Here is a 969,623-nt window from a genome sequence, read left to right on the forward strand (position 1 = left end):
CTCAAGCAATCTTCTTGCCTCAGCCTCCCAAGAAGCAGGGACTGCAGGTGCTTTGCAACCATGCCTGGGTAATTTTTTTTTTTTTTTTTTTTTTTTTTTTTGTAGAGATTGTGTCTCATTTTGTTGCCCAGGCTGGTATAAAACTCCTGGCTTCAAGCAATCCTCCCACCTCAGCCTCCCAAAGTGCTGGGATTACAGGCATGAGCCAACATGCCCAGCACTAACCATTTTGATTGGGTACATTTAGAGGATTTTAGGGGTATGTCAAGAGAGATTTGTGTTTGGAGTTCAGTCTCCCAGAATTGTGCTAAATGGAAAAGCCCTTTTCACAATTCTATTACTCTTCTTACCTCTTCTATTAACTTCTGGTCTTTTCTTGTTTCAACTTCTATGGGTCTCAGTTTCTTCATCTGGGGAATCAAGGATATTTGACTATCTAGTTCATAAAGTCACTCCAAAATTCTGGTTACCTTATTAGCAAATCGGTGTTTTCTCCTTGTTACAAACATCTTTAGAAATCCCCCACAGAGAAGTAACCAAGAATAGGTGCAAATATTTTGATTCATTATTAATTAATTTCTCTAAGCACCAGTTTTCACATGGATAGAATGAGATTTTTTTAGACCCAGTTAGGATCTATGATGCCACCATACATGATAGATTCTTGCTACCATTTCAATTTAGGAATTATTTTTTGCTACAAATAAATTTGTATGTTTTCTGTTGTCAGGAACCAAAAACTCCAGAACCCCACTGTCACTCCCAGCTATAAGAAAGCTTAGAGCCGGCCGGGCGCAGTAGCTCACGCCTGTAACTCCAGCACTTTGGGAGGCCGAGGCGGATGGATCACGAAGTAAAGGGGTCAAGACCATCCTGGCCAACATGGTGAAACCCAGTCTCTACTAAAAATACAAAAAATTAGCCAGGCGTGGTGGCGGGCGCATGTAGTCCCAGCCACTTGGGAGGCTGAGGCATGAACCTGGGAGGTGGAGGTTGCAGTGAGCCGAGATTGCCCCACTGCACTCCAGCCTGGCGAGAGAGTGAGACTCCGTCTCAAACAAACAAACAAAAAGCAAAACAACAAAAAACCAAACAAACAAAAACAACAACAACAAAAATCTTAGAGCCAAATCCGTTGTCCAAATATTGTAATATGTCTAATGCTATGGCTGAGGAAAACATCTCTTTCCTTTCAGTTGGATTTTGTTCTCTATTATCCTCAAATGCCTTAATTGAAGAGTTTTAATTTGTAGGTATGAGCAAAATGCAAGACTTCAATTAACAGTACAATCTTGAATTCCATGCTGATACATTTCCAGGTTCTTGGTTACATATTAATTGAAGAACTTGCAATTGTTCATCTCCCAGTATGTTGACAGAAGCCATGAGTAAAGATTTATTCTCTCCATAGACATCTCTTTCCAAAGACTAAGGAGCTGTTCTGAGGTATTGGAGTATGAGAAGATGGTCCCATAGAACCCATCCATAGGGAGCCAAAGTGGAAAAGCCATCCAGAGACTGTAGCAGTTTATGCAAAAACCACCTGCTCATGTGTGCTCAAATGGAACTGCTTTGCATAAGCAGATCTTTTCAGTTCCCCAGGCTTGCATAGTCTCCATTATTCTTATATCCCAGGGAACATCCTCAATGCTGAGAAATATGTTCTTATACTGAGAGCTGTAGCTATTTGGTTCCTTTCTTTCTCAATGTCCTTCTTTTTTTCTTTCTTGGCCCAATGATTGTAGTATTTTCTCATCAAGTCAAAGCGGCTATGTACAAGGTTAATAGTGCCCAACAGATGTACAGTGTACAGTCTGACAACTCTCAGCTTCCCAATAGAACGCTTCCCATAATCTAGTTCAGAAGAGCCTTTTTGGTTTCCATTTGTAGCTTTGATCAGTTCCAGCACTACTCAGTCTCGAATGTTTAGGAAATTTAATTTAACTAAAGAAACTCCCGATGCCTTTCAAAATCACACAACACATAATATTCACTAAGAATAGTAACCATTTCTCTTTTGCACTATCGCTCTCCTATATCCAGTATGAACTCAGCAGCTAAGGAGGACAAAACAAAACGCGATGGCAATTTTTGAGAGGCAACTAAAAAAATAGAGATTAGTCAGTTTAATAAATTCAAGAATGTATTCAATTACTGAAATTATTTCTCTGTGGTTGTATAAGATAAGTCTTCATTAAGTACTAAAGAAGTAGAAATGTGATTTAATTTCATCTAAAGGAATTTAGTTTAGCTTAGACTTCCAGTTAAGCTATAGAAGTATCCAACAAAGATATCGAGATATTAATCTGAATATTTCTTAAAAAGGAAATGAAATCTAAAAAATTTTTAAACATGTATGTGCATTACCTCTAGGCCCCACACGTTAGCCTCAACTTTGGAACTACAAATAATCTTTACTCAATCAGATTTTGAAAATACTTATATTCATTTTCTTGTCTAGTTTTATTTGCTGTATTCCAGTTTTAGGAGAAAGAGGCACATTTAAAAAAGATCATCTTGACACATTTCAGAGGAAATTCTGAACCTGGTACATATTCAGCTTACTGCACTATCACATCAAAAGATAAAGATTATTGAATGCTATTTAAAACAATGGTGTGGTTCCAGCTCAAGATGGCTGACTAGAAGCAGACAGTATGCGCTTCTCTCACGTGGAGGAAATAAAGTAGCAAGTAAGAACTAACATTAATTGGATTGTTTAAGAGATCATGCTGGGATTCATCAGGGAAGCAATGGGACCCATGGAGAGCAGAAAGGAGAGAAACTGGGTACCTTCTTGAGTCATTGATGTACAGTGCACAATCTGTACAACTCTCAGCTTCCCAATAGAACGCTTCCCATAATCTAGTTCAGAAGAGCCTTTTTGGTTTCCATTTGTAGCTTTGATCAGTCCCAGTCCCACTCAGTTTCAAATGTTTAGAAAATTTTGTTTAACTAAAGAAACTCCTGATGTCTTTCAAAGTCACACAACAGATAATATTCACTACGAATTATAACTACTTTCTTTTGCATTATCACTCTCCTGTATCCAGATGAACTCAGTAGGACAAAACAAAATGTGATGGCAATTTTTGAGAGGCAACTAAGGAACTAGGTCAATTCTACTTTCATTCTATGGATCTAGTATCACCTTCATACCAAAATCAGGCAAGAACACAACAAAAAAAAGAAAACTACAGGACAATATCCCTGGTTAATATAGATGAAAAAATTTTCCAAAAAAAAAAAATACTAGCAAACTGACTCCAATAGTGCATCAAAAAGGTAATTCACCATAAGCCATAAGCAAGTGGGCTTTATTCCAGGGATGCAAGGATTGTTCAACATATGCAAATCAGTAAATCTGATTCACCACATAAATAGAATTAAGAACAAAAACTATATGATCATATCAATTGATGTAGAAAAATGACTGTATGAAATTCAACATCCCTTTATTAAAAAATCCTCAACAATCTAGGTATCAAAGGAACATACCTGAAAATTAGAAAAGTCATCTATGACAAACACACATCCAACATTATACTGAATGGGAAAAAGTTGAAAGCATTTCTGCTAAGAACTGGAACAAGAAAAGGATGTCCGCTCTCACCATTCCAATTCAGCATAGTACTGGAAGTCCTATCCAGAGCAGCCAGACAAGAGAAAGAAATAAAAAGCATCCAAATTGGAAAAGAAGAAGTCAAACTATCTCTGTTCACTGACAACATGACCATATACCTAGAAAATCCTAAAGACTCTTCTAGAAGACTGCCAGAATTGATAAGCAACTTTAGTAAAGTCTCAGGATACAAAAACAATGTACAAAAATCAGTAGCATTTTTATACGTGAATAATGTTCAAGCTGAGAACAAAGTTAATAACTCAATAACACTTACAATAGCTACAGTAAGATACCTAGGAATACATTTAACCAAGGAGGAGAAAGATCTCTACAAGGAGAACTATACACTGTTGGTGGGGATGTAAACTATTTCAGCAATTGTAGAAAGCAGTTTGGAAATTTCTCAAACAACTTAAAACACAGCTACCATTTGACCCAGCAATCGCATTACTGGATATCTCCCCAAAGGAAAATAAATAGTTTTATCAAAAAGACACATGAACTCACATGCTTATTGGAGCACTATTCACAATAGCGAAGTCATGGAACCAACCTAAGTGTCCACCAGCAGTTGACTGAATAAAGAAAATGTGATACACACACACACACACACACACACACACACACACACACACACACACACGCTATGGAATATTATGCAACCATAAAAAAGAATGAGATTATGTTCTTTGCAGCAACATGGAAGGAGCTGGAAGACATTAGCCTAGGTGAGCTAACTCAGAAGCAGAAAATCAAATATTATATGTTCTTACTTACAAGTGGGAGCTAAACAACATGTACACTTGGACATAAAAATGGAGAGAATATTTGATCAACATGGGGATTAGGGGGAAAATGGAGATAATAGACTATGGGGGCTCCAAAAGGGAAGAGCTCTGCTGAGATAAGGATGAGAGTTGAAAAATTATCTATCGGGTACAATGTTCAATATTCAGGTGATGGGTACTCTAGAACCCCAACCCCCTCTCTTTCACATGTAATATCCATGTAACAAACAAGCACATGTATTCCCAAATTCTAAAATTAAAAAAATAAAATGAAAAATCATGTTACATCACATGACGATCTCAAACCCCTATAAAACATTTAATTATCTCAGTTTATTGTTCTTTTTCAGTCAGGAATAAGAAAAATACATTATTTGGAAATAATCTCAACAGTAAGAGTTAGGACAAAAAAGTTTTTAGTTCACTTCTGAGTTATATACTACTTCTAAGCTACTTTCCTTAGCAAATAAAAAGCTCATGACTTTATGTGAATATATAAATGAGACCCACAACCTCTGATTTGAAATTAGTTTATGGAAAGTCTAAATTGAAAACGGGAACGTGAATTACTTCATTATATCTTCAGGTTTATTTGAGACTCTAATAGAAATGTTCTGCATAAGCAGATTTTGTACTGCCCCAAACCTGAATAGCGCCCAATCTTCCATACTCCAAAGGACTTCCTCAGCATTGGGAAATTCATTTGCTTTCTCAGGAATTTCCTCCACCCACCCAGCAAACCAACAAACTGACTGCACGAAGACCAGCATTCAGCAGTCCATCTTACCTGAATTTGCATCCTCACTCTGAGTTTGCCCCTCCATACTGCTTTGTCCTCGTAGTACTTATCATTGCCTGACATGATTTTAGTTATTTGTTGATTACCTCTTTTCCAAACAAGAATGGAAACTCCAGGAGTGACTGGGTTTTTGACTGTTTTATCCATAGCTCTAACCACAGCACTTAGAACAGTACAGAATACATAGAATTCACTCAATAAATAATTTTCGAATACATAAATTGATAAACAAACATTAACAAATTCCACTAGTGAGTTGTTCTTTATTCTGCTTTATTACATATCTAGGAAGAATAAGAATGCTAGCTGAGTGATAGAATAGCTAGAAGCATGGTGGCTCACTCATGCCTGTGGTCCCAGCTCTTTGGGAGGCAGAAGCAGGTGGATCACGAGGTCAGGAGTTCAAGGCCAGCCTGGCCAAGATGGTGAAACCCTGTCTCTACGAAAAATACAAAAATTAGCCGGGCGTGATGGTGGGTGCCTGTAATCCCAGCTACTCAGGAGGCTGAGGCAGAGAATTGCTTGAACCTGGGAGGTGGAGGATGCAGTGAGCCAAGATTGCGCCACTGCACTCCAGCCTGGGGACAGAGTGAGACTCTGTCTCAAAAAAAAAAAAAAAAAAAAGAATTCTAGCTGAAGTGATTCACTTTTTATGGCACTATGAGTTATTAAGTGAATGCCAATGAACCTGTTTTCTTAAGTATTTGATAGTGCATCTCTTTTTGTTGTTGTTGTTTTTCCTAATCATTTGTCTAGGCACTAACTGAAAAAGCTAAGTTCTTAACATCAAAATTTAAGTTCAGCTGAATAAAATATTTTATTTCACTTATCTGACCAAACCACAGACATTCAGCAAAGCTATACTGTGAGTGCTAAATGAATTTTTTTCCCCATAGGACACTAAATAGCATTTTTATAAATTGCAAAGTTCTATTAAAAATTGGCAAAGTAAGGCCAGGTGTGGTGGCTCACCCCTGTAATCCCAGCACTTTGGAAGGCCGAGGCGGGCAGATCACAAGGTCAGGAGTTCGAGACCAGCCAAGCCAACATGGGGAAGCTCCATCTTTACTAAAAATACAAAAATTAGCTGGGCGTGATGGCGGGCACCTGTAAGCCTGGCTACTTGGGAGGCTGAGGCAGGAGAATCACTTGAACCCAGGATGCGGAGTTTTCAGTGAGCCAAGATCACGCCATTGCACTCCAGGCTGGGCGACAGAGCGAGATTCCATCTCAAAATAAAAAAATATATAGAATCACTGGTTCTTATTTTAGCTTCAAACTTTTAAAGTTTATTTTTAATTTACACCTAATAATTGTACATACAGAGTACAGTATGATGTTTCAATACATGTATACATAGTAAATAACCAGATCAGGATAATTTACTTGTCCATCACTTCAAGCATTTATCATTTCTTTGTTTTGGGAACAATGAAAATTCTCTCTTCTAGTTATTTTGAAATATGCAATACAATATTGTTGACTATAATCACCTTACTGTGCAATTGAAAACCAGAACTTATTCCTTCTATCTGTAATTTTGTCTCTGTTGGCCATTTTTCTCCCCAGCCTTTGGTAAACAATATTCTAGTCCATGCTTCTATAAGATCAGCTTTTCTAAATTTTGCAAATGAGTGAGATCATGCTGTGTTTGTCTTCCTGTGCCTGGCTTATTTCACTTAACATAATGTCCTCTGGGTTCATTCATGCTGCCACAAATGACAAGATTTAATTCTTTTTTATGGCTAATTATTATGTTATCTATTCATCTGTTGATTGACACTTAGGTTGATTCCATATCTTGGCTATTAATGAAGAGTGCTGCAATAAACATGGGAGTCAAGTTATCTCTTTGACATACTGATTTCATTTCCTTTGGATATATGCTCAGTGGTAGGATTGCTGGATCATACAGTAATTCTATTTTTAATATTTTGAGGAACCCCCATAGTGTTTTTAATAATGGCTGTACTAATTTACATTCCCAACAATGTATGTGTTCCCATTTTTCCACATCAATGCCAGCATTTAATTTTGTTTTTGTAGTAATAGCCATTCTGTTAGGTGTGAGATGATAGCTCAATGTGGTTTTAAATTGCATTTCCCTGACTAGTGATGTTGAACATTTTTTCATATATCTATTCTCTATTTAAGTAATTTGCCCATTTTCAATGGGCTTATTTGTTTTATTGCTAGTAAGTTATTTGAGTTCCTTTTACATTCTGGATGTTAACCCTTTGTCAGATGCATAGTTTGCAAATATTTTCTCCCATGCTATATATTATTTCTTCATTCTGTTGATCATTTCCTTCGCTGTGCAAAAGTTTTTAGTTTGTGATTCTCATTTTAAAAGGTATAACGAACATTCTTTCCTTAATTTATATTTATTTCAGATAAAGTTTAATTTTATTCCATTTCATTCATCATGAATAAAACAATTTTATAGTGTAATGAATAAATATGCCTAAATAATATCTAAAACACAAATAAATTATCAGCTTATTTAATGACAAAGCCAAAAAAAAAACTCTGTAAACTCCTCTCAGATCAAAAAATATGTCACCAGTATCTCAGAAATTCCCGTTTCTTCCCTGTCCTTCCCACCCCAGTGGGATCCACCATTCTGAATTTTATTATAATCACTTTATTGATTTTTCTCTGAAGTATTACTATCACATTATAATCCTAACCAATGTTGTTTGATGTTGTCTATTTTTAAATTTTTGTAAATGGAATCATGCATTCTGTTATCTCCTTTCCTCAATATTATACCACTAAAATTCATTAATGTTGTTGTGTGAATATGCAATTCATTCTCTTATTTATACAATGAAAAATATACTGTTTTTCTACTGTTCTACTGTTGATGGTTATTGAGATTATTTCCAGGGTTGGTTTATTACCAACAGTGCTGCTATGAATATTCTTGAATAGGTATGTCACACATAAGCATGCATTTCTCTAGAATTTATGTCTGAGACCAAAATTGCTGATCATGAATTTCTAGCAATATAATTAGCTCTTAAACATTTGTTCAAAATTGTTTTACCAATTCACACTTCCACCAACAATGGACATATACTCCCATTACATTGCACCAACCCCTAGGATTATGAGACTTCTTAAAGTTTGCCAATATACTAGGTGCATAGTGGTACCTCATTATGGAATTTTTTTACACTTATCTGATGGCTAATAAGATTGGGACATTTATTGGTCATCTGGATTTCCTCTTTTGTGACTTCTGTCCAGTTTTTTTCTTTGTTTTTAATTGATTTTGAGTCAATGTATTCTAGGTATACTGATAGTCAATTATATGTGTTGTATATATATTTTATCTCTCTAGGTTGCCTTTCAATTGTGTCTTGATGATCAGATATTCTTAAATTTAATGATGTTAAATTTATTAATCTTTTATTTAAGGTTAGTGGGGTTTGTGTCCTATTTAAAAAATTATTCCCTACTCTTAGGTCATGAAGATCTCATCCTATATTATTTTGTAAAATCTTTATAGTTTCAATTTTTACACATAGATTTATGACAGATTTACAATTTATTTTTAGGAATGATACAACGTAGTAAGTCCAATGTTTTTACCACAAAATACGCTAAATGTGTGAGATAATGCATATTTTAATTAGCTTGATTTGGTCATTCCATAATATTTACATATTTCAAAACATCATGTTATACATGATAAGAATATATAACAACAAAATGTTTTAATACCCTCTAGATGATTTAGCAGCATAAGTTATGAAATGTATTATTTTCATTATCATTCAGTTTGAAATATTGTGTAATCCATTATGATTTTCTCTTTGAGCCATACGCTATAATAGATTATTATTTCTTAATTTTCAAATATATTGCTATTTCCTGGTTTTATGGTTGTTTTTCATTCCTAATATAATTGCTTTGTGGTCAGAAAACAGAGCTTGTAATACTTTAATTCTTTAAATATATTAAGCCATGCTTTATGGCCAATGTATGGGCAATTTTTATGAATATCAGTGTGTACATGAAAAGACTGAATTCTGCAGTTAGTTATATAAGTAAAAAAGACTTAAATAACAAATATATCCTGATGCCATATAATACTATCAAAGCAAAAAAACTAAGTTACCTTAATAATTGGAACTCTCCCTCATTCTTCCTATGCTATGTGTACTTCTAGAGTCTTTAAAGCAGTTGTTGGCGACGTGGAAAAGAAGGAGTCAATTGTGTCTGCACATAATTTTTTCAACTTGGTCAACTGAGCCTCTCACTTGAGAGGGTCACAGCTATATGGTTATGTCCATTTTTTTTCCCCATGAACCAAGAGACAGCATATTTTTAGAATTTCAAATGTCAATAAAAAGCATCAAAGGGTAATATATAAGATCATCTTTTTTTTAACTTTGGAATTCATTTATAGTTTAACACTATTGCAAATAGAGCCAGTTTCACTTTTCACCTTACAGCCTAAGAATCTTTCACAGGAAAGATTATTTCATTTTGTATTAATAACGTACCTATTATACAGTGGCATCAAAACAATGGGAGTGCTGCGTTAACGAAAAGAAAATGGGACTCCCGCCCTCAAGACTGAATTTTCAGTGAATTTACTATATAACTAAAAATGCCTAAGACCAATTCACACAACACTCATCGATACCCAGGCAGCACAAAAGGTAGTGATATAACAAGTCTTTTGAATCTTGTTTTATGTTGCCCAAGTTTAGGTTGGACTCCCTGAAATCTGTGGTTCGGTTTTATATTAAATTTTGTATTAGTTTAAATGAAAGGGCTTGAACAATATCCAGTGAAGCTGGTGATAATAATTGAGATAATAATATTCTTATTCCTTCACTTTACAGCTGTGTGACTTTGAACGAGGGACTTAACCCCTGTAGCTCTGTTTCTTCTTCTGTGAGTTTGGAAAAATCATACCAACATTGCAAGGTTGCTGTTGAGAGTTACATGTCAGTATTCTTGTATGTGATGGTACAATATGCTTGGCACACTGTGTGCATACAATGCTTGAAGACTTTATATTTCCATGATTATCAGATTAGTATTAGCTTCTGGAGGAAGCCAAACCTGTAACACAAGGGAGGGACCCACTGATAATAGGAGACAAATGGATTGAAGCTTTTAAACATAGCCAAGTCTCTCCTTATGGCTGCTTCCCAAAAGCAACAGCTTCCATTTAAATCTTTGAAAATACAACAAGATGAAGTGCTTTTCAGATGACAGGGTCCACTCCAAGACACAAGTGGCTTTTACATGGAAAATAACTGGATAATCAAAACAATATCTAAAGCCTCCTGTCAGACATTATCCTTTTCTGCTATGATTCATTTTACTTCAGGTACAAACATCTCGGTGTCATTGTATGGTCTGGTTCCTTTTAGATGTCCTTTCAGATGGAAAGCAAAATGTATTTTTCAGGCTTTCTCAGACAGGAAAAGCAAAATGTAACTAATATATTTATGATTCTGTTTTGTTCAACTCAGTAAGTGTATTTTTTAAGCATTGTTCCAGAAAAGTAAAAATATGGCTCTCTTTACCAGAAGAGTTTGAGAAGGGAGAACTTTCTGAATGCCATCAAATAATTCACTGTGTTACTTAGTATCAGCCATTTATGTTTTCTACCATAGAAAAATTGACAGTAATAGTTTCTTCCTTAGGAAAAAGACATAGAAAATACAAAGTTAATATAATAATAATAGCCGATATTTGTTTATCACCACCTAGGAGTTATATGCTAATCTAAGCACTTCATATGTAATTAATAACATTTAATCCTCCTAATAACCCTATATGGAAGCTTCTAGAATTACCTCATTTTCAGATAAGGAAATGGAGGAACAGAGAGGTTAAATAGCTTGCCTAAAGTCATGGGACTAGTAAGTGGTAGATTCAAACCCAAGCAGTCTATCTCAAATCCTTACAAATATACATTGCTGCATTTCCAGTGAAATGACATATATAGATTCTTATCCCCCATAACAGACATTTAATGAATCAACCAAGATGCAAAAAATTTAATGTAGGAATTATCCTACCAAAGGTTTTTCTTGTTTATTTTTTTAAGTAAGGTGTGTTCCTCATGTCTAAGGTAAATATAGGTATATGGTTGCCTTTCTTTTCTGACAAGAAAGCCTGGTTCTTGGTACTCATCATGATGTAAAGAGGGTATACTCCTTGTAACTGTGCTGCAGTAGCTCCAGTGTAGTTCATCCTTTGAGTTCTAAGGCTATATTTCATATGCCTTCTCATGAGATTTTTCTAGAAGTCTTAGTTCAAAATGAATTGCCTACACGTCAGCATTCCCCAGCCACATTGAGTAACCACAAAGCCAGTTCCAGCTGTGCATCCTAACATTCTTGCAGCAGCCTCACTCTCCCCTCCACAACACACATCTTGCTTTGAGGTTGTTTTCCTCAGCTAAGCACAAAGTGCAAACATTTGCAACAAGCCTGCCAAGGCAGAAAAGAACTGAAATTGATGCTACCTCACTTAGTTTCTCTTTCTGATCCATATCATATTCTGCTGTCAGAGTAATCTCTCTTGAGTACCAGGCAGTTTTATTGATTTCCATTTTTCTACCATAGAAAATGAACGCATCACCTTCCTTCCAGGCCTCCTTTATCTGGTTTTTCCTTGACATTAAACCTTGCCTTCACTTCTCTAGCCAGGCTGGACTACTCCCTAACACAGTTTTAAGTCCCCTTTTCACATGTTTTGCCTTACTTGCTTAATTTTTCAATAAATATTTCTAAAGCACCTACTACGTACCAGGTATAAAGCATGGCACTTGTCAAGAATGACTTCCTCTCTCAGTCTGTCATTTCTCACCCAAATTTCAAATTTCCTATCCAGTGCATTCTGTCCATTAACATGGTGTAGACTTTTCCAGCACTCATTATTCTTTGTTAATTTAATTCTGTCTCCTTAATGATGTAGAAGTTGCTTATAGGCTTTAGACCTCTGTATACTTTGCCGCACTGAGTAGATGCTAAGCTAGCCAAAAATAGTTACTAGTAGAGGAACATCAATGAAATCCTAAATCTTATTAGAACTGCAGTCCAACTAAGGTCTCCAACCTTTACTTAGAAAGTGAAGAGAAATTGTTAGGAAACTGATGAATAATTGTCGCCATCTGTGCAGATGTAAGTGAGGAACATGGAGTCACTTTTGCTCTTTAAAAACGTATGGTGTTGATATGTGTCTGAGGACAGCGGGGGTAGGATGCATGCAGAGGAAAGGAATGTACTTTTATCTTACACAACCTGGTCCAAATCCCTTGGTTTTCTACCTTAGTATCCTCCTATTAGTACAAAACTTTTTTGACATATTGTGTTCCCATTTTTTCTGCATTTTCTAGGCATAATTTTGAGTGTTCTTTCTGTTAAAGCATAGAATTAACCCAGCTCTCTGACCCTTGCCTTATGCTTTGAGATGGTGCTTTCCTAGCACTATACTCATAGTGTTTTCTTCATTTATTCTGCAGTATCTCTAGCTGTTTCCAACATATTATCATACTGTAAATACTTTGGTGCACTCATTTAATCAAAAGCCCACTTTATTCATTTTACTTTGTAATTCAATTCCCAGTGCGTCTTTTTCAGCACAATTGTTATGAATTTTCAATTTATTTTCATGTCTATTTTTATAGCTGCCACTTCTACAGTGTGGCAAGCTTTTTTTCCTTAACTTTAAAAACATCATTTCTGAAAGAAAGCTGTTCTGAAATCTGGCTTTTTCAGCAAACTGAACACCCACATGATGAAGATAGAATGGTGGAAGTTAGAGGTGGAAAAGATGCGTAAGGTCATCTTGCCTATTTTTTTAAGCAAATAGAAATATGTATGTACAATAATGTTGAGTTTACATAATTTCCCATTTCAAGCTTAGAAAATCTTGTTGACCCCCCGCCCCCACTCCATTATATGTTCTCTTATCTATGGGTTTTGCTAGAGCCTTATGAGCTTTGATAATAGTTCACATTTTCTTTGAAATCAATTTGCTTTGTACTGTAGAATGTGAGTCTGATTGATTCCAAATTAATTTTTGTCTTTTAAAGAATAATAATAACTTGCTTTTACCTACCTTTCTTCTTTCCTGTTTATAGGAGTAGTATTCTCCTTATCTATTGCTTTCTAACAAACCAACTCAAAACCTTAATAATTAAAATAACCTCAGTCATGTGTTATTATTTCTCATTGTTTGGCAGGGAAATGGGGCTTGTCTAGGCAATTCTTGTCCAGGGTCACAGGAGCAGCTGCACTCAGATGATAGTGGCTGCTAGAGTTATTTTACATGATTTTTCACACACACAGCTGTTTGATGGCACCTCAGCTGGAGTTTCCAGCTAGAACACCTGTCAGTGGCATCTCTAGGTGTCCTGGGCTTCCCTTGCAGCATAGTGACTGGATCCCAAAGGCAAGCATCCCAAAATAGAGGTGAAATCAGTATCGCCCTGTGTGACCCTAGCCTCCAAAGTTATACATCATTTTTACCCAGGAGTCACAAAGGACCACCCAAGTGTAGGCAGGGCAGGGACAGCGGTCGAGGGTGAGGAGTAGAGGAGGTAGGAAAATAGACTCTACCTCTGGATGAGGGGAGTGGTAAGGTCACATCGTAAACCATGGGATGAGAGATATTGCTACTCCCAACTTTGGAAAATACAATCTTCCACAGTGGTTACATAATCAACTACTTATTATTTGCAGTGGATAGAGAAAGATTTCAATTTAGATACCAGTTTCAACCTCTTTTCACACCAAACCGTACATAAGTGCCACAAATAGACTAAGCAACATGCACAGCTTTTCACTTTACTCATTTTGTCTTAATGCTTCCTGATCATTCCCTTTACATCAGATACAATCAATGAAAATGAAGAGGAGAAAAAGACTTGCTAATTCATAATCTGTGTACAATGGGCTCTAAACATATCCTTCAACAAGTCTGGGCTGTTTCTCTGCTAGCTATGTGAACCTAAGTGTCAGTTGACTTCCCTGGACTTCAGTGTGGTTAAATTATCCCAAAGTTCTCTTTAAGCTCTTATGTTCTAGAATTCTGACTTATATTTGCAGGTCTAAAATTCTATTTCCATGTGCTAAATAAAGATCATTAACAGTACCACCAGATAATTATTCTAATGAATGTGCATATGTTTATTTTTCTATTTTGAACCCCATGGAAAACCATGAAATCAATTCCCATCACATGCTCCTCATCACAAATAAGATAAAATAATTATGCTTCTGCTTGGAGTTGAGTGTATCCAAATTACACTTATTATTTTTCCTCTCCCTTTTATCCTAGAATAGTCCATCAAGCCTCAGAAGTTTTACCATGAAAACAATAATACTGTTCGGACAATGTGTTCTCAATAGGCTTATTGGTAACTTCTTTATTGATCAAACCTGAATCTCTGGTAACATGAAGAATTGAAAACATCTGGATTCTGTTAGAAGCATGGAACTCACTTGGGAAACTGGCTGCTAGTGTATTGGACATTCACAGCACAGCACTACCCCTGTGGTTTTATAAATAAACATGAAACTCAAATCTCCAAAACAACCACTAAGGCCTCTAAACCAAAACACCTCTGCCTGGGCAGAGGTGGCAAAGCAGTGGTTAACATACGTCCCTAATGTCATTCATTAGTAATATTTAATTATTTGTTTCAGTCACTCTGAATAAAATAGTTTGTTAATTATAGATAAAATCTCCTCTTTCTCTATCAATTTTTATTTTGAGAGTTTAATTCATACTTTCCAGCATCTCCTAAGAGCTTTTCTCTATCGTCCCAATCAAGTGATCTCTCCTATCTTGCTGTAATCAACAAGATGATTTTTCTCCACTTCCACAATTTTCTGTCTCTCATTTATGACTTTGAAATCAGTATGTCTTTCCCCGATCTTTGCTACAATAAACAAGCCTCTCTAACAAGTTTGGTCTTACTCCTATTTCTAAATCCAAATTACAATCTTAGGTCAAATCCTCTGGGAATGCCTCTGCTTTATAGGAATGGCTCTACTTAAAAGCACATGGTACTGACACATACTAGACATTGAGGGAAAACTGCTTATTTTCTCCATCTTAATTCATTCTCTTATAGTAGCACTAGCATTAGTCTTCATTATGCCTTCAAACTGACTTATGGGAGCCAAGCTAGGAAGCACTGAGATGTTATTTAGCCCCAGGTCTCCAGAAGCTTCTGGTCAAGGCCAAGGGCACTGCTGGAGTGCTACAGGAGCACCACGAGAATGCAGGCTCTCCTCCCTTGAACCACCATGACTCATGCACCTGAGGGAGCAAGCCAAAGGATTTGCTGGCATATTTCTCCATCCCCCATGTGTCAGCACTCCTCATAAGCACAACATTTCTAACAGCAGCTTGAGTCCTAGGGAACAAAAGTGACCCACACTGAAAATGCCACTGTGTTCTTCACAACTTGTCATCCAAATTAGCATTTGGAAAGTGGTTGGACCTAAAACTCTATCAGTGAATCTGCTTACTTAATGACCTCATCAAGAAATATCTGGCCAAGGAGAGGAGGATAAGGAATGTGGCTGCTCTAACTCCAGCAATAAGCCACCTACTATAGACGAAGGCCACCCACCAGAGCAGCTAAACGCTGCACAGCCTCCTTGCTGCAGAAGGCAATTTAGACATCCTTACACACCAGTAAAGCCCTAAAGCTGCTTTTTCCTTTGCTAGAAAACAAAATTCTTATTAACCAACCCATCTGGGAAAACACAGACTTTCTTCTCTTCTTACCTATCCCTTAAAGCAAAACTGGTATTTTCAACAAACAGAAAACAAGAGATCAAAAAATCATAAAAATCAGCATTGTTCTTATGCTTCTCTTCTCCCATCCCCCAGAACCACCCTTTTAAAAAATAACCAATGAGACTACAACAGAGGTAACTGGATAAAAAATTTGTTCTCAAAATGATCCTGCCCCTGCACTCCAGCCTAGGTAACAGAGCAAGAGACTGTCTATTTAAAAAAAAAAATGTGAAGAGAATATTCATAGTGTAAATATCCTGTCAAAAAGAAACATATATGGTTTCCCTAAGATGAATGGTTGAAATAAAAACAAGGAAAGAAGATTAGAGGGAAGACACACACACAGCCTAAACTGATTCTAATTAAAATTAAAATTAAAGGCATAGTGGGATAGATGAATAGGTCTGGCTGACATATTTCTTTATCTTATTATTAGGTGCCTAGAGGCAGAAAAAAATGGAAATAAAAATGCATCTAGGAGCCTTGAAAATTAGTGATATTTTAGGTAATTGTCTCTTCTAAAACAAAACACTGCATGACCAGTAAGTTTGTCTTGGTTTGTGTGCATGTGTGTATACGTGTAGGGAGAGTGAGTAGAGGGTTAGAATTTTTAAATAATTAAAATTGAATTGAAATTCGAATGCATCTGGTGGGACCAAAATTTCAAAAAACAAATATGGTGTTGCAGGTGGGGAACTAGGCTCGTGGCGTCATCTCCTTGGCAGCTTCTGTGGTGGAAGGATATACTGTGCAGCCCACACTATCTCACCTATGTTGGGAATTAAACAGATGCTTGTTCCTCAAAAGTACAGGTCTAAACTTGAGGTAGAAGATGAGGGCTGGCTGTACTGATGACCAAACACACACTAGCTCACTCACAGACTCACTCACAGACTCACTTACAAATCTTTATGTTTGCAGGTGGTATGAAGGTAGAGTACAAATACACATATCAATAAATACACATATCACAAGTAGTCATTATGACACTTCCCTTCCTAGTACTAAGAACACTTTGTGCAAACTTTAAGATTAAGTAGAGTGTAATGTTTACTTCCTAAATGTCAAAATTGCCAAAGTTTGTATTCTTGGATGGTTGGTGTATTTGTTTTTAAGCTTAAAACTAATAGATGGGTCAATAGTCTGTTTGACTGTGGTAGATGGAAAGTTTCTTATATAAGGCAATTACACTGAAATAAGAATTCTGGTCCTTCAAAATTCAAATTAGATTTGGCAAAATTTTATTAACTAAAACTTATTAAATAACTGTATGTTGTGGCATACATCTACAAAATAATTTCACATCAGTTCTTAAGACCCAAATGTCATTTTTCCTGATAGCACAATGTCAGCCTCTTCAGAGCATCTAATAGCTAAGGGTTAGAGCCTCCAAAAGGAAGCTGGGCATAAAACCAAAACTAGTCTGGCAGCTTGCCATCCATATTCAGTGCCTTCCATCTTGCTTTTCAGCTCCAGCTCCTATTGTCCATTCTCTTTGGCTATAAATCTGCTTGCAGATCCACAGACATTGTTGATTGACCATTGTGAGAACACCACTGTAAACACCAAAATAGTGTGTCTCAGGGTTTCCAAAGCTGCCAGTCTTTGTATTGTCAGAGTAATCTGGGTTATCTGAAGAGGTGTGAAGAATGGTGTGCTCTCCCACACTGTTTATCTTTCCCATCAGCTCAGATTTAACTCCCTTGAAAATAGTTTCTCCCTAATGTGATTCATTTCTCTCCAATGAAAATGTTTTTCTCCTCAGAGCCAGAAAGTCACTGCAATCTCCATTTCAGCAGAGGGCTTGCCCTCACCTATGCCTAACCAAAATAAAGTGACTCAACCGCCCCAACCCCCTGCACGCATAAAGGATTGCAATATTTTACCAAAAATAAAAAAAATCTGAAGCAAAGAGATGTTCAGTCTTTAGCTCTTGTACATAGAAAATAGCTGGAAGTTTTATAATTACAGGAGTTTTCTGCCAAGTTTCTACCCCACTGCCTCATAAAGTTTCTTGATTTAATTAAAACCACTTCAAGGTACCATGTACTTCTCTTCAGCAGTCTCTGATAACAAATGATCTTGAATGAGGGCCTGACTTCTTCAAGGATGACAGTGGATTCTGAAATGATGGTTCCTTCCACACTCTAGAAATCATGACCCCTTGTTCTCATATAATTTTCCATTGTCTTAGAGCCTAGAAGAAAATGGAGACATATATAAATGATGCCTTCAATTCCAAGGCAATCTGTAAATAACCATGGTTATCTGAGGGAAGAAAAGCATAAAGAAAACTTTGAGTTTTTAGGAAGAATTATTGGAAGAGTTGAGCTTTGACTTGGGCCTTGAAAGATGAATAGCATGTGGACAGACAGCTATGAAAGGCAAGGGTATTGCAAGTAGCCCTAATGTAACCAAGTGGATAAAAGACATGGAGGCAATGGGATGGAGGGTTAGTTTGTGGAAGAGTGACTTAATAATTGTGAAAGAATGGTAAGTAAAAACTACTGCAAAAATTAAAGGTGGTTAATTGGAAAAGTCAAATTATTGAGACACTTGAACAAGTGGCTAAGATGTTTGAACTTTATTTAAGTGATTGGTTGTTGAATTTTTTGAGCAAACGAATAATACGATCAGACTTGAGTTTTAAGGAAAATATAAAAGCTATGAGCTTAAGAAATAATTAATAGCCTTAAAGTAGAGAAACGAGAGTGAAGAAATTGATAATCATTTATTCCAAAGTTGAAAGCAAGTGCAGATAGACACACAGTTTGTCTGCAATTGCCTCATGACACCCAATGATAATGATCACTAATGGGCCATGAATATTCAGGAAATGTATATGCCCGCTTAGCTCCAATTTCTTTGCTTATTGGGAATAGAGCAAAGATGAATGTTGTGTTGTATAAATTACATAAGGTTAAATAAACCCTGTCTAGAAACAAACTGTCTTGGTTTAAGGAGTCTGTTTTCTCCAGATGGTTTTATTGTTTATATAACCATCATGAATTGTTCTTCTTTGATTCAGTATGGCCTTATTTTTTAGGTATTATTATCTTGAACTATATTGTGGCAGTTTTCAAAATTGTTATCCCTTGTAATCTAGAAATATGCCTGTTGGCCATAAACTGTGATCCCAGCTGAAAAATTGCAAATCAAATGCATACTATTAGTCACAGGAACAATTAGGCTAATCACGCTGTAATCAAGCTATCAATCTTATATTGAGCTGCTGTGTCTCCCTTATGGATTCATGATATAGCTAAGTCAGAGGAGAGATGCCATCATTAAAATAAAGAATCTCTTCCCTTAAAACCAAAGTTTTGGAAGTGGGGATGCAGGAAGGTAGAAGTAGTTGATTTATTGACAAAGTTTTCCCTTCTTAATGAATTATCAGGGTTTTACATATATTCAGAAGTTTAATTCCAAAACCTCTGCACCACAATAAAGTTACTGGTTATAATCCATAAAAGTTCACTGATGACTAATTCAAGCAATTGCATAGAACATTTGTATAGTGCAAGAGGTTGAAAGTATTAAAAGTAGTTTCTTGATATTCTGCTGTTAATCCTCAGATATTTATTGGTGATCTTCCAGCTTTTTCATAGCAAATGAATATTTTTTCCATGTAGCTACAGTGTTGCACCACTAGTGTCATTGTGTATCATAGCTTTTGTCTAGTTAAAAAAACTTAAAGGGAGGAGCCAAGATGGCCGAATAGGAACAGCTCCGGTCTACAGCTCCCAGCATGAGCAACCCAGAAGACGGGTGATTTCTGCATTTCCATCTGAGGTACTGGGTTCATCTCACTAGGGAGTGCCAGACAGTGGGCGCAGGACAGTGGGTGCAGCGCACCATGAGCCAGCCGAAGCAGGGCGAGGCATTGCCTCACTCGGGAAGCGCAAGAGGTCAGGGAGTTCCCTTTCCTGGTCAAGGAAAGGGGTGACAGACGGCACCTGGAAAATCGGGCCACTCCCACCCAAATACTGCGCTTTTCAGACGGGCTTAGGAAATGGCGCACCAGGAGATTATATCCTGCACCTGGCTCAGAGGGTCTGACGCCCACGGAGTCTCGCTGACTGCTAGCATAGCAGTCTAAGATCAAACTGCAAGGCGGCAGCGAGGCTGGGAGAGGGGCGACCACCATTGCGTAGGCTTGCTTAGGTAAACAAAGCAGCTGGGAAGCTCCAACTGGGTGGAGCCCACCACAGCTCAAGGAGGCCTGCCTGCCTCTGTAGGCTCCACCTCTGGGGGCAGGGCACAGACAAACAAAAAGACAGCAGTAACCTCTGCAGACTTAAATGTCCCTGTCTGACAGCTTTGAGGAGAGCAGTGGTTCTCCCAGCATGCAGCTGGAGATCTGAGAACGGGCAGACTGCCTCCTCAAGTGGGTCCCTGACCCCTGACCCCCGAGCAGCCTAACTGGGAGGCAACCCCCAGTAGGGGCAGACTGACACCTCACACGGCCGGGTACTCCTCTGAGACAAAACTTCCAGAGGAACGATCAGACAGCAGCATTCGCGGATCATGAAAATCCGCGGTTCTACAGACACCGCTGCTGATACCCAGGCAAACAGGGTCTGGAATGGACCTCTAGCAAACTCCAACAGACCTGCAGCTGAGGGTCCTATCTGTTAGAAGGAAAACTAACAAACAGAAAGGACATCCACACCAAAAACCCATCTGTACATCACCATCATCAAATACCAAAAGTAGATAAAACCACAAAGATGAGGAAAAAACAGAGCAGAAAAACTGGAAACTCTAAAAAGCAGAGCGCCTCTCCTCCTCCAAAGGAACGCAGTTCCTCACCAGCAATGGAACAAAGCTGGACGGAGAATGACTTTGACGAGTTGAGAGAAGAAGGCTTCAGATGATCAAACTACTCCGAGCTACAGGAGGAAATTCAAACCAAAGGCAAAGAAGTTGAAAACTTTGAAAAAAATTTAGACGAATGTATAACTAGAATAACCAATACAGAGAAGTGCTTAAAGGAGCTGATGGAGCTGAAAGCCAAGGCTCAAGAACTATGTGAAGAATGCAGAAGCCTCAGGAGCCAATGCGATCAACTGGAAGAAAGGGTATCAGTGATGGAAGATGAAATGAATGAAATGAAGTGAGAAGGGAAGTTTAGAGAAAAAAGAATAAAAAGAAATGAACAAAGCCTCCAAGAAATATGGGACTATGTGAAAAGACCAAATCTGCGTCTGATTGGTGTACCTGAAAGTGACGGGGAGAATGGAACCAAGTTGGAAAACACTCTGTAGGATATTATCCAGGAGAACTTCACCAATCTAGCAAGACAGGCCAACATTCAGATTCAGGAAATACAGAGAACATCACAAAGATACTCCTTGAGAAGAGCAACTCCAAGACACATAATTGTCAGATTCACCAAAGTTGAAATGAAGGAAAAAATGTTAAGGGCAGCCAGACAGAAAGGTCGGGTTACCCACAAAGGGAAGCCCATCAGACTAACAGTGGATCTCTCGGCAGAAACTCAACAAGCAGAAGAGACTGGGGGCCAATATTCAACATTCTTAAAGAAAAGAATTTTCAACCCAGAATTTCATATCCAGCCAAACTAAGCTTCATAAGTGAAGGAGAAATAAAATACTTTACAGACAAGCAAATGCTGAGAGATTTTGTCACCACCAGGCCTGCCCTACAAGAGCTCCGGAAGGAAGCACTAAACATGGAAAGGATCAACCGGTACTAGCCACTGCAAAATCATGCAAAAATGTAAAGACCATCGAGATTAGGAGGAAACTGCATCAACTAACGAGAAAATAACCAGCTGACATCATAATGACAGGATCAAATTCACACATAACAATACTAACTTTAAATGTAAATGGACTAAATGCTCCAATTAAAACACAGACTGGCAAATTGGATAAAGAGTCAAGACCCATCAGTGTGCTGTATTCAGGAAACCCATCTCATGTGCAGAGACACACATAGGCTCAAAATAAAAGGATGGAGGAAGATCTACCAAGCAAATGGAAAACAAAAAAAGGCAGGGGTTGCAATCCTAGTCTCTGATAAAACAGACTTTAAACCAACAAAGATTAAAAGAGACAAAGAAGGCCATTACATAATGGTAAAGGGATCAATTCAACAAGAAGAGCTAACTATCCTAAATATATATGCACCCAATACAGGAGCACCCAGATTCATAAAGCAAGTCCTGAGTGACCTACAAAGAGACTTAGACTCCCATACAATAATAATGGGAGGCTTGAACACCTCACTGTCAACATTAGACAGATCAACGAGACAGAAAGTTAACAAGGATACCCAGGAATTGAACTCAGCTCTGCACCAAGCAGACCTAATAGACATCTACAGAACTCTCCACCCCAAATCAACAGAATATACATTTTTTTCAGCACAACACCAAACCTATTCCAAAATTGACCACACAGTTGGAAGTAAAGCTCTCCTCAGCAAATGTAAAAGAATAGAAATTATAACAAACTGTCTCTCAGACCACAGTGCAATCAAACTAGAACTCAGGCTTAAGAAACTCACTCAAAACCGCTCAACTACATGGAAACTGAACAACCTGCTCCTGAATGACTACTGGGTACATAACAAAAGGAAGGCAGAAATAAAGATGTTCTTTGAAACCAACGAGAACAAAGACACAACATACCAGAATCTCTGGGACACATTCAAAGCAGTGTTTAGAGGGAAATTTATAGCACTAAATGCCCACAAGAGAAAGCAGGAAAGATCCAAAAGTGACACCCTAACATCACAATTAAAAGAACTAGAAAAGCAAGAGCAAACACATTCAAAAGCTAGCAGAAGGCAAGAAATAACTAAAATCAGAGCAGAACTGAAGGAAATAGAGACCAAAAAAACCCTTCAAAAAATTAATGAATCCAGGAGCTGGTTTTCTGAAAGGATCAACAAAATTGATAGACCGCTAGCAAGACTAATAAAGAAAAAAAGAGAGAAGAATCAAATAGGTGCAATAAAAAATGATAAAGGGGATATCACCACCAATCCCACAGAAATACAAAGTACCATCAGAGACTACTACAAACACCTCTATGCAAATAAACTAGAAAATCTAGAAGAAATGGATAAATTCCTCGACACATACACTCTCCCAAGACTAAACCAGGAAGAAGTTGAATCTCTGAATAGACCCAATAACAGGATCTGAAATTGTGGCAATAATCAATAGCTTACCAACCAAAAAGAGTCCAGGACCAGATGGATTCACAGCCGAATTCTACCAGAGGTACAAGGAGGAACTGGTACCATTCCTTCTGAAACTATTCCAAACAATAGAAAAAGAGGGAATCCTCCCTAACTCATTTTATGAGGCCAGCATCATCCTGATACCAAAGCCTGGCAGAGACACAACCAAAAAAGAGAATTTTAGACCAATATCCTTGATGAACATTGAGGCAAAAATCCTCAATAAAATACTGGCAAACTGAATCCAGCAGCACATCAAAAAGCTTATCCACCATGATCAAGTGGGCTTCATCCCTGGGATGCAAGGCTGGTTCAATATACGCAAATCAAGAAATGTAATCCAGCATATAAACAGAACCAAAGACAAAAACCACATGATTATCTCAATAGATGCAGAAAAGGCCTTCGACAAAATTCAACAACCTTCATGCTAAAAACTCTCAATAAATTAGGTATTGATGGGACGTATCTCAAAGTAATAAGAGCTATCTATGACAAACCCACAGCCAATATCATACTGAATGGGCAAAAACTGGAAGCATTCCCTTTGAAAACTGGCACAAGACAGGGATGCCCTCTCTCACCACTCCTATTCAACATAGTGTTGGAAGTCCTGGCCAAGGCAATTAGGCAGGAGAAGGAGATAAAGGGTATTCAATTAGGAAAAGAGGAAGTCAAATTGTCCCTGTTTGCAGATGACATGATTGTACATCTAGAAAACCCCATTGTCTCATCCCAAAATCTCCTTAAGCTGATAAGCAACTTCAGCAAAGTCTCAGGATAAAAAATCAATGTACAAAAATCACAAGCATTCTTATACACCAATAACAGACAAACAGAGAGCCAAATCATGAGTGAACTCCCATTCACAATTGCTTCAAAGAGAATAAAATACTTAGGAATCCAACTTACAAGGGACGTGAAGGACCTCTTCAAGGAGAACTACAAACCACTGCTCAATGAAGTAAAAGAGGATACAAACAAATGGAAGAACATTCCATGCTCATGGGTAGGAAGAATCAATATCATGAAAATGGCCATACTGCCCAAGGTAATTTATAGATTCAATGCCATCCCCATCAAGCTACCAATGACTTTCTTCACAGAATTGGAAAAAACTACTTTAAAGTTCATATGGAACCAAAAAAGAGCCCACATCGCCAAGTCAATCCTAAGCCAAAAGAACAAAGCTGGAGGCATCACACTACCTGACTTCAAACTACACTACAAGGCTACAGTAACCAAAACAGCATGGTACTGGTACCAAAACAGAGATATAGAACAATGGAACAGAACAGAGCCCTCAGAAATAATACAACACATCTACAACCATCTGATCTTTGACACACCTGAGAAAAACAAGCAATGGGGAAAAGATTCCCTGTTTAATAAATGGTGCTGGGAAAACTGGCTAGCTGTATGTAGAAAGCTGAAACTGGATCCCTTCCTTACACCTCATACAAAAATTAATTCAAGATGGATTAAAGACTTAAATGTTAGACCTAAAACCATAAAAACCCTAGAAGAAAACCTAGGCAATATCATTCAGGACATAAGCATGGGCAAGGACTTCATGTCTAAAACACTAAAAGCAATGGCAACAAAAGCCAAAATTGACAAATGGGATCTAATTAAACTAAAGAGCTTCTGCACAGCAAAAGAAACTACCATCAGAGTGAACAGGCAGCCTACAAAATGGGAGAAAATTTTCGCAACCTACTCATCTGACAAAGGGCTAATATCCAGAATCTACAATGAACTCCAACAAATTTACAAGAAAAAACAAACAACTCCATCAAAAAGTGGGCGAAGCATATGAACAGACACTTCTCAAAAGAAGACATTTATGCAGCCAAAAGACACATGAAAAAATGCTCATCATCACTGGTCATCAGAGAAATGCAAATCAAAACCACAATGAGATACCATCTCACACCAGTTAGAATGGCAATCATTAAAAAGTTAGGAAACAACAGGTGCTGGAGAGGATGTGGAGAAATAGGAACACTTTTACACCGTTGGTGGGACTGTAAACTAGTTCAACCATTGTGGAAGTCAGTGTGGCGATTCCTCAGGGATCTAGAACTAGAAATACCATTTGACCCAGCCATCCCATTACTGGATATATACCCAAAAGACTATAAATCATGCTGCTATAAAGACACATGAACACGTATGTTTACTGCGGCACTATTCACAATAGCAAAGACTTGGAACCAACCCAAATGCCCAACAATGATAGACTGGATTAAGAAAATGTGGCACATATACACCATGGAATACTATGCAGCCATAAAAAGTGATGAGTTCATGTCCTTTGTAGGGACATGGATGAAATTGGAAATCATCATTCTCAGTAAACTATCACAAGGACAAAAAACCAAACACTGCATGTTCTCTCTCATAGATGGGAATTGAACAGTGAGAACACATGGACACAGGAAGGGGAACATCACATTCTGGGGACTGTTGTGGGGTGGGGGGAGGGGGGAGGGATAGCATTAGGAGATACACCTAATGCTAAATGACGAGTTAATGGGTGCAGCACACCAGCATGGCACATGTATACATATGTAACTAACCTGCACATTGTGCACATGTACCCTAAAACTTAAAGTATAATAATAAAAAAAAAGACTTAAATGTATAACAAGGGTCAACAACGATAGCCCATGGACCAAATTTGTTCTGTTGCCTATTTGTGTGAGGCCTACTAGCTATGAATAATTTTTACATCTTTAAATGGTTGGGAAAATAGCAAAAGAAGAATAATATGTTGTCATAAGTGAAAACAATATGAAATTCAAATTTCAGTTTCCATAACTAAAGTATTATTGGAACAGAGTCATGCTCATTCATTTATGTAGCTGCCTTTGAGTACAACACCAGAGTTGAGTAACTGGAACAGAGACCATATGATCCACAAAGGTGAAAATATTCACTATCTGGCCCTTTACAGAAAAATTTTGGTGAACCCTGATTTACAGCATTCCTGGAACATGAAATCAAGAGTCACTTTTTAAAAGCCAAACAGTTTTTTAAAATTATATTTATCTAACAGAGAGCAAAAGTTTCCATTAAGAAGGTTTTGGTTTGTGACAGTAATGCCAGAATTCTCACACGGGTACCTGAAAGTATGTGATTTTGAATTATGCAGAAAAATATGGGTGAGTAAGTGAAATAATACATGAAAGAACACAGTGTGGTCCTGAAATCCCTGCAAGGCTTGAGAAAATATACCGAGTTACAGAATGTGTGCCTGTTTGCGTTTCATTCTGGCAGGCGTGTAAAACCGAACTATTTATAGTGATTCAGGCAATGGATAAATGCATGTTAGCTAAAGAACTACCTTAGAAAATAATGGGAACTGTTCTTTGCAGGAGAAGGAGGCAGAGAAAAGGCTACCTTAAATGAACCAGAATAGGAAAAATTTCAGAGAAAAAGAATACAATGCATATTTGAAACATGGGAGAGTATGGCTAATACCTCAACCTGAAAATGCCTTGCTTTAACCATGACTGATGACCTTAATGTCCCTCCCAGAGAATAAGGGTCACAGCCACAGTATGTTTACTGTGTTAGTCCTCCAATCTGGTACCTCACATCCATTCCAACACGAATGACTAGTGTTTCCAGTGCCCCTTTCAAGGCATTCCTCTGACAAATCCATGATATTTCCATTCAGACAGCAACTAATTAACAATCATAGCTCAATATACAGCCCCCCGTGGTAATAAACAGAAGAGGAGGAAGAAGTATCTGATTTTATTTGCGATTCCCTACAGACCAAGAAAACAGAACCAATCTAAATGGTTTTAGGCTTCCATGGCAGCTTGAGATATTTACTGGCATCACAGTACAAATCAAATGAGCAAATAAAACTGCCACTGCTGTGGAAGGAGACGCAGAGCTCTGAGGGAGTCATCTGCTGTCCTCCGACATGTCACAGAGCCTCACTTCGGCTCCCAGAGCCCGGCAGACCTACCAATTTGAGTATATTTTAATATACATCACTAGGATTCATATTTTCCCTTTTAAGTCAAAGGACTGGTTCTTTACATCAGGACTCAGCCCCCCAGATGTCTGTACAATGTCTCTGTGCAATACAGCTGGCATTACAGAATCAGAACACACAGCTTTCAGGGACAACTGTGACTTTGGGGCCAGCGTCATATTTTTGCTTGGCTTCCTTGGCATAGCCCTTGGCTGTTTCACTACCTCAGCCTTGTGGCTCTATCAGTTTTGATTTGATCGCTTAATTTATTCCTTCAGTTCATTGAATTGGAGCAGCTGCACCAAGACTCACTCAGACTTTTCTAGCTATCTTGCATCTTTGCATACAGCTTATTTCCTGAGTATTGAAAAAAAGGTATTTTCCTTTTGATAAAACAAGTATATTGTTTTTAATGAACTGGATAGGTTTAATCTGATCAACATGATTTTCACATTTACACTTCCCCAGTGTTGATTCTAACATTATTGTGAGGGCTTACTCTAATTTTCACAGTAGCTTCCAGTAATTGAACAACCAACATACTATAATTTAGTAATTCACTTTTAGTTGTTGGTTAACTTTTCTTCAAGTGTAACACCTCAACGTCTTAATTTTCCACTCACATGCTAAGTTAGATCTTTCACTTAAAGCTGTTGCTTCATTGTGTGAACGACTAACCGTTTTAGCAATGTTAGAAAATTGACAATCACCACCTAAAATGTAATGAAGATGAGAAAGAAAGCAATAATAGGAGATGAAGTAAGTGCTAGAAGTTGGCAATCGATGAAAAGTACTGAGCTCATCATTTGTGTCTAACACAAAAGTAAAGTATTAACAGTAAGTTCAGTGACTAGTGAAGAAGATTCTGTACCTAATGGGAGCATTATAAGAAATGTAAGAGTACAGAGAATTAGAAGGTATATCAATTTAATTTTAGAAACTTAAAGTAGAGATTTTTAAAAGTTAACCCTCATTCCATTGCATTATAAACTCTAAATACAACTTAGCTAGAATCTACCATGTTAGCAAAATGTTCAATACTGTGTTGACGGCCAAGAATTAAAGTATCTCTCTGGAAACAGGATATAAAAATATTGAAAGAGAGTCATAACAAAATCTCTTCAACTAATCAATTGAAAAGTAGCAGATGGTGCAAATGGGTAACTGTTTTGACAACTGTTATGCAATGTATAATGCATGCTAAGCAGGTATTTAAAAACTATCAGCTAACTTGGAAGCAACATCACACAGGATTTGGAATAAAGGGGCCCATGCGGTTTTGGACAAGTTACTTAAATGCTTCAAATCTTGGTTTTCTTAGTTTTAAAAGCAGGGATTGAAATACTGGTCCCCACAGAGTTTAAGGAAATGAGATAATTATATGTAAGATATCTACATGCGATCAGTTTGTAAATTGAGAGGCAACTTATGAAATCTTACAAATTACACATGCAAGTGATTTTGGCTAGACAGGCTCTTTGTGCCTGATGCCAATGCTACTGATGTTAGTGATAATTCTTTTTTCTTGAGCACCTGCTATATTCCAGGCCCTCTGCTAAGGGCTTGTAGTACATTTTCTCTAATCTTTATGACAACCCTTAAAAGTTAGATATTGTTATTACTACTCTGTCTACAGAACACTCAGCTTCTATTTGTTAAACATGCACAGCTTCTTTACCCACTGGGTTGTAGATGAAGGCCTAAGTCCTAGAGTATCTTCCATTCATTCTTCAAAAACTGGCTTGAATGTCACTTGTAATCCCTAGACTGGGCTTTCCCACAACCCCAGGCTAGGCCTAGGACTCATTCTCTTGGCTTCTTTAGTGACATTTCTTATATTCTGTGAGAGTTCAGATAATAGCACAAATAAACAAGGTAAGATACATAGGGCTTGGAGAGGGAAGAAGAAAGAAAAATCTGATTTTACAGATATGACAGAAAACAACTGCTTTAAGAGAAGGGAATTAAATATGAAATTAAAACCGCGGCCCTTGAGCTGAAAGGTGTTAATGATGCTTGCTTATTAAGAGGAAAGCATTGTCCTTTTAGAAATTTATCTCTTCCCTTTTGTATTTGGTACCTGATTTAGAATAAAGTGCTTCGCTTGATGCTTAGCAGACTTAATTTTATCATTTTCTCGGGGAAAGAGACATGTTGATCAATGACAGCGGAGGGATATAGTGCCTCAAACAAACTAGTAGTAAGATTTCCCTCCTGCTGTGGTGCAGAAGCAGGAATGAAGCGCGAAAGCAGGAATGAGGCACGGAAGCAGGAATGAGGCGCGGAAGCAGGAATGAGGCGCGGAAGCAGGAATGAGGCGCGGAAGCAGGAATGAGGCGCGGAAGCAGGAATGAGGCGCGGAAGCAGGAATGAGGCCACAGCTCCAGGCCTTGCTTTGCTCGCATGTGCTGATTTTGTACCAGAATGAAGCAGAAGCATGTTGTGCTTGAGATTAGAACCCTCATTTTTTATGAAGAATAATAAATTGTCAGTCTTCAAAGAGACACAGTGAGATGTATGGAAAAAATACTAAATTTGTGAATGGGAAAATGCTTTTATTCTCACGAAGATAAACTACAGGGAAATTTCTCAGGCACAGTTCTGTGAAGGCTAAATATTGCCACAACTATTGTCAAGCCACCATTTCAGTAAGCAAGGCCCACGATAACATTCATAGACCTTAGCTTCTTTTGCCTTTGTGTGCCCTTTTTTCCCACTTAAAAAAATAAAAATTATATTTTATAACTGTGTTGGACAGATGTCTATGTTGATATTATATATTGCCTTGAGTCCAGGAGTTTGAGGTTACAGTGAACTGTGATGGCTCCACTGCACTCCAACTTGGGCAACTGAGTGAGACTCAGTCTCTTAAAATATATATATGTATATAAATATATATACACATATATACGTATAAAATATATACATATAAATATATACATATAACTATATACATATAAAATATATAAAATATATATGTATATGTGTGTATATATATTCTCTTCTTAAAAATATATATTTAAACTCAGTCTCATATATATATTAAATCTCTTCTTAAATACATACATTAAAAAATCTCTTAGTCTCTTAAAAAAATATATATACACACACAAACATATATATGTGTGCGTGTGTGTATACATACACACACTACAACGTTGTAGCAACCAAAAAAGCATATACAAGCATAAAAACAGATACACAGACCAGTTGTACAGAATAGAGAACCCAGAAATAAATCCATGCATTTACAGCAAACTCATTTTCTCCTAAGGTGCTAAGAATAAAATTGGAGAAGGGACAGTCTCTTCAATAAACAGTTGGGAAAATTGGATATGCAGAAGAATAAAACTAGACCCCTACCTTCCACCATATACAAAAATCAACTAAAAATAGGCTGGGTGGGGTGGCTCGCACCTGTAAGGCCAGCACTTTGGGAGGCTGAGGCAGACAGATCACTTGAGGTCAGGAGTTCAAGATCAGCCACGCCAACATGGCAAACCCCCATCTCTACTTAAAAATACAAAAATTAGCTGGGCATGGTGGCACACGCCTATAATCCTAGCTCCTTTGCAGGCCGAAGCACGAGAATCACTTGAAACTGGGAGGAGGCCGAGATCATGCCACTGCACTCCAGCCTGGGTGACAGAGTGAGACTCTGTCTAAAGTAAAAAAGAAAAAGAAAAAAATTGACTAAAAATAGACTAAAGACTTGAGTGAATACCCTAAACTATAAACTACTAGAAGAAAACGTGGGAAATGCTTCACGACAATGGTCTGGGCAAAGATTTATTGAAGAAGACCTCAAAGCATAGGCAACACTAACAAAAATTGAAATGGGATTACATCAAGCTAAAAAGTTTGTGCACAGCAAAGGAAACAATCAACAAAGTCAAGAGACAACCTGCACAATGGGAAAAAATATTTGCAAAGTATTTATCCAACAAGGAATTAATAACCAGAATACCTAAGGAACTCAAAAAACTCACTAGCAAAAAAAACAAATAATTCAATTTTTAAAATGAGCAAAATATTTAAATAGACATACCTCAAAAGAAGACATACAAATGGCCAACAAGTATATTAAAAAATGCATATCACTAATAATCAGGGAAATGAAAATCAAAACCACAGTGAGATATTATGTTACCCTAGCTAAAATAGTTATTTTAAAAAAGACAAACTGGCAGAGATGCAGGGATGTGAGAAAAGAGAATGCTTGTACACTGTTGGTAGGAATGCAAATTAGTACAACCACTATGGAGAACAGTATGGAGATTTCTTTTAAAAGTGAAAATGGAACTACCACATAATCCAGCAATCCCATTGCTAGCTATATATTCAAAAGAAATTAAATCCTTATATAGAAGGAATGTCTGCACTCTCATCTTTATTGCAGTACTATTCACAATAGCCAAGATATGAAATCAACCTAAGTGTCCATCAATGGATGAACGGGTAAAGAAAATGCAGTATATATACCAAATAGAATATTATTCAGCCATCAAAAAGAATAAAATCCTGTTATTTGCAGCAACAGTAATTAAACTGGGAGACATTTGTTAAGTGAAATAAATCAGGCACAGAAAGATAAATATTACATGTTCTTACTCTCATGTGGGAGCTAAAAATGTTGATTTCAAGGAGATAGTGAGTAGATTGATGGCTAGTTACCAGAGGCTGGGGAGAGTAGTTGGGAGGGAGGTATGAAGAGAAACTGGTTACTGGCTACAAAAATATAGTTAGATAGAAGAAATAATTTCTAGTGTTTGATAGCACTATAGGGCAACTAGAGTCAACAATAATTTATTTTACACTTTAAAATATCTAGAAGATGTTTGAAAGTGTTCTCAACATAAAGAAAGGATCAATGTTTAAGGTGATGGATATACCAATTATCAAAATTTCATCATTACACGTTGTGCTATTGGATCAAAATATCACATGCACCACATAAATATATATAACTATTTTGTATTCATAAAAACTAAAAAAACAAAACTAGTGAACAATAAAGTATTAACTGTGCTTTTAGTATAATCACAAAATTATGCAACCATCACTACCATATAAATAATTTATTAAATAAATAAAAATAAACCATTTATCCATTAGCAGTCACTCCCTATTCCCCCTTCACTCCAAGGCCCTGGCAACCACTAAGTCCACTTTCTGTCTCTAAGGATTGCCCATTAAATAGTCATCCCTAAGGCAATATAAATTTATCATTGTCTCCTGCCTTCACCTGGAATATGTTACCTCTTCTCTTGTACCTTCTTTTTGGGACAAAATCATACTTATCCTTAAAGATTCATATCAGATTGTATCAATATTTTCCCTCTCCTGGGAAAAATTAGTGGCTGCTCTATCCTTGCATGCCTGACACATTTTAGGCATATCCCCTGTGACATCTGTAACATTATGTTGTCACCATCTGTTGGCCTGTATTCAATGGTGAGTTCTTTGATACAGATTTAAAATGTGGGGATAATTTGTTAAATTTTGTGTTTTTATATTCTCAGTATCCACTCCCACATTTAAGAATGTGATCTTTCAACTCCTTCGGAAAACTGTCTCTACCACTCAAATTATTTGCCTCTCACAGACCTGGTCATCTAGGTATTTTCTGCTCACTCATGTTAGAGATGCAAAAATCATAATATCCTATTATTCTGACTTCTGCTATTAATATCCTACTCTCCTGACTTCTGTTATTTGTGTAAACTTTGGCCATGTGATCCAATCAGAGCCAATCATAACAAATTGCTGGGACTTTTATATATGATTCTGGTAAAAAAAAAAAAAAAGAATTCATTTCTTACCTTTTAGGTCAGATATTATAAGGATGTGACTTAATGGTCTCTGTTTACAGAAAAGTCTGAGATAATGAGGCAAGGTTGCAAAGAGAAGCTAAAATTATAGACGGAGAGAAAAAAGAAAGAATTCTGAAAGTATTACATGAGTCCCAGAGAGAGAAATGTCTAAAGCCAGCTGCCCCTCTTTTTTTACATCATAGGAGCCTTTAAGTTCCTTGAGTTGAATGCACTACCATGCTAGTTAAATACGCTATTTTCTTATTCATCTTTCCATTACAAGTACTTATAATGCCTGGCTTACACATAACAGATACTCAATAGGTGTATGGGTAAAATAATAGGTGTAATTACTTTAATTTTAATTTTTATGGGTACGTCAACATATGAATGGGTAAAGAAAATGTGGTATTTATACACAGTGGAGTGCTATTCAGCCACAAAAGATTGAGATCCTCTCATTTGCAACAACATGGATGAAACTGGAGGTCATTATGTGAAGTGAAATTAGCCAGGCACAGAAAGACAAACATCGCATGTTCTCACTTATTTGTGGGATCTAAAAATCAAAACGATTGAACAAATGGAGATAGAGAATAAAGGATGGTTATCACCTGCTGGGAAGGGTAGAGGGGATTGGGGAGAATGTTAGGGTGGTTAATAGGTTCAATAGGTGTATGTTAATACAGCCGTTGTTGTTAATCTTATATCTTCTACTTTGTAGTTACATATGTCTTTCCAGTCTCAAACCTCCAGCACCCAACAATTGATCCATTTCATTCATTTTCTTCATATCCCCAAACCACAAGTATTTGGAGTCACCCCTGAAAGTGTAACTAAAGATGGTGGTTCTCCTAATAAGTTCACTATTATAAAAATTTTATAGGGATAAAAGTAGGGGAAAATTATGTGACCAGAGCCACTTTAATAGTTGCAACCTATCTCATGTCTGATATCAATTCTTATTCTTCTTTTTTATCCATTCCTTGCACAATCCCCAACTTGAAAAGAAATGTTCAGATATAAAGAGCAATCTTTGGAAAGACTTTCCATGGCATAATTCCCACCATGGGCCTTGGATGCTGTTGGAAGCCACATAGACAGAATATTAGGTCCCAAGTATAATCCTGACTCTTCTACCAACTTACTGTGTGACTCGCATAGTTCATTTTGCTTTTGGGAGTTTTCAGCTTACTCACTTGAAAAATTAAGGTTTTGGTCAGACGATTTCTAAGATTTCTTCCATCTCTGGCATGTTATGATTTTGTGGGTCTTTGCAATCGAAGGTGTTTCATCAAATTGAATTTCATTGTATGACAATTATAGGACCACAGTATTCCTTATAGTTTCAAATATGACTCAATATTGATGTTTAATTTTAAAATATTTAGTACATGCTCTGTTAACATAAACCTCTAAAGGAGGATTACAGTTAGTATATCTTAACTAAAATACATTTACTGATATAAATATGTGTATCTATGTGTAGGTCAAACACTTACGTTGTGATCTACCTTTCATTTTTGTGATTGAATTTAAAACATTGCTCAAATGGCTAAGGGTATTTATTTTGTACATTGTAGTAAATGAATGTTGACTAGAAATCTCCTTTTTCCTCAGAGGAAAATATCACTCAATAAATTGACAAGAACTTTTTTCTTGCAAATAAGGGGTTAAAATGATACAGGCACACATGAGACTAGAAATCATAATATTAATATTTTTATTGTGCTCTGTAGATTTCAAGTTCCTCTCTCCACTAATAGGACAATTGTGCCCTGAGAATTTTTCTCATTTCTGGAACCAGGACAATTTTCCCCTTCTTTTGATTGTAACTGAAGAGTGATTTATAAAGATAGATATAAAAATAAGAAAATACTTGTGCTTGTGTAAAGTCTCAAGCATTCTCTTATCAATCATTTATTTAATTTTCACACAATTCCTCTATACCGAAGCTCAGGAAAGTTAACAGGCTAATAAATGTAGAGCAAGATAAGAACTCCAGGTTTGTCTGATTTAACTGTAGGTAACATAAAATAACATTCTAGAAGGAAACGTTAAAAGTTTATTTCCTTATAATTGGGAAAGGTGAACAGTTTTTTTTACACACTTTACAGAACATTTAAGAACAAATACCAGTTTCAGAATTGATTACAAATTGATTTTTGTTTTCATAATTTTTTTGCTCATAGTAATAGCAGATACCATTTATCCAGTACTTACTGAGAGCCAAGCATTGTATAAATTATCATATTATATATGATCTAATTGAATTCTTATATAATCCTTATGTAATAAGAATTATTATTATCTTCATTTTAAGACTTGGAGGTTAAGTAACTTAATTTGCCCAAGGTGCATAATTAGTAAGCGGAAAAGCTAGAATCTGAACTCAGGTCTCTCTGACTCAACCACTCAAGCTTAACCACTCAAGCTTAACCACTCCACTACAATGCCAGGCACTAGATTAAAAGGAGAGCTGAGTTTGATGCTGGACTTCCACTACTCGCTGAAGTTACTTTTATAGCTGATTTAATTTCTCTTAGCCTCAATTTTCTCCTCTGTAAAATTAGGAGGTGGAACTAGAGCACTTTACAAATTTCTTTCTTTTTAAAATATACTATGAGTTTTCATGGCCTGAGGTAATTCTCAAACGTGCAAGAATCAAACTCTCAGACTTCTTCCACCCTGACTTTATTTTTCATTAAAAAAAGAAAGACATGGCTAGAAATCTCTGAACTTGAGCCTCATGTTGAGTTTTGATTTGGGAAGTATCATTGGTTTCACACAGCTTGTGAGATAAACGTTGATGGGTTCCAGCCTCACTCCGTACAAGTTGACCCCCTGTGCACATTTAGGAATTAGTATGAGACAGTATAATGGTTTCTGGGAAAGGGAACTTTTAAAATGTCTAAAAAGCAGACTCAAAACAGCAGAACCTATGTTAAACCCACAAAATCCTTCCCCATGTATAAAAATTTGGATAGGAAGTAGAAGAGTCCCTATCTATTTTCAAAGTTATTGGTTGGTGGAGGTATCACAAACTGTACTATTGTGTGGCCTCTTACAATTTCTTTTTGAAAATTATGAATTATATGCACAGGAGTATTGTACGTATATGAACAATGTGTACACATCATTCATCTTAAGGTGTAGAATATTAGCAGCATCTTTGAATTCCCTGGTGTGCCTTTCTCAGATCACATCCCCCTACCATCCTCCTGGGTTGACCTCTAATATGACTTTTGTATTAATTATTCTGTCACTTTTCTGTATAGTTTTGCCATTCATATATATACCAACAATGTAGTGTTTAGTTTTGCCTGTCTTCAAGCTGTATATAAATGGAATAATCATACTATATGAATTCTTCTATGATTTCCTGTTTTTTTGTTTTGTTTTGTTTTGTTTTGTTTTGTTTAGACGGCGTCTTGCTCTGTCGCCCAGGCTGGAGTGCAGGGTTGCGATCTCGGCTCACTCACTGCAAGCTCCGACTCCCGGGTTCACGCCATTCTCCTGCCTCAGCCTCCTGAGTAGCTGGAGTGCATGGTTGCGATCTCGGCTCACTCACTGCAAGCTCCGACTCCCGGGTTCACGCCATTCTCCTGCCTCAGCCTCCTGAGTAGCTGGGACTACAGGCGCCCGCCATCACGCCTGGCTAATTTTTTGTATTTTTAGTAGAGACGGAGTTTCACCGTGTTAGCCAGGATGGTCTCGAACTCCTGACCTCGTGATCCGCCCGCCTCGGCCTCCCAAAGTGCTGGGATTACAGGCGTGAGCCAGATTTCCTGTTTTTATTCTCTGCTATTCCTTTAAGATTTATCCATGTAGAGTGTGTAACTGTTTGTATTGTGTCACTGATGAATAGTATGCCATGGTATCAATATACCATAATTTATTTATCCATTCTAATGTTAATGCACTTGCAGATTATTTCTGGTTTTTTTGGTGTGTGTGTTACAAATTATGAACGTTCATTTGCCTCTTCCTGGTTACATACATGCAATAATTTCTCTAGCATTTATACGTAGGAGAGGGATTGCTGGATCTTAGTTAACATAGGCACTTGTCAATTCTAGTAAGCCAGATTGGTTTATCAATAGATTTTCAAAATTGTAACTTATCTATTAAAAATAGAGCATGAAAGAAGGCATAATCCTATTGCATTGTGAAACCTGGATTCCTGACTATAAATTAAGCATAATAAAGAATGCTGTGCTCACTTTGTACCAAATGACTTGGTATCAAGATATCAGTAAAGCCCACTGGAAGAACAGAGCATTAGGCTGTGTTGTACGACTGAATTAAGGAGAAATGGTTAGTTCATAAGAACTATAGGAAAATCAGCATAGGGATAGATACATAAAGAAAGCAGAAGGTAGAAACAGGAGGTCACTCTGTTCCTAGAAAAATAATTAGATGAGAAGTTCTTATTTTTTCTGTTAATAACTAGATATTTATGTTATTTCAGCCCCTAGAAGATGACCAGCACCTTGTGAACTCTGTATCAATGAATACAAGCTTACAAATCAGGAACACCAAAGAATCTGTATTGACTTTGCCTCACCTATCCTTCTCCCCATGCCTCAACCTTACTTCTCCCCATTTCACCCCAGCATTTCTATCTGTTCCAATTCAGCCATTATGAACTCCAAGAATAACTCCCTACTCATGCTTTTGATGAAATGGCATGGGAGTCACGGTGCAGAAGGAAAAACATCTCAATTTTTTACAGTAATTGACATTCTGAGGAATATATTCTTAGCAATATAAAAGACAATACAGAGTTCTCATTTGTTTTAAGAGTTTATACTTTTTTATGTTATAAAATCTCTTGGGAGTCATTACAAATGGCCCTCAAAAAAATTGCTCGACTATCCCTGCTCAATAGTTGTTTCCAAGCTGTAGGCCATGGACCTCAGTGGGCATTGACAACTATCTCAATTAGACAGTGACTCCATGTGTACAAATAACATTTTCAGTGAGCTAAGTAAATGGCACAGTGCATTTCACACACCTAACAGACAATAGCTATTTATATGTATTTAGATTATGTTGTGAAAAGTAAAGGATAAAGGTATTTGACACACAGGTCAATACTATGTGGCTTTTCTCACTTCTTAATGAATATATAGATTTCAGCTATCAAGGAGGTAGGGGAGAGGAAATATTTATATTAACAGGGTTGGAATTTAAAAGTTTGGGAGCAACTACTGAATAACATACATCTGTACCTCAAACTATATATATATATATATATATATATATATAAAAAATGTTATATATGTATAGATATATATTTATATATAGATATGTGTATATGCATGTTTGTATACACACACACACACACACACTTTATAAATATCCATACCACCAGAAGGATGTGAAGCATTAGGAAAAATAATTTTCTGCAGAGATGCACCTTCCAGCTATATCTGAAAGAGCATTTTAAATTATTAAACAGAATACTTAACATTTGTACTTGAACATCTTATTTGTAAACAAATAAATTAGAACACACCATTATTCAACAGGATTTCTCAGATTACAAAAAGAACATAGCGTCCCTTTCAGTTACATCTTTGTAAACATTGTAAATCACTAAATTCTTAATAGGGAGAAGATCAGAAAGCTTAGTTGAGTATATATGAATCAGAAAATAAAATAAAGCAAAAATTTAATACTAACAAGTATCTCTTCTTATTTATCATCCAGGTTTTGAAAAATTATATTTAAAAAACTTTCCAATTTAGTTTTGTTATTCATACACACAATTTCTTCCAGACTAGAAAGTAATTATTAACAGCCCTGAATATACATGTGAGTGCATTTATTTTCTCTTCACTTGAGTAAAATTTCCTTGAGTGGAAGAGACTGATCTTTTATAAATAGCATCAAGATGACACCTTCTTCACAATTCAATTTTATAATTAAATACTTCAAATGAAAATAAAAATAACCAGAATGATTCCTCATATGGCTAAAACTCAGCGTAAGAATTTCTTTTGCTAACCCACCTCAAATAACTGTTATGGAAAATAACTGGCTTCTGACAAAGTTGTCATATATAAAACAAAATATAAATGACAGTGTTTTCATTATTGTTACTAATGAAAATATTGGTGTCTAAATATTTACGCTCTGGAAAAACATGAAATGAGAGCTTGAGTGAATTTTTTAAAGTAGGGGACAAAAAATAAAACATGCTAATCACTGAAATCTATTTCTTTAGTTACGAAACAACTAACACCTAATGTTCTACGTAGGGTTTCATCTCCTCCCCTAGTGATGCTTAAGGGAGAAAGTTAAATTAGGGGAAAAAATGAAGTAAATACACCAAGGAGAATAATATATTTAATAAAATTTCTTAATTACGTGATCCGTGATTTCCCTACTTGCCCCCTCCACCCCTGTTTTGTGTCAGTAGTGTCTTGGCACCAGGAAAAGGTAAGATTAGAAATAACTCCCAGAATAGGTCCTGGCTGCTTCACTGAACTGAACAGTTCTTTGGTGTGAGTTGATGCTCAAGAAATTCTGTGCAGGACAGTTTATCCTTTGTATCTGTTTATTGGTGTGAAAATACAAGTTCTGTAGTATACAGACAGATGAGCAACTGTTTGAGAACATTTACCTTTGTTACTCTTGTAACACAAACTTCTTGTTTTTGCCCTTGAGTGGAAACTTTTCTCTTCCCTTATGGAAATTAAATGCTGCAATGCAAGATAGGCTAATGAGAGTTAGCATTTGCCTCTTGCTGTTTGGAGAATGAGGGTGTCCTCAATGGAAGGGTTTTAAGTCCCTGCAAACCCTATCTACTAATAAACAGGGAACATTTACAAGGTCAGACTCCTTGTAGAAAGCTGGACCTTAATCTTAGTAGTAATTACCCTAGAGGAGTTCATCTGTTCAGGAAGATAATTTCCTTCAGAGCAGACAGTTCCCAGTTAGTAATCATTTCTCATTTTAAAAAGGCAATTGAAATCCATCTTTCCCTCCTAACACTTCCACATTGCTTCCACATTGCAACCAGATCCCCTTAGCTCCAGATATCTAGCTAGATTAAATCGAATTGTAGTCTTTCATCTTCTAGATTAAATTCATTTTCCCCCACCCAAAGCAAGGGGGTGTATCTTCTTACATGTTTAAATTTTGCTTATATTTTAAAAATATATCTTCAACTTACTCACTGTAAATTTGATTAGGCATAATGTATACCAAGACTGGCAATGCTTTACGTCTATATTCTGAACGTGCATAAACAAGCATACATCAAACTATTTCTAATTCTCCTTGGTATTTGAGGTATTTAGGTTGCAGTTCTGATGCCTTAAAGCAACCATGTAGATTCACAGTAATTCATAATTTGTTTAAATACAGTGATGAACTGTGGACTCTTCAAGGCTAATAATATGTGAGAATAAATTATTTGGTCCAGTTGAATGCATTGAAGTGGACAATTCTCTAAGTAAAATTGACTCATATTGTACACACCTATAACTCTAGTGAGGTGAAAAAAAACCCATTGTTTCTTGGGAAAATGATTTCCAAAGAAGTCATTCTTAAAATTAAAGAAATCTTCCAAACTGAGAATGAAGAAGGTGTAAGGAGCACCTTACAAATATTAAAGGTCTACTGAATTGATGAATATTTTCACTTCTGCATGGTATAAATTTAGTTCCATCTAGAAACTCTCAAATGAACCTACATTAGCACTGTGAATTGTATGTAATCAAGAATCAATTCAAATAGAATCACTCAAAAAACAAAATAATTAAAAGAAATATGGTTCATATGACTGAGAAAGTTGAGGGTGTGGATATAACTGCAGATGTGGATTGGTGCAGAGGGCAGTAGACATTGTTAAGATTTTTCCTCTGAGTTGGTGCCTTATGTGAGTTTTCTTTCATGAAGAAATATGTCTGTAGCACCTGCAGCCTCATATCCCTCCAATCTCAAGTCTAATACAAAGAGGTCCTACCTCTGCCTCAATGTTGCCATCTGAAACTTTCATTATGTCTGATTGGCTCTGATTGTGTCATTGTCAGCCCTCAATCAATTACTGTGGCCAGGTGACTACAAGACTACAATGCACTCTTAGACTTGGACCTTAGTTGCATATTTCATCCTTAATGCTTGGGATGCAGGCCCACCCAGACTAAAGGGAAAAAGAATGGGGAGGAATGGAACCATAAACTAAAACTGAACCCTTTGGCCAATTTTTGAGGACAGAAACCACAACGTTCACTACTTTACCCTCCTGGAACCCATTACAACCAGCTCATCAGACACAGCTTCATGCAGTATTATGCTTTACATGTCAAAGATGTTAAAAAAGTTATAGCTATAGGTACACCTTCATAGATCTAATAAGCAATACTAATATAATAAATTATTAATAAAATGATTGACTGTATTGAATTCAGCATTAACCACTCCTTAAGTGGGTTCTTCATATTGCAATGCACAATCACTTGCAAATTTAATTCAGAATTCAAAATTTATTTTATTCAGCTTGAGTCAAAAATATTAGTATAATTTATAAGTGCATTTATGCAAGCATAGTCATTAAACTCTTTCCTCCCTACCATGAAGGCATTATATGGTACTGCATTTAATTTCTTCTATTAAATGCACAAAAACATAGTTTTTTTCCAATTCTGTGAAGGAAGTCATTGGTAGCTTGTTGGCGATGGCATTGAATCTATAAATTACCTTGGGCAGTATGGCCATTTTCACGATATTGATTCTTCCTACCCATGAGCATGGAATGTTCTTCCATTTGTTTGTATCCTCTTTTATTTCATTGAGCAGTGGTTTGTAGTTCTCCTTGAAGAGGTCCTTCACGTCCCTTGTAAGTTGGATTCCTAAGTATTTTATTCGCTTTGAAGCAATTGTGAATGGGAGTTCACTCATGATTTGGCTCTCTGTTTGTCTGTTATTGGTGTATAAGAATGGTTGTGATTTTTGCACATTGATTTTGTATCCTGAGACTTTGCTGAAGTTGCCTATTAGCTTAAGGAGATTTGGGGCTGAGATGATGGGGTTTTCTAGATATACAATCATGTCATCTGCAAACAGAGACAATTTGACTTCCTCTTTTCCTAATTGAATACCCTCTATTTCCTTCTCCTGCCTGATTGCCCTGGCCAGAACTTCCAACACTATGTTGAATAGCAGTGGTGAGAGAGGGCATCCCTGTCTTGTGCCAGTTTTCAAAGGGAATTCTTCCAGTTTTTGCCCATTATGATATTGGCTGTGGGTTTGTGATAAATAGCTGTTATTATTTTGAGATACGTCCCATCAATACCTAATTTATTGAGAGTTTTTAGCATGAAGGTTGTTGAATTTTGTCAAAGGCCTTTTCTGCATCTATTGAGATAATCATATGGTTTTTGTCTTTGGTTCTGTTTATGTGCTGGATTACGTTTATTGATTTGCGTATGTTGAACCAGCCCCTTGCATCCCAGGGATGAAGCCCACTTGATCATGGTGGATAAGCTTTTCGCTGTGCTGCTGGATTCGGTTTGCCAGTATTTTATTGAGGATTTTTGCATCAATGTTCATCAGGGATATTGGTCTAAAATTCTCTTTTTTTGTTGTGTCTCTGCCAGGCTTTGGTATCAGGATGATGCTGGCCTCATAAAATGAGTTAGGGAGGATTCCCTCTTTTTCTATTGATTGGAAGAGTTTCAGAAGGAATGGTACCAGCTCCTCCTTGTACCTCTGGTAGAATTTGGCTGTGAATCCATCTGGTCCTGGATGTTTTTTGGTTGGTAAGCTATTAATTATTGCTTCAATTTCAGAGCCTGTTATTGGTCTATTCAGAGATTCAACTTCTTCCTTGTTTAGTCTTGGGAGGTTGTATGTGTTGAGGAATTTATCCATTTCTTCTAGATTTTCTAGTTTATTTGCGTAGAGGTGTTTATAGTATTCTCTGATGGTAGTTTGTATTTCTGTGGGATCAGTGAAGTTCATATGGAACCAAAAAAGAGCCCGCATTGCCAAGTCAATCCTAAGCCAAAAGAACAAAGCTGGAGGCATCACGCTACCTGATTTCAAACTATACTACAAGGTTACAGTAACCAAAACAGCATGGTACTGGTACCAAAACAGAGATATAGACCAATGGAACAGAACACAGCCCTCAGAAATAATGCCGTGTTTCTACAACCATCTGATCTTTGACAAACCTGATAAAAACAAGAAATGGGGAAAGGATTCCCTGTTTAATAAATGGTGCTGGGAAAACTGGCTAGCCATATGTAGAAAGCTGAAACTGGATCCCTTCCTTACACCTTATACAAAAATTAATTCGAGATAGATTAAAGACTTACATGTTAGACCTGAAACCATAAAAACCCTAGAAGAAAACCTAGGCAATACCATTCAGGACATAGGCATGGGCGAGGACTTCATGTCTAAAACACTAAAAGCAATGGCAATAAAAGCCAAAATTGACAAATGGGATCTAATTAAACTAAAGAGCTTCTGCACAGCAAAAGAAACTACCATCAGAGTGAACAGGCAACCTACAGAATGGGAGAAAATTTTTGCAACCTACTCATCCGACAAAGGGCTAATATCCAGAATCTACAATGAACTCCAACAAATTTACAAGAAAAAACAAACAACACCATCAAAAAGTGGGCAAAGGATATGAACAGACACTTCTCAAAAGAAGACATTTATGCAGCCAACAGACACATGAAGAAATGTTCATCATCACTGGCCATCAGAGAAATGCAAATCAAAACCACAATGAGATACCATCTCACACCAGTTAGGATGGCAATCGTTAAAAAGTCAGGAAACAACAGGTGCTGGAGAGGATGTGGAGAAACAGGAACACTTTTACACCGTTGGTGGGACTGTAATCTAGTTCAACCATTGTGGAAGTCAGTGTGGCAATTCCTCCGGGATCTAGAACTAGAAATACCATTTGACCCAGCCATTCCATTACTGGGTATATACCCAAAGGATTATAAATCATGGTGCTATAAAGACGCATGAACACGTATGTTTATTGCGACACTATTCACAATAGCAAAGACTTGGAACCAACCCAAATGTCCAACAATGATAGACTGGATTAAGAAAATGTGGTACATATACACCATGGAATACTATGCAGCCATAAAAAATAATGAGTTCATGTCCTTTTTAGGGACATGGATGAAACTGGAAACCATCATTCTCAGCAAACTATCGCAAGGACAAAAAACCAAACACCGCATGTTCTCACTCATAGGTGGGAATTGAACAATGAGAACACATGGACACAGGAAGGGGAACATCACACACCGGGGACTGTTGTGGGGTTGGGGGAAGGGGGAAGGATAGCATTAGGAGATATACCTAATGCTAAATGAGGAGTTAATGGGTGCAGCACACCAACATGGCACATGTATACATACGTAGCAAACCTGCACGTTGTGCTCATGTACCCTAAAACCTAAAGTATAATAATAACCATAAAAAGAAATTAACTATTATAAATTGCTTCTATAACAAGGCACTGTGATAAATTATCCTATTTTTAAATTATATATGTTTTCTATATAATTAAACCTATTATTTATAACATAAAAAAATAGCCCCATTAAAAAATGGGCAAAGGACATGAACAGACACTTCCCAAAAGAAGGTATATAAGGTGTGGAGAAAAGGGAACTCTTATACACTTTTGGTTGGAATGTAAAGTAGTTCAGCCACTGTGGAAAGCAGTTTGGAGATTTCTCAAAGAACATAAAACAGAGCTACCATTCAACCCAGCAATCCTACTACTAGGTATATACCCAAAGGAAAATAAATCATTATACCAAAAAGACATATGCATTTGTATGTTCATTATCACTCTATTCACAATAGCAAAGACATGGAATCAACCCAGATGCCCATCATGGTGGACTGGATATAGAAAATATGATACGTATACACCATGCAATAATATACAGCCATCAAGAAGACATAAAATTATGTTATTTGCAGCAACATGGTTGCAGCTTGATGCCATAATCCTAAGTGAATTAACACAGGAATAGAAAACCAAATACCATATGTTCTGAATTATAAGTGGAAGCTAAACCCTGAGCACACATGGACGTATACATGGAAATAATAGAGATTTGGGACTACTAGAATGGGGGAAGGAGAAAGAGGGAAATGGATTGAAAAATTACATGTTGAGTACTATGCTCAATACTTGGGTGATAGGATCCATACCCAAAAACCTCAGAATTATACCCATGTAACAAACCTGCATATGTATCTCCTGTATCTAAAATAAAAGTTGAAAAAAAAATGCCCTACAAAGAATAGAGGATACAGGGGGGAAAGCATATTACTAGATAGAAACACTTCAAGTAGTGTATAATAATACGTTCATATTTAATATTATATTAAGTACTAATTTTATGGCTGAAAAGGACTATAGAGATTATGTAATCCTAAAACTGTCTAATAAAGATATTTTCTGGGTATGCTGTTCATCACCATTTCCTCCATAAAACAGGACAGCCAGAAAGACATATTCACATTACTGTATCTCTGTGAAATAGATTAATTTAGGCCTCATTCTGTAAAGAATTCTCTGCTTTTTCAAGCAGACACAACTGCATCTCAACTTCACTGATTCCTTCACAAGCCCTTCATTCATTCCAAGTGTCATTGACCACTCACCCGCTTATTCCTAGCATTGTGCTAGCTGTTGGGATACAGGGATGACCACATGCTTTTTCCAGTCCAGTGAAGCCAACATACATTAATCGTGTTGTTACACAAATACATTCATCAGTACCAAATACTCTTTGTTTTATAAAGGAAGCTTTCAGTGTCCCTGTTCCATTGTCTCAGAGCCTGTCTGGCTCAACTGGAGGCTTAGGGAAATTGCCTTTGAGCTGAGCATAACAGAAGGATGAAAGTCTGGGCTACACCCATACACTGAAGGCTTTGATAGTCTCCCACACGGAACCATGGAACAGAGAGCAAAATGAGGGAATTATGAGGGGGCCAGGTCATGCAGGCTTGTAGACTGTAGGAATTTCAGTCTTCATCCTAAAGTCTATCTTAAAATCTAAATTAAAATATCCTTTAGCAAAAGGTGACATAATCAGGTTTGCATTTTAAAAAATCACTCTGGCCAATCTAGTGGAGATCTAGTGTAAAAATGATGAGAACAGTTAGGAAGCTAATAGTTGGTCGAGGTGAGAGAGGATGATATGATGATGGCTTGCTCTAGAGTGGCACTATCGGAGAGGAAATATTTAACAGATTGGACAGATTAAAATTTAAAAGACATTAGTTCTCATCAAGTTTTGAGAGTCATAAATGCCAGCAAGTTGGTTCTTTTTCCAGTGTACTTTCTGCGAGGTCCCATAATCTGCTTCAGTCTTCCTAATGAGACTCAATAAATATCGCCATTCTTTGACAACCACATAACTTTATTTATAATGATAAATAAATACTTAAGGAACAATAGTGCTCATACCCTATAGCTTTCTGGTTACTGGAAATGTCTTTTGGCTGTTAACCTAAATTTTCAGTCCTGTAAATTCAAGTCTCTTTGTTCTTGACTGAACTCATAGATACTTTCAAAATGTAAAAAGATGCAACAATTTAGGGTCCCTCTGTGTTTGGAATTTTTCTGAATCATATCATAGTTTACAGATATCCACTTACAAAATCCTCACATTGACATGATTTGGAGTAGTTTACGAGTCAGTAAAGTTAGCTGATCTGACATAACATGCTATGTGGATATTTTTTCTTAAGAAAATGCTATGTCCTGAATTAAAAATTTAAATGTAGACTAAAATAATGTTGGACTGATTACGTGCTTTGAAAATTTTTATTTCTGCCTCTACTTTTATTCCCTACTTCCTTCAATACTGGTGTTCCCTACTCCCATTGTAGGTGATTTTCTCTTATTCCAAATCAGTGAAGCCCAAATCACTGATGCCACTTCTGAGCCTTTGACAGTCCCATCCAACTGTTCATATATTCATTAACAAATATTTTTGACAGTCTAATTCTATCTGAGCCCCTGTGAAATATCTCCATGGAGGGTCCTCCAATGACACAAATCTACATATCTGAAAGTAAGTTAGCAATCTGACTTCCCCAAATCTATTTCTTACTTCTATTCACTATTTTGGTCAAGGTTAACCTTGAAAATGTACTTATTTAGCTGAACAATTCATTGTTTTACTCTATGCCTACATTGATGTCTTCCTGCCCTTACAACCCCATCACAAATCCTACTCTTCTTCCTTTTATGACTCTTGCAAATTTATCCTTCTTCTGCCTCCAATTTTAGGGTTTTTTTTTTTCCCTCATCTTCACTGTTAGGGTTTTAATTCACACCCTTGTTATCTCTAAGTTCACACTGGGTTTTCCTTCCTCTAATTGGGAGCCACTTGCCAATCCATCCTTCCAATCCAAGCAATCTTATTAGGAAGACTGATCAAATCATGATGCTGCTGTACCTGAAAATCTCAAGGAGGATGATTCCTCATTGCTTTCAGGATAAAAGCATAGCACATCAGTATAGCAAACAGGACTCGTAGGAATACTTTTTAACCATTCAGCTATACCATACCACCCCCAACCCTCCACCCTCCGACTCCAGTTGCCAGTCACCTTTTGTCTGCAGTTACATAAAGTGTTCACTCCTATGCATTTGCTCTTCTTTCTGCCTCCCTCTACTGTGACTCTCCTCCTTCAAGATTCAGCTCTAATGTTATTTCTCTGCATAGGATTTTAAGCATCAAGCCCACGTGTACTCCTGCCATTACTCTTTGTTGATCTATGCCTAGGGACACTCAGATCAGCTTCCTGCAATCATTTGTTAATTTCTCATTATCCCACTCAAGTAAACTTTCTGGAGCACAGATTATCTTTTTATCCCTGGAATCTACCACGGAACATGATATATAATAAGTATTCCACAAACATAATTATGATACTTAAAAATGATTAATATTTAGCATGTGCTGTTTTATCAAGTGTAGGAGAAATACGCAACCACATACACACTCACACACTAAGAAGACCAAATTAAAGCTTGAGTTTAGAATATTAATAGGTCAGTGAAAAAAAAACTCTTCATAGGACTCCTCAAACAGAATAATTTTCAAGTATTTTTTTACACAACCAAAATAGTAAAAATACATTTTGTGTCATAATTCTCCAACATCCAATCATGTATAATAATGGAAATACATAAAGATTTTACAAAGACAATCCTCACCCTTCCTGCATATGATGCCTTCTGATATTTTTCTACAACTATTTTATTTTTTAGATGTTGGTTGAAACCACAAAAAATATTTTATGGCTCATTTTGGGAAATACTGCTTTAGTATCTCTACCATATTTGGTTTTCATTCACACAATTTCTGTAAATAATTAAGCCTGTACGTGAAAATTAAATAAGCAATTTTGCTAATTTTTAGAGCTACTCAAAACTCATCAATTTCCTAAATATGCTATTATCACTGCTAACTCCACCGTTATTTTCTTAATAATAATAAATTTCTTGTGACAATTTTTGACATATTTCACACACATTGAAATCACTGGAAGCAGGCTGAATGACTCTGAAGCAAGATTTGCAATCGCTGAATTGACCAATTCCCATTTGCAGTCTTTTACGTCGAGTCTAGACATTGAATCCATATTTCCTATTGTAAAAGAGTTAAAACTCTCCAATAGCACCCTATTTCTATTCGGTGTGTTTCTTTATTTCTTTTTAAATAAAATAGCATAAAATATGATTACAGGATTTTTTTTTGGAAATAAAGCTAGTGATAGGAATAAATTCAATACATATACAAAGAATCATGCCAGAATATTATTTCTTTTTTTTTCTATTTCTGGACAACTCTATCACTGAATAAATCACACATAATTCTCCTATAACCACGGTGTTTGGCAAGGAAACTTGCCATGATTCTTCCTTAATTTCAAGGAACACATATCTGCCAACTTTTATGTTGCCTCATGGAAAGTAACAAATATTACATGTCATATGTCAGCATTTCAGTGCCCAATAACGAAGAAACTCTTCATGGTTTCTCTAAACGAAAGAGCAAAAAATTCAGAAAGACAAAAAGATTTTGCCAATGTTTTGCTATAAAAACATTTATCTCAAAAAAATTGGTTACAGGAACTATACCAAAAATAAGGATATTTATCATGATATATGCCTTCACAACTAAAGTTGTGAATACTTTAAATTGAGATTTTGAAAAGCACACTTATATAAATAAGTGTTTTGTTTTTAAATAATTCATTTTTCAAAACAAGACTTAAGCTGTGATGAGAAATTTGTCAAAATTAAATTTCTATCCCTGCCCTCCTTCTAAGTATAGTAGCACAGCTGTCATGAATCCTAAATTTGAATACACAACTTGTATAAGTGGGACATAGAATGCCATTGCTCAAGTAGAATATGGGGTCCTTTTGACGTGTTTCAAGGCCATGAGTTTCCTTCCTACATTTAGTGGTGACACTAAAACTGAAAGCTTGGGAATAGTACATAGAAGAGGGAGGCTGTTAAATATACTTATTTATATAGGTACTTTTCTAAATGTATTTGATGAATTAGAGAATTGTTTAAACGAGGAAACGTCCAAAGTATTTGCTGTAAATTTTCCATACTGTTTGATGGAGTAAAAAACAAACAAACAAACAAACAAAGAGATGAGGAGGTTTTGCATAGAAGGACAGCCCCACACAGAATGGGGAGAACAAGCCAGGTAAGCAGTGTCCACACGGTCAGGGCTGCGGGGTCTATGGAGAATTGCAGTGGCAGCTGTCCAGTGCAGGATGCTGGTGCCTAAAGTAAGGGTGATGCAGAAGGTGGTAGCTACAGTGGGGGACATAGGGGACTGCTCAGGGGACAGTGGTGATGATGGCCTGGCAAGTGGCGTCAGACCCCGGCGGAGCAAGAAGGATGTCGGTGCAGTGAGACAAAGGGTGGCAGCAGAGATCAATGCTCAGTTACATACAGGGGGTCTGATCAAGTAAGAAAATAGATAACAAGAAAATAGGGGAGGGGCGCAGTGTCTCATGCCTGTAATCTCAGCACTCTGGGAGGCCAAGGCGGGCAGATTACCTGAGGTCAGGAGTTCGAGACCAGCCTGGCCAACATGGTGAAACCCCGTCTCTACTAAAAAATACAAAAATTAGCTGGGTGTGGTGGCAGGTGCCTGTATTCTCAGCTGCACAGGAGGCTGAGGCTGGAGAATTGCTTGAACCTGGGAGGCGAAGTTTGCTGTGAGCCGAGATTGCGTCACTGCAATCCAGTCTAAGCGACAGAGCGAGACTCTGTCTAAAAGAAAGAAAGAAAGGAAGAAAGGAAGGAAGGAAGGAAGGAAGGAAGGAAGGAAGGAAGGAAGGAAGAAAGAAAGAAAGAAAGAAAGAAAGAAAGAAAGAAAGAAAGAAAGAAAGAAAGAAAGAAAGAAAGAGAAAGAAAGAAAGAGAAAAAGAAAGAAAGAAAAAAGAAAGAAAAAGAAAGAAAGAAAGAAAAAGAAAGAAAAAGAAAGAAAGAAAGAAAGAAAGAAAGAAAGAAAGAAAGAAAGAAAGAAAGAAAGAAAGAAAGAAAGAAAGAAAGAAAATAGGAGTCAGGTTTTTCATGGTCAGAGAAGGGAAGTACAAACAGGGAATAGAAAAAAAAAACTAGGATGAATCTGTGGTACTGCATTGAAATTGGAAATGTAAGTGTGAACTCATGTTTTTCAACATATTTAGATAGATATAGAAATAACTCTAGAGTATAATATGTGTGTGTGTATAGTAGTCAGGGTTCTCCAGAGAAACATAAGCAATAAGATTTATCAGTAAGAATCCATTCATGTGATTATGGAGGATAACAAGTCCCACGATCTGCAATCAGAAAGATGGAGATTCAGGAAAACCAATGGTGCCACCCCAGTCCAAAGGCCAGCGGGCTTGAAATCCAAGAAGAGTTGATGTTTCACTTAGAGATTGAAGGCAGGAAAAAACCCCAGCTTTTTAGCCATCAGGCAGGAAAATGTTCCCTTTACTTATGGGAGGGTCAGCCTTTTGATTCTATTCAGGCCTTCAACTGATTAGATGAGGCCCACTCACAGTGGGGGCAGGGGACAATCTGCGTTACTCAGTCTGTAGATACAAATGTTACTGTCATCCAGAAACAGCCTCATGGACATGCCCAGAATAATGTCTGACCAAATATCTGGGTACCTCCTGTCCTAGTCAAGTTGACACCAAAAACGAACTATCACAGTGTGTGCTTGTGTGTCTATGTTTAAAATACCTAGCACCCAGATCTTGGTTACTAAATGCTATTCTCTCTTGAAAAAAATTAGGGCTTCTTGTTGAAATAGCTGAATCCAAGGCTGGGCAGGGAAAGTACAAGATGAGTCTGGAACATTTTGTTATGCCATAAAGAGTGCTGAAAGAATAATGAGGACATGTCTAACAGCATAGGAAGCAGCTTAAAGAAGCTCCCACTGGCCAAATCCAGGACAACTTGAACATCAAAATAAATTATAACAACAACATCAATAAATTACAACATCAAATAAAATAAGAATCCATCAGCCCATACTCATGGGCTAAGTATAAGTTTGTTAATTAATATGTTAATTAATTATAAGTTAATATGTTAGCTGCTAATTAATATAAGTTAGTATATTATATGTTAATATAAGCTAATTAATTGAAAGTTCGATGAGAGATGGGACATTTACATAATCTCAGAATACATCCCCATTATTCTTTCATTCCAAAGGGAAAAGTAATAGCTTTCCAGTGGAGAATCCTGGCAGGCACTACTTTAAACAAGTAATCAACATTAATATTACCAGTAATAGGACAATTCAAATCAGGTACTGGGTGATAAATGCAATGAGGAAAATGCAATATAACTTTTACGGTACTCCTGTAAGAAATAAAATGCATATATGGAATTTAATTATGAGGAAACACACAAAAAAACTAAAATTGAGGGACATTCTACAAAATAGCTGACCTTTTTATCTTCAAAAGTGTCGAGATCATGAAGTCAAGGAAAGATTTAGGATCTGTTCCAAATTGAAGGAGAATAAAGAGACATGACAACTAAATGCAACATTTGATTCTGAACTGGATCCTTTTGTTATTTGAATAATTGATAAAATGTAAATGGAGTCTGAAGTTACATGAGAGTCATATATTTATATGAATTTACTGATATTGATGGTTTACAGTAATGTAAGATAAAGTCTTCAGTTATAAGAAATACTCATTAGGCCAGGCGTGGTGGCTCACGCCTGTAATCCCAGCACTTTGGGAGGTTGAGGGTGGCAGATCACTTGAGGTCAGGAATTTGAGACCAGCCTGGCTAACATGGTGAAACCCTATCTCAACTAAACATACAAATTAGCCAGGCATGCTGCATGCCTGTAGTCTCAATTAATCCGGAGGCCTGAGACATGAGAACCGCTTGAACCCAGGAGGCACAGGGTGCAGTGAGCCAAGATAGTGTGTGCTGCTGCACTCCAGCCTGGGCGACAGAGTAAGACTGCACCTCAAAGAAAAAAAAAAAAAAAAAAAGAAAGAAAAGAAAAGAATACTCATTAAAGTATTCTGGGTTGATGCAGTATCACATAATCCTCTTACTCAAACTCAGAGGAAAAAGTTCTTCATTCCCTTTTTGCAACTTTTCTCCACGCTTTAAATTGTTTCATAAATGTATTTATATAAATATTTTATTACATTAGCAATCAGGAATATCCCTGTTTCATTTAGAATACAGCTCTTTCACAATATTTCCTTAACTTTTATGTCTGTTTACTTTAGGGTGAAGTCACAGTAATAATTATAAACTTCATATTATAAATTTCTATTATATTTTTTAATTAAGAAAAAAATCTCAGGTTTGAATTTTTATTATGTAAAAACCTTATCAAGTAGCAGTACTTGAATATACCTAGTCATAGGGAGAACATTCCTGTATTTCCTTCTTGGACAACTCTCTTTTCAGAAACTTTCCCTATATGATAAACACTCCCTTACACTTAGATAAAACTGCTTTAACCATTACTATCACTCATCTCTTTTTTTGGTATTTCACTGTGAGGACACTTATTAGTTCTTTCTTGCTGTTTCCTTAGATATTCTTAGCCTTTGTCTCCTGGAAACTCTTATTTCACTTGACTCTGTGACAAGTTTTTGTTATCTTCCTTTTACCTCTTTAGGAATCGCTTCTTAGTAGTATTCATAAATGCTTTTCCCTCTGATCGTCCCTAAAATATTGATGTTCCTCTGGGTTCTGCTCTCATGTCCCATCTCATCCTCCATTACACAATCTTCCTGAATCACCTTTTCAAAGTCTTGATCATCACCCATGTCCTGATGGTCTCAAATCTCTGTTGGATCCAGATATCACTCCCAAGCACAGACCTGAATGGCCCACTGCCTAAAAACCACATAAATACTTGTATCCCTTGGGTATATCAAAATGAGCAAGTACAAAACCAAACTCATCACCAAATCCCATCCTCTCTCAAGTTCCTTCCACCAGGCTTGGTGCTCTCGCTTATTCCTCCCTCAGTGAAGTGCATCACCATCAATCTAGAGGCAAAGCAGCAAACAAGATCTTTTTAAACTTCCTTATTATTTATCAAATCCATATATATATTAAATATAAATATATATTTCTCTCCCTTTCCCACTGCCTTAGTGGGACCACAGTTCAGACCACAGTTATTTCTTCCCTGAATTATAGCTTCATAGATGGGGCCCTGGACAGAAGTTTTGCTCCTCTGCAATTTTTCTTCATGGTGATTGTATTAGTCAGAGTTCTCTAGAGGGACAGAACTAATAGGACAGAAATACATATCTATGGGAGTTTATTAAGGAGTGTTAACTCACACGATCACAACATCCCACAATAGACTCTCTGCAAGCTGAGGAGCAAGGAAGCCAATCCAAGTCCCTAAGTTGAAGAAACTGGAGTCCAATGTTCGAGGGCAGGAAGCATCCAGCATGGGAGAAAGATGTAGGCTGGGAGGCTAAGCCAGTCCAGTCTTTTCACGTTCTTCTGCTTGCTTTTTATTCTTGCTCCAAATCCCCGACTCATGCTCCATTTTTGATATCTCTATGTAGCCTTACTTACTGTGGCTATTCTACCAAACACAAACCTGTTGTATGCAAATGACTTACAATGAAAATTTAGAGACTTGAGGGAAATTATATTTCAGAACAGAAAACAATCTACTATTAAATAGCAGTTCTGAAAACTCACAAACTTTCCCCAGCAAGAAAGGGGAATCTCATAGCCTTTCCTCTCCTTACTCTCAAACCTACCACTGTGGTGCTAGACCCCTACCTCCACCTACAGAGACATTTCTTCCAGAAAATTCCTACTTTTTCTCATTCTGAAATTTCCCTTGCATAACATTCTCCCTCCTAAATAAGTCCACATATCTCATTTGCAAGGAAACCACTAATACATTTTTCTAAACAAAAGAAATATTCACTCCCCTTGATAGAGGGGTAACTCTATTTGAATAGAGCAGAGTTATCATCTTCCTCATTTTAGATGAGTGACTTCCGTCAATAATGCCTAAAATTACATTTAGTTTTAGGTTAAACACACTGCATGATTGACTTATTGAAACAGTTCAAGCTGAAACCTTCAAGTCTTTCATAAGAGTTACCTTTCAACTGCATCTCTCTCATTCTGTGTTTATTTAGTTGGAACTTTGACCAAAGTACAGACATTTATCCCTGTTAAGTTTCATCTTACTATATTTGGCCCATCATTGCAGCCTGTCGAGATCTTTTAAAATCTTGATTCTGGCATGAAATCTATTCACTATCCCTGCCAACTTCATGTCAAATGCAACTTGCTTAAGTATGTTCTCTATCCTCACATAAGCCACCAAAAATGGCTAATAGGCATGTGCAGTTTCGTTACAGGATTCCAAGAGCTTAAAAGAAGATAAAATCACCAAACTAGATACCTAAGGACAAATCTTTTTAGATTGAGAGTGAAGGTCTCATGTTCAGGCAGGTGTCCCTCATTTCTCTTGGTAACTCTTTTACTACTTATTTTGAGGGATGGGTTGAGGTGGTGAGGGAATGAGGCTTGAAATGGGTAGATTGTCTAAAAAAGATTTTAATGTGGTAGGGCCAGAGCTAGGTTAAGGCTAGTGAGAGGCCAAATACAGAAAATTTAAGGAGTCACTCACTCTCAGGGTCTTGCAAGAGAGTAGGATGGCATTTGCAGACTCTGAGAGTGAGTGCCACCTTAAATTCTGTACTAAATGCTTCTCGCTGTTCTCATGCTAGCCCATAACCCATAATGTGGAGGAATGTTTAACTTGTAGAAGCTGTCCTTGTCAGAGTTTATTCCTTCAACCTTAGCTTGAGCTATCATATTACCACCTTTCTCATTGCTAGTGAAAATCTGTAGTTAATATTTCTAGCAATCTTTGAGCCAAGCTTGAATTTATCCTCACTTCTTTTCTCTAGCTATCCAAGATCAAAATTACTAAGAAAAGTTCCAGGCATCAGAAATAATAAGAAATAGGTGAAACCCCCTTTTAAATTAAGAACATAGTCCAAAGATGCCATTTCTGTTATTCAACACAATTTGCAACCCTCTATGCTAGCCATTGTATTATTTTCTTTGCTCTGCCTTCTCCAGTTCCTTGCAGCTTGGTCCACCAATACCATCACCTCCAGGAAAGACAAGTTTAAAATAAATTCTGGCTTAGTTAAGAAGAGTTATTTGGATCCTTGTGGCAACCCTATGTTGGTCCATGCAATTAACTTGCTCTTGTCCAGACATGCTGAGCCACATCTTCTGGTAGTCTATATGTCTACCCTGCTTCTGAACCTCTGTTCCCCAGGACTGATGCCTCAGTTAGCACGTAGCCCAAACCACAATACTTCTCAATTTCTCTTTCCTCATGCCCATTGCTGTTATACCAGCTGCTAGGTGCCTCAGGAGGTTGCGTTCTTTGTTACAAAATTATGTGTTGCTTTGCCTTCACTGTTTTTATATAGCTGTTTACCTGGTTGAATACACTCAAATCCTACCTCATTTGGTTTTTAAATGGTAGGCATTTCATAGTTATTTGATGAATGGATGAGTGAACTAATGAGAATGAGCAGTAGGAACTAGGTATCCAACACTCCAGAAGCCGTGATTTAATTAACTGAACTGCTAATCTATCTTACCTTGTGTAAACACTTGGGATCCAGGCAGATGGTAACTGTGATATCTGTGTGATATACAGTTACTCCTCATCAACCATAAGCATTGCCTTACTTAAGCACTTCAGTTGGCAAAAATTGTAATTAACAAGTCCAAAGACTAATGAATACAGGAGACTCAGAAAAAATTAATAAAAGTGATATCATGCGTGCATGCATGTGTATATGTGTGTGTGCACCCACATACACACAGTAAATATACATTTTAAAGGGCAGACCATCATAGAACAAGCCATATTATTTACCACTTTTTCTTGCTCCAGTATCACTGTTTTCATTGTTCCAAAACAGATAGCTAAGGTAGATTATCAATAAATAAAAATAAATTATGTTAATTTTATGTAAGATTGTATCTCTTCTTAATATTTTAAAATTTAATCCAGCTAGATTAAAATTTAAAGGCTTTATTTTTGTTTTTGTTTTATTCCCCTGTGATGTTCTCACAAGTCCTAATTGCTCTTTCAGCAACTACACTGCTAGACTTTACTAGACACTACGATAGGCATTAGGGATACAGCAGTGAAAACGTTCACTTCCCTACCTTTATGGAGTTCATAAACTAGAGGGACAGAGTTAACCTGCACTTAAGGAAACATTTGATTAAAAATACATTATACTACATCGTCAATCAAAGATCCCCATTAACATTTTATGAACCCAACTCTATTAGTCCATTCTCACACTGCTATAAAGAAATACCCGAGACTAGGTAATTTATAAAGGAAAGAGGTTAACGTATTTATTTATTTATTTATTTATTTACAGATGGCATCTCGCTCTGTCACCCAGGCTGGAGTACAGTGGGACAATCTTGGCTCACTGCAACCTCCGCCTCCTGGGTTTAAGCAATTCTCCTGCTTCAGCCTCCTGAGTAGCTGGGACTACAGGTGTATGCCCCCACACCCAGATAATTTTTTTCTTTTGGTATTTTTAGTAGAGACAGGGTTTCATCATATTTCCAGGCTGGTCTTGAACTCCTGGCCTCAGATGATCTGCCTGCCTCAGCCTCCCAAAGTGCTGGGATTACAGGTGTGAGCCACCGTGCCCAGCCAGAAAGAGGTTTGTTGACTCAAAGTTCCACATTGTTGGGGAAGCCTCAGGAAACTTACAATCATGGCAGAAGGCGAAGGCGAAGCAAACACATCCTTCTTCACATGGTGGCAGGAGAGAGAAGTGCAAGCTGGGAAAACGCCAGATGCTTATAAAACCATCAGATCTTGTGAGAACTCACTCACTGTCATGAGAACAGCATGGAGGAAATTGCCCCCGTGATCCTATCACCCTCCACCAGGTCCCGCCCTTAATACATGGGGATTATGGGGATTACAATTCGAGATTACACTTGGGTGGGGACATAGAGTCAAACCCACTGTTTAGAAAAATAAAAGGAGATGGGTCATCAACAGATTAGAGATTTTAGCAAATTTATGAAACATATAAAAGAGGTTGAAAGTGATAAATTGTGAATAAGGTCAGAGGAAACCTCCAGCCTAGTGTACAGAAAGGCTTATAGTTTAAATTCACCTGTAATGACAATTGTAGGCAATACTTGAGACTGAAATATGCTAGATTCGATTGAGGGCAAAGTTAGACATGGGAATAAAAACAGGAGGGATAATAGAATGTCTGTATTTGGAACAGTTCACTACCCCCCACACATAGATCTTTCCAACCTCCAAGAAAAGCACACTGGAAAGCAGGCTTCTGTCCACCAAGCAGGAGGGGACTTTTCTAAAGAAGTTTAAGAGAAACTTGAATGTAGAGTTCCCTTGGTCTCTTCCCACTCATTAATCTAAAGAAACACTTGCCTATCAATTAGCACAGTCTACATATTTAGAAATACCAAGATTTTTTTTTTGCCAACTTTTTTTGTAAAAAAATAATCAAGATGTACTAAAAACCTTCAGAAATCCTTCAACATAACAAAGTGATCAAAGTAAACTAACATAAAAACTATTTTAAAGAAAGAAAATGGCTGGGCGTGGTGGCTCATGCCTCTAATCCTAGCACTTTGGGAGGCCCAGGCGAGTGTATCATTTGACGTCAGGAGTTCGAGACCAGCCTGGCCAACAAGGTGAAACCCAGTCTCTACTAAAAATACAAAATAAAAAAAAAAATCGCTGGGTTTGGTGGTGCATGCCTGTAATCCCAGCTACTCAGGAAGCTGAGGCATGAGAATTGCCTGGACCTGGGAGGAAGAGGTTGCCGTGAGCTGAGATCGTGCCACTGCACTCTAGCCTAGGCGAGAGAGGGAGACTCTATCTCAAAAAAAGAAAACAACAAAATATCTAATTGTCATCTTCAGGGACCATGAAGAAAATGTATCCACAAAACAAAAATAGGAAGCTACAAAAGGAAAAACCAGAGAATTCAAAGGAGCTCTTGCATATGAAATGTATTGCTACCAAAAAATACGGAAAAAGAAACCCACAAAGGAACTGAAGATGTAATAGAAAATATTAGAATAGAGAAACAATTCAAGAGGTTCAAACGTCTAACTAACAGAATAGAATTTCTAAAGATCAAGTATGTAAAAATAGATGAGAGAAATTATCAAATAACTAATTGAAGGTAAATCTCCAGGGTTAAAAGATTTGACTCTTTAAATTGAAAGAGGCTACTGAATCTCAAGAACAATTAATTAAAATAGGTCACATCTGGATTCCTCAATTCTGAAATTTTGGAGCACAAATACATAGATAAGGGTTTTAAATCTTTTGAAAAGTAAAAGTCATGATATGTACAAAAGAGAGAATTCTAGGCATGAGATTCTCCTATTTGTTTGTTTGTTTGTTTTTCTGCAACAGTGGATACTGGAAGATAATGAATGTCATAGGAGTTGTGAGAGAGCATTATTTTTGGCTTACAACTCTGTATGCAAAAGTTCTACCAGATGAGTCAATAGGATTAAAAGAAAATCAGACAAATAAAGAATCAGGAAAACAATCTTCCCAAACTGGTAGGTGAAGGAAAATCTCCAGATAGCAGCTGTGCCTCAGGTTTTAAGAAGAACAAGGCAGATAAGAGCAGAAGGACAGAGGATGAGCATGTAGTTCTGTATGAGGTAATTAATATGTCCAATCATATGTAATGGTTAAATAAATCAAGGCCCATCCACAGAGCCTGATAAATGTCTTCTAAGACTATTTGTTGACACGCCCATAATATCTTAAGTAATAAAAGCAGTTTACAAGATAATGATTTGCCAGTAAGTATACTGAGTGTGTGTGTATGTCTATGTGTGTGCATGTATACTATATATCTCTCTATATATATATATGTTTTAATGCATAGAAAAATTCTAGAGGATTGTATACTACAACTTAAATATTACTCGTATTTTTTCTCTGGAATTACAAGTGCTTTTTTAACACCTGAATTCCCCCTCCCCATGACCGTATATTATTTTTATGATAAAGATACAAAGACACATCTGGTGATGGTGTTTCGGTTTGCTTTTAAGTAGCCTGCACATGCTGCCTCCACTTGCTCACTTTTTAAAATTTACTCCTAAACCCTCTGCAATCTATTTCTATCCCCAAGTCTTCATAAAAATTACTCTCCACTGAGGTCACAAATGGTTTCCTAGTAGCAAAAGCCACTGGATACCCTTCTGTCTTTATTATTCAACCTTCCCATGCTATTTGATCTTCTTAATTATTCTCCTCTCCTTAAATTCTCTCTTCTTTTGGCTTCCTTCACAGCAAACACTCTAGCTTCCTTCCCATCACTCTGCATCCCTCCTCTTTTCTGGGATTCCCTCCTTTGTCCCACCTTTCAGTTGTTGGTGTTGCCAGCACTGTTTCCTTGGCCTTTGGCTATTCACTCCACTCTTCTCCTGAGTAACCCCATGCATTCCTATGAGCTGAACTACCATGTGTATTCTGTTGACTCTGTCATCTGTATTTCCAGTTCAGATGTGTGGTCTCAAAGCCCAATGTCAAATCCCAAACATATATGTTCACTTGATTGTGTGAAACTGGATTTATTACATTCCTCCTTGCCTCCACCCTGACCTGACTCTTCTATATTTTCTGTCTCAGTTTTTCATACCATTACTCAAACAAAAACTCTCTATCTGAATTTCTCCCACTGATTCATTCTACATGAGGCCAGTATAATAATGTCACTCTTATTTCCCTTGCATTGGCTGCTTCTAACCATTTCTAATGCTATTGCTTTTCTGTACTCTTGCCTACAGTGATGCACTAACTTCTGAGTGCAGAAGTTATTCTGCACTCCCCTGGCTCCAGTCCTAACTCCTGTATACCTCCCCCAACACCCCAACACACATAAGGCTGCTAGAGTGACCTTCTTAAAATGCAAATATTCCCTAATGTTTCTCAATTGCCATAAAAAAAAATCTCATCACATAAAAGGCTTTGTGGTTTGATCCTTCTCTTCAGTCAAGACTCATAATTTTTGTCATCTAGAGTCTGAATTTCTCTGTGAACACTTTGCTTCTAATAGAAAAGATCTTCTTTCCTATATGCCTTCTCCACTTGGTTCCTCTTACATCTCCCCAGAATCAGCATGAGCACTTTCTCAGGACATCTTTCAGAATCTCTCCAAGTTATCATTTTGTTTATTTGTAAGTTTCTTCTATCAGATTGTGAAGTTTTCATGGAACAACCTACATTTTTATTTCTGTTAGATTGAATAGTATAACATTATTCTTTTTAGGCTTAAAAATGGTCAGGTCATATAACAACAATTTCATGTAATACAACTTGATGTGTTCCAGCACTTAACATAATACCTGGCACTTAATAAATTTTGGATAACGTGTTGTTGAAAGAACAAATAGAATTTACCAAAAAAGGCAGGATCAGGAGAGGAATTACTCTTGACACCTGGGTTTGAGATTTATCCACCCAATTTTGGAATAAAAAAATAAAGGCTTCATTATTATAAGATTTAAAAATTAGCATTTTAAGATCAGAAATGAAATTGTTAGTATTTAAGTTAGTGAAGTATATTAAATTAATGATTCCAGCTATATAATTGCTTTTGAAGCTCAATCGCAAAATCACTCTAATCCAAGAAAGGAATCATTAGTTGGAAAATTGGACTCATTATAAATCAAACAAAAAATGTGCTTAAGCTCTTAATATCTAAATTACAGAGAGCTTTCTTTTTTTACGTGATCCATATGAAGAGACCTATTTTATATGGAAAAGAGAAATAATTTGCTATTGAATATTCTGTCTTCTGCCTCTCTGTGGTTAATTTTCAGCTAACAGTATGTGGTAAAATCAAATGCTTTTTTAGTCATTCTTGGTTTATATGGATGTTTAAAAGAAGGCTGCCCACTGAATTGGGCATTAAAAAACATTGATTGAACATGGTGAAATCGATTGGAACTTTTAGTGCTTTACCTGTGTTTGTTTCCTGCTAACTTTCAAATGTCTGGACTGATTTTGATCAAATTTCCTACACTATAATTTTACATATCGAGATTAAGGCCAATGTTGAGAGAAATTTTAAGTATGCAAGATTTGTTTTCAGAAAAGTCCTACCCTTCAGTTGAGACTAGAACATTTATTGTCTAGGTCACAAAGTGGATCTAATATGTCCTGGATAGCCTTATACCCTTATCTTCTCCATTTTCCTTCTGTAGGGTGTCCCTTTTCCTTCCATCATGGAATCAGATGCATTTCTAATAAGAAATTGAAAGATCTTACTTCTGATATAGGAAACATCAGCATCAATGATAAGAGAAAGATATATTTATAGAAGCAGGCAGGCGTTCCCACTATCCCAGAAAGCACTTCAATTTCCATCTTACCCTGTAAAATACAGCACGGTATTACTTGTGAAAATATAGGAAGCTAATTTAACCTCTTTTGGGCTTCTATTTTATCATCTGAGAATGTATTAAAATCCTATCTACCTTGAAAATGTTGGTATTATGTAAGAAACTACATGTATATCTCATAACACAGTGCCTGACATATAGTTAGTGCTTGATAACTGTTTGCTATTGATATTATATATCCCCCAAACAGATGATGTCTAGCAAGCAGAGCTTCCACATTCTATCTACCAAAGTCTTTTTTATAAAATTATTTTCAAATAATGGATACACAGGATGTCACAAAAAATTATGTAGGTTTATCCTGTGTACTCTTCATGCAAATTGCCCCAGTGGTTACATCTTGCAAAACTCTAGTATAATATCAAATCTAGAAAACTGACATTGGTGCAATCTATAAAGTATATTTAGTTTTTGCCAGGTTTGCATCCCTGTGTGTATGTGTATGTGCATGTGTGTATAGTTCTATAGAATTTTATCACATGTGTAGATTTGTGTAATCATCATGACAATCAAGACACAGACTGTTCCACTACGAAGCTCCCTCATGCGGCCTCTCTCTAGCCATATCCACCTTCTTCACCCCTCCGTGACTACCCCCTCAACACACACAAGCATGAATTTATACTCCATCTCTATTCAATGATGTTACATAAATAAAATCACTCAGGCCGGGCGCGGTGGCTCATGCCTGTAATCCCAGCACTTTGGGAGGCCGAGGTGGGCGGATTACGAGATCAGGAGATGGAGATCATCCTGGCTAACATGGTGAAACCCCGTCTCCACTAAAAATAGAGAAACTGGCTGGGCGTGGTGGCACGCGCCTGTAGTCCCAGCTACTCAGGAGGCTGAGGCAGGAGAATTGCTCGAACCCGGGAGGCGGAAGTTGCACTGAGCTGAGATTGCGCCACTGCCCTCCAGCCTGGCGACAGAGCAAGACGCCGTCTCAACAAACAAACAAAAAACAAAAAACAAAAAAAAATCAAAAAGAAAAAAGAAAAGAAAGAAAGAAAATCAGTCAGATTGGGTTTTTATACACAGCACTATTCCCTTGAGATATATCCCACTTGTGTATAACAACACATGCGTTTGTAACAGGGAGGTGACACCATTATTTTAACCATTTGTTAAGACAGTTGAGTTGTTTCAAGTTTTCAGCTATTACAAACAAATGAAACTGCTATGAACATTAGTTTACAGGTTTTGTGTCAACATAATTTTGTTGTTGTTGTTGTTGTTGTTGAGACGGAGTCTTGCTCTGTCGCCCAGGCTGGAGTGCAGTGGCGTGATCTCGGCCCACTGAAAGCTCCGCCTCCCAGGTTCACTCCATTCTCCTGCCTCAGCCTCCAGAGTAGCTGGGACTACAGGCACCCGCCACCACGCCCGGCTAATTTTCTTGTATTTTTAGTAGAGAAGGAGTTTCACGGTGTTAGCCAAGATGGTCTCTATCTCCTGACCTCATGATGCACACGCCTCGGCCTCCCAAAGTGCTGAGATTACAGGCGTGAGCCACCGCGCCTGGCCATACTTTTTGTTTCTCTGATATAAATGTTCAAGAGTGCAATGATTACATTATAACACATATGCCTGTTTAGTTTTGTAAGGAACTGCCAAACTATTTTCCAAAGTAGCTGTGCCATTTTCCTTTCCTACCAGCGATATACGAGCAATCAGTTTCTCTGCATCCTTGGCAAGATTTGGTATTATCTCTATATTTCATTTTAGCCTTTCTGTTAGGTGTGCAGTGAGATCTCATTGTGGTTTTGTACACTTCAGTGTCTTCAGGGTCTGAAGTGATATTCCCTGTTTTACTCATGATATTGGTAACTTGTGTCTTGATTCTATATTTGTTTGTCTGTGTCGCTAGAGGCTTGTTAATTGTATTATTCTTTTCAAAGAATTGACTTTCTGTTTTGTTGGTTTATTCAATTGTTTTCTGCTTTTAATTTCTTGGAATTTTGCTCTAGTTTTATTATTTCCTCCTTATGCTTGCTCTTAGTTTATTTTGTCCTTTTTCTAGTTTCTAAATATGAGATGATTGATTTGAGACTTTTCTTTTTTTCTAATATAAGCATTTAGTAGTAGAAATTTTCTTCTCAGTGTTGCTTTAGTTACATCCCACAAATTTTGATATATTGTTTTTTCATTTTCATTCAATTTAATGTATTTTGTTTTCTTTGGGACTTCCATTTTTTTGAGATGGAGTTTCACTTTGTCACCCAGGCTGGAGTGCAGTGGTCCCATCTTGGCTCACTGCAACCTCCACCTCCCAGGTTCAAGGGACTCTCCTGCCCCAGCCTCCTGAGTAGCTGGGATTACAGGTGCACGCCAACTCGCCCGGCTAATTTTTGCATTTTTAGTAGAGACAGGGTTTTGCCATGTTGGCCAGGCTGGTCTCGAACTCCTGACCTCAGGTGATCCACCTACCTCGGCCTCCCAAAGTGCTGGATAACAGGCGTGAGCCACCTCACCCGGCTGAGACTTCCTTTTTGACCCACTAATTATTTAGAAATGCATTGCTTAGTTTCCAAGAGTCTAGAATTTTTTCTGTTATATTTATGTTACGCATTGCTGTTTTGATTCTATTATGACCAGAGAACACATTCTGTATGATTTCAATTCTTTTAAATTAGGCAAAATTTGTTTTACAGATGCCAGATACATGATGTTTTGTGATGAATGTTCTATGAATTCTGGAAGGGATGTGAACTCTGCTGTTGTTGAAAGGAGTGTCCTATAAATGCCAATTATATTCTGTTGTTTGGTGGTGGTGTTGACTTTATATGATTACTAATTTTCTCTGTATTTGGTCTATCAACTGTTGAAAAAAGGGCTGAAGTCTCTAATCATAATTGTGAATTTGCCTATTTTTCCTTTCAGTTCTATCATTTTTTGCTTCACATATTTTACAGCTCTGTTTTATGGTGCATCCACATTTAAAATTGCTATATCTTTTTGGTAGACTGATTCCTTTATCACTAATGATTGTCTCTGTCCCTGGTAAACATTTTGTTATGAAGTATACTTTATATGATTTTAATATAGCCATTTCTGCTTTATTTTAATTGATGTTTGCATGATATATTTTTCTGTCCTTTTACTTTCAGTTTATCTATATTGTTATATTTGAAGTTATTTTCTTGTAGACAACACATAGTTATGGTTTTTAATCCATTCTGCCAATCTCCATCTTTTAATTGCTCTACTTATATCATTTACATTTAATGTGATGATTAAATTTTCAGTGCTTCAGCCTGACATTTTGGTTTCTGTGTTCTTGTTGTTATTTTTCTGTTTCTCTTTTTTCTTGACTTCTTGAGGGTTACTTTGAATATTTTTTAGAATTCCATTTTGATTTATCTTGAGGTTGAGTTTTTTTTAGTGTATTTATTTGTATAGTTTTTTTAGTGGTTCTTGTAGGTAGTAGATTATGCGTATATAATGTGTCAGTCTATTGGTATTATCATTTTACCAGTTCAAGTAAAGAACAGAAACTTCATCTTCCTTTATTGTACTCCATTTATAATATATTTGTCTTAAATATTTTCTCTATGTACTTTATAAACGTACAACAGTATAGTTTTTCTTCAACTATCAAATACAATTTCCAAAAATTAAGAGGGAAAGGAAAGTACATTTGATTTTGCACTTTCTATTTTTCTTTGCTCTAAAACCTTTTTTTTTCAATCATCTCTTCCTGTTTAGGAAAATAAATAATTTATCTTCCTGTTTAGGAAAATAAATCATTAAATCATCCTTTAAAATTAGGTCTGCTGGCAATAAATTCTCTTAGTTTTTTTTATCATAAAATATCCTGATTTCTCCTTCACTCTCAAAGGTTTTTTTCACTGACTATAGAAATCTGGGCTAATAATTTTTTCTTTTGGCAATGGAAAAATATTGTTCCACTTTTTTCCAGCCTCGTGGTTTCTGATGAGAATTTCACTGTCATCTCAATTGTTTTCCCCTTGTTGATAAGATTTTTTTCTCTCTCCTGGTGTTTTCTAAGATTTTTCTCTTTGTCTTCAGTTTCCAGAAATATCATTATGATGTGTCTTGCCATACAGTCCTTTGATTTTTTCCTGTTTGACATTTTCTCAGCTTCTCAAGCCTATAGGTTTATGTCCTTTGCCAAATTTGGGGAAATTTTACCCATTTTTTGAATACTTTTTCAACCACACCTCTCTTTCTTCTCTCCTTCTGGGACTCTGTTAGCATAAATCTTGAATTAGAGTTTCCACAGATCCCTAAGACTTTGTTTATTGTTTTCAGTCTATTTTCTCTGTTTTTCAAGTTGAGTAATCTCCATTGTTTTATTACCATTGTCCTATGTTTAAGTTCAAGTTCTTTCCTCTGTCATCTTCTTTATACTGATAAGCCTATCCATTGACTTTCTAAATTTCAGTTCTTATATTTTTCAGGTCTAAAATTTCTAGTTCATTCCTTTATATATATTTTTTTCTTTTCATTAATTCTTTCTTTTTGCAGAGTCTTTCTATTGATTTGCTGGTACTTTCCATTTTCTTCAAATGCTTCAAACTTATTGAAAGATTTTTATAATGGCTGCTTTAAAATCTTTGTCATGTAATTCCCACATCTATTTAATCTTGGCATTATTATCTGTGATTGTCTTTTCTCATTCAACGCAAAATTTTTCTGTCTTTGTATGATAAGTAATTTAATATTATATCTGGACATTTTGGCTATTATGTTATGAGACTCTGGATCTTATTTAAATTATTTGCCTTAGCAGGCCTCCTCTGACATTGCGCCAGTAGGAAAAGAGGACACTACCTTATTACTGCCATGTGGCAGTGAAAGTACAGGTTGTGCACTTAGCTGCAGTTGATGCCCCAGGAGAGGCTCTTTTCCTAAGCGAATGTGGGAGTTCGGGCTCCACTCTCTTCCTCTACTGACACCATTCTGACTTGGAGTGGGGATAATGTCTCAATTTTGCTTTGGACATAACCTCCACTGACACTGTCAGGATGAGGTTGGGTCTTAGGGAGGGAATAAAAGTTCTCACGTCCCACTCCATTTTCATAGATTCAACCACAGTGATGAAGGGGGCAATATGTTGCAACTTCACAGGCATGGAAGTTTTGTCTCCCCAGTCTTTCTTTGCTATTAGGAGTGTGGAGACAGTCACAGTTTTGTCCAGTGTTTTGCTAGTATAGGGAGAAATGTTATTGTCTAAAAGATTTTTTTCTCTTACTAAGCTGACCCTTTTCTTGTTATTTGACTTGAGATATAAGGCCTTTCTTAGGGCTTTTTACTTATTTATTTGGTCCAGACCCATTGGAGTTTCCAGGTTCCTGATTTTCTACCACACATTAAGGGATATGAAGCAAAAAGAAAATCCAGGGAAGTCACCACCGTGTCATTCTTCAGGTCCCAAGGTGCCTACTAGTTTGCCTTCTTTCCTCCACTTTTCAAATTCTTCCAATGTTTGTTCAATATATGATGTCTGAGGTATTAAGTTTCCTTAGCAGAGGCAATAGAGAGAAGTGCATCTACTCCATCTAATTCCCAGGATAGAGTGAATTTCTCTTGTTATGGTTTTAAATTGCATTTTCCTAATTGCTAGTGATGTAACACATCTTTTTATGTACTTATTTGCCATCTGTATATCCTCTTTGATGAAACACTTCATCAGGTTGTTTGCCAGTTTTCCCTTTTTTTTTTTTTTTTTTTTTTTGAGTTAGGATCTCGTTCTGTCATACAGGCTGGAGTGCAGTAGCGTGATCATAGCTGACTGCAGCTTTGAACTCCTCGGCTCAAGCAATTCTCTCGCCTCATCCTCCCAAGTAACTGGGACTAGAGGCACATGCCACCATGCCTAGCTAATTTTTTTATTTTTTGTACACAGGGTATTGCAATATTGTGCAGGCTGATCTTGAACTCATAGCCTCAGGTGATCTTCCTACCTCGGCCTCCCAAAGTGATGGGATTACAAGCATGAGCCATTCCATCCACCCTGATTTTCTAATCAGTTTATTTAGTTGTTTTCTTTTTCTTTTACTGTTGAGTTCAGATGGTCCTTTGTATTTTCTGGACACAAGTCTTTTGTCAGGTATATGGTTTGCAAATATTTTCTTTTAGTCTGTGGCTTGATTTTCATTCTCTTAATAGAGCCTCAAGAGAAAAAGTTTTAAATTTTGATGAAGGTAATTTCTTAACAGCTTTGAATACTCAGACTATTAAAAAGTTCTCCTACAAAAGTGCCTTAATTGAACACATGGCAGAAAGAATTGTTAGAGATGTTTATAATGCCCTGAGAAGGCTCTGGATCATAAAATAGTCATTAAGTGACCATTCCCCTAAAAGAGAGCATGGGCTGTGAGATAGGTTTTCTGAGATATCTATTACTTACTAGCTGTGTGACCTTAACAAATTACTTAACTTATTTGGATCTCAATTTTTTCATCTTTGAAAAAGGAATGATAATTGTAACAACTATATCATTATTATAAGTTAGAATTTTAAAACATGTATTAATTTTTCCAGAGAACATTAAAATTGTTTTTCAGAGTTGAAAACACAGCTGATTGAAATTTGAATATAAATGTTTTTAAAATTTAAATTAATTCTGTAATTTTTCACTTTAAAGATATTCTAATCTCCCCTCAGAATTGGTTATGCCACTCCATTGATTCAAGTTTTCTTTTATATTTTTTAGTAAATCATTATACTTTTTGTAATACATGTTCCATGTATTTTCATTAAATTTGATTTTAGGGAATTTATATTCTTTAGATTTTCTCATAAATGAGACCTGTCTCAAAAAGCTGATCATTCGTTCCAGTGAAAATGTAACACTGCCCTATGAAATAAGCCTCCATAAGACAGAATTCCCTAAGAGGAAGATGATTACTGGTTGTTTCCATTCGGTGTACTAGGATCTTGACTATAATAATGAGAAAAGATGTACCATTTCAGGTAGCTCCATGCAATATACCCAGAAGTACTGTTTAACTCAAAAATACATGAAGCCAATTAATGCCTTCAGACTATTTGAACTCTCTACTGTAAGGATTACTATATGCAATGTGTTCTATATATGTACATGTAATAATCTTTTTTTGAATATATATTGGTTTGAGCTATCTGTCTCTAAATCTTCCTCACTGAGAAACTAGTGATGACACTTAGTGTGGCTAAGAGGATAATCTCTTTGCTTGTCCTGACTATATTCTCTATTTTGTGTGTGGTAGGCTGTTCATTTCTAGGTGCACATTACAGTTTTAATCTCTGCATGTGCATTTGGCTCTATGCAAAGGATTGACTACATTATACAGCAATTATGACTACCTTGACAATCTGCCTTCTGCTTTTCTGCTTCTAATCTGCCTGGATTCTTTTGGTGTGGCTTCCCTGTTTTTATTCTTGCAGTTGCTGCTCCAGGATGCTATAACATTTTGGAGGACTGTTAGCACCAGCTTGAGGTTCAACCAGGTACCTCCATTTTTGTGATGCCATAAATCTTTCTCTGTGTTCATTTGAACATCCTCCCTTGAAATAGCTGTTCATATAAACATTTAATTATTTTACGTTCAAGATAGTGAGAGTGGGACTACACTGGCCTTATTTACTGAAAAATCTATTAGAGAGTAATTACTAATTATTAAACTATTTAATAATCAATCATTGAATGAGCTTTCTTTTCTCTACGAAATAATAAGTAAATAATAAATACTATCTACTAACATATAATAGGATTTCATTTGGGGGTTGATACGTATCATTGTGAATTTTCTAGTAATCCATTTAAAAAGTAAAAAGAAACAGGAAAAAATAATTTTTGACATATGTTTTACTTACCCATTTTAGGTTCCCAAGAAAGATAATAAAATTGGTCTCATTTGACCCCATTTGAGTAGAATGTTTCATGCCAGTCCATTTAGCAAACAACTGCTTGTATACAAAAAATTTATCTCTGGGTCAGCTACTACCATTCCAGTCCGGTATATACTATTTCTTCAGGTTCTACCAGTCACTGGGGAGGAAATTTTATTTCATATTGCAGGATGCATGAATCGGTACTTGTTCTTTTTTATATCTAATGATATTTTGCATTAAAATGTAGTTAAGCTCAGATGAAAGGGAAATAAATCCATGTGAATAACTGTGATTGGTCCATTACCTGGATTTCAGGGTTCCATTTTCCATCCTGAGATAAATAAAGGAATTGTTGGGGATAACTGTGATATCCACCCTGGCAATTGCTTTACATTATTGCATCATAATGCTCCCAATGCATGGAGAAAGAAGGTACTGATAGATTTGAGAATATAATTGATTTGTATCTTTAGTTTCTACCAGAAACATATTTTTCACTATTTATTTCTTTTCATGATAACTCAAAGAAGGGATTTCTCAGCACCAACACTCATGCTGTCATTATCCTAGAACTCTTTTGTTTTGCTGACTTGCTGGGGAATCCAACATCTCTCTATATTTCAAAGGTGAACAACAACAAAAACTGTATGCAGAATTCTTGAGAAGTAAATTTGCCTTACCAATCCAAGAGCAAAGTAGCACATGGGAGTCACTATAAAACAATTTTTTTTTTTTGAGACAGAGTCTTGCTCTGTTACCCAGGCTGGAGTGCAGTGGCGCGATCTCGGCTAACTGCAACCTCTGCCTCCTGGGTTCAAGCGATTCTTATGTCTCAGCCTCCTCAGTAGCTGGGATTACAGACGTGCGCCACCATGCCAGGCTAATTTTTTTGTATTTTTATTAAAGATGGGGGTTTTACCATGTTGGTCAGGCTGGTCTCGAACTCCTGATCTCAAGTGATCCACCCGCCTCAGCCTCCCAAAGTCTTGAGATAAGGCGTGAGCCATGGCACCAGGCAGAAAACATCCTTAATTGTACTTCAAAAATTAAATTACGACAAAAACCTAATGTGTGCTATCAGATTAAACAGATTTATTTTTATGGAAGTGTTGTATATGTTATATATTTTAGTTTAGTTTAATTTATCCACAATAAAGAATTTGATCAAGAAATATCAAGCACAGCAACGCGTCTGAGAATTTGTACTGCCATTGCTTGCCGGGCTTCCTATTCATTTTGGGTTGTTTTCCATTACAAGGTCCACAGAAAAGGAGGGTCCAGGCAAGTAACTATCATGCTTAAATATCAGTCATTTAAAAATGATAATCAGATTAAGGTAATTGTAAAGGGATATGACTGCCAAATTATGAATTTTAAATTTCTTAAAAATACTTGGCTATTTAAAATTAATTTGCTTATTTTAAAATAACATTATATTTTAGAGAACAATAAAATAAATTAAAAGCATCCAACAATATGATCTTATAATTGGCAAGATAAGTAGAATCATCCGTCAGTGTCTGTTGGGGATTCAGTTCAGGACGCCCATAGATACCAAAATCTGAGGATGCTCAAGTTCGTTAAATGAAATGTCATGCCCAGTCCCCTTCCCCTGCGTGCTTCTCAGATCCCCAGAGGATGTGTGCCAATATTATATCCCTCAGTCAGGAGAGAGAGCAATCCTCAGGAGAAGCTAAACTACCCTAGAGAAAAGACCAACAAATCCAAACATTTCAGAATCCCCATTATAACGTTTACTGGTCTATGATCCCATCCTTAAACAAAAACCTTGTAATTAGCTCTCTTATATACAATCAAACATCTCAGTATCACCAGACACTTCTTAAGTTGATAAACACACACACATGTGAACACACACACACACACACACACACAAACACATGTATATAGATATATGTCCAAACTGTTGGAGAGTAACTCAGCTAACGCTGCCCCGCAGATATGATTCCCATTCTCTGATTACCCTTCCTGACATCCTCAAGTTACCCATGATTTCACTACTTAGGTTTTGGATTTTTGGCTTTCTCTGGAATTTGTCAGTGTTTCTGAATATAAAACCACTACTCACCCCAGTGCTTGTGAAGACGCATGCCTTTAGACCACCCATAAAACTCAACCCAGAATCACCTGTCTTTATCAGTGGAGGTAACAGCAACAGAGGTAAGGGGTGCATTTAGTCATCCAGGGGCTCCTGAAGATAGGTTATTATTGCACAATAATACAGACAATGGTGTTGGGGCCAGAATTAAGTCATCAGGAACATTCTCTATTCTCTCTATAATCTATTATAAGTTATAATACATTCTCTCTATAATCTATTTCAGATCATAATAGATTCTCTCTATAATCTATTCCCAAGGATATTTGGGCATAAAATACTGATAAAAAGAGAGCCTGGAACCTGGAAGAACTGAGACAGAACACCATCTACAACTCACCAAAAGGAATATGCATCAAAAGAAATATGGAATTAGGCTCCATTTTTAATTAGAAACATCTTTAATCTGAATATGAACATTCTTCCAGTCAGTAGCTGAGGTTGCAAATGGCAAAAGTGATTTGGGCCTGCAGTCTGCACACTGCTGCTGTTGTCCTCTCCCTACAGAAGAGTGGGCCTGTTTGGGACATTACCTTTTTCTAACCCAGACGTTAAGGTTGTCTTTTTCATTGTAGTTTCTGGAAAAAGTTATCTCAAACCTTCCTGGGTTGAGACTATTTCTGTGGATGTTTGGGAAGAAATCTGAGAAAATTTTGATTTGAGGGTACTGATTAAAGCTTATCCATCTCACCGGTGGTCAGAGAAACTTGATTTATTTTCTTGTATTGAATGCACTTCATGTATAAGACAACTTTCTGGAAAGTGAAATTTGTTATATTTTGGCTTTTGACGGGTGAAATATAAATAAATCTCATAATGAATTTAAAAAAACAAAACAAACATTACTACCAACAGCTAACAGGCCCAAGTGGAACTGACTGAGAAGATGAGAAAACAATGTCGTGGGGGTGCACTCACCCTGAGCCACCAAGTCCCCTAGGTGATCACCACCATTTCTGCCAAAAGCCTGGCTGCCTGCCAGAAGTATGAGGATCTGCACTTAAGTGCTTCTTGGGACCATAGCTGCCAAGCCAGTCCTGCACATCTGGAAGCCCATCCTGGGTGAGGGAGGGCTGTCCTGAGGCCATGCTGCTGCGTAGGGAATGCAAATGCTACAATGTGGTTCTGACAAGCAAGGTGGCGACCTCCAGCTCCAGCGTCACCAACCAGCACAAATGAGGCAAGGGCTGCAGTGATCAGCCACCAGAGGGCCGGGTGCATGTTCTGCTTGCCCCAGAAGTTGAAACTGTATCAGAGGCAGGTGTCCCACCTGAATGCCCAGAAGGAGTGTTTCTCACACTTCTGGGCCTGATGCCAGCACTGCCAGGGGAGGCTGCACACACTAGAAGGTAATTGACGCCAGCCATGACTGCTGTATCTTTTCCATGAGCAAGAAGATGAGGACCTTCTGGAGCACGAGGGCAGCTTCTGAGATGCTCAGAGGCCTAGTGACTCCTGCCAGCATCCCAGCAAGGGCATGGGGAGGGGTGGGAGAAGAATTAATAAACTTTGGGCCTTTAAAAAAAAAAATAGTTACTCCTTCTCTCCATATCCCATCTGGTGGAGGAGAGTAAAGAGGGCCGTTGTCATCAGTTAGCATTTTTAAATCGATCCTCCTTCTTCTCGCACAAGAAATGTATGCAGTATTAAGAAGCCAGTATCTTCACACCTCTTTGATAGCTCCAAAGCAAATGTACACCAACTCAATTGCCTCCTTGCTGAATTCGGCAGGAAGCCCAGTATCTTTCCAATCTAAGCTAATGGCCTCTACTCCCTGAAATGTCCCAAAATCTAAGATCTTATGCAGACACAAAAAGAAATCCGTCCAATGACCATTTCTAATTCTCACCTGCATTTGGGTTCTCCAGAGGGACAGAACCAATAAAATATATGTATATGTATATGTATATGTATATGTATATGTATATGTATATGTATATGTATAAGATAGTTTACTGGGGAGAACTGGTTTACACAGTCACGAGGCAAAGTCCCACAATAGACCATCTGCAAGCTGGGAAAGAGAGAAGCCTATAGCGCAGGTCAGTCCAAGTCCAAAAGCCTCAAAACTAGGAAAGCTGACAGTGCAGCCCTCAGTCTGAGACCAAGGCCCGAGAGCCTACAGGAGGCCTCTGGTGAAGTCCCAGAGTCCAAAGACCAAAGAACCTGGAGTCTGATGTCCAAGGGCAGGAAGAGAGGAAGCAAGAGTCCCGCTCGTAAAGAGGGAAACAGAGCAAGAAGTCTCAGCAAGTTGCTTATCCTCTCTTTTTTGCCTGCTCTGTTCTAGTGGCCCTGGCAGCTATTGGATGGCACCCACCCACACTGAGGGTGAATCTTCCTCTACCAGTCTGCTGACTCAAATGTCAGTCTCCCCTGGCAACACCCTCACAGACACACCCAGAAACAGTACTTCACCAACCGTCTAGGCATCCCTCAATTCAGTCAAGCTGACACCTGATATTAATCATCACATCGCCTAAGAGGATAAAGAGCCCAGGGAGCTTTTAGGTGGCTGCCACCCACCTGCTCCTGCTGGCACAGCAGATGTCAAACCCCTAAAGCCCAGAAGATGCATTCTCTTCATCATTGAGCTTTAGTGTCTCCGAGGAGACATAGTCACCTACCCGAGTTAACAAAGGAAGACCTTTGATACCTAAGTGATCGTTCTAAGAAAGCCACTAGTCTCAAGGGACTTACCAGTTCAAAGTCGAGCACAGTGATTCATGTTAAAGCAGTGAAACAAAACAAAACAAAACAAAACACCCATGTTCAATCTTCCCAGGTAATAAGTTAGTTTTATCTTTGGCTGCACTGCCTACTAAACACATTTTTCCCAATGAACTCAATCAAAGACTTTATTTTGAGGCAAAACTGAATGTGAACAAGTTGTCCTGGCTTTTATCTTCCTAAGAGTTGGTCACCAAAGACATGTTGAGAGTGTCCATGTATGCTGAGAACTGAACTAGGTGCTGTGTGATTGGAAGGATGTGACTATATTAATAGCCACTAGAAACCATTTATAAAAGAGAATCTAGAGTTCCCATATACAGTATTTTTCTTTGCACTCTCTTTAGCCTCTTGAGAAAGTCATACTGACAATTATGAAGAGGAAGCTGTTAGCAACCAGGAAACCAGGATATTTGACAGAAGAACATTGTGAAATATGACTTCTTAGAGGAATTGATTACTAATAGCCTTTAAGTTAGAGTGACATTTAGTACATTTCAGATAAGACTCCTAAAACCAAAGCTTTTCTTCCACTTTACATAGAGATCTTATGATCACTTTGCTCAACTAAGCAATCATATTTCATAAGAACCAGACAATCTTTGGACTCAAAATATATCCCTCTTGGAAGAGAATGTTGAAAACTACGATGAGAAAGTACTATCTCCTGGCTTAAATGTTTTTCAGGCTCTGGAATTATTTCCTCTTATTTCACTTTGTGCCTCACTGAGTGTTTCTCACTTATTCGGTTCTCTTAATTTCCAAGAAGCATTTTTTGTCTTCATCTTTTGGTTCTTATTCCCTTGTCAGAAAGAAATATCACTCCCACAGTTTTTTCCTTGTTTTCTCCAAGGATAGAGAGTTCTAAAATTGTTTCGTCGTGCCAGATGGTGAGGCCTTTCAACCTCTAATGAAATTCTGTTCATAGAAATTAAGCCATTGTCACAAAATGTATACTATGCAGATTCTTTTTCTCATTTGTAAAGTAACTTTATTCTTATGATGCACCTTTCAAAACTTTGTTCCAGGTTGAGGATAGCTACAAAGAGTCAAATAACTTTTAGATGGTATGGGAAGAGCCCAGTACTCTGGTACAGAAAACTGCAGGAGTTTTTCCAAATGCTAAAATGGCTCTTTATATTTAGGGAAGTATAATTGTGCATTGCAAACATCAAAGAAAATCATGTTTACACAAGGGATTATTGTTACTAAGTAGATCAAAATTGGGAGAAGAATGATCATACGAACACATTACATGAAAGGAATATTTATTCTTTCCATTTAAAAAGAATCTAGCAATTACCTGTTTTTCAGACTTTCCCCTTGATGAACTTCACAGAAATTCAGGGTGGGAGGGCTTTAAACAACTCCTAGATATAACCACACTCCTGAAAACTGATCTTCCAGCCAATTCCTCAGCACCTCTAGCAATGGAAAACACTATTTCCAGACTGCCTTTTGCCTTGGATGTCTGGCTTTCCTGTAATAACTCACTGCCTTTAAATACAACCACAAGGAACTGTTGCCCTGACCAGGATGCTGCCCCCACATTATCTGCAATCATTCCTCAGAATAAGCCGATGTCTTCCTCCTTAACATTGGACCCATTGGTTCTAGCTTTGCTTTCCTAAGTCACACAGAAGAAATTGAATCCATCTTCTGTGTAAAACCCACATACTAAAAGACCACCCATCATGTATCCCCCTTCAGATCTACATTCTATAAGTTAAACATCCCATTTCTCCAACCATGTGATATGGTTTCTAGACAGCTAGCTATTCCAAACATCTCCCTCTGGACATCCTTTAGGAATCTCAGCTATCATTGAACAGATGCTTCCTGGTAATGTCTAATCAACACAAAATCCAGCAAGACCACTTAGACACTTTCTATAAACCCAGGCTAAACCACAGGAGCTTTCTTGGCAGACACATCTGCTTTTTATTCATTGAACTCACAATCAGCTAAGCCAAATATTCTGTACCCTGGAATTGTACAATTTAACTTCTGAACCAGAACATATAACTTTACATTTAGATCTCTTAAAAGTCTTTATGTAACAGTTATCCCAGCATCGAATGCTCTTTACTGTCATTCTCAATTTCTGTTTCTTTATCCATAATATTAATTATTGTTCCTTAATTTTTAATCTCTGAACTTGACTGACATGTCTTTGACATATTTTTCTAAGCCCACTTATTTATACTATTGAATAGAACAGAATGAAAGACAGGTCTTTTGATATGTCTCTACAAAAATCCACTCAGATTGCCATAAATCCAGTGATATTTCCCATTCTCTTCTGGGCAGGGCCACTCTGGCCCATCTATTCCAGCCTGACTTTCATAAATAACTATCCCTCCCTGCTATTTTCTGTAACTTGGGAAGATATAGAAAAATCTATCAGCAGTTTACCAACTTTTTACAGAAACACCATTTCCCCCATGTATTCAAGGACATACTGACCTACACAATGGTGGATACAATTAAGATAGTTACTATTTATGAGTTGTAGGATGGATACATTTAAGGATTCTTGTTTGTCCCAAGGCCCTTTGCATAGTATATCCTGCACATATATCATCTCAGCTACCCCGTACTCTGTAAAAGAAAAGAAATGCTAGGTGTGTTCAACCCCAAACCAAATTTTGTGTGGCCTGAAAGGGTAAAGTTAGAATTGATAGTCCAAGATTTAGAGAGAATGATGTTGATTCATTATGAGGACTGACTATAAATAACATGGAAGCAGCACCCTGAGTGGAGAAAGCGTTCATACAATGTGTTTATACTTAAAGGCACTGACTTATTCCAGGCAAAGGAGATAAAGTGTAGTCTCAAGACATTTCAACTCTGTATTGTATCTCTGCTAACATCTACCCCATGTGCAAGAACGTGAATGGGTATCCTCATCTCAACCATCATCTTTCTACCATGGTGTTCAACCCAAGTCCTTCAACACCAGGCACTATCTCATGCTCTAGACCTTTCTTTATCCCACACACATCCAAACCAAGAACATACAGCTCATGTTTAACATCCTTTTAAAAGGTAACTATTTTACTAAGCCAACATTGTAATTAATATATCAACACACCAAATAACATTCACATTTTAGCAAAGGCTGTCAATGTCCTAAACCAATGAAGTAGATATTGAATATTTTACATCATGTTAAGCAAATCGCCATATTTCTCCACTGACATGCAAAGCCAGCTGTGAAACCATAACCTCTGTGAAGCTGGAAAAGCTGACCTGTGTGTAGGTGACTTGCCCAAAGTAGAATTGATTACTATCTTTATTTTTATTTTATGTATGAGTGATCAGCCCTGTTTACCTTGCCTAGTTAGAATTAAATACATAATTTTATCTACTTAATAGATTATATATGTATGACCAGCTCTGTTCTCTGCCTGGTTAATGAAGAGCTTTTATCCCAAAGTTTAGTTTTCATATACGCTTAAACATCCTATTGAGAACAAAATGTCATAAAACATTCAAAAGCAATACTCAAAAAGTAATTATCCACAAAAACTATAGTGATAGCATCAATATAACGAAGACATTGTAACAACCAGCCCTGAATGTCAACATTCACTATAGAAGATCTCAGGCACTGCAGCTGAAGCTGCATCCCAGCCTCACATTGAAATGTAATCAACTTTTTAAAACTGTCATAACAACATCTGTTTCCAAATAACAATTTGCTAAATTTTGAATGTTTTCACCCAATTTAATTGAAGTTAAAGTAGTTCATATATATGTAAACATATATGCACATTTTCTGATTGCTCACAAGAAATTTCAGGAAAAACTTTATTAGTCTCCAAAACTTTTATGGCAGTCCTAGCAAGTTTAACAATGAAAGGTCTTGTTTTTGAGGGTTAGCATCAAGTAGTTTGTTAAAGAAAAATTATTATTAAAAATGTATACTATCACAGTGTAATCAGGATTTAGAAGGGACTTTGAGGCCAGGCATGGTGGCTCATGCCTGTAATCCCAACACTTTGGGAGGCCAAGGCGGGCAAATCACTTGAGGTCAGGAGTTCCAAACCAACCTGGCCAACATGGTGAAACCCTATCCCTACTAAAAATACAAAAATTAGCTGGGCATCATGGCCCATGCCTATAATCCCTGATACTTGAGAGGCTGAGGTGGGGAGGATCACTTGAATCCGGGAGGTGGAGGTTGCAGTTAGCCAAGACTGCACGACTGCATTCCAGCCTGGGTCACAGAGTGAGATTCTGCCTCAAAAAAAAAAAAAAAAAAAAAAGAAGGGACTTTGAAAAGTCATCTTAAACTTTTAACTTTATAGGCTTAAGCCAAAGCTAAACTCTGACAGATGTGTAGCCATTCTTTTGTATGAGGATTTGCAGAAAAGATTTCATGACCAAGAGCTTCCATGGTATGCCATTATCCCTGTTTTTGTTTTTGTTTTAAGAAAAAACCTGGTCACTGATCAGGAGTGTGACAACCCTTGTCTTCTAAAACTCTTCTTTATGGTTGTTCTAGTATTGGTAATGAGAGAGCACAGCTTCGCCTCTATCCTAGTGTGTAATATAGTTGGAAGTTCTTCTTAGGTTATCATGAACTATCTTTTCTTCAAATTCAAATTTAGTAGGGATTCCAAAGAGAAGTAGGGAGAAGATTTTCACAACTTTTATTACCCTAAAATGTTGTTTGTGGAGGCTAAGTTAGGTTTGTTTCTGGAGGCTCAGTGAGTCTGAAATTAACCATTAGATGTGTTTGACAGTAACACTGCACATTTTCACATTCGCAGCCACTCCAAGTTGATTATTCTCCTCATTTTGCTGGAAGGCAACAGTTAATAGCAAAGATTCTAGAATAAGATGATACAGCTTCAAATTACTAAGTATTTATAATTCTAGTTAATTTGGTAAGTCATGTAAATATTTTAAATTTCAGTTTTCTCATTCATAAAATGGGGTTGTTACTATTTTGATGTGAAGAATTAACAAGATGTATGAGACTTAGATAGTCCTGAATGTGTGTAAGCACTTCAGAAAGGTTAGTTTATTCTTCATCATCCTCATTCTCGTTATCTTCGTCACTTAGTTAAAGCTAGACCCTCTGACTCTAAACCTCAGGGCTTTCCTCATACCTCCTCATACTGTACTGCCTCCATTACATATAATCTTGAACTACATAAGGAAAGAACAGAAGAGAAAATAAGTCAAGCATCACCGAGGAAACCTTAAGCCAGTAAGTAAAAGCACCACTGGACAAGAACCAGCATGGTCTAGTTAAGTGATTCTAGGGCAATGCTGCCAATTCATCATTCAATCAACCACATGGGAAGACAAACTAACATCTCCAATAATGTGATTTTCTGTCTGACCATCACAAAAACTTGTGCATCAGACAGGGCTGGTAACAATAGCCCCCAACATAAGTTCAGGGAAGTTAAATGTTTGCCCACATCACTGAACTGATAAATATGAGACTTGACCTAGGGTCTCTAGTTGAAGTCTCCAAACTTAGATCTCCAGCTTCAAAGCTTAGAACTTTTACAACCAACAACTATTGTCATTTCTCACCATAAATCATTTTCCTCAAGACGGATGTTACATTTATTGCATCCACAATGTTCTGCATATAGTGGTTTGATACTGTTCAGTGAAATGAGTTCATTAAGTTTCTCAGAGGAAGTCAGCATCTATCTGGAAGATTATTGGTTGAAAATCATTTCCCTATTTCAAATGAAGGAAAAGCTTTCGGTTTTTATGTTACTCATCAGTTTTTAGCAGGTCTAAATGGACTCTAATAAAATTGGCCTTACTCTTGATCACAATGGATTTGGCTGATAATTTGCCAGATATGCAGGCCCGGCATTATCTTAGTCAGCATTCCACAGAACTGCAGTCTTGGCCTGGATTATAAATTTCCTAAATAGCCATTATTTGGCTATATGCCTTTCAGTATAATTGGTTGAATCTAAACCATGCCAATCAATCATTTTGCTTTGCCACCTTTAGCAATCTGTGTTTCTAGTTCTATGCCACCCTCAGGAATTCTTGATTACAAAAGATTTGCCTATGTAAAGATTCTGTAAACCTAGTAAAGATAAATTTTTGTAAAAGGTCAGATTATCTTAGAGACATATCTAAGAACCTTCACAAGTGCATTTATTAATATTTGGTGCACTTAAAAACCAGAAGGAGAGGGAAAGCATCTGTGATGAGATGAACATATGTAGCAAGTTTGTTCATTGCTTGTTTGAGACTGTTGATCTGTCAATACACGTACTGGGTAATTACTCAACTTGTAAGTGTCAAATCTGAGGGATCTGCTAAGAGAAGAAGCACAGCAAGTCAGAGTTAAGTTAGTATGCAATAATAGAGACTATTAAAATATATGAAAAAAGATGTTCTCAAGGCAGTTTATAGTTATCCTTGTTCAATCATAGAAGAAATCGTAGATACACTTTGTTTTAGTCAACACTTAAGAATTTTCAACAGGACCTGAAGGCTAGATGATGTTATCACTTGTTCTGACAAGTCTTCCTTATAAATTTTGATGCTAGTCTTCAAATATTCCATACATTGTGATCAGTTTTGCAAAGAAACAGAAAAATTCACCGGAGTGCATTCTGAGCAGAATGAACAAGATATGGAAGCAAATGTTGAATTACCATTGGTGCTTTTGTTACGACAGGGAAAGTAAATGTGTGTTTATTTAATATCACTTTTATTTAACAAAATGCTGATATTGTAACTGGCATAAGGAATTTTCCTTCCTTGAAAGTCTACATTCTGACTATAAGCTGCCCAAAAGTTTGGTTTTAAAAATCTAAACACGAACATACACCAATAACTCTACCTCCCAAAAGCATTATTATATAAAATTTGACCTTATGTCTAGGTATTTTTAAAGAAAGTTTATTCTTTGGTAGTACTGTATGCGATGATTGTTTCATTGATTTTAAGCTTTATATATTCACCCAAAATGTTACTTTTGTGCAAATGTATCATAATAATTTTTCTAATAGAACATGTGGCTACTTTTCAAGATGCTCTATTAAATCAATTACTCATTAAAACTTTTATTGGCTCTTTCCTCTTCACAAGTGGGAGGCATTTGGAGTCTATCACTACCAGATGGAATGGGGAATATATGCCCAGGCTGGGTAATGCTTCTCTGACATCAAGGGTAGAAGAGTTGCCAGAAGACTCTCTAAAAGCGGAGGACAGTGCTCACTCTCCAATTATTACTGCATTTTTCTTTTTGATATGAATTTTATAGAGGGCAGAATATGTAACCAATGTTTCCCAGATTGCCATCCCTAAGCAAGGGGTGGCAGTAATGCCACATCAATGGCATAAATCAGTGTCATGTCATCCCTCCCTCACTTGTAGAGTGACTCACACATGGTGGCTCACAATGGTACCCCATCTTGCTGTTGACCCTGCTAACCTCTTTTGCCAAAACCATAATTTAGGAAAGGTCCCCACCTTTGCTTCTAGCCTTGTGGCTTCTTTCCTCTCTATCAGTGCTGTTTCTGCCTCTCACAGTGGCCAAGGTGGGCAATACAGAGAGACCCATTCTGAGTCCCTAAAACAGGACCCTGCCACTCCCTGTGGCTCCCTCATCTCTATATGCTACACTGCTAACACATGGCCACATGAATGTGAGACTATCTTCCATGAGTTATGGTCAGCTTGTTCTTGTCTCACTGTCTGGGTCACTGATCTTGGGTAGGACTTGGACTTTGCCCTGAGGCTGCCTCATCAAAGGGCTACTTCTTCTTGGCATTGCTCTGGGGTGAATTTGGACCCCTCAGAGATTCATCCATCATTCCTCCCCTCACATTTTAGGGGTTTTGCCTCCTCTCTATTGAAGGGAGCTAAGAATAATTCTTCTTCAGAATTGACCTAAAAATTTGAAATGGCTGGTTCTCCTCATGCTTCTATCTAGAGATTATTTTTTATTACTTTATGCAGCTCATCAACATCATAATCATAATTGTTTTTCATGTCTTTTAAATTCATTTCTTTCATTAGAAACCTAAATTAGGGGAATGAAAAATTGAAGTTGATTCAGCCACCCAGGGATATAATATTACCAGATAACTGGAAAGAGGTGAGAAATGGGGCTGGGCACAGTGGCTCTCACCTGTAATCGCAGCACTTTGGAAGGCTGAGGCGGGTGGATCATCTGAGGTCAGGAGTTCAAGACCAGTCTGGCCAACATGGTGACTCCTCATCTCTACTAAAATTACAAAAATTAGCCAGGAGTGGTGGCGGACGCCTGCAGTCCCAGCTACTCAGGGGGCTGAGGTAGGAGAATCACTTGAACCCTGGAGGCGGAGGTTGCAGTGAACCGAGATCACGCCATTGCACTCCAGTGTGGGTGACAGAGCAAGACTCCATCTCAAAAGAAAGAGAGAAAGAGAGAGAAAGAGAAAGAGAAAGAAAGAGAAAGAAGGAAGGAAGGAAGGGAGGGAGGGAGGGAGGGAAGCAAGGAGAAGAAAGAAAGAGAAAGAAAAAAAGAAAGAAAGAAAGAAAAAGAAAGAAAGAAAGAAAGAAAGAAAGAAAGAAAGAAAGAAAGAAAGAAAGAAAGAAAGAAAAAAAGTGGAAAGAGGCAGCAGCACAGTGACACCTTCTTTACACTTAACAATGAAGTTCCACAGCCAGCATAGAAGTGCTGGCTTATGTTATGTCTCTATGGACCTCAGAAACCACATCTCCCGTCTACCCCAGTGTTCTACTGTGTGACTCAAATTTCCTCTAGAAGCTGTGTGGCAGAACCTTTCCTTCTGTATTTTAAGTGTGAAGTAACAACATCTCTTAATCTTTCAGAAGTCTCCAGTTGGCATCCTTTGAGTTATTCCTGGTCTGCAAATATGTTTACTTTGCCCCCACAGTGTTGCTTAATAATATGAGCTTTAATGCCTTTAGAGAGAGGAGGTATTGTCAGGTTTAATAAGTCTTCACCATTCCCTATTGTAGTACACTTTGCTGGCTTCACTTATTTGCATGATCTGGTTTTAGGTCCTTCTAGACTACGTGTGTCCCAAAAAAATCACAATTGCCCTTTTCACTGCCGAACCACTAATATGCTAGGATAGTGCCTGCACATAAGAGATATTTAATAAATATTGAATGGATAAAAATTTTTATTTAAATAAATATGGGAGGGGGTGAAGAGAGAGATCCAGAAATGTAATATAAAATTCACTGCAATGATAAACTATGCTAAGATCTGACTAGTCAGTAATATACACAGCAGACATCTCAGATTATCATACTATCCCCAGCACCAATACATTCCTAAGCTGCACTTCATTCCTGAAAGTTAGTACTTTCCTGAATATTGTCACACTCCCCCATCCTGACTCAGTTAGATGTCTCTTATTGTGATCCCTCAGTACCCTGTTCTTAAGGTTTACAGTATGTGGTACACACTATAATAGCTTATTTACTTGAATCTTCACTAGCTATATATTTCTTGAGAACAGAGGCTATATCCTTTTCATAGCTGTATCTGTAGTACCCAGCAAAACACTCAATGACCTAACACCTAGTAGACTCTCAGTTAATGTTTGCTGAGTGATAAAACAAATAATAGATGAACTCAAAGCCTTTCAGTGTTTTTCCTCATTTTATTTTCTTGCCTTTTTTATTTTATATTGAGAGTGATCCATCATAATCAAATCCAAATAAAATATTTGAGAAAGAAGCTCTTTTTCTAATAGTTTAGAAATCTCTGTATTACCTCTAAAACCTTGAAAAGTGAGGCTAAGAAGCTGTTTTTGTGTATGGAAACAAAGGAGGAGTCAGGAAAGAGAACTTTTCTGAGCAGAGGAATTGAACTTGTGCTTCCTAGACTGTAGCATTTTCTCAGGCTTAACATCTCAGCTTCTGCTCCATGAGATGTGAGGTTCTGTCAAGTGAAAGATAAAAGAAAGAACCTCCTTCTTTAATGACAGCCTGCACTATTTCTCAAAAAGCATCACCAGGGACAAGACCTAGATAAGATGACTCCTATACTCTGGGTATTTCTTTGCAGCTTTTAGCTATGTATGTTCTGGCAGAAGCAACTTCTTACTGCTTAGTGAAATTATCAAAGCAATAGTTCAATAAGAATGGATTTTTTAACTCCAACTTTTTTTCTACAACCTAAAGACCATCCTTGGAAAAAGGCTGTCTTCCATGTTAAAAGCCCTAAATACTCTGCTGCTCAAAGTTCAGCCAAATCAGTCTAAAGTTTCTTCCAAGAGAGCTATCAGGGCAGACACAAAGGCATCTCAGGGGATCTGCTGAAATAGTGTTGTCATCTTATCTTTAGTTCTACTGAGATGTTAAGTAAGAAAATCTGAACATTAAATTGCAAAACCTCCAAAGACCAAAGATGAATTTCACAAAAAGATAGAGGAAGAATTTTTGTAATAATCTAACTGAAATAAAGATAGGGACATAAAGAAACCTAGAGGTTATGAAAATGGAGAGCCATTACTGAAAAGACATTTGGATATAAGACTAAATTGCTTTCACTGACTACTAACAAAATTCACATCTCCTATCTGATGCCTGTCTGCCAGCTTATAAACACCAGGATCCATATGGCTCAATCTCAAACAATGTTTTGATCAAAGAAAACTCAAAACAGTAAGCAAGATTTCTTTAATTTTTATTTTTATGCAAGGTTTTTACTCAAATTTCTCTAAAACAGTGAAGAGAAGGCCAATATGTAGAGTTTGAGTAGTTTATTTAGATCCCACATATCTCCTGCTCCTTCCCTCACACCTTGCTGCACTACTCCAATCTGTCTCTCCAAATTCCTTGAATTCTTTTCTTGCACCTCTCTTTTCCCAGTCCTGGCCTGCCTCTTGATCTTAGCGACCATCTACTTTTCTTCTTATCTCTCCAGCTCTATCTTCCTCTCTATTCTCTTTGTTTTGTTTTTAAAGCACGCGATTCCAGAAAGAGAGCTGGGCACCTTCAGATTCTTTCTCAGAGAGTGGAGGTAAAAAAAAATAAGTGCTGGGCAAAACCAAAGCCCCCTTGTGTAAGTAAATTGAAAAAACAAAATTGAATTCAGAATTTTTTTCCAAAAAAAAGCACCAATATCTCTGCCTTCAGCGTCCTCAAGATTAGGTGGTGTAGAGTGGGAAAAAATGGTAGAAGAGAGGCATAAAATGAGGCACTCTAGTGTAACTGAGCAGATAATGCTACTAAGCGATCAAAATATGGCCCACAATTCTCCAGTTTCCACCTGGGATTGTAAGCAAGAAGGTCTCTGAATACTTGGTCTCAGCCCTTGACAAAGAACTACTGGGACCCACCGCAGTTCTCTATGAGTATGAGCTTGCATACTGTCTTTAGTAACAATTATGTTTGTCTCACTGTGGCTATATAGACTTTTTTCACATGGTTTTTAACATTGTTGTATAAGATAACTATAGATACTCTGAATCCAGCATTGGATTTGCACTGCTTGGGTTGATGGTAAGAGTGCAGATGGGTGCCTGATCTTAGGCATCTTTCTGTTCTATTTCTGCCCTGACTTGAATCTGCATAGTGGTAGAATTATCTATACCTTTGATTGTACGTTTTGTATATTGCTGTGTGCCTAATCTTTTTTACAAATCTTTTATGCCTGGAGGGTTTGTGATGATCACAGAGTACTTCTCAGTTTATCATTTCTCCTTTGAGATCAACACATTTGAACATCAGTCAGTAGGACCAAGCATTGTTCTTCAGTATGGCAGATGTGAAGTCTTTTGATACCTCTTCATTTCATCTAATGCCAAATATGCAGATGTCTATAGAGTACATTCTCTCTACTCCTGAAAATGTTATTAAGTTTTCCAAAAGCTGCAGAAAGTTTCTGTATAACCACCATAGCTTATCATGAAACTCTTGGTATGTTTGTTAATGGGACACTAATTGTTCCTATGATTTTTATATTTTTAAAACTGTATCTCCTCTTCTACAAGGAAAACATTTTCTCTTTATGATGGTGTCTAAAATTTATGCTGTCTTCAACTTGCCAATTTCAGGCCTAGATGTCAGAGTTCATTTTGGGATAATTATCACTTCTGACTTTGCATCCTATCTTTTTCACACAAGTCTCTCAGTTAATCACAAATCTGTCTAGGCTTCCACTTGTGTCTTATTTGTAATAAACTTACCTTAAATCAAATTTTGGACATTCATTGATTTCACAAAAGCAAATGCTACTAAATTATATGTGTCTATAATTTTGGAGTAACATATTTAATTGCAGAAAACACAAAGCCAAAAAAACACATTAGAAAAAAATTATCCTTAATAACACCAATTGTTTAAATGATTACTTATTATGTACTAGAGATGCTTCTGGCGCTGTACATTTAGTAACTTAACCTTTACAAAACCCCTAAGAAATAGATAGAGGAATGTTGCTATAATACAATATGTGTTCCGAAAAAAAACTCATGCTTTGCAGAATTGCACATTGAAAATCATAATGTTTGTTGGAAAAATAGGACAGTAAAAACCTATGTATTACAGAATTATGTATCATAACACTAAGAGAAACAGTAATTGGTACCTTAACAGACAATTTTGACAGCCCAGAAAGGCAGTTCAGAGTGGTTGGAGGCCCTCTCAGGGTTGGGGAATGCTGGCTTGTAGGCACTGGCAATGCAAATGGGCATGAAGAGCTTAGATGGTAGGGTAGCATTTAAGGTAGGCAGAGGTAGAAATGTAACCTGCTAAGGGACAAAATCATCCAAGACTGGAGGTATGCCAATAAAGTCAGCTGGACCTGGGGTTTTCTTTGTGAGAAGCTTGTTTATTACTAATTCAATATTTTTCACTTGTTAGAGTTTATTCAGATTTCCTCTTTCTTTTGATAGTTTGTGGAAATTTGCTCATTTCATTGAGTGTATCTAATTTGCTGGCATATAATTGTTCATAGTATAATATTCACTTATCCCTTTTATATCTGGAAGATTGTTAGTAATGTCCCTGATTTTATTTTTGGTTTTATAATTTATTCTTCTCCCTTTTTTGTTATCCTAGCTAAAGGTGTGTTACTTTTGTTGATCTTTTCAAATAAACAAGTTTTGGTTTCATTGATTTTTAAAAACATAAGGAACAGAAATTTATTTCTCATAGTTCTGGAGGCTAGGAAGTCCAAGATCAATGTATCAGCAAGTTTGATATCCGGCGAGAAACCCAGACTCTCCTTCCAAGATTGTGCCTTCTTGCCGCATCCTCTGAAGAGGCCAAATGCTGTGTGCTCATATGGTGGAAGAAACAGAAGGACAAAAAAGGGCCTACGCTAGTCTCCTCCAGCCCCTTTATAAGGCACTAATTCATTCATGAGGGTAGATCCCTTATGACTTAATCTCTTCTCAAAAGACCCCACCTCTTTGTACAACCACAATGGAGATTATAGTTTAAACATGAATTTTGGAAGGGACACACTTTCAAACCATAGCATGTATGCTTAACTTTGTAAGATACTGCCATACTGTTTTACAAAGTAGCTATACCATTTTGCATGCCCAACAGCACTGAATGAGAATTTGAGCTCCTCCATATCATCACCACCAATTAGAAATGTCAGTCTTTTTAACTTTAGTTATTCTAGTGGTTGTAGAGTGATATCTCAATTTAGCTTTAATTTACATTTCCCTAGTAATTAGTGATTCTGAGCATCTTTTCATGTGCTTATTGGCCACATACATATCTTCTTTGGTGAAGTGTCTTTATATCTTTTTTCTGTTTTTTTGCTTTCATTATTATTTTTAATTGACACATAAGAATTGCAAATATCTATAAAGTACAGTATGATATTTCAGTACATGTATTCAATGTATAATGATCAAATCAGAGTAATTAGCTTATTCATCACCTAAAACATTTATCATTCCTTTGTGTTCACAATACTCCAAATCTGCTTTTCTATTTGAAAATAAAATATTGTTGAGTATAATCACCTTATAGTGCTATAGAGCCCTAGAAATTTTTCCTCTGATCTAGCTATAATTTTGTGTCCATTAGTTAATTTTTGGTTACTCCCCCTATACCCCATAGCTGTCCATGCCTCTAGCAATCACTATTCTATTAGGTTGGTATAAAAGTAATTGTGGTTTTTGCCATTGCTTTCAATGGCAAAAACGCAATTACTTTTGCCCCAACCTAATAATTTCTACGTCTAGGAGAACAACCATTTTAGCTTCCACATATGAGTGACAAGTTGAAGTATTTATCTTTCTGTGCCCGGTTTATTTCAGCTAAATAATGTCCTCCAAGCTCATGATGCTTTGATGACAAAATTCCAGGTTTTTATGGCTAAAGAGTATTCTATTGGTTATATATAATACATTTTCTTTATCCATTATCTATTGATGGACACTTAGGTCAATTCCATATCTTGGCTATTTTGTTTTTGTTTTTGTTTTCTTTGAGACAGTCTCACTCTGTTGCTCAGGCTGGAGTGCAGTGGTGTGATCTTGGCTCACTGCAACCTCTGCCTCCCAGGTTCAAGCGATTCTTGTGCCTCAGCCTCCCGAGTAGCTGGGATTACAGGTGTGTGCCATCACACCCAGCTAATTTTTGTATTTTTAGTACAGATAGTGTTTCTCCATGTTGGCCAGGCTGGTCTCAAACTCCTGACCTCAGGTGATCCACCCACCTTGACCTCTTAAAGTGCTGGGATTACAGGCATGAGCCACCACGCCCAGCCCATATCTTGGCTGTTTTGAATAGTACTGCAATAAATATGGATTAGAGATATTTCTTCACATACAGATTTCCTTTCCTCTGAATATATATCCAGTAGTGGAACTGATGGGTCATATGTTACTTCTGTTTTTAGTTTTGTACAAACATTCCATATTGTTTTCCATAATGGCTGCACTAATTTACATTCCCACCAAAAATGTATGCATTCCTCTTTCTCTGCATCCTTGCCTGCATTTGTTATTTTTTGTCTTTTCATAGTAGCCATCCTGAGATGAGATGATATCTCATTTTGGTTTTGATTTGTATCCCTCATGCTTACTGATGTTGAACATTTTTTCATATACCTGTTGGCCATCTGTATCTCTTTTTTAAAAAGATATCTATTAAACTCATTTGCCCATTTTTAAATTGGATTATTTGTATTTTTGCTGTTGAGCTGTTTGAGTACTTAGTATGTTCTGGATATTAATTCCTTGTCAGATAAATAGTTGAAAATATTTTCTTCCATTTTTCATGTTGTCTCTTCACTCTGCTGATTATTTCCCATATTGTACAACAGCTTTTCAGTTTGCTCTAATCTCATTTGTCAATCTTAGCTTTTGTTTTCAGTGTTTTTGAGGTTTTCTTCATGAAATCATTGTCCAGACCAATGTCCTGATGCATAGAAAGACAATCTCACTTATGTGTGGTTTTCTTATTATAAGGTTTGATCTTTTTATTTTTATCCTTTGTGTATCAGCTCTGACAATGAGTATTATACATTTGTGAGTTTTCATGATAGTGATTATTATCTCTTTGCTTCCAGATGTAGGGCTTCCTTGAGCATTTCTTCTAGGAGCCGTGCAGTGTTGCTAAACTTCCTCAGTTTTTGCTTGACTGTGAAAGACTCTAATTCTCCCTCATTTCTGGATGATAGATTTGCTTGGTATGGTATTCTTTGTTGGCAATTATTTTTCTTTCAGTGCTTTGAATGTTTCTTTCTATTCTCTGTTAATCTAAAAGATTACTGTGGAGAAATCTGCTTTTAGTCTAATTGGGATTACCTTGTAGTGACTTGATACTTTTGCTGTATTTAGAATTCTGTTTTCTGTCTTTGTCTTTGACTTTTGACAATTTACTATAATGTACTTTGGAGGAGGATTTTTTAGGTTGAATTTATTTGGGGACCTTTGATCTTCCTGGATCTGGATGTCCACATTCCACCTCCCTGCCCCGCCCCCACCCCCCCACCCCCACAAGACTTGAAAAGTTTTCAACTATCATTTTATTAAATAGGTATTCTATACTTCCTCTCTTGTTTTTCCCTTCTGGAACTCCCATAATATGAATATTTGTTACCTTAATAATGTCTCATAAGTCTTGTAGGCTTTCTTTACTCTTTTCCATTTTTATTTATTTTTTCTTTTGTATCAGTAATTACAAACAATCTATCAGCAATTCCAATGATTCTTTGTTCTGTTTGATAAAGTCTGCTGTTGCTGCTTTCTATTGTATTTTCTCTTTCATTCATTGAATTCTTTTTTTAAATAATTTCAACTTTTATTTTACACTCAGAGGATACATACGCAGGCTTGTTACATGGGCATATTGCATGATGCTGAGGTTTGGTATATGATTTTGTAACCCAGGAAGTGAGTATAGTATCCAATAGTTATTTTTCAACCCTTGCCCCCTTTCACCCTGCCTCTGTTAGTTCCAAGTGTCTATTGTTGCTGCCTTTATGTACATGAGTACCCAATGTTTAGCTCCCACTTATAAGTGAGAACAAGTGGTATTTGCTTTTCTGTTCCTACACTAATTCACTTAGGATAATGGCCTCCAGTTGCATCCATGTTACTGCAAAAGACATGATTCCATGTTTTATTGCTCTGTAGTATTCCATGGTGTATAGGTATCACATTTTCTTTACCTTTAACAACTGATGGGCACTTATGTTGATTCATGTCTTTGCTATTGTGAATAGTGCTGCTAAATGTATAAGTGCATATGTTTCTCTGGTAGAACAATTTATTTTCTTTTGGATACATACCCTGTAATGCGATTGCTGGGTCAAATGGTAGCTCTGTTTGAAGTTCTTTGAAAAAGCTTCAAACTGCTTTTTACAGTTAGTGCAATTACATTTCCACTAAGAGTGTATGTGTTTCATTTCCTCTGCAGCCTTGACCACATATGTTGTTTTTGACTTTTTAATAGTTATCCTGACTACTATGGAGTGGTATCTCACTGTGGCTCTGATTTGTACTTCAATGATGATTAGTGATGATGATTAGTGATGATTTTCATGTCTGCTAGCTGCCTATATATGTTATTTTGAGAAGTGTCCGTTCATGTCTTTTGCCCACTTTTTACTTGGGTTATTTGTTTTTTGTTTGTTGATTTGTTTAAATTCCTTATAGATTCTAGATATTAGACCTTTATTGGATTGATAGTTTGTAAATATTTTCTCCCATTTTGTAGGTTGTCTGTTTACTCTGTTGATAGTTTATTTTGCTGTGCATAAGTTCTTTTGCTATGCAGAGGTTCTTTAGTTTAAACTGCAGGATTTCAGTTTGATTCTTTTTTCATGGTTTCTATCTCTTTGTTTTACTTATCATTCATATTGTGAATTATTTCCTGGTTTTGCTAAATTATCTGTCTGTTCCATTGTATCTCATTGAGTTTCCTTAAAATCAATTATTTTGAAGTCCTTTTCTGGTAATTTATTGATTTCAATTTCATTGGGATCTCTTACTAGAGAATTATGTTTCTTTGGTGGTGTCACATTTTATTTGGTTTTTGCAGTTTTTTGTGTGCCTGCATTGACGTCTGTGTATCTGGTGGGGCAATGACCTCTTCCATAGTTTCTAGAGTGGCTTTCATAGAGAAAGAATTTCACCTCCAGTTGGGTTTTAGTGTGCCAGTTGAGAAGGATGTAGAGACGGTGTTTCCAGATAAGTGCAGTGTTACAGTCTCCATGTAGCTTCTTCAGCTGTGTTCAACATCAGCAATAAACTGTGAATGTCTCAGTAGTCTAGGCTGTAGAGTTCAGGTGTTTGAAGCAACTGTGGGGTCAAGGTCCTAGGCTCAGAATCTCACAAACTTATTACGACAGCTTGGTCTTAGGGTATAGGTTTATGTTCTGTGGCACGGTTGAATGCAGGCTGCCTACAAAGCCAGGATCTGTGACTCTGAGATATTTCCTAGCTGCTTGGGCCAAGGGACCAGGCTGTAGCTATGATTCTACCCATGAAAGTCAGGGCACAGCATCGGCCCAACTCTAGGGGAAAAGAAGTGCTCTGGAGGATTGGTCCTAGAAGGTAGGGTAAAGTTGCAATTCAGAAACTTGAGCCAATACATCTTAATGGCAATTCAGGTCCCGAGAATTGAGACATTGTGCAGTAGTGACCCTTGACCCTGTGATGGTGGGGCTTGGCAGTATCCCAGACTCTGTGAATCCAGACACAGTGGTAGCAAGTACTCCAGACTGGCAGAGCACAGATGTTGTTTGGGCCCTGGTGGAGAAGAACAGAAAACAGTATAGCAATAACCCCACTCCCCAAGAACAGCGATATTTCAGCAGCAAAGACTCTAGAGGGCTAGTCCAGCTCAAGGGAAGCAGAATATTAGAGTTTAGTAGTTTGGCCTGTAGGGTGGGGTCTCTCAAATCAACCAGTGCTCTGTTCTCCTGGAATGCAGTGTACTATGTCAGCTCATCCCTGGAATGAGCAGCAGCCCAGCTGGGCCAGGGCACCAATTCCCCAGCAGGGCAATGTGCTACTTTAGCTCATAGCTGGAAGCATGATTTTTTCTGAGCAACCCAGGTACCATTTATCTGAGTTGCAGGGCACTGCTTCAATGTAGATACTGGAATGTGTGACTGCTCTAGGTAGACAAGGCATCATTTTTTAAAATGCAGGGTGCTACTTCAACTTGGGCATTAGGGAGGCATGACTGTTCTTAGTGGCCAAAGTACTGTTTTTCAAGGTGCAGGGTATTGCTTCAGCTCTGGTTTGAGGTGGGAGGGGAAGGGGTAGGTGGAGCAGCTCTACCTCCATTTGGTCCTATGGGTAAGGTTGTAACAGCTGCTCACAGCTCTCGTTGGGGATGTTGGGTCACAGTTGATGGTGGTTCAGTGATGGCTTAGCCTCAGGGATGAAGGGTAACTGTGGCTACTTGCTCCTGGAACAAGACACATGCCAAGCATAGTTCCAGTTCAAGATGGTGTAATACAGTAGCAATATGTGGCACAGAGGATAGGGCAGAATGTTAATTCCTTCTCTGAGCAGAGCACAACTATGTGGACTCCAGGCAGCTCTGTCAAATAGGCTTAGTCCCCATGAGAATTGCAGGGGACCCCAGTGGTGAGGTCTGTAGGTGTCCAGGGTGTTGATGGGAGATGCTGAGATCTTCTTGCTTACCTCCTTACCTGAGGGACAAGTTTCTCCTGTATCCCAGTTGTGGGATGAAGTAGTGTAGCTTTGGCCTTTCCTTCCATTCTTTATATGGCCATCCTGAATAGCTTTGCACACCAGGGTTTCTATCACTTGTCTGATTAACTCTGACACTCCGCCTTCATTATTTTTGTTAAAATGTAGTTGTTTATTTGTTTTTCTGGCTATCTTTGTGAGGGGAAAAAGTGCTAGGAACTTCCAGTCAACCATCTTGTGATGTCCCTCCTCTCTTGATTTTACTGACTTTTCTATTGTTTTTCTATTCCCAATTTTATTTATTTTCATTATAATTTTTATTATGTTTTTCCTTTGACTTGATTTAATTAATTTGCTCCTTTTCCTAGTTTTACAGAGAAAGTTAAATTGCTGATTTCTTTTTTTCTTTTAATATTGACAATTTACAACTATAAATTTACTATTCATATTGCTTTTGCCACATCTCTTAAGTTTTGGTATGATGTGTTTTCATTTTCATTCATCTCAAACTATTTTCCAATTTCCCTTCTGATTTCTTATGTGACCCATTGGTTATTTAGGAATGTGAGGTTTGATTTCTACATCTTTGTTCACTTCTAAAATTTTCTTCTGTTAATGATTTCTAATTTTATTCTATGGTAGTCAGAGAATATACTTTGCATGACTTTCATTCTTTTAAATTTAACAAAAGTCATAGCCAAACTTATAATGAATCTTACAGAATGTTCCATGTGCACTTCAGAAAAATGTGTATTCTGCTGTTTTTGAGTGTAGTGTTCTGTATCTGTCTGGTTGGTATTTAATGTTGTCCAAGCCTTCTATTTTCTTGATGGTGTAACAAGGCCCTAACTCTCTTCTATTCTATGAAGGCCAAGAGAGATGAGAAAAACTAGAGAAGAAAAGTTGGAAGCTGGCAGAGACTGGTTCATGAAGTTGAAGAAGCCATCTCCACAACCTAAAATTGCAAAGTGAAACAGTAAGTGCTCATGTAGAAGCTGCAGCAAGTTATCCAGAAGATCCAGCTAAGATAATTAATGAAAGTGGCTACACTAAACAATAGATTTTCAAGGTAGAAAAAATAGTCTTTTGTTGGAAGAAAGTGCCACATAGGATTTCCATAACTGGAGAGGAAAGTCAATGCCTTGTTTCAAAGCTTCAAGGGAAAGGCTGATTCTCTTGTTAGGGGCTCATGCAGTTAGTGACTCTAAATCGCAGCCAATGTTCATTTACCATTCTGAAAATTTTAAGACTTTTTAAAATTATGTTAAATCTATTCTTCTGGCGCTCTATAAATTGAACATAGCCTGGATGATGCCACTTCTGTCTACAGCATGGTTTCCTGTATATTTTAAACCCATTGTTGAGATCTACTTCTCAGAAGAAAAGATTTCTTTCAACATATTACTGGTCATTGACAATGCGCCTGGTTACTCAAGAGCTCTGATAAAGATATACAAGGAGATAAATGTTATTTTAATGGCTTATAACACAATATTCATTCTGCAGCCCATGGATCGAGTAGCAATTTCTACATTTAAGTCTTATTACTTCAGAAATATATTTTGTAAGGCTATAGTTACCATAGGTAGTTATTCCTCTCATGGATCTGGGCAAAATAAATTTCAAAGCTTCTGGAAAGAATTCATCATGATAAATGCTTTAGAATATTAGTAATTCATGAGAGGAGGTCAAAAAACCATCAATAATAGGAGTTTGGAAGAAGTTAACCTAACCCTCATGGATAACTTTGAGGAGTTGAAGACTTCACTAGAGAAAGTAACTACGGATCTGGTGGAAATAGCAAAAGAATTAGAATTAGAAATGGAGCCTAAAGATGTGACTGAATTGCTGCAATCCCCTGATAAAACTTGAACAGATGAGGAGTTGCTTCTCATGGATGAGCAAAGAAAGTAGTTTCTTGAGATGGAATCTACTACTGGTAAAGATACTGTCAGCATTGTTAAATGGCAACACAAGATTTAGAAAAGTATGTAAACTTAGTTGATAAAGCAGTGGCAGGGTTTGAGAGGACTGACTTCAATTTTGAAAGAAGTTCTACTATGGGCAAAATGCTATCAAATAGCATCACACACTACAGATAATATTTTCGTAAAAGAAAGAGTCAATTGACGAGGCAAGCTTCATTGTCTTATTTTAAGAAATTGCCATAGCCACCCCAACCTTCAGCAGCCACCCTTGATCAGTCAGTAGCCATCATCATTGAGGCAAAACCCTCCACCAGCAAAAAGATTATGACTCGTTGAAGGCTCAAGCAATCATTAACATTTTTTAGCAATAAAGTATTTTTAAATTATAATATGTACATTTTTAACATAATGCTATTGCATACCAAATACACTACAGTATAGTGTAAACATAATTGTATATGTGCTAGGAAACCCAAACATTTGTATGACTTACTTTATAGAGATATTTGCTTTGTTAAGGTGGTCTGGAATCAAATCCACAACATCTCCAAAGTATGCCTGTAGTTCTAACAAAGCTGAAAATATTTACATTTGGCCCTTTATGTTTTTAGCCTTTGGAACTAAGGTGTTGATACTGAATTTTAAGAGAAAATAAAGAACAGAGCCCCTAATCCATGCAAGAATGTGTACAAATTATGTTTACATTGCATTTTAAATACATAGAAAGGGAAGAATAAATTATTAAAGAACACTTATTTGATCAATAAAATTTCTTAATATAAAAGAGAAAGCCTTAAGGGAAATATTGGCAAATCTACTGTCCAATTGGCTTTTTCCACAACTCAACCTTTGTGTATGGGTGTGAGATTTTTAATATAATTTGCATATCACTGTATTATTAAACTTTCCATCAATTTTGTACGGAAAATTATAACTTGATATTAGGCAATGGCATGGCTCTAAACTTACGCAGTATCAGAGAAGATGTATTCCAAATTTATAGGATAGTCTTAATCTAAAGTGAAGAGAATGTATATGTATTAAATAATAGTATTTTGCAGTTTCACAGATATTATTTTAAAAGCATAGCCACTTGAAAGCAGAATAGACATTGACCAGTGGACTCAATCTTAAGCCCACCTAGAGAGACAAGAAAACTGGTTAGGATCTTACCGACCTCAGGTAAACAGAGAATTTCATGCTTATTTGTCACTAACACAATGTACTGCAGGCAGTACGCATAGTTTTGCTTATCAAAAAGAAAATATCAATATTAGAGTGGTACTGATGCAAAAGTACTTCTTTGCACCTAAGAAACTGAGAAAATTAGCACTATAAAAATCATTTTAGCTGCAACTCTCCTCAACACACCTTAATCACAGTATTTTTCACCATCTGGGCACAGAGATTAGAGACAAACATCATTTCTTAGCACCCTAGAGAACTAAGACCAGCACTAGTTCTCTAGAAAGTACTTGAACTTGCTTGCCTAAAATCTGAAAGAAATTACCATAAAAATATCTGAGCTGTGTAGTGCCACAAACCTCTAGGAGCATTACTAGCTCTTAAAAAGTCATAAACTAATATGCTTTGCATTGTCTGTTTTAACCCTAAAGGGATTGCTGATTTAATTAAAACAACACTAGTTTAGAGTAAGACTCATATAGCAATATATTTCGCAACCTCAGCCTCGAAGGACGCCATGCTAACTTGGTCTTTTGACAAACCAAAAGATCATCAATTAGTATCAAATTAAATCCAAGATGGACACATTAAATTCTCTGTAGCTTAAAACATTTCATAGATGTTTTTGAGTGTGTTCCCTCTGGAGATTTTTCTGGTAATAATTAAAGAATGTTTGTGCCTCTGAAGTTGAAACTTTTCCTCACATATCTATACCACTTTCCAATCATCTAAGTGTGATGAAATTTTAACTGGAAATCACTGGTGATAAGATTGGCAGAGAAGCTGGCTGAAGCAAATGAGATACGCATACCTGTAAAACTAGGAATAAGATATCTTATCCAACCAGCAACTGACAGAGAATGTAGCAACTACATATGAATGTTATTTTTATTACAGAATATTATTCAGACCTACTTTGGAAACCTCAGATTAATTGGCAATTCCATGGCTCAAGATTGCTAATAATGACTAATTATAAAGGGGTTACAATGCTCCAAAGATAACTTACACTGGACTCTGAAATCATAAACGTATATGTCTTCAGGAAGGTTATTGTTGTTCACTTTTGCATTGGTCCTACGCGTTTGAAGACAATAGCAAACTCTTGCGCATTGTTTTCCTGTGTTCAGCTCTCTGCATGAATCCTTCGCTTCAGTCTGCCTAACCTCTCTTCTTCATCAGCCTTCATTTGATATGAAAAGTAACAGCAAATCTGGCTAAGGAGGGACACTTGAAGGATTTAAGAAAATAACAACTAAATACTAATGCTATAGATGTAGGGCCGGGATACAGAGTTTATAAATGTACACTGGTGCCCAGATAATAAGACAATTGTCTATTCGATAGAGAAGGAAAACTAACTGATTAAAATTCATCTTCACATAAATGTAGAAAACACAAACTTAGAACCCTAGTTATTGATGATTTAGTAAGGGTGGCAGTGAATTTGAGAAAAAAAAAAGAGAGTGAGATATCAGGGAAAGGTGTATAGAAGCTAATCTTAATTTGTGGCTCTGAAATAAGAGGTCGTGGAATGTCATATACAAGTTACCAGCATTGTTCACCAAATTTGGTGTGATTAGGGGATTATAATCATACCCAGAACAAATGTAGGAGTATGAATCTATTTAGATTACCTCCAAGTGAATTGGACAAAACTCTTAAGGAATAATCTGGAGATGCTATGAAAGACTAATATTACTGGATCTTCCCTCCTGCTGTGTGGGAACCAGGACTAAGTTGAATCTACTTTGAGCAAAGGGGTATGTATCCAGCTTTTGCAAACAATATTGGGTCGCATAAACAAAAGCTATAACTAAAAACAGCAGGATCATGTGGTGGTGGTGGCAGAAATCCTTCAATATATTCATCTTTTCAATTTCATTAGCAATGAAAATAACAGAGATTATTTCTTTTAATTGCTAATAACAATTTTATTAGCAATAAAAATAATAGAAATTAAGAACTGGACAAAAGCTTTGTAATGGATATGGTTTGGCTGTATGTCCCCACCCAAATTTCATGTCGAAATGTAATTCCCAGTGTTGGAGGAAGGGCCTGGTGGGAGGTGATTGAATAATGGGGGCAGACTTCCCCCTTCCCCCCTTGTTCTCCTGATTGAGTTCTCAAGAGATCTGGTTGTTTGAAAGTGTGTAGCACCTCCCCCTTCACTCTCTCTCCTCCTGGCCATGAGAAGACCATACATGCTTCCCCTTCCACCATAATTGTAAGTTTCCTAAGGTCTCCCCAGCCATGTTTCCTGTACAGCGTATGGAACTGTGGGTCAATTAAACCTCTTTTCTTCATAAATTACCCAGTCTCAGGTATGTCTTCATAGCAGTGCAAGAATGAAACATTGCAGGTAACGTTTCAAATTATCACACTCCTGGTTGCAGATGAGGAAACTGAGGTGCAAAGTGGCTTGTGAACATTTTTAACTAAATATATATATATAATATATATGTATATATGTATTATATATATGTATATATGTGTATATATGTATTATATATGTATATATGTGTATATATGTATTATATATAATATATGTATATATATGTGTATATATGTATTATATATAATATATGTATATATATGTGTATATATGTATTATATATAATATATGTATATATGTGTATATGTATTATATATAATATATGTATATATATACACACAACAAATATATGCACACACATGTGTACACACACACATACACATACACCTTGCCCCCTGAAATGACTCATCAAATGCTACCTGTGTAGCTTTCTTCACTTTGATGATTAAGCCAAATGCAAAAGATCATTCATAAGCAGCATTGTTTTCACAAACACAGCAGGCTGAACTTGTTATCAAATATGAAATACAGCAAAAAATCAAATCTCTGTGCAAAAATACATTAAAAATTATCTGAACACATGCAAAGCCAGTGACAGTACTAACCTCCAAGGAGGAGGTGAAGAAAGAAGAATTAGAGTGGTGGGCAAAGGCAATGTTAGTCTCATTTATAATATTTTGATTTTGTACAAGGAGAATACCTTCATATACTAGCTGTGTAAATAAAAATTAGTTTTAAAATAGTATTTGAATAGGTGTAAGTTACTGTTACCATATTTGTACACCCTTTTTTTCTTTCTGAGGTTTGTATTTTTAAAATGCTTAAACAACACAATATTATCATTTCTTCAATTCTAGTTGTATTATCTCAAGACCTAATATGATAAATTTTTTTTGAGAAGTTACTCTGTTGCCCAGGCTGGAGTGCAGTGGTGCGATCTCAGCTCACTGCAATCTCTACCTCCCAGGGTCAAGTGATTCTCCTACCTCAGTCTCTTGAGTAGCTGGGATTACCAGTGCCCGCCACCATGCCAAGCTAACTTTTATAGTTTTAGTAGAGACAGGGTTTCACCATGTTGGCCGGGCTGGTCTCAAACTCCTGACCACAAGTGATCCACCCGCCTCAGCCTCCCAAAGTGCTGGGATTACAGGCATGAGCCACTGTACTCAGCATTATTATTTTTTTGATTACACATAGTAAGAATCAATTCTTTTCCCCTCAATTTTTACCATAATCTTACAAGTATTTTTTCCATCTAATTTATATATTACTATATCACAAACCTTACCAAAGACAGATTTTCTTTCTATTGCAGCTATTACCAAACCAGGCACATGTAATGGAACATTTACTATCAATTAAAATGATTTCTGGATTTTTACAAACTACCAGGAAACTAAAATCTTTACAGGAAAGACAGCAGCAGAATTCCAGACATACAAATATTTCATTAACATATGCTAGAAATAGACAAATCTAGGATATTAAATCAGTGCTTCATCTAATTTAAACAAATCTGTAATAATTTGATGGCAATCAATCTCATCTATTGCAACCAGCTTCTGATGCTGTCGTGTTTAGCAAATTTGGGGCTAGTATCCACTTTTACAGTTGGACTATTTTGATATTTTGGACATATTGTAAATAACTTTTCAATGTGAAAAAGAACAGAAAATGCGACTAACATAATTCACTAGTTTTATATCTTCATATAGTATATTCTATTGCCATTATTCCTTGATATCACAGTCTAATTTAATGTGCATAGGCATGAAATAGAAGTAGAGTGTTAGATCTAGAAAAAATCTTGGAAATCTTCTAATTCAGCTTCTGCAGATGAGAAGTTGACAAGCAAAAGATACAGATACTGACTTTAAGTCATTCAGCAAAGTAGTAATGAGTTTAACTGGGACAAATGTACTGACCAACATAAGCAGTGTAAAAGTATTTTCTTTTCTTTTCTTTCTTTTATTTTTATTTTTATTTTTTTTTGAGACAGAGTCTGACTCTATGGCCCAGGCTGGAGTGCAGTGGCACCATCTCGGCTCACTGCAAGCTCCGCCTCCCAGGTTCATGCCATTCTCCTGCCTCAGCCTCCAGAGTAGCTAAGACTACAGGTGCCCGCCACCACGCCTGGCTAATTTTTTGTATTTTTAATAGAGACGGGGTTTCACCATGTTCCGCCCGCCTCGGCCTCCCAAAGTGCTGGGATTACAGGCATGAGCCATCGCGCCAGGCCAAAAGTGTTTTCTTACACAGTAAAATTAGAAAAGTAAATGGGTGTGAGAAGGATAGCCATCACAACAGTTTGTTAAATATTTCAGAATATCCCCTAAGAAAAAATTTGCCTCTAATATAGAATTGTTTTGTATTTTATTTTTTGGTTTAAAAAACCTTGCTTTCTCTTAGTTAATATCTGGCATCACTCAATGCTTCCTAATTACAATTAAATTCCTAACTCTATCCTTACAGATAGAGCAGTATCAGAACAAGTGGACTCTTGCCAATTCCCCCATCACTCATTTTTGTAAACTTTCTATATTTGCCCTCATCCTGTGACTAACTCAAACCTATAAAATTCTACTGTGTAATTCCCCTTTATCTTGTACTGAAAAGTCCTCTTCCCCCTGCAACCTGAGATACGATTGGAAAATTCAAGCCGTTAGTAAATAGCATGCATTCCTACGTTGGAAAGCAGACCACCTGTGTACACAAAACACCTGGGTATAAAGACTGAAGTCTCCTATTATTGATTCAAAACATGAATATCAATGGCAGAATTCTGGAATATTATCAGATAATATTCTCAAAGGTGCTAATAAACTAAAAACTTCACACAGTGCCCTGTAGATGTTGCTTCAATTTCTCTTCAGGTTTTCTTCTTTTCATTCCTTTATATGCAAAGTTGCTGGATTTAGCAAATAAAAGAGCAAGATGCCCATAACATTTGAATTTCAGATAAATAAAGAATTTTTTAGTATAAGTATGTCCCATGTAATATGTGGGACACAGTTATACTAGAAAATTCTTTGTCATTTATCTGAATTTTAGTCATAACTGGGCATTCTGTGTTTTGTGCTTTTTGTTTGTTTGTTTGTTTTTTGTTTTACTGAGATGGAGTTTTGCTCTTGTTGCCTAGGCTGGAGTGCAATGGCATGATCTTGGCTCACAGCAACCTCCGCCTCCTGGGTTCATGCAATTCTCCTGCCTTAGCCTCCTGAGTAGCTGGGATTATAGGCATGTGCCACCACACCTGGCTAATTATTATTATTATTATTATTATTATTATTTTTAGTAAAGGCAGGGCTTCTCCATATTGGTCAGGCTGGTCTCGAACTCCCGACCTCAGGTGATCTGATCTGCCAGCCTTGGCCTCCCAAAGTGCTGGGATTACAGGTGTGAGCCACCGAGCCCGGCGTTTTTTTTTCCTTTTTGAGGCAGAGTCTTGCTCTGTTGCCCAAACTGGAGTGAAGAGGCATGATCTCGGCTCACTGCAGCCTCCGCCTCTCAGGTTCATGCTTCAGCCTCCCTAGTAGCTAGGACTACAGGTGTGCACCACCATGCCCACCTAAATTTTTGTATTTTTAGTAGAAACAGGTTTTCACCATGTTGCCCAGGCTGGTCTCGAACTTCTGAGCTCAGGCAGTCTGCCCTCCTTGGCCTCTCAGTGTGCTAGGATTACAGGCGTAAGCCACCACACCCGGCCGGGCACTCTGTATTTTACCTGGCAACTCTAGTTATATGCAAATACCTTGGACTATCTCTAAAGATAATCTGGTCTTTGTATGAGTTAACAGATGATTTTTATATATTTGGAGGGGAGAGATATTCAGTTAGTAACCATTCTATAAACTTTACCTCAAGACCTGACATGGAAATTTACCAGACTTGGTTTACCGGGTGGTCCACTGCTAGGAAAACATTTTCTAAAATGGCCAGAAAGCAAATATTTTAGGTGTTTTAGGTCGTGTAGTCTCTGTCACAACTATTCAACTCTTCCTTTGTCATGTGAAAGCAGCCACAGATAGTGTATACATAGGTGGGTGTGGCTATGTTGCAATGAAAGCTTATTTACAGAAACAGCTGTCAGGTTGGATTTGGCACACAGTTTTCCAACCCGTGGCACAATTGAACTGGCACATAGATGACATTCCAGTGTCATTACATGTAACTTATTGGAAAATCAGTCCGACATATTGGATATAACTGGACTCTTCAAAATTATAAAAATAGCAAGGTCATGAAGAGAAATGGAATAAAGCTTTTGCACAAATACTCTGCTGTATCCCTCTGCCACAGTAAGTAGATGAGAATGAACATAGGCTCATTTGGGTTTAAAACATTAATTGGAACTAATTAAATTTTGCACATTGTACTATTTCATAGTTGGTAATACAAAGAGACACTGTTATTCAGCCAAATTATAACTTTTTTGAAAAATTAATGAAAATATTTAAAATTTAAAATGGTGTTGGGGGCTGGCAACTCAGAGATGGAAAATTTAAACGAGATGAATAACACTGAAGAAGGCAAGTAAAAAGGCATCTCGTTACACAAGGGCAGCTGAAAGGCAGACAAATAACAGGATACGGCTGGTAGGATAAATAGAAGGAGACAAGTCTTGAGTAGTTTCCATGACTCATTGCTGAGCCACAGTAACCAGAGAGGCACAGAGACTGATTCAAAATGCATACAGGAAAAGTGAATATGGCATGCAGAAAGAGGAATAAAAAGAGCCAAGAACCAAGAAAGGATGAAATGGAATGATGTCTTAGAGAGATAACTTCCCTGGAGAGACTTCTGGAAAATAGAGACACAGAAATTGGTTTTGTTTATGATCTCTTGCCAGCAGCTTCTTGTTTACAATACAAGGGTTAAGTCAAAGATGACAGGTGTACCTGACAATGACAGGAAAGCATTTTTACAGCAAGAGTGTTTTGCTGTCCTAAGGGTTTAGTCTAATAGAAAGAACTCAGGCATATATTTAAAATCAATCATGTGTCTGACAGCCAACGATGCATTTCAGATAATCCATTGGGACAAATGTTTCACTTGCTAAATTTGAGACACACATAAGAGATGCAAAAGCAAATTGAGCGGAAAAAAAAGTCACTTTATTTAATAAGTTTCTTTTTCCCTTTCCATTCATCATCAAAGCCAGAATAAACCTGACACAACGGAAATGACTAAAATGAAGTAAAAAGGTAGTTGTCATTGAATAGTTATCCCCATGGCAATAGGAATAGACTGTGAACACCAAAGAATGAAAGGAATGAATGAATAATGAATGAATAAACACAATATGTATTTTGAGAACTCGGAATCAATCTGATGGTTTTGGGATGTGCCAGAAAAGATACACAAGAGTCATGATATCAGAAATGACCAACATTCTGGCTTTGCTAGAATTTGCTAATTTGTGAGATAAAATTCTTCCCATGTTAGAAGGCAAATTTAGAGGAAATAGCCCAAGATAGCTTTAGCTTTAGCTGCTGCTTTGTTATTATCATGAAAATAGTAGCTGAACTACTCTTAAGATGAGAATTTATACACTGTGATCAAAATAACTTTAAAAAATATCTCCAGCTCCTGTGTGATTCTTTTTGCATATGTCACACTAAAATGTATAAGAAAGTCTTTATTCTGATGAAGTCACTAGATATCATCAAAGGAAAAATTTATCTTGCTGGAGGCATAATAAAAACCTTTATTGAGCACTTCCTAAGTGTCAGGCATGGTGGTGAGTGCTTTGATAGTAGTTTCACAACAACCCTGGGAAGAAGATATTATTAATATCTCTATTTTTATATGGAAAAAACTGAAGCCCAGAAAGGTTAAGTAACTTGCTAAGGAACGCAGCTGAGAATTGGCAGTGCAGGGATTCTACTGCAGGCTGCCTCACCCCAAAGTCTAGGTCTGGATCACAACTCTACATTGTAAGGTTTTCTGCATGCCTGGACTGAAATATTTGGTAATTCACTACCCATGACAACAGTGCCCCCCCTAGACCTCTTTAATTGGCTTTGGTCGTGCAAGAGTCCTTTAAGAGAACTTTCCCGTTCTGGGTTATAAACACTGCCTACCTCTTAACTCATGATGCTGGTTCGTGGCCAGAAAGGTGATTTTAGTGGGTCATCTACCACTACACTGATTTCTAGAGTTGATTCTGTTGTTTTACTGGCTAGGCAGGTGTGTCCTTTCTCCCTCTCTTCAGTCGGCAAGCAGCCCTCCAGAGGCCCATTCTTTGGTCATGGATATTCATAGAAGGCATTCAAGTTTCCTGATTGAATTAATCATAGTGTGATTGACCACTCAGGGCGGTTCTCTCCAATGTATGGTCCTGAAAACTGCAAAGTAGCAACACCTGAGAGCTTGCTAGAAAGGCAGCTTCTCAGGCCCCACCCCAGACATACAATATCAGTGTCTTTGGAGTGGGGGGCCTAGAAATCTGCATTTTATCAAAATCCCAAAGCAAGTTGCAAATATATTAAAGTTTGAGAGGCATCAACTTAGGGGACTCCCTATGACTATCACTTTTCCTCATATTTAGAAGATTCATAGCTCTGTATATGGGGAGTCTTTCGGACCCATAATCAGTTCCCTGCGGAGCCCAGGGCAGCTACTCCCAATCTCAGCTGACTAGAGATTCCCTGGCTAGAGATAGTAGATGTTGAATGTAGCCACATGTGAAAATTCTTCCTAAGTTGTTTTCATAGAATTGCAAATTGTATGTTTTTATGGAGCCCTAGTTCTCCTCAAATTCCCAAAGAAATCAATGACACCAAAAGCTTCCCCCTGGGATGCTCCTCGTTACTCCTTGTCTTTGGTATACTTCACTGCATAAAAGAGCTCAAAGCTGAGACAAAAAAAAAAAAGTCTACATAGAATTCTGTTCAATTTAAGATGATGGAAATCATGGCAGCTGAAAGTGAAAGTTAAGTAATAAATTTGTGATAGAGAAACACCACTCCTGCACTTTATTCCTGACTGACTCGGCAATCACCTTTTCCTGAATGTTTATTTAATATTTAAGAGTTTAATTTTGATGAACTGCTTAGTGCCAGAGTCCTATCCTGCCAAGCAAGAGTTTTATAGTCTACTTGAAGGGCTGCCATGAGTGCATAAATTATACAAAATTAATAAAAACAAAATAAGAAGTTGCAAACAAAATCACCAATTATTTACATTTACAAGCGGGACAAAACTCTATATAAATAGAACCTGGCAATCTTATTCATGAGCAAGCCACAACAAACAATCTATGATTTTTTTTCAAAAAAGCAAACTAAACTTGAGTTTCAATCATCCAGAAACAGAGGGCCTCAGTGCAGATTGCAAGCAAATCAAATGGCTGAAATTTCTTTTGTGAAAGTGGTTAGTATAGATTTCCTTTAAATTTAAAATTAATTTTCTTCCCATTTCTTAATCTTGTAATAAAGATTTACCCCCACCTGTTTCCACATCTCACTTCCTCCTTGTCTATCTCTGTATCTGTCACCCTATCCTTGAAGTTTTTGCAACTCTCTCCTTGTGATCACACAACTTATTTTAGATCTGGCCAGAGTTTCTTCATAAGCCTTCAATCTGGACTCCTAACACCCAGAATTTAAATTCATTTTGCATCCTGGACAAAGTAGGAATGAGAGACTTGTAAAGACAGACATAACATGAAGGCAGATGCCAAACAATAGTGGCTTAAGGAAAGACAGATGTCAAGAAAGTAGGAGAGAAACGAATCAATAAATACATGAGCAGAAAGCTAGACAATCAGGGAGAATAAAGATCTTATAGAAAGGGAGACAGGACTTTGCAAGATCTAAACAAAAGGACCTCAACTAATCATGGTCTGGGTATCTGAAATTTAGCACTTACACTTTAGTTAACTTAATCACTTATAAATAAATAGTGTAATTATTCTTCAACTCTGAGTGTACATGTCTATACCATCAGGTAGAATGGTCAAAATCATGGTTATATCAAAATTTAAGTTAAATATGCTTTAATTTTTTAATATGCTATTAATATCAGCTTAATTATTACATAGACTGCATGTAACTTTTCATAAAGGAAAAGTAAAGAAGTACTTTGGCAAGTGGGTAGTATAGGAAAAATGGTCCTTAATATAGTTTTCAAAAGCATCTCTGAATCCAATGGTTGATCCAAACAGAAGCAGATTGTCAAATGTGCCGCCAGTTGGTCTTCTAAGAGGAACCAAGCACATAAATCTCCATTTTGGCTCTCATGGGGTTCTACTATCATTTGAGCACTAGGTAAGCATTTCTGATGCCTACCTTGTATTTGAAAAATGAATTATACCAACAAACACGCTAAATATATTGCTTAGGGATACTCACATATGTTACAATAGTCTTTATTAAAGGAAGGAAAAGCTGAACACAAAATTTAGTATAGAAGTTACCTCCCAGAAGGAAGGCAGTGGATTGCAATAAGGAAAAGCACAATGGTATTGATGATATTCTAGTTTTTAAATTCAGTCATGGATGTGCATTTTATTACTAGCCATCATAACTTATATCTTGCATAGTTTTATATGCAGAAAATATTACATAATAAAAATTTCAAACAAATCATACATAAATTTTATTATTCTACCAAATCCATAGAATGACAATTCAGAAAAAAATTTAAGTTGTGAAAAATTCACATTTGAACACAATTATATAGGAAATTAGATAAGATTTATGCCTTAAATATTTTTCTAATTGATTTGAAAGCAGAGAAGGCAACAACACTGCCAAAGAAGTCAAGCAAAGGACACCTGGCCCTTCTGTTTCTTGGCTGTTCATGAATGTAAGAATGAAAATTTTGTCTTTTCTCAAAAATAATTAATAACCAATTTTCCCAGAGGAATTATAAGTTTAAGAAGTAGGCTTGGATACATTTCAAAATGGAATGTTTTTCGTACATACTAGGATACTATGTATTTTAGTTAGGTTTATAAAAACAATCAGAAATAATAAAGATTTCTTGAATTGATGCTTTATCCACACATTTGAAATTATCTTAGGATATGGATATATAAAATAAATGAAGATTTAGCCACAATGAGGTAAATTTATAACTTCTTAAATGACCATGTCCTGAAGATGCTGATTTATTGGTGCGTGGGTGGGATTCAGGGCTCTTGTCAGATTCAGGTGATGAAGTTAAAGTAATCTTTATCAATGTAGCAGATTAGAGAAAAATGGAAAAATTAGTTAATACAATGTAGAATATAAGCATTATCCCAAATGGTGTTGACAAGCTGCAATGGTAGACCAAGCCAAAGAAAATATATTTAATAGGAGTAAACTGTAGTAAAAATGTATATGTGAAAACAAATAAATACCAGTTACCAAAAGGGAATTTGGTCTCTGCATTAATAGAAATAGAGTGTTTAGAAGGAGTGAAGTGATTATTCTCGACTTTGAACTGGTCTGCTTGTACTAGGGAAATTTTGTATTCACTTTTGAGTGCCATATCTTATAGAAGATGTTGAAGAAAACAACCCGGGATAAGAAGTTTCCTCGAATCAACATACTATATGAAATAGTGGGAATCTAAGCCAAGGAAGAGAAGACATGGCAGGGAGGGGAAGATGACATCTCAATAGTGTGTACAAACACTTTATGATCCCTCATGTGAGTGAGGAAATGATTCAATTTGCACATTGTTGTTTGTGATGGTGAGGATATGGCCAAAGAAAGGAAGAATTACCTAATAGTTATTCTTCCTTGGAGATAATTAAACTAAGGCAAAATGCTATAAAGGAGACTCAAATATTTAACATAGACTTACATTAGATTAATTTTAGGATTAATTCCAAATCTAAAGATGTGTGTGTATGTGTGTGTGTGTGTGTTTCAATTTATTTACTGTTTCCAATTAATACGTTTTTTAAGATTTAAAAAAATTATTATTTCAATAAACTTTTGACTTAAACCAGAACACAGGCAGAGCAAAAACAAGAATCAAGACAGTCTAGAGATACTGAAGTTGAGAAAAATATTAAAACAAAGAAAAATCAAATATGGTGACCAAGACAGCCTTAATGTTCTCCCCAGCTTAACTAACCTTTAGACAGGCTTCTTCCTGATTCTAGGCCCTGACTTCCCTTTTCTTAGAGCATTTACTTTAGAAAACTTTCAATTGTACATTCTTTCTCTGCTTCTTTGAGATGTATATTTTCTCCCAGCCTCTTGCCAGTTTAACAACCCACTAATGTCTTTCTCAAGGACCTGGGAGCTATTCCTCTGAAAGGTAATTACCAAGAAAAATAGTGCTGCTGTCTCCCAGTCTTAGAGGTGGGGAAGGAGACTAACTTTTTTGGGCACCAATTAGCAAACACAGATGGCATAATCACAGAGAAGAACATTTGCAAATTCAGAAATAAATAACTCAATGTGCTCAACACATCCCATTGATCGTCCTCCTCTAAACGTCCTCCGGCATTTTTCCACTAGCTCACTCCAGTATTTAAAAACTCTCCAGCTTTTAGTTTTAGTAGAATTTACTTCAAATTGGGGTCTCTCTTCCAATATTGCAATTGTCCTGAATAAAATCTTCCTTGCCTGTTTAACTTTCTGCAGTGCAATTTTTGCTTTGACGATGGTAGCCAGGGTAATGTCCAAGGGTAGAATGCCAGGCAAGAAACCAAAGTCTATGCACGTACTACCATCCAGCAGACATTTTTTAGTGTCTATTGGCAGTCTGCCATAGCAAGAAATATAGCATGTATAGTCTAGTAGCATAATAAGGCATTGCCACAAATGACTTTAATTCAGTTGAAAATGAGCAGTAGCTTGAGAGATCTTATTAAGTTCTATGAAAGAATAATAAAATTCTATGGTTGATTTTAGAAACCAAAGGCCCAAGAAGCGTATGTAAAACTGCAGCAAACAAGAATGAAGCAGGAAACTTTTGATATAGCTAATACAGGGGCAAGAGTCAATTACCAGGCATAAGTAGTAGCAGAGTTGTTGAGCAGATGACATAAAGTACAAGAGGTGGAAAGAATGGCAGAACTTAACTCTCCGCACCTCTTTATTACTATGTGGTCACCATAGAGATCTGTGTGTGTATATATATATATATACACACACACATATATATATACACACACACACATATATACACATATATATATGGTCTATGTGGTCACCATAGAGATAATATATATCATACACACACACAAACACACACACACACACACACACACACACACACACACACAGAGATATGTTCCAAAGAGCTGGAGAACTAGGGTGATCAGTTGTCTGATTTAATAGTATAAACAGTAACAACAACAACCAATAATAGACAGGGCCATGCCAAGTGTTTCACATACTTTACATCATTTAATTCTTCCTGAAATCAAGTGGAGAAGATACTGTTATTATCCTTACTTGGTAAAGAAATTGAGCCTCAGAGAAGTCACACAGTCAGCAGAAGCTGAGTTGACATTTAATCTAAAGCTGATTACAAAACCCATAGTCTTATATAATTAATCCAGTGGTCCTCAAATCTAGCTAAATATTAAAATCACCTGGAGTTCTACTGAAAACATCAATATCTGAGTCCTTTTCCTGGAGATTAAGATTTAATTGGTTTGGTGGGTTTGGGGAGAGAGGGGAAGCAGGCATTTGTATAAAAATGTAAAAAATAAAATTAACCTTTCTCAGGGTGACTGTAATATGCAGCTAATGTTGTAAACTATTGCGCTAGGCTATTCTGTTTCTCCTCCTACCATTTGTGTGGCAGAAATAATAGCATAAATCAATACCAGCAGAGACCAAACTGGCTTTTCACTGCTTCCTCACCTCTAATTCACCTTAGAAAATAACAGTCTGGCTTCCACACTCACCATCTGAGGCAGGAATTATACAGGGTGGTCGCAGAATAGAAAATTCCAGGCAGCAATTGCACATGACTAAGTGAAAGCAAACTGTTGAAACAGCTACAGAAGCTAAGGACTGATAAGACCCTGAAAAACAGGGTGTGGACTGAGCTGGCTAAGACTGACTGGACCCAACACGGCTTTGGATTTGAGCTAGGTTCCTCCTAAGACCTCATTATCTACTCATTGACAAAACTAAATCACACACCCGCCAGTGCCACGACAGTTCCAAGAATAGCCACATGGGGTAAAATTGAGTGTCACCACAGTTCTGAGAAATCTCCATTTTTTTCCAGGAATTTCATGAAGAGTCCACCCCCTGGTTATAGAAATCCATAAATCTAGAAACCCCAAACTCTATTGCATGACTCTTTCTTGAGTACACCCATATTACCGTCTCCCGAGTATGTACTTTAGCTTTGCAATAAATCTCCATACTTCCACTATTTTCTGACTCATCCTTGAATTCTTTCTTGCAATGATGTCAAGAGACTGGACATTGGCTGTAATCGAGGTCCCACTGGCATTTGAGGACATCCCACAGCGTACCAGTATCACATCCACTTAGACTACAACATGCTGCTAAGACTGCCAATTAGCTCCATCCTGACAAATCCACAGTCCTTTTAATATTATATCTTCCTGCATTATTTGACACTAATTAGAGAATCATTCTTGAAACTATAACTCATTTTGTAAAATAACTTACCTATGGAACCATCCTGTGCTTCTCACTGGATTTTCTTCCTTGGCCCATCTCAGTAATTTAAGTATTTCTCAGGTTTTCCCCAGGATTCCATATTCACCTGCTACCTTTCTCATTCAACACAATCGCATTCCTGCAGAGTTATCTCACCCACTGCACATTATCAACTACCTGCTAAGAAGAACAAACTCCACATTCCTATCCCCAGCCAAGTCTCTGTCTTGGGCCTCAGTTCTACATATCCAGATGCCTATCCCAAATATTTCCACTTGATTCATTGTGGACCAAGGGTGCCTGGACCTTGGGAGTTAAAACCCAGGAGCCATGGGTCTTCTATTTTATGCAGGACCTGTTCTTTTATGCATTGTGTAGGGGGCATGGTGATCACTTACTCTTCAGTTCCTGAGAGTGAAATAAACCCACCATGTCTTCCAGGCACACCTCTAAAGCCTCAAGGCGTTTGTCCTGTTGATGTCAAAGCAAAAGTTTACTAAGAGTATTATTTTAATAGAATGTTAAAGAAACAGAAATTAGGAGAAGTGTATCCTGCCAGGTCCTTTGCCTGTTTCCAGGTTCTTCTATACACAATTATTCTATTGGGACCAAAAGCAAAGGAAAAATTGCTTGCAATCATGGTTGGTTTGCTGTTTCCTTATTCTGTCTCTTTGTGCTGCTAACTATAGCTAGAATACAATATTCAGGATTTTTTTCCACTTCAAATATTTAAGAAATATAATTTTTTCCCAATTACTTAGTTATATATAGCTGATATATTTTTCCACTTTTTTTCTCATTTCTGAGATCACATTTTTAAAAATATGCTGACTTCAATAGAGACAAATTGTCAGTTATATGTTCCAATTTTAAGATAAATTAATGTTCATTAATTTTACTACATAAGGTGAAAATACACTGAAAGAAATCACTATATTATTAGTTATTTAAAATTTTATAGCATTCTTAATAGTTACAATATTTGTGATGATAGTGATAATAACAGGTAAGCTATTTTCTTTAGTGACACTTTTTTGATAATTTATATTGTCTATTACTAAAATGTTCATCTTAAAATTTTTTCTCTAATATATCAGAACACAAAAATATTATAGCACCCCTTTGGTTACTTTTACTAGAGTTATGAATGAGTAATAATTTAAAGTTATATAAATTAAGTATCTGGCTCAATAATTAAAGTCCAAATTTATCAGTTACAAACCCAGGAGGTGCATGCTCAATATTAAGTAATAATTATATGGATTACATGGATAATTATATAGATGAGTGCACCATTTCATTTATAATAAAGTACAAGTGCTTTGCAATTTATATTAAGACAAAAATCCAATTAGGAGATTTGCAAATATAGTCATTCTATTACTGAATATGTTAACTTTATTATATGAAAATCATTTCCTCAGTGCTAAATTATTAAATCAATTTCGGTTACAATTTCCTTTTGCTTACAAATTTATATGTATACTGTGCATACTTGACCTAATAATAGTCAACAGATTATTCCTTTTTGCTTTATGAGTTTAACATAAAATATCATTTTTACTGTGCTCTGTGTAAGACTTGCTGAAACTTTCTATGAACACAGAGATTCTCTAAGATACTTTAATTTTTCATTTCCCATTTCAAACAAAGCTCTAAACTGGGAACTTTAAATAAGATGGTTTATAGTCTAATTTGTGATAGAAAAATTTGAGTCAGATGAAATCTATTTATTGCCTTTTTCAATATTAATCATTTTATAGATAATTAATAGGGAAAACACTTTAGTTTCATGGGTAATTTACTGCTAAGAATATTCAATAAGTTATTCAATTAAGTATGTAATAGGTACGTTTATACAAAATCAAGAAATGAATTTTACCTGTTCTTTCAAAATGGAAGCAAACTCTAAAATTAAAAAGTCTTGTGATCAATGTGACTGACTGATGCGCTCCAGTTTATTCCTGAGTAATAGTTTTAGGAAGAAACCAGAACTACCTGTACACTATCCCTGGTCAGTCCTAGCAGTCAGGTATTTGGCCAGTGCCCACGTGGCCTTCTATGACCCACAGACAATTTCATTGACTACCAAGGAGTCTGCCAGACAGTTTTTTCCCTATAGCTTGTGGGCCACAGAAATGCCAGTGCAGACAGAAATACCCTGAACTGCCATCACAACTTCTCTTTTTGGTTATCTAGCAGGAATAATCACATGAAATTAAGTCTCCAGTCTCCACCCTTTGTCTCATATTTTCCCATCAATGCTATCCGCATTTACCAACAGTGGAGAATTTCTAGTTTGTTATAGAGTTCAAACATTAAAAACAATAAAATAATTAAATCAGTGGAATTTTAAGGGTAAAACCAATAGTATTGGTTTCCATGTGTATAGGTTAGGATTTTGCAGTCACACGCCAAGGAAATGGATTATCAGAAGATTATCCTATGGCTCTAATTAGAAGATATGAGGAGTGATATGCCTCCAGTTTGTGAGACCGAACACTGAGATTGATAAATTCATAGTGTTCTCTGAGGAAATAGAGGTTATTTGGAGACCTCCATCAATTTAAAAAATGGCAACAATGTGAGTGCTCTGAACTCAGTCTCTGCAGATATTCATCCTTCAGGCTAAATCCCCATTCTAGGGACATCCTCCTGGAAGTTAGGGACCAGATCCGTCTAGGTTTCTTAATGTTTCTTACAGCACATTTCTTGTACAATGGATATAGTGTGATGTAGTGACTAAGAACACAAATAAACTTTGGAGTCAGAAAACACTGATTTGATTCTCTGTTATACCACCTATTAGTTATGTGATACCAGGAAGTTTACTTAACTTTTATTAACATTAGGTTTTTCCTGGTTATAAAATGGAAACTATAATGCCTAATTGTAAGAGTTGTTGACAGAATCAGTTGAGAAATCCTGTGCAAATAAATTTGCATTATGCCTTGTATATAGTAAATATTGAAATAGTAGCTAGATTACAAGCATCTTTATATTCTTTGATTATTTCTAAACTCTTTAGAAGGTAATGGAGTAGAAAGAGAAGAGAATGAGCCCTTCTACCTTAGTGTCTTAAGTTATAGCTTCCTTTCCTCCAATGATGTGTATCTTTCTTGATTTCCTAACAACCATACTAGAGGGTCCCTCTCACTCAAAGTACATGATTTTGTAAGTTCAAAGTTTTTTTGTGTGAGATTGTCCCTTTAATTTCCCCACACCTTTCTCTGATATCTTTTCTGTGGAATATATGGAATGGTTGAGGACAAACTTTAATCACATCTCATCTGTAAAGTTTTCTAACCCTTTCAGAAGAATTACTAGCTTCCTCTCTGGCGTTTCCACAAATAGCATAGTATTTACTTTATTATCTTTGGTTAGTTCCATATGCATCTCTTTCCCTTGATAGCATGTAAGCTTCTTGGGGGTAGAAACCATAGCTTGCTCATCCTTATCAAACTGAAAAATGTAAAAACCAGCTTTAAAATACAATGCTTTTGGAAAACAAATACTGAGAAACTTACTGGTCAGCAAGGTCAGTTGCCGTTTGGAGAGCCACTAGGGATGGAAAAGTATGGTCAGATATTCTGTTCGATTTTTAATAGAAATGCCACAGTGAAAGTGACAGGCATTTAAGAGCCCTCCTGGAGCATCACATTTTGAATGCTGTTTTAGAACCCATATTTGCTCTTGATATCTTGTTGTTCAAGGACCATGCACAGCAGATTATAAAATATCAGTAAATTGTCTTTTAATTCATTGAATTCTTGAATTCAACAATCATTGCATTTTTCTTTTTTTTCTCTAGAAAATCAGTAGAAGATTTTTTTTTTTTTTTTTTTTTTTTGAGACGGAGTCTCGCTCTGTCGCCCAGCGGTGCCATCTCGGCTCACTGCAAGCTCCGCCTCCTGAGTTCACGCCATTCTCCTGCCTCAGCCTCCTGAGTAGCTGGGACTACAGGCGCCCACCACCACGCCCGGCTAATTTTTTTTTTTTTTGTATGTTTAGTAGAGACAGGATTTCACCATGTTAGCCTGGATGGTCTCGATCTCCTGACCTCGTGATCTGCCCACCTTGGCCTCCCAAAGTGCTGGGATTACAGGCGTGAGCCACCGCGCCCGGCCTTTTTTTTTTTTTTTTTTGATAGAGTTTTTTGCTTTTGTCTCCCAGGCTGGATGCAATGGCGCTATCTCGGCTCACTGCAACCTCCGCCTCCCAGGTTCAAGCGATTCTCCTGCCTCAGCCCCCCAAGTAGCTAGAATTACAGGCGTGTTCCACCACACCCAGCTAATTTTGGTATTTTTAGTAAATATGGGATTTCACCATGTTGGTCATGCTGGTGTTCAACTCCTGACCTCCAGTGGTCTGCCAGCCTCGGCCTCCCAAACTGCTGGGATACAGGTGTGAGCCACCATGCCCAGACAAAAGATATCTTTAGTCTTTAAAAAATCATTAACTACTCAACACTACGACAATAATGGTATTATGGTTTTTGTTCCACTTCTAATATTCTCAAGACACAAAAATAAGTTAATTCAAAATTCAGCTTATGGTTCTAAAATAAATGAAAGGTGAAAGCTGAGTAATTCATGATAATTAAAGTCATGTGAGGCCAATGCCATTAGTGGCAGCAATTTGACTATTCTCACTTGGCAGGTATGGAAAAATATTACAATCCTTAATTATCTTTTGTAAAACTTATTTTGTAAAAATTGTTGGGGATTTTGCCACTTACTCTAATAAAACTGTTTACATACATAAGGATTTTTGGAGGAATGCTAAGAAAAGAAAGTCAAAGCAAATAAAATAACCATTTCAAAAAAGATATATCTTAGCTCTTCTGATTTAGAGAGAAAAGGTCACTCAATTACCAAACAGAGTTTCATGTAAATTCAGAAACAATGCAATCAGACTACTAGAACAGGTTAATACTTAAACAAGTAGAAGAAGTTAGGGAAGCAACTTGCTTCTCCACCTTTTCTAAATACTAAAATTTAAATGAACCTACAAAACACATTCCAAATTAAAATAAAAACTGGTTTTGAATTTCTAAAAGTAAATTCTAACAACCAGTACATGAAAGGTGGAACAAAATGTATCATCCATCATTCTGAAGACTAATGACTTTTAAGTAGATGGTGATTTCTGATAAATTCTAATGGAAACAAAATTCCTGAAGTTAAATTACCATAAATTTTACTCTACTTTAAAAGACCTAATTAAGTCTCATGTTAAAAACAGATAAAAAATTAGTTTATTTTCATTTTAATTCTGTTCCTTAGGGGGAGCTGCTCAAATAGGGAGCTTGAAAGGTAACATCATTTGCTTTTCAAAGAATTCCAAAATATTCTATTTGTTGAGATATCTGGAGGAGAAACTGATACTATTTCAGATAAAATATCCTTACCTGAAATTCCAGGAATTATTTTTTTTCAAAATTATTATTATACATTCTTATTAGGGGAAATTTAAATAGACTGCATATTAAATCAAAATTTCCTATGGCATCTAAAATTTCACCATGCAGAAATATTCTAAAAAGCTTATAACATAATGCATTCCAACAACATTTTAAAAGTATAACATTATAGAAAGTGTTCTACTTGGCAACTTAAAAAATCTATAAAAGAACAAAGACCAAGGGTAAAAAATAGAAAATAGTACCACATACGATCAAAATTAATCAAACTACATTAATATTTACTTTAAATATCAATTATCTAAATATAAATATACTAATTAAAAGACAGAGATTGCCAGAGCAGGTCAAAACGTAAGGCCCAATTATATGTTGTTTACAAGAAATCCACTTAAATAAAAGTAAAGGGGTGGAGAAAGATATACCATGATAACACTAATCAAAGTAGAAGCAGCTGTATTAATTTCATACGGAGCAGACTTCAGAGCAAGGAAAATTATCAGGGACAAAGATAAGCGTTACATAATGAAAAAGGGGTTAATATTCCAAAAAGACATCTTTAATGTGTATGCACCTAACAGCAGAGAATCTAAATATATGATGTAAAAACTGCAAGGAGAAATATGAATTCGTTATTACAGTTGGAGACTTTAGTAATTCTTTATCAGAAATGAACAGATCCAGCATGCAGAAAATCAGTAATGAAATAGTTGAGCTCAACAGCACCAAAATAGACCATGTTCCAGACTATAAAGTAAATCTCAACAAATTTAAAAATATAGAAATTTATAAGTGGAAGCTAAACAATGGGTACACACAGACATACAGAGGGGAATAATAGACACTGGGGCCTCCAAAATGGGGGATGGTAAGTAGGGAGGGAGAGATGAAACATTACGTATTGGGTACAATGTTCACCATTCAGGCGATGGATACACTAAAAGCCCAGACTTCACCACTATGTAATATATCCATGTAACAAAAGTGCATTTGTATTCCCTGCACCTATAAAAATAAAAAAAATATAAATCATACAACATTTGCTCTCAGACCACAATGGAATTAAACTAAAAATCAATAAAAGAAAGGTACCTGGAAAATCCCAAATACTTGGAGATTGAACAACTTACTTCTAAATAGCAAGTAGGTCAAAGATGAAATCTTAAGAGAAACTTTAAAATAATTGAACCAAACAAAAATAAAAATACAACTTGCAAAACCTTGTGGGATACAGTGAAAATAATGCTTACAGGGAAGTTGATAGCAATGAATGCATGAATTAGGAAAGAAAAAAGATAAAATCAATAATCTAAGCTTTCTTATTAGGAAAATAGGAAAGGAAGAGCAAGTTAAATCCAAAATAAGCAGAAGGAAAAAATAATAATAATAATTAGAACAGAAATTAATGAAATTCAAAACAAGAAGTCAATAGAAAAAGTTAACAAAACAAAAAGCTGTTTTTTTAAAATGATCAATAAGTTTTTTTCCTGTTTTATTTTTTTTTGTTTTGCCAGCATTTTTACCTTGAAAGGACCAATAAAGTTGATAAGCCTCTAGCAAGACTAGGAACAAAAGAAGACACAAATTACTGTCAGAAATGAAAAAAATGGACATCATTATAGATCCCATAGAGGTTAAAAGGATAAAAAGGAATATTATAATTCCTCCATGCCCACAAATTAAATAATCTAGATGAAATGAACCAATTCCTTGAAACATAGATTCTAACAAAACTCACATAAGAAAAAACAGACAACCTGAATAGGGCTCTATCTAGTAAAGAAACTGAATCAATAATTAACAACTCTCCAAAACAGAAAGCACCAGGCCCAAATGGGTTCACTGGTTAATTCTACCAAACATCTAAAAAAGAGATTATACCAATTTTCTACAACCTCTTCTAGAAGAGAAAAGTAGAGGTAATATTTCCTAATTCACTCCATCAGGCCAGCATTACCCTAATACCAAAAAGCAGACAAGGGCATTACAAGGAAAGAAAGCTATAGCTCAATATCTTTCATGAACATAGATGCAAAAATCCTCAAGAAAATATCAAATTGAATCTAACAATGTGTACAATGAATTATACACCCCAACCAAGTGAAATTTATCCCAAGTATTCAAGGTGGATTCAACATTTGACAATAAAATCCATCATATCAATAAACTAAAGAAGAAAAATCACATGATCATAACAATAGATGCCGAAAAAGTATTTGACAAAATCCAACACCCATTTATGATTAAAAAAAAAAGAAAAAACTCTCAGTAAACTAGGACTAGAAGGAACTTCCTTAGCTTGGTAAAGAACGTCTACAAAAACCCTATAGCAAAAATCATACTTAATGGTGAGAAACTCAGAGCTTTCCCACTAAATTCAGAAACAAGGCAAGGATGTCCCCTCTTACCACTGCTCTCAACATTGGACTGGAAGTCCTAGTTAATGCAATAAGAAAAGGAAATTAAAAATATACAGATTAGGAAGGAAGAAATAAAACCGTCTTTGTTCACAGATCATCTGAGTATTGATGTAGAAAATCAGAAAATGTCAATAACATCAAAAAACACCTGGAACTAATAAGCAATTATAGCAATGTTGCAAGACACAAGCTTAATATACAAAAGTCAATTATTTTCCAAAATAAGAGCAATGAACAAATGGTATCTGAAATTAAAAACAGATTACCATTTACATTATCACCCCCAAAAATGAAATCATTATAAATCTAGTCAAAGAACTAATACTACCTGACTTCAAGAGTTACTATAAACCTACAGTAATCAAGATTGTGTGTTATTGGTAAAAGACCTGCAGATTAACAGAACAAAATAGCCCCAAAATACATCCGCACATATATAGTCAACTGATCTTTGACCAGAAGCCAAAGCAATACAAAACAGAAAAGACAAATTATGCTGGAACAACTGGAGATCCACATGCAAAACAACAACAACAAAAAGAACCTAGAAACAGATCTTATACTCTTTACAAAAATTGACGCAAAATGTATCATAGGCCTAAATGTAAAACACAAAACTGCTAGAAAATAACATAAGAGACAGGGAGGAGCCAAGATGGCCGAATAGGAACAGCTCCGGTCTACAGCTCCCAGCATGAGCGACGCAGAAGACGGGTGATTTCTGCATTTCCATCTGAGGTACCGGGTTCATCTCACTAGGGAGTGCCAGACAGTGGGCGCAGGCCAGTGGGTGCGCGCACCGTGTGCGAGCCGAAGCAGGGCGAGGCATTGCCTCACCTGGGAAGCGCAAGGGGTCAGGGAGTTCCCTTTCTGAGTCAAAGAAAGGGGTGACGGACGCACCTGGAAAATCGGGTCACTCCGACCCGAATATTGTGCTTTTCAGACCGGCTTAAAAAACGGCGCACCACGAGACTATATCCCACACCTGGCTTGGAGGGTCCTACGCCCACGGAGTCTCCCTGATTGCTAGCACAGCAGTCTGAGATCAAACTGCAAGGCGGCAGCCAGGCTGGGGGAGGGGCGCCCGCCATTGCCCAGGCTTGATTAGGTAAACAAAGCAGCCAGGAAGCTCAAACTGGGTGGAGCCCACCACAGCTCAAGGAGGCCTGCCTGCCTCTGTAGGCTCCACCTCTGGGGGCAGGGCACAGACAAACAAAAAGACAGCAGTAACCTCTGCAGACTTAAATGTCCCTGTCTGACAGCTTTGAAGAGAGCAGTGGTTCTCCCAGCACACAGCTGTAGATCTGACAACCGGCAGACTGCCTCCTCAAGTGGGTCCCTGACCCCTGACCCCTGAGCAGCCTAACTGGGAGGCACCCCCCAGCAGGGGCACACTGACACCTCACACTGCAGGGTATTCCAACAGACCTGCAGCTGAGGGTCCTGTCTGTTAGAAGGAAAACTAACAAACAGAAAGGACATCCACACCGAAAACCCATCTGTACATCACCATCATCAAATACCAAAAGTAGATAAAACCACAAAGATGGGGAAAAAACAGAACAGAAAAACTGAAAACTCTAAAACGCAGAGCGCCTCTCCTCCTCCAAAGGAACGCAGTTCCTCACCAGCAACGGAACAAAGCTGGATGGAGAATGACTTTGACGAGCTGAGAGAAGAAGGCTTCAGATGATCAAATTACTCTGAGCTACGGGAGGACATCCAAACCAAAGGCAAAGAAGTTGAAAACTGAAAAAAATTTAGAAGAATGTATAACTAGAATAACCAATACAGAGAAGTGCTTAAAGGAGCTGATGGAGCTGAAAACCAAGGCTCGAGAAGTACGTGAAGAATGCAGAAGCCTCAGGAGCCGATGCGATCAACTGGAAGAAAGGGTATCAGCAATGGAAGATGAAATGAATGAAATGAAGCGAGAAGGGAAGTTTAGAGAAAAAAGAATAAAAAGAAATGAGCAAAGCCTCCAAGAAATATGGGACTATGTGAAAAGACCAAATCTACGTCTGATTGGTGTACCTGAAAGTGATGCGGAGAATGGAACCAAGTTGGAAAACACTCTGTAGGATATTATCCAGGAGAACTTCCCCAGTCTAGCAAGGCAGGCCAACGTTCAGATTCAGGAAATACAGAGAACGCCACAAAGATACTCCTTGAGAAGAGCAACTCCAAGACACATAATTGTCAGATTCACCAAAGTTGAAATGAAGGAAAAAATGTTAAGGACAGCCAGAGAGAAAGGTCGGGTTACCCTCAAAGGGAAGCCCATCAGACTAACAGCGGATCTCTCGGCAGAAACCCTACAAGCCAGAAGAGAGTGGGGGCCAATATTCAACATTCTTAAAGAAAAGAATTTCCAACCCAGAATTTCATATCCAGCCAAACTAAGCTTCATAAGTGAAGGAGAAATAAAATACTTTACAGACAAGCAAATGCTGAGAGATTTTGTCACCACCAGGCCTGCCCTAAAAGAGCTCCTGAAGGAAGCGCTAAACATGGAAAGGAACAACCAGCACCAGCCGCTGCAAAATCATGCCAAAATGTAAAGACCATCGAGGCTAGGAAGAAACTGCATCAACTAATGAGCAAAATCACCAGCTAACATCATAATGACAGGATCAAATTCACACATAACAATATTAACTTTAAATGTAAATGGACTAAATTCTCCAATTAAAAGACACAGACTGCCAAGTTGGATAAAGAGTCAAGACCCATCAGTGAGCTTTATTCAGGAAACCCATCTCACGTGCAGAGACACACATAGGCTCAAAATAAAAGGATGGAGGAAGATCTACCAAGCAAATGGAAAACAAAAAAAGGCAGGGGTTGCAATCCTAGTCTCTGATAAAACAGACTTTAAACCAACAAAGATCAAAAGAGACAAAGAAGGCCATTACATAATGGTAAAGGGATCAATTCAACAAGAGGAACTAACTATCCTAAATATATATGCACCCAATACAGGAGCACCCAGATTCATAAAGCAAGTCCTGAGTGACCTACAAAGAGACTTAGACTCCCACACATTAATAATGGGAGACTTTAACACCCCACTGTCAACATTAGACAGATCAACGAGACAGAAAGTCAACAAGGATACCCAGGAATTGAACTCAACTCTGCACCAAGCGGACCTAATAGACATCTACAGAACTCTCCACCCCAAATCAACAGAATATACATTTTTTTCAGCACCACACCACACCTATTCCAAAATTGACCACATAGTTGGAAGTAAAGTTCTCCTCAGCAAATGTAAAAGAACAGAAATTATAACAAACTATCTCTCAGACCACAGTGCAATCAAACTAGAACTCAAGATTAAGAATCTCACTCAAAGCCGCTCAACTACATGGAAACTGAACAACCTGCTCCTGAATGACTACTGGGTACATAACGAAATGAAGGCAGAAATAAAGATGTTCTTTGAAACCAACGAGAACAAAGACACAACATACCAGAATCTCTGGGACGCATTCCACGCAGTGTGTAGAGGGAAATTTATAGCACTAAATGCCCACAAGAGAAAGCAGGAAAGATCCAAAGTTGACACCCTAACATCACAATTGAAAGAACTAGAAAAGCAAGAGCAAACACATTCAAAAGCTAGCAGAAGGCAAGGAATAACTAAAATCAGAGCAGAACTGAAGGAAATAGAGACACAAAAAACCCTTCAAAAACTCAATGAATCCAGGAGCTGGTTTTTTGAAAGTATCAACAAAATTGATAGACCGCTAGCAAGACTAATAAAGAAAAAAAGAGAGAAGAATCAAATAGACACAATAAAAAATGATAAAGGGGATATCACCACCGATCCCACAGAAATACAAAGTACCATCAGAGAATACTACAAACACCTCTACGCAAATAAACTAGAAAATCTAGAAGAAATGGATACATTCCTCGACACATACACTCTCCCAAGACTAAACCAGGAAGAAGTTGAATCTCTGAATAGACCAATAACAGGAGCTGAAATTGTGGCAATAATCAATAGCTTACCAACCAAAAAGAGTCCAGGACCAGATGGATTCACAGCCGAATTCTACCAGAGGTACAAGGAGGAACTGGTACCATTCCTTCTGAAACTATTCCAATCAATAGAAAAAGAGGGAATCCTCCCTAACTCATTTTATGAGGCCAGCATCATTCTGATACCAAAGCCGGGCAGAGACACAACCAAAAAAGAGAATTTTAGACCAATATCCTTGATGAACATTGATGCAAAAATCCTCAATAAAATACTGGCAAACCAAATCCAGCAGCACATCAAAAAGCTTATCCACCATGATCAAGTGGGCTTCATCCCTGGGATGCAAGGCTGGTTCAATATACGCAAATCAATAAATGTAATCCAGCATATAAACAGAGCCAAAGACAAAAACCACATGATTATCTCAATAGATGCAGAAAAAGCCTTTGACAAAATTCAACAACCCTTCATGCTAAAAACTCTCAATAAATTAGGTATTGATGGGACGTATCTCAAAATAATAAGAGCTATCTATGACAAACCCACAGCCAATATCATACTGAATGGGCAAAAACTGGAAGCATTCCCTTTGAAAACTGGCACAAGACAGGGATGTCCTCTCTCACCGCTCCTATTCAACATAGTGTTGGAAGTTCTGGCCAGGGCAATCAGGCAGGAGAAGGAAATAAAGGGTATTCAATTAGGAAAAGAGGAAGTCAAATTGTCCCTGTTTGCAGATGACATGATTGTTTATCTAGAAAACCCCATCGTCTCAGCCCAAAATCTCCTTAAGCTGATAAGCAACTTCAGCAAAGTCTCAGGATACAAAATCAATGTACAAAAATCACAAGCATTCTTATACACCAACAACAGACAAACAGAGAGCCAAATCATGAGTGAACTCCCATTCACAATTGCTTCAAAGAGAATAAAATACCTAGGAATCCAACTTACAAGGGATGTGAAGGACCTCTTCAAGGAGAACTACAAACCCCTGCTCAAGGAAATAAAAGAGGATACAAAGAAATGGAAGAACATTCCATGCTCATGGGTAGGAAGAATCAATATCGTGAAAATGGCCATACTGCCCAAGGTAATTTACAGATTCAATGCCATCCCCATCAAGCTACCAATGACTTTCTTCACAGAATTGGAAAAAACTACTTTAAAGTTCATATGGAACCAAAAAAGAGCCCGCATCGCCAAGTCAATCCTAAGCCAAAAGAACAAAGCTGGAGGCATCACACTACCTGACTTCAAACTATACTACAAGGCTACAGTAACCAAAACAGCATGGTACTGGTACCAAAACAGAGATATAGATCAATGGAACAGAACAGAGCCCTCAGAAATAACGCCGCATACCTACAACTATCTGATCTTTGACAAACCTGAGAAAAACAAGCAATGGGGAAAGGATTCCCTATTTAATAAATGGTGCTGGGAAAACTGGCTAGCCATATGTAGAAAGCTGAAACTGGATCCCTTCCTTACACCTTATACAAAAATCAATTCAAGATGGATTAAAGATTTAAACGTTAGACCTAAAACCATAAAAACCCTAGAAGAAAACCTAGGCCTTACCATTCAGGACATAGGCGTGGGCAAGGACTTCATGTCCAAAACACCAAAAGCAATGGCAACAAAAGACAAAATTGACAAATGGGATCTAATTAAACTAAAGAGCTTCTGCACAGCAAAAGAAACTACCATCAGAGTGAACAGGCAACCTACAACATGGGAGAAAATTTTCTCAACCTACTCATCTGACAAAGGGCTAATATCCAGAATCTACAATGAACTCAAACAAATTTACAAGAAAAAAACAAACAACCCCATCAAAAAGTGGGCGAAGGACATGAACAGACACTTCTCAAAAGAAGACATTTATGCAGCCAAAAAATACATGAAAAAATGCTCATCATCACTGGCCATCAGAGAAATGCAAATCAAAACCACTATGAGATATCATCTCACACCAGTTAGAATGGCAATCATTAAAAAGTCAGGAAACAACAGGTGCTGGAGAGGATGTGGAGAAATAGGAACACTCTTACACTGTTGGTGGGACTGTAAACTAGTTCAACCATTGTGGAAGTCAGTGTGGCGATTCCTCAGGGATCTAGAACTAGAAATACCATTTGACCCAGCCATCCCATTACTGGGTATATACCCAAATGACTATAAATCATGCTGCTATAAAGACACATGCACACGTATGTTTATTGCGGCATTATTCACAATAGCAAAGACTTGGAATCAACCCAAATGTCCAACAATGATAGACTGGATTAAGAAAATGTGGCACATATACACCATGGAATACTATGCAGCCATAAAAAATGATGAGTTCATGTCCTTTGTAGGGACATGGATGAAATTGGAAACCATCATTCTCAGTAAACTATCGCAAGAACAAAAAACCAAACACCGCATATTCTCACTCATAGGTGGGAATTGAACAGTGAGATCACATGGACACAGGAAGGGGAACATCACACTCTGGGGACTGTTGTGGGGTGGGGGGAGGGGGGAGGGATAGCATTGGGAGATATACCTAATGCTAGATGACGAGTTAGTGGGTGCAGCGCACCAGCATGGCACATGTATACATATGTAACTAACCTGCACAATGTGCACATGTACCCTAAAACTTAAAGTCTAATAAAAAAAAAAGAAAGAAAATAACATAAGAGAAACTCTAGTGATCTTGAGAATAGCAATGAGTCTTTTGAGATGCAACACCAAAGGCACAATTCATGAAAGAAATAATTCAGAAATTGGACTGAATTAAAATTATAAACTTCTGCTCCATGGATAACAATTCCAAGAGCATGAGAAGACAAACCACAGACTAGCAGAAAATGTTTGCAAAGAATATATCTGATAAAGGACTGTTATCCAAAGTATAAAAAGAACTCTTAAAAGTCAACAATAAGAGAATGAACAACCTGATTTTTAAAATGAGCAAAATATGAACAGATATTTTGCCAGCTATACAGAAGACAAATAAGCATATGCATAAATGTTCAACATAATATGTAATTAGGGAATTGCAAATCAAAACAGCCGTGTGGTAGCTAACACTTATTAGAATGGCCAAAATCCTAAACATTAATAATACCAAATACTGGTGAGTATGTGGAGCAACAGGAATTCTCACTCATTGCTGGTAGAAATGCAAAATGGTACTTTGGAAGATAGTTTGGCAGCATCTTATAAAACTAAACATACTCTTACCATAATATCCTTCACCTTTGCAGAAATGAACTAAAAACGTATGTCCACACAAAAACATGCACGTGGATATTTATAGAAGCTATAGTCATAATTGCCAAAACTTGAAAGCAATCAAGATTTACTTCAGCCAGTGAATGATAAACTGCTACATCCAAACAATGGAATATTATTCAGTGCTAAAAATAAATGAGTTATCAAACCATGAAATACATGATGAAACCTAAATGCATATTACTAAGTGAAAGAAGCTAAAAGGGCTACATAATGAAGATCCCAACTATATGATAGCCTGAAAAAGGCAAAATTATGGGGACAATGAAAAGATTAGTGGTTTCCAGGGGTTAGGCAGGAGGGAGGAATGAATAGGCAGAGCACAAGAGGATTTTTAGGGCAGTAAAGCTGAGGTAAGAGGTGACACTCAAATCTGGAGGTGGGGCTCAGACACCAGACAAAATTGAGGACTAGCTAAAGCAGGGATGGGGTGGAAGCAGTTTTCCATAAGGCACACTTACCAGTGTGCTATGGCAACACCCAGGAGTAACCGCTCCTTTCCATGGCAATGACCCAATGACCCAAAAGTTACCTCTTTCTTAGAAGTTTCTGCATAGACCATCCCTTAATCTACATGTAATTAAAAGTAAGTGTAAATATGACTGCAAAACTGCCCTGAGCCACCATACTCAGCCTATGAGGTAGTCCTGCTCCATAGGAGCCCTCAAAGAGCTGTAACATTGCCGAAGCTGTAACATTGCTGCTTCAGTAAAGCTGTTTTCTTCTACCCTACCATTGACTGCCCTTGAATTATTTCCTTGGTGAAGCCAAGAATCCTCACAGGCTAAGTCCACTTTGGGGCTTGCCTGCCCTGCATCAAAACTACTCTATATAATACTAAAACAGTGGATACATTATATATTTGTCCAAACCCATGGAATGTACAACACCAAGGGCAAATGCTAATATATACTATGGACTCTGGGTGATAATGGTGTGTCAATGTAGGTTGATCAACTGTACCAAATGTACCACTGTAATGTGGAATGTTGACAGTGGGAGAGGCTGTGCATGTTGTGGTGACAAGAAGTATAAAGGAATTTTCTGTACTTTCCACTTATTTTTCTGTTAACCTAAAACTGCTCTACAAAAAAAAAAAATATTAACTTTAGAACATCTTTTAAGTAATGCCTGATTTTCTCTGTAGACTAGTACTTAAGAATTGGACATGTTAGCAAATCAACTGCAGCAAAATTGAAAATAATGGCTTTAATGGATTGGGCCCAGTGGCTCATGCCTGTAATCCCAGCATTTTAGAAAGCCAAGGTGGGCAGATCACTTGAGGTCAGGAGTTTGAGACCAGCCTGGCCAACATGGTGAAACCCCATCTCTACTAAAAATACAAAAATTAGTCGGGCCATGGTGGCACACGCCTTTAATTCCAGCTATTCAGGAGGCTGAGGCAGGGGAGTTGCTTGAACCAGGGAGGTGGAGGTTGCAGTGAGCCAAGATCAAAACACTGCATTTCAGCCTGGGCAACAGAGCAAGACTCCATCTCAAAAAAAAGAAAGAAAAAGGAAAAGAAAAGAATGGCATTAGTATACATACACATACATACCTACTACTTATAAGATACGAAAAAATTTTAATTCATGTTTCTCTTTTTCTAGTTTGCAGACTTTGTTATTTAAAATTGCTTTCCAGATTTACACATGTGAAATGTATTTGATGTCAAAACAATTTTAAAATTATTATGTATTGACAGAGCCCTAACAGAAATTCACTAATCTGTGAATGAATGTTTGATATATCTTAAACATTAAAAATATCACTATTGTGTGCTCAAGGTATAAAACCAGACGATGCAACATGAGCGGATGGTCTGTGTCTCTCATCCAGCACCCAGGTATTAATAAATGCTGCTTATGCCTTAGCACACTGATTAAATGGCACACGTTAGTGCTTTCTCTTTTTACTTCCTTAGGAATTTTCCTTTCTAAGAAAACTCTTGGGGATTTTTCTTAAAGTCAGATTTTAGCACAATAACAAAAACAAATATGAAAATATTTTAAACTCTTCATTTTTACATTGTTGGTGCATTTTTGGAAAATGCATTTAAAAAGAAAGGTGTTGATAAGTTATTGCTAATAGGACACCTATTAACATCGTGAGACACAACAATGTTCTATAGAACAGGACTTGGAAAACTCTTCACTATATGATTAAGCCCTTTCATAATAAAAAAAGATATTCTATTGACAAATCCTAAGTTAACCGACAGCATCTTTCTTTCATCCTGGTAAATATTGACAGTAATGTAACAGTGAAGTTTGCTACGCCATAGTGTTATTTCTTCTCTTCTAAGAAACACTGCTGGAAATAGTACATAGTGTATTTTTGAAAAGCTGGTGGTCTCCTGATGTACTCATGCATGTGGAGCATGTTAGAATTAGCAGAAATTATTAAAATCTGTCCTTGAAGATGCGAATTCTTCAAGAAATAATGTGTATTAAATTCACAGCTCAGTATTTCATTTTTGTTTTAATTTGATAGATGGATCTCTCACGATCTCTAATGATTCCTTCCTGTCTCTATACAATCATCCTGGAGGGAATATTTCTCATCTTAAAAAGTTGGACAAGAACTCTTTAATATCTCTACTTTAAAGCAGGAGTTATATTTATTTTCTTTTGTGTTGTATATAGAATGTATTTGTAAAATGTTCAAATAATGACAGCAAAAACACAAGATTCTATAACTGTTAGTTTTAGAATGTATGTATGACAGTACAGGGAGGCCATGTGAAACAACAAAGAGCACTGTGACCACGGATCATTCATAGAGACAGAAGATTGTTGCATGATGCAGGCTTACCAAAATTTCTCAGGTTTTGTTGATTCCTATCCTCTAATGAATTGATTTTCTTTAAGTAAAGTTTCAGTTACTGAAAGAGAAGAACTATAAAAGTTGTTTTCCCATTGTATAAGAAATACACTTCAATACTCATTGCACCTTATGGTTTTGATACAAATATGTGCTGTTGATGCAAACAAAAGTTTATATAAAAGTTACCTATAGACAAAAAAAATGATGTAAATTTGCAGTGTGGATGCAAATGAAATTACAGAAATTATTTTTGAAGGCAGAACACTGACTTATAAATTTGCTTGGTTTTTCTTTTCCGTTGCATACATTAGGTTAGTTCAGTCTTTTTCTGTGGTTTAGTCATATATTATTAGGTATTTAGAGATATAATAATTAAACAATCCAATCCTGCAACAAATACCAGTTTGCTAAAGAAAACCACAAGATAGAAAGTGAGAACATAACTGTGACAAACTTGCTATTGCACCACTTTGGTAGAAATACAAAGAAGGACATAACAGGTTGAAAGCATATGTGTCACACCGTGAAAACAATCAGTTATTTGCTTTGCTATCTTTTGTATGAACCATTCCTTTTCTTAAAATACAAATTTAAGCACATTGTACCTTGTACTTCCAAAGTTAAAATAATGGAGTGCTCTAAATTAAAAATAAAAAACAATAGCTGTGATAGCTCCCATTTTGGGAAGTATTACAGTCCTAATTCCTGAAAGAAGCTCAACATGACATTATCTATATGTTTATTTTGAATATTGTAAATTCTTCTCCCGAGTGGAAAGTAGAGGGTGTGGAACTTACAAATTCCATTGTGTAACTTATCTTGGGAGGGCCGGATTCCGTTAGTGTATCTCATTTTTCAGACAATTTTCTGACCTTGTGGAGCAATTAAGGAAGACCTCTTCTTGGCTGCTTTGCTAAATGTTCTTAGTGCCATCTGCTGCATGCTTCCGGCTACTGTAGGGGGAACTACTCTAGTTAATAGGAGCTTACGAAATAGAAAGAGCTGACATCATATTTATCAAATGGCAGTCCATGTGTGGAAAGAAAACACACTATTAAAGCATTCTGACATAAAAAACACTTTGGAAACTATCTTAGAAATAGTTAATAACAATTAGTTTTGTAATTCTTACACTAAAATTATATCTTTAATGTATTCCATTTCCTGTATAAAATGTCTATGTGTAATAATTTCATCTGATACGTAATTTAGCATTAGCTATAGCTCTTCTACAGTCAAGCTATTATTATCTTTCAGCTTGCTCCTTAAACAAACTATAAATCTATTGCATTTGGAAGCAGCAAAAATAATATAATGCCACTAATAAAGTCTATCGGGAGACATTCATATTGCTTTTTTAATTAAAGGGCTTCTTTTTGATTTAAAAAAGCTAGTAAATAAATAGGACAGATATAAAACAACTAAAAACCAGATGAACCATTATCCTGAAGAGTATTTCCAAAGATACATTTTGATAGCTAACTACTATTTCCTTTCTTCCCTCCTTCCTTCCTTCCTTCCTTCCTTCCCTCCTTCCATCCTTCCTTCCTTCCTTTCTTCCTTCCTTCCTCTCTCTCTCTCTCTTTCTTTCTTTTGTATTATACTTTAAGTTCTGGGGTACAAGTGCAGAATGTGCAGGTTTGTTACATAGGTATACACGTGCCATGGTGGTTTGCTGCACCCATCAACCCGTCATCTACATTAGGTATTTCTCCTAATGTTACCCCTCCCCTAGCCCCCCACCAACCGATAGGCCCCGGTGTGTGATGTTCCCCTCCCTGTGTCCATGTGTTCTCATTGTTCAACTCCTACTTATGAGTAAGAACATGCAGTGTTTGGCTTTCTGTTCTTGTGTTAGTTTGCTGAGAATGATGGTTTCCAGCTTCATCCACGTTCCTGCAAAGGACGTGAACTCATTCCTTTTTATGGCTGCATAGTATTCCATGTTGTATATGTGCCACATTTTCTTTACCCAGTCTATCATTGATGGGCATTTGGGTTGGATCCAAGTCTCTGCTATTGTGAACAGTGACGCAGTAAACATACGTGTGCATGTGTCTTTATAATAGAATGATTTATAATCCTTTGGGTATATACCCAGTAATGGGATTGCTGGGTCAAATGGTATTTCTGGTTTTAGATCCTTGAGGAATCACCACACTGTCTTCCACAATGGTTGAACTAATTTACATCCCCACCAACAGTGTATAAGTATTCCTATTTCTCCACATTCTCTCCAGCATCTGTTGTTTCCTGACTTTTTAATGATAGCCATTCTAACTGGCATGAGATGTTATCTCATTTGGTTTGGATTCACATTTTTCTAATGACCAGTGATGATGAGCTTGTCTTCATATGTTTGTTGGCTGCATAAATGTCTTCTTTTGAGAAGTGTCTGTTTATATCCTCCGTCCACTTTTTTATGGGTTTGTTTTTTCCTTGTAAATTTGTTTAAGTTATTTATAGACTCTGGATATAGCCCTTTGTCAGATGGATAGATTGCAAACATTTTCTCCCATTCTGTAGCTTGCCTGTTCACTCTGATGATAGTTTCTTTTGCTGTGCAGGAGCTCTCTAGTTTAATTGGATCCCATTTGTCAATTTTGCCTTTTGTTGCCATTGCTTTTGGTGTTTTAGTCATGAAGTCTTTGCCCATGCCTATGTCTTGAATGGTATTGCCTAGGTTTTCTTCTAGGATTTTTATGGTTTTAGGTTTCACATTTAAGTCTTTAATCCATCTTGAGTTAATTTTTGTGTAAGATATAAGGAGGGGATCCAGTTTCAGTTTTCTGCATATGGCTAGCCAGTTTTCCCAACACCATTTATTAAATAGGGAATCCTTTCCCCATTTCTTGTTTTTGTCAGGTTTGTCAAAGTTCAGATGGTTGTATACATGTGGTGTTATTTCTGAGGCCTCTGTTCTGGTCTATGTATCTGTTTTAGTACCAGTACCATGCTGTTTTGGTTACTGTAGCCTTGTAATATAATTTGAAGTCAGGTAGCATGAGGCCTCCAGATTTGCTCTTTTCACTTAGGACTGTCTTAGCTATATGGGCTCTTTTTTGGTTCCACATGAAATTTAAAGTAGTTTTTTCTAATTCTGTGAAGAACATCAATGGTAGCTTGATGGGGATAGCATTGAATCTATAAATTACTTTGGGCAGTATGGCCATTTTCACGATATTGATTCTTCCTATCCATGAGCATGGAATGTTTTTCCATTTGTTTGTGTCTTCTCTTATTTCCTTGGGCAGTGGTTTGTAGTTCTGCTTGAAGAGGTCCTTCACATCCCTTGTAAGTTGTATTCCTAGGTATTTTATTCTCTTTGTAGCAATTGTGAATGGGATTTCACTCATGATTTGGCTCTCCATTTGTCTGTTATTGGTGTATAGGAATGCCTGTGCTTTTTGCACATTGATTTTGTATCCTGAGATTTTGCTGAAGTTGCTTATCTGCTTAAGGAGTTTTGTGCTGAGATGATGGGGTTTTCTAAATATACAACCATGTCATCTGCAAACAGAGACAATTTGACTTCCTCTTTTCCTATTTGAATACCCTTTATTTCTTTTCTCTTGCCTGATTTCCCTGGTCAGAACATCCAATACTGTATTAAATAGGAGTGGTGAGAGAGGGCATCCCTGTCCTGTGCCGGTTTTCAAAGGGAATGCTTCCAGCTTTTGCCCATTCAGTATGATATTGGCTGTGGGTTTGTCATAAATAGCTCTTATTATTTTGAGATACGTTCCATCAATACCTAGTTTATTGAGAGTTTTTAGCATGAAGCGGTGTTGAATTTTATCAAAGGCCTTTTCTGCATCTATTGAGATAATCATGTGGTTTTTGTCACTGATTCTGTTTATGTGTTGGATTACGTTTATTCATTTGAATATGTTGAACCAGCTTTGCATCCCAGGGATGAAGCCAACTTGATCATTGAGGATAAGATTTTTTATGTGATAGCTAAGTACTATTTAAATGGAGAGAAAAGACTGCTTGTGATTACCTTATTTTGAAGAATAAGGAAACTAGTATCCAAGTATGCAACTCTATGACTCCTTAACCAGCAAACACCATTTGGACACATGGACTGTAACTCTTCCATAGACTGATACTGATGATAGAACTATATCCCTTTTATTACTTCCTTAGTTAGTTTTTCTTTTCCTGATAAAGCATTTATCATTCTAAGACCTGGTGTGTGTTAGGATGGCTGTCAGTTATGACCAAGCTCATGTGTCTATTCTGGTTCTAATCTGTCCCCTTACTCTAATACTTAAGATTCAAGGAAGAATGTGGCTACTCCATTTTTCAGCAGATGCTGTTCCAATTCTCACCTGACCTGGTGTACGGTTCTTTGGATCACTTGCAAGGGGCTTCACTTGCAAGAAGCTTGGTAATTTCAACGAGATTTTCTCATTTGCTATAATAAGCTTGTTGACATGCTTTGTGGCAATAATTATATAGTTTAATCCTTAATAGTCTGATTTATTACCTAAAATATGTAAGTATAATGCCCAAAGAGGACTGCCCCAGTCTTTATCTCTTAAACTGTCTGCTGGTAACTCTTATTCTGTAACAATCTCTTGAGCTAGTTTTTCTTTGCATTCCAGAGAATTATGCCTTTCTTTTACCCTGTCTACAGACCATTCTCATCTGGCAGATAATTAATATATTAAAGAATCTTATTCCTTGTAGTGTTTTAAAATCATCACTTCCTAACAACTACACAAGCCATTTCTTCAATTTTGGAAATGAAGCAGACTATGTGGTAATGCAAAAGGTGTTTAATTATGTATAAAACAGATCATAGTTGCAAAATGATAAAGAAACTAGAGGCATTATAGTAAAATACTGCAAGGAAAAAACATGATTAAAAGTGCTGCAAGCTAATAACAAATATATTACAAAAATACTTAGATTGACAGAACTCTTTAAAGAAAATATCAGTCATTGTTTCTAAAAGCCAACTGATTACAGTTGATCAAAAGCTTTGACACCAACCAGTGCTAGGTATGAAGAAACAATTTTTTCTCAGAGAGCCTTTTTTAGTGCTTTATCAAGTATAATCTGTCTAATATCTATCTGCAGAAAAGTGGCGAGGCATTCCCAAGACTTTCTTGGATTCGTGCTTTGATGCCTAAAATTTAAACTTCCCTGGGTGCGACCATAACATATTTTTTCATCTGTTGATTATAGTGATTATAACTTTAGGACAGCATAACTGTTTTTATTTCCTTTTCAATTCAATTTTCTGATTGTAATATTCACTCTATTTTGTTGACTAAACTAGATCAGATTAATTTTCATGGCAAAAGAAGTGGTACAGTGTATGAAAATATTTTCTGTTTTGTTATGTTATAAAGCACTACCCAACCCAATATAATCTCATAAAGTTTAGTATTAAAAAGGCACCTCTAATCAACTTTTCAAAATAATGAATTAATGTGCCTAAAAATATAAAGAATGCTTCCAGCATGAACATGGCCATGAAAGTCACCATTTTCCCCTTTTCCTATGGGAAAATACAGAAAAGCGACAAGAACAAAACAAAACCTGAAATCTACATTTTTAGTGAAACTAGGAAACAAATATATTCCAGACTCAAATCACATTTAAGGGAGTCTAAAGAAAAAAAAATTACATTACTACTGGCAGCGTATAAGAGGTCTAGTTCTTCCATAACCTTACCAACATTTGGTATGGTCAATGATTTCAATTTGATTCATTCAAATAGATGTGTAGTTCTATTTTGTTATAATCTTAATCTATATTGTGCTAATGCAGTGATGCCGAACACGTTTTCATATATTTATTTGCCATTTAGCTATATTTGTTGAAGTATCTATAAAAATATTCTATTTCAAAATTGAGTTGTTTTTCTCAGTATCGTGTATTGTTAATTTAAATTTTGCTAATCTGGTGGTAGGCAGTGGGGGGTAGTACTGTTATCTCATTAAGACTATAAGTAATATTTCCTTAACTGTAAAAAAGTTAAAAACATTTTTAAAGGTTTATTGGCCTTTCTGACACCTTTTTGGGCAAATGCCTATTCATGTTATTTTGCCCATTTTTTTCTGTTAAATTTTCTCTTTTTATTGATTTGTAGGCATTCATTGCATGTTATGAATATGAGTCTTTGTTAGCAAATGTCTTCTACTCTGGCTTGTCTTTTAGTAATTTTATAGCACCATTGGATGAACAAAATTCTTACTTACTTTTTTAAAAAGATTTTTTTGTAGAGTCAGGATCTCGCTATGTTGTCCAGCCTGTTCTCAAACTCCTGGTTTCAAGTGATTCTCCTGCCTCAGCCTCCCAAAGCACTGAGATTACAGTGAGCCACCACACCTGGCCCAAAATTCTTACTTCTAACATAAGCATGTTTATTGATCTTTTCCTTTGTGGTTAGTGCTTTTTATGTTTTATTTCAGAAATATTTTTTTTCCCAAATATCATGAATATATTTCCCAATGAGGTTTGCGGCAGTGCACAGTGGTTCACGCCTGTCATCCCAGCACTTTGGGAGGCCAAGGCGGGTGGATCACGAGGTCAAGAGATTGAGACCATCCCGGCCAACATGGTGAAACCCCATCTCTACTAAAAATACAAAAATTAGCTGGGTGTGGTGGCGCATGCCTGTAGTCCCAGCTACTCGGGAGGCTAAGGCAGGAGAAGCTCTTGAACCCAGGAGGCAGAGGTTGCAGTGAGCCGAGATCACACTACTGCACTCCAGCCTGGGTGACAGATTGAGAATCTGTCTCAAAAAAGAAAAAAAAAAAAAGTCCTTTTCCACTGCTCTACACTGCTTAATTCAATGCTCACAAATGCATGACTGTTTCTAGGTGCCCTCTGCTGTCCCACTGGGCAGCCTTAGTTATTCTATATTGTGTTAATGTTACTAAGTCTTGATATCTGGTAAGGATATATGCTAACTTGTCATATTTTACAAACTAATATGTAATATGTGTATCATTTTGCTTTTTATTCCTTCATGCATCTCACATCTTCCATGTAGGGTCATTTTATTCTTATTACGTAAATCCTTTAGGGTTACATTTTAGTGCGGTTTTGAAGGTGGTGAACACTCTTATTTTTCTGTGTATCTGAAGATGCCTTTATTTTACCTTCACTTTGGATAATAACTTCACTGGCTACCTATCTTAAAACTTCGAAGCTAGTATTCTACTGACTCCTAGCATCCTTAGTTGGCATTATGAAGTTATCAAACTGCTGTTCTTTTGGAGGCAGTCCATCTTTATTTTTCTGTTGTATTTAACATGTTTTCTTTGCTTAGGCATTTTGCATTTTTGCTATTGTGCATCTACATGTTTGTATATTTTTTAATTCAAATTTTATTGAGAGAATTATTGATTCAAATGTAGTTATAAGAAATAATACAGGCCAGGCGCAGTGGCTCATGCCTGTAATCCCAGCACTTTGGGAGGCCAAGGCAGACATTATCACAAGGTCAAGAAATCAAGACCATCTTGGCCAACATGGTGAAACCCCGTCTCTACTAAAAATACAAAAATTAGCTGGGCATGGTGGCACACGTCTGTAGTCCGGCTACTTAGGAGGCTGAGGCAGCAGAATCACTTGAACCTGGGAGATGGAGGTTGCAGTGAGCTGAGATCGCGCCACTGCACTCTAGCCTGGCAACAGAGCGAGACTCTGTCTCAAAAAATAAACAAATAAATAAATAAATAAATAAAAGAAAGAAAGAAATAATGCAGAGACTGGGTGCAGTGGTGCCAACACTTTGGGAGGCTGAGGTGGGAGGCTGTCTTGAGCCCAGGAGTTCAAGACTGATCTGGGCAATATAGTGTGACCCCTTCTCTACAAATAATAATAATAATAAAAACTATTAGCCAGGCGTGGTGGCACATGCCTGTAGTCCTAGCTACTCAGGAATCTGAGGCAGGGGGACAGCTTGAGGCTGCAGTGAGCCATAATCGTGCCACTGCCCTGCAGCCTGGGCCACAGAGTGAGAGTCTGTCTTTTAAAATAATAAGAAAGAAAGAAAGAATGCGGAGATATTTTGTGTACACTTTCCTATTTTTCTCAATGTTAAAATTTTGTAAAACTATCGTATAATGCCACAGCCAGCATTTATACAATCTACCAATATTATTCAGATTTCTCTAGTTTTACTTGTACTTATTTGTGTGCATGCGTGTGTTTAGTTATACACAATTTTATTACACGTATAAGTTTGTGTGTCTACTACCTAAATCAAGATAAAGAATACTTCCAATACCACAAATATCCTCCATTTTGCCCTTTTATAACTACATCCATCTCCCTACTACAGTCTCCTGGCTCTAAGGGGACAAACTATAAAGATCAATTTCTACTCATATTATTTTAGATCTTCCCATATTAGTTTAGATACTAAGAACATGTCTATAAGACATGTTCTGTGTCTTTTAGCATGTCTTTTGCACTTCCTATCTTTTTGTCCCCTTCATGCTGCAATCTGAAAAGTTTATTCTAACCTATCTTCCAGCTCACTAATTTTCTTTTTAATCTAGTCCGTTGTTTAATCTTTCCACTGAGTTCTTAATTTTAGTAACAGTTTCAGGATGAGAAGATTGGTTTGATTGTCTTAAAATCAGTAACACTTTTAAAATAACTTTCTGTTTCTTTTCTTTTCTTTCTTTTTTTTTTTTTTTTTTTTTTTCTGACAGGATCTCCCTCTGTCCCCCAAGGCTGTAGTGCAGTGGTGCGATCTCAGCTCACTTCAACCTCCGCTTCCAGGGTACAAGCGATTGTTGTGCCTCAGCCTACCGTGTAGCTGGGACTACAGGCACGCACCATGACCACTGGCTAATTTTTGTACTTTTAGTAGAGATGGGGTTTTACCAGGTTACCCAGCCTAGTCTTGAACTCCTGACCTCAAGCAATCTGCCTGCCTCGGCCTTCCAAAGTGCTGGAATTACAGGCGTCAGCCACCGTGCCCGGCTTAACTTTCTGTTTCTTAAGCTCGTTTTGTTGATATATATTTTTAGCTTGTAAGCATAAGTTGTTTTATAATATGTCTGTTAATTTCAGTATCTGAATTTTTATGGATCTCTATTGTCTGTTTTCAAGCAAGGGCTTCTTTACTTCTGGTTCATGCTTATTCTGAGGATATAGCTCTTTTCAGACTCTGCAGTTAGGTAGAAACTGATTTTGGAAGTGTGTTCCCTTGTATCAGGATGCTGCCAAAACCACAGTTCAGTTTCACAGTTGTTTCTTTCAATAGATAAATACCCTCTGGGCAAAAGCAAGTTTTAGTTTGGGACATAAGTCTCTGAATTTTTAGTTTATCCTAGATTTAGCCAGGTAATTTTTTACTATCTTGTTAGCTCACTTACGCTTTTCAGAAATCTTTGAAACATTTTATCTAGCTTTTTAAGTTGTTATTTCAGGATGTTGTGGGCCCACCATACATTATTCTGTATTATTTTAAAGTTTGAATCATGTAAAATAGTATGAATTTAGAAATTACACATGCACACACCCCCACACCACACACAGGTTGAGGAAGGACTCTGAAGATGTACTTGTGAGAATAGGAAAATTTGGGAGAATTTTATCAAAGCTATCCACACCATAATACTCTGTAAAATCAGCCACACAACCATGGAGTCTGTGTTTTGTTATTTACTTTTGAGGCTTAAAAAAAAAGATGTACAGATTGCCAAAACTTCTTGGCACAAATACAACTAAAACACAGAATGCAGCTTGGGGTGAAGGAGAACAGATTTATTTTCCATATTAATCACATAAGTTCATTTACTACTGAATGTTTCTAAGGCAGTTGAATTTAAAATAATCTATCGGGTTTTTTTTCTTTAGTTTTAAAACTGTGCTTTCAAATTAGCTAAAAGGAAAGATGATAATGGGTAGTGTTACATTCAATGTGTCTTCACTAGCGTGCTGAGCTCTGGAAAAGTCACTAAATGGAGTCTAGGAAGGTAAGAGAGTGCGAGCAGAGTCCTACACAAGAAAGCTCATGCACTGATCTATAATCAACTGAAGACAGGCCTCTATAAGGCAGTAACAACTTCAAAAAGCAATAGATAAGTGGATCTGAAATGAGGCCCTTGGTCAGCAATTATGCCTTAAGCAAAGAGTTATAAATTATAAGCTGCTTGAAGAAGGAACAATTAAGATAGCACTAATAAGAAAAGATAAAGACACCCCCAAAAAGCTGAGGGGAAAATAACAAGAGTATATATTTGACAAACATGTTCTTATTTACTACCCTGTAAATAAAACATCAATTTAGGTGGTTAGTAGTACTGACGGAAAAACAGTAAGATATTTTCATATCAAAAGAACTGTAATTTCAATGAAGACAAAAGATGATTCAGGATATCTATAAGTCCCATCGAACACTGTCTGCAAGAAAAAGATCATCTGTGAACAGACTGCAAATTCTCTCACATCAAGCTGTACTTTAAGATATCTTAACCCTGTACATACAGCAATCTTAGAAGGTCAAGAATAGTAAAGATTGGTGAGCTGTCATTATGATGCTGTTTTTCTCTTCTCCCCTCACCAAAAAATGGCTTCTCCTGTACCAAAAAGACATTTTAGAAATTACAGATGGGTTAACTTATTCAGAATCAGATCTACTCTGAGAGCCTATGGAATATCTTATAGGAAATGAACTAATAAAAGTTTCTCTTAGTTATCACATTTTGAATATGAGTTTTCCCTCCAGCACTTACTGAAGATAGTTTTTTTCAATTATTTTCATTAAATATTGAGTAGATACAAAAATACTTATAAAATATATGTAAAGTACAAAAATAGCAATGCAACCCTTAAAAAAACACATGTTTACCTACAACCCAGTTTAAGAAACACAATATTACTATCACTTTGCAAATCTCATAAATGCTGTTCACCAATCCTATCCTATTTCCTGGCCCTCCCTACCATTCCAAGTAACTGGAATTTCTGTATCATTCCTTTGTTACTAAATATGTTTTCTTTAAATAGCTACCAAATATGTTTGTATATGCAAACACTATATTGTTTATTTCTGCATGGTTTAGTACTGTATTTAAACGAAATTATCAAGTATAGCAAAATCTTCTTGAATTTGGCTTCATTGCTCCTATTATAAGATTCATTCATGTTGTATGTGGTTATAATTCATTCATTTTACTGCTATTTACTGTTTCATTGTAGGAATATCCCACATTTTATTTATTCAGTCTACTATTGGGTTGTTTCCAGGTTTTGCTGTTAACAGACAGTGCTTCTAAAGACATTCTTACACATATTTTTTGGTATCCATATGCATGTGATTTGAGGAATATATAGACAAAAGTAGAATTGCTAAATCATAAGATTGATGCATCCTCTGCTCAAATGGAAAACATCAAATGTTTTTGAAATGATGGTTCAAATTTACATTTCCACCAAGAACACATAGTGGGCAGCTGGTTCTGTATACCAGGCAAAATATGATGTTCTCAGATTTTAGTACTTTTGCCAGTCTGGCAAATATGAGTTAGCTTCTCTTTGTAGTCTTAATTTCCATTCCCCTTAATCTTAACGATATTGAATATTTTATATATTTTCTGTTTCAAGTGAAATGACTCTTCAGATTTTGTTTTCCTTTTATTCTTTTTGGCCCATTCTATTGGATTGTTTGTCTTTTACTTGTAATTTTGTGGTTTCTTTATATATTCTAGACTCTAATGCTTTGTCGGTTATATGTATTCCAGATATCTTCTAAATTTAGTTTCACTTTTTATTTACTTTATGAATATTTTGAGCAGAAGTTCTTTATTTTAATATGCTCATTGATATATTTTGGGGGGATCTTCCTTTAAAAGCCTTCTCTGTGCTGTAGGCATAACGATATTCTCCATCATTACAGCAGTTGAAAATTATTTTTATGTTTGGGTTTAGGTCCAATTTTATTTTTCTCCATAATTGTTCCAATACCTTTTCTGTTTTAGTCCCTTAATCGTCATTAATATAAAATGTCAACACATCATCAAGTGAGTTTATATATGTTTTATTCTGTTTCAGGGCACTCTTCTATTTTGTTGACTGGCTTAGTTACTGTAGTGTTATAATTATCCCTTACAATTTATCTGAATAAGACACCTTTATTCTTTTCAGGGGTTTCTGGGCTACTTAGGGCTCTTTGCTCTTCAGTATAAATTTTAGAATCAGTTTGTTAAGTTCATCATAAAATAAAAGACAAGCAAACAAAAAAGAAAATGTGTCAGAACTTTTACTAGAATTGCACTGAATTCATAGATAAATGGAAAAGACAACTGATACCTTTATAATATCGTATTTTTCAATCATAAACATGGTGTGTCTCTCCACTTATTTAGGTCTTGGTCTTACCTAATACTTTTCTGTTAAGTTTGATAATTTTTCTCATTAATGTCTTGCCTATTTTTGGTAATTGATTCTTAATTTTTTAATGTTATGTGAAAGGTTATATTTGTTTGATTCCATTTTCTCTTTGTTGCTAATATATAGAAGTGTGGCTAAAGTTTTTTATTAATTCATGTGTCTGGCAGTCTTGATAAATGTACTCAATTATTCTTTAGAGGTTTCTAGATTTTAAAAAATCATACCATCTATGATAAATAAGAGTTTTATTTTTCCCCCCTAAATTTCATAGATCTTTTAGCTTCCCTTGCTGCCCTGACAAATGCCCGACTAGAAGTGGTGGCAGCAGGAACCGCTGTTTTTGTCTTATCTTAAAAAGAATGTTTTCCAAGTTTTATCATTAGGTAGTCTCTGGGGTTTTGAACATCTTTAAATAGGGACTTTTTTACTTTCAAATCTTGGTTTGATAAGAGATTTAACACATACAAAGGTTTAATTTTATTAAATTATTTATCTGTACCCATTTAGATAATTATATATTTCTCCTAAATTTGTTAATGTGGTATATTACTGAAACTTGTTTTCTGTTAAACGACCTTATATTCCCAAATGAACACACATTTGCCAGAATGTTTATTACTTTTAAACAATGCTGATCTTTTCTTTAAGATGTTAACATGTATGTTCACAAGTTAGTCTGGACAGTAATTTTTGTTATATATTGTCCTCATAAGTTTCAGAACCAAGGTAATGAAAGCCTCGTAAGATGAGCTAGGAATAGGTCATTACTATTTCCTCTATTTTTTTTAACCTTCACAATATTAAAGGGTCTTCGAAAACGAGTTTCTCGAGATTTCTTTCTTCTCTTTATTTCTTCTTAAAAAAATATGGGATATATGTGCAGAACATGGAGATTTGTTACATAGGTGTACATGTGCCATGGTGGTTAGCTGCACCTATTGACCCATCCTCTAAGTTCCCTCCCCTCACCCCACACCCTACAACAATGTGGGTCGTTCTCCTCTCTGTGTCCATTTGTTCTCATTTTTCAACTCCCACTTATGAGTGAGAACATGAGGTGTATGGTTTTCTGTTCCTGTATTAGTTTGCTGATATTTCCTCTATTTTTATAGTTGAGGATAGTTTGGGTAGGACTGGAATTAATTCATCTATTGAATGTTTGCTGGACTTCATGAATAAAATAGTAGAAGCTTTTTTGGAACAGTATATGAGAAGGAAGACTTTCAACTACTGATTTTTTTTTTTTAATAGTGACAACTCAATTTGGGCTTACCCCCCATACCTATTTCTACTTAAGTTAGTTTGATTTATAGTATTATAGAAATTTGTCTTTTGTACCTAACACTTTAAACGTATTGGTATAATATCTGAACAATAACTTAAATTACACAGACTGCCTAGTTATGTTCCCCACCCCTCCACTGGTAATAGTATTTTTCACTCTTTCCTCCTTTGCACAGTCTGTTTGTGAATTTTGACAGTCATTTCCAATAATTTTTGGCGTTGTTTATTCTCTCTGTTTTCTTTTCATTTGATTTTCCATCTTCCATTTTTCTATTTTCTTTCGTTTGATTTTTCTATTTTATATGTCTATTTTCCTTTCATATTCTATTTTGGGGGATGAATTCAGGATTTTTTTCTGTTAGTAATTTCTTAAACTCATTCATTATGAGGCTTTTAAAATTTTCTAATGTAATAATTTGAAGCTTTCTGTTTCTTTCTAATAACTGCTTTAGCATTATCACGTAAGTTTGATATGCAGCATTTGTATTATCATTCAGTTTCCAGTGCTTCCTAAGTTTTGTTATAATTTCTTCTTTGATGTATGTGTTTTTTTTAGAAATATTTAACTTCTAAAAGTGTGAATTTTCCCTAATCTTTTTGTTTATTACTTCTGACTTAATTATACTGTGGTCATGGAATTTCTTCTGCCTGACTCCAGTCATTTGAAGTTTGGCGAACCCTGTTTTATGGCACAATATGTGGTTAATTTTGTAAAAGTTCTAAGTGTCCTTGAATGGAAGGGATATTTTGCAGTTGATTCATTAGGTTAAATTTTTAATTGTGTTATTCGAATATTCTGTGCTCTCACTGACTTTACATGTCTAATCTTGCAATTACTAGACAAACGTGTTAAAATCTCCCAGTCTTATCGTGTATTCGTCTTTTCATCCTTTTCATTTCATACATGCACACATACATAAAAAACTGTGTTCAATAGATGTATACAAATCAGAAATCTTTAGTCTCACCAGTAAATTGGAACTTTTCTCCACTTTGCAATTACTCTTTCATCTCTATAAATGTTTTTGGCCCTAAAATATATTTTATCTGTATTTACATAATTATATGGTTATACCATTCTTTTTCTTATTTCGATTTTTTTTAACTTTTTTGAGACAGGGTCTCGTTTCACTCTGTCGCCCAGGCTGTGGTGCAGTGGTGCGATCTTGGCTCACTGCAACCTCCACCTCCCTGGTTCAAGTAATTCTCGTGCCTCAGCCTCCCGTGTAGCTGAATTACAGGCGTGCACCATCATGCCTGGCTAATTTTTGTATTTTTAGTAGAGCCAGGGTTTTGCCATGTTGGCCAGGCTGGCCTTGAACTTTTAGCCTCAAGTAATCTGCCTGCCTTGGGATTACAGGTGTGAGCCACCACTCCTGGCCTCAACTTATATTTTAGATATACAAGGTACATGTGCAGGTTTGTTACATGGGTATATTGCATGATGCTGAGGTTTGGGGTACAGATCCCATCACCCAGGTAGTGAGCATGACACCCAATAGGTAGTTTTTAAACCCATGCCCCTTTCATGCTCTTCCCTCTAGTAGACCCACGTGTCTATTGTTCCCAAGTTTATGTCCATGTGTGCTCAGTGTTCAGCTCCCACTTATAAGTGAGAATGTGTAGCATTTGATTTTCTGCTCCTGAGTTAATTCACTTAGGATTAAGGCCTCCAGCTATTCCATGTTGCTACAAAGGACATTATTTTATTCCTTTTTATGGCTGCATAGTACTCCATAGTGTATAAGTACCACATTTAAAAAATCCAGTTCATTATTGATGGGCATATAAGTTGATATTGACCTTGGCAAAGAATTTTTGGCTAAGTCTCCAAAAGCAATTACAGCAAAGGCAAAAATTGACAAGTAGAACTTAATTAAACTAAAGAGCTTCTGCACAGCAAAAGAAACTATCAACAGAGTATACTAAATATATTTGCAAACTATGCATTCAATAAAGGTCTAATATCCAGAATCTATAATGAATTTAAACAAATCAACAACCAAAAAAAAATTTAAAAATAGGCAAAGGACATGAAACAGACACTTCTCAAAAGAAGCCGTTTATTTTTTGATGAACATTTTCCCAGCTTTGCTCCAGTCATCCATGTTCAAATTGTTTCCTGAAGGTTTAGGTAGGTCTTTCATTTTTTAATCAAGACTGAAAATTCTTGTCTTTTACTGGATCATTTTAACTGGATCATTAATTATATTTTTATATTCCTGCAGGTAAAATTAGGATATGTAATAGTAACAATACAAAAATGCAGATTAATTTCCCCAAATATCAATGAAACATTCTTACATTCATATAACAAGCTACCAAAGACTTCTGCATTATGTAAAGCAATTAAATCACAACTTTTGAAATGATTTAATGGCTTTGTTTAATGGGCCGTATGTTGACTCTGTTGTGTCTAGTGTATTTTGTAATGGATGCAAATTTCCTTGACTTTCTATGCTCAATAATAAATGTGTATTGTTATGTAACCAAACAAAGAAATCATATGTTTAAAATGGTAGGGATACTATTTAAATTGGATCTAGGTGTTAAGTGCCTTCAGATAACTGACAGACACAAACAAAGAAGCTAAACCCAAGGAAAATCACATTAGTTAGAAATAAGACGTTATCCGTATAAGAGCTAAGATATTCAGCAAGAACTATAAAACCTCCTTCCTGAACATACACACAACTTGACATTTTGCTGGTGCATTCATGTATATATCATAGTTTTCGTTTCAGATATTAGATCACTGCAAAATTAATTGTGGTTTTTGCTACTGAAAGTAATGGCAGAAACTGAAATTACTTTTGCATCAACCAGTAGTAAATTTTTAATAAAACATTTGCAAGTCATTACTGCAAATATCTAAATGTTGAGAGTTGAGAAGAGAGGGGTATTTATTTGGATTTATTTCTACTATCCTATTTTTGTGCTATTTGTCCCTCTTTATCTGTTTCTTTTTCTAATTTGTTGTTTTGGGTTGTCTTCTTAAATATTGAATAGATATTTTCCTCACTCATGTTTTCCTCCACAGATTTGAAAGTTACATATACTATTTCTATGTTTTATTGGTTACCTTAACATTTTCAGCCTGTATACTTAACTTATAAAAATCTGAATGTACTCCTTTAAATAATGATTTTATTAAATTTTAAGTCTGATCATTCCTTTCTAACTTATATGTAATTATTGAATACCACAGCTTACCTTATTTTAAACCCCCCAAAAAGTATTGTTTTAGGCACTCAGTGTTGTTTATATTTATCCATATATTTACCACTTTCTTTGTCCTTTAATCCTTTTTGTATTTTCCATGTGGAATTGGTTTTATTTTCCTTGAGTATATCTTTTGAATTTTTTAAGAGAGTGTCTTTTGGTTGTGAAATTTCTCACCTTTTCCTCACCTGACAATAACATTATTTTTTATTCTTCAAAATTATTTTTGCTAAGTATATAATCCTACACTGACAGGCATTTTCTCTCATCACATTGAAAATACTCCACTGTTTCCTGGCTTCCATTATTGTTGCTGAGAAATCAATTGTCAATCAAAATATAGTTCCTTTTTCTCTGGTAATTTTTTTCCCAATACATAATAGAAGTATATAATTTTAGGGTACATGTGATATTTTGATACATGTATAAAATGTGTAATCACCAAGGCAACTGGGACATCCATAACCCCCAAAATTGACCCTTTCTTTGTGTTGGGAACATTCCAATTCCTCTCTATCAGTAGTTTTCAACTATATGACAAATTATTGTTAACTGTAATCATCCTACTGTACTTTTGAACACTAGATCTTACTTCTTCTATCTTTAACTGTATTTTTATATCCATTTAGCAGTTTTCCTTCTTCCCCCAACCTCCCTCCTATCTTTCTCAGCCTCTGGTAACCACGAATCAACTTTACCTCCACAAGATCCACTTTTTTTAGCTTCCACATAAGTGAGAACATGCAGTATATGTCTTTCTGTGCCTGCTTATTTCATGTAATATAATGACCTCTACTATTTATGTTGCTGCAATGACAGGATTTCATTGTAATTATTTTTGAGGCTGAATAATATTCCCTTATTTGTATGTACCACATTTTCTTTGTCATTAAATTTTTAAATGATATTGATACAAGAGATAGAAAAATTATTTAGGCAGATAGTGAGGGTAAAATAGTCCTCAGCAGAGCTCCTCTTCTAACAAAAAGTGGTTCAATTTTTTTTTTTCTTTTTTTGAGATGGAGTTTCGCTCTTGTTGCCCAGGCTGGAGTGCAATGGGGAGCAATCTCGGCTCACTGCAAGCTCTGCCTCCCAGGTTCAAGCGATTCTTCTGCCTCAGCCTCCTGAGTAGCTGGGAATACAGGCATGTGCCACCACACCCAGCTAATTTTGTATTTTTAGTAGAGACGGGGTTTCTCCATGTTGGTCAGGCTGGTCTCAAACTCTTGACCTCAGGTGGTCTGCCTGCCTTGGCCTCCCAAAGTGCTGGGATTACAGGCATGAGCCACGGCCTTTTTTTTTTTTTTCTCTAACAAAAAGCAGCCTGAAAGATCAAGCTGCAAACATAGATAAGGAAGCTGGAAGCTTGCATGGAGGGATGCTAGCAGCTGCACAAAAAGAAATGGGCTACCTGGGGGCCAGCCATGTCCACCATGGGGGTTCCACCTCCCCACTTTTTTAGCACATACACAGTAAGAAAGAAATGGGCAACATGGACAAGCTCAGGCAGAGAACCCATCTGCACAATAAAAGATTGGGGTGGGGCTGCCAGAGATTCACGCCCTATGTAGATGGCACCCCAGGTCCTATGTTTTTCATGCCCTATGCAAATCAGACACCGCCTCCCGACTAGTTCATCTATAAAAACACCTGCATTTCATCACAGATCTGCAACCCATTTTTCTGGGACCCCTCTCTGTAGCAGAGAGATATTCTCTTTTTTTCATCTATTAAATTCACACTCTTTTTTTTTTTCAAACATGTGTACTTTTGCTTTTATTCAAAAGTTCTGCTGGATTCATTTCAAGATTAAGGAACACAGTATGACAGTCAGCCAAGAACTTAATTTTAGTGTACAAACTGCTTTAAACTACATATACGTTTTCAGAGTTAGGGAAATATAATATAGTGTCCTTCAGTTTAAATGTTGAGAAAAACTTTGCAAACATACAGAAGAAAAATAATTTTTATATATGTTCCTTTGGTTCACTAAACTTTCTCCTTTTTGGTACTGACTCTTGACTAGAAGAATGCGAGTGATGGAGCACTATTCTCCCAGATTCATGTTGACTTCTCTTCCGAATTTCTTTGGAAGATGTTACTGGTTGATTTCCATTTGCCATTATTCTGAAAGACTTTCCACTTCTTGTTTTGCTTTCAGACATATCAAGTTCCGATGTTTTATTGACTAACTGCTCAACCTGAGAATGAGAAATGGAAAGATCTGAACTTTTTTTATACCTCACAATTTCATCATCCTCCCAAACTAAACTTGGTTCTCCGAGTTCAGAAAATCGAGGGGTTTTTTTTTTCCTGCTCTTCCATTTTAGTTTCAATGTCCAAATCATCACTTGTATAATGCGCCTGGTCATCTTCTGCATCTTTGTCCCTCAGGATTTTGTGAAGTTGTGTTTTTATTTGTTTTAGTGATAGTATAGTTGAATAAATATTTTCCATTCGTTCTCTCTCAGTGGTCACTTTTACTTTGAAGGTGGGAAAAGGTGTTGAGACTTCGCCCACATTTAAATACATAAGTTCCCCTTCAAATATAACTCCTTCACAATCACCATCCTTAAAACCAGGAGGCTGGTAATCTGGGGGTGTAACTTCATCATAGTAAAAACGTTTCATGCTCAAACAAACATTAGGTAAAGGCCCCAGATTTTGCATTAGGGTATAAATCTTGCGAATTAGGAGAGTGCTTGCTTTCTCGGTGTCAGTACATAACATGCTAGACTCATTGCTTTGGCTTTCACTTATGAAGTCCATAAGTGGTCCATTATTGGTGTATTTGAATTTGAATTGGTAACATTCTGAAATTGTCTGAGGATCTTCTGGGTTTGTGTATATAGCTAGAACAGCCATGCTTAGATATTTTTTTCTGTAAAGCATCGTAACATCCTAGTATCCATTTCACTAACTGTGTAGATCCTGGGCAATTTTTATCTTCTCTCAGTATTTTGACACAAAGATCATCTAGATATCTGGTTCCATAAGCACATGCTGGAAATATTCCTCTCAAATACATGATACAGGATACTGAAACTGTGAGGAAACTCTTCACTAACACCAAAGACTGGTGTTCAGGTGGTATCTTATTGAGAAATACCAGTGCAGTCATGGAAGTCCTCTGCAACTGGGCAGTGGCCATCTTCTGATAAAATATTTTCTTTAATTCAAAATTATGTCTGAGGGGCAGGCGCCGGAAAATTCTCACTCTTAACCTCACTCTTTTTGTGTCCACATCTTTGATCTCCATGGTCGTGAGACAACAAACCTCGGATGTTACTCCAGACAATGAAGCCTCTTCAATATATTTTGAGGGTACGTGTAATATTTTGATACCTGTATACAATGTGTAAAGATCAAATCAGGGTAATTGGGATATCCATCACCTCAAACATTTATCTTTTCTTTGTACCACATTTTCTGTATCCATTCATCCACTGATGGACACTTAGGTTAATTCCAATATTTCAATTATTTATTTTTAATTTTTGTGGGCACTATATATATACACACTAGGTGTATATATTTATTGGGTACCTAAGATGTTTTGATGCAGGAATGCAATGCATAATAATCACATCATGGAAAATGGGATATCTGTCCTCTCAAGGATTTATCCTTTGTGTTACAAAAAAATCCAATTATATTCTTTAAATTATCTGAAAATGTACAGTTAAATTATTATTAACTATAGTCACCCTGTTGTGCTAGCAAATAGTAGGTCTTATTCACTCTTTCCAACTATTTTTTGTATCCATTCACCATCTTCACTTCCCCAACACCCTCCATTACCCTTCCCGGTCTCCTGTAAGTATTCTTTTACTCTCTATCCCCATGAGTTCAATTGTTTTGATTTGTAGATTCCCACAAATAAGAGAGAATGTATAAAGTTTGTCTTTCAGTGCCTGGCTTGTTTGACTTAACATGATGACCTCCATTCCATTCATGTGGCTGCAAATGACAAGATCTCATTCTTTATGGTTGAATAGTACTCCATTGCTTATATGTACCACGTTTTCTTTCTCCATTCATCTGTTGGACACAGGTTGCTTTCATATCTTGGCTAATATGAAAAGGGCTGCAACAAAAATGGGAATGGAGATATCTCTTTGATATACTAATTTCCTTTATTTTGGATATGTAGCCAGCAGTGGGATTCCTGGATCAAATGGCAGCTCTAGTTTTAGATTTCTGAGGAACATCCAAACTGTTCTCCATAGTGGTTGTACTAATTTAGATTCCCACTAACAGTGTACAAGGGTTCCCCTTTCTCCACTTCCTCACCGGCACTTGTTATTGTCTGTCTTTTGGTGTTTGTTTTGAGACAAAGTCTGGCTCTAGCATTCAGGCCGGAGTGCAGCAGTATAATCTTTGCTCACTGCAACCTCCACCTCTTGGGCTCAAGCCATCCTCCTACCTCAGTCTCCCAAGTAGCTGGGACTATATGCAGACACCACCATGCCTGACTAATTGTTGAATTTTTTTTTTTTTTTTTTTTTTTTGTAGAGGCAGGGCTGCCTAGGCTGGTCTTGAACCTGTAAGCTCAAGTGATCCACCTGCCTTGGCCTCCCAAAGTGCTGGGATCACAGGCATGAGCCACTGTGCCCAGCCTTGTCTGTCTTTTGAATATAAGCCATTTTAACTGGCATGAGATAATGTCTCATTGTAGTTTTGGTTTGTGTATATCTGAGGATCAATGATGTTGAACACTTCTTCATATGCCTGTCTACCATTTGTATGTCTTCTTTTGAGAAATGTCTATTCAAATGTTTTGCCTGTGTTTTGATTGGATTATTAGATTTTTTCCTCTTATATGTGGGTCTTGTACACACATAAAATTAAATACCTAGGAATTAGCCAAAGAAGTGAAAGAGCTCTATAATGGGATTTTTTTTTTATTTCTTCTTCAGATTGTTCACTCTTCACATATAGAAATGCTACTGATTTCTGTATGCTGATTTTGTACCTGGAAACTTTACTGAATTTGTTTATCAGTTCTAACAGTTTTTTGGTGGATTCTTTAGGTTTTTCCAAACATAAGATTGTATCACCTGCAAACAAGTAACAATGATAATTTGACTTCTTTCATTCTAATTTGAATGCCCTTTCTTTCTTTCTTTTCTCTGATTTCTCTAGCTAGGCAAACAAACAGGATCTCTGTCTCTGTTTTGAGCCACATAAAGCTGGGGGTGAAGTGACACACACACCACTGTGGCCACCACCACTAGGACTATGCTGGGTCAGACCTGAAGCCAGAATGGCACTGGGTCTCACCCAAGGCCTACTGTAACCACTCCCTGGCTACTGGCTATGTTTGTTCAAGACCCTGGGTTTCTACAATCAGCAGATGGCAAAGCCAGCCAGTCCTGTGTCTTTTTCTTCAGGGCAGTGAGTTCCCCCAGGCCCTGAGCAGGTCCAGAGGTGCTGTCTGGGAACCAGGAACTAGAGTCAAAAACCTTAGAACTCTACCTGATACTCTATTTGTACTGCTGTTAATCTAGCACACAAATCACAAGACAAAGTCCTTCCCACTCTTCCCTCTCCTTTCTGAAGGCAGAGGAGCCTTGCCCATGGCCGTTGCCACCACAGGCCCATGGGGTGTACTGCCAGACTATGGTTGATGTTCTCTTAAGTCCCATGACTCTTCAGTCAGCTTGTGGTAAATGCTGTCCGGGCTAGGACTTATGCTTCAGAGCAGTGGGCTTCCTTCTGTCCCAAGACAGACCCAGAAATGACATCCAAGAGCCATGTCCTGGAATTGGGGACCTCAAAAGCTCACTTGGTGCTCTACCCCCATGTGGCTGTGCAAGACAAAGTCCCTTTTACTTTACCCTCCACTTTTCTCACATAGAAGAGTGTAACCCCATAGCAACCATAGTTGGAAATGTGCTGAGTCTCACCTAAAGCCAGCAAGTCTCAGAGTTTCACCCAATGCCCTCAACGTAGTACCTGGGTATCATTGCTGGCTATTCAGGGCCCAAAGCCTCTTCAGTTAGCAGGTAATGAATCCTGCCATGACTTGTTTCTTCCCTTTAAGGCAACATGTTCCATTCTGGCCCAGGGTGTGTGTAGAAATGTCATCCATGAGCTTGGGCCTGGAAAGGGGGCTTCACTACTCTTACAGGCACCCTATCCTACTGTAGCAGAGCTGGTATCCAAGATGCAAGACAAAGTCCTTCCCATTTTTACCTTTCCTCTCCTCAAGCAGAAGGAAGGGGCCTCTTTTGGAGCTGTGAGCTGTGCAGCCTGGGGTTAGGGGAGGAGTGATGCCAGCACTCCATTAGCCATCCCTGCTGGTAACTCAGTAAGTACCCCCAGTCCACTGGCTCTGGGCTCAGTTCAGCACTAGGACTTGCATAGAAGTTGCAGTTCTTGTGGCCTAGATTGCCTTTCAAGTTTATTTAGGGCCCCAGAATACCTTCAGCCACGGTAGCGAGGTTTGTGGGAACTCAGGTTTGGACCACTGGGATTGGCAGTTCCCCTCTGGCTAGGGCTGGTTTAATGCTCTCTCTGTGGGCTGGTGTCAGCTGAGTTTGGTCCAGTTTTGCTTTCTGCTGTAACAGGTAGTGTTGAGTTCAGTGCCTCACAATTACTGCACTCTCCCTCTTGCCAGTGCACAGAAATGCTCTCTGCACCATGCCTCTGCTGCCAGGGGATGGGAAGAGGTGGGGTCCACAAGTCAAGACTGTTTTTCCTACCTCTTCAGTGCCTCTTTGAGTGACATGAAGTTAAAAGCAGGTACGGTGAGTGCTCACCTGATCTTTGGTTCTTACTAAGTGCTTTTTTTTCTGTAGATAGTTGTTAAATTGGTGTCCTTGTGGAAGGTACAATTGGCAGAGCTTTCTATTCTGCCATCTTGCTCTACCTCCTGATTCCATATCTTGACTATTGTGAATAGTGTTGCAATAAACACAGGGGTGCAGATATCTCTTCTCTATACTGATTCCCTTTCTTTCTTTGAGGTATAACCAGTAGAGGGATTGCTGGATCATAGGTAGTTTCATTTTGAGGTTTTTGAGGAACCTCCATACTGTTTTGGCATAGTGGCTGTACTAATTTACATTCCCACTAATAATGGGATATGAGTGTTCTTCTTTCTCTTTATCTTTGCCAGCGTTTGTTATATTTTATCTTTTTGATAAAAGCCATTCTAACTGGAGTGAAATATTATCTCATCATGGTTTTGATTTTCATTTCCCTGATGATTAGTGATGTTGAGCATTTTTTATATACCTGTTGGCCATTTGTAGGTCTTCTTTTAAGAAATGGCTATTCAGATATTTTGCCCATTATTTAATTGGGTCATTTGATTTTGCTGTAGAGTTATGTTCCTTACATATTCTGTTTATTAATCCATTGTCAATTGGATAGTTGGCAAATATTTTCTCTCATATCTCTTCACTTTGTTGATTGTTTCCTTTGCTGTGCAGAGGATGTGATGCCATTTCTGCTTTTGTTGTCTGTGCTTTTCAAATCTTACCAATAAAATATTTGCTCAAACCAATATCCTGAAGCATTCCCCAATGTTTTCTTCTAGTATTTTCATAGTTTTGGGTCTTTGATTTAAGTCTTTAATCTATTTTGATTGCTGTAGTTGTTAAAGATTTTTCAGCTAATCTATAGCATTCCATAGTTTAAATTACATAAGTGAGATGTTCATTTATTTTTATTTATTCTGTTTTAGGTTCACCACTTTATAGATTGCTTTTTTCATCACATCATCAAATTTCTCAATTTTTTTTCAAATATTGCCTCTACCTCATTCATATTCCTCTATTTCTAGAACTCCAACTTTTAAAATTAGATTAGAATTTTTTACTCTGTTCTACCTAACTCTTTTCTGTCATATTTCCTCTTTTTCTGATTGTGTTACTTTCTGAATAAATTCTTCAGATCCATCATCTAGTTCACTAATCTTCTCATGACATATTTAATCATCCATCATACCTAACCATTATTTATATTTCAATATTTTTTCCTTTCTGAAATTTTTACTTTGTTCTTTTTAAAGTCTGCTTGTTGCTTGTTAATTTTATAGCACCTTGGTGTATTTTAATCCTCTCTTTTGAAGCCTATATATGTTAAAAATGCTAAGTGTTGCCATTTTATAGTGTGACTGATAAATCTAATATCTAAATGTTTTGCTAGTTTGAATTATTTATTTGTTTACTCTGCTGGTGCTCATTCATATTGCTGTGTTTCCTTGGGTGCTTGTGATTTTGGCAATTAACTTCCATTTACTAGAACTTTCTCTGCAAGTATTCCTTGAGGCCTGGCTTGCTATTGGGTGGCTTGTTTTCATTTCCTTCTTTTAAGTTCCTGAGGATGCTACCAACCTGGTACACTTCTAAACTAAAACAGTATTAATAGCCTCTTTGAACTACCCAGATGATATGAATTCAATCTGCAATGCTTATGTACTGACCTATTAAATTATTAAGAAAACTTTAGTTCCCATAAATCTAATGCTAAGTTTTAATACAACTAGTTATTTTGTAATCTGTTTTCTATTAGCCCTCTTTATTCAGCTCCTTGGAGTTCTATGCCAGGAGAAACACCTATGAGACCCGAGAGAATCACCTATGAGACCCTACCTTGAGTAATTTTGTCTCTCGTTACTATCTGCCACTGCCCTACGAAAATTAAGGTTTAAGTTCATCTGAATGTTGGCAATTATGTTCAGGGGGATAGTTCCACTTGCCTGTCAGAATTATTTCATATTCGTTTTTGACCTCTGAGGGAGGCTGAATCAGAGTGCATCTTCTTCCACAATCCCAGAAACAGTCCTTATTATGTCAATTAGCGTGTGTATATGCACTTGCAAAAACACATATATATACACATGTATGTGTTTGGGTTGTTTCAGTTTTTGTTGCATCGGAATCCATGAGAGTCCTTCAAAAAAATCATCTACATAGCCTGTGAACCCTATCAGCAATACCATATAATGATTTCTGCTTGTCCTGGAAAGGAGATTAAATAAAATTCAGATTCTTGTAACCCTTCCCCAAAGATAGAGACTACGTAATGTCATCAAATTCCCTGTTAAATCTTTTTATTTGTTTGAGGCTTGTGTAGTTGATTGCTTGCTTATTTGTTGCTTGCAACAAATCATACTCTGACATTGCCCAAAAGTAATTGCCCCAGAAATAAAAGGTGTAATTTTTAAATCTGTGTATTAATTTTTATATAAATGCTAACTTTGTGGTCACAATTCCAACAGACTGATGACATTGAATATGATTCTGTCCTTACACCTCGAAATCACAATCTGTGGAACTTGAACTCTTTCAAGGGGACAAGCATAAGGAATATTTCTATGTGTAGGGGACATTGGTCATGTTTTCCGACTTGTCAGTTGCTTTTGAGTGTTCTTGCTTTGTTTGAGTAATTCCAGGCTCTAACAGTGCCAGAGCACCAAGATAAAGGCAGGAAAAATAGAATGGTCCCACTTAAGACTTTGAATTGGAAATGAGTAACTTAGGAGGTAGCAAAAACTCAGCTTCCATTTGGTTGGCTTTATGGAGCAGTATTGGTTTTAAGACCAACTACTAGCTAAAGGAGATATCATGCTGTTGGAAATTGCAGTACAATAAAGAAAAGTTCCAGCAAATAGGATGTTCACTGTGGCATCAATATTATCAGACCACTTTTGCATGGTTTGGTACATTGTTCCTAAATGCTTAGCTTTGGGCCTGGTTCTCTAACCCTTGCCTCAATAATGTGTGCAACTCAATACTCTCCAAATAAACTCCTTTTAATTTAATTAATCAGAGCCAGCTACTGTTGTTCTCATCTGAGAACCAAAACCAAAACGAAAGTCAATGCCAGGAGCACTACAAGGAAAAAAGGGCCCAGTCATTTACAGCCTGGGAAGCCAGTGACTCTTGATAGACACTATAGGCAGGTAGTTGCATGCTAGATCTGGGGTATAGACAATGTGCCAGCTGAGGTTGGAATGTTAGAGCAAATGCTACCAAATTTTCAGAATATTTGTGTGTAGTAGACTTAACTTTCTGTTTTCAGGAAATTGCTACAAGAAAGAGATGAAAACCTTAATGATTAGCAACTGTTCTATTTCTAAGAAAGATATGTTAAGTCTTCCACTGTAATTGTTAATTTGTCAAATCCTTCTTGTAGTCCAGTGTATGCTTTATATATTTTGAACCCATATTATTTCATCCATACAAATTTAGAATTGCTGTATTATCCTGGTGAGTTGAAACTTCTATCATTATGAAATGCCTCTTTAATCTCTAGTAATGCTTTCAGCCTTAAAATCTATGTTGTCTGATACTGGCATGACCATGTCTTTTTCTATCCTTTTACATTCAACCTTCTGTATCTGTGAATTTAAGGTATGTCACTTGGGTAATCAAGGAGGTGGCCTATGGTAGACGTTGCTGGTTGTCTGTCTGTTCCCCATTTGTTTACATGGTTCTCAATTATTTCCAATATATTCAACTAAAATAGTTCACTTTCCTTACCTTACTTGCAGTTGTGGTTGGTCATGAGATGGTTCTGGCCAATAAGCTGCAGGTAGAGATTCATCAGGAGGACACCCTTTCTGAATAACAAGCAAAGTCCATTTTTCCCTTGAGCTTTTCCCTTATTCTCACCTGGAATTTCATACATAATGTTTGGAAACATAGCTGCCACTGTTGTGACCGTAAGGATGAATGACACATGCTAAGCAGGTGAAAGTGGCAAATGGAAAAAGTTAGGCCTTACGTCCTTGTGGAGGCTTGCCTGCCTGACTCTTGACTCAAGTCTTCTCTGCTTGAAACAAATAGGCCTTACTTAAACCAGTGTTTTGGGGAGGGGGTCTCTATTAGCAGCTGAACACATTCTTTTTTTTTTTTTTTTTTTTTTTTTGAGACGGAGTCTCGCTGTCTCCCAGGCTGGAGTGCAGTGGCGCAATCTCGGCTCACTGCAAGCTCCGCCTCCCGGGTTCACGCCATTCTCCTGCCTCAGCCTTCCGAGTAGCCAGGACTACAGGCGCCCACCACTACGCCCGGTTAATTCTTTTCTCTATTTAGTAGAGACGGGCTTTCACAGTGTTAGCCAGGATGGTCTCGATCTCCTGACCTCGTGATCCGCCCGCCTTGGCCTCCCAAAGTGCTGGGATTACAGGCGTGAGCCACCGCACCCGGCCCACATTCTTAAGATACAATTGTAATGTTAGGATTCAGAATCTCCAGGAAAGGGGTATCTGTACACCTAGAAATACCAGGTTCAGTTAGGGAAGTGACTCTGTTCTTCTCTCCTGTGTTTGAAGCCAGAATGATCAGTGTTTATGGGCCTTTGCAGATATATCTTCTTCTCTTATATGTGGCTGTTAATAAAATTTCTAAATAGACAACCCTCTATTCCTAAAAGCATTTTCTAATTTGGAGAGATATATGGTTTTGTGGTTAAGATCACAGTTTCTGGAGTCAGCGATTTTTCATATCCTGTTCATATCCCCACTTTTTGGTTACTGCTTGTGTGATACTGAGCAATCTCTTAATGTTTCTGAGCTTATCTCCACATCTTAAAAATGGGGAGAGTAGTAATGCCCATGTCATATAGTTGTGGCAGGATTAAATGCAGTTCTTCAGAAAAGCATGTAGGAGAGTGTATATTGACTTTTTTTTTCCATCAAGAGTTAAAATTTAAAACTTGGAACTATTTTAGAATTTCTGCATTGGTTGAAAGAAATTTAAACTCCATTCAAACTCTAAAATTCAACAGCTCTGTTAAATATATGAGGGTTGTGTGATGGAGAAAATCAGAACAAAAAGTTTAAAAAAAAATAGAATGGGAGAGGGAGGCTGAGTTTATTCAGATTCATGTACATGTATGTTTCTGTATATTTACTTTAATATAACTTAGCTTCGGAACTACTAAAAACATGATAACTCATAGTCTGAGTGATGTTGGATTTGCCAGTTATGTTCCTTTACAAGAAGATATCTTAAAATAAATAAACATTCCAATATGTTGTGACTCTTAATTTTTTCTCCTAATACTTTTCTTGTTTTCTCCATAACAAAGCTGGAAGCCATCCATAAGTGTTATTTAACATTTACAGAGCAACTAATAAGTGCAAGGCACTGGCATCTATTATACCATAACACATTATTGTCTCTCATTTTGAAAATGAGAAAACTGGGGAACTGAGAGACTAAACACTGCATCCAGATTTACTTGTATGTTAAATAGGGTTATTGGGATTTAGGTTAATCCGTGTAAAATCTCTGATTTTGTCAGTATAATTCAAAACAGAAAACAATTTTGCACAAGTTTAATCATTTTTTAAGACAAAAAATTAGAACATCGTTCCAGGAGTATTAAGGAAATAGGAGTACTTTCATAATTCAAACTTGAAGAGTAGCGTTATTTTTCTTAAAGGAATGACTTTCTTTTCCAGAACAAAGAAACTTAAGGACCCCAGTAGATCAGTGAAGATGGAAATAAATGCAATGTTTTGAGGATTTATGTACCCATGAGCTTACAACCAAATTGAATATGAATATGTATATACATAAAAAATAAATACTACCTATGGAAAACCTATTTTTGATTTAGCAGATTAAAAACAAGCTTTTCCAAAAGAGAGGTAAATTTATTCAATAAGAAAATTCATTAAGCCACTTCTGGCCTTTTATTATCTTCAAATTCTAACAGATTTCCTTCTAACCAGAGACCATTGTTATACAAGAAAATTGTTAGCTGCTATAGTACATTCATATATTACTATATGATATAGTACATTCGTATATTACTATACGATATAGTACATTCGTATATTACTATACGATATAGTACATTCGTATATTACTAACTGAAGTAAAAAAATGTCAGTTTGATACAGCTCTTCTAAGGTTATGAATGTGTATTTTTATTACATTTCTCAAATATGATGCAGCAAACCACAATGGAAACACTTGCATTAAAATGACACTCAGACCAAATGTTCATGCTTGAATCTCTCATAAAATGCCTCTAATGAAGTGGTGAATAGGCATCTATGAACTCTAGTTATTTTAATTTGCTAATTGATATTTTATTACCACCTTAATCTAAAGAGCCCTTGTATAAATTTATATGGAATTAGATAAAATTATAATAAACCTATAGTGTCATTTGAGGCATCTATATTCCAATGCAATCAAGAAAAAAAGTCTCAGAAGAGCCCTCAAAACCCTGAACCAATTAGCCATTTATTTGTTCTCTGGATTTTTTGCTGCCTCTTTCATTTCTATCCTATAGTAGAAGCAGGAAGTTATGTTCATTTTTAGGTATACAAAAATACTGTTATTATTTTAACCTTCTAGAATATTGCAAAGTCTGACATGCTTACTTACCTGTTGACTTTCCCTGGTTTTGTATACATTGAAAGATTTTACTTTAAGTGGAAAAATGTTTTCCATATGAACATCTAGCATCATTTCCCCAGGTGTATTATAAAAACTAAAATTCTAAATATAGAAATAAATGGTACGTAGACCAACAAATATCACCAAATGGCAGCAAGCAACACTTCCCACCTCAATACCTTCAAAGGCTGACCTAAAAAGTTTGTTTAAAGCAGGGTTTCTCAACTTTGGCAATATTGACGTTTTGGGCAGGATAATTCCTTTTTTGTGGGGAGCTATCCTGTAAGTTGTAGAATGTTTAGCAGCATCCCCGGCCTCTACAACCTGGATGCCAGTAGCAACAGTTTCCCACACCCTCCCCCATACTATGTACTAAGCCAACCAGAAACACCACCGGACATTGCAAATATCATCTGCGGGGCAAAATTACCGCTGTTGTAAAGAAGTAGCTCCAGATGAATAAATGTTTATAAAACATATTAGTTGGTTTGGGGTTGTCAAGTTTTAGGTAATCTTTCTATCATTCCATGTTATGTATTTAAGTCTGCTCTAAAAATATTTTAAATCTTTCGAAAAAATACAGTAAACTATGGCATGAATTAGGTAGGGATAATGTTTGTTCTACAGTTTTAACATAGGTGGTAGGAACTCAGCAGTTGTAGGTTGGATTGAGGAATGGATAAATTAAAACAATTCTCATTAAGGGAATGAGATAGGGGTTTGGTCTAAACTCAAGCATGATTAGTCATGACCCAGCTAGCCACTGCAGAACTGAACACTGACAGCCCAGGCAAGGGGTCCAGGCAAGGGCTGGGGAGAATGGCCTCAGCATCAGGTGTGGGCAGGAAATAGTCTGCTAGGCAGAAGAGTGTATTCTTTTTTGTAGAATTATGCACTAGCAGGTTATTCAATGTGTATAACACAGAAATGCTGGAGCCAAGATGACATCCAGAGGTTCAGTAGGTAGGCAGGCAGGCAATTGACATTGTGGAAGTAGGTAAACCTGTAACAGGACCCTAGTCACCATTTTAAGATATGGGTCAAGACTTCAATTCCTGAGAGATGACTGAAACAAAAATGAGTATATCCCATGATAGTGTACTGTTAGGCGGCAGAGATAAAGCCTTAAGCATAGAGATGACTTTAGTATATTTTCCAGAATTGAGGTTCTGGCTGTACTCATAGTCTTCCCTTGTACTGCATGAGTAGATTCATGGCAGTTTGTATGCTTTAGTGGGCAATATTTTAAAGCTTAGATTGCAATTATATTAATACATATATATGTGTTTATATATGCACTCACTAAACTACACATACATGCATGCTCTTGGCTTTAAAATATTCAAACTCTGCCAGGTGCCATGGCTCACACCTGTAATCCCAGAATTTTGGGAGGCCAAGGGAGGAGGAGTTCAAGACAAGCCTGGGCAACATAGTGAGATGCCGATTCTACAAAAAATGAAGGAAAAAAAAAAAGCTAGATGTGGTGGCTTGACACTGTAGTCCCAGCTACTCAGGAGGCTGAGGTGGGAAGATTGCTTGAGACCAGGAGTTCAAGGCTGCAGTGAGCTATGATCACAGCACTGCACTCCAAATTGTGCAACAGAGTGAGACCCTGAGACCCTGTCTCTAAAATAAAAAATAAAAAATAAAAAGTATCCAAACTCTGGAAGATTAATTTGGAATAGAAACACCATTATTCTGAGTAAATGTGATCCCATAATATAACCATATGAAAAATGTAATGAGAGTTCAAGGCTGTTTTCTAACAGAAAGACCTATAACAAAGATCCAAAATCTCAGTTCAAGGGCTTTATAGTGACCACAAACCTTGCTGTCCTAGTACCTCCCTGATAGAAGTGTCATCAAGGTACTCCCAACCAAATCATGAGAAATAATGCAGATTACCAGGGAGGTCGAGGAAGTTCTAGCTATTCCAAATTTTCCCATATATCCCATATAAGTCATCCTGAAGATATCCTCAAGAGAATCTTTGTAAAATTCATTCCTTTGGCTGGGCGTGGTGGTTCATGCCTGTAATCCCAGCACTTTGGGAGGCTGAGGTAGGCAGATCACGAGGTCAGGAGTTTGAGACCAGCCCGGCTGATATAGTGAAACGCTGTCTCTAAAATACAAAAATTAGCCGGGTTTGGTGGTGCGTGCCTGTAGTCCCAGCTACTCAGGAGGCTGAGGCAGGAGAATCGCTTGAAACGTGGAGGTTGCAGTGAGCCAAGATTGCACCACTGCACTCCAGCCTGGGCAACAGAATGAGACTCCATCTCAAAAAGTTTAAAAAAACAACTCATTCCTTTAAGAATTACAGCCCAAGGGCCCATAATCTGGGATTGATTAGCTAGGTTTTTAAAAATTATTTCCAAGAGTCTGTGAGCCTCAAAAGTTGTAATTGTATGCAAAATTATACGTTTTTTAAAACTTTTTTGAAGGCTTTCATCAAATTCTCAGACCTCTGCCGTTCAGAAAAACTTTAGAATCATAAATTCACAGATATTCTAGAATAATGAATTCAACAGCTCTCACCAGACATCTGAAATATCACAGATATTTTAGAATGAAAGGATTAAATATCCATTACCATTTGAATATTGCTGTTAAAAGTAGAATGATATGCAAAACTCTATACATTAAGGTTTACTTTGTTTAGTTGTATCTAGTAGCCCTTAATAAAATATACATCTATGACTGCATAGCCTGGTACACTATGAGACATAGTTGCTTTCATCTGCTTTTAAACTTCACAAATAGTCACCTGAACGAGATCATCTGCAAAACTTAAAGTTTCTCTTCTGGGTTATCTCAAGCTTTATTCATATAATCCATTTTTTTTTACAAGTTTACATTACTTTTTTTTTTGTATCTGCTAAATTTCAGCTAAATATTAACAATTATGGAAGCTAATGTTTCAGAGAATTAATCAGCTATTATTTCAAATTGCAGGCTAAATCACAAATGGAACCCAAGCTAAATCTTGTTATACATAAATATTAGTAGTAGTTAACATTTACTGAGTACTTATTATGTGTCAGCACTAAGATAAGACCTTTACATAAACTATTTTAGCTACCCCAAAAGTCCTGTGATAAGGATATTATTATCCTCACTTTAAACATGAAAGAAACAAAGACTTAGTGAGATTTGGTAATCAGCCAGGAATCAGGATCCCACAATTCATAAGTTTCTTTATGACTCCAAATCCTTAGCATATTTTAAAATATATTTAAATATGTATTAGTATTTATTGCTCCACTTTCGATTTTTCGATTTTTGTCATCAAAACTAATATTGGGTTTGTGGCCCCCTGCTTCTTTCTTTTTTTTTTTTTTTTTTTTTTTTTGAGACGGAGTCTTGCTCTGTTGCCCAGGCTGGAGTGCAGTGGCCTGATCTCGACTCACTGCAAGCTCTGCCTCCTGGGTTCACGCCATTCTCTGGCCTCAGGCTCCCAAGTAGCTGGGACTACAGGTGCCTGCCACCTCACCCAGCTAATTTTTTTGTATTTTTAGTAGAGACAGGGTTTCACCATGTTAGCCAGGATGGTCTCGATCTCCTGACCTCGTGATCTGCCCGCCTCAGCCTCCCAAAGTGCTGGGATTACAGGTGTGAGCCACCGCACCCTGCCTTCTTTCTCATTTTTAATCTTCCTATTCACAACAGAATATATCTTCTTCCTTAAAACAATTTCAACTTTGTGTCTCTCTCTTTTAAAAAAAAAAAAAAACAAAAAAACTTCAGTCTTAGATACAAAATAACATGCAAAAAGGAAACCAGAAACTTGAAAACATGCCAGGTAATACTCCCTTTATGTCACAGTCCCTGTATTATGTATCAACAAAATTTTACACCAGAGTGGTAAAATTCAACTTGATTGCAATCTCACATTCCCTTTCTTTTTTAGGACATTTGCCTCTTGCTCCAATTAACTCTTTTTACTTTCATGATTCCTATACAAGGCCCACACTTTGTACTGTTTAAATCCTAATGCTTTTTATAATCCAGAGAATCCAGTCACTGCTGCAGACCCAGGATAGCCAAAAACTCAGGCCCACCACCTCTGGCTACCACTGGCCTCCTCCTTTTGTCTTAGTGGACCATGAGCCTTGTCATTTTGTAACTGAGCCATGACTCAAAAAGAGGCAGGAAGTATTCTTTTTTTTTTTTTTTTTTTTTTTTTTCTGAGACGGAGTCTCGCTCTGTCTCCTGGGCTGGACTGCAGTGGCAGGATCTTGGCTCACTGCAAGCTCCGCCTCCCAGGTTCATGCCATTCTCCTTCCTCAGCTAGGACTACAGGCGCCCGCCACTGAGCCCGGCTAATTTTTTGTGTTTTTAGTAGAGATGGGGTTTCACCGTGTTAGCCAGGATGGTCTCGATCTCCTGACCTGGTCATCTGCCCGCCTTGGCCTCCCAAAGTGCTGGGATTACAGGCATGAGCCACCGCGCCTGGCCTGAAAGTATTCTAAATACTCCAACAAACAGGACCATTCTGTAGTTCAGTTGTTTTTCAAAAACAACTTTAATAGCGTTTCTGTTAATATAATTTTATGCAGAAAGCTAATATGTATATATAAGAAAAAAGCAAATATCTTATTGAAACTCCAGAAACTTGATGACCCCACTCTTGCCAATCCCTGACCTGTCTGAGGGACTCTTGGTATCTCCTGTAGCTTTCAGTAGCACTGTTGAAAACTGTGTTGAATACTTAGCAGGTATTGACTTTCTTTTTCTGATCTGGTCAGTTCCTCAGCCTTGATTACAAATAAAATCAAACAAAAATGTAGTTTATCTAGCATGCATTTTCCTTCTTGGTAAAACTAAACACGAAAAATGCATACTTATTAAATAGAATTTTTTGAAATGTTAGAAATAAAATATAATGGCTTTTATTAAAATGTTATTAAAGTACTCAATAAAATCAATAAAAGATGTCCAAGTTGTTGCAGGCCGCACAATTGACAGTGAAATAGTGTCTGTCAAAATTGCAGCTTAGTTGTCGAAACACCTGTGCAGGCTCAGCCTCGGGACCTGTGAGAGTGGCTGTAACAGCCACTCAAGTCTCAAGTGAATCAACATTATTTTGTATAGTGCCTTCTTCAAACCTAAATCTTCTGCTTGCTTCTCCCACTTTAAAATAATTATCTCCATTCCCTTATCTTCAAATTGTTTCTCTGCTCACTCTGATTTGATTTCTATTTCTACAATTCTGCAAGGAAATAAAAATAAAAACAACTTCTTCAAATGACCTCTTTGTTGCTAAATCCAAAATCCTTACCTTATTCGCTTTCAGGCATTTCCCTAATGAAGTTCCTTTTTCTCTATTGTAGCAGTGGTCCTCAGTGGTTACTCAGGTTTCTTTATTTCAGTCTCTTTCCCTACTTGCTCCTTCTCTCTTATCCTGAATGGTCATGCTTACCAGGGTTGGGTTCTCAGGCCTCTTCCTTTTTAAACAAATCTGCATGCTTCCCCAGGTAATTTGATTCCGACTTATTGATTTCACCCATTATAAATATAGGTTGATGATTCTCAAATTTCAATTTCTAGCTCCCCCTGAGCTGTAAGTCCATATATCCAAGCATCAACTGGATATCTCCACTGAGCTGTCTCAACAGGTATGTCAAACTCAATGCAAAATTGAACACCTTTCCCTTCTTCAGACTGCCTTCTCTTTGACCTTTACTGATTGAGTAAATGATACCATCATTTACTCAGATATTTGTACCTGAAATTGGAAGTTAGGTTTAACATCTGTCCATGGATTGGTAGCTTCACAAACCTATAGCATAAACACTGTATCGTTATCATCTTTGAGTCTCCACTTGGAACAGTGTGTGCCACTTGTAGGTGTATAATCCATATTAAGCCTTTTCTGAAAGTAGAAGTAGTAACATGTAGTGTTTCTGGCTTCACGTTCTTCAGTGGCTCTCCCCACTCACATCAGGATAAAATTCAAAGTTCTTGCCAAGACTTTGTCATACAGCCCTTGTCTTACTTCTGCTGCCTCCTGCTTATTGCTACACCTCCAAAAGCCACTGGGCTTCAGTAGAATCCAACTACTTATTATTCTCAAAGTATGGTCAGCTCTCAAAATTTCACATCTTCTCCAGCTGGGCGCGGTGGCTCACGTCTGTAACTCCAACGCTTTGGGAGGCCAAGGTGGGCAGATCATTTGAGGTGAGGAGTTCAACACCAGACTGGCCAACATAGTGAAACCCTGTTTTCAATAAAAGTACAAAAATTAGCTGGGCGTGGTGGCGTATGCCTGTAGTCCCAGCTACTCGGGGGGCTGAAGCAGGAGAATCACTTGAACCTGGGAGGTGGAGGTTGCAGTGAGCTGAGATTGTGCCTGCACTCCAGCCTGGGCGACAGAGCAAGACTCCGTCACATCTTCTCAAATGTTTTCTCTTTGAGTTATCCCTCATGTCTTCACCAAAGTCTAGTTATTCCTCAAGACTTAGCTCAGCTATTACATTCTTTAGGAACCTCTGTAGCTTCTATAACATTCTGTGCAAACCTGTGTGAACTCATCACCATGTTATAATTACTTGCTCATTTATCCATCTACCCTACTAGTCTATGAACATAATAAGAATCAGGACTGTCTTTCATCATTGCACCACTCCAGGTAGCTGACACCTGATAGTTGAAGATTACTTGTTGAAGAGAGTAATAAGTTTTGAGAACTTCGTAAAAGAAGCTTTCTTAATTTCCTTTTAAAAAACAATGGTAAAATGTCAGTACCACTAGGGGGCACAGACTAGTAACAGAATTTTCCGGTACACTAGCTTAAAAGAGATGTTTGCCTTCTGTGGCAACCTCTTCACATAGTTTCTAAATATATGGATCTTAAAAAGTTCAACTAACTCTATTATTCCCAGAGAGATATGTTTAAATAGTTGGCTAACAGATAGAGAGCAGTGCTGACATATTAACATGTCAGAAAAAATGAAATCAGGTATGGCCAAATACGATTAACAGGGTTTTATAAATAAAGCTGAGAATAGCATTAAGAAAAAGATCAAAATGTAAATACAATTTCAAGAAATTGATACTATGAGACTTGGGACTATTTTTAAAATTTCAGCACAGAAGAGTGTCTATGCAGGGAAACTCCTACTTCCACAGGAAAAGTGAAGAGAAATATTGAAGCTATTTCTGTGTTTAGAATAAAACCTCAAATCCTCCTCCAAGATAACCAATAGAAACTTTCCAGTACTTTTCATTTGTAACAAAACCCATTAAGATTATTAATACAAAATAATAGGCTAAGTATTTTTTATTCAAAAGCTGATATAGATTAGTAGTTAAAAATCTAGTTTTGGTTCTGTTTTTGCCCTGCCTCAGCTAATTTTTAGTTTAAAAAAAAATTAACTTGTCTACACCTCAGTTTCTGCCCCTATAAATTGGATATGATTGTAGTGCCTACTTATGAAACTATTGTCACAATTAAGTGAAATTTATTTTGTTTTATTTTATTTTATTTTGAGACACAGTCTCACCCTCTGTTGCCCAGGCTAGAGTGCAGTGGCACCATCTTGGCTCACTACAACCTCCACTTCCCAGGTTCAAGCGATTCTCATGCCTCAGCCTCCTGAGTAGCTGGGATTACAGGCACCTGCCACCATGCCCAGCTAATTTTTCTATTTTTTAGTAGAGACGGGGTTTCACTGTGTTGGCCAGGATGGTCTTGAACTCCTGATCTCAAGTGATCCACCCACTTTGGCCTCCCAAAGTGCTGGGATTACAGGCATGAGCTACCACATCCGGCCTGAAATAATTACTGTAAACCACAGTGCCTAACACATACAAAACACATGATAAGTATTTGCTATTATTTTGCTTCAACAATTGTGATCAGCACAATATTTCAGTAATTCCTAGAAACAGTAATTTTGTTAGCTGCTGGAATAAAAATGGTGAGAACTTGTTGAGCCCTTTCCGCACTATTTCTCTACCAGCCTCTCCTTACAGCCACACTCATTCACACCCACCTCCTTTCTGCATCCCTGGGGCAGAGGTTGTTCTGAAGAACACTGTCCCATTTGCCATGTGAGGTAGGCCTGGGACTCCTACTGTGTTATGACTCTCATGCAGTCTGGTGAGGCTCATATGATCTCTGACGTTGTCCTGGGTTCTCTGATTAATTTCTGCTTGTTGAAGAAAGAGCGTGAGAAGTTTGTATCATAACTCTTAGAGATAAGAATTGTTGATGACTGATCAAAACAAATGGTATATTATGCTGATACATTTAAAATAATAGCAGGAGATAAATATGTTTACTGAACCAATGGTTATGATATCTATGAAATGCAATATAGCTGTTATGCTTATTGGTTTGGTTATGGCCTGATTGGAAGGAAATAAAAGCTAAGGAGAAGGGTGGTAGCTTAAAGGGACTCCTATTCAGGAGTCTGGAGACTTCAGTTCTACCCCTAAGCTTACAAGGCAAATTGCTGAGCCCTGTGCACATCATTAAACAGCAGCCAATCATGAATTTCCATTTCTCCATTAGTGCATTTTCTTTTTGTTGATTATTTTCTACTTTTTAAGTTTTATATTTGCCCCTTCATTATTTTCCCAAGCAGACTCATGTCACATGCATTTCCTTTTTATTATAGGGTTTAAGAATTCTATTTATCATTCCCTGTCTGATTAGCCCAGGAATTTCACAATGGATCAATATGCACCCATATCACTAAAGAGTGGCTACTAAAGAGCGTATCTTGTAGTAGGAGATAGGCGCAAATGAGAAAATGGGTAGGCATGAAGAAGAAGGAAAGTGGGAGAGTGAGTCATTGATGCTTTGTGAAACTCGTCCAGATCCAGTTATTCTGCCCCTCTTATGAGCATTGAAAGTCTTTTTTTTGTGCATCTCTAGCTCATGTATAGAATTTCAAATATTATTATTTCAGAGTACCTTTCAGAAGAATAATACAATGGGATAGAAAACACACTGAGGCCAGGAGCAGTGGCTCACGCCTGTAATCCCAGCACTTTGAGAGGCTGAGGTGGAAGAATTGCTTGAGTTCAGGAGTTGGAGACCAGCCTGGGCAAAACAGCAAGACCCCATCTCCAAAAAAGAAAAAGAAACACACTAAAATAAAATATCTCTAGAAACTATGTTCAGTTGAAACCATATCCATGTAGACTTCAGAAAATGTTTCCAAGGTCATAAATTTCAGGCAAGCATCTTAAGAGAATGAATGAGTAAAAGCAAACACATCTCAAAAGATGGGGAGGGCCAATCAACTCACATACTTTACACTAGCAGTTAACATTTGCCTTTACCTCTTCATAATGCTCTAATGTAATTATAATGCATAGAATATACACTGTTTTACTCACTGCTCAGTATGCCTATCCTCTTTTCTAAATTTGAATTTTAATATTTCAGCAAAACGAACTAATAAAAGGCAGTTTCCTAGCAACGTCTGTATTCAAAGGAACAACAACAAAGCTTAATCGCAAACACCTTATTTTCTCCAAAGTTAATTCCCGTCTTTTGAGGGAAGTTAGCAGGTAGCAAATAAAGCAAGGTGCAAACAGAGGCTCTTGTAGGAGAGGTTGGCACAGACTCACTTGGCTTTTTCTTTCTGGGCATTGAAAGGTAGGAAGGTTAGAACTTCAGCTAAGCCAGTCTTTCCCAATGGTTGCAGTCAGAGATTGATACAAAACCCCAGAACTGTTTGCTATTTTATCCATTCTCTGCTGGAGATGCAGATTGATTGGTGGAAGGAACAGTGAACTAGGAAGCCAGGTTGTTGGATTCCTAGTAACTCTCACACTACCCGCGAAAACTTGAGCAGGCCCTCTTTTTCTGGGCTGTGTATCCAAATGGCGGTTACTCTAGAAGACATAAGTGAAAGGTCCTTCTCAGCAGCTCAAAACGGCTACCAGTAACCGGGTCTTTTTTATTTTTTAATTAAGCTTAAATGGCATTTGCTTAATCAATAATACAGTTTCACTAGAACTAATGCTGCATCCCCAGAAAAGCATCACTTAGAAATTAAACAGCTGGCTGTCTTCCAGGGAAACGTGTCCCTGTGTCCTGCCTTCCTGAGACTTCTTGCCTGCACGCGGGGCCCAGCCGCGCCAGAGAGATGGAAGTGACTTTACCTACCCAGCGAAAGTAGCAGTCTGCAACAAGGAAAACAGCTAAGTTAAGAGGAAGTGGTTTTCATTTTACTGCTTGCAGAAAGGCCAAGATTTTGACGTTTAAAGCGGGCACACGAGTCATTTTAAGTCTCTAGATCTTTCACCCTGAAAGTCCCTGCACAGAAACTCCATAGGGAGTCTAAATATAGCAACAGCACCCCCTCCCGCCCCCTCCGCCTTCAGTCAGGGTCCCGCGCAGCTCTAGGATTGGAGAGCTTACTCCAGGGCGCTCTCTGCATCTGCCTCGAATAGCACCGCACGGAGCAACCTCTCTCGCACCTCCACAGTGCGTGGGTGTGAAGTGTATTAGGGGAAAGCTAGAGAGTGACTCTGGGTGATGGTGCTCGGCTCACAGTCACATGGCGTCGCCGCCAGCTGCACAGAGCTCCCAGCTAGCTTCTGCTGCCCAGAGGCTTGGGGGGAAGGAGGGAGGGAAGCAGGCTCCTGCTGGTGACCAGGAGCAGGCGAGAGGGCTTCACACAAATAATAGTGATAATAAAGAGTAAAAGCAAAGCATTTAAATCGAGCTATTGCAGAAGACAGAAATCAGCTGCCGCGGGCGTGGGTGTGTGTACAGGGTGGGGGAGAATTGGGAAAGTATTTATCTCGGAGGGGCGGAGACAGCTGCAAGAAGACTTTTGTCTTAGCATTGTTTTAGCCTTAGGAAAGGAAAAGGCCCGAAGGAATCCACCTTGCAACTATCTGCTATGTCTTTGTGGTGGAAGCTTAGTTTTGCCTTCAATTTAATTTGATGATTTTCTTTCATATTTGGGGAAGAGCCACTCTGTTGGAAGAAGTCCCCGAGCCTGGCACCCTTCAGTTTTCCCTATGCTGAATGTGAGATTTAAACTGCCTTTTCTTTGTAATACACTGTTTCTGAAGGCCAGAGGCTGCGGCCAGTGGCACCGTGGCCTCTCTCTCCGCCAAGGGCGCATAGGCTTTGGGCCACCCGGGTGCCAGGGGTGGTGGAAGACCCAGTCAGTTGTTCCTTGCAACAGGTCTCTAAGCTTGTATGTTACAACATAAGGTGGGTGGGGTCGGAACCCCGAAAAGCCGGCGTCCTGGACACCCCATCCTCCAGGTGTTCTTTCCCAGACACTGGGTCCTCGCCGCCGCTGCTGAACTTCTCAATCATATGACTTTCTCGGACTTAAATGGAAATTTCTTGACGGAGGGAACTGGGTTTGTTCTCCCAGGCTTCGCGCTGCAGTCAGGCAGAGCCCCGGGGCAGCTCGCTCACCGCGGAGGAGCCACTTTGGAGTTTTACGCCCTTTCCACACCCCACCCATGGACTGGAAAGGATGTTCAGTTACTCGCGAGCTTGTCTGATACTGGGATGGAAAGTCACAGTCCGCAGGCTGGAGTGAGGCGCGGGAAGATGCCTGGTCCTTGCCTCGCGGACTTGGCAGCCGCGTCCTGCGGGTCTGTCCACTGAACTGCTGAGGACTCGCCCGTGTGCGGGGACCCGAGTGCCACTTCCCGGAGCGTTACCTTGCGCTCCAGCCTCCAGGCTAGATAATACCTGGAAGGCAGGGCAGGGCTGTTCCCGCTCTCACCCCTTGCGGAAGGATGGCAGGATCCGGCGCAGCGACGTAGCAGCGGGAGGGCACAGCGACCTGCATCTCCAGTTTCTCCTCAGGACACAAGGCTGACTTCACCTTCCGGACAGCTGCAAAGCCCCTGCCAGAACCAAACCGAACTCGCGCCTCGGAGAGGGGCTTCTGGGGCCGTTTCGCTGCAGGGCGTGGGGAGTGGAGAGAGGGAAGGGGAAGCCTGGGGCTGGGTGTGCGCGCGTGGGAGCGCGCCTCGGAGCGCCCCGCACTCCCCCACTCTATCCCCGGGGGCAGTTTGGGAAGGAGGGAGTGGTAGTCGCGGGAATGAGGGAGCAAGAGAAACCCTCTCAAAGTGACGCCCCAAACAGGTCCGGATTTAGAATTCGAAGCTAAAGGCTGTTAGAAATTGGGACTCCTCGGCCTCCTCTGCAGCCCCTCCTTTCCCGCCCCGAAGCCCGGGCGGTTTGCTGGCTGCCTGCTTCCCCGCCCCCGGCTCAGAGGTCTCTGGCTGGCGGGCGCCCCGTCGGCCGCCGGCTTCCTCCTTGAAACCCGCCGGCGCACATGAGGCCGCTGCCCCCGCCGCAGGCGCTGGCGGCCCCCTCGCGGTGCCCGTGGTGATGCCATGCCCCGCCACCACGCGGGAGGAGAGGAGGGCGGCGCCGCCGGGCTCTGGGTGAAGAGCGGCGCAGCGGCGGCGGCGGCGGGCGGGGGGCGCTTGGGCAGCGGCATGAAGGATGTGGAGTCCGGCCGGGGCAGGGTGCTGCTGAACTCGGCAGCCGCCAGGGGCGACGGCCTGCTACTGCTGGGCACCCGCGCGGCCACGCTCGGTGGCGGCGGCGGTGGCCTGAGGGAGAGCCGCCGGGGCAAGCAGGGGGCCCGGATGAGCCTGCTGGGGAAGCCGCTCTCTTACACGAGTAGCCAGAGCTGCCGGCGCAACGTCAAGTACCGGCGGGTGCAGAACTACCTGTACAACGTGCTGGAGAGACCCCGCGGCTGGGCGTTCATCTACCACGCTTTCGTGTGAGTACCCGCGCCCCCTGCTATGCCCGCTGCAGGGGACCACTGTCCCTGGCCCCCTGGGGCGTGCTCCGCGCTCGCGCCCTTGGGCCCCCGCGCGCGTGCACACGTGGTGGCTTTTATTTCTTCGCACGTGTTCGTGGTCTTCCTTCTGGAGCCTCTCCCCTCCCCCAGCCCCACTTCTCTCATCTCTACAGCTTGAACCTTTTCCCCGAGGACACCCAATGAACTGCCCGGTAGCTTCAGGCTCCCGGGGCGAGAGCCAGGCAGACGCGGGACTTAGGCTGCGCGGATAATTGGGAGCAATTAGGTCCCAAGATACGTAAACTTCAACCGAACGGGGCGCCCGGGAGCTAGGGAATGCAAAGGGAGGACAGGCGCCCGTGTGAGGCTTGAGAGTATACTGGAGAGGTTAGGAGGTGATGGCGGGGTAGGACGGGGAGAAGTGAGGGGGCATCGAGGGCTAGGTCCTCAGTCCTAGGGGCGGAGTAGGGGAAGCTGCTACTTGGAGAGAGCTGCTAGGTTTTAAGCGCGCCCGGAAACACGCCTCGCCACCACCCAGCCACCACCAACGGAAAATCTGTCAGTGCATGTAGCCCTTCCTGCCACGGAGAAGGTGGCCAAGGTCTAGAGGAGGCCAGCAGGCCAGGCGAAGCAACGCTCCCGCGCTGCAGGGGGCGGGGAGGCAGCGGGGAACCTGGGGCGCAGGAACGCGGGCGGAGGTGCGATAGCAGAAGCGCAAATGGGTCGCCTCTGACAGAGATCGGGCAGTGGGTTAAGTCCCCGTTTGTGGCGCGGAGTCAAAGAGTGTGTGTGTGTGTGTGTGTGTGTGTGTGTGTGTGTAGTAAGCCTTCTCCATCTAGCAGAGAATGCTTAATGAGAAAATGATTGGAAGCAAATGTTTATTTTTCCCTTAGGCATTTAAAACCTTTCAGTGGCTTTAAAGTTTACTACTGTTTTTCCCACAAAGTCCATTCATTCAGTCTCCTATTAGAGTTACGTTTATCTGGGCATTTTAAGGTTGTTTTTATAATGTTACCTCGTGTCTAATTCTTTTTTTCTTCCTCTTCTCCTTTTGCTTCCTCTTTTTTTAGTATTATTATTTCTGCTTCTTTTTTGTTAAGATGAAATATAAAGACATCAACCTTAGAAGACCAGTAGAGAAAGTTGCAGATACTCGCTGATACATTCCTTGTTTCCTAGTAAAATAAGTTTTGAGCACACGGACTAGGTTTCTTTTAGAAATAAGTTATGTCATCCATACATAGCTCTCTCCTGGGATGCAGAATTAGCATCAACACCAGAAACGTGTTTTGAAATAACATGGAAGAAGGGCTGGTTTTGTAACTAGGTGAACCTGGAATTCAACCACATAGGAGTCAGGAAATTGGTGGAGTCTACAATCTGTGGGGCTCTGGTGTCTGGAAAATTTTACAGTCCCAGATTGACGTGAACATGTAGCATTAGGCAGAATATTCCAGCCAACTTTCCGTTTTACAATGCACACAAGGAGAACGGTTGTGTTGCATCATCATTACATCAAAAAGTATAACTTTTATGTAAAATTCACATTTATTTAAATGTGGTTAGGATAATGATAGAGAAATGCAACTGACACTTTTCTCGTTAATCTCCTCTGACCTGATATGTAATTAAACATATTACTTAATAAGCCTGGTAAATTATTTTGACCTGTCAGAATATACTAAAATAATTTAGCAATTATAATGCTCAATTTGGTAGCAAATATATATACTGTATAGGTTATGATTTTTTCTTTACAACAGTATGCTCAAAACATTTCTAGCCTTTCTTTTTTTTATATTATGCATTGTATATTCAGAGAGAGTTAAAGAAAGCCTTGGTTGGTGCACATACTTTGCATCTCCTAACTTGTTCTTGAACATGAATGAGAACTTGCAACACAACATTTTCTTTTCCATGTGTTGGTGTTAACAGGTTTGTATGGGCTTACAGAATTTTAAAACATTAATAAATGATTTTTCCAAAGGTTCAAGGTTGGATACTTCTCTGTCTACCAGGCTTTATCAGTCTAGCAGTATCTTTAGTAGTAGACAGGAAATAAATTGTGTACTTAATAGATGTAGCAAATGTGAAGTTTTGATTATACATTTTAGAGTCTGAAACTGCAATGCCTCAGCAATTAGATAGGGGTGCTATATCCACATTAGCACAAAGAGGGAATGGATAGTATCATCTTTTGGGAGGATTGTGCACAACTAAGCAGACCCTGAGGAAAGAGGCCATCTTTGGCAGTTGCTGCTTGTGATTTTAAATGAGCTTTAGAATAGCCAGACTTTACACATTACATTCATTTATCGAAGTTGCTTTATGCTGTAAGTTTAACTAGACCCCAATAAAATAATTTCGAGAGAGGTGTAACTAACTAATTCCCTGCCAGCTTGGGAATCCCCAAATCTTATTTTAATAACAGTATTTGTAGCATATTAAGGTTCTTGCCAAGAACAAGTGCACCGTGATTAATGAGGTACTTCAGGGGTGAATTTACTTGGTCAACCAGTGTTTTCACTGCCAAGAAACAAGAAAAGCATGTTTAAAGTTATGCTTGAGGTAAATATAAATTTCTATTATTTATGCAAAAATAATTATTATAATGGTATTTTAGGGTTATAAAATGTCTTTTCAAGAGTACATATCCTAGCCTATTGATAGGATGGCTGGACAGAGCAAGGGATGACCTACTTCAAATATTTTCCCTTAAACTTTATAAATTAGTGGAGATTAGGAGATCCTTGCCCTTACTATTCTTTAGGATTTACCTGACAGCCATATTTCCTATCTTCAACTTTTCTTCATTTTATTAGTGTGCTATTCAAACATGAGGTGGCTCATTTCCCTGAATGTTGTTTGTCCCTTTTTAATTCCTCCTTGTTTAAGGAAAATTTTGAAGAATAATGAGGGTAGTAGGGGGACACAGGATGAGGCTTCATATATAAATTTGCGTTGATGCAGCAAATGTGGTTCTGAGAAGTTACATGGGAAACGGTGTTGCAGATACATGTAATTGATCACTTTGCCTAATGTATCTTTGCCTGACTTAATGCTATGGATGTGAATTATAGATATTAAACAAGGAGACAAGAAGAAGTCACCCAAGCTAGGAGCTCTGAAGTCATCCTTTTTCTCATACTTACTCCTTCTGGTCAGGCAAAAGGTCATTAACTATTGTTTGTTTACTTTATAGGTATTTTTCAAATACATTCCCTTTTCTTCTTTACCACTTCTATTCCATTCTGTTTCTTACCTCTCCATTAGATGATTTGTAATATTCTCCTGCCTGATCATCTGGTTTCTGTTCTCAGCCTTCTCTCTGCTCTAACATCATAGTATTGTTCGTAAAATGCAAATCTTATCATATCATCCCCTTGCCTAAAATATTTCCATGACTCTTATCATCTACTCCTTCATCTATGTATCCATCTACAATTATTAGAGTGTGTAATATGTGCTAATTCCCAAATTAACAAGGCAAAGGCCTCCACTCTGGAGGAAGGAAAAGACGCCAGCAAGGGACTACTACAAGCCTGTGAACAAGTGTGAAACAATGTTATTGGTGTGCTTAGAGAGAGAGGTTACAAAGTGACATGAGAAAAGAAAAAGAAGTGAAGCCCGGGCAGAAAAGTCAGCACAGGCTTCAAAGGGGAAGTGAGGTGTAAGCTGAGTTTCCACAAATGAGTAGTTAATTTTCAGGTGGGCATAGCAGGAGGGAATGAACAATCTTGACAGAGAAAACAGCTTGAGTAAAGATATGGAGTTGTGAATCAGCACAGTAATTCTAGGTACTGTTAAGTATTTTCAGGGTGAGGAAAGCCACAAGAAAGGGTGGTAGAGCAAAAGGCAAATCACCAATCTGTTGGATAGATTCTGATGCTGACCATAGAATCTTGTATTTATCCTGTAGGCAGTAGTGGTCATTGAATGGTGATAATCAGGGGAATGATATAATCAGATATAAATTTTGGAAAGATCTGCCTTTCATTAGTTCAGCAAATAAATTGGAGTGCAAAATGGAGTCAATATGGCCTATAAGGAGATGATACCAATTGTGAGAATTTTCCATTCATTGTTGCATTCATTTATTCATAAACTTATTCTGTGAAATGTCTGTTGACTATCGACTATATGCTGTGGATCATACTAGAAAGGTGAGAGATGATTGCCTAAGGAACTAAGGCAGTAACTGTGGAGATGAGAAGGAGGAGTTTAACCAAAGAAATGTTAAGGAGATAAAATTTGCAGATTGTTTTCACCAGTCTGACATGTGGTATGAGGAAGATGATTCTGACTTGGTTGATTTGAGGAATGGAAGTGCCATTCACTAATATATGGGACAAAGAGTGAAGGGCACATATTCTGGTGAATATAATGGGTTCGGATTTGAACATGTTGGGCTTTTTGAGTCATTCAGGTGGAGATTTTAAGTGGTGGGAACATAGCAGTGAACAAGGCACAGTCTATTTCCAACCACGTTAGATCAGCAACCAGAACTGTTTCTGGCACATAGATAACACTCAATAAAATATTTTTGAATGAATGGAATCATTTACAAATCTGGAGTTTAATCTAAATATGTAACCAGATATTTAGCTTTGAAAGCCTCTGTCAGTTTTGTGGTAATTAAAGCAATAAGTAGAAAAAATGAGATAGTCCAAAGAATATATAGAGTGAGTGAGGGCATAGTGGAGGCTAGAGACTGGGGAACACCAACACCAAGCAGTGGATGAAAAAGTAAGAGCCAATGGAAGAACCTGGGAAAAGCTTTACAGCAACCCAAAGGCCGAGGGAAAGCCTGGGAGATCTTATTTTCATGAAAGCAAAGGAAGATGCATACGGAAAAAAGGTTATGGCCAGCAGTTTCCAATGCTGCAGAAAGGACTAGAAAAGTTAGGTAAGATTTCATTGGATTTCTTATGAAGGAGGCCACTGGTGGCCTTTGCTGCTGCAGCTTCAGTGGAGTGCTAAGAGTCATAAATATGATTCAAGTGGACTGAGGAGTGGTTAAGACTTGGGAAAATGGACCCAGTAGTGTAGGTTAGACTCCAGATTCCTTGGAAGAGTTCACACAAGACCCTCAGGGCATAGACTACTATATAGCTACTCCCCTCTAATATGCACTCTAAGCCCCACCCTTACTGCACTGCTCCACCCTGTGTCTCACCACCATGTGTTTGCTCATGCTGTTCTCTTGGCTTCTCCCCACATCTTGCACCCTTGCTATTAAACTCCTAATGTTTCTTCAAAGTACAGTTCAAAGATCACTTCCTCTTGGGCATATTTCCAAACAGTTCCCTTCCCTCTGCCAGGATGAGTTAGGTGCCCCTTCTTTCAGGTTCCATGGCACTCTACCAATGTCATTATAATGGTGCTTCCCCCATTGTACTGTCATCGTGGGCTACTTGGTCTGTCTCTCCCACATGACAGCAAGCTTCCATACAGTGAAATTTCTACTTATTTCTAAATATTAAGTGCCTAACAAGGTGCCTTGTGTCTAGTAGACCCTCCATAAATGCATGCTTAACTGAGTAAGTAAATAATTTTTCTTATAAGCCTTCCACAGAGGAGCTTCAGGGTGAGCCGAAGCTGAAAGAACTACCAAGTCTTTTCAGTTTTCTTAGACGTAAGATACTGACGATTCATTTAAAAGAAAAAAGATATGGGACTAGAAGTAGGAGATTAGTGCTTTGCTTGTAGCTTTGCCACTAATTAATTCTGTAAGTCATTTCACACATCTGGGTCTCCAAATCTTCATCTGTGATATGGGCACAATCGTGTCTGTGATCCGAGATGGTGGAGGATACTGTAGAGAGTCTAAAATGCTATCATTAAAGAGAAAGAGTATTTGGAATAAGAAGCAATCTGATCCTTTTATCATTTCCTTTCCTCTTCTCTGAGCTTGAGGGTTGCCTCTTAACTAGTTGCTTTAACTTAATTCCTAAATCCCCAAGGTCTCTGTGCTACATAGTAGCCAAAGTTATCTTTCTTTCTTTCTTTTTGTTAGTTTGAGATGGAGCCTCACTCCGTTGCCCAGGCTGGAGTGCAGTGGTGTGATCTCAGCTCACTCCAACCTCAGCTTCCCAAGTTCAAGCGATTTTGCTGCCTCAGCCTCCTGAGTAGCTGGGATTACAGACGTGCGCCACCATACCTGGCTAATTGTTTTTGTATTTTTAGTAGAGATGGGGTTTCGCTATGTTGGCCAGGCTGGTCTCATTCTCCTGACCTCAAGTGGTCTGCCCACCTCAGCCTCCCAAAGTGCTGGGATTACAGGCATGAGCCACCACACCTGGCCCAAAGTGATCTTCCTAAAGACTTAACAGAACACATCACTCCTCCTCTGCTTGGAGGAGGATCTGTTTATTGCTTGTCTCTCCCCTCAACCCCAATTCTTTAAAGGCAGGGGTTTCTGTCTTATTATTATATCACCAGCACCCAGAACACTGCCTGTCACATAAAAGATGCTCCATGCATACATACTGATTCATTTACTGACACCCCAGATCTCCAAAATACACTATTAGTTCCCTTGTGGCAGATGGAATTTTACTCTGTTGGCCATTCTATGTGTCAGACTCAATTAGACCTAATGAATTACTTTACTACCTACATATATATTCTATTCTGAATTAAGTTTATGTCTGTAGAGACTGATGTTTACATATTCTTTTTGCTCCTGCATTCCTTTAAAAAATCACTGATTTCTCTTAAGTCTACAGAGGCCTTGTAGAAGTTATACTGCTTTATACTGTGCTGATATATAAAATGTTTCATACTCTTCTAATCAGTCTTTAGAAATCTAAACAATGCTATTGTACTTGAAGACCATATTACAATTAGAAATGTTGAAAAGTGTTACAATATTAGTACTGGGAATATGATAGCCTAAAAGGAAAGAAATGAAAAGGGTATTTCAAAATGAAACGAAGGACTGATACAAAAAAACACTATAAACAAGAAAGATAGCCAGCAGCCTTCTGAAAATTGCTTGCAAAGAAGTAGCGCCAGTTTTAATTTTTAATTGCAAATGGCTATTTTGGCAGATGAAAATGCCAGCAGAGCATGTTTTATCCTAGCCCAATGGTGTGAAACTACTTGAAGCCCAATTGTTGAACAGTCACAGCTCATAGTTATCTTTAATATGTATGTGTTTTCATTTTAATTTCCTTTTTCTTCAGCCATTTATGAGTGCGTTATTTGAAGTTTTATTTGGTTGCAACCTGGGAGAAAGATTGGCCACACATCTGCACTTTTTTTCATAATTAAAGAAATTCTTTGATGGTCTCAGAGTTTCAGGTGATCTTTTAATCCTTTGCAATCAGTGTGTCTGAAGAGTGAGCTTCCCAAATGTTATTAAAGTCATCAATTTCTAAACTTAAAAATAGCTTGAAGTTTTTCATCATATACATTTGTGTATTGTGCATATATATTTCATACTCATACAAATACACATGCAACATAAGCACATACATACTGTTATCTTTTAGCAGAGAATTTGTGTTAGTGTAAATATTTCTATTTCCCTTTGTTTTGATCCTCTAAAAGTAAAAAACACTTGAATAAAATGCAATTTAGAAATAAAAAGAACATTAAATTTACTCTTGATAATATAGAGCTTATCTCTTAATTTGAAAGATAATTAAATTTTTACATGATGAAGAGATATACACCTTTTACAAACTCAGTCATAGTGGTCATTGTTCTCATTTATTGTACCTGTGAGGTAATTCTAGAATCCCTATTCCTTCTTCAGTCAGTGGCTGGATAATCTAATTATAATGTTATAATCCATCATTTCTCTTTTTGAACAGTCAATTTAGTTTAACATTTGCTTAACAGCCATTATGTATGCCAGGTAATGTGCTAGATGCTGGTGGTTCAAAGAAAGGAACGATGTGGACCTGACCTCAAAGAAATCCATTGGAGAATATGACAGATTTAGATTTAATGATCAACTTTACTTTTCCTATACAGGTACCAGTTTCTTAATCTATAAAATATCAGTACCAGTTTCTTAATCTATAAAATAGAAATAAAATATTACTTCAAGGTGTTATATGTATAGTATATGTGTACATAATGTTTAATATATACATATTAACAGTTAGCATGGTGGCTCTCGCTGAAACTAGAGGGAAAAATAGAGACAATGTGCTGGAAGGCTGTATTTATATGATAAAGGTCTAGGATTTTATCCTATATGTGATGGGCAATCTTTGAGGAAGATAGGATTTAGGCAAATAATAATGTCATTGGATTTCCATTTTAGATTGGTGATTCTACTAGCTCTATCAGTGATGGCTTGAGGGAGACAAAACTGGAGGTAGAGGATAAATTTTAAAACTGTTGTTCCAACTTAAGCAAGAGATAATTAGGACTTAGACTGGGGCAGTGGTAGGAAGGATGGGGGAAAGGTGTGACAATAGAGTTGAAATGTATTAGTGAATGATTGAATGTGGAAGATTAAGAGATACAGATTTGTTATTTCCAGATTATTGGATTGGGTGCTTGGGTAAATAGTGGTGCTATTAACTGAAATCAATAGAGGTGGAACAACAGGTTGGCGAATTGCAGGGGTGATAAAATGAGTTTAGCTTTGGAAATGCTGAGCTTTTGGTGCCTGTGGGAATTCCAACTATAAATGTACAGCAGCTCTTGGATGATGATTTAAAAGACATAAAATACAGACAGGAGTTATAATCACGAGGAAGGCAAATAAAGATAAAGGGTAGGAGGTCAAGGATGGAAATCTGGAGAATACCAACATTTAATTGATAAGCAAAGGAAACAAGGAATGAAATGGAGTAGACAGGAGGCTATAAGGAAACACTAGACAAAAAGATGGTCAGGGTTGTGGAAACAAAGGGTATTGAGAGAGTTTCAAAAAAAAATAAAAGTAACCAATTCTGAAATGTAGAGAGTGGTTTAGTAAGATAAAGATCCATCAGAAATTACCATTGGATCTGGCAATGTGGAATTCTTCAGTGATGTTATAAACTCATCAGTGTTAACCTTCAGTGAAGCAGTGAGGGCAGAGGCAGATTGCTGTTAGCTGAGAAATGAATCAGAAGTGAGGAGAGGAAACAGCATATTTAGGCCATATGTTCACTTAGTTTGGCAAGAATAAAAGGGAGATTGGACACTAGCTACAAGGAAATACAAGGCTAAAAGGAAAATCAAGAGAGAATAAAGTTATAGAGAAGAAGTTTTTTTATCACAAATAATAGTCATTTTAATGATTATGTGCTGGACATTGTTCTAAATTCTTTATGCACATTAATTCTTTTATTCCTCCGAATAACCCTAATAAGTAATATTAGTGTTATCATCTTCCTTTCAGCAAACCAGAATACCAAAGTAGGGGGAGGTTTAGTAACCTGTCCAAAGTCAGCTTCTGAGTTAATGGCAGAACAGGGCTTTGAACCAAGGCAGGTTGGCTGAGAGCCACACATGCTTAGCCACTATATTTTATTTCCTTTACTTTGCCTGTTAGAGTTTTAGATTTTTTCTTTCTTTCTTTCTTTTTTTTTTTTTTTTTGAGACGGAGTCTCACTCTATTGCCCAGGCTGGAGTTCGGTGGCGCGATCCCCGCTCACTGCAAGCTCCGCCTCCTGGGTTCACACCATTCTCCCGCCTCAGCCTCCCAAGTAGCAGGGACTACAGGCGCCCGCGACCACCCCTGGCTAATTTTGTTTTTGTATTTTTAGTAGAGACGGGGTTTCACCGTGTTAGCCAGGATGGTCTCCATCTCCTGACCTCGTGATCCGCCCGCCTCAGCCTCCCAAAGTGCTGGGATTACAGGCGTGAGCCACCGCGCCTGGCCAGTTTTTTTTTCTTTTTTTAAAAAATCAACTTTTATTTTAGAGACGGGGGTACTTGTGCAGGTTTGTTACATGGGTATATTGCATCCAGGTAGTGAGCATAGTACCCAATTGTTAGTTTTTCAACCCATGGCTCTTCTCTTCCTCCCGCTTCTAGTAGTCCCAAGTGTATATTGTTCCCATGTTTACATCTTTATGTGCTTAGTATTTATCTTCACACTTCTAAGTGAGAATATGTGGTACTTGGTTTTCTTTTCTTACATTAATTCACTTAGGATTATCGCTTCCAGCTACATCCATGTTGCGGCAAAGGACATGATTTCATTCTTTTTTATGGCTGCATAGAATTCTATGGTGTATATGTACCATTTTTTTTTTTTATCCAAACCACCATTGATGGGCACCTAGGTTGATTCCATGTCCTTGCTATTGTGAGTAGCATGGCAATGAACATATGAGTGTGTGTGTCTTTTTGGTATGATGATCTATTTCCTTTGGGTATATACCCAGTAATGGGATTGCTGGGTGAAATGGTAGTTCTGTTTTAATTTATTTGAGAAATCTCCAAATTGCTTTCCACAGTGACTCAACTAATTTACATTCCCACTAACAGTGTATAGGTGGTCCCTTTTCTCTGCAGTCTCACCAGCATCTGTTGTTTTTTGGCTTTTTAATAATAATCATTCTGATGGTATGAGGTGGTATCTCATTGTGGTTTTGATTTGAACTTCTCTGAGGATTAGTGATGATGAGCATTTTTTCATATGCTTGGGGGCCACTCGTATGTCTTCTTTTGAGAAGTGTCTGTTCATGTTCTTTGCCCACTTTTTAATGGGGTTGTTTTTTGCTTGTTGATTTGTTTAAGTTCATAGACTTCGGATATTAGAGCTTTGTCAGATGCATAGATTGTGAATATTTTCTCCCATTTTGTAAGTTGTCTGTTTATAAATCGGAGACGACACAAATAAATGGAAAAACATTCCATGCTCATGGATTGGAAGAATCAATATTGTTAACATGGCCACACTGCCCAAAGCAATTTACAGATTCAATGTTATTCCTGTCAAACTACAATGCCATTCTTCACAGAATTAGATAAAACTATTCTAACATTCATATGGAACCAAAAAAGAACCCGAATAGCCAAAGCAATCCTAAGCAAAAAGAACAAAGCTGGAGGCATCACTATCTGACTTCAAACTATAAGGCTATACCAAACAAAACAGTGTGGTACTCATACAAAAACAGACACATAGATCAATGGAACAGAATAGAAAATTCAGAAATAAAGTGGCACACTTACGATCTGATCTTCAATAAGGCCAACAAAAACAAGTAATGGGGAGAGGGCTCCCCAGTTCAATAAATGGTGCTGGGATAACTGGCTAGCCATATGCAGAAGAATTAAACTGGACCCCTACCTTTCACCATATACAAAAATTATCTCAAGATGGATTAAAGATTTAAATATAAGACCTCAAACTAGAAAAATCCTAGAAGAGAACCTAAGAAATAGTTTTCTCAACATCAGCCTTGGCAAAGAATTTTTGACTAAGTCCCCAAAAGCAACTGAAGCAAAACCAAGAATTGACAAGTGGGACCTAATTAAACTAAAGAGCTTAGGCTGCTATAATCTTGATTGTGGATGGTACGTGTGGGCCCAGGGCTCCTCATATCAGATGGGTAGAGTAATTATAAAAACTACTTTGGGGTCTAGTATAGCTCTCAGCAAAATAGTGTATGCACAATAAATGTTTGTTGAATAAATGAATTATAGTTAAAATGCCTTATTACCTAGAATCAAGGAATTACTTTTAACTTTGTACTAAGCATGTTTGTTTCTCTGCCTTCACATTCTAACCAGCTTAAGTTCTAATTTTTCTTTAAATATTTTTCTGACGTGCTAGCTTATTTTCTTATCATTATGCACCTCCCATAGCCTTTATTATTTGGATTATGTATTTTATTCCTTAATTACATTATTACATTGTATTCTAATTTGGTTTTTATCTAATTCTTTGCAAATAGTTTGTGTATGTAAAGAAACCAAAGTACCCTCTTTTTTTGTATCCTATATAGGGCATTATGCCCAGGTTTTCATTCTTTTGGTTTTGTTTGTTTGCTTTTGTTTGTTTGTTTGTTTTAGAGACAGAGAGTCACTCTGTTGCCCAGGCTGGAGTGCAGTGGTGTGATTTCGGCTCACTGCAACCTCCACCTCCCAGGTTCAAGCAATTCTCCTGCCTCAGCCTCCCGAGTAGCTGGGATTATAGGCTCCCGCCACCACGCCTGGCTAATATTTTTGTATTTTTAGTAGAGATGGGGTTTTGTTATGTTGACCAGGCTGGTCTCGAACTCCTGACCTCAGGTGATCCACCTGCCTCAGCCTCCCAAAGTGCTGGGATTACAGGCGTGAGCCACTGCGCCCGGCCTTCATTCTTTATTTTTAATCAAAATTCACCTAGCTTATTACCACTAGTGGAACTATTTGAATGTTTTAACTTTATATTTCCAAACAGGAATTTCCTTAAATTCTACTAGTTCGTATTGCGTAGCAACTTATATTGATTATCTGAATAATAATTTGTTCCCCTCACCCTTTTTTTTTTTTTTGAGACAGAGTCTCTGTCACCCAGGCTAGAGTGCAGTTGTACAATCACAGCTCACTGCAGCCTCCATCACCCACACTCAAGCAATTCTCCCACCTCAGCCTCTTGAGTAGCTGAGACCACAGGCACAGACCACCATGCCCAGCTAATTTTTTTTTTATTATTTGTAGAGACAGGGTCTCACTATGTTGCTCAGGCTGGTTTTGAACTCCTGGGCTCAAGCAATCCTCCCGCCTTGGCCTCACAAAGTGCTGGGATTATAGGAATGAGCTGCTGTGCTTGGCCCTGAATAATAATTTCTTAATGTAATTTCCTATAAACATTAAATTCCCAATTTATACAGTCATCATGGAATACCTAAGATTCACTACAAAATAGCATCATTGCTTTGTTTAAGTCTCATAATGGCTGAATATAGAACATGTTTACTCCAAACTGATTTTTTGATTTTTTTCTTCTCTTTAAAATAATAAATACTCATTTTCTTTACACTAGTGTGAATACATTTCATTCAGCTTCCATGCTTTTCTCTCTCCCCTTCCACATTTACATTTTCCCTGGATGTTTCTTACTTTCCCTTTCCCCTTGGTCTTATTGTATTTTTCTTCCAGTTAAATTGCTCCTAGTTTTTTTTTTTTTTTTTTTTTTTTCCTTTCTCTCTGTGCTTCTACCTTTCTGGAATGGTGTTTCTCCCCATTTCTTTGTACAAAATGTTGCTTTCTTTTCCTCTGAAAGCTGTCTGTTCTTAAGAGATGCATTGAATTTCTAATTACATGCTCTAAGAGTGTACTGCCTACGTAGACTGGGTACCTAATTTACATATTGCTCTATGGTAATTAATAGAGACTTCTAGAAAATGTGGATTTTAGAAATATAAGGGGAGAACCCTATTTTTCTTAGGGTTTTAGTTATGCTCAAATTTCTTAGAAAATAAGGAGTGAAGCCTTAAAATCGCTGAAGTTTTCTAATATCTATATATTATTTCTGAAATTTGGGAATAGTCAGATATTCAGTGAATAATTTTAAAAGTTTTTACCTTCTGTTTTGGAAGTTGACTACTTTGAAAGTTGACTATATACTTTGGAAGTATATAGTTAAGAAATAAATTAGAAATTAGTTTTTATGCCATGTGGAATTATTATATAAAAATGCACAATAAAGAAGTCCAAATATATTTGTAACATAGTTAAATATCAGTTAAAAATATTTACCCCAGTGGCTGTTATAATCATTAGGAGTTTCTTTACTCAGTGAGCCAAGAATAGATCTATAATCTGGCATCACAGAGCTGTACTTTTTCTGTTTTATTGAGAGGTTAAAGCATGGTCTCAAAATGCAAATGTATCATAGGAGTACATAGGAGATAGAAAACCACCTGCATTTTTTTCTGGTTGAAAATGTTTCCAAAGCATAGACCTTGTGAAAGCGATTCTCATAACCTTTTCTAGAATGAAAAACAAGTTTAAGGCTTCTATTTCTCTAAACCTGTTTTCTCTCACACCTGAATGAATCTAGGAGGATTGAATGGAGTTGAGAATTTAGATTCTTCTCCCCGTGTTTTGAGTCATTGGCTACATTTCTCAGCTTTCTGGTTTGTAAAATTAGGATATAATTCTTCAATGTTTGTTTAATAACCTGACCTCTTGCTAAGTGTAAGACCCTAGAGTAGGAACTATAGGGCTTAACATAAATAAGACATAGCATATTCCCTCAAGAAATTTTCATCTAGAAAGATATTCATTTACTGTTTACTGAGCCTCAAAAACCATCTCTCTGAATTGACTTAGGATAAAAGCAAAGTTTGGCCTTTCTCCAGTGGCATTTAGCTATTGCTCCTTTTGAAGGGATTTACAAGGTAAACTCCAGGATCACCATGTACAGAACTGCTGATTGCCAGTTCTCTTGACCCCTTGGGAAACTTTGGAGCTCGGCGTTCAGCTGCCTGTGCAAGTGGGCGTTCTGCTCAGGGCATTCCCACACTGAGACCAACACAGGAGTTCCCACTCATCATAGTAATTTCTAAACAGTAGTAATTAAACTAGTTAAACTAAATGTTCTAGTTAATAAAACATTCTGAGTATGTTTAATTTGCTCCAAAGTATTTTAAAAAATAAGAAAGAAACCAATGCTGTTTCATAATACTTTGTTTGGAGATGTTATTTTTTTCTCCCTAAATGGGTTAAGAACAACAGTATAAACCAAAAGTTGTGTTTTTTTTTAACAAAATGAAGTGTCTGTTTATTTTCAGTATACACTTTAAGCTTCTAATATTGTTCACTTAATTCTATTACATGAAAGGAAAATATTATACCTAGCCTTCCAAGAACACAATATGCAGTGGACACTCAAATATTGAATGAGTGAGTGCCCACTGCATATTGTGTTATTGGAACACTTTGGAAACACTTCTTCCATTTGTTCAACTTTCTCCAGTCATGTGGAAAATGGCTTTTTTCTTCAACTAAGAGTGGTACTTCCCAGTGCAGCTAAGGTCAAAAAGTGTTAGAAATGTGTGTTCATTGCAATCTCTAAAGTGCTTTTTATCCATCTTTTAAAGACTACATACTTCAAATGGATTTCAGACCTAGATCAGCAGTCAGATTAAAGAATTGCAAAGTGAGATTAAACTAGTTTTAAATTTATCATGCCTGATGATAAAATTCTATAGTTCTGTTTTGGTATGTCAAATGGAAAAGGCAGAGAAATTGATTGGCAATCCAAATGACATTTGGGAACTCACTTAGAACCTTCAAGATAGGATCCTGAACCCAAGGAGCACCTACTCTTATTCATCTAGTCCTTGACATAGAAGAAATTACAGTTTGTTTTGGGGAAACAGTTTTAACAAGCTCGAACATTCAAATTTGCCTTCAAGTATTTTTCTCTAGAAGAAACCCGGGTAAGTTCCCTTAGCTTCAGATCCATCAAGGAATAAACAAAATGAGATGGGTTAGGATCTTCCCAAACGAAGCAGCTACCCTAGTTATGTAGGTCCTACTTTAGTTGTGCACTGAGATCGTCCTGCAATCCTTCCAAAGGTAGGACAGGAAGCATAATAGGAAAGAAAACTATGTAGTCATCATATTTGTGCCAATCGTGTGGACTCCTATACAGTAGTTCAGGCTACCAGTTTGGTTGGGCCATGCTTCAGTAGCCCATTATTCCTTTCACTCAGTAGAATGGCTCCAGTTATTCCTCTGAAATTGGAAGTTAGAGTTTCACAGTATCTCTAGCAGGAAAGATTGCCTTACATGGTTCCAGATCTTTTACATCTAGTATTGGACTTGATGAGCTACTTTACAATTACATTTCCTAAACTAGTTGGGTCATGCTGCTGAGAGCTGTTTTCCAGAGCTAGTGGGTATGGAGTTTTCTTCCAGGCTTCAGGGCAGGAAGTGGATAATAAAAATACATTTATAGATGGCGCTAAGTGAGGTAGCCTAGACAACCATAAATAAGAATAATCAAACCATCACGTTGTACTGGAGAAGACAGAATATTCCTCTAATTGAAGGGTAGCTATCATAATTTAAAATTGTCATCATGAAGGATTGTACTTTTTTTCTCCAAAACAGGTTAAAGGCAAATACCTATTTTTTTTTTGGTTTCTTGTTGATTCAAATTCCCTTTCCACACTGCAATCTTAGTATAGATTTCTGGAGCACATGATAATATATTTAAAAGAGCTATTCACAATAAATCTGTTATGTTTTTGTACTTGTTTCAAGGGTGACATGTAAAGTTAGTGGTTGCTCTACAGTAAGCATCTGGTAGTGGAGCGGCAGTGCAGCATGACAAGGACCTGGACTGCAGTGTCAGCCCTGGGAATGTGCAGAAACGGAGAATAGGAGAAAATTCAAAGGGAGGACTGGAGTTCTTAGCTCTCCATTGGCTTCTGGTTGGCAAAAGAGATGAAAGAATCAAAATGTTCTTGGTTCCAAGCAAGTGTGACTGTGACCACGCAGAAGTTACTCAATTCTGTTTTAGGTAAAGAACAAGCACAAGTAGACATGTGGCCTGTTTGGGCTTTGGGAAAGACAGGGGATCATCAGTTACCAATGTAGAGTGATGGAGAAGAAATAAGGTCCTTGGAGAAGAGTGTATGGAAAAAGATTTAGGGAATACTGGCATCTTGGGAAATGAGAAGAGAAAGATTTGCAAAAGGGACAAAGAAGAGAAAAACTAGGAAAATACAACATCCACAGGAAGACTGTCTCTCAAAGGATTGCAATGGGATAAAAGTATTACAAAGAAAAGAAGTGAAAATGTGTGATGATGTAGAAAGCCAGGATAGAAGGCGAGGGGCCAGAACCTAGAAGAAAACTTTGCCATCTAGGAGTGGACAGCATGTGCAGTGCCATGTGTTAGGAGGACATCCAATTTCACAGGAAACATGATGTCCTGGAAAAAAAGGCCAGAACAACCCAGCAACTAGGTGGTGTGCAGACATAGCAATCAGTTTTTCAAAAGGGACCATGCAGGGTGAGGGGTGTCCCTGAAAGTATCACTGTATAACTAGGATGGGGACTCCAGAAGAGAGGGTGATATTTAGAGAGCCTCGAATGAAACCAGGGATATCTGGTTGGAAAGCAATCTTGCAGTCTCTAAGAGAGATGCTGATAAGTGCAAAGCAGTTCTAAAGAGCTTGAGATAATGCACCAAACGGTGCTTGCAGGGGAGAAGGGAGACAGATTAGGGTGCATAATTGATAAATAAATGGGTAAAGAGAGAGGGAGAATGGTAGATTAGGAATCAACAAAGTAAAGCTAAACTTTTATTTCTCCAAGCAGCTGGAGGTCTGTACAAATAAAAAAGCCTCAGGAACCCCCTTCCCTGAGAAGTGGAAAGATTAAAGTAATTGAGAATAACAAGATCCTGGAGTTATGGTAAATAAAAGTTTAGGTTGGTTAAAAAAAAAGTTTGGAATGGCAACATTGGGAGCTATGATAAGGCAACATTAAGAGATAAATAACGCGATGTCTTGACAACTGCAAAGGCCCTGATAGAGTTCAGGCATGATCACGTAGAAGGCTACCTGGTGTGTGAGATTGTGAGAATTTCTCTAACAGTAGTGTGCAGGGTAAATTTTAAAAAGCAGATGGAGCCCTAACCCAAGGCTGGCAACTTTGTAGCCAAAGTAAAGGGAATGAGAAATTTTCTAGAAGTCACACACACTGAACATGTGTGACCTTGACCTTGGGCAAATCGTAAACCCCTCCAAGCACCAACCATCTGATAAATGTGGAAATAAGGAGACAAAGTGTTAAAGCTCCTTATATAATTGCTGGGCAAAAAAAAAAAAAGTAATTTTTATACTTTGTAACCATATATAGTCTATAGCCTCTTCAGAGGAGGAAATGCTGCAATAATAGACACATGTGAAAAAACATGTGTTCAACGAATAAATAAGTGAATAAGTGAATTAGCATAACACTTATTTAACAACAACATTGTATTTGGTGCCAAGATTATAGAGCCAGATATTTCCTGTTGTGTGTACAAGTTCTGTGAGCTTGAACAAAAAGATTTTTCTTCAGAAATCAAGCCATATTTTATAATCTCTTTATTTTTGAGTGTATAGATAAAAACACACTCTTAAAGCAGGAACTACTGCTTTGACACATTTAAGTAATAGGATTAGAGAGCTGGAAGGACCTTTGGTGACCAACTCTAGTGCTATCTTTTTTAGATGGGAAAACAGCCTGCAAAAATGTTAAGTAGCTTCCTCAGGATCAAGTACTATTGGAGCCAGCATTGGTGGTCAATCCTGTATAGAAATGACTTCAGTTGTAGATCTGTGACCTTCCTTACTTACCTTCCTCTACCAAAGGTACTCTATAATTCTTAATAAATGAATATTGACATTCATTTTAAATACTATTGTTTGTTCAACTGTTCCATGAAGAATATTCTTTAAATAAGCATTGTAGTGCTAACAGGGAAAATATTTTTCCCTTTTATAAACTTCTAATAGCTGGCAAAAGATAGTAATTTCCATGACTTTTCTTTCTTCTAAGGAAGTTAAATTCTGAAGACGGTGTTTTTCTTGGAGTTAAACCATATATTGACTTGTTCTTTAAAGGATCTAATAAGTGAATAGATCAAGTAAGAAACAAATTAGTATTTAGCCCATTCAGTTGCAGCACTGTGGTTTCTTTCCAGATATGAAAATGTGAGAAATATTTCCTGAAATCAAGCAAGTGGGAGTGGGAAAGAGTATGTATAAATGTTACATGAGGAATCCAAAATCATCATCAGCATCACACACACACACAAAAATACATTTATTATTTCACACACAATTTCATTACACTTGGTAAATTCATTAGGGCAAGGCAAATGTATTCATCCAGACATTCAAATAAGCAGAAACATCTGTGCAGTCTTTAAATCTGCCATGTTAAACAGGCCTACCACTCTGTTTATATGCCCCAAAGAGCCTGAACCAAGACAGACGTAAGTAGGAGCAGCTGGATTTGACCCTAACTCTTGAAAATCCTGCCCTGCTTGAGAGGTAAGGCATATCTTCAGCTTTGCAAGCACACTATTTTGTGTGTGTGTGTGTGAGAGAGAGAAAATGGTTAAAATTAATGTGAATTTGGTTCTCCCTCCTCATATTTGTCTATATTAATATACTTTTTAATTGTTAATATTATCATTAGAAAGGTGATGGTTTCATGAATGAATTATGAAGGAGAAAAGAATTTTGGTATCTAAAATTGTTGGCCAATAATTGACCATTTTCTGCCTGGGTCATGTACGTGCACTGAGAGGTTGAAGTGTACTGTGTGTGCTTCTTCAGGCATTTCCTATTTATCTGAGACACTTTTGAGACAGAGAGGTGACTGGAGAAAATGAAGGGTTCTCCTTTATTTTTATGAACAATTCTCTACGCCTCATTACTCTCACAATTTTTGAATATCTACAATCTTTTCTCTCAGTTTTCTTAACCTCCACGCTGATGGTCCTGATTCAGAGCTACTTCGTTTATTACCCAAACACAGCTTGGGGAAGGGAAGGGGGATGTAAGGCAGTAGAGGCTTAATTCCCCTTGTTATTATACATGGCTATTGCTATTTGTCCTAGGGAAGAGGGTTAGCTTGGCCCTACTAGATAAAGAGCGTGTTAAAAAGGCCTCCCAAATTTACAAGTGAAAAACAAACATTTTGCGAGTAAAAAACAAACACACATATCCTTTGCCCATTAAACATTTTGTTTTGTTTTTTAAAATGAGCAAGGGATATGAACAGACACTTTTCTTTTTAAATTCTTATTTATTTATTTATCAACTTTTATTTTAAGTTCTGGGGTACATGTGCAGGATGTGCAGGTTTGTTACATAGGTAAACGTGTGCCACAGTGGTTTGCTGCACAGATCAACCCTATCACCCAGGCATTAAGTCCAGCAAACAGATACTTTTCAAAAGAAAATATATATGTGGCCAACAAACATATGAAAAAAATGCTAAATGTCACTGATCATTAGAGAAATGCAAATCAAAACCACAATGAGATACCATCTCACACCAGTCAGAATGGCTATTGTTAAAATGTCTAAAAATAACAGATGCTGGCAATGTTGTGGAGAAAAGGGAACTCTCATAACCTGTTGGTGGGAGTGTAAATTAGTGCAATCATTGTGGAAAGCAGTATGATGATTTCTCAAAGAACTAAACATAGAGCTGCCATTCAACCCAGAAATCCCATTACTGGATATGTACCCAAAGGAATATAAATGGTTCTGCCATAAAGACACATGTACACGTATGTTCATTGTAACACTATTGACAATAGCAAAGACATGGAGTCAAACTAAATGCCCATCAGTGGTAGACTGGATAAAGAAAATGTGGTACATGTATTCTATGGACTACTACACAGACATAAAAAAGAATGAGCTTATATCCTTTGCAGGAACATGGATGGACCTGGAGGCCATCAACCTTAGCAAACTAACACAATAATAGAAAACCAAATATTGCATGTTCTCACTTATAAGTGGGAGCTAAATGATGAAAACACGTGGATGCAAAGAAGGGAACAACAGACACTGGAGTCTACTTGAGGGTGGAAGTTGGGAGGAGGGAGAGGAACAGAAAAAATAACTATTGGGTCCTAGGCTTAGTACCTGGGTAACAAAATAAATCTGTACAACAAACCCCTGTGACAAGAGTTTACCTAAATAACAAACCTGCACATGTACCCCTGAACTTAAAAGTTATTTTAAAAAAGGCCTCCTTTGGTCATGGAGATTTGTACACAAACACAGAGCATTTTCCATTGATCCTCAGTTAAAGGCACCCTGCAGTTATTTAACCCTGACTTCACATACCAAAGGAAGTCTAATTATTTGATGTGTGCTAAACATCCTCAGTGTGGTGCTGCTGTTCAGCCACATTAAATTCACAGGACAAGTCTGCACCCTATGTAGTACAGATTGAGTATCCTTAATCCAAAAGTCTGAAATCCAAAATACTCCAAAATATGTAACTTTTTGAGTGCTGGCATGATTCTCAAAGGAAATGCTCATCGGAGCATTTCAGATTTTGGATTTTGGATTAGGGATGCTCAAACAGTAAGTGTCTGCAAATATTTCAAATTTTCAAAAAAAACCTGGAGAGGCCAAAACACTTCTGGTCACAAGCATTTCAGATAAGGGATACTCAAACCTATCAATCTGTTAAACTTTTTGATGTCTCCTAAAGACAGCCACAGCTGTTATGTATTTGTCACAGAAACCAGAATTTTCTTTAATTTAGAGATTTCTTTAATTTAGATAGTTTGCAAAGATGTAAGCATAAGAATGTTCCCTGAAACATTGTTTTCTAATTTTAAAAGTCTAGAAAAAACATAAAACTATGTTATTAGCATCTAGTTAAATCAATGATGGCAAAACTGTCCAAGGGAATACTGCATCCTTTGAAAAGAATGAGGTGGATATGTATGACATGGTATAGCATGATTTCTAAAATGAAAAAAAAACACACAAGGTATAAACCAGTATGTACAGCACATAACAGGTATACACTTTGTAAATTAAAAAATACACACATAGTAGGTTGTTCTCATTCTGTTCCATAAGGTCACTGCAAATACTGAATTAGCAAATACCGACTCATTGCTCCTAGTGGAAATACAGGGTTAGGTCCTATGAGCCTTTGGTCATAACATTTTCATCAATGGATCAATACATAACCTTATTTTATGTGTGTTTCTGTTTAAAGATACATTATTTAATATATATTGTTGATTCATTAACACTGAACTCACAGTTTGTAAGTCATACCTGAATGTTGTTTATCTTACACATATTTTCTCCGTAAGGCACATCACAGCCTTCCTGTGCTTAGGAATGCTAGATCACCCTTCAGTCTGGTTCAGTGTTAGCTGGGAACATATGTGAGAGGAGAGGTTCAAATTTTTGGCTGGTCTGCACATGTCTGCAAATGACCTCAAAAGTGCTGTATTAACTTAGAGGTTACAAATCAATTTTGAGTAGATAAATTCTCAAATATGAAATCCACAAATAATGAGGATCAGCAATACATAGACAGCATGTATGCATGTATATAAATGGAAAGTTTCTGGAAGGATTAAACTACTAGATGAAAGTTATCTTTAGCGAATAGGGCTGTGGGGAAGGAATGAGACAAGGTGCACCTTTTATCATAACCCTCTTTGCCCTACATGACTTTTTTACTGTGTGCATCCCGTAGTCCTTCTTATTCTCTGTCTCCTCCTTTTCTCCCACCATCACTATCATCGTCATTCTCTCAGCAAGCCAGTGCATTTTCTGAAGAACTCTAGGGACAAGGTTTTATTTGAGCCAAATTGCTCATAGTGAATATTCTCTGAATCAGGCTCCTGGAAAAGTTGGTCTACATAATTTTGCAAATTAGGAGTATTTTACAAATGCTAAGTATGACACTTAGAACATGAGTTCTCAGGGTAATTTGTGTCACATAATATTACCCCATATCCCAGCATGCTGGGATGGCCTGGACTTTGGGTACCTTTTGTCTGTCAAATACTCTTACTTAGGGGTCATGCACAGTGGCTCATGCCTGTAATCTTAGCACTGTGAGAGGCTGAGGTGAGTGGATTGTGTTGGAGCCTGGATTTTAAGATCAATCTGGGCTATATAGTGAGACCTTGTCACCAAAAAAAAACAAAAAAAAACAAAAAAAACATAGTAGCTGCGTATGGTGGGTGCATGCCCTAGTCCTAGCTACTTGGGAGGCTGTGGAGGGAGGATCACCTGAGCTCAGGAGTTTGCAGCTGCAGTGAACAATGATGATGCCACTGCACTCCAGCCTGGGTGATACAGCAAGACCTTGTCTCAAGGAAAAAAAAAAAACACACATACACACAAAACAAATCAATAAAAAACCCCACCAAATACTCTTACTTACATTCTTATTGCAGGTTGCCAGAATGGAAGTTTAATAAGTAGGAAATGAATAATATTAATAATATAACAATAAGTATTAAGTCAGCATATGACATATGGTATGGAAATTCTCTTCAGGTTGAATTCCCGTTTTTAGTCTACCTGCATCTCCCTCATAGAAAGGAGAGGAAGGGAAGAGGTAGTGAGTCTCTGGGTTTGGTCCTCACTGGCTTTGCGCTGGGCCCACTCAGAGTTCTTGGATCTCACCTTCCTCAGGATGTCCAGACTCAAGAGCATTCAGTTGTGGTTTGTCCTTATCATGCTTGGCTTCTTGAATGAGTTTGAAATCTTGCTATTTTTAACTTGTAATTTAGAAGATTGGAAAAGGTTTTAATTTTTGTTTGTTTCTTTCTTTGCATATGTCATGGTGAGTCCTTTAATGAAAGAAAAGCCTGAAGAGAATGTAACTACTTACCTCCCTGAAAGGCATTTTTTCTTAATGAATGTAGAGATTTCCACTTCCCCCCAGGTACTTCATGTGATGTACTGTGCCCCTAGTTAATTGCAAGCTGAAGCCAAGCTGACTGACAGTAAATCAAGAAAATGATGTATAAGGCATGCCCAATTATAGATGGAATACATTCATATTAATGGTATCCCATGGACTATCACCCTATGTCCATTGTTAATCTGTAATCTGAAATAATTCAAATCTCTGTATAATTGGGTTTCTGACAGCAGGATCCCATCCATCATACTACATCTTCTCAAATATTGAGAATATTGTCTTTTAAATATGTTTGTATACATATACACATATATATATACATATATAATGAAACTGTGAAAAATACATCTTCATTTGATAAAAAAAAGTCAACAGGCTTATAAAGAATAACTTTAGCAGCAAATGATGAGTTTATTTTAAAAATAAATTTTGTAAATGTATGGACCTCTAAAAATAAAAATACTAAAATTTCTTATATGTTTATTTTCCTTACCAAATATGACAGTTATCCACAAGTGGAACAGATTGTAGTTATTGCTGATCTTATGTCTGAAAAACCACATGGATTTGGGGGAAAAAAAAGCATATGGTTATCTATTGGTCTACATAGTTTACTGTTGCATGGGTAGACAGAAGCTTTCAGTAAAACTAAAGGGACCTTTTCTGATCAAACCCTGTGTATGGCTGATATATGTTCTGCCAATCCAGCCTTGTTTGAGTTTAAGGGTGCCTTCTGGCCTGGGGTCAATTTCTCTGTGATTGGTTTAATGTCATTTGCCCATAAGCATACATTGCAGGGTGCTGCCCAAGGGCAAGTGCACAGCTTAGGTACATCATCTCATTTACAAATCACCATCCGGCCATGTCTATGAGCACTGAGATATGAATCATCATTATTTATACACTTTAGTCATATTTGAAGTTCTTCTTACTAACCCTATAAAACTCTCAAATGAATTAGAATCCTCAAATTCACATAACTATCCTATCCATTTCCTGTAGGCAGAGCCATATGCAAAACTAACCCATTATTGAGAGGTGCTTGGTAAACATAGGCACAGAACAGACTCTAATCACGTCTTGTAAATCTGGGGTCCATTATAAATAATAAATAAAGTTTTATTGAAACACCATTATGCATATTCATTCATTTACTGTCTGTGACTATTCTTACATTACAACAATAGAGTTGAGTGGTAACAACAGTGATCTACAGCTGAAAAAGCTGAAAATGTTTACTATCTGGCCTAGGCCAGAAAACTATACTTTCTATCATGTGTCCTTGCCGTGTAGGCAGGTGACTTATGGAGAAATGGGATGAAAAAAATGGACATGGTGAGTCAATCATCAGTAGAGTTGAATTGAAAGAATGCCATTAGTTGGAGTCAGAGTCATGGCAAGAGAGAGAGAGTGTAAGGTAAAGTTGTGAGGAAGAAGAAACCATGCATTAAGAAGAGAAACCTGGTCAGGAGACAGAAGGCTGTACAACAACCCAGAAAAAACAAAACAAAACAAAACGAAAAAAAAAGAAAAAAAAAAAGAGATGCCATAAGATGAGAGAAAGAAAGAGAGAGGCAGAGACAGAGACTGAGAGACTGATCATCTGGCATATGGCCCTGAGGCAGAGATTAGCTTGTTCCTCAACTTCCCTAGGTTTCTGATAGCTGTTCAGTTCACAGACACATGCATGTAATGCCCCTGACCTCCAGGACCCCCATCTATGGACAGCAAGGAGCTCTTTTTGCAATCAAAAGAGAGGGACCAAAACAGATCATTATGTATTGCGCCATAATGAGGCAAATTTATTTCTCTTATTTGTAAGTTCCTATGGGAATGACTCCCCCATTAGATCACAGTATTGACGATAAGCATGAATAAGCTAATTTGGGTAGAAAAGTCACTTCATGTAGTAGAATGTAATGTTGACTGTTAAGATATCTCATACATCATGAAATTAAATAAGATTTCCCTTTTATTTCATTTGTTCAGCCACTCAGTAAATATTGAAGACCTATTAAGTATAAAGAAGTGCAAGACAGCTTGATGGATTAGAACATGTATGTAACAAACCCACTCCCAGGGAACATGTACAATCTTGTATGAAAGTTGAGACAGATACACTGATGACTACCACACAGAGAAACCTATGGTAATTAAGTTTGATAATTATTTATAGCAGTCACATTATGTACTAAAACATAAAGAACATAAGGCCATTCACCATGGCTATTGAGATGGATGAGGCTGAGCCTTTGACGTTGGAAGAACAGTAGCACTGTACACAAGAACTGAGGATCACTTCTTGCCATCAAGACCAGGGAAGCCATCATGGAACATCGTGCAGTGGGCACAAGAGATAGAATGCCCATTGCAACATCATTGGTAATAGAAAAAAATGAAAATGTCCATAAGGATAATAATGAGTAAATAACTGGCAGTGTCATTGTATAGGAAAATACCATACAGTAATTGAAAGGAATGAATTAGAGCTACATGAATCTATATTGATATATCTAAAGCCTAATGTTGAGCCAAAAATAAAGGTGCAAAAACATTTTTATAGTGTGAGACGAACTATGCAATATTTTAAAACATGGCAACCAATACTTTTATATTACTTAGACCAGCATACATATGTTGTATAGATTTTTTTTTAATGTTTAGACTTGGTAGATACTAGGATAGCTTTTAAATATGGAGGGGGAAAAAGAGAGGAAAATGATATTAAGGAGGCATATGCAGGAGTTTCTACTGTATGTGAATATTTAAATTTTTTTAAAACCTAAGCCTGCAGAAATATAGCAAAATGGGAGATGAATACATGGGCCTTCATTTTTTTTTTTTTTTTAATTCTCAGAGGTCTTCTGTTTGAAATATCTCAGAAGAAAAAAAAAGAAAAGCCTACGTGTGTTTATGTGGAGACACATTCCAAAGAAGGGACATGTGGCTGGTTATACTCAAGGTGGTTATGTTCAGTTAATCTACCAAACTGGATGATACGGGTCAGGACCCAGTTTTAGTTCAGAGATCCTCAGTTTTATTGTGTGCTTAGTCGTATTACTCAAATGAGTGAAATTAGCTTTTGATAGAGTCAGGGTACCACTTCATGTGACCAAACAAATGCACGAAGCCTGGAGATGGCTGTGTTTGAGCACAGGCTTTGTCCTGCTCGCAGATGTGCAACTGTGCATCTATGGACAGCAGTAGAGGGCTTCTAAGAACACTGGTGGCAAATATGTCAGGAGTCCCTGGCCAATACTGTTGATGCGAAGCTAAGGTTCTAAACAGTTTTGGATCACAGCCTCTTTCAGAATCTCTACGTATTTTAAAAACCTGTGAAGCATGTCCTTAAACAGACATGCACGTGTATGTGCACATATGCATGATTACATAAATTTCCACAAGTTCATAAACCAAGGGGTTTAAGAACCTTAGTTAGGAAACTCGTGTATAGGCACATTACCTTAGATAAATTTGGTCAAATCCTCCAGTGAAGATAACTAATGGTGCAGTTTCTGTGAAAACACACAGGACTCTGAAAATGGAGCTACGGACCCAGTAAAGAGTTTGTACAACTCAGTGAGACTTCCTAAATTCATTGATTTACATACTCTACTAACCACCATCAATCTTGGCACACAAATGACCAGAATATACAGAATCTATCTTTGCTTTATTTGTTTTGTAATGGTTCTTGAATGCTTCTTTAAAGAATAAAACTACTGGACATAGAAAATTCTTCAGCTTGTACAATCATTTAGGATGGTGTAATTCAGATGAAGCATTACACGTGAAAAGGAAACTCAGTCAGATGACAAGCAAATTCTTGGCATCCAACCCTGACCACCAATGCAGAATATGACTAAGGAATAACATTTTTAGTAAAAGGTCACAGACAACATGAACTTAACACATTTTATTCACCTGGTGGCAAATAGAAATGAAATCCCAGAAGCTTGGTTCCTTGAATAAATATTGCAGCAACTGACACATCCAAATATATTTAATACAAACAGTCTCTCATTGCAAGTGCTATGTTTTTTCTGACCATTACATATTTTTACTCATTATTTACACAGCTAATGACTGTTTTATAATGTTAAACTCAACCTTCCATTTTTCTGAAATTATGTTTATATAGTTATTGGTTTGATGGAATAATTAAAATGCACTTATGTGAGATATAAACTAAGTTTCCTTTTCCTGTCTTGTTTCTTATAATTTAATCTGTATTAGGTCATTCAACTAGTAATTGTTATTCTAATAATTTCCCCTATTTTCTTTTCTTTGAACTGGCTGACTAGCTAAAGTGTATAAAAACAGTGACTCATAGACATGCATTTTGAAGTAACCAATATAAATAGGTACATTCTGGTTATATCACATTTTAGACAACTGCTTAGTCAAATGAAATGCAAAAAGAAAAACGGAAAGAAAACTATTTCAAATACCTTGAAATGTGTGCTTCAAGCTGACTTTCAGAATAGGTGCACATTTATATAGCTATGTAAAAAAGAAGGGGAAAAACACAGAAATTCCAAAATATTTTCAAACTGGCTTAGACATCTTGACACTTTACTGTTTTCCTCTGCCAGGAGAGTAAATGAGTGGTTTGCCCTCTGGGGAAAAATCCATTTAAAAGCGAAACTATTTTAAATGCATACCTTTTTACAAGAAAGAAAAGAATAGTTCTTAGTAGTGGGGGAGTGGGTAGGATATATGTATATGGAAGGGCACAGTGAAATGTATTAGTATAGGGTCTTGTTTACTTGTAAGTATTTTCTTCCTTTTTGTCATTCCTCACACATTTACATGGTTAGCACTGGTGATACAAAGAAGAAAGAAATATTCCTAGCCTTCACGTGGTTTTAGTCTAAAGGGAGAACACTCAGGAAAAACAGTGTGCATCAACCTAGAGATGCCATGAGAATGAAATGTGCAGTAACTAATCCATGGAGGAGAGGATGGTCAGAGGGGGTCGTGTTTAAATTGGGTCGATTAAGGTTGCAAAGGGTCAGCCTATTTTAAGAGGGCAGGTGGGAAGGAATAGGAACAGAGGCCAAATGCAGGAGATAATATTTTGTAAACTGTTTTGTAAATGATAAATTGTACCTTCTGTGTGGAGGTAAAGTATGAGGGGAGATTTCTGCCTTCTTCCTATCTTGTTCTTATATATTTGTTCATATATTTAACATAGCTACCCCCTTATGGTATTATAATTACCTGATTACCTTTTAATCTCATCTGTGAAGTCCCTAAGTGTAGGAGCAGTACTTTATCCATCTCTTTTCCCTAGTGCCTAACAGGTCCAGACAGCTGGTAGATACAAAATGAAGACTCTTTTAGTTGAACTGAGTGAATGAAAGGATGGACAGATGGATGCATAGATAGATACTCTGTAATTACAAAGAAATGTACTTGGGCTATGACTCCTTCAGTGGAAAAAACAACATAGCAGAAAAAATGCAATACATGGGGTGTGGTAGAATTGTAAAAATATTTTTACTAGAAATACTCTTGGACTTTATGACAAATTAGAAATTATTTCCTTCTATGCCTGGCCCTTCCAAAATTTCACATTCATGCATACACTAGTATACTTGTTAAATTGTTGGACAAAAATCTCCTTCGATTTAGAAGTCTATTATTTCGTTGAGATGACAGTTTTTAACTAGTAATGAAAGTTTTCCAATGAAAACACTCTAATTTTGCAATGTGTACCTCAATTTTGTGAAAATAAACGGCTGAGTATACTGGAACAATCTTAATTCTGTTGAACTCCTTAAAATGATATTACATATCAAAGAGTACACCTTTAAACTACTAATGGAGGAAAATAGAATAACTCAAGGAGAGCAAGCAGACAGCTGGAATTTTTGGGAAATGTCTGTGGTATTTGGGTTTATTTTTAAGGGAAAGAAAAATTTCCCATTAAATTTTATAACACAATAACACTTTTAAAACTTATACTCAAAAAGAATCTTTATAATGCTGTTGTAAAACTCAGATTATATTTTATTCATGAATTACAGATTTCTTTTTTGATGACGGTGGTTAGGGTAAGAAGCGGCTTTTATAAGCTTTATTTATCTCTTTTAATTACCTCCTTCTCCTGTCTCAATGCTCACACTTACACTCACTTTAAAAAATTTTTATCTTTCATGGGATCTATATCTAAATAACACCACATCATATGTAAATTAAGAAACATTCCAAATATTCTCCGGGACATTGAAAGGAAATCAAGCAAAACATTCTGTAATGTGTAGGCAACTTTAAAAGTGCTTGAGGCAGAAGCAAAAAAAAAAAAAAAAAGTGAGAGAAAGAGGCTTTCTAGCCTGTGTCTTTTTTAGTTAGATGTTTCAGAAGATGAAGAAATTTTAATTATGTGCTTCCTTAGAGTGAGATATTAATTCCTCTGAATCATTCTCTCCAATTTTGAGTCCCACTCTCATTTTTCTCTCCCTCTTCTTTTCTCCTGGTTTTTCCCCCTCCCTCTTTACCTTTTCTCCTCCCTCTTTTTCCTCCCTCCCCTTTCCTTCTCCCACAAAAAGCCAGAATTGCTTGGTGGTAATTCCCTAGAATTGAGCAGGATTGAACTGGGGGTCACTCTGGCTTTGTACTGTTCCCTTTCTTATCTAACCTGAATATCCTTGGATCTGTAAGACTTTTTCTGATCCATATCACAGCCTTTTTCTCTCCTCACCGTTGCCAGTGGGATTTCTCGTGGGCTTTTGGAGAGGTAGAAGGCATACTTGTGAATGTCAAAAGAGCTGTATTCCTGTATCCTGTTTCAACCCTGAGGAGAGGCACTGTGCTAGTGAGGAAAGAACACCCAATCCTAGTCAAAGGACTGAGTTCAATTCAGCCTCACAAGAGGCTCTAAGTATGATCTTAGACAAGGAAACTTCAGGCCCCAGTTTTCCCATCTAGAAAATGAGAGTGGTTAGAACTATATCACACTGAGGATTATGTGAATTTATATATACGTATATAAAGCCGTGCACCCAAATGCTGTTTACAGCATTCTGTGATGAATTCCCTATTTCAGTTGGTACCATTTATTCACAGACAATCACAGGTATTCAGAGATTGTAAGAATTATGGTAGCAATTGCTTACTATAGTTTGTTTATTCCATAAGAGTGGCTTTCATTTTTTTTTAAAAAAGAGACCTCTCCCTTGGATTTTCGTTATAATATGTTTCACTTGCCACATTTTCTGAATTTTTCCATGTCTTGAAGCCTTTGTGATGGTGTTTCATAATCAACCTGCAGGTTGTCAGAATCAGTGGAGCATGCCATTTACTGCTTGTCTTAGATACACTCAATGATTCTTTCTTTCCTGAGTGCTTCAAGTTTTGGCTTTAAAGATCCTCCTTTGTTTTAATAGATTTTCCATTAGTGTCTGCTTATGTAATTTTATCTCCATTTCTAATTGTGAAATTTGTTGCATAGATGTAAATTTTCTTTCAGTATTATTCAGAGAGAAGATAATGGTTGATACCCAAAAGAGGAAGCTAAAAATGCCTTTTAAAATTCTTACTATATTTTGGTGATTTTTACCAATGACATTATTGTATAGTTGTGGTCATTATACCGTTCATTAAAAATATTTATTTGAAATTACTGCATGAATGCCAATCTCTGAATAACATCTTTGCAAATATAGCATGTTATTTTGTCAGTCCAAATGTGTGCTAAATACTAATTCATGTTGTTAAATGTGGATATAAAAATAGTTAATTCTCTTGCTAAGGATACTCATTTATCAAAGTAAAGTAACATTTTAATATTTTTCAAGACAACTATTTTTAAATATTTATTAGAGAAACTGTTCTAGGAGAAAAATTAAGATAAGGTATTATGTATTTTACTCTGTTATGGACACATACATATTTGGATATCAGATAGTTTCATATCAAATTACATATCTTTGTACTCAATAAATATTAGAAAAACTGTTTACTCATCTGTAAAATATAAATAATAGCATCTTCTCATTGAGTTACTTTGAAAATAAATAAAAATAATACCTATGTACAGGACTTAACCTAGTGTCTACCATAATGTAAGCACATAATGAATACTTGATACTGTGATTGAGTACATGCTATGACTATAACCCAGAATAAGACAATAGGAACATAAAAATAGAAATGATCATCATTTTAGATAGGGGAAAACAGAAGGGAAATACAGAGAAATGACATCATTGTGTTTGAGACCATATGGTATCAGAATTGGAATAGAAGGAAACTGGAGTTGGGGGAGGGAACTGGAAGAGTGTTGGGGGTTTGGGAATGAAGAGGTGATACTAAGTTGTGTTTGGGAATATATTGGATTTAAAGTGATAGAAAGTAATTGTAGTGAAGATGGACTGTAGTCATCTCATGAATTGGACCAGAACTTTAACATTGTTCATTTAGTTTTCCAAGAGATATTTACTGTGGGCCGATACTATGTGCTAGATACTGTGCATTGGTACAGTAACCAAGGTACAGTAAACCAAGGATGGAAATACATAAATTTGTGAGTCGGTTTTCTGAGTGAAAGTTAGAAATAAGGAACAATGTACTAGGCATGAAGTGTTGGTTAGTGATTACAAATAGGAGAGGAGAAAAGAAAAGTCCCCAATGACACAAGACTAGAGGCTGAAGACATATCAAGAGAGTGCTGCACGAGGGGAGAAGACAACTTTAAGACATTGTGATTTCCAGAAGAATCACTTTTATATAAATTGAATGCTTTCTAGAGCTTAAGATCATTCTTATATGTTTCAGTAACAGAAAATGAAGATAAAGATAGATTATTCTTGGCTTTTTACCTATTTACACATGAAAATGATTACATACATCTACTTATTCTAGTGTGATATTATTTTCATTAAAATAAAGGTATTGAAGGAATTGTTCAATGAACAAAGAAAACTGTACTTTTGACTAAATTGTAATTAAGTATGCTTGAACATTTTTAAATGCTTAGTTCTGTAATTTTCTGCACAACATGTAGTAAACCAGACATATTTCCAATAAACACTGCTTACCTTCTTTTTGTTTCCATGTTTAATAGCCAAGGTCTGTCTGTCTTTCTTTCTTTCTTTCTTTCTTTCTTTCTTTCTTTCTTTCTTTCTTTCTTTCTTTCTTTCTTTCTTTCTGTTTTTCTTTCTTTCTCTCAGAAAAGAAAAAACAAGCCTTGGATTCTTGTTTCAGTAGCTATGTGCAAACAAAATGGAAAAAAAAAAAACAGAGAAAAATCCTCCACAATAAATCGTAATGGACATATAATCTGTATAACACAAAACTTAGTCACCAAAGGATACTTGAAATGCTGCTAGATCAGTTCAAATCAGCAAATATGTATTGACTTCCCATTTTTTAGCACTATGTTAGGTGCTACAGACCACAAGCTCACAGTCTTCAAATTAAGGAGACAGTTATATAAATGATATAAAGGAGAATCTGTCCATCACAGTGAGACATCCAAATGGCTATGAAGATTCCAAGGAGAGACAGAGCATCTGGTTGAGAGAGAGCAAGAAGAAATTCCTAGAGAAAGTGGAATTAGAGAGGAACGGGGAGTAAGAAATGAGAGTAATGCCAGGCTCCGGATGAGGAACAACATGGGCAAAGACATGGAGACAAGCTTGGTGTGTGGTGTTCCTAGGAAATTATTGTCCTGTTGACTGAAGAAAAAGGGACATAAAAGTGGAAGACTGATAGGAGATTTGGATAGAGAGGAATATGTCGGGACATACTGTGAGTGCTATCATGAGGAAATTCGGATTGATTCAATAGGCAATGAAGAGCCATTAATGGATTTTGAGTAGGGGAATAACATTACTGGAGCAGCAATTTAGAAGACTGATTTGACACCAATGCATAGTATATTCTGGAATGAAGACAAATGGCAATTGGAGAAACTGGCTGGGAACTTATTGTTATAGTTTAGCAGTTAATGAAAGTCTGAACCAGCATGGAATGAAAATGAAAGAATCTATATATGGGTCTTCCAAGATGCAGATATTCAGGAACATTCCATACATCCAAAGTTTACATCTGTATAGTATTTTAAATTTCCATTTGCCCTCAGATATTTGGCACAGATCTGAGAGTAACCTTATTGGCACAGGTGATTCTCAGCTGCAGAGTACCACTTTTGTCTGTATTAATGGTGTCTTCTCTTCTTTACAAGGCCACCAAAGTGGATGCATAATTAAAATTTGTTGCTGTTTCTACTCTACTTGTCCTGGACGCTCATGCAGCCAAATTTCACTGGGGACCCAGGACCACACAAAACAGTATGGTGTTATGAACTGGTTGCCCCAGGAGTTTTAGAAAGTCTTCTTAATTACTTTAAAAAGGCAGCAGCTCTCCTCACCCACTGTAACTTGAACGTTGCATGTTTGGCCTCTAGGATCAGTCCTCAAATGCATCTCTACCTAGTATTCCATCAGGAGCAATTGGTATATTTGAAAATGTATTGCTTTATTTAATTTTCATGAAGCTCAGTTTCCCACATAGTAAAGACAATAATCTCTGAGCAAAAATAATTTCAGTTATTCTTATCACATTGTCTATTCATCTATTATATCTTTGCAATATTAAAATGCATTTAATTATAATAAAACATTTAACACAAGTAACTGGAAAACAAAAATCTTTCTCAACTGATTATTCTTAGTCTTGCTTTTATCTCCCTTTTACCTAATAAAAGCAAATTTAGTTTTCTTCATTTATGAATCCAATAAACATCATAGACTCAACTTCCTGATATTTATGCTCTATGAGGGTTTCTCCACCACACAAATTTATGTCCACTGAGAGCATCTTATCTCTGGCTCTGACACTTTTGGCCTGGAACTAATCACTGCCATTGACCATTGCATCTGGGATGCATTAGACTCTGTCCCTAGGTGCTTCAAGATTTTATTGTACAACACCATTTAACAAATTATTTTATTAATAACCCAAACCCTGTGAATCAAGGTACATTTTAAAGCCTAATAAAATTATGGTTTGGGAGGCCAAGGTGGGAGGATCACTTGAAGCCAGGAGTTTGAGACCAATCTGAGCAGCACAGTGAGACTCCATCTCTGCAAAAATAAAAAATAGAAAACATTAGTTGGGCGTGGTGGTGAATGTCTATAGTCGTAGCTACTCAAGAGATTGAGGCAAGAGGATAGTTTGAGCCCAGGAGCTTGAGGTTATGGTGAATTATGATTGCACCACTGCACTCCAGCCTGAATGGCAGAGCAAGACCCTGCCTCTAAAACTAAAATAAATGGAAATAAAATAAGATAGAAAATAAAATTAAAATGATGGCATGGGAGACCACTCACATTTCACAAATTTGTTTTAGCCTCTACACAAATACTAGTAATTAAATCATATTTTTTAAATTGTAAGATTTAGAAATGTGGATATGATTTTCCATATGTAAGAGAATCACAATTTTTTCTCATCCTCTATAAAAATTCATCCCCTGATTAATTCACCCAGTTGACAAATAGATACTTTTTCAATGAAATATATTTAAGTATTATAGTGCACTTTCTCAGACCGCAAGAGGTTATTTATTTTACTTCTGAAGGTTTTGAAGTTTGCCTCATAGACTGTAAGTGCCTAAGGAAAGAAACAGGGTCTTGTTCACCTGCAGTGGTTCCTGGGAGATGCTCAGAAGTTTACTCAGAGTTGCATAATGTGCCAAGACTATAAAATTTTTTTCCTCAAACTAAAGCCTTTGTAGATAGAAATCTATAGCTTATTTGCAAATGATGCTATGCTATGTTATAGTTACAGCTTTTATATTTGTCGAACTTGTATAATTGTTACAATTTTATAAGAGAATTTAATGCAGCCTATAAAGCAACATTAGTTTATCTTTGATATTCCCAAATCTACCTATTCTCACTTGTTATTCGTACTTTGTGACTTCTCCAACCTCACTTTTCTTGGGAAGGTCCACAGAATCTGATGCATTGAGGCCACATTAAGATGTAAATGATTACCAGACTTCTGAAATATTTGCATTTTTATCCACAACTTAGATTCAAGTGAGTCATAGCTATGTTTTGTATTCTGGGCATCTGCAGGCCAGGAAGTATGATGGGCAGCCCAAGAAGTTCTCCTGAAACTCTTGAAATCCTTCCCTTTTGGGCTTAGAACATTGATAAAGATTCAGTCTGAATTCCAAAATGTCTGTTTTGAGAGAATAAATGCCCAGGAAGACCCTTTGAAAATAAAATGGGTTTGTTCTACAAATTAGATATTTATGTATGTCAAGTTAAATAGTTAATTACTTCATTTTTGGTGATGTGTAAAGAATTTAATTTTATTTATTTTTTATTTATTTTTTTGAGACGGGGTCTTGCTCTGTCACCCAGGCTGGAGTGCAGTGGCATGGTCTTGGCTCACTGCAACCTCTGCCTCCCAGATTCAAGCGATTCTCTTGCCTCAGCCTCCCAAGTAGCTGGGATTACAGGCGCCCACCACCATGCCCAGCTAATTTTTATATTTTTTGTAGAGATGGGGTTTCATCATGTTGGCCAGGCTGGTCCCAAACTCCTGACCTCAAGTGATCCACCTGCCTCAGCCTCCCAAAGTGCTGGGATTAAAGGATATATATATATATATATATTTTTTTTTTTTTTTTTTTTGAGACAGGGTCTTGCTCTGTCAGCCAGGCTGGAGTGCAGTGGCACGATCTCACCTTACTGCAACCTCCGTCTCTCGGGCTCAAGCAATTCTCCTGACTCAGCCTCCCAAGTAGCTGGGATTATAGGCATGTGCCACCATGCCCGGTAACTTTTGTATTTTTCGTAGAGACGGGGTTTCACCATGTTAACCAGGCTGATCTCGAACTCCTGAACTCAGGTAATCCACCTGCCTCAGCCTTCCAAAGTGCTGGGATTACAGGCATGAGCCACCTCGCCCAGCCTACCCAAATATATTTCATGATACACATTTCTTAGAATCATGAATTTTTTTACAGTTGTTCATGGCTTTAAAAATTAATGTGAGATTTCTAAGCATATTTAGAATCCAGACATTTCCAAAGTGTGCTATACATACAGCTTAGCAGTTAGGCGGATATTGTAAGGATTTTTTAAACGTCTCCATTAATGGGAAAGATTAGTTTACCTACATTTAAGATTGCCTTCTTGCAACTTTCCATCTCTCATTTGAGCCTTATTCTGCACAATATAATTTAATCAATAGTAATCCACTTTTAAATTTCCACCCATATCTCTCCTCTTGTTTATCCAACTGTCTTATTAATATTTCCAAGGATGGCTATAGACATTTCTGCCTGAATATGCACAAAGCCAACTTCCTGTTTGTCCTCATCCCCTCATTCCAAACTTGCTCCTGTATAATCATCCTCATCTATGTATCTTGCCACACCCAACTCCATTTTTCTAGCCACTCAGACAAAAACAACCCAACAAAAAGGCAAACAAACAACCATCTATCTTAGTTCATTCGTGCTGTCATAACAAAATACCATAGACTGGATAATTTATAAATAATACAAATTTATTTCTCAGATTTCTGGAAGCTGGGAAGTCCAAGATCAGAACACCAGCAAATTTGGTGTCTGGTGAGGGCTACTCTTTGCTTCCAAGATGGTGCCTTGTTACAGCGTCCTCTGAAGGGAACTAATGCTGTGTCCTCACGTGGAAGAAGGAATGGAAGGGCAAAAAAGGGATTAGGGTGCTCCTTTCAACCTCTTTCATAAGGTCACTGAATCTTTTCTTGAGGGCTTTGCCCTCATGACTTAATTACCTCCAAAAGGCCTTGCCACTTGGTATTATCACTTAGGAGACGGATTGTCAATATATAAATTTGGAGGGATACATTTAGAACATAACATCCCCTCGGTCCCCCATAAAAAGCAAAATTTTGAATTATCTTGTCCATTTTTTTCTTTTCGAAAATGCCATGTCCAATTGATAAAATAATCCTTCATGATATCTCTATAGCTGTTCCACTTCTAACCACCTTCTCCACTTTCATCTTAGTAGTTTCTGCAGTGGCTGCTTACGGAGTTTCCTACTTCCGTTCTTGTCCCTTGTGGGCTGTTTTCAACACTGAAGCCAGGGCAAACCTTTTAAAACCTAAGCCAGGTCATATATTTCCTCTGTTGAGGATGTTTATGCAGTATTACTGAAGTGTTATGAATATTATTAATAATAGTATAAGCTAATGTGTGTTGATCACTTACTGTGTAGCGGAGCCTGTGCTAAAATAGTACAAGCCAATTCTCATTTTATCCCCACCACAACCTCTTATTATTCCTATTTTACGCATGAGAAACTGAGCTATAGAAAGATTGAACAATTTCTCAAGATCACTTAAATTATGAGGTGGCAGAGCTATCTTTGAGCTTAAGCTGTCAGATTCTAGAGCGCGGACATGAAAAAACTAAGCTCAACGTTCTCTCCTTTCTTTGTAACTGTTTAACCTCTTAACATGGTATACTCAAAGTCTGTCTGATAATCCCTTTTTATCAATGAAAAGGCCAACAATAACATGTGCCATATTTTGAAGGACAGCTTTGTAATGAAGTTTCTTAGCATCCTGTTTCTTAAGAAGTAGTTAGCAGTACACTGAGTAAATACCAAATATTTCTCTTGACATTGATGGTCCCAGCAGCATTTCAGTGTCCCGGAGCAACTCCTACTAAGTTTTAAAGTTTATCTTGCACTTCACTCCTCATTAAAATTCTACTATTGATGTCCTATTTTGACTTTTAATCATAATTTGTCCTTTTAAAATCGTTGCTCATTCAGGCAATAAGTGAGTATAAGTAATAAATGCTGTTTTCAGAAAATTGCATTAATAAATTCTGTTCTTCATGAGAACTAACAGGTACTAAAATGAATGTAATTGTAGATAAAGAAGAATTTGTTCAGTTGTGAAGTGGTACTGTGTTTTATCAGACTAGTAATGATGGCCGGAACCAAAGTTATTATAACCTAAATATTGGCATATAATAAAAAGTACTCTTTTAAAATTTATAGAGGTCTCGTGTGTAGGTGACAAAATTTTTAAAATCATACTTTTTTTCATAAAGTTTAAACAAATATAAATTTCATCCACTACCCAGTTTTAAAATATTTATTATTTTCCAATATTTCAGATATTCATGTCTAAATCATTTTCCAAAGGAAACTCATTTTATATATATATAGATATTTAACCCTCTTGTCGAGAACTGAGCCACTAATGTGTTATTTAATACTTATTTTCTTAGAAATGTAATATTCTATGTAATTATTATTTATATGTAAGTTATAATAACACATTGAGAATTTACCAAATGGAGTACAACATAATATTGACATGAGTTTCTATCTTAAAGTATTTCTAAAACTATCTCCATAGTTTTTCTTTAGTCCTATCATGCAGGCTTATCAGCTTACTTAGCATGATGACTGTTTCACAATTATACAATTAATAAAAAGTGAATGCCTTCCTTGAGGTACAGGAGGTACTCTAGAAAAATATGTTAACCCACCATCCATAATATTCTCCAATTACTGTAACATAATTGAGAATACATAGAAGATTTTTTTTCCCCATAGGAGTAAGTTTCTTACCATATGTTTTCCATTTATTCAGCCTGACTTTTTTAGTATTGATGTAGGCTTGGAAATGTTTTTACTATTGCCCTGCATTTTCCATGACACACACCCAATATGTATCACTAGAGTGTAGTGATTAGATGAGATTTAGAGACATGAAGATTGGTATTTAAAGGCTGCCTGTGACTTAACTAGTTTCGTTGGCTTGTTATTTGGTCAGTTTATTTAATCTCCCTATGCTTGTTCTTCATGGGTTCATATATGTAAAGCATTTAGCATACAATGGTGCATAATGGACCATTTTTCTGCATTTACAGCATCTCATCAATGGGCTAGAATAAGCTTCTTTAAATGAAAAACTGGACTGTTTCCAAATTATTTATTTATGTTTAGCCATCACAGCACCCAATAGAGTGTCACATTCAAAATGAACTTATGTGATAGAGGTGGCGCAGTGCTCATGCTTTCCCATACAACCCATCTTTTTTCATGCAGTGCTTGGTTCATATTTTCTTCCTTCTCCTAAACCTCTTTTTGGCATAATCTTTCTTCTTATTTCTTTCCTCATCTGATGCATAACTGTTTCCCTATTTAGAAAGCAATCTTTATTATTACTTCTTTTCCTCTCAGCACATTTATATCTTAAACCTTATTTTTTGGTGCAGCTGAGGAGAATAAATTCTATTGCCATGTAAGCACATTTACTTCAGTCACAATTTATCCTTAATATTTTTAATGATCAAAAGTACTAGCCATGAAAAATAGGTATTTTATGTCCTAGGAATAAGAGGAAAAATAAATAAAATTTTGTACTTTCCTTGTATAGTAAAATATCTGTGGCTTGTTTCTTTTTAATTCTCTCTAGCCAATCAGAAATGTGGTGATGATATGATAACATAAATAACTTTTGTCTGGAATGTTTTTATTGAAAAGCAGATGTGAATCAGCTACTAGACAGATATCATTACACCATGCCCATGAGAGACAAAAAAGAAATTAAAAATTAAATAATATTCACAAATAGCTAAACTAAAGCAAGTAAAACATCAAAAACTCAGGTTAACTTGGAAATAACTTTTTTTTTTTTACAATACCTAAGTAATATTTTTCTTTTCCCTTTAGAAAGGCTCCTGACATTGTTTAGCAAATACAATATTGTGGCCAACTTAAGAACTAAATCACTGTTCATCTTTTTAGGAGATTGCTTTGTTGTGTTACTGTTTTGTTTTGTTTAAGCTGCCCTAATTATTAGTAAGAGAAAAACAAGGCTATTTTGAGAGCTACAAATATGCATCATACAAATATAATGATCTAGAATAATTGCTGATTAATAAATAAACCGCATTTATTGCTTATACTCACTGATACTACTTTCTATGCATATCAGTGAGTGTATGTTGCTCTTTTAAAAACCTTCCAAGATAAAATATTTTAAAGGTCTTCCAGAAAACTCATTCCTGATACAATAGTATTTGCTTGAGAATTAAAATAATCCTGTTTCTCAAGAACAGAAAACCGAACACTGCATGTTCTCTCTTGTAAGTGGGAGTAGAACAATGAGAACACGTGGACATAGGGAGGGGAACATTACACACCGGGGACTGTCAGGGGGTTGGGGGCTAGGGAAGGGATAGCATTAGTAGAAATACCTAATGTAGGTGATGGGTGCAGCAAACCACCATGGCACGTGTATACCTATGTAACAAACCTGCACGTTCTGCACATGTATCCCAGAACTTAAATATAATTTTAAAAAATCGTGTTTCTAAGGAGGCCTAAAGTTTCATTTTATTAAGGTCTGTCAAGGATGTAAAGCATTAAATACTGCAATTATAATTATATTTGGTAATCATATTTGGTATTTTGCCCCCTACAAGGTTGACTGAGACTAAACTAGTCTTCCTAAGAGTGAGTACACCAAAAATTTAGGTATCAACCTGGTTACCTTAATTGCTGCTTAAAATTAGTTCTTAGGAAGTCACACTTCTCTAAAATTAAATGAAGTTTTTTAAAAAGTAATATTCAGATTTTGGTTATAAGTATAAAGCTGTAAGTCGAGAATAAATCTGAAATTGGCATAATTTATGCTATGTCCAAAAGATCCCAAATACAAGTTCCCAAAAAAGGAAATTAAAGTTTAGGAACATGACCTAAGTATAGTGCTTTCCCATTAAAGTTTGGAGCTTTTAAAATGCATTCTTCAATTCCAAAATAAGACTCTTTCAAAGGCACTTCTTTTTCAAATTTTATGGTGTGAAACACAAAATATATTCTTTAAAAAAAAAAGTACTTCTAGTGTTCTCAACCATTCTTTATATGTGTGTTGACAGTGTGTCCTCCGCTTTAAATCTTCAAGTATATTATCTGTACTCACTTTGGCTACCTATTTTCAGACCATCCAGTTTCAGATTTTGTTTGGAAATACTTCTCTGGACCATCACCCTACTCCCCAGAGTTTCTAATTCTAACTCATGACCTTGTTTCCTTCCTCCCTCTTCAACCTGTTACAATTTCCTAAATACTTTGCACATTTACCTGTAAAAGCTACTGACTTCAAAAGGACTTTAAACATTATTCCAAAGTGCTAGTGGACATGGAATACAGGAGTGAACAGAAAGTGTTAGGAGGGGATGTAGATAATGAATCCTATGTGATAGGGAAGTGCAAGAAAGGAGTGAGAGTTGGAGTCTAAAGTTAATACAAAAAAGGAAAAGTTCACACAGTTAAATTTATTCCTGAAATCTCTCAAAACGTCGGGTTCCTTGACAAATAACAAAATGTATTCTAACAACACAGTTTGTATTAATGAAATATAATTTTAGTAAATATTATTTGGAAATCAGGCCGGGTGCGGTGGCTCATCCCTGTAATCCCAGCACGTTGGGAGGCTGAGGCAGGCAGGTCACTTGAGGTCAGGAGTTTGAAACCAGCCTGGCCAACATGGTAAAGCCCTGTCTCTACTAGAAAAAACAAAAATTAACTGGGTATGGTGGCACATGTCTGAAATCCCAGCTACTCAGGAGGCTGAGGCAGGAGAGTCCCTTGAACCTGGGAGGCAGAGCTTGCAATGAGCTGAGATCGTACCCACTGCACTCCAGCCTGGGCAACAGAGCAAGACTCTGTCTCAAGAAAAACAAACAAACAAACAAACAAACAAACAAACAAAAAACACAAAAGCTATATAAGAGAAGCAGGGAAAATAAACTGAGCTCATGAAATGACAGTTTGAGAAAGTAATATCATCAAATGACTCGAGGTAAGGCCATCACTCAAAGGAATTTCATTGGGATAATGTGAGTTAAATAAATACAAAAGAAATAGGACATTATTCAAAACTGTTACTGTCATTTTTACCATTAAATGTAATTGTCATTAATCTCATAAATCTCCCCTATTGAATTCCCGATAACAAAGTAATTAGCTACATAGACATTTTATCAACTACGTAGGCAGACTGTAGTTTACAAGTACAAATATATTTTTGCGTAAAAGCATTGTTTTTGAGAATAAAATAAAGCCTTCAAAATTATGTAACTGCCTGGGTGTGGTGTCTCACGCCTGTAATCCCAGCACTTTGGGAGGCCACGGTAGGTGTATCACTTGAGGTTCAGAGTTGGAGACCAGCCTGGCCAACGTGGTGAAACCCTGTCTCTGCTAAAAATACAAAAATTAGCCAGGCATGGTGGTGCACGCCTGTAGTCCCAGCTACTCAGTAGTCTGAGGCAAGAAAATCACTTGAACCTGGGAGACAGAGGCTGCAGTGAGCCAAGATCATGCCACCTCCAGCCTGGACGACAGAGTAATACCCTGTCAAAAAAAAAAAAAAAAAAATCTCAGTTTTAAGACTGTGAGTTGAGGATAAAACCCATTTGTGTAATATGGCGTTTTAAAAGTAAGTACCAGAGTCTAAATCTATTGTCATCATTTAAATCCACCCAAGATTTGCCAAGAATTTCTGAAAAGAAAATCAAAAGCATCCTGGTAAACTTCTAACTAGTTCTGTATGGATTATTCACGTTATAGATTGGCCATTACATAAGAAACAACTTCCCAAATCAGGACTCACATGGGGGCATTAGAAGCACAGTCTCTGCCCAAAGCAACCAGACTACTTCCTTTCTTTCCATATAACTATATTTTTCATGGATAGTCTCTGTTTTCAAATTTCCACTTGTTTACCCTCGTTGGCACAGATCATAAAGAGTTGCCGCATGAGGGTGATTATAGGGTGCCAGAAGTTATATAACGCACACTCTGTTGTCTTTGAGGTAATAGCCTTAGGAGGCCACACCACTGCTATATTATATTACAGGGTGGCTATTTCTTAACCTCTTTGGAATTGACTCAGAATCTCTTAATGAACTACATAGGAATTTTAGTCATTATTTGGCTTCTGGTCATGAATAAAATTACCCCAAACCTGTTACCCACCTTACTCACTACTCTTGGCTTCTCATGACCTCATATTTGTTTCCGTAATCAGAATAATAGGAAACAATTCTAAACCAGGAGTTCTATAAACGGGTTCAGCTGTGGGAGTAAAATAGGAGTAATTTCATAGCTTCTCCGTATAATTGCACTGTATCTGTAAGAGTAGAAGACGTCAATCTTAAAAGATTTGAGGAGGTTATTTCCACACATTAAAAGGTAAAGTTAAATATCATTCATTTTTCAGAGGTAAATAATGATAAATAAAGAGAGATATACATCACGATATTAAAAAGGACTTTAATGTTATAATTTAAAAAGTCTCTAAACTTGTATTCATTTTAGTGGTGTATAAAAGGAAAATAACAACTGGAATAAATTTACATATTGATTTGTGGAGAAGTCACATCTTATCCCAAAATCATGACATTATCGATTAATCAATATCACTATCGTAAAACTGAATGACTTAAAAATGAAAGAGCATTTAATATTTTTCGCCAAATTTAATAGGCTAAGTGGTTTACTTTAAACTCTGTTTTGAATCAATTTAGATTCGTAAGTTTGAATCTCATCTGTGCCTTTAAAAAATTATTTAATTTCTTTTTAAATGACTTAATGTATTGAAATTATACCTAATGGCTAATTTGTAATGAAATTATTCAAAATACTTACAAAATTTACTCTAAAGTGATCTGAAATACAGATTTATTTATTGAATGTTAACATGAAGTTTTGAGAAATATGTTAATAATGTACTAAAGTAAAATGCTAGTATTTTATTATGAACGTTTACACTTAAAAACCTTGAGAGTGCATTATCATAAAATTCACAATAAAGTGTAAAGTCCAGTAAGAAACTTATTAAGTATATTCATGATATAATGGTGAACTAACTCCTAGGGTTCCAACTAAATGTGCAATTAGTAGGTTATGGTTTCCATCTTTTACAATTACATGTTCCATTGTTTATAGATATACTACAATAAACATTCCTAAAATACTGGTCATGATAAATTAGCAAAGAAATCAATTGAACAACTTTTAAAAGATGTGTGCTACTATAACTTTAGCAAATATTCATTAGGAAATAAATGAAATATTTTTTTTTTTCAAAGAAGATGTGAGAAACAGCTTCTGATAAGAAATGTCTGGTGTCTGCTGCTACTCTCCTACCACTCTGTCCTCACATCTGTTTTCAGTTGCCTTTACAACAAATCTTTAGGCTAGCTCAGCTCAAAAATTGGATCTCATCAAGCAAGGGGAGTGGAATGGGCTTGATCTATTAAATTAAGGCAGCCACCAAAGATGACTTAAGCCTCACCTCTGTCTCTGCTCTAGAGTTAGGCACCATTAAGCCTCCTATTGTACTTGTGTTGATCACTCAGATTCGTATCCCGACTTCACCCTGCATTGCCCTATCCAGGGGAATTCAGGCCTTTGCCTTTTTTTGTTTTGAAAGCTGACAGTTCAGGAATAAGAAAATTGAAAATCACCATTAGATAAATATTATAGAAATAGTTATTGATAGCAAGATCTACCCGTGGGTATTAAAATAAGTGGATAAGAGATGAAGGAGACATAGGATATTTATATTGTCTCAAAGTATTTCACCCAAGATATTTATTAATTACGAAGAAAAAGATAGTCACTTTACAGTGAAAAAATCAAGCAGGTACCAGTTGATGATTCGGTTAATGTCAACAGTAACAGGATACATGTATATCAAATGGTTGAGGTTAATATCAACAGTAATAAAATATATCCATATTATGTTTCCTAATGTAATAGTAATAGGGCATATTGAAATGATGTATCCCTATATGATGGTATTCATGTTAACAATGCATAATCTTAATCTAATGAGAAAATATCAGATGAGTGCAAGCTGAGAAACATTTTACAAAATAACTGACCAATAATCTTCAAAAATTTCAAGGTCATGAAAGGCAAGGAAAGACCAAGAGACTATCACACACTGGAGGAGATTAAGGAGATATGACGAACAATTACAATGTGGGATCTTGGTTTGGATCTTGGAACAGAATAAGGACTTTATTGAAAAAACCTTGAAATTCAAATAAAATTTGTAGTTAGTTAATACTATAATAATATTAATTCCTTGGTTTTGATAAATGTACTATGATTATATAAGAAGTTGATATTGGGAAGGCTGGGGAAAGTGTATAGAAACTCTCCTATACACGATAGTACAGGGTGTACAATTTTTGCCTCTTTTTCTATAATTCTTAATAAGTTCAAAATTTTAAAAGTTATTTCTTAAAAAAGGAAAGTTGACAGCCCAAATCAATATAATTCAACTGCATTGACTAAACATAATTACTGAGCATCAACTCTGTGTTAAGCATTGCAGAGGATACAATGATGAGAAAACGGAATTTCTGCCTTCAAACAATTTACAGTTTGGTGAGAGCAATGAAATAAATTAAGGTAGCTATATGAGAGTTGGCACAAAGAGGACAGAAATGACCTCCTGTTGGGACTCTGTGTGTGTGTGTGTGTTTTGGGTGAGGTGGTAGATTTAGAAAAGTTTTTTTGTGAGCATAACATGAACTAGAACTTGATTACTCCAGGTGTAACCAGAACTTGGTTACTCCAGGTGATTCATTAGTAGATGTCTTGGTCAGGTCAGGCTGCCATAACAAAATTCCATAGACTGGATGGCTTAAACAATGGAAACCTCACAGTTCTGGAGGCTGGAAGTTTCAGATCTTGGTGCTGGCTGATGTGGTTACTGGGGAGGCCCTCTTTCTGGGAGCTCATGTGCTCTCTCCCCACCATGTGAGAACATGGCAAGAAGGCAGCCACCTACAAACCAGAAAGAGGGCCTCCTCAGTAACCACATCAGCCAGCACCAAGATCTGAAACTTCCAGCCTTCTTAGAAGGACATTAGTCCTATTGGATTATGGCCAGGCCCTAAAGACCTTCTTTAACCTTAATTACCTTCATACAGGCCCTGTTTTCAAATATACTTATTGGGGATATGGACTTCAATGTATGAATTATGGAGGGACACACACATTTAGTCTGTGACATTCCACCCCTGGCCCCCCAAAATGTATGTCCTTTTTTAGTGCAAAATGCATTCATTCCATCCTATCGCCCCAAAAGTCTTAATGCATCAAGCATCAACTCTAAAGTCTAAATTCTAAAATCTCATCTAAATATTATTTAAGTCAGATGGATGAGACTCAAGGTATGATTCATCATGAGGCAAAATTCCTCTCCAGCTGTGAACCTGTGAAACCCGACAAGCTAATGGGCTTCCAAAATACAATGATGAGACAGTTATAGGATAGACGTTCCCATCACAAAAGGGAAAAATCGGAAGGAATGAAGGGGTGATGGATCCCGAACAAGTCAAACTTAGCAAGGCAAATTTCCATTCAATCTTAAGGTTGGAGAATAATTGTCTTTGGCTTGAATAATCCTCTTTGCCTTGAATAATCCTCATTGACTTTCCAGGCCTGGGGTTGGCAGCATCACTGCCACAGCTCTGCAGGGTGGCCCCACCTTGTGGGTCTCTGAGGCAGCTCCACTCTCTGAAACCAAGCAGGAAAGAGCCTTACCCACCTGTCTTCCCCTCCCCTTGGGCCTGTGGTGGGAGTGGCAGTTCTGATCATCTCTGAATTGCTTTCAGAGTCATTCTTCCCTTTCTTTGAAGACTAGTTCGTGTTCATAGACAAAGAGCTCTATGGTCTGGTCCTGTAGAACCCAAGAAGTTCGACAGCCTTCTGTTATTCCATCCCATTTTCTGTCTCCCCTATTTTTCAAACTGGCAGAGTCTCTGCTGGTGTAATCCTACTCCTGGCTGTGCTGAGATGGCTGATTACATTCATGAATTGCACCTATGCTCTCTATCAAGCAGTTGTTCAGCCATACCCTTAATGCTTAGTTGCTTAGTGTTCTCTTCAAAACAAACTTTCTTTCCTTTTTTTTTTTTTTTTGGAATGTGGATGGGCTGAGAAATTTCCAAATCTCTCAGTTCTGGTTCCTTTATACTTAACAGTTCCTTCTTCCATTCATCTCTTTCCTCTTGAATTTGACTATAAGCAGTGAGAACCAAAGCTACACGTTTAATACTCTGCTGAGTGTCCAGTTTTATTGCTCACAATTCCTGCTTTCTACAAAACACTAAAGGACAATTCAGGCAAGGTCTTTGCCACTTTATAACAAGGATCAACTTTCCTCTAAGTTTTAATCAGCTGTTCCTCATTTCCATCTGGGCCCTCATCAGAATGACCTTTAACGTCCATATTTTTGCTAACATTCAGTTTATAATTATGTATGTATTCACTAAGAAGATGAAAGCCTTCTCTCCAGCTCTCCTCTTTTCTTTGTGAGCTTTCACCAGTGTTGCCTTTAATGTTCATATTTCTACCTATGCTCTCTTAATGGCAATCTTAGCTTTTTCTAGCATGTACCTCCAGCTCTTGCAGCCTCTACCCATCACTGAGTTCCAAAACCACTTTAGAACTTTTAGGGTTTTTGTTTTTTTTGTTTTTAGGTACTTTTTTACAGCTTTACCCCACTTCTTAATCCCAAAATCTGTCATAATCAGTTCAGGCTGCCATAATAAAATGCCATAGTGGTATTAAACAACAGAATAAGTAACTTAAACGACATGAATTTATTTTCTCACAGTTCTGGATGCTAGAAGTCCCAGAGTGAGGTGCCAGCCAGTTCGGTTCTTGGCTTTCTTCCTGGCTGTAGACAGACACCTTCTTGCTGTGTGCTCCTGTGGTGGAGAGAGACAGTATGAGATCTCTCGTGTCTCTTCTTATAAGGACATGAATCTTATAGGATCAGAGCCCAACTCTTACATTCTTGTTTAACCTTACTTACCTCAATAGGTAAGGACATAAGACATAAACAAGGACATAAGAGTGGGGTTCTGATCCTATAGGTCAGATCCTGTAGACCCGGTAGGGTCTTCAAAGGCCCTATCTCTAAATAGTTATATTGGGGGTTGGATATTCAATATTCAAAACACTAGAGCACAATTCAGGCAAGTTCTTTGCCACCTTATAACAAGGATCACCTTTTCTCCAAGTTTTTATAACCTGCTGCTCATTTCCATCTGGGTCCTCATCCAAATGACCTTTAACGCCCGTATTTCTACCAACATTCAGTTCACGATTGTTTAGTATTCACTAAGAAGATGAAAGCGTTCTCTCAGGCCTTCTCCCTTTTCTTTTGGAGCTCTCAGATTTGAGGGATTTTGAGGGGATACAACATTAAGTTAATAAGAGTAGACAGCCTTTACTTTGGGAAAACTGAATGAGTCACTTGCTCAGGAGAAAGGAATAGGGATACTGATGAGTTTCATGGGGAGTCTACAGTGAGGGCTTATAGGGCTGTGTGGAAGGCGTAGATGTGTTTATTGTCAGAATAGCCAGAAGGATTTCTCATAGTTATGCTACTAGCATTTTGATAAAGTCTCAGTAATTGCAACTACTGAGGTTTTCATAAACTTTATTCCAAACCACATACCTTTGTGGTTTTTACTTGAGTCTTGTTTTCTAGAGAGACAAGATAATGACAATGAACACATTTTTATTCATCACTTTAAACTTGTGCTGCCTCTTGGGCTTAAATTTTCTAATATTATTTATTTAAGAAAAAGCACCAATTTTATACAGAATGTAATACTTTCATCTTTATACATGACAAAGTATTAGGATTATCAAAAATGTAACCATGACAACAGGCTTCCTTGCAACCTAGTTCATGATAGCAGAGTACATGGGCATGCAGATTCTTGGCAGGAAATATTTTTTGGTGGTATATGTATACACATAGATATACATAAATATACACATATATATCACCAGAAATTTTTTTTTTTCTTTTTTGAGATGGAGTCTCGCTCTGTCACCCAGGCTGGAGTGCAGTGGCACGATCTCGGCTCACTGCGAGCTCCACCTCCCAGGTTCACACCATTCTCCTGCCTCAGCCTCCCAAGTAGCCAGGACTACAGGCACCCGCCACCACGCCTGGCTAATTTTTTGTATTTTTAGTAGAGACAGGGTTTCACCGTGTTAGCCAGGATGGTCTCAATCTTCTGACCTCATGATCCGCCCGCCTCGGCCTCCCAAAGTGCTGGGATTACAGGCATGAGCCACGACGCCTGGCCTAATTTTTTTTTTTTTTTTGAGACAGAGTCTACTCTATCACCCTGGCTGGAGTGCAGTGACATGATCTCAGCTCATTGCAACCTCTGCCTCCCAAGTTCAAGGTATCCTCATGCCTCAGCCTCCCAAGTCCAGGACCACGCCTGGCTAATTTTTGTAATTTTTGTAGAGACGGAGTTTCGCCATGTTGGGCAGACTTGTCTCAAACTCCTGACCTCGAGTGATCCACGCATCTCTGCCTCCCAAAGTGATGGGATTACAGGGGTGAGCCACTGCGCCCAGCCTTCACCAGAAAATTTTATATGTATATAAACATAGAGTAAGCATTTTTTAATAGAAGAAAGTTAAAAAGACACACTAAGATCCACTAAGATTATTTCATAGACATAAGTAGACAGCCTAGTGTTTTTAAAAATAAAAGTATATAAGTTTTGGTGTCAGAAGTCCTAGTTTCCGATACAGTCTTTGGCACTTTCTGGCTATATATGCTTTGGAAAGTGACAACCTCCTGGGGCTTCAATTTCCTCATCTGAGGAAAATGGAAGCTTTATCCCCTGCCGTACCTACCTTACAAAATTGTCAGAATCAGAAGACGTCATGCCCAAGAAAGGACTTTGTAAAGTATTGATTTCACTCATTATTTCATTACTATAATAGTGGTAATTTTCTAATATTTATCACTTTCATTTCATAACTAAAGATGATAGGAAAAATCTAGAAGTATCAGAGTTAGCATAAAAAATGATAGGAATGATAAAAAGCACTTGTGAAAAGATTTGAGTGATTTGTAGTGATTATGCATGAGAAAGAGAAGGCTAGTAGGTAATCCAATAATTGTCTTAAAGCACTTGAAAACTACTCCAGTGAGCTAATACTGATGACCAGACTAGGAGAGTTCAGCATGAGTTATTTAGGCTAACTAAACCAAATAACTTTCCAGTAGTGAGGTTACTACAAAGTAGAATTGGCCTCTGGGGAGGCTGTGGAATCCCATTTGTGACAGCTGTCCCATTGCCTGGGGATAGCTAACCTCCAGTCTTGCCTGGAGTCAAGGACTGTTAACTCCATAGACTCAGGGCTCCCACCCCTTCAGCTTTGTGCTCTGTGCCTCCGTATGGATCTAGGGTGTTGGGTTAGTGGGCAAGGGAACTTCTTATTTTCCTGGTCATAATTGTTTACTTACAGAAGAAGAAGCAAGCAGTTGAAAGACACACCCTAAATATATAATGCATCAAGTGTATTTTCTTCCTTGAAATACACTTTACTTTTCCTTGGAAAGTAAAATGTCCAATTTTTATTTTAAAATATTGGAAACAATATTGTTTACTGAGTATAGTAAACAACAGAACATACTTCTTTCCAAGGTTATTTTCATTTAAAGTGATTGAGATGTGAAAGAAGACAAGAAAAAAGAGGTAGACTAGGAAGAGAGGGGCAAAGGGAAGGAGTCTGGAGTGTAGGGATTCAGACAGGCAAAGGCAGTGACCCATGGGGAGGAGTGGAGGAGGCGAAGAGGTAAGGCAAGGAAGGAGGACGTGGAGTGGGAATATTTTAGGTTTAGTAAAGGGTACACCCCACTCTTCCTTTGGACTGTGGAAATTGGCATTGTTATCCTTTATCCTCTGCTTTCAAAGAGTTAGTTAGCTGGTTAATCACTATGTTCACATCTTCAACTATCTGATACCTTTACTTTGGTCCATTACTTGAGAGGGTCACCAGATTGGACAATAGAAGTTATTTTCTATGCTTTGGTAGCAGTGACAAAGCCGTTTTATTCAGATTAAATTGAACCAAATGTTCTCAAACTAGAAGTTCTCCACTTCAACTGTATGGAGAGGATAACGTGAATCAACTTTTTTATTTCTAGAATTTCAACCAGTATTAGTATAATACGTTACTCTAAAAGCATTGCTTCATTATTTGTTATATTATAATAAAAAATTGTCTTATAAGCTACATTTCTAGCCTTAAAGACTTAAAAATTGAGACTGTACCGTGAATAGTAAGTGTCACTGTGGATCCTTTTTGGAAACAGGAGAAGAAAATATCTATCTGTATGTCTGCCTATCTGTCTATCTATCTGTCCATCATCCAATGTTTTGATTTTTTTTTTTGGAGAAATTATTTCCCATTTTTCCAAAGCCTTGGTAATACTTAGAGTTAAATTTCTTAACTAGATTAATTGCAGAATGGATTCAAGAGATGCTAAATGGAGATCCTTAAGAAAGTGGGCTATATATTGTGTACAGTGCACATTGCTCAGGTGACAGGTACAACAAAACCTCAGAAATCACCACTAAAGAACTTACTGTACCCCTAAAACTGTTGAAATAAAAATTTAAAATTAAAAAAATATTTTTAAGTTAAAAAAAAGAGACCGGGTATGGCGGCTCACACGTGTAATCCCAGCACTTTGGGAGGCCGAGGCAGGCAGATCACTTGAGCTCAGGGCTCGTGACCAGCCTGGCCAACGTGGTGAAACCCCGTCTCTACTAAAAATACAAAAATTAGCCAGTTGCTGTAGCATGTGCCTGTAGCCCCAGCCACTCGGGAGGCTGAGGCACGAGAATTGCTTGAACCTGGGAGGCAGAGGTTGCAGTGAGCTGAGATCGCGTCACTGCATTCCAGCCTGAGTGACAGGGTGAGATCCTGTCTCTAAATAAATAAATAAATAAATAAAGTTTAAAAACAAAGAAAGTGGGAGTAAGTGTGGCAAATTATCTTTGATCATCTAACTAAGGCTTTGCTATCAACTAATTTTGATCTTCCACTTCAGAGAATAGTTCTATTTTATTATTCAGTGAATAAGTATGTGTGTGGGCCTAACTGCATGGATGCTATAGATCTCTTACTTTAAGTAATGTAGTTATTACATAAAGACTGCTTTGTAGAAAGTTATTTGCTAAGTTGCACTTTAGATTTTTCATTACGTAAGGCACTGTAGTTCAGTCTTTAAAAAATTCAGTAGTTATTTTTTGCTTTGCTCAGGTCTTTTTGAGGCAAACAAAACCAACCAACCATAAAACAAACAAAAAAATTTTCTCTGGTTGTATTTCCCAAAAGACTTATATATTGGTACCTGGGGACCACTCAGTTTTCAAAACTGAGTATCCAAAGCTGTCTTGAGGACACATAAGGCTTAGTAGTCATGAACATATTTGTTATCAAGTTAATTATACTTTCTATCCAAGGGACTTCTAAGGAACTGCAAAATTGTCATCTATTGTAAAGGAAATTTTAATTCCCAGGGAAAATTAGAGAAAGAGGTTTAAATTGTTCTAATTTATCTTGGAATTGAAGTAATATTTAAATTAAAACATTGTGCTTCTGAATTCTATTGTGGAAAACCAGTCTTTGCCTAGGGCCCACTGATTTCAATTTTCAGTTCTGCCCCTGGTGTCTGCCCCTACTTTGTCTTGCAGTCTTGCATCTTACCAGACAAACAATCTGAGATTAACCATCAGTAGTTAAGATTGAGTGACTGGACAATAGCGATAACTGCCAGTGAGATAATAACTGAACTTTCTTGGCATGCTTCTCATACCAGCTTTCTGAAGGTATGTGTGACAGTTTTCCAGAATGACTCCCAGTGAAACTTTGTTTTTGTGGAATTCATGGCCCTTATTTCACTCTAGATTCTTTTAAACTAAGCCTTAGGGTTTTATATTCCTGTAGCCTTATACCATTAATATTTAGAAGGATTTTCCAGTGATTTATGAGATGGGAGCATTGGCTTAGAAAAATTGATCCATTTTAGAATTGAGGGAGTAAATCACTGAACATTTTAACCTAGTTTACTAGACAGTCTCTTTCTTTTGTTTTTAAATATATCCATTCTGAATCTTATATTGATTTTGAAACTGGTTATTGCTCCTATGTAACTGTTTAAGTAAATTCAGAGCACTGTATCTTTGGAGATACAATTATTATAGGATTTAATTTCATTAACTCTTGCAAAGACCTTTGGACTTTTGAGGTTACAAAAGCAGTGTTTTTGGATAATGGGAGGTAACTAACCTGACTTGATCTACTGCACATCCTATTTCGTACTTCATGAAAAAGACTGGGTATTCTCTACTCTTATCTTGAACACAAAGACACATCAGCATGCACATCAGCATGTGAGCTAGGAATGGGAGAAGTGTGTGGGAATGTAATGTATCTGAAAGAATGGAAAATTTTGTCTTTCTCTCCCTTTTTCTTGGATTATTTAAATTTTTTATGTCACAAAGCAGCAGAATAAAATTTCCATCATAAAGTATTTTACTCTATTATAACCTCAATTTTACTGAGTCAGAATATGCTCAGGGCTGACACAGGAGGGAGAAGATGTTTCCGTTGTATGGTAAGTCTGAGAAGAAGCAGATTGGTGTCTCTGTTCCCAGTTTTTGAAGTGAATTTCTGGAGTAAGCATCCTAAATTGAGAAAGAACATAAATATTTCTGTATGGAAATGTTAGAAAACAAGATTCTGGTAATTAGTATGAAATTTTACTATTCATCCCTTTAGATTGTCGTGGTTGCATTAATTGACCAACATTGCTTTTTAAAAATGCTGTCACTTCTCCTTGTTTATATCTATTTTTGCTTTTTTCCATACATTTGACATTTTCTTTAAAATCTGGGCATATAAAATGCTGATTAAAAATATTTTTATGTGGAGTTGAAATCAATGTGTCAAGATTCTTCATTGTATTTTCCTTCAAAAAAGGCTGCTGTAACATAGGACCAAATGTTAAGGGTGCTTGCTGGCATAACTCCAAAGCAGTGTTTTTGGATAACAGGAGTCTTTAATTCTTAGGTATAATTGATATTTTTAGTTAGTACTTTTTTCAGCTTTGTTTTTGGTTTGATTTGGGGTATATGTATGTATGTATGTTTCTATAACAAGTTTTGAATTTTTTTGAAGACTTATCTTCTTAGGCCACCAAAGCAAATTAGTTCAGTAATTATAGTCTCAGTTTACCTTGTTTCCCTCTCAGTGGGTCAACCAAAACCGCATGGCGTACTACTCTCTGAAGCCTCTACTACCCTGCTCCTCCGTGTTGACATGTGGTCAGGCAAGCCAGGACTTACTCACATCAGCTACATCAGTTACTGGGGTAAGAAACTCTGGGCTTTTCAGATACTGTCCTCCAGAAACACCAGCACCAGCCTTTGGGTTTAAGATCACCTGGTGAGATTGATTATCTTTAGGGAATGGTGCAGATGGGATAGTTTCTAGACAATTTGGGAACCTCAGAAATGGGAGTACTTATATTAGAATGACATAAAATAACTTTTTGCCCCAGGGATCTTGCAGTAAAGATTATCATCACAGTTGGCCATACCATGAACTTTTCTAAGTTATTTAAATTTACCTTGAAATGTTATCAGTGTCTGCTGTCACAGAGAATAAATGTATCTGGTATTAACATTTTACTCATGCTTGCCTTGCCTTTACTAAATCTTATCTTGTAATTGAAGAACTTGACTATTTTTAATTCTGAATACAATATGCCTCAGAATAAGGTTTTAAGCTTTAGGTAAGGTAAAGTTTAACTTTAGTTTGTATCTGTGACACCTAACACAATACTAAGGAATTCAACTGAATGAGAAATTTATTCTAGGCATCCACCATGTTCAAAACATACTAAGTACCTAGGAATTACTTATAGAATAGATGTAACTCTATTGAACTATAAATCAAATATCAACATACAAAGTTGAGTGAGCAGACTTGTTTGCCTCTTTTCATTTTTTGTTACACTGATGGATACCACATGTCTTAGGTGATTGGGGGTGCGGTGGCTAGTAATTACTGCCATTATTGTCTGTGATACAGCAGTGTTCAGATAGCAGCTATTCTGCTTATAATCAGATGAACAAGATATTATGTTTGGCTTTGTTTATGGAAAAAAAGAAATTTTATTAAATTGTGGTTAGAGGCCTGTTAGCATAAAGGATGAATGGTTTCTTGGAATTACAACTTGAATATTTTGAGAGAAACAAATGAAAAGTATCTCACTGTAGGGCTGAATTGGTTTGTGACCTTGCTTCTCTAGCTGAAATCTATTGACTCTCTCAGAAGTATTGCTAGGAGAAGAAATAATCCTATAAAAGGACATTAAGCAATGCTAAGAAAAAGATGATGATAATAATAATGCTTTCAGCTCACCATGTGCCAAACATCATATTAAACACTTTAAGTGCATTATTACATTGAATTCTCACAACCCTACACCATATCCTCATTTTACAGATGGAGAAAATTGAAGCCTAGAAAGATCAAGAAACTTTCTCCAGGCCATAAATAGAGGAATCAGGATTCAAATCAGATAGACCCCAGGGCTTGTTCTCTTCAACACCACATTACCCTACATTATTATTCAATTATTAAATAAAACCTTGCATTAGTGGCATTTCCAAATGCATAACAAAAAAATAAAAAAAAGTAACACTGGTCATATGTATCGTATTTTTTATAAAAATTACATTATTCCATTTGTTTTTCTGGAAATTTTTATTGCATTGAGTTGCTAGAATACCATAATATAAAACTTGGCATTTTCTCAATAAATGTGTATGATGCTGTAGTAGGTGTTTAAGATGTCTTTGGAACAACATTTAATTTGTAAGATCTTTTTTATTAATGTGCTGAATTAAGTAATTATTTCTTTCCCACTTTGGGTATGTTCCATATTTGATTTTCTGCTGCTTTCAAGAAGCCATACAATAGAATTCTTAATCCCGTTTTGACTCAACTTCTTTCCAAAAACTAAAATAAAAATAAAAGACATGAAGCACTTCTTTTATCTTATTAGAAAAGCCAATAAAATGAAAGAATCTTCAAAGCAATTTTTTCAAAATATAAAATTGGCAGAGTATTTTGTTTATGAAACTATGGAAACCAAGTTGAGATTTATAAACAAGGACTTCAAAACTTGTTTTGCTAATGCAGTGTCACTCAAGAATTCACTGAACCTCACAAGGTAAACTTGCAGAGAATGTTTGTTTTGGGAAATGATGATGATGACAGGCAAGAATTTTCTAGGTAGAAAATTGAATTTTAATTCAGCTACCATACAATTCACTCTTTTAAAGTATGAAAGTCAGCCATCCCATTACAGGGTATATACCCAAAGGACTATAAATCATGCTGCTATAAAGACACATGCACACGTATGTTTATTGCGACACTATTCACAATAGCAAAGACTTGGAACCAACCCAAATGTCCAACAAAGATAGACTGGATTAAGAAAATGTGGCACATATACACCATGGAATACTATACAGCCATAAAAAATGATGAGTTCATGTCCTTTGCATGGACATGGATGAAATTGGAAATCATCATTCTCAGTAAAGTATCGCAAGAACAAAAAACCAAACACCGCATATTCTCACTCATAGGTGGGAATTGAACAATGAGAACACATGGACACAGGAAGGGGAACATCACACTCTGGGGACTGTTGTGGGGTGGGGGGAGGGGAGAGGGATAGTTTTAGGAGATATACCTAATGCTAAATGATGAGTTAATGGGTGCAGCACACCAGCATGGCACATGTATACACATGTAACTAACCTGCACATTGTACACATGCACCCTAAAACTTAAAGTATAATAATAATAAAATAAAAATAATAAAGTATGAAAGTCAGCCAGGCATGGTGGCTCACGTCTGTAATCCCCACTTTGGGAGGCTGAGGTGGGCAGATCGCCCTAGGTCAGGAGTTCGAGACCAGCCTGGGCAACATGATGAAACCCTGTCTCTACTAAAATTACAAAAATTAGCTGGATGTAGTAGTGCATGCCTGCAATCCCAGCTACTCGGGAGGCTGAGGCAGGAGAATAGCTTGAACACAGGAGACAGAGGTTGCAGTGAGCCAAGATCGTGCCACTGCACTCCAGCCTGGGCTGGGTGACAGAGCAAGGCTCCATCTCAAAAATAAAAAAAATTTTAAAAAGTATAAAATTCAGTGGGTTTTAGGATATCCACAGAGCTAAACAACCATTATCACTATGGGATTCCGAAATATTTTTATTATTCTAAAAAAGAAGCCTCCTTGTCCATAAGCAGTACTCTCCATCCCCTACCACCACCCCTTTCCTAGGTAACCTTCTATCCATTTTTTATCTCTATGTATTTGCCTATTCTGGACATTTGGTATAAATGGAATCATGTAATATGTGGCCCTTTGTGCCTTTTCTTTCACTTAATGTTTTCAAGGTACATTCATGGTGTAGCATGTATGAATATTTCATTTCTTTTTACTGCTAAATAATATTCAGTTGTGTGGATATACCACAGTTTGTTTATCCACCAATCAGTTAATGTGTGTTTGGATCAGCTTATTTTGTTTATACTAAAATTCTGAAGAGTAGGAGCAGGAATACCATCCATGCTAGTTTCCAACTGGAGAATGATAACACTCTTGCCTTCTCTCTCAAATTAAACAAAATCACAGCCAATGAAATGAAGATACCTTCAGAAAGAAAAACCTTGACTTATTTAGGCAATAGATAACCATTTTTTTACTCGTTAAAATGCTTCAGTAAGTTAATTTTGCTTCTCATTACTTTGCCTAGCATTTGCTAGTGTAAATTCATTGTCTAGAACTCCCCCCAAAATCCACATTTACAAAAATATAAGAGGAAATATCCCCTTTCAATTAAGTATAAAAATAACCAAGGTAGTGCTATGAAACTAAAAGTATAAATTAGCATTATGTTTCCTCATTGGCTTTGTTGGATTAGTCCTAAATAACCCAAAAGGAAACATAAATTTCAATTTGTAGGGAGTTTTGTGATCTGATACTTTTAAGTGGGTGTTTAGCAAGTGGCAACAGAAGAAAGAGCACTAGACTGCAATTACTTACTGCAAATCAGAAGCTGCTGGAAACACTGCTTACTAATTGTATACCAAAGCACTTGAGTAAAAAAGTGTGGAAGGGCTATGAAAGCCCTGCTTCTCCTGTTACTTACTTCTGTAAACCAGGACACAAGTTGAGTGAGCTGTGCATTTATTGGAGCTCTCTTATAGAGCACGCAGATCCTGCATGTTTGGAAGTTACAACATTGAGGACGTGAGAAGAAAGCAATGGGGGCTTTCTGTGTATGTGAGAATAAAGCAACGGGGGCTTGCTGTGTGATGATGCTAGTTTGTAACTACTATTATGATAACAATAACAATGATGATAAGAGATAATAATAGCTTTTATTCATTGAGTAATTATTCTCTGTTGGGCTCTTTGCATCTACACGTTACCTCTTAGCATCACAACCCTCCTGGATAAGTTTTATTATCTCTATTTTACAGGCAAGAGAAGTATGCCACTGAAGAATGAAGTGACTTTTCCTTGTGTCAGCTAGCTAATAAGTAACAGAACTGAAATTCAAACCCAGATCCAAAGTCTCTCTCTTTGAACTAGTCAAGGATGGATAATTAATGTTTGACATTAAAACCATAGATGCTTCAAATCCATAATATTGATGATAATATGACTTATGTGGCCCAAAAGATGCAGCCTCTGCATGCATGCCCTAAGTAAACCTGTTTTGCCAGCTTTTGTTCCGGATCTTGCGCCTTCACAGTTGCCCCTTTAAGCTTATCCCCACAGCTTATCATCATCATGCTGTGATCCCAGGACATTCAGAAGATGTGATAGAGTTTTCATGGGATAAACCTGTGAACCATTCCCTTTCAATATCTTCAGTGCCCCTTTCTGACTTATAGAATATGGAGTCAGTCTAAATTATTTAAATTTTCCCTTGAGGATTCTCTAGCCCTATCCTAGATTTGCTCCTGGGTTGCCTTGGAGAATCAAATGAGTTCTTCCCTGAGGGGGAACTGGAAAAATCCTGGAGTTCCCCAGGACTTGAGGATTTCCTGGAGTGACCTCCTTCTTGTGAGATCCTTCAGATCCATGGTCCCAGCTTTCAAGTATGTGGAGAAAAGAGCCTCAGTAGAGTTATCTCTGTCCAAAGCCACTTCATAAAATACTTCCTTAGATATTTTAATGCTTGGCAGTCCCATCTGTAACATTACAGGGATTGGACAATTCCTCACATGGTTATGTTCTTTGGCCAGCACAGTATTAAAAAAACAAAACAAAACAAAAAACGCTCTATATTGTTTTTAGGAACAAAATGCTTGCTCTAGTTCTCCACGGTCTTCTCCAATATCTATTGTATCACAACCAGCCAACTTCCCTGATTAACACTCCCTGCCTGACCCTTAAAGGTGTTTGTTTCTGAAGGTACTGGAAGTGATAATATTCTAAATTTCTTCCAGCTCTACTATCCTCTGATTCTCTCCTTATTTTCAGTTTACAAAAAGGATTTGTACCTTTTTTTTCCTTTGGCCCCACACTTATGTCTTCCTTGCTTCCTTTCATTCTGCTTTTCTGACCTTCCCTTCAGTGCTCAGACATCAAGTGCTTCAACCCACTCTTAGCTGTCCAAGTTCTCTGCCATGGCCTCTTTCCCTGTCTCAGGAATCCAGCCCTCAAAGTACTCCTCTTATACCCCTACTTTACTCTTAATAAATTTTCTATCTCTATGAAGAATCATGAAAGTAAGCTCTTTAAATTGATTCATAATGAAAATAGATTATTCCTGGTATCTTCTATTTTACCATTAGGAACAAGGGTGGGACTGGGATGGAGAGGTGCTTAGGAGCTCCAATGAGTCTTTAATTGGTCAAGGCCAGGGTGGCGAGGATGAAAGGGTTGTGGAAGGGAAAGACCTAATCTGCTGATTTTTTCACACTTACCAAAGAAAGAGGAGAAAGGCTCCTCCAGGAGCCTCTTTACGTTTTTATGTTGAAAAGAGGAGCTGATCGCTGCCCCACTTAGAAATGTCTCACTACCTTCTCTGGAGAGGACAGCTTCTTTAAGGATGGCTCTGCCCTCAGCCATACGTGATTTTTTAACTCAGTGTGTCTTCCTTGGCCTGGATGCAGAGGATGGAAGATGGCGTCCTTACTGCTTCACCTGTTTTACCACAATTTTGTTAAGTGGAGAAATTATGGGTAATTAACTCAAGTTCACACAAATGCTAAGTGTTAAAACTAGTTCTCAAGCTAAAGTGTGTCTGAACCCCAAAGCCAAGCCTTTGCTGTCAGACTTTCTGAGGCTCTCAGAATCCCCCATTTTCAGGTACCTGTGGTCAGAGGAGGGAGAAATCAGCACACACATTCTCACTTACTCTTGGATTCTGGTCTTTGGTGGGAGCTTGAAGCAAGTGCTTGTTAGCCACATATACTTTTTTTTTTTTTTTTTTTTTTGAGACAGAGTCTCGCTCTGTCGCCCAGGCTGGAGTGCAGTGGCGCAATCTCGGCTCACTGTAAGCTCTGCCTCCCGGGTTCACGCCATTCTCCTGCCTCAGCCTTCCGAGTAGCTGGGACTACAGGTATGTGCCACCACACCCGGCTAATTTTTTGTATTTTTAGAAGAGACGGGGTTTCACCATGTTAGCCAGGATGGTCTTGATTTCCTGAACTCATGATCCACCTGCCTCGGCCTCCCAAAGGGCTGGGATTACAGGCGTGAGCTACTGCGCCTGGCCCACATATACTTTTTCTCTTGCCCAGCTGGTCTTAATTGTATATGGTTTAGATGTCTCTTAGGAATGCCTGGGTTTGTATGTTTGGTGTGGTAAAAAAAAAAAAATGCCATTTGTGTAACTGCTTACCAACTTACCAAGTTATGATGAATAAAGTAATTATGTCAAAATGTTTAGGTTTACATTGTCTGGAGCTTATAATTTTATAATTGCTGCTAACAGCTAGTTTTTCTTTTATGTTTTCACATCATTTTCTGTCCTCATGGAAAGTCTTAACCTGTGAGAAAGCCATCGGTATCTTCATTTTAGTAATAATGAAACTGAGACTTAGCTTACCAACCCACATGGTCAATATCAACACACAGGTCTTTTGATTTCAAAACCTACAAGAAAACTCTGTTCATGTATGTATAATCATTACCTATTATGCACATGGCATGATCACCTGGTCTCTATAAAGCAAAAACAAAAAGCCCGACATGATTCTCTTAGCCTTCCAATTCCGAATGAGTATGGGTTCCACCATCCATAGTCACCAAGGTCCTTATTCATTCAAGATCCTTCCTTAGTCAGATCCTGAGGCTTTTGTGTGCACTGGCAGCAATGGCATCCCACGCTTCCCTGACACTGGAGGATACCTACAGAAAAGATCCTAGCTGCTTGCCAATTTTAAGGCACATCCATGTAGTAGAGTGAGAGCCTACACCGACAAAGTATTGTGGTTTCTTCCCAAGAAACTATTTCTTAACTATTTTGCCTGGAAATCTCCATCCACAGAGGCAGACAGTAAAAGTTTCCAAAAATCTTTCATCAGTGTCTTTGAGATAGACTTGCCTCTGCCACCTGGGCATTAGTATCAGGCCTTGATATTGATTATTACACATTGTATACATGTATCAAAATATCACACTGTATCTCCAAAATAGGTACAATGGTCTGTCAATCAAAAATTATAATGCAAGAAAAAGTGTTGTTTTCATGCACTTGGAATGGGCCTTTGCATATGTTATCTGTGTAATGCTATGCATTGTCATTTGGAAAGTTTTAGTTCACTAGTTATGAAAACCTTCCAAATATTGACATATTAATTTATGAAATAACAAAATGTTACATTTGTTAATATGAATTAATAATGCTGGCATATGATAAAGAATGTGTGTGTATGCATTTGTGTCTGTGTGTGTGTATGTGTGTATTTCTGTGTGTGTGTATGCGTGTGTGTCTGTCTGTGTATTTCTGAGGCCCCTAGGCATTGCTCCATCTCTCCTCTATATAATTCTTAAGAAACATTCCACTGGGCTGCATTTCTTGGCCTACACCATTGTCCCTCCCTCTATATTGTTTGTTTGTACTTCAGGCCAAAAACAAAACAAGCACAAATAAGCACACTGAACAAGAAAGAGAAAAGGGCCCTTAAAATGAGATGAAGAGAGAGGGTGTAGGGCTATGTGTTGTGCAGAATGATTGAATGAATCCAGGCAAACTCTGATTTGGTTTGTAAGTTCTATTTTATCTATTTTAGTAACCTGTATTGAAAGCCTGGACCCAAAGAGCTGAGGTCCTAATTCAATGGTTTCTGTCTGTGATACAAAAAGTTTCTGGCTACTCACTAAGAGGTTTGCTTAGAGTAAATCCCTCAGTCAAGAGAAACATATTGTTTTGAATTGAAGCTCAGTTTTTAGTTAACAAAACTATATGCATTCCAACATACACTGGTTTTGTTCCTTTTCTTTTGAGCTGGATATACATGCATATAATACAAAATCAAAAGATATATGGTGGTTAACAGTGAGAATTCTTCCATCCCGTTCCTGGCCCCCTGACAACCAATTTCTTACTCCAGAGTCAACTACTATCCTTGCATTTTTTATATCCTTCAGAGATGTTGTATGCATTATCACTATGGATGTAAGTTTTTGTTTTTTTCATAAATGTTATCATATCATACACACTGTATATTATGCCTTAGCAGTTTATACAATACTGCCTTACTCATTTTCATAGTATACAGAATTCCATCAAATGGATGTGAACTAATTTATTTAACTGCCTTCAATTATTTCTAATATTGTCTATCATATTTCAAGGAAAATGCTTATATGAATGTCATTTTACTTGTATGTTAGTATATCAAGAGGATAACTTCCTAGAAATGTATCTTGGGCTCCTCTAAGAAAATACCATTGCTGAGTGGCTTAAACAATAGACATTTATTTCTCACAGTTCTAGAGCAGGAAAGTCCTAGATCAAGATGCCAACAGATTCAATTCTTAGTGAGGGTCCTCTTCTTAGCTTGCAGATAGTTGCCACCTAGCCGCGTGATCATGTGACCTCTTCTTTGTGCATGTTTAGAGAGAGAGCTGTGGTATCTCTTCTTTTTCAAGGATGTTGACCCCCTTATGGGGCTTCATCTTCATGACCTCATCGAAACCTGATTTACCTCCCAAATGTCTCACCTCCTAATAATATCACATTGGGGATTAGAGCTTCAACATATGAACTTTAATATGTTGAAAATTCAGCTCATAACATGACTGGGTCAAACTGTGTAAAATTTTGGCAGATTTGCTATTGCTTCACATAGGGTCCTACCCGTTTCCAATATAAGAAAGAGTAAGACTTTGAACCTTGCCAACAAACTGTATTATCAAATTTTGTGATGTTCCCTCGAGCTGATAGGTCAAAATGATAGCTCAGTATAGTTTCAATTTACATTTCTTTTGTTAATATATGAGGCTGATGAACATTTCATATGTTCATCATTTAGCACTTTAGCACTATTAGCACTTTATTTTTCTAAGAAGTAGGTATTCACAGTCTACCCACTTTTCTGTTGGATTGATGATCCTTTTCTTATGTGTATGTGAAAATTGTCATTTTTCTTTGATATAAGCTGTAAATACTTTTGCCAGTTTGTCTTGTGTCTTGACTTTTGTTAAGGGTGTTTTTATTTTTCATAATAACTTTTTAAAAATTTGTCTTCTATTGCATCTGTAAGATGAAATTATAAATTACTTCACTGCCCATCTTTAGTTTGAGAATCTTTATGGGTTGTTTTTTTTTTTTTTTTTTTTACTTTTAAGTCTTTGATACATCTGGGACTACTGTGGTACAGGTTATGAGATAAGAATCCAATATCTTTGTTTGATTTTATTGTTTTGTTCCTTCTTTTAATGTTACTCAGGTGTTCTGTATCTGTTTATTTCTTCAGAAAAAAATAGGTTAATCTATCAAATAAGGGAACATATCTCAAAAAGTCATAAAAGGGCTAAATTATATGATTCTATATGATTATCTACTGATTTTTGTCACTGTAAACATAATCTGGATAATTCAGATTTAGAATGTGTGTGTGTAAGTAAATATATTTTAGGACAGTTCTTAACTTATCAGTTAATTGTGTAACTCTTGTATTTAATTTACAGAATCTATAAATTACATTTATATAGTGAAGATGAGTTACCTTGAGCAGCCAGAAGTAGCATCAATACCAAGATCCTCCAAGGCTGTATATGAAGCGTTACTGAATACTTAAGCCAATATTGATTGCTCTCTGCTCTGTTTCCACTGACATTGATTGTCTGGACCATATATTTGAGTGGAAAATCATCTTTCTTAGGATGTTATGTCTATTGTATATGTCTTATCTACCTTCCCCAGAAAAGCTGTGAACTCCTTAGCAGAGAGATCATGACCTATACTTCTATTTAATCTGTTCAGCAAATATTGAGTGTCTACCATGCTCCAAACACTATCCTGAGGACAAGAGAGACAAAGAGAACCGTAGGCCCTGCCTTCAAGGAGCACATGGCTAGTGGAAACAGACAGTAAGTCGACAATGACAATACATGTGACCATATTTACAGTGCTCCAAGAAGTTCAGAAAAAAGCCATCTGATTTGGACTGGGAAGAACATTATGGGGATTTAAGGAGATAAAAAGTGAAAGCATACTTGAAGTGCTAGGCAAATGATGGATGTAAAGTAAGTTTAGGAAAGTCCTGAGTCACATTTTACTTCTGTTTATATTATAAGCATTGTGTCTCAAACTGTAGAATGATGTTTCATTTATTTGGCTTTTTCTAGGAAAAAGAAATGAAATATTTTTCCTAAGAAGTGAAAAGAACCCATAAGAGCTCCAGTTTGCAAAATGCTAGTCTTTTTATTGATCCCTTTTTTTTTTTTTTTTTGACATGGAGTGAGTCTCTCTCTGTCGCCCAGGCTGGAGTGCAGTGGCGTGATGTCGGCTCATTGCAACCTCCGCCTCCCAGGTTCAAGCGATTCTTCTGCCTCAGCCTCCCAAGTAGCTGGGACTACAGGTGCGCATCACCATGCCCAGCTAATTTTTGTATTTTTAGTAGAGACGGGGTTTCACCATATTGGCCAGGGTGGTCTCAATTTCTTGACCTTGTGATCCACCTGCCTCGGCCTCCCAATACTGATCACTTTTTAAAGTGTTCTAAATGCATGTTACATTGCTTTCTTAATCTAACTATACTGAGCAGAGTTTACACTTTATACTGAGCAGAGTTTACACTTTATTTGAAGTTTCAGAAATAGCATTCAGAACATCTTCTTTTGTACAACACAGCAACTTCAGGGGCTCTTCAAGATTTCCCAGGTTACTAGGTTCTTAAGGTTCACTCTTTTAAGAGAGTTTCTTTCTTTCCCATTGTCTAAGTCTAGACTAAGATCCAAGTTTACTTCCAGCATTTCTTTATCTTTATCCTTCTTCATTTGCAGCTTCTTCTTGTTTATGCTTTGGGAAACCAGATGAAGAAACTGGTCCAAATTACAGTATACCTAAAAGGAGAATTTACAGGGTCTCTGTGGCAGAATGGAGTTCCCGCTTGTAAATAAATATAAAAGTTTTAGTGCAAAAAGATATGCAATCAATTTTTACTGTCATCATATCTGTTAAAATTATTGTTGATTTCTCTCAGCAATGTTCAATACAGTTGAGGTTTCTGGATAAGTTATCTAAGTATATACGGAGTATGGTCATACATTAAAAAAATACAAAAGGTTTCAGACAGCATTTAATGTCATTCTTCAAATTCTTATTAAAATTGCATCGTATTTATCTATAGACAATAATTATCCACCTAACTTGTTTGAATGTTCTATAATAATGCAAAATGTCTATGATTGCAAGAAAAGTGAGTTTTTAAAATTTTTGGTCTTTTGGTGTGTTTTTTTCTCATTGTAACTGAATTGCCCAAAAATATAAGCTTGGTAAAAGCTTATTACCTCAAGAAATATTTCATGTCAAAACAGAGCACATGTTAAAGTAAAAACAATTCTTTAGAGTGAGAAAAACATTATAGCTATAAAAATAATTAAAGAGTTTTGACTATTAAAAATGTAACCTTAAGTCATTAAATGTTCATTACTCATTCAAAGTTCTTGCAGTTGGGAATTTACTGATGGCCTATTTGCAGTTAATTTTGAGGTTTAAAGTAAATGAACTTACCAGATATAACCCTTTGGAGTCCTGGTTAGAAAACAAAAACCATGCAGCTACTCCCATAGCTCTACAAACCTGTGGTGCTTTCAAGCGTCAATGGCGGAACAGAATGAGTAAGAGCAGAGACAAGGGGGCAGTGACTAAGGGACTTTAAGTCATGAGTCTAATTCCCCTGGGACATAGCTAGCCTTCACACAGAAAAAACAAAACAGAAAATCTCCACCAAAAAGAAGCATTCTTCGATCTCAAGCAACATCCCTAACTCATCCAAAGTGGTCATTTGTCCAAGGGGGACTAGATGAGACAGCATCAACCCAGAAAAATTAAGGAGCATCTGGCAGATGGGGAATCCCAAACGGCAGCCTCGCTAACAGAGTAAAACACATTTGTGAGAGACCCACAATGGAACATTTCAGTCCCTTTAGAAAGTTTCAGAGGTGGCAGACTTTGTAGTAGCTGAGAATTTGTGTTTAACTAAAAATTGGAAGATTATATATACTTATACCCACAAAGTATTAGGCAAATGGTAAAAGTTTTAAAATTATTGATACTGTGGTAAAATTTACATACCTGAAATGCATTACAATTCAGTGACATTGCATGCAGTTTTAAAATAACTTAGCTATATTTAGTTTTTCTAGTTGAAAACAAGCGTTTTTTTTTTTTTCAACCTCAGTGCAACAGGAAAGTGAAAAACAAAACAAAAACCCATAGTAAGTTGACAGTAATCTGATTGGGTAACTGATTTTTCTTCTGTTTCGAGAGTTATTTAGTTATTTAAGAGTTACTTAAAGAGTACAAGATTGAATTTGTAACTTGAATTTCCAGATTTAGCTAGAGTGGCTTACAAAAGCATGAAAATGGCCAGGCGCGGTTGCTTACGTCTATAATTCCAGCACTTTGGGAGCTGAGGTGGGTGGATCACTTGAGACCAGGAGTTGGAGACCAGCCTGGCTAACATGGTGAAACCCCGTCTCTACTAAAAATATAAAAATTAGCTGGGTATGATGGCGGATGCTCTAGTCCTAGCTACTCAGGAGGCTGAGGCAAGAGAATCGCCTGAACCCAGAAGCCAGAGGTTGCAGTGAGCCGTGATCCCGTCTCCAAAAAAACAAAAAAGAAAAGAAAAAGAAAACATGCTGTTTCCACAGAATTAATTTGTTACAATCAAACATAGTTGCTGTCCTATGTTTATTAATATAATTTCATCATCATCATATTTTCAAGTTACTCTTCCTAAATTTTTTTTACCTGCTTCTGAATCTCTGTTCTTTGGTTCCCACTCTTCTCTTTGCCTCATCTCCCTCACTGAATTGTGTGTTTCATGAAAGGAAAGTTTGTTTCCTATTTAGGGTTGTGGACAGAAGATTGGTAAAATTTCTTGACACCTACTATTGAATCAAGTTTACTTAATGTAAAACATTGGTGTTCCCAGTTATTTGTAAATCTACAAAAGATTTACAGTAGAAGAGGCAAAGCCTGTGAAGTGTCAACATAAAGGCTGCTGCTGCTGTCAACATCTGTTCCCCCAACTGCATACAGAACTCTAATGGGGCAGCCCATGCCTCCTGAAATCTGTTACCAAGAAAAAAAAAAAAAAGCCTAATAGTACAATACTTTTTATTTCTTAAGCCACAACAATAGTGAAACTGTATGTGTTCTTTTGCAGTTTTTTTTCCATTCTTCATAGGAAAGATGCTAAAGTATAATTTCATTTAGAATACCATATATAAATTATATATAGATGTCCTTTAAGAATTATAAAAATAATGAAAATTATATTTATCCTTTATGTCTTATGTTTTCCTTAATATTTCCTAAAGAATTGTTATATATCAGAAAACAATTCAAAATATTCAGAATTATTAGCCTCTTAACCACTGTGTTTATTAGCTTAAACTAGTAATAGAGAGCAAACTGGCTTTTCTTCTTAGCATAGGTTTTTGGAAACTTGAACTCAAAAATCAGTAAATTCAAAAGGAGTTATAGTTTCAGAGTATTTGGCATAATATATTTGAAAAGAATATTCCCTTCACTTATCTTTGTTTGCATTAGACTTGTGTTAATTATGTGATTCCTCTCCATAGCCTCAATAATAAAGAGATCTCAAGTTGGAATGTATAGTTCTATTTTTCATAAGTATCATTTAAAAACCGATTTATAAACCCTATGACTTATGAAATATTTGTGAACAAAACACCCAATGCCACTGGAATAATTCAAATGAAAGAGGGTCTTACATTGAGCAATTTGTCAGTTTAATACCTGCCCTTTACAATTGCTCTGCGGTTGACCCTTTAGTCGTATTTTGAGTTAGCAGATGAAAATAAGGTTTCCCTTGAAGTAGTGGTTGCTAAGGGCAACTGGTACTGACGCCGAAGACGAATACTCTATCTCCTTAGTATAATGCCTACTTTGTGAGCTAAATAAAGAGCTAAATTGTAGAGAAGAAAGTTGTACAAATGTGAAATATCAAGAAAGGAATAGAAACAGGAATATTAGAGATGGGAAAATAAGAAAAAGAATTACTATAATCACTTTTTTGGTAACTGCCTGGCATTTTGGACAGATGTCCTTATCTCCTGGGCACTCTGCATTTCCACCTTTCATAGCTGGAAAATTAACATTGTTCACTGGGGCAAGACTTTCTTTTGTAATATGAATTCATGTCATTAGTTCTTAGTGGATTTTGACAAAATGGAGGTGAGACTGTGATAGAAATATTTGTCAACTTTTTAGGCTTGGATTTTCAAGCATAAATATTTTGTGTCAGTAGAATTGCTTTATGCTATTTGGACAACTTGTAGTGTGCAGGGTCAGTTATCTCTAACTCCATGTCAGTACAGATTGTTTTATGAACATGTTGGTTTAATGAGAGAGTCTTCATATAGAATGTGTTATAACAGTGTTCATAATTTCTTCGACCAAATTGCACTTAATGTATTCATTGCTGTGATTTCAGAAAGGTTTTTAAAAACTTCATTGTATCCTAGGCAATGCTGTTTCTAAAGGGTGAGTTCATTACTCCTTTATGAGCATCTGCTCGATGCCAGGTGTTTTGCCTGTCTACAAGAAGCCCACAGACTGGGAAGATGGACATAAAATCAAGTAATTACAGATGAGTACACTGTAAGCTATAATCAAGGCATAAATTTGATGCTATAGGAGCACAGAGTGAGAAACATTCACTGAGTAAGTCACATTTAGCTTGCAGGATGGTTTGGAGTTTGCAGGTTGTGCGAGAAACATCTGCCTGCAGCAGCATTCCTTCCATGATTATCAAGGTTCATGCAACTGATCTGTTTCATTGCATGTATTTGAATGTCTCTTTCCTTCCTCTACACTTCTAGAATTAATTTGTTGGTTAAGGAAGATAACTCAGCTAGAGGAATCAGTGGGTTTTTTAATATGAGACTCTGCAAATACATTTCTTGTAAGTGTGAACATTTTGAAATTTTCTAAGGTGATGAAGAACAAAATGAAACTCTGTAGGCACAGCTAGGAATGGGCTCTGCAGGAAAAGTGTCAACTTTATGTTCCAGATTTCTCAGGACAGTCTAGACTCCAAGTGAGTCCTTTTACCCTGGTAGAAGTTTGCTTATCAGACCTTATGTACTGATGCTCTTGATCATAGAAATATGGTCAATGTAGCAAAGAGACAAAGTAATGAAGGAGGGCTAGTGAGGCCCTGCTGTAATATGGTGTAGGATTTATGAGACTGGAAAAGTATGTAAAGACATACTGTAGAAGGTTTTGTATGCAACACCAAGAAATTTGGACTTTGTCCTCCAGGCAAAGGAGCCATCACATTTTTCAAAAAGGAATGAGGAGGTGGAATTATTTTTATAATTTATTTTCTGTAAATTGTTGGGAAATGGATTATTTTTTAAAAAGAATATTTCTAATAGCAATATAGAGAATGGATTGGGCTTAAGTTTTCAGGAAAAAGACTAACTTTGAAGTATAGATTTATGTGTTACTAACTTATAGATAATAATTAAAGCCATAGGAAATGGGTGGGAGAACCCAAAGGAAGCATGTGGAATAAGAAGACAAGCAGGAAGAAGGAAGGAATCATTAAAAGCATATATGAATATGAAAAAGAGGAGAAACGTGCACACGAGACTTGGAAGGAGTGTTTAGAGAGTTAGAAGATAATCAGGAGAGTGTGTTTGGGAGCAAGATGTGGAGAGATTTTAAGAGAGAAGAGTTGATAAGGAGTGCCAAATCCTGTTAGGGCTGTAGGATGAGACTTGAAAAAGTGGATTTGGCAATTAGGCCATTTGAACCTTAGCGCTGGTAGGTTCACTTCATAAGGTCTTCTTTGTTAGAAAACAAAACATAACAAAGCTGTTAGTGATGGGATTCAGGATTCTTTAGCAGGGCAAGGGAGTAAAAGTTTTTCTCTGGAGGAAAAAAAGGGTAAGATTGCAGGAAAATGAAATAAATGTTAGGGCCCAGTAAAGGAAGCCCTAATCATAGAATTGTAGGACTAGCTATTACTGGTTGTTTAAATTGTACCACCATAGGTCAAAACTCCACCTAAAACTATTCCGGAGAGGTGAATATTGTAATTGCTTATACAGAATCCTAATTATGAGCTAATAAGAAGAGGCATTAAAACTAGCACCCCACTGATTTAATTTGGAGAGAGACACTTATATTAGCTGTTTCTAAGACTTATCTTTTAATTCTTCCCAAAACCAGTTATTTCACAGTTGGCTCACAGTTTTGAAAGTAGAACTGCTAGAGTAAAGAAAGAAATTTACAGCTTCAGATGTTTAGTTTCTGAAGGTGTCAGAATCCCATATTTCTCTTTTATTTATTTTTCACTGAATTTTGGAGAACACTGATTAACTTAAAGTTTTAGATTTAATTTTTTCCTATGGGCCATTACACATGAATGCCAGCTGTCTTCTGTCAAGTAAAAACTAGGACAGTCCCATTCCAGCCCACCCTGTTTTAAGCTACAGGGTCACTGAGAATGTAGTAAGAAATTATACATTTTTTGATCATGTAAAATATGGATCCTTTTTTTTCTAGTAATTACTCTCTTCCATATTTCACAATTTATCATTTCTGTGAGGAATAGCAGCACAAGAAATATACAACATCTGTGACCCTTAGAAGGGGCCCTCAGAGAGGCCTTGCATAAAGTTGTGCCCCCCTGTGGCTGGGCAGGAAGACTTGGTCTGCAGATAAACTAGCTAGATAATGGATGGTTTCTGTTATTTTGGTCTGAAGGCTTGATATGTAAGAGATGCATCCTTACTTTGTGCCTGTCCTTTCTTCTCATGGATTGAGAGATGCAGAGGGGTTATGTGACAGAGTTAGGAGAAAAAACATTGGCCTGGGTAGGAGTTCTGGCCTCTAGTGTTGACCTGGGCCCATATAAACTCTATAGCTGATGGTGGGCAAGTCAATGAAGCTCACTGAGCCAGAATTTCCTCATCTATAAGATAAAGGTGGTTGTGCCACCCTGACTACTTCATAGAATGGCAGTGAGGACCCAAGGTAAGAATACCTGGACAGACTACCTCAAGAAATGTGTTATTGTCACGATACTGGAACTACACCTTTTTTTAAAATAATTTCAACTTTTCTTTTAGATGCAGGACATACATATGTGACTTTGTTACATGAGTATATTGCATGATGCTGAAGTTTGGGATGCAAATAATTCCACCACCCAGGTACTGAGCATAGTACCCAACAGTTTTAAAACCTTTCCCCGCTCTATTAGTTCCCTATGACTGTTGATGCCATCTTTATGGCCATCAGTACCCAATGTTTAGCTCCCACTTATAAGTCTCACGGAGAGCTTTTGTGGTATTGGTTTTTTATTTCTGAGTTAATTCACTTAGGATAATGGCCTCCAGCTGCATCTATATTGCTGCAAAGGATATGGTTTCATTCATTTTTATGGCTGTGTAGCATTCCATGATATATATACATATACCACATTTTCTTTATCCAGTCCACCAATGATGGGCACCTAGGTCAATTCTATGTCTTTGCTATTACGGTTAGTGCTGCATTGTACATATACCTCTCTATATATATTCTAGGACAACTGCCGTCAAGATATTTGTACACATAAATGACCGTTGTTGTAAAACATAGCATTGTGTGTCTATATTTCATGACTTCAATGCTGTTTCAAAAGGACCTTAGTTTTTACCTAAACTCAATAACATTTTTATTTCTATTTTTTCTTTATGATTTTTTAAGCTTACTGAAAAGTACAGAAAACAATAAATATTCCCGTACTTTCCTCTTATATAAAATGGTTCCACCATCTTGTCACATTTCCTTCAAATTTTCTTACAACAAAACAAAGCTTACAGAGGTTGCTGAAACCCCACCTCTCCATCCCATTCACCTCTTTTCCTCTCTGAATGTTATTATCTTTAAATGTTCACACAATGACAAAAATCATGTAACAACACTTCTCAGAACATATACATGCCATTTAGCTATGCATGACTGTGTTTATAATATATAATATTACGTATATTGGATTATAAATATTATGTATGATTTTATATAAATATATATGTGCAAACATACACATATACACACATACACTTGTTTTGGGAAGATTTAAACTTGTACTTAAATTGTTTCATTCAAAAATAAGGTTTTCAAGAGCTGGGCGAGGTGGCTCATGTATCTAATCCCAGCTATTCAGGAAGCTAAGATGGGAGGATAGCTTGTGCCCAGAAGCTCAAGGCCAGCCTGGGCAACATAGCAAGTCTCTGTCTCTAAAAAATAAAAAATAAAGAAAAGGTAACAATTTTTTTAAAAGTGAGCCAAAAGTAATGTTTTGAGAGATTCAGCCATATTGATGCATGCAGTTTTAGTTTATTTTAACATGAGAAGAGAATGTGGCTATTAAATTGCTGGTAAGAAGGTACAAATATCTAGTAGACCAATTTGGAAAAAACAAGTAAATTTGGGAGAATGTATATCCTGTGACCCAGCAATTTCACTTCTCCGCATGAGAAACTCTTACACATGTGCACAAAGATATCTAAAAGGTTGTTCGCAGCAATGGTTTTAATCATGAAAACCTGGAAGTAATTTAAGAGGCCCTCATTAGTAACATGGGCAAACAGTGGAATATTATACAGCAGTGAAAATAGCATTTTAATAAAATGAATTATGGTAATCAGAAAAATTGTCAAACTATTAACCACATATAAATCTACAAACAATACTTGATAAAATACGGGTGTGAAAAAATTTTTAATATTAGGCACTTTATGAAGCAAGATGTTTTCTCCTATTCATCATAATTTTTACACAATCTGTTTCCTTTTTAAATGAGTGTATTAGGCTTGCATGAGATAATTACAGAAGAATAATAAGACATTTTCAAAAAAGATGCAGGTTAATAAATGGGCAAGATCTATTTTGCAATTTTTCTCCAACATTTTTGTGTGATGCTGAGTGGCAACTCTTTATCTCTTAGTGGGCCACAATCAAAGAACTCCATAAATTAGTGTTATTTATAGGTTATCTGCTTTAAGAAAATCTTGCATATTAAAACATAGACTTAAAAATATATAGTAAGCTGGGGATTTTTTTAAATAGAGGCATACTTGGATTTATAATTGGAAACACCTTTGCATAGGAACACTCCCAGTATCTTAAATATGGCTTACTATATGAAATTTATTTTTTCAAAGCTTCAAGAATACATATCTTGCATAAAGAAGAAATATATATAGTGATAGTAGTAATTTTAGCACTAAATAATGGTTGACACTTCAGTGCCACATATTAGTAGCTCTAGTGATAAAACTCTATCAAAGATGAAGATAATCAGTTTACTGCTACCCCTTACAAAGTCTGATATTTATTTGAGGTCAATCGCGGTATCATTCTTTAATTTCATATCTTGTCATGTTCATCACCGTGAAGTTGAGGTAAAATTCTTTTAACTCATTCTGTAAAACTGTTAAGCTATAAATCAGATGTTCATTAAAGTCAAATAGAGTTTAGTTTTGTGATTTCATTCTCCTCAAGAATCATTGAGCGATCTTTTCCCTGTGAAACGGTACTTCAGTGAGGATTGATTTTGTAGCTCAGATAGGATGGTTGTTTTTACTGGTCATTCCCCATGTTCATTTATCCTAATCTTACCAATTATGCACTTCTGGGTACCAATTGAACTGTGGAAGGAGCAAGTGGGATGCAAGGGAAGAGGAAAGGGCCATATAGAAGTTATAGGACACAATAACTCATGGTGGGTCACAACTTTATTTCAAGCAGCTTCTTCTCTGAAATCTGGTATGCAAATTCTAGATTTATTCCTAGATTTAAACCTTAAATTCTAGATTTAAACCTTAAACTATATACAGTGAAAGCAGCTGATGGTGGTAAAACAAACTGTAATCCAAGATGAATTTCAGAATGAGAAAATTTAGAAGAAATTAGGATATAATTCCTTAGGTTTCTGTGAAAAATAAGCAAGGCAGGAGTGATGAAGAAATATTTGGTAATGAAAGTCAAGAGAATTACAATAAAATAAATTACTTAGGACATGAGTTTAGTTACTGCAGTTTTATGTGGATGTTTACATTTTTAACTATTTCACCTGTTATATTGTTTTATTAAAAGGGTTCCTTTTTTCAGCTTTATTGAGGTGTAATTGGTAAATGGATATGTTAATTAGCTTGATTATGGCGATTATTTCACAATGTATACATAGATCTAAATATCAATTTATATACCTTAAACATATACAATTTTTACTAAGGAAGTTCTTGGTTAAACAAAATACCTTTTCAAAGTGTATCAACTGGGGACGGTGGCTCATGCCTGTAATCCCAGTACTTTGGGAGGCTGAGGTGGGAGGATTACTTGAGTCCACTAGTTCAATACCAGCCTGGGCAGCATAGTGAGACCCTTTCTCTACAAAAATAAACAAATAAATAATAAAAGTGTGTCCGTTGATGTTTGTAATTGATTTCTACTCAAGTAATCAAGTCAGTAGCTTCAGAATAAAGTTATTCTTTATTTTAAAACCCAAATAGGTAAAGCACCAGTAAAAATGAATGTATTTAGACTTTTTTTTTTCTTTTTGAGACAGAGTTTCACTCTTGTTGCCCAGGTTGGAGTGCAATGGCGTGATCTTGGCTCACCGGTAACCTCCGCCTCCCAGGCTCAAGCGACTCTCCTGCCTCAGCCTCCTGAGTAGGTGGGATTACAGGCGTGTGCCACCACGCCTGGCTAATTTTGTGTTTTGAGTAGAGATGGGGTTTCTCCATATTGGTCAGGCTGGTCTCGAACTCCCAACCTCAGATGATCCACCTGCTTCGGCCTCCCAAAATGCTGGGATTACAGGTGTGAGCCACCGCACCTGGCTTGTTTTGTTTGTTTGTTTGAATGTTGCAATTATGGGGGGATTTTCTGGTCATTATATGAACATGTTGAAAGGTTTTTAAATAGGGAAAAGAGAATAAATGTTCCATGATAATTTGGAAGTAAATCTGTGTTTTTTTCTTCTTCTTCTTTTTTTTTTTTTTTTTTTTTTGGAGAGATAAGATATCACTCTGTTGCCCAGGCAGTAGTGCTGGAGTGCAGTGGCATGATCATAACTCACTGCAACCTGGGCTCAGGCAATCCTCCTGTCTCAGCATCCTGAGTAGCTAGGACTGCAGGCATGCACTTCCATGCCTGGCTATTTTTTTATTTTTATTGTTGTAGAGATGGGGTCTTGCTGTGTTGCCCAGGCTGGTCTCAAACTTATTGCCTCAAGCTGTCATCCTGCCTTGGCGTCCGACAGTGCTGGGATTACAGGTGTAAGTCACCATGCCCAGCCGACTTAAGTTTTCTTAAGGATTTATTATACTTTAAAAGGCAGAATAGAGTTAACCGTAACACAGTCTCGTAATTAGAGATTATATTGATTTCTTGTTGGAAGTGCCAGAAGGTACCCATTCTAACACTGTTTTGGCTGAATCTTATAGATAAGGATGGCACTTTGGAAAAACTAAGGGTAAGATGGTACATGAATGGTTAAAAATCTGAATCAGCTATTAGAGCTGAAATCAGGTGGGACCTTCTAAATTTTAGATCCAGATTCTCTTTTAGGGAATAGCTTTTATGGAAAGGGAAGTGAAAATATTTTTCTGTAGTCTGCTTTGTGGTATGAAATACTGTTGATCAGACGACTGCTCAGGTTCAAATTAACAGTGACTAAAGATGAGATCAGTGGTTAAATGCTGACAAACTGTCATTTAGAGATTCACAAATTGCTCCAATGACCAAAAAGGAATTTAAATATTTTTTATTTGTATCAGCTGAGTAAGACCTCTCTTGGCTCCTCTCTTGACCTCCAGAATGAATTATTTAAGTCTAATGTTTTTTCTTACCAGGAGAGTTACATTATCCTACTTGGCTGCTTATATCAAGTTAATTAGAAGATTGCCAATTTCCCCACTCTATTAGAAGCTATATAAATATCACAATTAAAGGACAAATGATGGCTCTGCTAATCTCAAGAATTTATAATTTGATGATCTAAAGATTTATTTAATATAAGAATACTTTAACAACATAAATTTTTGTTCTTAGCCACTTAGTTTAGTTCATGTTGGGATGAAACGGCTAATTTGAACTTTGGTTAATTTGAAAATGTAGCATAATACAGTTCAGACTTAAGTACTCTTATTTTGGAGTACTGTTCATTACTTAGACTGTTAAATTAAACTTCTGTGAGCAAAACAGTTAACATTTATTGAATCTATGTTTCGGGCGTCAAGCTTTCCATGCAACACACCTTACTTTTCACACATAATTAATTGTTCCTTATTGTTCCTTCTTCATCTGTAAAATAAGGATAAGAACTAGACCCATTTCAAAGGCTTGTTTGAGGATTAAATGAAATGTATAGAAAGCACTTAAAACATTATAGAGTAAGCACTCAATAAATGTAAAATATTAAAATCAGCTGCTTTGACCATCAAAAAAGTTATATGTTTTGTCATGTTATTATTATGTTTAGGCATTATTGTTATCCCAACTCTTAAATGGGCAGGAAGCTCACATAACTCATAACTAACAAAGCTGGGATACAAATTCGGTTCTGTTTGGTTTTAGGGTCCAGTCTTTTATCTTCATTCAAAGAGATAAATGGCCAATCTATATATCTATATCTATCTATCTATCTATCTATCTATCTATCTATCTATCTATCTAATCTATCTTAGTTTAAGGTATTCTGAATTCTTCAAACAATTTCTGCCATGAATAATTCCATCCCTACCATCACTATTCTGGCTCAGGCCCATTCAACTTTCTCCCATTCCTTTTTTATTTTGTTAAGATTGATTAGGTTTTGGTGGAGTGTCTACTCTTAAAACACAATATCCAGTTCTGTGGTTCTAAACCACAGTGAAAATTGCTTGAGGTGCCACAAGTAACTTTTTTCAAACTAGTAAAATAGTACAATAAAAATCTAAAGTTTAGAAATGACTTTTTAAACCTAAATTCTAGCAGATACAAGATTATTCCTAAAATAGCAACCCATTCACTCCGCCATGATCTTATATGCTTTCTTGAGAGGGAAAGCAATGGTGGAGCTGCAACCAGTTCTCCAGCAACCTTACACAAAGCAGAGACCTAGCACCGGCACATTCCCAGCACAGCCTCTTCCATTCCATCCATCATGGAGGCCAGGTGACAGGCCCAGAATGGCTGAGCAAACCCATCCCTCAGCTAAGCCTCTGTGGAGGTTTTCTTTCTGCCTTAATTGACCAGATAAAAAAGAAGTATTAATATTACCTAGAATCATCAGATACCCTGTAATTTTAAGAGCAATTCACATAGTTTTCACTCTTCTGACATGCGACTACATTGCTGTTTACTAAGTTCATTGTAGACATGCAACAGCAACAACTGCAACAAAATTTCCAGATGGGACTTTAATACCAGAGATATGAGGGGAAATTTCTAGTAGCTTGAATTACTAAAATGATCCTCTGAAAGATTAATAAATTGTATTTTGGTGTACTTTGTGTAGAAGGCTATTTGTTAAATACCAGTTCAAGGTAAAAGGATGTTTAATTAAAGCTTCATATTCATGAGAATTTAACAAAACAATCAGCCAAATTGTTTTACTGTAGTTGTGCAGCAGTTAACTGAAACTTACATAACGTTTAAGGCTTTTTACCCCAACTTCAGACCCTCTGAAACAAACTCCACTTGGTTTAACCTCAAAAATACTGCTTTAGACAATTTTTTTAACTTCTGAAGAGCAAGAAGCAAATTTTATGATATCGGTTTTGCAAATAAAATGTTGTCAAAGAATGAATAACAAATTTGTTAATTTTATAAATAGATAGTATTACAAATTCTATAGCTAAGAGTTATTTTGTAATCCATGCATATGGAGAAAAGAAATAGAGACTTGTGGGGGCGGTTCTTTTTTTGATTTTTGTTTTGTTTTGTTTTGTTTAGAGTTGGGGGTCTCATTCTGTTGCCCAGGCTGAAGTGCAGTGGCACCATCATAACTCACTGCCTCAAACTCCTGAGCTCAAGCAATTCTCCCACCTCCACCAAGCCTGGCTAATTTATTTTTATTTTTAATTTTTTGAGACAGAGTCTCACTCTGTCACCGAGGCTGGAGTGCAATGGTGCGATCTCAGCTCACTGCAACCCCCATCTCTGGGGCTCAAGTGATCCTGCCAAGAAGCTTGATGTGCACCATGAAGCCTGCCTAATTTTTGTATTTTCTGTAGAGACAGGGTTTTGCCATGTTGCCCAGGCTGGTCTCCAGCTCCTGGGATCAAGCAATCTGCCAGCCTCGGCCTCCCAAAGTGCTGGCATTACAGGTGTGAGCCACCATGCCCAGCTAATATTTTTTTTAATTTTGTGGGCTGTTTTTTGAGGTATTTAAATAAACTCCATGTTACATCTTCATACATCATTATTAGAGAGAATGCTCAACTAAATTGTTACATTCTTTCCACAGCACAATAGAATTACAGAATAATTCAAAGCAAATACAAATTATTTTCTTAGCCCATCTTCTTAATTTGTAATATTGTCCCAGAATACCCTTCCAGAATAAATTAACATTTACAAACAAATGAGTTTTCAATAAGGATACATTATGAGTGTGAGGTTGAGCAAAGATAAAATACTAACATTTGTGTAGCAATGTGAAGGGCTGCTGAGATAACAGTAGGAACCAAATACACAATCACCAATTCATGTGGCTCAAGGGAAATAAATATGAACATTCCTGAGTTATTGGCCAAGATTAAGGAAATACAAGGTTTTTTTTTCTTAAGGAGTATGAAAAGGTTTAGGAAACAGGTAATTTTTTGCAAGTGATAAAAAAGTATTAAGTGCCTGGAATGTTGGAATAAATAGCTATGATCGAAGTAGAGAAAGATGTGTTTTTAAGGAACAAAAGCTCCCTTTGTTTTGTTCCACTCTCTGTGGAAATGCTTTAAGACTTAGCCCTGAGGACTGTGAAGCATCAGATAAGTTGTGATGTTCTCCCATGTCTTCAGCATGTGACCCATTCACACAGAATATTCAGATACAGATATGGGTTCTAATTGCCAAGTAGTTTACATTTCCCTAGACTTCATTGCAATTGATTTAAAAAAATGGCCACTTTACGGTATGATTTCACTTCGTACAGGTACACTTTTGGCAGATTCAGATAAAAAGAAATCATTCATATTTATTATCATTCTGCATGTTCAGCCTTTTTCCTTCCTTAGAATCAGTCTTGATTACTTTTAAAGGGACTTTACTAATCTTTATCTTCCTCTCCATCCTGCCATCACTGACCTGCCTCAATCCCTGTTCAACTCTCTCTTATTCAGTCTCCTATGTGGATTGTCCCACTGCCTTCTGTCCTCTGCGCAGCCACAAGGCAGTCTATTTAGGATGCAGATCTGTTTCTGTCACCCCACTGCTAGACCCCCGCAGTGGCTCCTCACAACCAGCCTATAGCAGACAAGCTTTTATTAGAGCAGACTATACTCCTTGTGTGCAGAAGTGGTGGTTATTTGTCATCTACTCTGCCCTTGAGATTCTCAACTCCACTCCAGCAACTCTGAACTTCTTGCAGCGTCCTGCCCTTCCCAGCATCTTATCTTTGCCCATGCTGCTCTTTATGTTCATTCTCTTTCCTCTTACTCTAACTTCTCCTTTTAGACTCAGCTCCCATATCACCTCCTCCAGACATTTGTTGAATGACCTTTGTCAATGAGCCCACGTCCTGGCATATCTGAATTACTGCACTTCTATGGCTGGTTTGTTTGTTTTGTTTTTGTTTTTGTTTTGTAGTTAAGTGTCTGTCTCCTCCAGTAGTGTTAATTTCTGAGGGATTGGAACAATGTCATAGTAATCCAACAAAATTTGAAAGGCTGAAAATAGTTAGTTAAACCATTTCTTAAAAAATGTTTTATTTGGCCAGAACCAAGGTACACAGACATAAATTCCTGTAAACAAGCATTTGCAAAGAACCCCAGTTCAGTCTATAAAGTAGCAAGTTTAGGTGGTGTAGACGTATGTCAGTATTTTTAAGTATTCCTTCATATGGTCTGATTTTTTAAAAAAACATTTTCCATTTATCGAATTCTATTTGTGATATGTGCTTCAATTTTGAGCTAGATTGCAAGAATGTATATGGCCCTGCAAAGAAAGTAATTACCTAGGATGAAGACATTTGATATATTTGCTGTTCCTGTGAAATTTGTAAAACTACTCATTCCAAGAGATTTTCTCTTAAAATGAGATTTTTAGAAAGGGAAAATTCATTAAATAGTTTACTTGTGGCTGCTTTTAAATACTAATATTTTGTGCTATACTTTGTGTGCCTTAAAACATTTGGCAAAACCATACTTTTCTACGAAAATAAAAATGAGTCCTAGCTTAGTTCTTTCTTAATACTGACAACTGCATTTAACGTAGGTGTTAATTTTGTTTTGGAATTTTTAACAACAGTTTCTGTTCTAGGGTTGAACTTCAGACTTTCAGATATGATTTTATTATCAAAAATCAGGCTTTGGGCAAGGTCATTTCCTATTTTCCTCTCTTTTATGTGTGTAATTATAAATCTTTAGAGAAATATTCCTCCCTCTGTTTATGGAGTAACAGTAAAATCATGTTAAATTCATTTTTGAAAATTATTTTCTAAAACCTCCAAAAGCAAGCTGAAATATTTGCAGGTTTATTATTTAAACCTTTAAATAATACATTCACAATGTGCATGCTCTCTTTGTCTTTATTAATTACTCTGGGTTTTTTTTTCCCAATTTCTTGGAAATTACCTGGTGAGAACCCTGCAGGACTGCATGCAGAGGTACTCAGTAAGTTAATTTAGGCAACTGCAGTAATGGCTGTCTTTGCTTAGCATGATATATGAAATATTTTGCAAAAAATAAAATCACATGTAGAATGACATATGCCTATAGAAATTCTATAATTTGATGGGTTCTTTCCTAAGAAAAAGGGGATATTAATTGTTATAAATGATAAAAAAAAAAGTTACTTCCATTCATGTAAATATAAAGTTTCCTCTTTGCTTAGAATTACCTTTTAAAACATGGAATGTTACTATCTGATCTTTATGTATCTTAATCCTATTGCAAATCTTTTGATTTGGTGATACAGCAAACAACATGCTATGTCTTTCCCTACCCCACTAAGTTTATTACATTTAAAAGATAATTATAATGCTATTGCATTAAATGTATAAGTTGTTTACAGAGAAAATGTTAACTTTGTAAATTTTGTTATGCCCCCCTCAGTTCAGAAATGTGGAGGCACACCACTGACTACACAATAGCTTAGCCCACCTTTCAAATTATTTCTAATATGATTCTTTCATGGTGTCTTTGCTCCGAATAAACTGAACTAGTCAGTGTTTCTCCAATAATTTTTATTCTTTTCTGCCTCTCTGCCTTTGCTCAATCTATTTTTCCATCTGATATGCTTTCCTTGGTGTTCAGTGCAAATCCCAAACACATCATTCCCCTTAACCACATAGGGAGGTGGTGACATTCTGGATACTTCCACCATGGGGCGTACTAAATAACTGCTTATTCACTTCAGTCTATATAGTCTAGTTGTGAGAACTGATATCCTGGATCATTAGAATTCACTGCGTGTCTGTCAGTTATCAATAGGTTAAACCGCAGAAAATAAAGCTAGAATATGTCTTTGTATTGAATTCATTTATTCTTTTTTCAATGTTTGACATGTATGAATAATACAGATATACTTTGCCAAGATATAGATGTTAGAATTGTCTCTATAGAGTGAAAGAAATACAAGTTGCTTCTTTGTGAAAGCTTCATGCTTTCTTAAAACAGGAAACTTTAAGTAGGTGCAGATTGACATGTTGAAGCATTTTGATGCAACTATTCTTAAAAATGCCTAGAGGTTTTACTGTCCAAATTTTTTTTTTGTTTTTTGTTGTTGTTTTTGTTTTTTTTTTTGTTGTTGTTGTTTTGCTAAAGCACAGCTAATACAATAAATCAAAATTTGTAAAATGTAATCTCTTCCCCTGTAGGATTTTGTGGTCCCTTTAAAAAATAAGGTAGGAAAGAAAATTTCAAAGCAATTATCAGACCTAATTTTTAACACAAAAGAGCTGTCAGATTTTATACCCTTATTACTTTAATCTGGGAGGTAATTTGTTGTATTGTTATAATGTTGACAGGCTCAAATTCCCTGAAATAAATTATCAGAATAAGAAGTGTAGTATAAGATAGAAAAATTTATTTTTTTGGGTATTGCTTCTTACCAAAAAGAAATGAGATTTGTGTGTGTGTGTGAACATTTAAACGAAAGAAAAAATAACAAACTATTAAAATGTAGTATTATGTTTGCATAAATTGATTTTGCAATAAATATTGGACAAATCTTTGCTGCAGAGCTGATTATTTTGGAATTTTGATTAAATGAGGCAGCAAAAGTCAGAAATATTAAGCACTATAAAAATGAAATTTGGTTAAAATGTCACTCAAGGTATAGTTATGTCTTTTCTTTTTATCATGAATTATTGAATGGATCAAAACAGAAGCATCTTATCTACCACTGTAAATCTAGCCATCATTATTTCTTATTTTATTAAAGCAGAAACATTAACATGCTTTGAGTACAAATTCTGAAGTGGAAAGGATGTTTTCTGTGTAAGATGAAGGATTCTGATAAATTTAATATTTTATATTTAATATTTTATAAAATATCTTGTTACAATTAAAATTTAAAAGATGCCTTGCTTTGCTTATGGCCCTGTGGTGGGTACTAAAGTATTTCTTATGTGAATAATATGTTCATATATATGCATAATTTTATAACTGAATAATCTGAGTCCATATGTGAATGTATATATTTACATATTTTTAATCAGCTTAAGAATATCAATCTGGAACTATTTGTTTCTTATTATTCCCATGCCCAAATCACTTCTCGATATTGGCTTAAGTGAATGACAAAATATTAACTACTTTAAGTGATAGGTTCTTTACCTTAGTCAGTTCCTAATACAGCAACCTAAACTGATGTCATAGAGGCCTTCCTTGAAAGCATCAAGGTGCCTTCTACATATCTGAATGAAAACAAAAGCATAATTTAACCGAAAAGGAGACTGTGACTACTGCAAATGTTCATAAAAAGAACAAAATAGTTTTCTATAGTAATCCACACCATCTGTGATTAAAAAGTATCATCTTTACTATTCCCTCTTGTCAAAAGAACAATACTTAGAACCACATGTAATAATTTTCCATGCTCATTCATATATATAAACATGAAGACACATATAGCAACATAATCATTCTACCAGTATTATACTTTTAAGGAAAATTCATTATCTTAACTGTTTCTTGGTTTTTATATCAGGGACAAAGATGTTTAGCTAACATGATCATACAAACTATGAGTGTGTGTATATGTGTATACCCATTTAGGCATGTGCACCAGCCAAGGTTTTCAACTGGAAATGACAATTAGCTACTTCATAAATGCTTTTGGCTATGCGTGCATATTCACAAAGCCACCTGCTTTTTAAAAGTATTGAAAATTTTTATTACTAAATTTCAAATCTGGATTTTACGAATGTTGCCTATCCTACTAGAGACCAGTGTTGATTAATACTCTTTTAAATATCAAGGCAGAAAGCCCAAATTAATATTAGCATAATTAATATAAATCAGTACTAATTTGTATTGATAATAGGGATGTTCTGTATGTGATCATTGTGTCCTGTGTCCTCACCTGCAGGCATTATCCTTATATGTGTGTACATATATGTTTATTTCAGAATTTTAAAAATGACGTTGTTATACTTTATATCTGGATTCAGTAGGGAATGAAACAAAGTTTATATTTGTTAATTGAAATGCATAATATTGAAAACTATCCAAAAATTGCCTTGAGAAAAATTATAGCCAAGATAAAATGCTTAAATATTCAATTTATTTCATGATCCTTGAATCTCCTGGAACTTAAATTATATATTAACCTGATAATAGTTAACTTAGGACAGAATGTAAACTAGATCCCACTTATAAATTTTATGTGCACATGTTTAACCATTCATCAGACACAGAACTTCTTTTATTTTGAGACAGTCTTACTCTGCCACCCAGGCTGGAGTGCAGTGGTGCAATCATAGCTCCCTGCAACCTCTAAATCTTGGGTTTAAGAGACCCTCCTACATCAGCCTTCTGAGTAGCTGGGACCACATATGGTGCCACCACAACTGGCTAATTTTTTTATTTTGCAGGCTGATCTCGAACTCCTGGCTTCAAACAATCCTCCCACCTTGGCTTCCAAAGTGTTGGGTTTACAGGCATGAGCCACTGCCTCAAGCCAGAATGTCTTGATGAAATCTGAATTAAAAAGATTTTGTTTCCACCAGCTATCCAGGGCAAAACAGAGTAGGACCACATTAATCCTTGATAGTAGCTCTCTTTACTCTTCCTAGATTTACTCTTAGATCTGTACTTCTGAATAGTCTTTACTTTCTTAATCATATGACCTCCTACAATAAGGTTTTTGTTTTATTTGGGTTTTCGCCAATGTATTTGTTGATATTTAAATTTTAATTGCAACAAAATGACAAAATTTCATGACTTTTATTTTTTTCAAATAATTTTTCACATTAAGACATATTTTACATGTATTAAGATATGAAATGAAAACAGGGTGGAGAAATATTTGGAAAAATTTGATTATATGTATTAAGATGTGAAATGGAAAAGAGGGTGGGGAAAATTTATGGAAAAAATTTTGAAGTATAAAAGGGAAACTTCTTTTAGACGTTCTTAAAGACATGAAATCACTTCGAATTTTACTCTATTGCAAAGAGAAGAAAAAGCTACATTTGAGCTTATTAAGCAAATACATTTTTGGGTTGGGTGGCAGCGGGGACAGGGTCTCACTCTGTTGCCCAGGCTGGAGTGCAGTGCTGCAATCCACAGCTCACTACAACCTCTGCCTCATGGGCTCAAGCAACCCTCCCACCTCAGCCTCCTGAGTAGCTGGGACTATAAGCCCACACCACCCTGCCCAGCTAATTTTTGTATTTTTTGTAGAGACGGTGTCTGGCCATGTTGCCCCGCCTGGTCTCCTGAGCTCAAGTGATCCACCTCCCTTCGCCTTCTAAAGTGCTGGAATTATAAAAGTGAGCCACTGCACCCAGCCCACAAATACTTTTTTTTTTCAGACTTTTCCCTAGGTTGAAAAACAAATCAAAATGGCAATAGGTGTAACTACTCTTTTGGCTCAAGTACTTTTCAGGAAGTAATCAGGTTCCTACCATGATATGGTGGAAGAGAAAGATCACAATTCTCTAAAACTTTGCAAATATGATATATATAGTTTTTATTAAGTTACTTCTACTTTTTGACAAATTCCAAAATAATCTAAATATAATGTTGATCAGTTTTGTTGAACTCCTGTCCTCAACTGATCCACCCACCTTGGCCCCACAAAGGTGCTGGGATTACAGGCATGAGGCACCATGCCCAGTGATCAGTTTTCCTTCCTTTTAAGATTCTCTAAAAATGAAACATGCATAGGAAATATATCTACTTTCTTAATAATACTTGGTTTGAACTAGAAGTTATTCTCAAAGTGTGCTTTTATTGCCTTGTTTTTAGGACATTTATTTCAATCCATACAAAACATCCAAATAATTTGGTCTTGGAATCCCATTCATTAGTGAACTAAAGGACCATCCAAAAAAATAACAGTCTGGGGTTACACTTGATCCTTGGAGAGGAAATATTTCTAGAAATATAAATTCTGTCATTCTCTTTTCTCCTGTAATTTACATAACACTCTGATGGCGGTTTTATGGCCCCTAACAGAGATTTGGCCCAGAAAAGAGATGCTTAAACTGAGGGTATACCCCTGCTAAGTCAAAATGAATTGTGAAATCACTAGAAATGGCTACAACTTCTCTTCATGTTCTGCAAATTGTTTCAAGATGTTTTCTATAAACTTTCACTACTTTTGCTTTATTTTTATTTCATTTAACAAATATTTACTAAGAACACACCATGTGCTAGCCACTAGATCTTAAGTGCCAAGTCACTGGTGAGCATAACAGACATTCTTCCTGTACTACAGAGATTACCCTCTGGTGGAGAAAACAGTAAGAATCAAATAACCATGCAAATAAATACACCCATTAATTTATTAAAAAAATGTATATTGAGCGCTCCCTGTGTTATGAATCTGTACTAGATTTGTGGAATATAGTACCTGAACCCATGAATCTTACATTCTGGTGCACAAATTAAACAGTAAGCAAATAAACAAATAAGTAAATATTATCATGGTGGGTGGTGATATGAAGAAAAATAAAGCTATATAAGGGCACAGAAAATTTGAGGGGTTGAAATAACATGTTTAGAGAGGAATGGAGTGAGTGAGGGAAAGAATGGTAACAGATAAGGTCAGTGAGATAGGAAAAGGCCTGGTCTTCTACATGGCAAACAGTGCTTGTTATTACAAATGGTGAAAGTGCACTGTAACAAATACAAGATGTTAAAAGAATGGACAACTGGAAGCCTACCCAAGGGAATCAGGGGAAGCTTCTGTTAAGAACTGAATTGTGTCCCCCCAAAATACAAAATTTATTTAACTCTCAATGTAGCAATCAGAAATCAATTAATAAGCTGGCATTGGTAAGTTCTTACCATTCAGTAATTACTTTGAATGTAAATGGATTAAATTATCCAATCAAAAGGCATAGAGTGGATGACTGGATTAAAAAAATTTAAAAAGCAAAACAAAACAAGACCCAACTGTATGCTGCCTACAAGAGACTAATTTCACCTTAAAATACACTCAGACTGAAAGTGCAGGAATGGGATAAATTATTACATGCCAATGGAAATAAAAAGAGAAGAGGGGTAGCTATACTTATTTCAGACAAAATAGACTTTGGGTCAAAAACTGTAAAAAGAGACAAAGAAGGCTATTATGTGGTGATAAAAGCGTCAGTTCATTAAGAAAATGTAGCAATTGTAAATACATATGCACCCAACATTGGAGCATCTAAATATGTAAAGCAGACATGAAGAGATTTGAAGGGAGACATAGACTGCAACAAAATAATAGTGGGGGACATCAATACCCCCACTTTTAACATTGGACATATCATTCAGACATAAAGTCAATAAGGAAACATTGGACTTGAATTATACTTTGGGCCAAATGGACCTAACAGACATATACAGAACATTCTACCCAACAGCAACAGGATATACATTCTTCTGAAGTATACACAGAGCATTCTGCAGAACAGATACTAGGTTAGGCCACAAAACAAGATCAAAATTAAGATCCAAATCATATTGAATATCTTTTCTGACCATAGTAGTAGGAAGCTAGAAATCAATAAGAGAAAGGATCATGGAAAATTAGCAAATATGTGGAAATTAATTCCCCATGTGACTGTGTTTGGAAATAGGGACTTTAAAGAAGTAACTAAGGTAAAATGAGGTTGTAAGAGTGGGGCCTTAATCCAATAGGACTGGTGTCCTCCTTATCAGAAGAAGAGACATTAAGAATAAATGTACACAGAGAAAAGACCATGTGAGTACACAGCAAGAAGTAGCCATTTACAAACCAAGCAGAGAGGCCTCAGGAGAAACCAACCCTGCCAACACCATGATCTTGGACTCCCAGCCTTCAGAAATGTGAGAAATTAAATTTCTGTTGTTTAAGCTACCCAGTCTGTGCCATTTTGTTATGGCAGCAGTAGCAGACTGATAAAAAAGAGTTAACCCCTTGAAAAGAAGCATAAAGGAACAACATGTGAAAAGCACTTGGTGCATTTGAGAATCTGAAAGAAAGCCGAAGCTAGAGATGACACATGAGAGTGGTGCCTGGGGAGATGAGAGAGGTAGAGGGAAGCCAAATCATACAAGGTCTGGTGGACTCTGCGAAGGATTTTGGCCTTTATCCTAAAGGGCTGACATGATTTGATCTGCATTTTTAAAATCATCTGACTGTGGAGAATTGGAGTAGGGAAAGTGTAGGTGCAGGGAGACCTATCCAAAGGTCCCAGGTGATAAATTACGCTAGATTTGGGAAGGTGACAGTGGAGTTGGAGAGAAGCGGATTGATCTTTAAGAATGAATTTGTTGGGACAAGGATTTCTTCTACATTTCTGGGTTTTTCAGATGGAAGGAAGTTGGTGCCATTTTAGAAGTGGAAAACACTGGACTCACAATTTTATCCCCAACTTGACAGTTCCATTTTGGCCATGCTGAATTTGAGATGCTTCTGAAACATCCAAGTGGAGAATCAGTCAGTGAATGAATCTGGAGCTCAGAGAACAGATGGACTGGAAATATAAACTTGGAGGTCAAAGCATATGTGTAGTAATCAAAATATGCTACAGTTTCAGTTCTCTGTGGACAGGGATTTTATCTGTTTTGTTCACTGATGTATTCAAATGCATGGAACAGTGCTGGTATACAGGAGGTACTGAATACATGTTTGTTTTAGGAATGAATGAATGAATGAAGAATGGATAGATTACCTAGGAAAGAGTTTGACATAAAATGAGAAACAGATCTAGAATAAAACCCTGGGGAACACCTACATTTATAGGCTTGGAAGAAGAGAATGAACTTACAAAGAAATAGCAAAGGAATTGTCACAGACAGAAATTCATAGAGTCCAAGGTTTAAGAAGCCAGGGGAAGAAGGCGCTTCAAGAAGGAAAGAGAATATACACTCTGAAGTGAGTAGCATGCAGCAGCAAGCCTAGCATATGAATGAACACTTCCGAATCCTAAAAGCAAGACCAGCTTTAAAATACTTAAATCTGTTTGTCACTGTTGTCAATCTTTGAATCTAATAAGATTTAATTTATTTTGTGTAAGATTTACCTCAGTTAATAGCCGCTTGGAACTACCTTTGAAAGCACATCTCTGACACATTCTCAGCCTGGGTGGATATACGATAACATCATCATTCTTTGTATTAAATTATGACCATAATGACAGTTGGGGAAAAATGTCAGCAACTAATAGAACACCAATAGGTTTTCTTGACAAGCTCACTTGGAGTATCCTCTCTGGATGAAAGCTCAATAATTTTTTGCTTTACTACCTCCTCCTGTTACTTCACTCTGTACTCCCTTATACTTCTGCATAAGAAAAACTTTATTAACTTCATGCATAACCACATAATTTGAGTCATAATTAAGATTCAGATGAGCAGTAAAACAATTTTATATCACCACCTGTATATACCTTCTAAAAATAGATGTTTATTAGTTACTTAGTTTTGGTCAGTCTTCCCTTGGAAGATAATCTACGTGGCAACAAAAACTTTCTCTCTCCTGTTTGCTGCATTCCCAGACCCAAAACTGTGCCTGATGTATTTTAGGTGCTCAGTAATATGTACATAATAAATAAATGAATACATGCTTAAAGTCGCACGGCAGGAGGTAGATATAAAAATGCTGGTTGGGTTTGCAGCTTAGTCAGAGATGCAATTCCTAATATCAGGTTACACATTTGAAATCCAAGCAAACATCTTGGCTTGCTAACATCTCTGGCTGACTTTTAAGCCCCAGCCCCATTTCGGATGTTTCCACATGAAAGCCAAACAGGCATTTTGAACTCCAGGCGTCCCAAACGTGACTCTTTCCTTTTCTTCCTGCACCACCCTTCCCCAGCCGTCATAAGTTCGCCTCTGAAAGGCTTTTCCTATCTTTGAGAGAAGCATCACCATCCCATCAACCTGTTCATCTGAGTTACAAAAATTTTCTACCTTCATCAGAAGTCCAACCAATCACCAAATTCTATTAATTTGGCTTCTACAATTTTTTTTCATATCCACCTTCCAAATCATCTTGGTTCATAGAATGATTTGCGTTTTCCCAGCAGTTGCAGTGATCTCCTAATAGTTCTGGTGCCTCTGGCCTCTCTCTTCTCCAGTCAATATTCCATATTGTCAGCCAAGATTTGCTAAAATAAGAAACTGATACAAATCTTCATTAACCAACAAGAGAACATCAGTTAAGTTCCTTTTATGCATCTATTCTAGGCTAAAGGAATAAGTGCTTGAAGCCCACAGAGGGTTCTTTGTCTTAGAGAGGGGCATGGAGACTAGACAGGCTTATGTCACTGCCCTTCTCAGGCTTCTCCTTTACAGTAGAGTAAAACTTAACCACTTAAGATGATATTCCCAGACCTTTAAGTGCAGACTCTCTTGCCTTTCTAGCTTCATCCCGTATCATTTCCAAAATCCTAAATACAGTCTACCTGGATCCTGTGTTGTGTTGAGAGAGTTATGCACTTCCATCCGGAGTTATGCCTTTTTCATCTCATTTCCCTAACTGGAATGAGTTTCCCTTTCCCCTACGTGCAAGATAAAATGCCATTCATTCTTTGAATCTCAACTCAAATGTTAGCTCACCTATGTGTCCTTACCCATTACACAGACTTCATTTATTTCTCTGTAAGAACAATTACAACTGCTGTGGAGCAGATTCTGAGCAACATAGAGACATATGTTCCTAGTGAGTCCATTTGTTGTTGAAGGCCTCTTCTTACTAAGTCTTAATCTCTACCTAATTAACTATCTTAGGTATTAAGTTCATATCAACTGCTATGTTTGTAAGAATTTCCTAGATTCCATACTTTATGCTCTCTAAAGCATTGCCCATCATTGTGCAATGCTGCAATACCTGCTTTGTTCTTTATTTGTAAAGTTCTTGTCTCTGATCTGTAGCAATGGAGGAGCTTGTCATAACCCTTTTGGTAGAAAGGCTCATACCATCTTTGGAGTTCAAGATGGAAATGGATCCTCCACTAAACTGAAAAAAAAAAGCCTTTATAACACATCCCATGCAATATTGTTAAATACTCTGCTTTTCCTTTTCTCTCTGATATGGCTTAGGAACAGTTGCTTATATAATTCATGCTTAATATTGTGTGGGTTACAAAAGGACATGAAAATATCTTTTTATCATGAGTATGGATAGTTACCTTGGGTATTGTTTGATAGCTAAAGTGCTTTCACTGATGACCATCTGACCAGTTTAATTGTCAGCTGATACATGTCAGAACTCCTTCATATACTGGCTAATTTCTGTCAGTTTCTAAATGATAACTGCTAATGTCAAGGCAGTTCAAAAATAGCAAAAACTTGATTTCCTCTTAATATCTTGAAGATCATATTCATGGGCACCAGCGAGTCTGGAAAATAAATCTGATGGATTTTTCTCATCATATTTAGAATAAACAAATTAATGCTAGAAATTGTTTCTAACAGGAGATAATAAAGGAAATGGGCAAACAAAAATAAATATATAGCTTCTGTGAGCCAATTGTTTTTTGTAAACTGGATGAGATTTTTTTAATGTAGGCAAGAATTCTAAAATTATACAGTTAAGCTAAATAACATAGTATTTGTTCCTGTCATAAATTGTCTTTCAATTGGGACCAAAATTGGTGTTTAAATGTTGTATTATAAAGAAGTGCATGCAAACTATTTATTAGTGAATATTTATTTAATTTGACAGAGGTAAGTGAGAGTGTTATTTATCCGTAGCCTGGCCAATTTCAGGCAAGTAATTGCAGGATGAGGAGTAATTCCAGTCCCTGTACCTGCTGGTGAGATCACTGAAGAACTCACTCAGCGTTTGTAGCACACAGAATGGCCACGGTTACATACCTGAGTGCATTCACAGTATAACCAAGCCCAAATCCTCGGCCAAATCCCTAAGGGAATCTGGGTTTTACCTTGCAAACTTTGGCTGCTAGGCACAGTTACAGAGCCTTGTTATGCTTTAGGCTCTCAATAAAAATGTTTGCCCTGGGTTATTACAAAGACTTTCTTGGTACAGAAATTCAGACAAGATCACGAAGCACAGGGTGAAAATACAGGAATGAGCAGAAGGAGCCAATTCTAAAGTTTTCTGAAGTCAGCTCATGCCTTCATAAATAGTGAGCCTCCTTGGTCGCTCACTGAAACAAAAAAGATGGACATGTAATTTACCTAGAAATATGGATGCCTCTAAATTTTAAAAAGGAAAATCATTTAAAACATGACACTTATAAAGTATCTTAAGATAATATTTGGTTTTATACTATGGTATTTTAATGATAATTAGAGAAATTCAATGCTATGAAATTCTAATGATATTCCGATACTAACTAGGATAATTATTTTACAAAATCTGAATAATATAATCTCCATTTTTCATCTTTTAAGAAATATCTACATATAATAATTTTCCTTTGTTATGTATATCAAAATTCAAATGTTTGTGATTGATACTTATGTTATACTTTTTACTGTTGATCTTAACAATAATCACTCTAATAAGCTTTCTACTTATGCCAGTGATAATATTATAGAGTTCCTCTTCCACAATTTGCCTTTGTAATCAAGTTATGAAGCCACATAAAAATTCCTAATATGTTATAGTTGCATCTTGTTCTTAACTCAAATGTCATTGCTCATCTTGATTATTTATGTTGTTTATCATAAGGAATTCCAACTGATTTTTCACAGCCCCCCAAAATAAAATTTGTCCCTTAAGTTTACTTAAAAGAATAGGACATACTTCTGAAAAAAGTAAAAATTGATTCTGAAATATTTAAATGGCTGTTCATGAGAATAAATGCATAACTTCACAAAGTGACTATTTCATACAGGAAAGCAATTATTTGGATGTGTAAGGCATGGTATGTGTGGTCATACTTTTTATCTGCTTCCTTATAAATGAATTACCATATTAGCATGAAAAAATTCTTAGCATCAAGGAGGCTTTTGTTTTAATTGCTGGTTTTAAGTTCATTTGCTTAGCTGAATATTCATTTGGCTTTTGTAATACCTAAAGCAGTGGGTGAAACCCGGCTCTAGGGGCTTCTTCATGGCCTTTAATTGTTTCAGGAGAAGCTTTACTTTTTATCAATTAATCCTGGGTACCATATTTTGTACAGAAGATTGAATTTTTTCTTTTTACACAGGTAAGACTGGTTTAGTGACATATGGCCATATATAGTAGGTGTTTAATTACTATCTATTAAGTGGATGTTGGATGTCAGACATGAACTGTCATATTTAGGTTTTCTGACATTTGAGAGAAGCATTCAACTTTGGTGAGATAAGAGAGAAGATTGTGTTTTCACAAAAGCACCCTTTAGAGAACAGATTGCAGGGATGTGTATTCATAAAGTGACGTATAAACTTTTTTCTCATCTTTAACCACTTTCCTCAATGCCATCTCAAAGCAGCAACTTAAATTCAGTTATGCATTTGATCCACACAATGTTTATTAAACACCTACTCCATGCCAAAGAGTCTTCCAGGGATGGGGAAAACAGAGCTTCTATGGAGTTTGCATTCTAATGGAGGGAGTGATAATAATTCTCAAAGATGCTGAAATTCATTTGTGAGCATGTTTCTGATTATTGACAAAATGTGAGTCATAATCCCCATGTAGTGGAATCTCACTGGCATAATCTGATGAGCTTCATAAACTGTGTCACAGCAGGAAGTGCCAGTTATTTAGTTTGAGCAAATCTAGACAATTTGAATGTCTAACACCTAGTCTTCTTTCACCCATGTTGTAAATGACCTGCTTAAAAGGAATGGTTGAGCCAATCAACAGTAAGTTATTGTATATCTCAAAATTGCTAGAAGAAGGGAATTTTTATGTTCCCACCATAAAGAAATGATAAATTTTAAGGTGATGGATATGCTAATTACTCTGATTTGATTATTATACAACATATACTTGTATTGAAACATACTGTATTTCATAAATATGTACAATTATTATGTGTCAAAAATTTTTTAAATATTTTGAAAAGAGAAATGGGTGACCACTCTAGATTTCACAGGAATTAATTACCAAATAACATATCATGAGAGAACATTCTTGGATGTTATTTTAGAAAATAACACATGTATTGTCAGTATGGGAACACTTATTTTTGGTACAGTCTTTAATAAAGCCTTTATTCATTTATGTAGGGCCTTGGGGCTCTCAATCTTAGCATTAACCACGTATTTAAGGGGTGATAGGCACAACATAAATTGAATCATTAGTTTAGAATCGCTCTCCATGAGGCTGCCTGTAGATTTTTGTTATCATCCATCTAAGCCACAGAAATAAAAATCGAGTGAATACTTTTGTTTATGTACCATGAATGCATTTCCCAAAAGCAGGAAAAATATTCCTAGCACTAAGGAGGTGTTTGAAAAATTTATTTATTAAGGACCATTTGTTTAGTAGAATATTCACTCAGCTTTTACGGTACAGTACTACCAAGAGTAGTTGGATTTCTGCCTTGGAGTCTTCCACGGTATGACCTCACACAACTCTTTCTCCCAAACATCATATGCCAGTCATTACCTGCATATGTCTAAGAGGGCAAGGATCCCACCCTCTATGGCCACCCCAAAGCATACATGCCTCATGCATGAGGTTTATTATTTACATTCTTACAAATTGACTTTGGGTGAAGAGTTTACCCTGTATTGCTAAAAATTTGCCTTGAGTGACTTTCCTGAGAAACTGAGGTTCCCTTGGCAGTCAGTATTTACTGATTCTAAATTCCATTAGAAATCCATGATCTTCTAAGAAAGTTCCTCTAAGTTGATCCTAAGAAGGTATGAATAGCTAATTATGTTATGATGTATGCCTCTCCCTTTGCTGGTCTGCATGTTCTGCTTGCCAGTTTTCCACCTGCAGTTGGTGGCATTAAGCAGCAGCTGCATTCCTTTTATCTTGGTTTTCAATTGGAGATTGAGGAGCTAAGCCAGGTCTTGAGATTCTTCCTTTCTGCTCTTTTTTTTTTTTTTTTTTTTTTTTTTGACAGAGTCTCGCTCTGTCGCCAGACTGGAGTGCAGTAGTGTGATCTCCACTTACTGCAACCTCCGCCTCCCAGGTTCAAGTGATTCTCCTGCCTCAGCCTCCCGAGTAGCTGGGACTACAGGTACGTGCCACCATGCCTGGCTAATTTTTATATTTTTAGTAGAGACGGGGTTTCACCATGTTGGCCAGGATGGTCTCAATCTCTTGACCTCGTGATCCGCCCACCTCAGCCTCCCAAAGTGCTGGGATTAGAGGCGTGAGCCACCGCACCCAGCCTCTGCTCCATCTTATGGTCTTATTTGAAATACTTTCATGCATTTGGGGTACCTAGACAAGGAGAGACTAAACAAATGATAGTTTCTCCTCAGCTTCCATTATAGGTTCCATTTTAAGCCTGCTATTGTATATCAATTGCTCTTTTTTTATTGAAATGTAAAGATAGTTTAATTTTGTTTTATAAAAATAACTCCTAAGAAATAGTTCAAACATGGATATAAAATGCTGTCAATGGAAAAATGGAGAGAGGTAGAGGTATTTATATTTAGCATTTATTTATTTCTTCATTCAATAACTGTTTACTGAGAATCTCCTATTTGTTGGGATCTGTGGGGCATAAATAGATAAGATATAATTCTACTTCCTTAGAACCTGCAGTCTAAATGGAAAAATTCTAATCTTGCCCTGAACCAGCAGGAATCTGAATTCCCGTTCAGATATTTAGACCAACTTTTCTGATGGAAAAGTATTCTGTCTTCACTGTGAGGCATATTTTGAAAGACTGACAATGCTCATTGAGGTGGAAGACAGAGGCAGAGATCTCTCTGCATTAGGCATCCCTTGCTGTTTCCATTCTACCTGCTGTTTCCAAAGATAACTAGGCTCAGAAGCCCCTCTCTCATGGGTTTCTCTGAGTACATCCCAATGTTCTTAAGTAATGATGAAGTAACAGGAAAAAAAATTAAAAACCAAAGTTCAGCTATATACCAGCAATATTCCATTTAATTCTCTTAACAATGAGATGATATAGATATTTGGCTAATGAAAAACCTGGATACTAAATGGCCAAGCCAAGCCAGGATTCAAAGCCATGTCTATGTGACTCCATAGCCTTGCACTTTTAAAGTCCTAATTTTGGGGCCTCTTGCTTAGAGATACTTCTCTGTGAAGGTGGCACCTATTCTTGGCAGTGGTGGCCCAGTGAGCCCTTTGTGGGTAGCTCCCATAGGTTCCTCTCTTGCCTCTCTGGTAACTCCTTTGCTTTCTCAAACAACTCCTCAGGGATTGGACAGTGCAGTGTCACTCTCTCAGCACCAGCTCTAGAACCCTCTAATGCAGGCAGTTCTCTAGACCACTCCTGAGGCACTTACTCAGGGACTGACACCCCAGACTTGGGGCCTCCTGTCTTGAGACCACAGAGCTGGAGTTTATCACCAGTGTCTCAGGTCATCGAATAATTTGGCAAAATCTCATATTTCCCTTCATCCTCATCCTTTCTATGCCTGATATGTACACTAAACTCTGGTGGGGACTCAGCAAACATTTGAGTCAATGTTAGACAGGTGACCCGCCGCCATATCTGTTAGGCATGCATGCAAGGCAGTGCTCATCATCATGCCACCATGTGGCCTCTGGCAGTGTCCTTTGTCCCATTCTGAGGAACTGCAGGCACTGTGCTTTTGAGTCACAGTGTATCAACTTTTTGTAGTTTTAGTATCATCTCCGTTGCTTTTTACTGCTATAAGTGCACAGTCCACTTAACCTTCTGGCAAGTTAGCTGCTTTTAACCTGCCATGGAATGGATACTCAGGTATTACAATGCTTTTTTACATTATACTTAAAAAGACAGATGACAAAACTCCCAGGAAATGACTTCTCTATGAATTAGTGCATTTTTTTAAGTTTTGAATCTACCAAATTAATTGTTGCCTGTTCTAGGGGCATTTTTGCTTCCTCCGTGGTTCTCACTTATATCATGTTATTTGTGTTGCTGAGTCTTTGGAAAAAGTGATTGCAAAGGCTGTTTTCTTTTCCCTTGTTCCCACAGATTCTAGATGGGGGTTTGACCTTGTGATTTTCTGCAGTTTCTTTCCTACTTAGCCATTTTTCAGCCAAAGAGGTTTCTGCTAACATGTAGAATTCCTTTTATGAGGAATCCATGCTATCATCAGTGCGGAGTGATATGTGAGTCATAATTACTATATTCATAAAACTCCTAGAAATGTAGAATGATAAGATATTTTACAGATTAGTTTGTCTCGTCTTCTTATTTTCAGTCTGAGAAAATGCAGACCATGGAGATTAAGGGATTTGTTCAAGGTCCCAGAGATAGTGGGCTCCAAATCAGAAGAAAATCTCAACTTCTAGCTCTAAGTCCATTGCTTTTCCCTCTCTCAATACCTATTGCTTCTTCTTAAAAAGAATCAGGAATATCTATTAAATGATTGTAGATTTTATATTTAAGTTTTTGAGTAGTTAGTCTCCTGTAGGTGAGCATTCCTTGGAAGACAAAGCAGCAAAGTCAAAAATGTATGAATTTAGAAGCCAGACAGACAATAACCAAATAGAGGTTCTATCATTTCCTACCTATGTGATAATGGAAAAGCTATTTTCCATTATTTCCATATTTTATCTACACCTCAGCTTTCTGATCTGTAAAAACTGAGATTATAACATCAACATGTAGGGTTACTGTGAGGATTTTAAAAATTAATATTATATAGTGTTTAGAACAGTACTCAGCACATAGTAAGTATTCAGTCAGTGAGATGTGCAGTTCTTGGATGTCTTCTTCCCCTTTATCTGAAACAGGTAACTTTTTTTTTCCTTTATGCTTAAAAGAGTGAATTTTGTTGCAGTGTTATTATTTTAGGTTTGTGATAAATCTTACAAACAAACTAGTGTGTAAACAAGCTTAAAATACACTTTTGATTTGCACTTTTTTTTTTAAAGTCCTGATCTCATTCCCCTCATAGACTGGGGAAAGAGTGAATGTAGATTTATGAAGACATTTACATGTCATAGCCCAGCATTTCCCAAACTGTGGTCTTGGACTTAGACCACTTGCATCAGAATCATCTGTGGGGATTGTTTAAAGAAGAAGATTCCTGGACTCCACCACAGACTCATAAATACTGTATCTTCATCACAGATCCAGTGATGAAGAGGCCCAGGAACCTCTGTGTTATAACAAACACAAAATGTGTTTTTATACACTAATTTTTGAGAACCACTGTTATAGATGAATTGCCAGTGAAACTCCAGATTACTTGACCAAAAATATTACTTTAATCATGCTACTTCCCTGTTTTCTCACTTGTCTTCAATTGGCCAAGGAGGGCTATCAGGCTGTGTGAACCTTATGGCTGTCCTACCTTATGGTACACTGAAAATATGCCCCCAAAGATGTCCATGTGCTTGTCCTCAGGGTCTGGGAATAGGGTACCTTATTTGGCAAAGGAACTTTGCAGATGTGCCTAAATTAAAGATCTTGAGATGGGAAGATTATTCTGGATTATACAGGTGGGCCAAGTGTCATCAAAAGGGACTTCAAAAGAGAAGGAAGGAGAATCAGAGTTAATACATGATGACAGAAGCAAGAGACTGGAGTGATACAAGGAAGGGATCCTGAGCTAAGGAAGTTGAAAAAGGAAGGGAAACTGATTCTCCTTTCAGAGTCTTCAGAAGGAACCAGCCCTGCTGGTACCTTGACTTTAGCCCAGGGAGGCTGATTTTGGACTTCTGACCTCCAGAACTATAAGATAATACAAGGCATACTGTCCCTTTGCTCCACTCTGTCCACTACTTCTATGACTTTTTCAAAGTTCTGAATAAAACCTTTCTCTTGCCTAAAAGCCGTCCTTGGCCCTTCCAGCCAAGAGTTATTTCCCCTTCTCTGAAGTTCTAAGTCAATCAGAATCTGTGCAATTTATTGTGCATCCAGTTATGAAAAGCTCTGTCTAGGAGTGTTTATATGCAAGATCTTTCAAATCAGAACACCCAGGTTTAAATCCTGATTCTGCCACAACTACCTTGGAGAAGTTTCTTAGACTCTCCAAATCTCATTGTCTTCATTTGTATAAATCGCATCAGATGGTGAAGTTTAGAGATGCTCCACCTAGAAGTGAACTGACATGGTGGCTGAATCAGAGTCAGGACTTCACACATGTGGCAATCATGGGAGGCATTGTTCCTTCGGCATAGCTCGGATTATTGTCATAAACATGACTATTCAGACCATGTTGTTGACATTTTATTAATATGTTCATGTTTCTGTTTCCCTGTTAATCCCATGAAATTAAGCATGATAATAATTATAATGACAATAATAATAATAATAGCAAAGTAGTATAGTGAAAGGAGTATTAGGGTTTGGTTGACTTTTTTTTTTTTTTTTTTTGAGACACGTCTCTTTCTGTCACCCAGGCTGGAGTGTAGTGGCACGATCACAGCTCACTGCATCCTTGACTTCCTGGGTTCAGGTGATCCTCCCGCCTCAGCTTCCCAAGCAGCTAGGACTACAGGTGTGTGCTACTACACCCAGCTAATTTCTGTATCTTTTGTAGAGATGGGGTTTCACCTTGCTGCCCAGGCTGAGCTCAAGCAATCCTCCCTGGGCTCAAGCAATCCTCCCACCTCAACCTCCCCAAGTGCTGGGATTACAGGCATGAGCCACCACGCCCAGCCTGATTTTGGTAGTCTTTTATTTCACTTCTAGCTTTGCAATTTACTGGAATGTGGAAAGAAAAGAACATGATTTATTTATATTTAAAATGGAAATAATAATGGTACTTACTCTTAATTATTTCAGGATGAAGTAAGATTTCAGGATTAAAGTCTTAGAGTACCTAACACATAGTAAAAATTTAGTATGTGTTAACTTATTAACGGTAATTGGTATCTAATTTTCTTTTTTATTTGTTTCTATTCTATACTATGAATCTTGATATACCTGTTACTTTATATATGGCAATAATATGAGAAACAGGAGGAATAATACTGGATAAACATCTAATATTTAATGTTATGCTTTGCTATCATATGCGTTATAGGATATAAATCTCACAGACAGGGTTTGCTGTTGGAGCAATGCTCATGCTATGAATGTATGCAAGAAACACATAAAGCCTGCCTAGGAACCTCTATTCTCCCCTCACTTTTTTTGCTTCTTTCTTTTCCTTTTTCCTTCCTTTCTTTCTTTCATCACAGGTGATCATATAAATAGTTTGGTACCTTAAGTACTTTAAAATCCATTGGATTTTGGAGCAATTTTTCAAAATTTTTCAAATTTTTCAAAATTTTGGAGCAAGATTTCAAAAAAAAAATCTATGATTCAATACATTGCCATTCATCATTACCTTCCCTTTACAACCCTTCATGCTATTTTAGTGCAGATGAGAACTCTCCTATTGTAGCTAGTTTGAATTCATTTTTCAAATGAGAATTCATGAGCTACTATGCTAAAAGTAAGGTCTGTTACATCTTCTGCACTTCCATTGTCTGCTAATGTTGTAATATGATTTTTAAGTAATTGACTTTCTTTTGACACGCTTTCTTATTTAGAAACTCAGGCTTATTTGTAAATCTGTTATCTCTATAGATGTTTATATATTTTATATAGATGTTTTCTCTGTGGTTTGTTCCCTAATTATTTTAGAGAGTCTTGGAATTACTTATTTTTATGTAAGACATATAAAATAGCTCCATATGACCAAGGAAATGTGATACAAAAATGCTAGGAAAACTTGGTAGTAATACTACTTTTGTGGTTAAAGGCAAGGAAGGGAAAATCAAGCCAATTCCTATAAGAAGAAAAAAGTATACTTGAATATACTAAATAGATGCTCCTTGTCATTTAATATTTTTAAAGGAAAGAAAAATTACCTCTTCTTTTTTCTTTTGCTTCTTTTATCCAAAGAAAGACGTAATTTTATAAATAACTTGCAGGATTAAATTTACCTGAAAGGCAATTGGGAGTTTCCCCTCTGACCTGTGGAATAGTCCGTTCTTTCTGTATTCTTCCTAGAACATAAAAGGGGTAATTGCAGTGGTTGTAAGCTCCCCCTAGAAACTTTTTCTAGTAGCCCAGTGCCTTGGAAATTGTCCATGAACTTACACACACACACCACATGTGAATTTAATATGAGAAATGGAGGATTCGTTTGAAAAAACTATAAAACATGTGCTCTCTTGAGAGATTTATGCCCCTTGTGTCCCTCCTTGGCCACTGTGCATGAGTGCCATGGCTGAGAAGTAAAAGTCAGAGCTGAATGAAGCCCACATTACTTTATAGACTTGACGACCTGTGGTTTTACTCATGAATAAGCAACAACTCATGCTTGTACAAAATGCCTGTTTGTCTGGGTCTCTCTCAGTTAAAAAGAGGTATTTTAAGTCAAATAGAAAATATATTGTTTAACTTACCATAGGCTTCAGTGCAGAAATACAAGTCATATATTACTTCATAACATGGTTGCATAGAGAAGGGAAACCATATAAACAATTCAACATAATTCTAATAATGTCTTGGTTCACCCAAGATAAAATTAACCACCTATCTTAAAGAATACACTACGTTAAAAATTTATTTCTTATGTACTAAAGCGAGGATGTATTTATTACTTAGAATTTTTTCTCTGTTTTTCCCCAAAATGTGGTTTCTATAAAAAAAATCTTAATAGAGAATTTGGTATCCTTTCAAATAGACTTTTTAATGCAGTATGAAATTATATTATAATCTAGTTGATGACAAAATTACATTGGGTTATATTAACTATTAATATATATATTCCCCAAATCTGTAAACTCTTAATTTCTTTAATGAAGATCAAGTAGTCATCATTTTTTCTATGCTTGTACAAGTTTTCCCAAAAATGATTAATCATATTAATTGTTGTTTTGGAATTCCACAGATTAATTTAAAAGTAGTATATGTGGGAGGACATTTCTTGAAGAAGTGTAGTAGAAAAAGAGAATTTCTATAAGAATTATTTTTAAAGGTTGAACTCACAGAAGTAGAGAGTAGAATAGTGGTTGCCAGAGGCTGAGGGAGGGAGATGGAAAGGGAAGGAGGAGATGTTGATCAAAGAGTACACAATTTTAATTAGGCAAGAGGAATAAGCTTTAGTGGTCTGTTGTGCAGAATGGTGACTATAATAAAAATGCATTGTATGTTTCAAACTTGCTAAAGGATGAGATTTTAAATGTTTTCACCACAAAAAAAATGGTCAGTATGTGAGGTGGCAGCTTTGTTAATTAGCTTGATGTAATCATTCCACAGCGTAAAAATATATCAAAACTTCACATTTTCTCCCATAAATATATATAATTATTACTTGTCAATTAAACATTTTTAAAATGATTGTGTTTAATCACCAAAGATAGTGTCTTTTATTCTTAGTAACAACCTCCATTTTGGATTAGAATATTTGAATTTTATAGTGAAAATAATCTACAAAATCAGTTATGCATTTATCAGATAGTTTATAACAAAAATGGATGCATCACAGTCATAGCTTTCTTAGCACAGTTTTCTGAAATGACTTAATCCCAAAGTAATTTACAGGCAGACTAAATGGATTTATTATGTATAAACATCCTCATCTCACATTATCTAAGAAAAAAATTGATGTTTGGTAAAAAAAAAAATTAATTCACAATAATAACATGAGCCCTTACACTTATCAGAAAAACCCAGGTATTTACAAAGTATAGATAAAAATCTGTTTTTTAAATTTAAATTTTTTTTTTTTTTTTTTTCGAGATGGAGTCTGGCTCTGTCGCCCAGGCTGGAGTGCAGTGGCGCGATCTCGGCTCACTGCAACCTCCACCTCCCGGGTTCAAGAAGTTCTCCTGCCTCAGCCTCCTGAGTAGCTGGGACTACAGGTGCCCACCACCATGCCCGGCTAATTCCCTGTATTTTTTTTAGTAGAGATGGGGTTTCACTGTGTTAGCCAGGATGGCCTCGATCTCCTGACCTCGTGATCCGCCCGCCTCGGCCTCCCAAAGTGCTAGGATTACAGGCGTAAGCCACCACGCCCAGCCAAAAATCTGTTTTTTAATATTGCCATATTCTCACAACAAACAGCTTCTTTTCATAAATTTTAAAGTTCAAGGTAAACAGGGCACCTTTAAAAAATCTTGTGAAAGGTGACTGCCAGTGCAGGCATGGCAAATAGGGGGAGATGATCAGATGATTAAAAAAGAATGGAGAACAGATTATGAATGTTGTTGAATACAGAAAAAATTTAATATTCTCTTTAATTCTGTTCTGTAGTTAAAGGAAAGAAAGAACAGTGAGGAATAAAATAGAGAGGATACAAAAAGCAGGAGCAAAAACAGATGAAAGCCTTAAGTTCTAATGATTTTTTAATTTTTTTCAAATTGTTTTAGAGATGGGGTCTCACTGTGTCACCCAGGTTGCAGCGCAGTGGCGTGATCAAAGCTCACTGCAGCCTTAACCTCCTAGGCTCAAGCAATCTTGAGGCTTACTTATTAAAGATAAACCACTCAGATCACTCTTAGTCGTGACATGCAGAGAAGTGATTTTTTTGTTGTTGAAATATAAGTCAGTTGGTTAACTACTATAATACTTCAGTAAGGATTTCAGTCCTTAAATGTGAAAACACTTTCTTGAAATTGAGTAAATGTAACCATTAATTTTAAACTGTGATGAGCCATATACCCCACATAGCACAGCAGGGTCTCAATATGACCTGCCATGGGGGCAAGAGGGACAAAAAGTGAGAAATGTTCTGAGCAGTAACTTCTCGCATAGTCACTTCTAGCTCCTGGGCTAGAGATTCCTACCTTACACCTTGATCAAGATTTATGAGGAAGTTAAAAATGCAGAAAATGTCAAGCCCATCTCTGAAGTATGATTCCCAGTTTGTATAAGATTGTCATCTTATAATATCTAAACATTATTCTTCATATTAAAAATGTTTTCACATGAAAATTCAATGATGGCATTTATGTACTCAGTGCCCATCCCTCTCAAAGAATATCCCTGTTGTTTTCTGAGGGGCAGCTACTTTGATTTCACAATTTTTCTGGATTTTTTTTTTCACTTTTGTAGACATATAGCAGTGATTTACAATGATTGCCTCTAAAATAATTTAGAATCAATAGCTAGCAACTGGTACTCCTTCAGTAATGCCTCAGGTTTCTGGATTGGTGTGTTAGTTAGCTGTTGCCACAATAATACTGCATAATATATTACCTAAACCTGAGGGGTATTCAGGAAGTATTTATTTCTTCCTCTCAGTTTGGGTGGGGTCAGCTGGGGTTTGGCTGATCTAGGCTGCCTTCAGCTGGGCTTGGCCTCAGTTGCAGGTTGGGTCTAGGTCTACTGCACCTTGATTTCATTATTCTTGAACCAAGAGCTCTGTAAGGCAGAGTCTTCCCATGGCCTTAAGTTGCAGGTTGGGTCTATGTCCACTGCACCTTTATTTCATTCTTCTTGGGCCAGGAGCTATATGAGGCAGGGTCTTCTCATGGCAAAAGGCAGAGTAAATGCACCAAAGCCCAACCTGGCAATAACATTTTAATCCTCTGCTAGTGTACTTCTGCTAACATACTACTTGTCAGCAAAAGTCACATGGCCAAGCCTAATAACAGTGAGGAAGGAAAATATCCTTTGATTCCAGTGGTAGGTTATGCAAAGTCATATAACATATGGTATAGCTATGGGAAAGAGTATTAGAAACAATAATGCAATATACCATGTTCCACCTTCTAGATCACAATTATTCGCATGCCACCCACACACAAAATAGCTTACTTCTGTCTCATTTTGTATATAAATATAATTTTAGGAAATTCCCATACTTTTAATCATAAGTATGAAATCAAGTTCAAATTCCAGGATCTTATTATTTATACCTGTTCCAGATGCAGTTCTTCTTGATCTGGAGGCCTGTTAATTTAAAAAAAAAGTTATCTAATGCCCCCCAACACACACTCCCAACATGTAATAGTGGAGTACTTTGGTCTGTGTGCCTCTCATTGTCCACTTTTTGAACAGAATATTCATTGTGATTATCCTGTGAACAATCCATTCAAAAAGGGGGACAATGAGAGGCACACAGCAGTCATTGATTGGTCCATAGCAATTCTGAAAATTGCCAGGTCTTCCTATTCTGGAAGAAGGTAATGTTCTTTGATTAGGTGTTACTTCTGTTCCCTGGAAATTAGCTAGAGAGAAAAAGAGATTGTATCAACACTTGCCTTGGTGAATGTATTCAGAAGCCATCAGGGTCTTCAAGACAAGCAAAGAAAAAAATTTCCTTTTATTTTTGACATTTTCTGTACTTCATTAATATGACATCTCCTGGTACATAACTACCCAGGTCTTGAGATTTCTAAAGTTCTCAGTGATATGATCTTTTCTTTCTTTATCTTACTAATAAATACTTATTTAGGTTTTTGCCTAGGTAGCATATTTTAATGACCCAAGCATCAAAAAGTATGCAAATGTATAAAGTGAACATGTATTTCCCAATATATTTTTATTTTTCTTATCTTTTTTTACACACAGAATAGTAGTATACTATAAGTACTGCGCAATGTTCTTTTTTTCACTTAATATATATCATAGATTTTTCCATATCAGTGCATTAAGAGTGCCCTCATTTTTTAGAGCTATGTATTATTCCATTTAATGGACATACCATTATTTATTACAGGACAAATGAGGTGTTTCCAGTGTTTTTCCATTACAGATAATTGTTGCAATGACTAATCTTGTACGTGTGTCTTTTCACACATGGGTTAATATATTTGTAAGAAAAAAATTATAAAAGTGGAAATGTAAAGTCAAAGGGTTTAGGAGGTTTTGTTTTGTTTTGTTTTTCTGTCACCCGGGCTGGAGTGCAGTGGCACAATCTCAGCTCATGGCAACCTCTGCCTCCTGGGTTCAAGCGATTCTCCTGCCTCAGCCTCCCAAGTATCTGGGACTACAGGCGTGTGCCACCACACCTGGCTAATTTTTGCATTTTTAGTAGAAACAGGGTTTCGCCATGTTGGCCAGGCTGGTCAAACTCCTGACCTCAGGTGATCCTCCTTGCTGGGATTACAGGCGTGAGCCACCATGGCTGGCCTGGTTTATGAGTTTTTAATTTTAAAAGAAACTACTGAATTGCCTTCAGTAGAATTTCTAACAGTACTTACTCCCACCAATAATATAAAGAGGGCTTCTTTATCTACAATCTTGTCAACACTGTGTGTTAACAAACTTTTGGAATTTGCTCAATGAAGTGAAAATGAAGTTGCTTTTCCTTTTTAAGCATGAGAGAGAACTTATTTCAGGTATTAGAGAAGTTTTTGCATTTTTCTAAACAAATTTACTTTCTTATACTGGGCCTATATTTTACTGGGTTGTTGGCTTCTACTGCCTTCAGTAGATATTAGGGCTAGGCACAATGGCTCACACTTATAATCCCAGCATTTTGGGAGGCCGAGGTGGGAGGAACCTTTGAGGCCAGGAGTTTGAGACCATCTTGGGCCACATAGTAAAATCCCATCTCTAGAATTAAAGAGTTAGCCATGCATGGTGATGTGAACCTGTACTCCTAGCTACTCAGAAGGCTGAGGTGGAACGATCACTTGAGCTCAGTACTTCAAGGCTACAGTGAGCTATGATCACACCACTGCACTGTAGCCTGGGTGACAGAGCAAGACCCTGTCACTATATAAAGAAAGAAATAATAAATAAATAAAAGATAAGTGAATATTCTGTAGGACCTGCATATATGCCAAGGAAATTAGTCCTTTTTAGGTTAATTGAATTGTAAATATTTTTTGTATTATTGACTTTACTTATATTTTAAACAACTATTTAGATTTTTTTTTGTTTTCTTTAATATGGATTAATTTATTAGTTTTTCTATTATGGCTTTTAAATTTTAGGAAATAGAAAGGCCTTCCACCACTTTGAGGTTATAAAAAGAATTCTCCTGTACATTTATTCTAGTACTTTTGTTATTTTATTTTGTTACATTACTCTCTGATCCTTTCAGAATTTGTTCTGGTGTAATGTAAGATAGGGATTCAACTTTTTTCTGTATGGCCACCCAGTTGTCTTAGCACCATTTATTGTATAGCTCATCTTTTCTATACACATATGAAATGCCACTTTTATCATATACCAAAATTTCATTTATTTTTTGTGTCTGTAACTTTATATTTTGCTTCTTAAATTTACATCTCTATTCATGCAGTAGCTTCATATCATTTTAATTACTGAGGCTTTATGGTGTTTTATGTGGTAGAGTTACTCATTCTTCATTACACTTTTTTCAGAATTTTCCTGGCTGCTCTTGTTTGTTTCTTTTTCCATATAAACTTTAGAATGAGTTTATTTTGTTCTGAGAAAAAAAAAAAGTATTGACATTCAGGGTGCCATTACATTTACAAATTAGCTGTGAAAGGATGAATGTTTTTATGGTACATTTTCTTATCCAAGAACATAGTACGCATTTCTATTTATGTATTTTATGTCCCTTAGAAGCATCTTAAAAGCTTTCTTCATATGGTTCTTGCATATTTCTCATTAAGTGTTTTTCTATTTCTGATTCTATTTATGGCTTAGCATATGTGATACTAAAAAGGAAGGACTCCAGCTGTTTTAACCCTGGCTCTACCTCCAAATTCCCACAGATTAGAAGAAACAGATAGATGTTATAAGTAAGCAGATAAAAGTTTTAAGTGAAAATGAGAGGACAGGTGGGTAGAGATAGCATATTAGGTGCTAACTAGTTTTTGTCATCCCATCCAAGGAAAGCCACCAGATTTGTCTGGCACACACAACATGGGCAAAGCACAATGGAGATAGAAAGGACTCAGAAGGCAGAGCAGTTGTCATTTAGAAGCAGAAAAGCAGTGGATCCAAGAATTTTTATTAGGCTTGGCTCCATATAAAAGCTATCCCAAATAACAGTGTCTTTCAACACAATAAAGGTTTATTTTTCTCTCATGTAAATGAGTTATGGGTATAGGCATTCCAACACTGTTATGGGACTAACTAACGCATCTGTGATTCAGGCTTCTTTTTTTCCCTCATTACTATGTTTAGTGTGTGATCTCCATCCCCAAGTTTGCCTCATGGTTCATGATGGCTGCTTAAGCTCTCACCAACATGCACATTTCAGGCATGAGGACAAAGAAAAGAGGAGTTAGGAAAAATGTGTGTACCTTCAAGTGAAGCCGGTTCTCTTCTAATACTTTCCAAGAAGTCCCACTCTGTCACTCATCTCCTCCTTAAGTGTACAAGAGGTTGCTCCCAACAATATAGAGATTCTGTTACTAAGGAACAAGGAGAGAATGGATTTTGGGGAGACAACTTCCAGTCCTGCCACGAGGAACAAACCTTCAAAAAATTATATCCTCCAAACATGTTGAGAAGTGAGAAGGAAAATACCAAGAAGAAAATAGGAAAGTGAATAAAATGAGTACAGTTCAATTAGTTATCATGTTTTAGAATAATTTAAGACAAACTAGTGCTCAGAAAAACCTGAGCTAGATATTGCTGCTTTGATTTTGTAGTTTTTGAGCTTGAAAATGTGTTCAAGAGTAATTGAATCACATGTTCCCTTTTTTCCTTTGGAATTGGAACCTCAGTAAGGGGTTAAAATACAATCCCCAACAAGTACAGTTGGTACAGGGGTCACAAAGATGATTAAGACATAGTCCCTGCCTTGAGTAATATGCAATCTAGTGTGGAAGGCAAATAGATACAGAGATACTTCTAGTGTGGAGTGAGGAGTGATCTGACAGAGGTGAGCTCAGGGTAAGAGGGACTACATATTACAGGAACCTGAGGAAGCCTGAGTAGGGGAGTAGCATTAGGAAGGGGAGGGGAGGTGGAAATTGCACTGAGTCCCAAAGGATCAGTTGCAGGGGAGGGTGTGGATGTATATGAGGGAAGGGGAGGAGGTGGTGGGAGGATAGAATTAGTTAGCTAAAGAGAAGAGCCAACGGGCAGAGAACTTGCCCAGCAAGAACAGAGTGTGTGAAGTCTAGCAAGTGAAAGAGAGTGCGGTTTATTCAAGGGCTTTGCCCACTCTTATGTCTATCTTCAGTTGGGAATGACTGAAGAGATGAAAGTGGAGAGGAAGCCACTGGGACTAGATCATAAAGGGTCTTTGGGACAAACTACTTGATTTTTCCATTATGCTTGAGTGCAGGAATCACTGGAGGACTTGAAGCAGGGATGTGGTGTGCTCAGACTTGCATTTCAGAAAAATGAATATAGAGGTACAGTGAGAATGGGTTGGAGGTCAGCAAGATTCAAAGAAAAGAGTACTAAAGAGGCACATTAGACAAGAAATGATGAGAGCTTAAACAAAGTAAAGAGTGGCAAGTGACTTGCAAGTCCTTAAGGCGGGAGAAGGGGAAAGAAACTACAGTATTTGGCATGGACTGAATCAGGAAGTGGGGAAAATGGGGGAAAGAAAGGAGGAGGATGCTCCAGTGTCTGTCCTGGACAACTATGTGAAAAGTATTACTCTTCATAAAGAAGTGAAAACAGGAAGGAAAGTAGATTTTGTAGCAAAAATAAGGTGTGTTCAGTTTTCTGTGAAATGGGGTTAAGATGCTAGTTGGACATTCACATGGGACTAGAGAAGGTTTGAACTTAGGAAAAGAACTGGGCTGAAGAAATAAGTTTAAGGGTAGCCTTAAGCCATGCTGTGACTAAGCCACGGTGAGTAGGGTAGGGTGAAAGGAGGACAGAACTATGAATAATACAACATTTAGGAACAGGAGGATGAGTGAATAAAGGAGACAGAGAAGGAACCAAAAACAAGGAGAAGTGAAACTAGGCAATAGTAGCACTGTAGAAGTAAAGAAAAACACTTCAAATACTATAGATGTCAAGTAAAGTAAGAGCCACCATACTTATTGGATTTAGCCATAAAAAGATCATTGAGGAACAACGCAAGGTAGCTTTAGCAGAAAGATAAGGATGAGGAGTGCATGAGCACCAAGGAAGATAAATGTAAAATACTTTCAAGCAGTGATGCTCACTGAGTTAGGGAGAAGTTAGACTTTATGTCCATCTTTTTAAAAATGGAAGAGTCATGAGCAAGTTTAAAGCCATACAAAGGTGAGAGACAGACAGTATAAGAAAGAGAGGAGATGCTGAAGCAAGTTTCTGAGAAGTTAGCAGCAAGAGGAATTTGGAGAATACGTGAAAGGATTAACCTTGAACCTCCAGTGTAAGAGGAAGAAAGAAAACCTGGATAAGTGTGGCTAAGAGGCTCCTAAGTGCTGGGGAGGACAGCAAGGACAGCAACTGTACATCTTAATGGTTTCTAATGGGTAATTGAGGAATGAGTTGCCTAGGAGCAGATCCTGCATCAGTCCTGCAGCCCCATGAGGCTGAAGATTTGGAATTTGTACTTCCTCCAGTCCACGTGGCTATGTCATTTTCTCCATTAGTGCTCTACTCAGTAATTCAGGTATAAGGTAGCTGAGAACAGTTTGATTTACACAGGGTTGAAGTTCTCCCAAATAGGTGTGAAGGGAGGATAAGGGACAAGGAAGGACAAGAGACTTGTTGGTTTGGGCAATAAAGTGGCTACATTGGAAAGAGAATGAAGACAAAAGACCAACATGGTTAATTGTGTGGGATGGGCTTGAGATTAGATCTTGTTGATATTTAAAAATTAATTAAAGTCAAAGTGAGAAGCGAGCTGTAACTTTGATTGCAGAGGAGCTTTGTAATACTGTGATTTCCTTCTCAAGTTCAAGACTGAAAAATGTTATTTAATTGAATGTTAAATTGTTATTGCTTGATCCAAAATGACTTAACACAAATTTTTTAAACATGTTCAATAACTAGTTTTTGTTTGTTTGTTTGTTTGTTTGTTTGAGACGGAGTCTTGCTCTGTCTCCCAGGCTGGAGTGCAGTGGTATGATCTCGGCTCACTGCAAGCTCCACCTCCCGGGTTCACGCCATTCTCCTGCCTCAGCCTCCCGAGTAGCTGGGACTACAGGCACCCACCACCACACCTGGCTAATTTTTGTATTTTTAGTAGAGACGGGGTTTCGACTAGTATTTTTTTTAAATGTAGCATTGAAGTTATAGCTGATTTCATTTGATGTTTGAGACTTTTATTTGTGCTGTGGTTTCAAATCCCCCTTTTGATACCCAGTTAAGATTAATCCTTTTTACTTACAAGCTATTATTCTACTTCATAGGCATATAAACTTTTATTGCAGTAGAGCCCAGAAAAACTGGTGGATGATGTTGCAATTTATATATCACAAACTACAATAATTTTAGGTTCTGTCATATAATTTTAGTAATTTTATTTAAAATTTAAGATTACCCAGTTTAGGCCCTGTAGTAACAGAATAACTTCTTCAGAGATCAATTTTCTCAGCTATAAAATCAAGAGACTAGATTGCTTGTTAACTCTACTTCTATGATTCTTTATTTTAATCTAATTTTCAATTTCACTTCAACTTCATGATAATTCTAATATCAGTCAATTAACTGTGCACAGTTACAAATTCTGTAACTCAGTCTCTAAGCCTTCTACATTGGCACAAGAGGAAGGCCATTGGTTAGAAGAGAAGTCAAGTGACTACTTGTGGATAGTTTAGCAAATATCTAACATACTGGAAAAAAATTCAAGATGCAAGGCTTGCTGTTGGATAACTTGGTGATCAAAAAAACTCTTTTCTTAGACTAAATATCTAATGACAATTGATTATTATAACCTATATTTAAGCTTAAAACTAGCAGTATCTGTAGGATGGTTCTCCTGAAAGAATTATACAGTTCAGGACATGTATGGACAAGGCTGCACCTTCAGAATTAAGTATTTTATTTCAGCAGAATCCAATATGAAAATTACCATTTCTTTCAAGAAAAGCATTGAAGACATTATTTGCATTTTAGATGTTTTCAAATGACATATTTTGAAGACTAGGTTGAAGCCATTGTTATAATAAACAGCTTCCAATGTTTCTCTTAAAAGAGTTATACTTTTTGTATACAATAGAGTACTACTAATATTTTTAATGTCTTAATAATGCACTAAATATAGTGTCTTTAAACTATCTTCATAAAAAATGACTATGTATCTTTAAATAAAGAAAAATCTTAATTTTTAGAACTATTTTTCATTTTTTTCAAAACTTAAAGTTTTGAATTAGTGAGTTTCAAGCACAACACAACTTGTCATTCCTCTAGATTTAGAATTCAGATTACTATTGGTGACTAGTAGTTAGAAGGGTCTTCTATTAAACAAATTGGATTGTTTTTATTTTTAAGAATTTTATAAATGTAGTCATTTTAGATGCTTTGAAAAATGAAGAAGCTTTCATCTCTCTTCTAATTTGTATAAAGGCTTTGTTTATATAACAAGTAGAAATTTAACATTTTTCTAGCATTTTAAAATAAATTTGAAAAACTACTTAGACAATATTATTTTTATCTTTTTAAGCTAAAAACTTAAAAACAAATTTTTATGGCAGAATGTGTATAGCTAGTGTAGCAATTTCAAAACTGGATATTTATTTTATTTTTGTTTCTTTTTTGTTAATAGTCTTTTTTAAGAAACATGAAACTCACAATTTAAGATTCATGCACATATGTGTGTACACATACACACACACACACACACACACACACGGATTCCCCAATTCAAATTTTTAACATAAGATTTGTGACACTGACAATTTTTGTCAGAACATATCAAAAGCTCTAAAATATCTCATCCCTTTGACCCTTGAATTCTATTCCCAGGAGTATAACCCAAGAAAACAAGAAAAATGGTTCTGTACAAATAATTTTAGCAGTGTTATGTATGATATTAAAAAGTGGCAGCAATCTCAATGTCCGATAATAAGGGGCATAATTGAGTAAATTATGGTTCAATAGTAGTAGTGTGGATTACATTGACAAAAAAAGATGAATATAAATTGCTAAGAAAAAATATGATAATCTGCTTATGAAGTAATATAAAATGAGAAAGTGTAGAATTAACATAATATAAATTATGCTTACATGTAAAAAAAGATTTCTTTTTTTTTTTTTTTGAGACGGAGTCTCGCTCTGTCGCCCAGGCTGGAGTGCAGTGGCGGGATCTCGGCTCACTGCAAGCTCCGCCTCCCGGGTTCACGCCATTCTCCTGCCTCAGCCTCCCAAGTAGCTGGGACTACAGGCGCCCGCCACCACGCCCGGCTAATTTTTTGTATTTTTAGTAGAGACGGGGTTTCACCGTTTTAGCCGGGATGGTCTCGATCTCCTGACCTCGTGATCCGCCCGCCTCGGCCTCCCAAAGTGCTGGGATTACAGGCGTGAGCCACCGCGCCCGGCCGTAAAAAAAGATTTCAAAGGAAAAAATTTACGTAGGCAATATGTAAAGGTGAAAGTATTATCATTTTCTTTTTAAAAATACTTTAAATTTGATGTGACAGTAAACATATTTGTAATATAGAGCTTTTAAAGAATGTCAACTGTATGATGAATATAAACAAGATTTCTCTTTTTTTTGAGATGGAGTCTCACTCACTGCGTCGCCCAGGCTGGGGAACAGTGGCGCGATCTCAGCTCACTGCAACCTCCTCCTCCCGGGTTCAAGTGATTCTCCTGCCTCAGCCTCCCAAGTAGCTGGGATTACAGGCATCTGCCATCACGCCCGGCTAATTTCTATATTTTTAGTAGAGGCGGGATTTCACCATGTTGGCCAAGCTGGTTTGAACTCCCGGCCTCAAGTGATCTGCCCACCTTGGCCTTCCAAAGTTCTGGGATTACAGGTGTTAGCCACCAAGCCCGGTCAGGCTTCATTTTAGTAGTAACAGTTTGATCATAACTTTCATCATATATATTATTTAATGTTAGTAAAATATTTATAATGAAAGAAGAAAAAATACGTAATTGTTATGATATGTCTAATCAGCAATCAAACAAAGCTTGCACTGCCTCTGGTGGGACAACAATATACAAAGGATAAAGGTGTGTGACTTCTATCCAGAAAACACAGGTGATTTTTTTTTTTCTCTTGGAAAGCCACCAGCCTGGTGCAGTTAGAAGCATTTCCTGAGAGTGTCTGAGAGAAGGCTTGGGTGGACATTGGAGGGTGGTGTTCTACCTGCGAATTTTGGCTCATTAGTAGGGCTTGATATCAATTTAGTGGATAGAGAACTACATATTGGTTTTTGTTTGTTTACTTTTGTATCATATATTTTGGAAACTTTTCCTTTTACATTTAAATGCTAATGAAATCACATTCCCTATTGACTTTCTTATATTTGTACTTTATCATAATACTTATAGGTAAGTATTGTTTCATGAAACTTGTCTCAGTTTTATCTGCAGGGAAGGTGCAAGGTGGAGAGGTAGAAGGACAGAGGAGAGGAAAGGAGAGCAAGAATATAAAATTTGTTACTTGGGGCTGGGCGCAGTGGCTCACACCTCTAATCCCAGCACTTTGGGAGGCCGAGGTGGGTGGATCACAAGGTCAGGAGATCAAGACCATCCTGGCTAACACGGTGAAACCCCATCTCTACTAAAAATACAAAAAATTAGCCGGGCGTGGTGGCGGGCGCCTGTAGTTCCAACTACTCAGGAGGCTGAGGCAGGAGAATGGCGTGAACCCACGAGGTGGAGCCTGCAGTGAGCCGAGAGCATGCCACTGCACTCCAGCCTGGGCGACAAAGCAAGACTCCATTTCAAAAAAAAAAATTTGTTACTTATGGTTTGGGTGAAAAAACTTTGAAAAGTAATACCTTACAGGGCAAAAATAATCTGTTGACAAGACAGGACTCAAAATGTTGACTTTCCACGTTTCTCAGATTCAAAACAGCCTCAGGCCCTTGTGACCTCATTCACCAGAAGTTCTTGGGCTGCTTTCAATTCCCAGAGACTTCATTATAGAATCCAGATATTCTGGTGTGTAAAAAAAAATTATTCTCTAAATTACTATAAATATATTAAAATATTATATTACACTTTAGGTTCTCAACTTTGTCCATTTACTATTTTTTAGTATATCTAAAACAGTATGCGAATAAACTGGTAAGACTTTCAGTTCACAGATTCGTTATAATATCTTATGTTTCTTTATTTCTTTCTGCTGTTGTATTGATTTATGACGTTATTTTCCATGGTCAATTACAAGAATTTGCATGGTAGTATAGAAAAAAAAATTTAAGAAATTAGGGCAACCAAGATGTCCTTCAGTAGGTGAATGGGTTAATGAACTGTGGCACATTCAGACAATGGAATATTATTCAGGGCAAAAAAAATAAGGTATCACATCGTGAAAAGACATGGAGGAACGTTCAATGCATATTACTAAGTGAAAGAAGCCAATCTGAAAAGGCTATATGCTGTATGATTCCAACTATATGACATTCTGGAAACAGCAAAACTATAGGGATAGTTAAAACATCAGTGGTTGCCAGGGGTTAGGGAGAAGGAGGGATGATGAGGCAGAACCCGGAGGATTTTTAGGGCAATGAAACTACTCCATGTGATACTATTATTATGTGAATATGTTATACATTTGTCAAAACCCATATAATGTACAACACCAAGATTGAACCCTAATGTAAACCATGGACTTTGGGTGATAATGATGGGTCAGTGTAGGTTCGTTGATTGTAACCAATGTTCCAGTTTGGTGGGGGATCTCAATAGTGGAGAAAGCTGTACCTTGTGTGGAGCCACCGGGTATATGGGAGCGCTATACTTTTGCTCAATTTTGCTGTGGACCTAAAAGTGCTCTTGAAAATGAAGTTTATTTTAAATAAAAGAAAGGAATTATGAATTAATATGAGAATTGCAAAAAGGATATAATTGTGGGGGAATTATAGAAATCAGCTACGTAATTCCATGGAGTAGCTCTGCTGAAAGTCTAACGATATGCTATGTCCAAAGGACTGAAGCAACTATCTGGGGTATGCTATGGGGGCCAACACAGAAGACATGGAAAAAAATCTTAAATTTTACCACATCCTGTTCTATCAATGACCTTTCCACCAACTGCTTATTTTGGTTTTACTCTGCTTCATCTCTATTGCTTCTGAACTTCCTTTTCATTTCATAACAGAAACTCTGAGCCTTTGCCGCCTCACTAAATTTCATTTTAAAACCTATTCTTTCTTAGAAATGATAATACAGAAACCACTTTTTACAAATACAACATTTAAAGAAAATCACAGTCACCTAAATAATCTGTTTCTGTATCAGAGAAGGCAGTGGACCTACAGACGGTCTGTTCAGTCAGCTGAGGATTTAGGACTGAGGAACTGTTAATTCCCACAGCAGCTCTACTGACTATTCGATAGTCCCAGGACCTGAAGTCTTTCAGAGTCTGCTTCATGCACTATAAATATATAAAATGAGAAAATAAAATTAATTATTGTGTTTTAAGAATATTTATAGCACTGTAAGTTTAGGCTATTATATTAATTATCTATCTCTGGGTAACAAGATACCATAAACTTGCTGCCTCAGAGGCACATAAATTTATTATCTCACAGATTCTCGAGGTCAGGACTGTAGGCAAGACTTACTTGGATTATCTGCTCAGGGTCTCACTTGGTTGAAATCAAGGTGTTGGCCACTAACAAACTGAGGTACCAGAGAAATTGTTTTTCCAAGTGTTTATTACAGTAATCCCCTAGGCTTCTCAATAAGTTTCAGTGTCTTCCCTGGATAGTGACATTGCAGAGAGCTACTGTCATTTTTTCAACTATCTTCAGTTCAAAAATATTTACTAAGTACTTCTTATTTGCCAGTTTAAAGCATTGGAAGTAAGAGACAAATCAGAGGACCTGTTCTCAGGGAACATATGATCTACTAGCAAAGCAAACTGGGGGAATGATGTGAAGGGAGACCAAGTCTGAGTCATTTTGAGAAGAGAACGGAAACTCAGAGTGGCTGTCCGGTTCAGTTTGTCTTGAGAGAAACATCCCTGCTAGTGAGTAACTAAAATTCTCTGCAGATGTTACATTTGCCATGAGTACCTGTTACATTTGGAGACTGAAGCAGTCTGCAGAGGTTATCCAAATTGAAAGCTAAAATGAGATTCTCAAAGAAAGATTAAGTCCAAATAGCAATTTTATGGCAGGGTTTGTGGAGGATCTGGGGAGAGATCACAGGCAATGGATATAGTTGAGCAATATAGTTGTATTCACCCAGCCCATAAGGGAGATGAAATTCTGACAAGGGTATCATAGGGTGAATGAAGACTTCTCCAAGCAGAGTTATGCAGATGGATGAAAAGATTCTAGGAAGTTGGATTGTGTGCTGAAAGTGTCAGCAAGCTGCTGGTGCCATTTTGTGCCCTGAACCCTATAGGTAGATCCCTAAGGATTTCAGCTGCTAAGCCCTTAAGTCCTGTTAGCCCTTGTCTCCTTCTCCAGTCTCCTTTACCTGCCCTCTAATTACGACTTTATTGATGCTGATTGAGCATCTTTTGGGAGGGAGACCTAGGAATTGTTCTGAGTTGTTCACTGTGTTTGCAGTGTAATGACCCTTGGTGCCAAAGTAACACCATTAGAGGGCTCTTTCCTGGTGAAAAACTTAAAAGTGTCAGGATGACATTGGTCACCTATAAATTAGGGAAGAGAGTGCAGATGAGAATTCAGGTGAAGTCAATGATGTCTTGCCCTTTTCCTGAGGGCGAAATACAGGAGTTGGGATGTTTAGAAAAGCTGAATAGGCAACGAGTTGAACTTTGATTGGCATGAGCTTGAATGTCAGATTGCCCAGTGAAAATGTTCTGAAAAGAAGCTCCATGGTTAAGGTGTCAAAGTGTCACATCAGTGAATACAATGTTTCCTTTTCTGTGGCTTTTCTAATAATAATGAATAGCCAGGAAGATTTTGTGGTTTACTTGCAGAGATGGCACCCCATGACTTTCTGTCACCTTTGGGAGCCAGCCTGTAAGAGAGTCCCAAAGGTGAAGAGACTTTCTCTCACCTGGGAGAGTAGGGGTCCCAATGTCTCGTAGGGCAGTGTTTCTCAAACTTACATGAGCATATGAATCACCTGGGACTCTTACTAAGATGCAGGGTCTGATGTAGTAGGTTAGAGAGTTGGAGGAGGTGAAAAGAAAAATTTGCATTTCAAACAAGTTTCCAAGTTATTCAGGTGCTTCTGGTCCATAATCTTCATTTTAAGTAACAAAACTTTGGAGCATTAGAATAGGAAAGACATACCTTAGATGATGTTATTGTGGCCTTGATATACTATAAAGCCACAAAATGAGAGGAAACATAGCTTACCCCATTAGCTGATGTATGAATTAAGAAAAGAACGATTCAGGATCACTTACAGATCTATGAGAAAAAAACAAAACCCAGGCAAACAAATATGCTTCCTGGTGGTAGTTTCTGTCTTTTCTTAAGAATATGTTATAAAAGAACAGGAAACCTGGCAGTTGCTAGAAAAGCAGACAAACCTAACTCCATTGTCCCCTAAGTCTGAAGGACATAATCTTCTGTTTTAAGTTTTAGGGGTCACTTAATACCAGATGGTTAAGTAACTTGGTCATGCTACTACCAACAACCTATCCGCTTCATGCTCTGCCATTGAGCCTATATCTCCCACTGGCTGTCAACTGCCTTCATACAGTAATACTGGAAGCAACTGAAGGTTTATTCGCTTGGGGATGAATTCTATACTTAGTTATCAAGTATTCTAGAGTGACTTGTGGTCGGGGGAAGGGTTAAGAATCTCTCTAGGAGTGGACTCACAGTGGAGCCCTGGTTAGAAGATAGCTTCAGTATTCTTTATTGTAAATAGGTCATTTGAATTTTTAATGCCATGCAATTCAAGGATCGCCACATAATTTGTATTTCTCTTAAACTTAATGCAGTGAAACTTTCCTTGTGTAATAGATGCTTTTGTAATGCAATCTTGGAAATAGTTTTCAAAGTTCATAAGGGTTGCAAAAGTTCTACTTGATCTGCTCACATATACAATTGTTCCTTTCCCTGCTCCTCTTTCTACTGCTATTTATATCAGCTGTCCTCCAGGAGATCAGTTTTCTTCTCAGCATCTGATATAAATAACCACAGTTCTCTAAGCATGGTCTGTTCAAAATTTCCAGGTAGTTCATGGACTGATATCTGGTTAACTGTTTTCATGATGTGGCAGTGACATGCATTTGTTACTAATATCTATTAATACTCTTTATATAAAATGCAATAACGGTTGCACCTGACCTCAATGATATATTTATTAAAAACCCTGCTATTTTTAATGGACAGGTAAGATGAGTTTGGATACTGCAGGGTCGTTCAGAAACAAGCAGCAGTGATATTCCTTTAGGCCATGCCCTTGAGTTGAAATTTTCCCTGAGAGTCAACTCCAAATGCAGAAATGAACATAATGTACCCAATAGAATGCAGCTGTCTGATTTGCCCCAAGCCTATTCAATATCTTTCAGACTGAAGGAGTGTGGGCTTCCGCTTATTTTCATGTTCCTTATACTGTAACTAAAAGAAACCGGAAATATTCTTGCTTCTTTGAAAATATTACAGATAATAAAAACTGGAATACAAAACTCTCTTTTTAGGGGTGAATATTGTTTTTAGTTTAAAATTGTCCATGTGAAAGGCTAGTCAGTCTAGCTTCTGCAAAAAATTCTTCAAAAACCTTTGATCATTTTAACCATTTTAGGTGTATTTTGAGCTAAAATGCACTCTTGACTTCAGGTAATGTAGCAGCAGCCATTAAATACTTAGAAGATTTAAAGGTCAAACTATGGAACAGAAGTAGAAGTTTTAACTATATAAATAACAGCATTAATAAATAGGCTTTAGTTTTTCTTCACTGGTGCTGAATCAAAATATTATTAAATATAATTAATGAAATATTTTATAATATACATTATGTATTTTAAATATTTTTCATTTTAGTCATCAAAACAATTTAATGATTTTAATAGAATTTTAATAGATTTAAGCTAACATTACCAAGCAACTTCGTAATTTAAATTTCAAAATGAATTTGTAGTAAACACAAACCCATTTTATTTTTATTTTATATTATACAATATAATGGATGACAACAGAATGTAATGACAATTTTTCAAATCCAATTTATTAATGTCCCTAGTAGTGACCATACCAAGATTATGCTGCAGTAAACCCTTTTAAAATCTAAATCCTCTCCTTACTATTAGGTCCATGCTTATATTCACTTTGTATCTATTACAAACAACTTATAAGGAAAGAATGCTGGAACTGGATTCAACCTCTGGTTTGTATTCTTACCAGGTCTGCTGACACTGAGTCTCAGCTTTCTCTTTGACGAACTGCGGACTCTAATCTGTACCTTGCCTGTTTTTTGGAGTAGTATTAACTGAGGTGAAAATAAAGTATTAGATGTGACATGAATTTTTTTATTGTATCTTTCATGGTAGACTGAGTAGGTTTTGCTGCAGTAACATAAGAAAAACAAAGCCCCAACTCTCAGTGAATATAATCTTAGCCCATAGGCAGAAGTTCATTTCTCCCTCATGCTTCATGTCTACAGGAGCTCAGCTTATGATCCCTTTGAGACCCAGCCTAACGGAAACCCCATGTTAGCATGTGTTTTCATAATCACCAGGTCAGGGAAAAGATACTGGTAAATCATGCACTGGCACTTAAAACATTCTTCCAGAAATGATACCTCTGCTCACACTCTGTTGGCCAAAGTAAGTCACATGGCCACACAGGTAAGCTCAGAGTAGGTGGGGAAGTGCATTTCTATCGTGAGCCTAGAGGGAGAGGGGAACAGGCATATCTACGATGAGATCTAATGACTATCACAGGTATTTAAATTTAAAACTGCAATCTATTTATCCTGTGGTGAATTTAGTGGAGAAATTATTTTTGCCTTGCAATGGTAAGGAGGACTGTTATGTAACTTTCTACTATGAATTATAGATGTGTACTGCCATCTACTTCTCATCTATTGAGAAGGGGAGATGTTCTGATCTGAAATAAATAAACATCAGAATACTTTTTTCACAATATATGTACTATGATGTTTCTATCAGTAGGAATAGACAGCTATACAAAAGTGAAATAGAAAAAGTGGTAAGAGGGCCAGGCACGGTGGCTCATGCCTGTAATCCCAGTACTTTGGGAGGCCAAGGTGGGCGGATCACCTGAGGTCAGGAGTTCGAGACCAGCCTGGCCGACATGGTGAAACCTTGTCTCTACTAAAAATACAAAAATTAACTGGGTGTGGTGGTGGGAGCCTGTAGTCCCAGCTGCTTGGGAGGCTGAGGCAGGAGAATCACTTGAACCCGGGAGGCAGAGGTTGCAGTGAGCCAAGATCGTTCCACTGCACTCCAGACTGGTGACAGAGCGAGACTCCGTCTAAAAAAAAAAAGAAAAAGAAAAAGAAAAAATGGTAAGAAAGGCAACAGAGGTACAACAGATTTGCTGAGAAATCCTATAGTTAGAATGGGGAAGGTTTTTTGGGAAACATGAGTTAAGGACTGGATATTGAAGCCTGGAATGGATATGGATTTATGGACAGGGAAGGATGATCTATAATACAGAGAAGTATAATTCAACACAGAAATTCTGATTTCTAGGCTATTACTGGAATACACTATTTCAAGGCTATTAATGACTACATTTATGTTATTTTTCCTAAAATATCAGGACCTTTTAATCTAATGACTCAGCTCTTCTGTGTCTCTGTTTTTCTTGCACTTTGTCTTATTGCTTTGCCATTTAAAAATCCAGCCATGAAAGGAATTTTGGAAATTGTGTTCTTTTCCATGTATGTAATTGCTCCTTAAAACTGAAAAGATCAATTAGGAAATTATTGGCTCCTTCGTACTTCTTTTACCACCTCTATTTATTAATTGATTGAATTGGGTTCGCCAGGTTTAGCTCTTTAATATCAGATCAATAAAAGATTAAATGTTTAAATTAAGTGAGCACACATGTAACTTTCACACTCCTTGCAATTTCTAGGAGCCACATCCAATCATTCAGGATTGTCAGTAACGGCAGCAATCAAGGCTAGAATCAGAGTACTTGCAACTTTTCATTCTTTTTCCTAAACTTCAGCCTACATTTATGGGAATAATAATGCAGCCATACTTTCCTCAAACTCAGTTTATATTTTTGTTTGAAATTAAAGCAGCTTTTTGAGACAAGAATTAAGATTGTTGCCCTGATGCTAGTCATAGTGAATTTCTAACCCTTCTAACCCTTCTTAAAAGGAGATGGTCGTATTTGTTTCCTTTGGATGCCGTATCAAATTACCACAAGCTGAGTGGTTCAAAAGAACAGAAATGTACTCTCTCACAGTACTTGATGCCAGAAGTTTGAAGTCAAGGTGTGTCTGAAGGTCATATTCTTTCTGAAGGCTCCAGGGAAGAAGCCTTCCTTGCCTCTTCCTAACATCTAGTGGTTCCTAGCAATCCTTGACCTGTGTTGGCGTGTAGCCGCCTCACTCCGGTCTCTGCCTCTGTCATCACATGGCTTTTTGCCCTCTGTCTCCCCTGTATCTCTAACTCCAAATTTCTCTCTCCTTATAAGGACATCAGTGGTTGAAATTAGGGTCCACTGTAATCCAGTGTGATCACATCTTAATTATATCCGCAAAGACTCTATTTGCAAAAAAAAAAAAAAAAAAAAAAAAAAAAAAAAAAAAAAAAGGGTCACATTCACAAATACCAGAGTTTAGGACTTCAACATTTCTTTATAGGAGACACAAATCAACTCACAACAATGGCATTATTGAAACTTTTTTGTAATTTTTTAGCATTCTATTCTGTGGGATACTTCCCCTCCCAGCCCAGAAATTTATGCCAGTTACTAATTTCATCAAGATTATTCCCCTTGCTACCGATTGCCACCTTATTTAAAAGTCTGCATTATTGTTGACCTGCCCCAAGACCTGGTTTCTTGATACCCAGTCTTCTCTTTCTCATGATTTTCTCCGTGCAACTTGTTAAACTTTTACTTTCTTTCAGAAAGCACTGGGAGGCAGTTCAGATGTACCAGGGTAGACAGGCTAGTGATCAAGGGTGAGTCAGGGATTTGCTGACAGGTACTAATGGGAGTAGTCATTGAACTAAACCTGAAGCAACAGTGAAACAAAACAAGGTTTGCATCACTTCTAAAGAAGATACTTAGAATTGTTTTCTTCCTCTTGCTTCAACAACTACATTGGATATATTTAGCTGAATGCTTTATTTTGACTCTAAGCAAAATCTCATAGCAACATCTTTTCTTTCAAAGTACCATTAATGTAATTTTGAGTACAGGAATAAGGAAAAAAGTTAGAAAATTTCATTGAGGATAATAAATTGAGACCAAACACTACCAGATAATACATCAAGAACATTAACATTAACAACATCCTTTTATGTTATGCTACATTCTTGTGTTAAACTAATGTATACCATACATTATAGATACTAATGTAGTAGTTGCGGAAAATAATGACGCTCTTTGATTCTATCTAGCAGAACTGCAAACTCTTAATTATAATAACAAAAGATTATGTGTTACACTCTAAGTCTTGCCTAGAATGATACAAGATATGGATTTTGAGTTATTTTAAGGATTATAATCCTTATATTTATGTTCTAGTTCAGGGGTTGATGATAACCTAAGGTCCAGAATTTGGATAGGAAAAAAAATGTATTTGTTTTTCCTAACTCTAACTGATATTTGATATCTCCTTCAATTATTAATGTAAGCCACAAACCTCAGGGGTTATGGCATCAATAGAAATCCTAGATTAATTTTAAATTATATCACAGGTATTGAATATATCTCAAATATAATTTATACTTAGCACTTCTTCAGAATTATGTTAGCTACTTAGACCTGCTGTGATACCTTATTTAATGCATTAATAAAGAATTCTTTTAATATTTTGATAACTATTTCTATATACTCATTTTTCCTTGGAATATTTTTATTTTATGCATTTTAAAACAATTCTGTTGAAAATAGTTCCTCGGGCTTCATGGGACTGCCAAAGTGGCCCATGACACAAAATCGGATAAAAATTTCTCTGCTAGTTTTAGTACCTTCTGTTTCATGATGGCAAATTAAAAGGCAGGTTCAAATGTCAGCATTATATACTACAATTTTCTTTCTTTCTCAGTCAGACAATTCATTAATCATCTGATATTTTTTATAATACTATACCTAACATGGGGATAAATGACTGAAAAAACAGGGTTGTAAAAATAGAAGCATAGCATACATTCCTGTCCTCAATGATATTCAGTCTAGTTAGTTACATAGCATATGAATTGCCATTGTCCATATCATATCTTAAAATAATTCTTATACTGTATTTTTATAATGCTTAAAAAATGTACTCAAAATGCTGTCCTCTGTAAGAACTCATTGAACACCTTCAACAGGGTTGTTAAATTGGTAAAGCAAGATCCTACTAGGTTTATAAATAAAGAAAAGGCTTTCCCTTAAGTAGTGAGAGATGAAGCAAGAAAACACTCAGCTCTCCCAAACTGTAGTTCAGTGGGACTTTCATTTCACATCATTTCCTTAGAAAAATCCTACGTCAGAAAATCTTCAGTCTTTTTCGTTGTATAATCTATACATCTCCGAAAAGTGTAAGATGGCTTGTTAAGAATAAAGTGTGGTTTGGTTGTGTAAGACCAACCAGAAAGGGGAAAGGGAAGAGGAATGATGTTGAGATTGGGAGAGTAGTTGCTGTCTGTGATCTTTTATACAGTTGATGTGTGATAGTTGTTTGTTTGTTTGTTTGTTTTTTTAATTCCAACCTGTTCTTAAATGCAAATACAAAAACTAGAGAAAGAGATGGAATCAAGCTAAGGTTAAACTCAAAAGTGACTTCAGTATCAACTTGTTGGTTGTATGTAGCCTTTCTGTCACAGAACTGTGCCCTGGGTTCTTTTTACTCAAAAAGTATTCCATAAAACAACCGCCTATTGGTGCATTACTTCACAGCCTGTTATGAATGAGAATCTTGAGTCCCACCCCAGACTTAATGAATCAGAATCTGCATGTTAACAAAATTCTCAAGTGATTTGAATATACAGCAAAATTTGAGAACCACAGATGACTTTCAATTCACCCATAATAACTGAGAAAAGACTGTAAATTCCTACACCTTGTTCTTCCATAATTTAAGGAGTTTCTTGCTTTGTTTCTACCTTCATTAAGGGATATGAGGCCCATGCTAAGAAAAATGCGTTTAATAACTACTTTGAGTGAAAAATCTCACTAAATCAGGCAGTTGTTCCTAAAGAGAATTTAAACAGATTTTCATCATAGACAGCATGGTATCTGAGACAAACCTGCCCCTGTTGGTGCTGTACCAGGCAAACTCAGTGAATGTAAGTGGGAAATGTTTTGGGAGAACAAGAAAGCCCAAGTATTGCATTTAGGCAAATCATAAGTGCATAGTGTGCCAGAGAAAACAAATGTTTTTCCTGCACTGGCTCTGACACGTTCACACATGAATGTGTTTCATTCAGAAAAAGTAAAGGCTCTAGAATGGCACAGTCTGGTTTTATGAGAAACAGATGTGCCATGGTTCACCCACTCCCTGACCACCTGTGGTTTGCCCATGACTCAACTTTCTTGAATGAGGGGAGTTAACTCTTGGATTCTGAACAAACTCTAAATTACATATTTATTTTCTTCCTCCTCATACTTCTTTTCACCACTCATTGCCATGATAGAACCTTACAATTCTGAGAAGTTTGAATTCTCAACACCCCAAAACATTTTCATTTAAAGTTGAATCCTTGCTAAAGGTGAATCCTTGCTCTGATATTTAGATTGAGATTCTGTTAAAAGTTCAAATAGAATACCAATTTATCCAGCTAGTTAGAGTGATTTTTGGTTTATATTTTAAAGCCACCTGGTTATGAGGTATCTTTACTTACTGCCTATTTTGTTGGTTGAGGATAGGAATTATTACCAGTCAGAAATATGCTTTTGATGTCATTGGTTAGTCACTTAATTTTCAGCTACCTCTGTTTATTGGAATAATGTGGAAAAATTAAAAAAAAATTTCTCAGACTTTAATTCAGGTAATACCTGCTGTTAAATGTTACTGTGAACTACTTCCTCCAACTGCTCACAAGTAGCCAAAGGGAAGGATTTGAACTTCATTACATTTTATCTCTCCTGCCATGCTCTGCCTTCCACTCTACAGAAAAGGGACAGGGAAATAGTCCAATCATAGGTAGGTGGATGGAAAAATACAAGGCACAAATAGCCCACATAGGGAATAATCATACCTTAAATAGTCACTGACAACATTTAAAAAAATATATTTTTATTTCCATTTATGTAATCAACTTAGGGTTGTTATTGACCTGCCACTGAGGCATTTGGTTTTTCTTTTCATAGGACCTTTTTCATTTATTTCTTCAGAAGCATTATCTAATTAAAAACAAACATTTAAATTAACATGGCCTGTCAAGGAAGTACAAACCAGTCTTGAGTTAAGCTATAATTACAATGACAACAATGTCAAAAAGAAAAAGCAAAAACCTTTTTTAAAACCTGTAATTACTTCATTGTTTATAATTTTTAATTGGAATGCAAGTAACAGGGAATTCAAATTTCATAAAACCGTGGTCTGTATATCTTGTTATCAAAATGCTATCCAAATAACACATGGCAAAATGTAATTTTTTTATGTAAATGGGGAGACTTATGAGACAAAGAAGCAAATAATCTGGCCACAATGTGAGTCTTTGGCAAACCTTGGAAAGGAACTCCCAAGTGCATTTCCTAAAAGAGTACTTTGTGTGTTCAAATGTACTAACTCTATCCAGAGTGAAAGAATGCCTAGGAATGAATAATCTGCACAATCTGATAGAATTAAGTGTTAATTATTTAGAAGTAAAATTTACTAGAAATCAATTTCAGTATCATTTTCAGATTTGGTTTTCAGAAAAGGAAATACCCTGTTTTAATAGGTTTGGAAATGCAGGACTACTTAAAGTTTACTTGGGTAAGATAACCCTTAATAAATTATCAAGGTACTTTTGGATTTATTAATTTTATAAACAATAAAACTAGCTGTTGCTAGATGTCGGTTATAGACTGAGCTGTAGAAAATTAATGATCTTTTAAAAAGACAGTTGATTTTTCACATGGCCACTGTATGATGCTTTTTAAGTTCACTTGATTAAAAAGGTGACAATACTAACATTTCAAAATTTAAGTCATTCTATATGATCAAATATGGTTCTATTTGATACATTAAAATATCTTAATTTGAAGTTAAAAATGCTTTGAATAATTAAATAGATATATAATAAAAATGTTGAATTCATGTGTCATGCATACTGATTTTGTACCTCATAAGCAAAGCTACAATGGTACTAACAGGGTGTAATTTGTTCAAAATAAATTTTTATACCAGATGATAGTGACCTTAAAAAGGATTTTTATTGCTCAAGCCTTCCACTTCCATTCCTTTGACATACTTAATGAGTTTCATCAATTTATGTCATTAAAAAAGATACATCTTCTGAATATGCCAGTTGACCAAATCTATTATTTTGGATGTTTGCTCAGATAGAGCTGGTACTGGGATGAAAAAAAAATGGCTAAGATATGGTTCCTACCATTAAGAAGCCTATGATTTGGCTAAAGAGAAAAATCTATCCAAAACTAGGTTTAATACAAGAAGGGTTATCCAGAGTGCTGGTAGGGAGGGAGACACATAGGAGAGTAAGAAGTAGCATTTGAATTGGATTTTAGGGGATAGGCAATTTTTTTATTGAAATACTGAAAGGCAATTTCAGGAAAAGGGTACAGTGTGAGCCAAGGCATGGACTCAAGAAAGTACAGGATGAATTTAGGTAATGAATCATCTGTGTGATTTGGACTCAAAATGAAAAAAAAAAAATATAAGAAAATAAGAGATGAAAACATAAGTCGAAGCCAGATTTGAGAAAGCTTAAATGATGTACTACAGCACTGAGATGAGTCTTTAGATCACGAGGGACCAAGAAAAAAACATAATTTTTTGTCATTAGGTAAAACTCATGTTCATTATTAAAAAGGAGAAATGTAAAGTAAATATACACATTTACAATACAAAAATCATCAAATACTTTGAACCACTTGAAACTGCCATTTTCAAAAGTCAACAGCAGTCAAATATCATCACTTTAATATAGCTCATCTTAATAATTGATTCTGGAATCAGAAATGTGCATTTTACCATTGACTTTTTTTATGAAAATAAATTATTAAAAAGCAGCATAATTAGGATTAATATAGGCATCACTCTTATTTAGTACAAAAAGCAATGTATCAATTCTATAATTTTGACCACCTACTGTGTTCTGAGCATACTGTAAGGCGCATTACCTACCTTTATTCATTCATTATTACTCGAATCACTTTAATGATAAATGATGGTCAGAAAATATTTATATAGATTTTCCCAAATCATCTGTAAGTAAGTGATTTTTAAAGATAGGAAAGTGATGCTCAAGATATTTATATAAATTTCACCAAGTAGTTAGCAAGTAAATGGTGGTGATAGGATTCAAATGTACATCTTTTGCCTTTTGTTTGTTTGGGGTTTGGATTTGGTTTTTGCTATACTACCATACATTGCTTCACGTTGGGGGTAAGCTATCTCCATAGCATGACCCAGCAATCCCCCAGTGAAAAGTCAAACATTTGTTGAGCATCTGTCTTGAAGGAGACCCCAAATCAGGTGCTGGGTGTAAGGGCGGACAGCATGAAAGACGTTGTCCTTTTTCATATGGAGCTTATATTTGAGTTGGGAGACAGGTGCAAAACGTTAGTTACAAACTAATTTCTTCACTAAAGTCATGCTATGTGCAAGGAGATAAAGTACAGATGAGTTGATGTTGTATAAGAGGAGGAAGTTAATCTCCAAAGCAGGAAAAACAACCTCAGACATTTAAGCTAATACCTGAAGGTAAGTAGAAATTAATGAGTTAATGGAAATGAGAGAAGTTTAGGCAAAGAAAACAGCCTAGGTACAGATTTCTGCTTTCTTTAGGTAACAACTATATCTCAAGGTAAACAAGCTTGGAATGAAAAGCAGGGTCCTAAAGAACATAGTTTCACTCTGGCTCTGCCCCACCCATTGATATGAGCAATCAATCATCTTCAATTATTTCTGTGAGTCTCCAAGTTGTATTCATACATGTTCACAACCACAGTCCATTAAACAATTTGGATCTTCACAGTCTCCTGAATTGCCTAAATTCCAAAGTGTGTACAGTTTAGGCTAACAAACGAGAACAGCCAATCCATGTAAAATAGGGGACTAGACTAAGTTATTTTGAAGCTGTATTTCTGTCCTAATAACCTATCATATTGTGTTTCTGATTTTCTACAAGTATTAATACTATAAAATTAAATGTTTGGTTTTATTAGAAACAGGGCATAGTGGATATGTACAGTAACAAAGGACAGGAAGTGAAGAATGAATTGATCGAGGTTCTTCTAGATAGACTCTAAAAGAATACTTCCAAGAGACAGGAAATATTGTATACCCATTGTCAATGTTTGAATATTATTAATGAATTAATAATTAAAATGTAAGGCAAGTTTTTACTTGCTAAGAAGACCTGTGCATTCATGTAACAAACACCATGATGAAGCTATAGAATGCTTCCATAACCCCCAAAATTTCTCCATTTCTCTTCCCTTGGTACTAGTTTCTGACAGTCACTGATCTGATTTCTGGCTCTATAGTTTGGCCTTTTCCAGAATGTCACATAACAGGAATCATACAGTATGTAGCTTTTTATGATTGGCTTTTTTTCACTTGGCATAATGCTTTTAAGATGAATCCATTTTGTTATGTGTATCATTCCCTTATTTCTTATATTTTTGAGTTGGATCCCATTTTACAGGTATACCATAAAAGGATAATTTGTTTATTCTTTCATTAATTGTTGGATATTTGGTTTGGTGATTATGAATGAAATTTCTATAAACAGTCTCAGATAGGTCTTTGTGTAGGGACTTTACTTGGATAAATATATAGGAGAAGGAGTCCTTGATTGTATAGTAAGTGTATATTCAACTTTATAAGAAAATGCCAAATGTTTTCCAAAGTTGCTGTACCATTTTACATTCTCTTCAGTAATGCGTGAGTTTCAGTTCAACATCTAAACCAACACTTGCTGGTGATTGTTTATAAATTTTAGCCATTCTACTTGGCATCTAATAGTATCTTATAGTTTTAATCTAATTTGCATTTTTGTAATAATGATGGTGAACATCTTTTCACATGATGTTTGCCACTCATAGCTCAAGTGATGCACCTTTTAAAATATTTTGACCAATTCTAAAAGAAAAATGGGTTGTTTGCTTTTCATTATTGAATTGTAAGAGCTCTTTATGAATTCAGGATGGAAGTTATATTTAATGAGATGGGTGTTTTACATATATTTTCTCTAAGTCTATGACTTGCCTTTTAATTTTGTTAGTATGTAGTACTTTTTAAACTTGTGTAGATTCTTTGAGATTTTCTACATAGACAATCATGTGGTCTCCAAATAAAAGACAGTCTTATTTATTCCTTTCTAATATGTATAATTTTGATTTCTTTTTTGTACTTTATTATGTTGGTTAGAACCTTCATTATGATGTTAAATAGGAATAATGAGAGCATTCTTGCCATATTCCTGGTCTTAGGTAAAAACACTCATTCTTTCACCATTAAGTGTGATGTTACTTATAGGTTAACTTAAGGTGCCTTTTTTCAGGTTGAGGAAGTTCCTTTCTATTCCAAGTTTGCTGAGGGTTTTTATCATTAATGGATGCTAAATTTTGTCAAATGCTATTTTTATATCTATTGACATGTTGATTTTTATTTGTGTAATAGTTGTTGTTAATATGCTGAATATTGACCCAAACTTGCATTTCTGGGATAAGCTCACTTGGTCATGATGTATCATCTTTTTTGTGTTTCATTAGATTTGATTTACTAAAGTTTTGTTGTGGTTTGAGAGCATATTTTATATCAGCGCTTCTCAACTAGGGACAGTTTTGCTCCCCAAACGACATTGGGAAGTGTCTGGAGAAATATTTAGTTGCCACATTTGAGGGAAGAGAGAGGATTTTCTACGGGCATCTAGCAGACAGGGACCAAGGATGCTGCCAAATATCCTAAATTGCATAGGAAAGCACCACACAACAAAGAATTATCAGGCCCCAATGTTGATAGTGCAAGTTCAAGAAATGTTGCTGTATGGGATCTCAAAAATTTTAAATTTGTTCAGATTTATTATTTTATGACCCAGAATATGACTATCTCGGTGAATGTTCAATGTACACATGAAAACAATGTTTATCCTTTTAATATAGGGAAGAATGTTGTATAAATGTCAATTAGGTCAAGTTGGTTGACAGTGTTGTTCAAATTTTGTATATCTTTACTGAATTTTATACCTACTTATTCTATAGATTACTGGAAGAAAAGTGTTGAAATGTCCAACTATAATTGTGAGTTTGTCACTTTTTTTTTAGTTCTCTCAGTTTTTTACTTTTTATTACATTTTATTTTATTCATGTCTGTTAGTTTTTTGCTTCTTGTATTATGAAGTTCTGTTGTTAAATATATTCAGGTTTTTACATATTATTAAAGAATTGACCTCTTTATTATTATGTAATGTCTCTCTATTCCTGGTAATATTTCTTGTTCTGAAGTCTACTTTTTCTGATAGTAATACAGTCACTCCAGCTTTCTTTTGATTAGCATTTGTGTGGTATATTTTTTCATCCTTTAATTTTTAACCTATGCCTTTATATTTAAAGTGTGTTTATTTATAACACATATAAAGTGCATTTATTTATAGAGTTGGGACTTCCTTTAATTTAATTTGACAATTTCTGTCTATTGATATTTTAGAGCATTTACATTTAATGTGATTATCAATATGGTAAACTTAAGTTTACCATATTGCTAGTTGTTTACTATTGATGTAATATGTTCTTTGTTCCTTTTCCTTCTTTTCCTACCTGTGGATTAACTAAATATTTTTATGATTCCATTTTTATCTACATTACTGATCTATAAGTTGTTCCTCTTTTCAAATATTTTTAGTAGTTGTGCTGGTATTTACAGTAAATATCTTTAAGCTATCACAGTCTATCTTCAAGTAATTTATATCATTTCACCTGTAGTATCAGGACCTCACAGCACATATTCCATTTACTCCTTTCCATTCTTTGTGTTATTGTCATACATTTTACTTCTACTTATAAGCCTCACAATACATTGTAACTATGCTTGATTTAGACGGTCAATTATCTTTAAAGGTGATTAAAAATAATTTTTAAAAATATCCTTTATATGTACCTTTATTTCTATCATTTTCAGTGCTATTTATTTCTTTACATAGCCCACAATTTCCATCTGGTACCATATGCATTCTGTCTTAAGGACTTCCTTTAACTTTTCTTATAGCATAGGTCTGCTGGCTTCATGCCTGTCCTCCAGCAGCAGGCAGTCACCTCCTGCATGCCTCTGCCACAGCAGGGACCTCTCTCTCGTTTCCTGCTCCCAGTCTTTCTCATAAGCACCTCACGCAGGCCTGTGGAAAAGTTTATAAATAAGTGTGGGCTTCCCTGTGGGTGGAGTTCCTAGATATTTCAAACTAATAATAGTTCATACTTGTCTTTTAGAAATTTGTGAAACTTTTAGCTAATTTTTTCCTACTCACATTTGTAGGGAGGCCACCTATTTTTCCCATGCTTTGCCAAAGATTAAATACTTTGTATGTCCCTCTTGAGGGGCATATCACTCTTTGAACTTAATTTACTTGGCTGCCTTGAACCTCAGCTCTCTAATGGGCTCAAGGAAAGTAGTAATTTTGTACATCTTCTGGCTTTTGGTCATTGTTAGCAGGAACAACGTTCTCTTGTATCTCTCTACAACATTTACCAAAGTGGAACTCCTCTTTTCAGCATCTTAAACAAATTTTGGATTTGAAATGGCTCAAAGCATTTGGGAACTCTATTTTACATACATTTTAAAATGAAGCTTCTATAGTTCTGTGGTATCTTATATGATCTTAATTGTTAATTAGTTGGAAGGATATGTGTCATCTATTAGTAAGTTGTAGAGTTTTTGTTTTTAGACATTATTTGTCATAACCCCAAAGGGTCTATTTCTACATAAGTATTGAAATCATTTTTCAAAAAGCAGCAACAGAAAAAGCTGCTATAAATTTCATGGCTAAAGATTGGGAGATATTTGGGGGTGATGGTATCTGCTGATATTAACCTTGTGATCAGCCTAAATTTCTATTTATTACATTTTTACTTGTTTTTATTCCTATAAATATTATATATAAGATTAATAGTCAACTTATGGAACATTTGTCACTGGAACATATTTGTCATTCCCTATTTATATATATACAAATGAAATACACATACTTGATCGAAGTAAATGCATTAAAAACAATCATCTTTAATTCCTTTGAATCTGTACTACATACAAACGACATAGTTTTAGGATTCTCTACAAATTCTTAAGTATAATTAAATCAGAATTAAGGTGATCATCTACATATTGAAAGCTGCCTTCCAAATGAATGAAATGTAATATAACATTTCAAATATAAAAGGAAATGTTGATGCCCACGAAATAATTTCATCTTCATTTATCTAGGATCAAATATTGTGAAGAAATTTAACATTATCTATGGATTAATATAAAGACAAATGCGATGGGCTGTAATTGAGCATTCAAATTAAGTTTTTCATATAGTGTGCTCATATGTTAGACCTTTAAGAAATGTGAATCAGATCTAATCATAGCAGCAGTGAGTGATAATGCAGTTTGCCAGCTAAGGCAAGGCACCCCAGGAAAATGCTATTCATATAACATTGCCTAATCAGTGTATATCTAAGGCATCTTTAAAGGAAAATGTATACAGATGCTCCTCCATTTATGATGGGGTTATGTCCAGATAAAGTCATTGTAAGTTGAAAATATCATTAATCAAAAATGAATTTAAAACGCTTAACTTCCCAAACATCATAGCTTAGCCTAGCCTACCTTAAAAGTGCTCAGACACTTAACATTAACCTACAGTTGGGCAAAATTATCTAACACAAAGCCTATTTTACAATAAAATGTTAAATATCTCATGGAATTTATTGAATGCCGTACTGAAAGTGAAAAGCAGAATGGCCGTATGGGTACTTGAAGTATGGTTTCTACTGTGTGCTTATTATTTTCATGGTGTCATAAAGTCAAAAAATCATAGCGTAACCCTGGTTAAGTCAGGGACCATCTCTATGTCCTTCATATACAAGATTTTATTATTTTACTTTTCAGAATTTCTCGCTGTGATGAAATTAATGTAGTTGGGAAAATAGTACTGGATTTAAATTCATTTCTAAGAACAGAAGAAAATTAAAGATATTAATTATGAAGTTACAAAACATATCAATGAGCTCTTTTTGGAATTTGAGTTTAGTATTTGAGTCAGAGTGATGTGAGAGATATTTATTTGCCAAGCATGAAGCAGAGACTTCAGTGGCTGCAGTAGCATAGTATCTGCTCCCAAGTGGTTTCCAGTCTGGTAAAGGGATATACAGAGCCTCAGTCTAAGTGCTGCAGGAGGCATGGACAGGATTCAGAATGCCCAGAGGTCCCCCAGGCAGCCAGGGAAGGGGAACACTGAAGATGGAGATCATTGGAGGAGGACGGCATTGCAAGCAGAAGATAAGAAAGAATCCCTTCTTCTCATCCACATGACACATATCATAAGATCATATGGCCTCAAAATCATAGCTCTTCTTATTTTCCTTAAGAACATGGAGTTTCACATGCAATTAACTTAAATCTTCCCAGCCCTCCATTCTCCCTTCAATAATTACCTTTCTATTTTGCTGTTCATCTAATGCGCTTTAACACTATGCTATGTTAGAACTATTTTTTCTATTCTGTTTATTTTCAGGCTTTTAAGAAATTTTTATTAGACGATTTTAGTAATTCATGTGAAAAAGCATAAATTTACCAATCTGTAGCAGCAGATAATCCAAGGGAGAGTTCATGCTAGAAGTGGGGGATCAGGAGTAAATATTCTCCTAACTAAGAGCTTAGGTCAAACTAGAGTCCAAGAGAGTAGAGAGGTAAAGCCTGTGCTAAGAGCCAGAATATAGCAAGAAGCTTTTGATACTCTCAGCTGCCAACTAGGAAACGGGTGAGAACAGGCACACAAATGAGCAAAGGGGTAGAAATGAGATTTACAGCAATTGTAATATATTTATTCAGTGCCTATAATCATCTTTGAATACACTCATTTATTTAGACTGTGCATTCTGTGTTGCATATTTGTTGATTAACATTTTCATTAGTTTACCATTGTAGAAACAAAAATAGTAAGTTATGTGTCTGTAAGAAAGAGACATGACCTGCTAGGTCCTGTCCAGAGGTCTTACTAACTTGGCTGACTTAAAGATATGATTAAAGGAATAAAGCCATATTAGGAAGAAGTGGTTATTAACATCACCCAGAATGGCCAGAAATTTCAGCATAAATATTTATGAGAGAGTCCACTGAAACTACACATTTAGTAAAGGGAAACAAGATCTTTGGTTTTTGAGAACTTTCTACTGGACAAAAAACCTTGAAGTCAAAAGCTAGTCAAAGGTACCACGTGATACTTCTTGTTTCAGGTGAAGCTGCCTGTCTATCACAGAGCAACCACTGCACAACATCCAGAGTTGGCATTAAATCCAAAAGCTTTGGAGATGAATGACTTCGTTAAGATTCCTCTCTGGGAATGTGAAGAGATGGGATCTAAACTCAAAGACTCTGATCCATAAATTTTTGGAGCTGTAAGTCTGAGGTCAAAAGACATGAATCTTAGGAAACAAATTTCCTTTTCTCCAGGGCTTCCTGTCTCTTTCCTCATCCAGTTATAAGGGAAAAAAAATATTACAGTAGAAGAAAAAATGGTCAGTGCAAGCTGATCTTGGCTAAGGTTAAAGGAGGGCCATACAATAATGGTCTGCCTCTTCCCATTTTTATTTAGCTTCCCAATAGAATAATGATCATGCTGTGGCATGTTTTGGAATAATTATATCTGGCAGAGGCATCACTCAGGTTTTGCCTGTATGTAAATGGAGGACTGTTTCCTTGTGAGTAGATGACCATGCCTCCCAATTTACCTGGCACTGTCTCAGGTTGTGCCCCTTTCTTCTCAAAATACCATGATTTGGATGAAAATATAAATTGCCACCCTGTTAATGAGCCACTGTTTTAGAGATGGCTCCCTCCCAGAAGGAAAGCTACCTAAAATACCCTCAGATGGTATTAGACATTAACGAAAAATAAACTTTAAATATTTTCTAGTCACATTAAAATAGCTAAAGTAAAAAAAGTGCAAATATCAGTAAAGGGATAATGCTTCACATACACATGCATGCACACACACACATTCACACACACGCTCTGGCCTATTTTTCAAATGGAAGTGCCTGTGAGGCTTAAAAGTATGATAAGAAGAAAAGGAAGAAAATAGATAAGATGTGCAAATGAGACAACCCTTACTAAAAGGGTGAAGGGACAAGGAGAAGTGCAGCCAATCCTGAGCAGAATGTACTGAAACATTCAGCATTTCTTCCCCAGGATGGCACGCTCCTCTGAAGAAATGATTCCATACGAAGGAGAAGGGTCCCCTTTCCAGATGACAGGCTTTGTCTTCAAAGCAAGGGTATGCAACTACTGGACTTTGTCTATACTTGGTAACTTTTATAAATAAATCAAGTCTGGTAATTCATGCTGTACCAAGAAAGGCTCTAGTTAGAAGAGCAGCATTAGCATTTTAGATTTTGGTCTAACAGACAGTGTAGCAAGGTCTCCTGGGTAAAGTTTTAAGAGCAATTAGAGCTAATAAAAAGACAGGCTTGTCAGCACCTGAACAATGTGGAAAAGGAGAGCCAGTGGCTTGGCTTTTGATTTTGAACTGGACCCAAGTTAAAGCTAATAGAATTGTTTTTTTCAGGAGTACGTGTGTGTGTGTGTGTGTGTGTGTGTGTGTGTGCACGTGTGCACTTGTTTGTGCGTAGCCTGTGCATGGGGTGAGGGGGTTCATGAACATAGATACAGTTCAGCTTTGGAATAAAAGTGAAAGGCATTTTTAGTTGCTTTCAAAACCTCTAAAAATAGCCATAAGTCTCTGCCAAAGCTAATATAGACAGGATTCCCATGGAAACCCTCTGGGCTAGAAGGGGCGGGTATTATTTTTTCACTGGTTATTGGTTAAAAGACTTCTACCCATTTTCTATAATGTAGGAGTGTGTTTACTGTCAAAACTGATGAATCAAATCTTAAAGGCACCTGCTTATCTGTTCTACTTATCTGAAGGAGAGAAAGTACAGTAGTGTCTGTACTTAATAAAAAATTTTCGCAAGGAATGCGTTAGTTAAGAAAAAAAAGTACCACCTTCTTTCACATTCTGTGCTTATATGTTCTGTAGCTAGTTTTTAAATTCCTACTTTGAGTCCATGGTCACAGCCAGATTTCATGATATTTTTACCCATATATTTATCTGTGATAACAGTCATCTGTTTTTACATTTTCTCATTTTGGGTGGTGTCTTATTTGGATGTATGTGTCAATTCCGAGGCACCAAGAATTAAAGGATGTATGATCAGCCTAGAATTTGACATTGTGAAGTTAACCCTTAGGAATTTTCATTTTCTTCACTTTCAGCTGGAAGATTAAAATTTCAAAAAATATTAAGAGCTAAGAATGATGAACTTATTTCTTTTCTTTTGAATTATAACACCTTTGGGGAAAGTATTTTAACAAAATAATTAGCTGTTTATCAGTTTACAAATACAGAGATAAGAAGAACTTAAATCTTTTTAAAGATTACAAAAAGCAAGAATACAATAGAATTCTAAAGGTATTTTCCATATATTTCAGTAGATTCAGATTATGACTAGTTAAATGATTAATTGATAGTTATTTTAAAAACTTTGATTGCTTTATTCTTTGATTTTATTCTTTTTCTTCTTTCTAATAATGCGTTTTCTAAACCATATTATAAGTAATAATTAACATATGTACATGGTTCTTAATAACCTACTAAACACTTCCATGTAAATCATATTTAATCATCATAAATATAAACATAAAGGTTTATAAAGTCACCATTTTTATAATTATTCTATAATTATGAAATAATATAAATATTCTTTATATGTCATTTTGTTTTATTTCTTCATGTGGTTAATGTCATTTAACTTATAGTTCTAGAAGATGTTTTTGCAGTAACTACAATATGCATATTTTTTTGCTTAGTATTTTACATCTTTAAGTAAAGATTGAGGAGGAAACGTAATGCCCTAAAATATTACAGCTCACCAAACACATCATGGAGTCATATTTTAGGATATTCTTAGTCCCAGATAGCAGGAGTAGTGGCTAGAAACAAACCTTTGATACGTAGAAGTCCCCCAGATTCCTAGATAGTATCTGGAAGCATCCAGGGCCTGGTGCTGAAAGGATCTGGTTTTCTTCTCCTGTTGTAGTGGCTAAGAGGCCTGTGTAGAAAAAGCTGTGGGTCTCACAGACAGCGATCTTATCGCTAGAGCTGGGTTAGGGGTATATCCAGGAGACATTTTCCTTCTCTGAGCCCCACTTGCAAGAGACATTCGCTATACCCAGAGGGAACTCCAGTAGAAGTGCCAGGTAAATCTGAAATATGTGCTACCATTCCATATAGGAAAAATTCAAAAAATCACGTCAAATATCTGGGGGGAAGGAAAGGAAAGGGTATCACAGTCAGGAAATAACATTTTTGTGGTTAACTTTACAGATTTTAAATTGTTGGTTTTAGTTTTGTGAGACTAAAGGGAGGTGAAAAGGGAGGAGGGAGGTCCCAGTGTAAAAAGCGTAGGTTTGGGAATTACTCAGGCCTGGGTTTTAAACACAGCTTTGCCATCCAACTAGCCAATGACTTTAGAATACTTAAAAAAAAAAATAGAATACGTTTTAAGTTTAGATCTTACACACTTTTTGATCGAAGACAGCAGAGTTAATTATATGAGGTGGATCGTGTATCATTTTAACCAGGCATCAGCTTTCACAATGGTTAAACAATGCTTGACACTGAAGGATTTTGAAAACATCAGGACGAAAAGGTGGTGTAGTATGGCCAAAAATGTGATACTGTTGTAATCTGCCAGAAAGCTGATTTAGCTTGGGCAGTGTTTCCTAGGTACTAGAATAAACACAGCCTATTGTCCAGATGAGAAGAGGATGATAGTGTGTTGTGATTAAATGAGTAAGTAATACTTATATATTGTTTGCTGCTGTTTGAATAACTAACATTTACTGCTGTATCTCATGAATTATTTAAGTATATTACAATCATCAATTTTAGTTAGATTTTCTCTTTATTTACTAAATTGGCCTATCATTGTCACTTATATCTTATTTAAATATTTAGTCTTATCTTCCCAAGATATAATAGTAATTGGGCAGCACTGAGCCATTTTAGTAATGCTTGTAGTAAGCACACACATGCACACTGAAACCTATACAATTATATTGATAAGCTATTATCCAGAATCGGATGTTTTCATAAATAAAAATTTGTTCCATAAATGGTAGATTTTAGTTTACCTAGGGGTAAACTGTGAATCATATAATGCATCACTTATTTATTACAAACATAAAAATTCACTTTCATATAAAGATATATCTTTATATTTATTTTTCTGAAAAAATGCTAGCACTCTGGGTCCTGGGTGTGTCACTTCCATAGCATATTGAATGGTATTAACAAGCCTTACATTAATTATTTTTTAAACAGGCTTAATAGCCCCACAGGCAGGATGTGTTGGCCTTAAAGGGCTGAGTTATTATAAACACTATCTGTGTAGACATTTAAAAGAAACAGTGTGGGAGTTAAAATTACAGGTTCAAGAACCTATTTTTCGTCTTTCTCCCACACATAGACTCATCTCCTGTCATATTATTTCCCAAAAGTTTGCAAATTTCCAGTGTTTCTCCATAAATCCTTCTTTTACATAAGTGTATAAAATGTCAATTACAAGTCATGCTTGGTGCCCTTTATTGTCTTAAGATTCTTAATATCTGAATGCTTAGAATGTAAATTCTTACAATTCTAATACCTTAGTATTTGAAAATGTTATGTTATGAGTACAAAGGTGTTCATTTCAAGACTGAGGCTTCTATTGTAATTTCTGTCCTAAAGGAGGCCTCCAGCCAGGGCTTTCTCTGAATTCCATAATATTCTAGTTAAGGGTTTGGCAAGTAAGGAAAGGGAAAGCCTAAAGAGGAAGACACATGAAAGAACAAAGTAATGTTTTCCAAGTAGTCCCTTGAGGGGTAAACATGAGCTGTTGTGGAAAGAAACAGGACTTCTCGGGGAGAAAAAACCTGGGTTGAATTCTGATTCCACCATTTTGTTGTCCTGTATCCTTGAGAAAGTATGTAATCCCTTTTCACTTTTGTCTCCATTTCAATATAGAACACTAATGAAAACAACTTTTTTTGATCAGATCCAGTACTCTCTTTTGTAAAATGATTCAGTACCTCTAAGTTACTGTGCAAGTATAAGGTCTTATAATCATTATTTTGATAATAGCTACCAAGAATAAGGAAAGAAAATCTACATAGCCAAGTCACTAGAAAGGCTGCATTTGCCAAGGTCATACTTAGAACACTGGGAAATGTTCATATGTGACATCTAATAATGAAAAAAAACACTCTGTTAGTTTAATTGTAAAATTAGGCTCGATTCTAAATTGTACTCATTTGGAACAACAAAAACAAAAATAAAAACCAACCAACCAACAAACAAACTGTATGAGACTTTATCAAAATATATTCCCCTAACCCACTAGGTAGAAATTGGTGACAAAAGAATATAAACTATTTGGTGTGACAAATAAATATTAAGTATCTGCTATGTGCTGGCTACTATGGGAAGTGCTAGGAATACTGTTTTGAACAAGGAAAGCACAATCCCTGATCCCTTTTTTATTTTTCTTCTATTTTTAATTTTTGTGGGTAAGTAGTATGTGTATATATTTACGGGGTACATGAGATGTTTGATACAGGCATGCAATGTGAAATAAGCACGTCACGAAGAATGGGACATCCATCCCCTCAAGCATTTATCCATTGGGTTGCAAACAATCCAGTTATACTCTTTAAAAAGTTATTTTAAAATGTACAGTTGTTATTATTTACTATAGTCATCCTTTTGTGCTATCAAATAGTAGGTCTTATTCATTCTCTCTATTTTTTGTACCCATTAACCATTCCTACTTCCCCCTGCCCCCAGCACCCCACTACCCTTGCAAGCCTCTTAGTAACCATCCTTCTAGTCTCCATGTCCATGAGTTCAATTATTTTGATTTTTAGATCCCAAACAAGTGAGTGAGAACATGCAATGTTTGTCTTTCTGTGCCTGGCTTATTTCACTTCACATAATGATCTCCAGTTCCATCCATGTTATTGCAAATGACTGGATCTCATTCATTTTTATGGCTGAATAATACTGTATTGTGTATATGTACCGCATTTTCTTTATTCATTCATCTGTTGATGAACACTTAGGTTGCTTCCAAATCTTAGCTGTTGTAAACAGTGCTGCAACAACATAGGAATGCAGATATCTCTTCAATATATTGATTTCATTTCATTTGGGTATACACCTAGCAGTGGGATTTCTGGATCATATGGTAGCTCAATTTTTAGTTTTTTGAGAATCCTTCGAATTGTTTTCCATAGTGGTTGTACTAATTTACATTCCCACCAACAGTGTACAAGTGTTCCCTTTTCTGTACATTCTTGCCAGCATGATCCCTTGAGTTTATATTCTGGTTGTGGGGGAACAGTGGGCAGGGTGGAGGGAGAAGAAATACAAGCAATAATCAATAAATAAGAATCTCAGATCAAGATAAGGACCATGCAGAAAGCTAAAACAGAGCAATGAGTCAAAATGACCAACGTCTACTTTACACTGGGTGGTCAGGAAAGTCCATGGTGATATTTAAGCAGAAGTCTTAATGATCAAAAATAAGCCAACACTTTGAAGACTGAAATAAGAGTGTTCTGTGAAGAGGGACCAGATATTATCAAAAAAGGTCCTAAGACAGAAATGATGTAGAGGGTCTTGAGGATCAGTATGGCTGAAACATACCAATAAGGCAGACGTGTGGATTCATGTACTGAGAAATAGGCAGGAGGCAGCTGATATCAACCTTCCTATATCACAGGTAAGCTGTTTAGATTATATTATAAGCCTGATGAGTTACCACTGTGGCTTTTTAGGCAGAAGAATGACTTGATCTGATTTGTATGTATATAAAACATAATGCTCTATGGTGATTAGACTGTAGGTAGGAAACAAGAGTGGAAACTGGGAGACCTGCTAGGAGATTATTACAGAAGAGACCTAGTGGCTTCAACTAGGATGACAGTAACAAAGACATTAATTCATTCATCTGTTTATGCCTTCAACAAATATTAACTAATGATCTACTGTGTGCCAAGTCCTCTCTAGATATCAGGCATGCACCAAGGGTCAAAAGCAAAGAAACTGCCTTTATGTGGCTTATATTCAGTAGAGGATATAGACAATCAAGGGGAATTAAGAGTGATGGGTCTAATTTTAGATAGGATGGTCAGGGAAGACTTCTGCTCATACCTAAATGAAGAGAGGGAGCAAGCATTGCAGTTGTCTGGGACAAAAGGGACTCAGACAGAGAGATAGCAAGAAGACCCTAGGATGGGAGTGTGCTTGAGGAGTTGGGATAACAGCACTATGGCTGGAGCACAGTTCGGTAGGAGACAAATGGCAAGAGTTTAGATCTGGAGGCCAGCTAAAAGCTAAATCATGCAAGGCTGGGTAGACCATAACACGGCCTTTGAATTTTGTTCTAAATTCACTGGAAGTCATCGGAAGGCTTTGAAAAAGGAAGTGACTTGATCTGATCTGTATTTTAAAATAATCACTCCAGCTACTGTGGGAAAAAAAGATAATGGATATGGCGGTACTAGAAAGGAAGCAGAAGAACCTATTTGGAGACTATTGGACTAAACCAGGCAAAAGATGATGGTGGATTGGCCTAGGTTGGTAGCAGTGGAAGTAGTAAGAATTGTTCATTTTCCAGATACAATCTGAAGGTAGAGCCTGCAGGATTTGCTAACACTTTCTATGTTGGATATGAGAGTAAAGAGCCAAGAAAATTCCAAGGCTTTTGTCCTGAACAATTGAGCAAATGGTGGCACCATTTGCTGGAGATGAGAGGGAAAAATATGGTATGTTGGGGGCAATAAGGGAAGGTTGGGGATCAAATGTTTGCATTTGGGCATGTTAAGTTAGAGATGCCTATTGTGGAGTTTGCTAGTAGAAAGTTGTATATATAAAGCTAGAGTTTAGAGTAGAAGATGAACTTAGAGATATATATGTGTGTCATCACAGCATAAAGATGGTATTTAAGCTATGTAACTAAATGAAATCACCTAGAAAATGAAGGTAGGTAGAAAAGAGGAGATGAGGAGAATGAATTTAAAATGTGCTTTGAAGATAGAGATAAGAGAACTTGCTGATGGGTCAGGGTAAGGAACAATCATAGCTAAATTTGTTTTCAACAACCGAGTGGATAGGTATAATTCACTGAGTTGGGAGAGACTGGAGAAGGAGCAACAATAAGTTTGTAGGAAAGGAATGAAGAGTTGTCTTTTGGTATGTTAAATTTAATGTACCTGTTAGAAATGCAAATGAACTTGTTAATGCATAATAGACATTTAAAATCAAGAGTGAAATCAGTTAATGGTGTTAGGGTAACTGGATAGCCACATGAAAAAGAATGAAATTGGACCCTTACCTCACATTATACACAAAAATTAAGTCAAAATGGATCAAGACCTAAATGTAAGAGCTGAAACTGTAAAGCTCTTAGAAGAAAACACAGGAGTAAATCATTATAATCTTGGTTTTGAGAAAGAATTATTAAATATGACACCAAAAACCCAGCAATAGAAGAAAAAATTAGATAAATTTGATTTCATCAAAGTTAAAAAATTTTTGTGCTTCAAAAGACACCATAAAGAAAGTGAAAAGAGAACCCACAGAATGGGAGAAAATATTTGCAAATTGCATATCCGATAAGATTATAATAACCAGAATATATTAGAAAGTCTTACAACTCAATAGTATAAAGACATTTCATTTTAACAAATGAGTGAAGGATCTAAGTAGATGTTTCTCCAAAAAAGATACGCAGATGGCAAGTAATACATGAAAAGATGTTTGATACTGTTAGCCATCAGTGAAATGCAAAACAAAAGCACAATGAGATACCACTTCACCCCAATTAGGATGGCTATAGTAAAAAAGGCAGATAATGATATGTGGAGGAAGATATGGAAATACTGGAACCCTCATACATGCTGGTAGGAATGTAAAATGGTGCAGTAATTTTGGAAAACAGTCAAACAGACTGGCAGCTTCTCAAAGGCTTAAATTTAATGTTACCATATGACCCAGCAATTCCACTAATAGACATATATCCAAGAGAAATGAAAACATATGTCCACACAAAAACTTGAACATTAATGTTCATAGAAGCATTGTTCATAATAGCCTAAAAGTAGAAATGCCCCTAAATGTCCATGAACTAATGAATGGGTAAATAAAATGTGGTGTGAGAGGCAGGGATGTGTCAGAGATAGTTAAGAGGAATTGGGCAGTGACTACTAAAAGGTACAGGATTTCTTTTAGAGGGAACCGTCAGCTGAAACCTAAAAAGAGGCTGAATACAAGGAGACCAGATGACTGACTATTGAGTTTGGTGGCCTGGAAACAATTGGTGGAGAGCCTTCTTGGTGGAGTTGAGGAGGGAAGTCGAACTGGAATGGATGGAGGAGAGAAAAGGTGAGGAAGGGAAGATAACTTCTGATAGCTTCTTCAAGAAATTTTGCTTTGAAGACAAACAGAATATGGGATAGGAAATGGGTTAAAGTTGACTTTTGTTATTTATTTTCTTTGTTTTAGAGCAGTTTTGCTTTTTGATGTGACTGTTTTAGTATAGAAAGAGAAATTGATGGTACAAATGGGAGATAGAGGATAATTATTGAAGTCTCTGAGAGAGAATGAGTCCACATGGAAAACGGATGAAACTTAGATAGAGATGGGGCCCTTCATTCAACGTAATTGGAGGAAAGTGGAAGACTGAGTAGGTAAAAATAAGTGGCCCCAGTTATCATATCACAATCTACTTCATGAGAATTAATGGGCTTCTTTATAGTTACCTTATTTTTAAAACCACTGTGTGTGTGTGTGCGTGTGCATTAATGTATTAAATTTATTTTCATTGTAAAAAAATTTATTTTCATTGTAAAACCCAATTTTTGTTTCCCTTTCATCGTGTCCCAATCTGGGATCATCCAACATGGTTTACATTTAAAAATATTTCACTGCCCACTTCACAATTGGAGCTATCTGTAAGGCTTTAGCCAACAATTCTTGCAGTGGAGGAGAGGGAAGCATTTCATCATATGGAAAAATAGCCACTCTGCAAATAGTGAGTCTCCCAATCTTTGGCCCTAGCCCGGAAGTCCTCAAGTAGTACTCTCCTTTCCTCAGATACTTTGCTTTTCCTATTTCCACGTATGCAATGATCAGAAAAGGATAAGCCTCCAGAAGAGAACAGAGTTAAATAATTTTGACTCTAAAACAGAAATATCATGCCATACCAATACATGAATAGAGAACAAATGCATATATATTGTTTTGTTCACCTTTTCAAAAGGAATTTTGAATTTTTGAAAGTAATGTGATATAATGTTTAATGCTGTATGCTTAATAAAAATACATACTTTTAAGGTAACAGCTATGTTTGGATTGTTTGATAGAATAAAGTATCAAAATAAATCTAAGCATGATCAAATACAAAATCATAGATACATCATAAAATATGAGGGCTATCTGTATTTTTCAATCCTTAGAATCATCTGGTGGAGTTTCTAAAATAAAATATCGATGTCTAAGCTCCACCCCAGATCAATTAAATCAGAATATCTGGAGGGGTACCTGAGCAGAGATTTTTTTTTTTTAAAGCTCTGTAGCTGATTCCATGTGCAGCCAGGGTTGAGAAACTTTGGGCTGATTATTGACAATTTCCTGTAGAAATGCACAGAACTGCCTCATAAGCTTGAGTTCTGGACATTGCAGACTGCCTGCTACTGACATACAGAAGGAAAAACAAACCCACTAAAATGCAATTCTACACCTTCTGAAACTTCTTATTTCATAGCTTTGTCTGAAAACAAAGCTTTGTATAAAGGACAAGAAGTTAAAATGTTGGGCTTTTCTCTTGGTTTGTTTCAAGATGGGGAAGTAGAATAAAAAGTTCATCAGGCTTTGGAGATGCAAAGAACTCAACAGCTGTTAATTTGATAGAAGTGGGAAGTCAGCCAGACTAAGAACTATTTTTAGGCAGTGTATTGACAGGTGTTTTACCTTCTCTCACACCCTCCTGGACAGGGCTTGCCTAGAGTAGATCTGAGTTTTAAAACTTTCAATAAAAGAAACAGAAGCCTGTAAAAACAGAGTCCACAGCAAGTAAGCCATCTCTACACCATCTCAAGCAACAGGTTGAGAAAGCTTAAATGGGAGATATGGTTTTAAAATGGATTTTAATGGCTCATTTGACTGAAATTTATTTTAGGGAGAAATGGATTCTAGAAAATGTTGGCAGTTATATCAGGTGAAATTATTTTGTTGTCAATAATCCAAAAATGAGAGCAATGGGAAGAGAGGAAAGAGACAAAGGCCAAGTAGGTCTAGCTCTTGAGATGATGGACATGGTACCTCAGTAAGCATTGGGAAACATCTCACATATTCTGCTTTTGTGTTAAAGATGATAAAGCATTGGTAGATGATGGTGAAATGTTTCAGTGATGGCTTGACAAGTAAATTTATTTCAGGGGTTTGACAAGAATAAAATATAATGAAACAAAATATTATAATCTTTGAAAGATATAAAATACAATGACGGTAAATATTATAATCTGCAGAACAATCAGTTTTGTTTTTAAAAACAGAATCTGTAAGATGACCTGAATCACACATTTATAAATCAAAAATATTTAGTATGAAATCAATAATTATTTCGAGAAAGAAAACATTATTCATATATGTGTACCGATTTTATTTTCCATACTTTTAGAGTGCTGTATTGCCTGTGGACTTTAAATATTTAAATTCCTAGTCTGTTATTAATACTAATTTAGTATTTGCATGCGAATATCATTTTAGTTTTATCATTTTCAGTTGTAGCTGAAAAGCTAAAACTACTTAAGGATTCCATTGTGTATACAATCATAAATTAGTAATATTAGCCCCTAAAAGTTTTATCAAAGTAAATATACCACTGCAGAAAAGATTCCTTCATTTATTTATTCATCCACAAATTTTACTGCTCACTAATGTGTCAAGCTCTCTATTGGCTTTCACATTTAGAGAGAAATATGAAATTCTCTCAGCCCTCAAGGGACCCTCGATCTAGAAGGGGGAAGGGGGCGGGGAATTATAACCAAAGAATGCCAGTAAATTTGGTGCACTGAAAGAAGTTGTTGCACATATAGTGAAGGAGCAGATAAAGGAGTGGGCAGCCTTCTGGAGCGTGAGTGGGGATGAAAGTGAGAGAAACAGGTTTGCTGTGTGCATGCAGATTTAACTGTGGCCAGGCAGAGGGGAATGGGTGGGTGTGGGGCAGACAGTGACAACAGCAGGTCTCAAAAAGTAAGTAGGCATTTAGGGCTCAGACAAGATGGAAGGGTATCCATTTATTCCAACTTATGAAAATAACAATAAATATATCTTGACTTAAATTAAACTTAATTTTTTGAATAAAGGACTTGAAGAATGGGAGGATGTTCAACCTATTAGGCAACCAAAGTATTTTTCAGCAATTTAAAAGCCAATAGTGTACAAGGATTCCCTTTTCTCCACACCAACACTTGTTATTTCTTGTCTTTTTGATAATAGCCATCCCAGCAGATATGAAGTTATAGTTCATTGTGGTTTTGCTTTGCATTTCCCTGCTGATTAGTGATGTAGAGCACCTTTTCATATTTAGGTGCTCTTCCCACACACACAATAAAGGGTAACTATGTGAGATGATGGATATGTTAAGACATTTGAATATAGTAACCATTTCACTGTGTGTGTGTGTGTGTGTGTGTGTGTGTGTGTATAACATCATGTTCTATACCTTAAATATATGCAATAAAAATGGCTTCTGATGGTAATGTTATTTCTAAGTAGGAACTTTTTTTCAGGCCTCATTAAAACAAGACTTCTGTGATTTTGATAAGAGATTTATGTAGTAGCTCTTGTGAGTTGAAAAGCTAGGGAGATAGATACAAGGAACTAGAGGATGCAATCTATGGTTGGGTTATTTACGTATAGGGAACAAGGACCTCGTGAAGCCCTAGACTATTATATGCAAAAAGCATGCTTTTGTTTATTTCTCTGGGGAGATAGTCTATGGTTTTCAGCAAATTCTAACATGATTCATAACCCTAAAAAGTTGATTTTTTGCCTTAAGAACTTACTTTATATATTTTATGATACCGACTTTTCACTGAGTGTCTTTATTATTTTGAGTTTATGAAAAATATTGCACTATGAAATTTAGCCCTAAATTAGCAAATTCTCTATCTTGACTTACATTTTCTCTAGTGCAGTTACAATTTTAAGGCTATTACATATCTTTTAAAATACTTACACAGAGAATACATCGATGCAAAAGATCACATACAAAATTTCAATGTAGACCTGAACTTATAATCAACCATTGCAATAGCCTCTAATAGCCTATTTTATGACAAAGTGCCATGAGGAAACTCTCAAAGCTAATTGTTGAAAAGAATGATAATGAACAAGTTTTAGAGAGTGGACAGCAGGTTATAATATTTATATATAACTCATTATAAATTGTCAAGTGGCTTTATACACTAAGAAGAGAAATTTATTTTCTATTCTGGTAAAATAAATAGCTTCAGAGAAGTGAAAATAAAAACAGGTATTTTGACAACATTAACACGTGTTAACCTTGTGAAATGGCCATCCTTTACCAGCCTCCATCTGGGGTTGTTCTAATGAGAGAATGTAGGGAAAGTGCTATGCATCTAACATGTCAGCCGAAGCTAGCTCAAAATTCACTAAATCCCACAAGATGTATTGAAGGGCTGTGCAGCATTCCTACTTGCTCAACCTGTCAATTGTTGCTTGTTGGATAAGAAAACAACATTACTTTTAAAAAATGTCACTGAACTGCAATGTTCAGAAAAAATAACAGCACCACCCTTTCTCACTTGCAAACATTGAGAAATGTTCAACTACAGCTTTCTCCTAAGAACTCTGAAGCTACCAAAGAGCTTTTATTGAAAGGATAATGTCTGCACACCTACCACACCTGAATTGCAATAGTTCTTTATAGATCTCTAACAGGAAATTTTAAAATTAAACTATATTGTTAAGGACAGCTTTTGTTTGCATGTCACGGATAATCTAGATTTTAGCTTATCAGTGTTGCCCCTTGTAAAACGCTATATTGAATATATCAATAAACAAAAGGATCTAGAACTAGAAATACCATTTGACCCAGCAATCCCATTACTGGGTCAAATTACTGGGTGTATACCCAAAGGATTATAAATCATTCTACTACAAAGACACATGCACACATATGTTTATTGCAGCACTATTTACAATAGCAAAGACATGGAACCAACCCAAATGCCCATCAGTGATAGACTGGATAAAGAAAATGTGGCACATATACACCATGGAATACTACGCAGCCATAAAAAAGGATGAGTTCATGTCCTGTGCAGGGACATGGATGAAGCTGGAAACCATCATTCTCAGCAAACTTGTTCTCACTCATATGTGGGAGTTGAGCGATGAGAACACATGGACACAGGGAGGGGAATATCACACACCAGGGCCTGTCAGGGGGTGGGAAGCTAGGGGAGGGATAGCATTAGGAGAAATACCTAATGTAGATGATGGGTTGATGGATGCAGCAAACCACCATGGCATGTGTATACCTGTGTAAGAAACCTACACGTTCTGCACATGTATCCCAGAACTTAAAGCACAATTAAAAAATAAATAAACAAAGGTAATATTATATAGATGCTATTCACTTGTCTAAATGTTTTTAAAAGTTAAATTTATATTTAGTTTGAAGCATTCTTTTCATACCTGAAAACATATATTTTTTTAAATGGAAATCTTTTTTTCACTTCCCTAACAATTAAAATATTTGGCAAAATCAATATCAAACTTTCTAAAGTGTGTATGGAAATGTAAAGGACAGCTAATGTCTTCAGATGGATTTATATTACAAAATATAAGACCTATTATAGAACTGTAGCATTTAAGATAGTGTAGTATTGGTGAGAGGTTAGATAGCAGTAAATCAATGGAACAGAATAGAGATTCCAGAAGCAGACCCATGCTTACTGGTCATCTTATTTATGACAAAGATGACACTGTGGTGCAGTGGGAAAATAATTTTTTCCCCCAGCAAGAACTGCAAGGTCAATTGGATAGCCTTATGGAAAAAAAAATGAATCTTGACTCTTTCATCACAACATACATGAAAATCAATTCTAGATGAATTGCAAATCTAGGTGTAAAGGTTAAAAACAAAATCTTCTAAAATAGGGGTTGGCAAACTTTTCTTGAAGTGCCCAATATTAAATATTTCAGGCTTTGCATATCCTACAATCTCTGTTGCAATTATTCAACTCTCTTCCATGGTAGCACAAAATAAGTCATAAACAATATATAAGCAGATTAGCCTGTCTGAACTCCAATAAAACTTTATTTATAAAAACAGGTGACAGGCTGGGTTTGGATTGCAGGCTATAGTTTTCCAATCCCTTTTCTAGAACATCTTTTTGAAGCTCAAGTAAGCAAAGATTTCTTAAACTAAAACAAAGGGTAGAAACCAAAAAATAAGATGTGCTATATTAGATTACATTAACATTTAAAAATGTGTTTATCAAAAGACACTGTTAAGATTATGAAAAGGCAATCCACACGGTGAAAGAAGATATTCAAAATACATATATTCAACAAAGAATTTATATCCAGTATATAAACACACACACACACACACACACCCTACAGATTAATAAGAACAAAGACAATCCAACAGCAAAAAACAATAGGAAATTATGAAAGTTTCACAAAAGATAATATCAAATGGCCAATAAACATGAAAAGGTTCTCGGCTTAATTAGTTATCAGTAAAATAAAAAATAAAATGTCAATGACATACTTCTGTGTATCCACAGATGAAAAAGATTGGCAATTCCAAATGTTGTCAAGGATGCAGAACAAATGGGACTTGTACCCTGCTGGTGACTGTGTCAGTGGGTACAACTCCTTTGGAAAACTGCATTATCTACTTGAGGTGATCATAGGTGTCCTTTGATCTAACAATTTCATTCTTTGGTAGCAACACAAATGTGTCCATATGTTCATGAAAAGACATATACCTGAATGTCCATAGTGGCACTATCCATATTGTCACAACCTGGGAACTATCCAATGCACAGCAACAGAAGGAAACATAAATACATGTGTTATATTCACACTAGGAATAGCATACAGCAGTGGGAATGACCTACAACTATACATATGGAAAGACACTGTGATATATTTACATAATATGCATTCATACTACACAGCAATAAGAATAATCTAAAGCTATATGCAACAACATGGATGAATGTCACCTTACCTCCACCTCCCCCAAAAAATATTGAGTGAAAGAAGCCAGAAGCAAATGAACACACTTTGTCCCTTTCCCTGCTTTATGTTTATTTTGTTCTCCTTTTATTTCTATTTAATGTAAATTTGGTGTTTCAAAAATAACCCACAATTCATAAGCCTATACTGATACAAATAAGTGATTGAATAAATTAATCAGTGAAGGAGAAGAGACACATTTGCCATGCAGAAAGCTCCAAATAATTTATGTAGATAACCCCCATGGAGCTGGAACATACCTCTGCCTTTTAAGGGCAGGCTGCACATAATGACTTCCACAATATGGACAGGAGGGGAGAAAAATAACTTTACAGTGGAGAAGGCTGGCAAACGTTACCTCAGCCAGGTGATTGCGGTCGACATCATCACTCATAAGTCATTTGACAATATGCAGCCTTGGCATGATGTGATGAGAATGGCACTTTACATCTGTGGTCTTCCTCCCCAAAACCCATAACCCCAGTCCCATCATGGTAACATCAGACATGCCCACATTGAGGGACATTCCACAAAATAGCTCATCTGTACTCCTCAAAACTGTCAAGGTCATCCAAAACAAGGAAAGCCTGAGAACTTGTCAGAGCCAAGAATATCCTAGGAGACACGAAATCTAAATGTAGTGCAGTATCCTGGATGGGATCCTAGAACAGAAAAAATGATATGAGGTAAAAACTAAGGAAATCTGAATAAAGTATGGACTTTAATAATGTATCAATATTGGTTCATTAATTATGACACAGGTACCCTACTAATGTAATATGTTAGCAATAGGGGAACTTAGTACAGGATGTACTAGAACTTTCTGTACTATCTTTGCAAGTTTTCTGTAAATCTAAAATTATTCCAAAATTAAAAGTGTATTTAAAATAATAAACAATTCATAGAGTAGGCACTGTGTTACACCGCAACTGGGAAGCGTGCTCTCCAACATCAAGTTATTAACAATAACAGAATATATAGGTAGAAAACAAGGAATAGTTGCATAACCCAATAGCCATTTATAATGTAGGAATTATTCTTTGTTTTTTCTACAAATTTAAATAGATTTCTAGTCATTAAACTTTATGAATGTGAATTACTTCTGTTTACTCCAACACATTAAGGTAGGAGCTTTATGAACAATTACTTAGAGATATTTTAAGTTCAACTCTTTATATATCAAACTTCATGCAGAAGAGATGAGTGATGAAATAGGGAATTTTTTTGTTAGTAATTATGGACTATTAAAAATTAACTTTCACTCCATTACACTCTTTCAACAAATATAATACAAGCATCATAGAATGTTGGAACTGAAAGGGACATTTAAGAGATTAGTTCAGCTCCTTAACTTCACATGAAATAACTGAGTGCCAGAGAATTTGAGACTTGCCCAAGGTCATAATAAATTTGTGGGAGAGCTGGAATTCACTTATTCAGTTGAGTGAGCATTTACAGAGTATTTATTATGTTTCAAGCACTGTGATAGGTGCAAGAGATATAAAAATTAGTGAGAATTTATCCTTCAGGTGGAGGAGGCAGGGACAGGGAGAGGCAGAAAAATAAATAGATGAATACAGTACAGCGTAGAAACAAGCCAGCAGACATGAGGCCAGGGTGCCATGAAATGAAGGAACAGGTTCATTTGATACAACTCAGGCATCACCTGAGCCTTTGGAAGATGGGTGGGATTTACACTGATGAGGAGGCCGGAACAGACATTCCAAGCAAAACAGATCACATAAGCCAGAGGTAAAAGAGGGAAAGGGAAATAATGTGTTGTGAAGAGCTCCATCCAGCTTCCAGGAACTGCAGAATAGTGTAAGCAGGGAGCTGAGATGGATGAAACCAACAATGCTAGATCCTGGAGAGGATTTTGTGCCATTTAATGAGCTAAGTCTTTATCATGTAAGAAATAGAAAGTTATTGCAAGGTTTTGAATTTTAGTTTGGCCACTCAGATGGCTTAGTGGAAGTTAGATTCGAGAAGGACAAGACATTACTGGGAACCCTATCAAAGAGGTTACTATAGCACTCAAAGGACGGATGGTAAACAGTTGGTTTAGAAAAGTGGTGATAAATATGCAGCAGGGGAGGTGGAGTCAATAAATATTTAAGAAAAATGATTTGCGATTAGTTGGATGGGGGTGGGGTAAGTGGAGTGGGTGGTTGAAGGTGTTGGCCGAGGAGTCTTGAGCTAGACTCCTAGTCTATACCACAGATCTTTGGAACTTCAAATCACAAGAAGCACACATTAGCCCCGAGCTACGTTTACACATTTTTCCACCTCCACCCTAGGAAGCAGCTCTGAATATCAGCAAGTGAAACAGTTTTCGATAAGCATTTAAACAACAACAACAAAACTCATATCCTTTTGGTCTTATCCTAGGTCAAAAGGTACCTTCTTGCCCTACACACATATAATCAAGAGGAACCACAGAGGTGATTCTTTGAAGAGCCAAGATAATTTGCTTCCAAGGCTTTTGTCTTTACTCCTAGGCTACAGAGCCTGCCCTAAATTTCAGGTATACCCCATAGAGGCCATCATCTTGAATCTCTGCCCCGACACACCCTCCATTAGGCCTTGACTGTGGGTGATTGTGCTGCCTATAAAAGAGAATGTATGAAGAGGATCAAGAGAAAATATAATCAGTTCACCGTTAAAAAAGCTAAACTTCAAATGCCTGTAGAATATTCAGTTAGAGAAAATCAGTTGGCAGTAGGATAATCAACTCTGAAACTCAAGGAAGGCATGCAATTTGAAAGTCAAAGGTCACGGTAAGAGAAAAACATGAACGTGGATGCCATTTTTCAAGGAGAGTCTCTAGCATAAGTGGAAAAGTGGGAAGAATGTCAGGCCAAAGATGAAGGTCACAGGGTCACCAGCACTTGAAGTACAGCTCTCTAGTAGAAAATTCAATGAAGAATTTATAGGTTTTAGAAATCTATTGCATAATATGATGACTACAGTAACATAAGCATGTACTGTATACAGGCCAGGCGCAGTGGCTCACGCCTCTAATCCCAGTACTTTGGGAAGTGGAGACAGGCAGATCACTTGAGCTCAGGAGTTTGAGACCTGCCTGGGTAACCTGACAAAACCCCATCTCTACCAAAAAATATAAAAATTAGCCGGGCATGGTGGCACTTACCTGTGGTTCCAGCTACTCGGGAAGCTGAGGTGGTGGGGGTCGCTTGACCCCCAGAGGAGGGGACTGCAATGAGCAGAGATCACGCCACTGCACTCCAGCCTGGGAGACACAGCAAGACCCTGTCACAGAAAAAAAAAAAAGAATATACTGTATACTTGAAAACTGCTAAAAGAATAGATTTTAAATATTCCCACCACAAAAAAAAAGGTAACTATGTGAGATGATAGATATGTTAATTAGCTTGATTGTGGTAATAATTTCACAATGTGTATGTATACGAAAACATCATGTTGTGCAGTGTAAATAAATACAATTTATATTTGTCAATTCAACCTCAATAAAACTGGAGAAAAAAATTTTAAAAAAATCAACAGCACAGTCAGAAATGTATCAGAGAAACTAGAAGAGAGTTGTATCCCAGAGCACAGAAGTTCAAATAGTTTTCAAAACAAAGTGATCAATTGTATTGAATATAGAAGAGGTGCCACTATAAATAGCTTTTGTAAAGATATTCATTAAATTTGGTAATGAAGAGGACAAAGGTAACTTTAGTGAAGTGATTTCACTGTAGTGCTTGTCTTTAGTTGCAGTAAGGTGGATTGAGGAGTATGTGAGTGAAGAAGTTGAGACTGCTTTTCCACACTGTTCTTTGAAAGTGTGGATGAAATTGGAAGGAGAAAGGCAAGAAAAAGTTTAGGAGCAGAGCCGTGGGAGACTCTTGATCTTGTCTGTTTGATTTGGGATGAGATGCTTAGTATATTTGTAGGCTACAGGGAAGGATGCCCCCCTAGAAAGCTGGTGTTGACAAGAGAGGGCATTATGAGGCAGAGTCCTGGAGGAAGAAGGAGAGGCCCAGGCCAGGGTCATAGGCACACAGAATGGGGGCTGGCATTCAACAGTCAAAGGATGATAGGGATATTTCTTTTTCAGGCCCAGAAAGGAAGGAAGCAAGCCATCATAAATGAATATGTAGACAAGTTTGTGAGAATGTGTGTATGTCTCTCAGAGAGAGTGGTGGGACAGAAGGGAGTTGAAAGAGTTCATACTTGACTGTTATTTATTTACTTATTCATTTTTTTTTCCTAGTAAGAGGTAAGGTAATCTGCTGAGAATAAGGTTAGGTGGAGTTCTAGGAGAGCAGTGAGTATTTGGATGAAGACTGAGGAGAGTAGGCAAAGGAATTACCGAGGAAAAAAATAAGAAGATTAAACTAAGCGGGAGGGTTCTTTTGGCATTTTGTTTTTTGTTTTCAGACGAGGTGTGATTCTGTTACCCAGGCTGGAGTGCAGTGGCACAAGAATGGCTCACTACAGCTTGGACCTCCCAGGCTCAAGGGATACTACCACCTCAGCTTCCCTAGTAGCTGGGACCACAGGCACGAGTCACCATGCCCAGCTAATTTAATTTTCTGTGTGTGTGTGTGTGTGTGTGTGTGTGTGTGTGTGTGTGTGTGTGTGTGTGTGTGTGTGTAAAGATGGGGTCTCCCTCTATTGCCCAGGCTGGTCTCAAACTCCTAGTTTCAAGCTGTCCTCCCAGCTGGGCATCCCAAAGTGCTGGGATTACAGGCATGAGCCACCATGCTGAGCCATGAGTGGGAGATTCTTAATTGGGATCAGCAACAATCTATAGTCTTGCATAATTTTTCAGTTGTACTCAACTACCACTATTTAGTTAAAGGCATTTATTAAGTATTCTTTACTATGTTCTTGGCATTATGCATTGCAAACATTACCACAAACCACAGTAGGTAGGTACATTTATTACCCCAATTTACAGGTTAAGTAACTTCTCCAAGTTTGCACAGCTGGTAAAAAGGCAGAACAGAGGCCTGTCCGACTCCAAGCCATATGTTATTTTCCATATGTTATACTTCCTCCCAAGGAGTTGGAGCTTTAAGAATTGATAAGACATTTTGCTTAGCCTGAGAAAACTCCTAATGCACAAGAGAAGATATGCCAATAAATAATCACAAGCAAATGTGAGGTATTGATATGCTCCAAGAGCAGAGAACAGGAGCCCATCATTCTGATGAAAGCTTCAGGGAAGCCTCAGGGGGCTGGCATCTGAGCACTGACTAGGTCTGAGTTTATATTCACCAGGTGGACAAGGAGTCTGGAGCATCCCAGACTTGGGGACTGTATGAGCAAGGACAAGGAGGTGTGAGAAGGCAACCCAGTTTTGCTCAATGCATCTGGGACATAGAGTGACTGTTGGGTGAGGAGTGGAAGACTTGGGGGGAGATATGAGATCAGATAATAAGGGGTATTTTATCTACTGAGAACTTTATCTGGTAATCAACTGGATAACATGTAAGGTTTTAAATAATGATATTAGATTTGAGTTTTGCAAACATGATCATGTTGGTAACAGGCAGGGTGGAATATAGAATAGGGAGATCAATAATTATAATAATTATAAGCTGTCACTTACTCTGGATCAGGCACTATGTAAGTGATTTTCTTAGATTCAGCAATTTAATCATAGAAAAGAAAGAATGAGCCCCAGGTTTCTAGCTCTGAGGCCAGTGTTCTTTCCACTGTTTTCTTATTTTTCATAGTTTTCTTGTTTATATCTAAACATAAATCTTCTGACACTAATAATCATTCAAATAGTGTCCCTACCCAAATTCATGTCTATGCAGAATCTCGGAATGTGATCTTATTTGGAAATAGAGTCTTTGTGGATGTAATTAGTTGTTAAAGTGAGGTTGCTAAGAGAGTGGGCCCTAAATCCCATGACTGGTATCCTTGTGAGAAGAGGGGACACACAGAAAGGAACATGAAGGCCAAGACAGAGATTGGGATGATGCAGCCACAAGCCAGAGAATGCCAAGGATTGCCAGGACCCACCAGAAGCTAGGAAGGGGCTAGGAAGAATTTGTCCCTAGAGTCTTCATAGGGAGCATGGCTTTGGTGACACCTTAATTTGGGGCTTTTAGCTTCCATAATTGTGAGAGAATAGATTTGTTGTCTTAAGCCACCAACTTTGTGGTAGTTATGGCAGCCCTAGGAAACTAATACACCTTTCTTGTTATATTTCCAGCTAGGGATATATTCTTATATGTTTATAACTGTGTGGATTTTGAGGGAGAAATCACTCATAGTTGATGATCTCATGGGCCTGCCATCTTTGTCTTTATTGCATTTCACTGTCATTTGCCTGATAGATTAATCTCATTTGGATTCCCTGGGGCAAATCTTGTTTTATCTTCATGTTGATGTTGCTGCCCATACTCAAGTATTTTGGGTTACAAAAGCAGAATTATCTTTTAACCCTAGCCTGGCAGTAACATGAAGACCTACTTTATAACCAAAACAATTTCTATGCTTGAAAAAAAGTATTATATAAAAGTACTCAAGCCTGCTTTCAACTTGACTTTTGTACTGACCTAGGGGTTGACAGAGTCTGCTTTTATTCAAGACTGGAAATATCAGGAGATGTTTGCAAAGTACATGATAAGCCAGTTAAGCAGTTGAACACAAAGAGAGTCTTTTTATATCTTATTTGAAACCCCTGAGTTTTGACAACATAGAACTGTGAAATTTTAGAGCTAGCCAAATAGAATTGACATGCAATGAATAGGAGTTAAAATCATTTTAATTTTGACCAAAACAATAGTATTGACTTTAACCCTACATCATTTTTCACTTTTGCTGCCAACCATTTTCTTTTGACATGTCACTTACATTTGTTACCTACTTCACAAATGCTCCTGGGATTGGTTCTCCTTACAATTCATTTTTCATAAAGGAAAGCTGGACATAAATGCATTTGAGGTTTTCTAGGGTTACCTATTCAGACTCTTCAGTCACAGAGACAATCTTATGCACCCTCTCTCTCTCTCTCTCTCTCTCCCACAAGAGCTTTCAGGTACATCCTGATGATAAAGAGAAAGACATGATGACTTGAGCAGTTCTATGCAGAGCATCTTCTCCACACCCTATACCGTGGTCCCACACAGCGCAGTTCATTTCATGCTTCCCCATGAATGAGAGTATTGTAAGTTCTATGTGCATGAAGAAATAAATGATTATCCCATTCTCCAGAAACACAAATGCCGTATCACAAAGCATGCACCATTTTCCTTTTAAAATTCCTTCCTGAAAAGTGTTTGTGGTTGTTGTTTTGATGAATTAATCATATTAGGACACAGAACGCAGATCATAAGCTCAGTGATGAAGAAACTCGTAACATTCAAGTTTCAATGGAAATGTTTCCTGCTCAGAAAGTCCCCTTGTCCCTTTGTGTCTCCTAACCTCCATTTTATTTTATCATAACACCAGGTTATGATAAAACCATAATACCTGGTTTTTTATCATAACACCAGGTTATGATAAAACCATAATACCTGGTTTTCTTATTTATTAATGTATTCATTGTCCTCTTGTCTGTCTAGACTCGTAGGCTCTTACGTGCCTTATCACTGCATTATCTACAGAGCCTAGAATGGTTCCTGTTGCTAATCAAATGTTTTTCAATGAATGAATCAATGACTACAGCTAGATATCCCAGGAATTATAAGGAGTAAGAATTCAGAGAAAGAAGGAGTAGTGGAAGCTGTAGGTAACTGAAGACAGGTTTTTTAGTAGAGCAGTAGAAGCAGGGACTCTGGTAGGGGACCTAGAGAGAAAATCTTTGGTAATGTCGGGAAGGAGTTAGCTTCAAGTCTTCAGAGACAAAGGAAAGAGGCATTCAGAGGTTGGGCACAAAACAGTTATGAGTGGGAGAGGATGAATGGGCATTTCCTAGAGTTGTGTCCTTCAGGCAGCTGTAGAGAGAGATGGTGGAGGGGGTTATGTAAGCTGAACACTCTCAAAGCTGACCTATAAAATATACTAAGTAAATTGGACTCTCAGTAAAGGAAATTGCCCAATTCCTAAGCACCATTTTCAGAGGCTTCACAATAAGAGTATTCATTCTGAAATCCTACATTTGCGTGTATATACATAACTCCATGGAAAATGACCTTATAATATAGTAATGATGTGCAATACAGTAACATGCTGGAAAAAAAATAGTGTAGACTTTGAAATGAAGTAACTAAATCACAATATGCAAGACATATTCAAGCAAATATTCAGATAAAGTTACCTGTCAGTGGGATGTGTCTTTGCCTGTTCTCTCTACCTGTGATTCCACATGGCTTTATATAGGAAACAAGAGAGGCTTATTTCACCCAAAATATCCTAGGTATTTTTTTATCCTCGATATTGCCAGATAAAGAAATTATAGAAAGAAGGCAGAGCATATCATTGTGTTGAAAGAAAAGTAAGGAACTCTAGTTATATCAACATTACCCAATGTCACCTGGTTACATTAAAAAGTTCTGAATAAACAGCTTGAGGGGAAAAAGACATTTTCTTTTTCTGAGTTAATATGTCTCTGTGCTGTAGTCTGGGCATCTTTTCAACTTTCCTTTGTTGACTTGGCTGTTTTTGGATTGGAGGCTTCTTTTTCTTATCTGTGTGGAGGAATGCTTTTCTAACTAGAGCCTGATGATTTTGCTGAGATGACAAGGCTTGTGTGGGTTTACCACAGAACACAAAAGGCCGTGTAGCCCAAAAAGAACTGAAATATGTTCTCTAATACCCAAGGGCTTACCAAATGTGGAGGTAACATTCACATTCCAACATGAGGAGCTGCCACACCACCTCTCCTGGCTCTATTACCTCTGGTGGCAATCTCATCCCTCCTCGAATCGTCAACCCTTCTGGCCAAGGGTCGGGTACACATTCAGCCAAGTGCTGTGATGGACACTCTTTCCTTTGGAGAGAGCATGATCAAGATGTGAAGGAGCTGCATGTGTTACTGACTGTGCTTCCAAACCACCACTGCTGTTCAGGGCATTGCATTTCTCCTATATGTAAAACCTTCCCTAGATTCCAAACTTGATGAGTCAAGACCTGATAGAGAGAAGAGAAGAGAAGAGAGAGAGCAGAGAGAACCAGATAAGTGGATGAAAGATGTAAGAGAAGCACAGTCATTGGGAGATTTCTGCTGTGGAGGGGAGAAGACTTTTATTATAATAATATTATAAACAATAGTTACTCTATGAGGTAATGTATTCACTGCAGGTAATAGAAAATTAGACTAACATTGGCTTAATGAGGTCAGGATTTATTTTCCCCACACAATATAAAATCTAAAGGAAGTCAGGCCTCCACAGGGTCTTGCAGGACTGGGGCTCTGTCTGGCCTACTTTTCTCAATGTGTCATCCTCATGTTCGTCCTCTCATGGTCACAAGATGATTGCTGCACCTCCAACCTGCATTCCAGTCAAGTGGCAAAGTGACCAAGAGGCTACTAGCAAGGCTTTTCCTTTTTATGGGAAAAGATCTTCTTCGAGGAATTCCTACCCATATCCCTTTGGCCAGAACTGAGTCATGTGGTAATCCTTATGTGCAGGAGAGACTCAGAGCTTGGGAATTCACTATTCTAGCCTCCGTGGTAGAGATTACCCCAGAAGAGAGAAAGTGATGGTAATGGATTCTGGATTAACCATTATGAGTCAAGCCCAAATTATCACATAATCAAAGGAAAATAATACATCTAAGCACCAAACTACAAAAAGCTAAACAGCAGTTTAAAAATGATCAAAGATTATGCAGCCAGAGGCAGCAACATCAGCCAATAAAGGTAACACCAACCAAAAGCGATTGACCAACACTAAAGTGCTTTAGACTTGCTTGGCTTTCATTTAGCATCTCATGAAGTATTTCTTCTCTTATATCGTTGAAGACAAACAGAAAAAAAATATTTTAGAATTAACACAGAGTATTTTTTCTCCTGGGATGTTAGAGGAACACATGCCTGCCTGAGTCTCCCTGGCACTGTGACTATGCTCCTTTGGTCTGGGGCAAAGCTTCTAGTAGCAAAGGTTGAAGACACCATGGAGCTGGGATTGTAACTGGAAAACATGACAAGGATAGGGAGTTAGTCAAGAACAGGAGCAGGGGTCAGGCACAGTGGCTCATACCTGTAATCCCAGCACTTTGGGAGGCCGAGGCGGGTGGATCGCCTGAGGTCAGGAGTTTGAGACCAGCCTGTCCAACATAGTGATACCCCATCTCTACTAAAAATGCAAAAAATTAGCTGGACATGATGGTGGGCGCCTGTAATCCCAGATACTCGGGAGGCTGAGTCAGGAGAATCCCTTAAACCTGGGAGGTGGAGGTTGCAGTGAGCCAAGATCGCACCATTGCACTCCAGCCTGGGCAACAAGAGCAAAACTCCATCTCAAAAAAAAAAAACAAAAACAAACAAACACAAAACAAAACAAACAAACAGAAAAGAACAGTAGCAGGCAGAATTTGTGTATTTTTCTCATTTTTCCTTCCTCTCTGGCACCTGATTAACATTTAGCCTTCAAGTTGAAGCTAAATCATCACCGCTTGCTTGGAGTCTATTGTACCTCCTGGGTGCACACATCACAGAGTTACATCCATTCCCGCAATAAACAATTACTTAGAAGCCACCATGTTCCAAATTCTGCCATAAACCCTGGGTTTAGGACAGTTCAACCTCTGCTGTCTAGAGTAGCACTACCCAAGAGACATATAATAGGAGCCCCATAGGTAATTTAAAGTTTTCTGTTATTTACATTTAAAAATAAACAGGTAAAATTAATTTTAATAATAGATTTGATTTAAACCAGTATATGCAAAATATTACTATTTTGACACAATTGTTATGACATATAAAAATTATTAGTGAGATATGTTATACTCTTTTTTTCATACTGCCTCCAAAATCCAGTGTGTATTTTAACATAGCACACCTCAATTTGAACCAACCACATTTCAAGTAGTCAGTAGCCACATGGGTGAGTGGCTGCTATGTCAGACGATGTTGCTCTAGAGCTTACAGACTATAAATAATGATTTATTATAAAACGTGCTTAAATTCTTTGTAGATTCTGGATGTTAGCCCTTTGTCAGAAGGATAGATTGCAAAAATTTGTAACAAAACTTCATGTTCTACACATGCACCCCAGAACTTAAAGTAAAATAAATAAGTAAATAAATAAATAAATAAACATGCTAACTATGCCTAATAAATGTCTAATTTATGCAGCTCACATCATTTGGGAATGGGGAAGCAGTCTCATTGAGGAAAGGTAGTGGCTTCTCTAGTCAGTTCTCCATATGAAGTCATTTGTCTCAGTGATTTCTCCATTACCCAGAGTCTAGATCTCAGCCACACGGGTTTAGAAAAACTTGATTTATTCAAAGTCCTAAAGTTTATTTACTTCGCAATACTGGCCTCTCACAACAGAAATCTGAGAGACCGGTGTATTAGAAATGAGAATCCTGGGCCGGGCGCGGTGGCTCACGCCTGTAATCCCTGCACTTTGGGAGGCAGAGGCGGGCGGATCACGAGGTCAGGAGATTGAGACCATCCTGGCTAACACAGTGAAACCCCATCTCTACTAAAAATACAAAAAATTAGCCGGGCGTGGTGGCGGGCACCTGTAGTCCCAGCTACTCGGGAGGCTGAGGCAGGAGAATGGCCTGAACCCAGGAGGCGAGCTTGCAGTGAGCCGAGATTGTGCCACTGTACTCCAGCCTGGGCGACACAGCAAGACTCTGTCTCAAAAAAAAAAAAAAAAAAAAAAAAAGAAATGAGAATCCTGGTTCATTTGTGATGAAACATGTCTGTGCATTTGTATTATCTCCACAGACCAGGGTTTGGCTACCCTGACCTGTGAGACAAATGCAGCCCCCCACCTGTTTTTGTACAGCCACAAATTCACAGTGGTTTTTGCATTTTTACATTTAAAATGAAAGAAGTCAAAAGAAGAATAAAATTTTTTGATGAAAATTGTACAAAATTCAAATGTCATTGTCTATAAATAAAGTTTTACTGGAACACAGCCATACTCATTCATTTAAGTATTATCTATAACTGCTTTTGTGCTGCAATAGCAAAGTTGAATAGTTACAACAGAGACCATATGGCCCACAAAGCCTAAAATATTTACTATCTTGCCCATTACAGAAAATGTTTGCCAAACCCATGTTATGTATGTGAATCACTTGAGGAGCTTTAGAGATGTACAACTATTCAGCACTACTCTCAAGTAATTCAGATTTAATTAGTCTCTGGTGAGGCCTAAGTATCAGTATTTAAAAAAAAAAAAAATTGAATGCTGTAGCCAATCTATGTAGGAAGCCAAAGTAACCAGAAGGTTGTGTGGAAATCATGGATGCAGAACAAAGAGAATCAAGAAAGTAACTTGAGTACCCGTCCTCCCAGTCCATGCCTGTCAGCATACAGGCCACTTGAGTCAGCATGCCAAGGCACATTCTTCTGAGTCAGCACTCATCCCTGTTCCTATTCACCTCTGTGACCTTGATGTTCCTACATTTCCAAACTTAATCAGCTCCTCTATTGATTGGCACATTCTTCCTGTGCATTCACCAGTTAATCCTGCCTTATCAGCCTGAGGGCCAATCTGTCTCTCTAACATGATTTTGTTTATGTCTGTTCTGAGTCACTATGTGCTGCTTTAATAGGTTTCTTAAGACCAATCTGATTTTTCTGTTTTGTTGTTTTCCAAAATGTTTCCTGGTTGCCTCAGTGCCCGTGCCTTAGACAACTTACATTCCAATTGCTGCTTTTCTTGGGTATCTGCATTTCCAGCCTGACATCAACTAGTCACTTAAGTGTTTGGTGGATGGGCTCATTGGTAGCTGAATAAGTGAACGGATGAATGAGTGGGGAAGAAAAGTGGGGAAAAAAATACAGGAGGAATTTTGTAGACTATGTATTGTGAGTATAGTGAATTTTAATGCTCTAGAGCTTACAGACTATAAATAATGATTTATTATAAAATGTGCTAACAAACCAGAATGTCCAGATTCAAATCCTGACTCTGCTACTTTCCCTGGAAAGCCCCATGGGAAGATCCCTTTGCCTGTATTAACAAGACTTTGGATATCTGTAAGATGGGAAGAGTTACACATACTTCACAGAATAGTATGCGGATGACTTATCAAATACAGTAGCACCTACTCCAATGCCTGACTCATAACAGCTTCTAAATAGAAAGTTTCATTCTTCTTCCTTCTGTTTAGCTAAGGCATCCTTTCACACTTAAAAGGGCCTGAATTGTTTATAGTTAAAAATAGTTTGCTGTCTTATTTATTATACTATACAGCAGATAGCAGTATTATTAAAGAGAACTTGGTAAAAATATTTTATTGTTTGAACAAATAGTTTATAACAATTTTTCAAATAATTCTGGATTCTATAATTCTATATTAACCTTATAGTTTGATGCCATGGTACTAATAATGGAATTTTTACAATAACAGTATCATATACCTATTCATTTGTAGTCCATGTCTTTTTTTGTATAAGATGAAATTTTATTTTTTCTTCAAAGGCTTTTTAAGTTTTAAGGTAGGATATTACTTAATTTGAACCCATGTCTTATATTTTATATCCTTAGGAAAAACATAGGCCATCCTAAAAACCTTGTCCTTTCTTATTTGTTGGTTTCTCAATAGCTGTAGGTATTGAAGGATTAAAAGTTTTCGACCCTAGCTTCACATTAGAAATCCCAGAGGAGATACTTTTAACCTTTAAATACCAATGCCAAGCCCCAGTCCAAACCATACTTTCTGATGGTGGAGCCAAAGGCATTATCTGTTTTCAGTCTTCCAGATGATACCAATGTGTAGCCAAAGTTGGGAGCTACTAATCTAAACCCACCCTCCATGGTTTTTGTTCATGTGTATGTGTGTGTGTGTGTGTGTGTGTTGAGACAGTCTTGCTCTGTCGCCTAGGATGGAGGGCAGTGGCATAAACTTGGCTCACTGCAACCTCCGCCTCTAGGTTCAAGGGATTCTTGTGCCTCAGCCTCCTGAGTAGCTGAGATCACAGGAGCCCGCCACCACACCTGGCTAATCCACCCTCTATGTTTAACATATGAGATGAAATGAAGTACAGAGGTGAAACGATTGGCTCAAAGCCCTTCAGCTTAACTGAAACTGAAACTCAGGTGTTTTACCTCAGACCAGTGTTTCAGGCTAATCCTAAACCAAGAATTTTAGGACATACAGTTTTCTTGATACATACAAAAACTTCACTGTAAGGAATATTTTTCAGTTAATTTAAATATAACTTATATAGAGAAAGGAAATATAACTTGTTATAGAAAGAGTATCAGTGATAGAAGAATTAAGTATACTTCATGTGTTAGATGTGGTGACTTATTCATCATTAGGTATGTTTTGTGAGGTAGACATTATCATTTATAAATTTCATATATTTTAAATGAGGAAACTGATACACAAAGAGATCAATAGACTTGTATTAGGTCACACAGCTGGTGAGTGGCAAAGTCAGGAAAGGAACTCAAAACATAGGACACTTAGTCCCACCTTTCTTTTCCCTTCCTAAAAATAGAACCCTATATTTGTAAAATATAATTTTTGTTTTGTTTTCCTTTTGGAGGCCGAGTGGAAAGGACCTCTTGGATAGGAGTGGTGAACAAAATGCACTTACGTTTCACAAAGGACCATTTTATAATTAACTTGGATGGGGCCCAGTGCGAGAGAACAGAAGAATAGTATTGAGATGAGGGGATCCTGCAGCGTCCAAATAGAATTAGAACTAGACGCCACTTGTCAAGATAAATGTTTGACAAAACGGGCATGTCTCTCCAGAATTCATTAAAATGTTGTTTTAAATATTAACAATTTCTTAAAGCAATGCTGTTGATGCTTAAGAAGTTATACTAACAAGTTTTTCTTTATTCTTCCTTGGTCCAGCTCTTTTGTGCTCTATAGAATGACTGTAATCACAAAATAAGCTCCCAAAGTAGTGAAAGTTCCTCAATATAAATGATAAGGCCACTAAAGCCCAGAGAAGCCATATCCAACATCACTTGAGCTAGAATGCAATGAAGATGAATTTAGTAGCTAATTCAATTTGACATCAAGTTGAGCTACAGATTAAATATAGAAAAATAGCCAGGCACAGAAAGACAAACTTCGCATGTTCTCACTTATTTGTAGGGACTAAAAAGTAAAACAATTGTACTCATGGAGATAGAGAATAAAAGGATAGTTACCAGAGGCTGGAAAGGGTAGTGATGGGTGCGGTTCTTCACAGAGAAGTGGGGATGGTTAATGGGTACAAAAAAATCACTAGAAATAATGAATAAGACCTAGTGTTTGTTAGTGCAACAGGGTGACTATGGTAAAAAATAATTTTATTGTACATTTAAAAATAACTAAAATAACATGATCAGATTGTTTGTAACACAAAGAATAAATGCTTAAGGGGATGGATATCCCCTAAATAAATAAATGTAGGAAAAACTTGGATAAATGTTTCTATTAGGGAAAAATAAAGTCATTTAGAACATTAAGGACATTAAAAGAATAAAGTACACGGTATTAAACTTGAAGATAAAAAAACAGAGTTTTTAGGTCCAAAGAATTATATTCAGTGTTTGTTTATTCAACAAAGGGTTTTTGTTTGTTTGTTGTTTTGTTTTGTTTTGTTTGTTTTTAGTATGTGCCAGAAATGGTCCTGGGTCTGGAGGTAACAATGGCACACATGGGGGGAAATCATCAATAAACAGTCAATAAGTCAATAAACAAGATCATCGCATCTTTGTAAGTGCTCTGAAGAAAATAAACAGGATGTGGTCTTGGAAAGTGGATGAGAATGGCTTCTTCCGTAGAGAAGCTGCGAGGCCTCTCGGGAGAAGCAGCATTTGAGGTAAGATCTGAAAGCTGAGAAAGAGCCAGCCACAGGAGGAGCTAAATGCCTGAGACAGCAGCTATGCATATGAGAGCAATAGAAAAGAGGCCAAAGTGTGCTGTAATGTATGTCCATGTACTCACACATGCATATCCACACGTGTGTGCATGTGCGCACTGAATGATGACAAAATGTGAACATCAGCTAGACTAGTATCCAGAAATCAGGATAGGTAAATTCCCTTGACATCATATTTTGAAGTGTTCTAACTCCCTTTTCTCCTACCCAATGCCCTCCCCCTCACCCCAAGCACACACATGGAACTTGGGAAAACATTAAAAATATTGACTTCCAGAAAGGTACATTACATCTTTATCTCTAGTTCAGGATGTCATATCAAATGACTCCTGCCTATGCCTGGTTGGTGGATTACTTTTGTAAATTCAACTATTTGGAAACCACTAGTTTTCAAAAGACTAATGTGCAGCAAAAGAAAATGTCTAAGCCTGTTTTGTGCTGCTGTCACAGAATACTTGAGACTGGGTGACGTATAGAGAACAGAAATTTATTGTTTCACAGTTGTGAAAGCTGTGAAGCCCAAGATTGAAGGACCATGTCTAGTGAGGGCTTTCTTTCTCTGTCATAATATGTTGGAAGGCATCACGTACCAAGAGAGCCCGCAGGAGAGATGGAAGGGGCCAAACTCATCCTTCATAAGGATGCCACTTCTCTGATAACAGCATTAATCCATGTGAGGGCAGAGCCCCTATGACTTAATCAACTCCTAAGGTGCTGCTGTCAACACTATTGCATTGGAGATTAAGTTTTCAACACATGAACTTTGGGGGACACAATCAAGCCATAGCAGCCAGCCACTATATTTTCATGGAAAGAAAACATATTGAGACTCCCACAAAGTAAACTTCTTTGGATGCCATGAGTGTAAAATCTTGATTTGAGCTTCATTTCATAGCCATGGTGGCAAATCAAATTGTTAAATATATTTGTGAGTCTATAATTATGGAGAAAGTCATTGTCTCATAATATATTCCAAAAATGTTTAAATATTTGTTTGTCCTCTTCTTTTTTCAGTGTCTCATAGTCTTTCTCTTTTACCATGCCCATTTATTTCTTGACATCACCATTCATGAACCTTCCCAACATGGTTTTAAGTTCAAGCTTCTTGTTTTTTCTGCTTTGGTAGGATCTTGCTATACCATTCTCTTGCCCTTCGAAGCACAATAAAGCCAATAATAGAGACATCTTCTTGTATCAGCATTTTGGAATCAATATTTTCATAGGTCTTTTACAGTTAAATCAGCTCTTGGATAAAGTGGAACTTTAAGAAAGTCTGGACTTTAAAATGACTATATTCTGGTAATCACAAAGTCATAAAACAGAGCATTTCAGTGACGATGGGTCATGTTTTTTCAGTCTTAATTTAGAATTTTTTTCAACTGACTTTGAGTTGCTGTTACAATTCAACCTGCCTCTGGTGTTTTATATGCCTTAAAATTTGTGGCTACTGTATAATAACCAGGAAAGCGTAGCTACAGGGTTCCAATTACTTTGGCAAAGGAGCCTTATTACATTGTCTCCAACTAAGCACATAATTAATGTCTCTATTTCAAGGCTATTTCAGCAAATTCAAAACCCAGAATCTATCCATACATATTTAGGGATGCATGGGAACACTTGTGATGTCTTCATTGCAGCAGACAGTAATACCAGAGGAATTTTTGGAAGAATATGGAATACTTTATCATGGGTTGCAAATATTTTAAAGATGTGGTTTGAAATTAAACATGTTGTTCTAAAAAGTCTCCATGGGAATAGAATGTAATAGAATTACCCACCTCCTGGGAGAGTTTTTTTATGGGTGAGACATTTTCAGATTGTTACAACGTCTGAGCAGGCATTATATGGCAAGAGAGCACATAGGAGATACATATCTGTCTACAGTGCGTAGGGCATTTGCACCTTGAGTATCCTGCTGGACAGTTATGTAGGTAAAAAGCCTGTTTGTAATCATCTGAACTTAAGCTTATCTCCATTTTGCAAATAAACACAAAGTATTTTTGCACAATCTTAATACTCACTGAATTTTGCAGAAATGCAGCTACCATATACATGAAGAGAATATTGTGGTTAGTTTTGTTCGGAACTTTACCAAGAATTGGTCACCATTTCAAAAAAAAATCACACCATTGATGGCAGCACAGCTTGTGGCATTTGAGTTGCCAATAAAACATGCCCATATTATTATACATTTGCAGCAGTTGCAGTTGCGAGGATTCTGCATTTAGGTGCCACCATCCAACAATTTAATTATATTTTGTAATCAAGCAGATCATGCCCAAACATTTACCTATAGAAATACATTTTTGTCATGAATTCCTCTTCTTATTTTTCCCCTTATATTATGGGGGAGTTGGCATTTTGTATTTAGGCAAATTATTTTATTCATTAATTTCTTTTCAGAATACTAGAGGGACATTTAATTATATTATCAAAGGAGAGTTAGGTGAGATAAGATCAAGAACAATTCTGAAATATATCACTCCTCCAAGAAAAAGGGGGATGTGGTGCCTGCGCACACATGTGCCCTTCAATGCGAAGAAAGAAGCAGGAAACGGAGATGGGAGAATTGGCCTTGATTTCAGCTCTTATTGAGTGTCAGGCCCTGTGCCCAGCCTTTCAAATGCATGATCTCATTTTTTGTGCATAGTGCTGAGAAATGCCATGTGTGCTTTGAATCCTGTAGCCCCAGAGTGCCACACTGGGAGCTGACTGCTTGACATTCGGAGATCAGAGAATGAGAGGAAATGAGTATATGAATATTCTTGACATTGCTGGAGTGTTAGAATTATTTAAAAGTTCTGTTAAATAAGTGACAGTCTCAGAGCCTGATGTATGGTAGTTAATGAAATTTTCACAAAGAAGTATTATCATAAAATTCGAAGAAAATCATAGTAGCTGCGCACACAAATTCACATGCATATGAATGTCAGTGCACGTTGGTGCATTCATGCTTCCTATTTATAGCTTTCGGGACACATCCGAAAGTGATAAATGAACATTGAAATGCTACACATATGTTTATATCCACTTTTAGCTATGGGGTTGTCTCAAAATGTGGTATCTCCACTGAGCCAAATCCCAGGCATTTAGAAAGTACGAAAAATTTAAAACTTTAAAGTGAACCAAAGAGGAGAGAGAAAAAAAAAAAAATCCTAAAACTGAGAGATATGGCAATCATAAACCTGGCACCAAATTACTTTTTAAAGTACAGTATGAAAAATGAAATGTGTCAGAATTGGTTACTAATACTTCTTTGTTGGCTAATTGTCATTTTTCAAGTGTTGGCTAATTGTCATTTTTAAAGACTGATAAAAGAGGACCTTTCCGATACACAGATATCATGGCATTTTTAAGCCTTGAGGTTAATTTTACTATATATAACATTTCAGGGGTGCAAATGTAAACATTATAATTTCAGATAAGGGACAGATTGCTTTCTTTTAAAAATGCCCAGGTAAAGCTAAAGGTTAGCACTTAATGAGGGGTGTATGTCTGTTCATCTCTTTTTTTATTGACCCGAATATTGCTGTAAGAAGAAATAAAACAAAGCAAGAGACCAAGTTCAGAGGAGAGAGTACCTGTGCTGAAAAGATGGCGTTTTGCAACCACTGCAATAAAATGAAAATGACTAGAATTTTGAAAACCTTTTTCTTAAGTTTCATTTGGTTGCAAGTTACAGAAACCCAAATAAAACTGATTTAAGCAAAAAACAAAATGTTAGGTCACCTGACTAAGAAGTCCAAGGGTATTGCTTGCTTCAGGCATAGCTAGATACAAGGAATTGAATTTTGTTAAGTTGTCTATCTCTCTTGCCATCTCTTGACTCTGCTCTGTCTCATCTGAATTGACTTCTGTCTAGGTAGATGCTTCCGACATGTTGGTGGACAGAAGCATAATATCTAAATTATTCTAATCCGAGCAAAACAAAACTTTCTTTTTCCAAAAATTAAAAAAAGGGGGGAGTGCGTGTCTTATTGAACCAACTTGGGTCACATGCCAATGAAGCAAATACTGTGGGCTGGGGCATGAATTATGCTGATTGCCAGGCCAAGGTTATGTGTCTCTAAGATAGGAGCAGAGAGGTGTCAGCCCCATCAGAACCTGAACCAAATGCACTGATACCACAGGAGATGAGATTCTATACCCTCCAATTGCTAGTGGCCCAACCCAAGAGGGAGCAGTCAGATATTGCAAAAATTTGTATTGCATATATTATAGTAACATAAATTTTAATTTTGTACATATCCCTCTTGAGATGCAAGAATGCATAGTTAGAGAATAACTGAATTTCAAAACTGAAAAAGATCTTGTAAGTTATGTAGTTGAACATTATCAATTTAAATATCTTTTGAGAATTCACTCATCTTTAAATTGAGTCTTGCTAATTGCAAAAACTGGTTATTGTATAGCAGTGCAAAATACTAGGTGGGAGTAATATAACATATGAATCAGAATTGTATTAAAAGCATTTGTTGTATATCCCAAAGATATTTTAGGAGTCACTCACTGATGTGAACTACAGGGATTATTACCAAAAGTTTACACAAAAATTGTTTTAATCTGATTTTCCCCATCCCAGCTATGTTATCACTTCTAAAGTCTCTATTATTATCATGACTTTTTACTCAGTTTAAAACGTTCATTGAAAAGTAATTCTAACTTCTTTTTGTATATATATATATATGTTCCTCTGCTCACTATTTCTCCTAATTATTACAGACAAGGACAACTGGTGTGCCCTGTTTACTAGGAAAAAACAATCACTTCATAAATATACACCTTTCAGAAAATGTACACCTTTAAAAGAAATCCAAAGTGAACCCCAAATGTACAGTCACACACTCAAATCCAAATTCCAATAGCTCACACTAAATAGAGAAGTATTTATAATAGAAATGTATTTGTGTTTCTAATAACCAATGAGTATATGAATATTCATATTTGCCTATTATAGGCAAGTCATTATTAAATATAATTTATGGAAGCAGTTACAAAATATTAAATATATTTTGAAGTAATTGCCAAGTCCTTTGTACAAAGGAAGAGAAATTTGACCCAAACTAATAATCTCCCATTATTTGAGATTTTGTCATTGTCAGTTTGAGTTTACATTTGAAAATTATGTGACTGCCTGGAATCCCACTCCCAAGCCTGGACAATGATGTAGGTGTTGTATTTCAAAACTAGCCAGGACCACAGAGAGCTAAAGGAGCTCTTTTTTGCCTGCAACTGGTTACCTCAATTCATTAGAGCTGATAATGAGGCCAAGGCCAAGGCCAGGGCTATGACCTCTGTGAATGTCCTAAGCTCCCTGGATATGAGGCCACAGACCATAGCACTGTCCCTGTCCTTAAGGAGAATAAGATTCGAAGGATATGGACAGAGTAATGCAAAACACTCTCCAACATTATAAGGCCCTCTACATAGCATGCTATCCAGTGCTAGTGGCCAGACTCTTCATTCCAGAGTTATTCACATCATAAATGGGAATTATAAAATGATAGGAATCTTTGCTGACCCATGAAAGCTGATTTAAGGTTTCAACATAATTAGCTGTATTTGTGATATTAAGACAGTAATATTAAATTTTGCAAGAAATACTGATACAAAAAATTCCAAAGGTCAAAATTGAAATACAAATAGATACTATAATGGGATTAAAGGGCAAGAACATCTAATGGTGAATCTGTTCAATGAATATAATGAGATTATTCTCAGGCAGATGAGTCCCTAGCTTAAACAAGAAAATGAACTATGCAGAGCAGAGATATAATATTGCAACTTCTATGAACTCACTGCCTTTACGTTTTGTCAACACACATTAATTCTGATTTCTTTTAGGACAATCGAATTACTATGACAAGTATCAGCAAAGCTTCATGAACATAAATAAATTTTTATTTAATCCTAAATTTATCTGAACTAGCTAATTTATTCACTATTCCCGTTAGAACAGCATATCAAATAAAAACTCACAATGCCCATGAACTATAAAATTCTTTAATTTATCAAAATATTAAGTATAGGCCAGGTGTGATGGCTCATGCCTGTAGTCCCAGCACTTTGGGAGGCTGAGGTAGGCAGACTGCTTGAGCCCAGCCTGGGAACATGGCAAAAACCCATCTCTACAAAACATATGAAAAAATTAGCTGGGAATGTTGGCACGCACCTGTCATCCCAGCTATTCAGGAGGCTGAGGTGGGAGAACCACCTGAGCCCAGGAGGTCAAGGTTGCAGTGAGCAGTGATCACTCCACTGCACCCCAGCCTGGGCAACAGAATAAGACCCTGCCAAAAAAAAAAAAAAAAGTGTTTAGTATAAATACTGCTTGTTATAGTTACATTGACAAATACCCCTAACATGCTATCAGAGCTCAGCCATTAAGTTAATGTTATATTTAATAGGTTATTATAGTGATACTGTTTAGCCAATTGAGGTTTTAATTGTGTAAGTAGGATACATTACAAATTAAGAAACTTTATTGGATTTTTATAGAATAGTGGCTTAGTGCATGAGTTATAACATAGACTTATGATGTGAATAAACAACAAAATAAGATCAAATTTTGGCCAGTATTTTGAGCAGGAAAAAATCAACATATTAAATCATTGGGATATTATTTATAATTATTAAAAACTCATGAATTCTTAACTAGAATTATACCTTCTATATTCATTATTAGTTATGAATTAATTCTTAAATGGCTCAAATATGAATATCACCATGTGTAAGATGCTAAACCAGTCACTGAGGAAAAACAAATAAATGTGAAAATTGTTGACCTTTTTAAGGAATTTATGGCCTAGAATGTATGCAAGATATAAAATACTAAACAAGAAGCAATTTAAAGCACTCTGTGATACCCATGAGTGAACTGGGGTGTAAATCCTCTAATACTTAAAAAACAGAACACAGTCACTATGAGATTGTAGCTAGGTCTTCAGAGATTAATATACTTCATATTAGTAACATGTGCTTGAAAGTTCATGAGTATGTCCAGATACTTCTTATCTCAATATTTCCTTGGATGTAATTACTCTACTTCTTTGAAATATCTTTTAAGCTGGTATTATGGTTTGAAGGTATCCTGCAAAGTTTATGTGTTGGAAAGTTAATCCCCAACGCAACAATGTTGGGAGGGAGGGCCTAATATGAGGTGATTCAGTCATGAAGGCTCTGCTCTTAAATGGTTTAAAGTTGTTATGACAGAAGTGAGTTAGTCATCAGAAGAGTGGGTTTGTTATTCAAACGAGTTTGGTTCTCTCACTTGCATGTGCTCTCCTCCTCTTCTGCCTTCTGCCATGGGACAATGCAGCAAGAAAGCACTCACAAAACACAGGCCCCTTGGACTTCCCAGCCTCCAGAACTGTAAAAACTACATCTCCATTTTTTATAAATCACCCAGTCTCAGGTATTCTGTTACAGAAGCACAAAACAGACTAAGCTGTTATTTCCATTTCAAGCATTAGGTTTCACTTAGTGTAATACATAATTCATAAATGTGAATATTCTCAGTTAGGTGCACAGAATGGGATTGATCAAGCCCCCAGTTCATGGTACACAGACATTAATAGTCCTGAGATTGGCTTCCTTTTTATATAATACTTCATTTTAAAAATTGTATTTGTCTACCCTATCTCCTATTTTCAATCCCATTTTCCCTATTTGTGTATATTTAATGTAGGACTGTTCACTTAATTTTTAAATTTTTATGAATGCATATATATGTATATTTATATACATATATAAGACATATAATTATGTGTGGGATATGTTTTTAAATTTACAAACATTTAGTTATATAAATGGCAAAGAGTGGTGTATCAGCCAGGGTTCTCCAGAGAAACAACCAGTAAGATATTTTATTTATATAGAGAGACAGAGAGAGAAGAGAGACAGAGAGACAGATTGCTTTCAAGGAATTTGCTTGCTTACACAACTGTGGGGACTGGGAAGTCTGAAATCTGTAGGCAGGCCAGCAGACCGGAAACTCAGGCAGGAGCTGATGCTGTAGTCCTGCTGCCGAATTTCTAAAGGAACTCTTGGTTTTGCTCTTTAGTCCTTTTGGCCAATTGAATGAGGCCCATCCACCCTGTCAAGGTAATCTCCTTTGCTTAAAGTCAACTGATTGTAGATGTTAACCACATCTACAAAATGCCTTCACTGCAACAGCTCTATTATTATTTGATTACTGGGTACTACCATTTAGCCAAACTGACACATAAAACTTGTCCTCATACATGGCTTCTGGTTTCCTGTTCTGCTTAAGATTTCCCCCACTTCTTCAAGTAACTTTATTTTAATTTATAACTATACACCTAGCTTCAACAACAGAATACACTTGTGGACTTAGGTTGTATACCATTTCAACTCAAGAAAAAGAATCTGTATTTTCTACAGTCCAGTCTAGTAACATTTCTTTGAGATCAAACACGGAGGTTCCAGAGTTTGAATGTGAAATGAATACGATGGAGGCACTGAAACTGGTTCTTGGCATCATAGTCCTTAACTGTGGGACTGCCTGCAGTCCTGTTCTTGAATGAGAATTATAACCAGCCTTCCTTGAGCACATTCTGCATGCCATACCTTGGGCCAAGAGCTTTTTATGCACTTTAATTATTTCTCACAGCAACCTCATAAAACTCTTCCAAATAGTGTAACAGAGAATTAAATGTGTAGCCCTCCAGATGATACTGAAGAAGCATCAAGCTACTTTGAAAAAAATATATTTTAAATTTTATTTATTATATCATATGTTCTATTTACTATATTTTAAGGCCATTTAGAATAATTCAGACAGAGGAAAAAAATTTACTTTGATTACTAGTACCTTATTGTGTACTTTAAATCTGACTCTTGATAACCAGACTAATAATTATAAGAGAAAGCCTACCTTTATTCCCACTCCTATATCAGACTGTCTGAGTTACAATTTGAATTTCAAAGGTAATGCCACACACTTTTTATTGATAGGAATAGTTTCAGAAGGAATGGTACCAGTTCCTCCTTGTACCTCTGGTAGAATTCGGCTGTGAATCCATCTGGTCCTAGACTCTTTTTGGTTGGTAAGCTATTATTGCCACAATTTCAGAGCCTGTTATTGGTCTATTCAGAGATTCAATTTCTTCCTGGTTTAGTCTTGGGAGGGTGTATGTGTCGAGGAATTTATCCATTTCTTCTAGATTTTCTAGTTTATTTGCGTAGAGGTGTTTGTAGTATTCTCTGATGGTAGTTTGTATTTCTGTGGGATCGGTGGTGATATCCCCTTTATCAGTTTTTATTGCATCTATTTGATTCTTCTCTCTTTTCTTCTTTATTAGTCTTGCTAGCGGTCTATCAATTTTGTTGATCCTTTCAAAAAACCAGCTCCTGGATTCATTAATTTTTTGAAGGGTTTTCTGTGTCTCTATTTCCTTCAGTTCTGCTCTGATTTTAGTTATTCCTTGCCTCCTGCTAGCTTTTGAATGTGTTTGCTCTTGCTTTTCTAGTTCTTTTAATTGTGATGTTAGGGTGTCAATTTTGGATCTTTCCTGATTTCTCTTGTGGGCATTTAGTGCTATAAATTTCCCTCTAAACACTGCTTTGAATGTGTCCCAGAGATTCTGGTATGTTGTATCTTTGTTCTCATTGGTTTCAAAGAACATCTTTATTTCTGCCTTCATTTCGTTATGTACCCAGTAGTCATTCAGGAGCAGGTTGTTCAGTTTCCATGTAGTTGAGTGGTTTTGAGTGAGTTTCTTAATCCTGAGTTCTAGTTTGATTGCACTGTGGTCTGAGAGACAGTTTGTTATAATTTCTGTTCTTTTACATTTGCTGAGGAGAGCTTTACTTCCAACTATGTGGTCAATTTTGGGATAGGTGTGGTGTGGTGCTGAAAAAAATGTATATTCTGTTGATTTGGGGTGGAGAGTTCTGGAGATGTCTATTAGGTCCGCTTGGTGCAGAGCTGAGTTCAATTCCTGGGTATCCTTGTTAACTTTCTGTCTCGTTGATCTGTCTAATGTTGACAGTGGGGTGTTAAAGTCTCCCATTATTATTGTGTGGGAGTCTAAGTCTCTTTGTAGGTCACTCAGCACTTGCTTTATGAATCTGGGTGCTCCTGTATTGGGTGCATATATATTTAGGATAGTTAGCTCTTCTTGTTGAATTGATCCCTTTACCATTATGTAATGGCCTTCTTTGTCTCTTTTGATCTTTGTTGGTTTAAAGTCTGTTTTATCAGAGACTAGGATTGCAACCCCTGCCTTTTTTTGTTTTCCATTGGCTTGGTAGATCTTCCTCCATCCTTTTATTTTGAGCCTATGTGTGTCTCTGCACGTGAGATGGGTTTCCTGAATACAGCACACTGATGGGTCTTGACTCTTTATCCAATTTGCCAGTCTGTGTCTTTTAATTGGAGCATTTAGTCCATTTACATTTAAAGTTAATATTGTTATGTGTGAATTTGATCCTGTCATTATGACGTTAGCTGGTTATTTTGCTCGTTAGTTGATGCAGTTTCTTCCTAGCCTCGATGGTCTTTACAATTTGGCATGGTTTTGCAGTGGCTGGTACCGGTTGTTCCTTTCTATGTTTAGTGCTTCCTTCAGGAGCTCTTTTAGGGCAGGCCTGGTGGTGACAAAATCTCTCAGCATTTGCTTGTCTGTAAAGTATTTTATTTCTCCTTCACTTATGAAGCTTAGTTTGGCTGGATATGAAATTCTGGGTTGGAAATTCTTTTCTTTAAGAATGTTGAATATTGGTCCCCACTCTCTTCTGGCTTGTAGGGTTTCTGCCGAGAGATCCGCTGTTAGTCTGATGGGCTTCCCTTTGAGGGTAACCCGACCTTTCTCTCTGGCTGTCCTTAACATTTTTTCCTTCATTTCAACTTTGGTGAATCTGACAATTATGTGTCTTGGAGTTGCTCTTCTCAAGGAGTATCTTTGTGGCGTTCTCTGTATTTCCTGAATCTGAATGTTGGCCTGCCTTGCTAGATTGGGGAAGTTCTCCTGGATAATATCCTGCAGAGTGTTTTCCAACTTGGTTCCATTCTCCGCATCACTTTCAGGTACACCAATCAGACGTAGATTTGGTCTTTTCACATAGTCCCATATTTCTTGGAGGCTTTGTTCGTTTCTTTTTATTCTTTTTTCTCTAAACTTCCCTTCTCACTTCATTTCATTCATTTCATCTTCCATCACTGACCTCTCATTCTTTATGCAGCAAAACAATGGGAGCAATTTTAGGTCCCTCAAACATTTTTACAACAAAATAAACAATCCTCTTTTTACTTAATCTGCAGATAAAGTTAACCATTGACTCAGCTTTGTCCCTCATGTGGGCAAAGCAAAACCCAACCTCATATCGTTACTTTAACTTAGAAAGAATTCTGTTTGTGTTAGTTATAGTCTCATTTTGGTAACATAGATCGTAAGACATAATTCTGAAGATGAGCTTTTTGCACATTTCTGAATCAAAGTAGTTGGTTTAGAAAGAGCCCTGTAGTCTGCATAGAGGAATCCTCTTAAGGTCCAAGAACTCATGTCTCACCACCAGTTGAAAATAGAGCAGAGGCCTGAATTCAGAGCCCCCGGCCCTGACCCCAACTGCAGCCGAGACAATTACACTGCATTCTGGTCTTACTAGAGCTCAGCCTCATAGAACTTGTTCTTGTAAACTCTGTGCTCATATAAACATGCACCTCTGCATTGAACTTAAGGAATTATAACGTCATCATTGTATTGCCGTGACTGCCCCTATTTCCTTATGATTCTTCCACAGCCCTATCAACTCCTAGGCTGCATCACTGTTAAAGTTTCCTGAGATAATCAGGAAGATTTTCTAAGAGATTGCACCAGGACATTTGTTCAGGCCTCTAATATCAGAACCTTACTTGTTTCTTGAGGCAACCATGGAGTTCAGTCTCAGACCAACCACAATCAATAATTGTCTTAGACACAATCTTTGTTCCTATATTCCCACTGATTCTCCTTGTTTTAAAAGAAACAATTTCAGAAGTGAAGAGGGGCATGCAATGCCACGTACACGTTCATTCTCACCATTTTAATTTTTGCATATAAAAACCTGCATAATAGACTCAACAAAAATCTGGGCTGCGAACAGATAGTTAATGGGAGAAAAGTCACCTCACTGCCTCATTGCTAACTACTAAGAGCCATGCCTCCCAAAGTCTTGTATGAGAATTGCCAAACATATAAATTTCTCCAAGGACCTTAGTTCTCACAGGCTTTTCTGAAAGTTTATGCTTAATGGTTTTCATTTCCAAAAGTAGAGCTTATACCAGCTAGTTCTGCACAATGTGTCCACACCAGAATATTCCCTACAGGCACTGGATCTGTCCTATAAATTAGTCTTTATCAGATTTCTTCTCAGAACTCTGGAGGTTTGGCGACATTGTATAAGTACTTTAATTGTTATGTAGTTTTGAGAAAAAGAAAAAATACTCCTAATATGTTCACAAATCATCACCCTAGAAAGTATTAGACCTACTTGTTGCTGTCAGATACTTTTTAGTTCGTTGGTTCTTTGACTAAATACTTAATATCATGATCTTCCTCATCTTTTTAATTTTCCTGAAGTGGCTTTTCAGATATTCCCCTAAGATAGGTTCTTCTAAACTGTTATAAATAATACTTTTGTTTGTGAGTAATATAAGCCCAATAATCTTCCTTTGAATAACTTAATAGCTATAAATAGATGCATTTCAGGAGATAAAATAAAGCATAGCAAATTATAAAACATAGACTCTTGAATATAAGCTTGAATATATAAATATAGATTGATATAAACTTGTGCATTTATATAAACTTACATGTCACCATTCTGACTTTTTTGAGAAATGCTTTACAGTATACTTTTTAATGTTAAATTTTTGTGAGTACATAGTTGGTTGCTACATTTATAGGGCATACAAGGCATGATAATCACATCACCTCAAGCATTTATTCATTGTGTTAAAATAATCCAATTATACTCCTTTCATTATTTTTAAATATCCAATAAATTACTGTTGACTGTAGTCACCCTGTTGTGCTATCAAATAATAGGTTTTATTTATTCTATCTAACTATATGTTTGTACCCATTAACCATCCCCACTACCCCCACCCCTCCACTGCCCTTCCCTAGTCTCTAATAACCATTGTTCCATTCTCTATCTCCTTAAGTTCAATTGTTTTGATTTTTAGATCCCACAAATAAGTGAGAACCTGTGATGCTTGTCTTTATGTGCCTGGCTCATTTCATTTAACATAATGACTCTAGTTCCATCTATGTTGTTGCAAATGACAGAATCTCACTCTTCTTTATAGCCCGGTAGTACTCTATAGTGTGCCATGTTCTATTTATCCACTCATCTGACAATGGACACAGATTGCTTCCAAATCTTGGCTGTTATGAATAGTGTGCAATAAACATGGGAGTGCAGATATCTCTTCAGTATACTGATTTCCTTTCTTTTGGGTCCATACCAGCAATGGGTTGCTGAATCATATGGTAGCTCTATTTGTAGTTTTTTGAGGAACCTCCAACTGTTCTCCATAGTGATTGTACTGATTTGTATTCCCACTAACAGTATACAAGGGTTTTTCCCTTTATTCCACATTCTCACCAGCATTTGCTATTGCCTGTCTTTTGGATAAAAGTGATTTTAACTGGAGTGAGTTAATATCTCATTATAGTTTTGATTTGCATTTCTCTAATAACCAGTGATTTGAACACCTTTTTCATATACCTGTTTGCAATTTGTATGTCTTCTTTTGAGAAATGTCCATTCAGATTTTTGCCCGTTTTAAAATCAGATTATTGGATTTTTTTCTGTAGAGTTGTCTGAGCTTCTTACATATTCTGATTATTAATCCCTTGTCAGATGGATAGTTTGAAAATATTTTCTCCCATTCTGTGGGTTGTCTCTTCACTTTGTTGATTGTTTCCCTTGCTGTGCAGAAGCTTTTTAACTTGATGTGATCCCATTTGTCCATTTTTGCTTTGATTGCCTGTACTTGTAAGATATTACTGAAGAAATCTTTGCCCACTCCAATGTCCTGGAGAGTCTCTCCAATGTTTTCTTGTAGTAGTTTCATAGTTTGGGGTCTTAGACTTAAGCGTTTAACGGATTCTGATTTGATTTTCACATATAGCAGGAGACAGGGGTCTATTTTCATTCTTCTGCATATGGAAGCTTCCCAGCACCATTTATTGAAGAGACTATCCTTTCCCTAACATATCTTCTTGGCACTTCTATTGAAAAATGAGTTCACTGTAGATATATAGATATATGGATTTGTTTCTGGGTTCTCTATTCTGTTCCATTGATCTATGTGTCTGTTTTTATGCCATTACCATGCTGTTTGGGTTACTATACCTCTGTGGTACAATTTGAAGCCAGCTAATGTGATTCCTCCAGTTTTGTTCTTTTTGCCCAGAATAACTTCAGCTATTCTGGGTCTTTTGTGATTCCATATAAATTTTAGAATTGTTCTTTCTATTTCTGTGAAGAATGTAATTAGTATTTTGATAGGGATTGCACTGAATCTGTAGACTGCTTTAAGTAGCATGAATATTTTAACAGTATTGATTCCCCACCTATGGACATGGAATATCTTTCTGTTTTATTGTTTCCTCTTCAATTTCCTTTATCAGTGTTTTATAATTTTCATCGTAGAACTCTTTCAATTCTTTGGTTAATTCCTAGGTGTTTTATTTTATTTGTAGCTGTTGTAAATGGGATCACTTCCATGATTTCTTTTTCAGATTGTTTGCTGTTGGCATATAAAAGTGCTTCATAGTGTACTTTACTTCATGGTGCCCGAAATCTGCTGAGAGGCAACTGGTGACAGAGACCTGAAGAAAGTGGAGCCCAGAAATGTCTTGGATTTTGACTTTATCTCTTTCTTTGATGGTCTTTCATGATGCTAAACAAGTCCTGTGTGCTTAGATAGAAACTGAAGCTTGTGAGAATGTTTTCTCTTTTACCTGGGGTGGATTGGGATCCTCACCATACAGCATTAATTTCTTAACGATATATATAATCATAGAAGACAATAGAGGCATCATTCCAGACAATATTTTTAAAGCCATTTGGCACAAGAAATAAGACAAGCAAAAATCCAAAAAGTGACAAAAGCTCTACCCAATGAGGGGGTCAGTCCCATCTAAGTAATGCAAAAATGGGATTGGCTTGAGGAAGTAGGAATGGGAACCCAGTACTGAAGTTATAGGCCAAATCAAAAGATGGGAAATCTAGAAGACATATTTCTTCAAAAAGATAACATAAAGTGCTTAGGGTCAGTTCAACAAAAGCCTTAAGGATCAAACCTGAAGAGACAAAAAATAGCAACAGACGAAGTAAGGCAATAAGCAGAGAATCATAATACTTACACAACCTCAAGAGGTTCTCTTGATATGACCTGCTGAGAAATAAAATATTATCTGAAAATTGCAAGACTCCAAGATGTTGGCCCAATATTCCTATTATTAAGGAATTAAATGTGTCTTCTGCATTTCCCATATTTTGATTTGGCTTGTAACTGCAGTACTGAGTTCCCATTCCTACTTCCTCAAGCCAAACCCGTTTTTGCTCCTTGCATGGTAAACCACTGGACTGAAGCTCATTAAGCCTTCCTTTCAAATTTTATTTATTAATTTTCAGTTTCGTTTTTCTCCCATATGAGAATAAGATCGACAAACAGCTTTACAGTTTGAAAAACTTCTTTCTATAAACAATAAACATTCAGTTTTATAAGCAGCCTTTGTCTCTGTTACTATTTATTATGTATATGTTGCATTTCTCATGGACATTTGTCAATGAGAATTTTTAATCTCTGTGGTAAGGTGTTTTCTTCCATTTATTTATTTATTTATGCATTTATGTGTTTATGCATTTGTTTATTTTGATGTCAGGAAGCCCTACAATTTAGTTGACTTATTTAATCATTCAAGAGAATAATATTGAAACAGTGAATTTTGATAGCATCATGTCTGGGTTCAATTATTAGCTACATCTTGCTAATCTGTATAATAGTCATACCATAGGGCTTAGTTAATTGTAAATACTCAATAAATTTTTATTTTTAACCTCACCATGTTTACTTAGTATTTATTATGAAAATAACAATATAATAGTTATTTCAAAAGTAATTGATTGATTTATGCAATAATTATCTTTACTTTCAAGAGGGTTAAATTCTATTAAATTATAAATGATACATTTAATTATCATCTAAAATCAACAGCATCTTTTACTGTTTAGAAATTATTTCTCTACTTAGTATCAGGATCTCTCCTGTCCTGATGATTATTATCATTATTATTTGTTTTAGTGACAGAGTTTTGCTCCATCACCCAGGCTGGAGTGTGGTGATCCAATCACAGCTCACTGCAGCCTCAAACCCCTGAACTCAAGGGATCCTTTGCCTCAGCCTCCTAAGTAACTAGGACTAAAGGCATGCACTACTATCCCTGGCTAATTTTTTTTAAAAATATTTTGTAGAGACAGGGTCTCAATATGTTGCCCAGGCTGATCTTAAACTCCTGACCTCAAGCAATCCTCCCACCTAGGCCTCCTAAAGTGTGCGCCTCCACACCTGGCCTAGACCCAAAGAATAAATAATAATCAATTGCTCTGTGCAAGAGGTTGACACAGGATGTGGAAAAGTGTTCCAGGCAGAGGAAGCTGCAAGCGCAAATCCCTACAGAGCAAAAGTACATGGTTTTGGGGTAACTGGAAGTCCAGTATGGCTATGTTATAGAAAGGGAAGTGAGAAGAAAGTAGGTAGTGTTAAATAACTTGGACTTCATCCTGACAGTATTCACTTGCCAAAGAAGAGTTAGGAGGAGACAGATGTGATCAAATGTGTTTCACTGGCAGCAGCATGGGGAGTTCACTAGGGGCAGGATGGGGACAGAAATTGAAGGAGAGAGTCAATGGCGGCCTTATCTGGGCTAGTGGCAAAGGAAATGGAGAGAAGCGGACTGATTTGAGTGATACTTAGGAATATCTAAGAAAGAAGAAGTTGTTACGATTTTGAATATTTTGCAAACAATCAAACGCACACTTAAGAGAGGATACATAAAAGGAGTATTCACTTTGGGAATGGCAAAAATGGAGAGATGCAATATGAAGAAACAGAGACTAAGTTGATTTATTTTTGTATGGTCTGGAATATTTAGTTAAAGTGTCTACATCAACCAAACCGGAATACAAGGAGTTGTTCTGTGCAAGAGGGTGCACAGAGCACTGTACAAGGGTACCCATTGTCAAAACCCATCATGTTTTTATTAGCTATTAATTTTCTCCTATGTCTTATGTTACTCATCCTGATAATCCACTGTATCTATTTAAAATAAATAGAAAGGCCCTTTTTACTTTTTATTTGTGTGTCTAGTGCCCCAGCACTTTCAAGGAGCCTTTCCCAAGCCAGGTGGTGAATGAAGAATAACTATAAAAGTGACACCACTGCCGGGCGCGGTGGCTCATGCCTATAATCCTAGCACTTGGGAGGCCAAGATGGGAGGATTGCCTGAGGTCAGGGGTTCGAGACCAGTCTGACCAACATAGTGAAACCCAGTCTCTACTAAAAATACAAAAAAAAAACTAGTTCAACCATTGTGGAAGTCAGTGTGGTGATTCCTCAGGGATCTAGAACTAGAAATACCACTTGACCCAGCCATCCCATTACTGGGTATATACCCAAAGGATTATAAATCATGCTGCTATAAAGACACATGCACACGTATGTTTATTGCAGCATTATTCACAATAGCAAAGACTTGGAACCAACCCAAATGTCCAACAACGATAGACTGGATTAAGAAAATGTGGCACATATACACCATGGAATACTATGCAGCCATAAAAAAATGATGAGTTCATGTCCTTTGTAGGGACATGGATGAAACTGGAAACCATCATTCTCAGTAAACTATCGCAAGAACAAAAAACCAAACACCGCATATTCTCACTCATAGGTGGGAATTGAACAATGAGATCACATGGACACAGGAAGGGGAACATCACACTCTGGGGACTGTTGTGGGGTGGGGGGAGGGGGGAGGGATAGCATTGGGAGATATACCTAATGCTAGATGACGAGTTAGTGGGTGCAGCACACCAGCATGGCACATGTATACATATGTAACTAACCTGCACAATGTGCACATGTACCCTAAAACTTAAAGTATAATAATAAAAAAAATAGCCAGGCGTGGTGGCATGTGCCTGTAATCCCAGCTACTCAGGAGGCTGAGGCAGGGGAATTGCTTGAACCAGGGAGGTGGAGGTTGCAGTGAGCTGAGATCGTGCCACTGCACTCCAGCCTGGGTGATGGAGTGAGACTCCGTCTCAAAAAAAAAAAAATGACACCACATTTTTTGAGTCATGTCTATGTTGACTAGGTAAAACCTTGCACACAGAACACATGTAAAAATTACAATCCATGTGGGCTGAATGCTGACTGTGTTGGATGGAAATTTGCACATAGGGCACTTCTCTACAATTCAGTCCTAAAAATGTCAAGACAAAGGAGCATTTAGTGACAGTCATTCTGGATAACAAAGATGCACTGCTTTCTAATGCTTCCCTTTACTTTCACATTTTTCTAAAGTTCACAGATGTGCCCTCGATGTGGTCTGTGTATTTTTGTGAACTGCTGGAAAATTTCACTCACACACCAATGGATCCAATGAACACAAAATACCTCTTCCAGGGAGCAGTTGCCAATAAGCAGTATTTTTAGAGGCACATGTCACAGTTTCTGTTTGCTTCTGTTGTGACTTTTAATGGGCCCTGAATGATTAAGAAATAGCCTCTGATAAAAGGCATCTCCCGACTGCTTCATTATGTACTATGGGTAGTAAATGTTTACTACACAGTGGGCTCAAGCTAACATGTTATTAAACCATGTTCCGGTTACATCAGCGCCCAGAGAATAGCTTTTCCCTTGAACATGTTTATCATTTCCTTAAATGCTCCTTAACAATGATGTCATATTATTTATGCATGCTTCCTCAGGAAAATATGTTGGTTGATTTTATGAATTATTTGGTAAACTTTGTTACTCACTCTAGGAGACTACACCTGTTTCCAATAATTTTCTCTTACATGTTGAGTAAAGGAATTCTATTGAGAGAAGAAGTGAGAAGTGAAGGACACAAATATAGATCTAAACACTAGAGCTAATAGGACATTTTATTGCATAGAATTCATGTGGTATGTTGCTGGGACTAGCTTTCCTGTGAGGATTGGAGAACCAGGATTTCTGCTATCTGACCAGAGTAGAAATCTATTCTCCTTTCTCATTGTCAGAGTAATGACAGTATAAAAATTTCTCACCCTCCAGCATTAGCAGGGAAACTTTCTATTTCTTCTGCTGTGATTGGAAATGAAAAAGGAAATGCTTGCTTTTGAAAACACTTCCAGCTACTATAATGTTAATACTAGAAATTATGACTGCGAGTAAGAGGAGGGGAAAAGTCATTCAGGTGCCATTTTGGCTTTCCATGAACATGGCTATAAAAATAAAGTGCCTCTTTGGGCATGCTTAGTCATTACTTTGGGGTTAAAGTTGAAGTCAGAAAAAAAACTCTGAAACATAGACATGTGTTTTTCATTCTGACATAAAGAATTAACAATTTTCCCCAGCTACAACTATGGAGGGTTAGTATCTTTTAATCTGTCTGTTTTCTAAAACAGCATGGTAACATTTTATTTTGCCTAACCTGGAGATGCTAAGAATACCCTGTGTCTGGTTCTCCTTGGTACAGAGTATTCGCTGTATAAACTGATGAGGTTGATTTCCATGTGTTTATAAAAAGGCAGGAAAATGTCTTCTTGCCTAAAACTCATGCATGGCATCATTGCACATGGCATTGCTCAAGCACAGATCTCGCCTGGTGGCTCCAAAATGAAAGGAGAGTGGGGAGTTGCCAGGGTCAGAGCCTTCGTGCAAAATAAGCTGCCACTAACTGGCATTGAGCTTCCATAACTCCCTGTGCTGGGTTTGCAGTGAAGGAAAATTGTGTTGATGGTCAGTTCTGAAAGCATATTTCTGGTAGAAAAGAAAAATAGTGGAGAGAGATTTTATTCTTTCTACCTGTTCCCAGACTACTCTGCTCAGGCTTCCTGAATCTAAGGAAGTCTAATAAATTCTGAATTCTAGAGAGTAAATTATGAAGGTTCATTTGAATGTCATCTGCTACCCAAGTTCTATACATCCCCTCTTAGGAAAGAATCATAATTTATTATAATTATTTTTCTGTTTGTGGATAAGTATACCATAAATGATATACGCAAGCATCTCTTTCCTACTAAAAAAGAATGCTATATTCTACCAGTAGTTTTCGTAAAAGAGTAAGAGACTCCTCTCAGAATGAATCTTCTATACTCCTATAGCTCTGTCACAGTAACAGCATGTGTCACAATTGGCATGTATTGAATTATTTAAGGATGATTCTTTCTGCCCCAGTAGATTAAGAGCCTGTGGAGGCCAAGTTCCAGGTGTCTCTCATTCTTGGACTTCTGTTACCGGAAAGGGTCCCAGTTCAGACCCCTAAAGAGGGTTCTTGAATCTCACACAAGAAAGAATTTGGGATGAGTCCATAGAGTAAAGGGAATGCAAGTTTCTTTGAGAAATAAACAAAAGAATGGCTACTCCATAGGCAGAGCAGTCCCAGGGGCTGCTGGTTGGCTATTTATAGGGTTATTTCTTGATTATCTGCTAAACAAGGGGTGGAGTAGTCATGAGATTTCTGGGGGAAAGAGGTGGGCAATTCCCAGGACTGAGGTTTCCTCCCCTTTTTAGACCATATAGGGTGACTTCCTGACGTTGCCATGGTATTTGTAAACGGTCATGGGGCTGGAGTGTCTTTTAGCATGCCAATGCATTACAATTAGCTTATAATGAGCAGTGAAGATGACCAAAGGTCACTTTCATTGCCGTCTTTGTTTTGGTGGGTTTTGGCTGGCTTCTTTATTACATCCTGTTTTATCCGCAGGGTCTTTATGACCTGTATCTTATGATACTAGTCCTGCCGACCTCCTGTCTCATCCTGTGACTAAGAATGCCTGACCTCCTTGGAATGCAGCCCAGCAAATCTTATCCTCATTTTATGCAGTCCTTATTCAAGAGGGAACCACTCTGGTTTGAATGCCTCTGACACTACAATGCGTGGGCCAGCACTCTACCTGTAGTAGGTGCTCCAATCATGTTTATTGAATGAAATCATATTGTACAGGGAGCCCATAGGGAATATCATTTATACTCTGCTAAAAAGCATTTAATTTTAGGATGGATTTAATGGCAAAACCTCTGTGTACTGACATGGGACTTACTGCTAAAATTGTGTACACAGGGGACCTCGGAATTGCCATGATAAAAATCAGTGAGAAAGAGCTAAGTGCCACTTTTGTATGAGGAAGGTCACTCCTGGCCAGAAATGGAGTCAGAGAGGCTTATTAACTTTGTGTAGAATGGAGCTAGGTTGATTAGACTGGCTCCAAAGGCTAGCTCCACTTAGAAGCCATAGTAAGTGGCACATTAAGTGCACCCAAGCTAAATTTCTCACTGTAAAGAAACATTGCAAAGGCTTTAAGAACAAGTGACAGCAAATTACAAAATAAGCAGCAAGTCAGGATTTACCCTACTACCTACTGTCATAACAATTACTGGGTCAAGTGAGGGGCATTTTAAAATGGAAACACTATTTTTCTAATTTACGTGGATTAAAAATGCATATTTCCCTGATTGATTTATAATCTATTGATAATTAATTTATAAGATACTATTACAATATAGTATACACTGCCTTGAAAACATTCCAAGTGAGATTGCTTTCCTGGTGAACATGCATTAGTTTTAATTTTTCTTTGTTATGCCCCACCTAGAAATGCTGTTTATTCACTCATAAGGAACTATGATGTTTAATCTATTGGATTTTGTGTTCATTGTATCTGTTTTTATCATTTACCTATGACTAAAGTGAACAGTGAGAAATATATATTTAAACCAAACAAAACTTTTAAAATATCTTTTTTTCAGGGGCTTATTTCCAGAATTCTCCCAGAGTGAAAGTCGTACCCTAAGAATATGTTAGGCCACTTGGGGAAACATTTATTTTTTATTTTTTTCCATAAAGTCTGTATTCTTTGTTAAATGGAAACATTTACTTTTGAAGCCTACTCAGGTATAGTTTATTGCTTCGTAAGAGGAATTTGAGTTTACAAAGCTTTCCATCAGTTTGTTAGCATGTTACACACATCTGGGAATAGAAACTTAACTGTTTTTAATCCAAATGGGCCTCTTCCTTTACGTCCCACAATTAATAGAAATTACTGTCTCTCACACCCACCTCATGTACCACCTTTTAAAGTGAAAGCTTTAAAATGGTTGTCCCTAGGTGTCCAAGAGGTATTGATTCCAGGACCCCAGGGACTGGTTTCAGGACCCCTGTGGATACCAAAATCTGCAGGTGCTTAAGTCCCCGATATAAAATAGTGTAGTATTGTATATGGCCAAAGCACATTCTCTCATATACTTTAAATCATCTGTAGATTACTTATAATATCTAATATAATGTAATTGCTATGTAAATAGTTGTTTTACTATATTTTTTATTTGTATTACTTTTTTGTTGCAATGTTATTATTTTTTCAAATATTCTTGTCCTCTTGTTGGTTGACTCTGTGGATATGGAGAGTCAACTGTACCCTGTTGTACTCCTTGGATCAGGCATTTAGGAGCAGTGGCTGGACTATGAGTTGGTTATTCTGGGCTTGCTGACTGTATAAAGATTTGGTTCATGTCACTGTCACCCAGAGCCTATGGGGCCAGGCAGGATCAGAGGAGGAAAGAGGGCAAGCAGGACTTCTATGAGAGCAAGAGCGTGGCCCAGTGCAGAGCCAGGCCCAAGGCCACTGATGCACAACATTTTGAATCTAGGAACAGAAGGAAAGGGAAGGGTGGGAAGCAGAAGACAAGGCGGTGGTCCTGTCCACCCTGGAAAATGAGTGCCTGCCTCTGAGAATAGGATGAATTAGCCATGCTCGGTGGTGCTCCTCCACCGCAGTGCAATGTAATGGCTCACTATCCAACCTGCAGCCAGGCTGCCTGGCTTCAAGTCGTCACTCTGGTACTTACTAATTGTGTAACCTTAGGGAGATTACTCAAGCTCAACAAGCACCTGTTTCTTCATCTGTAAAATGAGGGTTATAAAATCATTACCAACCTCATAGATTCCTGTGAAGATTACTTAGAAAATATAAAATACTCTAGCTCACTCCTGTAAAGAGCAACGCCCGACACAGGAAGTTAAGCATTTTTGCATCATATGTCTTTTGCAACTCTAACTGCACACCACTAAACTCTTTAAATTCTGTATGGCTTTCTTCTACCACTAGTATCTGCTATGCTCTTTGTTTCTGTGTCAAATCCTTGGCAGTAAATTAATTTTTTAATTCAAATCCAGTGGTTTACTCATGTCAAGCACCTAAGCCTAGAGACATAGTCTCAGTCTTTCCCTTTATCATCTTGTTAATTGTCAAAGCTGATGAGGACACTACCAATCCAGGCCACAGTGACATAAGAAGAATTAATTCTTTTCTTGGTTATTTTTGCATGCATTTCCTTTAAAGCAGAATACCCTCACTTAGAGTTTTAAGTAGGAGACAATTTGTCAGAAGATAATGCTTATTTGGAGTTTTAAGTAGGAAACGGTTTGGTGTAATATTCTTAATTTTATATGAATTTGTGCATAGAATCTTATCAGCTGAATTCAGAAAACAATGAGCAAATATCAGGCAAGGGGAGGCATGGTAAGGGAGTGGAGAAGTGGACCATGGTCAGGAAATATGGGATTCAGTTTGGGATAATTTTTTTTGAAGTCCTATATGAATGTATGGAGTTCTAGTGCTTGGGGTTTTAGAAGATGCAAAGCAGAATCAGCTTTTACTCTCAAGGAGCCTATAGAGTCAGGTGGGTGATACATAACATGTAGATGGGGACTTTATAACCTCAGAACCTAACACACGCCTGGCACATAGAAACTGCAAATCACTCACTTTTTATCCTTAGAACACAGCAAATGAGAAAATGTAATAAAAGGTTAAAATCAGATTTTTATAAGTATCGTAAGACAGGTGTAAAGTTCTATGTGGTATAAACAAGGAGAGATGAAGGAAAGATGTGGAAGACCAAGCACTTGACTGGGTCTTCCAAGATGTGCAGAATATGTGGCTTTGTGGGTGGAGAAGACATGAGCAAAGGCAGCAAGGTGAGAAGATTCAGGAAACATTGTGAGCAGTTTAGTTTGACGAAAGGGAAGTGGAGAGAAATGAAGTTGAAGAGTAGATTGGTTCCAAACCAATCAGGATTTTCAAAGCTAAGCTTAGATATTTGAACGTGATTCTGCAGGCAATGAGGATCCGAGGAAAACCTTGTATCAGAGTAGTAGCATGATCAGATTTAAGCGTCAGGAAGTCACATCATTAAAATGGATCAACAGCTTAACTATTGGGCAGTGAGTTTAGAAATGAGACTGGTGCAAGAGGGATTTATTTATGAGATAAAATTGATATGACTCATTTTGCACCTCTAAGTGACAGACGATGGTGCCACTAGCAGAGCCAGACAGCCCCAAAAGAAGATCTGGCTTGATGGAAAGATGACAAGTTTAACTTGGGGCACATTAAGTTGTTGGTGCTGGCAGGACATTCAACACCAAAACTCATGAGAGATTTTCAGTGGAGAGATCACTCATGTACAGAAAATAATTGAAGCCTTGGAATTACCAAAGGAGAAAATGCCTGAGAACAGAGGCTTAAGGCCATTTCCTTAAGGAACACCCCCACTTGCAGAGCAAGAGCACACAAACAGTGAATGGCAAGAAATGAGGTGAACACTTTGGAAAGCTGCAGAAGTCATAGGGGGAGAAGGTGTCAGAAAGGAAAGTCCAGACAAGAATTTTATTGTCGCAAATAAATATGGAACCTGAGAAGAGATGCTGAATTTGATGACTAAGAGAAAACTGGTGACCTTTCAGGAAAGTAGAAGAGTAGTAAGGGTCAAAGGCATGCTGTGAAAGATTAAGGCATGAACAGGTGGTGAGCAAGTAGAAGCAATGAGCATAGAAGATTTTCTCAAGATGGTTGATAGCAAAAGCAAAGACATCCTAGAATTATCTTAATTTTATTATTTGCTTAAAAGTCACAAACTTCACTTGACAACTTAACAGAATAGTAAAATTAAAGTAACTTTGTAAGAACGGGGAGACTACAACAGGCTATAAACTGAAAGAGAGTTTCCAGTGCCCCATAAAGGAGTAAAATTGAAAAATAACAGTGGGTGGTCAAGACCACAAAACAAGTGGGAAAATATGGGATCAAGGATGTAATTGACATGTTCCAATTTTATGAAATCCACATCATATATCTAGATTAACGTAACAATTAACATGGTCTGCCAAACAGCTCAGAGATGGCCACGAGAATTCCAACAGTGTATGAGCCATTTTGTAATCCAGTCATGTGGTCACCCATGGATGTGGCCTGTCTTCCCAAGGATGAATTAATTACCTTATCTCTTTATTCATTGTCTTTCCATTCCCATTGTCTTAGTAATATCAGAGAAGTAGACTGAGTAATCTTTTCACAAGAGCACTCCTCAAGGTGGAAAAGGAAACTAGACTCTCAGTAGTACATTCAGCAAAGAGTAGGGAGAAACAGTCCTCCTAAAACCTGCCTTGCATATGAAAGACAGGAGTCAGGTACAACTATTTCACTGACCTGAGAAATACAGAAAGATGTTTGGGGTGTTGTCCAGGGACTGCTAGGTTACATTTATTGTCAATGTGAGTAAGAATTGTCTAAGAGTAAAATATTGAGGAAGACAAAATGAACATTTGCCTACTTCTACAACCAAGAAGGGATATATGGAAGAGTTCATCTGGAAAGTAAAATCACATTAAAATGCTACAAATTAATGTAGTTATTGTTGTTAATATTATTATCAACACTAATAGAAATGGCATAAACATACCTTCACATTTGCTACTATATATTGAATTAAAAAATGGTAGAGATAAGGCTAAATTTATCCTAGTTCAACAATGATTCAATTCATATGAGAAAACTGAGCATGATTTGTTCGTTTTGAATGCCTTAAACCAAATATTTTAATGTGCATTACTCACAATTAGATTCTAAAAATGTAAAACAAACATGATGCTACAGCACTAGTACAAAGGCAGCAAAAATGCATTTTAAAAGCAGGAATACTACTTCAGAAAAATGTATTAAAATTGAACATGAGCTTGAGAAAGTACCGCTCAGTGCAATCATGGAACCACAATTAAAGCTGGGCAAGACATGGAAGGTTTCCTGATAGCCTTGTTTTATAATTGTAGAAACTGAGGGCCGAGCTCAGTTGCTCATGCCTGTAATCCCAGCACTTTGGGAGGCGGAGGTGGGTGGATCACTTGAGGCCAAGACTGTGAAACTAGCCTGACCATTATGGTGAAACCCTGTCTTTACTAAAAGTACCAAAATTAGGTGGGCGTGGTGGCGCGTGCCTGTAATCCCAGCTACTCAGGAGGCTGAGGTGGGAGGATCGCTTGAGCCCAGGAAGCAGAGGTTGCAGTGAGCCGTGATTGCACCATTGCACTCCAGCCTGGGGGAGAGAGCAAGACTCTGACTCAAAAAAAGAAAAAAAGAAACTGAGGCCCACACAAAAAAAAGAAAAAAAGAAACTGAGGACCAAGGTGTCCAAGAGCCCCATTAAATGAATGCTTAAAGAGAAATCAAGCAAAATCCCTTCCATAAATCAGTAGGATATGTAACACTATGAAAGATTTTATATTGATCAGTTAATTTTTTAAAAAATCGAAGCTCAGTTTGAATGAACCTTAACTTAAAAGTAATAAAATTAGCCCTTTTACATCATAAGAATTTGAAAAAGTTGTGAATAAGCATTCACACATACTTATTTAAACTTGTATTAAATGTGAAGAAAGGCTGATTAATAAAAAGGAAATTTCATTGAGAAATCATGTTAATGTCATCATGGTTTTAACAGGTTAACTTGTTTTCTCTCTTGATTATAACCATACGTCTCTGATTTAATAAATTTTCTGAGTCTGTATTAATACAGTTGTGTGTATTGTTAAGAAATTGTTAGAATTTTTAAAAACGATTTTTCACAGAAAATAAGCATACTGCAAGAAGAAAACAGCAAGGAAGGGTATTTTTCTGAGTACTATACATTTCAGTTGTATTTGTAGTACCTATGTGACAATCTTAATTATTGGTTTTATAAAAGCTAAGATCAGGTAATTTGAAATTTACATAAACATTGCCCTTAATATTTAACTAAAATATAATATAAATTAAATTGGAAATGTTTTATTTGATTTATCTTTTACAGAAGTATAAATATTACAGCATATGAGTTATTTTATTAACCCTTGTGTTAACAATTATTTTTGAGATATTTTGGAACTTTTAATAACAGAATTACTAAATGATTCTTTAATAATTATAAAGTATGTATTATTTTAAAATAATAAATATTTAATTTAAATTTTTAAGTTTTAAAAACATTTTCATATTTTAAATAATTTTTAGTATTTGTTTAAATAATCTTTGATTAATTCTTTAACAAAGAATTAGTGTTTTTAATAACAAGATAAAATTGGCATTGTTTTCTATTTCACAGTAATGCTTCAGTCAGATACATACATATGCTTTGTTAGACATGTTACATGCTCTGAAAAAAGAGTTAATGACTGCGTGCATTCATTATGAGGTAGAAAATTCTTACTACTATTGATCTTGTTATTTCATGATTTGAAAATCTTAAAAGTTAGTAAGATGTGCACTAGATGTAGGGAATTAATGTTTGTTTTTTGGTTTTCTTAACAGTTCGACAATTTTATTTTTATTTATTTTAATTTTTTAATTATTTTTTAAAATTTGTGTGGGTACATCGTAGGTGTATAAATTTATGGTGTATGTGAGATGTTTTGATACAGGAATGCAATGTGAGATAAGCACATCATGGAGAATGGGGTATCCATCCCCTCAAGCATTTATCCTTTGAGTTACAAGAAATCCAACTACATTCTTTAAGTTATTATAAAATAAAGAATTAAGTTATTATTAACTATAGTCGCCCAGCAATAAAGCTACTAAAAAATCAACATATCGATGAATGAAAATACCAGGAATTTAAAATGGAATCATATTACATAACTTGATTCATATTATTTCATAATTTAAAGCCCTTTTTGTACAAATCACTATTAAAATCAGTACTATTTAGTGTTTCTTCCAAGAGTATTCAAAAGTAAGAATTATCTGATATTCCATAAGCAATCCAAGTCAGGAATATCTAATGTGAATGGTTGGTAAAACTGTTGGGGTCCTATAGATACATGCCCTTGCTCCAGGAAAAACTCCTTTCTCCTATCTCCTGGCTTCCAGTCCAGTGTCCCAGGGGCTCTGGCCGACAGGCTAGCATGAGCCATCATGCCTCTTGGTATGTCTCACTGGAGTAATTTCTCACCTATCATGTTTTGCCATCTCAGCTTTGTCCCAGTGCCTCTTGAGCTTCTCCGAAGGTAACCTAAGCTTCCTGTTTGTCTGCCTATTGCAACAGCACCTATTGCCACTTCCTTGGCAGCCTGTTGACTTGGAAATAGAACCCTACATTTGGTTTCTGCTCCTGACACTTTCTGAGCTTCCTCTCTGGTCTTCTCTGCTCCCATTCCTTCCTCTGCCTTTTGCTTTACAGATCCCCTTTTAAAGTCCCTTCCATCTGGGTATTACACTACTCCTCCATTTTTCTCCCTCTTCACATCTGGGTCATTAGAATCCATTGTACCAGTGTAGGCCCATTAAGGACAGATGCTTCCACTCTGCAGTAAGAATTGTGTCTCAGTTTATATTTTTCTCTGTAGACATATGTCAGCTTCTCTTGTCATAGTGTGTGTACATGCAGGTTGAACAAGTAGAGGACCTCACGGTTCCAATTTGAAGTCCAAAATACTATCACCATCAGCTGTAAATTTGGGGAAACTGAGGGACAAAGAGGTTAAATCACTTGGATGAGTCATCCAACTGGTGAGACTATGAACTGGGATTCAAGCTCAGAGAGTCAGGATGACGAAGTGTGTGCTCCTAAACACTTACCTTAATATGAGGGTAAGCAGGCAGGGTGAAATATTGAGGACACTAACAAATCTAGTCACCCTTTACCTGGGTCCTTCTTTTTCTTTCTTTCTTTCTTTCTTTTTTTTTTTGTAAGTTGATTTAATAGGTTGTAAGTTTATCTACGAATTCCAAAAAGTAGGTGTGTTCTTTAATAAGCAGTGTATTTGAGTATCTTGTTTTCCTATAGTGAGGAGAATAAAATATGTAAAAGCAGGAAGACAGAGGAAGCCTGGGTGAAAGGCTCAGAGAATGTGGCAGCATTTTTTTTTCTCTCCTTGGCATCACATCAAAGACAGACTCACAGAAAAAGACAGGCAACCCTCAAGATATTAATGAAATGTATCATTTCCCTCTGTAGTGAGGACCTGCCTCTGATCACCAGTAAAGCCTCAAAGCCATAACAACACATACGGTGTTTATGAATTTAGGATTTTACAGAAGTATTATAAGAGTTGTCATTTTCCAAATAGTGTTTTGTATGTTCATCGTGTACTTGCTGGAACATTTTGTGAGTACATGTACAAACTGTGTCACTGGAGTTTGGCTGGGCTTCTGGAGAAAAGAAGCTGATATATGGATAATGGCAAAGCATGTTGTGACATGGATGCAAGGGCAGAGAAATAAAAGACATAGGTCTCACCAACGACTATGTAGCTTCAAGAGCTGGTGGAATGAGGAAGACAATGTGGGGATGTTGAGACAAAGAGACATAAAAGCAGTAAACCACAAGGGACAGATGGTAGAGGTGTGTCAGGGGTTGCAACTGTATTTTATAAATGGTGGTAGAATATTTGGCCTAGTCACCCAACATTAATGTTCTAAGCAACCTGAAATCTCTCCACAAAAGAAGCTTTCTATGAAATTCCTATTTCATACACTCCAACTGTCCCCTAAGGAGTCATTCTAAAGAAGGAATACAAGAGATCCATCCTGAGTTCTAATTCTCTTCTCTCTAACATGTGGACACTTATAGATATTACCTTTTTCCTTGAGCTCAGCTGCAGCATGCATATAAATAAGAAACAAATTTACTTGTCTACCTCCCAAATAGTCTTTCATTGAATTTCACATATTAGTTCTTGTTACTATGGAAGACATTTGGGGCTAAATATTCCATCACAAATGAAATGCTACAGCCGTTTCTCTCTCCTTCTGAATAGTATTTGTGACAGATTAGCCAGCTGCTCATGAAGTTTCAAGATTTTTTGTTTGGTTTTGTTTTTTTTTTTAATGTATTAGAGTTTTCTCTACTTCTGGTAATTTCTGACATTACAAGTCTCTCAAATCATACCTCTATCTCTTTTGCTTCTGCTTTTATTGAAAAACAATTATTTCTTGCCTGGACTATTTTACTCCTCTTCTGTTGCATTTCTTGGGGCCTGGGTCTGTAGTACCCTCTCACTGCAGTGTCTTAGTGTCATTGCCAAAGCTGCCCTCAGAGAACTCTATGTAGTGATTTCTAGTTTTTCTCTCCAGGTCCCTGGCCATGCTTCTTATTGCCTAATGAACCAGGATCAAGGAGTTCGATCTCTGCATTAGCCTCTGATCACAGCCCCTGAACGGCCCTATCTTATCCTTCGTGCATCCTCTCTGTGACTCTCAGAAAGGCTGTCAGTTTCCTGGTCAGTCTTTTCCCTAATAACCTAGGGCTCATAGCATGCTCCATAATGCCCTTTCTTTTCCCTCAAGGGATCTTTGAAAATATCTCTGGCATATAACAGGAGGGGCCTGGATCTCTAGTACCTTCTGTGACCAGCTGCAGAGACTATCAAATCCCTGAAATGACTGCCTAAGAATGCAACTCCCAGGCCACCCCACCCTGCAACATCAATTTAAATTTTCCTCAGAGGAAATGTTATCATTTCTTGGTCAGCATCTGCCACTGTATGTGGTCATTTGGGCGACTGCAGTTCTGCAAACTTACCTCTAGACATAAGAGATGTTTAAAATAGACACTTAGGGATTTACTAACTGATAAAATCATAGAATGATGTGCATGTTTTTTTGGAACTTTTTTGTACTCCCTATTCCTTATGTGTTATCTGCTGAGCTTTGTTCATAAGATTGGTCTGCACATGGTTAGCAGGGACTAAAAACCACAAAGTATAAAGATAGAGACATCCACAAGATGCTTCCATAAAGCATGCTTTCCTAGTGCTTTCGGGAACTTTTGGGTGCTTCTGTCTCTTTGTTTTTTTCTTAAATAATAAGTTTTATCTTCTGTCCATTATTATTGAGGGTCTAGCATTTATGGAGAATAGGACAGCAAATCAATCTATAAGCTCTTTTAGTTTTCCTACTACTGCTAAAACAAATTACTACAAACTTAGTGGCTTAAAACAACACAAATGTATTATCTTATAGTTCTGGAGGCCAGAAATCCAAAATAGGTCATAGGGAATAAAATCAAGGTGAATGCAGAGCTGTATTCCTCCTGGAAGCTATAGGAGAGAATGCATTTCCTCTTTTTCCACATTCCACAAACCACCTGTATTCCTTGACTCATGACCCCATGTCACTTAGATCCCTGCTTCCATTGTCTCCTCTGACTTGGACCCTCCTGCTTCCTTTTTACGAGGATCATTGTGATCACATTGGGCCCACCTTGATCATATAGGATAATCAACCCTCCCCAAGGGTCTTAATCACTTCTCCAAAGTCCCTTTGCCATATAAGGCAACATATTTATAGGTTCCAGGGATTAGAATGTGATTCTATTTGGGAGACCTCCCCAACCCCCACTTAATTGTAAATTTGAAACTACGTGTAATACTTTTCACATATTGCATTGAAAATAAACATGTTAATATTTTTATTAAGACAAGAAAGTTGTTTTTTAAGATCACAACAAGCAGTTACTTGGAATTTTCATGAAAGAATATTTACCACATAGTCTTAATACATCTTGGTGGCTAGATACCAAATTGTGGTTTGCTGACTTCTTTACACTGATTATATGTATCATTAAAAATGGATGAGACCTAAAACTGCCAGACTCCATCCAATACAAAAATACAAGTATTTGTAGGAAACTCTTAGAATTTTCACATGTAAGAATATGTCACATTTCTGAAAAAAATTCTACCCAGTGACACCATTTCTTACTATGCCTATGTGTTTTTTCAGCGTTAGTATTTGAACATAAACACTTTTCCCTATAAAAGCCTATAAGCCAATAGCAGCTGCAGAAGGGAGACCTGCAAGTTGTTGGCAGGCTCTGGGGCTCACTCGGGTTCCTGACCCAGGCCTTTCTGAGTCTTTCAGATGCTTCACACTTCCCTGCACATCCTACTTCTGTGACACCCCCGAAGTTGCACTTATGGTCCAAGCTAAATGCTACCTCAGGAGCTCAGAAATAAAGAACATTGGAGTGAAAAAAAATTCCGAATTATGCTTGTAAACCAAATATATATGGATAGTGTGAATTGTGCAGACAACACATTCAAATACATTTCATATGGTGAAGTCTAGCCAACCTCAAATCTATTAGTCTGATCTACTTCATCCACTACATTTGTGTAAGATTACCCTTCTTTCATAGTAAACACATATGTAAAATATTTTAATGTGTTTTTGTTAGATTCATTTTAATGTTTCCAAACTGTTTCTATTAATATTAATAAGTACCATTTTATATGTTTTCTCCTATATTTCTTGTTTTCATCCAGGACTACTAGATTCCAGTAAGAATAAAATTAAACATTAGAGGTTTGTCTTCCATATTGTTTAAGAAAATTAGTTTCCCTTTTTAAATAATTACTAATATTTGAAGATTATGAATCATAAATTAATCACAAGTGCCATACCTATTATTTTAGAAGCAATTGAGCAATATAAATGGTCTTCAGTTTTACCAGTTCTTGATCTGTAGTAAATTCCAGCGGTGGTGGGGTCTGTGAAATAATGAAGAAAAAAATTATTTTAAAAAAAGAGAGGAAAAATGATACCTAAATTAGAAAATCGTTGGTTTTATTTCTTGTATCAAAATATCTGATAATTTTAACATTCATTATGTGTTCTTTTAAGAACTGATGCTCATCAGTTTTCTCATCAGTTTTTCTGTTTTTCACTTGGCATTTATTGATATTTTCTATTGCCTGAGTAATTTAAGAGCCTGCAAAATTAACCTGCCTTTCAATTTGCACATGTACTTATTATGGTAAAATCAATATTTTCATCCTAGGATTGGTCATGTACTTTGCAGCCTAATGATAAGGAGAAAAATAACCTCAGAAGAGTGAAGCTGTGCTGGCCAGCAATGGAGATTTGATAGGGAAGAAAGGTGTCATATCACCTGGATATAGCCAACTAACAGCTTGATATATATGATTCCAAGCCAAAACCTACATTTAGTCTCTCTCTCTTTCTTTCTCTGTCTCTGTGTGTGTGTGTGTGTGTGTCTCTCTCTCTCATCTTTATACTATAGATTATAAAATTTGGATACGTAAATAGTCATCCCACTTATTTCTAACACAATTCTGTGATAATAATGCCTTTTCAGTGTGTAGCTTTCATTGTTTTCAAAGCACCTTTATAGCCCTTCTCTCCTTTGATCTTTACAACAACCCAGAGAAGTGGGCAGGAGAGACAGTAATCTTCCCATTTTGACACATGAAGAAATCTCTTCAAGCTTCACTGTCTTTGAGGACCTCTGGGTAATGATGTCATCTGTCCTGAAACTGCCAGATGACTTTTGCTCTAGAAGAAGGCTAGGGAGAAAAAAACAAAACAAAACAACAACAACAACAAAAAAACGAACATTTAGGCTGGGAGACTGGGCTGTCTTTTCCCCCTTCACCCCTAAAAATCTACTTTGCAAAGAGAGCAACATCCACTCACCATCCCCAACACTTTCTGTTCCCCTTCCCTGATTTCTATTTTTTCCACAGCACTTACTACTTTGGGTTGTGCTGCACTGTATTTCATTTATTTACTTACTGTACTTGTTGTCTGGCTTCCCCACCAGAATGTAAGATCCTTGAAAGTAAGTATTTTTGTTTGTTTTATACATATCTCCCCAGCAACAAGAACAGTGCCACTGGTAGAAGGCATAAGAAAATGCCAGAATGAGTCACTGAGTGCAGACTGGAACTGGGAACAGGAACAGTTAGCTGGTGGTCCACAGGGAAGGTTCTCTCCTTTTCCTTGGTGACAGTGAGAAGTCTTATTTGCAAGAGGAAGAGAGCATGACTTAGAATAACAGTTTGGCTTTAGGTGGGACCTATACTATGCAACATGTGGAACTTGGAGGGCCTTGGAGAAGCTGAGCTTGGGAGCAGGCTCACTTGCCTGGGGAAGGGAAGTCTCTCAGCCCATTCTTTAGCCACCTAGCAATAGTTGTTAGTCAGTCCTGTTTGTCTACCCACACTAGCACATGGGAGGCACTGTATTTGTCAAATGAATGAATGATGAATGAATGAAACCAGTCATTTATATATTGAAGTAAATCAGTGTCATGGAATGTTTTATGTTTAAATGAAGAGAGAAAACTTTAATCAGATTAAATATAGGAAGGATATTTGGGATCTAGAAGGCCAACCCAGTTGTTCAATCACAGTTGCCTCCATGGGGGTCAACCTTAAGCGTTGTGCCTGCAAGCAATCACACTTCTCTGGTGGAAAAGCCATTCTGATTCTGGGGCCCTTTTTCCACCATTTCCCTTCATCCACAGCAAGGAGCTTCAGCTCTGGAGACTGTAATTTGCACAAAGCAATTCAGGGTATAAAAGCAAAACTACACACTTGCAAGGTAAAGATACCAATTCATTCGACTCTAACCATCAAAAGATACATATACACATATATGACATGAGGAATACTTTAGTCACCAGTTACCCTTCCTGCAAGATTAGTCATTAGATCCCATGATAGGCCTTGTTAATGCCATGGAGAGAAAAGAGATAATTATAATGAGTTAAATTTAGAAACAACAGTCATTTTTTGTGGATTAGAAATAGTGAAAGTCAGTGTCTTTCTATCAGTCTTTCACATCAAAAGCTACAGGAAAATCATAAGAAATAATGAATAGAAGAAATATGTACTATTTCTAATTGAAAAATGTCTTTTATTTCAGCTCCCTTGTATGGCTACCTGCTTAAATATATTCATGCTTATGTTTAATGTCTCCTATAGGTTCCTGCTATAATCTTCTTTTTTTTAATTGTTCTTGGGTTTTAAAAAAATGTTTGTTTGACAAATAATAATTATACATTTTCATGTGATAGATAGTGATGTTTCAATCCATATAATGTATAATGATCAGAACAGGGTAATTTGCATATCTATCATCTCTAATATTTATCATTTCCTTGTGTTAGAAACATTCAGTATATTTCTTCTAGCTATTTGAAACAATATAATACATTATTGTTAACTGTAGTCCTTCCACAGTGGTATAAAACATTATAACTGATTCCTCCTATTTAGCCATAATTTTTATATCCTTTGACAAATCTCTCCCTATCCCTCCCTTCCCCCTACCCTCCCAAGCCTCCAGTTTCCTCTGTTCTACTTTATACTTCCAAGAGATCAACTTTTTTTAGCTTCTGCACATGGGTGAGAACATGTGGTGTTTAACTTTATGTTCCTGGCTTATTTCACATAACGTAATGTCCTCCAGTTCCATCTATGTTGCTATGAATGATAGGAATTCATTCTTTTTATGGCTGAATAGTATTCCATTGTGTATGTATGCCACATTTTCTTGATCCATTCATCTGTTGTGGTACACCTCAGTTGATGCTGTATCTTGGCTATTGTGAATAGTGTGGCAATAAACATGGGGGTGCAGAAGTCTTTTTGATACAATGACTTTCTTTCCTTTGGATAAGTTCCCAGTAGTGGCATTGCTGGATTATATAGTCATTCTATTTGTGGTTTTATGAGAAACCTCCATACTGTTCTCTAGAGTGGCTGTACTAGTTTATGTTCCCAACAAGAGGTATAATATACAGTTCCCTTTTCTCCACACCCTCACCACCATTTGTTATTTTTTGTCTTTTTTATAATAGCCATCCTAACTGGGGTAAGAAGATACCACATTGTGGTTTTGATTTGCATTTTCCTGATGATTAGTGATGTCAAGCATTTTTAAATACATTTGTTGGCCATTTGTATATCTTCCTTTTATAAATGTCTGTTCAGATAATTTGACCATTTTTTACTCATATTATTTGGGTTTTTGCTGTTGATATGTTTGAGTTCCTTGTATATTCTAGATATTAATCCCCTATTGAATGAGTAGCTTACAAATATTTTCTTCCATTCTATAAGTTGTCTTTTTGCTCTGTTGATGTTTCCTTTGCTGTGCAGAAGCTTTTTAGTTTTATATAATCCCAGTTGTTTATTTTTGCTTTTGTTTCCTGTGCTTTCGAGGTCTTGATCATAAAATATTTTCCCAGTCCAATGTCCTGAACTGTTTCTCATATGTTTTCTCCTAGTAATTTTATCATTTCAGGTCCTACATTTAGGTCTTTGATCCATTTTGAGTGGATTTTTATATAGGGTAAGAGGTGGAAGTCTAGTTTTATTCTTCTGCATACGGATATCCAGTTTTCCCAGCAGCATTTATTGACAAGACTGTCCTTTCTCAAATGAGTGTTCTAGGAACCTTTATTAAAAATCAGTTGGCTGTAGATATGTGAATTAATTGTTGGGTTCTTTATTCTGTTCCATTCTTCTGTGTGTCTGTTTTTATGTTAGTACTATGCTGTTGTAGTTCCTGCAGGTTTGTAGTATATATTGAGGACTGGTAGTGTGGTACCACCATCTTTGTTCTTTTTGCTCAGGATTGCTTTGGCTACTCAGAGTCCTTTGTGGCTCTATTCAAATTGTAAGTGTTTTTTTCTATTTCTGTGAATAATGTCATTGGTATTTTGATAGGAATTGCATTGAATCTGTAGATTGCATTGGGTAGAATTGTCATTTCAACAATATTAATTCTTCTAATCCATGACCATAGGATCTTTCCATTTGTTTGTATCCTCTTCAATTCCTTTCATTAGTGTTTTGTAGGGTTCCTTATAGAGGACTTTCACCTTCTTGGTTAAATTTATTGCTAGGTATTTTACTTTTTTGTAGCTATTGTAAATGAGATTGCCTTCTTGATTTCTTTTTGTTAGTTCATTCATGTACAGAAATGCTACTCATTTTTGTATATTAATTCTGTATCCTGCAACTTTACTGAATTCGTTTATCAGTACTAAGAGTTTTTTGGTAGAGCCTTTAATTTTTCTTTACATAAGGTCACGTCACCTACAGAGACAATCTGACTTCTTCTTTTCCTCTTTAAAAAAAATCTTTGTACTACCTACCTCTATTTGTCAAAATGACTTTTTCTCCTTTATAATGTGGATGCCTCTTTATTTTGTTTGGTCTAATTGCTCTGGCTAGTACTTCCAGTACTATGTTGAATAAAAGTGGTGAGAGTGGGCAGCCTTCCTATTCTAGTTCTTAGAGGAAAACCTTCAGCTTTTCCCCATTCAGTAAGATGTTAGTTGTGGTGGTCTTTGTTTTAATACAACCTACAAAATAAAATACATTTATGTACATATCTACATATATACACACACATTAAACATAATGTGTATGTATACATATATAGATATATTTATATTTATATAGACCTAAATACATCTGCATAGATATATGACACGTTCATGATAAACCAGTTTGACTGTGGTGTGGCCCACACACCTTTGCTTGCCTGTTTCTCCTCCCACAGTACTGTGGCTCTCCAGAGAGGCTCTCATATATACCCTGCTCCAAGAGCCCCAATATGTGTCCTGTTCTGCAGCAGGACCGCTTATGGAGATGCTCTTCATCAACTAGGTAGTGCTCATTTCTGTATGTTCTTGAAATCTGGAAAACCTCAAGACAGAAAATGAATTTATTTTTAAAGTGGAATTTAATGCAGCAATTAGACAGATGAGAAATATTTTTGGCCCAAGGCATTTTTGTTCACACCTTATAAAGGAGCATTTTTGGTTCTGCTTACAAATGACTTTACCACAGTGTTGAAAGTGTCTCTCTCTCTCCTCTTCTCTTCTCTCTCTCTCCTGCTTAAAAATGACTTTACCATGGTATTAAAGGTCTCTCTCTCTGTCTCTCTCAATTCTTTCATTCATTTATTCAATATATACTTAATATATTCTATGTGCAAGGCACAGTGCGAATAACTCTCGAAGATGTTTTACACTCATAAGACATGTGCCCAAAATGCTACAGCATTAATTTGCCACATGTATTATTTGGACAATTCAGTAGATGCCATAGAGGTTCTAGGAGAAGGAATGTTTCTGGACCAAGGATCAGAATAACATTCAGGGAGGAGGTGGCAAGCATACAAAAGGTGGAATGAATAGATGTTTGAGACAAAGTAAATTTTCAAGTTTACATAAAAAAGAACGTTTTTCTAAGAGAGTAGTGGGAAAGTGGAACTAAAGACTTGTAGCAAACAAGTTGTGGGTAATTCCAAATGTGGGCTGAGGGGCCTTAGATTTCTGTATTGATAGGTAAAGAGAGCCACACCAATAACAGACAAACAGAGAGCCAAATCATGAGTGAATTCCCATTCACAATTGCTTCAAAGAGAATAAAATACCTAGGAATCCAACATACAAGGGATGTGAAGGACCTCTTCAAGGAGAACTACAAACCACTGCTCAACAAAATGAAAGAGGACACAAACAAATGGAAGAACATTCCATGCTCATGGATAGGAAGAATCAATATCGTGAAAATGGCCATACTGCCCAAGGTAATTTACAGATTCAATGCCATCCCCATCAAGCTACCAATGACTTTCTTCACAGAATTGGAAAAAACTACTTTAAAGTTCATATGGAACCAAAAAAGAGCCTGCATTGCCAAGACAATCCTAAGCCAAAAGAACAAAGCTGGAGGCATCACACTACCTAACTTCAAACTATACTACAAGGCTACAGTAACCAAAACAGCATGGTACTGGTACCAAAACAGAGATATAGACCAATGGAACAGAACAGAGTCCTCAGAAATAATACCACACATGTACAACCATCTGATCTTTGACAAACCTGACAAAAACAAGGAATGGGGAAAGGATTCCCTATTTAATAAATGGTGCTGGGAAAACTGGCTAGCCATATGTAGAAAGCTGAAACTGGATCCCTTCCTTACACCTTATACAAAAATTAATTCAAGATGGATTAAAGACTTAAATGTTAGACCTAAAAACCATAAAAACCCTAGAAGAAAACCTCGGCAATACCGTTCAGGACATAGCCATGGGCAAGGATCTCATGTCTAAAACACCAAAAGCAATGGCAACAAAAGCCAAAATTGACAAATGTGATCTAATTAAACTAAAGAGCTTCTGCACAGCAAGGAAACTACCATCAGAGTGAACAGGCAACCTACAGAATAGGAGAAAATTTTTGCAATCTACTCATCTGACAAAGGGCTAATATCCAGAATCTACAAAGAACTCAAACAAATTTACAAGAAAAAAACAACCCCACCAAAAAGTGGGCAAAAGATATGAACAGACATTTCTCAAAAGAAGACATTTATGCAGCCAACAGACACATGAAAAAAATGCTTATCATCACTGGCCTTCAGAGAAATGCAAATCAAAACCATGAGATACCATCTCACACCAGTTAGAATGGCGATCATTAAAAAGTCAGGAAACAACAGGTGCTGGAGAGGACGTGGAGAAATAGGAACATTTTTACACGGTTGGTGAGACTGTAAACTAGTTCTACCATTGTGGAAGACAGTGTGGCGATTCCTCAAGGATCTACAACTAGAAATACCATTTCACCCAGCCATCCCATTACTGGGTATATACCCAAAGGATTATAAATCATGCTGCTATAAAGACACATGCACACATATGTTTATTGCGGAACTATTCACAATAGCAAAGACTTGGAACCAACCCAAATGTCCATCAATGATAGACTGGATTAAGAAAATGTAGCACATATACACCATGGAATACTATGCAGCCATAAAAAAGGATGAGTTCATGTCCTTTCTGGGGAGCTGGATGAAGCTGGAAACCATCATTCTCAGCAGACTATCGCAAGGACAAAAAAACAAACATCGCATGTTCTCACTCATAGGTGAGAAATGACCAATGAGAACACTTGGACACAGGAAGCGGAACATCACACACCGGGGCCTGTCGTGGGATGCAGGGAGGGGGGAGGGAAAGCAGTAGGAGATATACCTAATGTAAATGACCAGTTAGTGGGTGCAGCACACCAACATGGCACATGTATACATATGTAACAAACCTGCACATTGTGCACATGTACCCTAGAACTTAAAGTATAATTTAAAAAAAAAATAAAATAAAATTAACAGAAAAAAAAAGAATGTCTTTAAGAGACGGACATTGTTGCAGAGCCCTTTTACTAGGGTTAAACTGGAGTACAGAGAACATTAGAGTGGGGCTTTAGTGAGGTGTGTGGGCCTGATTTCAGGGAGTATGTAAAGGCTGGGAAACATGAATTGTAAGGCAGAGATGTTGGGGGCTAACAGAGAGGGAGGGGGTCAAAGGTAACCAAGGTGTCAATCCTAGATGTCTGGTAGAATAGTGTAGCATTTAATGGAATCAGAACATCAGGATGAAGGCAGTATTAATTGCCTACAGGTGATAAAAGTTGTCCACAGAAAATATCCAGCAGGTAGCAGGAAAGACAGACAGAATTGGGATTTGGGAAAGAGTCTGGACTAAAGATGCATATTTGAGAATTGCTCATGGAGAGATGAGAATTGATGAGATGTGGCAATGGATAAGATGTTTGGAAGAGTGAGAGGAAAGAGAAATGATGAGATGTGGCAATGGATAAGATGTTTGGAAGAATGAGAGGAAAGAAAATTAATGAGAGCAGAATCCTTTTTGTTTTTACCTAAATTTTAATGATGAGCCCTAGCTTTTACTGTCCTCCCTGTTTTAGCTGACTCTGTATACCCTCAGTAGTTCTCAACTGAGGGCAATATTTTTTTTAAGTATGAGAAGGAGAGGGTGTGATACCACTGGCATCCCTGGGTAGAGGCCAGGGAAGCCACTAAGCATCGTGTCATGCACGGGACAGCCCCACAACAAAGGATTCTCTGGCCCAAAATGTCAACAGTGCCAAGGTTAGAAACACTGCTCTGTGTTTGCCAAAAGAAAATCCCTTCAGTGTCTTGTTTAGTCAAGCAAACTGTCTCCTAAATTTGGTTATCTCCTACAAGAAATGGAAAGCAGAAATCCTTTCAGAACCAAATACGCTCTCCCACAAGGGTCTCTAATTCTTCCTGCACACTTCTCTGTAGAAGAAAGACTAAATATTCAAGAATGACAATTTGGGAGCAGATTATTTTTTATAAAACCAAGCAAACACTCATCTTATTTTTCAAGTAATTCCAACTGAACACATATATGGTAAAAGCCACTGGGAGGAAAACGAGGAAAGGGCTCCCACATGCTCATATCTCTTCTGGATGTTCACAGACATATATGTTAAGTAAACAGCATACCCATGTACTTGAGCAGCCCAGGTCTGCCTTTGAACCTTCTTTCCTGCTTGCCATGGACAGCATTGATCTACATGGGCTGTGTTGTGCTTGTACTTCATTGCACAGTTTCCAAATGTTTCTGCACGTGGAAATAATATTTTATTTTTGCAACATTCCTTAAGGGATGTCTAGTTGATTCATTGTGATAAAATTGGAACAATAAGTACATGTGAAAGAATCTAAATATTCATGAACTGTTCGACAGGCCACTTAACTTCTCTGTGTGGCATTTTAGGACAGTGCTTAAGGGAGGAAATTCTGTGCTATTCTGTCCAGAACATCTCTTTCTCTGTTTCCTCATCCATAAAGTGAGGATGATAATGTGCCCATCTCATAGGGTTATTCGGGAGGTAGAGTAAGCTAAATTATTAGCCACATCCCCAAAGTTCTGGAACCATCATAACAACATTATTCAGCATTGCTTGCTTAGCATTTCACCAAACCAAACTCTTCATATTTTATCATATTGTATACTTTGAAGTGACGTGTATTACCCCACACGGATATACTGATTTCTTCCCTTGTCAATGACACAAAAATAATCATGAAATATTTCTTACCTGAAAAATGTAGCATTTTTACTGGGATGACATTTTGTAAATATGTGTGGGTATCTTTAGAATGCCCCCAGACCAAAAATATTGATAGAGTTTTAACATTAATTAACTTTATAAATAGTGAGATCAAAGAAATTTTGCTTCTTCTTTGCTTGGTTGATTTCTAAAATGTTTTCACTGGAATTAAGTTAATGTTTAAATTAAATATGAGAAAACAACAAATATTTAAAGATAAAAGTTGCATGGGTTTTTTTCAGTATTTATTTTAGAAAAACCTGAAAGTTCATCCATAGGAAAGTAGAAAAATTATGACATATTTATATGATGGAATAACTATACAACAGTGAAAAGCAATGACATTTTTATATTTGTTGATATCTATAGATCTCAAAAATATAAGGTTGGATGAAAGAAGCAATATACAAAAGAATACATAAAGTTATACTACTTGTGTAAATTTAGTAAGAGACATTATGCAATACTATAAATGGACTATGGATAGCAATTGTATCTGGTAAAGAAGGTAGAGGAATAGGATGGGGAAGAAAAGGGAGACCTCATCTTTATGAAAAATGTATTTCTTTTACAAATCCAAATGAATACATAAGAAGCAAAATGACAAAATGTGAACATTTGTGAATTTTGGGGGTGGATACATGAGTGTTTGTTATATTATTCTCTGTACTTTTCTGCATTTTTAAGACTTAAAAAAGAAAAAAAAGACTTTCATTAAATTGGGCTTGGATATAGAAAAAAAGAACTGAATTGACTGCAAAGTAACAACTCTAAAATTAGGATAATTTGCCAAGACCTGTACTGCTCAAAAGCAATTCTCATTCCCATTCCAGTAAGAGGTTTAGTGTTGGATATTATGGATATTCATCTGACTCTGAAATATGTGCCTATATAGAATAAATGATTTTACTGTTTGAGTAGAGACTCTAAAGATAATACACTGAAAGATGCTTGCAAAATATAGGAATTGATTTTGATAATTTGCAAGACCTGATTACAGGTAGTCTGACACTTGTCAGGGTTTACCCAAAATAGTTCTATTGAACATAAGCTACCCTTGGATAAGAAGACTGAAGCACAATTAAATTCTATCCTTTTTGCTCAAGGAAACTTTAGGATTGGCCCTTTGCTGCAAGACTCTGTTGGCCTTCCTTCTTTTACGTGGAAATAGAATTCTTATACTCCTTAGAAAACCAAAGCAAGGCCTGTAATCTTTCTTAACATGCATGTGTAACTTCCATTAACACGTATCCCAGATAATATTCCAGCACTGCTATTTTTGTTGTATGGCTCTCAGATGGAATGTAGAAAAACAGCCAGGAATGATTTTCTTTTGGTTCCAGGTCCCATGCACTTTATTTCATTTTCCAGCTGCCCTTCCTCCACAAAACTGAAATTGAGCCAGGTTTGTTTTCTGGCTCTAAATTTGATCATAAATTGTATAAATTTATAAAGTAAATTTTATAAATGTTTTACTTAGTCGACCTCCATTTCAAGTATGTGAAACCCCCAAACTCAGGAATATGTTCAAGTGGTAACTTTTTTTTCTTTACAAGCAGGGTACAACATGAATTTTCTCCAGACACTGTAAGCATAGACCCAGCTCAAGGATGGTCAATGTGTATAATGGTTTCTTTCCTCCCCATCACTAACCATAGTGGCTATTGCTCGTATATTAAAGTGGTCTTTCCTGCCAATCTTAGAAGCAACCTCAGGATTTTCATCAACATTACACGCTCAATTAATCTGAATTAATACCCAAGAAGAAACCTATTTACTCTTGCTGCAGATGTACTCCAGAATGTATGGAATTACTTTCTGCTTCATAATCTGGCTAATTAAATATTGCATCAATTATATTGGTCGAGGCCATTTTTCCCTTTCAGTTTCTAATAGTAGAGTACCATCAGATGTCTAGGAAGCAAAATTGACTAAAATTTTGTGATTCTTAGATCACAAAATAAGGAATATATTTTTTCATCAATGAAATTTCACTCACTATTTTTATCATGAGTAGAGTAAATTTATCAACCATGTTATTTATTATAATACATGGAGTGAATTATTATTATGTTTCAGACATTGTGCCAAGTGTCATACATGTATTTCCTCATTTTATCTTTGCAACAACTTCATGGAGTAGGTTTTATAATTATACAGATAAGAACACTGAGGTGTAGAGAGATTAAGGAATTTGTCCAGTAAAACCTGAAAGTGGCACATTTCTGTTTCAAATCCATATACCTCCCAAGCTCTTTAACCATTACGCTACACTCAGTACTCACTTTCTAATTATTTACTCCATTTTACTATTGTAACTCTTTGGTTTATTTACATCTATTGTGTCTTCATAATGGAATGACTATATAATAGTATATCACTGTGCTGCTTCTCAGTTCCACATTCACACATCACACTGGTAGCTTGAAATGAGCCATAGACAGGGAATTTATGCCACAGAAGTTGGCAAATGCTACAAATTAGGGTTTTGTTTTGTTTTATTGAGACCCAGTTGTTAAACATTTACCAGAATGCCACTGACCACATTGGTGGTGTTCTTGTTATTTTTGTTTGTTATTTTTGCAGTTTGTTTTGCCCTCATTAGCTTCCTCACTAATAATATAATTTTGAGTAGAAGTTAAGATTTTGGTGGATGAATCTAATCAGAGAGTGAGAAGAATGATGAGCTTCATTAGATTATCTAGTCAAGCTGCAAATTACTTATTCAAAAAAGCCTGTATTTTAAGAACAGAAATATTTATTAGATGGCAGATAGAAAAGTAGAAAATGGGGTTTCTGAGAATAAACTGATGATTATGTGACCCTCAGATAAGTATCTAAAATTTTTTATTGTATTTATTAGAGCAAAACTGGAGAAGAATTTACAAATTTGGTGCTCTCTCTCTGTGTGTGTATATATATATATTTGAGACAGGGTCACTCAATCACCCAGGCTCATCATACAGTGGCATGATTGTAGCTCACTGCAGGCTCAAATTCCTGAGCTCAAGCAATTCTCCCACCTCAGCCTCCCAAGTAGCTGGGACTACACATGTGCGCCACCACACTCTGCTAATTTTTTTTTTTCTGTAGAGACAGGGTCTCACTGTTTTGCCCAAGCTGGTCTTGAATTCCTGTGCTTCAGCAATCCTCTTGCCTCAAACTTACATTCATTTTTTATGTAAACACTTTGATATATTTTATAATCTCCAGCTTTCTGCAATGTCTGGGATCACTGTCTATACAAGGTAATTTATTGTTTCAATTTCTAAAGGAAAGTGGTGAGATTTTGAGAGCAGAGCTGGGCCTGTTTTATCCTTTTATTTCCATTCTCTGTCCCACCCTCTGTCTTTTGATAATGCATAGCAATTTGTAAATACTGATAAATAACTGGAATTCATCTAGCCATAAGATTCATAGCTGGTGTTCTCTTTTTAACTTAATATATTGTATTTCCTGCAAGTCTGATAGAATATGGAACTGGGTGGAAAATTTGCATATTTCTGTTCTCATGTGGAATTGCTAAATAATATTCTAGTTCACCTTTTATATAAACCTTCAAATGAACCACTTAGCACCTCCTGGAGACCACTATTACATCAAATTTTCAAATTAATAAAATTACGTCATTATTCATTTGTTCATTCATTCAACAAATTTTTGATGAAGTAAAATAATAGTATAAGCATAACAACTGCTATTTATTGAACACTTAATATGCTCCAGGTTCTAATATACATACTTTACTGGCTGTATCCTACACAAAACACACAACAACATCATGAGGTAGCTGTTAATATTATTCCTACTTAAAATATGAAGAAACTATTATTTGGAAAGTTGAAGTTACTTGTCCAGATCTGAATCCAGATAATTGTTTCTTAATTCTGAGCTCTTCATTGTCTAGTACCTTGCCTTTGTATGTAACACCTGTACTAGGTGTTACGTGGAATGTCAGAGAAACTTGTAATATTGTTGTGAATATTGACCTTTCAGTCTCATTGGAGAAAATATACATGGTAATGATTACATTGAAATGGTGAGTATGTATTCATTTAGCCACAAAAATCCATCAAATGTAAAAGGCATAAATGAAGGACTTTCTTCTCAGTAATACTGGGTTTCCATTGCTATACTGCTTCCTTTTGCCAGCATAAGATATTCATATATCATGGAAAAATAGATCAGAGAAGTCATGTTATATGTTTTTTAAAGATGTAATATGTTAAACATATATATGTTTAAACATGTTATATATACATGTTATATATATGTTGAAGCATGTTATATATGTTTAAACATGTTATAGGTTTTTTACCTTAAATATTTGGAAAGTACACTATACATTGAATTAATCTGGCTAAATAGAAACCTGATAGTATATGTTATGGACACCAAGTTATTTTTTTTTTGGATTCTTCATCCTTTTTTTTATTATTATACTTTAAGTTTTAGGGTACATGTGCACAACGTGCAGGTTTGTTACATATGTATACATGTGTCATGTTGGTGTGCTGCACCCACTAACTCTTCATTTAACATTAGGTATAGCTCCTAATGCTATCCCTCCCCCCTCCCCCCACCCCACAACAGGCCCCGACACCAGGTTATTTGATAGCTCTTTCACGGTTTCTTCAAACACCACCCTCTGTCACCAACTCTCTAAATAGGATATCAATGTCCGAGACTTCAGTAGCTCTTTTCCTATGGACACCAGTATTGATTGAATACTTCCTTTGCTTCTTGTGCAGTGTGCTAGAAAGTTGTCCCCAAAGTAGAATAAAATAGATCTCCATACTCCCTGAAAAAAATAATATTTTGTAAAAGGAAATCAGTAAATGAGATTCAGTAATCACTCACAGATATTCCCTACCATCTTTGCTGTGTCTAATGTATATAAAACATAACTTAAAAACATAGCTTAACAACACTGCTCTCAAATTATATCACTTTAATTTTCATGAATTATGTTTATATATTTTGTATCATATAACCTAAAGAAACACCAACACTTAAAATAGTTACAGACCACAAATTTGTGAGAAATTTCACTTCACACCATTTTAAATAGTTGGTATTCTCCTTATAAATGTTATTATATATTTTATTCTCTAGACGTCTGTTAGAATATGGAGCTGAGGCCGGGCGCGGTGGCTCACGCCTGTAATCCCAGCACTTTGGGAGGCCGAGGCGGGCGGATCACGAGGTCAGGAGATCGAGACCATCCTGGCTAACACGGTGAAACCCCGTCTCTACTAAAAATACAAAAAATTAGCCGGGCGTGGTAGCGGGCGCCTGTAGTCCCAGCTACTCGGGAGGCTGAGGCAGGAGAATGGCGTGAACCCGGGAGGCGGAGCTTGCAGTGAGCCGAGATCCCGCCACTGCACTCCAGCCTGGGCGACAGAGCGAGACTCCGTCTCAAAAAAAAAAAAAAAAAAAAAAAGAATATGGAGCTGAGTGTGAAATTTGCATATTTTTGTTCTCACCTAGGATTGCCAAATAATGTTTTAGTTCACTTTTTACATAGGACTGAGTCCAAGTATATAAAATGATTTTTTTCATGGTTAATTTTAACTATTTTATGGCCTTTCGAGAGCAGTAGGTTTTAGGTATTTTTCTGGACTGTGTATTTGACTAACAACCATACAGTTCTTGTGTGAAAATTATTTAGAAATACACTTTCTTGCAGATACTACTTCCATTTGCTTGGAAATTGTCTTGGTATACTGGTGTTATTATTTTTATTTTCTCTGAAGAGATTTCATATCATTTTATACATTACAAGCATTTTTGTTTTATCATATTGAGCATATTCTAATAGCTGCTTTAAAATATTTGCCTTATAATTCCAAAATTTGTGTCATCTTTGGATTGGCATCTGTTGGTTATTTCTCCCTTAAAAGTAGATCGTGTTTTCCTGGCTGTTTGTCAAATAATTTTGAATTCTATCCTGGACACTGCAGGGATTATGTTGTGGGGACTCTGGATTCTATTACATTACTCTAAAGGTTGTTGATGTTTTTGCTTTAAAAGACAATTATCTTGGTTAGACTCAAACTGTGAACCATCTCCCCTGCAGTTATTGGTAGCTCAGTTCACCATTCAGAGTACTTTTGTTTTGTTTTTTATTTATTTTAAGTTTTTGATTGACAAATTATAAATGTATATTTTTATGGGGTACAACATGATGTTTTGATATATGTATATAATATGGAATGATTAAGTAAGCTAATTAACATATCTATTACCTCACGTAATTTTTTATGGTGAGAACACTTGAAATTTACTTTCAGTAATCTCAAAATATATAATACAACACATTATTAGCTCTAGTCACCATGTTGTGCCATAGATCTCAAAAACTTATTTCTCATATCAGTGCATGGGTGGTTCGGTGGTAGAATTCTCATCTGCCAAAAATTTATTTCTCCTGTCTAACTGAAACTTTGTTCCCTTCGACCGATATCTCTCTATTTCCCTTCCCTCCCAACCTCTGGTAACTACCAATCTACTCTGTGTTTTTATGAGTTTGACTGTTTAACTCATCCAAATAACAGAATTATCTTTTTTTAAGGCTGAGTAGCATTCCATTGTGTATATATACCACATTTTCTTTATCCATTCATTCACTGCTGGATACTTAGGTTGTTTCTATATCTTGACAATTGTGAGTAATGCTGCAGTGAACATAGGAGTGCAGGTCTCTCTTTGACATACTGATTTCAAATCCTTTGGATATGTACCCAGAAGTAGGATACCTGGCTCATGTGGTAATTTTATTTTTAGTATTTTAAAGATCCTCCATAATGGTTTTTCATAATGCTTCTATTGTGTCCTGTGCTTGCATACTTAAAAGAATAGCAAGAGACTTGAGCGGAATTTATACACAAAACTTGGAGTCCTCTTTCTCAGGCTCTCTCCTTTATGAAGTTCCCCAGCTCACTCTCCAGTGGCTCTTTCCTCATGTTGCTCCAGCTACCCTCAGTATAAAACTGTGAAGATCTGAAACTCAACCCATACCAGTCACTTACTCCAAGTATTGACTCCCCTTCAAAATCTTCCTACTTTTGTTCACTCTCCAAGCCCCCCGGCTAGTTGTTTTTCTGTATTTTGACCAGTTGTTATTTGCAAGAGGTTCAATTAGGAGCTTACTCTTCAAGATTACAAATGGAAACTCCTATACTGATTTTATAGAGAAAAACATTTTACTATTTGCCAGAAACACCTTGCAATAATATAGGAATGTATGAAGTTTATGATCCACGGACTAGGCAGTGGACAGTCTTCTGTGAGCAGCAGCTCTGATAATGTATGCATATTATGGCACCAGCACACACAGTTATTTTGATACTGTTAAGCTTATGGATGGTTGTTTTACATGAAGTCTACGGTTATGTTTTACATTTGCCCCTGGTCCTCACCTTCACTGAGATGCTCACTTAAAGCACTAAAGTATCCAGACTATTGAGAATTAATTCTGCTCTCAAGTAACTACGGAGCTTTACCACCATGTTCTGAGTAATTCATTACAATACGTAATATAGAATTGCCAAGAAAGTCCAACTTAAATCTCACCTACTGCCTCAGTCACTGCCATGACTGCAAGCTAAATCCTACACCTCTTCATAGTCTCCCTTTCTAACCACACTGCATATTGCTCACTGCTTGTAAAACTATCATAATTTCTATTAGTTTTGCATTACCACTATTTTGACTATGAACCCTTAATGGTGAAGACAAGCTATGTGCCTCCTATTAACATATTGAATCAAAAACTTCTACCTAGCTTGAAAACACCTTCTTGAACTGCATGCATCCCATTCTTCCAACTTGTTTTACTGCTGTAATTATGGACTTGTTCCTTTCCTTATTACGTCATAGGTATAGCATGTCACTCTCCATGCAGACCTTTGTTGCAAAATGCTTAGGATATTGATGACAACTGGAGTGGATAATTTAGAAAATAAATTTAAAAAAATGCTTAGGATATTGAAAGAAATACCTCTAAATTTCTACATTCTTTCTCATGCATATTCCTCCTAAAACGAACTGTTAAAGAGTATAGTGCCATATTTCTTACATGCTCTTTCTATTCCCCATAATCTCTTAGCCCTTTTTCTGCCAATGTTATACCGGATTATTCCTTTATATATTCCTATATATATTCCTTATATTTCATATAAGCATGAAAATGTTCTTTCTCTCATTTGGATATGTAATCCTAATTAAACAAAGTCCCAGCATTTTCTTAAAAGATATGGAGCTCATCTGTCGACTTGTACCAATATCAGATTAATTACTGTAATTATTAAGAAACATTTGAGGAATGTTGACATTCAAATCAACTATAGCATAAAACATGTACCAAAAAGATGATGACGTTAAATAACTTTTAGAAGACTATGAATCTTGGTTGTCAAGGGGTCCTTAATTGCTATCACATTGTCTGTTGCTTAATGCACATAAAGTATAAAAGTAACTTTAATCAAAACTAACTCAAGAATAGAACAAATAAGAAATATAATAGGATTAGTAAATTCTATTAACTGGACATTCACACACATCACGAAGCAAGGGTTCAGGAGAGATCAGGCTAAAGAGGTTTCTGGTGGAGGAGGGTCAACTCTAATGAAAACATTGGAAGTCGATGGGATGTGGAAGCATCATCTGTTGAAATGACTTCCACAATGAGAGAGAAACATCTTTCTCTCTTAATAAATCATTACGTCTCCACTGTCCATTGCACTTTGGCCCCTGTCTTTTTACGATAGCTGGCAAGTATTCACTGTGCCTGTAGGGCTAGACAGCAATAGGAATGATAAAAAGAAGAGTTGACAACTATGATTCATTGAATGCATACTGCATGCATACATGGTGCTCATTTGTATTGGCCAGACAATTTGTAAAACCGTTATAGTAATCCTCATTTTTCAGAAGAAGAACCTGATTCTCAGGTCACAATGTAGTTTATCTAAGATCATACTGGTGGAAGTGGCATAACTGGGATTATAATTCACACCCATCTGACTCTTAAATTTAAGCTAGTGGCTGAACTAATTTACACTCCTACCAACAGTGTAAAAGTGTTTCTATTTCTCCACATCCTCTCCAGCATCTGTTGTTTCCTGACTTTTTAATGATCGCCATTCTAACTGTCATGAGATGGTATCTCATTGCAGTTTTGATTTGCATTTCTCTAATGACTAGTGATGCTGACCTTTTTTTCATATGTTTGTTGGCAGTATAAATGTCTTCTTTTGAGAAGTGTCTGTTTATATCTTTTGCCCACTTTTTGATGGGGCTCTTTGTGTTTTTCTTGTAAATTTGTTTAAGTTATTTGTAGATTCTGGATATTAGCCCTTTGTTAGATGGATAGATTGCAAAAATTTTCTCCCATTCTGTAGGTTGCCTGTTTGCTCTGATGATAGTTTCTTTGCTGTGCAGAAGCTCTTTTTAATTAGATCCCATTTGTCAATATTGGCTTTCGTTGCCATTGCTTTCGGTATTTTAGTCATGAAGTCTTTGCCCATGCCTATGTCCTGAATGGTATTGCCTGGGTTTTCCTCTAGGGTTTTTATGGTTTTAGGTCTTACATTTAAGTCTTTAATCCATCTTGAGTTAATTTTTGTATAAGGTTTAAGGAAGGGGTTCAGTTTCAGTTTTCTGCATATGGCTAGCCAGTCTTCCCAAAACTGTTCATTAAATAGGGAATCCTTTCCCCATTTCTTGTTTTTGTCAGGTTTGTCAAAGATCAGATGATTGTAGATGTGTGGCATTATTTCTGAGGCCTCTGTTCTGTTCTGTTGGTCTATATATCTGTTTTGGTATCAGTACCATGCTGTTTTGGTTACCATAGGCTTGTAGTGTAGTTTGAAGTCAGGTAGCATGATGCCTCCAGCTTTGTTCTTTTTGCTTAGGATTGTCTTGGCTATATGGGCTCTGTTTTGGTTCCATATGAAATTTAGTGTAGTTTTTTCCAATTCTGTGAAGAAAGCCAATGGTAGCTTGATGGGGATAGCATTGAATCTATAAGTTACTTTGGGCAGTATGGCCATTTTCACGATATTGATTCTTCCTATCCATGAGCATGGTAGAAGACAGTGTGGAAATTCCTCAAGGATCTAGAACCAGAAATACCATTTGACCCAGCAATCCCATTACTGGGTATATACCCAAAGGATTATAAATCATTCTACTATAAAGACACATCCACACATATGCAGCACTGTTCACAATAGCAAAGACTTGGAACCAGCCCAAATGCCCATCAATGATAGACTGGATAAAGAAAATGTGGCACTTATACACCATGGAATACTATGCAGCATAAAAAAGAATGAGTTCATGTCCTTTCAGGGACATGGATGAAGCTGGAAACCATCATTCTCAGCAAACTTGCTCTCACTCGTATGTGGGAGTTGAACAATGAGAACACATGGACACAGGGAGGGGAACATCACACACCAGGGCCTGTCAGTGGGCTGGGGGCTATGGGAAGGATAGCATTAGGAGGAATACCTAATGTAGATGACGGTTTGATGGGTGCAGGAAACCACCACGGCACACGTATACCTATGTAACAAACCTGCATGTTCTGTGTTCTGCACATATATCCCAGAACTTAAAGTATAATAATAAAAAAAATTAAGCTAGTAACCACTGCAAGACACAGTGCTTTTTGGAGGGAATGAGCTCATCAAATAAGGACATACCTTGTAAGCTCTCTCTGGAAAGATTCAAGTTATAGATGTAAAAAAGCTTTGAAAGCCAGAGAGTGCTACAAAGATGCAAGGCATTGTTCCTGTTTATTTACTTTTCTTTGTTTTTCCCCTTTTCTGTAGTCACCTTTGGTAAATAGGAGAATCATCTTTAAAATGTGCAGTTCTCTTCAGGTTATTCTCTAGATCCATTCTATAATGAAACATATTCTTCAGTAACCTAAGACAGTATAAAATAGTAGAATTACTATAAGATAAACCCCTAACCTGTATAATTCAAACTGTACATATCACCCTTTATTTTCTATTAATCTAAACTTTTGTAATGCATACCCAAACTTAAGGATCAACTAGTAAGCCTGACTCAAGTCTTCACCTTCAAGTATTGCATAAAAGCAAAATTATACCAATGAAAATAAAAGGCCTCCATAAAAATCCTGCAAAGTACACAATTTTAAAAAGTAAAACAAATTGTAAAGTAATCAGTCCTATAGGAATGACATCCCTAACCTTTCCCTAAATTACATGAAGGTTGTGACATTTCGTGGCCACTGGTACAGCTAAATATAAACGGATTATTCTGTGCCTGCTCCCTGTGCTTTTGCTGACTGACACAACAATTAAGGAAACAAGTTTCCTTCGTAAATTATAGCTCCATGCAGCTTTGAGTAAGCAGAAAGTGTACATTAGAAATATTTTTAGCTTGACGTGAAACTTTCCAAAGGCTCCTAATTAAGCAGTTAAGTCCAAGAAACTATAATTGCAACTGCCAAAATAACTGGGAAATCATACCTTGGATGGGATCAATCTTAAACTAAAACTATTGTTTGGAAAATCTTATGAAAAGACTTTATTATTCTTTAACATCCTCTTTAATAGAAGGGTACTTCTAATATTGCCCACTTTCTGAGAAATTCAGGTGCACTGTTTATTTGCAGAGTATGTATACAGTGAGTGTGTAAACAAATACTAGCAAAAAGAATGACCGTAAGCATTGGTCATTTGTCACTAGAAAATAAACCTCCAGAGTCTTGTCCTAATGAACACTAAGATAGAGCATCACCAACCCATGGGTCAGATATGGATTCTCACCATGGATTCAGCTATCAGAAACAGTAGAAGAGATCTTTTTAGAACACCATCTCACTTATACCTTGATCCAAAAGCTATTTAACCTCCATAGATGTGTCACATTTTCAAAAGAATGGTAGCAGAGTTTTATGCAGACTATTTCTATACAACTCAGATATCAGATATTGTTATATGAAGGTAATGATTATTATATTTTAAACACTTTCAGATGAAAACATCAGTTGCATTCATGGGAATGTTCAGAGTCAGAGCATATATGAATTTAAAATAACAGTCATCTAGCTCCTGTTGTCATAACAAAGTCATGTTACGGTCACTGATGCAGTTACCTTGATAAATCTGTGAAGGTGTTTAGAGGATTTTATATTCATGTAATTTTAAATAAATAAGCATATTAAAGTGGTGTTTATCTCACTATTATTTTTATTTGAATTTCGTTATGTTATTATTTTGATTCAGTTTAATCCCAAATTAGAAATGTTGGTAGCAGATTAAGAGGCACAAAGTGGGCTGTCAGTAAAACTTTTTTGACAGCTGCATTTATGGAATGCTTATCATGGGCACCAGGTAATGCATGCATTTACTCACTGAATCCCCACTGCTAATGTTATAGCCATTTCTACTCAGATGAGGAGACTGAGGGTCAGAGAGGTTAGGAAGCCTGTTCAGGGTGACACAATACAAAGTGTCATAAATTGGGTTTGTACTCAACCACTCTGCTTATTAACATCAGCAGTATGTTAATGGGTGAACGATTGTTAAGTGTCCCAAGAATGAATGCAAACTACTCCAGCTTAGAGGAAATCATCAAACAACAGAATATAGTGTCAAAAAATGAGACTTAAAACTAAACAAACACATCACATTTGTTTCATATATATATAGTTTCAGAATAGGTCCCCTGGAACACTCTCATCCTATACTAATGGCATCACCATTTCTCAAAGAGTTGTGGAGCTATCCTTGGGAACTGATTTTAGAATCAATTAATAAGCCACTGTCTTACACAATGTAGCCTAATGGCTTCATAGTCTCACCACTCTTCTTCTAAAATTGAAGTGGGGCCTGGCACAGTGGCTCACACCTGTAATCCCAACATTGAGGTGGGAGGATTGCTTGACCTCAGGAGTTTGAGACCAGCCTAGGAAACATAGTGAGACCTCATCTCTACAGGGGAAAAAAAAAAAAAATAGCCAGGCAAGGTAGCACATGCCCTGTAGTCCCAGCTACTTGGGAGGCTGAGGCAGAAGGGTCACTTGAGCCCAGGAGGTCAAGGCTATAGTGAGCCACCATTGTGCCACTGCACTTCAGCTTGGGTAACAGAGCAAGGCTCTTTCTAAAAAAAGGACTGCCCTGACTGCTTATGTACCTTCCTTCCCAAACTTGGCTCTGAATGACATTTGGCTGTTAAAAGTGTCAAATTCATCCTCAAATGGTGAAAATGTGCCAATTGTCAAAGTAGTTAAAAGGTCCTATTGCAATTTACTTTAATCAATTCCAAAAATGTTTTGAGTAATGAAGGCATTATTATAAATGTGTAATCCATTAAGTTGGAAGATCTGATGAGGATCCTATTCATTTGGATAAATAAGTTATTTAAAAAGACCCCCAAAACAGGCCTCATTCCTTTAAAGTCCATATGTGAAACTTCTGCCTTGCTCCACATTCTGTGCTAGGGGATATATGGGTTGAAATAGAAAGTAAAGTGGATAGTTACTGATGCTTTTTTTATCCTAGAAAGTTGTAAGGTTGACATTGTCTCTTAAAAAAATAATAATAATAAAATAAATTAAAAAAAAATTCCCTTGCACTCCAATAAAGTTGTTGTTTTCTTTTTTTCTTTGAGATGGAGTTTCACTCTTATTGCCCAGGCTGGAGTGTAATGGCACGGTTTCAGCTCATGCAATCTCCGCCTTGTGGGTTCAAGCAATTCTCCTGCCTCAGCCTCCTGAGTAGCTGGATTACAGGCATGTGCCACCACGCCCAGCTAATTTTGTATTTTTAGTAAAGACGGTTTCTCCTTGTTGTTCAGGCTGGTCTCGAACTCCTGGCCTCAGGTGATCTGTCCACCTTGGTCTCCCAAAGTGCTGGGATTACAGGTGTGAGCCACTGCATCCAACAGAGTCTTTATATGGTTGTGGTGGTGATTGGGGGTGGACAACAGCGATTTACCAGAAGTGGAAGAGTAAAGGATTTAATTGAGAATTGGCCTTAGGCAAAGCTTAAAAGTCAAAACTTGGTCTTTCAAAACCCCGTTAGATCTCCCCAGAGCCTCTATTTCCTCTCCCAATGAGCTTTGCTCCTCCTCCAATCATCCTTCCATCCCCTGTATTTCAATGCTTGCTGTCAGAAAAGTACTAGCTAATGGCAGCTTGCCATTATGTATATGACCAACCACTTGTATTTGCATTAGACAATGAAACTTTCAGAGAAGGAAAAAGCAGACTAAGACATAGAGGAAAGCTTCTATCCTCTGCACCCACTCTTCTTCATGGAGACTTCCAAACCAAACCATCTCTGACACTTAGAGTGGTAGCACCTTCCTTAGATCGGGAAAGCCAAATAGCTTAGAAGATTACATTAAATTTACTGGTATAATCAAAATAATATATCACAAGCCATGAATATCTGAAGAGACCCTTGAATTTCTGGCATTGTATCTCCATCCAGAAAAGCTAAAAAAAAAAACTCCCAATGAAAAGCATCCAATTTTAAAGGAAATACCTGAAATTAGTCTAGTTCATGTCCCCAGGAGGCAAGGACACCAGAGCTGTGGTATTTCCTAAGCACTTGAAAGGCCAACAGTGACCTCCTCATGTAAATATCTTTATGATAAACTCTCAGGACAGCCATTTTTTTTTTTCTTACTTAAAGTTCCGGGATACATGGGCAGAACATGCAGGTTTGTTACATAGGTATACGTGTGCCATGGTGGTTTGCTGCATCTATCAACCCATCATTTGGGTTTTAAGACCTGCATGCATTAGCTGTTTGTCCTGATGCTCTCCCTCTCCTCATCCCCCTACCCCCGACAGGCCCAGGTATGTGTTGTTCCCCTTAATAGTGATAAAGTTTACGCATGACAAGAATGTAACATTGATCAACATTAACACTGACTAATGCTGGTTCATTAATAACAAATATATTTAGTTAACAAGATTAAAATTAAAGTTTTCTTGTGCAATTTGGAATGAAGAGAGGGGGACCCTGACCTAGTTTTGTAACTCAAATAACTTTACCCATCCCTAAAAGTCTATCTAACCCAAAGAAAAATGACAGACAACTTATAAAAACATCACTTCAGCCTTCAGACATCTGATTGACAAGATTAAACATATCCACATGACTCCACTCCACTATGAAGCCATGTTGTGGGAGGTTATTGAATCGTGGGGGCGATTACCCCCATGCTGTTCTGTGATAGTGAGTGAGTTCTCACGAGATCTAATGGTCTTATAAAAGGCTTCTCCCGCTTTGCTCAGCACTTCTCCTTGCTGCTGCCATGTGAAGAAGGACGTGTTTGCTTCCCCTTCTGCCATAATTGCAGGTTTCTTAAGGTCCCCTCAGCCATGCTAAACTGTGAGTCAAATAAGCCCGCTTCCTTTATAAATGACCCAGTCTCAGGTATGTCTTTATTAACAGTATGAGAACAGACTAATATAATGCCATATTTGACTTTCTGTTTCTGAGTTGCTTCACTTAATAGCCTCCAGTTCCATCTGTGTTGTGGCAAATGATTTCGTTCTTTTTAATGGCTGAGTAGCGTATGTACACATACACACACACACACACACACACACACACATATGCACACGCACATGCACACCAGATTTTCCTTATGCAGTCATCCTTTGATGGACATTTAAATTGATTACATATATTTTATTGTGAATAATGTTGCAATAAACATACAAGTGCAGGTATCTTTTTGCTATCACAATTTCTTTTCCTTTGGGTAGATACCAAGTAGTGGGATTGCTGGATTGAATGCTAGCTCTATTTTTAGTTCTTTGAGAAATCTCCATAGTGTTTTCCATAGAGGTTGTACTAATTTACATTCCCACCAACAGTATGTAAGCATTCCCTTTTCTCTGCATCCTTGCCAACATCTGTTATTTTTTGTATTTTTAATGATAGAAAGATATTTCTGATTCCTCAAAAGGCACTGTTTTTAAATAGGTTTGAGAAGTCCAGTTGAGTCATAAACTGGTGCCATGTGGTTTCATGTTGTCATGTGAAAATTTGATGATCTGCAAGAACTACATGCCCATCAGACAGATTCAGGGAAAAGGGGGCAAGCAGACAGAAATAAAAAATTCCAGCAATTTAAAACTTAAACAATGTATCAATGTTTCTTTCCACATAGCCCTCTATGTTTATGGAGAGAGAGGTCCTCTTCAAGAGGATTCATCAACAATGAAAGAGTCTTTGAAACATTGATCCTGTCAGGTCTTGATCCTATCGGGTCTTGACTCTCTACTCATGAATCTTTTCTCTCTCTACTCAGTGGTGGATTTATTTCTAGTAATTCATAAATGGCTCCCAGAGTCACCAACTTGTTGGAATTTATAATACACACCCCAAAATAAATCTTAAACATTCTACTATTTAACATTTTTCTGCATCAAATATATTCCTTATCTAAATATATTGGGTCTACAGAGAATGTTTTTTGAAGACGTCAACTTATGCTGGTTTCCTCCTTGCACACTTAGTCAATTTATGAATTTTTAAGACAAGAAATTTTATAATATTAGGGTCTTCTTTTACCCAAGATAAAAAATGCTTATTTAGAAGAATAAGTTTGTATGAGTTCTAGGAAGGCACATTGTCAGGTAATAGATATAAGGCTGGCTCTGTCTTACATCAGCCAATTTCATGGAGAACAGAATTGCTGTCCAGTACAAATGAAATATGAGTCAAAGTCTGGACTTGAGTTTGAATCTAAAGTAGTTTACTTATCTGAGATGGCTTGCACAGTTGGCACGATCTATAATGGCATTCATTTCAGAGTTGCTCAAAGTCGGCTTTCTATGTAAAAGAGAGGCAGAGCTATGGCTTTTTAGCTCTTGCTCTAAGATTCAGATCTATTAAATTATTTTTATTGAGCGCCTACTACACACACAGCAGCAGCACTCTGTCAATTTCATTGTAACTCCTGGAAAAGACATCTCTGGTATGACTCTTGTCCCCGGATCTCCTGTGGGAATAATAATCTTTCACACTTACTTAGTTCCTGGAGATGCTGTGATAATTGACAAGTGAATGTTTGTGAAGTACTTGAAATCCTCAGATGAACCTGTTATGTAAACATGGAAGAATGCTGCCTTTCCAGGTCACAGCCATAGCTGGAGCTTCTCTAAACAACCAGGTTTTCCTGGTTGGATGCTACTTGCCTAAGACTGTTATTTTGAGATAGCTGGTGTGTGCTTTATTAATATGTATCCCTGACTCTTGGCCCAGTGGAAGACAAAGATATGATGACCAAATTATATTTTACATGGGCTAAATATCTCCTAATCTCTCATTTCTTTTGAATGGAGTGCCTCAAATCTTGGTGATGATTCATTATACATTTATAAAAAGAGTGAGAGAAAAAGAAAACTTGCTTTTTGACTAACAGATACTCCTCGTGTTCAGGAAGATTCTTGCAAGGATATTAAAACCCTCAAAATAATAGTCTGCTTAGAAGTAGGTTCACATATAATAAAAGGGAGAAATTTCTCAAGTTCTATCAAATTTCAAAATAATTTAAGAAATCATCACATTAAAACAATGTATTATCAGATTAAGGATGGTATTGTTATAACCTTTTCAAGTAGTTCAAACATTAGAAAGCTATTCATATGAAGGTTTTTTAATGGACTCAGTGAACATCTTGCAAATTTATTTTGTAAGCTGCTGAAAATCCCTACTAGTTTAACTTGTCAACATACATCTGAAATTATTAGTTCAACGACACTTTCTACAAAATACAATTTTGTGTCTCTTGTAATGTGTGTCAACAGTTATCTGTATTAATTAGCACTCATCAGTCAGGAACTGAGCTCATTTCCAGCTATTAATCTGGGACCAGCTCAACAAAGACTCCCATTATCTAAGCAAGCCCAGCTATTGGTCCTTCAATCTAAATGTCATAGTTTTCTGGGTAAAGCTTTATTCCCACTTGTTTTTTTAATACCTAAACTATTATTGTCATGGCTTGCAATTTACCAAAAAGATCATTTTCTGAAGAAGGCATGTAGAAGGCAAAACACAAATTTTACCCAAAGTAGCTTTTAGACATTTTCAGTCTGTGATATATATTCAACTGATTTGAGTCCCATCAACTTCTCTCCACCCTCTACATTCATTTACATAAAATCTAAGTTATTCTGTAAACACTTTAGGGGCAAATTAATACTTTAAGAAATTACCTATACTTATTAATAAAGTTAAGAATAGTTATTATTTGTTTGGTAAAATTTTATTTTACAGAGTTGTTTTTCTTGAAAATAATTGAGATACTTTTTCCACAACAAGATTTTTATATGTAGATATCAATAAATTTGTTATATGTAGATTGATATCAATAAATTTCACCTTATTAATCTAGATACGTATAATGTAAAAATAGGTAGCTAGAGATGGAGATAGTTCACTGCATATATAACTACACATACACATACTATTAGTAGTTACTATCCTTTCTGTTTCTCATTTTTCTTCAGTAAAATTAATTAATAAACAGCAAGGTTCTCTGTGGCCTTCCTAACAGTGTTTAAAATGAACTCTTTAGCAATATTAAAGAGAACACAAACAATTTAAGTATGAGTAAATGGGACATATTTCATGATATTTATATAAACATGAATGTCTACCTACCCCAGTGATGTGCTGGAAGTTGCTCATACAAGCTTGTGAGAGCTGGATGTTAAATTTTCTGGATTTTAGAAAGGAAATCAATACATCAAAGATATATCTACTCTTCCATGTTTATTGCAGCATTATTCACAGTAGCCAAAATATAGAATCAACCTATGTGCCCATCAATGGATGAATGGATTTTTTTTTAATTTGGTATATATACACAATGGAATATTATTCAGCCATAAAAATAATGAAATCCTGTCATTTGCAACAACATGGATGGAACTGGAGGCCATTATGTTAAGTGAAATAAGCCAGCCACAGAAAGACAAATATCACATGCTCTCACTCATATATCGGAGCAAAAAAAAGTGGATCTCGTGAAGATAGAGAGTAGATTGGTAGTTACCAGAGACCAGAGAGGGCAGTGGAGAGAAGGAGATGAAGGGGAAATATATATATATATATATATAAATGGCACTTAATGGTAAAGATGTTAAATTTTATATGTATACTTTACCTCAATAAAAAAAAGATAAAATAATTTTTTAGGAATTTTATGAGCCCATTTTTAAACACACACGTCAAACAATTATATAAACATAATTAAATAAATTACATTAAAAACAATAAATACTCCAGACTCATCACTCTCTAATTATTGTATTGCCTATGTTCTTGGGATTATATATTATCTCTACATGATGAAATATTATATCATAGAGAGCTACCATTACAGACTTCTTCCCAACTTCACAGTCAGTGACATCTCTTTTTAAAGCTTACAATAGCAGAAGTATTTATACCATGGAAAATGGCAAATGCTGTGCATTAGCATTTATTTTTCCTGGAGAATTGATTATTAAATAATTAGTAGCACACCACCAATTTATCCTAGCAAAATTCTTAGGTAAATAATTATGTTGATCCTTTATATCAATTTATCCCTCCCTCCTGATAGACTTTAGTCAAAGCGAAGAAAGTACATCTTATGTCCCCTTCTTCCAATAGACAGTTATCCAATAGACAGTTGAATAAGACATATGTATTTCTCTTAAATTCTGTAAAAAGTGCTTTGAGATTTTGTGATTCTAAGCCCTCTTTCTAAATTTGAACTTCAGGTGGGATCCTAGACAATACTGAACATTTCTTTCCTTTTGGGAGGCTGCGGGGGAGACAGTATCTCCTTCTGTTGCCCAGGCTGGATTGCGGTGGTGCCATCGCAGCTCACTGAAACTGTCGCCTCCCAGCTTCAAGCAATTCTCCTGTCTCAACCACCCGAGAAGCTGGGACTACAGGCACGTGCCACTACGCCTGGCTAATTTTTGTGTTGTTATTAGAGACAGGATTTCGCCATGTTGGCCAAAGTGGTCTCGAACTCCTGGCCTCAAGTAATCTGCCCACCTCTTTTTGAATGTAGGCCAGCAAATAATTTTTGTTTTGCACCCTTCTGTGGGGCAGCCCTGGCTGATGTGCAGCCATGTTGAGTGATTGTCCTGCATCCAACAGCAGGAATGAAGCTTAACAGGCACTGAAGGGAAGTGAAGCAACCCTGGGGAAGGAGAGGATTCAGTATAAATGTAACACACCAAAGTAATTCATCAGTAGTACCCTTTCCAACAATAGCCCAAGTCTTTACAGTTCCATTTCCATTCATTTTTATTTTGTAGCAAATTATCATGTTTCTTATAAACATTTAGAGAAATGTATAGTTGGATTATTATTATGCACACTGAAACTTAAAGGTATATTTATGACTTTCTGCACACCTCCTAGGTGGAATAAATATGCCATTTTTTGTAAACCACTTCTAACAGGGACCATGACAGACCAAATCATGCCAGTGCCCTACTCTGTAGTGAAGTATCTGTGCAATGAGGTTACAATGACCTAATAAACGGATATACCATGAGAACGCTTAAGAACCTGCATGCAACATTACCTTTGAGATTTAAATGAGTTCTTCTCTGAAAATATAATGCAGATCTTTCCAACTTAGTAGAAAAGCATGCTTTTAGTTTGCTTAGTAGAAAAGTAGTAACATTAGAAAAGGGGGGAAATAGATGTATGAATATAAATAAATTTTTTTTTAAAATTTGGTTGTATTGAACTTTCAAATTAGCCAACTAATGGTACATATAAAATAATTATAATCACACTTTACTTAGACAGCATTAAATATGGGATGATCAGAGTATTATCTGTGATCGCAAAACTGTTAACAGATTATGTAGCTTTATTAGAAAAAAAATTTCTTTTTACTATTAATATGTGTTCATTTATGTAAAAAATTCAATATTACTATGAAATTCTGCTGAAATTTTTAAAAATAATCCAAAAAAGTTTACGATGTCTATCATTAAGTCTTAAAAGAGAGAATAAGTGTGAGGATATGTTAAAGGATTCTTTTATTATACTTCAGTCCTTTGAGGCATTGTGCTTTCTATTCATCTTTTTTATAATGTCAAAACATGAAAAAATCATATCTAAATGACTTGTTAAGGAGTTAGTAACAACCTCTCTCTTTCTTTGTACACACACACACACACACACACACACACACCATGGTTTGTGTGTGTGTGTGTGTGTGTGTGTGCGTGCGTAGATTAGAGCAAGCAGATTAACTTTATAACGCTGGTTGAGAAGTGTCATTTATGAGTTCACAATTTTCCAATTCTAATTACATAGCCTTGTGGAAGGAAAGACATAATTATCATTTCTAGTGTCCCTGGCCTCACTGAGCAAATGGCTCTTGATATTGACATTTTGTACCATGGATAATGATACTTTCCCTTCATTTAGTGGAACAAGAAGTGCTATACAAGCACTCACTCATCAATGACCATTGTTTTATCATCAATTATCACACATTAGAAAAGAAACAGCACCAAGCCTCACCCAATATAAATTATTATGTTCTCACCAAGCCTCACCAGTATTAAACATTCAAATTTAGTTCAGGCTTTGGATAGGAAGATAAGAAACTATGCCATGGTGGACCAAATTTTTTTAAACCAGTTCTAGCATTTTAAACACGATAAATTAAAACTATTTGAAATTTAAACGTTTATATCTAAGGAACATGAAAGCCCTGGCTAAAATTAACTAGATACTTAAAAAAAAAAAAGTTCATCATCTAGTTACACTAAATACATTATTTTACTAAAATGCTAGGTTAAAAGAAGGAATTATTAAAATAAATGGCAATACAAATAAAGAAAGGTACTTTGTGTTTTTGTCTATATCAGTATGCATACATACATGCACAAAAAATAACTTAAGCAAAAGTAAGTAGATCTTAATTTTATACACCACAGTCCATTATATTTGTAGACAAAGCTAGAATACAAAAATTTTATTGTTTGGTCAAGTATTTTTATTTATACTGACAAGACACCAAGGAAATGATGTTCATATGGTTTAATGTAGTTTGGAAAGGCACTCGTGAAATTTTGGCTAATATTAGACTTGGGGGAGAAAGCACTATTATGGAAACCAAGGGCTTGGAAGTAAATGGTCTATGAGTCAGAAGCATATTATGCTGTAGAAATAATGAGTGCTACCAGCTGAGATATAAAATTCACCATGCAGATTTCACCCTCCGGTATAGAGATTTTAAATTAGATTTTAGCTAAAGGCCTATTTTCTGAAAATCTTAACTAAAATTGTTGCCTGAAATTTGTCAGTATATCTGAATTTATCTTAAGACTTAATTAACCAAGAAGTTGAATATGGGATCCTGTATAAAACCATTGTAATTCACATCCATACCTCTCAAAAGAAGCAAAAATGAGAAGTTTTGTTTCCTATGAATTGAGGAAAGTATACACTCTTACTGTGTAAATTTTGAATGAACATTTTAAAATATCTTTATTAGGCACAGCTGCATACAAATGGTATTTCTATTTTGGCTCTGTTAGCAATTCTGTTGTTTCTATCATTGACTTTTTCCATCTTTCTTCAAGCATTCTGGAAAGAGTCCTTCTAAGAAATCAACACACATAAAACTGGTTTAGATTACAGCCTACCTGGCATGTATTTCTTTGCTCAATTTTTTCATTGCAGTAATCTTGAAGTTGACAATGACATAAGCCTCTTACCTTAAAAGGTTCAAAGATTCCCTACATGAATTTTAGTTTCTTAGATAAGAGTTTTTTTTTCATAATTGGAAAATGTATAATTTGATAAGAATTTAATAATAAAATAGGCCAATAATTTTACCAAATCCTTGATAGCAATATATATGTATGTATACATACACACACACACACACACACATATATACACACACACACACACACACACACGTGTGTGTATTTAAATAAAGATGCTTTCCAGCAGGGTAGACAAGTTGGGCAAAGGAAATATGGTATGAGCTCTTTCCTTTATGACTCCTCTGCCCCATTGAATCCTTATAAAAATATTAGACTAGTGATGGAAATTTGTCAACAGTTACAGAATAAGAAAATACGTTAAATCTGAATATATGGTACTGAATACGGCTAATAATTCTTTAAAAAATTATCTAATGACAAAGAAATATTTGTGCATTAATTAAAATTGATTGATGAAAGTGCCCAGGATCTAGACCGTTGCATTGTGGAGGTCCCCATGTCCAGCAGATCTACTCCATGGCCAACTCTGGTGATGTAGCTGCACACACCCCAGGTTGTGCTACGGTAGAAGAACCCCAGACCCTGCCCCTCCCCCGTGGGGCTGGAGATGCAGAATGCTGGGGATATGCCTGAGGGTTATGGACTCACATGCTTAAGCAGAACAAAGAAGTACATATCAGGCCCAGAATAGGGGAAGATACTCTGTCACAAAGTGGCAAGCCCAGCACAGGCTGTGAAGGCTCTTAACTCCCACTAGGGAAATATCACAGGCCCATAGCACTCATGCGGCCATGCAGGGGCCAACAATCTGTGCATGACTGCCTTTCCCAACAGAAAGATATATGACTAGAAGAAAAAAAGGACTATTCAAACTATTCTTAATAAACTTTTTTCAAAGAAATAAAGCACTTATTCTCTAGGTTTCTAATGTTTTAAGTTACAGTATACTAAACAAATCTTCATTTTATTCTTTTTTTTCATTTCCCTAGGCATTTATAACTGGCAATGAGAGAATTTTTAATGTTTATATTAAAAAATTTTAAAGGACACAGATCAATCATAATTTTTTCCATTGATTATTAAGATCACTTTGCACAGTTTCAATTTTCAGGCATTTTCATGGTCCCATTTTACTGTGCAAAGACTGACTATATGCTTCTAATGTCGGTATATTTTACAGGAAGGGCAGTTTACATACAAAACAAGTTTACAGGATGAAGCCTTTTCAATTGCCTCAGTAATGACCTTGATATTCTGTCTTTGTGATTAAGCATAAAACTAAAAGACCTTAGAATGTAAGTGAGCATCTATCCAGTGAAATAATTTGTGTTTTTTGCATATTTACAAGTCAGGGAAGACAAAACAATGGCAGCTTTGTTGACCCAGTATGTTGATTTGTGACCTGAAATACTGGAAATTTTCTCAGTAGATGTTACATCACATACTGATTATTAGCAGTTATTTACTGATAGCTCAATACGTATGCAAGAGAGGAGACACAAGTGCATGGCATGGACCCTACTCTCAAAGAGTTCACAGTTGAATTGAAGAATAAAAGTATGTTCACTAATTTACACAGTAAACATTTCTTGAATGCCTACTATGTGCTGGGCATTGGGCAAACTCTTGGTATTCATGAGAAAGCAAAATGCACAAATAACTCTGCCTCATAGAACTTGCATTCCTCAATAGTGAGTAAGAAAAATATATTTGAGTGAAAAATGGTGTAGAACAAAAAGGAGAACAAATAGGGCTTAAGAGGTTGCGAGAAGTCATTAGAGAAAGCAGAATTTGAGCTGAATCATAGCTAGTAGAACTATATATGGAGTACACCTTAGAATAAACTTATTCTAAATTTTTCCCATGGCATTTAACTTTAAAATACATTTTTGCTTTGAAAAAATTCATTTATAAATATAGAGAAAAATTTCACAGATGCTGAGCTATGCTTTAAAATTGTTTCTATATTTCTATGAAAATATATGTGTGGCATGTCTCTACATCCATAGAAATTTATTTCAAAAGTTCGTTTGCATTTGCACGCTGAGATCAGATGTTCCTGTGTTTCTGTCACTTCATACTCTTTTTTCCAAGAAAAGAGACTGTTTTGCTGACACATATAAATTTTTGGAGGATTAGACCATTTTCCTATTGTGGAACATGTATACATATTTATATATATTTATATTTTTCCAATATAAATATTGGAAAACATTTTTCTGAAAATAGTAACCTTCGAAATGTGATTTTTTTTAACATTGTTGCTCTCCAACCCTCATATTTATATTTTCAGTTTAGTACATTTTTTCTTTATATTTAATTTTTCCATTATTTTATTTTAAACATTCTGGTTTTATATCCCGTTTATTTGTCTTTCTAAGAATAACTTTCTTATATATAGCATTCTCTGTTGTCTAACGCTTCCATTCCAAGATGTTCTCCAGTTCTGTATCTTGATTGTGGTGGTGGTTATAAATCTATGCATGTAATAAAATTTCATAAAATTATGCACACACATTCAAAAGAGCATAAAAACTGGTGAAATTTAATTAATATCTATAGTTTAGTTAATTTCATTGTGTCAATGCTGGTTTCTTGGTTTTGATGAAGTGTTATAGTTATGTAAGATGTTGCCATGGCAGAAGCTGGATGAAATCTACACAGAAGCTTTCGATGCTAGTTTTGCAATTTTTACGAGTCTATACATATTTCAAAATAAAAAGTTTTTTAAGAATATTCTCTAGTTTTCATCCTTATTCAGATTAGACCTGTTTATGCCATATAAATGTAAAGGCTTTATATACTCAAAGAGCATATAACTTCCTCTTTCAAAAACTCCAAGGCTCTCTGATATGACACAGACAGTTTTATTATAATAGAGTTGTATTATAATATTTGAAGTTTTATTATAATAGAGTTCTATAATAATAAACTTTTCCTTTTAACTACATATGCCTATTCCATAATGCCTTGAGAAAAAATTCCAGTCAATGGCATTGAACACATCTATTGATAGAAATTATATTTTTTTAAGCATGGGTGGCAAAAGTTATTTAATGAATCATCTTCCAATGTGCAGAAATAGTTGACAAATAATGTACCCTTGTTTTCCCCATATTTTTCGTATTTTTTTCAATTTGCCTATATCATACATCACTTTTTCCAATATATGATTTTATCTTTGCTTCTCCTAAAATGCCATTTCTCTATTTTTCTCAAATTTAACTCTGTATTTTTTCTTGTGTCTTGTGCCTGCTTCCCTCACTTATTCCAGACTTTTTTTTTCTTTTGGAGCCAGGGTCTCACTCTGTCTGTCGCCCAGGCTGAAGTGCAGTGGAGCAATCACAGCTCATGGCAGCCTCGACCTCCCCAGGCTCAGGTGATCCTTCCATTTCAGCCTCCCAGATAGCTGGGACTACAGGCATGCACCACCACTCCGGGATAATTTTTTCATGTGTGTATTTTTAGTAGAGACAGGGTTTTGCCCTGTTTCTCAGGCTGGTCTCTAACTCCTGGGCTCAAGTGATCTGCCTGCCTTGGCCTTCCAAAATGCTAGGATTACAGGTGTGAGCCACTGTGCCTGACCTGTTCCTGATTTTTAAATACCTGGTTGTCCTCTTCTTTTGTCATTTCTTTATTATTATGTAATCCTATTCACCAAAAAAAAAAAAGCTTTTTCCCCTTTTGTTGTCTCCATCCTCAAAAAGTGATTATTGATCTCTTCTTTATGTAAGATACTAGGCAGGACCCCAAAGGGAAGACAATGCCCTCTCCTGAAAAGCCAAGGCCCAGTGAAGAGATGAGAGACAGGTCCAATGAAACAAATACAAATGGTATGAATAAAAATACAAATGATGTGAGGCTCCTGATGCTAAGTGTCACAAGCACGATGACACTTCTCCAGCCCTATTTCCATTTCTACTCTAAATTAATTTTGTCTTCTTTTGAAGTCTCACCTGCAAGGTAGCAGACCGTAAAAAATACCTAACCCTCTGAACTACTTAAACTCTATTCCAATTCGGTTATTTCAACAGGACCTTTTCAACATGCTCAGTCTTTCTTGGTGGCGGAAAGATTTTAAAGCCCTAGAATACAGGAATTGGAGTCGTGACTTCACCCTTTATTAAGTGTGTGGCTTTGGCTTACTTAATCTTTCCTAGGCTTCAGTTTCCTCATCTGTAAAATAATGGGAGTAATGATATAGAAATGTTCTGAGGATTCTGTGAGACAATTCGTGGAAAACACTTAGTAACATACCAAAAAATTAGTCAGCACAGTGTATATTATTTTTCTTCTTTTTTTAATTATCAAGGTCAGTGACTTTTAGAGAATCAATGTATTCATTTTCTACTACAAGAACTTTAATCAATAGTATCTATTTTCCTTGTAAAAATCTGTTCCAGAGATACTTTCCCCTTCCAAAGCATTACTGTATTTCATACACTTTGAGGTATGAATATAACTCCTATGATCTTTATTTCTGTTTATTCTTGGTCTTAATGTATTCCTGGCTCATCACTGTCCTTTTAAGGCATGTGTGTGTGTGTGTGTATGTGTGTGTGTGTGTGTGTATGTTTTAGGGGAATAGAGGAAGGGAAAGGAAAAGAAGTCAGACTCTACTCTGAGTAGTTTTCCCTTTGATTGTTATGTTTTGTCCATTTCATAGACATTAGTAATTATATATACAATATTAGAAGCTTTATCTGAAGTGTTCTGTGGATATTAGGGTTGAGAGCTCATATTTTTTAAGATAGCAATGTAAGTATTGCTATCCAGTCCTCTAAAATATTCCCAGACTGATAGGATTAGAAGAGTGGCCACCAGGCAATTTGAAACCCTTCAAGGACGTGATGAGAATGAAGAAGTCCAGCCAAACAGGGAAACAGCATGTGCCTCATGAATTTTCTTTTTTGTTAATAATGACTCAAGAAGAAAACAGGTGGTTGTAACTATGCAGACCAAGCAGCAAAATTCCAAATACAGAAAATAAACCTCAGAGATTCCTTTAAAGGATTATTTAAACACAAACAAATTCCTAGGGGACAGTAACAAAATTGAAATATGTAGAAGAAAGACCAGTGTGGTGTGTATGGAATTAGAGAATGAGTTGTGAGTGTGACCCTCAGAATCCCGGGAGCACATAGGCTTCCAGAGATGAAATGGCCAAAGAAAGAATTCACCAGAATGTCCCTAAGTAAAGGTCTCCAGAAAAAAGTTTCCTTGGAAATTCAGTTCAGATTCCTCCTGACCTTCTGCAAAAGATTCTCCTTAGTGTGTGTCTGGATATCTTCCTCAGAAATGACTTGATTGTAAACAGAGAGAAAAGGAAATTAATGGAGCTTAAGCTTTAGGGCCTCTCACTTGAGCTTCATGGGACCCTGTACCAAATTGTCTGTTGTAATTTTGAATTCTTCTTCTGGAGAAGGCTCCCAAAATGATATATGTTTCGGGCCCCATAAAACCTGGATACATATGTAACTAACCTGCACAATGTGCACATGTACCCTAAAACTTAAAGTATAATAAAAAAAAAAAACCTGGATCCACCCCCAGCTGTCAAGTATAAAAACTCCTTTAAACCAACTAGAGTAAGTCATCTCTCCTGAGGTCTCTAGCTTTTTCTTTCTACCCTTCTCACTGTGTCTGCTCCTTTTTCCTGCCCTCTGCCAGTTTTCTCAGCCTACTCATGACTTCCCGGCCCTACTAAATCTTTAGTACATGTGGTTCTGGCTGGCAGTGGTGCTAAGTCTGGCTCAGACTCTATGTGAACTTTCAAACCAAACTCCCACAGGCAAGTTAACTGACTCCTGTCCTTCTGCCCCAATTCCAAATTCCTTGGAGAGGGACCTGTCTGTCTAGCACAAGCTGGTTGTCACCTGGATCCAGTCAGCTGTAGCTGGGCTAACTGGGGAGGGTCCTGTCATGGGCCCATAGAACTGCTTCTTGGAAAGTGAGAGGGGAAATTCTCTAAGGAGGAGTAAGTGAGGAGGCCATAAATGTCATGTCTACTGTATTTAAAAAGGAAGTTGACTAAGTGTTTTCAATCTGCCAAAGATACACTAAGAGCTGAAGAGGGAGGGGCACTAGCAAATAACTTGCTTCCTCATTATGATTCCCGTAGTGTTCCAAAGCCACTGCTTTCCTGCTGTCTCTTTTTTTAGTACTTTTTAAATCCCTCAGTAAGTTGCTTTCAAAAGATTTTTTCTAATTAACAGAATATGTCATAAGCTCATTCTAGTATTCTACCACCCTTATAATCAAGTTTTGTCCAGTGAGTCCATTAGGCTAGGGGAAAAAACCTAGCCAATGTCTTCCTACTTTTTTATTTATTTATTTATTTTTGAGACAGGGTCTCGCTCTGTCACCTAGGCTGGAGTCCAGTGGTGCAATATTGGCTCATTGCAGCCTCAACCTCCTGAGCTCAAGCAATCCTCCCACCTCACCCTCCCGAATAACTGGGACTACAGGCACTCAGCACCATGCCTGGCTAAGTTTTTAATTTTTTGTACAGATGAAGTCTCACTGTGTTGCCCAGATTCATCTTGAACTCCTGGACTCAAGCAATCCTTCTGCCTCATCATCCCAAAGTGCAGGAATTATAGGTACAAACCACTGCACCGGGCCACCAATGTCTTTTAAATATCTAAAAATTTATAATTGTTTGTTTTTCTCCTTGCACTGTTATTCATAGGAATGTTGCCAAAAAAGAGAAATTGTATTATTTTCCAGAGAAAATAGGCTAAAAACTGGAAGCAGCTTATGGCAGACTAAATGACTCAGTTGCTACTGTGTGTATAAACGTACCCTGTAAAGTGTAGAGGATGCATTTCTCAGCAACAGGTGTGCCTTAAATGTGTTAGATGGGAACATAGGAAAAGTATGGCCCCAGGCTTCTAGGAAAAAAACAGCCTTTTCCTGCCCATACTAAATAGCCACTTAGAGACTAGAGTTTTTCCAGACCCTTACATGTTAATCCTTTTTAACAAGTTACCAGATAGCTGAACACAAACTGGGTCAAGCAAGTCTGTTTCTCAGAAGGCAAGATGTCCCATCCTAACACCATAAATCACACTCACTTTAGAAATACGTTTTTCTTTGATCCAAATGTCTTTTCTTAATAACTCATTCCTAAGATTTCCATTTTCAGATTCCTGTTTTTGCATAAGATTGCATGAAATATTTTTTGCCATTACACACAGTGCATTTTATTGAAAGGACTCTAAAGGGCTTAGGGAAAGGAAAATTTCCCTAAACTGCAAAGAAAGTCAGCTAATCATTCTGAAACATAATAAAAACTAGTTTTTAAAAATAGCTCATGATAGGTAATGGGGAGTAGGTAGACCCAAACAAGATTGGTCAGTTTCTACCTGGACAATAAAGTAAGGCATTAATTTCCTTCAGATATAGGTATTTCTGTAGCAGATATTTTTTAGAATTTTTTTAAAAGTTGTGTAAGGGTGTTTTATTTATCAGAAAAAATAAATGTATTTTGAACTGTTTGAAATGTAATCCAAAAATTACAGCTGAAAACATCAATTATTTAAATTTATGTTACACAAATAATTGTAAGTCTTGTGTACTGGAAGTAAACAATAAAAGTATGAATTTTCTTTTGACCACCCCTTTCCCCTACCAGGGGAATAATGGCTCCATGGCAGAGGCAGTTTGTACCTCAGTCCATATACATCCCCTTCTTATTGGCATTGCAGAGGGATTGCAGCCTCCCCGCGGCAAGTAGCTCAATAACCAAATATTGAAACTGTCTGAGTCTGTACCCTGCTGCCCATGTCATAAATTCTTGTATCTTAAGGTATCAATTTTTTATATGCTTTACTTTTACTTATGCTTTTTATTCCTATGCCCTTTCCCTTGTACTCTACACCTACCTGAAATGCAGCATGCATGCCAGCCATGCCTATATCCCATGAACACTACCTCCAATGCTACCTGACTCTCTACCCTTCCACTTTTCTTTTTATTATCATTAAAGTAATAATGGGCCATTAGTACTACTCAAGACACAAAGCCAAGGAGTTTACAAAAACTAAATTACTAAGTACTGTCCTAGCAGCCTTCCTAACTTAATGCCAGTTCCAAAACGGCAAACTCTTTGCCCAGAAGCAATGTTTGTTCACTGAGAAAATCTGGGTCAGTACATGGCCTTAGTTAAGCCACTTGTTTTTTCTTTATCTCATTTTCCCCCACTGTGGAATTAGCCTGGTTATTGGCAAAACACTCTGATATTTTTATTAAATATTAAAATGTTAGCAGTAGCCAAAGCTTGAGTGAATTTGATTTTATGAAGCCATGCAGAATTATTTGGAGATGCTAGTTTCTCTCAATAATAACATCACTACATAATTTAATTTCATACACACACACACAGGGTCCTAAAAGTCTTAGCACAATTTTAGGCTTGACTAATTTAGAAATATAAGTGCTACAAACTTAAAAAAAAAACTCCACATAATTTGAAAGTTTAACTAGACTTCTTTCTCATTTGTTTACTTTTGTGAATTTTGAATAATAAAATTTTAGTTTTGATTGTTTTTGTTTAAACATTTGCTACTTTCAGTCAGAAAAACTGACATGTATTTCAAGGATATGGGAAAACTAGCATTGTAAGAATTACAGAGCTCTTCACATCTGAGTCAATATTTGTACATTGCTTTAAATATAGTTCATGTCTTTCATCCAGGAAACACTTGTTGAGAACCTTCTACCTGTAAGGCCTACATTACATCAGTTACATTTCTTCATTTAATCCTTACTGCATCTTTGGAGTTAGATATCATAATCCTCACTTGGAAAATGAGGAACTTGAAGTCTAAAGGAGTGAAGTGACTTTACCATGATACTTAGAAATTGTATGTGGAAATCAGGACCTCAATCCAAAATCCTCCAGGTCTGCATCTCAAGTTCTTTCCACACTCTTGCATTATCACTCTCCTTGTTGATGTTCTGCGTATAGACTCTATTTCATTCAAGTGTGGATATATCTAAAAGTCCTCATGAAAATGTATATTGAAAGGCAGTCTGGGCCAAAATACAGAAAATTCATAAACCAAGTACCTCATAGATATAATCTCCTTTATCCAGCATAATTAAAGGAACTAAGCAGAATTAGTGGATTCACTACAGAATATCGAACCTATCTCAGGTCATATAATGGTCCTGTCACCATTCTTCTCTCTGTAAGATTCAGTGCATTATCTCTTTGACAGGCTAATCCCTAGGATGAGCTCTTTTGATCATAAGGGATCCTGAACAGGATGTTTTGCCATCCAGAAAACCAGCACCACTGAGACGCCAGCTGGAGACATGTCACGAAAACTTGGCCCTAATTCCAAAGCCAACAGTGTGTTGAAATTAGGGCATATCATTTGCTTAGTTCCTGACTGCATACTTTACAACTGACAACTGAAGATTACTAATAATGTCTTCTACTCATGTGTACCCCTCATCCAGGAGGAATCCAAGTCATTTTATCAGTGTGTAGCAGCCATTTAAGTCTCTGATTATAGAGTGCTTTTAAGTCCTCAGAATCTTTATTGTGGAGCAGCGCTTTTCTGCAGAGAAGGATTCTCCATTAAAGATCTAAACCTTATAAGCACTTCCTGGAACCATACTGCCTGTGTCAACTTGCCTGGTAGACAGACAAACATTTTATTGAACATATACTATATCTTGAGAGCTTTACATTATGTAATCTCAATTAACCCCACAGTACTTTCAAAATAGCTGTTATTAAACCCATTTTTTAAACAGGAATACTAAGACTTAAGTAAAAGTAAAATAGATAACTTGCCCAGAGGTCACATAATATAAAATAGCAGAGGCAAGGTTGAAATCATGTTTGTCTGATTCTGGAGTCTTCATGTTTGCAACTTTATTATGTCCCCTCAGAATTTCCCCATCATGCTTATTCTAGTTTCCTCCGCCATCTCCCTTTTTTTTTTTTTTTTTTTTTGAAACGGTCTCACTCTGGTTGCCCAGGCTGAAGTGCAGCGGTGTGATCTCGGCCCACTGCAGCCTCAACCTCCCAGGCTCAGGTGATCCTCTGACCTCAGCTTCCTAAGTAGTTGGGACTACAGATGCACACCACCATGCCTGGCTAATTTTTTGTATTTAGTAGAGATGGGGGTTTCACAATGTTGCCCAGGCTGGTCTCAAACTCCTAAACTCAAGCAATCCACTCACCTCCACCTCCCAAAGTACTGTGATTACAGACATGAGCGACTGCATCTGGCCCAGCCATCTCCATCTTTATCCTCCTTTATAAGAATCTTAGGCTTATCCAAACAAGCTAAAAGAGATGATACAGTTGTGCGTTTATAGTTAGACACATAGATCTGTCTCCAAACCACACTTAAGTCAAACCCTTTAGTTCATTTCAGTCCCTGCTATACATCCACATCAACAATTAGTTAATTTAAAAGCATGAAAACAGTTTCAGAATTTAGACTGTGACCTAATCTAACCATATTGCCTAAGGACCTTGAACCTCATAACCTCCGTCATTAACATTCTCAACACCATTAAAGATGTAATTAGAATATCTCCTTTAATTTGGAAAACTACATGAACTTCTTAATTTTAACCACCTCCCCTTTATCTGCATGAGCTCAAATTATTTGCTGGCAAAATGTATTTAATTTTTTTTTCTGTCAAGCCCTTATGAATTTAATTGATTAAGCTCTGTCACTGCCACAACTGATATAGGCATATATTGGATATTTGAGAGGCTCACCTATTAGTTTAATAGTTCAGTGATAAGTATATGTGTATACATAGAATTGAAGGAAGATAGTTTGAAATTATGTATGGGAATCAGCATTTGCTCTATGGAAGGAAATAAGTTACTGAATTGTAATCTAACTAAATATATCACAAAAAATTTGCTTAGCTTTTGCTTTCTCAGAGTTTCTCACAGTTTTCTTTATACTCCTCTTTAAAAAAGTAATTGTAAGAAAATACTTTGGTTTTGTTTAATTTGAGAATTATTTAAGTTAGAATACTTGATACCTGAAGCTCAGAGTCTCTCTTGCCAGCCTGTTAACAACTTTCTTTGGTCTTAAGGTGCCTTAAAAGAAACACAGAATGTTGTAGAACAAGGAGAATTATAAATCCACATTGGTGAAACCAACCTGCATTAGTGCTGTGTGTGTTTAGGGCATACTTGAAGAAAAATACAGATAAATGGAAGCATATTCCAAACAGAGCCAACAAGAAGGAGAAGGGATTTTTAAAACTTCACAAAGAGGTATAGTTGAAGGAACTCAAGATGTTTAACCCAAAGAAAAGAAATTGCAGAGGTAATAGAGCAGCTGTTTCCAAATAACTGGAGATTCTGGCTGAGTATGGTGGCTCATGCCTGTAATCCCAACACTTTGGGAGGCTGAGGTGGGAGGGTCACTTGAGGACAGGAGTTAAAGACCAGCCTGAGCAACATGGCAAAACCCCTTCTCTTAAAAAAAAAAAATTAACCAAGTACAGTGGGACATGCCTGTGGTCCTAGCTACTGGGAAGGTCGAGGCAGGAGGATTGCTTGAGCCTCAACACACAAGACTTCAGAGAGGTATGATCAGCCACTGCACTCCAGGCTGGGCAAGAGTGAGACTCTAAAAATAATACTAATAATACTAATACTACTACTACTACTACTACTAATAATAATAATAATAATTGGAGAGTCTTGTGGTGGAAAAGCAATTTAGACCTGTTATTTGAGATTCCAAGGAACAGACCAGGGCCAATCCGTCAGTCACATAGAGTTACATGGACTGCATGTAACTTCATGGGAGTCCTCCACCAGGACTTCCAGACAAGGAGGTAAATGTGGGCTGAAATTTTGCCATGCTCCTATGGCCAAGCACTGTGGCTTGGATTAGGCTGTGGTATGCAGAGTTTCTTTTAAAAAAATTGATCTGTTTAGAAGAGATGCCTTTTTGTAATGTGCCCAAAAGCACTGTGTGTGTTATGTAGACTCTGATTTCATGTTCACAGAATTAAAACATTTCTAATTAGTCATTTCTTTTCATGAGATAAAATCAGCTTCCTCAAAAACTAGTGGCCTTTTGGGTCTCTAAGCCCCAAGAAATTGGATGACGACTTAATAGAAATTTCATTCTAATCATGATACACACAGGCCTATTAACCAGAGGGAGTCTGGGAGTGGCCCAGACCTGAGCCTCAATTCTGGCACTGGCAGTGGTTGTTCAAAGAGTGGACCTAGCTGCAATGGAAGGAAATGAATTCAGGAGACTGCCATATTGCATTCAGTGAGTGTTATGATTGGCAACCGGTGACTCTGCAGTTGCAGCTGGCATCAAGAACCAGGCAAAGGTGACAGTCAGGTAGAGCACAATCATGGGAAAGAGAGCAACCAGTAAGCTCTATGAACAGAGCTAAATGGATGGCAGTCTACATGGTAGCTGAGCTCCCATAACGAGATGGTGTTCTGAGGAGATCTGCGGAAGGTGAGGCAGCCCCCACTTCCTAAGGAAGGTAATGAAAATAGGGATTCAAGTACAAGAAACAAGGTTGAGGGACTGGGGATAAAGTGGGGATGGTTAATGGGTACAAAAATATAGAGATAGAATGAATAAGGTCTAGTATTTCACAGCACAACAGAACAATAATTTACTGTAAACTTAAAGATAACTATTATAAAAGAGTGGGACTGTAATGTTCCTAACACAAAGAAATGATAAATGCTTGAGATAATGGATACCCAATTACCCTGATTTGATTATTACACATTGTATGCCTGTATCAAAACATCACCTGTACCCCACAAATATATACACATATTATATGTGCCCATAATAATTTTTAAAAATTAAAAAGAAAGAAACAATGTCAAGAGCCACTTTCTGGTCAAGACTTAGTCTCTGATAAGAGAAAAACACCCAATAAGAATTAGTGCTTACCTATAGTGCAGGATTTGTGATGAGGCTGTCTCCCCAGTTGTCAAACCGGAATTCCTTCTATCCCGGACATGTGGGGATCTGAGCTTGGGGCCGATGGACACTACAGGCGAGGGTCATTGACTTACTTGAGAGCAGGAAACCAGGCGATTTGGAAAATGAAAATATTAGGTTAGCATTTAGACAAAATGGTCCTTTAGGTATGTTCTAACCCTTACATATTCTGATTCTGTAGTAATAGATGGACTTTTTTGAACTTTAGTTTTTCCATTTTCTCATTTACTTTGGTTAAATACATGAGTGTCTTTTCCCCTGTAGGCTTCCTCGCTCATCTTTGACAAGCATCGCCTTTGTAAAGACAGAACATTTTGACACAGCCTTTTTGATATTCAGTCACGTCAAGATGTAAAAATGTTTTTACATTGAAAAGGATGAAACTTTTGCTTTGTTAAAGAAGTACTTTTTAATGACAAAAAAAAATGGGGGTGGTGTTTTCGAGTAATGTGCCTAAGGGATGTTTTCACTCCTATGCCTTCCTTCAGGATATTCCCCACAGGGGGAGCGAGGCCCAGTGTCGGGTCAAAGCTGGACATGGGGTGCACCACAACTTCAGGGCAGCCCACAAAGCCAGGGTGCGATGAGGGTCAAAGAGAATTTGGATAATTTTTGTGCAAAGAACTTGGTATTTAAAGAAGTTAAAAATATAATGGTTTGCTCTTTAAGGCATATCAAAATATTCCCTTGCCAAAATTGCTGCATTGAAAAGTCCACACCACTAAAATGGCCCTGTCAAAATTTCACCTGCACATGCTCATACTGTAAAGTACAGCTATTTCTGAAGTGCTGGTGTTTTGATTATTATTCTGTTTGACTATTATTTAAAAATGTTAAAATTTAGAATCATGGTATAATTATTACATTGTATAATCAGATACCTGGATTTTTGTCATGACTGCAATGACATCAGGATAAATAACCCTGCTCCTTGGCTCCTTGGCTCCTTGGGTGATGTATTTGTCTTTTGTCTTTTGGGTTTTTTGTTTTGTTTTGTTTTGTTTTGGAGACAAGCTCTCTCTCTGTCACCTAGGCTGGAGTGCAGTGGCATGATCTGCAGCTCACTGCAGCCTCAACCTCCCAGGCTCAGATGATCTTCCCACCTCAGCCTCTTGAGTAGCTGAGGCTAATTTTTGTATTTTTTTGTAGACATGGGGTTTCGCCATGTTGTCCAGGCTGCTCTCGGACTCCTGGGATCAAATGATCGGCCTGCCTCAGCCTCTGAAAGTGCTGGAATTACAAGTGTGAGCCACTGCACCCAGCCGGGTGGCATATTTTATGTCTCTTCCATACTGATGTGCCCTATAATCTTGGCTAAAAAAAATACAATAAATTCGGCATCTTTATTAAATAGCATCCAAATACTTAAAGCCACTCATTTTTTAAACTGTTTTATTATAATCTGATTGTTCTAAAAAATTACTTATTTGAATGCCTATATTATTTATTTGAATGCCCCTATACCTAACATGTAACCAGGTAGAAATTTTAATTATACAGTGTACTAATAATCCAGTAATGCAGATTTCTTATGTATGTCATCATGATAACTATAATTTATACTATATATGTGGTACATAGGCTTTTAAAAGTCAAATATTCACTAGAAGAGGATGATGGTTATTTCTCTGCTGCTTCAGTTTTCTTGTGTTAAATTTTTCCTTTCATGTTTTAACCATTTGGGACTAAAATCTTGAAAAGAATAGGTTTTTTAGCTTCCAGGTAGATACCCTGAGAATACACACACATAGGTCCAGGATTGGAGTGACTGATGCTTTTCATACAGTAATAGTCCCTGTTGAGCATCCTCTATGCCCCAGTCCTGCGTACTCTGCCCACTGCCTCAATATTATCACCACGAGCTTTTGAGAAAAGAACAAGCATCCTCATTTTATAGAAGACTGAACCAAAAGAGGTCTTCTTCATTAAATTATTTTTTTTAGTTTGGAAGAAGAGATCATTTAAATATATATCACTGTTATGGTTTGACTTTTAATTTTTTGGTTCACCATGTGACATATTCTGATTTTGATTCTGCAAAACCTAGTAGGAAATTCTGGGAAACAAATGAAGTAGATTGCTAGTTTTTCCCTTCTCTTGTTATTTTCTACTCTTTGTAATGCATTTACATATTAATGTAGTAAATGCTGTGATGATATGGCTGCCAACTCTTTCATCATTTAATCTGTTAAATAAACAAACGTGCTTTGGAATCAATCACTAAAGAAATAGCTACTCACTAAAGTTAGAGATTTATTTTACTTTGAGTATAATAACTCGCTTGTAGTTGTAACAAGCAAACTTAAACCAAAATATTCTAAATTATACTTGTCATATTAATCCAAAAAGAACAATATTTAACCTAAATGTAAACTAAAAGCCAACATGTTGATCCACTAATTACAGAATAATAAAAGCCAGACTAAAATCAAAGAAACTGCCCCAGGTTCCTTGTAATGTACTCTGACTCTGTACATAAAGTTACCTCTCCCACCTTCTCCCACCCCTCTGAGTATTAGTCCAAGGATACATCTCTCCATCTATCAAAATCTGAGATTGAGCAGGCATTCATCTGTAACCTCATATTTTTTCCTCAGACAGATCGTTGAAAAGATAAATGTTCTAACTGGGAGAAATGGAGAAAATTTTGCTCTTTCCTCCCTCTTCCAGGATAGGAGGCTTCCCTAAAGAACAAGAAACAAAAACAAAGAAAGAAAGAGCAGCAAAACAAATAAACAAACCTAGGTGTCCAGGAAATTATGCATGTTTCTTGACAGAGTTTCTTCAGTCTTTGAAATGGACAGATGGATGAATAGATGGAAGAGAAAATGATTTTATGTAATAGCTTTATCCAAACATGTTCACATGTACCTCTCTCCCTTCCCTTTACTTCCTAAAGAAGTGCTTTTAGCATGTGTCTGAGTCATGACCTAATGTAATATGTGTTGTTATTAACCTGCTGACATTTTTAAATTCTAATTTTAAGTTAAATCAATCATAGTGATCTCTGTTATAATGTCACTTTTGCTAATTTGCCTTCCAGTATATTTGTCATAAGAGCATAAGGAGGTCTACTCTGTAGAAAATGGACCAACAAGGGTGTGTTGCACATGAGGACGTGGTTTGTCTTGTGAGTCTCAGCAAAAAACAAAATGTTAGGACCTACTGCTCTGAAATAGCAATCATGGCTGGTACTTGCTGAATAATTTCTAAATGCCAGAAATTGTTTCAAGATCTTTACATGGATTATTTCATTTAAACCTCTCAAAAGCTCTGTTAGGCAGGTATCGTTATTCCTATTTTATACCCTAATGTGCTTAAGTAATTCAGCCAAGGTCACACAACTGGTAATTCTTAGAGCCAGGATTTGAACCCAGACCATCCAGCACAGGCCTACACTTTGCTGATTTACAACGAGGAAAAATTTTCATTTCGCGAATTGTACAAAAATAGGGGGATCTACATTCAAAGCAACTTCATTATTCAATGAAGAGTATTGTTCAATACTCTCCCATCTCTGGAGAGTATTCAAATTATGAATACTGTCAACCAAAAAACCTTGAAATTGATGTCCGTATTTTACATTAAATTATTTTTATAGAGAATTCATTCATACAGATATTGGAGAACCTAAACAATCCCTGTGAACTTTCCAGATAGCTCTTCTACTAAAAATCAGAAAGCTATGCATGATTTTTCTGCTCTAAAAGTGTCCAGAAATGAGAGTGCTCACATTTTTGTAGCGGCCCACTAAAGCATTTTATACACTTAGAGAATCTCCTTTCTTTTAAATCTAAGCCTTCCTAGGATTAATATATCTTGCATTTTCTTTTCAATCAATGAGATTTTGTTTTCATTCTCTATAAATACTTTATATTCAGATAATTTTTCTAATCACCTCTTCTCTCTGTTATTAATATTGCTGAAGCTAAAATAAAATGTACCAATTGAATATGATATTTGAGTTTAATGTTTTTATTTGTATTTACTTATTGGAATGAGACATGCTCTTCACCTTGGGTAATTTAAAAACCATTATTATAGTTTAAGGTTCTGTGTTACATCTGTCGCCAATATGGTGTGCCCTTCCTGAAGTATACTATCAATTTTGTAAAACAACCTCAAATCCCAGTAAGTAAAGCAGTTCTGCAGGTACTTGTACAATCTGGGTGAGATTTTATTTGACCCCATCAAAAATCTTTCTCTAATACAATCCTCCAACCTTTTATGGACAGGAAAAGAACAGAAATGCTTACATGATATTTCTGCTTCCAGATATCAGATGTGATTTATTACTGAGTAAGGCAACTGGCACAATGGCTTTAACTGGCTTAGAAGAGCCTAACTGTACTTTCTCCTTAATCATGTTAGTGGCAATCTTAGTATTTAATTACATTTCCAGAGCATCTCAATAGGAGTAGTGTTTTTCGTACATTAAAAATAATCTAGAAAAAACTGTTTTCTTGTTTCCCAGACAAATGAGATGAGCTAGTTTCTCAGACCAGAAACATTCTAAGATAATAATTTAATATATATGCTTATATTTTAAAATTCTTCTCTTATGTGCATATAAACGTATATCTTTTGCAAAACTTTAATGACAGTCAGCAAGTATGTTGATAATTACGAGTTGAGAAAAGGCTGTATAAACCATTACACTCAGTGATATATAAACTCTGGAATGTATTTTTGATTAAAGCTCCTCACTTTACTTAGATATAAGTAAAGATTTATATCTTTACTTGTATTTTATTTATATTTATATTTCTAAAATCCAGCTGATATTATATTTAATGTTTTAATTATGATATCCTTTAAGCATTAAAAACCATAGTTTTTAAGCTAAATGAGAATGCCCTTCTCAAACCTGAAAGGACAAATATTTTTGTCCTTTGCCATATTGAGAGTAGGAAAATAAAGGAATATCAGGGTTTTAGTTTTCTGGAAAATACATTATGAATAATTTTACCTAATTAGATAAGCTAGACATGGTTATGTATAATTTCTTAGAAAAATTTTACAAAGTGAATTCATTCATCTACCTAGAAGAGATAAATATGCACTAAATTTCTTAGATCAGATAAGGTAACAAAGTTGTAGAAATGGGGATAAATAGAGTTTGGGACCTGGATGGTCTATCTACATAAATATTTATTGCAAATGGTTTAACAATCATACAATGAGATTTTGCAGGAAAATTTATTTTCACTTTAATCACTGAAATAACTAAGACCAAAACAGAAAAACCTATTATTCCTCAAATCCAATGGGAAGAATTAATGAGAAGAAAAAGAGCCAAAAGGCCTTTTGTCAAATAAATAATGATACCATAAATAATAATAATAACAGCTACATTTTACTGAGTGCCTGCCATAAACCTGGCACTGTGCTTGGTACCTAACATTGTCCTCATTCCTCACAGCACACAAGAAACTGAGTGTCACACTCTACTTGAAGGGCAGAACAAGATTTCGGTCCCTAGCCCATGTGCTTCATTGAGTTACACACTTCTCTGAAATACTTGTATTTAAAAGTAAGCACAAAAGCGTAAAATGATTACATCTGTACAAAATGGAAAAACACATTTCTCAAAAACATATAGCAGGGTTTATATTGTAGCCAATTATTATTTTCTTTAAATAACATTGTACACATTTTTTCCAATAATGTTACCGTTAATGAAAATACTTTGGGGATGTGGTTCTGGAATTGCCTGAAAATCCTACAGCATATTCCCTTTGATTGTCTAAACTGGTGGACTATATTTGTCTGGGGAGATTGATTTCATTTTTAAAAGCAGCCTGAAGGCATTTAAAACCTTGTTTTATGCATAAAGTGATGATTAAAGTAGTTAATACAATATTGCTCAAAACTCTTTTACAGAAAGTCCATTATGACAACCTCATCACAGTGAACTCAGCCACAGCCACACAATCCCTTGGCTTTGTTTTATGCAGAATCTCTCAGATGCATCATTATTCCTCTATAGCGATCAATTTAATTGAGCATTTTATCCAATAATATGAATTCTCCAAGAATGTCATTTGTATCACAGGAATAAATCAACATTCATTTCACTTAGATTTTCACAAGTAAACTTTTCTCCATGTTGGAGTTTCCAGTGCAGACTCTAATTGTTTATTTCCAGGTTTTATTGGAAACAACATATTTCATCACCAGTTACCAGTTTTCTCAGATACACATTATTTTGTCGAAAGAACACAACAAATGTCAAGTTGTCACTGTTTGTTAATCAGTCATAATGTGTGAAACATCTTGGCAGAAACTTCTTTCATTCTTGCTTTGTTTTAAATGAAAATGTTTTGTTATGTAATTTTAATTACTCAATCATCATCTTCCCAGTAAATCTATTTTTTAGTAGCCCAAATCTATGTCCATTTCACTATTTCTATTGGTCCCTTGGGTTCTTCATGTATTTTTATTTGAATTTTTGCATCAGAAATATTAATTGAAATAAATTTAACATATAATGAATAATATTATCATCACTAATGTACCTGCTATCAATAAACAAATATTAATTTTTTGTTATGATTATTTTAGTGTTTTGAAAAATATTTCAGGTAAAATTTCATGTGCTATCTTCCCTTCCTCAGTTTACATTTCTATATTTTTATTACTGTTTACATGGTAACCCATATATATAATGTATAGAGTTGTTTGTGTTACTTTTCTTTTTTATAGAAATTATGTCACATGATATAATATTTTCTGTAATTGCTTTTTCACTTAACCTAGTCAATTGGCTTTTTGGTATCTTAGGGGAGATGTCTTTTTAATACAGAAAACAACATTTATAGTTAGTTATTTGTCTCTAAATTATTATCCTGTTTAAAAGAGTTTTAATTATAAAGCCTAGTTTTTCATAAGATTTTAGAGTAAATTTACAAATTTAAAACCAGTAATTTCGTGGATAAATTAATATATCAGCTTTAATTATTCTTGAATTAATATTCCATTGGTTTATGCATTTAATAGGGTTAAAATTCCCTATATATTTGAAAATATCTAAAGAAAAATTAAGCAAGCTCTCTTAAACATTTTTAATGAAAACCACAAATTGGATATATCTGTTTCTAGCACTTCAAACACCCAGGAAGCAGACTCTCAAATACTCATAAAAACAATAAAATCTTCCTAAGCACTCAAACACTGCTTGTAAACAATAAGCCTAAGTGGATAGTTCTAATAAATCAGATTGCCTTGAGCATCTAAATATTGATTTAAAATTAAGGTAAATCTTTTTAAGTATTTCAATTAAAATCTCATCTTTTATGTCAGATTCCTTTAAATGCCTCTCTTTAAAAAGCAGATAGCACAAGTTAAAATTAACAAAAAAGATATAAATCATTATTACACTTGGATTTCATACAAAAGTATTATACTAAGCATTTGTTTCATGTCTTTTTCCATCTCCATCATGTGTCATACTATCAAGAGTTAAAATTGTTTATCACAGAAGCAAAATAACCATCTCAAACTGGCTGTTTAGTTAGAGATCAAGTTTACAGAGTACAGAATTAGGACCTTGGTATGTTTGCAGATTTGGATTATGGCGAGAGATTTGAGACTAAAACACAGGAACCTGAGTGTACTTTCTTACATGGCAGAGCCAGTGATCACTGGGATGGGACCTTCCTCACACTACCATCTGCTGCGGTGTCAAGTAGTCTTTTGCAGAGAAATGGTTTTTCATGGTCTGTCCCGTATGCATCCCTTAATTATCACTCTCACCCATTTTTTTTTAATTTTGTTTTACTTTAATTTCTGGGATACATGTACAGAATGTGCAGGTTTGTTACATAGGTATACATGTGCCATGGTGTTTTGCTGCACCTATCAACCTGTCATCTAGGTTTTAAGCCCCGCATGCATTAGGCATTTGTCCTAATGCTATCCCTCTCCTTGCCCCGACCCCCCCGACAGGCCCTGGTGTGTGTTGTTCCCTTCCCTGTGTCCATGTGTTCTCATTGTTCAACTCCCACTTATGAAGGAGAACATGTAGTATTTGGTTTTCTGTTCCTGTGTTAGTTTGCTGAGGATAATAGCTTCCAGCTTCATCCATGTCCCTGCAAAGGACAAGATCTCACTCTATTTTATGGCTGCATAGTATCTCATGGTGTATATGTACCACATTTTTTTTTATCCAGTCTATCATTGATGGGCATTTGGGTTGGTTCCATGTCTTTGCTATTGTAAATAGTGCTGCAATAAACATACATGTGCATGTATCTTTATAGTAGAATGTTTTATAATCCTTTGGGTATATACCCAGTAATGGGATTGCTGGGTCAAATGTTATTTCTGGTTCTAGATCCTTGAAGAATTGCCACACTGTCTTCCACAATAGTTGAACTAATTTACACTCCCACCAACAGTGTAAAAGCGTTCCTATTTCTCCACATCCTCTCCAGCATCTGTTGTTTCCTGACTTTTTAATGATTGCCATTCTAACTGGAATGAGATGGTATCTTGTTGTTTTGATTTGCATTTCTCTAACGGCCAGTGATGATGAGCTTTTGTTCATATGTTCATTGGCCGCAGATCTCATACAGAACTTTTTACCACAGACTCCTTGAATTTTTACCTTCTGACTTTTTCTGATGGAACTGAGGCAAATAAAATACAATACAGTTAAGTTTCAGTTAAGTATCTTCTGTAGACGTTATTAAAAATCCATAGGCCGGGTACAGTGGCTCATGCCTGTGATCCCAGCACTTTGGGAGGCCGAGGCAGGTGGATGACTTGAGGTCGGGAGTTCCAGACCAGCCTGACCTACATGGTGAAACCCCGTCTCTACTAAATACAAAAAATTAGCGGGGCATGGTGGCATATGCCTGTAATCCCAGCTACTTGGGAGGCTGAGGCAGGAGAATCGCCTGAACCTGGGAGGCAGAGGTTGCAGTGAGCCGAGATTGCGCCACTGCACTCCAGCCTGGGCAACAAGAGTGAAACTCCATCTCAAAAAGAAAAAGAAAAAGAAAATCCATAGATGCCTTTGCTTTCATATATCTTCTATCATTGTCCCAGCTTGTGTAACATTATGAACTCACGACCTTTGACAGGATTATCATTTTCTTTTTTGGTACTCTGATTGTCACAACCCCAGGAGGCTTTTTTTCCCCCCTTACAGAACCATTCCCAGACATCTTTGAAAGCATTCTCACTTCCTGGTAACAATTACATAGTTCAAATACAACTTTGTTTTCTCTACCCCATGACAGGGAATCAATTACTCTTCAAGGAGTCCTGGCTGGGTACTTTTATGGAATATAGAGACCAAAATCTGGGCATTAGGGGTGCAGGTCAAATTGTTACTCATGAGAAAGAAATGGTGACATTTTCCCAGCCTACTTAATGACTGAGCTGGGAGAGATATTTTTTCAAGTTCATGTGAACTTCATGAAGTTCATTTTACCTTTAAATTAGATTTTATTAAGGCTTGTTAAAAACTTTTTTGTTCTAATATAAAATGTCTTTTCTCATTTGTTTCCCTTTCAGACTATCGTTCTTTCACCATTCTGAATATGCCATTTTATTAGTTGCTATATTAAATTATGTGATTAAATTATGAGAATGTCTAACCTTTGTATAATTAGATGTGATTTGCTAAGATCGTGTATCCCTCTCAGCTGCCGCTGAGTCTTTTTCTTTATATAAATCATAATGTTATAGTCATATTTTGGATAAGCATTATGTTTTCAAGAAACATTATATTTCTTTCTATGTTATATATAATTTTTGACTATAAGAGACAATGCTGTAAACAAATATCCTTATGTATGTCTCTATCACTATCTGCCAGTTTCTCTGGGGTCTAAATCCAGAAGTATAATTTTTAGGTTATAGGTTCTGCTCACTTTTAATTTTACTAGATATTGACAAATCACCTTTCAAACTGGGCTGACAATTTGCACTCCCTCCAAGAGTGGTGAGAGATATGAGATTTCCAATTTCTCCTTATTCTTACCAATACTTGATACTGTCAAATGTTTTAATTTTTTGCCACTTCTGATAAGAAATCACTCCTCTTCATTGTTTTACTTTTCACTCCCTTCATTACAAATGAGATTGAGCATCTTTTCATGTTTTTATTTCCTGTGTAGAATTTCTGTTTAATGAATTTCTTGTCCATATCCTTGCCCATTTCTGTTTTTGTGTCTTTTTCTTTTCCTAAATGATGTTTCATATTCTAAATATTTACCATGTATGTTAATATACATCTTCTCTTAGACACTTTACTTCTACCATTGTGGTACCTTTTATTGTAGAGACGTATGTGTCTACATAGACAATTTAACAGTTTGTTTAATCGTCTTGTGTTTTGTGTCTTATGATACAAAAAATACTTTCTTGCCCTAATGTAATGAGGTTATGCTCCTAAATTTTCGAGATGTCTCAAGTTCTTTTTTCACATTCAGGTCTTTAAATCATTTGGAGGGGTTTTTTTGTGTGTGATTTTTTTTAAAGTCTAATTTATTTTGTATTCCTTTCCAGTGGCCACTGTTCCAATATCATGTTTAGTCCATTTTCCTATTTTCTTTGCTGGTTTTTAATACCAAGATCAATATATGCTCGAGTAGCCTCCTAAGCTGAATATTCTTTTGCACAGATCTGCTTTTCTTCTATCCCTGTAGCCACCAATATTCTTGATTACTACTTATTTATAACATCTGGTAGAACAACTCTCTACTTCCTGATTTCTTTTTCTTAATTGTTATGTCTAATCTTGGATCTTTACTCTCCATATGATAATCAAATCACTTTTTCAGTCTGCCCTTTCCCCAGGGAAAACTGTTTATGGTTTGTTTGGAAAATGACAGAATTTATAGAAAAATTCGAAAGAACTTATCTCCAAAAAATATTGTGTCTTCATCTTTTCAAGGGACAAAATAATATAACTAGGTGGCTTATAAACAACAGAAATTTATTTCTCACAGTTTTAAACTCTGGGAAGTTCAAGATCAAGGTGACAGCAGATTCAGTGTCTGGCAAACGCCTGCTTTCTGGCTCATAGATGAAACCATCTAGCTATGTCCTCACATGGTGGAAGGGGCGAGGGGTCTCCTTATGCCTGTTTTATAAGAGCACTAGTCCCATTCATGAGGCTTGACCTCCATGACATAATTACCTCCTAAAGGCCCAACCTCCAAATATCATTACCTTGAGACTTCAGGTTTTGACATACGAATTTGAAGGGGACACAATTATTCAGACCATAGCACTTGCTATCCATGCACTTGTGTGGCCAAATTCCGGTCTTCTGTGAGTAACAATGAAGGTTACAGACATATGTGTGTATCTGTTATATTTATGCCTGAGAATCTTAACCCTTTTGTTGCCCCTGTGAATAGTGTCTTATTATTCTATTTCATTTTCTACTTTGCTATTGTGGCTGCAGAGTAACACTACTGATTTTTATGTTTTGGTCTTATATCCTGGCAACCTTGCTGAATTACCTAATTAGCTTTACTAGGTTTTATATTATCTTGGATATTATATATAAATAATGTCAACTTTTTTCTCTACCGTGCTAAAACTCAGTTTCTTGTCTTATTGCTTTTACTAGAATGTCCAGTACAGCGTTAAGTGGTAGGATTGATAGCCCTTAAGGCCAAATACCAAGAGCAAAAACATGAACAGTTGGATTGATCCAAGATTGATGGAGCAGAGAGGATTAAAGATGTCGACAAGATTCTGTATACAACTGGACAGTGCTGATATGATGATGGTAATTATGATGATAGCCAACTTTTAATGAGTGATTGTCACTACATTACAGAAACAGGGCTAAATATTTTATATTTGTATTGTACTTAAACCTTAGGAAAGCCATAGAGGAAGGAAACTCTTATTATCACTATCTTAGGGATAAGAAAATCAGTCCTAGCAAAGTTTAGTGGCTTGCTCATGGCCACACAGCTATCAGTTGATGAACACAGAGCACTAATCCAAGCTGCAGGTTCAATCCCTTAGAATCCTCAATGGTAGACCATCAACTAGTTCTTTAGCTCTATGAAGAACAGAATTAGAGGTAATGGATTTCAATTTGGCCATAAATGGTTTTAAGCCCATTTTCACTTCTTCTTCAAGTATGTCTCTGATTATTTTCTCTGGAGTTTTTTAAAACAGATAGAAACCCATGTTTTTTAGATTTCACTTAATAAACAATTATTGCACACCAATCATGTGACAAGCATGATAAGATAGTCAAAGATATTATCTATCAACATTTCTTCAAAGAGATTTCAGTGTACTAAAGCAGATGAATGAGGATGTGACCAACTATAATTTCAAGCAGAATTTTAAAAGTGTTACAAGTAAAAGTACAAGCAAAATGCTACCTTGGATAAAAGTCAGGGAATAGATTATATTACTTTTTTATTTTATTTTATTTTATTTTTGAGACTGTCTCACTCTGTTGCCCAGGCTGGAGTGCAGTGGCATGATCTCGGCTCACTGCAGTCTCCACCTCCTGGGTTCAAGTGATTTTCCTGCCTCAGCCTCCCAGGTAGCTGGGATTGCAGATGCATGCCACCACGCTTAACTAATTTTTGTATTTTCAGTAGAGATGGGGTTTCGCCATGTTGGCTAGCTTATCTCAAACTCCTGACATCAGGTGATCTGCCCGCCTCGACCTCCCAAAGTGCTGGGATTACAAGCGTGAGCCACCACACCCGGCTGTATGTAGATTACCTTTTGAGACTGTTTTCAGTGGTGATTCTGCAATTCAGTCATTATTTTTAGGATTTTTGATTGTTTATTCACTGATTAAAAAAATAAAAGGATGGAAATGAGTAAATTTATCTGGACACTTGCCCATGCACTTGATTTTTTAAATGAACAGAATAAAGAAAGCAAAAAGACAGTATACTTTCCCATTAAGTAATAATTTTGTAAAATATGTGATGCCACTTCAAAGGCCAAAATATCCCAATTTAAATTTTAAAAGACCTGTGCTATCACAGATATATTTAATCTCTGAATTTTAGTCCTGCTGTACAAAGAGAGCATCATGTTAAAAGTAGATGTGGGTGGTTCTAAGATTCATTTGCATAATTGTTAGTAATGCAGAGCAGGGTACGGGCATCAACTAGGAAATACTCTTTATAAAAGGCCTGAACTTGCACAAGCAAATCTTGGGGAAACTTCCTCTGAATACATAAGATACCATAAAAATAAAAATAAAAATGTCCCTAAATGCAGTGGAATGAGTGAGAGAATCCATCAGCAGGTGATGTGTTCAGGGAAAGTCCAAGACATGATATTGTATAAAGTTAAGAGAATCAGATTTAAATGCTCAAAATTTTGGTCCTTTTACTTTGCTTTTCTTTAACTTTTGGGTATTCATTTTTCTAAAAATCAACATTTTAAAATTCACTTTTGAGGGTTTGGGAGTCATTATGTACATGGATGGACATATTGCTTTTATTTTCTTCCCTTTGATCAGCACACATCATATACATTCTAGGAACGGTTTAACTCATGTCTCTGCATTCTGCTGGGTTGGTGCTGATTATGAGGTGATTTTCCAAAGAATACATGGAAGTTTGACAAGAGTGTACGCGTGCATCATCATAAGAGCTTTATGGTCTTTAATTTTGGAAGCAACTTTTTTTCATGTGGGAAAAATAGATCAATATCCCATTTTATCTTCAACTTGATTTAGATAATTTTAATGTGACTAACAAGTTATGACTCACGCATGTGTTGGTCTGTAATTAATCACAGGCCTAAGATCCATCAGAAGCCCACTCTTCTGTGAGATTTCCAATAGTTGTGAACCTTATGTTCACCAATCTTCTTGCTTTATTCTTAAGAGGTGTCAAGTAATCATTGTCTGATGAGAGCAACTGAAAATAAGAACAGTACCCATGCTCTGCACTCTCAAAATGTTTAACAACGTGATTTTCCCTCTTACACTGTTTCTATCTATTTATTTATAATAACATTACTTTGTAGAGTAGTAGTTGATGCCTCCTGTTCTCAAAAGAACAATGTTGTTGTTGTTGTTGTTGTTGTTGTTTTCTGGGTGTGCTGTCTTTGTAAAACAAAGTGAGAAATTATAACATGAAAAATCCTGATAAGACTACTTTTTCTGCTGAGCTCATGCTCTATTAAAAAAAATCCCTGAAACATCCATTGTTGGATTTTTATAGATTCCTCTTGGAAATTCAGAGCCAAAAACTTTTAAAAGGTTTAAGAAAAGAAATAAAAAGAAGAGGAAGTCCAACATGAAGCAAATACACTTGGGATGGAGCTGACTCAGGAAGACAGGAGTCAAAAAAATAGAGCATTTGCAAGGAACAGTGAGAGATAACATCAGAAAGACAGCATTGTATATACACAGGAGCCAGGGGTGCAGAAGAACTGAACAGAAAAGTTCCCATTGCTACCTGCCGGAAAATCTTATGCTGAAGCTCATTACACAGCAGCCAATGAGTAAGAATAAGAGGAGACCAGGCGGCCACCTGGGCTGCCACAAAATATAAGGAAATAGAGAGAACAAAGAATACAAAAAGTAGGAACCTAAAATAAGGCAGATTAAGAAGAGTGAGGTGGTACTTCAAATGCCAAAGAAGTACAAGTACCATTGAATAAGTACAAGTTGCTGCTGAAAGGATGTCATTAATACAATTAAATGCAACTCTATATGACATAGTGATCATTATGGTTATTGCTTGTAAGAATCAATATTCTTAAGGACATATATGATAGTCTTCTTTAGTTTCTCAGAATTTATATGATGAGATTAATCTCTGCCACATCAAGTAGATCTTCAAAGATATAACTCAATTTAAAAACCTGATACATATCAAACAACTGAGGTTTGAATTATTTGACCAAAAAATTTTACATCATGATTAGAATGATGTTCTTGCCTGAAGATACTCCCTTGTCAATCTAGGATATAACCCAGAGCCTACAAATCCTGGTAAAAACTACTTTTCACAGCTCATGCTATATTAAAAATCCCTGAAGCATTCATTGTTGGTTTTTATAGACTCTTGAAAATTCAGAGCCAAAACCTTTTAAAGGGTTTAGGAAAAGAAATATAAAGAAAAAAGAAGGAAAAGTCCAATATGAAGCAAATACACTTGGGAAAGAAAGAAGTCATCATAATAGAGCATTCACAAGCAACAGTGAGAGATGAGAGATAGCATCAGAAAGAGTATTGTGTATGCATAGAGGGTCCGTCCTCAGAGATACATCCTCACTTTCCTTTTGATGTGTTCAAGTGAATCTCTGAAACCATGTATAGTGTTGAGTCTATAGCAATAGAAATCATTATAAAAATTCAAAGAATAAAATACTTTTTTTTTTTTTGAGACAGAGTCTTGCTTTGTCAGTCAGGCTGGAGAGCGGTGAGACAATCTTGGCTCACTGCAACTTCAGCCTCCTGGGCTTAATCAATCCTCTTACCTCAGCCTCCTGAGTAGCTGGGACCACAGATGCACACCACCATTTTTGCCTAATTTTTTGTATTTTAGGTAGAGACAGGGTTTCACCATGTTTCCCAGGCTGGTCCTGAACTCCTGAGCTCAAGCGATTCATCCACCTTGGCCTCCCAAATTGCTGGGATTACAGGCGTGAGCCACCTTGCCTGGCAAGATAATTTAAATTTTTAAAATGTAGGTCATGGCTAACTAATCATAATAATTATTATACTCCACTCTTCCTACACACAAGTCACTTCTCTCAGCCTCAGTTACCCTATCTTTAAAATGAAATATTAATAATGGCAAATTCATAGGATAGTTATGAAGATTAATATGAGACAATAAGCATAAAGTATCAGAACAACTAGACAATTTGCTAAATAAGAAATGATTCAACAAAAATTAGCTTGTATTATTTTTAATTTGTCAGCTTCATAAGTGCAGGGACGATTTCAATTTTGACTACCTTTATATATACAGCCAGCTTCATACATCAGTGCATTAGTAAATAACAGAAACTTATTATTTCTTGACTAAATAAATTATGACATGGTAAGAAATTGTTCCTGCCCTCAGGATGAACACAATCAACTGAAAAAGATAAAAAATTCGACATTTACAAAAGAATGTACTTTGGTAGGCTGAAGCAGGAGGATCACTTGAGCCCAGGATTCCAAGTCCAGCTTAGGCAACATAGTGAGACACTCTCTCTAAAAAGAATTTTAAATTTTTAAAAAGAATGTACTAAATATTATAAAATGGGAAATTTGAAGCACTATGAGAAGGACTTACCTTTCTAACAATATGAAGGAATATGTACTCTGAAAATCCTTTTTATAACATCACTTACAAAAATACATAGTTGAGCTGACAAAAAAATAAGAGAGCCCCTTAAAGGCCTGAATTAAAGAGCGATTTTGAATTCAGAGAGAAAATAGTTGACATCTGCCATGTGCTTCTGCCATTGCCTAGTGGCTGAGAGCTTAGATCACACATGCACAAGGGAAAGGAAGCAGAGCCTTCTAGCTGGTAAGAGGGTCCCAAGTAAAGCAAAAACTGCTTAAGGGCAATTGCTGCAAAAAAATAATAAAATTGGGTGAGGGAACCACCTCAGAAAGGGAGAGACTAAAAAAATTAATCTATTTCAACCTTGGATCTCACTGGAGGGAGGAAAAACATCTCCTAGCTCTTATATGAGTGTCAACTTGAGTTCACATTATCTGTGTGTTCCCCCAAACCTAAGTTCACACCTCACATAAGCAAAAGAAAATCATATCTGGGAGAATAACCTTTACCCCAAGACTCCAAGAATTCTAACAAATGAATACCCAAAGAGCATGAGCTAGCATGAGTGAGGGTCAGCAAAAGAAACAAATGACAGACTCAGACCATCAAAGATTGCAGATAGTGTGTCAGGCAGTTTCAGAATGTAAAATAGACAAGTAAAATCTTCAATGAATAAAAGAGCATTCCATAAATATGAGTGGGGAGCAAGGGAACATTAGAGATACACAGGCATCATACCTGAAAGAAGAATGAATATAACTCATGGAAATTATTATGTGTATGTATGTGTGTGTGCCTGTTTAGTAAACATTAGCATCTTAGACACAACTGAAGAGAGAACTAGTAAAGTAAAATATAGACATGAAGAAATTACCCAGAATGCAATATAAAGGGGAAAAGGATGAAAAATATGAAAGAGAAGTTAAAAGGTACATTTAATCAGAATTCCAGAAAGAATACAGAATTATAAAGAAAAGGAAATATTTTAGAATATGATTATTAAGAAATTTCCAGAATTGAAGAGAAACAGCAGTTATCCAGTTCAAGCAGCCAAATTTATTCCAAAGTGGAGTAATAAAAAGAAATCCATACACACTATAGACAAACTGTAGAACACAGAATAGTCTCATTAGAAGCCAGAGAAAATAAGCAGACAACATAAGAAAGAATGACAATTAGACTGACAATTCTTAGCAATAACGGAATATAGAAGACTGAAATAATTATTTTAAAGTTCTGAGAGAAAAATTACTGACAGGTGTAATTGTATGTCTTTCAAGCACAAAAGCAAAACAACTTTGTTTTTGGTCATTCCAAAAAATAAATATTAAAAACTGGAACTAAATAATTTATTACCCAGAAACCCTCACATGTGTATTTTCCTAAAAGGTCTACTTCAATAAAAAGGCAAATTGCCCCAGAAAGGATGTCTTATCTAAAGACAAAAAAGAATGATGAGTATTATTATGTAATTATGAGCAAATAGATGGAAAAAGCTAATTGTTACAGTGTTAAAAACTACTGTAAAACAATTGCAAATAAATTTTAAGAGGATTATCAGAATAAAAATGTTCTAAGAAAGAAGGAAAATTTTCTTAAAGGAAGATGTATTAGTCCATTTTTATGCTGCAGATAAAGACATACCTGAGACTAGAAAGAAAAAGATGTTTAGTGGACTTACAGTTCCACATGGCTGGGAAGGCCTCACAATCATGGTGAATGGCAAGGAGAAGCAAGTCACATCTTACTTGGATGGCAGCAGGCAAAGAGAGAACTTGTGCAGGGAAACTCACCATTTTGAAAACCATCAGGTCTCATGAGACTTATTCACCATCACAAGAACAGCACAGGAAAGACCCACCCCCATAATTCAATCACCTCCCACCATGACACGTGGGAATTGTGGGAGTTACAATTCAAGATGAGATTTGGGTGAGGACACAGCCAAACCATATCAGAAGATCTGAGATACAAGAAAGTATGATGAATAGATAAATCTAAACAAATGTTGACTACAAATAATTGAAAATAATATTTAATTTGCACATTAAATAATACAATTAAAAAGCAAGACAACAGCATATCAGTTGTTGATAGTGGTGGTGATTAAAGTTGTGTTCAGAGGTCCTTGTATTATTCCAAAAGTGGGTAAATATACTGATTAAATTTAAACTTTATTGAGTTATGTATGCATATTAGGAATTAGAGTAAGCACTAAAATTATAGAGTCCAAGACTGCAATTCCAAAACTAGCAGACAGAAAAACTAAGAAGAGGAAAAAAAACCTAATTAGCTTGAAAAGACGAAAAGGAGAAAATTTTTAAAAGCACAAATATACTGTTAACCAAGTGAGTGAAAATTGGCTAAATACTTGAATTAAAAGACAAAGAATGACAGATAATACATTTTAACTAACAATATTATGTTTATAAGCAGCCCACTTAAAAATATAACACATTAATATTAAAAATAAAATTGTGAGAAAAATAACTACCAAGAAAACAAACCAAAGGGAGCTGATATAGCTTTAAAATCAGATGAAATAAAGTTTAAGACCATGAAAAACATTGTCAGAGATAAAGACGGTTAATACATAAAGTAAAACGTTAAAATTTGGCAGAACTACAAGAAGAAACTAGCAGATCCCGTCTGCTAAGAAGTAGAAGGTAAGTTAATGCATCCTAGGCAGTACAAGGAAGGTTTTTCGGAAATGATGAAACCTGTATTGGGACTCAAAGATGCGGAAGTTGGCAAAATAAATAGGGTAGAATTGATAAAGGAAACAAGTTTACAAAAGCAGAGAACATAGCATTTTTGAGAAACTGCAAGTACTTTAATATGACGCTGTGCACAGAGGGCCTGTAATAATGAGGAGTAAATGAAGAACTAGCATACTAGTTTTATGCACTGTTAGACTTTATCTTGAAAAATGCAGAAAATCACTGAAGAACCTTAAGCGGACAAGAGTCATAGTCAAATTTTACTTTGAGACCAGTAATTCTGGTGGTGCTGAGCATAATGGCTTAGAAGGGATCCAGACTGCATTTGCGATGAACCATACATGTTTCTGGTCTCAGAATTGGGGGACCATAAAGTAGTGACAACGACTGTAAAACCAAATGTCAGTCCACATGACCTGGGCCTTACTGCTCTTTGTAATGCCCAGATAATAAATTTCCAGTTCCACTAAGTGTTAGTGAATACCCATCACTTGGCCAAATATAGGGGTGTCTTACTTTTCTGCCATGTTGCATTCCTGAGTAGTCCTTCATTCACATTTTTTAATTCATTTAATATTTATTGTGCAAACTACTACTTCCAAGCATACTTTTATAGGCACTGGGGATACAGCAGTGCGCAGAAGAAAAAATTCCCTATCTTCATGGAGCCCACAGTCTGTATGTACATCTATGTGTCTGTGTCTCTGTGTGTTTGTATATGTATAGGAAGATACAGACAATAAACATTCCACATAAGTAAGTTATATAGGACATTAAAGATTAGTAAATACTATGGAAAAATAAAAGAGAGTAAGGGAGATGGACAGTGCCTGAGCAAAGAAAAGATTACAATTTTTAGGTGTCATGAGGGAACCTTGCTAAGGAAATATCTGAACTAGGACTTGAATGCAGTAAGGAAAAAACCATGCAAATATCGAATGAACAGTATTCCAGGCAGCAGCAACAATAAAGTTAAAGACCCTGGAGTGTGATTGTGCTTGGTGTGTTGAAGAACATCAAGGAAGTCACTGTGGCTGGAACAGAATGAGGCAGAGGGGAAGCAGATTAGATAGGACCTTGGAGCCTCGGAAGCCACTGGGAAGCTTTGATCAGAGAGCTACTCAACAGCATATAACTGATGCATTTATAGTGTGTATTAGGAATAGCCTGAAATGTATTCAAGTAAAGACTTACATTCTCCCTTCACCTTCCACCCTCCTTTCTTGCCATCTCTGATTATTGAAGGTATAAAATGAAGCAGTACCACCAAGGCCATGGTAAGAGAAACAAACTCACCTTGACTCAGCATCTACTATGTGCCAAGCGCCATGCTAGAAACTATAGTTTTATCTCAATTCAGCAGCAAAATCAGTCTATCAGGTTTCAGTGGCACAAAGAAGAGAACACAGAAATATTTTAGTCAATTACCAAATGGTAAGCTACAATTTTTTAAATAAGTCCCCCCTGCATAAAGAAAAGATAAATTTTTAAGTTGATGGATTTCTGAATTACTCTGATTTGATCATTAGACATTATATGAATATATCAAAATATTGCATGTACCTAGAAAACATGTACATCCACTATGTATCAATAATAAATTTTTAAAAGCCCCCAAGCCTTCTTGGACATTTGCTAAGGGCAGTGTGGCTGTTTGCAGCCCTATATGCAGAAACCTCCATGAATATGTAGGGTACAAGGCAGAGAGAACTGAATTCAGTCAGAGCTGAATGGTGCTTGGAAGGTGCCCAGCCTCCCAAGAAGATGTCTATTTACCCTCAGCGAGCAGTCACAGTGCCCTCTGCCCAGGAGGGCAGGATTAGCTTTGAAGCAGGGTTGTTTGTTTCTCTTTTTAGAAAAGCTCTGTTGAAACATAATTGATATATTTAAAATTGCATATATTTAATATATACATTTTGATGGGTTTGGACATATGTACATATTTGTGATACCATCACCATAATCAGCATACTAAGCATATTCATCACCTGTCAAAATTACCTTGTGTTCTTTTGTGGTTTTGTTTTGCTTTGTGATAAGAGCAAGTAACATGAGCTCTATCCTCTTAACATACTTTAAAGGGTACGATGCCATATTGTTAACTATAGGTACTATATTGTACAGCAGATCTCTAGAACTTACTCATCTGGTATGACTGAAACTGTATATAGGGTTTTTCATTTCTGTGGCAACTCTATACATGAAAGAGCTGTTTGTGGGGGAAGTTATTAGGTTGCATTAAAACAAGTCATTGAGAATAGCAGTGGGGTTGTGGTGTGTGGCAGTGGCTGCTGCTATGGGAGGTTGTGTGCCTAGTGGTCATGAATTGTGCCACCACTGGCACCATTTGAGAATGGATGGAATAGTAGGACACACCAGGATCAAAACCATCTTGCCGAGGTTCTTATTCTTGATCGAAATAGATTTGTATTTCATAAATTATCAGATAAAAACCTTTGTGTCTTAACTAAAAGTAAAGTGGAGGTCCCAGTGACAAGCTTTGCAAAAGCCCCACATCACATAAGCATATCATATCAGAAGACAGTAGAAAGAATTGTGAACATCAAGATTGACACCAAACATCTGGCCCTTGTAAAGAGAACATGTAGCCCTCCCAAGGGAGTTCCAGTAATTGGAATGGAATGAACTCTATCCAAGTATCTGCAAAACTCCTAAATCAGATTAACAAATTATTGTCCACTGTTGTGGAAGAATTTTGGGAAATGGGAAAGGTGCTGGAAGACTAGAGACAGACAAATTTTATTGTTGATTCTACTATGTTAGGCAATTTCAAGAGCCAACAAGCTTCATATTGATCAAAAGCAATATTCCAGAATGGATTTAATAGGTGGGTATATGAGTACTTTGAAAAGCAAGTGTCCTTGGGATCCTGTCTGTGCTCACCAATAACAAATCACATTACTCTTACTTTAATTCCTTGTTTGACAGATTTACTATGTCCATAATGCTAGTATTGCACAGTTAAATTCAGATTTCAGTAAAGTAGTTGACAAAATCTAACATGAAAGTCTTCAGAAAATGTTCATTTATTCAATTCTACACTTGAGTATGTGTAAATGGTTGGATGTGTAAATGGTTGGATGAACATACTCAAAAAGTGTCAATTCAGATATTCTAGAGAATTATCAATATATGAATGAAGATATGTGGATAAAGGATCCTTCATACCCAGATCACCTATGATTTTAATACTCTTACCTGATTACTATCACTATTAACCATGGCTAAAAAGCCTAGAAAAAGGTGACAAATTAAAGTGACTTAAAGAAAACACCATATAACTAAAATTGCCTGCTCCATATGCCCCCCAAAATGGTTACATAATCTACAGTCATGTAATGAATGCCTCAAAAATAATGGAGTTGCATAATTTATGCACCGATGTTAGAATTCAGTGCCACCTAAGGTGCAACTCTACCATCTTGTTTAATCCTTCCTAAAATAAAGAAATATATAAACATATACTGATTTTAGATGCTGAATTTTAAAACAAAAATATAATCGCTATTATCAGGCAAGACTATTCTAGAATCCCCTATCATCCATTCTCTATTTACCTCAAAAATCTGATAGTAATCTAGGCAGGAAGGCTTGAATGTCCACACATTTGGATATAGGCTTTCAGAGGCTCTCAGATCTTGGATTATAGTAATTATTGCTATGTTAACAACACTGTGAATACTACACTTTATGGTCAATTTAAAGGAAACTTAGGGTCATTTTTACTGTGTGTAATGGTATGTCTTTCTCATTAGATTTAGAGCCTAATCCCCATGTAAGAGGCTACTCTCATTTGCATTAGCTATATATACACCATCACAGAATGATGGACAAAGATTTCTCTCTCCCCTCAAAAAGGAAAACCATTAACATTTACTGGGTGCTTGCTAAAAGAGCATCATTTTAGGATCTCTAAGTACTTTAATTAAAACATAGAACCTTCCTTCAGGAAGGTAAGAACTCATCTCCATCAGCAGCATCACTTTATGCACAACTGAAAGTTCCTGTTCTTAGGCTCTTACTGCTCTAGGTTATCTTAGACTGCTCTAGTAGATCTAAAATAGGTCAAGTTTGATCAGATAATTTGTAGTGCCTCAATTGGTCAGAGCCCTTGACATACATAGGTCTTCTCTAGTTTTGAGGAGGAACATTGCTAACTCACATTTGTGATGAAAGTTCACCCAGATCCCTCTAGCAAACTATGCCGGTGGCTTCACTACAGATGTACCTCTCTGGCAGATTCGGAGATTTCAAGCAAATGTATCAAACCCTAATGTGCTATGACAGGAGGATTTCCTCCACCAATCATAAGTAGAAATGCCTGGGAGCTATTATTCAACAGGAAACAAAGCTCCTTCATCTGAAAAGCAATTTGCAGACCGACACTCCTGCTACAGCAATTTTTATCATGAGTTTGTACTTTGAATGGAACCTACCTTAAAAAAAAAAAAAGACAATGTATCTTATATCCTGGATGTTCCAGATTTTGAAACAGAACATTCATAGCAGAAAGTATCAGTTTTCGGAAGCTCTTCTGCTCTGAATTAAAATATCAGAGTTGGGTTTTTTTTCCTGTTTAAACAAGAAAAAAGTATACTGCCCATAACAAATTATATTGTTTATCAGTCATATAAGCTCTTAAAGCAGAACCATATGAATACAGTCCCTGTAAAGTTATAGTAGGAAAAAATAGACATATGGACATCCTGGGGGAAGAGGCGGCCATGTTCATTTTCCATTTGCCTACCCCAGAACATTCCATATTGTGTAAAATTTTTCCATGCATGTGCATCTCCAAAAATGAAAATAAAAATTATAAAACAGCTTTGTGAGCATGCTGCCAGCAGAAGAGTAGGGTAGAGCTGGATGCATAATCAACCTTTTTGATGTAAGGACTGCTGGCAAGCAGTGTGGGCCAGCAGAGCACATGGGAAGCTGAGGAGCAGCCATAGATACACTGGAGACTTCTCTGTCCCAGGCTGCATTGAGATGTATGCATCAGGCTATTGTGGTTTTTTTTTAATACTAATTCTAGATATTTTTTTCTTTGTAAAATAAGGCTATCAAAAAGAGGAGCGCAGAATGTTTCTGCCAGTTTGTAAGTGTGTGACAATGGGCAGGAAACCTGGCTGTCTTCAACAGAAAGGGAGTAGGAACCACCAGGAGAATGGAAGAGATGCTTTTGCAGGGAGCGTGAGAGAAAATTTTGACACACATCTTCCCCAGCCTAATCTGCAATGCAATGCTTTAGGGAGAGCCAGGCACCATGTTAAAATCTGGTTAAACTAAATATTGTACTGTTTTCTTTCCTTGGTAAACACTGACTTGGTAAGAAAAAATGATATCCTTTGTATATGAATTTGTTCTCCTGGTAATAATAATGAATTTAGACCTATTTTTCCACACCATTTTTGCTGCCCAGGCAGATATTATCAAGCCAGCTCACTAAGTTTAAGTGAGTAATCCACGAACATTCATTTATTTAATAAACTTTAATTAAGCATCTACTCTATGCCAGGCACAGTGCTTGGTACAATCACAATAGAAATATTGCCTCTACTCCAAGCTCCTGCTTATTGAAACTATACCAGGGAGGCTTAGCTTTCCCAGGTTATCCTGGGACCCTAAACCCACAGCTCCTAGCAGGGATTCTCATCCTTTCTGATGTTCTAATACTATATAATTAGGTATATAATTGGGTGTTGTGAACCACCCTCACTCCTAAAAGTATGATTAGAGTTTGTTTGTCCTATACATTAAAATGAAAATAATTTGGTGTAGAACTTTATAGTAGACTTCAGGATAACTAAAAACGTTCTCAAACACTGAAATCTAAACAACCATTCTGCAAGAGCAGCTTTTCTGGGCCCTTTTAACATTTATCATCTCTATTGACTCAAATGAGTCAAAGCAATTATTCTGACACTTGAAATTTTACCTTTAACGTTTCCTGGGAAACATAGCTTATACTCACCTCTACACTTCTTGTGGGTTCATTTAAAGAGGAAGTAATCTGGAAAAGAGCCATGAATAACAGAATTACCCAGTACCTTGATGTTTTCTCATTTCTCTGCCGGCATTCAGCCCAACAGCTGTCACTGTACCTCTACAGGAACTTAGTTCTTGTATGGCAACTTGAGTGGCATTGAGCTCTGATAGAAGGTCATAACATCTTTGTTAGAAATAATATGCAAATTTTTCCAAGAGGTTATGTCTCAAGTTTCTATTCTAAAAGCAAGAAAAGTCACAAAACAAATTTCTTTGTAGATCAAATACTAAGAGGTGAAGAAAATTAATTTCCCTCTGGCTTTTGTCTTGGTTGACAATTCTTCTGGGATAAGGTTGATTATTTTTATGATTCCTCATGGAGACTGTCAGCTCTGCCTGATTAACTGAAAACTAGCATAAAAAGATTGTATAATGAACATTATTCATATAAAATTATTCCTTTTAGAGGCTAAATAAGAAAATTTGCCTTACATAGAGGGAAATTTGGCACTCTATGTTGGTTGTCTTACTTTGATTACCAAAAATCACTTTTTGAGTCCTGTATGATAACTCCCATATTTTAGAGTAGCAATTGATCTCATAGGAAGTAAATAACATAGCCACACAACTATTATGTGGTCAGACAAGGATTTGAGTGCAGTAATTATTAGCTGGGAGTGTCCATGAGCACGTGTGCACACACACACACAAGCCTCAGCTCCACACGTTCTGATTCAGTAGGTTTAAGGTGGAGCCCCAGTAATCCCAGACTTTGGGAGGCCGAGATGGGCGGATCACGAGGTCAGGAGATCGAGACCATCCTGGCTAACACGGTGAAACCCCATCTCTACTAAAAAAAAAAAAAAAAAAAAAAAAATTAGCTGGGCGTGGTGGCGGGCGCCTGTAGTCCCAGCTACTTGGGAGGCTGAGGCAGGAGAATGGCGTGAACCCAGGAGGCGGAGCTTGCAGTGAGCAGAGATCGCACCACTGCACACCAGCCTGGGTGACAGAGCGAGACTCGGTCTCAAAAAAAAAAAAAAGAAAAAAAACTCCATAGGTGATTCGTGTGCTCCTCCCAGTTAGGAACCACTACCCAATATGCTACTTCAACTACAGAAGGGCTGTGAAATGACAAGAATGCTCCCCAAAACATCTGATTAACAATTCAAAAACATGCCATGGAGAACACGATTTTTTAAAATAGGACTTTTTGAAGGAAAAGAAGAAAGGGTGCAGTTATATGGATTCTTTAAGAAAAAACAAAACCAAGGAGAACCAGGGTTAGGAGGAACGTTAAGTAACACTTTGAATTAGTCATTACCGTGTACAGTGTAATGAACTCAATTTCTGAGTTGTTGAACCACTGAGGAATATGTATAATATATATTCAACATATATATTATTTAGAGTCAACATATATTATATATATATACTATATATATTCAACATATATATAAAACTTACCCATAATAGGCCTAATGCATTTATTTAATGTTTATGTATATTAAAAGTGTTAGTCTTTTTAAAGAATGGAAAAAGGACTTTAGAGGCTTTTCTCTTACATCCAAAGTAATATAAATTCAAGGGATTTATAAAGTATTACAGATCAGAAAGGCTTTGTGTCTATTCCAGAAAATGAAGTTACTTACTAGAAATTTCAGTGAGATCTTTACTAGATGGATTGGACAAATTATAAGATAGTTGGACACTGTAGAAGGATTTTTTTTATTTTAAAACAATGTGCCTAAGTCACAAAACTTAATAGTCTCAAAATAGACAATGGATTGAGTTCCAAAAGTTTATTTCTTAGCAAGTCTATTAAATTATAACAAAGTTATGTACAAATTATAATAAAGTACCCAATGAGCCTTTGTAAAGGAGGTCACAATGTAGTTGAAATGTCATATACTTTCCTTGAAAAATACTTGAAAATAATACTTCTATAGTTATTTAACAGTATTTAAACCAAGTCTTTAATTGAGTAGCCATAGTAGATATAAAAGCACGTTGGAAATGGCAGACAAAAAGCAAGTTTTAACTTTGCATGTTGACTGTACCTTAAAAGTACCCTATGTGGATTATTTACCTAGTAAATTGTATTAATGATCATCTCCATTAAATGTTTAGAGGAAGATTATTGAAGAAAAACAAAAAGTAATATCTACTTGTAAAAAAAAAAAATACCTACTTGTAGTGGGTCTCGAATTTCAATTACCAAGAAACTGAAGAGTTTATGTAAAATGCAGATTCCATGCTGTAATTGCGGAGATTCAGAGTCAGAAGGTCAGATATTGGAAATTTTATATTTCTAACAATACACAGTAAGAAGCACTAAAAACTCGTCCATAACTGTACTGCTTTTTGCTTGTCCCAGTATAAATTTTAATAACACCCACTCCCAGTCTCAGTATACTTATTTGGATGATAAATTATGGTCAACAGAGGTTTAGAGTATGCAGAATTCTCTGAAGTCTTCCAAGTTGGAAAAAGTGCCGCTCCTAGAATTGGTAGGACTCCCTGCCACCCTGTAGTCACTGGTACCTTTGCTGTGTGGTGGTCACAGAGCCATCTCTCAAAAACTCATAGAAAATGCAAGTATTGTTGAAACCACTCCAAAAGAGGTCTCCTTTGGTGTTCTCTTACTAGGGAATTCTGAGTCCTGGTTTTTTGTTTGTTTGTTGGTTGGTTGGTTGGTTGGTTGGTTTTTTGTTTTTTTCTTGTAGTAAATTCTTATCTACCATGTTCTCATATTATAGTCATCTTAGGAGGTCATTCCGAGCAACATGAAAAGCAAGAAGAAGAGCCCCAACATAGAAAACAGAACGTATTTGGGTAACGATGGGAAGAGCAGAGTACTCCAGGCATAGAAGGAGAAAGAAGGTAAAAGTGCAGATTGGACCACTTTGGGGCCCAGGATAATGGGGGAAAAAATTGGAATTACATGGCTTCTGTGATGGAAATTATTGGAAAAAAAATTTATTAAAAAATGAGGGTCTAGCAGGGCAAGGTGGCTTACGTCTGTAATCCCAGCACTTTGGGAGGCCGAGGCGGGTAGATCACTTGAGGTCAGGAGTTTGAGACCAGCCTGCCAATATGGTGAAACCCCACCTCTACTAAAAGTACAAAAAAATTAGCCGGGCATGGTGGCACACGCTTGTAATCCCAGCTTCTTGGGAGGCTGAAGCAGGAGGATCGCTTGAACCTGGGAGACAGCTGTTGCGGGGAGCCGAGATTGTACCACCGCATTCCAGCATGGGCAACAGAGTCAGACTCCCTCTCAAGAAGACAAGCAAAAAAATGAGGGTCACTCAGAGATGAAACTTTTCTTAACTTTTTCTTGGTTAACTAAGATAACACATATGAAAATACTTGGTAAACAAACAAACGAACAAACAAAAATAGAACCAAGAGAAGAAATAGCGAAAGAAAAGGCAAAAAGGAGGAGAGGGAGTACGCAAGCTGTGGCTCCATTAGGACAGGCCCTAGAAGTAAGGAAGGGAGGACCACAGCCTAAAATCATGGCTTTGTTGGGGATGGGGGCCAGTGGAAGGGAAATATTTCTGAAACTAATTTTAAGAGTAAGTGAACTCCCTAGAAAATATTTTTGTCTTATAATTGATACTGTGCTTCTTCTAAAAAATGAGGTAGTATCTATTCTCTCTACACTTCCCAAATCCTGTCAGTCCTGTTCATACTACCAAAACAGACCAAGGCAGGAATGGTTTTCTTGAATATTTTGTTCATCTTCCATGACAGATGTAGAACTTCAAGTACTAAAAGTTTGCTGTTTAATTAATATTCAGGCAAAATACATTTTCTATCTGTTAATGAACAATGGCACCTGAGGGGAAAATGTCTGTATACATGAGGGGGAAACGTTTGTGTAATGAGATTTTTTTTTTAATTTTACTTTAAGTTCCAGGATACATGTGCAGAACATTCAGGTTTGTTACATAGGTATATGTGTGCCATGGTGGTTTGCTGCATCTATCAACCCGTCAGTGAGGTTTTAAGCCCTGCATGCATTAGCTTTTTGTCCTGATGCTCTTCCTCCCCTCGCCACTCCCCACCCCCGGCTATAGGCCCCAGAGTGTGTTGTTCCCCTCTCTGTGTCCCTGTGTTCTCATTGTTCAACTCCCACTTAGGAGTGAGAACATGTGGTGTTTGGTTTTCTGTTCCTGTGTTAGTTTGCTGAGAATGATGGCTTCCAGCTTCATCTATGTCTCTGCAAAGGACATGATCTCATTCCTTTTTATGGCTGCATAGTATTCCATGGTATATGTGTACCACATTTTTTTGTCCAGTCTATAATTGATGAACATTTGGGCTGGTTCCATGTCTTAGCTATTGTGAATAGTGCTGCAATAAACGTAAGTGTGCATGTATCTTTATAATAGAATGATTTATATTTCTTTGGGTATATACCCAGTAATGGGATTGCTGGGTCAAATGTTATTTCTGGTTCTAGATCCTTGAGGAATTGCCACACTGTATTCCATAATGGTTGAACTAATTTATACTCCCACCAACAGTGTAAAAGGGTTCCTATTTCTCCACAGCTTCTCCAGCATCTGTTGTTTCTTGATTTTTTTAAATAATCACCATTCTGACTGGTATGAGATGGTATCTCATGTGGTTGTGATCTGCATTTCTCTAATGATCAGTGATGTTGAGCTTTTCTTCATATGTTTGTTGGCCGCATAAATGCCTTCTTTTGAGAACTGTCTGTTCATGTCCTTTGCCCAGTTTTTGATAGGGTTCTTTGTTTTTTTCTTGTGAATTTGTTTAAGTTCCTTATAAATTCTGTATATTAGACCTTTGTCAGATGGGTAGATTGCAAAAATTTTTTCCCATTATGTAGGTTGCCCGCACTCTGATGATAGTTTCTTTTGCTCTGTAGAAGACTGAGACATTATTAAACAGATAATTTCATGGCCTGATATTTCATTTACATTTTAACAAAAAGATTTTCTCCTGATATTCCATGTTTTTCTCAAAATTCATTTCTAATAACCATATACTATTCCAACTTGTACATGTACCAATATTTCCCAGCAACCATCATCCTTTCTTGTTACATTTGAGATTCTTTTTCTCTCAAATATTGCTGTGCATTGGCTTTTTCCTTCTCTCAGATCGTTTACTAATGATAGAATTATGAGAGTGCGATTATGGGGTCAAACAATATGAGTAGTTTTGAGGTGCATGATACATATTTCCAAACTACTTGAAAATAGATTTATACACACATTCTGCACTGTGTAAAATTTTTATCTCAAATTTAATTATTTTGATAATAAAATATATTTTTCTTAATTTACTTTGGTTTACTTATTAGGTCAAACATATTTACCCATATTTTCTCTTTCTTTGACGTTTTCGTCTTTTCTTTTTTTATTTTTCCATAGATTATAGGGGTACAGGTGGTGTTTGATTACATGAATGAGTTCTTTAGTGGTGATTTCTGAGATTTTGGTGTACCCATCACCAGAGCAGTATACACTTCACCCTCTGTGTAGTCTTTTATCCCTCACCCCCTTCCCACCCTTCACCCCAAGTCCCCAAAGTCCACTGTATCATTCTTTCTCTTTTTTTTTTTCTGAGACAGAGTCTCACTCTGTCACCCAGGCTGGAGTGCAGTGGCATGATCTCAGCTCACTGCAACCTCTGCCTCCCAGGTTCAAGTGATTCTCCTGCCTCAGTCTCCTGAGTATCTGGGTGTGCACCACCACGCCCTGCTACCTTTTGTATTTTTAGTAGAGATGGGGTTTCACCATGTTGGTCAAGCTGGTCTCGAACCCCTGACCTCGTGATCCACCCGCCTTGGCCTCCCAAACTGCTGGGATTACAGGCGTCAGCCACTGCGCCTGGCCTATTGCACCATTCTTATGCATTTGTGTCCTCATAGCTTTGCTCCCACATATCAGTGAGAACATATGATGATTGGTTTTCCATTCCTGAGTTACTTCACTTAGAATAATAGCCTCCAATCTCATCCAGATCACTGTGAATGCCGTGAATTCATTCCTTCTTATGTCTGAGTACATATATATATATCCCATCTCATATATATATATATCTCATCCTATATATATAAAGAAACTTTATATATATAAAAAGAAACTGTGGTATATATATGATGAAATATATATATATAAACTGTGGTATATATATGATATATATATCATATATATGATTTATTTTATATATATTCCATCATATATATATATATACTCCATCATATATATATATATTTATATATATACCACAGTTTCTTTATTCCCTGTTGATTGATGGGCATTTGGGTTGGTTCCACAATTTTGCAGTTGCGAATTGTGCTGCTATAAACATGCATGTGCAAGTATCTTTTTCGCATAATGACTCCTTTTTCACTGGGTAGATACCCAGTAGTGGGGTTGCTGGATCAAATAGTAGTTCTGCTTTTAGTTCTTTAAGGAATATCCACACTGCTTTCCATAGTGTTGTACTAGTTTATATTCTCACCAGCAGTGTAGAAGTGTTCCCTCATCACTGCATCCACGCCAACACCTACTGTTTTTTTTATTTTTTTATGGCCATTCTTGCAGGAATAAGGTGGTATCACATGGTGGTTTTGATTTGCATCCCCTGATTATTAGCGATTTTGAGCATTTGTTCATATGTTTGTTGGCCATTTGTATATCTTCTTTTGAGAATTGTCTATTCATGTCCTTAGCCCATTTTTTTAATTATGCTTTAAGTTCTAGGGTACATGTGCACAACATGCAGGTTTGTTACATATGTATACGTGTGCCATGTTGGTGTGCTGCACCCATTAACTCATCATTTACCTTAGGTATATCTCCTAACGCTGTCCCTCCCCCCTCCCCCCTCCCCCGACCCCACAACAGGGCCTGGTGTGTGATGTTCCCCTTCCCTTAGCCCATTTTTTGATGGGATTTATTTTTCTTGCTGATTTATTTGAGTTTGTTGTAGATTCTGGATATTAGTCCTTTGTCACATATATAGATTGTGAAGATTTTCTTCCGTTCTGTGGATTGTCAGTTTATTCTGCTTACTGTTCCTTTTGTCATGCAAAAGCTCTTTTAATTAAGTCCCCGCTATTTATCTCTGTTTTTATTGCATTTGCTTTTGGCTTCTTGGTCATGAAATCCTTGCCGAAGCCAATGTCTAGAAGGGGTTTTCCAATGTTATCTTCTAGATTTTATAGAGTTTCAGGTCCTAGATTTAAGTCCTTAATCCATCTTGAATTGATTTTTGTATAAGGTGAGAGATAAGGATCCAATTTCATTCTCCTAAATGTGGCTTGCCAATTATCCCAGCACCATTTGTTGAATAGGGTGTCCTTTCCCCACTTTATGTTTTTGTTTGCTTTGTCAAAGATCAGTTAGCTGTAAGTATCTGGGTTTATTTCTAGATTCTGTATTCTGTCCCATTGGTCTATGTGCCTATTTTATACCGGTACCATGCTGTCTTGGTGACTATGGCCTTATAGTATAGTTTGAAATCAGGTAATGTGATGCCTCCAGATTTGTTCTTTTTGCTTAGTCTTGCTTGGGCTATGTGGGCTCTTTTCTGGTTCCATATGAATTTTATCATTGTTTTTTCTAATTCTGTGAAGAATGATGGTGGTATTTTGATGGAAATTGCATTGAATTTATAGATTGCTTTTAGCAGTATGGTTGTTTTCACAATATTGATTCTACCCATCCATGAGCATGGAATATGTTTTCATTTGTGTGTATCATCTATGATTTCTTTCAGCAGTATTTTGTAGTTTTCCTTGTAGAGGTCTTTCACCTCCTCGGTTAGGTATATTCATAACTATGTTTTTGCAGCTATTGTAAAAGGGGTTGTGTTCTTGATTTGATTTTCAGCTTGGTCGCTGTTGGTATACAGAAGAGCTACTGATTTGTGGACATTAGTTTTGTATCTGGAAACTTTGCTGAATTCTTTTATCAGTTCTAGGAACTTTCTGGAGAAGTCTTTAGGGTTCTCAAGGTAAACAATCATACCATCAGCAAACAGTGACAGTTTGACTTCCTCTTTAATGATTTGGATGTTCTTTATTTCTTTCTCTTGTCTGATCGCTCTGGCTAGGACTTCCAGTACTATGTTGAAGAGGAGTGGTGAGAGTGGGCATCCTTGTCTTGTTCCAGTTCTAAGAGGGAATGCTTTCAACTTTTCCCCATTCAGTATTATGTTGGCTCTGGGTTTGTCATACATGACTTTTATTAAATTGAAGTATGTCCTGTATGTGCCAGTTTTGTTGAGAGTTTTAATCATAAAGAGGTGCTGGATTTGTCAAATGCTTTTACTGCATCTATTGAGATGATCATGTGATTTTGGTTTTTAATTCTGTTTATGTGGTGTATCACATTTATTGACTTGTATATGTTAAACTATCCCTGCATCCCTGGTATGAAACCCATTTGATCATGGTGGATTATCTTTTTGATATGTTGTTAGATTCGGTTAGCTAGTATTTTGTTGATGATCTTAGCATCTATGTGCATCAGGGATGTGGGTCTGTAGTTTTCTTTTTTGGTTATGTCCTTTCCTGATTTGGGTATTAGGGTGATACTGGCTTCATAGAATGATGTAGGGAGGATTCCCTCTTTATCTTATGAAATAGTGTCAACAGGATTGGTACCAATTATTTGAGTGTCGGGTAGAAATCTGCTGTGAATCCATCTGGTCCTGGACTTTTTTGTTGGTAATTTTTACATTATTATTTCAATATCACTGCTTGTTATTGGTCTGTTTAGGGTAGCTAATTCTTCCTGCTTTAAGCTAGGAGGGTTGTATCTTTGCAGGAATGTATCCATCTCTTCTAGGTTTTCTACTTTATGCACGTAAAGGTGTTTATAGTAACCTTGAAAGATCTTTCGTATTTCTGTGGTGTCAGTTTTAATATCTCCCATTTCATTTCTTATTGAGCTTATTTGGATTCTCTCTCTTCTCTTCTTGGTTAATCTTGCTAATGGTCTATCAATTTGATTTATCTTTTCAAATAACCAGCTTTTTGTTTCATTTATCTTTTGTAATTTTTTGTTTCAAATTCATTTAGTTCTGCTCTGATTTTTGTTATTTCCTTTCTTCTGCTAAGTTTGGGTTTGGTTTGTTCTTGTTTCTCTAGTTCCTTGAGGTGTGACGTTAGATTGTCAGTTTGTGCTCTTACCATCTTTTTGATGTAGGCCTTTAGGACTATGAACTTTCCTATTACCACTGCCTTTGCTGTATCCCAGAGGTTTTGATAGGTTGTGTCACTACTGTCGTTCAATTCAAAGATTTTTTTAACTTCTGTCTTGATTTCATTTTTGACCCAGTGGTCACTCAGGACCAGGTTATTCAATTTCCATGTATTTGCATGGTTTTGAAGGTTCCTTTTGGAGTTGACTTCCAGTTTTATTCCACTGTGGTCTGAAAGAGTGCTTGATATAATTTCAATTTTCTTAAATTTATTGAGGCTTGTTTGTGGCCTATGATATGGTCTATCTTGGAGAAAGTTCCATGCACTGTTGAATAGAATGTGTATTCTGCAGTTGTTGGATGGAATGTTCTGTATATATCTGTTAAGTCCATTTGTTCCAAGGTATAGTTTAAATCCATTATTTCTTTGTTGACTTTCTTTCTTGATGACCTGTCTAGTGCTGTCAGTGGAGTATTGAAGTCTCCCACTATTACTGTGTTACTATATATCTCATTTCTTAGGGCTATTAGTAATTGTTTTATAAATTTGCAAGCTCTAGTGTTAAGTCCATATATGTTTAGGACTGTGATATTTTTCTGTTGGACAAGGCCTTTTACCATTATATAATGTCCCTCTTTGTCTTTTTTAACTGCTGTTGCTTTAAAGTTTGTTTTGTCTGATACAAGAATAGCTTTAAATGTGTTTTGTCTGATACAAGAATAGCTTGCTTTTGGTGTCCATTTGCATGAAATGCCTTTTTCCACCCCTTTCCTTTAAGTTTAATGGTACTTATGTGTTAGATGAGTGTCTTAAAGGCAGCAGATAGTTGGTTGGTGAATTCTTATCCATGCTGCAGTTCTGTATCTTTTAAGTGGAGCATTTAGGCCACTTACATTCAATGTTAGTATTGAAATGTGAGGTACCATTCCATTCATCATGCTATTTGTTGCCTGTGTACCTTGGTTTTTTGTTTGGTTTTTTAAATTGTATTTTTGTTTTATAGGTCCTGTGAGATTTATGCTTTAAAGAGGTTCTGTTTTGATGTGTTTCCAGGATTTGTTTCAAGATTTAGAGCTCCTTTTAGCAGTTCTTGTAGTGGTGGCTAGTAGTGGTGGATTCTCTCAGCATTTGTTTTTCTGAAAAAGACGATCTTTCCTTCATATATGAAGCTTAGTTTCACTGGATACAAAATTCTTGGCTGATAATTGTTTTGTTTGAAGAAGCTGAAGATTGGGCCCCAATCCCTTCTAGCTTGTAGGATTTCTGCTTAGAAATCTGCTGTTAATCTAATAGGTTTTCCTTTATAGGTTACCTGGTGCTTTTGTCTCACAGTTTTTAAGATACTTTCCTTCATTTTAATAATCTTCATTTAGATAACCTGATGACAATGTGCCTAGGCAATGATCTTTTTGTGATGAATTTCCAGGGTGTTCTTTGTGCTTCTTGTATTTGTATGTCTAGTTTTCTAGCAAGGCTGGGGAAGTTTTCCTCAATTATTCCCCCAAATATGTTTCCCAAATGTTTAGATTTATCTTCTCCCTCAGGAATGCTAATTATTTTTAGGTTTGGTCATTTAACATAATCCCAGACTTCTTGGAGGCTTTGCTTATATTTTCTTATTCTATTATCTTTGTCTTTGTTGGATTGGGTTAATTCAAACGCCTTATCTTCAAGCTCTGAATTTCTTTATTCTACTTGTTCAATTCTATTGCTGAGACTTTCCAGGGCATTTTGCATTTCTATAAGTGCATCCGATGCTTCCGGAAGTTTTGATTTTTTTTATTTATGCTATTTATTTCATTGAATATTTCTCCCTTCACTTCTCATATCATTTGTTGGATTTCCTTTCACTGGGCTTCACCTGTCTCTAGTGCCTGCCTGATTAGCTTAATAAATAACCTCCTGAATTCTTTTACAGGTAAATCAGGGATTCTTCTTGGTTCGGGTCCGTTGCTGGTGAGCTAGTGTGATTTTGCGGGGGCATGTTAAAGAGCCTTGTTTTGTCATATTACCAGTGTTGGTTTTCTGGTTCCTTCTCATTTGGGTAGGCTCTGTCAGAGGGAAGGTCTAGGGCTGAAGGTTGTTGTTCTGATTATTTTGTCCCGTGGGGTGTTCCCTTGATGTAGTACTCTCCCCCTTTTCCAGTGGATGTGGCTTCCTGAGAGCCAAGCTGTAGTGATTGTTATCTCTCTTCTGGGTCTAGTCACCTCACTCCTGGCTGGTACTGGGGGTTGTCGGCACAGGTTCCAGGCTAGTACTGTGGGTTGTCTGCATGGAGTTCTATGATGTGAACCATCTATGGGACTCTCAACTATGGATACCAGCACCTGTTCCAGTAGAGGTGTCAGGGGGGTGAAATGGACTCTATGCTCGTTCTTAACTTTGGTGGTTTAATGCTCTATCTTTATGCTGCTTGGCCTCCTGCCAGGAGGTGGCACTTTCCAGAGAGCATCATCTGTGGCAGTATGGAGAGGAACCAGTGGTGGACAGGGCCGTAGAACTCCCAAAAGTATATACCCTTTGTGTTCAGTTACCTGGGTGGGTAGGGAAAGACCATCAGGTGGGGGCAGGGCTAAGCATGTCTGAGTTCAGACTCTCCTTGGGCAGGTCTTACTGTGGCTGCTGTGGGGGATGGGGGTGAGGTTTCCAGGTTAATAGAGTTATGTAGGTAGGAGGATTATGGCTGCCACTGCTGAGTCATGCAGATTGTCAGGGAAGTGGGGGAAAGCCTGCTGTCACAGTCCTCACCCAGCTTCCACACAATCTGAAGGGCCGGTCTCAATCCCACCATGCCCCTGCTAGCAGCACTGAGTCTGTTTCCAGGCAGCGGGCAAGCAGGGCTGAGAACTTGCCCCAGGCTACCTGCCTCCTAGCCGCAAAAGAAAGTAGGACATTAGTTCTTCCCCTGCCTGTGGAGTCTGCACGCTGGATTTGCACCCTCCCCTGAGTTCTGATCAGGAGGCTTCTTGACCAGTTCAAATTGTTACAAACTTCAGCTGGAGATTTCCTTTTCCCTGTGGTGCTTTCCCTCTGCCTCTGGCCTCCTTCCTGAAGGGTCCCCATGGTGCCAGGCAGTGATGGCCTGCTTGGGGACCCAGCAAGCTCCCAGGGCCTTTCCCGCTGCTTCCTCTAACCCTGTATTTCACTTGGCTGTCTAAATTGACTCAGCTTCAGGTAAGGTCAGAATCTTCACCTGCAAACTAGGCCTTTAGTTTCCCCAGTGGGGATGTGTGTTCAGGGGCGGAGGATCTCCCTTTCCCACTTCCACATTTGGGCACACACGGTATTTGGGGTGTCTTCCAGGTCCTGCAGGAGCAATCCACTTCCTTCAGAGGGTCTGTGGGTCCTTTCGAGTTTCCTGATTTATTCCTGCAGTTGTTCTGGGGCAAAAATTCAAGATATAAGCCTCCACACACTGCTTCATCCATCAGAGTTGGGGCTGCAGTCTAGTTCTGCCTCTCATTTGCCATGATGGATTATTTTCTTTCTGAAGTTTTCTGATTATGTTATTTATTTACTAGTTGGGGTCATGTTTTTCTTAAAGATTATAAGAATCTTGTAGTCAATGACTGTCACATTGGTGACCGTGCTTTTTTTCCATCTAGATTATATGGTGCCTTTTAGATTTTAGTGTATTCCTTTGAATCACGTAAGAATTTCAAATGTTTATTACTTTAACTGTGTTATCTTGTGCATGCTTATAAAAGTCTACCCCCGGAGAGGAGGGAGAGGATCAGAAAAAATACTGTTGGATACTAGGCTTAGTACTTGGGTGATGAAATAATCAGTAAAACAAACCCCCATGACACAAGTTTACCTATATAACAAATCTGCACATGTACCCCTGAACCTAAGGTAAAAATTCAAATAAATAAATAATAAAAGTCCATCTTCAAATTGATTTTCTATAACTAATCATTTATATTTTTATTTAGACTGTTTGGAGGTTTATTATTTACAACTAGCTCCAATATATATGGAATGTATTTTTGGTTAATGCTGTGATACAAAGACTTCACATTATTTTCTCTTTATAAATAGCCACTTGTCCTACAATTTATTAATCCTTCCTTTCTCTACTATGAAAATTGTGGCTATTTATCTTACTATAAGTAAAAGGAGCTTGGTGTTTATTTCCTCCTAGGCTATCTCCTTTTCTTCCTTGACATTCCTATCAATCATATGACATGACAGACCATCTTAACTATTATACCTTATATTTTTATTAAAAATAAGCTTTCAACACAGTTTATGACAAGTCAGTATAAATGATTTTACTTTACTTGGAGAAGAGATTCTGACCAATCTTCATCGGCAAAATAGGTTAGCTGAGGTTTCTAAGCAATCCCACTAAAGACTTTTTATAAAAGTGAGTTTGGGTACTTTTTTTTAATGAGAAGGAGGTCACTTAAAAGATGTAATGTTCCAAATCCACATCATTAAGAGAATAAAAACTTAGTGGTGCCTTTTTCTGTTAATTATTTCTAACCACTATCATGCTGTGACATCAGTGGAGATACAGGCTTTTCTTTTCTTAAGAAATTAGCACATACAATGAACCATGACAATAATTATCATAACCCTTGAAATTTTAATATATAGGAACATTGCCACAGTGTTATTTTTAGACAGATCTCCTAAATTGCTTTCTACTAGTCTTTCAATGACATATACCTTGAAAATTTGGAACATTTAAAAAGAGCTCAAATACACAGAAATAGAAAATGAAAGAGTGGTTACCATAGGTGGAGAGAGGGAGAACATGGGGAGATGTACACCAAAGGATACAAAAAGCAGATATGTAGGATGAACAAGTCTAGAGATCCAATGTACAACATGAGAACTAAAGGTAATAAAATTGCGTTGTGTTTGGAATTTTTGTTAAACAAATAGATTTAGCTGCTCTTGTCACAAAAAAAGTAATTATGCGAGATAATAGATATGTTAATCTTCTTCACTATAGTAACTCTTTTGCTATCTATATGTATCCTATAACATCATTTTGTAAAACTCAAATATAAACAATAAAATTTGTAATTTGTAATTTTGATCTTTATTTTCCCCAGACATTTAAAAATATGTCAAAGAATATACTTCATCCACAGGCAGATTTTTCATATCCATTTAACTATGTCTCCAGAGAGCACTTATTAACAGAAGCTAAACATATGGACCTTCTAAAATTAAGAAAACCTTTTTGGAACTTGAAAAGACTTTTGAATAGGGCTAGAAGCAACAAGCCATAGTGAATTATTCAACACCAGGATATCAAAGAAATGGAGGAAGTAATTTCGTGCTGTAGAAGCAAAGTTCTGTAAATTGATATGTGATGATATTCAGGATAGTTTAATTTGGTAGCCTGGAAGAGAATCAAATGAATTGAAGAAATTCTTATAAATATTTCTTTCTTCTTTTTTAAAATTAAAGATATCTGCTAATTTGAATATGCCACCTGTGCTTTACTCCAATGTTCAAATTTCTTTTTATAAATTGCAAAAAATGCATCTAATTTTACAAATATTCCTCACTCTCTACAATTAAAAATATATGCATATAATTTAATATTCTTATGAAATCAAATATCTAAAATAGAAAAATCCTAACACAGACCTTACTTTATGATCATCTTTGTGATATTCTAAATCCTCAGTTATTTTAAAATTGAAACAACGGGGAAGTTTTCAAATAAAAGATCTTATTTCACTTGAAAGAAAAATGTAGGTGTAAGGGGAAAAGTTATAGGTAATAAGATTTAATGGCTGTGAGAAATAGACAAAAACTGATAGTGTTCTCTAGAGAAAATAGCTTTGGGGCAGACAGAAGAGAGATGAGGTGTGATACTGAGTGAAGTTTTAAAAATAAAGAAAACAGAAGCAGTAATAGCAGAGAAAGAACAAGAATTAAAGAGAAAATTTAATCAGAGGATAACGTGTGAAGAGTCCCCAAACTATTTTCTTGATCAATATGACGGGAAATTAAGCGTTAAATTTTTCCAAAGTGAGAATAATGATCTTTGACCAACATTAGCTTGTTTCCATGGTTAGAGGCTAGGATAAGGTAATGTTTGTAGTGGTTTAGGTGGGGAGACAGCCTGCATTGAGGCTCTGGTCCAGAGCTGGGGCCTCAAGAACCATGAAGAGAGCTAAGCAGTTCAAGAGGATGTTTTCTAGAACTCTTGAAACCTAATGGAAACCCAAAGACTGGAAGCAACAATGTTCAAAGATAAGACCCTCACTCATCATGTGCCTATTTGGAGGTTTCTTAGCTTCCTAATATAGAAGACAGAATTCAAAGCAGATACCTAAAGGAATATCTGGGAGATTTCTAAATTAATAGACTGACTGTATCTAAGGCAGAAAATAAAATGTTTCAAACTGTTAATCACAGGCAATTTTACATTAAGTGAGATTAAAGATTTTGGACATCCTCCCAGCCAAAATTTAGACATCAACCCACTTTTACTGGATAAAACAAAATGTGATAATCAGTGAGAACAGTTCCAGGTTGTTCCTTGCTCTTGAATGTGACTGACTTTCTTTAATGTGGAGTTATATATCCATTGATAAAATGAAGTCATCCCTTTATCAAAATATATGCATCCCTTTATCAAATGCAACTCAGTTATTTTTTTTACTTGAATTGCACGGTTACAAACACATTACTACCACCAGTTTGTGAATACACCTAAATTGCAGGAATACTATTTAACCATAATGATAATCTGATTATTATTTATAATATTAAGTTCTGGGATTCATTATGATTTTATTTCTCACAAATTTCCAAGGAAATTCCAAATTGCTAAGTTTAGAGCTGGACAGGACCTTTAAGTTGAATTCTTTTAACCTTCTCATCTTATAGTTGAGGAAATAAAATGATACAGTTTACATTTGTTCAGTGTTAACACAGTGAGGGGTAGAAAAGGAAACATTTGCCAGTGCATATAATGCTTATATTGAATATTATAAGAATTGCATTTTTTCTACTGCTGCCTATGGACCATTCTCTTACCTATCATTCTTCACCCGATTAGCCATTAGTGTGTACACATTCATAAACCTAAACCTTTTCAATTATAGTAACTCTTATAGAATGGAAAGGTAGGGGGGTGTGTGTGTGTGTGTGTGTGTGTGTGTGTGTGTGTGTGTGTGGCTGATAAATTATTGACTTCTGTGTACTATTCTTTACCCATACTTTATCACTTCTTACCTGGACCTCCTTCTCTTCTAACTCAAATACCCTTGCACTCTAAATTTTGTTGCTGTGTCTCTGGATAACTACATAAAGAAGAAACCGAAAGAGGATAAAAGTGAACATAGGTATCAATTTATATATAAAGAGGGAAGCATGAATCTGACTTGGTACTCACTCTATGAGCAGCACGGAAACAGGTATAGGGATTTATCAGCTTCATATCAGCTGACCACCACAAGAACCCATAAATGGAAGATACATGTTGTTTTAGACACTTGCAAGGGAGGATAAGTGAAAGAGAGGCCTGAGCAAAGAAGCTCACACACAGGGCCTGTGCCTATGACTCCAGATGAAGCCCAGGTCAGGCTGTGAACAGCTCTGTTAGCTATACTAACCAAGAAGTTTTTAACTGTATCCCAAGGGCAATGGAAAGCCGATGAAGGCTTTACAGCAAGAAAATGACAAGACGAGATTTATGTTTTGGAAGAATCCTCCTGGCTTAAATGTACGGAATGGAGAAAGAGTGGTGCAAAGGACAGAATGTTTATGACACCCAACCCCAAATTTATGTTGAAATCCTAACTCCCAATGTGATGGTATTAAGAGATTGGGCCTTTGGAAGGTAATTAAGCCATTAGGGTGGAGCCCTGATGAATGTTATTAATGTCCTTATGAAAAGAGGCCAGAGAGCTAGCTAGCCTCTCTTTCCGCCATGTGAGGTTACAATAAGAAGTTGGTAGTCTGCAACCCGGAAGGGGGCCTCACCAGAACCCCACCATTCTGACACCCTGATCTTAGATTTTCATCCTCTAGAACTGTGAGAAGTAAATTTCCATCATTTGCAAGCCACCAGTTTATGGTGGTTTGTTAAGTAGCCCAAACTGACTTAAGACAAGTGGGAAGGGGCTGAGTAGTAAGACCAATGCCTAGAATAGTGCTTGGCAAATAGGAGATGACAAATGAATAACTGTTGAGTATGTATGACAGCAGAAAATCCAATTATGATGCTGTTGAGAAATCCAGGCAGGAGAAGGCATCACTGGGGCCAGCATGGTAGCTGTCAGTGAGTGTGCATTAGGATTAAGTGTTTAATGCAAGTGTGCAGAACTAAGAACATCCTATGTTTTTATGGTGTGTCCAAATCCGGAGTAAAGACAAAGTTTTTTATTTTGTTTGCCAAGATAGCATTTTCCTTTTAGCAGTTTTTCTTCTTTAAAGATATTGTACTCTTTCACCACTAAAGTTGCATTACCTCTGAACTGGCAGTTTTGCTGATGGCTTCTGTGGTCTGGAGGCTTGCCCATTTATTTTCTGATTTCCCCTTTGGCAGTGCACATTTCTGCTCTCATTCTTCACTGCAAGCTTCAAATATATAAGCGTTCTAGTTACTAACAACCAAGAGACAAAGAGATTGGGGGATAAAAGTACAAGAGCAAGCAGATTCATACCTGATGAGTTATTGGAGTGTTTCCCTTAATCAATGCCATTGTCATCCCAAATGTTGGCAGATCAAGCTTGGATAGGATCCAGTATACTCACTGTCACTGAAAATAGTTAATTACTTGGAGGGCATTATGTGTGGTGGTAGCACAGGGCTATGTACATATAGGTAAATCAAAAAAAAACTTAATGGGCATATTAATTCATAACTTTTTCGTAGTAAGCATCGATGGATTAGATCTGTTTACTGAATTTATAGATACTTCCACTAGAGAATAAAGCTTTTCACCTTCTTGTTAATCCAGGGTCCTCCTTGCTTAGTGTCAGAGCTGTTTGTGATTTACCAGCACTGACAACTACTGTTTTCCTTTTTGGTTCATTTATCAGAGAGGTTTCTAGCCTTGTGTAATGCAAAATGCTCAGGCTTTGTTACCATACTAATTTGGGTTTAAATTCAAGTCATGGGATATTTTAGCTTGGTGACCATGGGCAAATTGTCAAATTTTTCTGAATCTGGCATTCTCCTAGTATAATAATCACAATCCCAAAGAAGTGCTTGATGAGTTTCATTTGATTATTTATTTTCTTTTAAGTCTAGCACAATGTTAGACACATAAAAGGAATGAATCTTCATGACCGTTGTATCAAATAAAAAAGTTCTCCAATGCTATCTTTGTTGTATTTAAAAACATTAGATAGGCAGAAATATTTTTAAATAGATGCTCAGAGATAATCACAATGGTGTTATTTGAATTCTATATTATTACTTGGAAGACTTTATTAACTTCCTTTAAAAGGACATGGGGACCTTTCAGAGAGTGGAAGGTGGGAGATGGGAGAGGATCAGGAGAAATAATTAATGGGTACTAGTCTTAATACTTGGGTTATGAAATAATCTGTACAACAATCCCCCATGACACAAATTTACCTATGTAACAAACCTGCACATGTACCCCTGAACTTAAAATGAAAGTTTTTTTAATGGTGCATACTTCTGCATTCTCATTTATGATATATACATTAAGCCTAATTTAATTTAGATAAAAATAATAACTCAAAATATTTGGGATAATAGCTTGAAATTTTAGGTGTATCTTTCCAATTTCTATTTTTTCACCACAAGTAGATTTCAGTAAGATTTTAATCAATGGCAGTGTTGATGCTAAACAAGACTAGGGAACTCTCAAGTTAGCCCTTGTGATAAAATTACAGAAATTCAGACCTAAAATACATCTTCAAGGCCACTAGATCATCATGAGAGTTTACGGTAGTAAGTGGCACCATGTCAACGTAACTACTCCCTAGAGCAGTGGTTCCCATTTGTATTCTGAGGACCAATGGGAGACTTTGAGTTGTGGCATGGGGTGTGTGAGTCCTGGGTCCACTCTTAACTGTAGAAAATCAGTATTATGTATCCTACATATGTATGCAGCTGCTTTTCAAAAGTATACAGACACTATTGTGATTAGAAAAATACAAATTCATTCCAAGGCATTACCACATTTCAGTAGTGTTTTGTTATGGGTTTTCTTAACCAACAGTTGTGTAAAGTCTATCTGTTCTCATGTGAAATCTGTAGACATTTTAAACAGTGTAGGGGAAGGAAATATCTTCTCTTCCCATCTTAGAGTCACGGCTGAGGCCCCTGTAAGAAAAGACAGATTAACAAGGAAAGCTTACAGATTCGTTTAATGTAAGTTTTCATGACATGAGAGCCTTCATAAAGAAATGAAACAGGTAAAGTTGTGTATTTTTATGCTTAGGTTTGATAAAGAGTGGACAGTCCTGAGAAATATGATTGGAGGACAAAAGGGAATGACCTAATGGTAACAAACTGGGGGAACTTAACAAGGCGTGTTTGTTCAGATTCTTCTCTGGGTCTGTGTGTCATCAAAGATAAGGATGTTCCTTTCCTCCAGGTGTAGGGAGGGCACCTCTGGAATGAGGAACTTAGGATCTGCTTCAGGGGATATGAGGGAGGGAAAGGTAAGAGTAACCTTGCTGCTTAGGCTGTTTTGTCAAATACCAAGGTGACATGCTTTGGGGTAGAATGTCCTGAACCCCCACCAATGGAGTCCTTGTATTTGAAGGTCAGAGGCTTGGATTTATTCATATGGGCATAACAACTTTGAATAAAGAAACCATGGCATATGCAGATAGCATCTGGAGCGCTTACTCAGTTTAAGCTGGGGAAGAAAGTAATGAGGAACTTGATAAAAGAGAATAACAGTACTAGAGAAAAGCTATGAAGGATACATGGGCTTATTTTCTTGGTGAAGGAAGATGATTTTTAGCCTGCCAATGTTTTAATTTATTAAACTACCAGAAGGGAGTACTTTAGGGAAGAAATAACAAAGCTCAACAAAGGGCTATCTTTCACAAGCAGGCCACCCTGTGAACTCAACCTCTTCAGTGCCAATAAGGAGGACTGGTCTCATGCTTCAAGATTCCACCTTCCCCCTGACACATCTAGCATGCCGTAGAGTTCTCTCTTGCCCATTTTAGATGTGAAAATATAAATTTAAATTTAAATTTATAACAAGGAACAAATTAAACAGGAAAACTCCCATTGCTATGACAAAAGAAGCATCGAGCCCTCAAAGAGCTAAAGAGTAGATCTTGGTTTCTTTGCTAAGGAGCTTGTCTTATAAGGCTAAGTTGATGGGGGCTTTCTAGCCACTGGTGGCCATGGAATTGCCATTGGCTGGATCCTTACATTCGGGTCTCAAGCCAGGGGGCTCGGGCAGTAATGTATTATACCTGGGGTGGAGGTGGGAGCCTTTGGAAGAATGCAGGCCCAGCAAGTCTCCTACTCAAAGGAAACATGCAAAACCCAGACCAAATAAACACTTCTGGCTGTCTGGCTCTCTTCACCTCTCAGTAGAGAAGGTTGCCTTTTCTATGGCCCTGCACTTTCAAAAAAGATATAGAGAGAAAGTTACAATAATAATACAAGAACCAGAACATAGAACTGTTAATTTAAAAAAAGATAAACAGATTGAAGTTATTTAGTCAAGAGAAGAGATGCCAAAAGGAACATCTTAATAATGGCTTTTTAGCAAAAAGTAAAAAATAAAAATAAAAAATGCTGCAGTGAAAATGCAGATCTATTTTTTTCCACTGAGGCAAAATAAGAAATAGCCAGAGTTGGCAACAAGATATATTTAGATTAGGCATGAGGAAAGACTTCTCAGTTATAAGGGATGTCTATTCTAATTATAAAGGGTATATAGCTTGACTGCTTATACAGTCTGGCTTCAAGGATATTTTGCCTCTTATTTTTAAAAGCTTAAATAACTATTGATTCTTTTCTCCCAAATAAAAAGGTTCATGCTTTTTGTTCTTTTAAAAAAAAAATCACAACAAAGAATCCAACAAAATTGATCAAATGGCTTCCATAGTGAGTAATTTTCCTGAGTTTTTCCCAAATAAATATTCCTTAAATCTCCCAGAAAATAGCAGATTCCATCTTAAATATTTAAATTTTAGAAAATGTTATTTTTAATGAGAAATGTATTTGTCTATGCTAAGAACTTAAAGATTTAAAGCATAGCAGACTTTTTCCTGTGTCATGTGTGCCTCACCTGTACACATAATCACACACAATCACGCACACACACACAGGCACACTGACTAAACTTTAAGTACTGTCAAAAAAAAAATTTCCAACCAATAGAAAATGACAAGTGCATTTATTGTATGTCTGTTTTCACATCCAGTCTTGCTTGTATAGTTATTTATGTAAGATCTTGTACTTGAATATTAACACATAAAAATAAATCTGGCTTGAAATGTTAAGATTCATGAGGGACATAGATGCTACTAAAAATCATAATCAGTACCAAAATTCTCACCTAAACTAGAATTTCTAGTGCAAGCAGAGCCTCACACATGAATTTGCTAATTGAATTCTTCCCTAGACTGTGGATATTAGGCAGCTTTGGTTTTTATCTCTGATAGATAATCTTGGGGAATTGAGATATTACTATAGAAGTGGTCTTTTGGAGAAAATTCATTTTTAATGGTAAATTATTAAAAACGGAGCTCTTTTATACCACAGTGACAGTGTGGAAACATTGGTAGTTTCTATGGTAGCAATTTCTCATTTTATGTCTTTTTCCCAGCCACTTTATTATTTATACAGGTTTAGTAATAGGTATTAATTCCTAATACAAAGTAAAAACAATTCAGGTTTCACACCAAGCATTACATGGTCATAACCCAGTAACTACCAGATATTGTGCCTGCCTTTAAATATTTACGATTTAGTTGATATTAGCTCATGCTCTCTAAGACTTTTCAGGAGAATAAACCAAAAGAAAATCTAAGCAAGCCGGAGGGGAATAAAAAATAGGAACTGTGCCGATGATAGAGAGAGGCAGATTACTATGAGATGACAACTCACTTCACTCCCCCTTACAAACAGTTGTGCAAGTACCACTGCTTCCTAAGCACTATCGGAGAAGAAAAGCATGTTTGTATTCAGCCTGATTATTCCATCCGCAGATCTTAGCAGTAAAACCTTCTCAAGTCTGAAAGGGAGAACATTTTTCCTATTGTCAGTTCCACGGGGGTAGAATTGAATTCTTCCCTTTCATATCTCATTGTTAAGTAAATTCAAAAAGTTTTCCTATATAACTACAGTCTTCTGCAATATTTTATTTAATAATTGATTTTATATACCCCCCCAAAAAAAGTTTACTTGCTGGGCCATTTCTGCCTCTGGCAATGATGTTTCCAAATGAGGAATGATGCCTCTAAGATGGAGCCTCAAGTGTTGGAAGTTTCAACTTCTGCAGTCACTTACAGGGCAGATTTGAAGGGGGATGGGTAGACCCTGTACTGAAATACCCACCTAGAGAGATGTCTAATATTTCCACATGAATGCTCATTTTCTTGTCCTCTTCCTGTATCATGAACATATTCCCTGGCCATGGAGGAATAAGGCATCAGCGTTCTTACACATCCACAGGAATGAGTTCTATGTCCCAGAAGAGAGGCCAGGGAACTGGAGAGGAGCCCAGGGTGCTGAAGGGAGATCTGATGCAGGGAGGAGTTAGGGAGCAGACAGTCCTCAAAATTTCCTCTGCTGCTGCTTATCTTCTATGGTGTGTGGTAGAAATAAATTAGATTGAATAAATCTTGAGAAAGCATTAAGCCAGAAAAAAATACCAATACTTATTTCACCCTTACTTTCCCTTTTCTGTTGTAAATTTGAAATATTTTTAAAAGTGTGAATGTAATAACACTGTAAGACATGAAAAAGCTTTTTGTTAAACTGAGACCATCAAAAACCTACAGAGAACTTAATCTGGAACAGATTCTGGGGGATTTAGGAGCCCCCCCACCATTTTTTTATTTTTATTTTTATTTTATTTTATTTTATTTTATTTTATTTTTTGAGATGGAGTCTTGCTCTGTCACACAGGCTGGAGTGCAGTGGCATGATCTCGGCTCACTGCAACCTCCACCTCCCAGGTTCAAGCGATTCTCCTGCCTCAGCCTCCTGAGTAGTTGGGACTACAGGCACATGCCACCACACCCAGCTGATTTTTGTATTTTTAGTAGAGACTGGGTTTCACCATGTTGGCCAGGATGGTCTCGATTTCTTGGCCTCGTGATCCGCCTGCCTCAGCCTCCCAAAGTGCTGAGATTACAGGCATGAGTCACCATGCGCGGCCAGGAGCTCCCTTTTCATAATGTGTTTTGCCCTGGGAAGGAAGGACATGCCCAAGAAGCCTGCCGCCCACTCCCTCCCACTCCACCCTTCAAGTTACTATACCCTGGATCAGGATTTCTCAACATCAGCACTATTGACATTTGGGCCAGGTGTTTCTTTTCTAGGGGGGCTGTCCTGTGTCTTGTAGGATGTTTAGCAGCATCCTTACTGTCTGCCCACTAGACGCAATAGCACCCCGCACCCCTTAGTTGTAACAACCAAAAATGTCTCCAGATATTGCCAAATATTCCTGGGAAAGGTGTGAGGGCCAGGGGGAACAGACTGTATGCAGCTGAGAATGATTGATCTAGATGAAACTTTCCAAACTGAGTTTCCTGTGTCACTATGCCCCATAAAAACGTGGCCTCTTGGGAACTGGTGCATGCACTCCTCTCTCTTAAAGATTCCTGCTGCACAGTAGCATATTAGGATCTCTCAAAGTCCAGCTTGTCTTTGTTTAAACTCATGCCAAATTTATTTAAGTATGGGACCCCTGTTTTTCACTAATGTCAATCAGTACTTTGTGGAACTCTTTGTCTTTGAAACACTCTGGATTGCCTTGGACTGATAGAGCCTAGTATAATGGACAATTTGGTTTATATTAATTGTTCATGTGCTCAAAAGTCTCTGAACATGAGAGTTATCATTTTTGTGAACGTGTCTCAAGATCATGAGAGAGAGGTCTTTATATGAGGAAAGGCACATTTTATTCCTCCAGGACCTTGAAAATTTGGGGAAAAGTCAGAGTGATAGAGAAAAGGACAGAGGTGACAGAAAAGTTCCTAATTAGAACTTCAAAGGAAATTGAGGGCTGGCTGGCCCTACCTTCCTTTCCCCTCCAGAAAATCAAGCCAAACCAATCAATACAATGAGAGGGAGATAAATGGCAATACCTGGCCTAGAGAGCCACCAAATAAAATTTTCGGGTCCTATCTACTAATTGGGGGCCCCTATGCTGTATATACTTCTATGATACTATAATATGTTAGGGTGAAAGAACTAAAATCATGCAAACAAGCTGAAGTAAACAAGCAGCAATTATTGAAAAGGAAAGTTGCATGAAGTCCAGATTTACAAAGACTAGAGCTAGAAAGAGAAAATTTCAGGAGCTGAAGTGTTGCCTTCTCTTCTCCCCTCTTGCCTTGTCTTCTCTCGTCTTCTTTTCTCTCTTTTTGTTCTCCTTTCTCTCCCTCCCCTTCCCTGCCATCTTCCTGATGGTTTCAGTTCTCATAATTTCAGTTAGCACATGACTTTGTGACTTTGTTGTGATCTAGGGCTGACTTTGGCCCTGATTCTAGATGGCTTTTTCCCAAAATGACTTGATCGTTCATGGCCAACCAATGGACGAGGTGGCCTTGCATCAAGGTGTTTGCCTCTGGTCCAGTCATCTGAAGCCAAGGAAAGATGGGGCAGGCAAAAAATAAATCAGAGGGTCACCTAGACTACTCATTCAGCAGTCTGTAAGGACAAAGGCAGCTCTTAAAGAACTCATGGGAGAGACAGAAACCTCAAAACATAGCTATTGCCACCTATGCTGTGTATAGTTTAAGCAGTAGTAGTCACATAAACAAAAACAATAATAATAGCATTATTGAGTGGTTGAGTGCTAACAACAAATATGTCAGGTACTTTTCTAAATGTTTTTTGGTAATACACTCATCTTATTCTCAAAACAAGTCTATGGGTTAGATATAGTTATATGTTGTATTTTTCAGATGAGGAAACAGAGGACTGAAGTTCAGTTCCCAAAATCAAGCAGTTGATAGATGGTGTAGCCAGGATTCAAACCTACACATCTGGCTCACAGTCTATGCTCTTAGTTAATCTGCTGAGCTCCCTTTCTGAAAAAAAAATTAATCATAATAATTAGAATGTAAAAAATATAACTTCAGGAAAGTAGATGCCTAGATTTTGGCAAACTGTTCTGGGTGGGCTTGCATTTCAGAAGTATCAACCAATGTTGAAGGAAGCCTGCCTTTGGTTATAGACCAATCATGTCATTTGTCTCTGACGTTCCATGCCCAAGATGGATGTATTCTTCAAGAGCTCACTAGTAATTTACTCCACTTAGAGTTTGTCTGTTTGTCTGTTGCTTGGAGCCAAGAGCCTAAGCCCAGCAGTTGTCCACTACAATCCAGAGCTGGGGCCTGGCTGCTCACCAAAAGTGTCTTGCAGCGGCACTGCCTCTACCTCCATTATATAAGATAGTGGGGCCAGGCACAGTGGCTCAAGCCTGAAATTCCAGCACTTTAGGAGGCCGAGGTGGGTGGATCACCTGAGGTCGGGAGTTTGAGACCAGCCTGGCCAGCATGGTGAAACCCCATCTCTACTAAAAATACAAAAACTAGCCAAGCAGGTGCCTCTGATTCTAGCTACTCAGGAGGCTGAGGCAGGGGATTCACTTGAACCCGGGAGGCAGAGGTTGCAGTGAGCCAAGATCACCACTGCACTCCAGCCTGGACAACAGAGCAGGACACTATATCAAAAAAAGGGGGGAGGGGGATTCTGCCTGTCTCCTCACTTCCAGTCAGTCTGTCCATCTGTGTTATAAGATGTACCTCTCTTCTTTATTGGTAAACCAAAAGAATGGTTTGATCCCTTTAAAAATAGTAGAGTATTCTGAGCCAGAGTGTTGGAATACGCATCTAAGATAATCCGTGACCCTACGCAGATCATTTATACTCCCCATAGCTTGCTCTATTATTAATAGGTGGCCATTAAAGCCTCTTTCTGAAGACTTCTGCCACTCAGGTGTTATTTCAGAATCAGGAAACTCAAACCTTTAACATTTTTCTGACATTTATTTGAGTGAAGAAAAAGCCTGACAATCTCTTTTTCTATGTTCTACATTTTTGCTCAGAATAATATTAATAGTCTGTCTTTTAGAAATATTTTTCTTACTAAATACCAGCCAATACTTTTTATATGTGTATTTTGTCTGATTTTCTAAGTGCAGTGGTTTTGCCACACACTAAAATGTGGATGGATCAACCATCTTCTTTAACTAGGGAGTCAAGGGGTTCTGCTTGCTACCACAGCACCTATCTGGCTTCAATAGATGTAATCTTAGGCTGTACATTTGAGTTGCGTTCAATTGGGAACAAAAATTACCTTAAATGTTCTTCCTTATCTATTTAATTAAACTCAATTCAACAGACATTTATTGGACCACCTGAAACATGAAAAAACACTATGATATTAACCTTAGTAAACTCAAAGAATAGTGAAACAAAGCCCTGCCAGAAAGGGGCTTATTGTCTAGTTGGGCTGAAGGGATAGAGGAGGAGACAGACTAAAATAAGAGTTAGAGTAAGCAGCCCCAAGTTCCATATTAAGATTGATCTCATAACATGGGGAATAATATACATGTTATAAAATCAGCATAGCCATGCTGCTTGAGTTGAAAGGAAACAGCAGTAAGATTCAATTAGAAATAAATAGGAAATGCTTCATTAGAGGCCACTGTGCAGGAAATATAGTTAGGAGAACCAGATGTTCAAAATATATGAAGAAAGACACAGAAATAAGAATACACATGGCAAGTTTAGAAAATAATGTGAAGGTTGATTGGGCTCAACAGCATGTTTGGCGTGAGTAGAAGATGAGCAAGAAATAGTTGACCAGGGGCATTTCTGGAAAGCCCAAGGATGTAGTGAGTGGCAAAGAGCAAGATAGTGGTGTACTGGGGAGTTTTGGGGAGTAGACAGGAGTATCAGGGTTTGAATTCTGGAGCTGCTACTTACTAGTTGTATGACGTTGCTTGCATGAGAGATTCTCTTTGAGCTTCAGTTTCCTCCTCAGTAAAATTGGGAAGGGAAAATAAGAGAATCTACTTCACCAGGTTATTGCAATAATTGCCTCAGCTAAACCATTTTAAGTTCTTTGTAGACACTCAGTAAGTATTTATTAATAAGTACTCATAATAAGTACTCTAAATTTGTTGACTAATCTTTGTCCTAGAGTCTTGAAGTGGACATTTTTGACAGAAAATTTCCCAGTGGACCAAAACAAAGCTGGGTGTCAGTAATTCATAACTCACTGAATCACTGAACCTAAACCCAACTTGGCTTTATGATCTGAATATATTAACTTTGTCAGTTAAGGATGTAAAGAAAAATTTAAGACATGTGGCTCCCTCAACTTGAAATTCTTGATACAGTTAATGAATGTTCCTCCAAAAAAGGTTGTGGGTGGGAGAGAACAGAGCCAAGAAAATCCATTTACTTACAGCTTTTGGTGGTATGTAACTAGCAATTCACTCAAACGATATCAGAGGTACTATCCCCAGTTCTGTAAGACCAACTTCGTATTTGTGGACATATTTTATGTATAAACATCCTAAGGACTCTAAACATATACCAAACACTCAGTTAATCCTCATGGATTATTCAATAGATAAGAATATTATTTTACTGTCTGTGCTTTAGCTATCTGTTATATAATGCTCTACTTTTTATGCAGTCTTTGTTATTTAATTTTATTTTTCAATTGAGAAATAATATTGTATATACTTACAGTTTACAACATGATTTTTAATATATGTATACACTTTGAAATGACTAAATCAAGATAATTAACATATCCTTTACCTCATATTGTTTTTTTGTAGCAAGAACATTTAAAATCTGCTCTCAGTAATTTTCAAGTAGGCAGTACATTGTTTTTAATCATAGTTACCATTACCCACAATAGATCTCCTGAGTTTATTCCTCCTGTCTAACTGAAATGTTGTATGCTCTGACCAACATCTCCCCATATCCCTCTCACCAGTCCCTAGTAACCACAATTCTACTCTCTGCTTCTATGTTCTCAAATTTTTCAAATTCCATGTAAAAGTGAGATCATGCGGTATTTGCTTTCTATGCCTGGTTTATTTCACTTAACATAGTGTCCTCCAGTTTCATCCATGTTTTGGCAAATGACTAGATTTCCTTCTTTTTTAAGGCTTAATAATATTTCATTGGGTATATAGGACACCTTTCTTTCTTTCTTTTTCTTTTTCTTTTTTTTTTTTTTTTTTTGAGATGGAATCTCACTCTGTCACCCAGGCTGGAGTGCAGTGTCTCAATCTTGGCTCACTGCAACCTCAGCCTCCTGGGTTGAAGTGATTCTCCTGCCTCAACCCCCCAAGTAGCTGGGATTACAGGCACCCACCACCACTCCTGGCTAATTTTTGTATTTTTAGTAGAGACGGGGTTCCACCATGTTGGCCAAGCTGGTCTCAAACTCCTGACCTCAAGCAATCCACCTGCCTCTGCCTCCCAAAGTGCTGGGATTACAGATGTGAGCCACCGCGCCCAGCCAGGACACATTTCTTTATCCATTTACCTGTTGATGGACACTTAGGTTGATTCTGTATCTTGATGATTGTGAATAATGCTTCAGTAAACTTGAGAGTGCAGATATCTCTTCCACATACTGATTTCATTTCCTTTAGAAATAGAAGTAGAATTGCTAGATCATGCGATAATTCTAGGTTTATTTTTTTGAGGAGCCACAGAATATTCTGTTTTCCATAATGGCTGTAATAACATTCCCACCAATAGTGTACATGGGCTCCCTTTTCTCCACATCCTCACCAGTACTAATTATCTTTTGTCTTTTTGGTAATAGCCATCTTAACAGGTGTGAGGTGATGTCTCATTACAGTTTTAATTTTCATTTCCCTGATGATTAGTGATGCTAAGCCTTTCTTTATATACCTGCCAGTCATTTGTGTGTCTTCTTTTGAGAAATTTTTTTAATCCTTTGCCCATTTGTTGCAGTTTTTAAAATTTCAACTTAAATTTTAGATACAGAGGGTACATATGCAGGTTTGTTACATGGGTATATTGCACACAGGTAATGAGTATAGTACCCAATAGGTAGTTTTTCAACCCAAATTTGCCTTTCTCCCTGCCCTAGTAGTCTGCAGTGTCTACTGTTCCCAAGTTTATGTTCATGTGTGCTCAGTGTTTAGCTCCCACTTATAAGTGAGAACACACAGTATTTGGTTTTTTGTTCCTGCATTAGTTCACTTAGGATTATTCTTTTGCCCACTTTTATTTGTTTTATTGCTAGTGGGTCATTTGAGTTATACAATATTTAAATAAAAGAGAACCATAAACAGTTTTTGTCTTAGGGGATAATTTTTTAACACAATGGTTTCCTTTTCAGGTCAAGATGAGCTCAGAAAAAAAGGTATTGAAATAATTCAATCATAGTTTACTAAATGAGAACATTTTGCTAATACTTTATGGGTTACATGAATAACATTCAACTTGGGAGATTTTTATAGTATTGTTCATTTTGATTTCTTTTTCTAAAGAATATTAATGTCAAAACAAGTTTTCTTATAGTTCATCTTCTAATCATTACACACCATAACATGCTCACTTGAGATCTACCCATCATTTTTATAACAATTTCCAATGCAGCTGAGATGTGAACTCATGACAGATTTTTTTAGTTTTTTGAGATTGAAGAACAGATTTCAAAATAACACACTGAACTAATCACAGGAAACTAGGAAGCAGAAATAGCAATTTTTCTGAACAGAAATTAATATTGGAACTATCAAGTCAGTAATTTTATTTGAAAGTGAAAACTAGGGTCACCAAAATCCCACTTAGAGGTCGTCACCTCACACTGAAGACTAAGATAAAAGCGCCTCTTAAGTGGGTCGCCATCCGCATCCTAGTTGTGGGCACTCTGTCCTTCCAGACCCCACAGCCTATTGTCATCAACAGCACATCTCTGGCACTGTGATTAGCTCAATGTGCTATTTTTAAATCTACTATTCATGCTCAGAGCTCTCACGCAGGTGGAAGACCCTTGCCTTCCCTTCCCAGAGCTATGCAGTATTCTTCTCTCTCACCCTCCTTCCACTCGCATACCACACACACACCTTCAACACTTCGACCTCCCTTATGGGGTGAGCAACTGCTGTCTTGGTTTGCCTACAACTGAAGGATATCTTGGGATATGGAATTTTTGGTACTAAACCCAGGACATTGGGTCACATACGTGAGGAGTGATGAGGGTGAGATAGTGAGGGACCTCTGGCTGTTCCTCATCTTATTCCTTTTTTTTCCTTTTGTTCCCTAAAAAAATTATTCATATAAACAAGGAAGAGAGGATCCTTTTACTGTTCAATTAGTTCTTCTCAAAAATTTATCATTTTAGGGCATGGTTTTCTTAATCTATTAACCATTTTCTGAAAAACATCCTAAGATTTATAAATCATAAAAATGTTTATGTTTATTTGATAATATGTAGCAGAAATAGATGGACCTACTGTTGAAAATTCTCTCTCAGTAAAACATTAGCACCTCTTAATAAAGGGAATAATTGAGTGATTTTTTTCTCAGAAAGGTGTCTAAATAAGTATACCCAACATTCTGGATAAGAATGTTCTCATGTAGCATCCTGTAAATCAGTGAGAAGGAAACAGAGGCAAGATAATATATATGGAGCCTTGGAAATCTAGATGAGCTTACAGATGGATCTCTTCAATCCAAATCTGTCAACTCAGTAAAGATGTTTATAAAAATCAGTCAAAACAGCTGCCAGGCATCTGAATCACTTAATTAAATGCTTTATATCTCAACTAGTTTTTGCATCTTGTAATAATGTCCCTAAGAAGCCAACATCATCAGAATAGATCCACAAATATTCATTTATGCATTCAAATATTTCTTAATTGAGTATCCAGTATGTGCCACTTGCTCTTCTAGACATGTTCTAAGAAATATGGCCTCAGTTCCTGGGCTTAAGGAGTATATAATACACTGGGGATACAAAACAGAAAACAATAACCCATTAAATACATAACCAGAGCTCATAAAGGCTTTGGGAGAAAATAAATATGTTCAACAGCAGGGTTAAAAAACAAAGTGGGCTTGTTGAAATCTAAAGGTTGGCAGGCACCATCCAGGCAGGAGTGAAGGATTGTTCTGGGTAGAAAGAACAACTTGTGTGAGGGAGGAGCTTGCTTAGTAGTTCTAGGAATCTGAGGGAGATGCAATGGGAACCTTGTGGGCAAAGGGCAGCTGCTGCTGAAGGTGACAGTCATTAATTGTAGAGAATTTTGTAAGCCAAGACAAAGGCTTTGCATTTTATATGAAAGGTAATGAGAAGCTACAGAAGAGTTTTACACTTAGGAACTTAGATATGCAGTCCATTTAATGTTGCATAAAGATTACTCTATCTACCTTTGTGAAAACGACATAAGAATGAGAGAAAAATAGCAGAGAGCCAGAAGAGGCTGCATCTGAGCATCAGGTGGATCCAGAATTGTTCTCCTCAACTGTCAAGAGGTGGGGGATTGAGAGCTGAGGCTGAGTGTCTGCTTGCTTACCCCTTTGCCTTCAGGGGTCCACCCTCATTCATCCCAGGAACTACCAGAGATGGTGATAAACTGCTCTGCCCCCACTGAATTTTATTGGTTTGGGACACAAAACTGACTTTAAAAGGTTAATTAGTATTACTGCTGCAAGGAATCAGCTCATGAAAAGTTATACTGCATTAAAAACTAGCAGGCTTACATTATTTATGGAAAACAGCTGTTGAAAATTGTCTGCTAAAGCTTCATTTCTTCCCATTTCCCTTCTCTCTATCTGGCACTTTATTATAATTTCTAGAAGTTGGTGTACTTTTTAACTATGATCATTATTTCTGATCATACAGTTGGTGATGTAAACAGTGGTACCTAATGACTCCCTAAGCCTCAAATTATATTAAAAGACAATGAGCAATATCTAAGGGCTACCAACAACACTAATATTCCTTAGAATTTTTCATTTAATTATTTGAAGAGAAAAACTTGTAATTGTGAAGGTTTGAAATCCTCTTTATATAATATTTCTAAGGGAAAGATAAGAGTTGTAGTTTGCTGAAAATCTGTTCAATTAGTTCTTCTCAAAAATTTATCATTTTAGGGCATGGTTTTCTTAATCTATTAACCATTTTCTGAAAAACGTCCTAAGATTTATAAATCATAAAAATGTTTATGTTTATTTGATAATATGTAGCAGAAATAGATGGACCTACTGTTGAAAATTCTCTCTCAGTAAAACATTAGCACCTCTTAATAAAGGGAATAATTGAGTGATTTTTTTCTCAGAAAGGTGTCTCAGATAAGAGTTGTAGTTGCTAAGAACAATGATGTGCTCCAACAAGTTTCTCATTACCATGGTGACTTCTCTTCTTTTAAGTTCAACAAATCATCCTTTATACTTGATAGATGTTTAGACAGAGTCAACACTTAGAGGCTGCATCTAAAAAATAAAAATGCCTCACAAAACATTGACACAAGGAATTAAATTTTATAAAACTGGCTAACTTTGGGCCCACTGGGGCATGAGGGGGAGGATTTATAGGTGTTTCAGTAGTACTTAGTGATTCTTTATTAGCCATGTGGAAATGCTAAAAGTTTTACAACCCGAATTCTGTAGTTTTAATTTGTGGCAAATATCCTTGGACTAAGTCCCACTGAGATTCTCAAATATTTCAACTATGACAAGCTTCAAATTTTTTTCAGAAAATATGACTTGTTCATATCTCACTTTGGAAAACTGTTTGATTTGTTTATACTACAAATCGGAGAAGCAAGTCATCTCTTATTTTGTGATGAATTGTTTTTGTCATGTGTTCTCCTATGACTTAGAGATCCTAGAGATTTCTACAAACAACAGCTTTTAGCCTAATCTAGGTGACAATGAGACAAACACAATAAGAATTTTAAATAAATTCAGTGTCTCACAACAGAATCACATCAATCTAGAGAAATGAGAAAATGGGTCAAGTAGATAAGAAAATCTAACTTCCTACTGTTGGAAAATAAACTATTTAAAGATCATGATATAAGTAATATGAATACCAGCTCAACCATACTCTGTATTTTTCTTTAACATTACATACTTTATTGCTTCCATTAATTGAATTTTCTACGATTCTATTGAATTTACCAGTCTATATTGTTTTAATTAAGCATATTGGTATAAATTTGCAGTCATTTATAGGTGACCAATACAAATTTTTTTTTCACTTGTTTTCGCAAAAGATAGATAATTCTGGACTCACAGATCTCTAGACACTGTTCCTGGTCATAACAGGTATTCAAGAAACATTGGTTCCCATTCCTATACCTAACACCTTCTGCACATTACAGGAAGAAAAACATGTGATCCTTGAAAAACTTAGTCTGGAGAATAAATACATGAAAAGGAGGGAAAATAGAAAAATTACATGCTAAGAAATGTGTACTGCTTGAGAACTCTTTAAGCAACAAAAGTGTTGTCTCTATTAAAAGCAGACAGGTGAGGTTACCTGAGAAGAAACCCGTGTTTTCATGTTCATCTCTTTAACATGGGGCAGGTCCTTAGGTACAAAACAGATCTGAACTTCTTGCTTTCTGTTACTCTTAATTTAACTGGCTAAATCAGTAATATGACTTTGCTTTTAGACAGTTATACTAGACAGATATTTTATTGAGTACTCTTTGAATTTAGAAAAACAAGGGTACTAAAATATGCCCAGTGATGTAGGAACTATGTGCAGTTGGAAGGACTCTTTGCCAAAACTCTAAGGAATCTTGTGGATTCCTTACAATGTGTTTCATAATTGCTACCTGGGTTACATTTGTACTAAAATCCTTTCTTCATAGGAATGATCTTAGAGTTAAATAATTTTCTATTAGTCTTTTAACTACCTCCTCTCTATAAATTTTTAAAGAAAATTCACTTAAATTACTTTTAGTATGGGAGATTGTAAGCAGAAGGCCCCATAGATTTTGGATCTGTGGTAGCATGGGAAATTTTCTTTTCTTTCTTTAAATAAGCCTTATTTTAGAAAAACAAATCTCTAGCTAGCTAGCTACATAGATAGATAGAAGTAGACAGAGATATAGATATAGGTATGGAGTAGACTCTAATATGTCTCTATGTATATCTATGAGGAAAAGTAATTCTTAGTCTAATTCCTATGGAAATTAGACATTAGAATAAATGCTAATATACCTAGCACAGTTCTCTACTCTGCAGGTGCCCATAAGCTCTTTATTTTTTATTCATTAATTCTTCACTCAACCACCCAGGATTTATTAAACATTCTGTGCCAGGCACTCTGCTGGGTGTTAGAGATATAAAGATAAGTAAGACTTGGTCCCTGTATTTAAAGACTCACAAAGCATCCTAAGGCTAGCTCCAATTCCTTAAGTCATGCGTATAGAAGTATAGAGAGATCACTATGATTATATAATTAATCAGTCCTATAAACCATATTTTAAAATCCTAACCTCATAAATGCTGACCCATAACAGAGGTTCCTCATAACTAGCTGTAAAACCATAAACCAGTCCTTTAATTTCTCAATGCATTAAGAAGTTTGATTTGTAAAATGTGGTACTGAAACTAAGATCCCTTTTATATTTGTAGGATTGATCTGAAAGTGACTACTGATTGAATGCCATGTTGATGTGGATGAAGAGAGGAGTTGAAAGCTTGTCAGTTAACCAACAGAAAAAAATTAAAGTTCGGTGGAATAAGACCAAATGGACAATGAACTGCCCACTCCCTAAACCTCCCACAGGCACATAAAGTGACTGCCAAAAAGTGCACTCTCAGTTGTCTGGGCACATGGAAATATCTGGCACAGTCTCTTATCCATTAAAATCCTAAATATATTAATTAAGAACCTTGTCTTTGGAATTGCAGAACCAACTTCATGTGTTTCATGTGGCTTTAAACTGCAAAATTGTCAATTTATAAGCTTGCAGTTGTGCCAATGGAATACATAAAGTACATAAAGTACAATGGAGTATATAAAGTACAATGTACATAAAGTACATAAAGTACAATGGAGTACATAAAGTACTCTAGTTTGAACCAGAAGTTTTATTAAACTATTGGATAGAAGAAAATGGTCCAAGATAAGAACATGCAAAATCCAGAACATGAAAAATGCTCATTTTACCCAGGATAATTTAAAACGTATACAATTTGTTAGATATAATTGTTGATGAAATTAATAAAGAATATCAAAAAGCCCATTAGGTAGATATTTGTTAATATTAAACACAGTCTTATGACAGGAAATATCAAGAACAAGGACTGCATTTTATTCATTTTTTGTTTAGATGAAACTTACATAATTTAACTTTTCTTTATTCCATAACTGTCAGGAAGCTTAGTGTAAGATTTGATGCTCATTCCTAGTAACTGGTAACTATTTGTGCTCTCCTCCTTTTCTTACATTTGATGTTATTGTTTAGTGTTTGTCCCACTTTATGAATGACCATTTTTTAAGCTTTCTTAAGTCATCTTTGCAGAGGTCATATTTAATAAAAAAAAAAGTCTGCCTTTGTCTCATCATAGAGCTGAACAGTGTTCCTTATGTGGAGTAGGAGCTTAACACATATTTGCCACATTGTTAATTCATTGTGAAGGATTTCATAAATAAACCTAGAGAAAAAGATATCCACTAACGTATTAAATATTTTTTAAAAGCAAGTTCATCTGAAAGGAGCAACTATGTCTTATTATCTTAAAACTTCAAAGGAAGTTTTTCTTTAAATGTAAAACATACCTCTTAATTCCAGAAAGACTGATCCTTCATTTGGCTTTTGTGCATTTTAGCCAGTCTTGGCTTTCTAAATCATGTTGAAAACAAACAGACCATTTGTGCCATGTTTGCTGTTAACTAAGTAATAAACCAAGAGGATTTAGCTAATTTTTTGAGGTCATTAACATGATGAAGTTAATCACCTGAGTTAAGACATATGGACATTTTACCAAAAAAAAAAAAAAAAAAAACCGCTCAAATGGTCCTTGAAATAAGGTTAAATAGATCTAATTTATGTTAAACTTTAATTAACCATATGCACTACTGCGTGATAATGTGCATGCATATGTTGCTTACATTAATTGCTTTCATAAGTTAATTACTGCAACACACTTTGGCTTCTGTTCATTTAAAACTTAACAAATGTTCGCACCAGCTGTGGAAGTGATTGAAGGCAATAAATGAACGAGTAAACCATTGGTTTACTTGTTTAAATTAAATCTGCTATCTCAAGCTGTCCTGTGTCTTAATACATTAGAAAAGACACTTGGGAATCAATGATCATGTAATTCCTATTTTAATCACTGTTAGTCATACTTAAAGTAATAGGGACATTGAACTTTTACGTTTGTTGGCTGACCTCTGCTTTCTATAGTTTACTGGGCCATCATTGACTATGGTTTACTTTTATTACAGCAGAATTGAGCTACAGTTTCATATAATTAGATATTTGTCTGGTCCTTGTATAAAAGCATACAGACTCTGTCATGCCTGATGTCTTTTATTGCCCACTTTAACTGGATACTAAAGTTTGTGTTTAAAGAGATGATTTATATAGACAAAGAACTTCTTCTAAAAAATAATAGAATTCTATTTTATTGAAACTAAAGTTTACTTTTTTATTACATCATTTGTCTCTCTGAATCTGTAGCATGTTGGCCAATATAGTATGATAATAAATTACTACTAGAATACCTCATATGAAAACTTATATTTTTCTTGACTATTAATTTGAATCACTTTTTTAAGAATCAAATTTCAGGATATCTGGTTAATGATGGTGGGTTGAACACATACATTAGCCTCTGAGCCCCTTCTGAAACCACATCAAAATGAATATAAAGAGGTCTTTTAAAGATCCTAAATCACTAGGACACAAGAAATAAAAGAGAACACAAACAACCCTGGAAAGCATATGGACAAGTGGTAACTGACTTAGCAGAACCTAGAAAGTTAAATCCTAAGTCAGCAGGTGGGAAAGCCAAGAAACCTGATTTATATTGCAGACCAAAAGGCGAGGAACTAGTGGCTCCAGGCACCTCTGGAAGTGGAAGCGAAGTGAGGCTAAAACAAAAGCCTTCTTGTAAATTTCCTTAAGAGGCATTTAGACACCCAGGGCCCCTTCCCAACTCTGCATGCGAGGTAATTGCCTCACACTTTGCCTCACACTTTGGCAAAAATTGGAGGACGATTCTCTGGAAGGCCTGCCAGAGAGAGCTTCCAGATTGTAGTCCCCAAAGGCTAGAGTTGAGGGAGGAATACTGGACTGAAAACAGGCAGGTAAAATGAAAGTTAATACATTACAGGTAAGCTCTCCCTCACTTGACTCCCAAAAACCCACCAGGCACTGGAAGAGCCTTCTCTCAGGAATCTGCAGCCCAAGAATAAACACCTGACTGCATAGAAATAAGGGCAGAGGGGATGTGGGGAGTTCCTCATGAAAAGACCCAGCCAGATTGCCCTAAAGCCCATCTAGCTAACAGAGCTTCCAATTAGCATCTACTCTTCTCAGTAGCTGGCTTATCTGAGGATGGAGTTTACAAGGTCTTAATAATAGAAACATTGAATATGAATTATAAATCTGTCGGGTGAGTGAGAGCTGGGACATGGAAAATATGTGTGTTTGTGTGTGTGTGCGTGTGTGCGTGTGTGTGTGCATGTGTGTGATGAGCGTGGCAGGGAAATAAGGAGAAAGGGAGCTACATCCTCATCTTCCTAATAGGAAGACAATAGATGAGGCCTAAGCCTGAATAACTGAGAAGCAGCAAATAGGCATCTTATTTAGATTTTCTTTTTTAAATCAGTTAGACCTGAAAGCAGTTGACTTGGGAGCAGGAAACTATGTGCCTCTCTCAATGATATGCATGTATCACTTTGACAAAAATAAACACTTAATTTAAAATTATAATAGATGCTTACATAGTTTTCATTTTAAAAACAAACTTTAAAGAGAGTAAGAGAAAGCTGTTATTCTTTTTTTAATCAATTTCCCATACTTGTTATTTTATAACTTATTTTCATGTAGATCCTCCTGATTATCTGCTATTTTAAGACCTACATAGCCTAGGAATTAGCATTTTTGGACGCCTTGTCCTACATCATCTCATATACGGTAGCTTAAAATGCATCTATATCCTGCATAAATTATATGTGGTATAAAATTAAAGAGAGTTTTTGTAATGTTGCTTTTTGAACTATTATCACTTCAAGAAACTCATCTACTTTATGACTTACTTGTTAGCATTGTCAGCTTTTCTGTGCTGTATTTTATACTAAAACTGTTTCTGAAAATGCCTGAAAAATGTTTCTTGAAAATTCATTTAACATTGTCTTTCTCAACTAAGAATATATCTGCCAATTGACTATGATTTTTATAAAACATTAATTATGTTGCTTTAAAACAGGTTTGAACATAAAAAACAAATTCAATGTCATTCTAGAGTAATAACCCTCAAGAAAATACCAGGACAGGAGAAAAATCTGAATTTTTAATAAGCCAATATATTTTGGAGTATGATAAATTAAAATCACCTTCAGATGCTGAGATTAAAAAAATTCTGGACAGAACTTACCATGTTAAGGATTTAAAAGTTTTAATTACATTAGGATTTACCTTAAGAGATATTATGATAACTATAGATAAGAGCCAAAAGGAGACCCATGAGATTAGCCTTTCCTGGCCGGAATGTTTTATCTCTCTGCATCTGATTAGTTTCTATCATCTGTTGAAGGATTATGCCTTTGCTTCTGTCGGGATGCCATCCATAATTCTTACAGGATGAACTTCCCAGTCTGTTGGCGGTGGAGGGGATGAGGGAGGTTAGGAGGCAGCACCCTTTTTCTTCTGGAGATTTGCACCTTGCTTCTAACCATATCGTGTTTGCTCAGTCTCTGCTCTGAGTACTTATTAATGATCTGTCATCTGTCACAGGTAATTCATTCTACTTGATTGTTTCAAATTAGCTCTAGTGAGTTGACCATTACTTATCTTCCACTCCATAAACCTAAATCTTGAGATCCTTAAAAAATAAGTAAAAATCATGCTGCAAAAATACAATGTATAAATCAATTGCATTTCTTTGACTTATAAATTGTTACTTTCTTTAATTTGATTACACTGAGGTCATGTGTCTCCTCCTAATAATAATAGTAGCCATTTGGTAGAGGATTTTATAGTTTACCTTTGCATTCACAAATACTGATTTATCATTACTATGAGCCGATAATTATTCTAGTTTTAGGCAAGGTCCCTGATCTCATAGAATTTTTTTCTTGAAAGAGGCTATACAAACAATAAACAAGCAAATAAATGTAATTAAACAAGTAAACAAATAAATGTACACCATCTCTGAGCCCAGGAGTTAAAGGCTGCAATGAGCTATGATCATACTACTACACTCCAGCCTGGGCAACAAAGGGAGATGCTATCTGTAAATAACAATAAGAAGAAGAGATAAAAACTGGGTGTTTAAGGAATAAAGGCATGTCAGAGGCATGAAGATCCTACTTTAGCTTGAGTTACGGGGTTTCTCTGAGAAGGTAGCATTTGAAATGAAGGCAGATAATCTGCTGAACATACATCTAGGGACAGAGTGTTCCATGCAGAGCCAATAGAAAGGCCCTAAATTAATTATGGCAACCTATATATATCAATGATGATGGTGATGATGACTGATGATGACAACAATGATAATGATAAAAAGGAAGATAATGATGTTGATGACGGTGGTGGTGGTAATGATGATAATGGTGATGATGGTGGTGATGGTGGTGATGACAGTGGTGATAGTGTGATAACAGTGGTGGTGGTGGTGATATCCTACATTTATAAGTGTAGCTCAATAAAACTAAATAAAATGCCCACGGTCACACAATTAGTAAATTATATAGATCCCTAGACAAAATTATTTAGTGACAATGAGATTTCAAAGGTGATCTGAACTTTGGCCTTTTGGCTGTTATATCAGAAGTGCTTTAGATAATTGCCATATCTTTGCAGGAATCCCCTAATTTCAAAATTCATCTTTAAGTGTTTCCTAAATTATAGGGACTAATCCTATGCTGAAGGAATCCTAGTACTCCATCTTGGTAACAGGAGGCTCTTTCTCTTTTGTCTGGGCTCTCATAGCTCAGCTATGTTTTTTCACTCCACTGATCAACAATGTCAGTCAACTCTGAAAGCTTGGTTTTAAGCATCTCACTTCTTATTCTTGCAACAGTCACTTTAGTGTCCCCAATCCCACTAAATCTTTGGCCCACTGAAACCTCTAATACAGTGACACTGACAATACCCATCACCTCACTCAGGTACTTACTTTCTTCTTTTAACTAGTACAAATTCCATGTACCTTCACTATGACACTCCCTTGCAATGAATCCGCTTTCTCAACAAAACTTCCAACTTTAACTGAATCCATATATTGGCCTTGTTCTATCTTTTTTTTTTTTTTTTTTTTTTTTGAGATGGAGTTTCGCTCTTGTCACCAGGCTGGAGTGCAATGGCGTGATCTTGGCTCGCTGCAACCTCCACCTCCCAGGTTCAAGCGATTCTCCTGCCTCAGCCTCCCAAGTAGCTGAGATTACAGGTGCCCACCACCACGCCCAGCTAATTTTTGTATTTTTAGTAGAGATGGGGTTTCACCACGTTGGCCAGGCTGATCTCAAACTCCTGACCTCAGGTGATCCACCCACCTCAGCCTCCCAAAGTGCTGGGATTACAGGCGTGAGCCACCTCAACCAACCAGCGTTGTCCTATCTTTGTCTTGTGCCTGAGAAACTAAACATTGGGAAAATCACATAATCATGCTGACTGGTATCCCTTTAAATTTATGACCATATGTCTCAAATGGGTCCTCATTCCCCTGCTAAGCATACTGCCGGCACTCAGAAGCAGCTGCATCAAATCTTCTCTTCTTTGCATGATTAGTTGTTTCTTTTATCTTGTATCATTCTCACCAGCTTTTTGACATGATCTAATATATCCCTTTAAAAACAAAACAAACACCTTGGCTCTGTTATCCCCATCCAGCTTATGCCTATTTCTCTGTTCCTCTTTATAGCAAAACCTCTCAAAGGGACGGTCTCCACTTCCTTCATCTCCCATTCACTGTAATTCATTCCTACTGAGGTTCCACTCTCATCTTTTCAATGAAACGGTTTTTGCCAAATTCAAAATCCTCACTGTACCAAATTCAATGACATCTCATCTGCCCTCCTCTCACTCTACCTCAAAGCAGTATTCCATGCTTTGGATCCAGCATTCCAGATCAGCCTCCTTGAAACTTTCTTTTCTTGCATTCTAAGACTCAACACTCTCCAGGTTTTCTCTTCCCTCCTAGGAGAACCCTTCTCAGCCTTCTTAATAATTTCCCTTAAATGGTCTCAGTCAATGCTATGTCTTCAAATCCCATCTCTTCTGGTAATGCCCTTTTTTATTTGCTTCTCTGATCTCCAGACTCCCAACTAGAAGCCTCTCTGACATTTCCACTTACTTGTCTGAGAGTCTTCTCAAACTTGGCACAGCCAAAACAGAGTCAACCAGAGTCTTGATGTCACCCAAAAAATCAGAGAAATAATTTCCTTAATCATCTCATCTGAAATAACCTACCCACCTATTCTCTATCCCATTATTCATTTTTGTTTTCTTCATGTCACTATCAGAAATTTTTACTCACTTTTTTATTTTCTTGTGCCTGATCTACTTTCCCACCAGAATGAAAGCTCTGTGGGGGCAAGGACAAGGAGCTCATCTGACTTATTCTGGCTTTAGTCTCAGAGCACAATACGATGCCTGATTCATAGCAAACACTCAGTAAATATTTATTATAAAATTAATTAGAAAATGAATGAAAGAAAAATTAAACACTTCAACTTTAACATTAAATTTAATTCAAAGATCTAAGTGAGGGGTTTTCCTAAAATGAGGAAAGGTAGCATAGAATTAGATGTTGTATTAAAATGCATCACATGCAAAGTTTTAAATATATAAATGTATCATTTTTCCAATCTCTTACAACTGAAATTATAACCACAGAAAATATTATATTTTGTATTCTATAATTCAGTTATCTGATTTTTAAAATTAATTAATCTACTTAACTCATTAAAATATAAATGCTGTAACAAATTCTTGGCTTTTGTCAAAATCTGTTTCTTGCCTCCGTCTTCCACATGTAATTCAATTTCTCTGAGCCTTGGTTTTCTCATCTTTGGGCTTGATGACTTCCAGTTTTCAAATTCTCTGACTCTGTCTTAACATTATCATCATACAGATGTGTTCTTGTTCATGGATTTGCTTGTCTCTGTAATTTTCTCACATTTTCATTTGTGTATTTTGCATAATTGAGATAGAACTGCGGCTGTAACTGTAACTGGAGCTATATGCGTCTCCAGAGAGCTGAGAGTACAAACAAAATAGCTAACTTATAAAAACAACTATTCATATTGATAAATTACACATATGAGCTGAGGATTTAAAAGAGTAAAGTAAAATTTTATTGTAGTAATTTACAAATAATGCTCTATAAAAAGGAATTAGTGCTTTACGAACCCAGAGATGCTTTAAAATTCTTTAATAGTCACTCTCTCCTCAATTTTTTTGGATCTCCAGGGAAAGCAGGACTTGCTCCTGTGTGATATTCTGTAAGTCCTGGACAAATTCAGCTGCCAACTGAAGTCCATTTTACTTCAGGCAAAGAACTATGTCTTCCTTTGCTTGAACCAGCAAGAATCTGCCCTGAGGGACAGGATAACAAAGCTTCACAGGCATGCACCCACCAGAACCACATTTAAAGGAAAGTTATGCTTGCCTCTACCACAGAACCATATGTCTGTAAAATATAGCACACATTACCAAAATAAATATAATTTTGATCAAGTTAAAGTATGTTTCAATAAAAAGTAATTTTCTTTTCTTCTATAAGCCTTTTAATAATTCTTTCCTATATCAGTTTGGCTATGTAAAAGCAGGTGGATTGTGCATCCTCTCCCAAAATGAAGAACAAAATTGAACAATCAGCCACACAAAGAAGTCCTCAGAAAGCTGCATGCTCTCAAATTTGCCAATTAACAAGAGAAAAATGTGTGTTACTCTTTTAAGTTCTCTGTTATTATGCATGTGTAAACCTCATTTTAAAGTAAAATTTTTTTTATTTTAATACATAAAATCAATACAGGGTTAAAGATAATGGGAGTTTTTATTTAAGTTCTACATAAAGGTCCAAATATATTTATGTAGACCCCAAGTTTTCTCAATAGTCTATCACCCTAATTTGACCATGATGGAGTTAATACTGGCTATGTAGTCAAAAGGCTTTATAACTTACAATTGGGAAATGTGAGCATATCACTCACTCTTTCTAAGTCTGTTTTTATCATGTTCAAGAAGTATCACCCTGCCCTGACCACCTTACAAGGTTGTTCTGATGAAATGAGATGATGCCAGATTAAAATACTTGGCATACAAATGAAAAGTTGGATTTCTTGAGCAGAGAGCACTGTGTCCCTAGTAACTAATTAATTCATTAATTAAGACATTAATTTAATAAACTAAAGCATTTCCTGAGGCACTGGGGCTTCAAGAATAAGTAGGACAAAAAAATAGATTCATGGTTGCCTAAGCCTGGGAGGTAGGAATGGGAGTGGAGGCAAATGATCAGGGGACTTCTATTTGGAGTGATAGAAATGATTTCATAAGATGTGGTACTAGTTGCACAATTCTGTAAATGTACTAATATCATAAAATTGTACGTTTATTTATTTATTTTTCTTGAGATGGAGTCTCGCTCTGTCACCCAGACTGGAGTGCAGTGGCATGATCTCCGCCCACTGCAACCTCCAACTCCTGGGTTCAAGCAATTTTCCTGCCTCAGCCTCCCAAGTAGCTGAGACTACAGGCATGCACCACCACACCCGGCTAATTCTTGTATTTTTTTTTTAGTAGAGATGGGGTTTCACCATGTTGGTTAGGCTGGTCTCAAACTCCTGACCTCAAGCAATCTCCCTGCCTTGGCCTCCCGAAGTGCTGGGATTACAGGCACGAGTCACCACGCCCAGCAAATTGTACATTTAAAACCATTGAATTTTATGATATGTATATTATACCTCAAGAAAGCTTTTTTAAAAAAATAAAGCATGGTTCCTACCATCAAGAAGCTTATAGTCAAATGGGGAAAACTGACATATAAACAAAAGAAGGCTACAGTATGCTAGAGAAATGTGGATGTTGTTGTTGTTGGCCTAAAGTTATACATAATTGAAACTTCAAGTGATTTAAGTATTTTAAAAGAAACGTTAAATACTTCTAACATTAGTAATACTGTTTCAGACCTAGAACAGATTTCGTGCTCTATTGTAAGACATACAATATCTAAAACTTGCAAAAACTCATTAACCCTGTACCACACTTGTCATATATGAGACTGTATTTTAAGAAACAAGGCCTTGACATGCCTTGTCTGGAAATGTTGCCAATATTGTCAATTTGATGTTCGTTGAGCATTACAGAACGCTCAGTGCTTTTGGCGAGCGGGTGGAAGCTGGGTTGAGGAGGAGCGTCTGTGCCCTGGCACACTTGATTGCTTGAACCCAGTCCCTCAGGGACACTAGCTGGCAGGGCTCCCGGGTCATCACAAAGCAAGCAGGACAGAAGGGGTAGGCAGAGCAGAGACTGCCAACCCACCACAGCTGGGGGCTCTCCTTCCACTCGGAGTAAGTCTGCAATTCCAGCCCATGCGTTCTTTCTCCAGAGACACTTTTCTGCTTTAGGGAAATGCAAAGGACACCCTTACTCTGGGTTTGAAATTGGATTTCCAACTCTGTCAAGCATCCTTTATTTCCAGAAGTTGTCCTAGTTTAAATCCTAAGCCTCCAAACTTTTTCTTCAACGTACAAACAGGTCCTCCTTGGAGAGACACCTCTCCACTAAGCACCTGCCTCCCTGAACATGTATTGTATATTGTTTTCTTCCAGCCTATTCCATACACCTCAGAGGAGAGAAGCCTCATGTATGCTTCCGCACTGATTAATTTATGCAGTCTTTCACTCACTCAACACATACTTGTCAGGCCTTATTATCTACTTAAACTTGATGCAAGCCTGCAAATCAGAGAGTATCTCTGGTATAGACCACATAAACCTACCTACACATCTCCCAACTGAGCTGGTATTTGGCCCCTGGCTGCCCCATGAGAACATGTTCCCTTAGCAGAGAGTAGGCATTTCTTTCTTTTCACGTCTATGAAGATGAGTAAAATGTAAAAATGGGTAGAAAGATTAATAGCAACCATCATTTACCCATTGGTTTTCTCTGTTTTGTAACTAAATGTGAAGGCAGCACATAAAAAACGTTTATTCTCCATGGTGTCTTTCTCTCTGAGTCATTTTAAGGTTTGAAAGAAATATTCATTCTTCTTAAAATGCCTCTCTGGGCCCTAGTTTTCTCTCTTATAAAATGAGGTTGTTGTATTCACAACCTCCAAGCACTCTTTAAGCTTGAACATTCTTTGATGTTCTGAATCATACCCAAAATTCAGCCCTTTATTTCCCATTGAGAGGTAGAGATTTGAAGCAGAACCAGAAAGGGCCTGCCTATTCCCAAAAAGAAGATTTAATAATTTGACAATGTCTACCAAAGGAAACTGAATCATTATGCATTATTATCATTATGCATTATTATTGAGACGGTTATTATTTCAGCCAAATTATTAACATTTCAGCAGGAAACTTTTTTGCCTGGCTCTGATACTTGTTTTCATGCCCAGGACAGGTGTTGCCTAACCTGGCCTGAATCATATCTGACTTTAGAGTCTCCCCAGCCCTACTCATGCCCCAGCAAGGGCTGCAACAGTCATGTCCAGTCACTGGTGATGCGATCACTGGGACAATAGGAAGACAGGCCCAGTGTGACTAGGATTCTGGGATGCTACCAGCTGTCAGTCAACACTACCAGATGCGGACAGAGATGGCTTTAATGTGTATGTCCTAGTAAACCGTTTTCGTCAGAATAATAAAGACCGCTAAGACAAATCACTTCGATTGCTTAATAATCTGCTTGCTCTACAAAGAAGCAGTATCAGGTAGCAATTAAGCACAAGGATTCTGAATTTGAGTCTACCTGTGTTTGAGTCATGGCTTCTGCACGTACTAGCTCTGTAACTCTTAGCCTTAGTGTTCCCTGTTGGTAAAGGGGGAATAACAGTAAAGTTGTTTTAACGATTAAATAAGGTAATACATGCAAAGTATTTAGAGAAATAGCTGGCATATGATAACCTGCGTTAATTATCTGTATGCTGTAACTCCCTGTGGGAAAAAAATTTAAATTAAACTTAAGTCATAAAGAAAAAAATTAGATGACTGAAAAAAAATACGGCATAATATGAAGGACATTAGTGTCGAGTGGGGTCTTATTAAACAAAGATTCAGAAATCCCTGTTCCATAAGATGGTCATCAGACCGAAATGTTTATAAAGTACCTAGACTAAGATAGATCTCAGTGAGTATTAATTTCCTTTCCCTGTCTAATATCCTCAATTTTATTTCTTTTGCCTTCTTTTTAAATTTATTTTTCTGTTTATTTTTTAACCTTGCTTCCTTCTATCTGCATGCATAGGATGGGTGTTGCCTAACCTGGCCTGAATCTTATCTGTCTGGAGAGTCTCCCCAGCCCTGCTCATCTTCCTTCCTTCCTTCCTTCTTTCCTTCCTTCCTTCCTTCCTTTCTTCCTTCCTTCTTTTCTTCCTTCCTTCTTTCCTCCTTCCTTCCTTCCTCCTTTCCTCCTTCCCTCCCTCCCTTCTTTCCTTCCTCCTTCCCTCCCTCTCTTCATTCCTTCCTTCCTTCTTCCTTCCCTCCTTCCCTCCCTCCCTTCTTTCCTTCCTTTTTCTCTCCCTCCCTTCCTTCCTTCCTCCTTCCCTCCTTCCTTTCCTTCTTCCCTCCCTCCTTCCTTCCTCCTTCCCTCCCTCCCTTCCTTCCTCCCTTAATTCCTTCCTTCCTGACTTCCTCCCCTCCCTCCTCCCTTCCCCACCCGCACCTCCCTCCCCATCTCTTTCTTTCTTTCTTTCTTTCTTTCTTTCTTTCTTTCTTTCTTTCTTTCTTTCTTTCTTTCTTTCTTTCTTTCTTTCTTTCTTTTCTCCCTCAACTACTGATTGCTGGTTTCCTTCTCCATGCCAGGCACTCTGTGGCTCCTTGGGATAAAGTTGGGAAACAAACCAACATTGTTCTGACCCTCTTATAGTCTAATGCGGGGAAAAGTTATTCATCAGATTACCTCATTAATGAATGTGTAAATACAACTTTAGATAAGTGTTCTGAGCAAACACAATGTTGTTTTGTAAGGGCATATGTCTGAAACACCATGCCTGTGAGAGGCTGTGAGAGAGTTTACCCAACCCATAAGTGGGGAAGGGCATTTTCTGCTAAAGCAGTAACTCCTACAGAGAACCTGTGGCCTGAGCTGCCATTTTAAGAATGTGACTGAAGCTCAGGGAGGCAGGTAACAGAGGTGCTAAGGCTCTCTACTGGAGAGATTTCAGAGAAATAGAACAATATCTAGCAAAAAGTTGCTTTGCCTTATATATAACCAAACAGTATTTTATGATTTATTTCTAAATAAGAGTTTATTTTCCATTTACAGAATCACACATTTTAAATGTTATTCACTGACCTGTAGTATCCAAATTAAACCTATTTCTCTTATTCTGCATAAATTAATGTTAATATTATCAGTAATTGCCCCCATACATACCAAACATGCATCGAGAATTGTATGATTACTCTATGTAAAAATTGAGACGTGGAATCATTCTTGACACCTTAGCTCCGTACCTGCCAAGTAGACATAAGGAGGCTCAAAAATATATGCTACAGATAAAAAATTAAAGAGACTGACAGATAAAAGAATTAAAGAAAGCATAACCTCAGTGGCAGAGAAATTCTGCTTTCAGTATACTAATTTACTTTTAACTTTTCAGATTATTTTGGGAAAATTTGAATACAGAAGTGAAGCTTCAAAAATATCTGAGCCTTCTGAGCAGAAATACAGGTTTCTTTAGAATAGTTTTTCCTCCCGTGTTCACTGTGGTGCTATGGGGACTCTACGGTGATATGGAATGACTGCGGTAGGGGCAGTGTCTAAACCTAACAAGTCCAGTTTAATTTGCCAAAAAGTTTCTCACTTTGACCTTGGCCTGCATCTACCTGGATAAGCCTATTTGGCTGATTTCAGGAAGAAAAATGGCTGTAGTTTTTAATGAAAAATCACCTTTTTGAAGTTTGTCTTTCACTTTATGCCGTATTTGGCATACTTGGCTAGATTACACAAACTGTTTAAACTTACAAAGCTGAACTGCTCTGAGGGGAGATTTGGAAATTAAATAATCGATTTTTTTATCCTTTTCATGATCATACCATTGATGCAACTAAAGGCAATTCAACATTAAAACAAACACAATTTCTTTTTATTTACTACTTAAATGTAGCCTGCACTGTTAGTAATACATGTTATTTTCTCACCCTTTTTTAAATTAAATGTGTGGTTCAACCATTTTTCAAAAGCATCCGCCTCTTATACTGTCGCTGAAAGATGATCGTGCCCTTCCTTGTGCCATACAGAATCTGCATAAATATATCCTAAACTACAAGCTATTGTTGAGGATCTACCACTTCAGATAGGGAATTGAACATAAAGAATTTGCTAGTGTCAAATGAATGCAAAGCTGGTCTCTCTGTGATGAGGCTTATTTTTAGTTACTAACAATTTTTGAAGCCTAAATTACAGAAAATAGCAATCATTCTCTAGTGCATTGGCTCTTAAAATTAATCAGGCAACTGGGTTAATAATAGCATATTTTTATTAATAACCTACAGAAACACCTGTACTTATTCATCAGAAATCTTCAAAATGATATTCCAGTCAAGAAGTGTCAAATTATCATTTGAAAATTATTGAATAAATTCTAGGAGTAGTTTATTACTAAGAGTGAGTTAAATACCTTTTCAGCGCATTCATTTGAGGAGACACAGTGGCACAGAGGTTAAGAGCAAAAGGTACTCAGTTAGACTACCTAGATTGCAACCTTAGTTTCAATAGCTACTAACTGCGTGATCTTGAGGAAGTTACTTCTCTGGGCATCAGTTTTCTCATCTGTAAAATGGGAATGATATTAGTAACACAAAATGACTGCTAAGATTTAGCTCCTACTTTGCACAAGGCACTGTGCATGAGCAAGAGAGAGAATGACAGATAGATATTACATGCCTAGTACTCTTCTAGGATTTAACCTTCACAACAGCTGTATAAGGCAGAAAGTATTATTTCCCCCTTTTTACAGATAAAGACATTTAGAAACCAAGAAGGTAAACAACTTGCCTGAATTTATCAGAGAAAGTATCAGAGCCTGAATTTAGACCCAGAATGTTTAGCCCCAAAGTCTGTCTTCAACCACTAATCTACAATGCCTGATTCACACATCAACATATGGCTGTTATTTAATGAGATGATATAGATAAACCACTTAGATCATTGCATGGTTCCAGTAAATATTCAATGAGCATTCATTACTATTATTAGTTTATGTATTGTCTCCTTTATTGCATTAAATACTTAACTTTCCACTAAGATTTTTTTCTTATACCCTCTTTTGCCACATTTTGTGAGATTTGGTAAGATTATCTTGGGGTCAACACATAATAAAAGGCATCACACATTTTTTGTTTCTAATAATTTCATGCACCAGAGTGTCAAACAAATCAAGGTCAATTCTTTAAAAAGTATTCATTCATTTTTTTCTACAAATACTTATTGAGCACCTACTACATGCCCGATATTATTTCAGGACCTATTCTAAGGCATTCAGCAGAGAACAAGACAAAGGCCTGTCTCTCACACAAGTTACCTCCTAGTGAATCATTTTGTCATTAACTGAATTCAAACTTGAGCCTTTAATCCTGGGAAATAGTGCTATAACCAAAACTGAAATCTTCCACTGTTAAACACTTGAGACATTAGCAGGAAGATGTTTACACAGCCCACAGCCCTCTGTGTCACTGGCCTTTCCTCATGGGCTTAAGAAAACTGCTTCAGAGAAAACCTCTGAAAAACCTGCCACCAACCTGTGGCAGCCTACCTCAAACCAGCAGCTGAAGGACAGAGCAAAGACATTCCAGGATCTCTGAGAACTGTATCCATAAATAAAGCCCATTCAAAAAGGATGCACTGATCATGTTTTTCTCCACTGGAACATGAGTGGATGTTTCACAAGTCACCCATTCTCCTCATTGCTGCGTGGTGAAAGCCACAAGTTCCAAAATAGATGCTGAGGCTTTCAAATTCCTGAGGACAGAATTTGATTCTTATTCCCTTAAGTTATTTTTCTCTTGCCCTCATCCTTCCAAAAAAAAATTCATATTCTGCTACTATCGATATCTCATGTGAAATAATTATATTAGTGAAGGCTTTTCATATCAGATTATGTCCTTTGAACATACAAGGAAAAAACTCATTGTTATAACAATATGATCATTCAAGATGCTTTTTTTAGTCATTTTATTATTTGAAGAGAAATGAGTTTATAAAAAAATATAATTTCCTACAAATTTAAGGGAAAAGCATATGCTTCTTTTTTCTTTTTCTTTTCTTTTTTTTATTATACTTTAAGTTTTAGGGTACATGTGCACAACGTGCACGTTAGTTACATATGTATACATGTGCCATGTTGGTGTGCTGCACCCAGTAACTCATCATTTAACATTAGGTATATCTCCAAATGCTATCCCTCCCCCCACCCCCCACCCCACGACAGGCCCCGGTGTGTGATGTTCCCCTTCCTGTGTCCATGTTTTTTTTTTTTTTGAGACAGAGTCTTGCTCTGTCACCCATGCTGGAGTGCAGTGGTGCAATCTTGGCTCACTGCAACCTCTGTCTCCTGGGTTCAAGTGGTTCTCCTGCCTCAGCCTTCTGAGTAGCTGGGACTACAAGTGCAGGCCACCATGCCTGGCTAATTTTTAAATTTTTTAGTAGAGACAGGTTTTTGCCATGTTGACAGGCTGGTCTCGAACTTCTGGCCTCAAGTGATCTGCCTGCCTCGGCCTCCCAAAGTGCTGGGATTACAGGCATGAGCCACTGCTCCCCACCTGATATATGTATACATTGTGGAATGATTATATCAAACAAATTAACATATCCATTTTTCTTTATTCTGCAATACTGGTGTAGAATATTCTTAAGAGACTGAGGGGGAGAAAAGAAGTACATATATTGACCGCTCACAAATTTTAACATTTAATCTCATTTAATTCTCATAACAACACTGGAAGTAAGTACATGTAACCCTCATTTAACCAAGTGAAAACAGAGATTCGGGAGAGCCATGTAACTGTTCCACTTTCACTGACACAGCAGAGCCAGGACTAGACCAGCTGTATCCAAAGGTCACGTCTTCTCACGAACCACAGTATTTTACTTCAGCAGAGGTCATGCAGATATCCATAAGACCACTGCTGTTCAAGAGAAAACAGTTCCAAACGGCCTTTTATAGAACCAATTGCTACATACATCACATTCATATTAACATGAAAAACCATCTATATGTGTTCCTATAGTTCATCAAAAAACTATCACAACAATGTTAAAGCAATTATGCCTCTCGGATGAAGTGTTACATTTTAAACAAATTACTTGATGATTCTATTAAAAGGAATAAAAATAATGTAATTGACATAGATGAGATTAGCACCTTTCCCCATTCATTTTATGATATACCTTTTAAAGACATCATCATCATCAAATAATATTTATTACACGCTGTAATTCCTAGAAGAGCAGGATTTGGACTGAAAAACATAACTGAGTTACAAGCAAGACGTATTGCTTATTTAATACATCATAGACTGCTATAGAAGTGTTATGTTTTTATGTAATGGTTAGGAAAACCTCTGCATTAATTTGTAGAAAAAAATAGAGAAAAATCAAAAGCCTACAAAAATTTTTGTACAACTTTGAATTTAACTATTTCCTCTAAGAAGCCAAAGACACATTTATTTCTTCTCTGCCTTAACATTCAATCTAATTGAAAAAGCTAGGAGACAAGGAAATAAATATGGATTTGTTTAATGGTAAAGTGCTTGATATTTCTGTTAATTATAACTTGACTATTGAACAACTTGCACTCAGAAATCTTAAAGTATCTCAAATATTTATCTCATTTACAACATATGGGAGAGGAAGATTCCTTTCTCTTTTTCCTCCTATGATAATAAAGACCGGCAAGGGAATGTACAGAGAGTTTCACAATGAGTTGTGTAATCATGACCAGTCCCCAGACTTTTGAGTCTGATGGTCTTCCAGTCTGGCAGTCTCACAACTCTTCATATTCCTAGCCTTTGCACTTTTAATTTTCCACCAGTGATTATTTTAACCATATCCCTAGATGACTAACATCCATATAGCCTTTGAACCTCAGTATTAACCGCAGCTGTATCATTGAGCTCACAGGGCCTTCTATGTAGGCTTTCATGGATAATATTTAATAAGATGATGTACAGGGGGAAAAGGTAAACAATTTTTCTAACATTGAAACTAATATATATGCTTCACTTAACATGCTATTTCTCCTGAGCTTTGAATATGAAATAGGCATTGTTTCACACTACAAATTTGAGGTCAGGCAGTTTTTAATTTACTCTTTTCATGCTAAATTTGGAGTATCTAAAGTTATTATCATCATCAAAAAATATTTATTCAAGCTATACTTTATAGAAGAGGGGCAGAGTTTGGACTGATAAACATAACGGAGATACAAGCAAGACTTACTGCTTACTTAATAGGTCATTTTCCATTTTAACTACTTTAGAGGTGTTAAGTCCGTTCTTAGCCGCTGGTTTGAAATATCTAAAGCTCAGCAGAATATCTCTAATGAAATACCAATGGAAGTGTTGAAGGGTTTCTTACTCTTAGTTTGAAATTCAATTCTGATAGATATAATTGACTGCACCACATCCAGAAGTATTATCTGTTTATCTTTGTGCATTTCAAAAGGCAGAAAAAAAGTTGACTTACCTCATAAAGAGATCTCATGGCATGTATCTATATCTCTCAGTCCATCAGTCAACATGTCTATCAAGAATGGCCATGTTTATTCTGTCAAATATTAAATTATGAGACTTATGATTGCAGCCAAAGAGGACATATCTATTTGGAAAGTTATACAGATAAGTGACATGAAGATAGAGAGTTTATAGTTCATTTTTGTTTTACTAGAAACAATTACAGAATACTTTAACTAGAACGTTGGCTTCTGTACAGTTTAGATACAGTAAAAATATTTTTAAAAAACATTTTAAAAAACAGTTTCATGAAATTCTTAGGGATCCACTTATAAAATGTTGTGGAGAGCTACTAATATGCTGAAGTTTTCCAGAACAACAAGAAATCAATTAACGTAGCACCACATCAGTTTAAAAAGCAATTTATCAACTTTTCCTACCAACTCAGGGTCAAATTTCATTGTGTCAAAAACTTAATTTTAAAATAATTGCTGGAGTGAACTTTGATTAACAATAGCACAAATTTGAAGGAGATGTGTTAAGGTTCCTTGAGGTCATTCTTATGAGACTAAGAAAGAAAAGGAAAATATATTGGCTTCACAAATGGCCAAGATCTTTTTAAAACCAGCTAGCTTACAAATCCAACTGACCTGTCGTTACCATACTTCACAGTTAAGAATCATGAGAACAACTTGTTCTGAATCTTCTGGCTGACTCCCCAAGCAGAGTGAGCATTGAGTATCTTCTGTGATTAACATATAAACTGTTTTATTCAGTTTTGGCTTCCTTTCTCTCTGTTCCATGAGAGAAAGGAAAAGAAAAAAAAATCTTTTTCTTTTTAATGGATTCACAGTCAGTATAAATTTTTCCTCTCAAGGTATGTATTATAAGAAAAAAGAAAGTGGACATTGATTTTATAGTATTTTTCTATACTTAAACCTATACCCAAGTAATGTATGTTTTATATTTTCAAAAAAATTTTCCTTAAGTTATTTTCTATATATTTCAGTATTTAGGTTATTTGTTGTACTAATAGATTAACATATGCCAAGAGTTCATTATCATTTTCTTTAAATAGATTAATAAAGGAAAGCCTGAAAGAGCTTGAATTTTATAAAGAGAAGATGAAGATTTTACATATGATGACTTTAATTGATGTTGACAATATTATCTCCTTGAAATTTCTTAGGATAGGAGGGAAGCATATTTGTGGATCAAAGGAAGTTTTAAACAGCAAACAAATGCACATATACTGTCTTGTTGGAGCCCCATTCTCTCTGAAAAACACTTTTTTTATTTTTTCACTCTTTTTTGGTTAGTATTGTTATTGGATCAAAATCAAAGTAGTGTTCCTTGATTGGCAATGTTCGTATTTTTTTATATTCATTCAGGAAACAGCAGAAAAGAACACTTATTTTTAACTCATTAAAATTAAAACTCAGACACAACATCTTTGGCTTTCTCAAATGGATGCTGAAGGCTGGAAAGTTGAGTCTGGCTTGCAACTAATATTAATTTTCTACAGCATTATATAAATCATCTGCCTGTGCTGTCTCACAGAAAATATAAATAGTGGAAAAATAATTTCCTCTTTTGGAGATATTGTGGCTTTTGGCTCTCATGGTCTAGGCCAAAGGGTGCAAAATAGAATTACATGTGGCAAATAGCATTTCCCACCATGCTAAGTGGAGCAAGATCCTTAGATCCACCATGTTGAAACAGAGCCTCCCATGTAAAGTGGTAGACAAGGACAGCTGTAAATATCCTTGTAATACTTTTGTGTCTCTCCCATTTCTTTAAAGTAGATTATGAAACATCAACATCAATAAATGCAACATTTTTCTGAGCTTATACTCCATATGCATATTGTAGTGCCAATATTATAAACTGTAGAGAAAATTTTTAACTACGTGAGTATAGCTTTAAACATTTTCATATTACATGCATTTTTACATGTACTTCAAGCCAATATTTGATCACATTCAATTTTAACATTTTTGCTCGAAAGTGCCAAAATTTTGCACTGAATGAACACATGAATGAACATTTCTGCAATAGTTAATAAATCACTCTTTCCATTCTTTTTCATAAATCATTATGGGAATAAAACTAGCTGCTGCTCCCACAAAAATTACACTGGAAAGCAAGAATAACATTTCCCTTGCCCTTTCCCTCCCCCAATAAACTAAATTTTTTTTAAATGGTTATCAATTTAATGCTATATTTAACCATGTAAGAAGAACAAAAGTTCTTCCCTTTTTTTCAAAATGCTATACCCTCTCAAATAGTTTTTTATTTAAAACTCTCTTGTACAATCTTTTTATTCAAAACTCTCTACCCTTTTCAAATTTCCAAAAGAGATGAAAAAAAATTGCTTTTGTTCCTTCAGGAGCAGAATTAGTATATCACAGAAATTTCTCTTGAATTATTTTTCAACAAGGATCCTGGAAAGCCACATCACTAAAAATCAAGAATAGCTAAGAAAAACTAAGAATTTTGCCTGCTAGAAGTTTGATCTCTTGCTGCTTTTTAAAAAAATCTGTCTTGATAGCAGTTTTAACATAACTGGTAGCGTATTCAGTATCATTTCTTCATGACATGCCACTAGCAGCCAATCTTGGTAAACAAACTGATTAAAAGATTATCTGTCACCCAGGGTTTCATCATCCTCTACAGTGATTCACTTGTTTGGAATCAAGGCACAGTCTGAAGTCACTGAATGGAGTTGATGAAGCTAATGCTTCACAAATAGAAAATGAAAATCATCTGAAAACCAGGGAGAAAATCCTCACTGATTATCGCCAACTTGTTGGTAGAATTCTAACCGTATGGTTTCCATGCATGAATCACAGGAACCATTGGTTGCAGCAGAGCCCCTCAGCTGTCTCACTTCCTCCAGTGGCATGAGCCTGCTGCTGTACCTTGTATTCACCTGGTGACAGTGATGACCAAGATGTTTACACCTGCTGCAGTGATGAGCACACAGGCATGAGCAGTCCTTCCACAGTTGTGTGTGTGTCGGAGGGCATTGGAGGGGAAGTGAATTCCAAGGGCTGGAGCGGTAGAACAATTCCAATCTAGCATGATCTGTCTTGAATTCTAAGAATATGTTTTCATAACTTGGAGGATGGCCATATCATGGAAGGGGGAAACCCAAATATTGACGCTTTTTGCCTATCATGATGTCATAAGGATTAATCATCCAAATGTAACTTTCTGAGCTCTACAAAAGGTCATGTGAAATCAAATTTCTATTAATAATTAGATTAGATATCTGATCCCAAGCCCTCATAACAATCTTCTCTGGCCTTTTTTGTTACTGCTGCTTAGAGCTGAGAATCCCTGTTTTCTGAAAACTTTAAGCCTGATTTCTAGTTCCTCCTGCCTTTTCCCAGATCCCAAAAAAATCAATGTTAAATCAACTTGAGTATTTTCACATGCAAAGGAAGTATTTGAACATGGAACAAGTGTGGATATTGTCCCAATGATCAGGATTTTCAACTTTCTTGTTCTTCTCAGATCCTCTCTTCCCTCAAAAAATTATTCTGTTAAATTAATTTAACCTCTTAGCCTTCTTTTGTTGTTGTTGATTTTTTGTTGGTTTGTTTTTTGGTTTTTGCTTGTTTGTTTGAGACGGAGTCTTGCTCTGTCGACCAGGCTGGAGTGCAGTGGTGCGATCTCAGCTCACTGCAACCTCTGCCTCCCAGGTTCAACCAATTCTCCCTGCCTCAGCCTCCTGAGTAGCTGAGATTACAGGCACCAACCACCACACCCAGCAAATTTTTTTTTTTTTTTTTTAAGTAGAGAAGAGGTTTCACCCTGTTGGCCAGGTTGGTCTTGAACTCTTGACCTCAGGTGATCCACCCCCTTGGCCTCCCAAAGTGCTGGGATTACGGGTGTGAGCCACTGTTCCTGGCCTAACCCCTTAGCCTTCTATTAATAATACAAAAAGATATGTCCTCCCCTAAGATACGTAACCTTTCAGTAATTATAAAAGTATATACCTGTGCTCAGTTTTTATTTGATGATGCTGTTTTTATTTTATTTTAATCCACAGCTATTTTCCACGAAACATCCTATAGAAGAGATACTTTCTTAGGGATGAGAATTATGTATTACGTACTTAGAACAAGGGCAAAGTTTAACTCTTAGTACATGGCAAAGCTGATCTCATCCCTGAAGAGTGTAATGTACTTCTAGAACTTCATCTTCTATCCAAATCCATTAAATTAAAAGAGATTGAGGGAACTGAGTGGAATAGTCATCAACATTTCACTAAATAAAATGAAATCTCTCTGAAATTAGTTTGGCTTCTACAACTCTAGCTAGACAGAAACATTTGTCCCTGACACACTGAAGTCATTACTTAAGAGCAATTGTGCATTTGGGGAAAAAAATGGCCATTGTAAGTTTGCAAAGTTGAAGGTAAGAAGGATGGATGGTGAAATGGAAGCAAAGAAGGATTCAGTAAGATTAGTATTTTTGGATAAGGATAGTTGATGTGTCACACAACAGAGCCAACTTCAAAGTTTGACTTCAAAGAAAACTCTCCAAGAAAACACACTTGTGCATGTACACAGACACACACACAGAAAGCAAACACAAACACTTGGTAGTTTCTCCCTTTCATTTGTGCTAACAACTTTTCCATTCTACTTGGTCTAGGATTTTCTTTTCCTTTTTGATATGCTTCAAATTTTGCATCCTTGAAAATAAATTTTATTAGACATGATGCTAGGTTCACTTTAGACCCTTGTGTTGTACACTTCTTAATAAACATAGCTCATAACTTCTCCTTCTAGACCACAGTAGTCTAGAATCTGTCTTGCCACTGTGTTAAGAAGCACCCCAAAATTTTAGAAAATATTTTTATAGTGGTGTAAAATTACCTTATTAAAATCAGAAACTCTATAAAATATTTTAGCCTTTTACACCAATGCTAAATTCTAAACCTAATTTCATGTTGTAAATTATTTTCTAGCTTAAGCTGAAGAGTTTAGACCTTGTGACAATCAAAGCCAACTGATCAAATTCTACCTTCTTTGAGGTGCCCTTTCTTGGATAGTAACTGCTTCTTTCCTCAGTAATTTTCTAACTAGCAAAGCTCTTGAAGACCTTTCTCGGGAATCTTCCCTACCATTCATCCCTTCTTTATCATCCTGCCAAAATAATTTCTTCACTGGGACTTTTTGCTATAATTACCTCAATTTTGTTGTTTTAACTTAAAAGTAATAAACTCATATGCTACATCTAGATTACAAATTCCGGAAATAGAGATTGAACTCTTTCCTGCATTTCCTGTTTTTCCTGAGGATCCAGTAATGTGCTCTTGAATGCAATAAATGCTTACTCACCCTCTCCAGTAGGCTATTTCCATCTGATTCTGTCATTCATCCCTTCAGTGATTATTTGTTAAGTACCTAGTGCATTTTGAGCACACTGTGTGGTTCTAGATACACACCACATAGTGAAACAGACTTGGTCCCTGCCCTCGTGGACCTTACAACCCCATGATGAAGGCCACATAACAAGAAACTTCTCTGGACACACATTTTATCCAGTGAAGATGTTTTTAAAATGTGATTAATTAACATTTTTTCAGGTGGACTTTAGCCTGACTTACAGCCAACTAGCTACAAACCAAGATTTCTTTCTTGTGAATAACAATTTAAATTGGCAACTTGTGAATCACAAGATCTTTCCAGTCCTCACTGAATGTGATAAAGCCATTTATGTTGAACCCAGTGTGTGTTTTAGTTGCTTTCTCATAATGTAGGAAATGACATCAACAAATTGTAAAATGTTTAATGACTGAAACAACAATTATACTTAAATTCCTTTTCAAATCCAATGAATCATACTAACCTGTAACCTCTGTCCCTCTCCCTCCCCACAGAATAAGAGCTCCTCTCTTAAGGCAGCCCCCACCAATCCCTGCTGCCCCCTTTAAAATCCCTTCATGCCCATCCCTTCTGTAACTAAGAAATCTTGGACTGTTTGCACCAACTTCAAGAAACATGAAGAGGTCTCACATTTTTAGTTGCCTTTGGAGATGGGAGCAGGATAGACAGAGTCAGGAGTAGAATGAGACTTCCTCAAGATATGTATGTTACAGAATTTTGACTTTTAAAGATTGAGATGTACAAAAACTTAAAAGAAAAAATATGAAGAAAATGAAGAGAGGCAGTATGGTGAGAAAATGAAGTGACTGGAGGAGACAGCACAGCCAATATTTCACTCACAATCATTAGTCTTTATCTCATCTTTCTGCACCCCAGATTTTCCCTGGGGTGACTTATGAAATTTCAATTAACGAACCACCAACAAAGAACAGAGGCGAAACTGAGTCAACAAAAGGCTCTTGATACTTAAGTTCAGATTCCTTGGCAATCTTTCAAAGTTTTTCTTTGGCAGACCTCAGCACAACCACGTAAGAATATGTCTATGTCTTTGAGTTCATCTTAATGTTCTTTATACAGCTTTCTTATCTGTGACACAGAACAAGTTTCACTAAAACCATATCAAGCTTCTGGTTCCAACTATAGGTCTGTGTTAGAGAGCCACACCTGAAAAATCAAGCATGTCAGATGCAGACCTGTATGCCTTTACTGCTGTTCAAGAGGAAAGTGTAAGTGCTGTGGGAGGAAGGCAGGAGGAGGAGCCAGAGGCTTGGTAGGGGTGAAGGTAGATGGAGAAGAATGACTAAAAGTAAGTGCAAAAAATACTGCAGGAAAGCAGTTTGAGATAACTAAGGCAGCATTCCAGTGTATCCACTTAAGGAAGGGTTGTTAATACAGCTATACTTCTGTGGATAAGAAATTAACTTACTGTATAATTGCATTCTCGGAAGATCTTTCAAGACTTTTCTGTGTGTGTGTGTGTGTGTGTGTGTGTGTGTGTTGATAAAAACTCTCACTTCTAGTAAACTTAGGATAATAGGCTATGTCTTGCTAATCTATCTCACTGGTTATTGAAAAACTGTCGCTCTGTAGTCAGGGGTGGCAGGAATTTAAGTTGAAAGCATGATATGACTACAAAATGTGCATTTCTAGATACGCAGCCCTTCCCCAAACAGACTTGGCAGAATAAGTTAGTTTAAATGGTTGGTTCCATCTGTGTGGTAAAATTGTGTCTGACATCTGTTTAAAATGAGCACAAGATGCTTGAAAAAGAAGGGCAAGCCTCACTGTTGAACGTGATGGAATCTGGGGGCCATGGCCCTCGTGTGTATGTACAAGCTCACAGCTCACACGGTTCACCAGTCTTGTCAGCTGTTACTACCTTTTTATCTGGATCCTGTTAACTTGAGATTTGTTCTTAGCTTATGGAAAAGGTCTCCCTGTGTTTTCTTCCTCCAGATAGGAGAAGTCTCTTGGCAGAGTTCTTCAAAGGCAGTTAAGTCAGTAGCATCATGGAAATTTGGCAGCAAGTTGAGTACCAGAGCAGATCTAAACGTTAGTTTAGGTTATTTTCACAAGCAATTGTTCCACAATTTTTCATCCCTTTATTTTAGCAGTTAGCATAATCACTCACAACAGTTCCTAAAGTGAACCTGCTTGTCCATTCTTATCATTGTGTAGTCTGAATAACCATGAAATTTAAATTTAAATTGGATACATAAACATGGCAAAACATGAATAAATCATCCAAGGCCTTCTGAATTGTTCAGTTTTCACCTGCTTAAAGTTAATGCAAAAAGTCAAATTGAGGCCTTTGATTAAATAAAAAATTGAACAACTAGATTACTTTGATATATTTCATCTCTGGTAATTTTGTTCTTTTGCCTTTTAAATCATTTTAAATTGCTTTGAGTGTTGCCAAAATGCATGCTCACCCTAATCTATTATAACTATAAGTAGGAACTTTGTGCCTCTAATTAAAAAAGAAGATGTATATTCTAGGTGATTTAATCCACTCTATATTTGTTGGGTTACTTGGGAAGTGTTGCAGATTAATATAGAAGGAATTAGGACTTGGTCCTTGAATAGTGTCTCAAATATTAAAGATCTTGAAACTGAATTATTTTGCATTTTGTACTTTGAAAACATTGTGATGCACCAAAGTAACATAAAACTGGGTCTTCTAAGGTTATGTTTTTTAAAGGTACTATGCAAAAACAATAATTCTTGCCTGTAGTCCCAGCTACTAGGGAGGCAGAGGTGGGAGGAATGCTCGAGCCCGGGAGGAGGAAGTTGCAGTGAGCTGAGATAGCACAACTGCACTCCAGGCTGGGTGACACAGAGTGAGACTCCATCTCAAAACAAAACAAAACAAAACAAAACAAACCCAGTAATTCTCAAAATAAGGCCAACCTTAAAATATCCCAGGTACTAAATCATTTAGCCTATAATCTGATATCACTGTTTAACAGAAACTTTTCCATTGCTGTCAACTAAAAGGTAAGAAAAGGGAATGAAACTAATAAATTCTGAGCACATGCTTCGTGTTGGATACATTTAGTGCTTTACATTTGCTTTTTGTGCTAAATCCTTTACTAAGTTTATCATTTCATGCAATACCTGCAACAACCCAGTGACAACATCTTTATTTTACATATGAAAGAAACAGACTCAGAGAGGTTGCTCAAAGCCACACAACAAGTCAGTTATCAGAAGAAGAAAAGATCCAAACCAGAGCCAAAATTATTTAGCAGCCTCAAAAAAATTGACTTCAGTGTCTAACCTTCCCTCGTGTTTAAATACTCTTTCCAGGATAGGAGATGTAATTAAAACAATAGCTAAACAAAAACTCAAGCCATTATATCCCTTGAGGGCTGGGGGGAAGATTTAAATTGGTTTTGTTGTTATTTGGTTTTTTCTTTTTTCTTTTTTTTTTTTTTTTTGAAGCTTCTTTTTAACCCTTTTTTTCTTTCTTTCTTTCTTTTATTTTTTTTATTTTTTTATTTTTTATTTTTTATTTTTGGTAGAAACAGGGTCTTGCTATGTTGCTCAGGCTGGTCTCAAACTCCTGGCCTGAAACTATCCTCCCACCTCCACCTCCCAAAATGTTGAGATTACAGACATGAGCTGCTGTACCCAGCCTTTGCTTTTTTCTTGACATGAAATCTTACATGCAAAACCTATGTATTCAACAGATTAAAACTGAGATACTCTTGTTGGAGGAGAAAAGGGGCAAGGTAAGCTGAACTCCTGAAACTCTGGCTTTCCCCCCTCCCACCAAGATGGGCTTCTGACATCTCAGAAGGACCACTGGTTTAAGTTATGTTAGGCAATCTGAATGTATAATAGAGTTACTGTTAATAGACTATTTAAAGGTTCCTGAAAAGTAAGCATGGATGAAAACAGATGTTTAGAGCACTAGGTGTTCAGGCCCGTTGCATTACAGTGCCCAGACACTAGCAGCCAGGCTGGGCTTTGCCTCTACTTTAGAGCACAGCCTTGAGTGCTTCACTTCGCCTTGTGGGTCTGGGTTTTCTAAGCTTCATAATGAGTAAGGGTGGACCTAGAGCAGTAGATCTCACCCCTGGCTGTACATATGTAGGAAGCTTTTTTTTTTTTTTTTTTGAGATAGGGTCTTGCTCCGTTGCCCAGGCTGGAGTGCAGTGGCACAATCTCAGCTCATTGCAACCTCCACCTCCCAGGTTTAAGCAATTATCCAGCCTCAGCCTCCCTAGTAGCTGGGATTACAGGCGCGCACCACCACACTTGGCTAATTTTTGTGTTTTTAGTAGAGACGGGGTTTCACCATGTTGGCCAGGCTGGTCTTGAACTCTTGAGCTCAAATGATCTGCCTGCCTTGGCCTCCCAAAGTGCTGGTATTACAGGCATGAGTCCCTGCACCCAGCCGTAGGAAGCTTTTTAAAATGCCAATACCAAGGCCTCGCTCCCAGGGATTCCAATTTACTTTCATCTTTGGAGCAAGCCTGAACATGATCATTTTTAAAATACGCCCCTGATGATTCTAATATGCAGCCAGAACGGAGAGCCACTGGTCAGGGTGATCTCCCTGTTTCCTTCCATGTCTACACTGATTGTTTTCATCGAAATGCTAATGAGGATATTTTTAAATGCCTCCGTTCCATAGCATCGGGAGCTTAAGGAAAGTTCATTCTTATGTCACTCTCCTAGTGTCCATATTATTCATGGACTGAATTTAATCACATCATGGTCCTTTTTCATAGAAAACCTGAGAAAAAGGTGGGTAGCTTAAGGAGTTCCCCAGGAAAAGATTTCATTCTTGTTCTCATCTTTTTTTTCCAGGTCTTTTCAATGTTTTCTATAAATCACTCTTAAATGTTAAGTCTTACAAATTATAAAAAAGAAAAATTCTGAGCCCTCCTTCAGAATGACTACATTATTTTCTAGATTCCTTAGAGCAAGTGCTGTGCCTTATGAACTGATGTGTCCCTGGAGCCTAATATAGTGGGTGCCTGGCACATAATAGGTGCTCCATCTTTTTTTTTTCTTTTTATGAATGAAAGGCATCCAAGCTTTCAAAATTCTGACTCATGTTACATGGAAAGGGTTCCCTTATGAAGCTCAAACTGCCCATTACAAGAGAACAGTTTGAACATGATATAAAACAAATGGGCAGTAGAGAGGTAGTCAATGTGATAGCCTCCCCATCCCCATCCCAAGGTTACCAGTTGGGAAGATGAGTGGTTGATTTGATAGGGATTGTTTCACATAACCTCTTTATAACATATAGTTAGTGGAAGCACAACTTACTGTTGTGTTCAATTTATAAACACTGTTTCACAATTGTTTTTCATGTGAGGTTTAATATCCTGCCTGTCTAGCCCCAGACACCCATTCTACACATCCCTCCATCATATCCATGGGCACAATCACAGCCACTCCCTTCATCAAACATGTGCTCACTTTCTAGGCTCTCACTTTAAGTGTCTATCTGTAAGCTATTAAAGTCAAACATTTCTGCTATATTGATATGGTTATGGGATTTAGATTATTTTGTGCAGGTATATTAAGGTAAAACAGAATATGAAAACCATATGAGGCCTAACATATGAGGTACATAATAAATATGTGTTCAATTAATGTTATCAGGCCTTACACTAAGGTCAAGAATCAGGTAACAATCCCAGTGGCATAAATGGAAGAATTGCCCTAGTAAGTACAATGGAAACATAATTTCTTACATTTTCAAAGTGCAATACATTATCTGAAAACAGGAAAAAATGTGGTAACCATCCATAGTAACACATTAGGGAGAGATGTTAATGTTCCTATACCACAGCCAGGATCTATTTCACTAACAGCACCAATGAATGCAAAACTTTATGGAAGCCTATATATATGCTACCTGTTTATGGCAGTAAACGTGAAGAGAAGAGGTGTTTATCTTTCTCTTTTCTCCTGAATACTTCTGAATTATATCTCAACACTTAGAATATTAGCAGCCAGCCAGTACTCTTTGTTTTCCCTCTCGAAAATATGAACTTTAAATCAGATATTTTTGCAGGAGAAAATAAGTTTAGTAATCTGGGGTCTTGTTATGAGGCAGAATATGCATCAATAAGCAGAATAAAATGCATTCAGCTTTCAGGCTAGGCCTGGACAATAACGACCCTGCAAATCAGAGCTAGAATTCTAAATGCTGTGCCTGGGAATCTGCCCAGGGCCTTTTGGGCTCTCATTTTTGCTGTTTTGTATTTGATATTTCATTTATATGCATCAAACTAATACCAACTTTCATATTTGGGCAAGGAAAGGAAGAGAGAATGGTTGCTAGAATTAAAGAACTCCAAGGAACTCTCTAAGGAACATAGCTCCTAATAAAGGTTTCAGAGTTCCATATTTTTAGAAAACATGTATGTATTGATTATCTACAAAGACATTCAACACACCTCCTTAATTCTAGAAATAATGCTACCAGTTGTGGATATCATGAAAATATTTTAGGAGGCATAATTTACTACAGCATATCTGAGTTGAAAGAGTAGCGAACAATATTCTTTTGGTTATGTAATATGCTGGGCAGCCCTGAGATTCAGAAATGTTGAGGAAAACAAGAATTCTTCCCCATAAATAAATCACACTGTCTCATTTTAGAGTTTACAGTATAAAATGATAGTTTTTATCACTTTTTAAGTTGCTTTGGGGAAAACTCAAACTGAAACTGTTGGTGAATGAAATTTTATAAACTTGAGAATCCGGGAGATTCACGACACAATTCAAACCTACTTACAGGAATTATATCCCAAAGCACAGAAGTGTGAAAAGTGTCTTGAGTGTGTTTAATTTCTTAACTAAGCTTTCAACAATAGCTCTTTTCATCTAAGACTTGAAAACAAATAAATGTAGAGAGATTTTATGCTGCTAAGGATTTTTGAAAACATGCCAAGCTGTAGGCCAGAAGGGAAAGGAATGCTTTGATACACGCTATTTTGCGTATGCTGAGTTTTTATCTCTAACAGAGTAGGATCATACTGAAAGAAGCCTGACAACACACCCTTACTGACATTATTATGACATCAGAGCCCCTCAAATAATGGGAATTACTAACATAAAACTAAGTAAGGAGGAGAAAGTGACCAAATGATCCCATGGCCATTCCATCACAGTATCACTAGCACAAATGATCCAGATCTATCAATAAGCAACTAATTAAGACAAACTTTACACTGCCCATGATGTCAATTTATAAAAATATTTATTTGTGAAATAAACATCTCCAGTCCCTTATTTTCTTAACTTTTTAATAAATATTTAAGTGTTTCCCTCAATATTCTATTTCTATTTCAGTGTCCCCAAATACATTTGTTGTTGTTGTTGTTGTTGTTTTGTTTTGTTTTTATTTTTTGAGATGGAGTCTCACGCTGTCACCCAGGCTGGAGTGCAATGGGGCGATCTCGGCTCACTGCAACCTCCGCCTCCTGAGTTCAAGTGATTCTCCTGCCTCGGCCTCCCGAGTAGCTGGGATTACAGGCACCCACCACCATACCTGGCTAATTTGTATTTTTAGTAGAGACGGTGTTTCACTATGTTGGCCAGGCTGGTCTCGAAGTCCTGACCTTGTGATCTGCCTGCCTCAGTCTCCCAAAGTGCTGGGATTACAGGTGTGAGCCACTGTGCCCAACCCAGATAAGTTACTTTTATACAGAACTGTTATCTAATGAAACAAAAAAAGACTCTTCTATCCAGGCATGGTGGCCTGTGCCCGTAGTTCCCACCACTCAGGACCCTCTTGTCTTCTGAGTAGCTGGAACTACAGGTGCAGGCCACCATACTTCAGAGGTGGGAGGATCATTTAAGCCCAGGAATTCGAGGCTGCAGTGAGCTGTGATCACATCAATACACTCCAGCCTGAGGAACAGCTCATCTCTTTAAAAAAAATGCAGTTAGAGCCAGGGATGGCGGGCTTGTGCCTGTAGTTTCCACTAGTGAGCCTGAGGTAGAAGGATAGCTTGAGCCCAGGAGTTTGAGACCAGCCTGGGCAACATAGTGAGACCCTGTCTCCAAAGTTACTATTCTAAATGGTTAATAATTTATTCACTTCTGAAGCTGATGAAATTTAAGAAACTGAAAAGTAAATATAATGTGGACCCTCATTATATACTGTGGATAAGAGTGATATAAAAGAAAAATTAGATAATGACACAAAATACACATTTATAATCACATGCCAAACTAGGCAAGACCACAAGCATTTTTTGGAAATGATTTCAGGTTAAAGTGGAGTGGACTGGAGGCCGGGTGCGGTGGCTCACGCCTGTAATCCCAGCACTTTGGGAGGCCGAAGGCGGGCGGATCACGAGGTCAGGAGATCAAGACCATCCTGGCTAACACGGTGAAACCCCGTCTCTACTAAAAAAATAGAAAAAAAAATTAGCCGGGCGTGGTGGCGGGCGCCTGTAGTCCCAGCTACTCTGGAGGCTGAGGCAGGAGAATGGCGTGAACCCGGGAGGCGGAGCTTGCAGTGAGCTGAGATCGCGCCACTGCACTCCAGCCTGGGTGACAGAGCGAGACTCCGTCTCAAAAAAAAAAAAAAAAAAAAAAAGTTGGGTGGACTGGGGAAGGCAGGGTTGGTGGGGATTTGGACGGGCTGAGACGAGAAGATAAAGCATTTCAGGTGTGGACTTCAGAAAGGATGAACAAATGAGCTTGAAAATGATGAAATCCATTCAGGTAATTGTGCATGTGGAGAAAAGAGGTTGACAGAGGAGAACAGAGAGATTATATCTGTAAGTGAAGTAACTCAGGAATGGAAAACCTAAAACCACATGTTCTCACTTGTAAGTGGGAGCCAAGGCCAGGTGGGTTGGCTCACACTTGTAATCCCAGAACTTTGGGAGGCCAAGGCGGGCAGATCCCTTGAGTCCAGGAGTTTGAGATCAGCCTGGGCAACATGGTGAAACCCCGTATCAACAAAAAGTACAAAAAATTAACTGGGTATGGTGGTGTGCACCTGTAGTCCCAGCTACTTGGGAGACTGAGGCAGGAGGATCGCTTGAGCCTGGGAGACAGAGTTTGCAGCGAGCCAAGATCATGCCACTGCACTCTAACCTGGGTGACAGAGTGAGACCTTGTTTCTCTAAATATATATATATATATATACATATATATATATATACACACATATATATATATATACACATATATATATACACACATATATATATACATATATATATATATGGGAGCTAAGCTATAGGTATGCAAAGGCATACAGAGTGATAAAATAGACATCAGAGACTCAGATGCAGGAGAGAGAGGACTGAGGGATGAAAAACTACCCACTGAGCACAACATACATTACTCAAGTGATGGGTGCACTAAAATCCCAGACTTCACTACCATACAATTCATCCATATAACTGAAAACCACCTGTACACCTAAAGCTACTGAAATTTTTTAAAATTAATAAGTAAAATAAATCACTAAGCTCAGAACAGAGAGAGAAGCCATGTCTGGGTCATGCATGGTGGCCTTGAAAGGCAGCTGAAACTCTGTTTAGTCCAGAGGGACATAGAGAATCACTGAAGGTTGTTAGAGATGGAAACCGAACTGAAATAAGGAGGAATTCAGGAGTAATTTATAGACTGTGTGGCAGCAGAGAAAAAGTGGAGCCAGAGAGACTAATAGGGAACCAATGGCAGCATCCAGTTGTGAGGCCACTGGAGCCAGGACTGGATGGAGACAATTTACTTGCTTCTCAAGGCCACACACTGTCCCTCTGCAAAGGACCTTATGCTTGCTATTATGCAATGCCCAGCTACAATCAACACCTATCTTTCATTTAGGAATTTTGTTACCTGAGGATTTAGATGCATTTAAAGACACTCTTGATTCTTTATTTCCTCTAAATTAATGAGATTTATATCTCATACTTCTCAGAGGAAAAAAATGGTTTAATCCTAGTTCTAATGTTTATAAGCTGAAAGAGCCTCATTTCTCAAAAAATAAATAAATAAATAAAGCACTAAGTTAATTTACATATTTACAAAAGAAAAAACATTCTGCAGTTGGTTGAGTTTATGTGACAAGTATTTTCAGACATTTTAGAGTGAGTTTCCTTTGAAGGCAGTGATAAGAGTTTAAACTTCAGGTCTAAAGTAAAATATTTTAAATGGCTCCTTAGCTTTGCTTGCTAAAAAGTAGAACATTATCCAATGGAGATGGAAAAAAACCCTCTTTGCTTGGCCAGTGCAATACATGGGCTGCATATACGGAATTCATACTTGCAAATGTTCTATTTTAAGCTTGAGTCAAAATATGATTTGGCTAATATATTTTAGCACCTGTTTTTCACTGAACAAACCTCAGTCTTACTGGAATTAAGTGTATTATTTATTTTAATTTATGACTATTTTATCTTACTAAATGCCATAGAAAATCAATTGATATCTGCATTTCTAATACATGAAAATGCCTAAAATCTGGAAAGGAGTATTGTTTAGCAAATAAATATACATTGCTTAAATGATAGTATAATAGAAAACATTCATGTTAAAAACTGAGTTGGAAACCTTCATTTAGATTGCTATAGCTATTAATCACAGCTTTTATTTTATTTATTTATTTATTTATTTATTGAGATAGAATCTCACTCTGTTGCCCACACTGGAGTGCAGTGGTGTGATCTTGGCTCACTGCAACCTCCACCTCCCAGATTCAAGCAATTCTCGTGCCTCAGCCTCCTGAGTAGCTGGGACCACAGGCGCACACCACCACATCTGGCTAATTGTTAGTATTTTTTAGTAGAGAAGGGTTTCACCATGTTGACCAGCCTGGTCTTGAACTCCTGGCCTACCTGCCTTGGCCTCCCAAAATGCTGCAATTACAGGTAAGAGCCAACTCACTCAGTCCACAGATTTTATTTTTAAGATGGTGAGCTTCGTATATTTTTTTGTGAAGTCAGTCATGATGAGTTTCAGTGCCTTGTTTGAGGTCTCACAATTTTCTTTTGCTTGAGAAAATTTTTTAAAAATGAATATTTACTTAAATGAATCATAGCAATGCTGTCTTGACCACTTTTACAACATTAGTTCTCAAGCCAGTGAGTTTCTTGGCAGCTTTGTATTTATTCAATCAGTGTACTCAGTAAACGTAATTGTGCCCTGATAGACTTTTAAATGTAAGTTATCAAACATTAAAAATGATGGCATCATTTAAGCTGCTCACTTTACTCCTCTGGATGACCCTTGCAATTTCATGTGGATTATTATAGAGATCTGGTCAAATGTTTTGTATTAATCAATAGTAGGAACAAGCCTCATTACTCTCAAGTTTCTAAGAATATTTGCAGCCTTCATAGGTTTTCATGTTGTAATTCTGTTTATTTGTTGATTCTAAAACAAACCACCTTTATTCATAGTGAAAATATGCCTTAGGGTACAGAAAGACATTATTTGTATATGAACTATAAATACCTTATTGATTTCCTATCCTTGGTGATTACAAGAAAATATTCATTTAAGATCATCTCTTATATAATTTAATAACAGCAATACCATTCTTTGCTTTTTAAATAAAAAAGTTATGATACTTAGAATTTTACATATTTTGAAATTTATATGTAATTTATACAGAGTTGATCCTCAATATTATTAGTGTATTCCATGTTTGCAAATTTGCTAACCCACTAAAAATGTATTTATGAGGTGAAATAACACCTATGGCACCTTTGTGGCCCTTTACAGAGCAACAAAAAAATTTTAGTCTCCCAACATTCGGGTTCTCAACTGAGTTTGAACAAACTGACACTCTTGTCTTCTTGTTTCAGCACTCACACTGTAAACATGTGTCCCTTGCAAGACCTATTTTCTGCTGTTTTTCACATTTTCGTGCTTTTTTTAAAAAAAAATTCTTTTTTGGTTTACGTTTTATTTATCTATTTGTTTATTTTGTAGAAATTGGGTCTCACTACGTTTCCTAGGCTGGTCTCAAACTCCTGGTCTCAAGTGATCCTCCCACCTCGGCCTCGAGTGCTGGGGTTACAGGCATGCTCAGCCTTTTGTGCTTTTTGTTGATAATTTCACCACTTAAAATTGGCCCCAAGAGTAGTGCTGAAGTGCTGTCTACTGTTCCAAAGCACAAGAAGGCTGTGATGAGCCTCTTGGAGAAAACACAGTTGGTTAGATAAGCTTCTTTCAGGCATGAGTTACAGTGCTCTTGGCTGTGAGTTCAACATTAGTGAATCAACAATATTAAATAACGTATCATTAAATGGAAGCACAGGTAAAACAATAATATGTATTGATAAGTTGATAAAACTGATGAGACCAGAGGCTCCTGGGGACTTAGTCCTGTATATCCCTACGAGCAATGGCTTGGTATTTACTAATTCAGTGTTTGTAGTGACTTTACAGAACATAACTGCCACTGCAAATAATGAGAAATGGCTGTATCTCCTTCTGTTTTTTTCTTTCCTAGAAGCCATTTTCTCAACATTTCATCGTGAACTATTATGGCCTCATCGGGAATGTGAAGTGTGTCATCTGAGCAGATGTTCTTATTGTTTTCCTATCCACTGACCCACAGCATCAAACAATTTAGAGGAGAAAAGTGGTCCTGTCATCTCCAGAGTTATTATCTATTTTATTTTTAAATCCAAACTTCCACAATCAAGTTGCTATTAAGGTTTATCTTATTAGCATTTAAATTTTTAGGAAATGCTCATTACTGGGTTAAGCACAAAAAAGTCACATTGCTTGAAAAGTGCTATTTGTAAAACAGAATGGCCCACTTTGTCTATGTGTAAGAGGATCTGCTGCACATTTTTACCTGGAATAATATTGTCATGGATTTGGACATATGTGGAAGTGCTATTTGTGTTTATGCAGATCAACCTCTTGGTTTTACAGAAGAGAGATGCCAGTCCCAGGGAGGTTAAAGTGCCTGCCCAAGGCCGTGTGCTGGAGCAGAAGGGGAGGTGCTGCCTCCAGTCGAGTTAGAGCACTTCCCACCATCCACCACCATCAGGTCCTGAAGCCAAATACAGAAGATAGCATATATTTTTATTACTTTGAGATATCATCCTGAGCCCAAGAAGAATTTCTTGTTGCTGTCTCATAAATATATTACTTTGTTATTTATTAGTTTAGGCAGTTTATGACTAGCAGTCAAATATTCCCAATAAGGTTCGAATCAAAAATGTTATTTTGTTTTTGTATTATAAAAAGAAAAGCAGGCTAGGTGTGGTGGCTCATGCCTGTAATCCCAGAACTTTGGGAGGCCAAGGCGGGCGGATCACCTGAAGTTAGGAGTTCGAAACTAGCCTGGCCAACATGGTGAAACCCTGTCTCTATTAAAAATAACAAAAAAAAAAAAAATAGTTGGGCATGGTGGCAGGCGCCTGTAATCCCAGCTACTCAGGAGGCTGAGGAAGGAGAATCTCTTGAACCCGGGAGGCAGAGGTTGCAGTGAGGCAAGATCACCACACTGCACTTCAGCCTCGGTGACAAGAGTGAAACTCCATCAAAGAAAGAAAGAAAGAAAAAGAGAGAGAGAAAAAAAAGAAAAGCATATTTTGAAAGGTATCCTCTTAAATTTGTGGTGACCCTCAAATATTTATGCTAAAACTTAACTTTCAGTATGGAAACAGAAACATGGGTTCAATTTAAAATCCATGACTGGATCATGAGCAGGGCAAAGTGAGAGGCATTGTGAGATAGGGCCAAATGCTTCGAGAATTTACTCCATACAGACTGTGTTCAGGAACCCAGCACTTCCTCTGTGACTCAATAACTGGCACATATGGTTGCCAGGGACTACCAACAGCTGATTTCAATAAAAGTTACCCAATTACACCTTGAAGACCTGTTGTTTCTGGAGGGAGTTGGAGGAATTAAGGAATGTGGACTGAGTTTTTAAAATATATCTTACAGAAGTCAGAGGAAGATATAGAAGGACAGGAATATACTCAAGATACAATATTTTCTTCTACTGTACTTTTTGTTACATGGAACAGAATTTTAGCATTGGATCCCTTCAGCTGTGACAAAGGAGAAGGTCCATGGTTATAAAGTTTTCCATTAGACTCTCCTCACACACAGGAAATGAACTTCCATAAATTTAATGATATGACTCTTAGGGTTTTATTTCTCCCATTTTATAACCCTCTTTAGGATAGAAACACATTTCTTGCACTATAAAAATTTTAGTCAGCAAATTTTTCATATTCTCACTGGGATTTCATAATCAGTCTGTACACCCTTCCTATGCAATAACTTTTGATCAGTATAGTGAAATATAATGGTATTATGTAATTTTAAGATGTACATCTTAAAGACAAAAAAATATCCCTTTATTTAATTCAAGATAAATAAATCAGTGAGGAAAATGTATGGTGAAAAGTTTGGGCATATATTAGTTATCTTTCAATATATTTTTCATTTTTTTCTTTTTATTTCCTTCAACCATATGATGCAATCAACGGATATTTGTTGGGTGCTTTGATGTTTTCAGATCTATGCTATGCACTACAAGGGTCTCAAAAAGGAATGAAGAACAAAGTCCCTGCTCTCAAGAATGTAGAGTTTTCCATACAAGGTTCTAAAAACCATTAAGGTCACTTAAGATATCAGTCAGAAGGTGAATAGGATGATGTTCCTGGATGCAAATTTTAGAAATGTGGCATACTAAAATCTTCCCCTGGAACTTCACCATTCACACCTAAGAAGTTAAAGATGTCTCAGTAGGTTCTCACTATGTTGTCTAGGCAGGTCTCAAACTTCTGGCCTCAAGAGATCCCTATACCTTGGCCTCCCAACGTGTGGAGGTTACAGGCATAAGCCACTGCACCTGACCCATTTTCTCCTTCTGAAAACTCTTTTGGATTTTAGGATACCATGTTCTTTGGATTCTTCCCTGCTTACTCTGACCTTCCTTCTTGACCCTCACTGTCTCTTCCTCATTCGCAGGGCCACTTCTCCTTAGCGACCCCAACACAACCAAGTCTCAAAATTGGACATCTGATATATGTGACAAAGATATGTTTTCATTTATATAAAATGTGAATAGAAACTTACATACACACACACAAACATACAAACACACACACACTCACAGTGTCTCAGAAGTTCTGCAACAAAGAAATACAGTTATTGTCATTGAACCCAGAACTCCCTAAGTGTTTTTGACAGAGCAACTTTTTCTTGAGACAGATCTATAAAAATCTCTTGGGATAGTGGTGTTCTATGGAAAACAGTCTGGGGAATACTGAATTAGAGAACCGTGTGAGACATTTTATTATTAACATGCAAACTCAAAGTACTGAAAGTGTAGAGAAGAGAAATATCATTATGATCTAGACGGGTGAAGAAAAGAATCTCAAAGGAGGATAGACTTTTAAAGAAATAAGTGAAAAAAAAAACAGAACATGTGATGAGGAGGGGGAAATTCAGATTATATCTCCCAAATTGATGATATTGATTATTTGAAAGAGGAAGGCAAAGGTGTAGACAATGATTATTAGGGACTTTGACTTTCTAAGTTATACATTTCTATATTGTTTATGTACTTGTTTTTACAAAGTTTTACAAATGTTTTATGAAGTGGCTTATTCTTATAATCCAGAGATATTCTCCTAAAACTAACTAAAGTTTATTTATCAGATTAACTAATGATGTGTATAGCTCTTACTTCCACAATTATCCATATATACATATATGCAATATTTACAAACATAGAGATGTACAAATATAATATCTCGGCCAAAAATAATTGAAGCATCAAAGTCAACCTACATTGTAATCTTGGGCAGCACCTGTTGTTTATTCATCTCTCAAGTGTGGCTGACTTCAGGGATGAGAATAAACAATGTGATCTCTTACTAAGCTTCCCTTTGGACTAGTCATCCAATTGGTATGTGATGACTTTATACCTGAAACTAAGGAGTTGAGGAATAAGCTGAAAATAGCCAACTTGGGTTTCCTAAGTACAGTTTGGCTTCTGTAAGAACTGTTTGGTTGCTCCTCAATTTCAGTGTATTCATTTTTTAAAGTATATTTATTTTAAAAGTGGCAAATTCAGGTATTACTTAATAATTAAGAAGCATTTATGCCCAAACACAATATATGTTTACAACCAAATTTGAAAGTAATTGAACTGATAACCCTTTAGACAAAGGAGATGTGTTATAATAAATATTATTGTCAGCTTTCCTTCATCTTAAGATTTTTTGAATCTTGGAAGAAGATATGCATGAACTTTGTGTTGGGTATTTATAAATGTATACACATATATACATAGCAAAATGTAAGCACAATACAGGTATAACATGTAAGGTTAGACCATGTAAACTTGCTGAAATTCAGTTGTTTCTGACCTACAATAATGGCAATTTCATATGGTTGAACCTAATGGTTTGTCTCAGTCATTAGTTAGTGGTGCCTCCTCCCCTAGGTAGAGTTTTCCAATTGTGTTGGGATGGTATTTTCACTCTTGTAACATTCCCAACTTGTATCAGAATTCCCTTCATCTTCCCTCCTCTACTTTTATATTATTCTATTCCGTCATTTTTCTCCTAGATACGACTGGACAGATTGTTTACTTATAGCAGTCCCTATATGTTAATCCATTTCTTTGGTCAACAAATTCTCAAACATCAGACCTTAAAGGTCAAAGAAAATCCCTGTGTTGAATTCAGTACCATGTATACAGAATTAGTCAACTATTGCGGCTCTTTCCCTATTATCTATCCCTATTTCTGTTACTGTTGATGTTGTCTGGGAGTATCTAAACACTCCCAGGAATTCAGGTACTTAAGAGGACTGTCTGGATAACAACGTCTGGTTATCTGATGTCAACTTCTGAACCTCTTGGCAGGAGTCCTAAGGCCTGCATAGAAGATTGGCTCTAGGACAAATGCTATCAAGAAAATATTCCCATTGGGTGCAGGTGGCTCATCCTTTTAATCCAAATCACTCAGGAGGCTGAGGTGGGAGGATTCCTTGAGGCCAGGAGTTTGAGACCTGCTTGGGCAACATAGCAAGACCCTATCTCTAAAAAAATAAAATAAATTAGCAGGGCATGGTGGTGTGCACTAGAAGTTCCAATTACTCCAGAGGCTGAGGTGAGGGGATCACTTGAGCCCAGGAGTTCAAGGCTGCAGTGAGCTGTAATCACACCACTGCACTCTAGCTTGGATGACAGAGCAAGACCCCATCTCTAAAAATATAATAAAAGACAAATAAGAAACTAGTCCCCCATAATTCAAACATGCTTATTACTCACTATGATTACAGATCAAAATAACTACCAGCTTCAGTGGATTAAGTATCTAAACCTTGATGTGATTGGCCAATAGTTTGATTACTACCATGTGTGTATTACATATGCACATGTATTCAATGCTGATACAATAATCTGTAAATAGAAAAGTGCAATAGTTTTCTATATGCAGTTTCAGTAGTACCAAAGCTAATTACCAGTTGAGAAGAATTTGGCTTTATAAGAGGTAAGCCAAAAGAACAAAGCTGGAGGCATCACGCTACCTAACTTCAAACTATACTACAAGGCCACAGTAACCAAAACAGCATGGTACTGGTACCAAAACAGAGATATAGACTAATGGAACAGAACAGAGCCCTCAGAAATAATACCACACATCTACAACTATCTGATCTTTGACAAACCTGACAAAAAACAAGAAATGGGGAAAGGATTCCCTATTTAACAGATGGTGCTGGGAAAACTGGCTAGCCATATGTAGAAAGCTGAAACTGGATCCCTTCCTTACACCTTATACAAAAATTAATTCAAGATGGATTAAAGACTTACATGTTAGACCTAAAACCATAAAAACCCTAGAAGAAAACCTAGGCAATACCATTCAGGGCATAGGCATGGGCAAGGACTTCATGTCTAAAACACCAAAAGCAATGGCAACAAAAACCAAAATTGACAAATGGGATCTACTTAAACTAAAGAGCTTCTGCACAGCAAAAGAAACTACCATCAGAGTGAACAGGCAACCTACAAAATGGGAGAAAATTTTTGCAATCTACTCATCTGACAAAGGGCTAATATCCAGAATCTACAAAGAACTCAAACAAATTTACAAGAAAAAAACAACCCCATCAACATGTGGGTGAAGGATATGAACAGACACTTCTCAAAAGAAGACATTTATGCAGCCAAAAGACACATGAAAAAATGCTCATTATCACTGGCCATCAGAGAAATGCAAATCAAAACCACAATGAGATACCATCTCACACCAGTTAGAATGGCAATCATTAAAAAGTCAGGAAACAACCGGTGCTGGAGAGGATGTGGAAAAACAGGAACACTTTTACACTGTTGGTGGGACTGTAAACTAGTTCAACCATTGTGGAAGACAGTGTGGCTATTCCTCAGGGATCTAGAACTAGAAATACCATTTGACCCAGCCATCCCATTACTGGGTATATACCCAAAGGATTATAAATCATGCTGCTATAAAGACACATGCACACGTATGTTTACTGCAGCACTATTCACAATAGCAAAGACCTGGAACCAACTCAAATGCCCAACAATGATAGACTGAAATGTGGCACATATACACCATGGAATACTTTGCAGCCATATAAAATGATGAGTTCATGTCCTTTGTAGGGACATGGATGAAGCTGGAAACCATCATTCTTAGCAAACTATCGCAAGGACAGAAAACCAAACATCACATGTTCTCACTCATAGGTGGGAATTGAACAATGAGAACACTTGGACACAGGAAGGGGGACATCACACACCAGGGCCTGTTGTGGGGTGGGAGGAGAGGGGAGGGATAGCATTAGGAGATATACCTAATGTAAATGACGAGTTAATGAGTGTAGCACACCAACATGGCACATGTATACATATGTAACAAACCTGCACATTGTGCACATATACCCTAGAACTTAAAGTATAATTTTAAAAAAGAGGTGCTAAATATGATCTAGTGAGTTCTGTGGCAGACATTTTTAAGTAGAAACAGGGACAATGTCTTGTTATGGCTTCTTGATGGGGTCAAAGGCTGTATTGCCTTCTAGCTACCGGTAAAGAAATTCTCTAACCCTAACCAACAAGTGCCTCAGCCCCTACCTCTGCAAACTGCAGTCAGTCTGAAGGCAATCTGCCATGCCAGAAAGCCAGTTTTCAGAATCTCCCTTTCAGAAATCTAATATGGAAATAGACAGTCTTGTAAAGACTTGCATTATCTATTTACTAGTGAATAGATGAATATCTACTTGCCATTAAATATAGCAATTAACCAATACCAGTCAACAATCATTGAGCTGCTTCTTTTTTTTTCTTTATTTCTTCTGAAAAAACAAATGGAATACATGTGCAGAACATGCAGTTTTGTTACATAGGTATATGTGTGCCATGGTGGTTTGCTGCATCTATTGACCCATCCCCTAAGTTTTCTCCCCTCACCCCCTACCCCCCAACAAGCCCTGGTGTGTGCTGTTCCCCTCTCTGTGTTCATGTGTTCTCAATGTTCAACTCCCACTTATGAGTGAGAACATATGGTGTTTGGTTTTCTGTTCCTGTGTTAGTTTGCTGAGGATGATGGCTTCCAGCTTCATTCATGTCCCTGCAAAGGACATGATCTCATTCCTTTTTAAGAGCTGCTTCTTTGTATAAGTGCCTGGTGGTTAACACAAGTGCCTAGTAGGTGTTCAATAAATTGTTCTTCCACTAAATTAAAAAGAGTAAAATAAAGGCCTAATCTCAGGGGCACTATAATCTTCTCATAAGAATACAATGTGTTTGTATAATGTTTTTATTTCATCACCTACATAATCAAATCCTATCTACACACAGCATGTATTAGACTTCATTTTACCAATGAATAAAATTGAAGCTAACAGTACATCAGAGATTTGTCCAACAGTTACAACCTAGGAAGTAGTGAAACTAAACTAAACTCTAGGCCTTCTAATGTGTAATTCAATGATAGTTCTACCAAATCTCCCTGGTTCACTAAATCAAACTGAAAAGGAAACGCTTTTGGTAACAGAGGAAAACCATAGCCACATTCACTGATGTCCCAAATGGGTTGAAAAATGAGTCCCACTTTCTGCAATAAATGGCCCTCAATTAATAATTTATTGGTCATAGGTTACAGGTTATCATAGTCATATCATATTGATAGGCCTATAAATGTTTTACCATTAGTAAAAAGAAAATTTCAAGATTTGGGAGTCATGGGAAATCTTTGCACCTTCCTCTCAATTTACTGTGAACATAAACTTCTCTAAAAAAACCTAAGTCACTCAAAAGAAAAATATGGGTCAACAATACTTTTTTAGAGATGCCATGGATTTTTTTGTCAAGCATTTTGCAATTTTTTTTTTACTGGAGGGAAAGGATTTTGTAGAAATCCTTTGAAAGGCTGAATTATTATGGAAAATAATTTTGAACTTTGAGAACATTAAATTCCTTTGTTTCCCAAAGCTTTGTGGCAAAAAAGAGATGCTCTGGAAAACTTTTCAAGCACTTAGAATTTTACAGTGATGTAAAAGTTGTCTGATACCTATTATGAGTAATAGTACCTGGTTAGTTTTCTATTGCTTTTCTTTGAATTACGGTTTTCCACCAAGCAACATTAAACAGGAAAGACAAAGATCAAATACTCTTCCGATCAACTGATGCTCATTTTATCTAATACAAATGACAAAAAGGGAATAGTAAAGAACAGAAACAGTTTTTCTGTCACTTGCAAAATAGTATTGGGAACTTAGTTCTGCCAAAGAAATTAAGAAATATGTGACATCTCTATCTGCCTTTATTTTTCCTTTGGTTATTTTTGTATTTAACGAGACAAAAACATTCAACAGTGTACATAAACTTTTCCCACATTTTAAATTTATTTTTGAATGATAACCTTTAAATTCACAATAAGTTCTGACATAAAGGTACATTTATGATGGGCCCTTTATCATGAGTACCTGAGTAGGAGGAGACATACACTGAAAACTTTGCTGGGGGAGAAGTAACATTGTCTTGCCAGATGAGAGTGGAAATCACATTTTAGCCCTTTGTAATACTCTAAACCGAGGGTTAGTAACCTATGGACCAAATCCAGCTTTCCACTTGTTTTTGTAAATAAAGTTTAATTAGAACATAATTACACCTATTCATTTACAGTTTGTAGCTGCTTTTGCACTACAACTGCAGTGCTGAGTAGCTCCTAGAGAGACCATATGGCTCACAAAATCTAAAATATTTACTATCTGGTCATTTACAGAAAAAGTTTGTCCACCCCTGCTATAAATCTTTCTCTCTTCCCTTCCTCTCCTACAGATGGCAATAACTAGTGGCAAAAAAAAAAAAAAGGCCTAGACTCTCTTATGGCAAGAAGTGGAAAATAACGCATTTTTTCTGGATTGTGCAGGTGATACTTCTGGGTCCCTGCCAGCCTCGTGCATTTTCAAGGGCCTAGGAATCAGAAACCATTTCTGACTCTTTGACAGCATAGCCCTCCTCCCACTACTCTCTAAATAGAAGCATTGACATCAGAGTATCCTAAAACAACCAAATATGGGACATGTTTATTTAGTGCATCCCTGTCAGCTTACTAATTAGAAAACTGAGTTATGTTTCTCTTTTAAAAAATAGGACAGGTGCCCATGAAAACTGAAAATTTAGGCCAAACTATCTATGCTAATAACACTTTCTACTTTTTTTTTTTTTTAGATGGAGTCTTGCTCTGTCATCCAGGCTGGAGTGCAGTGGCACCATCTCGGCTCACTGCAACCTCCGCCTCCCGGGTTCAAGCAATTCTCCTGCCTCAGCCTCCCAAGTAGCTGGGACTACAGGTGCACGGCACACCCGGCTAATTTTTTGTATTTTAGTAGAGACAGGGTTTCACTGTGTTGCCCAGGCTGGTCTCAAACTCCTGAGTTCAGGCAATCTACTCGCCTCGGCCTCCCAAAGTGCTAGGATTACAGGCGTGAACCACCACTCCCGACCCTAACACTTTCTACTTTTACATCTCCCAGCGCCATTTAATATGTTTTAGTTTCAACTATGCACCTAAAACAGTAATAACAAAATTTAAGTAAACATCTCTAGAACTTTCAGTGAAGGATAAAATATGTTAGGTAAAGCCACATTTTTGTCTTTCTTCTTATCCTCCTAATGTGTTTCTACCTACATAAAATCATCAACTTCAATTTTTTTTTTTGGTCACAAAAAAAAGCTTGATGCTTATATACATAGCAGCAGCAAGAAAAAAAACATACCTTTTTTCTTTACTTACCAGACCCCAGAGGAGTGACTACAGCTTTAAAGCTGACTGTGAATATATTTTTGGAGAGAGGAAGTTTGTGTTGTCTAGTGTCCATCGCTTGCCAACTTTTCTGATCTATAAAATACTTCAGTGACTTCACACACTGATGCTGGCTTTCAGCTTTCTTTTAGCTCTGGTCACCAAGAGCAACAAGTGCCATTGTAGGTCAATCCCTAGAGAAACATCTGTCTTCTCTATTCCTTGGGCAGGTACTTTCATGTGTAGTAGTTTCAGAGTTTATGGTTATTTCTCTCTGGAGACCATCTGTCTGCTGGGTTTATTTTTTCCTGATGTTGTACCACATCATAAAGTCTACTGCCAAGAGTACTTTACTCAAGAAGATTTTGTTTTCTGCTGTTTTAGTCACTTCACTGCTTTATTTCTGTAAGCCAAATCAAGTGGACAAAATCAGTAGCAATTCCCCACTCCACGGCCCTGTAGCATAACCTGGCTCAGTTTGGTTGCAAGTTCTTATGACTGCTTTAAAACATTCTCCTCACACAATAAGTGATGGGTCCTCTTGTATATACGTGTAACAAAGAGCTGCACTGAGATTTTCCATGAAATGTGAATGCGCTCAGAAAGCCTTTCCAAGTTTTTTAAAACAAGTGAATCATGTAGGTCTAATCAGTTGAAAGTAACCAAATTCATAATTGATTTTTATTAGCAAATATAGTACTTTGAAATAGCTTTTTATGCTGCATGACCCAAGGTTAACAAAAAAATAGCTTTTTGTTTCCAGGGAAAAATAAGTTTAAGCTTATTTTTATCCTTTCTTACTTTAGTTCCCAATAATCATACTTAAATAAATGTACTCCAGAGTTTCTATTTTTCATTTTCAGATAATGTAATGGTTATTATCATATAGTCATAGAAAATTGCAATGGTTAAGTCATTATTTGCCTAATAAATTTACAACCTTTTTACGGAAAAATGATTCCGGCCAGACAAATGTTGTCAAACACCTTTTAATGTGTTTTCAACCTTTGTCATAGCTCACTTTCTTGCATAAACAGAGCCTTCCAAACAAAGCATGGAAAATTTAAACCACATAGATTCGTATTATCAAAACTATTACACCGGATTATTTTCCATAGTGTCAGCATTGACATTAATTTCTTGAGAAGATAACTTTAAAAGGAACACTCACATGGATTTTACAATGTCTCTTCCTCACCCTTACAAATAACTTTTATTCATTCACGGCTATAATTAGCACTTCCTGTAAGGCAGCCCTTTTCTCGGTTGTGGATGGGCACACTGTGAATTCATTAGCATGGTAGCCAGGTCAGCAGAGTCATTAGTGGTCATTTTAATGATGACTTGGAAACCCTGCCTGGTCAATTTAAGTGAGGCTCATTCCCATGTACTGACTGCAGCCAAGCAGCTTCACAATATTACCCATTTATTTAGGCAGCTTCAAATAGTTTCCCAGGAACTGGAGTAACAAGAAGCTGAATGCAGAGGTCTGTGTGTCAAGAAGTTTCCATGACTAGTGAACCCTGAGCACTTCTCTGTACACATTCAAACCCAACTCTTACATTCATTCTTCAAATGGGTTTGCTTAGACCAAGCCAGATTACTTGAGCACCTTAAATTTTGCTGGGTATTGTTTCATGTTTTACATTTATAAGTGTTTTGCATTTTAAGCAGGGATTTTATATAATAAACCAATATAATTCATTGTCATCATTGTTATCCATGTTAGCGAAAACTTGTAAAATTATGTAGCAATTATGTGTCAACTGGCATTTTTAACTCTCTTTGGTATTTATTTATTTATTATGTTAAAACACAGATTCTCATTTTGAGGCTATCTCATTTTATTCTCAAAACAATACTAGAGGAGAAGTAGTGAGGATGTGGAAAGGAAGCCATGTACCTGGGACACAAAGAGTATGAGCTTGGGGATCAGCTGACATCTGACTTGCAGACTGTGGCTGCAGGCAGGGGAAGTAGCACACAAAAGCATCAAGTTTCATTATTATATCATGTTATTATGTTACAGCATGATATTGTGCAGGAAACAGAAACCAGCCGGACCTGCCTAGAAGGTCTATCTGGAGAAATGGAAGAATTAATGTTCTTGTGAGGATCTTAAAAGCCAGATGAATGAGTCTGGATGTGATAGCAAGGGAAAGGAACCATAAGTTTTAAAACAAGGAATTGGCATGATAAAAGCAGTTCCATAGAAAGCAGGGGCCGGAAGACCTATGCAGGCTGAATTCCAAATGCACCATTGCTTTGGCTTGATGACTTTAGGGGTTTGGGGGTTTCACTTACAAATTCAGTAAATGTCACCTTTTCAGTGAGAGAGACCTTCCCTGACCACTTTGTCCATACGTTCAACTCTCCCCGCTTCTGCATCCTATCTATCCTCTTTCTCTGCTATTTTTTTCTCCTTAGCAGTTATCACTTTCAAACACAGTATGCATTTTATGTAATAATACGTTGTTTATGGCCCATCTTTCCCGCTATAATGTAAGTTCTGTAAGGGCAGTGATTCTTGTCTATTTATTCACTATTATACCTTCAGCACCTAGAACACTGCCTGGCACATAGTAGCCCCTGAATACTACATGTTGAATGCGTCAATGAATTGATTAGTACCTGTACCAAGTCCTATTCTTGATACTAGAAATAAAGTAGTTAATAAGATACACAAGTTTTCTGTTCTCATGGAGGATACATTTTAGTAGTGGATACCAAAATAAACAGAGTTGTAATTCCAAGTGGTGCTGTTTGCTCAGAGGAAAATATAACAGAGTTAACAAGAATATCAAATATCAAATAAATGCTCTCCTGTTGCACACATTGAATATATAACAGTCGAAAAGGCTGTTTTTGTTTCCAGTTTTGAATTCATTATTCCTGAACAATCTACACTGGTTTTTTATCACAGTTATTTTTCCTGGAAAAGACACAGAAACAGCTTGCAAAAGCAAGAACCTGACTGTGATAGATTTCTAAATTGTAGATCTTATTCCATTCAGCAAGATCATTCCCAGTCATTCCATTCAGCCATGAACTGCATGTCCCATCTACTATGATGGAAAACATCCTTTTCAACTGCTATCAAGAAGCAGAGCCTTTTTATTTATTTTGACAGGCCAATATCTATTTGGTTCTTTCCACACTGAATGAGTATCTTCAAGAAACTCAGACTTCTGATAGGGACTCAGTGATGAGACAACAATTAAGAAGAATCTGGACTTTCCCATTCCAAAGCCTCTTCTCAAGGCAGTTGTGATCCTTTTAAAAAACACAGACTAAAGTAAGTGGACAGAATAAGTACATAGATAAAGAAACACAGAAGTTAGGAACACAATTTTTTTATTATACTTTGAGTTCTAGGGTACATGTGCACAACGTGCAGGTTTGTTACATATGTATACATGTGCCGTGTTGGTTTGCTGCACCCATTAACTCGTCATTTACATTACATATTTCTCCTAATGCTATCCCTCCCCCATCCCCTGACCCCACAACAGGCCCCAGTGTGTGATGTTCCCCTTCCTGTGTCCAAGTGTTCTCATTGTTCAGTTCCCGCCTGTGAGTGAGAACATGCAGTGTTTGGTTTTCTGTCCTTGTGATAGTTTGCTCAGAATGATGGTTTCCAGCTTCATCCATGTCCCTACAAAGGATATGAACTCAACCTTTTTTATGGCAGCATAGTATTCCATGGTGTATATGTGCCACATTTTCTTAATCCAGTCTATCATTGATGAATATTTGGGTTGGTTCCAAGTCTTTGCTATTGTGAATAGTGCCGCAGTAAACATACGTGTGTATGTATCTTTATAGTAGCATGATTATAATCCTTTGGGTATATACCCAGTAATGGGAATGCTGGGTGAAATGGTATTTCTAGTTCTAGATCCTTGTGGAATCGCCACACTGTCTTCCACAATGGTTGAACTAATTTACTCCCACCAACAGTGTAAAAGTATTCCTATTTCTCCACATCCTCTCCAGCATCTGTTCTTTCCTGACTTTTTAATGATCTCCATTCTAACTGGTGTGAGATGGTATCTCATTGTGGTTTTGATTTGCATTTCTTTGATGACCAGTGATGATGAGCATTTTTTCATGTGTCTGTTGGCTGCATAAATATCTTCTTTTGAGAAGTGTCTGTTCATATCCTTTGCCCACTTCTTGATGGGGTTGTTTGATTTTTTTCTTGTAAATTTGTTTAAGTTCTTTGTGGACTCTGGATATTAGCCCTTTGTTAGATGGGTAGATTGCAAAAATTTTCTCCCATTCTGTAGGTTGCCTGTTCACTCTGATGGTAGTTTCTTTTGCCATGCAGAAGCTCTTAGTTTAATTAGATTCCATTTGTCAATTTTGGCTTCTGTTGCCATTGCTTTTGATGTTTTAGTCATGAAGTCCTCGCCTGTGCCTATGTCCTGAATGGTAATGCCTAGGTTTTCTTCTAGGGTTTTTATGGTTTTAGGTCTAACATTTAAGTCTTTGATCCATCTTGAATTAATTTTTGTATAAGGTGTAAGGAAGGGATCCAGTTTCAGCTTTCTACATATGGCTAGCCAGTTTTCCCAGCACCATTTATTAAATAGGGAATTCTTTCCCCATTTCTTGTTTTTGTCAGGTTTGCCAAAGCTCAGATGGTTGTAGATGTGTGGTGTTATTTCTGAGGCCTCTGTTCTGTTCCATTGGTCTCTATCTCTGTTTTGGTACCAGTACCATGCTGTTTTGGTTACTGTAGCCTTGTAGTATAGTTTCAAGCCAGGTAGCATCATGCCTCCAGCTTTATTCTTTTTGCTTAGGATTGACTTGGCAATGTGGGCTCTTTTTTTGGTTCCATATGAACTTTAAAGTAGTTTTTTCCAATTCTCTAAAGAAAGTCACTGGTAGCTTAATGGGGATGGCATTGAATCTATAAATTACCTTGGGCGGTATGGCCATTTTCACAATATTGATTCTTCCTATCCATGAGCATGGAATGTTCTTCCATTTGTTTGTGTCCTCTTTTATTTCATTGAGCAGTGGTTTGTACTTCTCCTTGAAAAGGTCCTTCACATCCTTGTAAGTTGGATTCCTAGGTATTTCATTCTCTTTGTAGCAATTTTGAATGGGAGTTCACTCATGATTTGGCTCTGTTTGTCTGTTATTGGTGTATAGGAATGCTTGTGATTTTTGCACATGGATTTGTATCCTGAGACTTTGCTGAACTTGCTTATTAGCTTAAGGAGATTTTGGGCTGAGAGGGTAGGGTTTTCTAAATATACAATCATGTCATCTACAAACAGCGACAATTTGACTTCCTCTTTTCCTAATTGAATACCTTTTATTGCTTTCTCTTGCCTGATTGCCCTGGCCAGAACTTCCAACACTATGTTCAATAGGAGTGGTGAGAGAGGGCATCCCTGTCTTGTGCCAGTTTTCAAAGGAAATGCTTCCAGTTTTTGCCCATTCAGTATGATATTGGTTGTGGGTTTGTCATAAATAGCTCTTATTATTTTGAGATACGTTCCATCAATACCTAGTTTATTGAGAGGGCTGTTGAATTTTGTCAAAGGCCTTTTCTGCATCTGTTGAGATAATCAAGTGGTTTTTGTCTTTGATTCTGTTTATGTGATGGATTACATTTATTGATTTGCATATGTTGAACCAGCCTTGCATCCCAGGGATGAAGCCAACTTGGTCTTGGTGGATAAGCTTTTTGATGTGCTGCTGATTTGGTTTGCCAGTATTTTATTGAGGATTTTCTCATCGATATTCCTCGGGATATTGGTCTAAAATTCTCTTTTTTTGTTGTGTCTCTGCCAGGCTTTGGTATCAGAATGATGCTGGCCTCATAAAATGAGTTAGGGAGGATTCCCTCTTTTTCTATTGATTGGAATAGTTTCAGAAGAAATGGTACCAGCTCCTCTTTGTACCGCTGGTAGAATTCAGCTGTGAATCCTTCTGGTCCTGGACTTTTTTTGGTTGGTAGGCTATTAATTATTGCCTCAATTTCAGAGCCTGTTATTGGTCTATTCAGGGATTCAACTTCTTCCTGGTTTAGTCTTGGGAGGGTGTATATGTATAGGAATTTATCTATTTCTTCTAGATTTTTTAGTTTATTTGCAGAGAGGTGTTTATAGTATTCTCTGATGGTAGTTTGTATTTCTGTGGGATCGGTGGTGATATCCCCTTTTCATTTTTTATTGCATCTATTTGATTCTTCTCTCTTCTCTTCTTTATTAGTCTTGCTAGTGGTCTATCAATTTTGTTGATCTTTTCAAAAAGCCAGCTCCTGGATTCACTGATTTTTTTGAAGGGTTTTTTGTGTCTCTAACTCCTTCAGTTCTGCTCTGATCTTAGTTATTCCTTGCCTTCTGCTAGCTTTTGAATGTGTTTGCTCTTGCTTCTCTACTTCTTTTAATTGTGATGTTAAGGTGTTGATTTTAGATCTTTCCTGCTTTCTCTTGTGGGCATTTAGTGCTATAAATTTCCCTCTACACACTGCTTTAAATGTGTCCCAGAGATTCTGGTTGTGTCTTTGTTCTCATTGCTTTCAAAGAACATCTTTATTTCTGCCTTCATTTCGTTATTTACCCAGTAGTCGTTCAGGAGCAGGTTGTTCAGTTTCCACACAGTCATGCGATTTTGAGTGAGTTTCTTATTCCTGAGTTCTAATTTGATTGCACTGTGGTCTAAGAGACAGTTTGTTGTGATTTCTGTCCTTTTACATTTGCAGAGGAGTGCTTTACTTCCAACTCTGTGGTCAATTTTGGAATAAGTGTGATGTGGTGCTGAGAAGAATGTATATTCTGTTGATTTGGGTTGGAAAGTTCTGTAGATGTCTATTAGGTCTGCTTGGTGCAGAGCTGAGTTCAAGTCTTGTATATTCTTGTTAACCTTCTGTCTCGTTATCTGTCTAATATTGACAGTGGGATGTTAAAGTCTCCCATTATTATTGTGTGGGAGTCTAAGTCTCTTTGTAAGTCTCTAAGGACTTGCTTTATGAATCTGGGTGCTCCTGTATTGGGTACATATATATTTAGGACAGTTAGCTCTTCTTGTTGAATTGATCCCTTTACCATTATGTAATGGCCTTGTGTTCTTTGTCTCTTTTGATCTTTGTTGGTTTAAAGTCTGTTTTATCAGAGACTAGGATTGCAACCCCTGCTTTTTTTTTTTTTTTTTTTTTTGCTTTCCATTTGCTTTGTAGATCTTCCTCCATCTCTTTATCTTGAGCCTATGTGTGTCTCTGCATGTGAGATGGGTCTCCTGAATACAGCACACTGATGGGTCTTGACTCTTTATCCAATTTGCCAGTCTGTGTCTTTTAATTGGGGCATTTATCCCATTTACATTTAAGGTTAATATTGTTATGTGTGAATTTGATCTGTCATTATGATGTTAGCTGGTTATTTTGCCCATTAGTTGATGCAGTTTCTTCCTAGCATCAATGGTCTTCACAATTTGACGTTTTTGCAGTGTCTGGTACCGGTTGTTGCTTTCCATGTTTAGTGCTTCCTTTAGGAGCTCTTGTCAGGCAGGCCTGGTGGTAACAAAATCTCTCAGCATTTGCTTGTCTGTAAAGGATTTTATTTCTCCTTCACTTATGAAGCTTGGTTTGGCTGGATATGAAATTCTGGGTTGAAAATTCTTTTCTTTAAGAATATTGAATATTTGCCCCCACTCTCTTCTGGCTTGTTGAGTTTCTGCCGAGAGATCCGCTGTTAGTCTGATGGGCTTCCCTTTGTGGGTAACCCGACCTTTCTCTCTGGCTGCCCTTAATATTTTTTCCTTCATTTCAACCTTGGTGAATCTGACAATTATGTGTCTTGGGGTTGTTCTTCTCAAGGAATATCTTTGTGGTGTTCTCTGTATTTCCTGAGTTTGAATGTTGGCCTGCCTTGCTAGGTTGGGGAAGTTCTCCTGGATAATATCCTGAAGAGTGTTTTCCAACTTGGTTCCATTCGCCCTGTCACTTTCAGGTACACCAATCAAATGTAGATTTTGTCTTTTCACATAGTCTCACATTTCTTGGAGGCTTTGTTCATTTCTTTTTACTCTTTTTTCTCTAAACTTCTCTTCTCACTTCATTTCATTAATTTGATCTTCAATCACTGATACCCTTTCTTCCACTTGATCGATAAGGCTGTTGAAGCTTGTGCATGTATCACATAGTTCTCATGCCATGGTTTTCAGCTCCATCAGGTCATTTAAGGTCTTCTCTACACTGTTTATTCTAGTTAACCATTCATCTAATCTTTTTTCAAGGTTTTTAGCTTCCTTGTGATGGGCTCGAACATCCTCCTTTAGCTCGGAGAATTTTGTTATTACCAACCTTCTGAAGCCTACTTCTGCCAACTTGTCAAAGTCATTCTCTGTCCAGTTTTGTTCCATTGCTGGTGAGGCGCTGCGATCCTTTGGAGGAGAAGAGGCACTCTGCTTTTTAGAATTTTCAGCTTTTCTGTTCTTGTTTCTCCCCATCTTCGTGGTTTTATCTACCTTTGGTCTTTGATGATGGTGATCTACAGATGGGGTTTTGGTGTGGATGTCCTTTTTGTGGATGTTCATGCTATTCCTTTCTGTTTGTTAATTTTCCTTCTAACAGTCAGGTCCCTCAGCTGCAGATCTATTGGAGTTTGCTGGCGGTCCACTCCTGGCGGTCCACTCCAGACCCTGTTTTCCTGGGTGTCACCAGTGGAGGCTGCAGAACAGCAAATATTGCAGACTAGCAAATATTGCTGCCTGACCCTTCCTCTGGAAGCTTCGTCCCAGAGGGGCATCGGGCTGTATGAGGTGTCAGTCGGCCCCTACTGGGAGCTGTCTCCCAGTTAGGCTACATGGGGGTCAGGGACCCACTTGAGGAGGCAGTGTGTCCATTCTCAGATCTCGAACACCATGCTGGGAGAACCACTGCTCTCTTCAGAGCTGTCAGACAGGGACGTTTAAATCTGCAGTGGTTTCTGCTGCCCTTTGTTCAGCTATGCCCTGCCCCCAGAGGTGGAGTCTACAAAGGCAGGCAGGCCTTGTTGAGCTGCGTGGGCTCCACCCAGTTTGAGCTTCCAGGCTGCTTTGTTTACCTACTCAAGCCTCAGCAATGGTGGATGCCCCTCCCGCAGCCAGGCTGCCGCCTCACAGTTTGATCTTGGACTGCTGTGCTAGCAGTGAGCAAGGCTCCATAGGCGTGAGACCCATCGAGCCAGACATGGGATATACTCTCCTGGTTTGCTGTTTGCTAAGACCATTGGAAAAGCCTAGTATTGGGGTGGCAGTGTCCCGATTTTCCAGGTACAGTCTGTCACGGCTTCCCTTGGCTAGGAAACGGAAATCCCCCCACCCCTTGTGCTTCCTGGGTGAGGCAATACCCCGCCCTGCTTCAGCTCACCCTCCATGGGCTGCACCCACTGTCCAACTGGTCCCAGTGAGATGAACCAGGTACCTCAGTTGGAAATGCAGAAATCACCCGTCTTCTGTGTCGATCACACTGGGAGCTGCAGACCAGAGCTGTTGCTATTCGGCCATTTTGGAACCAATCCCAACAATTTTTTTTAATAACAGTAAAAACAAGAAATTCGAAGCCCTGGAGAGGGCCTATAAGAAAAGCAAGAAGTCAGGCACAGTGGCTCACACCTGTAACCCCAGCACTTTGTGAGGGCAATGCAGGAAGATCACATGAAATCAGTAGTTAGACCAGCCTGGGCAACAAAGTGAGACTGTCACTACAAAAATTTTTGTCTAAATTAACCTGGCATAGTGGCATGTGCTGGTAGTCCTAGATACTTGGGAGGCTGAAGCAGGAGGATTGCGTGAGCCCAGATGTTCAAGGCTGCAGTGAGCTATGATCTGGCCACTGTACACCAGTGTGGGCGACAGCGCAATATGTTGTGACACATGCACCAAAAAAAAGAGAAGCAAGAAAGAACGTAGGAAGAAATCAATCTTGTTCACCCAGAAATTCTCCAAAGAACTCAGATTTTTTACTCTGTGTTTTTAAATATTGAGAAAATGGAAGGCATGTAACTAACAGCATATTTTTAACAGTTTAAAAAACCACAGTCATCAAGAGTAATTTCAGATGAGCTGAAAACCAGATAAACCACAACATTCCCCTGTCCCCAAAAAGGACTTTTTTAAATTACAGGAATAGAAAAGAAATAATCCTACTTGTTGGTGGTCAGTATTGTTACAGTAACACCAAGAGATCAGAGCTATGAAAATCCTAACCTCTTCCTAATTTTCCATCAAAAAGCCTGATTTTCCACCACAGAATGCAAATGAAAACCACAATGATATTTCATCTCACACTAGTCAGAATGGCTAGTATTGAAAAGTCAAAAACAACAGATGCTGGTGAGGCTGTGGAGAAAACGGACAACTTATATCCTGTTAGTGGGAAGGTAAATTAGTTCAACTACTTTGGAAAGCAGTTTAGAGATTTCTTAAAGAACTTAAAGCAGAAAACTACCATTTGACCCAGCAATACCATTACTGGCTATATACCCAAAGGAAAATAGATCATTACACCAAAAAGACATATGTACTCCTGTGTTCATTGCTGCACTATTCACAACAGCAAAAATATGGAGTCAACTAGCTGCCCATCAATGGTGGATCGGATAAAGAAAATGTGGAGGCTAGGTATGGTGGCTCATGCCTGTAATCCCAGCACTTTGGGAGGCCAAGGCAGGTGAATCATGAGGTCAGGAGTTCGAGACCAGCCTGGCCAACATGGTGAAAGCCCGTCTCTACTAAAAATACAAAAAATTAGCCGGGCCTTGTGGTGGGCACCTGTAATCCTAGCTACTCGGGAGGCTGAGACAGGAGAATCGCTTGAACCCAGCAGGCAGAAGTTGCAGTGAGCCGAGATCGCACCATTGCACTCCAGCCTGGGTGACAGTGTGAGACTCCATCTCAAAAGAAAGAAAGAAAATGTGGAACATATACACCACGGAATACTACACAGTCATAAAAAAGAATGAAATTGGGGTCACAGTGGAGCAGGCTCTCATGTGGAGGTGGGGAAGTTTGGTCCATCAGAATGATCACCAAGAAACACAAAGCAGACCTGGGCCCTGGGCTCCCAGAGAAGAAAAAGAAGAAGAAAGTGGTCAAAGAACCAGAGACTCAATACTCAATTTTAAACAATGATGATTACTTTGCCAATGTTTCTCCTATAAGAGCCACATCCCCCTCTAAGAGTGTGGTCCATGGGAAGGCACCTGAGATGCCTCTAGTGAAGAAAACAAGTAAAAGAAGGGTGTCAGCACCCTTTGTGAGGAGCACGTAGAACCTGACACCACGCTGCGTGCCAGACGGTCAGAGAAGTCACCCAATCCCAGGAAGCAGGTGCTTGGCCATTTGGAGTTCCTCTGTGGGGAGAAGAAAAAGAAGAAGTCACCTCCAGCCATGTCCCATGCCTCTGGGGTGAAAACCTCCCCAGACCCCAGACAGGGTGAAGAGGAAACCAGAGTTGGCAAGAAGCTCAAATAACACAAGAAGGAAACAAAGGGGGCCCAGGACCCCACAGCCCTCTCAGTCCAGAACCCTTGGTTCTGCGAGGCTGGGGATGCTGCGGACACTTGCTCAGTGGGGAAGAAGGGTGAGGAACAGGCAGCCTTGGGGCAGATAACGGAAGCAGAAGAGCCCCAGGGAGCACAGTGGGAAGGTGAAGAAGAAGAAAACAAAAATCCACCAGGAGGGAGATGCCCTCCCAGGCCACTCCAAGCCCTTCAGGTCCATGGAGAGCAGCCCTAGGAAAGGAAGTAAAACGAAGCCAAAGTTGAGGCTCCGGAATACATCCATCCCCAAAGGAGATGGCCCTAAGGCCCCCGAGAAGAAAAAGATGAAGTCCAAGAAGGTAGAGCAGCCAATCATTGAGGAGCCGGCTCTGAAAAGGAAGAAAAAGAACAAGAGGAAAGAGAGTGGGGCAGCAAGAGACCCTTGGAAGGAGGAAACAGAGACGGACTTAGAGGTGGTGTTGGAAAAGAAAGGCAACATGGACGAGGCGCACATAGACCAGGTGAGGCGAAAGGCCTTGCAAGGAGAGATCGATCGAGAGTCAGGCAAAACGGAAGCTTGTGAAACCAGGAAGTGGACGGGAACCTAGTTTGGCCAGTGGGATACTGCTGGTTTTGACAACGAGGAACAGAAACTGAAGTTTCTCAAACTTACTGGTGGCTTCAAAAACCTGTCCCCTTCGTTCAGCCGCCACCCCCTCCAAGCCCCGCAGCACGATTGCAAGGTCCAACATAGCCCTCAGCAAGAAGGCGGCCGACAGCCTGCAGCAGAACCTGCAGCAGAACCTGCAGCAGGACTGTGACCGGGCCATGAGCTGGAAGTACAGCCGCGGAGCCCGTCTCTGCTTCTCCACCGCCCCCAACAAGATCTTTTATATTCATAGGAACGCTTCCAAGTTAGCCAAGCTGGAAGATTAAACTCTAGAGTTTTGTCCCCTCAAAACTGCCACAATTGCTTTGATTATCCCATTTATGCTGGAGATTACAAGTTTTTTTTGGTGAAAAATCAGATCTTGGTGATGACCTTGAGCAGTAGGATATAAATAACTCCCATAAACTTAGCGTTCCAATAATGGAACACTAGGCATAAGTGGGTTATTCAGTTGTGCTGATGAAAGCCATCTGACAGTTGGCTCACATTGAACACCTGTGGAGACTAAGGACAAGGACAAGGACAACTATCTTGATGGGCTTGGATGAACTGGGGAGAGGCAGCTCATGTTTGGGGAGCCAGGAGAACAAGTGAGTGGCTAAAACCTCCTGTTTTCTGTGTTAAACATTCCGTCCCTGTTTGAGACATCAATGTGTACAGATGACCTTTGTTGAGTGTTTAGCAGGTGCTAGGCACATACTAGTGTTTTCCTTAATGTATTTAATCTTCATAATTATGAAATGGGTGCTATTATTATCCGCATCTTATAGATGAGGCAAAGGAAGTTCAGGGATAAAGTAATAAAATGCCCTGGGATCACCCAACCACTAAAAACAAACAAACAAAAGAATGAAATCATGTCCTTTGTCCCAACATGGATGAAACTGGAGGCCAAAGTCCTAAGCAAATTAGTACAGGAACAAAAAAACAAATACCAGATGTTCTTACTTATAAGTGGATGCTAAATGTTGAGTACCCACGGTCGTAAACATGGGAACAATAGACACTGCAGACTACTAGAGGGGAGGGGAAGGAGAAGGGCGTAGGTCAAAAAACTACCTACTGGGTACTGTGATGACTACCAGAGTGTAATACCCATGTAACAAATCTGTACATGTACCCCCTCTATCTAAAATAAAACTTGGGGAAAAAAAGCATGATTTTCTTTTTTTTTTTTTTTTTTATTATACTCTAAGTTTTAGGGTACATGTGCACATTGTGCAGGTTAGTTACATATGTATACATGTGCCATGCTGGTGCGCTGCACCCACTAATGTGTCATCTAGCATTAGGTATATCTCCCAATGCTATCCCTCCCCCCTCCCCCGACCCCACCACAGTCCCCAGAGTGTGATATTCCCCTTCCTGTGTCCATGTGATCTCATTGTTCAATTCCCACCTATGAGTGAGAATATGCGTTGTTTGGTTTTTTGTTCTTGCGATAGTTTACTGAGAATGATGGTTTCCAATTTCATCCATGTCCCTACAAAGGATATGAACTCATCATTTTTTATGGCTGCATAGTATTCCATGGTGTATATGTGCCACATTTTCTTAATCCAGTCTATCATTGTTGGACATTTGGGTTGGTTCCAAGTCTTTGCTATTGTGAATAGTGCCGCAATAAACATACGTGTGCATGTGTCTTTATAGCAGCATGATTTATAGTCATTTGGGTATATACCCAGTAATGGGATGGCTGGGTCAAATGGTATTTCTAGTCCTAGATCCCTGAGGAATCGCCACACTGACTTCCACAATGGTTGAACTAGTTTACAGTCCCACCAACAGTGTAAAAGTGTTCCTATTTCTCCGCATCCTCTCCAGCACCTGTTGTTTCCTGACTTTTTAATGATTGCCATTCTAACTGGTGTGAGATGATATCTCATAGTGGTTTTGATTTGCATTTCTCTGATGGCCAGTGATGATGAGCATTTCTTCATGTGTTTTTTGGCTGCATAAATGTCTTCTTTTGAGAAGTGTCTGTTCATGTCCTTCGCCCACTTTTTGATGGGGTTGTTTGTTTTTTTCTTGTAAATTTGTTTGAGTTCATTGTAGATTCTGGATATTAGCCCTTTGTCAGATGAGTAGGTTGCGAAAATTTTCTCCCATGTTGTAGGTTGCCTGTTCACTCTGATGATAGTTTCTTTTGCTGTGCAGAAGCTCTTTAGTTTAATTAGATCCCATTTGTCAATTTTGTCTTTTGTTGCCATTGCTTTTGGTGTTTTGGACATGAAGTCCTTGCCCACGCCTATGTCCTGAATGGTAATGCCTAGGTTTTCTTCTAGGGTTTTTATGGTTTTAGGTTTAACGTTTAAATCTTTAATCCATCTTGAATTGATTTTTGTATAAGGTGTAAGGAAGGGATCCAGTTTCAGCTTTCTACATATGGCTAGCCAGTTTTCCCAGCACCATTTATTAAATAGGGAATCCTTTCCCCATTGCTTGTTTTTCTCAGGTTTGTCAAAGATCAGATAGTTGTAGGTATGTGGCGTTATTTCTGAGGGCTCTGTTCTGTTCCATTGATCTATATCTCTGTTTTGGTACCAGTACCATGCTGTTTTGGTTACTGTAGCCTTGTAGTATAGTTTGAAGTCAGGTAGTGTGATGCCTCCAGCTTTGTTCTTTTGGCTTAGGATTGACTTGGCAATGCGGGCTCTTTTTTGGTTCCATATGAACTTTAAAGTAGTTTTTTCCAATTCTGTGAAGAAAGTCATTGGTAGCTTGATGGGGATGGCATTGAATCTGTAAATTACCTTGGGCAGTGTGGCCATTTTCACGATATTGATTCTTCCTACCCATGAGCATGGAATGTTCTTCCATTTGTTTGTGTCCTCTTTTATTTCCTTGAGCAGTGGTTTGTAGTTCTCCTTGAAGAGGTCCTTCACATCCCTTGTAAGTTGGATTCCTAGGTATTTTATTCTCTTTGAAGCAATTGTGAATGGGAGTTCACCCATGATTTGGCTCTCTGTTTGTCTGTTGTTGGTGTATAAGAATGCTTGTGATTTTTGTACATTGATTTTGTATCCTGAGACTTTGCTGAAGTTGCTTATCAGCTTAAGGAGATTTTGGGCTGAGACGATGGGGTTTTCTAGATAAACAATCATGTCGTCTGCAAACAGGGACAATTTGACTTTCTCTTTTCCTAATTGAATACCCTTTATTTCCTTCTTCTGCCTGATTGCCCTGGCCAGAACTTCCAACACTATGTTGAATAGGAGCGGTGAGAGAGGGCATCCCTGTCTTGTGCCAGTTTTCAAAGGGAATGCTTCCAGTTTTTGCCCATTCAGTATGATATTGGCGGTGGGTTTGTCATAGATAGCTCTTATTATTTTGAGATACGTCCCATCAATACCTAATTTATTGAGAGTTTTTAGCATGAAGGGTTGTTGAATTTTGTCAAAGGCTTTTTCTGCATCTATTGAGATAATCATGTGGTTTTTGTCTTTGGCTCTGTTTATATGCTGGATTACATTTATTGATTTGTGTATATTGAACCAGCCTTGCATCCCAGGGATGAAGCCCACTTGATCATGGTGGATAAGCTTTTTGATGTGCTGCTGGATTCGGTTTGCCAGTATTTTATTGAGGATTTTTGCATCCATGTTCATCAAGGATATTGGTCTAAAATTCTCTTTTTTGGTTGTGTCTCTGCCCGGCTTTGGTATCAGAATGATGCTGGCCTCATAAAATGAGTTAGGGAGGATTCCCTCTTTTTCTATTGATTGGAATAGTTTCAGAAGGAATGGTACCAGTTCCTCCTTGTACCTCTGGTAGAATTCGGCTGTGAATCCATCTGGTCCTGGACTCTTTTTGGTTGGTAAACTATTGATTATTGCCACAATTTCAGAGCCTGTTATTGGTCTATTCAGAGATTCAACTTCTTCCTGGTTTAGTCTTGGGAGAGTGTATGTGTCAAGGAATGTATCCATTTCTTCTAGATTTTCTAGTTTATTTGCGTAGAGGTGTTTGTAGTATTCTCTGATGGTAGTTTGTATTTCTGTGGGATCGGTGGTGATATCCCCTTTATCATTTTTTATTGTGTCTATTTGATTCTTCTCTCTTTTTTTCTTTATTAGTCTTGCTAGCGGTCTATCAATTTTGTTGATCCTTTCAAAAAACCAGCTCCTGGATTCATTGAGTTTTTGAAGGGTTTTTTGTGTCTCTATTTCCTTCAGTTCTGCTCTGATTTTAGTTATTTCTTGCCTTCTGCTAGCTTTTGAATGTGTTTGCTCTTGCTTTTCTAGTTCTTTTAATTGTGATGTTAGGGTGTCAATTTTGGATCTTTCCTGCTTTCTCTTGTAGGCATTTAGTGCTATAAATTTCCCTCTACACACTGCTTTGAATGCGTCCCAGAGATTCTGGTATGTGGTGTCTTTGTTCTCGTTGGTTTCAAAGAACATCTTTATTTCTGCCTTCATTTCGTTATGTACCCAGTAGTCATTCAGGAGCAGGTTGTTCAGTTTCCATGTAGTTGAGCGGCTTTGAGTGAGATTCTTAATCCTGAGTTCTAGTTTGATTGCACTGTGGTCTGAGAGATAGTTTGTTATAATTTCTGTTCTTTTACATTTGCTGAGGAGAGCTTTACTTCCAACTATGTGGTCAATTTTGGAATAGGTGTGGTGTGGTGCTGAAAAAAATGTATATTCTGTTGATTTGGGGTGGAGAGTTCTGGAGATGTCTATTAGGTCTGCTTGGTGCAGAGCTGAGTTCAATTCCTGGGTATCTTTGTTGACTTTCTGTCTCGTTGATCTGTCTAATGTTGACAGTGGGGTGTTAAAGTCTCCCATTATTAATGTGTGGGAGTCTAAGTCTCTTTGTAGGTCACTGAGGACTTGCTTTATGAATCTGGGTGCTCCTGTATTGGGTGCATAAATATTTAGGATAGTTAGCTCCTCTTGTTGAATTGATCCCTTTACCATTATGTAATGGCCTTCTTTGTCTCTTTTGATCTTTGTTGGTTTAAAGTCTGTTTTATCAGAGACTAGGATTGCAACCCCTGCCTTTTTTTGTTTTCCATTGGCTTGGTAGATCTTCCTCCATCCTTTTATTTTGAGCCTATGTGTGTCTCTGCACATGAGATGGGTTTCCTGAATACAGCACACTGATGGGTCTTGACTCTTTATCCAACTTGCCAGTCTGTGTCTTTTAATTGCAGAATTTAGTCCATTTATATTTAAAGTTAATATTGTTATGTGTGAATTTGATCCTGTCATTATGATGTTAGCTGGTGATTTTGCTCATCAGTTGATGCAGTTTCTTCCTAGTCTCGATGGTCTTTACATTTTGGCATGATTTTGCAGCGGCTGGTACCGGTTGTTCCTTTCCATGTTTAGCGCTTCCTTCAAGAGCTCTTTTAGGGCAGGCCTGGTGGTGACAAAATCTCTCAGCATTTGCTTGTCTATAAAGTATTTTATTTCTCCTTCACTTATGAAGCTTAGTTTGGCTGGATATGAAATTCTGGGTTGAAAATTCTTTTCTTTAAGAATGTTGAATATTGGCCCCCACTCTCTTCTGGCTTGTAGGGTTTCTGCCGAGAGATCCGCTGTTAGTCTGATGGGCTTTCCTTTGAGGGTAACCCGACCTTTCTCTCTGGTTGCCCTTAACATTTTTTCCTTCATTTCAACTTTGGTGAATCTGACAATTATGTGTCTTGGAGTTGCTCTTCTCGAGGAGTATCTTTGTGGCGTTCTCTGTATTTCCTGAATCTGAACGTTGGCCTGCCTTGCTAGATTGGGGAAGTTCTCCTGGATAATATCCTGCAGAGTGTTTTCCAACTTGATTCCATTCTCCACATCACTTTCAGGTACACCAATCAGACGTAGATTTGGTCTTTTCACATAGTCCCATATTTCTTGGAGGCTTTGCTCATTTCTTTTTATTCTTTTTTCTCTAAACTTCCCTTCTCGCTTCATTTCATTCATTTCATCTTCCATTGCTGATACCCTTTCTTCCAGTTGATCGCATCGGCTCCTGAGGCTTCTGCATTCTTCACGTAGTTCTCGAGCCTTGGTTTTCAGCTCCATCAGCTCCTTTAAGCACTTCTCTGTATTGGTTATTCTAGTTATACATTCTTCTAAATTTTTTTCAAAGTTTTCAACTTCTTTGCCTTTGGTTTGAATGTCCTCCCGTAGCTCAGAGTAATTTGATCGTCTGAAGCCTTCTTCTCTCAGCTCGTCAAAATCATTCTCCATCCAGCTTTGTTCTGTTGCTGGTGAGGAACTGCGTTCCTTTGGAGGAGGAGAGGCGCTCTGCGTTTTAGAGTTTCCAGTTTTTCTGTTCTGTTTTTTCCCCATCTTTGTGGTTTTATCTACTTTTGGTCTTTGATGATGGTGATGTACAGATGGGTTTTCGGTGTAGATGTCCTTTCTGGTTGTTAGTTTTCCTTCTAACAGACAGGACCCTCAGCTGCAGGTCTGTTGGAATACCCTGCCGTGTGAGGTGTCAGTGTGCCCCTGCTGGGGGGTTCCTCCCAGTTAGGCTGCTCGGGGGTCAGGGGTCAGGGACCCACTTGAGGAGGCAGTCTGCCCGTTCTCAGATCTCCAGCTGCGTGCTGGGAGAACCACTGCTCTCTTCAAAGCTGTCAGACAGGGACACTTAAGTCTGCAGAGGTTACTGCTGTCTTTTTGTTTGTCTGTGCCCTGCCCCCAGAGGTGGAGCCTACAGAGGCAGGCAGGCCTCCTTGAGCTGTGGTGGGCTCCACCCAGTTCGAGCTGCCCGGCTGCTTTGTTTACCTAAGCAAGCCTGGGCAATGGCGGGCGCCCCTCCCCCAGCCTCGTTGCCGCCTTGCAGTTTGATCTCAGACTGCTGTGCTAGCAATCAGCGAGATTCCGTGGGCGTAGGACCCTCTGAGCCAGGTGTGGGATATAGTCTCGTGGTGCGCCGTTTCTTAAGCCGGTCTGAAAAGCGCAATATTCGGGTGGGAGTGACCCGATTTTCCAGGTGCGTCCGTCACCCCTTTCTTTGACTCGGAAAGGGAACTCCCTGACCCCTTGCGCTTCCCAGGTGAGGCAATGCCTCGCCCTGCTTTGGCTCGCGCACGGTGCGCACACACACTGGCCTGCGCCCACTGTCTGGCACTCCCTAGTGAGATGAACCCGGTACCTCAGATGGAAATGCAGAAATCACCCGTCTTCTGCGTCGCTCACGCTGGGAGCTGTAGACCGGAGCTGTTCCTATTCGGCCATCTTGGCTCCTCCTCCCATGATTTTCTTTTTTTAAACTAAAAGGGATTTTTAAAAATATGATTAAGAAACAGTGAAAATATGAGATGGGAAAATTGTTGGCTATTAATAAGTTCATATTTTTGCATCTAGCTTTGTATCATAAGGTATCAAAGTATTTGAAGATGAAACTGAAGAACTTTCATTAATAGTTTCTCATAATATTTTAGCTTTTATTTATGTACAGGAGTATGATAAATTTTAAAAAATCTTGAAAAAATGTGATGAATGCCAAATGACCAGAGAGAGAAAAAATATCCTGAGTGCCAAAAAGGAGTAAAATAGGAGGCCCTGGGCTTTGTATATTGATAAGCTCAATAACAATTCCTAGAAATATTCTAGATAGAATATTAAGCAAATGATTTATAATAAATTTGAGGGCCAGGCACAGTGGCTCATGCCTGTAATCCCAGCACTTTGGGAAGCCAAGGCGAGTGGATCACTTCAGGTCAGGAGTTCAAGACCAGCCTGACCAACATGGTGAAGCCCCATCTCTACTAAAAATGCAAAATTAGCCAGGCATGGTGGTGCACGCCTGGAGTCCCAGTTACTTGGGAGGCTGAGGCAGGAGAATCGCTTGAACCCAGGAGGTGGACTTTGCAGTGAGCTGAGATTGCGCCATTGCACTCCAGCCTAGGCAACAAGAGCGAAACTCTGTCTCAAAAAAAAAAAAAAAAAGGGAAAGAACAACTATCATTCCTAGAAAATAACATAAGTTCATCAAGAGTAAAAAAATTACATTAAATAATGCTTATTTCTTATTTTGATAGGTTAACCAGATTGCTACATCAGGGGAATAGAGTAGATAAAATGTCTTGATTTCAGCAAAGCACTGATAAGTGCTTTATAATATCTTTGAGGGAAACAAAGAGAAATTCAGGTAAGATGATAGTCGTGGGAGAAGAGGTACCTGATAGGGGTGCTCCAAAGTCAAGATATGGTGTTTGTAAAGAAATTCGGAAGATAAGGGTAAAACATTAGGAGGTTCTTGTTTAGGGAGTGGGTAGTTCATGCTAGGAATAAATGAATCAAGATTACCATAGTAATATGTAAATGTAACAAATATAAAGACTTTCCAGAAATCCAAGTGAGCAAAATCTATTCATTTTCATTTAAGTTCAATTTGAATCAATGGCGTCATTTAGTTCTTTTAAAAAAAATGCAACTTTAGATTGAATACTCCCATTTCAAAGAAAGAGTAGTAATAGACAAAAACACATCTTTACGGCTTTTGTTACTTGGTCAAATATATCCTGAATACCTTGTAACGTGCAGAAAACATCTGTGGCTGCTTACATAATATATGCGGTACAAGTGGATAAAAATAAGCAAAAGTTTGTCTTCCCATTTAACTGAAAGCCCTGATGAGGACACAGACTATGCCTGAGTTCCCAGTTCCTGGTACAATGTCTGTAAATATTTGTGATTGATATAATACAGTGAAAGTAAGATAATGATAGAACAGTGCAAAGAAATTGGGAATGAAGTTAATCCATAAAAATGTATACCAGAAGGATCTGGGACACTATTACTATTTGTAATGTGGGTCCCAAATTCACCTTTGAGCCTCTTGGCATCCAAGGCAAGGAAACAAATATGTTAAAAGATCACAGTCTCCGAAACCTAAAACTTCATCCCTTTTGCCAGAAGCAACGTGTTAATAGATTTTTCTTGCAATAAAATCCTGAGAGAAATTTCTCACAGGATGCCTCATTGAGCAAATACAATGTGAAATAGGGAGAAATTCTTAAAATACGGTAAGCTGGTTAAATGCTTTTTACTCCTAGTTAAAGTAATTCCTTTAGGGACCAAAGAAGTAGGGTCCAAGTACACAGATTGCCAGTGGTCAGCTTTGCTCCAGGCCCTGTGGTGTGGTAGGAAAAGTACAACAAATTAAGTGATTGCATATACTTGAGACAGTCTTTTTTGAAACCAAACTTTTGCTGTAGCTGGGCAGTATCCAGTTTGAATCTGTATTCCCCAGCAAGAATGGACAATGCAGATATTTACTGTTGGTGATTAAATGCCAATTCTTTTGCTTACACTGAAGAATGAGAATGAGTCTCAGTCCCACTTTGAGGGATGTAACAACAAACTGGGCAAACGTAAAGAACAGTGACAAGGAGAATGACACGTCAGGACATAATTTCATATACAAAGTAGGCAGCAAACTGGGCTCGGTATATTGAATCTGAAGACCAACAGGGAAGTCATGATAAAACCAACCTCAAACATCTGAAGAACTCTCTTAGGGAGGAAGGAGCACACGTCTTCTGTGGTCCAGATCCTGACCAAGGAGTAAAGGTCCCAGACAAGGAGAGCGAACTCAGGAGAAAATCAATTTCCAACGGTAGAGCTGTCTGTAACAGGGCTATGCCGCCGTAAAATGATGGGAGGGTCCTGGATGCTGGAGGGGTTTAGAGAGACACTGCACAACTGTCTATCAGTGATGTTTCAAAAATAATCCCTGTCCTCAAAGGGAGACTGAATCAGAAATCCTTCTGGCCACACGAATTTCCTGATCCTGAGGTGAGAAGGCATGCTCCATGTCTGTCTACGCGGAGTCCACTGACTGCTCTGAGGGAAACCTCTTGAACTGTTTATGGGTTCTGTTGCCATCTCCTAGCTTTTTTACATTAGCCATAGTCCTTTAAAGAAATACTCTAAGCAAGCAGAAACCACAGTTTCCCATACCCTCCAATTTCCTCTTAACATCCCACATGTAAAATGCAATATTTCATTCTTTAAAAACTGCTCGCTGATGACGATATTTTTAAAACTTCACAGGCCGGGCACAGTAGCTCATGCCTGTAATCCTAGCACTTTGGGAGGTAGAGGCGGGCGGATCACGAGGTCAGAAGATCGAGACCATCCTGGCTAAAGTGGTGAAACCCCATCTCTACTAAAAATACAAAAAAAAAAAAAATTAGCCAAGCATGGTGATGGGCACCTGTAGTCCCAGCTACTCAGGAGGCTGAGAAAGGAGAATGGCGTGAATCCGGAAGGGGGAGCTTGCAGTGAGCCGAGATTGCGTCACTGCACTCCAGCCTGGGTGACAGAGCAAGACTCTGTCTCAAAAAAAAAAAAAAAAAAAAAAAAAAAAATTCACAGAGATTTCAGTGATAGTATTTATTGATTAGGGTCTTTGTTAATATTTAAGGTTCATTGCACTTGAAAAGCAGAATCGTGCAGTGTTCTAATCAATTATTCCAAATCACCGTTAAAGACACTAAAAATGTCATATTTAATTTTTATTGCTTTGCAGTGGAAGCTGAGGCATGCTCTGAGTAGATCCCAGGTGCCAAATGCACTTCTCTTATGGAAACATTATGCATAAAGGATATTTTGCAAAGTACCAAGTTTAGAAAGAAAGGTAAATTTAGGATGCTGGAAGAAAGAAATGACTCCAGTGCTTCCCTCTGCTGATGAAGTTTTGATTTCATTAGGTGGCCTGTCCTCCAGGCAAAGTGCTGTGCCAGCCAGTGGGGTCAGCTATAGTCTCTAATGTCAGCAGGCATACTCCAGTCATCATAATTCATGAAATGCTCTCAAGGTCCCCTGTCAAATGCACTGAAGATCATACTTCATCAAAGCAATACTTAAAGTTTATGAAAAGTCAGAAGCAGGGTTGAATTTCCTTTGGAAGTTATTTCTGAAGAATTGTTTTCTTAAAATATTCTATATCTTCTTCCTGTTAGCATCTTTTATTTCAATCCTATGGTTCCATTCCATTTAAAACATTTAAGGGCCAGGCACGGTGGCTCATGCCTGTAATTCCAGCACTTTGGGAGGCCGATGCGGGCGGATTATGAGGTCAGGAGATCGAGACCATCCTGGCTAACACAGTGAAACCCCATCTCTACTAAAAATACAAAAAGCATTAGCCGGGCTTGGTGGTGGGTGCCTGTAGTCCCAGCTACTCAGGAGGCTGAGGCAGGAGAATGGCGTGAACCCGGGAGAAGGAGCTTGCAGTAGGTCAAGATCACGCCACTGCACTCCAGCCTGGGCGACAGAGTGAGACTCCATCTCAAAAAAAAAAAAAATTTAAGATCTCCCCTCCCTCAAAACTTTCTTAATGAGTATAACTAACTTACATGGGCCATTATGCCATGGAACACTTACAGTCTGCCAAAATGCTTGCAGAGAGCACCTGCTAGGTGGAAATGTGTGGTTGCTTCAATCAGCAAAGCCTACTCTGTTGATTTGACTGTTGTATCATGCTAAGTTCAGGGAGATGTCTACTTTAAACCTCAGCTCCATTTCTCCTTTCTTCATTGCATCATTCACAATTGTTTGTGAGTACCTGGGGATTGTGTGTTTGTGTGAATGCCAATAGGGTAACTTGCCATGGTTCGTTCAGTAGAGCTTTTCTGAATGTTTTATTTTCACATCATTTTCATTCTTGCTAAATGAATCTGTGCTTGATGCACTAGTTCTGGAAGCTAGACATTATCTGTTATACAAGCACCCATGAGATTCCCAAGTCAAGCTTTTTGTCAAATTAAATCTAACAAATTGATTCTTAATTAACCCACAAGAAAGGCTGATGATAGTTTTCTTGAGTAAACATAGAGTCCTTTGAGTTGGTAATATTTAAATTTTTTATAAATTTCCTTCTTTTTCTCTTACAATAATCAGTGCCTTCCAAATAAGTTTTGGATAAAAGATCTAGATCAAAATGAATTTCCTCAGAAACAAAATATAAATGACTGTTTCAGGCAAAATAAAGGCCAATAGCTGTTCCAGACTAATTTTGAAGGAATATCCATCTTATGATACCTCAGGATTAACGTATACATGGAAAAACATTCATATATTTTAAACTCATCATAAAGCTGACAGGTGCAAAACTGGGCCCTCTTCCAGCCCCGTCTTACCAATTCTCAATTACAGATGTCTTAATTTTTATGTGTGCCATGGGCCCTTCAGCAATCTTGTGGAAACTATGAACCATTCCTCAAATATATGTGACTACAAAAGGAAAAATTATGATGAAATCTATTATTAAAACATTACACAAATTTGCAATATGGCAATGCATATGCTTCTTTATTAAAAACAACCCCTAGCAGTAGGGCTAATAGCTACATAATCTTGAAATGATGAGCAAAATCAATATTCAAGATGAAACAATTATGGTTTCATCTACAACTGTAAAATGAGATTTTAAAATCTGTGATTTTTGTGAGCAACAAATTCACAAGTACGGCTAATACCATCATGATCTATTGCCATGGTTAGCGAAAGATAAACACATAAATATCCCCCCTCTATGTTCACTACCCCCTAAATTTTACACACAGATCCCCTGGAGGACCGTGGACTCTACATTAGGATAGCCTGAGCCCAGTGACTCTTGCCACCGCTTCTACTTGTATTCAACCACTAGAGAGGTGCGTTGGGGTCATGGTCAGTAATCAGCATGCATACATGCGCACAGGATCCTCAGAAGCAATAGAGTCAGCAAAACCACACACACAAACCTCACTATGTCACTGCCAATCAGCCCAACATCTGAACACTGTCACCTTACGGGGGTCACTCTGTGTCAGTTCAGTGTTTTCTCCAGCCAGAAAGTCTGCCTCTGGCAATGATACCAAGAGCTAATTCAGAGCAGAATGTGTTCATTGTTCTCCATGATGTCATTTGCCAAATGAAAGAAATGGTTCTAGAATATCCTCTATGCTTATTTACCAAAACTTTATATGCTTGGTCTGCACTGTCAGGATAACATGTTCCATACATTTACTTTTTCTAGGGGGAAAAAAATACTTCCATATCTCCAGCTAGAATTTATAGCCGAGATTTAAATCCACATTTCCACGTGGATGTCTAAAACTGGATTTATCCTCTTCTCCCCAAAACCAGTTTCTCCTTCTGACTTTGACTTTTCTTCTCCTGACTTGTACAGTCATCTCAGACTTTCCAGCCACCACACCCGCTTCCCAGACTCCACTCCCCAATTTACAGCATCCCTTCAGTCTCCCTGTTTATTCCATTCTCATTTCTACTATGTTCATTTACAGCCTAACCTAGATTCACTGTTACCCTTGTTCCTGCCTCTCACTACTCAGATCCATTCTATACACACTGCTGCCAACTTAATTTTCCCAGAAGGCAACTCTGATGACCCTTTTATCCTGTCCAGAAATCTTCAATGGCTCCCCATTTTCTACTGAACTAAATGCAGACTCTGCCCTACAAGCCTCTCCTCCACTTAGCTCCAGACTCCCAATTCAGCCACCTGTTTCATCCTGTTCTGCAAACTTTGATAATTCTCGTTCCATGAAACAAAAGGCAAATAGTTTGCCTCATTCATTTTCTGACTTGCTGCCTTCCACATTTTGTACCCTCCTTCTAGGATGTGTTTCTCCAGAAATTTCTCTTGTTGAAACCTTACTCTTCCTTCAAAGACCATCTCAAACACCATCTTTTTTTTGGAACACTTCTTGATGTGCTCCCACCTTTCCCAACTAAATAGAATCCCTCCCCACTTTCAGCCTCTGTAGCATTTTTCTTAGCACTTATCTGCCTCTGCCTTTCATTCTGATCCAATGTGTTCACTTTGCCCACCTCACTAGATTTTAATTCCTAGTGGTAAGAATTTGTAGACCATTCCTGAAAATCCATTTTTGGCATAGGAATTATTTCAACACAATTGAAAACATGTATTGAGTACCCATTGTAGAAGGCACTGTACCAAAGGCTACCAGCTGTACAAGGCTAAATTAAAACAGCATTCAAATATTGATGAAGAAGGAACTAGCAATAAGATGTGTTTCGAGCACAGACATAGATTATAAAACTGCCATTGGGATGCTCTTGAAGGAGGAAAGCATCTTAATGATTAAATAATCCCCTGCTCGCTTTTCCAAGTGTTTTCTGGGAAACCTGGACTTGGTGGGGAAAGGGAGGGAATATCCAGATAAGGGCTCCTCACCAGAGGAGGACATCTATCACTGTCATCTGATGCCACATCATCCTCCCAACTACCTTAGTAATCCCTGTATTTTACTTTCTCATTTATAGTTTGGGGGTCAGGTAGGTGCACTGGATTTTGACCACTAGTTTGCAAATTTTAGTCCATTAGGACCAACTTAAAATATAATCCACAGTATCCTGAATCATTAGATGCATGAATCAAAAGTAGGATGATGCCAGACACACTTTGGGAGGCTGAGGTGGGAGGATCCCTTGAGGCCAGGAGTTCGAGACCAGCCTGAGCAACATGGTGAGACCCTGTCTCTACAAAAAATTTTAAAAAAAATTAGCCAGGCCTGCTGGCCTGCGCCTATAGTCCCAGCTCTCAGGAGGCTGAGGTGGGAGGATAGCTTGAACCCTAGGAGTTCAAGGTTAAAGTTACAATGAGCTATGAATGCACCACTGCACTCTAGCCTGGTCAACAGAGGAAGACCCTATTTCTAAAAAAATAAAAATGAAAAATAAAAAAGCATGATGAATCATTAACATCGTGTACTAGGTTTTTTCACTAGCAGGCTCTTTCCTCTTGGAGCCTTCTGTTTAGAATGGCAACCCCTTTCCCCTCAGTTTGAGGAGATAGAGAAGTGTCTTCCTGAGCCGAGAATACCACCACCATTCTCATCTCTGATGCTTATTCAGCACACTGCATAGAGGCTTAGACTACACAGTGCTTAGGTTCTCTTTCTGCTACACAACCTTGGAAGAGCTACAAATGTTAATTCTCAGTTTTCATATCTGTAAAATGGGGATTATAATAATTTTATTCCATAAATTTCTGGGGATAACATAGAGATAATTGATAATGTAAGAATGAGGAGAATGCATTTAAAAGGGACTTAGCACAGTGTCCAGCTTGTAGGAACCCCTCTATGAATGTTAGTCATTATTATCAGCATAGAAAACATGTTGGGATAAATATAAAGAAACAAGGAATAAATGTGGTGGGGTCATCTATTGACCCCTGAATAGTCAGGGGTCAACAAACATTTCTGTGGGCCTTACTGACCCTGTTATAACTACTCAGTTCTGCAATCATAGCATGAAAGCAGCCATAGACAATACATAAATGAATGACTGTGACTGTGTGCTGATAAAACTTTATTTACACAAACAGGCATTAGGAGCCAGATTTGTCCTGTAGGCATAATTAGGCAAACTCTGGCTATACTGCCCAAACCCTGGCCTTTGGGAACTTCCAATCAAGTGTGGTGGTAAGACTTGTAAGACTTTTCAGGGGAAGCAAGGAGGAGTCAGGGACTAACTTCACCATCATCCAGAGGAGCATAGAAACTTGGTATTTTAAGACAGCTTACTATATGAATTTCCCAGAGAGGAACACAAGTAAAAAATATGACCTAGAGCAAATAGCTCAGGTTTTTTTTTTAACACTGCCTTTCAAAATAAGTAACTTCAACTTTGAAACAGAGCCTTCCCTTTTAGTAGACATTTTCCTTGGAAACTCAGCTCCCGCCTTGATCCTAGAAGTTACACATTTGTAGGAATAAAAATATCTGTAGATTAATTGGTAGACAATGCCTGATCCTGAATTCTGTTTCTTATCCTTATATATGAATAGACAGAGCTGAGAAGTCATTTATCCAGCAGTTTGACTAGAAGGAAATGGAAAGTGTATGGGTAGCAGAGGAAATCATTCACTTCCTTTTCTATTCTTATTATTAATATATGATCTTATTATTAATAATATAAAGGAATAGCAAATGAGAATCCATGAGCAATATCAGACCATGAAAATGAGCCAGTGGCTGAGTAACAACCAATTAGGACACTTGATAGTTTAGCAAAGTTGCCAAACAGGAGACAGACTCGGCTCCTTTGAACGAAGAGTGACTGCAGTGTGGATTCCCCAGATAGGAGAGCAAGAACATACTTTCTGGGCCTCTCTCAGGATCGTTGTTTGGGAAGGAAGTTGTATGGGAAATTCACAAACTCTTAGATGCTAACATTTAAATGCAGCATGCCACACACACAAACCCACAAACACAACCTTTTTTTCATCAATAAAATTGCAGAGGAGCCCCATTTGCACAGTATATCACATTGTATTTTAATATCCAAAATGGCTAGTCCCTTCCAGAGTTTTTATGAGTTAATGTGTGCTAATTTAATGGGCCTGGTGCTTTATTCATTTGAAGCAAGAAATTAAGTCTGTGATAATAAGGTAAGGTTCTTATCAGATTTCTCTTTTTGTTGTTTTACAGTTTTCTCCTTGTCTTTGGTTGCTTGATTTTGTCAGTGTTTTCTACCATCCCTGAGCACACAAAATTGGCCTCAAGTTGCCTCTTGATCCTGGTAAGTGAAACATGAACAAGAACGTACATGAATGTTGTATAAGAACTGCCTATAACATTTATACTATGCATCTTATCCTACAAAAAAATCCTATCTAAAAAAGAGTTACTGAGAAATATAAAAATGTCAAAGATTACTGAAACATTTGCCCACCAATTTAACATGTAGTCAATCCTTAGAAATATATAGAAATGTTCAGGATTGCTATTACACAGCAATATCTTGTGTTGTAGATATATCATAAATAGAAGGCAATATTAGAAAGCAGTTTTAAGTATGTTTATCTATGCTAATAAACAAATTATATAAGAAGAATCAGTATCTATGAGGCCTCTCATTATATTGTGAAAGACTATAGAGTAGAGAGCATTTTCCAATAACTGTAATTTGGCAGTAGCTAAATATAATTGGCCAAGAACTATGAACATATGGCACCTCATAAGAAAATAGAAGGCTCCTTCATGCTCTTTTCAACCAACAGACTGCATTATGAGTTTTGCTGCTAATGCAGTTACCTGGTGATAAATTCTGCAGTTTGCTCTGTTTCCATTATGCTGTCAATCCTCAACCACACAGAATTGCTCAATTCACTTTAAAATGGAAAAAGACCCCAAGATATTTTTATCAGAATTATTCTGAGCCTTTTAAGCTCTCATACTTTCTATTACAACTAAACTATAGCACTGTACACTCTAATCACATCTGATTGAAAGTTTGGTTCATTTTCAACTATTTTGACCCACTCACTTTGTCCAAAATTATCAGATTTGACAGTCTTAGAGCTATTTGAATGAACTACAAACTGGAACAGCTCACTGTTTCTGTAAAGCCTAGGGGTATACAGAAGCAGGGGGAGGAAAACGGTAAGATGGTTTATGTGCCCTAATAAGCAGAGGTTGGTTATGTTACAGCAATAAATATTGAATATGAAAAAATTGTTACTACCACGAAGGTGGAAACTGAAAGATTTCAACTCATATAACCTGAGAGAGGGGGCAGATGCTTTTCCTACCTTTGCTTTCAGATGGCTAGTTTGTACTCAAGGTTGCTAAGACATCATCAAGTCTTTCTGTGCAATATCAGGGAGACCTCATTTTGAATCTGTAATAAATCTCTCTCAATTCATTTGCATACAAATTGTGCTCCAGCAGCATATTGCTCATGTTAAGGTTACCGTTTCAAAGCCCAAGGTAGAGAACAGATAGACCAAAGAGCACATCAGAGATCTGTTCCATTTGCAAGCTTTCCCTTTGGGTAGAAAGTAGGCTTTTAACCTTGTCTGCCCTTTTGATAACACAAATGATCTGAGCCCAAGGGCTAAGGTATAGCTGGCTTTTAGGTCCACATATGGAACTACAACCAGGAATTTTAGACTGAAAATATAAATCTGATTTTTAAACTTGGAAACAAAAAACTGGATCTACTGCATGACCAATATTAGGAATAAATCAATCATTAGGAATCTCATGAAAAGATTTCTTCCAGAGCCAGGTCAAAAATCCAAAATGTTAGATTTATATCCTCCAAACCTCTGAAATATAAATTCTGTCATTGCTAATGAATTTCTAAATAGTCCAAAGAAACCCATGTAATCACAAAGTCTAAAACTGATTAGTATCTTGACTTTTAAAACCTGTTAAATAGTGAACAATGGATCAGAGTTTAGTAACTAGAGTGCATTTAGTAGAAAATAAAAATGTAGATGTCAGTCTTGAATGCTTTCTGATTTAGCAAGGTGGAAATGAGTTCCTCTATGCAGATGAGGCCTTTGTTTTGAGCAATGTGGTTAGTGCTACAGATATATATTCGCAGAAACCTGTTGCAACAAGGCTTTCCATAGGGAGAGGGTTTGTTAATCCTACTATCTTTGTACTATAGTGATACATTGTCAAAGTATATTCTCAAAACCTACCTAGAAATATGCAGACTGCATTGCAGAGCTAAGATTCACAGATGAAATTCTTCACCAATGTTTTCTCCAAAATCTTTTTATCTGGACACAAAAATTCAAATACTGTCTTTTACTTTTTCTTTAGCAATGAATAAATTAGGAAAGCATTAATATTTTAATTATTTTTCACAATGAGTTAACATAGTATATTATAAAAGTTCAATCATTTGTAGAAGATTTGGAAAAGTCAATCATTAAGATGACAAATCTTAATGATTTAAGTAATGTCTCATTTATTACCTTTTAACATGTATTTTTGAGACAGTTACTATGATTTCAAAGTCACAGAACTCATAGAACACGATTCTGATTAGCAGTAAAGTTCCCAAGATGAGACATATCGAAGGAATTACCATCCAAAGGAAGAAGAAGGATTATCATTGAAATAGTAAAAAGCAATGGCTTTTAAAATGCTTGCAAGACCAGGCACAGTGACTCATGCATGTAATCCCAGCACTTTGGGAGGCCAAGACAGGCAGATCACTTGAGGTCAGGAGTTTGATACCAGCCTGGCCAACACAGTGAAAGCCTGTCTCTACTAAAAAACACAAAAATTATCTGGGTGTGGTGGCATACACCTGTAATCCCAGCTATTTGTGAGGCTGAGGCAAGAGAATAGCTTGAACCCAGGAGGCGGAGGTTGCAGTGAACCGGGATCGCACCACTGCACTCCAGCCTGGGCAACAGAGCAAGACTCCATCTCAAATATGAATAAAATAAAATAAAATGTTTGCAAAAATGTACAATAAATCCACATTTGTACACTTTTCGTGTACACTGTTGATGTATAAAGACAACACCAGAGGTGTACATTTAGAACTATGTGTAAATCCTATATCAAGATTGTGTATTTTTTCATAACTTCCATCCCTTTTGGTTTTTTTAACATTTTAAAATATGTTCAGATATTTCCTACAATTCTATTTCTGTGCAAGTGAAAGGCACCGACACTTGTGACAGGGAGCACACTACAGGCAAACCTGGCTTGTAGACAGAGCCCTCTTTGACACTCACTCTTTTCCACCTAATTGTTCCCTTGAGGGCACCAGCGTGTTAGGTGCAGGCCATCCCTTTAGACATCTCTTGCTTGCCTCCTGGGGGCCCCCATAAGGACTTTCGCTGTCCATCCCACATCCAAAAAGGAAGTCTCCCCTCATTTCCATCCAGAATGGCACTGCCAACGCTCTTGTAAACTTGTAACTTCACAAACTTGCCTTGGTTACAAGCCAAATGAATACCTGTGTTAATTTGCTCATTTATTCTTTTCAGTTGTGGGAACTGAGATTTCAGCCTATACAACCAGGTTCCTTATTTCTCTCCATAGAAGCAGTGGAGCATAGACTTAAGAATGTGATACAGACTATAGTCGGGCTCCATGAATTCAAATTTCACTCCTGTCCAATTTTAGCTGTGCGACTTGGAAAATCACTCCACTGTGCCTTAGTTGTCTTATCTGTTAAAAGTGAATAGGAGGATTCTAGAAGAAAGACAGAGTAGGAATCACCAGGATTCTGTCTCCCCACCTAAACAACAATTGCACTGGCAGAATTTGATGTAATTCAATGGATGGAACTCTGGAATCTATTGAATGTTTGCAACTTACAGAGGAAGGCTTAGATGGTAAGTTGCAGTTAATTTTGTCCATTTCAGCTCTTAGCACAGTGATAGCTACCCATCCCCTACGCCCAGGCCCATTGCAGGCAGCTGTGCACATGTTCCAGGAGGGACCTGAACACAGCTTATAAGAGCCAGGATGGGCAAAAAGAACTCTGTCCTCCAAATATCAGAAATCTGACCTCGGATCACTAATTGCTGCTTCTGATCACAGAGGCGCAGACAAAAAATGTGGCAGCCATTGCTGTTGCACCTTCACCCATTGCTGTAAGCCCCTCCCCTACCAGCAAAAGTGACTTCTAGGGGATTAAAACGATCCTCCCCACATCCTTCATTTTTCTTTTTTCCTTTTTTGGAATACAGTGTATAAAGATGTAATTATGTGACATTAATAACTGAAAGGTGTAGGGCTAGAGATGTAAAGGAGCAGAGTTTTTGTATGCCATTAAAGTTAAACTGGTATAAATTCAAATTAGAGTGTTATAACTTTAGGATGTTAATTTAATTCCCATGGCAACCACAAAGAAAATAGCTATAGAATATACACAAGGAGAAGTGAGAAAGGAATTCAAACATTTCACTACAAAAAAAAAATGAACTAAACACAAAAGAAGGTAGCAATTCAGGAAATGAGAGACAAAAAAAGCTATGAAGTATATGTAAAACAAAGAGCAAAATGATGAAAGCGTCTCCTTATCATTAATTACTTTAAATGTAAGTGGATAAAAGTTTCTAGTAAAAGACAGAGATTGGCAGAATTGATAAAAATACATCATTCAACTGTGTATATGCTTAGTACAAGAGACTTACTTTAGATTCAAAGACACAAATACATTGACAGTAAAAGGGTGGAAAAGATATTTTATGCAAATAGTAAACAAAAGAGAGCAGAGGTGGCTATACTAATAACATACAAAATAGACTTTAAATCAAAAAAGTTATAAGAGATAAAGAAGGGCATTATATATTAATAAAAGGTTTAATACAACAAGAAGATGTAATAATTATAAACATTTATGCACCTAATAACAGGTAATAAAATACATGAAGCAAAACTGACAAAATTAAAGGGAGAAATGGATAGTTCTACAACAATAGTTGTAGACTTCAATACCCTACTCTCAATAATGGATAGAACAACCAAACAGAAGATAAGTAAGAAAACAGAAGACTTAACACAATAAACCAACTAGGACTAACAGACATAATACAGAACACTGTACCCAATAACAATAACATAAACATTCTTATGTTATTCATATGCCATTATGTTAGCCCGCAAGTTAAGTCTCAACAATTTTAAAAGATGGATACCACACAAAGATGGATACCACACAAAGTATTTTTTCCAACCACAATGGGATGAAGTTAAATATCAATAACAGAAGTAAAACTGGAATATTCAAAAATTAAACAGCATGCCTTTGTTTTATTTTTTTTTCTTGAGACAGAGCCTCACTTTGTCACCCAGGCTGGAGTACAGTGGTGGGATCTTGGCTCATTGCAACCTCGACCTCCTAGGTTCAAGAGATTCTCCTGCCTCTCAGCCTCCTGAGTAGCTGGGACTACAGGCACGCACCACCACTCCCAGCTAATTTTTGCATTTTTAGTAGAGGCAGGGTTTCACCATATTAGCCAGGCTGGTCTTGAACTCCTGACCTCAAGTGATCTACCAACCTCAGCCTCCCAAAGTGCTGGGATTACAGGTGTGAGCCACTGTGCCCAGCCTAAACAGCATACTTTTAAACAACCAATGGGTCAAAAAATAAGTCTTAGAAATTAATGAAAACAAAACGCAACCTGCCAAAACCTATGGGACACAGTGAAAGTTGTGCTAAGATTAAAAATTATAGCTATAAATGCTTACATTAAAAAAAGAAATATCTCAAATCAGCAACTTCATTTTACAACTTAAGGAGCTAAAAAAGAATACAGTAGACCCAAGCTAGCCAGAACAAAGGAAACAGTAAACATGGATAAATGAAATAAAGACTAGAAAAACAATAAAGAAAATCAATGAAACCAAAAGTTGGCTGTTAGAAAAGGTTGACAAAACAGACAAACCTTTAGATAGATGAACTAAGAAAAAAGAATACTCGAATTAATAGAATCAGAAATGGAAATGGGAATATTGCTACTGATTCTACAGAAATAAAAAGGACAATAAGAGAGTACTGTGAACAATTGTATGCCAACACATTGGAAATCTAGATGAAATGGACAAATTCGTGAAAACACAAAACCTACCAAGACTAAATCACAAAGAAATAGAAACCGAATAGTGCTATAACTAGTAAGGAGATTGAATCAGTAATAAAAAATCTTTCAACAACAACAAAGAAGCCCAGGATCTGATGGCTTCACTAGTGAATTCTAACAAACATTTAAAGAACTAATATCAATCCTTCTGAAACTATTCCAAAAATATAAAAAAGAAGCAACACTTCCTAACTAATTCTATGAGGCATTACTTTGATGCCAAAGACACAAGAAAAAGAAAACCATAGACCATTATTTCTTATGAACATTAGTGTAAAAATCATCAACAAAATGCTCGTATATTTACCAGAATATTAAGAGGATTATACACCTTGGTCAAAGGGGATTTAGTCCTTCAATGAAAGAATAATTCAACACACAAAAATTGATCAGTGTTATAGGCCACATTAACAGAATGAAGGGAAGATGCCACATAATTATCTCAATTGAAGCCAGAAAAAACATTTGAAAAAATTCAGTACCCTTCTATGATTAAAATATATATATATACTCCACAAACTAGGAATGGAAGAAAACTACCTCAACATGATAAAAGCCACATATGAAAAACCTACAGCCAACATCATACACAAAGGTGAAAGACTAAAACTTTTCCTCTAAGATCAGGAAGAAGGCAAGGATGTCTGTGTTTGCCATCCCTATTCAACAAAGTACTAGACGGCTGTACTAATTGCTAGCTAGAGCAATTAGGCAACTATTAAATAAAAGAAACAAAAGGCATCCCAACTGAAAAAGTAAGTAAAATTATCCCTGTATACAGATGATGTGATCTTATATGTAGGAACCCCTGAAGATTTAAAAAAAAAAAAAAGACTGTAAGAAATAATAAATGAATTCAGCAAAGTAGCAGGATGCAAAGTCAATATACAAAAATGAGTTGCATTTTACCAACAATGAAGAATTTAGAAAGGAAACTATGAAAACAATTCCATTTATAATAATATCAAAAAATACTTAGGAATTAACTTAACCAAGGAGATGAAGAACTTGTACAATGAAAACTACAATAACATTGCTGAAATAAATTAATAAGACATAAATAAATGGAAACTCATTCCCTGTCCATAGTTTTGAGAACTTAATATTGTTAACATGTCCAAAGTGATCTACAGATTCAATGCAATTCCTATCAAAATCCCAATGATGTTTCTTGCAGAAATAGAAAAACCCATCCTAGAATTCATATAGAATTTTAAAGGACCCCCAAATTGCCCAAACTATTTTGAAAGTAAAGAACAAAGCTGGAGGACTTATAATTTTTTATTTTAAAACTTACTACTACAAAGCTACAGTAATCAATCATGAGGTAGTTTCCTATAACATTATGAATGTATTTAAGCTACAGTAATCAATCATGATGTAGTTTCCTGTAACATTATGAATGTATTTAATACACTGAACTATAAAATGATTAAGCTGTAAATTTTATGTTATATATAGGCATAAAGACCAACATTTAGACCCATGGAATAGAATAGAAAGTCCAGAAATAAACCCACACACTTACGGTCAAATGATTTTTGACCATTCAGTGGGGAAAGGGCAGTCTTTTCAACAAATGGTGATGGAAATATTAGATATCCACATGTGAAAGAATGAAGCTGGACCCTTACCTAAGACAATACACAAAAATTAACTTGAAATGCCTTAAAGACCTAAAACTATAACATTGTTAGAAGAAAACATAAGGCAAAAACTTCATGACATTGGATTTGTCAGTGATTTCTTGGACATAACACCAAAGGTGTAGGCAACAAAAGAAAAAAACAGAGAAACTGAACTTCATAAAAATTTAAAATGTTTGTGCATCAGAAGACAGTATCAACAGAGAAAAAAGGCAACACACAGAATGAGAGAAAATATCTGCAAATAACATACCTGAGAAGGGGTTAATATCTGGACTATGTAGAGAATTTCTGAAACTCAACAACAAAAACAACCTAATTCAAAAAATGAGCAAAGGACTTGAATAAACATTTCTCAAAAAAAAAAGAGGTACAAGTGGCCAATAAGCACATGAAAAGATGCTCAACATTATTAATCATTAGGGAAGTGCAAATCAAAACTACACTGAGTACCACCTCACACCCGTTAGGATGGCTACTATCACAGAAACAGAAAATAACAAATGTTGGTGAGGATGTGGGAAAATGGAATCCTTGTTCACAATTGGTGGGACTGTGAAATGCTATAGCCACTATGGAAAACAATACAGCTTTTTTTCCTCAAAAAAATAAAAAATAGAATTACATGATGCAGCAATTCCACTTCTGGATGTATGCCAAAAACACTGACGGCAAGGTCTCAAAGAGATGTGTACACCCATGTTCATAGCAGCATTGTTCACAATAGCCAGAATGTGGAAACGACCCAAGTGTATACTGACAAGTGAACGGATAAGCAAAATATGGCATATACATACAAAAAAAGTATTCACCCTTAAAAAGAAGGAAATTTTGACATATGCTTCAACATGGATTAATGTTGGGGACATTATGCCAAGTGAAATAAGCCAGCCACAAAAAGAAAAATAATGTATGATTCCACTTATATGAGTGAGATACCTAGAATAGTCAAAAAAGTATAGAGACAAAGTGGAATGGTTGTTGCCAGGGGCTGTAGGGATCAGGGAATAGTGAGTTATTGTTTAATAGATGAAGAGTTTCAGCATTACAAGAAGAAAAGAGTTAGGGAGATGGGTGGTGGGGATGGTTCTGTAACATTACGAATGTATTTAATACCACACTGAACCATACTTTAAAATGGTTAAACTGTAAATTTTATATTACATATATTTTACCACAATAAAAAAATTGAGAAAAATCTTTTAAAAGATTAAATGAGCATTAGGAAAAATAGCTAATACACGCTGGGCTTAATACCTAAGTGATGGGTTGATAGATGCAGCAAACCACCATGGCACACATTTACCTATGTAACAAACCTGCACATCCTGCACGTGTACCCCGGAACTTAAAATAAAACTAAAAATTAAAAAAAATTAAATGAAATTTAAAACTCAAAAAAAAAGTGGTTAATGATATAGCCTACTTCATAAGGCTGATGTGAAAATTAGATAAATTCAAGTGCTTAGGACTGGGCCCAACAGAAAGAAAACTCTTGGAAAGATAGCAAATATGATCATCATGGGATCTTCCATGTTTAATGGAGACCTCATAGGGACACAAGTACAGGTGAACTGTGGAACATTTGAAAATGCTACACTTAAGGAAATATTATATTTTATAATAGAAAACAAGTATCTGTGTAAGAGTTTTCTCACCGCAATCACTGTTAATTATGGAAGCTTGCTACATAAACATGTTCTCTAAAAGTGACTCAGTGGTACACATTCGGCATGCAGCATGTGTTCACAATAGCCACTTATTTCTGGTGGCTAATGAAACTGATTTCAATTGTTGAAGCATTTTAGTAAATACGTCTGATGACAGTGCTTGTGGCTTTATATCTCTTCTCTCGATGTCTGCATCTACTGAGTGAAACATTGGGCAGGAATAACTCCAGATCTGATGGACTTGCTTGCTCTGCCATCACCCTGGTGATAAAATTTGTGAACTCAAGAACGTGTATGAAACTGTGTGTCCACATTCCAGGGACAGTTAAAAGCTGGTGTTAATTTCCTATATTTGGTGATTCCATCAAAAATGAAAGGGAGCCAGCATTTTTTAAGTACCCTTCATTTATTAGGCTCATTGATTTCTTACTAGAAAAATAAAACTGGCAATGTAAGTATCCCCTCCCATTTTCACAAATAGCTAAATAAGTTGTGCAAGATAACACACCAAGTGTAAAATAGCCAAGATTCCAGCTTAGGCCTGGCTGAGGAAAAGACTGGGCTGTCTTCAGAGCATCCCGCTGCCTCTCATTCTCTTGCTTCTTTCAAGGCTGACAAGTCTACCAAAATGCATTTGCCAGTACCCAATGAAGTGCTCATGTCTAAGGCTTCTTTTTGTTCCATATATGCCAAATAAGGCTTACAACACTTTTACTTAGGATGCTGTGCTTTCATAAAGAGTTCCACTTACCAAGTTATCACAAATGGGTATATCAATTCAGACCACTAGAAGTTCTTTGTACTGAGAATTCTAAATTCTGTTTTGCAAATATTCAAGAGCCTGATTCATGGGGTAAATAGTCAAGTGTAAAAGTTCATCTTCTAGCCCCAGTTCACTTTGCTCAGGTGAGTATCATGCTGTTGAAGTGAGTTCTCCTATTTCCAGGTTAGACTATTGTGGTAAGTTTTGTTTGGTTTGTTTTGATTTCATTAGCCAAAGGTTGTAGGTTTTAGCATTGTATTTCCCACCTTTTTGAGAACAATACTGTCTGGAGTGCATTTCCTCTCTGTTAAAGAACTTCTTGCCATCCAGATTAATTTTAAAGTATTTATTTTAAGTTTTTAGATGAAAATTGTCCATCATGTTGAGAAAAGAGAACTCCATTTGATGAAAGTGATGCATATTATTTGCAAAATTCTTATTGCAGGTTATCATTTCTAAAAGTGCCCACCCATAAGCAGTAAAAGGAATGCCACTATCAATTTTAGCAAGACAGAGCCTGTCTCAGTATATTTGCTCCTGTACCCTCCTGCTGTGTTAGAAAGACTCCAAACTACAAATGGATCGTGCTCAGCATCTGGATGAGTACTCTATCCAGGCTTTCCCAAACATCCAGATGTTTGACAGCTTCTACATATGCATATTTTCTCCTTATGCTTCAGGTAGCAAAGTAAACATGGGTTTATTGTTTCCCTGCACAGTGACTCTGCTCCTGAATTGTGTACAAACTCAATTTAGGCAGGTCTAATTATATCTTAAATGTACTAGTGGAGCTTACTATTTAAAGAAAATCTATAGGGAATTCTTTTGTAAAGTGAAGCATCCCCTTGGAAAGGTAATAACAGCTACATAATTTGTTACATGTTTGTTTTCTTTTTAATGCGGGCACATGCATTTTTAATTGCTATATAAATATTCACTATATATATATAACATGGTATTGAAGAATTAGAGACATCATTGCCACTTCCTATATACCAGTATTAACGGGGGAGGGAAAAATCAGCCACAAGCACATTTACTGGTCCTTGCAAAGTAGAAAGGTTTGCACATGAAATTGTAAGGGTTTGATACAGAATGAGATGACAGTAGTCTTTACATTTAAAACTTCTGGTATTAAATATTGTAAGAGAGGATAACAGAGTGTAAGGATAAGAATCCATTCGAGGATATTAAATCTTATGTTTGTAAAGGCAGTAACGCAGTATGAGATATGAAGCAATCAGATGTGAGGAATGAGCAATGCTTCTTTAGATTTATCACATCCCTATAATTTACTGCAGAAAGCTCTCAGAATATCCCAATGAACATTGAAAACTGCAGTTATTTTCCTTTGCTTTTCTTTCATCAAGGAAAAATGCAAATAAACTCTAAAATGATTCACAGAGACTAACGACCCTCATCAATCTGCCGATGACTGAAAAGAAAAAAGCAGGAATAGTTAAACACCTACACTGAACCTTAACAGAAGGATAATAACATAGTAAGTTGCCCCATAAAAAGTATTTCAGATATTAGAGGAAAGAATTTTTGAAGCTAAAGATAATGATTGTGCCTGAAAAAGACCATGCCTCTATCTACAATTAAGGAAGGAAAGAATTTTCCATATTTTTATGCAAACATTGATGTCTAACCAAGTGGTCCAGGCTATGCTACCAAACTCTGTACAACTTTGTTTCAAGACTTGACAGGCTACCCAGCAGACATCCTTAGAGCTATAAATGAGCCATATTCAACCAGGTCCACACTGATGTTTAGCTCTTATGCCCTTTTGAGCTTCACAAAAGTATATCTGATGGAGAGAGAAAGAGAAACAAGGTAGTATGATAAATTTTACAGGGTTACTGGAAAATAAGTCAAAATGTTTGTCAGTAGAAGGAAAAACACCCTTCCCTTACTATCTTTCCATGCTGTGATCATTTCCATCATTTGAAACCTGGACCAAATACCTCCTCCTTCCTGAAATAAACTTTCTTTCCTCTAACTTTCCTCAGTCCTGTCTACTTGACATTGTATCTTCTCCATTATTCATTTATTCAACAAGATGTATGCAGTACCCAATAAGGATGAGGCATTCTTTTTTAAGAGCTGAGGAGATAGCAATGAACAAAACAGCCAAAATCTCTGTTCTCATGGAGCTAATGTTTTTGTGGAAGACCTAGAATAAACAAACAGGAAAATCAATATATTAGATATTACAAATAAAAGGAAAGCAAGAAAAAGGAATAGGTAATGAAGGAAAGTTTAGATAGTATGTTTAGAGAAGTCCACTGAAATGGGTGGCAGAGACTTGAATGGAATGAGGCGATGAGGCATGCAAAGATTAGGGAAAAGAAAATGCCAGGCAGATAGAGCTTCAAGGACATAAGCTTTAGACAGGAGCATACCTGGTGAGACAAGGAAGGGCAAGAAGATGAGCAACTGAAGGAGGGTAAGCCAGGGTTGGGAGAAGTGGAGAAAATGAGGCACCAGTTGAACTGTAAATTTCCTGAGAAGAGAATCCAAAGCTGACTCAGTGACACCACTTAATACAGTAATAGTTGGTGGCAAATCATCAGTAAATGAAAGGAGATGGCCCATTTAATTATATAACACTAATATTGACATGTTCATGGAATCATGGATATGGCACCAAAATTCAGACAATATGCAGGACCTGACTTTAGAATGGACTAGAGCAGAGAGTAATAGGATGGGGGACATTTAGGAAGCAGGTGAAGTTATTCAAGTAAAACACAATAGAGCCCTAAACCAAACAGAGGCAGCATGAATAGCGAAAGGGCATGGACTAGAACAATATAGAGAACTTACAGGTTAAACCAAAACTGTAAGTCCTGTATAATTGGTTTGTGCCTCACAGAAATTTCTGGGAGGGCTTTCCTCAGCAGATTAGAAGTATTCTGCCCCTTCAGTTACTACATAGCTGCAGGTTACCTGCCTCCTGCCAGACATGGTTTGCTTTGTCTGTGGTTCCCATTTGCTTACTGCCTCTCTGATTGATTGAGACCTGCCATCTTGCTCTGGCCTACATATCCCAACTCTGGATTTCCCACTTGGTCTCTGATCCTGTGGATTTCTATAGATTTTCATATATTTCCCTGGGTTCTGCTTACTTCCTCTTCTAATTTCTCCAGCTCCAGTCCCTTAACTCATGCAATTTTAACTCAAATATATATTAAATGCTTCCTACATTTTAGCCCCTGTGCTGGGGTCTGGAGTCCCAAAAATGAATAAGGCATCGCCCTGCCCTGGAAGAATTCATTGTCCACAGTATGGTATTTTCTACAACCTCTGACTGATTCCAGAAGAAAATAACCTTGAAATCATGGTGAAATTACTAAATTAGAAGATGAGAGAGAAATAGGTTAATTCATCATTTTTTAAGTTCCCACTTTAGGACATATCCACACAAGAAAATAGGTCTATCTCTAAGTCATTTTTTTATCTTGGAGATTACAAATGAGATGATCAAAAACTATTTTCAATATAGGTTACTACTGATCATGCCCATTTATTGAGTATTGCTTTGGTACTGCACAAAACCAAAAGCTGGAAGCAATAGGGTAGGTCCCACTGTTCCCCATGCAGGTATACACACCAGGGGTTACAACTAAAGTGAGAAGACACATCATGCCTCTGCAAAGTAGATTAGAGAAAAATTTTCCAAGCTGTAAATGGCAGCTTGACAAACAACATTACAGGCTGGATTCAATGAAAACGCTGCAGACCTGGCTCCCTCCAGGGCTATAAATCACAATGAATACACAGAACATTACTGGAAAATGCAGAACAGAAAAGAGACTGTGCAAGTGTTACAGGCCCTCCAGCCTTGGCTCACTGAAGACTAATTTAGGGAGATTCAGTGCCGCAAGGTCTCAGCATCATGGGAAAACCTGGAAAGCCCTCCTCATGAAAGAACACTGCAGAAGAGTCTTAACAAAGAAATGGAAACTCCAGACCAAAACAGCTCTCAGGGGAGACCAGAAGGGTAGAAAGTAAAAGAGGACCACCCCTAGGAGTGCAGGGCAGTAGGGAGGACTCACTCTGGTTCTCACTCCCCACCCCTTACTCTCCTGAACGTTATTTTTTAAATCAGGTGAAATCAAGTATGAATAACATCAAATGCAACCTCAAAAGAAAGAGAAATCCCAACATATTATGTTGGAGGAGTGTTATGCAGAAATAGAGAAGGGCCGGGGGGCATTCCTGCCTCTTTGACTTAATGATAATAATGACTGGAGAATTTGTGAGTTAATTACACCTCTATAAGTCTGGAGGTTTCTCTGCCTGTCAGTTAGCCCATCTGTTTCTCTTCCATAGGCTCCTTTCTGAGTCACTTTCTGGTCTTGACCTATAGCCTACAGCGGTGGAGAATTGGATGCCCAGGGTCACTGTAGCCAGGCAGGGATGCGCATACAACTGGGTGAGGCAAGTGGGCTGTGTGATGAGTTTGGGAAGCTTGTCAGTTTGTAGAGTCCAAGAAAGAGCTATGGAGACCTCTAGGATAGAGGTCGAGCTGTGTCCTTCGAAACCCCAACACTGTGAGGACAAACATTTCCTTAAGTCACTTCTGCAGTTTTTTTTTTAATCTTGAGCTGTTCATTGATTCATTAATTCATTTATTCACTCATCAAATATTCACTAAGGACCTACCAGGTATGCTGTGAGCCAGAGGCATGGCATACATTATATAACAGCTGTACACTGAGATACTCATATAGTCCCCATCGCTGTCTGTGATGATTCTTTAAAATTATTTTCCTAGTTAAATCAGGTGGAGAATGTGGAGCATTATGCAAATACAGTCAATCTGCTACCTTAAGTTTCCCTAATGCAAGTTACCTCATCCACAATTTATGAAATTGTACATACAGTAATGATGTCAATGTAACACAGAAGTTAGAGATTATTTTTCTCATATAATAGCAGCTCAGCATACAACACATTGGCCTATCTGAATGCACCAAGCTTGAAGGAATGCAGTACTGCCATGTCTACCTTCTTTATTTTGGATACTCGCTCTTCCTTGGAAGTTACTTAGACAGATCTTCCCAGTCTTGTGCAGAAGACACAAACATAGATGATGAACAGAAGTAATCCATCATTAGCATCACCACATTGTATGCAAAGCCAACACCTCTGTCTACCTGTGATATATGACAGGGTGACCTTATCTCCATAATGCAGCAGCCTGAATATTTACCAGCATCCCAGTCCATCAAGCTCTCTTCACCTACATGTTAAGTGAAGGCCAAGATTACTCCAGCATTTCCTTATTAGAATTTGACATGCCTTTTTAATTGTACTTCTATCTTATTAGAATTGTTTTCGTTAGGTCTCTGTTTACAACGTTTCCTAGGTTTAGAGTGGTTTGGTTGAATTCTATTTTTATCATAAGCCCTGTTCTTTTTAGTGTGAAATCTTGCCCCAAACTATGTTTTCCAGCAATGTATATATGGCATTGTGGCAGGAAAGCCCATATTTCAGTGGATAGAGTTTACCCATTCTGCCTATTCAAAAGCACACTATATTCTGATTGATAATGCAGTCCTTTCCAGTGAAAGACATCAACAACACAAACTAAGTTTGGCGGGTATCATCCTTAGGTCCCATAAATCAAAAGGATAAAAGGATAAAACCTGCATCAGGACATGGTTTGGAGTATTCTTCATCCAATCAAACTTTTCTACTCTCCTTTATCCAGCTATATTAAAGAAATCTTTAAGCTTTACAAACCTATTTATCAAAAGTTCAAATTTTTAAAATTAGCCTAAATTTTAATAAAGGGAACTATCAGGCAGTTTAGATTGAAAAACAATGTTATATGGTGTTAAAGTTAGAAACAAATTTTACAGCTATTACTATAGCACAAACAATATTTTGTTAAAAATATAAGACAGTCTGATTTAATAATTATAAGCTTTCTTTTTCACTTATTTATGTATTTTGACATTTTCTCAGTGCATAGCACCTATAACATTGGGATCATTCTGTCTTTTCCTATTTTTAACCCAGAGTAAAATTCCAAATATTTTTTAGAATTAAAAGATTTAATTCTTTACCTTATCAGAGAGGAAAAAACAAAGTCTTTTATCTGTCCACTCACAATACAGAACACTTCTTACACCAGATGTGTGGGGGTTTTTCCCTACACGCAAAGCAAGCGATCAGTTTTAGAGTGGACACCAGCTGGGTGTCCTCTAATTCAATTCAGTTCTGATACCACCTACCTGGAGATAGAGTCAGATCCCACAGATCTTGTGGCTCAGTCCCATGAGACTGCCCCAACTTTCAGATGCCAATTGCAAGCTTTAGATTTGCTTTCTTACCTATGCTTCCAACCAATCAACTATAGATCAGCGTTCTCGTGACCTTCTCCTTGGGCTCAATTAATTTGCTGGAATGGCTCACAGAACTCAGGGAAACACTTATTTCATTTACCAGCTTATTATAAAGGATATTACAAAGGATACAGATGAAGAGATGCATAGGGCAAGGTTATGTAGGAAGGGGTGCCAAGATTCTATGCCCTTCCTGGGCACACCATCCTTCAGGAACCTCCAGATGTTCAGCTATACAGAAATTCTTCAAACCTTGTCCTTTTTTATTTTTATGGAGGGTGCTTCATTACATAGACATGATTGACATTGTCCACTGATCATCAACTTAACATTCAGCCCCTTTCCCGTCCTTGGAGGTTGGGTGGTGGGATTAAAAGTCCCAACCCTCTAACCCTGTCTTGGTCTTTCTGGTGACCAGCCTCCATCCTGAAGCTGCCTAGGGGTTTCCAGCTACCAGTCAATTCATACAAAAAGACACTTATCACTTTGAAGATTCTAAGGATTTTAAGAGTTGTATGCCAGGAAACAAGGAGGAAGACCAAATATACTGTGTATTTCACAGTATCACACCTTGCTACACACAGGCTTCTCACATCCTGATCTTTCCTACATCTCTAGGCTAATTGCTGCACCAATTTCCCTTAAAGGTGCCCACACATGCACACACACACACACAGTCATGTGCTACATGCCAGCAATACTAAACCATTCATATTTTTCATGCACACTGTCTCTGTGCCTTTAAAAATAATGTTCCTTCTATTTGAAAAACCCAGTTCTACCACTTCCCTTCACCATCTTGGTAATTCCTATCAATTTATTAATTCTCAGCTCGCTCTCTTCTTGAAAGTTTACCCTGACTCTCCAGGAGTTGTTACATTCCCTACCCTTGTGTTCTGGGGTTCAACACAGCTCAGAGGGAATGGTCTGTAGCAGTGGATGGTCTATAACGGTGTTCATCACACTCTGCTACAGTTGTTGGTTTCCATACATACTTTTATTTCTGTTAGATTGAAAACTATATAAGAATAGGAACTATTTGTTAGTAGTCTATGTATTTCCTAGTATGTATCACAGTACTTATCATACAAGAGGTGCTCAATACCTATGTGAATAACCTGACCATTCAATCTAAGGAAGCCAGCAGTGATTCTCCACATGTATTCCTGTTTTATTGTCTTTATAGAATTTATAACTATTTGATGTTTGCTGGCTTATTTGTTATTGTCTTTCATTATTGGTTTTATTATACATAAGAACATAAGCTCCCTAAGAGTGGACCCTTATTGTTTTGTTCATCACTTTAGCCCCAGTGCCTAGAACAAAATAGGTATTCAGTGCCTGGAGCAAAAGAGATGCAAGATAAAACTGTCAACTTCATGTAATGAATGAGTAGATTCAGGTTTTTCTCTCCTGTACTAATAGCAAGCTTTTTAATAAATTAGTATATAGGTTCAATGCCTCCATGGAGACATTAAAATACTCTGGTTTCAATTAATCTTGCAATTTTAGCAGTATTAAATTCCAAAAACAATTTTTCACTCATTTGGAAGATCTATAAAGGCAACTGTAATTAAGTAATGTGGAACACAAGTTTCAAAGTCTAAAATAAAGTGATTATTCGCTCATTTTGTGCCTCTTTTTTTTCACTCTTCCTCATTTTTTTCTGAGATTCACTTACCCTTCTGAGTCTGGGCTAATCAATCATTTATGTTATTAAAGCAAATATGCTTATCTAATATCAAAGCAGTATAATCATGCACATTAAAGAATAATAGTATAACATGAGTCTGTAGCCAACATTAAAAATGCATAAGATCATGTAACAAGAATTACTGCAAAGACCTAGCCAGTTATTCAACACTAACATATTTTAATTAAAAACTAATTTAGTAATAACCGAATGATTCACTAGTGATCTCTAGATGCAAAAAAAAAGACTAGTGTCTTCAAACAGCTTCCTATAACATTTTAGATCAACTGAGCCTAGTCAAACTAAAACATAGTTACCAATCCCTCCTCAGACCTCACATGATACTTTTGTTTTTCACTTTTAACACATATTTTGCTTTTAAAGCACTGTGTCCAGTTTAAATATAAACTGGACACAGTGGCTTATGCCTATAATCCCAGCAACTTGGAATGCTGAGGAAAGGGGAACACTTAAAGCCAAGAGCCCGAGACCAGCCTGAGCAACACAGTAAGTCCTCATCTAGCACATGCCTATAGTCCTAGCTACTCAGAAGGCTAAAGTGGGAGGATTGCTTGAGCCCAGAAGTTCAAGGCTGCAGTGAGCTATGATCATGCCACTGCACACCAGCCTGGGTGACAGAATGAGTTTCTGTCTCTGAAAAAAAAATGCATTAACCAAGCATTTCTTGAGTGCCCACTAGTTCTAAGTTAAGTGCCCTAGCTCATTCCTGACTTCATTCATGCTTAAATGAGAGGACCTAAGTAAGTAGAATGAAAGCCTAATTGGTTACAAGAGAGGAAGGGACTCATTTCCACTGGCAATTGAAGGAAGCTTCCATAGATGGAGACATTTGAGGTGGTTCTAGCATCACAAAGGTCTTGGTCAGTCTGGCTAGATTTTATGGGGGTCAGGTAGATGAACAGAAGCTCAAAGGAAGATTGAAACAGAGAAGAACCTACTCTTCTGAGTACAGTCATTTGAATTTTATGTTGTAAGTGATTGGAAATGGAAAGGAGGTCCTTAAGTAGCACAATGACCTGATCTGATCAAATTTGGTTTTGAGAAAGATAATTTTGACTATGTCTTGAGGAATAACTGGAATGGAGAAGGAATAGTGGAGGGCAGGAAGAAATGGAGGCTGCTGCATTGCCCAGAAGCTACATGAGCATCAGGACTAAAATAGAGGCAGAAAAGATGGAGAAGAAAAACTGAATTCATAGAACATTCCTGAGGCCAAGCCATCAAGGGGTGGTGTTTGAGGTGAGAGGCTGGAGGTGAGGATTTCTGCACTTTCTGACTTTGGGGCATGGTCAGATAGTGATGACATCAGCCAAGACTAAGAACACATGGTGTTCGACAATTTCAGAGGAGAGATAGGCTGGTTTTAAATATATTACATTTGATTCATTTGGGGACCATCAGAAGGTACTGGAAATATTTATCTATAGTCCAGGAGATACGGGAGTCTGGATTTGGAGATCATGGCTATGTAGAGAAAAAGAAGGGAACTCGTGAGGTGGAGAGTGAAAAAAAATGGATAAGGAAATAGTAGCCACCATTATGATGAGCAAAACACTCTGGAAACAGACCCAATATTAACACACTTCATTTTCGTATTAAGCCCCTAGGAACCTTCATTTAAAGCAGTGCTTCTGTCAAAATTTAGACTTGAGGCATTTCATCAGATGCCTTCCCAGGACATGGCCTAACACCTGCATCATTTTCAATGCTAGCATTTAACTTGTTAGAGTATTAGCTTACAGCAGTCTTCATCCAAAGTCCTGGTGCTCTGGGATGATGGAAGCAAAATTGGGGATGGCGTCTTCTTCCTTTGAAAGAGCTATGGATTAACATTGCATTGAGGACTTATTGATATTAATTATTTTAAAGAGCTCACTGGGAACCATTCTTAAACCTAATCTAGGATAAAAAACCAGAAATCTTTAGGGTAATTGCAGTAACCTGCTACTGCCAATTTTTTCAAAGGACAAAGGGATGGAATTCTCCAAGAAATGGAGCACCTTGGAAGGTTTAGGTTTTTTATCTACATAAATATCATTGTTTGCAGGATACTAGCATCACTCCCAAATGTCAATTCTCTTTCCAATAATTACTGGGCCAATCATAATTGCCTCTTAACGCATCAAAGGGAATGTCTTGCTCTTGACAACCACACACCTAAGCTATTATGAACTGTAAGCAGTCAGTCCTTACCCTTAAGCCTCTGGCATAAATAATCCTGGCCAAATACCTGAGCAGCAAATATCAATATAGGAGTTCAACCACTGACACAAGCACCTGCATCATTAGGACAGAATGATTTCAAAGGACAAGGTAATTAAACAAAAAAAAATAACCTTAGGTTACCCACATATGTGAACCTCCCTTGATATGCCATCAACTGAAAGCGATAGATAGATAGATAGATGATAGATAGATAGATAGATAGATAGATAGATAGATAGTTGATAGACAGGTAGATCTCAAAGTTTGGGGTTTGCAGCAGATGAGGGCAGGAAGGCAAAAGAGAAGAATTAATTGCTTGGGAAAATCTCCAAGAAAAAAAAAATTCATCTGAAATGAGGGATTGCTCTTTCTCTTGACTCAGTAATCTTCAGAAATAGAGGAATAAAATAAAATCTTCACATAATTTGACTCTAGCCAGAGCCAGAATTCAGTTTTATGTTTCTTTCAACTGCCAACAACTTTGTTTTAATTATAAGATGGAAATTTCTAACCACTATAGTGACTAGCAGCTTTTTATAAGACTGACATTTCAGATGAACAAAAACATTATTCAAGGAGATTCACTTTCCAACAGACAAAATGTGACCAAAGCAAATAACGACATTCAAGTTGTATGAATCAGGCCCTAGCCTATAAATGTTCAGTGCATTCTGCATGACAATAGTCATCCCACTGCCCACCTTCCCACCAGCACAGTGTCTCTCCTCAATACTCAAAGATTTCAATTAAGTAATAGTATCAATTATAAGCCACATGCTTTTCTTAATATTTTGAACACTCAACATTTGATTGAGAGGCACGGGAAGATAGGTATTATGTCCCTAACTTCCTTATTAATATTCTCACTTCATGGCCACTCCTTTACACGCAGTGCTAAAGTCAGAAAATAAGATAAATTCAAAGTCTCTACTCCCCAGCTTTGGCTTACATGCCAGAAAAAGTGAAAAGTGATCTAATTCTCTCTATTGTCATATTCTAAAGACATCCGAGCCAGACATTTGTCAAAATTGGAGAAAAGGATGGCAATTTTACCAAAACTGTTGCAACATAATTGATGCTCTAGATTTTCCAGCAAGAAGAAATTGAGCAGCTGAACAAGATAAGCAAGCATTCTACAAACTTATAAATAAAAACACTTCAGCCGGGAGAGGTGGCTCACGCCTGTAATCCCAGAACTTTGGGAGGCTGAGGTGGGCGGATCACCTGAAGTCAGGAGTTCAAAAAAAGCCTGCCTAACATGGCGAAACCCCATCTCTACTAAAAATACAAAAAAATTAGCTGGGCATGGTGGCACACACTTGTAATCCCAGCTACTCAGGAGGCTGAGGCAGGAGAATCACTTGAGCCGGGAGGCAAAGGTTGCAGTGAGCCGAGATTGCACCACTGTACTCCAGCCTGGGCGACAAGAGCAAAACTCCATCTCAAAAAAAAAAAAAAAAAAAAAAAAAAAAAAAAAAAATTCAAGTGTTCCGAATTCCCATTTAAATGTATTTTGGAAAGTATATAAAAATCAAATATAAGATGGTTCTTCCCATATCTGCTGTTTTTCTTTCCTTTATTGCCAGTAAACAATACCAAATCTCACATTGTTTCTCATCTCCTCAAAGACATTCTTGGAAACTTGTCCGTTCATGGCCACGTTGAGGACCAGGGCTGAGTAGCTGTGGGTTGGCACTTGGCAGTGAGCAGAATAGTATTCACTTGAAAGTTCTCATAATTATGGAAAATCGTCTAATGAGGATATGATATATTTATATTTTCAAGCTTCTGCTTTTAGCATGCATCAGGGAATGCCTTGTTCTTAGCTTAGATTCTCATTCCTATTCCCTTGCCTAGAATAGACACACTTATGAGTCTTGTCCCAGTTTCCATGCCCTGATCCTCGGATCATCTCCAGGTGCCCAGTTCCTTTCAGAAGGATCTTCTGTCTCTACCAAAACCTGGTGAGGGATGAGAGCAGCTGTGGTCAGAGCACAAATCCAAACTTCTGCCCAAGGCCTTTGTCCTGGAATGTACTCCCCATTTCTTGCAGAGTAAAAGCCAAAGTTCTTACAGTGACCTAAAAACTATGTAGGGACACAGTCTAGTCAGCCATTCCCAGATATCCTCACCTCCTATCCCTCTCCTTTTACCCAGTCTACTTCAGCCAGCCCGGTCTCCTTGTTCCTCATTCACACTCAGAGTTTTTGCACCAACTGATCCTTCTGTCTCGAAACTTCTTTCATCAGATATCTGCTTGACTCCCTTAATAACTTAGAGTTTGCTCCAAAAGGCCTACCCTGCTCCTATTTAAAGCTGGAAACCTTCCATCTCTTCCCAGCACCTTCATCCTCTTTTATCACTCTCTATAGCACTTATCTTCCAATGCTCTATCTTTCTGTATCCCAATGTACTTGTTCATTATATTATCTGCTTGCTTCCACTAGAAACATCAAATGGACATGGATATGTTTACTCTGTTCAGTTCTGTATTCCAGCATTTAGAAGAGCACCTGGCTCAGCAAATATTTAATGAGTGGGCTTATTTTATTTAACAGAGTTAAAGCGATTTCTGTGTATCAGGCACTGTTCTAAGCACTGTAAAAATATTAATTCATTTAAAGTCTGGTGACAACCCTATTAAGAATGGATTTTTCATTCCAATTTTATAGAAAAAAAAAACTGAGGCACAGAGAGGTTAAGTTAAATTGCACACATTCCATAAATGGCAGACCCCTCCATGCTTCTATCCCCTGGGCTCTGCTGAATGAATGAATGAGACATAGTGGAAACCACCTTTTCTGCACTTTGTTCTGAGCGTCCCACTCTGACCAAATTAATGATCCCAGTGTTTGACATTGACCCATTGAAGTCAATGTGCTGGCCCTTTGCTTCCCCAAAACTTGTAGCTTATTAGTTATTTAGAAGCCAGTATCAAGGAGAAAGAGGCAAGTAGGCCTTATCTACTGGGATAGGTCTACCTTTTAGTAGAAGTATGAAAAGGATCAAAACAGAATATGCAAATACAGATCAAGGAACTAGTGAAGATAGGGCTGTGGAAATGAATCTCAAGCCCCTTGGATCAGCAGTAGACCCTTCCTTCTGGTCCAGCTTGTCATGCTTTGCTAGGCTAAGGGCTGCCTCCACAGATTGCAGGAACCTGGAACTTACCTGTGGGACAGACCGACACGTATTTGCATAGTAATTTGTACAGCTAGCTGTAGCTTATTGGAATGATTACTTCAATGTTTGGGAAACATTTAAGATGATTGAAAGGGGGTAATTAGCATTTGGGAGGAGGCATATCTCCTATCAATTTTCCTTTGAGTCGATACTTAGAGAATCTCTGCTAACAAACTGTTGCCAAATAAAGATCCTGCTGGGTTTTCTTTAATTAATGAGATGGCTTGATTGTAATTATTCCATTAATTGTTTAAATGCAAATAAGTGCTATTAAGGGTCTTGAAAAGTGTTTCCTCTTAACTATGCTAAATCTTCCCCCTTGTCCTCTCATTTCTGTTCTGAATTTGCCTAGTATATCCTCTTTTAATAAATAATACAAAAATAAGCATCAACCAAACTCTAGTGGTATAATCACAAATTCTGAATTAATGGAGTCTGAATAGAAGTGATGAATTGTATTAGTGTTCTGGAAGAAGATAAGATTCCACTGAATCCATATTTACCATGCAAACAAGCAGGGTAATAAAACAGAAGAAGTTGTAAAAATGGGAACTTTCAACAGTGTAAACAATTTATAGTCTCTGATGAGATACCAATCTTGGATATATAAACCTAGTCTTTGAATACTGTACTTTCAGTGACTCTAGATACTCTTTATTATGGGGGAAAAAAATTCTTGCCTTAATACAATTCTATTCCCTGCCTGCCAAGATATGGGGCTGGGGGATACTGTACTTTCAGTGACTTTAGAAACTCTTTATTATGGGGGAAAAATGCTTGCTTTAATACAATTCTATTCCCTGCTTGCCAAAATATGGAGCAGCAGAGTCTCCCCAGCTCCCACACCTGCAGAGAGATTCTTGGGGCTTCACCACGGCAAGACGGTGTGAACAACACAGCTGCATAGTCAGGCTACCTGTAGGGAGGTGTGAGAGCATTTCCTCCCTCGAGGCTTCATGGCTGGCCTGGAATGTAAGCACGGATGAAAAAGGGGATGCAAACGAGAGAGGCAAGAGTTGTTTCCTTTACAGCTTAGGAAATTTTTCAGAGCTCTCCTTGTTTCAAGAGGAGAATCCACTGCTGTGGGTTCCTTGTTCCTTTTTCCTTCAGCCCAGCCACCCCGTTCACTCTGACCCAGGCTGTAAATTTACTTCCTGTGCACGTTGCTCTAGGACTTCTTTTATCTAGATTTTACAAAAGGTCAACTTGACACCGCTCTATCACTTTACATCTATTCAGGCATGCCATGCTGCTTAGGAAAGAGTAAGAAGTGCACTTTCTCTCTCCAATACATTCTTTTCTGGGCAGACTCTTAGTTCTGAATAGACAGTTATTTTTGCCCAGAGCTTATTTCTTGTTAATGTCCTGTAAATTCAATATATGGGTCTATATTTCCATGGCTTTGGTCACTAGTTGTGTACAGGATGCTTTATTAGTTAAAATTGTGAATCAGTCCTCTCATATATCATTAAAGTACTACCATGGTCTCCAAATCAAGTGTCGTGTTGCCAGGTAGGAATAAGTCTACAACCAAATAAAGGAGCAGGAGAGTAGAGGAGGGTTTCAAGTTACTGTGGCAGATCAGTTCCCTCCTATACTAAGTGATTTTCCAAATCAATTCAAGCAATGGCAATTCATCCTGCTGTGGATAGAGGCCGTCACCCATCAGAGGTTGTTTGGTAAGTGTGTGTGCATAATGGGTGGCAAGCAGGCAGTGATGTATTAATTAAGACATATTGATGATGTGAGCAGAGGTGTATGACAGCAATAATATTCCAAACACTACTGTGGGCAAATAAGAGTGATGGCTTATGTACAGTAGGAGTCATCTCTATCAGAGATAAAAGTTACACTTGGCAAGCAAGGCATTTTCTCTCCAGCAGGGAAACTTTAGAAAAACAAATGGGAATCAGAATGTAGCTTGGTAAATAACACAACAGAGAAACGGATTGTGACAGAAACAAAGGATACTCCCATGAATTCCTGGATTCAGCTGTCAGGATAATTCACCATTAAATCTAACTGCTAAATATTTGCCATGTGCTATGTGTTATGCTTAGGGAGCATTAAAAAAAATGCATTCTAAAACACTTGGAAATTGCCCAGGTAGTTCTCTTGTTTTTATCCTCAACTCAGTTTTTTTTTTTAAGCCGGTATAGAAACATATTGATTCTTAATCTATTGTTTAATGGTTCAATTGAACAACAAGCAGAAGAGATTATTAAATTAGTTCAAGATTATCTCTGATCAGGCCCTTCATCTTACTCAATTTAAAAGTATACTTGATTTGGCCGGGCGCGGTGGCTCACGCTTGTAATCCCAGCACTTTGGGAGGCCGAGGCAGGTGGATCACGAGGTCAGGAGATCGAGACCATCCTGCCTAACACGGTGAAACCCCGCCTCTACTAAAAATACAAAAAATTAGCTGGGCGTAGCTACTCAGGAGGCTGAGGCAGGAGAATGGCGTGAACCTGGGAGGCGGAGCTTGCAGTGAGCCGAGATTGCGTCACTGCACTCCAGCGACAGAGCCAGACTCCGTCTCAAAAAAAAAAAAAAAAAAAAAAGAGTATACTTGATTTATGGCATGAGTGGTCTTGAATGATTTTGATGGATGACTGGAAACAATTAGAGATATAAATAAATAGCACAGAATCATGACAGATTTCATGAAGAATACACTGTGAAGATTCACATGGTTAATAACATTGAAATTATTAAAATAAAAGAGACTGCATATATTAGATTTTTCTTTGTGATCTAGTTGTTCAAAGCAGCAGAAAACTTTAAATTTTCCTTAATTTTGAAAGTGTGATTAATGGAATATTGTTACAATGCCATTGATTTATATACTTTGAGGATAGTTAACTTCTTTATGTTTATTAGAAATTGCACTGAGAGCTAATATGCAGTTTCTATTGGTGGTGATATGTTCTGTTAACAGGGCCTCCTGTCAGTTTTTATTCTGAGATTTCTGCCTTTCCTGTTCTTTTGCATGAGCCTAACTGACTGAGTTTCAATATCAAGTTCTGAAAGCAAGTGAGCATACTAGTGTGCATGCAATGTGCACAGAAAGATGTGTTTTCCTACCTCTCAAAGCTCACCAAAGGATATTACTCATATTGCCACAAAGTACATTTACACCAATAACACATACTTTGGTAATGGGAAAAATAAATAATCTTAGGTAATAAAATGCACTTTGGTGCTTATAAAGGAAAATAATCATCATAGGTAGAAGAGGAGGAAGGCAAGACTAGGTTTTGATTCAAAATGTTTTCTGTTTTGCTAGGAAGTCTAGAAGGAATTTGGTCAAATGACCTGAGGAGGCAAGGAGATTTCTCCCAGTGGCACATGGCAGTCCACAAGAAGACTAGGGGCAGGGAAACAAAGCAAGATTGTATCTGATTTCTACAGGACTCCAACACTACCCTGCCAATACCCTTTTCTCCTCTGAAAGCCATGATCCCAAAGGTTTCCATTTCTTCCGGGTTTTTCACATTCTACCAACAAGCAGAATGTCTTCCCCACTGACAGCTCAACAGTTGAGCTTTTCGGGGTTCTACCCCTTCATCAACACAGCCTTTGCTTTCCTGGTTACTGAGTAAATAAAACACACTGGCCACTTCTGCTTAGCCTTCAGGAGCCACTCTGGCTCCACCCTGAAGTTCCATTTCCTCCAAGAACTAAGACATTTGGAGATTCTGCCTAAAATATGCTTAAATAAAAGGGATAAACTGTCTCTCACTTTCTTTCCCCCACAGCTTGTCTTAAGAACAACGGTGTAACCATTAGTGAAAAATCCTTTCAGGCTAGTAAAATGTAAAAAGAGAAGAGGTATCGGGTAACAACAAATGAAAATAAAATCATTCAGTGGTAGAAACCATAGGAGTGAAATTAGGTAGTTACTGTCCTCCAGCTTACATTAATCAAAATAAGCCCACACTGTCACTAAGACATCTTGCAGTAAGAAGCCATTCACCCTCTCATTGCAATTAGTGTCATAAAGCTGAATAGACAGGTCAGAAATGAAAATCATAGGCCAATTAAGTTATTCTCATTTTTCCACCTCCAGCTAGCTCTTTTTGAGAATTTTGATTTTAATAGATAATAAAACAGTATGCTAATTGGGTGGTGCTGAGCCTGAAGCCGTGAACTGAAGGAAACTTCAACAAACATTTGGCTAGGGCCTGCTCTAAGCAGAGGGGCTACGACAATGGGTAAGGCATTTCTCTAGAAACCAGCACTCAGCAGAATTTCTGGCACGAGATTTTGTGAGTTTTCTAGTGGTGTGTCTTATCTTCCCCCAATAGATTATAAACTCCTCGAGGGTGACAGAACACATTGCTGATCTTTATATCCTGCATGTTTATGGTATTCGGTAGACATTTATAAAATGAATTCATGAAAAGCAGAACATCTAGAAATGAAGTCAACATTGCAGAGAAGTTAGCTATATGAAACTCTGTAAATACCCTCAAGGAAGAAGGAAGAAGCAGATTTTCTGGAAATCAAGGGACCTCCCAGTATAAGAGCAATTCCTTTGGTCCAAAGAAGGGCAGCTATAAGAACAGAGACATAACTCCTCCGTAAGAAAAGATAAAAATTCTGAAAGTTCTCTAAGAACATGCCCAGCCCTGACCTGCCTCTCACTCTCAGTAGCATGGAAGCCGTACTATCTCTTATCTTGACACAAGCATCCACTTCAATCCACAGGACAAATATCACCAATATGAGAAGATAAGATCTGTTTTATAGTCAACTTGGCTGACATGTACTAATTTCTCAAGGTCAGGATAGCTCTCTAAATAGAAATACTTGTTTGTTTTAAGGAATTTTATTTAAATTTGTGTATCTTAAATTTTAATTTTGATCTCGGCTCACTGCAACCTCCACCTCCCAGGTTCAAGCAATTCTCCTGCCTCAGCCTCCTGAGTAGCTGGGATTACAGGCACCTGTCACCATGCCTGGCCAATTTTTGTATTTTTAGTAGAGACCGGATTTCACCATGTTAACCAGGCTGGTCTCAAACTCCTGACCTCAAGTGATCTGCTTACCAAGGTCTCCCAGAGTGCTGAGATTATGGGCATGAACCACTGCTCCCAGCCTCATGTAGTTCTTAAGAGGAAGAAAAGCCTATAGATTAGTGAGAAGTAGACAAATTAGCAATTTGAATCAAATGAAAACTTGGTTTGATTTCATTCATTTTGGAGACACTTTCGGTGTTTCCATTTTGATCTGATTCAGGACATTGATCTTCGATTCTAAGTTGCACTGGTTAATTTGTGATTATTTTACAAAATCATAACAGAATACATATCTGGGTCCAGTTCAAGGTACAGCAAGCCATTTTCAATGTTTCCAGCTTGGTGTTTATGATTCATACATGAATCATTTGGGCATGCAGACACACCCAAATAGAAACCTCAAACCAATTAAGGTATAAATAGGTTTAGGATGGGGGAGGATGGACAACAAAAAAAACCTCAGTAAGGCTCCTCCACAAAGGGCACCACTTCAGCTTGGTCCCATGGGCAGACTTCACCTGTGGCAGGTGAAGGGGAAAGCCTAAGACATCCTGTGCCCTGATGCAGATGTGACTTACAGAACATAAAACGTAAAGGCAGAAGGGATCATCTGGGTGGCTGCTCATACTAGGCAGGCATTATAGCTGCTGACAAGAGCCAACCCATCCCTAAGGATCTAAAATCACTACAAGAGAGGACGGAAGTCCTCTCATCATGGCATCCCAACTAGTAACTGGGATGCATAGGGCCACTCCAGGTAGGCAGCGAGGGGTAAACCAGGAATGTCCTGCTGTTCCCACCTCTTTTCCCCAAGCAGGGGGCACCCACTTCCTGCCTCCAGCCCATATGGTCTCAATTTATGGCCTCAATACCTGATAAAAAACCAGCCGTGATCCTTCCTTAGTAACAAAGTGTCAATCAGTCATTTGGAATGGGGCATTTTCAAACTATTGCCTCCCTATGATCTTCTGAAGAACCTCTGGGATAAATGAACATTGTTATTTAGGTATGGTTAAATGAATTACTTTTCAGGAGCAGATTTATATATTAACAGGTGTGAAAAACTTGAATGGATAAATCATTTATAAAGAAATTTCAGGAATCAACTAATCCCAAGGGGAAAGACCCACTAAGACACTAGATTTTGCTGGAGCTACTCAAACAAATTCATCTATCATATCTACCTAAGCCTTCCAATCAATGAGACTAGCCGCAGTGACACTGTCTGTCAAAACTACCTCAGTCATTTTTTTCCAAGGCAGGAAGCATCCATACCCCTTCACACCTTAATCTAATTTCCCCTATCTCCACCCCACTCCCACTTCTATGACCCCCTTCCCCCCATACCCACCCCCGAAGCATCTACTAGCCAACTTAGTGAAGTTCTGTCACGCTCTCACAACCACCTCTGTGCAGCAATGATTCTGTAAATATCCATGTGTCCTCAACACCAGGTCAAATTAGTCCCTTTGGTAAAAACATTCATTCCCTCAAATTCTCTTCCAATACACTAATATACCTTCCCAAAAAGTAAGGAGAAGCTTGAAAGCTAGCTGGATTGATGATGGTATGTGATGTTCTATAAGTTATAGTTAGTAAGCATGTTTTTAGGATATTTTTCTGCTCTCCAAAGAGACACAATTCCGGAAGATATTTACTTTTGTGTATTTCCACATTTTGGTTTAAGTTTGGAGCCATCTCTAGATCTTAATTTCATTCCCCTAATATGTGTTATACTAGTAGAATTTTCCAAATTACATAGAATTATAACTGCAACTCTTCTGACTGATGCCTTTTTTTTGCATTTTATGATGCAGTTTACATCACAAATTCTTTCCCTGCAGGGATTATGTAAAGAGGCATGTTGACCTGCTAGCCCTATGTTACTTTAAGTATATGCACACACACAAAAAGGAACAAAAACAGCTGGGAATTGATTATGTTGATATTCTGAATAAAAGCAATAGTTCTAATTATGTATGTCTAATTAGCCACAGCTCTTCAAGAATTGCTGCAAATGTCACAGGGTTTATAATGTCGGCATTTCATCTTCACGAAAATGCTATTTGATGGCATAAAACCAGAAAAAACTAATGGTCACAGAAGACAGCTTGTAGATTAGACAAAGGTCACTGTGTTTTAATGAACAGTGCTGTTAATTAATGAGAAAACAACTGGTACATGAGCTTTTAAGCATTGTGAATTTGTACCCAAAAAATCAATCTGCCTAAAACAATTTTAAGTAGCTAAAAAACAAAATAACGGCAAGAACATAATTTAAACCTCAAATGGTACAGCAGAGTTATATGTATCAATTAAATTGAATCACAGTTCTCAGGTGTGACATATGAAGAGGCTTCTTTAATGCCTGGAAAAGAGGGTTAATATGGATTGGTATTCTCAATACATATTGTAGATAAAATTCAAGACTAGCTCTACCACTGCCTCTTTTCTTTTTTTTTTTTTTTTTTTTTTTTGAGACAGTATCTCGCTCTGTTGCCCAAGCTGGAGTGCAGTGGCATGATCTCGGCTCACTGCAAGCTCCGCCTCCCGGGTTCACGCCATTCTCCTGCCTCAGCCTCCTGAGTAGCTGGGACTACAGGCGCCCGCCACCACACCCAGCTAATTTTTTGTATTTTTAGTAGAGACGGGGTTTCACCTTATTAGCCAGGATGGTCTCGATCTCCTGACCTCGTGACCCACCCGCCTCGGCTTCCGAAAGCGCTGGGATTACAGGTGTGAACCACCGCGCCCGGCCACCACTGCCTCTTAGGCTTCTTAATTTCCTTATCATTTAAGAAGAATAAGAAAATTCTTCTATGTTTTACCAAAATTCTGTGAGGACAAATGAGGAACCATTGTAACTCCTACAAGGTGAGTGATAAAAATAATACACATTTATTGTCTTTGCTTTTGTAAAGAGTTATCCAAGCCAAGCTTCTAGGGGCTTAAATAAGGAAGGACAGGACCATTGTTAATAACATCAAGTTTCCACTACAGCTTTCCTCCAAACAAGTCAAATATTCTGAATATTATTCACTAATCTCTTTAGCTGCCATTTCAGTAAATAGCGAGCATTTTATTTCAACTAAAACCAAGCAAGAGAAAATGAACTGCTTTATCCTGAGGTACAGCAGCAAAGGCACCAGAACTTGTCTCATGGCTTACCCAGCAAGGGTCAGAAGAACCATCCCTAATTTAAATCATCTCGACTGAATGTAACAGATTTTTGTATTTTCAACTCATATGAAAATAAAACAATGAGACCTCATCCAAAGGGTGATTTAGAGAGTACCTCTAAACAAAACACAGTGAAAATAGACCCAGCATCTGGATTTGAAGAACACATTTCCTCTTACGAGTCTATCCCATTGTCTAGATTGCTGGCAATGGCTTTTTTAAATTTAAATTGTTATTGAGATAATTGTAGATTCACATGCAGTTGTAAGATATAGTAGACATACCCTGTGTATACTTTACCCAATTTCCGCAAAATGTAACATTTTGTAAAACTATAGTATAATATCACAACCAGGATAATAATATTGATACAGCTCACAAATCTCATTCAGATTTCTCCAGTTTTACTTGAATACATTTGTGTGTGTGTGTGTGTGTGTGTGTGTGTGTGTGTGTGTGTGTGTATTGGCTCTGTACAGTTTTATCACTTGCAGAGATTAGTATATCTAAAACAACAATCAAGATATTGGACAGTTCCGGCCGGGCACGGTGGCTCACTCCTGTAATCCCAGCACTTTGGGAGGCCGAGGCAGGCAGATCACGAGGTCAGGAGATCAAGACCATCCTGGCTAACACGGTGAAACCACGTCTCTACTAAAAATGCAAAAAATTAGCTGGGCGTGGTGGTGGGCGCCTGTAGTCCCAGCTACTCGGGAGGCTGAGGCAGGCGAATGGCATTAACCAGGGAGGTGGAGCTTGCAGTGAGCCGAGATCGCACCACTGCACTCCATTCTGGGCAACAGCGCGAGACTCTGTCTCAAAAAAAAAAAAAAAAAAAAAAAAAAAGATATCGGACAGTTCCATTGTCACAAGGATCTCTCAAGTTACCCCTTGCTAACCACATCCACCTTCTCCTTCACACTTGCACACCCCTTCCCTTCTCCAGCCTGACCCCAGCAGCCACTAATCTGTTCTCCATTTCTGAAATGTTTTTATTTCAAAAATGTTATATAAATGGAATAATACAGTGTATAACTTTTTAAGACTGACTTTTCTTGCACTCAATATAATTCCCTGGCAATTCATTTATGTTACTCTGTGTATCAATAGTTCATTCATTTTTATTATTGAGTAGCATTCCATGGTATGGAGGCACCAGAGCTTGTTTAACCATCCTCATGGTGAAGGACATCTGGGCTGTTTTTGGGGTCTGGTCATTATGAATACTTCTTCTGTGAACATTCATGTACAGGTTTTTGTACAAACATAAGTTTTCATGTCTCTGACACGAATGCCCAAGAGTACAATTGCTGAGTCATATGGTAACTATATGTCCAGTTTTATAAGAAACGACCATGCTCAGAAGGACCATACTGTTTTACATTCCCATCAGCAGTGTTTGAATGATCCAGCTTCTCCGCATCCTCCCCAGCATTTTGTGTTGTCACTATTTTTTGCCACTATTTTTTATTTTAGCCATTCTGCTAGCTGTGTAGTGATACCATTGCGATCTAATTTGCATTTTTCTGATGGCTAATGATGTCAAATAACTTTTCATGTGCTTCTTTGCCATATGTGTAACTTCTTTTATGTATGTCCTCTTTTATGAATATCCTATTTATACCTTTGCCAATTTTCTAATTGAGTTTTTGGTTTTTTACTGTTGAGTTTTAAGGTTTCTTTACATATTTTAGATATTAGTCCTTTGTCAGATATGTGGTTTACAAACATTTTCTCCCAGTCTATGGCTTGTCTTTTCATCCTTAGTACCTGGGCTCTCACAGAGTAAGTTTTTACTTTTGATGGAGTCCAATTTCTCATTTTTTCCTTTTATAACTTCTGCTTTTGATGTCAAGATTAAGAACTCTTTGCTTAGTCCAAATCCCAAAAATATCTCCATTTTTTTCCTAAAAGTTTTATTATTTTATGTTTAATTTTTAAACCCGTGGTCCATTTTTAAATGATTATCATAAGATAGGAAGTATAGATTAAGGTCCACTTTTTTGCCTATAGATGTCCAATTTTTCCAGCATCATTTGTTGAGGGCCCTTCTTCCTCCATTGAAATGCTTTTGCACCTTTAAAACAAATCAATTGAGCATATTTGTGTGGGTCTAGTTCTGAATTCTCTATTCTGTTCACTGTTCTATATGTCTGTATGTTCCATATGTCTATCCCTCCACCAATCCACAGTCTTGATTACTGGAGCTATAATAGTAGGCTTTAATATCAGGTAAAGTGATTGATCTCGTTTTATTCTTCTTTGTCAGCATTGTTTTAGCTATTCCAGGTCCTGTGCATTTCCATATAAATTTTAAAATAAGTTTGTATCTACCCCCCAAAAAAAACTTTGCTGAGATTTTGACAGGAATTTTATTAGACCTGTAGATCAATTTGGGAAGAATTGACATCTTTGCTATGATCAGTCTTCCAATTCATAAACACGGTATTTCTCCTCACTTATTTAGGTCTTTTCTGATTTCTTTTATCTGCATTTCATAATCTCAATGCACATAAACCGTATGTGTTTTTCTAAGTGGATATTTAAGTTATTTTTATTTGGAATTATTATAAATAATAATTTTGTGTTTCTAATTTTCATTTCCACATGATCATTGTTAGTATAAAGAAATATGATTAATTTTTATATTGATCATACATCGTGCAGCCTTAGTGAACTCACTTGTTTCAAGAGTGTCTTCGTAGATTTCTTGGGATTTTTCTGTAGACCATCATGCCATTTGTAAATAGAGACCATTTTATGTTTACCTTTCCAAACTGCATGTTTTTTTTTTCTTTTATTTGGCTTATTGCAGCAACTATTAATATAACTTACAATACTATGTTGAATAAGAGTGATGAAAGTATACATCTTGGTTGTTCTTAATGTTGGGGAAAAGCATTCAGTCTTTCACTATTAAGTATGATGTTAAGTTTGTTGTAAATGCTATTTATCGAATTAAACTGTTAAACCTCTTTTCCTAACTTGCCAAGAGTTTTTTTTAATCATAAATGGGTGTTGGATTTTGTCAAATGCTATTTCTTCATCAATTTATATGATTTTTTTTTAGCTTTATTATATAATGCATTATATTGATTGATTTCAACCATTGAGCTAGCCTTGCATACCTGGAATAAATCCTACTTGCCTATATATTGACTGATTGACTGTTTGCTAATATTTTGCTGAGGATTTTTTGTGTCTAAGTTTATGATAAATATGGGTATGTAGTTTTTGTTTTGCTTTGTTTTATTGTCTTTGTCTGGTTTTGGTGTCAGGATAATACTGACTTCATAAAATCATTGAGAAAGTTTTTTCTCCTCTATTTTCTGGGAGAAATTGTGTGAAAATGATATATTCTTATTTAAATGTCTGGTTGATTTTGCCAGTGAAACCATTTGACCTGGACATTTCTGTTTGGGGAGATTTTAAACTATGAGTTCAATTGCTTTAGCGGTTATAGGGCTACCTAGATTGTCTATTTCTTCTTTGTTGAGTTTTGGTAGCTTGTAGTTTTAAAGGATTTGGTCCATTTCTTCTAAGTTATCAAGTGTATGTGCGTAAAGTTACCATAGTACTCCTTCATTTTTTCAGTGGCGTAGAATCTATACTGATATCCCCTATTACATTCCTGACATTGGGGATTTTCATCAGCTTTCAAGAAAGAGATTTATCAACTTTATTGATTTTCTCAAGGAACCACTTTTTTGTTTCATGGATTTTCCATATTGTTTTCCTCTTTTCAGTTTCATTAGTTTTTGCTCTTTTCTATGTTATTTCCTTCTATCTGCTTCCTTTGGGTTTATTTTACCCTTCTTTTTCCAATTTCTTGAGGTAGGTACTCAGATTATTAATATGAGAACTTTCTTCATCTATAATGTAAGCATTTAGTGCTATAAATTTTCCTCTCAGCACTGCTTTTACTGCATCCTACATATTTTGTTATGTCATTTTTTTATTTTCATTCAGTTCAATTTTTTAAAAATTTTTGAGACTTTCTCTTTGACCAATGGACTACTGGGAATATTGTTTAATTTCCACATGTTTAGAGATTTGCTTGTTGTCTTTCTGTTATTGATTTCTAGTTTTATTCCATTGTGGCTTGAGAACACATTCTGTCTGATTTTATTCTTTTAAACTTGTTGAAATTTGTTTATGACCCGGAATATAATCTATCTTAATAAATGTGCATGGGTGCTTTTTAAAAATGTGTATTCTGCTGATGTTGGGTGAAATGTCTCATATCAGTCAGATCCTGCAGGTTGAATGTGTTGTTCAAATAGTTCACATACTTGTTAATTTTCATTCTAGTAGTGCTATGCCCATAGTTCTGAGCAAGGATAAGGTGGGTTGATGAAGTTCCCAAATACGACTTAACATTTGTCTATTTTTCCTTTCAGCCCTATTGGTTTTGCTTTATGAATTTTGAGACTGTCTTGTCATTTTCCCCTCACCTTCTTAAAAAAAAAAGCAGCAAGCAATATTTCTGAACAATAGGGCTTGAATAAAGAACTTGTAAATGTACTTTATCCTGCCTTACTGCAGCAGAGGAATAGTGCAGTGACCTTGGCATACCTAAGAACAATGGGCATATATCTGTCATTTGTTAAGAACAATGGACATATTGGTGTCATCTGTTTCCATGAAAAAGAAAAATTACTACACGGTAGTGTTCGGGGGCTCAGGCCACATTTGGGATTTTCTTGGGATCCCTTATAATATGAGTACTCACAACTGGAGTGCCAAATGTCCTGGCATAAGCAGGAATTAGGGGCAGGGATTAAAAAGTGGATCTGCCATTCAACCTAGGTTGGGCACAGGCACAACTACATGGGCATTTTGGGCCTGAGTATGTTTTCCATATTTGGAAAGATGTGCTGGATTAACAAGAAATGATCTGGCACTTTAGATACCTTAATAAATGAACAGACTCAACTACCCAGATATACATTCAAAACCAAAACAAAGCCAAAATCAAACAAAACCTTCGGATTATTAATGAATGTATGTTGACCCTAATTTTGGTTATCTGTGCATAAAGTCATCTTTGAAGGTTTATCCTATAAGTAATTTTGAATAACTGTGAGTAAGCAGTGATGATATTGGGTATTTATTTCCCATCATGAGAAATATTTGTGGATTACTTAGTGCAAAATAAGAGAAGGATAGAATGATATAGCTCTACTAGGCATTTCAAAAGTGCAGCATATCATCACATGCTCTAATTAAAGAAACAGACATTTGCCTGAAATTTGCAACAAAAATGCCACTTTTATAAATTTGGTAACAGTTTTTATCCTGCGAGTAAGAATGGGAGAATGGGGAGTAGGTTAGAATGTTTACTTTCTCTGCTTTGTATTTCTGTGATGTTTGGAAGTTTTAATAAAGACAATATATTACTTTTACAATTAAGCTATTATAACAACAATCTATAAATGTTGTTCTACATTATAAATCTTGAATCAACCCTCGTTTTAAAACAAGAAAGTGAATTATTTTTTAAAGGAAAAACAATTTTGATAAATAAAGTGCCTGTCCCTATAGAGACAGCAAGGTGACTGTGCTAAGCTTGCTCCAGAAATGCTTTCGTTTTACAAATTCCATTTGGTTTTTCATTCTATCATCGACTGTTTAATGAGCCACTCTAGCTGGCCTTTCCCCAGGGTTAACTCACAACTCTTCCTAAATAATCTCAGTCATTTTCCTGGAGCAGGTGTTGTTTTCTAGGCAGCTCTTGCCAAAGGGCAGCATAATAATTAACAAGCTTCAGATCTGGAGGATTCAGGGTCTCATTTCTGGCAAAGGATATGTGTGTCACACTGTAATGCTTTTGAAACTTACTGTTTTATAAGGAGATTTTGACACTGTAACGAAAGAATTCAGTATACTTCGAAATATTTGCTTCTTTTTCTCTAAGAACAACTCTCGAAGATTTAGAGATTATGTCACTCCTTGCAGCAAAATGAAGCTCTATTTTCTGTAAAACTTGCCATTATATTTCAGGATCGCTATTTTATTTCAGATATTTCACATGTTACTGGGTAGCTAAAGTCAGCTACACTATAAATTCCAGACGAGACAGATCCATTATTCAGCCTGCACATTTAGTATTGAAACTGACTCCCAAATTTACGAAGCATTAATGACTTGAAAAGGAATAGCATTCCATGATAGGAAATGCAGACAGTATGAGGTTCAAATGCTGTCCAGATTTAGTTTGATCTGGAGAAAGGAAATGTTCTTAACTTTAGATATTAACAACTAGATCCTTTAGACAAAGTGCCTAAATGTCCAAAAATATGCATAGAGCTTCTTACTGTGGTTTGCTCCATAATGCTTCTCTCTGATATGTCTTATCTGATATTTTAGGAGTTCGTGATGATTGTCGTCTTTGGTTTGGAGTTCATCATTCGAATCTGGTCTGCGGGTTGCTGTTGTCGATATAGAGGATGGCAAGGAAGACTGAGGTTTGCTCGAAAGCCCTTCTGTGTTATAGGTGAATATCAGAGTCTCAGATACCTGGACTATGACACCAACATTCTTGTCTTCTATCTCCTGTTTTGCAATATTTGATTAATATTAAAAGCTAACATCCATGGAGTACTTATCATGGACCGGGCACTCTTGTGTCTTGAAAATGTTGACTCATTTGATGTTGTCTCCACAGCATTATGAGGTAGATATTTTTATTATCCCCATTTTACAGTTGAAGAATTTGAGGCAAAGAGAGACGGAGTTAGTTGCTGAATGTCATACAGCTACTAAGTGGTAGAGCTTGAATTTTAGCCAGGCAATCTGGCTCTAGAATACCCACTTATATCAATTAACTTATATGGAAATACATGTTTCTCCAGTGTTGCCCTAATTTAGGGGAACATTGATTTCAGTGAGTATAAAAAACCCTTTTTGCTCTACAATATGACACCAGTTTATGCTCTGGATCAGCTGGAATAGATAGCCATACATTGGTACTGGTAATGCATATCAATTAACATTCTTCAAGAATGATTATAAGTATGGTTTGCTTAATGCATTGGTAACTGTAGACTGGACAAAGTGCTCTACACTCTGAAATATGAATCCCCCACCCTCCAATCCAAAATACCCAAATACATAGCACATCTCTGCACCTCCCTAGCTGCCATTGTTTCTGAGAGACATCATTCACCTGGGTTCTAGCTTGAAATTGTACTTCCTAATGAAGATGCCATAGAGCATTCTGGAATTAAGATCTAGCATTTCCCAGTAATATTTAAAAGTATTATAAAATGGAAAAGTCTATATATAAAAGCTATTATTATTATTATTTAGTAGCTAAATTTGGCTCTCTTGCTTTTTTGTCTTTCTCACTTCCTAGGCAGCCATTCAAATCCAAATACTGAAAATTCTTGATGAGGCTTATTTATTTCAACTATTTTCAACCTGAAAAAGTAGGTTTTTAATTTACAAAATAGTTTAGGCTATCTTCTACAGCTACCACAGGTTTTCTGTTTTGTTTTAGGAGTCAGGAATTGTTGCGTAATCTTCTCAGTTTCCTCCCTTACTCCTGTTCCCTATGGTGGGGGCAGAGTGGATTTAAGGAAGAAAGTGTATCACCATCCATGGGCACTGTTAAGAAGAATCCTTTATTCCATACTTCTTTCATAGTATGCACATCTCAAAAGTCTCCACTTATTAAACCAGAATTTATGGAAATGTGGCTGTGTGTGAGGCACTGGTGTTACAATAGTGAATCTAGTGGAATTCTCAGTTAAATCTATCTTAAAATACCTTGTTTGGCCCTCACGAATGCAGTCTGTTTGTCTGTCTTCTCCAATAATAGGCTTTACTGCTTTTTGGAAGCCATCATGCTAAGGTATGGAGCAAAGTCGGTGGTAACTCCAAGCCTTGCAGGTTCATAAAGCCCCAAGGCATATTAGTGAAGGCATTAGATTTTTCTCCCTGGAGATGCTTTTTTCTCTCTGAATTCTCTACTCAGGCAGCATTACAAAGGACTGTAACCTGATGTGAAACTACTGCACAACAAGTACTTTCTGTCCCATAAGGGGCCCAAACAAAACAATTCACAAGGCAGATGGTTAGCCAAGATTCACTCAACTTCTACAGGATAAGGTCAGTTCATGGATGACTGGAAAAATGTTTCATTCCAGATTTTAAAACCAATTAAAAATTGGTTTTGTTCCAATTTCAGAAGCAATGCCAATGTATCTCTGGCCTCCATGCGAAAAAGAAAGCTTTTTCCCAGATGTCTGCTGCCTTTTGATAGCTGTTTTCAGCTACGGATACATCAACACATCTTAGTCCTTTAGTCTTTCTCTTCCTGCCTCAGATCCTTGCAGGTCTTGATATAATATGTAGTTCTAAAAATGATGTTATGTTATCTATAATCTTACTTGCCTTTGGATGTATCAATAGTGACCTTAAAAATTTAGTATGATGCCTGGCGCAGTCACTCCTGCCTGTAATCCCAGCCCTTTGGAAGGCTGAGGAAGGCAGATCACTTGAGCCCAGGAGTTTAAGACCAGCCTGGGATGGAAAGACCTGTCTCTACAAAAATTTAAAAATTAGCTGGGCATGGTGGCATACACCTGTAGTCCCAGCTACTCAGAAGGCTGAGACTGGAGGATCATTTGAGCCCAGGAGTTTGAGGCTGCAGTGAGCCATGTTCCTGCCACTACACTCCAGCCTGAGTAAAAAGAGTAAGACCCTGTCTCAAAAAAATACTAGTATGACATGGTTTAGGCATAATTGCAGTTTTGTTAACCCTTCAGACCTTTTCTTTATTTAGATATTTTACCTCTAGGAAATTAATTGCTTTGGAAGAAAATTTCATGGATAAATATATAATGAATCCCCATTAGAACAAAGTCTAGATTTGTACTTACAGTTAGGATAATTATGAATTTTTTAGTCTTTTATTAAATGTACATGTTTGACCCATGGTCCAGCTGAATGGATGTTATAGTGAAGCATGTTCAAATGTGGCTTATCAGTATGAGGTCAGTAAAATTTAACCTACACAAAGGAATCAAACATCACCTTCCTGAAGGCAGCAAGCTGTACCAGATGACTGTTGAGACTATTTCTAGGCCCGTTCAACAGGTTCATAAAAACGCTTGATGTAACTGGTAAAATACTAAAGTGAACACTGTAGTCGCCTTGTTCAACCTAATTTACTGTGACAAAATGAAAAAAGAAATAGCATCTCTTATCTGTCCCTGATAACTGTTCTGAATGGGTGTTTGGAAATATAGCTAAAACCTCCCAAAACTTCATGTATTTGTAAGATTTGATTACTCTGAACATTCCAAGTACACACCCAAATATTTTTAGAAGTGTTGAGCATTCGAGAAAAGAACATAGAAAAGATTGTGGTAGACTGGCTGTGCCTTCAACCTGGGAAATGCTTTCTGTAAGCACACCAATGTTTTTCTTTCCAGTTGGAAATACACTGAAGCTGCTAGAGTGGTCAGCTAACAAGCCCCATGTACTATTGCACCCTATTGACAAAGGCCCAATTGATAGAGGTTTTATGGGCTAATTACTGAAGGTTTTAGCATGTCCCCTTCTGAACTGCCCACCTTCCTTACCCCTGCACTCTAGCCAAAACCAAGAGCATTTCAAAAGCCCACTGATCTCACAAATCCTAAAATCATTACATATTTGTGTTTGGAAAACATATTTTAAACAATTATAACATAAGGGAAGAAATAAATCTATTTAACTTTTTTTAATTAGGTACTTTGTTTCATTACTACTGTACATTGATGTATGTCTGCTTGGTTTTAAGCATTTGCTTTGAAAATTAGTAAAATCTTATCTAGAACATAAAATTCTTCCTCATATCTATGTGTTCAATTTTTATCTCTCCCCTAAGACTCTTCTGTCATAATAACATTCTATAGCTATGAGCACTAATTGCTGTATTGCTGATGTGGATAGTCAAGTGTGTTTTGGGATGACCACCCAAGCTGCCCTTCATTTACCCAGACTGGCTGCTTTATGATTTCTCTATGTGAAAACACAAAACACTCACCCAATAACATCGGCATAAAGAATTTGTGAATAACCTCTAAGACTGATTTCATAGTCATTCTTTTTTCTAGCTTTCATTACTGACCTACCCAAAAATTGCAAATAGACCTAAGGCTGAAACTTGGGTCACAATAATGAGCCTGATGTGTCAGGAAGCCAACAAATTACTTCTCACAGTGGCTTTTTTTAGATTCCTTGGTGACGCTTTCCAAAGGCAGATATAACAGGGCCATATTTTTCAGTCTTGCAGGGAGTCTCAGTGAGAAAATACCAGCCTGTTGTTAGTCTTGGATCTGCATTTGATGCTAAGTGTAAGTTGATTTCTTATTGTTATTTTAACAGTTTATTTTCAGTGTAATTATTTCCACAAGAGGACAAAAGAGGAATAAAATAAAATTTTATTTTATCCTACGTGGATAAAATAAAATTGAAGCCTTTATTAAAATCGACCACATGGCTGAGACTACTCTAATATATCTATGATTTCATCTTATTAAAAGGCAACTTAAGTTGCTAATGTGTTCAAAAGTTAGATCAGACTCCCAAAACTGCCACTGTGTTCTAAATTGATTTTGAGACATCATTTTTCTGTTTCTCTGTCTTCTCTATCTTTTGTTCTAAGAGACTTACTCTTCAATGGCATTATTTTCTATACCTTCTACTCCCTTTTCCCTTTAGTAGAAATTATATTATTTCACTTATTTTCTGTTAGTCATACACTCTTCTGCAACTTATTACTTCTAAGTGTTCAAACTCCCTCAGTGCATGTAGATTCCTTCCATGTGATTAACTGGACCATCTGAGGACAATTAAAACCTGTTGGATTGGCTGATCACAAAACATTAAAACAATTTTAATCCCTCTAGTTAGTAATAGCTGATATTTATTGAGAACTACTATATATTAGGTACTACTTTAAGCACTTTATAAATATGGTCTTATTTAATTCTACATAAGTACTATAATGTCCTTATTTATTTTATTTTATTTTACTTTACTTTATTTTATTCTATTTTATTTTATTTTATTTTATTTTATTTTATTTTATTTTATTTTTTGAGGCAGAGTTTCCCTCTATCACCCAGGCTGGAGTCCAAATGGCATAGTCTCAGCTCACTACAACCTCCGCCTCCTGGGTTCAAGCCATTCTCATGCCTCAGCCTCCCGAGTAGCTGGGACTACAGGCACACGCCACCACACCCAGCTAATTTTTGCATTTTTAGTAGAGATAGGATTTCACCGTGTTGGCCAGGCTGGTCTTGAACTCCTGGCCTCAAGTAATCCACCCGCCTCAGCGTCCCAAAGTGCTGGTATTACAAGTGTGAGCCACCACGCCTGGCCTTTATAATGTCCCATTTTATAGATGAGGAAGTAAGACAAGACTGAAGACTTTATAGATGAGGAAGCAAGACAAACTTAAAAAGATGATAGGTGAAAGAACCTGGATTTATTTCTCATGATTTCACTCTAGAAAAATATACATACCCAACTGGAAAATTGTCTTTACTGTTTATTAGCATTTTAAAATTAAATTTAATTGAACCTTATCTATTGTCATCAACTTGTAAACAGAAGAACATGATACTATTATGCTTATCATTAGTAATTCAAGATCTTTAAAGAAAAGCCAGGCTTTATAGAACATTAATTGCAGTATCAGCCTTAATTATATCAACTAAATTATGTTACCTATTGCTGCTCTCTAACCTGAATGGGAAATTAGGACCTAAAATAGACTTACTTACCTGTATCAAACTTGCATATACTCTTCAGTTGTTGTTATCATGAGGCTCCCTGTGTATTTCCAAATTGGAGACCTCTGGAGAGCAAGTAACATTACTCGCAGGACTACCTTCAAATGTTTTTTAACATTAATAAACTATCGGTAATTTAGATAATTGTTGACCTGGTACACAAACTTGAAAGTTGAACTTACAAGACAGCTTGATTAGCTGATATGGTTGGACCACATGAAGAAAATTTATTTCCGAAGAGGAAAATGAATAAGGATTATTTCCCACTCTTTCTATAAACTTTAGTAGAGCACTATGATATACTGTATTAACATTCTGTACTATCACATGTTACATAAGAAAATTCATTCACAGACAGGGTATTTATTATGTGTCAAACATAATCTTAAGTATAAAGGATACAAAAGCGACTAAAACACGGTCCCTGCCTGTAAGAATAGAATCTCCTGTGCCCTTAGAGAATGGCAAAACTTAAAGGAGGTATACTATAATTATGGTGTTACAGAGCAAAGGTGATGGAAATTGAAGTAGTCCTAGAAAGAAGGCTATGGAATATCATGAGTGATTGTATAAAACAAAGAAGCAAAGGACTACCCCCAGGTTTTCAAATTATGTTTGAGTCATCCACTGAACATTTATACAATTTCTACCATGTCCAAGCATGCTTATGGATGCTGGAGAGGCTGTATGGCACCAAATGGGCAAGGTCTTCCTTCTTATAGAGATAATATTCGTGTGGACGAAGAAAAACAATACACAAATATGTTTTTGAAAAACAAGATAATGTCATCTACAGATAAGCACAATGAAGAAAATAAAACAGAAAGAGTAGAGGCTACCTTAGCTTGGGTGGTCTGAGAAAGTCTTTCTAAGTAGTTGACACTTGAGTTGACCTGAATATTAAGAAGAAGCCAGCCATGAGGAGGTTTAGACACAGATCTTTCCAGGCCAGGGAATAGTAATTGCAAGGATTATTAACACTTGATGAGCTTGGGTTGTACAAGGTGGAGACATAAGGTCTCGTGGCTGGAGCTCAATGAGCAGTGGGGAGAATAGCAGAAGGTGATAGGGGAGACAGGCAGAGGTCACACCCTGAAGGCCATGTAGCCTCTGCTACCCTGAATCAAGGTTCCTTCTAAAGACAGGCCACCAGGCAAAGGTCCTACGGGTTGCTGGCAGGCCTAATATGAATACTATTCAGGTTATGAACAGCAGCATTAATCAGGCAACAAAAAGTATGGCTGTTTAATGCCCTGGGTTTTTTAGTCATGTATGCCTGTTGGAACTTCATATCAGCAATATACAAATTATTACCCATTTATGTTTATAAAAAACATAAACATAAGTTTATAAGGAAATAATCCTCTGAATTTTGTTTCTATATTTCTGCCCTTAGAAACATGAAATTTTACATTGTTTTTTAAAATGTTATTTTTCTATGAGGAACTGGAATTAGAATGTGATGGAAACTTTTTTACAGCCCCAGTGGTATCACCAGTAAGCAGTTCCTAAGATCCTCCTTGCCAAGGGACTCTATTCCATACTCTTAGTTATGATGATTGCAGTGCAGAATTATTTCATTAAAGATTGTTTATTTCTTTTGAGAAATTGTCCCTTTTTGCCTTGAGATGTTATCTGAAACTGTATGATCAATAAGAAGCATTAAACTGTCACTATGGGGTAAATTTTCAAAGTGGTGCCTGCAATTTGCCAGTATGAGTCCCATTAACTTCTGTGGAAGTCCTGCAGTTAAACCCCTGCACATGGCTTTGAAAATGTTCTACAAGTTTGTCTTTGTGGTGCCTTTTTTATTTTTAATAAATATCACAGAGCAACTCAGTGCATAGTTGATTGCAGTATTTAAGAACGTGGATAATGTACTGTGCAGGAGGAGACTTTTAAAATTAGATTTTAAAGCTTCATTTCTATTAAGAGTCACAACAACAATATAAATACATCTTTAGTTCTTCAAAGAGCACCTTTCTATAAAGGAATTTGGAGCTCAATTAGAATATAGAGCTTATAAAGCAGCACCATGTCCCTCTGAGACATTGTTTACTTCACTCTATAGATGGAAAAGTCGAGGCACTGTGAAGTGGGGGTGCTTTGTCCTTAGCCCATAAATCAGCAGTAAAGCTAGGAATAGCATGCTGGCCTCCCAATAGCTCATTGCTCTAAAGCACTGCCTCTTGTTAGAGTCAAATTTAATTATAGTATAATCCGTTTAATCTACATGTGGAGAAATAATGAAGGAGCAGGAAAAATGAATTTCTTAACAGATCAGTGGAAAACCATATTACATAGATTAGCAACTGTCTTTTCAAGATCCGTATTTTCAGCATGTACTAGATGGTATCTGATGCCATGAAAGCAAATATTCTAATTCCACTGGCCAGAACTGGCAAAGAACTTCTTATTTTCCTCACTTTGAAACATAAGTAAAGGGGTTCCACTTGAAAATTAATAAGCCATGTGATATGATTCGATTCCTGTCCCCAAATCTCCCTCCTTCTAGGGGCCATTGTCTAAAGTCTAAAAGAAAACATACCAGGCACAGTGGCTCATGCCTGTAATCCCAGCACTTTAAAGGGAGAGCAAGGTAGGAGGATCACTTGAGCCTAGGAGTTCAAAATCATCAACCTGGGCAACATAATGAGACCCTATCTCTACAAAAAAAACAAACAAAAACAAAAACAAACAAAAAAAACTGTAATAGCTGGGTGTGGTGGAACACACTGGTAGTCTCAGCTACTCAGGAGGCTGATAGGAGAAGGTAACTTCTGCCCAGGAATTCAAGGCTGCAGTGAATTATGATTGCACCACTGTACTGCAGCCTGGGCAACAGAGTAAGACAGAGAGAGAGAGAGACAAAGAGAAAGGAAGGAAGGAAAGAAGGAAGGAGGGAAGGAAGGAAGGAAGGAAGGAAGGAAGGAAGGAAGGAAGGAAGGAAGGAAGGGAGGGAAGAAGGAAGGAAGGGAGGGAGGGAAGGAGGGAGGGAAAGAAAGGAAAGGAAAGAAAATAAATGTAACTATTATAAAAGATGTTCAATGTTTTATTTTGGAATAACTTTAGACTTACTTAGAAGTTGCAAAAATAGTACAGAATTTCCATGTTCAAATGTACTCTTTACCTAACTTTCCCCAAAATATTTTACCTACGTATACTGCAATTATCAAAACCAGGATATGAATACATACTATTAGCTATAGTCTTTATTTGAATTTCACCAGTTTTTACATGCGCTCAATTTTTATATACACTCCTATAAAATTTTCTCACATGTATATATGCATTTAACCACCACCACAATCAAAATACAGAACTTTTCCATCACCCTAAATAAACTTGGAATGATATACTTTGTATTATTCCTTTACAGGTACTCCCTCTCTTCAATCCTAACCTCTGGGAACCACTATATCTGTTCTGTTTCACTGTAATTTTGTCATTTTTATAATGTTATATAAATGAAATTGTAAAGTAGTAATCTTTTGAAATTGGCTTTTTCTTACACAGCATGATGCTCTTGAGATCCATCCAAGTGCATCAATAGTGCATTCCTGTTTATTGCTTAATAGAATTCCATGATCTAGATGTAACACAATTTGTATATTCATTTACCTAATCAAGGTCATTTGGGCTGCTTCTAGTTTTTGGCTATTACAAATAAGGCAGCTATGTACATTCATGTGTAGGTTTGTGTATGAACGTAAGTTTTTATTTCTCTAGGGTCATATAGTGCTAGTTCACCTTTATCAGAAACTGCCAAACTATTTCCTTTTAAAATATAGAAATGCCAATGCAAACATGTGCATGGAGGTCAGCAGCCCCACCCCCTGCCCCACGCTGCCACTGCTGCCAGTGTGAACATATGCATGGAGGCTGGCAGCCCCACGCTCACCACTAGCCTGCCCCTGCACTGACACTGCTACCAGCATGAGCGTGCACATGGAGGCCGGCAGCCCCATGGCCACCAGCACTCTGCCCCAGTTGATGAGCATTCACCCCACCACACTGCCACTTGCTCTTGGCACTGCTCTTGGCACTTACAAATGAGCACAGATCCTGCTGCCACCACCCCAACAAAGTGGTTTGGCTGGCACCACCCATCAGAGTATTGTGGCCAGAGGTGCAGGAACACCTTAGCGCCTCCACTTTAGCAGTTTCCTAACCTCAAGGGGCCAGAGAATAAAGTCAGAGATCCAGTAACAGCCTCCCAAAGTTGCAGCATACAGCCCAAAAGTTCTGAGCTGAGCCTTACCCCCTAAATTCTTCCAGAAATGAAGCCAGTCAACTGAACCCACCTTATATGAGATTCAAACCTTCCAGGGCATCAAAGAAGATAGAGGCAAAAAAAAAAAAAAAAAAAAAAAAAAAAAAAAAAACTATCCAAAGGACAGCAATTTCAAAGACTGAAGGAAAATCAGCCCACACAGATGATAAAGAACCAGTGCAAGAGCTCTGGCAACTCAAAAGTCAGAGTACTTTCTTACCTCCAAACAACTGCAGTAGTTCCCCAGCAATGGTTCTTAACCAGGCTGAAATGACAAAAAGAGAAATCAGAATGTGGATAGGAACAGAGATCACTGAGATTCAGGAGACAGTGAAAACCTAATCCAGGGATTCTAAGGATTACAACAAAGTGATACAGGAGATGAAAGACGAAATGGCCACTTTAAGAAAGAACAGAACTGATCTGATAGAGCTGAAAAACTCACTTCAAGAATTCCAGAATACAATCACAAATATAACAGCAGAATCGATCAAGCTGAGGAAAGAATCTCAGAGCTTGAATATCACTTCTCTGAAATAACTCAGTCAGACAAAAATAAAGAAAAAAAGATTAAAGAAGAATGAACAAAATCTCCAAAGTATGGGATTATGTAAAGACACCAAATCTATGACTCACTGATGTCCCTGAAAGAGAGGGAGAGAAAGCAAGCAACTTGGAGAACATATTTCAGGATATCATCCATGAAAATTCCCCCAACTTCACTAGAGAGGCCAACATTCAAATTGAGAAAATGCAGAGAACCCTTGTGAGATACTATACAGATAACCATCCCCAAGACACATACTTGTCAGATTCTCTAAGGTCAAAACAAAACAAAAAATGTTAACAGCAGCTAAAGAGAAGGGGCAGGCCACCTCCCAAGGAAACCCCATCAGGCTAACAGCACACCTTTCAGCAGAAACTCTATAAGCCAGCAGAGATTGAGGACCTATATTCAGCATTATTAAAGAAAAGAAATTCCAAACAAGAATTTCATATCCAGCCAAACTAAGCTTCATAAATGAAGGAGAAATAAGATTCTTTTCAGGCGAGCAAATGCTAAGGGAATTCATTACCATCAGACCTGCCTTATAAGAGGTCCTAAAGAGAGTGTTAAATATGGAAAGGAAAGATTATTACTGGCAACTACAAAAACGTGCTTAAGTACACACACCATTGATGCCAAAAAGCAACCACACAAACAGATCTGCATAATAACCAATTAACAACACAAAACAGGATTTGATCCTTCAAATCCACACATATCAATATTAACCTTAAATGTAAATGGGCTAAATGCCCAATTAAAAGGCACAGAGTGGCAAGTTGGACAAAGAAGCAAGACCCAACAGTATGCTGTCTTGAATAGACCCATTTCACATGCAGTGACACACATAGGATCAAACTAAAGGGATGGAGAAAAATCTACCAAGCAAATGGAAAACAGAAAAAAGCAGGAGTTGCTATTCTACATTCAAACAAAACAGACTTTAAACCAACAAAAATCAAAAAAGATAAAGAAAGGCATTACATAATGGTAAAGGGTTCACCTCAAAAGGCCAGACTTAACTATCCTAAATAGATATGCATCCAAAACAGGAGCACCCAAATTCATAGAGCAAGTTTTTAGACACCCACAAAGAGATTTAGATAACCACACAATAATAGTGGGAGACTTTAACATCCCACTGGCAGTATTAGACAGGTCATTGAGGCAGAAAACTAACAAAGAAATTCAGGACCTGAATTTGACACTTGACTAAATAGACCTAATAGACATCTACAGAAATCTCCACCCAAAAACAGGAGTGTATATATTCTTCTCATCTGCACATGGCCCATAATCTAAAATTGACTAATCAGCCATAAAACAATCCTTAGCAAATAAAAAAAAATCATACCAACCACACTCTCAGACTACAGTGCAATAAAAATAGAAATTAATGGAAATTAACCTGCTTCTGAATGACTTTTGGGTAAACAATGAAATTAAGGTAGAAATTCAGAAATTATTTGAAACTAATTAGAACAAAGATACTACATACCAGAATCTCTGGGACACAGCTAAAGCAATATTAAGAGGGAAGTTTATAGAGCTGAATGCCTACATCAAAAAGTTAGAAAGATCTTAAGTTAACAACCGAACATCACACCTAGAGGAAATAGAGAAACAAGAGCAGATCGACCCCAAAGCTAGTAGAACACAAGAAATCAAAATCTGCACTAAACTGAAGGAAATTGAGACGCAAAAAAACATACAGAAGATCAATGAATCCAGGACTTGGTTCTTCGAAAGAATAAATAAGATAGATAAAATGCTAGCTAGACTAATAAGGAAAAAAAGAGAGATCAAAATAAACACAATCAGAAATGACAAAGGGATGTTACCACCTACCCCACAAAAATTTAAAAAACCCTCAGAGACTACTAAAAACACCTCTATGCACACAAACTAGAAAACCTAGAAGAAATGGATAAATTCCTTGAAACATACAACCTTCCAAGATTGAACCAGGAAGAAATTGAATCCTGGACAGAGACCAATAATGAGTTCCAAAATTGAATCAGTAATAAAAAGCCTACCAACCAGAAAAAGCCCGGGACCAGAGGGATTCACAGCTGAATATTACAAGAAGTATAAAGAAGAGCTGGTACCATTCCTACTGAAACTATTCCAAAAAACAGAGGAGGAGGGACTCCTCCCTAACTATGAAACCAGCATCATCCTGATACCAAAACCTGGCAGGGACACAACAACAACAAAAAACAAAACTTCAGGCCAAATCCTTGATGAACATAGATGCAAAAATTCTCAATAAAATCCTAGTGAAATGAATCCAGCAGCACATGAAAAAGCTAATCCACCACTATCAAGGAGGCTTCGTCCCTGGGACACAAGTTTGGTTCAACATATACAAATGAATAAATGTGATTCATCACATAAACAGAATTAAAAACAAAAACCACATGATCATCTCAATAAATGCAGAAAAGGCTTTTGATAAAGTTCAACATCCCTTCACGTTAAAAACCCTCAACAAACTAGGCACTGAAGGAACATACTTCAAAATAATAAGAGCCATCTATAAGAAACTCACAGCCAACATCACAGTGAATGAGCAAAAGCTGGAAGCATTCTTATTAAACACCAGAACAAAACAAGGATGTCCTCTCTCACCAGTCCTTTTCAACATAGTACTGGAAGTCCTGGCCAGAGCAATCAGGCAAGAGAAAGATATAAAAGCCATCTGAATAGAGGGGAAGTCAAACTGTCCCTGATTCCAGTCAGTATGATTCTATGCCCAGAAAACCCCATAATCTCTGCTCCAAAGCTCCTTGGTTTGATAAACAACTTCAGCAAAGCTTCAGGATACAAAGTCAATGTACAAAAATCAGTAGAATCCCTGTGCACCAACAACATCCAAGCTGAGAGCCAAATCAAGAATGCTATCCCCCAAGCCTGCCACCATGGCCACCTACAAACTGGTGCAGATCCAGCACAGCGAGAGTGAGTGGAACCTGGAGAACCACTTCAGCGGCTGGTACGACGCCATCCTGAGCCCAGCGGGCCATGAGGCGGCAAAGCAGGCACGGCGAGATGCTGGCTATGAGTTTGACATCTGCTTCACCTCATTGCAGAAGAGAGCGATCCCGACCTTCTGGACAGTGCTAGATGCCATTGATCAGATGTAGCTGCCAATAGTGAGGACTTGGCGCCTCAATGAGCAGCACTATGGGGCTCTAGCCGGTCTCAATAAAGCAGAAACTGCTGCAAAACATAGTGAAGCCCAGGTGAAGATCTGCAGGTGCTCCTATGATGTCCCACCACCTCCGATGGAGCCCTACCATCCTTTCTACAGCAACATCAGTAAGGATCACAGGTATGCAGACCTCACAGAAAATCACCTACCCTCCTGTGAGAGTCTGAAGGACACTATTGCCAGAGCTCTGCCCTTCTGGAATGAAGAAGTATTTCCCCAGATCAAGGAGGGGAAATGGGTACTGACTGCAGCCCATGGCAACAGCCTCTGGGGCACTGACAAGCATCTGAAGGGTCTCTCTGAAGAGGCTATCATGGAGCTGAACCTGCCAACTGGCATTCTCATTGTCTATGAATTGGACAAGAACTTGAAGCCCATCAAGCCCAGCCCACGCAGTTCCTAGGGGATGAAGAGACCATGTGCAAAGCCATGGAAGTTGTGGCTGCCCAGGGCAAAGCCAAGAAGTGAAGGCCAGCAAACAGGCACCCTCCCTGCCCATTGCATCCATCTGTCCCTCCCTCCTGAACATGTCACACTGACCACATCTATAGACATCTTGAGTTGCAGCTGCAGATGGGGACCGGTGGCTCCCATTTTCATTTTAGCCATTTTGTCTTCTGCACCCACTCCCTTCATACATTCTAGTCAGAATAGCACTTCTAGGGCACAGGTTCTCAGTCTAAGCTGTGGAAAAGCCCCCCTTATCCAAGAGAGTTCAAAGATAGTGACTTGGGTTTTTGCAAGTGCTTTGTTTACTAAGGACTTGTGAGGAGGAGCCATGCTGAGCTACGACCAATGAGGAGAAGCAAGAGAGCCTGTCTGCCCCCAGGAGCTAGTCCTGTGCTTGTCTGTAGTCAGGCCACTGCCTGGGGGCTCTAGTCATCCCAGTGGAAGATGAATGTAACCTGCATGGTGATGTGACAACTGTTTCCTCCCTGACCCCAGAGGAACTGGCTCTAGAAGGTTGGGATCAATCCTGAATTTAGTTTATGTGTTACATTTACTTTTATTTAAAAAAAAAAAAGTATAGTGTATATAAATAATACAAAACAATAACCCTTCTAAGGGTTTCTCGTGGTGGTTGAAATAGTCCCACATGTGGTCATCAGAACATAAGCCATTCCTCATACCAATATGGGGTAAGCTCCTTGACCTTTGAGGGGCAGGAGTGCTTCATGCTGTGTGTTTTAGAATCCCTCCCTGCCTTGTTTCATGGCAGTGAAATGCCTCTTGGTCCTCTCCAAGTGTGTTTTTCACTGATTTCTGAATCATGTTGCAGTTGCTTGGCCCTGCCACATAGGTCTAGTGTTCATTTGAGCATAACTGTACTAAATCCTTTTTCCAGATCAGTATAATAAAGGAGTGATGTGCAATAAAAAAAAGAATGCCATCCCATGCACACCAGTTAGAATGGTGATCATTAAAAAGTCAGGAAACAACAGGTGCTGGAGAGGATGTGGAGAAATAGGAACATTTTTACACTCTTGGTGGGACTGTAAACTAGTTCAACCATTGTGGAAGACAGTGTGGTGATTCCTTAAGGATCTAGAACTAGAAATACCATTTGACCCAGCCATCCCATTACTGGGTATATACTCAAAGGATTATAAATCATGCTGCTATAAAGACACATGCACATGTATGTTTATTGCAGCACTATTCACAATAGCAAAGACTTAGAACCAACCCAAAAGTCCATCAATGATAGACTGGATTAAGAAAATGTGGCACGTATACACCATGGAATACTATGCAGCCATAAAAAAGGATGAGTTCATGTCCTTTGCAGGGACATGGATGAAGCTGGAAACCATCATTCTCAGCAAACTATCACAAGGACAGAAAACCAAACACCACATGTTCTCACTCATAGGTGGGAATTGAACAATGAGAACACTTGGATGCAGGGTGGGGAACATCACACACTGGGGCCTGTCATGGGGTGGGGGGAAGGGGGGGAGGGATAGCATTAGGAGATATACCTAATGTAAATGACAAGTTAATGGGTGCAGCACACCAACATGGCACATGTATACATGTGTAACAAATCTGCACATTGTGCACATGTACCTTAGAACTTAAAGTATAGTAAAAAAATAAATAAATAAATAAAAATTTAAAAAATGAATAAAATACATAGAAATACAGCTAACCAGGTAGGTGAAAGATCTCTACAACAAGCATTATAAAACACTGCTCAAAGTAATCTGAGATGATATAAATAAAAGGAAAAGCATTCCATGCTCATGGATAGGAAGAAGCAATATTGTTAAAATGGCCATATTGCCCAAAGCAATTTACAGATTCAGTGCTATTCCTATCAAACTACCAGTTCTTCACAGAATTAGAAAAAAAAATTATTTAAAAATTTGTATGAAACCAAAAAAAAGCCTGAATAGCCAAGGCAATTCTAAGCAAAAACAACAAAGCCAGAAGTATCACATTGTGTGACTTCAATCTATATTACAAGGCTACAGTAACCACAACAGCATGGTACTGGTACAAAACACATAGACCAATGGAACAGAAGAGATAGCCCAGAAATAATGCCACACACAAACCATTTGATCTTAAACAAACCTAACAAAAACAAGCAATGGGAAAAGAAATTCCTATTCCATAAATGGTGCTGGGATAACTGGCTAGCCATATGCAGAAGATTGAAATTGGACCCCTTGTTTATACCATATACAAAAATCAACTCAAGATGGGTTAAAGGCTTAAACATAAAACCTAAAACTGGCCGGGCACGGTGGCTCACGCCTGTAATTCCAGCACTTTGGGAGGCCGAGGCAGGCGGATCACGAGGTCAGGAGATCGAGACCATCCTGGCTAACACGGTGAAACGCCATCTCTACTAAAATTACAAAAAATTAGCTGGGCGAGGTGGCGGGCACCTGTAGTCCCAGCTACTCGGGAGGCTGAGGCAGGAGAATGGCGTGAACCCCGGGGGGCGGAGGCTGCAGTGAGCCGAGATGCTGCCACTGCACTCCAGCCTGGGCGACAGCGAGACTCCGTCTCAAAAAAAAACAAACCTAAAACTATAAAAACCCTGGAAGATGACCTGGGAAATACCACTCTGGACATATAGGACCTGGCAAAGATTTTATGACAAAGACAAAAGCGATTGCAGCAAAAACAAAAATTGACTAATTTTGTCAATTAAACTAAAGGGATCTAATTAAACTAAACAGCTTCTGCACAGCAAAAGAAACTATCAACAGAGTGAACAGACAACCTACAGAATAGGAGAAAATATTTGCAAACTATGCATCTGACAAAGGTCTATTATCCGGAATCTGTAAGGAATTTAAACAAATTTATAAGCAAAAAAACAAACAACACCATTAAAAAATGGGCAAAGTCCTTGAACAGACACTTGTAAAAGAAGACATACACGTGGCCAAGAAGCATATAAAAAAATGCTCAACATTACTAATCTTTAGAGAAATGCAAATCAAAACCACAATAAGATACCATCTCACAAAAGTCAGAATGGCTATTACTAAAAAGTCAAAAAATAACAGATGCTGGCAAGGTTATGGAGAAAAAGGAATGCTTATATACTGCTGGTGGGAATGTAAATTAGTTCAGCCGGTGTGGAAAGCCGTTTGGCAATTTCTCAAAGAACTCAAAATGGAATTACCATTTGACCCAGTAATCTCACTATTGGGTTTATTCTCAAAGGAATGTAACTCATTCTACCTTAAAGACATATGCACTCATATATTCATCTCAGTACTATTCACAATAGCAAAGACATGAAATCAACCTACATGCCCATTGATGGTGGATTGGATAAAGAAAATGTGGTACATATACACCATAAATACTACACAGCCATAAAAAAGAACAAGATCATGTCTTTTGCAACAACATGGATGAGGCTGGAGGCCATTCACCTAAGCGAACTGACACAGGAACAGAAAACCAAATACACATGTTCTCACTTACAAGTGAGAGCTAAGCATTGAGTTATATGGTCACAAACAAGAGAACAACAGACGCGTAAGCCTACTTGAGGATGGAAAGTGGGAGGAGGGAGAGCATAAAAAAACTACCTATCAGGTACTATGCTTTTTACCTGCGTGATGAAATAATCTGAACATCAAACCCCCATAATATACAATTCACCTATATAACAAACCTGCACATGTACCACAGAACCTGAAATAAAAGTTTAAAAATAAATCATAAAATAAAATGTTGAAATGCCTAGAATGTTTCATAGCATTAAATTAGACCATGCTGTCTTAAATGACATCTTATTTTCATAGAAATCATGTTTCTGCTTTTTCTGTTTTTCTATGAAAATTTTTTTAACAAGCAGAAGTTAACGAAATGTATATTTTACCACTTGGGTCAAGAAACAAATGAAAGTATTGCCCATTAAGGAGCAGTTCTTCATACTGTGATAAATGAATGTAAGTATTATGTTTACATAGATGAAGTATAAAGAGACCAATTAATGTAAAAAGCCAATACTGTACAAATTCCTGAAGGACCATTTTTTAAATCTAACTTTAATTTTTAGAAAGTCCTTATTCAAGCAAACTTTACTGAGACCAATACTAATTATACTTTCCTGCTAAAAGATACAGATAATGACATTAGTTAGAGCCTTAAAGTACTACTCCAATGGAATAAAATATTTAAAATTGCCACCAAGACCCAGTGGTGCTTTATAGAGAGTTGGGTCCAATATTCATGGTTCTAATGTGATCTAAAAAGAAGTCGTTTGTTCTCCTTAATTCAACACCTCTCAGAAATTGCCCTATTCTTAAAACTATTCTCTAAGACTACTTTTCCTCCAAGACTCTGCCAAATGTCTCCCCTTGGATCTTCCACCATAACCAACAAAAACATTATTTTCTCAAAGTTAGAAACAACCCTGTGTGGCCAAAATATATGAATCCCAACTTCATTCTCACTCTGGTTGTAAGAAATGCTGGAATAATTAATTACTCATTTGGAAAAAATTAAAGCTGTATCCATATCTATCTTACCAGATTCCAAGATAAACTCCAAATAAATCAAAGATTTAAATTAAATAAGACCATAAAATACTGGGCAGAAGAAATTGGTAAACTCTCTTAGAACCTTGGAATCTGGAAAGATTTTCTAATTATAACTAAAAATACAAAAGTCATAGGAGAAAATATTGATAGAATACATAAAATCAAAGAATACTGTATGATAAACTAAACAGCAACGTCAAAAGACAAATGTGGAAAAATATTTACAACTCCTACTAAAAAATAGAAACTAATCACCTTAAATTATAAGGAGCTCTAGAAATCAAGAAAAACCCAACAACCTAACAGAAAATAAAATGGATATGAACAGACTGGTCACAGAATAAGAAATACATATATACCTCTTAAACATACCCAGTCTCACTCATAAAAAAGAAATGCAAATGAAAGCATTCTCTCACCTATCAGATTGGCAAAAATCTGCAGTTTGACCACACACTTTATTGATGAGACTGCAAGGAAATAGGCACTCACATGCCACAGGAGTGCAAAGGGGTATCACCCTTATGGAAGAGTGTCAATATCTACCAAAATTACTTAAGCATTTACTCTTTGACCCAGGAAGTCTACTTCCTAATAATTTCATCAATTTGTAGTAAATGTTCACTATAGCTGAATAAACTATTGTAAATCCAAACAATAAAATACAGTGGAAGACCTTTCTGCACAGCTACAGAAGAATCCCAAGATATATGAAATAAAAGAAAAATGAAATGTAATACTGCATATATAGTGTGCTACTTTTGTGTAAGAAAGGAGAAAAATAAAAGTTGACTTTCATATTGCTTGTGTTTGTATAAAGAAACATTGAAATAATTTTTACAAAAAGAAGAGAATAAAAATGTTTAACTGAGGATAGCGAATGAGGACAGCATGAATGGAAACGGGTAGGAGTAAGATTTTTCAGCATTTACCTTTTTATGTCATTTTAATGTTTAAAATATAAATATGTTAACTATTCAAAAACTAAATTAAAAGAATTATTGCCTGGCACAGATGAAGTACAGTTTAGATGTTGACTATTATTATTTTTGTATAGCAATATTTGGATGGGTTAATGGGCTCATATTATGTACAGTTGTTCCGAATCTACTCACACTCCAGGCACTTTTGTCATTGCAAAGAGGGACAATGCCAAAGATAATTTACCATAGGATTTCCATGTGCACCTCCTCAGTTCTAGGCTGAAGTAACATAGAATGGCATTTTTAACTCACGAAAAACTCTGTTCTAAAAGGTGCTTTATTATTTGCCTTAATTTGCTCTTCATATATTTCCTTAATTTTAAACTTAGAATTTTAGTTGTAACTTTTCAAAGGATTGCCCAAGAAGATGCAATGAGATGATACATGTAAAGTGCTTAGCTTAATGCCTGGTGTTTAATCAATACTCCATAACTCTTAGTGGTAGCAAACAGAATCATAAAAGTGATGTGTTCAGTGAAGCCTCTAATCAATCCTAGAATCGATACCTACAATCAGAAAAAAATTATCAACTCAGACCATCTTTGTATGTTTTTGTTTATTATTTTTCCTCAAAATATCTTCAATAAGGCATTCCTAGAATTTGAGAGTCTGTGTATCTTAAATAAGAATGCATTTTATTTTAAGAGGTAAATGGAAGGAGCAAGAACCAAGACAGGTACTTTTTGAGTCTGGAGTCCTTAGATATAATAAGTAATTTCAGGAATGGTATGTATGGTACCTAAAGGATGTGGTTTAATTAGAAGGGCTTTTGAAGCTTTCTTGTAGACTGGTTGTTCATTATGGCTTCATCTATGTTTCTCCCAGAAGGCTTCCCTGGCCTCTTAACTAAGTTAATTGTCCCTGCAATGTGCTCCTTGTATTTCTTCTGTCATAATATTCATCACTCATGATTGTGGTTACTCGATTCAGCGTCTTCTATGCAAACCATGCTTTCAGCCTTGTGCAGACAGAAGGCATCCATCTGGTCCACACCAGCCATGCCCTTTAATATTATATGCCCAGGTCCTAGAAGTTTCTGGCCACAATGAATGTGTATTGAATGAATAAAAAATTGAGAAAACTGCAAGCTAGTAAACAGTCACATGAGAAGCGTCATCCCCCCGGCCCCCATCACAACCCCTACACACACAAAGTAAAAACAACACAGTCAACATGAGCAAATAGAGAAAAAAAATGTGGCAATTATTCAAGCAATGCAAGGTGAAAAATAGCCCCTTTGCCTCAGTTATCAGAGGTTTTCAAAAGGATATTTTTTGCCTGCATTTTTTAATCTAATTGCTTCAATTATTTTATTTGGTCATGGGAACATGATTATATTTTTTAATAAAGTGCTTAATTTGCATGCATGCTTTGAATTGTAGGTTCTTTTACAGGAGGCTTGTCTACTCCCATATTGCCTTTTTCTCAATTATTTTACTTCTGCCTTTTGCAAAATGTTTTAAATATTTGATTTTAGCCCCTACCACAGACTCCAAATCTGTGCTTGGAATTTGGAGATCAAAGTACTGTAGCTAATCCTTAGGACATTTGCCATTGTGTGACTTAAGAATCCATCTCTTATCAAGTTTCTGTGGTTTTCTGGAGTATTTACAGGTCACAATGTCAAAATGTGCACATCTGAAACTATTTTTGAATTATGCTTTCTTTATACTCTTCCATATTTAGTTAATGGGAAAATATCCAGCTCCTGAATGGTATTGAACTCGATTAGGCCATCTCCAGTCTCCTTATAAAAGATTCCTAAGTTGTAGTATCACATGTTTTCAATAAACCTTGTTTTTGTTCTCCTTTAAACAGAGCGTGTCTTATTCAAAAAGCTCATGACAGTAGGAAAGGAATTGATAATGAAAAGAAAGTGAGTCCGAAGGAGGATTTTTCCTCATAGCTTTAGGATTTGTTATAAGACAATGTGTTTCACCGCCTGACCTGCAGCTTCAGGAGTTGGTTGCCATGAATTCTGATCCTGTTTCTGGAAGTAATTTATCGCATTATCTTGTACAAGCTTCTCTGGGACACTCTTTCTTTCCTTTTAAGCACAGATAAGAGCAGCAATACACTTTGCAGCGTTCATAAACAGCAATACATAAAAGTAAATATGAAATTAGAAAGTTCCAAAAACTGCTCTAATCTAGTGCCAGTGAGGGAAAATTTTGGTAAGGATTTTATAAGTAAAGATGGGAGTTAGATGCATAATTATATGTGACCTGTTTGGTTAATAATCCCACTGAAATACAGATAGATGATAGATAGATAGATGATAGATAGATAGATAGATGATAGATAGATAGATAGATAGATAGATAGATAGATGATAGATAGATAGATAGATAGATAGATAGATAGATAGATAGATATAATAGATCTACACATGGCAACAAGCAAGATTTTCAAAATTATAATGAATGTCAGGTATTTATTCTTGGCTTATATTTACTCAAATTCACTCTTTAAAGTGCTATCTTTTTATTCTTCACAGGAGGAAAAGTCTATTTTCACACCCCAATGTTTATCCCTAAGGATTAGCCAAGTGCCTAAACTGTATCCATTTCATATTTCCAAAAATAGGAAATTGTGCATTGAAAAATATTGAGAGCCAGGTGAACCAGGTAATTCTAAATTTTCCCAGATAATACTTAGAATGAATTCCCATCCATAAATGTCCTTTGCTAAGTGACGTTTCATCTCAAGTGGCATCTCCATTGTAACATCCGAGTAACACAGTCTATTCAAAGAACTTCCTGAAGATATCCTTTCAAAAACTTTTAGCAGTAGGTGATGATTAATCATAATCTGTATGTCATCTGAAAATAAGTATCAAGTTTCTTAAAGAAAAATTACATATCCCAACACTACTAAACATAACTGGCTGCTAAGTTTCAGAGGGTCCATATCATTTAACTGCTTAGAGTAAGTGCAAAAAGGGAGTATTATAAATTAGGTATTGTAGTTTTGCTCTGTAAATTTAAACCCATAATGCCATTGTTTGGCTGTTGATGTTTAAATATTCAAGCTATGACCTTGAATAAGATATCCAAGCATGGAATTTCATCATAGGATGTTGGGATTTCCAGCAGATGTTTCAAATTTGATTATTCATTGGTGGAATCCAAATCTTTTTTTTTTTAATCTGCAGTCAAATACTGGTATGGGGTTCTGTTTAGAAATCAAAACTGACTGCAGCTTTGTCATTTGGTAGGTGTGAAAATAGGTACTGAAGAAAATTTTAAACATCTGATGGTATCAACGTGCAAAATTGCTGTTCCTAAAAGCTGTCTCAAACTTTCTATATAAAAGAATATAATATAAAGCCACTGTATCATTGCCCTAAACCATGTTCTAAAGCATCAGAAAATACACATGACTTTTCATCTCTTCGATTTATTGAAAACTGATGGAATTACACCTAGGTAATTTACTCAAGATACTAGACTATGCCTTAAATAGGATGTGCCTCCTACTCATTCATGATGACTCTCAGGGGACAAATGCTTCTTTCCTGTTTTATAAATACAGAAACACAGCTTCCTTACCTCCTTCAGTCTGTAACCCACATCTGAAATTAAATGTTTGTGATCACACTTTGAAGCAATTTGTTTCAGTAGGTTACTGATATTGCAAGGGATTCGTCCTGTAGCATGAGAAAAAAAAAAAAATCTACTGCCTGACTCTGCATCCCTGACCTTTCCCCCAGACTCCAGCCCCATTCACCATCTACCAAATGCCTACTAGCCATCTCAAAATTAACATGGCCATAACGGACAAGTAGTTCTGCCCTTCAAATAGTGCTCCTCACCTATCCCCAGTGGTATTTCCCCAGCTTAGTAAATAGCACTTTATTCACCTGATTGCTTAGACCAAAAACCCTGAAGTCAGCCTTAGACTCCCTCGTTTGTCTCATCCCACAGTCAGTCCTTCAGCAAGTCTTGGCCTCTCCACCTTCACAATGTGCACCAAATCCAGCTCCTTTACAGCTCCTCCTGACTTTAACCTCACTCTTGTAATGCTGCTCTCACCCTTTGTCCAGACCACAGCAGTGGCTTCTTACCTGGCCTTCCAGCTTCCTCTCTGACATCTGGCTTCCTTTCTGGCATCCAGCCTCTTCCTGGTTGGTTTCCCAAAGGTAACCAAAATGATCTTGTGAAATACACATCTGATCCTGCACTCTGCCAAAAACCCTTTCCCTGCCGCTATCATATAATACTTAGAAGGACATCTAAAGCTATTCCCAAAGCTGTCGTGATCTGGCTGGAGCCTTCTCTCACTCCGCTCAAGCTAACTTGATCTCCTTGCCTTCCCTTGAACACACTGAACACACTTCCACCTCAAGGTCTTTTTATATTTTTTTGCCTGGAACCATTTTTCCTTAGATATGATCACGGTCACCCCTTCACTTCGTTGGGTCATGGCTCCTCTGAGATGCTTTCCCATTGAGACAACCGAAAATACTAAAAACGGCCGGGCTCAGTGGCTCACGCCTATAATCCCAGCACTTTGGGAGGCCAAGGTGGGTGGATCACTTGAGGTCAGGAGTTCGAGACCAGCCTGGCCAACATGGTGAAACCCCATCTCTCCCAAAAATACAAAATTAGCCTGGAGTGGTGGTGCACACCTGTAATCCCAGCTACTTGGGAAGCTGAGGCAGGAAAATCGCTTGAACCCGAGAGGCGGAGGTTGCAGTGAGCTGAGATCATGCCATTGCACTCCAGCCTGGGTGACAGAGACTGTCTCAAAAATAAAATAAAAACTAAAATATTAAAAACATGTTAATTATAAGATGTTTGCTAAATTTTACCTGAATATCAACCATTTGCAAGTAGTTATATTCCCTATTCTTAATAATACTTTACTTCTTGGAACTTCACATTAAGATAGAGCACCCGCCCCTCTGTGACTCCACCCTCATCCTGCTCTGCATTTCCCCAGGGTTTTTGTCACTACCTAACATTATATTCTGTACTTGTTTATTGCTTTAACATCAGCCTACCCCAGGAGAACATAAGCTCCATGAGGGCAGAAAACTCTTCTCTTTTATTCACTGCTCTATACCTCATGCTTGGCTTATAGTAGACATGCAACAAAAAATATTTGTCGAATGAACTAATGAATGAATAAATAAATTGCCTTAACACTTAATTTGAGAAAAGTCATATCCAAAACACTCCTTCTGATGCTTCCTCGTTCAACCAGTATCCAAAACAAAAAATGTACCACTTAGAATTTGAGAAATTCAAAGTTAGAAAGGATCCTTGAGACTTGCCAGTTCAATCCAACTATTTTAAAGGTATGGAAACCAGCCCTGAGAGATAAGTGGTGACAAAGCTAGTTAATGGCGAACAGATAATTAAACTAGGCATAGTTCAATGTTCTTTATGCTTCCATGCTTTACATCTCTGTTTCTTTTGAAAGTTCCTTCTGTATACATAAGCAAATATAATGGAACCAGAACACTTCTATTCCTTCTTATCTTGCTGCTCTGTTGGCAATAAAACATCTGGCACATGATATACATGGGACACTAAAAAAATTATAAATTTCTGCAGAAAAGGGCTCACATTGATAAGGCAGATTGACCTCTCTGTCTCAATCTGCTGTCCCATTGGGACAACCTAAAATATAAAAAACATGTTAATTATAATATTTTCGCTAAATTTTACCTGAATATCAACTATTTGCACGTAGTTATATTCCCTATTCTTGATAATACTTTACTTCTTGGAATATCACATGTAAGCCTTTGCTTGACTTTCTACATCCCTGTTTACTAGGCTTTCTATGACATAAAAGCTACCAAAAGAGAAACACGGGAAAAAAATATATAAGTGCTCTGGAAACAGAAATTAGTTTGATTTTTGGCTCCATTTACCAGCTAAATGACTTTGGATAAGATTCTTGGACTTTCTTAGTATCAAATTACTAATCTAGAAAAGTGAAGGGAAAGGTATATCTATAAAACATTTTTTTTTAGATTGAGAGTTAACATGATACCAGGCACACTAAGGCAGACTAAAGGCTTTATATGTATTATTTCATTTAATCATCCCAATAGCCCTGTGAGAAAAAGGGATCTATTCCCTATTTGCAGGTGAGGACTCCAAGACTCAGCAAGATTAATAGGCCCAAGGTCACACAACTAAGAAAGGACAGAACTAGAAATACCTGGGCTGTTGCACATGAAGTTTATACTCATAACCTCTGTGCCTCCTTGAAGGGCTATTATGGAGAAACAATGAAATAAAGTCTGTGTACTGAGCATCCCGCACAGCCTCATACATCAGAGGTACTCAATAAATGTTGCCCATTTCTCTTCTGTTTTCCCACCACTGACTAAATAAATTACCTTGGCCAATGTACTAACCTTTCTAGGCCATAGCTTCTTTTTTAAATAAGTTATGGTTCTCTTTTTTCTCATTACAAAAGCAATACATGGCTATTAAAGATCATTTGGACAAAAGATATATATATATATATATATATATATATATATATATATATATAACTAAAATTTGTATGGAATCTTACCACCTAAAGATAATCACCATTAATATGCAAATGTATGTATTTATACTATTTATTTTTCTATATACTATAAGAATACATAATCTGGCCAGGTGCAATGACTCACACCTGTAATCCCAGCACTTTGGGAGGCCAAGGCTGGTGGATCACTTGAGGTCAGGAGTTCGATACCAGCTCGACCAACATGGTGAAACATCGTCTCTACTAGAAATACAAAAATTAGTTGGGCATGGTGGCGGGTGCCTGTAATCCCAGCTACTGGGGAGGCTGAGGCAGGAGAGACACTTGAATCCTAGAGGTGGAGGTTGCAGTGAGCTGAGATTGCACCATTGCCCTCTAGCCTGGGCAAAAAGAGGGAAACTCCGTCTCAAAAAATAATAATAATAATACATAATATTTTGGGAGAGCAAAACTGAAATCCTGCTATCCTGCTATGTAATCAGTTATTTAAATAATGATGTTTAGAAACATTTTATCTCACAATATTCTTCTAAGACATAATGTTTTGTGGCTGTATCGCATTTGTGGTAATAATAATAGTAATAATAAATTAGCTCAAATGTATGTTAGTATTGTACTGAGATGTTTCACAGTTAACTTATTCAATTCTTGCAACCCTATGACATAGGTACCTTTATTATCTACATTTTACAGATAAAGAAACTGAGGCACAGAAAGATTCAGTCACTTAACAAGGTAACCCAGCTATTAAGCAGCAGAGCCAGGATTGGAACTGAGGCACATGAGCACCACAGCCCATGCTCTGGAAGGGATATAGCATGTTGTTTTTTATTAATCCATCCTCATTAGAAATCTGGATTGGTTCTCATTTTTTATACTGCTACTAATAGTGTTAGGTATGAGCTGGGAGGAGAAAAAAACAATAGTTTAATAAGTATGCTGCTGCAAACTTGTTAACATCTACAATTTTATCATACATCCCTACAGTTTAAATTCCTGAAATAAGTTATTCACATTGTTAATGGTTTTGTCAAATAATGTCAAATTGCTCCCCCAAAAAATACCATACCAATTTATTCTTACAGAAAATCTTCATCAAATAACTTTTTTTCTCTGCCTTGCCAACATTGACAATTCATTTTTTTAAACTTTGTCAGTTTGATAGAATAAAATGGTACCTTTCTAGTATTTTAAATTTCAAAACTAGAAATTGTAAAGAACTTTTTTATATATTAATTAGTCATTGTTTCTTCTTCCTAGGATAAATTCGTCTATGTGCCTTCTGTCCAATTTTCTACTAGCATGTTTTCTTAGTGTTTTATGTTTATATATTAAAGATATTAATCTTTTGTTCATCATCATATATGTTGCCATTTTTTTCCAGGTTTGTTTTTTGCATTTCAATCTGTGTAGAGTTCTTTTTTAATGTATGGAATTTTCGTGTGTTCGTGCCTTCACTTCTCAACTGCAAAATATGGGAGATTAAACTATATTGTTTTTAAGACCTTTAAAATTATAACATTGTATTCTATTTCTTTCCTAATTACTACAAACAAATAACTTATCAGGTAAGTATCTATCAAATAAGTTTTGAACATCTACAGTATGATATGTACGGAGCTAGTCACTGAGGTTACAAAAAAAAAAGCACGTCTGCATGCAGTTGGTTTCTTATAGCTTACTATAGAAGAGACCAGCAAGTAAACAGACTACTAGTATAATCATGGGTAATAAGTGTTATGACAGGAGCATACCTCAGACCTCTGGGCACAAGTGGCCTTGACTGGTTGATATCTGTGCTGAGTTCCAGAAGCAAGCAGAAGTGAGCCAGGTAAAGAAGGGAGAAGGGCCTTCTAGGCAGAGCAGCAGCATTTTATAGAGCACTTTGAATGCCAGGTAGCAGAATTTGATCTTTCTTCTATGTATTGGAAGGCCTTTTTTAAATCACAGAGGTAGTATAATCATCTTAACATTTTCATGTGGTAGTAGAATACAAAGTGGTTTAGAGAAAGGAAAAACAGGAGAGTGAAAACCAGGCCATACATTGTAGGGATGACCAAGAGAGAAGTAGCGTAGCCTGAACTAAGGAGGAGACAGGATAAATGGAAAGAGAAAATTAGATATGAAACATACTATGGAAGCAGAATCAACAAAAGTAAACCACTCAGTAGATATGAGACGAGGAAGACAATAAAGAAGGAGATGTTAATCCGTGAATTTAATATGAGGTCTGTATCAGAATTTTGTTGTTTAACTTGATTCATTTATTCTGAAATTCACTTGGTAAAAATAAATACGTTTACAATAATTGATACTACTTTGAAAAAGAATAACATTTGTGTCACACGAATATAGGAATAGGCAATAAAACATAATAGAATCCCAAAATAGGCTTCTCAATAAGTATATGCAAACATTTGGAGAATGACAGAGTTTTTATTTAGATGGTATTGGGAAAATTGACTTTCATATGGGATAAAAAGTAAGATTAGTTCTCTACTTCACCACAGAGACAAACAAAAATTCCGTTAAAACTAATGATTGTATAAGTTAGAGTAATGCTTAGTTATTATATAAATCTCCAAATTCTAGTAACTAAATAAAATAGAAGTTTATTTCTTACTTGTGTAATAGTCCAATGAAGGTGTTCTTTGTTTGGGGTTGGGGTATATGGTAAAGGCTCTGTTCCATGCAGTTATTCAGGAACCCAGGCTGACAAAAGCACTGCCATCTTCAGCACATGGTTTCTAAGGGCATTCTTAGTACCAAACTGCAACTGACATAGAAAAAGAGAAAGTGATAAGCCATATGTGCTTGCCCTCAACTGGGAAGTGGCATACATCATTTCCATTCGTCTTCATTAACTAGAATTAGTCACCTCATCTCACCCAGAAGCAAGGGGTCCCGGGAAATGAGACCTCTAGATGGGCAACCACTTCTCAGAGATAATGCTGTACCTTAGAAGGGAAGCACATATCTGTGGTAGACAGCTAGCTACCTTTACCACAAAGACTATTCTGAATAGTAAACATAAATTCATTAACTAAATAAGGATGTAAGTGTGCCAAAATAAAATATAGGAAAATATTTTTATAATCTTGGTTGGACAAAGTCATTCTAGATAACTTAACTTCTGTGACTTAAAAATGACATGAAATCCAGGCATCTAAAACAGGAGGGGGATGGTTTTGTTTTTCCCACTGTATTTGCAAAGATTGAAGACTTATAATATCCCAGGTAATAAATGAGTGTGCTTAGAACCATGTCTATCACATAGTGAACAGTAAACATTAGATTTACTAGTACTATTTTTATTATTATTAGCATTCCTTTTTATTAGCAAGGAGAGAGAAATAAGTGTTTCCATACATTGTTAGTGAGAATTGGTACCATCATTTTGAAGGCATCTTGATATCAATCACAAATCAAAATATGCCAAGAATTCAGTCTCAAGAAATTTAGCCTTAAATTCCTTATCCTAAAAATAAATGTACAGGACTATTCGTTTCAGCATCATTTTAATAGCAAAACCAAAAGTAACCTAAAAATTCATTAATAAGTGTCTTAGTCTATTTGTTTTATAATAAAGGAATACACAAAGCTGGGTATTCATAAAGAAAGTAGGTTTATGTGGCTCACAGTTCTGCAGGCTGTACAAAAAGCATGGTGCCTGCATCTGCTCCTGGTGAGAACCTCAGGCTGCCTCCACTCATGGCAGAAGGTGAAGTGGGGCCAACATGTGCTGAGATCACATGACGAGAGATGAAGCAAGACATAAGTGCCATTTTCTTTTTAACAACCAAATCTTAAGGGAACTTACAGAGCCAGAACTCAGTCATTACTTCAAGGACGGTACCAAGCCATTCATGAGCGATCCTCCCCCATGACCAAAACACCTCCCATTAGGCTTCACCTCTAACACTGGGGATCACATTTCAACATGATATTTGGAGGTCAAATATCCAAACTATAGCATAAGTAATTGGTTAATTAAATAAATTAGTGTCCTACCTTATATACATTTGTATTGTTTTGATATTTTACTTTATAACTTTAAAGTGTATATTTTATTAAAATTATTCAAAACTTAGCTTATAGTGAGGCCACTAGAATAATTCAAAAAACTGGAACAAAAAAATGTGGTGGGAGAGGGGGATATAAACATCAAGAACATTGTATTTGTCGTACTTCTGATTGTCTCAGAGAGAACAAGATGAAGTGAGTTTAAAGGGAAAGAGGTAAATTTATGTTAGTTATTAGGGAAAACTTTCTGAGACTATAGAATAACTTTTAATTTACAAAAATTTTAAAAGCCTGAAGTCTCCAGACAGTTTCTAGAAGTCAAGATATACCCTCTTTGTGGCTTACTTACCTCGAGAGGGTTTATCTGTCCTTATAACTACTAGTTTGAAAGTGTTCAACCATGCTTTGTTTGATCCAGATGATTTAGTTCTTTTCATTGTGATTTTACATTGAGCCATGTTATACTTTCTAATACATGCATTATGCAGTGTAATTGTAGCAACAAAACACAGTCCATCAGGTTCAGATGTACAATTGGCCTTGCTCTAACCCAATCCTTGAGTTCACAATAGGGAAGCTTTGGATGTAAATAATGAAGGCTTTTTGGTATTTCAGTGACTAACACCTTTTAGACAGGGTCCATGGTGATCAATTCATATTGATTTTGCTGACTAAATAATACTTGAGCAAAGTTCCAGTGGCATCTAAAAATAAGCTCTTTCACAGTCCTTATGTGTCTTAAATATCATTATGGTATTTATTTTGTTCAAATCTTTGCAGTCACCTCAAATTTCAAGAATTCATGTGTAAATCATTCTAAGTGATGCAGTAAATTAGTGAACCTACTTCCTAATACCTTGTAAACCTATATTTCACATTTCTACTGGGCTGCTTATAATCAATAGCTCTTTCTTCACTACTTCCCAACTTGTTCTAATTTGTTTCCTTTGAGAGAGGTAGATTTTAAGAGTTCTGGATTACATGCTTTTTTTTTTATTCATGTGACTTAGAGCTCCTCCTTGTTTATTAGCAGTTCTATTTCTTTCTCTAGCCCCATTTTCTCTTGAAGCAGCCATAAAAGTACCATCTGTTTTTCAGCATCATTTTATTTCTGCTTTCTCCTCCCTGCACTTTTCTCTTCTCTGAATGCTTTATGCGATAACAATTTATTCCTGATTTATTATCCACCTGCTTTCATAGCCTCCCCCTTTCTGTTCCTCCTCCATCCCTATCCCACCCTGGATGGAGTGGTATACCATAATTCTTAAGGACACAGCTTTGGAGTCAAGTAAGGGCCAGCTCAACCACTTATGCATGTTAGTGACTTGACCACTATGAGCCTCAATTTCTTCATTTATAAGAAAGAGAAGGTTATAATATCATCTACTACATAGGTTGGCTTGAAGAATTAAATAAAATAATGTACATCAGGGTTTCTCAGCCTTGGCACTATTGACATTTGGGGCTGAGTCATTCTTTGTTCTGGAGGCTGTCCTGGGCATTGTAGGATGGTTAGCAGCAACCCTAGTCTCTACCACTAGATGCTCGTAGCAACCCCCTTCCCAGCTATGACAATGCAAAATGTCTCCAGACATTGCTAAATGTCCCAGGGAGGCAAAATTGTCCCCATTCGGAATCATTGATGTATATAAAACATTTAGCACAGTGCCTGGTACATAGTAGGGACTTGATCAATAATTGTGATGGATGGATGGTCAGATGAATGATTGAATATTCATTTTTAATACAAGTGTCTAATATAATTCTTGACAGTCAATTAACTACTTAATACATAAATGGATAAACAAATGAACCTGAAGCCAGTGAGCTTCAAGGGCTGTCCATAGTTTCTACCTTACACCAAAATGTGTTATCTTCACTAAAAACAAGCTTCCTATGTTTCAAAAAATATTTTAGACAATTAACTAACTGCACAGCTTAAGCTACTCCCCCAATTTAATATATATGCATATACTTTAAATAATAGGGAGATTTTAAAATAAACTCTAATGGATGATAGCTATAACAATTATGTTGCTATAGAATTCAGTGCTAGAAATTGAAGTGATCCTTTGATTAACCTGAGTATTTTAGGTTGATATCCCAGTCAACAAGCCATTGATGTGGTAAGAGAACAAAGCTCAGCCAACTTTTAAGTGTTTTTTAATCTAATTTATCTTATTTAAATATTTATTGAGTGCCTACTATATTTCAGGCACTGTTCTAGGTACTCAGGATACAATTGTGAACAAAACAATGATAAAACACTGTGGAACCACCATTCTATGAAATAGTAGATCACAAAAATAGTAAATACATAAATAGAAGTAAAAATAAAGACTACTCATAACTTGTAAAATACTAGCCTAGGAAATAGTCTAGGTGGTACTGACAGCAAAATTCCAGTGGATGACTGTAACCCAACCAGAAACATTTTTGTGACTGCACTCACTGTTTGCCATTTGGTTGCTCATCTATGATTTCAGTTTACTGAACTCTAACTTTCTCGTCTGATCTGAATTACAATGAGGGTATTAAATCAAATCTGTGGTTACCTTTGCATATTTTGGAACTTCAAACATTTAGATTGTGATTCACTGTGTGCATAATTTTTTAAATTGTCTCAAATCAACAATCTTTCTCTTACTTTTCTAGGTTTTCTCTAATGAACTAACTTTATAGCATACTTTTTGTGCTGTAGTCTAACAAACCGATAGCTGAGTTTTTTTAAAAATGAATACAATATATGCTTTTTCTGCCTCGCTTTTTTCATCTGTAAAATGGGATCTGTGGGATACCTAACACATAAAGTCATTGTAAGGATTAAATAAGGTAATGTTTATTAAAAAAAAAAAAAAACCTTAGAACTGAAGAAAATGCCAAGCACATAGTAAGTTTTAAGTGTAGTATTTTCTGCACCCCTACTAGCCATGTACTTATTTCTAGTATTTCCAATATTTTAGCATAGTAAATGAGGTAGTATATCTTTTTCTTTTCTTTCTACACTTGGGAGAAAGCAAGATTACAATGAAATAAAAGCAAAATGTATGTCCAACAGGGTCATATAAGTAATGTCTGTTTGTAAACCACTAGTCTCAGGAGTAAATCCCTCAACATGATGAAAACCAAGAGATGTGTTTGCACATAACTCTTTTTATAAAGTTTTTTTAATTGCAAAGACATAGTCGTTGTTATAAACTTCCAACATACAGAAATTAATAATTTACAAAGTGAAAAGCCCCTTTATGCATATATTCACTTCAGCTCACTCCCTTTAGAAATAATTAATAGTAATAATCAGCGTATAGTCTCACTTTTTTTTTTTTTTTTGAGACGCAGTCTTGCTCTGTCGCTAGGCTGGAGTGCAGTGGCACGATCTTGGCTCACTGCAACCTCCGCCTCCTGGGTTCAAGGGATTCTCATGCCTCAGCCTTCCAAGTAGCTGGGATTACAGGCACGTGCCACCACACCCAGCTAATTTTTGTATTTTTAGTAGAGACAGGGTTTCACCATGTTGGCCAGGATGGTCTCGATCTCCTGACCTCATGATCCGCCCACCTTGGCCTCCCAAAGTGCTGGGATTACAAGTGTGAGCCACTGCGCCCAGCCTAGTCTCAAATTTTTTTCCTAGTCATATACTAATATATATTTCTATTAAAATAAAATCACATTGTACATACTGTTTTGCAACTGGCCTTTATTCACTTAAAATATGTCTTTGGTGTCAGTGTCAACACATTTAGTTCCTTCTTGTTTCCAACAGCTGCCAAGAGTGGTAACTCTCTTTGGCTCTCTGGGTACTTACCCACAAAAGCACATGCATTTAGAGCTGGTGGAAAAAGTCCTTCAGGGCGGACACCGGTGGCTCACACCTGTAATCTCAACTCTTTGGGAGGCCAAGGCTGGCAGATGATGTGAGCTCAGGAGTTCGAGACCAGCCTGGGCAACATAGCAATACCCCATCTCTACAAAAAAATACAAAAATTAGCCAGGCGTGTTGGTGCATGCCTGTAGTCCTAGCTCCTTGGGAGGCTGAGGTGGGACACAGAGGTTGCAGTGAGCAGAGCTCATGCCAGTGCACTCCAGCCTGGGTGATAGAGTGAGACCCTGTCAAAGGATGGAAAGAGGGAAGAAAGGAGAGGAGAGGGGAAGAAGCCCTTTGGCTGAAACTTGCACTGCCAACAACTGACCCCCCCTCTCTCTCAAAGCACTGACCCAAAAAGGGGCACCAGCAGAGAGGCTCAGAAGATCTTCTCAGTCCACACCAGGAGACCAGACCTTTCTCAGTGCAGGGAGAAGGATGAGCTGAATGAGGAATACTCACTTATACAGCAGTTAATCCAGAGGATGACAGAAACATTACAAATGTGACATCCTTGAAATGGAACTCCTCTTTGGAGTGTGGAAGCCCAGTCATGCACAACCCACTTGGAGCAGGAAGGAAATTGTATTTGAGGATGTTAAAGTCAAGCTAACTTTTATTAAAATTGCCACAGGAGGCCATTCATCCCCACTTCACTTATCCCACTTCAAAGCCTACTTCCCATCACTCAGATGTTTACTTATGGAGTGATTAAGTTTTCTTTTATCTTTTCTATGCTTTCATCAGATGCTCTTTTTCTCTTTTTTGCTTAGAAAAGGCAGATTTTTTCAGCCTAATGTCAATATGTCAAACATTAAGTATTCATTCCCTTGCAATGCACAGTGTTTATACTTACATACCCTATTATAACAAATGTAATATTATTTAATTATGCAGCAAACTTACACATAATTGGTGAACAGGTCTAAAGAATACTCTATACAGGAAGCATAGAGTATTCAGCTTAGCTGAGGCCTTTGTTAAACAATATGCAAAGTTGCAGGTGCCACATTAGGGAATTTTGGGGGAAAGGAAATGCAAACTTATTTGGCAGGAAAACAAGAGAAATGATTATATCTCACAGCACTTTCAAGCTGGACACATTTACATGCCTCTGTCACATCACCCAGAAGCTGTGGTGTTGAGGGCTGAGGCAGGAGATCCTTTTGCCACAGGAAAAAGGATGAAACGAGAGACATTGTGAAAGGTTGCCCCAAAGTCTTAAGGCTCCCTGAAACCTTGGGTTTTTTGAACACCATTGTCCAATCTGTTGAAGGTTAAATAATACGTTGTTCAAAATTGCATAGGTAAAGCGCAGAATGGCCAAAGGGTCAGAACTACAGCAATAGGTAGGTCCCATTCTCTGCCTTTTCATTCTTCAGTCTTCGGAAATGCCACAGAGGCCAAGTGGCACTAGGTGCAGCTGGGAATCAAGATCTGTTTATCTGTACCTTAAATAGGTCAAAGTGAACCTTTTGGAAATATTGTTTTGGTAAATAAAAATTCCTGGTCGTGCTAACTGTGGCTATTTCGACCTGTTTCTTTCAGATACCATTGTTCTTATCGCTTCAATAGCAGTTGTTTCTGCAAAAACTCAGGGTAATATTTTTGCCACGTCTGCACTCAGAAGTCTCCGTTTCCTACAGATCCTCCGCATGGTGCGCATGGACCGAAGGGGAGGCACTTGGAAATTACTGGGTTCAGTGGTTTATGCTCACAGCAAGGTAAGATTTGCTCTCTGAATTTAAAAACACAATTTTTGAAACTTTTTCATTGATCGCTGTAATAGTTAATAAACCTGTCACAAGAAAACTTAGTCATTGCAGAAAATGGTTAAAACAATTTTGGGACATGATGTACAATGGATTATTTAAGAGCCATCATAAACATCCAAGAAGTAGTAAAGTGAATAGAATCCTCATAGAATTCTTTTTTCCTTTTTCAAAGATTTCCCACCTCTAAAAATCTTTCATTCCTTTTATATCTAGGAATTAATCACAGCTTGGTACATAGGATTTTTGGTTCTTATTTTTTCGTCTTTCCTTGTCTATCTGGTGGAAAAGGATGCCAATAAAGAGTTTTCTACATATGCAGATGCTCTCTGGTGGGGCACAGTAAGTATAAAAATACATTTTTTATTTATTGGATGTTGTGAATTGTTTTTTTTTAATACAACGTAATGGTTCCTATGGATGGTTTCAATAAAAATATTAAATTGCGAAAGAGAGTTATATGGAAAATAAATACTACTTATTATTGTCTAAAGGCTTTCCACATCTTTTTAGGCCAACTAAGTTGTCTTGTAAACCATCATTAATATTTCTTGAGTGCTAGATTGTTGCCAAAATTAAAAATATATAAAATATATAAATATATATCATTTTTAAAATGGTGATTAAAACATTGATAGTTTGTTTATTTGTTTTAACTTTGTGGAGCACAAATTTAAATGATCAATTGTTGCATTGATTTTCCGCTCTTCAAAAGTTTATCTGGGGTTAAAAAATGAATGGAAGCTGTGAATAAAATTGCAGCACAAAGAAATGAAAAAGAAGACTGGTAACCATCTGTGAGATCAGAGATTATAGTCACCTAATTTCAAAACTTTCCTCTCAAAACCTACTTTTTCTTTATATTATTAAAGAATAATTTTCCAAATAAATAAAGTAAAATCATGATTCTTACATAGAAAGAAAATTAACACATGCTAAACATTCATTTAACTCATTTTAAAAGTTTAAGTCATTATTAATGAAGAAACCAGTAAGATGTTAAAACCAGTTCAAAGCACTATCCAAAGGACAGAAACATTTAAAGATCAGGAATATTGAAATCAATGTGCAAATAGAGGCAAAACTGGCTCCTTCCACAGTGTGGGAGGGAAGTCAGTTCAACCTCCACTAGGCAGAATTTATTTACATGTCCATAGGCAAGAATTATTTTGCATTGCTACCAGTTATCAACAACTTACAGAGTTGTAAAATAGCTCAAAGGCTATGAAAAGAGCAGAGCCCCATAAAATCAGAATCCAAAAACCTGGAAGGGTGTACTCTGAACAACGCATAGTTTTCCACTGAAGCAAAAATTTTCCCTGCATTGTAAAGAATTTATGAAACAGTCATTGGAGCTATGCCGTAATAAGAATGACATGGGATATAGGAGTGCTTTATGCAATGTATAAATTACATTTCTTTTTATTTTATTCCTTTAAGGTATTCCAAAGGGGAGTTATATGAAAATAATCATAGCCAAACATGGTGGCTCACGCCTGTAATCCAAGCACTTTGGGAGGCTAAGGCGGGCCAGTTGCTTGAGCTCAGGCATTTGAGACCAGCCTGGGCAACATGGCAAGACCCCATCCCTACAAAAAATACAAAAATTAGCCAGGTGTGGTGGCACACTCCTGTAGTTCCAGCTACCTGGGAGGCTGAGGTGGCAGAATCACTTAAGCCTGGCAGGTAGATTATAAATGCTTGTCTAAAGAATGTCCATATCGTTTTGGTTCAAAAAACCCCGTGAGTTCTCTTTTAAACCACCCTTAGTATTTCTTGAGTTCTAGATTGTTGCCAAAATAAAAATATATCATTTTCTTAAGCTGTGATTTAAACAATGATAGGCTTTTTATTTGTTTGTTTAGTGAAGCACAGAGTTACCAATTGTTGCATTGTTCCACTAGTCATCAAAAGCTCATCAGCAAGACCCAGAACATTTGTCAGAGAGGGGGAAAATTTGTTAGGGCTGTATTTAGCAGAACTTGTTGTATTTGTTGATTGCATAGCAGCAATAAAATGAATAAAAATGAGAAATACATTCACCTAAAGATTCGAATTTTTTTCTTAAGTTATCTAAGTAAATGTCTACAAGATTATGCCATTGGTTTCAAAGGATTCCGTTGGTTTAATAATGTGGTTTCCGGCTGCTCTTCACTATTCACAAGCAATAATGGGCATTTCGAAAAAGAGTGGAAGCTTGAAAGAGAGCAGTCATCTGACACTCTTAAAATACTTTTTATATGTAGAGAGCAAATGAAAATCTGTGACTCATGATGGGATAAACTGTAAACTGAGAAAACAGGAGGCTTTTCTTGCCAGCAAGGGGAAGACAGTTTATCATCCCAGCCTTCAAAGCAATGGTTTGAATTCAAGTTTAATTTTTGCTTCTCTTGGATAATTCTAATGTATTTGACTTACTGAGGCACCCAGGTGCCCCTTTTGCCACTGAGATGCAGTTGTTGGTGAGTTTAGCCTGGGAGCTCATTATCTTTCTTTTTATTAGTCTTCCATTTCTCCTTATTACAAAAAAGAATTGCTGTATTGTGTGTTAAACAGTGTGTGGGAAACTCTTAATATACCTCTCAGTTAGTCATCAGTTTGTTTCTTTTGCCAGAATAACCCACACGGTAGGTTTTCAAAGGTCATATCTGTGACTTTCAGGGGAAGAAACATTTTCATTGATTTGCCTTTCAGTTCTGCTAATTTGACTGACATTTAACCCGTACTTAACAGGTTCCTGAATGGCCTAATTATGTTTCTATTTTTAAAAAAAATCTAGTCTTGAATATGAGAGTAAAAATTTTATAAGAGATCAAACTTCGAAGAATTTTTTAAGGCCTTATTGGTCCGTAGCAGGTTTGTTGATATTAACTGACTCATTAATGAAATTGTCTGAATCCTAAAAAGACAGAAGAAGCAAACAAACAAGAGAGCTCATTGTTTCTATTCATTTTAAGAAGAACATATACTAGATTCCTAGTGGGAAATAAAATAAATTTAGACTATTATACCTTTTATTTATACATTAATCAAGACCTTAGTGAAAATTATGGTTGGGTATTTCTTAGTTAAAATTGCGCATGTTGCACCTAATGGAAACCTTAATAACTATGGAAGTATCCAGAATAAATAGGGAAATGATAGCATCCTAAATGAGAGTATTTCTAAGTGTTACACTTTGATGAAAAAAGGAAATCCCCTATATTAAAAGATCCCACAGTATCAACATTAAGTATCAAAATATAGGTTTTGTTCCACAGATACGCTGTGCCAGTGAATTTTCAATACTAACTCTGGAACTCCTTCCATTAAGATAGTGAGATCTGTCCCCTAGATCAACATTTGGAGGGATATCATGGTGGGATCAGTGCTGCCCAAAAAACTTTGATCCCTGAAAGCAGTTTCATATTAGTGAATAGCAATACCTAGTTCATTGAGTAAGTGAAATAGATATAAAAGACCTGGTACCAAGAACATAGCAAGTGCCCAATCAAATATGAGAGCTATTGTTGGTGTAGACATCATTGCTGTGGAAGTTAAATGAAAGCACCTTTAATACAAAAGGAACAAAAAAAGAGCTATGTGTTTTGATGCAGACCCACAGTTTGAACACAGAAGAGGCTTGGGAATTGGAGGTTGTGATGAAAAGATGTCCTGGGTTCTGATGTGGCAACTAAAGTTGCATTGATGGCAGAAAATGGAAGAGGGAAGTAGCTCTAGTAGCTGAGGCACTGAGAGTTGCTGGAAAAGGGGATCTTCTGATTGTTGGATAGAGCTCCATTTATTATCATTTTCTATTGTTATTTTTCTCATTTTTGGTTGTTCCAGATTTATTCTGAAATAATTTAAGAATGGGTTTCCCTGGAGTTATTTTCTGTTATTAAATCCTTCCTGTTTTGTGGGAGTGATTTTTCTCTTTTTGATCTGCTTTAGATTTATTTTGAAATAACTTAAGATCAGGTTTTCCTGCACTCCAGCCTGGGTGCTTGAGTGAGACCCTGCCTCAAAGACTCCCTTGGGGAGAATTATACCGTGCCACGGAAATCTACCAACAGTATATTGTTCACCTGAACACATTAGCTATAAACTAATGTACATAGATTTACTAAAAACATAATTGTATCTTCAAAATCAGGTCAATAAATATTTGTTGATTTGTTGCCTGAAAGAAAGAAGGATTTATATCTCCTGATTTGGAATTAATTCTGCTATTGAAAAGAAAAAAAACTTTAGCCTAACCAGTGTCTTAAATTATAATCTGACCATAGCCTCAGCCATCTCATTTAAAAAAAAAATCAAGAAAAGTCTGGACCAGAGTTTTCATTTGTTTTTCAGTATTATTTCTGAGGAAGAATTCCTGAATGCTAAACACACGAAGGTGCCCCCACTCCACCTCAGATTTTCCTAACATAATTACAACTTTATGCCAACATTTCCAACCCACAGATTTTCAGAATGTATTTTCTTTCACCTGTGTGACTGTATTTGAGCATAGGAAACATAAGGGCCAAAATATATCTAAGCTGTTTCTATCTGCAAGACGCCTTCAAATAAATGGTCCAGCTGAAGAGATGGTACAAAATACCAGGGATTCCTGAGGCCAGCTGTGGGGAGGTAGCAGGGCAAAGCAGACCATCCCTGCCCAGATCCTCATCCGCCTTGTTACCCTGCAGCCTGAAAAGGCAGCTGCCAGCTTCTCAGTTTAAGAACTGTGGCAAGAAATGGCAGCTTCTCACTTAAGGAGAATACTACTCTGCCTAGAACTTTACTGAAAGAGATGGTGGACATTTTTGTCACTTGTAATTTGTTTTTAATTTTAAAAAGTAAATTCAAAACGTCATGACCTTACCTATGATATTATAAAGATCATACTCAAAAGTCACGAGTATGAATCACAGAAGATTTTTATAATAAAAATGTAATCTATCCAGTGCATGTTCACCAGCATATCTCTTACAAGCTCTGGAATGAGGAAAAAAAATGGAATTATGTCCAATATCGTGATGTAAAGATCCATCTCTCTATTCTCCTGCTTCTCATCTCTTACACACACGTATATATAAGCAAAATGTCACGCTCACATGGGTGTGGGAAATCAAAGCTCACGAAACACTATTTAGTTTACTTGCCCACTTATGTAAATATTGTATTTGTTTTAGAATAGAGTAGAAGCTCTCAGAACTTATTTCCTCTTCACTGACTGGCCAGATTAACCAACACTCCTCACTCCCACAAAACATACTGAGGCTTGCAGAGCACAAAATGCTCTTTAGTATCCACAGAATTCTGTTCTGAACATTGTTTGAATGCTTGCAAAGAGTCAGCATGTTCATTACCAAACCTTTTTTTTTTTTTTTTTTTTTGAGACAGGGTCTCACTCTGTCACATAGGTTGCAGTGCATTGGTGCATTTATAGCTCGCTGCAGCCTCAACCTCCCAGGTTCGAGCAGCCCTCCCGCCTCAGCCTCCTGAGTAGCTGGGACCCCAGGCACATGCCACCATGCCCAGCTAATTTTTTACTAATTTTTTGAAGAAAAGGGGTCTCACCATGTTGCCCAGGCTGGTCTCAAACTCCTAGGTTCAAGCAATCTGTCTGCCTTGGCCTCCCAAAGTGCTGGGATTACAGGCGTGAGCCACTGTGCCCGTCCCATTCCTAAACCTTTTTATGTCAGTTGTATTTGTAATTATAATGGCATGGTTTAATTTTATATTATTGCATAAACTGATGACATATGGTACAGAAAGAAAGATGGATGGTTTACGAAAATAGAATGCTTTAGAAAAGCTTGATAAATGCAAAATACTAAATATGCTAAAATACTAAAAATACTTCAAAATCAGGGGTGAACACACAACTATGTGGGGGAAAAATCTTAAATATTTAGGACTCTGTTCTCAGATAGCTCCCACAAAAGTTGAGTTTATGCACCACTAAAAAAAAAGTTAATTTTAAAAAACATTAAAATTAAGGAAAATAAATGATGCATTATGAGTGAGATTTATGCAAAAAAGATAAGGCAGAACCCCAATTGCAGAACACATTCTTCATCAAGAATATTACATTTATGTGCTTTAGGCTAAAATAAAATATGCAGCATATAAGTCTCTTTGTGATTATCTGCATTAGTCAAATTTCTGACTAAGCAACCAAGTAGCCATCATAAAAGTTTCAATTAAGAAGACTTCTCTGTGTATTCTCATGCATTAATATATAATATCAGAAAATTATCTCACCAACAGAGAATAACAAGGCTGTCTCATAAGAACATTTATTTTACATTGATTCAACTGCTTTATGGTTCTACTAATTCCCTTGCAGCACATTTGCTATGCAGAGTAAAAGTCTGATGTATTGTGATTCACTTTTAACACTGTATATATTAGAAGAGAATTAAATGCTTTGACTCAGGAAGTATCAAAAATATATTAGTACAAAAAGAACCCATTAACCGACCACACTTTAGTTCTTTCTGTCATCCCAAACCCACCCAATCCCTGTCATCCCCACCTACCTAGCCCATATGTAGTCATGAAGCATCCTCATGGTTCACCCGAGATGAACAGAGTCACTGGGTTTAATTCCAGCACCATCACCCATGGGACTCAACCCTTGCACCCTAATGCCATATGCACATATAGAACTGGCAGAGAATTACACAACAAAGGGGGCGGGATGTGATGGAAGTATCTTCAAAGGAGCAACTACATTATTTATTTAATGTTGGATTCCCAGTCTAAAGATAGTGTAAAGGGATTATTTATTTAATGTTGGATTCCCAGCCTAAAGACAGTGTAAAGGGAGTGTGTTATTTATTTGTTTTTCTTTATAACAGTAATCCATTTTTTCCAAAATCAGCTCTGGCTCTTTAACTTCATTTGGCCCATATTACTGTGTTAACTGTATACTGTTAAGTGATAATAGCAACCTGCCCTTCTGCCTGGGAGTCACTGACGTACGCAGTTTGTAAGCATCTGCAATACAGAGATGATGAGATACAATTGAATAAGTCATCTTCCCATGCCATGCCATCAGGATGCTGCTGGGTTCTTGAAGATCTGTGAGAAATGTTTCTAGAAAACGAACTGACTGCCTCATCACCCAATTCAATTGTGAAGTCTAGATGTGATTTCCTCCAAGCCCCTAAAGATCGCATATGCAGCCTCTCCAGGTTCTCTGAAACATGCTGCTATTCCAGAATCTCCCCACTTATTCTGAAGAACGGGTGCCCTTGGGTTCTTGTGTGGGCCTGCCCTTTCTCCGACCCTGAACCTAAATGAAACTAATCATTACTGGGTTCTACCAGTGAAAAGATTCATAACATTTTTGGAAGGCAGAAAGAGGTTTATTATTTAGCACAAGCATGGGAGAATAAGAACCAAGAGGGCTCCTGCTACTCAGTTCATGTACAAAGGATCAACTGATAAACATTAGCAGGGCCTCCCAAGTGCTAGGAAAAGAAAAGAAATATAATGTAGTTGTACAGTTCCAAGGAGACTCACTGGTACTTCAAGGGCAGCTTGACCTGAAAGTCCAGAAAAATCAATGAATATCTATGCAGCGCTCATCTAAGGATGGTTTATCAAATGCAGCTGGTCCTTGACTTAAAATGTCAAAGCCAGATCAAGCAGATGGGTCAGGGTGAATACCTGGAAAAAATTAACATCTTTTTATTGTAAGCACATCTTAAAGACTTCATAATTTTATGTCTGGTGCTATCTTTCTGTTCACATCATGAAGCCCAGGTGTCCTCTTTGCCACCACAGAAGGGAAATGATGCATGCACGCTCCAGGCAAAAAACGAGGGAAACCCACACCAACTCCCTCTCTGGCATAGAGGGGGACAAAACTGCCACCCTGTTGCCAGATCCTTCCCAAGCCTAAGCTGCCAACAAAAGGCCCCTTTGCTTTAACCAGGAAACATCCCTAGCTCCTTTGAAATCAGAGGGGAGAAAGTTATTGAGGCTGGGGGTTCAGTTGCTGGCTGTTCAGGTCCCTTGCATTCAGTGAAATGTGATCATCCCGGAAGCCTGAACCGGAGTGTAGGGAGAAAGTGGGCAGGGTCTTTGCTCACCCCCAGAGGAACTCCAGAGTGCTGTTCTCAGATTTCACAACCTTCTATTCTCCCCCGCAAACCACCCCTGTAAGAGAAAGGGGCAACCCTAAATTCAGAATGAAAGAAAGCAGGCACTCTTTTCTACTCAGGATGAAACACTGAGCACATTGTCACTTGGCTGTGTCCCATTCTTCAGAGTTAGAGTCAGTGGTTTAAAACCCACTCTGTGAGCACTGGGCCGAGCAAATGTATTATTGGAATGAAAAGCAAAGGAAACCACGAAATGTAACATTTTTGCTGTGACCAAACCATGAAAGTTCTTCTTCAGTCTATTATTATTAATAAACCGATGTAAAAGGATTAAGCTATTTTTCAGAAAAAGTATAGTAGATTAATATCTGTCCCACATATATAAAGATTAAGAATAAAATTGACCTGGAAATTTTTTTTCTGCATTCTCAAGGAATTCTTTTGAGAATTCCATATTAATACTGCTGATGACATTAGATTAATTTGGCTCCTGTAAAGTTCTACTACATATTCCCTCTCTCTGACATTGAATGAGTTCTTCCAACCAGCAGACCTCTTATTAACCTGTCCTTGACCCCTTCTCAGACCTTCACAGCCCAAGCCTCTTTGCCTATTCCAAGCCTCTGACTCCCCACACATGATCCCACCTTCTCCTTGTCTATAATTGAAAGGACAGACATAAGCATTCCTAATCCTTCCCTCCACTCACACTGAGGCCACATCATACCCCCACTGTGGAAGCGCTGTCCTTTCACACTGCCTGGGCTAACCCCTCCAACTGTGCCCTTAACCGAATTCCTTCTTGGGTACTTTACCCCATCAGGAAGCCGCCACCCCTTCCCTCTTCAGTCTCACCCTCTCTACAAACATGCAGAAGTACATCCTGGAAAGCCTCCCTTCAAGTCAGAGATTCCTGGGAGTTCTTGCCCTCTACATCTCACTTCAGTTGTTGCCAATGTTCTTCAAAGTATTATTCATTTATTTACTAAATATTTAGTGAGTTTCTCTCACTTTGTGGCAAGCATTATGCTAGATGTTGGGGAAATAAAGAGCAAGCTGAGGTTCCACTTTCTAGTTAAGGAAATAAGAATCCCTACCCAAAGAAAAATACAACAGACTATCACTCACGTTAATGTTATTACGAAACAAGGAGCTGTAATATAGAGTAATCAGAGTCTCTACTGAAGATAGGTAGGAAAGGCCTCTCCAATGAGGGAGTATTTTGGATAAGACCTGAAGGATGAAAAGGAGCCCTGGGAAGAGTGAGGAAAATGGCAATTCCAGCTGAGGGAACAGCTTGTGCAAAGGCCCTGAGGCAGAAAGATCCTGGCTTGTTTGAAGAGCCAAAAGGCCACTGTCATTAAAGTGCAGTGAGCAAGGGTAAAATCAAAATGATCTTAGGTAGGTGGAGATGGCTTAATTAGTAGCTTAGAATTTATTTTGAATTCAACAGCTAGCCATTGAAGGATTTTTTAGATGGAAATAAGAAAATGATACCCCTTGCAGGTATATGAAGAAGGAACTAGAGGAAAGCAAAAGCAAAAGCAGAGAGAGCAATTAAGAGGCTACTATAGCAGCCTGGTCTACCATGGTGGCAGCAAAGACAGAGAAAAGGGGGTGAATTTGCAAAAACCTAAGGAGATCGAATCAACAGGACTTGCTGATAGATTCCGTGGGGGGAGTGAGGGAAATGAATAGTTAGGATGATTCTGAGGCTTCTGACATGAGCAAGTGGATAGATTGGTGGAGCTCTTGGTTAAGACAGGAAGGAATATATTTGGTAGAAATAAGAGTTCTGTTTTAGACACATTCAGTTAAATGACTGTGTGACATCTAAATGGAACTGTCAACTGCAGATATGTGAATTGGGAACTCAGAAAAGTGGTCTGGCCTAGAGATATAAATTTGGAGTGTTTAGCATAAAAGTGGCATTTAAATCTATGAGAACATTTAAGATCACCTGGAAAGAGAGAAAAAAGAGGGGATAGAAAAGAAAGGAAAGTCTAAGAAGAATACAATTTTTAAAAGAAGAAAAAGACTTAGAACAAAACCTTAAAAATCCAGTGTCCAAAGGTTGAAAAGGGTAAGAGGAGCCACAGAAAAAGAGCCACCAAGGAATACAAAGAGAAAACCATGGAAGTGAAGAGAAGAGTGCTTCTAGAAAGAGGTGGTCAGCTGAGCTGAATGCTTCTGAAAGGTCTGGCATCATAGAATTTGTCTCCCTCTTTATCAAACCTGCTTCTGAATTGTTCCCCCTCTTTCAAAGCCCAGGTAAGGTGGCATGACCAGAGCAACCACTTTCTCAGTGATTGCCAGTGACCACCTATCTCCACCATATTCAGTCTCTTTTTCTCAATGCTCATTGTCCTTGTTTTCTTTTTCTCTCTCTCTCTCTTTTTTTTTTTTTTTCCAGATGGAGTTTCACTCTGTTGCCCAGGCTGGAGTGCAATGGTGTGATCTTGGCTCACTGCAACCTCCACATCCTAGATTCAATCAATTCCCCTGCCTCACCCTCCTGAGTAGCTGGGATTACAGGCATGCACCACCACACCTGGCTAGTTTTGTATTTTTAGTGGAGATGGAGTTTCACCATGTTGGCCAGGCTGGTCTCAAACTCCTGGCCTCAGGTGATCCACCTGCCTCGGCCTCCCAAAGTGCTGAGATTACAGGCATAAGCCACCGTGCCCAGACTCACTGTCCTTGTTTTCTATTAGGCTGTGACATCAGAGATTACCTGGTCTTTGTGAAACTCTCCATTCTCTATTGAGTTTCCATTTATATAACCCTTTCCCGATTGTTCTACTTTTGAAAAACTTGAAAAACATGACATCCAAAGACATTCTTCTCTGACTTTCCTTTCCCTTCCATTCCTTAAATGTCTGTGTTTTTTGAGGTGTCCCTGGACCCTTTCTGTGTACCTTTTGTAATCTCAGTTATGCACATAGCTTTAACATCACCCTGTTACTGATTCTAAAACCCAAATCTCACGCCAAACCAAATTTCTCTCTCAGGACTCAAGCTCTCATTCTCAGTTTCCTGCTAGACATTTCTGCATTAGTCATACTGACATTTGAAAAACCATTATTTGCAAAACTAAACTCTTCACCTTTACTCCAAAACCTTCTCTTTTTCATTATAATGCTTTTATTTATGGTGCAACCATCTTCCCACTTAAAATTTTCAAGTCACTGTTAACTTAGTCTTTCCTTTTACCTCAATCAATAAATTTATTTCTATTGAACTTCCTAAACATTTCTCTTTACTCTCCACTCTCATAGTGTCTTAACTGGTCTCTGCACCTCTCATTTCTTCCTATTTCAATCTCTCCTGTACATTTGCTGCCATAATTTCAGCTTCTAAAAGCACTACTCTGATCACATTATGTACTTTGCTTACAAAAACCTTCCGTCAGTATTTCTGGGCTGCAAAACAAGAGAGCAGAATCCTATCCCACCCATAGGGCTTTCATTCCTTTATTCAGTAAATATATATTGAGTGACTACTGTATGCCAATCACTGTGCAAGGTGCTTGGATTCAGCAGTAAGATAAAGTCCCAACCCACATACAATTTACTTTCTAGTTGGGAAGGCAAACAATAAACAATTTAATCAATATACAATATCATTTCAGGTATTGATACATTCTATGAATAAAGATGAACAGAATAAGGATTTAGGAAACAGTTGGTAGGGAAGTAGCTTTTTTTGTTGTTGTTGATTTTCGTGGGGTTTTGTTTTGTCTTTATGAGAAAATGACTGTTATTATTATACAGTGTCCCCCAGCGATTATTTTTCTGTAAATTATTGGGGAACAGGTGGTTTTTGGTTACATAAGTAAGTTCTTTCACGGTGAGTTGTGAGATTTTGGTGCACCCATCACCCAAGCAGTATACACTGCACCCTATTTGTAGTCTTTTATCCCTCTCCTCCTTCCCATCCTTTCACCTTGAGTCTCCAAAGTTCATTGTGACATTCTTATGCCTTTGCATCCTCATAGTTTAGCTCCCACCTATGAGTGAGAACATAGGATGTTTGGTTTTCCATTCCTGAGTTACTTCACTTAGAACAATAGTCTCCAATCTCATCTAGGTGGCTGCAAATGCCATTAATTCATTCCTCTTTATGGCTGAGTAGTATTCCATCATGTATATATATATACCACAGTTTCTTTATCCACTCATTGATTGATGGGCATTTGGGTTGGTTCCACATTTTTGCAATTGTGAATTGCGCTGCTATAAACATGCATGTGCAAGTGTCTTCTTCATATAATGACTTCTTTTCCTCTGGGTAGATAACCAGTAGTGAGATTGCTGGATCAAATGGTTCTACTTTTAGTTCTTTAAGGAATCTCCACACTATTTTCTATAGTGGTTGTGCTAGTTTACATTCCAACCAGCAGTGTAGATGTGTTCCCTGTTCACCGCATCTCCACCAACATCTACTATTTTTCCACTTTTTTATTATGGCCATTTTTGCAGGACTAAGGTGGTATCACATTGTGGTTTTCATTTGCATTTCCCTGATCATTAGCGATGTTGAGCATTTTTTCATGTGTCTTGGCCATTCATATATCATCTTTTGAGAATTGTCTATTCATGTCCTTAGCCCACTTTTTGATGGGATTGTTTGTTTTTTTCATGTTGATTTGTTTGAGTTCATTGTAGATTCTAGATATTCATCCTTTGTCAAATGTATAGATTATAACGATTTTCTCCCACTCTGTGAGTTGTCTGTTTACTCTGCTGACTGTTTCTTTTGCCGTGCAAAAGCTCTTTAGTTTAATTAAGTACCAGCAATTTATCTTTGTTTTTATTGCATTCACTTTTGGGTTCTTGGTCTTGAAATCCTTGCCTAACTCAATGTATAGAAGGGTTTCTCCAATGTTATCTTCTAGAGTGTTTATAGTTTCAGGCTCTATATTTAAGTCCTTAATCCACCTTCAGTTGATTCTTGTATGTGGTGAGAAATGAGGATCCAGTTTAATTCTCCTACATATGGCTAGCCAATTATCCCAGCACCATTTGTTGAAAAGGGTGTCCTTCGCTTCTCAAAAGAAGACATTTATACAGCCAACAAAATTATGAAAAAATGCTCATCATCACTGGTCATCAAAGAAATGCAAGTCAAAACCACAATGAGATACCATCTCAAGCCAGTTAGAATGGCGATCATTAAAGAGTCAGGAAACAACAGATGCTGGAGAGGATGTGGAGAAATAGGAACACTTTTACACTGTTGGTGGGAGTATAAATTAGTTCAACCATTGTGCAAGACAGTGTGGCAACTCCTCAAGGATCTAGAACTAGACATACCATTTGACCCAGCAATCCCATTACTGGGTATATACCCAAAGTATTATAAATCATTCTACTATAAAGACAAATGCACTTGTATGTTTATTGTAGCACTTTTCACAGTAGTAAAGTCTTGGAACCAACCCAAATGCCCATCAATGATAGACTGGATAAAGAAAATGTGGCACATATACACCAAGGAATACTATACAGCCATAAAAAAGGATGAGTTCATGTCCTTTGCAGGGACATGGATGAAACTGGAAACCATCATTCTCAGCAAAGTAACTCAAGAAGAGAAAACCAAACACCACATGTTTTCACTCATAAGTGGGAGCTGAACAATGAGAACACATGGACACAGGGAGGGGAACATCACACACCAGGGCCTGTCAGGGGTTAGGGGGCTGGGGGAGGGATAGCATTAGGAGAAATACCTAATGTAAATGATGAGCTGATGGGTGCAACAAACCAATATTGCACATGTATACCTAGGTAACAAACCTGCACTTTGTGCACATGTACCCCAGAACTTAAAGTATAATAAAAAAGATAAAATTCAGCCTTAAAAAAAAGAAAAAGAAAAAGAAAAGGGTGTCCTTTCCCCATTTTATGTTTTTGTTTGCTTTGTCCAAGATCAGTTGACTGTAAGTACCTTGGTTTGTTTCTGGATTCTCTATTCTGTTCCATTGGTCTATGTGCATATTTTTATACCAATACCATGCTGTCTTGGTGACTATGGCCTTGTAGTTTGAAATCAGGTAATGTGATGCCTCCAGGTTTGGTTGGGTTTGTTTTTGTTGTTGTTGTTGTTGTTTGGTTGGTTGGGTTTTTTGTTGGTTTATTTGTTTGTTTGTTTTGGCTTAGTCCTTCTTTGGCTATGTGGGCTCTTTCCTGGTTCCATGTGAATTTTATCATTGTTTTTTCTAATTCTGTGAAGAATGATGGTGGTATTTTGATGGAAATTGCATTGAATTTGTAGATTGCTTTTGGAAGTATGGTCATTTTTACAATATTGATTCTACCTATCCGTGAGCATTGGATATGTTTCCATTTGTTTGTGTCATCTATGATTTCTTTCAGCAGTGTTTTGTAGTTTTCCATGTAGAGGTCTTTCACTTCCTTGGTTAGGTATATTCCTAAGTTTTGTGGATTTTTTTTTTGTTTGTTTGTTTTTTGTTTCGTTTTGTTTTGTTTTTTTGTTTTTGTAGCTATTGTAAAGGGGATTGAGTTCTTGATTTGATTCTCAGCTTGGTCGCTGTTGGTGTATAGAAGAGATACTGATTTGTGTATGTGAATTTTATATCCAGAAAGTTTGCTGAATTCTTTTGCAAGTTCTAGGAGCTTTCTGGAGGAGTCTTTAGGGTTTTCTAGGTAAACATTCATATCATCAGCAAACAGCAACAGTTTGACTTCCTCTTTAATGAGTTGGATGCCCTTTATTTCTTCCTCTTGTCTGATTGCTCTGGCAAGGACTTCCAGTATTATGATGAAGAGGAGTGATAAGAGTGGGCATCCTTATCTTGTTCCAGTTCTCAGAGGGAATGCTTTCAACTTTTCCCCATTCAGTATTATGTTGGCTGTGGGTTTGTCATAGGTGACTTTTATTACTTTTATTACATTGTTATATTATGACATTTTATTGTCATAGATGTCCTTTGTGTACCAGTTTTGTTGAGAGTTTTAACGATAAAGGAATGCTAGATTTTGTTGAATGCTTTTTCTGCGTCTATTGAGATGATCATGTGATTTTGGTTTTTAATTCTGTTTATGTGGTGTATCACATTTATTGACTTGCATATGTTAAACTATCCCTGCATCCCTGGTATGAAACCCATTTGATCATGGTGGATTATCTTTTTGATATGCTGTTAGATTCGGTTAGCTAGTATTTTGTTAACAATTTTAGCATCTATGTTCATCAGGGATATTGGTCTGTAGTTTTCTTTTTTGATTATGTCCTTTCCTGGTTTTGGTATTAGGGTGATACTGGCTTCATAGAATGAATTGGGGAGGGTTCCTTCTTTATCTTGTGGAATAGTGTCAATAGGACTGGTATCAATTCTTCTTTGAATGTCTAGTAGAATTCTGCTGTGAATCCATCTGGTCCTGGACTTTTTTTGTTGGTAATTTTTTAACTACCATTTCAATCTCATTACTTGTTATTGGTCATTCAGGCTATCTAATTCTTCCTGATTTAAACTAGGAGGGTTGTATTTTTCCAGAAATTTATCCATCTCTTCTAGATTTTCCAGTTTATGTGCGTAATGGTGTTCATAGTAGCCTTGAATGATCTTTTGTATTTCTGTGGTGTCAGTTGTAATATCTCCCATTTCATTTCTTCTTGAGCTAATTTGCATTTTCTCTCTTCTTTTTATGGTTAATCTTGCTAACGGTCTATCAATTTTATTCATTTTTAAAGAACCAGCTTTTTGTTTCATTTATCTTTTGTATTTTGTTTGTTTGTTTCAAATTCATTTGGTTCTGCTCTGATCGTGGTTATTTCCTTTCTTCTGCTGGGTCTGGGTTTGGTTTGTTCTTGCTTCTCTAGTTCCTTGAGGTGTGACCTTAGATTGTCTGTTTGTGCTCTTTCAGACTTTTTGATGTAGGCATTTATGGCTATAAACTTTCTTCTTAGCATCGCCTTTGCTGTGTCCCAGAGATCTTGATATGTTGTGTCATTGTTGCCATTCAATTCAAAGAATTTTTTAATTTCCATCTTGATTTCATTTTTGGCCCAATGATCATTCAAGAGCAGGTTATTTAATTTCCATATATTTGCATGGCTTTGAAAGTTCATTTTGGAGTTGATTTTCAGTTTTATTCCACTGTGGTCTGAGAGAGTGCTTGATATAATTTCAATTTTCTTAAATTTATTGAGGCTCATTTTGTGGCCTGTCATATGGTCTACCTTGGAGAAAGTTCCATGCACTGAATAGAATGTATATTCTATGGTTGTTGGATGGAATGTTCTGTATATATCTGTTAAGTCTATTTGTTCCAAGGTATAGTTTAAATCCATTGTTTCATTGTTGACCTTCAGTCTTGATTATCTGTCCAGTGCTGTCAGTGGAGTATTGAAGTCTCCCACTATTATTATGTTGCCACCTGTCTCATTTCTAAGGTCTGTTAGTAATTGTTTTATAAATTTGATAGTTCCAGTGTTCAGTGCATATACGTTTAGGATTGTGATGTTTTCCTGTTGGACTAGGCCTTTTATCATTATATAATGCCCTCTTTGTCTTTTTTAACTGCTGTTGCTTTAAAGTTTGTTTGTCTAAGAATAGGTACTCCCGTTTGCTTTTGGTGTCCATATTCCAAAAATGTCTTTTTCCACACCTTTACCTTAAGTTTGTGAGACTCCTTATGTGTTAGGTGAGTCTCTTGAAGTCAGCAGGTAGTTGGTTGGTGAATTCTTATCAATTCTACAATTCTATATCTTTTAAGTGGAGCATTTAAGCCATTTACATTCAACGTTAGTATTGAGATGTGAGGTACCATTCCATTCATTATGCTATTTGTTGCCTGTATACCTTGGTTTTTTGTTTTTTGTTTTTGTTTTTTAAATTGTATTTTTGTTTTATAGGTCCTGTGAGATTTATGCTTTAAAGAGGTTCTGTTTTGATGTGTTTCCAGGATTTGTTTCGAGATTTAGAGCTCCTTTTAGCAGTTCTTGTAGTGGTGGCTTGGTAGTGGTGAATTCTCTCAGAATTTGTCTGTCTGAAAAAGACTGTATCTTTCCTTCATATATGAAGGATAGTTTTGTTGGATACAAAATTCTTGGCTGGTAATTCTTTTGCTTGAGGAGGCCGAAGACAAGGCCCCAATACCTTCTAGCTTATAGGGTTTCTGCTGAGAAATCTGCTGTTAATCTAATAGGTTTTTATTTATAGGTTACCAGGTACTTTTGTCTCACTGCTCTTAAAATTCTTTCCTTTGTCTTAACTTTAGATTACCTGATGACAATGTGCCTAGGTGATGATCTTTTTGCAATGAATTTCCCAGGTGTTCTTTGTGCTTCTTGTATTTGGATGTCTAGGTCTCTAGCAATGCTGGGGAAGTTTTCCTCTGTTATTCCCTGAAATATGTTTTCCAAACTTTTAGATTTCTCTTCTTCCTCAAGAACACTGATTATTCTTAGCTTTGGTCATCTAACATAATCCCAGACTTCTTGGAGGCTGTGTTCGTATTTTCTTATTCTTTTTTCTTTGTCTTTATGGAGTGCGTTAACTGAAAGACCTTGTCTTAGAGCTCTGAAATTCTTTCTTCTACTTGTTCAATTCTATTGCTGAGACTTTCCAGAGCATTTTGCATTTCTATAAGGGTGTCCAAAGTTTACTGAAGTTTTGACTGTTTTTTATTTATGCTATCTATTTCCTTGAATATTTCTCCCTTCACTTCTTGTATCATTTTTTGGATTTCCTTAAATCGGGCTTCACATGTCTCTGGTGCTCCCTGATTAGCTTAATAATTAACCTCCTCAATTCTTTTTCAGGCAAATCAGGGATTTCTTCTTGGTTTGGGTCCATTGCTGGGGAGCTAGTGTGATTTTTTGGGAGTTGTAAAGAACTTTGTTTTGTCATATTAACAGAATCGGTTTCTGGTTCCTTCTTATTTGGGTAGGCTCTGTCAGAGGGAAGATCTAGGGCTGAAGGCTGTTGTTCAGATTCTTTTGTACCACAGGGTGTTCCCTTGGTGTAGTACTCTCCCCCTGTTCCTATGGATGTGACTTCCTGAGAGCTGAGCTGTAGTGATTGTTATCTATCTTGTGGATCTAGCCACCCAACAAGTCTTCCAGACTCCGGGCTGGCACTGGGGATTGTCTACAGAGTCCTGTGATGTGAACCATCTGTGGGTTTCTCAGCCGTGGATGCTAGCACAGTATTTAGGGTGTCTCCTAGGTCCTTCAGGAGCAATCTGCTTCCTGCAGGGGGTCTGTGGGTCCTCTCTATTTTCGTTTTAAAGGCAGACTTTGTAATAGGACACACTAGTGGGCAATTTATAGTTGTATACTCATAAGCAAACTGTTTAAATTATCTGAATCCAAGTTTCCTCATATGATCACAAGATGAGGTCCCACAACAGGTCGTCTGCAAGCTGAGGAGCAAGGAAGCCACTCTGAGTCCCAAAACCCCAAAAGTAGGGAAGCCGACAGTGCAGCTTTCAGTCTGTGGTCAAAGATCCAAGAGTCCCAAAATTGAAGAACTTAGAGTCCAGTGTTCAAGGACAGGAGGCATCCCGGATGGGAGAAAGATGTAGGCTGGGAGACTAAGCCAGTCTTGGGAAGTGGCTTAAATTAGGTGATCTGGGATGGTTTTCTGTGGAGCTGACATTTCAGCAGGTACCTGAATGCAAACCTGGAAGTAACAGAAATTCAGAAAGAGAAAAGCAAGGGCAAAGGTCCTTAGGCAAAAAAAAAAAAAAAAAGAGCTTGGTGTGCTGATGAATAGCAAGGCAGGAGGGGCAGAAGCAGAATGAGAGAGAGCATGGTAGAAGACCATATCTGAGAAGTTAGCTGAGGTCAATCATGAAGAACCCTGCAGGCCATGGAGGAGCTGGGACTTTGTTCTAAGAGATGTGGGGAACGCCTGGAGCAGTCTGATCATAGGAGAGGCATGATATTCAAAGACATTCCCTGGCCTAGCTTTAGCATATCTAGTTAACCTTCTCTTTACTAATCCTTTACTTTTCTTTCATTGTAAATTGAGAAATTATAGTTGTATATATTTCTGGGGTAGAAAGTGATGCTATGATTTACAAACACAATGTGGAATCATTACATCGTGCTAATTAACATATCCACCACTTCAAATACATATCAATTTTTGTGGTGTGGCTGGGTGCAGTGACTCACTCCTATAATCCCAGCATTTTGGGAGGCCAAGGCAGGGGGATCATTTGAAGTCAAAAGTTCAAGACCAGCCTGGCCAACATGGTGAAACCCTGTCTCTACTAGAAATACAAAAATTAGCTGGGTGTGGTGGCGGATGCCTGTAATCCCAGCTACTCAAGAGGCTGAAACAGGAGAATCACTTGAACCTGCGAGGCAGTTTGCGGTAAGCTGAGACCGTGCCACTGCACTCCAGTCTGGGTGACAGAGTGACTCAGTCTCAGAAAAAAAAAATGTGGTAAGAGAATTTGAAATTTAGTCTTAGTAATTTTGAAATGCACAATACACATTACTAACTGTATTCACCACACTGTGCAATAGATCTCATATATATATATATATACACACACACATACACATATTGTTCCTGTTTAACTGAGGCTTTGTGTCCTTTGACCATCATCTCCCCATTCCCCCAACCCCCAGCCTCTGGTAACCAGCATACTACTCTCTTCTACCATGGGTTTCATTGTTTCAGATTCCCCATGTAGTGAAAACATGCAGTATTTACCTTTCTGTGCCTGGCTTATTGCAGATCATCTCATGAGATGCAGAAACATCATTTGATCAAATTTTATTTCATAATAAAAATCCTCAACAAATTAGGTACAGAAGGAATGTAACTCAACACAATAAAAAGCATATATTATAAGCCAATAGCTAACATTATACTCCACAGTGAAAAATTGAAATCCTTTCCTCTAAGATCCAGAACAAAATAAGGATGCCCACTTGAGCAAGATCTAGTGCTGTGCTGGCTTCAGGTCTAACCCAGTGCAGTCTCAGTGATGGTGGCCACAAGGCTGCTTGTGTCGCCCCTCACCAAGCTCCAGGCACCTCAGCACAGAGAAAGAGAGACTCGTTTGTTTGGGAGAATGTAAGGAAGAGAACAAGAGTTTTTGCCCAGTAATCCAGAGAATTCTTTCAGATCTTATTCAAGACCACCAAGGTGATACATCTACAAGTCTACAAGAACCATAGCATTACTGGGCTTGGGGTACCCCTTAATGCAGAAATGCCTGCAGTGACCAAAAACTTAGATCATAATACTGAAGTCCCTTCAAATACCAGGAAAGCCTTCCCAAGGAGGATGGCTACAAACAAGCCCAGATTACAAAGACTACAATAAATACCTAACTCTTCAATGCCCAGACACTGACAAACACCACAACCTCAAGATAATCCAGGAAAACATGAGACACTCAACATAACACAGAGAATGAATTCAGAATTTTATCAGATAAATTTAACAAATAAATTGAAATAATTAAAAAGAATCAAGCAGAAAATCTGGAGGTCAAAAATGCAACTGACATACTGAAGAATCATCAGAGTCCCTTAATAGCAGAATTGATCAAGCAGAAGAAAGAACTAGTGAGCATGAAGACAGGCTATTTAAAAATACATGGTCAGCAGAGACAAAAGATAAAAGAATAAAAAAGAAGGAAATGCCCAAAATATCTATAAAATAGCTTCAAAGGGGCAAATCTAAGTTATTGGCCTTAAAAAGTAGGGAGAGAGAGAGAAAGTTTATTCAAAGGGATAATAACAGAACTTCCCAAACCTAGAGAAAGATATCAATATTCAAGTAAAAGAAGGCTATAGAACACCAAACAGATTTAACCTCAAAGCATTCACTAATAAACTTGCAAAATTCAAGGATAAAGAAAAGATTTTATAAGCAGCAAAAGAAGAGAAATAAATAACGTGCAATGGAGCTCCAATACATCTGGCAGCAGACTTTTCAGTGGAAACCTTACAGGCCAGGAAAGAGTGGCATGGCATATTTAAAGTGCTGAAGGGAAAAAATATTTTATCCTTGAATAGTATATCTGGCAAAAATAGCCTTCATGAAGGAGAAATAAAGACTTTCCCAGACAAACAAAAACTGAGGCATTTCATCAACACCAGACCTGTCCTATAAGAAATGCTAAAGTGATTTCTTTAGTTTGAAAGAAAAAAGGCATTAAGGAAAAACTAAAAACCATCTAAGGGTAGAAAACTCACTGGTAATAGTAAGTACACAGAAAAACAGAATATTATAGCACTATAATTGTGCTAATTATTTATATTTTAAGTAGAAAGACAAAAAGATGAACTTATCAAAAATAACTACAACAGCTTTTCAAGATATACACAGCATAATAAGATAAAGTAGAAACAACAAAAAGTTTAAAAGTGGGATGACAAAGTTAAAATGTAGCATTTTCATTAATTTTCTTTTTGTTTATTTGTTTATGCAATCGGAGTTAAATTGTGATCAGTTTAAAATAATGGGTTATAAGATATTATTTGCAAGCCTCATAGTAACCTAAAATCAAAAAAGCATACAATGGATACACACAAAAAAATAAAAAGCAAGAAACTAAATCATACCACCAGAGAAAATCACTTTCAATGAAAGGAAGACAAGAAGGAAAGAAAAAAGCAAGAGAAGACCACAAAACAACTAGAAAACAAATAACAAAATGGCAGGAGTAAGTCCTTACTTATCCATAATAACACTGAATATAAATGGATTAAACTCTCCAATCAAAAGACACAGGATTGAATGGATTCAATGGATTAAAATTAAATTTTAAAAAGCAAGACCCAATGATCTGTTGACTACAAGAAACATACTTCATCTATAAAGACTCACATAGATTGAAAATAAAGGGATAAAAAAAGATATCCCATGCAAATGGAAACCGAAAAAGAGCAGGAGTAGCTACACTTAGATCAGACAGAATAGGTTTCAAGACAAAAGCTATCAAAAGAGACAAGGAAGGTCATTATATAATGATAAAGGAATCAATTCAGCAAGAGGATATAACAACTATAAATATATATGCACCCAACACTGGAGCACCCAGATATATAAAGCAAATATTATTAGAGCAAAAGAGAGAGACATACCCCAAGTCAATAATAGCTGGAAACGTCAACACCCAACTTTCAGCATTGGACAGATCATCCAGACAGAAAATCAACAAAGAAACATCAAACTTAATCTGCACAATAGACCAAATGGACCTAATAAATATTTATAGAACATTTCATCCAACAGCTGCAGAATACTCCACACACTTCTCCTAAACACATGGATTATTCTCAAGGATAGATCAGGATAGGCCACATGTTAGGCCACAAAACAAGTCTTAAGACATTCAGAAAATTGAAATAATATCAAGTATCTTCTCTGACCACAATTGAATGAAACTAAAAATCAGTAACAAGAGAAAATTTGGAAACTATACAAACACATGTAAATTAAACAATATGCTCCTGAATGACCAATGGGTCAATGAAGAGATTAAGAAGCAAATTGAAAAATGTCTTGAAACAAATGATAATGGAAACACAACCTATAACAAAACCAATGGGATACAGCAAAAGGAGTACTAAAAGGGAAGTTTATAACTAAAAGTGCTTACATCAGTAAAGAAGAAAAACTTCAAATAAACAACCTATTATGCAACCTACAAGAGCAAGAGTAAACCAAACCCAAAGTTAGTAGGAGAAAGGAAATAAAGATCAGAGCAGAAATAAATGAAATTGAAACAAAGAAAATACAAAAGATTAACAAGGCCAGGCACTGTGGCTCACGCCTGTAATCCCAGCACTTTGGGAGGCTGAGGCAGGCGGATCATGAGGTCAGGAGACCGAGACCATCCTGGCTAACATGATGAAACCCTGTCTCTACTAAAAAATACAAAAAAAAATAGCTGGGCGTGGTGGCAGGCGCCTGTAGTCCCAGCTACTCGGGAAGCTGAGGCAGGAGAATGGCGTGAACCCGGGAGGCGGAGCTTGCAGTGAGCCCAGATCACACCACTGCACTCCAGCCTGGGCAACAGAGTGAGACTCTGTCTCAAAAAAGAAAAAAAAAAAAGATAAACAAAAGAAAAAGTTGTTTTTTGAAAAGATAAACAAAAATGACAAACTTAGCCAGACTAAGAAAAAAGGAGAGAAGACCCAAATAAATAAAATCAGAGATGAAAAAGGAGACATTAAAACTGATACTACAGAAATTCAAAGGATCATTAGAGGCTACTGTGAGAAACTATATACCAATAAATTGGAAAACCTAGAAGAAATGGATAAATTCCTATATACATACAACCTACCAACATTGAACCATGAAGAAATCCAAAACCTGAACAGACCAATAACAAGTAATGAGATTGAAGCCATAAAAAAAATTATCCCAGCAAAGAAAAACCTGAAACCTGATGGCTTTACTGTTGAATTCTACCAAACAATGAAAGAAGAACTAATACCAATCCTGCTCAAACTATTCCAAAAAGTAGAGGAGGAACAAATACTTCTAAACTCATTCTATGAGGCCAGTGTTATCCTAATACCAAAACCAGACAAAAAATGCATTTAAAAAAGAAAACTACAGGCCACCATCCCTAATGAACATTGATGGAAAAATCCTTGACAAAATACTAGCAAACCGAATTCAACAACACATTAAAAAGATCATCCATCATGACCAAGTGAGATTTATCTCAGGGATGCAAGGATGGTTCCTCCTATATTTAGAACACAACAAAGATGCTCATTTTCACCACTGTTATTCAACATAGTACTGAAAGTCCTAGCTACAGCAATCAGAGAAGAGAGAAATAAAGAGCATCCAAATTGGGAAGGAAGAAGTCAAGTTATGCTTGTTTGCAGATGATATGATCTTATATTTGGAAAAACCTAGAGTCCCCATAAAAAAACTATTAGAACTGATAAACAAATTCAGTCAAGTTGCAGAATACAAAATAAAATACAAAAATCAGCAGCATTTCTATATGCCAACTGCAAACAATCTGAAAAAGAAATTGAGAAAATAATCCCATTTACAATAGCTACAAATAAAATTAAATACCTAGGAATTAACCAGAGAAGTGAAAGATCTCTACAAAGAAAACTATGAAACACTGATGAAAGATATTAAAGAGGATACAAAAAAAGGAAAGATATTTCATGTTCATGGATTAGAATAATCATTATTGTTAAAATTTCCATATTTCTCAAAGCAATCTACAAATTCAGAGCAATTCCTAACAAAAATACCAATGACATTCTTCACATAAATGGAAAAAACAGTGCTAAAATTTATATGGAACCAGAAAATACCCAGAAGAGCCAAAGCTATCCTAAGCAAAAAGAGAAAAACTGGAGAAATCACATTACCTGACTTCAAATTATACTACAGAGATATAGTAACCAAAACAAAATGGTACTGGCATAAAAACATATACTGACCAATGGGACAGAAGAGAGAAACCAGAAACAAATCCGTACATCCACAGTGAACTCATTTTCGACAAAAGTACCAAGAACATGCAACGAGGAAAGGACAGTCTCTTCAATAAAAGGTGCTGGAGAAACTGGATATCCATATGAAGAAGAATGAAATTAGACCCCTATCCCTTGCCATATGGAAAAAAATCAAATCAAAATGGGATTAAAAAGTTAAATCTAATACCTCAATCTATGAAACTACTACAAGAAAACATGAGGGAAATTCTCCAGGGCAAGGATTTCGTGAGTAATATCCCACAAGCACAGTCAACCAAGGCAAAAACGAACAAATGGGATCACATCACGTGAAAAAGCTTCTGCACAGCAAAGGAAACAATCAACAAAATGAAGAGACAACCCACAGAATGGGAGAAAATATTTGCAAATTATCCATCTGACAAGAGATTAATAACCAGAATATATAAGGAGCTCTCATGACTGTATAAGAAAAAATAAAATAATCCAATTTTAAAACGGGCAAAAAATCTAAATAGATATTTCTCAAAAGATGACATTACAAACCACAAACAGGCATATGAAAAGGTGCTCAATATAATTAATCATCAGAGATATGCAAATCAAACTGCAATGAGATATCATCTCACTCCAGTAAATGACAGGCACTAACAAATGCTGTCAAGGATTTGGAGACAGGCAATAACAAATGCTGGCAAGGATTTGGAGAAAAGGACAGGCAATAACAAATTCTGGCAAGGATTTGGAGAAAAAGGAACCATTGTACACTGTTGGTGGGAATGTAAATTAGTATAATTTAGCCACTATGGAGAAGAGCTTGGAGGTTTCTCATAAAACTAAAAATAGAGCTACCATGTGATCCAGCAATCCCACTGCTAGGTATATTCCCAAAAGAAAGGAAATCAGTATATCAAAGAGATATCTGCACTCTCATGTTTATTGCAGCACTATACACAATGGCCAAGATTTGGAAGTAACCCAAGCATCCATCAACAGACAGATAAAGAAAATGTGGCATATATACACAATGGAGTACTATTCAGCCATTAAAAAGAATGAGAACCTGTCATTTGCAGCAACATGGATGCAAGCGGAGCTCATTTTGTTGAGTAAAATAAGCCAGGCACAGAAAGACAAACTTCACATGGTCTCATTTATTTGTGGAAACTAAGAATTAACAGTTAAGGATTAAGAAAATGTGGCACATATACACCATGGAATACTATGCAGCCACAAAACAGGATGAGTTCGTGTCCTTTGTAGGGACATGGATGAAGCTGGAAACCATCATTCTCAGCAAACTATCGCAAGGACAGAAAATCAAACACCACATGTTCTCATTCATAGGTGGGAATTGAACAATGAGAACACTTGGACACAGGATGGGGAACATCACATACTGGGGCCTGTCATGGGGGGGGGGGAGAGGGGAGGGATAGCATTAGGAGAAATACCTAATGTAGATGATGAGTTAATGGGTGCAGCACACCAACATGGCACATGTATACATATATAACAAACCTGCACATTGTGCACATGTACCCTAGAACTTAAAGTATAATAATTAAAAAAAATTAACAGTTAAACTCACAAAGATAGAGAGTAGAATGATGGGTACCAGAGTATGAGAAGGGTAGTGGAGAGAGTGAGCAGAGAGGGAAGCGGAGATGGTTAATGGACACCAAAAAAAAACCAGAAAGAGTGAATAACGTCTAGTATTTGAAAGTACAAAAGTGTGACTATAGTCAGTAATAATTTAATTGTACATTTTAAAATAATTAAGAGTATAATTGGATTATTTGTAACACAAAGGATAAATGCTTGAGGTGATGGATACCCCTTTTACCCTGATATCATCATTACATATCGCATGCCAGTATCAAAATATCCCACATAACTCATAAATATATATACCTACTGTGTACCCACAAAAATTAAAAATTATTAATAAATTATTAGTTTGATTTAAAAAAAACAAGGATGCTCACTTTTGCCACTTCTATTCAATATAGTAGTGGAAGTCCATGCCAGAGCAGTTAGACAAGAGAAAGAAATAAAAGGCATCCAAATAAGAAAGGAAGAAAGGAAATTTTTGCTGTTTGCTGACAACATAATCTTATATATAGAAAACCCTAAAGATTCCAGAAAAAAACTGCTAGAACTAATAAATTCAGTACAGTTACAGGAGACACAATCAACACCACAAAAATCACTAGCATTTCTATACATTAACAACAAACTTTCCAAAAAAGAAATCAAGAGAGCAATCCCATTTACAGTAGCTACAAAAATTAAAATACTTAGGAATAAATTTAACCAAGGAGCTGAAAGACCTGTACACAGTAGTCTATAAAATATTAAAAAAATAAATTGAAGAAGTCACTAATCCTTTTTAAATCCACCATGCCCCAGTCCAGCTGAACAACTCATACTTTTCAGAATCTACTCTATGTGTTCTCACTGTTCTGCAGCTAGCCACCTCTTTCTCCTCCCTAGATCACCTTCTTTATCATTTCTGCTTCTCAAAATGTTACCCCTCTTTCAAAGCCCAGGTATGATGACATCTCCCTAGTAAAGCTCCCTCAACACCTCAAGCTTATAATAACTAATCTCTTCCTTGAATTCCCATAGCAGGTTATTTGTACCTCCATTATAATACCTCTCTCATCCTGTTTTGCATTTTAATTATTCATGTGTGGCATGTTTCTCTTATTAGGCCATAAATATCTTAGGACAAGAACTATGCCCTCATTTTTGTTCCACTACAAATCTTAACACATACCTTGCACACACCAGACCTTCAGGAAATGCCTGCTAAGGTAACGAAGGGACAGCCTAAATTAACATAAATTATTATTTGTGTACTGATCCAGTCCTAAATCCATGGTGCTATCATTTCTGTATCACTGATGGTTATCCACTTACTTAAATAATCTTTCCTTAAATACACTTAGAAAAGACGGAAAACTGTGTTATAAGGGAGGAACAAGTATGTAGGTTATTCCTTTCCTTAAACAAAGAGAAGTTCTGTCATGCGTCATGGAAAATTAAAGCACAGTAATAAAAAGCACGAACAAGATTTGTTGAATAATGATTTAGTGGAAACGTTGCTTGCCTCCTGTTCATAGGTCCTAACTTTCCTCTCAAGTACTTAAGCTGCACATTCTATTTATTTTGTTTCTAGATTACATTGACAACTATTGGCTATGGAGACAAAACTCCCCTAACTTGGCTGGGAAGATTGCTTTCTGCAGGCTTTGCACTCCTTGGCATTTCTTTCTTTGCACTTCCTGCCGTGAGTATCTTTGCACCAATAAAGCAGTTTAAATTAGATCTTAGAGACTTATTAGAGTGAGCTCTCACAAATTCGTATGCTTGGGAACATATCTATATCATTTACAAATATAATTTTTCCGATATAATGTTGACTTTTCTAAATATATCTACTTGGATAATTTATAAAATATGGTCTTCCCTTGGAGACACTTAATCTGAGACTTTATTTAATGTAGGCTCATACTTTGTGACCAAATAATCATTCAGATGGCTCACTTTTTAGGCAACATGCTACTAAGACATTTAAAATATTTGCAAAGATTTAAAGCTATATTCTTTTAAAACTGATCCTTCCAATTTGGTTTATAATGTGTGCTACTTAAGAGACAGATGTGCACAATGGAGTATTTTTCTCTTCAGATCCATTTGAGTGAAAAGCATATGACCTTAAAGGGTGTTAAACATGTCAGATGATTTATTCATTGTGTCATCATCATTGATTTTTTTAATGAGCAGTTTCTGTATCTTATCAGAATAAAGGGCACATTTATCTGCCCCCAAGCTTCTGATTATTTTCTCCTTAGTGAATGAAGCCTGCCTTTCTCATACTTTTATTCTCTTGTGTCTTTAAAGGCAGCTGTTCAAAATATTACAGTTTGCCCCCATTTCCAAGTTCTTGCTTTTGTTCGCTCCATCTGGGGTAGGGAAGGAGGAGCCAATAAAAAGGAGGGTTAACGCGGTGGGAGCAGAAGTGCTTAAGGAAAATAGATCCAGTCTTGCTCCAGACACAGCTCAAGCTGTGCCAACCAGAGACCCCAGAGCACCTCTCCAAAGCTCTTTTAGGTGGTAGGGCTTCTCCTCTGCCTATTAATAAGTGCAGAGAACACCCTTGTCCCACCAGTGCCCAACTTGAGATTCACCAGATCGTTCTGCCCCAGAACACTCAAAATCACAGAAAAGAGACTGAAAAGGCCATGCATATGCTTGGGTACTAGACCTCAGTTTGAATACATCTTTGTCACATACTAACTATATGACTGCTTTAGTTTACTAGGGCTGCCTTAACAAGTACCACAGACTGGGTGACTTAAACAATAGAAAGGTATTGTCTCACAGTTCCCAAGACTGGACGTCCAAAATCAAAGCATTGAGAAACCACGAGAGCCATGAGAGAAAGAACTGTTCCAGGCCTCTCTTCTTGGCTTATAGATGGCTCTTCTTCCTGTGTCTTCACATCATCTGTGTCCAAATTTCTACTTCCTAGAAGAACACCAGTCATATTTGATTAGGGTCCATCCTAATGACCTCGTTTTAACTTGATTACCTCTGTAAGGACCCTATTTTCAAACAAGGTCACATTCTGAGGTCATGGGGATTAGGACTTCAACATATGAATTTTGGAAGGACGCAATTCAGCCTGAACAGTGACCCTGAATAAGTTTCTTTTTTAATAGAATGGAGGAAGAATTATTGAGCCCAGAGAAATTTTGTGCGGACCAATGTAATAATGTAAGTCAAGTGCTTGTCATGAAGAGAACTCTCAATAAATGTTACTTCCCTTTGCCTGTATGAATCTAGAAATACATGTTTCCTGGAACAAAATGATGAAATCCAGGAGAATTAAAAAAAAAAAAATCTTACGTATCCAAGGCAACTTCATCTGGCAATCTCAACAATTCAGAACAGAGAAGAGATTCACTCAATAATCAGATTCCCTACAGGAAAATACCTTTAGAAACAATACAACGCAGTCTTGGGTTTTTTCCCAAAATAATGGCACAAAATAATTGCAGCTTTTGTGTTTATATTTATCCTGAGGCCACATGTAGAGCAACCTCTATGATTCAGTGAAAAACTATGAACAAGGAGGTAGGCAACCTCTGGGCTGTTGAAATAGACAACAGGCTATGTTCTGTCCTCATAGGAGAGCCACTTGAGACCTAATTCATAACCTAGTCTTCATTCAGAGAAAATTCTGATAAACTCACCTATATGGTTTCACAATTCTTTGAAGATTATAAACAACAAATATAGAGGAAGATGATAGAACAAACACTGCAACAGAAAGAAATGGTAAAAGACTAACAGCAAAGAAGGGAAAAGGAAATCTGTGAGTAGCAAGCAGACATCAGTGTTCAAAATGTGTATCCTGTCAGTAAAAATAAAATTAAATTAAAAGGGAAAACAAAATGTATGAAGATCTAGGGCCAATTAGTGTTAGGGTCAACAAACCTCTGGAAGTTGGCTGCACCCAGCACAGCAAAAAGGCAGTCCCCATAATGAAACTCTAAACTATCACAGGGAGGTTAAATATGTCACTAGGTTAAGTTAAAGGTCAGAGACTAAGTAGTCATTCTTGGAAATGTTTCCAATAAAGTAAGTATGAAATTTTTATATGCAAATTAAATTAACCTATGTTGGAAATCTGAAAATTTTGCTTTCACAGAAAATTACATTTCTTAAGAACCCCAAGAAAAGTAACCTCTACTAAGGATCTTTTACTGAAACTTCACAATATTTTCTGAGTCCTTATTTATTAAATGAAAGACTGAATGGTCCATATATACCTTTAGAAAAAAACAAGATTGCCAGAGATTTTATTATATCCTGTGTATCTGCCAACCAAAAGAGTTGTCTGATTGAAATTTAGGAAGACACATTGACATTTTGCTGAGAAAGCTAGAGGTGGATTGTGGGCTGCCCCTATGTAGGGTTCCTCCCACCCAGGACACCTGAGAACCAAGAAAGAAAAGAGCCTTTCTCCATCTTACCCTCAAAGCAGAAGGGCCATCCTGCACATCACAGAGTCATACAAGCCACCCATCCAAAGCGCCACTGTGGGGTCACTTCCCCTGGTGCCCGCTCCATCTCTGGGCTAATGAGCTCACAGAAGAAGCCCCAGCTCCCCTGTGTTACCCTGATATGCAGGTCTTTCTCCTTTTTAGAGTGCTCCCTTGTCTTCTGCTAGATATTCCTGCTAAGAGTATTTTCATTGATGAAGAAATTGAGTTTTATAGAGACTGAATTCCTTGAGACCTCCAGCTAGTAAATTCAGTGCAAGAACTAGTGCTGTTTGACTCACGATATTAACCATTCCATTAAAAATATTGGCCACTGTAATCCTTAACAATATTAACTAAATGTAATTATTGCATATAATAACATGTTAAAAACCGTTTAAAAAAACAGGGCATCTTGCTGGGCGTGGTGATTCACGCCTGTAATCCCAGCACTTTGGGAGGCCGAGGCGGTCGGATCACAAGGTGAGGAGATCGAGACCATCCTGCCTAACATGGTGAAACCATATATCTACTAAAAAATACAAAAAATCAGCCAGGCGTGGTGGCGGGCACCTGTAATCCCAGCTACTCGGGAGGCTGAGGCAGGAGAATGATGTAAACCCAGGAGGCGGAACTTGCAGTGAGCCGAGATCGCTCCACTGCACTCCAGCCTGGGCAACAGAGCAAGACTCCATCTCAAAAAAAATAAAAAATAAAAAAAATAGGATGTCTTTCAGCATTGCCTATTTGCTATGTGTGGGTTACAAATTAGGTTCATTTAATCCAGAAGATAATGAAGGGTAAATTTCTTTACATTTATTGGTGTCAGTATTTGAAGGGATGACATATATGTTCAAAGCTTAAGCCATGTTTTATGTGTGTATATACAAATATAATAGACCTTATTTTCACAGACTTCTGTTTAGGTGCACCAAGCTGTGTACTAAGAGAGAGGTGGAAAAAAATTGGAAAGGAGCCATGATGAGACAATAAGCAGACCTGGTTTAATAACTGCTGTAATGTACAGTCTGGCACAAGAAATACGTAGTGAACATTTACCATTCACTAATATATGTTTCCGAGCAATGCCAATGTGATTTTCAGCACATTTTAGATTGTTTGGCAGATGATAAATTTGTGCTATGTAGGGCCTGTCTTTATTTTCCAAAGGGGATTAAACTCCGAACCTCACATCCACATCATAAGTGCTCAAAATGGTAGCTAGTGCTGTTAATTCAATGTCTGCAAAATCTAAATTATGCTCCATACAAGTGGATTATACACATATATGCACATAAATGCATGTATATATACTACATATTATAAATATATGCCAGAAATTTTGGTATTTCATATTCTCTTACATGTCTACACTTTATGAAAAGTAGTATTAAAGGGAAAATAAAGAAATCTTTCCTAAATGATCTTACACAGCAGAAAAAAATTAGAAGTTACAAATGACTTAAGTTGTTCTGGATTTAGAAATGGAGGGGCATTTTTATAACACCTAAATGGAGGGAAATGTTGTTTAAATCTATAAACCAGATCACAGAGACCAGGTTTTTATAAAGCTTAGTTTGTACAATCACAACCTGTATGAGATAGAGATCTTAGACAGCGTAAGACAGTCACTGAAAAGGAGAGATGGAAAACAGAACCTATGATGTAATTTCTAATTTCATAGTACAGTCATTTATACTAATTAATAATGGAGTAGATCATTGCTCACGAATAGCAAATAGTATTATCAGACCACTGCGTATTTTAAACATGATTGCATTACTTATTGTCTGGTTATTGTCACTGATGTACTCAGAAGTGTGGAATCTCAAGATAAGAAGGAAGGTTAAAGGTTATCTAGAGCCCAAAAATATCTCAGCCAAGTTGTTATTCAGTTGAGACTTAACACCTTCTAGAAATGAAAAACCCACCACCTCTCCAGACAGCCTATAGCATCTTTGAACCATCTTTGAGCTACTCTAAAAATAAAAAGAAAAGAAAAGCAACCATTCCTTACCTGTAGCAAATACTGACTTAGTGCTTATAAAATGTCCATCTCTAACCAAAGGGTTAGACTCCTTGAAGTTTAATAAAAAACTAATAATTTATAGCTAGCAAGTAAAATCCACAGACTTGAAAGCAGCAGAGCTCCCAGCCCCATGCTAATAAACTCAAGAGTTAAAGACAAAGCCCAGAGACTGAATTTAGCAAGCTCCAAAAGCCAACCCAAGGCTGAGACAAAGCATCTTGTTTTTACAAATGTTAGTAGACCAGAGCAAATTGAAAAGAGTGGGGGACATCAAAGAACCAGAATTTTGGCAGATCAAGATGATAAGCAGAAGAAAAGCAAACTGGCCCAAAACTAATGTAAACCTAGAAGGGAATACTAATCTTACTAATCCCAAAAACTGAATAGGTGAGCCAAAATAAAAAAGGCAAGGAATGGTAAAAGTGTGAATTAAAATGGGAATGTGCTTTGCAATGATCCACGTTCTTGTCTCTAGTGTACAAATGGGCAAAATAGAAAACCTTCTACTCTATATCTTCAAAACTGAGTATCCCTGCTCTCCATTTTACTTTTCTTTTAGTAGGTGTACAGTTATAACATTATAAAGAACTACAGCTGGGACAGATTTTATACAGTCCTCTCTCCTCCATTTCATGAATAGAGAATCTAACTTTCAGAGTCTCATCAAAGTGCTAGAAGTATTCCCATGTTCACAGCAGTGAGACTTTAACTCCCTCAGATTTAAAATCCAGCTCTGTCCCAAGTTGAAATTCATGTTCTCTACATTCCATCACTGGATGAGACCATTCAATCTAACTTAGGCAAAAAGAAATGTCACAGAGAAGGCCACACACACACAAAAAAATTTTATTGTGATTTTATTTATAATCATGGTGCCTATGCTATACCACAAAAGATAATAAATGACAATGCCTAATTGACTTACTAAAGAACAGAAGTTGTATCTCCTGGCAGTATTGCCCAACAATTTGCCATTGGCTATTGGTATTATAATGGAGATAAATACTGCTTATTTTAATAAGTAACATGTTTATGGACAGGTTACATACCGTTTGTCTTCTCTCAGACTCATTTTAGTGACTTTTTAATATTTGTATTATTTAACAGTGCTTTTGAAATTTTTGAGTGCCATTTTTGTATTTTGTTCCAGGGCATTCTTGGCTCAGGTTTTGCATTAAAAGTACAAGAACAACACCGCCAGAAACACTTTGAGAAAAGAAGGAACCCAGCTGCCAACCTCATTCAGGTAAATGTCAATGTAATAGGTAGATGGCAACATTTGTGTCCATAGTGCTTGATGGGTCATTTTCCAATCTCTGTGCTTCATTGCTTGGTAGAACTACTGCTTTGTTCCTTTTTATAAAATGAAGTCAGAACTTAATGTACAGTCTTGGATTTGGACAGTCTTGGATTTGTTCCTCCTCTCCCAAACTGAAACACATGTATTTTTAGCAAATGGTCCATGCATTGTTCAGACTAAGTAACCATGTCAGCAAGGCCATGCAAAGGTTAGCAGTTGTGTGGCTCGTGGAATTATCTAATATGTCTTATGAATTACTTGATGAAACGTAATTGATCATTAAGTGATGGAGCAGAACAGGGCATTGTTCCCTGCATTCCAATTACTTTCTCCAGCCAGATGTATGTTGCTGTTTTAAAGAACAACATATTTGTTTAGAATGTCAAGGTTTAATACCTGTGAAATTGCTTTTAGTGCCATCTAGGGCAGTTAGCGGAAATAGCTATCCTATTTTGAGAGCTGATGGGACTATGGAATACATCAGTGTTTGAGAATATTAAACAATAAGTATATAATTTGAAGCTAGCTCCTAATACATAGGTTGTTATTTAGTATTTCATTTTCTTTTCACTAACTCAGGATTAGCTTCAGCACTAAAAGGAATGCTTCTCCTTTTGCCATCCATATATTTTCCATCCTAGATCCAGGTTAAGAATCACAAAATATATTTTTTGTTAGATTCATAATGTAGAGTTGACATTTAGTTATGGACAAAATAATTCTACAATCTAAAGTTTCTCCCCTCCTGCTAGGGAAGTGGAAGCTACCGAATTTCTAAACTGGAGGGTCTTGAAGTGGTGCTCCAAGGCCCTAGGAAACTTGCCTTAAAGCTGCAGTAACGGGCACACTGTTTTGTTGCTGTTGTTGTTTTGTTTTATTTTTTGTTTGTTTTGTTTTTTTTTTTTTGAGACAGAGTCCCGCTTTGTCGCCCAGGCTGGAGTGCAGTGGTGCGATCTCGGCTCACTGCAAGCTCCGCCTCCTGGGTTCACGCCATTCTCCTGCCTCAGCCTCCCGAGTAGCTGGGACTACAGGCACCCGCCACCGCGCCCGGCTAATTTTTTGTATTTTTAGTAGAGACAGGGTTTCACCGTGTTAGCCAGGATGGTCTCCATCTCTCAACCTCGTGATCCGCCCACCTCGGCCTCCCAAAGTGCTGGGATTACAGGCATGAGCCACGGCTCCCGGCCACAAGCACACTGTTTTAATTTAGATTGTAGGTTTGGGTGGGTGGGTTGGTGGGAGATAACCACCACAACCCCTACCTTTAGTGTTTATCTGTGACTGTGATATATGCAGTGCCTCCCACAGACATGGAGCTGGGGAAAGAAGGGGGCAGTATGGTTCAGTTATATCATGAAGGAGATCTGTTTATATCTAATCATTAAATGAGGATATTAATTTTTAAATCAAGCTATTCTGCAACTGTTGACAAGAAAGTAGACCATCAGGCATGACTTCCAGTGCAAATCACTGAGAATCTCTATTTTTTTACATTATTTTTTACAATTTTTTTTTTTTACATATTCTTTACAGGTTTTAAAAGGTCACTAAAGAGAAAGTAAACTCTATTTTCTTATATGAAGTTGGAGTTTAAGATCTGATGCCAAACAATAATCAGCAGAATGAAAAGAGGAGTCACACACTTTAGGACACACGCAAAATACCCCAAGGTCCAGAATTCATAGGCTTTCATCCTTTAGCACTCCTTAACTGGTTACACATGTTCCAATACTTCTAATAAGTTTTTCTCTTTACTGTTCTTATCCTTTAATTTTCCTTCACTCTAGAACAACGTTTTCCAACCTGTGAGTGCAGAAGTTATTGCATGGGTTCCTTTCATCCGTCTGAGCACCAAGCTCTGTCTACATATGGAACCAATAATACATTTTACACAATAAAACCTCTTGGAATATCAGCTGTTTTGTTAGAAAGTGAGCTCTTTGAGGAATTTCTCATGCACATATCAATTGTGATGATACAAAGCTGTGCCGCTCAATACAGTAACCACTAGCTACATGTAGCTTTTTACATTTAAATTAATTAAAATTAAAAACCAAGTTTGCCAATGGCACTAGCCACTTCTCAAGTGTTCAATAGCTACAGGTGGCTATCGGCTGCCATACCATACAAAAGAAATATAGAGAATAACTGCAGGAAATCTCCTGATCTAACTTGTCATTATTGACTACTAAACTGTGCAACAATAATTTCCAATTGAACTTGAAAATAAATTGTTATTTCTACAGCAAATCATTGGAGCAGAGGCATTTATATGTCTACAGTCAAAATGAGGCAAGGCCTCCCTCACAGGTAACCCTGTGGAGGACAGGCTAATTGAACAGTTTTACCTGGAGGCCTAGAATTTTATTTTATGGAACTGGGTTATGTAACATATATTGTGATCAGTAATTGAACTTGTACAAATGCAGGTAACAATGAAGTAAAATCGTGAGTTTTTATTTTACTTAAAACTCCAACTTAAATGTTGTTCTTAACAAAAATAATGCAAAATGGAATGCTTGAAGCATTCAAGAGTACTTTTAAAATCTAATCATAGTTTCATTAATCAAAGTAGAATCTACTAATTTTAAAAGCAAGTGCTCCTTCATTTAAATGCAATTAATTTATTACACATAGAAATAATAATATAATTATTAATTTGTTCATTGTTCTTCCTTGCTATAGTCTTTAGACAGAATTCAAGGCTTTAAGCCTTGATTATATATTATAGAAATTTATATTTCAGGATGTAATAGATTGAAAAGCAAACTTCATTTAATCATCCTTTCACCTTCTTACCCAATAAACCTGACTTGGTCTGCTGAACACACAAACCATCAAGCCCAAAAGCGTCTCATTTATTTTAGGCCAGAGTCACTATCTTCTTAAAAGGGCAACTGAGATGCCCAAATTGCTTCATCATTTGGTTGGTGAGAGAACTAAATTAACCAACATTTCAGGGTTTTAGGAAAAAAATTTAAAACCCCAGAAGCTTGCAGCAAATTTAGCTGTGTCAATATCTTTGCATGATTCTTTTAAATTTGCTTTTCATTTCAAGCTGGAGCAGTCTGGAAAAAGAAATTAGCTCTCAGTAATGTTTTGAATACCTGCCCAAATGTCACAACTTTTATTAATAATGCTTAAGACTCATGAAGTGCTTTTTAGTTTGCAGGGTGCTTCTAATACATTATGTTACTTGATCCTCGAGACAAGCCTAGGAGGAGCTAGGACTCAAATCCCTGCTGTCTGAATCTGAATCCATTACCCCTTTCAAAAAGCAGCATTTACATCCTCATAAATATATGCTTTATTAGAAACAGAAACAGGGAATTAAGTAAAAGTTTGTGAAATAAATGTTGGTAGGGATAGATTAGAAGATGTTGCTTTGATGCCAACTGACCCAAAAGAAAAATATATATATTTGTCTTGAAACTTTGGCTTCCCCTAGTAAAATGACTTAGTCTCCACCCAATTACCCTAAAGCGAAGCCACTAGTCATTAAGCTCAAGCCACTTATATAGAGATTTTACATCTTTTTAGTGCTCCAGTCATAAATAAAAACAGTGCCAGGTGTGGTGACTCATGCCCGTAATCCCAGCATTTTGAGAGGGCAAGGTGGGAGGATTGCTTGAGTTCAAGATCAGTCTGGGCAATATAGTGAGACCACATTTCTTTAATAAATAAATAAATAAGAACAGACTCAGAAAAAAAAATCTTAGATGTGAAAAACATGAAGGCAGGAAAAAAAACAGAAGGTAAGATAAAGTTGTGAAAATTTCCCTGAAACTAGAATAAACAGAGATTGAAAATAAAGCAAAAAAGATAAGAAACATGAAGTGTCCATCCAGGCATTCCAATATCCAGCTAATAAAGATGTCTCAGCTCAAGTGCAGGGAAACTAAGAGGAAGATTTTATCAAAGAAATACAACATTATGATTCTCCAGAACAGGAGGACAGGAGTGGCCACAGTAGAAGAGCTCACCAAGTGTCCAGCACTGTGAACCAAAAACTTCACACCAAGATTATCACAGTAAAATATCAGAAAACTTACCAAAAGGGGATCCTAAATGCTTTCTGAGCAGGACAGAGCCAAAGGAACAAGAATAAGGATGACATAGGATTTCTCATTAGTAATCCAAAAATTAGAAGACAATGAAACAATACTTTCGAAATTATAGAAATTATTTTCAACCTAGAACTCTATATCCAGCCAAACCACCATCAAGTGTGAGAGCAGCACCAAGGCACTTTTAGGCATGCAAGATCTCAAAAATTAATCTACCATTTACCTTTACTCAAGAAACTTTGTAAATAGAACTTCTCTTCCACAACAAGGGGATAAGCCAAGAGAGAAAGAGACATGGAGTCAAGAAAACAAGAGATTCCGCACAGGAAAGAGCAAAGGGGATTTCTATGATAATAGGGAAGGGAAGTCCCAAGACAACAGCTATGCAGGCCTTGAGAACAGAATGAGAAGGAGGCTGAGAGCTCCAGGAGAAAGATCTTCAAGGAAGCGAAAGAATGGAGTTCTCAGATTTCATGATGCATTTGACCAGAGGAATTTTATAGTTCTGTTGGAAAGATCTGGAATGTAATCATAACAGGTACATATATGCAAATCAAGAAATTAAAATAGGGCAATTATAACTCCAAAAAAACCAAAAACTTGTATAAGAAAGAAAGAGCAGCCATAGTACATCACATTGCTGAACTGGGAACAGCAGTTACATTGTCATAATAATATTAAATAGTAACTTAGCTAAGAATTGTGATATTAAAATGTTGATAGGATGAAAGGAGGGGAAGAGGGCATGTAAGTGGGCAATATCATTATCGTTCAGGATAGGAAGTTAATTGATAATGTCTAAAATTGAAAAATCAAGAAATATAACTATAAGCATAATCCTTAAAAATAAGCATTCTTGGCTGGACGCAAGTGGCTCATGCCTGCAACCCCCGCACTTTGAGAGGCTAAGGTGGGAGGATCACTTGAGGCCAGGAGTTCAAGACCAACCTGTGCAACATAGCGAGACCCCACCTCTACAAAAAAATTTTAAAAAGTCAAGTGCAATGGCACACACCTGTAGTCCTCACACACCTGTAGCTACTCAGGAGGCTGAAGCCAGAGGATTGGTTGAGCCTGGGAGTTTGAAGCTGCTGTGAGCTATAATTGTACCACTGCACTCCAGCCTGGGTGATAGAGTATGACCCTGTCTCAAAAATAATAATAATAATAAATAAGGATTCTTAAAAATAGAAGCAACAACTATAAGAATTGAAGGGGTTGCCTCTGAGGAACAGAAAGTAGTGTGAAGAAAGATGTGGAAAGGGATTGCTGGTTCATAGCCTAAAACTTTCAGGACTTTCACATTTTAAACTCTGTACCTTGAAAAAATAAGCTCTGTGTTCATTATTCCTTTGGATGGTCAGCTGAAACCTTCTAAACCATTTCCAGTAAGGATCAAACATGCCATAATGGTAATACTTGCAAGACAAACAAAATACTCCCAAAAAAACTGAATTATACTGGCCTTGTACTTATTGAGCAAAGTCCAAATCTCTTTGACTGCCTAGAGCACCAGCATCACCTGATAAATGGCAAAGTTGGCTCTCATTTTGCTTCTTGTTGATTTGTCCTTTGAATTGTATACACCATGTAAATTAACCATAGGAAATCCCTCTAAGTGTTATTTTTCTCTTGCCAACTACTGTGTGATTTTGGCTTTAAATATAGGAACATCAGCTACTGGATCACAGGGATGTGGGTTCAAAGTTCAGCTACTAGAAACAATTTGCTAAGAGAGACCTAAGAACAAAATAAAGTTATTAGAGTGTAACGGGCATAGAGTTCCACTTTCCACCTTCATTTTTACTGTTAACTAATATCAGCCATGTGACAGATGCCACCTGCACCTTCCATACCTCTCATTTAAAAGGCATTTTTGGGAGATGAGTAATGAAGGGAACAAGAGCTTAGCTGTTGGGATCAATTTGAGAGAAAAATAGCAAGACATCAGGTCTCATTGTAAAGAAAATCTTTAATTTTCTCAGAGTGGCCTCTTTTGCCCCCAGTTCTTTATAACATTCACAGGCAATGCCTTGGTCCCATTCTTTTGTTGTTCTGTTGTTTTGGATTTTTTCACTGGTATCTAATAATGTGCAGACCTGCCATATGCTTCTAGTTCTACAGGAGTCTTGCTTTCAATGTATCAAAAATCATATATGTGTGACATCTTCTATGGAAATTGTTTAATTAAGGCAGCCGTCTGTGTCATCACAACATTAGAGGATCTCTGGGCATCACTACTACAGAAGAAGCTGCAATCCTAAATCCATGTGTTTTCCTTAATTATTCTAAATCACTCTATAAATTGTGCAGGTATAATATTTGCAAAGATTAACATTTCAAGATGATGCAACAATAGTTGCATTATATAAGATGTCAAGATACTTAGCACAAATTTCCACAGATTTGTAGATTAAATCAGCATGAGCCATGTAATGAAGGCAAGGAACTTTGGTTCAATCATTTAAACCTTCCTCAAAAATATAAAAAGTCCCTCAGTTTCTACCACTATATTTTTCTAGTTTTTTTATGTCACTTTCTGAAATTTCATTGAAGTACAATGTGCATGCAGAAAAGAGCACATATCTTAGGAGAACTGAGCACACCTGCATAACCAGCACTCAGATAAACAGAGCAGGACCTCCTGTGTACCCCTTCGCAATCACTATCCCATAAGGATAACCACTGTGCTACCTTCTAACAGCGTAGAATAGTTTTCCCTGGTTTTTGTACGTTATGGAAATGTACTCCTTGGTGTCTTCTTTTTCTCACTCAACGTTATTCACATGAAGTTCATCCATGTTGTTGTGTGTAGCTATATGTACTATTGCCATATAGTATTGTACTATGTAAATGGTGTCACAAATTTTCTGTTTATTCTACTGTTTCTGGGTATTTTGGAATTTCCAGCTTTAGTTTATTAGAAACCAACATATAGTACATATCTTTTAATGAACATATATAAGCATATATTTTGAAAATATACCTAGGAGTGTGTAGTTGTATCATAGGATACTTAAATGTTCAGCTTTCATAGAAACTTCCAGTTTTCCCAAGTAGTTGTGTGAATTTTTAACTTTTATTTAGCATACATTTATTCAATGATATTCTCAGGAAAAGGAATATTGTTAGATCACATTTTCTTCATTATGGATTTCACAATCATGACTGATGTGTTATGTACTAGGGATGTGGCCCATTTAAATGAATTGGTCTGCCAGGCATGGTGGCTCATGCCTGTAATCCCAGCACTTTGGGAGGCCGAGGTGGCAGATCACCTGAGGTGAGGAGTTCAAGATCAGCCTGGCCAACATAGTGAAACCCTGTCTCTACTAAAAATACAAAAATTAGCTGGATGTGGTGGTGCGTGCCTGTAGTCCCAGCTACTCAGGAGGCTGAGGCACGAGCATCGCTTGAACCCAGAAGGCAGAGGTGGCAGACAGCCAAGATTGTGCCACTGCACTCCAGCCTGGGGGACAGAGGGAGACCCTGTCTCAAATAAATAAATAATAAATAAATAGGTTTGTCACATAAAATAAAATGTTTTGATTAATCTACTATAATAAAAAAGTTTTCTCTGAGGGGACTGGAGTAAATACCTGGCCATTAGAGATGTTTGCAGACTCATTAAAAAGAAAGAAATTTACCAAAATCTATATGGGAAAGTAAGGTCGGGCAATCTCTCAAATGAGCAGTTCAGATGGAAGCTTTTCCAATAACAGTCTTCAAGCAGTCAGCAAGTCTCCGTGGAGGGATTCTATGACTGACAGCCAGGCAATCTGAGATATTGTCTCAACTCCACCAACTTTGTATAAACCTCTTCATTTATCTGAGCCCTTTTTTTCTCACCTACAAAACAGGAATCTTAATTCACACTTTGATGGTGAGGATCACATAAAAATACTTTGTCTTATGTATGCCAGGTGTAATTATATGAAATGGAGAGAGTTGATGTTTTACATCAAAGAGCTATAAACATATTCTTAGATCATGGCATAAATCCGTAGGTGTTTTGCAGCTATACACCTAGAGAGTACATTTTCCCCATCCTGTTTTAGTTCTGCTTCTTGATATCACTATCTTCATTTTTAGCATTAGAAGTATTACATAGTTCAAGGATTTCATTAATTCAATCACTAGCATACCCTGGTGTTCATTAGTTAACTAGTTAGCTTACTAGTTGCATAATGGATTTTCATTAGTCCTTTGCTTCTCCCTTATCAAATATTGATTAAAGATCAATCTCTAGAATGTATGCTCATGCTCAAGTCGCTCACCTAACTACTATCTTGGATATTAGCATTTAACCAGTCAATCATTACTTTTTGTTTTGGATAATATAGTATCTTTCCCTTACCAATTCAAAAATTACATTATATTGCACTTTTTGGGCCTTTTGCTTCTTGGTATGTTGTTTTGAAAAGAAGCTCTGGCCAGGCACAGTGGTTCATACCTGTAATCCCAGCACTTTGGGAGGCCAAGGCAGGCGGATCACTTGAGGTCAGGAATTTGAGACCAGCCTGGCCAGCATGGTGAAACTCCATCTCTACTAAAAGTACAAAAAAAAAAAAAATAGCCAGGCATGGTGGTGGGCACCTGTAGTCCCAGCTACTCTAGAGGCTGAGGCACAAGAATCACTTGAACCCAGAAGGCAGAGATTGCAATGAGCTGAGATCGCACCACTGCACTCCAGCCTGGGCAACAGAGTGAGAGTCCATCTCAAAATAAATAAATAATAAAATAAAATAAAATAAAAGAAGTTCTGATGTGGTGCAATATGTTTAACAGCCAGCTGAAAATGCCAAAGTAGCCTTCTTCCTCCTTTGGGTATTTATCAGGGCTAAGTATAAGAGGCAAAAGATTCTTCATGTGTAGTAACTTAATCATTTCTCTTTTTATTTTATTCTAAATCCTGCTCTCTTTTTTCTTTTTCATGTCCCCATCTATGCCACATGCAGTGTGTTTGGCGTAGTTACGCAGCTGATGAGAAATCTGTTTCCATTGCAACCTGGAAGCCACACTTGAAGGCCTTGCACACCTGCAGCCCTACCAAGTAGGTATCAGTGTGACAGCTGCCACTGTAGTTGAGTCTTTTCAAGTCTGTTAAACAAACCATACCCACACACACAAAAAAAGGTGTTAATGTTTGGCTTCTCTTATTCTCTGTTGCTCCTAAAGAGATTCAAACCTATTTAGTAGCAGTTCTGGCACAAAACTAAATGGAATCAGTATCATTCCTCACAATCCACAGACTGGGGTTAAAGATTAAAATAATGTAAATTTTATAGAGATTTATTTTTACTATTTCATGCTTACTTTCTAATGTCTCATTTCGTAAAGCCCACCAGCATCCTAAAGGTAAGCACCACAGTTCTTGAAAAACAAGGATTATTTATTTTGCACCCATCGCCTGACCCCAAGAGATGAGTGCTTAGAGAGTAATCCATCTTTGTACGTTTAGATCTCTCAAAGCCATTTCTCATCTGGATCCTCTCTGGATGGTCCTCAAGCTTTTACTTGCAGATCAAACTCACATCAGTGGCAAAAAAAGAGAAAAATAGGAGTCCTAATAGGATTATAGTTTACAATGAGGCAATGGGACCCAGCGGATTAAAATTTGGAATTTGCATTCACAATTTTAAAGTAAGACTACTTTTCTTCACATTTCATTGGCCAAAGTAAATCACTCAGCCATGCCTAAACTCAAAGAAAATGGGGAAGTACAATTTTACCTTTTACCATGTGCCTAGAAGCAGGCAAGAACCAAGGACATTATGGACAGTCCTAATGATTACCACAGAGATCTGTAATTAAAAAAAAAAAAAAGGGCTTAGTCTTGGAGTCTTGGAAACCTGGACTCCAGTTCAACTATCACAGAAAATGTTAAATCATATTCACCACCTAATTAAAGAAGTCCTCATTGAAATACCGAAGCAGTAAGTCATGAGAAAGGCTTTCTGTGAGTCACCCAGCTTGATTAGCGTAGTCAGTTCCTCAGGTTGTTCAAAAGTTATTAAATTGCTCATCCGACATTTGAGAGCACCAGCTGCTTTTCTTCATAGCCCAACAAAACCTTAATCCTAGTGGCTTCATGGGATTCAGGACACCTAACTACTGTGACTCACAAAAAACCACCTGTTCTTACTGATCTTGGGAGATATCAGCTGAGGAAACCTCCATGACATTCCCTGGCAGTACCGTCTTAATGGAGGTTTGTGATGCAGCAGAATGCATACCATTGGGAAGCACCAGATCCATCATTAACTACATTACTTCCCTGTTCTGCCCTTGGCCTCAGTTTTCCCACCCACAAAGAGAAGGACAAGAGTTGGGCAAGATGATTCCTAAGCTCTAATGGGAAATGCCTCCTGGTGGGTGGTATCTAAAATTCTTGTCAGCACCTAGGACAGAGATATTCATAGCACTCCAGGGATTTCAGAGAGGATGGAACCTTAGCATGGATAGAAGCATGGATGCTGTTGAATGCATGTTTGGATTAAAATCCTCTTTTCATTTAGATCTTGAAGTTTAGTTGAACTTTTTATGGAGTTTAAGACCCTTTCAACATTTTGATATTAAAAAACCGAAAATAGAACCTAACTCCTGTGCCATTTATTCCTTGGGAGTATGAACCAAAAATAAAAATTATATAGAAATTGTATTTCTTGTCTTCATGAAGTTTGCTAGGTAAATGTAAAAAGGGAATCTGAGTAGGAAAACTGATAGAGAATTCTCAAGTGACAGAGGAGAGTGGTCTATTATCATATGTGATTATTTGGCTTCCCACTTACTGCAGTTTTTGGATTAAAAGTCATTAAAAGCCTGGAAAAACTGTTTAATAATGAGTCAAATTCCCCCAGTAAATCAACTATTATTTTATTCACATAAGTTCTTTCTACTCCTCTGATATTTTCCCTGTCTTAAGTGGGGGTGGAGGTGGAGGAGGATTTATGCAAACACCTGTGTTCCTCATGTCCTACTGTGCCTTTCCCTCACTTTCCTTTTCCTGCAAACTCATGAACCATGGGGCTCAGCTCCATTGAATGAAGAACAGTTATTTGTCCAGAATGACACAGCAGTCACTGGTAAAGTTCATGGGAAACTAGATGTCCTAACATCTCTCCCCTTCCAGTGATGCTTCATTGCTTCAAAATGCAGAGGTTCTTAATCCTTGTTGATGTTTTTTGTTAAACCATTGAGAATGTGATGGAAATTATGGGGTCTTTCCCAAGAAAGATAATCAATGCACGAGAAAATCAATACTTTGCCTACAATTTTAATGTATTCACAGAGTCCCTGAAGCCAAGTTCAAACTTTTGTTTTACAAAGCAAACTTGCTTTAATCAAGTGACAATAATTTTCAGTGACTTAGAGGGATCTTTTTACATTTAAGTGGCTTACCGAATGGAGAGTGTTGTAGTAAGAAACAGACTACAATTACTATTTTATTTACATTGTGTATTTTCCTTTAGCATTCAGCCTAAGAACTTCTGATGGGAAAGATCATTTATTCAGTCATGTATGCATTCAACAATTACTCATTGAGCACCTATGATGTGCAAGGCATAGTTCTAGGCACTGAGAATGAAGCAGTTGGAGTAAAAAAAAAAAAAAAGTTAGAATCTCTGGCCTTGGGAAGTATGTATTCAAGGGATGTTGGGATAGACAATATAAATAAATAAATATAGGATATGTTAGATGGCATTAAGTGCTAAGGAGAAAAGTAAAATAAAGAAGGAATTTAGGGAGCATCAGAGGCTATAATTTCAAATAGGTGGCCAGGGGGAAGATCAATTTATCAACAATATCATCATCATCATCATCAATGTTACTGTTATCATTAAAAAACACCAGCCCCATGCTCTTGTTCCCCAGTTTTAAAGACATAGTGGGATGCTTTGATTCCACTAAACAGGATGAAAGAGAGGTCTAAGAAACAGCTGTGCAGGGCAGAGAGAAATGGGAGGAGGGACACTCAAACCTGCCAGGGATACAACCAGCAGTTCCTTACTCTCTCTTTTCAGGTCTGGTTTGTCTCTTACATACACTCTAGAGGTCTTAGCAATTCTATTTCAAAGTTTTATTTTAATAACAGAAGGATGTATAGAAGCAAGTACTTTTCTTGATTTTCTCCTCAAAGAGAGTGAAGCTGCAAAGGGCAAAACACAGGTAAATATGCTATTTAGGGAATGAGTCAGAAATTTTATGAGGCTATGGGGAATTATCAAGCTCCAAAAACACCTTGTGGTACCTTAAGAAGTGGGGATTTGGAGATTATCTAACCTAAAGCCTTTGATTTACTCATAAGAAAACCAAAACCTGCAAGCAAATAAGGTGCCTGCCCAAAGGCACACAGCTCGTTTGCAAAGAGTACAGACCCTACACCATGGTGCTTAGACCTACATTTGCTAAAATGAGTTATTACAAATGCCACCCAACAGTATAGGCTAAAAGAGTTTTGGTAAATATTCTATGTACCTTATTTACTCCAAGGAAATTTAGATTTTATACGATACAAAAAAAAATCTGCCTCAGCAAGTGACTGAGATACAATTCATTAATGAATCCAGGTTTAGAAACCAAAGTCTGCCAGATGCACAGAGAACAGTTATGTTGTAACTAGCAACATTCTAAGAGCCCTTGCTAATTCTGGTTAGATCAGAACCACTTTTTCTTAGCCATGGATAGCTTTGGCTAATGAAAAGTCTATTGTTTTTTATTCTATGTGGGCAGTCTTGGCTTTGCCAAGTAAATGTTGTGCTATCTCTGGTCTGTATCACAAAGAATATATGTTAGCAAGTTGAGTACATTTATTATAAAGAACACTGCTTTTGTGGATCTTGCATGAAAAGAGTTACTTAAGGTATTTGATTCCCCAATCTCCAATTTGGCCATTATCAAGTGCTATAAATATATTCACTGGTTTATCATCATTTCTCTTCTGCCTGCACGCACCTGAAGGAAAGAACAAGGGGAAGCATCAAGCAGGTTTGTGATTTCTCTCTTGCTACATGTTTGTTTATAAATCTGATACCTACCAGGTGTTTTAAATGTGTCTCATGTGAGTAAAATCGATCAACAAATACAAGATGATTAAAAGTGACCTTTCACAAGATTGCCTGCAAAGATTGCTATTTTATTGATATTTCGCCCCTTAGTATCAAAGTGTCTTTCCCTAACTCACTCCCTGCTTTTTCAAAATCTGCAGGGCATGGAACATTTGGAGGTGGGGGAGGAGGGGAACTGATCTTGGATTAGTCCTTGCTGTTGTTTTCCCAGACAGAAGTCTTATCAAAGTATTCAAATATGGTAATCTAGAGAATGAAAGAAAGAAATTTTTTTTCTGAATGTAAAAAGTCCAGGCAGCAGTCTAGGATACACTCCCCTTCACTAGGGTCCTTCTTTTGGAGTGATATATATATATATATATATATATATATATATATATATATATATACACACACACACATATATATATCATATACATATACACATACATACATTATATGTATAGGTATATATACCTATACATATAATCTTTTTTTTTGGCAAGATGAAACCACCTCTCTGTGACATCTCCAGATCTCCAGCCCACTGAGTGCTGAGGTCTACTCAAGTGACTCAAAGAGCCCCATCCCCATCTTTTAGGAAGAAGACAACCCTCCCAAAAATTCCCCAAATAATTTATTATCAGTTTCCCATGACTTAGATGGAATGAGTCGTCAGATTACAGCAGAGAATTAAACCTAGAGGGAATACGAGGTGAAAGAAAAATTTCTTGATCTGTGTTAATGAGTACCAGGAAGTGCCTAGATTTGAGAGCAAAGCCCTGAAAAACAGAGCCAGGTGGAACCCAGTATTAATGATGTGAAGAGTGGCAGAGGCAGAACCAGCAAGGAGAATCCCAGGTGCCTGGAAAGGAAGAAGAGATACATTTTTTTTCCTATCATTGTCACTGTGTTTCCATAAAGAAATGAAGGCATCCACCTACCCAGAGTTGGTCCCTAAGTGGAGGCCAGTGTGGGCCCAGGGATTGTTCTTTTAGCTTAGTACTATTATAATAATTATATTAATAATAATATATTTATGCAATACTGAAGCCAGTTTTGAAAGTTCACTTGGTGTATTAAGGCTCTGGATTATCCATTTTTGCATTATGTTTATATGTAAAGATAAACAAATGAAAACATAAATGCATTCGTCTATGATGGGAGATAGGCACGATAGGATATACAACATCAGGCACATCTTCTGCGTAGGTAACCTACCCAAGGGATGGCATTAAAGTTCTTTCTCTTATTTGGTAGCTCTAACTACCAAATAAGCCAAGGGCTTTGGATATTCCTTGGAGATATTTCCAGAAAAAAGTCATTCTTCCCCACCTAAGAAACGTTTTTGACCAAAGAGAGGTTCTAGTCATTAGATTCGGAATAGTCTTTGCCTAGACACTGGAAGAGACAAGCTGACCAATTCTAGACTTTTAGTCCATTTTCTAGATTCCATACAGAGCTCACCATCCTTCTGTTGTGACAATTTTACTTGAAAAAAGTTACACAAAATAAATCATAGCCATTTTAAGGTAGCTTATAGTTGCTTTGGTGATATTTTAAAAGCTTTCATTGTCTCAGGAGCTTTCCATTTACTAATTATCTCAAAGGGTGATCTGCCTCCAAATCCAAAGGACAGAGACCATCTTTGGCACAAATTCCAGAGCTACCTGAGAGTGCGATCACCCATCTTAGATTCATCCTCCAAAACGGAGCTGTTAACACCTAAAAGAGAAGTTTGTAAATGACATGGAGGTGCTTGAATAAGTGTAAACTCTATGGCAATCCTGAAGGAGGGGTCACCTTGGGCTGGCACAATGATATTGTACTGTTTTTAAATGTTAGCACAGCAGAAAACAAAGACAAAATTAAAGTGTCACTGTTGAGCTTCTGCTCACTAGTCCAAAAACAAGCTTCCTATTCAGTTATCACTATTCAAAAAAACTACCAACCAAATTTTCCACATTTATGATGTTCGCATATATCTACGACATTTACCTCTCTGCATGCAGCAGACTGAGGTTGTCAAAGATAACTCACCCATAGGTTTAAATATGTACAAAACCACTGAAGTGGGTTGATGACTTAGAGAATCACACATGGAAATTTCTTGCTTCTCTGTGGTCATTGAACATTTGGCAAAAACCACCTTGAAATAAGTCCTGCACTATTACTTAGCCTAGATTCATTATTTAATATCTTATATTTCATACACTTAGGTGTCCTATCTTCCAACTAGCTGTCACATCACCCTGGGTAAAGCTATTACAGAATGTGCTCAATAAATAATTCTTGGATAGAGTAATAAAATGGCCCTGACCTCAAGTAGTTTGTGGGAAGAGATAAAACACCAACAAAAAATGGGAAGAGAGGAGAAATATAAAAAGAGAAATAAAAAATTAAAAACATTGCAATAATCTAAGGAAAGTAAGCTGAAGCTCCCATTTAATATTATGTAAGCTTTCACCTTGTTGTGCTCCATACACAGAATTTATAATCCTGCATAATGAATGCAGAAAGGCTATTGTAATAACAATAGCAACAGTACCATCTTAGAAAGTAACAAAGTTGTCCTTACCCAAGCAAAATATCACAAAGTAAAATGCATTTATAATGAGAGTTCTTCCTTACAGAAGAGTAGATCTGGGTCCAGAGTATTGTTAATTAATGCTTGACCCCATTTCAAAGGAACTAATTAACACCACCCAACTGCAGAGTAATTTACTGCCTTTGGGACCACTGAGTTATTGATGGTGAGTCAGAAAGGCAGAGGAGACAAGCTTCAGCCCAAGCAGGAGCCAACATTTTCACCTTTTAGCCCAGAGCTTGGAATCTCCTAAGTCCTTCTTCATGGTTTTTCTTTGTGTTACAAACTGAGAGAAACCCAAGTGTAGATGAACTCAACACAGCAGCCAACATCCGCCTCTGGGTGCCTGGCACTCTCACCAAAGGACGGAGCCATGACTGTAGAGTGGGTCATACACAGAGAGGCTTTTCTTTCTGCAACATTGATTAAGATGTCGAACACATTTATAGAACCCTTAGTTAACTACATTCCCGGCTTTGGAATGTTCTTGTTAAAAAGGGATTTTGTCTTTCTACACTGAGGCTAGGGTATGTTTAAACAAAATTTGCCTACGATGTCTTGGGCTAAGGAAAAATGTCACATTATTTATGACAGATCCAAAACTTTTCTTTAAAAATACAATGGCCAAGTGCAGTGCCTCATGCCTATAATCCCAGCACTTTGGGAGGCCAAAGAGAGTGGATCACCTGAGGTCAGGAGTTCGAGACCAGCCTGGCCAACATATTGTGAAACCCCCTCTATTTTAAAAATACAAAAATTAGTTGGGCGTGGTGCTGCATGCCTGTAGTCCCAGCTACCTGGGAAGCTGAGGCAGGAGAATCACTTGAACCTGGGAAGCAGAGGTTGCAGTGAGCTGAGATCACACCACTGCACTCCAGCCTGGATGACAGAGCAAGACTCCATCTCAAAAAATAAAAAATAAAATAAAATACAAGCCATTAATCTGAAGAAGAGCTTTTTAAATATAGCTCAACTGAGCAATAGTGAAAATACTGTTTCATCAGTTCTTTTTGGTACATTCAGGTACAAATTACTGTTAGTCTCAACTGAGCCTGCTGTTTTTTCCTCTACTCCAATCATAAAATACTTCTTTAGCATCATTTAATCACTCATTTCTTTTCCTCTGAATTCCCACTAAAACAGTACTAATCTCATATATGTGGTGGTAAATGTGTTTATTGATTTCATTCTATTAAAAAATTAGTTGGAAAAGTCATTTTTAAAATGGGACAAGTTTTTTTCTGTTTTGATATAAATTGTCATTTTCAGAGAACTGAATTTACCTGTGAATCCATCTGTCCAGAATAAGCCAATATTCTCACCTTGAGGTTTTATGTGGTTCTCCCTTCCTCCTTGACCAGATTATCAAATAGTAGTCAGTCATCACATTGATACAAGAAGGCTTTTCCTTCTATCTACCTAAGTTTTATTGCTACAAAAACAGATTATATTATCTGAGGTTTTGAGATTATCTATACATCTTGCTGCCTCTAGTTACTCTGTCTTCTTAATCAACAATGGTTGGCTATATGCCTGCTTGATACTTAAGCTTCCTTAATGGCAATTTTAAAAGCTTTGCTAGAACCCTTTCAGATTTCTGAGTAGACTAAAGTTGCTTTACCAGGTACCTGTGAGACTGTTGTAAAGATGCATGTCTTAAACGTTAAGGCAAAAATGATATTTTTATATTACATTACACTCTTGTGCTGTGAGCCACCGAGTGCTTTTTCTGAACCACTCCTGTGTGGTTGGCTTTTGGGGGAAGGGGGAGTTCTGAAGCTGTGTGTGGCTCTTGGAGAGAACTCTAGAACCCTGGTGGAAGACTGTGTGCTCTTATATTTTTTCTGCATTTATTTTCTGTTATTTCAATTTTCTTTCTTCTGTGTGCAATGAATGATCTGCATGTGTTGTTAAACTAAACTCAATAAGACTAGATTTTGGTTTTTTTCCAACATAGTCAACTTGTGTCCTTATTGGCAAAATGTTCCATTGTTTCAAAAACAATCTTTCCAAAATGGTCTCTCCTTCTGTTCACATTTATTGATAGAGGAAACGGATTTAGTCTTCTAACAACACATCATAGGACTTAAAATAAGAAACGTACTTTTCTTTCGTTTCTTACAAACCAGCAATCTAGAATCTTTTCTTCTGTTTTGTTGAACATATATTCTGACAATTGGTTACCTATATCAACTATAAATGCAGATGTTTCACACAAACCAAGAACTTACGTTTTCAAATTTCAACAATTAATGTCATGAATTTATTGATTTCTGTAGTTATTCTTTGAAGTTCTAAAGTACGTTATTAATCATTTATACTATGTGTTATTGATATTTATTACAGGGGTAGCTATATTCTAAAGTATTTATTCTTACATGCTAACACAGAGACTATCATCATTTGTATGTAATGCCTAGTTCAAATCCAATTTTTCAACCTAGCCGTTAAGATCACTGGATATCTTTCAAGCAGCACAATTAAACAACATAGTACTCTCTGCTTAAATAGTCTGTGTACTTCTATATTAAAAACAATAAAGCCAAATGGCTTTGTTTTTATAAAAGAATCCCTGAGCACTTTCCTATTCGTGAAATGCTTAGTAATGTGCTGCTCTATTTCCCTCACTCCTAGTAAGTTCTGTAGTAATAAGCAGAAGCTCTTCAGAATGTACACCTCACGGAAGCAGAGGTACCCAGCATCCGGGCTATTGACATGAGATTTGAGAATGCCAACTAACCTCAGGTGCATGACCAGGTTACACCGCCACCCCACCTGAGCCCTGTTCAGAGACTCACTCTTTCTAGGGACTTCTTGAATGAGGTTTTCAACCCGCTTGAAATTTTCCTTGTTGCCTGTTGCCTGCTTTGATACTCTCCACCGCTGGGACAAATAGTCGGCGTCCCGCGTAGAACTGGCAGTCAGCCCTTTGGCGCCTCCTTGTGGTTGGACAACTGCTGAGCTGCTGCACGCACTGGATTGTTATGGCTCAGTTGCCATATTGTGCCTGAGGCGAGAATTTGTAGAATGCTTATCCCATGAAGGGCTAAAACCCTAATTAAGTATAACAATAACTACAGCATTCTAAGTCCCAGAGGATTACTGTGGGGTTATGATGATGCCACACAGTTGCCTGGCAGAGAACAGCCGGTAGTAGACTGCATGCTAGGCCATTTGAATAACCTGTACATCTGGTTCCTAGAGATGAGAGAATTCTCTCTTGCAGGGTGACAGTGCAGGCTCTGCTGAGCATGGTCCTCAGCTGTAACTGTGGGACTGTACCCTAAGAGAGATGCTCCGATCAATGACCACAGCAATTTTTTTTTTACTTTCTGCAAAGCAAGACCTCCTTGTTGGTCTCTTGGGGATAATCCTTGGCATTCTTCCTAAAAATACTGTTACATAAATCTTCAAAAATCATATTCGTAGATGTCACCAAAAAAAAGGCAGGAAAATAATGAAGACTTCAGTGTTTCAGTGAAGAGTCTATATTTTTAATCAATTCAATGTGTGTTTTCAGTAACAGTCACCTGATCAGCTTAATAGTCATCTAATCAAGACGCTGTGTTGATTTTCAAAGGGAAACAAAGTAGAAAAATAATAAAGTGAGCTTTTTGTAAGAGGACACAAGAACAGATCTTTGCCTTGGAAAAGAAAATTTTGCCTGGTTAAAAAGTTCTTGATTAGAATCTTATTCTTAACTTTCATATAATTATGTCAAAAGAGAAAGTGAAAACATTACATTTTTTCTAATTTAACATGTAATATGCCGAGTTTATTTTAAAATAATTCTTGGGAATCTTTAAAATAATAGACATTAGCAAATATCCATGTAGTTGAGAAGGACAAAAGGGAAATGTTACTTAGAATTTATTTTTGTCAACTTTAAGTGCTTTAAATGATACTAAGATTTAGAGAATATTATTCACATTTTCCAATTTATTCATAAGGTAATGTCAAAATGGTTCATAGAGGCAATTTTTAAAAATATTTTTATAGGTATGATTTTTAAAATACTTTTATTATAAACAAACTATGGTGGATTGAATGCTAATACTTTCATTTTGGATGTTTTTACTTTTTTAGTAATTGAATTTTTTTAATTTTTCATATTAAGTGTTTTTATGATGGTTTATCCATTTCTTATGTATTTAGTTGACATAGAAAAGAGATATATCTTGAAAGTTGGAGAAAATAATTTGATATTAACTAAAACCAACCTTTTATAGTAATTAGCATCTGTTAGTTCCAGAAAAGGTAATAGATAAAATCAAATATAGTGAGGACCAATTGTAATGATATCTATGTCAACTTGAGCTATTCATTAATCTGAATAAAGGTGCAGAAGTGAGCATATGCTTCCTGAACTAGATCATTGTAAATTTAAATTATGGAACAGATGTGTTGAAACTAAAAAGAGATTTGAAACTTTTACAATTTAAAAAAAAAAAAAGCTTGAGAAAAGTAGATATTTTTGGGCACCATCCCTTTGACAGATTTGTTTAAATAATTGAAGGCTTTGGGATGACATGGAAAACCTAGCCTGAGAATTAAAAGATGCAGGTTTATGATGTTATTGTTGCTCTTGTTTAATGTAATCTATCATTTAATCACACATGTGTCAAGCACAGATAAACTCTTCCACTGTTGGGATTGTTGTAAAGAACTCTTGAACCCACCTGACCTCATCACCAAACTGCCCCGCCTGTTCTTTGCATGTGCCTTCAGCGAGTCATGCTGGACTTAGCTGTGTCTGCATTTCAGAGGGGAGCTGTCAGTTGCATGGTCAACTTGTTTATTGTTTCCAGAACTCCCTGACCACCAGTTCATGATTTGATTTGTTTTCATGTAAACACACATAAAACGTGGTGCCCTTTTAGAATATCGTTTGTTAAGCAACTAGGCATGGAAAAATAAATGTTACTGTTTCTTGTTAGCTACAAAGCACATATCCACTAAACACATTTGCTGTTGGCATGCTGCAGTTGGGGACAGTGGACATTGCGGTAAGTGGACAAAACAAGGCCTCCACTTCGTCTCAAATAAGCCTTATCCATGAGAACGCTGCTTTCATACCCCACAAAGGCTGCGGCTTTACTCTCTCAGAGTAGCTGCTCTGAGAGACTTCCCTCAGACTCATTGCCCAGGATTTCTTCAGGCCCTGCAGAGTCCTGGGCCTCTCACATTGATGACAGTATCACCTTCTAATGAATGGCATAATTTCACTATAAAGGAAACAAGAAAAAAAAACAGAATGGGTACACAAAGCTTCTTACAGTTCATTTGATTCCCACAAGAATCCCTTAGCTGTGTTGCTATGTTTATCTCCAAGTTAGAGATGAGAACCCTAGCCCCCGTGTGTCTGATCCCAACCTGCCCTTCCTAGCACATCATAGCATATCTCTTGATTAGGAAAGTGTGAAGATGCACTTTGGATTTTATGATTGTTGTTAATGCTTCTTTTATCAGCCCACAACAATTTGATCTTAGCCGGCATCAGAGAACTGAATGCCTGAACAAATATAATTTACCAGTAGCTGCCACAGCAAATCAATAACCTGTTTACTAGCAGGAAATTGTGTTAGTGAACATAACATCTCATTCTCTTCATCAGTCATCACATTCATTATCTGTTGGGGCTGTTCTATCTTGTGTGGTTTTCATCTCACAAGAATGAATGTAAGCATAAAAGAAATCTAATGTTAAGTGTTGTGTGTTTAATATTATGTATGTGGTGCTACCAACTGCTATGAGATTGCATGAATTTATGGATAACATAATCTTGCCTGGAATATAAAATGCATGCCAAATGTAGGTATATATGTAACTGTCATCCCTGTTTACCTGTAGAAATGTCTAGAAATTACAAAGAGATATGCTCCCAAACAAAAAATAATTTTTTAAATCTCAAAAGTTGAGGTTAAAGCTAAAATTACCCAACTGTTTTTCAAGTGAATTCCAAAACAGTTCTTAGTTATCTACAGTGTAATTGTGTACAAAATGCTGTATGACCTCAGTCTTTTCTACAATGAATCCAAGAAGGATGTATGTACCTGTAGAATGAGATTGATCTCGAATGCAAATATAGAGATTAGATAAAGCTCAAATTTTAAATAAGGGAAAAATAATTGCTATGCTCCTACGTGCTGAAAACATCTTGTCTATTGAAATATATGACCACATGAGCTTCATCAAATTACTTACCCAAGCAAAGTGGAAGAAATTGCTTGAAATGGAATAATCATGCCTCTGTTCTCCACAGTCAGAAGCTAAGTTTTAAGGAGCGAGTGCGCATGGCTAGCCCCAGGGGCCAGAGTATTAAGAGCCGACAAGCCTCAGTAGGTGACAGGAGGTCCCCAAGCACCGACATCACAGCCGAGGGCAGTCCCACCAAAGTGCAGAAGAGCTGGAGCTTCAACGACCGAACCCGCTTCCGGCCCTCGCTGCGCCTCAAAAGTTCTCAGCCAAAACCAGTGATAGATGGTAAGCCCTGTTTTTCCATAACCATTTTTAATTGGATAGGCTATAGTGAGTGAGATTATGAAGTAATTAATTCTCCATAGTGCCACTTGAAGAAAGAAGAAAACAACCCCAGAGAAAGAATTGTTTGTTTGTTTTATTGGAAGTTTATTCATTGCCTTGGGCAAATGTACAGAACATAAGTTTACTTTTGGAAACCACTTTGGCAGCTAAATTTACATTCCAAAGAAGCTGACAAAATGTTGTTAATTCTTCACTTGTATCTACAAATTTATTTCTCAGACAAGGGCCACATTAAGATCAATGGGACTGTCATTCTGATGTATTTGTGACGTCTGACCAGCAAAGGTCCAAGACCCAGGGACAACCAGGTGCTTGCTCTGTGAATATCTTGAAACACAGTAAGGAGGATGATCATTTCTGGTCAACAATGAAGGTGCTCTTTCCCTCTCTCACACACTCCATCTACCAGCAAATCAGAGACCACTGCTTATCTTCCTTAGAGAGGTTCCTGTTGAAAGTTATTTCGAAGTCTTCCAATGATAAGTAAAATTCAAGTTCTTCTCCCAAGAGGAATTAACCTATTTTATTTATCATATTATGTAGCAGACATTCACTTGCCAACACATTTTATTGAGTGCCACATAATTTTCATGTTTATAAAATAAAATATTTTATTTTTCATTTAAGATAAGCTTGGCTTTCCTTTTAACTAGGCCCCCTGGGATCTCTTATACTGGGCAAGGAACCAAAATCAAATAGCATTTCCCATTAATGCATAAAAACTACAAAGGCTATCAGTCCTTCTGTTCCCTTTTCCTAAATAACGTGTATTTTCCCAGGCCCTCAAAGCTCGAGGAATAAAATTAACAACCAGGGGTCATAATCACAATGATCTGAGGATCCCTGCAGTGAAGTCCCTGGAACCGCAGTCCACGGGTCCCTCTCAGCTTACTCAAAGGTCCTCAGGGATATCTCTTCCACGCTCAAGTGAGCAACACAAGTCACCTCTTCACGCCTCACTCCACACCCCTGTGGGTGCCATGCTCTTCAGGGCGACCCCTAGTGGCTGCACTGACGTGGCTCCTCCTGGCGGAGCTTGCAGGTCCCATATGGGCGCAAGACGGCTGATCCTGCCATGCTTCCCCGCAGCCTGTCCTGTGCTAAGGAAGGAAAAACCTCCGCCACCAACACGGGACACTCCTCCATCGAGCCACTTGCAGGATCTGAGTCACTTGTGGCACAGCTTTTCAGTGTCCTCTAGTTTCCTCACTCTCCTCCTAGGATTTTGGCTGAAAGCCCTTGAGCAGCTGAGTCAAGAGTTACCAGTGACAGGGCTTTATGTTGCACTCAAAATAGGCTTGCTGAATATAAATGGGTACATCCTTTCTGGAGGGCAATTTGGCAAAATATATTAAAAGTCTTTACATATGTCTAAGCCTAGACACATCCCACCTACCAATTCTATTTCTAGGATATAATAGATACAATGAAACAATGTCAGGCATTAGAAATGATGCTCTAAATTAAAAATTATTGACACAGAAAGATGATAACAAAAAAATCATTCCATTTATATATATTATATAAATTCATGTATCTATAGGAACAAGTCTGGAAAGATTTACAAGAATGTGTGAACAGTTACCTTTGAGTGGTGAGATCACAGTTATATTTTGTTTCTTCATTTTTTAATCTGTATTTCCTAATATTTCTACAATGAACAGGTAAAGCTCTTGTAATAAGAAGGCAATAAAGGATTTTCTTTTTTAAAAAAAAAAAAGCCCTCAGTTTAGAAAAACAAAATGTTAGGGGGAAAAAAAGAAAAAAAAAACTAGCCCTTCAAGAAAAAAAATTAGCCCTTCCTTTCACACACTGCCCTCTCCCCTGCCCCTACTCTAGGGGCCCTTGCCCTGACTGTTACTCACCTAACACCTTTCCTTAAGCTGATTTCCTCCCAAGTGGTAGAAGGAGCAGCTTGTCTTAATGGTGGGAACCAGTCTTTGTTGAGTGCAGACATAGACTATGTAATGATGTTTAATAGCTTCTACTACAAATGGAACTTGTATTAGTTTGCTCAAGCTGCTATAACAAAGTACTAGATGCCTTAAACAACAAAAATTTATTTTCTCACAGTCTAGAGGCTAGAAGGCCAAGTTTAAGGTGTCAGCAGGGTTGGTTCCTTCTGAAGGCTTTCTTCTTGGCTTTAGATGGTCTTCTCCCTGAGTCTTTACATAGACTTTTCTCTGTACCCAGCCATGTGCAAATTTCCTCTACTTATAAGGATACCAATCATATTGGATTAGGAGCCACTCTAATAACCTCATTTTAATTTAATAACATCTCTAAAGACCCTATCTCCAAACAGTCGCATTCGGAGGTACTAGGGGTTAGGACCATAACATATGAATTTTGGAGGGATGCAATTCAGCCCATAGACAAAGCTCATGCTCACCCACATCACAGCATCCCTGGAAAGCTGAGATGTGTCCATATCTTCATCCCCGGCCCTGGTTTCACACTGCATTAGAAATCATACATTACATATTGCAATGGATCCATATTCTTCTAACATGTGCTTCAAAAAGCATTCAACTTTGTAGTGTAAGGTCCTTACTGTTGGCTGAGCATATTTAAATAAAAAATTCATAGAATCTGGATTTTTAATTTGGAAAACAAATTCTACTTGTACTGTTTGGCCAGAGGAAAAGAATTTTTCACAGTATCTAGAGTCACCACTATCTATCACAATATTTTCAGTATCTGCAAAGATGTCTCAGAGGTACAGAAACAGAAGTCCTATTCTCTACCAAATCACAAATTGGAGAGGTCTCCTGTCATCTATTTTCTAGGTCATTTCATACGAGTACAGTTTTGTTTGTTTACAAAAGAATTGCTTCTCCCTTGTTGATGCCCATTCAATTAATTCTGAGTTTCCCAAGTGACCAGAGGACCAATTGCTGTTCTGTTGAAATTACTTTGTTGGCTACCCACCTGCAAGAGATAGTAGCTCCTGCCTCCTCATTTAATCCAATAGTCCAGAATCTTTACCTCTGATTGAATTCAATGTTGCGTCTTGGGAAACTGGAAGTTCTTTTTTTACAAGAAAAAAAATTAAGTAGCTGTCAAATAAATGTAGACTTCAGTTATACATCTTTACTTATAGTACCTCTTTAGGTTTTAAGTATTTCTAAAATCATCTACTTACTACCATAGAAAATAATATATAACACTTATAGCCAGTTTTCAATTATTCCAGGTCTATTTGCCCATTCACTTCTGGGGCTGTTTTCTTCTCCTCTGCTCTCCTCACATATTTTCAGCATTCCATTGCCCATTAACATGCTCAGGAGAATAGACAAATAAAAGAAAGAATAATGGAAACTCAGATCAACCTTTAAGTTAATAACAAAAAGTTATATTTGGAAAATAATAGACTTGCAATTGAAAGATAGTATAATAGAGAAAAAAAAAATATTCAGGGTTAATCTGTAAATTTTAATAATTCCTGACAAATCTGATACTCTTTACTACAGACAGTAGTGTTTTCATAATTTAATGACTCTTTAAGAAGGTTATTAAATATCCATGGCATTTTTCTCTTGCTATAATTTTTAATAAGATTAATATGTTACACTTAAAAAGGACGCAGTTGTCTCTCAATATTCCATACTTGTGTGTACCAGAAAAGTAGAAAGTAGCAGGCAGATGCTGAAGCCACAAATGACAAACGAAAGAAAGTAAACTCTAAAGGACTGATGTGGTGTTATCATACCAAATTTATTTTGACTGCTATGATATGAATCATATTTTTAACTGATAAATTCTATAATAAAAGATAGAAATACTCTATTCATTGACAGTATGTAACCCTCTTCACATAATTTTAGAAATTAGGTAATATAGAAATATTTTTGTCAAGTATATGAGTAATAATAATGATAAAACGAACATGTATTGAATTCTTCCCATTGGCATGTGTTGTTCTAAATTCTTTACCTCTATTATTTTATTTAATTCTGTCAATACCCCTATGGAGTAGCTGAGGTATTATCCCCATTTTATGGATGAGGAAACTAAGAGTTGAATCTAAGTAACTTGCCCAAGGTCTAGCAGGTATAAGTAAAGGAGCCACCATGCACATGCAGGCAATTGAATTTCACGGTCCTCCTACAAACGTATTCTAAGATGTTCTCCTAGATATTATATCAATTTCCCTTTAAGAATCTTTCATTTCTTCCCCTCCCCCAACCCCCACCACCCTCTTCTTGCCGCTGCTCTTCCAACTTCAATCGGTCAGATTCCCCTTCCCATATAAGCCACTTGACCATGACCATGCCACTATCCCATCTTTCTCCCAGCCTCAGCTGCCAAACCTCTCAACTACATCATCTCAAGGCAGCCAGAGCTAGAAGATTAGGCAAATTGGGGAAATGGCCTTTCAATGACCGTTCTCTGTTTTGATCAAGTATCTGGGAAGAGACTCAGGATAACAGCCATACTGGTCTGTGTCTATTTTCCCTGGAGGGAGGCCAATGGTAGGGTCATCTGAGGCCTGTTTCAAGATGCAAAAGATAGTGTCAGAAGATGCACAGGTGTTGCCAACAGACAAGCAAGTGGAAGGTGGCAGATTGCAAGCGAGAAATGGAGCAAGCAGCCAAAATCCACAAGAATGATACTAAGGTAGAGCTAGGAGAAAATCTTCGGATTTCTGGTGACTAGTTTGCTACGAAGGAGTCCTACACTTACTGAACCCCACTGCATTTGGGAGTGCCTTACAGAATTGCAATCAAAGAGTACAATAACCTGGACAGTGAAGGAGAAGGACGTAGCTTTAGGGAGCTCCACCTTACAGTGCTTGATATTAGCTAAACCCAACGTTCTGTAGTAATTAGCATGTTCGTTCCAGAAGTGGCAATAGATCTGAAAATCTGTCTCACATACATGTATAACCATGCATGTTTTAACAAGTCTAACATTGTTTCTGCTTAAGGAGAAATTACCATTCCTGCTGAGCAATCCTCAGTGCTCATGTTAGCTGCCATGGAAGGTACATCCTCATCAGGTGTTTATGGGAAAAACTGGCACAGCCTGGGTTCAGGAGATGTTTAGGGTTCACCAGGGTGGGATCTGGGTGAGATGAAGATGCAGAATATCTTCCGATTGTGGGGGTCCCTCAAGGCTAGTGCCTTTGTTCCAGGCACTGATGGTAATTCCTCTCTCTTCACTACCCTTCATGTTCCTTTCTCCTCTCAGCCAGTGTACCAATTAGGATGCATTTAGCAGCAGGTCACAAAAGAAGCAGATTCAACTACCTTAAACTATAATGCAATTTATAATACCACATAGAAAGAGGCTCAGAGATAAGACAGCTCTCCACAGAGCCTCAGGGCTCTGGCTTCATTTCTCTGATTCTCTGAGTCTTCTTTTGACTTTTTCCATCTGTCTGCCTGCCTCCTCCTCAGGCTGGAAGCAAAATGGCTACAGCAGTTGCAATATCTTCTATAGATGCAACACTTTCAGAGGCAGAAAGAGGCCATCTTATGTTTGTATCTCTTCTTAAAAGTGAGGAGAACTGTCCATTCACATCTTATTTTGCAGAATCCTCATGCCTAAAACAATCACCAGCATGGAGGATGGGACCGCCATCATTGGCTGTCACCAGTCAGGACCCAGCAGCTGGATCTCGGCCAGACTCCCCTAAAGCACATGATCAAGTGTGGGGGGAAGTAGCTGGATAAATTTAAGGATTTAGGTTTGGGGATTGCATTTGGGGAAAGCAACTTTCCATAGTATAATATTTGATATAGCCAAGAAACCTCTTCCACTTTGGGGTGAGGGTAAGGAGTCAGCATGTCCTTAAACATGGTGCTTTCTCTCAAATATTCTGTCTATATGTCATTTCTGTTCCTCTAAATGTCCGGGCTTTTAAAAACATAAAAGCCAGATTTATAATTTTTTTCACTTTTCTCTCATCACATCATTTCCATGAAACAACAAGCATAGACTAGACTGTCTCCTTGAATTTCAAATGAAAGGCAAAGTGGGTAAAGGAACAACTAGCAAAAATAAATAAATTAGTATTTCAATCATATAATCCTTCCTCACATACAGTCAGCCCATAAATGTTCTATCACCACCACCACTAAGGGAAAACTGGTACAGTTCCCTTCCTCTCCACCTCCTCAGCAGCTTCCTGACACCTCGCTCCTCAAGCTGTTTCTCTTGGTGACTCCTTCTTCCTTCTGAAGTTAATAACTAACCCAGTCTCACCTAAAAATAGCAAAAAAGTAGAAATACACCATGTGGGGTGCCAGAACCCTCAAGTCTTCTTAAAGATAGTTCATCCCCTTCCTCTCTTCTCTTAACTTCTACCTAGGTTCTAGGCCCACCAGTCTACCACAACCCTTGTTTGAAAATATCAAGATCACTGAAAACAGTGACAAAAAGGCAGCATTTTAATGCAATGGTTTTGACAACTATCCTGAACTAACAGTCTCTTGTATCCATAATGGCCTATTTTCTTCCAAGCAGTATAAATCACAGACTATCAGTATTTTCTATTTGACTAATTTATGCACACGAGCTTTCATCTTACACTAATCCTCTTTTATGCTTATTTTCCAATGGCATCTTCCTCCCTCATGTTTTTCTCAGTCTCCCCAGTTGACATTTTTGGTGTTTCCACAAAATGCCAAGCACCACGCTGCACATAGCATTTTTCCTGACTTTCCATAATGATGGCCCAACTTCAGCCAGGCCTTGATTATAATTTTCCACATGATGCTTCCTGGCACTTTCTGAAATTGCCTGATAATGACTCTGCATTGTGTTGACAGAAATAATTCTTGTTAAAGCAGTATCCTATTAGGGCTTCCACTTAACCTGTTTGTGCAGATTTCTGGCCTGGGATTCTGACTGAGTAGGGCACCCATTCCTGTCATCCTCTATTTGTAACAAAATCTGAGGGTTTTCTTTAATGTTAAGAACAAAAGGATTTATTGAGAATGACTGGATCTAAACTCTAGAAATTTATTCTTCATATTTAACTCTATATTCAGCGTAATTGTTGGAGTAATTCTATGCAAAACCCTACAAAGGGTATTCAGTAGGATTCTAAAACGCACTTTCAGTACTTCCTTAACTTATTGGTAAAAACCATTACCTGAAGAAATTGTCTCAATTCTGATCCATAGGTGTCTTTTTTCTTTAGTTGTCCAGGTTCTTTATTCAGTCCCTCAGGCATCTTCATTCAAAGACATATCCTACTCCTCTGCTGTGTTTCATATGTACTCTTGTCCCCCTAAGATCTGCTTCTCCTATTGGGTGGAGAGTGACCTCTCAATCTCTGGTTTCAGACCCCAAGTGACTACGTTATTTCTTGGATTTCTGAGAAGAGTTGTGTCTTAGTTTGTTTGGACTGCTATAAAAAACATACCATAAACTAGGCAGCCTATAAACAACAAATATTTACTTCTCACAGTTCTGGAAGCTGGAAGTCCAAGATCATGGTGCTGGAAGATTCTGTGTCTGGAGAGGGCCCACTTCCACGTGATGGAAAGGGCGAGGTTCCTCTTGGGTCTCTTTATGAGGGCACTAATCCCATTTATTAGGGCTCTGCCCTCATAGCCTAACCATCTCCCAGAGCCCCCACCTCTTAATACTATCACTTTGAGGGTTAGGGATTTAACATATAAATTCTGGGGGGACACAAACATTCAGACCATAACAGGTTGCTTCTTCCATTACTTTTTGTGAAATGCTTGTTCTTAGTTTTTAGTGACGGGGAAATGCTTTTCTATTTTGATAAGACTGAAGTTCCACCTGGCTTTCTACTCTAATCCAAGTGCTCTTTGTATTATAGAACAGGATTTCTGTCAGATTTCTCTAGGTTCTGTCCCATGGTTTGTTGTTACTCTACAGTGATAAGGAAAATTATATTCTGTTTCTGTTGGTGGATAAAATAGCTTCCTGCTTGAGCTCTGAATGGATTTCATCTCCTCCCTTCCAGCAGAAACTGAGCTGCCAAATGACCTTCGAGTGCTGCCTTAACCATACCTTTTGGCTTCTGTAGATCCAGGTTTCATTGAGAAACCCAGGGTTATAAACTGGAGCCCTATATTTTGTTTCATCAGCAAAGTGTGTGTGCATGTCCACATTGATACTTTAAAATGAATCTGAATGCTGTATTAGTTATCTATTGTTACATAGCAAATTACCCTCAATTTAGTGGTTTGAAATAACACATACTTATAATCTCACAGTTTCTATGGTCAGGTATCCAGAAGCAGTTTAGCTGAATGGTTATGGCTCAAAATCTCATATGAGGTTGCAGTCAAGCTCTTGGCTGGAGATGCTGGGAGAGGACCCATTACCAAGCTCAACTGAGCATTTGCTAGCAGGCCTTTTATTTCCTTGCCACATTATTCACACCCTAGGTTGCCTGAATGTCCATATGACATGCAGCTGGCTTCCCCCAGAGAGAGCTGAGAGAGTACGCAGAGAGAAGCTGCAGTCTTTTATGACATAAGCTCAGAAGTGTTATGCCATCGCTTCTTTCATGTGTAAGTGGTCACAAAGACCAACCCTGTACAGTGTAGGCAGGGACTATACAGGGGGGTAATACCAGGAGATGAGGGCCACTGGGGACCATGTTAGAGTCAGGCTACCACAAATGCCTTCAGATAGATTATGTCTTTTAAATTGCAGATTTCAACCAGTCCCTATTGTCTTTCCAGGAACCCAAACCACCAATTCCCCATTCCTTTCGACCTCTCCGTTACCTACCTGCCTTTAACGACATGGGTTTATAACTTCTGGTCTAACCATTTTATGTCCAGTATCCTTTGTATTATATCTCAAAAAAAAAAAAAAATCCTGGCCTCAACCTATAGCTACGCAATTATATTCCACTCTTAGTGCAGACTCTCAAAAGGAATATTAACAAAATATTGAGTATGTGATTACTGCAGCAACAAGTTAAATAAAATGAGGAGGCCAGGTGCGATGGTTCATGCCTGTAATCCCAGCACTTTGGGAGGCTGAGGGGGATGGATCACCTGAGGTCAGGAGTTCGAGACCAGCCTGGTCAACATGGTGAAACCCTGTCTCTACTAAAAATACAAAAATTAGCCAGGCGTGGTGGCGGGCACCTGTAATCCCAGCTACTCAGGAGGCTGAGGCAGGAGAATCACTTGAATCCAGGAAGAGGAGGTTGCAGTGAGCTGAGATTGCACCCTTGCACTCCAGCCTGGGCGACAAGAGCAAGACTCCATCTCGAAAATAAATAAATAAATAAATTGAGGGAGCAGGACATGAACTAGTCAGTTGCAAAACCAAAGTGTCATAACTTCTAACGCAGCTCTCTTTCTTGTACAATGTATGGCCCCTCTTCAGCTTTTCAAGAGGTTGAAGATATGTTCTTGGTTGCTTCAAAGGGCAGAAGCAGAACTAAAAGGTGTGTGATACCAATATTTAGTTCAATATAATGGCAGCTTAGCACTTAGAGACTCCACAGCAATTGAGTGGATTCCATAATTGGAAGCATTCAAATCAAAGTTGGATGATCAACAGTCAGGAATTTCTGGAAGCTTAAGGAGATCAAACCAGAAAACCTCTAAGAAATTTTCTTCCAAATCTGAGTTTTTATAATCTGCTCTTCTGGACCAATGCAAAGTATCTTCCTTAGCCATTAACTCGTATCCTCACTAGCAATTCTATACTAAGAAATAGAAGAGGAAAGCAAGGATTGGCTGAGGAATGCCAGGAGTGAGTTTTCTGTCCTTACCCTAGTTTCACGTCTCTTTGATACCGAGAAAAGTGCTACCCGCTGCTTCTTGCCTCTCATTCCTCCCACTGTTTCTTTTCCACTTTCACTGTCAGCCATAGTCCTTTCTGTCCTAAGAAGTGTATCAGGTGTGTCCCACCCACCATTGTGAGGTTTATGTGTGTGCTCCATAGCGGCTCATTCTTAGAACTTGAATAAGCCCTCCACTGGATTTCAATTCATATCAGAAGGTATTTGAGGGCTGCTACTCAGAGCTAGCATGTTTCTGGGCATTTAGAAGGCAGGGAGGAGGCGTGACAACTGTCACCCCAAAGAACTTACTGTTTGTCTGTAAGTTTTACCACCCCAGCCCACCTCAGTTACAGTATTGATTGGCACTGAGGGGAACAAAAGGCACCTTCCTCATTCTTCAGACTTCATAGTTTTCAGAAATAACCTGTGGGTGACGTCCAAAATTCGCACAAAATAAGCACAAAATTAACCATTACACAAATCACAGAATTTAGCCCATATTTAAGAGAAGCACTTTTCAGCTGCATGGTGATTTTTCCTTCATATATCTCAAATTATTTCCTTCAAAGTCACACTTAGTTGTCTGCTGCATAAACAGAAACCAATATGACACAATTTTAAAATTATATTTAATCGCTTTCATGGTGTGCTCTACTTGGTAAAGAAGGGGGGAAACAAGGTTAAGTAAAGGCCAGGATCCTTTTTCTGCAATGGATGACTGACATGGGAAAGAGATGAGTTACCCAGGCTTTGCTTTTTGCTACCTGCAGTATAAAACTCCCTGACATTGTCCCAAATTGCTTTTACAGGTATTTTATTTTCAACATCTAATTTGTTCGGCTTTTCTTCCCTTGCCATCTTTTTCTTCTTTTGCCATGTATAATGCATAACAACAATTTCTGAACTCCAAAAGCATAGAAACCTCAGAATAACATTACCTGGGAAAAATTAATCTCTCTACCTCCAGCTACCAAGAGAATCATTTGCACATGAAACCCTGAGATTTGCGTCTTTCATTAATCTAATGCAGTAGCAATTGTTATACCACATCGTTCTATTGGAATTGATGACTAATCATTCCCAAAACTCTTTTGAAACTATTGTTCCCATAATTTTGTGTTTTGATTGAAAAATGTCATGACCCTATATCTCTTCATGTTATCTGTTGCATAGCTAACCCTCTCCCTCAGATTTAGTGGCTTAAAACAGCAACCATTTGTTTAGCCCACAATTCTGTTAGGCAGTTCTTCTGGTCTTAAGTGAACTGACTCATGCTCTGTGTTCAGCTGCTGTGTTGGCTGGTGCTGACTGGACTAAGGTGGTCTCAGTTAGAATTACTGCTCTTTGCTCATGTGGTCTCTCATCCTCCAGCAGGCTGGGCTGGTTCACATGGTGGTGGTGGGTTCCCAAGAGCAGTACATTGATATCTGAAGGCCTCTTGAAGTTCAGGCTCAACCTATCACAGTATAATGTCCACTATGTCCTGTTGGTCAAAGCAAATGGCAAGGACAGCCCACATGCAAGAGACAGAGAAAGAGATTCCACCTCTTCATGTGAGAAGCTGCAAGTGTCGTGGCCAGTATTGCAATCTACCATCCCAGCCATTTAAAGCTTATTTGCTTTTAGTATTTTCAACATCCTGTTGGTTCTATGAAGACAGTGTCAGTGTCTAATTGACTTTTTTATTTCTCCCTGTAGTATCCTTCACTCAAAGAGCCTAAGAAAGAAAAGGAAAATAGCATTGTTAGCACCTCATGTATCGAGGCATTGGCTAGACATTTTCTATGAATTGGCTCATTTAATACACACATAGCCATTTTGCAGATAAGGAAATTGAGACTCAGAAAATGTAAATAACTTGCCCACATAATTCAGTCTAAATGCCAAAACTGGGGTTTGAAGTTGCACTTAGGTCTAAGTTCAAAGCTTTTTATGTTCTACCATGCATGCTGCTTAGCATGTTTTCTTTCATATAATTCATGCTGCTAATGAAACAGTATAAACCAGCTGTATGTTAACTGCTAGTGAAATGATTTATTGTCTTCTTTTTCAGTAAATATGGCAAGTCTGCTCAATTTATTCCCTTTATCATTGCATACACTACAAATATTCTCTCCCTATACCTTCACATGTCAATTAAGGTATGCAACAGTAATTTCCATTTTTTTTAAACAATGCTTATGTTACCATCTCTAGACAAGTTAGTCCAGATGATTTTGGGGTTAACATGTTGGCATTTCCTGGCACTATTACTGCTAGCTGAATAAGAGTTGAAAGTTGGGGAAAAATTTACCAGATCTGTATTAGTTTTTTCGCACACTGCTATAAAGAACTACCTGAGACTGGGTGATTTATAAAGAAAAGTTTAATTGACTCACAGTTCCACAACCTGTACAGGAAGCACGCCTGGGATGCCTCAAGAAACTTACAGTCATGTCAGAAGAGCGAAAGGGAAGGAAGCGTGTCTTTACGTGGTAGCAGAAGAGAAAGAGACAGAGAGAATGAGAAAGTGAGAGTGAAGGGGGAAGTGCCACACTTTTAAACCATAATCCACCCCCATGATCCATTCACCTCCCACCCAGTCCCTCCCCCAACATTGGGAATAACAACTCAACATGAGATTTGGGTGGGGATACAGAGCGAAACCATATCAAGATCTATTTAGAATTCTCCAGCAGATTTGATTAACAATATAGATTTGTGATTCTGCAATTTGTAGGGTCATTATAAAACATGGCTGCCTTGATTGCAATCAGATATCTCTGAATATGGTTCAAAGGAAACAGATCTCGTTCTTGTGGAGATAGGATTACATAACTCCCTCTCAGTCATTTTGCCATTGATTCAGAATGTTTCTCCCTAAGATGAAGTACTGTTTTAGCTTAGAATGGTAACAGCAATTCATCACCAGGCACAGTGGCTCACACCTGTGATCCCCACACTTTGGGAGGCCCAGGCCTGTGGATCACTTGAGCCCAGGAGTTAGAGACTAGCCTAGGCAACATGGCAAAACCCCATCTCTACAAAAAATGTAAAAATTAGCTGGGCATGGTGGCACAGGCCTATAGCCCCAGCCACTTGGGAGGCTGAGAAATGGGAGGATCTTTTGAGCCCAGGAGGTTGAGGCTGCAGTGAGCCATGATCGCATCACTGCACTCCATCCTGGGCAACAGAACAAGTCCCTGTCTCAAAAAAAAAAAAAAAAAAAAAAAAAAAGCAATTCATTGATCTCATCTAGTTTGACTAGTTCAATTATACATGTGAGAAGGCTATCTGAGATGATGTCAGGTGTGGAGCAGTGACTATCCCAGTGATCTGAATGTGATTGACCACTTGGCTTCACCAGGATTATCTCACTGTTTGGTTCTAATAAAGGCAGTCATTCTAGTCTATGAGTTTACCTCCCTTTTGCTACAAACACTTCAGTGATATACTATTGAAACTATAAAAATCCATAAAAATTGGTTTTTGTATGTGAGTTTTAAAAAATTGTTTTCACCAGGCTGTGAGTTTTATGTCTTTGTTTTCTATTGGGATACTAATAGTGCTATGACTATAGTATGTTCTCAAGGAAATTCTTATGAAAATTGAATTAATCCGACACAGTGCATGGTTTTGGAGTAAAACAGAACTTGTTTTAAATCCTAGTTCCCCCACTAGGTTGGGTGAGATGAGACAAACGACTTAACCTCACTGCCACTTTAATTTGTTCTCTCTCTCTCTTTAGGGTGGTAGAAATGATACCTACCTAATAGGGTTACGTGAGTAATAATAAGATATAATGTGTGTAAAATTCTTGTACAATGCCCAGCACAGAATAGGTGCTCAATATATTAAATATATTGTTATTATTTATTAATTAATTAATGCTGATTTCTGCATTAATTTTGACTAATTGAAATCCTGGACTTGCTTAATTTGCATGTATTTGTCTTCCCTTCTTCCAGTACTTGATGGCAATTTCTACCTGTGGTAAATGGAACGTTAAAAGTTATATGCTTATACAAACTTTAGTCCTTTATTCCTTGGAGTGAGTTTTAAGAGTCCTCATGTTGAATAATTCATGTAATCACAGAAATAATACTATGTATCAGGGACCGCTTCCTTTATTAAAGATAAAGGCAGTGGAAATACTGCCTTTGTCAGAAATACTTCAGTTACTCTGAGAGAGAGAGACATTTGTTTACTATATGACAGCACAGTGCATGGCAAATAATAGAAGTTTGGAAAATATTTATTTTGAATGAATGAATAATGAACACATTGTGAACAAATAAATGGTTTACTATTTAATTATTCAGGAATCAATTAAGCTTTATTAATAAAAATTGTTTGGGGGTTTTAAAAAGCCCACACACAAATGAGAGGCATCACAGAGGCAAACGGTATGACATTATTAAAATCGTTATTGCTGAATCACAGTTCAGCAATAAGCAAGTGTTTGAGGCATTCAAATAAGTGAGTATTTGAGTGACTCTAAGAAGATAATGAAACTCCTCCACTGTTTTACAGTTGCAATAATTTTTAAGGAACATATAAAAACATATTCTAGTGTTTCCATTTGAATAAAGATAGTATATATAACATATGCAATTAAAAAGAAGAAAGAAAACAAATTTTAATGTGTTTTTCTTTTCACCTTATGGGCAGTTACTAGATGTATGATCAGCAATTTTAGCAGTAGAGACCTTATTAATTGTTTTTGAAAACTCTCTAGTGCTTCACACCGTCACTCAAAACAGAGAAATTCCTTTTAATTAAATGTCAGGAAGTATTCCAAGAAATTTTGCCAGCATTTCTGCTAGCCAGTAAGTAAGGTTAATTGACAATCTTTAAGAGAGAATCTTAGAGACATTCATATCATAATTAATGTAATTTAAGATGCTGAGGATGCATGAATTACCTACTCAGTGTAAATGGGGTCTTTGATTGTGAAGAGAAATACTCAAGTGCAGTGGTATCTTACAGAATAGATTCCCTCATTAGTGTGAATTAGTGTTTCTGAATGTTGCTAATTAGCAAGCCTGGGAACAAACACAATGAAAAATCAAGTTTACCAAATCACAAAAAAAGTACTGGTTAGCATATTTGGTAAACATGGGTCGATAATTATTTTGATTGAATCTCCCAGCAACCTAGTTTATTGTGGTTGCAGGCCCTGTGCACAGTATGTTTTACCTGCCATAGGTATAATCAACCATATACTAAAAGTTTGTAATGACTGTTGAGATCAAAAAGTATTTCAGAAAGTCACTGAGAATATAGTTTTCTGAGATAAGGAGATGATGTTCTATTTCTGATGTGACTGTAAAAAGGCATAGAACTTAAGTGAGAAAACAACAACAGTGCCTCTCATTTTCCCAGAATTTATTTCAACTGGCTGTTGAGCCTGCCCTTGCTCTCTTAGGACTCATGTTACGTAGAAATGCAGACTGTGTGCAGTTCTGGTCACCTCCTAGGGAAGCACTGAGAAGGGAGCAAGTAATAAACCTCAGGAAAAATAGTTTTTTGTTTTTTGTGTCAAAGAGCAGTGGGTGATGGTTTTAAACATCTGAGATAGAACTGGTGATAAAGAAAAGTTAGGAAAGAAGACATACTGAAAAGTAAAATTGAGGGATGTGAACCAGGTAGAAAATACTGTATCTACCATGCTTTTCAAGCTATGGTAGAGTGTCATGAAATCAAATGAATGGGTTATGATCAGCATTCTTTTAGTGAAATGAAACAAGATGGGATGAGAAGTTATGGAATGAGATGGGCATATCTGTTGTAAAATGGGATAGGATAGGACAGAATAGGAAATACATATTATAGAATGCATCACAAGTAATAAGAGCCAGTGTCATTTCTTGAGCCTTTTAGGTTTTACTCAAAGATTTTTGGTTTTACCAAAGTGGTATATGTATACCTGGTTTTAAAGGTCAAGTAATAAAGATTAACACAAAATGAATCACAGATTTAAATATAAAGCATAAAGCTTTTAGAAAAAAAGTAAGAGAAGATCTTTGGGATCCAGAACTCAGCAGAATGTTCTTAGGCTTGACAACAAAGGCACTACCCATAAAAAGAAAACTGATAGGCTGGGTGTGGTGGCTCACGCCTGTAATCCCAGCACTTTGGGATGCTGAGGCAGGCAAATCACGAGGTCAGGAGTTCAAGACCAGCCTGGCCAACATGGTGAAACCCTGTCTCTACTAAAAATACAAAAAATTAGCTGGGCGATGTGGCAGTTGCCTGTAATCCCCGCTACTCAGGAGGCTGAGGCGGAAGAATCGTTTGAACCTGGCAGGCGGAGGCTGCAGTGAGCCGAGATTGGGCCGCTGTACTCCAGCATGGGCGACAGTGGGAGACTCCGAAAAAAAAAAAAAAAGAGAGAGAGAGAGAGAGAGGGAGGGAGGAAGGAAGGAAGGAAGGAAGGCAAGCTGATAGAATGGATCTCATTGAATTAAAAACCTTTGCTCTGCAAATGAGACTAAGGGGATGAAAAAACAAGCTGCAAACTGAGAGAAAATATGTACAAATGACATATCTGATTAGAATATATAAAGAACCCTCAAAACACCACAGGGGAAAAAAAAAAAAACACCAGTTGAATAAGAAAATAGGCAGAAAACGTGAAGAACATTTCACCAAAGAGCATATAAACATGGCAAACAAGTGCAAGAAAAGATGTTTAATATCATTAGCCCCATGGGGAAAGTCCAGTTAAAACTACAGGAGATATCACTACACACCTGCCAGAATGGCTGAAACAAAAAAAACTAGGGATGACACAAAATGCTGGGGGAGATGCAAAGAAGCCGGATCACTTACACATTGCTGGTGGGAAAACAGTTTAGTAGTTTCTTAAAACTATTCAGTTAGTTACTATCTGACCAAGTAATTTTATTCTCGGGTATTTAGCCCAGAGAAATTGTTATGTTCCCATAAATCCTATATATGCATGGTCGTAGTAGCTTTCTTTGTAATGACCCAAAACTGGAAACAACCCAGAGTAATATTAATATATATAATATATATTTTATTATATATTACATATATTATTATATTACATATAATATATTAATATATTGCATATATTATATATGTACTATATATATTTAAAATACAGCTGAATAATATTCCGTAGCATGTATGTGCCACAATTTGTTTAACCTTTTGTCTATTGAAAAGTTTAACCAATAGGCAAAAGGTTAAACATATCGTGGCACATACATGCTATGGAATACTACTCAGCAGTAAAGATGAGTGAAGTATTGATACACACAACAATGCAGCTGAATCTTGTGAGAATTATGTTAAGTGAAAATATACCAATCCCAAAAGATCACATATCATTAATTATTAAGTATTACTGTATACATTAATGTAGTGTGGGAAGTGTATATATATATATGTGTGTGTGTGTGTGTGTATATCCATTTATGTAACATTCTTGAAATTATAGAAATGCATATCATATTAGTGGTTGCCAGTAATCATGGTGGGAGCTGGGAGGGAGGAGGTGTGGCTCTAAAAGGACAACATGAGGACTCCTTGTGGTGACGGAAATGTCTATATCTTGACTGGATCAGTGTTAATATTCTGGCAGTGATATTGCACTATACTTTTGCAAGATGTTACCATTGTAGGAAACTGAATAGAGGGTACACAGAATCTCTGTATTATGTCTTACAAATTACATGTGAATCTACAATTACCTCAAAATTGAAAGTTCAATTTAAAATAATAAAAGTCAAATGATATAAGCCCTTTGTTACAGAATATAATGATTTTCTTCCTCAACTCTCCCACTCTATCCCTAGACCACCTTTCCAGGAGCAGCCATTTTCTATTTATTTTAGTTATTCCTCTTGATATTTACATATCTCCATATTTTTCCAATAATATGAGTGTACTGCTAACTTCTGATTAATTCATTTTGAATACTGTTTACTTTCTATTCTGGTAAATGAAGATTTCACTCTTTTTTCACTCTTCCTTCTGCAGACCCTCCCAACCTTTCAATGTAAGTCACTATAGTTTTTTGAGAAGTCAAAATTCAGCATCTACATTATGTATACATATTACACTGCACTATGGTTGTTTCTTACCTTTTGCTTTTCCTGTAGTAAATAAATACCTTGTTCATTGTTGCTGTTTTCATAATTCTTCCCACATCTTCAATAATCTCTCAGTAATATTTTCCACAAGGTAAATTGCGTCAGGTAACCAATCAGTCCCATTGTGACTTTTCTTTGAGAACACATTCTGGAAACCTCCATTCTCCTTTTACCTGAGCTGGCTGCTCTCTAAGCCTACTGCACAGCCATTATCTTTTGAATTCCCTTTTATTTTCTTCTAGATTGGATTCTCAGCTTTCAGGATCTTGTGTTTTTGTCTTTCTTGATTCACTCCATTATTTCAGACAGTAAAAATCCAATTTTTTTTACATAAAAAGATGACATGATGACAGAAGGCATGATGATGACAGCTGTCAATGTGTCTGTCCCTCAATTCACACTAGTCCTATCTGGACCAATTTCCCTCTCCACCTGACACACTGCTTTCACACGGGAATTTTCCTTCCCTGTCACCCTGCTGACTCCTGTTGCGTCTCTCTGTGTCACCCTGTTCTGTGGCTGTGTCTCCCACTCTCTTCGTTTACTTTGCCATTTTGATGAAGTACATCCTATCATACATTCCTGAGAAGAGTGTCTGGAAGGCAAAATTTTTAAGAGCTTGTATGTCTGGAAATAGTTCGTATCCATTCTAGAATATCTTATTGGGTTTTTTTTTTCTCCCTTCATTTTCTCTGAAAGAAGAGAGAAAATATGAAGATATTTCTCATAATAAAGATATGAAAATCTGTTATTTGAAAGTTGGACTTGCATACTGGCCCCGATTTTCTTATCCTTCCTCTTTCATTTTCTACCTCTTTGTCTTTTTGTCCTACTTTCTAGGAGTTTTAGCTAATATTATCATCCAAACCTCTTACTAAGATTTTCATTTCTGCTATCATTTCTAAGGTCCTTTGTTTTTGTTGTTTTTGACTAAGGGTTCTTTTATTTTAGTATCCTATTTTTGTTGCATGGATAGAGTATTTTGCCTTATATCTGTGAAGATATTAATGACAATGTTTTGAAATTTTCATTTCCTTAGTTTCTGTTACCTTCTAGTTGCTTTTGAGCTCCATTTTTGTACTGGAAGATTTCCTTAGATACATAGTAAATTGAATGTTTTCTCATAATAAAATGTTGGAGACTAGAAGGGTGACTGGAGTTTCTGAGTGTATTAGAGCTGATTAACTTTGATCTTCACCATAGGTTGACCTGAGTCAACCACTTTTGGGGGAATTCCTGGCAACAGTATCTTTAGCTCTTTTTTCTTGCACTGATCAGATTCCCCAGAGAGTAGCTACTCAAACTCCTAGAGGGAAAAGGTCTTACTACCATTATTACGATAACGAGCAGGTTGTGGTGGATCCTCAACATTCAATCTGTGTATGATCACTTAATACCCCAGCTTTTGGTTTAATACCTGTCCTTTGACTGTGTTGGATGTATCTTTGGATGAAGGGGTGAACTCTCATCTAAAGATTTCTATCTTCTGCTGGAATAGGAGAGGACCATATGCCCAGGAGTCTGGGAGAGATTGCACGCAACCTTCCTTATCTTAGTTATCCCCTCTTTATGCTTGGATCAAGAAGTACCTAACGTTGCCAATTCCTGAGCCTTTTGAGTTTTCCAAAGTGTAAATCTTGTTGTTCTTAGCTTTTCTCAGTGTTGGCATAGGGTTTTCTCTCTGGTGTCAGCTAGTCAGTTACCTAACTTGTCCATCTGCTTTCCCACTTCCAAAATTATGTTGTTGTCATCTCCTTTCCTTTTCTCTTCTTTTATGGGTTTATGTCTTTTTTTAAAGTATTTCATCACTATAGTTTTAGTGGGTTTTTCAAAATGAGCAAGATTAGCTGTATATGTTCAATCTACCATCTTAACCCAGAAAGGAACTTCTGTCTTAATTATATGTGTATGTGTGCATCTTTGTATGTGTGTGTGCTGAATCACAGCATAAACTATAATCCTTATTGTGGATGAAAGCCAAAAAAGTCAGTTAGTCCAGGCCAACAAAAAGTAATCAAGTTCAGTCAAAGGCTAGTCATATTTTCTCTTTGCTATGAAAGCCTCCCATAGAGCTGAGAGAGTTTTGAAGACATATGAGGACATTTTTTCAGAATGTGGTATTCATAGGAAGCTCTAAGTCTATCTCTTTAGAAAAAAAAAAGGTAAGCTACACTTCCTCTAATACTGCATTTGAATGTGTCCTTCATTTCTGTTTTGAGTACTAAGATTATTTATTCTAGGTCCCAAATTTTTATGTCAAGAATGTCATAATACTAAATAAGTAAAATAAAAAATAATAAAAATAACAAGTAATCCCAGTGCTAAGTTATGCAATCTGTATCAATCTGTAATCTTCAATTCCACTAAAAAAAAAAAAGTTTGCTCTCCAAATTGCATCTACTTTGGCAAAAATGCATGGAAAATGCAATTACCTGTTCAAAATATTAAAATTAGCTCTTTAGAATATTGCTTTAAAAGCTCAAAAGGATATTTAACTTTGAAACCAATATGTGCTGCAGATATGGATACCTAGAGGCTTTTTTTTCAATAAAAACTAATTTTCAGAATTTTTTTCAAATATTGTATCATTTCTACAGCCTAAAAAAAATGTAGTGAGAGTGTGTTCACAGATGCATCAAAATTGTTATTATAGCATTATCTTTTATTTCTATGGGAACTCAGTGAGATGATTTTTCTAACTCTTAATTTTAAAAAACTCACTTGTAAGCTATTACTCCAAATCTCCTAAGATTCAGAATTGAGTAAACAATGGTCACATGATTGAGATTTTACAATTTGTTGCTACAGTACCAGCAATATAAAGTATTGGGATAAATGTCAGTTTGGAAAAGGTGATAGGTGTGAAATATCCAAAAGTGACATGTGAAGTAATGCTATCTTGCTGTAAAGTATTTAGATTTCCATTAGTGTTACATTGTTCCTGAAGAGAAAAACTAAGTCTGGATTGCCTTCTTTTTTATATTAATATGGATGATACAGTGAGAGAGAGAGAGAGATCCCTCTTCCTTTTGTACCAATGTGAACATTCTTCTATTATTTACTAATTATAAATATATAGATCCAAGAATTTAAAGTGGGCTTACAGATTGCATTTCCACCTAAAAATAAACACGCAGCATACTATATTTATTCAACAAATATTTCCCAAGTTCTACTATAAAAGTTACTCATTCTTTTACTTTAAACTTCTTTTGCCTCTTAAATATTTTCATGGGCTAATAGGGGAAGATTCTATTTAAAATGTTTATAAAAAGTAAACATTATGTGGAAATTTTGGGTTTTTTTCACAGTAGGATTTTGAAGTATACCTAGTCACGAATGATCACAAAAACAAAACAAAAAAATTAACCATAGTACAACAGAAAATAATAAGGCCAAAATCCCATGAATGACAAGGCACGGTCCTGCCCTCATGGAGCTCACTGTCTAACAAGGAAAGGGGCTTGTAAACAATGAAATATAATACAGTGTAATAACTGAGAAGACATAGGCATACATAGTAAAGGAAGGACTGCATCAGTCTTCCTTCAGAGGTGGTAGACTCTTGAAAGGCTTGTCATTCCAGAGCTAAGCCTGAGGCTCTAAACTCCATCACGCCACCCTGCACACTTCATCCTCTGTGCTTAGGACCTCTCAAAATAAAAGAAATTGCTAGACTACAAAATAAAGTTATGGTTTTCAAAGTGCCACAAAAGTTACATGTAGGCTGAAATTAAAATGGTGTGTTCTAATTATTCTGATGTTCTCCACATTGTGAGTGTCCCTTGCTATTGTTAGTGCCCCATGCATATTATAATCTGCCCACCACAAATTCAGCACCTAGAAATTACCAGCCAAACAAATAAGAAAAGCAACGAGGATGGATGAGGGTGTGTAGACGATACCCCTTGGGAGAATGTCCAATGATGATGATGCTTGAACAGCACCTAGGAAAGCAGTTGGAATTTGGTGTGGCTGGAGAATGGGATGGAAAGGCCATTATAAGATGAGGCTGAATGGGAGCTTCTGGGCCATCAGAACCAACTTCCTTCCCAAGGCAACCAGAGATGTTTAAGTTTCCATCTATGCTGAGAAATCGACTTTGACATTAAACATCAATTGATGTACAGGAAGAGATTGGAAGGGAATATACCAAAACTTGATAGGATTTGTCTTAGAGTGTTAAAACCACAGGTGAATTTTTTTTCTTTCTTTGTGATTTAATTTAAAATTCAAATTTTCAAGGTTTCTACAATGCACATGTATTACTATTATAATGAGAGAAAAGCAAAGTGAAAATAAAAACTATTTGAAAGGAAAAACATCTAGAGTAAAAAATACATTATCCAGAGTATTTTTCTGGGTTCCTTATTCATGCCTTGAGGACCTAGTTTGTCTCTTGGTTACTTAGCAGCATCTAACATGGAACAGGAAGAAAAGTCCCTAGCCAAGGACTTAGTGAAATGAAATTGTGCTACTGCATCAGGGCCCAAGCAGTTACTCTAAACTCTAGTTGGATTAAAGGAATTGTCTTTGGACTAGCACATGTCTAAAATGGTAACTCTAAATCTAGGATGATATTTAAGGTTTTGAGAAATGATAGCAGAGGGTGGCAGGGGGTGAGTAATTTAAATACAACCAGCAGCAGAAAGAAGGAACCCTTGGAAAGTAAATTATAATTCATTACGGGATGTAATAAATTAGTTATCACCACCATTAATAGTAGCCATTTTAATATGTGTTCCCCATAGCATAATGAAATAGAATCATCACATACTTTATTTAAATTCCTAAAATAAAAATGAATTGTGAGGTTGGGCGCAGTGACTCATGCCTGTAATCCCAGCACTGTGGGAGGCTAAGGCACGCAGATCACCTGAGGTCAGGAGATCGAGATCAGTCTGGCCAACATGGTGAAACCCCATCTCTACTAAAAATAGCCAGGCGTGGTGGTGCGCACCTGTAGTCCCAGCTACTCTGGAGGCTGAGGCAGGAGAATAGCTTGAACCCGGGAGGCAGAGGTTGGCGTGAGCCGAGATCACACCATTGCACTCCAGCTGGGCAACAGAATGAGACTCCATTCAAAAAAAACGAAAACAAAAACAAAAATGAATTATGAACTTCTAGCCCTCACACTTTCACTGTAAGTAACATATCACAATAATGGTTGCCTTTTTTATGCGATGCATAAATATTTTGTTACAGAGTACAAAAATACTTTTCACGTTTTGGTTGATTCAAGGTTTGGAAAGAATGAGGAGCAGCGGCAGGCAGAGTGACTGTGGAGAGGTGAACAGTACGGCAGAGAGGGCATTCCTATGACTGTTGGCGCATCCGAGGAGATAGGAGCAGAGAAGCCCAATTTGAAAGGAAAAGGCAAATGCCATCTATCTGTTGGGTGGAGGCAGGCGCTGAGTCTGGAAGCGTGTGGGGCCACGGGGCTGGGGGCTCGGGCCTCCCTGAAGCGTGGTGGGTGCAGGGGCGAGGCGAGCAGAGAGAGGCCAGGCAGGATGAACCACCGGGGGCCAGGACCTGTTGCTATGGTGACAGCGTGAAAACAAACTGTACACTCACATATACACAAGCGTAAGCGTCTTCATTCGTGCCAGGAAACATGCAAAATTAAACGCCTCGTTTCCTCGAGCGGGAGCTACCGAAGCAAAGTTGGGTGGGAGGTCAGGCCTTGCAGGGTCCAAGTGATCCTCCGAGCTGGATCTGAGCGCCTCAGCGAGAAGGTCCCCAAATCCTCCTGGGAGGCGTTGGAGAAAGGCTTGAGTGTGCAGAAAAGGGCTGAGGAAGAGGAGGAAGGGGAAACAGGAAGGAGTCCACTGTGTCAGGCTTAGGATTCACAATTTCTGGGGGGCAGCGGCAGCTCTGCACAGGCCGCCCGGGGGCGGGGGCGGTGGGAGCTCAGGGCGCCTGTCCCGGCACCACCACAGATTCCCAGAACCAACTCCCCGGTGACCAGACTGAAGAACTAACAGAACTGACGATACTTCCATCCTTGCTGGGTGGTGTCAGAGGAAGGGAACCAGCGCACCTGGCATGGAGGGCGGCGGCAACGGTAGTGGCAGCTGGGTAGGTGAACGCAGCATGGGTGATGGCTGGGGTCAGCTCTGTGGTGTACAAAGGATAAGGGCCCAGGCCTCTGGGCATGCAGGCATCAGAGCAGCCCCCATCAGGTCATAGGGGTCCCGAGCGATGAAGTAAGTGTGCTCCTAGGTGGGGTGCATGTTGGTGGGATTTGGAGTTGCCATTAGCTTGCTCTTGGCCATCTTGGTGTTGGCTTTGGCAAACTCTAGCCTCATGATCTGTGGGTTTTCGGGATCTAAGCGAATATCGTTCAGCGCATTTTTGGCCGCTTCTGCTCCTGCCCCGCTGTCAAAGATCACAAAACAGGCTGTCTCGCGGTGAGCTTGAGTAGGGACTCTTCATACCCCTTGAACGGCCGGAAGATCAAGTAGGGTTCTCTGGGTTTAATGTCCATGGGGAGGCCGCTGATAGTGTCCGGACCTCCTCTTCCAGGACGCCGCCGGAACCCGCGCTGGAGCCAGTACAGGTGCTGCCGCCGCGCTCGCCCTCCCGCTACAGGTTGCTCCTGGTGCGGGGGAGGGGGCGGGGCGGCGGGAAGGGAACGTCCGGGCGAGCACGGCGGCGGCGCCGGCCCCAGCGTTGTGTGGGCATGGTTGCCTTTAAGTCCTGGAATTTTGGAAGATTTTTTTTTTTTTTTTTTTTTTTTTTTTTGTGGAGACGGAGTCTCCCTCTGTCGCCAGGCTGGGGTGCAATGGCGCGATCTCGGCTCACGCAACCTCCGCCTCCCGGGTTCGAACGATTCTCCTGCCTCGGCCTCCCGAGTAGCTGGGACTACAGGCGCCCACCACCACGCCTGGCTAATTTTTGTCTTTTTAGTAGAGACGGGGTTTCACCACGTTGGCCAGGCTGGTCTCGAACTCCTGACCTCAGGGATCCGCGCGCCTCAGCCTCCCAAAGTGCTAAGATTACAGACATGAGCCACCGCACCCGTCCTGGAAGATTTTTTTTCTTCATTCTGTTTTCCTATTTTTCAAATACTTCATATCAAAAAGTATACATTATTTTTGTGATGGAAAAATTCTTAAATTCCTTAGGAAACTTTAAATGAAGTATAAATAATTTATAATCTCATGCACTAGTACAGCTAATTTTATTTTTACATATTCTCTTCTAGCTACTTTTCTTTTCACATACTATTGTACATAGTTATAATCAACATAAGTAGTTTCATATTTTAATTTCATTGCACATTTTTAAATATTTTCATGTTATTACATACTATTCATAATTGCCTTTTTCAGAGCTGTGTAGTACACCTGCATGATCAAATGCTATAATTTACTATAATTTGCAGTTTTCTACTTTAGGGCATTGAAACTTATATAACTATTTTTCTATAGTAGGTGATAAACATTATTGCATTAAGCTACATTTCTATTCTTTTTGAACTTATTTTACAAAGGAAACTTACCTTGTATAAAATTGTAAGATTGCTGATTATATAGCAAAGACATAGACTCAATCTAAGTGCCCATCAGTGACAGATTTGATAAAGAAAATGTGTTACATACACACCATGGATACTATGCAGTCATAAAACAGAATGAGATCATGTCCTTTGCAGGAACACAAATGGAGCTGGAGGCCATTATCCTCACCAAACTAACACAGGAACAAAAAACCAAATACCACATGTTCTCACTTTTAAGTGGGAGCTAAATGAGGAGAACACATGGACACAAAGAGGGGAAAAACACACACTGAGGCCTACTTGAGGGTGGATGGTGGGAGGAGAGAGAGGATCAGAAAAAGTAACTGTTGGATAGTTCCTGGGTGATTAAATAATCTGTACAACAAACCTGAGTTTACCGATATAATAAACCTTCTCATGTACCCCTGAACTTAAAAGTTTAAAAATCAAAAATAAAAATAAAAAGATTGCTGATTATACATTAAGTATTTTATTGTCATAAAAATTAATCCAATTTATATTGTCACCAGCAATGTCAAAGTGTACCAAATTCATGTCAATTTTTATTAGTTATTATTCTTTTGCAAATTAAATCGGTACAAGTTCATGCTTTTAATTTACAATTTTAAAATTTCTAGTAAGGCTGAATAATTTTCAGTCATTTTTTGCTAGTCTTTCCTGACTGACTTATTTGTACATATATATTTTGAATTGTGATTCATTCAGATAAGTTCCTTATACATTGTGGATATTAAGCCTTTTTTATATTTTGGAATTCTTCCCTAATGAAGAATTTTTGGCATTGTAATTTAGTTATTGTGGGTAGCACCATGTTCTGTCTTCATGATCAAAGCTGCCAGCTCTCTCCTTTATAATTTCTTCTATTGCCCCAAATGTGAGGACGTTATTATTCCTCCACAGACAAAACAAGTGTTTCCGCTATGGTTTTTTTTGTTTGTTTGTTTGTTTGTTTGTTTGTTTGTTTTTTGAGACAGAGTCTCGCTCTGTCGCCCAGGCTGGAGTGCACTGGCGCGATCTCGGCTCACTGCAAGCTCCGCCTCCCGGGTTCACGCCATTCTCCTGCCTCAGCCTCCCAAGTAGCTGGGACTACAGGCACCCACCACGACGCCCGGCTGTTTTTTTTTTGTATTTTTAGTAGAGACGGGGTTTCACCGTGTTAGCCAGGATGGTCTCGATCTCCTGACGTCGTGATCCACCCGCCTCGGGCCCCCAAAGTGCTGGGATTACAGGCGTGAGCCACCGCGCCCGGCCTTCCGCTATGTTTTTGACAATTGGGTTTTATTTTTGTCTGTGACTGTGTAAGCTGCTTGTGTTTAAAAGCAGTAGTGATTTCTTTAAAAGAGAAAGAGGGCCAAAGCCTGAGAAGAGGGGGTTTTTTGATGGCTGCGAGTAGAAGACAATGACTGGAATTCAGCAGGCTGAGGCCTTCAAGCTCAATTAAAGATGACTAGAATGTTGTGATAGGACAAAACCTTGTTCCTGTATCACCAATTTATCAAAGGATTTTTAAATTGTTTTTCTGTTTTTTATGATGTAGTCATTTACTGCTGTCTTGTGAGGCACGTATGTTGTCTCAAATTGCTCCTCTGCAAAATATATCAGCAGCACCAAGGAACACAGGATGGCGGATTAGCCAAACACTGCTCAGCTCTGGCTGAGGGAGACCAGGAGATGTCATTTTTCTACCTACAACCAGTGGTCTTTGCCCTTGGCTATACATCGCATTCTTCCAGAGAGCTGGGAACTCCAACGCCTGGGTCCTAGCCTTTGGTTTCTAATGTTATTGGTCTTGAGAGCATCCTCATTATTGGGATTTTTTTTTTAACACTCCCCAAATGATTTTAATGTGCAGCCAAGGTTGAAACCCACTGTAATCATTTCATCAAGAAATGCAAAGAAGATATCCAAAAGAAAAGAAGTCAATATATTGAAGAGATATCTGTACTCCCATGTTTATTGCAACACTATTCACAATATCCAAAATATGGACTTAACCTAAGTGCCCGTCAGTGAATGAATAAAGAAAATGTGGTATAGATACACAATGAAATATTATTCATCCATTAAAAAGAATGAAATCCTGTCATTTGCAGCAACATGGATAGGACTGGAGGCCATTATGTTAAGTGAAATGGGCCAGGCACAGAAAGAAATAGATCATATGTGCTCATTCATATGTGGGACCGAAAAAAGTGGATCTCATGAAGACAGAGCTTAGACTGGTGGTTTCCAGAGGCTGGGAAGAGAAGTTGGAAATTGGAAGAATGGGAATGAAGAGAGGTTAATTAATGGCTACAGTCTGATAGAAGAAATCAGTCCTAGCGTTTGATAGGTCAGTAGGGTGACTATAGTTTACAGTAATCTGTTGTATATTTCAAATAGCTCAAATAGCTAGAAAAGAATAATTCAAATGTTTCTAGCATAAAGAAAAGACAGATATTTAAGATGATGGATAGCCCAAGTACACTGACTTGATCTTTACAAGTTTTATGAATGTAATAAATTATCACATGTACTCCAAAAAAATGTACATCTATGTATCAATGAAAAATAGAATTATTTTTAAAAAGAAATGCAGAAAGAATCTAATCCGTAAAAGAAGGTGACTAAGAAAAAGAACTAGAAACTACCTGTCCTTCTTCCATAAATACCTTCAATTTGATGGTAAAATTTCATAGTGGAAATAGAAATATGGTTTTTGGACACAGCAGAAGTTTCCAAAATGGTCTTCTTTACCATCCTCTCTCTTCATCATCTCAAGTCCAAGTGGCCCTTTCCAAACAGTATAGAAAGTAGCAATTAGCAGTTTTTCAAAATTCAAAATTTGGCTTAGATCTTTTTATTTTATTTTTATTTATTTATTTATTTAGAGATGGAGTTTCACTCTTGTCACCCAGACTAGAGTGCAATGGTGCGATCTTGGCTCACTGCAACCTCCTTCTCCCACGTTCAAGCAATTCTCCTGCCTCAGCCTCCCAAGTAGCTGGGATCACAGGTGCCTACCACCATGCCCAGCTAATTTTTTTTTTTTTTTGTATTTTTAGTAGAGGTGGGTTTTCACCATGTTGGCCAGGCTAGTCTCGAACTCCTGATCTCAGGTGATCCACCTGCCTCAGCCTCTGAAAGTGCTGGGATTACAGGCGTGAGCTGCCGCACCCAGCCAGCTTAGCTCTTTTTAAATGTCAGGGAACAGAGTACTTGAAAGCCAATCCTTAACACTGCTAATCAATAGGAAACAGGAAAGGCTTGGGGAAGATAAACAGTTGTATTTTATATTTATTTTTCTCCCTAATGCCAAGCATGGACCATTCATGGGGCTAGATCTGCCAGGGAGGATCCCAAGAGGATCCCTCACAGAGAGCAGGACTTTGGGGAGGACCTTATTCCATTGGCATTTTGCCCTTTTCTGAGTAGGTTTTGACTAGGTGCTCACATGAGTTCACGGTCCCATAACCTACATCTCCCAAAATACCAGGACAGAGAGGCAAATGTGTAGTTGGAGAACAGAGGGCCAGCCTCAGCTGGAAATATAGCCCCTCCTAAGTACCTTAGCATTCAGAGGGGTTTAAGCCCCTAGGAGTAATAAGAAAGACATTTAATGTGTTACTAACTTCACTGGAAATAAAATTGACAACTCAAGATATAGCAGGTCCACAAATAAAATTGTTTCCTTCATCATCGTTTTGTTAGATGGATGAGGAAAAAAAAATTGGTTCTTGGCTGGACCACTGTCTGTGTGGAGTTGGCACATCCTCCTCAGGCCTGCATGGATTTTCTGCAGGTTCTCTGGTTTCCTCCCATATCCCAAAGCTGTGCACTGAAGTTCATTGACGTGTCTAAATGATCCTCATCTGAGTGAGTGTGGGGGTGTGTGTGAGCATGCTCTGCTCTGAGATGTGCCCTGTCCATGGCTGTTAGCTGCCTTGTGCCCTCTGCTGCCAGGATGGGCTCCAGCCACCCTCAACCCTGGACTGAAATAAGTGGGTTGGAAAATAAATGAATGAATGAATGAATACAAATTATTGTAAAATCAAAATGTGTCAGACCAGACTCAGTGGCTCACACCTGTAATTCCACAATTTGGGAGGCCTAAGTGGGAGGATCATTTGAGATCAGGAGTTCAAGACCAGCCTGGGCAACATAACAAGACCTCTCCATCTCTGCAAAGAATTAAAAAATAAAAACTAGCCAGACATGGTGACCTGTGCCTGTAGTCCTAGCTACTAGGGATGCTAAGGAGGAAGGATAACTTGAGCCCAGGAGTGAAGTTGCAGTTACCTATGATCACACCACTGCACTCTAGCCTAGGCAGCAGAGGGAGACGCTGTCTCAAGAAATATATAATAATCAATAACCATACATCTGGTAGTAAAATGAGTTTGGTTAAAAATAACTAAATAGGCCAGGCATGGTGGCTCACACCTGTAATCCTAACACTTTGGGAGGTCGAGGCCGGTGGATCACCTGAGGTCAGGAGTTCAAGGCCAGCCTGGCCAACATGGCGAAACCCCGTCTCTACTAAAAATACAAAAAATTAGCTGGGCATGGTGGCAGGCACCCGTAATCCCAGCTACTTGGGAAGCTGAGGCAGAAGAATCGCTTGAACCCGGGGGGCGGAGGTTGCAGTGAGCCAAGATCGCGCCACTTCACTCCAGCCTGGGCTAAAGAGCAAGACTCTGTCTCAAAAATAAAATAAATAAATAAGTAAATAAAAAATAGCATACAATAATCATACAAATACACAACAATTGATGCAGTAGGAAAGCACTCAGCAAGCCCACCAATATTTGCTCGTTTTTTTAACTGTATAGTGGTAGGAGGTGCCCCTTCTAATTTTCGCTATGCAATCATTTATTCTTTGATTTAACCTCCCGCCATTATGACCACTGTCACTCACTGATTAACCAAAAATTAGGTAAATAATTATCTTACTTGTTTTTATTAATCTTTCTTAAATGTATATGTAGCTCACATTTGTTTCAGTGTTTAATATTGTGTTTTGTGTCTTTATGTAGAAATTTGGTGACGTTTTTGTGACCAGAAATATGCCATAGGACTTTAACTCTTCTTTAGATCAAATAGCTATGGTAAAATCATTTTCATTATATGTGATTTCACTTAAAGTCACAATTTCCAAGAACCTACCGAAGACATTAAGTGAGGACTTGGTGTACTTATGAAGCAGAAAGACAGCATCTTGCTCATTTTTGTAGCTTTGAAGCAAGAAAAAAAAATTCCCTAATTCACTCCTGCCTCAACACATGCCAGCAAAGATATATTTCCTATTCATTTGCTCTAACTACACCTACCCAAAAAAAAGCAGAATTGAGTGTTTAATTTATGGCTTAAACAATCAAGTTATAAAGTGCTGTATAAAACTGCACAATCAGATGCATTTGAGTATAATGTAATTGATGACCGACTCTCATCCTCTGTCCAGCCCTGTTCCTAAACAGGATGAGTCTCTTATTGGGGTACAGGATGTTGATGGGGAGTGCAACATTAGGCTGGGAGGTAATGTCTTGTAATCATCTGGGATGTTCGCAGGTTCATTTATGTGTGAACAATATAGTTTCACTATCTTTACTTTTGTGCTTATTGTGACAGTAAACATCTGCTGAAAGAAAGTTTTCCATTAACCTCAAAATTAAAGGACTCTATATTTTATGCTATTTCATTATTTGGACCTGCATTATCATATTATGGCTGGTTATACAGTGTTTTCAAATACAGAAATTATTAATATAGGCTTGCAGGATCTGTCTTGTAACCACTCCAGTGTTCCCCAACTTTCTGAGATATGAGAAGAGACTAAGATAGAAGTACCTCTCATTCAGTTTCAGATGAGGGAAAGCAGTCATATGCCTCTGTTTTGAAGGACAGCATAAAACACTCTTGTGAATTCTGTACTGGGAATCTTTTTTTTTTTTAAGAGAGTGGGTCTCACTCTGTTGCCCAGGCTGGAGTGAAGCAGTACAATCATAGCTAACTGTACCGTTGAACTCCTGGGCTGAAGCTATTCTCCCTCTTCAGCCTCCTGAGTAGCTTGAATGACTACAGGCATACACACTACCATGCCTGGCTTTTTTTATTTTTATTAATATTATTATTTGTAGAGACAGGGTTGCCCAGGCTCATATCAAACTCCTGGCCTTAAGCAATCCTCCTGCCCCAGCCTCCCAAAGTGCAGGATTAAAGGAATGAACCACCATGCCCAGCTGTACTGGGACTCCTGATAAAGTTTGTTATTCAATATTTCCTTTGGGGAGCTAACATCTGGGCATCTCCCAGGGCTCTATAATGATGGCTGGTGGCTTCAGTTTTGTCAGCCACCCAGCCTGTATATGAGTCCTCTATTCCACCTGACCTTTCCACATCCCTTACACAACCCCCTTGAATTTCCAGGGTCTGTATATTTCCAAGGCTCCTTTGGGTGTGGCCTGGCCCAGCACATGGCCATGGTGACCACATTGCTCAAAATCAAATCTCCTCTGGATTTGATATGGGGTCCACACCGTGCCAAGTGCACCAGCCCTGTGAAGAAAAATGTAATGCAGGAGATGGGAACCCAGATACCAATAAGAGATACAAGAAGGGCAGCCCCATGTGGTGGTTCACGCCTGTAATCCCAGCACTTTGGGAGGCTGAGGTGGGCAGATCACCTGAGGTCAGGAGTTCGAGACCAGCCTGGCCAACATGGTGAAACCCCGTCTCTACTAAATATTTAAAAATTAGCCGTGTGTGGTGGTGGGCACCTATAATCCCAGCTACTCGGGAGGCTGGGGCAGGAGAATTGCTTGAACCCGGGAGGCGGAGGTTGCAGTGAGCCGAGATTGTGCTACTACACTTGAGCCTGGGTGACTCCGTCTCAAAAAAAAGAAAAAAAAAGAGAGAGAAATACAAGAAGGGCAAATCTGGAAGTGGTCAGAGGTGAGGCTCAGGGTCAGACAGCTCCAGAACCCAACTGCTGGGGTTAAAGTTCTCATTCTGTCATTTATTCTCCAGGTGTCGCTCGGCAAGTTTCTTAGCCTTCTGTTCCTCACTTTCATAATCTATAAAACAAGAGGTAATGGTAAAACACACTCAGGCCGGGCGTGGTGGCTCACGCCTGTAATCCCAGCACTTTGGGAGGCCAAGGCAGGTAGATCACGAGGTCAGGAGATCGAGACCATCCTGGCTAACATGGTGAAACCCCGACACTACTAAAAAAAATACAAAAAAAGTAGCTGGGCATGGTGGCGGGCACCTGTAGTCCCAGCTACTTGGGAGGCTGAGGCAGGAGAATGGCGTGAACCTGGGAGGCAGAGCTTGCAGTGAGCCGAGATCATGCCACTGCACTTGAGCCTGGGTGACAGAGTGAGACTCTGTCTCAAAATAAAAAAAAAAAACCGCTTCATGGGGTTTTGATACAATTAATTAAAGTTCTTGGCACATAATTAGATTTCTCTAAAAAAAAAAAAAACTCTTATTACTATCATCATCATTATTGTCCTGGAGTAAAGAATTGGAAGCCATCAGGGAAAGTTTTCCCAGCTGTATTCATTTCTTGGGCTGCCATCCCAAATTACCACAAATCAGGTGGCTTGAAAGCACAGAAGTGTATTATCTCACAGTACGGGAGTCCAGAAGTCTGAAATCATGGGCTCATTATGGTTGCTTCCTTCTGGAAGCTCTGTGGGAGAAACCATCCCCTGCCTCTCTCCTAACGATTGGTGGGGGCCAACAATCCCTGGTGTTCCTTAGCTTGTAGATGCATTACTCCAGTCTCTGCTTCCATCTTCTCTGTGTCCCTATGTCTTTGCCTTTTCTGTTTCATAAAGACATTTTTGCTGCATTTAGGGTCCCCGCCTAATCCAGTGTGATCTCATTTTGAACCTTACATAATTACATCTGCAAGACCTTTATTCCAACTAAGGTCATATTCCGATGTTCCACGTGGACATAAATCTTGGGGTGACTCTATTCATCCTACTACAGCAACTAAGAGCAGGTTACAATAAAATCAGAGAAACCATGAACAATTCCTGGAAAGAATGTCATCAAACCATGGGCACGATGTTTATGGGCTAAAAAGACTGTGTTGTGTGGGTGGTCAATCCAGCAAACTGGCTACCCTGAAGGTCATCACTGAGTCAGAACCAACTGTCAAACACAGAGTTAATCAATGTACTCTCATTCCAACTGGGGCAAATTTCTCTGGAGAAAACATGTATCTGACAGGAGCAGGCTGTACACATCAGGCAACACACACGTGTAGTGAGCTCTTTGCCCTGTCTCTCCTGACATATTGTAGTCACAATTTAACCCCAAACTCGTTCTGATACTGCGTAATGCAATGCAAAGGGCATGGGCTTTGGAGCCTCAGGGAACTGGATTCTAATGTCAGCCTCTGCAACTTACTAGCTCCGCTTGCCACCTTCATGGCCTCAGATGAGGTACTTACCCTCTCCAAGCCTTAATTTCTGCATCTGAAAATTGGTCATAATACCACTAACAACTTGTAAAGTTGCTCTGAGTATGAAAATTAATATATGCAGAAGCTGCACCTAAGTACCTGGTGTAAATTTCAATGAGCAGTTGCTATTTGTCTTAGTCTATTTGCACTACTATAAAAAACGCCTGAGACTGGATAACCAGTAAAGACTAGAAATTTATTTCTCACGGTTCTGAAGGTTGGAAGTTCAAGATGGCACCTTGCTACTGAGTCTCCCAGAAGAGACAAATGCTATGTCCTCACATGGTAGAAAGACCAGAGGGTAGGAGGGCCTACCTAGTTCACTCCAGCCCTTCTATAAGGTCGCTAATCCCATTCATGAGGGCTCCACCCTCATAAATGAATCACCTTCTAAAGTTCCCACATCTTAATACTATCACACTGGTGATTAAGTTTCAACATATGAATACAGGAAGACAAATTTCAAAAAATAACACTATTATTATCATTATTGTGAGGTAGTAGTTTCATCTCTCTCCTACTAGGCTTAAAGGCAAGAAAGCCAAAGGGACCTCGAAGAAGAGCTGTGAAGATCCATGTGTCTACATGTATCTCATCATCTCTTCCCGCACCACCGCCTGCATTACAGCACAAAAGTAAACTGCATAAACACACAGTAAATATTCATTGATGTAAATGACACACAAACTGCATTACAAATATAAGCACTGCCTCAATGAATGAACCTCCAATAGCCTTTCAAAATTTGGAGCCCAACCAGGACAGCCCATGGCAAAGTCTTTTCCTTTCATGACTTAGCAAATGAACACTGCACAGAGCAAAGGCAACACAAAGTAGTATTAGTCCTCTAGTGTATGTCAACATTTAGAGAGGCTTGGACCATATAAAAATGGTATTTGGAGGCCAGGAGCAATGGCTCACCCCTGTAATCCCAGCACTTAGGGAGGCCAAGGCAGACGGGTCACTTGAGGCCAGTAGTTTGAGACCAGCCTGGCCAACATGGTGAAACCCCGTCTCTACTAAAAATACAAAAATTGGCTGAGTGTGGTGGTGCGGTCCTGTAATCCCAGCTACTTGCGGGGCTGAGGCATGAGAATTGCTTGAACCCAATAGGGGTGGTGGTTACAGGGTTACAGTGAGCCAGATCGCACCACTGCACTCCAGCCTGAGCGACAAAACAAGACTTTTTCTCAAAAAAAAAAAGGTATTTGGAGGCCACATAACTCCTCTTTCATGAGAGCATTTTTATTACTTTACTTTGTATTGCCAAAGTAATACATGTTCATTGGAGAAATGTTAGAAAATACAGGCAAGCAAAAACAATAAAATCATTCTTAATTTCAGATATGCAGAGAGTTTTTTTCTTTAACAATATACTGTGACACTTTCCCAGTCATTAGTCTTCAACATCATTTTTTAAAGTTGTCTAATATTCCATTATATAAACCTACCAATATTCATTTGACCTATCCTCCATCACAGGAATTTTAACTTCATTCTAATATTTTGTTACTGAAAACAGAAATGCAATGAAATGAGCTTATTCCTTATTTGCTTTACAAATTCATAATAATTTGGCATTTATTATAACCCTGCTGCCTTCCCCAAACATTTGCAATTAACCCAAAAGTAAATTTCCTTGGTTTACGAAAAACTGATTTTTTATCCAGTCTGAAAATCGCCCTCAGCTTTGGCTGTATGATCTGAAGCAAGCTCTTTCCTGGCTGCCTGTATCCAGTAACTAATAAGTAGTCAGCATTCTTGGCTCCGGCTACTTAGCTTACTTGTTCAGGACATAAGGCTAATGGGGTCAGTGTCATGGGATATGAGCTTGATATATACAGGCCAGTTAGTTACAAGTCCAAAAACTATTTCTGTAACTCCAGACAGCTGTCACTTAAAAGCTGGCTGTTAGTTTCCAAGGAACTGGGCAAAAGAGCATAGGTGGATCAACACAAATCCATCACCAGTACTGGAAAGATAATGTGTCGATAGCTTCATCTTGCCCGTAGAAAACAGTTCAGAAAAGTATTCATATTTAAAACTGGGGAGGCTGTAGAAAAAGAAGAAAGAATAATATTGGCAAGACAATTGGCTGACCTTATACATATCTTGGTTTATCAGCTTACTCTGTGAGTATCCCGCCATTTCCACGTGAGAAAAATTCAGCAACATGTTTCAAATTGCGGATGGTGGTGTTATTTAACTGGCAATATTCTCTTGCAGCTGACACAGCCCTTGGCACTGATGATGTATATGATGAAAAAGGATGCCAGTGTGATGTATCAGTGGAAGACCTCACCCCACCACTTAAAACTGTCATTCGAGCTATCAGGTTGGTGAAAATCTTGAACAACGTGATTCAGAGACATACTTATGATTAATTGAATTACTATGTTGCTAAGTTCTTTTTCTGCAGGTAAATATCCTGGAATAACCACTTTCCCTTTCCTATTCATCCATATGCCTATTGAATTGTGAAATATTTGTTTCTTAATACAAAATTCTGCTGTGTTCAACACAAAGAGTTATAAAACGTGGGTGGGATTTGAAAAGCCAGGTCATATTAGAGAGATTACACGAGTCTTGGCTTGTCGTGTGTATTTGCTACTTTAAGGACATTTAGTTTATTGATGCAATTGGATTTTTTAATTATTTTTATGACTTGCTCCAATCTGTATTCTGTACAGAATTGTATATCAAAGAAAAGGCCTTGTAGGTTATTTCAAAATGGGTTGAGTTCTGAAAATGGGAAACCTAAAGTATTTTGCAGTGACTTAGTCTTATTATCTGAAATGTAATTGTTAAAGGCTGATCTTAATTTGCTTCCTCTACTGATGGCAGAGAGCTAAGAGAGTATACCTAGCAACTTAAATTTACCTTTTCCATGACCTTTCCCACCACACACACACACACACACACACACACACACACACACACACGCAATCAAGATCTGGACTAGATGAATTGCTGCATGCTCAGCTGGCCCAGTTTAACCCTTTTGGGAGAATTTGTATTTGTCAAGGAATGCTGAGTAACTATATTGCAAAAAAAAAAAAAAGAAAAGAAAAGAAAAGAAATACCTCTGCCTGTTGGTGAAAAACTAGAAGAAAGTTAAAAATATCCAAACCAGGCCAGGTGCAGTGCCTCATGCCTGTAATCCCAGCACTTTCGGAGGCTGAGGGGGGCAGATCACTTGAGGTCAGGAGTTCAAGATAAGCCTGGCCAACTTGACGAAACCCTGTCTCTACTAAAAATACAAAAATTAGCTGGGTGTGGTGGCGGGCACCTGTAATCCCAGATACTTGGGAGGCTGAGGCAGGAGACTCTCTTGAGCCCGGGAGATGGAGGTTGCAGTGAGCTGAAATCATGCCACTGCACTCCAGCCTGGGCAACAGAATGAGATTCTGCCTCCAAAAAATAAAATAAAATAAAATAAAATATCCAAACCAATTTAGCTATTCACATGTTTGGTCTAATCTTGAATGTTAGCATGATTGATTACTTACTTCTGTTTTTAGTTGGTCATTTGGCATCATGTTAGACATTGATTTGCCCTATAGCTGAGAGTCACTGGGAAAGCAGAAATGAGTTCTAAAGATTTTCATAAATGTTTGTGGGGGCAAAGAAAATCATGGTGTGATGAAACTCCAGAAGATGTTTAAACACTATCTGTAGCAGCAGCCTAAAAAAAAACAAAAGTTCAGTTACTTCTCAATGGAACCCTCAAGTCACAAACCCTATGGGTGGAGAGATTATACCTTCCTATCTGGCCTGGACAGTCCAGATTATGCCTCTAGTCTCATCATAAGTGTTAATAATGCTCCCATCTTTCTCAAAGTATCCCAGTTTGGACAATCAATTATATGGTCACCCTATCTCTAGTGAACCTAGAAGTCTTGGGTGATGTATAAGCCCAGATAACCCAGAATATGTAGTGAAATGATGTCTGAAGCCTTCAGTTAAAGGGATAGAGGATTTAGAACTGCACTGTCCAATATGATAACCACTGGCTACTTGAGGCTACTGAGGCTATTTAAATTTGAATTAATTAAAATGAAATACATTTTAAAATTTAGTGGATCAGTCGCACCATTCATATTTCAACTGTTCGATAGCCACAGGTGGCCAGTGGCTACTTCATTAGACAAAGAAACGAAAGATTTCCCATGTCACAGAAAATTTTATTGAACATTACTGGTCTAGAAGTCACCTTGAAATTTTTCACATGTTGAGTATATCCATAAAAGACCCTAAAGTAAAGGTGGGACAATTCAGTCCACGAATTAATCTGACTTGCAACAAGTATGGAAAATCTTATCTAGTGAGAGCAGATTAGGCTTCCTAAAAGTCATACTTAACCCAGTTTATGTCATTTCCCAAGACCTTCTGAAGCTTTCTGCTTTTGCTTTACAACCTATAAAAAGGATTGTGAGCTGCAAGAAAGAAAATGAAATAGGTTTATTCTGCTAGCTAAGCACTTCAGCAACAGCTTAAGATTTACTTTGTTATTCTTCTTGAAACTTGACTGATTTTTGTGAAGTCTTTGCAGAATTCCCTTGCTTTTCAGAATTCTTTCTTGGTTCTTATTTTTAATGGAACTTTACTATTTACATGTCTATCTTTTTGTGGATTCTTGACATTTTCTGCTTGCTGCATTGTGGTACCTGAGGGGGATGTTTTTCTCCTCCATATCCTGATTCTGCCTAGTGGTTTTTCATCACTTCTAAATTCCATTTCAAATTAACAGATTGTGTCGCTTGAACCCAGGAGGCAGATGCTGCGGTGAGCCAAGATTGTGCCACTGCACTTCACCCTGGGCAACAGAACAAGACTCTGTCTCAAAAATAAAAATAAAAATAAAGAGAATACAATTAAATTAACAGATTCTGTAAAAACCTAATAGATACACTCAATAGCTTAATAACCTAATTGAAAATATTTTACTCATGGTGTACTTAATTTCTAAAGATACATAATTTAAAAACCAACTAATACAATTAGCAGCTCTAAAAAGAAGTTTGCAGGTATAAGTCCTAAATCTTATGCAGAAGGGTTCTTTTCCTAAGGTGTTTAATTATGTTCGTAAGTTCAACATCAGTTGCCGGAGGGTTTTTGCCAGAACATGCCCACCTCTTGCAGCTCCCCTGAAGCAGTATGTATATGTATATTACAGATTGCAGGTGTGAAACATCTATTATTCATCTCAAAATAGTAACTTTGGGCATTTTTCTTGTTATTTTTTAATTGTTAGAATATTTAATACGAATATTTAAATATGCCTTTTGTATTTCAGTAACTCTTGCAATAGTAGTTTTTCCTAGCAGCCAAATTAAAATGTGTAACAAAAAATATGTATTCTACTGCAAGGATGACAGTATGGAAAATAATATTACTACCTTCACAAAGAGCAAAGTAAGAGTTCTTATTTTCAGTTATCAATATTTTTTAAACATCTGCCATTTTCTAGAGATGACTAAGGACACTCTCTGAATTTGTCTGGATTCTATTATCCAAATGCACTCTGACACTTTTTAAAAAATAAATAATGTCACTGTTCATGGTACATAGTAAAGAATTACTATTCTTAGACTATTTCCAAAATATGTCTTTTACTCAGAAGAAAACTTAGTTTTGTATATTTCTTCCAGAATTATCATAGATTTTTCTCAAAATATTATTTCAGGGAAATGCAAAAATGTGCTGGAAATGTGTTTTCAAACTCACCTTTAGGAGTGAAGATTGTACTTATTTTTAACAAAAGCCCCATATTTTAGTGATTCAGTTCAAACAATGTTAAGTTTCTTTTTATCCACTCATAGAAATTAGTTCCTAAATGGAAAGATAAAATTAGCAGGAAAGTAAACAAACAAATGGATAGACTCTAGAGGATTCTACACACTCACATATACCTATTTCGTAGTAGATCACCCATTTTTCTATCACTGTCTTAAAAATATAGCCCATAAATTACCTAGATATGTTCCTTCAAAATGTCAAGTATCTGGCTAATTGGGACTATCTGAAGGTAACAGACTATTACTTTTCATGCTAGTACTTGGCTTTGTAGTCATTACATATATATACATGAATCTTGGGCAAAGTTTTACACAAAAATTAATATATGCTGTTTAAATTTAAAATAACAGGGCAGGCATGGTGGCTTATACCTGTAAACCCAGCAGTTTGGGAGGCTGAGTTGGGCAGATCACTTTAGCTCAGGAATTCAAGACCAGCCTGGGCAACATGGTGAAACCCTGTCTCTAAAGGGAAAAAAAAAAAAGAATGACACTAAAATAACAAATATTTGAAAGTCATATACAACTGCATATTTATGGAAGAGCCCCAGAATAATAACTTTTTTAAATATAACAGAAATTGTATTTATGTACTGAACAGGCAGGTAATTTATCAGATATGCACACCAATGCAACGTATAAGTACTGTGTAAAGGATTCACCATTTGGGGAAAGAGCTTTGTTAAAACAGTGCAATGCAAAGCTTACCTGCTTCTTACCGGTATTGTTTTCAATGAATTACTACATCTAGGATCAAGGCTACTCTTTTTTTTTTTTTTCAATTTTTAAAACTATTTCAACAGATATAAAATTATCCTGTCAAATTGCTATTAAAAGTTTCTAAGCACTAATCTCTTCATGGATTGGTACCCAAGAGTTGGTGAAGCAGCTCTGGTCCTCAGATCACACTTTTAAGGCCACTCTTAATAAGATCCTCAGTGACAGTTGTTTTCCTGTCCGTTTGTTTTATACAACCATGTTTTATGTCAGTTGTCAAGAACTGAATCAAAATACTGTGAAACCTGTTCTTTTTGTGAATATCAACAAAACCACTGATGCAGATTATTCATTATTCTGAAGAGAAATGACCAAGACGCTATCGATTGTGCCTTGCTCTTACCGTCTCTTACTATCTCCGTGCAATAATGGTCATGCCTGCTATGTTTCACTTTATGAAACCTTTTCTTTCCCAGGCCAGACTAGCCTTTTAGAGAATCAAATGAATACATGAATAAGGTCCAGGGTGAAAACTCAAAGAAGTCTTTAGTTGAAGCTGACAAACGACTTTACACTGGTACCATTGGCTAATTCTATCCCCTCCTCCCACCCTCCCTGAAGCTGCTAGGGAGAGGTAGTCCAAGAAACAGGACAGCCTCTGTACATCCTTGAGCAACTCATATTCCCTCTTCAAGCCTCTGTTTCCTCACTGGCAAACTGGGGATGGTAATGGTATTGACCTCATAGGGTTGTAGTAAGGAATGAATAAATGAATAAACATTTGCAAAGCACTTAGAACGGTATACACGGTCAGCACTATGTAAATGCTAATATTATTACCCTTGAGTTGTCTGGACTCCTTATGCCTTCCAGCATGCTGCCTCCACTGCCCGTCCTCTGCTCTGGGTCAGTCTTTTCCTTTCTGAGCTCCACCCGCTTCCATGATGAGTCACATGAGAAGAGCACTTTGTTCTGTCTTTGAATCAGGGTGCTCCCATCTTCCAAAACATACACAGCCTCACCTGCTTGCATCTCCTTCACCTGGAAGCACTTGCCATTTTCCCCTTGAAGTTACCTTCCCACTACCTGGACTGAGAAATTACTCAGAGTTGGAAGAGCAGTTTTTTTTTTTTGAAACAGAGTTTCACTCTTGTTGCCCAGGCTGGAGTGCAACGGCGCGATCTTGGCTCACTGCAACCTCCACCTCCCAGGTTCAAGCGATTCTCCTGCCTCCGCCTCCTGAGTAGCTGGGATTACAGACATGCACGACCATGACTGGCTAATTTTGTATTTTTAGTAGAGACAGGTTTTCTCCATGTTGGTCAGGCTGGTCTCGAACTCTCGACCTCAGGTGATCTGCCCCCCCCTTGGCTTCCCTAAGTGCTGGGATTACAGACATGAGTCACTGCGCCTGGTCTAGAAGAGCAATTTTTTCAACCATGAAGAGCAATCATGAGCCAATGTTCCAAGTAAATCTCACCTCTTTTCTCCTCAGGGTGAGCTTGCTGCCTTCCCAGGCACCCTCTGAAGAAGCAACAGGATAATGAAAGGGAGAAGTTAGCTCTTCCCTCTCCCTCCCTGACCCTTGTCGAAGCCTGACTATAGACTCTTTAAAACTCTTCCCAGCGTTCAGTGCATGCATTTGAAAAATAGGTCTTGAGCTTCAACTGTGCACCAGGCACAGAGATAAACGTTAACAAAAAAGATGGATCCCTGCTTAGAGTTGTGAGGAACTACCAGAAAAGTAGAGTCAATTACAATGCAGAGCAGCATATTACTACAGTGACAGGACGGTTTGGGCCAACCTATATCGGCACTTTTGGGGAAGGTGGCATTTGGGAAGACTCTAAAAGAAAGAAAAGAAGAAATCTGGTAGATATGTAGGAACTAGCCAGGTTACTAAGGAGGATATAGAGGCTGGGCAGAGAGAACTGCAATTGCAAAGAAGCAGAAGTGAAGGTGGCATTAGAAAGCACGGGTGATGGTTGAAGGTGGAGGACAAGGATGAGGAGAGTAAGGCTGAAGAGAAGAGCAGGAACCATAAGAATGAGCAGGAATGTGGGGGATTCTAAGTACAGAAATGAATTTATCAGATCAGTGCATGATATGGTTTGGATCTGTGTCCTTGCCCAAATCTCATGTCAAACTGTAATCCCCAATGTCAGAGGAGGAGCCTGGTGGGAGGTGATTGGATCATGGGGGCGGATTTCCCCCTTGCTGTTCTCATAATAGCAAGTGAGTTCTCATGAGATTGGTGGTTTAAAAGTGTGTAGCACCTCCCTCCCGCTTCTCTCTTTCTTCCTGCTGCTCCGGCCACATAAGAAGCCTGCTTCCCTTTTGCCGTCCGCCATGATTTTAAGTTCCCTGATGCCTCCCCAGTCGTGCTTCCTGCACAGCCTGCAGAACCATGAGCCAATGAAACCTCTTTTATTTATAAATTTTTCAGTCTCGGGTATTTCTTTACAGCAGTGCAAGAATGGACTAACGCAGTGCTTCATTTGAAAACTTGGAAAGATGACTCTGATTGCAATGTAAGGAATGTATTGGGAAGAGAGAACTATTATTACAATACCTGGATCTGCTGGGGCCTGAGCTGGGCAGTCATGATGGAGAATAGTCAAGGATGGATTTCAGATAGGATTTGGATATTTACTGATTGGAGAGGATGGAGGGAAAGAACAGGAGGAATCAAGGATGGCATATCTGGAGGATGGTGAGACAGGCTGGCTTGAGGGGAGATGGTGCATTATTGTGAGTGTTGAGTTCAAGCAGTCACAGTAGGGCTCAGCAGGTAGGTGGATCTCTGGATCTGACACCCAGGAGAGCAGTCTGGAATATGGACAAATTTGGTAGCTGTCAGCACAGAGATAAATGGTTTGTGGAAGTCTCACCCCAGGGAGTAAAAAGAGAAGATGGTCAACACAGAAGTCTAAGGCTCACAAACAGGAGCTGCAAAAGTAAGAATGCTCTGAAGGAGATAGATTCAAACAGCCAGACAGATGGAAAACCAGGAGAGCGTGACAGAAGAGAAGCCAGAGGAAGAAAGTGTTTCAAGTAGGAGGCAGATGTCAACGCTGTTAAATGCTGCTAAGAGGTCAAAGAAGATAAAGAGTGAGAAGGTCCTTTGAAAGTGGCAACAAGGAGGTCATCTGTGACTTCGGAGAAAAATTCAGTAGAAGGAAAAGGGTTTGAAGCCAGATGGTAAATAGAACACTTTTTTAAATTACCAGAATCTCTCACTCTAATATGAACATAGATGAAGTGTCAAGAATTTCTTTGTAACTAGCAAAGGCTCATCAACTCTTCTAAAATAGCTCAGATCTGATCAGTGAACTGAAGAACCACTAATGACATTTCAGAGTTCCTGAGGTGGATATGCAAATCAGGCCTCACTGTTACCCTGGGTTGGGTGATAAAGTTTTTCAGTTTTCTTGCCCCTGTGTTATTCCTGTTCTGAAAGGCATGTATGGGACCATTATCTTGACCATCCCTAAAATGCAATCTCAGCTGTGAATCCTTCTTGCATCTCACTTCATATTTCAGGCAAGAATACTCCGCAAGTAAAGAAGAGGCACGTGTTTGCCATTGCGGGTTTTGTTAAATCTACAAGCTGTTTAATCATCACCAGTTCTTAATTTTGCTGATGGCATCTCTGCTATTTTAGCAGAGGTGATGAGTCTTTGTTTGCAAGTCACTATTAAGACATTCTTGACAGCCAATCTATGACATGTTACAGTAAAGGACGCTGCTAAAGAACATTTTATGGATCATTTAGCACATATCTTTAAAATCAGCTAATATACTCCCTGGAATGTTGTTTTTGCTTGTTTTTGTTTTGAAGGTAATTAGTTGTGGCTACATTTGCTCCGAGGCTGTGTTAAAGTAGTGTTTTCACTGAAGATGCACTTACTTTGTAGCATGTGAGATATTAAACCTTTTCTTTGGCTATAATTTAAACTGAGTTTTCTATTATTTGCTAAAAATATAGAATCTCCTATTCCATGTTAAAAATATTTTAAAGTAGTCAACATGTATAGTCAATTTATTTATTTACTTATTCATTTCACACTTTATTATTTGGTTTTTTTTTTTACACTTTAAAATTTATGCAAGATTTTACACTCCTAGGAACACAAAATCCCCAAATTTAGTCGCCATATCAATGCTTACAAATTCCTGGCAGGAAAGACTTCTTCGGATCTGGAAGTTCTTGCTTGGGTTTTACTACTCTTATACCCTTAAAAGAAAATCCAACAAAAATCTACAGGAGGGGCCAGGTGCAGTGGCTCATGCCTATAATTTCAACACTTTGGGAGGCTGAGCTGGGAGGATGGCTTGAGCCCAGGAGTTTGAAACCAGCCTGGGAAACATAGCAAGACCCATCTCTACAAACATTAAAAAAAAACAAAAACTCTGCAGGAGAGCCTACTAGATCCTGCATATAAAGGACAATAATGGCAAGCATTAGGAGAACAAGTCTACTCTCAGTGGTGGAAACAGTGTGGCCACAGAATGTCTGAATGTCCTAAGTGAGCCAAATGGAATATCTGCTTGCCCCTACAGTGAGAATATCAGACAGACTGTACACACGTGGAGCTAATTTACATTTCTCTATCAAGAGTTAAAACCAAGAAAATGAGACAGATCAGTGCATCCAGGGACTCCTGGGGTTCCTTGGTCTTGTCTAGTAACCCGATCTAAGATGAAAGAAGAGTAGAGGAATCTTAGATATATAATTTTATAACTTGCTTTGCAGATTATAAAACTGTCAGAGTTTAAATACTGTAAACACAAATACAAATCTATATTGTTGAATTATGTTTATGTATTAACAAGAAAACAACATTAAAAAGTATTCTAAATAACTAACACATATGCCTTCAATAGTGACCCAAATTATCAAGCTCTGCAGCCCTAGTTGTCTGCTGGATTTGTCCCGTGATCAATTTCGAGTGAGGGCTGCCTCAGGGGAAATTCTGTGATCAAAAGGCTCTGGGTCACCTGAAGGATGAGCCTTGGGGTCCGTGCTTTTAAGACAGATAAATGCTGTATTTCTCATGGAGAGTCAGAAATCAGAAGATAGAATTTTCCAAACTGGAAGAGGGAGTATTTCAGTCTGTTTTCTGATGTTTATAACAATATCTGAAACTGAGTAATTTATAAGGATGAATTTATTTCTTACAGTTATGGAGGCTGGGAGGTCCAAGGTGGGCAGGTGTATCTGGTGAGGGCCTTCTTGTTGGTGGGGACTCTCTGTGGCACCCTGAGGCAGCACAGGGCATCACATAGCAAGCAGAGTGAGCATGCTAAGTGCTAACTTAGGTCTCTCTTCCACTTCTTATAAAACCACCAGTTCCTCTCTCATGATAACTCATTAATCCATTAACCCATTAATCCATAATTTATTCATACAGCCAGAGTCCTCATGATCTAATCACCTCTTAAAAGTTCCACCCCTCAATACTGCCACATTAGGCATAAAATTTCAACATGAATTTCGGAGGGGGCATTCAAACCATAACAGAGGGATGTGGAATGCATGTCGGTAGTGTAAATTAACCCAAATAACCAACATAAAGTGAGGGGTTAAGGGGGAGAAACCCACATCCACCCCACAAACATAAGATCTGCAATCACAAGGGGGCCATTCAGCAACCTTCAGAAACTTAATAATATCCCCATAAATGAGGGTGCAGAGTAGGTAAAGCACTGTCATCTCCTCCAGAAATCATTTCTGATCACCTCTACCAGTCTGGGTTAAACACCCCTCTTCTGCATTCCCATATCAACCTGGGCTTCCCACCACCTTGCACATCACAAAGTGAATTTTAACTGTCTGCCTACTTGTCTGTCTGCCCTACTAGACTGAAAGTGCCCAAGCAATAGGATTTGTTTCTTCATTGCTGTATCCCTGGCATCTAGCACAGAAGCTGGCATATAATAGGCACTCAATAAATGTTTGATGAATGAATGAATGAATGAATGAATGGACAAATTCTCGAGTCCCACTCATCAGGCATCACTAGGGGAGGCAGCCACATGGAGCTTATCTAGAGAGCTCCAAGCTCTGGACAAATGAAACTCTCAAATCCTATCAGAGCTCACAGTCGCAGCAACCATTGTCTTGCACCATGCTTGTAGAGAGGAAGAGACCAAGGACCAAATGATCATTGTCATCACGTAGGAGGCTTCTTTAACTCTGCCAGCGCCCAGCAGTTAACAGTTCAGAGCCTAACACAATACTCAGCACAACGTCATAGGTACTCAATGAATATTCATTGAAAGAATGAATGAATCAGTCACTTTAGCACTTCCTTTCCCTTCCAAGGTAATCCTTTGAAAAATTAATGGAACTTCTTAACTACTTCTTGCATGAAACTTCAGACCTCACTCAAGGACGGGGAAGCATTTCAGTTCTGATTAGAGGTCTGACACCAAGGCACACTAATGCCATGTCAATGGGTCTGACATGTGCGACTTAGAAGATTTTGCAAGCTGGCATGAATCATGATCACTTCTTTGCATGAGAGCAGGGATTGTTCCACCCCCAACACACTCCACCACCACATGCCACCATCACCCCAATCCTGTCTCTACTCCAGTGGCTCTCAACCTTGGCCACACATTAGCATCACCTGAAAAGTTTTATAAAATCTTTGGACCATGCCCTGGAACAATTAAAACAGAATTTCTGGAGGTAGGACCCAGGCATTTTTTAAAGCTCCCTAGGTGATTCCAAAGAGCAGCCAAGCTTGGGAAGTACTGCTGTCTTGACAGTCAATCAAACTGCCTCTTCAGTTCACAGTTGGCTGAGCCCTCTCCGCCCTTGCACATGGTTTGGCTGCTGGCTGGGTCCGTCCATCTGTTTGGCGGTGGCAGCAGTCACTGCTGCTTCTGTTTTCTCATCGTTCTTATCTCTGCATATTCATATGCAATATTTTTACCCTAATTTAGAGGATTGGAATAAGACTTTTGTAAGATTTTAGAACTCATGGCAGCACAACAAATGCACCTACATTTCCTTATAAGTGCACATGTGTTCGTGTGTATATATAGATGTCGTCTACCCAGAGTTTCACTTTGCTTTAGTTATTTCTTCATGCTCAGAAAATTGTATGAGCAGACTTCAGTTTCAAGAGGAGGTACTAGTTTAGGTTTGTGATGAATCTTTTACACCCTCTAGTGGTACTGCTGGGGCATATCAGTTTTGTGCAATGGGTTTATTAGACTCCTAGTCTCTTCATAACCAACAGCATCAAAGGAGACTAACCTTAGAGGTCTTTTGCTCTTTGCTGCTGTATTAATCCCAGTGATGCAATCTACCCTCATGAAGAAAAGAAGCAGATGAGTATGTAACTTATTCCTCAGCCTTTTGCTGGTCCTCCAAAGGGCTCGTCATAGGTACTTAATGAATATTCATGAAAGAAAGGATGAATCAGTCACTTCAGCACTCCCTTTCTCTTCTAAGGTAATCCTTTGAAAAATTAGTAGAACTTCTTAACTACTTCTTGCATGAAACTTTAGACCTCTCTCAAAGAAGGAGAGACATAGTAAAAACAGGACATTCACTTAGCAAAAGTGTATTGAACACTTACTATGTGCCAGGCACATGTGAGTAAAAACAATCATATCATATCAAAGTGTCTTTTTCATTGTTGTTATTTTGTGTTAAAGTATGAAGATCTTAATGTTAAGACAATAGAGGAACCTTATGATTAAGAGCTCAAAGCTGGAGCCAAACTGGTTCACGTCCTAATTCCACAATTACTGGATGTTTAACATCAGGCAAGTTACTTAACCTCTCTGTGCCTCAGTTTCTTTATCTGCAAAACAGGGATGGCAATAGTACCCTTATCATAGGATTATACTATAAAGTGCTATCTAATATTATCATTTTAATCATTAAATGTATCTTAAAGGTCCTAATTTAACTCTAGAATGATTTGCCCAGAAATTCCTTTCTAGTAGGAAATACACAAGTCATATCAAACTTCTTTTGTAAGCATGTAAGAGGCCACCAAGGTCTTCTGCTTCTTCCCCAGGCCAGTTCATGGGCTTTCATTTATTCTTGGCTTCAGGGCATTTTCTCTTAGCTCTTCTTATCTAAACCAGGGGTCAGCAAACTATAGCCAGGGGATCAAAATCTAACCCAAGGGGCTTGTTTTTATAAATAAAGTTTTATTGAAATGTAGTTACACTCATTCATTTATTTATTGTCCTATGGCTGCTCGCATGCTACAGTGGCTGACTTGAGTAGTTTCAGCAAAGACCATACAACCCACAAAGCATAAGATATTTACTACCTGGCCCTTTATAGAAGAAGCTTTCTGGCCCTTGTCTAGACTCTGAGTCGCTCTGGGCTTGCTCCCAGCTGTGTTTAGAGAGTAAGACACAGAAGGTCTGGGCTAGCCTATGTGAGAACTAAGCATGAAACCAGGTTTCACTCTTCTACCTGCCAACAAGGACTCCCCTACTCCTCTGGTCTCCCCTCCACCCCCTCATCCTGTAGTTAAAGCCCTTAGTATATGAAATGCAAGTCTTAGAAAAAAAATTGAAGAATTGAAAGACCTTTTGAATTCGTAGTTGATACCTACTTTGGGACATTTTCCTCAATTTTCAGCACCCACATATTTTTTCCTGGTGTCTAGAATTATTGAACTCTGAGCTTCCTTGCTCCCTGCAAGTAACAAGATAATGGCCTACTCTCTCCTCTTATCAAAGGCTAATTGGGTAGCTTTTTGCTCATGATATACGTTGGGAATATATTACATATATTTGCTGGAAAATATACCCTGTAAAGCAAAACTAACAGACTCCAATGAGACTGATGTATATATCCTACAAATGAGGTAAAGTAAGCAGACAGCCCCTAAAATTTGTGATAAAAGGGAAAACATTACAATTACTGGAGGTAGGTAACCCATATTAGCCATGGACTGATTCCCAGAAGGGACCTTATGAGAGAATGCAGGTGGCCAGGTTGAAAGGCAGATGTTTTCCAAGTATGGGATCCCCTCTGGAAAGACAAGGACAGAGATGAATAAATGACTAATGTGGCCTTGGATTCATTTGTGTGAGAATGTCAGAGCATACAAGGCAGAGTAGGAGGTCAGATCCATAGACAGCCTAAACATTCTCCTTAATGTTTACAAGGTTGCCTGCCTGGGATTCACTCTGTGTTGCAGCACTGTGAGTGGAATGGTAAAAATGTGAGCCTTGGCATCTGCAGTAACCTTGTTCTTACTAGTTCTGTGACCTTGAACAGGTAACTCAACCTCCTGAGCTTTACTTGACCCAAATGTCAAAGGTGGAAAATTCTTAGAGTTTTAAGTTGACAGAATGCAGGTAAAGTACTTAGCACTGCACCAGCCATCCAGCCAAGCACAACTCTTGGAGACCCACTCAACATTAAGTTGAAGAGAGCAAGATCTATGTCTTGTTCACCTTTGTATCCCCGCCATCCAGCTCTGTGTCCAGCAGATGGATAGTGGGTGCCCAGGTTAAGTTCATTGCATCATAGAGACAGAGGCAGTTCCAGGCATTCCAATGATGACCAGAGAAATAAGAAAATGCTGCAGGGGGCAAGGAGGACAATACTAAATACTCAGAGATGCTTTCTCAAACTTAGCTTGGACACAAATTTTCCTCTCTCTACCTTCTATTTTGATCATGAAAATCGTGTACTGTCCTGAAAGAAGTGAGAGGGGATTGGGTGGAAAGAGGGAGGCTGAGATAATTGAATAATGTAAACATGTCAAGTTATGTGACCCCACTGACCTGGCATCTTCATTCACAGAGTATGATGGCTAAAACAGGAGCCCCAGAGAGCATCCCTCACACCTGGTCCTGCTTAGAGCAAGACAGGCACACGTGATTTTTGGAAGCACTGATAGCAATCTCCTAGGAATGAAAAACTGAGGTTGTATTCTTTTTAGACTCTAGCCACATGTTTTCCACTGTTTTCTTGATGGTCTTATAATACTGTAAATTTCATTCAACCAATATAATTCCATCCCAACAGGCTCTTCCCTCTCTTTTCCCTGGACAGTTTTGTTTTGCTATTAGGTCTTTCTTTACTTTTGCTGCTTATCATGTTGTAGTATTACATATTTCTTGACTTCCACTGTTCTTGCCTTTCTCCTTATTTCCTCAAAATGATATGTTGTTGCTTGCAATGCTGTTGCTTTGTGTGATCCTAATTACGTTAGCAATCTAAGGAAAAAGAAAATTATGTTTTCATGATTTTCAGTAGCAGTTCTATTTAAATGACTTTTCTGAACCCCACATGGTCCTAACTATTGAATGAGTGAACATTTCTTTTACTTTAGAAAGTTTTTTTATTCATGGAGGAAACTCAGAGGCTTATGCTCTTTCTGAAATGTGCCTGAAGAACTTCAATCTATTCTAAGGCATTCTTTTTAGAAGATCTGTACAAGAGTCTGCCTTGTCACAGAACACAAACATCTTTGAACTATGGAATAGCAAATCCTCATTTATTTCTTCAGCTAGCATTTAATGAACCCCCTAATACTTGCCAGGGATTATGCAGATGCTGAAGTAAAGAGCACAGTTCCTGGCATGAATAAATTCCAGTGGGTGAGACACACTGCCACAGATTTAGCTACCTCACAGTGCATTTGAAAGCACAGAGAAAGACCATCTACCCCAGTGAGGGTGGTTAGGAAAGATTTCCTAGAGCACTTGGTGCTTGAGCTGAATCTGGAACAATTAGCATTTTAGGTAGAGTGCAAAGAGACAGAATCCTGATGAATGAGCACTTTGGTGACAGGAAAATCCAGATGGGCTGGAGAGCAGGCAGCATGCAGAGGAATGACTAGAGATGAGTATTTGGAGAGAGAAGGGGGGAATTCTCACCATTCACTACCCTCTTCCTTCTAGAGTTGCCCGAAGTCTCCACAGTAGAGCTTCTAAACAAATAAACCTCCCATGTTCATTAAACTCTGGGCCAAGTTTTGGGATATGAAGAGTAGAAGACATAATCCCTGCATTCAAGGTTCTCACACAGTCTGGTGGAGGAAGCTAGAATATGAGTAAATAATTACAGTGTGGTGTGTTAGGTACTAAGCTAGAGGTTAACAGAGAAGTGATTAACTGTTTTGTTGGAATCATAAAAATTTCTATGAAAGAAGTGAGCTTTTTTTGAGACAAGGTCCCACTCTGTTACCCAGGCTGGAGTGCAGTGGCAAGACTGTCAAGGCTCACTGTAGCCTCGACCTCCTGGGCTTAAGTGATCCTCCCACCTCAGCCTCCCAAGTAGCTGGGAGCATAGGCATGTGCCATCATGCATGGTTAATTTTTTATTCTTTGTAGAGACAGGGGTCTCACTATGTTGCCCAGGCTGGTCTCAAACTCCTAGGCTCAAGCAATCCTCCCTCCTCAGCCCCCCAAAGTGCTGTGATTACATGTGTAAGCCACCACACCTGGCCAAAAGAAGTGACTTTAAAACAGAGTTTTGAAAACACAGCAGGATTTCAGGAAAAAGAAATAGCAAATGGAAGTAATTGAAGTATATAATTGATTGGCTAGGGTTTTTGTGGACCTACACATACTTTATTGTTGCTGGAACCTAAAGTTCCAAGGACGAAGTGGAAGGTGATGAGGCAAGAGAGATAGAGGCCAGTTTATAAACAGCCATATAGGATGTGCTTCTAGGAGTTTGATGTTTATCCTATAGGCCAGGGAAAACCAGTGAAGGACTTTAGGAGGGAGGTAATATGCCCTTACTTGCATTTTGAAAGGTTTGTTCTTTCTAAGCCTATAGCAGTGGAGATGCAAATGAGGGGACAGCTTTGAGAGCTATTAGGACATGCCTAGTCTTCTTTTAACGAAAGTATAATGACAGGGTCATCATTCTTTATATAAATCATTGATTTCAAAAATATCTATGGGCCAAGTGCAGTGGTTCATGCCTGTAATCCCAGCCCTTTGGAAGGCCAAGGCAGATGGATCACTTGAGCTCAGGAGTTTGAGACCAGCCTGGGCAACATAGGGAGACCCCCCCTATCTCTGCAAAAAATATAAAAATTAACCGGTGTGGGGGTATCTCCTTGTAGGCCCAGCTACTTGGGAGGCTGAGATGGGAGGATTGGCAGATCTGGGAGGTCAAGGCTGCAATGAGCCATGATTGTGCCACTGCACTCCACCTGGCGTGACAGAGTGAGACCTTGTCTCAAAAAAAAAAAAGAGAAAAAGAAAGACAGTCTATGCTTTTAAACATTCCCTCCACACTTATAAACCATAGAACCTGATTTAGAACTTTCATATCTCACTTTGAATCTCTTTAATGTTTTTGTTTTCAACCCACAACACAGCCAGTTGAGAAAATCTATTTGATCTCCATCTTCAAAAACTTAATCCTTAATAAGTAAGATTTTTTTTAGCATCAGTAATGCACTGGTAAATGCTGAACAACCAGCTCTTCAGAAGGAAATCCTGATTTGTATTGTTTGCCAATTTCTGTAGTGTAAATACTCCTGTCATAGCTGTTTTCAAACTACCAATGTGACATCACTGAGCAGGAATTGAGAAGACGAGCAATATTACATTATTAGATAGAATTTCCATGGTACAGACGCAATAGATGTGAACAACTCAAGAGCCTAGAGAGTAACATACAGTAAAATAATTAGGAAATGGTGAGGTTTGAGTACATATTACCTTTATTTTTAATATAATGTACTTGATTGTAAGTCTATGTAATTTAATTTTTAGTAACAGCTGTATTTAATAACCACCAAAATTCTTTTTTTAAAATACTTTAAGTTCTAGGGTACATGTGCACAATGTACAGTTTTGTTACATAGGTATACATGTGCCGTGTTGGTGTGCTGCACCCATTAACTCGTCATTTACATTAGGTATTTCTCCTAATGCTATCCCTCCCCCTGCTCCCTACCCCATGACAGGCCCTGGGAAGTGATGTTCCCCGCCCTGTGCCCAAGTGTTCTCATTGTTCAATTCCCACCTATGAGTGAGAATATGTGGTGTTTAATAACCACCAAAATTCTTTTTTTTTTTTTTTTGAGACGGAGTCTTGCTCTGTCGCCCAGGCTGGAGTGCAGTGGCGTGACCTTGGCTCACTGCAAGCTCTGCCTCCCGGGTTCATGCCATTCTCCTGCCTCAGCCTCCCAAGTAGCTGGGACTACAGGTGCCCGTCACCACACCCAGCTAATTTTTTGTATTTTTAGTAGAGATGGGGTTTCACCGTGTTAGCCAGGATGGTCTCGATTTCCTGACCTCGTGATCCACCCGCCTCGGCCTCCCAAAGTGCTAGGATTACAGGCGTGAGCCACCACGCCCGGCCTAATAACCACCAAAATTCTTAAAAGTAGTCAGTGCTTGGGAGTCAATGCAAGGTTGCTCCAGGCACCACTGCACATACTCCTCTTTTCTAAATAATTGAAATGATATTTATTAATCCAATTTTCACTATTTAATTCTCATACATAAAGTAGGAAAATCTGTAAGTAAAGCACTGGAAAAAAGGCAATACCACCTGAAGAGTGGTATGATGTATAAAAATAAATGATAAACCTATTAAGAGTTTTAAAATCTACTCTGTTTTGCATACTTATCATTATGTGAGTATATTGAAATAACATAAAAGATAATCAGTTTCATTTTTAGTATTGATCACAATTATAAACCATGGATTTTAATTTTAACTTTAGCTAGCTAGCTCATAAATAGCAAATTATGTAAGTAAAAATGAAATTATTTAAGGTTTGCATAAACTATGACTGCGTGAGTGCTAGAGTGCAATATTATCTATCAAATGCCTTCAAAATGTACTTTCTGTTAAAACATCTCTGAAAGGAAGAGAGAAAAGCAACAAGCAACTTTTGATGAATTATCTGAAAGAGCTCACATAACATCCCACCAAGAAAAAATGGCAGATCCCCATTAGGGCAAAAAAGGCAGTTGGAAGTATGTAGGTTCACATCTGGGCAGATGCGTCCCAAACCACAAATGTGTGAGCTACAGCCAGAGAGAACACACTGACGTATGCTGTAGCTTGCGCCTCTTCTACCACCATAGGAAAGAAAGAACTGCCAAAGATCCCACTCAGACTTCTCAATTCTCCAGAATTGATGCCATGGGAAAACCAGGAGGTAATGTGGCAGTGGAAACCAGACAGATCTGGGTGGAATCCTGATTTTGCCTAATACCAGTTGCTTGTTTTGGGGGGCAAGTTACTTAAGTTCTTTGAACCTCAGTTTCCCAAAATATAAATAGGAGAAAGGAATATCTTATCAAGTGCTATTGAAGACATACAAAGTACTTCACATAACAAGTGGTAGACAGATGTTATGAAAACACAAACAACCACACAACAACAGCAAAACCACCTTGGGATATATGAAGATGATTTTCCTTTTTTCCTGCCCACCCAGTCATCATTAGCTACTTTGAAGACAGCAAAGAAGGGTTCTAGGCTGTTAGATTAGCTCTTCTGGTTTTATTCTTAATATGACTCAGGTTAGAGATCTTCTCTTTATCTCTTTCTTTCCTTCCTCCTCTTATTCAACAAATATTTTTTACTGTGTCAGAAACTGTGCGAAGCTCTAAGCACACAATGTCATAGTAGAAGTGGTAACAACAATAGCTAACTTTTATTAAGCACTGACTGTTGAACAAAAGACATCTAGGCCGGGCGCGGTGGCTCACGCCTGTAATCCCAGCATTTTGGGAGGCTGAGGTGGGCAGATCACAAGGTCAGAAGTTCGAGACCAGCCTGGCCAATATGGTGAAACCCCATCTCTACTAAAGATACAAAAAATTAGCAGGTATGGTGGCACGTGCCTGTAATCCCAGCTACTCGGGAGGCTGAGGCAGGAGAATCGCTTGAACCTGGGAGGCAGAAATTACTACGAGCTGAGATCATGCCATTGCACTCCAGCCTGGGTGAAAGGGCGAGACTCTGTCTCAAAAAAAAAAAAAAAAAAAAAAAGACATCTATGTCTGCCTTTACCTAATTGACAGTCTGGTATATGGAAACAGATATTTACATAATTGCTCAGGACCAGAAATTTCACATGTAACATATTTTGTTATTTTTCTCAGTTTTTTTGATACAGGACACTAAGACTCTATGAAACCTAAATGCTGGTAAACCAATTTGGAACCAAAGCTCAATACTAAGAGGTTAAATTAAAACACTAATTTTCTTTACTTTCTGCTGAATAATTTTGCTTAAATGGTTTTGGGGGGAAATACAAAACCTATACTGAATAAAGAAGAGATTGGTGAAAAATATGTGGTTAGAGAAAGGGAGTAAGAATATTACAGATAAATGATTCAGGAATAATTAGGATATAATTAATTGAAAGTTAATAATACAATTGCAAGGTAGGGTTTAGGCTTTTTAACCTATAAAACAATTTGGATTCCTTGAAATCAGCTGTCACCTAAGATAGACAATGGATGTTTTCTTTTTCAACTTTACATTTGTTCCTAATCTTCCCACTTTCCACCAAGTGACAACAAATTTTGTCTCTTAGTGACTGATTCCCAGCCTGGAATCTACAAGTGTGATAATGGAAGTCTATGGGCCATTTAGTAGCTGAAAAACACCAACGGATTTAAATTTACCTGCAATAAGGCTACACAAACTAATTCAAATGTTATGTTTCTCTGCTTTCATCAGAAATTGCATCAAGTTATTGCAGGAACTAGTTATCTTAGGCAGATTAGCTATTGATGGCATCATGGAATTTGTTGATGAAATATCATTGTAAAAGATGGGGCCCATGTTGCAGGAGGCATTGTTATAAGAGGTCCCTGGTTCTGAAAAGCTTAGGCTCCCAAGCTTAGTTAAGAAATGTGTTATGGCAGGACCCAGTGGCTCATGCCTGTAGTCCCAGCACTTAGGGAGGCTGAGGCAGGAGGATTGCTTGAGCCCAAGAGTTAGAGCCTGGGCAACACAGTGAGACCTCATCTCAAAAAAAAAAAAAAAGTGTATTATGTTTAAAACAAAAAGAACTTGGCTAGCTAATCCAGCAGTATTCTGCAGGAATAATTTATGGGAAAAAAAAAACACAAATTTCCATATTAATGTACATTTCTCTAGAGAGAATAGAGTGTTTTGCAAACACATTTGTATCTCAAAAATGCATGTAGTTCCATAAAAGACCATTTTAACAGCCTTTATATTTTTTAAGGGATGCTATTACTAGATGTTGTATCTTGGACTTCTGGAGATTGCATGGAAAAGTTAGAATTGCATTTTGACTTTAACTTACATTCAGGGTTTCAACGGACATTAAAAAGGCAAAACACTTAGTGTTCAGCCTCTTTTTTAGTGTGTTTTTCTATTCTTAAGGTGTTGTCTCACATGAGATGTTCTTAAATTGTCCACTGTAATCTCAGGCTTTTATATTACACATCTGCAGAAGCCAAAAATAATTTGATGCATGACTTTTCCCCCCAGAGTTTCTTATTATATTTACTGGTAAACTATTTTGGTAACTTATATTAACAGAGTTATAAAGATTAATATGTAATATGTTCTCATACAGAATTATGAAATTTCATGTTGCAAAACGGAAGTTTAAGGAAACATTACGTCCATATGATGTAAAAGATGTCATTGAACAATATTCTGCTGGTCATCTGGACATGTTGTGTAGAATTAAAAGCCTTCAAACACGGTAAGCAATGGAAATGTCATTCCTTGTAAAGGAATGGGCATAGAACCTATCTAGGAAGAACTTCTCTTTAGTAGAGTAAACCTCTGAACTCCATATTTTTCATTCATTTTTAGTGGGCAAATGGAATTTGCTTTAAACATTGATTTTATTTTGCTTTTAACATAGATATAACTCAGGCATTCAAAGCATCCAACTGTCTCATTTTCCTTATCTGTAAAAATGGGAAGAAAGTTAGTTCTTGCCTTATAGGGTTGTCATGAGGATTGAACAAGTTAATGCATGTAATTCATAACATGTAACAGGCCTGGTACTGTGTCTAATAAACATCAATGGTTGTTGCTGATGTTTGAATTATTACTGCTGCTGATCCTAAATTATCTAAATTCCATTTATTATCTAAATTCTAATCATCCTTTGGGAATAACGTACTATTTCTCCTTCATTAAGTTTCATCCAACCATCCAACCTGTGAAGACGGGCCTTTCTCTGACCTTTATACAGTAGCAGAGTCTACTGCAGAGCACAAGAGCACTCAGAATCTCGGTGTGCTGGGCCAAAGTTGAGACTTGGCCCTTGTGTTGTTTCCTGGTTGCAAGTGTGTTCACCTTGCTCTGGACTAAGACTGAGGTCCTTCATTCATGTCCTGTACGGTTCTACAAATATACTATCCTCCTAGTAGCATCTTATTGAGTGATTAAAAGAAATGAATTCCACATGTTAATTCCAACCACATATGGTTGATTGTGATTATCTCAAAGCCAAAATATTCAGTAAATTCAGTTTTTTAAGAGCCTTGCTTTATTACCAGCACAAATTACCAGCATTTGTGATTGTATAGTGCCCAAAATGCAAGGACTGAGACTTGAACTTTTTTTTATGCCCCCCAGCACACTTAGCCCAGTGTGAGGCATATAATGGGCCCTTAGTAAAATACCTGTTCATCAATTGTTATAGAAATAACAATTTGTTAATTCATTTAGCAGGTAATTATTGAGCCCATCATGTGTGCCAGGACCTGTGGACATCCAGAGATTGATAAAATAATGACCCAGACCTTGTAGAGTTTGCAGTTTAGTAAATTAGATGTCATGGCAGGAAGTGAGTACTGCCTATGTTTCTCTTCAGACAAAGTAAACTGGAAAGTTGTCTATACTCTTGATAATTCAATTCTAAACACATACAAAAAAAGAAGAAAGTGATTCTCATTTAGGCTGGTCAAGTTCTCTTGGAAATTGCTTTAATTCATTCTGTAACATCTGTAACATGACCAGAGATTGTGGTCATATTGCAATCTCTGCCTAGATGGCCATGGCCTTCTAAGTTCTTTAATAAAACTGTCTACAGCTCCCAAGGTTTTATAAAGTTGAACTGCTACAGAATTTATAGAACCAATCTTGGGTTTCTAGCTCATGTATCTTCTCCAACTTGAACTCCGAAAGAAAAAGACCATGGCTTTCTTATCTGCTTATCTTTCACACATGTACAATAGATGCTCATAGAATAATCTGTTCTATTAATGTAAGATCTCTATAGTTATGATTTTTGTCATATTTTGAAATGGTTAAATTCAGGAACTGCCTGATCAGAGGTAGAAACATATTACTTTGTAGTTTAGGACACTTTTACTTCCAGAAGATCACCCATAAGTGATTTCATCTTGGACCAGAATAATGAGAAAATTAATTTCATGTGTAATCTCATGTTCAAATAAGCATATCAACTGGAACAAGTTCTTTCTTATTTCATCTTACATAAATTGAAGATAACTGTATTTAATTTTTTTTTCCAAAACTCTTCATTCTGACCTAGGGCAATCTCCACCTTCAGCCCTCATAATCAGATCTCCTCTTTCTCTGATAGTGTTGATCAAATTCTTGGAAAAGGGCAAATCACATCAGATAAGAAGAGCCGAGAGAAAATAACAGCAGAACATGAGACCACAGACGATCTCAGTATGCTCGGTCGGGTGGTCAAGGTTGAAAAACAGGTACAACTCAACTACGCTGGGTATCTTTTTAGCCAGAATTTTTTTAATCAAAATTTATTATAGGCAATTGTATGTATTCCAGTGATTATTTTAAAATAAATAAAATCACAAAAAGAGTGAATAAAATTAAATTTTCTTTGTGTGTAGACAGTGCTCTCTGAAACACTCTGGATTTCCCTTTAAGGAATAGAAAATCTCATCTCATCAATTAATAGTTAATTGGAAACAACTATAGATTTCCAATAGTTGAAAATCGTTTAAAAATAACAAAGATCTATTCTTCATTTGTGTTTCAGTTGTTTTTATTGTTTCTTTTTTAGGTCATTAATTTTTTTTTTTTTTTTTTTGAGACAGAGTCTCACTCTATTGCCCAGGCTGGAGTGTAGTGGCATGCTCCCAGCTCACTGCAACCTCCGCCTCCTGGGTTCAAGTGATTCTCGTGCCTCAGCCTCCCAAGTAGATGGGATTACAGGCATGCGCCACCAAGACCGGCGAATTTTTGTATTTTTAGTAGAGACAGGTTTCACCATGTTGGCCAGGCTTGTCTCAAACTCCTGACCTCAAGTGATCCGCTTGCCTTGGCCTCCCAAAGTGCTGAGATTACAGGCGTGAGCCATAGCACTCTGCAGGTCACTCCTTTTAAAAGTAAAACAAGGCCGGGTGTGGTGGCTCATGCCTGTAGTCCTAACACTTTTGGAGGCCGAGGCGGGCAGATCACAAGGTCAGGAGTTCAAGACCAACCTGACCAACATGGTGAAACCCTGTCTCTACTAAAAATAAAATAAAATAAAATAAAATAAAATAAAATAAAATAAAATATAAAATAAATAAAAATAAAACTTTATTATAATTCTGATGACACATTGAATGTTTGTTAACCTCAAGTCTGTTGCATCTTCATATACAAAGACAATTTTCCAGAAATCAAATGGCTCCCCCAATTTAATAAAAAATACTTCATATATTAATTCCGGAGCATTTTGTACCTTTATTTTTTTATGTAACTTTAAATTCAGAATCACCTAGATTGATGCTTAAGGTATTGGTTTCATTATAGAATAAGTTCCTTACTAGATTTCTGTAGAGTTTCAGAATGTCTTCATAGAGGAGACTTAGGAAAGACAATCTGACAGGAATGGGAAGTCTTTTTTTTTTTTTTTTTTTCAGACAGGGACTTCTCTGTCACCCAGGCTGAAGTGCAGTGGCACAATCATGGCTCACTGCAGCCTCTACCTCCTGGGCTCAGTCAATCCTCCCAACTCAGCCTTCCTAGCAGCTGGGACTATGGGCATGCACCACCACACCTGGCTGATTTTTGTATTATTTTTGGTAGAGACGAGGTCTCACCATGTTGCCCAGGCTGGTCTCAAACTCCTGGGCTCAATTCTCCTGCCTCAGTTTCCCAAAGTGCTGGCATTACAGGCATGAGCCACTGCACCCAGCCTGGAATGGAAAGTCTTAAAGTTGCATTTTTATAGTGCTTATATGACTTTTAAGAGGCACTATTTAAAGAAGTGGTGGGGGAGAGATGCTAATAAAGACTGTATAGAAGCCAAAGTGTCCCTCTCTTCCTAAGTCCTCCTCTGGCCCCATCATTGCTAAATGTTACATTCACTAAGGGTCAAGACTGCATCGTACTTTATATTCAATATTTCTTTAAATGTGTTGGCACACCTTGACTTCATTTTTCAAAATTAAAAAATGAAGTCCATTCTTAATAACAGATTATACTCATGTGTAACCATTTTCCTCACTTCTAGGTACAGTCCATAGAATCCAAGCTGGACTGCCTACTAGACATCTATCAACAGGTCCTTCGGAAAGGCTCTGCCTCAGCCCTCGCTTTGGCTTCATTCCAGATCCCACCTTTTGAATGTGAACAGACATCTGACTATCAAAGCCCTGTGGATAGCAAAGATCTTTCGGGTTCCGCACAAAACAGTGGCTGCTTATCCAGATCAACTAGTGCCAACATCTCGAGAGGCCTGCAGTTCATTCTGACGCCAAATGAGTTCAGTGCCCAGACTTTCTACGCGCTTAGCCCTACTATGCACAGTCAAGCAACACAGGTGCCAATTAGTCAAAGCGATGGCTCAGCAGTGGCAGCCACCAACACCATTGCAAACCAAATAAATACGGCACCCAAGCCAGCAGCCCCAACAACTTTACAGATCCCACCTCCTCTCCCAGCCATCAAGCATCTGCCCAGGCCAGAAACTCTGCACCCTAACCCTGCAGGCTTACAGGAAAGCATTTCTGACGTCACCACCTGCCTTGTTGCCTCCAAGGAAAATGTTCAGGTTGCACAGTCAAATCTCACCAAGGACCGTTCTATGAGGAAAAGCTTTGACATGGGAGGAGAAACTCTGTTGTCTGTCTGTCCCATGGTGCCGAAGGACTTGGGCAAATCTTTGTCTGTGCAAAACCTGATCAGGTCGACCGAGGAACTGAATATACAACTTTCAGGGAGTGAGTCAAGTGGCTCCAGAGGCAGCCAAGATTTTTACCCCAAATGGAGGGAATCCAAATTGTTTATAACTGATGAAGAGGTGGGTCCCGAAGAGACAGAGACAGACACTTTTGATGCCGCACCGCAGCCTGCCAGGGAAGCTGCCTTTGCATCAGACTCTCTAAGGACTGGAAGGTCACGATCATCTCAGAGCATTTGTAAGGCAGGAGAAAGTACAGATGCCCTCAGCTTGCCTCATGTCAAACTGAAATAAGTTCTTCATTTTCTTTCCAGGCATAGCAGTTCTTTAGCCATACATATCATTGCATGAACTATTTCGAAAGCCCTTCTAAAAAGTTGAAATTGCAAGAATCGGGAAGAACATGAAAGGCAGTTTATAAGCCCGTTACCTTTTAATTGCATGAAAATGCATGTTTAGGGATGGCTAAAATTCCAAGGTGCATCGACATTAACCCACTCATTTAGTAATGTACCTTGAGTTAAAAAGCCTGAGAAACCAAACACAGCTAATGCTATGGGGTGTATGAATATGTCAAGTTTAGGTCATTTAGAAGATTTGACACTGTATTTTGAAATTATGGGAGTAAACACCTTCAAATTTCAGGCATTTCTGCTTTGTGACTAAATACAAACTACATTTTCAAGATTAGGCCATAATGTATATTTAAACACAATGGCTATCAACAGCTGCTAATAAGGTATCAACTAAAGCAGAATTGGGGAATAATAGAAATGGCTGCTTATTTCAAGATATATTTGCCAACCCATTCCTATTCAGTCATTTTATTATTAATGTAATTTGAATGTCAATTTGTGTGCTTTTGGTGATTTAGCGCTGTGGCAAGCAATTTTGCACATCATTTTCATGTTGTTCTTTATGACAAGAATGTTCTTCAATTAGAAAATGTGCAAATAATGAAATTCAGGGCCAGTGAGGCAAATAGACTATCTGACATATTTGACTTTATGAAAACATATTGCCTGATGGCAGAATCAACTTTATAAGTGGTCAACTTCTACACAAGCGTATGAAATACTGGTCAGTAGAACAGCCATTGTGATTGGACTGGTTTCTCTGCAATGGCGCCAACCCCAGGCTTGCCAATACTGCCTATGTAAAGGGCAAGTGTGAGAAGCTATTCTCATTTCGCTGACATACAGGTAGGACTATGGGGGATGGGACATTTGAGTGGGACTGAGATAGGAAAGGCTTGAAAAGAACCCAGAAACACCACCAGGAAGTTGGCAAAGTAAAAGAAAATGACTTCCCCCTCAAAGGGCAATGAGAGGGAGAGAAACAAACCAAAATAGAAGAACTAGACTTTTTAGAAAATGAGTATTGCTAGGGAATTCAACTACCTAATCTTCCCTTATTCTTATATATAAGCAGAGAATTTTTGCAAGGTATTTATTTTTTAATATGCCCTGAATGTCTTTTGCTATTATGTGTACATTTTGCATATGAAAGTCTAAAACGAAACTTCCTTTACTTTTTATACTGTAGTGAAAATTTTCTATTCTTCCCAAGAATGTTGTCCCAAATCTGAAATTACTGGTTCAATTTCCTGATATAAACATTTACAATTAGAAGCTAGATAGTACTGGCAGAGTCTGCAAATCAGAACACTTAAATATATCATGGCAGCAAAAAGACCAAGGGAAACAAAATGACAAATGTATTTATCAGAAAGCAAGCAATGCTGACTGCTTGTTAGAAACCCATCTAGCTATCTTAGGTCACCAGAACTTCAGCCAACGTAATGACATTCAAAAAAAAAGGACATAAGAGATAGCATTTCAATTCAATTAAACCCTAGCCACAGGAGGACTCAAGAAAGGAAGTTGTTTCCTTGGCAGACATAAATGCTGCCTCCAGAAGTACTTCTCCAGCAGCCAAGCAGAATGAGCAGGGTTATCAAGTGGATGTTCAAAGGAAGAAGGAGGCCCTGAACTCCACCAATCCTCCCCAGCCCTCCCCAACAGGCTTTCTCCATCATTGACTCTCCCCTGCTTTTCTTCTTCATTAACTCCTTATTCATTCCCTGCCAGTATTTTGCTTCTGAACTTCACCAGGCCTTAACCAGCCTCCATCCCCAGGTCAACCAGTTCTCCGCTTTACCTAAAATGTGCTTCTCAACCTTTTAGAACCTTGTCCCTTTTGATAAACATGGAAATTTTTAAAGCTTCCTCTTCGCATCCCACTTGGATTCTAAGACAATTAGAATCATTTAGAATCTTTTTGGCTGCTGGAAATGTATAGAAGATAGAGGCTAAATTTTACACTTCAGTTAAGACATTGTCAATCCTTTTAAGCAATTGTTTTCATTTTCAAAATACAGAATGTTAGTAAATTATGAAAATCAATTTTTCATCTTCATTCAACCTGAAGTTGTGATTCCCCCTTGCAAGAATGTTGCATACACACACACACACACACACACACACACACACACACACACACACACACACACACACACACACCCCTCCACTGACCTAAAGCCAGACACCTGCCGTGACTGGGCAGGCTCTCTCCCATTATTAACAGAGGAAGAGGAGGGAGGCAGCAACTTTCAGGTAGCACTGATTCTTGGACATACTCTGTCCTGGGTCAAACCCCACTGGCAGCAGGAATTCTGAATGTATTGGGGACCCCTCCTTAGGCCTCGTTAAGTCTCAAACACAGTACAGCTCACCCAGCATTGCTGACGACTGAAGATTCAGAAACAAAACCTACACACAGCACTGAGGTCTTAATCATAGCAAAATGTGATAAACCATGTTGTGAAAAACTTTTATACATTGAAGCCATGACCATTTTGTGTCTATCTTACTCTAGCACAAAAATTGGGGGATGTTAAAAGATAGTTGTGTGGAAGCTATAAGGTTCTGTCTGTCGTGTTACTCTCTGTGGAAATGAGAGGGGTCTCCCATTTACACTAAGCAAATTTCCATTGGTCAATTTTAATGATGTCTTGAAGCACAATTTAGCTGAGCACTGAGTAGCCATATGCTTTCTGAGTACAAGTGTGTCTGCCTTCTTCAACATGTAGGGTTGATCAAGCTAATACTTAATTGCAAATATCCCTTGTATGAGGTTAACTAAAAAAATTTTGCTATGTCTGATCTACATGTTTGCATTTTGTTCAACTAAATTAATATTTGTAGATTGCAAGTTTTGTTTAAAATAACTTTATTGAGTTTTTAAGTCCTGATCTGTTCTAAGGTGCCTTTCTCACCTCCCATTGATTCAGTGATTCTGAAGTTCTTAATTTGCAAGTAAAATAAGTCTACTAGAGAGGAGGAAATCAGGCACAAATTGACCAATTCTCATGCCATTTGCAAAGCAAAACTGTAAGGATGATGAAACCTGGCTAACTAAATTAATGGATCATTTCACTAAATCAGATAGAGGAAATATCATAAATATTAACTTGTCTCCCTAGAAGCTGAGATTTTTCGCCTTAAATGACATGGTTGTGTTTTTGTAAGAGAAACTTAATCTAATCTAATAATGTGCATTTAAGTAAGCAGTTCTAAGTCATGTATGACAATGCAATTGTCTGTTTCCTGAAAACAAATAAATCGGGAACACCATATCCATTTCAAGCTATCATTAAAGTGTAATTTCCTTTGCTCTCTTTTACTGGGATTATTTGTTTTAAAGTAAAACATTAAAAAGATGTCTATAAACAGCTAGTGTGACTATTTTTATCTGGAACTAACTAGTTGGTTCTGAACTGACTGGACCAAGTCAACCAAACTGACTGTATACAGATTTTGGACTGAAATATAAAAATTATCTTTTTGCAGTGTTACGGAAGAAGTCTTTGGTATTTTGGGAAGGGGGGAGATTTGCATATGCTCCTGGGGTTTTTGTGAGAACTATTAATTTGAAATTGATTGTAACTCAGATACCACGCATGTGAGTTTTGTGTTATCTATAATAAAGGGATTTGCTAAACAATGTTAAGAAATGGGGGCCAGGTGGGTGCCCAAATGTTGCAGCCTCTGGCTACTCAGAACTACCATTTTAAGCACCTACCCAGCTCTGCCTCACCAGGGAAGGGCTTCTGCTCCAAAAGGACCTTTTTTTCTTCTTCCCTAAAAAAAATCCCATTTTTTCTATTTCACTAGCAATTTTGCACTAAGTGCCAAGGGTTAATCCCAGTGGAATTATTTTCAAAGAGATACAGAATGTTAAAACTCTGGAATACAAAGCAACAAAGCCCGATAGAGATGTTTTAGACAGGAGGAAGAATTACAGAGTGTTATCCTAGAGGGAAGAAAGGGCTTCCCACTACTGCTCTAAAGAGATCAAATAGTTATGTGCCTGTTCTATCAACTTCTAGATGAGGGAAAAGAAAATTGTGTATGGTATATGCTTGCTTGACCAACTTAAAAATGTTAAACCGCTTCCAAACATTTTTGGAAATACTTTAGCAGTACTTCCCACTCCTTCCATTTAAAGCAAAATATACTTACAACAGTTATTCTATCCTAACCATTCATGAAAATGGGCTGCCAGATCTTCAAGTGACAACTTCTATCAGTCTAGATTCAACTGCTTTGAGAATCTGGTACAAGTAAAAATTGTTTCTTTGAAAAACTTAAATTTTATCTCACACAGCTCTGAGATTTGAAAACAAAATAGAAATCTAAAAATGTTTTTAAAATAAAAATAGGCTGAGCACAGTGGCTCACGCCTGTAATCCCAGCCCTTTGGGAGGCCGAGGTAGTTGGATCCCCTGAGGTCAGGAATTCAAGACTAGCCTGACCAATATGGTGAAACCCCACCTCTACTAAAAGTACAAAAATCAGCCAGGCGTGGTGGTGTGCGCCTATAGTCCCAGCTACTCAGGAGGCTAAGACAGGAGAATTGCTTGAACCCGAGAGGCAGAGGTTGCAGTGAGCCAAGATTGCAGAGATCACACCACTGCACTCCAGCCTGGGCAACAGAGTGAGACTCCATCTCAATAAATAAATAAACTAATTAATTAAATAAAACAAATTTTCATTAACTGCGACAAGACTTCTCCCTCTAGCCCACCTAATTCCAAATTACTGAAGTTTTTGCTACATTTCAAAACAGAAACGTAGCAGATACATTATGCACAAACTATCGATTTAGGCACTGCTCTGGAAATCACAGCACCACAAAAACTGGTGAATGGCAAAACTTTCCTGTTCAAATAAATAGGAAGGTCAAAGGTACATTGATATGATATATTACTCTTTGCCTAGTCATATGATTTACTTCTTTTCTGTCACAATGTTGGCGACTATTTTAAGTCCAGTATGCTCTAGGATAGATATCAGGGTTCTAGGGTTTCCATACACTGTCATAACACCTGCACCTACTTTTAGAACTTTTCACTTGTATGCTTTTTTAGGTTTTTTTGGTTTTGTTTGTTTGTTTGTTTTGTTTGATTGTTTTTGGACACAGTCTCTCTCTCTGTCACCCAGGCTGGAGTGCAGTGGTGCAATCTCAGTTCACTGCAACCTCTACCTCCCAGGTTCAAGCAATTCTCGTGCCTCAGCTTCCTGAGTAGCTGGGATTACAGGTGTACACCACCATGCCCGGCTAATTTTTTGTGTTTTAGTAGAGACGAGGTTTCACCATGTTGCCCAGGCTGGTGTCAAACTCCTGAGCTCAGAGGATCCACTCGCCTTGGTCTCTAAAAGTGCTAAGATTTACAGGCATGAGCCACCGTGCACAGCAGCTTTTTTTATCTTTGGTGACACTCATCTCTTTCCATTACTTGCTGCTTCTTCCTTCTCTGTTCCTTTGCCTGCATTGCTGTGACTCACTTCCTGTATCACCAATCCCTATCCATTCCTGTGCCCCCCAAGTAACTAGGTACTCACACCCTCCCCTTGCTGCAGCTCAGGGTGCCACTCACCCTCACTTAAGCCATGAGGACATCACACCATGCACACCCCCAACACATAGATGCTTTTCAGAAGTGCTGGCACTGGCGCTCCTCATCTGAGCCCTCTGGCCAATGCTGCAATGCCCAGTTCTACCCCCGCTACCAGAAATCCCTCTGCTTGCTTGGTGGGAGAGGAGGCAAACCCCACTCCAGGATGGGAGCTCCTTGCTCTCTTTTTTTTTTTTTTTTTTTTTTTTTTTTTGAGACAGGCTGGGGTACTGTGGCACGATCTCGGCTCACTGCAACCTCAACCTCTCGGGTTCAAGAAATTTTCCTGCCTCAGCCTCCCTAGTAGCTGGGATAACAGGTGTGTGCTACCACGCCTGGCTAATTTTGGGGTTTTATTTTTTGTTGTTGTTGTTGTTGTTTTATTTTTCTGAGATGGAGTTTTGGTCTTGTTGCCCAGGCTGGAGTACAATGGTGCAATCTCAGCTCACTGCAACCTCCACCTCCTGGGTTCAAGCAATTCTCCTGCCTCAGCCTCCGGAGTAGCTGGGATTACAGGCATGCAACACCATGCCCACCTAATTTTTGCATTTTTAGTAAAGACGGGGTTTCACCATGTTAGCCAGGCTGGGTCTTGAACTCCTGACCTCAGGTCATCCACCCTCCCCCGCCTCCCAAAGTGTTGGGATTACAGGCGTTAGCCACCACGCCTGGCCTAATTTTTGTATTTTTAATAGAGATGGGGTTTTACCATGTTGGTCAGGCTGGTCTTGAACTCCTGACCTCAGGTGATCCGTCCACCTCAGCCTCCCAAAGTGCTGGGATTACAGGCATGAGCCACCACGCCTGGCCACTCCTTGCCTTTAGGGTAAACTAACTCTTCCACTCTGGGTTCCCAAGCCCTTGGTTGTCACCTGCTGCCCCTCCCCTTCCCCATATCTACAGCATCTCACCCTTTCCCCTCATAAGTATGCTTAAGCCTCTCCCATGTTACCAACAACTTTCCAGTACCCTCTCTTCCTCTTTTTTTTTTTTTTTTTTTTTTTTTTTGAGACGGAGCCTGGCTCTGCCGCCCAGGCTGGAGTGCAGTGGCGCGATCTCGGCTCACTGCAAGCTCCGCCTCCCGGGTTCACGCCATTCTCCTGCCTCAGCCTCCCCAGTAGCTGGGACTACAGGCGCCCGCCACCACGCCCGGCTAATTTTTTATATTTTTAGTAGAGACGGGGTTTCACTGTCTTAGCTAGGATGGTCTCGATCTCCTGACCTCCTGATCCGCCCGCCTCGGCCTCCCAAAGTGCTGGGATTACAGGCGTGAGCCACCGCGCCCGGCCGTCCCTTCCTCTTTTTTACTCTATACACCACCTTGACTTTAGAAACAAACTGCATCTTATAAAATAAATTATATAAAGTACTTCCATTTCCACAGCATCCACCCCACTAACCAGCACATGACAGTCAGACTCACGACCACCCAGCAGCACAGAAAAGCTGCACTAGAAGTTCATCTGTGACCTCTTAGAAGCTAATTCGGCCGGGCACGGTGGCTCACGCCTGTAATCCCAGCACTTTGGGAGGCGGAGGCGGGTGGATCACGAGGTCAGAAGATCGAGACCATCCTGGCTAACACGGTGAAACCCCGTCTCTACTAAAAATACAAAAAATTAGCCGGGCGAGGTGGCGGACGTCTGTAGTCCCAGCTAGGCGGGAGGCTGAGGCAGGAGAATGGCTTGAACCCCGCGGGGCGAAGCCTGCAGTGAGCCGAGATTGCGCCACTGCACTCCAGCCTGGGCGACAGCGAGACTCCGTCTCAAAAAAGAAAAAAAAAAAAAAAAAGCTAATTCAAGGGACACCTTCAACCAGCATCCCTTTTGGCTTTTCTTTAATAGTGGACACTGCAATCACTCTTTCTTTCTCTTAAAATTTCTCATCTTTTAGAACGCCACCCCTTTCCAGTTTGTAAGTTATGGAGAAAAAAACCAAAGTATTTTTTCTAAACTTTCACTCAACAATCGACACAGAAGACTTCTGTGACCTCTGGTCACCAAGGCGTTGTATGGGGATTTCTCTCCGCTGTCAAAAGACAAAATTACAACACAATTTAGTTTGAAGATCTTAATTGGTTTTTGTTTGCAATTTTAAAATTGTGCAACACCTCCTTCTATACAATTGAATGAATGTTACAGTGAGTCAAGCAGAGGAGGCTGGTTTTATAAACTGACAAGAGCTGAGAAGGTCAGAAACAGTAAACAAAATGCAGATTGGTTTCAGTTAATTTCCTCATAAAAGTTAAAGCAAAGGGAACTTCCTTAACATGTTGGCTAAAACTGGCCTGTTTGGAAATTTAGTTATTGTCTCTATCTCTCTTGATTTCTTGAAAGGTCAAACAACTTAGTTTTGGCTTGGTGATGTGTAAGTTTAGCATAAGTGATTCAACTGTGGTTTGGTCTGTTGGGCCTGGCAGTAGTAGTTCAATCCACATCAATGGGCTCCTATAAATTTCCTTTAACACCACCAACAGCCAAACAATCAGTTCTGCAGTGGACACAGCTGAGTGTCTTCTAATTAAATTCAATTCTGGGCTGGGCTTGGTGGCTAACACCTGTAATCCCAGCACTTTGGGAGGTGGAGGTGGGCAGATCCCTTGAGCTCAGGCATTCGAGACCAGCCTGGACAACATGGTAAAACCCCGTCTCTACTAAAAATACAAAAATTAGCCAGGCATGGTGGCGGGCACCTGTAGTCCCAGCTTCTCAGGAGGCTGAGGCAGGAGAATCACCTCAGCCCAGGAGGCGGAGGTTGCAGTGAGCTGAGATCATGCCACTGCACTCCAGCCTGGGCTACAGAGCTGGGCCCTGTCCCAAAAAAGAAAAAAAAAAATCAATTCTGAATTATCTACCTGGAGGTAGCATTAGATCCCACATGTTGATGACTCAGTCCCACAAGACTGCCCTCCACTTCGGATGCCAATCACAAGCCCCAGGTTGTTTTACCTGGGCTTCTGACCAACTAGGGATAAATCGAGATTCCTACAACCCATTCCTAGGATCGGACTCATTTGCTAGAGCAGCTCACAGAACTCAGGGAAACACATTTACTGGTTTATTATAAAGAATATTTCAAAGGATATGGATGAAGACATGCATAGGGCAAGTTTATCAGGGAAGGAGTGCAGAGCTTCTACCTCCTTCCCAGGCATGCCACCCTCCAGGAACCTCCGGGTGTTAAGGTATACAGGATCTCCACAAACCCAGTCCTTTTATGGTTTTATGGAAGCTTCATTACATAGACGCGATGGATTAAATCATTAGCCATTGGTGATTAGCTCAACTTTCAGCCCCTCTACCCTTCCCAGAGTTAGAGGTGGGGCTGAAAAGTTCCAACCCTCTATTCACATCTTGACCTTCCCTGTGACCAGTCCCTGTCCTGAAGCTACCCAGGGGCTCCCAGCCACCAGTCGTCTCATTAGCATACTAAAGACACTCATCAATTTGCAGATTCCAAAGGTTTTAGGAGCTGTATGTCAGGAAACAGGACTAAGACCAAATACTGTACATATTTTACACTGCCACAGTCCTACCTCTCTGACTTGGTCATCTTTATAGACTTCTCCAAGCTCCTATTGTTTCTCATTTCTTTTTCTTTTTTTTTAATTTGCTTTTTATTTTTGCCAGGCCCCTCCATCACACAGAAACATTTCATTTTTTAATCTATTTGCTGAGTGAAGGAGAACAATCAATTCAGCCACTTGAGCTGATTTAACTTTTTTTTTTTTTTTTTTTTTGAGACAGAGTCTCGCTCTGTCACCTAGGCTGGAGTGCAGTGGCATGATCTCAGCTCACTGCAACCTCCGCCTCCCAGGTTCAAGCGATTCTTCTGCCTCAGCCTCCCGAGTAGCTAGGATTACAGGCATGTGCCACCACGCCCAGCTAATTTTTGTATTTTTAGTAGAGACGGGGTTTCACCATGTTGGCCAGGCTAGTCTCGAACTTCTGACCTCATGATCTGCCAGCCTTGGCTTTCCAAAGTGCTAGGATTACAGGTATGAGCCTCAGCGCCTGGCCTGTTTTGCATTTCTTTTTTTTTTTTTTTTTTTAATTGATCATTCTTAGGTGTTTCTCGCAGAGGGGGATTTGGCAGGGTCATAGGACAATAGTAGAGGGAAGGTCAGCAGATAAACAAGTGAACAAAGGTCTCTGGTTTTCCTAGGCAGAGGACCCTGCGGCCTTCCGCAGTGTTTGTGTACCTGGGTACTTGAGATTAGGGAGTGGTGATGACTCTTAACCAGCATGCTGCCTTCAAGCATCTGTTTAACAAAGCACATCTTGCACCGCCCTTAATCCATTTAACCCTGAGTGGACACAGCACATGTTTCAGAGAGCACCGGGTTGGGGGTAAGGTCATAGATCAACAGCATCCCAAGGCAGAAGAATTTTTCTTAGTACAGAACAAAATGGAGTCTCCTATGTCTACTTCTTTCTACACAGACACAGCAACAATCTGATTTCTCTGTCTTTTCCCCACATTTGCCCCTTTTCTATTCGACAAAACCGCCATCGTCATCATGGCCCGTTCTCAATGAGCTGTTTGTTGGGTACACCTCTCAGACGGGGTGGCGGCCGGGCAGAGGGGCTCCTCACTTCCCAGAAGGGGCGGCCGGGCAGAGACGCTCCTCACCTCCCAGACAGGGTCGCGGCCGGGCAGAGGCGCTCCTCACATCCCAGACGGGGCGGCGGGGCAGAGGTGCTCCCCACATCTCAGACGATGGGCGGCCGGGCAGAGACGCTCCTCACTTCCTAGACGGGATGGCGGCAGGGAAGAGGCGCTCCTCACTTCCCAGACTGGGCAGCCGGGCAGAGGGGCTCCTCACATCCCAGACGATGGGCGGCCAGGCAGAGACGCTCCTCACCTCCCAGACGGGGTGGCGGCCGGGCAGAGGCTGCAATCTCGGCACTTTGGGAGGCCAAGGCAGGCGGCTGGGAGGTGGAGGTTGTAGCGAGCCGAGATCACACCACTGCACTCCAGCCTGGGCAACAATGAGTACTGAGTGAACGAGACTCCATCTGCAATCCCGGCACCTTGGGAGGCGGAGGCTGGCAGATCACTCGCGGTTACCAGCTCGGCCAACACAGCGAAACCCCGTCTCCACCAAAAAAATACGAAAACCACTCAGGCGTGGCGGCGCGCGCCTGCAATCGCAGGCACTCGGCAGGCTGAGGCAGGAGAATCAGGCAGGGAGGTTGCAGTGAGCGGAGATGGCAGCAGTACAGTCCAGCTTCGGCTCGGCATTAGAGGGAGACCGTGGACAGAGAGGGAGAGGGAGACCGTGGGGAGAGGGAGAGGGAGAAGGGGAGGGAGAGGTGCATTTCTTAACTGTAGGTGTTCCCATGGATTCCATCAGCCTCTTCCCTTTACTCCCTCGAGCTCCATGCTCTCCCCAGGTGGTCTCACTTATGATTTCAACTACTAATGCAGAATGATCCCACCCAATCACGTATCTCCAGCCCAGATGTCCTTCCTGAACATCTTCCCTAGGGCCCAAAGTTACCACAAATGCCCCAGATTAAAACAACTTAAGGGCAGGGATATCTCACTCACATTATACCTCTAGCTTCTCACACAGTACTATGTAGTAGGGACTCAATATGTTAATGAACAAAAGTGTTTTGTTCACCCCGGGACTTTTATTTGGCTTTCAACAACTTCCAACCCCTAATTTCAGAGGCTCTGCAGTCAAGAGGAAAGTGCAATCATCAAGACTTACTCACACTGTGTCACAAATTTAATCTGTTACTTTTCCCAAAGGTCTTTACTGTATAGTCTGTTACTTTTCCAAAGGGGCCCATGAAGAAGTCAATGCCACATAACCAGTAATCATGTCTCTACAAGACTAGGACCTAAAGAGCCCCACTCCCATCCCACTCAGACCTCACATTCTTGGTCTGTACTCCTCCCCATACCCCAAAACAACTGAGTCAGACCCCATAGATGACACCCATGCCTAGACTTTGACCGCTCATCAGAAAGACTGCCTTCTGTCAAACCTCACTGTAGACCCCAAAGAAAAAAGGAGGACTATCTACTCTTCCCCTGTCCTTGTGCCCTGTAACACCATATTTCTGCTCCCCACTTCTCTTTACTCTTTCCTACCAATGCCACACCCATAGCCAGAGCCCAGCCTACACAGTCTTTGGATCCCACGCCTTAGAATAACAACTCAGGCTTAGTGACTGCCAATATTGTGTCAAAAAATGCTTCCCAGTTACCATCAATTATAATCCTTACCACATTACCACAAGAAACAACCTTCGATAGAAGGACATTTTTATCTAACTGGAAGAACAGAGGTAGGGCTAACTCCAGGCAGAACACAATTTGTTCAATGACATCATCAAATTTCCAGATTATTTCTGTCTCTGCTGTCCTCTTTTTCAGCTGTATATTATTGGTGGCTCCTCTTATTGTCTACAAGATGACAACAGTGGCAACTAATGCCACACACCTTCTTAATCACATCTAACCAGAGACAGGAGGAGGCAGGAAACCCTCCACTCAAGTGCAGAGTATAAATCCTTTCCTAACACCTGGTTAGGTTAATACAGGTCACATGCTCATTCCTGGACCAGTGAATCACAATGTGTAAGGCCTGATTTGATTATGTCAATCACCATTCCCCTTTTGGAGCTAGGGAGATAGGGTACGCTTTTAAGAAACAATAGTTTTATTAGAAGAAAGATGGTAAAAGAATCCAGGCAAAAGACTGTTGCTCACCTGAGGTAGTCAGTATTATCTCAATTTTATGTGGGAAAACCAATGCACTAAGAAATCAGTGACTTGCTGAAGATCATAAAGCCATCTACTGGTAGAGCTGTTATGTAAGTGCTTGTAATCTCACGCCACTGTTTGAGATATTCACTCCTCCATTATGATACCTAAGCTGTACCCACACAGAAACCTTTGGTGACTGGGATTTAGAGATGAGAATTATAGCCTTAAAATATAAAATATTAATTTCATCATTTGTGGTATGAAACTTGAGAAAATACTCTTTTTGCACGTCTTTTACAAAATAAGTTTTTTCTCTAGTTTATGAGCCATCAATTATTATATTATAGATTTAAAAGTAAACATGATATTCTCCTTGAGAATAGTGTAGTTATATTCTTCCTCGAGCAAATTCATAAGTGTTTTCATACTTTGAATATGATCTTTCTAACTTTTATTTGGTAACTGGCCATGTAAAAACCATGTAATTAGCAAATCTTGTTGGCTTCAAAATAGATTGCAAATTCAACCATTTCCTAACATTTCTACCATTCTACTCTAGTCCAAGTCACCACTGTTGCTCTGTGATAGAGGACTGCAATTGCCTCATAAGACATACAGACTGCTAGAGAAAGAAGAAATTTGAACGGGAAGAGTTCAACTGAGGACAGGTTTAGCTTGCCATAATCTTGGCTAGAGAGATCCAAATGTAGATTTGGCATTGGGAGAAAGTTCTGGAATGGATTAATTCACAGCTTGAGGGACTTCAGAATCTCCATCTGGAGCCTTCCTCCCACCTTTCCATTCTCCCCATTTGTCTGCACTTCAAGGTCCAGGAAAACCCTGGGGCTTCTAGGAGGGTCCCTTTTTAGAAATCCTGGTTTTCACTCAACTCAGAGCAGCCTAACCAGGCTCCAGGCCTGAGAGGAGGAGTTCCTGAAAGCGCCGACTTGTGTGCCTGGCTCCTTCCCTGGGCTGGGCCTCCCCAGACCTCAGCACTTGCCCAAAGAATCCCCTTCAGGGCTGGATAAGTTCATCCTAAGGAAAGAGGACAGCACATCGAAGGCTTTGCATCACAGGTAGCTTATTTTATTGGATTGCTTTGCCAATAACACTTCTTACACTCAGGAGACTTCCCTCAGGCACGTGCCTAGAAGGCCTGAGAGGGACAGGTCCCCGCCACAAGTTCAAACTTTCTTCAGTGTCTTTCATGTCTTTCTCACCAAAAGTGAAGCCAAGACTTCTCCTCTCATCCCCACTTCCCAGGGGAGATCTGTCCTTAATTACGAATAGAGTGAACTCAAATAGAATACCTAACGACCAATCACTTGGTAAGGGAAAGGCTGAGGTACGCTAAGACAGACGGTTCCACTTATCCTGGAGGCCAAAGACAGGTCTCTGGTGTACGGTGGCACACTAATGGAGGCGACCAGATCATGGTTGGTCAGGGGCTGGCTCCGGACACGCTCCAGCATCTTGAGGCCTGCAGAAGAAGTGCCCAGGGCTGGTGAAGTAGAGCCCATTACTGGGGCCCTTGGCAGGCCTGGACTCCACCAGGGACATCGCAGGGAGGATGTCACCCCAGCCAGGCCTTCCAACGTAACCCATTTATACCTCCCCACTACCCTCTACTCCCTGAAAATTGGATATCACAAAAGTGAGCCCTTCCCTTCCCAGTGAACTCTAGGAACCACCTGGATTCCCCAGCCACACAAGGGATCCTTCAAGAATCCAAGGTGCCACACAACTCAGCCAGAACTCCACCATCAAACCCTCCACACCACAGTTCAGCCAAGGATACCTACCTTGATTGTGACGACAGGAGTCCTGGCTCCCCACATAATAGAACATGTGCAGCAGCCACTGCCTTGCCCTATGTGGTCCAACTACAGTCACATGAGTCTGGCCTGTAGCTGTGAACCAACTCTCCAGCTGAATAAGGGTGTGGCTGTGCACCTCAATGCAGTGAAGGTATGTGTCACCATGCCCTGTGAGCATAAGAGGCGAGAGGAGGGTCTATCAAGCACCAGCCCTTGGGGAGTGGGGAGGTAGCCTTGGGGGAACCGATGTGTGACTGATGAAGGTAGGAAAGAAGGGAAAAATTGAAAATGGAGAAGACAAGGATGAAGGAGGGGATGTGGGCAAAGGCCACTCACCAAAGATGAGCTCCTCCTGGTCCTCTTCCATGTGAAACACCATTGGATCATGAAAGTTTTCAGGCAGGGTCTACCACGGCTTCTTGCTGAGGGCACTTGTTCCCATGGCCATGCTCTGCTCTGACCTGATTCAGAAGAGGGGCAAGTCCAAGCAACTGGTTGGTAAAGGACTTGAAAAAAGTGAGGAAGGACCTAGGCTCTGTCCTTAAAATAAGTACCCAAAACAACCCGCCCCTTGAACCACCTTAGGGTGGGTGTTCAATCCTGGGAGGTCTTCCCAAGATAATTCATTCCAAGTAATTATCTGCTCTGAGCTTAATCCTTTCATGCCAAACTTAATCATCTGACTAGTGCTTGCTTTTCTGATGCCCCGGAATCAAAAATTTTCTTCACTCTGAATTTTGGAGTGAAGTCACTATTTTGCAATCAGCAGTGTAAGAACTGATTCAGGCAGGGATCATCAAGGGATGCTGAGACAAATGAGGAGGCAGGGCAAGGATTGAAGGATGGAGGTGCAAGAAGGCTCCAAATGGGCTCCCTAGATTTGCACAGGTGCTGGCAGCCACCGAGTGACCACGTAGTATACTCCAACAAGACTGGGTTTGTTTGGTGTGCTGCATCAAGGGAGAGCAAACAACACAGGAAAATAAGCGTGTCGTGGGGAGCCAATTATAGGAGTTGTCTAGGGGAGTCTAAGGAGTGTTTAGGGAGTAGGGACCAGTTTTTGAAAATGGGGCAATTTGTTGATTATCCTGGTAACTTTATCTGGGAGGTAGGAGGATTAATGTGGTCTTGATTACAGAGTGTCAAATCTCTCTTGTTTCAAACATAGAGTGGACTTTCTACATCTTGTTGCATGACAATCACTAAGCAATCTTGACTGGTTAAAATATTTTGCAAGAGATGTTTATGTTTGGTAGGGAAGATTCGAACTTGCCTGTCAGCTCCCAGCTGCAAGTTCCTAGGTACTTTTTCACTTATCATCCTCCCCTTTTGACCAAAGACAAACTCAGCCATCAGGACTTTCATCTGTGGGGTTCAGATCTAACACCATTGCCAGAATCCACTGATCACAAGTTTATCGGGACAACATTGTCTGTATCTGCATACAGTTGGTCTCTCATGTACATTTTGTTGCAAAATATAATAGTGAAAATATAATGACCACACAGTAGCATTTCAGACTGTACAGGATGCACTAGTCAAATACAATACCAGTAATTACTAGAAAAAAATGACTATTAATACTATTAATAGGCTGCAAAGACAGAGGCCTAGATTTCAAAACCAGGCCATGAAATCATGTCCCAAATCCATCTGAATCTGATCTAGAGAGCCAAGTGGATTTGAGACTTCCAGAAGAGGCCAGAAAACCTCCCCATTTCCAAAGTTCTCCGATATGGAACAATTCAATCACCTATCTACCGCCTATATAAATATTTGCTTTTTATTTTTGCCAGGCCCCTCCATCACACAGAAATATTTCATTTTTAATCTCCTATTTGCTGAGTGAAGGAGAACAATCAATTCAGCCACTTGAGCTGATTTAATTTTTTTTTTTTTTTTTTTTTTTTTTTCTTGAGACAGAGTCTCACTCTGTTACCCAGGCTGGAGTGCAATGACATGATCTCGGCTATTGGCAACCTCTGCATCCCGAGTTCAAGCGATTCTTCTGCCTCAGCCTCCTGAGTAGCTGGGATTACAGACATGCACCACCATGCCGGGCTAATTTTTGTATTTTTAGTAGAGACGGGGTTTCACCATGTTGGTTAGGCTGGTCTCGAACTCCTGACCTCGTGATCCACCCACTTCGGCCTCCCAAAGTGCTGGGATTACAGGCATGAGCCACTGCGCCTAGCCTGATTTAACTTTTGGGAGAAGGTCATACACTAATGGTAAATTTAGATTTTGTGCTGGCATAGAATACTTGAAAAATTCTACTTTATATTTTTAAACCTGAATCGTTAACAAGAAGCATTAACATTATAAAAAGGAGATTCCAAAATATCTGTACAAAGCATGAATAGTTCCCTAAAACAGCTCAAATAATCACAAACACACCCTACTCAAGTAAGAGAAGGAGAGTTGTCATGAGAGTTAAGGAGGCCGCTAACAAATACCCACGGACTTTACCCCATAAAGTACATTATGAATGTCACTAATTAATAATTGAAAAAGGTTAGTTTTTTGTTTTGTTTTGTTTTGTTTTGTTTTTTAGACAGTCTCACTCTGTCGCCCAGGCTGGAGTGCAGTGGCACTATCTTGGCTCACTGCAACCTCAGCTTCCCAGGTTCAAGCAATTCTCCTGCCTCAGCCTCCCAAGTAGCTGGGATTACAGGCGCCCACCACCGTGCCTGGCTAATTTTTGTATTTTTAGTAGAGACGGGTTTCACCATCTTGGCCAAGCTGGTCTTGAACTCCTGACCTTGTGATCCACCCGCCTCGGCCTCCCAAAGTGCTGGGATTACAGGCGTAAGCCACTGCACCCAGCTGGTTAATTTTCTTTTTTAAAATCAATGTGTTAATAGTTATATATCACTGTATAATAAACAAGAGGGTTTTTTAACTTTAGAAGTACATGTCATTTGCCAGGTGCGGTATCTCATACCTGTAATCCCAACACTTTGAGAGACCAAGGTGGGTGGATCACTTGAGGTCAGGAGTTCAAGACCAGCCTGACCAACATGGAGAAACCCCATCTCCATAAAAATACAAAAATTAGACGGGCACGTGGTGCGTGTCTGTAATCCCAGCCATTCCGGAGGCTGAGGCAGGAGAATTGCTTGAACCCACGAGGCAGAGGTTGCAGCGAGCAGAGATCATGCCACTGCACTCCAGCATGGGTGACAGAGTGAGACTTCATCTAAAAAAAAGAAGTACACATTTTATTACAATTAACCTAGGAAAACCCAACTTTGATTTTGACTTCTCAGTTTTTTATGTTATTCTTAGTTTGGTAACCAAAAGAAAACTCATAGTATGTTTGAGTACTCAAAGTTTAGAGGATGTCAAGCAAAACTGAATATTCCTTTAATTTTTCCTTTAATAAAATTCAAAGTGCAAATATTTTTATTAACAGTGGTCACTGCAATAAATTCAGTAAAAGACATCTTAATAGTTTGAACATTTTGGACTTTGGGCCTGAATTTCATCTAATTACTTATTTATTTTATTTTTATTTATTTATTAATTTCTTTTTTAATTTTTTGGAGACAGAGTCGCTCTGTCGCCCAAGTTGGAGTGCAAGATCTCGGCTCATGGTACCCTCAACTGCCTGGGCTCAAGTAATTCTTGCACCTCAGCCTTCCAAGTAGCTGGGACTACAGGTGCACATACTTGGCTACTTTTTGTATTTTTTCTTTTCTTCTTTTTTTTTGGTTGGGGGGACGGAGTTTCACTCTTGTGGCTCAGGCTGAAGTGCAATGTCCTGATCTTGGCTCACTGCAACCTCCACCTCCCAGGTTCAAGCGATTCCCCTGCCTCAGCCTCCGAGTAGCTGGGATTACAGGATCACGCCACCACGCCTAGCTAATTTTTGTATTTTTAGTAGAGACGAGGTTTCGCCATGTTGGCCAGGCTGGTCTTGAACTCCTGACCTCAGGTGATCCACCTGTTTCAGCCTCCCAAAGTGCTGGGATTACAGGCGTGAGCCACCGTGCCTGGCCAATTTTTGTATTTTTAGTAAAGATGGGGGTTTACCATGTTGGCCAGGCTGGTCTTGAACTCCTGACATCATGTGATGCACCCGCCTCGGACTCCCAAAGTGTTGGAATTACATACACCAGCCAACGCACCCAGCCTGGGCCTGAATTTTTGAAAAAAGAATTAAGAAAATAGGTTTTAGACTAGAGTACTAGCAGTTGAAATGCATGAATTTGGGATTTATTTTGAAGACAGAGCCATCAGGATTTTTTATTTTAAGATTTTGGGCAAGTGTCAAAAAAAATTTTTTTTGGTGGGTTTTTTTTTGTTGGTTTATTTTGAGATGCAGTTTTGCTCTTGTTGCCCAGGCTCAGGTGCAATGGTGTGATCTCAGCTCACCACAACCTCTGCTCCTGGGTTCAAGCAATTCTGCCTCAGCCTCCTGAGTAGCTGAGATTACAGGTGTGTGCCACCAAGCCCAGCTAATTTTGTATTTTCCGTAGAGACAGGGTTTCATCATGTTGGCCAGGCTGGTCTCAAACTCCCGACCTCAGGTGATCTGCCCGCCTTAGCCTCCCAAAGTGCTGGGATTACAGGCGTGAGCCACGGTGCCTGGCCTCAAAAAAAAGTTTTTAAAAATCAAATTCTAGCCAGGCAAGATGGTTCACACCTGTAATCCCAGCACTTAGGAAGGCCGAGGCAGTTGACCTCCTTGAGCTGAGTTTGAGACCACCCTGGGTAGCATGGCAAAACCTCATCTCTACCAAAAATACAAAAAGTAGCTGGGCATGATGGCCCACGCCTATAGTCCCACCTATTCTGGAGGCTGAGGTGAGAATCGCTTGAACCCAGGAAGCAAAGGTTGCAGTGAGCTGAGATCGCACTACTGCGGGCCAGCCTGGGTGACGAAGTAACACCCTGTCTAAAAAAACAAAAAGCTAAAAACAAAAACAAATCAGATTCCAGACTGAGTACCCCTCCAGTGTCTTTCCACCTCTTCCTCCTGCAGCTATGGCAGCAGCAACAGCAGTTCCCCCAACCTGAGGCTGCTTCCTGAGTAATACCCATAGGCCCTTCAGCTGAGAGAGGAGCTCTCTGCCTCAAAGAAGTGTTTGTAGTCAGGGAGAGCAGTGCAGCCAGCTAGGACCAACTGGTGGCCCTGGAAAAACACTCACACCACACACGCCTTTCCTGTTGCAGGCCGTTCCCCCAAGAGTGGAGAGAAACGTGAAAGCCTCAAATGAGTCTGTGCAGGGACAGCAGTAGAGACCCAGACCTGGCACCAAGTCCTGGTCCTCCCTCCAGGTGAGGCAGCAAGACTGGCTATATTGGGTTTTGCTAGTGGGAGACAGACCACCTGAGGAGGGAGCCTGGGTGGACTATTGTGAGAAATATGAGACCACATGTGCATCTCCTGGAAAATCATTTTGCACAGTCCTGAGATTGAGAGCCCGGAGCATCCCCCTTCTGGCTCCCTCTTTCCTTCCCCTCTCTCCTCTGTCTTCTACTTTAATCTGATGTTCCACTTCGCGGTCTCTCTCTCTTTCTCTCATCTTCCCTTATACCCCCTCCTTCCTCTCTCCTTCTTCCTGATTTTCCTTTTCCTCCTGGAGAGAATTGTCTTTTCTTAGAGGAAAGAAGTGGGGTGAAATAAACAGATTTTCTTCTGTCCAGGGGGAAAATAAAACAGAATATACGCTCTGAGACTGAGCATGGTGGCTCACGCCTGTAATCCCAGCACTTTGTGAGGCCGAGCTGGGTGGATCCCCTGAGGTCAGGAGTTCAAGACCAGCCTGGCCAACATGGTGAAACACTGTCTCTACTAAAAATACAAAAAAGTTGCCAGGAGTGGTGGCACACGCCTATAATCCCAGCTACTCTGGAGGCTGAGGCAGGAGAATTGCTGGGACCTAGGAGGCGGAGGTTGCAGTGACCTGAGATCATGCCACTCCAGCCTGGGCTTGTTGTCCATGCACTCCAGCCTGGGCAACAAAGTGAGTCTCAAAAAAAAAAAAGAATATATATATATATATATATAATATATATATATATATAATATATATATACACACACACACATACACACACATATATATACACACACATATATATAATATAAATGTATGTATATTATATATTATATATGTATATATTATATATGTATATATTATGTATGTATATATTATGTATGTATATATTATGTATGTATATATTATGTATGTATATATTATGTATGTATATATTATGTATGTATATATTATATATGTATACGTGTGTGTGCATGTGTATGTGTACACTCTGAGAAAATTAGAGTACAGAAGGCAATTAAACTGAAAAGAAAGAGTTAACAAGATAGCCCAGTCCCTTGGTCAGTGAGGGGAAGCATCAAGTGTGACTTAATCTCCTTCTTGCAAGAAGTTACATCTCCAACTTGATTCTTTCAAATGCACAAATATTAACCAACAATCCAATCCTCTTTCAACTGCTTAATTACTGTTGCTTTTGAGTGCTAATCATCTGACTTTTCCTGTTTCCATCTGTCCTGTGGAGCTATTTGGTATTACACATCAGTGTTAGTGTCTGAACTTTGAAGGGTTTTTTGAAGAAAAAAAATTATAAATAAATTATTAATTTCCTGAAGTTTCCTTGTATGACTTTATGTTGGGAGGCAAAAAAAAAAAAAGTTAAGTTTCAAAACATTTATTCATAAGTGACACCAGTATTGTCAGGGTGCTTGGATTTCTACTAAGAAAGCTAATCTTCTAGGTAGCTTTGTGTACATGTTGATAATCACATTCTCAAATATTACCTTTTTGGTAAAATTAAGCAACCATTAACTTCTGTGCTAAAGCGTTAAGGAAAAATCAGATTCGTCGGCTTGCATTAAGGAAAAATCAGATTCACCAACTTGGTAGCTCTCACCTGCAATTCCAGTTACTCAGGAGGCTGAGGCAGAGAATTGCTTGAACCCAGAAGGCAGAGGTAGCAGGTGGCTGAGTTCGCACCATTGTACTCCAGCCTGGGCGACAGAGTAAGACTCCATCTCAAAAAAAAAAAAAAAAAAATATATATATATATATATATATATAAAACCGATGCTGGCGAGATTGCAGAAAAAAACAGAACACTTATACACAGTTTTATACACTGTTGGTGGGAGCGTAAATTAGTTCAACCGTTGGGAAAGCAGTATGGTGATTCCTCAAACTGCTAAAAGCAGAAGTACCATTTGATCCAGCAAGCCCATTACTGGGTATCTATCCAGAAGAATATAAATCATTCTACCGTAAAAATATATGCACATGAATGTTCATTACAGCTCTATTCATGATAGCAAAGACATAGAATCAACCTAAATGCCCATCAATGACAGACTGGATAAAGAAAATTTAGTACATATACACCACGGAATACTATGCAGCCATAAAAAAGAACAAGATAATATCTTTTGCAGGAACATGGATGGGGCTGAAGGCCATTATCCTTAGCAAACTAACACAGGAAGAGAAAACCAAATATTGTATGTTCTCACTTACCAGTGGGAGCCAAATGATAAGAACTCATGAATACAAAGAAGTAAACAACAGACATTAAGTTCTACTTGAGGGTGGAGGGTAAGAAAAGGGAAAGAAGCAGGAAAGATAAATAGTGGGTAATGGGCTTAATACCTGGGTAATGAAATAATCTGTACAACAAACTCCCATGACACAAGCTTACCTATGTAACAAACCTTCACATGTGTCCCAAAATCTAAAATACAAGTTTTACAAAAATTATCTTTGAAAAATAACAAACCACTTATATAGTCAGCAGGGGTGGAGGAGAAGGCAGCCAGCTAGGACCAGCTGGTGGCCCTGGAAAAATTATTCATGCACAATTATGGAAATAATATCATCCTAAGTACCACATAGGGCAACAAACGCAGAGTCAGAGATGGTGTGCAGTGAGTTGTCTAATACTAGTTATGCACAATCTTGGTTACCTCATATTTTAGAGTAATAAAAAAGGCAAGGTTTGCAAGTGTAACACATGGAGTAAGTAATCATCTTTATTTCGTATATTCATGGGAAGGTGCACACACACAGCAAAGAGAGGAGTCCTGATACTCTTAGCTTTGCCTGTCCATGCTGGATGTAGACTCACAGCAAGATGGGCACATCTGAAACCAAAAGTGTCAATAATTTTCTGATGGCAGAGGGTTTTTTTGGTTTTGTTTTTCTTCTTTTGTTTTGAGTTTAGAGACAGGGTCTTGACCTATTGCCCAGGCCAGAGTAGTGACGCAATCATAGCTCACTGATGTCTCAAACTCCTGTACTCAAGTGATCCTCCTGCCTCAGCCTCCCAAAGCACCAGGATTACAGGTATGAGGCACTGCACCCAGCCTCATTGTAGAGTATTTATTTATTTATTTATTTATTTATTTATTTATTTATTTATTTGAGACAGGGTCTCATTCTGTCGCCCAGGCTGGAGTGCAGTGGCGCGATCTCAGCTCACTGCAACCTGCACCTCCCAGGTTCAAGTGATTCTCCTGTCTCAGCCTCCTGAGTAGCTGGGACTACAGGCACGCACCACCACACCCAGCTAACTTTTGTATTTTTAGTAGATACTGGATCCACCATGTTGTCTACGCTGGTCTCGAACTCCTGGCCTCAAGTGATCCACAGCCTCTCAAAGTGCTGAGATTACAGGCGTGAGCCACTGTGCCTGGTAATACAGCATTTAAAAAGCAGGACTATGCTAACAAATACGCACTCAAATGAAATATAGTTTCTATTGCATCCTACATGAGTTTCTCAAGATTCCTTATACTTGAACAAATAGATATTCTATGAGAATTTGGCAGCTTCAAATGTGTGGGTTTCATTTAGCATGGCTTCTCAAGTTCCCAGGTCATAAATCCATTTCTCATTCAGTGGCTCTATCACTCTGTCAATCTCTGGCTCACAGTTGCAGTTTTTCAACTCGCAGATGATGTCAAAACATAGAAAAATAGAATCCTGTTTAGTGCTGATGGACATTAACTTCTAACATCAATTTAACTCCAGGTGATTAGTTTAGACTAATCGTGATAATCTCATTCCCCTTGCCAGTGATTGCTTTAGGAAATGGCACATGTACCAGTTTTGAAATGAAGTAAAACCTAAAGGAGGCTTCCAGCAGAGGTTGTCTCATTTCTGAAAAGAGACACAAAAAAGGACTCATATCTTCTTTCTTTCTCCTGGTGTTTATGACAGGATATGATTTTGGAAATGGCTACAGGTATTTTGCTACCAACCTGAAGAGGAAGCCAACACAAGGTGGAAGGGAGCCCTTGGCATAATATGCCTGGAATGTCTGCTATTGGCACTAATACAGTGCTTTATTAGCATCCAACTGGACCAGTGTTTCCTATTATTTGCTGTTCAAAGCATGCTACATGATTCTGGTCCCTTTTACATACTTCTCTCATTTTGATTGATTGAGCCCAGCAATGTTCCCCTTTCCAAGGAGGGAGAATGAACTGCAGGTAACAAGTGTTTTATCACATAAAACCTCAAGAGTGAAAAGCACAAAGTATGTCTTGATTATTTTCATTAATAAGCACTTTCCAAGTCATATTAAGCATCAAAGAATTTATAATCAAAATGTATATGCAGTAATTCAGGCCCTATTGAGTACCAAAAAACTAATACTATAGAAAAATCCTTACCACTTCATCTTGTAGCCAAAAATATATAAATAAATAAACAGAGAAAAAAGAAAAATTCTATTTCTACATTAAATGTCAAAGCCCTTCATTTGGAATTCTCTTACTGTGTATCTTGCTGAAGAGAAATCCTATTAATACAACTAGTATGAGAAAGTCTTCAGTGATAGTTCTATCAAACCTGAAGAAATACACTGGGACAAGTCCAATAAATGTAACAAAAGTCAAACATTTATTCTAAAGGACATTAGACTTAATGTTGAATCAGGGAAACTTTAGGTGGAGAAAAATATTATCGATAATATAGAAAGCCAATCATTGGCCTGCTAACCTAAACATGTATCAGAAAAAAATTTACATCTAACCCATAGAAAGTTTCAGTCCCATCTTAATTTTTAAGTACCACTGAATGTACACTGGAAAATAACATAAGCAATGAGAAATGTTTCAATGTCTTTTCATCTTATTTTGGTCATGAGAAAACTCACATTGTAATGAATTGCAACTATACTAAAGTCATAGATTCAGCTATTTTGCCCTCAAGAAAGTACACAATTCAATGACAAAAATAACGTAAAGTAAATCATATCCTTTAAAATTTTTTTGTTTTTTTAGACAGGGTCTGCTTCACTCATCCAGGCTGGAGGGCAGTGGTACCATCACAGCTTACTGTACCCTCAACCTCTCAGGCTCATTCGATCCTCACGTCTCAGCCTCCTTAGTAGCTGGGACTACTACAGTCATGCCCCACCATGCTCAGCTAGTTTTTTTTGTAGTTTTTGTAGAGATGGGGTTTCTCATGTTGCCCTGGCTGGTCTGTCTTGACCTCCTGAGGTCAAGCAATCATCCCACCAGAGCCTCCCAAAGTCCTGGGCTTACATGCGTGAGCCACCCAGCCCCGCCTAAATCATATCCTTAAGTAATGATTTTGTTGGAAAGGTTTTTACAAGTATCACAACATATTCAAAGTAAATTAGCTCTTCCTGGTGATTTAGAGCAATTGTCAGGCAAACTTTTTCTATAAAGGCCACAGAGTAAATATTTTATGTTTTATGTCATGCAGTCTCTGTCAAAACTACTCACTCAGCAATTGCAGTGCAAAACTGGTCAGAAGCAATACATAAATAAATGATAGGTACCGGTCTATCTCAAAAATCTCTATTTATAAGCACACATTGAATTTTATATAATTTAATGCATAATCAAATATTAACCTTCTTTTAATTTTTTAAACCATGTAAGCCATGTGATCCATGATTCCTAAACCACAAGCTGTACAAAAAGTAGACAAAAAAACGGATTAGTCCTACCATGTACCAAGTAGTACAAAACTTCAATAAATACAAGGCTGTGTTTTATTGATGCATGAACAGAAAGGCAAATTAATGAAATAGAATAGAAAACCAAAAAAAACCCACATATATGCATAGAAATTTAATATTTGATAAAGGAGACAATTCAGATTAGTGTGGAAAAGGTGGATTACTCATTCAATGATTGAGTAATCATTGGGATAAACAGATTCACCTATTAAAAATCCAATTGAGACCAGGCTCAGTGGTTCACACATGTAATCCCAACACTTTGGGAGGCTGAGGCACAAGGATCACTTGAGCCCAGGAGACTGAGATCAGCCTGGGCAAGATGGTGAAATCTTTTCTCTACAAAAATGAAATAAATTAAAAAATTAGACAGGAGAAGTTACGTGCACCTGTAGTCCCAGCTACTTGGGAGGCTGAGGTGGGAAAATAACTTGAGCCCAGAAGTTTGAGGCTGCTGTGACCTATGATCACACCACTGCACTCCAGCCTGGGTGACAGAGTGAGACCCTGTCTCCAAAAAATAAAACAGTAAGAATAGATGTAAAAGTATATATGTATAAAATATTAAAAATCTGTTTGAACAAGACCTAACAACCAAAATCAAAACACATCTCAGGAACATCAAATATTTAAATGTTAAAAAACAAGCCCAAACCATACCAGAGGAAACCACTACCAAATATTTTATAGTCATGGAATGAGGAGGGCATTTCTAAGAATGAAACAAAATCCAGAGACAATAAATATAAAAAGATTCATGAATTCATCTCATAGATATTAAAAATATCTCCATGGCAAATTCCACCAAAACAATGTAAAAAACAAAGGACACACTGGAAAGAAGTATTTGTGGCTCATTTTACAAGCAAAGCACTAATTTTCATAATATATCAAGAGGTACTACAAGTCAATAACAACCTAATGGACAACAGCCTAAATAGACAGGTCACAGAAAGTGCAATATAAATTGTCTTTATACATATGAATGAAAAGGTATCAGGAAAGACATAGGAGAATCCAATAAGGAGATATTCAGTGTCACTTGGAATAAGATACATGCAATTTTAAACACCACTAAGAAACATTTTTCATCTATCAGACTGACAATTTAAAAATACATGGGTTTTGTTTTTGTTTTGAGACAGATTTGCTCTTGTCATCCAGGCTGGAGTGCAGTGGTGCAATCTCGGCTCACTGCAACCTCTGCCTCCCGGGTTCAAGCGATTCTCCTGCTTCAGCCTCCCAGGTAGCTGGGATTACAGGTGCCCACCACCATGCCTGGCTAATTTTTGTGTTTTTAGTAGAGACAGGGTTTGACTATGTTGGCCAGGCTGGTCTCAAAACACTTGACCTAGGTGATCCACCCACCTTGGCCTCACAAAGTGCTGGAATTACTGGCATGAGCCACCACGCCCAGCCATTCTTATGCCTAGTATTGTAGAATGTGCTTGACTCCTTTACAGGATTTTGTTTGTTTTGTTTTGTTGTTTGAGACAGGGTCTCCCTGTCACCCAGGCTGGAGTGCAGTGGCGCGAGCTCCACTCACTGCAACCTCCGCCTCCCCTGCTCAAGCGATCCTCCCACCCCAAACCCCTCTCCCAGCAGCTGGGATGACAGTTGCCCACCACAAAACCTGGCTAATTTTTTTATATTTTTGGGAGAAACAGGGTTTCACCAAGTTGTCCAGGCTGGTCTCAAACTCCTGAGCCCCCCTTGGCCTCCCAAAGTGCTGGAATTACAAGCATGAGCCACAGTGCCCAGCCACTACAATTTGATTTCTTTCAACATTTTCTCTACTTGTTTTTCCACTCTGAATATGACCTTTCTAACTTATGTGTTTTTTGTTGTCTTTTTTTTTTTTTTTTTTTGAGACATAGCTTTACTCTTGTTACCCCAGCAGGAGTACAATGGCATGATCTCGGCTCAACGCAACCTCCGCCACCCGGGTTCAAGGGATTCTCCTGCCTCAGCCTCCTGAGTAGCTGGGATTACAGGCATATGCGCCACCATGCCCGGCTACTTTTGTGTGTTTAGTAGAGATTGGGTTTCTCCATGTTGGTCAGTCTGGTCTCAAATTCCCAACCTCAGGTGATCCGCCCACCTCAGCCTCCCAAACTCGTGGGATTACAGGTGTGAGCCACTGCGCCTGGCCGACCTTTCTAACTTATATTTGGTAACTGGCCTTGTAAAAGCCATGTAATTAGCAAATCTTGCTGGCTTCAAAATAGGTCCCAAATTCAACCATTTCCTAACACATCTACCATTCCACTCTGGTCCAAGTCACCATCGTCACTCTCCTAGAGTACTGCAATTGCCTCATTATAGATACGAAATGCTGGAGAAAATGCAAATTTGAAGAGGAAGAGTTCAACTGAGGACAGGTTTAGCTTGCGATAATCTTGGCTACAGAAACATGTAGATTCCGCAATCGGAGAAAGTTCTTCAATGGAGATCCAGGAAGCCTTCCTAGTCAATTTAATTCATGGCTTGAGGGACTTCAGAATCCTTTGCTCCCTGAAAACCACCCCCTCCACGCTCACCCCCACCCACAAACTTGGGCAATCAGGGACAAGGCTGGCTACCTCATATTCACCAGATTCCCTGGCTGCCTACTTCACCAGGCAGTTGGGGTGGGAACACTTTCCATCTCTATCTGGAGCCTTCCTCCCACCTTTCCATTCTCCCCATTTGTCTGCACTTCAAGGTCCAGGAAAACCCTGGGGCTCCTAGGAGGGTCCCTTTTCAGAAGCCCCCATTTTCACTCAACTCAGAGCAGCCTAACCAGGCTCCAGGCCTGAGAGGAGGAGTTCCTGAAAGCACCGACTTTTGTGCCTGGCTCCTTCCCTGGGCTGGGCCTCCCCAGACCTCAGCACTTGCCCAGAGAATCCCCTTCAGGGCTGAATAATTTCATCCTAAGAGGACAGCACATCGAAGGCTTTGCATCATAGGTAGCTTATTTTATTGGATTGCTTTGCCAATAACACTTCTAACACTCAGGAGACTTCCCTCAGACACATGCCTAGAAGGCCTGAGAGGGGCAGGTCTGGCCACAAATTCAAACTTTCTTCAGTGTTTTTCATGTCTTTCTCACCAAAAGCGAAGCCAAGACTTCTCCTCTCATCCCCTCTTCCCAGGGGAGATCAGTCTCCGGTGTACGGTGGCAGGCTAACGGAGGTGACCAGGTCATCATTGGTCAGGGGCTGGCTTCGGACACGCTCTAGCATCTTCAGACCTGCAAAAGAATTGCCTGGAGCTGAAGAACCAGAGTCCCATTACTGGGGCCCTTAGTAGGCCCAGACTCCACCAGGAAGGTTCCAGAGAGGATGTCACCCCAGCCCAGGTCTTCCAAGGTAACCCATTTACTCCTCCCTGCTACCCTCTCCTCCCTGAGCAATCGCATGCCACAAAAATGAGCCCTTCCCTTCCCAATGGACTCTGGGAAGCACCTGGATTCCCCAGCCACACAAGGGATTCTTCACGAATCCAAGATGCCACACAACACAGCCAGAACTCCACCATCAAGCCCTCCACCTCCACAGTTCGGCCAAGGATACCTACCTCGAGCGTGACACTTGGAGTCCTGGCTCCCCACGCAATGGAACATGAGCAGCAGCCACTGCTTTGCCATTGGTGGTCCGACTACAGTCACACGTGTCTGGCCTGTAGCTGTGAAACACCTCTCCAGCTGAATAAGGGTGTGGCTGTGCAGCTCAATGCAGCGAAGGTACGTGTCATCAAGTCCTGTAAGCACAAGAAGTGAGAAGAGAAACTGTCAGCCACCAGTCCTTGGGGAGTGAGGAGGTGGCCTTGAGGGTAGGGATGTGTGACTCATGAAGGTGGGAGGAGAGGGGAAGATTGAAAATCGAGAAGGGGATGAAGGAGGCCGGCCTAGCGCAGTGACTCATGCCTGTAATCCCAGCAATTTGGGAGGCCGAGGCAGGTAGATCAGTTGAGGTCAGGAGTTCCACACACGCCTGGCTAACATGGTGAAACCCCGTCTCTACTAAAAATACAAAAAATTAGCCGGGCGTGGTGGCAGGCGCCTGTAGTCCCAGCTCCTCGGGAGGCTGCGGCAGGAGAATGGCGTGAACCCGGGAGGCGGAGCTTGCAGTGAGCCGAGATCGCGCCACTGCACTCCAGCCTGGGCGACAGAGATTCCATATCAAAAAAAAAAAAAAAAAAAAAAACACGAGGCCGGGCGCAGTGGCTCACACTTGTATTCCCAGCAGTTTGGGAGGCCGAGGCCGGCAGATCAGGAGGTGAGGAAATCGAGACCATCCTGGCTAACACGGTGAAACCCCATCTCTACTAAAAATACAAAAAAAATTAGCCGGGCGTGATGGCGGGCGCCTGTAGTCCCAGCTGTTCTGGAGGCTGAGGTGAGAGAATGGCGTGAACCCGGGAGGCAGAGCTTGCAGTGAGCCGAGATCGCGCCACTGCACTCCAGCCTGGGCGGCAGAGCAAGACTCCGTCTCGAGTCTCAAAAAAAAAAAAAAAAAAAGTACAAAAACTAGTTAGGCGTGGTGGCAGGCGCCTGTAATCCCAGGTACTCTGCAGGCTGAAGCAGGAGAATCACTTGAACCCAAAAGGCAGACGTTGCAGTGAGCCAAGATCACGAGCGAGAATCTGTCTCAAAAAAATAAAAATAAAAAACAGATGAAGGAGGGGACGTGGGCAAAGGCCACTCACCGAAGATGAGCTCCTCCTGGTCCTCTTCCATGTGGAACACCATTGGAGAATGAAAGTTTTCGGGCAGGGTCCACCACGGCTCCTTGCTGAGAGCACTCGTTCCCACGGCCATGCTGTGCTCCCACCTGATTCAGAATAGGGGAAAGTCTAACAAACTGGTTGGCAAAAGACTTGGAAAAGCGAGGAAGGGCCTAGGCTCTGTCCTTAAAAAGGGTTGTCCTTAATAAGGGTTGTTGGAATCCAAACAACCCGCCCCTTGATCCACCTTAGGGTGGATGTCCAATCCCCGGAGGTCTTCCCAAGATAATTCATTCCAAGTAATTATCTGCTCTGAGCTTAATTCTTTCAAGTCAAACTTAATCATCTGATAAGTGCTTGGCTTTCTGATGTCCTGGAATCAGAAATTTTTCTTCACTCTAAATTCAAAGAATTTTGGAGCAGGGGGTTGAGGGTATGGAGGTGCAGGAAGGCTCCAAATGGGCTCCCTAGATTTGCACAGGTGTCGGCAGCCACCCAGTGACCACACAGTGTATTCCAACACGACTTGGTTTATTTGGTGTGTTGCGTCAAGGGAGAGCAAACAATAGAGGAAAATAAACTTGATAGGATAGTGTCATAGGGAGCCCATTGTAGGAGTTGACTAGGGCAGTCCAAGGCGTGTTTAAGGAGTAGGAGCCAGTTCTCTAAAATGGTGCAATTTGATGATTATTCTGGTAAATTTATCTAGGAAGTTGAGAGACTAATGTGGTCTTCACTGCAGAATGTTATCTCTCTCTGGTTTCAAATATAGTTACAGAATAGACTTTCTATATCTTGTTGCATGACAATCACTGAGCAAACTTGACTGCTTAAAATATTCTTCGGCCGGGTGCAGTGGCTCATGCCTGTAATCCCAGCACTTTGGGAGGCTGAGGTGGGCGGATCAGGAGGGCAGGAGTTCAAGACCAGCCTGACCAACATGCTGAAACCCTGTCTCTACTAAAAATACAAATACATTAGCCGGAGTGTGGTGGTGCACACCTGTAATTCCAGTTACTCAGGAGGCTGCAGCAGGAGAATCGCTTGAAGCCGGGAGGCAGAGGTTGCAGTGAGCCGAGATCGCACCACTGCACTCCAGCCTGAGTGACAGAGCGAGACCCCGTCTCAAAAAAAAAAAAAATTTTGCAGGAGATGTTTGTGTGTGGTAGGGAAGATTCAGCTTGGCCTGTCAGCTTCCCACTGCAAGTTCCTGGGTGATTTTTCACTTTTCATCCTCCTCTTTTGACCAAAGACAAAGTCAGCCATCAGGACTTTCATCTGTGAGGTTCAGATCTACACCACTGTCTGAGTCCACAGATCACAAGGTTATCGGGAGAACATTCTCTGCATCCACATACATTTGGTCTCTCATATACATTTAGTACAAAATATACAAGTGAAAATATAATGACTGCACAGTAGCATTTAAGACTGAACAGGAGGCCAGGCGCTGTGGCTCACGCCTGTAATCCCAGCCCTTTGGGAGGCCGAGGCACGTGGACCACCTGAGGTCAGCAGTTCACCGCCAGCCTGGCCAACATGGTGAAACCTCGTCTCTACTAAAGATACACAAATTACCTGGGCGTGGTTGCGGGCGCCTGTAATGCCAGCTACTCAGGAGGCTGAGGCAAGAGAATCACTTGAACCCAGGAGGCACAGGTTGCAATGAGCCGAGATCATGCCATTGCAGTCCAGCCTTGGGGGCAAGAGCGAAACTCCGTCTCAAAAAAAAAAAAGAAAAAGAAAAAGAAAAAGAAAGACTGAACAGGATGTACTAGTCAAATGCAGGTAATTACTAGAAACAAAATGATTATTAGTCCTAGTAATAGGTTGCAAAGACAAAGGCCGATTTCAAAACCAGACCATGAAATCATGTCCCAACTTCATCTGAATCTGTTCTAGAGAGACAGGTAGTCTTTTAACCTTGCCACAAAACTCTTCTGCCTCAGCAGTAATGTTTTAGGGAGGTGCTGCAAACAGTGTTTGCTATCAAATAAAAGCTGTCCTTGGCTGGCCAAGAAGAAACCAAAAACTATGAAATCATTCATAACCACCATGAAACTTTAATTTAAGCTAGTTTGCTGGACCTCCAGAAAAGAAGTTAGTGTCATCTATTGATTTCTGCTAGGACCAGAGACATATTTTGGACCACCTTTTCTAGTCATATTATTCCTATTACTGGAATTGGAGCTCCCAGAGTATAGATGAAGAGGGAGTCGGTCATCTCTCCTGGAAGGTCTCCTGAATAGTCCATACTTTTCTCAGAGAAACATCATTTCCTATAGGAGTACATGTTTAAAATATTGAAAAATATTATTAATAAAATAGTTTAAAACTCACTCCATATTACACAAGTTTGTATAATGATCAGGTGATCTGATATCCACATAAAAAGTAGTGCCTTAGTGTTGCACAAACTGAAAGGGATATGGGGTGTATAAGTGTCATTTATCACAGTGAGAGTAGGAAAACTAGTTCAACATGTGAACACTGCTTGAGTGGAGGCTGAGGAGTCACTGAAGATTAAGGACTAACACTGCAAGGAGAGACTCAATACATTATTGCAATAATGTCAGCAGACATACTTTGTTGTTTGAGATCATCCTGTGAGCCAGGATTTCACTACCAGCCCAAACAACAAAGTGAGACTTCGTCTTTACTAAAAACTGAAAAAAATAACCGAGTGAGGTGATGCGCACCTGCAGTTCTAGCTTATCCAGAGGCTGAGGTGGGTGGATCACTTGATCCCAGGAGTTTCAGCTAGAATCATACAACCACACTCCAGGCTGGGTGACACAGCAAGATTCTGTCTTTTAAGAGAAAAATTTTAAGCTAAATAAAAATTTAAAAAACAATAGCTATAGTTGACAAAAAAATAAGAAAGTTTTCCTTTACCTTAGGTGGCAGGAAAAATTCTCTAATATAGAAAATTGAGGCCAGACATGGTGACTCACGCCTGTAATCCCAGCACTTTGGATGCTGAGGCACGTGGATCACTTGAGGTCAGGAGTTTGAGACTAGCCTGGCCAACATGGTGAAACCCCATCTCCACTAAAAATACAAAAGTTAGCCAGGCATGGTGACATAAGCCTGTAATCCCAGCTACTTGAGGGGCTGAGGCAGGAGAATCACTTGAACCAGGGAGACAGAGGTTGCAGTGAGCTGATGTTGCGCCACTGCACTCCATTTTGGGTGACAAGAGCAAAAAAAACTTTGCCAAAAAAAAAAAAAAGTTCAAGATAAACTGTCATTCGTCGTTTGTGAAAGAATCCTTTTCTTTGAGACAGAGTCTCACTCTGTTGCCCAGGCTGGAGTGCAGTGGTCCAATCTCATCTCACTGCCTCAGCCTGCTAAGTAGTTGAGATTACAGGCGGGTGACACCACGCCCAGCTAATTTCTGCATTTTTGTATTTTTAGTAGAGACAGGGTTTCACCATGATGGCCAGCCTGGTCTCAGACTCAGGGCTTCAAGTATTCTGCCTGCCTGGTTCTCCCAAAGTGCTAGGATTACAGGCATGAGCCACCTTGCCAGGCCGAGTTTGTGAAAGAATCTTAAAAACTTTTGGTTGCCCTCTAGGGAACGCTTAAGCACAATGATAAGTACAGCAAAATTTTAAAAAGAGGGCAAAGATACCAGAACATGTATCTTGTTTTACTGTCTTGGGTGGAAGTAACTACTCGGGGTCATCAAAGCTTGATCTGAAGACATTGGTTTGGTCATCTTCTTCCAAAAATCGTTGTTCTGGAAGATACTTAAGAATTCTCAGTTTATGGTTTCTTGATGATGTCCTTAATTTATTAAGGCCAACGGTAGTTTTTCCTCTGATTTTGAGATGTTTAGTCTTTTCCAAAAGACAAATCTTCAGATTTCTAGTCATGTAGAGCCATTAGGTGGGTATTTGGGGGAAGATTATTGTTATCTATTAAAAGCTAGACACACCAAATGAATCCTTTGTAGTATTTAGAAATGTGAGCTTGTGATATGGCAGAGTACGGGTTCAGAAGTGAATTCCTAAATGTATGGAGAAGCCTATGGATTCCAGGAGGAGTTGATGTCATTGTCTTCAAGGCTAATAGCAATTCCCAAGCCATGGAAGTTTGAGTGTTGGAGAACATTCTCAAACTTAGTTTTACAGAATTCATTTTTTTCTAATTGTTCTTTTTTTTTTTTTTTTTTTTTTGAGACCGGGTTTAGTTCTTGTTGCCCAGGCAGGATTGCAATGGTGCAGTGGTCTCGGCTCCCTGCAACCTCCACCTCCCAGGTTCAAGCAATTCTTCTGCCTCAGCCTCCCGAGTAGCTAGGATTACAGGCATGAGCCACCACACCTGGCTAATTTTTTTGTATTTTAGTAAAGACGGGGTTCTACCATGTTGGCCAGGCTGGTCTCAAACTCCTGAACTCAGGTGATCCACCCGCCTTGGCCTCCCAAAGTGCTGGGATTACAGGTGTGAGCCACCATGCCCCTCCTTCTTTCTAATTGTTCTAAATATTCATTTGGTACAGCAAGATTGTTTATTCACACTAAAAAACATTTGGAGCTGTTCTTTTGTGTACCACAACCCCTCCCCCCAATCACTGAAGAATACACTAGAATTCCTTAAGTCCAGAATAACAGTCAAGCAATTTTATCATCAAAATCTTGTCTGTCTATCAGGAATATCCTCAATCCATTCTGGAGATAAGCAGACTATGACTAGAACATATTTACAAACCATCAGTATGGCAACTGCTTTGGTTAATGCTACTTGTTTAGCATAGTGGCAAATTATTTCCTCAGGATTCTGGGTTATTGCCCTTTAAATTAGTCTCCATTTTATTATATGGCTACTCCCTTAGGTAATGGCAAAGCTTCTAAAAGTTCTTTAATTTCTTGCCTTTTTGGGTTTTGTTTTGGTTTGGTTTGGTTTTTGTTTTTTTTGTTTTGTTTTGTTTTTTTTTTTTTTGAGACAGAGTCTGACTCTGTCTCCCTGGCTGGAGTGCCTGGTGCGATCTCAGCCCTCTACAGCCTCCATCTCCCAGGTGCAAGCCATTCTCCTGCCTCAGCCTCTCGAGTAGCTGGGATTACACGCGCAAACCACCGCGCTCAGTTTATTTTTGTATTTTTAGCAGAGACGGGGTTTTGCCATGCAGCCATGCTGGTCTCCAACTCCTGACCTCAAGTGATCCGCCCGCCTCGGCCTCCCGAAGTGCAGGGATTACAGGCATGAGCCACTGTGCCCGGCCAATTTCTTGCCATTTTTAATGAGACTTCCACAAGAGGTCAGAAAACCTCTCAATTTCTAAATTTTCTGATATGGACCAACTCAATCACATATCTACTGCCTATATAAATACTTGCTTTTATTTATTTTATTTATTTATTTTTAGCAGGACCCTCCATCACTCAGAAACTGTTCCTCTTTTAATCTCTCCTTCGCTGAATGAAGGAGAACAATTCAGCCACTTGAGCGGATTTTAACTTCTGGGAGAAGACTATACGCTAACGATAAATTTAGAATCATGATAGCATAGAATACTTGAAAAAATCTACTTTACATTTTTAAACATTAACCATTAACAAGAAACATGAATTTTTTTTTTTTTTTTTTAGACGGAGTTTCACTCTTGTTGCCCAGGATGCAGTACAATGGCGCGATCCCGGCTCACTGCAACCTCCTCCTCCCGGGTTCAACAGATTCTCCTGCCTCAGCCTCTGGACTAGCTGGGATTACAGACGCGTGCCACCACACCCGGCTAATTTTGTATTTTTAGTAGAGACGGGGTTTATCCATGTTGGTCAGGCTGGTCTCGAATTCGCGACCTCAGACGATCCGCCAGCCTCGGCCTCCTAAAGTGCTGGGATTACAGGCGTGAGCCACCGCGCCCAGCCAGGAAACATTAATATTAAAAAAAAAAAAAACTTTCCAAAATATCTGTACAAAGCATGGATAGTTCCATAAAACGGTCAAATAATCACGAACACTCCCTTCTCAAGTAAGAGAAGCAGAGTTGTCATGAGAGTTAAGGACGCCACTAACAAATACCCAGGGACTTTAATTTACCCCATAAGTATATTATGAACGTCACTAATTCATAATTGACAAAGACAGTTTCATTTTTAAAATCAAGGTTTTAACAGTTACATGTCAGTCTATATAGTAAACAAGTTTTTTAACTTTAGAAAAAAGTACATATCATTTTATTAGAAATAACCTTTAAAAAAAAAGTTTTCTTCTGACAGTTTTTTTATGTTATTCTAAGTTTGGTAACCAAAAGAACACTCATAGTATGTTTGAGTCACTCAAAATTTGCAGAACATCAAGCAAACCTGAATATTTCTTTTTATATGTAAATTAAAAGAGCGAATTTTGGCTTGAACCAGGGAGTCGGAGGTTGCACTGAGCTGAGATCGCACCACTGCACTCCAGCCTGGCGACAGAGTGAGACTCGGTCTCAAAAAAAAAAAAAGAAAAAGAAAAAAAAGAAAAAAAATTTTTTTTTTTGAGACAAAGTTTCACTCTTGTTGCCCATCACATAGCTTCTGCATAGCAAAAGAAACTATCCACGGAATAAACAGACAGCCTAAAGAAAATACTTGCAAACTATGCATCTGACAAAGGTCTAATATCCAGGATCTATAATGAACTTAAACAAATTTACAAGAGAAAAACAAACAGCCCCTTAAAATGTGGGCAAAGGGTATGAGCAAACAATTTCAAAAGACATACATGTGGCCAACAAGCATATGAATAAAAGCTCAGTTTCACTGATCATTAGAGAAATGCAAATCAAAACCACAATGAGATGCCAACTCACACAAGTTAGAATGGCTATTATTTAAAAAGTCAAAAAATAACAGATGCTGGTGAGGTTGCAGAAAAAAAGGGAACACATACACTGTTGGTGGGAGTGTAAATTAGTTTAGCCATTGTGGAAAGCAGTATAGTGATTCATCAAGCTGCTAAAAGCAGAAGTGCCATTCGACCCAGCAATCCCCTTACTGGGTATATACCCAGAAGAATATAAATCATTCTACCATAATGACACATGCACATGAATGTTCATTGCAGCATGATTCACAATAGCAAGCACATAGGATCAACCTAAATATCCATCAATGACAGATTGGATAAAGAATATGTGGTACATATACACCATGGAACACTATGCAGCCATAACAAAAAGAATGAGATCATGTATTTTGTGGGAACATGGATGGAGCTGGAGGCCATTATATTTAGCAAACTAATGCAGCAAGAGAAAACCAAATACCACTTGTTCTCACTTACAAATGGGAGCTAAATGATGAGAACTCATGAACGCAAAGAAGGAAACAATAGACACTGCGGTCTACTTGAGGGTGGAGGGTAAGAAAAGGGAGAGGAGCAGAAAAGATAAATAGTGACTAATGGGCTTAATACCTGGGTGATGAAATAATCTGTACTACAAACCCCCATGACACTAGTCTACGTATGTAACCAACCTTCACGCGTACCCCCAAGCATAAGCGTTTTAAGAAAATTATCTTTGGAAAATAACAAACCACTTATGTAGTCAGCAGGGGTAGAGGAGAAGGCAACCAGCTAGGACCAGCTGGTGGCCCTGGAAAAATTATTCATGCATAATTATGAAAATAACATTATCCAAAGTACCACATAGGACCACAAACACAGTTAGAAATAGTGTGCAGTGAGTTGTCTAATGCTAGTTATGCACAATCTTGGTTACCTCATATTTTAGAGCAATAAAAAAGGCAAGGTTTGCAAGTGTAACACATGGAGTAAGTAATCATCTTTATTTATTATATTCATGGGAAGGTGCACGCACACAGGAAGGAGAAGAGCCCTGGTGCTCTTAGCTTTGCCTGTCCCTGCTGGATGTGGACTCACAGCAAGACGGGCACATCTGAAACCAAAAGTGTCGATAATTTTCTGATGATAGAGGGTTTCCTGGTTTTGTTTTTCTTATTTGGTTTGTTTTTAGAGACAGAGTCTTGCCCTATTGCCCAGGCCAGAGAGTAGTGGCGCAATCATAGCTCACTGCAGTCTCAAACTCCCGAATTCAAGCAATCCTCCTGCCTCAGCCTCCCAAGTAGCTAGGACTACAAAAGTGCACCACGCCAACCAGCTAATTTGTTGCATTTTTGCTTTGGTTTGGTTTGGTTTTTTGTAGAGACAGGGTTTGCTATGTTGCCCAGGCAGGTCTCAAACTCCTGGGCTCAAGAGATCCTCCCGGCTCAGCCTCCAAAGCACTGGGATTATGGGCATGAGACACTGCACCCGGCCTGATTGTAGAGTTTTTAAAAAGCAGGAAAATGTTAATGAATATGCACTCAAATGAAATATAGGTTCTATTGCATCCTACATGAGTTTCTCAAGATTCCTTATACTTAAACAAATAGATAATCTATGAGAAATTGGCAGCTTCAAATTTATAGGTTTCATTTAGCATGGCTTCTCCACTTCCCAAGTCATAAATCTATTTCTTATTCAGTGGCTCTATCACTCTGTCAATCTCTGGCTCACAGTTGCAGTTTTTCAACTCCCAGATGATGTCAAAATATAGAAGAATAGAACCCTGTTTAGTGCTGATGGACATTAACTTCTAACATCAATTTAACTCCAGGTGATTAGTTTAGACTAATCGTGATAATCTCATTCCCCTTGCCAGTGATTGCTTTAGGAAATGGCACATGTCCCAATTTTGAAATGAAGTAAAACCTAAAGGAGGCTTCCAGCAGAGGTTGTCTCATTTCTGAAAAGAGACACAAAAAAGGACTCATATCTTCTTTCTTTCTCCTGGTGTTTATAACAGGATATGATTTTGGAAACGGCTACAAGTATTTTGCTACCAACCCGAAGAGGAAGCCAACACGGGTGGAAGGGAGCCCTTGGCATAATATGCCTGGAATGTCTGCTATTGGCACTAATACAGTGCTTTATTAGCATCCAACTAGACAAGTGTTTCCTGTTATTTGCTGTTCAAATCATGCTACATGATTCTGGTCCCTTTTACATACTTCTCTCATTTTGATTGATTGAGCCCAGCAATGTTCCACTTTCCAAAGAGGGAGAATGAACTGTAGGTAACCAATGTTTTATCACATAAAACCTCAAGATTGAAAAACACAAAGTATGTCTTTATTATTTTCATTTATAGCACTTTCCAAGTCATATAATATTAAGCATCAAAGAATTTATAATAAAAATGTGTATGCTCTATTGAGTACCAAAATACTAATACTATAGAAAAATCCTGACCACTCCATCTGGTAGCCAACAATAAATAAATAAGAAGAGAAGAATTCCTATTTATACTTTAAAAATCAAAGCCCTTCAGTTGGAATTATCTTGCTGTGTATCTTGCTCTCAGGCTGGAGTGCAGTGGTGTGATCATAGCTCACAGCAGCCTCAAACTCCTGGGCTCAAGTTATTCTCCCAGCTCAGCCTCCCGAGTAGCCAGGACTATAGGTGCAACCACCACACTTGGCTAATTTTTTATTTTTTATTTTTGTAGAGACAAGGTCTCACCATCTTCTCAGGCTGATCTCAAACTCCCAGGCTCAAGCAATCCCCCTTCCTGTGCCTCCCAAATTGCTGGGATTACACATGTGAGCCACTCTGCCTGACCTCAAATGGATTTTTAAATGGTTTGCTTGTTTATCACAATGATTACTCATTCACTGATTGAGTAATCTGCCTTTCCACATTAATCTGAATCATCTTATCAAATATTAAATTTTTATGCATATATGTGGGGGTATATTTGGTTTTCTATTCTATTCCATTGATTTGTCTTTCCATTCATGCATTAATAAAACACAGCCTTTTATTTACTGAAGTTTTGTACTATTTAGGACATAGATAGGACTAATGCTTTTCCTTTTTTTTCTTTTTTTTAAATTTTACTTTAAATTCTGGGCTACATGTGCAGAATGTGCAGGTTTGTTACATAGTATACATGTGCCATAGTGGTTTGCTGCACCCATAAACCCCTTATCTAGGTTTTAAGCCCTGTATACATTCAGTATTTGTGCTGATGCTCTCCCTCCCCTTGCTCATCACCCCCGGCAGGCCCAGGTGTGTGATGCTCACCTCCCTGTGTCCATGTGTTCTCACTGTTCAACTCCCACTTATCAGTGAGAACATGCAGTATTTGGTTCTGTTCCTGTGTTAGTTTGCTGAGAACAATGGCTCCCAGCTTCATCCATGTCCCTACAAAGGACAGGAATTCCTTCTTTTTTATGGCTGCATAGTATTCCATGGTGTATATGTACCACATTTTCTTTATCCAGTCTATCATTGATGGGCATTTGGGTTAGTTCCAAGTCTTTGCTATTGTAAATAGTGCTGCAATAAATACATGTGTGCATGTGTCTTTATAATAGAATGATTTATAATCCTTTGGGTATATACCCAGTAATGGGATTGCTGGGTCAAATGGTATTTCTGGCTCTAGATCCTTGAGGAATCACCACACTGTCTTCCACAATTTCTCATGCCTGTTTTTTGTATAGGTTGTGGTTTAGAAATTTTTTTTTTTTTTTTTTTTGAGATGGACTGTCACACTTGTTGTCCAGGCTGGAGTACACTGGCGCGATCTCAGCTCACTACAACCTCTGCCTCCCGGGTTCAAGCAATTCTCTTACCTCAGCCTCCCGAGTAGCTGGGATTACAGACGTACACCACCACACCCAGCTAATTTTTGTATTTTTAGTAGAAACGAGGTTTCACCGTGTTGGCCAGGCTGGTCTCAAACTCCTCACCTCAGGTGATCAAACCACCTCGGCCTCCCACAGTGCTGGGATTACAGGTGTGAGCTACTGCGCCCAGCCAGGAATCATTTTTACATGGCTCTAAAAAATCAAAAAACAAATTATTTTTTCTTACACATAAAATTATGTACAATTCATTTTGTGTTTATAAATAAAGTTATATTGGGACAGTGCAGTACCATTCAGTTATGTATTCCCTCTGACTAATTTTGCACTGTAATCATTGAGTGAGTAGTTTCGACAGAGACTGCATGACACAGAACGTAAAATATTTACTATCTGGCACTTTATAGAAAAAGCTTGCCTGACTGTTGCTCTGAATCACCAGGAAGAGCTAATTTACTTTGAATACACTATGATATCTATAAAAAAAATTTCCAACAAAATCATCACTTAAGGATACAATTTTTTTTCTTTTTTTTTTTTTTTTTTGAGAAAGAATTTTGCTCTGTTGCCCAGGCTGGAGTGCAATGGCGCAATGTCAGCTCACTGCAACCTCCACCTCCACCTCCTGGGATCAAGCAATTCTCCTGCCTCAGCCTCTCGAGTAGCTGGGATTACACCACGCCCAGCAAATTTTTGTATTTTTAGTACAGACAAGGTTTCACCATGTTGGCCAGGCTTGTCTCAAACTCCTGACCTCAGGTGATCAATCTGCCTTGGCCTCCCAAAGTCCTAGGATTACAGGTGTGAGCCACCTTGCCCAGCGGATACAATTTAATTTAAATTTTTTTTGTCATAGAACTGTGTACTTCCTTCAGTGCAAAATAGCTGAATCTATGACTTTAGTATAGTTGCAACTCACTAAAAAGTGATTTCCTCACGTCCAAAATAGAATGAAAAGACATTAAAACATTTCTGATTGATACGTTTATATTTTCCAGTGTACATTCAGTGATACTTAATAAATTAAGACAGGACTGAAACTTCACATGGGCTAGCTATAAAAGTTTTCCATCTAGTGGGCCAATGATTGGCCTTATATATTACCTATAGTATTTTTCTCTACTATAGGTTCTCTGATTCAACATTAAGTCTAGTGTCCTTGATCATAATTTTTTATTTTATTATATGTATTGGATTTCTCCCCAGTGTATTTCTCAGGTTTGACAGAAATATCACTGCAGGCCAGGCACAGTGGTTCACACATGTAATCCCAGCACTTTGGGAGGCCAAGGGGGACAGATCACTTGAGCTCAGGAGTTTAAGACCAGCCTGGCCAACATGGTGAAACCCCTTGTCTAAAAAAATTATAAAAATTATACGCATGGTGGTGTGCAACTGTAATCCCAACTACTCAGGAGGCTGAGGTGGGAGGATAACTGCAGCCCAAGAGTTTGAGGCTGCTGTGAGCTATGATCATACCACTGCACTCCAGCCTGGGTGACAGAGGTTCTGTCTCCAAAAAAAAAAATTAAATTACATTAAAATATATACATAATAAAAATAATAAAAACCCATTTGACCCATACCTAACAACCTAAATCAAATCACATCTCAGGAATACATTTAAATAATATTATTTAAATGTAAAAAAGAAAACCCAAACCATGCCAGAGGAAACCACTACCAAATATTTTATAGTCATGGGATGAGGAGGGCATTCCTAAGAACTAAACAAAATCCAGAGGCAATAAACATAAAAAGATTCATGAATTCACCTCATAGACATTAAAAATATCTACATAGCAAATACCACCCAAACAATGTAAAAAACAAAGGACACACTGGAAAGAAGTATTTGTGGCTTATTTTACAAACAACACACTAATATTTATAATATATCAAGAGGTACTACAAATCAATAACAACCTAATGGACAACAGCCTAAATAGACAGGTCACAGAAAGTGCAATATAAATTGTGTATACATATGAATGAAAAGGCATTGGAAAACACATATGGGAATCCAATAAGAAGATATTCAGTGCCACTTGTAATAAGATAAACGCAAATTAAAGCAGCACTAGGAAACCATTTTTCATCTATCAATAAGACTGACAAAAATTAAAAATATTTGATACTCATTATTGGTGAGAGTGTAAGGAAATAGATACTCATACACATGTGGTAGAAGTATAAACTGTCAACAATTAGGAAGGAAACTTGGCTATATCCATTAATGCACTTTTAGCAATTTATCCCACAAATATATTCACACATGTGCAAAATGACATATACACATTGCAGTACTGCAGTATTGTTTGTTACAACATAAGGTTGGAAATAACCTAAAAGTCCATCAATATGGAATGGGTTGAATGCTATATCCATACAATGGAACACTATATAGCTATAAGAAATTATGAGAAAGTGTTTCTGCTCTAAAATGCAACCCTCTGCCAGACCTATTGTTAAGTTTTTAAAAAGGCAAGGTGCTAAAGAGTATATTGTATGATGCAATCTGAATATAAAAAAGAAGACATTGTATATGCGTATTTATCTGAGAACCAAGGGTATACAAGGAATTAGAAACAGATTTCCTACAAGAAATGATACTGTATAGCTGAAGGACAGGACTTGGAGGGTATCTTTTTCACTAAAAGCATTTTTTGAATTTTGAACCCAATAAAGAAATTATCTATTCAAAAAACAAAATTTTACGTTTAAATGAAAATGACATAGCTGATATTCAATTATTGGTTCAGTACAATAAAGAGTAGTTCCACATACAGAACATATCTTAAGGCTTCAGAGGACATTCTCTATGGGAAAATAAATATTGACCCTATTGAACAGGAAATATGGTAGCAAAACACACACACACACAAATCCATTTAGCATCATTCTTGGTTTTTTGGTGTTTTTTTGCTTTGTTTTGTTTGTTTTTGAGATGGAGTCTCACTGTATCGCCCAGGCTGAAGTGCAGTAGCATGATCTTGGCTCACTGCAACCTCTGCTTCCCAGGTTCAACTGTTTCTCATGCCTCAGCCTCCTAAATAGCTAAGATTACAGGCATACGCCACCACACCCAGCTAATTTTTGTATTTTTCATAGAGACAGGGTTTTACCATGTTGGCCAGGGTGGTCTTGAACTCCTGACCTCAAGTGATCTGCCTGCCTCGCCTCCCAAAGTGCTAGGATTACATGTTTGAGCCATCGCACCTACCCTGTTGTTTTCTCTTTTTTTTTTTCCAGCTTCCCCATGAAAATACTTCAGACAGGGATCCTTCAGTGGGATCATTGCTTACAGCTCATTAGAAAATGACAGCTCAGCCGGGCGCAGTGGCTTACGTCTGTAATCCCAGCACTTTGGGAGGTTGAAGCAGGTGGATCACTTGAGGCCAATAGCTCGAGACCAGCCTGGCCAACATGGCAAAACCCCATCTCTACTAAAACTACAATAAATTAGCCAGGCGTGGTGGCATTCCTATAATCCCAGGGAGACTGATGCACCAGACTCGCTTGAACCTGGGAGACAGGGGTTGCAGTGAGCCGAGATCACGCCACTGCACTCTAGCCTGGGTGACAGACCAAGATTCCATCTCAAAAAAAGAAGAGAAAAGAAAGACGAAAGAAAATGACAACTCAGACTCCTTAAACTGTACTAAGGTATACACAGACCTTTGCCAGAAGTTTGATTGGAGTTAGAAATACTATGGTACCTTTGACAATCATGAGACTTTTTCCCTAGGAAATTTTTAGTAAAAGCAATGTTGATTATTGTCCAAAGGTCAGGGATATACATTTATCTTTGTATGCCTAGCAAACTAGAATGTGCTTCACTTCTTTACAGGTTATTTTTATTTCAATATTAGAATACATTCCTAGCCATTAAAAAGAATTTCATGGCTGGGTGCGGTGGCTTACGCCTGTAATCCCAGCACTTTGGGAGGCTGAGGCAGGTGGATCATGAGGTCAGGAGATCGAGACCATCCTGGCTAACACGGTGAAGCCCCGTATCTACTAAAAATACAAAAAATTAGCTGGGCGTGGTGGCAGGCACCTGTAGTCCCAGCTACTCAGGAGGCTGAGGCAGGAGAATGGCGTGAACCTGGGAGACAGAGCTTGCAGTGAACCGAGATCACGCCACTGCACTCCAGCCTGGGTGACAGAGCGAGACTCCATCTCAAAAATAAAATAAAATAAAATAAAATAAAATAAAAAGATGTTCATTCACTTTTCAACAAATAATTATTAAGGCACTGGGCTAGGCCTCAGGACTAACTGAACAATTCAATTCTAGAAAGAAAAAAGTGGCCATTTTGTGTAGACAATTTATTTTGGCAGTCTGTGTGACAGTCTGTAAACAACCTGAGTTTTTTTTGTTTTGTTTTTGTTTTGTTTTGTTTTTTTTGAGACAGAGTCTCACTCTGTCACCTATGCTGGAGTGTGGCGGTATGATCTTGGCTTACCGCAACCTCCGCCTCCTGGGCTCAAGCAATGCTGCAACCCCAGTGACCACCTTAAGCAGCTGGGATGACAGGTATGTGCCACCACACCAGGCTAATTTTTGTATTCTTGGATGAGACAGGGTTTCACCATGTTACCATGGTCTCCAACACCTGAGCCCTTCTCAGCCTCCCAAAGTGCTAGGATTACAGGCATGAGCCACAGCATTTGACTACTATAACCTGAATTCTTTCGACATTTTCTCTAAGTGTTTTTCTACTGTGAATATGATCTTTTAACCTTTATTTGGTAATTGGCCTTCTGAAAACCATGTAATTAGCAAATCTTGCTGGCTTCAAATTATTTTCCAAATTCAACCATTTCCTAACACTTCAACCACTCCACTCTGGTCCAAGTCACCATCGTCACTCTCCTAGAGTACTGCAATTGCCTCAATATAAGATGCAGGCTGCTGGAGAAGGGGCAAATTTGAAGAGGAAGAGTTCAGCTGAGGACAGGTTTAGCTTGCCATAATCTTGCCTAGACAGATCCAAATATAGACTTGGCAATCGGAGAACGTTCTTCAATGGAGATTCAGGAAGCCTTCGTATTTGATTTAATTCATGGCATGAGGGACTTCAGAATCCATTGCTCCCTGAAAACCACCCCCTCCACCCCCACCCCCACCCCCACCCACAAACTTGGGCAATCAGGGACAAGGCTGGCTACCTCATGTTCACCAGCTTCCCTGGCTGCCTACTTCACCAGGCAGTTGTGGTGGGAACACCTTCCATCTCTGTCTGGACCCTTCCTCCCACCTTTCCATTCTCCCCATTTGTCTGCACTTTAAGGTGCAAGAAAACTCTGGGGTGAATAATTTCATCCTAAGGAAAAAGGACAGTACATCGAAGGCTTTGCATCATAGGTAGCTTATTTTATTGGATTGCTTTGCCAATAACACTTTCTTACATTCAAGAGACTTCCCTCAGACATGTCTAGAAGACCTGAGAGGGACAGGTCCCGGCCACAAGTTCAAACTTTCCTCAGTGTCTATCATGTCTTTCTCACCAAAAGTGAAGCCAAGATTTCTCCTCTCATCCCCACTTCCCAGGGGAGATCAGTCCTTAATTACGGATACAGTGAACTCAAATGGAAACCCGAACAACCAATCACTTGGTAAGGGGAAGGCTGAGGAACGCTAAGACACACGGTTCCACTTATCCTGGGAGCCAAAGACAGGTCTCCAGTGTATGGTGGCACACTAATGGAGGTGACCAGGTCATCGTTGGTCAGAGGCTGGCTTCGGACACGTTCCAGCATCTCCAGGCCTGCAAAATAAGTGCCCAGGGCTAATGAACCAGGGCCCATAACTGGGGCCCATTGGCAGGCCTGGACTCCATCAGGGAGGCTGCAGGGAGGATGTCACCCCAGCCCAGACCTTCCAAGGTAGCCCATTTACACCTCCCAGCTACCTCTCCACCTTAAGCAATCTCATGCCACAAAAAAAGATGAGCACTTTTCTTCCCAATGGACTCTGGGAAGCACTTGGATTCCCCAGCCACACAAGGGATTCTTCAAGAATCCAAGATGCTACACAACTTAGCCAGAACTCCACCACCAAGTCTAAAACCACAGTTCAGCCAAGGATACCTACCTCGAGCATGATGATAGGAGTCCTGGCTCCCCACACAACAAAACATGTGCAGCAGCCACTGCCTTGCCCTGTGTGGTCCGACTACAGTCACACGAGTCTGGCCTGTAGCTGTGAACCAACTCTCCAGCTGAATAAGGGTGTGGCTGTGCACCTCAATGCAGCGAAGGTATGTGTCACCATGCCCTGTGAGCATAAGAGGTGAGAGGAGGTTCTGTCAAGCACCAGCCCTTAGGGAATGGGGAGGTGGCCTTCAGGGTAGGAATATGTGACTGATGAAGGTGGGAGGGGAGAGGAAGAGTGAAAACTGAGAAGACAAGGATGAAGAAGGGGACGTGGGCAAAGGCCACTCACCGAAGATGAGCTCCTCCTGGTCCTCTTCCATGTGAAACACCATTGGTGCATGAAAGTTTTGAGGCAGGGTCCACCACGGCTTCTTGCTGAGAGCACTCGTTCCCATGTCCATGCTCTGCTCCGACCTGATACAGAATAGGGCCAAGTCCAAGCAACTGGTTGGCAAAAGACTTGGAAAAGTGAGGGAGGGCCTAGGCTCTGTCCTTAACATAGGAACCCAACAACCTGCCCCTTGAACTACCTTAGGGTGGGTGTACAATCCCGGTATCTCTTCCCAAGATAATTCATTCCAAGTAATTATCTGTTCTGAGCTTAATCCTTCATGCCAAACTTAATCATCTGATTAGTGCTTGCCTTTCTGATGCCCCGGAATCAAAATTTTTTCTTCATTCTAAATTCAAAGGATTTTGGAGCAGATCTACTGGGTATGAACCAGGACAGGGGTTGAGGGATGGAGGTGCAAGAAGGCTCCAAATGGGCTCCCTAGATTTGCACAGGTGCTGGCAGTCACCCAATGACCAGAGTGTATTCCAACAAGACGGGGTTTGTTTGGTGTGCTGCATCAAGGGAGAGCAAACAACACGGGAAAATACACTTTACACAAACAGAAGAATGTTGTAGGGAGCCAATCGTAGGAGTTGACTGGGTGAGTCTAAGGAGTGTTTAGGGTGTAGCGGCCAGTTTTCTAAAATGGGGCAATTTGGTGATTATCCTGGTAAATTTATCTAGGAAGGGAAGTAAAGAGATTAATGTGGTCTTCATTGTGGAATGTTCTCTCTCTCTGGTTTCAAATATAGTTACAGATGGACTTTTTACACCTTGTTGCATGACAATCACTGAGCAACCTTGACTGGTTAAAATATTTAGCAGGAGATGTTTATGTTTGGTAGGGAAGATTCAACTATGCCTGTCAGCTCCCAACTGTGAGTTCCTAGGTGCTTTTTCACTCTTCAGCCTCAACTTTTGACCAAAGACAAAGTCAGCCATCAGGAATTTCATCTGTGGGGTTCAGATCTACACCATTGTCAGAATCCACTTGTCACAAGTTTATCGGGAGAACCTTCTCTACATCTGCATACAGTTGATCTCTCATGTACATTTTCTTGCAAAATACACACAGTGAATATATAATGACTCTACAGTAGCATTTAAGGCTGAACAAGATGTACTAGTCAAATTCAGGTAAGTCCTGGAAACAAAATAGTTATTAATCCTAGCAACAGGTTGCAAAGACAAAGAACTAGATTTCAAAACCAGGCCATGAAATCATGCCCCAACTCTATCTGAATCTGTTCTAGAGAGACAGGTAGTCTTTTAACCTTGCCACAAAACTGTTCTGCCTGAGCAGTAATGTTTTAGCGAGGTGCTGCAAACAGTGTTTGCTATCAAATAAAAGCTGTCCTTGGCTGGCGAAGAAGAAACCAAAAACTATGAAACCATTCATACACCATGAAACTTTAATTTAAGCTAGGTTGCTGGACCTCCAGAAAAGAAATAGTGTCATCTATTGATTTCTGCTAAGACCAGAGACAAATTTTGGACCGCCTTTTCTAGTAGAAAAGTCATATTATTCCTATTACTGGAATTGGAGCTCCCAGAGTATAGATGAAGAGGGAGTCAGTCATCTCTCCTGGAAGGTCTCCTGAATAGTCCATACTTGCCTCATTTTAGGTGTCTGAGTACCTTTCTCAGAAAAACATCATTTCCTATAGAAGTAGATGTTTAAAATATTGAAAAATATTATTAATAAAATAGTTTAAAACTCACTCCATATTACGCTAGATAAGTTTGTATAATGATCAGGTGACCTGATAGCCACATAAAAAGTAGTGCCTTAGTTTCGCACAAACTGAAAGGGGTATGGGGTGTATAAGTGTCATTTACCACAGTGAGAGCAGGAAAATTAATTCTTCAACATGTGAACATTGCTTGAGTGAAGGCTGGGGAGTTACTGAAGATTAAGGACTAACACTGCAAGGAGAGATTCATACATTAATGCAATAATGTCAGCAGACATACTTTGTTGTTTGAGGTCAGTGTTCAATATTGATAAAACTGAAGGTAAAAATTAATACTGTCAGGAAAATTCAAATTCCAGAAGAAACCTGTAGAAGAAAATCTGCCTTTTGAAGTGTTGAATAGCTATTAAATTTTTGTTAGTGGAATCAGGTAGAGGATAAAAACTGCATTAGTCAGTTAGATTTAAAACAATGAATCGGGGAGTGGTGACTCATGCCTGTAATCCCAGCACTTTGGGAGGCCAAGGCAGGGGGTTTGGGGGAGGTGGGCGGGGGGGCGGGGGGGGGCTCCGTAAGCCAAGATTTTGAGACCAGACCAGGCAATAAAGGAAGACTTCATCTTTACTAAAAACTAAAAAAATAGTCAGGTGAGGTGGTGCGCACCTGCAGTCCCAGCTATTCGGGAGGCTGAGGTGGGAAAATTGCTTGAGCACAGGAGTCTAAGCCTGCAGTGAGCTAGTATCACAGCACTACAGCCTGGGCAACAGAGCAAGACCCTGTCTCTTAAAATATGATAAAAATTTAAAAACAATAGCTATAGTCTGCGAAAAAAGCACAAGAAAGTTTTGCCTTTCCTTAGGTGGCACGGAAATTCTGTACTACAGAAGATTAAGATAAAATATAATTTGTGAAATAATCTTAAAACTTTTGGTTGGCCTCTAGGGGACAATGAGGTACTTTGATAATGAGAGCAAAATTTTTAAAGGAGGGCAAAGATACCAGAACATGTATCTTGTTTTATTGTCTCGGGTGAAGTATCTACTTGGTGTCAGCAGCTTGAACTGAAGATGTTGGTTTGATCGTCTTCTTCTAAAGATCATTGTTCTGGAAGATACTTAAGAATCCTCAGTTTATGATTCCTCAGTGAATTCCTTTCCATTGAGGACAAGGGTAGTTTTTCCTTTGATTTTTAGAAGTCTTTTCCAAAAGACTAAATCTTCAGATTTCTAGTCATGCAGAGACTAATTAGATGGATATTTGGGGAAGATTGTTGTTACCTATTAAAAGCTAGATGCATCAAATGAATCCTTTGTAGTATTTAGAAACATGAGCTTGTGATATGGCAGAGTACAGGTTCAGGAAGTGAATTCCTAACTGCATGGAGTAGCCTATGAATCCCAGGAGGAGTTGCTATTGCCATCAAGGCTAATTAGAAATTCCCAAGACATGGAAGTTCAAGTCTTGGAGAGCGTTCTCAAATTTAGTGTTAGAATTCATTTTTTTCCTTCTAATTGTTCTAAATATTCATTTGGTACAGCAAGTGTGTTTATTATTGTTAAAAGGCATTTTGGAGCTGTTTTTTTAATAACAGTCACGGGAAATGTGTGCCAGACACACCCCCCACCACCCAATCACTGAAGAATACGTTGGAATTCCTTAAGTCCAGAATAACAGTCGGGCAATTTTATCAGCAAAACCTTCGCTGTCTATCAGGAATATCCTCAATCCATTCTCGAGATAAGCAGACAATGGCTAGAACGTATTTACAAACCATCAGTATGGCAACTGCTTTGGTTAATGCTACTTGTTTAGCATAGTGGTAAATTATTTCCTCAGGATTCCGGGTTATTGGACTTTGAATGAATCTCCATTTTATTATGTGGCTACCCCCTTGGGTAATAGCAAAGCTTCTAAAAGTTTTTTAATTTCTTGCCATTTTTAACAAGACTTTCACAAGAGGTCAGAAAAACCTCTTAATTTCCAAAGTTCTCTGATATGGAGCAACTCATCACATATCTACTGCCTATATAAATATTTGTTTGTTTGTTTGTTTTAAGCAGGCGCCTCCACCACTCAGAAATATTACCTCTTTTAATCTCTCCTTCACTGAATGAAGGAGAACTATTCAGCCACTTGAGCTGATTTAACTTCTGGGAGAAGGTCATACACTAACAGTAAATTTAGAATTGTGATAGCATAGACTACTTGAAAAATTCTAGTTTACATTTTTAAACATTAATCATTAACAAGAAACATTAATATTTTAAAAAGAACTTTCCAAAATATCTGTAAAACGCATGGACAGTTCCCTAAAACAGGTCAAATGATCACGAACACTCCCTTCTCAAGTAAGAGAAGGAGAGTTGTCACGAGAATTAAGGAGGGCACTGACAAATCCCCAGGGACTTTACCCCATTAAAGTATATTATGAAAGTCACCAATTGATAAATGACAAAGACATTTTCTTCTTTGTAATCGAGGTCTTAACAGTTATATGCCAGTCTATAAAATAAACAAGAAGATTTTTTAACTTTAGAAGTACACATCATTTTATTACAAATAACCTAAAAAAATTTTTTTTCTTTTGACTTGTCAGTTTTTTATGTTATTCTCAGCTTGGTAACCAAACAAATACTCATAATGTGTTTGAGTCACTCAAAATTTGCAGAACATCAAGCAAACCTGAATATTCCTTTTTATATATAAATTAGAAGAGCAAACATTTTTATTAACAGTGGTCATTCCAAGAAACCAAAATAAACGGCATCCTAATAGTTTGATTATTTTGCACATTGGGCTTGAATTTTAGAAAAAAAAAAATAAGTCAACTTTTTTTTTTCTGTTTTTTTTGAGACAGAGTTTTGCTATTGTTGCCCAGGCTGGAGTGCAATGGCATGATCTCGGCTCACTGTACCCTCTGCCTCCTGGGTTCAAGCAATTCTCCTGCCTCAGCCTCCTGATTAGCTGGGATTACAGGCATGAACCACCATGCCCAGCTAATTTTTGTATTTTTAGTAGAGACGGGGTTTCACCATGTCGGCCAGGCTGGTCTCGAACTCCTGACCTCAAGTGATCACCCACCTCAGCCTCCCAAAGTGCTGAGATTACAGGTATGAGCCAACACGCCCAGCCCAACATGTTTTAGAATAGAGTAGTAGTGGTTGAAATGTATTGGGATGTATTTTGAAGACAGAGCCCTCAGGACTTTCTGATTTCAAGATTTGGGGCAAGTAGCTCCAAAATAAAATGTTTTTAAAAATTTGATTCCATACTTCCCCCAGTGCCTTTCCACCTCTTCCTCCTGCAGCTGTGGCAGCAGCACAGCAGTTACCCCAACCTGAGGCTGCTCCCTGGGTAATACCCATAGGCCTCCTCAGCTGAGCCCCTTTCTGTGCCCCACAGACATCCATTTGAAACAATCAAGTGGACGGCCGGGCACTGTGGCTCACGCCTGTAATCCCAGCACTTTGGGAGGCTGAGGCAGGCAGATCACCTGAGGTCAGGAGTTCATAGACCAGCCTAGCCAGCATGGTGAAACCCCGTCTCTACTAAAAATACAAAAATTAGCCGGGCATAGTGGCACGCATCTGTAATCTCAGCTACTCGGGAGGCTGAGGTAGGAGAATGGCTTGACCTGGGAGGCAGAGGTTGCAGTGAGTGGACATTGCACCACTGCACTCCAGCTTGGGAAATAGAGCAAGACTCTGTCTCAAAAAAAAAAAAAAAAAAAGAGAGAGAGAATCAAGTGGAAGTGGTAGCCCCTTGCAAGAAGGAGATTCAGTCACACTTGCTGCTTCCCTCAGTCAAAAAGCAGGGTGCAGCAAGCTAGGACCACCAGGTGGCCCTGGGAAAACACTAACACCCACTCACACCTTTCCTGTTGCAGGCTGTTTCCCCCAGAGTGGAGAGAAATGTGAATGCCTCCAACAAGTCTGTTCAGGGACAGCAGTGGAGTCCCAGACCTGGCATCAGGTCCTGGTCCTCCCTCCAGGTAAGGCATCGAGACTGGCTATATTGGGTTTTGCTAGTGGGAGACAGACCTGAGGAGGGAGCCTGGGTGGACTATTGTGAGAAATATGAGACCACATGTGCATCTCCTGGAAAATCATTTTGCACAGTCCTGAGATTGAGAGCGTGGAGCATCCCCCTTCCTGCTCCCTCTTCCCTTCCCCTCTCTCCTCTGTCTTCTACTTTAATCCGATGTTCCACTTCTCTCTCTGTCTCTCTCTCTCTCTCTCTCCTCTATCTGTCTCTCTCTCCTCTCTCTTCTCTCTCATCTTCCCTTCTTCCCCCTCCTTCCTCTCTCCCTCCTGGTTTTCTTTCCCTTGTTAGAGAAGACTGCCTTTTCTCAGAGGAAAGACTTAGGGTGAAGTAAACAGAAAGATTTCTTTTTGCCCAGAGGGAAAAATAAGATAGAATATACAATCTGAGAAAATTAGAGTACAGAATGCAATTAAACAGAAAAGAGGGAGTTAACAAGATATCCCAGCCCCTTGGTCAGTGAGGCGAAGCATCAGGTGCAACTTAATCTCCCTCTTCCAAGAGGCTACCTCTTCCACTTGATTCTTTCGAATGAACAAATATTAACCAACAATCCAATCCACTTTCAATTGCTTAATTACTGTTCCTTTTAAGTGCCAACCATCTGACTTTTCCTGTTTCCATCTGTCCTGTGGAGCTATTTGGTATTGCGTATCAGTGTTAATGTCTGAACTTCAAGGGATTTTTTGAAGAAAAAAAATTACAAATAAATTATTACATTCCTGAGGTTTTCTAGTATGGCCTTTATGTTGGGAGTCAAAAAAAAAAAAAAGAAAGAAAGAAAAGGTAAAGTTTCAGAACATTTATAAGTGACACCAGTGTTAACAGGACACTTGGATTTCTACTGAGAAAGCTAATCTTCTAGTTAGCTTTGTGTACATGTTGATAATCACTTTCTCAATTATTAACCCTTGAGTGAAATAAAGAAACCATTTAACTTTTGTGTTAAAGCTTAAAAAATAAAAAAATCCAGCTCACCAGTGTGGTGGCTAACAGGAAGCTGAGGCAGGAGGATTGCTTGAACCCAGGAGTTCAAGGTGTGCTATGATCATGCCATTGCACTCCAGCCGAGGCGACAGAGTGAAACCCAGTCTCTTGAAAAAAAAAATTATATTCAACATTGAAAAAGTATCTCTGAAAAACAACAAAGTACTTATGTACTGGGTAGGGGTGGCTGCCAGCTAGGGCCAGCTGGTGCCGCTGGAAAAATTATTCATGCATAATTATGAAAATAATATTATCCAAAGTACCACATAGGACCACAAATACAGAGTCAGAGATAGTGTGCAGTGAGTTGTCTAATGCTAGTTATGCACAATCTTGGTAACCTCATATTTTAGAGCAATAAAAAAGGCAAGGTTTGCAAGTGTAACACATGGAGTAAGTAATCATCTTTATTTCGTATATTCATGGGAAGCGCACACACACAGGAAGGAGAGGAGCCCTGGTGCTCTTAGCTTTGCCTGTCTCTGCTGGATGTGGACTCACAGAAAGACGGACACATCTGAAACCAAAAGTGTGAATAACTTTCTGATGGTAGAGGGGTTTTTATTTTTGTTTTTATTATTTTGTTTTGTTTTTAGAAACAGGGTCTTGCCCTATTACCCAGTCCAGAGAGTAGTGTCGTGATCATAGCTCACTGCAGTCTCAAACTCCTGGGCTCAAGTGATCCTCCCGACTCAGCCTCCCAAAGCACTGGCATTACAGGCATGAGACACTGCACCCAGCCTGATGGTAGAGTACTTAAAAAGCAGGAATATGTTAACAAATATGCACTCAAATAAAATATAGTTTCTCTTGCATCCTACATGAGTTTCTCAAGATTCCTTATACTTGAACAAATGATAATCTATGAGAAATTGACAGCTTCAAATGTATGGGTTTCATTTAGCATGGCTTCTCATGTTCCCAGGTCACAAATCCATGTCTTATTCAGTGGCTCTATCACTCTGTCAATCTCTGGCTCACAGTTGCAGTTTTTCAACTCACAGATGATGTCAAAATATAGAAAAATAGAACCCTGTTTAGTGCTGATGGACACTAACTCCTAACATCAATTTAATTCCAGGTGATTAGTTTAAACTAATCATGATAATCTAATTCCCCTGCCAGTGATTGCTTTAGGAAATGGCACATGTCCCAGTTTTGAAATGAAGCAAAACCTAAAGGAGGCTTCCAGCAGAGGTTGTCTCATTTCTGAAGAGAGACACAAAAAAGAACTTGTCTATTCTTACCTTCTCACAGTGTTTATAGCAGGATATGATTTTGGAAATAGCTACAAGTATTTTGCTACCAACCTGAAGAGGAAGCCAACACAAGGTGGAAAGGGAGGCAAACCAAGAAACTGAATTTGAGCCCTTGGCATAATATGCCTGGAATGCCTGCTATTGGCAATAATACAGTGCTTTATTAGCATCCAACTGGACCAGTGTTTCCTGTTATTTGCTGTTCAAATCATGCTACATGATTCTGGTCCCTTTTACATACTACTCTCATTTTGATTGATTGCGCTCAGCAGTGTTCCACTCTCCAAGGAGGGACAATGAACTGTAGGTAGCAATGTTTTATCACATAAAACCTGAAGAGTGAAAAGCACAAAGTTTATCTTGATTATTTTCATTCATAAGCACTTTCCAAGTTACAGAATATTAAGCATCAAATAATTTTTTTTTGAAATCGAGTCTCGCTCTGTTGCCCAGGCTGCAGTGCAGTGGTGCAATCTTGGCTCACTGCAACCTCCACCTCCCGGGTTCAAGGAATTCTCCTGCCTCAGCCTCCCGAGTAGCTGGGATTACAGGTATGCTAATTTTTGTATTTTTAGTAGAGACAGGTTTTGCTATGTTGGCCAGGCTGCTATCGTCAAACTCCTGACCTCAAGCGATCTGCCCGCCTCGGCCTCCCAAAGTTCTGGGATTATAGGCTGAGCCACTGTGCCCAGCCTAGCACCAAATAATTTATAATCAAAATGTATATGCAATAGTTCTGGCCTTATTGAATACCAAAAAATCCTTACCACTTTATCATGTAGCGAAAAATAAATAAATAATGAGAGAAAAAGTCATATTTATACATTAAAAATCAAAGTCCTTCAGTTGGAATTCTCTTACTGTGTATCTCACTGGACAGAAATCCTATTAATACAACTAGTATGAGAAAGTCTGCAGTGATATTTCTATCAAACCTGAGAAAATACACTGGGAATAGGTCCAATATATGTAATAAAAGTCAAAAAATTATTCTCAAGGACACTAGACTTAATGTTGAATCAGGGAACCTATAGCGAACAAAAATACTATAGAAAGCCAATCACTGGCCCTCTAACCTAAACATGTACCAGAAAAATATTGACATCTAATGCATAAAAAGTTTCAGTCCCATCTTAATTTTTAAGTATCACTGTCTGTATACTGGAAAATATAAACATAAAAAGAAATGTTTCAATGTCTTCTATTTTGGACATAAGGAAACTCACATTTCAATGAATTGCAACTGTACTAAAACCATAGATTCAGCCATTTTGAACTCAAGGAAGTACACAGTTTGATGACAAAAATAATTTAAATTAAATCATATCCTTTTTAAAAAATTCTTTTTTTTCCTTTTCTTTTCTTTTCTTTTTTTTTTTTTAATGAGACAGGGTGTCGTTTTGTCCTCCATGCTGGAGTACAGTAGCAAGATCACAGCTAACTGCACCCTCAGCCTCCCGGGCTCATTCGATCCTCCCATTTCAGCCTCCTGAGTAGCCCAGGCTGATCTTGAACTCCTGGGGTCAAGCAATTGGCCCATATCAGCCTCCCAGAGTAGAGGGGTTATAGGCGTGAGCCACAGGGCCCAGGCCTTGGCCTAAATCATATCTTTTTTTTTTTTTTTTTTCTGAAACACGGTCTCACCCTGTCACCCAAGCTGGAGTGCAGTGGTGCAATCAGGGCTCACTGCAACCTCTACCTCCCAGGCTCAAACAATTCCCATGCCTCAGCTTCCTGAGCAGCAGGGACTACAGGCCTGAGCCACCATACCCAGCTAATTTTCATATTTTTTGTAGAGATGGGGGTCTCCCTATGTTGCCCAGGCTGGTCTCTAACTTGTGGGCTCAAGCAATCTGCCCTCGTCGACCTCCCAAACTGGAGGGATTACAGGTGTGAGCCACTGTGCCTGGCCCTAAATCACATCCTAATAATAATTTCATTGAAAATTTTTTTATAGATATCACAATGTATTTAGAATAAATTAGCTCTTCTAGTAATTTAGAGCAATTGTCAGACAAACATTTTCTATAAAGGGCCGGACAGTAAATATTTTATACTCTGTGGCATGAAGTCTGTGTCAAAACTAGCCTCACTCAGGCTGGGTTCAATGGCTCACATCTGTAATCCCAGCACTTTGGGAGGCCAAGGCAGGCGGATCACTTTGAGCTCAGGAGTTGGAAACCAGCCTGGGCAACATGGCAAAACCCCATTTCTTCAAAAGATAAAAAAAAAAAAATTAGCTAACCATGGTGGCTCACGCCTGTAGTCCCAGCTACTCAGGAGGCTGAGGCTGGAGAATGGCTTGAGTCTGGTAAACGAAGGTTGCAGTGAGCTGAGATCGTGCCACTGAACTGCTGCCTGGGCAACAGAGTGAGACTCTACCTCAAAAAAAAAAAAAAATTATCCACTCATCAAATGCAGTGCAAAAGGGGTCAGAGGCAATACATAAATGATGGGTACTGCTCTGTCCCAATAAAACTTTATTTATAAACACATATTGAATTTTATATAATTTTATGTCATAAAAGATCATCCTTTTGGTTTTTTAAACTATGTAAAAATTTTAAAATAATTCCTAAACTACAAGCTCTACAAAACACAGGCATGAAAAAGGCTTAGTCCTATCTATGTACTAAATAGTACAATACTTCAATAAATAAAAGGCTGCAGTTTTACTAATGCATGAAAAGACCAATCAGTGAAATAGAACAGAAAACCAAAAATACACCCACATATATGCATAGAAATTTAATATTTAATAAAGGGGACAATTCAGATTACTGTGGAAAAGGCGGATTACTCAATCAAGGATTGAATTATCATTGGAATAAACAGGTTAACCTGCCGGGTACGGTGGCTCACGCCTGTAATCCCAGCACTTTGGGAGGCCGAGGGGGGTGGATCACAAGGTCAGGAGATCAACCATCCCGGCTAATATGGTGAAACCCCGTCTCTACTAAAAACACAAAAAATTAGCCAGGTGTGGTGGCAGGCGCCTGTAGTACCAGCTACTCGGGAGGCTGAGGCAGGAGAATGGTGTGAACCCAGGAGGCAGAGCTTGCAGTGAGCCAAGATAGCACCACTGCAGTCCAGCCTGGGTGAAAGAGCGAGAGTCCGTCTCAAAAAAAAAAATAAATAAATAATAAAATAAAATAAACAGGTTAACCTATTAAAAATCCATTTGAGGCCAGGTGCACTAAGTCACACCTGTAATCCCAGCACTTTGGGAGGCCAAGGAGGGAGGATCACTTGAGCCAAGGAGCTTGAGATCAGCCTGGGCAAGATGGTGAGACCTTGTCTCCACAAAAATAAAAACAATTAAAAAATTGGCCAGGCATAGTGGTCCATGCCTGTAGTCCCAGCTGCTCAGGAGACTGAGGTGGGAAGATAACTGGAGCCCAGGAATTTGAGGCTGCTGTGAGCTATGATCATACACCGCACTCCAGCTTGGGTGGCAGAGTGAGGCTCTGTCTCCAACAACAACAGCAACAACAATAACAACAACAAAAAACAGTAAAATTAGACTTAAATATATGTAAAATAATAAAAATAATAAAAATTCACTTGAACTATACCTAACAACCTAAATCGAATCACACCTTAGGAACATCAAACATTTAAATGTAAAAAAGAAAACTCAAACCATACCACAGGAAACCATTAGCAAATATTTTATAGGCATGGACTAAGGAGGGCATTCGTAAGAATGAAACAAAATCCACAGATAATAAATATAAAAAGATTCAAGCTGGGCACAGTGGCTCATGCCTGTAATCCCAGCCCTTTGGGAGGCCGAGGCGGGTGGGATCACTTGATGTCAGGAGTTTAAGACCAGCCTGGCCAACATGGAGAAACCCCATCTCTACTAAAAATATAAAAATTAGCCAGGCGTGGTGGTGCGTGCCTGTTATCCCTGCTCCTCGGGAGGCTGAGGCAGGAGAATCGCTTGAGCCAGGGAGGCAGAGGTTGCAGTGAGCTGAGACTGGGCCACTGCACTCCAGCCTGGGCGACAGAATGAGACTCTGTCTTAAAATAAAAATAAATAAATAAATAAATAAATAAATAAATAAATAAATAAATAAAAGACTACGTAGCTATAAGAAATTACAAGAAAGTGTTTCTGCTCTAAAATGCAACCATCCACAAGATATATTGAGTTAAAAAATGGCAAGGTGCTAAAGAGTGTATTGTATGATGCTATCTATACAGAAAAAAGAAGAAAAGAAATTGTGTATGTGTATTTATCTGAGAACTAAGGATACACAATAAATTAGAAACAGGTTTCTTATGGCCAGGAGCGGTGGCTCATGCCTGTAATCCCGGCACTTTGGGAGGCCGAGGTGGGCGGATCACGAGGTCAGGAGATTGAGACCAGCCTGGCTAACACAGTGAAACCCCGTCTCTACTAAAAATACAAAAAATTAGCTGGGTACGGTGTCAGGCGCCTTTAGTCCTAGCTACTCGGGAGGCTGAGGCAGGAGAATGGCGTGGCCCCGGGAGGCAGAGTTTGCAGTGAGTGGAGATCGCGCCATTGCACTCCAGCTTGAGGAACAAGAGCAAGACTCCGTCTCAAAAAGAAAAAAAAAAAAGAAACAGGTTTCCTACAAGAAATGATACTGTATAGCTGACAGACAGGACTTGGAGAGTATCTTTTTCATTAAAGGCACTTTTTGAATTTTGAGCTCAATAAAGATATATATTCAAAAAACAAAATTTTAAATTCAAATGAAAATGACTTAGCTGAATTTTTTTCAATTATTGGTTTACTAAAAAAAAAATAAACTTTTTTTTTTTTTTTTTTTTGAGAAGGGGGTCTCTCGCTCTGTCACCCAGGCTGGAGTGCAGTAGTGAGACCTTGGCTCACTGCAGCCTCTGCCTCCTAGGTTCAAGCAATTCTCCCACCTCAGTCTCCCGAGTAGCTGGGACTATGGGGCACGCCACCACGCCCAGATAATTTTTGCATTTTTAATAGAGACAGGGTTTCACCACGTTGGCCAGGCTGGTCTTGAACTCCTGACCTCAGGTGATCCACCCGCCTTCTTGGCCTCCCAAAGTGCTGGGATTATAGGCATGAGCCACCACACCTGGCTTTTTTTTTTTTTTTCCAACCAGTTTCCTCAAGAAAATGCTTCAGACAAGCATCCTTCAGTGGGATCATTGCTTGCGGTCATTAGAAAGTGACAGGTCAGACCAGACATGGTGGCTCATGCCTGTAATCCCAGCACTTTGGGAGGCCGAGGTGGGCAGATCACCTGAGGTCGGGAGTTCAAGACCAGCCTGGCCAACACAGTGAAATCCCATCTCTACTAAAAATACAAAAATTAACTGGGCACGGTGGCGGGCACCTTTCATCCCAGCTACTCACGAGGCTGAGACTGGAGAATCGCTTGAACCTGGGAGGTGGAGGTTGCAGTGAGCTGAGATCACGCCACTGCACTCCAGCCTGGGTGACAGAGTGAGAACCTGTCTCAACAAAAAAAAAAAAAAAAAAAAGAGGTCAGACTCCTTAAATTACACTGAAGTTTATACAGACTTGCAGAGCCATGATTGTCGAGCCTGAAGTCTGAATGGAGTTAGAAATACTGTGGTACCTTAGACAATCATGAGATTCTTCCCTAGGAATGTTTTAGTAAAATCAAAGTGGATTACTTTCCAAAGGTCAGGCATATACATTTATCTCCTTAGGCCTAGTAATTTCGAATGTGCTTCACTCCTTTACAGGTCCTTTTTTATTCAATATTAGAATAAATTGCTAGCCATTAAAAAGACTTTCATTCATTTATTCAACAAATAATTACTTAGTGCCTACTATTCGGCAGGTGCTGTGCTAGGCCTCAGGGGCATTATAACATTGAACAATTCATTTCTAGAAAATAGCTTCATTGAACAACTGTTGAGTATATTATTTATAAACTTATAGAAAATATTATTCTCCCATTAAAAAATGGCCATTATGTGTAGACAATTTTTATTGGCAGTCTGTGAACAATCTGAACTCTTTCAACATTTGCTTTATAGACTCGCTCCAGGTTTAGACATAAGCCAGTCAGGGAGTCTGGCGTTACAAATGATATTTGGTCAAGAAAAAGCAGCAGGATAGAAACTTCTAACAACTATTAACAGCCAGTTTACCAATACGTAAGCATAATCTGCCAAACATAGCTGGTGTAACTGGTGACTTCACACTTTAGCACTGCACATTTTCTTCTCAGCCAAATATGTGACAATAATAACAACATGGTAGGAGAAAGGTGCCTGTTGTTATAAGACATTTCCACGTGTCTCATCTCATATAATCCACACTCCCGTTATCCCCATTTTGCTATCAGGAAACTGCTTTTAAGATAAGTTTCAATAGGTGTCTAACTAGTAAATGGAGTTTGAACTGGAACCCAACTCTCCTCATGCTAAGGTTTATATTCATTCTACTAACGCATGGGCTTAGTGTTTATAAAATAAAATGCTTTAAGTAAGTTATCTAGAGGTGCACCTGAGTTAACATAATTAAAATTACCAGCTGATCCTTACAAAAAATTTCCCAAAGAAGGTTCTGACTAATATATATTAAAAGGCATGGCCAGTGGGGCACGGTGGCTCAAACCTGTAATCCTAACACTTTGGGAGGCTGAGGCAGGCAGACAGCTTGAGCTCAAGAGTTTGAGACCAGCCTAGGCAACATGGCAAAACCCCATCTCTACAAAAAATACAAAAATTAGCTGGGCATGGTGGCATGCACTTATAGTCCCAGCTACTTGAGAGGCTGAGGTGGGAAGATTGCTTGAGCCCAGGAGGTCAAGGCTTCAGTGAGCTTTCATCATACCACTGCAATCCAGCCTGGGTGACAGGGTAGAGTTCGTCTCAAAAGAACAAAAACAAAAAGCAAGGCATGGCCTTCCTTAGGAATTTGGTTTGGGGATTCTCTAACAATAGCAACCAATTGAGGGTGTCTGGGCTCATGGTTGGGAATTTTTGTTTGTTTGTTTATTTGTTTTGAGACGAAGTCTCACTCTTTCGCCAGACTGGAGTACACGATCTCGGCTCACTGCAACCTCCGCCTCCCAGGTTCAAGAGATTCTCCTGCCTCAGCCTCCCGAGTAGCTGGGACTACAGGTGCACACTACCACACCCGGCTAATTTTTGTATTTTTAGTAGAGATAGGGTTTCACCATGTTGGCCAGGATGGTCTCAATCTCCTGACCTCGTGATCCACCTGCCTCGGCCTCCCAAAGTCCTGGGATTACAGGCGTGAGCCACCATGCCTGGCCCTTTTTGGTTCTTGATTATAATTCATCTTTAAATAGTTAAGAGCAACTTGTGCTGTTTGATATTCATGGCCAAGTAAAACTCTTTGACCCTCAGACAAACAGTATGATTTCATATATATGAAATATCTAGGCCAGGCATGGTAGCTCACACCTGTAATCCCAGCATGCTGGGAGGCCAAGACAAGAGAATTGCTTGAGGCCAGGAGTTCAAGATCAGGCTGGGCAACATAGTGATACTTCATCTCTACTAAAAATTTTTAAAATAAAAATAAATTGTGCCAGGCACAGTGGCTCACGCCTATAATCCCAGCACTTTGGGAGGCCCAAGGTGGGCGGATCACTTGAGCTCAGGAGTTCGAGACCAGCCTGGCCAACATGGTGAAACTCTGTCTCTACTAAAATACAAAAATTAGCTGGGCGTGGTGGTGCACACCTGTAATCCCAGCTACTCTGGAGGCTGAGGCAGGAGAATCACTTGAATCCGGGAGGTAGAGGTTGCAGTGAGCTGAGATCGTGCCACTGCACTCCAGCCTGGGCAAGAGAGCGAGACTCCGTCTCTAAATAAATAAATAAGTAAGTAAGTAAGTAGTAATTAAGCAAGCCAGGTGTGGTGGCACGCACCTATAGTATCAACTACTTGGGAGACTAAGGTGGAAGGATCACTTGAGCCTGGGAAGTTGAGGCTGCAGTGAGCCATGATTATGCCACTGCACTCCGGCCTAGGTGACAGAGAGAGACCCTGTCTCAAAAAAGAAAAAAAAAAGAAATATCTAGAATAAGCAAATATATCAGCAAAAGGTCTCCTACTACTGCTTGACCTACAAGAAAGAGTCAAATAAGTGTTAGCCCAGTTAAAGTGAACGTTGAGTCTCTGCATCACAGCTCATGCTGTTAGTAGGAAGGATGCATTTGACCATTCCACAAGATTAAAAGATTTCTTACTGAGAATCCAAGGGCCAAAGGCGGAAGGTGGAGGGAGTGATCAACTCTGAAACCTAGATTCAAAAAGCACTTCTGTGTGACCTCAGAAAAGGTATCTATCTCTCAGCATCAGTTTCCCTACCTGTAAAATGGTATTAATCATTCCTAATTCCCAGCAGTTGCTGGATCACATAAGTTAATGTGCCTGAGTGCAAGGCTGTGAGCCTTCTGCCTTTCCCTAAGACACAGGTGAGCTGCTCATCCAGCAGATGGAGACTGTCTGGAAGGGCCTATTGGGCTGCCTACTATGGTCTCAAGCTTTGAGTGGCTAGGGCTAGAGGCCTGACCCAACGGGAGCCCACTGGTGAGAGGAATGGCAGTAATTGCAAGGGCAGGGCTTGCAGGAAGAATTTTTAATAGAATCTGCTGCTCAGGAGCCTTACACAAATTCCCTGGGGCCTGCTTCTTCCTACTCACCACCAGGGCAATACTGGGACCAACATGCTCTTAAGGGAACCTGGTGGCTTAAGACAGAATATTTTGAGATTCAGATAGTGTTTTACTTTCCCGTGTGGCTATGAAAGTGATTCTAGAGTTGGCACTCAAGTCCAGGTCCCATCTTTCCTCATTTTGGAAGGCTTTCTGCTGACAAATCCAATATGCTTTTTTTTTTTTTTTTTTTTTTTTTGAGACGGAGTCTCGCTCTGTCGCCCAGGCTGGAGTGCAGTGGCTATTCATAGGTGCAGTTATAGTGCACTAGCCTGGAGTTCCTGGGCTCAAGCCATCCTCCTGCCCTAGCTTCCTGAATAACTAGGACTACAGCCATGCACTACCACACCTGGCTAAATCCAATTATTTTAAATTAGCTGGAAGAAGAAAGACATTGGGGTTCTTCTTACTTCTCCTTGAGAGGACCAGATTTGGTCCCCAATTTTTAGAACAAAAATATTCACATTGAGAAAGCCAAGGATAGATCGAAGGGAATGCAGAAGCAGTCACATACTAGTTACATGCAGCAAGAAAGTCATCCTTTAGATTTATAAACTCCTTGTCATGTTGTTTCCTCTCCTGGCCCCTTCTCCACACTTTTAAACAAGCATGTTGTGGTCTCAGTTGAGAGCTTGACAAGGTTTTTGCTATGGTTGAGACATCAATCTCTTTTGTAATTGAATCTATTCACCAGGGAGAGTGTGAGCAAACCATGTTCAAGCTCTTTGTCTTTGTCCTAACTAGGCATTTACCATATAAACATAATAAGAAACAAGCCCCTGCAAGTCTTTCTTTTTAACCAATTATCTGGCTGTTTCTCTTGCTGTAGTCCTGCCTTCATTAAAAGCTGTCCAGGGGGTAGGGCACAATCTTTGGAAGCATATCTAAGATGCCAATTTCTTTGCATTTCAGTGAAAAGTAAGTCATCAGGGTATTTGGGACATCTCTTCAAGCTTTTCTTGATGGTCTATATCAGCATAGCCCCCTCCTTTCCAGCTTTCCTCATTCCTACTTTAGAGTCCGCTATTGTGCCTTTATGCCTTCAAATTGGGGTATACCCATATATCCATATAAAAAACATTTTTCTTTCTGTAATCATTACAGGGGAGTCCAGTGTGATTTACAGAACAAATTGAAATCATTCTATCAAGATGTAAAAAAAATTAAGGGGAAGGCTCTGGGCTGGGGAATGTTAATTAGCCCCTAACCCACCCTATCATCTTTCTCTAGTTCACAAAGATAACTGTCAATTTATCCTCAATGTCCAGAATAATGCCTTATACCTAGTAAGCAATCAACAAATATTTGTTTAGAGAATGAGTAAACTATTACCATAGTTTATTTACCTGCTGAAATTATATTTTTCTAATTTTAAACTATTATGCAAAAAAAGTTTCCAGTTAAATATTTTGCATACCTCTTTTTGAACACCTGTTTATCTGTAGAATAAAAAAGTTAAATTAGAATGTCTGAAGCAATGTTCTTCAGTATAATCAATATTACTTCAAAGATTAATTTTAATATTTTAACTTCAATTAATACTGCCAAATCTACCCCCACCCCTAGCAGTGGCTATCCTGATTTATACTTCTACTAAGAATATTCACTTTTCCACAAAATTGATATTTTCAAATTTCAGTTTTAGCCAGTGTGGGAGAAAATGGATCTCTCTATTTTTTTGCTTTGCATGCCAGCATCACTAGTGCAGTTAAGCATCTTTTTTATGTGGTCAGTTTTATTTCATTCTTACTTCTTCATCTATTGTCTATTTATACATTTGCCCATTTCTCTGTAGGGTTGTCTTTTTCTTATATATATTTGTTTTCACTATCTATTCCAGATGTTAATTCTTTGTGCACTGTATGTTTCCTCTTTTTAAACTTTATTCATGGCATTTTTGTTCTATGAAACATTTTAGCCCATAATCTCACATCATGGAAGAGTAATTACCTTGCAAACCTCTCTTGTCTACTCCTACTCAGTAGCATCAAATCCAGTTGATTCAAGTCTTGCCCTCTCTTTAGAGGAAATATAGTGTGGTGATTAGAAGCATAGGCCAGGCATGGTGGCTCACACCTGTAATCCCAGCATTTTGGGAGGCCAAGGTGAGCAGATTACCTGAGGTCAGGAGTTTGAGACCAGCCTGGCCAACATGGTGAAACCCCGTCTTTACTAAAAATACAAAAATTAGCTGGGCATGGTGGCGCATGCCTGTAATCCCAGCTACTTGAGAGGCTGAGGCACGAGAATGGCTTGAACCCAGAAGGCGGGGATTGCAGTGAGCTAAGATCACGCCACTGCCTGGTGACAGAGCTAGACTCTGTCTCAAAAAATAAATAAATAAATAAAATTTTTTTTAAAAAAATAAGCATAGACTCTAGGACCAGGCACAGTGGCTCACACCTGTAATCCCAACACTTTGGGAGGTCGAGGCGGGCGGACCCCTTGAGCCCAGGAATTTGAGACCCGCCTGGGCAATATGGTGAAACCCTGTCACTATAAAAAAAATACCAAAAAAAAAAATAGGCTGGGAGTGGTGGCTCACGCCTGTAATCCCAGCACTTTGGGAGGCCAAGGCGGGTGGATCATGAGGTCAGGAGTTTGAAACCAGCCTGGCCAAGGTGGTGAAACCCCGTCTCTGCTAAAAATACAAAAATTAGCTGGGCATGGTGGCAGGCACCTGTAATCCCAGCTACTCGGGAGGCTGAGGCAGGAGAATCACTTGAACCCGGGAGATAGAGGTTGCAGTGAGCCAAGATCGCACCACTGCACTCCAGCCTGGGTGACAGAGCAAGACTCCATCTCAAAAAAAAAAAAAAAAGCCTAGCTGGGCAAGGTGGTATGTGCCTGCGGTCTCAGCTACTCAGGAGGCTGAGGTGAGAGAATTCATTGAGCCCGGCAGGTTGGAGCTGCAGTGAGCCATGATGGTGCCACAGCCCTCCAGCCTAGGCAGCAGGAAAGAGGCCCTTCTCAAAAAAAAAAAAGCATAGACTCTAGGGCCAAATTGATGTGCTCAAGCAAAGGTTTTGCCACTTACGGTGTAACCTTGGGCCAGTTGCTTAACCTCTCTTGACCTCACTTGCCTTCTTTGTAAACCAGAGGTGATAATAGTATACCCATTTCATAGGGCTGTGGTGAGAACTAGAGGAGTTAATACATTTAAAGAGCTTAAAAGTGTCTGGTGCATAGCAAGTGCTACGTAAATGTTAAACCTTTCCTGCCCTTTTCCTCTGCTCCTCCTTTCCCTTGTTTCCTGTTACAGCATTCCTTCTTTTTTTCTTACTATTTCCTCACTATGCCTTTGCTTGAATACTAAAAAGAAACTACTGGTCCAACAGCAGGCAACACCTCATGCGATTACTTTAAATGACTTCAAAATAATACAAACATATCCAGCACAATAGTTTACATTTTAAAGGTGTTACACCCATTTTGTTTTGAGATGTGTCAACAAAACCCGTGTTTCTTTTCTTTCTATAAGTTTAAAATGTCCCCAAATCAATTAACAATAGAGGAAAGTCACACGATCTGTTTTAATTTTTCTCTTTATACTGCTATCTCCTGTTTCCCCTGTTTTTACACTTCTTTGCAGCTCACTTTCCTTATCTGTAAGATATTCTTAGGATGAACTTAGTAAGAAATGTGCAAGATCTAGATGAAGACCCACCAGATAGGATGCTCTCTTGCAGACACGCAACTCACTGACTCAACCAATGAGGAAATTATCCCACAAAGCAGATAATCCTAATGGAGGGCAGAATTCAGGACTGAGCATCTCAGTGATGCCGCCGGGAACCCAGGCTTCTCTGTCCCTTCACCGGACTAACCGAGTTCGAGACCACAGGGGGGTCAGGTAGCCAAGGCTGGGCTTTGACGGTAGGAATGAAGGAGGTGAGGGTGGCGCGCCGCAGGCCTGGGCCACTCCCTGAGTAGGGCGGCGGCGGCGGCGGCGGCGGCGGCGGCAGCGGCGGCAGCGGCTGCAGGCCTGGCCGATTGTGAGGAGACAGCGGTACCTCCTGGGCCGCGCACCCGACCCTTCCAGGGGTCCCGGCTCGCGCCGCGGCCGCGCGAGGCGCGCTCGAGCGGAAGTGGCGGCGACCCCGCCGGAAGCGCGCGGCTGCGGCGCGGGAAGCAACCCAGAGCCCTCCTCCCGCCTGCTCTGTGTAGGAGACAGCCTGCGGAGCCCACTGCCGGCGCGCAGAGAGCCCAGCAGCTCTTGAGTCCAGGAAGCAAGGGTGGGAGGAGGGACGAGCCAGTGGCAATGACCCAGACCCGGACGACCCCCATTGCTGAGCCAGCGGAGCTGCTTGGTGAGTGGCCTCCAGGCGGCATCTCTTGCTCTCAGCCCGGAGGGGGTTTTGGGGACCCAGGCTGTGGGGCTGCCTCTTCCCATGCCTTCAGTTCACCCCGATATGGGGTGAAAAACCCTAGAGACCCTCGGGTGTCGGTCCACCAAGGGAGGTCCAGACTCCCCAGGAATGTTGCCTGGGGAGGGGTGTCGCGGTGGGGGGGGGGGTGACCCAGGCCCACCCTCTGCAGGGCACTTAAAATGCTCCACATCCCCAGTGGATGCCTCCTGTCACGCATCACACCGTGGTGTATTTGAGATCCCATCTGCCACTTGGGCTGGAGGGAAATGAATGTTTTTGGGTTTCTTGTCATTGCTTCCTGCGGATTCCATTTTACTCCTGTTCGTTTATGGCCTCAAACATGAATTTGAAGAATTTTGCCCTCCCTGGCAGTATTGGGAAGAAGATTCTTTTGTTCAAGTCCGTTTGGACAATTAGATGGGAGTATTAACAAAAGGTCGGGCTGGGCACAGTGGCTCACACCTGTAATCCCAACACTTTGGGAGGCCAAAGAGCAAGGATCGCTTGAGCCCAGGAGTTCGAAACCAGCTGGGGCAACAGAGGGAGAACTTGTCTCTACAAAAAATTTAAAAATCAGCTGGGCATGGTGGTGCACGCCTGTAGCCCAAGCTATATGGGAAGCTGAGGTGGGAGGATTGCTTGAGCCCGAGAGTTTGAGGCTGCTGTGAGCTGAGATCACGCCACTGCATTCCAGCCTGGGCAACAAAGCAAGACCCTGTCTGAGGTCAACTCTGCCCCCAGGAAGGTATGGGACCTTGCAATCTTATCTAGGTTGCGTCTTTTTCATTGAAATCACGAAATCATTAAGGTAAGTAGGGAAGGGTCAAGATAGCTAAGATGAGTGAGGGGACACAGACACCAATAAAAGTTCTAACTTTGAGGACTCCTCCAGTATTCTTTTCATCCTAAAGCTTCTGGCCTATCAGCTAGTTCAGACACAGCCTAGGAGTCTCAAGCCAGTACAGGAACAAGGAGGCAGGTTGCCCTCTTGGGGCAAAGCTGTGGCCCCACCCTTGATGAAGAACGCCTGTAGGAACCCAGGACCTGTGAGCAGGTAGAGTCCTGAAGGTTTAAGATTCTGTGGAGCAGGTATGTGCAGTGCCAGTGCGCAACCAGCAACTGATGGACAGGAATAGGTAGAGCTGCTCTGAGTGCATTCCTTTGGCAAGCCTGGGCCAGAGGCACACAGGAAGGAATTAGTCATGTGGTATCATAGGCCAGGTGTGGAAGCAAATGAGCCAGAGTGGAACCAGGACCAGCCAGGGCCAAGGCAGGGAGAAGAGTTCCTCTAGCTGACATTGACAGGAAAGCAGAGTCAAAAACCTGGAATGGTTTGCTTCAAAGACTGGATGCTGCCTAATGACCTCGAAGGCCAGTGATACCTGGACTCTTGAGTGAGCAAGGCAGATTTTGGAATGAGCACACAACTTCAAGTAAGCCCGGAGATGATTACCTGTAGTTTCTGCTGCTCTTAGAGGCAGAATCATCTGAGAACTGATTGAGGAGTGCATGTATACCCCAGAGACTAGTGCACTCTAGGATAAAAGGAGTCATTCAGCCCTTACTTTTGGTTGGATGCAGGGTGTAGTTTCAATAAAATGTCACAGAACAAATTTCTAAGACCTTTAGGTTGAGTGAGTGTTAGAGTTTGTCTAGTAGTATATTTCTCATCAGTTACCTATTTAGCTGTTCTGCATAGGCCTTTGAGATAAGGAAATAAGTAAGATAAATTCTCCCCAGAAACCGCAAAACAATTATAATGTTGAGAGAAGAATGAAGTAGTAACTCTGTCTGTACTGAAGAAGGAATTCGGTGTACAGAAAAGAGGTCACTGCCTGAGGTCGGGAGTTTAAGATCAGCCTGGCCAACATGGTGAAACCCCATCTCTACAAAAATACAGAAATTAGTCGGGCATGATGGTGGGTGCCTGTAATCCCAGCTACTCGGGAGGCTGAGGCAGGAGAATTGCTAGAACCTGGGAGGTGGAAGTTGCAGTGAGCCAAGACTGTGCCATTGCACTCTGGCCTGGGCAACTGAGCGAGACTCCGTCTCAAAAAAAAAAAAAAAAAAAAAAAAGTAACGTGACTGGTCACTGTGAGCTGGATTGGAGGAAGGTGGGAATGGAGACTAAGGGCTCTTGCTGAGAGGAGTTTGAGTAAGCCTTTTTCAGGTTCTCTTGTCTTTAGCATTTAAATCCTGGACTTTATAAGTAGACTGACAGTTGTGGCATCAACACAACTAAAAGGCAGGGTTACCCTCTTAGAGTACACTTGGAAAATCAGTCTGAAATGAAAGAAACTTTCTTGGTGAAGTGGAAGTGGAAGTTTTGGTTGGGTGCAGTGGCTCATACCTGTAATCCTAACATTTTGGGAGGCAAAGGTGGGAGGATTGCTTGAGACCAGGAGTTTGAGACCAGCCTGGGCAACATGGCGAGATCCCTTTTCTTTTTCTTTTTTTTGGGGGGAGACGAGGTCTGGCTTTGTTACCCAGGCTAAAGTGCAGTGCAATGGCATTCTAACACTCACCCAACCTAAGGGTCTTAGTATCCATACAAAAAGCATTGACAAAAAGCATGCCATATGTTAAGATCAAGGTTTATCTTTGGGTGTTGAGTGCAACACTTGTTATAAGAAGCAAAATAAACTTAGAAGCAAAGGAGTGGATGAGGATCTGTCTTGGGGGAAAATCCAAAGATTAGTTGTGATCAGAGTATAGTACCTTTTGGCCTGACTTATATAACAAACTCTGCAATATGTTAAAACCTTTAATGAAAACAAGGGAGATGTTGGACTCTAATGTCACTCTTAATAATGAAATAACCAACATTTGTTGAGCTTTTTACTACATACCACAGGTGTTCTTCTAAGCTTTTTACTTTCATTAGCTCAATAGTCTTTGCCTTATCATATAATAGGCACTACTGCATGGATATATGTTGTCATTTACTGAGGAAGCAGTTATCAAGAGCCCAGACAATAAGCTGAGAAATCTGAGTTGACTTTAAAGTCCTCCTGTGTTTCAACAAGGGTGCCAAGACCATTCGATGGAGGAGGGACAGTCTTTTCAAAAAATGGTACTTGGAAAGCTGGATACCCACATACAAAAGAATGTTGTTGGCCTCCTTACCTTATACCAGATACAGAACTTAAAGTGGATCAAAGACCTAAATGTAAAACTGTTAGAAGAAAACACAGGGCAAAAGCTTCATGATGTTAGATTTGGCAATGATTTCTCAGATATGACTCCAAAAGCATATGCAACAACAACAAAAAAGATGAATTGGATTTCATCAAAATTATAAACTTTTGTGCATCAAGGAACATGAAGAAGAATGAAAAGACAACCCACAGAATGAGAAAAAAATATTTGCAAATCATGTATCTGATAAGAGATTAATATACAGGATAACAACCCAATTGAAACATAAAGTAGCCAAGTGCATTGGCACACACTTATAGTCCCTACTATTCAGGAGGCTGAGGCAGGAGGATTGCTGAGCCCAGAAGTTCGAGACCAGCGTGGGCAACATTGCAAGGCCCTATCTCAAACAATAAATTATAAGCAAAGGACTTAAATAGACATTTCTCCAAAGACGATATACAAATGGCCAATAAGAACATGAAAAGATGTTCAACATCACTAGTCATTAGGGAAATGCAGATCAAAACCACAATGAGATACCAGTTCATACCCATTAGAATGGCTGTCATCAAAAAAATGGGGCCAAGCACAGTGGCTTACGCCTGTAATCCCAGCACTCTAGGAGGCCAAGGCAGGTGGATCACCTAAGGTCAGGAGTTCAAGACCAGCCTGGCCAACATGGCAAAACCCCATCTCTACTAAAAAAAATGCAAAAATTAGCTGGTTGTGGTGGCAGGCGCCTGTAGTCCCAGCTACTTGGGAGGCTGAGGCACGAGAATTGCTTGAACCTGGGAGATAGAGGTTGGAGTGAGCTGAGATCACGCCACTGCACTCCAGACTGGGTGACAGAGGAAGACTCCATCTCAAAAAAAAGAAAAAAGAAAAGAAAAAATGGAAAAGACAAAATTGTTGGCAAAGATATTGAGAAATTTGAACCCTTGTTATTACTGGTAGGAATATAAAATGGTGCAGCCACTGTGGAAAACAGTTTAATTTGTCCTCAGAAAGTTAGAGAATTACCTTATGACCCAGCAATTCCATTTTTAGGTATATATTCAAAAGAATTGAAAGCAGAGACTGAAATAAGTGCAGATACTTGGATGCCAGTATTTATAATAGCATTATTCACAGTGGCCAAAATGTGGAACCAACCCAAGAATTGATGAGCAGATGAATGGATAAACAAAATATGATTTAGACATACAACGGAATATTATTCAGCCTTTTTTTTTTTCTGAGATGGAGTTTCGTTCTTGTTGCCCAGCCTGGAGTGCGATGGCACAATCTCAGCTCACTGCAACATCCGCCTCCTGGGTTCAAGCAATTCTCCTGCCTCAACCCCCCGAGTAGCTGGGATTACAGGCACACGCCACCATGCCCAGCTAATTTTGTATTTTTAGTAGAGACGGGGTTTTTCTCCATGTTGGTCATGTGTCCGGAATTGATGGGTTCTTGGTCTCACTGACTTCGAGAATGAAGCGCGGACCCTCACGGTGAGTGTTACAGCTCTTAAGGTGGCACATCTGGAGTTTGTTCCTTCTTATGTTTGGATGTGTTCGGAGTTTCTTCCTTCTGGTGGGTTCGTAGTCTCCCTGGCTCAGGACTGAAGCTGCAGACCTTCACGGTGAGTGTGTTACAGCTCTTAAGGCGGCGCATCTGGAGTTTTTCGTTCCTCCCAGTGGGCTCGTGGTCTCGCTGGCTTCAGGAGTGAAGCTGCAGACTTTCGCGGTGAGTGTTACAGCTCATAAAAGCAGTGTGGCCCCAAAGAGTAAGCAGCAGCAAGATTTATTGCAAAGAGCAAAGAACAAAGCTTCCACGGTGTGGAAGGGGACCCCAACGGGTTGCCGCTGCTGGCTCCGGAAGCCTGCTTTTATTCTCTTATCTGGCCCCACCCACGTCCTGCTGATTGGTAGGGCCAAGTGGTCTGTTTTGGACAGGGCGCTGAATGGTGCGTTTACAATCCCTGAGCTAGACATAAAGGTTCTCCGGGTCCCCACTAGATTAACCAGATACAGAGTGTGGATACAAAGGTTCTCCAAGGCCCCACCAGAGCAGCTAGATACAGAGTGTTGACTGGTGCACTCACAAACCCTGAGCTAGACACAGGGTGCTGATTGGTGTATTTACAATCCCTGAGCTAGATATAAAGACTCTCCACGTCCCCACTAGACTCAGGAGCCCAGCTGGCTTCGCCTAGTGGATCCTGCACCAGGGCTGCAGGTGGAGGTGCCTGCCAGTCCCGCGCCCTGCGGTCGCACTCCTCAGCCCTTGGGTAGTCGATGGGACTGGGCGCCATGGAGCAGGGGGTGGTGCTCGTCGGGGAGCTCAGGCAGCACAGGAGCCCGTGGAGTGGGTGGGCGGCTCAGGCATGGCGGGCTGCAGTTCCCGAGCCCTTGCCCCGTGGGAAGGCAGCTAAGGCTCGGTGAGAAATCGAGCCCAGCGCCGGTGGACTGGCACTGCTGGGGGACCCAGTACACCCTCCGCAGCCGCTGGCCCGGGTGCTAAGCCCCTCATTGCCCGGGGCCAGCAGGGCCGGCCGGCTGCTCCGAGTATGGGGCCACCAAGCCCATGCCCACCCGGAACTCCAGCTGGCCTGCAAGCACCGCGCACAGCCCCGGTTCCCGCTCGCGCCTCTCCCTCCACACCTCCCTGCAAGCTGAGGGAGCCGGCTCTGGCCTTGGCCAGCCCAGAAAGGGGCTCCCACAGTGCAGCGGTGGGCCGAAGGGCTCCTCAAGTGCCGCCAAAGTGGGAGCCCAGGCAGAGGAGGCGCGGACAGCGAGCGAGGGCTGTGAGGACTGCCAGCACGCTGTCACCTCTCAGTCAGGCGGGTCTCAAACTCCCAACCTCACGTGATCTGCCCGCCTGGGCCTCCCAAAGTGCTGGGATTACAGGCATGAGTCACTGTGCCCAGCCTGAATCTTTTTATGCTTATTGTTTGTGGATTTTGTTTCATTCTTACGAATGCCCTCCTTATTCCATGACTATAAAATATTTGCTAATGGTTTCCTGTGGTATGGTTTGAGTTTTCTTTTTTACATTTAAATGTTTGATGTTCCTGAGGTGTGATTCGATTTAGGTTGTTAGGTATAGTTCAAATGAATTTTTATTATTTTTATTATTTTACCTATTTAAGTCTAATTTTACTGTTTGTTGTTGTTGTTGTTGTTGGAGACAGAGCCTCACTCTGCCACCCAGGCTGGAGTGCAGTGGTGTGATCATAGCTCACTGCAGCCTCAAATTCCTGGACTCCAGTTATCTTCCCACCTCAGTCTCCTGAGCAGCTGGGACTACAGGCATGGACCACTATGCCTGGCCAATTTTTTAATTGTTTTTATTTTTGTGGAGACAAGGTCTCACCATCTTGCCCAGGCTGATCTCAAGCTCCTTGGCTCAAGTGATCCTCCCTCCTTGGCCTCCCAAAGTGCTGGGATTACAGGTGTGACCTATTGCACCTGGCCTCAAATGGGTTTTTAATAGGTTATAACCTGTTTATTCCAATGGTAATTCAATCCTTGATTGAGTAATCCGCCTTTTCCACAGTAATCTGAATTGTACCCTTTATTAAATATTAAATTTCTATGCATATATGTGGGTGTATTTTTGGTTTTCTGTTCTATTTCATTGATTGGTCTTTTCATGCATTAATAAAACTGCAGCCTTTTATTTATTGAAGTATTGTACTATTTAGTACGCAGATAGGACTAAGCCTTTTTCATGCCTGTTTTTTGTAGAGTTTGTAGTTTAGGAATCATTTTAAAATTTTTACATGGTTTAACCCAGGAGGCAGAGGTTGCAGTGAGCTGAGATTTTGCGACTACACTCCAACCTGGGCAACAGAGCGGGACTCCATTCCAAAAAAATAAGAAAAACAGAAAAATAATAATTACATCTGCAAAGACCTTATTTCCAGGTAAGTCCACATTCACAAGTATCAGGAATTAGAACTTGGACATATCTTTTTGAGGTATTCAATTTAACCCACTACACCCAGTTGACAATATATATCAACACCCTCTTCACTTAGTGTCCTGAAGGAATTGATCCTATAGTGGAAAAGTTTTTGTTTCTATTTTTTCTTTTTTTTTTTTCTGAAATCGAGTTTTGCTCTTGTCGCCCAGGCTAGAGTGCAGTGGCGTGATCTCAGCTCACTGCAACCTCCACCTCCCAGGTTCAAGTGATTCTCCTGCCTCAGCCTCCCGAGTAGCTGGGACTACAGGCGCGTGCCACCACGCCTGGCTAATTTTTTGTATTTTTAGTAGAGACGGGGTTTTACCATCTTGGCCAGGCTGGTCTCGATCTCCTGACCTCATGATCCACCCACATCGGCCTCTCAAAGTGCTGGGATTACAAGCGTGAGCCACCGCGCCCGGCCTGTTGCTCTTTTTCTTTGTACATTCTGTTAATATTTTCATCGTTAATTAGTAAATGATGGCAGTGTTTTTCAGACTGCAAGTTGTCACCCATTAGAGAATGGTGAAATTAGCTTAGTCGGTCACAATCAATACCCTTTATAATATAAAAGAATGTAGCAAAGTCTATTAATTTCTTTTTGAAATATATAGACATGATGTAAAATGTTTTGGTTTTTTTTTGTTGTTGTTGTTGGGGGGGACAGAATCTCACTCTGACGCCCAGGCTGGAGTGCAGTGGCACAATCTCAGCTCACTGCAACCACCTCCGCCCTCTGGGTCCAAGTGATTTTCTGCCTCAGCCTCCTCAGTAGCTGGGATTACAGGCACCCGTCACCACACCTGGCTAATTTTGTATTTTTAGTAGACACAGGGTTTCACTATGTTGGCCAGGCTGGTCTTGAACTCCTGACCTCGTGATCCACCTGCCTTGGCCTCCCAAAGTGCTGGGATTACAGGCGTAATCCACCGTGCCTGGTGTAAAATATATTTTTTATTATGAGTCTAAGTCAAAAAAGCATAAGAAACATGTATGATGCATTCCTACCTTGTAATAATGAATAGCCATTAAGAAGACTGAGGTTAGGCTGGGTGCAGTGGCTCACACCTGTAATCTCAGCACTATGGGAGGCCGAGGTGGGTGGATCACCTGAGGTCAGGAGTTCAAGACCAGCCTGGCCAACATGGTGAAACCCCTTCTCTACTAAAACTACAAGAATTAGCCAGGCATGGCCGCGCATGCCTGTAATCCCAGCTACTAGGGGGTGCTGAGGCAGGAGGATCGCTTGAACCTGGGAGGCAGATGTTGCAGTGAGCTGAGATCGTGCCACTGCACTCCAGCCTGGGCAACAGAGTGAGACTCCATCTCAAAAAAAAATAAGAAGACTGAGGTTGATCAGTATGTACTGACAGATGGGGATGTCCTTGGTACATATGGATGTGGACTGAAAAATCAACTCTTTATAGTGTAATCCCATTTAAAAAAAAAGGTTACAAATTGTGCTTTTCTATGAGTAGTGTTGACTGTCAACACCAGACAACACTACTCATAGAAAAGCACAATTTGTCTCTAAAGGTCCACCAGAAAAAACTTTTGATCATGCAAACCTAAGTTTATTAGAATTCCTACACCATCATTTTTGTTTGTTTGTTTTTGAGACGGAGTCTTGCTCTGTCGCCCACGCTGGAGTGCAGTGGAGCGATCTCGGCTCACTGCAATCTCTGCCTCCCAGGTTCAAGCTATTCTCCTGCCTCACTCCCAAGTAGCTGGGACTACAGGCACCTGCCACCACGTCGGGGTTTCACCATGTTGTCTAAGCTGGTCTCGAACTGCTGACCTTGTGATCCGCCCACCCACCCTGGCCTCCCAAAGTGCTGGGATTACAGGCGTGAGCCACCGCGCCCAGCCCTCCTACACCATCTTGACAGAACCTTAGTACAATCTCAGAAGGAAAAAGCCAGGTAGAAGGCCAGACGTGGTGGCTCACACCCGTAATCCCAGCGCTTTGGGAGGCTGAGGTGGGCATATCACTTCAGATCGGAGTTCCAGACCAGCCTAGCCAACATGGTAAGACCCTGTCTCTACTAAAAATACAAAAAGTTAGCCAGGTTTGGTGGCGGGTGCCTGTAATCCCAGTTACTCAGGAGGCTAAGGCAGGAGAATCGCTTGAACCCAGAAGGCAGAGGTTGCAGTGAGCCGAGATGGCACCACTGCACTCCAGCCTGGGTGACAGAGCAAGACTCCATCCCGGGGGGGAAAAGAAAAAAACAGGGAGAGATCTTTATATTTTAGGGCCTGGGCTGGATAATTTTTTCTTTTCTTTTCTTTTCTTTTTCTTTTTTTTTTTTTGGAGATGGAGTCTCACTCTGTCACCCAGGCTGGAGTGCAATGGGGTGATCTTGGCTCACTGCAACCTCCACCTCCCAGGTTCAAGTGATTCTCCTGCCTCAGCCTCCCAAGTAGCTGGCATTATAGGCACGTGCCACCACGCCTGGCTAATTTTTGTATTTTTAGTAGAGATGGGGTTTCACCATGTTGGCCAGGCTGGTGGCGAACTCTTGACCTCAGGTGATCCGCCCACCTCGGCCTCCCAAAGTGCTGGGATTACAGGCGTGAGCCACCGCGCCCAGCTTTTTTGTTTGTTTGTTTGTTTGTTTTTGAGACGGAGTCTCTCTCTGTTGCCCAGGCTGGAGTGCAATGGCGTGATCTCGGCTCACTGCAACCTTCGCCTCCTGGGTTCAAGCAATTCTCCTGTCTCAGCCTCCCAAGTAGCTGGGATTACAGGCACGTGCCACAACGCCCAGCTAATTTTTGTATTTTCAGTAGAGATAGGGTTTCACCATGTTGGCCAGGCTGGTCTCGAACTCCTGACCTGAAGTGATCCCCCCGCCTCGGCCTCCCAAAGTGCTGGAATTATAGGCATGAGCAACCACTCCCAGCCTAAAATTGACATTTTAAAATGTTATTTTATTTATTCATTTTAAAATAATAGTAATAAGCCAGGCACGGGCCGGGCGCAGTGGCTCACGCCTGTAGTCCCAGCACTTTGGGAGGCCAAGGTAAGCAGATCATGAGGTCAGGAGATCGAGACCATCCTGGCTAACACGGTGAAACCCCGTCTCTACTAAAAATACAAAAAATTAGCCGGGCGTGGTGGCAGGCGCCTGTAGTCCCAGCAACTCGGGAGGCTGAGGAGGCAGGAGAATGGCGTGAACCCGGGAGGTGGAGCTTGCAGTGAGCCGAGATCACGCCACTGCCCTCCAGACTGGGCAACAGGGTAATACTCTGTCTTAGAAAAAATAAAAAAATAAGCCAGGCACAATGGTTCACACCTATAATCCTAACACTTTGGGAGGCAAAGGTGGGAGGATCACTTGAAGCCAAGAGTGGAGACCAGCCTGAGCAACCTAATGAAACTGCATCTCCATAAAAAATAAAAAGTTAACCAGGTGTGGTGGCACATACCTGTAGTCCCAGCTACTTGGGAAGATTGCTTGAATTTCGGGAGTTTGAGGCTACAGTGAAATACAATGGAGCCACTGCATACCAGCCTGGGTGACAGAGTGAGACCCTTTCTCTAAAAAAACAAAATGACAATAATAGCCACTACATGTTATAACATTTTTATTAAATCAATTTTTATCCAATATTAACATAACATTACATTTTTAATGAAAAATAACTATTTGCCAAAACAAAAAAGAATGGCATCATTCTACATTTTTGCAAATATGTATAGCGGGGCTCATTAGGCAATTGCCTGGACTCTCATCCCAGTCCACTTCTATTTATTAGCTGGTTAGCATTGCAGCAATCATCCTCATTCTAATGTATCCATTGTCCATTGCTGAGAGAAAGAAATGTATGAACTCTACCTAATGTTGGTGAGCAGTGTGCCTTATATGGTTTGGCTCTGTGTCCCCACCCAGATCTCACCTTGAATTGTAATAATCCCCACATGTAAAGGGCAAGACCAGGTGGAAGTAATCGGATCATGGGGGCAGTTTCCCCCATGCTGTTCTCGTGATGAGTGACTCTCACGACATCTGATGGTTTTATAAGCGTCTGGCATTTCCCCTACTGGCGCTCATTCATTCTCCTACCACCTTGTGAAAAGGTGCCTTCCGCCATGATTGTAAGTTTCCTGAGGTCTCCGCAGCAATGTGGAACTGTGAGTCAATTAAACCTCTTTTCTTTGTAAGGTACCCAGTCTCGTGTAGCAGCATAACAGACTAATACAGTGCCTTTGATAATTTTATAACATTTATTATTGGGAAACAACTGGAGCAAAGAAGGCCTGTACTCCAACACAGGTTCATGCACCCTACCATGCGAGCGCCACCTGGACTGGCTGGAGATGGGATCTGTGCACTGCTGAGGCCTTGTACTGGCTAGCCAGGATCTGAGGGAGCCAATTAGCGGGTGCCCCTGGAGGAGGTGGAGCTTACAGAAGGAACTAACCTGGCACCATGGGCCAATCTAGAGCAGTCTTGTCCTGTCCCCAGTCCACAAGGGATTCTCTCTAATTTCAGATCCCAGTCTGAGGCCGGGTGCAGTGGCTCATGCCTGTAATCCCAACACTTTGGGAGGCCCAGGCGGGCAGATCACCTGAGGTTGGGAATTTGAGACCAGCCTGACCAACATGGAGAAACCCCGTCCCTACTAAAAATACAAAAAGCTGGGCATGGTGGCGCATACCTATAATCCCAGCTACTCGGGAGGCTGAGGCAGGAGAATCACTTGAACCCAGGAGGTGAAGGTTGTGGTCAGCCAAGATCGCACCACTGCACTCCAGCCTGGGCAACAAGAGCGAAACTCTGTCTTAAAAACAAAACAACAAAAAAACAAAAACAGATCCCAGTCTGTTTGCAGGCAGTGGCACCCAGCCTGGTTGCAACCCTGTGCGGGGTGACACGGCTCTATGGGAAGTGTGTCCATCCCGGAAAGGGACTCCTTTTGCATACTTGCCTCACTGGTGCAGGTTTAGGCACATTCTGAAACCATCAGTGCTTTACTTGGTGGCTGGTCACCTGGAAAAGATATTTGGTAAGTGTCCTGGTGTCTTTACCACTGCGCTACACTTTTGACTCCCCTGGCTCACCCTAAACCACCCGCCTGAAACCTAAGGCAGAATCTAGTGTCCTGCAGGCCAGCATCCCAGTGACATCTTTCCCCTCTCCCCCCAATCCCCTCCCAGCCTTGCCCCATTTGGTAAAACTTCAACCTTCCTTTCTACACAGGCTCAAGCAGAGTCTTCCTCCTGGTGTTCCAGAAGGAGTTCAAGGTCCTGCTCCATATGGGACAGCTAGATTCTGAGGGCAATGTTGAGATCCTCATCTCCAGAAGGTGCTGGTGCCAGAAATATGACAAAAGGCTGATTGACGGGCCAGGCGCGGTGGCTCACGCCTGTATTCCCAGCACTTTGGGAGGCCAAGGCGGGTGGATCATGAGGTCAAGAGTTCGAGACCATCCTGGCCAATATGGTGAAACCCTGTCTCTACTAAAAATACAAAAAATTAGCTGGGCGTGGTGGCACGCATCTGTAGTCCCAACTACTTGGGAGGCTGAGGCAGGAGAATTGCTTGAACCGGGAGGAGGAGGTTGCAGTGAGCAGAGATCGTGCCACTGCTCTCCAGCCTGGGCGGCAGACTGAGTGAGATTCTGTCTAAAAAAAAAGAGGCCTGGTGTGGCGGCTCAGGCCTGTAATCCTAGCACTTTGGGAGGCTGAGGCAGGTGGATTGCCTGAGGTCAAGAGGTCAGGACCAGCCTGTCCAACATGGTGAAACCCCATCTCTACTAAAAATGCAAAAATTAGCCAGATGTGGTGGCACATGCTTGTAATCCCAGCTACTTCGGAGGCTGAGGCAGGAGAATCGCTTGAACCCAGAGTGTGGAAGTTGCAGTGAACCAAGATCATGCCACTTCACTCCAACCTGGGCGAAAGAGCAAAACTTCATCTCAAAAAAAGAAAAGTATTTAAAAAAAAAAAAACTAGCCAGGCTTTGTAGCATGTGCCTGTTGCCCCTTCTAATTGGAAGGCTGAGGTGGGAAGATCACTTGAGCTTGGGAGGTTAAGGCTGCAGTGAGCAGTGGTTGCACCACCTCACTCCAACCTGGGGTCAGAAGGAGACCCTATCTCAAAAAAAACAACTTTGTAAACTGTGATCCACACCTCAGTGCAGTGGGATAAAACTGTCCAGTAGCCTTGGCCTCCGAGGCCCTGTCTGAATCCTCCTTTTTTGCACCTGTAGCTAAAGGGCAGCAAGTGTTTTCTGTACTCTATATTCACTTTTAGACAAGTCACTTTTAGAGACTTGTTTAAAGATTCAAAATGAGTTATAATAAAAAATAAATGTAAAATATACCTAGCAATTGGTATCGATTGACAAGAAAGCTTTCTTTGCTTGTTCCCACATGAAGAAAAAAGGTGAAGAATTACAAAAGGTTGGTTCAGCTTTTCAATTTTTTTGTGTTAAGTGGGTGTAGCTAGGATAATTAATGTCCCAGGGAACTTTTGTAAATAAGGAAGAACATTCCTGTTTATTCTTTCATTAATGCTAGTTTTGAAAAAATAGGCTCTATAAATTAAGTTTTCATGTGTTGAAACATTGACAAATTGATTCCATTCTCCTTAACTGTTAGTTAAAAAGAACAAGTCTGGTCGGGCACGGTGGCTCACACCTGTAATTCAAGACTGGGAAGTGGAGGCAGGCGGATCACCTGAGGTCAGGAGTTCCAGACCAGCCTACCCAACATGGTGAAACCCCATCTCTACTAAAAATACAAAAATTAGCCAGGCATGTTGGCATGCGCCTATAATCCCAGCTACTCAGGAGGCTGAGGCAGGAGAATCGCCTGAACCCAGGAGGCAGAGGTTGCAGTGAGCCAAGATTGTGCCATTGCACTCCAGCCTGGGTGACAGAGCAAGACTCTGTCTCCAAAAAAAACAGAACAAGTCTGTCATGTTTCTTTATCATGATTTTCAGTAGCTTAAATGACAAAACACATTATCAGTTAGTATAAAACTTTAAAATATCGCTTGGGCCAAGCGCAATTGCTTATATCTGTAATCCCAGCACTTTGGGAGACCGAGGCAGGAAGATTGCTTGAGTCCAGGAGTTCAAAACAAGCCTAGGCAGTATAGTGAGACCTTGTCTCTATAAAAAAAACTTAAAAATTAGCCAGGCATGTTGGCATGTACCTATATAGTCCCACCTACAGAGGTAGCAGTAGGTGGGACAGAGGCAAGAGGATCACTTGGGCCTGGATTCAGGCTGCAGTGAGCCATGATCACACCAGCCACTGTGCTATAGTCTGTATGATGGAGATCGTGTCTCAAAAAAAAAAAAAAATCACTAAATTAGCATTTGGTATATGTCAGGTTTTATGGTTTTTACTGTTTGTGAAGTTAAATATCTTTTTATACCTTTGTCAAACATTTGTGTTTCTTTTGTAGATGCTTTCTCTCTCTCTCTCTCGGGTGTTTTTTTTTTTTTTTTTTTTTGAAATGGAGTCTTGCTCTGTCACCCAGCTGGAGTGCGGTGGTGCGATCTCAGCTCACTGCGACCTCCGCCTCCCGGGTTCAAGCGATTCTCCTGCCTTAGCCTCCTGAGTAGCTAGGATTACAAGCACAAGCCACCACGCCTGGCCAATTTTTTTTTTTTTTTTTTGTACTTTTAGTTTCACCGCCACATTGGCCAGGCTGGTCTCAAACTCCTGACCTCAAGTGATCCCCCCACCTCGGCCTCCCAAAATGCTGGGATTACAGGCGTGAGCCATGGCGCCTGGCCAGAATGCCTTCTCATGTCCTTTGCCTATATTTCTATTGATGTGTTTCTTTTTCTTACTAGTCTACAACAACTTTTTATTTTTTTATTTTTAGAGACAGGGTCTCGCTACATTGCCCAGGCTGGTCTTGAACTCCTGGCCTCAAACAATTCTCCTGCCTTGGCCTCCCAGAATGCTGGGATTACAGGCATGAGCCACTGTAGTCTAGCCCTAGCTCTTTATTTTTAATTTCAGTTTTCATTTGGTTTTACTTTTATTTATAGTACTTTTTCAGTATCACAAATGTTGATGTTTTTATGGGACTAAATCCATTCAACTTTTTCATTATGAATTTTTGCATTATGATTTTTATTTTATTACAGTATATTGTTGTAATTTTTTGTTTTATTGTTGTTAATTTCTTACTGTGCCTAACATAAATTAAACTTTATCATGGTATGTATGCATAGGAAAAATCACAGTACATATAGAGTTCAGTTATATTCATGGTTTCTGGCATCCACTGGAGGTCTTAGACCATATCCCCCAAGGATAAGGGGGCACTATTGTACACGAATTTTACAGATGAGGACAGTGTGAGAACATCAAATAACGTTTTTCCTGCCTCTTTGTCACTTTTCATGTGAATACATTCTCTCACACTTGGCTACAAACTCCTTTTTGGCATGGATGATAAATCTGTATTCTTCTACTACTGAGACCCTAGGTACACAGTTAAACACTAGATGATTGACTGTTACAGTGATTGCATATTTATCAACCAGTTAGCCTTAATTAATGCATGTGGTATTAATGAATAAAAACCAGGTCAATCTGGCATGGTGGCTCATGCCTATAATCCCAGCACTTTGGGAGGCCAAGGCTCGCAGATCACTTGCAGTCAGGAGTTCAAGACCACCTTGGCCAACGTGACGAAACCCCGTCTCTACTAAAAATACAAAAAACTTAGCCAGGCATAGTGGCGCACACCTGTAATCCAGCTACTTGGGAGCCTGAGGCAGGAGAATTGCTTGAACCTGGGAGGTGGAGGCTGCAGTGAGCCAAGATCGCGCTCCAGCCTAGGTGACAGACCGAGCCTGTCTCAAAAAATAAAAATGAAAATAAAAAACCAAGTCAACTATATGGACATTTGACTGTATATAAATCTCTCTATATGCTCTACAGTATCAAGAAAAGTCTGCGAAAATTGCATATTAATAATTGGGAAAATATATTGAAATTTTTTTCTCCATTTGCCTCAATGATAACATGGGACCATGGATTTTTTTTTTTTTTTTTTTTTTTGAAGAGATGTGGTGTCGCTGTCACCCAGGCTGGAGTGCAGTGGCGAACATGGCTCACTGCAGCCTTGACCTCTTAGGCTCGAGCAATCCTCCTGCCTCAGTCCCCCAAGTAACTTGGACTATAGGCACCCACCACCACACCCAGCTAATGTTTATATTTTTCGTAGAGACAGAGTTTTGCTGTGTTGCCAGGCTGATCAACTCCTGAGCTTATGCAATCCACTCACCTCGGCCTCCCAAAGTGCCAGGATTACAGGCGTGAGCCACCTTGCCCGGCCAAGATGAGGTATTATTACATCATTATTGTAAGGTACTGTTGGGCCCTCTTTCTATTTTGTTATTTTGTATGTGATCATCATTGTTGCTCATCATTCCTGTTCTTGGTATAGTTCCTACTTTTTCTGCGTTCCTTTGGCCTATTCACAGTTTACTACATCCATCCTTCTCTACTTTTATAGTTAGAGAAATGTGATAGCCAGTCCTACACTTAATAGAAGAAATAATACCCAGATATTTACCCTCCTTCAAATTAAAATTAATAAAGATTAAATATATCCTTTTTTGTTTTATTTATTTTTGAGGAGACAGTCTCACTGTCACCCAGGTTGGAGTGCAATGGCACAATCACAACTCACTACAGCCTCTACCTACCCATGCTCAGGTGATCCTCCCATCTCAGCCTTCCAAGTAGCTGGAACCACAGGCATGCACCACCATGCTCGGCTAATGTTTGTATTTTATTTTTTGTAGAAATGGGGTTTTGCCATGTTGTCCAGGCTGGTCTCGAACTCCTGGGCTCAAGCAATCAGCCCACCTCAGCCTCCCAAAGTGCTGAGATTACTGGCATGACCCAACATGCCAAGCCAAACATATCCTTTTATGTGATTTATTTGTGAATTACAATGGTCTTTAATTTCTTTTTTTTTTTTTTTTTTTTGAGACTTTTTCTTTTCACTCTTGTTGCCCAGGCTGGAGTACAATGGCATAATCTCGGCTCACCGCAACCTCCACCTCCCAGGTTCAAGTGATTCTCCTGCCTCAGCCTCCCGAGTAGCTGGGATTACAGGCATGCACCACCACACACAGCTAATTTTGTATTTTTAGTAGCGATGGGGTTTCTCCATATTGGTCAGGCTGGTCTCAAACTCCAGACCTCAGGTGACCTGTCCACCTTGGCCTCCCAAAGTGCTGGGATTACAGGTGTGAGCCACCATGCCCAACCTAATTTCTTTTTTAATAGCTTTTTAAATCTTGTCAGTTTGCATTTTCCCCAGAACTCCCTTCTGTGATCATATATCTTCTTCCTAAAGCACATCCTTTAGAAGTTTTGGCTGGGCATGGTGGCTTACGCCTGTAATCCCAACACTTTGGGAGACCAAGTAGGGCAAATCACTTGAGGTCAGGAGTTTGAGATCAGCCTGGCCAACATGGGGAAACCCTGTCTCTACTAAAAATACAAAAATTAGCCTGGCATGGTGGTGCCTGTCTGTAATCCCAGCACTTTGGGAGGCCAAGGCAGGCGGATCACCTGAGATCAGGAGTTTGAGACCAGCCTAACATGGAGAAACCTTGTCTCTACTAAAAATAGAAATTTAGCCAGGCGTGGTGGCACACACCTGTAATCCCAGCTACTCAGGAGGCTAAGGCAGGAGAATCACTTGAACCTGGGAGGCAGAGGTTGCAGTGAGCCAAGCTCATGCCACGGCACTCCAGCCTGGGTGACAGAACGAGACTCTCTCAAAAAAAAAAACAAAAAACCACCTGGGTGCAGTGGGTCACACCTGTAATCCCAGCATTTCCTGAAGGTCAAGAGTTCAAGACCAGCCTTGCCAACATGGTGAAACTCCGTCTCTACTTAAAATATAAAAAATCAGCCAGGCGTGGTGATGGGCGCCTGTAATCCCAGCTACTTGGGAGGCTGAGGCAGGAGAATCGCTTGAACCCAGGAGGCAAAGATTCCAGTGAGCCAAGATCGCGCCATTGCACTCCAGCCTGGGCAGTAAGAGTGAAACTTCGTCTCAAAAAAAAAAAAAAAAAAATGGGTTCTAGATTTACAGAAGAGTTGTGAGGATAGTACAGAGTGCCCATTTACTCCACACTCAGTTTTTCCTATTATTAACATCTTATATTAAAGCCCATACTTTATTCTGATTTCCTTAGTTTTTACCTAAGGTCCTTTTTCTGCCCCAGGAGCCCAAACAGTGTACCACATTACATTTAGTCATCATGTCTCCTTAGGCTCCTCTTGGCTGTGGTAGATTCTCAGACTTTTTTTGTTTTTGATGACCTTGACAGTTTTGAGGCATACTGGTCAAGCATATTTTAAGATGCCACTCTAGGCCAGGTCCGGTGGCTCACGCCTGTAATCCCTGCACTTTGGGAGGCCAAGGTGGGTGGATCACTTGAGGCTGGGAGTTTGAGACCAGCCTGGCCAACATGGTGGAACCCCATCTCCACTAAAAATACAAAAATTAGCCGGGCGTGGTGGCATGCGCCTGTAGTCCCAGCTACTCAGGAGGCTGAGGCATGAGAATTGCTTGTACTCGGAAGGCGAAGGTTGTAGTGAGCCAAGATTACACCACTGCACTCCAGCCCAAGTGACAGAGTGAGACTCTGTCTAAAAAAAAAAAAAAAAAAGATGCCACTCTAGTGGAGTTTGTCTGAAGTCTCATGATTAGACTGGGATTAGGGGTTTTGAGGAGGAAGACCATAAAGTAAGCGCCATTTTCATCACATTATACCTGAAACTGCCATTGCAAAATCATAACTGAGAGTGAAAGAGAGCTGATCTAACCAACTCCATCTTGCTTCTAACCTCCAAACTGTCCTTTTTCATTCCTGGGCTTAGGCTCAACTAACTTTAGGAGGAACTTAGTTTATAGGTTAAAACGAAGATGATAACAGCCCTTTCCCAAAACAAACCTCCTTGCCTGGGGACTAGACTCCCTTTGTAGGACTAACAAAGGAGCCACAAGGTTAGAAATTATAGTTTAGGAGTCATGCAGCTGGAGGCTACAAGATTCAGACCCTCCCTAAACTGCTCTTAAGATCAGTGCTTGAGATACTTTACAGACCCTGCACTTGATGGATCAGCTGGCACCACCACCCAGATCGATAAACTGGCTCATCTGATCTTGTGGCCCCCACCCAGGAACTGACTCCGTGCAAGAGGCTTTAATTCCCTATGATTTTATCTCTGACCTAACCAATCAACACTCGACACACTGTCCTTCCCCCACCCACCATATTATCCTTAAAAACTCTGATCCCCGAGTGCTCCAGGAGACAGATTTGAGTAATGATAAAACTCTGGTCTCCTGCACAGCCTGTTCTACGTGAATTACTCTTTCTCTATTACAATTCGCCTGTCTTTATAAATTGGCTCTGTCTAGGAAATGGGCAAGGTGAAGCCACTGGGCAGTTACATACCGGAGGTACATGCTATTAACATGACTTCACTTTTTATGTTGACCTTGATCATCAGGCTGAAGTAGTCTGTCAGTCCTCTCCACTGTAAAGTTACTCATACCTTCCTTTTCCTTATTGTAATCTTTTGAAGGAAGTCATTACGTATAGCTCACATTTAATGAAGGAACCGGGAGTTATGCTCCACCTCCATAAGGACAGAGTACCTACATAAATTATTTGAAATTCTGCATGGGAGATTTGTCTGTTCTACCTCACTTATTTAATTATTCATTTTTAACTGTGTGGACTCAAGTGTTACTAGTTTTTTTTTTTTAAAAAGAAGCAGCTTGTGGTTTTGTTTATCCTATTTTGTTTCTTATTCCATTGGCTTTTGCTTTAATCTTTTATTTCCTTAGGTGTTTTGTTATATAGAGACAGGGTCTCAGTGTTGCCCAGGCTAGTCTCAAGTGATCCATGCAAGTCTCAACTCCCGACCTCAAGTGATCCTCCTTCCCAGGCCTCCCAAAGTGCTGGGATTACAAGTGTAAGCACCCGGCCCTTAGTTTTTGTTTCTTTAGGATCATTCTGTTTTCTTTAATTTTTGGAGTTGAAGCTTTACCTCACTGGTTTTCATTCTTTTTTTTTTTTTTTTGGAGACAGAGTCTCTCTCTGTCGCCCAGGCTGGAGTGCAGTGGCGCGATCTTGGCTCACTGCAACCTCTGCCCCCCAGGTTCAAATTTTTGTATTTTTAGTAGGGAAAGGGTTTCATCGTGTTGGCCAGGCTGGTCTTGAACTCCTGACCTCAGGTGATCCTCCCGCCTCCGCCTCCCACAGTGCTGGGATTACAGGAGTGACCACCGTGCCTGGCACCATTCTTTCCTCTTTGATAACTGCAGTATTTTCCCACTCCACCCTTCATCCTCTCCAGCACATTGAAACCACCTTTGCAAAGATTATGACACCGAGAGAAGTCTAGCATGGCTGACCCCATCTTGCTTCTAGCCTCACTCATTCCTGGGCATAGGCCAAACTAACCTTGGGAGGAGTTTAATTTCTAGTTTAACTTTAAGGCAAGGATGATAATCGTTCCTCTCTAAAACGGATCCCCTCCTTGTTCAGGAACTGAAACAGCCTTTGTAAGACTAATGAAAACCCACAATATTAGGATTATGAGAGGGCCTGACTTCTGCCAAAATGTAGGCATAGTTTTTGTAATCCCTTACTGCTCAGAAGGTATGTGGTCATAGGTTACAAGATTTGTGACTTCCTCAGTTTCTCTTATAGATAAGATCACTATTGTAAAACCTAAGATTGATCTTTTGAATTGTTTTTCAAACTTTTGCATTCTGGCAACTGACATACCCTACCGGGGCCCATGACTCCTGACTCAGCCAGTCCTGTGGTCCCCACCCAGAGGTGGGCTTAGTGCACAAGGACCATTTTCCACACCCCTAAGATTTCATCTTCAACCATTCCCTAGCCCCCTGCCCACCAAATTATCTATAAAAACTCTGGCCTCTGAGCTCTCAGGGAGGCAGATTTTAGTAATCTTAAACTCCTGTCTCTCTGCTTGGCTGGCCTTGCATTAATTAAATTAAACTATTTCTTTACTACCACAATGCTGTCTCAGTGAATTGGATTTCCCTGTGCAGCAGGCAAGAAGAATCTGTTGGATGATTACAACATTGCTGGATTGATAGCAGCCTCACCTGCCAGGCTCAAACTCCAGGTATGCTCTTAAAGCTGCCCTTTCTCTTGGGATATCAGGCTTATCCACCCTTCCTGACCTTCTTTGAATCTTGAAAAGATTAAAGGATTGCCTGTGAAGTTTTGTGTCTGTTACTTTGCTTTTTTTTTAGATGGAGTTTCGCTCTTGTCACCCAGGCTGGAATGCAGTGGCGCAATCTCGGCTCCCTGCAACCTCTGCCTCCTGGGTTCAAGCGATTCTCCTGCCTCAGCCTCCCAAGTAGCTAGGATTACTGGCGCATGCCACCACACTTTGCTAATTTTTGTATTTTTAGTAGAGATGGGGTTTCACCATGTTGGCCAGGCTAGTCTCGAACTGCTGACCTCAGGTGATCTGCCCACCTCAGCCTCCCAAAGTGTTGGGATTACAAGTGTGAGCCACCCAGCGTGTCTGTTACTTTGCATTATAAATATCCCACTCTTTAAATTTCCATAGAGTTTGTTTTGCCATAGAAAGACAATGTTACTTTTTATTCATCATCTTTTAAAGTCTTGGCAAAAATTCCACCAGTCCTACCAGAGACCGCAGGTTGACTCTGCTGATTTGGCCTCTATGCCTTATTCATGCTTATCATGACTCTTCTTTTTTTTTTTTTTTAAGATGGAATCCAGCTCTGTAGCCCAGGCTGGAGTGCAGTGGCACGATCTCAGCTCACTGCAACCTCTGCCTCCCGGGTTCAAGCAATTCTCCTGCCTCAGCCTCCCAAGTAGCTGAGATTACAGGCACCTGCCACCATGCTCAGCTAATTTTTGTATTTTTTTAGTAGAGACAGGGTTTCGCCATGTTGGCCAGGCTGGTCTCAAACTCCTGACATCAGGTGATCTGCCTGCCTCGGCCTCCCGAAGTGCTGGGATTACAGGCCTGAGTCACTGTGCCCGGCCCATTTTCTTTTTTTTCTTTTTTTTTTTTTTTTATTATACTCTAAGTTTTAGGGTACATGTGCATATTGTGCAGGTTAGTTACATATGTATACATGTGCCATGCTGGTGCGCTGCACCCACTAATGTGTCATCTAGCATTAGGTATATCTCCCAATGCTATCCCTCCCCCATTTTCTATTTTTAGAAGAATCAGGCTTTCCAGATTTTGGTCAGTTCCTAGTTCCAAGAACTGATCAAAGTTAGCCACCAGATGGAGCTCAATCTTATCTTAACTCCATCCCCAGCTTGTTCTTTAAAAGACAAACTGGAAAGGCCTTTTTTCTCCTTTATGCTAGTTTCCAAAGCACATTTCCTATAAATAATCACATTTAGGAAGGGAAAGGACAAAGGGGAAAACTATTAAACTTATCTATCCACATGATTCAGCAAAACTGTCAACTCCGCAAGGCAAGACTTAGAACCCATCTGTGTAGCCAGTGAGAACTCTACACCCATTCCCAGCCTTATCCTGCTGCCAAACCATACCACAGTGTGTCAGGGAATAAGAGCTACTTTTCCTTGCTTGGTCCTAAATGGATTCACTCGTTTGTGTGGGGTTTTTTTAAGTCAGTAAAGGAAAAATTCAGAACTCCAAAAAAGTCTCTATATAGTTTACATAAGATGATATTGGTGATAATTAGATACTAATCACATTAATTTCTCAGATTCACTGCTCTTGAGGACTTCTTTTCTTGAAATATATGAAAATTCAGAACTCTGAAGAAAAAGAGGGACCTGATGATAAAGAGACCTGATTCCCTCATTTATACCTGAGATAATGGATGGTATCACTAACAAACCAACTTTTCATTGATCAACTAAGCACTGAGAGCCACACCTCTTCTATTCTCTAAAAATAATTACAAAGATGAGCATGCAGAATGTGTTATGACAAAGAGCAATATATAATTTTAAAGAACCAGATGGGGCAGAGCATGGTGGCTCACGTCTACAATCCCAGCACTTTGGGAGGCTGAGGCAGGAGGATCATTTGAGGTCAGGAGTTTGAGACCAGCCTGACGAACATGGTGAAACCCTGTCTCTACTAAAAATCGTGAAAATTAGCTGGGCATGGTAGCTTGCACCTGTAATCTCAGTTACTCGGGAGGCCGAGGCAGGAGAATCACTTGAACCTGAGAGGCAGAGATTGCAGTGAGCTGAGTTCATGCCACTGCACTCCAGCCCGGGCAACAGAGTGAGACTCTGTCTCAAAAAAAAAAAAAAGAACCAGATACTGCTTTCAGGATTTAATGCCCTGACTAGGATCCTGAAAGATGACGCAATCCTACTACCAGGATGGCTCCCAGAAGCATGGAAATAACAGTGGCCCACACTAAGTGAGGTAGAAATGCCAAAATTGTAGCAAAAGGTAGATGAATGAAAAGGCTCGGAAAAGTGAGTATGCTATAGACTATATACGGCAAATAGTTGGAAAATCCACAAGAGGACCCAGAAAATATATTACTTACCAAAGCAATAAGAAATGTTCTAGTGAGAATGTCACCAACACTGCTAAGTTCAGTAGTGGCTCTTCTCTGAGAGCCGGGACTTACAGTAGGAGATGCCGTGATAAAACTGGTCTCTAATAGCAATTGCGATGATAGCCACTATCCCCCAAAGGCCAGTCAAGGCCACTTAACCCTCAGATGCCAGAAAGACACAATCATCATAACAAGTGGCAAGTCAGCTTCACAGAGGGACCTGACTACTAGAGGGTTATTAAATGACTAAGGAAAAATACCTGGGCAGCCAACAAGGGTACTATTCAATCTGTACATCAAAGAAATCAAGGCTAGATGATTAGGCTGGAAGCAGTAGTCTCATGCTCCCTTGCCCAGTTTCCAGACATACGCCAGTTTCCAGATCTGAAACTGAATGACTGAAGGAGAGGCCAGATCCCCAGGAGGAAGGACCTGGCAATGCTATGGCAGTACATAGTAATGGTTCCCTCTTCCTTCCCACAAAGGAACCTACAGTCATTTACTTCAAGTAATATACACTGGGAAAAGAGAAATAGCCAAACATCATAGACTCTTGGACACAAGGTCCCAGTTGACAATGATACATGTAGATTCAGCATCATCTGCCACTCCTCTTAGAGGGAGGACATATGGGGTCAAGTAATAAATGGAGTCCTAAGATCTAGCTCACAGTGGGCACACTGGGTCCATAACCCACCTAGTGATCATTTTCTCAGCTTCCAAATGTATACTTGGAATGGAGATTCTTGGCAGCTGGCACAACTCTAATATTGATACTACTCCTCTGGGGTGAAATTAGAGTGGAGAAGGGCTAATGAAGCCCTCTGAAACTGCCCCCACCATCTTCCTGATCAAGACCAAATCAAATCCAGTATTACATCCCAGGGGGAATGGCAGAAGCTAGCGGCACCCTTAAAGACCTAAAGGATAGAGTTAGTCATCATCATATCTCCATTTAGTTCACCACTCTGGTGCCTACAAAAATCAGATGGATCCGAGAAGACGGCAGTGAACTGCTGCAGACTCAACCAAGTGGTGGCACTAATTGCAGTTGCTGTGCCAGGTGTGGTGTTTTTATTAGAAACTGATTAACACAACCTTTGATATGAGATATGCAGCCACTGATCTGGAGAAGTAAGTATTCTCTTCCATCCCTATCAGAAAAGATCAGAAACAGTTTTCTTGGGCCGGGCACGGTGGTTCACGCTTGTAATCCCACCACTTTGGGAGGCCAAGGTGGGTGAATCACTTGAGGTCAGGAGTTCAAGACCAGCCTGGGCAACATGGTTAAACCCCATCTCTACTAAAAATACAAACATTAGCTGAGCATACTGGTGCATGCCTGTAGTCCCAGCTACTCAGGAGGCTGAGGCAGGAGAATCACTTGAACCTGGGAGGCAGAGGTTGCGGTGAGCTGAGATCATGCCACTGCACTCCAGCCTGGGTGACAGAGTAAGACTTCGTCTTAAAAAAAAAGTTTTCTTTGAGCAGGGTGCAGTGGCACACACCTGTTTTCCTAGCTACTCAGGAGCCAGAGGCAGAGGATCACTTGAAGCCAGGAGTTTAAGGCTGTAGAAGGGTATGATGGCATATGTGAATTAGCCACTGCACACCAGCCTGAACAACATAGTATAGTAAGACCCCCATCTCAAAAAAAAAAAAAAAAAAAAAGGTAATTACTGACAGGTGGTAGAGGTAGGGAGTGTTTAGATAATGGAAAAGCCTAGCCTAATAACACAGCCTAGTAGACGGTCTTAAAGTTTTCAGCCCCAATTAAACCTAAATAGATTAAAATATCCAATCATTTCTTGCATATCAGAGACACACTCAGTACAAAAGGACATAATCCTTTTTCAGCCACAGACAGACAAATGGATTAGGCATAAGAATAAAATCTAGGTCAGTCACAGTGGCTCATGCCTGTAATATCAGCGCTTTGGGAGGCGAAGGCAGGCAGATCACTTGAGGCCAGGAGTTCAAGACTAGCCTGGCCAACATGGCGAAACCCCACCTCTGCTAAAAATACAAAAATTAGACAGGCATGGTGGCACATGCCTGTAGTCCCAGCTACTCAGGAGGCTGAGGTGGGAGAATCACTTGAACCCGGGAGGCGGTAGTTGCAGTAAGCGAAGATTGCACCACTGCACTCCGGCCTGGGCGACAGAGTGAGACTCCATCTCAAAAAAAAAAAAAAAAAAAAAAAAAAGAATAAAATCTGGGCCAACTACAGTGGCTCCTGTAATCCCAGCACTTTGGGAGGCCAAGGCGGGTGGATCATTGGAGGCCAGGAGTTCAAGATCAGCCTGTCCAACATGGCAAAACCCTGTCTCTATTAAAAATACAAAAATTAGCCAGGCCATGGTGGCTCATGCCTGTAATCCCAGCTACTCCAGAGGCTGACACATGAGAATCACTTGAACAAGGAGGCAGAGGTTGCAGTGAGCCATGATCACGCCACTGCACTCCAGCCTGGGTGACAGAGTAAGACCCTGTCTCATAACAAACAACAGAAAAAAGAAAAAAAACGGCCAGGCACTGTGACTCACACCTGTAATTCCAGCACTTTGGGAGGCTGAGTGGGGCAGACCACAAGGTCAAGAGGGAAACCATCATGGCCAACATGGTGAAACCCCATCTCTACTAAAATACAAAAAATTAGCCAGGCGGCCGGGCGCGGTGGCTCACGCCTGTAATCCCAGCACTTTGGGAGGCCGAGGCGGGTGGATCATGAGGTCAGGAGATCGAGACCATCCTGGCTAACAAGGTGAAACCCCGTCTCTACTAAAAATACAACAAATTAGCCGGGCGCGGTGGCGGGCGCCTGTAGTCCCAGCTACTGGGGAGGCTGAGGCAGGAGAATGGCGTGAACCCGGGAAGCGGAGCTTGCAGTGAGCCGAGATTGCGCCACTGCAGTCCGCAGTCCGGCCTGGGCAACAGAGCGAGACTCCGTCTCAAAAAAAAAAAAAAAAAAAAATTAGCCAGGCATGGTGGTGCATGCCTGTAGTCCCAGCTACTCGGGAAGCTGAGGCAGGGAAATCGCTTGAACCCGGGAGGCAGAAGTTGGAGTGAGCTGACATCATGCCACTGCACTCCAGCCTGGTGACAGAGCGAGACTTCATCCCAAAAAAAAAAAGAAAAGAAAAAGAAAAAAAGCTAGCTTTCTGTGCTACCCAGAGAGGGGTCCATACAGTGTTGTTCTGGATTCCTGTTGTAACTTAAAGGGAAACTTTCACAATGTCCAGAGCCCTTGATGTCCTCAAATTTCTTGCAGCAGGAAGTCACTTAGGTGACACTAACTTTGATTTCCAAATGGAATGATAGTACATCTAAAAATGAAGGTGATGGCATCTATATCATAATCTTTTTTTTTTCTAACAAGATCCAAAGTCCACAAATATATCATAAATCTGAAGAGGAACTGGGAGAAGCTTCTGCTGGCAGCTCATGCCATTGTTGCCATTGAAAACCCTGCTGATGTGTCATATCCTGCAGGAATACTAGCTAGTGGGCTGTGCTGAAGTTTGCTGCTGCTGCTGGAGCCACATGTATTGCTGGTCACTTCACTTCTGGAACCTTTGCTAACCAGATCCAATCATCTTCTGCCACCCACATCTTCTGGTGGTTACTGATTCTAGGGCTAACTATCAGCCTCTCTCAGGGGCTTCTTATGGTAACCTACCTACCTACCACTGCTGTATGTAACAGATTCTCCTCTGAGCTATGTGGATATTGTCATCCCATGCAACAACAAGGAAGCTCAATCACTGAGTCTAATGTAGTGGATGCTGGCCCAGGAAGCTCTGTGCATGTGTTGCACCATCTCCCATGATCATGCCTGATCTCTACTTCTATAGAGATCCTGAAGAGATTGAAAAGGAAGAGTAGGCTGCAGCTGAAAAAGGAGGAATTTCAAAGTGAATGGACTGCTGTAGTGCAAGTTTACTGCTACTCAATCTGAGGTTGCAGACTGGTTTAAAGACATGCAGGTGCCCTCTGTGCCTATTCAGCAGTTCCCTACTGAAGATTGGAGCACTTAGCCTACCATGAATGACTGGTCTGCAACTTCCACTGCTCAGACCACTGAATGGGTAAGAATAACCACTGAGTGGCCTTAAGCTGTTCTTCCACAAGCTCTTAAACAAGATGGAAATAACGCTGATGGAAATAAACAACAGTTTCCAAGAAAACACGAACAGCTGAAGTGGCAATGTTTAAGTAACATCTGGTAGACTTTAACATGAATGTTATTAAGCAGGAAATTATGATCTTTTAAGTTGGAACATGTAATGTTAATCCTTTTGCACCAAAATATCTCTTTAAGTCTAAATTATCCACTTTTTTTTTTAATTCTTCGTAGAGATAGAGGTTTCGCTTTGTTGCCCAGGCTGTTCTTGACTTCCTAACTTCAAGCAATCCTTCTGCCTCAGCCTCCCAGAGTGCTGGGATTATAGGCATTTGCCACCGTGCCTGGTGTACCCAGTTTCTGTTATCAACAGAATGCAGTGGTGTATGGTTGCTAAAGGGTCCCAAGATCAGGACCTACGTTAAGGTGGATTTTGAATTATTTAAAATTCTGATTTTGTTTTATTTTTAATTAATCTTTGGGGGAAGGATGGGAGGGGGGTGAGGGTTGAAGAAGTAAACATTGTACCTATTGGATACAATGTTTAATATTTGTGTGATGGGCACACTGGAAGCCCAAACCTCACTATTACACAATACATTCATGTAACAAGCCTGCACATGCACCTCCTGAATCTATTTTTAAAAATTTAATTCTCTAGCACAGACTCCCTTTTTTTGGTAAGATGGCGGGGTACGACTTAACTACTCGCATCACGCACCTTTTGGATCGGCATCTAGTCTTTCCGCTCCTTGAGTTTCTCTCTGTAAAGGAGATATATAAAGAAAAGGAATTATTACAAGGTAAATTGGACCTTCTTAGTGATGCCAACATGGTAGACTTTGCTATGGATGCATACAAAAACCTTTATTCTGATGATATTCCTCATGCTTTGAAAGAGAATAGAACCACAGTTGTTGCACAACTGAAACAGCTTCAGGCAGAAACAGAACTAATTGTGAAAATGTTTGAAGATCCAGAAACGACAAGGCAAATGCGGTCAACCAGGGATGGTAGGATGCTCTTTGACTACCTGGCGGACAAGCATGGTTTTAGGCAGGAGTATTTAGATACATTCTACACATATGCAAAATTCCAGTATGAATGTGGGAATTACTCAGGAGCAGCAGAATATCTTTATTTTTTCAGAGTGTTGGTTCCAGCAACAGACAGAAATGCTGTAAGTTCACTCTGGGGAAAGCTGGCCTCTGAAATCTTAAAGCAGAATTGGGATGCAGACATGGAAGACCTTACATGGTTAAAAGAGACCATAGATAATAATTCTGTGAGTTCTCCACTCCAGTCTCTTCAGCAGAGAGCATGGCTCGTTCACTGGTCTCTGTTTTCTTCAATCACCCCAAAGGTTGTGATAATATTGTTGATCTCTTCCTTTACCAGCCACAGCATCTTAATGTGTCCACACATTCTTCACTATTTGACTACAGCAGTCATAGCAAACAAGGATGTTCGAAAACGTTGGCAGGTGCTAAAAGATCTAGGTAAAGTTACTCAACAGGAGTCTTACACATATAAAGACCCAATTACAGAATTTGTTGAATGCTTATAGATTAACTTTGACTTAGATGGGGCTAAGAAAAAGCTGAGAGAATGTGAATCAGTGCTTGTGAACGACTTCTTGGTGGCTTGTCTTAAGGATTTCATTGACAATGCCCATCTCTTCATATTTGAGACTTTCTGTCACATCCACCAGTGTATCAGCATTAACATGTTGGCAGACAAATTGAACATGACTCCAGATGAAACTGAAAGGTGGATTGTAAATGTGATTAGAAATGCAAGACTGGATGCCAAGATTGATTCTAAATTAGGTCATGTGGTTATGGTAACAATGTACTCTCACCCTATCAGCAAGTGATTGAAAAGACCAAAAGCCTTTCTTTTAGAAGCTAGATTTTGGCCATGAATATTGAGAAGAAACTTAATGACAATAGCAGGTCAGAGGCTCCTAACTGGGCAACTCAAGATTCTGGCTTCTACTGAAGAAACATAAGGAAAAGATTTTAAAAAAACTCTAAAAGAAAGATGAAATAATAAAACTATTATATAAAGGGTGACTTACATTTTGGAAACAACATATTGAGTGTAAATTGTGAAGAATTGGAATAAAATTGACTGATTCAAAAAAATTTAATTCACAAAAAAATTTTAATCCTTTTAAGCTAATTATAGATTCACATGTAGTTGTAAGAAGTTACAAAGAGGCTAGGTGCAGTAGCTGACGCCCATGATCCCCGCACTTTGGGAGGCCGAGGCAGGCAGATCTCTTGAGGCCAGGAGTTTGAGACTAGCCTGGCCAACATGGCAAAACCCCATCTCTACAAAAAATTAGCAAAGCATGGTGGCACATGCCTGTAATTACAGCTACTTGGGAGGCTGAGGCATGAGAATCACTTGACCTGGGATTACAAGTGTAATCCCAGCCATAGGCTGGGTGCAGTGGCTCACACCTGTAATCCCAGCACTTTGGGAGGCCAAGGTACGGGTGGATCACCTGAGGTCAAGAGTTCAAGACCAGCCTGGCCAACATGGTGAAACCCCGTCTCTACAAAAACACAAAAATTAGCCGGGCATGATGGTGCGCACCTGTAATCCCAGCTACTCAGGAGGCTGAGGCAGGAGAATCGCATGAACCCAGGAGGCAGATGTTGCAGTGAGCCAAGATCACGCCATTGCACTCCAGCCTGGGCAACAGAGTGAGACTCCACCTCAAAAAAAAAAAAACAAAAAAAAACCACCAGCCATTTGGGAAGCCAAGGCAGGATTGCTTGAGACCAACCAGAAGTTCAAGGTTGCCTGGGCAACAGAGCAAGACTGTCTCGAGACAAAACAAAAAGTCAGCATCTTCTGCCCACTTTTACTTTAACATACATTTATGGATCTATTGTCTCTTTCCCTGTTCTAAAACTTTAAATTTCACAAGAATGAAGATTTTGCTGTCTTGTTTCCTGCTGTGTCCCCAGCATAAACAGCATAAAGAAGTGCCATAAGATAGAAATTTTTGTTTTCTGTTCACCAGTATATCCACAGCACCTAGAACAGCATCTGCTTTAGACTTATTAGATGAAGACTTAAAAAAAAAAGGAACAGCACTTCTGCACATATTTAGCACTTGATACATATTTGTGGAATAATTTCTATCATAACTAGCAGCTACTTCCTAATTTGATATGTAGCATCCCGTATTAACAGGACTTTTGTGAATGGAGAGGACATCTATTTATTCTTTGTTATGTGCCAAATATATTTGTATTAATCATAACTCTTAATATTCCTTTAAAATTAAATAATTGTTTCCACAGCTCTTAAAATAGAATTTAGGAACCTAGCAACATGCCACTCATCCATTAACAGTGATAAATTATTTAATTTTATAAACTTTTCATTAAAGTAACTGATATAGTTTGGATATGTGTACCTGCCCAAATCTCATGTTGAATTGTAATCCCCAGTGTTGGAGGTGGGGCCTCACGGGAGTTGACTGGATCATGGGGGCAGCTTTCTCATGAATGGTTTAGCACCATCCACTTGGTGCTGTTCTCATGATAGTGAGTTCTCATGGTGTCTGGTCATTTAAAAGCATGTGGCATGGCTCACACCTGTAACCCCAACACTTTGGGAAGCCAAGGTGGGCAGATTGCTTGAGTCCAGGAGTTAGAGACCAGCCTGGTCAACATAGCAAAACCCTGTCTCTCTGAAAAATATAAAAAGTCACCAGGTGTGGTGGCACACACCTGTGGTCCCAGCTACTTGGGAGGCTGAGGTGGGAGGATCACTTGAACCGGGAGTTGGATGTTGCCATGAGCCAACATCCCAGACACTGCACTCCAGTCTGGCGACAGAGCAAGACCCTGTCTCAAAACAACCACAATAACAAAAAGCTGTTGACACCTCCCCTGCAACTTCTTGCTCCTGCTCTGGCCATGTGATGTGCCTACTCCTCCTTCATCTTACACCATGATTGTAAGTTTCCTGAGGCCTCCCCAGGAGCCAAGCAGATGCCAGCATCATGCTTCCTGTACATCCTGCAGACTCGAGAGCCAATTAGACCTCTTGTCATTATAAATTACCCAATCTCAGGTATTTTTTTTACAGCAATGCAAGAATGCACTAATAACGAATCTAGGTCGGGCACAGTGGCTCACGCCTGTAATCCCAGCACTTTGGCAGGCCCCAGGCAGGAGGATTACTTGAACTCAGGAGTTTGAGACCAGCCTGGGCAACATAACAAGACCCTCTCCATGTTGGGGTCTCTTTAAAAACACACACAGCTGGGCGCGGTGGCTCACGCCTGTAATCCTAGCACTTTGGGAGGCCAAGGCGGGCGGATTACCTGAGGTCAGGAGTTCGACACCCGCCTGGCTAACATGGTGAAACCCCATCTTTACTAATGATACAAAAATTAGCTGGGCCTGGTGGCACACACCTGTAGTCCCAGCTACTCGGGAGGTTGAGGCAGGAGAATCACTTGAACCTGAGAGGCAGAGGTTACAGTGAGCTGAGATCATGCCACTGCACTCCAGCCTGGGCAACAGAGTGATACTCCATCTCAAAAAGAAAAAAAAGGCGGGGCACGGTGGCTCACGCCTGTTATCCCAGCACTCTGGGAGGCCGAGGTGGGTGGATCACCTGAGGTCAGGAGTTCAAGACCAGCCTGCCCAACATGGTGAAACCCCATCTCTACTAAAAATACAAAAATTAGCCAGCCATGGTGGCAGGCACCTGTAATCCCAGCTACTCGGGAGGCTGAGGCAGGAGAATCGCTTGAGCCTGGGAGGCGGAGGTTGCAGTGAGCCGAGATCGTGCCACTGCACTCCAGCCTGGGTGATAGAGTGAGACTGCATTTCAAAAAACTAAAAAGAAAACACACACACACACGGCCAGGTGCGGTGGCTCATGTCTATAATCCTAGCACTTTGGGAGGCCGAGGTGGGCAAATCATTTGAGGCCAAGAGTTCGAGACCAGCCTGGGCAACATGGCAATACCCTGTCTCCTCTAAAAATATAAAAATTAGCCAGGTGTAATGGCACATATCTAGTCCCAGCTACTCAGGAGGCTGAGGCAGGAGAATCACTTGAACCCAGGAGGCAGAGGTTGCAGTGAGCCAAGATCATGCCACTGCACTGTAGCCTGGGTGACAGAGTGAGACTCCATCAAAAAAAAATTAAACACACACATACACAAATCTAATGTATCAGATATCCTTAAATGCTTCTAACACTGAAAATGAGATGAATATCACAACTAGAATGGTTATCACATTATACATAAGTGGGTTGCAAAAACTGATTTTATTATACACGTATACTTTTTAATTTACATTTGGATTCAAACTTTTTTTATTATACACTCCTGGCATATGTAACATTCAGATAGTTCTCTTTCTAGCACTATGATAATCTCATCAGATCCCAAGAGTTGGGGAGGAGGACTTGATTTCAGACTATCCAGTTTGCAAATCCACATCACATATGCCTTTACGAATTATTTTGAATAGGTAGTATGCATTACACAAACACTATACAGTGAAGTCTTTTTCAACCTCTCTCAGTTAATTATATCTTCTCAAAACTATTCTACGCAAACACAAAGACATATGTACTATATGTTTTTGTTTTTGTTTTGAGACAGAGTCTCACTCTGTCACCTAGGCAGAGTGCGGCAGTGCGATCTCAGCTCACTGCAACCTCTGCCTCCTGAGTTCAAGCAATTCTCCTGCCTCAGCCTCCCAAGTAGCTGAGATTACAGGCACGTGCCACCATGCCTGGCTAAATTTTGTACTTTTAGTAGAGATGAGGTTTTGCCACGTTGGCCAGACTGGTCTCAAACCCCTGACCTCAGGTGATAGGCCCACCTCGGCCTCCCAAAGTGCTAGGATTACAGTCATGAGCCATCATTACCAGCCTACTATATATATATTTTTTAACACTGTATACAATACACACAGTTTGCACCTTTTTTTTCTTCATTTAATAATGTATCTTGAGGATTGTTGCATTTGGCACTTCATCTAAATACAAATTATTTTTTCTCCCACTAAAATATAGATTTCATGATGATGAGCACTTATCTTTTCACTGCTTTTTATTTTTAAATGTGTTTTTCTGTTGTTTCATGAATATTTAGTTTGTATGCTATCTTTTGCCTTTGTCAGTAATGCTGTTGCAATCAATATCCTTGTACACGTCAATTCTTACAAGTAGGAGTATAAATACAGGATGAAATTCCAAACGTAGATTTGCTGTGTCAAGGGGTGTGTACCTTTCCAATTGATAAGGTATTGCCAAATGTCTTCCCATTGAGGTTGAACCAATTTATATACTCACTAGCCTTGTTGCTAACATTATAACACAAGAAGCATTAAAATTGATTTTTGAACAAAATCAATGTATATGCTTTTAAGTGTTCTTTCTTTTTAAAAAATCATTATTGGAAAATGCAAGCAGGAATACATGGCAAGCAGAGCCCATGCAATGGCCAGAATTCCTACAGCAGAAATGACTTCAACATTTGTTTATAAAGATTTTCTCCAAATGATTTGTTGAAATAACTTGAGTCTTCAAGGTTTAATTTTCCAAATGTTGGCTCAAACCTGCACTGAAATTCTGGCCTACGGTGTCCTAGCAAAAATCTCCCTTTGCAAGATGCTGAGGTATATTGGCAAAACCGCAGATCACATGACTCCGGGAGTTTGAGACCAGCCTCGCCAACATGGTGAAATCCTGTCTCTACTAAAAATACTAAAATTAGCCGGGCATGGTGGGGCATGCCCGTATTCCCAGCTACTCAGGAGGCTGAGACAGAAGAATCCTTGAACCTGGGAGGCAGAGGTTGCAGTGAAGGTGACAAAACGAGACTCTGTCTAAAAAAAAAAGTAGAGGTCAAGGCAATCATTCCTAGGGACCAGGTAGAACCCAACTGGAGAGGAAGATGACACAATTCAACATGCTATGGAGGAGGGAGAGTAGGTTTTATCCAGGATCACATGGGACAAATGCAAGGACAGGCTCAAGTTTCCCACATGCAGCATTTCTCAATCCCATTTTCCTTGGCAAGAGTTCTTCCCATTACTAGGCTATTCCAATATAGACTAAGCTGTTGCCCTGGAAGGACTCTATACTTTGCAAATTTTTTTTTTTTTTTTTTTTTTTTTTTTTTGAGACAGAGTCTTGCTCTGTCACCCAGGCTGGAGTGCAGTGTCGCAATCTTGGCTCACAGCAACCTCCGCCTCCCGGGTTCAAGCAATTCTCCTGCCTCAGCCTCCCGAGTAGCTGGGATTACAGGCACCCGCCACCACACTCGGCTAATTTTTGTATTTTTAGTACAGACGGGGTTTCACCATGTCCGTCAGGGTCAGGATCACCTGACCTCAGGTGACCCACCTGCCTCGGCCTTGCAAAGTGCTGGGATTACAGGCTTGAGCCACTACGCCCGGCCTGTAAACTTTTAAGATGTTATTAGAGACAGGATTCCGCTCTGTCACCCAGTCTGGAATGCAGTGGTACAATCATAGCTCACTGCAGCCTCCAACTACTTAGCTCAAGCGATCCTCCCGCCTCAGCCTCTCAAGTAGCTAGGATTATATGGAGGAGCCACAGCCTGGGAAATTTCTAAGTAAACATATACTATTACACTCCTTACGGGGAGGAAGAGGAGGAGTGTGGGATGTCGAAGACAGAGGATGCAACTTGTAGAGAGTAAGTGAATGAAGGGGGAATTCCGGCAAGGAATTGCCGACTTGAGGCTGACTTCATCTTTCAGGGTCCACGAGGCTGGTGTCAGACCTATTGGGAGACCCTCTGCGTTAGTGAGAAAAACGGCAAGAAATGGGAGCACGCGGAAACCTCCAAGACTAGAGCCACCAGATGCCACCGACAGCACGCAGCTGGACCAGCACGGGGGAGGGCCTTCGTGGGTCGAGAGCTCGCTCGGGAGATAGTTGGTGCTTTTCTTTCAGGAGAAGAATCCCTGGCGGAGTCTGACCGTTCTCTGGCGCACAGCCCCGGGGGTGGGCACAGCAGCCGCCCCTGCTGAAGGGACTGACGCCTCCGACGACCAGCAGCCAAGTTAAACGCACTGTTCCGTGAGCAGCTTTGTTGGAGACAGCGCGGTTCACATTCTCTTCCAACGGAGCCGCTGACTGCGGAGCTGGGAGGGGACGTGACAGAACCCAGCCATCCAACGTCCCCCCACCCCTCCCCAGCTGGGACCTCCGGCTGCTTCCGGGCTGCGCTGGGTGGCGTCAAGGAGCCGCCCCTCTGGGCCGCGTCCCTCCCTCACGCCCTGCACACTGGCCCTGTGTGGCCGGCGGGGCGCCTAAAAGGGCGGAAGGATGCAGGGGCGGAGGGGGCTCGGGATTGCACGCCTAGCTCAGACCCCCCAGCCAGGACCCCTCGCGCTGTTGGACACGCCAGCCTCCCGACCCTGCGGCTCCTACGGGAGGTGACAAGGACCCTGCCAACCTGGCCTGAATGGCCCAGTTTGATACAGATCAGGTTTTCAATGAATGAGACCGCGGTGTGGTCTAGGCGGAGGGATGAGAGGAGGGGATTCTGCTGGGATAAGTGGGGGCGGGGTAAGGAGGGGATTCTTTTCCTGGGCTGAGGAGAACGCAGGGACAAAGTACACAGGGGTAGTTGAGTGAGCAGGTGAGGCCCTAGGCTGGTTCCCCACCTTCTCAGGATCGGAGCCACTCACTTCCTGGTACTCTCTGCAGTCTCCTGGCGTTAAATAACATCCCTTTGCTGGAGACTCTGGATTCACATCCATAATCGCAGCCTCCCCTACTCATCCCCTCACGCTTCCCATGAACTAACCTTGAAGGACCCGACCAGAGCCCTGACCTCCGTCCCACACACCTGCTACATGGAAGGTGTTCTCCACATCAGTTCAAGGCAGTGTCACTCTTCAGGATGTTCAGGCTCTAAACCTTGGACTCCTCCTCCAGATTTCTCTCTCCTTCCTTCTCCTTGTCTCTCCCTTGCACTTACGGTTCACTTTTCCTTCGTAGCTTTGTAGCTCATTCCCCCTTCCACTTTCCACACCACCTTCTGGTCTGTTAATTAAATATTACCTGGTTTCCACTGACACCTTCCCTGGGTTCCCAATTGAAAATCACAACATCATCCTCCTCCTCTGCTTTTTTTCTCCAAATTATATCCTCACCCAATTATGTGTTATTCTCATTAATCTTGCTTAATTAATTAGCAGACATTATTAATGCCTGTTTCCCCTATCACCACCACTAGACTATGAACTCCTAAGGACTCCTTCCTTCCACCACTGTTGTACTCGCTTCACCTAGAACTGCTTGGCACATACAATGTGCTCCATAAATATTTGTTGAATGAAAGACTAGACACAACTTAGGATTCACTCCCCCATGTGGCATCCATAAGCCCTGTATGCAGGTAAAATGTCAGTGGGTTGACTAAATACTGGAAGTGGAAAAAACTTCACCTCTTTGGTTTGCAGTTGTCTAGGATATTTAGGCCAATGGAAAATCCAGTTTTCCTTAGAATTAAGCCAGTGCCGCCAGACTTGCCAGTTTACCATGCTTGTCTGACTGGTCCTCAGCATGGGTCATACGTGTCCAATGAATTCAAACAAAATCTTGAGAAGACACGAACCTTGCCCTTCGGCTGGGCGCGGTGGCTCACGCCTGTAATCCCAGCACTTTGGGAGGCCGAGGCAGGCGGATCACGAGGTCAGGAGATCGAGACCATCCTGGCTAACATGGTGAAACCCCGTCTCTACTAAAAATACAAAAAATTAGCCGAGCGTGGTGGCGGGCGCCTGTAGTCCCAGCTACTCAGGAGGCTGAGGCAGGAGAATGGCGTGAACCCGGGAGGCGGAGCTTGCAGTGAGTGAGCCGAGATCGCACCCCTGCACTCCAGCCTGGGCGACAGAGCGAGACTCCGTAAAAAAACAAAAAAAAAACCTTGCCCTTCATTCCCCATTTCTATCATAATCTACACAGAGTTTTGAACAGGCATTTTAAAATCAACAATATATTATTTACAATTTTGTTAGTATACATAACTCTAACTCACTGTTAAAAATCACCTGTCTTTATATCCATTAAATGACACTTGCATATGCTCCAATTTTTCACTAATGATTTCGAGAGCATTCTGGGACACAGGTGTCTGGACCTTTCATAAGTAAACAGAATTCCTAGCGACGGAATTGTGTATGCAGTATGGAAACACCTTATAATATACTGTCCTGGATATTGTAAAGGTGAACCAACATTCTGTTAAATTTAGAGCAAGTTGCAGAAAACTATATGATACTTAATTCTGTGCTATATGTATAATGGTTTCTTAGGGTTTTTTAAATTTTTTTTTTCTTAGAGACAGTGTCTCACTCTCTTGCCCAGTCTGGAGTACAGTGGCACAATCACAGCTCACTGCAGCCTCGACCTCCTAGGCTCAAGTGATACTCCCACCTCACCTCCCAAGTAGCTGGGACTACAGGCATGTGCCACCATGTCCAGCTAACTTTTTTTTTTATATAAGAGAGAGGGACCCCACTACGTTGCCCAGGTTAGTCTTGAACTCCTGGGCTCAAGCAATCCTGCCTCAGCCTCCCAAAGTGCTGGCACTACAGGCATCAGCCACTGCACCCTGTCTGCTGCCATATATAATGTACATTTTAAGAACTCTATATAGATTCATTTATGTATATGTTTAGAAAAAAATTCTGGAATGGGCTGGGTGCAGTGGCTCACACCTGTAATTCCAGCACTTTGGGAGGCCGAGGTGGGCAGATCATGAGGTCAGGAGTTTGAGACCAGCCTGACCAACTGGTGAAACCCCACCTCTACTAAAAAAATACAAAAATTAACTGGACATGGTGGCACACACCTGTAATCCCGGCTACTCAGGAGGCTGGGGCAGGAGGATCACTTGAAGCCAGGAGGTGGAGGTTGTGGTGAGCCGAGATCGTGCCATTGCACTCCAGCCTGAGCAACAGAGCGAGACTCTGTCTCAAAAAAATAGATAAAAGAAAAGAAAAGAAAATCTGGAATGAATCAAAATACAGTCATGCATCATTTAACAGGGATTCATTCTGAAAAATGCACTGTTAGGAGATTTCATAGTTGTGCAAACATTATAGAGTGTACTTACACAAACCTAGATTGTATAGCCTACTATACACCCAAGCTATATGGTAAAAGCTTATTACCCCTAGGCTACAAACCTGTATGGCATATTATACAACTGAATCCTGTAGGCAACTGTAATACAATGGGTAGTACTGTACCTTTTATAGGACTGGCAGTGCAGTAGGTTTGTTTACACAAGCATCATGCCAAACACTTCATGTGTTGTGCTGTCACCATTCTGATGGTTACGACGCCACTGTTATAGGAATTTTTCAGTTCTATTATAGTCTGATGGGACCATTATTGTATTTGAGGCCCATCATTGACTGAAATGTCATTATGTGATATAGATATATGAGATACTATTCAGCCTAAAAAGATGGAAATCTGGCCGGGCGCGGTGGCTCATGCCTGTAATCCCAGCACTTTGGGAGGCCGAGGTGTGCCGATCACATGAGGACAGGAGTTTGAGACCAGCCTAGCCAACATAGTGAAACCCGGTCTCTACTAAAAATACAAAAATTAGCTGGGTGTGATGGCGCACGCCTGTAATCCCAGCTACTCTGGAGGCTGAAGCACAAGAATTGCTTGAACCCAAGAGGCAGAGGTTGCAGTGAGTCGACATTGTGCCACTGCACTCCAGCCTGGGCAACAGAGTGAGACTCTGCCCCAAAAATAAAAATAAAAAGATGGAAATCCTGTCATTTTCGGTGACATGGATAAACTTGGAGGATATTATGTTAAGTGAAATAAACCAGGCACAGAAAGAAAAATATCTCATGCTTTCACCTATGTGTGGAATGTACAGAAGTTGAACTCATAGAGAATAAAATGGTGGTTACAAGAGATTTGGGGGTGGGGGGATTCAGGAGCCATTGGTGAAGAAACAACAGCTGTTCCATGAAGGTTCCCATTGATAAATGCAGAAGGAATGAGAGAGAGAGAGAGAAAATCACCACTGGACCACAGTAATCATTGCCTCAGGCAAAATTGACCCCTGATGCTAAAACTCACGGGTGATGGTTTAGGCAGAAACAAGATATTTGCATAGTCTGAAGTATCTCCTCCACAATATTTAGTAATACAAATGGAAGAACCACAAGTTTTCAGTAAAGAACACAAGCAATTTCCTAGCCAAGTGATCAAAATTAACATCACCTGTCCTGAAATACGATGCACTGAGAAGGGCACATGATCACATCATTTTGTAGCATCCTTCTCAATAATGTATAGCTTCAGTCTAATCCTGAGAAAACATCAGACAAACCCAAACTGAGATGCATTCTAGAAAATAGCTGATATTCTTCAGAAGTTCCAAGGTCATGAAAGACAGGATAGACTAAGAAACTGTGAAAGATGAGACAAGACCAAGGACATAGGACAACTAAACATGATGTGGGATTCTGAATTGTATCCTAGAACAGAAAAACTAAAATCATGAAAAAAATGGTGAAATGCAAATAATTTCTTGGTTTTGAAAATTATTTTGTGGGCTGGGCACGGTGGCTCACACCTGTAATCCTAAAACTTTGGGAGGCCAAGGTGGGTGGATCACCTGAGGTCAAGAGCTCGAAACCAGCCTGGCCAACGTGGGGAAACCCCTTCTCTACTAAAAATACAAAACTTAGCCAGGCGTGGTGGCAGGCATCTGTAATCCCAGCTGCTCGGGAGGCTGATGCATGACAATCGCTTGAACCCAGGAGGCGGAGGTTGCAGTGAGCCAAGATCATGCCACTGCACACCAGCCTAGGTGACAGAGCAAGACTCCATCTCAAAAAAAAAAGAAAAAAAATTGTTCTACGGTTAGGTAAGATGCTAACATAAGTAGAAGCTGTGTAGTGGGTGTATTGAAACACTGTGATTTTTGAAATTCTTTTGAAAGTCTAAAATCTCAAAATTAAAAATGAAAAAAGTAAAGGTACAATGTATAAAATATCCTGCCACACATTAAAATACATACATATACATACATATAAAATATGCATATATTACATAAAATTTATTTGGGTAGAGCTGGAAGACTGAGAGCCATGAATGGGAGAGGCTTTTCATGTTTTATTTTTATAAATATATGTAATAGAGGCGGGGTCTCACTATGTTGCCCAGGCTGGTCTTGAACTCCTGGGCTCCAGAGATCTCTCCCACCTTGGTCTCCCAAAGTACTAGGATGACAGGCGTGAGCCACTGCGCCAGCCACTTTTGTTCACATACCCTTTTATATCTTCTGAATTTGCTACAATGACATATATTACATACTTTAAAACAAAAATTAAGTAAAATCAAAGAAAAGGTTGGCAACATAATGAGTGGATTGCTAGACTTAGCCTAATAATTGGCTCAGGTTTCACAGAACTGGACTGTGAAACAAGGTCCAGTTTCCTTTCTGAATCTATCAGTCACCAACATAGCTGGTCTGGGATGCGTTTTCTTTGGAGGTCTTTGAAAACTACTAAAACCCAAAGTATCAAGATATATCCTGGTAATATTTTTGCAATTCTGGGAACATATATAACAAATTGCATCCCATTCCAGTATTAAAATAAGTATAGAAGCCAGATGCAGTGCTTCACACTTGTAATCCAAGCACTTTGGGAGGCTGAGGTGGGCAGATCACCTGAGGTCAGGGGTTCAAGACCAGCCTGGCCAATATGGTGAAACTTCATCTATACTAAAAATACAAAAATTAGCTGGGCATGGTGGCAGACTCCTGTAATCTCAGCTTCTCGGGAGGCTGAGGCACGAAAATTGCTTGAACCTGGGAAGCAGAGGTTGCAGTGAGCCAAGATTGCGCTACTGCACTCCAGCCTGCCTAAGTGACAGAGCAAGACTCCATCTCAAAAATATATATATAATATAAAAAATATAGAGAGAGATAATAAAGAAACAAATTTGAAGTCATGGAATTCGCCTTTCTTAAACTGGTTTCAATGAAACTGTTATCTATTTTGTATTCACTACAATCATAAGGAGACAACATAGCATAAGAGCCAAGATTCAAACCTCAACTTTTCCATTTACTGGATGAGTGACTTTAGATAAGTTTTTTAGTTTCTCTGTGTCTGAAATTCAAGGCAGTAATCAGAGAACCAATCTCATGGGCTTCTTTGAATATTGAAGAAGAGCACACATCCAAAACAGAAAGGACCTGGCACTTGAGCAAGCCCTCAAAGGTTAACAAATAAATTTTTAAGATATTCTAGCTACTTTTAAAAGTTTTTAGCATTTAAGAGAATATAATATATTGGATTTTGATTTAATTATTATTATTTTTTGAGACATAGTCTCACTCTGTCACCCAGGCTGGAGTGCAGTGGCACGATCTTGGCTCACTGCAACCTCCACCTCCTGGGTTCAAGTGATTCTCCTGCCTCAGGTTCCCAAGTAGCTGGGATTACAGGAGCCCGCCACCACACCCCGCTAATTTTTGTATTTTTAGTAGAGACGGGGTTCACCATGTTGGCCAGGATGGTCTTGAACTCCTGACCTCAAGTGATCTGCCCACCTTGGCCTCCCAAAGTGATGGAATTACAGGTGTGAGCCACCACGCCTGGCCTCTGATTATTTTTAAATTGAGCAAATTATATTTTTAAGTCTGTAAGTTTTGGGTTATTAGTTATGAAAGCAGGTACATATGCATTTAGTGTTTTTATTGCGGAAATGTTAATTAGTAGTCATAAATTAAGTAATCAGGGATTAAACAAAATGAGTATTCTTTATCTTCAACCAGAATGAATCTTTCCATATAGCTCCCTGAATCCTCACCCTTCCTGCCTCCTGCTCCTACTTATACTCCTCCTTCTACCAGAAACTGCTCCCCTCCACCAGAGCTCTAAATCACAACCCCTCTGCTTTCACTGGGGCTTGGAGGCTGCTACCTCTAGACTCTCCCTCCCACTGCATCAACTCTGCCCTCCCTCACCCGACACCCCGAGTAATTAAGCTCCCTCTTCCCCCAGCCTCTCCGTTCCCAGCTATTTCCCCATCCCAACAAAAATTACCCAGGTTTTCCCATCCAGGAGCATCAGTTCTGCTTACTAAAAACGTCCACTAAACATATTCCACATGCATCCCCATTTAAATTTTTCAACTCACTCCAACCTGGTTTCTGAGAATCTCACTCCTGCAACTGAACTGCTTGTGCTAAAGCTAGCAGTGAGCCCTGTGGTTCACAAACCAAGGAGCTATTTCATGCCCTCATCTGACTGGACTGCTGGACAGAATTCCCCAGAATAGATAATACCCTCCTTCTAGCTTGGGGTGGGGGTTGGTGCCCCGGGGCAGTGGGGGTGGGAGTTGAAGACTATTTAGAAAATTTTCACTTAGCTGGGCGTGGTGGCTCATGCCTGCAATCCCAACACTTTGGGAGGCCGAGGCAGGCAGATCACGAGGTCAAGAGATCGAGACCATCCTGGCCAACACGGTGAAACCCCGTCTCTACTAAAAATACAAAAAAATTAGCCAGGTGTGGTGGCGCACGCCTGTAGTCCCAGCTACTCAGGAGACTGAGGCAGGAGAATCGCTTGAACCCAGGAGGCAGAGATGGCAGTGAGTTGAGATTGTGCCACTGCACTCCAGCCTGGGTGACAGACCAGGAAGAAAGAGAGAAAATAAAACTTTCACTTAAACCCCCAAACACTGTGAGAAGACACAACTACCTTTTGAAAATGTTTTTCCTTTTACCCTGGAAAGAACACTGATCAACACTAAACTAATGTAAATTATTTATTATATAACCATTAGAGCAGCCGGGCAAGGTGGCTCATGCCTGTAATCCCAGCACCCAGGAGGCTGAGGCGGGTGGATCACGAGGTTAGGAGTTCAAGACCAGCCTGGACAAGATGGTGAAACCCCGTCTCTATTAAAAATATAAAAATTAGCCAGGCGTGATGCCGGGCGCCTGTAATCCCAGCTACTCGGGAGGCTGGCAGAGAATTGCTTGAACCCGGGAGGCGGAGGTTGCAATGAGCCGAGATCAGGCCACTGCACTCCAGCCTGGCGACAGAGCGAGACCCTGTCTCACAATAAATAAATAAATTAATTAATTAATTAAATAAAATCATTAGAGCATTATTTAAAAGCTGGAGTTTGCAATTACTTAAACCATTACAGATTTAAGAACAATTGCCCACACACACATCCATTTCCCTGTCCTCATCTTTCATGGCACAAACAGAACTGGGGTCTTGGCCTCTTGATCCCCAGGCCAGCAGGCTTTCCGCAAGCAACGCCGTCCCTGCCTGAGATTCCCTCAGGCCCCAGCCTTAAACGGAGTGCCCAGAGGCCCATGAAGAACCGTGCAACCGCCTGGCTCGTGCTCTGGCTAAAAAGAGAGCAGCTGATCATATGCATGCCTTGTGGAGATGACCCTAGAGCTCTGATTTTTCAACAGCATGCATCCACATCACCTGGAGGTCTTCTTAAAACACGGGTCTCTGTGCCTCACCCCCAGAGTTTCTGATTCTGTGGATGTGGGGTAGGCGACAGAGTTTGTTGTTGTTGTTTGTTTGTTTTTGAGACAGAGTCTCGCTCTGTCGCCCAGGCTGGAGTGCAGTAATGGTGCAATCCCTGCTTACTGCAACCTCTGCCTCCCGGGCTCAAGCGATTCTCCTGCCTCAGCCTCCCGAGTAGCTGGGATTACAGGCACCGCACCACCAGGCCCAGCTAATTTTTTTTTTTTTTTTTTTTTTGAGACAGAGTCTGGCTCAGTTGCCCAGACTGGAGTGCAGTGACGCGATCACGGCTCACTGCAAGTTCCGCCTCCTGGGTTCACACTATTCTCCTGCCTCAGCCTCCCGAGTAGCTGGGACTACAGGTGCCTGCCACCACGCCCGGCTAATTTTTTGTATTTTTAGTAGAGACAGGGTTTCACCGTGTTAGCCAGGGTGGTCTTGATCCCCTGACCTCATGATCCGCCCTCCTCGGCCTCCCGAAGTGCTGGGATTACAGGCGTGAGCCACCACGCCCTGCTGCAATTTTTGTATTTTTAGTAGAGATGGGGTTTCACTATGTTGACCAGGCTGGTCTTGAGCTCCTGACCTCGGGTGATCCACCTGCCTCAGCCTCCCAAAGTGTTGGGATTACAGGAGTGAACCACCGCGTCCGGCTTTTTTTTTTTTCTTTTTGGACAGGGTCTCACTCCGATTGCCCAGGCTGGAGTGCAGTGTCACGATTTTGGCTCACTGCAGCCTCGACCTCCCCGGGCTCAGGTGATCCTCCCGAGTAGCTGGAACTTCAGATGGGTGCCACATAGCCCAGCTAATTTTTCATATTTTTTTGTAGAGACGGGGTTTCACCATATTGCCCAGGCTGTGACTTCTGGGCTCAAGCGATCCTCCCACCTCGGCCTCCCAAAGTACTGGGATTGCAGGTGTCAGCCACCGCACCCGGTAGAGTTTTTTGCTGTTGTTTTTTGTTGGTTTGTTTTTTGTTTTTTTGTTTTTTCTTGAGACGGAGTCTCGCTCTGTTGCCCAGCCTGGAGAGCAGTGGCGCCATCTCGGCTCACTCCAACCTCCTTCTCCCAGGATCAAGCGATTCTCCTGCCTCCGCCTCCCTAGTACCTGGGATTACAGGCACGCGCGCCAGGCTAATTTTTGTATTTTTAGTAGAGATGGGTTTCACCATGTTGGCCAGGCGGGTCTGAAACTCCTGACCTCAAGTGATGGGCCTTGGCCTCCCAAAGTGCAGGGATTACAGGCGTGAGCCAACGCGCCTGGCAGTTTGCATTTTTAAGGAGTTCTCAGGTGATGCTGATTCTGCTGATCGCGGGACTCCGCTTTGAGATCAGCTCTCCTAGGGTATCTAAGTGACGGGGCAGACCCGCAAAAGAGATTTAGTGGAAGATGGCCCCCTAGAGGAGCTGGCCTGGGATTCCTGGGACTTCTAAACCTACAGTGCACAAATGTCCTAGATTTTCCACCTTTGGTTGCTTCTAGCCACAATCTTCCTTCCCAACCACATCTTGCCCTTTCTACTCACAAACCAGGAGGCACACCCAGGGTTTTTTTTAACATGGTGATTTGCAGAACTGTCCTAGGCCTTCAGACTAAGGAGCTGGAGTGATCCTGAAAGATCCCGGAAGCGAAACTCGCCTTTCCGGGCACCTGGGTGAAGGAAGCTTTTCCTACCAGGGCCCCTAAAGCCACTCACCTCGATTTCTGCGGATCCAAAGGTGGAAAGACACTGTCCCGATCAGGAGCATCGCAAGGGTCTGGAGAAAGGGCCATCCATAAATGAAGATCAGGACTCCGTATTCTGAGACTGTTTCAATCACAAATAAGACTCGGAACAGCCTCTGGAAGGCCGACAGCATTTCGCGTTTCTGGCCTGGGAAAGTAAGGGTGCGCTAAGGCACGAGTAGTACAGCTCCTCCCGCCACCGCAGAGCCCGCCGGCGGGAAGAGACCAGACACCGACGGAGAAGCGAAGTTCAGGACGCGAAGGAAAGGGCCACTTCGGGTCGGGGTCAACCCAGACTGGACCAATGCACAGTCTAGGTGGATTAACGCGCCACCGCGAGAAGTGGGCACGGGACCACATGCGGCTGGCAAGACGTCCCAGGGCTCAAGCTCCAGGCTCGGTCACCAAACAACGGTGATAACATCCACAACGCCACGTAAACCATCTTTGGGCCTTGATCGTTTTCCAATAACCGACTGAACTGAGGGCGTGACCAAACGACAAGAACCGGAGGAGAGGACCCGGAGAACGGAGCAGCATCCCGCCGCCCGCCTCCAGGAAAGCCCGAGGCACTGTAGCAGGAGGGTCTGGGCTCCGCGCCTTAATTACACCGCCCTGGACCCGCCTCTTCCGCCGCTCGCTCCTCTGACCGGCACCCGAAGGTGCTGTCCCGCCCACGGACTCGCTCACACTCCGTTTCTTCGATCCTTTAGACGACTTTTTACCGTTCAGGGATGCTCTCCGTTACCGCCTCTGCCATTTGGTTGCCCTCCCTGCGGTCCAAGGGCCTGGAACACTCCCCAGGGCTGCCAGGCCAGCGCTTTCCAGGGGCTCCAGCCTACAGCGCCGCCACCTGGGGCTGGAGCCAGAAACGCAGGGGCCGGGGGCTCACCGGCTGCCAAGTAGAGGGCGTCGAAAATGGGGCTGGGTGTGTAAGAATGCTTGTGATTTTTGCACACTGATTTTGTATCCCGAGACTTTGCTGAAGTTGCTTATCAGCCTAAGGAGATTTCGGGCTGAGAAGATGAGGTTTTCTAAATATACAATCATGTCATCTGCAAACGGACAATTTGACTTCCTCTTTTCCTAATTGAATATTCTTTATTTCTTTCTCCTGCCTGATTGCCCTGGCCAGAACTTCCAACACTATGTTGAATAGCAGTGGTGAGAGAGGACATCCCTGTCTTGTGCCAGTTTTCTAAGGGAATGCTTCCAGTTTTTGCCTATTCAGTACGATATTGGCTGTGGGTTTGTCATAAACAGCTGTTATTATTTTTAGATACGTCCCATCAATACCTAATTTATTGAGTGTTTTTAGCATGAAGCGCTGTTGAATTTTGTCAAAGGCCTTTTCTGCATCTATTGAGATAATCATGTGGTTTTTTTTCTTTGGTTCTGTTTATATGATGGATTATGTTTATTGATTTGCATATGTTGAACCAGCCTTGCATCCCAGGGATGAAGCCCACTTGATCATGGTGGATAAGCTTTTTGATGTGCTGCTGGATTTGGTTTGCCAGTATTTTATTGAGGATTTTTGCATCGATGTTCATCAGGGATATTGGTCTAAAATTCTCTTTTTTTGTTGTGTCTCTGCCAGGCTTTGGTATCAGGATGATGCTGGCCTCATAAAATGAGTTAGGGAGGATTCCCTCTTTTTCTATTGATTGGAATAGTTTCAGAAGGACTAGTACCAGCTCTTCCTTGTACCTCTGGTAGAATTCGGCTGTGAATCCTTCTGGTCCTGGACTTTTTTGGTTGGTAGGCTATTAATTATTGGCTCAATTTCAGAGCCTGTTATTGGTCTATTCAGGGATTCAGTTTTTTCCTGGTTTAGTCTTGGGAGGGTGTATGTGTCCAGGAATTTATCCATTTCTTCTCGATTTTCTAGTTTATTTGCATAGAGGTGTTTATAATATTCTCTGATGGTAGTTTGTATTTCTGTGGGATCAGTGGTGATATCCCCTTTATCATTTTTTATTGCGTCTATTTGATTCTTCTCTCTTTTCTTCTTTATTAGTCTTGCTAGCTATCAATTTTGTTGATCTTTTCAAAAAAGCAGCTCCTGGATTCATTGATTTTTTGAAGGGTTTTTGTGTCTCTATCTCCTTCAGTTCTGCTCTGATCTTAGTTATTTATTGCCTTCTGCTAGCTTTTGAATGTGTTTGCTCTTGCTTCTCTAGTTTTTTTAATTGTGATGTTAGGGTGTCAATTTTAGATCTTTCCTGCTTTCTCTTGTGGGTATTTAGTGCTATAAATTTCCCTCTACACACTGCTTTAAATGTGTCCCAGAGATTCTGGTATGTTGTGTCTTTGTTCTCATTGGTTTCAAATAACATCTTTATTTCTGCCTTCATTTCATTATGTACCCAGTAGTCATTCAGGGGCAGGTTGTTCAGTTTCCATGTAGTTGAGCAGTTATGAGTGAGTTTCTTAATCCTGAGTTCCAGTTTGATTGCACTGTGGTCTGAGAGACAGTTTGTTATAATTTCTGTTCTTTTACATTTGCTGAGGAGTGCTTTACTTCCAACTATGTGGTCAATTTTGGAATAAGTGCGGTGTGGTGCTGAGAAGAATGTATATTATGTTGATTTGGGGTGGAGAGTTCTGTAGACGTCTGTTAGGTCTGCTTGGTGCAGAGCTGAGTTCAATTCCTGGATATCTTTTTTAACTTTCTGTCTCATTGATCTGTCTAATGTTGACAGTGGGGTGTTAAATTCTCCCATTATTATTGTGTGGGAGTCTAAGTCTCTTTGTAGGTCTCTAAGGACTTGCTTTATGAATCTGGGTACTCCTGTATTGGGTGCATATATATTTAGGATAGTTAGCTCTTCTTGTTGAATTGATCCCTTTACCATTATGTAGTGGCCTTCTTTGTCTCTTTTGATCTTTGTTGGTTTAAAGTCTGTTTTATCAGAGACTAGAAATGCAACCCCTGCCTTTTTTTGTTTTCCATTTGCTTGGTAGATCTTCCTCCATCCCTTTATTTTGAGCCTATGTGTGTCTCTGCCCCTGAGATGGGTCTCCTGAATACAGCACACTGATAGGTCTTGACTCTTTATCGTATTTGCCAGTCTGTGTCTTTTAATTGGAGTATGTAGCCCATTTACATTTAAGGTTAATATTATTATGTGTGAATTTGATCCTGTCATTATGATGTTAGCTGGTGATTTTGCTCGTTAGTTGATGCAGTTTCTTCCTAGACAAACAGCCAAATCATGAGTGAACTCCCATACACAATTGCTTCAAAGAGAATAAAATACCTAGGAATCCAACTTACAAGGGATGTGAAGGACCTCTTCAAGGAGAACTACAAACCACTGCTCAACAAAATAAAAGAGGACACAAACAAATGGAAGAACATTCCATGCTCATGGATAGGAAGAATCAATATCGTGAAAATGGCCATACTGCCCAAGGTAATTTATAGATTCAATGCCATCCCCATTAACCTACCAATGACTTTCTTCACAGAATTGGAAAAAACTACTTTAAAGTTCATATGGAACCAAAAAAGAGCCCACATTGCCAAGTTAATCCTAAGCCAAAAGAACAAAGCTGGAGGCATCATGCTACCTGACTTCAAACTATACTACAAGGCTACAGTAACCAAAACAGCATGATACTGGTACCAAAACAGAGATATAGACCAATGGAACAGAATAGAGCCCTCGGAAATAATACCACACATTTACAACCATCTGATCTTTGACAAACCTGACAAAAACAAGAAATGGGGAAGGGATTCCCTATTTAATAAATGGTGCTGGGAAAACTTGCTAGCCATATGTAGAAAGCTGAAACTGGATCCCTTCCTTACACCTGATACAAAAATTAATTCAAGATGGATTAAATACTTAAATCTTAGACCTAAAACCATAAAAACTCTAGAAGAAAACCTAGGCAATACCATTCAGGACATAGGCACGGGCAAGGACTTCATGTTTAAAACACCAAAAGCCACGGCAACAAAAGCCAAAATTGACAAATGGGATCTGATTAAACTAAAGAGCTTCTGCACAGCAAAAGAAACTACCATCAGAGTGAACAGGCAGCCTACAGAATGGGAGAACATTTTTGCAATCTACTCATCTGACAAAGGGTTAATATCCAGAATCTACAAAGAACTCAAACAAACTTACAAGAAAAAAACAAACAACCCCATCAACAAATGGGCAAAGGATACGAACAGACACTTCTCAAAAGAAGACATTTATGCAGCCAACAGACATATGGATAAATGCTCATCATCACTGGCCATCAGAGAAATGCAAATCAAAGCCACAATGAGATACCATCTCACACCAGTTAAAATGGTGATCATTAAAAAGTCAGGAAATAACAGGTGCTGGAGAGGATGTGGAGAAATAGAAACACTTTTACACTGTTGGTGGGACTGTAAACTAGTTCAACCATTGTGGAAGACAGTGTGGCGATTCCTCAAGGATCTAGAACTAGAAATACTACTTGACCCAGCCATCCCATTACTGGGTATATACCCAAAGGATTATAAATCATGCTGCTATAAAGACACATGCACACGTATGTTTATTGTGGCACTATTCACAATAGCAAAGACTTGGAACCAACCCAAATGTCCATCAATGATAGACTGGATTAAGAAAATGTGGCACATATACACCATGGAATACTATGCAGCCATAAAAAATGATGAGTTCATGTCCTTTGTAGGGACATGGATGAAGCTGGAAACCATCATTCTCAGCAAACTATCGCAAGGACAAAAAAACCAAACACCACATGTTCTCGCTCAGGTGGGAATTGAACAATGAGAACACTTGGACATAGGAAGGGGAACATCACTCACCAGGGCCTGTCTGTGGGGTGGGGGGACGGGGGAGGGATAGCATTAGGAGATATACCTAATGTAAATGACGAGTTAATGGTTCCAGCACACCAACGTGGCACATGTATACATATGTAACAAACCTGCACGTTGTGCACATGTACCCTAGAACTTAAAGTATAATAAAAAAAATAAAAATAAATTTAAAAAAGAAAATGGGGCTGGGGTGTGGGCGGCAGAAAAATGGAACCCATGCATCCTCTGAGGAAGCCAGGATCCATCCTCAAAGCCCCGGAGCTCCCAGGCCGCCTCACTCTGCCTCCGGTCCGCGCTCCCCCGCCCTTCTCGGGAACCTGCGAGCAGGCACTGGGCCCGGCGGCGGGACTCAGACCCATGTGGGCGACGCGCCTTCGCGGGCTGTCGGCTTAGCTCGTGACCCCCTAGGAGAAAACTGAGGCTCCCGGGACCAGAACAGATGAGTTTGGAGAGGAGGGAACTTGAACTTGGGTCCAATGCTCGATGGCTCCAAGGTCCGCGCCGTCCCTACCATAGCAGATTCACCGTTCGAGCGTTCCATTTTACACACACGAATCCGCGCGGGGCAGGAGGAACAGAGCGCAGATACGCGGCGGCAGCGGCTTCGCTGGGCACTGGAAGGCCGGTGGGCTCCTCCCGGGCCACCCTCTCCCCGCCCAGCACACTCAGGCGCCCGCCTCTGCTCTGCGCCTCGGCTGCTCCAGGTGCTGGTGCCAATGTATAGCCTAGGCCTCTCTCGCTTCTCCGACCCCTGGTGTTGGGTGTCCCCTGGCGATCGCGGGAACCCTCAGAGCAGCGGAATGGGATCTGTGCGGGACGGAGCGCGAGCCCCAATCCCTGTGGCTTTAAAACTCCCCGGCGCTTAGGTTATTCGATGCCCACCAGCCTTACCGATTTAGGTAAAGGAGTAAATAAATTGGCACCTGTAAGACAAGAGTCTCAACTACAGATAGTGGCAGGACACTGCAGCTCCTGACTTACAGCCCTGAATTTGGATGGCTCCTTCACAATTCGCCAGAGCTGCTAGGAGGAGCGGGGACGTGGGAACAGATAGGGAGGTAGTATGTGGAAGAGTAAGTGCCAGGAGGACCTTGGTTAGAGCCCTGACTTGGCCATTTACAAGTTGTGTGATCTTGGACAATTTACTTTTGTGAGCCTGGGTGTTCCAACTTGAAAAGGAATATAATTATTTTTTCCTTGCAACAATGGAGGTGGGGAGGTAGTATTTGAGTGTACTAGGCATAAACTAGTATGGGCATTTTGCATGTTAGGGTTTCACTGGAAATGCCTCCTTTCTGACTGCCCCCTATACACGCACACACACACAATCTATTCTGTTCCCTCAATGGTGAGTAAGGAAGGATAGAGGAAGCCTCTTTCCTCTTAGTGTACCTTCCTTGTCACCTTGCATTTACAATAGCTACTTCTAGGCACTGAACCATATTTTTAAAGACTCTTCTCCTCTCACTGTTGCTTGATGTTACATGGATTAATAGGTATAGGATCCAAGGTTCAGGGCAGTCAGAGAGTTTTATAGACATATTTTTTTTCAGTTATTTCAAGGTCAGACACTAACCCTAAGGCAACATAAGGCATACTAATTAGAGCAAGGAATTTACCCCGAGATCCATGCTAGCTTCATGAACTCTATGCTTGTTCGTTAAATATGCATATATAGCTTTCAGCATACTATCTAAGGCAGTGCTGTTCAATAGACGTTCCTGCAGTGATGGAGATATATATAAAATTGTGTTGTTCAATATGGTAGCCACTAGCCACATGTGGCTGTTGAGCTCCTGAAATGTGGCTGGTGCTATGAGAAATTGAATTTTTAATTTTATTTAATTTTAAGTAAGTTAAATTTAAATTGCCAAATATGACTAGTAACTAATGTATTGGACAGTGTAACTCCAAAGAATTCATTACCTTCCTTATCTCCCCAAAAATAGTAAGCACAGATTTAAAACTTAGCAAATTTTGTCATAAACCTTGAATAGACAACCAAAAGCCAAATAAAATATTAAATTGAAACTGGAATCCTTTCAATATTACTCCCTACTGAATGAATTGTGGACCCAGCTTTGCAAAAGAATAACAAGAAGAAAAGCTAAGATGAGGGGAGATGGTGTTCGAAATGATGATTGGGTCTGGGCACAGTGGCTCACACCTGTAATCCCAGCACTTTGGGAAGCAAAGGTGGAGGCGGGCAGATGGTTTGAGCCCAGGAGTTCGAGACCAACCTGGGCAACATGACGAAACCCCGTCTCTACAAAAAAAATTTAAAATTTTTTTTAAAAATTAGTTGAGCATGGTGGCATATGATTTTGGTCCCAACTATGAGGGAGGCTGAGACAGGAGGATCGCTTGAGCCAGGGAGCTCAAGGCTTCAGTGAGCTGAGATCATGCCACTGAACTCCAGCCTGGGTGACAGAGTGAGGCCCTATCCCCCCCAAAAAAAAAAAAAAAAAAAAAATGAGGACTGGGGAGGTACTTGCTAGCTTTTTCTTTTGTTATGCATGTTACAAAGGTCCACAAAATGGCTTACAATTACAAAGGTCTCTTTTTCTTTTATATTACTCATCTGTAAGCTGTCTTTACTCTTGTACCCAGTGAATGTAGCAGCCCCATCTAGGACATGCCAGTCTTATGGCAGAGGAGAAGACATACACTTCTGTGATATGAAGCTTGGTTATGTAACAAATGGAGAGAGAAGTATATATACTTCTTCCTCAAAGAGGGGGAACGAAAGAAGAATTAAAGAAAACAGCCTGCATGTCCATCATAGAAAATGAGTTAAATAGAGCCATACAATATACTAGAGAGCAACTAAAAAATGAACTAAAACTGTGATACATCCATATGATATAATATTACTCAGCAATGAAAAGAATTAAGCTATCAAGCCAAAGAAAGGCATGGAGGAACCTATATTGCTAAGTGGAAAAAGCCAGTCTGTAAAGGTAACATACTGTATGATTCCAACAATATAACATTCTGGAAAAGGCAAAAATATTAGGTTGATGCAAAAGTACTTTATACAACCTAATATAAGTGATAGTAAAAACATCAGTGGTTGCTAGTGGCTTGGGGAAAAGGGGAAGGATGAATAGGTGAAGTGCAAGATTTTTTAGGGCAGTGAAATTATTCTGTATCATATTATTAATGGTGGCTACATGACATTATGCATTTATCAAACTATAGAACTTTATAACACAAAAAGTGGACCTCAATGTATGCAAATTAAAAAGAAATCATTTAGGAGGTTGGGAGAACCCAGACAAGAATTCAGACTCTGGCCAGGCACAGTGGCTCACGCCTGTAATCCCAGCACTTTGGGAGGCTAAGGCAGGCAGATCCTGAGGTCAGGAAATCGAGACCATCCTGGCTAACACAGCGAAACCCTGTCTCTACTAAAAATCCAAAAAATTATCTGGGCATGGTAGCAGTCGCCTGTATTCCCAGCTACTCAGGAGGCTGAAGCAGGAGAATTGCTTGAACCCGGGAGGCAGAGGTTGCAGTGAGCCGAGATCGCATCACTGCACTCCAGCCTTAGTGACAGAGCAAGACTCTGTCTCAAAAAAAAAAAAAGAGAATTCAGACTCTGACAGGGTACTCTATATTATAGTTACGTTAAACAACACCCTTAAAGGGGCAGGGTGAAAGTGCTGACATAAGTAACTTTGGAAGTGAATGGAGTTGGTAAGACTATAAGCAAAAAAAAAAAAAAAAAAAAAAAAAAAAAAAAAAAAAAAAACCTGCACGTAAGAACTGTACTCTAGTTGATAAAGTTAAATCCTGATATAGTAGTCCCTCATCATCTGCAGTTTCTCTTTCACAGTTTCAGTTACTGACAGTCAACAAGAAGATAGGTATGTACAATACAATAAGATATTTTGAGTGAGAGAGACCATATTCATGTAACTTTTATTATAGTATATGTATTAGTCCATTTTCATGCTGCAGATAAAGACATACCTGAGACTGGGAAGAAAAAAGTTTAATGGACTTACAGTTCCACATGGCTGAGGACACCTCACAATTACAGCAGAAGGCAAAAAGCAGCAAGTCACAACTTACATGGATAGTGGCAGACAAAAAGAGCTTGTGCAGGGAAACTCCTGTGTTTAAAACCATCAGATCTCATGAAACCAATTCACTATCACGAGAACAGCATGGGAAAGACCCCGCCCAAACCATAATTCAATCATCTCCCACTGGGTGCCTCCCACCACACGTAGGAATTATGGGAGCTACAAGATGAGATTTGGGTGGGGACACAGAGCCAAACCATATTAGTATATTTTATAATTGTTCTATTTCATTATTGTTAATCTTTTACTGTGCCTAATTTATAAATGAATCTTACATAGGCTGGGCACAGTGGCTCTTGCCTGTAATCCTAGGACTTTGGGAGGCTGAGGTGGGCAGATTGCCTGAGCTCAGGAGTTCAAGACTAGACTGGGCAACACAGTGAAACACTGTCTCTACTAAAATACAAAAATTGGCCAGGCGTGGTATCACAAGCCTGTAGTCCCAGCTACTCAGGAGGCTGAAGCAGGAGAATTGCTTGAATCTGAGAGGCAGAGGTTGCATTGAGCCGAGATCACACCACTGCACTCCAGCCTGGGTGACAGAGCAAGACTCCATCTCCAAAAAAAAGGAAAGGAGAGGAGAGGAGAGGAAGAAACTTTACCATAGGTATGTATGTATGTTTGTATAGAAAAAACAGTATATATAGAATTGGATACTATCCATGGTTTCAGGCATTTGGGGATATTGGAATGTATCCCTCACAGGTAAGGGGGGAATAATGTACTGCTATACAAAAATACTGCAATTGAATAATTAAGTAAATGGTTGGTGGATGGTGGGAGCCAGGTTTCTCACTGTTGGATTGGGAATTTACAGATAAGCAATGATCTATGATCTATACCACATAGAATGATATATGTGGTCATGGATTAGAGTTGGAGATATCAGTAAGAAATCATTTTTAATTTAATAACACAGTGAAACACTGTCTCTGCTAAAATACAAAAAAATTAGCCAGGTGTGGTGTCACAAGCCTGTAGTCCCAGCTACTCAGGAGGCTGAGGCAGGAGAGTTGCTTGAATCCAGGAGGCAGAGGTTGCACTGAGCCAAGATCACGCCATTGCACTCCAGCCTGGGTGACAGAGTGAGACTCCATCTCAAAAAAAAAAAAAAGAAAAAGAAAAAAAATATTTCTATATACACAGGTTAGTAAACACACGTATATTTCTTTTTTTTCTTTGAGATGGAGTCTCACCCTTGTCACCCAGGCTGGAGTGCAGTGGCACGATCTCAGCTCACTGCAACCTCCGTCTCCCAGGTTCACGCTATTCTCTTGCCTCAGCCTCCCAAGTAGCTGGGATTACAGGCGTCCGCCATCACACCTGGCTAATTTTTGTATTTTTAGTAGAGACAGGGTTTCACAATGTTGGCCACATATATTTCTTTGCTCTGTCAGAGGTGGCCTAAAAGAACCAACACCCTGGTAGCAACAAGCACACCTAATACTCAGATTTTGGTTTCTAATACCATTTTCCATTAAAGGAACTCCTTGGAGAAATGGCTTGAGGACTGGGCAAGAAATATACAAAATAAGCCTGGAGCACATTATAGTACCAGAAAATAAAGTGCTCAAAAAAAAAGTGATGGAGTGGCTGGGTATGGTGGCTCATGCCTGTAATCCCAGCACTTTGGGCAGCCAAGGCGGGTGGGTCACTTGAGGCCAGGAGTTCAAGACCAGCCTGGCCAGCATGATGAAACCCCATCTCTACTAAAAATACAAAAATTAGCCAGGCATGGTGGTCCACACCTGTAACTCTAGCTACTCTGGAGGCCGAGGCAAGAGAATCACTTGGACCCGGAGGCGGAGGCTGCAGTGAGCCAAGATTGTGCCATTGCACTCCAGCCTGGGCAACAGAGCAATACTCTGTCTCAAAAAAACAAAAGAGTGATGGGGGTATGTCAAAGGAACAAAAGAAGCAACGGAAAAAGCTCTCAATAGCCAAAGCTGGAATAAGTTTTTGTTTTGTTTTTTTTTTTGAGACAGAGTCTCATTCTGTCACCCAGGCTGGAGTGCAGTGGTGTGATCTCGGCTCACTGCAACCTCCACCTCCCACGTTCAAGCGATTCTCCTGCCTCAGCCTCCTGAGTAGCTGGGACTACAGGCGCCCACCACCATGCCTGGCTAATTTTTGTATTTTTAGTAGAGACAGGTTTCACCATGTTGGCCAGGCTGGTCTCGAACTCCTGACCTTGGGATCCTCCCGCCTCAGCCTCCCAAAGTGCTGGGATTACAGGCGTGAGCCACCGTGCCCAGCCTGGAATAATTTAAAAAATAAAGTATTGGATTATACCAAAAATGTAAAATGAATATCAACGATCTGAGAATGAAAGTGCATTTTTAAAAAAGAATATCCACGAGTTCATATCAGTATAAATAAATCCACAAATTAATATATGAAGAAAAGATGAATCTCCTGTGCAGAAAAATCTTAAGTAAATAAGTAGATACTTCATCCTAAGAGAGGAAGAGCATAACTCCTCACTCCTTAAGTGTAGGCAGTGCCTGTTGATTTTCTTCAAAAGAATACAGAATGGAGAAGGGGTGGGGAAGAGTAACTTTACAGTGGAGAATCCTGACAAACGCTACCTTAGCCAGGTGATCAATGTGAACAGTCATACAACATGCTGATAGTGTGCACCCTTGATATGATGTGATGAAAATGGTACTTTAGGCCAGGCGCAGTGACTCACGCCTGTAATCTTAGCACTTTGCGAAACTGAGACGGGCAGATTGCTTGAGGCCAGGAGTTTGAGACCATCCTGGCCAACATGGTAAAACCACATCTCTACCAAAAATACAAGAATTAGCCCAGTTGGCCGGGCGCAGTGCCTCACGCCTGTAATCCCAGCCCTTTGGGAGGCCGAGGCGGGCGGATCACGAGGTCAGGAGATCGAGACAATCCTGGCTAACACGATGAAATCCCGTCTCTACTAAAAATACAAAAAAAATTAGACGGGCATGGTTGCTGGCGCCTGTAGTCCCAGCTACTCAGGAGGCTGAGGCAGGAGAATGGCGTGAACCAGGGAGGCGGAGCTTGCAGTGAGCCGAGATCCCGCCACTGCACTCCAGCCTGGGCGACAGAGCGAGACTCCGTCTCAAAAAGAAAAAAAAAATTAGCCCAGCATGGTGGTGCACAACTGTAGTCCCAGCTACTCAGGATGCTAAGGCACAAGAATCGCTTGAACCCAGGAGGTGAAGCTTGCAGTGAGCAAGATCATGCCACTGCACTCCAGCCTGGGTGACACAGCAAGACTCTCAAAAAAAGAAAAACAGTACTTTATCTCTGTGATCTTCCTCTCCAAAAATCTAAAATCTGAGTCTAATCATAAGAAAAAAATCAGGCCGTATGTGGTGGCTCACATCTGTAATCCCAGCACTTTGGGAGGCCGAGGCAGGTGGATCACCTGAGGTCGGGAGTTCAAGACCAGCCTGACCAACATGGAGAAACCCCGTCTCTACTAAAAATACAAAAATTAGCCGGGCGTGGTGGCACCTGCCTGTAATCCCAGCTACTCGGGAGGCTGAGGCAGGAGAATCTCTTGAACCCAGAAGCCAGAGGTTGCAGTGAGCCGAGATCGCACCATTGCTCTCCAGCCTGGGCAACAAGAGCAAAACTCCATCTCAAAAAAAAAAAAAAAAAAAAGAAAGAAAGAAAAAAAGAAAATCTGAGTAAGTATGAACTTTATCACTATTGATTCTTAATTGTAAGAAATGTATTTGTTAACTATGTATATGATACACTTAATAATATGGGATGTTATTAGGCCAGGCGTGGTGGCTCCTGCCTGTAATCCCAGCACTTTGGGAGGCCAAGGCGGGCAGATCATGAGGTCAGGAGTTCAAGACCAGCCTGGCCAACATAGTGAAACCCCGTCTCTACTAAAAATACAAAAATTAGCCAGGTGTGGTGGCATGCGCCTGTAGAACCAGCTACTCAGGAGGCTGAGGTGGGAGAATCACTTGAACCCGGGAGACGAAGGTTGTAGTGAGTGGAGATCACACCATTGCACTCCAGCCTGGGTGACAAAAAAAAATAAATAAATAATATGGGATGTCATTAACAGGGGAAACTGGGATTATGTAGTATGGAATGGTACTATCTGCTCAATTTTTTTTTTAATTTAAAACTTTTCAGTGAAGTGTGTGGTCTGAGAATGAAATTGGGCCCAGGAACCGCTCTGTCCTCCTTTCCCCACCCTTACCCCTGCTTCCCAGTAACCTCTGAAGCACTAGGTCCCATAGGCCAGGCTGACCCCCTGCACCCCTGGTGTCTGCAAACTGCTGTCTCAGTTTCCTAGCCAGCCCAGGGGGTGGAGGAACAGCCTGGGCATGTGGTATGAGATCAAGGCCCAGGTACACAACATCCACCTGTGCAAAGACAAACATGGCAAGACTGGGCTGCAGCTGCAGACCACCAACAAGGGGCTCTTTGTGCAGGTGAGGTGGTCCAGGCCAACACCACTGCATCCCTCATGCTGCTGTGCTTTGGGGACCAAATCCTACAGATTGATGGGCATGACTGTGCCAAGTGGAACATGGAAAAAGCCCATCTGGCAGATGTGAGAGGGAATTGGCCAAGAAGATTGTTATGGTCATTCAGGACAGGATAGTCCAGTGGATTGTCACCATGCACAAGGACAGCACAAGCCATGGTGGCTTCATCATCAAGAAGGGAAAGGTCTTCCCTGTGGTCAAAGGGAGCTCTGTGGTCCTCAAGGACTCTTCACCAACCACCATGTGTGCCAGGTTCAAGAACGTTTAACAAGCACTGTGCAGAGTGTCATTGGGCTGAAAGAGATCTCAGAGATTCTGGCCACAGCCAGGAACATTGTCACCCTGATCATCATCCCCACTGTGATCTATGAGCACATAGTCAAAAAGTTTTCCCTGACCCATCGCCACCACATATGGACCACTTCATCCCAGATGCCTGAAGCCACAGGAGGGCAGCTTAGGCCCTCCCACCCTCCTGCAGGAAAGGCCAGCCACTCTTGAATGACAGGTTGCAGCCTGCCTGCTGCCCCAGGACAAGGCTTTGTTGAGGGGATGTATTCCAGATGGGTGGACATCAGATGGTGTGAGTCTGTCATTTGTACACACAGGCCTCCTTAAAGCCTCATACTCCTAGCTGGGCTGAGGCTTGGGCAGGGCCCACAGGCAACCGATCATAGCTCACTGCAGCCTTGCATTTCAGGGCTCAAGCAATCCTCCCACCTCAGCCTCCCGAGTAGCTGGGATTATAGGCGCATGCTATCACACTGTGCTTTTTTTTTTTTTTTTTTTTTTTTTTTTTTTAGTTTATGTAGAAATAGGGTCCCACTAAGTTTCCCAGGCTGGTCTCAAACTCCTGGACTCAAGCAATCCTCCCACCTCAGCCTCCCACAGTGCTGGGATTACAGGCATGAGCCACCATGCTCACACTTGACCTTCTGTGCTGGCTTAACTGCTGGGCATGGAAGCAGGCTGGCTAAACACTTAAACGTGCAATTGAATCCCAAGAAAACAGTTACATATTTTAAAAGAAGGAAACTACATTCTGAGAACTTTTTATTTGCCTTTATTTGCTCTTTGTCCGACTATAATAATTATAACCTTTTACAGTCTTTTGAATAAAGATTTTGTTGTAAACAAACTTAAAAAGAACTTCTAAAACCTAAAATCTATTAATAAAAATTGAATAATTATAAAATACTTACAAATGAAATTATGTGGGCCAGATGCAGTGGCTCATGCCTATAATCCCAGCACTTTGGGTGGCCAAGATAGGAGGATTACTTGAGCCCAGGAGTTTGGGACCAGCCTGGGCAACATAGTGAGACCCTCACCTCTATAAAAACAATAATAATAATAAATTTAATTTTAATTTTTAAAAAATGATGTGATGTCTAGAATTTGCTTCAATCTGGATATGGGAAATATGATAAAAACAAGATTATTGATAACAGGTGAAGCTAGATAATAGGTAAATTAAGTTCATTACACTGGTCCCTCTATCTTTGTCTGAAATATTTTGTTATAGAAAGTAAAAAAAAAATAATTAATTTTTTTTAAAAAAAGAATGAGTTCTGCCGGGCGCGGTGGCTCACTCCTGTAATCCCAGCACTTTGGGAAGCCAAGGCAGGCGGATCATGAGATCAGGAGATCAAGACCATCCTGGCTAACACAGCGAAACCTCATCTCTACTAAAAATACAAAAAAATTAGCTGGGCATGGTGGCGGGCACCTGTAGTCCCAGCTACTTGGGAGGCTGAGGCAGGAGAATGGTGTGAACCCAGGAGGTGGAGCTTGCAGTGAGCCAAGATTGCCACTGCACTCCAGCCTGGGCGACAGAGCAAGACTCCATATCAAAAAAAAAAAAAAAAAAAAAGAATGAGTTCAAATTCTATAGCCAGATACGGAAAGGAAAAAAGCTTGAGAGTAGGTTAAGAAGGGGTATTTTACTTGTCATCTTATATCCTTCTCTACTGTGTGTGTATTAAAAAATACAGCATTAAGCCTGGGCACCGTGGCTCATGCCTATAATCCAAGCATTTTGGGAGGCCAGGGTGGGTGGATTACCTGAGATCAGGAGTTTGAGGCCAGCCTGGCCAACATGATGAAATCCCATCTCTACTAAAAATAAAAAAATTAGCCGGGCATGGTGGTGGGCACCTGTAATCCCACTTACCCAGGAGGTTGAGGCAGGAGAATTGCTTGAACTGGGAGGCAGAGTTTGCAGTAAACTGAGATCGCGCCATTGCACTCCAGCCTGGGTGACAGAGCAAGACTTCGTCTCAAAAAAAAAAAAAAAAATAGAAATCTTGGAATACATTTTAATAACAGAAAAAGCTCAACAGATATGCATTTAACAGAGAATAAAACTGCAAAACTTCCCAGGTTCATAAAGGTGCCAGGTAGGCCAGGCGCAGTGGCTCACGCCTGTAATCCCAGCACTTTGGGAGGCTGAGGCAGGCAGATCCCCTGAGGTCAGGAGTTCGAGACCAGCCTGGCCAACATGACGAAAACCCATCTCTACTAAAAATACAAAAATTAGCCGGGCGTGGTGGTGGGCACCTGTAATCCCAGCTACTCGGGAGGCTGAGGCAAGAGAATCGCTTGAACATGGGAGGCGGAGGTTACAGTGAGCCAAGATAGTGCCATTGCACTCTAGCCTGGACAATGAGAGCGAAACTCCATGAAAAAAAAAGAAGAAAAAAAAGTTCCAGGTAAATTTAGGTTGTTTTTTTTATCATTGCTAGTTGTTGATATTGTTCTCTTCTTGCTTCACCTTTGTCTGCAATTACTCAAACTGCTGTGATAGCTGCTCCTCTTCTACAGAGCTGGAGTTCCGCATGGCTGGGGTTCAGTGTGCCAGGAAGCCCTTGGACCAATCAGACTCAGCAAGCTGACTCATGGCTGTTCTTCCTACATATGAGAAAAAATGTGACAATTCTTCCTATATATGAGAATAATAGTTTGATAAATGACAACTAGGAGAGCACGGCACTCAAGTATTGAGCCATTCCCTTCCAAAAAAGAACTTCTACAACTTACAATCCACAGGGTAGAGGGTAGGAGAAATGAGGAAATTAAATGTTCTTCAAAATCTTTATCTTCTGGCCAGGTGCAGTGGCTCACGCCTGTAATCCCAGCACTTTGGGAGGCCAAGGCAGGCAAATCATGGGGTCAGGAGTTCAAGACCAGCCTGACCAACATGGTGAAACCCCGTCTCTACTAAAAATACAAAAATTAGCAGGGAATGGTGATGCACACCTGTAATCCCAGCTACTCAGGAGGCTGAGGCAGGAGAATCACTTGAACCCGGGAGGCGGAGGTTGCAGAGAGCCAAGATCATGCCTCTGCACTCCAGCCTGGGTGACAGAGCAAGACTCCATCTCAAAATAAAATAAAATAAAACAAAACAAAATAAAATAAGGATGCAATCAATCAGTTTAGGCCCTGGTAAAGAAAATGAAGTGTTCTTGACTTTGGCTACAAAGTACCTTAAAGGATCTTAGACCAACTGCAGAAGGAGGCTGACTGTACCCAGACTCCCACAGTTAATGAAGTTTGTCCTTATGTAAATGATGGTTATTATGCTGAAAGATGATTGGTAAATGAACTTGGAAGTTCTTCCCTTTTCTCTTTTCCTTTTATGTATTTGATGATCTCTGGAGGAGTTTATGATGAAGACTGCTCTGAAAAAGTGTCCTAAAAATTCTAAGACAAAGGCTTCTTTGCCTCCTAAATAAGACACTGAAAAACAGCAAGCTTAAGAATCACCATAAATAAGATTCTAGCTCTACCTAGTGGCCAAAAATGGGATTAACCCCCTGAAATGAGGAATTTTACCAAATTTGCAAAAATGTGAGACATCTTAACAGAAAATAGGGAGATAGAGGGGGACCCAAATGTTGTTAAAAGGACAGGCACTAGGTTAAAATACGTATGTATGGTTGCTCTCTTCCCAGCACAGTCGCAGTCCTCAGCCCACTCAGGATAATGGCGACACCTGAGGTACTGAACATGAAAAAAAACTGTATGAGGCCAGGCGTGGTGGCTCACGCCTGTAATCCCAGCACTTTGTGAGGCCGAGCTGGGCGGATCACCTGAGGTCAGGAGTTCAAGACCAGCCTGGCCAACATGGCGAAACCCTGTCTCTACTAAAAATACAAAAATTAGCCGAGCGTGGTGGCAGACGCCTGTAATTCCAGCTACTCAGGAGGCTGAGGCAGGAGAATCACTTGAACCCGAAAGGTGGAGGAGGTTTCAGTTAGCCAAGATTGTGCCATTGCACTCCAGCCTACGCAACAAAAGCAAAACTCTGTCTCAAAAAAATAAATAAAAATTAGCTGGGCAAGATGGTGGGCACCTGTAGTCCCAGCTACTGGGGAGGCTGAGACAAGAGAATCACTGGAACCCTGGAGGCAGAAGTTGCAGTGAGCCGAGATTGTGGCATTGCACTCCGGCCTGGGCAATGAGAGCGAGACTCTGTCTCAAAACAAAACAAAAACTGTATGAAGGTAAAACAAAAGAAGTCTACAGATTGTTAGATGGTCCAGGAAAAGTCCTCCTGAAGTCCAAGGACCCAATTGCAGTGGTTAATGCAGCTAGAAAAAATCACCTGGAAGGGTGGTTTTCAGTTGTTACAGGAAGCAGGTATTAAAACTGTTTTCACCAGAAAATGTGGAGAGACAGCTTTCATTGCACCCTAGTGTGAAGTGGTTCCAATTGAATGGGTTTGCAGGATAGCAACTGGTTTGTTTCTCGAAAGAAATAAATCCCAGTGTCAAGGAAGGATATAAGTTTTATCCATCTAAAGTGAAGATGTTTTTCAAGGATGATGCCAATAATGACCCACAATGATCTGAGGAACAGTTGATTGTTGCAAAATTTTGCTTTATTGGACTTGTTATAGGCCAAACTGAAGGGGATATCATGAGTCATGCTACACAGGTTATTTTTGAAATACTGGAGAAATCCTGGTTACCCCAGAACTATACCCTGGTTGATATGAAGATTGAATTTGGTGTTGATATAACCACCAAAGAAATGGTTCTTGCTGATGATTCCTGGAGACTGGCCATTACGAGATTGAAGCCAACAGAAAGACAAACAGTCTTACTGGGAGCTCAAAGAAGTAACTCCTGAAGGGCTCCAAATGGTAAAGAAAAGCTTTGAGGCCGGGCACGGTGACTCATGCCTGTAATCCCAGCACTTTGGGAGGCCAAGGCAGGCAGATCACCCAAGGTCAGGAGCTCGAGAGCAGCCTGGCCAACATGGTGAAACCCTGTCTCTACTAAAAATACAAAAATTAGCTGGGCGAGGTGGCGCACGTCTGTAGTCCCAGCTACTCGGGAGGCTGAGGCAGGAGAATCACTTGAACCCGGGAGGCAGAGCTTGCAGCGAGCCAAGATCGCCTCACTGCACTCCAGCCTGGGCGACAGAGTGAGACCCCATCTCAAAAAAAAAAGAAAAAGAAAAAGAAAAGAAAAGAAAAGCTTTGAGTGGGTTGCAGAGAGAGTCAAGTTGCTTTTGAAATCGGAAAGTTAGTGCACAATTGTAGTATTGATGAGCTCTATTTCTGATCTTGGTCACTGTGAAAACATCAAGGTCTGTAGAAATGTTGGCACTCCATGTGAACTATCCACACATAGAGGACCAAATGAAACCCTAAAAATTAAAGCTGCGTGTGAAGGGGATGGCATTGCTGTTGTACTTGTGGCAGTGGCAGGCAGAAGCAATGGTTTGGGACCAGTGATGTCTGGGAACACTGCATATCCAGTTATCAGCTGTCCTCCCCTCACACCAGACTGGGGAGCTCAGGATATGTGGTCTCTCTTTGAGTACCTAGTGGTCTTGGCTGTTCAACCATCCTTTCTCCAGAAGGATTAGGTCAGTTTGCGGCTCAGTATTTGGATTAAACAACCATTTGGTATGGGGCAAACTGCAAGCAGGCATTTTGAACACATGGATTTCCTTGAAGCTGGCTGACAAGAAAATCAGATAATGTAATTTATGAGAAAGAACATCGTTGCATTTTTTAGGGGGAAAACTGTAAATTTCTAATTTAGCTGCAGGAAAATCAAGATGAAAAGGTTATTTTAGAGAACACAAGTAAAATTTATTAGTGAATGAATGCTTCCCTAGATCCATATTAATAAATATGACCACCTAACCCATCGTTTCTTGAGCTAGACACCAACATTTTTCAGCCAGTCTTTATCATTCCTCTGATTTTACCCGTTTTTCTTAAGTATTGGTGGTCTCTAGTATTGAGTTTCTTCCTTAATACTGATTGGATGATCTTAACTCTCTCAGCTAAAACTAGCATTACTGATTCCCAGCCATGTGCCTCTAGACTTGGTTTCTTTTTTGATTTTTGGTGGTGTTTGTTTTGAGTCAGGGTTTCACTGTCACCCAGGCTGGAGTGCAGTGGCATAATCCTGGCTGACGGTTGCCTCCTGCTCCTGAACTCAAGTAGTTCTCTCACCTTAGCCTCCCAAAGTGCTGGGATTACAGGAGTGAGCCACTGTGCCTGGCTAGATTCTTATTTTCAACTGTCCATTTCTCCCTGTACATCGCATGGCCATTCCCATAAAAACCAGAGTGCTCCCAATTTTATTAATCTTCCATCTAGCCTATAACTTTCGGTATACTCACTGTTGCAAGTCAGAAGCTTGATTTCATCTTTGATGTTTTTCTCTGACCTTTCATATCTCACTATCACCAAGTCATATTGATTTTAATTTCTGATTATCCCTTGAGTTTACCCTGTTTCTCATCCTCTGTACAAAAGCCTCAAGTGAGGATCAAATTCAACATTATCCTGATCTATACCAGTCCCCATTCTCAATCCAGCCTTTTCCAAGTTGATTGCCCAAGGACTTCTAACATAATATACTCTTAACTATTTTGCACCACAGACTTCTTTGAAAATATATATGCTGTTGACTCTCTCTGGAGAATATTGCACACATAAAATTTACCAACAGATTTCACTGGTTCTTGGGTTCTCCTGAAGCCGATCCATGGTTTGTAAATTAAGAATTGCTGATGTGGGCAGGGCATGGTAGCTCACACCTGTAATCTCAGCACTTTGGGAGGCCAAGTTGGGTGGATCACCTGAGGTCAGGAGTTCGAGACCAGCCTGGCCAACATGGTGAAACCCCAGCTCTACTGAAAATACAAAAATAGGCCGGGCGTGGTGGCTCACACCTGTAATCCCAGCACTTTGGGAGGTCGAGGCAGGCAGATCACAAGGTCAAGAGATCGAGACCATCCTGGCCAACATGGTGAAACCCTATCTCTATTAAAAATACAAAAAAAAATTTAGCCAGACATGGTGGTGGGCACCTGTAGTCCCAGCTACTCAGGAGGCTGAGGGAGGAGAATCACTTGAACCCGGGAGGCGGAGGCTGCAGTGAGCTGAGATCACTCCACTGCACTCCAGCCTGGGTGACAGAGCGAGACTCTGTCTCAAAAAAAAAAAAAAAGAAAAGAAAAGAAAATACAAAAATAAGCCAAGCGTTGTGGTGCATGCCTGTAATCCCAGCTACTCAGGAGGCTGAGGTAGGAGAATTGCTTGAATCTGGGAGGCAGAGGTTGCAGTGAGCCAAGGTCGTGCCACTTCACTCCAGCCCAGACAACAGAGCGAGACTCCATCTCAGAAAAAAAAAAAAAAAAGAATTGCTGATATGACCCATGAAGGGAACTTATTTTCCTCATAATTTTTGGACTGCCACACATTGCTACCTTTAGTTCTTTGAAGGCTTACATTTTTAAAATTAAAACCTATGTATTAGTAGAGCTTTATCTTCACTGCCTCCATGAAACCTTTTGTGACCACAATGACTACAAGTAATTCTTTCTCTGTTGAATTGTAAGCTCCAGAATAGAAGAAAATGTCATTGTACACTGTATTTGCCTCACATTGTGTTATGCTCTGATGTGCTATGTTTAGCTATCTGCCAGAGATGGATAAATTATAAAACTCATGTGTACTACTTAAGTTTCCATCTTATACTGGTTTGTCCAGAACAACTAAAAGGATTTAGAAAATTAAAAAACAAAAAACAACAACAAAAAAACCCTGTGGTCAGATGTTCAATCTTTGGCCGGGAGTGGTGATTCACACCTGTAATCCCAACACTTTGGGAGGCTGAGGCAGGGGGATCACTTGAGGCCAGGAATTCAAGACCAGCCTGACTAACATGGCAAAACTTCATCTCTACTAAAAATACAAAAAAAAAAAAAAATTAGCTGGGCATGGTGGCACACGCCTCCCAGCTATTCAGGAGGCTGAGACACAAGAATCATTTGAACCCAGGAGGCGGAGGCTGCAGTGAGCTGAGATTGCACCACTGCATTCCAGCCTGCGTGACAGACTGAGACTCCTTCTCATAAAAATAAAAATAAAATAAAAAATTAGTCAAGTGAGATGGCATGTACCTACAGTTCCAGCTAATTGGGAGGTAGAGGCAAGAGAATCTCTTCTGCTCAGGAGTTCAAAGCTATAGTGAGCTATGACTGTGCCACTGCACGCCAGCCTGGGTGACAGAGTAAGACCCCATCTTGAGAAAGAAGAAAGAAAAGAAAAAGATGACCAAAAAGAATTGGCTGATTATCTCTCTACCATGGACTTAGTCCCTAACTAAAAATGAAGAAAGTTGGCTATTTACAACATGTAGAAAAACACAACAACAGAAACAATCCTTCATAGCAAACCCATGAAAATAAGAGGATATGGAATGGAAGGAAAACTTCATAGTTAAGGTTGGCAGGTAAAATATAAGATGCTCAGTTAAATTGTATAAGTATCTCCCAAATACCTAATATTTAAGGATTTCTTTTCAACAATTGACATCACAAAGTTAACAAATGGGTGACAGATTTGAAGAAGATACTTGTAATACACACAGACACACACACACACACACACACACACACACACACAACTAAACTAAAAGACATTGATATGTAAACCATGGAAGGAATCCTTGCAAATAAACAAAAACAGGATCTGGATCCCCATAAAATAATGGCCAAAGAACATGATTAGGTAATTCACAGAAAGGGAAAATAAATGACTTACAAGTATATCAGATAATATACCTAACTGCTGGGAAATGCAGGTTACAACAATAAGGCACAGAAAAACCAAAGTCAGAGGACTGACAATATCTCACTTCAAGACTTAGTATGAAAGCTTGGCTGGGTATGTCTCTACTAAAAATATAAAAATTAGCCAGGCGTGGTGGCAAGTGCCTGTAATCCCAGCTACTCAAGGGGCTGAGGCAGGAGAATCGCTTGAACCCAGGAGGCAGAGGTTGCAGTGAGCCAAAATCGCACCACTGCACTCCAGCCTGGGCGATGGAGCAAGACTCAGTCTAAAACAAAACAAAACAAACACACACACACACACACACACACACAAATCTATTTTTTAAAAAATGATAGTAGGTAAGACAAGCTTCAGCCCATTGCCCACCTTGTGGGTATAAAAGGGAAGCTTGATCACTGGTAGAGATTTGATAAAGACAAGTGTAGAGAGCTTCAGAAGTACCACTCAGAGAGCTTGCCCTGTGTCCTCTAGAATTTGGGAATGGGGAGGCTGGTAACTGACCCATGCCTAACTAGTCCTAAGGCAAGAGGCTGGCCAGCTACCCTAGCTCCCACAAGCAAGAAGTGTCTTCAGTGAGAAGAGGTTACACGTCCATGAAAAGAGGAGCAAAGGCAGCTGCTTCCTGTGGACCAGATTGGAGCCATCGTTTGTTGTCTTGAAAAGGACACCAGCAAGATGGCCCAGGCCAGCAGAGTGGATGTGGTGGAAGCACAAAGCAGGCAAGAAGAAAAAGAGCAAGGATTCAGTTCAAGAGATAAAGTGAATGCTTTTGAGAGAAATCATGTTATGTGCCAGGCTGCAAAAATGATTAGACAGGGTTCCTGTCTCTGTGCTTTCCAGCCATTGGAAGGTAAGTGGGTATTTAAATAATTTCAATATAGCGTGATGCTGAGGAGGTTAGATTTTATCCTGTAAGGCTCGGATGTCAGTGCCACTGAATGATTTAAGGGGATTTCACAATCAGATTTGGTGGCAATGTGAAATAGAGTTATGATGGGGCTAAATATGGAGGCAGAGAAAACAGTTAGATCAAAACATCAATTGCTGAATTCAAAATGAGTGTTAAGAGCCTGACCTAAGAAAGTGGTAGTAGATACGGAAAAGAAAAGGCAACGCAAGAAAAATCTGTGCAAGAGCCACAACAGACAAAACAGGCACACAAGGATTAATATGAGATTTACAATCGTAGTACTTCCGATGGTCTTAACCCAAGTGACAGGGTTAAGATTTGCGAGGCCATCAGCAACTCCTGCAATTGCCTCAGTTCTTGGCACCAAATTTAAATGGGGGTGATAAAAAGAGTGAAAAATAACAAAATAAGATACTATTTTATTCATACAGTCTGACCAAAAAAACTGGGTATATGAAAATTTTGAGAATGGGAAGAAACTGACACAATGCATTTTTGGCAGAAACGAAGACTGGTACAGACATTCTGGTGCTCAATGTACTCATATTTAGTAAAATTGGTTATGAAAACCATAAACATATCCTACATCACAGAAAGCACACTCCGAGAAAATTATCTGAGAAATTTCCCCATGTGCCCATAGAGGATACTCATCACAGCAGTTTGTAGAAGTAGGGAACTAAAAGCAATCTAAATATCTAACACTAGGGTGAAGTATCAGTAAAATATGTAATGTTGGCCAGGCATGATGGCTCACACCTGTAGTCCCAGCACTTTGGGAGGCCAACAGTGGTAGATCACTTGAGGTTAGGAGTTCAAGACCTGCCTGGTCCACATGGTGAAAACCCATCTCTACTAAAAAATACAAAAATTAGCCAGGCTTGCTGGTGTGTGCCTATAGTCCCAGCTACCTGGGAGGCTGAGGCAAGAGAATCACTTGAACCTAGGTGTTGGATGTTGCAGTGAGCCAAGATCGCACCACTGCACTCCAGCCTGGGTAACAGAGCAAGACTGTCTCAAAAAAATAAATATTCCGGGCCCAGTGGCTCACACCTGTAATCCCAGCACTTTGGGAGGCCAAGCCAGGTAGACCACAAGGTCAGGAGTTCGAGACCAACCTGGCCAATATGGCGAAACCCCGTCTTTACTAAAAAATACAAAAATTAGCCGGACATGGTGGCGCGTGCCTGTAGCCCCAGTACTCAGGAGGCTGAGCCAGGAGAATCGCTTGAACCGGGGAGGCGGAGGTTGCACTGAGCCAAGATCCTGCCACTGCACTCCAGCCTGGGCGACGCAGTGAGACTCCATCTCAAAATAAACAAATAAATAAATAAAATAAAGAAATAAATCTCCAGGCGCAGTGGCTCACGCCTGTAATCTCAGCACTTTGGGAGGCCAAGGCAGGCAGATCACGAGGTCAGGAGATCGAGACCATCCTGGCTAACACGGTGAAACCCCGTCTCTACTAAAAATACAAAAAAATTAGCCAGGCGTGGTGGCTGGCGCCTTTAGTCCCAGCTACTTGGGAGGCTGAGGCAGGAGAATGGCATGAACCCGGGAGGCGGAGCTTGCAGTGAGCCGAGATTGTGCCACTGCACTCCAGCCTGGGCAACAAAGCGAGACTCCATCTCAAATAAAAAAAGAAAGAAAGAAATAATGTAATGTGTGCTTTGGACCACAAAGCAGCTATTAGAAGAAATAAAGATACACACAGAAATATATAGAGGGCTTAAGGGGGTGGTATTATATTTTAAAAGTAAGAAAGAATTAAATCAGCCAGGCATGGAGGCTCACCCTGTAATCCTAGCACTTTGGGAGGCCAAAGCTGGAGCACCATTTGAGCCCAGGCATTTGAGATAAGCCTGGCCAACATGGTGAAATCCCCTCTCTACAAAATATCAAAAATTAGCTGAGTATGCTGGCGTACACCTGTAATCCCAGCCACCCAGGAGGCTGAGGTGGGAGAATCGCTTGAGCCTGGGAGGTTGAGGCTGCAATGAGCTGAGATCATGCCACTGCACTCCAGCCTGGGCAACAGAGCAAGAATCCGTCTCAAAAAAAAAAAAAAAAAGAATTAAATATATAAGACAGTAACATCTGTGTAAATGTTAATCATATACATACACAGAGCCATACAATATTTTAACAAGGCCAGGCACAGTGGCTCACACTTGTAATCCCAGAACTTTGGGAGGCTGAGGTAGGCGCATCACCTGAGCTCAGGAGTTTGAGACCAGCCTGGGCAACATAGTGAGACCATGTCTCTGCAAAAAAATTTTTTTAGTCAGGCGTGATGGTGCGCACCTGTAGTCCCAGCTACTCGGGAGGCTGAGATAGGAGGAGATTGCTTGAGCCCAGCAGGTCAACGTTGCAGTGAGCCATGGATTGCACCACCGCATCCAGCCTGGATGCCATAGCAAGACCTTGTCTCAAAAAGAAAAAAAAAAGATAACTAGACAGTGAAGAAACTAGACAAGGCTGGCCGGGTGCAGTGGCTCACGCCTGTAATCCCAGCACTATGGGAGGCCGAGGCGGGTGGATCACGAGGTCAGGAGATTGAGACCATCCTGGCTAACACAGTGAAACCCCTTCTCTACTGAAAAAACAAAATACAAAAAATTAGCCAGGCATGGTTGCACGTGCCTGTAGTCCCAGCTACTCAGGAGGCTGAGGCAGGAGAATCGCTTGAACCCAGGAGACAGACATTGCAGTGAGCCGAGATCGCGCCACTGCACTCCTGCCTGGGTGACAGCGTGAAACTCCATCTCAAAAAATAAATAAATACATAAATAAATGTCCTGAATCTGGTAACTGTGCTATACTTATGTAAGAGATGATCCTTGTTCTTAAGAAATACATACTGAAGTATTAGGCCGGGCGCAGTGGCTCACTCCTGTAATCCCAGCACTTTGGGAGGCCGAGGCGGACAGATCACTAGGTCAGGAGATCGAGACCATCCTGGCTAACACGGTGAAACCCCGTCTCTACTAAAAAATACAAAAAAAATAGCCGGGTATGATGGCGGAGGCCTGTAGTCCCAGCTACTCGGGAGGCTGAGGCAGGAGAATGGCATGAACCTGGGAGACGGAGCTTGCAGTGAGCCGAGATCGCGCCACTGCACTCCAGCCTGGGCGACAGAGCAAGACTCCGTCTCAAAAAAAAAAAAAAAAAAAAGAGATACATACTGAAGTATTGAGGGATAAATGGACATAATATAGTCAACCTACTCTCAGATGGTTCCAAAAAATAATAATATATTACATATGTATGTGTATGAGAGAAAGGAAGAGAAATATGAGTGAGAAAATATATGTTGTGAAATGTTTATAAGGGTATATGGAAGTTCTTTGTATTATTTTATCTGTGAGTATGGAATTATTTCCAAATAAAAAGTTTAATTGTTTTGACATCAAAACACAACAAACTAAGAAATTCATCGAAATATGGAAGGTGGCTGGGCGTGGTGGCTCACGCCTATAATCCCAGTACTTTGGGAGGCCAAGGTGGAAGGATGGCTTGAGCCCAGGAGTTCAAAATGAGGAAGAACTCGCCAGGAGCGGTGGCTCACACCTGTAATCCTAGCACTTCGGGAGGCCAAGTCAGGGGGATCACAAGGTCAGGAGTTCAAGACCAGCCTGGCTAAGATGGTGAAACCCCACCCGACTAAATTAGCCGGGCGTGGTGGCGGGCACCTGTAATCCCAGCTACTTGGGAGGCTGAGGCAGAGAATCACTTGAACCCAGGGGGCAGAGGCTGCAGTGAGACGAGATCGCACCACTGCACTCCAGCCTGGGCAACAGAGCGAGACTCCATCTCAAAAAAAAAAAAAAAAAAAATATGAGGAGGAACTCAAGTGATCCTCCCAGTTTAGCCTCCCAAAGTGCTGGGATTACAGGCATGAGCTGCCTCACCAGTCGCTTAGTCTTTCTTATAAACCTTTTTTAACCTTAAAGAAATAATTTAAGAACTAATATCATTTGTGATGAAAAATGCTTATTTGAAGTTCAATATTTTCTTCAATTTCACCCCAGTTTTTCTTTCATCTATAAAATTCAAGTAAAACTAATTTCAATAATGTTCACATGTTAGTGGTAACAATTTCTAGTAGTAATGGGATGGGTGCTGTTTCTACCTTCATCTTTATACTTTTCTGTTCTGCTTGAAATGTGTTACACTGCATTAACTCAACTTTACAAGAATAATTAAATGATCATCCCATAAACAGGAAAGCAAATATGTAAGTGCATCAAGTTTTTTAAGTTGTTGATTTCTGATGGTGGGGATGATCCTTATAACTAGGGGTGTGTGTGTGTGTGTTGTGTGTGTGTTTTATTTTCAAAAAAAGATAGGAAGGCATCAAAATATATATGGTGCTCTGAACAAGAAACAAGTGTTTTATACAAGTGCCTCTTTCCTCCCAGTCAATATCCCCTAGGCCAGGTCAGGCACGGTGGCTCACGCCTGTAATCTCAGCACTTTGGGAGGCTGAGGCAGGCGGATCGTCTGAGGTAAGGAGTTCCAGACCAGCCTGGCCAACATGGTGAAACCCCATCTCTACTAAAAACACAAACAAATTAGACGGGTGTGTTGGTGAGCGCTTGCAATCCCAGCTACTCAGGAAGGAGGCTGAGGCAGGAGAATCACTTGAACCCAGGAAGTGGAGGTTGCAGTGAGCTGAGATTGTGCCATTGCACTCCAGCCTAGGCAACAGGAACAAAAACCCCATCACCAAAGAAAAAAAAAATTCCCTAAACCGAAATGTGATTCTCCAGATAGGTAGTGTCCTTGTCAATATGGTGGCAGGAGTTTTCGGCATGTCCTTGAGGGAAACTAATAAGGGCTCCTCTAGGCTTCTCCAAAGCTGCTGAATGTGCTTTTTTTTTTTTTTTTGAGACGGAGTTTCACTCTTGTTGCCCAGGCTTGAGTGCCATGGCACAATCTCAGGTCACCGCAACCTCCACCTCCTGGGTTCAAGCGATTCTCCTGCCTCAGCCTCTTGAGTAGCTGGGATTACAGGCATGCACCACCACGCCTGGCTAATTTTTTGTGTTTTTAATACAGAGAGGGTTTCCCCATGTTGGTCAGGCTGGTCTCGAACTCCCAACTTCAGGCGATCTGCCCGCCTTGGCCTCCCAAAGTGCTGGGATTACAGGCATGAGCCACGGCTCCCAGCCCCAGGGCACATTCTCTTGATCGTGGTGATGGTTTCATGGGTATATGTGTATATATATCGATAGTCAAAATTCATCAAATTGTACACTTTAAATATGTGTGATTTATTTCATCAATTATACCTCAGTAAATCTGTTGAAAATGCTCAAAAGCAAAACAAAATAAATAAACAACTAGATACCCGTACATATCTGTTAGAAAAGCTATCATTTTTGGCTGGCCACGATGGCTCACACCTATAATCCCAGCACTTTGGGAAGCTGAGGCAGGTGGATCACTTGGGGTCAGGAGTTTGAGACCAGCCTGACAAACATGGTGAAACCCCATCTCTACTAAAAATACAAATATTAGCCAGGCATGGTGGCGGGTGTCTGTAATCCCAGCTACTCAGAAGGCTGAGGCAGGAGAATCGCTTGAACCCAGGAGGCAGAGGTTGCAGTGAGTCGATATCACGCCATTGCACTCCAGCCTGGGTGACAGAGCGAAACTTCGTCTCAAAAACAAAAAAAAAATTAGCCCAGTGTGGTGGCTCATGTCTGAATTCCCAGCTACTTAGGAGGCTGAGGCAGGACAATCGCTTGAACCCGGGAGGCGGAGGTTGCAGTGAGCTGGGATCGCATCATTGTACTCCAGCCTGGGCAACAAGAGCGAAACTGTCTCGAAAAAAAAAAAAAAGCTAACATTTTTAAAATGATGACTTACCATGTCTCCCCCTGGCAGGCACAAATTAAAGGATTTATAATAGTAAATTGGGGATGAAGTAAAGTACAAATAGCCAATATTCCTCTCCATACACAAAATCCTCTGGGACAGTAAAAGATCTTAGTAATATCTACAAAGTACCAAATAACAATAAAAAATATTCCTATAAAAGCCCTGTAATAGAATGTTAAAATAGAGCTCTTTGTAGTTTAGCCTGAGGCCCCAAATCTAAGAAAAATAGATCCAAATACCCACACATTCTATTAGAGGAAGCTAGAGCATCGATGGAGGGCTTGCAAAGGGCTTGCTTGGCAAAAATCCAGCTCTACCAGCATTAGCCCATCACCCAACTCCAGTCTATGTACAGAAGGCTAAAATTTTAATGAGACAGTAAGGATTTCTTTAGAAAGATTGTGTTCACTCCCATGAGAGAGGCAAGGGATACTTCCCCAACCTCCTCCCAAGCTAAGAGAGGGGTCTTCAGAACTACCAAGATATTTTGTTCTGTGTCCTCTAGAATTGATGGATCACAGAGTCTAGTAAATAGCTGATACCTGAAATAGTCTACAGGCAAAAGGCTGGCCAGCTGCCCCAGTGGCAAAGCAAGGGGAGGTGACTAGAGTGGAATAGGCGGTGCTTCCCCTGCCGGTGGGCAAAAGTGCATGGCCTAGAGAAGAGAGCCAGCGTGAGTCATCCTGAGAAGAAGTCAGCCCAAAGAATTCCAAGGAGAGCATACATCCACTCCAGCTTTTGCAGTCCTCTTAGGAGGTCTTCAGAGATCCCTCTACCAGGGCCCTCTAACAGCAGGTTACCATCAAGAGTGAAGAGACCTCAGATTGAGTGGTCATTTATGATGCCCTCTATCCCCTGGCTGATATGAAACTGTGCTGGACATTTTCGTTTCTGAAAGTGAACCCCACACCCCCTACCCCTACACACACACACAAAAAAGGCTGTGAAACCTCGTTGAGATTTCATTTAGGAGATGTGGAAGAGTAATTTGACTGAGCAAATTGAATGGTGAATAGTGAGATTTGTTTTGTTTTGTTTTGTTTTTTTGCATGCACTGAGCCAAATCCAACTCAATAAAAACTAGTTACACTGGTAATACCTATTAGATACAAAAACAAAACTTGTTTAACGTGTCACTAGGCCATTTTGTAATTTTGTGAACATCATAGAGTATACTAACATAAACTTAGATGGTATAAACTGCTACAACCCAGTCTATACGGTGTAGCCTATTGCTCCTAGTCTACAAACCTTTACAGCATGTTATCATACTGAATACTGTAGGCAATTGTATGCATTCCATCATTGACTGAATCATCCTTACACGGCAGTGCATGACTGTGTTTGAGTGCTTAACCACCTGCCAGATGCCTTTCTAAGCCTTTAACATATTAACTCCTTTGATCTTCACAACTTCAGGAGGTACTACAATTATTACCCTTATTTTCAGATGGAGAAACAAAAACACAAAGAGTGTATCTAAGGACATACAGCTACTAAGTTTTCATAATGCTCAGCCACTTCCTTGTAGATAGAACAAGCAAAGAAAGCTCCCCTTCTCCACAAACACAACCCAGAGCAATTCTTTTCCTTATTAGATTCATGTTTGTATCATTTAAACAAGACCTGGGCAGGTGCGGTGGCTCAAGCACATAATCCCAGCACTTTGGGAGGCCAAGGCAGGTGGATCACCTGAGGTCAGGAGTTCAAGACCAGCCTGCCCAACATGGTGAAACCCCATCTCTACTAAAAATACAAAACTTAGCTGGGCGTGGTGGTGGGTGCCTGTAATCCCAGCTACTAGGGAGGCTGAGGCAGAAGAATCGCTTGAACCTGGAAGGCAGAGGTTGCAGTGAGCCGACACCAAGCTACTGCACTCCAGCCTGGGCGACAGGGTAAGACCTTGTCTCAAAAAAAAAAAAAAAAACAAGACCTATGCTGATGAATGTAGAACACTTCTTGTGTTCTCTTAACCTCCAAGGTAGAAAGGAGGCAAGAGTCACATTAACTGAATTCACTTATTTTTAAGCCAGTGGCTCTCAATCTTTAGTGTGCATCAGAATCACCTGGAGGACCTGTTAAACCATGGGTTACTAGGACCCACCCAAGAATTTCTGACTCAGTAGGTCTGAGGTGGATCTGAGAATCTGAATTTTTGTTTTTTTGTTTTGTTTTGTTTTGTTTTTGAGACGTTGTCTCACTCTGTTGCCTGGCTGGAGTGAAGTGGAGCAATCTGCCTCACTGCAGCCTCTGCCTCCCAGGTTCAAGCAATTCTCCTGCCTCAGCCTCCTGAGTAGCTGAGATTATAGGTGCCTGCTACCATGCCTGGCAAATTTTTTTATTTGTGGTAGAGACAGGGTTTCACCATGTTGACCAAGCTGGTCTCTAACTCCTAACCTCAAGTGAGGTCTTTCCAAAGTGCTGGGATTACAGGTGGGAGCCACCATGCCTGGCCTGAGAATCTGTGTTTCTAACAAGTCCTCAGATGATGCTGGTCAAGGGGCCACTTTGAGAATGACGGTATTAGGACCCTTAACTTCCTCAACTTCAGTTTTCTCACTGATAAAATGGGCATAACAATAGTGATGTTGTGTCTATTAATGGAGACATGGAAGAGGAAGTGCTTAGTTAATTGTACAGCTATAGAGGAACATGGTTAGCAATTACTATTATTGCACATTTGACTTTAAGAGTGAATGCTAGGCCAGACTCAGAGGCTCACACCTGTAATCCCAGGACTTTGGGAGGCCAAAGCAGGCAGATCATTTGAGGTAAGGAGTTTGACACCAGCCTGGCCAGCATGGTGAAACCCCATCTCTACTAAAAATACAAAAATTAGCTGGGCCTGGCAACCTATGCCTAGTCCCAACTACTCACGAGGCTGAGGCAGGAGAATCGCTTGAATCCAGGAGGCAGGGGTTGCGGTGAGCTGAGATCTTGCCACTGCACTCCAGCCTGGGGACAGAGTGAGACTCTGTCTCACCAAAAAAAAAAAAAAAAAAAAAAAAGCCGGGTACGGTGGCTCACATCTGTAATCCTAGCACTTTGGGAGGCTGAGGTGGGTGTATCACCTGAGGTCAGGAGGTCGAGACCAGCCTGGCCAACATGGTAAAACCCCATCTCTACTAAAAATACAAAAGTTAGCCGGGCATGGTGGCGGGTGCCTATAATCCCAGCTACTCAGGAGACTGAGGCAGGAGATCACTTGAACCCAGGAGGCAGAGCTTGCAGTGAGCCAAGATCACACCACTTGACTCCAGCCTGGGCAAAAGGGCAAAACTCCGTCAAAAAAAAAAAAGAAAAAAAGAAAAAGAAAGAGAGAGAGAGAAAGCAAGCAAGCAAGCAAGAAAGAACGGAAAAGAGAGGGAAGGGGAGGGGAGGGGAGGGGAGGGAAGGGAAGGGAAGGGAAGGGAAGGGAAGGGAAGGGAAGGGAAGGGAAGGGAAGGGAGCTGATGCTGCGCTACGGTAAGTGTAGATGTTTGATCTTTCAGACCTTACCATAGCAATCCATATTCAAATATGTGGGCATAAGGAGGGACTCAATATCATATGGAATGAAGGGAAGACCATCTTCACGTGTTAACTCCTCATCCAATCTGCCAATACAATAAATTTTCTTATATATCTTGCCAAGAATAAGAATGTTTCCCACACATACATACACACACTGGAGTTTCACTGTATACAAATTGTTGTTGTTGTTATTGTTGAGATGGAGTTTTGCTCTTGTCACCCAGGCTGGAGTGGAATGGCATGATCTCAGCTCACTGCAACCTCCGCCTCCCAAGTAGCTGGGATTACAGGTGCCCGCCACCACACCTGGCTAATTTTTTGTATTTTTAGTAGAGATGGGGTTTTGCCATGTTAGGCAGGCTGGTCTCGAACTCCCAACCTCAGGTGATCCGCCCGCCTTGGCCTCCCAAAGTGCTGGGATTACAGGCATGAGCCACCGCACCTGGCCCACTGTATATAAATTTAACTGATCCAAAGATCAGCGAGAATTCCTTTCAGCTACCCAAAGTGTGAATATCCCACTGGGCTGATAGATGATAGATGCACCTGAAAGCAATAACTGTGATATATGTTGTATGGCAGACAAACCTGAGAGCAGTAACTTAAGAAATGAAAGTTGCCATGTAGCACTTGCTGCCAGGTGGGTGCTAAATGAAGAAGCTATATAAACGGCATGCTTTTTGCAAATGGTTGTTGTTCTCCTGTCCAGTCCACTGTCACTGGACTGTCCCTGTCTATAAGTTCCCCCTAATAAAACCCTATGTCTCCTCCACTGGCTCCAGGTCTCTTCTTTGACTTCTTGAACCTGGTGCCATCCTTACTGAAGTTAATAGGGGTCTGGCACTACAGCTGACTGTTGGAGATATATATTATTCCAAAACCTAGGCATTAAATGCAGGCAAATTAATTCATATCATGTTCAACTTTTAGAGAAATATCTAGCTATGACTAATCATGAGGAATTTTGTACTCACTGTATTTTTGCACTAATTTTTGTACTAACTATATTTGGCACTTTTAAGCTAAAGCCCCTTAAAAATGCAAGTAGGTGGTATCTCCCTTTATATCCTGCACACAAGATTACATTTGTTAAACTGCTGTGTCAGAAAGTTCTCCACATTGAGCCAGAATCTGCATCCACAAACTTCCAAACACTAGAACTTATTTTGCCTTCTAAAATATCACAGAATAGTTCATCTTTTGTTGATGATAAAGCCTTCAAGATGTTAGACAGATGCCTTCTCTCACTGCACCCTAATCCTCCTTCATTCATCTTATGACATTATCTTAAAAAATTATGCTTACTGTTAAAGAAAATAATTCAAAATTAGTAAGCTTGCTTTTAGTTAAATAAAACAACTAATTTCCCTTCTTCAGGACATACTGAAGTTTTGCATGAAGGACATGACCCCTCAATCCTATTTACATTACCAAATGACTTGCTGGTAGATAATCATATCTGAATTCAAAAGACTAAAAAGTTTCTCTTTGGAGTAAAAATTAAAGAAACAAGAATTACCTCAAAAAGTTCCCCACACTCCTGGCCCTTCTCTCTAACCCAGAGATCTGTGAACTACATTTTTTTCTTTCACACGCAGCACCCCTAGGCCATGCAACAAGTATTTGAACAAAAAGGAACCACTTCAGAAACTAGAAATGGGACCTTCAGAACCATGTGGGCTGAGAACCAGCCCTAGCTTTAGCCCTCAGCCTCCCAAATGTTCAAACCAAAATATGATAGCCATTACAAATAAGGCTGCAAAGGACATTCTTTATAAAACAATTCCTAGAAGGTTGGTTTTTTTGGGCGTTTTGTTTTTGTCTTTGTTTTTTTTTGTTTGTTTGTTTTTTTCATTATCTCAGCTCATTGCAACCTCCCATTTCCCAGGTTCAACTGATTCTCCTGCCTCAGGCTCCCGAGTAGCTGGGACTACAGGCATACACCACCACACCTGGCTAATTTTCATATTTTTAGTAGAGATGGGGTTTTGCCATATTGGCCAGGCTGGTCTTGAACTCCAGACCTCAAGTGATCCGCTCTCCCCGGCCTCCGAAAGTGCTGAGATTACAGGCGTGAACCACGGTGCTTGGTCTCCTAGAAGTTATCTTGAATTGTAGTGTTGAGATGCAGAATATCAGGAACTTTTTCCAAATGGCATTGGTTTAAATGTCTGCCAAACTCACAGGTGAAAAAATGCATTTAATTGTGTCGGTGTACATTTCTAAGCTAGAGGCTGAATACTTTCTCTCAGAAGCATGTGGGTTATTTGCATTTCTTCATTTGCTGATTGTTCTGTTATGATATACTTACTGAGGATGAGCGCGGTGGCTCAACGCCTGTAATCCCAACATTTTGGGAGGCCAAGGTGGGCAGATTAGCTGAAGTCAGGAATTTGAGACCAGCCTGGCCAACATGGTAAAACTCTGTCTCTACTAAAAATACAAAAATTAGTTGGGTGTGGTGACATGTGCCTGTAGTCTCAGCTACTCAGGAGACTGAGGCAGGAGAATCACTTGAACCAGGAGACAGGGAGGTTGCAGTGAGCCAAGACTGAGCCACTGCACTCCAGCCTGGATGACAGAGCAAGATTCTGAAGAAAAAAAAAAAAAGAAAAAAGATATACTTCCTGAATTTTTTTGAGATGGAGTTTTGCTCTTGTTGCCCTGGCTGGAGTGCAATGGCGCTATCTCAGCTCACCGCAACCTCTGCCTCCTGGGTTCAAGCAATTCTCCTGCCTCAGCCTCCCAAGTAGCTGGGATTACAGGCATGTGCCACCATGCCCGGCTAATTTTGTATTTTTTAGTAGAGAGGGGGGTTTCTCCATGTTGGTCAGGCTGGTCTCGAACTCCTGACTTCAGGTGATCCGCCTGCCTCAGCCTCCCAAAGTGCTGGGGATTACAGACGTGAGCCACCTCGCTGGGCCTACTTACTGATTTGTGAGAATTATTTAACTACTCATGTATTAGCCACTTGCTCGTCCTTATATTGCTGATTTGCCCCTCACCCCACCTCATTTTGACTTTTTTAAAAGAATAGAGGCCAGGCACGGTGGCTTACACCTATAATCTCAGCACTTTGAGAGGCTAAGGTAGGCAGATTGCCGGAGGTCAGGAGTTCGAGACCAACCTGGCCAACATGGTGAAACCCCACCTCTACTAAAAATACAAAAATTAGCTGGGCGTGATGACACACACCTGTAATCCCAGCTACTCAGGAGGCTGAGGCAGGAGAATCGCTTGAACTGGGAGGTGGAGGTTGCTGTGAGCTGAGATTGTGCCACTGCCCTCCAGCCTGGGCAGCAGAGTGAGACTCCATCTCAAAAACATTAAAAATATAAAAAAAGAATGGGACTTTCCAATTTTTTTAGCTCCCTGATCTAGTATTATTTTGATTTATGATTTCTGCCTTTGATGTTGGGTTTACAGAAGCCTGATTATATAATTTATTATTTAAATATTTTTTTCTACCAGGTTTTTTTTTTTTTTTTTGAGACAGAGTCTTGCATTGTCATCCAGGCTGGAGTGCAGTGGCGCCATCTCAGCTCACTGCAAGCTCCGCCTCCCGGGTTCATGCCATTCTCCTGCCTCAGCCTCCCGAGTAGCTGGGACTACAGGTGCCCGCCACCACGCCAGGCTAGTTTTTTGTATTTTTAGTAGAGAAGGGCTTTCACCGTGTTAGCCAGGATGGTCTCGATCTCCTGACCTTGTGATCTGCCTGCCTCGACCTCCCAAAGTGGTGGGATTACAGGCGTGAGCCACTGCGCCCAGCCTTTTCTACCAGTTCTTACATTTACATTTTTAATTTATTTTTTAATTTATTTTTTAGAGACAGGCTCTTGCTCCATCACCCAGGCTGGAGTGCAGTGGTACAATCAGAGCTGACTGCCAGCTTCCAACTCCCGGGCTCAAGCAATCCTCCCACCTATCTCAGCTTTCCTGAGCAGCTGGTACTACAGGCATGTTCCACCACACCCAGCTAATTTCTTAATTTTTGTAGAGATCGCGTCTTGCTATGCTGCCCAGGCTGGTCTAGAACTCGTGGCCTCAAGCAATCCTTCCACCTTGGCCTCCCAAAGTGCTGAGATTACAGATGTGAGCCACAATTTTATTTTTAGTTTACAACAGGAACCTGGGGGTAGGGGGGTAAATCAAATAATCCTAAGTAATCATTAATCTTGGAAAATCAAGTTATAGGGCTTGAGTGAGAAGTGCCATCCTAACCAACCAACATCTTCTCATCACCCAGATGTCAGTAGGCTCTGCCAGCCTACCCCACCCACAAAATCACCATCCTGAACATGGGATAGCCCCTGACCCCAGCACTTGATTATCTGTATTCTTTAAAAGACAGATGGGTCTGGGACTCTTCTCATCAAAATTTACTAAAGCTTCAAAAAGAGATAAATTGTCTATCTGTTCCTCTTTTTAGTTCTTTTCCCTCCCACAGACCCCAAGCCCTATTTTCTTTTGCCCTAATACTCCTGTTTCTTTTGCCCTACTTGTCCCCATTAAATTCCCATGCCTGTGAAAGAAGTTTAGGCTAGGAGCCCTATGTTGCACATTTTCTTCTCCTTTTATAGTGGTACAATGAAATATTACAGTCATCTCTCCCTATCTGAGAGATTTGTTTCAGCACCCCCTCTCCCATACCAAAATCCACAGATGTTCAAGTTCTTAATGTAAAATGACATGTTTACATATAACCTATAAACATCCTCCCCTATACTTTTTAATAATCTCTAGATTACTAACAATACAAATGCTATGTAAATAGTTACATTGTATTGGGGTTTATTTGTATCTTTACTGTTGCATTGTTATTGTTTTCTTTCTGAATATTTTTGATGGGAGGTTGGTTGAATCCGTGGTTGCAGAACAGCGGATACAAAGGTTTGATCGTAGTTAATTTGGCTCTTTTGTTTTGTTTTACAGTACTGCTCCTTGCAGAACAGGGCTAACTCATGGGCAGTGATCCCAGGGTCAGCTAATTTGGCATTTTCATGAGGGTAAATCTTATCTATCCCCAATGCAACAATATTTAGACTGTTGAAGCTAGAAGGAAAAGAGGAATCCCATGAAACTAAGACCAGCTTTTGAGAATTGGAGTGAAGTTTGGAAAACCTGGTCCTTCCCTTTCTGCAGCAGAGATTGCAAAATGGCTACAAGACTTGGTGCAGCAGCCCCTCTCTGGACAAATTCCAACGCTGGAATTCTAGTGCCATACAGATAACTCCTCGAAAAAAATATTTCTGCCTCTGATTAGTTACCATACAATTTAATATTCCAAATTTCTTTCATGTAAGTAACACCCCAGACACTTGTTTTCTGAAAATAGTCTCTGAAATCCTGAAAATGTTCGTGGGCCACATTGTCATTTTTGTTTTCTTCCTAAAACACCACTCCTGAGTATGTAGCAAAGCAGACACTCAACAAATATATATTTAAATTTTTTCTTTTTTTTTTTTTTTTTTTTTTTGAGGAGTCTAGCTGTGTCGCCCATGCTAGAGCACAGTGGCGCAATCTTGGCTTACCACAACCTCTGCCTCCTAGGTTCAAGCAATTCTCCTGCCTCAGCCTCCCGAGTAGCTGGGATTACAGGCGCCCTCCACCACACCCAGCTTTTTTCTATTTTTAGTAGAGACGGGGTTTCACTATGTTGGTTAGGCTGGTCTCGAACTCCTGACCTCGTGATCCGCCCACCTCAGCCTCCCAAAGTGCTGGAATTACAGACGTGAGCCACCGCGCCCGACCTTCAACAAATATTTCAATAATGCCATTCAACAAATGAGTCGATGGGAACAGTGGAGAGACAGGGCAGAGCCATTAGAGAAGAATCAGAATCCAAACTGATCCTAGGATCCTAGCTGCCAGGGACAGGGAAACAGCTTATCTGAGTGGTTCCGGGTGGTTCCATAGTCACCTCCTGCTCAAAACCTTTGGATGGGTTACCTTTGCTCTCTGCAAGGTCTGCGAGGCCCCGGGGGGAACTGCCTCGCTCCCGTTCCGGCCATGCCCCAGCCGGCTCAACCTTCTGGCCTAGCCACCATCCTGTTCCCAGGGCTGCACTTCCCTTCCTCCTCGCCTGGCTCACTGCTGCCGGTCACTCAGATCTCACCCAAGGTGACTTCCTTGGGGGACCGTCCCTGACCTCCCTGCCCAGGTCTAGTCTCCAACATTTCAGCCTCCCAGCACAGCACCGGTGTTCATTTCTCGGATTCTTACATCCATGTGGCTCCTAACCAGACCGGAAGCTCCCGGAGGGCCCGCCTGTCTACAGAGGTTGGGAGACTTGCTCCAGACCACCCTGCAGGTGGCTTCAGTCCCAGGAGACCTAACAGCGCCTGCCTCGGAGCCCACTTGGGAATGAGTTGGGCATAGGTGACCCCGCGGGGCCCTGCGAGGAACACCCACACCCACTCTGGCTTCCCCTCTCCCGCTCTATCAGCCCACCCAAAGGGTAAAAAGTCTCATAGGGCCCGGAAGGGCGCGGTGGCTCACGCCTGTAGTCCCAGCATTCTGGGAGGCCGAGGCGGGCGGATCACCTGAGGTTAGGAGTTGGAGACCATCCTAGCCAACATGGCAAAACCCGGTCTCTACTCAAAATACAAAAATTAGCCGGGCACGCCGGCGCGCGCCTGTAATCCCAGCTACCTGGGAGGCTGCGCAAGAGAATCGCTTGAACCCGGGTGTTGGAGGTTGCAGTGAGCCGAGATCGTGCCACTGCACTACAGCCTGGCAACAGAGTGAGACTCCGTCGCAAAAAATAAATTAAAAATAAAAACATTTCATAGGGCCCCCAAAGAAATCACGTATACATTTAAATGTAAGACATAAATACCGGGAGGTGGTGTGATTGGTGGGATCTCAATTTCCTTAAATGGACAATGAGAATATTTTGAGAATTCAGTTAATAAAAGAGCCCAGCTTCTAGCCCCGCGGAGCTAGAAGCTCTCAATCAGCGTTAGCTATTGTTATTATTATTAGCCACTTTAGGGTTGGAGGATTACACTTGATTGGGTGTTTATCGCTTGTTATTTAAAGGCTTTCTTGGACTAAGCACTTGTTTTATCTCCTCTCCAAAACTCTTCCATCCCATTGTCAGACCCTCCTTAGGGCAGACCCCTCTCATCTGCATTACAAGAAAGCTTGAGGTTTCCTGTAATTGTCGCACTTAACCTTGGTGGAAAGCTGATCACCAGCTGCAAACTCAAAGAAAGAAATCCGCTCCAAGGCAAACCACCTTCAGACTTTTACTTCCAAAATTTTACCTATGAATTTTCTTAAAGTATTTTATTGCTGTTATTTTTGGTTTGGGGGATTGGGAAAGGGGAGCTGAAAAATTTTCAGTCCAGGACTTGCATGGAATTTATGGCAGATTCTTAAATTTCCCTCTTTTGCTACCATAATTGATACCTACTCAAAGTTTTCTGCATTTAGAAACTCTGCCTTTAAGAGGGAACTCTAGGCCAGGCACGGTGTCTCATACCTGTACGCTCAGAGCTTTGGGAAGCCAAAGCAGGTGGATCGCTTAAGATATTGAGTTCAATACCAGCCTGGCCAACATGGTGAAAACCCATGTCTACTACAAATACTGAAGAAAAAAAAAAAAAAAAAAAAGCTGGACATGGTGGTGCATGCCTGTGATCCCAGCTACTGGGGAGGCTGAGGCAAGAGAATCACTTGAACCTGGGAGGCAGAGGCTGCAGTGAGCCGAGATCATGCCACTGCATTCCAGCTGAGTGACAGAGACTCTGTTTCCAAAAAAAAAAAAGAGAGAGAGAGAAAGAATTCTAGACTTAAAGGACAAGGCTGTTAGTTTTATGTGCTTGATTTACACTGCAGAATTGGGGTTTCAAAAGTATCTGGTCTACATTCCCACATAGAGTCTTTCATGGCCAACTGATTCTCTGAAGGGTGCACTAGATGAGGGTCATCTGAGGGTGCTAACAACCAACTGTTAGTCCATAAAGCAAATTCAAGCTATCAGCACAAAAGACAGGGAAACTTCATCAGATTCAACAAAAAAGGGTGAGGCAATGGGGAAATAGGCAATCTCTATGATAATATTTAGCAAAATTATGTTTTTCCCCTTTGGACCAGCAATTCTCCCTCTGGGAATTTAACCTACAGACATACTACTGGCAGACTTGCAAAACAGTGGTATTGTTTTGGGCACAGTGGCTCACACCGTTAATTCCAGCACTTTGGGAGGCCAAGGCGGGTGGATCACCCGAGGTCAGGAGTTGGAGACCAGTCTGGCCAATATGGTGAAACTCCATCTCTACTAAAAATACAAAATTAGCAGGGCGTAGTGGCCCACACCTGTGATCCCACCTACTCAGATGGCTGAGGGAGGAGAATCGCTTGAATCCAGGAGGCAGAGGTTGCAGTGAGCCAAGATCACGCCATTACACTGCAGCCTGTGACAAAAGCAAAACTGTCTCAAAAAAAAAAAAAAAAGTTATTCAAAGTATTCATCTCATCTTTGTAAAAGCAAAAGATTGGGAATAAACTCAAAAGTCATTTTGTAGAGAATTAAATTGAATAATACCCAGCTGTAAAGGAGGGAAAATAATCTACACGTATAATTCCTTATATTTTTTAAAAACTCTTGAATGGACATTCAAGAAAATATTGCTTATTTTTGGGAAGTAGGAAATGTATGATATGAAATGAGATAGGAGGGAGACTTCTATCATTTTAGATTTTTTTTTTTTTGAGACAGTTTCCTTTCGCCCAGGGTGGAGTACACTGGTACGATCATAGCTCACTGTAACCCCAAGTTCCTGAACTCAAGCGAACCTCCTGCCTCAGCCTCTTGAGTAGTTAGGCCTACAAGCATGTGCCACTGTGCCCAGATAATTCTTTTTTTTTTTTTTTTTTTTTTTTTGAGACAGAGTTTCTCTGTCACCCAGGCTGGAGTGTAGTGGCACGGTCTTCCTCAGCCTCCCAGGTTCAAGCGATTCTCCTGCCTCAGACTTCCACATAGCTGGGACTACAAGCACCCGCCACAACGCCTAGCTAATTTTTGTATTTTTAGTAGAGACGGGGGTTTCATCATGTTGGCCAGGTTGTCTCGAACTCCTCACCTCGTCATCCACCCACCTTGGCCTCCCAAAGTGCTGGGAATACAGCCGTGAGCCACCACGCCTGGCCTTCCTTCAAAATCTTGAGCAGGAGCCAGGCTGAGTGGTCTAGGACCTTCCAGCCACAGGTCTCAGGGCTGGGACGGGGGAGGGTAAAAATGCCAATAGGGTACGTGACTGATCCCTTGGTCTCCACTCCAAATAAAGCTCAATAGCATGCCAAATGTGCCTTTGTCTTCTCAGGGACCCACAAGTGGTATGGCATCTAATGGTCCCAGAAACTGCACCCAGGACTTCCAGGGGGTAGAAAAACAATGCATTTACAAGACTTTCATGGCCCTCCCTCTGAGTCTTCAATGATGAGAACCTTAGAGGATAGGACTGGAAGCTGGAGTCCCTCCTCCCTCAGAACCTGTAATACAGGAGTCTACTCCAGTCCTGCAGTAGAGGAAGAGTAGCCTATTATTCATACATTCAAGAAATAATGCCCATTGTGTCAGACATTGTTTTAATACTTCGCAGATTTAGGACATAGTCTTATCTCATTTAATCCTCACTGCAACCCAATGAGGTAGATATAATTATCCCCATATTACAGGTGGAGAACTGAAGCACAAAGGCTAACATATGCCTGGTTCCCCAGCTAATAAGTAGCTGAGTTAAGATTCAAACCCAGGTATTCTAGCTGCTGTCCGTTTCTTACAACACTATCCTTAACCACTATGTACTATACCATATTGCCCCTCTTAAGAACAACAAAAAAATCAATGTCCCTGCCTTGTTGGGGTTTAAATCTTAGGAGTAGAGAGGAGGAAAATGACCAGTTAACACTATCGGTCGAGTTTATAAATGCCATAAAGAAAAAATAAAGCAGGTTAAGCAGACTGTAGAGGAGAGGATCTCCCCTGAGTATGGACCACCTGGGAGAAGAGAGCAAAACCCTTTGAAAATCTGAGATTTTGGCCAGTCACGGTGGCTCACACCTGTAATCCCAGCTACTCACCCATAATCCCAGCTACTCACCCATAATCCCAGCTACTCGGGAGGCTGAGGCAGGAGAATTGCTTGAAAGGGGTGGGGGCGGGGGAGGGGGGTCGAGGAGGTTGCAGTGAGCCAAGATCGCTCCATTGCACTCCAGCCTGGGTGACAAGAGAAAAACTCGTCTCCAAAAAAAAAAAGAAAAGAAAAGAAAACAAACAAAAAACACACACAAAACATGCTACACTAACAATGGTTCTGACTTCCCATATTTTTGTTGGACACATTTGCTTTTCAGCTTATATACAAAATGTCAACCTATTATAGGGTTGTTTTCAAGTGAGTCCAGGTCACTTGAGACAATCATCACATCTCCCATAGGTTTTTAGTTCAGTGCTGCATCTCAGGACCCTGGCTCCTCCACCCTTTTTGACACTAGCCAAGTGTGCCTTTGGACCCTCATTTTGTCTTTGGAGGATTTCAATTAAGGGTTAAGCTCAGGGCCACACTTCAGCTGTGCTTCAGAGATATTTAAGGTAGTACCTACAATCCATCAACCACACTGAACTATCAACTTATTTAAAACTTTATTGTTATTTTTAAAAATGGGAAAAAAGAAAAAACACTTTTTATTAACAATCATCAAAGAAATATTCACAACAAGACTCAGAGCCAAGGGTTTTCCCTTAACTCTTTAAGGGAACAAATGGTTTTCCCTTAACTCTTTAGGCTGGAGCAGATTTTAAAACAAGCTTAAGGAATCACTCTAGCTCTGGCCACAACCTAATCTCTGCAACCCGGCTTCATTGCATTGGCTGGAAACTGGTTCACTTCATCCAAGGGCCTAGTTCGAGGGCATTCATGGCTTCGGCAAGTTTGAGCATCCCTGCACCAGAAATAGCAACAGCGGCGTGAGTCTGGGGGAAAATAGTAAGCGCCCGGACTGTTCTCCGCCTCTTTCAGGGTTCGTTTCTGGGACTTCTGATCCAGGCGTTCTGGGCCTGAGAGTCAGGCCCAGAACCTTGGAACCCGAGACTACTCGGCCCATTCGAACATTCTCCAAGAAACTGAAGGGGGCGGGGAGACGGTTGAGATAGCTCAGATAACCCTGCCCAGTGGGTCCAGCACCAGCCGCCTTTCACCATAGTCTCACCCCTGGGTCTCCAAGACCGACGGCCGGCATTCTGGGGCCCCCATTCCCAAAGGGGTCTTGGGAAGGCCCAGATGCCAAGGGCACCCCTGGTGACGCCCAAGGTGCTGGCAGCGAGCAAGAGAGGAGAAAGAGGAGAGGGCTGGAGGAGAGGCGCGAAGCGGCCCCCGCGAGCCTGTGTTCCGCGTACCCAGTCTCTGGGCCTCTCACCTCGCTCCTGGCGCTGGCGGTGCCACTCAGCCATGGACTGGAGCATCCACTTGGTCCGGAGCTTGTACAAATAGGAGCCGTAAACCACGACCTCGGTGAGGTCTGAAGACTCCAGAGCCTTCAGCTCGAGCATGGCCTTGCTCACCTGCTCGATGTAAGGGATTCGAGATCCGTCCGGGCCTGTTGGGGAAAAGAGATGAGATCCCCGGGCCGGCTGAGACTCCCGAGCCGGGGCAGCCCGCCAGTACTGGGCACACTCACCGAAAATGGCTTTCAGCAGCCGCGTCTGGACCTGGAACACCTCTGGATCTTTCAGGTCTTCGGGAACTTTCACCCACGGCGGGATATGTCTACGTGCCGGGAGAGTTCCCATCTTATGACCCTCACAACCAAGACCACTCTCCAGCGCAAACCAGGCCTAATCACGCCGGCCGAGGCTCAGGGGCGATAAAGCCTCGCACCTGGTGGCCCCGCCCCCGGCCAGGCCCCGCCCCCGGCCCGGGCCAGGACCCTGAGTCCATGCCCCGCCGCCCTGGCTGCGGTCCAGCAGGTTGCCAACTCTTCCGCTTCCCGCGACTTCGGGAGAGCCTCACCCGGGCCCAGCTGTCTCCAAGTTAACTAGGGTTTCCACCTGCATTGACCTGTGTCTTTCGCACCAGAATCCCATGGGCTTGGGAATGGCTGGGGGCAAGGTGCTCTTGCCTCTTCCTCTAGGGAACAACCGGTGGGACCTGAACCTCGGAAAGCGGGCGTCCAGGCTTGAGGGTGCGAGGACCACCCAGTAGCTGCCGAATCGAGTTCCTGCCTCACACGTTCCAAAGAAGGGTCCGTATCCCCTCGGCCTTAAGGAGCAGGACCCGCGGCTCCACTTTGCTGGCGACCCGGACAACGTCCCGGGAACTCTGGAGGAACTCTTGCCATTGAACAAAAGAGAAAACCGAAATTCGGAAACTGATTATCTTACCTAAAGGGATTAGCGTTCTTCGAAGCCCCTGGCTCTAGAGTCTTTGAACCTACCCGGATTATAAAGCTCACCTGTGCCCTGCCTGCGCACTCCAGCCAAAACCGGTCCAGGCTTCTGGCTCCTCTGTAAATAAATTTGGTTTATTCGTTTTTTAAACATAGTGTTTGGAGCGATGCACTGGAGTCACTCGATGAGAGTGTGATTTCACTGTTTTATGGCTTTACAGATGGTGATTAAGCTGGCATTTCCAGTCCTGGTAACATCTAATGTCCCCTCAGCTGTCCATTATTGAGGGTTTCTTAAGGCAGACCTCTTCACACACACACGCACGCACACACACACACACGCACGCACACACACACACAATGGGTTCTTTTGCAACCACCAGTGTAGTTAATTTAGAAAATGATCATCAATAGCTAAAACTATCAGATGAAGACTGTTGAGGAACTAGATAGTCACAAGTTTGGAAGCCCTAGGCACAGATTATGAATTGCAAAGGAGAAAAAAACATTCCTTTACAGTAGAGACTTGGAAGAAGCCACCTTGACCCAAGTTAGCATCACCAATAATGGGACAAATGGATTTCTGGTTCAATATCTGAAAAACAAAAAGAGGACTGTTTTATTAATTGACTAAGACACTAAATGCTGTGTGCATAGTTCAAATAATTCTGAATCAAAGATGGGGGATGCATTTCAGGACAATGAAGGAAATTTTAATATGCCCTATATTTCAAAGTAGTATTAGAAACTTCTAAAGTTTAGAACTTCTAGAGTGGGATAAGTGTACTACAGTTATGTAAGATAAGGTCATTATTCTCAGGAGAAACATGCTAAAGTATGTAGAGTGAATTGGGTTTCTTTGTTTTTATTTTTATTATTTTTTAAATTAAATTTAAATTTTTTGAGACAGAGTCTCACTCTATTGCTCAGGCTGGAGTGCAGTGGCGCGATCTCTGCTCACTGCAACCTCCACCTCCCGGGTTCAAGCGGTTCTGCTTCAGCCTCCCCAGTAGCTGGGATTACAGGTGCCAGCTACCATGCCCGGCTAATTTTTGTATTTTTAGTAGAGACAGGGTTTCATCATGTTGACCAGGCTGGTCTCGAACTCGAACTCCTGACCTCAAGTGATCTGCCCACCTCGGCCCCCCAAACTGCTGGGATTACAGGCATGAGCCACCACACCTGGCCAAATAATCAAATATATATATATGGAGTCTTGCTCTGTCACCCAGGCTGGAGTACAGGGCACAATCTTAGCTCACTGCAACCTCTGCCTCCCGGGTTCAAACAATTCTCCTGCTTCAGCTTCCTGAGTAGCTGGGATTACAGGCACCCCCCACCACATTGGCTAATTTTTGTATTTTTAGTAGAGATGGAGTTGCACCATGTTGGCCAGGCTGGTCTCGAACTCCTGACCTCCTGATCTGCCTGCCTCAGCCTCCCAAAGTGCTGGGATTACAGGTGTGAGTCACTACACCCAGTCATAATAAACTTTCAATTTCCCATCTCCCATTCCACCTGCAGCCCAAGCTCCCTTTTTCCTGTGACCCAGACTCTTATGAAAAGCAACCCTCACTTCTATTTCTGTATACCTTACTTATTCCTAAACATGTTATTCCATGGTACCTTCCTTTGCATTTCAAGAAAAGTCACTCCGGACCTGCACTGTCCAATACAAAAGTCACTAGTCACATGAGGACTGGAAATGTGTCTAGTCTGATTTGAGATATGCTGTAAGTGTAAGCTACATGTAAAATTTTGATGACATTAATACCAAAAATTTAAATATTCTCATTAATAATTTTAGACTGATTATATGTTAAAATTATAATATTTTGGTTTTTCCTTTTCTTAAATTTTTTTTCAGTTAAGACAGGGTCTTGTTGGCTGGACGGGGTGGCTCATGCCTGTAATCCCAGCACTTTGAGAGGCCAAGGCTGACGGATCATCTGACCTCAGGGGTTCAAGACTAGCCTGGGCAACATGATGAAACCCCGTATCTACAAAAAAGACAAAAATTAGCCAGTTGTGGGGGTGCATGCTTGTAGTCCTAGCTAATGGGGAGACTGAGCCACAAGGAACTGCTTGAGCCCAGGAGGTGGAGGTTGCAGTGAGACAAGATTGCGCTATTGCACTCTAGCCTGGGTGACAGAGTGAGATCCTGTCTCAAAAAAAAAAAAAAACAGGGTCTCGTTATGTTGCCCAGGCTGGTCTCAAACTCCTGCTCAAACTCCTGCACTCAAGGGATCCGCCCACCTCAGCTTCCCAAAGTGCTGGGATTACAGGCACAAGCCACTGTGCCCAGCCAAAATGATAATATTTTGGATATATTAAAGTAAATAAGATATAATATTCAAATTCATTTCACATGTTTTTTTCTACCGAGGCTATGAGAAAGTTAGTATTATTTGTCTCTCATTCTATTTCAGTTGGACAATGTTGCTCTAGATGGTTTCCTAAGATATAATATTCAAATTCATTTCACATGTTTTTTTCTACCGAGGCTATGAGAAAGTTAGTATTATTTGTCTCTCATTCTATTTCAGTTGGACAGTGTTGCTCTAGATGGTTTCCTACAACTTTCTAAGTATCTAATCCAAAACTCTTTTATATGTACATAATTCATCATGCCTAGCTAATTTTTTTTTATTTTATTATATTTTTTAGACAGAGTTTCGCTCTTGTTGCCCAGGCTGGAGTGCAATGGCACGATCTCAGCTCACTGCAACCTCTGCCTCCCGGGTTCAAGTGATTCTCCTGCCTGAGTAGCTGGGATTACAGGCATGTACCACACACCCAGCAAATTTTATATTTTTAATAGAGATGGGGTTTCTCCATGTTGGTCAGGCTGCTCTCGAACTCCCGACCTTGCCAAGGAAAGAACTCTTGCCAAGGAAAATGGGATTGAGAAATGCTGCATGTGGGAAACTTGAGCCTGTCCTTGCATTTATCCCATGTGATCCTGGATAAAATCCACTCTCCCTCCTCCACAGCATGTTGAATGTGTCATCTTCCTCTCCAGTTGGGTTCTACCTGGTCCCTAGGGATGCCTGCCTTGCCCTCAGTCTACTTCGATCTGAGCTCGGTTTCTGTTGTTCAAAATGGTGGTTTCTCCAATACACCTCAACATCTTGGAAAGGGGGATTTTTGCTAGGATACTGAAGGCCGGAATTTCAGTGCAGCTATGAGCCAACATTTGGAAAGTTAAACCTTGAAGACTTGAGTTATTTCAACAAATTATTTGAAGAAAAAGTTTTATTTATTTATTTATTTATTTATTTATTTATTTGTTTGTTTTTGAGACAATGTCTCACTTTGTTATCCAGGTTGAGTACAGTGTGGTGATCTCGGCTCACTGCAGCTTTGGCCTCCCTGGTTCAAGCGATTCTTCCACCTCAGTCTTCCAAGTAGCTGAGACCACAGGCATGCGCCACCATGCATGACTAATTTTTTAGTTTTTATGGAGATAGGCTCTCCCTATATTGCCCAGGCTGGTCTAGAACTCCTAGCCTCAAGCAATCGTCCAGCCTCAGCCTCCCAAAGTGCTGGGATTGCAGGTGTGAGCCACCACGCCCAGCCCTGGAGAAAATTTTTATAACCAAATGTTAAAGATCACTTCTGCTGTAGGTCTGGGTTGCAGCAAGTGTCTTAGAGGACATCTGGCCATTGCATGGGCTCTGCTTGCCACCCATCGGTACTTGCATTTCCAAATAATGACTTTTTAGAAAGGTGGAACACTTAAAAGCATATGCATTGCTTTTAAAAGCATATGCATTGCTTTTATCCAAAATTAATGTCAATGTTTATCATATTATAATGTTAGCAACAAGGCTGGTGAGTATATAGGTTGGTTCGACCTCGGAGGGATGCCATTTGGCAATACCTTATCAATTGGAAATTTACAGATCCTTTGACTCAGCAATTCTACATTTGAAATTTCATCCTATAGTTATACTCCCCCTTGTAAGAAATGACATGTAGAAGGATACTGATTTCAATAGCATTACTAGCACAAGTAAAAGATACCATACAAGGTAAATATTCACGAAGATTGGGAAAAAATACATATTAAAGAAATAAGGCTGGGTTCCGTGGCTCATGCCTGTAATCCCAACACTTTGGGAGGCTAAGGTGGGAGAATCGCTTGAGCCCAGGAGTTCGAGACCATCCTGGGCATATAGTGGCCATGTTGCAGGCACTGAGACATGATGAAACCCCATCTCTATTAAAAATACAAAAATTAGCTGGGCTTGGTGGCGGATGCCTGTAATCCCAGCTACTCGGGAGGCTGAGGCATGAGAATCGCTTGAACCCAGGAGGTGGAGGTTGCAGTGAGCCGATATTGCACCACTGCACTCCGGCCTGTTGACACAGCGAGACTCCATCTCAAAAAAAAAAAGACAAAAACAAAAACAAAAAAAGACCAGCCTGTCCTAAAAAAAAAAATTAAAACAAATTAGTTGTGATGGCACATGCCCGTGATCTTAGCTACTTAGGAAGCTGAGGTGGGAAGATCACTTGAACCCAGAAGTTGGAGGCTGCTGTGAACTATGATGGGTCACTGCACGCTAGCCTGGGTGACGGAGTGAGATGCTGTCTCATCAAAAATAAATAAATAAATAAATCCATTATCAATATCTAGAAAAACAAAACTTTGTCAAGAAAAGAAATCATAGTATATACAACTATGAATAGTTTACAAAGTCGTAATAGTGCGAACACTGAATATTGATCTAACAAAATCATATCTCTGTTTTAAGATGATCTAGGTCTGATGCACATAGTTAAGTCCCAGCTTACCTGGGTTGGAAGAGGGTGAAAGATAGTGGTAGATATATAAATCCTAGCCTCCCAAAGTACTAGGATTACAGGCTTGAGCCACCGTGCCCCGTCGTTTTTTGTTTTTTTTTTTTTTGTTTGTGTGTGTGTGTTTTCTTTTTTCTTTTTCTTTTTCTTTTTTTGTTGAGAGGGAGTCTCGCACCGTCGCCCAGGATGGAGTGCAATGGCGCAGTCTGGGCACATCGCAACCTCCGCCTCCCAGGTTCAAGCGATTCTCCTGCCTCAGCCTGTCGAGTACCTGGGATTACAGGCGCCAGCCACCACGGCCAGCTAATTTTTGTGTTGTTAGTAGAAAGGGATTTCGCCATGTTAGTCAGGCTGCTCTCAAACTCCTGACCTCGTGATCCGCCTACCTCGGCCTCCCAAAGTGCTGGGATTATAGGTGTGAGCCACTGTGCCCGGACTTCTACGTCGTTTTTTGACATTTTTTATTTCTTTTTTTTTTTTTTCCGAGACAGAGTCTTGCTCTGTCCTCCAGGCTGGAGTGCAATGGCACGATCTTGGCTCACTGCAACCTCTGCCTCCCGGGTTCAAGCAATTCTCCTGCCTCAGTCTCCCGAGTAGCTGGGATTACAGGCCCCTGCCACCACATCTCGCTAATTTTTGTATTTTTAGTAGAGATGGGGTTTCACCATGTTGGCCAGGCTGGTCTTGAACTCCTAACCTCAGGTGATACGCCCGCCTTGGCCTCCCAAATTGCTGGGATTACATGTGTAAGCCACCACGCCCGGCCTGTTTTTTGACTTTTTTTTTTTTTTTTGAGACGGAGTCTCACTCTGTCACCCAGGCTGGCGAGCAGTGGCTCAATCTCAGCTCACTGCAACCTCCACCCTCTAAGTTCAAGCAATTCTCCCGCCTCAGTCTCCCAAGTAGCTGGGATTACAGGCACCTGCCACTGCGCCCGGCTAATTTTTGTATTTTTAGTACAGATGGGGTTTCACCATGTTGGCCAGGCTGGTCTTTAACTCCTGACCTTGTGATCCACCCGTCTCAGCCTCCCAAAGTGCTGGGATTACAGGCATGAGCCACCATGCCCGCCCTGTTTTTTGAGTTTTTAATAAAAGTCATTGTGACTGGTGTATGATGGTATATCGGTGTGATTTTAATTTGCATTCCTCTTCTGATTAGTGATGCGGAGCATTTTTTCATGTGTTTGTAGGCTGCCTGTATTTCTTCTTTTGAGAAATATCTCTTCATGCTCCTTGCCCAGTTTTGTTTGTTTGTTTTGTGGAGACAGTCTCGCTCTATCCAGCAGGCTGCAGTTCAGTAGCCTGATATCGGCTCATTGCAACCTCCGCCTCAGGAGTTCAAGCGATTCTCATGCCTCAGCTTCCTGAGTAGCTGGGATTACAGGTGCCCGTCACCATGCCCGGCTAATTTTTGTATTTTTAATAGAGACAGGATTTCGCCATGTTGGCCAGGCTGGTCTAGAACTCCTGGCGTGAGCCACTGTGCCCGGCTTTGCCCCATTTTTAATGGTTTTTTTTTTTCTTGTTGTTTTGCAAAGTACTTTAATCATCTCAATTAGCAAGTAAGAATTTCCCAACTACTAAATCATTCCTACATATGAAATATATTCAGCCGGTTGGGCATGGTCTGAATATATACATTCGGCCTATTAATGTGGCAAACCTGAAGTTCTCTTCAGTGTTTCAATACTGAATAAAAATAAATTATAAATTATAATTTGTCTTATAGCAACACATCTAAAACAGTTATTATTATTATTATTTTTGAGACAGGGTCTCACTCTGTCACCCAGGGGGGAGTGCAGAGGCACCATCACTGCTTACTGTAGACTCAGCCTCTCTGGGATCAAGGGATTGTCCCACCTCAGCCTTCCGAGTAGCTGGGACTACAGGTGCGTGCCACCTAGTCCAGCTAATTTTTGTATTTTTTGTAGGGATAGGGTTTTATCATTTTGCCCAGGCCAGAAGGATTGCTTGAGACCAGCTTGGGCAACATAACGAACCCTTGTCAGAAAGGGAAGGGGAAAAGAAAGGAAAGGAAAAGGGAAAGGAAAAAAGAAAGGAAGGAAGAAAGAGACAAATATAATTGTGTTATTTAGAGAACAGAGGCATCACTGGGCATGGTGTCGGGAGCTTGTAGTCCCAGCTACTGGGGGAGCTGAGGAGGGAGGATCTCTTGAGCCCAGGAGATGGAGGCTGCAGTGAGCTATAATCACACCACCGCCCCCTAGCCTGGGTGACACAGAGAGACCCTGCAGCAAATTTTAAAAATTAAAAATAAAAAAGAGAATAGAGATGTCAAAAATTTTCAAGGAATCTCATCTTGTGTCCAAACCACGAGAACTATCTGTGGTTAGGTGTGTTCATGGCTGCATTAATTAAAAGCGTGCTATAGTCCCACTACTGGGGAGGCTAAAGAGGGAGGATTTTTTTGAGCCCTGGAGTTCGAAGCCAACCTGGGCAACATAGCCAGGCCCCATAACTTTTTTTCTATCCATTTTTTTTTTTTACTATGCAAATCTCACTACACAGACCCTATAACAGAAAAAAAAAAGAAAAAGAAAGAAAAAAGGCGGGCGCTTATTCTGCTCTGTACTCAGCAGTCTCAGGCAAGTGACAGAATAATCTGAAAACCTGGTCCAGAGGGAGGAAACGTAGTGGCCAGGGATCAGAAGCGCGTGAGGGACCTATGAAGTATTCATTCTGCAAGTATTAGTTCTTTCCTCTGGGAGAGATACTGGGCTTGCCCACGCCTTCCTGAGTCCATGGTTAAGACTCCCGCTGGGCACCAGCGGATTCCTGGTGCCCAGAGCCCGGTTCCTCCTACCGGGTGCGCTGGGAAAAGGGCTGCTCCTGACAGAAGGGACACTCTAAGAGCAGCCCAGGAACCGGTGCACTTGGGCGGCCTCGGAAGAAGCCGGGGCTCCTGGAGGCGGAGGCGAGGCCTGGGACCCAATAAGAAGGGCGCGGCTAGAGAGGAGGGGCTGGCCAAAAGCCCTTGAAATAAGGCCCAGGCAGAACCGCGGTTCTAGTCTCCCAGCTCCAGCTCGGCCTTTGGGTTTGCTGTGGTGTCCTTGTCTCCTGCAGGACCGGCCGCAGCATGGACGCTCCCAGGCGGTTTCCGACGCTCGTGCAACTGATGCAGCCAAAAGCAATGCCAGTGGAGGTGCTCGGTCACCTCCCTAAGCGGTTCTCCTGGTTCCACTCTGAGTTCCTGAAGAATCCGAAGGTAGTTCGCCTTGAGGTTTGGCTGGTGGAAAAGATCTTCGGTGAGTGGACCAAGAAGGGGCAGCCCCCATGCGGCTTCTTTCTGCCACCCATACCCACAGCCCACATATTCTGGCTGCGTTCCAGGGCGATCCTCACCAGTAGCCAATGCCCTCTGGCTGTCTCCTCCTTCCACCTTCCCCTCCCAAGACCCCCGGGAGCCACCGGTCCCTCACAGCCTCTCTGCTACCCGCGCAGGCCGGGGCGGAGAACGCATCCCGCACGTCCAGGGTATGTCCCAAATCTTGATTCACGTGAATCGATTGGACCCTAACGGCGAGGCTGAGATCTTGGTATTTGGGAGGCCTTCTTACCAGGAGGACACAATCAAGATGATCATGAACCTGGCTGACTATCACCGCCAGCTCCAGGCGAAAGGTACGGGGCTGGGAATAGGGCTACCTGGAGCAAACCCTGGCTCCGTAGGAGTGATCCTGGGGTTTCCTGGCTGCTGGGGCGGCAGTCTCGCCCTCCCAGTCGGCCTGCGGTTGGTGGGTGGGGGAGGGGGCGGTTCTCGCTGCCACGGATCCAGAAGGCCAAATTGAACCCTCGTTCTGGGATTTCTGGCTCCTACTCCCGCAGGCCGCTTGGGTGACTGTCCTTTTTTGGAGAGGATATAGAGACACAGCTGTGGCCTCTGCACACTGCTCTTCTTCCAGGCTCAGGAAAGGCCCTCGCCCAGGATGTCGCCACTCAGAAGGCCGAGACCCAGCGGTCTTCAATAGAAGTCCGGGAGGCCGGGACGCAGCGTTCGGTGGAGGTCCGGGAGGCCGGGACCCAGCGTTCGGTGGAAGTCCAGGAGGTCGGGACACAGGGTTCTCCGGTGGAGGTGCAGGAGGCCGGGACCCAGCAGTCTCTCCAGGCTGCCAACAAGTCGGGGACCCAGCGATCCCCCGAAGCTGCCAGCAAGGCAGTGACCCAGCGGTTTCGCGAGGATGCCCGGGACCCAGTTACTAGATTATGAAGGCATCTCAGGCCCTGGAGCCAGAGCCAGTCAGGGGTTAAAGTGAAAGCCCGTATTTCCGCCCAGAAGCTGGGGTTGGGGAGAGGATGTGGATTTTTTGTTTTACCCTTTCTGTTGCATGGTTGCAAACACAAACTTGAGTTCTAATAAAGAATTGCAAAGTGGAAGCCCGCCCCCCGCCTCCCCCCCGCCTCACTTAAGTCCAGGAAGCTGGGGTGGCGAGGAAGGATGATGTGGATTGTTTTTGTTTTACACCTTCTGTTGAATGGTTGCCAACACAAACTTGAGTTCTAATAAATAATTGCATTTCCCTAACGTCTGTATTTTGGAAGGTAGAGGGGAGGGAAAGGCGCATTCCTCCAACAGCCCAGTTCTGCCCTGCGCAGCCCTCTACCTCGAGGCAGGTGGGGCCTGTGGTTCCTAGCCGCCCGAGGTGGCCATCTTCCCCGGCTGTGGTCCGGTGTGCCCCTTGTACTCCTTAACCGCGCGCATCTGGCTTTAACAGGTGAGAAGCCTCTCTGGCCCACTAGGAAATCTCTCCAAGCCCGCTGTCGTTCTACTCAAGGTGACTTGGGATGAGAAAACTGGGTCGCTTGGGGGCCAGCTGGATTTGGAAGGCCCTGGGTGTATTGCTACTCTGTCACAGAACACTTTCTCAGCTGGGGAAAATGACATCGGGGAAGGGGGAAACGAAGAGACCCGAGCTGCACTCTTGGGCTGCACTGTTGCAGTCTTCAGGTCTTGCTTGGGTCACCCACCTTCCACGAAGGTCGTGGACACCAGCAAGATACAGGCATCGGCTACTCTTTCCTCAGTTACTATGGCAGCGAGAAGCCCCAGCAGAGAACACTTTGGCTTCCCTAGGGTCACAGCTTTGGTCAGGGCGCTGGGATGCAGGTCCCTGAGCCTGCGAATTAATCTAGAAGGATGCAAGCCAACAGCTGGGTGCTAGGATTAAACAATAGCACGCAGTAATTCTATAATTAGGATTTTTTTTTTTTTTTTTTTTTTTTTTAACCAACCAAGAATCACTGGTAATCTTCATTTTATTTTGGAGACAGAATCTCTCTCTGTGGCCCAGGCTGGAGTGCAACGGCTCGATCTCGCCTCAACACAACCTCTGCCTCCTGGGTTCAAACGATTCTCCTGCCTCAGCCTCCCGAGTAGCTGGGACTACAGGCCCGCGCCACCACGCCCAGCTAATTTTTGTGTTTTTAGTAGAGAAGGGGCTTCACTATGTTGGCCAGGCTGATCTGACTTCAGGTGATCCACCCGCCTGGGTCTCCGAAAGTGCTGGGATTACAGGCATGAGCCACCACGCCCGGCCAATCACTAGTAATTTTTAAAAGTTCAAAGCTAACTTTAAATATAAGGTGAATGTCTATCAGACTCTTTTTGTCACCGCTAATTATCACTCCAGTTTAAAATAATCATGTATCTTACAATAAGGGAATTACCACATAAAGCTGAATTTACAATAACTTATTAGCAACTTTTAACCGCTAATCATTTTATTAAAATAGTTGACTAATTTTAGAAGAACTTTAGAACACTTTAAATTCAAAATCAACACAAAATCAGTTTCAAATGAGGCTACATCAGAGCAGAGCTAAAACTTAATGTGTATGTTGTCTTTCTCTGTGTAATACCCACCTTACCAGAATGTCAGGTTCTCTCCTTTACAAGCTGTTTTCACTGTCCTTGCCCAAACTCAGTGTTACCAATCTATTTTATGTTCATGTGTAACTTTTCTACTTTTTCTGATATCTACCCCCATTTTAATTAAGTAGCTTTATAGACTGTTTTAATATTTAAGAGGGCAAGTCTACTCTTTTTTTTTTTTTTTTTTTTTTGAGATGGAGTCTCACTCTGTCACCCAGGCTGGAATGCAACGGCATTCCACTGCAACCTCCACCTCCTGGGTTTAAGCAATTCTCCTGCCTCAGCCTCCCGAGCAGCTGGAATTACAGGCGCCCACCACCACACCTGGCTGATTTTTTTTATTTGTAGTAGAGACTGGGTTTCACTATGTTGGCCAGGCTGGTCAACACCTGTCTCAGCCTCCCAAAGTGCTGGGAATACAGGCCTGAGCCACCATGTCCGGCCCTCACAACCTTTTCAACTCATATCCAAAATATCTATGAACATCTTTCCCGGAACTGACACTTTAAGTTTCACCTATTCATATGGCTGCTTCTTTCTCTAAACACCCAGTAAATGGAAACTCTATATCATGCTGGAATTATAGATGCCATCAAGCCAAGCCAGCTGCCCAGCATGGAGGAACAGGAGAGGTTGCCCTATGCCAAGAGTCTTGAGAGTCAAAGATTTCAAATATTGCCCAAATATAGTCATATTCTGAGGTACTGGGGATTAGGACTTCAATATATGTTAATGTGTACAAAGGATGGAAGGAGTTTAGGATCATACAGTATTTTTGGAAAAATTAGAATAAGTTTTAAGCTTACCCCTTTTTCCCCAATAACAAAATATTTAATGGGCCAGGTGCAGTGGCTTATGCCTGTAATCCCACCACTTTGGAAGGCCAAGGCAGGTGGATCAGTTGAGGGCACGAGTTCGAGACCAGAATGGCCATTCTCTACTAAAAATACAAAAATTAGCCAGGCATGGTGGCAGGTGCCTGTAATCCCAGCTACTCGGGAGGCTGAGGCAAGAGAATCGCTTGAACCCGGGAGGCAGAGGTTTCGGTGAGCCGAGATTGCACCATTGCACTCCAGCCTGGGTGACAGAGTGAGACTGTCTCAACAAAAACCCAAAATGTTCAATGGTTTTATAAAAATTCCACCAGGGGTCAGGCACGGTGGCTCACGCCTGTAATACCAGCACTTTGGGAGGCTGAGGCAGGTGGATCACGAGGTCAGGAAACCGAGACCATCCTGGCTAACATGGTGAAACCCCATCTCTACTAAAAATACAAAAAATTAGCTGGGCGTGGTGGCACGCACCTGTAATCCCAGCTACTCAGGAGGCTGAGGCAAGAGAATCGTTTGAACCTGGGAGACGGAGGTTGCAGTAAGCCAAGATCGTGCAACTGCACTCCAGCCTGGGTGACAAAGCGAGACTCTGTCTCAAAAAATAAAATAAAATAAATAAATAAAAATAAAAATCCCACCAGGGCCAGGTGCAGTGGCTCACGCCTCTAATCCCACCACTTTGGGAGGCCAAGGCAGGAGAATCACCTGAGGTCAGGAGTTTGAGACCACCCTTGCAACATAGTGAAATCCCGTCTCTACTAAAAATACGAAAATTAGCCAGGTGTGTTGGCACATGCCAGTAATCCCAGATACTTGGGAGGCTGAGGCAGAAGAATTGCTTGAATACGGGAGGCGGAGGTTGTAGTGAGCCGAGATCACACCACTGCACTCCAGCCTGGGTAACAGAGCGAGACTCCATCTCAAAAATAAATAAAAATAAACAATAAAAATCTCACCAGGAAAGCTGGGCACGGTGGCTCACGCCTGTAATCCCAGCACTTTGGGAGGCTGAGGTGGACGGATCACGAGGTCAGGAGATGGAGACCATCCTGGCTAACACAATGAAACCCCGTCTCTACTAAAATACAAAAAAAAAATTAGCCGGGCATGGTGGCGGGCGCCTGCAGTCCCAGCTACTCGGGAGGCTGAGGCAGGAGAATGGGGTGAACCTGGGAGGCGGAGCGTACAGTGAGCCGAGATTGCGCCACTGCACCCCAGCCTGGGGGACAGAGCGACTCCATCTCAAAAAAAAAAAAAAAAAAAAAAAGGAATGAATAAAGAAAAATGTAAAACTGAAACAAAGAAAATATTCAACATCACCTCTAATCAAAAAAGCACAATTAAAGAGACTTGTGAGTTTAAAACGCTTGCAAAAGGCTAGAATACTTTATTGCCAAGGAGTGAATAAATTCCATGAGTCAAACCAATCCAAACTGTGCTTGAACCCACAGGGCTTTTGGCACCTTTCGCCCCAAAAATTCTACTTCCAGAAAGTGGGGCGGCAAGGATAGGAGCTGTTTTGCAGAGATTGGTAATTTCAGTACAACACGTAGTGGAAAAACAACCTGGCCCATGCCGGACACCCGTGCAGCCTCGCCTTGTAGAAAAAGGTAGACAGCCGGCTCCAAGGCAGGGCGCCATCCACGAGCCAAGGTGCCTGGGAACCCTGCTCTTCCGTGGTAAATCGAAAACTACCATTAATGAACGCTGACCGCCCAGGCTTGCTTCTTGCAACGTCATCCTCTGCCCAATGGATGCCCCACTCCAGGAAAACGCACAGCTGGTGCTCTTCGGGGGATCAATTACCAGCTTCAAAGTGAGAGCCTCAGATAAGCTGCTTTAGTAGTATGTGTGAGCTCATCAGAAATGAAATTTTAAGCCCCACCCCAAAAGTACTGAATCAGAATTCTCTGGAGAAGGAGCCAAGGAAATTGTGTTTTAACAAGCTCCCAAGGTGATTTCTTACAAGCTTTAAAGTTTGAGGACCAATTATGTAAAAACAAAACAGATCACCATTTGTGAGGTTATCTGCCCCTGCATATCCGCTCCCTGTGGGTGAGGGCCTCTCTCTGACCAGAAAATCATAAAAGGATTAGGAGTTTCAAAATGATGGGAATTCAGGAAAAAAAAACAAAAACAAAAACCTACAAAACTATCACCTGCCCACCCTTCATATCAAAACATGAGTGGGAGTCAATCTTTTATAAATTTGCTTTATTATAAGTGTGTGAAGATCTTAATGCTTTTGGCAAAATAGCCATTTCTTTATTAGAATAGTTCAAACTCACTCTTGCAACAAAATAAACCACAATCCATCAAGACACAGGAAAAAGGAATACGGGGATTTAAGAATGCTATACTTGCTTTTCTTCAACTTTAGCAGCAAAAGTTAGAAAGTTAAGATGTTCCCAACAGTAACTATGTTGTCTTAAGCAACAGGATCCTGGGGAGAGTGGGGGTCTGATGCATGGGCCTTCAAGTTCTTCTCAAGGTGTTTCATCTTCTCAGCTGGAAGAGAAGCAGTTGATACTAACCATGGACAGGGACAAGTGTTTGCTGTTTCGAACTACTCCGTGACTGGGAGTTGGGGAGGAGAGAAAGATCTGCGATAGTGCTGTAACCCAGGTGAGGCTGACTTGGGCAGTGATGGGTCTGAATCTATCAGATCTCTGCTGACTTTCCCAAGGTCCTACCCCAGGATCCCCTCCCAACAAACTTCGTACAGCTAGCTCCCTGGGGTCTGGAAACCAAGAAATTTTGAGAAGGTTAAGGGAGGATGGAAGGAAACCGAGCAAGGCCAGTATGGTCACTCGTGGCTTCCTCCACATGCAGGTTCTCAAAGACCCTCACCTCGGGCACGATGTTCTCGGTGAAACCATGCCAGGCACAGGAGCATGCTCTTCACCCGATTCTGTACACGGGGCCGCCCGAAAACGGTGATTTCGACTAGGTTCCCTGAGTCCACTATGTCCACTGTCAGCAGGGCCTGGCTCGTCCACTCCATTTCTGGAATTATGGCTCGGTCTGGGCCTAAACAAGTAAGGAAAAACTCTGAGGGGCTGCACGGTGGCAGGTTAGAAGCTGGATTTGAAGGGAATGTTGGCCAGGGAAGGGAAGAACTGGAAGGTGGGCATCACTGCAACACTCCTGGCTTGCGAATCTGGGAAAGAGACTGTAGAGAGCTGCTCTGCCAAGCCTCTCTCAGACTGGAGGTGGACAGCCCACTAGCACACCTGGGGTCGCTCACCAAAGAGCTCGTCTGCCAGCCATGCCTCTAGGTAGAACACCAAAGGGTCTCTCAGTTCCTGCACCGGAAACCACCAGGGCCGGATGCGAATCTGTGGCGGCGGAAGTGGTAACCTACGCAGCTGCTCCAGGGAGTGGGCCGGAGTCTGTTTGCCCCGCTGGGACTCAGCGGCACCAGCATCATCGACCATACTGGGACCAGCAGCCGCGGAGCGCGCTCGAGGCGGCTTTCGCAAGACCTCTTCCAGACCCAGGCGCGAAGCTCGGGCTCTCTTTTACCATATTCGACCCGCTCCGCCCCTTCCGGCGGCGCCTCGCACCGCGTCGGGGTGAGCGGGTGCAAGCGACGCCCCGGCATAGCGGCACCATTGGACACTTCCTGCGCTGCTTCAATCGCCGGGATTGCCTCTTTGACCTTGAACTAGTATTCATTTGGCCTCCTGTTGGGTCTCCAATGCTCTCCTTCGTCATCTCTGCTCGTAAGGTATGCTTAGCCTGAAAGTCCTCTGCCCACCTTATAGCTGATTAACAGTGTGAGTTTGAATTGACGACTCTATTAATAGACTGGGAATCACCTTTGCTGGCTAGGTTAAGGTTTCATCGTTGCCTCCCAAAGATAGGTATATCGGACCCAGGGCAGGCTTGTTCAATGTGTCAGTTTTCTCTGTTCTGCTCCCTGTTGTTATCTTCTGACTCTCCGGATGGTTACCATTTTTAAATCATTCAAGCAAGTGTGTCATGTTTTAAACAACACGTCAGAGGTGGTCTTATAGAACATGTAGCAAGTTAGACAATTTTCCTTTATTTCCAGTATCCTAAGACAACCATTATCGATGGACATTTTTTCCCAATGTTTGTAATTTTAATTAAAAATTTGGATTATGAAAGGTTTCACACATCCAAAAAAGTAATATAACACGGCCATGTACCCTCCCCGAGTTTAACAGATGTTGACATTTCCCCACATTTGCCTCACTCCTCTGTTTTTAAAACAGATATTACTCAAGCATCTTTCCTTTCCTTCTCCAGAGGAAATCATCCTGAAGCTAGTGTGTATATATCATCCCCATGCATGTCCTTACACATTTTCTACTATATTTGTAGAAATATTGTTTGGTTGTTTCAGAATAGTATCTGCTGAATATACTATTTCGTTCTTACAATTAACTATGTGTTTGTTTTAAAACTTCTATTTTTCTGAGATAGGTCTCACTCTCTTGCCTAGGCTGGAATGCAGTGGCACGATCTCGGTTCACTGAAGCCTCGACCTCCCAGGCCTAAGCGACCCTCCCATCTCAGCCTCCTGAGTAGCTGAGACCACAGGCACCTGCCACCACACCCAGCTATTTTCCAGCTCTTTTTGTTGTTGTTGTTGTTTGTCTGTTTGTAGAGACAGGGTCCCACTATGTTGCCAGGCTGGTTTTGAACTCCTAGGCTCAAGCAGTCCTCTCACTTTGGCCTCCCAAAGTGCTGGGATTACAGGCGTGAGCCACCACAGCCAGCATAGAAGAAAAAACTCAAAATAGTGAAAAGCATGTTCCAGACTCCACATGATCATCTAGGACTGTGTGGAGGTTCCAGTTTTCTGCCCCTGATCCCACCCCCTCTCACCCTCAATGGTTTCTGAGAAAACTTGACTATCAGGTGTGCAGGGCATACTTACAGGAAAACAAGATTTAGCTATGGCTCTGATGCAATAAACATTTAAAACCTTAACCTGGCCAGGCAAGGTGGCTCATGCCTATAATCCCAGCACTTCGGGAGGCCAAGGCAGGAGGATCACTTGAGGTCAGGAGTTTGAGACCAGCCTGACCAACATGGAGAAAACCGGTCTCTACTAAAAATACAAAAATTAGATGGGTGTGGGCCAGACACGGTCACTCATGCCTGTAATCCCAGCACTTTGGGAGGCTGAGGCGGGCAGATCACCTGAGGTCGGGAGTTCGAGACCAGCCTGACCAACATGGAGAAACCTAGTCTGTACTAAAAATACAAAAGATTAGCCGGACATGGTGGTGCATGCCTATAATCCCAGCTACTCAGGAGGCTGAGGCAGGAGAATCACTTGAACCCAGGAGGCGGAGGTTGTCGTGAGCCAAGATCACACCATTGCACTCCAGCCTGGACAACAAGAGCAAAACTCTGTCTCAAAAATAAAAAAAAATAAAAATAAAAAAATTTGGCCAGTGTGTGGTGGTTACCTGCAATCCCAGCTACTCGAAAGGATGAGGCAGGAGAATTGCTTGAACCCCAGAGGCAGAGGTTGCAGTGAGCCAAAATGGCACCACTACACTCCAGCCTGGGCTACAGAGTGAGACTCCATCTCAAAAAACAAACAAAAACCCCTTAACCTAATCAAGGCCAGATATTGTGGCTCGTGCCTGTAATCCCAGCCCTTTAGGAGGTGGAGGCTAGCAGATCGCTTAAGCCAAGGGGTTTGAGGGTGCAGTGAGCCATGATCACACCACTGCACTCCTGCTTGGGTGACAGAGCGAGACCCTAAAAATAAACCTAAAAAAATTAAAGCCTTAATCTAATCATGAGACGCACTTACATTACTGTAGACAAAGAATATTTTACCCAGCATGTATAGAATTTTAACAGCTTCTTTAGGGGGACTGTGGTGATCTGAGCCACACAGGAATAAGTTAACTTCTCTCAAATTCCACTTCCTGGTGTGGAAAAGATGGCACCCCATTATCTTGTGGGGATCTTCTGCCATAAACCCCACATAAATCCCCAGCATGCTGGACACCGTGAAGCAGTTAGTCTCAGATACAACTCAGTCTCAGGTGTAGCCCAACAGTGGCTAGTTCAGTTATTTCTTCCTCAAGGAAGAAATGATCCTGTGGGATTACTGCTCTCCCCTGAGGAAAGAACCTCCCTGCTCAGTGAGAGGCCAGAATCTGATTCGCAAGTGTTGGTTTCGCATCTCTCAGCTTTGGGGAGACCGATAGGCCTTTGCACCTGAGCCTGCCAAAACAGGAGGGCTATTGTGCAAGAAAACCTTTTGGGAGCTCAGTCAGTCACGTGGGCCTCCTTGGAAGCCTGGGGACAAGTGGGCAGTTTTCCCGAGTGCATGGAAGCCAACACCAGAGACTGAGGTGGAGAGATGCACTGAGCCAACTTGGCTGGGTTAATAGAACACTTTTCCCGCCATCTGGGTTAGCTTCTTGGGGTGCCAGGGATCCTGCAGTGGGCCTGACGCCAGCCCGAGATCAAAATGGGAAAGCGGCCAGAGCAAACTGACGTTTCACAGAGCTCTTAAGGGCCGGAAGATTCTTTCTCACCTTCTCTTTTTCTTTCCTTTTTTTTTTTTTTTTTTTTAAAAACGAAAGGCCTCACATATTTATTACTGAATCCAGCCAACCAACGTGTTCATAACAGATTCAGAGAGGAAAACACGTCGAAATCTCCAGATAGTGGTGACATTTTCAGCTTGATATGGTAACATGATCGTGACCTTCAGACAGCATAAATATGTGTGCCATCTCATGTGCAATTCCTTATAGACCCAGCTTGGTTCTTCTCCAATGTCTCCTTTTGGAGTTGTACCTGATTTTATTTCCAGTTTTCATCCGAATCCACTGGGGAATGGGACGATTTTGCTTTTGTTTCTTGGCCAGGAATCGCTTAATCCTGAAAGTCTTGTGAGAAGACATGGCGAGCAGCGGAGTCAAGAACACACCACGATGGCGGAGAAAGGAAGAGGGCTCCTTCTCTTCTTTTGTTTTCTTTTTTGAGACAGGGTCTCACTCTGTCACCCAGGCTAGAGTGCAGTGGCACGATCTCAGCTCACTGGGTAGCTGAGGCAGGTGCATGCCATCACACCCACTGTAGAGACAGAGGTCTCCCTATGTTGCCCAGGCTGGTCTCGAACTCCTGGGCTCAAGCAGTCCTCCTGCCTTGGCCTCCCAAAATGTTGGACTACAGGCATGAGCCACTGCAACTGGCCAGGGCCAGAAGATTTTAAGTATGCAATTATTTTTTATTTATTTATTTATTTAGAGACGGAGTTTTGCTCTTTTGCTCAGGCTGGAGTGCAATGGCGAATCTTGGCTCACTGCAACCTCCGCCTCCTGGGTTCAAGTGATTCTCCTGCCTAGGCCTCCCAAGTAGCTGGGATTACAGGCATGCACCACCACACCCAGCTAATTTTGTATTTTTACTAGAGGTGGAGTTTCACCATGTTGTCCAGGCTGGTCTCGAACTCCTGACCTCAGGTGATCTACCCACCTCGGCCTCCCAAAGTGCTGAGATTATAGCCTTGAGCCACTGCGCTTTGCCAAAAATATATTTTTTAAATATATTTTTAAAATATATATACATGCCTGTAATCCCATCACTGGGAGGCTGAGGCGGGAGGATCACTTGAGCTTAGGAGTTTGAGACCACCCTGGGCAACATAGAGAGGACCTGTCTCTACAAAAAATAAAATAATTAGCTGGTTGTGGTGACATGCGCCTGTAGTCCCAGCTACTCGGGAAGCTGAGGAAGGATAGCCTGAGTGCACAAGGTCGAGGCTGCAGTGAGCTATGATTGCACCACTGCACTCTAGCCTGGGTGACAGAGACCCCATCTCTAAAAAAATAAAATAAAGATAACGTACAATTTTATGTATTTTTTTAATGGAGGAAAGGGGCTCCATTAAAAGTACCTGGAGTCTATGAAAGTCGTAATGCCTGGCTGCCTTCATCCAGTGATGTGGAACCCCAGAGGCCCCAGTATGACTAGGCCCTTTCCAGGACCCACTCCCATGTGTTTGCCCAGCTTTCCACTTCTGTGGTACAGAGCCAATCAGATCTACAGGACCAAAACTTGAAGCCAATCCCAATCCTACCAGCAACAAATGATGATGGTTGCAGAGATGGTAAAGAAGGCTTAGATTCCAGGCCTGCCCCCAGCCCTGAAATTGTAGTCAAACACATACTTCTCCTTTCACCTTACCTTCTCTGTATATTTGCCTGTGTGATCATAGTCTGGAGTTTTTTGTTTTTGTTTTTTGAGATGTGGTTTCACCATATTGTCCAAGCTGGTCTGGAACTCCTAGGCTCCAGCAACCCTCCTGCCTTGGTCTCCCAAAGTGCTGGGATTACGACATGAGCCGTGCCCAGCCTAGCCTGGAGTTTTTACTGGAACTATTAAAATATGTCTCCTAATCGTTGTTTTGATTTACTGATGGGGGAAGGGAGACTGATCTCATACTTAACTATTTATTTACTTATTTATTTATTTATTTTTGAGACAGAGTCTCGCTCTTGTCGCCCAGGCTGGAGTGCAGTGGCGGGATCTTGGCCCACTGCAACCTCCACCTCCCAGGTTCAAGCTATTCTCCTGCCACAGCCTCCTGAGCAGCTGGGATTACAGGCTCCTGCCATCCATTCCCGGCTAATTTTTGTACTTTTAGTAGAGACGGGGTTTCGCCATGTTGGCCAGGCTGGTCTCAAACTCCTGACCTCAGGTGATCCACCCACTTCAGCCTCCCAAAGTGCTGGGATTACAGGCATGAGCCACCACACCCAGCCAACTCTTCTTTTAAAAAACAGACTTTCTTTGCTGACATACTTGAGTAGCTTTGGTTGTATTTAAGGTGAAGCTGAGCTTTCTAACCATTTCTAGAATCCCCTCCAAGGCACCTCTTTACTAAGAGAACTAACCTTTTCCCAGCTGAGAGAACAGAAAGTAAAAATTAGATTAGTGAGCCTAGAGGGATGGCTCAGGCCTGTAATCCCAGCACTGTGGGAGATAGGAGGACTGCCTGAGGCCAGGAGTTGGAGACCAGCCTGGGCAGCATAAGGAGGCCCTGTTTCTACAAAAAAATTAAAAATTAACCCGGTGTGGTGTCTCATGCCTTGTAGTCCCAACTACTCTGGGAGCTGCAGGCAGGAGGATCCCTTTAGTCAAGGAGTCAGAGGCTGCAATGAGCTATGATGGCACCATTGCACTCCAGCCTGGACTCTCTTTTCCTTATATATAAAACATATATATGCTTATATATAATATATATAGCTTATATATTATATACAGTATATATTTATATAAAATTAAGTTTTATATAACTATATCCTGAGAGAAAAGAGAAATCTGCCATCATTTATAGCAGGTTGAGACAGACACAGATAAAACCAGCTGCAAAACTAAATTTCTCCCAAAGACATGCTGCAGCTGTAAATTGTCATAATGATCTCCCTTTTTTTTTTTTTTTTTTGAGATGGAGTCTCACTCTGTTGCATAGGCTGGAGTGCAGTGGCACGATCTCTGTTCACTGCAACCTCTGCCTCCCAGGTTCAAGTGATTCTCCTGCCTCAGCCTCCCGAGTAGCTGGGATTACAGGCACCCGCCACCACGGCCAGGTGAATTTTTGTAAAGACGGGGTTTTACCATGTTGGCCAGGCCGGTCTCGAACTCTTGACCTCAAGTAATCCACCCACCTCAGCCTCCAAAAGTGTTGTGATTACAGGTGTGAGCCACCGCACCCAGCCGATCTCCCATTTTTGAATGACTATTATGTTCTTACTCAGTGAGAAACATTATTCTCTAAAATTACAGACTATCAGAAAATGTACTATTTAAATTTATTTATCAGTAACAATGAAACATCCATTCTTGCCTGGAGGATCTAAGTCACTTTATTTATTTTTTAATTTTGTTTTTCTTTTTTCGTTTGTTTTTCTAAGTCACTTTGATACAGAGAAACAGCCTTAATTGACAACTCAGTCGCAGCTGTTTTGGACAAGGGGTTGTTTTTTTTTTTTTTTTTTTTTTTTTTTTGAATACAACATTCCACATCTATCTCAATTAAGGACCCTGGGTTCACTTCACTGTCAAGATCTGATGCTGATCCTTATACATACAGCCCAACGAAACATGATTTTATTTATTTATTTATTTATTTGAGACGGAGTCTGTTGCTCAGGCTGGAGTGCAATGGCAAGATCTCAGCTTACTGCAACCTCCACCTCCCGAGTTCAAGCAATTCTCCTGCCTCAGCCTCCAGAGTAGCTGGGATTACAGGCGCCCACCACCAAGCCTGGCTGATTTTTGTGGTTTTTGTTTGTTTGTTTGTTTGAGATGGAGTCTCACTCTGTCACCCAGGCTGGAGTGCACTGGTGCGATCTCGGCTCACCGCAACCTCCACCTCCCAGGTTCAAGCGATTCTCCTGCCTCAGCCTCCCAAGTAGCTGGGATTACTGGTGCCTGCCACCATGCCTGGCTAATTTTTGTATTTTTAGTAGAGAAGAGGTTTCACCATTTTGGCCAGGCTGGTCTCGAACTCCTGACCTCAGGTGATCCACCCGCTTTGGCCTCCCAAAGTGCTGAGATTACAGGCGTGAGCCACTGCACCCAGCCCATGATTTTATTTCTCTCTTCCTCTCTTCCCTAAAATTGTAAAAAAATTTATTGTTGGTGAGATGCCCTATGGTTCTTTGGCTACATCCTTATATAATTGTGTTTTACCATTAGACTTCCATTTTCTTTCATTGTGCCATTGCCAGTTAACACAATTAGCTAGACATATGTGGTCTTATTACCATGGGAGAGAGAAACTGACTACAATCTTAAGCCAGCCTTGGTGTAAACTTTAAAGGCACATCCAAGGAAGTTTCTAGAGCTGTTCTATTTGCTGAAAATATAATCCTGTGAAAACTGTAAAGATGAGACACAAACTGGAGCCAAAACCTCAAGACCCCTTTTAAATGTAGGCAGCATGTTTTGCTTCAGCTGAGAGAGAACTATAGGGCTCTGCTCACAAAGCAATAGGGGTGAGTAGTTTCTGGGACGGCTTTATTATCTGCCTCAGGAGTAGATAAACAACCTGCTCATGCATGCAAGTCACCACACCTCGAACTTTCTCAAGTTCTCGTGAATATACCATTTCTACTTTATGAGTGAACTGTGCTATGCAACTTCCTCTCTACTCAAATGTTTCTCTGATATCACCCAAGATGTGATAGGTATTTGTGGCCTCAAAATTAACTCATGTAAGTGAGTTTGTTGGGTCTGGTTTTGAACAACATACTGTAAAAAGCCAGCAATATTTTTATGTATTTATTTATATTTACTTGTATTGATTCATTCATTCATTGACAGAGTCTTACTCTGTCACCTAGACGGGAGTGCAGTGGCATAATCACAGCTCACTGTAGCCTCGACCGTCTGGACTCAAGCAATTCTCCTGCCTCAGTCTCCTGAGGAGCTGGAACTACAGGTGAGTGCAACCACACCTAGCTAATATTTTTTAAAATTATGTTTTGTAGAAACAAGTTCTTGCTATGTTGCCAAGGTTGGTCTTGAACTCTTGGCCGCAAGCGAGCCTTCTACCTTGGCCTTCCTGAAGTGCTAGGATTATGGGTGTGAGCCACCACCGCACCTACAACCTATAGCTGTACCAGGCAGCTTTCAAGTTAAAAACCTGAGTTTTCACCAAGTAACCCTATTTAATTTATGCCAAATGCTCCAGCCTGCATATATTATTGTTACAAATTCTTCTTCTTCTTCTATTTTTTTTTCTTTTTTTTGAGATAGTATCTCACTCTGACACCCAGATTGGAGTGCAGTGGCATGATCTTGGCTCACCACAACCTCCACTTCCAGGGCTCAAGCGATCCTCCCACCTCAGCCTCTAGAGTAGCTGGGATGACAGGTGTGTGCACCATGCCCAGCTAATGTTTTTGTATTTTGTTGTAAAGATGGGGTTTCTTCATGTTGGCCAGGCTGGTCTTGAACTCCTGAGCTCGAGCAATCCACCCACCTCAGCCTCCCAAAATGCTGGGATTATAGGCCTGAGCCACTGGGCCGAGCTACAAACTCTAAGATCATCTGAGCCAGCAGTTCTCAAATGTTTGGGTCCCCCTGCTCTTAAAAATCATTGAGGCCAGGCATGGTGGCTCATGCCTGATCACACCACTGTACTCCAGCCAAGGTGACAGAATGAAACTCCAACTCAGAAAGAAAATCTATATATATATGTTGAGTACCAGCAGGGCGCAGTGGCTCAGGCCTGTAATCCCAGCACTTTGGGTGGCCAAGGCAAGTGGATCCCTTGAGGTCAGGAGTTTGAGACCAGCCTGGCCAACATGATGAAACCCCATCTCTACTAAAAAATCCAAAAATTAGCCGAGCGTGGTGACATATGCCTGTGGTCCCAGCTACTTGGGAGGCTGAGGTAGGAGAATTGCTTGAGCCCAGGAGGTGGAGTTTAAAGTGGGCCGAGATTTCACCACTGCACTCCAGCCAGCCTGGGCAACAGAGCCAGATACTGTCTCCAGAAAAAAAAAAAAAATTATTGATTACCCTAAAGAGCTTTTGTTTTGTAAGGTATAGATACTGATATTTACTATATTAGAAATTCAAACTTTGAGAAACCTAATTCAATGACTATAACTCACGTTAACATGGATAACCTTTTAATGAAAAATGATTATGATTATGATTATTATTTTTTGAGACAGGGTCTCTGTCACCCAGGCTGGAGTGCAGTGGCATGATCTCGGCTCACTGCAACCTCTACCTCCAGGGTTCAAGCAATTATCCTGCCTCAGCCTCCTGAGTAGCTGGGATTACAGGCGTGCGCCACCACGTCCAGCTAATTTTTATGCTTTTGTAGAGACAGGGTTTCACCATGTTGTCCAGGCTGGTCTCAAACTCCTGGGCTCAAGCAATCCTCCTGCCTCAGCCTCCCAAAGTGCTAGGATTATAGGTGTGAGCCACCATGCCTGGCCTGAAAAATAATTTGTTTCTCAAAACAAATTCAGTGGCCTGGCCAGGCATGGTGGCTCACGCCTGTAATCCCAGCACTTTGGAGGCCAAGGCGGGTGGATCACTTGAGGTTAGAAGTTTGAGACCAACCTGGCCAACATGGTGAAACCTAGTCTCTACTAAAAATACAAAATTAGCCGGGCATGGTAGTGTGCACCTGTAATCCCAGTTAGGAGGCTGAGGCAGGAGAATCGCTTGAACCCAGGAGGTGGAGGTTGCAGTGAGTCAAGATTGTGCCACTGCACTCCACTCTGGGCAACAGAGTGAGACTCTATCTCAAAAAAAAAAAAAAAAAAAAAAAGTGGCCTTATTTTACATGTTTGTAAATCTGTTTAATGTCTGGCCTAATAGACAACAGCTGGTTTCTCATATCTTTTTTTGTTTTTTAATGGTTTTTAAAAATTGAGACAGGGTTTTGCTATGTTGCCCAACCTGGTCTTAAACTCCAGAGCTCTGAGCTCAAGCAGTCTGCCCACTTCCAACTCTGAAAGTGCTGGGATTACAGGCATCAGCCACCATGCCCAGCCTCATATCCTATTCCAAATTAAATCTGTTGCAATATGTTGTTTTGACTGAAGAAAATCCAGCCTCACACAGATATTTAGATAATTGTGGACACTATTCTTTCTACTATACCAACACTCAGCAAACGGTAGCTTCTTACACTTTGAATGGCTTTTTTATTCGTGCATGATTTTGTAACATCACTCATTAGTCGTTAGGAAAATATTGGTTTATTGAAATATTTAATTTTCCAAATACTGACTCATTTCATTATACAGTATAATAAAAAATCACATTGATTAGTACCACCACCAATCTCATCAGAAAAATGTAATAATTGGGAAGGTGTCAAGACAGTGGTGATACAAGTTTTCCAAAATTCTTTTTTTTTTTTTTTTTTTGAGACAGGGTCTCGCTCTGTTGCCCAGGCTGGAGTGTGGTGGTGCAATCTCCACTCACTGCAACCTCTGTCTCCTGGGCTTAAGCGATTCTCTCATCTCAGCCTCCTGAGCAGTTATTGAAATGCACCAATAACAATGCTAATGAGTGTTCATAGTAGTGTTTTTCAACATGGAAATAAACAGAAATGACCAAATGTCTATCTATAATAGAATGGATAAATTGCGGCAGATCCATACAATGAAATGTTATATACCATTGAAAATTAATAAACTACTCCCAACATGAGTGAGCTAAAAGACACTATAGGATTCCATTTATATAAAGTTCAGAAAGTAAGCAAGTTTGATGTGGGTGGTTGTTACATCACTATTACTTTGAAATTTTCTTGAGCGTCACACTTAATGATTTATATAATTTTTAGTAAGCAGATTAAACTTTGAGTTGTTTTTTGTTTTTAAAGAGGACTTTAGAGATCTAGACACCAAATATGATTAGTCTCAACAGATTGTGATTTATCTACACATTAGAAACTATATGGTAGAGAGGCTAGAGAAGATGAAGTAAGTTGAGTCACATTTGGATGTTGATTAATACAATCAAGGCCAGGCACAGTGGCTCACGCTTGTAATCCCAGCACTTTGGGAGGTCTAGGCGGGTGAATCACTTGGGGTTAGGAGTTCGAGACCAGCCTGGCCAACGTGACTAAACCCTATCTCTACTAAAAATAATAATAATAAAAAAATTTAGCTAGGCGTGGTGGCGGGCACCTGTAATCCCAGCTCCTTTGGAGGCTGAGGCAGGAGAATTGCTTGAACCCAGGAGGTGGAGGTTGCAGTGGACCAAGATTGCACCATTGCACTCCAGCCTGGACAACAAGAGTGAAACTCCATTTCAAAAAGAAGAAAAAGTCAAAAAGATGAAACAAAACAAAAAAGTGTTAAAAAAAAAAAAAAAAAAAAAAAGAAGAAGAAAAAGAAGAAGATGGAGTAAGTTCCAGAACATAAAAATAGCAGTGAATGAGAAGGGAGGTGGATAGGCCCAAGTTCACTCACAAGATTTGGAATTCAGGCTACTTGGATTTCAGGCTGAGTCTTTGAGGTATGCCTTCAGGCACCAGAGAGCTTCACTCTGGATACCTAGAGTAGCCCGGAGGAAGAGCTGAAGGCCAAGACCATATGTTGGCAAATCTCAAAATTGAAAGCTAGTTGAAGAAAAGGTGTTTTAGGTGGGGAAGGAAAGGTTGAGAAAGTTAGTCCTCACTTTGCCAAAAACTGCAGTGTTCCAGTAAAGCAGGAACAGACACTACTTTGCATAGGACTAAAGGTAAGCATGGGCTGAGGAATTCAGGATGGCCAGTACACTCTTCTTGGTAGCCTGAATGTCCAGGGAAAGAGGTGGGCCGGCGTGGGGGGACAATTAATATAAAAAACCAGGCTGGGCGCGGTGGCTCACACCTGTAATCCTAGCACTTTGGAAGGCTGAGGTGGGTGGATCACTTGAAGTCAGGAGTTCGAGACCAGCCTGGCCGACATGGCGAAACCCATGTCTACTAAAAAGGCAAAAATTAGCCGGGAGTGGTGGCACCGTGCCTGTAAACCCAGCTACTTGGGAGGCTGAGGCTGGAGAATCACTTGAACCCGGGAGGCAGAGGTTGCAGTGAACTGAGACTGTGCCACTGTATTCCAGCCTGGGTGATACAGTGAGACTCTGTCTCAAAAACAAAACAAAACAAACAAAAAACAAAGGATTGTAACTTTGGGTTTTTGTTTTTGTTTTTCTTTTTGGTTTGTTTTATTTTTGAGATAGGGATTTGCTCTGTCACTCAGGCTGCAGTGCAGTGGTGTGATCATGGCTCACTGCAGCCTTAACCTCCCAGGCTCAAGTGATCCCCCCGCCTCAGCCTCCCTAGTACCTGCGACCACAGGCATGCACTACCACACCTGGCTAATTTTTTTTTTTTTTTTTTTTTGAGATGGAGTCTCGCTGTGTTGCCCAGGCTGGAGTGTAGTGGCGTGATCTCAGCTCACCACAACCTCCGCCTCCTGGGTTCAAGTGATTCTCCTGCCTCAGCCTCCTGAGTAGCGGGGATTACAGGCACGTGCCACCATGCCCAGCTAATTTTTGTATTTTCAGTAGAGATGGGGTTTCACTATCTTGGCCAGGCTGGTCTCGAACTCCTGACCTCGTGATCCACCTGCCTCAGCCTCCCAAAGTGCTGGGATTATAAGCATGAGCCACTGTGCCTGGCCACACCTGGCTAATTTTTAAATTTTTTGTAGAGAGCGGGTCTCACCATGTTGTCCAGACTGGTTTCAAACTCCTGGGCTCAAATGATCCTCCTGCCCCAGCCTTCCAAAGTGTGAGGATTATAGGCATGAGTCACCACGCCCAGCCTACTATGTTTGTTTATTGTAGCTAGGACTACAGGCATGCACCACCATGCCCTGCTAATTTTTACTTTTATTTTTATAGAGATGGGATCTCACTATGTTGCCCAGGCTAGGCTTGAACTCCTGGCCTCAAGCAATCCTCCTGGCTCAGCCTCCCAAAGTGTGGTGAGCCAATATGCTCAGTGGTTTTTAACTTTTTTTTTTTTTTTTTTTTTTGAGACAGAGTCTGACTCTGTCACCCAGGGTTGGGTGCAGTGGCACAATCTCAGCTCACCGCAGCCTCCACCTCCCAGGCTCAGCCTTCCAAGTAACTGGAACTACAGGCATGCGCCACCATGCACGTCTAATTTTTGTATTTTTTTTATAGAGATGGGGTTTCCCCCTGTTGGCCAGGTTGGTCTCAACTCCTGGCCTCAAGGGATCTGCCCACCTGGGCCTCCCGAAGTGCTGGGATTACATGTGTGAGCCACCACACCTGGCTGTAAATCTGAAGTAGAAGAAACCATCTATACAAGCAGTTCGCCTAAAAGATTTCTTAGGGCCGGTAACACTAAGGGAATTGTAGAAACTGATTCTAGTTTCTTGATCAAGTAGTTGGCAAAATCATCCAGGAGCCAGGAGACATAGCCTTATTTAGTGTGGGCTAACAACAGGGAAAATGACCAGGAAGGAAGAACAAACTAAAATCAATGCAGGGGCCGGGCACAGTGGCCAGCACTTTGTAATCCCAGCACTTTGGTAGGCCGAGGTGGGTGGATCACTTGAGGTCAGGAGTTTGAGACCAGCCTGGTCAATATGGTGAAACCCCATCTCTACTAAAAATACAAAATTAGCTGGGTGTGGTGGCACATGCCTGTAGTCTCAGCTGCTCAGAAGGCTGAGGCAGGAGAATAACTTGAACCTGGGAGGCGGAGGTTGCAGTGAGCCGAGATTGCGCCACTGCACTCCAGCCTGGGTAACAGAGCAAGACTCCATCTCAGAATAAAATAAAATCAATGCAATCAGTGCAAGAAGGAAGTAATAAAGATTAGAGTAAAAATTATGTAGAAAATAGAGAAAAATCAAAACTGGGTTCTTTAAAAAGATAAAACTGACAAGTATTTAGATAGAATAACCAAGGAAAAAAGACTCAAATTACTAAGATCAGAAATGAATGTAAGAGCCTGGTGCAGTGGGTCACACCTGTAATCACACTTTGGGAGGCTGAGGCAGGCAGATCACTTGAGCCCAGGAATTCAAGACCAGCCTGAGCAACATAATGAAACCCCATCTCTACAAAAAATACAACAATTAGCCAGGTGTGGTGGCACATGCCTGTAATCCCAGCTACTTCAGAGGCTGAGGCAGGAGGATCACTTGAGCCAAGGAGGTCAAGGCTGCAGTGAGCCAAAATCATGACAGTGCCCTCCAGCCCAGGCAACAGAGTGAGACCCTGTCTCTAAATAAATAAATATAATAAAAATAAAAAATGAATGAATGGAGGACCAGATATAAAAAGGATTATAAGGTAATACTACAGAACAACTATATGACATAAATTAGATAACCTAGATGGAATGAATAAGTTCCTAGAAAAACATAAACTACTCAGAATAAATAGAAAATCTGAATAAACCTGTCATAAGAGATTGAATTAGTAATGACAACATTTCCGACAAAGAAAAGCTCAAGCCCAGATGGCTTTACTGATGAATCCAACCAAGTATTTAAAGGAGAACTAATGTCAATCTTTCAAACTCTTCCAAAAAACAGAAGATGAAAGAACACTTCCCAGCTAATTATATCAGCATCACCTTAATACCATAACCACAGACATCACAAGAAAAGAAACAACTACAGACCAATATTCCTGAGTAATAAAGATGCAAAAATCTTAAATAAAAAATGAGCAAACTTGGTTGGGCATGGTGGCTCATGCTGGTAATCTCAGCCATTTAGGAGCCCTAGGTGGGAGGATCACTTGAACCCAGGAGTTCCAGGTATTGAGCCATGATTGTGCCACTGCACTCCATCACTTGAAGTCCTGGGCTCAAGTGATCAGCCTGCCTCAACCTCCCAGCATAGGCAACAAGACAAACAAACCTTTTTTTTTTTTTTTGAGATGGAGTCTTGCTCTGTCAACCAGGCTGAAGTGCAGTGGCACAATCTCGGCTCACTGCAACCTGTGCCTCCCGGGTTCAAGTGATTCTCCTGTCTCAACCTCCTGAGTAGCTGGGATTACAGGCACGTGCCACCACGTCTGGGTAATTTTTGTATTTTTAGTAGAGACGGGGTTTTATCATGTTGCCCAGTCTGCTCTTGAACTCCTGACCTCAGGTGATCCACTCGCCTTGGCCTCCCAAAGTGCTGGGATTACAGGTGTAGCCACCACACCCAGCCTCAAACCTGTCTTAAAAAAGGCAAATGGAGGCTGGGCGTGGTGGCTCACGCCTGTAATCCCAGCACTTTGGGAGGCCAAGGTGGGCAGATCACTAGGTCAGGAGATTGAGACCATCCTGGCTAACATGGTGAAACCCCGTCTCTACTAAAAATACAAAAAAATTAGCCGGGTGTGGTGGCGGGTGCCTGTAGTCCCAGCTACTTGGGAGGCCGAGGCAGGAAAATGGCGTGAACCCGGGAGAGGAGCTTGCAGTGAGCCAAGATTGCGCCACTGCACTCCAGCCTGGGCGACAGAGCAAGACTCCATCTCAAACAACAACAACAAAAAAGACAAATGGAATTCAGCATTATTAAAAAAAAAATTATATACCATGATTAAGGGGATTTATCCCAGGAATGCAAGGCTGGATTAAATCAAAAGTCAATTAATATGCCATATTAATAGAATAAAGGACAACAACTACATGAACATTTCAAGAGATGCAGCAAATGCATTTTACAAAATCAACACCTACTACTAGGAATACAAAGTCTCTTCCCCAGCCTAAATAAAAGCTCTCTTTTTTTTTTTTTTCGGAGTCTCACTCTATTGACTAGGCTGGAGTGCAGTGGCGTGGTCTTGGCTCACTGCAACCTCCACGTTCTGAGTTCAAGCGATTCTCCTATCTCAGCCTCCTGAGTAGCTGGGATTATAGGCGCCTGCCACCACGCCCGGCTAGTTTTTTGTATTTTTGGTAGAGACGGGTTTCACCATGTTGGCCAGGCTGGTCTTGAACTACTGACCTGGTGATCTACCCACCTTGGCCTCCCAAAGTGCTGGGATTATGGGCGTGAGCCACTGTGCCCGGCCAAAAGCTATTTTCAAAAAGCCCACAGCTAACATTATATAAGATACTTAATGGTAAAAAGACTGAATTCCTTCCCCTGAAAGATCAGGAAGAGGGCAAAGATACCTACTTTCACTTTTATTCAACATTGTACTGGAGGTTCTAGCCAGTGCAATCAGGCAAGAAATAGAAGGCATGCATATTAAAGAATACCAACAACATGCTTTTCTTTTTTTTTTTTTTTTTCCTGAGACAGAGTTTCGCTCTTGTTGCCCAGGCTGGAGTGCAATGGCGCGATGTTGGCTCACTGCAACCTCTGCCTCCCGGGTTCAAGCGATTCTCCTGCCCCAGCGGCCTGAGTAGCGGGGATTACAGGCATGTGCCACCATGTCCAGCTAGTTTTGTATTTTTAGTAGAGACGGGGTTTCTCCATGTTGATCAGGCTGTTCTCGAACTCCCAACCTCAGGTGATCTGCCTGCCTTGGCCTCCCAAAGTGCTGGGATTACAGGCATGAGCCCCCAGACCGGGCCAACAACATGCTTTTCTATGTAGGAAATCCTAAGGAATCCACCAAAAAATAAACAAACAAATAGAATGAATGAGTTCAGTAAGGTTGCAGAATACAAAATCAATATACACAAAGTCTAAATACTTTTACAAGTTTAGTAAGTGTATAATTTGAAAACTACAAAACCTTGATGAAAGAATTAAAGATGTAAATAAATGGAGAGTTATTTCATTCATGGACTAGAAGACTCAGAAGATGAATTTAGACCCTTACCTCACGACATACACAAAAATTAACTTGAAAAAGAACTGCAGCCGGGCGCGGTGGCTCATGCCTGTAATCCCAGCACTTTTGGAGGCCAAGGCGGGTGGATCACCTGAGGTCATGAGTTCAGGACCAGCATGGCCAACGTGGTGAAACCCTGTCTCTATTAAAAATACAAAAAAATTAGCCAGGCATGGTGGCAGGCGCCTGTAATCCCAGCTACTCGGGATGCTGAGGCAGGAGAATCACTTGAACCCGGGAGGCGGAGGTTGCAGTGAGCCGAGATCATGCCATTGCAGTCCAGCCTGAGCCACAAGAGTTAAGGGCAAAATTCCATCTCAGAAAAAAAAAAAAAAAAAAAAAAAAAAGAACAGCAGAGCTCAATGAAAGGGCTAAAACCAAAACTCTTAGCAGAAAACAGAAAAGTAAACCCTTCATGCTCACGGCTTAAAATATCTTTGTTTATATATGTATATATATACATATATGTATATTTTAAACAATGTAAAATGCAAAAGTGGTTTTAAAAATTAGTAAGTCAGAGTCCATCAAAATTCAAAACTTTGGAAGTATTAAGAAAGCAAAAATAACCACCAGGCATGGTGGCTCACACCTGTAATCCCAGCACTTTGGGAGGCCGAGGTGGGTGGATAACTTGAGGTCAGGAGTTTGAGACCAGTGTGGCCAACATGGTGAAACCCAGTCTCTACCAAAAATACAAGAAAAAAATTAGCCGGGTGTGGTGGCAGGTGCCTTTAATCCCGGCTACTTGGGAAGCCAAGGCAGGAGAATCGCTTGAACATGGGAGGCGGAGGTTGCAGTGAGCCGAGATAGCACCACTGCACTCCAGCCTGAGTGACAAGAGCAAAACTCCATCTCAAAAACAAAATAAAATAATATAAAAATAAAATCAGTGCTGGATTAATGTGAGTATTCATGTTTATATAATTATTTATTCTATTGATTGATTGATTGAGACGGAGTCTCACTCTGTCTCCCAGGCTGGAGTGTAGTGGCGTGGTGTTGGCTCACTGCAACCTCCACCTCCTGGGTTCAAATGATTCTCCTGCCTCAGCCTCCCGAGTAGCTGGGACTACAGGTACGTGCCACCAAGCCTGGCTAATTTTTTGTATTAATGTTTATATAATTTGAGGGTAAAAACAGACCCTTCTAAATCATGGCTCCAAAGGCTGCCACCATAAGGGAACGATGATAGTTCTGACAACATTAGAATTTTATTTTACTTATTCTGAGACAGGGTCTTGCTCTGTTGCCCATGCTGGAGTGCAGTAGCGCAATCTGGGCTGACCTGCAACTTCCGCCTCCTGTGTTCCAGCGATTCTCATGCCTCAGTGCCTCAGCCATCCGATTACCTGGGACGACAGGCATGCGGCACCACACCAAGCTAATTTTTGTATTTTCAGTAGAGACAGATTTCGCCATGTTGGCCAGGCTGGTGCCAAACTCCTGATCTCAGGTGATCTGTCCGCCTCGGCCTCCCAAAGTGCTGGGATTACAGGCGTGAGACACCGCACTGGGCCTGACAACAATGGAATTAAAATTTCTTTTCGTGAGAAAAAAAATCCTTATGCCTCCCCCTCCCCCAAAGTGAAATGAAAATACAAATTATAAACAGCGAAGAATGTATAACAAAAAATTATATGTCTAACAACATGGATGTTTATTATAAAATTTAAGGGGAAAAGTCAGAGTGCAAAATTGAATAGTAAAATCTCAAAAGTTTGCCTAGAAGAAAACTCAGAAGGACCAAATTTATCTCTGGGTAATACTTTTATTTTTATTTTTCCAAATGTATGCAGTGAACACGTTAATTCTAAGATCATCTTAAAGCCAAAGTTATTTATCCTAATGCCAGTAACCGTAGCTTTTTTCTTGAAAAAGGGATGGCAGCTGGAGGCTGGAATCCCCTTCCTCCTGGGAACTGCACCCATGGGTTCCTGAGAGGCAAAGTGGCAGAACAGAAAATGCTCAGCTTTGGCATCACCTCCACTTGGGTTCCCAAGTACTGGGCTCCTCTGACTTCGGTTTCTTCATCGTGAAATGGGGATACCCACATCCATCTCACAGGAGTTTTCTAAGAATTAAATGAGTCTGGCAGGTTGTAAGTGCCCAGTATAAGATATTGCCACCTTCTCTAGTCCAGGTGGTAAGTGAAAACTTAAGGAGCGGATTTTCCAAAATCAGCGCCTGCTGCTCCGAGAGCCAAGGGTGCGGTGTTTGCTGCCTCCTTGTGGGAGAGTGTGGCTCCTTGCCTGGCGGAGTCGGAGGAATAAGTTCTCGGAGGGTAGAGGGACCGTTCCTTCTCCTAGCTCCGCCAAACCCACATTGGGGGTACTCGCTCAGGGATCCCGCAGCGGTGCAAATGCGAAGCCGCGACGCGAGCTGGAACCTGGGGCGGTGCTCTGGCGCGTCGCTATCCAGGGGAGCTACGTCGAGACGGCAGGCCACTTAGCACCAATGCAGACCCGGGAGCTTTGAGGAAGCCAGAGGCTTCGGACAGAAGAAACCGCCTGGCAGGCGGAGGAGAAAGGCCAGGGCTTCCCTCCTGAGGTTGAGGCTTGCCGGAGGGAAATGGCACCGAGGACCTGGGGCGACTGATTCAGCTTCTACCCCAGGAGCAGAAGTCCCCGCCCTACTCCGGAACTGGCGGTCAACTCCCTCAGGTCACACCCGAGGCAAAAATGCAAGCTTGTGGAAATTTTCTGCCTTCAGGTCAAAATTGGGCGTGAACTCCACCTTTTTATCTTTTTTTTTGGTGGGGAAAAGTAGGTGGTAGAACGAACTTGAAAGGCCCGCAGGCATATCCAATTTCTACTTGCTTAGTGAATGGTTTTCTAACCAAGTTGGGATTTAGGATAATAGATTCCACCGCTTTTTATCGCAAAAGGCTTAGGCTTAGGCTGTCACAGGTCTAAAAAAGCAACTCATTTTGCTCTATGTTGTGAAAAAATTTAAAATAACAGAACTCATAGGTGGGAATTGAACAATGAGAACACATGGACACAGGAAGGGGAACATCACACACCGGGGACTGTTGTGGGGTGGGGGGAGGGGGGAAGGGATAGCATTAGGAGATATACCTAATGTTAAATGACGAGTTAATGGGTGCAGCACACCAACATGGCACATGTATACATATGTAACAAACCTGCACGTTGTGCACATGTACCATAAAACTTAAAGTATAATAATAAATAAAATACAGAACTAAAAATATTCGTGTTACCTGGAATTACCGTTTTAGATATCTTTCCTCACCACGTGAGAACACAGTATCAAAATGTTAAATCCGCCGGGCGCAGATCACTTGAGGCCAGGAGTTAGAGACCAGCCTGGTTGGCATAGTGAAACCCGGTCTCTACTGAAACTACAAAAATTAGCCAGGTGTGTGGCGCACCTGTGGTCCCAGCAGCTCAGGAAGCTGAGGGAGGAGAATCACTTGAATCCGGGAGGCAGAGGTTGTGCTGAGCCCAGATCCCGCCACTGCACTCCAGCCTGGCCCACAGGGAAAGAAAAAAAGAAATAAGAAAAAAAAGTTATTTACTAATCCACTGCCCAAACTCAAGGACATAGCTGATCCAATTAAAAACAAAACAAAAATGAAAAGCTTGACAGACACAAAATTCCCTTTTTAGACTTTATCTTTTAGAACAATTTTAGGTTCACAGCAAGTATTGTCGTCTCTTGGGATTTTGGGGGTATTGGTCCCAGGCCCTCCAAAGATACTTAATACCAGGGTTGCTCAAATTCTTTACGTAAAATGGCATAGTATTTGCATATAACCTATGCAGAGCTTCCCTTATACTTTAAATCATCTCTGGATTACCTGTAATACCTAATACTAGGTAAATAGTTATTCTACTTTATTATTTTGCTTTTTTTGTTTTATTTTTATGAGGTTTGATCTTATTTGTTACCCAAAAACTTTTTTTTTTTTTTTTTGAGACGGAGTTTCGTTCTTGTCGCCTGGAGTGTGATGGTGCGATCTCGGGTCACTGCAACCTCCGCCTCCCAGGTTCAGGCAATTCTCCTGCCTCAGCCTCTCACGTAGCTGGAGCTATAAGCATGCACCACCATGCCCAGCTAATTTTTTTTTTCTTTTTTTTTCTTTTTTTTGTATTTTTAGTAGAGAGGGGGGTATCGCCATGTTGGCCAGGCTGGTCTCGAACTCCTGACCTCAGGTAATCTGCCTGCCTTGGCCTCCCAAAGTGCTGGGATTACAGGCGTGAGCCACTGTGCCTTAAAGTATAATAATAATAATAAAAATAAATAAATAAATAAAATACAGAACTAAAAATATTCGTGTTACCTGGAATTACCATCTTAGATATCTTTCCTCACCACGTGAGAACACAGTATCAAAATGTTAAATCCGCCGGGCTTATTTTTGGCTGGACTCAGAAGCTCTCAGAGAGGACAGTCTGTGTCTCTTGGCAATTTGTTCCTGGTGTTTTTCTTTGGCTTCCTTTATTCTCTTGTCCAAAAGTTTAGTATATTCTGTGGCCTCTTCCTTATTTTTTTTAGTAGGTTGTTTCTTCAGAGCAATAAGCCAGGTGTTTGTGTTGCGGGACATGAGGAGTAACAACACACTGAGTCTTGGGTGCTTTGGCCCTGTGTGTCTTATCTTTGTTATAACAAAGAGCTTTCTTATAACATATTGGTGGACATCATCTTTTTAGAGAAATTGAAGTTTTTGGATTCTGCTAGCTCTTTTGGGTCCCGGGGGATGAGGCAGTATATTATCAGGCAGTTCAGGATTAGCCTTCTCTCTCTAACAATAACTGAGTTGAGAATACTCAGATTGGCATCCACAATACAACCTTGAACAGATTTGTGCATTCTTTCTTCAGTTCTCCTTGGAGGAGAGGAATACCCCTTACTCAGTAGCAGGCAGACACAGTCTTGGGTCAAAATACCCTGCTTCATGAGGAAGCCTCGTCTGTTGTCCCCACCACTGATTCCGACCACATAACCCTTCTATTCTTCACCTAGAGCATCAGCATCAACATCTGTGACTATAGCTTCTCAGAAAAAGTATGACATTTGCAATCCTCATCCACTTCAAAGAGATTCTGGCAGCCAGAGGCTGGGAAGGAGACATTCAGCTTCATGTTGAAGCAGCTGATTGTCTCTGAGGCACCATGAAAAGGAGAGGTTTTTATAAGTGTTGTTTATCAAGAGAAACTATTTCTTAGCCCACATATTCCCATTTCTTAGTTCACGAACACAGGTCAGTGACAAGCACCTGAGGTTTCTTCAAAGCACTGGAAGCCATTGTTTATGAGTCATGGTTATTGTCTTTGATGGGTATGTCCTTCCTGGCTGTTGAAAGTTCCTAGTTTACGTGAAGGTTCACTCTCAGTGTTAGAATAATTTTGGCCTCATAGAATGAGTTAGGAAGTATCCCTCTGCTTCTACTTTCTGGAAGAGATTCTATGAGGCCAGCATTACCCTAATACTAAAACCAGTCAAAGACATTACAAGAAAAGTACAGACCAGTATTTCTGACTAACATAGATGCAAAAATCCTTAATAAAATCTCAGCACGTTGAATCCAACAAAATTCCTTTCTAAAGATTGTTAATACTACCCATTTCAGATTAAAGATTAGAGAATGGAGATTAAATGCCTATCATTTATTTAATGTTTTTTTATCTTTTTTTTGAGATGGAATTTCACTCTTGTTGCCCAGGCTGGAGTGCAATGGCGCAATCTTGGCTCACTGCCAACTTCTGCCTCCCAGGTTCAAGCAATTCTCTCACCTCAGCTTCTCAAGTAGCTGGGATTACAGACATTCGCCACCATGCCTGGCTAATTTTTTGTATTTAGTAGAGATGGGGTTTCACCACGTTGGTCAGGCTGGTCTTGAACTCCTGACCTCAGATGATCTACCCACCTCAACCTCCCAAGGTGCTGAGATTACAGGTGTGAGCCACCGCGCCTGGCCTATTTCCTAGGTAATCTTTTTTTTTTTTTTTTTTTTTTTTTTTTTGAGATGGAGTCTCTCGCTCTGTCATCAGGCTGAAGTGCAGTGGCACAATCTTGGCTCACTGCAACCTCTGCCTCCCGGGTTCAAGCAATTATTCTGCCTCAGCCTCCCAAGTAGCTGGGACTACAGGCGCACACCACCACGCCCAGCTAATTTTTGTATTTTTAGTAGAGATGGGGTTTTACCATGTTGGCCAGGATGGTCTCGATCTCTTGACCTTGTGATCCAGCCGCCTCTGCCTCCCAAAGTGCTGGGATTACAGGCATGAGCCACCACATCCAGCCAATATTTTTTGCATTTTTATTAGAGATGGGGTTTCACCATGTTGACCAGGCTGGTCACGAGCTCCAGACCTCAAGTGATCTGCCTGCCTCACATTCCCAAGGTGCTGGGATTACAGCCATGAGCCACACCATGCCTGGCCTGGTGTCCACTGTGTTTGATGGATGATTGAACTGAAAAAAAAAAAATTTTTTTTTTTTGAGACAGGGTCTCTGCTCTGTTGCCCAGACTGGAGTGCAGTGACACCATTTCGGCACTTCGGCTCACTGTAGCCTCAACCTCCCTGGCTCAGTGATCCTCCCACCTCAGCCTCCTGAGTAGCTGGGACTACAGCCTGTACCACCACACCCGGCAGGGTCTCACTATGTTACCCAGACTGATGTTGAACCTTGGGGCTCAAGAGATCCTCCGCCTAGGCCTCCTAAAGTGTTGAGATTACAGGTATGAGTTATCCCTGCTGGCCTAAACTGAAATTTGTTCAGATAATTCAAAGATCCTAATCAAAGGAGTGCACTTGCAGCTGGCTTGAAGCCCTGGAGTAGTAGTATGTCCAGCCACAGAGCCAGGCTGCAGTGACGGTAATGCTTCAGGAATCTATTCAATTTATTTCCTTAGCTCTAAAATTATGGCAGGCCAGGCACTGTGGCTCATACCTGTAATCCCTCAACTGTGTGAGGCCAAGGCAGGAGGAGTTGGATACCAGCCCGGGCAACATAGGGAGGTCTTGTCTTTACAAAATAATTAGCCTGGCATGGTGGTGCACACCTGTAGTCCCAACTATTCGGGAGGCTGTGGTGGGAGTATCACTTGAGTCCAACAGGTCGAATCTGCAGTGAGTGATCGCACCACTGCACTCCAGCCTAGGCGACAGAGGTCAAAAACAAAACAAAAGAAAACAAACAAAAAAAACATAGCAAACATCCAGAAGACTGTGTAGAGCAATGAATGTCTCTCAAGCCAGTGATCTTTTTCTCTTCATTTTTCACATCAGGTGGGTAGTGTGCCCACTTCGTAACAAGGTTTGAGGGAGGCACATTTGACACAAGAGCATGAAAACCCAATCACACTTATGACTTACAAAAGGATCAAGTCAGTGATCTTTAAGCTGTGGGCCATTAAATACATTTTGTGAGCCGAGTGCAGTGGCTCAGGCCTGTAACCCCAGCACTATGGGAGGTGGAGGTGGGAGGATCACTTGAGTCCAGGAGTTCAAGACCAGCCTTGGGCAACATACTGGGAACTCCCATCTCTATTAAATTTTTTTTTTTTAATTTTGTGGATTACAACCATTTCAAAAACTAAAATAAGCGTAAATGTATCAAAATGCAGCTTACATAGCGAGGATAAATGCTGTTTTGTCAATCTGTTGTTTCAAGTTTTTTATGTGTGGATTGGGTCACCTTGTAACAGTGACTTACCTTTATGGGTCACGGTTGAAAACATTTCCGGTGCAGTGGCTGACTGTAATCCCAGCACTTTGGGAGGCCGAGGCTGGAAGATCACTTGAAGCCAGAAGCCAAGAGTTCAAGACCTGCCTGGGCAACACGGCGACACCCCGTCTCTATTTAAAAAGAAAAAAAAAAGTTTCCAAGGCACTGAGATGCCAGGAACCCGAGGTGTGTGTCCAGTAGGGGAGGGAGCAAATTGGGCGTTTGGAAAAAGTCCCACGCCTGGAAAGGAATACACAGTGGGGGGGTGGGGGGCGGGGCACATCGACTACTTCAAGGCACACTCCCACGGTTCAGAAAACCGATTGGCTAAAACTGGGAAAGTCCCGCCCACAACGCTCACTGGCCAATGGCTGCGTGAAATCAGTGCGAAGTGGGCGGGATAGAGAGCGTGGGCGGGGGGGCTAGCCTCGTGCGGGCTCCTTAAGTAGCGGCTGCGTGGCTTCCCTGGCACGCTACTCTTACGACGTCACGGTCAGGTGGTGCAGAGCTGGACGGCAACGACGTCGGACGCGCCCCTTCTTGGAACAATGTCCCACCACGGAGGAGCTCCCAAGGCCTCTACGTGGGTCGTTGCTAGTCGGCGAAGCTCGACAGTGTCCCGAGCGCCAGAGAGGAGGCCGGCGGAGGAGTTGAATCGAACAGGTCCTGAGGGATATAGTGTCGGCAGAGGTGGTCGCTGGAGAGGCACCTCTAGGCCCCCGGAGGCCGTGGCCGCTGGTCACGAGGAACTGCCGCTGTGTTTTGCTTTGAAGAGCCACTTTGTTGGCGCGGTAATCGGTGAGAATGGGAGTGGCTGGCAGGGCAGGATAGGTGGGGCCAGGGGCGGAGCCTGGGCGAAGGCATTTCCTCCCCACTGCCTCACCTCCAATCAGCTGCCACCTAGTGAGGTTCAGGTCTCTCCCAGAGCTATTTGTAAAACCTGGGGATAGAGTATAATTTAATCTGGCCGGGCGCGTTGGCTCACGCCTGTAATCCCAGTATTTTGGGAGGCCGAGGCGGGCGGATCACCCCAGGTCAGGAATTCGAGACCAGCTTGGCCAACATGGCAAAACCCTGTCTCTACTAAAAATATATATATTAAAAAAAATAGCTGGGCGTGGTGGCGCGCGCCTGTAATCCCAGATACTCCGGAGGCTGAGGCAGGAGAATGGCTTGAACCCGGCGGCAGAAGTTGGCAGTGAGCTGAGATCGCGCCACTGCACTCCAGCCTAGGTGACAGAGCAAGACTCCGTCTCAATTAAAAAAAAAAAAAAAAAGTAATTTAATCCACCTTTTGGTGTTTATACAGACAATGTATTTGGGAGAGCAACTCCTAGAAGACTTATGAAATCTTAGGGCTGAAGAGGGATGCTTAGAACAGGCCTTTTAACAGACAGCTAACCCCAGAATGAAAAACAAAACTTAATCAGTCTTTCTATGAGTACCATTTAGAGCCAGAAATCAAAGAAAAGCTATAAGGTCATTGTAGGGCTGCCTAGAGCAGTTGTATCTTGCTTTTAGTTTCCTTAATTTTTAAAAAGTTAAAAACTTTTCTTACTACATCTTGAGTGTTAACATTCAATTCTGAATTTTTAATTTTTTTCTTTCTTTTGATTTTTTTTTTTTTTGAGGCAGCTCTGTGGCCCCAGCTGGAGTGCAGTGTGGCGTGATCTCGGCTCACTACAACTTCCACCTCCCGGGCTCAAGCGATTCTAGCACCTCAGCCTCCCTAGTAGCTGAAATTACGTGCGCCACCACACCTGGCTAATTTTTGTGTTTTTAGTAAAGATGAGGTTTCACCATATTACCCAGGATGGTCTCGAACTCCTGTGGATCCACCCACCTCGGCCTCCCAAAGTGCTGAGATTACAGGCGTAAGCCCGGCCCATTTCTGAATTTTTTTGAAAAGCATTTAAAAATGATTAGAATGATTACCCCATTGATTGCCATTAAGCCCGAGTATAAATTGCCACATTTTACCTATTAGGTGTATTTCACCCTTTTTAAAACCTGAGAAAAATGAATAGATGGAGGCTGCTACAAAATAGTGCATTGTAAGACTAATTGCTGTACTACCCAGAGACTCATTGGCCTTTCAGAAGGCTTGGGCTCAGATCTGAAGAATGATGCTCCAAGAAAGAAAGCCACTAGGTTTGCAATAAAAATCACTTAAGTTAATACTTAGCAGATGAAAGGGCACTGTGCTACAGAGCACTCACTTGATGTTGGATCTGGATCCATCTTTTTTATTGTAAAAAATGAAATACCCTCTTTTAAACGTATATCACAATACTAATAATAAGCACAATGTTGTATCCCAGATCTCTGGAACTTGCATGACTAAAACTGTATACTCATTGAACAGCTCCCCATTTTTTCCTGCCCCATCCCAGGGACCCACCATTTACATTGTTTCTGAGTTAGATTACTTTAGGTAATCCATATAAGTAGAATCATGCAGTAATTGTCTTTGTAATTGGCTCATTTCTCTAAGAATAATATCCTCCAGGCTTACCCATTTTGTAGCATGAGACAGGATTTTTTTCCTTACTAAGGCTGAATGGTATTCCATTATTAAGTATATACCTTACTTTATCTATTAATCAGTCTATGATAAATGGGTAGCTTCCACCTTTTGATTTCAGTAGTGTTATTATGAAAATGGAAGTGCAATATATCTTTGAGACTCAGCTTTAAATTCTTTTGGATGTATACCCCAAGTGAGACTGCTGGATCATATGTTAATTCTGTTTTTAATTTTTTAGTTAATCTATACTGTTTTCCATAGTGGCAGCACCATTTTCAATCCCACCAACAGTACACAGGGGTTCCAATTTCTCCACATTCTTACCAACACTTTTTTTCTGTTTTTGATAATGGTCATCCTACCAGATGTGAGGTGACAATCATTTTGTGGTTTCGATTTGCGTGGACCTGATTAGTGATGTTGAACATCTCATGCCTGTTGGCCATTTGTATGTCATTGGAGAAATGTCTATTCAAGTGTTTGCCCATTTTTCAAAACTTATTTGTTGAGTTGTATGAAAGAGTTCCAATTTCTACATCCTCTCCACCAGTTTGGACCCAATTAAGTTTTGTGCAAGCTGATACAGAATCCATAGTCTCCACCTGTCTGGGATAAGAGTCTCCTAAAACCCACCAAAATTTGGAATAGAACCTCTTACTTCCCTCTTTCCAAACAAAAAATGATTGTTGAACCCTAGGAGCATTTGGGGGGAAGAACTAGAGAATGTTTGTTGAGGAAAATGGGTAAATTTTCAACTTACTAATTTCAACTTATAACAATATATTCCTTTATTTTTAAAAACAGGTCGTGGTGGGTCAAAAATAAAGAATATACAAAGTACAACAAACACCACAATCCAAGTAAGCCATCTGTGTTTTTCGGCCCTTAAGAGAGCATCATGCATTTCTAAGGGAGCACCTAACTCTACTTTTCTTTTTAAGACAGCCTCATTCTGTCTCCCAGGCTGGAGTGCAGTGACGTGATATCAGTACAACCTCTGCCTCCTGGGTTCAAGCAATTCTCCTGCTTCAGCCTCCTGAGTAGCTGGAATTACGGGTTCCCACCACCAAGCCCAGCTAATTTATTTTATTTTATTTTTTTATTTTTAGTAGAGACGGGGTTTTACCGTGTTGGCCAGGCTGCTCTCAACTCCTGGCCTCAAGTGATCCACTTGCCTTGGCCTCCCAAAGTGTTGGGATTACAGGCATGAGCCACTGCACCAGGCCTTAACTCTAATTTCTGCTGAGTTATTAACATACTAGGGTAAATTAGGTAAGTTGCCAAAGTTCTTCATACTCCTTATTCTCAAGAAGCCACCTGAATTTTAAGCTGTTCCAGGTGTAGGTTTTGGGACTCTTGGAGGTAAAAATCTTTTTTATTTTTTTGAGACAGAGTCTCACTCTGTCGCCCAGGCTGGAGTGCAGTGGCACGATCTTGGGTCACTGCAACCTCTGCCTCCCGGGTTGAAGCAATTCTCCTGCCTCAGCCTCTGGAGTAGCTGGGATTACAGGCCCCCGCCACCATATCTGGCTAATTTTTGTATTTTTAGTAGAAATGGGGTTTCACCATGTTGGCCAGGCTAGTCTTGAACTCCTGACCTCGGGTGATCCGCCCACCTCTGCCTCCCAAAGTGCTGGGATTACAGGCGTGAGCCACCAGGCCCAGTCGGAGGTAAAAATCGTTAGAGATAATCTGCATAAGAATGAGATCACTGGAATATTCGGAGGTAAAAATCGTTAGAGATAATCTGCATAAGAATGAGATCACTGGAATATTCATCATGTCCAAAAGGTCTTCCTTCCAGAGAGAACCCCTTTCCTCAAACTTTGGCTAGCTCTTGTATTCTCAATCTTAGTGAATGGTAGCAACATTCACTGAGTTTACAAGTTTGTAATCTGACTATCCACATTGGTATTTCCTTATTCTCATTCACCGCTAGGTCTTGACTATTTCTTGTACTTCTCAAGGGGAATGTCATCATTTGCCTTCCCCACTAACTGTATGTCCTGCTTCCATTTGTATCCTCTAATCATTCTCCACTGTGGTCAGAACAATAATTTTATTTTTTTATATTTTTTTGAGACGGAGTCTTGCTCTGTCGCCCAGGCTGAAGTGCACTGGTGTGCTCTTAGCTCACCGCAACCACTGCCTCCTGGGTTCAAGAGATTCTCCTGCCTCAGCTTCCAGAGTAGCTGGGATTACAGGTGCCCTTCCAGCTCACCTGGCTAATTTTTGTACTTTAAGTAGAGACAGGGTTTCACTATGTTGGCCAGGCTGGTCTCAAACTCCTGACCTCAAATAATCCACCCGCCTCAGCCTCCCAAAGTGCTGGGATTACAGGTGTGAGCCACTGCGCTTGGCTAGAACAATCATTTTAAAACACAAATTATTTGTGTCCTTTTCCTATGTGAAAGCCTTTCATAGTATCTCAGGCCTGTAAGTCTAGACTCCTTAAAGTTGCTGACTTGATTCTGGCCTGTTCACTCTCTCCAGTGTCCTCTCCCCTAATTCCTTGAGTACTCCACCCACTTCCTGACATACGCTGCTACCATAGCTTTTTCCTCATAAATAATTCCTTCTCACCTTTCAGGGAAGTCTAAGGCCCCCATTCTGTGTAGCTGTCCATTTCCATAGCATCCCATAATGGCCTCGTTTCAGCACTCATACAGAGTTATAGTGCGTGTAAATACTGTAGTTGATAAACATTGTTTGAATTGCCAACCTAAGACAAAATTTGGTGTATAGTATTTTCTAGATAAATATTGAATCCATTAGGGTATTTGAAATTATGGATGTTGATAGGTGTTACTTGTAGATTCTATTCACAAAATGTGTCAGTCTTGTAAACGTAAGCCCCTGACAGTATACATGAGTTAAGGATAGAATCCCATCAAGTTAAAAATTTACCTAAGTAACCTGGCAGTTCAGTGAACTCTCTATATAGTGCATAGATTATGTCATTTCAGCCCTACAATTCTGTAAAATTAGCGAAACAAATACCATTTTATAGGTTGGAGACCTCAGAATCAAAATAATATTACCTGTCAGGTTAGTGCCTTAATTATTTCTCTACACTATTTGCTGAGTTTATTCCCTAGCTATCCAATTTTAAATGTTCAGGTTGTCCTGCCCCTCTCCATCTGACTAGGAGGTAAATCCCAGAGTAAATATAAGTAGTATTCCTCTCTAACTAGAAATTTAGACATTGATTGGTGGTAATACTGTATTTACTTTATACTGTAATAGATTTTGAAGTTGAGTGATTGTTGGAAGGGGTTAGGGGCTTAGGGAACTTTTTATGTTTTTTAGGGAAATTTTAAGTCTCACCTCTTTTTCCCCTTGTACCTAGATAATACAAGAACAACCAGAATCATTAGTCAAAATTTTTGGCAGCAAGGCAATGCAAACGAAAGCAAAAGCAGTGATAGACAATTTTGTTAAAAAGCTAGAAGAAAATTACAATTCAGAATGCGGAATTGGTAAGTAATTTTCTCCCACTGAACCCCTTTAAAAGTTTTTAATTTCATTCAGTGTTATAAGCCATTATACCTGATTTCACTTTCTGATTCAAAGCATTAGGCTGCCATAAATGCAGTCTTAATGATTTTTTACTATGAATGAAAGCCCAGAATATTTTTCCTCAAATTAAAATACCAGAGCTCTATGTTCATGCCTAGCAGTTTTACTTTTAGCCACAGGTAAGTGAAAATGAAATAACCCTTTATTTTTATTTATTTATTTTTTGTCTTTGTATTAATCTAGTTCTCACAAGCAGGGAAATAACCCTTTAATACACACACTTTAGTGTTAGTGGGTAGAGTAAGGATTGGTCCCAGGATCCTAACCCTAGTCTTGTCTTCAGATTCATGGCTGACATTGAAAACTGCTTAAATATTTGGTTATTTTAAAAATCTCAGATCTGTTTAGAATAGAGAAAACAATTACTGAATCATATCTAGATGCAATGTGAAAGTAGAATAGAGACACCTGGGTTTAGAAGGCACCATTGCCTTTTAGTGTTTCTTGGGGAAAAAGACAAGGTCTAAGATTCTATTTTTATATCTGACTCATTTATTTATTTTTATTTTTATTTTATTTTTAAAATTGTTTTGAGACAGGTTCTCACTGTGTTTTCCAGGCTGGAGTGCAGTGGTGTGATCATGGCTCATTATAGCCTTGACCTCCTGGGCGGGAGTGATTCTCCCACCTCAGCCTGTCAAGTAGCTGGGACCACAGGTGTGTGCCACCACACCCAGCTAATTAAATTTTTTGTAGAGTAGAGATGGGGTTTCACCACGTTGCCTAGGCTAGTCTTGAGTCCTGAATTCAAGCGATCCTCCACACCAGCCTCACAAAGTGCTGGTATTACAGGAGTGAGCTACCAAGCCTGGCTCTTCATCTACTCATCTGAGATAATATCTGCTTCCCAGGACTATTATTCTAACGACTGAGTAATGGGTATGACAATATTTTAGCAAACATTAGACTTGTGCTATTTTACTTACCTTCTCCAATAAAATTAAATTTTTATAAGTTGTTGAATGATAACAAATGACAAGGTTGTCATGTTAATGTAGTACAGAAACCCCAAATTTTATATTTTAAGCATTGTCTGTTTATTAAAAAACAAAATAGAGGCCAGGCATGGTGGCTCACGCCTGTAATCCCAGCACTTTGGGAAGCCAAGGTGGGTGGATCACAAGGTCAGGAGATCGAGACCATCCTGGCTAACACGGTGAAACCCCGTCTCTACTATAAAATACAAAAATTAGCTGGGCGTTGCGGCGTGTGCCTGTACTCCCAGCTGCTGGGGAGGCTGAGGCAAGAGAATGGCGGGAACCCGGGAGGTGGAGCTTGCAGTGAGCCGAGATCGCGCCACTGCACTCCAGCCTGGGGGACAGAGCGAGACTCCATCTCAAAAAAAAAAAAAAAAAAAAATAGAAAAAAACTAATCGATACAAATGTTTTTAACAGATACTGCATTCCAACCTTCTGTTGGAAAAGATGGAAGCACAGATAACAATGTTGTTGCAGGAGATCGGCCATTGATAGATTGGGATCAAATTAGAGAGGAAGGTTTGAAATGGCAAAAAACAAAGTGGGCAGGTCAGTGCTGCTTCCTAATATTTACATATATTGTTTCTGTTAACTGCAGTTTTTATTCTCTGTACAATGTCTGTGCTTTATTTTTAGTAATGAAATGTATATGAAAATAGTAAAATCTAAAATGCTGCAATTAGTCCCTAGGTTATGATAGTTTCTATGTTATCAGCTGTCATTTATGCTGTAGGGGAAATATTAAACCTATTTATAGTCTGTCAGCGGTAATTCACTGCAAAGGGCTAATAAAATAGGAAAAAATCAGTCCCAATGGGAAAATAGGAAGGGAGTAAACATGCAAACCATAAGTTAACATTGTTGCTGTGATTGAGTAAAAATAGATCTTGGAGTATCCTGGTTGACAAGAGCAAAAAAAAAGGGAAAGCCATTAAATCATAAGAAGCATTACAGTTCTTGGCAGCATTTTGTTTGTTTGTTTAAATTTTGTTTTTGATTTTTATTTTTCAATTTAAAGATGAGATCTCACTATCCTGTCCAGGCTAGTCTCGAACTCCTGGCTTCAAGTGATCCTCTCCTCTTAACCTCCCAAACTGCTGGGATTACAGATGTCAGGCACTGTGCCCAGCCTTGTTTGAATTTTATTTTATTTTTTGAGGTAGGGTCTTGCTCTGTCACCCAGGCTGGAGTGCAGTGGCGTGATCTTGGCTCACCACAAACTCCATCTCCCAGGCTCAAGTGATTGCTGTGCCTCAGCCTCCCAAGTACCTGGGATTATGATGTGTGCCAGCAAGCCCAGATAATTTTTATGTTTTTAGTAGAGACGGGGTTTCACCATGTTGGCCAGGCTGGTCTCAAACCCCTGGCCTCAAGTGATCCACCTGCCTTGGCCTCCCAAAGTGCTGGGATTACAGGCGTGAGCCACCCCACCCAGCCCTTTTGTTTGAATTTTAAATGAGATTTCTCACGTGGAACATTATATATGGGGGATAATGCTTCATTATTCAAGCACTAGCCTTGGCTCTCGGGAGGAGGCAGCAATACAACATCTTTTATTTAAAATTCAAAAGCACTAATATGTTACCAAAATATTGACAGTTATTGCTACTATGTTGGTCAAGACCTCTGCAAGTTAAGTTTCCTGTGTGGCCTAAACAGTTTGTGTTGGGAAGATTTGGGATCAGAGACCAGGGAAAGGATTTAAGTTTGGAAGAGGTATAATAAGCTTTTAAGAAATGTAGTTAGGCCGGGCCCAGTGGCTCACGCCTGTAATCCCAGCACTTTGGGAGGCCGAGGCTGGTGGATCACCTGAGGTCAGGAGTTCAAGAACCAGCCTGGGCAATATGGTGAAACCCCATCTCTACTAAAAATACAAAAATTAGCTGGGCGCGGTGGCACATGCCTGTAATCCCATCTACTCAGGAGGCTGAGGCAGGAGAATCGCTTGACCCCAGGAGGTGGAGGTTGCAGTGAGCCGAGATTGCATCATTGCACTCCAGCCTGGGCGACAGAGTAAGACTCCATCTCAAAAAGAAAAAAGAAAAGAAAAGAAAAGAAATGTAACTTAAGAGAGTAGACCAAGGATATAAGTTTAATTTCTAAAAAAGTAATTGGATGGACCCTCAAAGAAAAGATAATCAAACTATTATGTGTGGGAGTATATTTATCAGTTGTGGTGTTTGATGTCTTACAAAGCATGCTTCATTTTAATTTTTATTAAATTTTTTTTGAGGGTTTCACTCTGTTGCCTAGGCTAGAGTGAAGTAGCAAAATCACAGGTCATTCCAGCCTCCATCTCCCAGGCTCAAGTGATCCTCCCACCTCAGCCTCTCAAGTAGTTGGGACTACAGGCACATACCACCATGCCAGGCTAATTTTTTTTTTTTTTTTTTTAAATGGAGTTTCGCTCTTGTTGCCCAGGCTGGAGTGCAGTGGCGCAATCTTGGCACACTGCAACCTCTGCCTCCTGGGTTCAAGTGATTCTCCTACTTCAGGCTTCTGAGTAGCTAGGATTACAGGCGTCTGCCACCATGCTCAGCTAATTTTTTGTATTTTTAGTACAGATGGGGTTTCACTATGTTGGCCAGGCTGGTCTCGAACTCCTGACCTCAGGTGATCCACCAGCCTTGGCCTCCCAAAAGTGCTAGGATTACAGGCGTGAGCCGCCGCCGCCGGCCCCTTTTTTTTTCTGAGACAGAGTTTCACTTTTGTTGCCCAGGCTGGAGTGCAATGGCGCTGTCTTGGCTCACTGCAACCTCTGCCTCTCTTGAGTAGCGGGGATTACAGGCATGCGCCACTGTGCCGGGAGAATTTTTGTATTTTTTTGTTTTTAGTAGAGATGGGTTTCACCATGTTGGTTAGGCTCGTCTCAAACTCCTGACCTCAGGTGATCCACCCGCCTCAGCCTCCTGAAGTGCCAAGATTACAGGTGTGAGCCACTGCGCCTGGCCACCAGGCTAATCTTTAAAAATTTTCCGTAGAGACAGGGTGTCACTATTTTGCCCAGGCTCAAGTGATCCTCCCATGCCAGCCTCTCAAAGTGCTGGGATTAGAGGTGTAAGCTACTGTGCCTAACCTCCAGAAAGGGAGATCTCTTCGATGGGAGCAAGCCTCGTTGGCAAAGTGTAGAACTATCAAATGGTATGCATGGTAAATAAAATATATTGTAGTATGATTTCTGTAGCTTTGACTAAGTATTCATGATGCTGTAAAATTTATCAAAGTGTGGATTTTCGCCTTTGTCCCAGATTTACCACCAATTAAGAAAAACTTTTATAAAGAGTCCACTGCCACAAGTGCCATGTCAAAAGTAGAAGCAGATAGTTGGAGGTGGGTAGTTTCATTACCTAGTTGTGTAAGTATTTGTATAGTTACGTTATTGGTATTAACACTTCGGGCAAATGTGAAATGATATTTGAAGGCTACGCCTTCAATATTCAAATGAAAATGTGTCAACTTACATGATATTTTAGAACATTGTTGTCTAGTAAAACTTCCTGCAGTGATGGAAAATGGTCTATATTTGTGTCTAATGGAGTAACTGGCACTTAAAGTATGGCTGGTGTAATTGAGCAAATGAATGTTTATATGAAATTGAAATAGCCATGTGTGGCTAGTGCCTACTATATTGGACAGCAATTTTAGAGAATTATTTCTCCAATAGTTGAATTGAAAAAAAAAAAAAGATCTAATCTTGTTAATTTCTTAAACTCTTCAGTCCTTGCTACCTGAAATTGGAAGGTTTTAATTGCAATGGTTTTTCTTACTATTAAAGTCTGATAAAACTAAGAGATGCATGGAATAGCAGAATGGTTAAGGTGAGGAGCAGGGTAACTTACTGTATGATCACCTGTCAAATTGAGAATACTTCCTAACACATAGGATTGTTAAGGATGCATTAATGAAATATGTGTGGAACATCGTAGGCCCTCAATGTTTGCCAAATCTGGTTTTAATTTATGAAGCATGATTTTCAGGCTCCTCATCTTTGATCCATGAAACATTCATTGACCTACTAATGTATAATGTTTTTAAGTTTCCCATTGCAACTATTCTCAGATAAGAGACAGATGGACTCCTGCTTCTATTTCTTTATGCATTTCATTATAACTTCCCTGACAGTCTCATTTTAATCAGTTGCAGTTGAATTTCTAGATAAGACCAGCACTGATTTTGGAGAATGTCTTGCTTGGGGAGTAAAGTGAGGAAAGCCACTGATGTTTTTTATTCTTTGAAGGAAAGAAAATTTTAATATAACGTGGGATGACTTGAAGGATGGGGAGAAACGACCTATCCCCAATCCTACCTGCACATTTGATGACGCCTTTCAATGTTATCCTGAGGTTATGGAAAACATTAAAAAGGCAGGTTTTCAAAAGCCAACACCTATTCAGGTATGCTTTCATTAATTACAATATTTCACTCAATGTTTTTCTTCGAAACCAGTGATATCTGATTGTTAGAAGACTCCAGGGAGCAACTGTCTTAGCATTCCACCAGCACCTTCTCCCTAGAGTTCAAAAAATCTTTGTTGAAAGAAGTTTGGAGCTGGGAAAGAAGGAACAGTTGGCAAAAAATATGTACTTTTTTTTTTTTTTTTTGAGACAGTTTTGCTGTTGTTGCCCAGGCTGGAATGCAGTGGTGCAATCTCGGCTCACCACAACCTCTGTCTCCCAGGTTCAAGCAAGTCTCCTGCCTCAGCCTCCCTTGTAGCTGGGATTACAGACATGTGCCACCACGCCCAGCTAATTTTTGTATTTTTAGTAGAGACGGTTTCTCTATGTTGGTCAGGCTAGTCTCGAACTCCCGACCTCAGGAGATCTGCCCGCCTCGGCCTCCCAAAGTGCTGGGATTACAGGCGTGAGCCACTGCGCCCAGCAAAAGATGTACTTTTTGTGTTAATGTTTATCATTCCGTTTCAGTCACAGGCATGGCCCATTGTGTTGCAAGGAATAGATCTTATAGGAGTAGCCCAGACTGGAACAGGAAAGACATTGTGTTATTTAATGCCTGGATTTATTCATCTGGTCCTTCAACCCAGGTAAGAATTCCTATGGCTGGTTTCTTCTTATAGAGGTTTAATAGATTTAGATATCAAAAATGTAATTAAAGTTTCTTTACCTATTGCTTGATCCAAAGGTAATGCCTAGCTTCAGAGAAGATGCAAGGAATTAAACACTTAGATTGTGCTGGTGAAAGTATAAACTGGCAAAACATTTTTAGGAGGCAATAGGTAATATCTACCAAAAGCCTTAGTAGTGAAACAGTGGAAACTGTTTAAACTATGTCCAATACACTTATCTATTCCATGATAAAATATTTGACATTTTAGATGTTAATGAAAAGACCATCTTAAACAAAAGGCTGGTATTGGGAAGTTGGGTTTTAGGGTGTGTGGCTTTTTAAAATTTCCCTACTTTATGGTAAATATATATTGGTTTTGTAATAAGAAAAAGTACATAGAAACTAACACTAATCTCTCAGTAAAGCAATCTTAAATCTGAGAAAATAATACATTTTCTTATGGGGAATTTGGCATATTCTGTGTAATATCAGCCATTTTTTAGGTACGTAGATCATAATTAGCAAAGTCTGTAATATATAGAGAGACTACTTTTAATCATATACCTTCTCACAAAAAGGCATAGTCTGACTATGTCTAACTGATACTCATTGCTACAAATTTTTTTTTTGAGACAAAGTTTTGCTCTTATTGCCCAGGCTGGAGTGCAGTGGCGTGATCCTGGCTTACTGCAACCTCCGCCTCCTGGGTTCAAGTGATTCTCCTGCCTCAGCCTCCCAAGTAGCTGGGATTACAGGCGCCTGCTGCCATGTCTGGCTAATTTTTTGTATATTTAGTTGAGATGGGGTTTCACCATGTTGGCTAGGCTGGTCTCAAACTCCTGACCTCAGGTAATCCGACTGCCTTGGCCTCCCAAAGTGCTGAGATTACAGGCGTGAGCCACCACGTCTGGCTTGTTGCTACAAATCTTGATGGTACTGAATAAATGTACCGTGCATCTGAGACAAGTAATTTAATATTAATCTGTTTTCTCTCCAAAGCCTTAAAGGTCAAAGGAATAGACCCGGCATGTTAGTTCTAACTCCCACTCGGGAATTAGCACTTCAAGTAGAAGGAGAATGTTGCAAATATTCATATAAAGGGCTTCGGAGGTAAGTAATTTTTTTTCCCATTCCTTCACCAGTATCATATTTTAATCATTTGTAGCTTTACACATCTTCCCCATCATTTTTCACACATTCAGAGAATCCAAATGGCTCAGCATGGGTCAGGCATTTAGCACTACTCTAATCAGTCAGAGCCTGGGTCAGGTGATGGTACAAATATTGCTCTTTAGGATACAACATTATGGATTGATGGGTGTACATAATTCTCAGAAAGGGGCAGATACCCCTAAAGGTACCTGATAATTGATTTTTATCCCTTTTATTGGATTTTAAGTTGTGATGAGATATTCTGTGCCTAAACATTAACCTTTAGATTTTTTCTTTTTAAGTGTTTGTGTATATGGTGGTGGAAATAGAGATGAACAAATAGAAGAGCTTAAAAAAGGTGTAGATATCATAATTGCAACTCCCGGAAGATTGAATGATCTGCAAATGAGTAACTTCGTCAATCTGAAGAATATAACCTACTTGGTAATCATGGAAATAGGGGTTTGAGATGCTGGGTTCAAAAATAACTGAACTGGCCGGGCGCAGTGGGTCACGCCTGTAATCCGAGCACTTTGGGAGGCCGAGGCAGGTGGATCACCTAAGGTCAGGAGTTCGAGACCAACCTGACCAATATGATGAAACTCCGTCTCTACTAAAAATACAAAAATTAGCCAGGTGTGGTGGCATGCACCTGTAATCCCAGCTACTCTGGAGGCTGAGACAGAATCACTTGAACCTGGGAGGCAGAGGTTGCAGAAAGCCAAGATCATGCCATTGCACTCCAGCCTGGTCAACAAGAGCGAAACTCCATCTCAAAAAATAAAAAATGACTGAACTATTATTTTATTTCTCTTCCCTCCCCTTGAGCTTTTAATAGTTTTAATCAACTCCCAAGTGCTTGGGTATCAGTTTCTTTTAGAATGGCTGTCGATTTTATTTTTTATTTTTTTATTTTAAGACACAGTTTTGCTCTTGTTGCCCAGGCTGGAGTGCTGTCGCATGATCTTGGCTCACTGCAACCTTCGCCTCCCAGGTTCAAGTGATTCTCCTGCCTCAGCCTTCCAAGTAGCTGGGACTGCAGGCTCCCACCACCACACCTGGCTAATTTTTTCTTTTTAGTAGAGACGAGGTTTCATCATGTTGGCCAGGCTGGTCTTAAACTCCTAACCTCAGGTGATCCGCCTGCCTCGGCCTCCCAAAGTGCTGGGATGACAGGCGTGACCCAACACGCCAGGCTATGGCTGTCGATTTTATAATGGCTGTAGGAATATTTCTCATTCTCTTTAGCATGTTGAAAGAATTAAGACTTCTATTTGAAATTATCATGCATGTTTACTTTAAATTTTGGAAAATAGGTACACAGTAATTAAAATCTACTTGGATATTTTAGACACTTAAAATTTTGTTTAAGGAGATTTGGAAGCTATTGGAAAGCCAACAAAAATCCATGTAGACAGTGTACAATGACAAATTGCTTAGTATTCTGACCTCTGGAGAAATTAGAATCGTGGCTTAAGTAATAGGGGAAATGAGAAAAGCCTTTCTTAGTGTTCTACTAATAAAGAAAGCATATGTATTATTACCTGCCTCCCATATCTAATCTAACCACATTCTTTTTTGTCAATGCAGGTTTTAGATGAAGCAGACAAGATGTTGGACATGGGATTTGAACCCCAGATAATGAAGATTTTGTTAGATGTGCGCCCAGATAGGCAGACAGTTATGACCAGGTACGTATATGCTTAATTACTGTGTGCAGAATAGAAATCAGTGGAATAGAATCTCATTCTGTTTGGATTTTCCCACAATATTTGAGCATTACTTGGAAGTGTTGAAATCTTTAGGTGAAAGATCTCATAACATTGGAAGTAGAACAGTGTAACAATAAGTGCTTATTCATGACTATTGGGTTTCCTAAGTTACAGATAGGGATTTCAACACAAACATTTACTTATCATAGTAAGGTCTCACTTTTGAATAAAGGGTTCACTTGTCTAAGGAGATAAGCATTTGATTACTGAATACTTATTGCTCACAATAAAACAGGAAGCAATGATTATTTGAATGAGTGATCTATAAAGAATGATATCTCCTAGGCTTATATCCTTTATTAGTATAAATAACAACATTGGCTGGGCAAACTGGCTCACGCCTATAATCCCAGCTCTTTGGGAGGCCGAGGTGGGTGGATCACCCGAGGTCAGGAGTTTGAGGCCAGCCTGGCCAACATGGTGAAACCTCGTCTCTACTAAAAATACAAACTTAGCCGGGCATAGTGGCGCACACTTGTAGTCCCAGCTACTAGGAAGACTGAGGCAGGAGGATCGTTTGAACCTGGGAGGTAGAGGTTGCACTGAGCCAAGATCATGCCACTGCACTCCAGTCTGGGCAACAAGAGTGAAAATCTGTCTCAAAAAAAAAAAAAAAAGAATGATATATCCTGGGCTTATATACTTTGTCTTTATTAGTATAAATAATATAAAATTTAAAAAATACAAAATCCCCTCACATAGTTTTATTACAAATAACCTTCCTATTTCAAGAAAAGTGAATGTATTTATTTATTTTGAGACAAAGTCTCGCTGACACTCAAGCTGGAGTGCAGCAGCGCGATCTCGGCTAACTGCAACCTCTGCCTCCCGGGTTCAAGCAATTCTCCTGTCTCAGCCTCCTGAGTAGCTGGGACTACAGGCACACGTCACCATGCCCAGCTAATTATTGTATTTTTACCGATGGGGTTTCGCCATGTTGGCCAGGCTGGTCTCAAACTCCTGACCTCAGGTGATTCATCTGTCTAGGCCTCCCAAAGTGCTGGGATTACAAGCTTGAGCCACGATGCCCAGCCCAAGAAAAGAGAACTTAGATTTTATTGAATTACTGTGAAGGTATACAAAGTGGTCACTTTCATTATTTTATATATAGTTGAGGAAACATTTAAATGCAGATATTCTTTGATCAGTATATTTTGAAGGTTTGTTTTGTTTTGCGTTTTGAGACAGGGTCTCACTCTGTCACCCAGGATGGAATGCAGTGGCACCATTTTGCCTCACTGCAGTCTCAGCCTTCCCAGCTCAAGCGATTCTCCCACCTCAGCCTTCTGAGTAACTGGAACTACAGGTGCATGCCACCACACCCAGCTCATTTTTGTATTTTTTGTAGAGACAGGGTTATCACCATGTTGCCCATGCTAGTCTTGAACTCCTGAGCTCAAGTGATCCACCCACCTAAGCCTCCCAAAGTGCTGGGATTACAGGCATGAGCCAACAACCTTTTAAAAGATTTTTATGGCCAGGCGCCGTGGCTCACGCCTGTAATCCCAGCACTTTGGGAGGCCGAGACGAGCGAATCACGAGGTCAGGAGATCGAGACCATCCTGGCTAACACGGTGAAACCCCGTCTCTACTAAATTTACCCGGGAGTGGTGGCGGGCGCCTATAGTCCCAGCTACTCGGGAGCCTGAGGCAGGAGAATGGCGTGAACCTGGGAGGCGGAGCTTGCAGTGAGCCGAGATCACGCCACTGCACTCCAACCTGGGTGACAGAGCAAGACTCCATCTCAAAAAAAAAAAAAAAAAAAAAAAAATTTATTTGGCTTAAATACTTGGTATTGCCTGCTGACCCTATGAAAAATTGGAATTTTTTTGTCGTTTATAAAGGCCAGGAGATAAAATTAACCTAATAGTAATCCCTTTTAGTACCTTTTTTTCTTTTCTTTCTTTTTTTTTTTTTGAGACAGAGTCTCACTCTGTCACCCAGGCTGGAGTGCAGTGGCATGATCTCCACTCACTGCAACCTCTGCTTCCCAGATTCAAGTGATTCTTCTGCCTCAGCCTCCCGAGTAGCTGGGATTATAGGCACGCACCACCACGCCTGACTTATTTTTGTATTTTTAGTAGGCACAGACTTTCCCCATGTTGACCAGGCTGGTCTCAAACTCCTGACCTCAAGTGATCCGCCTCTCCTCAGCCTCGCAAAGTGCTGGGATTACAGGCATGAGCCACCACACACGGCCTTAGCTTTTCATAGATTAGTATTTAGTTGAAGGTGTACAGGTATCCTTTGGTTCATAAAAACCTAGTATTTATTTACTTATTTATGAGACGGAGTTTCGCTTTTGTTGCGGTGGCTGGAGTATAGTGGCACAATCTTGGCTCACTGCAACCTCCGCCTCCTGGGCTCAAGCCATTTTCCTGCCTCAGCCTCCGGAGTAGCTGGGATTACAGGCGTCCGCTAACACACCCAGCTGATTTTTGTATTTTCAGTAGAGACGTGGTTTTATCATGTTGGCCAGGCTAGTCTTGAACTCCTGACCTCAGGTGATCCACCCGCCTTGGCCTCCCGAAGTGCTGGGATTACAGGCGTGAGCCACTGGGCCCAGCCAAAAACCTATTTATTAAACATATTTGTTTCATCTAATAGCTTTACAGTAGTTGAGTAATTAGTGAATTAACTGTTAAATTTGCCTTACTTATTGAAAAAATAAGTACTAAATTTGTCTTTCATGAGTAACTTGGTTCATAGCATGCTTAAGGAAACATAGTAATGTTTTTACAACAAAATTGTAATGTTTGTAACTTGTATTCCCAGTGCTACATGGCCTCATTCAGTTCATCGCCTCGCACAATCTTATTTGAAAGAACCAATGATTGTCTATGTTGGTACATTGGATCTAGTTGTAAGCTTTTTTTTATTACTATTGTTTAACATTTCTTATGAAAATTCTGAAGATAGCTAATTTTGGTGTGCCTAGTCTGCCCACTCCCCAATTTTAGGGCAAATCACACTTGCATATAGTTTTAATAGAGCTGTAATACGATTATCTCATTTGAAATTTCAATAATCAGCTAATACCATCAACCTCTAGTCAGGGCCTATATATGTATAGAGAGAGAGAGAGAGAGAGTGTGTGTGTGTGTGTGTTTGTGTCAGAGTCTCACTGTATTGCCCAGGCTGGAGTGCAGTGGGGTGATCTCGGCTCACTGCAACCTCTGCCTCCTGGGTTCAAGTGATATATATATATAGTGTGTGTGTGTGTGTGTGTGTGTGTGTGTGCGCGCGCGCGTGTGTGTGTGTGCGCGTGCGTGCGCACGCATGTGCAAGTGATATATAGCGTGTGTGTGTGTGTGTGTGTGTGTCAGAGTCTCACTGTATTGCCCAGGCTGGAGTGCAGTGGGGTGATCTCAGCTCACTGCAACCTCTGCCTCCTGGGTTCAAGTGATTCTTGTGCCTCAGCCTCCTGAGTAGCTGGGGTTACAAACATGGCTACTACTCCTGGCTAAGTTTTGTATTTTAGTAGAGACAGGGTTTTGCCATGTTGGCCAGGCTGGTCTCAAACTCCTGACCTCAGGCGATCTGCCCCCTTGGCCTCCCAAAGTGCTGGGATTACAGGCGTGAGCCACCGCACCCAGCAAAGTCAGGGTTTATATTTTTCTGATACCTAATTTTAACCCTGTTAGAATCAGGGTCTAAACGTAGGTCTACATATATACATAAATATAAGTCTGTTCCCTTTATGAAGTTAAGACTGAATATTGGGTTCATGTGTTGTCAGTGGGAACCCTCCATTATAATATAAAGTTCTCTTTCTGGCTTTTTGCTTAATCATTAATAAATGAAATTGGCCTTTCACTTAATCATTAATAATAATGGGTCATTGCTTACACCCCTTATTTCATTAGAGATTTACAAATGGTGATCCATTTAACATTTGTTTTATAAAATGGTTAGCGACATTGCGCCACTGCACTCCAGCCCTGGCGACAGAGTGAGACTCTGTCTCAAAAATAAATAAATGAAATAAAATGATTAGAGACAAATAGTTGGTTGAAGGAATGGTACCAATAGTATTTTGAGGTTAAGTGACATCTAAGATACAAATCTTGAGTAGAAACAGGTAATTTTTTTAGGACGTCTGCCATTTTGCTTAGCAGTTTATTAAAAACATTAACCAATGAGAGAGAAGATGCATTTTGAGCTGATGTATGCGGTCTCACCCTCAATCATGATGACCTTGATGAACTATGTTCTTTGAATCCTTTAGGCTGTAAGTTCAGTGAAGCAAAATATAATTGTAACCACCGAGGAAGAGAAATGGAGTCACATGCAAACTTTTCTACAGAGTATGTCATCCACAGACAAAGTCATTGTCTTCGTTTCTCGAAAAGCTGTGTAGGTATTTTTTCTTGTGTGTCCATTATAATTAATTAAATTGATTAGGATCATTTCTATTTGTATACTAATTCCAAATGGGGGTGATAAGTCTGTTATGTTACTTTAGATTTTTGCTAACAGAAGTAAAACTGGTGGCATTAGAATAAGCACCTAAGAATGCTGAGTTTATCTTTTGCTTCAGTGCGGATCACTTATCAAGTGACCTAATACTTGGAAATATATCAGTAGAGTCTCTGCATGGAGATAGAGAACAGAGAGATCGGGAGAAAGCATTAGAGAACTTTAAAACAGGTATGTTTATGTAATTAGTATTTCATACAGTTTAAAATTAGTGCAATACCTGGGCTTGGCTGAGTAACATCTTTTCATGAAACCCATTTATTTCTAAGATCTGTCCTCACCTTCTGTATCCTACAACTACACTCATTAGAGCTCTAAACATTAATCTGCCTTTAAGTATTAAATAAACACAAGACTTTAAACTTGGATATCAAGGTATTAATATGCAACAGAAAATATATCTGAAGTTATCTGAAAAATGTATCTTTCTGTCATGGTTCGAAGGGTTTAGGACCCATTTGCTGAACCATGGTATCTTGTAACTTGCCGGCAGTTACTTTTCCATTTTCACAAAGTAAGCATTTTAATGTAAACAGTAAGAAATAAAATTGATTAAATTAGTTAGGGCAAATATTATTTTTAGATCTTGGGTTGGTTTATACCAGAATGGTTCAGTGTTCATTTGGCTTTACTTTTTAGGCAAAGTGAGAATACTAATTGCAACTGATCTAGCCTCTAGAGGACTTGATGTCCATGACGTTACACATGTCTATAATTTTGACTTTCCACGGAATATTGAAGAATACGTACACCGAATAGGGCGCACGGGAAGAGCAGGGTAAGTAAGCTTAGTCCACCCATGAAAGGCCAATTCTAGATTCTCCTTATTCCTCTCACAAACTTCTTGCCCAGAAAACCATTTTATTCTATTACCTATAATTTTTCAGCTACTTCCCAGATTATACTTGCTACTTTATTTATCCCTGTTCATTTGGCTTGTTCCAGACTCAACCAGATTCCATCCATGATTAGCTTCTTATATCTGGTTCTATGTGTTTTATATCTAGTGTCACCGCTGAGCTCTGTACCCAGTGGTTACTCTGAAGGTTATTGACAAATTGGTATGGATATGAGACGACCTTTTTCCTCTTAAGAGAGCTACCACTGGGCCGGGCACGGTGGCTTACGTCTGTAATCCTAGCACTTTGGGAGGCCGAGGCAGGTGGATCATGAGGTCAGGAGATTGAGACCATCGTGGCTAACACGGTGAAACCCCGTCTCTACTAAAAATACAAAAAATTGACCTGGGCGTGGTGGCGGGCGCCTGTAGTCCCAGCTACTCGGGAGGCTGAGGCAGGAGAATCACTTGAACCCATGAGGCAGAGGTTGCAGTAAGCCGAGATTGCGCCATTGCACTCCAGCCTGGGCAACAGTGCAAGACTCCATCTCAAAAAATAAATAAATAAATAAATAAATAAGAGGTACTATCATATACCCCCTTTGCTGTTTAAACCACAGCAGATTTAGATTCCAAATCTGTTTGACCCTAAATCTTAATACATTCCAGCTTCTGTGAAAAAGTTTTCATTTGTCTTATTCTGTATTAACTGAATAATGAATACATGAGTTTTTTTCCCCCACACTAAAGGAGGACTGGTGTTTCCATTACAACTTTGACTAGAAATGATTGGAGGGTTGCCTCTGAATTGATTAATATTCTGGAAAGAGCAAATCAGGTGAGACTATGCAATTCATTAGAAATCTACCTGTTATCAGTATCTCAGTCAGTTATGCCGGGTACTATGGCTTGCTATTTATCAGGAAGCTTCAAATAAGTTTTCATCACGTTTTGAGGGCTTTAGCATGGCAGTGATAAGAAACTATGGGAGCATATAACTGGGAAACTTAACCTAATGGGGGTGAGCAATGAAAGCCCCGCCAAGGAAGAAATATGTAGAGTGGAGGTGGGGAAAGTTGTAGAAGATGGGGTAAATGTTCCAGCAGGGGGAACATATTCAGGCTCAGAGGTAAGAAAGAATATGTAGAAAATGCTACCATATAAAGGCACATTAAAGGCACTTGGAAGCAGCTGAAGCAGCAAATTTTATAGCCTGTAGATGGATGTAGGGTTTAATCGAGATACCTGTTTCTGTTTAAAGGATGTCATGTAACCAGCTGTGCGATTATCTGAAATGATTTGGATGCATTTTAGTGTTGTAGAAAAGAACTCAGAATCCTAATAACAACACGTTGAATAATTTCAGAGTATTCCAGAGGAGCTTGTATCAATGGCTGAGAGGTTTAAGGCACATCAACAGAAAAGGGAAATGGAAAGAAAAATGGAAAGACCTCAAGGAAGGCCCAAGAAGTTTCATTAATGTCTTCTGTACTAGTGGGGTAGAGGTAAAAGTTCAATAACATATGGACTTTAAAATGCCTGCTTACTTAAACTAGGCTTTGTTAATAATGTTTATTGCAATGAGCATGATCTCTAAGTCATTAACATAATAAACTAGGTGTTACTCATATCTATTACTTAATCCTTCTGGGTATACATGGAAAAGAATGAAAGCCAGGTCTTTTTGTACTCATGTTTATAGCAGCACTATTCATAATAGTCAAGGGTATACAACCCAAGCATCCATCAGTGAATGAGTAGATAAACACAATGGAATATCATTCAGCCCTAAAAAGGAAGAAAACTCAGTCATATAGATGAACCTTGAGGACATTATGCTTAGAGAAATAAGCCAATTACAAGGACATACTATATTATTACACTTGTAAGAGGTACTTAGAATAGTACAATTCACAGTGACAAAGTAGAATGGTGGTTACCAAGGACTTGGAAAGTGGGTAGGGGGAATTGTTTGGTAGAGAGTTTTTCATGGCATGAAAGTTTTGGAGGCCATACACAGTGGCTCACGCTTTTAATCCCAGCACTTTTTGGGAGGCCAAGGCAGGCGGATCACTTGAGGTTAGGAGTTTGAGACCAACCTGGCCAACGTGGCAAAACCCCGTCTCTATTAAAAATACAAAAATTAGCCAGGCATGGTGGCGCCAACCTGTAATCCCAGCTATATGAGAGACTGAGGCAGGAGAATCGCTTGAATCTGGGAAGTGGAGGTTGCAGTGAGGTGAGATCGGGCCACTGCACTCCAGCCTGGACAACAGGACGCTGTCTCCAGTTTTGGAGATTAACTGCACAACAATGAATATACACTACAGAGTTGCACAGTTAAAAATGGTTATGGTAAATTTGGGTATGTTTATTTAATCACAAGCTTTTTAAAAACAATGTTGGGGTCAGCAATTTACATTTTTTTTCTATTTTTCAGAATTCAAGATTTTTTAGAAATATAGTAAGACGGAAGTATTGGACATGTTGGCAGTATGAAGAGACCGGACTGATTTGACTGATTCTTAAAATAATAGTGTTTGAAAATATAGAATCCAGTGTTTTATACTTTCTTTAATAAAAATAGAAGTATTTAAACTTGGAAGTTGTTTCCTGGATTTTTATTAAGGAGTGTAGCATTAGAATGTTTTTCTTTTAATCTTTTAAACTGTCTCCTGTAATTTTGCTGTATGTCATAAGGCCAGTCTTTCAGAATTTAATGTTCAGATTTTGTCATGGCAGTGAAAAAGATGTTTTCAAACAAAGAATCAGCACCTGAAAAAATACTGTTAATAAATGTTCGTTTCTGTGATAAAAAGACAAGTTGATAATTTGTCTTTCTGTATAGCGTTTTAATTTTGTGTTTGCTAAATAATATTTTATTGGGGTATACTTAAATTATCCTTTACCCACTTTGAAATGAAACAGTAAATTATTTCATAAGGTCAAAATATGCAACAACAGTTTACCTTTTCATTTTAGCCTATGGCTTCACGCTAAAACCCTTGGAAAATCAAATTGCACTTCCATGAAATTTTCTTTGATCAAATTACCATCATCCTTCCCTTACAGTTTTATGTTATGTATTCCACCATAAATGAGGGTAACTTATATTAACTTTCAGAATTTATGAGTATATACTTGTGTATAATTAGTTTAAGCCTTCATCACGTGAATTTTTCATTACTGCAATAATTGCTTCCTGTTATTAGCGATAAGGTTAAATAGAGAACCTAATAGAGGAAAGAAAATAAAGGTAAAAGCAGAAATGAATAAATTGGAAAACAGTTCAGTGAAAACCAACAGCAGGTTCTTTAGTAAGACCAATCAAATAAGTTTCTGGTTAAGTCTGGGAGTGGGGAGTTGTAAGGATGTAGAGACATTAAAAAATGAGAACAATGCTGGGCGCAGTGGCTCATGCCTATAATCCCAGCACTTTGGGAGGCCGAGGCGGGAGGATCACGACATCAAGAGATCAAGACCGTCCTGGCTAACACGATGAAACCTTGTCTCTAAAAATACAAAATTAGCTGGGCGTGGTGGCACATGCCTGTGGTCCCAGCTGCTTAATAAAGATATACACAGGCATCTCATAATAAAACTCCAGAATACCAAAGACAAAAATCCTAAAATCAGTCAGAGAAAAATTGAGGCAGGAGAATAGCAGAGGAAGTCAGGGACAAAGGGAACCCTTTGATGTAGGCTAGCTTAAGTGATAGCAAAAACAAAACATGTAAGATAGCAGAAGCAGAACATACGAAATAAGGGAGTAAGCAGTGAGTTAAAACATACAGGATAAAAAATAAGTCACAAGGACTTGCAGTAGGAATTTGGTCACAAAAAATGAAAGTAAAGATGAGCAGCTGGGTGCGGTGACTCACATCTGTAATCCTAACACTTTGGGGGGCCGAGGTGGGTGGATCATTTGAGGTCAGGAGTTCGAGATTAGCCTGGCCAACATAGTGAAACTCCATCTCTACTAAAAATATAAAAATTACCCAGGGGTGGTGGGGCATGCCTGTAATCCCAGCTACTCAGGAGGCTGAGGCAGGAGAATCACTTAAGCCTGGGAGGCAGAGGTTGCGGTGAGCCGAGATCACGCTACTGCACTCCAGTCTGGGTGACAGAGTGAGACCCTGTCTCAAAAAAAAAAAAAAAGTAAGGTTAAGCAAGGATGAGCAATTAGCTTACAAGAAATAAAGTGAGGGTAAGCAAGTGAGGAAAAGAAAAGGCCATGAAATGTAACAAACCAGGCTGATCTCATCTCACAGAAGTCAGTCAGCTCTCCCCTTTGTGAGAGTGCTTAATAAGCTTTTGCTGCTTTGCTTTATTTACTATCTGTGTGTGTCTCATCCAAGTCTTTGTTCAAGACACCAAGTGCCAGGCCAGGCACGGTGGCTCACGTCTGTAATCCCAGCACTTTGGGAGACCGAGGCAGGCAGAACACTGGAGGTCAGGAGTTCGAGACCAGCCTGCCCAACGTGGTGAAACCCCGTCTCTACTAAAAATATGAAAATTAGCCAGGCATGGTGGCGCAGGCCTGCAGTCCCAATCAGGAGGCTGAGGCAGGAGAACCACTGGATGCCAGGAGGCAGAGGTTGCAGTGAGCT

The 969,623-nt window shown here is 38.8% G+C and overlaps 7 protein-coding genes, 8 long non-coding RNA genes, 2 other non-coding genes and 13 pseudogenes across 71 annotated transcripts, besides 29 other annotated features; 14 read left to right on the forward strand and 16 right to left on the reverse strand.

Annotated features, from left to right (window-relative positions):
- Window positions 72,820-73,482, forward strand: LOC100422453 (DNA polymerase delta 1, catalytic subunit pseudogene; annotated as a pseudogene).
- On the reverse strand, window positions 148,509-149,957 carry HORMAD1P1 (HORMAD1 pseudogene 1; annotated as a pseudogene).
- KCNQ5-DT (KCNQ5 divergent transcript) lies at window positions 164,627-172,946 on the reverse strand. The gene is made up of 3 exons (NR_186827.1): window positions 172,799-172,946; window positions 168,118-168,273; window positions 164,627-166,340 (listed from the first exon to the last, which is right to left on the reverse strand). It is a non-coding gene; the product is annotated as a KCNQ5 divergent transcript (long non-coding RNA).
- Window positions 170,716-170,905: an enhancer, noted in NCBI's record as "active region_24737". NCBI's record gives its function as "activates an Ori minimal core promoter by ATAC-STARR-seq in GM12878 lymphoblastoid cells {active_cell/tissue: GM12878}" and the evidence as "EXISTENCE:reporter gene assay evidence [ECO:0000049][PMID:35858748]".
- Window positions 172,326-172,585: a silencer, noted in NCBI's record as "silent region_17329". NCBI's record gives its function as "represses an Ori minimal core promoter by ATAC-STARR-seq in GM12878 lymphoblastoid cells {active_cell/tissue: GM12878}" and the evidence as "EXISTENCE:reporter gene assay evidence [ECO:0000049][PMID:35858748]".
- On the forward strand, window positions 172,331-749,120 carry KCNQ5 (potassium voltage-gated channel subfamily Q member 5). 9 transcript variants are annotated; one of them, NM_001160133.2, is made up of 15 exons: window positions 172,331-172,854; window positions 554,175-554,265; window positions 592,203-592,329; window positions 627,589-627,764; window positions 628,029-628,154; window positions 655,524-655,634; window positions 661,575-661,670; window positions 670,750-670,844; window positions 674,753-674,779; window positions 680,060-680,116; window positions 683,688-683,908; window positions 720,013-720,121; window positions 740,840-740,971; window positions 742,832-742,958; window positions 744,719-749,120. In NM_001160133.2, exons 1-15 carry the CDS (start codon window positions 172,457-172,459, stop codon window positions 745,679-745,681), a joined length of 2,856 nt encoding a protein of 951 aa, NP_001153605.1. In that variant the 5' UTR covers window positions 172,331-172,456; the 3' UTR covers window positions 745,682-749,120. The 9 variants fall into 9 exon arrangements, with proteins under 9 accessions (NP_001153605.1, NP_062816.2, NP_001153604.1 ...); NM_019842.4 differs by lacking the exon at window positions 680,060-680,116; NM_001160132.2 differs by lacking the exon at window positions 674,753-674,779.
- Window positions 173,016-173,967: an enhancer, noted in NCBI's record as "H3K4me1 hESC enhancer chr6:73332477-73333428 (GRCh37/hg19 assembly coordinates)". NCBI's record gives its function as "activates a minimal SCP1, AML or CMV promoter by ChIP-STARR-seq in naive H9 embryonic stem cells {active_cell/tissue: H9 hESC(naive)}" and the evidence as "EXISTENCE:reporter gene assay evidence [ECO:0000049][PMID:30033119]".
- Window positions 173,616-173,665: a silencer, noted in NCBI's record as "silent region_17330". NCBI's record gives its function as "represses an Ori minimal core promoter by ATAC-STARR-seq in GM12878 lymphoblastoid cells {active_cell/tissue: GM12878}" and the evidence as "EXISTENCE:reporter gene assay evidence [ECO:0000049][PMID:35858748]".
- KCNQ5-IT1 (KCNQ5 intronic transcript 1) lies at window positions 180,762-228,825 on the forward strand. Its single transcript, NR_120503.1, has 4 exons — window positions 180,762-180,858; window positions 191,001-191,141; window positions 227,362-227,481; window positions 228,621-228,825. It is a non-coding gene; the product is annotated as a KCNQ5 intronic transcript 1 (long non-coding RNA).
- Window positions 219,788-219,857: a silencer, noted in NCBI's record as "silent region_17331". NCBI's record gives its function as "represses an Ori minimal core promoter by ATAC-STARR-seq in GM12878 lymphoblastoid cells {active_cell/tissue: GM12878}" and the evidence as "EXISTENCE:reporter gene assay evidence [ECO:0000049][PMID:35858748]".
- Window positions 239,650-239,769: an enhancer, noted in NCBI's record as "active region_24738". NCBI's record gives its function as "activates an Ori minimal core promoter by ATAC-STARR-seq in GM12878 lymphoblastoid cells {active_cell/tissue: GM12878}" and the evidence as "EXISTENCE:reporter gene assay evidence [ECO:0000049][PMID:35858748]".
- Window positions 274,892-274,941: an enhancer, noted in NCBI's record as "active region_24739". NCBI's record gives its function as "activates an Ori minimal core promoter by ATAC-STARR-seq in GM12878 lymphoblastoid cells {active_cell/tissue: GM12878}" and the evidence as "EXISTENCE:reporter gene assay evidence [ECO:0000049][PMID:35858748]".
- Window positions 375,714-375,763: an enhancer, noted in NCBI's record as "active region_24740". NCBI's record gives its function as "activates an Ori minimal core promoter by ATAC-STARR-seq in GM12878 lymphoblastoid cells {active_cell/tissue: GM12878}" and the evidence as "EXISTENCE:reporter gene assay evidence [ECO:0000049][PMID:35858748]".
- LOC124901340 (uncharacterized) lies at window positions 474,098-481,594 on the forward strand. Its single transcript, XR_007059642.1, has 2 exons — window positions 474,098-475,428; window positions 477,183-481,594. It is a non-coding gene; the product is annotated as an uncharacterized LOC124901340 (long non-coding RNA).
- LOC105377855 (uncharacterized) lies at window positions 496,145-550,641 on the reverse strand. 2 transcript variants are annotated; one of them, XR_007059641.1, is made up of 5 exons: window positions 550,458-550,641; window positions 544,856-544,973; window positions 525,593-526,004; window positions 497,945-498,025; window positions 496,145-496,386 (listed from the first exon to the last, which is right to left on the reverse strand). It is a non-coding gene; the product is annotated as an uncharacterized LOC105377855 (long non-coding RNA). The 2 variants fall into 2 exon arrangements; XR_942688.3 differs by lacking the exons at window positions 525,593-526,004; window positions 544,856-544,973; window positions 550,458-550,641 and adding an exon at window positions 503,286-503,379.
- MIR4282 (microRNA 4282) lies at window positions 517,954-518,020 on the reverse strand. The gene has a single exon (NR_036244.1). It is a non-coding gene; the product is annotated as a microRNA 4282 (primary transcript).
- On the forward strand, window positions 536,568-538,411 carry KNOP1P4 (lysine rich nucleolar protein 1 pseudogene 4; annotated as a pseudogene).
- Window positions 544,082-544,676: an enhancer, noted in NCBI's record as "OCT4-NANOG-H3K27ac-H3K4me1 hESC enhancer chr6:73703538-73704132 (GRCh37/hg19 assembly coordinates)". NCBI's record gives its function as "activates a minimal SCP1, AML or CMV promoter by ChIP-STARR-seq in primed H9 embryonic stem cells {active_cell/tissue: H9 hESC(primed)}" and the evidence as "EXISTENCE:reporter gene assay evidence [ECO:0000049][PMID:30033119]".
- Window positions 582,466-583,665: an enhancer, noted in NCBI's record as "CDK7 strongly-dependent group 2 enhancer chr6:73741922-73743121 (GRCh37/hg19 assembly coordinates)". NCBI's record gives its function as "activates an origin of replication core promoter dependent on BRD2, BRD4, P300/CBP, MED14 and CDK7 cofactors, with strong dependence on CDK7, by STARR-seq in HCT116 cells {active_cell/tissue: HCT116}" and the evidence as "EXISTENCE:reporter gene assay evidence [ECO:0000049][PMID:35650434]".
- Window positions 605,345-606,319, forward strand: PGAM1P10 (phosphoglycerate mutase 1 pseudogene 10; annotated as a pseudogene).
- Window positions 626,338-627,270: an enhancer, noted in NCBI's record as "OCT4-NANOG hESC enhancer chr6:73785794-73786726 (GRCh37/hg19 assembly coordinates)". NCBI's record gives its function as "activates a minimal SCP1, AML or CMV promoter by ChIP-STARR-seq in naive H9 embryonic stem cells {active_cell/tissue: H9 hESC(naive)}" and the evidence as "EXISTENCE:reporter gene assay evidence [ECO:0000049][PMID:30033119]".
- On the reverse strand, window positions 685,070-693,781 carry KCNQ5-AS1 (KCNQ5 antisense RNA 1). The gene is made up of 5 exons (NR_046621.1): window positions 693,693-693,781; window positions 686,900-687,027; window positions 685,834-686,426; window positions 685,554-685,619; window positions 685,070-685,294 (listed from the first exon to the last, which is right to left on the reverse strand). It is a non-coding gene; the product is annotated as a KCNQ5 antisense RNA 1 (long non-coding RNA).
- Window positions 707,587-708,492, reverse strand: RBPMS2P1 (RBPMS2 pseudogene 1; annotated as a pseudogene).
- Window positions 754,399-755,220: an enhancer, noted in NCBI's record as "OCT4-NANOG-H3K27ac hESC enhancer chr6:73913855-73914676 (GRCh37/hg19 assembly coordinates)". NCBI's record gives its function as "activates a minimal SCP1, AML or CMV promoter by ChIP-STARR-seq in naive H9 embryonic stem cells {active_cell/tissue: H9 hESC(naive)}" and the evidence as "EXISTENCE:reporter gene assay evidence [ECO:0000049][PMID:30033119]".
- KHDC1P1 (KH domain containing 1 pseudogene 1) lies at window positions 759,190-760,334 on the reverse strand (annotated as a pseudogene).
- A 13,476-nt stretch (window positions 760,335-773,810) lies between these two features.
- On the reverse strand, window positions 773,811-775,763 carry KHDC1L (KH domain containing 1 like). Its single transcript, NM_001126063.3, has 3 exons — window positions 775,564-775,763; window positions 774,433-774,615; window positions 773,811-774,106 (listed from the first exon to the last, which is right to left on the reverse strand). Exons 1-3 carry the CDS (start codon window positions 775,673-775,675, stop codon window positions 774,015-774,017), a joined length of 387 nt encoding a protein of 128 aa, NP_001119535.1. The 5' UTR covers window positions 775,676-775,763; the 3' UTR covers window positions 773,811-774,014.
- On the reverse strand, window positions 773,811-860,426 carry LOC122539213 (KHDC1-KHDC1L). 2 transcript variants are annotated; one of them, NR_173145.1, is made up of 8 exons: window positions 859,819-860,426; window positions 842,265-842,307; window positions 792,673-792,797; window positions 792,322-792,504; window positions 786,210-786,416; window positions 775,564-775,688; window positions 774,433-774,615; window positions 773,811-774,106 (listed from the first exon to the last, which is right to left on the reverse strand). It is a non-coding gene; the product is annotated as a KHDC1-KHDC1L (long non-coding RNA). The 2 variants fall into 2 exon arrangements; NR_173146.1 differs by lacking the exon at window positions 786,210-786,416.
- Window positions 774,119-775,318: an enhancer, noted in NCBI's record as "MED14-independent group 3 enhancer chr6:73933575-73934774 (GRCh37/hg19 assembly coordinates)". NCBI's record gives its function as "activates an origin of replication core promoter dependent on BRD2, BRD4, P300/CBP and CDK7 cofactors, and independent of MED14, by STARR-seq in HCT116 cells {active_cell/tissue: HCT116}" and the evidence as "EXISTENCE:reporter gene assay evidence [ECO:0000049][PMID:35650434]".
- Window positions 774,553-774,847: an enhancer, noted in NCBI's record as "tiled region #4143; K562 Activating DNase matched - State 4:PromP". NCBI's record gives its function as "activates a minimal TATA promoter and a strong SV40 promoter by Sharpr-MPRA in K562 cells {active_cell/tissue: K562}" and the evidence as "EXISTENCE:reporter gene assay evidence [ECO:0000049][PMID:27701403]".
- On the reverse strand, window positions 791,581-860,645 carry KHDC1 (KH domain containing 1). Of its 4 annotated transcripts, NM_001395215.3 has the most exons (6): window positions 860,573-860,645; window positions 859,819-859,995; window positions 842,265-842,307; window positions 792,673-792,797; window positions 792,322-792,504; window positions 791,581-791,995 (listed from the first exon to the last, which is right to left on the reverse strand). In NM_001395215.3, exons 4-6 carry the CDS (start codon window positions 792,782-792,784, stop codon window positions 791,796-791,798), a joined length of 495 nt encoding a protein of 164 aa, NP_001382144.2. In that variant the 5' UTR covers window positions 792,785-792,797; window positions 842,265-842,307; window positions 859,819-859,995; window positions 860,573-860,645; the 3' UTR covers window positions 791,581-791,795. The 4 variants fall into 4 exon arrangements, with proteins under 4 accessions (NP_001382144.2, NP_001238803.2, NP_001382145.1 ...); NM_001251874.4 differs by lacking the exon at window positions 860,573-860,645 and having other exon boundaries at window positions 859,819-860,426; NM_001395216.1 differs by lacking the exons at window positions 842,265-842,307; window positions 859,819-859,995; window positions 860,573-860,645 and adding an exon at window positions 813,201-813,463.
- Window positions 813,307-813,576: a silencer, noted in NCBI's record as "silent region_17332". NCBI's record gives its function as "represses an Ori minimal core promoter by ATAC-STARR-seq in GM12878 lymphoblastoid cells {active_cell/tissue: GM12878}" and the evidence as "EXISTENCE:reporter gene assay evidence [ECO:0000049][PMID:35858748]".
- Window positions 813,503-851,668, forward strand: KHDC1-AS1 (KHDC1 antisense RNA 1; annotated as a pseudogene). Of its 31 annotated transcripts, NR_173136.1 has the most exons (6): window positions 813,503-813,683; window positions 820,665-820,794; window positions 826,034-826,139; window positions 827,436-827,550; window positions 834,925-835,001; window positions 849,324-851,668. The product of NR_173136.1 is annotated as a KHDC1 antisense RNA 1, transcript variant 29 (long non-coding RNA). The 31 variants fall into 31 exon arrangements; NR_173130.1 differs by lacking the exons at window positions 826,034-826,139; window positions 827,436-827,550 and adding an exon at window positions 840,800-841,508 and having other exon boundaries at window positions 834,903-835,001; NR_173124.1 differs by lacking the exons at window positions 826,034-826,139; window positions 827,436-827,550; window positions 849,324-851,668 and adding exons at window positions 818,288-818,377; window positions 840,800-844,970.
- Window positions 818,841-819,417: an enhancer, noted in NCBI's record as "H3K27ac-H3K4me1 hESC enhancer chr6:73978297-73978873 (GRCh37/hg19 assembly coordinates)". NCBI's record gives its function as "activates a minimal SCP1, AML or CMV promoter by ChIP-STARR-seq in naive H9 embryonic stem cells {active_cell/tissue: H9 hESC(naive)}" and the evidence as "EXISTENCE:reporter gene assay evidence [ECO:0000049][PMID:30033119]".
- On the reverse strand, window positions 824,401-860,645 carry C6orf147 (chromosome 6 open reading frame 147). The gene is made up of 5 exons (NR_027005.4): window positions 860,573-860,645; window positions 859,819-859,995; window positions 842,265-842,307; window positions 825,681-825,823; window positions 824,401-825,426 (listed from the first exon to the last, which is right to left on the reverse strand). It is a non-coding gene; the product is annotated as a chromosome 6 open reading frame 147 (long non-coding RNA).
- On the forward strand, window positions 840,817-841,602 carry RPSAP41 (ribosomal protein SA pseudogene 41; annotated as a pseudogene).
- EIF3EP1 (EIF3E pseudogene 1) lies at window positions 842,216-843,682 on the forward strand (annotated as a pseudogene).
- Window positions 857,655-858,282: an enhancer, noted in NCBI's record as "H3K27ac-H3K4me1 hESC enhancer chr6:74017111-74017738 (GRCh37/hg19 assembly coordinates)". NCBI's record gives its function as "activates a minimal SCP1, AML or CMV promoter by ChIP-STARR-seq in primed H9 embryonic stem cells {active_cell/tissue: H9 hESC(primed)}" and the evidence as "EXISTENCE:reporter gene assay evidence [ECO:0000049][PMID:30033119]".
- Window positions 859,944-860,013: an enhancer, noted in NCBI's record as "active region_24741". NCBI's record gives its function as "activates an Ori minimal core promoter by ATAC-STARR-seq in GM12878 lymphoblastoid cells {active_cell/tissue: GM12878}" and the evidence as "EXISTENCE:reporter gene assay evidence [ECO:0000049][PMID:35858748]".
- Window positions 860,534-860,793: an enhancer, noted in NCBI's record as "active region_24742". NCBI's record gives its function as "activates an Ori minimal core promoter by ATAC-STARR-seq in GM12878 lymphoblastoid cells {active_cell/tissue: GM12878}" and the evidence as "EXISTENCE:reporter gene assay evidence [ECO:0000049][PMID:35858748]".
- On the forward strand, window positions 873,104-873,717 carry SDCBP2P1 (syndecan binding protein 2 pseudogene 1; annotated as a pseudogene).
- PAICSP3 (phosphoribosylaminoimidazole carboxylase, phosphoribosylaminoimidazole succinocarboxamide synthetase pseudogene 3) lies at window positions 877,222-881,327 on the forward strand (annotated as a pseudogene).
- Window positions 895,159-895,359: a silencer, noted in NCBI's record as "peak5896 fragment used in MPRA reporter construct". NCBI's record gives its function as "represses an SCP1 promoter by STARR-seq MPRAs in K562 erythroleukemia cells {active_cell/tissue: K562}" and the evidence as "EXISTENCE:reporter gene assay evidence [ECO:0000049][PMID:32103011]".
- Window positions 898,248-898,752: an enhancer, noted in NCBI's record as "H3K27ac-H3K4me1 hESC enhancer chr6:74057704-74058208 (GRCh37/hg19 assembly coordinates)". NCBI's record gives its function as "activates a minimal SCP1, AML or CMV promoter by ChIP-STARR-seq in naive H9 embryonic stem cells {active_cell/tissue: H9 hESC(naive)}" and the evidence as "EXISTENCE:reporter gene assay evidence [ECO:0000049][PMID:30033119]".
- Window positions 898,753-899,256: an enhancer, noted in NCBI's record as "H3K27ac-H3K4me1 hESC enhancer chr6:74058209-74058712 (GRCh37/hg19 assembly coordinates)". NCBI's record gives its function as "activates a minimal SCP1, AML or CMV promoter by ChIP-STARR-seq in naive H9 embryonic stem cells {active_cell/tissue: H9 hESC(naive)}" and the evidence as "EXISTENCE:reporter gene assay evidence [ECO:0000049][PMID:30033119]".
- Window positions 899,257-899,761: an enhancer, noted in NCBI's record as "OCT4-NANOG-H3K27ac-H3K4me1 hESC enhancer chr6:74058713-74059217 (GRCh37/hg19 assembly coordinates)". NCBI's record gives its function as "activates a minimal SCP1, AML or CMV promoter by ChIP-STARR-seq in naive and primed H9 embryonic stem cells {active_cell/tissue: H9 hESC(naive and primed)}" and the evidence as "EXISTENCE:reporter gene assay evidence [ECO:0000049][PMID:30033119]".
- Window positions 899,762-900,265: an enhancer, noted in NCBI's record as "OCT4-NANOG-H3K27ac-H3K4me1 hESC enhancer chr6:74059218-74059721 (GRCh37/hg19 assembly coordinates)". NCBI's record gives its function as "activates a minimal SCP1, AML or CMV promoter by ChIP-STARR-seq in naive and primed H9 embryonic stem cells {active_cell/tissue: H9 hESC(naive and primed)}" and the evidence as "EXISTENCE:reporter gene assay evidence [ECO:0000049][PMID:30033119]".
- Window positions 903,330-904,543, reverse strand: DPPA5 (developmental pluripotency associated 5). Its single transcript, NM_001025290.3, has 3 exons — window positions 904,381-904,543; window positions 904,120-904,299; window positions 903,330-903,645 (listed from the first exon to the last, which is right to left on the reverse strand). The coding sequence occupies exons 1-3, from the start codon at window positions 904,490-904,492 to the stop codon at window positions 903,587-903,589; spliced, it is 351 nt and encodes a 116-aa protein (NP_001020461.1). The 5' UTR covers window positions 904,493-904,543; the 3' UTR covers window positions 903,330-903,586.
- Window positions 903,595-904,096: an enhancer, noted in NCBI's record as "H3K27ac hESC enhancer chr6:74063051-74063552 (GRCh37/hg19 assembly coordinates)". NCBI's record gives its function as "activates a minimal SCP1, AML or CMV promoter by ChIP-STARR-seq in naive H9 embryonic stem cells {active_cell/tissue: H9 hESC(naive)}" and the evidence as "EXISTENCE:reporter gene assay evidence [ECO:0000049][PMID:30033119]".
- Window positions 904,097-904,596: an enhancer, noted in NCBI's record as "H3K27ac hESC enhancer chr6:74063553-74064052 (GRCh37/hg19 assembly coordinates)". NCBI's record gives its function as "activates a minimal SCP1, AML or CMV promoter by ChIP-STARR-seq in naive H9 embryonic stem cells {active_cell/tissue: H9 hESC(naive)}" and the evidence as "EXISTENCE:reporter gene assay evidence [ECO:0000049][PMID:30033119]".
- Window positions 912,925-914,438, forward strand: KHDC3L (KH domain containing 3 like, subcortical maternal complex member). The gene is made up of 3 exons (NM_001017361.3): window positions 912,925-913,165; window positions 913,362-913,541; window positions 913,823-914,438. Exons 1-3 carry the CDS (start codon window positions 912,997-912,999, stop codon window positions 914,125-914,127), a joined length of 654 nt encoding a protein of 217 aa, NP_001017361.1. The 5' UTR covers window positions 912,925-912,996; the 3' UTR covers window positions 914,128-914,438.
- Window positions 918,822-945,430, reverse strand: OOEP (oocyte expressed protein). 5 transcript variants are annotated; one of them, NM_001428256.1, is made up of 3 exons: window positions 944,613-945,430; window positions 919,473-919,652; window positions 918,822-919,130 (listed from the first exon to the last, which is right to left on the reverse strand). In NM_001428256.1, the coding sequence occupies exons 1-3, from the start codon at window positions 944,635-944,637 to the stop codon at window positions 919,051-919,053; spliced, it is 285 nt and encodes a 94-aa protein (NP_001415185.1). In that variant the 5' UTR covers window positions 944,638-945,430; the 3' UTR covers window positions 918,822-919,050. The 5 variants fall into 5 exon arrangements, 3 of the variants coding, with proteins under 3 accessions (NP_001415185.1, NP_001073976.1, XP_047274785.1); NM_001080507.3 differs by lacking the exon at window positions 944,613-945,430 and adding an exon at window positions 919,870-920,164; XM_047418829.1 differs by lacking the exon at window positions 944,613-945,430 and adding an exon at window positions 919,987-920,155.
- On the forward strand, window positions 919,971-937,984 carry OOEP-AS1 (OOEP antisense RNA 1). Its single transcript, NR_174946.1, has 2 exons — window positions 919,971-920,352; window positions 937,904-937,984. It is a non-coding gene; the product is annotated as an OOEP antisense RNA 1 (long non-coding RNA).
- RPL39P3 (ribosomal protein L39 pseudogene 3) lies at window positions 923,194-923,580 on the reverse strand (annotated as a pseudogene).
- RPS6P8 (ribosomal protein S6 pseudogene 8) lies at window positions 941,305-942,034 on the reverse strand (annotated as a pseudogene).
- On the reverse strand, window positions 944,180-944,280 carry LOC124901538 (small nucleolar RNA U13). The gene has a single exon (XR_007059969.1). It is a non-coding gene; the product is annotated as a small nucleolar RNA U13 (small nucleolar RNA).
- Window positions 944,712-945,212: an enhancer, noted in NCBI's record as "H3K27ac hESC enhancer chr6:74104168-74104668 (GRCh37/hg19 assembly coordinates)". NCBI's record gives its function as "activates a minimal SCP1, AML or CMV promoter by ChIP-STARR-seq in naive H9 embryonic stem cells {active_cell/tissue: H9 hESC(naive)}" and the evidence as "EXISTENCE:reporter gene assay evidence [ECO:0000049][PMID:30033119]".
- DDX43 (DEAD-box helicase 43) lies at window positions 945,095-967,833 on the forward strand. 7 transcript variants are annotated; one of them, NM_018665.3, is made up of 17 exons: window positions 945,095-945,422; window positions 947,956-948,011; window positions 950,501-950,630; window positions 952,126-952,257; window positions 954,957-955,038; window positions 955,946-956,102; window positions 956,631-956,749; window positions 957,772-957,882; window positions 958,227-958,368; window positions 959,515-959,615; window positions 962,472-962,559; window positions 963,925-964,052; window positions 964,237-964,346; window positions 964,815-964,953; window positions 965,764-965,851; window positions 966,380-966,518; window positions 967,454-967,833. In NM_018665.3, exons 1-16 carry the CDS (start codon window positions 945,173-945,175, stop codon window positions 966,491-966,493), a joined length of 1,947 nt encoding a protein of 648 aa, NP_061135.2. In that variant the 5' UTR covers window positions 945,095-945,172; the 3' UTR covers window positions 966,494-966,518; window positions 967,454-967,833. The 7 variants fall into 7 exon arrangements, with proteins under 7 accessions (NP_061135.2, XP_047274937.1, XP_047274939.1 ...); XM_047418981.1 differs by lacking the exon at window positions 965,764-965,851; XM_047418983.1 differs by lacking the exon at window positions 952,126-952,257.
- Window positions 948,613-949,270: an enhancer, noted in NCBI's record as "OCT4-NANOG-H3K27ac hESC enhancer chr6:74108069-74108726 (GRCh37/hg19 assembly coordinates)". NCBI's record gives its function as "activates a minimal SCP1, AML or CMV promoter by ChIP-STARR-seq in naive H9 embryonic stem cells {active_cell/tissue: H9 hESC(naive)}" and the evidence as "EXISTENCE:reporter gene assay evidence [ECO:0000049][PMID:30033119]".
- Window positions 954,259-954,443: a silencer, noted in NCBI's record as "fragment chr6:74113715-74113899 (GRCh37/hg19 assembly coordinates)". NCBI's record gives its function as "represses an EF-1alpha promoter that drives an FKBP-Casp9 reporter gene in an ReSE screen in K562 erythroleukemia cells {active_cell/tissue: K562}" and the evidence as "EXISTENCE:reporter gene assay evidence [ECO:0000049][PMID:32094911]".
- Window positions 967,834-969,623: the final 1,790 nt, after the last annotated feature.

This window comes from Homo sapiens, chromosome 6 (assembly GCF_000001405.40).
Source record: "Homo sapiens chromosome 6, GRCh38.p14 Primary Assembly".
NCBI lineage: Eukaryota > Metazoa > Chordata > Mammalia > Primates > Hominidae > Homo > Homo sapiens.

Coding starts and splice junctions, on each gene's coding strand:
- DPPA5 (NM_001025290.3), bottom strand. CDS start 904,492: ATGGGAACTCTCCCGGCACGTAGACATATCCCGCCGTGGGTGAAAGTT. Junction 904,300..904,380: donor GCTGCTGAAAGCCATTTTCG/GTGAGTGTGCCC, acceptor TTTCCCCAACAG/GCCCGGACGGATCTCGAATC. Junction 903,646..904,119: donor CCGCCAGCGCCAGGAGCGAG/GTGAGAGGCCCA, acceptor TTTCTGGTGCAG/GGATGCTCAAACTTGCCGAA.
- KHDC3L (NM_001017361.3), top strand. CDS start 912,997: ATGGACGCTCCCAGGCGGTTTCCGACGCTCGTGCAACTGATGCAGCCA. Junction 913,166..913,361: donor GCTGGTGGAAAAGATCTTCG/GTGAGTGGACCA, acceptor CTACCCGCGCAG/GCCGGGGCGGAGAACGCATC. Junction 913,542..913,822: donor CCGCCAGCTCCAGGCGAAAG/GTACGGGGCTGG, acceptor CTCTTCTTCCAG/GCTCAGGAAAGGCCCTCGCC.
- KHDC1 (NM_001395215.3), bottom strand. CDS start 792,784: ATGGACATGGGAACGAGTGCTCTCAGCAAGAAGCCGTGGTGGACCCTG. Junction 792,505..792,672: donor CCAGGAGGAGCTCATCTTCG/GTGAGTGGCCTT, acceptor TTATGCTCACAG/GGCATGGTGACACATACCTT. Junction 791,996..792,321: donor CTCCTATCATCATGCTCGAG/GTAGGTATCCTT, acceptor CTTATTTTGCAG/GCCTGGAGATGCTGGAACGT.
- KHDC1L (NM_001126063.3), bottom strand. CDS start 775,675: ATGGCCGTGGGAACGAGTGCTCTCAGCAAGGAGCCGTGGTGGACCCTG. Junction 774,616..775,563: donor CCAGGAGGAGCTCATCTTCG/GTGAGTGGCCTT, acceptor TTGTGCTTACAG/GACTTGATGACACGTACCTT. Junction 774,107..774,432: donor CTCCAAGTGTCACGCTCGAG/GTAGGTATCCTT, acceptor ATTCTTTTGCAG/GTCTGAAGATGCTAGAGCGT.
- DDX43 (XM_047418981.1), top strand. CDS start 945,173: ATGTCCCACCACGGAGGAGCTCCCAAGGCCTCTACGTGGGTCGTTGCT. Junction 948,012..950,500: donor CAACAAACACCACAATCCAA/GTAAGCCATCTG, acceptor CCTTGTACCTAG/ATAATACAAGAACAACCAGA. Junction 955,039..955,945: donor GTAGAAGCAGATAGTTGGAG/GTGGGTAGTTTC, acceptor TATTCTTTGAAG/GAAAGAAAATTTTAATATAA.
- KCNQ5 (NM_001160133.2), top strand. CDS start 172,457: ATGCCCCGCCACCACGCGGGAGGAGAGGAGGGCGGCGCCGCCGGGCTC. Junction 627,765..628,028: donor TGGTTTATGCTCACAGCAAG/GTAAGATTTGCT, acceptor TTTTATATCTAG/GAATTAATCACAGCTTGGTA. Junction 740,972..742,831: donor ATTAAAAGCCTTCAAACACG/GTAAGCAATGGA, acceptor TTTCTCTGATAG/TGTTGATCAAATTCTTGGAA.
- OOEP (NM_001080507.3), bottom strand. CDS start 920,059: ATGGTCGATGATGCTGGTGCCGCTGAGTCCCAGCGGGGCAAACAGACT. Junction 919,653..919,869: donor GCTGGCAGACGAGCTCTTTG/GTGAGCGACCCC, acceptor TTACTTGTTTAG/GCCCAGACCGAGCCATAATT. Junction 919,131..919,472: donor CCGAGAACATCGTGCCCGAG/GTGAGGGTCTTT, acceptor CTTCTCTTCCAG/CTGAGAAGATGAAACACCTT.